Below are 958,942 nucleotides of genomic sequence, written 5' to 3' on the forward strand. Positions count from 1 at the left end.
TTATTTTTTATTAATCGCTTTTTAAAAAATTTAGTTACTACAGTGACATAATATTGCTGGACTCTTCAGTCATGGCATATTGGCTTAGTGAACCTTGGGGGGAGGGTGGACTTCTAACCGAAGTTACAACTAAGTCATGACTCTAGGAGTGTGGATTTGAAAGCATGGAGGCATTCATTCTGCACATGGTTTGCTTTTACACTATTTTTCCTAGAATTCGACTCATCTGTGCAAGTTACAATCTTTCCATGTTGGTTAACAGTATTATCTGTATAGAGCCGTGCACTAGTTTCTTCTAGCCAGACACTAAAATCTTAGCATCTTAGGAATGGTGAAAGTAAAAATAGTACATGGCAAGAGCCATTTAGACCAGCAGTCCCCAAGTACAGATGCAAGTCATTACACTGGCTTAGCTGTATTTTAATGAGGCAGAGGACATGCAATCCCTTACCTTAGTGACACTTCTACAAAACTAACTTCTGAAACTTTCTGAAAGCCTTAAAGGTTACCACTGCACATTTTATATTCCCTGAAAGCACATTAGTGGCGCACTATATGGATGGAACTAACAAGGGTTCAGAAACATTAGCCTGGCAATAAGCTACCAATTCTATGACTGTTTCAAAATGCATACTCTAGACTGGTGATTTTACTTCCAGATAAATGAGATTCGGATTCCACACTTGCTCCCAAACAGATCTAGCTGAAAACCCCAATAAATCTTCCCACATAAACCCAAACCCTATATGCACTCCTGAAGTGGGGGAAACATAGAAAGACACTCAAGGCACACACTCCCCACCAGTTTACTCATCAAATTCAACTGGGATTCCAACCCCTTTCCTACCCAACATTTCTATTCAAGTAAACTGAAACTAGTCTAGTGAGCAAACACATTTCAAGTCTTGGTCTCTAAATGAAGACCTAATCCATTCCTGTTGTGAATGAGCAAGGACCACCAACTCCACCCCTTAGACCTCCTATCACAACCAGTTTCTATGTCAGGTAGCATGTTCCCAAGAGGGGGGGTGGCAAGCTGCAGCAAAGATGGGAGAAAGCAGGGAGAAACTCAAAAGAAAAAGCTAGAAACGCCAGGCATCACAGCAGCTTGAAGACTATGATCTAGATAATCCTTCCTAGCAAATTACATTTAGCATCTGCTACTGGAAGGATTTTTTTTTCATTTAGCATCAGTTTACTAAACACTTAACATTTTAAACCTGTTCCTTTCATAAGCTTAGTACAAGTACTCTAAAAAGTAGAATCCAGTGATAAACCATGAAAAACAACTACACACTCCTGCAGATGCACCTTTAGCTCACTTGGTGAAGTGGCGTATTCACTAGGAACTCCAAATATAATATATACTAAAAATAATATATACCAAACTAATCCTGCCAAGTGTAGCTGTAAAAGTAGCTATCTAGCCATGACATATATAACCACCTATATTCTCTCTAGAAGACGCCCAAACTAATTTGCCATTTTACATCAAAGTGTCATTAGCTCTGGCTATGAGCGGGTGGCGCGGTCATCTAAACCAGAGAGCCTAGGGCTTGCTGATCAAAAGATTGGTGGTTCAAATCCCCACAACGGGGTGAGCTCCTGTTGCTCGGTCCCTGCTCCTGCCAACCTAGCAGTTTGAAAGCACGTCATCAAAGTGCAAGTAGATAAATAGGTACCACTCCAGTGGGAAGGTAAACGGGGGTTCCGTGCGCTGCTCTGGTTTGCCAGAAGCGGCTTAGTCATGCTGGCCACATGACCTGGAAGCCGTATGCCGGCTCCCTCAACCAGTAAAGTGAGATGAGCGCCACAACCCCGAAGTCGTCCGCGACTGGACCTAGCGGTCAGGGGTCCCTTTACCTTTATGAGCTTCAATTGCCACCACCACTGAGAGTTCTGTTAGCCTAAGCACCAACCCTGCACTATACAAATACTACTGGCTATTCTTTGCAAAACTAAAACATTTGTGTGCTGGTATATTGCCATCCATTTCATGAAAGTCAGAAATTCCTTCCAACAAGGGACTACCGGATTCCTGATTCCAAAAGTCTTGTCAAGTGTTTTAAGTTGCTTAAGCAACTGGTTTTCTTTATTATGTGAAAGCATGCATGTGGTGCATATACATCTCACTATAATTGTGTATCCTGCCCCTCAAAGTCATTAAAGGGATTTTAGACCAATGTGGTGAGAATCCCAGAACAAGAGTAAAATGATTTTATTTTATTGCAAACAAACGGCTAAAGTTAATTTCTCCACCCACTTTCTTTAGATAAGTAAATCAGCAGGCTAAGGAGACACACCCATCTGAGAACTAACATGATTAAAAATTAGATATAAAATGGGTGAATCACAATTTCATTTACAAAATGGTGGAGTTACTACTACAAGCACACTAAATACACAGTATTTGTGGGGAAAAGGTTACAGACACACAGCTAACTTCATATAGATCCCATTAGACAACTGGATTTACAACAAGTTTGTTTAATAAGAAATGGGCAGAGCCAGCTTTTTTCAGAATCAAAATGCATAACAAATGGAAAAAGTTGATGGTGTGTACCTTCACAAGTTGAGCCTCCACAGACAAAAGCAACCAGGTTTTACATGCACTCCACCTTCACTATTTAATCTTTATGTTTTGCTTTGCAACCCCACCCTCAACCCTTTGCCAAATTTAAAAACAAAAATACAACCTAGCTTATTGCCAAAAGACCATTCTTATTTCTCTTCCCCCTCTTCCATACCTAGAAACTGCATAGAGAGGATGGAGTGGAAGATGGAGTGTAATGAGCATTATTTACATAGTATTAGTATTCATGGGGCCACAACAAGCCTGGTTGCTAACTTTTCTGTTTTGATGACTCTCGACTGTTTCTTAGAATTTTTTTTAAGGGGGGGGGAGAAGAGAAAAGAAAATCTTTAATAAGAGGACACCAGATACAAAGCAACATTTTACTTTTGTTGTGGTAAAAAAAAAGTCACATTATACAGATAAAATGCAGAACCCTGAAATACTGACACATTCTCTTATCGTGCACAATGCTGAGGTTCTCTTAAGATTCACTTTAAAACTGCAATTAAAAATGTACAAAAAAAAATCAAACCCACAAAGCTTCTAAAAAAGGAACCTGCAGGCACTTCCTCTTGTGGAATGTTTAAAAAGTTAGCCTACTAAAGAAAACAGTCGACTTCTTGTGAAGGTTTTGAAGAAATATGGATCAGTTCATTTTATTTGGGAATTCAATAGTATCCTTGGTGATAATGCTGACTCCATGGCTTCTGACCCCAGAATTGCTGCAAAAACAAAAGATAAACACAGTTAACCATTGTCAAATATCAGCAAATTTTATTTCTACATTCCGTGGGTGTGTATGAAAAACACCTGAAGCATGCAATTGGGAGTGAAGTGTGGACACTTCCTAATACTTTAATCCCACTCCTATGATTGTTTACACATACAGTGGTACCTCGGGTTACAAACGCTTCGGGTTACGTGTTTTCAGGCTGCGGACCGTGAGAAACCCGGATGTACCGGAAAGGGTTAGACTTCCGGGTTTTGCCACTCACGCATGCACAGAAGCGCCGTATCGCATCACATGTTTGCGCAGATGCTGTGCTGCAGGTTGTGGGCGTGCCTCCGTCACGGATTATGTCTGCAACCCGAGGTTCCGCTGTATGAAGTACAAATTACAAACAAACTACATCTTGTACTAACGTTACTCTTAAGCTATATATATGCTCATAAAGGTTTACTTGTTAAAACATACACTTAACGTTACTTCATATTTTGCTGCAGATTGAGAAAGTTTACTTACACCCTGCTGCCACTGGTTGTAGCCCTGAGATTGATTTTTGTAGCCACGATTGTTTCCCCTTCCTCTGAAGTTCTGTAACAAAAGTCCAATAAATTGATTTGTAGTTACTTATTAAACATTTCACCATTCAATGGCGAAAAACACATCCAGGCGGCTATCTGCAGTAAACTTCAAAAATGTTTCAATTAATAAACTTTCAGATAAAACGACTTCAGTTGCTGTTGATCAAATATTCCTAACTATCAAGGCAACATTCTGACAAGAGACATTCATTCCAAATTCTTCTTACTAGTCAGTATTTACCCATATGCCAGTAAAGTACTGCTCCTGAACACATGCAAGTTGGGGAATCAGGCTAAACCAGCAAATAAATGTGGTGCTGATTTTGCTATACAGTACGTATGAATTACATCGTCAGTGATCTTATGATCATCGTCTGGATGATACGCTACCTAGCAGAGGGGTGGTGCAGAGGCTTGTGAGATTGCTTGTGTGTTTTTTACTAAAATCTTGAGGTTTAGAGTAATTTTAAACCCAGGAATTTCACACAGGTACAGGCTCAATCCTTTCAAACAAACAAATCATGGTAATATTTTTAATATTTTTAATGCTAGTGTTTATGGGGTGGGGTAATTCTGCTTCAACTACTATGAGCCAGAGATTTTTACAGATCAGAGTGGATCAACCAATAGATTCTAATCTACCTTCTGCCCATTCCGTTATCCAATCACACAGAGGAATATGCTTGATAAGAAAACAGGACTTCATACAAAAAGCACAGCGGCACTGTTGCATAAATTATATATGGGATCTCTGCTAAAACCCTATGTTTCCAATACAGTGGTACCTCAAGGTTATGAACAGCCTAGCCAACGAACAGCCTAGTTACGAACACTTCAAAACCGGAAATGAGTGTTTTTGTTTGCGTATTTTTTTTTGGAGTGTGAACGTACTCCATTTGGGGTGCACTTCTGTTTTAAGTGACACACTTCCGTTGTCCGGCAGCAGAGAAGGGGGTCATCACGGCATTTCCCGCAGCCACAAGGGAGGGAAGCTGCGCCCGCTAGCCATATGGTTGGCGGACTCGCAACTCTCCCCCATGACTGTGGAAATGGATAAAAGCCCCACATCCAAACAATGACTATTATCAGTGCACGTAAAATTGTTTTTTTAATTTTAATCATCTACAATACTGTTTTTTTTAATAGTACAGTACATTGATTATTGCTTTCATTTTATGGATCAATGGTCTTGTTAAGATAGTAAAATTCATGTTAAATTGCTGGTTTAGGGATTTGTTTTCAGAAGTCTGGAAGTAAAATTTAAAAAACTTAAGTTTCAGCACTACAGGATTGCACGTGTTATATAACTTTGAAAAAACATTGTACATCATATACTTCAGGAACAGTATCGTTATTTATTAGGATCACACTTTTAAACATGCTTTCTATACTGGTTGCTAAGAGAGCACCAAAAGATTCAGCCAAAAATGCAATCTTCCTGACTACAGCAAATTACCTGGTTATAGTTCCCTCTGTTGGGCATTCCACCTCTGTTATAGTTTCCTCTGTTTGAGTAACCACCTCCTCCGCCACCGCCACCTCTGGTCGGAAAGACAGGACCACGGGGGTATGGGTAGCCTATTGCTCCACCACTGCCACCACCTCCTCCACCTCCACGTTGGGGCATGTTACCACCTCTCCTGTTGTATCCTCCACGATTTCCAGGGACTGTGGAAAATGTTAGAATATTAATATTGACCCAATGACATACTTTAATTTGACCCAGGGGGCTGGTGAAGAGAAGTACGAGACTATTTAGTAATAGACATTAATTTCAGCCTGTGCACAAGTTAGTTTTTTCTAGTAAAGGAGCTTTGAACTTGGAAGACAAAATTCAAATTCCATGGGGCAAGGCATCTGAAAACTGTTATAGAGTCCAAACTGAGGTTGCTTCAAGAAGAGTTATGGGGAAAGATAGTGACAGCCCTCTCACAAACCACCGAAAACTTATTCAGCCCAAGCACTGGTGATTTCATGAGGTTCTGTCCATAAACATACACCTAGCTGCTTCTTTTAAAAAAGTAAGCTTCGGGATGCTTAATTACATTGGTTTTTTCCTGCTAAATCAAAGCCATGCCTGGGCCCCTCCAGCTCTATTTTTTTCATAAATGAAGACATTGTCTCCATCCACATTGATCTATTCTCAAAGCTCTGCTCTTCTTTGGGGCAAGCAACTAAGACCTCGGGTATAAAATTAAAATATTTAAGAGGCAGTTTTAGGAGCACAGGATACCTCCTCCTCTGAAGTTGCCACGCATGTTAAATCCACCACGTCCTCTCTGTCCACCTCTGTTAAACTGGTTTTTACCACTCTTTTTGTTACTTTTCTTTGAACCAGTGTTCTGTTTTTTCTCTGGAGGAAGGGCCTTCTTGCTTTCTTCTTTGTACTGTTCCAGAAGCTTCTGGGCTTCTTCTTTTTGCAACTCTACGTAGATTATTTCATCAAAACATTCTGACACCTCTGGCAGAGTAAAATTTCCTACAAGATAGAGAGTCCTGAATATTCAGTATTTATTTCTGAAGCCATTAGAAAAAGCCAAAGTTCCCCTCCTATATAAAAGGAATACAAGACAAGTAATCATCACTTCAAGCTAGGAGCAGGATTCCTGAAAACTTGACACATTCTCCCTATTAAGTTGAACTGGGAACACACGTCTGCTATAACACGTTTAGCTTTGTTTTCTAGGGCACTTTATGCCAAGACAGCTTTGTGCATCTGCATGAAGCATATCATGACTTAAGTAGTATTAAGGGCTGCAGCAGAGGGAACACAATATAGTGTTGTCTTACAAAGTTACAGAAGTCTTCCAGTTTTTTTTAAAGAGGCATAACTGTTTTAAGGCAAGAAATTTTGAATCTTTAGGTTTTTACATTATTCCTTTAAACAGATACTCAACATCCTAGAACACAGTATAGATTATGTTCCATGCCTTTCATTTTGAGCACTGCATGCTCTGGAAGATCTTTTCCCTCCACCTCTGCCTTCTTTTGTGTTCTTTGCTTGTAGTCTTCATCTTTTGGGCAAACAACAACTGCTTTGCGCTGGAAGCCTGCAAACAGGCACATTTTTCTCCTCTGCGCAGCTGCAGACACATTTGTCTGAAAAAAATGCAGTAACTTACTACACGTAGCTGTCATTGTTAGAGCTAAGTTAAATTAGTGTGCTTAGATTTCACCTCCACATGTATAAATGCAAAGAAGTTTACAAGTAGAAGGAAGTTATGTACATGTTAGGCCGTAGAGGCTAGGATAACCATTCTCCCCCTGATTTCATGTATATTACAAACCTAAGTACAACTGCTAATATTCTAACTTTATTGCCTCAATATATATTTTGTATCTCCCACTAAAGTTTAGAATCTACACCCCCCTTAAACAAATGGCAGCTTAACTGAATTTTGTAAAACAATGAACTTTTGCCCCCATACCTGATCCAGAATAAAGTTCCGTTTCTTACGCGCAGCAATCTCAATAAACTTGCCAAGACACTGTGGTGCTCTCTGCAACAGTGTGTTGAGTTTTCCAGTATCAGCCATTTGCCGCTTAAAACCTGCAACCTATGAAAACAGAAGTTGCCCAGCATTCACTGCCATTAATGTTCTTTTCATTGGGTATTTTTAATAGCAAGAAATTGTCTGTAATTGCTAATACCAGAAACATTTTAGGCAATGGTTTTGCAATACATTGACTTGTTCAAAATGCTCATGAGATCAATCTTAAGAATTAAACAGGCCAACCCAATTTATCCCATCATTCAGTGCCTTGCAATGTTTAATTCAGACACTTTACTATTAATTTACCATTCGAATTTCAAAACAAATGTGTCACGTAACGGCCTACAGCTAAACGAAGTTGGACTTATTTTTATCTGGAGTTCCAATATTTCAAGCAGGATGTGTATACTTTTAGGGGAATAACAGCTTCTTCTAAGTTTCCAAATGAACAATCTAGAAAATACCCGCTCCATAGAAATAAAGCTTTTCAGTGGGCCATCAACTGCTAAAGCAGTACCCTTAAATGAGTTAAAGACATCTAAGCTTTATTACAATAGATGCATGATGGCTACAAGTTTCCAAATGAGATACCTTAAACTTGCAATCCTAAAAATTAAGGTAGGGAGTAAGTCCCACTGAACATAGTGGGATGAACTACCCATAGAATTATGCTAAATTTGTGCAGGAGTTGGAACTTACCATCATTTTGTCCATAATAGTATTTGTTCCAAGGATATTGTACTTCCCAGGGTTCTCTGCTGCATGTTTGGTAACCCATGTAGTCTTCCCAGCACCAGGCAAGCCAATCATCATTACCACCTAATGAGTTTAGGCATAAAAAAATGAAAGCTCTTATTTTATACCCCAATTGCCCTACAGACAAGGCTTGTCATTTGTGGTACCCACATCAACTGCCTCAAGACAAATACTCAAGCTGGCATGCTTCAATGATTTCAAAATGGACCGTTACTTACTTCACATTCTTTCTTGTGCTCTGGTCCCTTGGGTCCTCTAACTCTATCTTCCAAGGGAACATTCTGGATAAAGGTGTACCCCTCTGGTATGGGGAAGTACGGCTCATCCTTCTGGCCAAAGTTAAATTCAACAGCACAGTTATGGCAGAGAACATGGGGGAAAATGGGCTTTTCAGAAAGAACTTCCTTGCTGATTTTGAAAGCAACGCCAAGTTCCTGTCCATTCTTTGAGTAAGAAAGTTCCACTTCATCACCATCAAAATTCTGTTGTACAAAAAAAAGTGTTAGCATAAATGAACTTAGGCAGGTTCATTAATTAGAAATAAATCTAGTAAGGCTTGAGTGGATATTCAAAAGAAAATCTAAACACTTGAAAATTAAGCAAAGGTGCAATACCTAATTAAGGAAATGAAGTTGTGCATTTTGTTATAAAGCAGGTAAACTGCACAGCAGCAAATAGAAACTGATGTTCCAAGTAAGGAAATACTTACAGCAAAACATCCGATCACATCATTTTCATCAAATTTCTCACCAAAGTCTTCAATCTCACAATTACATGTCTTTATTCCTTTCAAGGAGTATCCATAAGAAAACTCTTCCTCGCCTGATAAATTTGAACAGTTGCAATTGAGGCTTTCAAGTTCTGAATTACTGTATTTGTAACCCAACATTCAACCTCAAGATTTTCTACAAATGCTGTACCATACAGATAACCCCCACCCACTGCAGAATCCTAGCACTGTGGTACACTGCAAAGTGAGAATGGCTCATGTGAGAGCTCAGAAAGTAACTTTAGTTTAGAGCACAGGTCTGGTGGGAAAGTCCCATTATTTTCTTTCCAATCCAAGGAAATTAGCTGCGTAGGAGTTCAGCTTCGCACCCAACTACTCACTTCTGGCAAGCACACAATGAATTAGCCCAGATTCCTACATGTGCTGGAGCCATTTCCTTCTCTACCAGGCTCCGCAGGCGGACAGAGACATGAAATAGGTACAAAGGTGAAGAGTGCTGTTGCTAAAGGGATTTGATTCAAAGCACTATTATTTACCCAAATATAGAGGATGTCAGGTATGCTGACACTTCCCTATATTCCTTTTGACGAAGTACTGAGCAGGAGCTTTCTGGAACAGATTCCATAGATCACAAGTACAAGTTACTAGCATTACTAACAAAAATCGTGGTTGTAGTTACTCTGTTTTCAAAATTAAGTTTTACCACGCATTTTCTGTCTACAGTGATTCATCATCTCCCTCTTTTAAGCACCCAGAAAAGTACTACACTCGTTCCTACAAAAAAGACGAATCACCATGACAATCTACATTTTAAGGGAAAAGCTTACCAAGCAGCATCCCACTTGTGTTCAGTGACCAGCCAACTCTCACTTCATGTATGTCAATGTCTTTTGTATACAGGTGCTTGACAGGGATCTTTTCAGTTACCTATTTTTGTAATAAAAAAACTGCTATTAATTACAGTTATAATAAAAGCATAGCTTAGCTAGCCTTGTCAATCAGGCTCCAAAATTACCAGTCTTTCATACACTTTTTTTAAAAAAAAGTTTTCAGCTCCTCTTATGAGCAAATTGCAGGCTAGTAAAATACAGTGGTACCTCAGGTTAAGTACTTAATTTGTTCCGGAGGTCCATTCTTAACCTGAAACTGTTCTTAACATGAAGCACTTTAGCTAATGGGCCTCCCGCTGCCACCATGCCGCCGGAGCAAGATTTCTGTTCTCATCCTGAAGCAAAGTTCTTAACCCGAGGTAATATTTCTGGGTTAGTAGAGTATGTAACCTGAAGCGTATGTAACCCGAGGTACCACTGTATATTGCAAGCCAGTAACAAGTGCTCTTTGCCTCCTCAACCAACTTGCTTCACCTTGTGCACAGAGCATAAAAGTGCAGCTTGCCATGTTTCTATGCTAAACACTATGTAGTCTACCAGCTGGGAATCTAGAATTGCAACAGCAGGCTAATAATCAAGGAACAGCGTGGTCCTTTCCCATGTGACCATGTTGGACAAAAAGGAAACACATACCCAGCACAGACTGTTTCAAGAGGGATCAATCATTCCATCCCTCTAGTGGCGATTCACTCCCTTACTTTGGTGAACTCCCTAGATGCCGGTGGTGACCAGGTAAGCACATTATGTTGAATGATGGTAATAAGCATACTACGTGTAGGATCTGCTGCAAAATGCTATTATTATTGAAGAAACCATTCTGGTTTTTGTATGTAGGTTAATTGGATAATTGCTTGAGTGTGTTAAATAGCACTTTACTGCTAAATTTTCCAGGTATTCATAAAATACCTGTTATGGTCTTAGCTATTTTTATTCTGAGTTGCGTAATACTCATACTTAAATGATTCTGAGTGTGCATGCCTGTGCAGCGAAGAAAACACCTTTCATGCTAATGAGGGGCAGTATTGACGGGTGGGGAATTGGCACACACCCCAGAAAAATACCCCCAGCTCTTTTAAAGGCTGAACTTGCCCACAAAATGCTGACTCTGTTAGGAAGCATATAGGTGGGAATAGGCTGGGAGTATCTTGGAAATGGGCATGACTGCCCAGTTGAAATCAAGAATACGTATTTTCCATAATAAAATGTAGTTTCTCCGCTCCTCATTTAGCTTGACTTCAGCTGAAACTATAAGCATTCAGAAGCAATGTTGAACTGTCTTCAATACTGATCTGGCTTACCTTCATCTCAAAACAGACTTTTCCTTTAGAAACTCCATAGGATGCTCTCCCTCCAGCCCAAAGAAAGGCAAAACTTTCCATTGTCAATGAGGAAGCACTAAAACGATCTCTTGAAATTTTGAAGTGTAGATCACAGTTATCTGTCAATAAAAGAAAATCAAACGGTTGAAATCTGTTCAACTACAGTCAAACAAAAAAGTGAACACTTGTAAGAATCAAGTTACATCAGTTTAGTTTAGTGCTATTCTTTGTCACAACAGGTAACTCTTGAATTAGTCAAAATTTAACTCAGTCCCCCCTTTTACTTGAGGGTACTTAAGGGTTCTCAAGCAAAGTGATGAAGTTTGCTCAAGACCTAAGCTTATCGTCTTATTTCACTCTGGAATCAGGATTATCTGTTTAACTTAGCTATGATGTGTTTTCACACATACGCTATGAAGTAATCATCATTTGTCTTGGGCTACTTTTGTGTGCAGACGCTTAAAATGTGCTCTTATCTGGTGCTCTGCCAAATTTAATTATGTTTTCTAGTATATAAAACCTAAGAACCATGGGATGGTATGCAACTAAGTTTTACCCAAAGTAAACCCACTGAAATTAATTGACCTGACTTCGTAATGTTCATTAATTTCAATGGGTCTAATCAGAGTAAAACTTATTTTGATACCACTTTCCATGAATAAGCTGTAGACTGGGAAAGGATTTCAAGATGACAATGTTCAGCAAAACACAAGTTGTCTTATAATACAAATGTCTCAACACCTCAAGAGATTATTGCTTTTTATAGAGCCATTGAGTCAGACACTATTCAAACAGAGATAAAAACATTGCTATAAATACTCTCAAGTGTTCTATCAAACAATACTTTCATATTATGTAAGTGAAATAGAAAGTGTAAGCCTCACTTCCAAGGGTGCAGAGGACTGCAGTTTAAGATGCAATTCTGGACATATCCAATACAGTACTAAGCTTGAACTGGACTCTGTAGAATTTACTTAAGTAAACATGCACATGATAAAGTTGTTTACTCTTACTATTCTTTATCTTATGCTGCAGCATATGAAAATTTGAAATTTTCTAAAACATCAACAATCAGCAGCTATCACTTTTCAAACAGAGGATTAGTATCGCATAGCCACTTTGTCTTCTGGAAATACCTCCATAATCCCTCTATAAACCTGTCTGTGCAACAGTTCACTACTTTTCCATGAGCAATGCAAATGTGCCAAAATAACTGTAGATTATTCCAGAATAACTTCTCAGAACTTTTTAAAGTTTCATTGTTCTCAATAAAGTCACTTTGAATATGCATGAAGCTCTAAAGTGAAAGCTTACAAAAGTACCTACAACCTCAAACAATGGCTTATCATCTTGTTAGAATACACATGCCCTTAAATTATCATTTGGTAACAATTTTCAAACATATTCCTTATCAGTTTCCATTATTTTACCAATAAAACTCAAGATTGACTTGGCACTCCAAATATACCCTGCCCCCAGTCCAGACGGGAGGCAGCAAGATTGCAGCTGCCAAGCAACATCTGCAGACATACTAAGCAATACAAGGTGGAAAATTCCACCACTTTCCAAAAGTAGTGTTACACAATTAGCATATCTCATATCTCCCTGTTTTTCAAATAATGGTTCCCCTTTGAAAGCATCAGTTTCTCCCTTTGTGCCTCACTTTTTGCACAGAACAACACTTTACACTTTTGTGTTCTCCTGATTAAATTCAAAGCTAATGCATTGAAAACTAAAATTTCAGAGAAGAGCACGAATTGTACCTCAGGAACACAAATGGCTCCCCAAAAAAGTTTTTTTTTAAGAATCAACAGACTGTCTTAGAAGTTTGTTTTAAACGACAAGCGTGTTTTTATACTTACAAGTATCAAGACAAACCATTGTGTCATCAAAGTGTTCATCCTCCTCTTCAACAGGTGGCTGAGGAGACTTTGCCCTGGCCAACAAAAAAAGGTCAGTCACTTGAGTTCAACAAATCGAAATTATTAAAATCTTTCATGAAAAACTTTAACACGCCAAAGTGATTTACCTGCTGTATTTGTTTTCTTCAATATACTCAAAATACCCTCGCCCATGGTCTTCACGTGGCCGCTTAACTCCCCTTTTTTTCTCCCCAGGTTTTTGCTCAGTTTTAGCTTCTCCTTCGTTTTTTTGAAGAGGGAAATAAGATACGTTAGTAACGATAAAATCCAGCAGACTTTTTTACTCTTATTAGGAAAACATCTACTCTCTCGGCGCATTTGTAACAACGCTTCCCGTAAATCTTGGAACTTCAAGTGCGCAGAAAACTAAAGGTCTGCCCCCCGCCTAACGTTTGCCGCTATCGATTTGACCTTCCAGTTAGCAGGGAAAGTCTTCGCTCGGATCTACGATCGCGCCTAAGCGGCGGCTCTCAAAAGGCCCACCTCTTCCTCATCCTTCCCCTCCCCCCGCCACGGCCTGATTTTGGCAGGCGCGCGCGGCCTAGGCTTTGCGAAAGGGATTCCTCCGCCTCCATTGTACTCAGCGTTTGAACTCGAGCCCACAGCGCCCCACGGACGGATGTGACGCAGAACAGCACAAAACGTTCCCTCGCACGTTCCACAGCGCGCCCCAGCGGCTCCTGCGAGTCGCCCCTCCCCCCGCCTCGCGCGCCCCTTCCTCACCACGCTCGCGAAATGGCGCAAAGCTCTCCCCCCCCCCCCCCGCAGAGACACGCGGCGGGCCTGGCCTGGAAATCCCCAAAGGCAGGCGCGCGGGGAGGGCCTTCCCCACTTCCACCGACAGCGGTGGGGGGAAAGGCGCGGTGGCCGTGGAGATGGGGGGGGGAGAGGGAAAGAGAAAGATGGCGGCGGACCCTGACCTCGCTGCTGAGCTCCCAACCGCCGCCCATCCGGGTCCCACGCACTACTCACCCCCAGGACGAGCAGGCCCGCCGGGCTTCTGCTGCTGGGCGGGTGACAGCTGCTTCGCGCCGGGCTGGGCCGAGGAGGCCGGAGTCGAGGCCGAGGCCTCCGAGGCAGCAGCGCCTTTCCCGGCAGCCTCCTTGGCCGCGGCGCCGTGCTGCTGCTGCTGCTGCTGGGCGCCGTGGCCGTTGGCGTTGCCGCCGCCGCCGCTGCTGCTAGTGGTGGCTGCGGTGGCGGCGCCGGCCTCTTCCTCCTCGTCCTCCCCTTCCTGGAAGCCCTGGTCGTCGCCGTTCTCGTCGTCCTCCAGGTCTTCGGCCGCCTCCTCGTCTCCGGCCGTCACCCCTTCGCCGTTCTCCTCGCCCAGCTCCATGCTCTCCTCCTCCTCCTCTTCCCCGGGGCAGACGCCGAACTCGGCTTCCTCATCGTCGTCGCAGGCCGCGGCCTGGTCGGGGCCTCCTCCTCCTCCTCCCCGGGCCAGGTCCTCCTCCTGGGCTCCGCCGCTGCCCGGAGCGGCCTCGCCCATCTCCTCCGCGTTGCCGTTGCCGGGTTCTCCGCCGGCCAGGCCTCCCCCGCCGGCCTCCTCCTGGTCGAGCGCGGTCTGGAGCCGCTCCATGAGCTCGGCCTTGAGGCCCTTGTCGGAGAGGCGCCGCTTCTTCAGCTCCTCCTTCAGCTCCGACACCTTCAGCTTCTTCACGTTCACCGGGGAGCAGCTCATGGCGGCGGCTGCAAGGACTCGATGCGGTCTGGGCGGAGGTGGCTGGCTCGGGTGGCTGCGGCAGCTGCAGAAGAGAGGAGACCCGCCTGGCGCCAAATCCTTTCACCGAGGCTCGCGAGGCAGGGACGGTGAGCGCGCCTCGCGGGCTCGAGCACGCAGGCGCTGTCCTCACCCCGCCCCCGCCGCGCGCCCAATATATCCTCGCCCCTCCCTCGCTACCGTAACTATCAAATTTCGCGCAGCTCTTACCGTGAGCGACCACGGCGCAAGTAGCCCGAGGACAAAGTGGTAATATAGTTCAGTAATATTCGCGCGGCAGAACCAGTGGCGCCCCAAAGGCTGCGAAACTGCACACTTAAACATTCAAATGCAGTGCTAGATTCTATTTATATTCAAGAATGCAGTTTTAGTATTGGGCTGCAGGTTGGATATCAAAATGTTAACGTTCTGTGCTCTGCTCCAGGCGCATTTAAAAGTATTTTGTATTGGGCAATAGCCTCCTCTGCCCTCTGCAGAGCTAAGCCCAAGGCGGCTTCCTCCCAGGTAAGTTTCCACAGGCATACAGCTCTGAATATGCTTTTAACTGAAATTGGAAATAAAAATCATCATCATAAACTTTCTTGCACTAGCCAAAGGCCATTGAATCATCCGAAAACATGAACAATCGCTACATATACAATAAAGCCTCTGTTAAATCTGCTTAAATTCTTTGTTACATAGGATAAGAGGTAATTCTCATACAAAATACAGTGGTACCTCGGGTTAATAACTTAATTCGTTCTGGAGGTCTTTTCTTAACCTGAAACTGTTCTTAACCTGAAGCACCACTTTATCTAATGGGGCCTTCTGCTGCTGCACCGCTGCTGCACAATTTCTGTTTTCACCCTGAAGCAAAGTTCTTAACCCGAGGTACTATTTCTGGGTTAGTGAAGTCTGTAACCTGAAGCGTATGTAACCCGAGGTACCACTGTAAACAAATCTCCAGATCCCCTTTGCTAGTTTATCAAATTATTTTGCCATAATCTTCCTAGCTGCCAAGTTCCATGGCATAGGGAGCTACTTTCTAAATTAGGGAGTTATCAGCGTCACTCAGCAGCCATTTCACCCTCTCTGCCCTGGTTAAATTAATGTCCTTCGCAAACACAGGTTTTATAAATCAGTCCCTTGGGTCCATGGGCATAACCAAGGGGGGGGCAGCTGCCACCCCCAAGCAAGTAAGTCAATAAAAATACTTAACTAACTGAGGTTCTGCACACACCCATAAATCCTGGCTATGCCCATGCTTGGGTTTGTGTGGGCATCGCAATAAGTAATGGCATAATTATATGTCCTCCATGTGTGGTTGCCCCCAAGGAGTCTTTCCTCACAGCATATTTTACTGTACTGTCCGTCCAGAAGCACTGAAGGCATTGACTGGAAGCACAGCTCTGTAAGGGTGATTCTTTACGGGGCAGACAAAAGATTTTTCAAATAACTAGCTCGAAAGTTCACAGATTTAATAAGTGGAAACCATGGTGAGCACCTAGAGAAAGTAATAAAAGTCAGGCCTCTTTCTGCCTCAGACCCAAAGAGCCAATCCCTCAAATGTCTCCCATCCATGTTCTCCTGTATATGGTATTGGGTCAGGCAGTGTTGGAGACCCATTTGGGAATAAAAATAGGCCCCTGAAAATTAGAAATCCATGGGAAGTTTATCAACATCAAAATAGATAGGCTTAAGTATCATTTAAGTGCAAAGAGTTATGTGCATAACAGCATAATACGTAAACCGTGAGAACCTTTCATTACTTAATCTAAACTTGATATGCCCACATTATGCAGATCAGTGGCAGTTTACCTGGTGCCCTCTAGAAGTTGCTGGCCTACAACTCCCATGATCTCTGATCATTGAGTATGCTGTCTGGGGCTGATGGGAATTGTAATCCTACAACATCTGGAGGCAGTCACTCCACCTACTAGCCCCATGTGACAGCTTGACCAATAGCAGCACATATTTTAATTTAGTTTGTAGAAGTACACTTATGGGACAACGCTATACATGTCATGGATAAGAACCCAAATAATAAGAAGTGCATGCTTCCACTTTAAACTGCCATGTGTACACAGCCCGATTTAGGAATGTGGCTTGCCTGGGTTTTTCAGATACGTAGATGGAAACTCTCCACAGCAGTATGAAAACAGTATGCTGTGAAGACTATAGTTATGTCCAATATTATGCAGGAGTGGCAGGTGATGAAAACAGAGGAAAAGCAAGTTATTTTCTTTCTAGTTTCCAATCCTTACTTAACAGTAAGCCATCACCATGACTACCACAGAGACCCTGGGGTCACAGTAAAAACACTGCATGCCACTCAATTCTATCCATACTTACTCAAATCTCATTGATCTCAACAGGGCCTAAAGGTAAAGGGACCCCTGACCGTTAGGTCCAGTTGCGAACGACTCTGGGGTTGCGGCACTCATCTCGCTTTATTGGCCGAGGGAGCCAGCATACAGCTTCTGGGTCATGTGGCCAGCATGACTAAGCTGCTTCTGGCTAACCAGAACAGCGCACGGAAATGCCATTTCCCGCCGGAGTGGTACCTATTTATCTATTTGCACTTTGACGTGCATTCAAACTGCTAGGTAGTAAGGAGCAGGGACCAAGCAATGGGAGCTCACCCCATTGCGGGGATTCAAACCACTGACCTGCTGATCAGCAAGCCCTAGGCTCTGTGGTTTAGACCACAGCACCACCAGCTCCCTAGTAAATCTGCATAGGACCGCGGTGCTGGGTAGTAAATTATGGGAAGGATTGAAAGTTTAAAAGCTACTAGAATTCAGGGATGTCCACTTGAATAGTGATAGGTCGATGTGAACCAAAATAAGTTTTTATCTTCAAACAATGCATGATTATTAAAAAAAATAACATTGACTTTTGAGTAAACATGCATGGGAATGGAGTGCACATCAAAACCATTAGCCATGATGCCTAAATGGAATTTCCATCTTTATAGGAATATGTGTCTAAAAATTGATTGAGATCAACAATTGATTTTCAGCATCAACCAATCATATGTCTCTGTAGTTTGCATGCAGAACATGAAGAGGATGCCATTCCCAGTTACTTATTCCTAGCATTTGGTAAATAAATTGCATTCTGTTAAATTCTGGTGTTCCTTGAAAACTGATCAAGTGTTCCTTTATTCCTGCATTCCAGGGGGTTGGACTAGATGACCCTCAGGATTCCTCTCAACTCTGCAGTTCTATGCTTCTATGAGAAGATCTGTAGTGGACAGTTTGTTTACACATCACTGCTGATCTAAAATCTGGATTTGTAGGGAGTGTTGAGTGTGTTTTAGGGTAAGATTACCAGATTTTTTTTCAATGAATCCGGGGACACTTTTCAACTTCAATGGATTTTGTATGGGGACTGATTTGTAAATCCGGGGACTGTCCCCGGGAAACGGGGACATCTGGTAACCTTATTTTAGGGTGCACTTTCAATGAAAAATTGGGAGATTTTGTAAGGCACATGATTCATTGGTAGACAAGAAAATCAGTCAAAGTCTGCTGTGTTTAGATCATAAAGTATTGTAGTTAGTTGCCAACTTGTTTTGCATATCCAGGAGTCCATCAGCTGGAGGAAAAAAGAGCCAGGCATGGGAAAGATGCTGGAAAAAGACTGCAACAGTTGAAGGCTGCAGCCATAGATGAAGAAGCACTCCTTTTAGCAGAAATACAGAAACAGTAGCCCTCCAGAGGTTGGAGTCAGCATAGCAAACAGACAAGGATGATGCATGTTATATATTGAAGTTCTCACCCTGGCCACCAGGGGTATTGTGTATATAGTTTTCACTCAGGTCCACGTCAGTTACTTTAGGCGGGGAAACCCTGGGTTGTTGTTGCTACAATGTTGACAGCCGGCTGCCTGTAAAAGCAGGCCGGCTGAGCTGTTTGCTGTTCAGTTCTGTTCTGGCCTGTGAATAAACAAGAGCTGTTTGAAGAATCGCTGTGTCGTCTGATATGTTCATCCACAACTTAACACCCACAACTTAACAATGCAGTAAAGTGATATGTAGAGGGGTCACAGGTTCCCAAATCACATTTTATATACTAGCCTGTGTGTACCCACGAAAGATAAAGTACAGGTGAAATACAAATGTGGAAGCCCATGCTGGAAGGAAATGATTTGAAAGGGAACCATCCACAAGCAGGAGCAATGTTTGCAGAGAAATCCTTCGTAGGCTTCTTGGTCTCATTTGAACCAACACAGCCCAATGTTAGAATGTTGGACCACACATTCCTCCTCACCACTATGAGCTGAATAAAGACCATGAAATTAAAAAAAAAAAAAATGAAGAAGAAGAAGATTGGACCACGACAAAGGGGACTAAAAGTTCAAATCCTAACTCAGCCATGAAACTTAGTGAGTTGTCCTGGGCCATTTACATAAAATGGGGGAGGGGGGCATGTGCATCACCTTGAAGAAAAAGCAGGATGTGAATGTAATTAGAGCAACAGAGAGGGAGAGGTCTTCCAGTGGCAACAAACAGGAAGCCCACAGCTTACAGGAGAAAAATAGACAGAGGAATCCAACTCTTAGTATTTGAAGTCTTTACCAGTATAAGTACCTAGGATGATGGACAGAAATGAGGGTTATACGGAAAAGCTTTGCTAATCTAATAGGATATAGCCTCAGATGTGACCAGCCTTACAACCACAGTTTGGACCATAGTGCTAAGCAGATACTGTTCCAATAAGTGAGCAGCAAAAGAAATAAAAAGAAAGAAAGAATAAGAATTTGATCAGAATGTCCATTTAATATTCATGGGAAATGTTTATCCAGACCCTTTGCTAAGCAGCAGGAATCTCTACAGACCTGGGATTTTACTCAGCTTTAGGACAAAGAGAAGCACAGCTCAAGAGGGATTAAATTTTATGATTATTTAGGAAAGATAATATCTTCTAAAAGGTTCTGTCTGCTATAGTCTTCTATTTATTTAGGTGTGCTACTGGAAGAGATGAATGGTACAAAGCAGAATTGTCTCAAGCATGCCAAATCATCTAAAATGTGGAAGAGGGAGCTGGATGGGAGCGGTGGCAGCTTGGTGAAGAAAAACTTTATAACTTGTTTGTGAGGACTATGAAGCTGCAAGCCTGAAAGGAATGTTATCTTCATGAAAAACAGCATGTACCTGGAAGGGGGACAATGCCTCTGGATAAAGAGGCAAGCATCACCTTTTGTCCTGCTAATATAGAAAGTCTGACTGAAGGGAAACCATTTATTGGTGATGGGGAAATACCTTTGTAATACGTGGATTACTTACCCAGTGAATGCTCTTGTGTGCTTCATTCTTAAATCTTTAAATTTAATTGTAAATCTTTTTAGGAGTCTTTTCCTTAGGAAAATTGGAGCCAGTCATTTTGGCTATCATAGCAACTTATTTCAGCATAATTGCAAATGTTTTCTGTGAGGGCAAACTGCTGTGAATTTGACTGGCCTGATTACTGAATAGCCAGCATCTTTGACAAAAGAGTCCTAATGTTTCTTAAGGACTGTGGATATTTCCTGAATGGGCAATTCATCTGAATGAATGAGGCACAGACCTGTGCCCTAGAGAGAAGGGTATGAGAAACAGCAGTTTTGCATTTGAAATAGGCAAAGAAAGAAAGTGAGCTGAGATCTAGATGAAAAATAAGCTCTCTAGTAACACAAGGGGTGCAGCATTCCCCATCACTGTTTTGAGTCTGGGCACAATCTTACAACCTGTTTACAATGGAAGATCTTAATAATAATTATCTATTTACAGTGTGCATGTTCCTCAATCTGAAGAACCATAGCAGACTCCATATATATATGAGATTAGACAGTATGGCATCCAAAGTATGTAGCTTCCAGACTGATTTGAGCAGCATCAACACTCAGGATTCTGCCATGGACATCAGAGTTCAGCCTTCCCGGATCTACTATTTTATTTTTATTTTTACTAAAACCATGAGAGGCACCATCCAGAACTTGGTACAAAAGTCATATACAGTACTAACAGTGCCATTCTAGCCATGTCTACTCACAAGTAACTCCTACTGAATTCAGTGTGGCTTAATCCCAGGTTAAGTGGGGCTAGGACTGTAGCAATAGAATTAAAAAACTGAGCACAGGAATTTTAGTACCAGAACTGAATAGAGCTCACAACTCTTTCACATAAAAATCCACCCCTGCTTACCCCAAGCTTCCTTCATTTCAGCAGTAAAAAGGCAGAAGGGGGAGTCATTCATTTGCTACTGTTGCTAAATAACTGGGAGTCAGAAATCCTCAGGGATCAACTGCAAATCACCCAGAAATCTGTCAGTAAATACAAATCTACTTTCTCACCATCCCTGCTATATACACTTGCCTGGTGGTAAGTCCCATTGGCCTTAACAACACTTACTTCTGAGTAGATATGTCTAGGAGTGCAACCAAGATTGAATTTCTGCGTGTTCATCAGCCATAAAAGACCCAGAGCTTTTGACTGAGAAAAAGATAGTATGCCTAATTAGGGATCGGGGAGAAAATTTATATTATTGTTATTTGCACATACTTCTGAATCAAATCATACTTCAAACAGCTTGTCGATGCTGCCAAGGAGGTTTCCACCAGCAAAGAACCAGAACATCCCTCCTCTGCAGCTGTCTAGTCAGTGTGCATGGGGCTCAGTGTTGGTGGGGTTTTTTGACAACTTACTGAACGTGGGCTTTTGTTTTGTTTCTTCCTACAGCACACTTATGTTAAGGTGATTAGAAACAGTCTCTAAAAACGCCCTTCTCCCCCTTCTGCCAGCTAGACCTTCCTGCCCTCCCTTTTAGCAAAACCGTCCCTTGGGCCTGGGAGCATGAAGTGTGCGTGTGAGAAAGTGCGCGCATATTGCTTTGGAACTGGAGAGCACTTCACGCAAGCAATGCAATGCAGCCGCTATGTGTACGATATATATGGGAACGAGAAACACAGCGCATTTCAAACTGCTCCCCGTGCATTTGTTTCCTGATGTTTCCCCATGCCCGCTTTCTTAAGCACCCTCTCCTACGAGGGCACCGCAATGCAAGAACACGTAGGAACGGATCGACACAGAGAAATCCGCCTGTGCGCGTTGCCGCCAAATCAGGCAGCGCGACGGAGGCGCTGGAGAGGGAGAAGGCCTGTGAAGCTCCAGCGTCTCCATGGCAACCGCTAAGGAAACAGCATGGCGACTGAGGACAAGGAAGCCGCTGCAGCGGGTAAGGGCAAAGCCTCCGGGAGGCTGAGAAAAGCAGCTGGCTGATTCTCTCGGCCTTTATCCCCGGTGCTACCCTTAGGCTGCGTCTTGTGGAGTAGTAGTGAAGCCCAGAGAACACAGGTTGGGCGGGCGGGTCGGAGCCCCGCTGGGTCCACGCGCACGCCTGCCTCCCTCCCTCCCTCCCTGCAAGATGGCACGTTCATCTCCAACACGGCAGAAGAATTCAGCAGGATGCCTTTTGAGAGCGGCCCCAAAATGTGGGTGTTGCAGAACTGCCTGAATGCGAAACTTGCTCCACATCCTGCGCTGGAAATATTGGCCAGCTGACTTCACACTGTCAGACGCAATTTCTTCAGCTTTAACTGCTTGACGCACATATTTCCCATATTTCACAGAATCATAAAAGTTTGAAGGGACCTCGCCACAAGGTCATCTTATCCAACCCACGGCAACCCAGGAATCTTTTCCCCAACACGGGCACAACTGTGAGAGTAAGAGTCTCATGCCTTCCCAACTGAGCTATCCCATATAGTTTTATTTTGCATAACGAAATCATCAGTATTAAAAATATAGTGCCATTTTTATAAGCAGGGCACAATTCAGTTTGCTGGGGAAACCCAGTCAGATGGGGTGGGGCATAAATAATAAATATTATTACTTATGTCAGCGGCGTTACACATTAATTCACATTTATCTGTGCAGTCATACTTCGGGATAAATGTGCTTCAAGTTAAGTATTTTCGGGTTGCGCTCCGCGGCAACTCAGAAGTAACGGAGCACGTTACTTCCAGGTTTCACCGTGCACACATGCACAGACGGTCAAAATGACATTACACGCTTGCGCGGAAGCGGCGAGACGCGACGCACGGACGCAGGTTGCGCTCGCTTCAGGATGCGAATGGGGCTCCAAAACGGATCCCGTTCGCATCCCGAGGTACCACTGTATGCAATAAATAGATGCCCTTTTTGGACAGTCGTGTCACATATTACATTTCTCCAGGGCTGAAAGTAGCTACATGTTTTGCCCAGCATAACAACAGTGTATTCCTATCCGTCCCAGCTGCAACAAAACATGTCTCTCCCATATCAGTCTCTACAGCCACAGGAGGTGCTGTAACTCTCCAGTGGTTTGACTTCACCCTCAAAGGTGCACTCTTCCATTTTCTTCTGAGACAGATACCTACCGAAATCTACATTAGCATGTGTGACTTGGTGGGCTATAAATTCTTTTTTTGTCGGTTAGTAGGTTTAGTGGGCATATTTGTATAGCAAAAATAAAATACACTGGGTTAGGCTATGGGCATAGCCAGGCTGAATGTTGCGGAGGGGAGTGCAGGACCTCAGTTAAGTATGGTACTTTTATTGATTTACTTGATTGGGGGGGGAGCTGCCCCCTGCCCCCCCTTGGCCAAGCCTAACTTGGGTTAGGCTCAAGTTGTAAATCCCATTGATTTATATAAGATTTAAATTTAAGTGCTTAATTGCCATTTATTTAAAAGGTGTATAAACATGCATACATAATCTCCTCTAAATTCCCTATCTGAAATAGGTGCCCTATACAGCTGATTAACAGAGTGTGTGCATGGTAGTGATTCACCTTGTATGGTGTTATAACTTCTTAGCTGAAAACTTTAAATATTAGGAGGCTGGGAAATTTCCACACTTCTCCCCAGCAATTATTTAATATTTCTGAAGACTTCAGGAATGATCTAGTCTTCTGTTGGATATTGCCAGTAAAAAGGCTGAACACAAGAAAGATAAAAGCTTTTTTTCCTCAAAGAGGAAGAGTTTATATAAATTGGTTTGATGACTGGTTCTCAGAAATGTGGTAAACAGCATTTCCCTAAAAGCTCACTTTCAGAATTATATGATACACAAGTCTTGGTCCTCCTTTTTATTCTGTGAACTGATGCTCCTGTATAAATTAGAAATTTCAGTAGATGTTCTTTGTCTCTCTCTGAGCAATAACAGTCACAGTATTGACTAATAATTAATCTTCAGGGTATTGTCATGCACAGTTTCCAAGAGCTTTCAAGGTTAAAGCATCTCTTGAGTCTTATTACATTGAAATATTCTTTGTATGTCATTTGATCAAGGTTTTGATATACAAAACATTTTGTCTACAATAATCTCCTTGAACTCAGTGAGACTGCTGATAAGTTAGTACTCTTTTAATTGTGGAAATATTCTCATAGACATATGATGAATGGGCCCAACCATGAGCCATTTCATCAGTTATCATGTTTATTATGCTCTCAGTTGCAATGTTTAAGGCAATGACTATTATTAGGCATATAACATACTTTTTTTTTTGTTACTTCAGAAAGGTAAAATGGCTTTTGTGACATGTAAAGTAAGGTTTCTCTAACTAGGGTTGCCATATTTTGAAGAGCAAAAAAGAGGACACATTTGCGGACTTCTACTTTTAACAATGGGGACGCGGGTGGCGCTGTGGGTTAAACCACAGAGCCTAGGACTTGCTGATCAGAAAGTTGGCGGTTCGAATCCCTGCGATGGGGTGAGCTCCCATTGCTTGGTCCCTGCTCCTGCCAACCCAGCAGTTCGAAAGCACATCAAAGTGCAAGTAGATAAATAGGTATCGCTCCGGCGGGAAGATAAACAGCGTTTCCGTGTGCTGCTCTGGTTCGCCAGAAGCCGCTTAGTCATGCTGGCCACATGACCCGGAAGCTGTACGCCGGCTCCCTCGACCAATAAAGCGAGATGAGCACCGCAACCCCCAGAGTCGGCCACGACTGGACCTAATGGTCAGGGGTCCCTTTACCTTTACCTTACTTTTAACAAAGGATCGCTATGACAACTCTCATTTTACATACCCATGAAAAAGAGGATGTGTCCTGGAAAAAGAGGACATACGGTGACTTGCCCCTGTTGATAGTGCACAAGCAGTATCAGTCCATGGTGTAGAATCTTGAATTGGGTCACAAAGTTGTCTTATGAACATTGCCAGGCATGGCTATATCCTTGCATCCAATACTGCATTTATTTGTCTTGTTGGTTACTGGCAAAGTACATATATTTGCTTCCATGGGTGGTCCATTTTGATCAAAGGAAATTGCATTTGCAAGTAAAAGTAGTGCAAGTTTTTTGCAGTTCATACATTCTTGTTAGTTCAGACCAAAATCATGTATTCTTAACTATTCTCATGTTAGCTCTGCTGAGTTTAGTAGCAGTTCCTTCACTGTAAGTGTGCTTATGAATGCTTTAGGATCATTTCTTTGCCTCAAGAGCCCAGTGCACCATGGAAACAGGAGTTGCTCCACCTCAAGAGGTTGCTGTGCTGTGAAGACAGGAGTAAACTAAGAAATCTGAGTCCTGAGCTGTTGCGAATGCTGTTCCACAGAACAGAGGCAACCACACTAAAAGCCCTACTCTGAGTTACAGTACTGCAGAGCGGTTTCTGAGATGTATGAAACTTGCAGGAGAAACTCTCCCAAGGATTGCAGTGATCTCCTGAGGGTATAAGGCCATCTCTCAAGTAACCTGATCCTGAGCTGTATAGGGCCTTATAGGCTAGTGCCAACACCTTGAACTTGGCCCAGTAGCAAATCGGCAGCCAATGCAAATCCTACAAGCAGAGTGTAGTTTGTGCCCGAATGAACCTACTGTAGCCACTGCTGCAGCCTCTGGACCAACACCAAGAGTTGGCCCACATAGAGTGAATTTACTATGCTATGAGCACCCTGTGATCCCCGAAAGCATATGCTACAATGCATTTGCTAAATTTGAAAGCTGCCACAAGATTCTTTGTTGGTTTTGCTGCAACAGATGGACATGGCTACCATTCTGGAAGTCCTTATTCTGCAAATTAACATGGAAGAAGAAAGCAACATGGTCTGTCACATTTCAGAGTTAAGTTAGATTCCCCGCCCCCCTCATCAGCTGTCTGGTTTCTTCTCTTTACCAGTTGGGGTACTGTCATTATTATTATCCAAGCTAAACAATGTTTCCATGCACTCTGGCACTCGTCATGGTGTCCCATTGCGCCAGAAGTGGTTTAGTCATGCTGGCCACATGACCTGGAAAACTGTGGACAAACACTGGCACCCTCAGCCTGAAGCATCCAGGGGTCCTTTACCTTTTTACCTTATGCAAGGGAATAGCATCAAAACTTCTGGGTACTGTTGAGAGCAGTCAGAAAAGCCGATCTGAAAATTCCTGCCTTCCCTATCCTCAAAGAGATGGAACCTGTATAACTTACTAAGATTCACCTAAAATTTCCCAAATATCTGGGACCATTGCTGATAATTCACATAGGTGGCAACCCCAATAAAATATTAATGCAATTTGCATAGTTTATACCATGACAAATAATCACGTTAAATTAAAACTCATTATAAAGCTACCATTTAATTATCAAGTTTAAAATGCTGTGAATAAAAGGTCTATAGTTCTGGAAGTAAGTATGAATAATTTCACCGCTTACTATCAAGCTAAAAAACCACACACATCGTAGCCAAAAAATAAATTAAGAAAAAATGTATATAGAATATACAATGTTCTTTATTGCAAGGAAATGAACAAATAATAAATGTATAAACACTACTATTAAATTCTTAGGCCAGTTCTAATATGCTGTGTTACAGTATTAGCCAAATGCAGTATTAGCCAAATACATCTTAATCAGTATTCTAGTGTATTCTCAAAAACACAACTGTTCAGCAGGCTTTGATTTCTAGCATATAACCATTTAAAGAAAATGGACAAAACACTCCAAACCTTCCTTGTACAAAGATGTCCTCAATCAGCAGTAAGGGTGCAATCCTAACCCCACTTACCTGAATTCAACTTCCACTGAATTCAACAAGACCTGCTTCTGAGTAGACATCATTAGCATGGTGCTGTAAATTATCCTTCACTGTAACTTGCAATAGAGTAGCTTGTGCTAAGTACTACTCAGAACAGATCCATTAACATTAATAGACATGGCTAACTTAGGTTCATTAATTTCACCGGGTTTCTTCTGAGTAGAACTTAGTTGGGTACAATCCAGTGTCAACCTATCCTGGTTAATTAGTATATTCAGCACCCTCGTCATGAAAATTTATTTATATCAAAATCTTCAGTAAGTATGCATGCAGATCTTTTATTCCTTTAGACCTAAAATGCATTTTAATAAATGAATAAATAGCTGGTGTGTAGGTAACTGGATGTGGTCTGTGGTGTGACAGACACCAGTTGCCATGGTTTGATCTGAATCAGCTATGGGGATGTGCTATTTTCCACTGTGAGGAAGGCTCCCATTACTACTAATGGGAGCTTGCCTTCCACTGCAAATAGCTGATGGAGCGGGGGACGGACTCTGGTTCTGCTTGGGACTGTGGCGGGGCAAATGTTTAAAACCCCCAAACATCAATGCCCAGATTTTTGATTTTTTAAAAAATCATGCTTTCCAGGGTTAGAGATGTGAAAATGCATTTAGTTTAGCCCTAAGATGACTAGGATGAGGGAGGCAACATCTTTCCGAAATGTCATTACCAATTGGAGTTTTTCAGAAATGATTAAAGGGACAGATTCAAAGAAAGCGGATTGAGAAATTTCAATTACATTTCACCGACTTTCTGTTTTACTTGATATACTGCCTTCACACAAAGGAAATTGTTTTCAGAGCAGCTCACAACACACAAAGTAAACAAACAAAACTTATAAATAATATGTTTTGCTAAATGCCTTATCTGATAAAGAATTACAGAGAACTCAGAAGATTCCTCACTGTTTTATGACACTTTGGTTGGTTATAAGAAAGATCTTGTCATACTGTGGACAAGAGAAATTATACTGTATATATATAACACATTCATTATTGTTTCATTTTGCAGAGTCTACAATAACTGAAATCCATAAGAAGATCACTGAGGCTTTTGAGGTGTTTGACCATGAGTGTAATAAAACTGTGGATGTCAGGTCTGGAAGATCTTCTTTCAGAACTATTACAATGTAACAGTGTTTTACAGTGCAAGAAACCAGAGTTGGTGTATATTGGTATACAGTGGAACCTCAGGTTAAGAACTTAATTCATTCTGGAGGTCCGTTCTTAAGCTGAAACTGTTCTTAACCTGAGGTACCACTTTAGCTAATGGGGCCTCCCACTGTCTCTGCGCCGCCGCTGCGCGATTTCTGTTCTTATCCTGAAGCAAAGTTCTTAATCCGAGGTACTATTTTTGGGTTAGTGGAGTCTGTAACCTGACGCGTCTGTAACCTGAAGCGCCTGAGGTACCACTGTACATTTGCCTCAGGGCTTGTGAATTAGCCTCACTCCTTTTGAGGCAGCAGCAGCTGCCATTGGCACTGCCTTGCCTGCACTCCGGGGAAGCTCCTGAACATTACAGTGGCTTTTAGGGGGCAATGAGTGGATGGAGGTGGGAACTAGGCAGCTGGTAGTTTCCCTTTGCCTTATCTGAAGGACTCTTGGAATACTTCTGGCACCAGCACAAACTTAAAGGCATTTGTAAAGTGTTTCGGAGGCAAGGATGACGGAACTGTATAGGATGCCTTTTTAGCTATTTCAGTTTCTAGAAAGGTTAGCCACAGCAAAAGCTACAGCATTAGAGTCTTGTGGTACCTTAAAGATGAAAATAATATTTATTATGGCATTATAATAAATAGTTCATAAATTGCTAAAAGACTCTTACACTATTTTTTAGCAGTTGTCTCCTACAACAGCAACTTAATTGGGTTATAGCATCATCCTGTAGAATTGTTTTGTTTCTATACAGACATGCAAAGGGGAAAAAAGATTACTGTATCTTCTTTAAATTTTCTTTCAAGGATACGCATGCTCAAAACCTTGCAACACTTTCTCAATAAGCACAGTTCAACTTTAATTTTTTTTTATTAAAGAGAGCTGCTGATACATGTTTAATTTGCCACTAGGCTTGTATCTCTGGTCTCAAGAGCACCGACTAAATTTGAAGTAATTTTAGGTATCTAGTCACTGTAGGATGGGAGGTATTTGTTTGTTACTATGTTATGTATTTTTGTGTTTTTATATTGTAAACCACCCTGGGATCATTGGATGAAGGGTGGTATAGAAATTTAATAAACAAACAATAAACAGACAAACAAACAAACAGACAGACAGACAGACAAACAAAATATGTTCATGTGAGGGAAGTTTCCTGTTCTCTTCTTCTCCCTGCAGCTGTCTGTGCCTCCTAAAAATCCTCTCTGGAGGATCAGGAGTCAGAACCTGTCATGAACTGGTTGGACACAGAAGAATGGTGGGAGGAACCAGCTGGGAAACCACCAAGGGAAGAAGGCTCAGAGCCCAGGGAGTGGTGGTGGGACAACAATGAGTTATTAGAGGGAAAAGAGAAGGTGTCAGAAGCTGAAGAGGTAACAGGACTTAGTGAGCTGGGAGAGACTGTGGCAGAGAGAAGTCCAGAATCAGAGGCAGAAGCTAAAGCAGGTGAGTGGGAGGAGGGAGGTCAAGAAACAGAGATGAGTCAGGCTGGTGATGAGTCACTGGTGTCTCTTCTGTTGAGACAAGCTCCCCTCCCCACTGACTCCTAGAGCCAGAAAAGGCATGAAGCAGGAGGAGCAGATGCAGACAAGGAGGTGCAGTCTCTGATTGCTTGGAAAAATCCTGGAGAAAAGGGGACATAGATGGCTGAGGGGAGGCAGGGACCTTTAGTCTAGACAACTGATTTCATGGGGTAAGGCCTGCCGAACTACTGCACTCATTAGGCCTGACACAAATCCAAGTCTGTAAAGATCATGTTTTTGATAATAAAGCGTTAACTCCAATGTTGAATGGTGTGATATTCTGGCCAGCTTCTAAGCAATGTAAGTAGGGTATGTTTAGGTAGGGTATGGGGAGCTGCTGGGTAAAAGAGGAATTGGCCCACAACTGTAGCTGCTAAAGATTTGTTTTGCACTGTAGATTTATTAACAAATACATTCTTTATTTCAGGGAGATTGGTACAATCATTAGGTCATTAGGATGCTGCCCAAGTGAAGGGGATCTACATGATATGATTGCAGAGGTACTTTATGTGTTTTTTAAGTTCTGTCATTTTATACAGGAAATCTGATCTCTCTTCCTAAATTAACAAAAGTTAGAAATACCATATGGAGGAACTGCTTTTATACCCATACCTAAAGTGCATCATTTGTGCACAGTTCAGAGCTCTCCATGAGTGTGAGAGCAAAAAAACTGAGGCAGGGAACCTTATCTGTGGTGGAAACCCTTGCAAGAATTAAAATTCTGCAGGGACAGGACTTAGCTGTGCACCCTCACTCTCCTTGCACCTTTGTTTATACCTGACAAGACCAAATGCCCAGATAGGGCTAATGACTTTAACCTCAGGACTGTCTAATCAAATCCCCCCTTTGTAATAAAAACCAGTTTTCAGGAAATACTCAACTGTGAAATTGATGAAGTAAAATAATGGCTTGGTAATGCTACAGGCTACTGTATAAAAAATGAATGCAGCCAATAGGTCTTAGAAGTATAACTTTACTTTTGTGGATAAAGCACTTCTGTAACAATTCCTTAACTAGAGGTCTATTCTACACATTGTCACTAGACTTCCTCTGTTCTTTTCTGATCTTGACTATGAATGGTATCCTGTTCTTCATGGATGGTTTCCTTCTTCCAAGAGAAATAACTGCTTCAGTGTAAACAATTTCATATAATAACATTTTATTCTTTCAAAAATTCTGTTTTGAAGGAGCAGTATTTTGCACAAATGTACTGTTACCACTAGAGGACAATGTTGAGTTACTGAAAATGCCCACTGTTGCTTGTCTCGTGTAGTCTTGGGAGTATTATGATAATGAACAAATTGGATGTCAACAAACAATATGTTTAAAACAACAAGCTTTAACCTATATAATTGTTAGAATCATCTTAGTATCCTTGTTAGAATCTTAATTTTCATCGTCATCATCATCACTTTTAATTTGTATACCGTATTTCTATTTTGCAATACCCAAAGTGGTTTACAAGCTGAAGAAACAAAGAATGTACACCTTATAACAATCTAATCCAATACAAAAATGTGATAATAAAACATAACTTTAAAATAAGCAACTTATATCAAATAAAGTAATATTCAACAATCCATTAGAATAATATAGAATAATATTAAATATCAGCATATAAAAATTAAACAGAAATCCGCTCTTAACAATTGTAAGAAAAAGATTCTAAACTATAATCAATAAAACAATGGCAAGTCACAGCGCATAAAATAATACAATACAAATTGAGAAGCAGAGACTGGAGGGTGGGGCAAGGCAGGTGGAAGAAGGCCAGGCAGAGTTAAGAACGCATCCTATTAATGGTCAGTGATTCTCCCAGCATGTTTTCAAACTGAGATAGGATAGCCTGCCAATACAAAGTGTATTTAGCGTATTTTATTTAGTGTATTTTATTGAGTCGTTATATTTTGCTATATAAAATTTCTATTTAAGAGTCTGTTCTGGTATAATGTGGAGACCAATCTCCCATGACTTTCCTAAGATAGAAAAGCAAAGTGGCATCAGAAAGCTTTCTGCACTGTAACATATCACTGGTGTCAGCTGACCCAGGTATTAGGTAAGTGAAATCTATCTATAACTGGCCTCTCATAGTATACCGTAATTTGTGCTAACGTGTAGGCTGCCTGCTAATGGTTGCAAATCTAGCGGGAGTTGAAATACTGTACTGTATCAAGGAACTACAAGCACTATTCCGAAGTTATTTGGGGACCAGGTTGTAATTCAATTGCAGAGTGCATGCTTTGCATACAAAAGATTCAGAGTTCAAGACCTGCCAGGTATAGCTAAGAAAGACCTCATTCTGAAACTCTGGGGAGTTGCTTCTAATCAGCGTAGATAAACCTACGGTCTGACTCTGTATAAATCGGCTTCCTTTGTTCCTATGCTGACATCAGAGAAACCCCAAACTCCTTTTTTTAATATTGGTGCAAGGTAGTTTAAAGGGGACATGTTCCTGGTACATTCTGCAGGCATTCTGCTCCTCCTGTTTTCAACATCCACTGATTCAGAATTTCACCATACACTCCCACTCTGATTATGCCCATGCAATGCATACTCTGGGCCCCGTGTCTGAGCACTCTGCTTTGTGTGAAGGCCAGGCCATCTGTATGTGGCCAGTGTTACAGATCAGCCAGGGAGGAGAGGAATGGGGACTGGTCTGATGTATCCTCTCTGCTCTCCACATCTGACTGCCCTCTGCAACAGATGTCCTATTCTCAGCATCAGTCCATGGATTCAATGCATCCATGTGAAGGATAAGATATTTGCCTTTCTTTTATTATTATGTTTGCAAATATCTGCTAGCTTAAACTTGAGAAAACTCATTTTCTTTTCAGTTTGTCTGTATTTCATCTTGCTTATGTATTTTTATTTTTAGGTAGAAGAAGAAGAACCAACTGGGTTTATTCGTTTGGAAAAATTTCTTCCCATGATGACTAGAGTATTGACGGAAAGAAGGTGATTTAAAAAAGGACCTGTTTATATAACTTGAGTCATGCATATATTTATATAGGGTGGGCTGTTGGGTTGTTGTTTTTATTTTTATTATGTATTTTGTGGTTTTATATCTTGATTTTATTCTGTGAACCACCCTGAGGCCCCCGGGTGTAGGGCGGTATATAAATTCAATTAATAATAATAATAATCACACACACACACACACATCTAATTTTATTCAAGGTTCTTTTATAAGCTGTACAGACAAAATCTGTTTTAAAGTATAAGCTTCACTGTGAAAAAAATATAATAGATTTGTTTTTAAAACTGGGCATTTCAATTCTACTATTCTTCCACTGTATTGACTTCATTGTGTATGTCTTTCTAGAGACTTTCTCTTAAATAAAATGGTAACAAATTCCATGGGAAGATATGTTGAGAACAAAAATTGGCATGGATAATGACATTACCTAATTAGCAGTACAAAGTAAGCATCATCATAAGTAATTCATAGACCTCTGCTTAGAGGTCTTTCTCAGAGCCCAGATTGCAACAACAAATGATACTCTTCTTAAAAGAGAAGAGCAAGGCAATGGTGCTGCTGCAGCAAAGAGACTGGGGCACAACTGAGATACATAACACCACTAAGTATTTTTTTAATTGAATCATTTCAGGTACCGCCCAATTCCAGAAGATATTCTTTTACGTGCATTTGAGGTCTGTATCAATTAAATTCTACTTATGGAGGAGAATACTACTTAAATCAAGAGAAGGAAGAGTAATATTTTATATTCTATTCTTTTTAGGTTTTAGACCAGAATAAATGTGGACATCTTACTAAAGATGAGCTGGTCAAGTACATGACTGAAGAAGGTATATTTACAAGATGCTTTTGCTGTCCTTAAGTGCAGACTCCACAGCTATATGTGGTCAGCTCCCACCTCGGCCTCTGATAGTGCAGGAACCCGGAAAAGGGCCTCTGAGAAGGGCCTAGGTTTGGAGGGGACCCCAATTTTGGGGGTTCGTAGTTAATTTTACTTTCTGAGAATGATCTTAATAATCAGGCAGGTTCATGTGTGAGAAGGTGGCCCTAAAGACACTTGAATCACAAGCCATTAAAAGTGAAAACCAGCACTTTGAATTGTGCTAAGAAGTTACCAAGTTCATCTGTTATATGATTATGTGTGTATGCAATGAAAGCAAAAGTACCCAGGTCTGTGCTTTTTTCTTGGTGTGATTGAAAAAACGTACGGTAAGTAGCAAGAATGCTTGAGAAGGCTGAGCAGTAAAAAATAAATAAAAACGATAGCCATTTGCAAATATTCCTGTTTTTGCTGCAGGTGAGCCTTTCACTCAAGAAGAAATGGAGGAAATGCTGTCTGCTGCTGTGGATCCAGAAACAAATAATGTTCGCTACAAAGACTACATTTCAATGATGGTTGTGGATGAAAACTAAGGACGTCTTGTGTAACTCATATAGGTCTGAACCTTTTGCTTGGTGCTTGTTGATTAACATCATTGGAGTTGTTCTGTATTTGCCATGAGATTGCAGCAGAGGCTTATGTTGAAATAATTCATCTATGAAAATATTATCCTTTTATATACTTAGTAAAATACAGAAGTTGTAAAAAGTTAGTTTTCAAATGTTGATCAGTTTGGATAAGAAAATAAGAAAACTTCAGATTATGCAGAGGAAGCACGAACCACTGGGTCCAGCAGGATTTATTCCCACGTAACTAAGTATAGGATCCCAGCCAAAAACTACAGTATGAAATATTATCATTATTATTTATTGAATTTATATACCGTCCTATACCCAGAGGTGTCAGGACAGTTCATAGAAAACACGTACGTACTAGGGAGGAAGTCCCATGAAACATAGCAAAACTCACTTCCAAGTAAACATGCATAGGTTACAGAACAAAACAATGAGGGGCAACATATTATTATTATTGTTAATTGCATTATTAGTCTTTTAAAAATGAAAAATAGAAATAATTTCATGAATTAATTCAGATGTAGACAAAACTAGGAAGAGTTGTGCTTCAAGTAAATAAGTTATGATATAACTAACATTTTGAAGGCAAAACTATTAGAGATCAGTTCATATTTAACATTGATCCTTATATTTTGGTCTGCATAGATGCGAACTTACCAAATGTTTTGATTTATAGCAAAAGTCTAAAACTATATGACTTTGATCTGACTTCATTAAGGAAGTTATGCAAACTAGTCAAACAGTCTAGTTGTTTGTTGAGACTTGAAATCTGTGGAGGAGCTGTTATTTAAAGGATTTTCTGTAACTAAAAGCAGAGCACTGGTGAAGGCTCTTGACTTGGGAACACTCTTTCCCCATTGTTCCTAGAAAATAAGTTTGTTGACTTCCAGGTATGCTGTAATGCTTCTGTTTATTCAAGGTATTACTTCCCCCTCCTTCCATTGGTCTAGTTTGCATTTAAGAAGATTCTGCTGACTAAATTGTGTTTGTGGTGGTGAAACTCTCTTCAGAGGTTTGCAGCATCACAATTTCCTGTTGATTCTCCTTAATAGCTATCTTGGAGTAGGCCAGGGAGGCCTGGTTAAGAGTAAGGCGGCAGTGTGCTTAAACCTTTTTACAAACACACTTGGAGATATAGCCCTGCCCCAGAGAGAGCAAATAAAAGACAAAGCAGGGGATAAGATGTGCATGATCACAAGGCCTCTCTGTAGGATGGATTTACAGGAAGTAGATGTGAAAAACTTAAGAGCAAGTGAGACCTTGGGCCAACCCATGTGAAAAACACTGGAATCATGAAATTATGAGTTACTTAGAAAGTTCCTACCATGAAAGCAAATGCAGGTTTTGAATATTTTTAGAAGAAATCTTGTCTGTTAATTCACATTTACTTGCATTATCATGGTAAAAGTAACTTGGAGGCAAGATGGAACTCCTCCCCTCCGCTAGGGGGAGCTCAGAGAGAAGAACGTCATGGTGCACCTGTAGCAATGAAAACCAGATGCCTTCACCTGCCCCACCTACAACAAAACATGTCTCTCCTGCGTTGGTCTCTACAGCCACAGCGGGTGCTGTGACTCTCCAGAGTCTTGACTTTACCCCCAAAAGCACACTCTTTCACTGTCTCCCAAGTTAGAAAGATGCCAACAACAACCAGATGGAACCCTTTTGGAATGGCACAGCTGCCAGTTGTCCAAGATACAATAGCCCAATAATATTTTATGGAACCATCCCCTTATGTAGGAGCCAAACCACTGCAACCTAGTGACTCCTACTCCTACAGAACTTATCCTCAGGATACTACCAATCAATGGTATCCAAAGTCACAGGTCAAGAATAAGCAACAGGGCCACACTCTCCCTGCCTTCTCCCAATAAAAGCCATCCATCAAGGTGACCAAGGGCAATATGGTCCCACAGCCAGGCCTGAACCCAGACTAGAATGTGTTCGGATAATCCGTTTCCTCCAAAAGTACTTGCAAATGAACAGCTACCATTCCCCCACCCTGGGGATATTTTGCAGCAAGCCTCCAGAGCTGACTTTTAAAGGCACAGTTGCACTACTGCTTCTTTATGGGAAATAAGTAGAACCTCTTCATGTAAAGATGCGTTTATCACGTCAGTCTCCTCCAGCTCACTTGAATTAACTGACAAGCAAGCACTAAGAATTGCCCAGGCAGCCACAAGCACCTTGAGGACTCAAAAGCTGAAACAGAGCCCATAACACCAGACATGCTGGACATTTCAGCTGCATCTGTCTCAACTACGGTCTTTAAATTTACACAGAAGCAAGCAACTTTATCCTCAAAATGCCTGATAATTTTTTCTTAGCAGGCACCCAAGAAGAAGAAGAAGAGGAGGAGGAGGAGGAGTTTGGATTTGATATCCCACTTTATCACTACCCTAAGGAGTCTCAAAGTGGCTAATAATCTTTTTTCCCTTCCTCCCCCACAACAAATACTCTGTGAGGTGAGTGAGGCTGAGAGACTTCAGAGAAGTGTGACTAGCTCGAGGTCACCCAGCAGCTGCATGTGGAGAAGTGGGGAAGCGAACCTGGTTCACCAGATTACGAGTCCACTTTTCTTAACCACTACACCATGCTGGCTCCGGACTCCCCATTCAGAGGGGCAGATATTAATAAACCCCACACTACTTGGAAAAGCACTGTTGGGCAGTTAATTGAGGATGTAATGGAGGTGAAAAAGAAGAATTTATTTGCTGCCCTCAACACCATACAGTAGGCACAGTCATGCACTCTAAAGTCAGCTTGGTCACCTTCCCAACAAATTTTGTGCCATATTGCTGCAGTTGTCATCTAGCCTGTTTCATCATCTAGAGTACCGCAGGGAAACCAAGGAGCAGCATGGGCATCACCTTTGCTGAGGACTCTTAGGAGGAACCATGTTGATTGCCCTCTGCATCTCACCATTGCATAGTGAGCCTGGGGCCTCAACAGAATTGCCAGTTCTGTTCACCAGAATTTTGCCAGCTATGTCTTAGAATGTCTCTGCAGCATTGTGACCTGGCGACAATTGCTAAGAAGCAGCGAGGGTCCTGAATTTTACAAATTGACTTTAACTAACCAGCTAATTCTTTGCAAACTGGGTTCTAGTTCCGCATGTATTCACATATTTAACTAATTTGTTTCTAATTACACATATTTTACCCACGTGTCTAGCATGGGATAATATGATTAGCCTTTTAAAAAATCATTATAATAACTACATTTCATTCTTAGGCTGTAGTGGCTGACTATAGAAAGAAGTCCCAAGTTAATTATTTACATTTTTTGTAGAGCCTGGGTGAATAATACTTCCTAATCCTGGTATCTGTTACTGCTTAAACTACTCTGAAATCTCTTCTAGGGACTCTTATCTCAAGACAGTAAATCAGATTTCTCACACTATGCAAATAATTCAGTTGCAATACAGGGCAATCCAATATATTGTGGAGCCTTCATAACCTCTGTTTGTTCTCATAGAGTGGAATCAAGGTTGTGTAATAGCCAAGACAGGTGTATGGTGCCCAAATTTTGAACAGTGGCCTCTTAATTTTAGTTACAAAATGCTGTTCCTTTACACAGATCTTGAGAACATTAACTTGCCATTTGCATCTAAGACTATGAATGAACCATTATCAGAGACTAGTTTTATAGACTTGTTTCTTCTAGAACCTCTAATTAAGGCATGTGAAATAATTAAGATTGTTGCCTTCTGTATCAGTAATTTCTTCTACAATTAAATTTTCACTTATGTTTTTAATAACTTCCTTCCCTGCTTACAATGCTAATGACTAATTAGCCCCAGATTCGTTTCGTTTCAGTGCAATAAACAAGTAATGCCACAGTTTATTATTTTTTTCTAATAAAGAGCAGAAGTGGAGCACCCCTGAATGCAATAAATGCAAATAAAGTCTGAATAGCCTAAAACGTAATGAGAAAAACTGATTTGGACTTGTCTTTTGATTTGCAAACTCTCTGCTTCTAAGAGTGGGTTTAGCTTAGCAGTTAGAGGACCATGTAGGAGCCAGGAAGTACATGGTTAAAATCTCAGTTCAGCCTGAGCAAACTGGGTGGCCTTAGGCCAGCAAGTTTGCCATCCCAAGCCCTGTCCCCATGTTCACTCTCTAATCAGGGGATAATACAGACCAATTTTACAGGGAGGACACTGGGCCCAACTAGATGATCTGATGGTGGCAGCCTCATCTCTTACACAATTGGGTTGGCACTAATTCCCTATTAAGTAAAACACAGAAGATTTAAAAGGCCACATAGGCTGAAACCTCCTCCCACTGTACTCTCACATTCAGAAGCATTTCCTCCCAGCCATTTTTCTCCCTGTGAGGCAACATAACAACTGCTGGGAGTTGGGTAGATGGGAAGCATGTGCAAAGGAAGGGTTCGGTTCTTCGCTTCATCTGGTCACGCAGGGTAAATGTAAAGGTACCCCTGACCGTTAGGCCAGTCGTGGACGACTCTGGGGTTGCGCGCTCATCTCGCTCTATAGGTCAAGGGAGCCGGCGTTTGTCTACAGACAGCTTCCAGGTCATGTGGTCAGCATGACAGCCACTTCTGGCGAAACCAGAGCAGTGCACGGAATGCCATTTACCTTTATGCCGGAGCGGTACCTATTTATCTACTTGTGCTTGGTGTGCTTTCAAACTGCTAGGTGAGCAGGAGCTGGGACCGAACAATGGGAGCTCACTGCATTGTGGGGATTCAAACTGCCAACCTTCCGATCAGCAAGCCCTATGCTCTGTGGTTTAGACCACAATTTCTTTCCCCTTAGAATCATAGAACTCCTCTTAGTCTCCTCTTTAACAGGCTAAACAGACTCAATTCCCCAAAAGGTTTGGTTTCCAAACCCTTTATCGCCTTGGTCACCCTCCTCTGCACACATTCCAGATTGTCAATATCCTTAAATTGTGGCTCCCAGAACTGTGACACAGTACTCCAGGTGCAGTCTGACCAAGGCAGAATAGGGTGGTACTATTACTTCTCTTGACCTAATAAAAAAATTTCTTCCAGTAGCACCTTAAAGACCAACTAAGTTAGTTCTTGGTATGAGCTTTCGTGTGCATGCACACTTCTTCAGATGTGTATCTGAAGAAGTGTGCATGCACACGAAAGCTCATACCAAGAACTAACTTAGTTGGTCTTTAAGGTGCTACTGGAAGAAATTTTTTTATTTTGACTATGGCATACCAACACGGCTACCTATCTTCTCTTGACCTAGACATTATCCTTCTGTGGATGCAGCCTAGTATGGCATAAGCTTTTTTTTTTTCTTTGCTGCTGCATCACACTGTTGACTCATGTTAAGCTTGTGGTCTACTAAGACCCCTAGATCCTTTTCACATATACTACTAACAACCCAGGTACACTCCATCTTTCTGCCTAAATGTAGCACCTTATATTTGTTCCTAGTGAAATTCATTTTGTTAGTTTGTAATTTAATTCTGTATGCATTTTAATTTAAGGTTAAAAAGAGCAATTATTATTATTATTTCAGTATTTGAATTTATAAACAGAAGGAAATGGTAGACCTGTCAATATAGTGCATCCAAATGCATGAAATTATTGTAGACTGTAAAATCTATGCTGCGTGCCTTCATAGTTAAATGAATGTGTAAAACATTACTTTTTATTGCTCAGAAAACATGTATCAATATGATATTAATAAGTATGCATTGATTTTTGCTGAGGAGAGCACAAGATTTATGAAAGCAAGTACTATTGCATGGCAAAAAATTAGAAGAGGGCTTTGCGTCCAATCAATAAAATAGTATTCCTTCGAGATCCAGAGACAACTTCCCCTAACCAATGAAATACTCCCACCTGGAAAAACAAATTGGCCTGTGTATGAATTGAAATACTGTACGCATTTATTAGGGCATTGGAATAGTTGCTTTGCAGTGAAATTAGAATCATTGGCATGTCAGATATCCTTTTTAGGAGGAAAAATCTCAAACACGAGAGCTTGGGTACTTAAGACTTTCCCCACCTGCCATTTTTCCACTGGAACTCCTTGCCCCACCTTCTTTCCCCCTTTCCAGCCAGCTCTCTGAATTTCCAGGGTTAGGCTTGCATGGATGAACCCCTGATTTGAATGGGGGAGGGGGAGAAATGGGAATGGGAAGAGTCGAATATTACCTGCAACATTCAATTTCCTTGAATGAAACATGCACCATCTTGAAACAGCTTTTATGGGTCAAAAATGCCACTGGAGTTTTAGGATGTATTAGAAGCTGCCTCATACCAACACAGAACTTTGGTCCATCTAATTCAGTATCCAGTGCTATGATTCTAGGACCCTGGCTGGCGGAGGTTGTCCATAGAATTGCAGGCAGAACACTTTCTCACCCCTAGCTGGAGACACCAGGGATTGTACCTGGGACATTTTGTGCGCAGAGCATGTGCTCTGCCATTGAGTTGTATGTTGGGATTTTGACTACATGCAATCTGATGCAGCTTCCCACAGAAGCAATTAAGGAGTTGGCCCAAGGCGAAGAAGACTGAGCAGAGGGAGTGATTTTTCCTAGACATATGGGACCTTGGATACAACTCTGCTGTTGTCCGGGGTCTCCACATAGGCATGATGACGCATGACCTTCCTGGTTGGTTGGTCAGTATGTGGTTTGAGAGTTCGTTGGAGTTTGTTCTGTGAGAGAGTTAAGATCCGTGTCTGTATCCTGTATATAGTAACTTGTGAGTCTGCTGTAAATAATAAACCTATAAGTAACCAATTTACTGGTAGCAGCATCTTGTTCCTGCTTCATCCTGCCTGCAACTGACTGCTTCTGGGCAGTCTGCGTATGCTCTGCTATATTCAAAAGGTTCTGGTTAAGATCCTGCAACATTCTAGACCTTCACCAAAAGCAGGGGTGGAAAACTTCAGGCGAGGGGGACAAATATGGCCTTTCAGCCTTTTTCAGCTTAGCTATGCTATCCTCTTCCTCTTCCTCTTCCTCTTCCTCTTCCTCTTCCTCTTCCTCTTCCTCTTCCTCCTAGGCCACACCCCTCACCAGACCTGCTCTCCTGAAGTGCTTGTGTCCTTGAACAATGCAATGTACTATACACAGCAGAGAGTCACATCTGTTTCTCTGAATATCTTTGCCTCTGGCCACACCAAGCGCTGGCATGCAGCCTTTGGAAGGATGTCCACAAGGAAACGCAGCCCTCAAGTTGAACAAGATTCCCCATTGCTGCCCTAAAGTGCTGAGCCTCCTTACATGCATTTGCATATCGATGTTATTTAGACCTGTAGTGGGGAGAGAAAGTGAGATAGGATACCACATCCCGAGTTGGAGATAGTTCATCCAAACTGATTGTACTGCAGATTTAATGCCATTATGTTTGCTTGACATACCATTAGATATGATTCTTTTTTGTTGTTGCAAGGATATTCTCCTAGCTGCCACGTATGTGGTTTTGGAACCAAGCCCCTCTAATTAGCGGAGACCATGAGAATGTATTTCTGGTGGCTGCTGACTAGCTCCTCATATATTTTACAATTAGTTCTCATTAAACATTCATTGGATTTTTCTTGTTAGTTCTCTTTCTTCTTGTTTGTATGCAGCCTTCCTCAACACAACGGAGCTGTCTTTTCTCTTGGGTCTCCCAAAAAGGGCTTTTAGCATTTTTATGAGACTAACTGCTAAGGTTTATTAGTATCAGTTCCCAGACTGCATCCTTCGATGTGAAGTGTTGTTGCCTCTTCAAAATAAAGCTGCTGCCAACTTATTTAGCTCGAAAGATTTGTTTGAAATGTTCATCCCACGCAGCATGTACCTGATGTGGCCAACTTTTTTTTTTTTAGTACTAAACACTATTTAGAGACTCGAGCCAAAATAAGGAATTACAGAATGGAAAGACTTAAGTGACGGAACAAAGTGAAGAGCTGGTCCAAAACATTTAGGAATCCCTGCTGCCGCCCCTAACTCCTAATGGGTCAAGTGTGGACACGTGATTGCCACCACCCCTATAAGAAATTCAGGACCAACCAAAGAAAGCACTTCCTCACAGGATGAAGCAATGGAATTTGTTCCCACAAAATATAGTAATAGCCGGAGTGTCTTAAAAGGGGGATTAGGCAGGGGAACAATGCTACCCATAGCCACCAGCCATTATGACTATGTTCTGTCTCCATTGCTGGAGGAAGTATGTCTCTCTACTAGTTGTGGGGGTGGAGCTATTGTGGTCAAATCCTGCTTGCAGGCTTCCCATAGGCATCTGGTTGGCCACTGTGAAAACAGACTGCTGGATTAGATGGGACTACTAAAAAGCTCTTCTTATGCTGTAATCCACATTATCCTGTTCGCCAGTCATCTATCCATACACATTCTTGCAGCATGTTGAGTTGAAACATGGCTTGCCATTTCCCCCCAAACCTGTGAAATTTCTAAATAACATGAAGACAACAGTAGGTCAGATGGATTTTATTTGCGTCAAATCAACACTTACCTAAAACATACACTGCTTATCTAGGTCCAGGATATTGATTTGGCCTTCAACCTTTCTTTGTTTATCTTTTTTTATGAAGAGGCCAATTCCTTCACCTCTAGTCATGCTGTGTCATAAACCCTATTATGTTGAACCTGGGTTTAAATGACCCCTTTAGCAGCTCCCTTGTACAGCAATCAAGTACAATAGAAACTGCCCTTCTGGACTAACCAAAGAAGAAATGGTCACAAAAACATTCAGTCCTGCTAGGGCTCTCTTTTTGCAACTATCTGCTTAGTAAATTCTTTTGTATTTTCCTTTGCATTGCATTTCCAGGCAGTAAAGTGAGCTCTTATAATAACTGTTAATTTTTATTAAATTTTTAAAATTTCAAATGCAAGTATGGGGTAATGGGTTGGAGGTGTATAAAATGATGCACAGTGTGAAGAAAGTGAAGAGAAATGCCCCCCCCCCAATACTAGAACCTGAGATCATCCAAAGAAGCTGAATGACACGAGATTTAGGATGCGCCACACTCAGGTCTGGACTAAATCAAATACCTGAGAAAGTTCTTGATGTTGCAGAATACAATGTAAGCTTCATAGCCAAAGCCAAAGAGTCCTGCAGCTACGCCTTGCTCAGTAACTAAGCACTTTAAAAGTTGCTTGGCAAGTCTCCAGAAGGTCATATCTTCACCAGGACTCCGGTAGATCTTATATATGCACTGCATGCATAGCTATTTAGACCCCCACATGGACAGCGGAGGCTGCTTTAATTATCTTTCTGGAAGAGCACAGCACCCCCTGGCACAGGCCCACTCTTCGCTCCACATGCATACCGTTGCTAAAATTATCATGGAAATTAGATTGGAACCTACATAACCATCTGAGCAAAATACGAATTAACATTACTGTGGCGAGAGGTGCTATCCATTCAATTTTGCATCACATTGCAATCTTCTCATATACGCAGTCATTGTGCTCATTTAGCAATTGCATTCTAAGCCCAGTTGCATATAAAATTTCATCTTCTCCATTTCCACTTTTCCAGCCAAAGTACACATGTTTTGTGAGATAGGAATCAAGAAATGCAAACAATCTAGTCAACTAAACCCAACTCATTTGTTCACGAAGTTACAGCCGAGAATGTGATATAGCGGTAAGAGGAAGGCACGCTTGGCAAATCCACACCGTGATCATCTCCCACCTGGAAAGCTATGTCTCCACTGTGGAAGGATGTGTGGATCCAGAATTGGCCTCCACAGTCACTTACGGATTCATTGTTAAAACTGTGTTTATGGAAGACAATCTTACTCGGCTACGAGTGATCGCCAAAGAATGAGAATGAGAAGGAGGAAGAGGAGGAGGTGGAGGAGGAGGAGGAGGAGGAGGAGGAGAAGGAGAAGAAGAAGAAGAAGAAGAAGAAGAAGAAGAAGAAGAAGAAGAAGAAGAAGTAACCACCAAAGCCAGAGACTCATTGTCTTATCTGAGGAAGGCTTTAGAGACAATACTGTTTAGAAGTGCTGCATCTTGTGGGATGGTAGGATGTGCGTGGTTCTTCTGGAAAATTCCAGGTTTTGTGAATAAGTTAGACAGGAATGTAATGGGAATATAATAACAGCCTTGGATCTTGCCAAAGGCCCATCTAATCTAGCATCCTGTTCTCACCGTGACCAAGTCATATCTAGTTGGCCACTGTGATAACCGGATGCCGGACTAGATGGGATTTGGCCTGATCCCACAGGGCTCTTATCAGTAAGGTTTTTGAGAGAAATGGTGGAACTGTTTTGGTACGCAGCTTAGAGATCTATCAAAAGAGAATGCCCAATGTTGTCCTTCTTCTGAAGTGTTCATACAAATGCCAAGTTTGCTTTTAAAAACTGGAGCATGAATTCTCTGACATGTTAGTGCAAAATTTCCCTAGGCAATGCAATGCAAATAAGCAAAGCTTTTAGGTGTCAATCCACCTGGTGCTGTGGGTTAAACCACAGAGCCTAGGGCTTGCCGATCAGAAGGTCGGTGGTTCAAATCCCCATGGCGGGGTGAGCTCCCATTACTCGGTCCCTGCTCCTGCCAAGCTAGCAGTTTGAAAGCACATCAAAGTGCAAGTAGATAAATAGGTACCGCTCCGGCATGAAGGTAAACGGCGTTTCCATGCACCGCTCTAGTTCGCCAGAAGCGGCTTAGTCATGCTGGCCACATGACCCGAAAGCTGTACGCCGGCTCCCTCGGCCAATAAAGCGAGATGAGCGCCGCAACCCCAGAGTTGGTCATGACTGGGCCTAATGGTCCGGGGTCCCTTTACCTTACCACCTGATGCTATGCATGGTTTCCCTGAAGTGAGGACCACCATGTCCCAGGAAAATGTGCATAGGATTGTAGCTGAAATTCTATTATCATTTCCATGTATCTTTTCTGCTGATAAATTCACTGGGCTGGTGTGATAGTGTCTTAGATATTCTACCTAGGCAGATAAGAGCGTCCCTCTCTGTCAAGGGAGGTGCATAGCAATATGCGTTTTGCATTATGCATTCCACTAAAAATTAATGCTATGATTCTGCAAAGAGAAACTCAGAGGCTGCAAAGAAAGGGTTGTTTTTGGTTTGCTTAAAGTGGCTTCTCCCTATGAAGGTTCTGTACAAAGTAAATCAAAGTAGAGACGGTTTGCATTGATCTTTGCAGTATTTGCAGACTTGAAATGTCTGCTGCGAGTTCTATACAGTGGGCCTAAACAGCTACAAGGTAAGACGGTCTGCATTTCTCAAAGCAACCTGTCCTTGCTATACCAACTTGAATATACATGAACGAAATTAATCGTTTTAGTTGTTCATTTGAATGAAGAACTTCATCTGTCTTTCACTAAGAACTGGTGTGAGGTCTGACACATTGCTAAAATGTTAATGCAGTTATTTTAATTAAATAATTCCTTTTATTAAAATTTTTTATTACACACACACACATTAGTAGACCATTAACAACTGCATTAATTGGACCACGATTGTAAGTTGCTTTAGTGTGTCTAGTGCTTTAGTGTGTCTATAACACGACTAATTTCCAAAGCTAGTAGATCAATTCAATTCAATCATTACCTAGTGGTAGTCTCTCTTTTAAAATGTTGCTGAGAGTGCAACATTTTACATGCCTGTCTCCTGCTGTATCCTTTCTATATTGGGGAAATCATGTATCGATAATGAATTGCCATATTTCTAGATGTACTGCATACCGTTACCAGTAGAGGGTGCTCACACCCCACAAAATCTCTCCATGGATTTATTTATTTTTAATCATTTCCATCCCAATTTGACAAATGGGCAACATTTTTTTTTAGATTTGCCACGCCACTTTTTAGCTTCACTCATGCTGCAACCAGACAAATAGCACCATGTGGCCGATAACAACGCCATGTCACCAGCTAGTGCTGGTTAATTCAGAAATACCTTTGGAAGGGGAGCCAAAGACTTTGGAAAAGGTGCTAACGGTGTCCATATGCTTCTGCCGTTCCTCCGGGATTAGCTCTGAGCCAGCCTAGAGAACAGACGGGAGCTTGGCATTTTAACCACCTTCAGATGGAGACAATAATCACTTATTGCATGATATTGGCATATATGCACCAAGTGCCACACTTTCCCATTCCAGTGCAAATCTCCTTCTCAGACGCTTTCCTATGGTGTGATGCCAGGGCCCCAGGCAGCATGTGAATGTAGCAACTGCTCTGTGACTGAGTGGGAAAAGCCCATTTGCTTAGCCCTGTCCACCTGCTCGCTGCATTCACAAACGCCACAGTGCAGTGTTCAAGGGCAAACTGGGGAAGCAGCACTGTGAGTGCACGTGAAGGTATCTCAGGGAGATCATGAGAAAATAAGGCCCACCTAACTGGGTAAATCGGTAAGTTATCTCCCTTAATTCTGAGTGGGGGGACCATAGAATTGTATACCCGTGCAAATAATTTGGGCATTTCTGCACAGATCCTTTATTGACACCATTCTGTTTTAGAGAGTATGGATTAACAAGATGGCTCCTCTGAAAACAGTCGGCCGTGGGGTGCTTCCTGCCTTCCAGTTGCTGCCCTCTGAATTCAACAAACCTAAATCATGAATCAAGGTGTTGAATTCCGATCCTTAATGACAGAGTCTTGGTCATTGCTTTAATGATTCTCAGCGCTCGCCTTCATTTTATGAATTATTCATTGCTCCTTACATTAAACTGCCTTGAAACTGATTTTTATAGGAACGATGAGATAAATGCTTATTAAATAACTGGGCTTGCACATTCTTACTGGCAGAAAGCCGTAGCTGAATTATCCCCAGATTAGAATGTCTGAGCTACTGCTACCGCTTCCACTACTAGTAGGGCTGCTCTGCACCTTGAATTTATCACGAAATGGCCTCCTGAAACAGCTCCAGGTGGCGCCTTCTGTGCATTGCTGCCAAAATGTGTTAGAACGTGTCATCGGGTGGACCGTTTTCATTTTGTGGCTGGTGCTGCCACAACAGCATTCTACCCAATGAGCTGTGTGACAGGTTACAACTGTAGTGGGGAAAAGACACCACCCAGAGGAAGTGCTGGGGGCACTGGCATGCAGTGGTTCCGCTCCTTCCTCCTGGGCCACGTCCAGAAAGTGGTGTTGGTGGATGAGTGTTCAGACCCCTGGGCTCTCACCTGTGGGGTGCCTCAGGGTTCTGTCCTTTCCACTGTGATTTTTAATATCTACATGAAGCCGCTAGGAGAGATCATCAGGGGGTTTGGGCTGGGTGTTCATCAGTATGCGGATGATACCCAGCTCTACCTCTCTTTCAAATCAGAACCAGTGAAGGCGGTGAATGTCCTGTGTGAGTGTCTGGAGGCAGTTGGAGGATGGATGGCGACAAACAGATTGAGGTTGAATCCTGACAAAAGAGAAGTACTGTCTTGGGGGACAGGGGGTGGGTGGCTCACCAGTCCTGAATGGGGTAACTGTGCCCCTGAAGGACCTTGTGCGCAGTGTGGGAGTCATTTTGGACTCACAGCTGTCCATGGAGGCACAGGTCAATTCTGTGTTCAGGGCAGCTCCATCTGGTATGCAGGCTGAGACCCTATCTGCCTGCGGACTGTCTCACCAGAGTGGTACATGCTCTAGTTATCTCCTGCTTGGGCTACTGCAATATGCTCTACCTGGGGCTACCTTTGAAGGTGACTTGGAAACTGCAACTAATCCAGAACGCAGCAGCTAGACTGGTGACTGGGTGTGGCTGCTGGGCCCATATAACACCAGTCCTAAAGGATCTTCACTGGTTCTTGGTACGTTTCTGAGCACAATTCAAAGTGTTGGTGCTGACCTTTAAACCCCTAAATGGCCCAGTATACCTGAAGGAGTGTCTCCACCCCCATTGCTCAGCCCGGACACTGAGGTCCTCCTCTGAGGGTCTTTTGCTGGTTCCCTCACTGCGATAAGCAAAGTCACAAGGAAACAGGCAGAGGGCCTTCTCGGTAGTGGCACTCGCCCTGTGGAACGCACTCCCTTCAGATGTCAATAAACATCTAGATTCGAAGACATCTGAAGGCAGCCCTGTTTAGGGAAGTTTTTAAGGATTGATGTTTTTATTATCTTTTTAGATATGTTGTAAGCCGCCCAGATGGGCAGGGTATAAATAAAATAATGGTGATAATAATAATTTAGCAGCTGCTGTATTATGATATGGGACTGGCTTGCCCTAAATGAAGGCACTAGCAAAATACATGGAACCCCTGGAGTTGACGGCACTGCCTTGGGGCCTCCCCTGGTAAGCTGCAGATGATCCTGGTCCCCCCCCCCCCAGTCAAACTCCTGCGCACCATGTCCTGTAACCTCCCTCCATGATTCCTGGTGATACCTAATAGGTGTAGGTGGCTATTAATACACATATTTGAAGGACAGTCTTTCCTCTTTTCTTTTTTGTAGATGCTGCCATTTCCCTGAATCATTTCCCTCCCTCCCCCCCCCATGGTGGAAACCACCTGATATTTAAAGTCTTTTGCGCTTCCTGCTCCGCCAGTCAGCTGTAAAACATTGCCTCATTGACCATGTTTGAATGGGTGTCATGCATACTTACTGTTCCTTGTCGGCAAACTTTCGAGGGTAACAGCCACCAAGATGTTGCCGTTCCTCTGCTTCCTGGTGTGTGACAAGGTGGTAGCCTGCAAATTGGAATTTACAAGCAAGCTGGCCAATCTGCTGCCCCCAGCCCCAGGCCGCTTTGATCCTCATATGCCTGCCATCTCCCATGGTAGGCATACCGTTGCACACAATCTGATGATCCCCAACGCAGCAGACGCAGTTCGGCAGGGACATCTAACAGTGTGTTAATTAAAGGGCTGATGAAGAACAAAGCAAACCTGCCTGCTCATCATGAGAAGTGCTGATTCTAGCAAATTGAAAGTTATATTCCGTGGCCTATGAAGCAAATGCTCACAGTGGCCATGATGGAACACAAGCCAGACAACACAGCATTAATAGTGCTTCGTCTTTCATGCCTTAATATCCCAACGGTCCTCTTTGCAAGAGGGAAAATACAGCGCTTGCAGATCGAAATACGCTTGGAAACTAAACAAAGGAACCTGAAAAGAAGTATGGTGGATAGATCAGACAAAAGGTCCATCTGTTGCAGCTTCCTAAATGCCATGATCAACCAGGTCCCTCTGGGAAACCAAGGAGATAGGTCTTCTCCTGCTGTTGCTCCACAGCAACTGGTTCCCTGCCTCTGACCATGGAAGTTCTATGTAGCCTCCATGACTTTTCGTCTAACAGTGCAGCATACCTGTGCAAATGGTAAATATCTGCCTATTTTAAATAGGTAATGCTTTAATACCGGGCCCTCTGATCTAGAGAGGGTCCAAGAACCGTCAGCCAACTGCATCTTTATCACAATCAGGTATATACACAAGATCAGAGGACAATTTCACACAGCTGTTGTGCAACATCCATGGTTTTCCAAGTGAGCAAGCAACAGCCATGTACATATGCAACTCATCAAGCCAGCTTCCTCCTGGTGGTATGCAATGAATAGATGTGTGCTGTGAGTCGGCTTTAAACTGATCACTTCCGGATCATGGCACAATCGACCAGCGCCATCTGCATTGTCGACTGGTGCAGTCTCTACTCCAGTGTGTTGACTGCCAGAAGCGACCGTGAGACACTCCTGCTTTCTACTTCTGTTGAAGAAACACCATCTACTGCACCTGTGTTGTGATACTATGTGCTGTAAGAATTGCCTTGCTGGGTGAGAGCAGCGAGCACACTTGGTCCAGCATCCTGTTCCAAGCAGGCAAGCCAGAGGTCTCAGGGAAGCTCACAAGGAAGGTGTGGGGATTACGACCATCTCATCATTTACCTGTCTCCAGAAGACAAGACAGTATGCTGCCACTGAACAAGGAGGCGATTGATAAGGCATGTCCTCTATATTCTAATCTTACCTTTTAAAAAAAATTACCTTCTGGAAACGAGTGTCGTAAGTTCATTCAGTGTTATGCGAGCACATCAAGTGTTATTATTTTTATTTTATTTTATCGCATTTATTTTATTTTATTTTATTGCATTTATATCCCACCTTTTCCTGCAAGGTACATAGTTCCCCCCTTCTGTAATTAAATCCCCACAACAACCTTGTGAGGTGGGTTAGGTTGAGAGGTAGTAACTGGCTCAAGGTCACTCAAGGAGCTTCCTGGCTGAGGAGGGATTTGAACCCTGGTCCCCAAGTTTTCGTCTTGACACTCTAACCATTACACTACGCTGTCTCTTTGTAAAAGCCTCTCTTTGTAAGGAAGCTGCTCCAACCTCTTCATCGTGCAGCTGTCCCTTTTGCATACTTTGCCCAGCTCTAGGATATTCTCTTTGGGATCAGGCAACCAAAACATTACATACGTTGGAATTAACACCGGGGACCGTTTTGTGCATCACGTTGAAGTCTCTGCAGAAAGCTCAATGCGGTATCTGCCACCCTGTGGGGAGCCATATGTGTGCGAACTGGCTCATTGTGTAGCAGCAAGGATCATTTCGGCGCCGGTTCAAAAGCACAAAAAAGAAAAGTTCTTTTTTAACTAGCATGGAGAAAACCAGCCCATGTGATGGAGCATTCCACACAAATGACTAACCACCAAAATGGCCCAGTGGCTAAGAGACGGAGCTGTGAATCAGGAACTTATCAGTTCAGAGTTAATCTCTGCTGGGAAAACTTACTGGGTAGCCAGCCACTCTCTCTCACCTTCAACCCCCCATTCTCAAGGCGGGGATAATCATCCTGGCCTGTCCTAAAGGGTTGCTGCAACAATTGCTAAGCTAATGAGTATGAAGTGTTTTGAACACTAAAGTGGTATAAACGCTAAGTATTAATATGATAACAGGTGCCAGATGGAGTGATTTTAAATCGTTTCCATGTGGTAACTGCAATGTGCAGACAGGCCCGAAGGCTTTGATTATGTAGAGGAAATAAATGCACCATGCATTACATAGCACTGACATGAGAGGGGTTGGGCTGGAAGCCAAGATCCCATTATAGCCAGGGCTATTAGTATGGCATACAGATTTGGTGTGGGACAGGACTTCAGTTTCTTGAGAATCTCAGCCTCTGCGTTGCTGCAGGAAACCACACACAGGTATCTAAATATAATTGTATGCATGCATGCACGTGAACCCACACAACATCTCTCTCTCTCCCCATTGTGCAGAATGTTTACCATTCACCTCACTGGGGTGTGGGTCTCAATCCAGGTCTACAAAAGGCTACCTAGGGGTGAGAAGGCAGAAAGGCTGGGTGCTGCAGAGCCACCGATTCTTCCCCACCAACACACCAATGATGTTGCAAAATATACTGATTTCTAACATTTTAAAATCTCCTGGTAGGCAATGCAGATTTGGGATACAGGTGTCATGAGCGTAGCTGGGGTGTGTGTGTGTGTGTGTGCAGCTCTCCCCTTAAAATCAATAAAAATACTTAACTAACTGACCAATTGCATTGGAGAGAACTAGGTTCTTGGCCCCCCCAAATGAATTCTAGCTACACCCACGACGGGTGTCATGGATGAGGAGCTTGAAACAAGCCCCTCTGCACATCTTCAAAGGGATGGATCTTGTCCTAAGTTTAGCAGCTGATCTATGTCCCGCCAGCTGTTTGGGGATAAACCTTGTAGAAGTATTAGGGTTGTCTTTTACCCTTGGGATAACCTGTGCGCACATTCCTTCCTGAAACAGAAGTGTTTAAAATACAAAAACAAAACCCTGGTGTTGAGATCTTATGTTTGCTATTCTTAACCACTTGGTATCCAGAGATCCTTTTGTCTATGCATATAGGCATGAGGTCCTGTATGGAGGAAGGTTGGTTGGCTGGGGTGTCAGGCATGGCTTCCTACTCCTCCCCAGCACCCATCCGAACACTTGCAAAACCCAAACTGACTAGTGCCTTTGAATGCCAACCATGAGCAACCAGCTACTATAGTGCAGGCAAGCCCATTCCTCCCCTTTCTCCTAGGCGGGAGGGATTTGAGAGAGAGAGAAAAAAATCACAAATGTCAGTCAAGAAATACTGCAACGAAAATGGACCCTCCACAGTCAGTCAACAGCCGGCCGCCTGGAGTTAAGCCCCGGCAGCGTTTTTGCAGCTTTCAGAGGTGGCTGTTGGCAGTGTCGCTTCTGCAGCAGCAGCGGCGGCAGCAGCTCCAGGAGCGCTGAGCTTTTCCTCTTTGCACGAAACTGCTTGGCCAAAATGGGGAGAAAGATATTGGCTGCAAGCCTCGCGGAGGCTCCTCCCCGAGCCAGGATCCTGAGGTTTTTGGAGGATTTCTTTTAACTCCGTGGCGAACCTTGGCGAAGGAAACAAGTTGCCACACACCACCACCAAGTAGCAACGGGGAGAAAACGCTGCCTCTCCAGCAACACCCAGACAGTCCTCCGCTTCTCTCTCCCTCTCTCTCCTTTCGCTAAAAATCTACCTTGGATGCAATTGTTCCTTTTTAGTTGTGCAGGGAAACTGGCGCTGTCTGCTTAGACTGGGGAACGCCGATCCCTTGGATTTCTGCACACACACGAACGCACAGAGTGGGAATAAACGAGAGAGAGAAGACAATGAGGGCAAACATGATCTGACGGGGGGGCGGGAAGATACAATCTCACCCTCTCTTGGGGCTCCGGAAAGCGTTTTTTCTCTTTTCTTTCTGGGATCGGGGATTTATTTTTATTGGTGGTATTTTCCTTGGAAAGGCAGAGGGAGGGGAAAACCGACTTCAAGTGCGGAGCTGCTTCCAGCTGGTGCGTGAACCTTGCCGGATTTTGGGGGGGAAAATCCCCCCTTGGATACAAATTTGCAGGAAATCCTGCCGCGGGCGCCGAGATCATCACCCTCACCATGAATTCCGTGGCTGGGAATAAGGAGAGGATCGCGGTCAGCACCCGAAACAGGAAATATGGGGTAAGTTGCCCTTAAGTAAAGGGGGAGAAGGGATGCTTGCAATAATAATAATAATAATCGACAGCGCTGGGCAGGGCTGCGAGCGGACACGGATCCCCCCCCCCCCCCGCAACAAGCCGGTCGCCTTCTGAAGAAGCGGCACGGTGCCCCAAGCCAAAGGGGCAGCCGGGGGTGCTTTAACCAGTTCCGCCCCTGGGACGCGAAAGAGAGACGGGGCGCCTCTCTCGCTTCCTCCGCGGCTGCAGACGCCGAGCGCTTGGGCAGCAGCAGCAGCAGCCCATGGACTCTGCACTCCTTTAACTTTTGCAGCCTGGGGTTCCGCCTAGACAGGCGGCTCTGCGGGGCGAAACGTGCTTCGTGGATCTCTCCTCTCCTCCGCTGTATATAGAATACAGTAACCTGACTTGCGAGGGGCTTTTGCACACGTACGAGAGGGGCGCGCGCGGGGGGGGGGGTCGCCAGGGAGGGAGAGAGCGAGCGCTCCTTGGAGGGGGCTTGGATTGGAAAAACGTGCGCGCACACACCCAGCAATTCTGCAGGGAAAATCGATTTCAGGTGTGACTTTTTTTTTTTAAACCCAGCTTCTTGGAGATCAGAGGGGGCGGGTGTGCCTGGAGGTCAAAGGTGCCAACTTGAATAAAATATTGGGGGGGGCAGGTGAGCCCCGCCCTGCCCTGCATAATTGATCACACGATGTGGGGCATGCACATCGTTTGAATGGCAATGCACATCAACTTGGGGGCTCAGATATTTTATGGAGGGGGAGGGCGAAGGGACCTCGGCCCCTAGGAGTGGGCTCCTATGCGCGGAGGGGTGTTTTAGCTGACTTGGGGTGATCGTTAATATCTAACATCTCCACGAGCCGCTTGGTTCCTATCAATGCAACTTCGCTGCCCTCCTTCCACGCCCCCCACTGATCTGCTTCCCTTCTCCACTCAGGTGAACGACCCCTGCTCCCCGACCAAACCCGCGGCTCCCTTCTCGCCCGAAAGCTGGTACCGGAAAGCTTACGAGGAATCTCGGGCCGGCAGCCGCCCAGCCCCGGAAGGAGCCGGCTCCATCCTGGGCTCGTCCGGCACCCCTTCCCCGGGATCGGGCACGTCGTCGCCGGGCTCCTTCACCGGGTCGCCGGGCCCCGCTTCCCCGGGGATTGGCAACAGCTCTCCCGGGTCGCTGGGGGGCTCGCCGGGCTTCGGCACGGGGTCTCCGGGCTCCGGCAGCGGAGGGGGCTCCTCCCCGGGCTCCGACCGCGGCGTCTGGTGCGAGAACTGCAACGCCCGCTTGGTGGAGCTGAAGAGGCAAGCGCTCAAGCTGCTCCTGCCGGGGCCCTTCGGCAGCAAGGTGAGCCATGGAGCGAGTCGGTGGCCCGACGGCCAGCAGGGCTTGAGTCTCCCACACACACGCGCGCGCGAACACGAGTGGGGAAAGCGTGAATTAACAAAGGAAGGAATCTCAGAGCAAGGAGACAGGACATTCGGGGAAAGGAAAGTGAGGGAGCAAGGAAAACAGATGGGGTCTTGAAAAGAATCAGGGGATCAAACTTCGCCCCCATTATTTGGGAGAAAGAGGGGATCTCCTTTAACCTGTGGCTGGGTAGTGAGACTCCCTTCCCGTATCCAGCGCAGCTCTGTAGCTGAGCCCCCCCTCCCCATCTCCAGACAAAAGACGTTTTTGACACGCTCAGCACAAAGTGAGAGGAAGCACCAACGGTGTAATCTTCTGTTTGTGTTGTACTGGTTTGTAATGACGGCATGCCTGCCTAGGCGGCTTAAGGAGAGTTCGGTCTGAGTCAATAAATGCCTGACTAGTCAAATAATTAGTCCTGCAATACACCATTAATATGGTTCCCAAGGTTTGAAAGGAACCAGTGTTCGGGTCAAACTTCTTTTTCCTTTTCCTCTTGTCCATTTCCTTTTAAAGAAAATACCCAGCACTTTATTAAATCTCATATGTGCAGCTGCAAAAAAACATATTTCACATTTTGTTGTTGTTTTGATTGCACAAAAATGCGTCAAGCCGCATGTAAGGGTAAACCCTGGCCATCTCTCATGGGTGCACATCTTGTGATGCAATGGGCAATCCTCTGGAGGGAAATGGGTGGCCATCTCCAAGGAGACCTGGCAGTGAAAAATAAAATGATCTAAAGCATAGGCATGCAAGGTTGCTCTTTCTGTCCTCAGTGTTGAGAGGAGAGCCTCAGGCGACAATCTTCTAGGTGTGTGCAGTTTCCTTGGAGAAAACCTTGGTTAATGGTGCCTACTCCCAGGTTACATAAGAGTAGCCAATGGCCCATCTAGTCCAGCATTCTGTTCTCCAGATAGATGCCTGTGGGAAACCCTCAAGCACAATGCTCTCCACATGAGGTTTCCAGCAGCTGGTGTTCAGAAGCATTGCTGCCTCTGATCATGGAGGCAATGCATAGCCATCATGGCTACCAGTCATTGATAGGCTTATCCTCCATGAATTAGGTTAGCTTGCCTCGGATTGCAGCCTGACTTGGGGGATAAGTCCCATAGAACTCAATGGGGCTGAACTGCTGAATGAACATGGATAGTAACATGGATAGTAACTTCAGTGATGTCCAGTGGATAAAGAACTGGTCTGAGCTCACAGTGGTCAACTCTGATTCTCATAATCTCCTCTGTATACGGCAGCTGTGTTTCTGCTGACTCCCAGCCTGTAGCTGCTGTGGTGGTGCCAGTGTCATGGCAGCTTACCTGGACAGATCAAGGCTCTGTAGACTCACCAGCAGAAGCACTGGATTGGTGCCACAAGTGCACCTCTGCACAGTGGTGTAGCGTGGGGGGTGCAGGGGGGGCGGCCGCACCGGGCGCAACATCTGGGGGTTAGGGTTAGGGTGCACAAATCCACGGGTTAGGGGGCGCAAATTACTTGCCTTGCCCCGGGTGCTGACAACCCACGCTACGCCACTGCCTCTGCATCCCTGACTTTGCTGCCACCTTGCCCAGCACCATTCAGGTACCTTGTAGGGAAGTTGGAGGAAGAACATGAGAATATCAGGAGCGTCTGTGGAATCAGATGGTCTGTGTGGTCCAGCATCACGATGGCCAACTAGATGCCTGTGGGAAGCCTGCAGGCAGTATATGAATGCAACAGCACTCTGTCCACCTGTGATTCTCAGCGAATGGTATTTGGAGGCACACGGCTTCTGACAGTAGAGATTGAACTAAGCCATTGTGGCTAGTAGCCATGGCTAGTCTAGAGGGCATTCCCACAGTTCTGTCCCACCAATACTGGCTGCTACTGCTTTCCAGCCACAGCTGCTGCACACTAAAGCCACCACATCAGCACTGGCCCTACCATTGGGCAATGTGAGACAGTACTCTTAGATGACAGCTGCTGAGGGGCGAGGAGCAAGCAGAGAGCTGTGTGTGCCACATGATGTGCTCTGCACCCTCTAAGTTAGCCTGCTGCCCTCAAGGCCTGTGTTCAGGCAAGATTCAGGAACCTGTCAGTTTGGCATTTGTCTGTGGAATGCGGAGGGCACTATACCTTGCCCTTTCCTCAGGCAGCAAAATATTTTGGGATGGCACTGCATCGGGAGGAACACTGGCCCCAGACTCTGCAGTGGATTCTGAGATGCAAATGAAACACCAAGAGTTGCACCTAAAATTGCTATTTCAAACAAATGTTTTGGGTTCTTTGGTGTGTGGTGTGGACATTCACCATGGGTGAGCTAAGGGATCATGGCTGAGCTAAGGGGAATAAACATAGACATTTCCATTGAGATTGGCAGTGGGAGCTCCTCCCATTATTGAATGCTGATCTAGTTTAAAAAAGAATTCTTCCATTCCAAATGAAAGAAGGGTTCTTACATAGCCTTCTGCCTGACATGCTAGTTTTCTAAATGTAGAAAAACAGTGTTTTATTGTATGAACGTTCTATTGTATGAAGGAATAGCCATTTCTGTAAGCTCACCCCTCCGTCATAGTGGTAGAGTCTAAACACAGGTTTACCATCCGCATGAGAACTGAGCCTTAGTTTGCCACCTATTAGATCACAGATGGGAATTCCAATCTTCTTGTCTTCATGGTATAATTGCGTAAGAACAATAGAGAGTGTGGAACACTTCATAAATTAAATGTGAAATACCGTATTTTTCGCTCTATAACACGCACCCGACCATAACACGCACATAGTTTTTAGAGGAGGAAAATCCGTAGGCATGCCATCCGTAGGCATTCCCTCCATAACACGCACATAACACTTCCCCTTACTTTTTAGGAGGAAAAAAGTGAGTGTTATGGTGCAAAAAATACGGTAAGTGTCAAAAAGCCATTTAATTTGATACCATTTTTGAGGTTTTGAAATTGCTGGATAAAATCATGCATTGAAAGGATATAATGTATTCTGTGCACACATTCCATTTTCATGCAGTTGAATTAAAATGCCTTATTCTCTCATTTTGTGCATTTTACACATCTGTGAGGTGTCCTCTGGTTTCATTTTACTACCTGCATCTGGCAGTTGAAAAGGCTACTGTGCTCACTACTCATAGCAGAATTTGCTCAGTCTGGCATTTTCTTGAGTTTTTGCCTTTTAAATTACCCTACATTTACTTGGTACTCCCATCCCCTCCCTCATCTAAATCAAAGATTGGCTCCATAGCTCCTTCCTATTAGTGCGCCTCCTCTATCATTTTGCTTCTGTGTCCATGGGTATATGACATCATCTCTCCCCACTATTTCCATTGCAGTCGCACAGCAGACCGCTGGCAGGTCTCTGTAGTTCTACTGAGAAGCATGCACATTAAAGTGCCACTGGATGATCAAAGTTGCTCACATGCTATTTCATGTTTGTAGGAAGGAAAATGTGCCAGAAGAAAGCCTTGCCTTCCATTGTCAGCTCTGCAATATAGTGGCAGGAATTTCTGCAAAAAAGTATGATTGGTGATCTGGGATGTGGAAGAGGAATGGAAGTGTACAAAAAGTGTGAAGCTAACCAAAGGGTCAAGGCACATCCATGGTTTATGGTGTAACCTGCAATATCTTATGCCGAGGGCATCACTGTTGTGAACAAATCTGCATTTATAACTTGCTTGAAGGGTGTAACTCTATACTACGTAGTCTTTATCTGAAGAAGTGCCACAAATAATGATGTCATCTAGGAGTGACAGCTTCCATGACACACTTGGGTTTGTTCACAAGTTACGTTTCTGTTCTAATTTCTTTCCTACAGTGCTTCCACATTGCCACATCTGTGGTTCTCCTCCCCGAATGGTTATGACCATGGAAATTCCTTGGCATTAAAGGTCGCTGAGCTATAGTGAATACTTCACTGACTTGGCTTGCACTCTTAAGCTAAACCATGGCTTAGCATGAGCATGTGTGCTGCTTTTTGCCAGTACCGTAGCTATGGGGGAGGAGAGTGGGGCTAGCTGGATTTTTTTGCCCTGGGTGAAGCCTCCAGAGGGGCTCCACTGAGGCTCCCAACCTGTGTCTGTGTGTACACAAACGTGCATGGGTGTGTGTGTGTGTGTGTGTGTGTGTCAAACTGGGTTTTTAACCTGGGTGAAATAAAGCCTAGTTTTGTCCCTGTTTTTGCTTATGCATCCTGTGTCATCCAAACCTGGTCTCTTGGTTAAAATCTCTCCAGACTCTGCATGAGCTGTAACCCAGAACAAAATTTGGTCACAATTTATGGAGAAAGCTTAACCATGAGCCTGGGTGTAGATTAAATTTAAAGCCAAACCTTAACAAGCTACAGTTCCAGGATTCTTTGGGGAAAGGTTACGAGCACTAATAGTGCTTTAAATGTGTGGTACGAATGTGGCCTAAGGCAGAAAATGCCATTCATTATATAAAAGACGACCTTCCTCTCTCCACTGAATAGCCACTGCCAGGCCTCCTCTTCAGTGGCTGTGAGGCATACATTCCAGATCCGAGGTCATGATTTTAAGTGGGGAATGAGTCCTGGCATCTCTCTTCTTAGAAATTAAACACAGTGGAAAACGGTTTCTGCAGCTTGGCCATATCGTCAGAATGACTTTGCATGATTTATGTCACCTTTTTAACGCTGAGTTCTTTATTTGGATTGGATATCAAGATGTTTTGAGGTGAAATCTGGCAAAATCCTACAGCGGTTGAGCTACTCTTTGAAAGCAGTGTGGCAATATTACCACATATATTGCGTAAAAAGTTAACAGTCCCGAAAGCTCTGTCAGAGGCTTTTGAGCTGACGAAGTGTTAAAAGAATTGTAAGCGTCTCTCTCTTCCATGGTAACCCTGTGGATGTTGGAGAGCCAGTGGGTTGCATGAATGTGACACAATGCCATTCAATTTGCACTGTCAGGCCCAAGTGTTATCAAATGGTAATATTTACTCTTCTACTTCAAACAGGGGTTGGTTTTCTTCTTCTGTGGTTTGGATCAAGAGGTATCAAGTGAAAACACTGATTGCTGTTGAAGGGTCTCTAGCACCGGTTTGCTGAATTGCATTTATCACTATTTATTTATGGTGCTCTTTGAATTAAAATATGGATGGTCCTAAAGGACTGACTGAGTTGAATCCTCCGTTTGCATAGCATATGTGATTATATGAATTGCTCACTGCTAAAGCAGTTATTCCAAGTGCGCAAAAATTAAATTAAAAGGCTGAATAATAAATAAATGGTTCCACAAATCACGTGTTTTTGATAGCAGTAGTAAGTTTGTGGTGGTTTACAATCATTGGTAACTTTTTAAAAATTCTGTCCCAGAAATGGTGACATATCCCACTGAATGTTGCCAGTGGAGTGCCAGAGTGAAGCTGAATGGTGGAAGATTCGGGACAGATAAACAGATGTACTTCTTCATGCAGCAGTTAAACTATAGAACTTGCTCCCACAGGAAGCAGTGATAGCTAACGACTGGGATGACGTTAAAAAAGGACTGGACAAATTCATGGAGGAGAGAGGACAATGGCTACTAGCCATGATATATATCCTCTGTCTCCATTAGAGAAGGCAGTATTGCTTGCTGGAAACCACAGAGGAGGAGAGTGTTTGTGCACTCAGGTCCTGTTTGCTAATTTCTCCACAGGTATCTGGTTGGCCACTGTGAGGACAGGATGATGATTCCAGAGCCTATAGCAATGGGTCTCCAGCTTTGGTTCATGAGGAACTGCGTCTTTTTTCTTTGCTGCTCTCCTTTTGCGCTGAACTTAGGCCAGGCATAAGCAAACTCGCCCCCTCCAGATGTTCTGGGACTACAACTCCCATCATCCCTAGCTAACAGGACCAGTGGTCAGGGATGATGGGAGTTGTAGTCCTGAAACATCTGTAGGGCTGAGTTTGCTTATGTCTAACTTAGGCCTTGACTAATGTTGCTGTCAGTGCCCACCCAACTCCATATTTCCTGCAAAATGGAGATGCCTCTCTGTTAGGGATGCCCACAGGATCCCATATAAACACTCCTTTTTCCAGACCAAGAAAATGGCTGGGCTGGTGCTTCAGTAGCAGAAATTCAGAGAGGAGGGTTGATTTTGGGTGTGTGTGTGCACAATAGGTATACAGAATATAGCCGTAGACCTTATTTTTAAATGCAGTAACTGAAACTCATGTCTTACTAAAAGGTAAAGGTACCCCTGACCATTAGGTCCAGTCTTGAACGACTCTGGGGTTGCGACGCTCATCTGTCTCCATAGGCCGAGGGAGCTGGCGTTTGTCTGCAGACAGCTTCCGGGTCATGTGGCCAGCATGACTAAGCCGCTTCTGGCGAACCAGAGCAGTGCACGGAAATGCTGTTTACCTTCCCGCCTGAGCGGTACCTATTTATCTACTTGCACTTGACGTGCTTTTGAACTGCTTGGACCGAACAACGGGAGCTCACACTGTCACGGGGATTCGAACCACCGACCTTCTGATTGGCAAGCCCTAGGCTCTGTGGTTTAGACCAGTGTTTCCCAACCGGTGTTCCGCGGCACACGAGTGTGCCGTGAGACATCGGCTGGTGTGCCGCGAGATGCCTGGAGGGAGGCGGGCGAGTCGGGCGGCGAGAGGCGGGGCGGCGGCGGCGAGGAGAGGCTGCGCCTCCTGCTGCTGCCTGGCGCTCCTCCTCGCAGCCGGCAGCGCTGCCTGGGCGCCTCCGCGCGACTCTGCCTCGCTGGGTTTGGTCTCCCAGCAGAGACGGGTCACACGCGCCCCTCCCTCCCTCCCTCAGCCTGCGCGGAGGGAGAGCCAGAGAGAGGCATCGCTCCTGCGCTCCGAGGCGGATTGAGCGCAGCTGAGAGGAGCTGCCGAGGGAAAAAAACTTTCACTTTTGTGCGTCCCTCCCGGCGTGACGCTGCGCGCTGACGTCACGGGGCGGGGCTTTAATGGTGGTGTGCCGCGAGATTTTTTTTCAGTAAACAGGTGTGCCGTTGCCCAAAAACGTTTGGGAAACACTGGTTTAGACCACAGCGCCACCCGCGTCCCATTATGCCTTACTACTGAATTCCAAATTGATAAGATCAGCTTGATTTGTGTAAACCAAGGATGAGGAACCTTTTTCTCCTCAAGGGACCATATTCTCTCAGGGAAAAGTGCGCGTACCAGCAGCAAGCGGGGCCAGATACCAAAGTGGGTAGCTCCAACCTACACCCTGTTCTCACACACCCCATTAACACAATCACACATACCTAGTACACAAACACAGTCTTATGCATGTGTGCACACACAACTCCTCTTGATTCAGGCACACATTTAAAATACACAGCACACAGTCTTCCCTGTTCAGCCCCGCTCCCTCAATTGATATTTTTACTGTAAACCTCTATGGCAGAAGTTGCTGGTAGTACACAACTGTAAGTGTAGCCTATAGGAAAAATAATCAAACGTGTGTTCTAATTCTTGCCCATTTATCATTTATGAATCCAGCTGACTTGCAAGGGTTTTTTTTTGGGGGGGGGGGAGGAACTCCTGCTGATAACATCCTGGAAATTTCATTAGCTCTCATAACCGTTGTCAGCAAAAGAGCTTTATAATCAGTCAGCAATGTATATTTTACATTTGTGCACTTATTCCTTCCTTAAAATGCATAAACCTTGGCTAGTTAAGGCATGGCAACTCTTAATATAACAATCCATTATATGTTTTCACAGAAATAGTAGGTTATTAATACTGATTGAATGAGAACCTTTTAAAAATCGAATCATGTACTTCAAAATGTTTGAATGTATATATAAAAAACCCCTATTGGGTTGTAGCTGACTCAAGTCATATTCAGAGTAGACTCACTGAAAAAAATGGATTTAAAATTAGTCCGGGTTCTATTCGGAGTATGATTTAGTCAGATACATCCCATAATAGTTTGCTGCTGTCATTGCGTGACCTGACAGATCTTTATGTATGAAACCATTTGCAGCCATACATTGGATTTGCTGCAGCAAAATGAATGCTTAACCTAGAACAAGGGTACCTTTGACTACCCCATAGCTATCACGGAAGTGTGGAACTTTAACTTTAACAAGAAAAAATCACTCACAATATGTCAGCAGGAGGAAAGCTGAGGGACTTTGGTTTTGGTTATGTTGACAAAGCTTAGCTTTTAATTACAGAAGCACAAACCTTAATTTAACCATTTCGGTGCTTGCTTTAGAAGAAGGGAACATACACCCCCCTCCACTATTAAACATACAGTATATGAAAACATCTTTTAAAATGACAGACATATTGTCATTTGTTAAGCGAATAAATGTGTCCTCAATGAAAAGCTATGGCATAATTCATAATTTCTCCATTTATCTGATGAATCTTTTCATGTCCTGGGGCACAGAACACATATAACCTGCTACCACCGAGCTATGAGCTCTCCCCACAGAGTCCCATGGGTGGATACTGGAGGACATATGGGCATGGCTTTATTATATTCCCCTTTCTGTTAGAACCTGTGCTTGATCCACTTTCTGTACCTTTCTATCATTTCTGCCCACATGCTCTTGATTTAGCCTTTCCACTTCAGAGATGTTTGGTGGCCGAAGACTAATAATATTAATAATGAAAGAATCCCTGCAGCTGATATAATGGGAAATGGGTTCCTGTTAGCTCGTGCCTACTTTAGGGAGACATTTCTAGCAGAGACAGGACAGTAATGAACCCTTCCTGAAAGCTTAGCAAGTAGCAGAATAATGGAATTTCATTTCTGTTCAGACCTTTAATATATGAATAAGCACAGCCGGACTGTATGGGGGACTTAATTTTGTAGTGCAAAAATCTCAGTCACCTAATCATTTCATCCCAAGTCAGCGTAATGCAAATAGGATTATTGCATTAGAAATGTGATTTTAAATGGCCTGGAGCAGTAATTTGTCAGCATTTGGGAGGATTAAGTCCATTAAAGTTTAGGCAGCAACAGCCAGTCTTTTGTATTTCATCATAGGTCACAATACCAAACACTGAGCATAACCTGTCGAAAGCACATTTTGCAATTGCGGGTCTCCTGGCAGGGAGAGCACCTACCATTTGCCTGTGCCCTTACATTACAGCACCTAGAATTACTCCAATTGTGGAAGCAAACCAGAGAAATAAAGAATACTTCTTAGACTTGATGCTTCTCATTTTTATTATTATGAAAATCAGAGGTTTAGGCCTTATTTTAAAAACAGAGTGATTCAAATAATGAATCTTGATTTTTCCTTTTTTTCCAGGGAGATACGTAACCTGTGATTTTTCACATTTGCTGTGAGAAATAATACACACAGGTCTTGCTATCCGAATACAATGCGTTCTCGGGAAATTGTTAGGTGAGCATTCACACAATGAGTGGATCATTTCCATTGATTCCTATGGGGAAATTTCTAATGCGTTCCTAGCAACAAAATTTTGATCCCAGAATGGAAAAACCCAGGAAAACCCTCTGAAACCTTGCAAAAGTCAAACAAGGAAGGAAAAAATGTTCTTATTTAGCCACCTCCCCATGCTTCCCACTATGGTTTCTGAAGAAACGGCTGTCATGGACCAGCAAAATCTTGTTTAAGGCTACTTATTTGTTTACAATACCACATGCAGGTCTGGTTGTTTGGATATCTCAACCTGCACTGTTTATAACAAGGATCGGATCCTAATTCATCATGTTTGGATAAGTGAATTTTTGTGTAACGAGTGTTCAGATAGCAGGACTTGTGCGTTCTGTTAAATTATACTCATTTATGTGCTTGTCCCTCTATTATAAAAATGATTGGGGTAAAAAAGCACTCATTATAACTTTGGCTGGGTCATACCCTAGATTTGTTACCTAGGTTCGTATCAGTTGCTGAAGTATACCAAATACAGTGGTACCTTGGTTTACAAACGTAATCCATTCCGGAAGTCCGTTCTTAAACCAAAGCATTCTTAAACTAAGGTGTGCTTTCCCACAGCAGCGGGGGACTCAATTTACAAATGGAACACACTCAACAGGAAGCGAAACATGTTCTGCTTCCAAGTCAAAGTTCACAAACCAAAACACCTACTTCCAGGTTTGTCGCGTTCTTAATCCAAGTTGTTCATAAACTAAGCTGTTCTTAAACCAAGGTACCACTGCATCTTACAAATGTAATAGGACCATTTCTCCTAAATGTACCTTTTTGCTGGTAGAATATTTGCTTTCTGCTTTTGATACATATTCCAATAACTTTGCTAGTATATATTGAATTCTGAAGTATTAGAAATTGTATCATTTGGGCACCAGATTTGTGTAAATAGGATGCTTGCTTTCCGGATGGCAGGGTAATGAACCTTTTGAAACTGAGATGGCTCAGCTTTGTAGTTCATTTGGTTTGATTGTTCAGTTTTTAAAGTATCTTTTTACTCTGATAGAAGTTAGAAAGAACGTAAACATAGTATCATAGAATTGTAGAGTTGGAAGGGAGCACAAGTGTCATTTAGTCCAACCCCCTGCAAGGCAGGAATCTTTTGCCCAACGTGGGGCTTGAACCCAGGACCCTGAGATTAAGAGTCTCACAGCATTTTCATGGTGGCAAGGAGTTCCACAGCTCTGCTTCCTGAAGCTAAATCCAAACATTTGCTCTGATGCAGCCTCTCCATTTTAGGCAGAATTTGCTGATTTTCCATTTCCTTTGCTTTCAGGAACGCCCAACAATTATAATAAAGTATTTATCCACTGTCAAGAAGTTCCAAAAGTGAAGAATACGTCAGTTATTTTTAATAGCCAGTAGGAGACTGTGCAATGAACAGTTTCAAAGGCCTCTATTGCAATATTTTTCTGATGACTCTTTATAGGTGTCCATTATGGATGTTATTCACCAGCTTTTGTACATCAGGCTGGTTTGCACAACCCAGGAAGCCAAATTATGGCTTACTGGGATTGTGCAAACATGCCTCCCCACCCCCCAGAGCGCAAAATCAGTTTGCTGCTTCCTGGTCTTGTGCTAATCCAAGGTTTGGTTGGGCATGCCATCTGAACCTGAGCTTGTGGTTAAACTTTCTCTTTGCTAAATAATCAGCCTGTAGCTAAGGTTTTTCCTCATACCGGAGTGAAAATCCCTGGGAAAGAGTAATGCACCTGTAAGCTCCTTTCCTGGAGCCCACATGTCCACACAGTCCCAGTATGCCACAACTTAGTGTGTCAAGCAATAGCAGCCGTTGTGTTTGGGGGCGGCTGGAGGAAGACGTCATTGGGAGATGAGGCTGATACTAATCTGTATTCAATATTCTCACTATGCTAAGAGCTAATGTGCATTTTTAACTTCTTCTAAAGAGCCATTCTTGAAAATGTATTGGTGGAAGTATATTACACCCATTTACCTCAGGGAGGAGATTTGTGCAGGGCAAGACTCTGGAGTGGGCTGTAGGGTTAATGTATCCTACTTGGGAAAGGAGACTCCTTCATTACAGTTCTTTAATCACATTCTTTCCCTCCACAAACATGATGTTGTGGATCTGGTTGGCTGCAGGTGTTGTGTGCATGTTTTTCAAAATGCCTAGCCCATGATCAGTTATGAGGTTCTCTTTGGGGATGTTTGAGAATTCTGGGTGCTTAGTCCAGATCTCAAAGAACCTAATATTGCTTCTTCATATTGTGTTACTGTTTTAGGGTACAACTTTCAGGTCTCCTTAGGGAGAAAAAGTGGGATAAAACTGGTTTTAAATAAATATATTTCTTAAATCACCACATTTTGCTTCACAAGAAAGAGAATTTGTGGTGTTTGCCTTGTGGGTTAAGGAGAGAGTTTTATATGTGTGTTGAAGAACTATTCCACAACGATTTCTCCTCTATTAAAAAAAATAAAAGATCACCCATCCTAAATATGGGTCAGCACATTGTACTGGGCAGGCTGCCCAAATCAGCGGATTGTTAGAGCCAGAGTAGCTTTGTGTACAGAGGAAAGAAAACCGTTCACACAGACTCAGCCGCATCAGCAGTCTAATACCCTGGATTACTTTTGGAACATCAGCTAATTGGGATAGTTCCAAACACAAAACTGAACAGCTTGTTGTGGTTTTCTGTGCAGAGCCCTAGACTACTGTACATCCTGCATTTTTATTCAGGCCTGGTTTCAGCAATTTGTTATGTGTGACTGTCACAAATGTCAGAAGTGTATGACCTGTCATATATAATGTGCTGGTATGAAATCTGTTAGCTTTTAGAACTAGGAATCTTCCCCACCTCTGTATTACAGAGCTATGCACTGACATATTCTGTGATCAGATGCCACAGGATAAACAGAAATGGATTGTTTATTCTTTGTACAGAACTCCACCACATGTATCTTCCCCCTTCTTCCTTATTAGAAAGCACATTTCTTTGGGTGAAGGTTTGCAATATGCTGGTCATCTAACGTTGGCTCTGATAGACTCATCAACACCAATCTATATATTTAGAAATAGCATACTGTACTTGGGACCACACCACCTTTAAATGTAAGCAAGGAGTTCATGTTTGAATGCTTTTCCATGTCAATCCACTCCCCTTGTATACAGAGAAATAAACATGTCAGAGTAGGATTGGTTGGACGGATATGTTTGCTTATTTATGTTAGAGCATTTAATTATGAGATTCCCCCCATTCTGAAGTAGTAGTCCGAGGAGAAATGTCTGTTTTTTAACACCTGAATCAGTCCCATACTATTTACTTGTACTATGTTTGACAATATTAAAGATACAGTGGTACCTCAGGTTACAGACGCTTCAGGTTACAGACTCCACTAACCCAGAAATAGTACCTCGGGTTAAGAACTTTGCTTCAGGATCAGAGCAGATATCGCGCGGTGGTGGCGCAGTGGGAGGCCCCATTAGCTAAAGTGGTACCTCAGGTTAAGAACAGTTTCAGGTTAAGAACGGACCTTCAGAAGGAATTAAGTTCTTAACCTGAGGTACCACTGTACTCAGTTTCCCCTTTTCAGTGCTTTGTTACCTTAAAGTGACAGCAGCTAATATCATCAGCCAGCTTTAGCTAACCCAAACCATTTTTTCCAACCAGATTTCAGAGGTTGACTCCAAATCCCATTTCTCTACCATCCATCACAGAGCATGCCTCACCCTGGGGGGCCTGAATATATACTGGTGCTGTGGAGCCATCCCACCTCTTAGATGCTATATTGCCAGAACAAAAGCTATTGCTCTTCATTTGTCTGCTCATCTCTCTGCTTGCTTAACAGTGGCTGGCAAGAAGAAACAATAAAAGCCCATTCTGCAGCAAATTGGAAGTCATGACTCATGCGTTTCTCATTCTCTAATGAATGTTATTAACAGTTAACAAGTTCTCTAAATCAGGTTAATATTGGTGGTATCACTCACACTTGTCCCACTGGAAGAATTAGCACTCTCTTTCAACATTGCAGAGTGAACATTAGAGTCTTAAGAGGGGAGGTGGTGGGGTTATCCAAACTTTGGCACTGTTTAAGGCAAAATGTACCAATAAAACTAGGGGTAATTTTAGTTTACTTCTCTGCCCCCGCTTCCCTTTTTCAAGCTTTTTCATGCTGTTCTTTCAAAAAAGAACCCCTTCCATCAGTCAAAGGCTGTTTCTGAAGACTACTTGGAAACTGCCGCTAGTTCAGTTTATAGATGTTAGGTTACTAACTGGGAAAGCAGCTTTCTCCTGATTGAAGCACAGAGTGTCTGAGGACTGGGACGTTTACAGGGAAGCCAAAATGCTTATTTACAAAGCTATTGTACTATCAATTTTACTGTATGCTTGTGAAACATGGACCACTTATAAACACTATCTCCTATTCCTCGAAAGATTCCATCAATGGTATCTCCAAAAAATGTTACACATCACTTGGGATGAGAGGCGAACTAATGTCAGTGTACTGGAAGAAGCAAAGATCACCAGTGTTAAAGCAATGATTCTTCAACATCAACTTAGTTGGACTGGTCATGTTGTTTGGATGCCTTATTATCATCTTCCAAAGCAACTACTCTTATTCCCAACTCAAGAATGGAAAGCGAAATACTGGTGTACAACAAAAGAGATTTAAAGACTCTCTCAAGGCAAATCTTAAAAAAATGTAGCATAAGTACTGATAACTGGGAAACAGTGGTCTGTGAGTGCTGCAACTGGAGAACAGTCTTTACCAAAGGTGTCATGGACTTTGTAGAAGCACGAACTCAGGGTGAAAAAGAGAAACGTGCTAAGAGTAAGGCACGTTTGACAAACCCTCACCATGATCACTTCCCACTCGGAAACCTATGTCTCCACTGTGGAAGGACATGTGGATCCAGAACTGGCCTCCACAGTCACTTACAGACTCACTGTTAATACCGTGTTTATGGAAGACAATATTACTTGGCTACGAGTGATTGCCAAAGAAGAAGAAAAGAGGAAGGCTAACTGGGATTGGCTGTCGGAAACATATTTTTAGGCTGTGAAATGCCCTGAGATCTTACAGATATTGCGTGGTATACAAATTATTACCATTATTATTATTATTAGTGCCTGTGTGGTAGGAGATGGGTCATAGAAGTCTGATATTGCCACGGGTCACCCAGCCCTGGGCCCATCCCTCCCTCACTGAACCATCTCACCCCCCAACCCTTTGGCTGGGTGATGGCTACGCCTAGGGGTTGGACTGGTTAGAGCAAACTAGGCCTATTACCCCACCAAAAAGTTCTGTGGGAAGGGATGGTTCAGGACTGGGTAAGGTTAAGCGACCCCTGACCATTAGGTCTAGTCGTGACCGACTCTGGGGTTGTGGCACTCATCTCGCTTTATTGGCCAAGGGAGTCGACGTACAGCTTCCGGGTCATGTGGCCAGCATGACTAAGCCGCTTCTGGCAAACCAGAGCAGTGCACGGAAATGCTGTTTACCTTCCTGCCAGAGTGGTACCTATTTATCTACTTGCACTTTGTCGTGCTTTCGAACTGCTAGGTTGGCAGGAGCAGGGACCGAGCAATGGGAGCTCACCCCATTGGGGGGATTCGAACCACTGACCTTCTGATCAGAAAGCCCTAGGCTCTGTGGTTTAACCCACAGCGCCACCCATGTCCCTTCAGGACTGGGTAGTGTTTGCTAAAGGAAAGGCTTCTTTCCTCTGCTCTGTTCCTGGGCCATAAAAGAGGACCTATGGCTGGGGTCGAACTTGTTTTTGCTGCCTTGTTTCAGTAAAAAGTTCAGGAATACTTCACAGGATAGGGTGATCGGAAGATGTCTGTGCTGGATGGAATGGCAGTGGCTTTTCAATAAACACTAAAAAGCTGAGTCCTGCCTTCAGACATGGCAACCTTGTGGAGCTGAGTTCCAATGCTTCCAGATGAGGATTCGTCAATTGTTTGGGTTGCGCCAAGATGGGAGCTGGATTAAATGTGGGTAGGGAACAACTGTCAGCAAAATTTCAGCTTTTAGGACTTTTTAGTTTAGAAAAATGGTGAGTAAGACGTGGCATGTTTAGAAGTTTGTAAACTTACCCCTCTCTCATAACATTAGAACTCATGAACATACAATGAAGTTGAATGCTGGAAGATTCAGGACAGACAAAAGAAAGCACATCTTCATGGAGCTAAACAATGGAACTCGTTCCCACAGGAAACAGTGATGGCCACCAACTTGAATGGCTTTAAAAGAGGACTGGATGAAGGCGATCTGCGGTGACCAGCCATGATGGCTGTGTTCCACCTCCAGTGACAGAGGCAGCTTGCCTGTTCCTGGAAACTGCCGGCAGGCAGAATGCTGTTGTGTTCATGCCCAGCTTACAGGCCTCCCACAGGCATCTAGCTAGCCATCTTGTGAGAATAAGATGCTGGACTAGATCCAGGAGGATCTTCTCATGCTCTTATGTCTTGGTGGGAGGGGTCCTGGGATCCTGGCAGTGGGGGAGCCATGTGCTCTTTGCCTGGGGTAATGCAGACCACCACCTTCAAATGCAACCTAAAATGGCAGTAACCTGTTATGCCTCACCTTATTGACTCATGTTCCATTTCCTGCCCTTATAATTGCCCAAGTCCTCTTGTGTTCTGAATACTTAAACAAAACTGAGTGATGAATTGGAGGGAGTGGCTGGACTGAGGGAAAGACAGTCCCTGAAGCATCTTGCAAGGTAGCAGTATTGTCTTTCTTTTTAAAGACTGTGTGCCTATATGCAAGCAGTTTCTGTCGGTGAGTAAACACATTAAGCCAGCTAATGCATATTTGTGATTGTAATATATTTAAGGTTCTTAACCATAATACGCTTATTAAAATATGGCTATAATTTTCCTAATAGAAAGCAGCAACATGATTTATGAGTAATGACAAAATTCATTCCCATCCTCCAACATATTTAATTTTTATGTGAAAATTTCTGTAGTCAATTACATCTAAATTTCTAGCATTTTAACAGTGGCCTATTCCATGGAAGGTATGCACAATACATTTTTGTACAGAGTAACGTTCAAAAATAAGCTTTATGGAAAGGGTCTTTTACAGTGCGACACTGTGGATTTAGGAGGAAGAAACACCCACCATACTAAATGGGGCTTACATCCTGGTAGATCATAGTAATTATTTCTGAATTTGCATCTGTACGTGGCAGATGCAAATCTTACCCCACTTTTGCACTTTTTGGGGGTGATGCATTTCTTCTCCATCTTTTTTCTTCTTTTTTGGCAATTTGTAAGTGGCCAGGATTTAAGTGGATCTTAAAATTTGACTTACCCTGTTTGTACCACTGCCATGAGTAAAGGGTTTCCTGTAGCCTGCATGTAGGTGTCTAATCCAGCCCTAACATAGAATGTACTGGGGAAAACTTAGGGTGTATTGTATTTCATAATGTCTGTGAATGCATCAGCATTTTTGGTCATTATAACTAAGTTTTATCTACTTATTTTGATAGTTCTACCCCACCTTTTGCCCCCTTTCCCATGTTGAAATGCAGATTTTTCTATTCAGTTGTCTGACAAGCTGCTTCTGAAGGTCAAAGACGGTGCTTAGAGGGTATTAGGGTTGCCGTATTTCAAAAAGTAAAATTCCTGATACGCGCAAAGTTGCTGAGCTTTTTGGAGGAAACCTAACCCAAAAATAGTGATTTTAAGCTTCTTGAGCTGCTTCCGCTGCATCTGGCTTTCCCCTGACATTTTGCTAATTGGGCAAAATTCCCCCAAAGCCTTTTTTACACCTGAAAACCAGGACACGTCAGGAATTTTCCTGACGTATGGCAAGTCTAGGGAATGTCATCTGATGTAGTGCAAGGAGCTATCATTGGAAACAAATGTCCCATTGTACATGCAGAAAAGGATGAAAGAGCACAAACCAATATTTGTATTTCAGCCCTATTGTCATAGATTTAGACTGGTGCTGGTGCACCTTTTCCAAACACATTACATATTCCTTGAATCTTTGCAAAATTATTGGGCTTAGTAATTGACAGCACGTATCATTTAGAAAGGAACAAACTGGTGTAAGCGGAGAGCAACTTCACTGGGAGACATTACAGCACATGGCAATATCACGTAGGTGATTGTGTTATTATACCAGATATTAGAACTTATGCACGGCTTGGCTGTTTTTGTTGATGAAATTCAGAGCTTTTTTTAGCTGGAACTCGTCGGAACTCAGTTCTGGCACCTCTCAGGTGGACGCCATTATCATTCTAAGAGAACGAGGGAGGCATTCATGGTGCGTTCCGGCACCTCTTTTTCTAGAAAAAGAGCACTGAATTTATTATTGTTTTTTGCTTTTGGAATATGGAGGCCGAGAGAGCCAGCCCTGATGTGTTTTATGTACGGATAGAGAGGGGGCCTTGAAAACCTTGTAGTTCAAGGAGATAAGAAAGATGAAGCAAGAGAATAATAGTGGGCAGAAAATGACATGCCCAAGTTCAGATATCAGGTCACACCAGGTGGGATTGGTTCCTTATGCGTCCAACTCCCTGATACATGACCCAACCACTGGGCTGGATTGTCTGATATTAACAGCTTTGTCTGCTGCTGATGCAGCAGTTAAATAATGGATGTTGGTGCTTGAGTGCTCCCCTGTAGCTCTGTGTCTCTGTGTATTGCCTGTTTAATATTCCATTTCAGTTTAACCAAAGATGAAGCATCTAAAATGCCTATATCTTTCAGGAGTCATTTGCACTGAGCTGAATTCTTGTGATGGTTCTTTTTAAAACAGTGAATTGTACATCAATACAAAGGGAATATAAAGAAGAAGGGACAAGGATGTGTGCATATGAGAGAGAGAGGGAGAGGGAGAGGGTTGGTGTGGGAGTCTGAGGGTGGGGGAAAGAGATTTTAAAAAACCCATAGTCTGTATTTTTAGGGGTCCCTTTTTATCAGCACAACAAAGTGTCTACTCTTCCTTCTACCCTGCACTGAATCACAGTAGTTTGGATCACTGCAATAGGTATGTAGCAGGAAAGCCAAGATAAGGGCTCTTTTTTGTGGCTGAATTTCAAGGGCTGGAGAGGATTGTCTGGGAAGCCAGGGCAGAAGCAGTGCTGTTGAGGAACTAGTGTATAGTAATGCAAGTGGATGACACTGATAAATTGCTCCCCTAAGCCAGCATCTGCAGCAAATTGTCAGACTGAGACGAGTTCCCGGCATACCCTATTCCTCTGTGTGAATGAAATCTCAGTTGAACCATTATTTACCCATCTACCTGTGAAATGTGGGAGGATAGGATTCATTGCCCTATTGCAGGTTTGATTTGATTTTGCTTTAATACGCTCTGTGTGTGTGTGTGTTGTGTATCTGCTCCTATCTATATCTATATATCTTTGTGTGTTTGTGTGTGTGTATGTTGCCTTCTCCAGTGATGGATAGTGACTAGCCTGTTTCTGATTAGCAACATAGCTCTTTGGGAAAAGAAAAAAGGCTAAGTGGTTTTCTGAGTAAAGTACTGACTTTCCAAGGTCTGGAATCCTGTTTCCACTAAATGAAATGAATTTAATAGTCTTGACTTTGTTCTTTGTAGCTGAAGGAATGCACAGTTAAGCAACTACTTAGTATACTTTCAAGGCTCCCCCTTCCCCACCTCCCCAGCATACCAAGAACTGAATATATATATATATATATAGAGAGAGAGAGAGAGAGAGAGAAAAGAGAGTGAGAGTGTTCACTGTCAGGGCTCATCCAAACTTCTGCTTGTCTCATGCCTAGGGCAGTCTGAGCAATTTCCCCCTTGTCCTGCTCTTTTCCCAAGGAAAACCCACTCTTTAGTCCAAAATGGAGCAAATGTCAATCCAATGTGCTGTTTGCTCCAATTCAGTGCTAAAGAGCAGGTTTTCCCCGGGGTTGCGGAAAGCAGTGGGACAAGAGGAAGCATAGATAAGCCCCCCAGTATCCTTCATTTACTGGAAATGAGTAAAAAAAAATACAATTTTTTCTGAAAAGCTGCATTTTCTTTCTTCTCATTGATTAACAGTGAGCATTTGCACAGGAAAAATCCCTACAATCACAAGACTGATCACTCACCCTCGGTTAAAAAAAAGTACAGCTGGAGTCTTAAAGTCTTGCTATATCCTAGTGTGCCATAGCCACTTTGAAATAGATTGAAATCCATTTCTTCTACAAAGGAACCAAAACATCAAACCCAAACTCCATGCAATTGCTGCAGCATATATTTTTTAAAAAATCTGCTAAAAATAACTAATGGATGATGACTTAACCAGTATCAAAAATTAGATCTTGTAAAATGTCTGGAAGATGCTTAGGCTCAGACTTTGTTGGATACACATGAGAAGAGAGTTCTCCAACACTTCTGTAAATCCTCTGATGGGTTGTTTTTGTGATATATTTTCTACACAAATAGTTCCAGCTGATCCAACAAGCAATCTATATAAGGAATAATGCTGCCACTCAGGAGTGGAGGTTCTCAAGCTTTTTACCCTAAGGGCTCACTTGAAATGGCTGAAAATTTACTGAGGCTCAAGATGGTGCAGGGGCACAGCCAGTCACAAAATGGAAATTGGCAAATTCATTGCCATAGCATTTTCATGGTGGCAGGGAGTTCCACAGCTCTGCTTCCTGAAGCTAAATCCAAACATTTGCTCTGATTCAGCCTCTCCATTTTAGGCAGAATTTGCTGATTTGGAAGCTCTAAAGGGAGAAGATTTTTTTCTTGTACAGTTTCCCTTCCCACCTTCACATGCCTATCCAAGTATTTTTCTTTTCTTTTACCCATCTCCTGTGATTTCTTCTTTTCTCCTTTCACATTCTGCTTGTGCCATATTAGCCCCCACAAACTGCTGTTTTCTTTTATCCCTTCTACTTGTTGCGTTCACATTCACTTCTTGAGTATATAACAGCTTTCTTACCCTTTCCATTCTATTTCCACTGCATTTATTTATTTGTTCATAAATCTTAATTTTGCCTCATTTTCTAATTTCCCTCAGCAACTCATTTGGCGCTTTCCCCTGAGAGGAGAAAGACCTTCCCTCTCCCCTGAACTCCTCTGTCTCCTGGACACCTTTCCTCAGCATGTAAGGAGTTACTGCTGTCAGCGCTGGTCCAGCCAAACGACACTGGCATGGCTAAGGGGGCAAGGCCGACCAGTGGGGAGGCAGTGGGCGGTCTGTGGCACTGGGTGCCACCTGAAAGTGCCTGTCGCTAGCTTTCTCCTGGCCAGGACACCTGGGTGGTGCTTGGCCCACTGCTTGAGAAATGCTGTTGGAGAGCAAAGCCCAGCAGCAAATGAGAAGTAGCCTGAGGGGAAGAAAGCCATCAGTTGACAAATATTACTGCTTGGGGAAGGAATGGAATGAGGAAAGAGAGTGGAAGTTAATTTGATAGGAGGAAATGGCCATTTTACCAATGCAGTCTAGCATTGATCTCTTGATAGGTCTCCTCTGACTTGCATCATAGTGCTCCATCCTGAGTCAGTTGTGGCCTGGATGAATCCTTGCTTGTTAAATGCACCTTAATATTTCCTGTTGTGCTAAATAATACAGTAGTGAGTATTCTGGGCTCCTACTCTCGTCGTTACTTATTCTTTTACAGCCAGCCTGTATCTCATCTAAGATCAAAGGGCTAAGGCTACGCTTGACATCATATAAATGCTAATAATCTGTATTGCGAAGAGTAGTAAGGGGAGCTTTGTCCCTTTCTGATGAATAGTTTCTTCAAGTATTATCTAGTTATCTATCATGGTTGTTCACACTGTAGCTTCTTTTGTAGAAGATGGATTAAAATTCTTCATAGTTTTACTGAGTGCTGTATATGGCAACTGGTGTCTAATGTATGTTGTTTAGCTGATCAATTCTTCTTTTATCCCCTTTGCTTCATAGTTTGGCTCCTGATTTTTTAAACGAATTTTTAAATTCAGGGAGGAGGATGTTGGTGATGTGGCAACTACAGTGAGAACTTCCCATTTTGTTTTCTTATGCTTATATGGCCTTGAACAAAATATTGGGGACAGAGAGTATGTGTACTTCAAAGCGAAAGGGGCGGAAATCAAACTCCATGCAAGTCCAGTCCTCATTTATCCAACTAAAGGGAAAAAAGGGCAGCGGCAGTGAATGTTGAGAGTGCAGTCATATGTGAAGGACATCTGTATATTGGCTGAAGTCATGAGGAAGCCCAGGCATCCCTTTATCACAGCATGGTGATGGGTCCTGTCAGGATGGCTCAGGCATGTTAGAGCAATCAAAACATGAGAGGCCCTAATTTGCTACAACCCTCCTACTTTCTGTACATGCTGCAGTTTCTTTTCCTCAAAACATGTGCACTAAAAACTTTAAACCTCTTTTCTTTTGTCTGCTAGCTAATAGCTCACCTGGATAGGATTGCCCCTGGCTCTGTGAATGTAGCAATTAAGTCTAACCCCTAAGACAGCAGCCTGCTGTGTTGCCTGGCAGCCTGCATTTATAGGAGCTGATAAAACAGAACAGCCCAGGATTGTCTTGCTTTTGAGCTTGCCATACAGATGTGAAGGACAGATGCTCATCTGCTCTTGAGGTGACGAAACAACTCTGAGATGTAGGAATCAAATTTCTAGTTTTGCTGTGAGTGGTGAAAACTCGAATGGATGTTCAGCTTGTTCAGGGTGCTTTGTGTGGCTGTTCCTGTAGTTCTACTTTTTTGTTTTTTTAAAAAAGGGTGAATGGTAATTTGTTACGGTCTTTTCTGTGTTGTCTGTTATTTAAAAAACCTGAACGGTGCATATTTTATCTGTACAGTGAAGGACTTCCAGAGCATTTAGATAACCAGATGTTCCAGCAAACAAAAGGAATCTCCACAGAGGGTACATTTGAGAGCATGCATGCATATATAAGCCCCACTGATTTAATCATCAAACAGTTAATTGACATGGGGCATGCACTGAATTCAGAAAAGCAGAGTGCTCAGATAACTGAAATAGTTCCGTACTATGATGTATCACCAAGTTTGCACCCAGCACCTGAAAATAAGTGGTGTACTTGCCACAATTTACTCTGAGTTAGATGTAATTAGCTCCACTGATTTCAATAACATCTTAATTAAGGATATCTGACCATGTACAGGTAACTCACATCTTTTTATTATTACACTTACCATCTTGACTGTGAGTCCTGGAAGTCCTGCTCCCTGCCTTGCAGGCCTTTCCCACCTGGCCTGGGATGGTGGGGCCTTGACTGACTTCAGCTACAAAAGCTGAGGCTGCTGAACAGACTCTTGGGTTGGGGTCCTGCTTAGAGGTTTTGTTGTGTGTGTGTGTGTGTGTGTGTGTGTGTTGTTTTATTGATATATTATTTTGTATCTTTTAGCTCATACTATGATTTGTGTGGAAATTGCAGTTTGGTTGTGTACTTCTTGATGTTTTATGTATTGTTTATGAGGACTTTTGTTATGTTTGTAATTACGGGCCACTCATGTGACCCATGCAAAATTGTGGCCCCAGAAAAAGCACTTTTTCCAGGGTGAAATTGCGGGGACCAAAACGAACATCATTCTCTCATGTGAAAAAATGGGATGTCACAGTTTTCCCAGGACAGTTGAGAGCTATGCTTTTAGCCACCACAATTTAAAAGCTCACGCACTAAGAATTTTTTTTGGGGGGATACTCTTTATTCATGTGTGTTTGCTTTGCGTGTTTTCTGTCCCAATAATTTGTGATTAGAAGTCAATATATGTGAAGGTATGTACTTTAAAAAAAGATAACTTATAGAATCATAGAATTGTAGAGTTGGAAGGGACCCAAGGATCATGTAGTCCAAGCCTTCAATGCAGGAATCTCAGCTAAAGCATCCATGACAGATGGCCATCCAACTTGTGTTGCTTATATTGAATAGGCTTGTGCAGCACATTCCAAAACCAAAATCTCTCAGCACTTTAGAACTCCCAGCTGGAACCAGCAGGAAGGATCAAAGGTGTGAAATAAGGGCTTCCGTGTTTCATCCTGAACACATTGCACTGGCGAAGATGAGGCAGGTTTTTTTCTTAGTCAATCTGTAGAGAACAAAAATGGGTCTTGGGCCTTTATTGGATTGTGCATACTCTTATTAACTCAGGATAATGATAGTTTCTCTGAAAACTGAATAATCATGAGAGGTGATGCATTGCTAGTACATATGTAGTTCCCAGGAGAAATGGGCAGAAACTTTGGGGTTGTGTAATGTCCTTACACAGGCCTCTTTAATGCCTTTGTTTATGGCTGCGTATCTCTAGTAACAAATTTAAGAGAAATAAGAGCAGCATCTCAGGGCTGTCCTTAGACACTTTACTGCCTGAGGCAAAGGACAAGAGGGTGCCCCATTCCATGTACAGTTCCACGAAGCTGAATTTTACTTCAGCACAGTGGCGTAGCGTGGGTTGTCAGCACCCGGGGCAAGGCAAGTAATTTGCACCCCCTAACCCGGTAGGGGCAGAGAGCTGCGAGTGCAAGCGCCCCCCCGATGTTACGCCTGGTGCGGCCGGGCCCCCCCTGCACCCCCCACGCTACGCCACTGCTTCAGCACTGATGATAGGACAGCATTGCAGGCTGGCTCGGGGGGCACAGGGAAAATTGTGTTGCACAGACATCTCTAACTGAGGAGAATGGTTGGGGCTCTGAAGGAACAAGCAAGGGGCTGCCATTGCTGTGCTGTCAGCATCTGCTGCCAAAGGCAGTTACCTCACTCTTGTCTCATTGTAGGGCTGGCCATGCATATTATTTTAAAGATGAAGAGCCCGTGGAAGAAATGTGTGTGATATCTCTGAATGCAAAAGCACTCTGATGTGCCATGAGAGCCAGTGTGGTGTAGTGCCTAGAGTCTGACTCAGACTGAAGGATCACTGCAGTTATACCCTAAGTTGTAGCGGGGGGGCAGAGAAGAAGGGCTTTTGTTTTTTTGCTTTTGTTTTTAGAAAGTAATGTTAGGTTGCGAGTCTTTTTACCCGTGAAGATAGAAAGAAAACTGTAGAGGCAGCATTCTAAATGCGACTCTGCTCAGTAAAAAGCAAATCTCTTCCTGTCCTACAGTTTTTTGGCCAGTGACTACAAAGACACTGGGATGTATTGGACTGCATTTCTGGCTTGCAGATAAATTCCTTTGGTTTTGTTGCTTTTCTTCCCAGCAGGCCATACATATGGGTTCCAGTATACCCTTAGGCCTCCTCACCACAAAATTTCCAACAGAATGTTCGACCAGCATGTTGGAAGATTCAGCTGCCAGTCATCCAATATGCCATTTTTTAAAAAATGGAAACTTTGCCTTTCATTTAGTGTGTGATTAAGTCCTGATTGTGCATTTGTCTGTAAGAGAGCAATGCTCCTTTCCTTGGCTATTGTAACAAATACTTACAATGATTGTGATTAGTATAAAGAAAAGGAATCTACTTGGACATTTACTGTGCCCTAATAGTACCTATTATTCAGGACCTATGTAGGGACATATAGCACTATATATAGGGTGCTGTAAAATTTGCATGACTCTGATTGGACTTTGCATTTACACTCTTTCATGGAATCTAATAAGATGCACAGATTTTTCAGGTTTCCACTTTTATTTTTTAAGTGCCAGTTTTTAGCCCTTATCCACCAACTTGGATGCAGCTAAAAGAGGATTAGGCAAATTCCTGGAGGATAAGGCTCTCCAAGGTTACCAGCTATGACAGCCATGATTTGTCCCCATGATCAGAGGCAGCGGTGCTTCTGAATTCCAGTTTGCGGGAAACTGCAAGAGGGAAGAGTGCAGCTAGGTGGCCACTGAGAGGAGGATACTGGACTAGATGGGCCATTGGCCTTATCCAGCATGCGCTTCTTATGTTCTGGGGGGGGCGGGGCCTGTGCAGAAAATTCCAGTTGAGACTCTGGGCCTGAGTTGGATCTAATTGTAAGGATTAATGGTTTTACTCAAAGTAACACCCAGACTTTCTCCATCCCTCCATTTCCTGCTCCCCTTTCCTAATTCTGTATGCCTAAAATCCCCCCACCCACTCCTGTCCATTTACACTACATAATAAAGGATGCAAATTAAGTAAACCCATGATAGTCTTCCTAATTTGTGTCATTTAGTCTGTTTTTTTTTTTTTTTAAGAGTGCTGATTCCTAGACCCTGGCAGTGTTATGTCCAAGAGACAGAAATACGGCAAGACATCATTTAGCTAAGACCAATTGAATTTGTATTTTGCTTGAGTGGTGGATGAGCAATATTGCTGCAATTACATTTTTGGGCTTGCAAGGAAAGTTGCCCAGTTTTCTTCCTTTGCTCTCAGTGGGGCATACTCATGGTCTTCCTGCTTTACAACAGCATGACGGAACATGGTTACTAGTATTAGCAGAACGTTTACTTTTAAGCACAAAGAGGTGCCAACCATTTTGTTGCAAATACCAGAACACATAATCATATTTGTAGCAACAAACAGACTATACCCTGACACCATGACGCTAAAATGGGGTAGAAATACCCTTATCTAGAATGGGAGATTTTGCATATGGAAGCAGAAATGTTCATGTGGTCTCCACTGTGCTGTCTAGAATATGAATCTTTTGATATGGATGGGGTTCTGTGTCCCCATCTGGGGGCAGGGATATATTTACCATCACTGTAATAATTCCAGTGTAGATTTTTACTGTCGCAAGCTATGCGACATTAAACAGGCGTTCTTAGGGCCACCTCACCCATGATGCCTTGCTCTGAGGAAAGACCCTCAGAGCATGGCAAGCTCTGGGCATGGGAAAATGGTGTAGCAAATCCTGTTTAAAGCAGGGGTGGCTAATCTTCTTTGTCCTGACAGCCTTATTGGGCTGACCAGCCTCCAACGGCCACATGCCAGTTTCATGTCCACACACACGTAGCACATACACTCAGCAGGGAGTGGCACAGACAAGTAACTTACACTGCTTGTATATATACAAACATGCTTGCTGGGGAGGAAGGCGAGGAGACACTCAGTAACTGTGAACCACCCATAATCCTTTGGGGGAAGGCATGTCTCTTTAAAGTGACATCATAGTGTATTGTGTGACTAGCCTTAGCCACTCAGCAGCCAGCTCCAGTTGAGAAATTCCCAAGTGCAGCAGATCCCAGTGGGTTTTCTGCCTGGGAGGTCTCAAGTAAGCCATTCCCATTAGGACTTGCATTTGGTGCCAAAATAAAAATGCTGAATGGAAGCTGTGCTGGCATAGGAATAACCAGCAGCACATTGTAATGCTCCCAGTTGTGCTTTTGCAACTGCAGCTGGATGCGTTTGCACAACATACCGGGCGCTGTACGATACCAGGCGTGGGGCAGGTTGCCTTGGAGAAAATGACCTCTTGGGCCAAATGGTGTCCCTTGGTGTGCCTAATTAGACTTGTGGGCTGGAGGTTCCCTCCCTTACTTAACACACCTTTAACTTTTGTGTTAAAGCTTTTGTTGCTATCGGTTGCATTTGCTTCATTCTTTTATGCAGAGTTTGGATTCAGGGTTGAATCGATTGTAGTTCTGTGCTTCAGCCTTGTTTTATATTTAATGTAGTCCACATTGCTTAAGAAAATTATTTTATGAGGTGCCTAATAAATGTAACAGATAAACAAATCCATTTAGGCTATGAACTTTAGATTTCCCAGCAACATATCTTAAACATAGTTTTCTTTCAGAACCACTGAACTTTGCATAACATTTAAACCTTGTCTGCATAATAATAGCATTATTACAAAATAATGCTATTTTCGTAGCCAATGGGTTGCGTCTGACTAATGTCATTCTTGTCCTAGACTAGTGGGTCCCAAACTCTTCTCCCCCTAGACCACTTGAAAACTGGAGTGTCTTGGCAGGCCACTTAAGGATTTTTCTGTCTGCTGCAGCAATTGCAATGTGCTGTGCTAGATGTTGTATAATTTTAAATTAATTTTTTTAAGACAAGTTGTGGATCACTAGTGGTCTGCAAACCATGGTTTGGGAACCTATGGACTAGACCCATTGAAATGAATGGGTTTAAAGTAGTCATGACTAACTTGTCCATTGATTTCCATGGGGCTACTGAGTATGGCTTAGGCAGGTATAGCACAAGAATTTCTATATTTCTAAGATGACTTTAAACACATGGGTAGTATTCCTTGCTAGTCCTATACAGAGTAGACCCACTGAAGCTAATGACTACGATTAACGTAGCTTCATTGATTTCAGTGGGTCTACTCTGAATAGGACTTAGTTGAATTCAATCAATCTACTATTAACGTCATCGTATACAGACTTTTAAAAATCACCTCTTTGTTTAATAAAGCAAGGCTGACTTACTTTAATGGTGAGGGTGGAGGGTGAATTATTTGACTCCCCTCTCTCTCTCTCTCTCTCTCTCTCTCTCTCTCCTTGTCTTCCTTTTAACAGCTGCTGTTATGAACACTGGTAAACTTTAGCCTTAAAGGGCTATTTGCCACCTGGATAATTATAACTTTATAGCTGTTTTAGGACATTTCCCCCAAAGGCAAAGAGAGATAACTTAGGTAAATGACCTATAATTTTCGGCCTTAGATCTTTCACCTTGGCACATGTTCAGGATATTCCTCCAGAAACCCAGAGTGCGAGGGAGAGCATTGCTCTGAAAAATGAAAGCAGCTATTTCCACAGGTAGTTTTGCAATTTTCCAAGTACTGTTTGAATGGCGACATTCCAGTGCTACCTTTGAGCAGTAGTAATGGGCAGTTTTCTGTAGCTTACCCTTTCCCCTGGGAATAGTTATATATTTGTATGCGTCTACGTGATTGGAAGCACAAATGGCCACAACTTGAATGCACTTTCATCCTACGGTAAAAACCAATTTGCTTCCCTAAGCCCTTTGGAGGTTAAATCACATTGTGCCTGCTTGGATCTCTTCTTGTATGGCCGATAAATGGAATGAAACCGCTATTATTTGTTAAGAATATTCCAATAGTGTCTTACGATGTTTTATTGATTTTGCTATTATTGATTACTTTTTTTAGAGAAATCACTTGGAGGTTATGTTTGACAAAAAGTGGTATTTAAAAAACTTTAAAGAACATTTGTCTATAAATACATGTATCACATCTTGGGTTGTCAGCTTTTATTCTTTAATTTCATTAATGTTACTATGTCTGCTCTAAGTATGACTAAGCCTGGCTCTAACCCACTGATATTTTACCTTTCAGTGTGTTGCATCTTTCCGCTTTTTATTTTATGCTACAAGTATATAATATGTAAGTGTATTTTCAGCTATCTGCTCTATAATTGTCATCTTTCTACCCATTCAGGAGTCTAGACACTCATGAAAGGGTCTGTTTGTACAGGAGAATTCCCTTCTGGCCCCTGGTGGACCCATTTTCTTGCTGGCCCCAAGGATTCAGAAATGGCTGTCTCTGACCTGCTTTTTAATAATGGCAGTGAGATACAGTGGTGCCTCGGTTTAAGTACTTAATTCATTCCGGAGGTCTGTTCTTAACCTGAAACTGTTCTTAACCTGAAGTACCACTTTAGCTAATGGTGCCTCCTGCTGCCGCCGCGCCACCAGAGCACGATTTCTGTTCTCATCCTGAAGCAAAGTTCTTAACCCGAGGTACTATTTCTGGGTTAGTGGAGTCTGTAACCTGAAGCGTATGTAACCCGAGGTACCACTGTATTATCCTGCGCCTGAAATTGTGAATTTGTGTCTGGACTGGCAAGACCCTGACAAGTGTGTGGCAGAGGCAAGGGGGCTGGAGACTGACCCAGAAGAGGGGACCAGCAATTTATAGGGTTTGGTGCCACCTCCAAAGCAGGGGAGGGGGAAGAGCAGTCAGAGATGAAGATGGGGGTACAGGATGTTTTGGAAGAGGAGGAAGAGGCTGTTCAGACAACAGGTGGGCCAGTCATATTCATGCCATCCCCTGCCCCATTGTCTCCTAGAACCAGGAGGGGCTTGAAAAGGGAAGAGCAGTGGCAACTTTCATGCGGGAGAAGTCTCAGGTTGCATGCATGCACTCCATCAGACAAGGGTACATAAGCCCAAAGATGCGTGGTCCCACTGTTGCATCAGCTGCTCTGCAAGACACAAACCTGGAAAAGTTAAGGCCAGCTAAGTGGGTGCTTGAAGCGTGTGCGTTTGATACTTCAGATATTATTGTAATAACTGGTTTGTGGAGCATGAGTAATTCAGGCACCCCCCGTTTCTCAACCAAGCCTTCCCATGTCTGAAGAGGCAGTGTTTGGGTACGCCAGCTCAGGATCTCTGTGGAGTCCTCCTCTAAAGATCTCCCACCATCAGCAACATACAAGAGGTTGGCATCCAGCTCTGAAGTAATGTGGACGACTGAATGATTCAGAGCTCTGAAAACGTGCTCCAGTCCTGTAGCTCAAATTCTACTTCAGGTCAGCACAGGTCCGCAGTGATAAAAACTAATTACATTCTAATGGATGTTTAATGACTTGTGTGAAATGAGCTGATGGTTATCAGCAAGCTCCCTTTGACTGGGATTAGGCTTGCCACCTGGCTGGTTTAAAACTTGTCCAACCTTTGTTTTTATTTATTTTGCTTCCCAGATGCTAGTTTTTTATATCTTGGCCACGATGCTAATTAATAGTATAACATATTAAAGCCATGTACATGCTCCAGGTTACTCGCCTCTCATTCATAGGATGGAGAGAGCGGTTAGTAAAGCTATCTAGCTTTTGGCAGCTCAACTAGTATCTTTCATTGCTACCAGCAACATTCTGCACCTGGCGAGTGAGGTGAAGTCGTCCACCTATCTTTCTCCCCAACCTTTCTGGCAAGCTTTTACCTGACAGAAATCCCAGACCCTATTTATCACACACCTGTTGGCAATCTCTTTCAATCTGCTTTCCCACAAAATACTTCAACGATATAAATTATTATTTTTTTGGAGCAATATATTGCTTTAGCTTTCCATTGAAGATTGCATTTGTCAGGGCCGAAGAGGTGAGCTTTTCAGATGCTTCCCATATATGTACAGCGAACTAATTCCCTGAGTGCTAGTCCCCCTGTGCCAAAACACAAGAGGAAGGTACTGGCAGGCCCAGAGGTGGCAAAACCCCCATATTTCCAAAAGCACACCAAAACCTTAGACCCACCAAACAGCCCAAACTACACATGCTCCATGGCCTTAAAATGCTCTCTGTCTGTTGGGGAAGGGGAATGACAGAAAACGAGAGAATGACAGAAAATGAGAGCCAGTGTGGTGTAGTGGTTAAGAGCAGTAGATTCGTAATCTGGTGAACCGGGTTCGCTTCCCTGCTCCTCCACATGCAGCTGCTAGGTGACCTTGGGCCAGTCACACTTCTCTGAAGTCTCTCAGCCCCACTCACCTCACAGAGTGTTTGCTGTGGGGGAGGAAGGGAAAGGAGAATGTTAGCTGCTTTGAGACTCCTTCGGGTATTGATAAAGCGGGATATCAAATCTAAAACTGGGAAAGGAGTGCCAGATTAAATCCTATGAAGGCCCCTAAGGCAGTTGAAATCTTGGAGGGCCCCTCACAAAGGATCTCCTAATGCATTTTTTATTTTACCAACAAGATCAAGATCAACTCTGTTGTCGCAGGGCCCCTAAAAGGTGTGGGGCCCACAGGCTCGTGCCTCCTCTGCCTATTTGGTAATCCGGCACTGAATGGAAAGAAGTATTCTAGAAAAAAGTTTGGCTGGCTGGCTGGAACCCACACAATAGCATTTGGTTGGGTTCAGCTTACTAAACTGCTGAGGAACAGAAAGCAGATAATTGCAAGTTTTGTTTGAAGCTCCTTGTTTAGCAATTTCCTAGAGGACAGGGACGAGGTCCTTTCCAAAAGCAAAGCTGTGTAAGGCTGTCCTTAATCCTTTTTTTTTCTTATTTGTAGAAGAAAACAATCATTTCTCCCCTTATGTCCTAACTTCTCCTTTAACCTTTTCTAACCTTGTCTAACCTATTTTCTCACATCTCAATTTAAAAGTCAATTATTTTATAGCAATGGCTTAGCGAAACTCCCCTTTAATTGCTTTATTAGTTTTTCTGGGAATAGGAAAAGGCAGTTTCCGTCACGTTTCTAAGCCTCCTTATTGATTGGCAATCAAAAGGCTTGCTTGGACTGTCCTGCGTACGGGAATTTTCAGCCTTCTCTCAACATGATTTAGATCTTTGCTTTATTCTTTGTGCATTGATCTCATTTTGAGATTGCTGTTTCTCACCTTTCGCTTAGCTCTTTGGTTGTGCCTCCTTTTCTTACTGGGAAAAGCCTTCAGATATATCCATGATACGTAGGTCTCTCATTAGGGGAGGATGTTGTGGCTATTTTAACAATTACAATATATAGTGTTGACTGGCACCCAGGTAGATTGGCCAGAACTATCCTCCTATTACGTTATCACCCTTAGGTTTTTGCTCCTGCTATATTTATGCCAAGTCTGATGATTTTATTTGTTAGTTTGTAAACCGCTCTGGAGTTCTTTGATTCATAGCTCTGTATAACTATTTAAAAATAAATAAAGAATACAGACTCCATCTACAGTGGTACCTTGGTTCTCAAATTTAATCTGTTCTGGGAGTCTGTTCGACTCCTGAAACAGCGTGAAAACCAAGGTAAAGGGACCCCTGACCATTAGGTCCAGTCGTGAGTGACTCTGGGGTTGTGGCACTCATCTCGCTTTATTGGCCGAGGGAGCCAGCGTACAGCTTCCGGGTCATGTGGCCAGCAGGACTAAGCCGCTTCTGGCGAACCAGAGCAGCGCACGGAAACGCTGTTTGCCTTCCCTCTGGAGCGGTACCTATTTATCTACTTGCACTTTGATGTGCTTTCGAACTGCTAGGTGGGCAGGAGCAGGGACTGAGCAACGGGAGCTCACCCCGTCACGGGGATTCGAACCGCCGACCTTCTGATCGGCAAGTCCTAGGCTCTGGGGTTTAACCCACAGCGCCACCTGTGTCCCTGTGAAAACCAAGGCCCTCCCATCAATCAATCAATAAATGAATAAATAACACCTCCCCCCAAAACCCCCAGACATTTAATTTAAAATATAAACTTTCCCCTGGTTGAGCATGTTGGCCCCACGAAATAGGACATGTCCTGGATTTCCCAGACACATGGAAACCCTTTAATAGGCAGGAAACAGCCTTCCTCTGTACAACAACTGAAAGCCACTATGGCTGAGGGCTGGACTTGTCTTGGAAACCCAAGGTTCAAATAATACCTTTGTCACGGGTGCTCACAAAACCCATGAGATGCAGAAGAGGGGGGGGGGCAGGAACAGGAATCAGACGAGCCTGGTTTCCTATGTGTAGAAAGGCACTTGGCAAAGCAGAGGAGGTTCTTTGGATCCTGTTAACATCCAAGAACCCCTTTTGTCAGTCCCTTGGCCCACAGGTGATGGAAACAAGCCCAACACCTTAAGTGTGCTGAGGAGGAAAAGCTTCAGGAAATTTGTTTGGCTCAACAAATGCTATGGATCAGCAATTACTGTAACTGTTTGCCTACCTGTTAAAAACAACAACAATTCACAGATTTGCTATTCCATGACTGAACAATACACTGCAGATATAAAGTACCACAGGTTGTATTTTTATTATGAAAGTGGTAAGATTAAAATAGAATACTTACAGTGCAGTGGATTGTCATTAATTATTCTTTAAATCCTCTTAAGTCACATTTCATTTTTGATCAGTAATGTTGGGTTTACGCATTAAAATGTATGAAATGTTTTTTTGGGAAGCTAATAAAGTAGTTAACTTTTTGAAGCAACTAAATTTCCCTGGGGATAGTCAAAAGCCTGAAGCAAGATGTTTAATACCTGATAGGATAACTACTTTGCAAAGAGATAATAATGACGTTTGACAAGTGAACGAATGATTATATTAACATTTAACACAGAACTCATGTAATGGAGCAAAGTGTTTAAAAAAGCCAAAGTTGTGAGGCAACAACAAGAGGGGGCAACACCCTAACAGGACAAGTAGCAACAAACTCCTGTAAGTGAACAAAGATTTAGTGAAGCTGCTGTAGAACTTCCAAGTTCTCTAGGAGAGTAGCTGAAAATGAGCAAACATTGCAGTAAAAATATTGACGTTTGGAGAATATATATATATATATATATATATATATATATATATATATATATATAAAATCTCTGACTGTATATTTTAAAGAATTAGTTTTACTGAATACACCCTGTAAAAAATGTGAAAAAACCATAATGATCAAACCATGCATTTTATGCTAAATTTCCTCTAAAAGGCCCTACCTCAGTCCAGTTCTTTTAAACAATTGTGAATTATCTCAGGTTGTGATGCATAAACTAATTAAGCTGGAGTGTTTGGCAGTCAAATCCAATACCCAGTTTATTTAAAGTATGTGGAATCAAGCCAGCTTGTGGCATTGAGCCTTCACTGCTTTTACAGACAATTAAAAAGCCCACTTTTATTTTAGTGCAGTACTTGTGCTAGTGCTGATCAAGCACCCGTAATTTAATATCCTGCTGTCAAATACGCCTATCTCTTAGAAGTGATTTGCGCATTGTTTCATTCTGTTGTAGGGTGAGTTGCCAGGCTCCTGACCTGTGCTCACTGCATTTGTGGTAAAAGTGGTCATCAGAATGCAGTGGCTTGGACACTTGTTTCTGAGTGAGTTTTCGAGGGTTTTTTCATCAGTCTCTGTTAGCTGTTAAATGCCATCCTGGTTCAGACATTGGGATCTGTAACCAACAACTCATAGTTTGTTGGGCTGGGAACCATGCTCCCTTCTTGTCTCTCCTTTTCCTTCCTTCTCCTCTCACAGATTAGATCCTGGTGCCATGTCTTCAAATACAAGCAGCGATTAAACCATGGTTTCCCGATTTAGAGGTTACAAGAAACTGTTTTACTAAGCCATGATACGAGCACCAAGTGAAGGATGTTGCCCCATCTTCCACTGTTGGTTCCATCAGTATTATTTATGTGCACAAGAAAAAACCATAATAGAAGCAGTTCAGGTTCTATAGCCATGGGCAAACTTCTTAAAGAGGTAATACAGGGGATAGCAAAAACTCTGGTGGGAAAACTGTAGTGTGCTTATACTTGTACATCAATCATTGAGAAGTGGTTGCTGCTGGAAAATTTGCCCCAAATTTATTTGTCTCATAAGAGGCAAGCCAATTCTCTCTCTCCCAGGGCTTTTGTACCAACAAATCAGTTAACCAATACGAGGGCTCAGGTCATTTGATGATGAATTAAATATAAACATTAAAGTTGATTTAATTTTCTTTCTTTGCTGGATCAAACCCAAGTACTGAAATTTAGCATATAGATTAGAAAGACAGCTGTTGTTTATTTACTGTATTCTTTGTATTTGAACTGAGGGGTTATATATTTAAAAAAGAGAGATGAGAGAGGCAGGAAGACTGGAAAATGCAATTTGCAAAGGACCTGCCTAGAAATAGTTCTGAGAAAACATGCTTTCCTCTCAGCAGCACTTTACTAATGTCAATATCCTCTTGGTCTTCAAACCAAAGTGAATTTCATGGAAGGCTGGAACAGCGGAAATGGCCTTCGTAGCGCACAGTAGGGATGGACAGGCCGTTATGCGAAGTAGAAGTGGGTCACTGCTATCTGGGTGGGCCATATGCTTAGCAGAGGGTGTGGCGGTGCTTGTTGATTCAGAAGTTGGCGCTGGGAAGTAGTATCTCAATCTCTGAACAAAGGTTAGGAAAAATAATGTAGAGACTCACTCTTGCAGCAGGTTCTTCGCATGATGAAATTTATTTCTGTCTCTCTCTCTTTAGCTGATGTGTTTTTCTGTGTCAGTGGGATACTTCTCCATGTCTTCCGTTCAGACAGGGTGATTTTCTTGGCAATCTGAGATTATAATTATGTGTTTGAAGCCTACAGTGAGGGATGATTCTTGGCCAGTGATAACATGACAATGATTGCACATAATTGCTGAAAACAACTTGTGAGTTTTATTAATGAGATGCTGCAAACATCGTATTGTCGATTATTTTGTCATTTAACAGCTAATTCAGAAAAGTTTAGTGTCCCGTAATTTACATTTATTCTTTCCAGTTTATACTACAGAGGCAGTTACTGTCCACAACTGCCAATGTTTCAGATACAAAATTGCCATTTTAATGAGTGTTTGGTTTGGTTTTTTTTAAGCAAGAAAGCAAGCAAGAGAGAAAAAGATAAAACATGTGAGTCTCTCATTATTGATTAATGTTGTCCAGGATATGAGAGGGTTGCTTTCGCCGGAACTCAGTTCTGGCACTTCTCAGATGGCTGCCATTGCCATTATAAGAGAACAAGGGAGTTCATGGTGACTTCCAGCACCGCTTTTTCTAGAAAAACAGCACTGCAATGTTTTAGGCTTCAATTCCCATCATCCCAGATCATCATAGCTGTCAAGTGTCCCTTATTTGAAGGGACAGTCCCTTATTCCAGCGCCATGTCCCGCTGCTGTCCCTTATTGATGGATGTCCCTTAAATGTCCCTTAAATGATGTCCCTTAAATTTCAAAGGAAGCAGCTCCTCTCCCTCCCTCCCTGCCAGCCAGGGAGGAGGGAGGCTCCAACTGTGTTGCTTGGCTGCGTTGCTCACCGAATAAGAAGTCTAAGAACGACTGGGGGGTGGAGCTTGCATGCCTTGTGTGTGGCTAGTTAATGCAAGCTGAGGGGGTTTTTGAATGCTGGACGCCATTTTGTTGCACGTGCTGCTGCAAACTTTGCAGTGCAAAGCCAGGCCGGGGAGCCATCTTAAGTTGAGGCTGCATAGGCCTTGTGGTGCATGTGATTCAGATTCTATTCAGTTGAACCTCTGGTTACAAAGTTGGTTGGACAGTGTTCTCGAAGCTACCAGCATGAGTTTGACCAGACTGCAGGAGGACAGGAAGACTGGAGTGCCTGGAACAGGTGAGGCTGCAGGTCCCTTATTTTGGCTGCTGGTCCCTTATTTTCAAGGCTGCTTGTCCCTTATTTTCAAATCTGTAAGTTGACAGCTATGCCAGATCATACTGGTAAGGGCTGATGGGAGCTGGAGTTCAAAGATCCCCAGACTGGGGGAAGACTAGGCTGTAATGAATAAAATATTTTAAAACTACAGCCGAAGCTTAGCAGGCCTGAAAGCAGCCTGAACAGGAGATTGCTACACCTTTTGCATTAAGAGTTGGTCTTTAAATGTTGAGTGTTTCACCCCAGAGGCCTTATTTGTTATCCATAAAACTGAGTTCAAAATCCAGGTAGGACCAGAATGGCTGGGTTGTTGTTTCCTTAATAAATAGCGGGGCATGGCTGCAACCCAAACTAAAAACATACGATCTATTTAAGATTTTCATATATTTTCAAGGTTTGATTTTGCTCTGCTTTGAAAGGTGGCACCTTTGTTTTCAGTCTCTGCATGCCCTGCGCAGATGTTACCATTGAAGTGGGTATGAATGTGTGTGGGTGGTATTGGACATGTCCCTGCTTCCCTGTTCCATACCAAGGGTAAGGAACATTTTCCAGCCCAAGGACTGCGTTTCTTCTAGGGAATTTTCTGCAGGCAACATGCTTATGGTGGGTGGGGCTAGAAGGAAAAAGTGGGCTGAGGACCGAATGCAAATTTTGCCCTTGTACCAGTAGGCTGGTCTCTACACACAATCACCCATCCCCTTGTATCCTTCATCCAAACAAGCAAGAGGCATTCAAGGACACATTCCAGCCAGGCAAAAATATGTAAGGTGCAAAACAGTCAGGAGCATGGCCTGGTGAGAGTTACAGGGGCCAGGCAGAGAGACCCGGAGGGCTGCATTTGGCCCATAGCTGTCAACTTTCAGCAGCCTCAGTTTGCACAATGGACCATAACAACAGTGATCAGTTGAGGTGGGGCATAGGCCATAGCTGTCAACCGTCCCTTATTTGGTGGGAAACTCCCTTATCCCAGTGTCGTGTCCCCCTGCTGTCCCTTATTGGTGATGTCCCTTAAATTTCCTGGGTTTCAAAGGAAGCAGCTCCTCTCCCTCCCTCCCTGCCGGCCAGGGAGGAGGGAGGCACCAACTGTGTTGCTTGGCTGCGTTGCTCACCCAATAAGGAGTCTAAGAATGACTGGGGGGTGGAGCTTGCATGCCTTGTGCCGATCAAATCGTTGCCTGGGGACTCGCCTTTGCTCAGCGCTTCCCAGCAGAGAGGTGATGGTGGTTTTACTTGCTGCATCCCCTTTGCCGGGTTGCTGTGCTGTGGGAACCACCGCTTGAGGCTTCGTTTGGCTGCTGGCTGGGCTTCTGCCTTTGGCTCGGAGGGGCTCAGAAGTTGAACATACCTGTGCTCGGAAAATCCCTTATTTTGGCTGCTGATCCCTTATTTTCGAGGCTGCTGGTCCCTTATTTTCAAATCTGTAAGTTGACAGCTATGGCATAGGCATGCTAACATGCGGACCTTCATCAACATACTGCTCAAATCTATGGACTTGCAGGGACACCAGGGACCACTATGCAAATGCGTATACCTGCTTGCTCTTGTTGCTTCTCTTTGGCCAGGCAGTTCTTTGGTGAGCCAGAGATGGACCAACTTGAATATTTTCCTGACCTTTGCAAGTGGAGCATTTCTGGCCCTGAACTACAGAATATACTACCGAGATGCTGCCTAGTGTGATTAAATATGAGAGATAAAGTTTCTCTTTGTTTCCTTTGCTTTCAAGGTGCAAGGCTTACTTTTGTGCTGCTTTCTACAAGACTTAATACGAATTTCAAATTCGGGAACCGTTCTCCCAAAGGCTTCTGTGTGACAGTTGCATCTTTGAAGCATGAGATAAAAAGCTTTGGCATTTTTAGCCTGTGCCAGAATACATGATTTGCTAATGAATGTCTTAACTTTATCTTCCAACAACAGCGTAAAAGGAGACTGAAAGGACAATCCTTGATTAACTACAGAAAGGGCAAGAGGAATGTTAAAACAGAACCGAACGCACCCTAGGCTGAAAACAAGAATGGGGAACTTGCGGCCCTTTAGATGTTGTTGGAATACAGCTTCTATCAGCTATGAACAGCATGGCCAATGGTCAGGGCTGGAGATGAGAATTATAGTCCCACAACACCTGGAGGGCTTCATCTCTGGCTTAAAAGCCTATGGGACAGTAATGGTTTAGAACGGGAAAAGTAGCTTCCAATATTTGTAGGACTTTATTGAAGTATTCACACTTTTTGAATATCATTACACAACCCTTGATTTCTGCTACAGCCAATGCACATGGTAATAAGGTCTCATGGTATGTTGACCCTGACTCCTTATAACAATAGCATTTATTTAGTGTCTGATTGGATTTTTTTTTATAAAAATAAAATAAAGAGACTGTATAATTAAAGACAGGCTATATTCAATCAGACTTGTAATTAGCAATCATGGATTAAGAGAAAACAGCCATTGCAGGTTCCATGGAACCTAAAGGAGTGACCTCAGTTTGTAGTCTTGATAAACATAAATGGTTTAATGAATGGTGCTGATTTGAAAGAAGGCCTCATAACCTTGAGCCCTTCATTTTGAGTATGCACCTCCAAAACATTTCCACCGTGTTTAGTGTTTTAGACAATGAAGTATCCCCATTGTCTGCAAAACAAAACATCTTCTTGTAAATTCATTTTCAGCGGTACTGAAATTCTTCAGTGTAAATTTTTGTGAAACTAATTTAAAAAGTAACCATTATCCTGGTTTTTGGAAAACAACCTTTCTCCTTTATTTATCCTTATCATAGTGAAAGAACTCAAGGTTTTTAGACTTTGCCCATTTTTGCACCTGCAGACAAACTATACAGTGGTACCTCAGGTTACATACGCTTCAGGTTACAGACTCCGCTAACCCAGAAATAGTGCTTCAGGCTAAGAACTTTGCTTCAGGATGAGAACAGAAATCGTGCTTTGGCGGCGCGGCAGCAGCTGAACGCCCCATTAGCTAAAGTGGTGCTTCAGGTTAAGAACAGTTTCAGGTTAAGAACGGACCTCCCGAACGAATTAAGTACTTAACCCGAGGTACCACTGTAATGTTGAAAGTTTCACCTCCTCTCTATTCATCCATCTTATTCATGCACCGGGCATGACTGTCATGGTTTGTAAACACACAATCTGCCCGAACCACAAGACATATATTGGAGCTGTGTGGAAGCAACCACAAATACACAGTGACAACCGCTGACATGAAGCACTGTAATTGGCAAAAAGCAATCCATTCATAGCCTGAAAGCCACAAAATTATACTGGACCAGGAGATCCTGCAGATACACTTTGTGAACGGAACAGTTAAATATCACAGGAGGCGTAGTTCTCATGGCACTGAGCTGCCAGTGCCTCAGGGGAACAGTGTGTCCTACTTCAGCTAAGCCAGAACTTTACTTGAAGGTCTGTCCAACCCAAGTCTGGTTTAAAGATAAAGAAACCTAAGAGGAGAGAGAAGATGTCTTGAAATTACGCATCAACCTAGACGGTCAATGGAGCAAGCACACAGGTCATCTCATCACAGTTTCCCCCACTGTCACAAGATAAAACTTATTTGCGCTCAGATTTTTGTTATTGACATTTCCTTGTTGATGCTGGGCATTTTGGGAACTACACTGTCCACAATGTTGCCTTGTGCATGCTTGGGAATGTCCAGGGCCTCAGACTGTGCCCAGGCTGAAATGAATCTTACCCAGATTTGTTTTACTATACAGTCATACCTCTTGTTGAGTTTGCTTCATGTTGTGACTTTTCAGGTTGCAAATGCGGCAAACCCGGAAGTGTATACTTCCAGGTTTTGCCGCATGCACAGAAGCGTTCTGCACTCTATCGTGCTCCGTGCTTGCGCAGAAGTGCTGCTCTAGTTGCGGACTTTTCAGGGTGTGAACAGCACCCCAGAACGGATCGTGTCTGCAACTAAAGGTACCACTGTATCTTAAAACACAGAGAAAGGCGAAGTTCAGTCTGAATTCATATTGTTTGTCATTACAGTGGTGCCCCGCAAGACGAATGCCTCGCAAGACGGAAAACCCGCTAGACGAAAGGGTTTTCCGTTTTTGAGCTGCTTCGCAAGACAAATTTCCCTATGGGCTTGCTTTGCAAGACGAAAACGTCTTGCGAGTGTTCCGAGTTTTTTTCGCTTCTCCCCCCCTTTTGCTAAGCCGCTAATAGCCTTTTAGCCGCTAAGCCTTTAATAGCCGCTAATCCGCTAAACCGCTAATAGCGCTAATCCTCTAAGCCGCTAATAGGGTTGCTTCGCAAGACGAAAAAACTGCTAGACGAAGAGACTCGTGGAACGGATTATTTTCGTCTTGCGAGGCACCACTGTAGTCCTTATTTATTATACAGGTTTAAAGCTGGCACCAGTTAATGTATAACTTGTTTCCATTTTACACATGCCTTTTCACTTAAAAATAACATTTCCCACCCAGCAATGTCTTATCAGTACAATGCTAGTTCTGTCCATTTACATAATACTCCCAGAATGATTTCTTGTTGTTTTTACAGTAGCACTGTGACATATGGTCCAGAAACTTTGCAAAAAGAAGTGTTTTTCTTTTGCAAAAGAAGCATTTCCTGCCAGAAGATATGCTTGTTTTTTTGTTTCGTTTCTCCTTGTGTTGTAACAGTATTACAGAAATTGTTTAGCTTTTCAAATTGTTTCATTTAATAAAAAATTAGTCTTTTCCGTTCTTCCACCAAATCATTTTCAAGATGTTCCAGAAGACAGAAGAGAAGCCACATTGGCAGAGTTTACATTATGACATCGTAACTACAAAAGATTTGAAACAAAACCATTCCTCAAGGCAGAACATTTAATTTATTTTCTTTTGAATGAGTTACTTGTTTATGAAGATTAACTAAATGGCTAAAGCTAGACCGCTGCAGCCAAGAAAAATTGATTTAGTGTAGCCTGTTTGTGTTTTCATTTTGTATTCTGTGGAATTATGTTGGTTTTAATTTATTTAGATGGGATCAAGGCTTTTTTCCATCCGGAACTTGCCGGAACTCAGTTCTAGCACTTCTCAGGTGGACACCACTGCCATTATAGGAGAACAAGGGAGGAGTTCATGGTGATTTCTGGCACCTTTCTTTCTTGAAAAATAGCATTGGATGGGTTCCTCCCCCACTCTAAAAGCATGACTGTGCTTGGGAAATAGAATACAAAATTTAGTATTTTAAACTCGCACTGTTATTTTCCAAAGAGGTTTCTATGATATATTGTCCTTTGATAGTTGCCTGAGAGAGTTGTGAGCCATGTGAACACACACAGACATGCTCACGCATACTTCACTTATGTACAAAACCATTTTGTTCCAATGAAAAGGCATTGGTTCTGTGCCAGTCGAGGGAAACGGTACGCTTCAAGATAAAGACCATGTTTAAAACCTTAGCTATGGTAAACTGAGTGAGTGATTTATAACTGTGTTTCATGAACGTTGTATTTGAGCACATGCGATTATGTGGAGTTGGACACAACAGTCCTAGTTGGAAGCTACCTAATTTTTAATGATGTATTGCATAAGGGGCTAGTGAGGAGCAGTTAAACGAAACATTCCTGGACGTGCACCTGGAGACATAACTGCTAAAAGGGATATGAATGATGAAGCGGGTATAGAGGGAAGGCAATATGAAGAGTAAGAACATCCAGCGCTCTGATTCAAACATGGCCTGTTGGATAGAACTCTCTCTAAGTAGAGTTTATAGCCAACTGTGCAATTAGCCATAATAATATCCTAGAGCAATAAATTATTGCTAGGTTACAAATATATCGAATCATTCATTCATTATTCATATAAAGAAGATCTGTAAAAAAAGTAAAAGGGTAAAGTACCCCTGGACGGTTAAGTCCAGTCAAAGGTGACTATGGGGTGCAGCTCTCATCTTGCTTTTCAGACCAAGGGAGCTGGTGTTTGTCTACAGACAGCTTTCTGGGTCATGTGGCCAGCATGACTAGACCTTTTGATGCAACGGGACACCATGACGAGTGCCAGAGCACATGGAAATGCCGTTTACCTTCCCACTGTAGCAGTACCTATTTATCTACTTTCACTGATGTGCTTTCAAACTGCTAGGTTGGCAGAAGCTGGGACAGAGCAGTGGGAGTTCACCCCATTGCAGGGATTCGAACTGCCATCAGCTAACCCAAGTAGTTTAGACCATCAATCAGTAATCTTCCCACTATTCATTCTCTTTTCACATTTCATAATGTAGCGATTAGAATATTCGAATGAGTTAAAGGAGACTGGGTTGATATCTGCACTGAGCCATGACGCTCACTAGTTTTTAGACTAGTCAGTCTCCTAGCTGAACCAAGCTCACAGGGTTGTGTGGATGAAAATGAGTAGGAAGAACATTTACACTACCATGACCTACTTGAGGAAAGGGTGGCATATACTGACATACATTTAAAAATGTTACAAACCTCTATCGTGTTATCCCTTAGTTGCCTTTAGGTAAATGTAAAGGCACCCCTGACCATTAGGTCCAGTCATGGCCGACTCTGGGGTTGCAGCGCTCATCTCACTTTACTGGCTGAGGGAGCCAGTGTACAGGTCATGTGGCCAGCATGACTAAGCTGCTTCTGGCGAACCAGAGCAGTGCACGGAAACGCCGTTTACCTTCCCGCCAGAGCGGTACCTATTTATCTACTTGCACTGGCATGCTTTCAAACTGCTAGGTTGGCAGGAGCTGGGACAGAGCAATGGGAGCTCACCCCATTGTGGGGATTCGAACCGCTGACCTTCTGATCGGCAAGTCCTAGGCTCTATGATTTAACCCACAGTGCCACCTGCGTCCCTAGTTGCCTTTACAAAATACAAAAATAAAAGCAGGCTTCTTAATTCTTTATTCCTAGGAATAATACTGTATCTCTTCTCCAACTTAAAAATGTTATTTTTAAAAAGACGTTGCAATCAGAATTGTGCATTGTACCACAAAAGTGCATGCACCATCATTGGTATATCTAATAGGTTATGGCACTTGCTGTTTCCTTCTCATTCCCATTCCTGATCATGTCTAACACTAAAATGGATTTTTTTTCACTGTAGTGGCATGCTGAGCAGCTGTTTTCAGTGAGCCTTCTGTTATAACCTAAAGATCTCGTTCCCTAAGTGGTTACACCCATTTTGAATCTATGGGCTATGATTCCCCCCCCCCCGAGTAGCATGGCACAACACTGTGCACTCAGGCTGATTCTCACCTGTCTTTTTATGTTCCAGTTACTCAGTATGGGGAGACCTTTGTGGTGTAACCCTAAGCACATTTCCTAAGAAATGTCTTTCCCTGAGTTCAGTGGTATTTCCTCTCTAGTATGTGTAGGACTCTACCTCACTGGAGGTCGACAATCAGACTGGACAGCCGTCTGTTGAAAATGCTCCAGCTTCTTGCAGAGTTTGGACCAGATGGCTGGCAAGGAACCCTCCAGTTCTAGGATGAGAAACATTGATTTACAGGAGTTGAAAGTAAGGTTCAAGCAACAGAAGTGCTAACATAAAATGAGAACTGTTTCACTGTCATTCCAGTTAACAAAACTCTCACCAGTGTGTCTTATTAAGAATTGCAGTAGGCCAAAGGGCTGGGCAGCATTAATGATGAAGATAGCAAATAGAAAATGTATATGTACTCCGTTATTTTCTGCTGAGCCTCAGCTTGTTGTTTTGGTTCCAAATAGTATACAACACTGTATCCATAAATAAGTTTGGTTTTTTAACTTCTGGTTTAGATGAATCTGATTTTTTAAAACGCATGGCTTTTGGTACAAAATGCCAAATAATTAAAACCGGTGTTCCCAGAGTGTTTCTTTTTATCTCAGCATGCAGGCGACCCACATAGGTCCGGTTGACCTTGCTGTAACCTGACTAGTTGCTTATTCTGGAGCTGTTCCGACAGGGGTCTTGTAACACATCAGCATGCTATTTTAAATGGCCCCAGATGACCAGGTCAGTTCTGGGTTGACCGGAAGACAATGTGATTCTGATCTTGTTCCCTTCTGGTTGACCTGAGAGAGGTCTAGGTCAGCTGGACCTCTTGCTCTGTTGAATCCCCCACCCCACCCCATTCATTCACAAAAGGACACAATTAATCCTGAGTGCAAACTGATTTAGCCTTGATTCTGGAGCCATTGCCTCATTAGATCTGTCTTGGATCACTTCCAGCCATTTGGTACAGGGGGTTGCCAGAGAAAAGAGATGGGTGGGGTTAGGAACACATTTATTTAGTGGTTAATTCATCAGGTTCGCTGGTAGGGATGAATGGTAACTAGCCAGCTCAGCAGGGGAGCCTCTTTGCTGTGTCGTGTGATACCTGCCTGCTTAAGTGTTTATAGCAGAATAAAGGCATGTTGTGTTACAACACTGTGTGTTTTCTAACTAGCAGTGTGCCTCCTAGCCAGTCTTAATTGGTGTCTTATGCCCAGACAGATGAAGTCTGTGTTGCCTTTCTTTCCAATGACTATGTTTGTGTGATTGTGTGTGTCCTAAATTAAACTTGTGTACGCTTTCAGAAAACACTTGAAAAGTTAAATTCATACAGAAGCCCTTTCTTCCAATTTTAAATGAAGTGGGCTATTGTGAAGGCTCTCTCCTGGGGCCACTTAAATAACAAATTAATATTTGTATACTGTGCAAGCAGGCAAGATTACGTTGAGAAGGGGGTGGGGTCGAGAAAACAAAGCACAAGTTCCAGTTAAGAGGAGGACTAATTGCCTACCCAAGATGTTAATAAAGTCTCTCAAAAGTGACCTTTTTTAATGGCTCCTCCTTTGATCAGAGTACTTGCATGGTCCGCATCAGTGAAACATCTGAGCATCTGGCAATCATTAGTGTACTCTTATCTCCCCCCCCCCCATGCACCTTCCCCATATCCCTGTGAGGTATGGAAGTACAGTTATGTCATTTTACAGACAGCGATCTGAAGCAAAGATTATGTTAAGGCCATGTTGCAATTCTATATTTGAGCCAGCAGTAGATAGCAGACGTGGATGTTTCATATGTTCACAAGCAAACTTGTTTCTTTCTGGAAACGGGCATCTCTTGTGCAACACTGTCCACCAATTAAAACATTTTTAGTTGATTACTCATCTCTCCCTTTTAACTAATTACTCAGCCACTAAATCAGTAGCATTTGGATACATTTGTATATGACAAGGGTGAGCTGGGGAGTCCTGAGTCCAAATGGCAACTGAGCCACAAACTTACCAAGCCTCTGACCCCCTTTTGTAAGTCCAGTTTAAAGGCAAAGAACCATGAGAAAGAAGAGCAGCTGCCCATTGGCAAGAGCACCTGGGCACCAGACTAAGCAGGCACCCAGGACATCTGGTCATATGCTCCCATGATATGGTGAGATGTATTTATAATCAAATTATAGTAAAAAGGGTAAAGGGACCCCTGACCATTAGCTCCAGTCGTGGCTGACTCTGGGGTTGCGGCACTCATCTTGCTTTATTGGCCGAGGGAGCGGGTGTACAGCTTCCAGGTCATGTGGCCAGCATGACTAAGCCGCTTCTGGCGAAACAGAGCAGCGCACGGAAGCGCCGTTTTACCTTTCCGCTGGAGCGGTACCTATTTATCTACTTGCACTTTGCCATGCTTTCGAACTGCTAGGTTGGCAGGAGCAGGGACCGAGCAACGGGAGCTCACCCCATTGTAGGGATTCGAACCTCCGACCTTCTGATCGGTTTAACCCACAGTGCCACCCGCGTCCCATCCAAATTATAGTAGCAATTTCTAAATTTGCACCTATACATATAAATTAGCACATGCCAATATAATACAAATCTAGGACCTTTTTATGTCCTGTTTTTTGGTGTATGTGATGCAGTTCTTCGTTTTGAATGTAGAATCAGGGGCCACCCTATTTGTAACAAGAAAATAAAAATTCTAGCTTACCATACAGGACTTTTGTAAGGACTACTGAAATAATGCACTTGAAGTGTTCTAAGCGTTTGAAATGAGCTATATTAGTGCGGAGAGACTCCAGGCTAGTTGGATCTCCTTTTTTCTTTTTCTCTTTAAAAACTAGCTGGGAAAAGGTGTGTGGTTGTTGTTAAACAAATGGAAATAAGAAACCATTGCTGATCCACTGTAAATAACCCAGAGGTCTACTAGTAGATCCCAATCCACTGTCTCCCCCTCCCTAAGCTATATAAATACTGTGCTATTATTATGTTATTCAGTAACGCTTCCTTTAAACTCTTTAATAGACTGCTTTGACTTCCCTTTATTTGTATATTCCTTTAAACCCATGTCACACATGAGCAACAAACTAGCAGCTAAAACTCCTAGGAGTAAGTAGACAGATGTCTAAAATATGACACAGGTAAGCTTTGATTTGAATAATGCCACGGCTTAGTCATTTTGGATGGATGCCAGAAACGTTTCTGTCTTTAAACACTTTCAGTACTCTTTAGTCTGAACAGTTTTTGACACTGTCCACAGTGACTTCCATGAGGTTAGCAAATAATGGCAAATGTGGCGGAGTATAGTAGGTTTCTTACTATGACAACCAAATGATCACCATGGACTATGCCTGCCACTCTCTTGTGTGGTGGCGTGAAATGAGTGCAGACTTAAATCTCAGGTCAGAGAACTTTGAGTGCCTTCTTTTGCAGAGTTTTTCCACATTAGGCATTTAGTGTGTAATTTCCATGCTTTGTTCACTTACATTTTTCAGAGCATCCATACAATACTGTCATCCTGCATTTTCCCTGTAGTTCTGTCTTTTCACAGACCATAGAAAAGCCCACTTTTCTTCTTCTTTATATGATCAGCACAATCTCCACAATTACAGATGCTTTTAGCACTGCTCATCTATCTTTTTAAAGGAATGGGGGTTCAACATGTACAAGGAAGTATCAAAGAGGTGAATCTACCACACCTCAGCACACATTCATTATAACCCTTTTCCATTGTGATCTTTTATCACTTTATTCATTTTAATTATCTTTTAAGGACTGCTAAAAACCTATTTGGGATATATCTATATCAATTAAATGGAAGAATGTTATAGCGCTATCCAGCGGAGAGTGGTCCATTAGGGCTAATGCCCCACCATCCTCAGTCTGTCAGCCAGCCGTCATCTGCCTGCCTTCCAGGGGGGATGGCACTGGCTGCCGGGTTCCTCTTCCTTATTCTGAGTTGCTGTTAAAGAATTCAGCAGGTTAGGAGGATGGGGGCAAACCTAGAATCAGGTGGTTCCACCTGTAATTGGCTCTCACTCCACACATGTATTACACTACAGTGGTACCTCAGGTTACAGATGCTTCAGGTTACATACCTTCAGGTTACAGACTCCGCTAACCCAGAAATAGTACCTCGGGTTAAGAACTTTGCTTCAGGATGAGAACAGAAATCATGCTCCGGTGGCGCGGTGGCAGCGGGAGGCCCCATTAGTTAAAGTGGTACCTCAGGTTAAGAACTGTTTCAGTTTAAGAATGGACCTCCAGAACGAAATAAGTTCTTAACCAGAGGTACCACTGTATAACGCTATTTAAAAAAGAAAAGTGGAAAAGCTCATTTCTGATCACCACCATTTTTAGCATCACCACTAATAGCAGTGTCAGCGACTGAGAAGGGTGTTTTTCCCAACTTTCTTTTTTAAATTTTGTTAGGAATCTTGGGAAACCAATTAATATTAGTGCTATAAGTCACTAATAAGGAGGCAGCCCAGGGTATTATTCCTCCATACACTCCTCTGCTGTGGGAGTAACCAAACCTGGCATACAGACTGATTGCCTCTTAAAGCCGAAGTCCGACTTTGCCAGTAATGCTTCTTTTCTTCTGTAATCCTGGTCTAAGGACTCATCTTGACCATGCTGGTACCGTTGAAGCACTGTAGTGTTAATTACAGCACATAACATGTTTTGGGTCGCCTTATGATGCATGCAAACATACAGAACAGAACAGGAGAAGTGTTGGCTTTCCCTAAGCTCTTTTCATATGAAGCAATTGCCTTTCCCTTGAGACCTGGGCTAAGTGAACATTTCATATAATTAAAGGGGGGGAATGATGTTTCAATACAGCTTTACAAACAGCAGGCAGTGAGTCTGCTTTCCCCTTTATCTGCAGCATTGGAAATGCCTCTTACAAGTCACTCGTGCCAATCATCTCCCTGCACTTCTTAACCTCTGGAGAGGCTATTACTAAGACTTCTATTGAAGAGAATGGGCATGAATGTTTACCTGAAAGAAAGAAAGAAAAAGAAACCCCAGCATTTCTGAGCCAGAAGAGCCTCAGGTGTAAACTGCACAGCTTGTGAAGTATGCAGCTAGTGTCTGAAAAAAAATCAAAATCCAGATCAAGGTTTAACAAATTGTACGCTGCCATACTGTATGTAAACAATCGTGTTTGGGTTGGAATGTGATCAAAGTGCTCGCACTCTGAAATGCCTGAAAAATGAGCAGGTCAATGCCTGGAAAACGTAAAACGCCTAAATGAAAATTTTGTTTTGGAGAGTGATTAGCAGCTGGCCTTTTCCCAAGCCCCACCTGCTCTGCTGCGTTTCTGACTGAAATGTCAGGCAAGAAATGGGACCACCGCCAATAAGTAGCAGTCTGTGTTTTCGAAACTCAACAATACTAACATTTACACAAGGAGGGAGGATTCTGATTTAAAATAATTAAGAGCCCGGATACAAAAGTTACTGTCAATCTTTACTCCAACTCCTTCACGTTGGGCACTTTTTGATGTGACATATTATTGTGTTCCTTTACTTTTGCTGTCGGCAACATTTTGCAAAAACAAAACCCCAACCCCAAACCAATCCCACTATATCCCCTCCGCGAAAAAAAAGTTGTATTCTACTGCATGCTTCAAGAAACCTCATGGCTTCAAAAAGCTGGCTTTTTAATGAACATATTCAGTGTGATGGCACCTTAAAGAACACACCACAGCTCTAACTCTACAAACCATGGAAAATCTGAGCTAGTCTTCCAGATTCCGTGGCGACAATCTCCATCTTCTAAACCACAGCAGGCCTCATTGTTAACTAATCCTTGGTTAATGCAGTATTGTGATTACATCTGTGGTGAACCTTTTGGCTTTTCTGCTGGATGCTAATAAACATTCTTCTTGTTTGCAGCCATTATTCTGATAGCTAATGAAATGCAGTGATTAGAATCACTCATCCCACATCTATGTTAGAAACAGTAAATTATGTGCAAAAGAAACCTCTTCCTCAATGCTCTTACTGCAGCATATTCTCCGTAGCCTAAACAAGAAGTTTCTAGGAAATGCTTATGCCTGTATTTTAGCAATGTCCAGTGGGAAGAAGTTTCACAAAAGTGCAACAGATCCTGCAAGACATTTTCACACATTACAGAAACAAAAGGAGTCCTGCATTTCCACTGCAGGTTAGCCTTGTCTGTTTTGTAATGCTGGAAAGACATCAATGTGTCTTCAGGGAAGGCTGGTCTATTAGGGCAAGTGCCCCACCAACCCCATTTGGCACTCCACCAGCCCCCACCTGCCTGTTTTCTTACAACCCACCCAGGGGTTAGCTATGTGTGTGTCGGATTCCTCCTCCTTAGCCTCCCTGTAGAACTGAGCAGGGAGGAAGATGGAGGCAACACTAGAATTAGTTGGCTTTGCCTGTCATTGGTTCAGACTCCACCTCTGATTGGCCTCTGTGTCTTCTGGACCACCAGTCCCAAGAGGCACAAGCCGGCACAGTGAATTTATGACCAGGAATCACTGCCTCTGAATGTAAGCTACAAGGGAACAACAGCCATTCAATTAAAAATATTGTTTCACAACATTGCACAGGGTCATATTAAAATATTTGGCTTTCTATAATGGATATTTCCATCTATGTTTATGATCAGAGGAGAATTGAAATGGAAAACATATATTTGAACCAGTACAATTGTCTATCTATCTATTGTGTGATTTCAAATAAAGTACATGATTTAGACCTGGGATACATTACATGGTAGGTATGTTTCAATATCAACTCTCCACAAATTCAGGCTTCAGTCCATGTTGTAAGCAGTGGAAAAATGTGTTAAATTGCTCAGTGTACCCTAGGTAGACAAATGTCCAAACAGGCAAGATAATGAAAATTCAAGAGGAAATCCAGTTAAGCTCCTGTTAAGTTCTCCTTTGGCTGGAGAACACGATGGAGCCATGACCATGATCAACTAGTATTTCTGTGAATCTGTTTCTAACCTTATCTGGAATAACTTTATGTGGTTAGAAACAATAAATCTTTGGAAGTACATTCAAATATAATCATGTGTGCAGTGCTTTTTTCTTAAAAAATGTTTAAGGGTACTCTCATTTTCTTACTCATATTGAAATACTGCCTTTCAATGAGGCCACACTTAGATTCACAAAATGTTTAGGGGTATGTGTATCCCTGCATCCCCCTGAATAAAGCACTGCATGTGTGAGATAATAATGTACTGGAAATTTTTTAATGAAAGTTAGGAATATGATATATACAATGTGGTGTCTGCACGACACAGATGTGTGTTACAACCAGTTTGTAGTTTTCTCTCTATCCTACACACTCCCACACACAAACTGTGCAATGCTGTTACTTTTGTCTAGATTTCTTGTGTGAAACTTTAGGTAAGTCAGTTGTATATTTTTCAGTAGATCTAACCTTGAACACTATTTCAGAAAATGCAGTACTAACATACAACTGGAGGAGACTTTAGCAGCCTCTATCTTAACTCAGCTGTCAAAAAGATAAATTTTCCTCATTCCAAAATCTCTTTTATCATTTATCACTTCGATATTCTCAGCTCACGTTACCTACAAACAGAACTATGTATGATAAGAGTATATTTGTTGAATTGCTATTGGGGATATTTCTAGAGAAAAATAACTGAATGTTGCCAATATTCATTTATCTTTAAAATACCATTTAAGAGAGAGAGAGAAATGCAAGAAATCTTAGGATAGGGAAAGCCACAGAGAACTTGGTGAAGTTCATCCCCTGTGGTGAATATCCAGAGGGGACAGTTGGGCTAGTCTGCTGTGAAAACAGCAAAGCGTCATAAAGACTAAGAAATTGTGTAATAAGCTATTGTGGACTTGAGTCCACTTTTCCAGTGTCATCCACAGTTGGTTTAAATATGGGTGTTAGCTTTTACCTTAGTTTTGTGGCAACTTTGATTGATTTTCAGAAGAGGGTGCTAAAAGTCTCTGCTCTCTATTCTTATGGCTTTTTATCATAAATATTGACTTGGACCAAACTGTCCTTCAGATAGAGGTCACCTTCAAATAAAGCACTGTCTCCCTCTATGACAGAGAACACATGGCCCCTACATGAAATAATCTTCAACCTGTGGGCTGATTGTGGTCACAGCAGGAATTAGTGAATTATACTTAATACTAATTCATGCACAAGACCAGATGAAGGTCAAGACAGTCCTGCTTTGTAGAAGAGGGGTTAGAAATTTCATAATATGAAAAGGGCACAATCCTTTCCCCAGTTCCTGACATTTATGAGTTGTAATCAAAGGTTATAGGCTAAAAAATACCAGTGTGCCAAAGGTATAAACATTGTACAGTGACACTATGGCCAAGACCCAGAAAGAGCAGTTGGTATATGGAAATGATTCCTCTCTCCCCAAATCTGTTTTGGAAGCCCCAGAACAAGCCATAGCTCATTATTTTAGACACCATAAAGTAATCAAATACTTTAACCTCCTTACAACCTAACCCATAACATCAGATTTTTGTCTTGTGTGCCAAACATTATGTTATCTTTAGTGCTGGTGTGGAAGCTGCTGCTTCATTCCTTCCCACATTGCTTAGAAAATCTCTGAGGTGATGTCGTAGGATTCTGTCATTCCTTCCCACAACAGTTTCACACCTAATAGGAAGGAGCCATGACGTGAGCTCTACCACATGACCTATATATGGGGATGTTACTTAGCTGTGTGGTAAGGACAGCTCTGCAACAGCTCCTAAGCCAATATCAGGAAGGGCCAAAGTTTTGGAAATGTAGAATGTGTTTTGGGACTCTGCGAAGTAAAGGTCTTCTGCAGTTGTGGAAATATCATTCCAGGGGTCCTTGTTTGCTTGAACTTGACATACAGAATAAAGAATTCTTGCTAGTGAATTATTCCAGGGCATGAGGAGGAGGCAGTTTATTAGGTATGTTACCTTCTTGATGTTCAAAAGATCTCATGCATCCATGCTTCTTTTGTAGACTGCTCTAGAGGATTGTTATTCCTCCTAGTATTATCTGATGCACAGCTGAGCTTTGCCACTGGGCTCCCTTTAAAGCAAATGGCATAAAATTCACACTGCATATGGACTGTTGCTTTGTTCTTAGTCAACTAGAAAAAGTTTTTCTAAACCTCTTATATGTCTTGGCAACTCAGTTTTGTACAGACCTTTAAATGGTTGGGGGTATTTTGGTGGCCAGTGCTTTAATGAATGGACTTGGTTGCACCAACTTTTATAGTACTGTATACACACTTTAAGAATCAATGACGTTAGGAAAGTTAAGTTGAGAAAATAAAATGTGCATGTACTTCCAAAGTGGGAGTATTTAAAACTTTGTTCAGAGCTGCATAGTTTTGGCAGGCTGCCTGAATTAACTGTAAGAACTTCCTTTGAAGCCTCAGAACAGAAGCTCAGCGACAACTCCATAGAAAGAACGGCTGAATTTAATGTAACATGGAGAGGCAAGCTCAAAACAGAAAAAAGCAGCACCTTTACATTTCTGTCAAAAAAAGAAGTGACAAAGGGAGAAAAAAGTCTGAATTAAAGTGTTGTAATTTCACAATTTACTGCCACAGAGATTGCATTTTTTAGTCCCTGCCAATCACAGATCTGAGGGGAACAATTTGTCTGTATTGTTCATTTCATGTCATCAGTCCCCTTTTCTGTATCACACATCAATCAACATGTCCTTTCATTTCCATCATATGGTATCATTCAGTGTTCGTTTCTTCCCATTTTCTGCCAAGTGATTTTACTGTGCTATAGCTCACAGCAGAAGATTAGGAGCAACTCATTTTGGTGCATACGTCTTTACACTAGAAAACTCACAGATACTATTAAAACTTCCATGCATAAATGGAACCTTAGTACAGTAAGCACTGATTTACTTTTGGTATAGGGGGGGTGGAAAGACATCTAAAGTGTGTGTGTGTGTGTGTAGCTTTATGGAGAAGCACACTTATTCTTTGTTCCATAAAATTGTGGGATTTATTTTTCCTAGACCCATCAGACCCACCAACCATAACAAAGTACATGAGAAATACATTTGAAAAATAAAGAACTCTGAGCTGAGTACGCCAACTTGCCCCAGCTATTGAGCAGCCCGGGGCTGCATGTCATAAGCATGCCATGCTCCCCAGTCAGGTATTTTTTTCCCAATCCCTAGGTGCTTGTGAGGTAGAGCTGCCATGTGTCTGGAATTTCCTGGATATAGCCGGGTTTGGGCTGTTATAAACAGTGTCCAGGCTGAAATCGCTTAAATGTCCGGGGAAAGCCAGACGTACGGCAACCAATGTTGGCACTCTAGATTTTGGTGAATTTTCTTTTAAAATAGCTCAAAAACTTCAATTATTTTTGAGTTTTTGCAAGAAAAAGCTCAACAACACTGGGCAAAACTCAGTAACTTTGGTGTCTGGATTTACACTTCTTGAAATATGGCAACCCTATGTGAGGACATATCCAAGGGCACAGGATTTTGTGGACCTGGCTTTCCATGGGTTCACCCCCAGAGGCCTTTTTTGTGACCAAGGGAACCTCTGCAGCTTCCCTTGCTCTGCCATGAGTGCTCCAATGGCGGCAGAGGGGAAAAGCAAGTGTGTGCATGGCATGTTGGGGGCAGATTGAGAGAAGTCAAAGCTGTCCTGTTTTCTGTGACCCCTCTGACAACAGGCCCACTCTGGAGCTGGTGTACTGCCACGGGTTGGCCCTTACCTGCCTTCGTTGGTCTGCCCTGTCTCAGACGTGAGCTAATAGCATTTTCTAGAACAGCAAAATCCTCCCCATTACTTGATATTATGATCATGTCATTACACTGTATGTAAGCTATTTTGTACCTGTAGGAACAGCGCATTGTCAGGAGCATCTTGAAGAGCACATGGTGCCTCTGAATTGATGCAGACATCACCATCAGTGCAAATTTCCCAAGTCTAGACAAGCCCTCAGGTTGTTTCAATGCACTGCAATTTCTCTGTGGAAAATCTCCCTTCACTGTCAGACACCCATTGTACAGGAGACATTCAGTCTGCAAATTATCTGTTTCCCCTCGAAACCATTGCACCGCAAAACAGTGTGACAACAACCAGATAGCCTGACAGGGTTTTGCTCTCTGTGTTCGTTAACTGATGGAGGTTGTGTTTGGTCAGATGCTGTTTATTGTCACTGGATTGCTCTGGCTATGGGAACGGAAGGTTACAGGCTGTATTTTATGAGGCTCAGCATGGGTTGTGTTGCATGCATGTATGTGTGTAATACAGAATATATCTTCTTTCTTTCTTTTTTCCTAGTAAAACTTGGGTTTGCTGTTTCCTAAGGAAGCACTATGCCATTTAAAAATTCCCTTTAAAACATGTTTACAACCACTCCTTTGCTCTGTTTCAATAGTCATGAAATGAACACAGTCAATATTTTCAACAAAACAAAACAAAACAAAACAAAACAAAACAAAACAAAACAAACACTGGACTTTCTTTTAATCAAGATGATTCATTAACAGGTGGTTGTGAAGTGGGATCAGGTTTGCATTAAGATCTGTAGGGTAGCAAATTTCCAAACAATACAAAGGCTAAGATCCATAGAGCACTTACACCAAGACGGTCCTGCTGAATTTAATGGAACTATTTCACGTGGCTGCCTCAATCATTAATTAAAAGCTTTGGGGCCACATAGCTAGTACAGTTGCTGTTAAGTTGTGGGTGAACATATCAGACGACACAGCTATTCTTCAAACCACTCTTGTTTATTCACAGGCCAGGACAGATCTGAACTGAAGGGCTCCGTCAGTCTTCTTATATAGAGCTCCAGTACCACGTTACTGTAACAACTTTCTAAAACTATCCAATCACTGAACATCACTTTCGATCCTTCATTTGCATAACTATATACAGTATCCATCCAATTACTGAACGTCACTTTCGATCCTTTATTTGCATAACTATCTACAGTATCCATCCAATCACTGAACGTCACTTTCGATCCTTTATTTGCATAACTATCTACAGTATCCCCCTGCTGGCCCAGGGTGAGAACTTCAATACATAACAGTTGCTGCTATTGTTTTCTAGAGCATCATCTATGTGTTGCTTTAAGGCACGGGTGTCAAACACAAGGCCCGCGGGCCGAATCCGGCCCGCCAGACCTCGTCATGTGGCCCGTGTAGCCAGCAATTCCTGGAGTCCGTAAGGGCCGCCCCCCTTCCTCCGCAAGCCCTTTTATCAATGACAAAGGCAGGAACGCTCCTTCCGCGCCTATCCGGCTCTGCAAAAGGCAACCCTTTCACGCGCTTGATTTGCAACCCAAGCCAGCCGCGCGGTGCCCTTTTCGATTTCTCCCTCTCCTCCTCGCCAAGCCCCGAATCGAGCCCGCCCTCCGCTGTCAAGGCCTGTCTGGCTCGCAGTACCCATTGCGGTGCTTGCTTCTGGGAAATGCGGACTGCTTCCCGGCTCTCCGCCCTCGCTTTGCCCGCTTGGACGGAGCAAAGCACACGACACCGGCTGCGCCATCGCGGGGTCCGCGCGCGTAAGAGCCGCCGCTGCGCGCGAGGCTAGGGATCCTTCTCTCTCTCCCTCCCTCGGTTCACCTTTGGCCCTGATCGGAGAGGCCTGATCCCGCTCGCTCTTCCCTCTTGCACGGGTGACTCGCCCGCCGCTGCCGCCTCCTCCTCCTCTCCTCCCAGAAAGGCAGGCTGGATGCGGGACGGTCGCCTCACCTTTGAAGTCCTGCACATTTTCTGCAGTGTGTACAAACACCGAGGTCTAGCCGCAAAGTTAGCAAGCCTAGGCCCTTATTAAGGTGGGCTGGAGGAGGGTTGGCTCGGAAAGCCGCGCGGGTCGCTCTGTGCGCGCCCCCCTTCAAGCAACCCACGCGCGACGGGTGCTGGCTGAGCAAGGTCGCTGCTGCAAAAAATAAAGAGAGCACGAAAGCAAAACCCGCGCGCCAGGGGAAGCTTGGCCGGAGGAAGCCAAGCAGCGGCGGACACATAGTCCTACAGATACAACCGGCCCTTTGAGGGTGACCAAACTGCTGGTGCGGCCCCCAATGAATTTGAGTTTGACACCCCTGCTTTAAGGTAACATCAACAAAAAAGCGAGATCCACCCTGAGTGATTTGCAAACTAATTCTGATGGCAAGTGAACAAATGAAGGAATGGAATGGAATGGAATGGAATGGAAAGGAAAGGAAAAAAGAAAAAAGAAAAAAAAGGGAGTGGTACAGTTAGAATGGGATGGGTATTTGCAAATTACTTTATAGATAACTCACAAATAGATCCCTATTTAGATACAAAAATGAACTGTGTTTGGAGCAGATTTCCTGCAAACAGGAGAACCTGGAAAGCTTCAGTATTGTAAGGTTTCAGGATATTTTTATATGCTGCAGTGAAACCCCAGGCTTAGTGTGTTGTACACATAAGGATATTCTGCTCACCTGCTCCTGCTTCCTTCAGTTCTGCTTATGAAATTCAAAGAGTTCTCTAAAGTACTGATAGGGATATCAATCACATTCCATATTAGGTTACTAGCAAAAGAGAGCCATTAGCTTTAATATGTAATAACTGTGCCATGAAGATAATAACATAAAATCCAAGAAATGCAATTTAGAAAGGCTTTCTGCTCCAGCCTTGTGACTTCAGAAAATCTTTTATAATCCTATCCCCAGAGTCACAGAAAATCTTGTTTGCGGTATTCTTTCAACTTTGTTGGGGGCGTCTTACTGCATCTCAGGCTCATCATCTGTCTCAATCTCTCCCCATATAGGCCTGCTAAAGCAGATAGTACTTAAATATATATTTTATTTAATTTATTTACTATATATATATATAAAGCCACCCAATAACATTTGTTCTCTGGGTGCCTGTGAGCACGAAATGATTAAAAAATACAATTAAAAGCATAACATCACAAAATAGAAATTTGTAGCAGAAAAAAATCCAGTGTACAGAACAATGAAAGCAGGTAACTCTCAGATACAGGGGTCACATGACAGTGGTTCAGAACACTAACAACACCGGTTCTTAGGGCACATCACACCCAAGATGCTAACACCAAGAAGCTCCTCTCCCTGGTAGCCAGCCATTTCACTTCACTTAATGGGGGCACATAGAGTGGGGCCTCTGAAGAGGATCTCACATGGTACAGTGATGTTACCTTGCCCATATTTTTAATGGGACTCTCTCCCATTGATGTACTTCTATATCTGGGATTATGTCTGTGACTCTCTCCATGTCATCATCATAAACTGCACTGTTGAGTTTCACATGCTTCTCATTTTGCAATGGGCTGTCAGATGCAGAAAACATTTTGTGTTCTTATCCACCCTCTTAAGTGGGAATTTAGCCAAAGCAACAATAAGTTGCTGTTAAAGGTAGGCTTTTATCTATCACATATTTTTTTTAATCCGTGCAGATTAAATTTGATCATGCATTTAACATAACGTCTAGCTTGGCTCATAGAAGCTATAAGTGCTTATCACTACAGTAGTACAGTAGTAATTTTAAAAAATTGAATTACAGAATTGTAGCTTCAGAATCTTAACTGGACTTTATTCCACAGTTGCTCTTTCATAGCCTGTAACTATTATCTGGGGAATTTGTTGCACTAACAGTTACTCCAGCTCTGTTTTTAATCAGCTGGAATGAAATATTGATGTAACCATTTAAGATCTGAAATCATTAACTGCAAACAATGGGATCCTTCTGCTCTCAGCTATATCAGCTACAGTAGTTTAAATATGGAGTAAGTTTACTGTAGCCACTAAAGTACTTAACTACTGATGCGTGATGCAATTTTGGACCTTAGTTTCCATCTGTGGTGACGTTTTTGTCCACCTAGAATGAATAGCTATTGCTTAACATCAAAGATAACAACAAGAAGAAAAATAAACATGAGCATGCACACTTGGACAAATTAAAAACTAGGTGGCAGCTGTTCAAGGGGTCGGGGAACTTGGTCTAAGATGATTCCACACTTCAGGATAATACAGTGGTACCTCTGGTTACGAACTTAATTCGTTCCAGAGGACTGTTCTTAACCTGAAACCGTTCTTAATCTGAGGTACCACTTTAGCTAATGGGGCATCTCGCTGCCGCCATGCTGCTGGTGCACGATTTCTGTTCTCATCACGAGGTAAAGTTCTTAACCCGAGGTACTACTTCCGGGTTAGCAGAGTCTGTAACCCGAAGTGTTTGTAACCCGAGGTACCACTGTAGATAGTTTTTGATGACCACACTACGGTGATTACCCGTGGACTGAACAGATAGCATAAGATCTGCAAGATCACACAAAGGACCAGGATTCTGCTTTTCACAGTGGTCAACGAAATGCCTCTTAGCCATGCATGAAAAAAATTCTTTGTACGCAGTTTATGGATTTCTGACAAATACTGCCTGTATGTGTGGAAGTTCCATTCTGTTATCCAGACTTTGGCTGCAATCCTAACCCAACTTTTCTGGAAGTAAACTCAGCTGAATTCAGGCAGTCCTGACTAGGATTGCTGTTAAGTTTTTTTTTGGCCTATCCTTTTAGAAAGCCCTCTCATAGCTAAACTACACATTACACTTAATTGTACTGTGCTGCTACATGTCTAGTTTTTCTTTAATTACAGGCATATTGAGACTGCAGGACAGAGGGGGCTGAATTTAGGCAAAACCTGTGCAGCTGTAAGGCTTCAAAAGGAAGCTCCCCTTGGCAGCACCTTATCTTTTCCCTTACATGCTTTGGTTTGGGTTTGTTTGATTTACATGTGCGGAAAAATATCAGGGTAGCAAATAGAAAATATAGATCCTACTCTAGGAATTATGGCATTGTAAAGATTCACTGTGGCCCAATCCCATCACTGACCCATGAATTCTGAAGTATGTGTGTATATATTCAATGGATAGGTAGATATGTTGTTGTTTAGTCATTTAGTCGTGTCCGACTCTTCGTGACCCCATGGACCAGAGCACGCCAGGCACTCCTGTCTTCCACTGCCTCGCGCAGTTCGGTCAAACTCATGTTCGTAGCTTCGAGAACACTGTCCAACCATCTCGTCCTCTGTCGTCCCCTTCTCCTTGTGCCCTCTACCTTTCCCAACATCAGGGTCTTTTCCAGGGAGTTTTATCTTCCCATGAGGTGGCCAAAATATTGGAGTCTCAGCTTCAGGATCTGTCCTTCCAGTGAGCACTCAGGGCTGATTTCCTTAAGAATGGATAGGTTTGATCTTCTTGCAGTCCAGGGGACTCTCAAGAGTCTCCTCCAGCACCATAATTCAAAAGCATCAATTCTTCGGCGACCAGCCTTCTTTATGGGTCCAGCTCTCACTTCCATACATCACTACTGGAGTTAGATATAGTTGAGCAAATAATTGGTTTTAGTTAAGCAAATACCGTATTTTTCGCTCTATAACACGCAGATTTTTGCTCCTAAAAAGGAAGGGGAAATGTCTGTGCGTGTTATGGAGCGAATGTGTGCTCCCTGGAGCCGAAAAATGAGGCAAAAATCAAACCGCGCTTCAGGGAGAAGGGAGCTCCGTGAGACAGGAAGCTGCTGCTTTCCTGCATTCTGCCTCAGGGTCTTACTGCCCACCCTGCTCTGTTTGGTTACTGTGTTTGCTCAAACGGAACAAAGAGCAGGGAAAGCCCCTCCCCTCCAGGCAAGTAGAGAGGAGAGCAGAGCGTCGCTCTATCCTGTCCCTGCTCCGGAGGGAACAATGTATGTGAAGGGAAGAGAGATTACAGGTTCGGCTTAAAATTCTGATTTGACTTCCTACTTTTTGTTTTTGGAGACACACAGCATTCAAATATGCTTTCTTCCATTTAAAAGGATGAAATCCTTAAACAGTGTTTTGCCTGTAAATTCATGCTATCTGGAAGATTACAGTGTCTGTACCTCTTAAGGGATGGCAAAGCTTAGGTTTCGCTGCTAAATAGTTCTTAATGCAGTTAAAATGCTTTCTTCTGTCATGCTGGTGGGAGGGAGAGAGAGAGAGAGAGAGCGCACGCTGGCTGGCTTGGGTGGGTGGGTGGGGGGAAACTTTTGCCTTCCTTTCCTCACGTTATAGCCCTCTCCTGCATTCTTAGCCTTCTGTGTTTTTCCTTCCCTCCCCACTTAAAATGTGGTTACAAAGCATGGATCCACATGGATCCTCAGGATCTTTGCATTGGGTCACCCCAAATTCACCATCAGAGCACACAGCATGTCCATGGCTACAGCCTGCCCCCCCCAAATCACACACCCATTGTTGCCTGGGGCTGCAATGGTGCAAAAACGTGGTTACAAAGCATGGATCCACATGGATCCTCAGGATCTTTGCATTGGGTCAGCCAAAATTCACCATCAGAGCACATAGCATGTCCATGGCTACAGCCTGTCCCCCCCCCCAAAAAAAAATCACGCACCCACTGTTGCCTGGGGCTGCAATGGTGCAAAAACGTGGTTACAAAGCATGGATCCACAGGGATTCTCAGGATTTTTGCATTGGGTCACCCCAAATTCACCATCAGATCACATGTCTGTGGCCACAGCATGAAGCACAAAAATGATACGTCCACTGTTTCATTCAGAATATTTTTTCCCTTGTTTTCCTCCTCTAAAAACGATGTGCGTGTTATGGTCAGGTGCGTGTTATAGAGCGAAAAATACGGTAATTGGTTTTTGTCAAAATCTAGAAATGGTAGATGGTAAAAGGCAAATGTCTTTTGTTTTCTGTTCAGATGTGACCTGTAATTCAAATAATTATAATCCAGTGTATCCCTGTGTGTGCGTTGTTGTTGTTTACTGCACCAAAGAATATGGTTTTGCAATACAATATAATAGAAAAAGAGAAAATCAATACCTACCTTAAATGGGTCCAACAGTCCAGTCCTGTACAGATTTAGGTGCATCAAATTCTGCAGTTGGATCAGGTTGCATTTTTTCTAGTGAGCATAGATGGTTGTATCCCATTTTCTTCCCCTATCTCACACACTTCCTGCGTAGGTTATGCGCATACAGATTGTGTGAACAGTTCCTTTGGAGCATAGATATGCCTACTCTAAAATTCACTTGTTTGCTAACATAAAGGGGGAAATACATAGAAAACATGAAATAATATTCTTTGCAGGGCAGGTGATTCTGATTTTCCACGTCAGTTTCCACATGCATCTTAGACAGCAAGAACAAACTGACTCGACCTTCACAGCCTTTTTGTTCAATTATTTTAAAATCTCAGTGTGTTTCTATTGCAAAAGGGGAACCATTCTGTGGTTAATTTATCACCTGTGGTTTTCCATAACTGTTTCTCAAAGCCTCCTGGAGTAACTGTTTGTTTCACATATCAAAGGAAGTGAGATAAAATCTTGTTATGGTTTTATGTTTGTATTAAAATTTCTATTAACTCTCTTCCACAAGTGCAGCTTTAGATTAATTAGTTCTTCAAAGACCTTGAAAAGGTATTAATAAAAAAAATGGCTGGAGGAGAAAGGAGGTGTATTTCTCTAGATTTTATACTTTTCTTTTTCTTAAAGAAAAAATGCAATAGAAAATTAAGTATTTGAGGGGAATAGTAGCCACTGCCTGTTGTAATCTGTGCCTTTATGAAAATGTGGGGACTGTTACCTAGATCAGGAGTGAGGCGCAGTTCCAAATACTACCTAGCTCAGAATCTGAGGAATTTTCTACTAAAGCATTAGGAAATCTCTGTTTTTTATTTATTTAGGCTGTAACCCTACACTTCGTTTCCTAAGCACTGTAGGATTTACATCAGAGTAGACATGGATATAATTGCACTCCCGCCAAACAGGCTCCTACCAAACTAACTTACAGGCAAGATAGTAAGTTACAATAAAAATGCAACATCATAAAAATGAAAGCATAAAGTATCATAAAAATAACTCGTGTGGCCTCAGGTTAATTTCTGATCCCTTCAGCTGTGCCGGCAAATGAAGATACCGGTTTGCATATGGCACAAATTGTATTCTCTTTTGCAAGTGAGGCAGAAGGCGGATGCACAAATAGCATGCCAGAAAGTCTTGCTGGCATCCCTACATGTACCGTATTTTTCGCTCTATAGGACGCACCCGACCATAGGACGCGCATTGTTTTAGAGGGGGAGAACAAGAAAAAAATAATTCTCCCCATCTCTGCTCAGCGCCCCTTCAGCGAAGCGACAGGAGAAACGGAGCCCCTTCCATTTCTCCTCCCGCTTCACTGAAGGGGCGCTGCACAGCTCTCCCTCTCTGCCGAAGCCAGGAAGCTCTGCCGAAGCTCTCCTGGCTTCAGCAAAAGGAACCCGAAGCCTCCGGAGTGCAGTGGGAGCACTCCCTCTGTGCTTTGGAGATTTGCGTGGCTATCGCTGAAGCCAAGGAGCCTGCATTCGCTCCATAGGACGCACACACATTTCCCCTTAATTTTTGGAGAGGAAAAAGTGTGTCCTATAGAGCGAAAAATACGGTAATTTATGAGAAAAGTGTTAGCGATGGGGGGAAAATGCAGCAGTTGTGTTTCCTTGATGGTAATTCAAAATGGAAACAAAGGTTCACATGAATGCAGCATTCATTACATCCTGTATGTGAGACAGGGCTGTATTTATCTATAAAAAATATTTATATACTGCCAGCTCATATAAAATAACAAGGTAGGTAAAGGTAAAGGGACCCCTGACCATTAGGTCCAGTCGTGGCTGACTCTGGGGTTGTGGCGCACATCTTGCTTTATTGGCCGAGGGAGCCAGCGTACAGCTTCTGGGTCATGTGGCCAGCATGACTAAGCCACTTCTGGCAAACCAGAGCAGCGCACGGAAACGCCGTTTACCTTTCCACCGGAGCGGTACCTATTTATCTACTTGCACTTTGACGTGCTTTCAAACTACTAGGTTGGCAGGAGCAGGGACCGAGCAGCGGGAACTCACCCCGTCGCGGGGATTCGAACCGCCGACCTTCTGATTGGCAAGTCCTAGGCTCTGTGGTTTAACCCACAGTGCCACCCGCGTCCCTGTTTATTGATATGTGTGTCTTAATGATGAAAATTTAAGCCTTATTTATTAGATGGGTATGTGTTTCTGCTGCTGCTGCTCTCATTCCAGACAGGAGAAGTTTCTTTTGTTTTGTTTCTCTCTCTCTTCTCTCTCTCTCTGAAGGGTTCTCAGTATACTCCTCTGTATGTTTATGCTATATACCTGTTGGCTTATATGTTGTTCTGGTTTTATTGTACTTTTATTTTGAAATAAAACACAAAGCGCCTGGGAGGAAAGAACAGGACAAGGCTTCCATCTTTCACTTCTCAGGTTTTGATTTTGCATTACCTTATGTTCAGGTTTCAAGGAAATTGGGTGTTTTCTCCTGTGAGCTACTCTGAATTGGAGCGAATTTGATTGTATGTAATAGCTCCATTACTTGGGCAGCATACGACAAACCAATCAAGACAACCCCCTTGGTGGTCTGCAGTTTCTCCCAGCTCACTACAAAGATTTTTTTTTTAAAAAAAAAGCGTGCACACACACATTCGGCATGATCAGGTGAAAGGTCTTTCTCCACAGAAACATTTACACTCCCACCCATATGAAATATATCCTGTGCTTATCTGGGCAGAAATGGTCATGAAATTAACCTTTAATCATACTATTTGGAGGCCATTGTGCATTGTGACAAAGGTGTAGCATAATTTTTGATAGTGTTAGGGTCCTTCATTACAATTGCGAGCTATTTCAGAGTGCTGGGGAAAGTCCATTACTATATGGATTGAAATAAAGGCTTTTAGTTTTAAGTGAAAACACCTGCTGATATCAATATTAGACTCTAATTGCAGACTACAGTTACATCTTATGGGAAAGAGTTTTAACACCTCTTAGCTCTGTAAATGCTCTCTTCTTCTGATCCATTCTGTGATCAGATTTGCAGTGATATCTAGAACACATACTAGTAATTAGGTTCAGGTATATGTGTTATTATCTCTCACATAGTCATATGATAGATACACCCCTGAAGTCTTTTTGCAAGTAGTTTAGTTCCTGAATAAAATGTTAGTTAGACTCATGTGTGACAGACCCTTTTAAAATGATATATCTGACATAACTTGACTTGATTTGGGTATTGGATTGCATTGTCCAGTCTTGCAAAACTAGAAATGGGATCTCATTGGCTTGGATTCTAAGAAAATTTTACTTTAGGAAGTTTGCAGAAGGCATTCATTTATTTATTTGTTTATTTGTTTGTTTGTTTATTTATTTATTTAATAAAAATTATATGCAACTTGATTGTAGGAAAAATATCATAGCAGTTTACAAAAAAACCACTATAAAATTATCACTAAAAAATAAATAAATTACAACCATAATTTAAAACGTACAGAAAGATAGAACCAAAATACAATAGACTAAAAAAGATTAAAACTCATGCAAACTTTCTAAACATCTGGGTAATGTATTTGGCACGCACCAAAATACAGTGAAAGCACCTGTCTGTAGGCAGGGGGTTCTAGAAATTGCTGCCTCCTTGCATCCCCAATCACAATATGCAAATATTTTTCAATCTGTGTAGTTGCTGTGATTTGTGAAGCCCAAGAAGAAGCCTTGCCCAAGTCACTGTCTCTCTGCCTATTTCACCACATAGGCATGTTGTGAGTTGAAAGCACTGCACTAAACTCTTTGGGAAAAGAGCAAGATATAAAAATAATACATGTTCTCTTAAGTACAAATCTTTAGTTTGAGAGCGGTAATCCTGGTTACTCTAATCTTCTGCCTAGTGCATGAAGCTTCCATGTTTAGACAAACACTTCAAATATGTGAGTGCTTTGGCCATATGCTCCAACTTCCTTCATCAGTCCAGAGCACATTCACTGTTATTTTTCCTTCGTCTCATGCTGCTGCTATTACATTGAATGCTGGGCCCTTCTGTCCTTCCCTGCAATTCAGATTGTGGAAGAATAATGACCGAAAAGTTCTACCAAGCCAAAATGGAAAACAACAACAACTAAAAATATAAGTGTAGGCTGACTTCTGAAACTGGCAATATTTCTGCCTCTCTTAGCAGTGTTGTGATGGGGTCTCAGAAGCACAGATGTCTCACTCTAGACAAATTGCACCTTGTGTGGCCTAGGCAAATTGTGTATGTGACATAAATGTGATAGTTTCCCATCCATTTTGTCATATAAGTAGTATATATCACGATATGATTAATTTTTATTGAATTTTAAATTGTTGGAACCCTCTAGTGAAGGTCATGTAATAACTTGAATCAAACAAACAAACAAACAAACAAACAAACAACAATAATCTAAAAATGATTATAGGTCCTTCCCTGGTTCACCTAAGACATTGTTTGTTTGATGCTGCTAGATGTCAGGTGATTTCAGAGTATGGGTAGCAACAAAGACCTATCTTAATAATCTTCCGAATTGTAGCCAATTTATCTAGAACTAACACGCCCCCCCCCCCCAATGATGGGAGCAATCCTATGCACAAGATGCTGGCATTTAGGAAAGCCAGCAAAAAGTTAGACCAGATCCAACCCACTTTCAGCAGTGGGGCGGCTACTGCTGCTCTGCCTAAGCCTGGCAAACAAGGCTTCAAAGTAGTATTCTATACTGGGTTGCCAGGTCATGTGACTTGAGCTGAATGGGCTTAGAATCCAGCCTAAGTCCCCCGCTCTCTAGTCCTGCGACTGCCATGCTCTCAGAACACCTACTTTTGGAGCCTTAGCCTTGGTTCAGCCAGCTTCAGCTCAGGATGAGCAAGTTGGGCATATCTTTGACTGAGCCAGGGTTAGGGACTTAATGCTAGTTGAGCCTAGCTGAGCTGGGAATCAGGCAGCTAAACTGGAGGTCCACTACACCGCAAGCTGCTCATCCCAGTGGATCTTACCATAGGATAGCCCCCTAAAACTGTTATGTCTGCTTTTTGAAGCATAGATAATTTTCTATATCTCTGAAACCCAGAATGTCAACAGTGCTGGGATAATGCCAGATTGATTTTAATTTCTGAATCACTTGATTGATTAAAAGCAAGAAAGTTAATTGTCCCCATGGGAGAACAATGGGGAAATCTTAAGTAAGCTGTTGAAGGAAATTGCAGACAAGCAGGGATGTAATCCTAATGCTATTTTCGTAAAGGGAAATTCAGCCTTTTAAAATGAAATCTAAGGTTTGGTTCTAAGTCTTTCAAACAATGGGGTCATTTTAACAGCATCTAGACTTTCACTTCAGCCATCTGACTTCAGTGTAAACTGTTTGTGGTTGGAGGCAAAAATAGCAGATCTTTTCAGAGTTCCTGAAAGATTAGTTATTTGGGGGCTCACATTTTACAGATGATGGCTAATGTGGTTGGATGTTTATAGTGTTTGAAAGACCGTTGCATGTTTATGGTGAAATTTAATAAAAAAAATTGGGGGGGGGGATAGTTAATGTGCTTTAGATTAGTATAACTTGAGGTTTAGGCTTGGGGTATGCTTATAAACCTAATCAGTTGCAGAAATCCTTAATTTAATACTGAGACATATTTTTTCCATCAACAAATATGAGAGACAGCATTGTCTTATTTTTAGCAGACTTCATCTATTCTTCATTGGGAGTTGCACAAATTCTGCCAATGTAAGTCCATGAGCCAGAAGCACTTTGGAAAAGGAATGTGAAAGGCTAGTTGAACTGGACTTCTGCATCATTATTTGTTTGACTGAAGGAACCAGTAGGCATTTAGGTCAGAAGTATGGCTAGTGTGAGTTATCCTTTTGCAGGTGCATGGACTTATGTGCTGATGAATATCACACTCACTCTCATGTGCTATTATTTTTATTATTTATTAAATCTGTACACTGCCCTTCATCTGAAGATACCAGGGTGGTTTACAACAGAAAAATACAAAATGAGAATGCAAAATATAGTAGTACCTCGGGTTACATATGCTTCAAGTTACATACGCTTCAAGTTACAGACTCCACTAACCCAGAAATAGTACCTCGGGTTAAGAACTTTGCTTCAGGATGAGAACAGAAATCGTGCTCCGGCGGCGCAGCGGCAGCAGGAGGCCCCATTAGCTAAAGTGGTGCTTTAGGTTAACAGTTTCAGGTTAAGAACGGACCTCCGGAATGAATTAAGTACTTAACCCGAGGTTCCACTGTACATAAAACGAAAGCAAATTAATAACCCCACTCCACAAACACATTGAGAAAGCTGTAGAATGTTAGCCGAATGTCTGGTTGAAGAGAGACAATTTTCTCTTTGAACATTTTTGCCTGGCACCTAAAGATATGTAGTGAAGGTGCCAGGTGAGTCTCCCTAGGGAGAGCATTCCATAACTGGGGAGCCACTGCAGAAAAGGCCCATTCTTGTGTTGTCACCCTCTAGACCTCTCACGGAGGAGGCACACAAAGAAGGGCATCACGTGAAGATTGCAGAGTCCCCATGTGCAAGTATTTCTGTGTGCCTGACAGAACCATCTCTTCCTGCCTTCCCCATGTACTGTTCTGGGGGTTCTGTTGACTCTTCAGAGCAGATTGGGGGGCATGGGGGCACACAAAGGGAAGGGTGGGAAAACTCCTTTGTGGTAGCAGGAGTTCCACTAATGCAGTGTTTCCCAACCGGTGTTCCGCGGCACACTAGTGTGCCGTGAGACACCGGCTGGTGTGCCGTGGGAGGGAGGCGGGCGAGTCGGGCGGCGAGACGCGGGGCGGCGGCGGCGAGCAGCGGCCGCCCAGCGCGGGGCTCTCGCCGTCTGCCTGTCTGGCTGCCTGCCTGACGCGCAAACCCCCGGCGCAGGCGCCCCGCTTGTTGACACGGGAGGGGAGGGGGGAGAGGAAACGCTGCTGGTGTCGCTGCTCCTTGGCGGCGGCTCCTCCTCTCAGCCCGCCCTGCCTATATTTGCACCAATCCCCGCCCACTAAAGCATTCGCGCCTCCCAATGGGAAGCCTTGCCGGGCGGCGGGTGCTGCTGCCTGAGAGTTCTGAAGCCACGCCCACTTTCCCAGAGACTGGCGGTTCTGAGGGATCCAGGGCAGGGCCGGCGCGCGCGCGCTTCTTGCTGCCCGGGCGCTTGCTCTAATCCCGCCTTCCCTGGGAGGGAGGGATGGCGGTGGCTGCGAGCGTCCGGGGTGGGGCGCGCGCTGGCTCTCCCTGGCGGCCCCTGTGCCTGGCGTTCTATCAGTGCGCCTCCTCTCTCTTTCCCCACCCATCCTCCACGTGCTGCGCTCTAACCCGGAGTTAGAAGCAAATTAGAACACGCCCCCCGTGTGTGGTGTGTTTTTTGTGCTGCTCCTCTTTTTTTAGGGCTTTTTGGCGGCTTTTGGGACGGCGTCGAGGGGTGGCCGCCTCAGCTGCCGCCGTCCCTCAGTCCCTCGCTCTGCTGCCTCCTCCCACCCCGGCAAGGGGAAGGGAAAAAACTTTCACTTTTGTGCGTCCCTCCCGGCGTGACGCTGCGCGCTGACGTCACGGGGCGGGGCTTTAATGGTGGTGTGCCGCGAGATTTTTTTCCGGTAAACAGGTGTGCCGTTGCCCAAAAACGTTTGGGAAACACTGCACTAATGTAACAGGTTAGTTAAATCTGGCCACCTGTCTCTTGTGCTTCCCCCTGCTGCTGCCTGCAGCCTATTTCCTGTTGTTGACTGTAATACTCTAGGGGAGGGGTTCTTGGGGACCTAATCCAAAAATCTGAGAGGCTAGAAGGGCCTGTAGCTTTTGCTTGGCAGGCAAACAATATTCAGAATATGCTGCTAACACAATTACCATTCAGAATGGAGTTTAGTCCACAATGGAGTATTAAAACTTAGAATGAAAATATAACAGAAAAAAATAAAAATTTCAGACCCTCTCTAGGAAATAATGCAACGTGAATGTTCCATCTGTGCACATTTAATCACAATTTAAAACAACAGCCTGGAGGTTTCAATATGTAGTTTAAAATACACACACTTCTACAACGCTACATAGAAACGCGTGCTTTTATTTCATAATTTTATTTGCCCTTAATTTTGGATAATGAATACAAAATCATTTACTTTCCCTAACCATGAATTTTGAGATTGTGATCTGGTAAAAATATTGCTGTGGTGTTAGCTTCCAAAGCAAACATGGCAACCCCACTCCCCAACTTCCAGCGGCAGTCCTGAGATTTGGCCAGTTGGTTCTCCGGGAACAGTAATAACTGTGAGTCATTGAAAAATGCTTAGAGAGGGTGGTGAGTTGGAGAGCTAAAGGGTCTAGAAAACTTGTGGTAATGACCAGGATCACTAAAACTTAACATTTAGTTGTACACTGTGTTATTCATAGCCCCCATCCAACAATCATCATCCACCTGGAAGCATCTCTGGAGCATAGTGAGAGTGCCAAGGTCCACATCATAGAACTAAAATGTTCAAGTGTCTTGAGAATGACTATAAAGCCTGTTTAACTTGGTAGTGTATATATTAACTGAGAATATCCTCTGCCATTGCTTACAGCCCAAGCCAGCCTACACACGCAAATACAGATGCGAGTCCATCTACCATCAATATACACATAATAAGAAGTGATTTTTCTTGGCCAAGACACAAAGATTGCACATGATCAGATCTATCTATCTATCTATCTATCTATCTATCTATGGTCTCACGAGACACCTGGCTCTTGTGATTATTTTTAGCCACAAAATCTCTCTTCATTTCAGGGGATTTTGCGAATGAGGATGCTGGGTGCCAAGTTTGATTTGAGTACTGTCAAGGGAAGTCAGCTGAGGATAACCTGCTGCCACTTGAATTTAAAGAGGACTGCTTTCCTCAGAATGCTAGATTAATTGCAGAGAAGCTCGGGGGGAAAAGAAAGTGTTTGCAGGTCTAATCAATGAGAAATAAATGGGGATGTAGCAGTGCCCAAGGCTACCCGGAGCACTTTTATTTCAGGTGGCAGACCACCACCCTCCGTTTAATCCTTGACTCTTGGTTACATAGCCAGCACTGTAATGTTGAATTGTGATGGGAGATTTTGATCTTTACAAATAGTTGGGAGTCTATTCTCTGAGCCCCCGTTCCTACTCCTCTTCCTCCCCCTGCCCTTACTTGATTAGAGAACTTTCCAGCTGACTCTGTAACCCAAGTAGGAGTGTATTTTGATTTGAGGCCTAGGTGGGTAAGATTACCAGCTATACTGAAAGCTTTTCTTCTTGTTCTTTCCCCCCCTCCCCAATTGTCAGGAGCAGGGAGTGGGGGCACTTGGGGAATATTTTGGAAGAGATTTGTAATCTTAGTCTTCCTTGGACCACACAAGTCAAGAAGCCATTCCTCCATTCAGACTTGTCAGCAGTTGACTTAATCAGAGTCGAGCTGGGGCTGGAGTGACGGTATGTTTTCAGCCCACACTTGAAGATAAGCAGTACAGGGCCAGTGAGAGTGTGTTGTTTTGTAACAGGAGCTCATTCTGGGTCTCTCCCCTGTGCTCTGCATTAAGGATCTGGTGTGTGTGATGTGTTTTGTGTGAGTGGGAGGGAAGTGGTAAAGGCTCTCGGCTCTGAATGGGCTCTTTCAGTCCTGTCAGGCTTACCACTTACGAGCATTCATGCCCTGAATTAGTCAAATAGGCTAAGGAATAATTTTTATGAGGCAGCAAATGGATTGGATACTTTGGCCATCACTAGTTATCAGGGGCAAATGCTGTGAGAGGCATTTGAGTGCATAAGCATCTCTTTCAGACTTTCTCTTGAAAGAAAGAACAACCCTGATATTCTGCAAAGAGGGCCTAATCATGGCACAAACTTCACAGCAAAGAAATAAAAGGTGGTCTTGCTGTGCTGTAGCAAAGGGTCATTAAAGACTGGGGAAAGTGTGGTGACCACGTGGAACAGAAGAGATGGCTTCTGTACCAGTCACTAGCTTGTCAAAGCACAGGAAATTTCCTCTAGCCCACCATGATTAAATGTACAGGTTAGGCTGCCATTTGTCTGTCTCGGGAGACCATGGAAGAGTGCGCCTTCAGGGGTGGTGAAAATGTTGGAGAGTTACAGCAACTGCTGTGACTGTAGAGACCGATATGGGATAGACATGTTTTGTTGCAGCTGGGGCAGATGAAGGTGTCCAGTTCTCCTGATGCAGGTGTACCATAGTGTTTCTTCTTTCTGCACTCCTCCAAGAGGTTAATCCTCCTCTGGTCACTGATGTGGACACAAGACCTGACTGTCTGTCTCCAAGTCTGATCATCTGCAAGGGATTCCCGCATATCAGGGTTGCCAGCCTTCGGGTCATGTTTGCAGACATCTCATAATGCAGAATTGGTATGCCAACAGGCATGGTACCGAAAGCCAGCTCCCCACAGAGCACATCCTTGAGGGTCCTGCCATATTCCATTCTGTGGACATGACCCAGCCAACATAGACATCACTGAGAAAGGAGTGCAGACATGCTGGGAATGTGAGCTTAGGAGAGGACATTTTTTATGCCCAAAATCTTTCCGATGCAGCTCATATGGAAGGCATTAAGGTGTCTCTCCTGGCATTTTTAAATTGCCCACATCTGACCACCATCAAGCAGTGTGCTTTAGCCATTAGCATCACAGTCTCCCATACCCTTTTGGAGAGGCGAACTACTGCTGTAGCTGCCTTGCCAATACGCTTGTCCAACTCAGCATCAATGGAAAGCTTGCTGATTATGGTAGAGCCCAGGTAGACAAAATCATCTACCACCTTAATCACGTGGTCACCAATGCTGATGCGTGCATCTGGTCTATCGCATCTGGTCCGCTGGTGAGCCATTGGAAGGCACATTAGATGGATTTTCCTTGATGAGGTTTGTCACATAATGCTTTTACTAGCAGACCAGGGTGTCAATAATGTAATAACTTATATGTTTATATATCATTGTTTTGAGTAGTATTACTACTGGAATCTGGGCATCTATTTCTGGCATCTACAGCAGTGGGTGGGCAGATGATGATCAGGATCTATTCATAGATCTCTGAGGGAATTGCAATAGACCAGCAAAGGTTTCTGATTCCCGGTTGTTTAACAACAGGACTCCCCTCCTAATTAGAGCACTGTTGAAATAAAGTAAGTTTGAAGTAGTTACAAATGCATTTTGGGTTACAAGGATTGTGAACGAAGCTCAAAACAAATTTCAGTACTCAACAGCTGTTCAGAGGCACCATGTTCTTAATTGCTAATTGCAGCTGACTCTTAACTGGTGGATCTTGGGATTTATGTAGAACATAAACTAGACCCTACAAACTTGAAGTCTGCTGTTCTCTGATATACAGAATCACCCCCCCCCCCAATTCTTCAATGTCAATCTCTCTATGTCTTGGCTCCCACTGTCAGGCTTGGAACTTGAAGTCTCACCACAGTTGTTATGTTTAAACATTTTACTAAATAAATCAGTACAGCATCCCAACAGGTTACAAGTTTTTAAGGCATTGACAGAGCTCTACAATACATGGCTAGGCATATGTTAAGTTACTGTTCTAACAATTGACGCACCCTTGTGTTCCGCTTTTGAAGAATGGGGCAGCCACAGCTATTTGCGTGTTTGGATTTGCCATTGTTGAACCAGCACCAACAATGTGGCTTGCTATGAGGAAATGTAAAATATTTCAAGAGATGTTAAAATCTCACTTGCACTCTTGTTCAATCACAACACCTCTTTGAGTTGCACTGATTTTTTAAATCAATGCATCAGGACCCATCTAAGATGTTCAGTGTATATACTTATACATGTAAGCTGTGAAACAAATCTTTGCAGTATGTGTTTTATACAAGTACGTTTGTCAAGGAGCTGGGACAGGCTCTGACTCCTTGAAGCCCAAGTGTGCTGCCATGTAATTATTGCAATCAGATATTTGGCTGTACAGGCATGAAATTTGGCTTGTGAGCTCTCCCTTCCCATCTCTTCTAGCATGGCTGTGGGGTGAGATCAGAAGCATTTGTTTCCATTTTCAACTAACTGCTGTTACTCATTATGTACAAACCCAGACAAACTGTGGTTCATGTTAACTATGTTTTAGCCAATGTGATAACCTCCAGATGTTGTTGGATTCCACCTCCCATCAGCGTGAGCCGGCATGACTAATGGTCTGGGATGATAGAATATAGAATTCAAAAGTATCTGGAGGGCATGATGTTTGCTATCACTAGTTTAAGGGGGACGGGGACGGGACCTTAAACTATGGTTGATGAACTTGACTTGTTTTGCTGGCCAAAACATAGTTTGGTGTTACATGCAAACCATTCCAATGTATGAAATGTCCTAGACTACAGAATTGTTATTTCTTATTACTTCCCCTTAAAATATTTACAGCATACTGCAATGCAGTGCAATATATCAGCGCGCGCGCGCGCACACACACACACACACACACGAGAATTACATAATTTCACATTTAAATTCCTTTGGCCAGCACTATCATTAAAGTTATAATTATAGTTCCTATTACAAATTGAGTTAATGATAGCGTGAAAAATGTTAGATGCTTGATTAGATATATACAAGTGTAGCACTAGAATGCTAAATGAAAAGGAGCCAAGTGATTAGATGAAAATAATATGGTTTCTACTGAAAAGTGCTATGGCACTAATCCTTCATCAAGAATAGTATAAGGTGTTAACTTAATTGGCTCAAGCAGACTAATTCTCTTCACCACCATCTATTCTTTCTTTCTTTCTTTCTTTTTCTTTTTAAAAACCGACTCTCTAAATGTTATGTGAACCAGCTGTCAACATACCCTGCATATCCACAGAGACATTGAGCTAGGGTCGTACTTTGGCTGGTTTTGGATATATAGTTAAAAGCCCCTTTCGAGTTGCAAATAAACTTCTTTGTCCTCCTAGTACGCAGAAACCATTGCCTTGTTTTTGGGTGGTTCCAGGTTTCTTCCAAACATAGGTGCTGGACCACACTAGTTTGGTATTAGATGGAGTTATGATAGTGGCATTAGATTATAGTTATGGATTCTTCTCAGTCTTGTTTCTTCTCCATGGGTAGAAATCTTTTCCTGAATTTCTATGTGGTAGCCTTCTCAAGCTCCAATTGCCCTAAAAATTCCCACCAGGTTTTCTTTTTTGAGTTTATCTTTGGAAGTTGGGTTCTGGCTGAATTTATAATAAAAGAATGCTCAGTAGGAAAGCATGAAATAACTTTGCAGAAAGCAGTGAGATGTTTTAGTCTGTACAAGGTCTGTGGGATTATTAAAAAAGGAAAGAAAAAAGTAATAGGCCAACAGCTATAGCTAAGAACATAAGAAGAGACTTCCAAATCAGGCCAGTGGCCCAAAACTGGTCCAGCACCCTGTTCCCAAGGTGGCCAGTCAGATGTCTGGGAGAAGCATGCAAACAGGATCAAAGTGCAGCAGTGCTCTGCCCACCTGTGATTCCCAGCAACTGCTGTTCAAAGGCATAATATCTCCGACAGTGGACGTTAAACCTGACCAGGCATGGCTAGTAGCTGTGGATAGCCTGATCCTCCATGTTGAATCCTCTTTTACAGGCATCCAAGTTGGTGGGCATCACTGCCTCCTGTGGAGCAAACTGCTTCTCCATAGTATAAGAAGAGTGGGACAGTTGTGTTAATGTCAAAGGTGCAGTTGTAACTTTTCGAAGGGCCCATCATTTCCTAATATTTCTTCCTTCTGGAATGCCGTGTCTATGTGACTATAATGGATTCAGGCCATTGTCAGAGAAAGACATCATTATTGCCTACATTTTTTTTTATCACCTCCACATTTTGACACCTGCTGGTCGTTAACAATGACACTATTCCATTTTCTTAGAAAATAAACATCGGCCCAGATTGGGTATGAGATGCCAGAAGTTACAGCCGCCTGCTGTGTCACTGTTGTATTATTTGAATAGAATAAGTCATAGAACTTTACATTGTGATCTAAAACACATCTGACAAAAAGATGTTTATTTTATAACTTTAGCTTTTTGTTTATGGTGAGCCTCAAAAAGGACAGATAATTAATTAAAGGATCTTGGTGTGAAATTTTGTGGTGTCAGATTTTTGTGAGGTTAGGTTTTTTTATATCAAAATTACTGTTTGGGGAGCTAATTAACACCTGTAATAGGCTAAAAAAAGAACAACCTGTTATCTGAATTCAGGCCTCAAATTTGCCTCTTGATTTATTTCAGCTGCTTTTGTGCTGGAGTCTCCCTTGGAGACTTCTTTGTTCAAGAATGGCTATTTTTAAGGTTAGCAGCAGAGAGTGTCCTGCAAGATTGAGCTGTTCTCTCAGTGGCTTCTGAACATTGCCCTTTCTGGTGTCAGATTTGTATTCGTTTATTCTTTTGCCTAGAGAATGGCCTGTCTTGGCTTATGTAGAACACAGAAGGGCATTGCTGACAGATGGTAACATCTATCACGTTGGATGATGAACAGGTGAATGAATCTCTTATGTTGTGACTGAGTTTATTACGTCCTGTAACAGTGTTGGCTCTGTAGAAATGGGGCAGAGTTGGCATCTGTGTTCATTGCAGCATCTGGTCCTTGTATGGCCTGTTGTTGGTGGTACATAACTGTTTTGATTTAGGAACTCTCTGTAAGCAAGGATTGGCCTACCACCCAAGGCCTGTAAAAGGAAAGTATAATTGTTCAAGATGAGTTGTAGATCACTGATGATAGTGGGGAGTTATTAGGTGGCAACAAAGTGTGTTTGTCAATTTCTCATCAAGATCTGTTCCGTAGTAGATTACTCTTGAGTACTAGCCTGTCTCTCTTGACCTGTTATTCATTGCACTGGGTGGATATTGTAGTCAAATCCACACATCTTGAGTCTCCGTCCAAACAAATGTGTTTGCATTGCAGTGCTTGGTTGTAGAAAGTGGTTGTTTTTTTGGAGTGTTCTCAGTTGAAACTCAAAGCACGTCAGTATGTGTGTCGCAATCAGTATGTTTCTGACATAAAATAATGCTTATATGTCCATTATTGCACAATAGTATCCAGGAAGTGGACCTGCTGTGTGGATTGGTCTAGAGGTCCTGGTAGAATTTCTCAAGTGCTTCCTGCTCATGGGTTCAGATGATAGATCTCAGGCAGAGGGGAGATTTTGGAGGCAAGAGCTGAGAACATTGTTCTAAGTCAGCCATGAAAACATTGGCACATGGAACTATGCAAACACCAATTACAGTGCCATTGATCTTTCCAAAGCTGAAGTAATTGAGAGTAAATACAGAGTGGCAGAGGTTGGTAACTAGATGTGCAGTGTGTATCACCAGGGATGATATTTCTGGTAGCTTGTAGTCCATTTTAATTGAATATACAGGTTTAAAGGGCGTCCACATCCATGATAGCTAAAATTTTATTTTCTGGGTGATCTTGAGAGGTTAGGCTGAGAGAGAGAGAGTTATTTGCCCAAGCTCACTCACTGATTTTCATGAGCAAGGGGAATTTGGGAAGTCTTGACTTCCATGTAAGGACCATACCCAACACTGCTGTTCTGCTTGTGCAACAGATCTTCACTTGCACAGTGGGACTTCTCCCTCCTCTCCTTTTTGTAACCCCCTTGTGCACCCTCAGAATGTTTTACAGAGGGTGGAGAACAGATGTTGATGATAAATGGAGGAGGAGAGGAGAGAAGGGGGTAGTCCCATTGTGTGCGTGACAGTCTGCTCCAGTAGTAGTAGTTGTAGTAATTTACACACACACACACACACACACACACACACACACACACACACATACCCTACCCGTCTGGCTGGGTTTCCCCAGCCACTCTGGGTGGCTTCCAACAAAATACATTAAAACATCAGTCATTAAAAACTTCCCTAAAGAGGTGTTGGCTGTATCTCTATCCAGTCCTCTATCCAGTGAATCTCACAGACTCTCTATATCAGAATATGGACATAAGATATAACTGTATGACTGTACTCCATGCTTCTTCCTTGACAACCTTTTATTTCCCCCCAGCTCAGTTAGAAATCTAGCTACAGTTAGATTTCACTTTTGAAACAATAATGCAAACACCTGGGGGCCAGATGTGTGCAGTTGTCACATCCTTAGAACAAGCCTTAAGCAAGCAAGAAACCTAATTTATTTTCTCCTCAATGCACTGCATTTAATATTCTAACTATAATGAGAATATGTCAATTACCCTGTGGTGTACCACAAAGTTTAATTATATCACCCTTGCTATTTAACATCTAGATGGAATTCTGGGTAGTATCATCAGTTTATTAATGACACCAAACTCAACCTCCTATTCTGATCTGGGGGCTGAGTGGGGTTCTAAATCAGCAAAATAGGTGAAAGTGAATTAATTGGAGATGAATCCAAGGCAAATGTGATAGTAGTTTATGGTATTTGAAACTCAGATAAGGGAAGACCATTTAAAAAACAGACCATTTAAAAAACAAAACAGAACTTTCTTCCCTTTCCTGTTGCAAGATGGGGGGGGGGGATTTGTATAACCAGATTATGTGACAAGCTCAAGGTAAGCAAACTTTCTTCCTAATAGATACTGCTTGAATTAGATGAAAAATGGCCCTGTCTATTGGGCATTCCACATATATTACTTTTTTTACATCTAAGAATGCAATGTTTGAATGTGACAAAATGCATGTTTTTGATATACATGTATCATGAAGAGGCACTTGTGAGGAGCTGTGATTGGCTTCAGCCCCGTTCTGAGGTTTCACTCGCTAGCAAAAACAGATCTGAAATTGTATGTAAGAGAATAGCTGGCACATGACACAAATTTTAAGCTAGCAAGATATTTATTATATGATAGCTGCAATGATCCTGTTTGTGTGAGTTTAGTGGTGCCCTGTAAGACAAAAGGTATCATGACATCAGTGTAGCTTTTTGTGTTGGGTGAAGCAAACCCGAACTGCAAGATTTGAGAATATTTAGTCACCTTTCCAGCTTTTTACTTGGGAAGAAAGGTAATTTGTAACTGTTGCTGGTAGCAGTTTTGCTCATTTGTATTCACCGCGTTAAAACCACAGGCTCTGTTTGCTCAGGACTCCCACAGATTTCAGTTTATTCGAGCATTCTGTTATTTCAACAGAAACGGTGTCAGTTTCACAGTTGGGAGCACCAGTTTTTTCAGCAGTCAGATCCAAAGACTGGCAAAGGTGGCAAGTCTCCGTGGCAGTTAATCTAGTTTTAGAGAAGAGTGTGTGTCCTTAGGTTAAGAAACAACATCATCTGGAAGTTGGCCCAGATGTATGGAATGTACGTGCACTCAGATTTACACACGGTTTCCACCACCACAATCAAGAAATAAAGCTGTTAATTTTTCTACCCTGTCCTCTGAAAATATGGCAAAGGCATTGCTTAAACAAAGTAGCTTCTGTGCTAGCAAGCTAGAGGCACAAAACAAAATTCCTTAGAATGGTAAAAAGAAAACGGCCCTTGTGGCTTCTATCGGAAAAACTGCATCAGTTCCCATCAGTGTTTCTTAATTAGTTTTCTTACCCCCTGCTGCAAGTGAAGGTCTGGAAGTTACATTTCTGTCAGGGCAAAGATGTGAAGCCCTTGATCTCTGTTCTTCTTCCACCTTTCCCAACGCTTGGTATGACTGATTGATCACCTAACACAGGTCCTTGCTACCTTCTCTGTTGAAGGAGATGAGCCCCTACACAGCACGACTCCAAGTGGGAGTTAATTTCCATGGCTCAGCTATACTTGAAAATATATAGCATCCATTGTCTTACTTCTCACTTATTCAGTTGCCTACCAGTATATTGTATTTACTTATTTATTTACATACATACGTCTTTCTAGGCCACTTTTCCATTCAAAGATTTCAAAGCAGAAATCAGATTTTAAAAAAACCACCACTATAAAACACTTAAAACATAAAATAAAATACAGGAAGCAGTGAAACATATTGAATAAACCATCAGTAAAAGCCAACAATGCAAAGCCAGGACAGTGACTACATTGAAGATCAATAGTCCAGCAAATTATGGCTTGACAATTTGCCAGGGGCATATGAATCTATAGGGCAGGAGGAGACAAAGTGGTACTCTCCAGTTGTTGAGAGTACAACTTCTTGCCTACCCTGACTACTGGCCACATTTCTTGGGCTGATGAGAGTTGCATTCCCTCTGGGGGACACCCCATTGGTTGCCCCTGCTTGGGCACCCTAACTCTCCTTGCCATTCCCACTGCTTATTCCGTGCAGCTTCCTAGCAGTACGTTGGAAGCCCAACGGGTTGAAGCTGCAGCAATAGCCTCCTGGCAGTAGCACTGCTGCAACTCACCTGAAGGGGGAAGCAGTTGCATAGCGTGAGTTGCTGGTGCCTGGGGCGGGGCAAGTGTTGTGCCCCTGGTGGATGGGGCAGCTGGGGTGGCACTGTGCGTGGAGAGAAGGGCGAGCCAGCTCAAACTCATTGGCCAGCCCAGGAGCAGGGCACGGGTGGGCATCACTTCGCTTGGTTGTGCCCTGCTCAGAATTTTGTGCCGTGCATTAGGAGGAAGGGGAGAAGCAAGGTGGAGGCAAAGTGGTGAGGTCAGGGCTGTCTGGGTGCACTGGTGGGAGCAGCAGATTGGCTCTGCTGGTGCCAGCGTGCAACCCTGACCTCACCACCCCTTTGCCTCTCCCCCTCCCACTTTTGGTGAGTGACAGCCGTGCTGCTGCTGGGAGGCTATTGCTGCAGCTTAGACCTCTTGGGTGAACTGCTCCGTGGTTCAGCCCAGCATATTGTTAGTATACTGCAGTTGGAGTGGCAAGGAGAGGTAGGATGGTCTACAATGTAGACTCTACATACTGAAAGAATGCCTAAGATTACAGGGGCCATTAGTACTATGTCACAGAGGTCGGTCCTCTCTCTGGAGGGTTATCAGGGGATAGCCCTGTATTTGAAGGACTGCCTGTTTCGAGTTTGGCTTAAAGGTCAGGAAGCATAAGAAGGGATTTCAGGGGCCTTTTAAGTGCCCATCAATGTTTAACACCTGGACGGCAAACTGAGCAGGCAATGTTCATTTGATCACATTCTTCCCCACTGTGAAATGCATTGTGTTTCTATTAAATTATAGTAATTCTAAATTTGCATCTATAGATTATCAGATGCAGATTTTATATACATGTGTGTTTTATCCCTCCCTTTCATAGATGCATTTCTTAATTTTAGTCACTGTAAAAGAGGCCACCCGACCTAAAACCCCTGGCAAGGATCAGCTCTCCATTTTACTGTATGCTGGGCAAAATGAATGGAAAAGGGCTTCAGTCTCATTCAGTGATAAGACACAGCAGGTGGATGACACAAGCAAATGGGGTAAGGAAAAGAAGAACAAGGCAGCAGTAGGGCTGGCATGTTTCACATATCCTAGCTGTATGGACAATATATAGCTCACCACCTGCTTAACCCTTTTTAACTTAGACATTTGCGGTACAATTGTTTTTGCGACTCCTATTCATTCTGGAATTCCTTCTTTTTCTTATGGTTCTAGCTTATACTCCTGATTCTGAGCTTATGTTGCACTGAATGGTTAAATTCACTTTCAGTAGCTTCCTTCTCAACTTTTTGTTTGAAACTGAATCAAATCTCCTTTTGTTTGAAAGAAGCATATGGTTATAACCTTGAATAATTATCTCGGTTTTGAGCTCCTCTCCCCAGCTGGCACTTTGGAAATGGATGCCAAAATGCCGTGGACTTTTCAAGTCGACATGAAGTCTCACAAGCAGACCTATTTCTGTTACATTTCCTGCTGAGTTTTAAAGCCTAAGAAGCTCAAATAGTGTGCATAACTTAGCATCCTCCTGTTGCGTATGCTATGGAACCCAAACTGTACATAGCTTGAAGTCCTTATGCTGGTTTATACACACCTGTGGGACTAATAACTTGCTGCTCATTAAGCCCACCAACATGCCCCCTGGAACTCATACAGAAAGTGTACTGATGCCAAAACATAGCAGTTATGCTATTCCGGCAATCTGTTTCTGGAGCTTTGATGCACATAATAGTGATCTAACTTCCTCCATACCGTCTGTAATATATGATGCCCATTCCAGTTTCAGTAACTTTTCCTGGCATGATCTCTTAACATTTCTGCCAAGGATAAAGTTTGAGTTTTCTTATACACAATTTTTTCCGCTTCTGTCCACTCCCAGAAGCCATGCTTTCAGGAGACCCTTGTATGCTATCCCATTCTGATTAATGTTCACCGTATCTCATTTGTAGACTGAATTTTGTTTCTTTGAAAACTGTTTTTTATCAGTAATGGTCAGGCTAACTTGAAGCTGGTTTTGTAATGTTCATGAAGGGAACTCTTGTTTCCTCAACAAGACGCAGATCACACATTACATTTTGAAAACTTCAAATAGGGGGTACAGGAAACTCCCCATTTCTGTGCATTCAAGGCATTCACAACTGCACATGCTTGAATCACCGTGAACCTGGAAGTGGCACCAAAAGGGGACAAAATGGCCCTAAAAGAGTGCAAAACACCATTGAATAAGCCTGCAAACACTGCAAAACAGCAAAAATGGTGCAAAAACAGCGTCTAGCAATCCCATGAGCCTTTGCAAGTGCAATCCTAGCAGCTTTTGCACTGACCTTTGAGGCCTGTGGAGAGTTGGACTTTGAGCAAGGAAGTTTTGAGGGAGTGATTGTGGTGTTTGCAGGTTTATTCAATGGTGTTCCCAATATATGCCATTTCACTTAAACACACAGTGCCTCAGAACGTAATCCCCACATAAATGGGGAGTTGCCTGTATATTTATTGGGCAAATGGTGATCCAGATCATAGGATCACTTTAGATACGTTTGTGAAGCTGGGCCTATACTCTTCCTGCTGTTCTTTTCCTGATGGGTGGTTTTTCATATGATTTCACTGCTTATCTTTATATCTTTCAAGAGTGACAGGAGACTTACGTAACTTAAGCCCATGATTAGTGAAATGAGGGACTGAGAAGATCTATATGCACATATTACGTTGGAAATGTGTGTGGAGGTCTCTCAGGCTCCTTGACTGTATCTGGGGCAGCTGCTATCCACTGCTGGTGGTGCCAACTATAATTGCATTGTCAGGGTGCATTAGATGTAATGCACCTGCCTGGCTTGGTGTTGCAGAATGTAAGGCTCTGTGTACCCTCTGGAGATCATCTACCAAGATATGTACTGCTAGATGACATCTGAGAAGAAAATGAAGTTCGTTTCAATATTGATACACAGCTAAGGTTCCTAGTGCGCAGCCCTTGCTGAAACTGCTACAGTTCGTAGATGCTGGGCAGACTTCAGAAAAAGCTTTCCTTTCCTAAGATTTATTTATAATAGTGTCTGGGATCTTTCATGCTGAACCGTGTTTGGAGATGAATAGAAGATGTACCTACTCCCAAGTGAAGCCCTTTGCCAGAGAGTGGTTAAGTTTCAAAGAACAACACCGGGCCTGTTGTATTCAGGAGCTGAAGCAGGAGAACTGGCAGAGGGTTGACAGCCCTGACCAATCAAGCAGGTAGAAAACAAATTATACAGAAGGCAGGGTCTTAGTCTTACTGCAATTATAGCAACCTCCTTGGGGTGCTGTGGAGAAAAGCTCAGAGCTCCTCTGTGTCTTTCTGAGCATGTGTATGAATGGACTGAAAACATGATGTGCCTCTTATTTATATTGGGAACCAGCAGTGGCTGGTGCACACTGGAATTGGTATGGTGGAATCCTTATGTCCCCCATTTGTATTGTGTACCAAGGATGTTAAGGAATGTAGTTCCATTAGTGAGGAAAGAGCTGATTCCCGAGATGCTTAATCTGGTGATTTCCTTATCAGTGTTACTGGACAGATTAGGTATGTAACTCTGAAGTAGTAGTAGTAATAATAATAAGAAAGCGTAGTTGTTTATCTGTTTGACATCTGCTGAGAAGGCATTTCACAGGTTGGGTGCCACTACCGAAATGGCCCTCTTCCTGGTTCCCTGTAACTTCACTTCTCACAGTGGGGGAACCACCAGAAGGCCCTCAGAGCTGGACCTCCACATCTGGGCTGAATGATGGGAGTGGATATGCTCTTTCAGGCAGTGCAAGTAGATAAATAGGTACTGCTGAGGTGGGAAGGTAACTGGCATGTCCGTCCCATTGTGCCAGAATCGGTTTAGTCCTGCTGGCCACATGACCTGGAAAGCTGTCTGTGGACAAACACTGGCTCCCTCGGCCTGAAGCAAGATGAGTGCCACACCCCATAGTCGCCTTTGACTGGACTTACCGTAACTGTCTAGGGGTCCTTTACCTTTACCTTTACAGGGTATATTATCAGTTCTGCATCAATACAGATGTTTCAGATCCTTGTGCCTGTTCATGAATGAGCTTGTTCACCTGTGCTATATAGTTTTATTGGAGGCTACCCATAGGTTGGACTGTGATATTTCTTTGAAGTGATGCATGATGGTGTTGAACAGTAGGCTGTGAGGCATTTTCTGAACTGAATTAGCCAGCCTGAATTAGCCTGTGACTTGATGCGTTTAAGTCCCCACCAGAGCTTCATTTCCTAGGGATGCCCCTCTTGGGCATCTGTTGACAGAACTTCACTTCAGCCACATTGCATAAAGAGGTATCATGATTTATTAATCAATTAATCACAGCATGCTGAGTAGCTGTTCACGGTATTTAAACAGTGAAAATAAAAATGGTTTAGCATATAATAAAGATGTAGTGTAATTAATACAGCCTCCCAACAGTGAATCCTCCTTTCCCCCTCCTTCCTAAGACCCGCTGCACATTTTCCTCCCAGCAAACAAACATTAGCATTGTGGAATCTGTTTGCTTTGGCTGTTGGTTCATGGTCCTGTCTTTTCTTTCCTCTAAGAAAATCATATTTATCAAAAATATAGAGGTTTCCTGGGAGAACTACAGGAAGTGACCACCACTGTTATTCAGAAGTTTCCAGAAGCATCTGTCTGGTTGCTGTTGAAAACACAATACTGCACTGGATTGGTTGTGATCTCATTCAACAAACAAGTTGATATTCTTAAAAGACAAACATTTTCTTAAGTGTCTTAAAGCAACAGCCAAAAGGCATAAGCTCTTCTTGAGATGGTGTAGAGATACTTAGCTTTCATGGAAATGCGGTAGCAGCCTTCCCCAACCTGGTGCCTTCTGCATTTTTTGGACTAAAACACCCATCAGCCCCAGCCAGCACTTAGCTATGGTTTGTTTGAAACAAGCCAATTTCAAACTACCGTATTTTTCACCCCATAAGACGCACTTTTTCCTCTCCAAAAATGAAGAGGAAATCGGGGTGCGTCTTATGGGGCGAATGCCTGCAAGCCTCGCACGCTCGGCAGGAGGTCCCACCGGGTGCGCGAGGCTTGGGGCGGCAGCCTGTCACCCGAAGCACGGGGAGCCCTCGGGAGGGCTCCCCCTGCTTCGGGCGAGTGTCTGCAAGCCTCGCGCACCGGGCAGGAGGTCCCACCGGGTGCGCGAGGCTTGGGGCGGCAGCCTGTCGCCCGAAGCACGGGGAGCCCTCGGGAGGGCTCCCCCTGCTTCGGGCGAGTGTCTGCAAGCCTGGCGCACCCGGCAGGAGGTCCCACCGGGTGCGCGAGGCTTGGGGCGGCAGCGGACTGCTAGCTTCTAGGTGCGCGCAAGCAGTCCGCTGCCGCCCCAAGCCTCGCGCACCCGGTGGGACCTCCTGCCGGGTGCATCAGGCTTGGGGCGGCAGCGGACTGCTTGCGCGCACCTAGAAGCTAGCAGTCCGCTGCCGCCCCAAGCCTCGCGCACCCGTTGGGACCTCCTGCCGGGTGCGCCAGGCTTGGGGCGGCAGCGGACTGCTTGCGCGCACCTAGAAGCTTGGGGCGCGCTGAGCTCAGCACGCCCCAAGCTCCTGGTATAGCGCAGCGATCCGCTAGCCCTGGGAGAGCCCCGCGGCTCTCCCAGGGCTAGCGGACTGCTTGCCGGCACGCAGAAGCTTGGGACGCGCTGACCTCAGCTTGCCCCAAGCTTCTGGATTAGCGCAGGAGTCCGCTAGCCCTGGGAGAGGCGCCCGGCTCTCCCACGCTAGCGGAGACCTTGCCTGCACGCAGAAGCTTGGGGCGCGCTGAGCTCCGCACGCCCCAAGCTCCTGGTGTAGCGCAGAGCACCTGGGGGGAAAATAATTTTTTTCCCCTTTATTTCCCCTCCAAAAATCTAGGTGCGTCTTATGGGCCGGTGCGTCTTATGGGGCGAAAAATACGGTATGTTTAGTGAAGCTGACTTCTTTCAATAAACCATCATTAAGATGAGCCACATACTAGCTCCATCACTGCCTCTGGGTCTAGGAGTCTTCAGAACCTCAGCAGGTCTTTTGTACTCATAGCTCTTCATGGTGGAGAACATACTCAAAACGTTCCATTTCCCACTTTCATAATAGGACTCCACTTTGTTTTGTTTTATATACACAGAGTTCTCTGCTGAGGCAGCCCAAATTCTTTTGATAGCTCTCCTCTTTTCCTTCCATCTCCTCGTGTTGTAGATCTCTCTCTCCTTGGTCTCTAAACTATCTTTGACCTCTTGTCTGCACTTTTCCTCAGTTGCTCCCACCCACCCCCTCCATCGTCTTCTGAGACCCAGAGAGAATGCTCTTAGATACTGCAAACACTTTAGCTTTCAACCCTCAACTGTTTTGTCAGCTTAGCTGCTGAGTCAAGCAGAGAATGCAAGCATTTGTCAGAATCCTTTCACATCACAGTTTAGGGTTTTGGTGTAATGCTAAACTGTGGTTTACTGACTCCAGAAACCTAAGCTTCTGCTCTCCTCACTGACAAGATGGAGAAGGGACGGGATGGGAAGAAGCATGTAAGCCCAAGGTTCACCTAGTCTAATTGTTATCATACTAAACTATGGGTAAGCATGATGTCAGAATGCAGCCTTTGTCTCACTATATCATGTCTTGATTTGTACTTGTACTGGTATTTCTTGCATTCCTGCTCTGTTTGTCACATATTCATCTGGGGTGGCGCTGTGGGTTAAACCACAGAGCCTAGGGCTTGCCGATCAGAAGGTCGGCGGTTCGAATCCCCGCGACAGGGTGAGCTCCTGTTGCTCAGTCCCTGCTCCTGCCAACCTAGCAGTTTGAAAACACGTCAAAGTGCAAGTAGATAAACAGGTACTGCTCCGGCGGGAAGGTTAACGGCGTTTCCATGCGCTCCTCTGGTTTGCCAGAAGTAGTTTAGTCATGCTGGCCACATGACCTGGAAACTGTACACTGGCTCCCTCGGCCAATAAAGCGAGATGAGCGCCGCACCCCCAGAGTTGGTCACGACTGGACCTAATGGTCAGGGGTCCCCTTACCTTTACCTTAGAGTTAATTGTGTGTGCAGGACCCTGTGTGATGGGGTTCATTGTGTGAAGTACACAAGGTTTCATGTATGCAAAATCCTACTGTAGAGCAGGTGGTGGACTAGATATTTTGAAAGCTAATATTTGGGTCTCCTTTAGGATGGTCACTCACATAGCTTCCAAAAAGAAAAATGGGCCATGAGATGGAAGCCAGTTTTTTGTTTGTTTTTTGGCTAGTCTGGCTAGACTGCCCTATCCAAGGGCAGTCTTGATTATCTAGTATTACCAGCAATACAGTGGTACCACGGGTTAAGAACTTAATTCGTTCTGGAGGTCCGTTCTTAACCTGAAACTTTTCTTAACCTGAGGTACCACTTTAGCTACTGGGGCCTCCTGCTGCTGCCGTGCTGCTGCCTCTCAATTTCTGTTCTCATCCTGAAGCAAAGTTCTTAACCCAAGGTACTATTTCTGGGTTAGCGGAGTCTGTAACCTGAAGTGTCTGTAACCCGAGGTACCACTGTACTTGATTATTTTGGTGGTAGAAAATGGATTTCTTAAAAAGGTAAATAATGGATAATTTTATTGATAAATTGATTGATTGACTGATGTACTACCCTTCTTTTTGAAGAAGCCCATTAAGTTTGCACTATATTATGAAATTCAATATTAAAAGACTCTTAATGGGCAGCATTGTATGCTTGGTTTGATCAGTGGACACAACTAATGAACAAAGTACCTCTCCAGTTGTTGTTGGAAGCTAGCCAACTTGACCAATGGTTAGGGATGATGTGAACTGAAGCCCAATAACATCTGGAGGACCTCCAGTTCCCAATCCCTGCTCAGAATAAAAAATTTCTTTTTTGTGTGTGAAGCTGAAGTAATCTTATGGGTAATTTTAGCGCAGTTTGAAAATGCAAATGGGAAAGATCTTCATGAGTCAACTCCCAAATGAACGTCTCAGTGGTATTCAAAAATACGACTGCTAATTAAGATCCAGCAGAAGTATGGGGATTTTTATATCCTAATTCTTTTTCACTTGTTAATAAAATGAATTAATAACAACCAGTGGTAGAATTTGGATTTAATTTTTTCCCTATCATCCAATTTTAATTGTCTACTTCTCCCCTCATTCTCTCTTATTGTTAGGACCCGGCTTTCTCTTCTGCGATTCACGACAAGCTGCAGGTGCCCAACACCACCCGGAAGGCATGGAACGAAAGAGACAACCGGTGCGACGTGTGTGCCACTCACTTGAACCAGCTGAAGCAGGAAGCGATTCAGATGGTGCTGACCCTCGAACAGGCTGCCAACACTGAACATTGCGATGCTTCTCCCGGCTCCCCTCCTCCTCTCCCCAACATCCCCACCTTGGTGGGCTCGCGACATATGGGCAGCCTGCAGCCCAGGGACTGGGCCTACATGTCTGCTCCTTATGCTACATCCAATTATGCTGGCTTTCTGCCTAACAAACTCAGCGGGAAACAGAACAACATAGGGATCGTTAATGGGATAGAGAAGAAAAATGGTTCCTTGGGACATCAGGCAAAGGTCAGTGTACAGATGGCCACCAGCCCCAGCAATGGTAACATCCTGAATTCTGTGGCTATCCAGGCTCATCAGTACCTAGACGGCACCTGGTCCTTGTCGAGAACAAATGGCGTTACTCTGTATCCCTATCAAGTAAGTAGCGTTAGAAAGGACACCCCCCCCAAATAAGATCTCTAGAATACTTTGTGGATTTGAGTAATACATATTAAGAAGTTGTATCAACACAATCATATTATTGAACAAGCAGTAATTTACCTCATTTGTAAAAACAGGAAGTCAGCCCCCTCCTCCCCAATCTCTCATAACATACAGCCGTATTTCTACAGCCTTTATCTCTGATAACCATCCTGTGGTTCAGAAAATTAACACTGCAAATCATGCCAAAGGACCATGTGCTTCAACAGGCCTACTTGTCCTGAAAAAGCCAGAACAGGGTATTGCTTTATGGCTGGAAGGTTAATAAACATGGACTGTTGAGACTCATTAATAATAGTATAGAAGTCGAAAGTTCAGAGGCATTCTTCCGTATTAGAAATCCCGTTTGTAGCAGTAGTAATAATGAAGAGAAATCCTGGTTGTAATAATTATGGTGATGCAAACTGGAGGAACGTGATTGTAGAAAAAGGCTCGTGTAAATAATAATCAGAGTAGGGGTTTCCAAGATGAATACCCTTGCATTTGCATGGTTGATAATGAAGTATAATCCTGCATGAGATACGTGGGCAATTTTATTGTGAGAAGATTCGTGAACTGCTGATGTCTTATTGGCGTTAAAAAAAAAAAGATGGCTCACACTGTTCAAAATATCTGCAGAATCCATTAATTAGTGTCTAGATATGTTTGTTATGTATCTTTTGGAGAGTATGGTATAATTATAGGATCTATTATGTTGGGAAGGGAATGAAATTGCTGAAGCTATAAAGTAGATGTATTAATATAATGTAATAGTTAAACAGCCTCACCCTAAAGGTGTTCAGTGGTACAAAGTGCCAGGTAAATATGGATAGGTTTGCAGGCTTGCATGGTGGTATGCTTACCCCCTTCCCTCGGGCAGAACTCTTTGACAGGAAGAAATGTAACATCCCTGCCGTGGAAAGCTGTAGTTGTGAAATTTCAGCATGCCATGAAGCTGTTAAAAGCATCTTAGGAACTAAGCTGCCCCCAAAGGTGTTGATCCTGTGCCCATGTAATAATTTTTTGTTCACTTTTTCTCCGTTCAAATGCTAACAGTGTGTCTGGGTAACTTTCAAGTTCCATAGCGTAACACTGGGGAACCTTAACTATCCCCTCCCTGGCCACAGTCAACAACAGGACCTTTCCCCCTAATGATAATTGCTGTGGTGGTAGGGATTTTTGTGGAGATCATGGCTGACCGTCCTAATTAACCCCCCTCTCAGTATTAGCTTCCCCCACAAAAAAGAATGCTAATGTGCATTTAACATAACATCACTAAGCCTAACCTGAGGCTTTTGTACCGTTGTTGTTGTTGTTACTGTTACTACTACTACTATTATGCCACCCTGCATCCAAAGATCACAGGGCAATTTACAGTATAAAACCACAAAATACATTTGCTATACAAAATCATGCCACAGGCTACATCTGAGAAATGCTGAGCTAACGGGACCAGGAATAAAAAATAATCTCATTGGATAAAGAGCATTGCAGTTCCAGGAGTGGGTTCATTGCCCTTTGCATCATCGTTTGTCAGGCTGATGCCCAGGAACAAGAGCTGTAGCCCTGGCTAGACTTAATGGCTCCCCGACGTGGGCATCTCCCCTTTGTAAATTAGCTTTCAGTTAGATAGTCTAGACAGCCTGCCAGAAATGGTTGACTGCTTTGAAGTCTGATCTTATTTTTCCTTCTGATTCTCTGCCTCTCAGATAAGAGGAAACCTTGGCATCATAATGGGATGCTGAACTTGGAGGCAGGCTTGCATATTGAGAAGGACACTTCTTGTCAGCAAGATGCAAAGGGTGTAGTTCAAGTTCATGGTAAATAGTTCCCAGCTGCCTATTTTTGAAGTGGCCCCTGTGGATGTGCCATTAGCAGCAGCTTCATCTGTATTAGTTAGCAGGTGATAAAATTCTGGTCCAGCCATTTGGCACCGTGTAGGACAGTATGTGTGAAGAGGAAAGGATTAGCTGGGTAAACCCAGCTAGATGGGTGGGGTAGAAATAATAAATTATTATTATTATTATTACATATTGCACAGCTGTCCTGCCATGGTCTGCAGTTGTTGGACTGTTGTTGCTGTTTAGTCGCTTAGTCATGTCCGACTCTTCGTGACCCCATGGACCAGAGCACGCCAGGCACTTCTGTCTTCCACTGCCTCCCGCAGTTTGGCCAAACTCATGCTGGTAGCTTCGCGAACACTACCCAACCATTTCGTCCTCTGTCGTCCCCTTCTCCTTGTGGCCTCCATCTTTACCAACATCAGAGTCTTTTCCAGGGAGTCTTCTCTTCTCATGAGGTGGCCAAAGTATTGGAGCCTCAGCTTCAGGATCTGTCCTTCCAGTGAGCACTCAGGGCTGATTTCCTTCAGAATGGAGAGGTTTGATCTTCTTGCAGTCCATGGGACTTTCAAGAGTCTCCTCCAGCACCAAACCTTGATCATTAGCTGAAAGTTGTTAGACTACAGTTTCATTCACCTCTGACCCATTGGCCATGCCAGCTGGGTCTGATGTTTTCTTAGTAAGAGTGTGTTGATGATAGCATCAGGTTGCGGGTTCAATCCCCATATGGGACAGCTGCATATAGGGAGTTGGACAAGATGATCCTTAGGGTCCCTTCAAACTCTATAATTCTATGATAGTCAAAAAGTCTTGGGACACCATTTTGATTTCTCCTGCTCTACATGTCTATCAGCGTAGTCACAGTCAGGACCCCTGCTTCATGCAGGGTCCTCAGTTATGTAGAAGACAAATGTGATATGCAGGCACATCTATACACTTTCTAGTCGCACCTGTGACAGGGGTGTCACTATTTTTCAGCTTTAGTTATTTATCTGTAACTTGGAAATAATTGTAATCAAATATGATCAAGAAGACAAAGATGCTAAAAGAATTTGCAGTTTCAGGATGCAGTACATATAAATTAAAAACTTTATTCACTTTTATGTATTTGTCACTGAATTTACAGACAACCGTTCGTGCTAGAAAAACAAGGATCCTTTATATTGTCTCTTTAATATTCCTTTAATGAAGTACACATATTGTTGCTCTTTCTAACATACTTAAACGGTAACTCCCAGTTTTTAATGCACCGTTTCCAGGAAAACAAAGGCTTATTGAAGTCAGTGGAAAAAATCTCTTTACAGCCCTAGATCCCTGGAGTGTAAGGATGTGTTGCTAAACCCACACACCCAGTTCCCCCCTCCCCTGTTTCTTTTTGCAAACAAGTAGGAGGAACATCAGCAAAGGAATCATCAAATATACTCAGTGCATGCAGAAACTTCCAGGACTTGCTATGTGTTTGTGAAGCAAGGTAGATTTATCGTAACAGCCTACTGGGGCCATTGTTGTACTTCAAATACAGCTTGCAGAGGTAGGATTATAAAAAAGGAATAAAACAAAAACTGATGGCAGCTTCTTGCATGTATATTTAGGTACAGACACCCAAGCACAAAATACACATGTACTGTTGCATCAGTTGTGAAGGGCACATGTGGGTATTTGCAGTCCACAAGAAAGAGATGGACACTGGGTCTTGGCTCCAACATTTATTTGAGGACCAATGCACAATTGGTAATTCAACACTTAGCATGGCAGGGAAGTAACAAGATCCCCTGGGCTGGATCCCATTAACCCTCTGTGCTTGCAGAACCAGCACAAGGTTTTTGACTGGTGCAATGGGGCTCCCTCCTCTTCTCCTCTGTGCTCCCTGTGCCTCACACCAAATAGTCTAGACAGGGAGGACAGGGAGGGTGGGGCAGGATGAGAGGGAAGGTCTTTCTATCTGGCAAGCAGAAATGCTTGCACTGAGAAATGATCAGAAGAGTGTGGCACTGAGTGGTTTTTGCCTTACCCCCACAAGGGACTTGCTTGGTTTTGCTGCTCTTCAGACAGTCCACTCACATGCTCCTGCAGCCTATGGTGAAGATTGTGGTGAAGCGGAAATCCTCACAGTGGTTTCCTCCCGGGGCTTCTAGGAGTGTAAACGGCATATGATTTTAAATCGCTTTGTAACTTAAGATGACTGGAAGTTAAAAATAGTAATATATAGCTACATTCTTCTGTTGATTGCCAGAATTTCATAAACCATTTCATCATCTTTCCCCCCTGGCTCTTTAGCGACTGCTGTTCTTCTTAAGAAATTGTTCATATTTATGAAGCAAGTAAGGAGTGTGTGTGTTGTGTCCCCACCCCCGGCAACCATTTATAGAGGCACTGACCAAAATATAGTTTTAAGTGGTTAGAGTTTAATTTTGTTTTTGTTTCTTGTAAATCATATATTAAAATTAGCTATAATGGTTTAAATAACATCTGTTGTGAACCTGGACAGTCTGACCACCGTCACCCATGTGCTGGTAACCTCCAGGCTACTTCAGTGTGATGGTGCCTGTGAGGTTCAGAAACTGCAGCTGGCGCAAAATGCAGTAGCTTGACTGCACAGTGGGGCAGGAGATTGCTAACACATTGCCCCACTGTTGTAACAACTGCACTGGCTGCCAAATAGCTACCCACGTAAGTTCAAGGTACTGGTTTTGGTGTCTAAAATCCTGTACTGTGTGGGACCAGGACACCTGAAATATACTCCCCCATATACTCAAATGTTTACTGTGCTCTGAAGGTGAGACCCTCTTGCAGGTACCATCTTATCTGGTGGTGCATTCCACACAATGTAGGAATCAGGCTTTTAGGATGTGCCTTAGTATTAGATGGGCACTATCTCTTGCTGTTTCAGCAACTACTGAAGACCTGCTTATTTCAACAAGTCTCTTAAGTTGATACCTTTCCCAGTCTGCATCTGTATTGGAATTGTTTTTCAGATGTTTTTCAGACATTTTCATTATTTTATCACTTGTTTCTTTGCTGCCCTGGGCTCCTTTGAGAGGAAGTGAGGGATATTAATAAGTAAATAAATAAATAGCTCCTCCAATCAAATAAATTTCAGTCTCCACACCCTATGCCATACCATCCACAAAGGTTTGCCAGTCTCAAGGAAGAGGTTTTTAAGGAAAGTACAGAGGTTTGCAAGAAAGTGTTCTTCACGAATGTGAATCCTATTCTGTCCACAGGCAGAAATTATGGGTTTTTGAAAAAGGTTTCTGGCCCTACTTGTCAGCTGTCAGCCATCAGGTCACTAAGCAGTGGTGGTAATGCATGTGCGAACCAGCTTTTAGTCGAAGAATATGATTTCCTCGTTGGTTAATTTTTCCTCAGATTGACAAAAAGGAAAATAATAATAAAACATAGATCCTAGTCTGACTTTCTTACACTCACTTATTGTTTGGTGGGGGGGGGGAATCCCTCTTGGCAGACTACTAGTCTTTTTAAAAATAAAACATAAAATAAGTAATGAATAGCTTTGGTGGGGTCATAAGTCATCAACTGACCTTCTTACCATGAAGTCTTCAATTGAGCTTGTGTATTACAGTAATTGGCTAATTATATCTGACTTTCAAACTAATAGTCCGGTTGTGTCCTTTTTTCTTTCTTTATACTATGAGGGGAAGTTGGATTCCATACTAATTGTATTATTTTATTTTTTTACAATCACTCTGGAGTGATTTGATCTCACATGACATTTTTATGCATGGCTTCATGACCCTGAAATCATTCGTTTTCCCTTCACTATACCAGACCAAACAAGGGAAGTGAGAGGAAAAGAGTATCCCAGCAACTGAAAAGAGCTAAGGAGGCTTATCCTGTGAGTATGAGAGCCCCATGACTCTGCTGTGATGGGAAGAAGCAATCTGTGAGCTCTTAAAAAAAAAAGTGAGATAATCCTTTAATATAAGTGCATGACATGAGATCACAATTAGTAAGGATTTGGATTCTTGACTTTATCCAGTCTAGTTTGTTCTATAATATGAAACCGTCTCCTTCCTGTGAGACTATCTAGAATAATTTGGGCCAGGGAAAGCTGTTGCCAAGGGCATGCAACTCTTAAAATTTAGTGAAGCCATGTAGCTCTCCTGATGGAAAGTGGCCACCACATCATCCTGTAAAGAGCAATTCATTTTTTAAAGAATTTACCACAAGAAGTTTGAAGCAGTCCCATTGCTACAACTTTGGATATATGCAGTACAGTTCACTTCATAAGTGGTTACAGAACTTTTGGTTAACTTTTCCCTCTTAATTAAATTATTTAATTCAAGTCTCTCAGAATGAAAAGGGAGATAATTGGGCCCTCAATAATTGAGGTATTTCCCCCCTCATCTTTGTTTTCCTCTTGAGACAAGGACATATTGTTTAGGGATACACACACAAAGTGTTTCCAGAATAACCCAACATACTGAGTAAAGAAAGAGAGCAAGAATACCTGAGGTGCTCTGACCATGCAGGCAAATGTGAAGACCTGCCAACTTCCACTTAAAATAACATTCGAGCATTGATTTCCCCGCATTGCATTTGTTGTGCTCAGTTTCAGCTTCCTTTCAGCTTCACTTATCTGATGAAGTAGACCCCTGTCCACAAAAGCTTATGGCATAATTAATGTGTAAGTCTTTTAACAGAAGAAAGTGGTTAACAAGAACAATCCAAATTATTTTGCTTTTTATTATACATTTAGGAATATCTGAATAAATGCAAAAATTAAAATACCACTGTGGTTTTATTTATTTTAGTTTAACTAAGGGGATGTTATAGTTTGACTACTACTGCTCAGTCTCGAACACCCCTTTCTTGAGTGAAGTGCTGGAGAGGGTGATGGTGTTTCAGCAGCAGACACTTTTTGGGGAAAGTAATTACCTGGGATCACACCTGTGTTTAGCATGGACAGAAGCTCTGTTGAATGAGAGCTGTCCAAAAGAATGTCCTTAGTAGGTTGTGTCCTGAATATCTCTCTTGATTTAAATATAAAGTTGATAGGCATCTGTGCTTATTCATTTATTAACACTTTTTATCTTGTCATTCAACAATAAAGGCCTCAAAGGTGGCTCCCAACTATAACTAAAATACAGAATCCCTATAGCGAGCTAATATGGAGCATAGTGAGTGATCTATGAAGTCTCTGGCTCACATTTTGCCTTTGCCACAAACTTATTCGGTAGCCTTGGGCAAGTGACTCTTTATAACCTCAGTGCTATATTATTTATTTCCATCCTTTTAGAAGGCAGGTTTGTAGTCTCTTCAGTGGCAGCCTCATTAAGAAGCTATCTTTGATTTTATCAAAATATAATTTCTTACATAATTTGTTTATACCTCTTCATAAACAATCATCAGACCACTTATAGACCCCTTATCTTCAGCACCGACCATCATTTTGTATTGGGCAATATACAATAATGTAATGTGTGAAACATCCTTTAGTCTGAGTAGGTCTAGTTCAGGGTTTCTGCCATAAACTGACTTTATGGAAGGTATGAATGACATGAATGAAGAATGCCATTTGACCAGCTGCTTCTAAACTTTATACCCGCACTGATTGTATTTTCCCAAAGAGCATATAGAGGTTACACATGGCCAGAGGTGATGAAGAATCACTCCAGGATAATGGAACGACATTAAATGCAACTATCTGCTATAAGACAGAATGAGATGGTGCATCACCTTTCACAGCCATCTCACGTAGCTGGTTATCCCCAGAAGAGTTCAAAGATTCAAGAACAGAGGCTAATGACCTGTCACCTTTGAAAGTGTTAGACTGCCGGTCATGCTTAAGGTCACTAGGAGTTCTCGGCTGAACATCTGTAACCTTGATTCATAAAGAGAAAGGGAGAGAGAGAGAGAGAGGAAGAGAGAAAAGAAGAAGAAACCTGTTTTAATCATTCAAGTCTCCTCATGTAGATAAGCCTGCACATTTAATAAATATTTTAAAAGAATACTAGGTGATCTACATTTGAAAGGAAAATAATAATCAAAAGAGTGACCTTTTCTAATGCAGGAAATACTGGATTTCTGAATATGTTCTGGCAAATTAAAGCTCTAGTATTCATGTAAATGTTTTATATTGAACAGCTTATCCTGTTCTTTTGCGCATACTGCATTCTGAATGCTTAATATTCAAAATTAATATATGAAGAGACTGAACTGTAGCAGGCAGAATTTCTCTGCCAGATAGCTGGAGGTAACGAATTTTTGACTTCTAGAATATATGCACACACACACACACACACACACACACACACACACACACACAAGGTAAGTGTAGGACGGTTGACAAATTAAAGGGAAAAATAACCACCTTGCTTTTGATTGAGTAAATTCATATTTTAGTACCTCAGTATATGAGGCAGCACAAGATAAATAATGAATTACTAGACTAGACTTGATAAGACTAGGCAAGAAAACACCAAAGCCTTTATCATTTGGAAACCTTACTCATTTGTCCTAGTACAGAAATCTGCTAATGCTTCAGCTCAGAGGTGGCAACATGGGCCCCAGACTGTGGGTGCCCAGCGTGTGCAACTCAGTCTCCAGCTTCCACTGCCACTGCTCTTTGCCGCCACTGCGGCTGGGCCAGGGCCTCTGCCATGGGGTCTCTGCAGCTGTGGACACAACGGGGGCAGATATGGATATGGTACTCTGCCACCCCACCCCTGCCACAGCTACCAGGCCAAGACCTCTGCTACGAGGCCTCCACTGAGACCCACCACAGCTGCAGGTGCACCCTGGAAGCACGTCCGCCACAGGCCCAAACAGAGGACCTGCAGCAGAGATGGAGGCCCTGGCCCAGTCACCACTGTGGTGCCAGAGAGCCAGCAAAGGTAAGGCAGCTGGTGGCAGGTGAGGCTGAGCAGTGTGCGCATGATGTGACGGCCAGACACCCACAGTAGAAATTTTGTGGATGCCTAGGCGCCCAGGGCCCCCCAAAGATGGTGCCAGTGCTTTAGCTGATTTCCATGTTGGACTGACCAGGTAGCATGAATAATATGAGGATGGTGCTATTGGAAGGCCCTTTACTCCAACACCTGTAAACCTCTTGCAGCGATAGCCCTTTCGTTGGGGAGAGTGAGACAGACAGCTCAGGCAGCTGCTGCTGGAAAATGCCAGTGAGATGTTGGAAGACAGGGTTTTGTGGACTCTCTAGCAAGCCTCCTGCCCTCGTGTACCATGACATTGCCTTGTCTCTAGTGTTGAAGTATGATTTAGCTGCCAGTCCATTCAGGCTCTGTAAATAGATTTATTTATTTTTGCTGAGGGGACGGGATCTTTTTCTTTCCTGAGGTGGCCCTGACATCTGAGAAACTATGGAGGTTTAAACAAACTTGGCTAGGTGACTCCCAGTACAATAATGTGGTGTTTCTGTGTGCTCTGGCTTCCATTATAGTGTTCTGTTGCACCAGAAGCGGTTTAGTCATGCTGGCCACATGACCTGGAAATCTGTCTGTGCACAAATGCCAGCTCCCTTGGCCTGAAAGCGAGATGAGCTCCACAACCCCATAGTCGCCTTTGACTGGACTTAACCATCCAGGGGTCCTTTACCTTTACCTAATGTGCTAGATAGACTTAATCTAATGCCAAACCAATGTCTTCAGTCATGGCAACCATGCCCCCCCAAAAAAACCTTATTTAAAATAAAACTTGAATGCAGGTCATAGAGTTCAAAGAAAGCACTTTCCCTATATTATGGGCATCCAGATAACGCTATAGAAAACTGCATAAACATATTTCAGAATCTGCTGTAGTAGGCGATGGAATGAATTTGTTCTGTTTGGTCCTATTCAGAGCGTGTCATGAAAATATTATTGGTAGTGTGCCTACAGTAGTGTATCTTAACCAAGACTGTGCTGCAGCATATTTGCCAGATTCAAATTTCAGAAAAACTGCAGGCACAAAATAGAATTATGATATTTAAGAAGTGATACCAGTCACCTTTTAAATTCCCTATGCGCCCCCTAGACTTGTGCATTTTGGTGAGATAAGGAGGCAAGGTAAGGCAGCCCTGTTTAGGGAAGCTTTTAATGTTTAATAGATGATTGTATTTTAATATTCTGTTGAAAGCTGCCCAGAGTGGCTGGGGAAACCCAGCCAGATGGGCGGGGTATAAATAATAAATTATTACATTATTATATAAAGGTAAGATGCAGCTGTCCTTATCCATGAACCCCTTCCCATGAATAGTAGTAGGCTTTATATGTGAATGGGATGAATGTGTAACATGGCTCCTTCTCTCATATCTGTTTGACCCTAGTCATTAACCAGAGAAGAAGCAACTGCATGAGTTTGCTTTTGCTCCCTTTTGGAAAGGATTCTGCTCTAACCACTCATTGCTATTGGGTTATGGAAGCAAAGGGGAAGAATACTCTGGCACCTCCACCAGCAAAGCAGCTGCCGCTGTGCAGGCAATAATAACCCCAAGGGAAGATCAGCCTCGCCACAGCAGGATGCCACTTCCTACTGACATCTCCCCACCTCATTCCGGCATTGTCAAATTGTTCTCCCTCTTCACTTTTCTGTATCCTCCCCTCCATTTTTCCACCTTGGCTTTTTTGCTTGTTTGTCTATAAGCGCAAGTCTCTCTCTGTGTGTTTTAAACTGATGTGAGTTTGAAAAGTGAGATAAAATATATTAAGCTGAAATTAATAGATTGGAAGTGCTGGATTAAGATCTGTTTCAGTTTTTTTTTATTTTTTTTTTATTTATTTAATTTTATTAGAAAAAAGATTCACGTTACACGTCAAACATCAGATACATATATACATATCATTAAAAAGTAGAAAAAAAGTAAGAAAAAAAAGAAAAAAAGAAAATTACCAAAAAAAAAACACTCGGAAGAGAGAAAAAAAGAAAAAGCCAAGAGAAAAAGAACAGTAAAAAAAACAAACTTCCGTTCAACTTGGTCCAGGATTACACAATCATTAAATAATCTTTGCAGTAGAACTTACAGTAGTATTTAACATCGACAGTGTTAATTATCTTCTGCTGTTGTGTTACTAATACCCATATTGTTCTCAACATAAATTAAAAATTTCTTCCATTCATCTTTAAGTTTCGTAGTATTATTTTGCCTTAATTTCTGTGTTAATCTCGCTAATTCTATGTATTGATATAATTTCACTTGCCACTCTCCGGTCGTAGGCATATCAGGGGATTTCCATTTTTGTGCAATTAGGATCCTCGCCGCAGCGGTCGCATATTGGAAAAAGATTTGATCTGGGTTTTTTTATTTCCTCACCAATCATACCTAAAAGAAACAACTCAGGTATCTTGGGGAAATTATATTTTAAGATTTTTTTCAATTCATCATAGATCTTTCCCCAGAATTCCTTCACTGCCTCGCAGGTCCACCAAATGTGGAAAAAGGTCCCAATCTTCTCTTTGCATCTCCAACAACTATTATCAACAGTTTTATACATCTTTCCTAGCTTTGCTGGGGTCAAATACCAGCGGTACATCATTTTCTCTAGGTTTTCTCGGAGGGTTGCACACGCTGTAAATTTCATACCCTTCCTCCAGAGTGTCTGCCATTTATTGTAATCGATATTATGTCCAAGGTCTCTATCCCACTTCACCATCGCGCCCTTCACCAAATCCTCTCTTGTATCCCATTCTAATAATTGTTTATATAATTTAGAGAGGTGTTTATCATTACTCTCTAAAATTTCTATCTGGAATCTTGATTTTTTATCACTCATCCCCTGTTTCTTGTGCTCACTCCACAGTGCATTGATCTGATGGAAGTGAAACCATTCTTTTATCTTATCTTTCAACTCGTCATAGGACTTCACCTTCCAACCTTCTTCTGTCTTAATTAAAAGATCCTCATAGGTCCATCTTTCTCCCGTCATGTTCGGGTTTTTTATTTTAACAATATCCACTGGGGAGAGCCACCAAGGGGTCCCTTTTTCGATCAGTTTTTTATATCTATTCCACACCTCCAGTAGTGAACCTCTAATTATATGACTAGAAAACCCTCTGTGAATCTCACCTTTCCCCTGCCACAGGTAGGCGTGCCACCCGAACCTAATATCAAAACCCTCCAGGTCCAATAGATCAGTGTTTCTAAGGGTGGCCCATTCCTTTAACCAGCTTAAACAAGCTGCCTCATAGTATAACCTTATATTCGGTACCGCAAATCCGCCCCTCTCTCTTGCATCTGTCAGGTATTTAAACTTTATCCTGGCTCTCTTCCCCTGCCAAATGAACTTAGTCATAATTCTTTGCCAGTTCCTAAAACGGGTGGTGCCTTTGATTATCGGGATATTTTGGAACAGAAATAATAACCTTGGGAGGATGCACATTTTAATCGCCGCCATCCTCCCCGTCCATGAAAGCTTCAGCCTCTGCCAGATGTCCAGATCTTTTTTTATTTCCTGCCAAATCTTATCGTAATTATCTTCTACCAAATTTATATTTTTTGGAGATAGCCAAATTCCCAAGTATTTTACCTTATTCACAATTTTTATACCAGTCCTTTGTTCCAATTGGATTTTGTCCTCATTGGCCAAATTCTTTGTTAAAATTTTTGTTTTCTTCCTGTTTAATCTAAATCCTGACAGTCTGCCGAATTCCTCTAATAGTTCTATCACCTTACATACACTGTCCACTGGTTCTTCCAGGGATAGGACTAGGTCGTCGGCATATGCCTTTAGCTTAAATTCTTTCTTTCCAATTCTTATCCCCTTCACACCCACTGCGTCTCTTATTCTATTTGCAATAACTTCCAAAACCATTATAAAGAGCAGGGGGGATAAAGGACAGCCCTGCCTTGTACCTTTCCCAATCTTAAATGGTTTGGTCAGGCTGTTGTTTATAATCAGCATAGCCTGTTGTTCCGAGTATATTGCTTTGATACCTTTCATGTAGGGGCCTTCTATACCTGCCTTTTCCAAATATAGTGATAAGAATTCCCAGGAGACATTATCGAAAGCCTTTTTGGCATCTATGAAGATTAGTGCGGCTGGGGTGTCTATCCTTGTATCTAAATATTCAATGATGTTTAATATATGGCGCACATTATCTTTCTGATGTCGATTAGGGAGGAATCCCGCTTGGTCTTTATGGATGTGTTTCATTAATAACTTCTTGAGTCTACTTGCCATTATATCGGCAAAGATCTTATAATCGTTGTTAAGCAAAGAGATTGGCTTATAATTTTTTATATCAGTTTTCTCAGTTTCTGATTTTGGAACTAGAGTTATGAATGCCTCCTTCCAGGAGCCGGGAATTTTCCCTCCCTGGAGGATGTTGTTGATAACATCTCTAAGCACCGGAGCAAGGAGTTCCCCTAATGTTTTATAGTATTTTGAGGGCAGACCATCCGGCCCAGGAGCCTTTCCATTTTTCATCCTATTAATAGCTTCCTTCACTTCATTTACAGTAATTTCCTTATTTAATTGTATTCTGTCCTCTTCCGATATATATTTTCCTCTTTCCTGCTCCAAATATCTTTCAATTTCTAAACTATCTTCGGTTCCTCTTTCATACAACTTTTCGAAAAACTGAACAAACCTTTTTTCTATTTCATCTGGGGCTTCTATGATGTTATCTTCCATTATTATTTTACTTATCACATTTTGCTTTTTCCTCTTTCTCAGCTGCCACGTGAGTAACTTCCCCATTTTATTTGCCGATTCAAAAAACCTCTGCTTCATATATTTGATTCTCCAATCTATTTCTTGGTTTAGTATGGCTGAATATTGGGCCTGTAGCACCTTTGAGGCACGGGTGGCCTCAACATCTGCTGGATTAGTAATCAATTTCCTCTCATAATTTCTCAGTTGTGTGAGGATTTCTTCTTTCTTTTGTTCTCTTAATTTCCTCCTAAAATTATTTTGTTGAATTAAGACCCCCCTCATGACCGACTTACTGGCATCCCATACAATATCTATGGTGGGTTCCCCCTTCAAATTCAAATCAAAATAATCTTTTAAGGTGCCTTTAACCTTTTCTTTCACATCATCATTATCCAGTAGATTTTCATCCATCCTCCATCTATATTGTCCCTTAAGCCCACCATTAATTTCCATTGCCAACGCGCAATGATCAGAGAGTGTCCTAGGTAAGATTTCACATCTCTTCACCCTTAAAATAAGGTTTCTCGTCGTCCAAATTTGGTCAATTCGACCCCAACTTTGATGTGGTTCTGAATAATGAGTGAATTGTTTGGAAGTAGGGTTTTTATGTCTCCAGACATCAATTAAATCTAGGTTATCCTCTAAATCCTTAAAAGATTTCGGCAGTTTTCCTCTATTAGAATTCCCTCTCTTTTCACTCCTGTCCAGCTCCGGTACTGGCACACCATTCATATCCCCGAGCAGGATTAATTTATGCGTTTCTAATTCTAATAGGATTCCTTCAAGTTTCTCAAAAAATTCTGCTCTATTTTTATTCGGGGCGTAGACCGTCACGACATTGATTTTTTCCCCTCTAAAATTTAGTTGGATCCCTAAAATTCTTCCTTCTTCATCTTTACAAATTTGTACGGGGTCCCACTTCTCTTTTACATATATCACTACCCCTTTTTTTTTATTTACCTCCGAATTGATAAACTCTACTCCTAATTTTTTATTCATCAAAATATGTTTATGTTTCTTCGCAATATGGGTTTCCTGGAAGCAAATTACATCATAGTTTTTGTTTTTCAACACTCTCTCAATTTTATTCCTTTTAACTTTCTCATTCAACCCATTCACATTCCAGGATAAAAAGTTTAATGTATGTGTTATTGTTTCTATTTATCTATTACGGTTTCTCTGACCGGAGTCCCGAACTAAACTCTACTGCCTCTATTACCTGAGAGCTCCCCCTCCTCTGCCGTCCCCGCTCCCACCACGGCTTCATCATCTTCCTCGTCTGTTCCCTCCATCCCCTCCTCCTCCTCCCGCCCCCCCTCTCCTCCTCCTCCCGCCTCCTCCCCATCCTTCTCCCTGCTCCTAGGCCTATTCTCTGGCCTTCCCAGATCTTTCTCGTACCTTCTCAAAAACTTCTCAGCCTCCTGTGTGTCCATCAATCTAAATTTCTTATCCTTATAGTAGAAGGTAATCCCTTCCGGGAACTCCCATCTAAATTGTATCCCCTTTCTCTTCAAAACAGCTACCACCTGTTTATATCCCTCTCTTTTACGTAATAACCTGACCGGTATTTCTTTGTAAATAATAATGGGTCTTCCATCAATTCTTAGTCTATTGTGGTAGCTCTTCCTTAAGATTAGGTTTTTCATTTCCGCTGAGTTGAAAATCACCAAACAGTCTCCCAAGAATTTGTTAGTTCTAAAATGTTTAGGTCTTGACATCCTGAAAACATTCTCTATGGAAAGAGCCAACTCTTCCTCCCTTATATCTAGCCATTTAGAAAGTTCTCTAATCATTTTCCCTCTTATATCTTCATTTCTTTCCTCTGCTACTCCCCTGAATTTCAAGTGTAGCTGCTTTTGTCGCATATCTGCCATGGCTAGATTGTCCCATATCCTGTCTTGTGAGCTGCTTAACTCTCTTAACTCTTCTTTCACCTTCATTGTCTCTCTCTTCTGCTCCCTTATCTCTTTCTGTAATTTCTTGTTAGATTCTTCAATCAATCTGGACTTAACAGAGAGGTCCTGGATTTTGGCCGAGAGTTCCCCAACTGCTCCCTCTATCCTTTTATCAATTCTCTCTTGTACCTCTCCTAGCTTATTTTCCATACATAATATATTTTGTTTAAATTCCTCCTTTATTCTCGCCCACAAATTGTCTAGATCTTTGATTTCTTCCTGGCGGGACCATTTCCTCTCCCCCGGAGTCCCACCCCCCTTCTTCCCATCCTTTCCATCCTTCCCCGCCATTCCCAGATTTCCCCCACCCAATTTCTTTCCCCTCCCTCTCCTACTTTCCCCCCCCTTAAGTCCCTCCTTTAAATTTCAACAAATATCAGCAATTATAGGCGAAAACAAAGAGGAAATAGAGCAGAAAAATAAAGCAAAGATGAAGCAGTTTTCACCATCTAAAGATAGCCAGACTCTTCGGGGTTAAATCCAAACATAAGCACCCCCAGGGCAAAGTTCTATGCCGGCGTCTATACCAAAAATCCAAATTCGAAGAAGGGTACCAGAAGGGGGCGCGGGCGACGTAGAGCGGAGTAGTTCCGCTTTAAAGTCCCGGCTTTAAAGTTTCAGTTTTCTGATAAATCAAGAGGATTTTCTGGACCTAGGAAGCCGTTCAGACCAACAAAGCTATTTGCGTTGGCTGAGCAGCATGGCCAGCTAAAAGCCTACAGCTTAAAATGCAGCTTTCCATATGCAGACTTCTTCCTCTGAATGTCACTGATGAACATTTGAAAGGGCTGTAGTTTATTTGCTTAATCCAATGATGATTTTGGGGTGGGATTAGATGTTAAACCAGGAGATTAAGTTGTTGTTCTCATATAAAGAAGGTCTCTGTGATTTTTTTTCCAAGGTGGGGAAAGGGCCTTTGTTACCTGCTGTCTTACCTGGTGACCTTGTCAGTTACCACAGGTGCCTACACCCTGGGTAATAATAATCCTAAATGCCTTGAAGCAATGTTAGCGGCTGAGGCTTAACTGAAGCTCTTGATTATCTCCCGAGAATTGTATTGCACTTCGGAGGCTGCTTTAAACATTGGCCGAAACCAGCTCATCTGTATCAAGTTTGTACTGGAAAGAAAAGTCAGCAGTAGGAGACACCTGGCCAGATAGTGGATAGTAATTAGGGTACCAGAGAAAGGAGAGCGTAAAAAAAAGGGCTTGGTGAAGTGGTGGATTTAGCGATGAATAAAACTCTCAGCAGAGAAACAAAAACCTATGACCTTAATACTACCCACTACTAATACCAGCTAATGTGGAATGTGTCCATAGCTTTTCTAGCCCGAAGAAGAGTTTCTGTTTATTTAAAGAGGACGAGCTTACTCCTATAGTGCTGTGTATTTCTGTCTCAATTCATGTGTTGACTCAAACGAAGGTACATTCATTTGCCCAATGATACAAACAGATATGTACCTCTGGTTTCACAAACTCAGCCATTACCCTTCTATGTTCTGGCTGATTTTTGACTATAGAATGCCCTCCCTATGGAGGCTTGCCTGCCACCTGCTCTGGTGTCATCTAGGCTACCTGGTAACTTTTGATTTTACCAGGCCTTTTAATTGGGTCTGTTTGTAGAGTTTAGATTTGCAGCTTTCTTTAGATTTGCTGCATTTGGTATGCTCTTTGTATGCCTTTTAATTTATTTGGTACTTCTGTTGTTGTTGTTGTTGGTGGTGGTGGTGGTGGTAAGTCACTCTTGGAATCTGTTTGAAGAGTAAGGTATAAATCCCCATAAAAGATAAGTAAATAAAAATGAATAATGTTCCCATACATGGTACTTTTTCATCTTATACTCATGTCCAATGCTTCACATGGGATGCATTCTGAATGTGTTTGCCCTTGGCTAGAATAAACACACTTGACAAATTTAAGTGATGGTGACCTTTCCGATTTTGTTTCACCATTTGTGGCCAACTAATATGTATTTTGTCAATGTGTGTGCCTTTCACTATATGTTCCTGAGGTTTTTGGATGTCCCTATTCTTATCCAGACCAAGGAGGATGTTTCCTGATTGTCCACATGTTATTTTGCTGTTCTGAATTTGCTAGTTGAAGTACCTTGGAAGTCAAACAGAATCCATTCCGGAAGTCCGTTCGACTTCCAAAATGTTTGGAAACCAAATCACTGCTTCTGATTGGCTGCAGGAAGCTCCTGCAGCCAATCAGAAGTTGCGGAAGCCCCATCAGATGTTTGGGTTCCAAAAGAATGTTCGCAAACCAGAACAATCACTTCCGGGTATGCGGCGTTCAGGAGCCAAACTGTCCGAGTTCCAGGGCGTTCAGGATCCAAGGTACGACTGTACCCTCAACAAAAAACAGGTATTTCTAATGCAATCTGCATTCCTACAATGAGAATATAGCCCACAATATACAATTTACCCTGAACTAGCTTTCATGCTCGTCAAGAAATTTACTGTGCAAGTAAACACTTAAATTAAATTGTTGCAGGAATGAACTAAAGTTGAAGACAGTGCCACTTCTGCAATTAATACGAATTAGATCCGATTAGTAGAATTTAGTCATTGCCTTTGATAACACGTTTCTTTGCCATCAAATCTAGATTGTGCTGGAATGTTTTTAATTACATCTATTGTAAATCTGTTCCATATTCCCAGTTGGCCAATTAATTTAATCTTCTTGTTTGTTCATGGAAATATATAAGCGTATCAGTTCAGGAGAAATACATGGGTATGACAAGATTCTAAGAACAGCTTTCAAACACTGCTTTTCTTAGGAACAGACATAAATGCAAACTACTGCCCTCCAGATTTAGTTTATACAGTGACTTGCAGCACTCCAGTGACTGGAAATTGCATACACCCCATAACCAAATTATAAGTAGGAACGGAAAATATTTATGAAACAAAATGCATGAAGTGTAATGGTCGATGATGTTACTTGTGTGTAAGCGATTAACATGTATGTTTTAAATATATAAATAGCAACAGGGAAGCAGAATCATGCCCAGGGAGTGAGGGACATCCCAAGATCTGTGTGCATGCTCAGATGCACATGTAGCGAGCTTGGTTCATTTCAGTGGTAGAAGGTGGGCCATTGTGGATGGAAGAGCTCAATGTGGCCCCTGCTCTGCATTGCTGAATTCCAGTGACTTAAGTTTAAGAATAGCAGCAAAACATGACCCTGTGGAAATTGCCTTTTGGATATTCTCACAGAACTGAATGGGTTATATTCTCATGGTTAGATTACTGCAGTTCCTCTATGTGGGGCTACCCATGGGGTTGTTCCAGAGGCTGCAGCTGGCGCAGAACGTGGCAGCTAGGTTGCTTGTGGGGGCAAACTACCACCAACGTAAAGCACCTTGTTTGCAGGTTTTGCAGTGGATGCCAGTTTGCTACTGGGCCAAGTTCAAGGTGTTGGTACTAAGTCCCAATACAGCTAGGGACCAAGATACTTGAGAGGGAGAGCCTTATCCCTTATCTTCTTCTCAGCAGTCTGCAGGGAGAGTCTCTCTTGCAAGTTCCAAAGATCTCAGAAGCTTTCTCTGCAGTAGCTCGGAGCAGGAGTTTTAGTGTGGCTGCCCCTCTTTAGTGTGGCTGCCCCTCTGTGGAATAGCATTCCTATCGCTCTCTACACTTCCCAGAAACAGTTGAATACATTTTTGTTCTGACAGCTGGACAAATGGGTCTTTACCACAAGTGTCAACTTGTTAGGGTTTTAGCCTTTTTTTGAAATGTATTGGTTGTTTTTGTATTTCCAATGGTTTTACGTATAAATTGCATTGAGATTTAGAAGGTGATTAATAAATTAATTCATTGTAATAATAGTGGTGAATATCTCAGAGTCACTTTTCTACAGAACCCAAGCCCATGTGAACTGCCACTATGGCAGTCTGAAAGGAAAAGCACCTTCCTAGGACTGGTGAGTTAATCTTGCAGTCTGGGTTTCTTTGCCCTTTTCTTGATTTGGAAATATATGCGAATTACTACAAATACCTCCTTGCAAGTGTGCTCCTAAATTAGTTTTTCATACGCATTTAACTTTGGAGTTTTACATCTGTAGACACTTAGGAGAATCTTGGGCTAGGGGTGAAATTATCCAAAATACTTAATTTGCTTTTTCAAAGGAGAAACCAAACTAGCCAGCTCTAGGATTGTTCCCCCTGCCTGCTTCTCATTGCTGCTACTGAAGTGGTATACTGACTGATGTGCCCCAGGGCAACATCACAAAACATGACATTATGCAGGTGGCACTGCAGGTGGATGTGTGCCAGCAACAAATGTTCAGAACTGGATTGCTAAAGCATCTCAATTTCACCTAAAGTCAGTGCAATGTTGGCTCCTGCTGGAGTGCTTTGAGTATTGAACTGTAAATCACTTAAACGTTTCCCCTTTTTGCATCTTCTTCTTGTGCTGGCTATCGAGGACTCCTTTGCTTTGAGTCTCTTAATCAGTGAACAATAAATTCCAGTTGAGAGAATCGAGTCAGTCTCCTTAATGTTCCCAGCAGGCCCAGTGCCCTAAGGGAGAAAGCAGGAATGCAACATGTCTGGCATTCAGATGTTTTAGTGAAGATAGATTATGATGGTCTGTGCAGATATAAACAGGAAAGCTTGCGTACAGTGCAGTAAGACCATGTTCTCCATTTAAATTAAAGGCAGTATCAGTTTCAGCTAATCTAGTGTTTGGTTGCCACAGTGCTATTACAATTTTCCTGGATGTGTGTATAGACAAATTATTTACTGGAATTAGAGGTGCCTGTTTTTTGTTCCTGCTGAACCTCAGTCAGTGCTGCTGCCTTCTGAGCCCAGCCCATAATAACTCAGGAGCCTCGACACAACATATCTAAGAAACTGCCACTACTTGTGGCTCATTGTGAACTGTAATGTCATAGTCTGTCTCAAGTCTAACATCTGTGTTGCAAATTGGGATGGAAGGAACATGCAGATAAAATGTTTGGTGGCTACTTCTAATGCTGGTGCTGGTTGTCAGTTCAGATTGGTTGACCCAGATGTGTAAGTACTTTCTTGAATCTGAAGTAAAAGGGAACGCTCTGGAGCAAGGCCATAACTACAGCTGAGCGATATATTGATATATCGCCCCAAACCGGTTTGAAGTCCATATTGTGATATCAGTTTCATAATGTTTAACCTGGTAATTTGACACTGGTCTGTGACCGTATTAATAAATTTAATGGTTCAATGGTTCAACCTGGTAATATATCACGAATCATGATGTGTGTGTGCTGTGCAAAAACCACAACACGGGAAAAACCATGAAGCCAGACAATGCCTCTACACAGCTACATACTTAATCCATACATCATGATATATCAGTATATCACGATGTTTAGCTGGTGATGTATCACAGTGTTGAAAACCTTCTACTGCTGAGAGACTTCCGGAGGCGGCGCGCTCAGCAATGGCGGTCCTCTTCAGCTGCTGAAGAGGGGCTCCGCGGAAAAGGGTCGTGCGCTGCGGCACAGCGACGACCCATCCAGATAAACCACGGGTAGAGTGAGCTCGTGGCCGTGGGGTTCGGCAGGCACCAGAAGCGACCTCGGATACGCAGAAGAGACCCCGTAAGGGGTATCGGAACGTGGAGGGGGTAGCGGTGCTGTGAATCCATCGCTCTTTCCGCGGAAGCGAAGCCGCGCGGCTGCTGCTGACTAGCGCTGACCTTTCTTCCTTCAACAATTGGATCGAAACAACCTACTCGTGAGTAAGAAATTTAAAGTTTTAAATCAGAACTAAATTGGTGAAATTCGGCTGAAAGCGGGAGACGTTAAAAAGGAAGTCAGTCTTCCGGCTCTGCCTAAAGTATCAAGCAAAGACTCTTTTAAAGCGGAAGCATTGAAAGGAGTTCAAAAGAAATTGGAATTTACTTGGCAAACCTGATTTAGACTGCTTTGACTTTAAAAAGAAGTTATAACAGCTTCGTATCTGGACTAAAACTGTGGTCTCTCCTCTTCCCTATCTGTGGATTACAAAGTTTCGAAACCCGGCTCCCGACCTGCCTGGATATAAGTTGTATCGGACTGCGGTAACTGTATATAAATTACAAAACTAGATCGGGCTATTTTGTATCTGGAAAAGAAAAGGGAACTGTTGCATGCACCTTCGCTAAGAACTATTTCTCTCTGCAGTTAAAATTGAATGCAAGATCCCCCTGTTTTGGATGCTATTTGATCCTTGTTTTTTCTCTTTCTCCTCCTTTGTGGGAATTTAATGGCGGAATCTTTCTATTCCTCTCCTCCAAGTTTGCTTTTGGGAGCTCCCTCTACTGGATTATAGAACTAACAGTCTCAGAACTGCCGATTTCCCTTTCTCTTTGTTTTTTTTCTGGATGTTTACTCTCTCAGGACTGTTTCCCATGGGATTTACAGTTTGACCTTGAATCCGGGACAGCTGTGGAATGAGTGGCGCATCAAAAACAAGGGCTGGAAGGAAAGCAAAACATTCCGAACTTGTGCAAACAACTCTGCCTGGACAGTTACGCAGATCGTCTGTCCCAATTGTGACAGGTCTGCAAGAAGGACAATTTACACAACCATCTTTTGGGGAGATGGCTGCTGGAGGGATAGATCCTGTCTCTAAAGAAATATTGGATCAACTGGCAGCATTGAATAAGAAAGCTGACGAACAGGCAGCTAGACTTGATGAACAATCCGTTAAATTTGACCAGGTGACAGCTTCCATTAATAAATTGACAGACCAGGTTACTAAAAACACACAGGCAATAAGTGGTATTGAAAAAGTCACAACAGAAAACCGGAAATTAGTTGAAGAAGTTAATACTAAAGCAGAGGAAAATAAAAAGAGGATAGAGGAATTAAGAGGGGAGGTGAGGCCACTCAGTAGACAGGTAACGGAACAGCAAGCGTACCTGTCCCTGGCAGAATTGAAAAATAGGGAAAATAATCTTAGATTGAGAAATATCCCAGAATCTGAGAAGGAGGACTTGATTGGCTTTTTGACAACAGAAATCTCCAAATTTTGGGGATTGACAGAAGAAAAGGACTTTAAAATAGTCACCGCTTTCAGACTAGGAAGAGTGGTTAAGAAGGATAAATCAAGAGATTGCTTGATCATTTTGAGATCTAAGCAAGAAAAAGACAACATACTCGGCCTACATTTCAAAAACCCATTGGTGATTCAGGGGAAGACGGCAGAAATCTTCAGAGATATACCAAAACAGCTTTTGGATTTAAGAATTACATATAAGGATTTAGCAAGCCTACTGAGAAACAACAAAATCCCTTATAGGTGGGAATTCCCTCAAGGACTATCTTTTACCCTGAAAGAGAGGAAGATAAGAATCAGAACAGCAGAGGAGCAAGAAAAGTTTCTAAACGACCACGGGGAGGATCTTCGGAAAGGAGTAGCAGGACCCTGGCCACCTCCTTCGTTTGGCTTCAATCCGGTTCCACCTCCAGGTGAAGAAGATAAAAAAGATCCCCCTGCTGACAAATAAATTGACCCAGGATGTCTCTGCAGCTTCTTAGTTGGAATATTAATGGTGCAAATTCTCCTGAAAGGAGGAAGAAGATTTTTCATATATTAAGAAAAGAACAATTGGATGTTATCTGCCTTCAAGAAACACATGTGACCAGGCTCCACAGGAGAGTACTAATTAACAAGAGATTAGGCCAAGAGTTTATTTCATCAGACAAGGTGAAAAAAAGAGGAGTAGTGATCTATGCAAAGGAGAGCCTGTCACCAAAATTGGTTTTTAAAGATGAACAAGGAATAATTTTGGCGATCGAAATACAATCACAAGGAGAAAAATTTTTGATAGTTGGAATATATGCACCAAATGATGGGAAGTCGGAATTTTTTAAGAGGCTGCATGAGACAATGCTGGACTATATTGACTATACAAATATCGTTTTGATGGGAGACATGAACGGGGTAGTCTCTACCCATATGGATAAGTCACAAAACCAAAATCTGAACAAGGATGGCAGACTGCCAAAGACTTTTTTTGAACTCACAGACAACATGGACTTGATAGACATCTGGAGAACAAAGAACCCTCTAGGCATGGAGGGAACCTTCTTTTCTGAGGCCCACCTATCATGGACAAGAATAGACCAAATTTGGATATCAAGAGGACTGGCACCCAAGACAAAAAAGGCTGAGATCTGCCCTAAAACCTGCTCCGACCATAATGCTTTAAAAATGGACTTGAGACTTACACCAGCTGGATCCTTCAGATGGAGAATGAATGACCATCTGCTCAGAGATCAGGAGATTGTGAAGAAGGCCCAAAAAACGTTGAAGGACTATTTTGAAATAAACTTGAACACCTCAGTGGAAAAGAAAACAGTCTGGGACGCGAGCAAAGCCGTTATGAGAGGGTTTCTGATACAACAGAACACTATTAAGAAGAAACTCTGGAATGGTAAAAAGGACAAGATTTTGGATAAAATAAGAGATGGAGAAAAAAGACTGAGACTAAACCCAAAATCAAAAGAAGTCTTAAGAGAAATAAAATTTTACCAAGCACAATATACAAAATTGATAAATCAAGAAATTGAATGGAAAATTAAACAGATGAAGCAAAGATCATTTGAATCGGCAAATAAATGTGGGAAGCTGCTGGCATGGCAGCTGAAGAAGAGGCAAAAATTGAACTTTGTTACCAATCTGGAGGTTGAAGGAGAATGTATTCAGAAACCAGAAGAAATCAGAAAGTGTTTCCAGAGATATTTCAAAAAGCTATATACTCAAGGACCACAAGCAGAGATGGAAATAAATAACTTTTTAAAGAGCTATGGCCTGCAAAAGCTAACACAAGACACACGAACAGCCCTGAACTGTAGAATAACACAACAGGAAATTGAAAGAGCCATTCAGAATATGCAAATAGGCAAATCCCCAGGCCCAGACGGGCTTACCTCCAAATACTATAAGACACTGATGGATTATTTGATACAGCCATTAATGGAGGTCTGCAACCAGATTATGGAAGGGAAGGGGGCACCAGAATCGTGGAAAGAAGCATTCATCACCCTGATACCAAAATTGGAATCTGAAAAGACCCAACTTAAAAATTATCGTCCCATCTCACTCCTAAACGTGGATTATAAAATTTTTGCTGACATCTTAGCAAATAGACTGAAAAAAGTTTTGAATGAAGTAATTCATAAGGACCAAGCAGGCTTTCTTCCTGGTAGGCATTTGTCTGACAACACCAGGAATATTATAGATGTTTTGGAGTTACTACAGACAAATATGAATACGAAAGCAGTTTTGATCTTTATAGACGCGGAGAAGGCTTTTGATAATATATCTTGGAAATTTATGAAGAAAAACCTGGAAGGGATGGGAGTGGGAGGGGCGTTCCAAAACGGTATTGAAGCAATCTATTCAGAACAGAAGGCCAAATTGATAGTAAACAGCGTGGTGACAGAGGAGTTCAAAATTGAAAAAGGGACACGACAGGGGTGTCCCTTATCACCCTTGCTATTTATTTCTGTCCTGGAGGTGTTGCTGAACTTGATTAGGAGGGATCAGCTGGTGGAAGGAATACAGGTCGGAGAAAAGCAATACAAACTTAAGGCTTTTGCAGACGATTTGGTTTTGACATTACAGGAGCCAGAAACCAGTACAAAAAGAGCTCTAGAATTAATTTCTGAGTTTGGTCGGGTGGCGGGATTCAAGTTGAACAAACAAAAAACTAAGGTTTTATTTTTTTTTTAATAATGGTTTTTTTTATTTGCTTTTTTCCAGGGTAAAAATACAACATCATTGACACTACAAAAGCAGTTTTTACAGAAAAGAAAAAGGATTATAAAAAGAAAAAAGAGAGAAGAAAAAAAAAAAGAGAGAAAAAAGATTCACTTTTCCAAATCAATTTTCATAATCAACCAGACTTCCCCACATCCCCCGTCCCCTGCTTTCTTTACAATAAAATAAACAGCAAATTAATACCTTATTTCAGTTGTTTTTGTGTTTTCATTTAGTTATATTATCCATAATTTATACATTTCTAAATCTTAAACTTAAATTCTCTCATTTACCAATTTCAATACTGAGGCATATTTTTCCAAAGTACTTAGCAAACTGTCAACATTCATATAACTTATAGTGTTTTTGTAAATAGTCCTTAAATTTTTTCCAGTCCTCTTCCACTGCCTCTTCTCCCAGATCTCGAATTCTGCCCGTCATTTCAGCCAGTTCCATGTAGTCGATCAGCTGCGAATGCCATTCTTCCAGCGTGGGTAACTCCTGTGCCTTCCAGTATTTGGCTATAAGGATTCTTGCTGCTGTGGTTGCATATAAAAAGAAAGTTCTATCTTTCTTTGGTACTCTCTGGCCCACAATGCCCAGGAGGAAGGCCTCTGGTTTCTTGTGAAAGGTGTATTTCAACACCTTTTTCAATTCGTTATAAATCATTTCCCAAAAAGCCTTCACCCTCGGGCATGCCCACCAGAGGTGAAAGAAAGTTCCTTCAACCTCCTTACATTTCCATAATGTTGTACCCTATGTCCTGTGCCCATTTTATCATTGCTGATTTGACTATCTCATCTTGGGTATTCCACTTAAGCAGCAGATTATACATTCTTGAAAGCACTTTCGTCTTAGGTTCAAGTAATTCTGTTTCTAGTTTTGATTTTTCCACCTGGAAACCAATTCTTTTATCTTTTTTAAAAATCTCTAAGATTTGGGCATAGTGAAACCAGTCTCGCACCTTTCCTTTCAATTTTTCAAAACTCTGCAACCTCCAGTTATCACCATCTCTTTCAATTATCTCACAATATTTCAACCAGCCACTCTCCATGTTACGTAGTTTTATAGCCTTAGCCTCAACCGGTGATAACCACCTCGGGGTCTTACTTTCAAATAAGTCCTTGTATTTAGTCCAGACAATAAGTAGAGCTTTCCTGACAATATGGTTTTTAAACAGTTTATGAGACTTTGCCTTGTCATACCAAAGATATGCGTGCCACCCAAAAACATTACTAAACCCTTCCAGATCTAGGACATCAGTGTTTTCTAACAGGAACCAATCTTTCATCCAGCAGAGAGACGCAGCTTCATAATACAGTCTTAAATCCGGCAGGGCAAACCCCCCTCTTTCTTTTGCATCTGTTAAAATCTTAAATTTTATTCGGGGCTTTTTGCCCTGCCAGACAAACTTCGTAATGTCTCTCTGCCACTTTCCAAAACATTCCACCCTGTCCACAATCTGAAGGGTTTGAAACAAAAACAACATTCTTGGCAAAACATTCATTTTAACTGCAGCAATTCTTCCTGACAAGGTAAGTTTCAATCTTGACCAAACTTCCAAATCCTTTTTAATTTCTGACCAGCATTTTTCATAATTATCCTTAAACAAATTCAGATTTCTCCCAGTCAAGTTAACCCCCAGGTATTTCACTTTTGTAACCACATTTAATTCTGTTTCCTTCTGAAACCCATCTATTTCTGACGATGTCAGGTTTTTTGCTAAAACCTTAGTTTTTTGTTTGTTCAACTTGAATCCCGCCACCCGACCAAACTCAGAAATTAATTCTAGAGCTCTTTTTGTACTGGTTTCTGGCTCCTGTAATGTCAAAACCAAATCGTCTGCAAAAGCCTTAAGTTTGTATTGCTTTTCTCCGACCTGTATTCCTTCCACCAGCTGATCCCTCCTAATCAAGTTCAGCAACACCTCCAGGACAGAAATAAATAGCAAGGGTGATAAGGGACACCCCTGTCGTGTCCCTTTTTCAATTTTGAACTCCTCTGTCACCACGCTGTTTACTATCAATTTGGCCTTCTGTTCTGAATAGATTGCTTCAATACCGTTTTGGAACGCCCCTCCCACTCCCATCCCTTCCAGGTTTTACTTCATAAATTTCCAAGATATATTATCAAAGGCCTTCTCCGCATCTATAAAGATCAAAACTGCTTTCGTATTCATATTTGTCTGTAGTAACTCCAAAACATCTATAATGTTCCTGGTGTTGTCAGACAAATGCCTACCAGGGAGAAAGCCTGCTTGGTCCTTATGAATTACTTCATTCAAAACTTTTTCCAGTCTATTTGCTAAAATGTCAGCAAAAATTTTATAATCCACGTTTAGGAGTGAGATGGGACGATAATTTTTAAGTTGGGTCTTTTCAGATTCCAATTTTGGTATCAGGGTGATGAATGCTTCTTTCCACGATTCTGGTGCCCCCTTCCCTTCCATAATCTGGTTGCAAACCTCCATTAATGGCTGTATCAAATAATCCGTCAGTGTCTTATAGTATTTGGAGGTAAGCCCGTCTGGGCCTGGGGATTTGCCTATTTGCATATTCTGAATGGCTCTTTCAATTTCCTGTTGTGTTATTCTACAGTTCAGGGCTGTTCGTGTGTCTTGTGTTAACTTTTGCAGGCCATAGCTCTTTAAAAAGTTATTTATTTCCATCTCTGCTTGTGGTCCTTGAGTATATAGCTTTTTGAAATATCTCTGGAAACACTTTCTGATTTCTTCTGGTTTCTGAATACATTCTCCTTCAACCTCCAGATTGGTAACAAAGTTCAATTTTTGCCTCTTCTTCAGCTGCCATGCCAGCAGCTTCCCACATTTATTTGCCGATTCAAATGATCTTTGCTTCATCTGTTTAATTTTCCATTCAATTTCTTGATTTATCAATTTTGTATATTGTACTTGGTAAAATTTTATTTCTCTTAAGACTTCTTTTGATTTTGGGTTTAGTCTCAGTCTTTTTTCTCCATCTCTTATTTTATCCAAAATCTTGTCCTTTTTACCATTCCAGAGTTTCTTCTTAATAGTGTTCTGTTGTATCAGAAACCCTCTCATGACGGCTTTGCTCGCGTCCCAGACTGTTTTCTTTTCCACTGAGGTGTTCAAATTTATTTCAAAATAGTCCTTCAACGTTTTTTGGGCCTTCTTCACAATCTCCTGATCTCTGAGCAAATGGTCATTCATTCTCCATCTGAAGGATCCAGCTGGTGTAAGTCTCAAGTCCATTTTTAAAGCATTATGGTCGGAGCAGGTTTTAGGGCAGATCTCAGCCTTTTTTGTCTTGGGTGCCAGTCCTCTTGATATCCAAATTTGGTCTATTCTTGTCCATGATAGGTGGGCCTCAGAAAAGAAGGTTCCCTCCATGCCTAGAGGGTTCTTTGTTCTCCAGATGTCTATCAAGTCCATGTTGTCTGTGAGTTCAAAAAAAGTCTTTGGCAGTCTGCCATCCTTGTTCAGATTTTGGTTTTGTGACTTATCCATATGGGTAGAGACTACCCCGTTCATGTCTCCCATCAAAACGATATTTGTATAGTCAATATAGTCCAGCATTGTCTCATGCAGCCTCTTAAAAAATTCCGACTTCCCATCATTTGGTGCATATATTCCAACTATCAAAAATTTTTCTCCTTGTGATTGTATTTCGATCGCCAAAATTATTCCTTGTTCATCTTTAAAAACCAATTTTGGTGACAGGCTCTCCTTTGCATAGATCACTACTCCTCTTTTTTTCACCTTGTCTGATGAAATAAACTCTTGGCCTAATCTCTTGTTAATTAGTACTCTCCTGTGGAGCCTGGTCACATGTGTTTCTTGAAGGCAGATAACATCCAATTGTTCTTTTCTTAATATATGAAAAATCTTCTTCCTCCTTTCAGGAGAATTTGCACCATTAATATTCCAACTAAGAAGCTGCAGAGACATCCTGGGTCAATTTATTTGTCAGCAGGGGGATCTTTTTTATCTTCTTCACCTGGAGGTGGAACCGGATTGAAGCCAAACGAAGGAGGTGGCCAGGGTCCTGCTACTCCTTTCCGAAGATCCTCCCCGTGGTCGTTTAAAAACTTTTCTTGCTCCTCTGCTGTTCTGATTCTTATCTTCCTCTCTTTCAGGGTAAAAGATAGTCCTTGAGGGAATTCCCACCTATAAGGGATTTTGTTGTTTCTCAGTAGGCTTGCTAAATCCTTATATGTAATTCTTAAATCCAAAAGCTGTTTTGGTATATCTCTGAAGATTTCTGCCGTCTTCCCCTGAATCACCAATGGGTTTTTGAAATGTAGGCCGAGTATGTTGTCTTTTTCTTGCTTAGATCTCAAAATGATCAAGCAATCTCTTGATTTATCCTTCTTAACCACTCTTCCTAATCTGAAAGCGGTGACTATTTTAAAGTCCTTTTCTTCTGTCAATCCCCAAAATTTGGAGATTTCTGTTGTCAAAAAGCCAATCAAGTCCTCCTTCTCAGATTCTGGGATATTTCTCAATCTAAGATTATTTTCCCTATTTTTCAATTCTGCCAGGGACAGGTACGCTTGCTGTTCCGTTACCTGTCTACTGAGTGGCCTCACCTCCCCTCTTAATTCCTCTATCCTCTTTTTATTTTCCTCAGCTTTAGTATTAACTTCTTCAACTAATTTCCGGTTTTCTGTTGTGACTTTTTCAATACCACTTATTGCCTGTGTGTTTTTGGTAACCTGGTCTGTCAATTTATTAATGGAAGCTGTCACCTGGTCAAATTTAACGGATTGTTCATCAAGTCTAGCTGCCTGTTCGTCAGCTTTCTTATTCAATGCTGCCAGTTGATCCAATATTTCTTTAGAGACAGGATCTATCCCTCCAGCAGCCATCTCCCCAAAAGATGGTTGTGTAAATTGTCCTTCTTGCAGACCTGTCACAATTGGGACAGACGATCTGCGTAACTGTCCAGGCAGAGTTGTTTGCACAAGTTCGGAATGTTTTGCTTTCCTTCCAGCCCTTGTTTTTGATGCGCCACTCATTCCACAGCTGTCCCGGATTCAAGGTCAAACTGTAAATCCCATGGGAAACAGTCCTGAGAGAGTAAACATCCAGAAAAAAAAAACAAAGAGAAAGGGAAATCGGCAGTTCTGAGACTGTTAGTTCTATAATCCAGTAGAGGGAGCTCCCAAAAGCAAACTTGGAGGAGAGGAATAGAAAGATTCCGCCATTAAATTCCCACAAAGGAGGAGAAAGAGAAAAAATAAGGATCAAACAGCATCCAAAACAGGGGGATCTTGCATTCAATTTTAACTGCAGAGAGAAATAGTTCTTAGCGAAGGTGCATGCAACAGTTCCCTTTTCTTTTCCAGATACAAAATAGCCCGATCTAGTTTTGTAATTTATATACAGTTACCGCAGTCCGATACAACTTATATCCAGGCAGGTCGGGAGCTGGGTTTCGAAACTTTGTAATCCACAGAAAGGGAAGAGGAGAGACCACAGTTTTAGTTCAGATACGAAGCTGTTATAACTTCTTTTAAAGTCAAAGCAGTCTAAATCAGGTTTGCCAAGTAAATTCCAATTTCTTTTGAACTCCTTTCAATGCTTCCGCTTTAAAAGAGTCTTTGCTTGATACTTTAGGCAGAGCCGGGAGACTGACTTCCTTTTTAACGTCTCCCGCTTTCAGCCGGATTTCACCAATTTAATTCTGATTTAAAGCTTTAAATTTCTTACTCACGAGTAAGTTGTTTCGATCCAATTGTTGAAGGAAGAAAGGTCAGCGCTAGTCAGCAGCAGCCGCGCGGCTTCGCTTCCGCGGAAAGAGCGATGGATTCACAGCACCGCTACCCCCTCCATGTTCCGATACCCCTTACGGGGTCTCTTCTGCGTATCCGAGGTCGCTTCTGGTGCCCGCCGAACCCCACGGCCACGAGCTCACTCTACCCGTGGTTTATCTGGATGGGTCGTCGCTGTGCCGCAGCGCACGACCCTTTTCCGCGGAGCCCCTCTTCAGCAGCTGAAGAGGACCGCCATTGCTGAGCGCGCCGCCTCCGGAAGTCCAAAAAACTAAGGTTTTAGCAAAAAACCTGACATCGTCAGAAATAGATGGGTTTCAGAAGGAAACAGAATTAAATGTGGTTACAAAAGTGAAATACCTGGGGGTTAACTTGACTGGGAGAAATCTGAATTTGTTTAAGGATAATTATGAAAAATGCTGGTCAGAAATTAAAAAGGATTTGGAAATTTGGTCAAGATTGAAACTTACCTTGTCAGGAAGAATTGCTGCAGTTAAAATGAATGTTTTGCCAAGAATGCTGTTTTTGTTTCAAACCCTTCAGATTGTGGACAGGGTGGAATGTTTTGGAAAGTGGCAGAGAGACATTACGAAGTTTGTCTGGCAGGGCAAAAAGCCCCGAATAAAATTTAAGATTTTAACAGATGCAAAAGAAAGAGGGGGGTTTGCCCTGCCGGATTTAAGACTGTATTATGAAGCTGCGTCTCTCTGCTGGATGAAAGATTGGTTCCTGTTAGAAAACACTGATGTCCTAGATCTGGAAGGGTTTAGTAATGCTTTTGGGTGGCACGCATATCTTTGGTATGACAAGGCAAAGTCTCATAAACTGTTTAAAAACCATATTGTCAGGAAAGCTCTACTTATTGTCTGGACTAAATACAAGGACTTATTTGAAAGTAAGACCCCGAGGTGGTTATCACCGGTTGAGGCTAAGGCTATAAAACTACGTAACATGGAGAGTGGCTGGTTGAAATATTGTGAGATAATTGAAAGAGATGGTGATAACTGGAGGTTGCAGAGTTTTGAAAAATTGAAAGGAAAGGTGCGAGACTGGTTTCACTATGCCCAAATCTTAGAGACTTTTAAAAAAGATAAAAGAATTGGTTTCCAGGTGGAAAAATCAAAACTAGAAACAGAATTACTTGAACCTAAGACGAAAGTGCTTTCAAGAATGTATAATCTGCTGCTTAAGTGGAATACCCAAGATGAGATAGTCAAATCAGCAATGATAAAATGGGCACAGGACATAGGGTACAACATTATGTCTGAAGACTGGGAAAGGTTGTGGACCACCAGTATGAAATTTACGGCATGTAGTGCCTTAAAGGAAAACATTATGAAAATGGTATACAGGTGGTACATAACCCCAGTCAAACTTGCAAAGATATATCATCTGTCTGACAATAAATGTTGGAAATGTAAGGAGGTTGAAGGAACTTTCTTTCACCTCTGGTGGACATGCCCGAGGGTGAAGGCTTTTTGGGAAATGATTTATAACGAATTGAAAAAGGTGTTGAAATACACCTTTCACAAGAAACCAGAGGCCTTCCTCCTGGGCATTGTGGGCCAGAGAGTGCCAAAGAAAGATAGAACTTTCTTTTTATATGCAACCACAGCAGCAAGAATCCTTATAGCCAAATACTGGAAGGCACAGGAGTTACCCACGCTGGAAGAATGGCATTCGCAGCTGATCGACTACATGGAATTAGCTGAAATGACAGGCAGAATTCGAGATCTGGGAGAAGAGGCAGTGGAAGAGGACTGGAAAAAATTTAAGGACTATTTACAAAAACACTATAAGTTATATGAATGTTGACAGTTTGCTAAGTACTTTGGAAAAATATGCCTCAGTATTGAAATTGGTAAATGAGAGAATTTAAGTTTAAGATTTAGAAATGTATAAATTATGGATAATATAACTAAATGAAAACACAAAAACAACTGAAATAAGGTATTAATTTGCTGTTTATTTTATTGTAAAGAAAGCAGGGGATGGGGGATGTGGGGAAGTCTGGTTGATTATGAAAATTGATTTGAAAAAGTGAATCTTTTTTCTTTCTCTTTTTTTTTCTTTCTTTTTTCTTTTTATAATCCTTTTTCTTTTCTGTAAAAACTGCTTTTGTAGTGTCAATGATGTTGTATTTTTACCCTGGAAAAAAGCAAATAAAAAAACTATTATAAAAAAAAAAAAAAGAAAACCTTCTACTGCTGCAAGCAGTGACAGCTACCAGTTAGATCATGAAATTACCTGCCCCCTATGAGACACATAAAGGTTTGGTTTCTGGGAAATTTGTGAAAGCTGTGGGCCAGATTGAAGATACTGTGACCCATTCTGGCCTTTCAGGCATCACATTGGAGCTGTCCAACAGTGTCAGCAGTCAGTAGGCCTAGTGTTGAACAGTATACAAGCTGTCCAGAAAGTAGCTAGACTAGGAGCGGGTATATGGAGGTTATTGCATCAGTTTTCCAGGCAGCAAATAAGGATGTAAATGCACACCCTGACTTCCCCACTCTGGTATAATCGTGGGGTTCTAATCCTGACTATACTTAGGGTTATAATTCCTTGTAATAAGTAGGACTCATACATGGGGTTGGACTAGATGACTCTATGATTCTATGGGATTCCTTGTGCTGCCAAGTGAGCTTTGTGCCATTGGGATTGAGCTTTTCTTCAGGCTCAGTGTCATCTCCATTCTAGATGACTCAGTGGTAATTGTAGGACATTGAGATTCAGAGTGCCTCCATTTGGGGCATATTGGGTATCCCACTCCTTCTGCTTTCTTGGGGTTCACTGTCCGGAGGTTTGCTCCACAGAAGCCCCAATGGTAATAGTGATCTCCTCCACTATAAAAAAAGAGAAAAGAAGTCCTGCATTCTGAGTCATATGGTACGTAAAGACACAATATATGTATAACTGGGATTCTGACACCCCCAATTGTTCACGTTTCTTTTGTCTGCACTTCCAGGAATATATTGCTTGTAGACATCATTTTTTGGCCGGGAGGGGAATTATCCTGTCCGTTGGTCTTAATGAGGGGAAACATAACAAAAGTACCCTGAGGTTTAAGTGGATTTGAGACATTAACTAAGTGCCTTTGGCATTAGAAATGTTAGTAGAAGGGAAAACTAAGTTTGCTGACCTGCAGAGCAACATCTGGTGGAGGGAGAGGGAACACGTGTGGAATAACAATCCTGTGCATGTTTACTCAGAAGTAAATCCAATGATTTCTAATGGGGCTTACTCCCTTGTAAGTGCATTTAGGATTGCAGCCAAAAGTACTAATTAAAACTGAGCAGGTACCTGAAACTTGGCAGTTTTCCTCAGGAAAGCAATATGTGCCTAATGACTTCATTTTTGTGTGTAAGATATGATGAATATCCAGCTCTGGGAAAGGTGAAGAGGGAGCTCTTTTCTGCTCATTGGAGTTAATACAGAAAAAAAATTAGGGAATAGACCTTCACTGTTTTCTGCATTAAGCTGCTGTCTTTTCACAAGGCTGTTTTGAACTCAGAGAACAGCAATTTTCTTCCTGCCACTCTCGCTGTGGCAGAAGTTTGTCATATATCTTTTAAATAAAGACTAATGATGCAGTTTAAAATGTTGCCTGTATGAAGAGATGCTAGTTCTTTATATTGCTTACCATCTTACTGGAGATTAGAAGGAAGCTGTTCCCTGGCTCAGTCGTGCCATTTAAGAAGAGGCTACACATTGACACACTTGGGTAGCTCCTGGTGCCATTCCTGTCAGCAGGGAAGCGAAAGGTCAATGGCTTACAGATTGCTTCTTGTGATGTGGCAGCAGTTACAGTAAGATCTCAACTTCTTACAATGCCCTGACGCTACTAGCTGACAGCTTGCGTGCAGATAAGTGAAATACCTAATTATATATTAAAATACTTTAGACAAAAGTTGTGCAAGTCAGTGTGACTGTTCTGAAGGCATTTCATATCGAACAGCATCAGTGGTGGTTCAGAATTTCTGCCTCTAAAGAGAAGGGTGGTGGTGAAGGTGATAGAGAAGCTGTAAGCTGTAAGTACCGTATATCTTATTTAATGGTTTGCTTTTCAAATCTGCCATATCCCCAAATGAAGGTCCATTAGAGGGCATTTAAAACAGTTAATCATGAATTTATTTTTTAAATATACAATGCATGTAAAAATTGCACTGACTTGCTTTTCTGGAAGCTCAAAATAATGAACAACTTAATAACTAAAAAAACCCCCAATAAAACAGAGCAATATAAAAACAGTGACAAATATTTTCTCCATATCCAGCCTTGATTACTAAGTAAAAAATAAAAAAGAAAAGCTTTGGAAAGTTTGTCAAGCTATGGTAATGTTAGGCATATGATAATAGCAATCAACTTTTGGGGGTGTATAATTAAACCGTAGAAGTGTACATCTAAAAATAGAAAGCATAAATGCAGTAAGCTAATGTTTGCAAATATGTGTATCATACAGGTACAGTTTTTGAGGAACAAGGGATAACTGAAGTTGTCAGCTGAGTGTAGTCAGTGGGTTTACTGACATGTAATGTGTGAAACAGCTTTACATCTCTAGGGGAGAGCAGCTCCACAATTGTGGAAAGACTCATACTGATTCACACCCTTGATTTAGACTAAGATTGTCCATGCCCACCTATCAGGGTCTGAAGAAACTTTCCACTTTCCAATATCTATCATTCTATTCGGCAAACAGTAATGATCATATGTTTGCCCTCTTAGCACCCCCATGCTAGATAGCAGGTCTAGTGTTGCTGACTGCATAATGAGGACAACTGAGAAATGTTAGAGAGCAGTGGTGGCTTACCTTTGGCCCTCCAGAGATTGATGAACTACAACTCCCATCACCTCTGACTGGCTAGGGCTGATGGCAGCTGACAACATCCGGAGGGCCACAGGTTAGCTACCCTCATTAGAGGATCAAACAAACAGGAACCCCTCATCAAGACGGTTTAAAAGCAACTGCGTACAACTCTAAAAGAATTATATTTTGTTCATGGTTTGAGCATTGCAACTCATGCACATTCTGCATCATTTCAGCTCTTAGCATGATCATCATCACCATTAAAGAGCATATGGTGTCCTGATTAGAAAAAACTCACACGTCTGTATTGTTCATCACTTCCAGGGAAAGTTATTTCTGCTTTAAATTCTTGTTATTTATTTTATTGAATTCTGGAGCAGAGGGACAAGGGATTAAGGGTTCATGGGATATGCTTACTTAAAGAAGGTGTCACTGGTACTATTTGTGTACTGACATTTTGCTTACTTACTATTCTTCCGAAAATCCAATAGACTTTTAATAAAAGCACAAGAAAGTCACCGAGACAACAAAGGCAAAAAATTTAATCAGTGCGTTTGAAAGTATGGAATCCTTATTGATCTGGCAGACACAAAGCCGTTGGCTACATCAGATATTCTGAGCAGGGACAGAACGAGCTGTGGAGAGGGATTTGATATGCAGTAGCAAGCCTTGTATTTGACCCCTACATGTTGATTAACTTGGTGCAAAATAAAGGGCCATGTACAGTGGTACTTCGGGTTACATACACTTCAGGTTGGTCTTTGTGGAAGCCGCCCAGAGTGGCTGGGGAAACCCAGCCAGATGGGTGGGGTACAAATAAATAATAATAATAATAATAATAATAATAATAATAATTCAGGTTACATACGCTTCAGGTTACAGACTCCGCTAACCCAGAAATAGTACCTCGGGTTAAGAACTTTGCTTCAGGATGAGAACAGAAATCATGTGGCAGTGACGCGGCGGCAGCGGAAGGCCCCATTAGCTAAAGTGGTGCTTCAGGTTAAGAACAGTTTCAGGTTAAGAACGGACCTCCGGAACGAATTAAGTATATAACCAGAGGTACCACTGTATACAGAGCCAACCTGTATACGGTGTGTAAATGTGTAACTCTCTTCACACAGCAGATCAATGAATAGGAGGCCAGAACATAGCCATCAGGTACAAACCTGATTCTTCCCTCAAGTGTAGATGCTAGCCCTATTCAGAGTGTTTAGAGTGCTTATGTGTTAGGAAATCATAGTTTCTTTACAAAAATGTAATTTCTATAGCTATACATCTTAAATAGGTAATTGTGAGAATGAAGAAATTGCATTTATAGAACTGATGAAAAGCAATTTGTTTATAGAGTCTAGGTTAAAACTCTGCAGAGTCAGAGCTATTTTATTATTAAGGCATGCTGCTGAAGCCCCACAGTGTTCTTCTTTCAAAAGGTGTTAGAAAATAATTCATCCAATTCCTGTCCAATTTGAACCTCTGCTTGTGAGGGAAGGCGGGGGGGGGGGGGGGAGTCTGAGCCCAGGAAAGCAGCCTCAAAATGATAACAACTGGAGGCTTTTTCACACAATCTATCTAAATAGAATAGGGAAAGGGGGAATCTGGTTGATTTTTAAGTGAGCCTACCTAATTTACACTTCTCAAGCAAATATGTGAACTGAAACACAGCTATTCTAGGAAATTTGCACTTCTCTGAATTTTTGGGATGCAGTTCTCCAATTTAATAAAATGTACACATATGTGAGAAGAAGGACCACAGCTTTGTGTCCCCTGCATTCCTGCTCCCCTATAGGACCGCTTGCACCTTCACATTAATAACCTGGACTATTAGTCTGGGTTGTTCCTCTGTGGGTTGTACAACTCACCAAACCAATTGCAAATGGAAAATACTTGTGTGACAGGTAAGGATGGAATAATCATTCGGGTTCTCCACATTTTGCAGCCAACTGCAGCATGAAAATTTCAGTGAATATTTTAAATGCAGTTTTGAATAATACAGCATTTTTTTTGCAAATGCCAAATTCTGCAAATTGCAAATTCTGCTTTCCCTAACAGAATGCATTTTTGTATGTTACTTTTGCCAATGTATATTTGTTTTTGTGCACACTCCCCCCTAATACAGTGTTTTTCAACCACTGTTGCGCGGCACACTAGTGTGCCGCGAGATGTTGCCTGGTGTGCCGCGAGATGTTGCCTGGAGGGAGGCGGGCGAGTTGGGCGGCGAGAGGCGGGGCGGCGGCGGCGAGGAGAGGCCACCCAGCGCGGGGCTCTCGCCGTCTGCCTGCCTGGCTGCCTGCGAGCTCGGCGGGCAGCGCCTCCGTCCGCAGCGCCCGCCTCGCGGCTCTCATTCCCTGCCCCTGCCAAAGCTCACCCAGCCAAGCCGCGCTCTCCTTCTTGCCTCGCTTTGCTGCCTCCTCCCCCCCACCCCCAAAGCTTGGAGGTTCCCCGGCAAGGGGGAGGGGAAAAAATTGAAACTTAGACTTTCGTGCGTCCCTCCCGGCGTGGCGCTGCGCGCTGACATCACGGGGCTGTAATGGTGGTGTGCCTCGAGATTTTTTTCATCAAACAAGTGTGCCTTTGCCCAAAAAAGGTTGGGAAACACTGCCCTAATATATTCATTTGTGAAAACATTGGTTGGAGAACTGCATTGCAAAATTCAGATACGTGTGTATTTCAAATGATAGCTGTGTTTTGGTTTGCATATTGTTTCTGAAAAACCAAATATGATAGGTTCTCCTTTAAATGTGTACTGAATTGAATTTCCTCTCCATCCCTAGCTACAGGAGAAGTTGAAATACTTTTATGGCCATGTGAGTAACAGTCTGAAGATGGTGGGAACGAATAAATCACGAGTGTTTAATCCACCCGCTTACATTGATCAAATTCTGCTTGTCTTCTGTGAGGTAGCTAACCATTAGAAGAAACCTGTGTGCATTAAAGATTTAGTTATTTCTGGAGTGGGGTGCAAAGTAAGTGGAGAGAAAAGGTTTTTCTTACTGAATTATTTTGAAGAATGGGAGGTTCAAAAGAAACTATTATCATTTATTTGCTCATCTTTATTCCAAGTGGTGCACATGGATTTTGCAAGATGTACTAGCCAGACCTAGGCGTGATATAATTTCTAAGAGAAAACTATATTGTTTTCAGGCTTTCGCATCCCCTGTGACATTACACAGCCTTCTGGAAGGGAAAGTAGGAGGGTGGGCACCTCACTTGCACTTCATGTGCTTGTATGAAGCTAGGACTGGCATATCTCCATGCAGAGGTATGCAATCTCTGGATTGAATGGAGAATAAGGGGAGCTCACACATGTTGCTGCTGTTGTTTTTTAATTGCCTTCCACATGGGACAAGATGATGTACAACATATAAGAGCTAAAAACAGTTACAAAACAGCAAAAACGTTAACAAAAATATGGGTTTAATAACTGATCTTACAACTCAGTTTTCCAAAAACATTGGTTTAGTCCAAAACTTCTGTGAAAATAGTAGCTTCATGTCAAAACGCATAGTGAGGAGAAACAAGTAATTTCCTAGGATAGTTCAACTTGGCTCCCATTTGAGGGCATCTGCTTGAGCTGATGAAAGGCAATAATCTGAAATGCTTTCCTGAGGTGGCTTTATGTCAAATACGCAGGTGTGAGGTGATAGTTTCAGTCGCTAGGTGGGCAACATAACATTTGAAATCAACCTGCTATGCCGAGGAGAGAACGATACTTTTCAGCCTATTTCTCCCTAAAGTGTGCATTTTTAAAAACTGAAACTACACCACAAAATTCAAAGAAGGGTGTAATCAGAATGATAGCAGCATTCCAATTTGCATGTAAATCTGAGACCAACGGATTCGGTTGGTGCGCTTTAAATTTTGCAACAAAGTTCTCCTTCTCTCCTTTGCTTCCCATCACATGGACAGAGTCACTCAGGCATGCAGCTCATCACACTCAGTTCTGAGGGAGGTTACTGATTTCATGTTGCAGTCACACGGATTGACTATACTGTCAGGTGTGTGGGTGTGCGCCTTCCCCAACAATTTTCTTTTTTTTTTTATAAAATTTTTATTGGTTTTACAAAATTTTTAAGAAAAACAGACAAACACTAAAAATGACAAACATACACGTATAGTTTCCAACATATTTTCATAAACCTCTTTTCTTGGACTTCCCCATACCCCCCCTCTCTGCATCCCAATGTCCAAAATTCAACTAGCAACTTCCAATTGTTACTTTCCAATCTTTATCATCTTAGTCCTCTTTTATAGTCTAACCTTGTATCCCTGTACCCTTTTGCTTCTGAAAACCACAACATTTTAGCATTCATTAAGTTTATAGTAGTCCTTAAGATAACTTTTAAATTTTTTCCACTCTTCTTCCACCGTCTCTTTTCGTTGGTCACGGATTCTGCCTGTCATCTCGGCCAGTGTCATATAGTCCATCACTTTCATCTGCCATTCTTCCACAGTGGGTAAATCTTGTGTCTTCCAATACTTTGCGATGAGTATTCTTGCTGCTGTTGTGGCATACATGAAAAAGGCTCTATCTTTCTTTGTCACCAGTTGGCCGACAATGCCCAAGAGAAAGGCCTCTGGTTTTTTAGGGAAGGTACATTTAAGTACCTTTTTCATTTCATTATAGATCGTTTCCCAGAAGGCCTTAATCTTCGGGCATGTCCACCAAAGGTGATAAAAGGTACCTTCAGTCTCTTTGCACTTCCAACATTTGTTATCGGGCAAGTGATAGATTTTTGCTAGCTTGACTGGGGTCATGTACCACCTGTATACCATTTTCATAATGTTTTCCTTTAAGGCATTACATGCCGTAAATTTTATACCGGTGTTCCATAACCATTCCCAGTCAGCTGACATAATGTTATGTCCAACATCCTGAGCCCACTTAATCATAGCCGATTTAACTGTTTCATCCTGTGTGTTCCATTTCAACAACAAGTTGTACATTCTAGATAGATTCTTAGTATTGGGTTCTAACAGTTCGGTTTCTAATTTTGATTTTTCCACCTGGAAACCGACCTTCCCCAACAATTTTCTATGCCAGGGATCAAACCTAAGATCTCTCATTTCCTAAATTTGTACTGACCTGTGGCTCCGTGTGAATCCTCTTTAGTCCTCTTCCATATGGCTGGGTCTGTGAGGAGAAAGGGAAGGAAAAAGAGGGTGTAACAGGGGCATGGCTCTAAGAGACACAAAAGCCCCCTTGTGGATCTTTTTTCTATCTGGTCTTATGGCTATGTGTTTGTTCTTCCCATCCCTACCCTTTCTATTCAAAATTCTTGTTCCTGTAAGGATCCCCCACCACCATCAAAGGTATGCATTTGCTCGTAGAGACCACATTCACATCTCCTCTGGTGGGACTCAGACCAGCATCTCCTGTATCCCATTGCATCTTTCATTCTTCCTTATCCATGTGGACACCTTCCCTTTCCCTTGCAAAAAGTTGGCTTGTTCCCCTCCGTTTGACGCCAATATATGTGCATTGCATTCACTATCATTAGTATGTGCATGTGGTCATTGACATCCCAGCAGGACTCAAAAACACTTCTGAGAAACCACTATCATCTCCATGCGTATCTCTTGACTGCTGGGCCATGGGATGCCTCTGTCAGCAGCATTGCTGTGGTTTCTACCTGAGAGCTCACTAATATTTTGTGTGTGTGTGTGAAAAGATTATATGTGTACTTTAGAGCCAGTGTGGTGTAGTGGTTAAGAGCGGTAGACTTGTAATCTGGGGAACCGGGTTCGCGTCTCCGCTCCTCCACATGCAGCTGCTGGGTGACCTTGGGCTAGTCACACTTCTCTGAAGTCTCTCAGCCCCACTCACCTCACAGAGTGTTTGTTGTGGGGGAGGAAGGGAAAGGAGAATGTTAGCCGCTTTGAGACTCCTGAAGGGGAGTGAAAGGCGGGATATCAAATCCAAACTCTTCTTCTTCTTTCTCTTTAGGGTGGAGAACCTCAGGCACAGGTGCCAATCAAGATCTTCCAGCCCTCTCCATCTGTCCAGGCCAGGTTTACTAGGCCACACCCCTCACAGGCTCCCCTCCACTGATTTTACATCAACAGAATTCATCCTCGAAGTGTGAACATACTTCTTGCTTGTCTTCTTTGGACAGTACCATGTTCTTAGCCACACATTCCTCTTCCACACCCACCACTTGTAAGTGACACCCACCCCAGAAGGTTGCCCATGGGAGAATGTGGCCCTCAGGCTGCAAAGTTGCTCCCTCCACCAGAGCACTGTGTGGGGTGATGTTCTTATGCTGTTTCTGCCGTTGGTGCTTCCCAGTTTGTGGCTAGACATCATTGGTGCAAAACATTGCAATTGGTATGTGGTAGTAGAGTTGCCAGGGATACCATGCGAGTGGCTGCTGGCATTGCCACATTCTCTCTTGTCTCTATTGCTACTTCTTTGCTCTTTTCTTTGCTATGGTGTGTGCACAGAATTGCAAGTACATTATACCAGCATTAGCCTTGGATTTAGCTGCTGACAGCATAGCCTCACTGTTGAGATGCATTTCAGTACTGTATGTCTTCCATTAGAAGTGTGTGTGTGTGTGTGTGTGTGTGTGTGTGTGTGTGTGTGTGTGTGTTTAAAAAACACATTAAGATATTTCCCCCTAGATTTTAATATTTGATGAAGCTACTAGTTTATTCTGGAAGATAGTAGGGCTTGGTCAATAAAGTTAGATGTTCATTTCTGTGAGAGTTTTCTATTATCACTTTCTTGGAAAACAATTAATATCTTTTAGTGGCTGGGAAGGCATCTGTTTCTGAATACAGTGGTGCCCCGCAAGACGAATGCCTCGCAAGACGGAAAACTCGCTAGACGAAAGAGTTTTCCGTTTTGGAGGTGCTTCGCAAAACGAATTTCCTATGGGTTTGCTTCGCAAGACGACAGCGTCTTGTGAGTTCCTGCTGTTTTTTCCCCTTTCCCCCCCTTTTTCTAAGCCACTAAGCCGCTTATCAGCTGATCCGATCAGCAGATAAGCCGCTAAAAGCTGCTAATAGCGCTAATCTGCTAATCCGTCAATGGGCTTGCTTCGCAAGACGAAAAAACCGCTAGACGAAGAGAATCACAGAACGGATTCTTTTCGTCTTGCGAGGCACCACTGTACACTATCAGTTGCATCTGAGAATTTTCAGTACAGGCTCCTGTTGAGTTATACACAATGATAGAACAATTTCCTTATCGCTTCTATTCATTGATGAGCTGCTGAAACTGATCAGACTAACCATTACATCCCAAATGTTTTTCATCCATGGAAATGAACTTTTCATCCATTATGAAATAGGAGGCATGTACTGTAGTGCTCAGCAATTAAATGTGATCCTAATACTAGGATTAAAAAAACCACAAACAATTTGTCATAACAGGCTTTTTGGTATTTTGTTTTCTTTTTGCAAAATCAGCTAACTCGTTTTTAGAGATGGAAACACATGGGAAATGGTTGCAATCCGGGATAGCTAATGTATCCTTCACCACCATCTTAAAGTTATAAGATGGGGGACCAGCATTTCCAGCTGGAAGAGCCACAAAATAATTACTTTAAATTATATTTTAAAAATTAACAAAGAAGATAATTGTGCTTCTGAATGTTGCATTAACTCATACATGTTGAAAGATAGCTGACAATATAGGTTTTGAAATGGTTTTAGATGGGTTTAAATTGTTTTTAAATGTTTAAAATACTTTTTATTGTTTATTTATATATATTTTTATTGCCCTGGGCTCCATTGGCAGACTGGCCACGATAAAAACATAAATAATAATAATAAGCTTAAAGATTCTATTTCAAATATAGCTAAGCCATGAACTATCTTACCTTAGGCAAACTACTGTCAGTCTCCACCAGTAGTATGCTGATAATACTGGCCTACCTTATAGGATGATTGTAAGGTTTACAGCATATTAAGTGCTCTGAACACAAGGAAAAAGCACTGTACCATTACTTAGAGAGCCAGTATGGTATAGTGTTTACACTGTTGGAAGACCAGGATTCAAATCCCTACTCAGCCATGAAGCTCACTGGGTGACCTTAGACTGGTCACCACCTCTCACTATGTTATGAAGATAAGGTGGGGAGGGATAGAACTATGTTTGCTGTTCTGAACACCTTGGAGGAAAGGTGGAATATAAATAGAATAATGGAACAACCAATGGGGAAAAGATTATATTCAAGTTGTTAGCTATAACCCCGTAAATAGCAGCTTTAATTATTTCAAATAAAGTTTCTAGACCTCACTGTTGTAGAGAAAAATCTCAAAAACATGACTGGGTGGTATATCCCAAGAAAGCTTTCCAAAGTACCAAGTACTTAAATGTAGCCACTTGGGGGTGCTGTGATGGTGACTGTTCGAAGCCTCTGTTACTGCAAGGTCAAACTGCTTCAGATGAGGGACAGAGGCACCTATTTTATGTCAAGAGAGGTAGGATATGACGGGGGTCAAGTTGAGCCAAATGCTGGGAACAAATAATGCAAAGTTATTCTCAAAAAAGCATTGAGATTTCTTGTTTCACATATTACTTATTTTGCCACCGTGGTTGTGACCTGTTGTTAATACATTGCTGCTTACTAATGATACCTGTCATCAAATTATATTATAAAAACCCCAGCGACTATTTATTTATTTTTGGTAGATCTGTTTAGCAGTGTCTGCCTGCGTCAAAAAAATTCACTGTACCCAGTCATCCCACAGGATCTTAAAAGAAACCAATGTTCAATGACTGCTATTGTCAAGCTGGAAGGCAATAGGTGGAGAAAGGGTGTGTGGTTTTTATACTTCACACAAGACAGAACAAGGAATGTGAATTTGGGAAGAACATATGTGTTGTCCACATGCACTTAGAAGTGTTTGTTATTATTATTATACAGCATGAAAGAATTGCATTCTGTTATGTTTTGTCTATTGTTGCTGATCTAGGCAGTGATGTGCTGCCAATACATTAACAAAGGCCCCACTCAAAACTTATCCCATTAACCTATTCTAAATCTTTGCACACAAAGAATGAGCTTGCTGGCGGAACACATGGGTGAGGGAATAGAGAAACTATTTGTCTGATTTCCTTTTTGAACTGCAGCATGCTTTCAGAACGATATCAGAAGAGTGAGCAACTCTTTTATGAAAAGTCTGTGCGTGTGTATTTTGCTATTCTATTTTCCACAGAGTGAGAGGAGAATATGGGCATATTTTTCTTTTGGTTTAGACTGAAGTATATAATGTTTTCAAGCTAATTTGCAGAAATTATGGACTATTCCTTCTGGGGAAAATTTGCAATCCAGTGCCCGGTTCTCTATTTACTCATATTAAGCACACACACACACACACACACACACACAACCCTTATTTCCTGTGGCATCCAGAAATGTCACTTAAGTCAACCTGACATGCATCTGTCTCACTGTGGATAAAGCTTGTTTCTGTGTGCTGCACAAGGCCAAATAGCAAAGTCCACACTTGTGGCTAAATAGTTCCTAATTTTAATCCTTCTTTGTGGAATCCCAATAAAAGCTGAGTAATATTGCTTAGCTCATCTGTGGGAATTGCTGTTGAGAGTATGTCATGCGGCACTTCAGCTTGCAATAGTGATAAGTCAGCTTGTTTGCAGCTTGACTTATCTGTTCCATTGTTCAATGGGAAGATATGTCAGTTCTTGATCTTTTGTGTGAACAGATTCATTTTTTAACGGTGACCTCAGTTGAATTAGATGAGAGGAAGAATGCAGGATAAGTACCATGGCCAATCAGTCCTAGTAACCTCTTTCCCATCCTCAGAGAAGGAAATATTTTTTCATTCTGTTTAGTACAGTGGTACCTCGGGTTAAGTACTTAATTCGCTCCGGAGGTCCGTTCTTAACCTGAAACTGTTCTTAGCCTGAAGCACCACTTTAGCTAATGGGGCCTCCTGCTGCTGCTGCCGCGCTGCTGGAGCCCAATTTCTGTTCTCATCCTGAAGCAAAGTTCTTAACCCGAGGTACTATTTCTGGGTTAGCGGAGTCCGTAACCTGAAGCGTATGTAACCCGAGGTACCACTGCAGTTCCCACTGTGGACTGATTGCTGCAGCAATAGTAATAGGTCTTTGAAACCCCATGAGCCTGGACCACTACACCACTGGTCTAAAACAACAACACAAAAGTACTGGGAATCAGGACAGAAATGCGTGTTCAGTGTACAGTTGGTTTGAGGTTCAAAGCAGATTTACTTGGAAATGCAATCCACGGAAAGCAAGGCAACTGTTTTCTATGTAAATATATACAGGCAGCCCCCCCCCCCCCATATATGGGGGGTTACATTCTGAGGCAGTGTGCACATTGGTGAAATCACTTATAATTGAAACCCATTGCAAAAGCCTGAAACACCCCTTCCCCACTCCGGTTCTGCCCTTTTAGTGACATTTCAGTGACCTCTTTATGACATTTCCAGGTCACTTCCAGGTATACAGTGCAATACATGTATACATGGTTCTGCACATATTGAATGCACATAAACGGGGGCTACCTGTACTGTAAACCACCTTGTGATCATTGGATGGTGGGTGGTATATCACTTCAATAAATAGTAAGTAACTAAGTAAGTGTAGGATGAAGGTACAAGTAGGTCATAGTAGTAGCTGTAAAAGGAGGGTGCCGATAATAAGAGTGCCTCCCCCCCCAAAAAAGTGGACCTGATAAGAAACAGAAAGTATTTTGGCATATAGATGAGAATATACTTCTTATATACTAGCCTGCTTTGCCAGGGCTCTGGTCACCTGTCAGGTTTAAGATATTCAGGATGTCAGATTGCCTGAATCAGTGAGAGGATGCCAAACCTTTTACTAAACAGGCACATGAGGTTCATCAAATGGGTAACACCTGGCCTTGTAAGAAAATATATTGTCTATTAAGCATCTGGTGCACAACTACATAACAAACCAACCAGGAAATAAATGCTACCATAGACCTGGCCAAGTACGGGAAGTGCTTTTAAATTTTTTAACCTTGCATTCTGGTATGAAGAGCCAGTCACTTTTTACACAGCATAAATAGAAATTGCAGGCAATTTTGGTTTTGAGGGGGGAAATTGGGGGCGGTGCTGGGGAGAAAGAGGTGCAAATGGGACAGATGCTGACAATGCCATTTGACATGTATGAGAAAGATTTATGTTAATTAGCATTTTACAGGACTGTATGGGTTGTTTTTTTTAGATTCAATTACTTTTGATTTTTTTTTATCCCGTAAGAAATTGCAGGCAGTAATATGAAAAATACACATTAACGTCTTGCTTGAGTCAGAGTCACATCTCTTAAATGCTTGGAATACATGGAGATGCTTGGTACCTCTGGTTCTCAAACACCCATTTTGACTTGCATTATGCACGGCTACCTTGCCACACCGGCGAATGTTTGTACAGATTTCCTTTAATAAGTAGGCTTTGACTAATGCCTCCGAGTTCCCCACTGTGCTCAAATGAAGCAAGGATAATGGTTTACACTTTCTCCTCCAAACAGAAGGAACTCCAGAGCCATAAAGGAAACTTAGAATGTCAGGGGGCGATTTTATCTCATTACTTTTAATGGAAATGAGGTAAAGTCTTAGACAAAGGGCCACAGAACTGGATTGCAGAGCCAGTAAATGCATTTAAAAGGTCACAGAAGTGTGCTGAATGCGATACTCTTCTCCCTGCCTTCCAAAATATGTAGTGGTCAGGTGAAATAGCACCCAATGAGCCTGTACCTTTTTTCCTCCTTCAGATTTCCCAGTTGATGACCGAGACTGGCCGAGAGGGATTGACTGAAGCTGCGCTGAACCGCTACAATGCCGATAAACCCTCCCTGTACAACTTACCTGCTTCCCAAAGCACCTGTGTTGCCAGTGACACGTCAACAGGCACCTCAGTGGCAGCTTCCTTTTTTGCCAGGTAAGATGGAAAGTTTGCTTGTTCTCTGCAGCTCTGATGTGCCAGGGACTGTGGGCATCCAGGTCTAAGGCTAACACTTCAAAGACTGATAAAAGGATTGGCTGATATGTTCATTGCTCCATGACGAAGTTTTAAGTGGAATGATTTGTTGGATTTTTTAATATACATTTTTATTAGTTTTTTTAACATACATTTCCAACAATCATATAACATAACTTCTTATCTTATACAATATTTTTAGACTTCCGTCAACACCTATGATGATTTTCCGTTCTTTATCACTTATTCTGCATTTTTTAATTTCTCTATTACTCTTAATTATCATTAACTAATAATTCTCCTCACAGTCTTTCTTGCAATATTTCAAATAAACATCCTTACAAAACTTCTTGCAATCCTACCAATGTAATCTGTTCATTACAATTACCGTATTTTTCGCTCTATAACACGCACCAGACCATAACACGCACATAGTTTTTAGAGGAGGAAAACAAGAAAAAAAATATTCTAAACAAAATAGTGGATATATGATTTTTGTGGTTCATGCTGTGGCCACAGACATGTGATCTGACAGTGAGTTTGGAGTAGCCCAATGCAAAAATCCTGAGGATCCATGTGGATCCATGCTTTGTAACCACGGAGGAGGGAAGGAAGGGGAACCATGGATCCTCTGCTCACAACTGCAGCAGATCCCCCCCCCCCGCAGGCATTCGCTCCATAACACGCACAGACATTTCCCCTTACTTTCTAGGAGGAAAAAAGTGAGTGTTATGGTGCAAAAAATACGGTACTTTTCCAGTAGTTTGTATATTTACTCCAGTCTTCTAAGAATCTCTGGTGCCGCAGGTTTTGAATCCTTCCTGTTAATTTATCCAGTTCTGCATAGTCCATCAATTTCATCCTCCATTCTTCTTTTGTTGATAATTCTTCTTGCATGATTTGCTGGATCTAGAGCAACATGCAATTTTGCTTCTTTCCATTACCCTGCACCCATTTAAAATGATAGTGAGAGATTAAAAAAACAACACTTGTGTTTGTTTATGAGTTTTCCTAGAACTTGAAAAGTCACATTGATCTGTAGGAGTGTGATGGTGTCTCTCCAACACCAATGGGACCACACAGTAGACTAGCTCACATGCGAATGTGCTGGCAGCAGGCTAAGCACATGAACAGCCCCTGCAGTGAGGAGATGCAGCTTTACTGGGGTGAGATGAGGGTTGGTAGGAGGAAAGAGGCCAGCTGTGTTGGCAGTGTCTGGTGGGGGGAGCTGCCATCACAGCTGGCCTCTCTCATCCTCCCCCCAATATGGCTGCTAGGAAAGAAAGGAAATAATTCTTGACCGCTGTTCAGGTGCTTGAGGTGTATCCGCACAACTGTCTCCCTACTTGCAGCCACCAAACATCTGATCAGCAGTGCTGATGCTCACTTGTACATGACTCCATAACCCTTCAGGATACAGCCCGCCCACCTTGCAGCTGCTGCACAACTGACCACTGGCTGCATGAAGCACCTGGCCAGGAACTTTATGCCAAAGACTCATGGCATGAGTATTCTCAGCCCAGATTTGCCAGTGCCTTTGCCCTGCTATACTTCATGGGTGGTAGTCAATGACGTTATGCTCAGAGTAGTGTTAACAACAAAAAAGGGGTGCCGGTACTGCTTATCCTTGAGTACCCCCTGAAAAAAGCACTGAACATGACTTAGGTTAGATCCAACAATGTCAATGGGTCCACTCAGTTGAATACCACCCAACTGGAAGATGTTTGCAGGGCAGGAAATGATGTCACATCTACTAATCATTTCCAAGGAGACGGGAGGAGATGCGGGGCTGCCATTCATTGTTGAACATACCGTTCTGGCATCTGGTGAGGAGACTTGAGATTCTCTTTCAAAGAATCTGAAAGACAGTGAATCAACAAACAAACAAACAAACAAACAAACAAACAAACAAACAAACAAACACTGAAGCACACAGACAGTTGTTTACAACTGAGGGTTATATGGATGCTAGTCAAGTACAGAGCTGGCTGGTCTTGGGTTAGTTAAAATGAGGGAGGCTGGGGTAAGAGATGAGTCTATACAATGAAGATACTACACTATTTATTCCCCATGTTACGGAGGCTGAACTGGGCTCCACTAGAAGTTGGGCATTTAGTACCACCAGTCCCATAGTGTGGAACACTCTTCCAGCAGAGAGTTGGCAGGCATCCTTTTGACTTTCAAACGTCTCTTGAAGGCCTTTTTATGCTAACAAGGCATACACAGATGTTAACATTGATTAACTGGACACTTTAATTGTATATTTTTATTGTTTAAAATTGTGTTTTATGTTTTATAGCTGCACACCGCCATGATATTTTATGATATGGCGGCATAGAAATACGTAAATAAATAAATCTATCAGTATTTTGCTAAGAGGCTGAATGTGCACATTGAACAGTAGGAGGGACAAGATGGTTTAGCTAAATAAGGCTTAGGCAAATCTTTTGGTTTCTTGCTGTCCAAAGAATGCAAATTCTAACAGTATTCCATTGAAAAAACTACATCCAATGGCAAAATTGTGGGATGACTTGTCAAACTTGCATTAAGAAATAGGGGTAATTTTTGGACCCCCCTCACTTTCTCTCTCTCTTAATGAATTACATTTAAATTTGCAATACATGACATAATAAGATGGGGGGGGGGAATCCATTGGAATGTGTGGGGGAGAAAATTAACAACTCCTGTATAACACTTCCTCTGTTATTTCTAAAGCCCATTTCAGAGCTAGCAGACAGAGTGCCTTTTGTCAGTCTAAAATATGTCTGTTTTCAGGCTTTTCAGAGTAAAAATGGTAGGTTTGATTTTTTTTTAACTGACCCTCTAGCAGTTGAATATGGCTTTAATTTTAATTATAGCATTGGGCATTCAGCAGTTTTTAAAAAGGGAAACTGTATTACACAAAATTAGAGACTTATGTTGTACATTAAAGCCTTTTGTGGAATTCATCCTTTTATTGGAGAAAGGATAGAGAAATAAACAGCTATTGTCTCCTAATTTTCTTGACTAGATTGAATCAAACCTCTCAATAACTGCAGTTAACCCACCATCAAGTAATGTTAACTAAAAAAAGAAAAATGCTTCATAAGTGTTGGTTAGTGCTTTAGCTTCAATATTTACTTAGGCGTGAGCCAAGTCATGCAAATAGGCCTTCTGATCCTTCAGGGCAAGCAGAGACAATGTGCATTGGCAACAAGCAACTTGAAATTGTTTACAGGTTTTTAAGCTTAGATTTTGCATTTTGCATGTGAGACATAATGTTGGACAACATGCAGGGAAATGTCTGAACTTAATGAATATTGAATCTTATCCCTTTGTATTCAGCCTAAAATTATTGAAATGACTGTCAAGCCATTGTACTCATTCTGCTAAGTGCTTACACTGGAGTAATTCCATTGATTTCCTGGAATTGAATACTTGAAAACATACCTTCCGTGCTTTTTTTCCTTTAAAAAATTGTTTAGGGGTACTCTCATTTTCCTACCCATATCGAACTACTGCTCCTCAATGAGGCCAAACTTAGATTCACAAAATGTTTAGGGGTATGCGTACCCCTGCATTCCCCCCAGAAAAAAGCACTGCATACCTCAATATGTTTAGGGCACAATGCACCCCCTAGCCCAGCTCCCTCCCTTTAAGTCTGGGGTAGGCAACCCTTGGCCTAATATTATGCAGCCCTGGGCAAACTTCCATAAGCCTTCTACAATATCTCTGGCAAGAATGATCTGTTTTTCCATGGCAGCCTGCTAGGTATAGAAGAAGAGAAGTGAGGGATGTCAAAAACAAAGAGAAGTTAGTAGAAAGAGAAGGAAAATGAGGTGGCCATGCCCACTTTTGGCTCTGTCCGTCCCATTCCTGCTGGCTTTGGCCTCACCCACAACTGGCATGTGGCACAACTCGCCCACAACCAACATGTGGCCCTTCTGTATTCTGAAGGAATACAGAAAAACAGGTCAGCCCCACCTACTTTTAACTGATAAGCATCTCTGGGCTTAAGCAGAACCTTGATATTATTGTGACAACAACTTATCTAGAATAATACTCAGAAATATAATTAGCTTCTCACGATCAATTTGCCAGCCACCAAGAGCAGAATTCTTTCAACCAATCAATTCACATGTTATTTGGGTGTGGGCATTAAAATACACCACTCCTGCTTTTGAAAGATGCTGGAGTGGCTGCGGTTCATGATTTTGCCCTAGTTGCCCCACCTGGCCTGATGATTCTCAGTTGCAAAGTGGACAGGAGGGTGAGTACAATGCCCTGGGAACTTATGCTCTGCGTATATTGCTGAGTATACCAGCCAAGTGATTCCTTCCTACCAGTGTCGCCAACCTGCTGAAATGAATGGATGCTACACAAGAGGGTGCTTGTTCATGAGAGGCTCCTGGAGGATAATAAATTTAAAAGGAATGTTGAAAAGTTTTCAGGCGATTTCACATGAGTCTGTTTTTTATTAAGCACTGAAACTCTACCACATGGTCACTTTCTCTTGTACACGAGTGGCCACAGCCTATCCTCAGCCATGCATGTTCCAGTATCTGCATGGAGAAACTAGACTATGCAGGAAGAGATAACACAGCCTAGCAGCTGGGAGCAATTTCTGCATTTCTGGCTGTGCTGTTTTCAGCAGACATAATAGGTGGAATTGTTATGACTGTATCCATGTCATATTTCAATTTTTCACAATTATCAGTAGGATCTACTTGTATGAGAGTAGAATAAATAACCTTGTTTTGTCAAGCTAGGCATACTAGTCCTAATAACATCAAGTTCTGGATTATACAGGACAAATTTTAAAGTGACTAGAGAGGGTTTTTTTAATTATTATTTCCCCAAGTCTGCTGGTATGGTTGATAGGGTAATGCAATAAACAACATTCTAGTCTATTTCCCCAATTCGACAAATACATCTATAGAAGATGCTTGTCTGCAAAATTGAAGACTCCCGAATCACCTGCTAATCATGGAGCTTAGGTGTTAAATGTTACCTCTCAGGATTGTAAAAATGAAAATTAAGAGCATTTATCTGATTCTTTGCACACTCATGGCTCAGTTAATTATACAAATCACCTCTGACCACATTGATATTTGCATACTAAAAATTAAGCAAATGATACATAGATGGTTTTATATGCTGATATGTTGACCATATAAAATATATTGATGCTTTTGTGTATCTGCATTGATAAAGACATCTGGAGTTGTCGCCGTTTTGTCCACCACTAGGCAGTCACAGATTCAAAAGCTAATGTGGGTCCAATGTAAAAAGTACTAAACCTTACAGTTTACACCTGTAAAATCTGAATTGTAATTCTTTCATCTGATAATGCCTTTCCCATTTTGAAAATTACTGAATAAGACAGTTGTTAAAGCACAGCTGTAGAGTCTTTCTTTCTTTTTCTAAATTCCAGCCAAGATCTGCCATGTCGGCTGAGTACTGTTACAAGACTGCTAAAAGAACTAGTGTTTTCTTAAGACAGCAATTCATTCAGGCAACTTTCCCCCAGCAATTAGTGGGTAAACATAAACACTGATGGCCACTTGAAACTGTAAAGGAACCTCTGTGTAACTTTGAGAAATTTAACATATGTCTAGTTGCTTTCAGTTTGGCTCAAGGGTATATGTCTATCCAGTATGGTTTTGCTTTATAACAAGACCACAGTATGCTGAGGGAATGGTAAAATGGCCATGCTGTTTGAATACATAGCTGGCTTTGCAACATACCACAGTTTATGGGATAATAAGTCTTTGTATCTATTGACTTGTGATGCTCATTTTGTAAAGGAAATCACTGGACTCTAAATCCAGTCAAATAGTTCTCCAGAAGGCATTGCTTCCTGGAACAATAAAATTTCAGTGAGACAAGAGACTGATGTTATTGACTGTTCATCTTCATAATCAGTGAAAATGAACTGACTGGAAATACAAAAGAGAAAGACAAAAATCCTATACAAACATTTAAGTGATGGCTGGTGCTTCCATCGGGCAAATTTGCCTTAGGTGTCAGATGTAGCGGGTGGCAGATTAGCAGCCTTGAGCTCCGGCTCACTGATCTTGCCAGTTGGCTCACCCATTCAGGTACTGCTGCCACCCATGTGACCCTGGCGGGGCTCTTCAAAGTGACTGTCATTCCTCCATGTAAGGCAGAGAGGAGTCGGAGACAGAAAGACTGCCACCATCACCATCAAATTAGCAGCAGCATTTTTTTTTATAGCAAGCGGGGGGGGGCAGGAGAAAGAGGAGAGGATGGGGGAACAGTGGTAGAGTTGCTTATACTGGATAGTGGGAGGGGATGTTTGAGGAATCACAGTGGTGATTACAGGCCCCGCACCTTCTACTTCCTCAGCCTTCCACATTAGAAGATGCACATCATGGCTACATGCGTAGAAACAACTTGACTGAATGGTACTCTGAATGGGCAGTAGTGACTGGGCACACATTCAGAGAAATATATGAATGGGTGTGGGCTAATATATGGAAGATAGCAGGACCAGTGGCATGATTACAACCCCACCTTCCACAGGACAAGAAGATAACCGTATACAGTCATACCATGTAGAACAAGGGCTTTGGAAATTATGAAGCTGCAATCAATTTCCCATTTAAACGAAGCTCAGAAGTGGCTGGACAGAGTAAAAAATGGCAGTCTTGTGACACCTTTAAGACTAAAAAATTTGTTACAGCACAGTCTACTGCAGTCCACTTCATCAGATGCACCAAACTATCTCCTGCATGCAATTGGGCACAACCACAGAGTTGTCCTCCTAACATAACCTAGTTGGGGATGGAGCATTAATGAGGTAGTGGCTGCTCTGGCATGCTAGCAGAGCCAATCTGGCACCCTTGCTGGTGTTGCTGTGCAGCCCCAAATCTCATAGCCACCTTCCACACCCACCCTAGATCCGTGTGAGCAGCAGCAATTCTGGTGTCAGAAGATTAGTTTTGAAAATCTGCCCCCCATTTGAGCCACTACTGGTGCCAAGTAATTTATATGCTGCTTAATCTTCCCCACCAAGGGTAGGGGAAAAAAAACTAACCCTATTTATGATGCCCTATGAGGAAATATAGGATATAAATGTGACAAATAAGCAACTTGATGTGGAGAGGAAGAGTTGAGGCATGGGCAGCAGTTAGATATTTGTCTTGGCTAGTAGATATTTATCTTGGCTAGCATGCTAAGAGCCACTTGGTGTGGAGTGAACCGCAGTGAGTGCCCCAAAATGCTTATGTACATATGTTTTTCAACAACTTTTTTTCTAGCAGGCAATAAACTATGAGCATCTATCAGTCTAGGTTATCATCTGCAAAGCATGCTGTCAGCTCCAGAGTAACCTTACTGCTATAAGGGAAACACCAAATTGCTAGTTTATATAGCTGCAATGCAAGACTTCACACACATGTGTTTGTTTGTTTGGGGATGGGCGAAAACAGAATTGACAAAGCTCAGTCAACATAAATGATGGGAATCTGGGGGCAAAGGCCTCCACTAAAATTTGCTTTGTTCACCTGTGAGAAGAGCTAACTGATAAGATGACCCCACCTGAGTCAATAGGATTAAGCCATTCCATGTGGTCTAAGTCTAGTTTGTTTGAGAGGTGTCTAGGGCAGAAAGTATCAGATTTTCAGATAGGCTGAGAACAGTTGCTGTTTCACATAATAGTTAAACAGTTGGATTAGTGATCTGCTTATATATAAAGCTCATTTTGAAAGGCTTCTAAAATGCTTGAGGAAAGGGTATTCCATTCCACCCTGTTTTTTTGGCTTATAATGTTCAAGTTAATCTAACTCATTTTCTCAAATTAAATTTAACTTAGTTAAAAATAGTATTTTATATTTTTCCCCTCCCGCGTCCTGTTCCACTCTGCCTCTCCCTCACTCATTTCATTGCTTGTTACTGGACTTCCTTCTTTCCTCATCTTCTTGTGCTAGACATTTGGTTTGCTTTTTGATTCTTCCCTTTCTGTTTCATCTCCTAATTTCTTCCATTGCTGAGGTCTGTTTCTTTCAGCTTCTTAATCTTTTAGATGCCTCCTTTCTTTTAGTTGACACTGCGCTGCCAGTTTGTGCCTTGATTTTCATCTCTGTTGGATTATTCTAATTATTTCCTTGTTTTGCTTTGCCCTTGTCTCATTTTAGGCATTTTAATTCTGTCTTTCACTATGGCCATTGTTGCTTTTTGGTTCGTAAATGCAAACAGTTTTTCTTTTGTGCGTTTCCTAGTTTGTTATCAGTGATAAGTAAGTAAGTAAGTAAGTAAGTAAGTAAGTAAGTAATGTTGTTAAATGTGTTTGCTTTTAATCCTTAACTTTTTTCAATTTTTTGATGGTATTTGATCGTTTATATTTAATTCATCTTAACACATGAGATTAGTGAGAATTGTGTCCAAAAATGTACCTCTTGCAGCCTTCATGTTATTCAAGCAGCCAAATCAAACATAACACTGATGGATCCTTGGAGCATTCAGGCCTGGGTTTAATGGAGACACTGAACATGTATGAACATGGGAGCTATCCCCACAGCAGTCATAATGGCTTAAAAAAGTATATCATGCTTGTAAAAGTCGTATCAGTTTCTGTGTAAAGCTCCTATCTGAAGGTGCCAGTTCATAGGAATAGCTTCCATGCAGTGCTGGTTGGGCTGCAAACTTGTAAGCAACTCTACCTTGTGTGTTGATCACAATGTATGGTGATTTATTTGTTCCAAGATTGCCCATGGGACAATCAGAACTTGGGAACACAGAAGTGTTAATTTCACGTGTGCTTCCTAGTGATATTGTTCATGAGTAAGATAAGAGAAGTGCTTTTCTGATCTGGAACAAAAACATGCAGACCAGATCTATAGCCTGATCATGCAAGAGGACTGATAGAAGAGATCCAAATTTCAAGCACAAGCCTCTTCACTGAAGTCATAATATATCTCTCTGTTTTGTATCTTATACAGATCAGAGCACAAAATTATTTTAATTCTATTTTAGTTGGAAATGAGAAGTCACAATTCTGCCATGATTCCAGAGATCAATTTACCCTGTTTTGTGCCTTGGGGTTCTAAGATGGAAGATTTGAAGATGTCACAAACATCTGACTTAATAGTTTAGGAGAAAGTAGATATTCTGGAATGGATTCATCTCTTAGATTGATGTACCTCTAAAATCCAATGTAGAAAGATTTCTTTTAAAAAACTTCTATACTACAATCCCCATCTACACACAGAAAATTGTATTATTTAATATAATACCTCAACTCCAAGGAAGGAACAATGTTCTAAATGAAAACAGATCTCTTCCTTTCTCCTTGTGCCTGCTCTTTGTTTAAGCAGTGAGGAGGTTGCTTACATTCATCCCAGATGTTCATGGAAACAATTCCTCTCTTAATTTACAGCAGAATCTAGCTTTTTCCCTTTGCCTCTTTGTATTTGTTATAACACTTATAAACATGTAAAGATCTTGTAGTGCTGTGATGCTACAGTATGTTTTGTCAAAAAGCAGACATTTAAATATTGCGGTAAATTCATAAAGCCCTTCTTCAATTATATATGTGATTTTTCAGGGACCAGGCTTTCTTCACATGTTTTACATAAGATCAAGCAGGAATAAGATGGAATGGAAAAGTTTTCAGTACTAGAACCATTGACACACAATTAATTCTTCATGTTGAGAATGTAGACTGAGTGGACGGGGAAAATAGTAGCAATTGCCTGATTTCGGTTTGGGAGTAGCACTTTTAACACAGTGGGAGAAAACAGGCATTGAATTCATAAACTATTGAGTTCAATCTCTCCAATGCAAGAGAACTAGGAAAAAGTTCTGCTGCAAACCTGGATAACTTTGCCCGCCAGGTTCAAAACACACATTACATTTCATGTGTAAGGTTCAGCCTTCTTTGTCTCTTAAATTACAGCTGTGAGAGTGCTCAGGATCTCTAGTGCAGAGGCAATGGAGAACTCTCCCTCTTGTCCTTAGTCGCAGCCTACTCCCCACTTCAAATCACCCCTCCACACATATAAGTATGAGACTTAGGGGGGAAGTTTCTGTTGGCACTAATGGGAACTTTTCTAAGCTTTGTAGCTATGCAGATGCCCTGGTTTTGGTGGGAAAGGTGGAGGCTGGAGAAAATAACCTCAGTTATTCTGTTTGTTTTGTGGCTGCAATTGAGAATCTGATATGATCCCAGAAAGCAGCTGTCCTTAGCATTTGATGTGTTATGTTTCCATCACCACTGGATCACATACAGCACAGCATCTTGCCATCTAGCAACCTCTGTGAGTACATCAGTAAAAGCAACAAACATATTTCAGTAAGTTGCCCACTGAGATAATGGGTACTAAGGCCATGTAGACACAGAGAAACCTGCTAAAACAGAACATAAGAGATGCTCGGTATTAGTAATGATGGCTTAAGAGGAAGACAGGTTGACAAATAGTCCATGGATGCAGAATATTGTAGACTTCATAAAATACAATTTTCTTAAATAAATAAATAGCAGTGGTGTTGAATCAGAGCAAGCTCCACATTCAAATAACCTGAAATACGACAAGTGATGCTTGCAAGCATTAGATCTGAAACTGAATTTTCCTTCCTGGACCCTTTAGAATAGGTGAAACTAATGAATTTTCAGGTGGAGGAAGGCAGTGGAATGGCACAAAGCCTTATGCACAATCTGTAATTGTCTTTCAACCTGTTGTTCAGTATGTCTACATAGAAGTAATTTCTACTCCGTTCAGTGGCACTTTCTTTTTACAAAGTGTACTTAGAGTTGCAATACTAGTGATGATGTAGAACCATTTTCATGGTCAGCAGACATTTCAACCTTCAAGAGCTGGACTCTAAATCAAACTATCCTATCTTGGTTGCCAATCTTAAACTGGCACAATCCTTGTCTGGGTGAGCTGATTTCCAATGTTCACTTCTCTGATAACAGCAGTTTCAGCCTTTTTATTCAGTATTCCATTTATTAGACAGCTCATTAGATTTCAATCGGAAGTGAAGAGTTAATTTGGCTTGACATGTGAGTGTTGGGGAGCTAGTAGTATCTCCATCTTGATTTCATGACTGAGATTTATTTAGCCCATGTACCAGTCCTCTATTTTGCTTTTGATTTTTGTGGAATGCCCCTCAATGTCCACTTGACTTCGTCCTTGTTCTCCCCTGCCCTCCACCAAGGGGTCATGTGTCATGTTGTTCAGCACAAATACAAGCCAGTGAGCTCACAAGCCTCAACGGCAAAGGCTAATTGTGGCTTACATTGAACGTTTCCTTTTTGTGCCTTTGTTTGCAAACAGCCAATTATGTGCACACTGCATGGCTGGAGAAACACAAAGATGACACTGAAGTCTGAAAATCACTGCATGCTGCCAAATCATTTGAGTTTCTTTTCTATTCTTCTTTCTATGCTGGCGCCAGATCTGATCTAGAAACTTGCCTGCACAATTGCAATATGTTGTTTGTCTAACTGGATCCATCCAGCCTCACCCACATCCAGCCTATGTTTTGCTGGTGGCATGTACAGGGGAAGAAGAAGAAGAACAGTTTGGATTTGATATCCCGCTTTATCACTACCTGAAGGAGTCTCAAAGTGGCTAACATTCTCCTTTCCCTTCCTCCTCCACAAGAAACACTCTGTGAGGTGAGTGGGGCTGAGAGACTTCAGAGAAGTGTGACTGGCCCAGGGTCACCCAGCAGCTGCATGTGGAGGAGCGGAGACGCGAACCCAGTTCACCAAATTATGAGTCTACCCTCTTAACCACCACACCACACTGGGAAGTGAATGCAGAGCAGGCCAATCAGTGTTTACCAGCCTCTGAGGAATGGCATTGTAACAGATACATAGTCTTCAGTTTAGGAATTGCACTCCAGCTGTTTACAACAAGTTGCTTGGATTGTTCTATACTTGGCCAACAGCATTGCTCTCTTCCTCCTTCTTGATTACTTTTCCTCAAAAAGGATTGTCAGATCCCAGTCCAAAGAAATCAGATTTAACTTTAATAAATCAATGAGAGGTTCAGGAGATCAAGGTTCCTTGCAGCACTATGATAATGCTGCTCAGTTAGTACACAGATGTTGAAAAACTTCCAGGATTTCAGTCCTCCGGATTCCTTTATATCCCTGTGCTGGAATTAAAGGGAGCTATCAAATATAGGTCCCTGGCACAAAGCATTGAGGTTAGCCCTATGTGGGACTTCAGGTTTTCTATTTTGATTGCCAGAAGATTGGATTTCTTTCCCCCTTTGCTAAACCCCAACGGATATAAAGCTCTGCCACCTTTGATATATCAGTACTATCTGAAAGCCTGTTCTTAACAGCAAGGGGATCAAATTAGTATTGCAAATGACATTGATTATATTTTAAGTTGCAGTAGAATGAATATCCAGAAGTCTGATTTCCTGCATGGATTAGCAAGCCAAGAAGATGGCAATTATGTGTTTCGGAACAAAGAAAAAGAGCTAAACCCAGTCTCAAATACAGTGGTACCTTGGGTTAAGTACTTAATTCGTTCTGGAGGTCCGTTCTTAACCTGAAACTCTTCTTAACCTGAAGCACCACTTTAGCTAATGGGGCCTCCCGCTGCTGCTGCGCCACTGGAGCACAATTTCTGTTCTCATCCTGAAGCAAAGTTCTTAACCCAAGGTAATATTTTTGGGTTAGCGGAGTCTGTAACCTGAAGCGTATGTAACCCGAGGTACCACTGTATGGACTGTTGGGATACTGCCAGGGAGATAAAGGCCATCATGCCTCTACGTTGTCTGAGGACGATTCATTGATCTCCCGTAGAAACAGCATCAGTCAATTAGTGACACAAGCCTCAGACTCATTCCAGGACTCGTGCACACCCTTGCAGCAGACTTCGCAACAGAAGATGCACCCAGAAGAGCATATTTACAACTTTATTCAGCGTTGGTCAGAACAAAGGAAAAACATGACTGCCTGCCTTCGTGTCGAGGCAACAGACAGAAAACAAAAGCTATATACAAAACAGAAACTTCCTGTGAGCAGGAAGTACGCAGGCTTGTGACACACAACAGCCTGCTCCCTTTTTTAGGAGGAACGGAAATATCCTAACATGGACTTCTTCAATCAATATGGGTGGTATTTAGCTAAATTTACTCAGAGTAGACCCTCTGAAATGAATGAACATTACTAAGTTAGGGCCATTAATGTAAATGACTCTAGCCAGCACAAAGTTCAATTGGATATTACCCTGTTCATTAACCCAGACACACCCTTTCCCCCCCAAAGTTGGTTCCACATAAGCTTGTCTCTGACCTAGACATTCCTTTGTTTTGGAATAGTTTCACATTCCCTGATAATGAAGATGGTTGTGGTCACTTGTAACATGGGCTGTAACACTGTAGTGGATTTTTTATATTTCAGGATGACATCCTGTCCCATTATGCATGCTTTGTGGTTGGGTTAAATCTTTTGGAGCAATATACTTACAGGCTTCTCAATGTTTGTTTACATCTAGTGCCCATTTTTATCCTTTGAACAATTGTGCCCCCTCCCCTCAGGCCGCACCAGCAGCTGCTTTTTGAACAATGGTGCAGCAGGTGGGAGCTGCTATTTGAGAAACAACCATTTAAAAATGAGTTGCATGATTCTTTGAGGCTTACTACATCAGTCATTAATTTTCTTGTATCATGTATTTTGCAATAGATGACATGAACAATAGAAGGAGGGATCAGGATAATTTTTCTGTAAATAAATAATAGAACTTCTAGCTTATTTTCCAAGCTAGCAACTGTTAAGTGTTTCCACATACAATCTCCAAGAAATGTTGATTTCTTTCTTTCTTGCACATAAGAGAACTAGAGAGGAAGATCCTTTCCCAGGCTGAAACTTAATATTCAAGTTCCCTTGAGAACCATTTAGGATTGATCTCTGTAGGATGCTGGGATTAGAGCACATGTATTGACTAAATGTATAGCACATAGCTGTGCTATGCAAAGCAAATATGTTCATCTTGTTTTGGCAGCTCTGTCTTATAAAGTGCAGTTGTATGTATCGGTTCTCAACGGACAGAAAATATATTGGGTGTTTTAGCAATACTCAGCATATGATGGTGAGCGGATGCTATTTCCTCAGTTGTGGGAAAGAGGGACTATTTATGAGCTGCACTTTCTACAACACTGCTGCTTGACCAGCTTTTGACACATGAACAGTTGTTGTTGTTGTTGTTGTTGTTGTTGTTGTTACCCCTGCCCATCTGGCTGAGTTTCCCTAGCCACTCTGGGTGGCTCCCAATTGAATACCAAAAAACAACATAGCATTAAACATCAAAAGCTTCCCTAAACAGATGCCTTTTAAAAGTAGAATGGTTGGTTTTTTCCTTGACATCTGATGGGAGGGCATTCCACAGGGCAGGCGCCACTACCGAAAAGGCCCTCTGCCTGGTTCCCTGTAACCTCACTTCCCGCAGGGAGGGAACTGCCAGAAGGCCCTTGGCACTGGACCTCAGTGTCAGGGCAGAACAATGGGGGTGGAGACGCTCCTTCAGGTATACAGGACCAAGGCCGTTTAGGGCTTTTTAGTTCTTTTAGCCTATTTACTCCAGCCCCTCCATTGTTCTCCATGGTAGAGAAATTAAAGCAATGAAACTTTTTTCAAAGATTTGTTGGGAAACTGTTTGATCGGTACCAAATTTATACATTCCACCACCATATTCAATATTTTTTAGTACTCCATTTGGATATGGAGCAAGGAACTGGAAACCTGGGGAGCCTCTTGAGATTTTGTGGGGAGGCCCTCTTTGGGTACCCCAAGTTAGGAGGGTGTTGACCAAGGGTTGAACCTGCTCTGTTCTTGAATGTCCTCCCCCAGAACATGTGCCTGCTTCTAATCAGGTGTTTACAGTGGTGCTTCTCATACAAGCTTACATGAGTGCCTACAGAGTGCTATTGTCATCAAAATGCCAATTCCCTCTTTTTTGGGGGGGCACTGTTTAAAACACGCACACCACCCTAAACCCTGTTGCCAGAATTTATTTGTGGTACCTCAATGATCCATTTGTATATTAAACCTTTGTCTGGAAGCACCAAGCAAAAGCAGTTTTATGCAGCCAAACATTTTAATACAGGAAAATTTGTAGTTTTGCATGCCTGCTTCTTTTGATGTTCATTTTAATTTATTGCTTTATGTTATTACAATACGCTTAAGATCTTTAATTCCTTTAAATAGTTTATGGAAAAGGCAGGATAAAAGCAATGACATAAAGTTCTTACTAATGTTGTGATTCTGGTGCCTACTGCATACTCTCAATTTTCCAGTGAGTCCCAAAAGGCACAGTCAGTTTTCAAGTGAACCTAGTGTGAAACTTAGCTTAGAACAAGATCCAAAATAATCTACAATGCACAGAGTGTTTATAGGAGACACCTGGAAATTCCTTAACAGATTAATCACTTGGGGGAGGGGCAGGGTATTGATCTACTGAAAGAAACAAATATTCAGACTACCGTCATCAGCATTAATATCCTGATTAGCCTATAATATAATTTGATTCTGTCCCCCTGCCCGTTCAGGTGACGTATGTTTACTTAAACCTTTGACCTGAAACCTATCGCTTTGGACCTCAAATACCTGACCACTAGCTGAATGCAAGACCGAGCAGCTGAGATAATTGTACTGGAAGCACACTTACTCATTATCTGCACATTCTCATTATAACATACATTGGCACTGCTTTTTATTATGAATTTTGAAAAGTGTTATGAGCCATTGAGCAGCTATTTGAGTGTAGGTTGCCCTGAATAAGCGATAGTGAACAGCATTAACTCTGCTTCTTTCTGCAGATACTTTTAATTAAACTTCAATTGACCCAACCAAAGGAGGAGGAGGAGAAAGCTAATTATAGTTATCAAGAGGTATTTGTGCTGATGGTAGTCTGTGACGGGATTATGATGCGGTGTGGAGAGGAAATCAATCTACTGTGCTTCATGGTGTATTCTTTATACACCACAAATGTGCACAGGGTTTTTCCTGAGTGAACTTTATACACAATTGGAAAGACTGTGAGGAACTGGCAGCTTGATATCTTCCAATATCAGGGGTGCAAAACAAAAATAATTTTTTTCACAGTGCAATCACATGCATGTTTACTCACAAGTAAATCCCAGTGAGCTCCCAGATAAAAATGTATAGGATTGTAGTCTATAAGTCTCATTGAAGTAAATAGCTTTCAAGGGCTTAAGTAGTATTGGTTTCTATGTATTATCTAGGGATGGCTAAATTTGTCAGTTTTGGTTTTTCTTTATTTCTCATTTTTCCAATAGCATTTTCCACTATGCATGTGAAAAATTTCCAGTCATGGAACTGGTTTAAACACTTCAAGGACACCATTTACATGATACAATGAACCGTTTGCTGTGAACACACCTATCTTGGCCATATTGTTCAAGGGAAATAAACCACAGAGCAGCCAACAAATCTGTAGCCATTGTTTTTGGCATACTGACTCTGGTTTGTTTGTGTGAAACCATCCATGATCCGTAGAGGGGGTATAATACTAAGACAAGAATCATGGTGTGTTTCCCATATACCCCCTCAACTGTTGCTGTACAACCCATTTTTTCACACAAGAGCACAGCACAAATTTGAGCACCTCAATCTTGCCCCAAAAAGCACTTTTTCAGTGCTGTGATCTCACGGGCATCCTGGTTTTTTGCCTCAACGTGTTGGAGGGTATGCTGGTGGGGAGAAGCCAAGCAATCCTGATCCTTAAATGGTTAAATGGTTTGCCATGACATGCAAACTGACCACTGACTCTTAAGGAGTGATCTCATTTAAGCTAACTAATTTGGTTTGGAACCCAAATATAGGAACCCATATTATAGAACAAGGAAGATCAGCCACAGTTCTCTGACATAAATAACCCCACCACCAATGGACCAGAATGTGGTCTAAATCTCCCTTTAAATCTATATTAGCGAAAAGAAAAGAACTTACTCTGAAATTCACTTACAGGTGGTACCTAACACCACGGAAATATGCCCAGGAACCTCACCAAAATGCTGCAAAGGATGCACCTCCACAAGCACATACCTCCATATGTGTTGGGAATGTCCCAAAATCCACAATAGCCAGACACTGGAGAGACCTGTCAAGAGTAAGCATGGACCAATGGTATCAAATAATATGGGAAACAGCCTATCTAACCAATAAACTGAAACTGACACGGGGGCAAATAGAAGAAGACGCCTTGACCCTGATACGGTTCCCCTTTCACAGCCCAACAAGACAACTAGAAGGATCTGCTGACAGCCTACGAATCAATCTGGCTAACCACACACACACACACACACACACACACACACACACGAGTCTCACTACAGCCAACCAAAGGCAACCAACCACACCCTAAGCCACCCCCAACCTCTCTCACCACCAAGGAAATACAAGCGAATAGTAAGAGAACCCACACAAGTGATGCTGACACAAACCCCCACACATGCACTAAGTAAAATAGAAGCATTGCCAGCTGACCCCACCCCACTCACCACCCACCCTCCCCCTTTCCCTCTCTTTCCTTCCTAACCTAACACTGCATGCAACACTAATGTCTCACAACAAACGAAACTGATCTGTAGAAAACACAACTTGAAAAAAGAGACAATGCACACATTTTTGTAAATGAAGAAATCTCTAATATAAACAAACAAACTACACCAGCAGGAGTTGCTGTTAGCCACAACCTTGTTATGCCTGTATGTTTTCCACTCTGTTGCTAATAGCAGCTTGTGGGGGGAGGCAGATTTGTATCAGGGGATCTCTACCCCATCCCCGCTCATTAAAATGTCATGTGTAATTGGGCTCTTTTCCTGTCTTCATTCACAACTCCTTTTCTGATTATGTGGTTGGCATACTGTCACCTTTCCCAACAAATGTACTGCAAGTGTGTGTGTTTGTGTGCGTAGAGGCAAGGGGCTAAGAACATTAAAGACTCTTTCATTGTCCTTTTATTTGCTTCAAGTAAACATCCCTCACCTAGTGGCCATGGTAACTAGTCAACTTGCAGTAAAAAGATCTCCTCCAACATTGCCTTTCCAGTAAGAGAACAACATTGATTTATTTCTTTTAAATTTTTCTTCTCATTTCGTTCAGTTTCCAGGAACTCTAGTCTCTGTAGATGTGTTTGATGCGCTAAGAGATTTTGTGATTAGGCCCAAACCATCAGCTCAAACTGCCTAAACATATTTGCATTAGTAAATAGCCCATAAAGCAGAGGGGATTGTGGTGTTGATTATTTGCTAGGTAATTATCTATGTACAAGTTTTCAGAATTCTCATATTGACGTTTACAGGTGTAAGTCAGCCATTGCCTGTAACAAGTATCACTTGAAAGAAGCTTATTGCCAATGAATGAATTCCAGAATGAACACAATTTTCTGTCTGCCTGATTCTTTTTGAAAGATAAAAGGCAGTGCTCTAATTAAGTTGGCATTTTATTTGTTCTGTGGTAATTGAAATGCAATAAACAGTGACCTTGTGCCGCCATTTTAGAAGGTGTTCAGAGTACAAGAGTACTTAAAAGGGTTGGAGTGTATCAGGCTGAATGGAAAGAAAAGACAATAATATATTTTTAATGCTTTTTATCATGGATTGTCATCACTGGGGTACAATTTATGTTCTCTTTATGAAGTATGTGCCTTTATAAAGTGATTAAGGCTGCAGTCCTATATGCACTTACCCAGGATTAAATCTCATTGACTGTAAATCCCTTTTACATGTGTGCTTTAGGTTAGGTTTATTTAATTTTAACATTGCTTATCACTAAAAAATAATAATTCTGAGGCAATTTACAAGCAAGTAAAGAAGATAATAATAATATTACATAACACATTCAAAATGGATAATATATTATATTGTTCAGTCATTGGTGCTGCCCAAGTGACTAGGGCGGGGCAACTATATTTGCAATGAAAAATTTGGCAACAAACAGGCTTCCTTTAGGGAGAGCTACTACAAATAAGATTTGGCTGTGGTCAGTTGTGCCAAATTATCTTGCGTTTGTGGTGATGTAATGATCTCAGGCAGGCAAGCAATCTCTGATAAGAATTAATGAGTCTCTGGCAGTTTTATGTATGTTTATTTACAATTTACATCCAGAGAGTGGCTCCGAGCCTGCTGCCATTGCTACGTGTTGGTCACTCTGAGTGACTGCCCCTTTCACAGCACAAAGGGTGCCAGAGTCCAGTCCTTCCTCTCCTGTACTTCCATTGCATTTTAAACCTTTCAGCTCTTCTAGTTTGGGGAGAAGGTGGGTTAACTCCCCTACCCCGCTATCAAAAGAAGAAGCCTGTAAATGTTGCCTTTCTCCTGGTTGCATAGCAACTCCCTCAATGCCATCTATCTCCTCCCCTCCCTCTGGCTGCGAGCATTCCGAGTCTGGGAACTCTTGATGAAGGGGGGCCAGGCTAACCCACTCCTGCTCATCTCCAGAGTCGGACTCTGTCTCCCTCTGTACTGACATTCCTTCATCTCCAGAGTCTGGCTCTTCGCAGGCGTTCAATTCAGCCACGTCCCTAACAGGTGATCACTGTTGATTTAAATGGAGGGGACAATCTGAATTTGTAAAAGAATGCACTTGGGAATTGACTTCCCCCACTGAAATGAATGGGAAGACATTGTGGTTGCCTGGAAAAGGTCATAGTGCACCAGGGTGCAAATGAATACACATTACGGTACATCAAAGCATGTTATAATTCTCTAAATTATTTTTATCTTTTTTATCTATTAAATTTATATACCATCCTTCATCCCAAGATCACAGTATGATTTACAACCCAATTTTTCAAGTCCTGGGCTGCATTCTCTGAAGTAAAGGCCACCACAAGTCATTCCTATAATGTGAAAAATATTAATAGAAGGTTAACTATTAATAGTAGATTAACATGGTAGTGCAAAACAATATAATCAATTTATTTTTGCCATGTCATTAAGCTGCTAGGAATAAGTAGAATTCCAAGTCCACAGATGAACATGTTTCTGGGAGTCTGGTTGAAAACTGAATGTTTTTCTTTCACATAGATATTTGGAGAAGCCTGCCGGAACATGAATTAGCTGCTTTGATTATTTATCACCAAGTGTGGTAAACCTGGAACTGTGCTTTCCAGTGCAGAAAGAAAAATAACTTCTGTAGTCTTTGGGGTTTAATTGTGTCTCCATAATGAACAAAGAGAAGTGTGCAATTAATCGTCTAAAATTTGGTAACCTTGCTTAGACTGAAGGTAAAGACTGATCCATAGCTTAGAACACATTTATAAATATTTATGTTGCCATTTTCACTATGTATATAGTCATTGTTTCTGGTGTTCAGAATATAAGACTCAAAGAAGAAGAAGAAGATCCCTGTTGGATCAGAACAAAACGTTAATCTAATCTAATCTGATCTAGGATCCTATTTCCAACACTGGTCAGTCAGATGCTTTCAGGGAATAAAAATAGGGTATGAAATGTACAATAGCCTTCTCCCACTGTTTGTTAGTTGGTATTCTGGAATGCTGTTTCACATCCAAGAAGTGACAAATGCAGCCATCATGAGTAGTATCCATGGATTGCCTTATTCTCCATATATTTGTCTAAGAGTGTTCCAGAAAGTGCTAATTACATAAGTTTGCCTTTAAATGCAAACTGAATAGAATTCTTCCCTGCCCCACCCTCATACCTAGTCGCATCCTGTGGCAATAAATTCCGTATGTTAATGATCTGCCATCAAAGTACCTTCTTTTGTCAGTCCTGAGTCTCCTTCCCATTAAATTCATTGAGTGATCCTGAGTTCTAATACTATAAGATAATTTTCTCTCCACTTTCACCATACATGCATACACGTCTTTCATTGTTCCTTTTGTTGTTGTTTTTTTCAAAACAAACAAACAAATGCTTTAGCTTTTTTCCCACAGTGAAAATACTTGAATCTCTTTTTCATTAATCTGTAACCTTTGACTTGCAGCATTTGACATGTAAAACCAGAAAAAAATATCCAATACTGACGCTCAGGCCAAGCTTTTTTCTGGCGGTGGAGGGGGAGAGTAGGCTATGTGCCAGTATCCTACTATGAGTTCCCTGCCCCACAGATACTAAACTGATCAGAGATGTGTAGGCCCACTAAAAAATGGAAAATGGGGGAGGGGATCTACCCCCCAATTTTTAGCCCCGCTTTCATGCCTGTGGGACTGATACACTTTGAGAAGGCTTGATAGCCAGCAGGCATGTGACTGGGACAGCAAGCCCATGCCCCTTTACCTGTGAGTAAGCCCTATTCATAGGTTCGCGGGTGGCGCTGTGGGTTAAATCACAGAGCCTAGGACTTGCCAATCAGAAGGTCGGCAGTTCGAATCCCCACGATGGGGTGAGCTCCCGTTGCTCAGTCCCTGCTCCTGCCAACCTAGCAGTTCGAAAGCACGTCAAAGTGCAAGTAGAGAAATAGGTACTGCTCTGGCGGGAAGGTAAAGGGCGCTTCCATGCGCTGCTCTGGTTCGCCAGAAATGGCTTAGTCATGCTGGCCACATGACCTGGAAGCTGTACGCCGGCTCCCTCGGTCAATAAAGCAAGATGAGCGCCGCAACCCCAGAGTCGGCCACGACTGGACCTAATGGTCAGGGGTCCCTTTACCTTTAAGCCCTATTCAACTCAATGTGATGCCTCTTTTGAAATATTAAGTTTAAGATTGTACTCTTGTGTAGCTTCCACAGGCGCCACTGCTGACACAAGGTCCTGATAAATAGCAGAAGACCTTCGAGCTTAGGTTAGGATGAAAAAAGATTCTCGGCTAGCTGCCCAGAGTAGGTTACAGTTGCATCCTGAATAAAATGACATGCCGGTAGTTCCATAAAGGTCTATGAATTTTCATTGGCACTTTTATGGATTACTTCATCTTGGAATTTGACCTGTGAGAACTGATGTCTTAGAAGGAATTTATTTATTTCCATATGCAAGAAATGATTTATTTTTTTAATAACATGATTGATATATAAAGCCGCATGTTTTCCTGTAAAAGAGATACAACGGTGTTTGAAAACTATTCTGGAATGTTAAAAAAGAATTACAAAAGCTCAAGCTTTTTGCCTTGAATGCAGAATGGCTTTCTGGAGGTTCGCATTCATGCCGGTCCAATGCACAGTGCATCCTCTCTATGCCAGAAATCCATAGCAGCTGGATATATGCAAGTAATATGGTCTCGTTGTTACAAACTGGCAATAAAGGAAGACAAGAAATTCTAAATAGGAACTTTAACTGGTTGTTTAAAATGATTTAACTGAAGGTGGTGAATAAGTGGTCTGCTAGGTGTAGCTGCAATATGTGTTACATCAGTAGTTCTAGAATTATTCCTCCCCCATGCCCCCATTTTGTTCATCTGTTAATTGAATAAAAGCCTATAACTTTCAGGCTAGACAGATTCAAAACTTGTTTTCTCATTGTGTTTCCAGGAAAAGGTGAATTTGATTAGCTCTCCCATTGGATTCCACCCCAGTGTATGGGATGGATTTACAAATGGTACCTGTTGTGACAGCAGAATATTATAGAGTGTTGAGCTTAGTTTTTTATCTTCCCGTCAGTAATTAAATGGGTCACAGTGAGCTATGGATCTCTGTTTTTTATTTATCTAACAAAATCAACATGCCACTTTCAAGAAAATCTCCCATCCAGGCAGAACTGGGTCTGATTGGGTCTGATTAGCTGCAGCAGGGTTGGTTGCCACCATATGCCCTTAAATCACACCCTTATGGCATTATTATGCTATGGCATTACTTACAGTCTGTCATGTGGCAGGACCACATGATTTACCACATGCATGTTTTCTTTGTCTCACTTTTCAGTGCATCCAAAATTTGCTGTGATTCTCCACATGGTTGTTGCCTTAAATGAAATAGTTTTTATGTGTATTTGTATGACAAATAAGCAGCTGAACAGAGCGAATGAGACACTATTGCTTCTTGACATAATCTGGTACTTCCTGTATACGTTAGCAGAATCAAACCTAAAATATGAGCTCCTTGCATTAATAGCGTAAGCTGCAATTAATATTGACACATAGTATTGTCACATTATGGACTCCACATTGTGGCCACATCAAGTGACATGTGATGTTACAGAAATGCAGTATGTATGTGATACTTGGATTGTTTCAAAAGAAATATAGGAAGGAAAATATTCTAATGTTGTTGTTGCCATCCATCTGTCCCAAGAGACAATGGAGTGTGCCTCCAGGGGGGTGAAGTCAAACTGCTGCATCAGCAGCACCCAAGTGACCTCCCTGGGGTACAAACCGGAGCAGTGTGTGGAGGTCATGAGCTGCCCAGACCACCAGACCCCCCTCTCAGCCTTACTGATGTGGTTCAAAGGAAAGAAGGGCAATATGTTTGGTTACAGGAGTTGCTGGAAGGAGGCATATACAAGGCACCACCCAACTGTCTTTGGGACTCAGTTTTTTAGGGATCAAATACATGCAAAAAACTACTTATTAGTCCAAGAAGTGGAAATCTGATCAGTTTGCTTAAAAATGCTAGCGGAATTCTTCAGCTTCCCTATCTAGTGAAGTCTCCATGTTATCTGAGACTCCAAATTGTTCAATAGGACACAATAGATCTGAAAGAAAGACCCCCTAATACCATCTCCACATTCTCGGAGGCCACAAATAGTTTTGTAGGGTACAACACAATAAGCCCGTTCATCCAACTTGATTCGTTAGTTGAATCCAAACATGAGCACCAGGGAGCAGGCTGTACCACCTAGACCCACCACCTGGTATCCACATATTATACAGAGCATAGGGTGGTTTTCAGCTATGCTTTGCTCAGAATAGATCCACTGATATTAATGTACATGAGGAAGTTAGGTCTGTTCATTTCAGTGAGTCTATTCTGAGTAAAACTTAGTTGAATACCACCCTGAATGTCTGCGGGGGGGGGGGGGCTGCTAATCTTCATGTATACACAGTTTCCACGGTGGGGCTAATTGGGGGTATTCAGTGTATTAATTTGGGCTCCTGATTGAGGTGTAGATTTGGGGGGGGGGAGGGATTGCAGTCATTTTCTTAACATCTGTACAACACAACTCATTTGTAGCCATTAAAGATGTGGAAAATTGAACAGGCTAGCCTACATGTGCTTGTCATTACCTGTTGATAACACTTTTTTTTTTTTAAAAAAAACCCCAACTATTTTAAAATCCTTTGAAACAGAGGGAAAAAATTATACATGAGCTCCTCCTGGCTTCTGTCAGCTTCCCCCTCCCAAAAAATAAGGAAAAAGATTGATTTAATTTGGGGACAATATAAATTTACAGGTTTATCCTCCTCTCCTTTCCCATTGGGGGCTGATGTGGTGGCAATCCAGTGGCCAGCTGCAGGAAATGGAGAGAGGGAAGGGAGATTATTTCCTCCCACGCCAAAAGGAGTGAGAGTCTTTTTGGTGGTGGCTTCTCTTCTGTGGAACACTCTGACCAAGCAGGCTTGACTGATACCTGCCTTTTTATTGTAGTGCCAGTCAACGCATCTTTAAAGATTCCCAGGTTTTAAAATCCCAGCTGTTGCCTATTTTTAGTTTGATTTGACTCCTTCTCCTTGTTTGCTGTGCTGCTGTATTATTGCTCGAGTTTTTGAAGCGGCTTCTTGTAATCCTGCACTTAATTCATTTTGCAAGCTGCCCTGTAAGGACGTAGAAAGTGTGGGGTATAAATATTTGAGACAAACAAATAAATAACAGACACAGTCACATTTCAAATAGCAAGCAGGTCATACATTCTTTTGGGGAAAGACAGAAGCAGAAAGCCATGCTGTTCTGCTTCAGTACGATTCACACCGGGAGCATGCTCTTGTTATTTTCCTTCCCGCCCACTGCCAGAATTGTTTTTCTGTGCTGTGCTGAAGACTGATGTCTATGTTATCTTTGGCCAATGATGCATGTGAGTTAATATAACTTTGCAGATTAAAACTGCTGAACGTAAGCTACATTGACTTCACAAGGAATTGTGAAATGAGCATGCATAGAATAAATAATAAGCAGTAGTATGATCCCACCTGTCACTTTCCTTGATTTCTGTCCTCCGTGCTTATTCTACTGGTGTGCCTGCCCATTCTAAGGTAGTTCTTTGATCTCCAGCCTCCAGCCCATTTCTGGTCCTCTTGCCAGCATATGTAGCCTCTTGCCAGCATATGTAGGGTACGAACATAATTCGTTCTGGAGGTCCGTTCTTAACCTGAAACTGTTCTTAACCTGAGGCGTGCTTTCGCTAATGGGGCCTCCCACTGACGCTGCATGACTTCTGTTCTCATCCTAGGGCAAAGTTCTTAACCCGAGGTACTACTTCTGGGTTAGCGGAGTTTGTAACCCAAAGTGTTTGTAACCCAAGGTGTTTGTAACCTGAGGTACCACTGTAGCAGAAATGAGGAGAGGAAGCAATGCAGCAAACTACAGTGGTACCTCGGGTTAAGTACTTAATTCGTTCCGGAGGTCTGTTCTTAACCTGAAACTGTTCTTAACCTGAAGCACCACTTTAGCTAATTGGGCCTCCTGCTGCTGCCGCGCTGCCGGAGCACAGTTTCTGTTCTCATCCTGAGCAAAGTTCTTAATCCGAGGTACTATTTCTGGGTTAGCGGAGTCTGTAACCTGAAGCGTCTGTAACCTGAAGCGTCTGTAACCCGAGGTACCACTGTACAGTACTAAGATTCAGCCTTGGCAATTCATTGTTTGTTTTCCCTTTTCAAAGGTATTCTCAATGTATACGCATAAGTCAGGGGAACCTTTGCTATGTTGGTATTCAGATACACTTTTTTTCTTTTTAGGTTCAATGTTTGTCACTTTGAATCACTATAGTCTGCAATATCCTTTAACATACCTGAGACTAAAACACATTAGCAGTATTTTGTCTTCATTCTCTCTCCTTCTTTCTCTTTTAGGAGTAATAAGTTAGAATAGCTCCACATTTCTCATTTGCTTCCATTTCTCTATCCCTTGTTCAGGTGTTTGCTCTTGAATGCAGAGATGTTAAAATCACATCTATATTTTGTGAACTGTAGAAGTGAAACAATCTAAACTGACTTGAAAACCCACAGTGCATATAAAGCAGTTTTATTTGTCCCTGTTTTTGCGATTTTTCTTTGTATATCTGCTTCAGTAGGTTTTGGAAAAGCCAGCAAGCACTCTAAATGGATAATACATTTTTGTGGTTGTTGTTCTTTCCGATAACATAAACTGCAGTTGTGTAAATGCCAGCGAAGTATTCTAGCATGGATCACTTGCAAGTCAATAAGAAGGCAATTCCTACACAAAGATTGTCCAAAGGAAAGATGGTGGGGAGAGTCTTAATGCTGGAATTAGTAATCCCGCTCAGCACAAACTCGAGGAATTTTTTATTTCCCCTCCTTTATCAATGCATTTTTGTCTCAGCTGAACCTGGTGGAAACCCTGTAAAAGGCTGAAGTTCTTCAGAACTTTTAATGTTTTGTTCCTAAGAACTTTTTAATGTTGTGACTTAGATGCAGTCTGTATTTATATCACCATTGTGGGAGGTTAGCTTTATATGTGTCCCTCCCTCCAGCCCCATAAAGATTTGACTGCTGCCATCTGTGGCTGAATTCGGGTACTGCATCAAAACTAAGGAAGCACACTTTGCTGCAGTGTTTGCATTTCCACCCTAATTGCTCTTGTGTGATCAGAGGAGCTGGAAATTGAATTGGAAACCTCAAGAGCTTCCAAAGCGATAAGACAGTCAGGGATGTGTAGGTTATCATTGTCAGCTCTGCATGCTTAATTAGAAGTTGAGGAGAAGATTATCTCTTACTCCACCAGAGTGTCAAAAACCATCATTGGAAATGAAATTGATCACAAAGAGCATGCAGAAAACAGGGGTTGTGAACCATAACTAAAACCTGTTTATCTGGAGCAACCACTGGAAAGGGAAAGGAAGGGAAAAGCCATGGCTGGCACTTCTCAAGCAGAACTTTGCAATAAACGGTGAAATAATTAGTTATAAGCTACTACCTTGCATAAAAGCCTGCAAACTGTATCCAACCAGCAAAGGGGGGGGGGTTGCCCCATTTTAATTTTTAACTGATCTTGCTTATTTCCTTCCCTAATCTTTATTATCGGGATGACATGAGGAGAGGGTTTGGTTCTGAATGGCTAGTTTATGACAGTTCTAAAACATGTGCCCAGTCTAGAAATATGCATAAAGAAACACTACCCTGATATTTTATGAGAGGGTGGTAACCACAAACTTTTATAAAATAAATAAATATTTGGACCTTGCAGGCATCCCCTTTTGGAAATGCAAATTCTTTTCTATGTAAAGCACTCTTTTTCAGTCTTATACTCTCTTGATTCTTTTGGACTCTTAACTCCTATAAGCCCCAGTCAAAATGGCTAATGGCCAGGGATAATACGAGCTGTACTTACTGCACTACAAAGTTGGGGAAGGCTGGCATAGAGGATTATCAAGAACGCAAACAGTTCGTAGCTGCTAAGTTGTGCGCATAACTGTAGCCAGGACTGCATATGCCATTAGGAAGTAACTCCAAATTGACCCGTTTCTATTAGGACGGCTGGTGGATTATAATACTGGTGAGTTGGAAGAAAGGAAACAAACCATTCCTATCGTTCTGTTCTGGCTATTCCAATTTAGACTGGTCTACTAGAGCATTCCCAACTTCATGATAAACTGCTTAAAATGTCCTGAATTGAACAGCCTGCATGAGTGTGGCAGGGGCAAATATTAATTTATCAGCTGAAGTTTGTACATGATTAAAGGAGTGTCCCCTAAGCTCCAGCAAGGATCTTATCCTGCTGTATAAACTCAAGCTTGCAGATGCTTCTGGTTATGTTAGTTTTGATAATGAACCCATTTGCAATTTCACCCCCCAGCTGTTGATTTAGTCCAGTAGCTTTGCATCAGATAACTTACTGAAATGGAGGTAAGTGACAGGCGGGGGTGATGGTGGCGGGAAGGCGGGAAGCAAATTGAAATGTTTATGATATGAATGGGAGAGAAGTGTGGGTTGGGTGGCTTACGAAAAGCATATCTAATTAAAGCCATTAATGTGCAGGATGCTAGAACGGAATTGCCCAAGGAATTTTTATTGAAATTTTAGTACAACTTTTATCTATGGCAGATCTGTGTTCACTGCTATAGCATCTGCAGGGAATTCATATTTTACTGAAGTTCAGTGGCATGATTTAAACATAGGAAAACTTCCTTGTAGTAAACTTCCTTGCTGTTCAGTATGATATCTAAATAGTTACCAGTTCCATTCCTAACGTTACTGATTTGTGTTGATTGGCTGATGACATTGTTTCCCCCTTTTAAAAATGTTACTGTAGATTAGATCAAATATTATTTTGAAAACAAAAGTTTGATGACGTTAAAAGCTGCCTTTGGCCTTTGTTGTCAATCCCGTATCCTTTACATTTTCATATGGTTTTCTATATAGATTAATTTAAATGACTCCTAACTGTTAGAAAAGACTACAGCAAAAATCTTTCCCGAGGTCTTTGCACTTTCTCTTAGTCAGTGATGAGAGTTCCTTTCTCTGCCCCTTTAGAGATGCAAGAAGAGGATTCCTCCCCTGCCTTTGTTCAGCTGAAATCTTGAAGTGTTAATAATTTTGGTCTTAAATCAACATGAAACTCTAAGTGATATCATTTCCCCCTGGATGATTTACTTCCCCTTTTGGATACATGCCTCCATGTTCTGTGGAAATGCTACTGCTCCCTGAACTAAATTCCTAACCCTGCATAGGTCACATAATGGGATGAGAAATAATTTTGAGGTAAGCAGCATTAATGGCATCTGGTTTAATAGCTGTTGGCATACTGGATGCCTTGACTTTGAACGTGTTGGCAGCATTTTTCATTATTTTTGCCAATAATTGGTCAGAAATGTTCTGGTTTCTCTCAGGACTGTGTTGTATCTTATGTAGCCCTAACCATCCGTAGTGGGCAGCGCAGCGTACTACCTGGTTACTAGGATTTAAGCTGATCTCGTTCATTAACCTTAGCAGGGCTAAATTGGCTTCAGTACAAATATTTTGGTTTTAACTGGTCTGAGGATTGGGCTGGGCTGTAAGAAATTTGGCTGCTATCCAGTGTGGGGATAAACATGGATTAGTAAAGCCAACATATTATATATTCCGTTATTGGTGAACTCATACAGGCATCCTGATCCCCTTCCTACCCTCCATCAGAGTTCAGTTAATTACTTTGTGTGCAGTTGAACAAATTGCTGTAGATGTAAGATACTTCCCCAGTTTATGTAATTTTAAGCTATGTGACACAGTGCATTGTTTACTATACACAGTTGGGGGTACTGCTTTTATCTGTGAATTGATTAGAAAACTTAAATTGTCTAGTGAGATTGTGTTGCTTTTTTGTAAGCAAGGGTGTAGAATGAATGAATGAATAACTGTGACTTGGAAGAATGACATATTTTCTAAAAATAAATTCTGCATGCCAGGGTATATATGTGTGTGTATTTATGTTTGCTGCCAAATATTAAACAGTTAAATACATTGATTGTGACTAGTTACATAGTGCAGCACATGGGCTGCAGTTTTGTCCCCACTTATACTGGTTTGCAACACAGTTTTATGCACACTTATTTGCCAGTGAGACCGATTGAACTCAGTGAGACTGATATTTGTTGTAAGTCATGAGACTGGAGTTTACACATGTTTACTGAAGTTCATGAGTCATGCCAGGCAAATACTAAAACAATTGACATTAGATTATAGCTTAAAAGAAAAGTGGAATGTTCTTCTCTTTCCTTTCAAATCTGCCTTGGCATTCTTTGAAATGTCAAGTGATAGACTACAGAAAGCGGGAAGTAAAAGGTAAGTTTTATATGAGGGCATACTAAATTTTCTTTGTTAGCTTTTACTTGTTCTCTATAGAAACAGTAAAAGGGTGACTAAATATGATCATGTGTAACAACTCTGAAGTTAGGGGTGGGTGACACCGCTTTGTGATGGTTCCGGTCCAACTTAGATGGTCATTTTCAGAGGGTGATGCTTGGGGATTGTTCTTTGACCCATGGAGCCTTCAATGTGGGGTTCCTCAGGGTTCAGTTTATCCCCTGTGCTTTCTAACAGATACACAAAACTGCTGAGTGGAATTTTGGAGTACATGGTCAGCAATATGCTGTTGACACAGAGCTCTACCTCTGTTTTATATCTGCAGGTGCGGCAATGGATGTGCTGGACTGTTTTCTTGCCTCAGACTGGATGAGAGCCCACAAACTCAAGCTCAATCCAGATAAGACTGAGGCCCTGTTAGTGGGCGGTTCCCTAGACCAGATGGCTGAGAGGTTACACTCCCTCTGAAATGCAGGTGCACAACTGGAGAGTGCTTCTGGATCAGTTGCTGTCACTTGAGGCTCATTTGGCCTCAGTGGCACAGCTTTGGCCACGTGAGCCTCAAGGGAAAGCAACTGATCCAGAACCCTTGACCTTCCATCAGCTTTGGCTGGTGGCCCAGCTGTGCCCCTGTCTGGGTAGGGACAGCCTAACTACTGTTGTCTATGCTCTGGTAACCTCTAGGTTAGATTTCTGCAATGCATTATATGTAGGGCTGTCTCTGAACATAGTTCAGAAGATTCAGTTACTGCACAATTTGGCAACCAGGTTGCTCACCAGGGCATATTACATGTTTGAGCATATAACACCAGTCTTGGCCTGACTGCTCTGGCTGCCAGTTAGTTTCCAGGCCCAATTCAAAGTGCTGGTTTTGACCTATAAAGCCTTAAATGCCCCATGACCACTATACTTTAAGGACCACCTCTCTGCATATGAAGCAGCTCAGACCTTGTGATAATCATCTGAGGTGCTTCTTCATTTCCTGCTCCAGGAGAGGTCTGGAAGGTGGCAACACAAGAAAAGGTATTTTCTGTGGTGGCTCCCTATTTCTGGAATGCTCTCCCCAGGAAGGCTTGCCTGCTGCCTTCATTACATATCTTTAGGTGCCAAGCAAAACATTTCTCTTTAATCAGGTCTTTGGCTGACCATGTCCCTTTGAATGTGTTTGTGAGAGGAGGGTTACTGGTTTGGGCGTTATTGGTTTGTTTTTCTTCTTGTTGTTTTTATTATGTATTTTGTGTTCTCATTTTGTATTTTTATGTTGTGCACTGCCCTGTGGTGTTTGGATAAAGGATGGTATACAAATTCAACAAAATAAATTAAGTAAGTAAGTAAGTAAATGTGGGGCAGGCATTGGGAGCGGAAAAAGAAGGACCAGATGTAAAAATAAAATGAGATGTAAAGTGCTTGTTGCAGCTAGAGCTCGGCTTTGCTTTCTCTAATATCACAATACCCTGCTCAGTCTGATTCTAAAAATATCTGCTTTATAAAACCAAGAGGGGAAAAATATAAGTATTTTAATGCAATGTGAAGGCTTTCTCACTTGACACAGTGCTCAAGTGAAGGTTGCAGAGTGCATTTTTATTGGCCATAGGAGGAAGGTGGCTGGCTTTGCTTACAGAAAAAGGCTTGCTTTGGAAAAGCCATAAAAGCAGTAGCAGCAGTGCAGAAAATATATTTTGTGAGCAGTGATGTTGAAATTCTAGTTCAACTTTTTAAAGGGACCCTTCAGAACAGCATGGGACTTAGCATCAGGGACTGCAGGGGGCTAGCTAACCAGAAAGGTCAAAATTAATAGAGGACTTCCCCTGTTCCTGTCCCATAGTATTCTGTGATAACTTCATGAAGCAGTTTAGATTACAACTTAGCCAGTACCGCTGGAGAAGCGCTGATGATTAACAGCACACATTCATTGACTATGTTCTGTCATTCTCCTTGGATTCTGATTCAGAAAATATTTAGTGAAAGGCTTATTAAGAGGAATCAATGTATCTCACCACTTTTTAGATGTCAACTCTTATTTTTTCATGAAAGATTTCCAGAGTGCAAAAAATAAAATAAAAAATGATTACAATAAAGGATGTCTAACTAAAGCAGCTTTTTCCACAAGCAGTGTTCCATTTACAGTGGAGTTTGAACTGAAAATGTTCTGTGACAGTGGACTGTCATGGGGATGAATGTGATATATATCAGCAGCCTCAGCATATAAATCATCTGGTGCAAGAAAGTCATGACAGTCCCAGTGTGCATCTTTGTGTTCAATAGTGAATTAAGTTTTGACATGATTCTGTGTTCCTACCTGAGTTCTCCCTCATACAGCTTTCCTTTGCTGCCTCTGTCTTGAGCCATGATAAGCCAGGACTCTGACTATGCATGTTGTGTTGTATCATGTTCCCTCCCCCCGCTCCCAATTAATTTAGTTGCTTTATGTGGAAGTCAGCAAAGCAGGTCTTTTCTTCTACGGACCACTATTTAGCAGACCCTAACTGACATTTTCCTTCCCATCCAACTTTCCCACAGCTTCTTCTTTGGGGACATCCGGAGAACAGTTTCCCTTCTATCATCCCTTCCTCCTAATCTGCATATTATTGAAATAAATAATGTTTTCATCAATGCAAAACTTAAGTACTAGCAATTGGAGATGCAATAGTTTAATTCCAAAGATCTGAAGCAATTTTGAGAAGACACTCAAAAAGTGTACATAATTTATTTAAATTTTATAAAATTGAATCACAGAATTGTAGGGTTGGAAGGGCCCTCCGAGGGTCATTGAGTTCAACCCCCTGCTATACAGAAATCTCAACATAGAATCATAGAATGGTATATTTATAGACTTAATGGCCTTTGCAATATAAAATCAATTTGTTTGCACACTTGTTGACTTGTCCTCCTAGACTAATTTTTGATGCAGTCTGCCCCTTGAGTATTTCTTACAATACAGAAAAGATCTGTTGAACTGGCAGTTAAATTTGGGCCTGGTGAAGTACTGGGTTTATCCTTAGGCATTGCATCATTGTCTCGAGCCTTGCAACTTGCTATTATTTGAGAGGCAGCAGACTCCTCTGAACTAAATATTCTTGTAGCTGATACTGTCCTGAGGAGAGTTAGCTACATTGCGACTAAATATTTTTGGAAGTCCTTTTAAAATTGGTACGTGAAATGCAACATGCCTCTCTGTTAGGGTGAGACTCTGTCTAGTCCAAAAATAAGTGTGTACTAGGTGGAGCGTCTCTAGTCTCTGCCACGGCTGATCTCCTTGGTGAAGGGATAGTGTGGACCCCAAGAAGGATGAGGAACAAATGAGTTGCAGTTTTCTCTTTTTTTATTTTACATTTTCTCAGGCAAACTATTTTTTAAATAAAAAAATATACTCGAAATAAATAATGTGCACACAGAGAGTGATTACATGTTCCAATTCTTTTGTGAGTGTTGCTTTTTCAATTTCCTTTTTGGAAAAACATGTTAGATTGACAGCAGAACAACAAAAAAGCACACTAAGCTTCTATTGTACAGTAATATCTCATATTTCTTGAGCAACAGCTGAATGAGTATCCAGCTCTGTTAAAACTGTAAAGCTATACCCTGTAATGTTCTATTTTAAAAGTCTGCCTAAGTGTCATCCCCTCTGACCACAGACAATCACCCTGTAAAGAATGTGCACATTTTCACTATTTCATCTGGTAGATTCCTTTAGAAGCAGCTCAGGCTGTGTCCAAGGAATAGAGTGTTAACCACAGACTGATTCGCATACTGCACTTGCAGAAACCATCCTGTCTTACAGGGGTATCTTGTCTTGTTTTTCTCCCAGAGTTCGGGGGGGGGGGGAGGAACCACTACCTTTCTGCTATAACTCAAGCACTGCAAATGAGCTCTATTTCCCCCCAAATTATCCCGAGTTGCTGTGTCATAAATGGTTAAAGTGCAACTGGGATGTGAGGATGGTGGTGGTGGGTGGCAAGTGGGAGAGCAGCCACGTAGGAAAGTCTTATGAAGCCTACTAATTGCATCTCAAATGAGTTTACATTGTCAAGCAGGTCTGCCCACTGCTGCTACATCTTCCTTTTCCCCATCTTACCATGCTCCCATTCCACAGCGTGTTGGTGACCAAGAGATGCCAGGCTCTCTCATGTGTTTCTCTCTTCATACCTTTCAGTTATGCTTATCTAAAAGTAAAGGACTCCTGACAGTTAAGTCCAGTCGCAAATGACTCTGGGGTTGCGGCACTCATCTCACTTTACTGGCCGAGGGAGCCGGTGTTTGTCCGCAGACAGTTTTTCTGGGTCATGTGGCCAGCATGACTAAGCTGCTTCTGGCGAACCAGAGCAGCACACGGAAATGCCGTCTACCTTCCCGCCGGAGTGGTACCTATTTATCTACTTGCACTTTGACGTGCTTTCGAACTGCTAGGTTGGCAGGAGCAGGGACCGAGCAACGGGAGCTCACCCGGTCGCGGGGATTTGAACCGCTGACCTTCTGATCGGCAAGTCCTAGGCTCTGTGGTTTAACCCACAGCGCCACCCGCGTCCCTTTGTCAAACTACCTAGTCTCTTTATGTTTAGCTACCATATAGTTAATGCTTTGTTTAGTTCATTGACGTCCCATCTTTCTTCCATCATGCAACTCAGGGTGCAATACAGATGGTTACCAGGTGGCCTCCCATCCAAGCACTGACAGACCCAGAACTCCTTAGCTTCTACTTGCTCAGCACAACTTCCCCCCTTCCCACCTTGTGACCTACAAAGAAAATTACTCTGGAGAGTTAGTGAAAACCCCAGACTCTTTTATCCAGTATCAAGTCTACCTATTAGCACTGCTAGGCCCCTTAGATTCTACACTTCTGGCTTCCAACAGCATGCTTATTTATTTACTTGTCAGATTTTAGGACCACCTTTCAGCAGCAGTTTCCGGGATGGTTTTCTTAACAAAATAGATGTCAATTTAAAACAAATAAACAAACAAGGCATTAAAATAATAAATGAAAACACCAGCGGCAACCAAAACAAAGAGGCTCAGTCCCCCAAAGCCAGGAAGATCAGGAATGTTTATGCCTCTCTCTAATCCGGCCAACTCCAGATTTTGCTGAAGTCTGGGCAGGTTTCCCTTGGTGGTCTCCCATCACAGATGAGCACCCGACTTGCAGCAGTGCAAGCACTGCCTTTCCCCTTGCTCTTGCTGGAGTTTACATAGCCTGCTTCCCAGGGGCAATCTTGGGGAGAAAGTGCTGTGCAACTGGGAGCAGCATCTTCTCCATCCTGATATTGCATCATTCCAAGAGGTGCAAGAGCAAAGAAAGAAAGTAGGGGAACCTTGACCACCTTGTATTTGCAGATCAGCTCCATCTCCAAAGTCATAGAATTTACCCAATTTCAAAAGATTAATCTAATCCTTGGGCATTCCTTCCAAATCCTGTGAAAATCACTGGCCAAATGTTTTCATCCAGCACTCAAGATTCATTCCCAGATGTCTCCAGGTGGGGTTGGGGAAGACCTTGTCTGAAACTCTAAAGCACAGCTGCCCATCAGTGCAGACGATGCTGATCTGGATGGACAAATAACCTGACTCTGTATAAGGCAGTCTCATCTGACTATGCAGTTGGATGATTTGCTCCCCCCCCCCAAGCAATTGCTTTGCAAGAGAACTCCTAGGCTCTTGTATAGTAATGGGAGATCTAGCAAGGTGTTTCTTCCTTTTTGCCTCTCTCTTGTGCGCATGTACACACACACACACACACACACACACAGCCAATCTTAATCCCCCCCCCCTCTGTACACTCTTATACACAGGCATGCACATGCATTCTTTCTCTCTCAGTCACACACACTTCTCCGATCACAGAGAAGAGAGAGACTGGTGCTGTTTTTCTTCAACTGCAGAGAGATCAGGTTGCAACATGTTAACGGGATCTGCAATAGATGCGGAAATTTGGTGATGGATAAGGTGCTGTATGAAATAAGAAGTAACAGTTGGTTAAAAGCCTTGAGACTTGAGGCAGCCTAGGAGGACTAGAATTCCCTAGCACTCAGGATTCCTGGGTTCCTCCTTAGAATACTCCACCCCCTGTGGATTTTAATGTTTTTTTCTTCCTTTACTTGTCATACTGTTGCACTTCCTAGCAACATGACTGCGGATCTGCGAGCGACATATGAGCAAGCCTTCATTTTAACTGGACTGAAGAAAAGGATTGCACATTTTTTTATTCAGGTTATAATGTAAAAGTGCAGATGATGGACTGGAGACCCATGTAAGTGGATATGATTTTGTTTACTCAGTCAGTGAATCAAAGGGTTTGGTTCCTCCTTTTAGCTCCGCCAACATCTCTCAGTATATACCTTTTTACAGATATGATTAAAATGTTCTTGGCTTTGCTCTTTGCTTGACACTGGCATGTTAGGAGTGCTAAAACTGTGCAGCCTTGTTATTGAATGGATGGCTGAATAATGCATGCAAGTGACAAGCTTGAATCTATACTGTTCCTTATCTTTTTAGTACAGAATCTGCAATATGCTTGGATGGATCAAAAGCAGCCAGATGTAACACTCAGATTTATTGTAAATGATAAAATTATTGTTGTTTATCTGATGTAGCTAATTTTTAATAGTTTCCTCTTCAACTGACATATGACACTTTTGCAGACAGAGAATGTCTCGGTTCTGCTAGATAAGCAGGCACCTTCAAACACTGAGACAGGTTTCTGTTTTATGTTTGCTGTATGGCTGTGGTACAGCAGCATAAAGTAAAAGGGTTTCCTCTTTCTCCTAGCAAAAGACGTGGCTAGATCCAGGTTATTGTGTCATATAACTGAGATTACAGTGGTGCCTCGCAAGACGAAAAGAATCCGTTCTGTGATTCTCTTCGTCTAGCGGTTTTTTCGTCTTGCGAAGCAAGCCCATTGACGGATTAGCGGATTAGCGCTATTAGCGGCTTTTAGCGGCTTATCTGCTGATCGGATCAGCTGATAAGCGGCTTAGCGGCTTAGAAAAGGGGGGGAGGAAAAAAAACCAGCAGGAACCCGCAAGACATTTTCGTCTCGCGAAGCAAGCACATAGGAAATTCGTTTTGCGAAGCACCTCCAAAACGGAAAACTCTTTCGTCTAGCGGGTTTTCCATCTTGCGAGGCATTCGTCTTGTGGGGCACCACTGTATTGACACAACACATATTGACACTAACCTGTTCAAAGGGAAGAAGGTTTTGGGTGTCTCTGTACACTTTTATACTAAACCTTTCTTTCAAGCATGGCCCTGATTGCAGTCAACTTGCATTTGCTCTTCTTCGCTTGGGAATAACTTCATACACCCAGAAGCAGCCATAATGCAGTCTGCTACAGGATTCCCTCAGGACCAGTATTCAGTGCTAGATGGTTGGAGGTGATTATTCTGTGCAAATCTGAAGTAGGGAAAATATGACTCTTTTCATGTTTTGAGTCACAAGGTGAATAAAAAATACCCGAATCAAGGACCCCAGAGTTTTCAACGGCCATAGTCTAGGAACATAGGAAGCCAAGCCATTGGTTCATCTAGCTTAAGCACTGTCAACACTGACTGGCAGTGGTACTGCAGGGTTTCAGGCATAGAAAGGAGATACTCTACCACTGAGCTATGGCCAAGGTGTAGGACTCTTAGTGGCTTGGCAGGGGAAGAGAATCTCATAATTTAATCTTGAAACCAAGAGCAGCACACATGTTCTTTGCCTGTACAGAAGGAAGAGGGGCCCTCCCATTTTTTTTGCCAGCTAGAATGTCCTGTGCCAGACTTGAGGGGGAAGAGGTGCAACTGTGTTTGTGCTTAAGTGGCATGCAGCAATTTCTAGTGTGAGGCATTCTCCACAGGGTTGGCGTGATGGTGAGGGAAAGCTCCTTACCCCAAACATATTTTTCAAGTCATAGTTAGGAAGCAGAAGTTTCTGAAGCCCATGGTAGGCCATTATTTATGTGGCACTTTCTTCTTGGTGGGTCACAGGTTGTACAGCTCTTCTCCAGGACACTCCTAGTTAAACACTCCTAGTTCCTTTATCCTGTCCTCATATGATCCTCATGCTAAACTGTCATCATTGTAGCTTTTGTGAGGGGTAGGGATGGACCAAACTGTCAATTCCAGTACTCTCAGTTTCTCATTTTTCCAATTGTAAATCTGGTTCCTCACATTTCTGCGGCAATTTGTGACCCCCCCCCCGAAAAAAATCTCATTAAAATTAATCAGCATTTTAGTTTGATTCCCCCCCCCCCGGTAAACACATTTTTGTATGCAGTTTTGACTAATGTACATATTTCTGTGAGCTATTTAACACAATATGATGACAATACTGCATTTTTTAAAAAGTTATTTTCACCAATATATTTATTTTATGTACACTTTCCTCGAATAGATGCATTTTTATAAACATGGTCTGTCTGGAGAACTGCACCACAAAATTCAGTAAGTGTGAATTTTGAAGAAACCCTTTGTTGTGATTCACATATTGGTTTGAGAAATGTGAATTAGGTAGTTCTTCGTTAAAATAATCTTCCCCCATCTCTAATGAGAGGTATGTCCTTGCTAAATCAGTGCCTAGAATTGGACAAGGTTGGGGATTTTCAGTCTGCTTTTTCACTAAAAAAAATCAAAATGTGAATCTAGACAAATAGTTCTTCCCAATGTATAACAGTTTCCATTTCCACATGTTTAATGTTCTTTCTTTCTGCTCAGTTTTCTAGGACTGTATTGATGTCATTTAAATATTTAGCCTATCATCCAGAGAAGTGTTCTTCAACCTTAGATCCCCAGATGTTGTTGGGCTTCAACTCCTATCAGCCCCAGAAAGTCTAGCCAAAGGACAGAAATGATGGGGTTGTGGTTCAACAACATCAGGCAATCCAAGGTTGAAGAAGACTGCTCTAGATTATTTGCCACTCCTCTCATTATTTCATCAACTGCAACATTCAGATCATTGATGAAAATATTGGACATCACCAAAACTAACACTAATTAATGTCAGAAGTTGTTTTACAATGTAAAATTTACAGCATCCTTAGGGGGCACATCATGATGCTTTAGGATCTGTTTTGGCAGTGTATAAGTACTTTTCCCTACATCACATTTTGGTGCATCCAACTAACCATGCCGCCACTGGCCTTCTCCCTTATTCAGGACCCCCCCCCCCATGTGGACTTTCTTTCATTCTCTTGTCTCTCTTTCTCGCTGATGTATTTATGTTGTTGCCACTGCTGCTAAATTTATCATGCAAAAGATTACTGCACCCAGTATAATTAGAGACTAATTAAAAATAATGTTCTCCAAATGGCCAGGCATACTAGTTCCATAGGGCAATCTTTGAGTCTGCACTTACACTTTTGAAATAACTTGGCTGGGTTCCAGCTTCACAACATGACTTAAAATAGCTTGGGCTCTCGCTGACCCCCCCCCCTTCGCACACTTAAAATATCTGGGTATTGGCAGAGTGAAATGCAATACAGTTTGCCTATACTGTAGTTTCAGCTGGCATTTCAGTTTGGCTTGGGGGAAAAACACTGTTTAGTACATGCTTATCTAATTCTGCTTTTCCTTAGAATATCAGGTCCGGGGCCATGACAGAGCTAGGCATGCTGTGTCCAGTGAACATCTCATTACAATCACTCGAGTCCATTTATTGTAAAGATCCCCTTTGTAGCACACATTGCTACTGAGACAAGAACCTGGCCTTCATGGCTTTATTAAATTAGGCAAGACACTTAAACATCTATTTGTCTACGTGGTTGAGGGGGTCCATGTTCAAACCCTCACTAAGGAAAAAATAGAAAAGAAAACACAGAATCTGGCTTTACAAAAGTTCAGTCCAGAGTTAACACAATAGTTCAATACCCTGGTCATAAGACCGAGGAACAGGTATCAGTGCCTGGTAGGGTTTACTTTTCCAGTAAAAGGTCTGTTTGTGCAAGGGAGCACATATGGTATCGGTTTTCATGTGATCTTGGCTAGATTTACTGGCATGACTCCTCTCATTATTGAATAAAATTAAGCATAATCAGAGCTAGATCTCCGTGTCATGGCAAAGGCATGAAACCTAGCAAAAGGCTGATCTTGTGGTCAACTTATGTTATCAGAAAGTTCCAATGCCATTTGCTTTTATACATCTTTAGTGGTTCTGAATAAGGAGCAGAATGTTGGATCAACACATTTCAGTCTGGTATCTCCATGTAGACCTGGAAGAGCCTCCTGTCTGAAAGGCTGAAAACATACTGTCAGTTGGTATAGACTCCCCTGAGTTTGATGAGCAAATGGTCTGACGTCCTATTCAACAACAACAACAACAACAACAACAACAAGAGTTATACCCTGCCTCTCTAACTTCCTACAAATAAATAATGCCAAAACAATATAATTTCCTTCTTCATCAGCTAAGGTAGCTGGACGTATGAGCGCATCCAGTCATTATTATTATGTTCATCTGGTGCATTAGCACTGGTTTTCAATTCTTTGATTCCTTACAGCCCCCAGCCTGATAATTTATTATTATTCATTTTACAGGTAACATTTGAATAAATCTGCTTAGTGTTTGCGTTCTATTACAGAAAATATAAACAGACAAGTGAGAAATAGGGAGACCGACCACAATAACTTAAGAGATAGGCTGCTATCTCTTCAGATCTGTTCTGTGCCATCTATAAATGGCCCCTAATGCTTCCTATTAAACTTCCAGGAAGCCTATTACATTTGCTATTAAAAGTAAAATGATTAGCTGCCAAGGGCACTGTTTCTGAGAGAGTCTGCGGAGCAATTTTTCTTAGCGAGCAGGAGTTTAGATACGTTGCTATTTTCAAAGTGTCTTTCAGAAAAGCACTGATTGAAATCAGCAAAAGTGCCAAACGGTAAAATGGTAGAGTCAAGGTGAGAGGATAGGGAAAGAAAAAAAGCTGCAGTTTCCTCTAAAGAGTTTCGCATGTGGTGCTGTTCAGGTTCCAGAAGCTCTGAACTGATAAAAGCAGCCAGCAAGATAAGTCTCAGACTGATCAATACCTTGCAGATAGGATGAAGCTTTCATTTTGATCTAAGGGTGTTTTTTAAAAAAAGATAAATAAGAAGAGTTCTTTAATTTTGCTTGGCTCCTCCTGATATGCTCAGTTGCTTATGCTTTCATTGTCCCCCTTTTCTCCACACATTCTCGATAATTTCTACACCAGATGAAGTGGAACATACGAGAATATCCAGCAAAAAATACAGCCTCCAAATATTAATTTCCCTGGATAAATGTACAGAAGTGGAAGGTTAGCAGGATCATCAAGTTTCCTTCAGTGCTTGCAGTCTTGGTTGTTGGGCAAGCATAAATATTGTGTGGAAACAATATTTCACCCAATGTGCCAGAGTGTTTGAGACTGGCCTTAGTGGAGAGAAGGCACATTGGCACAGACTTGTCGTGTCCCAGCTGAGAAACAAAAACAAAACCCCAGGAGAAATTTCCAGAAGTTCCATAGAAACTTTTGGGGCAAGCTAAGGCCATAGATCATGAGGAGCCTCACGAATCCATTCCTCCAGGTATGCACTTTTGGGATACTTTTAGCTCTGGAGCCAAGTGAGGATTCCCAGGTAAGATCCTCCCTCTATTGTGTGAGCAGGTAATCCCTCCCCTACCTGGCCTGCTCTCCTTGGCAACGCCTCCCCCAGGTGGGATTGGACAACTGACTGAGGTAGGCGGAGACCTCCAGGTATCCCACCTGAGGGAAGGCAAACCAAGCCTATGCTGTTGGAGCCGCTCCAGATCTAGGGGCTGTGCGCGTCCACGCAAAGGGCGCCCCCCGTTTTAAGCGTGGAGCGGTCATTCCTTCAAGGGCCTATATGTACTGGTGTGCGGTTCTGGAATTTCTTGTTTTCCTGTGATAAGTTCTCAGTGGAGTATTTATTATTGTTTATTTGATTTCTCACCCACACTTCAGCAAATGGTCCTAGGGTAGATTAGAGCAATACTAAAATACAAAATTAAAAGCTGATAAAACAATTTACAATCACAGGACTGGGATGGGTCCTAAACATGTATATTTATTGTGACAAAGGCTAGGGTTAAGAGGTGACCTTCAACAATTCCACAGCTGAGGGGTTTTCCTGGGTTGCCACCCCCAAACCTTTGACGGCAGTGGAACTACCAAGAGGGCCCAAGGAGGGCCTGCAGGGAAGGAGGCAGTTTTCCAGATATTTGGGCCCCAAGATGTTTGAAAGCTGGGAAGATGATGTCCACACAGTATCGATGTTGCCCCTGATTACATCTGTGATTGCTAGTATGAAGGCAGAGCTTCATTTGTGTCTACATAATGGTGCTCCTCTCTTTTAATTAGACATTTACTTGTAAGACCTTCTCTCCCATTACAAATAGCTTTATTTCAATTTATAAACCAAACAGCTGTTCCTTCGGAAACAAAACTAAATGTCAAAATTTTGCTTAATTATCCAGCAGGCATCAAATCAATGGGTAGTATCCCCCATAATTGAAATTAATTAGCTTTTTACTAAAAGACTGAAAGGTAATGAGGGAAGAGTTTCAAATTATAAAAAGCTATGCAAATTCTGCCTGTTGGTATCTTTCACACCTCCATACAATTTACTGCTTTCGAGCAATGAATTACTCTTTTGAGCACAGCGTATTTAATTTCATGTCATTTTTCATTTCACTTGATTGAAAATAGAAGAGTGAGAGAAAGGGTTTATTTAAATGATAGCACTAAAAGCTAACAACATCAATGCATTACAGACTCATAATCTCCCCCTCCCCCCGGTAATTTAGTCTGTGGCACGTTTAAGAAGGAAAAGAGGTAATGTTCCTAAATACACTAAACTAGTGGTCTCCAGATTTTGAAGACCCAGTGCTATGTTTGATAAACTTAGAAAACATGGGCACTAGCACAACACCCACTTTATAGCAAGGAAAACTGATGATGCTCAGAGAAATGCTCACATACTCCAAAACAGGAAAAACACAACACCACAACATAAAAACCCAGATCCAAAACCCACCCAAACAAACAAAAACATAGATTTAAAAAGATGGGAGTGGCAGGTGGCACAGGGGTGCCAAGAAAGTGTCTGTGGTGCTTTGGGGTCTGTGGGTACCACATTAGAGACCCCTGCCCTTATTGTTTAAACAGTTGATCATGATCATTCCTACAACCAAGCAGAGGGAAGGCAAATCTATATTTAATTCAAAATGGTGTCCTTGAACTGATTGGAAACAGTGATTATACTGCTATCAAATTCAAAATACATTTAAGTAAGTAATGGTGAAGGTTGTCCAAAACAGTCACGTTTTAATTCAAATAAGGACATTTTACATCACAGTTTACTTCAAAATAATGAGGTGACTGGTGAAAATGTCCTTATTTGAAGTAAAATGTGACTGTGTTGGACAACCTTCACTTGTGTTGGAGAAAGGGAAGGAGGAATCATTTGACCAGGAATTAATTTAAGGGGAAACAGTAGTGAGCTACTGGGAAGTTATAATCTTTGTGTCTCCCTGACCCTCCTGACTTTTCCTTTCCGCTTTAGTCCCTTAAGATTAAGATTTTGGGTGTACCTGTTATGGGGAGAGAAAAATGGATGACTTTATGTTGCATCTTTAACAGTCCCTTGAATTGTCCAGACATTATTTGAACTAATTCTTATGTAGGCTCAAGAGCCCATATCTCGGTGACCTCAGTGTTAAATATTACGCCTTTTAAGAATATAAGAAAAGCTCTTCTGATATTAGACCAAAGGTCTCTCTACTCCTGCGTCCTGTTTCTCTCAGTGACCAGCCAGATGCCTGTAGAAGTGGTATTTAGCTGGTGATGGACATTCAGCACCAGTTATTTTAAGGGCAAATGAAAGGCACAGGAATATTTTATTCTGCTTGAAAAGAATGTGACAACAATCTGAATAGGGTCAGTGTAAACCAGAAGAGAGAGCATGAGGCCACCCAGGCTTTGCTGGACTGCGGCTCATATCATCCCTGCCCGTTGACCATTCTGCCTGAGGCTGATGGGAGTTGGAGTCCAACAGCACCTGGAAAGCCAAAAGTTCCCCATCCCTTGTTTTAAATGTTTTATATAATACAGTAATTGCAACACATTGTTATTAAGAAATACTAGTAACTGCGTAGTGTGGGGTCTGTAAGATATAACTATATTAAGCTGCTAAAAAAATTGGACAGAGTTTTAAATTGTAATTCAACGCAGAAGTCTGGCTTGCAGTGGTGGTCTTAAGTGCATTTTTAATGTGTGTAAATTAATGAAAGCCTCTTTCAAAATAAAGTGGCTCTCACAAATTTGATTGGCTAAAACCCAGAGATATACATCTACTGTGCCTCATTCCAGTTCCATGTAGTTTTTCTTTCAACAAGAACATTAAAATATAAGAATAGAGATGTAGCGTTGGGTCTGGTTGTTCTCTTTTTTTTGTTTCAGAGATCATGAGTTAGGTTAGAGGGATAAAGCAAAATCTTCCATGTGTGTGGCCAAGCTTTCTCATGGGAGGTAGTGGAAAAGCGCAATCAGTCAATAAATCATTTTATTTGTATGCCGCCTTTTCAAAGTTAAAACCATGCTCAAGGTAAGGGAAAGGGAAAGGGACCATTAGGTCCAGTCGTGGCCGACTCTGGGGTTTCTGCACTCATCTCGAGGGAGATGGCCGAGGGAGCCGGCGTACAGCTTCCGGGTCATGTAGCCAGCATGACTAAACTGCTTCTGGTGAACCAGAGCAGCGCACGGAAACACCGTTTACCTTCCCTACTTGCACTTTGACGTGCTTTTGAACTGCTAGATTGGCAGGAGCAGGGACCGAGTAACAGGAGCTCACCCCATCCTGGGGATTCGAACAGCCGACCTTCTGATCGGCAAGTCCTAGGCTCTGTGGTTTAACCCACAGCGCCACCTGCGTCCCTATGCTCAAGGTACTTTCTGATGTTTTGCTTATTATTTTGTTATGTTTGCGGTTATGTAATTTTTTATATGCTGCATTTAGCGGCTTAGCGGCTTAGAAAAAGGGGGGGAGCGAAAAAAAATTGGAACACTCGCAAGACGTTTTCGTCTTGCAAAGCAAGTCCATAGGGAAAATCGTCTTGCGAAGCAGCTCAAAAACGGAAAACCCTTTTGTCTAGCGGGTTTTCCGTCTTGCGAGGCATTCGTCTTGCGGGGCACCACTGTATCTTACTTTTTTTGACAGCCCATAACTGTTGATAATGTCTCTTAATGTAGAGTGCTAACAGTGTTTATTAATTTCAGAGGTAATGGAATATAGCATTTTGCTGAATTCCCTCCCCCCCCCCCGAATGACAGGGGAGTATTTTACGAAGAAATCAGTATTTTTCAACATAAATTTAATTTATTTAATTACCTTTGATTTGTTACTTAAATAAGTGCATTGCCACATCTCATGCTGTATTATCCATAACTTTCTGGTTTTATTTTACTGAAAAGTAATAGTATTGCTTGATTCAAGCAGGGTATGACTGATAGATGTTTTGCTTTCAAAACCTATTTCATCAAGCTGTTTGATCTCAAAAGCATTTTTCAAATACAAGCTAGTAGGTGAGATCTATGCTGGTGGAAAATCTTATGGATAAGACTGTCAATGTTTCATAAGAGGCTCATCTATAATATGAAAGCTGCTTTCCATTATGTTGAATTGCAAGGCGTGGGACCCAGATAGAACTATGTAAATAGGAATAGGCTTTATTCTCAAAATCTAGGAATTCTAGGGGTAGGAAGAAGTTTTGATAGGCTACTTTCTACCATAAAAATGAATGGTTACCATTGTGCACTTAGAGGCACTGCTACAGTGAGGGGGAATCCTGTCGTCCACCTCTGGCAGTGAGTGGTCTACGCTTCCCTGAAAGGAATCCAAATGAATAGGCACAACTAAAACACAAGGGTTTCCTCAAACTATATATAGTAAGTTCTCTTTTTACACAAATCCAGAAGCTTCAAGTTAGTCATATGAACGGACATTTCCCTAGGCTAGTATAGTACAGCTTAATACAGGGTTCTTCAGCCTTGGATCCCCACATGTTGTCGGACTACAACTCTCATCATCCTCAACCAAGGAAGAACACGGATCTAGTATAGTACCGGTAGATCTCATCTTACATGGGGTTAAGTGCCTGGCTACCGTGCGTATAAATAACATTGCGTAAAGCCAGAACACCTTGTAAAACCTGAGCAAATCCCTCCAACCTCCGGTGACTCTCCTACCTCCTCCGCAACTCTCTCTGGCACCTCTCTCCAACCATCTCTAAAACTCTCTACGGCCTCCTCTGTTTTCTCTATACTTCATGCCTCTTCAGCCACACACAAATGTTCCTCCAAATTATAGCTGTTCATACTGGCAATATGAATAATTGAGAGTCAATAACTTTATAGAAGAGCTTATGAAGGTTATGTACGTTACCATGCAGATGCAATATGGAAACAATATGGTTGTTGTTGTTGTTTAGTCGTTTAGTCGTGTCCGACTCTTCATGACCCCATGGACCAGAGCACGCCAGGCACTCCTGTCTTCCACTGCCTCCCGCAGTTTGGTCAAACTCAGGCTGGTAGCTTCGAGAACACTGTCCAACCATCTCATCCTCTGTCGTCCCCTTCTCCCTGTGCCCTCCATCTTTCCCAACATCAGGGTCTTTTCCAGGGAGTCTTCTCTTCTCATGAGGTAGCCAAAGTATTGGAGCCCTTCGTGGATCACTGCCTTGCCATGGCGAAGGGACTTGAATAACTCAGAGAAGCTATGAGGTATGCCGTGCAGGGCCACCCAAGATGGACAGGTCATAGTGGAGAGTTTTGACCAAATGTGATCCACCTGGAGCAGGAACTGGCAACCCACTCCAGTATCCCCGCCAAGAAAACTCCATGGACAAAGACAACAATATGGTTACTATCCCATTTAATGTCCTTAATTCCACTCCCCACTACATGAAAAACACTTGCATGGAAAGTCAAATGCAAGGTAGAAAGTGTACCATTGAATACGGGCACTCTTAAACAAGGAAACTGGCCAACATGTACTTTATCAATCCTGATACCTTCTGGGTATATTTCATTTCATTTATATGTTTATATTATTATATATATATTACTTTTTACATCCAAGCATTTCTTGTATAACTTGAATGGTATTTTCAGGTCCCCGTTTGACTTATGTTTAAAAGCAAGGATGCAAGTAGTTTCTTGGTTTTATTTAGGACTCTAAAACAAATCCTACAACCCACAATTTTCCATTAAAATGGTGCATGTGAATGATGCTCCAAATCAACAGATTCCAAATCAACAGCAAGTCTGCCATTTGTGTCTCAAATTAGAGGAACGACCCCACTGATTTCAGTATGTGCTTGTTTTGCAAAGCAGCCTCAACGTTTTTGAGAGGGGGTCATAAGGCTCTATAAGAGGACTATGAATTTGGCCTTGGCTTGGTGTACTAATTATGTAACAAGCATGGCGATGAATTGCTGAGCAATTTCAGTGCCTCCATCCGTCTTAGGTTAGCAGGTACTGTTGGAGGCCAAAATGCGAATGAGTTAAACCACCCAAGACGTAAAATAGAAATAGCTCTGAAAGGCACAGCTTGGATAGCTTTATTGTTGCTATGAAATTGAATACATGCATTAAAAAAAGAAGAACAACAAGCGTCAAGTGTTTACTGGGCTTTTAGGAGACATATTTATAGATCCTCACAGACGCACCATGATGTATGCAGAAACTAAAATTATATCCAGATATTCTCAAGTCTGTTTTGGAATCATTAAATGCAAGCAATTCAGGGCTTGAAGAAATTTAGAGACTGAGGTGATTTTCATCTGAAGATTTTCTAGTCATTCATGATTCATAACTAGGGGTAACACAATACATAGAATCCTGAAGCTTCCCTTTCCTTGTTTGCTTAGACGGCCACCCTAAATTTACTTACTAGAGAGTAAACTTCATTGAACTCATCAGGGCTTATTTCTGTGTAGAGCTGCACAAGATACAACACTGAACCTGGAAGTGACCCAAAAACCTCACTAAATGCCTTATTAAAAGGCCAGAACAGGGATGGAGTTGGGGTGGGGCAGGGCTTAATGTGCTGGGGTGTGTTTTTACATGCTCCACTGACATGCTAAGGGTCCAGGAACCCACGAGCAAAATGGTTGTCGACTGTATACAAAGCAAATGGCAGGTTTTAATAAATACTATAGAGATATAAATATCAACCAGTTTGAAGAAATCTTCTACTTTGATACATCTGAAATTGGAGAGTGACATCTTTCTGGACCTCTTTGCCAAAAGTGGGAAGTGTGTAGCTGTCATTTTGCTACCTCCCTTTCTTGGTTTCTTACTTCAGAGAGAGAGAAAGAGAGAGAGAGAAATGTAGGACATACATTTTACATTAATTTTCCAATTATTGGCCAATATGAATCCAGGTTCTTCTGTTTTAATGCCATCCCAAAGGTTAGCACTGTCAAAAAAGCATATCATTCTATAGTTTTGAAAAGGCCAGTTATCTTCCAACAATGTTTCTTTTTCACTAAGGAAAAATGTCAGCTATGGACCTTTTGGTTCAATAAATGCTTTAGGAAGATTAAATCACTAGTTAAGGAAGCTAAGCAACATAGGGCTAGAGTGTTCGACTGAAGTAACAGGAGAGAAGGAATGGATCAAACAGCTTATTGAGTATATTACAATAGTAGTATATTGGCCTTGAATGTAGGTATGAATATGTGTTAATACTAGAATTTGACTGGGGTAAACAGAACTGCTGTCATTCCTGGAAAGTAATTGACAAACGAATATGATATAAGGAAAGGGCTTCAAATTCGTATGGGGACCTGTGTTTCATTTTACTGAACTCTGCCTTTCCCTCCCTTTAAGTAACTAAATTTAGGTCAAAATAGGAAATCAGAGAACAGTGCATTGAAAAATGGACAACTGAAATAATGTTTAGATAAAAGACAAACAATGGAAGGTGGTAGTCAAGGATTAGGGATTCACTTGGAACACACAGAGTCAGATAAGCAAAGTGCCAAACTTCTGTTGTGTCCTTTGTCAAACTAAAGGTAAAGGTAAAGGGACCCCTGACCATTAGGTCCAGTCGTGGCCGACTCTGGGGTTGCGGCGCTCATCTCACTTTATTGGCTGAGGGAGCTGGAATACAGCTTCCGGGTCATGTGGCCAGCATGACTAAGCAGCTTCTGGCGAACCAGAGCAGTGCATGGAAATGCCATTTACCTTCCCACCGGAGCGGTACCTATTTATCTACTTGCACTTTGATGTGCTTTCGAACTGCTAGGTTGGCAGGAGCAGGGACCGAGCAATGGGAGCTCACCCTGTTGCGGGGATTCGAACCACTGACCTTCTGATTGGCAAGTCCTAGGCTCTGTGGTTTAACCCACATCGCCACCCGCGTCCCTTTGTCAAACTACCTAGTCTCTATATGAAGGCAGGTTGGACAAAGATGGGGAAAATAGGTGCAGGCAGCTGCCAGGCGCAATGCAAGCTTTTCTCTTATGCTTCTTCTAGTCCAACCTCTGTGAATATGTTGAATAAGCTGGAAAATGAAAATAGGGACATCCTAAGGAAAAGCAGGACATTCTGGGATCAAATCAGAAACCAGGATGGCATTTGTAAATCCGGGACGTCCCTGGATAATAGGGACACTTGGAGGACCTGCACTTACTGGCAGCATATGGTAGGATGTCCCTATTTTCATTGGAGAAATGCTGGAGGGTATGGAGTTATCCGACCCCTTAGCTGTTTGAAGGCAATCCTGTGTAGGGAAGTTTTAAAAAGTGTCTAATGTTTTATTATGTTTTTATATATGTTGGAAGCTGCTCCGAGTGGCTGGGGCAACGCAGTAAGATGTGTGATAGTAAACTTATCATTATGGAATGGGATGTCCCTATTTTCATCGGAGAAATGTTCGAAGGTATGGTTTCTGTGTTGTGAGTTTTGCCAACCGGCTAACCTTATTTTGCATCATTTAGTTACACTTGAAGTAATTTGAACAGCTTCTTCGTGTATGTTTTTCATGGAACCATAGAATTGTAGTACACTAACTCGTGTCAACCCTTCTTCTTGTATGAGAAGGGCTTCATGCCAGCCAGCCAACCAGGTGGTGGTTTCTTTTATTTCTGACACACAGAATTCAAGCTGGTGAGAGGTCCAAGGACTGGGCTCTTTGAAGAATCCAAGGCCACTGCCATAGCCCACAAGGCCTTGTTTCAGGGCTTTCCGCTGGTTACAACTTTTCTCCACTGGAATGTGATGGGGGGGGGGGACTGTGTGCCATCCTAATCTTCCCATTCATCCATCAACTTTGGGGGTTAAGATTGCTTTAATATACAAAAATGATTGCAGCTCATAGGGTAAAATGTATACAGCTTGTAGGGTGAAATTATCAGGGTACTCATTTACTATTTTGTGATTAATTTTCTATAGAGTTTTTATAATTTACTTTGACTAACATAACACTTTTTGAATAGTTTAGCAAGAGTCTCAATTGATGTATATTCTGTAATTAGTGGTTAATGATATTGTAAGACAACCATTTATTATCAGTGTGGTGTTATAATAGGAAGTGCGCTATGTGAAAATGTTTAATATAAAGCTGACTTCATTTGGGATGTCCAGATAATAATATCACTATAGAAAGTGTGAGTATGGGGACAAGAAATTCTGGGGGATATTTAATATTTTTTCAGTGATAAGTTCGTTATCAAATGCCGCACATTGTATATAAAAATTGCAGCTTAATATTTTTACAGTTGGACTGCAGAAAATGTCTCTTTTTTAAATAGAAAGTGTGGCAAACCTTAGCTCTCAGTATCAAAACCAAAGTATAATTTATTTAACTTACCAAATTGCTAGTTTGTATGATTCTCCAACAGCTTTGCAAATAGCACCAAGGTGTTTGGGTCTCACATGTCAGGAAGTAGGCTGGGTTTTTTATGAGGTGTTGGAAGTTTAAAATAGCTAGTGCTAGGCTTCTTATATGTTTGTTAATTTCACTTGGGCATTTAATAATGAGTATTAACATAATTATGATTGGCTGCTTACACCAAAATGCTCCACAGGTAATCACACTGCACCCAAAGACTTAGGAACGACAAACAGTTCTTTGTGAGCCAAAAGTGAATTTATGAAACTGAATTGTTTAACACAAATAGCTCTTTGTGAACCTTGTTAATTTGCTGATAGACTACAACATGACTTGTGTTCTAAACAGAAGAACTGTATGGAAAAAGAGGATTGTATGTAACATGGACCTTGCTTAACTATTTGCTGGTTTATACAAATAAATCTATTTGGATTATTCCCACTTCCATTCGAAACAACAGGGGAAGCTCCTCTTACAGGCAAAGTGGGACATTGCCCTACCAAAAGTCTGAACCCCCAGAAATCTTCAAAGTCTCTCCTTTTATGTAACTATTTGGTAAAATATTGATTTCTCTTTGGATTTCTTTCCTCTCCAGAGCTGCTCAGAAGTTGAACTTGTCATCCAAAAAAAAGAAACACCGGCCTTCTGCGTCTTCTGTTTCTGAATCTCACCTATTTGCTACCAAATTCAGCACCATTCTACAGACTTCCCCTCCACCTGCTCCACCATGTTTGCTGAGGGCAGTCAACAAAGTAAAAGACACTCCAGGACTGGGCAAGGTAAGGATTAACCCACAGCCAACATCTATTTTATTTTTCTTGTAATGGGAGAAAGCATATGTGCAAGCATATTTGTTGCAGCTACACCAATGTTTATTGTAACCAGAGCTTCTTTCTCTGACAGTCATTGCTGGTATGGAGTTCCAGCGCTGCTTCTTCTTTTCCTGCCTATGTCAGCCATTTTGTGATCACACCCAGGACACTTTTATCAATATATACTTAAAAAAACAAAAAACAAAAAACACTGATTGTAACAAACATTTACAGTGCATACCACGTTCAACTGCTTACAAATAAGCAGTGCTTTTTTCTGGGAGGACGCAGGGGTATGCATACCCCTAAACATTTTGTGAATTTTGTACTTTTGTCTATTTACTGTATTTATTTTTCCTGATATGAACTATAAAATGGTGATTTTCTTGAGTCAAAATGAGAGTATCCCTAAACATATTTTTAGAAAAAAGCACTGCAAATAAGTCTCAGTGGAACTTACTCCCAAGTATGCGTTCATAGGGTTGTAGCCTAAAATTATGAAGAGAAAATGTTCATGTTTGTGTACAGTGCCCATACACACAAAACTGGGGGCCTTTGATTTATATATTTGTTTAGAAAATTGATTGATCAGTTTTCCAGACAGTGTACAGATCAATTTATGTACAAACATGGCTAAAGTCCATAAACCAGTTAAAAGGAAATATACATAGAAGCATTATCATTAAAAACAAATATATAAGTCAATAACACTTTAAAACAAATTAAATTGTGTGTTTGAATAGGCTTGCTGAAACAGTAAAGTGTTCAGTTAGCATTTAGAATAATATAGTTACACACCTGTCTAATGTCAAGAGACAGGAAATGAACAACTCCTTACAAATGTGGAATTGTGTGGCACTTGTAAAAGTGCAAACTCCAAAAATTGCAGGGATTGAATAGGCATGTATGAAGGTGATTCCTTAAGTAAACCTGTCCCAAGCCACTAAGGGTATATTAAAAGGTTATACTGATTGTTAGAGTTGTTCAGCGGAGACCTTAATCTGGCCCTTGTGTAGAAATGAATTATTTCTACTGCAAGAATGCACTTCATAGCTTCACTGCGAAACAGTCTTAGGTACTAGTTACAATAAGATAGGTGTTACAAAATAACAAAGCAATACATTGCAAACAAGCAACAGCGCTCAGTTATTTATGCAGTTCAGTAAACTTTCCTCTCTCTGGTCCCAGAGGGAGATCCTAAGCTTGTTCATCATTGCAGAATTTCTCTGCAACCGCTGTGGCTGCGGCTACTAGTCCTCTCCAACAAGCACACACTGGCCTCTCAAATTTCAGCTTCCTGCTGCGACAGCTCTGCAGCTGGTGTTTCCATGTTTCCAGAGATGAGTCATCAGGTAGCTTATCTCATTCTAATGGAAAAAATACCAGCATTCTCTGACGCTTTTGCCAGAGTGGAACCTTTTTGCCTAAGGTAAACTTGCCATTACAGCATTTTACATACAGTGCATTCAAACACAGCATTTTATGTACGTTAAACTTATAACTTTAACAATGGTTTCCCTGTAAAATGTATGCTGATAATATATGAGCACTGCTATTTACATTTGGTATGCTTACTACAGAAAATGCCAGATAACAGTGATATAGCCTCAGGCAAACAAGCCTGCTGCATAAAGTGAGAAGCAGCTCTAGAGAGGGTGTTTTGGCACATTTCTTCATGTGTACTGGGACACCATGCACTTTTACAGACAAATCTAATTTAATACATTCCAAAATACTTTAATTCAATTGCTTAGTATATGAATTTGAATTAATAATATACTAGATAGTCTGTAAACTAACCTGTATTTTCAGCTAATCATAATTCAAAGTATGAGTGTAAGTTGGTAATTTAATTTCCTCTTGGAACAGAAAAAGGTAAACGTAATCTCTTTATCTGAGCTGGTCTAGCCTGTGTCTATTGATGTCTGAGTAGTCAAGCTCTTTGAAAACTTCTACAGGGTTATGATGCCATCCTGCATTCCTTGCTTTCTATCAGTGATGTTTCTGCAACTTGTTCTAAGTTAGAATAAAAATAGGTCTTTGTGCAAGGCTGATAGGGTGAGTATATCAGGACTAGTAGCTGTTTAGGATGGCAATAGATAGCTCAGATGCTGGCTGTGCTGGAGAAAGGGATAACCAGTAAATAGAACTAGGAAGAAAGAGGAACTGCCCCATTAAGAGACAGAAGGTTGATTTCCTCCTTGATGTACCTCTGAAAAATACAAAGTGTGTCTACCAAAATATAAACAAACTCTTCCTCCCTAGCATGCCACTCAAGAGCCTTTATATGTTACATTTGAAAGATGTTCAGATGCTTTAGGTAGAAATCCTGAGGAAAGTTTCTAGAGGTAGGGAGCAGCGACTGAGAATGCCTTTTCCCAGTCTTTCTTTTCCTTTGTAAAGTCAAGGACAGGGGCCAGCGAGCTTTCTCAGCCGTGGGCCGGTCCACCGCCCCTCAGACCATGTGGTGGGCCGGACTATATTTTTTTTGGGGGGGGGGGGGATGAACGAATTCCTATGCCCCACAAATAACCCAGAGATGCATTTTAAATAAAAGCACACATTCTATTCATGTAAAACCACGCTGATTCCCAGACCATCCGCAGGCTAGATTGAGAAGGCGATTGGGCCGCATCTAGCCCATGGGCCTTAGGTTGCCTACCCCTGGTCAGGGAGAAGTATCAAGAGACTAATCTTTGGTTGACAATAGTGTAAAGGTGAAATCTAACTTTATATTTCCATATTTTCATTTCTTGAAATGGAGAGGGCAGAAAATGCTCCACATAATTTAGTAATTCCGAGGATGAGATGCATGAACTATGGACAACTCCACGATACCTTAAAAACCTTAAGTGTGTTAAATGTGTTTTCAATCTAAAGAACTGTGAAAGCAAATGAAATTGTCTTTGGAACTTTCTGTCATTAGCTGCTCACACTGATGGAGAGGCAAGCTTCTCTTGTCAATGGTGAGAGCAGCTGCAGTGCCCTTCTCCCCACAAAAATCCTTTGGGTTTGTACTTGCATTTCCTAACATGTATGTGGTTCTGTCCAGCCATTCCATCATTACAGAAAGAACAGCATGCTGACTTTGTATGTCTATATCTCTAAAAGCATTGTTATATATGAGTAAATATATGTATCATAAGAAATGGCCATAAAACATATAGCTAAACAACTAAAATATATACGGCATATATAAAATATATACGGCATATATAAAATATATACTGCAGGATGATCTGGATTTAAGAGAATGTAGTGTGTATCTAGGGGATGAAGATATTGGGTAGACTGTTTCAGAATAATTAACAGATGGTAAGTACCAAACTACATTAATGTAACAACTTTCTGTTTTAATTGGTGGTTAATTGTTGACACAGCTAGCCCTACCTGCTTCATATATATTTGCAATACAAATAAAGATTTGGCTATCATCCAAGTTTTCAGAGACGCTAAAGGTTCTTTTTATTTCAAAAGAGGGAGACACAATAGAAAAGTATGTATTGACTCACACGTTGCCACTGGGTAACATCTTCCATGCTGTGACTATCTCTTCACAAAGTATATTGAAATTTGGTTGGGATCCCAAAGCAGTATTGGTTTACTGTTATTTTACCTAAATTTCACTTCCTCTGCCTTCTAATGCCATCCCTCTGTTGCTTTTTAATGACGTTCCACCAGTGTCAAAGGCATTGCTGCAGCTGGGACTCAAAATCTTAATGAGGAGCAACGAGAAAAGAAAATTGCATGTCATGGGTCTTCTCTGACCCTTCTCTCTCTTCTGGATCAATTCCCAACCAAATCCAATTAAAGTAAGAGGTGTATGCTGCAATGAGCTGTGTAGTGCAAATTGGTTTGCCATCTCACACAATGACACTCATCTCTGCACACTCATCTTGTCCAGAGGTGTTTCAATTTGTATCTGCAGGCCACTGTTGCAGGCTTGTAGCCAGATGTTTGTAAGGGATTCCCACAGAATTTAATTTTCTTTTATCGTCAAGTACCCCCTCTTCCATAACAAAAAGCTTGTGCTTTTTCATTCACATCTCTTCTGCATTTCAGTCACTATACTATTATCTGGCCTGTTCTGTATGTGACTGGGTGACAGAATGTACAGTTTGGATTTTGGATGTGAAGAAAGCTATTCTATCAGAAAGTGCAGAAATTAGAGCTGATTTTGAATTCTTGTTTATATTGAAAAAAAACATTTCAACACCATTTTAGATAACACTAGAGGCTGTGTTTATATTATTTTAATGGTGTGCATACTTGCAGAGAGAAATTACCATCCATCTACAACAGGAGAGAGGAAAGGCCAGGAACTGGCAGGGAATCACAGAATGTTCTCTTATTTCAATTTTTGGTTCAGAAGCATTACTTTCAGGGAGATGTTAGTTCACTTTTCCAGATTTTTGGTTGTTGTGGGGGAGATTAGGCTCTAGCAGAAGGGTTTGTGGATCTGGGAGCTTTTTTATTCTTTTTGGCCACAAATATCTTTCACAGTGTATTAAGCTTTTCTGAAACCTATGTCCAGCTTCTGCAACATGTGCTGCTACTATTCATCTTGAGAACCTTAAAAAGGAAGCAAGAGGGAGAGCTATCTTTCCTTCTGAAGCTTCAGCGTTGGGACACATAGTAAGTCAAAAGTTAATTGCTGTAGGACAAATGAGAGGTTCAACCATTATCCCTTGGAAACAATTTCTGAGAGGAAGAACAAAAACTGTTTCTCCTCAGAGTTACCATGGTTACTGATGTAGGAAAAAGAAGGAATACCCCATGAGGCATTTTAAGAAGACATGTGCGTTCATCATTGTAGTCAAACCGATTGTTCTATAAATTAAACAGTTAGTTCCACTTGGAATGAAAGCCAGGTGGCCTTTAGCCCTCAAGTTAGAGTGGCCCCGTAACAGAGATATTCGTCAGGAAACAGGTTTGATGGATCTGACTGAGGCCTTTGTTGGCTAAGTTCAGTGTGCACTTTTAGGAAAATGTTTAATACCTTTCCCTACACACTTTTTTAAACACACACACACACAACTTTATTTCTTCTAAATAAAGGAAAAGAGACATGAACATGATTTAATCTCTGACTTCACCTTCCTCATTAGTTTCCCCAAACTTTCAACGTAAACTTTTTCTTTCTAAATAAAAGCCTCTGTCAACGTCCACCCTAATAGTGTGGGCTAGGTTGTGTTTCTACCTGGCTGCACCAGGAGTTGTGTGTGTGTGTGTGTGTGTGTGTGAGGGTATGGTAGAAAAGCCCCAATTTGAGGCCAAGTTATAATTTCAAAAACAATGAAAAAAATGATTTAGAATAAAAATTTAACATGTTTTTTCATGACTTACAAGATAACATATATAAGACGGGATTGTGGCATGAGTGGGGGAGAGGGCATTTATGGCAAATTGGCATTGAGGCCCACCAAATGATGTTTGGGCCCTGCTGGACATGCATGTTTGTGTTCTGTCTTACAAATGTGGTAGCCATATGGCATTTCCTTTTAGGCGGAGTGGGGAACCTCAGTCTTTGGGGCTGGATGCGACCGTCCAGGCTACTCTGCCTAGCCTTCAGGACTCTCTCCAGGCGACTCCCCACATTTTAGGATACATTTCTCACTGGCCCTGCTACTTCAGCGCTTTTACCTAGCTGGAATGTGCCCTGAAACAGGGACATTCTTGCCATGATGGAGAGCGGACGAGAGCATGTTTGTGTGTAAAAAAATAAATTTAAAAAAATCTCTGGCTTTTGCATGGCTGGAACGAGGCCTATCGGTCAAAGGTAAAAAAATAAATCACATCTATTGCTGTGGCCACTTTTGCCTCTCACCTAGCCTACTGCTGGCACACATTCTCCAGAAGATTGCCTGCAAAGCCCCAAGCTCACCCTTGTTTTAAAGTTCCAGATTTTCTCTTTAAATAGTGGAAGAGTACAGACTACAATGGAGTCGAACACAGCAAACTGCTACCTTAAATTAAAACCTTTGGAATGTTGTTACATATTCCAGCACTTATCTATAGCTATTATTTTTTTTAAATAAACCACACAACACTATTATTTTTCTCTTTCTTAGATCACAATTTCTACATTCTATGTTTCATAATATATCTGCTTTTTTCTTTGCACTAGCCTAGGCCTACCTAATCAGTTCTAATTTGCTGTGCAGCTTTTGGAGCTGCATTTTGAACACAGTTCTAATTATTTGCTGAGATCTAAATCCCTGTGGAGAAGGTTATTACAAATTAGGAAAGTCATGATCAAATAGACTTAAAGTGAAAAGGTCATTCTAGTATGATGGTGGGTATAGATTTTAAACTTGGTTTCCTCCACACCTGGGATCTTGCAAAATAGACAAGCATGTACAGTATGTATAGTAAGTGTTTAAATAAAGGCTTGAATATGCATCTGCAGCCTTTCTCCTCCCCAAGACCTCAGAACTTTTCTTTTGTTATATGATTCCTCTCTGCGTGTGCCCATGAGCTTTGCTCTGTGGAAAGTGGCAGGATGGTAAAACTGTTGGAAGCTTCGCTATAGCAGTGCTGTAATAACAGAGACTAATGATCCAACAGAGTCTATTGATTCAGCCACAAGGTCACTCGGCTTTGCACTTCCTTAAAGACATCCTGACTAAATGTATGGCTGGTGGTGCATTGAAGAAGATCTGGAGATATACCTAAATACTAGGGAGGAAGTGTGGCACTTTACTTTTAATTTGACTGAGAGGGGTTTTTGCCCACGTGCTTGAGAGGATGGCTAGATATAGGTCTCCTTCAAATGCACACGGCCAGCTTTTGATAGTGCAACTCCAGATGGCTCAGGTATGTAGATGACTTCTGCTATTACAATGTGTAATGCCAGTGATGCGAGGCTTTCCTCCTGATGGTTGCATCCCAGTAAGGTAGCCATTGGGTAAGATATACTCTGGGAAAGTGGTTCCTTGGTGCATGCAAAGAGAGAATTTATATTCTGAGGAAGCGTGTGCAAAACCTGTAAAAATTGCCTTCCTGTAATTACCTTCCTTTTCATATCCTGACATGTGGATACATCTGGAAATTTGGTTTTAAATATTCCCTTCCTTGTTTTATTTCCTACTAGGTTTGTTGTTTTTATTTGTGGTTTTATAGTTGTTGTTTTTTAAAAATTGATTCTAATGTTGTTGAGATGGGTTTACTATTTACTGCTTTAAAAACTGGGTGAAGAAGTGGTATAAAAATCAAATAAATTAGCCGCCAACTATTTGTTCACTCACTTGCCCACACTCCTGTACTCTTCTGTACTCTTGTACTCTTCATGTGCTCTTCCTCATCTTTTGATCCCATTCTGCTGATTGGTGATCTCATCACACTATTACCACAATAGTTGTGGAGCCCAACTATTTTTTTTCCAAAATCATGGCTTTCATGTAGAACTCACTTAGTGGTGGGTATAAATATGTGACGCAGGACACCTTTTGAAGAGTGTGTGGCTTTCTCCTGGGTGAAAAGCATTTTGGGTAATTCCCAGACCTGTTACAGTGGTGCCCCGCAAGACGAATGCCTCGCAAAACGGAAAACTCGCTAGACGAAAGGGTTTTTCGGTTTTTGCATTGCTTCGCTAGACGAATTTCCCTATGGGCATGCTTCGCAAGACGAAAACGTCTTGTGAGTTTGTTCGCTTTTTTCTTAAAGCCGCTTGAAGAGGCGCAGTTGCGACGGACTGTGCTTCGCAAGACAAAAAACATCGCAAGACGAAAAGACTCGCGGAACGAATTAATTTCGTCTTGCGAGGCACCACTGTATTTAGATATTTGTTCTTTGCTTTCCGTTAGTGGTAATGATTATTTACAAAGTAGCCTTGCAAGTACAATAACTATAAGAAGGAGCTAGATGAACTTTTTTTTTCAGGATATAAATAAATATATAGCTAAAGTTGTTTGGGTTTTTTTTGTAGTACTGTATGTTGTAATTATTCAGTAGATGCCACTTGGTGTGTGAGGATTTTGTGAAGCTGCTTTACTGTTGTATTAAATTGTAGTTCATCAAATCCTCGGGGGACTTTAATTGACTATATTGTAGCATTCTGAATTGATTTCCCTTGGGGACTTTCCATTCTGGGGAAATGTTGCCATTTATTTCTACATTGACCCTTGGATATAGCTTTTCAGAAGGTGTGGGGTTACATTTAAATAAGCAGAATACCTTTTAAAGTTCACAGAAAAGTTTGTTCTAACTGGCTTCTTCTAAAATATTAACTCCTTGCCTCTCTCTTCATCCTTTCTCAGCCCACCCACAACATGTTAAAATGATCTTCCTAAAGGACACCCATGTGTTTACTTTTTCTGTTGTCAACTGACATCTCTTCAGCAGTTAGACGCACTAAATGTTAACACCTCTTGCCAAGTGCTAGTTAACACATCCAATTAGTTTATATAATGCTGATGATTAAATATCATGATATGTGTTAAGCAAGAACAAAGTGTAAGTTAGGAACCTCATAAATATTATTGTCAGTGCATCTTTTTTAGTTAGTTTTTAAATATAAAAACAAATATTGTAATCAGCTGAATGATGCATGTACATTGTTTTAAAAAGTTTAATGCCTTCTCCATGATATCTCCAGGCTGATGTAGGCAATATATGTATACTTGTTTCCATTACCAGACAGCAATATTCCAAATATGTAAAGATGGCCCAGCACAGACTTGTAAATTCTGTCCTGGTTTCTCCCACAGGAAAATGCAACATGCCTATTAAAATAGTGTGAAGCTGTGTTTTCCGGCTCTGTGCCTAGATGGCTTTAGCCCAGGTACAAAAGATTAAGAATAGAATTCTGTCGTTGGCTAAGTCAGCCCGCAAACCTTAATCCCGCTCTCTGGCATTTGCCCTTCTCCAAAAGCTTTTGCTACGCATGCAAATAATTTAAACATTGGGTTTTGCCTTTAAATTACTGTCATCTCTTAGGAGCGTGCTGAACTATGTGTTGGCACGAGATCTGACAGCGGCACTAGGGAGGTGTGTGCTTGTCTGGCCACACAGAAGGTGGAGGCATGCACACTGATTGATAACAGCATGTGCAGATGTGATAAACATAAGGAGGCCCACACTCCTTTTGGGAAAGTTGAACAGCAACCCAAACGAGGAAGCTGAGCTCCCCAGGAGACTCATACTCAGTGTGCAGTGGGTATCGTGAATCTTTTCAGATTGCAGGGAACAATTTATCATGACGACTATTATGCGGTGCGAGGCATTGCTGAAATTGAACTCCACCAAGCTATTTCCCAGCTTATCGTGGCATATTAATAATGCAGTGATAATAATAGAAGTACAAATTAAAAATAACTAGATGGGGAAGATAAACAGCAGGTTTGAGACTCAGGGGAACAGAGATTGCTTTCAATGAAACAGGACAGGACAATTAGTGTAGGAGAAAAAATAATATGTTCCACTTCCCTTACTCAGTTCTTTACGTTTGGTAAAGAATTTCTCTCTAAGCATTACTTACTGGTATTTCCTTTTGGATAACAAATATATTTGTTTAGGTTTAGGATTAGGTATCTGCTGTATTAGGTAGGCACGTTTGGTTTAACCAGCTCTCCATAGTCTCATCCTCTAGGTCAGAGGTGGATAATCTTTTTCAGCTGGAGGGCTTCATTCCACCCTGAACAACTTTCTGGGGACTACACGCCAATGCTGGTTGGCACAAGATGCCAAATGTGAATGGAGCAAGGTCAGAGGCTTCTGCACACACACACACACACACACACACACACACAACCTTTCTATCTAGGCAAGGCATTATCATAGCTTGACCACCCGAATCCTAGCAGCCTTGCATTTCATTGCGCACTTCATTTTGTCTGTAGACTAAGGAGCCACCCATTACACAGTATCTCTCTCCTTTGTGTAGTTGCAAGCAGGTATATTGGACCAGGAGGGTGGAAGAGAGCATTCATGGTTCATCCCCTAACTTTTCACCACATTGCTTTATTGTGTTCTGATGTGATCAACTTCAGAGAATCCCACAATACCCTTAAATAACAATATAAATAGGATACAACATCCCAAACACTCACAAGTTCCTTTATGTGTGATTTTATATATACATGCTGCCTCTGATTAAAATAAGACCAACATGATGCCAACCTAGCAGTTCAAAAGCATGTCAAAATGCAAAACTGCTTCGGCGGGAAGGTAAATGGCCACGTGACCCGGAAGCTGTATGCTGGCTCCCTCGGCCAATAAAGTGAGATGAGCTAAGACCAACATAATGCACAACAGTACTACTCAAAATGGTGGTCCACAGACCTGCTCCGGCCCTTGAGCCATTGGCTGCTGGTCTACAGTGACTCCACCACAGCCCAGGTTGGGTGGGGCACTTCAGGGACCAAATATGGGACCAGTCTCTGGCACATTAAGGGGACAGGAATTGTTCATCCACCCCATCAGAGAGTTTGAGAAGCACGGATGTATAATAAAAGGATTCAGTACAATACAACATTAAAAAACAAGTTCATGTACAATAAAGGCAAACCACATGAAGGGAGTTCTGCTCAGGCCAGTGCAGCTGGTCTTTGCCCTTCTGTTGCATATCAATATCAAAGCATTGATCATAGATTTCTGCAGTGGGGTAGCCTATGAGCTTAGACCCATATGAAAACGGAAGCTCTGCTTATTTAAAAAGAAGTGACATCCTATTCATCTTTTAAGTAGACAGAAGACTCTGCTGGAACAGAGTGACAGAGCGACTCCTCAGGAAATTGAAAATTGGAAGCACTTTACTTACCTCCCTATCTGTATGCAGCCCTGAGTTACACTGACTTTCTTAGAGAGAAGTTGATTGGTTTCAATGTTTAATACAAAAATGCAGCTAAAGATGAAACGAAAAGAATTGGCATATGGGCTGAGCAAGCGCCTCCTCCGTTTGTGAGGCTGCAGGTATAGGGGTTCAGAATTAGTCTGTCAGCCATAGTCTCCCTCTAGCATGCTCAGCAGCCGAAAGAGCTTTCCCCTTGTTCCTTTAAAGGCATAATTTACTTTGCAAAATAATACATTGTGATCATCCCAGTGCTACAGAAATACTCTTTGTACGAACCGTTTTAAAGCCTCAAGGTCTATATCAGACACTCAGTAGGTTAAATGGGTGGAGGGAGCAAATACTAATTTTGTCTGCCGAGCAATAGAAGACATTGCAAAAAAGAAAAAGGGAGATAAATTTAATAGCTTAAATCCTTCTCCAAGCGTGAACAGCTGAACTATGTGTGGGGATTTTCTCTGTGTTGGAAAGGATAGGATTTTCCTGGAAGGGGGTGTGACACCAGGGCTGTATTGCAACCTTATTCTCCACCAGCTTCTGTGGGCCTTACAACATACACATACAGCTAACAATGTGATGAGCAACCATATTATTTATTGCCACATCATGACAGCATTTTTTTATTTGTTTTGTTTTGTCCTGAGATTGCACTTGGGGAAGAAAGGCCTAACCCCCCCTCCCTTCCTGTGCATTGTGGTGCTGATGACTATTACCCACTTCTAGTATTTAATTGTTCATCATGTTGTAAGCATTGCATACAATTAGTCTTTCGTCTATGCAGTTCCTAGGCCAATGAAGTGCCCACTTGATTCATGTCTCTAATGCAGGGTTTTTCAACCAGTGTGCCGTGGCACCCTGGGGTGCCTTGAATGATGGTCAGGGGTGCCGTGAGCAACACTGTCTTATTCCGCTTCCTTTCTTCCCTCTCTCCTCTGATGCCCCCTTGTGCCTCTGCCTCCCAAGGCTTGCACAGCTGTTTGTTGCAGCAGCCCTGGCTACAGGCTCCCCAGGTGAATGCTGCCTTGGGGGCTGGCCAGGGGGGAGCTGGTTACCAGGAGCTGAAGTGGCCTCAGAGTAAGCAAGCAAGCAAGCAAGTGGGTGGGTGAGCCAAGCCAGCCAGTCCATCAGCCCTTGCTTTTGGGAATGGACAGGCTAGTGGGAGGCCAGGTAGGCAGGCCCCATGCTGGCCTTTCTTTTGTTCGCTGTGTGCCTAGGAGCTTAGTGCCCGGCACCAAAGGGGAGCCTTTCCACCATACAGGCCTGGTTTAAGCTAAGAGGTTCGTTTTCTGACACAAACTGTTAAAGGAGCTTTCCCATTCAAGTCAATAATATAATAGGAAATTCTGTTGGTTTTTCTCTGATTGGAGCAATTTAAAAATGGCAAGGAGCATCCAAATTCTGATTTGAATTTTTAATTTTATGATTTTTTTTTAGAAGTTTTAAAAAAGAGGTACAAAATGTAACTTAATTGCACAAAGGTAACTTCCTTTTTTTCAATGAATCCTTGGGTTTATTGAATATATTTAGATTGTGTCACCACAATAGGTGGAAAGAAACACAGCTTTTTCTTTCATGAGAGGTCTGGAGGGTAGCAACACATGAATGGGCCTTCTCTGCAGTGGCTCGCCATCTGTGGAACGCTCTCCCCAGGGAGGTTTGCCTGGCGCCTTCATTATACACCTTTAGGCACCAGGCAGAAACGTTCCTCTTTAACCAGGCTTTGATTTGATTGACATTGTTTCCCTTTTTAAAATATGTTGTTGTTGTTGTTTTTGGGGGGGGTTATTGGGTTGTTGTTGTTTTTATTTTGATTATGTACTTTGTGGTTTTATTTTCTGATTTTATCCTGTGAACCACCCTGAGATGCTAATAATGATGATAATGATGATGATGATGATGATGATGATGATGATGATGATGATGATGATAATGCATACTGGTGCAGTTTTTTACACAGAGATTAAGGCTCACAAAAACTGAGAATTTACAGCTCCGTCCTGGCTATGTTACCTTAGGGAAAAACCAAACCCAAATCTACTATCTAGAGTTATTGTAAAAAGGTAATCTTCTGATAATTCTGTTACTTGCCTGTGTTTGCTGGCCACATTTTATTTCATCCTTAAAGCCAGATGCAGCAGATACCCTTTTGCTAAATAGCAGTTGAATACGATGGCAGCAGAAGATTTGTAATCCTGCCCTTGCTGTGCACCAAACAGCTGCTGCAGCTGAGCAGGGAATGAGGAGGCCTGGCAAGCTGCATCAGCATGCGGTTGCACATTGCGCCGATGCCAGGAAGGGGATAGGGCTGAAGTGTGGACTGTCTGACCCCTGTCCCTCTGGGGTTTTTTGTTGTTGTTTTTTAGATGCTGTCCACATGTACTCAGTTGCCTGGTGCAATTGCCACCAGAACTCACCATATAATTCAATTTTCAAGGAACGTAGTGCGATCCTTACAGATTGTAGTTGTGGTCTGTAGTCATAGTAGTCTTTGGCCATGGGTGATTTCTTTGGAGGACTGATTCTCCTTTAGTGGAAATCTAGGCGTATTTACTCAGATGTAAATGTGATTGTGTTTAATAGGGCATACTTCCTTGTAACCATCTTTTATTATTACAGTCTTTGTTTTTTATAATATTTATTAATTGGTACATTTTCTAAGCAGCATAGGGAAAAACTAAGTAGCAAATGGAGACTGATATTTTATTTACTGCTTTCTAGGGCTACAACATCAGTCTTTTAAACATTTCCCCTACTGTTGCCTGTCCCTTATATTCTATTTCCAATTTCACGTTTGGCAACATAACATCTCAGAAACGTGATATAGATGTGAATGTTAATTTGATTGTCATTGTGTTGGTGCTGGTGCTCTGGAAAGGCATTTGTTGCATTCTCCTTTAAGCAGCACACACTTCTGTGCCTTTGACAGATTGGGTGGGGGGAAGCATCTTCCGATGAGAAATTAGGTACTTCTGAAAACTAGTGTCTGCAGTCAAAAAGGCTAATCGTACAAATGACAGATACACGTGCTGGGCTTTCCTCTTTGTCCAGCCTTGATTGAGACAAGATGAGCCTGCTGCTGGCCTTTTGCAGTGGGTAATTTTGCTAGAACAATATCCTCCAGAAAAGGCTTTTATACTCCAGGGATGACAAGTGTAGCAAATTGCTTACAAGGCCCAGTCCTGCAGGCCTCTCTTTCTACATGATGCCAAGCCCTTAATACAAGAGAACCACAAAGCTGGAATATAGAGGCTTCTGTTGCTTCTGGTAAGCAACATTCTTTTGTACAGCCGTGCTGAGTTTCCAATCGGATTTTGTGTGCATTAGGGGGATGATGTCTTCATAACAGAAAGAGAACTTTATCTTTTCCTAAGCAACATTTGCTTATTATTTGTGTTAGAGAATATTGGGTGTGTGTCTTTGTGGTTTTTTGGCCAAGGGTCTCTCTCAGTTGTGTGCTAAAGTTTGGCGCATGGAAGAACGCTAATATTTTATGATAAACTTTGTAGAGTTTAAGCACACATCATATTTATTTCACTGCTTTATGTATTGATGAGTTAGGGGTATTTTCAATGAAAGCATCGTAAGAAATTATGAATTACATGTAACTAATGTATTGTTACATTACACGTAATAGAAATCTTAACCTTAATTCAGAAATGCAGAACCTGTGGCACTCCCATTTGTCAGGGATGATGAGAGCTTTTGTCTAGCCACAGGTTCCCCACGCCTTCCTTTAACAGCAAACTCTATGCCCCTCTGCCCCACTTCTACCTGACAAAGAAAAAAAATGGTGTTAGATGCATTGCATCTTTGTATTCAAGCAAAACGTCTTATGATTAGAACTAAAGCGGCCTCAGTGATCAAGTCTGTTGATGCACAGGTGGGACAGATTCCATTGGCCCAGGTGCATATTGATATAATGAGGACTTTCCAGGCATTTTTTTGAGATGCTATTCTTTTATTATGTTTTGCACTTTGACGCAAGCATATGTGTGCATTATCTGTACCCTGGAATTATGTTTCTCTCTTCCCTGCTTTTCATTCAGCCATGTCTGCTCCGTGTTTTTCTCACCTATGTACTCTTTTTCTGCCTTACAATTCTTCTGAAATGTTACTAATTCGTTTTCCCCCTATGAAGTTGTCAGTATCTCTTTTCACAAATGAACTTTATGAATTTCATGCCTAATCAAAACATATCAGCATAATCCATCTATTTTTTAAACATGGTGTATATGCTGAATGATGGATTGCTTTAATAATAAAAAGGCAGGGTATGCTGCTGTATGTAAACTGGTCCCTTATGGTATAATACACTTCTCAGCCTTGTATCAACAGAGTGTTCAACAAGGCTCTCATTCAGAGTAGAAGGGGGGCGGGGTGGACTCACCTACCCTGAAGACCAGTATTTGTCTTCATTAAATTGATGGTTAGTTGGTAAAATATACAACGTTTTCTTTGTCCAAATAGTGTGCCAAGTAGAAAAAGGCCAGGAGTTAAATATGGGCATTTTAGGATGGAGAATCACATTTCATGACATTAAACAGTTCATTGGAGGGCATGCACTGAGCAGGCTCAAGCCTAAAGCCAAAAGAAAGAGCTGCCCATTCTCTATTCTTTTGGTTTGACAGAGTGGAAAATAGCTAGGAGTGTGGGAGAATCACTTGGGAAAAAGATCTGCTTATTCATTTCAATGGAAGAAATTATGTACGCAAACAAACAAACAAAATAAACATGCAAATATGCTTCCTCCATTGAGATGAATGGGTATGCTATTACAGATGAGAGAGCTTTGTACGTGTGCCGGAGCAATAGTAGTGACCGTACATTGCTTGATTGGTGGCAATGCCTACTTCCATTTCTGGAAATGATTTGTGATATGAGTTGAAAGCTCTGGGGCAACAACAAAAACTTAATTCCACAGAACTGTGCAGTGGTCAGTTGACAACTGTACTTGCTGCTGAAAGAAATATAGAAGGTGACATTTGAGAAACATTATTCAAGTCATCAGTCAATCGTGAAGCTCATTGCATGATCAGGGGCATTGGCCGCTGTCTCTCTACTTGAACCTGCCTCATTGGGTTGTTTGGAAGATAAAATGGGGTGAGGGTGCTGTTTATGCTGGCTTAAGCTCATTGGAACTAAAGGAAGTGTATAAGCGTAATAAACATATGAAAAATTGCATGTTCTTCTTTAAAACATGCACTATAGATGACATATTTCTATTGGTATTTATTATTCTAGATTATCAGTCTTCAATGTTCTATGTGTCTTTGTTGGTGTCTGATATAGATAGGCAGGTGATAGAAAAAATGCAAAATGTTTAGCCACTGCTATGAGCAGTAGGAAACAAACACACACACAGTATCAGATAGTTACTCTGGGATGTGCAGGTGTAGCATAAGCAACAGTGTGCATATATCACAAATTGAGTTGCATTCTATTTCTCCCCCAAATCGGATTGTTTGACTGGTTTACTTGTCTGGTTAGAAGTATCGTAAACTGTAATAAAGGTGATTAGCTGCTTATTGCTGAACATTAGGGATCAACAGCATTATGCTCAGATTTTCAAATTCCATTTGCTATGTAACTAACGCTGCAGTTCTGCCTGGGAACTCTATTGGACTCTGAGGTGGCATGTATAGGAATGTGCTGTAAGTCACTTGCTTAAAAGGTTTTACAGCAGAGAGAAACTGCAACAATTCCTAGTCTATTTATAATCTTAGGGAAGATTCCTGTTTTTCAGAAAGAAATGATGCTAGGTTTGCTTTCATGAAATGAGAAGCTGTTATAACTGCCTTAAATAAAGGTGACTGCGAAAATAATATTGGCCAAATGTGCAAATCAACCAAGAGCAGGATAATTAATGTATCAAAAGTCCTTTCATAAAGAAAGTTCTTTACTTAATATGTTATGGTTTCTGTTCTTCCTACTGTATATTGGTAAGCTTTGTAAAACCACCTTTTCCACAAATAGTATCCATTGCTAAGTGAAGTTTAAAATCAATGAATTATCCACTTCGAAAGTCCAAGAAAGGTTCCCTGTTATGAATCCTAGGTGTGCACTTCTAACTGCTTTGGAACACTGGCAGAGGAAGGTGGGTGTGGGGGGTGCACTCCACACCGGGTGTCAGCCGTGAGGGCAGGTGACATTGCTGTGCCACCCCCCATACACTCACTGCGTGGGCGGCGCCTCCAGACGCTCACTGTGAGGGCAGAGGGCCACTATGGACGATGATGCTGCGGGCGGCTAGTGGCGCCCCGCAACGCTCGCCGTGCAGGCGGCAGGTGGCTAGGGACGCTTGCTGCGTGGGTGGCTAGTGTCCCCCCCCCCCGCTCTCTGTGCGGGCAGTGGGTGGCTAGGGACGTTCACTGTGTGGGCGGCTAGGCCTGTCCCTGCGTTGCTCCGGGTGCCGGGGCAGATAGCTCCGCCCCTGCTTTGGAAACCATCAAATTCATTCCTATCAGATAAATCACATTTTTGAAAGTTTCAGGTACATACAATAAGATGCACCTGACAAACCTTTTGCCCTACTTCAATCACAGAGCTACTTGACTTCCACCATATCCAAGAAGTCTATCCTCTACACCAAATATGAACAGCAGTGTATATCTGAATTTACTGGCAGATTGCTTATTTGTTTCCAGATGACATAAAGCCCTGGTGGAGACTGGGGGTAGGGGTGTTCACCTTTTAGTATCTTTTCCTGCTTGGAATGATGGGGCTTGAGCGTGGCTGGTTCTAGGTCTGAGGGAGTCCATTGGTAGACCCCGTAGGGCTTTCCTGGAGGGCAGTAGAGGACATTAACAGGCACTAGCAGCATTTGGAGCTGTGCTAGGTGGCTGTTGGACCTGCCATTTAAGTATCACACACTGTATGAAATTTAAATGATGACCCTGCACAGTTGAGGGTGGAGGGGTTCTGTGGCCCTGGCAGCTGCCCAAGGATGCCAGGTGTTGGCACTTTCTCTGGGTTAGACTACAAGATTCCTGCTAGACGAGAGACTTGTCATCTGCTACCTATTTCTTGCAGGGTTTGCAGGGGTGACAAGGGGAGCATGCTGAATTATGACTTGAATTGCCCTTGATTCTGCTAGCTATAATTTGAGCATCCCTGAGATGAATACTCACCTCCGTTCCTAAATGAAACTCTAAAAATGTTATTGAGTAGGATATGTGATATATTAATATTGTATGGGAGGGTTAGGGTTAGGGTCCTCACTTGGGGTGGCTTTCAATTAAATTTTATTCAGAGTAGACCCACTGAAATTAATGAGCATGGCGGGGTAGGGCCATTAATTTCATTGCGCCTACTCTGGATGACAATCGCCTTGCCAACAAAGGTCCGTATAGTTAAAGCTATGGTTTTCCCAGTAGTGATGTATGGAAGTGAGAGCTGGACCATAAAGAAGGCTGATTGCCGAAGAATTGATGCTTTTGAATTATGATGCTGGAGGAGACTCTTGAGAGTTCCATGGGCTGCAAGAAGATCAAACCTATCCATTCTTAAGGAATTCAGCCCTGAGTGCTCACTGGAAGGACAGATCGTGAAGCTGAGACTCCAATACTTTGGCCACCTCATGACAAGAGAAGACTCCCTGGAAAAGACCCTGATGTTGGGAAAGATGGAGGGCACAAGAAGAAGGGGACGACAGAGGATGAGATGGTTGGACAGTGTTCTCGAAGCTACTAGCACGAGTTTGACCAAACTGCGGGAGGCAGTGGAAGACAGGAGTGCCTGGCGTGCTCTGGTCCATGGGGTCACGAAGAGTCAGACACGACTAAACAACAACAACTCTGGATGAAGCTTAGCTGAATGCAACCTTTGGTATCACCAGCATATTAAGCTGCATGTTGGGAACTGGGAGGCAGTAGGAAGGGTCATTTGAATGCCTAGAGGCCTCCTATATCCTCCAGCCAGTGCACAGTCCCAAGGTAAGGAGGCCCCTATCTCATTTGTGATGAAAGCCTCTTTCCTTTGAGTCTCTGATTGGGCAATGCAACTTGTCAGTGAAGAGTGTGTACGTTGTTGCTCCTCCTGGCTACCAGTGTTCCTGTGCTGACATGGACACTATACCCTTCACACACGACTTGTGTGGGCTTTGTTGTGTCCTGTGCATGGATCTCTCTGTGTGTAAACTACAGCAAAATGGTGGCACCGAAATTCTTTGCGCCCTCTTGAGAGCGTTTGTCTGCAGCTCCAGCATTTTATGAGTTTATGAATGCCCTCCCTTGCTCTCAAACCCATACAACCCCACCCCCAAATCATTAAAATGCACAAAACCAAACCAAATCGTTAAAGTCTGCATAATTAGATTAGCATTTTGAATGGCACAGACTTCATAAAGTTTGGTTAATAAAACAGAAAGAGCACTAATAAAATAAAATGGAGTTCTGTTTTTTCAAAAGGTCACAGCAATGGAATTCACTGGATACATTTACTTGTCAGTTGGCGGCAAAACTCATGTTATGCTAGAAACATTCAGTAAACAGTTTGTCTTTATATTTCTTTAAGGGATCATATTAAAAAGTCTGTGCTCTCAGATGGGAATGATTATTCTTTCCCTCTTGCCCTGGAAGACCTGATTCTCATTGACAATGTTTTCGCTATTTCAGAGTTAACAAATTCCAGAATGCTGCTCAAAGGGGCTTATATGTACAGGTTGAGAATGTGTCTCTCTCTGTGTGATATGTATATGTGTGTATAGTGTAATGTTTGACATGGAGTAATTTTAGACCAGTAAAAGAGTAGGTATAGCACAACGTACATGAGGCTTTAAAAGTGCCCTGCATTTATTTCTGCTTTCAGTGAAGTAAAGTGGGGGATTTATCAATGGCAAAAAGTCAAACAACTTTACAGCCTAAGCCAAATGCTTCCATTGCCAGCTGTTACAGAGAAAGTTAGGAAAGAACATATTGTGTATTTTACATCTGTATGACAATGAAAATTAGATACAAGGGAAAATGCAATAGCTCTCTGGTAGGTTCTCCATCTAGTAGTCTTGATTTGCACCCATATGTACAACTGTATATACATTGTACCAAGAAATGCTAAATTCATTGGTTATCATAAAATGCACATTTGCACGTATTTGGCTGTTATGTTCACAGGGAATAGCAAAGCACAATGAAAAGCATGGGAGACCCACTATCTGACCTGGAAATCCTGTTTATTTCTTGTGTGGCTTAACAAGTTTATATACATTTCCAGACTTGCAGCTATACATTGCAATGGATACGGAGGAAACAGCTGCTCTGTGACAATTTCTCCCTCCAATCTTTGTAACATGTAGTTCAGTTTTCTCCATGCCTTGACGCCATTATGATTTGGGTTTCACCACCCTTGCTACAGTGAACTGTAATGACATGGGGTAAATTGAACTGGATGTCAGAAGGGTCACAGGAAATTCAACAAGGGGCTGCCACCCATCACAGTGGCTCCATCCTCTTTGTAACATACACTTTTGTACTGAAGTTCTAAAATCTGGCAAGTCAACCTGTAAACAGTGGGCATCTTTGTGAATGGAAGAGACTGGAAGGCGATGGTCTAAATTAGGCATCCCCAACCTGTGGCCCTCCAGATGTTTTGGCCTACAACTCCCATGATCCCTAGCTAACAGGACCAGTGGTCAGGGATGATTGGAATTGTAGTCCAAAACATCTGGAGGGCCGAAGGTTGGGGATGCCAGATCTAAATCAAGAAATGGATCTCAATGCTTTTTGTCCATAAATTTAGGGTTACTGAATAGAGGGACTGGGAGGAATTAGGCCTCAAACTCCACCACATGGGTTGCAAATTATTTGTTCTGGAGTTTTGTGTGGGTGGATTAATAATTATTTTCTGCTGTTCCCTGCATGCTATTTCATCAGTCCTTGTATGTCTTTCCAGTCATGCTTTTAACTACAGGAAGACCACAACTTATGTGGTGGTTACATTCCAGACATCATGTATGCCCAAAACACATTGGGTTCAATGGTGGGAGGGATTACCAAAGTCCCCCCCCCCCGTGCCCATTCACTTTCCATTTATTTTTATTTTTATTTGCCAGGCACGTAAAGCAAGATCTAACAGGCATGTAAGCCCATCTAACTTTCTAGACCAGATATCGCAAGCAATCTGAAATGTGTGTGTGTTGAAAATTAGCAATTGCTTTCAGTTCTTTTTCTAGCCCTGCCAGTAACTATTTCTGGAGTGCTGTTGAATGGAGGTGTGTATATGCGTATGTGTGTATGTTTGATCCCTCAGATTTGCACAAAACCAGAAGTATTACAATCACGTGAATGTGCACTTTTGCACACTTCCTGGGCAGGTTTTTTTTTTAAAGCCCCCCCCCCCAAAACACAGCTATCTTTGTTCATGTCCTGTCAATACTTAATCAGCATAATGGAATCAACAAATTATAAAGTGGAGACAAACACAAAAGGGACCTCTTACTGGTATAAACGGGAAATACCAAAGCTGCTTTTCCTATACAAATTTAAATATGTGCTGGTGTGGACTACTCTGGTCTACTTTGTGTAGGGGGAAAAGTAGATTAACAGTTAAATAATGCTCAAATGTGGACATGTCCCTGTTCAGAGTTCAAGTTTCTGATTACACCTGAAAGTCAGGTGTAATGTTTAGAAAATTATATATTTCTTAAATTACGCTCACTGTGCAGGATGGAACCAACCTGAATTGGTGATGAATAACACAGTGTTGGGGGAGGGGGGAGTTCAATGCCAAATGTAGCAATGACAAAATTTCCCTGAAATATAGTATGTTGAGGTTGTAGCAGTAACCATTGTATAACCCTAGCAGCTGAAATCTGAACAGACAGCCTTGAGATTTCATGTATCAGATGTAAATTAAACAGAAATCTAAATCCCAGATGAGCTACTAGGAGAGATTCCAAGTTTTTCATAACGGGAAGTTGCTTTTACATAAATCACACTTTCTTCCCCTTGGCTAAGTCCGTCTGGTCGGTTGCAATTACACATAAATTTCAGAAGAAGCTTTAGCTTGTGGATGTATATTCTCCAAGAGAACTATTAAATCCATTTGCCTTACTGTACATACCAGGGAGTGGTAACAAAAGAACCACAACCTTCTAAAATCTGAATCATATACCAGAACATTTCTGAAGAATTATTACAGTCTGTAGGGAAAAAAGTGATTTGCATTTAAGTACTGCATTATGAATTGTCTAAAACGAGAGCCTCTCATATTGTATCTAATGTTAATGCTTTCAGGTCTGCGCTCTTCCTTGATATAATGAGTTTGTGCCTCTTCAAACAGAGAATAATGATCAATGCCAAGGAAAGGAGAAGTACTGAAAGCTCAATGTTACTGGAAATGTTATGTACAATAATGTTATGTAAACTTAATCTGTACAGCCCCCACTTTTTTCTTACTGTGATGCATAATTTAAGTAAAAGAAACAGGGTTGCCAACTGACCAAAATAAAGTCAACCTGAGCTGCCCTAGTGCCTTCAACAGCAGCTTGATCGGGTGAAATAATTCTGTGGAACTTTTCATGACATGGAGATTTAACATTATTACCCACTAAACTCATGCAACTCAACTGTTACAAGGAACTAGGGTCAGGCAAATAATTAAAAAGTTGACAAAACTTAATAAAAATGGAATTATCATAGGGGTGTTACTTATACAGCACCTAAGCAATTAACAATAAGGATCTTTTGCCTCAAGTACTGTACAAGGCACATGTGAAGACAACTGGCTGCACAATAATTGCATAATTACTGCTGATAAAGGACATCATGATTGCTGAAAAATCTCTTCCCCCTCAAAAAATACATCTCTTTGCTTTGATTATCACTGAATCACAAACTTCCCAGGATCCTCCCATGCTATTCTTCCAATGGTGGCTGGTGACCATTAGGACTGGTGGTGTGGAAGGCAGGGGTCAACAGTAGGTGGAGGTCAACAATAGGTGGAGCCAGAACTAATGACCAGCGGAGCCAACTGATTCCACTTTTGTTCCCACCTTAAAGGTAAAGGTACCCCTGACCATTAGGTCCAGTCGTGGACGACTCTGGGGTTGCGGCGCTCATCTCGCTCTATAGGCCGAGGGAGCCGGCGTTTATCCGCAGACAGCTTTCAGGTCATGTGGCCCGCATGACTAAGATGCTTCTGGCAAACCAGTGCAGCACACGGAAATGCCGTTTACCTTCCCACCAGAGCGGTACCTATTTATCTACTTGCACTTGATGTGCTTTCAAACTGCTAGGTTGGCAGGAGCAGGGACTGAACAACAGGAGCTCACCCCGCCACGGGGATTGCCCTGATGGACCAGCCCCCCTGTACTCTTCAGCTAGCTTACATCAGTGGTAGAGATGATTCTTTGCTATCTCAAACCCCTCTTCTACTTTCTGCTGGGATTGAAGTGCATGACTTTAAAAGACAATTAGTTTCTGCCATTCTGCTTGATGTGAAAGTGTAGCTTTCTTTGAGGCAATTAAGACCTTGTTGAGCCTGCATTCTTCAGCTGTATGCCTGGACGTCAGGAGAGCCAAAGTATTATTTGCCATTTGTTTGGCTTGTGCTGTTCACTCAATTGACTTGTTAATCTATGGCTTTAAAATCCCAATGTAAAGGCAGTTTGCAAACTGATTTGGATTAAACAGCTCAGACTGTATAGAGTTACAAAGAGGATTGCTTTAAAGCGCACCTGGAAATCAAGATAAAGTAACTCTGTGTAAGAAGCAGCCTGGAAACAAAGTGCCATTATGGCAGAATGTCCTTCTAATAAAGCCCTGATAATCACCATCACACGCGTTCTCAATCAGACTTTCTCTTGCGTTTTTGTCATGGAGGAAAGCTAATTATGTGCGACACAAAAACACATTTGTGGTTCTCAGCAAAGTTAGATTTTAGAGTCTTTGTGGACAGCAGCTGCAGGGCATCAATCTGGATCTGTGATAAATGATTCTGACATTTTCTACAGGCAGAACTCACAGGGAAGGCCTTTTTATTTATTCTCAGATGTCAGATTCTGCATTATTGATCAGGTGCCATTCATTAAAGGTTGCTACATACTAGGAAGGGGGGTAGGGAACCCCTGACACAGCCCCTGAGCTACACATAACGTAATGAATTATTCCATGTAGAAGAGCTTCCCTGAGATCATTTTAAGGTTGCACGATGAGAACCTTGTGTCATCTGCTCATACCAAATTATTAAAATGGGGAGGGGAGAGAGAATGATACAGTTTGCCAGACAATGTTTATACAGTGAATGCTAACAAGCCATACATCCCATTCTGTGGCAATTAGTTTTCTGTGTCATTCACAGCAACCCTGTAACTTATTATAGCACTTAACAAGGCACTAAGCAGTGTTGGAGATTATTTACTCCAGTTCTGGCTAGAAAGACTGGATCCATTGTTTAGGTTTCCACCGTACTGGGCTGCTGCAGTCATCAGGATTAAGAGCCAGTTACACTGTGATCTCATTCAAGAATACAGGTTGGCAGCACACAGCCAAGTAAAGCTCATTTTGTTTTCAAACTTATCTTTTTGCACTTAAATTTAACCTTCCTTAATCTGACAATCCCGTGCTTCTGGCAGTAGAAAGGTCAAATTGTAATCTACACTATGGTAAATCCTCTGGCCTGTAAGGAGTGAATTACTCATTTTATGCAGCTCAAACATAAATAAATATTTAAACTGAAATGTTTCAGTAATTTTTGTGACAACCATATTGAACTTAGATTTAAACTCTGTTCAGTTCTTCAATCTTCAAAGATGTTCTTAGGAACCAGATTCCATAACCATGCATTAGTTAGATGAATGAATTGTATCAGATCATCTGATGATTTTAAAACAACTAAACATGTGTTTTCTTTTGTTGATTGCAAAATCTGGAGACTTGAATAAGTACTCCAGTTGTACAATATAATAAAAAACTGTTGGGAGGGTGTCTCCCCCCTTAATTTCTTTTTTCAGCACCATGTTATAGTACATAGAGAGGGGAATCTTTTAACCCTGCTGGCACACATTTCTCCAAAGACAGTCTCTCCTCGGGGATATTCCTTTCTAAGATTACTTATCCACTCTTACTTACCCACTGTAAATTCCCAGGACATTGTTGGCCTCTGTCTGCCTCGAGAGACAATGGAGTGTGCCTCCAGGAGTGAAACCAAACCACTGGAGAATCACAGCGCCTGCTGTGGCTGCAGCAACCGGTAACTTGTAACCCCTGCTGTGTTTGCAACACTGAAGTGACCTCTCCAGGATGCAAGCCTGGGCAGTGTGTATGGAGGTCCACCTGGACACTGCTTCTGACTGCAGTATTCCGGTTATGTCTAGGAAATTCTGGACCTATGGCAACCCTAGGGTATGGAGGGCCCTAGATGATAAGACCCTCTTCTCAGCCTTGCTGATGTGGCTGAAAGGAAAGCAGAGCAATACATTTGGCACCAGCTTGGCTGCAGGAGTTGCTGGAAGGAGGCATACAAGACTCCATCCAACCAGTTTAGGAACTCCACTCTGGATTTGTGTAGGGTTTACTCGTTACCCTTTTCTTTTCCTGGAGATGTCCCACAAAGCAGCAGGTACATTTTTTTTCCTGGGGGTTTAGTCCTGAGGCCTTTCTCATAAGGCAGCAGAGTTTTCATTCTCCTAGCTGGGCTACCTTCTCAGGTTGTCAAGCCCATCTGCCTCGCACTTTTCACTACAGCACATGCAGTAACCGCCATCTTGACCATTGGACCCACACTAGATCTCATCCGCTCAATCCACCAGAACCTATCTTCACATGCAGGGGAAGTCCCTAACGGTTCACTTGGTGCCTGTTTTGGTCTAGCAAGCTGATTGTCAGAACTGTTTTATTTTGCAACTGTTTTAATGGACTTGTTTTATTTGCAACTTAGGACTTATCCAGATCTACCTTTCCTGTGCTCTTTCCAGGTGCTTTAAAGCTTTGCATCCGAGGTGGCTTCTTTTTGTCTGGAGCTTTCCCTACAAAAACCACACACTTTGAACCTCAGTTGGAGCAAATGTCAATCTGCAGAAAACCTGAATTGACGTTTGCTCCAATTCAGCTTTAAAGAGTGGGTTTTCACAGGGAAAGCTCAGGGTAAAAAAACACACCCTACACTTGGAAAGAGTGGGGCAAAAGGCAAGTGTGGTTAAGCTTAATATCTATATTTGAGCCTTGTTCTGAAATAAATTTTCCTTATGGGAAAAAATCCCAGTCCAGACATTGTTTTTTAAAAATCTCATTGCTCTTTACTGAACATCATCTTAAGATTGTTTGTTCCACTTCAAGAGCCACAATCCTGTATATATACATGTATGCTACCTTTATGGTAATGCCACCCCTTTGGATTTCTATTGAAACCCAACAGCAGTTTTGTCCTCCTGCCTGTGTTCTTCTTGACAGATGTTTATTGGTCTAGACAACAGATTTGCTTTCCATCTAGCAAACTCCTACACCTCCACCCCACCCCCCGCTCAATCCCCCGAATCAGCCTCCTTTTATTGAGTGAATATGATTACCATCCTTCGTTCTTCAGCTTGGAACATACTCTTACAAATCTGTCTGTCTTAAATTGTAATTTGCCACCTCATTCCATTTTAGTTTTAAAGAATCCTTATCTGATTGCATCGGTACTCATTATTTTCTTTGCTGCACAGACTATCATATGCAGACCTGGAAGCCTTCTTTTGCATGTAATCATGGAAACTATATGGGTGTAAATAATAACACTGAGTAGGATACTCTGCTCCTTATGCAGAGCCTCAATATCCTTTGCCTTCCTCATGCTGCAGTGGAATAGCTGAGTAGAGATTTATCATTGTTTCTTCCACCCACCCAAATTAAAATTCTCATTCAACCAGGCTGATTTTAATATATGGCTCCTTCACAGTGCTATTTTTAAAACATTTTGGAATAGGATTCAGAGGTTTGGAAGCATCAAGAAAAAATTAAAAGAGTGAATCCTGTTTTGTTATTGTTTTGTTGGCTGGCAGTTCACAACAGCCAACTCTGCAGCCATATCAGTTCTGTGTATGCAGGCAAGATAGTATTGAGAATGGTCTTTTGGGCTTTTCTGGCCCTTTGCACTGGAGCCTACAGTCTGTGGGGTGAAAAGAATTCCACAGACCTTTCAGTTCAAAATATTTCAAATGGGTGAAGAAGTGCAGGATATAGAAAGGGGGAGCGTACTAAAACTTGCCAGTATACAGTCCCTAATATGTTTTAGTCTGCACACTGAAGAAAATGTGCAGTAGAATGGACTGTACAACTTCAGGCTACAAGTGGAAAATGCTGCATTTGAATGCTCACCTCCATTAAAATCAACTCCTGATTTTAGCAGTTTTCCACTTGCAGGTGGGTGTTTCCTTTCCCCCACTTTTAGAGAAGGGATAGGGAACCCTGGGCCCAACAGACATTGCTGGACTGTAACTTCCATCATCCCTTTCTGTTGACCATGCTATGTGGCACTGATGGGATTTGGAGCCCCAACAACAACTGGCTACATTTCCCCCATTGCTGCTTTAGAGAGAGGTGAGCACTCAAAAATATGCTTCCCCTCACTTGCGCTCTAAGGACTCTAGTACTTCATTCCCAGCTCAGTTGGGTACATGTGTAACTAATTCTAACTACTGCACCTAGTTCTTTTCAGATAAATTTTGAGTCCAGAATTTTTTTGCCTCTGACCAGAAGAGGTTAATTTTTGGATTTCTTTTAACTCTGCGAATGTGAGCCAATCAAGGCCTAAATTGAGACCCTACTCTACAGCTAACAGCTCAACAAAGAGCCTAAGAGTTGCAGTAACTGTAGAGTAGGGTCTTAATTTAGGCCTTGATTGGCTCACATCCGCAGAGCGAAAAGCCAAAGGCCTTCCTTTGAGAGCATTTTCTCTACAACAGGGGTGGGGAACCTCAGGCCTGGGGAGCAAATGTGGCCCGCAAGACCGCTTTTTCTGGCCCTTTGAACTAGACCACAACGTGTCTCCAGGCCACACCCATCAACGACCATACTCCTTCCCCTCCTTGAGTGTTTAACTGTGACTGTTATGTAGTGTAGTTTCACCCTGGGCCAACAGGGGGATACTGTATATAGTTTTCACTCAGGTCTGTAGATAGTTTTCACTCAGGTCCGCGCCAGTTATTTTAGGCGGGAACTCTGGGCTGTTGTGGTTACAATGTTGACAGCCGGCTGCCTATAAATACAGGCCGGCTGAGCTGTTCGCAGTCAGTTCTATTCCAGCTTACCATAATAAAGAGCTACTTGAAGAAATCGCTGTGCCGGCTGCTATGTCAACCCACGACTTAATACTGGCGACGAAGGTGGGATAGATGGACATCAGAGCACAGCCAGATGCGGCCAGCCTCTGAACTGAGCTGAATCACTGAGCTGAATCACAGAGCGAAATCACTGAGCGAAATCACTGGGCAGAACCAATTCAGAGTTGACTGTTCTGGCTAGAGCACTGTGTTCCATCCATCGCCCTTCACGCCGGCATCGGAATCATGGCTTCACTTGTGCCTCTACCGCCGTTTGCGCCAGCCTCTGAATCATGGGACTCCTACCTCGCTCGGTTCGACTGCTACCTCCAAGCCAACGAGCTGACAGCAGTATCAAAGGATCGGAAGCGGGGCCTATTCCTCAGCCTCTGTGGGCCTGAGGTGTTTGAGACGGCCCGAGCGTTGGTTGCGCCTGAAGCAGTCCAGGCAACACCATGGGACACGATCCAAGAGAAGCTCCGCAACCACTACGCACCAAAGCCGTCCAAGATTGCTGCCCGCCATGCGTTCTACCACCGGAACCAGGCAGAGGGGGAGTCAATCAACAACTACACCACCGCCCTGCGACAGGCTGCAATGCACTGTGAGTTCCGAGACTTAGACGATGCCCTGATGGATCGAATCGTCTGCGGGGTCCGGGACATCCATCTGCAACGGCGCCTCCTAGCCAAGCCAGACCTCACGCTACAGAAAGCCATTGAGGAGGCTGTGGCCTCAGAAGCTGCTGAACGCTCCGCCCAGGAGATCCGCAAGTCCAGCAGCCCGCGTCTTGCTAGGGAGCCAGTTCCGGTGCATCATGAAGAGGCCAGCAGTGAGGAGGCATCCTCCAGTGAAGACGATGACGTGCACCAGACAAAGCGGGAGCGCAGGAAGTTCCAACAGAAGTCCAAGGGCCAACCGGAATGTGCTGGCTGCGGAGGCAACCATTCCCGTGCCAAGTGTCGATTCAGAGACGCCATCTGTAGGAAGTGTTCCAGAAGGGGCCACATCGCTAAGGTCTGCCGATCGGCTCTGTCTGACACCCCCCCTTCATCGACTCGCAAGTCCAAGTCTTCACTCCAGTCTGCCAAGGAAAGTTGTTTCGCTCTCACCAACTGCCGCTGCCCGTCTGGAACCACGATTGGCCAAACCGACTCGCCTACGCAACGCAAGCTGAACGTCACGGTGCTCATTGAAGGAGCTCCATGTGACATGGAGATCGACACCGGGTCTGCCCTGTCCATCGTGTCATGGAGCACCATCAAAAGACTGGTACCCAGAGTGTACAAAAGGCAACTCGACTCTCACCGCGTACACCTGAGAGACTACCAGGGAAACGACATTCCCGTGGTAGGCGTTGGCCGGTTCCGGATCGCCTTCAAGGATTTTTCGGGCCTGCTCCGGTTGGTGGTGGTCGAAGGTCAGCGGCCAAGCCTCCTAGGGCTAGACTGGTTTGATGCCCTCGGCCTGGAAGTCACCGGCATCAACTGCATCTCTAACGCAGAGAGTGAGGGTCTGGTCAAAGACTTTGCCGAGGTTTTTGACGGCACCTTGGGCCAATATACAGGTACGCCCATCTCCTTTAGCCTTGATCCACAAGTCGCCCCCATCAAGCTAAAGCCACGCCGGGTTCCCTTTGCTCTCAAGGCTAAGGTGGACGAACAACTGGACAAACTGATCGCCCAAGGAGTTTTGGAGCCGGTTGACCACGCAAAGTGGGAAACTCCCATCGTCACGCCTGTCAAGCCAGATGGGTCGGTGAGAATCTGCGCTGACTACAAGTGCACGATCAACAAGGCACTTCAGCAGCACGCTTATCCGGTTCCTGTTGTCCAACACCTGCTGCATTCCCTGGGTGAGGGTAAGGTCTTCGCTAAGCTGGACCTTGCCCAAGCCTATCAACAACTGCCAGTCGATGATGCCACTGCTGAAGCCCAGACGATCGTCACCCACCGGGGGGCATTCCGTTGCCGCCGGTTGCAGTTCGGGGTGAGTGTGGCTCCTGGCATCTTCCAAAGCCTTATGGAGCGTCTCCTGCAAGGGCTTCCGGGCGTGGTACCATATTTTGATGACGTCTTGGTGTCTGCAGACTCACACCAGCAGCTGTTCGAGCGCCTCCGTGCCGTGCTGACCAGGTTCCAGGAGGCCGGGCTCAAGGTAAAGAGGGAGAAGTGCCAGATCGCCGTTCCACAGGTAGAGTTCCTGGGCTATCTTATCGATGCCTCCGGTCTTCATCCAACCACATCCAAGATCCGCGCTATCCAGCAGGCCCCCACTCCAAAGAACAAAACGGAGTTGCAGGCATTCCTGGGGCTGCTGAACTTTTATAACATGTTCCTGCCCCACAAAGCCACAGTGGCTGAGCCTCTTCACCGACTCCTTAGCACTAAGACGCCTTGGGCCTGGGGTCATCGGGAGACGGCGGCCTTCAACGCGGTCAAGGCTCTCCTTTCTTCAGACAGTGTGCTGGTACAGTACAGTGAATCCAGGCCGCTGGTCCTTGCCTGCGACGCCTCACCTTTTGGCATCGGTGCTGTCCTTAGTCACCGTTTTCCAGATGGAAGAGAAGCACCGCTCGCCTACTTTTCCAGGACACTATCTCCGACGGAACGGAATTACAGCCAGCTCGACAAGGAGGCATTGGCACTTGTGGCTGGAGTGAAGAGGTTCCATGAATACCTCTATGGCAGGACTTTTGACCTCATCACTGACCACAAGCCACTCCTGGGCCTCCTCGCCGGTGATCGTCCAACTCCACCGGTCCTCTCACCACGCATGCTGCGATGGACTGTTTTCCTGGCTGCCTACCACTACCGGCTCATCCATCGCCCGGGGAAATCGATGGGCCATGCTGACGCCCTCAGCCGTTGCCCTCTTCCAGCATTTGTGGAAGACCCGGCTCCAGCTTCATCGCTCCTTCTGATTGAGGATCTTCCGGCAGCGCCTGTATCGGCTGCCACTGTGGCCTCCGCATCTGCCCAGGATCGCACCATCAGCCGGGTGCTCAACTGGGTGTGGAGGGGGTGGCCACAAGGGCCCTTTGCATCGGAGTTCCAGCCCTTCGCAACCAGACAACATGAACTCTCAGCTCATCGCGGCTGTCTGCTGTGGGGAGACTGCGTCGTGATTCCCCAGGGACTCCGTCAGCGCGTCCTGGAGGCTCTGCACGTTGGCCACCCGGGAATTGTCAAAATGAAGGCGTTGGCTCGGTGTTACGTCTGGTGGCCTAATATGGACGATGCCATCACTGCCTGGGTGTCCGCCTGTCAAGCGTGCCAGGAGTCGAGGCCTGCACCACCGGCAGCTAAGGGACACACCTGGGAGACGCCAAAGACACCCTGGTCGAGGGTGCACATCGATCTGGCTGGCCCCTTTCACGGCCGGACCTTTATGGTAGTGGTGGACGCCTATTCCAAATGGCTGGAGGTCGCCCTGATGCCCTCCACCACTACCAAAGCTGTCATCCGGGTGCTGCGAGGCCTGTTTGCAACGCATGGGTGTCCTGATGTCCTTGTCTCTGACAACGGACCGCAGTTCACGTCAGGCACGTTTGAGCGGTATCTTTTGGGACTGGGCATCCGCCATGCCCTAACGGCACCCTTTCATCCATCCAGCAACGGGCAAGCGGAAAGAATGGTGCGCTCGACAAAAGAGGCACTGGCGCGCCTGGACCGGGGAGACTGGCATGAGCGGGTCGCCGAATACTTGTTCGTGCAACACATCACCCCTCATGCGGCCACAGGGAGGAGTCCTGCTGAACTGCTTATGGGCCGCCGCCTCAGGTCACCGCTCGACCGGCTACACCCAGACTTTGCCGTGGCTGAACCCCCAGGCTGTGCCAACGCACCACGGTCATTTGTCCCAGGAAACCAGGTCTTTGCCCGGAACTATGTGGGGGACATCCCTTGGGTGCCAGCCACAGTAGTGGGAGTCACTGGACCTCGCTCGTACCAGGTGGCACTCGAAGACGGACGCTTGTGGCGACGGCACATAGACCAGCTTAGGCGCAGGGTTGGGGACTTGGACACTACCGAGGTGCCCCCAACTGCGCTTGCGGCTACAGAAGAGACACGTACAGATGGCGAGGCCCCACCTACACCTCCCTCGCAAACTGCCAGCGTGGAGCCGAACCAAGCCGTTTCAGAACAGACTCAGACCACTCCACTTGCGGAGGCTCCACTCACAGCAGCGGATCCAGGGGAGTTGGTTCCAACGCCACCTAGGGTCGCACCACAGCCTCAGCGAGAACTGTGTGGCCCTCCGGACTTGGCTACCAGTCCCCGGCGGTCTGGCAGAGTTTCCAAGCGCCCAACTCATTTAAAGGACTATGTTGTTGGACAGGTATCACTGTTGGTCTAAGTATGGGAAATGTAACCGATATGCTTTTGTGCTTAATTGAACCATTACGCGTAGTGCTGTATATAAGGAAACCATTACGATTGTAACTAACGCCTTATCTCGGTGGGGAGGGGTGTTATGTAGTGTAGTTTCACCCTGGGCCAACAGGGGGATACTGTATATAGTTTTCACTCAGGTCTGTAGATAGTTTTCACTCAGGTCCGCGCCAGTTATTTTAGGCGGGAACTCTGGGCTGTTGTGGTTACAATGTTGACAGCCGGCTGCCTATAAATACAGGCCGGCTGAGCTGTTCGCAGTCAGTTCTATTCCAGCTTACCATAATAAAGAGCTACTTGAAGAAATCGCTGTGCTGGCTGCTATGTCAACCCACGACTTAATAGTGACAATGCCTCTTCCTTGCCACAAGGTAGGATGGAGTGGTATTTGTGTGTGTATAGAAACCTCTGACTTTCCTATGTCTTGAACACATTTTACCATACAAAGGTAAGACTCAAATCTGTTAATCTGCCCACTTTTGCCTTTGGCCCTGCCCAAACTAGCATGTTTGAGAGGAAGAGGTATCCATGTATTGATTTCCCCCCGCCATTCTCCTGATAGTTAAACATTCATTATTTTTATTCAGCATGTCCCAGTTTCAGTCTCTCATACCCTCCAACATGTTGAGTCCCAAAACTGGGAGGGACATCTTCTTGTCCATGATCCCACACGAGTCACGTGACCCGCATGAGATCATGGGGGGAAATGCATGAGATCACCACATTCAAAATGGCTGCCATGCTCTCGCAGAAAAAAAACCACAGGATGTCCTGGCTTTCCTGGGACACTTGCAGGCTGTGGTCTCTGGCAGCTGTAGTAAATAGCAGCCAACCCAGTGTCGCATGGCACAGCACTGGAATAGATGACTCAGTCAGTGGTCAGACTCAGCATAAAGCTGGTAACTTGAGCTCTTCCACACCAGAGGGGATGAAGCTCTGTTGGCTGTGTATGTGGTGCCATTCTCATAGGATCATTCGAATGCAAGCACTTCTGGTGATGAAAATGCTCTCTTAACTCCTTCACACACTGCCACCCACGTCACACTACTGTAGTTGTTTGCCAGGTGAACACCCTAAGAAGAATTTAATAGTACTGGTGTAAAAAATATTGTGTTTTCTATGAGACCAGGCAGAGCTATATACATTGTGGTGATCATTTGGTTTCATGCCAGGGGATAGGCTATGCAAACATTATAATAGTAGGGAAATCCCTAGGTGAGTTTTAATACTCTTGTATATTTTGTGTCAATTGCCTAGGGCTCAGGGCAAAATTTAATGGAACTAATTTGACACTTGCCAGATGTAAGAGAGGAACTAATTATCTCAGTCTTTCTTTCTTTTTTTTTACTCAAAGATTTTTGATACCTTTCCACTTTCCTGGTGGTCAGAGTTAAGACGTAGCTGATTTTTAAAAACTTGTGTGAGGACCATGTGCCTTATGTGTTAATACATATTGTGTTAATGCATACTTTTGTCGCAGCCCCTACTCTTGTAATCTGGCTGTTACTGGAACTCATGACACTGCAGTTCATGGGTTTCTTTTTTTACACAACTTGTGATTATTTTATGATTTTATTTTCATGTTTTCAAGTGTTCTAAAAGACTATTATCTGAAGAAGCATAATTTTGTTCATGATAAGTAGCAATGGAATTCAAGCAGATGAAGATGCAAGAGTGAATATCTTAGTGTGTGAATGTGTTTACATCTGTTTTCTCCTTCCAATGTATTTTGAAATGCTTTAAGGCCATGAACTTTTTATGAAAAGCAAGAAAGAGAACGATGCATTAAAGCACCAAGTGAATAATAATTGTAAAAGAATTACAGCATAATTACCTTTTCTGAAATGTTTTGAAAGTATTACAAAGACCCAAGGGTCACCGACCTTTCAAAAGGGCGACCAGTTTTTATTTCCATTTTTATAGAAAAGTGAAGTGAAAGAAAAACAACAACCCATCAACACACTCTCTGGGTGTACCTACTTCATAGTACTGTACCAATTTTATCACTGTCGCTTCAGAACATGGAGACAGGCTTCAGACAGATGCTGCTTTTGCATGTAATCATGAATGTGTGAAAGCATTTTGTGGGTTGAGGAGAGGATACGGTTACCAACTTTAAAAAGGTACATGGACATTTAAAAAGGCCATAGCCTGTTGCTACTTCTTTAACAGCAGCTTGATATGCAGGAATCAACACCTTCCACACCATGGAGATTGGACCTATCACTTGGCCCTCTGTTGCTGCATCTGACCCCAGGTTTAGGTCCTAACACCTTTGATCCTGCCCTCTGATTTCCCTTTTCAAAACTCAAACAACTTCTGGGTTGTTGTTGCTGCTGCTGCTGCTGCTGCTTTTAAATGAAGAACTTCACCTTGAGCATGTGAAGAAAGCCATTGCTCAAGAACAGGCTGATCACTTTGAAGGTGTAGGCTTTGTGATGAAGAAGAGTTGAAACAAAGGGAGGATTTGCACCAGGTGCATCTTTTACAACCAAGGGCTATAGCTCAGTAGCTCCTTGGCATGCAGAGGGTTCCAAAATGCAGTCTAAAAAAATGAACACTCACATTTCCCCATATGTTCATCCTAATTGTGCTGGCAAAATTATGGATACCTTGAACTCTACCGATTGAATGACATCAAAGTGAAGATAAAGAAATAAGATTCCAGTATATACCAGTGTTTGTTTATGATGTTCATTTCCCACTCCTTTGGAACAAGCTTCTTTTGTGTGAAAATGTATGTAAGTCATAAGAAGATATAGATTTTATTGCACCATTCAATTTTGCGGCTGCTCTCGGCAGAAATTTATGCTCCTTTCTGTTATTTAAAGCAGTGGCAATGAGGAATTACAAAGCCTACTCTTCATTAACCTCCAATAAGTCTGTTCCTATAGTCAGCAATTGCCATTACATTGATAGACTGCTAATATAGCCTGATAGCTCTGCTCTGCCTCTGTCTCCATGGACAGTGGACTCCTGCCAGCCCCCTCCCCATGCAATGCATGTCCAATAAAATGTGCCAAAATGACTGATGGGACAAGTAGTTCACAAAGACACACTGCTCAAAATGAAAGTGCTCCAGCCTTATGTATCACATAAGCAACTATATAATCCCAAAATGAAATTTTGCAGTGTGGGTTAGAGCTGCAAATACTGCTGACCGAGATCACTGAAGCCTCCATTTCTGATATGCTTAATATATTCCTACACCAAGACAGTAGCCTAAGTGGACTGCAAGTGGACTTCAAAATTCTTGACGGAGCTTGAGGACTGAAAAGATCAGAAATAATAAGAATTATAGATTGAGTTCTGCTTTGTGGTATAACCCAGGTGTAACTCTGCTGGGATCAATAACAAGAAACATAAAACATTTAAAGACATCTCATAAAATTCAATGAGCCTTACGCAAACCGGTGCCAAGAGAAAGCTTCCCATGTGGCAATGTGGGATTTTGTTGGCTTCATATATGAAGAAGAAACAAAAAACAAAACCCCCCAGAGAATATACTGCATGGATTTCTTTTAAACAACCCTCTTGGTGTGACCTGTCTTCTAATGTATTAATAAATCCCAGCAAGAGGGATATATTTTGATCTCACATGGTAGTGAACCAAAGAGATTAAGAGGAGCTATTCAATCTTATTTTCTACAGCATTTGTTGCAGAAGGTACACCTATCGAAAAAGAGTTTGAGGTATTTCCCCCTCCCTTGATGCAAAACAAATGCAACACAAGCTGATAGGGCCACTTACTGGAAATAATGCTTGCATTGAATATTCCCCAGTTTCCATTTTTGATTGAAAATGACTACAAATCAGTCTTAGCAGTGCAATCCTATACACTGAGTTCAAAGGAACTTACTCTCTAGTGAGTGAGTACAGGATTGCATTCTTTGAAAATGCATTGAGTGTATGAAAATTCAGCTTTTTAAAAATAAAAATTCCTGTTCAGTACAGTTTTTCTTCCTGTCTGTTACTTCTTTCTCCATGGCAATCTCAGCCAATTAGGAACCTCATTATGAATGACATCATAGTGGTGCATTGCAAATCAAATTGGTTATTTGATGCATCACTGAGGGCACATGAAGGAAACAGCATGAGGGCAATGCTTCACTCATTAGATACATTGGTGATCTCACTGGAGTGAGTGCAATGCGTGATATCACAAGAAACATTCAGTTATCAGAATTTTGTTCCAAACCAGCCTGCATCCAAAACTTCGTATTTTATCACTTTCATACAAAGTACTCAAGAGTCTAATTATAGTTGCTGCTGATATATGTATATATAGCCTAATGAAATGTGTGGGATTTCTCCTTCCCTGCCCCCACCCTTTGTTTGCTTATAGGTGAAGGTCATGGTCCGCATTTGTTCTACCTTGGCCAGGGACTCCTCTGAATCCAGCTCCTTCTTAAAGGTTGATCCTCGTAAGAAGCAAATTACTCTGTATGACCCATTGTCCTGCGGAAGCCAGAATGCCTTCCAAAAAAGGAGCAGTCAAGTGCCACCCAAGATGTTTGCATTTGATGCCGTTTTCCCTCAAGATGCATCTCAGGTAGGCAAACTGTGATGGGGATAATGTTCAAAGAATTGCATTACTGTTATTCAGAAGCTTCATTATATATTAATATCAGGTCGAGAATGAATTTCTTTTGTAACATATATAGTAAATGTTAAAACCTTACCCAATTCAAAATGTCTAGCCTGACTTATTCCAAAACAAGTGTGTGGGAATGTGCGTGTATGGAGCAAAACAGATCAATATCAGTATGTAAAATTCAACCGCTTCAGGTTTCAGCCTGCCTGCGAGGTTTTGTGGTTCATAGCTGTCAGAACTTTCCTTGTGCGCTCAAAGGAAAGTGTCCTTTGATATCCTTGTGTCCATTGATATCAGCGTGACAGGATCCTTTCTGTCCGTAGACAACCTTCTTTCTCTTTGCTATCTGTTTGAGTATGTACCTCAAGCATCCCTCAGTTTTGCAGTCTTATAATGCTTCCTAATTTATTAGTTCACATTAGTAGTGATAGTCATAATGAGAAGGCTATGATATTTTTTGTAAAAACACCTGCCCCAAACTGTAATGTAGTATCTAAAAAATCTGCACCAGAAAAATGAGGTAGGAGATACGACAATATTCTGTTGCTGATAATTTTTTGCAGGGGCGGGGGAGGATTTAGCAGCAACCAGCCATCTCCTGGTTTGAAGCTGTTTTAACCCTCATCATATTTTTCCTATAGATTTTGTAAACTATTATAACAAAAATTGTTTCAAGTATATAGATAAAAATAGCATTAAAACGTATAAACTGTTATTAACAACAACAAATATAACCTAGTTTTCTTTAAGCAAGATACTGATAATCCCATTTATATTCACATTTCCTCATGAATATATAATCTTCTTCCCCATTATAACAGGCCGAAGTATGTGCAGGAACAGTAGCTGAAGTGATCCAGTCTGTGGTGAATGGTGCTGATGGTTGTGTATTTTGCTTTGGACACACCAAACTAGGTTAGTAAGTTTCATATTCAAAGGATAATGTAGAAGGAATTTGTCAGCTATAACCTCCTGTATCTTGTTTCCTTCAATATGTCAGTCACTCTTGTACTTCCTCTGATTTTTATGTATTCCCTGAATACTTAACAGTGACCAGGGTGGGGGGATGTGTCATTCTCCATCCCACTTGCTCCTCACCATTGTTTTAGCATAATGGTTAAAAATCATGATGATTAGATGAAGGAAGTAGCCACTTTTAAATTCCATGGGGTGCTTATGGTTGAACACTAGTGGCCAGTATTAGTTTGAGAAAATGGTATCCATTCAAGATAATGAATGTTTATAATAATAAAAACTGCACTTACAGATCAGTCAGCTTCAAATAATATTATTTCAAAAGGTTCTCATTGTCATGGTTGACAGCATCCAAAGGTCTACCACTTGAATGGATATACTATTCAGATATTTTATCTCTAGTATTATTTAACTTGGGATTGTAAATTTTATGTGGATGGACTCCACATAATATGCTTATTCATATTTCCTATACATGAAAATGAAAGCAGTGAGCCTTACTTGCAGTTTTACAATTAAATGTAGGTTGTAAAAGGCCCAGTTTTACCAACAGAAGACTGAGGTACAAAAATGAAATTGAAAAGTTAATAGAATATCCATTCAGTAGCTACAACTACTTTTCAAAGGCGGAATCCAACATAATGCTAAGTCTCTTGTTCAATCAGTACAAGGATTTCTCCTTGCTCAACATAAAGTTCTGCGCCTTCCTTCCCCCTGCATGTACCCTAAATCGGTTCTAGGTGGTCCCCCAACCCTTAGGAGCAGATTTGGAGAGGGCATGAAGCATGCATGGGGGGAGGAGAGGGGAGAATGATGCTGGGCAACCATTGACTGGACATGGTTGTGAATACCACTGAACAACACATTATTGCAGATCAGGATGTGCAGTATTTTAAGATCACTCATAGGGTTCCTTTCTTCACATTTTCTGTTTGCAGTCATTATATTATCTTCCTTTTCTCTACTCCATTCCAAACAGGAAAATCCTACACGATGATTGGAAAGGATGATTCCATGCAGAACCTTGGCATAATCCCCTGTGCCATATCCTGGCTGTTTAAGTTGATTAATGAACGGAAAGAGAAGACGGGAGCCCGGTTCTCTGTCCGAATCTCAGCGGTGGAAGTATGGGGAAAAGAAGAAAACCTGAGAGACTTGCTGTCAGAGGTGGCAACAGGCAGCTTACAAGACGGCCAGTCTCCTGGGGTCTACCTTTGTGAGGACCCAATTTGTGGCATGCAGGTGAATACAAAACTCTTTTAAGTTATGATATATACCAAGTGGTGTCATGTTTTTACTACAATGGGTTCAATTAAAAAACCAAAAAAAAAACCCCACACCCAACAACCCTAAGTACAAACTTTTTCTGACTTGGAAGTGTTTACTCTCAGGCACACAAGAAACTTTATGACCTGCAGCTGCAGGGGCCATCTGCTCTCCTGGCCTAAATATTTGCGCCTTTGGCATAACTTGATGTTGAGCAGAGGCCTCTGTTTGCTATAAAATGTGAAAGGATTCAGATCAAACAAAATTTGTCTCCTTCCTATAATAATTTCTCCAATGTATAACAACACACTAAAATATTTACAATATTGCACAAATAGCTGGAGGCCAATAATATGGCTGTTTATATCTTCACAAACTACATTATTTATAGTACTAGGCTTAGTAATGTTGTAGGAAGTATTAATAGCTACTTATTAATTGCTGCCAAGCTGTGAATGGGAGCCCTGGCCAAGCCAAGAACAACTCCCAGTGTTCTTCAGATAGGAACACCCAACTGGTTTAAAAAAACAACACAACACTTCCTGGCCATGTTGAAAGATACATGAGCTGCAGTAGCCGTTTGACTCCCTGCCCCTCCTTTAAATTATGGCTAAATCCTCTAGGCACCCTTGCTGGCAGGAGTTCCTTGTAGACCTCACATCTGAAACAAAATACCTACTGTTCTGAGCATACAGTGACTACTGCCCTTATGGTGTGGGATTTTACCTTGCACTGAATGTGTTGGAGAGATTTCCAGCAAAAGAGGAAGAGAGAAAGTAAACATTAATTATACTCAGAAATCCTGAAAACACAAAGGGCCACACAGACTTCGTTCGGGGTTTCAGTTAACTTGTGCAGTCCATAGAGAATCGTGCCAAAAAATTGTTCAAAGCTTTCTTCAGTGCCTGCAGAAAATCTAAACTTGCCCCTTTTACTACATCTCAGACTTCAGTTTATTGGCAAGCATGTGTGATAACTAAGCAGTCTTGTTTGAAACACACCAAGGTTAGGGGTCAAGTTAGAATTCTGATTAGGGATGGAGATGATCTTGAGCATGGCCAATGGTCACGGGTGTTGGCAGTTGTCCTCTAGCAACATCTGAACAGCCACAGGTTTTGCACTTCTGTTCTAACAGAACACACACATATCCTGACATTATGATGCTCCATGTTTTCCCACTCTGCATAAGGGGCAGCAAATGATGTGCAGCAGGGATAGGGTAAAGCAGGATTGATTGATCTCAGGGGAAATAGAAATTATATCCACAGCTGTCATTTTAAGCAGGAACCATGTGTTTATTATCACACCTAGTTTGGACTTGGCAGAAGGTTTTGAGAAAGCAGATCTGCAAAGCAACTGTTAAGGGTCAGGGGAGTCTTACATTGTCCGTGACAAGACATCCAGCCTCTCAACATATTTACTGAAAAGAACAGGGAAGTGTGGAGGTAGGCTTGCTTGATGGTAACCTTGAAGGCAGATGGAAGCTAAAGTGTCAGTGACCAAAACCTGCCTAACTGGGTCTGAGAAACAGAAACCAGATCCAAAGGAGGACACCAGGTTCAGCATCACAGATCTAGAGTGAAACACCTTGCTTCTTCGTTTTTGGGTTTTTGTTCATGTGGAGGCATTTCACTATGGGGATTCTCTTTTGCCAGAGACGTTCCGCAAAGCAGGATGTTCCCTAATCTAGGGCATGCTGTATTTTGGTGGTGCTAACAGAAAGTACCTTGCCAGTACTGGATCTCAATACACACATTTTATGTGGTTTGTATCCTGTCGGTTGCCTTGCAGCTGCAGAATCAAAGTGAACTTCGAGCTCCTACTGCAGAGAAAGCTGCCTTCTTCCTCGATGCGGCCATTGCCTCGCGTCGTAGCAGCCAGCAAGATTGCCGGGAGGAAGATCACAAGAATTCCCATATGCTCTTCACTCTGCACATCTACCAGTACCGCATGGAGAAGAGTGGAAAAGGGGGAAGTAAGTCCCACTGTTTCCCTGTCTTTTTCTAAGATATACATATACTGTTGTCGTTTAAATGACTATGCAAGGCAGTTCCTTAAAAGTGGGTGCACAATAGTGAATGCACAGCTCCTGGTGAATACAGGAGGGCATGAAGGAGGGCACTGCCACTGACTACTGCAAAGATGTCAGTGATCATCCAGGGCTATAAAGGATCAATTAATACAATATCCTTGAACCTGGCCTTGTAGTGTAAGTTTTTGTTTTTGTTTTATGTAATTTTTATTGGGTTTTCCGCTTTTATAAAAACAAAACACACACAAATAACAACACATAACAAAACATATATAAATTCAGCCAATCCTCGTTTCATAACCTTGTTCCCTGACTTCCCCCCACCCCCCCTCGTGCATCCCAATTCCCAAAATTATATCAGCAAGTTGGTATTTCTCCTCTTGACCATCTTATTCCTCTTATTACCTCTTTTGTAATTAAAATTGATATTCCTAAGTTGGACTTAAGTTCTCTTCCATCGATTTTTCATTTTATCTTAATTAGAAGTCATATCAACCAAACCTAAAAGTCTTAAGAGTTTCTGATAATCTCCTCTTCCTTCCCTCCCTCCCATCCCCGGTTTTTGTCCCTTCCCAATGAAAGTCCAAAGTCGAAATTCTCAGCCTGGGTTCCTCACGTCCGAGGCTTTCAAATCTCTTTCAGTCCCTCTCCGCCGGTCTTGTTGGTAGTCCTTTATGTCAGTCGTCGAGCCTGGAAAAAACTCTTTCAGCATCCAAGTATATTCTCTTCCCACAAGGAGGTTTGTAGTCAACTGCTGGTAAATTTCCACAAAGCCTGTATCCTCAAAACCAAAGTCCAAACGGAGGCCCCAATCATATCTCTTTATTTTAAGCTCCTGTATTCCATATTGTCCCAGGGCCTCCTCCTTCTTCTTCTGCATCTTTCGCAGGCTTGTGGTAGATATGTTCCCAAAGTCTCCTTGCTTGTATTCCACAGATGTCAGCTTTTGGATGTTGCTTCCCAAAGTTACTTTCTCTTTTTCTTGTTTAGTCTCTTCCACCTCTGAAAATATCGTTTCCCCTTCAGCTGTGGATTCTTTCTCATTCAGGTCCTCAACACACACAGCAGAGTTGCCTGTTCCCAAGGTCATAGTCATAAGTTGTTTATTCATGGCCAAGCTCTGCTCTTGTAAGGTTCCCACCAATTGAAACATCCTTTCGATTTCCACTAGTAACTTTCCATCCACAGCCATTGTATCCATTGTAATTTCACAGAGTTCCCCCTAGGGGGAATCTGGTTACTTATTAGTCTTTTGCTCAACAACCCTTTAACTTCTTATTATTACTTTGTTTCCAACAATTTTGACTCAATTGTAGCTCGTCTTAGTCCAGGGGGGTCTTAAACAACAATTTTTCGCTTTAAATTGCCCGTTTGACAGCTTTGACAGCTGTCAAAGTCCGCAGCTCTTACACAGGCACAAAGGCAGGACATTCCCGGACCCGGGAGGGGGGGTTGTTTAAAACAAAAAGAAGGCTTCTGAAACTCCACTCTCCAGCATAAAATTCCCTTAGCCAAATCTTGAAAGTTAATGTCCTTTTTTACTCACCCCACCGAGGGTAGGCTCTCCAGCTTAGCTCTTATGTCGTTGCTTAGATCTTCTGCAAGGGGGGGGGGTGCGGACTTCCTTTTAGAACACCCCCCGGTCGTCTCTAATTCAAGGTAAAAATTTTTAAAGTCCCGATCCGTCTTACTCACGGGTAGTTCTTTCAATCCAAATTTCCAAGGAAGGAAGTCAGCGCTCTCTGGTCATGGCTCGCGGCTTCGCTCCACCGAGGTAGCGATCGACTCTCAGTGCCACGCCACCCCCGTATCCCCTCCGCAGCCTTTAAAAAGGCTCTTTGCGAATCAGGGGGGCGCTTAAGGCACCCGCCGAGTCTTCAGTCCGCAGGCATCCGCGCCTGCGGTTTTTAAGGGTCCCCGCGTCGCCGGCGCGGCAAAGACCCGTCCCCGGTGGAGCCGATTCCCTCCGCAGCTCGGAGGGAATCCGCCATTTCCAGATCGCGTCAACCCGGAAGTCCTGTAGTGTAAGTTTTTGAGTACCAGAGTTATGGGCTGGTGACTGTCCGCCCCCATCAGCAGTCTAGCTGCAGTGTTTTCAATATATGAACCACTGTGGCCACACTATGTCATGAAATGTCTGTTCAGACGTGTCACTTCATCCTATAAATCTCCAAACTCTGCATTGGCTCATAAGGCTAAGTAACTTTACTCCAACTGAAGAACTTTTCTCCCTGCCCTGCAACTGCCTCCCCTTTCCTCCGTTTACTTGGTTGCAACCTGCTGCCTGTCTTCCAGACGACTACTTGACTGCGCCAAAACTAAAAGCACAACCAAAGGCATCTCTCTTCTGGCAGCATTAAAATAGAGGCATTAATTCAGTAGATCTAATAAACGAAATCCTCTCTCTTACCACCAATTCCTTTATGGGTATCATTAAATGATTGAACCATTTAATCCCAAAGGTTAGCAATTTTTGTATTATGTCAGTTTGAATTGCTATGTCTGATGTCCTCTAATAGGAGTTTGAATGAATATTTTTGTTGTTAATAGTTCTTTGGATTATTTTTGATTCAGAAAATGATCCAGTACAAATACATACATGCATGGGTGATAGCCAGCATTAGTCATACACAGCGTGGACCTGCTGATTTTTATAAATCGGTTGAATAACACCCAACGTAAATATAAACACAGTATCGTAGGACACATACAATGTACATGAATCAAAGTGTCCAAACATATCATACAACTGAAATCTTTTTTTTGTATGTATTACAGTAATGACTCACATAGAATTGCCAGGCAGAACTTAACTCACAATGGGCTTATTGATCTTTCCCCCTTCAGGGAAAAGGAGGACTATGGATGTGCAGTCTTTTAGGAATGAGAATGGCCTGCTTTAAGGAGATTGCCATTAAAGTCATGTAATTTTCTATGGTTTTTGTGTGTGTGTGTGTGCACACGCACTTTGTAATTACTTTCTAATGCAATTAAATGAAGAAATCCTCTCATTTTCTCAAAGCTCGATAAATTATATCAAAGAAAAGTCCCCCTGGGCTGCATTCATATTCCACCTCTGGGAGACCTATTGAGCTGGCTAGAGCCCGAGATAAGCTCTGATCTAGTCTAAAGTTAGTTGCGATTAGGCCCCCTTAATTTCTTTTTAAAATGCTGCTCAGTAACATTTTTTGGTATAAAATAGAAATAAATAAGTAAATAGAATGTTGTAGAATGGTTGGAAGCAGAATCATATCTATCTAACAATCAATAAATAGGTGCCAATTCTTAAAAAATGTTAGTGGGTGATATCCAATTTAAGTCATACTCAAAGCGGACCTACTGAAATTAATGGACTTAATTAATAGACTCAGACTAAGAATAACCTTGGATATCACCCAGGGTTATTTTTCTGACTTCCATTTCTTAGTGTAACATGTTCACTTAATTGCAACATTTGTACTACATGTCATGCTCTCAAAAACAATTAGTTTATTGAGAATCTAGTAGTCTGAGGGCAGGGCTAGACGTTACAAAATTGACCACTAACATTATAAGCAAAGCCTAATCTCCCAGCCAATGTTCTGTAATCTGCAATCCAAGGAAACAACTCTTTATATTCAAGATAGCATACCAACGCTGGTGTATAAAACCTTGAACTCACAGTCCGTATGCTACCAAATCAAGGTCAAGGTTCTTGTATAAATTTACGAGGCACTTGACAACTTTGGTCCAGGATACACTAAGAACCACCTGATTCCTTATATCCCTGTCCAGTTATTGAGGTCTTTGGGAGAGTCACTATTAGTGGCCACCCCCATGATACAGACACGTGGCTCATATGCATTCAGTATAGTAGGCCCAATTTTGTGGTACTCCTTCCTGACTGAGATCAGACAGGCCCCCTCCTGGTTGAACTTTGGGGAGACCTTTTTCATTTCAGCAAGCATTTTAAGCAAGTTTTCAGATTTTATGGTTAATTTAAATTGATTTTATCTTTATTTTATCTTTTGCAAACTTACTGTATCCCACTTAGAGGCTATGATGTTAAGCAGTGTATAAATTGTTAAAATTAATAAATAAAACATCATGCTTCAGTGAACCTTCAGAGATCTTTCTTTTGTACTTTGGAGCAGCAAAATATAGTTTATCAGCTATATTAAATTTCTAAGTATTTCTCAAATGCTTTTTGTGTGTATACGGTGCACAAATAATGACATCATGGAAATTTGTTGAATAATGCCCTTTCACGCTCACATTAGATGGCACTCTATTTCTGAGCATATAACACGTTGAACACCGGCCTCTTTAAGTAGTGGGTCAGCATTTCCAACAATACTTTTATGAAATATTCAGAAGCCAGACATTTTTGAACTGAGGAATATCAAGTGGTAATGGTCTTTAGCTTTTTAAGAAGCGAAAATTAAAAACTGCCTGTCTTATCAGGTAGTGTCTCTTGCGTTACTTTTTTCAAAGCATATGTGGAATTCAAGCACATATATTAAAAGAGGCAATAACAGAGGAAAATGAAGTACTGTATAAAAACAACAGGCAATTTCACTTGCCTACATATGTAAGAATGGAGGAGTTGGGATTAGTCACAAGAAAGGGTTTTGAGGAATGAGTTTAACTCTCACGTTTGTTATTGCTTTAATGCTGGCTTCTTTGTTTTTGCTGTCTCTACTCCGTAGGTTATAAAGATCATTAATTTCTCTCTCTCTCTCTCTCTCTCTCTCTCTCTCTCTCTGTGTGTGTGTGTGTGTGTGTATCTCCAGTCTTAAAACCCATTGGTTTCAAGGGGCCTTATTCCCAGGAAACCACATATCATATTCCAGAGTTTATATATTCCAACACCGTACTTACATTAACCTATGAGAATCAGAAAGCTGGCTCTTAATATCCCTCTCTCTCATTTATTCTCTAACAGTGTCAGGAGGCCGTAGCCGCTTACACCTCATCGACCTGGGCAGCTGTGTTAAACCCCTCAGCAAAAATCGTGAAGGAGGCTCTGGACTTTGTCTTTCGTTGTCTGCACTGGGCAATGTGATCCTAGCCCTAGTCAATGGCAGCAAGCACATTCCATACAAGTAAGTGATCTCTCACTGTGTCAGCTCTCTCTCTCTCTGTATTGTTGGCATCCGTCGGTCTCAAGAGACAATGGAAGAGTGTGCCATTGGGGGTAACGTCAAACTGTTGGAGTGTTACAGCATCTGCTGAGGCTGTAGAGGCCATTAGAGGGGAGAGCAGTGTATCGTTCCAAAATATATTCATTAATATCCTCAGCTCTGTTCAAGAAGTGGCAGGGAAAATAATTATAAAAATCAGTAGGGCAGTACGTGGTTGCATATTATCTGTCAACTATTTTAAGCAGCAGAGAAGATTCATTTTGGAGACTTGGCTTTCCAATACCAAGAGAGATTTACTAAGTCTCATACAACAATCTTTTGGGTGTTTATTGCCCATAAGCAGTAAGGATCACCTTCAGGTGAAGGTATAGAAACTTTTTATAATTTGGAAGAGAGCTGAGTCTCCTTTCTTTCAAGTGTGAAATGACAAACACAGGTATGTGTGAGGCAGTGGGATACAAATTTTTCATAAATGTTGTTGGCTTATTTGCAGGGCCTAGATGTGCTTCATCTTGTTTGTCAGCCAGAGCTGCTACAGAAATTTGATCTTTTTGCTTATGATGCTGATGAAACTTTTATGATACAAAGCTATAAACAACAAACAGCTCATACAGAATAATAACACTGAATATTGAACAGAAGACCCTTTTCTAGTCCCATATTGCTAATTTATTTACTTATTTATTTCGTAAAGTTTATACACCATTTTACTGTAAAGAAAGCCTCAAAGCAGTAATAACAAGAACTGAACCCCACAAGTACCAAATTATATGTTAACATTTATCGTAATTTCTATTCATGATCTTGCCCACTATTAATTTTCCAAATTGAACATACTTTTCAGGATAAATTGGGTCTCATTGTATTATTTTTTTAGCATAAGAAATAAAATCATTCCACACAACAAAATGTTGTGGTTTCACTAGCCCTTTGAAATTAAAAACAATACCTCTAGATTAGGCTTTTGATAATATCAGTTGAAACATCTCTGTAATATCTGCATGTTTTTTTCCCTTTGAGCCTGATAAAAGGCAGGCTGAAGAAAATGTGTGTGTGTGACGGGGGTGGCGTACACCATTGGGCTAAACCTATCAGAACATTGATGTTGTTTAAGTTGTAAACAGCTGTTTTTCTGGACAGGGAGAAAAGCACCACCCAAAATGTCTTCCACTCCCCATGCTGGCATATCTCTTGTTGCTGTGATTCACAGCTGTTATTCTACACTTCTTCTGGGTTTCTGCAGACATACAGGTGCCAGAACACTTGCTCATGTTTGCATCTATCTCATGAAAAGAAACACAAAGCTTTCTCTCAGGGAGCTGTTACGGAATCTATTCCCAAAAGAAACATTTGGCCTGCTCATATGGCTTGCTAGCCATCATATAGAAGCAGTCCCAAGGATATGGACATGGAAGGTGCTTAAAGAAGCCAGGGTGGCTATCTAAAGAACTTTTAACTGAGTTAAGATTAAAAAAGGATGTGTACAAAAAATGGAAAAGGGGGGAAACCACCAAAGAGGAATTCAAACAAATAGCCAGCACGTGTAGACACAAAGTCAGAAAAGCTAAAGCACAGAATGAACTCAGGCTTGCTAGAGAGGTTAAAAGCAACAAAAAAGGCTTTTATGGGTATGTTCGTAGCAAAAGGAAGAACAAAGAAACAGTGGGGTCACTCAGAGGAGAAGATGGTGAAATGCAAACAGGGGACACAGAAAGGGCTGAACTCCTCAATGCCTTCTTTGCCTCAGTCTTCTCCGATAAAGAAAACAATGCCCGACCTGAAGAATTTGGAGCAAATGATTCAGCAGAGGAAACACAGCCCAGAATAACTAAGGAGATAGTACAAGAATACTTGGCTAGTTTAGATGTATTCAAGTCTCCAGGGCCAGATGAACTGCATCCAAGAGTATTAAAAGAACTGGCAGATGTGATCTCAGAACCACTGGCAGTCATCTTTGAGAATTCCTGGAGAACAGGCGAAGTCCCGGCAGACTGGAGGAGGGCAAATGTTGTCCCTATTTTCAAAAAGGGGAAAAGAGAGGACCCAAATAATTACCGCCCAGTCAGTCTGACATCAATACCAGGGAAGATTCTGGAGCAGATCATTAAGCAAACAGTCTGTGAGCACCTAGAAAGGAATGCTGTGATCACCAACAGTCAGCATGGATTTCTGAAAAATAAGTCATGTCAGACTAACCTGATCTCGTTTTTTGACAGAATTACAAGCCTGGTAGATGAAGGGAACGCAGTGGATGTAGCCTACCTTGATTTCAGCAAGGCATTTGACAAGGTGCCCCATGATATTCTTGTAAAGAAGCTGGTAAAATGCGGTCTTGACTATGCTACCACTCAGTGGATTTGTAACTGGCTGACTGACCGAACCCAAAGGGTGCTCATCAATGGTTCCTCTTCATCCTGGAGAAGAGTGACTAGTGGGGTGCCACAGGGTTCTGTCTTGGGCCCGGTCTTATTCAACATCTTTATCAACGACTTGGATGATGGACTCAAGGGCATCCTGATCAAATTTGCAGATGACACCAAACTGGGAGGGGTGGCTAACACCCCAGAGGACAGGATCACACTTCAAAACGACCTTGACAGATTAGAGAACTGGGCAAAAGCAAACAAGATGAATTTTAACAGGGAGAAATGTAAAGTATTGCACTTGGGCAAAAAAAATGAGAGGCACAAATACAAGATGGGTGACACCTGGCTTGAGAGCAGTACATGTGAAAAGGATCTAGGAGTCTTGGTTGACCACAAACTTGACATGAGCCAACAGTGTGACGCGGCAGCTAAAAAAGCCAATGCATTTCTGGGCTGCATCAATAGGAGCATAGCATCTAGATCAAGGGAAGTAATAGTGCCACTGTATTCTGCTCTGGTCAGACCTCACCTGGAGTACTGTGTCCAGTTCTGGGCACCACAGTTCAAGAAGGACACTGACAAACTGGAACGTGTCCAGAGGAGGGCAACCAAAATGGTCAAAGGCCTGGAAACGATGCCTTATGAGGAACGGCTAAGGGAGCTGGGCATGTTTAGCCTGGAGAAGAGAAGGTTAAGGGGTGATATGATAGCCATGTTCAAATATATAAAAGGATGTCACATAGAGGAGGGAGAAAGGTTGTTTTCTGCTGCTCCAGAGAAGCGGACACGGAGCAATGGATCCAAACTACAAGAAAGAAGATTCCACCTAAACATTAGGAAGAACTTCCTGACAGTAAGAGCTGTTCGACAGTGGAATTTGCTGCCAAGGAGTGTGGTGGAGTCTCCTACTTTGGAGGTCTTTAAGCAGAGGCTTGACAACCATATGTCAGGGGTGCTCTGATGGTGTTTCCTGCTTGGCAGGGGGTTGGACTCGATGGCCCTTGTGGTCTCTTCCAACTCTATGATTCTATGATTCTATGATATACTTTAGAGCACACAGAGCTTGAGATACAGTGCCCAGTGTCGACTTCACTGAAGTGGTGGGAAACCTGCCAAGCGCTTTACATTAACTGGAGCCTATACACTCTTTGCACTGGTTCCCCAATTGCACTTGTAGCCCCATGAAAATGTTGCAAACATTTATGTCACCTTTTCTTTCTCCAAACCTTTATTGGGCATTACAGATACAGACCATCTTAAAACATCCATATACTACACACACACACACACACACACACACACACAAAGAAATATAGTATCAGAAATTTTCATTGGAGTGTCTTCCCGCTAAATATATATATATATATAGAGAGAGAGAGAGAGAGAGAGTTGTTGCTTTTTCATGTCAGCTCCTAAGATGGTGCCGAGGTAGTATGTGCTTATCAGAGCTTTGCAAAATTCCTTTTAATTACAAGATGAGGGGGGGTTGCCTTGCTGCCCCCCTTCTTGTTCCCTTTTTATTCTTTTGATGAAAGCAATGTTATTTTATGTGTTCTATCTGTTCCGGCAACCCCAGCGTTGTAAATTAGTTTTAAGGAAACCCAACTGTCTTGTAGCCATCACCCGGGTTTCCTGTCGGCTATATCTCTACGCTGCTAGAACTTATTTTAAGGACTTTTAACCTCCACAACCTTTTAATCTTTTAAAGCCCTTTTAAACTCCTCTGATCCCCCTAAACCTTTCAAATATTTTAAACAAACCAAGGGAGAGGAAGAATTGCCATTGCTGAAGAGACTACATCAAAGGAAAATTCTGCTTGGTTTGGGGTTTTTTAATCTCTTTAGCCTCCTTTCTATCTCCTTGCCACCCACAAGTTATCTGTAGTCCTATCTGGACTGGAACTCCACCATTTGACCCAAAAGTAGGGCCCTGTTGATATATGAAGAATCCCAGAAACGAGCAGAGCAAAAAGACCCAGGTGTCCCAATATGGACAATCATACAGGGTCTTTAACACTCAAACAGAGTAACTTGGACAATTAACTTTTGCCTCACAAAGAGCCTATATCTCCTCTAAAAAATCTCTCTAACTCTCTGCACACAGAAACAACTGAGGAGAGAGACACTCCCTGGATGTAACGAGAAGGATAAGGCCATTACTCCCCTAATTGTGGCACAAAGGCTCATTTGTGTCACCACTGAGGGTCGTTGGGAATAGTGGGAGATTGCATCGCACGGTCTTCCCACTGCTAGTGCTCAAGTTTGGGGCAGAGAAAAGTAGGACGTCTATGCATCCTCCTTCACAGAGGACAGCCTTCTGTTTGAAGAAATCCTCTATTTGAAAACTACCCAGTCCAAGACTAATTTATGGATCAAGAATCAAGGGCCTGGAATTTGGCCACCAATAGTTTAGCATCTGGACTTCAAACTGATGAGGTACACAGGTCACCTCATCACAGTCCTCTGCACTATGGTGAGATGTACTATATTTGTGTTTCATTATAACCATTATTTCAAAAATTGTATCTGTCCCTATGAATTAACATATGCAAACTTTATGCAAATCTGCGGCCAGTTTTTTGCAATGTGTGAGATGTAAGGGCTCATGGGTGGTTAGAAGTTGAGCTTGGACCCCCAAGGAGTGAGTCTGGGCGTGATTTGGAACTTAGAGGTTCAAATTCAGAGGATTCACTTTTCCTGCACACATTTCAAATCAGTACAGTGCCTATTTATTGACATGAACGAGGAAGCCTGCTCTAGGTATAACCAATACAAACATTTACGTCATGAAGCTTTATCAATAAAGGGTCCATTGTTTCTACACCAAGCTCTCAAAAAATCCCCACTAACTTCAAGAGAAGATTAAAAAAAAATGCAGTCTGTCATAACTAAGCTTTACAGAACTTAGTTAAGGCAGTAATGAGAAGATTTTTACTAAGATATGTGTGGAAATGGTTGCTGCTGCTTTGTTTCTCTAAATGTGTTATATTATCTGTGTCTGATTTCTAAGATGAATGTGTCTCTGCGGTCCTCAAATGAATACACATTTGCACAAATTCCAGATACTAGTTTATACAGCTTAGTGTTAAGAAAAGAAAAGATGCTCGTTGCTAGGCAGCAATGGTGATAACTCATGGTAATGCTGTTTTGGAAATAATCATTTTATACAGCATAATGACTTTTGGAATGCAAGAGATGCGTTTAGAAAAGTGTAAGAATTTATGAATCCTTTACTAAATAGCATCAGTTTAAATTTATTCTAGTGCACGAATCTTTATTCTGGAGATGCATTTGAATCCTTTTGCATTTTTCACCCCTAGTAGTACCTATCGATATGGTTTGGGACTACATTGGGGTGCATTTCTATAAGCAAACTATAGAGGAACAGCATGTATTTTTCATCGTGTGGTGCAATACTCTGTAAAAATGGATTGCAGCACAGAAGAGGTGGTGGACCTCAGGCCCAGGACCTCAGGCTCTCCCTCTATGTGAGGTGCCTTCACTTCCTGTTCAACCCAAGTGGTTCAGGCTTAGAAAGTGGATGGATTTGCTTGCAGGCTCTTGGTTGGAACATTATTACACATAGGAAGGTGCATAGAGAATCCATTCTAACAGAATACATAGGAAGAATTGTACGTCTAGTGGCATTTTGTTTGAGTAACATTTGATCCTATGATGCTTTGAAGGTCTGCTGAGTTAAAAATGATGTCAGGCAGGAGATGTAGTTAAAGAAAAGAAATGAAAAGCAGGGAAACTGCTTTACTACTCTTGTGCTATCGCCTGTGTACTTGTAAAGAAGTTTGCCGGGTCACAGAATATGTGATGTTGTACCTGTCAGTGCACCAGAAGCACTTGGCTGTCCGCACAGCTGCTGCCCATATGATGAGCCACAGAACTGCAGTTTTGAGCATCTCCCTAGACAGATAGCTCCACCTATCCACACTGATCATTGAGCCCTTCCAGGAAGAGACAGAAAATGCTTCTAACTTGGGCTAAGATTTTGTTTGCACAACAAGTGTTCTTCCTGGCTCTAGGACCTTTTGGTGCACCCTTTGGCTTTCTCGTTCTTCTTCTGTGACTCCAATGTTGCTCCTCTGCTCTGATACTTGGCTTCAGTGGCAGAGGAAGCCGGGTGCGGTAGGTGTGGGCTGGTCTGGGTGTCATCACTGGGTGTGTGTGTGTGACAAAATGACAAAAATATCAGTTTAAAAAATAAATAAATAAAAATTGGGCTCATGAAACTTTTTAGTTCAGTCAACAAACACAATGAAACGTGGCTGGCACTGGGCACCACACCGCAGTCCCCCCCCGCCTCCATAGGCGGCTCGTCCTGCCCCCAGTTGCAGGATGCGTGTGCCACACCAGCACCCGAGTGGCTAGTTATGCTTGATCCCTTGACTCTGACCCCCTGACACAGCACCCAACTCTTGAGACCTGGCGCCCTCCTCTCTGACTGCTTCCAAAAACTCAGCCATGTGGCAAACAAGCTAGAGAATACATTGTGCTTGCAAGATTACTTTTCAACTCTCCAAACTCTGCATTTGATATTCTTGGTAATGCTGAAATATTCGAACCAAACTTTCAGTTTATTTGTGTGAAGCAGCCATTTTTCTCTTTTCAGCGCCAGGAGAACATTTCTAAAATAGCGTGTTTCCTTCTGGGTATGTCTGAATAGGAATGATGTTGACAAATTGGAAAGGATTCAAAGGAGAGAAATAAGCATGATTAAAGGTCTGAGGGGATTGATTGATTTATGAGCAATGAGTACAAGAACTAAAGCTTCCTTGCTTTGGAAAAAAAAAGAATGACTAAAGAAGATATGTGAACAGTTTACAAGATTTTCAAGGGTAGCAACACAGAGGACAGGGAATCATTATTTGTATGTCTGCAAGTGGAATCCATTTGGGATGAAGGAACAGAAACAAATAAAGCAAAGGGAAATAAACTGTCAACAGAGAATGATTGCACCTGAAGGTCAGCTTTAGAGATGCAGGATTTTCCATGTTATAGCCACAACAAATTATTCAGCGCCCTATTTCTAAATTTAGTCTCTTTTAGGAGTGTATGCTGACCTAAAGGCGAGTTGAGGTTGATTAAATATACCTCAGATCTTACCTCAGAAGGTGCTAGACCCTCCTTCATTGGGTTTTTAAAAACAGATGTTGGCTGGCCCTTGGTCAGGTATTCTGTAGCTGTGATTCCTTCATTGCAGGGGGTTGCAGGAGATGACCCTGGGGGGGGGGTGCCTTCCAACGGTACAATTACATGAGTCTGTGAAATATCTGTAAATTTCATAGGTAGAATATTTTGAATAGGGACATGTTTTACAATAACCTACCGAGTTGCTGCAGACAGAAACCAAGAGTTAATCCTTTGATTGTTATTTTAAATGAAGCAATCTGCCAGGGTTTGCCAGCTTTTCAACCCTGCCAGTCTATCCTCTGCTTGCTCTTCCCATTACTTCTGTCCATTCTCCTGGCACAAAAAGTATGTTTAAAGGAATGGGCCTCTTTTTCACTTGTCTATAGGTTGTTTGGATTATTTTTCGTGGCTGTTTCTTACTGAATTGGTGTATAGCCAATTTCTTAGAACATTCCATGATATAGTAGCCAAATCAAACCCATTAAACTGGAAACATTCCCACTCCCTTAATTTGCCCCCAGTGAGAGATTTATACCACTGGGGATGTTTATATGGTGATTAACAGTGCTATAAGAAAGAAACTTCATTTGAAACTTGGCAAAGCTGCCTTTTATAATGCCTTATATGAGTCTCCTATGTAACCACTTTAGTCAAATCCTACGTTTATATTTCCCATCTGGAATAATTTCCCTACATGCTACATAATTCTTCAGTTGGGCAGGCATAATGATTACAGAACTCAAAAACTGTTCTTTTGAAAACAGGTATGATGTCTTAGGCACTTTAGTCATGTGCAGGAAACCCAATGGGCAGGCAGCCACCTGTTGATCACGGCAGTTTTCTGTGAAGTTTAATTTTCAGCACAAATGTCAGTATGTAAAAGGGAGTGACGCTCCTGCCAAACTACAAGCCACCTGTCAAGAATCACTTTTCATGACAAACAACGATGGCTCCTTGTAAGTATAGTTGGCCATCTTGTTTGGCACTACAATTCCTTTTGTGTTCCATGTTTTTCAGTTGTATGTTTTATCACGATAGTGATAAGCAAAAACATGCTTTACATCCCCCCCCCATTCAGGAGCTGCGTTAAGCATGTGGGTGCAGAAACTTTCTGACCCCAAGACACCTTTGGGGCCAACCTGAAGGCAGGTCTCAAGACAACTTTCCAGGTGCCTAAGGGTGCCACCAAACCTTATCTATCTCATAATTTCCTGCACCTACCTGCCAATGGGGCCAATTAACCTATTTAATGACTACCACCCACTATATACAGCCATCACACATCAGCATAGAGTAGGTGAAAACTCCTGACAGCAAAGCCAGTCAGCTGACAAACAAAACATTCCTACTCTGTCCTCTAAACGCTAATCAGCCACTGCCTGCACTGCTAGTAGGGTCGGAAGTGGTGGTAGCCCAATGAATGAAGAGGTCAGGGGCGGAAAGGGCTTAAGTAGCCCACATCGGTCCCACCCTCTCCCTAGCATTGGTGCAGCATGTGACTGCGCATTGAAGCCTTTTGTCAGGCCTCCCTCATTCCCCTGTGCGGCTGCAAAAGCCGCTTGCCACCACAGCCGCTTCTAGAGCAGCAGGCATAGGAAAGCGATAGCTTGCATAGGTGAATGTGCCATTACATAACAGGCAGATGTTTTATATCAACACAAATCATCTGCATGGCAGTTTTTAATGAAGTGCCCAGTCAAGTGTAGAGGAATCAAATTACGGAGAGACGTTTGTGTGAACCTGCTCTCTCTGTGTTGCTTAATGACATAACATGGATGGTGGAAAATGCTAAATTATTTACTTGTAATGGTTTTTAAATTTTCTGTGGCATTTTTCTTTCCAAGGAAATTCAAAACAGCTAGAAGGACAGATAGTTGAAAATATGATCAAAGAATACCAACAAAAAGACCACAGCACATTTTGTGTTCTGCATTTCATCAGCTGCATGAGTTGCATTGTCTTGATTTAATGTCACCTGTCCATGCGCCTTGATTTGTACTAATTCGTCATAAATTTTCATTCCAATTGACACAATTAGGAGCTACTGTTCTTTGTGCCATTTACTTACAAAGGCTGTGTTAAGTGATAAGGAGCACTACTTCAGTTTAACATACTTCTCTCTCCACATCTCTGTTAGACAAGGAACATGGCCATTTTCTTGGCATCTCCCATGTAAAGAGTCCCAATGGTTTTTAACATTGCTCAATTTCTTCTACCACATGACATAAATCAAATTAGTCTGCTGATCAGTTAGCCTTTTCACAGGAGGACAGGGGACAAAAAGTTAGACTTAATCTGACTTTCAGTGGTTACTGTAAAGACACTAGACCTTCTTGTTGTGTATTTGTTTAGAGCATAATTTGCTTATTTTATTTTTTAAGTGATGCTGCCAAATTTGCTGTGGTTCAAGATTTGTTTGGCATGTGAATTTGTAGTTCTTAGCCGTATCCCAAATTGAGTGCCATTTCCCCCTAAATTATTTTCCGTCAGGATTTAGCATAATCTGGGCCTTAAAAAACCTCCTCCCTGGCTCTTCTTTTGTACCCTTTCTAGTTACCTGGTGGCTGCCTCAATAGCAGTAGTGGATAGAGAGATCTAGAGATACCTAGAAACATCCTGGGATATGCTTGCCCCAGGAATTCTGGGAGATAAAATTGTTGTCCCATGGTCCCATCACCTAGGATGCTAACATTCCAGGCACCAGAAGAGGAGAAGTAGGGGGCTTCTCAAGCCTTAAATCTCTTATGCTGTAGATACTGCCATGCCTGGGAAGTGGTCAGTGATGTCATCTGGAGTGCAATAGGGTTTCCAAATATGGAACTGGGTTCCAGAACAACCAGGTTTTTCCCCTTAACTTGAGGAAGGTCTGCACGTCACTATCATTTTAAATTATATTGATTAAAATTTGTATTTTTGTCTTTTAATCATTGCCCAGCATAGGAGACATTCCTGGCTGTTTGGCCGGATCTAAATTCTAGAAATAAATGAATGAAGCCTAGTTCCTGCCACCAACTACACCTTTTCAGTCCTTGTCCATGTATTCCCATTAAGTTTGTTTTCAAACATGGCTTTGAAGGCTTTTTAAAAGGAAAGCTAATCTGCAATAACACCTCTCCCTTATCAGTCTCTACAGCCACAGCAGGCACTGTAACTCTCCAATGGTTTGGCTTTACCCCTGAAGGATCACTGTTCTATTGTCTCCCAAGACGGAGGCCAAGAAGTTGCAGAATTAGTTTATATGTTATCTTTCAGACCATGGATAAACCCATTCCAGAAGATCTACTAATTAATAAGTGACAAATTCATGAAACCTCAAGAATGCTCTTTAATTTAGCTTTAATACCATGCTTTCCTACTCTTGTTCTTAAAGTATTTAACATCTAATAGGAAAGAAATGGAGAGGGAATACTGCTGAAGCAGCAGTCTCTTGAGAACATTGTTTTCAGTATATGAAGCTCTTTGTGACTTATATAGTTCTACAATACAAGGGTGAATCATGTATTGGAACCACATATTGAAATGATCTTAATTAAGGCTTTGTCTGGGATGTAATATTCTTTGATGTAGTAGTTCTTTGAAATTCTGCTTGTAGCAAGTTTCATTTTTTGCTTTGTGCTTTTAGGTTTTCTTTTCTTTTCAGGGAGTCAGAGGGCACTTTGGATCCAGTAATTTGGCGGACTTGTTAGAAAGAAAATACTCCTGTCAAAGAGCTAACTAAATTCAAAAAATATGACTAAGAGAATCAATCACTCATCATAACTCTGCAACCCATCCATTGGTCTTGCTTGTGGCAACTGTTGACATCAGTTGAGGACTACAGTAACACCCACCTCAAAGACTACTTTGTCTAGACACGTTGACAAACTTGGGAAAATGAAGATCATGGCTGCTTTTGGTTCATCTTTCTTTTCCTTTGTTTTCAGTGTAGCTAGAGACATTACTGGGTTTCACACTAGTGAGGCAGTAGGATGGCTACTGCATAACCACTTAAGTGAGAAATGTCCAGGTATGTCATCGTACTATGGTTCCAGAGGGAAAAGGTGTATTTAGTTATATCTTGCTGTCACGAGAGCTTTCACGTGCCAGTTTTATTATTATGGTGGTTCAAGAAAAGAGCACAATGGGTAGGGAAAGCAACTGTTCCAACTTCTCAATTAATCTTAGAGCTCTACAAATAGGCAGAGTGAAATGGCCACCTCAGCAGTGGATGCTTGGGCTAGGTGGCAATGACTAGGTGTTGGAAAATAGTAAAAAGATCTATGCTCCCTAAACTAGCTTGCTGTCTTCAAGTGTAGGTGTGATTGTGGATGCTATTGCAATACCACTGTGGTCAGCTGATACTCAGCTGTATGTGAGATTAGGGAAGCCCGTTTTTCCTTTACCCCAGGCAGCAGAAGGTGATGGGCAACCCCTGATTAATCATAAAATTGTAGAGCTGCAATGCAGGAATCTCAGCTAATGCATCCATGACAGATGTCTATCCTTCCTTGGAGGTTTTTAAGCAGAGGATGGAGAGTCTGCAACCTCCCAAGGGAGTCCACCCCACTGTTGAATAGCTCTTACTGGCAGAATTTTCTTCATGATGTTCGGAATCTCCTTTATTGTAACTTTTCATTGGATTGAGTCCTATCTTCCAGGGCAGGAGAAAACAAGCTTGCTCCATCTTCCATAAGACAGCCCTTTAGATATTTGAAGATGGCTATCGTATCTCCTCTCAGTTTTCTTTCTACAAAGCTAAACATACCCAACTCCCTCAACCATTCCTCATAAGGCTTGGTTTCCAGACCCTTGATCATCTTGGTCACCCTCTGCATACATTCCAGCTTGTCAATATCCTTTCTAAATTGTGGCACCCAGAACTGGGCACAGTGTTCCAGGTGTGGTCTGACCAAGGCAGAATAGAGTGGTACTATTACTTCCCTTGATCTGGACACTATACTTCATCCACTTTTTGGTGAAATATGGCTATCATATGCCTCTTCCTCCTCTGGAGAGTGGCAGAACTAGTTCTGTACACTGTACCTGCTAAAGCCACCTCAGAGTGTTCTGAGGTCTGCAACTGCTGCTGTTGCTCCTCTGGCCCTGAACTGGAAAATAGATTGCTGGCAGTGTAGAAGATTTGGGCCTCTAATCTGGGCATATTTCTTCAAGTATCTGCATTCGTAGATGGTACCCAAATACTTCCCCTTTGTTAGAGCATAAAGTAGATAAAAATTCAGGTCTCGGCCTGGAAAGGCGAGGATGTTTTTCATTTGACAGTCTTAAGCCCTAAGCACCATTACATAAATAAAACCAGCAGAACTCTACATTTTTAGAATTCAGCCTTGCTGCGGGAGAGTTTCTCCCGCAAGTTCCAAAGATCACAGAAGCCTTCTCTACAGTAACTTGAAGCACAGCTTTTAGCATGGCTGCCCCAGTTATGTGAATAGGATTCCTGTCAAGATACAATAAGTGCCTGGTATCTACACTTTCTGGAAACAATTGAAGACAGCCTTGTTCTGACAGGCTTTCCCAGCTGGAAAAATGGGTCTTTACCATAAGTGTTTTTAGCTTTGTTTAAAATCTACTTGCTGTTTTTGTACTCCTAAACTGGTTTTAATTATATTTGTTGTACATTGCCTTGCAACAGTTGTTTAGAATGCAGCTAATAAATCATTGATGGTGATGATGATAGTTTACAGAAGGGGTGAGTGATGACCTCATCACTATCAACATTCAAAAGGGTAAAGCCATCACCGACAGCAGTGAAGCCAGAATGGCACTCCTTTGGGGATGTTCTTTCCATGTGACTTTGGCATGATATAAAGAGACGTTATCCGCCATGTGCTTCCACTAGTTTCTATGAGGTTACAAAGGATAAAAATCAGGGGATTAAATTGTTTCTCTTGTGTGTGATCATAAGCCCACTTAAAGTGATTAAGTAGATGCTGTCAAAAGGAGCTGTTGTTGTACACTGTTGCAAGAGGCATGCATCACATGGGAAAAATAAGTAAACCTGAACTATTGGAAGATGTTAGCAAAGCCATCATGTATTATACTCTCCAAACAGTCATTTAGTTATTGATTTTATTTATTTAGTGTTCATTGGAGAACTTGCTATCTTTCAGAATTAATTGGATATAAAGCTAAAGGAATGCTGAGCCTACCAGCACAATTGGACTGCACAACAGTCTCAGGAAATCAGTGTACAACTTAACACACGTGTTACGACTTGTCAGTGGTGAGATGTAATTATGTGGAGGTAATGATTCCCCTGTAACTTATCGCTAAACAAACATCTATACGGCAGTTCACTTGATCTCATTCTCTGATCATCAGGGATAGACTTGCCTAGTGCACCTACCTTTCTGTAAATATATATAGATATCCCTGAAGCTCTTACATGACTTGAATAGCAGAATTAGTGCAATAATAGAATCTTAATGTTTGGTATACTTTGGATTCTCAGTTGCTGGAGACAAAGAACAGGACACAGTACCCCCTCTTTTCCCCATCCATGCCCCACTACTGCCCCACAGGTAGAGAGGGCAAGTGGCATTGGCTGCTCCAAGCTTCCCCTCCCCACCTGCTCACCCAATTGTGTTGGGTGGCCTAGTGATTGCATCAGCAGAAAGAGCAGTGATAATCACTCATCTGCCCTCTTCTGGCTGGCACTGACAGCTGTGCTTTCTCCTGCTACAGATTGCATGCCCTCTTGCTCACTGAACTGGTAGAGTGGGAAGAGTGCCAGAAATTTGTCCTGTGTTTCTTTTTTAAAAAAACACCCAAAAACTATTTCCCATCAATTAATGAGAAAAGAAATACCAAAATTATCAAAAAGAGAAGAGTTCAGTGAAATTATCATGGTTGGATGCTTACCTTACTTTACCTTACTTGAGACAACAGGCATTCTCAAGTGTCCTTTGTATTATTCTGCCAATCAACCCTTTGGTGGGCTGCACTCTGCAGTCTTCCGAGGTGCTTTCCTTTCCAGAAAAGGAGAAGAAGAAGAAGAAGAGTTTGGATTTGATATCCCGCCTTTCACTCCCTTTAAGGAGTCTCAAAGTGACTAACATTCTCCTTTCCCTTCCTCCCCCACAACAAACACTCTGTGAGGTGAGTGGGGCTGAGAGACTTCAGAGAAGTGAGACTAGCCCAAGGTCACCCAGCAGCTGCATGTGGAGGAGCGGAGACGCGAACCCGGTTCCCCAGATTACGAGACTACCGCTCTTAACCACTACACCACACTGGCTCTCAAAAACCCTATGGCATCCACAACTGGGCTTTCCTGTGAGCACAAGAAAGCAGGGAGGATGCTAACTGTGAACCTGCAAGCTGGTCATTGTTGGCTTTGAAGTCTTTTTATTTTAACAGGCATCAGTGTTCAAAACTTTCCCCCCATAAGGCTCAAGGAAGGACTCCTTTTAAAAACAAAACCAGAGAGTGTGTCAATCTCAGACATTTGGTAGCCAGTCTCCCTGCCTTTCCATGACTCAATTAAAGCTTCGGAGAAGGCACTGTGAGGTAACTCTTTGTGTTCTGAACCCCAACGTACCTGGAGACCCGTCCAGCTGGTGTATACAGTTCCAAGGGCAAATGCTAGCAAGTAATACAGCAATCTGCCAGGTCAGGAAACACAGTCCAGGTTCAATACAGCAAGCCAAATCCATAGTCCAAGAGTCAAGCCAGGTTCCCACCTCTGCAGCCTATCCAGGGTCAGGGAATCTGGAGTTCAGTCCTGAAAAGCACAATTGACATCCTATGTCCTTTAAAAATGTATTGGGGGGGTGTTATTGGGTTGTTGTTTTAATTTTGATTATGTACTTTACGGTTTTATATTCTGATTTTATCCTGTGAACTGCCCTGAGACCTGCAGGCACAGGGCGGTATATAAATTCAATAAATAAATAAAATAAATAAATGGCGGTACTCCCAGGCTACCCAAGCCACGGTCCCTCAACTCTGCTTCCCTTTTATCCATTGAATCTTGATTGCAGCATCTGGGCTTGATGAGGCATGTGACCCTCACCTGTCCTGAGCCTAAGCCGGCTGAGGAATCACACCCCTCCTTCCAGAGCTAGCGAGCCCCACCTGGCCAGCTAGGAAGCTGGACGATGGGCCCTTGCCTGCCTCAGCCTCCTAGAATGTACCTCCCTCTGCTCCCTATGCCTCAGAGCCTGCCATGTTCATGGAGACGGGGGCTCTTCTGGCTTTGGTAATGGATCCTGCTCCTCTGGTTCCTGTGCACTGACTCCCATTCCCTCACCATCTCCTGTTGCCCCGTGAGTACTTTCTGTGCCCCCAACCTCTCCTTCTCCATTCCCAGCTTGCCCTGATGTGTACCAGTCATGGCTACACCCTTCTTCGGGATCCTCTTCTTCCTCCCCGTCATCTTCTCAGGGCACTTTTGAAGAAATTCAAAAGTGCCCTGAGAAGAAGGCAGAAAAATAGAAGCCCATTTTGCAGGGGAAGTAAACTTCTGAGAAGCTAGAGGATAGGCTTCAGTATGGCACTAGCACAAACCTCCCAGGACAGTACTGTTGAGTGAATGTTGGCCGTTGCTCTGACCCACACTCATTGCTCGTTCTTTGCTTGCCCACTTGAGCAGGTGATCAATCAGTGGCAGAAGCAACTAATTCAATTGACTGTGTTCTGTGCAGACAGGCAGGCAGGAAGGGGACCCAATCCTAGAGAGAGAGGACAGGTAATGGTGGCACCTGCTGTCCCCCTCCCCCCAAGAGGACCAAATAATATATTCTTAAGGCACACAATGCAGTTCAACTGCTGCAACTAAAGGGATCAGGCTTTGAGAAACGTCCGGATAAGAGACAGACTAAGAACCATATGTAAGCTACCATGTTTTTCTTGGAGGAGGAATGGTGTACAAATGTGACAAATATACCTTTTATTTCATGTAAAAATGAACATTCAAAAAAACAAGTATACCTCTCTGTACTAGTTGATGGTGGCTTTCACCATCTTGCTGAGCGTATAAGCTTTCTTGGGCATCTACCAGGCCGCAGTTGGAAACAGATGAACTTTTGATCTGAACAGCAAGGCATGTTTTAATACTTTCTAATCCACACTTGATATAATCTTTTGCAATCTGTTGACACAGCACTCCTGGAACATTAGATTCACAATAAGCTTCTTGAACTCTTATGGCTTGCTCAGGTAAAAATTTAAGAAAGTGGCAATCTTGCCAAATGTTTTTTGGGAATTCCTTCTCCTAGTTTTCAAAAGTTAGAGTAATCTTTGGAACTTCAATGCCACACATCTTATGAAAGTATCATAGTAAGTGAAGAAAAATTACTTGCCTTTTAAGGAGAATGAAATTCTGAAAACCTGTAAAATCGACACACAGTATTTCCATACTTAAATTGTTTCACAAAGATGAAGGTAAATGTAGTTGGAACTACTCAAAAGCAGGGCACTAAGAGTTTCATGGCAAATGTTATATATGTGTTGTAAATTAGTTTTAGAATTGAGGGATGACTACAGATGGTAGAAGGAGATCTTTATTCACACCAGTTTCATTAAAGTGAATAGCAGAAATAGACAAGGATTCACAGTTCCAGGATTATTATTATTATTATTTACAAAATATTCTGCCGTAAAGTGTATGTGGTTACCTTGTGCCTTGTACACTTCACAACCAGCCTGTGCCTCTCACTGGTTTGCTGGGGGGGGGGAGTTTGGATAGCCCCACATATGCTGTTCCGAACTCTTTGGAGAACAGATGGAATACAAATGTGATAACTAAATAAACAAATAATTGAAGGATTTTGATATGTCTAGCCAAGTTCTAATGGCCAGTGGGTATGAAAATTGTCCATTAGAAGCTGCCTTAATTTGCTTGACATGTTTCCTGCCATTGGTACACAGAATTTTCTTGACACTAAGGCAAATTTAAAAAAAATAAAATTAAGACTAAAAATTACATAGGAAACTTCCTGATTTGTTTGCTGAGCCACAGCACATGAAAGGCTCTCTACATGCAGACAGTTGCCATGGAGAGTGATTTCAAGCAGTCTTCATGTGGCAGCCATTTTGTGTGTGGTGGCTCCGGGTATATACAAAGCCTGTTCCAGGTGAAAATAATAGAAGTCCATTAAGTTTCCAAGTATATACATAATTTATATATTCCTGGTAAGTTTCCTAATTATCAAATGAAACTCTTCTGCTTTTCAGATTCCACCCTCCACCCCCAAGAATGGGAATGTTTCAGATAGGAATCCCTCCATTATTTACTTCTATTCAGATGAGGTTATTTTTTATGTACAATCTGATTTTCTGAGAAAGTTGAATGACCTCAGTTTTTGTAATGATCTCTAGATACAGATACTTGAGGGTGTTGCTTGATCTGAATTCTTAAGCAAGCCAACGTGATCTGTACTTCCCAGACAAGGATCAGTAATTATTTTTGCACTTAGTAGTGAATTTTGCAGTGCAGTTCTTCTTTGATCAGAACTGCATATGACAATGTACCTTGCACATTAAAATGCATACAGAAATCCCTTGTAGGATAAATTGCATTTTGGTATGCACTTTCTTCTTTTAAAAAGTGCAAAAATACATTCGAAAATAATGTAAATAAATGTTCATGTTTGTATTTTTAATTACTCATTGATGCAGACACAAAACTGAATTACCTTATGAGTGAACATGTGCAAAACTGACACTGACCAGAAACAGACTGATCTGTCTATCCCTAGATTTCCCTTAAAGTTCTAAGTTGGTATACAAAGTGATGTTTTGTGGTTAATGGAGACTGTTTGGACTTGACTCCCTTGGTGCTGTCCTCCATGTGACATACAGTGCTATGGGTCATCACACATCAAAAAGCTTTGGAATATGTTTTCCCTCCTCTTCCATTTTTCCGTATAAGACTACACTTGCCAGTTGTGATGTTGAGGATTGATTAATTGTATTTATGAGATAATTAGGGATAACAGAATTTTTTTAAGGGCTTTCTGTTAGTGACTTCGATATTCTTACTGTATATAATGTTTTGGGCTATTGTAAAAGCATGCTTTTATTTGAAGGAATAAGCTGTATGAACTGAGACACATGTATAGGCAAGAAAAATGTTTAATTTGTAGCACAGAAATAGTTCTGCTTTTCCTTACTGCTGTGCTACGGTCTGAAAGCACCAGGAGGCTGGCACACAAAGGTTTTCTCCGGCAGATGCCAACAATCCTACTGAGTGACCTCCCCAGCTTCCTGGAAAGTTGCTCTATTTATACTGGTTGCAATTCCAATCCGAGTGGTTTGTGAAATTGAACAGCAGTCAATTTATTTTCAGGTACCACTCCATTTGGAATTGCAATTAGGATAACAAGATCAGTTCTCTAGTGCAGGAAATTGGGAAGGTCACGCTACAAGATGGTTGGCGTCTTGATGGGGGGCCCCTGCTACTTCAGATCAAGGGAATCTCACCCAACTGATCTAATTATGAAACCTTCTCAAAAGTTCATGAATATGCATGACACAATCACCAATTTTTGACGTTAATTTCACTTGAGGAAATATCAACCCTCCACGTCTGAGTTGTAATGATTCACAGCAGGGGAGTCCCAGGAAAAAAAATGTAGTATTCTCCTGAACAGAGACACAAGACAGTATTGTGAGACATTTTGTCCAGTATATGCTGTGTCATTAAGGTCATAAGATATTGGCAGCATTTTCACTGTCAGATACGAGGCCACCTGGAGAGTTTCCATGGGCTGCATTCACACAGTGCTTTAGTTCATTTCCCCTACATTTCCCTAACTTAATCCCAGCGCAATATTTGAGCTTTTACATAGTGTAAAAGCCAATTCCAGAAAACTAATGGAATAAAACACATTTTTAGTGCTCATTTCCATGTTATCTGATTCCAGAAAAAAATCTACTTGCAGTCTCCTTAACCCAGAAAATTGTGAGAGTAAAGTGATGAAATTTGGGTTGGCATACCAGCATACAGTTCTTTCCTGTTTTCATGGAGGAATCATTGGGGGGTGGGGTGGGAGGCAGAAGCATGCATGTGCGGAAATGGTAAGAGAGGAGTGATGGTGTCCAATGGCACCTGTTGTTGAGCAAGACACCCACTGATGTGAATGAAGTTTAGCATTAACCTTTCCCTTTTCTCCTGCCGTTTCTGTCTAATGAAAATTGGGCAGAGACTATGAATTGTTTTGGACAATATGAAGGAGAGTTGGCAGAGGAAGTGTGTGCATGTCACACATCCTTTGTGCACTTTCTGTGTAACATTTGAAGTTTCACTTTGGGGAGAAATATGATCAGTAGCTCTGTATGTGGGAGCTAACATATCTCATCAAGGAGATGAATGGGTACCCTCTTTGGATAATATACAGGAAGCATCAATATACAAATAAAGACACACAAGTCACTTGGACTTCCTTTGTGTTTCATTGTTAGCATGTGAAGTTGCTCTGTGCTTCATCTGTGAATACAGCTGGTACCAAATAAATGTTCCAGTGGCTTACAACCAGCCACTTATTGCCATACATACTGTGCTGCTAAAGTCAATGAATTTTAACAAGCTTTACCAAGTACTGTCAAGACTGATTGAGTTTGGAAGAGGTCACTGTCCTGTCTTGCCTCCTAAAGAATGCTATAGTGATTCCAGCTCCTTTGGGTAATCAGATTAATAACAGGGAAGGACATTTATTTGTGATGACAATATGTTATGTTTATACATGCATTCATCAATTCTGGAGACAATGCCAGGATCAGAGCCTTCCTTCAATATAAAGGCAAGAAATCTTAAAAAAAAATTAAGACCCTAGCCTTTGTGTGTGTGCCATGAGTTGTTGGCTGTATTTAATGATGAAAGGAACTGCTATTCACATAGGTATACACATATTTAAGAAGGGGTGAAAATTTGACTTTCTAAGAATTCCTGATTTTGGTACTATGCAAAGTTATTTAAATGTAATCAGTCAGAAAGGTACACTCACAAACGTATGCTCAGCAGTAATTCACTTGACCAGCTGAAGTAATAACTATCGTATAGCAGGAGTATCACCTGATGTCTAACTCTTTATAGATACATTAGAAATTCCAAACATAGCAGCTGCTCTATGATAGCCTGACTACATGAAAGCTATCATGTGATTACCATAAGTCTGAGGAAATTTGCCTTCCAGTTGCATTAATATGACATGGCAACTGTGCTTCATTGCTCTTAGAAGCAATCTCTAACATTCTTGTTCCAAGCATGGTCAGGCATCAGGTGGAGAAAAGGAAACTTTCATTTTCCTCCTGGAGTTTTCTTTTTTGTAATTGCCCAGTGCCCTGTTTGCACAGTAGCTGATGTTTGTGCCATAAATGAAAGATGCAAGGAAGGACAGCTGTTAAAATGTCTCCATTGTTGACCCGCTAGAGGTTTGCGGGTGCCTCTTACTCCTGTTTGTGGAGACATGAGTGCTTCCCTTTATTTTGGCCACTCATGCACTGGACAGTGTCCCCACTCCCCCACTCCTAAAAACTGTTTGGTTCCTCTAACTCCTGCCACGGTGCTTCTGTATAGAGCTGTGACATGGGATTTATAGTGAAGGGAGAATCTAAATTCCTGGGGAATCTCCACATAGGATCTACCAACTCAGCAAGTTCAGGAAGTTGCTCCTAAGGAGATACCAGCTTATGTAGGAGGCCACGTTCTGCCTTGCAGACCGTGCAGCTGCACTGACCCTGCACTGTGTCTGAAATGTGGCTTTTGCTTTCTAAATGTTTGTCCTAGCAATTCAGTTTGCAAGCCACTGAAACAGTGGCAGGCCACAGTACAGGCCTGGTCCTTTCTGCCTCTTGTTACTCTGCCTCTAATTCCTTATCAGGAGACTACCTTTATTAATAGATTGTTGGTTGTGAGTATATTCTGGTACTTATGAGTACAAAATGACTCATGTATGCCATTTATTTGTGAATATTGCAGTGCCTGGTGTGCAAACACAATTACTCTAGTCATCTGTTGTCTGTAGTGTGTAACATCAGCACTATTTTAAAGATCCACCCACAGTCAGCAGTATTGTAGCAGTCAGACTCTTTTCTCTGACATAAGCATATGGATCCTAATTAGTTTTCAGTTTAACTGAGATTTCTTCTGTTATGATAAAATTTATTACAAGCTGCCCTCAATATAGAGATGTAGGCACGTGTACAATATAATCTGTTTCTTTGCATTTTATCCTGATTTTTTGTTGTTTTCTGGTAGGTGCCTGTGAGATGGTTAAACAAGTAGAACATATAGGATCCACCTACTGGTGGACTGGATGATTAAGTGATAGAACATAAGTAGCTTTTTAAAATTTTATCTTAGCAGTGATGTTCACAGATAGAGAAACTCTGCCAATGATGTGCCAAAGGCACAAGTTCGTTTCAAAGAACAGACAAAATGATAGATGAAGAGATTCACTGGTATCTACTCTGAGGACTCACGCTACAATCAGAGCTGGTGGGGGGGGGAATCATTTTTGTTAAACAATAAGTTCCACTGATAAAATCAGAGCTGAGTTGTAAAAATTATAAAGAACAGTTGAGCCCATAGCATAATAGAAAGTAAAATTATGCAAATCATAAAGTACCTAGCCATAGGCTAATCTTACATAATGAAATGTTGAACAACATTTTGCTGGGATAGGAATAGAATCATACTCAAAAACATAATTTAAAACAGAACTGAAGATCCACGAATCTACCAGTAATATGTGTTCAGAACCTTTCAATGTAAAATGAACATATAAATGGTATAACCAAACAAAATAAAAGACCTGTGACACGCTGGTAACATATGAACTGTGCCCGTCAGTTTCCATTCTTTTTAATTTCATACATACTGTTTGTTGTTGTTTAGTTGTTTAGTCGTGTCCGACTCTTCGTTACCCCATGGGTCAGAGCACGCCAGGCACTCCTGTCTTCCACTGCCTCCTGAAGTTTGGTCAAACTCATCCTGGTAGCTTCAACAAGGCCTTACAAATAGCGGGGGAGAGAAGGCAAGCAAAATGGGAGGGAGATAGTGAAAGATACAGGAAATTGAATGCAGATTTCAAATAAATAGATAGATAGATAGATAGATAGATAGATAGATAGATAGATAGCAAGGAGAGACAAGAAGGCCTTCTTAAACAAGCATACATACTGTTAGGTATTCCCAAATTCTCTGCACAATAAGATGTTCAGTGGTTCACTGGTTACCAGGGCTTGGTTTCCTTTGGAATATATATATATATATATATATATATATATATATAGATAGATAGATAGATAGATAGGTATATAGATATAGATATATAGATATAGATATAGATATAGATATAGATATAGATATAGATATAGATATATAGATATATATATTCCAACAACAGAACCATTTAAAAAATAATCAAAATACAAATAGTCCATCTATCTCTGGAGAACAGCATCCAATAGCTCAACTCCCAAAGGCCATGATGAAGAAAGGAGTCTTTGAGGCTCTTTAAAATTAACAAGGGAAGGCGTGACTTTACTGGAGGCTTGCTGGTGCTTTGTAATATTTGTGTTTGTTTAGAAGCATGAAGGTTGAGCACAGGTGGAATTACAGTATTAAACACTCCAATGGCTGTCATAGGTTCAGTACTCCCACATCAGTTTCTCAATGAAGGTGCAGGAGGTAATGCATGCCCCCTTCCCCAAAATGGCTCTCCTCTCCCAGAATACTTACCAGTCATCATTTACGGTAAATGAAGATCTACCAGTTATTCCCTATGGCTGGTGTAGTAGTAACCTTTGGCCCCCAGGTGTTGGAGAATGATAACTTCCATGCTTACTAGGGTTGATGGAAATTATAGTTCATCGACATCTGGAGGGCCAGAAAATCTCCACTCCTGCCCTATGGCAACCGATCACCTTAGTTTACCTTAGACTATGTCCAGCTAGACCTGTTCAGCCAGGGGTTGTTTTTTACCACCTTATAGTTTTTATTTTTACAATCACAAGCACACAGGGTTGGAAGAGACCCCGAGAGATCACCAAACCAACACCAAACCAGTAGCAATGTATTTGCTAAGAAGCAAAAATTGTATTTTTTCTGATGCTTTTTTTGTCATCTGGGCCCATAAACGTGTTTCCGTTATTTAAGAAGTGGGAGTAATATTTTCAATTGGAGAGAGAAACCATTAGTAAGATTATTTTGTTTCTATTTTAAAAATCACCCTGCTCAACTCTGATGTCCACTGTTGTTTAGCCCCAAATTCTGCTCACACAGTTTTTCTCTTGAATTTAGCTGCTGGGGCTACACATACATCACTCTCTTCAAAAAGAAGAAATCAGTTGTTATGAAGATGAGGAAATGTGGAGGGGTATTAACCTTAGCCCCCTTTTAACCCTGAATAGATTCAGAGACACCATTATTGCTTATTGAAAAGGGCTACACCCACATAGCCCTTGCAGGTGGGTCAAGGAGAGAAATGGCCATTGTATATAACACCCATGTGAATGTTCTGTTACTTTTCCAGTCCAGGGTACATCCACAATACATCTCTAACTCCTAGCTTGATCAGGAGAAAATATTTTACTGTAAGACTCTTGCATTTATATGCAGTTGTTCACCACTCTTTTCTGAATTCTAAGAGAGTTATGTTTTGTGCCACAAGTGGTTAATGACCCAGCCCTTTGGATTCTTTCTAAAACTCTTTGATTCTACCACCACCACCCCAGCTTGGAGAAAAGAGAGTTATTATAGAGCGAATTATTGCTTTTGAATAGGATCTTGTATATTGAAGTTAAAAGGAAAAGCACTGAGAACCTCTGTGCTTAACCTCTCTCCCCCTGCTATGAATTGCTTTCTGTATTTCTGGAGAGAAATTGCACATAATGTAAATGTGGCATTATAACACATGTATTTGACTGCCAGAAATAAAGTTCACCGATGAAGAAACTCCACTAAGCTTGTCTCCTGTTTCAGTGGTTTGCCCAGGGCACAAGTCAATTTCAAAGGCCAGACAAGAAGAAAGACCAAGGAGCTCATTGGTGGCCATTCTTCTGAGGACTCAGTAAAGCTTGTAGGAGCTCAGCAAGAAAATGGGAGCGGAGTTGTGCAAATTACACAATTGAGCTTTTAGTATAGTCAGTCAAAATGCCAGGATTCCAGTGAATTATTCACACTTTCTGGCTGTTCTTCCCATTTCAGGAGACCTGTAGGAAGTATCACTGGTAACTCTCAGGAGCTGCCACAATCTATTTGTAATCCATCTAAAAAGATCTGAGAAAAATTCATTATTATTTTCATGGACAATTGGTAAGCAAACCTTTACCAAATCATGTTGTTAAATTTTCAACATGAGTCTTTCCCAGAAAATACATCTGTTCTCTATGATTATTTTTTTTAAAGATATGGTGTAAAAATGAGTATATAATAAATAATAAGATTCCATTGATAATGTTAAAACATAGGCCAATATTTACATAATGACAGGCAAAATTGCTTCCAAAGTTCTAGTCATCTTAAGCATCAGTCATCCTGATGATTGTTCATCTGTTGTGTACTGGCTGTTTAGATATTTTGCAATAACACACTGCTTGTACACTTGTGTGGTGTGTTTTATATCAAATGAAGGTTGATGTAATGGTATTTATGTATATGGTATAAGCATTGAGATTTTAGTTACAATGCATATTTATCTCTCATCATCTCTTTTCAGGAGGCTCCCATATTACCAATATTTTCAGTGATGATTTTGCTATGTCACTGAAAGATATTTAGGCTAAAATATTCTGGATGCTTACATGCAAATATGCCTTACTGAATGTACAGGAATCTGTACAGCATTGTGGCATACTGGGAACAATATAGATCTTGTGTAAATTATGGACTGTATTAGCTCTGTAATAGATTCATAATTATCTGATACTGGGGTTTGTTACATGCTGACTGAGAATAATTTAAAATTAATTTCTGTTGTAAGATTATGTGAAACTTAGTATGACTGTTGGTGGTAGGCAAATGTTACTGCCCAAATTTACTAGAAAGAGTCTTCTAATAATGAAAAGGGTGATGGCAACAATAGCTGTTAAAAGGTCTAAGTACTAGAAAATGAGAGCAAACCAAAGGAAAAATGTATGAGTGAAGAACATTTTCAAACTGTATGTTACATTGAATGTGTGACTACATTTAATGTATCTGTTTGAGTTGCATATCTCAAATGAATATTCATGCGTATCCCAGCTTTGACCTCTACTAAAGTGACAGTACACCTTATGCTTTTTAGGAACAAAGCCACTAAACATGCCATTTCTATGAAATTTACAAAACCAGGTCTGTTTTTCATGTCTTAGTAACACCCTAGCTTACTCTGACATTCATGTTTAATCTTCCTTTTTATAGAACTGCTTGTGTACCAGAAATGACTATGTCATAATGAAAGACAAACCCCATACAGGCAATTTTAGCAAACAAGACTGTGACTATTTTTCAGTGCAATTGGTTGTCACAATTCCTTTCTGTCCCTCTTCCCTTTTTCTGTTTCCTTTCTCTTTTAACCAGTAATCCTTCAAGAACTGGAATTACCTCTTATCTCTGTTTCTCCAGCATACAAAAACAATTAAACCCCATAACTAAGCATAGTTTTATTCTGTTCCACAATGTAAATGTTTATTAAAGCAGGAATGTCTACAGTTCTGGGCCAAGACATTTTGCTTCCTGAGGTGAAAATAGTACTGAAAGCATCTCACTCGGCCCAATGGTAGGTCTGGGCCTGACAGACGTATGGGATCATTGTTAGGGCACGCTGTTGAGGACCTCAAAACCCCAGATTGACTTCCTGTCTAAAATTCTTAATTCCTGTCTATAAAACGCAACGATAGCAGGGTTGCGACATTAATTAATGAATCAAAAAGTTCTACCTCAATATAAAAAATGGAGCTGTGTAGATCTCTTGATCATCAAGCTCACACTGATCTTTAAAAGGATGTGTGTATATTCCAGGCTCAGCAGAAAATTGAGGTTCTATTAGTCCAGCATTTTCTTCTGGAAGCTCACTAGCAGGGCATGCTGTGAAAGTGATGCTTATCTTCTGTTTTATTTATGTCTTTCTTCTAATAATCCGAGGAATTTTGCCCATTTACACAGAGGTTCCATTATGCCATCATAGCTAATGACCATTAACAGACATAACTTCCATGAACTTTCCTAATCGTTTTATCAAAGGTGTTGCAGACAACACCACAAACATCATCTTGTGTAGTAACATGATGTTTAACCTGACCCTCCTATTGAAGAGTATTGACAATTGCACTACAAGGAGTAGGGCTGGGATCCAACCATGATGTTTCACAATTTAGAGAAGACTTAGCACACCACACCAATCAAATGCTGCTATGCTATACCAAATTATACTTTTTCTTATTAGTTGACTAATACAGACAGAAGCAGGTGCAGGCATAATGTTTATATTTACTGACTACATGAAATATATTAGCATTTGCTCACTTTCTGCCAATAAATTACTGTATGACAGCAGGCTCAAGGGCGTACAACGCCTTATCATGTAATAATCACACACCTAGGTGGTTAATAGCATTTGCCATTGGCCTGCTGCCTAGCAAGAAACCATGATATGTGATTTGTATGAGTAGGGACACATGCCATGGCATGTTATATGGCTTAATAAAAAAAATAAGGTTCTGTTTTCAGCTTTAATTTTGCTGTCACCAATGTTTGCATTCCTGTTTTTTTATTGGTTAGAGTCCTACGAGAGATGGAAAGGAAGAATGAGAGGGGGGGGGAGGAAAGATAAAATATTTATGACTTAATATGTTTTAGACCTGGAATAAATACATAAAATTGTCTAAATAATCTCCTAGGGACAGGGGAATCTTGAGCCAATGTTTTTAACTTGGTTCCCATTCTTTTGTATATTTCCTTTTTCGTTTGGAAATGAAATTGGTGCTGTTCATCATCTTCTTTTTTTAGTAATCACCTTGACAATCACAGACAGAACACTCCTTTCTGATCATTCACATTCAGCTCAAGGTGCGAGGAGGTACATCTGAATGCAAGGGAAGCATACTGAATCCTAGTTCTCAGTGAGGTAGCAGCTTTGTGTTTGGGCTTCTGATTGCAGCACTTCAGGCTTGCCAATAAGGGTTCCCAGGGTGGGATGGCTCCCTGACTGTAAAAGGATTCCTGCACACAGAAAAACTAACATGCCAAGGAGAAGGCTAGACTATAATATTTCTAATAATAATTAGTGTGTGTTTATGGAGGCCCAGTACCCACCTGCAACCCAAAATGGTATAGCCGAGGCAGTTTTATTATTTCAATGTCAATTACATATTTGCATTTTTTTAAAGTATCCTTGAGAGGCATGGGAAGGCTCAAACCCATCAGCTGACTGGCAATTCTGTCCTTCTACAGCTTACTGGGGCCTGTTCTCCATCAGTCCTGTTCCTTGCAAGTCTCCATTTCCAGCAAAATGAAAATATATGTATCAGAACTAATTGTTCTGACCTGTCCATACCAGATTCCCACAGCAGCAAGGCAGGACAGTGGCTGAAGCACCATGGATAGATTCAAGTGAGCAATTTGCTGTGACAGAGGCAGAATGTGAACTAAGGCCTAGCTTCCTCCGGTCCACCTTCCCCAAGGTCCACCCCATTTGGGCTAAAGAAGATGGCTGTTAAAGGGCCAAATATTCCTAGTGTGCAAAGGAGCACTTGTTCACTTGTCCCATCTGGCATGGTCCCAGCACCATTTGTCAGGTTGTTAGCAATGGAAGCCCTTGATTCCTTTGAGGAGCCTGGCTCAGGGGGGCAGTAATCCCTTGTACAACTCGAGCAGTCTCACAGCAGCCAGAAAGTCAATATCTGTGATCCACAACATTGAAGAGTCTTCCCTAGAAAGGGTAGTTTGGCTATAGTCAATAACTGGCTGAATAATCAACAACAACATTAGATGGTGGGCAGGGACCAGGTGATTACAGGGCTTGCGATAGTTTCTGCAGTGGCTCCCAATTTGTGGAATGCTCTCCCCAGGGAGGCTTGCCTATCACCTTCATTGTACATCTTTAGGTGCCACATGAAAATGTTTCTCTTCAGCCAGGCCTTTGGTTGATTAACATTCTGTGTCTTTTAAAAAAAGGGGGGGGCATGCTATTGGTTTGTTTTGCTTTTGTTCTTATTTCTATTATGTATTATGTGTTTTTATTTTATATTTTTATGCTGTGAACCACCCTGAGATTTTTGACTGAAGGTGGTGTACAAATCAATCAATCAATTAATTAATTAATTAATTATAACTATATTCCTCATAACACAGAATTCTAACTGCATCTTTGGGAACAGAGCTACTGAATTGCTGTCACACAAGGGTAATTTAGGACAGGGGATTTGTGCCATCTTGAAAGGCCATCTTCAGAATGTTTTGATCCATATTTTGGTATGCTACTTTTATTAAAGTTGAAGTCAGCAGAAATATCTTTTGATATAAAATGTTTTGTGGGGTATTTTTACATAACAATTATCCTTTTTCAAAGTACCTTTGATTACCCCACTAGAAATAACCTAGCTTCTGAAGAATATTGGCTTATTTTCCTTATTGAAATAAAGCACCCATCTTCCTTTATTCTGACAGAGGGATAGAATCAGCTTTCAAAAAAATACAGATGCCCTGTGCATTTGTATACCTATTTGTAGGGTACCGGTATATTTTGAAATATAATAGGTGTGATTAAAAAGAAAAATGAATCCAGAGATTTAAACTGCTGCAAGATCAAAGGAACAGAGGCAGCAACTACTAGGTGGCTTGTGTCTGATGGCATTTTTTCTGTCTGTGTGTGGGGTTTTTTAAAAACATCATTAGCATATCTTATTGAAAGAGATAATTGAACCATTGAATTGGGAGGTCCAGATCTTGAATATAAAATGCAAAATATTTGCAAATTGCATGATTAGTAACCTTTCCTTTGTAGTTTTCTTTTGGGAAGCTGTGTAGCTAGCTATAAGAAAGGAGGCAGCTAACTGTAGCCTACAGCAAAGGGAAGATTATCAAGATAATGCTAGACTTTTTTTGAGTCGAATATGAAACATTGCTGGTTTTTAAAATCATCTGTTGTTATTTATAAGCATAATCTCAATAGATGTAGCACAGGAATGTGCGTAATATCATCTCTCTTCCAACAGCACTTCAGCGTAATTCAGGGTTCAGGTGACCTACACACATCCATCATTTATAAGTCTCGAGGAAGACCACACCAGTTTGCTGATGATGGCTGCATGACTTAGTTATTCTCATGAGACCTAGATGTAGTCTGTTGCCCTTTTGCACTGTCATTCCATGTTGTTCTTTGATGGACGCATGAGTAAATGAAAGGCTTGGTATCGATTTCCATACAGATGTTAATAATTTCTGTGTACATCATCCATGGAATAGTGGTTACTCTTGCACAGAATTTGATATTGCAGTATTCCTTGATGAAGAGATGATGCACGAAGCTTGCACAACAGCCTTTTATCTCTTGGTCTGTGTGGATTCAAAGCTGAATCAGAGAAATGAATGCATTTTTCCTTGCTGTCATCTTAATGGACTTTTGTTTACATCACATGCCATCAAATACTGTAGAGGGATTGACTAGCTCTGCCCACAGGAAGCTGAGAACCGGCAGATTCTGTACAAAACAGAAGGTTGCACTTGAACTTTCTGGGGAAACTTTCAGACTTTCTGGTGGATGCTTTGTTTAGACATGATGAAATGGAGCTATTTGCTGCTGAATGGATCTATTTAGGATAGCAATATGTCTTGCAGCCAGTGTCTTTAGACTCTCTCTCTTAAGAAAAATAATCAGGAAGCAATTTGCTTAACTTGTACTTTATCTGCAAACACACACACACACACACACACACACACACACACACACTCACAATAGAGCTACTATATCTGCACATAGTAACTCTATTGTGTGTGTGTTAGTATCCCACTCCCTCACAGCAAGCAGTTCCAGCAAATTACCCCTTATGGCAGCAGGGGGAAGTACCAGTAGAGGCTGGTGCTCATTGGTTCTGGTAGGGCAGGGAAGCCAATGTTAGGTGGTGCCAGAACCAATCACACCAGGTGGGTTCAGGCCCCAGGAGACCTCAGAGGGCAGCCTTTGCTATTTCCTCCCTAGGGGTGTGAGGATACCAGCAGAGCCTACTATTCACCAAGAGGCAGCTGTAGAGGCAGCATTGCGTGGACATTGCAGAGGAGGAGGCAGATCTGACTTCCAAGGAGTGTGCCACAGCCACTGCTGCCACTGCTGCAGCAACCTCAGGCCGTGCATTCATTGGAGGCCGGATTTGCTGCCCCTGTGGATCCTGACACCCAGTTGCCTTACTTTGTCTCATGGCTGGCCTTGGAGCCAACTAATTTTAGTTTTGTCCACATCCTCCTCCCTGCTGAGTTCTGCAGGGAACTAAGGATGGTGGGGTATAAATAATAAAATTATTATTATTATTAATAATAATAATAATAATAATAATAATAATAATAATAATAATAACAACAGCATTATTGAGGAGGGAGCATAATTCCCATCCATTCCCATAGGGCTCTCAAAGGACAAGTGCCTGGTGAATTGTACCCTTGTTAACTGCATTAATAGAATGAATGGTTCCCACTATCATCACATAACACAGTGACTGTTTTACTCCTGAATTGTCTTGTGCACTGCTGACAAGAGGCAGGGTTTGGTTTGGGGTTGTTTTTTTTTTTAAAAAAAATTCATTTAAATAAGTTTTTGTTGTTGAATTTTTGATGGCACGCCATCGCCTGCAGTAATAATTGGGGTTGCATTAATGGATAATGTTAGCAGAGTTTCTTCAGTGCCAAAGCAATTGTCATGCAATACCATTTGCAGGTCTCATTACAATCATTGGAAGTGATGGAGAGGCGGAGGTTGCAAGGTCTTCTAAAAATGAGTCCGTTCAGTGACTCAGTGTGTGACAGGGAGAAAATGGGACAAACTAATTCCACCTTCAGACATCAAAAAGAATGAGCGGAGGTGAAACTCGTGATGTGTTTTAAGGCCTGATCCTTCTGTGCCTTTAAATCCAGCTGGGTTTTCTTTTAAAACTAGTTAGCCCAGAATAGGTTCCTGGTGATGAGGTGGCTTCCAGTGCTAAAATACTGCTGAAAATGTGCTAGGAAAACAAGACAGGCAGAAAACCCTTGAAAGATAAGAGCCTCTCCATTTCAGTGCAGGGATTTTCCAGCTTGTTCAGAGGCAGATGTAGTGCACTAGAATCCCGAAGAACAATGCTAATTAGTATTCCATTAAAAAGGAAGAAATCTTGCTGAGACCTGGAGTCACATCCCGACAGTCGAAGTGAAACATGGCTCACTAATGTAGCCTTAATTCTTTTTATTTTGCAGAGACAGCAAGCTGACCATGTTGCTCCGGGAGTCCCTTGGGAACATGAACTGCCGTACTACCATGATAGCTCACATTTCGGCAGCTGCAGGGAACTATGCTGAAACACTTTCCACCATCCAGATTGCATCCAGGGTTTTAAGAATGAAGAAAAAGAAAACAAAGGTAAGGACAAGGGGGAAACTCTTTTGTTGCTGTGCTCTGGAAAGAGTATGACAAGCTAGGGATCCGGAAGAAATGGGAGAGGCCTTGAAAGTGCAGCTTCTAACAAAAATCAATATTCTTAATTTCTGATGGTATGGCAGTACATCCGAGTGCATGAGGGAAATCATATGTTCATTGTTAGATGAATGATTGGTTATAATAGGCACAGAAATGGCAGAGTTCAAACTCTGATGTTGCTTTCTTGAAGTCTATGTAGCATGGAATCCTGGTTAAAAGTCAAGCTGGAATAATTTATTAACATCATTCACATTAGCAGCCTAAGGATTGTTAAATGTGAGCTGAGATCAATTAACAGATTCTACAAAATATCACTGCACAACAGTCTCTTCCCAGAAGAGATCTCTGCAACACAGCATGCTGTAGTGTGTGACACCAATGTTAATTTTGATAGCATTTCCCTCATTAACCTTACAATGAGCACAAACTTTTTTTTAAAAAAAAAGACTAGCTGATGTGGTCTGGGTGGTACTAATTCAGCCAGTGCATTTGAAGCATGATATTTTATCTTGAGAGTGAAAATTGAGAAGCTTGGTGTTCTGATCTGAATTCTATATAGTTCTTTTAGAGAAGATTGCATATACCAATGCTCAGTTCTGATAAAAATCAGAAGCTAACATGTATTTACAGCAAGAAAAGGTTGATCCAGCACACGTTATTTTATATCTCTTCTTCTCTAGCCACTATCTAAATAAAATGGAACATTAATTAAAATTTGCAACAACTAAGTAAAACTGTGAAAGTTAGTTGCCTAGGACTTTAGTATGGAGAGTATGTTCCTTCACAGTCACTGAGACTTTTTACTTCTTTTTGAAGTTAGACATGTGGGATCAGGACTTGGTAGAAGTGCCTCTCTAAGGAGACTTGCCTTGTTCCTACTCTGGACAATTTCTGCCAGCAGATAATGGCTTTTTAATTTTGGAAACTTCCTTCTCTTAAGCAAGCAATCAGCTTTTATTGCAGCTTAAGGCTGCAATCCAATACTTACCTCAATAGGACTTCCTTCTGTGCCAACATGTATTATGCTGCTAGCTGTTTGTATTTTATTGCTGGGAGTGGTTTAATTGTTATTTCATTTGATATTGGCTTCAGTAGTTTGTGGAAATCACTTTGAAAGGAGGCTCATAAAATGTATAAAGAAATAAAATGAAAGTCCCACTGTGTTAAAGTGTATCAGAAAACACATATTAACTATTAAAAAAAATGATAACTTGGACAGAGAAGTAGTGGAATCCTTTCTTAGAGATCTTTCAGAAAGTTACTGAGCGCATCTATTTGGCATTATTAAAATCTAGGAAATGTTAGTATTACTTGAGCTTTTGTTGCTGGAAACTGGACTAGAGGATCAATGTGTTCCCTTGCATCCTGAAATGCAGAGGTGAACCTTCTTTTATATAGTTAATGGAAGAAAGGCGTGGGAGGCATGGTTTGTTTTTTTTTCATTCCTTCTTTTCTGCTTTCATCCCCACCGCTGTAATCACAGAAGTAAGCCCCCTTGATTCTAGCGAAATACACTTCCAAGTGTGCTTATCCCAGCCACCTAATTAAGTGATGGGTGTTGCTTACTAAATGCTCATCCACTTTCAACTATATGTTTCAGCTCAAAATCATTAGCCTTTGGTTTTAGCTGTAGACTTCAGTCATCCATCTAAAGTAACTCCACTGTGATCAGTGAATGAATTTCAGAGTAAATAATTGCAAGAATGCCATGGCAGGCTTTTTAATGAATTTGTTTTAACAACTGTCAGAAGGAACCCTGGGATCAAAGTGGCATGCAGCCCAATCTTACACATATTTAGTTGGTAGAGCAATTTACTGAGTTCAGCAGAAGACTTGCAGCACCAGGCATTTTTCCTCAATATGATTGCACAACAACATACCCCAGTAAGTGATATTGCTGTCTGACTGTAAAGGGTATTTATAAACAGGCATGAAGACCATACTATTGACAGCGCATGAGTTGGAGCTCTCCATGATAAGGAGTTGGTCCATGTTATCTTGGGCAGATCACTACTGTCCAACCTCAGTTTTTCATATGAAAAATGGGAATAATATTGACAAAACTCATAACAAAGGGATGAAGGAGAACCTTATAAAAGTAACATGTTTGAAATGAATTGGTTTTCATTTCACTTTAGAACTTGATTTTACTCTCTGTGATTCTGCTAAAGCCCAGTGTGCATGAACAGAGGAGCCGTGAGTGAGGATGGAAGTCAGCTTGCACCTGTGGTCCAGAGTCACTGCAGCTTCCCAGTAAGGAGAAGGGCAAGGCCCTGGGGAGGTCAGTGCTGTGCAGATGCACCTGCGGAGCCAATCTGCCCCTCCTGTTGGTGCATTTGCACTGTGCCCAGCTTCCCACTGCCTCACCCTTCTCCCTCCCAGTAAGCAAGTCCCCTCTCCACCAACTGCTCCTGTATGAACAAATAGAGCAGTATGACAGCTGCTTAAACCCAAGCACATGGAGCTGTTTGAAATGCTAAACCATTTCTGTACAGCAAGCTGCCACGTGGACTTGGCGGCTTTATCCCTGATGCCAGAAGCCACCAGCTTCACATAGCACTCTACTGCATGTTGAATGAAGCAGCCCCCATGCCCAGTGGCCTTTGCAGTAGCCTCTGCATGCATGAAGGCTTATATGAGAGCATGGGGTGTGGATTTCAGCTCCATGGAAGGGGATTCTTTGAAATGCTAACATTTCCCCTGTCTTCCTACCCAACAGTACACGTCAAGCTCTTCAGGAGGAGAAAGTTCTTGTGAAGAAGGGAGGATGCGGAGGCCAACCCAGCTGAGGCCCTTCCATTCTCGGAACGTTGTTGATCCAGACTTCCCCATTCTTCACTTGTCAAGTGACCCAGATTATTCTTCTAGCAGCGAACAGTCATGCGACACCGTCATTTACGTTGGCCCCAACGGCACAGCCCTTTCGGACAAGGAACTGACCGACAACGAAGGTCCCCCGGATTTTGTCCCCATAGTTCCTGCCCTTCAGAAGACCAAAACGGAAGGCAAGCTGGAGGACATGGGTGAGACAGCGCCCAGCACTTCTGAGAGAGACTGCTTGAAGTGCAATACATTTGCGGAACTCCAGGAGAGGTTAGACTGCATTGACGGCAGTGAGGAGACTGACACGTTTCCTTTTGAAGAACTGCCTGTTCAGTTCAGCTCCGACCAAGTGACTAAGTGCCCTGTGTCAGGCCAAGCAGCAGAGCTCACTAGTGCATCAGAAGAAGGCCTGGCAGGCTGCCAAGAACCTGATAAAGATTTCAAGGAAAACCTGAATGCAACAGCCAACAAAATTCAGGGAAGCCATTCCCCTGTTCACACCGGGGTGCTTAATGAGGCACCCACCCCTCCATCACCTAGGAGTGTTACAGGCAGTCCAAGTAGCCACACAAACTGTTCCCAGCAATCCCACAGCACGGATCTGCAGAGCAGCCGAGAAAGCCTGAACACTTGCGGCTTTGTAGAAAGCAAGCCTCGGCCCATGGGTTCCCCACGGCTTGGCATTGCAAGCCTTTCCAAGACATCCGAGTACAAGCCGCCCACTTCTCCGTCTCAGAGGTGCAAGGTTTACACCCAGAAAGGGGTGCTGCCCAACCCTGCACCACCACCGTCATCCTTAAGCAAGGACTCCGGGATGGTGTCCAGTGAGTCTCTGATGCAGCCAGAGATCCGCACTCCTCCCATTGGCATGAGCCCACAGCTCATGAAAAAGTCTGTGTCTTCCAGCAGTGCTGATTATGGGGAGCCCATTGACAACAAAGAGCAGCAGGAGCAGCAGCAGCAAGAGCCACCTCTTTCTCCTGAGTCGAAGAAGGAGATTTTGAGCACAACCATGGTCACGGTGCAGCAGCCCTTAGAGCTGAACGGAGAAGATGAGCTGGTATTCACCCTGGTTGAAGAACTGACCATTAGTGGGGTTCTGGAGAACGGACGTCCAACAAGTATCATCAGCTTTAACAGTGATTGTTCTGTGCAAGCTCTGGCCTCCGGGTCTAGGCCGGTTAGCATTATCAGCAGCATCAGTGAAGATCTTGAATGCTATGCCAGTACAGCTCCTGTGTCTGAGGTCAGTATCACCCAGTTTATGCCTCTTCCAAAAATGGGACTGGATCACAAAGCTGAAGAGGCTGAAAGCAGACGTTCCTCTATCAGCTCGTGGTTGAGCGAAATGAGCACCGGAAGTGATGGTGAACAGTCATGCCACAGCTTCATAGCCCAAGCATGCTATGGGCATGGGGAAGCACTGGCAGATGCGCCCATTCCTGAACTGGCAAGAGGTGTACAGAACAGCAGTGTGGTTTGTATAAATGACAAGCAAAAGCCAGTCACCGAGGAAATATTTGTACTGCCAGAGGTTACCGATGAAAGTATTAATAAAATGTCACCTATCAAAGGTTGTAAAATATCAGCCCTGGGAAAGACTATGGTCACAATATCAAACACCACAAGCCTAAGCAGTTGTGAAGGTTTCATTCCAATGAAGACCAACATTACTGTGTATCCATGTATTGCTGTTAATCCCTTTAAAGCACAAGAGCCGCCTGAGACCATATCTGTAGTGTCGTCACCAGCAAAAGTTCCCCAGCCTCAAGAGGTGAAGGAATCCAGTGTAAGAAAAGAGATAAAATTTGATGATCCTTGGCTAAAGAGGGAAGACAGTGTGAAAAAAGAAAGCTGTGGCCCCAAGGCTGAAGCCATCACTCAACAAAATAAGAAGCAGAAGTCAGCAGACAGGTTTAGCAGCAGTAGCGGAGAGACTTCCAGCTCCCCGGGAACGGAAAACCTGAAGAGGGTTGTAGATGGATGTGAAATGGGACTTCCCAGTTCCACAGCCCACAGCCCAGCACACACTACGGAGAGCTTTAAAAATGGCAGCCTCACAAGAGGCGTTCAGAAGGCCAGCAAGCTGGAGGAATTGGATGCTGTTTCCTATCATTACATTGAGGAGAACAGTGCCATTAGCTGTTCTGTTGGGTCCCAGACTTCCAGAGCTAGCTTGGAAAGAAGGATTGCGTCCCCCAAACACTGCGTTCTCACACGTCCAAAAGGAACTCCGCCGTTGCCTCCCGTGAGGAAATCTAGCCTGGATCAGAAAAATAGGGCCAGCCCTCAGCACAGCACTTGCAGTAGCAGCACCAGCAGCCCTTTGAACCAACCAGCCCCTTTCCTGGCTAGTTTTCCCGATGAGCTGAATGGGAAACAAAAGGGTTCCAGTATGGAGAGCGGTAACAATAGCAGCAGTAAATTGTTTAGTGCCAAACTTGAACAGCTGGCCAGCAGAACCAATTCCTTGGGAAGGTCCAGTGGGAGCCATTATGAGTGCCTGTCTTTAGAAAGGGCAGAGAGTCTGTCCTCTGTCAGCTCCAAGATGGGTCCTGGGAAAGACACCACAATGCCCAGAGCTGGGAGAAGTTTCAACCGCAGTGCAATGTCCTCACCCACAAACTCAGGCCTTTCTCAGTCTGCAGGGGCCTCACCAAAGGCCAGTCAATCAAAGATCTCTGCAGTGAGCAAGCTCCTCTTGGCAAGTCCTAAGGCTCGAAGCCTGGCTGCCTCAACCACCAAAACACTTAGCTTCTCTACCAAGTCCCTCCCTCAGTCTGTGGGGCAGAGTTCAGGCTTGCCTCCAAATGGAAAGAATATGTCCTGGTCTACTCAGTCTCTCAGCAGGAACAGAGGCTCTGGGCTCTCCTCAAAACTGCCCCTCAGAGCTGTCAATGGGAGGATCTCAGAACTTCTGCAAGGAAGCACTGGCACCAGAGGGCTGCAGTTGCGTAGGAACTCAGACACAGATGATCGCAGTGCCGTCCACGGAGAAGAGAAGCCAACTGTTCACCTGCTGCCTTCACCTTACAGCAAGATCACTCCACCTCGGAAGCCTCACCGCTGTAGCAGTGGCCACGGAAGTGACAACAGCAGTGTCCTGAGTGGGGAGCTGCCACCTGCCATGGGGAAAACAGCCTTGTTCTACCACAGTGGAGGAAGCAGCGGGTATGAAAGCATGATGAGAGACAGTGAAGCAACGGGAAGTGCTTCCTCAGCACAAGACTCTATGAGCGAGAACAGCAGCTCCCTCAGTGGGAGGTGCCGAAGTCTCAAAAATCCAAAGAAGCGTTCGAATACAGGTATGTCCTTAGACTTGTACATTGAGAAATAGCACCGAGACCTGCTGAGTAGGTTTCAGAGTTACTTACCTTATTGGGGGGAATGCAAAAAACATTTCCATTGGAAATTAAGGCATTTTAAGGTGATTAACTCAGGAGGAATTGGGCAGAAGAGGATGAACGGCCCTGGGAGACCAAGACATGTGCCCATATTGTGAGCTAGAATAATATGTGACACTGTAGAATATCTTTACTGCTTGCATGGCATGGAAGTTCAGCTGGGGGAAAGTAACAGAGAATTTCTGTGCTTTTTGTTAGGTGAGTAAATATGTGACTATGCCAGGTCTTCTGTTAAACCAACCTTCTCCAGCCTGGTGCTGCCCTCTAGATGCCTTGGTCTCCAGCTTCCATCAGCCCCAATCAGCATAGCCAATGGTCAGGGATGATGGGAACTGTGAACCAAAACAACTGGTGGGCACCAACTTGACTTGGATATCTTCAGACTTCTTCTCCTTCTCCTTCGTCTTCGTCTTCTTCTTCGTCTTCTTCTTCATCTCCTCCTCCTCCTCCTCCTCCTCTGGAAGGGCATTTTTCAGGGTCCATTCTTCAATTGTCTAGACTTTGCTTCACCTGTACAGATGGAAATTACTGTTCTGTGCCCAAAGCAAAGACTCAAAGCATTTTGAACTAGAGCATGAGAATATTACTCTTTCAAGACTACCATCAAGAATAATTCTCAAAAAGACATAACTATTTCCAATTTCCATCACTAGCCTATCTTAGGGCTTTGTTTTATTTTTGTCATTTCTGCCTTATATTCAACAACCCAGCCCAGTGTCCTTTTTAGAATGGCGTTCTTCCTGTTCTTACCAATGAATGTGTTTTAATGAGAAAAGCAGGTTCTGTAGAGGACATTTTCTTACCTCCTGTCTTATTTGTTTTATTTATCACATGTTTATCCTCTTCCTCAGGGGATAAACAGCTTAGGACAGTATGTGGGAGATGAGTCATTTTATCTTCATAACAACCTTATGTTCACCCAAAACTTCCATGGCAGGAATTCAACCTATGTCTCTAATCCCAAGTCATAGAAACCCCTCTGTAGTATAATGGAAAATGTCCAACTCTCTCTCCATTATACCATACTGACTCTTCTAATAGTATTGACTACAAAGATCTGGAGTGGGGGTTATGTGACATTCTAGATGTTGCTGGGAGCCCAGCCATGGGAAGATATGCTACATGTCCCTGTTCAATGGAAAGACTGAAACTCAACTTTGCTCTTTCCCTTCCCTCTGATCCCAATTGGCTGCACACTCTTCTCAGCTATTTGTGGGTTTCGCTAGTGATCCAATCCCACCTTTCAGCATTCCCCATGGATGGATTGACAAGAAATGAAGTAGATATTCCACTAGAAGGGCTGCATAGGTGGAAAGGGCATCCAGTCCTTTTCCTCTGGACCACTGATCCATCAAGGCAAAAGAGAGATCACATTCCAGCAGTGGACTATTGGTTAATTTCTTGTAGACCACCTAGATTCTTATAATGAACTAGATGGGCCTCAGGCTGATCCAGCAATTACTCCTTAATTTGTAATTACAGGTTCAGAATATGTATTTCTAATGCTCAGGCGCATTATGAATCAAACATCATTTGCCATAGACATTCTTCTGCCACTTTGAGTGTAAAATAATATTCTTCAAATGTGCCAGCTGAGACCCATTCATTAATCAGTGAAGCAAAAGTGGATCACACAAGACAGAAGCCATCCCACCCTTCACCCCTTGCTCTCAGTGTGCTGACAATCCTAGAATACAAAGCTAGCACCCATACTAATGACCAAAGTCTAGCAGGCTGAGTAGCAAGGAGAATTTTAACCTACATCAGATGGAGCTGATTTTTGCCTGACCTTGTGAAATGGCTTCATAGGTGAGGGGAATATATACTTTCCAGTTCTAGCTCACTTCATGGGAAGCCCTACTTTCCTATAATTGCAAATGAACTCTGTTGGCCATGGCTGGTCTAAAAGGTATGTGGCCTATCAAAAAAGGATTTGTTTACTATCGCCAAGATGGTAGAGTCATGTTTGTTCTGAGCATGTTCTCAAATCCTTCCTCAAGAAAGGGATGGGACTTGCTCTGTTACAAGGCTGGCACACTCTGGTTATATATTTGATCCTTGGCACACTTTAGTTACATTTCTCCTGTTATAGTACAGGATCCACCTCTTTTTCAGAAGAGGCTGAATAAGCATCTGTCAGGGATGGTTTAGATCTAGAAAATCCTGGCATAATGCAGGTGTTGGGACAGCTTGACCCTTGAGCTCCCTTCCAGCACTCAGACACACTCGATGGGAATGACTTGCCCTGTTGCCCTGATAGATCTTGAATCCATTGACCTTCGGCACAAAGTGTGCAGCTCACCTTTACTAAACTGTGCAAAGCAGGGAATGTGTAATGGAAGAGGGAGGGGGTTAAAGATTAATTTTGAGCTTGGATGCATCTATTTTTATCAGACCACCATTTTTAATGGATTGTACCCATTTCTAATTAAGCCTGGAAGTAACAGGTCATATTTAAACACCTTGTCATTCCTTAAAAAAAAGAAAAAAGTCAATGCAAATATCTTTTTCCCCTCATTAAACAATTGTCAATAAATAAAGCCTTCCACTTTTTATAGCATGTTTTCTCATTGAATTCCCACCCCCCAGCAATAAAGTCATAATTCTATATTGGATGGAAGCACAATCTTTTACATGTCAATAGATTTATGAGGACATAAACATAAGATTATGACTGCAGCAGTGGGCCAGGCTCAAACTGGAGTGGAATGGGGAAATCTGCTAGCATTAATTTATGGACAAGAATAGTCTTGCTTCAGTTTTTTACCCTCTTAAAGGCAGATCTCCTTCCCTTAATCCTTGTCCATGTATAAAAGATTGCCATTGCGATTTAAATATACATAGCTATCTCAAAGAACCCAAGGCATTTCCTATTATTTTAAACTATGGTGTCAAGAGCACTGGACCCTTCCTGATTTGCTGTCATGGACACACACTGCTATAATGGATATGGTGCTGTAGATATGCTCATTTCAGGTCAGGTGACCTTGTCTGGTTTATTTATGATTATTATTAACGGAAATGCTAGCTGTCAGGCGTGATCAACATGAATCAACAGAAAACCCCTTTTGAGAGGCCACAAAGACTTTTAAGAAAATCGCCAGCAGTCTTGTGAGGTTTCACAATTGCTTTTGAAGTTCTCACACACCGAAGAGACAGATTCCTCTCTTCTCCCTGCCTCCTGGAGATTGAGATCTTGTTTTCTTTTGGTTTTCCTTAAGTGCATTACAGTACTTCTATATACTTAAGTAACGGTTTTAGAACCTGAGCATCAAAGGGTACGCAACAGGTTTTGAAAGACAAGAGCAATTTACCTTTCAGTTTTAGTCCTGCTTAAATTTCAGGTTCTAAATTTCATAAGCACAGGAAACTGCTTGCAGCTACCTGATCGTTACATAGCCTAAACAAACACATAGTGTTTAATCATACATACAGGCAAATACAAACACATCCTCCTGTTAGTCACCAACTTCCACCTACCATAACTATGTGTTGACTTTTCTTAGTGCTTTATTAACATTGGGTCTAAACCTTCCATTATTTGCTGCTGAACCCTGGTATTATCCACTCACTGTGCTGGAAGAATGAAAGGACAATTCATGGCAGGTCCAGGACTCAGATGCAGTAAATAACGTTTAACCCTTGTTCATCCTTTTTCATTTTGTATGGGCTTCAGATTTGTTTGCCGTCTAATTCCTCCTTCTGTGCAATATTGCTGCTTCATTGCAGAAGACAGAAAGTGAGCAGAGATAGAGGGAACTCTAACCTCCATTGCGCTCCACAGGACTTCCATCTGCATAAACATTACTAGGACTGGGCTGAAAGGAAATTAAGAGTCAAGCTCACAATTTAGATTTCAGCTGTTCCTGGTTGTTTGGCCTTGGACTCTGTTAACTGGACCACACATATCCTAATGCCATTGCCATTTTAGAGCAGCCTAGTGCCTTTTTATAATGGTCTTTTTCTGACAGATCTTTCCTCCCTCACTACCTCCTAGCATCTGTGCAGCTATTTATTCTCTGGTTTCCTCCTCCCTCCTGTTAACCTCTGCCCTCTAAGAGTGAATGGGCACCATGGCCACTTTTTGTCCAAATAAGAAGGTGTGATTAAATAGCAACAAGATAGCTTAACCAAGGAGGCAAGACAAACACATATAATAGGCTGGTCACAAACCGTTCATTGGAAACAATTACATTTATCCTGACTTAAAAGTGTGAGCCATTGTAAAGAAGCCCCAGTATGGCCTGTGCAATAATGCTGGCTTCTGCAAGCTAGAAGGTTATTTGTCTCACCAGCCTTCACCAACCTGGTGCCCTCCAGATATTTTGGATTATAACACATCAGCCCCAGTCAGTGCTGGCTGAGGCTGATGGGAGTTGTAGTAAAAAAAATGTGGAAGGCACCAGGTCGACAAAGGTTGGTGTACGCCAGGTTTAACATAGCAGATGGTGGGAAAGGCAATGAATGTACTAATTGTGGACATGGCCCAGGCAGTTGAAGACATTCATGTCCCATTGATTTCAGTTGGAGTAGTGGTTGTTGTTGTTGTTAACTGAGTTTATATACTGCCCTGTACCTTGAGGGGGATGCAGGTGGCGCTGTGGGTTAAACCACAGAGCCTAGGACTTGCCGATCAGAAGGTCAGTGGTTTGAATCCCCGCAATGGGGTGAGTTACCATTGCTTGCTCCCTGCTCCTGCCAACCTAGCAGTTTGAAAGCACGTCAAAGTGCAAGTAGATAAATAGGTACTGCTCTGGCGGAAAGGTAAACAGCGTTTCCGTGCGCTGCTCTGGTTCGCCAGAAGCGGCTTAGTCATGCTGGCCTCATGACCCAGAAGCTGTACGCCAGCTCCCTCAGCCAGTAAAGCGAGATGAGCGCCGCAACCCCAGAGTTGGTCATGACTGGACCTAATGGTCAGGGGTCCTGTATTTACCTTTATACCTAGAGGTCTCAGGGCGGTTCACAGAAGAAAATCAAAATATAAAACCATAAAATACATAATCAAAATAAAAACAACAACCCAATAGCCCTCCCCCGAAATAGGTTGTACATGCTTCTCTCACTCATCCTTTGTCCTTGAAAACAGTACAGAACTCAAAAGGTCTTTACTTGGGCTAGATCATTCCTTGCCATTTTAAAATTAGGGATGCTATGCTCAAGGATAATCCAGTGCTATCATTTTTCTGGAAACTAGGTCTGTGCCAGAATCATGCTTTTTCCGATAATGAGGTCAGGCTGTGGTCTAGATACCATGGCTTATTTTTATTTTATTTGAGGCATATGCCACTTTCTACCATATATTTTTTTTAAAGGTGACTTCTAATAATAACCACATTCATACAAATGTAATTCATAACCAACTGAAAATTGATAACAACACATTGAGACTGATCATCCACAGTCAGATTATTCCACCAGGGTGGGGCTAAGGGGCACATAGGCATATGAGGGTCTGATTCCCTCCCTTCAGAACTGTTTCTGCTGCTGCCAAGGTGAAGGCAGCCCTCTCTCACACACCATCTCTTTTTTTAAAAAAAATGACATGATAGCTAAATACGTTAAGATCATGTGCTGTTAGGTCATTGGCAGTTGGGTAATTGTTTTAAATATCGTGTTCATTTTTAAATCGTAGCCAATCCAAACGGGCAAGAGAATGAGCTACAGTGGACCCTCGGGATACAAATAAAATTCGTTCCGGGGTCCTTACTTAACCTGAAAAGTCCGTAACTGGAGGCGCCGCTTCCGCGCATGCGTGCGTGGCAAAACCTGGAAGTATACACTTCCAGGTTTGCCATGTTCGCAACCCGAAAGTTATGTATCCAGAGTGGTACATAACTCGAGGGTCCACTGTATTACAATGCTCTTTCAGAGGTGAATTTGTCTCTCTTGCAATGCAATTCTGTTCATCGCCCTTCAAAAGTTCAGTGTGACTAAGACCTGGGGAGTGTACATAGGATTGTAGCCTTAGCCTGAATATCCATTTTTCCCCAGGTGCAATGCTATGAGCTCATGAGTCTTTGGAAGCTAAAGAATATAAGAAGGCCACAGAAGGCAAACCTGTGATTAGATTTACATTATACAACAGCTCTCAGACATACACTTAAGCTCTCAAACAATCTTCACAGATGCATTGGCTTTTTCATACATGCTATTTATCGGCTTCCAGTTCTTGTCCCCCTGTGGCGTTTCTAATCCATAGCAAGCCCTCGAGCACAGACTGGGTATCATTTGCAACAGGAAGAGGTTTTCTAAGGAAGATCTTCCATAGGCAACTCCCCTCCCTGCAACTTTATTTGGTTTGTATAAAACAGGCTCGGGTCCCTTTTTATATATAGTTATCTAGATCAAAGGGTTCTTGGGTCTGCCTGAAACTATGACTAATTATTGACTGCAATACTGGTTCAAGGGAGAATCCATTTCCCTTCATTAGGAGCATGTGGCTGCATAGGTTTGGAAATTGCCTGTGCGCACTTTCATTTTTAAGGCTTTTGCTTTTCAGTAAAGCAACAAGCTCGGAACTGAAAATGTGCAAAGTACACAAGACAGAGCTCAATACAGCAGAATCAGCATGGCTTGGGTATTTCTTTTTTTTTCTTTTTAAAGAATGGGGCTTCATGGTCAATCTTTTAGAGAGCAGCTTGTTACCGATGGACAAAGGGCCCCAATGTAATTTGCTCCTGGCTGCCTGCCTGCTGGCAAGGGCTGGGCTAGAGCACTTGGAAGGGAGATCAAGCACAGGGATATTGGAGCATATAATAGCTTATATGGTTGGCTGCTTTGGGAGAGAAAATCTAGCTATTGGTTCCTGAGATTTGGTTAGTAGGGCTTAACGTGGCCTCAGCTGATCTTGCATGTCACATAGCAGCAAAGACCACATTCTTAGAAAGAGAGACCTGTTCAATTCAGTGTGGCTCGTAGAAAGCAGAAGAGGGCTCAGGAAATGAAATTAAACCAGACAAGTGGAACCTGCAAGAAAGTGTTGGTGTGTATCTGCCCTCCTAAAAGGGAGGCTTCTGTACAGAATTCCGGCCAGCCTTTTCCTCCAAGCAGGGCATTTCAGGCTCCTCCTTCCTCTTCCTCTTTCTTTTCCAACGATTGCTCCACATTCTGCAGCTCCTTGGTGCATGCACAGTCTTCATTGGCCAGACTTACCTCTCTTGACAATGCCAGTTTCTCCCAAAGAGCTGGCCTATGTGGTGCCCAAAGGGGAGTGTGTTGGGTGTGGCTGAAATACCAGATGTTCGATACCACAGCTGGAGAGAGGCCTGTTACACTCATGTTCCGCTTATGGCTTCTCACAGGCATCTGGTTGGTCACTGTGAGAACAGGATGCTGGACAGTGTCATTTGTATAAACAGAGGATTCAAATTCAAAAATGGATATTTGAAAATAAGTTGTAATATCAATCCAGGTTTATTTAAGAATGAATGTAGAGGGAGGTATTGCATCTTCTGAGAAAGCTGGAATCTATCAATATCAGGGTCACTGGAAGCAACAAAATAATTTCTAAAATAGTTATGCATAGAATGTGGAGATAGTTATACTAACAAATTGAAAAGATCCATTCTACCCAAACTTTAATAATAGTATTATTATTGTTATGGTTTTTTTATTATTTATTTATTTATTTATTTATTTCCCACCCATCTGGCTGGGTTTCCCCAGCCACTCTGGGCACCTTCCAACAAAAGATTAAAAATACATTAAAACATCAGTCATAAAAACTTCCCTAAACAGGGCTGCCTTCAGTTTCATCTGTTGCTTCTTGATAATGAGTTACTACAAGCAGACTAAGAAGTGTCATATTTGGAGTCTCCACCATCCCCCTGACTGCAATGCTTCCACAACACTCTGATCTGGATTGCATGACCATTGCAGCTGAGACACAGACTATTCAGCCTTGCAATGAGGTGTGGAAAGGGGAAGGTAGGCACGGTTGGACCAAGAGGTCCTTTGATTCCTTCCATTTTCACCTCCCTGCTTTGTGCATTTTAATAATGGAATATCAAATACACACATATTTACGCAGATGTAAATATAAAATCGAAATGAAAAACTAAAAGCAGTTCCACACATTGCACAGGAAAAACTTTCTCCTCCAACATTATCTGAACAGAAACTGTGAAACACTAAAGACCTTTAGCTCTAATGCCAAAAAATATGCCGTAAGAAAACATGCTGTCAAAAATGAAGAAACAAACAAGCAGATAATTTCTCTTTGCATCCAAAAATGCCAGAATTCACTCCCAGTTTCAGATGAGCTGCAAGGCACCAGAGATTGAAGTGTGGCTACACACACTAAACTCTTGTGTTGGATTGCAGTTGCAGTGTTTGGTTCAAAAAAAACTTAGTCGCATTTCAAAGCAGCATCTCACATACTTGCTTTGATGATTGCAATAGTGATGGCAATTCATACATAAAAGTTATTTCTTAATCTTATTGGTGATGTTCACAGTAGCAAAAGGAGCTGCTGTGTGTGTGTTTGGTGACCCTTTTAAACACTTAACTCCTGACTGGAAAGCAGAGATGGTGAAATGGGCCCCAATCACAATTTTTTTTGTTCATTAAAAACAACAGCATTGATTTTCCCAGGTCACAGCCAGGCCATTTCATGCAGCAAATCTGTGTTGAAAGGGATCCGAGTAATCATTTTTTACACGCTTGACTACCACGTGCTGGCACTGAGCTTTCGACCGCATGAATATAGGAATGATTTAATAGAGGAAGTAGCAGTGGGCTATTGTGCATGTTGAAGGCTCTGTGGAACATGCATGATTGAGTTGGACACCATTAGACTACTTGTAAATAAAACCTGCTAACTTGGCTGGCTAGGAATTCGCCTACAGGAACACAATTGCCACTAGCTTGTCTGGACCCTACCCCTTCTCTTTCAGGAAAGCTGGGAAAGGGACTGAGCTAATTCATTTTTTTTAAGGCATGCCTTGGACAATAACCAGCTCAGAATCATCTCCATACACAATAGCATTAGACAACTGGCATAGCAACAGTGTGTTGTAATCCAGCCCCAGTGAAGATAAGCATGGGGGTGAGGAGGCGTGTTGCTATTCAGTGGCTGGCTAGAGATGTGTAGCTGTTGGACACTGTCTGCTGTGACCTACATCTTCTCTGGGACTTCTCCCAAATTACTTGTCAATCTGCCATGCTCAATGAGGGGCTGCCTCCTGACATTGCACCAGTACTGCTCATTTACAGACTCTAAATGATCAGCCTCAAAACTAATGACGCTAGACAAGGGAACACAGGGCGGTTATGGGAGAGGTTGGGGGTGATGGCGGAAAGCATTGCTTGGTACAATTAAACAACTGATAAAATAATGGCAGATAAAAATGGGGGGGGGGTTAATGGAGATTTTACTCAGTTTCCCCCATGTGAAATGATGTTCAGTGCTGCCTCCCTAGTCTCAAATAATGCATTTATGTCACACCGAATACATGAACAATAAAAGAATTGTCCACATTATCGGTCAGTCTAGAGAAAATAGTCATATTGTAAAAGTTTTATTTCATGAGATACTCCAGTTGTCCCCAACAGGGATGCTACTATTCTGCTTGCAGATGCAAACCTGGAGTTCATTGGAGTCTGAGAACAGAATAGAGAGCAAGTAAAAAAATAACAGAAAATGGTCAACACGTACAAATACTTTTCACATTCTTGCATCTATCTGATCATAGCCTTTTATCCTCTTTCTTTGTCTCCATCCCACTTTGGGTGTCTCTTTCCTATTGGCTCCCCAGATCTTTGCTGTTTGGTGATAATCTCACACCCAGTTACTTGTCTTGCTGTTCCATTCTGATCAGCAAATCTGGACCCCTAACACAGTACACTGTGTCCCACCCTTAAGGTAAAGGTAAAGGTACCCCTGCCCTTACGGGCCAGTCTTGACAGACTCTAGGGTTGTGCGCCCATCTCACTTAAGAGGCCGGGGGCCAGCGCTGTCCAGAGACACTTCCGGGTCACGTGGCCAGCGTGACAAAGCTGCATCTAGCGAGCCAGCGCAGCACACGGAAACGCCGTTTACCTTCCCGCCAGTAAGCGGTCCCTATTTATCTACTTGCACTTAGGGGTGCTTTCGAACTGCTAGGTTGGCAGGCGCTGGGACCGAACGACGGGAGCGCACCCCGCCACGGGGATTCGAACCGCCGACCATGCGATCGGCAAGTCCTAGGTGCTGAGGTTTTACCCACAGCGCCACCCGCGTCCCTTTTTATCCCACCCTTAGATTCCTCATTTAGACATTTGCCACACTGTTCTTACAAAAAACAAAAGAAGCCACCCTTCTATGCATCAACTTTCTATTTAAAACTCTTGCCCAAGCATGTTCCTATATGCCCTGGTTTGCTCCTCATGTTGTAAATTCTTATCTGCTTTTAGCTATCATATGCTGTTTGTCTCACGATTCCATGACTCTGTATCTTGAGTCCCCTTGATTAATTAGAAAATGATATGCTATCCATATAAATATATATATGGGGATATGGCCATGTTATTCTAATCTTACACTTTACACCAATTCCTTATGATTATCACATTTATTCATTGGCTGTTGCTATCCTGTCTGCACCTACAAGGACTTCAACTATCAGCCATGTTACCAAGCTCAAATCAAGGTCAGCACTCAGATGTTCTTATTCATGTAGCAGGGCTTTAAATGCTGTACCATAACCTGTTGCAATATGATTCTGATTCTTTCAGGGTAGAATCAAATTACTCCACTCCCCCTTTATGAGGGAAGGTTTGGATTCATGACTATGGTTGTATACAATTACCTTTGCCCATAGAAAAAGGCATCAGGATGGGTCATAAGGTAGAAATACTATAAAACTGAATCAAAGATGTATACAAGTTGGTTTTTTTTTATGAGACACATAAGAAGAGCCTGTTGGATCAGGCCAATGGCCCATCTATTTCAGCTTCCTGTTCAGATGCCTATGGGAATCCTACAAGTAGAACTTGGGTGCAACAGCCCTCTCCCCTCTTGTCATTCCTAGCAACTGGAATTCAAAGGCATGCTGCCTCTAGCAGTGGATTGGAGCCATTGATAGTCCTGTTCACCATTAATATGCCTAATCCTTTTTAAAAGAAGTACTTCCTTTGTGTGTCCTTAGTAGTTCAGGGTTGGATGACTCCAAGTATTATAAGAAAGGGAGAAAAAACTTCTACAGTGGTACCTCTGGTTACAAACTTAATTCGTTCCGGAGGTCTGTTCTTAACCTGAAACCATTCTTAACCTGAGGTACCACTTTAGCTAATGTGCCGCCGCGCCACCACTGCATGAATTCTGTTCTCATCCTTCCAGGTTAGTGGAGCCTGTAACCTGAAGTGTTTGTAACCCAAGGTACCACTGTATCTGCTTTCAATTTACCATGCATAATCTTATACAACGTGGTTGCATATCCAACCCCTTCCTTGTCTTTTTATTGTAACTTTTTATTGTGGTCATGTAGTTTGCACCCTATAGCTGAGGCATAGCTGTGGCATTACCCCTGTGGTGTAACTGAATATTATCACATGTTGTCCATTGTTGTTTTAAAGTTGCCCAGGTTTCTTGTCTTGCTAGACTTTTCACAACCAATGCATCTGAACCTTAAAAAACAAATTACTTGATCCTCTCGGAAGGAGGTGCAATGCATGCTGTTCTTAACAGCATGATAAAATAAAATTGTGCTTCTGAGATTGGCAGTTGATTCAGTTAGACTGTATAAAGAGGGATTCACTCATTTTCAGTTCGCAAAAGAAATAGAGATATAAGGGTGAGTTTTGCTGGGAAGCGCATATGTGTATGGATAGACAGACAGATGGACAATAACCTTGCCAAAACTCCCATTGCTCTCTGCTTGCTGTAGAGCAGATGTCCACTGTGTGTTTTATATAGATATAGAAGTATATTTGGTTCATGCTCAGCACTACAGAGTATGTGCATTTGCTGTTTGAACCAGTTAAGTCTTTCCTTTCTGTGGTATCATGAAACCTTAGTGGCACTCACCATAAAACACTACTGTATAGATATATTTTCTTACACAACCCATCTCAAGTGAAATCAGATAAACCACAGAGATTAAATAGAGGGACTCTGGGACAGCAGGAATTCCTCTTAAGTCACCCTATACCTTCTGTATCCAGACTAATAACCAGCTCATTAATCAATGCCTATTTAAAATAGATTGAGTTTCAAATCACCTTCTCTGCAAGTAAGAGAATTGTTTCTCTGCTTGTTGTTCTACAGGTAGGAGAGGAATGTTTTTTTTCTCATTTCCCCTCACACTGTTGTTCATTGTTTACAGCAACATGAACAACCAGTTGCAAATGTAGTTCAAAATGTGAGGATCCAAATAACACAAACACAGGATTCTGGTCAGTCAAGTTCACAGAGGCAAAATACTGGATCTTTAGCAGGAGGTGAAATGTGAGTCTGTTTCCAGAAGAGGAGATAATAGAAATGGGTGGATCTTTTGTGAGGAGAAGTGGGTTGGACCTGTCCCCCTCCACCAGTCTTAGCTAGCCATCTTCCTATTCTTCCCTTCCCGAGAAAATCCTTCATGTCATTCTAAGGCTAGCAGTTCCTGAGTGTATTAGACAAAAAGAACAATAGGAAAAACAAAAGTCCCCTGATACAATAAGAAACATTTAAAAAGCAGTAGCAAAGTGAATTCTGGCCTTAACTGTAGGTGGGATCATGTGGAGTTTCGTATGGTGGACAATATTGTGAAAGGGTGTTGTTCTCTTGTTTGGTAAATGCAGTGAAAAATGCTACTTTTTTTTTTTAAAGGAACAATCTGTCAAAAGATTATAGTTCTCTTTCTGCTAGTGGTTTATGACAGTAAGTCAGTCTGAGATGCCACAAGAGTGGTTCTAGCGCACCATGAGTGGTGCTAGGTTAAACATGTTTAGGTCTGCATGGGTTTATCAAAGCATTGAGTGTGGAGGGAGAGATGGGGTCTGCACCTGCTAGGCTTGCTTCCCTTTCCACCCATGATTGGCTGAAGACATTTTGCTACCTGAGGCACTTCCTCACCTCCCTTCTGTCCCATTGTGTCTCTTTGTGAGAATCATGTATACTCTGAAGATTTGTTCACTCTTAATTATCAGACCCAGTTCCTGAGTTGTTGAGAGTGGGGCAAGGTGAAGGCAAGCAGCTCATTGCTCAGACCAGAGACGGATCCTGACTGGATGCTAAGTGAGATTATGCTGTGCTAAACAACACTAGAATTTTGCAAGAAATAAATTTAGTGATACATTACAGATGTGTCAGCACTTGTGGACTGCAGTATTATTGTATATTTGATGGTAATGTTCAGAGCTAAGAGGCAGCTTTCCTCAGTCTTGTTTCCTGGCATGTTGTAAACTCTTGTTTGAAGAGAAGAATGAGAGTTTTGTCCTTTGATAACAAAACCTTATAACTGTGACCTTGATTAGGTTCTCAGAGACGGAGACTCATCCCAGCTTTATCCCTTGACACAACATCTCCTATAAGGAAACCTGCCAGCCCAGCAGTACGCTGGGTAGATGGACCTCTGAGAAGTTCCCAGAGAGGAATGGGGGAGCCCTTTGAGATCAAAGTCTATGAGATTGATGATGTGGAGCGGCTCCAACGACGACGCATGGGGGACAATGTGAGGCATTCCTAATTTATTTCTGATCTTTAACTCGGAAGATGTTGATTCAATCTTACTATAACTTGTTCATCATATATGTGGGTTTCTGTCCAGCAATTCACTTGGGGCAGAGGTAGGGGTGGTTGAAGCAAATGAATAAACCCAATAGAATAGACAGAAATGTAATTCTCACAGAGATGGAATACCTGGCCAAATTCACACCTCCAAAAGAGAATCTATACAAGAATCCAATAATTCTGGCACTCACACAGCAACTACAATCCTAGATGAAATTTGAGGTTCCCAAACCACATATCCATGTCTACTTCTGTACACAGAGAGCTTCCTCATGCTCCAGTTCTCTTCATCAGAGCAAATAGCCCCATGTGCAGATTCATGTATGCATAGAGCTGTGACTCCCACTGAAGAGAATTGAATACCTTTGCAGAGAGGAGAGCTCTGCACAAAGGTACGCATGAGAAGTCTCTGGTCTGAGAACTGTGAATGTCCCGGGGAATTCAAACCATTGAAGAGATGGCCAGCTGTGTAGGCAAAAGGCTGAGTTGCTGGGTTTCCATTCTTTAGAGCCAGGAGTGTCAAAGCACACACATGGCCTGAACTCTACAACAAGGGTGACCAGCAATAACACCCTCTGAATCAAATGTTCATCAGCCCCCAAATAGCATGGCCATTGGCCAAGGATGATGGAACTGAGTACAAGAACATCTGGAGGGCACCACGTTGGCTATTCCTGCTCTACAGGCAGTTTATATAAAATAAAATTGTGAGTCTTGCAGCACGATCTCTTACCTTGTAGTACAGCATTTACTCAATAGGTGCATTCTGAAGTAAGAGGTTTCACAGCAGAAGTAAACATTTTGTTGACTCATGGATGGTCCCAACCCCACACCTAAGATAATAGGATTATGAAAGCAGATACTTACAAGAAGGATTGGCCAGCAGGAGGAAAAGGCACATAAGGCATCTCTATTGTTCACTTGCATAAACACCTCCACCCCTCCCTGGGCTGTTTTCTCCCCGATTAGTTCATTTCTGATTTTAAATACCAGCCATGACAAAACACTGATCAGGTGGTATATTTGCAAGGAAGAAGAGGTGATGTTTGATTGGCTGAGTACATTTGTCATAACCACTGAATATTCCTACAAATGCCTATATTACTTCTGTGAAGGAAATAAGGAGTTGGGAACATCTAACTTCTAGCTCAGCCCCTCTGAGTTGCAGACTCAAAGTTGAGTTTTCCACTTTCCCTAAAGCAATCATCTTTTTGCAGTGACATAACAACCAGAGCATCTAATGAAATGTATTGCGGAGTACAATGTATTTGAATAATATATTTTAACAAGTCATCTGCCGTTGAAAAGACCACAATAACCAATGAACCCTTCATTGTCAAAGGCCTATTTCTTTAATTTTTTGCTTCATTTCCTGAGTTTCTGTGATTGTTGCTACCAAATTAAAGTTAATTTGGCTGGGGAAGATCTAATCTGGCCTTTATTTCACACACCCCTCCCTTGACTCTCCCCTTCATATATCTTATTGAGCAGCAGGTGATTTGCTTCAACGCTAAACTGAAAATCTTGGAGCACCGGCAACAGCGAATTGCAGAGGTCAAGGCCAAGTACGAGTGGTTAATGAGGGAGCTGGAAGTGACCAAACAGTACCTGATGCTGGATCCTAATAAATGGCTCAGTGAATGTAAGGTTTTACTGCCTATAGTTGGTTTATTTTATTGATACAAAACTTTACTGGTGCTGTAGCTAAGTCATGAACTACTATGTTTATAAGCAAAGCCTGTGCTGATGTTTGACCTGGAGCAGATTTGGATGGACTGCATTTCTAAAACTGTTCCTGCATAATTCCTATTAAACTGTGACATTGGAACCAAGTGGGCCTATTTGCTCAAGAGTCAAAGCCAGGAATTATGCAGCATTCTAGTGAGGAATATTGCCATCACTAGATTAACGCTTATGCGTCTCACTCCAGAGCTTCTGAAAATGAGATTTCCCTCCCCGCCCCCCTTTGCCCTCAGATCACTCAGACATATGAATTATATTTTAAATCTGCTCTCCTGCTGTGAAATAATACTTTCAGGCAAATTTGGTTGAAATGGCTGATGTAAGACATTAATTTGTTTTTTTCTTTTACATATAGCTAGAAAAGGATAGAGTTCATACAGCTCATTCATAAAGAGATTAAAGAATCCCATATTCAAATTAGGAAGGATTCTTCTAAAGAAGCAAACAAAATGTATAAAAGATACAGCCAAAGCTGGCTAAATTAATATGTGAGGGTACCTCAACTATAAAGGAAAAGTATTTTGCTGCTAGCTACTTAGAGCAGAGAATAACACTAAGGATAGGACTTTGGGCACCTGAAAAAGAGGGCTCTAATCCACAAAAGCACGTGTTGCAGCCAACCTGCTACTGCGCAATCCTAAAGTGGTGTTGGTGAGCTCCCACAGTTGAGGAAATGCTATTTGACATTAGTGGGAAGGAAAATCTCTATGCCAACTCCAGGGCTGGTGTAGTTTCTGCCCTTGGGGGTGAGGGTCAATGTGCCCTACCACTAACAGTCCACCACTGACAGTACAGAGCTTCCTGTGGATGTACCAGGCACTCCACCTTCCCACTGATGGAGGCCCTCTTTGCCACAATTCTTATGATGTGGCTTTAGGATTGTGGCCTTAAGTCTTTCATGTGCTATGAAAGGTCCATAAAATACTTACTTTTTATCATGTGGTGAGGGAATTGCATATTACTCGCTATGAGCATCTTCAACGGAGCCTGTTCATAAGTTCACTTGCCTTTCTGCATGCAGATGGTGACTTCTGAACCTAGGAGCATTGTATGAGGACAACTGAAACAAATCTAACAATGTTCTTCCACTGAGGCCTGCTATAGAACCTACCTGTCATAGCAGTGCCCGTTTCTTGCACAAACTCTTTCCTTTCACAGTTCTTTGAATCCAGTCCCTTGAGTAACACACACACCTGTGTGAATGAGCCCTTAAAGATAACAGCAATGTAGGGCTTGCGCTACCAATTTGGGTAATGTGCTGGGCCTTTTGCTTCCTTTCCCACAGTTGATCTGGAGCAAGTATTTGAGTTGGATTCCCTGGAGTACTTGGAGGCTCTCGAGTGCGTGACTGAGCGACTAGAGAACCGTGTCAACTATTGCAAGGCCCACCTCATGATGATCACCTGCTTTGACATCACTTCTGGGCGCCGGTGAAGAATTAACCTCGAGAACATTTTGGACTACTGCCACTCCCCTTTCTCCCTTTTGAACAGCACCCCAAAGACCTAGAATGAGGATGAAGGTTGGTGTCATGTTTTGACTGTGTGTGGAAGAGATTTCCCCCCTCTTATTATGCTGAAGAGTGGTGCATACATTGACTAGATGATGATGATGATGATGATGAAAAGCAAAGATGCTGAGAAACAAGGATGTGGAATCTCCTAGCCTGAAAGAGCACTTTGAGAAATCTTTAAGGACATGTTTGTAAATAGGAACTGCTGGCAGAAGTGACTTTACCCCTCAACAATAGCTGTAGAGGGAGGAAGAGCAGATGTAGGACCGACTGCTGCTGAGAGCACCATTGAAGTAAAAATACACAGGAAGACTGTCTTAAGTGCCTTGCAAATCTTTATTATCCAAACATTTATGTTCATACTTTCTTGTGTACAGATGGTGCTAGTCAAGAAAAAGAAAAAGACAAAAAATCAAAACACATTTTCTGAAATGTATTTACAGCCTGTTTTCCCCTCCCTCGGTGTTTTATCCTATTTCTGACTTGCTGTTTCTACGTAACTTGTGTTTGTAGAGATATTTCTTAACCGATACAGCATATAAATAAATGTTAACTGTCATTTATTGTTACACACGAGAGTAAGGCCACTCAAAGAGAAAAAAGATATTAAACCATGTACATGAAACCCAAAATATTTGATAGTAATGGAAGAGGAGAGGTCCACTTTGTTATTAAAGAACATAAATGTGAGTTTTCTGGCAAAATAACAAGACTTCAGTTGACATCACTAGGAAAACAGAAGTCTTCACTTATTTTTTTGTTGGCTGTTACTTTTTGTACTAAGATTGTGGTATTTACACCACCAGTTTTCATGGATGCTCAAATGAAGATAATTACTTAGTTTATGTTGACCAGGTATCTTCATTCTTTTCAGACCCAGAATCCACTTTTAACCCAAATATGAATTTGGGGACCAATTTCTTAATCTTTTACCTTATATTTGCATGGTGGTGGTGCTCCTGTTAACCCACTAGCACATCTCAGTCCACCAGTTGAAGACCAGTGAGGTTGATTGACCACTGCCTCATTTTTTCTGAGGTGTGTCTAGGTTTGTCCTAGAGGTGCCTTCAATTGGTTACAGAGATACTGCAAATGATTCCCTACCTGTTATGGCTCTGGGTCTATGAACATTGGAATGGTTATGGTAGATCAGACCAGCATCCTTCTAGTTTGTGGAATTTACAGCAATCAGGTGTGGTGGTGGCCTGTAGTTAGGATGGATTTAAAAGGGATTAGGCAAATTCATGGAGAGTAGTCAAGATTGCTATAGGGAACCTTTTGGTTGAGAGGTCAGTAGGCACTGAATACCAGGTGCTGAAGCCACAACAAGGCAAGTCTTCATGTCCTGCTTCTCAGAGACATCCAGTTGAGCACATGAGAAACAGGATGCTGGACTAGATGGACCATTTGTATGATCGAGGAGGACACGTATTATGTTTAGATGCACATCAATACACATCACAGCACCAGCCAAACAGCCCTTTTAAAAAGCTGCAAAACCTGCTCAGTAGAACAAGTAGATCTGCAAAAAATGAATCCAGCCCCCTTTCTCCTTTCTGATCTGTGAGCTACATTTTTAAAGAATTGAACAGCATATGTACTGCTCCATCTGCTGGATTGGGTAGGAGACTTTTTTTTTGCCATGTTTGATTCTCTGTCAAGGAGGACTGCTTCTGTATACATGTACATGTACATATATTATGGATCAGAACATAATACTTCAAAGGGGGAGAGTTAAATGGGCAACACCTGATTGCATCTTTGCTTGATAAAAATCTTCCACTAACTCCAAAATTTGCCAATTTTATTTTTAGTAGTCATGCCAAGATGAGAAGCCACTTGATCCAGCTTTTCTCTTTTTCAGTAAGTTATTGTGAGACACAAAACAAGGCATTCAGAAATACTAAACAACTAGCATCACAATTTACCTTCACAAATGCATTATTAAAAGTTCATCAGATTATTCATGAGTCATTAGAGGAATCTACAGTACAACATCAATGGCACAAATGTCTCACATCAGCTCTGTGTTCTGTGCAGACAGACAAAGACTTCCAAAAGCCTGGCCCTAAAAACATGTGGTCTTCCCTACCTGATCCAAGTGCATGAACAAAGTCTTTTTACCTCACTTTCTTCTGACCCGCCTTCACATTCCTTGAAATTTCCTGCAAAATAAATATTTGCAAGTAAGGTAATTTCCCAAGGCCCAAGCTTGCAACATTTGCAAAGCTACTTCATGGCCTTTGGGTGCCTGGTAAGAACACATGTGCTGTTTAAGATAAGTTTGATAGATCAAACCAGGAAGGCATCATGTGCAAGTGTCATTTGCTGAATTACAGGCATAACTTGGAAGCACAAAATCCTAGGGTCAAATGAGATGTGATGATGGAGGATTGGGCAGTGTCTTAAAAGGCTAAAGGTGGTGTTCAGGTGCCCCAGTGCTTCCTCTTTGGGAATTGGGAATGTAACACTTTCCCCCAAGCTATTTTCTAAACATAGAAAACATCTGAAACTATTTTCCCCATGGGGTAAAATGCAGCTCCTGAGAGGTAGAGGAGGGTGGTGGAAATACCATTCATATGTCCACATCATATACAATGTTGTAGATTAGTATGGTATTTTTTTGTTTGCTGTTCATGTCAAACAAACCCTCCCCCCAATTTTCCTTATTTGCATTCCTAAACACTGACATTAGAAAACAAGTAACAGCCATAGCACACACATCTTCTCACTTTGCTAAAAACAATAAGGTTAAGAGAGTGCATAGATAAACCGATGGAAATCTGTGTGTTGGTAGAGCTATGTTTTATGTGTTTGAGTTAGGGCAGCTACTTACAAGCAGCAAAGCATAACTTATGACGCTCATTGCAAAACTCTGTCCATAAAACCTTTACAACCCCCACTCACCAGCAGGCTGGCCATTTATGCCACTGTATTTTATAGAAACTATATTTTAAAACGAGGGCTGTGTTATTATCTATGCATGTTCTCCTGCCTATAAAGCTGTGTGGCTGTATTTGCCTCGTATAAAGCTTTGAAAAATGGTTTAAACATTTATAAAAATAAATAGAAAAATGCATTTAGGTGTCAATAATTTAAGGTCAGGTGCACTCTAGATCTCTAGGATTAACTCTGCCACTATATGTATAATATAAACAGAGAATGTGTGACCAAAATGGAGAGTGACTATTTGCTCCTTATAAAATGAAACAACACCCCTGTGCCTTTTGAGCCCCCATGCAGGCCTTCTCTAATTAGCAGAGGACTGAAGGAAAGCAGGTGAGCTATATTAGCTCGCAAAATATTTCCCTGATCTATGTTGAGGGAAAGAGCTGTACCACAGACATTTTGGCATCAAGGCATGGAACAGTGATGTGCCTATGGCAAATGGCATATATGATGAAAGACACATGCAAGCAACATCTAAAATGGATATTGTTGATCATAAGCAACATGTAAAACATTAAGCAAAATCTCATTAAATGGTAACTCGCTACCACAGATGTCAGCGGGGAAAGCAGTGGCCCATATGCTCTGGTGACTGCACTTGGCGATCATATGCTGCAGAGGCCAGAGAAGCCTTGGCTGTGATTCTTTGGCTCATTCGACAATTTCCTAACTAATTTTTAGCTAATAACTTCCACCTTGCATGAAGGTTGCAAAATAATAGCTGAGCACCCATGATGCTTCATAGAATTTTTCCTCTGCTCTAGCTAATAGTCAAGAAATGAGAGCAACCAATTTTTTTCTAAACTATTTCCAGATGAAAGTTTTTTATTTTATTGGAGCATCTGCCTCTGGCCAACTAAGCAGATGTGGCATGTTTCTCAAACTTCTGTTGTCAGACTATCCAAACTTGGCCACAAATTTGCCAGCAGAGTTGATATGAACTTCTTTTACGTACCATCTTGAGAATACCTTTTGCTACTGAATTCCTGGTACTCAGATTCAAGCATTAACTTCCAGCCTGCTTGATCAAAGTGGTCCAAGATGTTCCTGTTGAAGGAAAAATCCATGGTAGGTTATTTGAGCCCAAGCAACACCCATTCAAACTGACCTTTCAACCTCTCCCAAGGATGGAGGAGAGGATGCATTTTGTAAACTTTGAGTGGCCCTACTCAGCTCTGGAGCATACTTTATAATAAAATGATGGTAATAAAAGTGGTGCTTAAAGCAGTTTCAGCTATATCTATATGACATATACTCTCTATATGAATTTAGCCACCTTATATATTGTATAATATGCGTGTGAATGGGTATCTGAATAAAACACTCACTCGCCTAAAGATTTTATGTACACATAGATACTACTTTTTCTAAATTTCAGCTCCTTCCCCAATTTCCCAAGCTGAAACTGCTATCTGACATCCATCACCTATTTGACGTATGAAGGACATAATTTATTTGTAAACTCAGGATGTTCTTGCTTTATAGAATTGCTTGTACTTTATAATTTATTTAACCATCATGATTGGAAATGCTTATCTAAGTGCTATGCATTGAAGTGTACATTTGCTGAATCCATTTCATTCTGTCTGTGGCTATGTCCTTTTCCATAGTAACCATGGTATAATAAAGTCACGTAAGGTTGGAGAGAGACCCCTGCTAGGGGGAATCACTTCTACTGAGTCAGTCACGAGAAGTTCCACAAGAAGACAGATCTACACACAAATCGTCTGCTATATCACCTAAGCTCCATTACAGGGGTGGGGGACTTCTTCTTCCAGACCCAGAGCCACATTCCCATCTGTGCAACCTTCCAGGGGGTCAGCCACATGCCAGCAATGGGTGGAGCTGGAGGCAAAAGTGGCCGAAGAGACAAATGTAAATGTTACCTTTGTACATGCTAGCTTCCATGCAAACGTACCCACCATTCCTTGATCCAGGCAACCAAGAGGCATTGTCGGGGTTCAAAGACCCATTCCAGTCAAGCAAGATCACTCAAGGAGGGCTGGTGAGGGTTGGCCTAGAGAGAGGGGGGGATGTGGCCTGAGAAGAGTCCTGGGAGCCAGACAGAGTGGCCTGGGGGGCAGCACTTGACCCCAGAGCCTCTGAGGTTCCTCACCTCTGCTTTGCTGGAAAAAGAACCAACAGGGAGGGGGTGGACCCAGACAGCAGTAGGACAAGAATGGAAAAGTAACCGAGAAACACACACAAAATGGAAACTGATTGAATGAATATGTCAAGCCTTTTGCCATTAAATTGTAAAGTTCACTGTTTGCTGGTTTAAAAAAAGAATCTCTTACCTTTTGTGGTATATGAGGTGTGAAACATATTGTCAAAGATATGATGTTTAAAAGATATCAAAATATAGTGGCATTAAATGTTTACTTTTATCTTACCAATTCTTGTGCTTCCCTGGAAGTCTTCCTTCAGTGAAAACACTTGGTTCCTTCCCACAGGTTTCTGGAGCAGGTTTTTGCCGGCGAATAATGCAGTATTACAAAGTTACTTTAGGAAATGTGCACATGAGAGCCAGCACTGCCTTAAACATCCAATAGGAATTGGATTCTTGCTGATTCCACGACAGGCTGGCTAATTAAATGATTCCCCAAGGAAGTAATAGACATTTTAAGGGATTAAAAGATTTTACCAGTAAGGTTACTATTTACTACAAGATCACTGGTTGATACCACTGTGGGGATCTAAACAAAAGATTGCTGGGAAAGACTAAGATGATGACCAAATCTACATTTCCTCCCATCCTCAGCTATGTATATTGGTAAGGCAAAAACACTCAGATTTGGCCTCATAAAAAGCAATCCAGTCACCTGGTGTTCCACAAGCAAAGCCGCATCAAGAAACACTCTCTCTGCTTTAACATTGTGCTACTGGACCACAGCTTCACACATTCACCAATCAGTCTCCTGCCAAAAAAATGAGGGAAGGAGAAAAGTGATCACATCAGTTCTAGAAAACTCATTTCCAGTAGTGCCTCAATTAGCACTTCATCTCCCAACTTTTCATTAAGGAAAACAGGCACACCCTCGGGTGTTTATAGCACCCCCAGAAACACAACAAGGATCACTGCCTGCAAGCCTTGCCATGTACAGTATTAAACATTGCTGACATTATATACTCAAATACATCCAGACTTCCAGCCTGCTCAATACATGGTAGTGATGGAGTTGAACACTTAATTTCTCTTCCACTGCAATTCCAGTTGCAGAATGGAAGATCCATGATTAAGACTGCTAGCTCAACAGGCTAACACCTGAACAAGAAAACATTTAATCCCAAGCACACAATGTTTTAATACATACGTTTAAAACTGCATGTTGACTAGCACTGATGCTAAAGTCTGAAAAATGAGGAACAATGTCAAGGGTAGGAGGAAAGAGAGAAGAGACAAAAACAATTCTCAACAGCCTGGTGACAGCTGTAGTCAATCAATCAATTTCTTACAGTCAATGACCAGTATTAACAGCTGTAGCCACTTTTCCTGTTTCATTGGCTAAGATTATATACTTTGGAAAATAGCACAATCAGGAAAATAGCAAAGCAGAATAGCAACAGTATTTCTGTACTGGCTATCCCACCACCCTGTCACCAAATGGTTTTTTCCAAGATCAGCAGCAAACATCCCTAAGAGGTAATAATTTATTATTTATTAAATTTGTATACTGCCCTTCATTCAAAGATCACAGGGTAGTGCACAACGTAAAAATACAAAATGAGAACACAAAACACATTAAAAACAAACAAAAACAAACCAATAACCCTCCACTCCTAATAAAGAACAAGTGTATGCCATGCCTTGTGTTGAGCGACTTTTGCTGCCCTAAGAGAGGACAGCTTGGATTGAGGCCAAGGCTGCATCTTTGGGCCTCAGCAGCCTAAGCCGCTTGCCTTCCAAAGGTTATCTGTGAAGCTACCAGCTAAATAAAAATTAAAATTCTGGCATTTGCAGTGAAATTTGTTGGAAGGCACCTAATCCTTGGAATTTCCAGTGCTCATTTGATCTCTGTTTAGAGCTGTGAGCAGAAACAATAACAACCCCCAAAAGGCAGTGGCTAATCCCATTCTGTTTGCAATTCAAAACACTTTCCAGTGTGATTTATTTACAATGAAATATGCACCAATGTGAGTGGGACCAATGTGATTTACAGAACACGTTCAGTAACAAAATCTGTCAAAGATTAAATTAAAATCCCAGCCTAGCAAGCAAGTCTTTTGCCTCTAGGCCTAGAGTAATGTACATAGGCAAAATATTGATTTTGCATAGAGACTGAAGCTTTATTTTGACTGATGCAACTCGGAATTGTTATTGCCATATGGAAAAGAGTTGATGATATTTTTTTCCCAGCCAAGTTCAGTTGGCCCACAACAGCATTCATGCTCCAGACACAGCCAACACAAGGACATTTGTCAGTGCTGGGAATGGGCTAAGAGACACGCTGAAAAGTTGTAGATGCCTATCTTGTTAGTCCGGTTTCTTTGTGTGGCAGGTAAAGAAGCAAGAATGTCTCATCTTCCCTACCTGGTGATACCGCTGTACAACTCTAATACTTCTGTGGTTAATAAAGATGATTAAAAATATGTGCTTTTAATCATCCTTATTAAGAATGCTTTTAATACGTCTCTGCCCTGTTAAAAGCATAACACCTAATTAATACATCAATGGATTTTTATGTTCCATTTTTATAGCTGTATTTCTGACTCTCGATAATCCTATGTTCAGCTTCAGATCTCTTTCTTTCCGATTCCTACTTCATCTGATGCTTGTTATTATTCAAGTGGCAGACTTTGTACTTCATACTATTAAAATAACATTTCAGATGCCTGCACAAGCACAGCTGTCTATCCACTTCCTAATCCCAAACTCTGATAAGCAGAAAGAGTAAGGGGGAGGGGAAGAGAAGATTCACATTCCTGATCAGCCATTAAGTCTGCTGGGTGACCTTTGGGCCAGTGACAATCTATCAGCCTAACCTACCTCATAGTATTTTTGAGAGGATAATATGGGAGAAAACCCTGCACATTGTCCTAACATTTTTGGAGGAGGTACAAAAGGTAGTAAGCAGAACTAGCATTTGTAGCCATCATCACTTGGGAGGACCGTAAAAATATAATGAATCTCATTGTAAGTAAGTCTCTCTACTGCACAACATGGTGTTTGCTGCCACAAAAGAATCCTGTTGTTTTGGTTGGGTTTCTGTTTCGTAAATGGGGACAGAGATTTCACTCTATCTACAGCTAATAAGAAGTTATAGGAGTTCCACCCGTCCAGATGTGAGATGTGTCGTGATTGTTGAAAAGACTAAGGCCTCAAAAATCTGGATGCTTCAAAAATTTGTGATGCTGTTGATTTAACGAGGCTCTTTGCAGGTGTGATGAAACATGGACAATTAGTAGCTAAAATCGGGATCTTCTATGAAGCTGTCTTGGCTTACAGAGAATCATATCATCGGGTGTTCTCGTCACTGATTGACTTGGCTTCATTTCAAGCTCACATGTGAAATCCTGGGTGTGGTACTTTTTTATTTTTTAAACTATCTTAAAGTATTAGAATACCTCAAAAGAGACAACATTAAGGACCATTCACTCCCCTCCATGTTCTTGAGTTGCAGACTTGCCATAAAGGGCAAAACGAATAAATATTCATAATAAGTGCAAAATGGTATGAAAGGCAATTTCAGATTGTCTCTACATTTTGCCATAAATTCTCGACTAATTCTCACATAAAAGGCTTTAGAAAAAAGGGGGAAGGGGACAATCACATTCTATCTCTTCTTTACAATGACCTTTTAAATATTATTATTTATTGGTTCTTTTTGCCACTGATTATTCAGAAATGAATCTTCCGGCTTCCCAATGGCGAGGCATGATGAATTACTTGCTCTGGCAGTTGTGAACGGAACAGTATTAACCCTCCAGGAATGCCAATTTTCTATCATGCTGTTTTTTCTTATAGCTATAGGAAATACATACAGAATGGGCTTTTGTAGTACTTCGTTTTAACATCTGTAAAAGGAGATAAAGGAGGGCACACAGGCATGAGCTATATCAGAAAATCTAGCTATGTAATAATTCACTAATTTATTATTACATTTACTTTCTCTCCAAATAGCTCAAGTTGGAATGTTTTCCTCCTCCTCCTTTTATCCTCACAAGAACCCTGTGAGGTAGGTGTGGCTAGGAAAACAATTGCTCCAATGACACCCAGAGAGCTTTTAAATGAGGCGATCACCCTTTCCACCTCAAAACAATGGCAACAGTGAGCTGGGGGCAGCAGAGGATGCTCTCAAGGGTGCCATTGCACACACAAGAGCTACACTGGCAACCCCAACTCTATGTATATGTACATTTAAGAAGTCTCCATCTCATTAAGAGCTACTGGGAATTGGTTAGATGGTCTAGATACACAGGATTGTGCAGAGCCTAATTACCAAGACTGAATTCTTCATTTTCTTCAGAGAACGAATCTCTACAGTCCCTATTTCAAACCTACAATCTCTCAAAATAATTATAGGTAAAGAATTATATAGCATCCAGGGCCATTGCAAAAACAAAATAAATATGTTGATTTTGTTCTAAGAAGAGACACCAGTAGGCAAATATTAAGGTTGTGTGACATGATATTATATAGGCCCCAGCTGGGCTCACTCATTCAGAGACACAATTTGTGAACCAGCATCTCCCTGTGGACAGTTCAGCTGTCATTAGCTTGGTTCCTGTGATTCTTGTAGCACTTTGCCAAGGTGATGGCACAGAAGTCGTCTCATATCTGAACTTCTGATAATCATGAAAATCAGGAAATTCAATTCAGTTCACATTTAAAAGCAAACTTTTTTTTTCATTTTCCAAAGCCATTTGTGAACACAGCTATCCTTTGAAATTCACTTATTCAAACTTTGCAATGCAGTTCTGCAGCCGATCACCGTGCACAAAAATGCACATACTAGTGATAAGCGTGCATATAAATGCATATACTACTGAAAATAACACACTAAAATGCATTACATGAGGGGAAATTCTTTTGCATCAATGTGTACAATATGCAAAAATGGGTAGTAGGAGAAATTTGCACATTTTATGAGATTTTTTTAAAAAAAACAAACAAACCAGAAACAGATGTAGAAATGTGGAAAACTGAACGGAACATTGGAAAATTGAGACATGGCAGGATCGGAAATGACATATTCACCCATCCTATTGAGAATAAAACTTATTTTTCCTTTGCCACAAAGCGGGGGGGGGGGGCGCGGACCACTCATGTTTTGATCCTAATATACAGGGCAAAACCTGGAGACCCTTAGAAGTGTACCCAACCCCACTAAAATCAATTAGGTTTTAGTGTGTTTATTTATTTATTGCCTGACTACCTTATGGAACACAATTGCCCCTCCCTCCGAGGCAATATGCACAATTTCATAAAAAGGCAACAAACCACAATAACTATACAATCAAAAGTACATTACAACCCATTCAACAGCAGGAATTAACACATCAAAAAGGAAAAGTGGGGGAATGAATTTCTTTCTTTCTTTTCATTTTCCCATCTTGAAATTTCAGAAAACTTGAAGACACTCATATTTCATGGGGGACAGCATTCCAGAAGTGTGGACCCACTACCCAGAAGTAATGTTTTTGATGTAGCAGTCAACATAATATCTTGCATTGATAGAGCAGAGGACAGGATCTCAGTGGCACATTCACTAAAGAGCAGGTATGTGCCAGCAGCTTCGAAGATTTACAACCCTGAATGATTTGAACTGAAGGGAATGTGAATTTCCCTGGTTCTGTGGCTTTCCATGGCTTCCCCTACTTTTTGCCTTTTAAGAAGAAAGAAAGATGCAGCAGTCACTGAGAGAGTGAATCTGATCTTACTTTATGAGCGCAAATGACCCACCCGTGGACTCAAGAAGAAAGCATTCTACTGTGGTAAAGGAAGCAACATAAATGATATTATACGACAAAGTCAGAAAATCTCTTCTTGTTAGATGGTCTTACTGCTGACAAGCAGCAGCAGAGCCTCGTGCCCACAGTCTAAGCTGCCACTCTCCAATCTTCCAACAAATCAATTCTGCTGACTTTTTTACTCCCTTGGCTGCCACTGATATCGTCTGTGATGAATTTAAGGGAAGCTGTCAGATCAAATGCAACAGAAAATGTAGTTTCTGTGAAACTTTGGTGTGAGGAGCAAAAAAAGTGTTACCGTTTGAAACAGAGACGGATCCTTCAGCAAATTGTGTATCATGTGAGAAGACAGAAAGTGGCCTGTAGGTAGAGTTAGCATTATCATACATTGCACTGAATTTGGTTCTGTTGTAATGTAGAAATTATACTGAACTGAAATTTCAGGTTTTATCATTTATATCTCTGGGCTCCATGTTATGAATTTTATTTATTATCCCAAGCACAAAATACGTATTTTTTATTTAGTAGTATTTCTAATTCTAACTCTAACTCTAACAACAACAACAATAATAATAATAATAATAATAATAATAATAATAATAATAATAATAATTACTATTAGAAGTTGTTGAGGTGGCTTGTGACACATTTCAAATACAGTAAAACAGATAAGAGTACAAATTGCTATTTAGCTAGTCAACACAAAGTTACTATTTAAACCTCATTGAGCTTTATAACTGGCTGGTTTTGTTTTTCCAGCATCACCCACACTGTGTGTAAAAGAACAGTGAGAGCAACAAGGTCCCCTCTGCCTTTGCTGCTCTCTGTCTCTCTCCAACATTTACCCTGCAGAAATTAAATTGTCCAACAAATAACTCTCAAACTAAAATAAATGCCTGTTTCATTTATTGCTCCTGCCGAGAGGAAACACAAAGAATGAAATAAACTGTAATCAATGAAAGGGAGTACTTTCCATTTCTGTACAAAATATGTGAAACTTTGACAGCCTCCACGTCAAATGTTAAGTGTATATCCTGGGAGTACCAATGTTTGTTTAGTCTGTTTGCGAAACGGACATATGTATCCTTTTCCTCACCAGGTCTAGTGGTTTAGCAGTTGGCCTCCATGTAACAAATAATTGTGTCCCTCATCAAACTGAATGTCTCCAAAATGCATGGTATATCTCAATCCAGCATCTTCCCCTTTGGATTCTAAATTAAAATTTGTTGAGCATTCATTTAGTCACCATACTTTCTCTCTAAGAATAAGAACCATTGTGACCTACTCTGGAATATTTGTATGATAACGTAGAAGGTTTAATATATTTAATGTGCTGCATAACTACTGAGGCAGGCATTCCAGATTTAGTCATCAAAAACTGCAATCCTTTATCTACTCAGAGGGGCTTATTTCTGAGTACACCTATTGAGGATTGCACAGGAAGAGATTTACAGCCCAAGTTAGGAAATTTTCTAAGAAATGTAATTAGCCGTACATTCGTACCTTGGATCCCGAACACCTTGCAAGTTGAACGTTTTGGCTCCCGAAGACCGCAACCCCGGAAGTGAGTGTTCCGGTTTGCAAACGTTCTTTGGAACCTGAATGCCTGGCGGGGCTTCCGCGGCTTCCTATTGGCTGCAGGAGCTTCCTGCAGCCAATCAGAAGCCGTGCTTTGGTTCCAAACATTTTGTAAACCGAAAGGACTTCCATAACGGATTCCATTCAACTTCCAAGGTACAACCGCACTTTTGGTGAAGCTCCCACTCAGAAGGTCTCCAGAAAATAATTATCAAACGGTCTACCTTTGTTATATGTGAGCATCTTATACACACAGTGGGTGTGGGTGTAAAAAAGATGAGGTGATGGTAGTTCCATATTGATTAATGTGCTGTGACTACCAGCAAAAGATAGCTGCCTTCAGCAGAGGGGGAAAAGAGGTTAAAGAGTTCCCAGTACTCCACTCCAGTAAGGACTATCACAATAAAGGCACTGCTTACACATATAGCGTGCTAGATCTCCAAAATTTCAGGTACATATGCGCACAGCAGAGGGTAGGAAATATAATGTGCCTTTGGGATATCCGTATAGTGATTTTCAGGCTTATCCTTTCAGCAGGGTGTCACACCTATCTGGAGACAGCAGCACCACTAAATGGTAGAATGAGCTGCCCATCTCTTTAAAACTTTGCAACAGCAGTAACACTGCTAAGAGCCAAACTAGAAATGCCACTGTGTGGATACAATTAACATGGTGCCACAAAAAAATGAAAATAGCAGCTGTGAGGGCAGAAGCAGGACCATGGGGACAGGTTTAACAGAGGCTTCCCACCACTGCAAAGAGCAGCTGCTGGGACAATTTTCGTTGAGACTATGGTAATCTAATCGGACAGTTATGATGAGAGTGCATGTCGGATCTCGTCTTCAGTTTTCCTTTTTCTGTGAACCGTCCCTTGGAGCTCTCCGGGCCACATCCTGTTATTTGGCTCTGCCCAATGACCCACCCTTGCATCGCAGTGTTCACCTTCTGTTGTCAGATATTTCGGTTTTTAAGCCTTTGTGCTTTTTTATGTTTGTACATATTTTATGGGCTAATAGCCGTAAATAAATAAATGAAATGAAATGACTATGGTAAAAAGAAACTCCCTTTACTGGCTCACACATGGTCCTAAGCCTATTAAGTGTCCCCCACACATATTTTACGAGTGCTTGTTTTAACATGCAAATTAATTGAATTCATGCAATTTACTAAACTTCCAGTTTGGTCCTTAATGCCTGGATCTGGCCTTCCCCCTGAACATTTTCCCTTTCTTAACCAGCCATTAAAACAACAACAACAACAACAACAACAGTTCTCCTTGGATTATTGCACTCCTTGGGTGGCTGACATGACTCAACCTTTCCTGAAATTTCAATTTTTCAAGTGCACAATGCTACACTCACCATAACTTGCTCAAAACACTTGAGGGGAGATGAGTCTCCAGCGTTTGCATTCATGAGATGAGGCTGTAAAGCATGCCTGGAGTGTTCATTTTCTCAGAAATGTATTCTCACCGAATGGTGTCAAGTGATTGTTGTGAAGAAGCTGACTAGAGATTAATAAAATGACAGTCATGGATGGGAAGGAAGCAGTAAACTGTCCTGGTGGAGGAGGGAACAGGGACAAACGCTAAGGCAGTTTTAAAAGTTTGATGTTTTATTGTGTTTTTAATATTCTGTTGGGAGCAGCCCAGGGTGGCTGGGGCAACCCGGTCAGATGGTTGGCAGATAAATATTGGTATTATTATTATTATTATTATTATTATTATTATTATTATTATTATGTGAAGCTTTCAAAACATGTAAATGGTTTCTGTTTAAATTTCTTATAGAAATATTTGGCTTTGTTAACATCCACTTAAAGCTTAAAAAATTAAGGGCAACTGCACTGGCTAAAATGTCTTGCTCAGTGGCAATCTCTCTCTTCCAATGCATTATTGTTTGGTAACACAGAAAGCGGCCTATGCTAAGTCAGACCATTGGTCCACCTCGCTCAGCATTGCTTACACCATCTGGCTGCAGCTCTCCAGGGCTTCAGACAGGGATTTCTCCCAGCCCTACTTGGAGATGCCAGGGATTGAACCTGGCACCTTCTGCATGCAAAGCAGATGCTTTCCTGCTGAGCTCTGGCCCTTCCTCATACTAAATATGAGGGGAAGCTAAAAGACTTTCCGAAGAATGCAGCAAACTGGGGTAACAAATACAGTGGTACCTCGGGTTACATACGCTTCAGGTTACATACGCTTCAGGTTACAGACTCTGCTAACCCAGAAATATTACCTTGGGTTAAGAACTTTGCTTCAGGATGAGAACAGAAATTGTGCTCCGGCGGCACGGCAGCAGCAGGAGGCCCCATTAGGTAAAGTGGTGCTTCAGGTTAAGAACAGTTTCAGGTTAAGAACAGACCTCCGGAACGAATTAAGTTCTTAACCCAAGGTACCACTGTTGCTGCCATCAGAAACAACATGCCATATTTATATTATTAGTGAATTGACTAGTAGCAACTGCAGATTTTGGGAATTTTAAGATTTCATTTCTAGCCCTGTACAGAGTCCAAGCTTCGAGAACCTTTTAGCAAGGTCTATTAGCCCAACACCCAGGAGATCTGCTGCCAGTCAGATTGCCAGATTGACCAACAGTCTGAATTGGAATAAGGCATTTCCTTGTTTCTTGGTTGCAAAGGAAGATATGAACGCATGCAGATTAAAAAACAACAACATATGTTAAGAACTGGTAACCACTTTTCCAAATGCTGGGTACATGAAATCACATTCCTAGGCATCAGTACAAGGCTAAACACAGTGTTTGAATGACAAAGAAGGCTGGCACTGCAATCCTATGCATGTTAAGACAGAAGAAAATCTAATTATGTTCAGTTGAGTTTACTCACTAGTAATCAGTGTGTATATGATTTCCTTCCTTCCTATGAAACCTACCTCATCCCTCTTGAACCCAACATAGCCAGACAATCACCCCAAGACATGCACCAATCAAGCTCAGATGATATTAAGTCTGTATAACTCAGAGGAATCAGTATGGAGGAGCTGAATCGATTTACAGCTTTAGAAGAACAGATTCAACTTGCATATGCAAATTCCACGGTTAATAAATTAATGGTACTTAATGGTGGATATTCTAGGCAAACTAAAACTGGAAAGGATGTAAAACAAATTCATCCACAGGATCATTCCATGTCTCAAAATGACAGCATGTGAAAGGAAAAGAAGTGATGCAATGCAGGAGAGAAAGCAGCAATACAAATGGAATTCAAATACTTTGGATGTAAGATTTTATTTTTGTTTAATATTGGTTACCATGACATATAAAGAGTACCTTAGCTACCATGATAAATGAAGAAAATTATTTCCAGAAATTATCATTTTCTACGTCATTAATAGTATATTGTACTTTTACCAAGAACTGTCCAATTTCTTTGTCAACACGTTGTTTTGCAGACAGCATACTTCTGGTGGAAATATCAAGAAACTGGTGTGAAAGGTCCCTTGAAGAATTAGCAGAAGAAACAATATACAGGTTACACACCAAAACAACTGGAACCTTTTCCTAACTGTTCTCTGATTAATGAGATCTTGACTACTACATAGATTGTGTAGGGAGACATTTTCTTTCTCCAATGTCTTCTTGCAGGTCTTCTTCATTCTAATGGCAGGCCAGCCTCACAGTCTTCCTTGAGCATCATCAAGTCATGCACTAGGCTGTGTTCTGTCCCATGGGTCACTTTCATGATATCATAAGCCTGAAAAGACAGACAGGTAATCCATCATTCTTTATTGCATGCCTCTCAACTGCTCTGGCTGGAAAGTTCTGCTTTTTCTTTTTTCTTTTAATTTTCCTTTTGTTTTGCCCATTTGCAACGCTCTTCATCTGCAGATGTCCAAAGAGGAATACAGACACAGGTGGCCACACTAGAGGAGATTTGCCACATTATCAGCAGCTACTCAGTGCAAGATGACAGGATGACACCAACAGGCCTAGAGTGGAGCAAAGTCATGAAGATCTAGGAGCTGTGGAGAACATGGCCTCGGCACCTTCCATAAGCAGGTCCAGCTTCCAGAGAAGCTCATTTGCGAAGAGAGCAGGGGCACCATAAGGTGCAAAGGAACTGAAGGAAAACAAAAATCTAAACCGATAGCAAGAGTAGCCCAAATTGTGCGCTGATCTGCATGCAATGCTGCCCAAGGAACTGACTGCGGGAGCTGGAGCTATGCGCCTGGTTTGGGCTATGTGTATGGGTTGATCACAAAATGCCTGCACACTAATCATGCAATCCTAACCATGTCTACTCAGAAATAAGTCATGTTGACTTATTTGAGGCTTACTCCCAGGAAAGAGGAGTTTGGATTGCAGCCTAAGCTAAATATTACAATGTGTGCATACAGAAGTCATTACACAACAGCTGTTTCCTCCACAGGATAAAACAATCATAGTGACTGTTGAGCACCGTAGGACCAGTGGCTTCTCTCATGATTTAAGGAATTGGTTTTATTATTATTATTATTATTTATTATTACTATTCTGTGCACACAAATACGAGACAGGCCACGATATCAGAAGCCACACAGTTGTCTTACCCAAGAATAGAAAGCCTCATTAGATAATTGGTATGAATGTGTCTCTGAATGCAAATAAAAGCCCAGCACATTCATTTGTGTCTAATTTGCATTGGGATTGGACAGGGTACCTAACATCAGCGTATGTAACAGTATGCAAATATGCTGCCGCACCGCTCAGTCATGATGAAAGGAGGGAGCAAACTCCATCATGCTGATGCTCTACAAAGCAAAAGGACAGAGCATTGAGGAAATCATTTCTGTTTCTGCTTTGTCCCTTGATTAAAATGAATGCCTGTTAGAGGCAGCAAAGGAAGGACAAACGTCTAGAAAGCCATACTCATTTTACTTTAATCACACATGCAGTTAATAATGCACAGGGCAAGCTGGAAAGAACCAGTTCAAATGACATATAGTCAGAAAGAGTTCAGCATCACTCTGGAGCAGAAGGGCTTTTTGCTCATGTTCCTTTGAGCTTTTCCCAGCAGGGGATTGATACAGATGGAATATATATTTCGGCTGACAAGTTGATATATTATTATAATCACTCAGAACCAACCTTCCTGTATCACGGGGTATAGTGGCAGCAGACTAGATCTCTTTCCATGTGCAGGGAGGTTATATGCGACTGCAATCTCTGACATCTCCCAGCTGCAGTCTGAAACAGAGCAGCTCAGGAAGGACTATGCCATTTCTCTTGTGCACTATTTAAATAACGAGCCGGTTTCAATTAACTGGACCAGGTAGTCACAGCCCATGCAAGGACGTCTGTAGGGCAATGGGGGTTCCCCACTCCCCCCCCTGAAAATGGCTTGGCGGAGGGTCAGGGGAATCTCCAAAACAGTGCAAGGAGGGAGGAGAGGCCTGGTCAGTGGCTAGATAAGAGGCGACCTGCAACTCTGTAAGCATATGGTCTTGAGTTCAACTGGATCAGTGATGTAGTACAGAACTGAACACCATAAAATCCAACAACAATTCAAGTTCTAACCATTATCATGCATAAGTATTGCACTAGTTCAAATGAATTTCAGAATCCTCATTTGATCTAAGTCCTTAGCGAAGAAAGTCACACTAGTACTTAGGATACATTTACAAGTTTAAAAAGGTACAATTAGTGAAGTGCAGTAGGCAAGGCAATTGTCAGAATACTATACTGTGTATTCACAAATATGTACCATGTACCTTATGGTTACCAGATTTTTTTGCAATGAATCCGGGGACCCTTTCTTTTGTGGGTGAAGCTGAGTAGCAACAGGGAGTCAATAGTGGGGATGGTGAGGCAACAGACCCTGGGCCCAAGCACACATGCATAAAGGTGCAAAGCCCTTCTTTTGCACCCTGTGAAACATAAATGCACAGGTTTTTTTTAAAAAAAACTGGGCAATGGTGCACTGCCCGCCTTCCCTGATTTCCTTTCCCCTCCCCCCTTTGTTTTGACAAATCAGGGAAGGCTCACTGCCGTGGCACAGGAAAAATGGCGGGCGCCACGGCAGCAAGCAGCTCTTGAAGCCAGCCAGAGCCAACTGCACTAACAGACTGGCTCCGGGCTGCTGAGGCTGCTGCTGCCACGTTTCCCAGGGACAGATTTGCAAATCCAGGGACTGTCCCCGGGAACCGGGGATGTCTGGTAACCCTAATGTACCTTGCACTTTGTGACTCTATCACAAGCTCATGATGAGAAATTCCAAATAAGGCAGCTGCTGGCTGAAATAAGCACAGGAGTAGCATGGAATTGAGCTCATGTGGAATAGCACACTATTAACAGAATGTGTGGAGGGAGGGAGAGAGAGTAAAGCTGTAATATTTTTCTCTAGGTGCTGTAAATATTCTTATTTGGGCTACCTTTAAAGCTCAGGATTAAGGTGATAATTTTAATTCACTATATTGTATTAATATATAGGAAGGTCTTTTGTTCAATGGGCATAACAGAGTGTTGCTACCTCTTAGAATGAGGTGGGTCACAGATTTAACAAATATGAAGTGATCACAATGCAAGAATGCACATACCATGTCCACAAAGCAGAAGTACTAAATGTTCCACTCCAAATATAATGAACATTTGTGCATTTGAGACAGATTTTAATCCTGAATCAGCCTGCAAACTATTAACAATTCTAAAAGGAAGTCTGTTAAGGTTTCTTCTTTCTTTTTTAAAAATCAAATATCATAACACCCCCCATTAAAAACAAAAATTATCCTAAAATCCATTTTGCACTTGATTCAATTAGAATCCCTCTGGCAAATTGACAATATAAAATGCAGTACAGCCACCACTGTCTTCCACTCACAGTGACTTTTAAAAGACATTGTTAATTAAAAACTTGTCAGAATTCACGGGACATTTGCTTTCCAACTCAGACTGCCAGCTGAAAATCAGGTGTTATTGTCAATGGCAGCATTTGAACATGACGTTTGTCAAAAATCAAATTTTAGATGTGAACTCCTACTGACGCCAGCCTACCAATTTAAGATTTTGGTCCCCCTCTGCCGTTTTTATGTTAAAATCCTAATCTAAAAGTTTCAGATCGATATAGTACCCCTTCCTTGTCTAGGATTACCAACACATAGATGTGTTTTCACCTACTCCTTAGTCTGTATTCCCCACGCAGCTAGGCAGAACATAATCAATATTTTAAAGGGAGCATGAGAAGCAGACTAAGGCACTGAAATACTCTTTCATTCGTCCATCTTAATAGCTGCTTGCCACTCAAGGTTAGGGGTGATTAATGATACCCCCCAGCTACTGAACAGTAATTACCAACAACTGATATTAAAGGAAGTCACCCCTGGAAACTAGGTAAGTAGCAATGACCCATCACCTCACTGCGCAGCTATTGCCTACGGTACCAGTGTGGATAAAAGGAAATGCAGAGGTGGGGTGGGTGGAAAACGACTGGTGGTTAATATTTCAGCAGCGGGGGTGAGCTGGGAGGGTGAGGAAAATGGCAGCAGTTAGAGAGCGAAGGAAAGGGGAAAGGGTAGAAGCAGAACGAGCAAAACTAACCTCCTTCAAGGTTTCCAGGGCCTGAGGAAACAAGTCGTGACTGCACTGGAGTTTGCCCACTCTCATCATCTGGACGGCCCTCAAAGGATGGAAGCCAGAATAATAAACCCTAGAAGCGTGGAAGGGAGAAAAATCATCATAGCATCTTTGTCAGCTCTCACCTTCACAGTTCCTGCCTCAGTGGAGAGCTATTAGGGTGGGCCTGCAAAGCCATTGTGAATGTTAATAAGGTATTCAGAGAAAATTAGCTACACGGCGAAGAAGTGTGGAATACTGAGGGGAATTAACAAATTATTATTTTTCCTGTCCCTGCAGAATGACTTTTACATTATCCTGTTAGAAAGTGACAGGGGTGGGAGCAATTTGCACACCTCAGTTCGGCAGCACAATAGCTCTCTCTATGCTTCGTGTTAAACAAAGAGGCTTTCTATCACAGCAGTGCTGAGACAGTTTCATTTCCATGGGAGGTTTTTCAATGTGGAGACAGGGTCTGTATTCCGAATCTTCACAGAGCCTGGGGGAAGAGTCCATGCGGGACAGCAGGATGCAGAATACACAACAGTGAAACGTATTCACAACTTCAATTCTGAGGGCTTCCATTTCCCTAGCCACACAATAAAATACACTATGTGTCTGCAAAAATGGCCAAGGGGCTTGCAATACCTAAAATGCCCAGCACAAGCAAATTGATCCTCAAAAACATAGTGGCTAAGAATGTGAGCCAGTTAAATCCCCAGGTGAAATCCTTCCTCAGCCACAAACTCAATAATTGGCTCCAGAAAATATACTATTTCTTGGGAGCATTAATACTGGCCAACCTTACAGGAGCATTGCGAGAGTTCCTGAAATAATGAACACTGTAAAGATAGTAGACAACTAGTCAACAATTGGAGTAGCAGTTGCGGTGTTGCTGTGAAATAGGCACCTTTATTCATTTTCTGGATAGTTCTCAACACATGTTTAGAAAGCAGCAACTGAAAAAGCCATTTTATATAGACCTACATGCCTGTCAGCATCTCTTGACTATGGGATTGCATTCTGGGGCAACGTTCCAAAGCAAACCTGAGCACCTTTTGCTTTACTAGCATACAGGATGGATCTAGCCTGATAAAGGTTTATGTTTTCTTTCCCACTAATCTGATGGGACCAGTACTCCCTATTAACTGCACTGCCATTATTCCTGATTTACATTCACACCCAGAGATGAAGACAGAGTAAGGCTGCTTGTTTGTAGCACGAGGAACACATGTAATGCCCTGGTGTCACTAATTACTTGCAATATTATGTACTGGAAATGTCAGTGTTTTAAAGGCAATCACTCTGCATCTGCAAGATTTGTACAGTGGTGTAAACTATTCAGGATCAGTGTCATTCAGCAAAGGAAAACAACCCATTTGATCAAACATTTATCAATTCTTGCTGGCAGTTCTTCATGCTATTTACAAAAATAATCTTGTAGTGTAGCTACAGCAGCAGGAAGAAACTTAGAAACAAACCCCAAATGGCACCAGGGCTTTTCCTTCTTTTTCTTTTCTTTGGGGGGGGGGTGCTAATTTTGAAAATTATATATCTCAAAGAAACGAACACATAACGTAATACGAAACATAAATAACGTAGGATCAGTACAGCCATCTGCATATTATTTATTTATTGAAATTATGTACCAACCTTCCTCCCCAAGGAGCCCATGATAGCAAAAAGTTGAATAAGCAAGAGGATATGTTGGAAAATATAGGGAGGTGAGCTGGGTTAGATAGTTAAAGGGAAAACTATCATTTTGCTTTGTAAGAGGTCAGCATGTTGTTGGTTTGAAAGCAGCTGCTTTTTCCACTGGCTCCTAAAAGAAGAAACAGGTGTATTCATCTGGCACCTGTATGTATGCATCATTATTATCAATAAACGAAATAAAATCTTGCCAGTTTGTGTAGTCTGTAGTTTTATTATCTCTCAGAGTTCTTAGATAGCATGTTAATTTTACCATTATGGCAAAGCTCCAGAACTTTTCATAGCATAGTTAGATTAATAGTCCAGCTGTGTCTTTCCAACACAGGGTGATAATAAAATAGTGTCCAACCAAAATGTGCCAGATTGAGTCATTGGAGGGAGCACCCCATTTCCCCACAAGAAACGGCACCAACCCTTTTCTATGAAACTAAATAGTAACCATTTGCAAATGGCCCAGGGGTTGATCTACCTTTTCAGTTAAGTACTCACCATGAGGTGGTTTCCCCTCTATATTTACTAGTAAAAATGCTGCAATGAGTGAAACACGTGCAACATGGTGAGATCGTGTCAACAGCTTTTTCAGAGATCCTTGCTTTCTAGCTTTCGCATGGTGTGATACTTGGCAATTTTATCATATGGGAGACCTCTCGTCACTTTGGGCTGGTCTGCACATGTGTGGCCATCACCTGGCAACTGCAGCATTAAGTACTGACTTGCATGCGCCAGTGACCCACCATAGAGCAATCACTGCATACACAAATTGTATACCATCTTGTGGGCCCACTGGATGGAAAGGTAGAAGGGGGTGATTAATGAATGAACAAAATTACTCTGCAGTAGATTCAGTTCACATATTCAGTCACAAATCATAATGTGTTGAGGAACCAAGTACTAACACATCAAGAAATTTAAAGAGATAAAGTATGCTTTGCCTACAGAAGGTTCCAGGTTCAATCACTGGCATTGCCAGGTAGAACTGGGAAAGAACCCAGTCTCGAATCTTGTAGCTGCTGCCGGTCAGTGGAGACAACACTGACTTAGATGGACCAATGGTCTGACTCAGTGAATGGCAGCTTCCTATGTTTCTAAAACTAGCCTTTTATACTGAGGTGCAAAGCGGACTGTCCTATCATTGTGCCATGTGTTCACTGTCTGAGAACAGGACTGTGCCCTGCCTGCCCTTCGTTCCAGCTTCCATCAGCCACAGCCAACATGGCCAGTCGTCAGGGATAAGAAGATGTGGTGCAACAAGGCCTGGAGGTTCCCCATTTCTGTACACCCCATTCAATATCTCAATTCCATTAGCATTCCAATGCCTCAAAGAAACGGAAAGGCTGACTGAGTGAACTGCCCTCCAGCTGCCTGAGCAAGAAGGCACCAGAGCTAATGTGGGGAAGAGGAAGAAATCAGCACAGAACTGTGGGCTCTTTCACTAGCAGTGGGGATTGGCCCTTTGCCCACTTTTGCCTGGCCGCTACCTCCAATGGGTTACTACCACTGAGGCAGTAAATTCACCCTGTAGAGTCCCCTTTTACTCCCACAAGGGTTCCATTTAGACTTAATGGAATAACTGCATCCAATTCCTAAGGTAATCAGAGTTTGTGAAGATTTAGGATTATGGTACATGATACCAGAGGAAGCAGTAAGTAATTAAGCAATGCCAGGCAGACAACCAAAACCACTCACAGCCATAAACTAAAGAGAGAGGAAATTTAAGAGGTGGAGGTAAAGGAAGCGAGCGTGAAACTGAGAGCACTGAGTGCATAAATATTTACAAAGCTGTTTTATTGGGCTGATTTATGTACTGGTCTTATGCATGTGTTTAGTTGCTTTTCACAAGCTTTAAAGCTGACATATAAAATAGCTGTTTAATATCATTTTCTGTAATAAATCTGTTAAATTATTGGAGCATCTTCTGTGTAAGCACATTTGCCGGACCACCTTCCTGAGGAAAAGTGTACAATGTAAATATTTTGGAAGATATTTGAGGGGAAATGTGCTAAGGTTTGGTTCCGTTTAACTTCATGTCTCCTATTGGAAACAGCAAACAAACCAGAAAATACTTTTAGCACCTCGATTAAGTCAACATACTAAATGAGTTACCAAGATGAGCTCCAGGAAGGCTAGAACCTCAATCCAGGAGGTGCTTAATCCATTTAGAGGAGCACAAGCATGACTGGCCCCAAGGACAATTGAGTAAGGCTGTTACATGGAACCAATTCTATTAAGGGTTCCTGTCACCAACCAAAGTCCAACCATCATCCATCCTGGTTCTCACTTGGCACAGGGCCTAGCTAGGCTGCCATCTCTAATTCTCTGGATCTCATGGCAAGGGAAAATGTACCTATAACCTTACCAACTTGTGACTATACAAGGTTCTTTACATTTGTAGACATGTTGGTTCAGAGGCGGCGTGCACTAACTTGAACCTTAAGCAAGGTAAGAACACCATGTGGATGTGTAAAAAGGTACATAAATACGCTGCTCTTCAGTTAAGTAACTTCCTTCTCATTGATGCTACCCAGAACCATATCCTGTGCAAAATAAGGCCATTCAATGCGAGCAAACATTTGGTGTTTCAGATAGGGTGGGGTCATTTATTTTAATGTTATTTAAATTTCTTTTACATTCTTCTTACGTCTATCTGAGCTCAGATATTATTGTCGTAGTTTACTATTGAGGTGGGAAGGTGGGAAGATTCAGACATTGCATTTTATGTGTCCTTCCGTACCCATTCTGGTTTAATTTGAAATTAATCTTTACAGCCCTGATGTCTCCAGGCCTGAACTATTTGCCAAGGGTTCAAGGCATCAGGCTCTTCCATGGCATCAGGTTAGTGAAATGAGCCCACAGCCCTGGAAACAGATGCACATGATGACAGCACCATCCAAGAATGCTGAGAATCATGGGGAATGTAGTTCCCATTGTTCTCAGTATTCCAGGGTGCTGCTGAGAATTGCAGTATTCTGGCAGGAGTTTTAAGAGAAAGCAGTTGCTATGTTTGACTTCCCCGACATTCGGCCTTCTGCTATCATTCGTAGTGCAATTTTCTTTTGAGCTAGGAAACCCAGTAAGCCCAGTTTAGCATTGTCTACATTGAGGCCAGTAACTCAACATATCGCAGAAAAATACATTTCACAGGCACTGGAGGGGGAAAGAATCTATATTTCCAATGTTTGTGGACATTATCATTTCTTTTTAAATGAAGAACCTGGATTGCATATTTGCCTTGATAATCTCTTGTGACAATCAAAATTACTAGCTGGTTTATTGCTCTGGGAAGAAACGGTTCATTTACTTGGTTTGAAATGCACCTGTCAATTTCATTTCCTTGAGCATCCTGTGTGTTTCCACATTATAAAAGGGTATAAAAAGGAGAGGACTGGTGCTTTCTAGATATGTAACACAAGCTTTTAAAATCATACATCTGAGAGAACTTCTCTTTTCTTTGCTTTCCAAGTCAGTTGTTTGGAGCTTTTTTATCCTCTCATGAGCTTAGATTAAAAGCTTAGTACAGAGCAAAGAAAATGACGAACATTTCCAATTCCTCACAATTTAAAATAGGTTAATTGATGTATGCTATTCTCCGTAAACCCATTTGCAAAGCAACATTTGTGCCTCCACCTTCAGCCTGATGGAATTTCAAACACACACGACTTGTAAGCCTTGTGAGTTTATAATGGAAGAAAATGCTTGTTAGAAGATTCCAGAGTCACCGAAGCTGCGAAGGTTTTGATACAGTCCATAATACTACACCTCACTAAAAGTTAAGAATACACAAAAGAAGTACGGTACACAACAGGGTATTTCCTCACCCCCCATGCCCCCCATTATGGTGAAGGGTACCAGACTTCTGGAATAATGTTGAGTGGATGGAGTATAATAATGCCAAAATCAATTTAGAAAGAAGTAGATTCTGCTCCAGTTAATGGGATTATTCTTGGGAAATGATGTGGCAATTTTGTTCCTATTATCAATTTGTGTTCCACCCTAGAATAACATTCTTTCTCCTCTGACTGAGCCCTTGAGTCAGCTCATGGAATCTTCCTGCCTGCTCTGTTTCAAACGTGGTTGATTGCACACACACCACCCCTCACAAACATAATGTTTTATCTGTCAATTTATTGGAAGCGGTTTGAAAAAATGACAAGTAAATTACATTAAGGTGAGGCACAAAGTAAGTAAGGGCAAGATGCCCATAGTTGCTGAATTACATGAAGGTCATGGTGAGTGGTTTTTTTTTTATGATTTGTGTAACTAACCGTCTTGAAGGCTGCAGTAGCTATAGGGTTTCCAATTCCAAGTGCTGTTTTTAATCTATAAAGCCTTAAACTGCTCAGTGCCGCAATACCTCAAGGACCATCTCTTCCCATATGCGCTGACCCAGACTCTGTGATCATCACCATTTGTATACTTCCTCCAGAAGAGGTCTGGAGGGTGGCAACACGGACTTTTCTGCAGTGACTCCCTGTTTGTGAATGTTCTCCCCAGAGAGGTTCATCTGGCACCTTCATTATACTTCTTCACGCACCAGGCAAAAATGTTCTTCTTCAACTGGGTCTTTGGCTGATTAACGGTCTGTGTACAGTGGTACCTCAGGTTAAGTACTTAATTCGTTCCAGAGGTCCGTACTTAACCTGAAACTGTTCTTAACCTGAAGACCACTTTAGCTAATGGGGCCTCCTGCTGCTGCCACGCCGCCGGAGCCCGATTTCTGTTCTCATCCTGAAGCAAAGTTCTTAATCCGAAGCACTATTTCTAGCTTAGCGGAGTGTGCAACCTGAAGCGTATGTAACCTGAAGCGTATGTAACCTGAGGTACCACTGTACTTTAACACGTGTTTGTGGAAGGAGGGGTTATTGGTTTATTTTGTTTTTGTTCTTGTCTTTATTAAGTACTTTGTTGTTTTATTCTGTATTTTATGCTGTGAACTGCCCTGAGATCTTCAGTTGAAGCGCAGTATACAAATTTAATAAAGCATCATAATCACCATGCAGGTCAAGGGATAGAGCCATGTTAAACTCATATATACTACTTCAACACATTCCAATTAGAATACCAGGTATAGCACATATTGCCATAAATATTATTGCCATTCTGGTTCCATAGGCTTAGGGAGAGTTCAACACAACTAATATTACAAGAGCAGATGGACACCAAGATGCGGACAGAAACTGTGGAATCTTACATGGTGGCAGACCAGGTCACACTACTGCCATGCTAGATCTACTTAAATAAGTCCACCAAACTCAATTACTTATGAGTAAACTTCTATAGGTTTGCACTGTGACCCTAGATTGGAGAATGCCAGTTTAAAATAGCATCTGATCCAGAGGGAAAGGCAAATTAAAAACAAAATAAAATAAAACAAGGAAGAGGTAAAGGTGAAAAAGATGTATGCTGGCTTACAGTGTCATTTTGTGACAATAACCTTGGCCTTCATTATCTTCTGACAGCAAATCAATGACCGGCTGCTGCTACAAGACGCCCATGTTGAACTCTTAAGTGGTTTGGATTCCTTCAAAGTGCAATTACAAGGCCAGCATTAGGCATAGACAGGGCGGACCCTTCTGAGCGTGGTCCATGCACATAACCTTGGAAGGAAGCTCCTATGTAGCATTTCCCTTTGTTTCTTAAATGAGTGATTGACACAGCTAGACCCAAGGTGCTGTGATCTGAGACACATACTGTCAGACACTAAATACAGACGGGATGGCAAGAGACTTTATCCCCCTGAACATAGTCTACAATGCAAAGCAAAAAGTGGATAAAATCAGCTGCAAAGGTACTTGAACTAGGATCAATTTGTACAGATTAGATTAAAACAACACACTGAACACTGGGGCACAATAGTTAGCATTCCTAAATTCTTAGTGGTAGGAATGAGTTGTAGATACGGTTGCATTTCGCTTGTACATTCCAAAATAAAGCTATTGAGTCTGAATTCCTGCGGAATCATGGGTACAATGAAGCCAAAATATTACCCTGTGTTTGTTCTCTGCCAATTAACTCTGGAATACTTCTTATCTCTAGATCTTGAATGGACACTGAAATTTTATTTAAAAGGCAATTCCCATGCGCAGAGCAAATAATTTCCTTTCCAACAGAATTCTTCCTTGTTTGATCAGTCTGATAACCACAAATTTATTCATTAATCTTATTTTGAGTTTCATTAAACAATTCTGTAATCTCATAAATACTAAAAATGGTACATTTCTCTCCTTGAGCTAGTCTTTCTGAGCCATATATAATAGGTTTAGCTCAGCTACATTATTAGCTCATTCCCGTAGCACATAAACTACAGGTCACAATTCTTTCTATACCTGGTCTATTCTTGTCCCAAACTGACGCAGCAATCCTAGTGCCATTTACCTGAGAATAAGAACCACTGAATTTAGTAGCACTTAGCAGTATCTATGGGTGATTTGTCTTTAAATCAGATTTTTAGGCTATTTCCACTATGGTGCATTGCATATTTGCAACAGGTCAGGTCCCAATATTCAAATTGGGGAGGGGGAGGGAAGGATATCTACCTTCTCTCAGTGGAAAGTTTTTTGAATCATACCAGTACTGGTTTATCACTAAAGCTGTGTTCTGTTTTTATTTCACATTTGGTGAGCTACATACTTCTGCCTACATTACAGGCACAAATATAATTTATAGGTGTGTCATGTCATTGAAATAGAGGGTCATATGCAGACTCTAAGAGGACCTATTGGGATATATTAATTATAACAAAGCCTTAAGTAGACTGTAATCTCTTTGGCATGAGAAGCCCATCAAGTTGCAAAATATTTTGCAAGGTACAGCTGCTGACAGCTCTGATTCTATCAAAAATTCATTGCATGCCCTATCAGGAAAGAAGAGGAAAAAACATTTACTCCTTTCCATTTTGCACAAAAATCAAACAAAATTGAAAAATATTAAATTACCTCTCTTCTCCAAATCAAGTCACAGAATAGCAGTAAGGGAGCAGAGGTTGTCTATGCAGACGTTTTGATGTTCTGCCAAGCTGAAGCTATAATATAATTTGCTTGAAAGGAAAAGTCAGGAAAATTGCTTTTCGTCTACTGTTGTGCTGTTTTTGCAATCTGCTGTTCTATATTCATTACTTTACATGCTTGCCAGGCTGTGCAGCTTGGCTGACTTGTCATTTGTGGGCATCTCTGTGCTCATCCCTTTGACTCTGAATGCTTAACACAGAAGAGAAAGTGCTATTACAGATAAATTTGTGAACAAGATGAAAACTGTACATCTTGATTCCTGAATAAGTTAACACTGCTTGTAGGATGAAGCTTCTTTAGGCACCATCACCCAACCAGAATCAGTCAACTGTCCACCTCGCCTTCCTGTTGTTGGTTTTTTTTACACATTTTCTACAGAGTTGAACATAAATACATCAACACAGAGTTCTTAAAGGCCGGGAAATATATTGTAGTGTCAGCTTTTGAAGACTAGAATCTGCTTTATTAGGTGTAGCAGGCTTAAATCTGATGAAGGGAGATTTTGCCTATGAAAGCTCATAAATAAACTAGTCTTTAAGTCGTTGCAGAATTCTTTGTCATTTTTGCTGCAACAGACTTAGGTAGCTACTTTTCTGAAGATCAAACAGAAAGAGAATTTGTGCTCCTGAACTGAATAGAATATTTCAAATCCTGCACAGCACTCTATACGGTACATCTGGCCAACTGAAGAGAACAGTATCAGAGTTGCAAAAGAATAAAGAATGTAATGGTCAAAATTACATCATCATCATTATTATTATTTGCATTTATACCCCAGGTATTCCTTCAAGGAGCTCCGCATTTAATGCCCACAAATAACCCTTTGAGGTGGGCTGAGGTGAGAGACAGTGATTGTCCAAGTTCACCCAGTGAACTTCATGGCTGAGCTAGGCCTACCATGCGTCTGAAATGTTGTGCTTTGTACTGGATTTTAGGCAAGTCAATCTCAAACTTGCTTTTTTGGTGTTTTTGTAAAAGAAAGCTCAACAATTTTGGGGGTTTCCTTAAAAAAAAGCTCAACTTTTGGGGTGTCCTGGTTTTTACTTTTTGAAATATGGCAACCTAGGCTGAGCACCGACTTGAACCCGGGTCTCCCAGGTCCCAGTCCAACACTCTATCCACTACACCAAGCTGGCATTACTTCAGAGAGGGAGTGCCATCAGACCTTGAAATCAGTCTGAGAATATTTTGCACCATTCGTTTGTGTCAATATTTTAAATTGTAAACCACCATTGGTGCTTCAGTATAAAGGTAGTGCAGTGGTACCTCGGGTTAAGAACTTAATTCATTCTGGAGGTCCGTTCTTAACCTGAAACTGTTCTTAACCTGAGGTACCACTTTAGCTAATGGGGCCTCCCGCTCCCGCTGCCACGCCATCGCCACGCGATTTCTGTTCTCATCCTGAAGCAAAGTTCTTAACCCAAGGTACTATTTCTGGGTTAGTGGAGTCTGTAACCCGAGGTACCACTTTCTATAAATGCAACAAACAGTATCATATAGCCATTTCTGGATTATTTGAATAAAACTGGTTTTCAAAACTAAATTTTGCCCCCACCATAACTTGGAAGTAACTTCTTTCTTTTATTCTGGGAATTATCTGGAATCTAATTGCTTTTTATAGACTCTGGGCCCTGCCAGTTGTCTGAATATAGTCTACATTTCTAGAGAGATCAGTATACTTGCTTAGGCTGTAACCACGGTCAAAGCAACTGGTACCACAGTTTATTTGTTTTTACTATGGTGTGTGTCCAATGGAAAACTGAAACATACTTTCAGTATAAACAAGAAATTACTGATCTACTGTAAAAGAAGGTGATAGTTAAAAACAACCTAATACAGTGGTACCTCATGTTACATACCCTTCAGGTTACATACGCTTCAGGTTAAAGACTCTGCTAACCCAGAAATAGTGCTTCAGGTTAATAACTTTGCTTCAGGAAGAGAACAGAAATCAGGCTCCAGCAGCGCAGCAGCAGCAGGAGGCCCCATTAGCTAAAGTGGTGCTTCTAGTTAAGAACAGTTTCAGGTTAAGTAGGGTACCACTGTATCATGACCAGATACTAACTTACATTTTTATCTTTATTCTAATAGTTATGGCACATTTTCCACCTTCATTTCTATCCGTATTTATTGCTAATATTACAATAAATGAAAATTCTGCTAATATGAAACAAACAAATCTGTCAAGAACACCACCATCCTAAAAAGATGCTTTGCTGGCTCAAGCACTCACAGGAGGGATCTTGCAGCAACTGTCAAAAAGGTGGCAGAGGCACAATGTGTGGCTCACATGTTGCTTCACCGCAGCCTCAAGATACACTAACAAGAGTGCTGAGGCACTTTAATGGTCAACAGATTTATTGTAGCATATGCAGCTGTGGACTAAAAACATCTGGCCAAGGGGGCTCCAGTCAAAAATGTACGTTACAGCCAATCTGTAACTCACTATATTGACTACCCCACTGGAATCTGTCTGAAAACATTCCTGGCCCAAGAAACTCTTTGAGTCGGTTGCACACTCAGGCCAACCTTGGTTTTCAATGGATTCATTTAGCTTCCAACTTTCTGCCTGCAGTGTGAAGATTGACATCATGCGTATACACCAGAGCTATCTGTTTGCTTTTCACATTTGTCGCTAGCCGTTCCTCCAAGGAGTTCAGCACAGACAATACGGGGCTCTCTCTCCTTCAAACCTCACAGAAACCTTGTGGGTTCAGTTCAGCTGAGATGCAGGAACTTGCCCAAGACCACCCTGTAAGCTTCATAATCAAGGGGGGGGGGTGGATTTGCTGTGTGGTCCTCAACACTGAAACCCTAGACTCTTCCTGCTGAGCTGTACTGGCTCTGTTGTGTTTCTGCATGGCATGCGAAAACTTTGCAATAATTCAAAAGGCGACAAAACATAGCACAGTTACAGTTATTTACGGGAAAACCCATGTCTCAGCTGAGCATGTGTATATTGGCTAACAAATATTTTGGTCCATTAATGGATAGGTGGCAAACAACTTCCAATCAAGATGTCTGTAACTGTAAGGCCCAACTGTTTATGAGATCGACTGCTGATATTAGTATTACCATGCTATATAATGATCTCTTTTATTTTCAACACTACCTTTAAATAACCTTTACAAAAAAGCAGCATTGATATTAATTTATGCACCCTCAATGAACTGTATGGCACAGGGCTCTTTTGGCACTTCCATATTCTCATCCCGGAGCTGTTTTAGACTCATTTAGGTGGCTCCAGATTTGAGGATTTGCCAGTCCCTCAAGGTACATATGCTCTGATTCTCTACCAGTCCAAGGAGTTGAAATGGATCATTGCGGGGAAAACACAGATTGTTGAGACCTCACGGTGTGCTTCCATAGGTGAGGATGGAGGTGAACTATAGGAGGAAAGATACTGTCTTTTACCTGGGAAACTTCCTGTGTTCTTTGTTGTCTGCTGCTATACAAACTGGGATCGCATGTAGCTGGTTAGTTTTAACCATGCCAGCCTCCCAAATTTCTTGGCTTTCCAGCTTTTGCCACTTGTGAGCTGCTGATATCTAGCCCTCCCTCCCTCCCTCCCTCCCTCCGCCTCTCCTATTATCTCTACTGAGAGTATATTTTGCTCTCACTCCCCCATATAAAGCTCCCTTTTCCTTTATATCCTCGCCCTCCTTATTTTTCTTGTTGCTTCCAGCTCATCCTTTGCCTCCTTTACTGCATCCCCCCTGCTGTTCCACTGAGCATGTGTAGCTTGACAGAGTGAGGCTGAAAAAATGTTCAGTTTCTGATCAGAGATTTTTCTCCAATTTAATCTTGAACCTCACACACAAACAGCACAGGGCAGCAAAGCAGAAAAACGGTATGCTCAGGCATACCATACCGATCCCCTTCAGCCTCTGCTGTAGGGATGCTTGTCACTAGAATGGCTGCAAGAGTTAAAAGATTTGAATGAAAACCAGGACAGCAGATGATGCATGCCTCAGTGCTGGAAGGTTCCTGGAAAGTGTTCAGCCATCTGATTGATATCAGCAATCTAACCACGATGCCTTGGCTCACAATCCTAACCCTGATATTAGCAGCCACTTTTTATGCATATCCTTGCATTGTGGAATGCACGAGAGAGAAAGCATTTTTTTTTTTAAAAAAAATGTACTATCTGATTTATTCATCTAAACAGATTTTACTGCTTGCTCCTTAAGCAGTTTTAAAGAAGGGTAATAGAGACTATGAAGCATACAGGTATGATTGAAACAGCTGGTGGATGCAAAAAAAGTGCTTTTAATAAAAAGGCTTAATCAGTTGCCATTCCAACACATAGATGGCTTGTTCAAAAATGCAAAGGTTTTATGGCATTCAGCACATGCAACTCCTACTTCATGCATTATATAAGGAATCCAAGATTAAGCTTCTTATCTGCTAAATATGTAAAATTACAAGGATACCTAAAACAATTAAAAAGAAGAAATATAACAATTGGAATGGTGGGCAGGCAGCAAAGCTTATATTTTGCTTTCCTATCACATGACAAAAGGAGTAAAAATGAGTTACTGGTCTATTTCTTTAGCATATACTTGCACTGTCAATTTTAACATCTTGAGTGAACCAACTTTTAGCATCATTAATACCAGTAGCTAATTGTAGCTGGTTTCTCTCAAAGAAGAAGGCAGGTTATCCAAGCTTCAGTCTAGATTTTTTCAAGCCAGACTATGAAGGTTTGGTAATTGCAACAATTCAGTACTGAGACAACTTGCTCCTTCCTGCTCTAAGCAACAAAACTGCTGCCCATGGTCCTGAAACCCTTCTTCTTGTACTCTGCCCCAGAACCCAATCCTTTCCAGGTTCTGCTTCAGCACAAACCTGGCTTGGGCAATCCTATTCCTTCTCCCATCCTTTGGTTTTGACTGTTGTCTCTTTGTGTCAACAGTTATAAGTACGATTCAAATAGTGACATCACATCCTTTGCATTACATAGTTTTAGGGGATGATGACGACAGAAATGTGTGTGTGTGTGTCATGTTTTCAATGGTACACAAAGATATCCCATGTCTAATTCCAGCCTTGAGTTGTTTAGGCATCAAGAAAAGCCAACTAGTGCCTGCAATCTGCTAAAGAAAGTCCCCTTGATTATCCTTCTAACAGTCACTGCTTCTTTGAAATAATAGAGCATTACTCAGCTGTTTGTGCCTTTTGTAGCCCTAGAACAGAGGTAGGAAATCTCCAGCTCGCAGGCCAGTGGTAGTTCTACTTTGGTCTGTGGAGCCATTTTTGTTAAACTACATCCACCTGTCAATCAGGCGACATCACACTGATAGGTGGGTTCAATGGGTGCAGCTGATCCTTACAAAAAAGCAGGATTGAACCTCCTGCCCCTGCAGTTGATAAGTGGGGAGTTCAGACCTGGTTGGTCTCTATTTCCCACCACATCTATTGGTCAACCTTGACAGGGGGATGAGACTGCCAATCACCTGATATCATTATGACTTCAGATGACTGATAGATGAATGACCACACTCACCTGTCACAGATGGCCCATGGGGGTGGGGAATTAAGATCTAGCCTATTGGGCCAAAAGTATTCCTTACCCCTACACAAGAGATTGAATAGCTGCAGCATTTGGTGCAGGTCTTCAACTGAATAGTACAATGTTTGTTCACCCCCTAAAAAACCTGTCCAGTCACCCTGCTGGAAATGCTAAACCCACAGTTGTATGTTCTTAAACAGTACGGACATACAAAAAGCCACTTTGTTTTCAGATACCATTAATCAGTGCATTTAATGAAAGCTGTAGCAATAAACATCTCTGTCTTAGCAGCCCAGCTCTCAGGGAGCTGCAGCTTCTAATGGCTTTGAAAAACAGTCATAATCTACACCATGAAAAATTTAATTGTTCTTTAATTACCAGTTAGCTGAATAGCATGAGATATGCATGCCTTCAGTTTTTAATAGCTTCTGCCTTTTCCAGCAAATTGTGGAAAGTAATAATGGATGCCTTGAGTATGTTTTACCTTCTGCTTGTACTCAAATTAAAAAGGGTGGAGGGGTAGAAGTCTAGAAAATCCAAAATCTTATGAAAAAGGTTGCAAGTTCAGAGACACATTAACAATCGCAATGCTGAATTCTCAAGTTCAGTCACAGTGCTCAGGTAAGAAGCAAACACATCCTGCAAGGTTAGTGCATAAAGAAATATGCTGCAAGGTTAGTGGATTTCCTGCTTAAATGACTCAGGCTTGTTCTCTGGTTTGTTTCTCTGGGATATAATCATTGCGGTGTCATTCTGTGCTAGTTTCCCAGCTGTTCCTTTTTGGAAAACTAAATGAATAGTAGCTGTATCCATACATGGATAGTTTTAAACATTACTCTTTGTTGGAATAATTTTTGCAAACAAATGCACCATTAGAATAACAAGATATTAGATTGGAACAATTGCGCAGATATGTTTTCTCTATCTCACTAAGGAAGCAGGATGCTAACAACCCTACAATGCTCTGTATTTCGCATGGTACAATTATGTCAGTCATTGGCACTTAAACAAGCTCTTCAGTGTTTTTCAGTGTCAGAAACAAAAGATATTCTAATGTCATGGACTAGCTGGATGCAGAGAAATGGTGGGAAGAAAGCTCCCAGGTGGGATGATGATGAGTTGTCAGAAGGATAAGACTGGGAAGAGGAGGTGTCAGAAGCTGAAGGGGTAACAGGGCTTAGTGAGCTGGGAGAGTCTGTGGAAGAGAGAAATAAAGAATCAGAAGTTGAAAGTGGCGAGTGGGAGGAAGGTCAAGAGGCAGAAATGAGTCATGCTGGTGAAGAGTCAGGGATGCCTCCCCCTCCTGCTGTGACCAGCTCCCCTACCCCTCTGCCTCCCAGAACCAGAAGAGGGCTGAAACAGGTGGAGCAGTAATGGGCTGCATGCAGGCACAGTCTCCAAATGCTTGAAAAAAGCCCTGGAGAGGAGGGGATGGCTATGGGGAGGTAGGGACTTTCAGTTTTGGCCCCTGATTTCATGGAGGAAGACCACTGGGAATGAGCTGCTGTGCTCATTAGGCCTGGCACTCCACCAAGTCTGTGGAGATCATATTTTTGCTAATAAAGAGTTAACTCCAACCCTGAACAGTCTGATTACTGACCAGCATTCTCTGTGACATCTAAGCATCTCATAGTGACAGGCTCTAAAAGGAGGAGCATACTGCTTGAATTGATCCTTAATTTCATTTCCGATTCTTGCAGACACTCCTAATAAAAGGGTTGAGTCCCTTTTGTTTTGCTATGCACAAATATGAATCCAAAGCGTTAAGGTATGCATGCAATACCAGATAATGCAAGCAAGTATGACTATGCAAAATGGTTCTTGCGCTGGTAAAAATAATGAATAATACTATTGGTGACTACAAAATATGAAAAAGTAGGGTATTTAAAGGCAATATATGGAGGAGGGCTGGTGGTCTTCTCAGTGAGTTATGCCGTGTGCTGAATATGGGAAATCATAACGCCCCAGGGCATAAAGCCCAGGCATGGTATTACTTGCCTTCAGTTTCATGAGGGATGGCTCTCTGTTACCAAGCATTATGGGCCATTAAGGAAAGAGCAGAGCTGAAGCGAGCATTGCATTTTAAGCCCTATGGCCATATATATATATATATATATATATATATATATATATATATATTAGGTGCTACTGTTCGCAAAAGTCCCCATATGGTACAAATTTGTGGCCAATGTTTGCATATGCTGGAATGGTTATGGATGATACTTTTGGGAACCCCGTGGCTTACAAAAGGCAAAATTAAATGTAAAGAAGAGAAACTGGTCTCCTGGGAGCATATTGCTAGCTGCCTAGATTCAAGCAAGGGGGAAACACGGCCTTGTTTGGCAGAGTATGTTAAATAACACGTTTAAAACCATTTTGGGAAAGGATCTGCTCAAAAGAAGACGAGGGGAAAGAGGGAAATACCTGCCAAAAGGTCACCTAGACAAACGCAGGAGTGCCCATGGAACCATGTGCAGCCACATGCTTGGGACAATGTCTGCACATTATGAGAAAACTCATCAACCAAAGAGACTATCTACCAGACCTGTTCACAGGTGATGGCTTAAGAGGAGGCAGGTTTCCTGGAATGATACAGGGAAGGTGCTAGCCAAACACACTTGTGCCATCACTGAAGTGCTCATTATGGTGTGCCTTGGCCTAATTTACTGCCTTGTATATGTATCAGAAACAGACAAAAATATGATATATCAGACTTCCAAGGACTGCCATTTGTCAGAGGATTTTAAGTTCTGAAAGCCTCCTAGAGTGCACAGAATGCCTTTGAAGAGGAGAATACTATGTTTGGGCAGTCATAAAAGATGCTTAATTATTCATGCATTCTCATTTCACACAACCACATGTTTTCTGCACTTTTGCCAGTCTTTGCAGATAAGGAAAGATATTTACAAATTCTATTTTTTCCTTTATGCCTAGAACATGTTCCTGATAGAAGGATGCTTCACAATCATGATCAGAGCAGTAAATAGTTGACTTGGAGGAAAAGGCCCCATTGTTAACACTGACTCAACAATTTAAGTGTCAAAGTAATACTACAGATCAGTGATAGGGTACATTGCTGAGCTTATGCTGGAGGACGATATGACAAACCTGTCTACTGAGGCTCTCCTGCTTTTACAGAATTTCATTGGAGCTTTTAGTTTTAATTTGTGTAATTTCACTTCATTGCATTAGCACCATGAAAAGCAAACACGTTAAAAAGGGGTGCTTAATTCAGCAAGCTAAATTTCCAGAGACACGTTTTCCACATTAACAGCCATAAAGAGGAGTCAAGGCCTAAGTTTCACAATAATCATTTTGGAGGGATATATTAATGTAATATTACTTAACGTTACGACAACACTGATTATTTACGTGACTGTGCTGAGCAAGTTTGGTGTAATGATTAGAGTGCTGGACCTGGAAGACCAGGGTTTGAAAAGCCACTGAACCACAAAGCTCACTGGGTGACCTTGGACCAGTCGCTGCCACTCAGCCTAACCTACCTGTTGCAAGAGTAAAATGGGGAGGAGAGAATCATGCACACCGCCTTGAGCTCATTAGAGGACAAGGTGGTATATAAATGCAAACTTGGAACCGATGAGTCTTACTGTTCCTTTTGAGATTCAATGACAGCAGGAGTAGATTGGGCAAGGTGTGCATGATCATCTCAAACATACATGAACTCACCAGTCAAAAGTGAACTGGGATTGGGGGCAGGAGAAGAATGCCAAGACATTAATAATGTTTATGAAAGACTTAGGCCTGCATTTTCCTACTTCTGCTGGAAAACTCAACTCTTTGGCTTCTTTTACTTCCATAATTGAGATAGTATAAATTGTTATTCTTAATACAGGCACATTAGCAGCGATTAAAAATTGTGTGTGCGTGTGTGTGCTTTTACAAGAGAGCCCATGATTCTTTAAAAAAAAAGGTAAGGAAAATGAAGGAGCACTGAGATAGGAAAGTAAAAAGGTGTGGTGACAGGGCTCAACCTCCCCAAATCTCACTGAATGTGTCAACACCCCACATCTTCAGAAAGACAGAAGAGCAACACACCTGCATGTTATAAGAACGTGCTATGGTCAATGCTTCTAAAAAAGGTGGAATTTTGGATGTCTGAGAAAAGGTGAAACAAACAATAAGAAAAGGCACACGGGCAAATGTTTGATGGTGAGATCATGAGACTGCCCTGCAAAAATGTGGAAGAACCCCAGGTCAGAAATAGCGTTTCATGAAAAGCCTATGCTTCATACAGGTTTTCTATATCCAGGAAATAATAGCATACCCCAAAGGGGGGGAAACATATGTTTAAATGTATATTTAATGCTTTTCTAAAACTGTAACAACTTTGGCTTTTTTGGATGGGGGGGGGGGAGATCCACAATCATAAGTCCCATGTTTATTATGTCAAGATGCAGCTAATGAAAGAGATGTATGCTAAGCACTTTCATGAATCAGTCTGCCTTACAGCTCCCATCTGCTCTTAATTGCTTCCCAGCAAACATACACTGTGTCACCCTTTTGCATATTTCCATTGCCCTATCCTAAACACACTTAGGCCGCTGACAGATTAATGCTTAGTTCACTTGAGGTATACATTCTTTGGTTCTTACACATGTTCTTATAAGGAAATGGAACTCGGTAAGCACTTAATCACAAGTCCGGGTAATGTTATTGTACTGAAAACAATGCCTCAGCTTTGCTTCAGTATCAGACTAAGGTATCTCTGTATAAGCCATGGCTGTCACCAGGGCCGCCATGATCCCAGGAAGCTAAGTAGCTTTTGTAAATCTTGCTTAAACACGGCCCACTGATATTTTGCCAAAGGATGACTAATGGGTCTAAAAATACAATGATAAGAGAAACATGGAGGTCACCAAATACATTGTTTGCGTCCTAATTAATTTTGATCCGAAGAATCTGTTTTAAAAGTATGACACTCAACTGTGCAGTGGATAGAAATACTGGGAGATTTAGAGTCTTTTCCCTCTTTTTTTACAATGCATGTACTGTGGGCTCATATATTCTACACTAACTGCAGCTTCTGAGCAGTCTTCATGAGCAGACAAATGCAGAGTGTATTATAGATGCCCTGAGGCTACCAATGATGGCAGCAGACCCCTGTCCAGCAGAAAGGACGACGGCTGGTAGGAACATGGGAGGCTGCCTAATACCAAGTCAGGCCATTGGTCCACCAAGTCTCTCCCTACCTGGAGATGCTGGGGATTGTGCCTGGGACCTTCTCCTGCAAAGCAAATGTTCTCCCACTGGACTGGTATATTAAGATGTACCAGACAGAAACCAACTTGCTCCCTTGTTATCACTGGATTGAGGATCTCTCTCCTATTTGGTTTATCACATATCACTTAAGAATGTCTAACTCCAATGAGTAGTCACACATTGGTCAGTAAATAAAAGGAAATGAACAAGCATGCCAAGCAGCACAATAACCCTGAATTTCCTATTGGTTGTACCCTTTTCTGTAATGTGCTATGCAGTTTTTAGAAACACTGTCCAATTTAAGCCAATATTAAAAGCACACTGGGGCAGATGTTTGTCCTAAGCTCTGTCTGCTGGTATATGAAAGTGAGGGTGGGGACAAAGAGAGAGAGAGAGAGAGAGAGAGAGAGAGAGAGAGAGAGAGAGAGACTATTGGCTTGTGCAATAAGCTCACAGTTTAAAAAAACTGCTATTCCCCACTTGATATTTGTCCAAACTGAGAGTGCTACCTAGAAGGCAGGCATGGCAGAGAGACAATTTGCAGACTAGTTGTGTCCAGAGTCCAGACGGAAAGCAAGAGATAAGTAGGTATGTAGGCAGCATATTATCTTCCTAAGGGGTATCACATGCTTTCCATTCTAAAATGCCAAATTGGTAGTACTGGTGTAGGCTTTTAAAACTATTTTGAACAAAGCAGAGGCTTCTAGATAAATATAGTGGGCAACTATAAAACGAGTTCCCTGTGATAACCTATCTCTGTTTCTTGACATGAGCCAGCAACTCATACATTGAATATACCTATGTTAGTCAGCCATGCCCCTGACTCTGTGACCTTTCATGAAATCTCCTGGGAAATGGCATGAAAGTTGGAAGGGTTCAGGGTTTAGATAATAGGCAGCAGCACAGCACAGTAGTATTTCACAGTCATAGTGTGACCAAACATGAAAAATAAGTCTTTAAAAACAAACAAACTATTTTTTTCCATTGGAACTGATAGATTTGAAATTAAACATATTTCAGAATTTAAAATGCTGTGTAATGCATTATTTTTGTTGTATTCATTTTTATTATTACTTTAGATGGTCTCTAAATCATTGATTATACACATGAATCCATAAAGTTTTGATACAGAATAATCCTATTGAAAATCTTAGAATCACAAAGTTGGAAGGTGCCTAAAAGGTAATCTAACCCAACCACCCGGTGAAGCCCAAAATTCACAACTTTGGTATCCCTTTTGTTAACTTCTTTATTTTTCAGTTTCAAAAAAATACATGTAACAAACAATCCCCATATACACTACAATTTCCCAAAGCAGCCTATTCCACTGTTAAGCACATCAGGCCATTCTTTCCCATGTTTAATCTACAATCCTATTCTTATTTTTATTCATAAATTCTCAAGCAACCTTCCATGTTCAGATTAATGGATTTCCGCAGTTGGGTGCACATCCTTTAGATATAATGTTATTCCTCCTCCCTCTACTCCAGATTTCAGTAATGCCTATCAAATCATATCTGCCTTACTGTATTAAGATTTCAAGTTTGTCCTGCTAATTTTCTATACTCTTGTGTACTGAGATAGAAAATTTGGAAACCATGCTTCTTTCCTGGTTTTTCTCGCATCTTAGCAATGTTTCTGTACAACCTTAGAATTGATTGCACAACTCCAAAGACACTGAATGGTTCTTGATTATCTCACTTCTGTATGTGACATTCTTCTATATGTCTGGTTTTCTCCTCACCCAGGAATTGTGATTTCCTGTTTGCTCCAGAAGCTATTCATCTTCCCCGATAAGCCAAAGCTTGGTAGATGTTCCTTAAACCCTTGCAAGAATACCAGATTGCGCTTGCTGCAGGGTGTAGTTTCATACATCCTCAGGAAGGAAAACAAACATAGTACTAACCTTTCCGACATATAAATGTTCTTTAGAAATGTGTAAGTTGAACAAAATCAAGTGCTTTGCTATGGGCTCTCGTTTCTATCCATTTACAGCAGACGTCTGAAATGCCAGCCAACTTTAAAGTACACTAAGCACATGTTGTGTATCACTTTCAGGGACACCTTTAAGTTACTACTGAAAGGTATTCATGACACGACTGGTGGCAATATTGAGTTTTCATTTATTATTCTTTAATTTCCCCCCAATCTAAGGCAGCCAGCTGCCAAGTCCTTCAAAATGTGTACAACACAGCTGGGGAAAGCTGATACTGCTCTTTAGCAAGTGTTTTCAGTCGTGGCAGTGTTTAGGGTAGAACCTTTATATATAAATTATTATTTAGCATTTTGTAATGAGAGAGCACACTCCTTTCTTTAAGTAATTGAAAGTCTAAATCTAGACTGCAATTGAAGAGGAATCAACCACAAAAGAAACAAAGATGTGTGGGCTTTCGAAAGCTATGAATGGATGCAGTTGTGTGCTTAGGTAGCTTAGAGTCTATTAACCATTTTTTACATAGTGAGATATAGCTTACTAGACAAACAACGGATGCTGAATCTGATATGAAACAATCCCAATTATATGGTCATGAATCACAACCTTCTTAAAGTACACTGGGAGTTGGGGAATGGCCCCTGGCCTGAAACCTGCTGCCAGCTTCCTATATACCTATTTCTTTATTAGATTTCTCACCCACCCTTCACAGGTCCCAGGACAGCTTACAAGAAAGAGTATGATATATAATTATAATTACAGATGAAAGAAGTTACAGCTGTAAAACAAATAAAACTGTTCCCAATGGAGCACAACAGTATAAATTCAGCAGAAGAGATGGGTCCCAGAAAACAAAGTACCTTAACTGTCAAAGGTGAGGGTAAAGAGGTGTGCATTCAACATTTGGTGAAAGCTGTTCAGTGAACATGCTGGATGCACCTCTCTGTGAAGGAAACTGCCAGCTTTAGGGACTTGCCACAGAGAAAACCCCCTCCTGGTCCACTATTCCCTGCACTTCCGAAGGTGATAGAACTACCAAGAGAACTACCCTGTGCAGAACTAAATGCCTGAGAAGCTATGTAGGGATGGAGATGCTCCTTCAGATATATGAGGCCAAAGTTGTTTAGAGCAGGGGTAGGCAACCTAAGGCCCAAGCGGCCATGGGGGTCATTTAACCGGCCCCTGAACCGACCCGCCTACTTGGCGAGTCCCCGCGTGCTGTGCTAAACCGGCGCAGCACGGCGCAGGGACTCACTTCTGCGGTGCCGGAAATCGCGTCTGTGCATACTCAGACGCCGAAAATCACAGCCACATGTGCTCATGCGCACGTGCAGTCTGGCCCACAGAGGGATCTCTGCTGAAGTGAACTGGCCCAGGCAAGGTAAACCTTGCCAACCCCTGGTTTAGCGCTTTGAACACTAATACTTGGGCTTGGAAACAAACTGGCAACCACTCCAGCTGTTTTCAAACAGGGGTTATGTAAGCTCCACATGGAACCTTGGCCAGTAATCTGGCCACTGCATTTTGGACCAGTTGAAGTTTCAGAATCATCTTCAAAGGCAGCAGCAGCACCACCACCACCACCACATTATAATACAACATAAATCTATAATAACTATAGCAAATAAATTTAAAGACTGACGCAAAACACAATTTAAACCCCAACTGAAAATTTAGAGGTCCAAACTGCAGTAAGACCTTCTTGATTATTTCATTATTTGTTTGATATTTTATGAGAGGTATTTCTATGGAACCTCTTGCCAAGAGGAAGGAATCAGATTACGTCTATTCACTTAAAACACACACATGTGCCCATAATGACGATGGCGGTGGTGATGATAAACTAGACTGACATTGCAGGAGTTATTCCTAAATTGCATGTGAGGTTCAGGTTGTGGCTTCATTCCAAAATGGTAGACGGGACAAAGGGGAGGAAAAGACCATCAAAACATAGATTGCAAGCCAATTTTCATTCGCAAATGAACATATGAAGCTGCCATCTAGCCAGGTATTATCCATTCTGACTGGCAGCAAATCTGCCTGACAGAGGTTTTCCCCAGCCCTGTGAACCAAAATCCTTATAAACAGAGATACCAGGGATTGAAATTGGGATTTTAAGCATGCTAAGCATGTGCCCTTCCACTGAGCTGAGGAACTGGCAGGATCTATCCCCAGCCTCAAAGAGATCAGCACCTTCAGGGACAGCAAGCCATAAATTTTGCATTCACCTGGGTTCTGAATCTGTTTTGGCAGAATCAAAGTGCGTTCTCTCAGAAGCAGCATTTTTTACTTTTATTTTTCACTGCAATAAATTGTGAGCTCCTACAGCTTTCTTCCTCTTTCTCTCACCGCTGACGGCCCAGCACTCAGTCTCACGTTTAATGATAGGTGGGTGCTCCCTGCAGACTATAAATAAGAAAGCCATTCTGCAAACCCTCAAATAGGAGATATTTTCCTACCTCTTCTCTATCTCTTTCATGATTTGCTTGAAACGACTTCCTTTGCTTATTATTTCTTTGTCACTGCACGAACGTACAGGATAAAGATTGATGTTTGATGTGGATGTTTTCCACAAGGCCAATATGCTGAGTTTGTTTACTAAATGGCCCTCAAAAAGGTCCACAGTTCTAGTCACAATTACTCCTGGGTAAATATTAAGAATTTTTGTCTTACCTTTCAATAACGCAAGAAATGACAAAGGCATACCTTCCGATATTTCTCCATTGAAAATAGGGACATCCTATTCCATAACAATAATTTTAATATTTTTACCCAGCTCATCTGATTGTGTTGCCCCAGCCACTCTGTGTGGCTTCCAACGTACATAAAAAACATAATAAAACATTAAACATTTACAAAACTTTCCTATACAGGGCTGCCTTCAGATGGCTCGGGGGGCAGATAACTCCTTCAACATTTCTCCGATGAAAATAGGGACATCCTACCATACCCGCCAACATTTCTCTGATGGAAATGAAGATGTCCTAAGGAAAAGTAGGACATTCTGGGATCAAATAAGAAACCAGAATGGCTTCTGTAAATCTGGGGCTGTCCCTGGAAAATAGAGACACTTGGAGGATCTGCCAAGGGATTTCTCTCTCTCTCTTTTAGCAACAACAACAACAACGAAGTCTTGTTACTGCTTCAGGAGAAAGCTTAGCTGCTTTAAACAGCCTGACCACATTCCTGGAATAGGAATAACACTGCATTGTGATATAGTGCAAGGATGAGGAACCAGGGGCCAATGTGGCCCTCCATTCTGCTCTGCCTTATCCTTGAGACTCTCTCCAGGCCACACACCCTTTCCCAGGCCACACCCCCTTCCCCAGACCACACCACTCACCAGCCCTGCTCCACACCCTTCTTACACTGTTTTACATTGAACCGTAGTAATATTGTTTGCTTGCCTGGATGGAGGGTGGAAAGAGGTATGTTTGTAGAGGCTTCTGACTTTCGCAAGGCAGCAATAAAGTCTACTATACAAACCTAAGAGTCACAGCAATGCTCCACTCCATCCTTATCACTGAAGCTCCCCCCCCCCAGGCTGAAAACAGTTCACCATCCCTTCCATAATGTCATTCCCAAGGTAATTCATGGGCAAATGGGTGCAGCTGTCTCCCCCCCCCCCCCACCACCAAAAGAATTCCCTTGGGTAGGTTATCTAATGAATCATTTCATTAGATAAGCATACCAACATTTCTAAAATATAAAAATCCCACTTAATCTGGATGTTCAACTGCAACCGCATAAATTGTTTAAAGTCAGTTCTAAAGAAAGAAGGGCACATTTTTAGTGAACTCTACAAACTTGCACAAGGAGATGTTCTTATCTCTATTCGTAGCTTTATCAGTAATTTCTGTTAATACCCCAATTTGAACATTCTAGCAAAAATCCACTTGTCCATTGGCTCACAATAACATCAAAACACTAGCAGCCTCTAGTGGTGATATACACCGCTTCTATTTTCTTCGTTGTAATGTTTTTTTGTTTTTTGTTTGTTTGAAATGAGGGGAAAATCCTCACAAATCAGATAAAGTGTGCACAGCATTGACAGTACAGTGGTACCTTGGATTACAAACATCTTGAGTTACAAACACATTGGGTTACAGACTCCGCTAACCCGGAAATAGTTGCTCCGGGTTGCGAACTTTGCCTCAGGATGAGAACAGAAATTGCGTGCTGGGGGCAGCGGGAGGCCCCATTAGCTAAAGCGGTACCTCAGGTTAAGATTGGTTTCAGATTTATTCAACAGAAAATAATATTCAGAGTCCACTGGACTCCAGCAAAACTATACCAGAAGAAAATAACAAGTGCAGACAACTGCTGGAGATGTGGGAGTAAAAATGCGAACTTAGTACATATGTTGATTAACTGCCCGATGATAAGAGTGCGAGGTGAGGATATAGTAGGAGTAATAAAAAGAAATTGTTATTTAGGGGAACTGAATTTAATACTAAATTATATTCTGGAAACGTGGGAGATTTCAAGGGGTAAAAAAAAAAAATGGATGTACCGTGCTATATTAGAAGCAAAAAAAAACTTGTTTTGATGAATTGGAAGAGCCGCAAAAAGATTCCATTGAGCACATGGATTGATAATATGGACAGATTAGCTACATACGAACGAATTGCATGTCAACACAAAATAAGAATGGATAAATATGAAGAAATCTGGAAAGAATATTTAAGCGATAAGGCGGATAGTGGTAGGAAGTAGGGGGCGGAGACAGAGGTGGGAAAATATTGTTTAAAAAGGTGTAGTCATAGATATATCAGTGTATTCAAACCTGAATTGTCAAATTGTATTATTATTGTTATTATGGTTTTTGTTGTCTTTTGTGGTTGATGTTTGTATCAAAAAAAATGATTAAATCATTTTTTTAAAAAGAAAAAAGAACGATTTCAGATTAAGAATGGACCTCCAGAACAAATTAAGTTCGTAACCAGAGGTACCACTGTATTTGGGTCACAGGCAGGGACAGAAAAAAGTAAAAATAAATCCATGGAAGGGGGAGCCGACTACTCTCACACACAAAATGAAAAAAGAAGAAGAATGGTGTCTGCACATTTTGTCTCATATCTCAGGTTCTACAAAGGCAAGCTTTTCTTTTTTTTTAAGGAAGCTGGATAGCTGGGAATAATGGGTCATCTCAGGGAGAACTACTGGCATTGCCGGTCCCTCAGTGAACAACCATAAAGGTGTGCCTCAAATTTATTCCATATTTATTTGTTGAACTAATGGGCCATGGATACACTCACTCACCACACTTGCAGACTGCACACATAGACTCATTGCACATTGTCAGGGAACTGCCATCAGTGCCGGAGGGAGAGAGCAAAAGCCAGAAGGATTCCAGAGAGCGTCCAGGGATCGGGAGAAGCAGCCCATCTTCTGGGAAAGAGAATCAGCGTAGCACCAGTGGAGAAGGGGGGCAGATGGGGGAAGCGGTGAGGCGGTCCCATGACTCCTTGCCGGGGACCAGCGGGGAGAGTAGGGGTCCTCCGCTGCCCACGCCCTCCTTGCGCAGAAGGCTTTCGCACAGAGAGAGTAGGAGGAGACTAGGCGTCAAAGAGCTTCTTTGCTGGAAGAAGTTTAAGAAACGCCCACTGACGGATTCTGCCAGCGATTGAGACAGCCACGAGAGAGTGGCTGTCCGGACAGAAAAGGTTCACTTAGGCAACCCAGCTAGGTGTTTGCACCCAGCCGGGGAGATAAGCACCAGCTTACGCACGAGCAACCCCTAGAACCATTACACACATGAACACTTACCACAAATATAGCACACACAGGCACACAGCCCTACAGAGTCAACATTCTTAAATGTGTCAGCATATAAGACGACTTCTTGAGAAACCAAGAGACACAAAGGTTCTTCTCACTTCATTCACTTTCAACTACTCATATGCTGGCCAATCCAATTAAGGTGGCCAAGTGACAGACAAGAGAGGACCAGTGTAGAATCTTAGAATCAAGGAATTGTAGAACTGGAAGGGACCCCAGGGGTCATTTAATCCAACCCCCTGAAAAACTTCATTTCTTGTGTTCTTCTGGACTCTAATGTCTTCTTTAAACCTGCTCCAAGCTCCTTTTAAAGTTGAATCCTGGTTGTTTTTAATCACTAAAAAGAACCTTTGTTTTGGAGGTCAAAAAATACTTAGCATCAGTTAATTAGTTCACTACAGTGTGAATCTATAGCATAAAAGAAGCCATTAAATATGTTTGCCGGATATCTAAACATGTCACTTCAATAAATACTCAGACTGGTTTCACATGATGGTCAAATGAAAACATGTGATCAAATACTGCACTTAGCACACAGCAGTGGATGTCACCCCTGCTGATCGCATAATGGAAACATACACAGCAAATACAGTCCTTGAAGTTAAAATGGTTTTAGAACAGTTCCTTTTAAAGGTGGACATACCACCTCCTATTTGTATGGATGGCTTGTTTTTCAGGTGATTCCCTGCAGATAAGAATATGAATATTTTTTTGCCCCAGAGTTGAGGAAAGGAAAATAGATAGCTGTAATGGAACTGCAGGAGCAGTCAAGCAGTAGATTGATTCAACTGGAGAAATTCAATGCACCCCAACAGATTTGCTCAGATTTGATATCCTGCTGCTTCAGGCACAACTCCTTGTAATGAGAAACTGAAGATTTTTTGTCAGGTGCGTCAAAGCTTGTAGTGATGGCTTGAAGGTAAAAAAAGAACTCGGGCTGAAAATGTCTCTTCTTGGGAAATGCTTTTGCACCTGGTGAGACTAAGAGCAACTGTCTTCAAGGTACATGAGAGGCCAGCAGCTTTACCACACCAGCAACATTTCATCAAATACTTTTTAACAGAACATGTCGTTTCTGTGTGTTTGTGTGTCTCTCTGTCTGTGTGTATAAGGGTGGTGGTGGATGGAAGGTGAGGCGGCAGCGGCAGAATCAACTTGGCTGTAATAAGTAGCTCAGAAACTATGTCACACACCACTAAGCAAACAGGGAAAGAGATATTCGAATGATTGATAAAATTATAATTGTTTTCTACTGCAATCTTTTCCCTGGAAAAGACATGTAGCTTCAATGGTCTGAAGCACCACATTGACAGGTTAAAGGGTAAAAGAAGCATAGCTGAATAGAAGCAGTAAATAAAAAAATGCAAATTAAAAAGGGAAGCCATTTTGTAAAGAAAGAAAGAAAGAAAGAAAGAAAGAAAGAAAGAAGGAAGGAAGGAAGGAAGGAAAGAAAGAAAGAGCAGTAGGCAAAATCCTCTTCTCTCACTGACAAGTCTCTTTCACTGAAATTACTATAAAGGCCAATATAATCTGATATTTTGCCATTGTGGCAATAACTAATTTCATGGCTAATTCACATGTTTTAATTTTGTTTGCACTTTTTTATGTTTTCTCCTTCATTCCAGGAGGAGAAACTTACAGAAGACTGGTCATCATGAGAAAAGAGGGGAGAACCATTACGTCCCTTCTCAAAAATGGCCACAAGCGGCAAACCTAAAAGCAACCAAAGGAAACAGCTATGCTAGCATTTTTTTTTAAGTTCACTGTCTCAAAATTCAGTATTCAGGCGAAGGTGCCGTAGTAACCTTCTACCCTGTAATGCAATCAAAATGAAAATGGAGCTGCTCCAACCTTACAAGCACTTTAAATTATTGTTAACCTCTGCTGCAGCCCTGCTATTTGAATACTACTTATTCCTAGCAACATAGCAAAACTCCATTGAAATGGCTGCTTTTCCTTGAGAAAATAAGGGGAAACGGCTATGATGCTAGTGGTGGTAATTGAAGATACCAAATCTAAGGCTGCCCACCATCATTATTTCCTTTTTTAATAAATGCATTTGGATGAACAAAAGAAAAGAAATGCGGAGGGAAAGAGTACAAAGCTGTATTTCCCCCTTTGATCATCCCGGTCACATTGCTATACTATACAGTTACTACCTGTTTCAAAGGAGAAAGCTTTTCTTTTGATCAAACCATATCAATCGAAACTAATTAGACACCAGGCTAAAACCAGAAAGTACCATAAGGAGTTAAGGAAGAACACGGTGCTGAAGCACTGCCAAAAATATTGTCTCTAAAAATGTACCTGGGAATATAGAGGTTTGTGAAAAGTACACGGGGATCCGAAGCAAAACACTCCAGAGTCCTCCAGGAACGTTTGTGTCATAAACACAATGATCAAACGCACCAGTACATCTCAAACAATCTGCAATTCTGTGTCACCCAGGGCAGAAAAAGTAAACCTATTTTTTTCAAAATGGTTCAGCTGAGGAACAATGGGTTGTAATGTTCCTCTTTTCTGAAGAACAGCTGACATGTTTGATCAGTGCACAAGTTTGAGTTGAGCTAACTACTCCTCACCCCTAATTAGGGTTGCCATATTTCAAAAAGTAAAAACCAGAACACCATGGAAAACCCCAAAGCTTTTGAGCTCCCCCCCATTCCCCCCCCCAAATCAGAGTTTCTCAATTGACTTGCCTAAGATCCAGAGCAAAGCACCACCTTTCAGAAATCCCCCCACCTTTGAAATCCTGGTAATGTCCGGACGTATGGCAGCCCTACCCCTAATGCTACCACATAGAATAATGAACAAATAGTAACATTGATGCAGCCACATTCTTGGTTCATACCCTCTTTCCTGGGATGAAAGCGAATCTTGCAATAAATGACTGCATTTTTATCTTTTACCTGTAGGGCTCCAAAGTCCTGTGACCATAAAGCAAGGCTTCTTCCAAAAGGCCAAGATTTATGCAGGCGTCCATGGCAAAGTCAAGTACTTTCAGCTGGTAAATGTTTGTGTCTGGGAGGCGAGTGGCATTTTTCTTCAGTAACGTCTGGCATGTCACAAGAGCCTGCTCCCATTCTGACGTTTATTTGGATTAAGGATTAATCAACATCGTGCCATTCAAACAAAAGCTCATGAAAAATTACTGTCCAAGTTGGTGTCCCCTACTACATTTTCTGCTAACCAGTTCAATTGTTTTGACTCCGCTGTGTGTGAAGAAATCTCCCCTTGTCTGTCACAAATCTCCCTGTACTTAGTTTCAGGGGATAATCCCTGGTTGCAGTATTTTCTCCTTCTCTCATAATTCTAGAACCAGGAGTCATTCCATGAAGCAGAATGTTGGGAGATTCACCACAGACAAAGGAAGTTCATCTTGTGGCTTGTAGTGCAAACAGAAGCAAAACAGAAGGAAATGGTCCTTGCTACAACTGTCTACACGTTTTTTACTAGATACTGAAAGACAGACAGACGTAGAGCATTTGGTGGGGAACCCTCAGCCCATGGACCTAAACAGAGTAGCTTCCAACATTTCTCCAATGAAAATAGGGACCTCCCATTCTATAAAGATAATTTTACTATTTATACCCCAAACATCTTACTGGGTTGTCCCAGCACTCTAGGCAGCTCCGAACATATATGAAACCATAATAAAACTTTAAACATTAAAAAAAAACTTCCGTATACAGGATTGTCTTCAGATGGCTTTGGGGGTTGGATAACTCTATACCCTCCAATATTTCTACAATGAAAATAGGGACATCCTAAGAAAAAGCAGGACATTCTGGGATCAAATCAGAAACCAGGATGACTTCTCTAAATCAGGGACGTCCTAATAGGGACACTTGGAGGGTCTGAAATAGGCCTGTGAAACCTAGGAAGTGGACCAGGCTGCCTGTTTACATCTACTTTCCCAGGCCTGACATCAAATACAGCATCATGTGCAGAAGCTGCAGTTGAGGAAATGAGAATTATTTAACTGCAGGCGAAATACTTGGGGTTTTTTTTTTGGATTTGGCACCATATTCTTAAAAGGTGCCAAATTTTAAAAGTGCCTAGTTTTGCCTGCGAAGTGCACTTGAGAATACTCCCTATTTTTCCTGGACCAAAACCATGCTGCAAATACAAAGGAATTTGTGGAGGTACAGAGGAGCAATCTTTCTTTGGAGCCCCAGCTTGAAATTTCAATGGCCTGATGTTATAAGAGTCGAAGTGATGGACAAGTGGGTGGCTCCACCCACCTGTTAAGAGTTGAATCTGACACCCCAGCCAAATCCAATTGCCCACTCTAACACAGGCACTGAGGGCAATCTTTAAGGAACGAAGCATTTCCATATTCTAGAAATAGCAAGGAAGAAGTCAGCTTTTATATGTCCTTGCCTCAAAAGGAAACCCATCTGCTGTCGGCCAGAACTTTGGCATTGAAAGGATACCTTCTTGTGACTTTGGAGCTCCCATTTTATTTATAGCTTCTTTGGCTTCTTTCCAGGCCTGCTCATCACCTGCCAACATGTCAGCATCCTGCTTTGGACAGAAACAAAAGCACGAGACAAAAGGATTTGATTAAAAGAAGAGAAGCAAACAATGCCATCTTCCACCATGCAAATCTGAGCAACGAGAAGAAATTATCCAAGATAATTTGAAGTCTGTATTCAATTGAAGCCAATGGCAAAAGTGTCATGCAACTTCACACATCTGGAATGCACACATTAAACAAAGAGTTGGGGGCTTGCTGGAGCTGTGTTCATGCCACTCTTTGTGAATAATTTCTATAGATTTTCTAACAAATGAGCTTATGATGACAATGACCCATCTAGTCCAGCATTCTGGTCTCACAGAGCCAAGAAGAAGATGTAGAAAACCTTCAAGCAGGACCAAAACACAAGAGGATTCTCTCCCCTGTGGTTTCCAGCAACTGGTATTCAAGTATTACCACCTCCAACCATGTAGGTGGAGTATAGCCGTAATGGCTAGTTGCCATTGATAGCCTTATTTTCCACAAATTTGTCTTAATGGTCATTTATGTGAAAATGAATATATTTTGTGAATATTAGTATTTAAGAAGTATGTCAGTCAACTTTGAATGCACAGAAGATTTACGCAAGAAATCACAAATTGGGGAACATCACTTAAATAAGATTGGTCTTCGAATGTACATAAAACAATTATTTATCCTCAAGTGAAGAACTATTTTTTTTTAATGTCATGTCATTGGCAAGAAACCAACTTTAACAAAGTAAATATGGCGTTGTGCTCTCATTACGGTTCAGAATAGTGTTATTCCTTGATATGTGCTAATACTTAGGTGGCTGTGATTAAATGCCACACACTCTAGCCTTTATCATTTACTGACACCAGAAGCTTCCGGGCCACTCATGAAGGTATCTGTGATCAATGTTATATCTTAGTAAAATAAAGTATCACACGAATGCAGCATTCATCGAAAATTCAAAAGTATACTATAACAATATTTACTTGGTTGTATGTTTGATTTTATATATATATTTTAAAAGCAAAAAAAATAAAATAAATGTGTATATAAATCACATTTGGAAAGCAAAATTTTGAGGCATTTCATTGTAGTGTCTAGAGCAGAAGACTGAACATTGCATCTCAAACCACTTTTTCCCCAATGCATGATGGACTTTTGTGGTTATCTAGAGGTGGGATTTCAGCCTATTGTCACCGTGATCTGCCCCCACACCTATGTATCTTCATTCATGCACAACATCTGAAAGAGGCTACTGTTAGCTATTATCAAGGTGGAGGTGGAGGTAGAAGCAAACTGCATATTAAACCCAAAGTGTGAAAATAAAGCAAACCTATTCTCTGCTATATCAGTCTAGCTATGCCTGCATAAGGAGGGACATATAACTTGCTCTGCTTGTCATAGAAAAAAAATCATACTCAATGAATGCAAATTACATGAGGGATATAGTAGATAAAATGGGGGGGGTGGACCCCTTCCACTAATATCACAAAAATATTTATACAAAAGGAGCTTAGGGATACTAATGCAATTTATATATCAATTATCATCCCAAGAGCACAGAAGTTAAGAGGTTTTAATCTGCATTTCTCACACAGAGGAGGAAAATTAATTACTGTGTGTTCCAAATAATAGAAAATATGTACCCAGAGCCCATATTAATTTCATGTGTAGCTTTGCAGCAACATCTTCCCATTCATGTCCAAAGGGAAGAAATAGGAGGTGAACTCTTGTACTACCCCAAGAGATGATTGTATCAAAATGGCCTTGGCTGCCTTGAGATTCTATGACATTCCGCATAAGGAAATTACAAAGAAAGCAGTGTTTCCCTTGCAATTCGCAAATGTACTTACCATAAAATCAGCTATCTGATCACAATAAGCTCACCTGGAAATAATTTGGTACAGAATGAAAGCTGCCACGGATAAAAGGTCAGCAGTAGGACAAAAAAGATCATGTTGCAGTAGCTATGTCAGTTATGTTAATTGTAAAGATCCAGACACGTTAAGCTTTGCATATAAAGCGAATGAGCTAAGTTTTGCCTCTGTCTAATTCAAAGGGCACAGCATCAATTACAGAGGAGCTGACTTGATGTATGTTAATATAACTGAAAGTAGAAATGTGACCCATAAAAAGTAATTACATCAGTGCAATATCATGGGTATTTGTTTATTTCCAGTATTTATATGCCGCTTTTCAGGGCATATAAAGTGGCTCACAATAAATATCTAAAACGATAAAATATAACTAATACAATCTCAGCACAATTGAGAAAACTGAAAACCAGCAGTCTATAAAACACTATGCAGCTCAGGACAACAATGCAGACAGAACAGCTTTTGCCAACCTGTTGCCTCCAGGTACGTTGGATTACAACTCCCATCAGCCCAAGCCAATGCAGACACGGCTGAGATAAACATTTTAAAAAGCCAGGAAATTCACCCGCCTGTCCAAATTCAGAACTGATTTAGACAACTAAATGTGGAGTTGAATGTACACAAATGTGGATTCTAATGCTAAAAGAAGGTGGCTGAGTGCAGCAAGGTAAATTTTTGATCAACAGCAAAACTGATTCATTTGGGGCCAAGAACAAAGAGCTGTATCATACTTAGAGTAGACCTATTGACATTACTGAATGTATAATGGCTATTTTATTTACATCTATTTCAATGGGTGTGTTGAGTATGATGTAGTTGGGATACAACTGCCAGGAGCTTGTGTCAGATATAGGTCAGCAATTAAAAAACACCAGTGCCAGTGTAGTTAACTCCTTATTCAAAGAAACCAAATCAGTGCAGGCCTAGTGATCCCAGCAAGCATTCGCAGTAGATCTTGTCACAATTAGGGTATTGTGAAGGCTGAAGGTTCCCACCTTTCCACAGCTGCCTAAGTCCTCTCCCCTCCAGGGTTTTTTGACAAGCAATCGGAGACTGTGTCTGCATGCAACCAACCTCTCCTCTGCTCTTTTTATTTCTCTGTGTGCTCTGTGAGACTGGTGGTAGGGAGGGGTGAGGAGCAGGTTGCAGCAGAAGGGGGGAACTTCCTGGCTTCTTCAGAAGCCTGCCTCACCTCTGTCTCCTGGCCCTCCTCCTCTCCAGCCTCTGAATCAGGGCTGCTTTCTCCCCTGATTTCCTTCTGCTCAGTAAACTCTGTTTCCTCTTCTGTCACACCTCCGCCTCCAAGTCTGCTCCTTCTTCTCCCTCTGACCTCTCCTCGGTGTCCTACCACCAATCCCCTGGTTCTGGGCCGCCTTCTCCTGGGGTTCCCTTGAGGGTTCCCTAGTTGGTGCCTCCCACCACTTTGTTGCATCCAGCTAGCGCATGACAAAAAAATCAAATATCTTTAATACAGTCAATGACAACAATGCATGAAAAGAGAAATTCTGTTTCTTTATCAACAATGTGAGTTTTGCCACTTATTTCAGTGTGCCAATACCGATTAAGAATTAAGTTAATTCCATTCTTAAACTGGCTAATACCGATTAAGAATGGAATTAACTCTAAGAGGCTGAATTATCTTAATTGTATCCAAGTGCAACTTTCCACATTACACTGGGCTGCATTCAATGTAGTGCTGAGGCAGGTTCTCCATCAGCACAAGTATTTCTCCTTGCACAATGGAAATTATCCCTCTCTCCTCCCCTTCCTCTGCACATCCCCTGAATCTATTCTAGGGGTTCCCCCAATCCTCCTGAGCAGATTGGGGGCGCTAGCAGAATTGTTTAGTTAAATACTTCCCATTGTCTTAATCCCAAATTACATGCCATACCCAAAACATATAAGTGTAAGCCAACAGCACTTTGTGATTAAGTGTGGAAAAGAGCTTACCCAACTCTTTCGCTGGCCATGTTCCTCCAGGAACTTTTCCCTTTATGTGTTTTTGGAACCAACCAATTACACACTGGAAATATTGTGGGAGAGGAGGGTGGGGTGGGTAGCTACTGAAGCAGGGGCACAGCAGGTGGGAAAGGATTAAACACCCTCTCCCAGCAGCACCTCACTTTCAATTGTGCCCTCCAGAAGCTGCATTAAAAAATTTAAAAGATACATCAAAAGAGACGACCAAGGCAGGGAGCCTTGTTTCATGCAATCCTCACTATTCCAGCTTGCCAAGAAAAAATGTCTCTGCCTTTTACAGAGATATCAAAAGCCAGTGATGTTATAGGCACTGCCATACAGTAGAAAATCATGAAATCATGCCTCTAGCATGACAGCAACCCTCTTTTAGGGGAGAACAGTTCTTCTTAAATTTAGAATTAGTTGTTCTCTGCACCCAAACCAATTCCTTGTTTAAATAACCAGCATTTTGCTCATTTTGGAAAATTTATTTAAATTGAACAATGTAATCCAATTGCTCCGTTTGGCGCTTCGTAGATTGTGAAATATTTTGGAAAAGACTGGTGTGGTAGAAAGCAAGAAAAATATATATACCTCTATCATATCTACCTCTGTAATCGTGTGTGGGGATCAGACCTTAGTGTCATGGCCACCTTCCACTGTTGTTTGGCTCACACAGGTGTTTAACTCACCTGGCTGTTTTCCATTTTTTTTGCTGCTGGAGCCGCAACACTCACTAATAGGGCTCCCTCCTGCTTGCAGGGCTGGGTTCACTCAGGGCTTAATTGTTACTGGCAAGCTTTTCACATTTTTTCTTGTATGGAGGCAAGCTACAACAAGGGCATGTGAATCAGCTACTATGGACTGCAGAAGACCACAATTAGAGCTGATGATATTAGGTGATTAACAGCGAGTGGTGATGAAAAGGGACTGAACAATGGGGGGGGGGCGATGAAAGATTATGATCACGTCAGTTGGAGACCTCTGGGAGCAAAAAGGTCTGATTCACTTTAAGTATGGCTAAACTGACATTTTTCCATGCCTGCAGGATGGGTTGCAAGTGGATTGTAACTGGGTCTTTAAAACTGAGTGGAAAACTAGACATCTAGTAGAGGTGGGGATCTCAGGCCTGGAGGCCAAATGTTGACCTGTCTGGCCCATGGCACTCTCCACAAGCCACACCCCTCACCACACCCTTGTTGAGTGTTTAACTGTCTCTTGCTTGCCTAGATGGAAAGGTGTACGCATATGTAGAACCCTTGGGCATTTTCAGGGCTGGAGTGCTGCCTACGATACAAATTAAGAGCCACATCTATTTATTCTGTGTGCCTCTGACCACATCCCCCCCTAGTGTTCGGAATTTTTGGCTTTTTTTGGTTGTTAATATTTTTGTCTGCTTTTTGCTTTGGGGGGGGGAGTCTGAACATCAACAGCTTTTCTTCTGTGAAATGGGTATTTGGTGGTGTCTGTGATGGTTTCTTAGATTTCCAAATGCACCCCGGGACCCCCCAAAAAAACCATTATAACCAAAACTGAATGGTGTAATTAAGACCGTTCACAGAATCAACAACCATACAAATTTCATACAACCGTCAAGTCTTTCTAAAAAATATCTGTGTTGGAGTTGAGAAATGCTTTACTGAAGAATTAATGTTGCAACTTGAAAGAACCACCTATCAGTAAATATGTCTGATTGTGTTCATCCAATCAGATGCCTGAACTTAGTCAGTTTGTTGGTTAAGGTTAAATCCCGTACCACTGAATACCATATGTAAGTGAAAGTGGATTTTTTCCCATCTATAAGCAATTACTTTATGTGTTGCTAGCAACAACAAAAAATACTTGTTAGTAGTTGTGAAGAAACTAAACCAAACTGCGGGAGGCAGTGGAAGACAGAAGTGCCTGGCGTGCTCTGGTCCATGGGGTCACGAAGAGTCGGACACGACTAAACGACTAAACAACAAAAAGTTGTGAAGAAAGGCACTAAGACAGTCCTCAAAATTTTCAAGTAATAATAGCATGGCTGAAATTAAATCATAAAATAATTTTGCTTATTTCAGCATAAAGCTGAGGCCAAAATATTGTTAGAAACATTATAATTATACTGCATATGTTCTATAAGAATTTTGCCCAGATATGTGTTGATCTTAAGCCTTCTTTAACAGAAGCAATAGCAATGTGTTTCAAACAGGAGCATGTTTTATCACTGCCTTAAGGAACAAAGTAGTGGTGTTTTTTAAATGCAGCACACATGAAAATCTCTACAAGTATATAGATCACAAGTTAATGAGGAGACCATTATTTTGGTTTTGTAAAAACAAAAAACAAAAACTAAAGTGAGCAATGTTCTATTTACATTCTGGAATTATAAGGCTATACATATGGGAAAATGCAGTACAGGAACTGCCAATGTAAACTGCTCAAATGGAGGGTAATGCTATGCAGCCCAATCCTATGCATATTAAGGGACAGAAAACACCAGCTCAGATATTAGGGAAGCAGGGGAAAGATAATTCCCTAGCCCCCACCTCTTTTGCTCCCTTGATCTTATGCAATGATATCTTGACCAATACTGCCCAATCATTTGTATATGATATATATTCACTTCTAGATAAGCAGACTTAATTTTGCCTACCTTTCTAAATATATTGTTTGGTTTATTATTATGTAATGTACTTTTGTACTTTTCTGTTGTTAACTGCCCCGTAATCCTCAAATAAGGGCAGTATATAACTTCAATAAATAATAAAAATAAAATACTCCAAGCCCAATCCTTAGCAGCTTTGACCAGCATCAAGTCCCCCTGAGTTCTTTATTACTTACTTTCAATGAACACTTACTTTCAATGACATGTGTTTAGGATTAAATTCTTGCAGTGTAATCCTATGCATGTCCACTCAGAAGTAAGTCCCACTGTATTCAATGATGCTTACTCTCAGGTACATACACACTTGTGGCTAACCTGTGGCCCTCCAGATATTGCTGGAGTCCAAATCCCATCTGTCTCACCTAGCATGGCCAATAGCCAGGGGGTTGTATTCAATGCAGTGCTAAGTAAATGTGTTCCATCAGTGCAAGGATTTCTCCCCCTCTCCTTCCCCCGCATGCCCACTACATCTGTTCCAGGGGTTCCCACAAACCTCCAAACATATTTTGGAATGGTGTGGGGCACATACAAGGAGAGGAGGGGGGAGCCTGTTGCACTTGCACTAACCCTTGTGCTTCTTCTAACACAAGGATTTCATTGACTGAAGAGTTGTAGTCCACCAACATCTGGAGACTACAAGTCAGCAACCCCTGCTGAATTATAGAGTTGTAAGGGACCCTGAGGATCATCTAGTTCAGGTATAGCCAAACTCGGCCCCGCTAATGTTTTGAGACTACAATTCGAATCATCTCTGACCACTGGTCCTGTTAGCTAAGGGTGATGGGAGTTGTAGTCCCAAAACATCTGGAGGTCGAGTTTGCCTATGCCTGATCTAGTCCAACCCCCTGCAATGCAGGAATATGTGGCTGTCCCAAATGGGGATTGAACCTGCAACACTGGCATTATCAGCACCACGCTCTTCCCAGTTGAGCTATGATGTTCTATTATAAATATATTATAAATCAATAGAATTGATTTATAAATGTATAGTTTAATTGCCCAGCTGTAAATCAGGTTCTTTATCGACAGTCCAAATGCAAAATATCACAATAGCCTCTCAACTGTTACAGTAAATCAAGATAAAGTTATAAGATACCATTTTAATGAGAAAAGTGTAACAATAAATGCTGTTTCAGTAACTGGCTATAACAGAGGACAGGGCTAGTCAACACAGACAGAATCTAACCCTGTTATATGAGCAATGCACTCAAAGATAATCATGACTTTAAACCTGTTGCCAGAGCATTCTTTGGGATGTGTAAAGAGACACATAAAGGAGGATTATATCTTTTGTATTAATTAAATCTCCAAAAGCCATATTTCTATAACACCGAATCATAAGGCAAATGTAACTTTTTGTTAACTGAATGAACCTTCACAGATTAAGACTGCGTCATGAATGTGCTTACTATACCCGTTGAGTACAGTGAGATTTACTTCTGAGCAAACATGTCCTGCCATTGTTAATATGAAAGTAATCTCTTTTATACATATACGTTGTAATGAAATACTAAAATAATAATCTTATGGAGCAGCTCTCTTCTACACAGCAGTTTTAAGAGTATTAAGTTGCTAAATAGGGGAGATGTTATCTAATGAATGTGTTAGGATTAAAATAATACGGTGTATGATACACCAGACAAAAGCATCTTTTGTTCAGGCCTGGAAATCTTTAGAGGGAGAGGGAGACATTTTGTAGTATATTTCCATAAAATTATGTAATTTGTGTTAGCTAGTTAATGAGATTCTTCACCACCTTAGGAATTTTTTTCACTTCCCCCCCCCCCCTTTTTGGTAAATAATACATAAATGTTTCAATTTCCTTTTAGCAAAATGTGGAGAATACAATTTATCTTACATGTAAAAAGGGCTGCTCTTAATTTAAGATTACATCTCATCTTATCTTCAAAGCTATGATATTACAACGGGTTCTTCTTGGAGCACAGGTGGGTTTTTTCATCACTCCTTCCTACTGAAGGTTGTGGCCCAGGAAGAAAGAGAATACTGGAAGGAAACCAATGGCTGCGTAGGTGTTGCTGGGAAAGGTTTGGCTTCGAGGACCATGTTGTCCACTTCTTTGAGAAAGGACTGCTGAGTTGCACCTTACAGCGGTTGACAAGAATGTGTTTGCTAAGAGTATTGTGAACCCAATTAGGAGAGCTTTAAACTAAACCGTGAGGGGGAGGGAGACAATATTACAGATGACAGGGGAACACTTGGAACTGGGGATCATAGCTTCATTGATGCCCAGGAAAGTGAGGTGGTGCTCCAGAAACCTGCTAGAGGACAAGAAACTACAGCTGGAGGGAATGACTAATGTACAGAGTCTGGAAAATAATCAATATGAATTTGAGTTCTTAATACAGGATGGCAAATATTATGTAATAGGCTTTACTGAAACCTGGTGGAATAAGACTTATGACTGGAATGTAGAAATTGAGGACTATTCTATTCAAAAGGAACAGACCAAGCAGGAAGTGGGGGGAGGATGTGTACACTTGTGAAGAGATCAATGACCTGCAACAAAAAAGGCAGGTGGATAGTATATGGGTAAAAACTGTAGGAGAAGGAAACAACAGTGACCTTACTGTGCATGTAGAAACCTCTGGTTTTTATGGCCAAAATGTAACCTAGTCTACAAAGGTAAGAGTTGCATCTATTGCCTCGGCCACTTTTGCCTCCTGCCCCAACCAGAACTAGCATGCTGGGCCTTGAAGCCTGCCCTTGAGAAAATGTAATCAGGCTGGAAAAAAAGGTTCCCCCCATCCCAAGGCTTTTTCATTTAGGGGGGAAGTTGTAAGTGGAGGCGTAACAGAAGTGCATAATGTTTATGCAGATAGATAACCTTTTCGCCCTTACTTAAAATATTAGAAGTTGGGGGTCCCCCAATGAAATGGGTAGTAGATTCAGCACAGACAAAATGAAGCAGATCTTCGCGCAGCAGATAATAAACAGTATGGAATGCATTCCCACAATATGTGGTGATGCCCACTATCTCACATAAGGGGGTTCCTGGAAGGAACATGGGTCTGTCAGTAGCTCATTAGCCACCATAGCTAAATGGAGCCTACATGCTTCTGAATACCAGTTCCTCGGATCTACACAAAAAGAGAAGACCATTGCCTTCATGATCTGCTTGCAGGCTTTCGAGACACAACCAGATTTTTTTCCCTTTATTATTAAATCCATATTAATGAACTCAGTTTCTCAAGTTCCCAATGACTGCTTTCTTCCTGATACCTGCCTATACCTAGCCATAAAAAGCAGGCAGGGAGAACGCCTACCCCAGGCAATGCAAAGGATTTCACTGTCACTAAGAGCCTGGATATGCAGAGATGCTGAGATTGCTGGTCCACAAGCAATTTGGAGGTCTAAGTTCTGCTGATGCGTTTAATAGAGCCAGTACAGCACTTTAATTACCATGAAGCACTCGGAGCTCAGAAAATCATTACATACTATTCTCTGCTGTAAATAATGACCACTGTTGGTAGATGTTCCTCCAGTCTTTAAATGACAGTGCCTAAAACAGTTTGCATGCAAATGAGTTCTTGAATCATCCAATTTCCTGAACCTTTCCATTTATTAATTATTAATCTGTTTCCACCATTATGACTGAACCTGCTGTCTAATGACAAGCTTGTTGCTCCTGAGGTATACTTGGGGCTTCAGAGCTCTTTACTACCCCTTGTACTGCCTGTTTTTGCATCCCCCATCCCTTTGCTCATCATAACTACCAAGACACCGATTCTATTATAGATATTACAGTAGGTCACTGGTATCTATATTTGGTTTTTACACCCTACCCCCTTTGACACACATTTTATAGTTAAAGGCTGGGAGCATCAAATCCCTTTCCCAACACAGAGATGCACAGGCTAAATTTAAAGTGTCAAGTTCAATTCAAATTTAAGGAACTCAATTTTGCAAGCCGCATTATCAGCTGTTACCCACATTTCATAACCAGGGGACAGAATTTGAGAGGAATCGAAAACAAGCAGTTAGGGAGTATGCACACTTTCAGAACATACTTTCACTCACACTCACTGCTAACCTGCAGAAAACACGTCTGAACAAAGAAGAGAATACCTCTCATAAGCTGCAAGACATAACATCTACCACAAAATGAAGAAAATATTACAGAAGTGTAGGCCTTTTCAAGCACCTTGTGTAATTTGATGTATAAATGAAGGACAATTTAGAAGTGGCCCTTTTTCAAAGTTTCAGTCCTCACTCACAGGAGCTGTGAACATTTGAGACACATTGGACTCTCCCACAATTTGTGTGACATACTTGATGCAAGATTGCAAAGCACATGATCTATTTAATAATGACGAATCAGATGGCAAACCCAGAGTATTTTAATTTTCTTCGCTGTATCATTTAAAAGGCTACACGTAAACAGAATTTGTCTGCTGACTTCAAAATGTATCTTATTCTGCCGCTGCACATGCACATACCAGCGCCCCTAATTTTAGTACATTTGCACATACCCTATCCTTCTTCCTTAGCAAATAAACCTACAGATGGGAACAGATTACAAAACTGTAAAAATAAATTCATTGTTCATTGTTTTAATATTCATTTTTAAGCAACATTCACAGCAATCTGAGCAGACTATTGAGCTGTTCTATTGTGTAAGCTGTGTTCAGCTAATCAGCCAAACCAGGAAAATGCTAACTATGTATTTCTCACTGTTCTAATAACCTTTATGTAATTGAGTCATATCTCAAGTCTGATACTTCTACCAAAATATTTACATAGCCAAATGGGTTGTATTTCATTCTGAACAGCGCCGCAGCTCGACCATGCTTTGTTTCCCCTTTAGATTAAAGCTCATCATTTTCACACCACCTTCCATACATGACTTCCCATGTTAATTAGCTAAGTACATGGCGAGAGCTCAGCTTACTCATTTTTCTCCTCCAAATAAATAAGTGGTTGTTGATTCACATTGTTACAATAGAAGCTGAATCAGCAGGTGTCCTTCAGTCAGGATTTTAAACAAGTAAAAAGTCAGCATCATGTCATGATCTGGTCAAGGCATGAGTCACACTCATGTCTGGATACGGGAGTGGAACATACAACACATAAAGTGATAACATTTGGATTTGACTTGACAAAGCTGTTTCATCTGGAATTTGACTTCCTGTGTATGCAAACACCAGTGGACATCAGCCCAAAGATGCTGAGAGAAGCAGTTCTTGGAAGGAACTCTTAGCTGTCCTAAAGTGATGCTTCTGCTATGTCTATTATATTTCCCGAATACTTGCAAGTTCTCATTTATAAAATCACCATGGCCCAGGGTTTTAGTGAAAACTGGGACTACAATGTGCCTCAAATGTTAAATGAAAGAAGAATTCTGAAATATCCAGGTGTGTGTGTGCGTGTGTGTGTGTGTGTGTGTTCTGAAGCTAGCTGCTTGATCTCTTTGTGTCAGCATCTATAATTGCTAAGTGGTGAGAATAACCTTTTCCATTTCTAAACGAAGTGTTGCTACAAGCTATAGATACTAATTTGCTGCTGTATGTGGCATGACCAGATCACAGTATCTCTCTTCAATTTTGTATTCCTTCCAGAAATGGAAAACTGTGGACAAGGTCATAAAGAATTTTAAAGAACCTAACAAAGAGGGGTGGGGGATAGCCAGTTGCTGAGGACCTGCTTTCTTTTGGCTCCTAATTCCTTTTCCCATGAAACATCAATGTTTAGTGACCATGTGAAGGGAGAGATGTGTACCCGCTGGCTTCAGCACAAACCTAATTAATCAGAAGAAACAAATGGAACATATATATAAAAGGTGTGCATATGATAGGCTTTTGACAGCTATTTATGGTAGGATTAGCCATACTGACCTATGTGTAGTCTGCTTTGTGGTTAAAACTATATTTTCTATGATAGAAATTTCTATGGTATATTATAGATTTTATGAAATCATTATGTTGTTGTTGTTTAGTTGTTTAGTCGTGTCTGACTCTTCGTGACCCCATGGACCAGATCACGCCAGGCACGTGTGTCTTCCACTGCCTCCTGCAGTTTGGTCAAACTCATGCTGGTAGCTTCAGGAACACTGTCCAACCATCTCATCCTCTGTCGTCCCCTTCTCTGTTATAGTGCATTATTAAATTTTGTTCATGTTCAGGACGTGTCACAATGCAGGATTTAAGTCTGCCATCAATCCTGTGCATATGTTTCTGGGAGTTTGGTTTCTCTGAAATCAATGAGGCTTACTTCTATGCCAGGGGTCTGCAACCCGCGGCTCCGGAGCCGCATGTGGCTCTTTTACATCTTTGCTGCGGCTCCGGGGCGGATACTAGCGAGGGGAGGAGGCGCATTGTGCGCCCCGACACTCCTCACTGTGGCGGGCGCTGTACTGGCTGTGACGTCGCATGGGGGCGGTGCGTGCGTTAGTCACGCACCATCCCGACGTCACCTTCCCGCCCGCTGTCAGATCATGGCTCCGGAGATATATTTGTTTTAAATGTCACAATGGTTTTGCGGCTCCCAGTTGTTGTTTTTTCTTCGGAAACGGGTCCAAGTGGCTCTTTTTGTCTTAAAGGTTGCAGACCCTTGTTCTATGCCAACTTACACAGAAAAGCTGCTTTGTACAGAGGAAGATGATTTGTCCATCTAGCTCAGTACTGTCTCAGCACTGACAAATGGCTATCCTGGGTTTCAGCTAGACATCTTTCCCAGCCCAACCTGGATATTTCAAGAGATTGAACCTGAGGCCTTTTGCATGCAGTAGATGTACTCTACAACTGAACTACAGCCAGTGCTGTAATTCCAGCATAATGAACTGTTGCTACATTTTGGCATAATGGGCACCCCAAGCTAGCATATGATAAAGTGTTAGGGCTTGTTTCCACTGCCCAGCCACCAAATTCCAGTCAAGCCACTGGTCTGAGCCTCATAGGTACCTGAGGCCTGATGAAGGTATTTTGGCTGCTACATGAGACAAGGGAGAATTTGTGCTTCTTTGAGACACTAATTTTGTGGAAATAGCTGATGCTATCTGATGTAGATTCGTATACATTTATTCCCTTGCAAGGCTGTAGACAGAAAACAGAACAACAAAGCTAGAAAGTAATTGTGTGATGGAATTGGCCCCAAATAGTTAACATTTTGTCCTTCTCCTGGCAGAGAAAAAAGTCTGCTTAAATTATCTACCAAAAGGTTTACGTTTCTTTCTAGGCTCCTGGCTTTGTGAGTAATGAGATTCTGTTCCTCTCAGATGACTACAAGGCTGGACTCTCAGGAGAGTGTTGTATTCCAATCCTGTTTCGGCAATTCAACATACTAAGCCTGCCAAATTGTCATGCCATATTAATGCCAGTTTCCCCTTCCAGTAGCCTCTGAATCTACATTTCTGGCAGACCTCTCAGAGTTCCCATTCATTTGTGTGAACTCTGCTTTATTTTCTGCGACCCCATGGCATCACAACCCACTCCGACATGTTCATAAATATTATGAACAGCTCCCTCAGAGAAAAGAGCCTTACAGCAACCAAGAGAGGTAAATAACCACTGGGGTCTCAGTCTCATTTGTCAAAGCCTGCTATTTGGTCTGCACTCGATGCTGACCAGGGTAAATCCTAGAAACCGGAAGCTGAAGGGGCAAGCTGGCCATTAAAACCAGAACTTAGACATGATTCCTGGGCTTTTAGTGACATTTCTGACTAAAATACAATATTGCATCTACCCTGAAATACATACAAGACAACAAGGCCTCTTGAAATTTAACAAAACCAGCTTGGCTGTCCGCAATGGCCAGTCTCAGAGATGAATCCATGTCATTGCAGAATTACCGCCCCTGTTGAGATACAACAGCTGCCCACTACCTGTAATTTCTAGAAAGGATTGAAGACATTTCTGTTTTGATACGTTTTTACAGTTGGGTGGAAAGGTAGGTTAGGGCGAGAGGCCTTTACTGGCCCAGGGTCGTCCTGTGAGCTTCATGGCCAAGTGAGAATTTGAAGTCTTGTCTCCCAGTTCCTGGTCTGACATGCTAACCTGGTTCTCAATCACAGCAGTGGCTCTCAATCAATCTCTGTCATAGGGCCTAAGATGGTTGATGGTGGGGAATTACTCCCTTAGCTACTTGGATCCCAAACTGTTTCGGGCTTTGGACACCAGTAGTAGCACCCTGAATTGAGATCAGTAGCTCACTGGCAGCCAGTGCAGAACTTTCAGGATGGGTCCCATCAGACTTCCCCAGAAATTGTTAAAAACCATCAAATTTCAAGAAATATATGAATAAAGATATAATATCATTGTAATTCTAAAACAATGGAATTCAACAAGACTTACTTGTGAGTAAACATGATTGGTTTTTGCTCTAAATCTGTGATTCCCAACATGGGGCACATGCCGCACAGGGGGGCAATTTGATTTTTAAGGGGAGCAATTCAAGAATGAGTTATTAACAGTGAATGGCCTTTTAGGCTTCCTCCATGTGAATAGGAGGTCACTTTTATAATAATAATAATAATAATAATAATAATAATAATAATAATAATAACAACAACAACAACAACAACAACAAGGCAAGGGGAGTGGGGGGCATCAGAATTTTAGAGATGCTTAGGTGGGGCATGGCCAAAAAAGTGTTGGGAACCACTGTTCTAAATCTTCAGTGTCTTGACCAGCTTCTGAGCAGTCCCTGTTTAAAATATTTGCCACTCATATAATGTAATCTTAACATTGCAAATTAATGCACGAATTCAAGGTAGATCAATGCTAGGGTTTCAGCTTATGAGCATGCACTTTTTTTTACATAATAAAATATTACCTGTAGCAATGTATGTACCAAACAATACCAGAAACCAAGGATACTACAGGAGCAAAAGCTGATTGCTAGCAAGTACAGAGCTTCTGTTAGTTTTTCAGTTTTGAATACAGAAGTAATAACCTGAAAGATATGGCTGAAATCGGTGATACTAAAGCTGTAATCTATACATTTTCCACTAAAAAAGGCTCTCAAAGAAGACCATGTGCAGAATTTTGCAGTGCTCACAGGAGACTACCGTGCTTTATTAATTTTGCACTCGTGAACTAGACTGCCAGACGTTACAAAATGTGACAGGTCTTTTTTAAAAAAACACATATGAGTTTGTTGATATAGTGGCTCATTATCTCAAATAGGAATAGCAGATATTCAAGAGGTAGATTTCTAAATTGATGCTGATGACTTATACATTCTATGAAAGACGATACCATAATTTTCTCTGTGGAGGTAATGCTTGTAGAATGTAGGCATTTAATACTTACCTGAAGACAAAACAAAGTATTCCTTTGCCAGCTTAGCATTTGTAATTTTTTCCTAATGCTATTTGTAAGGTATGTTAGTAGTGAGAGTTCTAGGGGAAAATAAACCTCTTATAGAATTTCTCTTCAGTTGCAGTGCTACAAAGGCAAAATATGACAACCTACTATTTAACGTATGGGATTTTAGGAGGGGCACTGCTGGATGGACAAACTAATAATTACAAAAATATTTTGAAAACACTAGATTTAACCTGAAATTTTGGGCTGGTAAAATGTAAACCAAGTAAACAAAGAACTTATCCAAACACGTGGGAGGTGCTGTTAAATCTAGCATTTTATTTTTATGAGTGTTGCAATGGTGTTGGTTTTGCTTTAATTTTACTATAAAGGGATAACTGATACAGAAATTCAGCAGCAATACTTTTTGGTAGGAGACATTCTTAAAATGCTAAGCAAATATATGGAAATTTCAGGGGGAGACTGTTTCAGAAAAGAAGGTCTGTTCTCACCTCACCCTACTGGCATAGGTTCCTGTGACCAGAATAGGCCATTGTGTTTGGTGTAACTATGTGACAACTACCGCCACTGAAAGTGAGTGACTCATGGGGTCCTTTGGATATAGATGGCAACAGCCACCTTCTGTTTCATCAGGGAAAAGGGTGGGGTATAAATAAATACATAAAACAGCAGCAGCAGCATAGCTGTCCCATACAGGGATCAAACCTGCAACCTTGGCATTATCAGCACCACACTCTAACCAACTGACCTATCCAGCTGAGTGGATATTCCACTATGCTGCATGCAGGGAGTTGGACGAGATGATTCTCAGGATCCCTTCCAATTCTACAATTCTATGAACAGCAGGCCCCAAGCAACAATTTGGGGCAAGTGGCACAGACTGAAGTACATTCCCTATAATCTGGACCATTCTGCATGTTTTCAAACATCCCTATACAACAATGAGAACTGTGCAGTGCTTATTGGATCACACCACTTGCTTTCATCGGTAATTGTAAGGATGAACAGATCATCCTTTCTCCTGTCCATGCTAGCTTCATATATCTCCATTCATAACTCTGTTCCCTCCCATTTCCACATACATCAACTGCCACCTTTTCCAGGGTCCCACACTCTGCAGAGTATAGGGCAGCTGCTGTGCTGCTGCTTCCTTCCTTCAGAAGCACAGGCTGCACACCTCTCCTGTCTTCCCATCAGACCAAGGAAGCCCTGCTCATCGTGGGGGGAAGCAGACAATGCAGCTTACAATTCCCCACCGGTTCCTTATCCTCCCTCGCTCTGCATCCTGCTCTTTCCATGACTCCTTGTGAGGTGAAGAGACTAGAAACTTGCAGCTTCCTGTCAGCCCATCCTTACCCATCTGGGCTATTTCTTAGCTGGACTAGTTGGGGGAACAGTCAGTGGGACAGGGGTGCTTACCTGATCTCCCATCGCTGGCAATGCCATGACTTATTGAGAGGCAAAGGGACAAGACAGTAGTTATGTTGGATTCTTGGAGGTTTTTACACAGAGGCTGGATGGCTACCTGTCCTGGATGCTTTAGCTGATTTTGCAAAGTTTTTTGCAGATAAAATCGCTCAGATTCAGGAAGAAGTAGACTCCACCGTGGGAGCAGGGCTGGGGCGGGAGAGTGCAAGAGTTCTGTCTGGTCAAGTTGAGTGGGATCAATTCCAATCTGTTACCTCCGAGGATGTGGACAGGCTGCTTGGACGAGTGAAACCAACCACCTGTCTCCTGGATCCTTGCCCATCCTGGCTAATAAAAGCAAGCCGGGAAGGGCTGGACGATGGGCTTCGTGGGGTGGTGAATGCTTCCCTCCGTGAGGGAGCCTTCCCAGACCCGCTGAAAGAGGCGGTTATTAAATCGCTTCTTAAAAAACCATCTTTAGATGCGGCCACGATGGCCAACTATCGCCCAGTCTCAAATCTTCCATTCCTGGGCAAGGTGATTGAGCGAGCGGTTGCCGAACAACTCCAGGCACGCCTGGAAGAAGCGGACCATTTGGATCCCTTCCAGTCGGGATTCAGGCCTCATCATGGGACTGAAACTGCCTTGGTCGCACTGGTTGATGATCTCCGGCGGGCTAGGGACAAAGGTGAGAGCTGTTTCCTAGTTCTGCTGGATCTCTCAGCGGCGTTCGATACCATCGACCATAGCATCCTTCTGGACCGTCTTGAGGGGCTGGGAGCTGGGGGCACTGTTATACAGTGGTTCCGCTCCTTCCTCCTGGGCCGTGTTCAGAAAGTGGTGGGGGGGGATGAGTGTTCAGACCCCTGGGCTCTCACTTGTGGGGTGCCTCAGGGTTCTGTCCTCTCCCCCATGCTTTTCAACATCTACATGCGGCCGCTGGGAGAGATCATCAGGAGGTTTGGGCTGGGTGTTCATCAGTATGCGGATGATACCCAGCTCTACCTCTCTTTTAAATCAGAACCAGTGAAGGCGGTGAAGGTCCTGTGTGAGTGTCTGGAGGCGGTTGGAGGATGGATGGCGGCTAACAGATTGAGGTTGAATCCTGACAAGACAGAAGTACTGTTCTTGGGGGACAGAAGGCGGGCAGGTGTGGAGGATTCCCTGGTCCTGAATGGGGTAACTGTGCCCCTGAAGGACCAGGTGCGCAGCCTGGGAGTCATTTTGGACTCACAGCTGTCCATGGAGGCACAGGTCAAATCTGTGTCCAGGGCAGCTGTTTACCAGCTCCATCTGGTACGTAGGCTGAGACCCTACCTGCCTGCGGACTGTCTCGCCAGAGTGGTGCATGCTCTGGTTATCTCCCGCTTGGACTACTGCAATGCACTCTACGTGGGGCTACCTTTGAAGGTGACTCGGAAACTACAACTAATCCAGAATGCGGCAGCTAGACTGGTGACTGGGAGCGGCCGCCGAGACCATGTAACACCGGTCTTGAAAGACCTGCATTGGCTCCCAGTACGTTTCCGAGCACAATTCAAAGTGTTGGTGCTGACCTTTAAAGCCCTAAACGGCCTCGGTCCAGTATACCTGAAGGAGCGTCTCCACCCCCATCATTCTGCCCGGACGCTGAGGTCCAGCGCCGAGGGCCTTCTGGCGGTTCCCTCATTGCGAGAAGCAAAGCTACAGGGAACCAGGCAGAGGGCCTTCTCGGTAGTGACGCCCGCCCTGTGGAACACCCTTCCAGCAGATGTCAAGGCGATAAACAACTACCTGACATTCAGGAGACATCTTAAGGCAGCCCTGTTCAGGGAAGTTTTTAACGTGTGATATTTTATTGTATTTTTGGTTTTTATGGAAGCCGCCCAGAGTGGCTGGGGAGGCCCAGCCAGATGGGCGGGGTATAAATAATAAATTATTATTATTATTATTATTATTATTATTATTATTATTATTATTATTATTATTATTATAGCCGAGATTCCTGCATTGCAGGGGGCTGGACCAGATGACTCATGGGTCCCTTCCAACTCTAAGATTCTATGTTGCCATGACACAAATGTACTGCCACAGCTAATTTGATGTTCCTGCTGGGGCGTTTGCACTACACTGCCTGAGCCCCTCACCGTCTTAGTAAGCTCTAGTGTCACCAGTGATGGGACATTGGGTAAGCACTGCTGTCTCATCACCTCCTTGCTAGTCTCCACTGAAGGAGCGTCTCCACCTCCATCGTTCTGTCCGGACATAGAGGTCCAGCACTGAGGGCCTTCTGGTGGTTCCCTCACTGTAAGAAGCCAAGTTACAGGGAAACAAGGCAGAGGGCCTTCTTGGTAGTGGCACCCGCCCTGTGGAATGCCCTCCCACCAGATGTCAAAGAGAAAAATAACTACCAAACTTTTAGAAGACATCTGAAGGCAGCCCTGTTTAGGGAAGCTTTTAATGTTTAATAGGTTATTGCATTTTAGTGTTTTGTTGGAAGCTGCCCAGAGTGGCCGGGGAAACCCAGCCAGATGGGCGGGGTATAAATAAATTGTTGTTGTTGTTGTTGTTGTTGTTGTTAACAAATAGCTGGTCTTGCATCTTCTCCCTATATCTGCTAATGGGATTTGAAAATCCACATGAAACTCTAAACTTTCATTAGATCCTACTAGATTTTCAGACACAGCATTAATGTCATGTGAAAGATCATATAAAACTTGGATATTATCAGAGAAGGAACCATCATGAAAATTGAATAAAGTGCTGTCTGAATGCAACCCTAGTGGGACTTGCTAAGTGAGCATGCCTCAGATTGTGCTACAAACACAGCTATAGCTAAATAAGCTATGGTGCTCTCAGGTTAATCACTTTGCGCAAATAATTATACCTTATCAAACAATACTGTACTTTAACATAGATTGCTTGCACAAAACTCCTCCAAAATATGCCTTGGATAGTAATTACATGTGAAACAAATAAAAAAGCACTAATCATCTTTTGATAATTATCAGAAAACAGCTGTGATAGGAAATTGGTTACAAACTGATTTTTCAATAGCCACAAGTGTGCACTCACTCATAAAATTATTCAGCACAAGGACTGGCCAGGAGCCAGTGAAGGAGGAAAATAAATCTGATATCACTATAAAGAAGAGAGTTCAGGCCCAACATATTGCATACTGAGAGAATAACTGACAGCTTTATGAAATCCGTGGCCTATGGAGTAACAGTTTGTAAAAAAGAAATCACTGTAATTGTATCAATACAGCTCAGTAGTTGCACACAGAGGGGAAAACAGAGATGAACACAAGGGAGTTAGGTCTGACCACAGATTTTAAAAGCCAGAAAAAAACTGTAAAGGGATTCTGCCTGGTGAAAAAAAATATAGGTTATAGCGTTTTTCCAGGAATTCCTGTATGCTGTCAATATTCTTTGGTTGAGTAAATTCATGTTATAGGAATAAATTAACGGAGATAATAGGGGTTGCCTTTAAGGACGGATTGCTGTAATGTGCTCTAGGTGGGGCTGCCCTTGAAGCTAGTTTAAAAGTGGGTGCAGAATGCAGTGGCTAGGCTACCGAATGGAGAGCCTGGCTATATGTACATAACACTTGTACTGACAGGTCTACACTGGCTGCCAGTTTGCTACCAAGTGGCATTTAAGGTCTTGTTATTAATATATAAAGCCCCAAACAACTTGAGGTCAGGTTATCAGAAGGAACATCTCCTCCCATGTAGACCTGCTAGGTCACCAAGACCTTTTGAGGATGCCCTATTAATTGCACAGCAAGCTACCGCTTTGTCTTGCAACAATGCAGCCACAGGCCTCCTCAGTGGTGATGCCAACTTTATGGAATGTCTTTCCCTCTGCTATATGACAGACACCAACAGTGCCATGGTTTTGCCAATGGTGGATGCACAGACGTTTCTTGACCAATGAGGTGTATTTCTATTGCCTCTGGATTATGCTGCTGATGTTTCAATATGCTATTTTACTGTGCTATTCTACCAAGAAGCGTATGGCTGTTGGGTTGTGGGATTCTTTTTTTACAGTTGTATACAGCCTTGAGATTTTGCCTTGAAATGAAAAGCAGTCTAGGAATGATTTTATAATTTAAAAAACAGTTTCCAAATGAAAAACAGAGGAACTTCAGATTAGAACTCATCTGAGGGGCTCCACTAATGACAGTACTGGGCATGTGGCCCTTAATTTTCTCTTGATAAAGAAGCATTACCAAAGCCTGCAAGATAGCTTGCAAGAGAATTTATCACTAGACAAATTAAATTTTCTTCTGTAACAAGAGAGAGAGAGAGAGAGAGAGAGAAGAAAAGCAACGAAAGTGGAACCGTAAGCCTATGCAGAAGAGTCTATAGGAAGAATTAGAGCACTGTTTACTTTTCATTAGTGGAAAATATACCTTGTGACAAGCCTTAATGAATGTAATGTGAGTAACTCCAAGGGCTGGGGTTCCAAATATGTGGATTTCTTTTCTTTTCTTTTTTCAAAATGCTTTTTATTAGATTTTTCATTGGTTATTCATATACATATTCAGTCCTTTCTTTTCTTTTTTTACATAAACTGTGTACAATATCCGTATTTCTTCACAAGTGACTTCCCACCACCTCATTGCGGCTTCATCTGTCTTCTTTCTATTTACAACTGCTTTGCTTTGCAGTCTCATTCTTTGGGTTTTTGGCTAGTTCTTTCTCATTTATACTTATCTCTTTTCTAATTTGCTCCATTTTATTCTCTCTAATTTTCTTCTGGATGGCATTTTGTTGGGTAGAGAAGCCTCGCATAAAAGCCTTGCTTGCGTCCCAAATCACCCTGATGTCCATTTCCTGGTTTGTGTTCATTTCAAAAAATTATTTTAAAGTCTTGTGCTTTTAAAAATATTTTTCCATCATTCAAAATATTTTCCTTCATTCTCCATCTCCATCTCCATCTCGTTCTCCTGCTGTTTCTTAATTCTAGAGTAACTGGGTTATGGTCTGAAATTAATCTTTGTTGTACTTCTGTGGTTTTTTTCTTTGCTTTTTCAATATTAAATTATTTGACAGCCATATTCTATCTATTCTCCCTGGTGATTGTTTTGCCTCTGAAAAGTGCATGGAGTACTTCTCGTTCGGGTGTTTAAGTCTCCAAACATCGTTTAAATTCAGATTCTCTACCAGTTGAAAGAGGTCTGTGGTAGTCTTCCCTTTTTATTCTTTCTCTCTCGCTGTTCTATCTAGTTCTAATGAGGTTACTCTATTGAAATCGCTTAGTAGTGCTATATTTTCATTACTACAATCCAATAATCTTTCCTCCAGTAATTTGTAAAATTCTACCTTTCTTTCAATTTGGGGTGTAGATTCCTATTACAATTATTTTCTCTCTTTCACATATTATTAGCACTACTATAATTCTGCCTTCTTCATCCTTAAATAATAATTTTGGATCTAACTTTGGATTAGCATAAATTACAATTCCTCTTGTTTTGGATATGTTGGACGAAATAAAAATCTGTTCATTTCTTTATTTTGTAAAGACGCTAAGAAACATCAGCCCCTAAAAGTCAGCAGAAGAGTCCACCCATAGCCTCATCCTTTGACCTGATACTTATTTATTGCTATTCTTTCATTCACATGGGTATTTTTTCAGAATAAAAGCAGATACAAGGACAAAGGCCATTTGCAGTTAGACCCCGAGGGCACCATCAGAAAGGAATGAAACTGTGTATCTATTGTTCTGCCCAGAAGTGGGCTCAAACAACTTACCTTGCTTTGTGAATGGCACATAGGGCAGTCACATTCAAAGCAATATTGGCGCTTCAGGTGCTGCTGACGATCAGGAGTAGGCATCATTGTTTCAATATAGCTGATGGTGAGCTGCAGACAACAAAGCAGGGGAAATTCTGTGGTAATTTGACAAAATACTGCATATTATCCGCTGCTAAAATAGGAGGGATCCTAAGTTTAAAGTATCATGCAATCATATATGAATGACAACAGACACATTCATGAATGACAACATAACTAACCACACAGGATCAGTTGTGAGAATAAAATGGGAAGAATCCCACTGTTCCTCACCCTGCCCATAGAAGAAATGTTTGATGCAAATATCATGGATGAGCTCCATTAGGCTCTTACTCTGGCTCTGGCACATGGAAGAGGTACAGAGCTTTTACTTCTGCTTTCAAATAAACCCCAGTTTAGTGCTATGCCTGAACCTTAAACTCTGACTGAAAAAAGCCAATTTGGTAGACCTGATGTTGGTTTGTTTCAATAGGCCATAGCTAAGACTAACCACAGGGAACGCAGGTGGCGCTGTGGTCTAAACCATTGAGCTTCTTGGGCTTGCCGATCAGAAGGTCAGCGGTTCGAATCCCCGTGACGGGGTGAGCTCCCGTTGCTCTGTCCCAGCTCCTGCCAACCTAGCAGTTCGAAAGCACGCCAAAAAAAGAAAAAGTGCAAGTACAGTGGTACCTCGGGTTACAGACACTTCAGGTTACGGACACTTCAGGTTACAAACTCCACTAACCCAGAAATAGTACCTCGGGTTAAGAACTTTGCTTCAGGATGAGAACAGAAATTGCATGGCGGCAGCACGGGAGCAGCTAAAGGGGTACCTCAGGTTAAGAACAGTTTCAGGTTAAGAATGGACCTCCAGAACGAATTAAGTTCTTAACCCGAGGTACCACTGTAGATAAATAGGTACCGCTCCGGCAGGAAGGTAAACAGCATTTCCGTGCGCTGCTCTGGTTTCGCCAGAAGCGGCTTAGTCATGCTGGCCACATGACCCGGAAAAACTGTCTGCGGACAAACACCGGTTCCCTCAGCCTGTTAAGTGAGATGAGTGCCGCAACCCCAGAGTCGTCTGCGACTGGACTTAACTGTCAGGGGTCCTTTACCTTTTTTAAAGACTAACCACAGGTTCTCTGAGTTTGGATATACAGTGGACCCTCGGGTTACGTGACCTTCGGGTAACGTAACTTTCGGGTTGCAAACATGGCAAACCCAGAAGTGTATTTTACCTGGTTTCGCCACACACGCATGCGCAGAAGCGCTCTATCACGCCGCATGTGTGTGCAGAAGCGGCGCCTCTATTTGCGAATTTTTCCGGGTATGTACGGACCCCTGGAACGAATTACATTCATATCCAGAGGGTCCACTGTAATGCAAAACTGGGGTTAATTAACAAGAGAAGCAAAAGTTTCTGAGAGGGGGAGAGTATAAGCCTGGGTCTCATTCAAATGATAACCTAGTTTATCATTACATTCACAAAATGCTCCTTTACAAAGCTATTGTACTACCAACTTTACTGTACACTTGTGAAACATGGACCACTTATAAACGCCTAGAAAGAGTCCATCAACTGTGTCTGAAAAATTTAACACATCACTTGGGAAAATAGGCGAACTAATGCCAGTGTACTGGAAGAAGCAAAGATCACCAGTGTCAAAGCAATGATTCTTCCAACATCAACTTCGTTGGACAGGTCATGTTGTTTGGGTGCCTGGTTATCATCTTCCAAAGCAACTACTCTATTCCCAACTTAAGAATGGAAAGCGAAATACCAGGGACCAACAAAAGAGGTTTAAAGATGCTCTCAAGGCAAATCTTAAAAAATGTAGTATAAGCACTGATAACTGGGACACACTGGCCTGCGAGTGCTCCAACTGGTGAACAGCCTTTACCAAAGGTGTGGTGGACTTTGAAGAAGCAGAAACTCAGGGCAAAAATGAGATATGAGCTAAGAGGAAGGCACATTTGGCAAACCCTCATCAGGATCAACTCCTGCCCAGAAACCTACTGTATGTTCCCACTATGGAAGGACATGTGGATCCAGAATTGTACTCCACAATCACTTATAGACTCACTATTAAGACCATTTGTCTTCCATGAAAACGGTCTTAACAGTGAGTCCGTGACTCTTACTCAGCTACGAGTGATGGCCAAAGAAGAAGAAAAGAAAGAAGTCTTCTGAATAGCAGCCACAGATTCTGCAGCCATAGATTCAAGGATGCTTAACAATTCCTTAACTGCTTTGAAGTGGGCGCACTGTGCTTCATTCATCATTTTTATTCTTACTCAAAGCTTATTTTTGTGGGATTCTAACCTGTACAAGTTATTTTTTGGTAGCGATCAAAAGCATAAGAGGGATCCAATTATATTTTTGATGGTGTGGACATTAATGTGTTCAGGAAGCTGTATCATCCATAAAACATATTGGGGTTCCTTAATACATTATTAATTTGTAAAGTATTATTCACTGTGTTACCAAAAAGGGAATATCTATTCATAGAAAATACTGTTCTCCCAGTCCCAGCTGCAGGTTTTATTAAAAAAAAAATACCAGCATTTTTTCTTGTTAGTGGAGGGTTAATCAAAGGTGGTTGGATGGCGAACTTACTCTGCAAGACTGTCTGTTCTGATAACTGAAGAAGAGTATTCATTTAAAGATATGAAATGTGACAAGCATTGGCTAATAGGCTTTAATTCAGTGCAGATAGGTTTGAAATACCTGCGCCTGGTGCTCTAGTTATTATATGAATACTATATGCTGAACATGAAGATTTATAGAGTGCATAGAATTAGATAGCCACCCCAAGGGAGCAGCAGAATTGGTTCGAGCAGAGCCAAGGCTGAATGGCAATTCAAATGTAAGTGAAACATTGAGATTGCTTAACTCAGAGTTACGGAATCTTTAGAACAGGAGCCAACTAAATATTTGATTTCTTTTAAATGTAGCAAGAAGTTGAATTTATTCATGAATGAGTCACAATGGTCTGCAGGCAGGCCATTAGGGCTTTCTGCTTCTTGTTCCCAACTTTGTATTTTTCCTTTTTCTCTCTCTTTCCAAACACAGAAAGAGTTAAAACATTTGGAGCCTGACATGGCAGAAAAATGAAAACTGGAGCTCCCACTCTAACAAGGTTGAGGTGTTATAATTGCTTCTGAGTGACTAGGATCAGATTTGAGACTCAAGTAGCCTTGTAATTAGAAGCAGACAGACTGTCAAATAACTACAGCTGTTCTATAGTGGTTTCAGTCTTCCTTATATTAAACCCAGTTATATATGGGCCAGAAAGTGGTCCTATTGCTTCATCACAGAACAAGAATGTTAAGCTTGTCTTCTTATCCTTGCTGATTCTGCCTTTAGCAGTACTGTACTGCTGTGACTTCCAGGAGATTACCTTTAACTAACTGCGTGATTGTAGGCATGTCTACTCAAGAGTTCAATGGGACTTATTCTCAGGTAAGCGGATAAAGGATTGCAGACTAAGAGGGCTGCATTGGATGGAACCACAGGAGAAAATAACTCAGAAAAAGGTCAATCTGGTTGTGACCTTGACCACAGAGATTTGGGTAATTTTGCCTAGTCATTTAAGTCATTAAAGTCGATGGCATCTTCCAAAGACTGGATTTAAAGACTCTTAGCAAGTTTATAGATAAGGACAGAAAGGCAGAGTGTCATTGAGAAGTTTGATTTCATGGACAATCTGCATGTGCCTTGGGACTATATGTCTAATTTGTATGTGTAATCTGTGTAATGTGTGATTGTCCTTCAGAATACAGGGCATTTAGCTGACTCCCTTTTTGAAAGGACTCTCCCTTCCCAATCCATGCCTAAGGCCCCACTGAACCTAGCTGTGAATTTTCATAATTTTAAAGAGTAATAGTCCTATCCTATGCTTAAAAATCCTGTGTTCAATCTGTGCTAGTTTAATTTGGGCCCCATTGGAATTAATGTGAAAGGTTAATTCTGACTAAGTAGTGTCCCACTGATTTTAGTGGGAGCTATGTGCAGCTAATTTAGTCTGGCTCCAAGCTCATATGTTTGAGTATTTTTACTGTAACCTTAACACCAATGCTATTTATTCTTGTATCACTACTACTGAGTGAGATGTTTTAATGTACAACAACAACCAACAGCGGAGTTGGACTTTTGTTGGAATAAACAATTAAAATTGTGACTCAGATAAAAGGAGCTCCCCATAAACTTTGCTGAGATCCAGCATTAGACAGCAAGCCCAAGAGATGAAGTCTGTGAACTCAACACCATATTATATTCAGGTAGGTTGGTTCAGATATCTGAAGAAGTGTGCATGCACACAAAAGCTTACACCCAGAACAATCTTAGTTGGTCTCTAAGGTGCTACTGGACAATTTTTTAAATTTATTTATTTATTTATTTTATTTTGCAAGTAGCGATCTTCTGAGGGTATGCATTGGATATGCCCATATTTGAAAAAGAAAATGGTGTGAAACATTTCTCTGATAAGGAACACAAATCATTTGGGAAGGGCATTTCTCCAAGTCATTTTTAATAAAACCAACAAGGAAACGACCCCTGCCTTGTTACTTTTCTTGCCAATGAAAGGTTTACTGCTTCAGCATGGTTTCAATCTGACAAATGCTTATTGTTGCAATGATTTAGTGAATGCAGCATTCCACCCAGAAGTATCGTAAGTGTTTTTTATCAGGGTAAAGGCACTCAAATACAAACAAAATGAAGTGCCTAGAGGAGGAATGGAGGGAGAAGAATTCATCAAGACTGCCAGTGATTTATGGGAGGTAATGATTATGAGACCCAGACAGTGTGAAGAAAAGATTCCCTTTATCATCTTCTTCCTGATAGCTATGAGATAGGAAGAAGCATCGATATATCATCAAAGTGTTAAAGCTGGTGGCCCTGCAGTCTGGAAGTTATTTAAGGAGATGCAACTGCTGCAGGTGTCTGTGACGGAAGAGAGAACAAGCTAATTACCTCTTCACCCATCTCAATGTCCCGGATGGAGCGGAGGTGGAGCCGGGGACCCTCAAAGACGATCACACAGTTGGGATCACAACTGTTGTTCAGCAAAGATATGCTAAGGAAGGAAAACAACATTGGTTTAAAGGAAAGGGTTTCCAGGTGCAAATATGAAGTCTGACTAGAGAGGCCTCCACTCCTCATTCCCTCCCTGGTGTCTTGAATGCTGTGTCAGTAGTATTTTAGGCCCAGTGCAAAGGGAGGCAAATGTAGTTTCCATGGCACCTGGCACCCACATCAAGAACTCAGGTACATTGGAAAGTTGCATTTCCCAGGTTCTCTTGTGCCTGGGCTGCTGCTGCTGCTGCAGTGCTGAAGACACCAAGAAGGAAGTGGGGTACTTGGTTTACACACTCTGCTGGGAGACATGGAATCTACGCAGCCAAATACTAAAAGCAAGGCAAGTTTTAATTCCAAGACAGATACTTACAAAGTTTGGTGTTGTTGCCACCTTTCCCTGGCTTTTGACACTTGGGATGTATATTGTAGGACTCACCCTATTTTTGAGATTGTAAGTTGTTTTGAACTGTTTTAAATGGCTATAACCCGTTCTGGGACAACAAGGTAAAGGGCAGGCAATGAATTAAAACTATCATCATCATCACTTGTGGCCAATGGTCACTGATGGCATTTATGCCCCTTCCTACCATCACCCAATGCCAAAGAGGTGTTTGCTTCAATGTACTGCAAGTTGCGTCCTCATTAATTTGAGTTCCCTCTAGTGGTAGAAAGGGTCTTCTTCAAATATACAATATTATGGGTTGTGTTCAACCAAGTTTTACATAGAGTAGACCCACGGAAATTAATAGACTTGGGTTAGTTCTGTCTACTAATTCCAATAGATCTACTCTTAGTATTATTAACATTGCATATAACCTTCTGTCTGATGCTCCCTTCCCAACTCTGAATGCTGGGAATTCAACAGGCTCCAGTGCCGTGTGGCTGAATTATCCAAGGCAGGGGGGAAGGAACTGCAGCTGTGGAATTTTCCTGTGAATTGTTTTCATTTCTAAAATTTCTTGATTCATTACAGTACCTGTTTCTCTCCCCCCCCCCCCGAAGCCTGGGACTGAGTGCATCTCTGTGCAATAGAACTAGAATCCTGGAGGTTTTGCTTATGAGTTATGGAATGCCCACAGTACCTGGGATAAAGGCCAACACCAACATTCTGCATCTCTCCATTGCTAATGCTGAAACAGTTGCAGGTCACCTGTAAAAACAAGGTTATAATCCATGATTAGTATTACTAGAGCCATTGAGAAACTTCGTATGCGAGTGAAAGAAATGTTTAAAATACAAGGCAGCAACTGCTGGGTAATTAGAGTAGGGATATTCAAGTCCAGCACAGAGGTACCCTTTCATATTACGGCATTTAAATCTGGGACACAACCTCAAAAAAATAATGAAGCCAATTAGGTGCTGAAATGCCAGTGTCCTTTAAAAGGCTGCCAAAATACAAGTTTAGATATATGCTGAGACCCCATTTTATAGTCCGCAAGAAAACACACAGACACACACAGTTTCATCCTATGGATGTTTGCAGTGTTACATTAATCAAAACCGAATCACCAAATCTGCCTACAGAGTAATTTCACATGTCTTGACAGGAAAGCTGATTTAAATGAATATACAAACAGTAATAAAATGCCTTAACCCTCCCCCACAAAACACCCCACATTAATTAGTCTGTTATTTAACCCATTCATACTTCCCAACCATTTACAAAAGTCATACATCTTAATTATGTTTCTCCTGCTGCTATTGGAAACATAATTCGAGACAACACTTGTGAGCTATGTTTAGTCCATTTCTTTTATAAAAGCAATTAAAGTGTTACAAAAATATTGACCTTGTTTTTCAGTACATAAAAAATTAACAACTCTTTCCAGCTGGGAGAAAAATCGTCCCATTTCTCTGAAATACTTTTCCTAAGTGTCTTACAATAGAGTCCTATAGATCTACGTGGTTTCAGCATTACAGAATGATTCATGCCAAGAGTTACAAGGCTGGTTAAAGCAGTGAGGCAAATATGCCCTGGCCTATTGCTCATCACCATGTGTTTGATGCCTAAGACTGCTGCTTTGGGAGGAAGAAATATGGAGAAGAGATTTTCTGTACATGTGGCAAAAGAGAATGGAGAAGCAACAGGCAGTGGAAGGGTTAATCAAAATCCCCTTCCCTTGATGTCTACTCTGCTCCACATCACACATCCCTTCCAGAGTTGCCTTTCCATTGTCAAAGCAGCTGTTGGGCTTTCATTACACGCACATGCTGCCTTGAGGACTGGGCCAGGTCGTCCTCTCACAGGCTGTTGTGATTTTAGGGAATCCTTCATTTAGTTATTACAAGCATTTATAGACCACCCTTCATCTCAGTAGATCCCAGAGTGGGATACAAATTACAAACTGCACAGAATTACATTTTTAAAAATCCAAACAAAGAAAACAGTTAAACAGCAAAGCAGACTACCTATCACAAATTAGTTCTTACAGAAAAAAACAAAAAAAGTGAAAATGCCTGAGCAAACAGTTGTAAGTCTTTCCCTCAATGCTGAAAGGATAACAAGTGTGCTTGCGTGGCAAGGCCCCAAACCCTTCCCCTTTGTTGGAATAAAGACACTTGACTTTATTTTAGGTTAATGGGCTAAAAAAGGCCACAACTTTATCGGTTACAGAATGTGAGTGGTATTGACTTAGGCATTGGAACCGACCCGACTATATCTGACTCCTGCCCGCCTGCAGGGTCTCAGAAGGGTTAACCACCAGTAGGGGGAGCCCAACAGGGGTTGTGCCATGGCCCTAGCCCCCACCAGGGCTTCAGATGGGGCCATGCCCCCCGGATTCCTTTAACAGAATACCCTTGAAATAGGAGGGATAGGTGATGGCCACTACCTCCCCTCACCTCCAACCGAATACTCCAATGCCTAACCTCCAAACCTTACAAAGTTGTGACGATTTGCTACAAGGTAGGCAAAAAACCAAATGGCTGTTGCCAATTTTCCAAGTCAAAAAAATTCGTACCAGGCCCCTTCAACAGGCAACCAACCAAGGTCCATAGCAAGGTCAAAGGATTAAATCTTAGGAAGGGAGGGTGGGAGAACTGTGCGAGTGGGAACCAGGAAAAGGGGTGAGTTCCTGCTTGCAGGCTGCTCACATACAGCACGCCACGCCCCCTGGCCAACTGGATTGGTCCACCTAGGGCGTGATGCGGAAGGGACTCCCTATGACGTAGGGGCTAGCACACAGGGCGGGGTCATGTCCAGCCCGCAACTCCATTTGCCTGGGGAAGGGAAATGGCTTTCTCAGGGGAGGGTATTATACCAATGGGGCATCACTACAGAAAGAGGCCCTTTCTCACCTCAATGTATGAAGACACTTCCCCAGGAATGGTTATGTGGAAAAGAACCTCCTCTGAAGGTCTTAAGGCATAGGCAGGGTGATCTCTGAGGTCCTTGGAGTTTAGAGGTTTGCCGCGAGCAAAAACAGATAAAGGTATGCAGTGCTTTTCCCCCTCAAAAAATGTTTAGGGGTACTCTCATTTCAACTCAAGAAAATCATCATTTTATAGTTCAAATCGGGGGAAATAAACACAGTAAATGGACAAAAGTACAAAGATTCACAAAATGTTTAAGGGTACGCGTACCCCTGCGTCCATCCAGAAAAAAAGCAGTGGCCCTTTTCTTTCAAGTTTTACATCAAGGAAGTGAATAATGTACAAATAACACACACACACAAAGAGCTTTTGAAGATAAAGCCTTTTTCAACGAGTTTCAAGACACCTTCTGGTATAACTCCATTATGTGCACAAACAAGAAAGAACAAGGCAGGGGTCCATCGACAGCATATTTACAGATCTGGAATACATGAACAGTAAGCGGGGCCATACGAACTACAGATGCAAGCAAACCGTTGACGCTGAGTAATTCTTTGACTGACCGAATTGAGATGTGAACTCTGTAACTCCAACTGGTATTGTAATGTCTCAGATACATGGAGATAACTGAGAAAATGTAGATGTTCTTAAATGTTGTTGTCATAAATATTAAGTTCTCGGAGTTTCTATGCAACTGTTCTCCTCTCTGAATCCACAAAGCTTTGGAGTAGAGTGCGGGGAGCCACCTGATGAGAGATGCAGCTATAGAAAGGCTATTAGTGATTAACACCCACTGTGGATAAAGGGGAGGGGAACTCCACTAATTAGCAAGAAAGGCATTTCCCTTTGCAGCGTTCTTGATCTTGCTATCTCCATACAACACACACACACTAATGATGGCACTGCTTTTTAAGCCTTTGCTATTTTTGTAGTCAGCCCCAGCCTTCTCAGGATGAGACACAGCCTCCATCTGCGGGAGTCTTCTTTGTACCCACTAGGAGCTTTTCCCGCTTCCAATTTATCTAAGCGAAGCAATCCAGGGGTGCCAACAAACAGAAGTTGGCTGATTTCATTTTAATAAAAAATAAAATAAAATGTAAAAGATCCCCCCGCCCCCCACTATTTCATGGAATCTGCAGAAGGGGAGGAACTACCAAACTGAGAAATATAGTGGAGAAAATGAAGAAAGGATGTAGAAGCCTTGTGTTAGCTTATACATACATTCTAAAGATATTTCTTCTGCCTAAGGGAAGTACTTAAAAAAAAAATAATTCCGAATATACTATCATCACTATTTCTAAAGATATTTCTTCTGCCTAAGCGAAGTACTTTTTAAAAAAATTCCTAATATACTATCACCACTATTTCTGTATGATGAGATGATTCATGTTCTAAAAAGACAGAAATTACCCCATTATAAAAACTCCATGTTAAAATAGCAAGTACTTGGAAGAGAAATCAGTCCATAAACAGCTCAGCAGAAGTCTTAGCTCAGTTGGTTAGAGCATGGTGCTGATAAGGCCCAGGTTGCAAGTTTGATCCCCATATGGGACAGCTGCCTATTCCTGCATTGCAGAGGGTTGCACTAGATGATTTCTTCCAACTCTACACTTCTATAATTCTATGGGCATACTAAGCACTGCCTGTTGGATAAATCATTATCCTGTGGATTAAGTTTCTACCTGCAAAAGGGGAATAATCACCATCCTATATCCAACAAGGTTTGTGTAAAAATTATAAAGTCATTTTCATCCTAATATTACTGTGGATGCTTCTATTATAGATACCACTAGAGATCACCTGTTTCAGAAGCAAATTGTCTCACTGCAGAAATGAAAGCTAAGTTACGCCTCTAACACTATACATGTTTTGTGAAAGAATACACAGGAGCAAAACATTAATATTAATATCTATAGCAACTACAGCATGATGGCAACAGCAGCCAGAAAAAGTGGGAGAGGCATGGCAGCATAAGATGGAACAGATGTGAAGGAGGTCTGATGCTGTAGTATTTGCTACGGAGGAGGACCGGGCACAATGTACAAGTTTGCTTTGTGCCTCTGGGAGCGTTCAAAACATTTTAATAGTTGTAAGTTCATACACATGGGTGCTGTATGCAAAAGCTAGAATTAAATGCAAGCACAAGGAGGGAAAGACAAAGAAAACTGCCTTATACTGAATCAGATCATTGAGCTCAGTCTACATTGACTGGCAGTGGTTCCCTAGGGTTCCAGTCTTCCTCTGCCCCACCTGGAAATGCCAGGGACTGGACCTGTGACCTTTTTGCACACAGATCATGTGCCCTGCTACTTAGATAATGTCCTTCCCTTGAAAGAAAAACACAAAGAATTGAGACAAGTGTTGATTGTGTTGGAGAGCGACCAGGATGATAAAGTGTCTGGAAACCAAGCCTTATGAGGAACAGCTGAGGGAATTGGGTATGTTTAGCCTGGTAAAGAGGAGACTGAGAAGAGATATGATAGCCATCTTCAAATATCTAAAGGGCTGTCACATGGAAAATGGAGCAAGCTTGTGTTCTCCTGCTCCAGAGTTTAGAACCCAAACCAGTTACAAGAAAGGAGATTTTGACTAAACATCAGGAAGAACTTTATGACAGGAAGAGACAGTGGGATGGTACTCCATGAGAAGTGGTGAACTCTCCTTCATTGGAGGCTTCTAAACAGAGGTTGGATGGCTATCTGTCATATTTGATTTAGTTAAGATTCCTGCACTGCAGGGGGTTATATTAGATAACCCTCGGGGTCACCTTCCAACACTACAATTCTATGATTCGATGGTGAGCCAAGTTCAGATAACAGGAAGCTCAAGGACTTAAGATGGAAGATGAATGAATGGAGTAGAAATTCAGATTTGTCTTGCAATCTTTTGTTCATACAGATATTCTTACTGTTTTTGTTTGATGTAAACACTAATTTGGCAGTTCTGACAGATTCAAGAACTGAAGAAGTAGATTACATACAATAGCCAACTCATGGGCCTAATATTTATCATGCCCTTGAAGTAAATAATGAAGATATTTTACATGTGTCTAAGACAAGACTTTGTATAGTGTTTTTATCTTATATTTTCTTTCTTTCTTTCTTTCTTTCTTTCTTTCTTTCTTTCTTGATCAGGCTGTCATTCAGCATCATGACAGTCTCTTAAATTTCAAAAGGGCAATCCACATGTGACCCTTGTTGAGGGTGGCCAAGATAGAAACCCCTGCTGGGCATGGAGTTCTAACCATCCAATTCACTGGCTTATGGCCCATATACTCGATTATCATAGTCCACCAAATCCTTCTGCATTAATCAGATTTTTCTGTTTACCAGAACCAGTCTTTGGACTGGACTTACCAAAAGATTCATCTGGTTGTTGAGAAAACTGAACAAATGAGAAAAGGGACATTATGCTGTTATGATCTGGTATCTCACATAGGTTTTTTCACATTTTTTCTCCATTAAACATCAAAACTTTGCAAGTCATTAAAGGCACTAACTTTTTCTAGTTCTTCTTCCATCCATTAATCTGTAAGTGTCTGTGGTTAGACTGCTAGCCTGTGCTAATTTGTTATATTCTCAAATGAATCAGAATGATTTGCACTGATGCCATGGTGATGCATGATGCTGCATTACCTAAGAGCAATAACATGTTCATTTAAGAGTAATAAATGTGGGAATGCCAAGTACAGTACAGTCACATCCACAGCAGCACCTCAGTACTGAGCGATCGGGGACGACAACTCATAAGCCTAATGTTCACTATGACTCAAGGCATTTCATCTCTGATGACCACAAATACAGCTTCTTATTAAATAAGCCCCCCAGTTCCATGCCCTTAGATAATTATAAAAAATTGCTTATAGTGGATAGTCCCTCTAGCCAATTTCTAGAAATGTTGTTGTCTTCAAACAAGGTGAAACGAAGAGAGATAAACAGGCACATTTGTTTTCAGTTTTGTGAAGAAAATGCACCCACGCATCCATTATATGCTCACACCATACCCCAGGTTTATTGTTTACAAATGTTCTATTTAGTATCTACAGAGATAAATAATAGAAATAAGGTCAGATTCACACTTCCACTGAGGATACACTGGGCAGTGAGTGGGACAGACATTGGGTTTGTGATGGGGATGCAGACCATATGGTGACTTGTCCACCTGGTGTGAAGGTTGTGGATGCCATGTGTTGTCCATAGCCTGATAAATAGGGTTAGGTAAGAGTCAGGGATGGTGGTGCATATTGATACCAATGAAGTGGGGAAATGTAGTCATGTGGTCCTGGAAGTAAACTTAGGTTGTGACGCAGAAGGTTGAAAACCAGGTCCTTCAAGATACCTTTCTTTGAAATGCTATCCGTTCCATGAACAGCACCAGACCGATAGGCAGAGCCGAAGAGTCTAAATGTATGAAAGAGACAGTGGTGTTGGGAGTATGAGTTTAGTTTTGGTAGGCACTGGGAATGTTTGGGGACAGGTCCAGCTTGCACAAAAGAAATGTGCTCCAACTGAACTAGAATGGAGATAAAAAGCTGGCAGAAGAGCTTTTGAACTAATTGTTGAGGTAAAGCAGACAGGAGCTACAGAATGTTAAGTTTGGCCTAAATCGTATTTTAAGGATGAGGGTGAATGTTTGTGATCGTTTTGTTTTGCTTCCCTCTCCCACCCTCACTTCATGCAAATCCGGACCTGTGATGCAGCACTACTACCCTCCAATGTGAGCTGCAGGATGACAGCCTTATATTTTTATGCACATGGGAAGACAGCACATGCATCTTTGCCACTTTAAAATACATTTATTTGTGTTTAAAATGTAAGGGCGATTGATATCCAGCTAAGTTGTGATTTAGTTGGATACCACCCATTAATTTTTCCACTTTAACAAGTAGCCAAAACATTGAGAAAAGCACAAAGGCTAATTAAAATAGACTAAAATCTTCAGAACAATATTAAAACTCTGTTTAAAACCAGCAGAAGCTGCCCAAGATCATAAACAGCACACATTTACCACGGGGGCAAAGATTATGTATTCTGTACCTGGCTATTGTACCTCAGTATAAATGGCAACAACAAAACCCTATTTCGAAGCAGCCCAGAGAGATTGCTCTGATTACAGAGAGCACACCTATGCCATTTGAAAACGGGAATTTATCATGGACTGTGAAAGACTGAGATTTGGCTTTACTAACAAGGCAAAATGTGCCATACTATACATATATCGTACAATTAAATCACAACCACTAATTTAATGCATTAGATATGGGAATAGAATCCACCTTTCCATAAAGTCTTGTCCTTTTACCATCTGGAAATGCATCAACTTTAAGGAACAAACTGAATATCTTAGAGGTATCATCATTGTTTTCCTGTTCACAATAACATGATGGGGAAATTATACAGCAAAACAGCTGCCCTGTTTGATGCTGCCCTGAAGACTGTTGCCATTACTGGCCACTAACATTAAATATTAATAGAAATTGAATATGGAGGCAGAACGTGGAGAAAAAGCAGCACACTGAGGAAAATCTACGGGGCTAGATGACATCTTTTAAGCCATAACGCAAAAGCCTCTTAGATAAGAGAAATTATTTCACAAAAAATTTGTTGGTGGTGGTGGTGATGGTGGAGTGTTAAAAGATATACTGGTTAGTTAGAATGAAAACAAGCCATATCAAATGGTTTGCTCTTAATCACGGCATACCTTTTTTCTTTGCTACGCTAGAGAGTATTGGAAGCAAGACTTCACTGTCTACATAGCTTTGGATTTGTTTTCTGGTACCCAGAGTGAACATACTGCCTCTTAAACACATCCTTGCAATCCCTGTGGCCTTGCACAATCCATTTTCATAAGTTCCTACATTGAGCTTCATTCAAAAGCCATCTCAACTGTAGACCAGGAGCTGTGTGCCAGGGTGCACAGCCAAAATACTGGGATGATCCAAAGTGAGATGATGAAGAACACCCACTGGTCCCATTTCCTACCTCCACATGCTGATTGGTTTCCTAGAAATGAAGGTTATGTACATACAGTATGTAGTCCCTATTCATGCCCTGATTATACCCACATTTTGGTCATCTACACGAGACCAATATGCTTTCTGGGCATGATTCTGTTTATGCATGGAAGCCTGTGAAATACATAGAAAATACGTTAGCTGCAATCTACTCTAAGTCAACTATCTTTTCCCTTTCAGTTCCTATGAAATTGCAAGGCTGGATGTGGCTTATACAAAGCGATGGCATATTTCCAAAGATACATAGCTTGGAAATGTGATATAATTTCTCTTTCTTTGGTTGGAAATTTCATTTCTGACAATCCACTAATATATAATGCTCATTTACAGAAAACAAAAGAAAAAGGAATGTTCCATATTTATGTAGTGTTTGTTTCACAAAACCCCATTATACCTTTCTCTTCACCCTCAGAGCACAAGCTATTAAATATTCAAAATCAAACCACATTAATTTTTAGCTCGACACTGCACACTAATGACATTAAGTCAATACAGGGACTATTTTGGTATTTCTCCTGGAAATTCCCAGTTGAATTCTTTCATTGAAAGCAACACATTGAAGAGGCAGAAATGAAATCTGCCCCCATCCCTTCTTAGATAATTGGCAGACCTCACACCTGCCTGAAGCAGGTCGTTTTACTTACAAACACAGCTAAACATTATATAAGTGTACAAGCTGTTCAGAAAAATGGATCTGGACTTCATAAACCAAGCTGTTCTGGTCTTAAAACCTGCTCTTCACTCATAGGGGTCACTGTACACTTTCAGAAATGCCTTTGAATATACTTCGAGTTGCTCATTTGACGCAGGGGTTAAGCAGTGCTTCTTAAACCACATCTGCATCATATATTTAAAGCACTATTCTACCACTAACAGTCATGTCTCCCTGCCAAAAAAAGAATCCTGGGAACTGTAGTTTGTTAAGAGTGCTCAGAGAACTTTGAGAATTGTGGTTCCGTGAGAGGAAATAGGAGTCTCTGAACTACAGTTCCCAGAATTCTTTGGGGGGAAAGCTATGGCAGTTAAAGTGGTATGATGGTGTTTTAAATGCATGGTGCAGATGTAGCCTTTTACTTTGTGAGCCTGGGGTTTCCTCCATAAATTTCTTCTGCCTTCTGCCACTCACACAACTTTGCACCAACCATCCATTTTGCATACCCTATTTGCAGGCAGCACCAGCGATGGAAATTATGGCTATTTTCACGGTGGCTGAGGTGAACACTGAGGGGGATATGAAACTGACTAGCATTGGTGTGGTTACAGATTTTGAAGTGTAGGCGCTTATTGTGATGGCTCCCAGAGCCACACCTCCAAGGAAAGCCCAAGCATGTAAAAAGCTGTGTTAAGTCTCATATACACCCCCAAAGGGCAACAGTACATCACGTGGTATGCAATTTATTGGAAACAGTTGGCAGTTACAAGATGTTTATAAAAGTAAACGCAACTTGTGAAACACATTGACAAAACAGCTCTAGTCATCTGAAAATAAACAATTAACTTTTAATTAGAAATGCAAACAATCATGCACAGCAATATCATCATTTAAACTGCTTGTGTGGAGTGGAATCCCATCAAAGAAAGGTGGAGAAAGGTATCCAAGACACTGCTTGATTATTTGCCTCATTTTCTTGACCTCCTTGGTGCTAATCAAGAAGAAAACTGACAGCCTCATTATCATCTCATCTCATCTCATTCACTTGCCAGAACAAGGAAGTTCTGTCCATTACCCCATATCATGTCATGTCATCGTTCTTGCCTGGGAAAAACCTCCCAGAACTACATTTCACCATGTCCCACAACCGCTAAACCACTAATCACGAGTGCTCCTCCCAGCTCCATTCCATGGAGCATAATTTTGAAATAGTATGCCTACTGGCCCAATGCTTGAATACAGCACACCAGAGGCAGATTTGGGGCACTGGAAAGTGGCCTGGGGCAGGCAAGGAAATGCCTTTCTCACTGCTTCCTTCCTTCAGTCAGGTGGGGGGTCACCAAAATTTAGCCTCACACAGGGCACCATTTTATCAAAGCCCTCCCATGAACACACTTTATGTTTCCAGATGTATTTTACAGACTCTTGCAAAGTTTAATTAGAACTATTAAAGAATCTGATATTTTTCCAGGTTTTTTTTTTTATATAAAACCCCCCTCCAAACCCTGATTTAGTTACACTAGCAATGAAAATGTTCAAGGTTGCTCAGAAAATGCAGAATATATTAATATGAAAAACTAAACCATAATGTATCACATTAAAGCAGTATAATCAGTGCCCAATTAATGAAAAACAATATCCCCCTTGCCAATGCATTTCCTCTTAAATCGCATAAGGTTTTAGCACGATTGGACTTTCATTTGTTTTCTTCAAAATAAGCCTTGCTATCAACTAATGGTGTGGCAGCAGGGAACTCACTGTCTGTTGCATCTGTAAATTGGAAGAATAGTGTTCTGCTTCACATAGATTTTTCCAAAAGTATTTTATACCTGTAGGAACGGAGTAAAGTGCCCGATCTGAAATGAGATATTCGTTTCCCCCATACCTTTACATATCATTCTTCTTCCGAATCTTCGTGTCCCTTTGTAATTTTAAATAGTGATTCTCTCCCCCCCCCCCCCGTCATCTTCTTGAGTTGCCCCTTGGGTTTTAGAATCCCCCTCCCTCCTGAGAATTCCAACCCTTTCCAGAATTTAAGGAGTAGTTCAGAAATTTGTTCTAGTTAGTGTTTGCTTGAATCTTACTAGGCTCTTCTGCCACTTATCTTTTCATTTTTATTTTCTTTCTCTCCTTTCATGTTTGCCTTGATCATTTCAATTCATTTTTCCTAACCTGGTGCTCTCCAGGTACTGCTGGACCACAGCTCCTAGCATTCCTGACTACTAGAAACCCAGCCAGATGGGTAGGGTATAAATAATAAATTATTATTATTACTAGGCCAAGCTGGCCAGGGCCAATGCAAGCTGTGGTTCAGAACTTCTAGAGGATGCCAAGGATGGGGAAAGCTAATTCAGATTGTAAGATTTTCAGCAGTTTTTTAAAATGTACTATGGGTTTCTGGGGGTTTTCCTGTTGTTATTCTGTCTCTCACAGCTACAATAAACCTACCATTAAAATTATGGACTGGTTGTTTCTTCGTCAGAGAGCAAACAGGCAAATTTACCAGGGGATCAAATACTTTCCCCCCCTCACTGTATAATTATTATTGCAATCACACAGGACATCTTTATGAAATTTTGGTCAAATATTCAATATTCCAAAGCTGGTAGGTAAGTTCAGATGACTTCAGGCTAGTTGCAGATAGACAGCAAATGGAGAGTTGAATCAAAACAACTTCTTGGAAGTTGCAGCTTCTCTTTTAATCTTTGCTTTACTCATCAATTATATAAAGAAATACGAGGTTGAATTGAGTTCAGGGCTATTATATACATAAGCCCTTGGAATATGCAACTTTTACGTTTCAGACATATCTGATGTCAATAATTCAAAGTTCAGAAGAAATGGGAATATAATTAACACCCTAGATCAGTTCTCCAGGCTTCCCAGGAACTATTGTGAATTTACTCAACAGTTCAGTTCCCTGAATTGTAAGTGATCTTCAGCCTGTCAGACAATAGTTTAAACAAAGTTCACAGCTGAAAATCTATCACAGTGGACCTGTTTAGTCTCAAAGCAATCCAGGTCTGGTTCTCATATGATGATATACAGTCCACATATTTTTTATTTTGAGTCATGTGGCTATTGTAATGTGAGAAAGTTTCTGTACAAATAGAGAGTTTTGACAGTCGTGCAACTCCGCTCCATTAAACATAATGCAAGTCCCCACTATTTAGAAAGCTCATTTATTTCATATGTGGTCCACAAGATATAAAAGGTGGGTGGGTCAAACTCATATTATGCTCTAAGATACTTTGTGAACACGTCACACTTTGGTCCTTTGAGGAACACCTATTTAATCAGAAGAATCAAGCTGAGCGTACCACTTTGTGCTACAGGTGGAGGGTTACCTTTTGGAACTTATCCCACAGAGAAAAGAATTCCATGCAAAATGAAAATAGCACGTGAGGGAGAAGGCTAGTCTAATTTCTGACAGTCTAGCTTTCCATATGCATGTTGTTTCTGACACAGTACCTCAGGCCACTAAACTGAAGTGATACACACATTTCTACAAGGGGGAAAAATACAACATGTTAACAGTTGCTCCCAGTATCTTTCCAAGCACAATTCAAAGTGTTGGTGCTGACCTTTACAGCTCAAAACAGCCTTGGCCCAATATACCTGAAGGAGCGTCTCCACTCCCATCGTTCTGCCCGGACACTGAGGCCCAGCGCCGAGGGCCTTCTGGCGGTTCCCTCATTGCGAGGAGCAAAGCTACAGGGAACCAGGCAGAGGGCCTTCTCGGTAGTGGCGCCTGCCCTGTGGAACACCCTACCTTCAGGTGTCAAGGAAATAGACAACTATCTGGCTTTTAGAAAACATCTGAAGGCAGCCCTCTTTAGGGAAGTTTTCAATGTTTGATGTTTTATTCTGTTTTTAATCATCTGTTGGGAGCCACCCAGAGTGGCTGGGGAAACCCAGCCAGATGAGCGGGGTATAAATAATAAATTATTATTATTATTGCTACATAACAGAAGATGAGCTAACTGCATCTAAAACAGGGGAAGGGAACTTTTTTCCTGTTGAGGGCCACATTCTGGGGGGGGGGGGAATCTGTCAGGGGACACGTGCTGGCAGTTGGCACAGCTGAAAGCAGCAGTGGACAGGGTCATATAATTGGTGGCCCACCCCTTGTATTGCTCTCTTTCTGCCACTCTCTTTTCTTTCTCTCCTTTCCTCTCTTTCTGACACTCACAGAGGTCTGAACTAATGGCTTCTCACCTTCCACTTCCATTTCAGCTCCCACCTCACCAGATTTCCTCCCCCCTTGCCAGAGCTTTCTTGCAAAGTGCTTTCCACCATTTTTCATTGCTCTGCAAGATTTGTTTTCCCCTTCCCCATTTTCTCTCTCCCTGCAGGCTTCCCTCACCTGCAATTAGCTTAAGGACTGCATGTGGCTCTCAGGCCACAGGTTGCCCCCCCCCCAAAAAAAAACCTAGAGGCTCTCTAAGTAGACTTCCACTACATGAGCTAATCTGCTAGAAGTGCTTGACTTTGACAGACCCTCTCTCAACACAGGATACAGGGCTAGTGACTTATACATACGATGCATACGATATCTTTATTGTCATTGTCCCATACAGAACAATGAAATTGAAAATCTACATAAAACATTCAAAACCCCCTAAAAACTCTGAAACCCCATTTTAAAATACAATATACTATAGAGACTTTTCATTCAGTCATAGGATTCTGTCAGACACTGATGGAAACTGCTTTTATTGTGGGGGTTGGTATTCTGATTTGTTTTTGTTAGTCACATTAAATTAATTTTGTAAAGAAAAGTGTGACAGATAGATATTGATATAAAGATTTTTTTTAAAAAAAAACTAGTGTTATTTCTTTTGACATGATTGGAGCTTCACACTAGCTGAAGATTTGCTGTGTTCACCCAGCCTGTGTGTTGGCCTGGCAAGGTCTGGATAGATCTAAGAGGCAACAGGTTCACTGTTCAATATGCACTTCCAAATGTGGAGCAATGCATTTATTTCCCCTCAGGTTTTTCATTCTTTTACCACCTGTCAATGCACATTTTGTGTTATTTTATCAATGTTGACTGAACCAGATGCTCTCATATACTGCGCACTGTCCGTTTCAGTAATAATTCATTTTTGTCTCTTTTGGATATACATTTCTTTTTAATATGACTGTGAACCTCATGGCCAAGCACTGGAAAGTTACTCCACCTGGACTGAAGTGTGATGGCTCACTCTGAATCCATGTCCACAAGCTACCTTTGCAGGTGAAAATAGGATACCAATAAAGCTGTGTAGAAAGGAATAGAAGATCTTGTTAAATTCCTTTTTTTTCTCCTGCACCATTGACGTCTATGGAATTTCTAACCAGCTTTTTACCAGGTAAGGCTGCTTTCAAGTATAAGGTGAATAGCAGGATAAGTAAGAACAACATCTTCTTGAGGGGGCCGTGTCACTCAACTAATATTTAACTAGATTCCCTCTACCAGGACACTGCTGCCCCATGCTGACCTAAGGGAAAGGTAGAAATGTCATTTGCTAGCTGTTACATAGCACATTGTTATATAGCACACAGTTCTGCTTCCATAGTGATATGTTGGTGATGAAGCCAGAATTAGAATCAGAACTTTTAAAAGTAATTACTAAAATAACAGAAGTCTTATTCATCTCCTTGACCCTGTTGGATTGTCATGCTATGATTTTTTTTTTTAATGTAAGCTATTACTCTTCTCTCTCTCTCTTATCAGCAATGTTTGATCAGTTCCAGCAAGGAAAGAAAACATATTTCATTGTAAAGTATTTCTACCAGATGTCTTGGAAGAATAACAAAAGATGACGTATAAATTAGACAAACACTATGTTAAGCTCACAGCTCAAACAATTGTGGGTAGACAACCAAAGTTCAGAGATCTGCATCTAATCACTGTCTAAAGGACATTTTTAAAGTAAATAATTCTGCTTTGTTATCACTACAAATCTCACCCCAAACTTGCATATCACCAAACATACAAATGTCTTTACATACCTTTCCCCATTGTATATTATGAATAACTTCGTCGTTACGAGGAATACTGTCTGATGATTATTCAGAAGCATGATTTTAGCCCCCCCCCCAAAAAAATCCCATTAAATCCACACAATTTCCCTTTAGAATCATAGAGTTAGAAGGGACCCTGAGGATCATCTAGCCCACCCCTGCAGTGCAGGAATAGGCAGCTGTCACTTATGGGAATCAAACCTGCAGTCTTTGCGTTAGCACCACACTCTAACCAACTGGGCTACCCAGCTTCTTCTATCAGCTATATTTTCTCCAAATATCCTCAGCAAATAGGCCCCTAAAATATAGCTGCAATCAGAATGTTACTAAATAAACCACTAAAAACTGGAATTAAGGAACCTAATGGGCTGTGTTGAGTTGGAGATCCAGTAAATGTTCATCTAAGGATTACTTCTATACCCAGCATGCATAAGACAACATCTCACCAGTAACATGCTAATAAAATAAGCTTATCAGTGGCATTTCATTGCAGATAGGCTATAAAATGAGACACGGGCAGCATACATTTAGATGTAGTGTGGGCGTTATTCACATCTGCATAGAGAAACTCAGAATCATATCTGCTCATTCTCATAGATTTTCTCTCCCAGTGATCTGACACTTTGATCCAGCAAGTCACACAACAACCAAGCATCTAAGATATTACAAGCTGGCACGAGTGGGGATTTCGCGCCCCCCCCCCCAAAAAAAGAGCCAATATAAAAATAGTTACATATTTCAAATTTCACAACTGCATGCATGATGTGAAACCTGCCCAGAAGGTGATGAAACTGCCTAGAAGCTCCCATAGTAACCCATCCTTCACAAAAGCTCTCTAGCTTTGAATTGCATAAAACCTTTTGATGACAAAGTATTTAAGAGTGTTCGTGTCATTTGACATATGCCTCTGTTACCTTATTGATGTATGGCTCTTACTTCCAAAATGTCCTTCATGGAATCTATGTTATTATGATGCCTCCAAAGGTGTGGTGAACCTCCTGTGTCATAGGTCTTTTTGTGGAGGTTGGCTATAAAGGAAGGGGCCATTTTGGCAGTGGACTGCTCTCTCTGGAGAGGTTCACCGGGCGTCCATTTTGTTTCTTTTCAGTGCCAGGCAAGTTCCTTTTTATTCTCCCAGGCCTTTTGAACACCTTTTACTATCATTTGATATTATTCTATCATTTTTTAGTGGTAGGGTGTTGGACTAGGAGTGGGGATACATTGACCCAGCCATGAAGCTTGCTGCGTAACCTTGAGCCAGTCACCAAATCTAAGCCTAACTTACTTCTCACAGTTACTGGGAGGATAAAAGGGGGGGGGGTGTCTCCCACCCTGAGATCCTGAAAGGAAAGAGCAGATATCCTACAAGAAGTGCATACAAATGTCCTCTGTACAGCACCCACAGAAATGTGTTCTTAAACACTATTTTCTGGAATATTTTATGATCAGGTGTTGTTTTTTAAGTGCACAGCAGAAAAATCTTTTGTATAAAAATTGCTTTGACCCCAGTGCTCTGTAAAATTAAAATATTTGATTCCTATTCACCTTCCCCTCTGCCCACAAGTTTCCATAGAAGTGCAAATATTTCATATAACTATCAGCAAATCTGTTATCTACCTCCTCAGTACCTTTGACTTATGGTCCTACTTCTTCATGCTGCACAAGCCTGATTTTAGTGATATACTCTGCACAGACACAATTAATAACATCAGCCCCAAACAGGACAAATAAAAGCTGTCTTAAGCAATCTGGTTCTCCTCTTCCCTTTTTTACTCAAAGGAATGAGGGAGAAGAATGTACACAGGCTAGTTTATCAACAAATACTAAAGATAGGGCCCAGCCAAAGTGAATTAATATACAAGGCATTCAGATGTTCTAGACAGCATTATTTTCCTCCAGTGAAATAAGGTATGCTCCCACACAGACTACTGATGCATATATGAAGTGCTGATAACCAACCACTCTTTGACCCCCACCCCATGATTCAGGTAGGTGGCTGCCTCACTCTGCCTAAAGATAGAACCAGCCCTGGGATCACCACTAGAACCCACATACATCTAGCACCAATGAATTCCCAACATCGCCCACCTTAGCTCAAGAAAGCAAATGTGTGGGTTCCCAGACAGTAAACAGATGGTTTGCTTTAGCATGTTGTCCAAACCTAGGCTCATGGTTACCAAATGAAGCTGGCAACTCCACTTGACCACTTTCAAATGCACCTCATTCGTTGCCTGGTCAAGATTATTTTGAAATGAGCATTATCCAATTTGCAAGCATTTAAACCAGGCTTCTTCAACCTCAACCCTCCAGATGTTTTTGGCCTACAACTCCCATGATCCCTAGCTAGCAGGACCAATGGTCAGGGATGACGGGAGTTGTAGTCTCAAAAACATCTGGAGGGCCAAGGTTGAGGAAGCCTGATTTAAACTAACTTTCAAATAAACAAAGGAAATTTTTCCTTACAGCAAGCTTACTTTCAATGTGGTAATTCAGGCTACAGAATTAGAACTGCCATGCCACTAAATCTAATCAAACTCAATAGCTATAGCCAGGGCCTTTCTTTTTTCCATCTCTTAACTGGCAAATGCTATTGTGAGGCCATTTCATGACACCACCAATTGCCAGGGTGGAAAAAGAGAAGTGATGGGAGGCTGAGGGTGGGGAGAGGTTATTGCAAGTTCAAACCTCCAGAACACCGACCCTTGAGCCAGGGGCAGAGGAGGGAGGCGGTGGGGGCGGTTCGCCCCAGGTGTCAACACTGGGGGTGTGGGAATGAGATTTGGCACACCACCCACCCGCGACTCCCAAGCCTACCCTGAACTGTCAGGGGAAGGGGCAGAGCTGCACCGCCTTGCCGGCGGCCTTCCCCCCTTCATTTTGAAAACTCAAGGGAGGCTTTGGAGTTATGGGCGGGTGGTGCGCCGTTGCCTGCTTCCGGGGGCGGGAGCCTCCCTTGAGCTGTCAAAAGGAAGAGGGAAGAGAGGAAGGCTGCTGGCAAAGTGACACAGCTCCCTCCCCGCTGTCCAGGAAGCAGCCTGCCATGGGTGCCTTGCTCCACCCCCATGGCATCTCGCCCCCTGGGACGCTCCCTGAAGCACTCCCCCGGGATGCTTGCTGTGGGTGGTGCCCCCCCCTGGACACTCCCCCGGTCCCTGGGTGCACAGCATGTGCGCCGCTCTGGGGGCTGGAGCAGCTAGCTCTGCCTTGAGCCCGGCTGCAGCTCCTCCTCCTCCTCAGGAAGGCCACGTGACAGCCTGGCTGTGTGCATGTTGCCTTTGACCAGGAACAGGCCTCTGGTTTGGGCTCAGGCAGTGGCAGCAACACACATGTAGGTGCATGCTCTTCCATCTTCCTTCTTCATTCCCTCACAAAGGGAGATTCAGGGTCTGGCAGGGGACATGGAGAGAATGGGAGGCATGTGCGGGCAGGCCGGGGGACTCAACACAGCCAACCCCAGGGAGACACATTTGCCAGTATAGGTCGAGGCTACTAGCCACAATGGCTCAGTGGAACCTCCAGGGTCAGAGGGATCCTATCACTCATAACAAGAGGTACAGCTCCCTATAAGATGATGTAGCCCAGTATCTTGTAATGTGATTTTGGTTTCAAGATGGTGGCAGTGGCGTCTGAGTTGGAGAATGAGGCGGTGAGTTCCAGCACCCCCCCCCCGAAAAAAGCACTGCCTGTTGCCCTATTATGTTTTATAGGTGGGGCAGAAAGAGAGGCAGTAAAGACAGAAAGTTCCATTTCCCCCCTTACCATACATCTGAACCAAATGGCAATCTCTGTGATTTACTACATTGAAATAAATGAGAAACCAGCAATTCATATCCACCTGTACATATGCATAGTCCTACTCAAGAGTTTTGTTTCTTGGTCACGCCAGAGCGTTATAGGATGCTGAGAATCATAGATAGATAGATAGATAGATAGATAGATAGATAGATAGATGGTAGATAGATAATAGTTGTCCATTCAATAGATAGTAGTAGCTTTAGGCTACTTGGTGACAAGTATCATCTTAAAAGGTGATTCATGGTTCAAAGTTGTATAAGCAAAATAACAAAGGAGAACATAAGCAGTTACTCAAATTCTGAGAATTTCCTTGAATATATTTCTAATGGCAAGTGTTGCCTATAAAGCTGGTGAAACCAGAGGGCAAAATTGCTGAGAAAGTTTCTAAGTTTGCTAATGTTATCATTTCCAAGCCACTTCAAGCCACTGAACACTTTTGATCAATAGCAGTACTAGGGCAGCTCCTCACCACAGAGCAGTAAAGAAAGACTGTTGCTGAGCATCACATTTCACAATATCTAAAGAATGCTTGGGGGGGGGGGTATACCACACACCATAATCCTAATCTCCTTTGGCAGGGTTTACATCTATGACTAATCATTCTGCTGGATGAACCTCTTGGAGTCTATACACTGAGATTTCTATTAACTGATAAGGTGACAGCGAGGAATGGAGCACTCTTGTATCTTTTGCTGCTACAAATTTCAAACAACTTGCAGCTACCACTTGGGACAGGATTTGAGAGCAGGCAGACCATTGGTTTGAGCACATATGGCTGGTCCTGTTTGTAAATCAATCTCCTTTACATCCCAGTTCCAAGCCTCTCCATCATGTTGTGCTTGTCTAAACCGATGAGATACCACCTGGCTGTAGCTGGCTGTTATAACAAGTACATATCAGGTAAAAGAAATTACTGAACTGGCATAGATGGCTTCATGGTGGAAGACAAAATGCCATTAGAGTGGCTTGATTCTCCTCCATTCCCCCAGCCATGCTCCATTACCAACTGTTGCTGCTGATATTTTTGCCACTTACTAGCCATACTATGACAATTATTGTGCTGGTGGCTACCACAGTAACACAGTGACACTATTGTGTCAACTTGAAATGTTATTTTCGGGTTATGGTTGGCTTTGGAATACATTCAAGTAGAATCAGTCTTGAATCTTCAAATAAAATTTCTCAACTTAGAAATCATAAATAAAAAAAGGATGTGATACTGGTAGTATTGACTGCAACGTAAATACAAGATGCCTTCAAGCTTAAAATATGGCAGGTTTTTAAAATTCAAGATATATTCAGTCTGACAGTGTGTACTTTACTGCAACAGATATTTATGCATTATAGCAAACAGGGCTTGTTATTTAGCAATATGCCCTTTAGCATAAATGTTACCCAAGAAGCTACATATCTAGCAATTCAGGTATCCATAGTAACAGCCTGTATAGCAATTGAACTTTGATTTATCAGTTTTAAAATTATTCGCAAAATGAAACGAACAGCTACAGATTTGAATTAATCCATATCCGAGCCTGCTCATTTCCTTGATTTGAATGAATAAAAATGTTTATCCCAATTAACACTGAGCAAATGATTTGCTCTAAATAATTTAGCTGGCATAGTCAACTTTTAATTCTGTTTGTGGGACATATACAAGCAAGTTTAAGAATTCCTGAAGCTTATTCAAGAGCATTGTGTTGTTGTTTTTTAAAAATAATTCCAAGCAATTCAAACCTATTTGATATGAGAAAGTGCAGTTTCACAAATGACAGCCGGAGCCCCCAATCTGAGTTTTCAACTGATTAAAATTCATGTGCATAGACTTGTGTCAAATAAAACAGCATTCTCATTCTTTTGATTAAACAAACTTTTTTTAAAAAAAATAATAATTCAACTCTTATGCCTTAACAAAGTTCTGGGCTCTCTCAAGTTTTCCCTGTTCTTACCTACACATAGGGAGTTACATTCATGACATGGGGAATAAACACCCACAGAGCACTTCTTTTATTTACTTATTTAAAATAGTAGTTGCTCTTCTACTGAAGATCTCGGAACAGCTTCCAACAATAAGAAGCAACAAAATGGTTCACAGAAACTATAGTTAGTGTCACAACAGAGCAGAATCAAACAACAAGATTGTTTTTAATAAAAAAAACAACAACCCAGTCTGGTTAGATAAAAATAAAATCCATCTAGTAATGACATGGAAGCAGTAACAAAACCAGAGAAAATTCTCTGGACAGAGAATTCCAGACCACAACTTGAAAGCATAGCTGTTAACGTTTAAAAGGGAAATTCCCTTATTCTGAATAGGATTCCTTGCAAGAAAAGGGAAAAGTTGACAGCTATGACTTGAAAGGCCCTACTCTAGGAACTACCTGTTTTATTTCACTTGGACCTCTGAAGACCCACAGCTGGGCCTCAGAGGAACATCTATAAACCAAGGCAGGTTCACGCAAGAGGGGGCCTCCCTTTAAGCACCCAAGTGGTTCATTACTTTAAAAGCTCAAAAACAGTGTTAGGAGATTGCATTGCTTTTTGAGAACTGATGATGTATGTTTCATACTTCCAGCCCCAATTAATAAGCATCCTGTGGCATTTTGAGTTAACTTTCATTTCCGAACAGCCCTCAAAGACATCTCCAACGTCTAAATGATTGCACCAAAAAAATATTTCAGGGGGTGCGGATCTCATATATGGATATGTCAAAAGTCCCCCCCCCTAATTATTATTTTAAATTTGTTCTTTTAAAAACTAATAACAAATATTTCAATAAATAAACAAACAAATAAATTAATTAATTATCGCACCAACCTGCTTATTGTTTCACTAGACAATTTACAAAATACATGGAATATTTCTTGGGTGTGGGTTATATGGGGATTGTTTACTATAAATATTTTCAGAAACTGAAAAATAAAGTTTAAAAAGATATCCCCCACTGTGACATAGTGCAATAACCTAATATGCTGTTACAAATGTGAGGATAACTATGGCCAGGTGATCTTCATCCAAGGACGAGTTGCAGTTTTCAGACCAGCCTAAGACATTAAAAGGTGTGCCAAGCCACAGAGATCACTTAGAACTTTAAATATATGGTCAGATAATCTAACAGATAAGAAGCTGGTGTTTTTAGGTACAATCTTGAACACCATTGCGCCAGTCCAACAAGCCACAAATCCACAGCACCCAGATTGCACTTTCTAACTTCACCTTTTCATGCATCCAGAGTAATTTCTGAAAGAGTCAATACAACTTGTTTGTACATATATATGCAGCTGAGTCCCTGGAGCATACAGCTTGCACACGTGTAGCCTTTTTTAGGAAGCTGAGTGTGTAAGGGGAAGGGTGAGAGACCGGAGGTATAATCCTGCTACAATTCTACAGGCATTCTGTGAACACAAGTAGAAATTATGCACAGTCCCTATTTGTGTGCTTAAGTCAGGCTTTTCATCATTTCCTTAGTTGAATCAATTCTTAAACGGGTTGATTACAAAACTCTGTTATGGCAACACCAATTATTACATGTGTGACGCATAAATCAAAGCAGAACTTAAAGACTGCTATCCTGACAGTATAGATTAAAATTGAACATTTCAGCATTTTGGGGCCTGTCATTCATTTACATTCGGAACACTTTCAAGGGGAGGGGGACATCCTGGGCAGCATCCTTGCTTTCAGATGTATTCACAAACATCTAGATGTAAAACATCTGTCACTATGAAAGCATTTTCAAGACAAATGCTCAAAGCAGCTGAATCAAATACTTTTGGTTTTGAAACAAAACAAAAAGCTGCAATTAAAAAAAGAGCCAATCAGCACAAAGAATATATGTCAAAATGATATTTTTCAGATAATATTGAAACCATGTGTCATTTCTGGCTCTTCAAAAAGTGTTATTTGTGACTGAATTGAGAACCAACCCCACCCCCAACTTGGAAAATAATCACATTAAATCCTTAATGCACGCGGGAAGAATTTAGTCCTTGTTTCTTTATGAATAAGCAATATGCAATCCATTTCATCGGCAGATGAATCTTCCACTGAAATTATTTCTCTTATTGCAACATTTGGTAAATGTTATGATTCATTCTGGTGATGTTCTTCCCACACTGACCTGAACGCAGCTATTTAATGCTGCTTTGTTAACATACAGTAAAGTTCAGGGATGGATCAAGTCCAAACAAAAGGATTGTCAAAATGGAGATCCTTACAAAAGCTTTTGTGAGAAACTGTTTTTAAGAAGGCACCATAAAAGACAATGTAGAACACATAAAAGGACCATATAAGACAATGGGGATGATAATATGTGTAAATCATTATGGTACAGCTGGCACATACTCTCTAATATCCCGCAGAGGAAAATGGGACATACGTCTTTTGGAGCCATGCTCTTGTGGGAGTCAGGTGACTCAGGCATAAGCATAGCTCCCCAAAACGTGTGCCTTTGGGCGTCACACTCTCAAGGGAGCCAAAATAGGACATCCCCGGATCCAATCAGACGCTGGGGTGGCTTCTGTAACTTTGGGGTGTCCCGTTTAAATTGGGACAGTTGACAGGTATGAAGTTACCAGTCTGTGGAATGTCGTGGAACATAACAGCTCATACTAGCTGAGGTTTCAGCCTATACTAGAATCTGTTTCTTTGACAAACTGACTCTCTCGCCACAGGGAACAGTTAAGATTAGTACAAATCAGTTTCTCTTTTTTTCTGATAAGACCTAAGGATAAAAATTAATTGCCCGTCCGTGATGGCACTTGATTAGTGTGAAGGCTTTTGCCAAAAGGCTGGCATTTGTCTGAGTCAGTGAAAGAATATTAAAAGTTTAGAAGAATATACTGTAACCTTTCAAGAAATGTACTTGACTTGATCAAAGAAGCACTGCAGACTACAAAGCACAGAAGCTCTTGACTTGTTACCCCAAAAGGCCTTTAAAACCATATTGCTTTCTTGCTTGACATGGTCCCCCCCCCCCCGTCGTGTAAGACTTTCTCTGCAGGTGTATTAATAAAATGAAACACCTGCGAATCCCTCAGCTCTTTCCAAATGATGTCTCTGTTTTTAAACTCTTACTCCAGGCTTCAGATTTGCACAGATTATTCATACGTGTTATTAGAAATTAGTAATTTGACACTATTTCTTTTGTTATTTATATTTTATATTTAACTGTTTTTATTTTAATGTCACAATACAACAACAAAATAGGAAAAGCAACACAGCATTAATATAAAATGTTATTTATTGCTTGATAATTGCTTTTTTTGCTTTCATGCTGCATTTGTTAGCTTGTTTTAATATTGTTTTTGATTTTATTGTTTTGGGAGAGGCTTTGAAAATTCTTAGAAATTATAAAAGGCAAGATCATTTCAAATAAATGTTGGCCTCTCACTAAATCAGAAAGGCATATATATAATTAGTTATGGTATAATTTCTCAACTACTATACTTCTAAAAAATGCCCAAGTGCTGTGTGCTACAAATTTTAAAATACAATACAAGAAAAACAGCTTAATTGCACTTCTGCATCTGCTGAGGTACGCGTTGACAAATCTGTTAAAATAGCTGTTGAATGGCCACAGAGCTTTTAAGGAGAATTCAATAAATGGTGTGGTTTCATTAAGTGGCCGTTGACTTGAGTGAGATTATAGAAGTCTAAGTGGACACTGCTTCACTCTTCATGTCTGTTGGCCCACATAAATTACTAAACACTGAAGCCTAATTCATTCCATTCAAAAGACAAAGCTATATAAATAAAGTATTCTGTCACCAATTCCAAGACTATTTGACAGATCACTGCACTATGTCCATCCCTCCCCAAGTGTTGAAAAATGGCTTTCTCCGCAAACTCCACACATGGCAGTAAATATGCCCCAATATAGGCTTAAAGACTATTGTCTTAGGACAGGAACTAACACCATGCTTTTCACATATCTGTATATTCATAAATGTAATTTGCTCCATTTGTATTAACAGACACACAGATTATATATTTGCAGTATCACTGACATGATGCTATATTTCAAAGCATTTTAGAAACATTTCCATACACACACACACACACACACACACACACACACACATATATATACATATATATATGTCACCATCCTTTGACTAGATGCAACACAACCACCGAAGTCCTTTGTGAGTTAGTGCATTTCTAACACTGAGCTCCCTTCCTAATCAGATGTTGCTTCCAATTAGAAAATGGAAGAACCTTGTTTATTGTACATAGTTGCAGACAGGTTAACAACAGTCTGTCTGAGTGACAGACTAATTTCTATGATGGCTTCTACTTATTACTACTGTAAATGAAGTATTCATCAAAGAAAGATTGTTTCAACTTAATTATACCTACATTTGTAAGAAGGAAAAATAAGCAGCTTATTATCTGAATCACAATGATATGGCAAAGGTTGCCTGTACAGACACATGAATAAACTTTTGAAGATAAAGTCAACAAATTCTTGTTTGGTCCTCATTTTCCGCTCTGCTGGGAAATGAAAAAAAATCCTTCCAGTAGCACCTTTAAGACCAACTAAGTTAGTTCTTAGTATGAGCTTTCGTGTGCAAGCACACTTCTTCAGATACACTGAAACAGAAGTTGCCAGATCCTTCTATATAGTGAGAAGGTAGGGAGGGGTATTACTCAGAAGGGTGGTGGGAATGGGAGATTGGCAGATAGCTGAGATGAGCCTGTTGACGACTCTTAACGACTGTAATAGGTCTTACAGGAAAAGGCAAGGGGTGAGAAGGTGAGAAATGGCTTAGTCATGTATAATGGGATAAGAATCCAATGTCTTTGTTCAAACCAGGTCTCTCCATGGTTTTAAGTTTGGTAATGAGTTGCAATTCAGCAGCTTCTCTTTCCAGTCCATTGTATATAGCCAGGCACTACGTTGCAGCCGCACCTGTTCCAATTCTACAGACAGAGACTCTCACCTAAGAGATCTACAGCAAACCTTTTCAGAACTAAAATACCCAGCAGATGAAGTTAGACAACAGATAAACAGAGCCAGACTTATACCCAGAGAGAACTTGCTGCAAGACAGACCCAAAAAAGAAAATAACAGAACACCTCTAGTCATCACATACAGCTCCCAAGTTAAAACAGTACAACGCATCATCAGAGATCTACAACCTCTCCTGGACAATGACAGTTCTCTTTCTTAAGCTCTGGGAGGAAGACCTTTCATTGCCTACAGACAGCCACCCAATCTTAAACAACTCCTAACCCACAATAATACTACAACCAGACTTAACACGGACACTGGCACCAGAGCCTGCAATAAACCCAGATGCCAACTTTGCTGCCACATACACCCGGACAACACCATTACTGGCCCCAACAACATCACACATACCATCTCGGGACTATTCAATTGCTCATCCTCTAACATTGTGTATGGCATCAAATGCCAACAGTGTCCTTCAGCTCTCTATATTGGACAAACAGGCCAAACCTTACGCCAAAGAATAAACGGACATAAATCTGACATCAAGAATCACAAAACAGAGAAACCAGTAGGAGAACACTTCAATCTCCCAGGACATTCTATACAAGATCTCAAAGTAGCTGTTTTACTTTAAAGGAATTTCAGAAATAGACTGGAAAGAGAAGCTGCTGAATTGCAACTCATTACCAAACTTAAAACCATGGAGAGACCTGGTTTGAACAAAGACATTGGATTCTTATCCCATTATACATGACTAAGCCATTTCTCACCTTCTCACCCCTTGCCTTTTCCTGTAAGACCTATTACAGTCGTTAAGAGTCGTCAACAGGCTCATCTCAGCTATCTGCCAATCTCCCATTCCCACCACCCTTCTGAGTAATACCCCTCCCCACCTCTCACTATATAGAAGGATCTGGCAACTTCTGTTTCAGTGTATCTGAAGAAGTGTGTTTGCACACGAAAGCTCATACCAAGAACTAACTTAGTTGGTCTTAAAGGTGCTACTGGAATGATTTTTTTTTATTTTGACTATGGCAGACCAACACGGCTACCTATCTGCTGCTGGGAAATGGTTGAAGACGACTAACCAAACCAAGGTTTCCCAAACTTTGGTCTCCAGCTGTTTCTGGAATGATGATGATGATGATGTATTTATACCCTGCCCATCTGGCTGGGTTTCCCCAGCCACTCTGGGCAGCTTCCAGCAAAATATTAAAATACAATAATTCATCAAATATTAAAAGCTTCCCTAAATAGGGCTGCCTTCAGATGTCTTCTAAAAGTCAGACAGTTGTTTATTTCTTTGACATCTGGTGGGAGGGCGTTCCACAGGGCGGGCGCCACTACCGAGAAGGCCCTCTGCCTGGTTCCCTGTAACTACAATTCCCATAATCCCTGACCACTGTCTATGGCCATACTACCCTGAACACACCCGATCTCGTCTGATCATAATCCCTAACCACTGGTTTTGCTAGCTAGGGATGATGGGAGTTGTGGTCCTGAAGACCCAAATTTGGGAAACCCTGAACTAAACTAAAATAAATAATGTTTATATCATTTCCTGGTTCCAGTTGTAGATAGGTAGCCGTGTTGGTCTGCCATAGTCAAAATAAAAAAAATTCCTTCCAGTAGCACCTTAAAGACCAACTAAGTTAGTTCTTGGTATGAGCTTTCGTGTGCATGCACACTTCTTCAGATACACTGAAACAGAAGTTGCCAGATCCTTCTATAGAGAACTTGCTGCAAGACAGACCCAAAAAAGAAAATAACAGAACACCTCTAGTCATCACATACAGCTCCCAAGTTAAAACAGTACAACGCATCATCAGAGATCTACAACCTCTCCTGGACAATGACAGTTCTCTTTCTCAAGCTATGGGAGGAAGACCTTTCATTGCCTACAGACAGCCACCCAATCTTAAACAACTCCTAACCCACAATAATACTACAACCAGACTTAACACGGACACTGGCACCAGAGCCTGCAATAAACCCAGATGCCAACTTTGCTGCCACATACACCCGGACAACACCATTACTGGCCCCAACAACATCACACATACCATCTCGGGACTATTTAATTGCTCATCGTCTAACATTGTGTATGCCATCAAATGCCAACAGTGTCCTTCAGCTCTCTATATTGGACAAACAGGCCAAACCTTACGCCAAAGAATAAACGGACATAAATCTGACATCAAGAATCACAAAACAGAGAAACCAGTAGGAGAACACTTCAATCTCCCAGGACATTCTATACAAGATCTCAAAGTAGCTGTTTTACTACAAAGGAATTTCAGAAATAGACTGGAAAGAGAAGCTGCTGAATTACAACTCATTACCAAACTTAAAACCATGGAGAGACCTGGGCTGAACAAAGACATTGGATTCTTATCTCACTATACATGACTAAACCATTTCTCACCTTCTCACCCCTTGCCTTTTCCTGTAAGACCTATTACAGTCGTTAAGAGTCGTCAACAGGCTCTCTCAGCTATGTGCCTATCTCCCATTCCCACCACCCTTCTGAGTAACACCCCTCCCCACCTTCTCACTATATAGAAGGATCTGGCAACTTCTGTTTCAGTGTATCTGAAGAAGTGTGCATGCACACGAAAGCTCATACCAAGAACTAACTTAGTTGGTCTTTAAGGTGCTACTGGAAGGAATTTTTTTTATTATATCATTTCCTGATACTGATACGTTATCTACTCAGAGAGTATTTTAGCCGCACAACCATCTTTTACCTTCATTTTCCAGTTCTGTTTCAGCTTATTCTGATATTTTAATACCTGGTGCTCTTGTAAGTTACATAAAAGGTAATTCAAAAATATGTTTGATGCATTATTAAACAGAACTCTCAATGGCAGCACGGCAACAAAAGTTTCATTAAAAAAATATATCACAATGGAGTTCAACATATTTTTGGCTAAAAATGATTTCAGCACAATTTTGTACAGGACTATTAAATAATCTAATTATTTCTGTTAAGTAAAAGATATATTCTATTATTTGCCCATTCATCACTTTGAACTTTACCCTAATAGACTGTCTACTGAAATGCCAGCTGCATTAGGATGAACACTAGAAGTGGGAGGGAATCAGATCTTAAATGTTTCTAGTACACCTTTTAAGTATAAAGAACAAAAAAGTACAGAACCCATCAGAATCCACATTACTTCCTTGTAAAATAAAGGAGCATAGTTCCCAAATGGCCAAAACCTGCTACCTGAATATCGCTAAGAGAACAGCTAATTTCATTTTGTTTTCCTTTATACTTTCTTCAGACAAAGGAACGTGAAAACGCCAGCTACGAATGTCAGGGGACTTTTAAAAAGAGACACTGATACGCTAATCGCTGTAGCAAGTGATAATCAGAAGCCAATTTCAGCCAGTCAGTATACTGCCATTTAGAATGGCATTTTGTGATGTTTCATTGTACGGCGTACTTTTTTAGTTTTGTTATATTATCCCCACTAGAATTACACAATCACTATTTCAATTTCTTTTCCTATCGTGACACTTTTGACATTCCACAGATACTGTATTCTACAAATGACTCCATCATTGTTCTTAACCTTTCCATGTCATATTCAGTCACTCCACTTCTTTTACTTCTTTCATACAATTCATACTCTTCACATCCCTTTCTCTTAACAGGGTCTGGGCTGCCATTTTTGCACCATACCATGTGCACTACAAAACACAAAACTGGAACTGCAGAATACACTGGCCTAACTGGATGTAACAAAATGCCCAACTCTGTAAATTTATGTTAGGGAGGGATCCAGTTATGTCCATCTGCTTGCATAATGGCTTGCACAATAGAACTGATTATTTCTCTTCTCTTTCCCTCCCCACATCCAGTCCCCCACCCCCTGTGTGCTCCTCAAATCTGCTCTGGAGTGAACTATAACCTGGTTGCTTTAAAATCACTTCTTTTGGAATGCTTGGTTATGGGTACATGGGGCTTATGGCTAGAGAGTACTGGCAGATATCCTTGGTGAATTCTATAGGCTGGACTACGTAAACCTTACAATTAAAACACCAATACAAGCTCAAACATTTCATATCTTCCCACCCCAACTCTCTCTTGTATCACAGAAAGTAAAGTAGTAAACGCTAAGTAAATCTTTCACATAAAGATCTTATGGGCCCAGTATGGGAGCCAACACAGCCATAATTGTATCTTTCTTAAGCTGGGATACTTTAAGCAGCAAATCCTACTTAAGGGTGTCTGGTTTTTTAAACGCCATACCTTTCTATGGCTGGATGGTTCTGTTTTGCTGCCAAGCCTTTTATTTTTCTGTTTGTTTTGATCTTCTCCCTTGAGCAGATTTCTCATCCTTGACAACCTGGCTTCCCATCTTCAAGAATAATGAAACAGCTTCTTTCTGGTTTTTTTTTTAAATAATAATGCAATTTTATCATCGATACTATGTTTCCCACTATAAAGATTTCGAACCTACTGCCTTCACTTCGGATTTCATAAATGAATATGGTTAACAAGCAAAACCATATAAATGTAGCAACTCATATCATTATGAAGGCTGACCTGCAAACCTCTTACAGGTGGGTGTTGGGGAAAAGTTGACATCCCAATCAGTATCAATTTGTAAAAATAATAATAATGAGAAAGTGCGACTCAAGGCCAGATTTCATAGCTTCCCACATTGTCATTTCCTTGTCCTCCCCATTTTTTCTCATAATACACTGATGCTGGAATAGACTTTGGTATAGATACATATTATTTGATTCAGATTCTAAATATGCACAAAGAGTTTAATCATATGTCTTAGGAATGCCAGTGAATCTTATACCTGCCCCTTATAACTATTTGTGTTGAAATTTTTGTCCACTGAAATTTATTCTTTGCAAGAAAGGAAAATATACCAAAACTAAAAAGGACAAACCCATCTGCTATTTCCAGTAAAAAACATTTAAAAATGTGAAACAATCTTGAATAGCCAAGCTAGAAATGTGCATTACTAAATAATAATTTTTAGTTGAACCCAATGCCATTTGCAAAAATAACAATCCTTGCAACTATATCCCAGGGCTGCCATATTTCTCCAAGCCATCAATGCTGATAAAAGATAGGTGTGTTTTACAAGCCCTCTGGAATGGCATCGGGGATATGCAATTTTTAACCTCATTCTGAAAGTGATTCTAGAGCATCGGGCAATCACAGCAGGATTCACCTGCTGATGAATTCGCTTCCCGAGACGAGAGGGAAGTGAAGTGAAGCTTGATGTGATGACCACAGTTAGCTTGAGGGTTTGAACAAAGAGAGGCAGTTCAAAGTATGGTGGCCTAGATCATGAAGGACCTTAAATGTAGGCACTGGGACCTTGAATTTGGGAGAGCCTTGAAGGCAGGGTTGTCACTGTGTAGCAGGCTCCAGCACGATTCTTTGCTGATAAAATTGTCCAGATCCAATCCTTCTTGGACACTAGGAGAATACCAGCTGCTGGGGTGCAACCATGTCTTCATGTCCTGATCAGCCACTGGGGGAAACAGGATGTAAACCAGATGGACCAAATGGTCTGATCCAACAGGGTCTTCATATGCTCTAGTGGACCAATGTTCTTGCTCCATGCTTTGTTTAAATTGGTTCTTTACTTAGATTGTTTATAGGATGGGAGCCACCTTGAAGTTTTCTATGGAACTGAAAAGGTGAGATAGAAGTTCCCTAATAAGTAAGGTTCAAATATATAGATTTAATAGCCTCACATGGTGTGTCCCCCCAAAAAAATCTATGCAAGGAAGAAGATTCTAATTCATTTATTTAATAAATATGCTTTCACTCTTCCCTGTACTGAAGACATTCACTTGCAAAATGAATCTTCCTTTGGAGACTTCACATCCAGATGGGTAATGTTCGCTTAAGCTGATAAGGTAGTGTTAATGAGTTGCTTTTTTTGATGGAAGAGTTGCAGTTCAAAGCCTAATGCTGCCTCAGGTGCAGAGTATGAAACTGACAATATGAATTCATGAATGCCTCCATGTTATTTGCATAATGCCAAGGATGTGCCCCTTGGGAAATAGGAGGCATGGGTCTTTAAAATAAGAATACATCAGTTTCTGTCACCTTTAAAGAGCATTCAGGCACACACGGCAAATGCAGCTCACCGTCATAATGGTGGGGAATGCAAAAACTGCAGCTATGCTTCTTAGTAGGACTGTGGAGTCGGGCAGACTATTGTGTCTAAGTGCAAAGCACCTGCGTCAGGACCAAAAACTCAGGTGTGGCCACCACCAACAGAGAGCACTTCCCACAACCCACATTAACAATGGTGCAAGTTTAAATTGTTTTTTTAAATGCCAAAAACAGCCACAACCAGCAAACAATTGTTAATGTGCATCCAAGATTGTTTTTGTGTGGAGATTTAGTACCAGGCATGAGACTTTAAGTGCAATGATAAAACACAGCAAAAGAGCAAATTTGATTTACCTATGGTTGTATCCAGACCCCTTTTGTACGGTGTTTTCCAGGGTGCAGGAGTGCATGTGTGCATCAGTAACACACAAAAAGGACCCTGATAAATTGTCCACATGGCCACTGAACTTCTTTCTCTTATTCCCAGGGCTCCATGAACTCTTGGTTTTCAGTTTAGCTACCTAAAGGCTGTTTCATTTCCCTATTTTGAAATCATTTCCACATAGGAAAAAGATGTTGAGGAGCCACGTACACCATCATGTATAAAGTATTACGGCTTCCATTTTGCTGCATATACCTTTAGTGGAAACGAACTGTGGGTATATCAGGGGACAGAAAAAGCCACATTAGAACAAAATCAGCTTCATGGATATTCTTTTATTTGACATGGGTATGAATCATTATGCATGCTAGAAGTCTGAGGGGAAATCCTCTGTGCTCCATTCATCAGCAAATATGCAGATCAGCTTCTGTTCTTACACAAATATTGATTTATTTCCATTCTGGAAACTTAATAGCTTAAAGGCATGCAGGAAAACCAATTTGGTAACATTCCTGTTGGTTTTCTATTAAGCAGTGACAGACCACGGCATACAAGGAAGCAGCCACACACCACAGGTAAGCTCACAGGCAGAGATGCAGTCAGATTAGGTGCAAATGTGGCCATAACAATTAGAGTTTTCACTATGCCTTCTAAATACAGGTTTCTTTTGAATAGATGGATCTCGAAACAAGAGAACAATAGCACTAGAAGAGCTGCTTTGTGCTCGGAATCCTGCAGGAATCAAGACTATTTTTCATATAATACATAAATAACAATCCCTGTTCCTGCAGAACTACACGCTGTGCCTTTCCACAATACAACAGCCATGCTATCGATTTTGCATTCAGCATCTACAACAGACTTTTCTACAGATTAGCTGTGTATGCTGCTGCATTTCAGGCTCAGTGTGCTGCAATGTGTGCCCTGATTAATATAATAGTCCAGAGAGCTTTTTTTATATGCCTGCAGAGGCTTGAATGCACACAGCACAGCTTTCCAAAGTTATTCCTGAACAGCAGCCTCTTTCCGTCTACATCCCCACCACCATTTAAAATTCAGGGGAATTTTAAGCGCTTGTTGCGCTTCACTTTGGGGAGGTCTGTGCACTCTCAACTGGAGCCCATTCTAAATTAGCAAAACGTATCATTTCCTTTCTTTTTTAAAGAATAATTTGAGCATTTTTACCCCGCCCTGCACCTCAAAAGGCTCCAAGAGTGCCTGATGTACAATCCATTAAAACAAGACAAGTTTTATTTTAAAGCTGAGAGATATTTTAATTTCACAACACTCGGATATACCGCTTGATTGTAATGAAACCTCAATAGGGTTTACAGAAAGTGACATCAACATAGTGAAGAAGAAGAAGAAGAAGAAGAAGAAGAAGAAGAAGAAGAAGAAGAAGAAGAGTTTGGATTTGATATCCCGCCTTTCACTCCCCTTCAGGAGTCTCAAAGCGGCTAACATTCTCCTTTCCCTTCCTCCCCCACAACAAACACTCTGTGAGGTGAGTGGGGCTGAGAGACTTCAGAGAAGTGTGACTGGCCCAAGGTCACCCAGCAGCTGCATGTGGAGGAGCGGAGACGCGAACCCGGTTTCCCAGATTACGTGACTACCGCTCTTAACCACTACACCACACTGGCTCTCACAGTGTAATCACAGTGATGATTACATTTAAGGCAACAACCCTATGCTTGCTCACCTTACATTTTTGTTGCCTTTGATAGAATGCCAACAGAGCAATCAGAAGGAAGTGGAGGAACCAAGGCAGACAAACATTCTTTTCCTAATACCCTGCTTGGTTCATGCTGGCAGGTTAAAAAGTGGGGGAATGCCCTTCCTTCCTGTGTTTCAAGTCCCCTTCTGCTGCAGAAACACTTTCATTCCCTTTGGTTCCAATGGGAGAGGAATAAATCACACCAGCTCCAAGGCAGGCGTGGTTTGTGCCCTGCTCTGGGGACATGCCTGGGGAGCAGGAGGACTGTGGATCTGCCTCTCCCGGGATGTCCCCAGAATGCTTGCTCTTTGCCTGCTCTGATGTCAGAGCTTGGAAGTCAGAGAGGAACTAGCTGTGGACCTTTTATAGAGGAGGCATCCAATGTCAGATCGTCCTCTCCAAATGTGGAGGCTCTCTCTTGCACCCTTAGAGAGAAAGTTGGATCATATGGCCCCTGGGATGCTGTCCTCCCAAGGTCCATAACATTGTATCCTAAAGGTTTTTAAGCAGTTTTCTCAACATTCCTACTTAGGAGTGGATTTGGTATTGTATTCATGGCCAAATTTGATGCAACAAGTGCACTCCTTAAATCCCCAGCTGGCTTATTCAATAAAAGTAACATTCTCACTGGTCTCCCAGAATACATTTTGAGATGAACTTTATAAAAATCATAAATGTTGGAAATGTGACGATCCACAAGCTACTTTGCTGCAAATGTTTTGGAAATGTCCTGCTATTGAATCTTCTTGGAAAGAGTTCACTTTCAGAATAAATTTAGTCTGGGCATTAAGTCTAGAACATTCATTCAACAACCTCGTTCTGGGATACATTAATGGAATTTAATATGCCAAAATATGCCAGAGCTTTACTGGTATTATTTTGTGGTTTTCAAAATATTGTTCTGTGCTTGTAATTTAAAATTGGATTGGAGGCCTTTTTGACTTGTTTGTTAAAACACCAATTATGAAATTATAGGAGAGAGAAATGTGCACTATTTTCCTTATAAGAAATAATAAATGTACCCACTGCTCTGATTCGTTACATCAGGAATGTATTTAGGAGTACTTACATATTGGAATTTAATCCCTTAAATTGCTATACACGGCATAGCATAGTAATTTAAACAGTGGTTTCTTTTTTCAACAGTTGAGATAATTGTTAGAGATCTAAGAGTACTCTTAACAACGCTCCACTTTCTTATGTGACAGATACTGTATTTACTGGAGAGTAACTGGAGCTTGTCACTTAGGAAAATATCATGCATAATGTGCCATGTATTATGCATGCCTGTGCAGCTCAGCATAGCCAAATATATCCAAACAATTAATAAAACAAACTATGAATACAGAATCAAAATGCTAAATCCGAGGGCACAAAACTGAATTTTGACAAGTAAAAAATTGCTCATTTACCAGGAAAAAATATTCATTATAAAGTAATCAGAGTGCAGTCACTCAGCCAACCTACAGTCTTTTAAAAAATTAAGTATTGCGACTATAAATTGATTAGAGTTTTTAATAGAAATAAATCCGCATGAAATTAGCCAGCCTTCGCGATAGCTGTAGCATTAACCTTTCAAGGCAAGCAAACCAACTGCCAACTTACTTGAACGACTAATTGAAATGGGATCATTATTAATTATGTTTTACCACATACTGTATTCTTTGAGAAATTGTCCCAACTTCATCGGAAAGTGATACGCTACACTATGACAAAACTACTGCAACATGCTCTACGTGGGGCTACCTCTGAAGGTGACTGGAAAACTCCAACTAATCCAGAATGCGGCAGCTAGACTGGTGACTGGGGGTGGCCGCCGAGACCACTTAACAACGGTCCTGAAAAACCTACATTTGCTCCCAAAACATTTCTGAGCACAATTCAAAGTGTTGGTGCTGATCTTTCAAGCCCTAAACAGACTAGGCCCAGTATACCTGAAGGAGCATCTCCACGCCCATCGTTCTGCCCAGACACTGAGGTCCAGCTTCGAGTGCCTTCTGGCAGTTCCCTCATTGTGAGAAGCCAAGTTACAGGGAACCAGGCAGAGGGCCTTCTCGGTAGTGGTACCTGCCCTGTGGAACGCCCTCCCATCAGATGTCAAGGAAATAAACAACTATCTGACTTTTAGAAGACATCTGAAGGCAGCCCTGAATTGGGAAATTTTTAATGTTTGAAGTTTTATTCTGTTTTTAGTGTTATGCTGGGAGCCGCCCAGAGTGGCTGTGGAAACCTAGCCAGATGGGCAGGGTATAAATAATAAAATTATTATTATTATTATTATTATTATTGCTTTTTAAAAAAAAACTATTTAAATGCGTAACGTAGCTTTCCCCAACCTGGTGCCCTCCAGATGTTTTGGACTACAACTCCTGATCATCCCTAACCATTGGTCACGCTGGCTGGGGCTCACTGGCGTTACAGTCCAGGTTAGGGAAGGCTGGCATAAAGATGCAGAATCTCAAATAATCACAAGAGTTTTCCATTTCTTGACAGGATTTGTTTTTCAGCCTTTTTCCACTTTTGCAAAGCAGAGTCACTAAGTTTACCGGCACAATCTGTATGAAAAATCTGCAAAACTGGTTATTTTCATTTACCTGTGCTCTGGAAGCCTCCTGTTGAACTGACAGCTGTGTGGGAGAAATTAAAAGTGTAGGATGTGTGTTGAAGTAAAGCGGGCATGAGGGAGTGGAAAGTTCAGCAAAGCCCGTGACTTTGTACATGTAGCCTCTTAATAATAATAATAATAATAATAATAATAATAATAATAATAATAATTTATTTATGCCCTGCCCATCTGGCTGGGTTTCCCCGGCCACTCTGGGCAGCTTCCAACAGAATATTAAAATACGAGGTATTTATGTAACATTTTTCAGTGTAATTCTAAGCATATTCACTCAAAAATAGGCCCTAATGAGTGCGATGGGACACAGGAGCATTGTCTCATCAGTGAAGTTATAACTGCAGCCACTGTGTGTTCAAAGAATTTAAGATACATGGGGTGGTAGTCAACTAAGCTTTACACACAGTAGACCTTATGAAATGAAAAAGCATGGCAAAGTTAGGTCCATTAATGTAAATGGATCTACTCTGAGTAACCCAAGCCCCAGAAGATAGGCTAGGATTATTCTCTCCATATTCCCCTTTATCCCCAGATAACTGAGTTTGTAAAAACTCAATCATTTAATGTGGCAGCCGTATTTTAATTTCTGTATGCTTTAAAACATGGTGGTGAATCTTTCTTGATTTTATTGTGTTATCTTTTTGTAAACCTCTTTGCAGTCCCGTCCCCCCAATCAAGCAGTTTATAGATTTTATGAAATAAATAAATATTGTAAAATGGTGGGGTGGGAGAGTTCATGGCCAAAGAAAATTTTGGTCCATGGATCCACCAACTCTCAGCTCATACTCTTAGCTAACAGGCTACCCTAGGGCCACAATGCTGGATTATATGTAGTGATTATACTGGTGTCTATACACTACTATAATCACACAACTCCTATGTGTCATCTTTAAAAATTACCACCACCACCATCATCAGAATTTAATAAATTCTACATTTCTTAAGAATAGTTTTCCTTCATGCTTTTGCACTGCAAAACTTACACTGAAAAGAGAACATGTCTGCTAACATCAGTAGCTATGAAGAGAGTGTTCTTCAGTGAGGATTGCAGAATTATCCCCATTACTTGCATTCTACAGCTGAACTTTGCTTAACAAAACACCTTTTTTCCCTTTTGGGTACAAAATGCTGTGGAATCACATGGAGATTTTTTTTAAAATAATAATCACTGTAAGCAGCACTATTTAAAATTGTCAAGTCAGCACCAACATCTTTTTAACACTGAGACTTGTCTCATCCTCAGAAACTAATGAGCAGACAAAGTATCACTTCCAAAATGGCAAAATAGTTGTCCGTGTTCATTGTTCGCTTAAGCTATCTATGGCAATACATATTGCCTTAATTGTTCAACTTAATCAGACAAGAGACCTTTTAGAGAGAGGTGAAAGAGAATTGGAACAAATTATCTGCTAACTAGATGGCAAATGTAGCTGGATATTCTGGGCATTATCTTTTGTTCCTACAAAGTGAAATTTTAAAGATCTAACTAAAGTTCCCTTTTGTTCTCCACCTTGCATGCACAAACTGAATACACACATTCCTCACACAGTACAGATTGAAACACCAACCAAATAATGGGCCTGAGAGGGTGTGAAATTGATGCCCACCAAGAACTCCCACAAAATACCTCATTCTAGAGTGGTCGTGTACCTTACTCTGCTTGAAGGCATCTTCTATATAAATTTAGCTTAAAGAACCGTAACATAGATGGGCAGGGGCCCTGAAGTTGCTCATCAACAGTTAGTACCTGGACTGCACACAGGTCACCTGGCCACACACTCCCTCGCTACATTATGTATTAATTTTCCTATTTAAATTACAGTAACTACAGCTGTAATTTGCATTTAAAAACATATACATTTACATACGCAATTTTTATACGGATCTGTTCCCTCTTTTGACCTCTTTATGGTGATGTAGTTCCCCTTTTTTTTAGGCCACTCTACCACCTTCAATTTTATCAACACCATACATTTAAAGTCTATCCAGTGGACATTTTAAAGTACATTCCTTCCCCCAAAGAATCCTGGGAAAAGTAGTTTCCCCTCACAGAGCTACAATTCCAAGCAGCCGTAGAAAACAACAAAGAACAAAAGGGTTCAAGGAAAAAGCACTTGCTGGGAGATATAATCAGATAAACTAAAGTAGTATGCAGCTACTTTGAGCACATAAAGTGAATTCCCAGAGTAGTGGGGTAGGCCTGAGGTGAGAATTAATTGATGATATTCCTAAATGAGCAACTATTGCTGGTGCAGATCACCCTGCTGTGTACAGCACTGTCATTTTCAAGTCAAGGAAGGCCAGATGAAATCAGAAAAAAGATTGAAACAATATACTATTTTTGTAGTTAATAAAACTACCATACAATTGTGCAAATTTCACACCCACTCATCCACAACTGAGGGATCTTTGATAGTAGAGAAGGAATTTCCATTCTCTTCTTTCCCCTTGACATGGATAAATGTTATTTTCCACAGCGTTTGAGATAACAGTAAATGTGCATATTACACTCCTTGAAAAATAGACACTGCTCTCTCCTGAGAGGACATTATACATTCTTACACTCTTACTAGAGAGGAAGCCCCATTGAACGCAGTGGAGCTTACGTCCAAAAAAATATGGAAAGGATAGCACTGTAAGAAAACTAAATTCTCTGTCAGAAGCCTAGCTGGGCCTCCTGGTTTTTTAAAGAGAGGCTGAAATGTTACCAGTGAAATAAAAACCTTTCAACAGATTGTAGGATTCAGTCTTCCTCCTATGCTGGATCACTCCTGAAATCTATTGGCAGAGCATAATTTGAAACATTATAAGATGAATAAGTGGGAGATCATCATAACTTCTGTAGAACCTCATAATCCTATGAAATTCTAAATGACAAACAACCAAATGGGACTACCTTGCTACTCTCATTGCTAATCCAAAGACTGATCATTTTGTTTCTTTTGGGAGCAGACACTGAAATTTAATTAGGACCTGAGTATTTTTTAAATAATTCCTTTTTGTAAACAACTTGGTCATCCTGTGTGCACAAGTCTGCATCATGATGGATAGTCCTCACCAGACTCTCATTTAGTTCCTTTGAATTTAACGAGGCCCTGATTTATTGCCTTGAATTACATGAGCTTCGCTGATGCCAGAACTAATACTGTAAGGTTGTTTTTGCACTCCAGTGATCAACAGATAGCAATTTGCTGGGCACATTCTCAGGTTCCTAGGTCTATATCCTGAATTTTGTGCGCGCGCACACACACCACCTATAAAAATGAGGAAAACCATTAGATAGAAGGGAAATTGTGCATGTTCATCCACGTTCACAGCCAGTGAACCTTAAATGCATGACTTCAACAGACAACGTTTCACTTGTTTTGTCTACTGTGCGAATTATTTTCGATACTGCAGTTTGCAATGACACCATATGTGTTCAACGGCTGAAGGCCCTGCTGCCTTATCTTCTTTATTCATTTTTGCATGCACTAAAAACACATAGCTCCTTTTATTTTCTTAAATGAATTTTTGATGGACAGCCTTTTGAACTTTCATTTTGTGAGTCCCAATTCAGGAAATTGCTTTGCTGAACTGCTGAGTTCTGATTTCTTTGGGAACTCCAATTTCTGTTCCTGGTCCCTTCTAATAACTTCAAGAGCAAAATTTCAGACAGCCCACTGATGTACGAGTTCTCAAATGTCTCCCCAAATGTAATGCTAGAGAGTAGTTCTGGAACCAAATGTACTATCTCCGTTTTCAAGTAAACTGACTGGGCCTGGCTTCCTGGAACTGCCACCACTTTAACAGAATGTCAAACTGAGTTCCATAGAGGCCTGCAATCCATAGAACCCTGGAACCCAAGTCCCGGTATATAAACAATTTGCTACTCCATCGTTTCTGGACAGAAGAGTTTGTTTTTGTGTTTGGTTTCTACACAACTGCTTATTTGTTCTTATATAACCTTTGAAATGATGCTGTTCAATTTATTGCAAATCTATTCTTCAAAAAATACCCTTATTATTTATACTACTTTTTTAACCAAGTCCCCACCATAACCTTGACAATCCAGAAGTCACTTTCCCTAAGCCCTGGAAGTGAACTGCTGGCAGAAAGAAGAGACAGCTTTGCAGGGAGAGGGGTTCTTGATGCTGTTATTTCCTTTGGTGGCCATTTTTGCATCTCAGGCTGCCTAGCAGGCACCAAAACCTGATCTCACCTGCACCTCAAATCCAACTTTCATTGCCAAGTTTGCAAAAGCAAAGAACGACAGCTTGCAAATGAGCACACATGTTTGTCCAGATTTAGTTCCTTTGTCCCATGATAACGAAGGCTGAAAATGCACATGCAGCAGTTAAGTGCCACACAGTGAACAGATCAGCTCCCATCTTACATGCTGGTATACTGTGTACTAGTTATCACAGCAAACTTGGTTGGAAAGGCATTAAATGTCACAGCTGGTTCCCAGCACTTGCCAGGCTTAAGACTGCACAGCAGCTTCCTCACTGCAATGTACCTTATGCCAATCCACTGTACCAGGTGTTAGACTCTGGGAGCAGGATTCTGCTGGCTTGGAATAAAAATTCTGCACTTTTATGTCTGGCAGAGTAACCAAGTAATAAACCTGCACCAGCTTGTTTTAGCAAGCAGGATAGAAGTTTAGCACAAACAAGCCTAAGCAAACCTCAAGCTCATGCTCCTTCCTATTCTTCCTCTGCCATGGCTTTCACTTCCAGATTTGTTTAACTTCACCTTGCCGTTTCATGCAAACCACTAAATGTGGTTAATGTTAACTAGAGTGTGCTTGAAGTCATCAACTTTACCAGTCTGTGTTTGAAACCACAAGTTGCAATTCAGCAAAAACATCTAAGCACTTCTTGATGGTTGCCCCAGAGAGGGGAGGGAAGAAAGTGTGACATCAAGGATTGTCCAGGCTCAATCATATCATACTGAATTATGGTTTTGCATTATTATTACCTGCCCTTCATGCTAGGGCCCCTGAGCTGGTTTGTTATCCAAACACAGCCATATTGCACCCACAAATGGTGGGAAAGATGGACAGGAATTTGAATCCATGAAACTGGAGATGTAGAATATCAGCTATTATAATCCAGCAGTCAGTGATTCCAAGACTGGAAAAAATGCTACAACAGGTGTAACAAGAGCACCAGATAAATCACTTCCTTTACTTTTTCCACCCTCCCCATTACCTCTTTGCTTTTCTCATACTGCCTGCCTACAACCATGAAAACCAAGATTTCCTTTTCCTTTTTTGTGGCTACAGTAAATAACCAATAGTATCAGAAATCAATGAGCCCCAAGGCGGGTTCTTGTGAGTGCCCAGGATCCCACTGACAGTTGATCAGCTACTACAGATTCCTGCAGAGATCTCTGCAGCCACTTTGCAACTTCTAAAGCCTTTTTCAGACATCTCTTCACCTTGCAGCTTCAACTCATTTATTCCTTTCTCCAAAAGCTATAACTGGTAGTATGCTCACAGTATGCTTCTACAAGAGTGGGTTCAAAATGTGTCACTTCTCTGATAAAAGGATGACTAACAGCTGACCCAAAACAAAAGTTCAACTTTATCACTGCAGTGAAAAGAGTTTCATATATTTGTGTGTATTTTGCATTCATAGTCCAAACAAGTGGCAGTCATCTGTTTCACAAACAGCTTCTTGATTTCCTCCTCCCCACTCAAAACACACCATAGGGCCAGGGCTGGCTATGGCAGTGCCATTGGCACACCTTTGAATGGGCTCCCTCCCTTGGGTGTGGTGCTCACACCTCCCTCCCTTCCCTCCCCTTACATTGACAGTGGTAGGCTGCTGCTGCAGCTACAAAACATCTATTTAATTATTGTATTTATACGAGACTTCATCAAATTAGTTCTCTATGCGTTGTAAAAAGTCATTCTAGCTGACAAGCGCTGCTGGCACCTGCCATTTTAATTCCCCACCATGCCCCTGGGATTCTGACAAAGGAAAACTAGGTTGAATTGACAGCCAGTTCAGCTGCGGAGGCCCTCTAAAGACTTGGGTCATTGGCAACTGCCTGACAGTGGCTGGCCCTGCATTTGTATGCCATCCTATCTAAAGAAGAAACAAACGACTCATAATAGCCCCAACACCACTGTAATGCTTCCAGCAGCCCAAATGGTTTGGCAGAGGATCTGAATTAATAGATGCTGAGAACACAACAACATTGGATCAGATGCATTCGATTGACCAGAGGCATTCAAGTTTTGAAAGTTTCAGCAGCTGTGCATCTGCTCCAGGCGGCACTTTTCTGGTGAGATGAATAGGAGCACCTTCACAGGTTTGCTGCTGTAGGGTCTGTGTCAAGACCCCCATATCCTCAGGCCAACAGGGATGCCAGGCAAGGTTGTCAACAGCTCGGAGAGCGCATCACCTCACATGAGCTGTCAGCCCTCTCTGAAGCAGTCGCATATGGCTAAATAACAAAAACTGTCAAACACCCTAATTGCCTGCTTGCAACTTTCAGAATGTGCTTTTCTGGCCCAGCACAATTTGACTTGGCAAGTCATTATTGAGAGGCTTGTCAGTATTCTGACTTGAATCAATTACAACTGATAGGTTGTCAGATTCACTTCTATAAAGTAAAAAAAAAAACAACAACCCCAAAACAAAAAAACCCCAGGATCCTTTTTATTTAAATTCTGCAGACAAACCATTATTAAAGATCCAGTTTTTAAAATTTTCCTTAGATGTAAGCTAGATGTACCATAATAAGGAAATCTTTGGGGTCATGTAAATACTTTGCTACTCGGAGGACACTGTGTAGAATCATAGCTATGGACTACCAACAGCAGAATTTCAAGGCTACTAAAAAAATAATCTTGTTTGGAACTCTTGTAAATCTTGGGTTACAATAGGTATGAAGAACCTGTGGCCCTCCTGATATTGTTGGACTGCAGTTTCTATCTTTGCAAGAACTAATATTTATTTTCTTAATCTGTTTGGCTGTGCAACAGTGAAAGATTAAAAATAATAAAACCAATAAGCTTTAGTATGTGAAACTTGGAGAGTTCAACTGCTCTCAAGCAGTATTTCACATAACTTGCTCTTATCATTTAAACCCCCTCTCCGAAAGAATGTACCCAGAGCAACAGACCTGCAGCAATGGCACTAATCCCCCCCCCCCAATTTATGAATGAGGATTCTCTACTTCAGGATGCCTGGTGCTTTAGTAAAGGAAGATATAGTCTATCTGGCTTCCTAGCACACACCATGCTTAGCAGGTTACTTGGGAAAACATTTGGCACATAATACAACTCTTTAAGAAGATCACTTGACTCTGCAGAACACATTTGCTCCTTATGTACAACTTGCAACTCAGACAAAATAATAAGGGCTGATTTAAATCAAGTAATTTAGGTAATTATCTTGTTAATGAAAAATGATCTCCTCTACCAGATTCATGACTAGCAGCAATGTCACCCCCATTTAGCATGTTTTGTATATAATTCCTCACTCAGATCAGATGCCTGAGGGGACCTAGTGAAGATAAATATCTCTTAATCTTTTTTTAATGGAACTTAGATGTCTTGTTTGGAAGCTAAAATGAAACTTTAAACATCGAGGCCTGGGATAAGGATGGTTTGGTGAGAGCTCAGTAGCCCTATTCAGGCGTCCGCCCCTCTCACAAGTTTCCCACCACGAGGAAGAGAGCGAGGGCTAACTTGCCAGACTTCCTCTTCCATCACATTCCTGATGGCCTGCCCTTCATTGGGTTGGACATCTGCAGCGGGAAACTGGCTGTACTCATGGGGGTTCCCCATGCAGTTAGGCTTCTACAATGGCAGACTTGTGAAGAGGTACACCTACATCAGGGTACTGTTGTTGTCATGAATTTGGACTACTGACAGAGAGACTAGAGATATTTAGCTCACTTCCACACCATATGTTTATCCCTAAAGACTGCCAGGAAATATAGTTTGTTAAGGGTGATGGGAATTGTAGTTCTGTGATGAGTATGGTGTTGAAGTTACCTAAATGTCTTTAGTCTCTTTGTTACCAACCCTAATTCATAGCAAGAACATGTATGGTGTGAATGTGACAGTAGATGTAGAACATGAAACCCAAGTGACGTTAAACCTTTTCTATACATTTTCATTATAACCAATGAAAGGACTCAGGGATTTAGCTATGAACCCCCTCTTTAGCAAGACTGCATAAAAAGAAAAAAATGTAGTATAAATATAGGACATCTCTTACATGAAACATAACCTTGCAGACCCATACTACATTCCTTCCTCTGCAAGAACTCTGGAATAATACTCCCTTGAGTATTTTGCATTTCTAACCAGCTGCGGTCTCTATAAGAAAGTTAGACAAGAGGTGTTTTGAACATAGCTTCGCTGTGCCAAAACTGTGAGGGAAAGTGCAGCAAAAGCTGAGCTGTATCTTGAAGAATGCTACTACTATCAGATCCAGTTACTGGCAAGTAAACTGGGGTTATGTAGCATGGCAATGCCCAAAGAACAAGCCAAAGTTGAAAGACAAGGCAGAGGCAGAAGCAAAGTGTGGCAGAGAGAAGTAGGGCTGTGTGCCCCTTTATTGCCCATAACAATGAAGAAAAGAACTGAAATTCTCTTTGAAGCTCTAACAGGGAACAGACCTGGTAGGTCTTCCTGAGTCCCATTCAGTTCCCATATCTATGGCCAGATGTCAATGTGATGTATATAGGATGACTGGATTCCCAGATTATATTCTCAATGCCTCAGGTTCAATAACTGCTATGAACTCATATATGGTAATCCATGTTTTACTGATCCTAGATTCTGGCAAAGAATAGGTGTGAGGTGTCAAATCCTTCTCCTCATCTGTCTTTCTTAGTTTCCATGATGCACATACTCATAACACGTTGGTGAGGATGATTCTGGTTGGTATTAATTAGTATTACTGATCATATATATTTCCCACCTATCCTCCAAGGAGCTCAAGACAGTATACATGGTTCTCTCCTCCCATTTTATCCTCACAACAGCACTGTGATGTACGTTAGGCTGAGACATGGTGACTGGACCAAGGTCATCCGGTGACTAGACAGTCAGAACAGCAAATGATGCTGAACAACTGTGATGGCAAGTTTAAACATTTTTTATATCTGCCAAGCGGTAGGCAAACAGGTAGCCAGTACCTGTTATAGTGCTCCCTACAGCTAATCTGTGCTGACTAAACACTACCCTTCAGGTTCCAGGCAGAAGTTCCACATCTAGACGACAAGAAGAAGAAGAAGAAGAAGAAGAAGAAGAAGAAGAAGAAGAAGAAGAGGAGGAGGAGGAGGAGGAGGAGTTTGGATTTGATATCCCGCCTTTCACTCCCTTTAAGGAGTCTCAAAGCGGCTAACATTCTGCTTTCCCTTCCTCCCCCACAACAAACACTCTGTGAGGTGAGTGGGGCTGAGAGACTTCAAAGAAGTGTGACTCTGTTCTAGAGATCCTAGAAGTCAGGGTTGGGGAACATGTAGTGGTCCAGGTGTTGTTGGACTACTGTTTCCATCACCCCTGACCTCTGGTCATCCTGCTAAGGCTAACGGGACTTGGAGTCCAACAACATCTGGAGGGCTACAGGTTCCTGAGGCCTGCTTTAAGTGGGGAAACCACCAGCAGTCTTAATATATGAACACACACCATGGAGTTGACATCCCTAAACAGAGCCACTATTCTCCTGTAATACAATACAGAAAAGGCCACACTTTCTTATGCAAAGAATCTACTATAGGGACAGAAAAGACTTATTCAGATTGTTATAGAAAATGTCTGTACAGATTCCATCTCTCAAGTTTTCTGGCTGTTCTCTTTTCCCTGGAAATTTGTGGTATAACCTCTTCTTAGAGAAATTGTTGGATCTGCTCTGCAATGAATCGCAATTTGCCTCATCTTCATTCATGTTTACTTGTCATTTCCACATCGCAAAGTAGAAAATGAGAGCTCTGCACTACCACAAGTCTCACTGGGGATCATTAGGATTCCCTACTGTTACTTAATCACAGATCATCCAATTGATACGTGAAGTCAATGGATATAGTTCTGTCTTTTATATATTTTAAAATCTCCTTTGCTAAACACAAACGCTAAGTCTTGTATTACAACTTCTGAACATATTTTAAAGCAACTATTAATCTGTCAAAAGTCTATAGTTACAAAATATGAAGTTAGAATGATGCTTAACTACAGGATAGGACATTTCACTACTGTTGTCTACTGAGATCTGTGGCACTAATGAAGATAATAGCAGAAGGGCTGTAGTTCAATGGCAGAGCATACACTTTGTATGCAAAGGATCCCAGGTGCCGTTCCTGTGCTTAGAAAGACTCCTGCCTGAAACCTTGGAGAGCTGTTGTCAATCAATGTCATCCATAATGAGGTATATGGAACAATGCTCTGATTCCGTATAAGACAACTTCCTATGTCTTGATCAAATATTCCAGCCAAACAATTGTACCATTTTCAGATTTTTTTTCCATGGGAACAAAACCTATTCTTACATATTCTCAAAGATATAGCAGAAGAATTTGGGTATCCAGTTGGGCCTTAAATGTATGAAGTTTTTTAAAAGGTTACTTAAATCATCTGTACATTCATTGGAAAAATCTTGCCCTAGATGTATCACAGTAGTAGCTTCATACCTGACACAGCTTGAGATTTCTAAGAAACCAAACCATCGGTGCAGTTTTAAACTCAGTGCAGTTTTGAACAATTCAGTCTGCCAACTTGATTCAGAGTGGTGTCCAGTTGTAACCAAGCAAAAAGGAAAACTTACTCCTTTATCTCAGGAACAATCATGCAAAATTTGATTGCAATACCTGAAGAGGTGTCCAAATGCATAGTGAACAAACAACTTTCCAAAATATATAGTAGAAGGAAGAAAGGAAGTTAGATCTTGGTAGTTGTCTATGGATAGTGAAGTTGGACTATCCAGTGGAAGGCAAGTTGGATTTTGATATGAGAGAACTGGATTCAAATCATACCCACATATCTGCTAGGGACTCACTGAATGGCATTTGACAAGACAATTTTGGTCACATTTTTAAATAGGTGTGACGACAGGCTCAGTTCTTTACTTATAAAATGGGATAATAGAAACTCTTCTCACAGTGTTGCACCAACTTTTATCTACTATATATTTTGGAAAATGGGTTGTCCATTTTTTCTCTATGCATTCAGACATCACTTGGAAGTTTGAATCAAAATGGTGGATCGAAACATGACTTTGGCATGACTTCACCTGATTTTTGGTGTGATGGGTCAAAACTCACAAATTACTGTTTTTTCCGTGTATAAGACTAGGTCCCCCCCCTAAAAATAATTACAAAAATTAGGGGGTGTCTTATACACGGGGTCATCTCCCCCCATTTTCTTAAATTTGAGTCCCCCAAAATAGGGGGCTTCTTATACATGCGGGCATCTTATAGATGGAAAAATATGGTACGTTATCCATTTTAAAATTACATTTTTGTTTTGTTTCTAAACATCCCGAGGCAGTGCCGGGTGCTCCCTGGCATTATGTAAAGTATAAGTAGTAGCAATGGTTGCTGATTTATACAGTATTCCACATTGTCCTTTTACTATGGCCCACTAGTCTGACTAGGCTAAACCAGAAAACTTAATTAAGCAATGCTGATGCTAGGCTGAAAATTTTAGCACACTTGAAATCAGTGAGACATAGCTCTAAGTAAATGTGGGTCAGATCAGGAGAGGTCAGGGACACTGCAGAACTTCCATTCCGGTGTGGCATTCAGAAGTTCTCTCCCAAACTCTGGGGCACACCCGGGTGACTTCAGTCACAGAAGAAATCAAAATTGCCATTTATTAGTATGTAATGACAGCACAGCTGTTTTGAAGGTCAGCCACTGGTGCCTATTGCCCTTGCCAGCTTTTCTGTCCTAACATTCACATTTCCATCCATGTTGGCTATGCTCCCCTCATTAAGTCTGCCTCTTGGGCTGTTTATGAAGCATACTGTTAAAAGATAAATGGTCAGCAATAAAGAATGAGGCTGTGATTGATTATTTTTGTAAAAAAAAATATAAAATCCCTCCCTCTTAGGTTGGCACATATCCTAGAAAACTGGAAGCAATTCTTTTCCTTGTGTTCTCACACAATCCCCATTAGCAGAGCTGCCATAACTATTTTTTTAAAAAAAATATTTCTCATTGGACTGTGAGTTTACAGTTACTTACTAATTTAAAAACGCATGGCAGAGAAAGTGAGCATGGTCAGCTGCATGCATACACAGCCGGCCTGTTTAAAACATTGGGTATGTATTTGTCATCCATAACTAGCCTAGATGTTCCAGAATGTGCTTCAGAGCACCTGCCAAGGTGCCCATATTATTATTTTCTATGCCTCTGTTGTGGCCTTCAGAAAAGATATCTTTTATTTTGGGGGGAGTAGATCCCTACCTTTTAGAAATTTTGATGTTTTATAACGTATACCCAGTAGCTCACCAGGGATATAAAGTCAGATGTGAATGAATGGTACCAAGTGAGCTGTGGCTGGCTCTCAAGAGCTACTCTACTAATCTATGGTGCTTTGTCTAACAGCTCTGACCGGCATGGCCAATTTCATGAATTAGGCTAACATTGCATTTAATTCAGGCAATTTCACAAATTTGGAAGAGGTGCTGTTTGATGGATTAGGTGACTGATAATTCCATGGATTAGTCTAAGACTGTTTCGTTGGATTTGCTTTATCTGTGAATGAAACAATAATTTATTTATCCTATGGCTGGAGGAGCTTTCCAAAATCATGCATGGCTTCTATGTTTTGGGCTTCTTTCCAACAGTTTCTGTTATATGAAATCTGTATGGAAAGCCAGTGTTCCCCAAATGTTATAAAATCAGTGCTCCTCACTCTAAATTCATTCGATTTTCTGTTACCCCACTAAGATCATATACCCCCACTGGTGTGTGTGTGTGTGTGTGTGTGTGTGTGTGTGTGTGTGTGTGTACACACACGTACACACACACGTACACACCACCCTCCATTGATCACAACCCAAAAATACAAGATAAAGAACACAAAACACATAATTGAATAAATCCTGGCTAATGATCTTAAGATCAGCACGGAGAGTGAAGACTACAGAAGGCTATGAATCTTCTTTATTCACTGACTTGTTAAACTTGTGCCCTACCCTTCCAGAAAATAGTCCCCATTTCTGTTCCTTCCTTTTCTTTAGGACCTACATTGCTCCTGCTGCTAGTACCAAACGCCCAGGTAGGAGTGTGAAAATACATTGCACTGGCACAACTTTAATTTGTTATGAAGCAAAGTAACAAAACAAAAGCCCCCTTTAAGCTCTTGTTGCCTGACAATAAACAAAAAATAGCTGGTTGTGTTGCTTAAGCCAAGAATTTTGAAGACATCGTATTAGATTCAACATAAGAGGAGCTAAAGCTTTTCCACTTCTCTGCTCTGATTGTAAGTGTTCTGGTGAGTGGGAAGAAGAGAGACTTCAAAGCTTCTATGTGTTGTCCATTTTCTACGTGAGAAAAGACAGATTTAAAAGCATATGTGGGTGCCAGTTTTTGCAGTTACTCATCAGCCAGGACTAAGAAAACTAAATAGTGCTGAGACTATTCTATTTTTCATTACATTGAAGGATTAAGTTTAGAGATTAGTTAAAGCATCTCTCCACAGCACATACCCATACTTTAATACCAACAGAATCGGGGGAGATGGTGGCAGAAATTCAGTGTTTTTCATCTTGTGTGACTGTGTAGAAAGTGGGAAGAAAGAAGAAACAGTAGCTTACCTTTGGGAAGGAGGACATCAGAGGGTGCCTTTAGCCCTGTTCAGGTGTTTGGTACCCAAGAGTACTGAACACGTAGCAGAGTTTCTGGGAATGCACCCAGCTAGCCCTACCCCCTAGATACCACTGTATGTGCTGGCCATGCCCCTAGCTGGCACACAATCTGTGTCTGCCCAAGTGGAGCGGGGAGGGTGTCCTATATGAATGCAAACGTATGGGAATACTTCGGAGATGAAGTATGGCTTATGAAGATTCTCATCCCCATGAACAGAGCCCTATGAACATACAACTGTTGTTGTTTTCTTTATATATGACTGTGTTTGATATTATAGAGATTGCAATGCTTGTTGCTCTTTAATGCTATTGTGATTATTGTGAGCAGCTTTGAGCTCAACATTTGTTGTTGGAAAAGCAGAATACAAATATTACATCAAATTAAGTGTACAGTACCCTTCACACTGACACCTGTTGCATGGCTGTTGGCTATTGTCTAGCATGTGCTACATTTCTCTAGCCTAGGGTACTCTGAGGGCATAGGGTATAGCCACCTTGATAAGATAAGGAGGCCTGGATCTAATTCAGTGGCTGGATAGAGGTTCCTTATGGATGCCACTTTGAGTTCTATGATGGAACTATAAGATGAGCTACAAGTGTATTAAGTAAATATTCTAAACTTGCTGGTTCTGGATCTCCTTGGTTCCATGCCTGCAAGACTGGGCCACTGGAATTTTGAGGGATGGTCTTTTGTTCAGTTGTACTATGATATAGCTGATATGAGGAAATTGTTCTTGGTGTGTTGGATTGTTTCTCCCTGAAGAATTAAAATCCTTTGATTAAAAAAATGAGGACAAGCACGGCTTAGGAAGGTAAGAGATCTCTTGAATTGGGGGTGTTAGAGAGAGCATCAGCTTAAGAATCTAGCTTTGTGGACTGATCATGCTATTTCACCTTAACTGAGCATGAAAATAATTGCTTATTATAATGAAAACACTGAGGTACAAAAACCTTTATGTAAATATTTGAGGAAATAGGTACCTTATGTAAGGAAGTCCTGGAGAATTATCAGGCATTATTGTTAACCCAGGGATAGAGTGAAGACATGTCCAGGACCCGTGTCCAGGGCAGCTGTGTACCAGCTCCATCTGGTACGCAGGCTGAGACCCTATCTGCCTGCGGACTGCCTCGCCAGAGTGGTGCATGTTCTGGTTATCTCCCGCTTGGACTACTGCAATGCACTCTACGTGGGGCTACCTTTGAAGGTGACCCGGAAACTACAACTAATCCAGAACGCAGCAGCCAGACTGGTTACTGGGAGCGGCCACCGAGACCATATAACACCAGTCTTGAAAGACCTACATTGGCTCCTAGTACGTTTCCGAGCACAATTCAAAGTGTTGGTGCTGACCTTTAAAACCCTAAACGGCCTCGGTCCAGTATACCTGAAGGAGCGTCTCCACCCCCATCGTTCTACCCGGACACTGAGGTCCAGCACCGAGGGCCTTCTGGCGGTTCCCTCACTGCGAGAAGCCAAGTTACAGGGAACCAGGCAGAGGGCCTTCTCGGTAGTGGCGCCCTCCCTGTGGAACGCCCTCCCACCAGATGTCAAAGAGAACAACAACTACCAGACTTTTAGAAGACATCTGAAGGCAGCCCTGTTTAGGGAAGCTTTTAATGTTTGATGTATCACAGTGTTTTAATATTCTTTTGGAAGCCGCCCAGAGTGGCTGGGGAAACCCAGCCAGATGGGTGGGGTATAAATAATAAATTATTATTATGATCATTATTATTATTTACTGTATCACATTTTTAAAGAATGAAACACAAACTGGGCCACAGCAAGAAGGGAAGCATTTAAACCTCCTCTCCTGTCACTGTTTCTGAAACCTTACAGTCACAATATTTAGATAGGAGTTCTCATGAGCAACTGCAGTAAACATGTATTGAACTAATTTCATTAACGAATTTTCTGTTTTTCAGGGATTGAGCAATGATTATAGATGAGTTCCTCACTTCCCATTTGGTTGTTGCATTTCTGCTATGTTGAGTGCCCCAATAATCTGGGTGTGTTGTGTTCCTCCCTACTATCTTTAGTTCCCACCTTCACCCCTCGTGTACCTCAATCCATCACTATCTGCTCACTTAATAAAATAGAATGCAGCTTATAAAAGCATATGTCACACTAAATCTCTAAGGGGCCACCACATTTTTCATTTGTCATTCCTGCAGATTAGTGTGGCTCTTCTCCTGGAAACTTCAACTCAATTTGCCTTCTTGCCTTTTGACATCTGAACATAGTAACTCTTATCTTGAGCATTCCATATTGCCTCATACTCAAAGAACAACAACTTTTAATATCAGTATGCTTTCAGTTCTTTTTCAATGGAAATGTTACATTTCATCATACAGGAAATATAAGTCTTAAACCACTCTTTGGCAGTAAAATATGACATACTACCATAGCACATTGGCCCACACTGGCCTGCGAGTGCTCCAATTGGAGAACAGCCTCTACCAAAGTCATGGACATTGAAGAAGCAAAACTCAGGACAAAAGGGAGAAGCATGCTAAGAGGAAGGCACACTTGGCAAACCCTCACAGTGACCAACTCCCACCTGGAAACCAATGTTCCCACTGTGGAAGAATGTGTGGATCCAGAACTGGCCTCCACAGTCACAGACACACCCTTAAGACCATATTCATGGAAAACAATCATACTCGGTTACAAGTGATTGCCAAATAAGAAAGAATATAACAGAGCAAACAATAAACAAAATTAGGTGTATTTATATTGTTGTAGGGTAAAAGAGAAACATATCAGTTATGAACGTCAGACTACAACATGTATTAGCCTTGTGCAGATTGTCTTCTGACATGCTAGCACATTCCACCTCTTCTACATGTCAGCCTCCACACATGACCAATGAATATATATTCCCACCGTGAATTGGTATACCACAGAGAGAGAGGTTATTTCAATTGTGGAGAATACGTGCACAGTATGTTTGAATACCACGTAGAGGCTATTTGTATGGAGATGGTGGGACTTCCAATCAAAGTTGCCTACGGGCGAAAATAGAAGACTACCTACAGAGGACTAGCAAGGTGTTAGGTGAATGCACGACAATTGTGTACAGTGGCCCCTCAAGACGAATGCCTCGCAAGACAGAAAACCCGCTAGACGAAAGGGTTTTCCGTTTTTGAGCTGCTTCGCAAGACGATTTTCCCTATGGGCTTGCTTTGCAAGACGAAAACGTCTTGCAAGTGTTCCAATTTTTTTTCGCTCCCCCCCTTTTTCTAAGCCGCTAAGCCGCTAATAGCCTTTTAGCCGCTAAGCCGCTAATCCTTTAATAGCCGCTAAGCCTTTAATAGCCGCTAAACCGCTAATAGCGCTAATCCGCTAAGCCGCTAATAGGGTTGCTTCGCAAGACGAAAAAACCGCTAGACGAAGAGACTCGCGGAACGGATTAATTTCGTCTTGCGAGGCACCACTGTAATTCTAACTGTCCTCACATTTGAAATGTTCTTACAGGGAAAATACTTAACGTTGGAAAAAGTATGAAGCATATGTGAAAACTGCTGTGTGCGATTAACATGCACACACACAGAAGCAGCAACTGACCCTGACTACCCAGTTTGCATATAATACATGTACACATCTGAATGCTGACATTTTATTGATGGCCAAATGTATGCATGTTTTGTGCCTTTTCCTGTACAGATATGCTTTCTGAGAAGTTGAATGTATGACAACTGGCCATCTACCTCTGAGAAACTTGCAGAAGATGGGAATTAGATAGATACGAGGCGTGCCCTCCAGCATCCTCTATGAAAGCTGTATTGTGATACATAAGCTCTGCATTTCTCTCAGTGGCTGTTATTCCCACAGTAACTTACAGAGGCCTGATGTGGTTGTTATTGCTTGTGAAACCAAATAGATATGTAACAAAAGAAATACAAAGGATACGGCACAATCCTTATTGCCTGATGGCTGGGGGGTGGAGGGGTTTAGGATATAATGCAATCACCTCTCTCCACTGGCATCTTTCACTGTGTTGGAGGTTCTCAAAACATACAAGAGGGCTGTAAGCTACTGCCAGCAATAGCCAGCAGGAAAAGCCCCAAAATGGATCCTGTGAATTCTTCAAGACGCCCAGTGTTCTAGTCCCTCAGCTATGCAAGTTTCAAGGTGGGGCAGCAAAAGTAGGAGGAACGTCACCCTCCCACTTCCACCCTGGCCAACAAGAGCTGGCAGGCCTTCAAATGTGACTGAGGAGCCGCCATTTCATTCTGTACCACCCTGGCCTCTCATAAGGACTGCTCTGAAAGAAACCAATAAAATGAATAATATATAGCTTCAAAATGTTTGTTTGCTCTCTTTCCTATGAGAAAATTGCTTTATGATTGTGCTATTAGAAATGGGTTCAGCAACCTAAGATTACATCTGGGTATTCATGAGTGACCAAGGTTTAGGTTCTTGGCTTGGGGTCTCTATAAAGGCAGCAGTCATAAAGTTCATATCTGATCCCAAGTCCCATTTCCATCCAAGGTTTCCTCAGAATTTTGTACTGTTGTTCCGTAGGCATTGCTGTTATCTTGCCAATAAGATAAACATATAGAAAGGGAACTGGTTTAGATCAAAAGCTAAATAAAACCCTTCAACCAGAAACAAAAACGAGGCTTGCTTATTTTATATTAGCTTCGTTGCATTTAAGGGCATTAAGTACTCTCAGTTTTTAGCCTGTACAGGAGAAGTGGAAACAACTTGACAACTTTAATCTTTATGTATTTTTCATCTTCATTTATAGACAAGAGGGACAATTACAAAACTCTCTCCCTCCAAAGAAACACACACAAAAGAACTTTAGCTTTGCATGGTTTGGCCACTACTCCAAGAATTATCAGCATTCATCAAGGTTTAGCGTCAGTTATACACTGTAATCTGAAACTGATACAAGTTCATTTTCATGAGCACACATTCAAACTAAAATTTTGCTGTATATTATCCATAATCTATCCAATAAACCAAAATAGCAGAAGGGATACAAACAAACACAGCACGTACAAAAGAAAGAAAAGAACACCAAACAGATGGAATTTGTTTTCCCGTATATACATGCTTTTGTAGATCCAAATTATAAACTTAAAGAATTGCACAGCATCTTTCTTTGTGAAAGCCATACAGCTACCCTCAAGCATCAGTTCTTCAGAAAGACTGTTTCATTTCTTTATATATTTATAGGCAATTAACACTTCACTCACTCATAAAGGAAGCTGGATAAAACTGAATTAAAATAGTTTCAAAGTGCTAAATATAAAGGTATGCATTAAATAAATAAATAAACCTGCCCCACATTGAAATATATCACATTGCTTTTGGTGTCAAGACACAGATTTTAGTGAATTTTCAGCAGGGGGGGGAATCTAAAGATGAAAAGAATAGCTCCACCTTCAATCACACACCCCTCCCAATATTCATGCCTGGCATATAGGGACACCCAAGGCTGATTCACAGAATACTTATCCCAACATCAAGCAACCCTGAGCTTAGTTCACCAAACCAAAAAACCCAATTTGAAGCCAGGGGTTAACAGGCACAGCAATTCCTGCAACAGTAGAGGTTGGGGGATGCTGCTTTGATTCTGGAAATTGCTTCTCTCTGTTTCCACATGAAGTTCACATTCAGTGTGCAATAATTATCTTGGACACACACATGGCTGAGGATGGTTCAGGACTGCTCTGCGGGAAGAAATTACTGAGTGAACTGATCCTAAGATGTGGAGGAGGGGCTTCTATTTATCCAGCATAACTTCTATTCAAGGTTCCTTCTAAAGTTTGATTTCCACAGGAAAACTGAGTAGATAAACTGAAGTGGGATAAAGAGAAATGATGTTCTTGTGTTCTGTTCCTTAGCGGAAGCATTTTTCTAGGAACCATTGTTGTTTAGTCGTTTAGTTATTTCCGACTCTTCGTGACCCCATGGACCAGAGCATGCCAGGCACTCCTGTCTTCTCTAGGAACCAAGGGGGAATCTAAACTGACAGAGACTAAAATTATTAACATCTACACTGCTTTACCAAACAGCTTTTAATGATAGAACAGAGCTATTCTACACAATGCCCATTTCAAGATCCTAACTTAAATTATGCTGGAATAAAGACATTGAGATGTTATTCTCCATTATCAAACCAGGTACCATTATGCTCATTACTCCACAAAGGAAGGTAGTCTTTAGAAAAAAGTAAAAAGTTTTCCAGTTTTACAATTACACCTTTTTTCCATTCTTATACAGTAGTTCTGTTTGACTTCCCACCCAACATTCCATGACAGATCTTTTTACATATTGATTAGCTGCATATACATTAATTCCTTCATCTTGCTTTCCGCACTATTGTATCTTTAATATTGTCAACTGTTCCCCCTACCTGGAATTTATATTTGAGGTCAAATTTTTGTAAATATTCCCCCAAGTACTCCCACTCACTCCTCGTCTGTTTATCATCTTGATTTCTTATTTTAGATGTCATACTGGCTAGCTTTGCATATTCAATTAGTTTATATAGCCAGTGTTCTTTCCCTGGGGTCTCTTTTTGTTTCCAGTATCTTGCACATAATATCCTTGCTGCTGTTGTTGCATATAAAAATAAGCTGTGGGCTTTCTTTGGTAGCTCATGCCCAAATACAGTGGCGCCTCGCAAGACAAAATTAATCCGTTCCGCGAGTCTCTTCGTCTTGCGGTTTTTTTGTCTTGCGAAGCACGGCTATTAGCAGCTTAGCGGCTATTAATGGATTAGCGGATTAGCGGCTATTAACGGCTTAGCGGCTTTAAGAAAAAGGAAACAAACTCGCAAGAACTCGCAAGACGTTTCGTCTTGCGAAGCAAGCCCATAGGGAAATTCGTCTTGCGGAACGACTCAAAAAACGGAAAACTCTTTCGTCTTGCGCGTTTTTCATCTTGCGAGGCATTCGCCTTGCGAGGTACCACAGTACACCTAGAAGAAATGCTTCCAGTTTCTTGGAGAAAGGAAATTTAAAGATTTTCTTTAATTCACTGTACACCATCTCCCAGAATTCCCTTGACTATTTTCGTTTCCAGGTGGAAGGTAATCTTAGAGACTTCGCACAATCCATAATGTGCTTGCCCAAACATTACAAAATGGTAGGTCGCAGAACCACATTAACAGCTGTGAAGTTATGGGGCATTGTGCTCCAATTAAGTATATAGTTCAGGAATGTGTATATGTATGTATATACACACAGAAAGACAAAAAAAGCTGGTTTCCCATGCTGCAATTCCACACTACTGTGAAGTGTAAAGGTAAAGGGACCCCTGACCATTAGGTCCAGTCATGGCCAACTCTGGGGTTGCAGCGCTCATCTCACTTTATTGGCTGAGGGAGCCGGCATACAGCTTCCGGGTCATGTGGCCAGAATGACTAAGCCGCTTCTGGCGAACCAGAGCAGCGCACGGAAACGCTGCTTACCTTCCCACTAGAGCGGTACCTATTTATCTACTTGCACTTTGACATGCTTTTGAACTGCTAGGTTGGCAGGAGCAGGGACCGAGCAACTGGAGCTCACCCCGTTGCGGGGATTCAAACTGCCGACCTTCTGATTGGCAAGTCCTAGGCTCTGTGGTTTAACCCACAGTGCCACCCGCATCCCACTGTGAAGTGTAGGCATACTGAAATTCTATGTGTTTGTTCTATGTGACCTGCACCATTTTATGGGGATGCCCTTCAGGTGTGACAGACCACAGGTTTGGTCACACCTACACAGTTGCAATATTCACGCACATGTGCTGTGGGAAACAATTCCTATATTGTGTATGAATGTGCGATTGTGTGTGTACCCCTGATTCCCAGAAGTCAAAATCTCCTGAATGAAAAGATTCAGCCAATGCTACCAGCACAGAACTAAGCTATCCACTGATTTTCATACAATTCTATTCCATTTGACTAATACACAACTCTGGCAACAATAGTATTGTAATATGGATTCTACCATTTATTACATGTGCGCAACAGCATGTGTATGAAAAGCAACTGAAAGGTGAACAGCAACACCCAATTGTTGCAAATGCTCCCTCATTATTAGATAGGAACAAGAAATCTCCAATACCAATTCTACATAATGCATTCTTTAAATTATGCTTGTAAAAGGAGTTTTACTTCTAACCAAGATTGTGAAGAGAGATTATGTGTGCTTATCAATTTAATAATATTATTAAAGCAAGATTTTAACCAATTGAATACTAGCCTACCGAAAGATTGGATATTGGGATTGCTTCTTAAATGATCTTGTGCCCTTGGAGACTATGCTAGAAATAAAGGGAGGACACCACTAGAAAGAACAACAGACAGCACCACAATACTTCCGCAACACTTCAACAGCACTATTAAGGTGCTCTCCATCACTGGTCTCACACCACCAGTGAGGTCACCTCGTGAAATAATACTTTAACCCTAGACTTACACAACATGCTCTGCATCAGGGCAAAACGAGTCCAACAGAATTTCAGTAAGGCTTCTAGTTTTGACACTTCCGCAGAACTGCAAAAACAGGGGCACTCTCAAGCACCCGATGTGCCATATGGCAAGACATTAGGCCAGTGAACTGCATTTTGGCTGGTAGGTCAAAGGTTGTCCAGGCTTACTTGTAAGACAAATGGAAACCTGATAAAAATTACCTAAGGTGTAATTACATTTTAGTCAAGTCATATAGCTTTGGGTCAAAAATCCATTCTCAGCTGCTTCTGAGTCTCCCAAGTCATAGGAATAAGAAGCTGGAAGTTGATTCTGATGTAAATCAGGAGATTTAATCCTAACCAAAAAGTGGTTGGTCCCTTGATTTATTTTTATATGTGCTCCACAATAACAGCAAGTTAATTGGTGTTTTACTGTTAGCCACAAGATAAATCAATATAACAATCCATTTAACAATGGGACAATTATTGATCTGCATCAGAGTTATTGCTGAAGTATTCATTTAAATGGTCATTAGAAACGTCAAAGCTGTTACTAGTCCCTCTTCCCACCATTATTTCTGTAACTTGTTTACCTGTTCCACAATAAACTAGAAAGATAGTTATTATTTCATAAGTGGAAATCCATTGGAACTGGAAGGTAGAATAATAGCACAAAGAAAAAAACTGGTAAAATTACTCTGTTGACAATGTACCCTTTTAAAAACTGCTGTGAAATATTTTAATAGCTTTGTATGTAGAGAGTCACTGTGGTTTTTAAAAAGAAATAACATAATTTATATTAATTACATTTTAAGTGAATTCCAATTACAACATCAACAATTATAACAGTGATCATGTCTTTGATGAACAAGTCAAGAGTGCTACAGACAGGTTTTTTTGTTTGTGTGTGTAGGATCCGGGTGGCACTGTGGTGTAAACCACTGAACCTCTTGGGCTTGCTGATCGGGAGGTCAGCGGTTTGAATCCGTGTGAAAGGGTGAGCTCCCGTTGCTCTGTCCCAGTTTCTGCCAACCTAGCAGTCCGAAAGCATACCAGTGCAAATAGATAAATAGGTGGCTTCCGTCCTGGTGTTCCGTTGCACTAGAAGCGGTTTAGTCATGCTTGCCACATGACCCGGAAAGCTGTCTGTGGACAAATGCCAGCTCCCTTGGCCTGAAAAGCAAGATGAGTGCTACACCCCTAAGTACTTGCCCAGCTTCAGGAAGGAGGTGTGAGGCTCCGACAAGGTCCTTGAGTGCTCCCACCTCATCCCCAAAGCCAGGCAAAGCCAGGTTTGGGAAGGAGATAGGAGGGCTCTAGGACCCTGCCAGAGCCTCATGTCTCCTTCCCAAAGCTTGATTTAAGCCAGTGGTGAAAGGGCCGCAGGGAGGGGGTCAAATGTTGTCCTTGCACAGAATTGAACATCTTATTCTTGTGTTCAAATTTTCCCAGTGTTCATGCAAGGCTCCCCAATGCCCATACCTGCACAATACTCCACACTAGCCAAAATGGTCTGAAGTGGGCTTGTAAGTGCATTCAGCTGAATATGTGCTTACAAACCACCCCATATTCAGGTACTCTGCTTTACCATTGGATGGGAGTTTTCCTTTCAATGAAAAACTGCAGGTATAGGGGGATGTTCTAAATCAAACAAGGCTCAAAGATTAAAGCTCCCCCTCCACCCCAATTTGGTGCAGACTCTGTGCTGGGAATTTAGGGGGGGACCCAAACACCCTACACTTAAGGCTACTACCTAGACTCTCGCCTGGCCATGAATACCAGCCTATTTTTTTTTCTGTAGCTGCATCTGCTATCTTTTATCTCCCTTGTTTCCAGGGCCTTTTCTCTCACACATGTTCAATATTTAGTCTGCTCCATCTACTTCTTCCTGTGTGAAGTTTTAATCCCAGTCAAACTGACTACTTTCCCTTCACTCACAGAAAGGTAACAGGGCTGCAAGCATTATGTTGACACTGACTGAGGAGTTAAGACTTTATGATGTCACAGTGGCTCAGACAATTGCTGCCAGAGACATCCTCATAAAATGAAATAAAAAACATGAGGAAATTGGGAATGGTGCTGATTTTCTTTTCGAGGCAACAGACTCTGGCCATTTTCAAAAACACATTCTTACACATAATGCTATCTCTTGTACTTGAGTCACCAAAATCACAGAAAAATCATATACACTTTAGATCAACATATTCAACCTGTTGAAATCTTTTAGTTCCATTTATTGTGCCAGGATGTAATTTCCTTTGGAAAGAGACAGCCACATGATTTGTGAGGCAGACAGGCAGTGAAATGACAGGGCTGAAATCATTCATTTATATTTGCTAAGGTCTCTCATAAGCTAAGCACACAGAAATATATTCCCTTAGCCCTGGCATATGCTCTGCTCATGAAATTATCAGGCTATGTATGTTTCGTAAACTCCCCTGCTTGGACCCAAACTTACAGAAGCAATAAGAATGAAAAATAAAGTATGGAAGTTAGACACCCAACACTGTCTTTCAAATAAAATCATTCAAAATAACCATGACTCCACCAGAATGCAAACAAACATATCTTGAAAAATAATCAGAAAGCAGAGTTTTGCAAAATAATATGGCCTTATGTATGATAAAATGGTCCAGTTCAGACTATTGTGAACAAGTGTCATGGCTGAGTACTCTCCTCAACCCGTTACATTGCAGTAAACCAGTGTTCCTTGTTACTTCCAAATTGGGGGGTTAATGTCAGTAAATAAATGGGGAAGACAGTGGAATGTGATTCTGGCTTATTTCCATCATTACTTACTAACATTAAGTCAAAATCTGCCAATTTGGAAGTAGCAGGAAACACTGGCTTCATATCAGGAGAACCTCCCCCCACCCCCCTAGATTAGACCACTTTCCTCTTCTCCGAAGTATTGGATGGAGCATAATCCAACTGTGTCGAGCTTTTGTATTAGGGTCGCCCCAACACTGGTTTTTGTTTTGTTTTCTGTGGAGGCGGGTATCGTTTTACATTTTAAAAAAACATTAAATTTTGATGCCCATTCCTAACAAATTTGTGTGCTTTTAAACCTGATGGTAAGTTGTTTAAAAGCTGGTGTGTTAGGCGACTCAAAAATTACATTAATAGGAAATGAATATTTTTTAAAGGGCTGTAATAAAAACCATGGCACTCATTACAGAATTATAAGATTTTTCACTTGAATGTAATATTTAAGACAATTACCACATTGCATAGAAAGCCTTTAAAGAGCCTTAAAATTGTCCTTTTTTAATAGAAATAAATTTGATAAACACTGGGTGGTTATGAAATTATCCAGAAATGGAAGGAGGAGGTGGTAGTAGATGAGTTTCCTGCACACTGCTCTGATGAATACTTGAAGGTGTCTAAAGGAAAGAATATAGTGCTTGCAGCCCCCCCCCCCTTACTAAATTCATGCTGATAGGCTGTAAGAAAAGGCTGCAGAGAGGAAGAAAAGAAAAATTGCTCCTTGGTGCCTGGTTTTACACTTTCTTGTTTTTTATGTTTGAAAGCTTATCCAGGATGAACAGTGAGTAAAGCTGCCTAGATTACTCCTTGCTGTTCTTAAATGTGATGGAACAACCAAGTTACCTTATGGCTGTTTTTCAGTTTTGCAGAGGCTGGATCTCAACCAATGAATTAAAATTAATCCACAGCATATTTCTAACTGTGGGCAAATATCCAGTGCCACATACTACGTTGTTTCTGGATAAGCAGAAGATCAAGGGTCCACCTCCCCTCAGTAACTCAGTTCCAAAAGTAAATACCTGCATCCAAATCAGTTTTAATGGCTATACTATTCAGACATCATAGCCACAAGCCTTGAGATCTTGTGCTCTTCCCTCACCCTCTCCTGCTCAGGTGCAGCTGCGACCAGATGGGGAATTTCTGTGCTTCTGTTTTAGATTACCTGCAGTTTCGCTGGTCATGCAAACCATAAACTATGCAAACAACCATAGTTTGTTTGAAATTAGTTTGCTTCAATCAAAGCACCATTAGTATTAACCACAGTTTGTCAGGTTTAGACAAAATATTGTACATCAACAATAGAAGAAAAAGCTTTTAAACTCTTCTTTGAGGTCCACTAAAGAGGAAAGGGGGGAGTGTGCAAACTTAAGGCTCACTGCAGCTCATCCCATCACAATAAACCATGGTTTATTCTATCACAATGGTTTATTGTGATGTTTGAATGCCGCTAATGAAGCCAAATAACATGATCAAGTGAAAACTTCACAAGCACAGGTGACATTTACTTCACTGGGTCTTGCATAGGAACTGTTGCTGCTACGTTTTTCTTCAAGGCACTAAATTAACTTAAATCCATCAACTTTGGCTTAACTTCATAGTTGAATGGGCTGTCAGAATTGTTTTGGAAGAAAATCGAAAGTAAAAATGAATTACCCAGGTTGTGTTTTCAAATCTCCTGGAAATCAATTCTTCACATCCTAGAGATGGGACTGATAAAAAAAACCAGAACCCATATGTATACATATAATTGGAACAACACAGAGGCTGCAATCTGCAGCAAATAAAGTGGATTGTACACCATTCCATTTTTGTGTGTGTAATTATTTTTTAAATATGTAGGCGAGTTAAACAATGACTGTATTTGGGAGGGGGAGGGAGAAAGGAAACCTACTTCATACTATAGTGGAAGAAATCTTACCAGTAAAGCTAGAACATCCTGCGTTTTTATGTAACTGTGAATTCAGGAGAGCTGATGGCATGTTAGATTATTGGTCTCCCTGCATAATTTAATTTGGACCCATAGTACAGCAAGAGGGAGGAAAAAGTGTAGATCCTTTATGCAAAAAGGGGTAATTTCAAGATTATCAGAAAAGGGTACAACCACTAGAAATCCTCAGCTTTGGAAGGTGGTTTACAGCTGGTGTTGGATGGTGTAGCAATCCCCCTGAAAGACCAAGTTTGTAGTTTGGGAGTGATCCTGGCGAAGATCTGAGTGCTTTTTATAGCTTTGGATAGTACCCCAACTGTGTCCTTATCTGGATTTGTGCTCTGTGATCACTTCCAAACTAGACTACTGAAAAGTGCTGTGTGCGGGGGTTGCCTTTAAAGGTGGTTCAGAAATATCACCTAGTCTAGAGCACAGCTGCCAGAGTCCTTTTAGGAGTGAGGCAGTCAGCATCTGTAACTGCACTGGTTACCAGTTCAGCTGCTGGACCAGGTTGAAGACCACAGCTGCAAAATATGGATGAAGCCTGAGAAATGAAGGACGAAGGTGAAAACTGCAAAAAAAGGGAGCTGTCTGCCAACTGGGTAATCAGCAAGGGCTTGATTAGGAGATGGAACCACAACCTCATAAAAGGATCATAACCCTATTCCTTACGCAATAAAGTAACAGCAAGTAAGTGAAACCACAATCCTTATAAGTAATCCTTTAAACAAACATTCTAGTCTGTTAATGGTGCTATATGTTGATGGGGGGAAACCCCCTAAACCCAATACATTAATAAATAGTAGAATTTTGATCATTTGTAATATGAAGGGGGAAATACAAGCTGCAGAGGAAATCCTGAGCTAGCCTATGCAAATTGACCTGGTCAAGCTAGGGTCATTAAGAAACAATACAGGGCCATTAAGGGCAATTGGCAATGCAAGAGAACTGAGCTTCCCCCAACCCTGAGAGGTGTCAACAGAGACTGGGGATTTGGAAGTTTGCCAGGGTAGATGGTTATGAGGTGACAGGGAAAGAGTGTCTTTAGCAAGGCATGCTGGGAAGAAGAAGGAGGGAAAGAACAAAGACAGAGACCCATCTTGGGCAGGCTGGATGGAGGCAGGCTGAAAGAGATGCCTTTGACTCCAGTGCTGCACTGCTGTGGGGAACAAGCCATTCTTGAGATGACCATGCTATAAAATCTAGACTCATAGAATCATAGAATCATAGAATCATAGAATCATAGAGTTGGAAGAGACCACAAGGGCCATCGAGTCCAACCCCCTGCCAAGCAGGAAACACCATCAGAGCACTCCTGACATATGGTTGTCAAGCCTCTGCTTAAAGACCTCCAAAGTAGGAGACTCCACCACACTCCTTGGCAGCAAATTCCACTGTCGAACAGCTCTTACTGTCAGGAAGTTCTTCCTAATGTTTAGGTGGAATCTTCTTTCTTGTAGTTTGGATCCATTGCTCCGTGTACGCTTGTCTGGAGCAGCAGAAAACAACCTTTCTCCCTCCTCTATGTGACATCCTTTTATATATTTGAACATGGCTATCATATCACCCCTTAACCTCCTCTTCTCCAGGCTAAACATGCCCAGCTCCCTTAGCCGTTCCTTATAAGGCATTGTTTCCAGGCCTTTGACCATTTTGGTTGCCCTCCTCTGGACACGTTCCAGTTTGTCAGTGTCCTTCTTGAATTGTGGTGCCCAGAACTGGACACAGTACTCCAGGTGAGGTCTGACCAGAGCAGAATACAGTGGCACTATTACTTCCCTTGATCTAGATGCTATGCTCCTATTGATGCAGCCCAGAATTGCATTGGCTTTTTTAGCTGCCGCGTCACACTGTTGGCTCATGTCAAGTTTGTGGTCAACCAAGACTCCTAGATCCTTTTCACATGTACTGCTCTCAAGCCAGGTGTCACCCATCTTGTATTTGTGCCTCTCATTTTTTTTGCCCAAGTGCAATACTTTACATTTCTCCCTGTTAAAATTCATCTTGTTTGCTTTTGCCCAGTTCTCTAATCTGTCAAGGTCATTTTGAAGTGTGATCCTGTCCTCTGGGGTGTTAGCCACCCCTCCCAATTTGGTGTCATCTGCAAATTTGATCAGGATGCCCTTGAGTCCATCATCCAAGTCGTTGATAAAGATGTTGAATAAGACCGGGCCCAAGACAGAACCCTGTGGCACCCCACTAGTCACTCTTCTCCAGGATGAAGAGGAACCATTGATGAGCACCCTTTGGGTTCGGTCAGTCAGCCAGTTACAAATCCACTGAGTGGTAGCATAGTCAAGACCGCATTTTACCAGCTTCTTTACAAGAATATCATGGGGCACCTTGTCAAATGCCTTGCTGAAATCAAGGTAGGCTACATCCACTGCGTTCCCTTCATCTACCAGGCTTGTAATTCTGTCAAAAAACGAGATCAGGTTAGTCTGACATGACTTATTTTTCAGAAATCCATGCTGACTGTTGGTGATCACAGCATTCCTTTCTAGGTGCTCACAGACTGTTTGCTTAATGATCTGCTCCAGAATCTTCCCTGGTATTGATGTCAGACTGACTGGGCGGTAATTATTTGGGTCCTCTCTTTTCCCCTTTTTGAAAATAGGGACAACATTTGCCCTCCTCCAGTCTGCTGGGACTTCGCCTGTTCTCCAGGAATTCTCAAAGATGACTGCCAGTGGTTCTGAGATCACATCTGCCAGTTCTTTTAATACTCTTGGATGCAGTTCATCTGGCCCTGGAGACTTGAATACATCTAAACTAGCCAAGTATTCTTGTACTATCTCCTTAGTTATTCTGGGCTATGTTTCCTTTGCTGGATCATTTGCTCCAAATTCTTCAGGTCGGGCATTGTTTTCTTTATCGGAGAAGACTGAGGCAAAGAAGGCATTGAGGAGTTCAGCCCTTTCTGTGTCCCCTGTTTGCATTTCACCATCTTCTCCTCTGAGTGACCCCACTGTTTCTTTGTTCTTCCTTTTGCTACGAACATACCCATAAAAGCCTTTTTTGTTGCTTTTAACCTCTCTAGCAAGCCTGAGTTCATTCTGTGCTTTAGCTTTTCTGACTTTGTGTCTACACGTGCTGGCTATTTGTTTGAATTTCTCTTTGGTGGTTTCCCCCCTTTTCCATTTTTTGTACACATCCTTTTTTAATCTTAACTCAGTTAAAAGTTCTTTAGATAGCCACCCTGGCTTCTTTAGGCACCTTCCATGTTTCCGTCTCATTGGTATTGCCTGATGTTGTGCTTTTACTATCTCCCTCTTAACAAACTCCCAGCCATCATGAACTCCCTTTCCTTTTAGTATTACTGTCCATGGGATCTCACCCAGCACTTCCCTAAGTTTTATGAAGTCGGCTTTCTTAAAGTCAAGAAATTGAGTCCTAGTATGCTTGGCTGCTCCTTTCCGCTGTATAGTAAACTTCAGAAGAGCATGATCACTCGCGCCTAATGATCCTTCCACTTCTACCCCACTAACCAGGTCATCCACATTGGTTAGGACCAGATCTAAAATGGCTGTTCCTCTTGTTGCTTCTCCCACTTTCTGGACAATGAAGTTGTCTGCAAGGCCAGTGAGGAATCTGCTTGACCTTATGCTCTTGGCTGAGTTTGACCTCCAACAAATATCCGGGTAATTGAAGTCCCCCATTACTACTATCTCCCTTCCTTTTGCATGCTTGGCCATCTGTTCCAGGAAGGCATCATCTATGTCCTCCGTTTGGCTTGGGGATCTATAGTAAACTCCCACAATGAGGTCTCTGTTACTCTTCTCTCCCTTAATTTTGACCCAAATGCTCTCACTTTGGCTTTGAGGTTCTAAATCTTGGATTTCTTCACAGGTATACACATCCCTGACATATAACGCCACTCCTCCTCCTTTCTTGTCTGGTCTGTTTCTCTGAAATAGATTGTATCCCCCCATTATTACATTCCAATCGTGGGACTTATCCCACCAGGTTTCAGTGATGCCTCCATCTGAACTCAGGTGTAAATATGTGAATAAATCATGATTCTTAAAGCTACCACAGTCTCCGCCGCATCTTCAATTCTCCAAAGGACCACAGAACCTGGCTGAAGGCCAAAACCCCTGGAATCCTATGCACATCTCAGCAGGGATTGCGGGTGGTCACATCAATCTAGTACTTTGGTCTGTTTTCTCCCACATTTATCCATAGCTACTGAAAAGTTAACAGCTATAGCAAAATATGATTTTTTTTTTTTAGTTCTATGGCGGCAGCAGAGTCAAAGAGGCAATGGTTTGCTAAAGTGGATGTTAGCAGTAAACAGAAAAATACTTGTTTACATACACACTGCCCCTCCATTGCTGGATTCCTGTTCTTGCTGGAAAGTCGGGCATTTTTAACATATGAATTACAACTGAATTACGTTGGGATTTACCTGAGTAAGAGAACATAGCACTGCAGTTATATTCTAGAAAGTAAGAGGAACCTCTCTTAATAAGCAGAATTCAGTCAATATGTTTACTGAGGTTGTTGCTGCTTGGATAAGCCACAGGTGAAATAAATAACTCCCTATAGTTAATAAATGGACAACAAAATTCCTCTGCAACACTCATCTATCTGCTTCTTACTGTTGATCTGTTGATTTGTATTCTGGAGGCATAAAGTGCAAAGCATTCTATTTAAAAATGGAATTAGCAATTATCACACCAAAAACATAATACAAGGATGCAATTACTGAAACAAATAGCAAAATCTTCGCTTGTCCCTTAGGTCTGCAGATAAAATCGTGACACTCATACACAATAAAACAAATTCCTATTTCCACAGTTTGAACTCTCCTCCCCCCAATAACAATCTCTTATCTGCATCAATCACAGTAACCAGATTACAACAAAAGGCTTTAACAATTTTCAGATACTCCCAGTTTAGAACTACTTATTTTTATTTGTCCTCAATAAAAATGTTTGGAACTGACAAACCAAAGAACTACAGAATGGCAAATTATAGCTTTATGAAGTCTACTTAATTGCTTTTTGCCATTTTAATTTATCTCTCATGTACTGTGACCACCATGTACTATGCATGTCCTTTAGCATGTCTTTCAAGGTCAGCCCACTTAGCCAAACGCAACAGTGTGATGATACACATCATTAGACCCCCACAGGATAGTATAAAAAAAACATATTGTAATAGGAGCATGGCAGGCAAATCCAGCAGATAAGCGAGTGAACACAATGGGATATTTTGCATCCCAAACAAACCTGTTGAGAACCTTGAAATTTATCATATGTTTTTGTATTTCAGAAGAATTTTGGGATTGGGGAATTATCCACTGACTAGCTAAAAGTATGGAAAGTAGAAAGGGATGTCTCTGCATGAGAAGCACATAAGTGGTAATAAAAGGGAATAGAGTGCCCTGATTCCCCCCCCCCCCCCCGGCCGCTTACTATCCCAAATTGCCTGCAGATGTCTTGGGTTTTTGGCTGGCTAATTTATGGAAAGCTGCTGTCATAGTGTTCTGGCAGGGGAACAATAATTAGAAATTTGAACAACAAATATTGCTTTGAAATTGTACCTACTAAGGAAGTCTACTTTGCAACATTATGTGCTCTACCATCCACTCTGTCATGCTTGGTTGAGACTGTGGGAAACAGAATGTTGGGCTTGGTAGGCCTTTGGTATCGTACAACACTTTTCAGGTTTAGTAAAACTTTCTTTTAGGAGACTACATTTGACCTAGAAGATAACTATTAAGACTGGTTACAGAAAAATGGATCACACAAACAAGACAAATGGGTTGAAACACGTCGAGGTGTATGCATTCTCCCAGCACCAACATCTCAGTGCAAAGACTGCTTCCTTTTGCCCTTCTAGCCTTCTAACTTGGGAAGGAAATCAGGCAACAACAATGAAAGCTTGGCTAGTGCAAACCAGCACAACAACCCAGACGTGTTTCTCAAACTTGCGTCTCCAGCTGTTGTTGGACTACAACTCCCATCATCCCTGACCACTGGTCCTGCTAGCTAGGGATGATGGGAGTTGTAGTCCAACAACAGCTGGACACCCAAACCTTCATCAACATGGGCTCCTCCCACTTATGTTTTGGACTACAACTCCAATCAGTCCCAGCCAGCATGCATTTTGTCATCCGAAAACTGTAGTCCAAAACATCTGGAGGGCATCAGTTTGGCAAAGACTGCCCCTGAGCATTGAATGTTTGAATAGCAATGTGAAAGACCTGCATTCCAAAAACAGCAAGGTTCTTTTGGGGTTCACTTCATTCATGCGTAGAGCAATGAAGGGTATGAGCAGAGAGACAGATAATATAAGTAGGCAAGGGAGTTGGACAGTATTGCTCAGAATGAAGAATAACAGCAGGCCTTGAGTTTTATATCTGGGGGCGGGGACCCAGCAACTAACTCACTGGCTAGAGTTTCAGCTTGCTAGCTAGCAGTTACCCACCTCTGACCTTCTGCCATGGTGGTTCAGTGAGTGAACAACTGGCAACTGATGTCTAGGCACTTGGTCTAAACAACACAGCATCTAATACTGATGTTTATCTAACTTACTTCCATGCCTGTAATAATACTGCAAGCATCATTACAAGCATACAAATGTTTGCTGAGGTTGCTATCTGTTGCCAGTCATCATTTATGAAGGTGAAAAAGAAACATAATTTATTTCTCTGACAGCAGAAAATGGCTGACTGAAATATTTTGTAAAATCAAGTGTAATTGGTTTGGAGATTAAAGTATCAAGATGTTACTGCTGTCTTATATAAGAGGCTTATCATATTGGGAGTGAATCATAAGCCATAAGCTGTACTAAACACACACAAGAAACTGTAGGGGGGGGATGTGTGTGTGTATTAGGAATGTCATAGACTTACAACAAAGAGGGAAACTGCCTATGTTTGCTTACTTATCCCATGTCCAGAAGGGAAATCGGTCTAGTGAATATGATTGGTATTTTCTATTGTTGTTGTTTTCAGTCTGCAAATGTTACATAATTGACTATTGTTTTTTTCTCTCTAATCTGCACTGTGTTGCACTGAAATGAAATGGATGAAATAGCATAATGACAATATAGCTTACATAATTAATTACGTAAGGAATGTAAGCTATATGATTTCGCCACAGTAGACAGTGAGACGAATAACACCATTTTTGGTAGAATACGAATGGCAATGGAATGAAAATATGCATGCAACCAATATGGAGTGGGATGGAAAATAATACCTTTGTACATTTCATGTATGTGTACATGCAGACATACAACAGTAACTTTGCACTGGCAGAAGTGGTTCCCAAAAGCTTCTCCTAAAGACTGAAGGACCTTTTTGGAAGAGTATGAGATATGGCACAGAGGGTTGCAGTTGGTGGTTTGGTGACAGTTATGGGTCTTTCCTTGCGTGTGTGGAAGTGCTTCCACTGGCACAAAACCACCACTGGATACAAGCCATATAAAATTTATAGGAATTTGTTAGATAAATATATTAAAAGCTTTCATACTTACAATCCCATGGTAGTTTACAAAAAAATAACATAGTTGAACTGAAAATACAAAAATGTAAAAGCCCCCAAATCATAATCAAACAGTCAAGAGAATTAAAATTATCTCTCAAAAATTTGAGGGGGGGGGGAATATTTGCCTCATGCCAAAAGAAGTAGGTACCAGGTAAACCTCACATATCACAACTTGAAGGCCCACTGATAAGCCACCAGATGCCAAGGACACTCATCATCTTCAACAAAGATTTTAATATACTGATATGGAGACAGGCAGCCCTTCAAAAGATGTTGGAAACACAGATTAAGGTGGAGATCCATTATAGTCTTTGGAGAGAAGAGCCTAACTAAAATATGGAACTTTGAATATAGTTATAGTGAATATTGGGGAAGTTTACTCAGTAGTATGTGCCACTGTGCTCAGTAAATTGCAGCCTTGATAACTCTCAGCATACCATTAAACAGCAAACATAGCATGTAATCAAAAGGCTGTTACACATGGTTTATAAATATGTCATTTTACGCTATTCCAAAATTTCATTGCTTATGACAAATGGTACTTTACAAAACTGCATTACGCTATAAGCCAAAAATGTTATTTTCATCAGGATTTTATGTACTCCACATGTACCACCAGAATACACATAGTAGGGCAATCTAAACAATGCTCTAACCCACCCAGATGGTCAAGCCAGGCATAGTGCCCGAGAAAACACCAAAGGTTGTGCCAGGCCATTACAGTGAGGATCCTATAATTCTTCTTTCTATGAAATATTGGAAGCAGTGTTTGTGACAGCAACAATTAATTTGTAAATGAGTTAATTAAAGAAACCATGGCTAAATGTCCATATAAGTCTTATGTAAACTAGACATAAGTGTGAAAATAGAATTACTCACCCGTACTTAACGGAAGATTAACAGCTCACACCAAGAGTATATTCTCTAGCTGAATCTTTAAAATATGCATGGGGAGAAAAACAGACCATGCAAGTCTCAAGTATGGTCTTATGTCAATCTGCTACAGTTATAGGAAAAGTCCTGCTGGATCAGACCAAAGTCCATCTAGACCTGCATTCTTTTTCCAATAATGGACTAGAAGCTTCTAGAAATCCCACAAATAGGACATGAAGGCAAAAATCTTATAATACAGGCCAGAATTCCAGCATTAAGCAAGCCAAGCTGCAGGTAGGATGGAACGTAGGGCTGTGGGAGTTCCAATATCTCTTCACACTCTTGAATCATCAGCTTTGTATTTGAGGGACAAAAACTTGCAAGAACATTTATCAACAGCTGACATTCTATATCAGTAGTTGGTCGTCTGTATCTGATACTACAATTTACACTGGAAGCTACCCTGAGCATATATAGTAGAGAGTACAGCAGTGCAAATATTTCATTAAACAGAAACACACACAAAATAAAAATATTAATATCAGCTCTGGGCTTGGGATGGTAGAAGATTCTAGCTTTTTTTCCTGAGCATCTGAAGAAACTTTTTTTATCAATGCTTGACAGGAATTTTTATACCTCCCTCTTGGCTTTGCATGAGCCATCTGAGGGAAGAACTGTGTGGCAGAAGGGGCCTTGCCCTCTTGGCCAGGACATAGCCATCTGCTGTGTTACTAGACCTGATGTGAGAGGAAAATGCTTCCAATGATGGGTTGCTCTCCAAGTACAGATGGAGAATTCACCCTAATCAGATTCCAGAGCTAGCTCAGCTGATCTGATCCAGGTGAATTCAAATCGGAGCAATGGTTCCCTTCAGAATCCAGTCCTGTAGATTTCATTACGAAGCGTTTCAAGGGTTACATGCTGTTTCCATCCCTCTCGTAAGTATTTTTAAAGTGTGAGTTTCCAGATGGATTCTTAATAATTTTTCACCTGGAGGCAGAAGGCGACAAACTTTGTCCATCCCTCTGCGAATTGGGATGCAGCAGACTTTCATCCCTATCTCCAAGAATCTGTGTAGTCAGAACTTTATAAATGTGTCCTAAGAACTGTAAAAAAAACACCTGTTTTTTTTCCTCTCCCCACCCATTTTAACTTTTTAGATTGTAAGCCTGAGGGGCTTATAGAGAGAGACTGTCATATTGCTGACTTTTGTAACCTACTCTGGAAGCCTTTTTGGTAAAGAATGGGATCTAAATTGTTTAGATAAATAAATAAAATGTTTCACCATGCCCAGTGGATACCCCCCCCTTTGTAAGATGCTGTTATGGTTATGTACTTAAAACATTGTTGAAATTGCAATATTGAATCCATCTGAAACTGGCCTGGGCTTTGAGTTAATAGTTATCTAATGGCTAGTTCTGCTCTAACCTGTAGATTAAGCACACTCTGAAGATCTATAGATACAATTAAAAATCTCCACTCTTTTCTTTCCAGAAGCATAGAGACACAAAATCAGTGTGAAGACCGGGTATAATTATGAGACCAATTACCAAATGCCCTTGATGCGTTTGTCTAATAGCCCCCACAAAATCTCTAGAAAAGAACTCCAGCAGTTGAACATAGGCAAGTAAGAGTCTTTTCGATGCTTTCTTTTTCTGTAGGAATGATTCTCTCACAACCCATCTAGGAGGCTCCCCAATGTAATCAAAGTTTTCCTAACAGCCTTCGGTTATTAAATGCGGATGCAAAAAAAGGAAGGTCGTTGGCTAATATGCTTTGCTGATCCTCGTCTTTGTTAAACATTGCCTTAAACATGGCAATATTTGCTCTGGTATCCAGAGCAAAACTATGCAAAACTTTCTTAAAAAATGAAGTCTGGAAATGATAAGAACTTCATCTTTAAAGAAAGGTCCAAACTTTCCTTAGCATTGCTATGGATTAGGGCTAGATATCCATGTACATCTTGTAAAATAGGTTGGAATGATGGACTAAAAATCCAAATGGACCCTTGTAAATTTATTATGCCTAGATTAATTATTCCATATAAAAGAATTCAGTACCTGTAAGACAATGTAGGTTATTGATTGCTCCTTACCCTCTTGTGTAATAGGTTATAGTTCTGGATTGTTCCCTCTGCTGTGACTTCAAAACACACTCTCTGACTACTCAACTCTTTGTACATTAACAGGTGGAAATGGAGTGCAGCCCAGATACATACAGAGTCAAGAGGATGACTCAAGTCTAAGGACCGCTAGCTCTACCTAGCATTCATTTGAAGTACCTAACAGGTAATGAATACACCTGTGGCAGCCATACTGCCACAGCCTTCTCTCTCTCTCTCTCTCCACACACACACACACCCCTCCCTTCCCAGAATTTAAGAAATCATTAAACTGCTCAATAAAAATCAACAGCAAAAGCAGAAGAAATAGATAAAAAACAGGGGGGGCAACATCTTACACCTTTTATTTTTGTCAACAAAAGAAGGGGGAGGTAAGTATGCATGTATACACACACATACAAAAAAAAAAACATAGCAGAGGGTCCTTTCAGCATTTATTTGTCATTCTACTGCCAACTTTTAAAACTATGTGCAGCTAATCAAACTCTGTTTTTCCTTTCTCTTTGCTTTGGCTGCTTTCTTATCAAAACTTCACAAAACTTCCATTTCAGCCTCATGAGCCCTGCAGCTGTAAATTAATTGAATAAAATTTACAAACATTATGCACTGGTAGAGCACTTTAAAGGCTTTCCCCTGTTCAGTTGACTTAGCTTGTTGGCATGACAGTTTTGCTTGACACAAGTTCAGAGCCCCTGGAAGCCTTCCTAATCCCACTCTCCAGGCCCGGTGCCTATTCATGAAACCATGTTAACCTAAATCCAGAAAATTAATAAACCTCAAATGGGCTTAAGCACTTGGAAATATCCCTTGACACTCTTTTCCACATTCATTATATTGCAAGCATCTTTTTTTGCACCAGGAAATTTGTGCTCCAAAGGGCTAAATAGAAACTGGCAGAGTCCCTTAAGATATTAGCAGGCAATAAAATATCACATTTAAGATTATTGTGAGCTGAATCACAAATGAAAAATATGTTTACTGCAGTCACTCTATCTGCTAACTGCCAACGTCCTTAATGTCAGATTTTAATTGGATTCCTCTCAATAGAATCAACAGATAATGCTTTTTTCATTATTGACTGTGAAAGAAAAGGCTAAAAATAATATATCGGCTATATATTTCTTAATGTTAAATCTTTCAGCTACATTTCCTTTTAGCTGAATTTTGCCTAATTCAGATAATTCCATCTGTCAGTCAAATACATTTACATATCATGCTAAAATTCCTCAAAAGCTTACATAAACCAGGGTAGTGAGGAACCTTTTTCAGCCTGAAGGGCCACAATGGCCAAGGCCAAAGTGGGAGGAGAACAAATGTGGATTTTATCAGAATTCAAGGATACATTTCAGCCAGGCAAAAACACTCAAGGAGAGTGCAAAGAAGGTTGGTAAGGTGGGTGGCTTCAGTGGCGTAGCGTGGAGGGTTAGGGGGGGCCGGCCGCACCGGGCGCAACATCTGGGGGTTAGGGGGTGCAAATCCACGGGTTAGGGGGCGCAAATCCACGGGTTAGGGGGCACAAATTACTTGCCTTGCCCCAGGTGCTGACAACCCACGCTACGCCACTGGGTGGCTCAGGAGAGGATGTGGCCCGGAGGGCAGCATTTGGGCTGCAGGACCGACTGCCGACACATAACTCATGAGGCCATCATTATCCAGAGGCATTGCCTGAGAGGCTGTGATGTCAATAAGTGCTCACAAAATTCTCTGAGCTGCTTTGCACATTAAGAGAATGTGGCAACAGAAGCGGAATAAGAAATCAATGCATCTCTTTCCACGCTTCTCCTGGTGAGGATATAGCTCATGTATACCACCATTCTTATGTGTCGCTGTTGTTGTTTTCTTCACATGATACTCAGAAGCATAGGAAGAGAACGTGTGAATCATTCAGGAATCCCTTAATGATACTTCCACATAACACACAAAATGGCTCCCATGGACCAGGTATAAAGAGTCAGTCATGTTTACTGCAAGTGCTGCTGCTGTGATGGAAATATTAGAATAACAGAATTGTAGAGTTCCATGTCATACAGAGTCAAGGAGTGATGTGGGTTGTTAGTCTTGGGAAGCAAATGGGCCATGTAACTATCAGATTACTTGGCTTTTTATGGTCAACAACTTTGGGGTTTGTCCTAAAAGAAGCTCAACAAACAATTTTGGGGGGTTTCCTAAAAAAAGAAAAAGAAAAGAAAAGAAGCTCAGCAACTTTTGGAATACTTCTGGTTTCTACTTTTTGAAACATGGCAACCCTAGCTTACTAATATAGGCAGCTGAGGAACACCACAAAATGCAGTTGGGAAGGAAAGGAAAGGGAAGGCATGAGACTTGTTGGCCTGGGAATGAAGCCAGCTGGGGTAGGGGAAGCCATAAAGATAAATTTCTTCTTCTTCAAGGTAAATGGCTGGAACTTTGGCTGCAAGTTCCTAGTTCAACAACAGCAGGACCTACTCGATTGAATCTGCTGACTATCTAATCCACTCATTATTAACCTCGTATCAAGGATAACCAATGGAATATCACCACCATGGAATAAAAATACATGATACAGCCATCTTGCTAAAGCTAGGGAGATTTGGCTCTAGCCAGTGCCTAGATTGGAGACTGCATGGAAGCCCAATTTATGCCACCTTGAGTTTTTCGAAGAGTCGGACACGACTAAATGACTAAACAACAACGAGTTTCACAATGGAAGAAAGACAGCATAGAAAGGTATTAAATAAATAAGCACACACACAAAACTGTCAAAAGATCTCTACTGAAATAATTTTTTTACTGGGGTTCAAAGCTTCCATGCTGAGGTTTTTTCATTATTCCACAAGCATGAGAAATCTATGTAAATTCCCCAAATATGAATAAAATCTTGACTGGCTTTGGGAAAGAGCATTTCAAGGAAAGAACAATTAGTGGGAATATCACCTGGGCTAGAGCAGTTCTTTACCTCCTTGCTTTGTATGGTATTTTGGAGACCTATGCAATGAAGAATCATCTAGACATTATTACATGCAATGGAGGTGATTCAAAGCAACAGAAGCTATCGTTCTTTTAAACGAACAAAAGATTTGTGTAGACAATCAGGTGTTTAATAGAGATAGGGCCAGCTGTTCTAGACAGCATCATTCCATAAGAAAATAGCATAAAACAACCATTATGCAAAGAAAAAGCTGGGACTTTTCAGACAAAAAGCAGATGGAAAGAATACAAAGCAGTGCTAATGTGTTGGCAGTTTCATCATTCTTCTTAATATCATTTGCTTCAGCTCACTAAATCTATAGTTAAGATGATGCCATAGGGGTCCAAATGATATAGTAATGTATACTTAGCACTAGCCTAGACATATGGAATGCAAAAATATAAATCTATTTAAGAAGTCACAATTTAATTTAGTAATGGCTAATATTTCATAACTTCAAAAACCATACTGAAAATAAATCTCACACTTTAATATGCTTTTAAGAACTGTCGTGGGGTTTTTTAGAAGCACTCTGCATTTTGTATTTGAAACCACTTTTTAAGAATTCATAGGTTTCTCTACTCCCATCATCTACTCATCAAAACAAATGCTGTTCTTTTTGTGTTCAGAATGAGAACTCATCAGTGCCTCTGATACTGGTTAATGTGCTCAATACAACTGAACATGCCGAACAAGGATTTGGTACAGGCAGTTGATGACTAGAGGATGGGGTTGTCAGACTGAAAGCTCCAAGCCTCTTTTATTTTTGAAAGCAATGTAGCCTGTGGCACATAGTGCAGATTTGGTACTTGGCCACTACCGCTGAGCAGCAACATCCTTAACAGTAGATGTTGAATAGCAGCATCATAGACGGTACTATGCAAACAAACTGGCTAGCCGTACCCTGTGAGGCCATGAGCTGCTGAAATCAGTAGACTACCCATGGTACTAAGCTTGAGTCAGCTCCTGCTTTTGTGATGGTCCCTGTAGCTTGATGGCCAATCTCGGGTTGAGAACTGCCTCCAACCCCCATGTCACTTGTTGTATCGACATTTTTCAAAGCAAAAAAAGACCTCTGGATTGCCAACATGTAAATCCTGCTAGGCTGTGGAAGATAGAAAATGAGTAAGAGGAAAGAGAAATCTGGCTTTTTGGACTTGGAGAAAGAGTGAGGAATAGAAACCTCTTTCTGGAATACTTATTCAGTTCATCAGTATTTGAGGAGTTGCCACCTTCCAGGGCAACTGCAGAGGCTTTTCTAGGCAGGCTCATCCCCACATGGGGGCGAGGGGGTGGACTACTTATTTTTAATATATATATACTGCTTAACCACAGTCATATCTAAGCAGTATACAAGACATGAAATACAGAAAAGGTAAAAATCAGTTAAAACTATAAAATCAGACTTCAGTTAAAATGCCTGCTGGATTCAGAAGGTGCCAGAGGTTCAACAGCCTGCCTGACCTCAACTGGAAGTTGGTCCATAATACCAACTGCAACTTCCTGCTTGGATACAAACTGTGCTTCTGAGCCTATGTAGGCATTGGTTTGCTTCCATTGCTAGTCTGTTTCCAGTTCCAAAAACTGCAGTTAGATCTTCACTACATCATTAAAAAGATAAAAATAAATTTAAAAGGGAGCACATTGTCAAACTGAGTTCATGAAGTTTTATGAACTTGCTTGCAATGACTTCATTTGGCTCTACATGCATCTCTGTATCTATTGATTCATTTGTTTATGGGCTGGGAATGAGCTTCTAAAATACCATCCCACACACGATACTGTGCACTTAAAATGCACAGCTGCTGCAAAATATTCAGATCACCTTTCTCAGCTGCCACCCAGCATATCAACATTTGGCAAGCTAATAGCCTTCTATTGAATTAGATTTATGTGTTTATACTATTTAACTTTTAATAAGTAAATAGACTTATTCCAATTTTATTTCACAAAAACACACCTGAAATTAATCTGTTCTGCTTCCTTTATATACACACACACACATCTGATCTGGAAGCTAGCCAATCTTATTTCTATTCCATCTGTTTAAACAGAACGTAAGAACATAAGAGCCAAAACATATAGGTGTCTGGCCCCGCCCCAAATAAGGAAGGCACACGTCTAATAGTTAACTCTTTATTGGCAAGAGAAACACTTAGAGAAGCTGTCACAGTCCTCTGGATACACATGCACACATGCTTCTGGCCTCTAAGCAGCTGGCCACAGATCTGGACCCTATGGAGCAGTTGCAGCAACAGTGGAACCACACCTCCCCACTTATGTACCCTCATCTGATGGGCCGTGCATGCACAACCTGAGGCTTCACCTACATGGAAGCTGTTGCTGCTCTCCTCTCTTCAAGACCTTCGTGGGTCTAGGAGACAGTAGGTGGGGGGTGGCGGAGATTAAACTGGCCCGGTCCTCACCTGAACAGTCTCTTCCTCCACCTTTGGCACATCCTGTGCGCCTTCCTCCATCTCTTGACTTCTCAGACTCTTCCTCCTCCGCCTGCCCTGGCTCTGGCCAAATCCCATAAACCACTAGTCCCTTCTTCTGAGTCAGTCCTCTGGCCCCCTGCTTCCACCACGCACTTGTCAGAGCCCTGCTTGTCTCCGACACCATCACTAAGCTACACATGTTCCCGACATTGCAGAAAACCTACTGCTCACATAACATGTAGAAATTCCTTCTAAAATAAAGGTATCCTGCCAAACTTCTAATAGCTCCAACCACACAATTGTCTAGCTAGTAAATGTCAATGCATTCTCCATGTGCTCTTTCCTGGATTGGGGTATCAATAAACAGTGCTTTTTTCTGGGAGGTGCGCAGGGGGACGCATACCCCTAAACATTTTGTGAATCTTTGTACTTCTGTCTATTTACTGCATTTATTTTTCCTGATTTAAATAATAATAATAATAATAATAATAATAATTTTTATTTATATCCCGCCCTCCCCAGCCAAAGCCGGGCTCAGGGCGGCTAACAACAATCAAATAAACAATCAAATAATAACACATTCTAAAAATATTTCATTATAAAAATTAGTTAAAATCAAATTGATGGCAACCGATTAAACAAAATTCTGTGCAGGTTGCCAGAGGAGGGAGTCAGGCTGCGCCCTGACCAAAGGCCTGGCGGAACAACTCTGTCTTGCAGGCCCTGCGGAAAGATGTCAGGTCCCGCAGGGCCCTAGTCTCTTGTGACAGAGCATTCCACCAGTTTGGAGCCGCAGCCGAGAAGGCCCTGGCTCTAGTTGAGGCCAGCCTAACCTCTCTGAGGCCTGGGACCTTGAGGATGTTATTATTTGCAGACCGTAGGTTTCTCTGTGGGGCATACCAGGAGAGGCGGTCCCGTAGGTACGAGGGTCCTAGGCCGTATAGGGCTTTAAAGGTTAAAACCAGCACCTTAAACCTGATCCTGTACTCCACCGGGAGCCAGTGCAGCTGGTATAATACCGGATGAATGTGCTCTCGCAGCGAAGACCCCATAAGGAGTCTCGCCGCGGCATTCTGCACCCGCTGGAGTTTCTGGGTCAGTCTCAAGGGCAGCCCCACGTAGAGCGAGTTACAATAATCCAGTCTGGAGGTGACCGTCGCATGGATCACAGTGGCTAGGTCAGGACGAGAGAGATAAGGGGCCAACTGCTTAGCTTGGCAGAGGTGAAAAAATGCCGCCTTTGTTATAGCTGTAATCTGCGACTCCATAGAGAGGGAGGTATCGAAGATTACACCCAAACTCTTAACGGACGGTGCTGGCACTAATTGCACCCCCGCAAGAGATGGGAGTTGCCCCCTCGATCCTATATCGTCCCGCCCCAGCCAGAGGACCTCTGTCTTCGAAGGATTTAACTTCAACCGGCTCCCACGTAACCATCCAGCCACCGCTTCCAGACATTTAAACTATAAAATGGTGGTTTTCTGGAGTCAAAATGAGAGTACCCCTAAACATTTCTTTTTTGAAAAAAGCAGAGTCAATAAATAAGCATGAAGGAAGCCACACCATTGCCTGCTACAGTTCCAATAACAAGGATGCTGTCAAACCCCCAAACCAGCTCATGAACAACAGTTGTGATCTGCCTTAAAGACCTGTCCAAGGAGCTGCTGTGTTGATAAAGTTGCTAAAAGGATGAGGCTATAAAATGTGATTGAATTGTAATGTAAAGAAATAATTTAAAGGGAGGCATTAGGGTCGTGCAGAGAGTTCTAAAATTTAGCAAAGGGGGATTTTAGCAAGAGAAGCAAATCACTGGCCATCTAAATTTATTCATGGTATAGAGAGGGAGATCACACAAAACCCATGTATAGTTTAGCTTGCTTCACTGCAAAATACCAAATGTGTGTTTTGCAACTCACCAGTACAGTATTGAGAAAATTAAGCCAGAAGACAATTCATCTAAATATATTTAGCAATCTAAAATTTATGCCTTAAAGATTAGCGTACAACAGTCATAGAATATAAAATGGATTTCTCCACAAGAGAGAGTATTTATTCTTCATTTTATATCTAGTATGTTAACAATGATTTGCATTATTGACAGTCCCTGACATATCTTGACACCTTCAATAACAGTTAATATGAGACTCTTCTCACTTGGGGATCAATAGTCACCCCTCCAAGGCACCAGCCTGAAGATTGAAAAGATGCATGAAATAGGAGACACCTCTTCTGGAATTTGTATCTGATAGAATTAATTATAAGGGATGAATAAGCAAGTATTGATTTAGCTCCCTTATACTGTCTGAGACCTTGTCAGAAGAGATAGTAACCCAAAAAGGGATATATATGTGCACTGATTGTCATTAATAAAAGAAAATAAACTAAGTACAGCTTGCAAAATGTTTTTTCTTTCTTTTGTTTTTTTATTGAGAAAATCCAATATAAAACTATGTTAAAATTGTGTGTGTGTGCACATTCATGTTTGTTGAAAGATTTGTATCTGTAAATCTCATTCAAGAAAACTTAATATTGCCAACAGAATACTTTTGAAATCCTTTATTTTTTAATCTCTCCTTTGTTTATTAGAACACATGTAGTTAATTTAATACATTTGGGCTACATTTTCCTGTATATTAGGTCTAAACTGGTGTCAACCATATATATCATTAGGAAGATAATACCATTCTGCATTTGACTGAAAGCACTTTTCAAACATTATGGAACTGGCTCTTTTCCCAAACCAACTATATATTATGAGTTGTTCCCTTCACTGTATAAAATTCATTGATTGAATGAGAAGGGCCATGTGGGTATATTCATTTAGTTGTTCCCCTGATAGAACAAGGGTACTGAGGTAATCAGCATGCTATATCTAGAGATGTGATTGGCAGGTTCAAAAACCTGACAAGCCATGTAAATTCTCCATCTTTCATCAAGTTATTAGGCTGGATTTTTAAAATCTTTTTGAACTTAAGCTTTCCTTTGGAATGTCTTCAGCTTTGTGAACCCTCCAACCCACAAGAGAACAGAACAATAACATGGTACAGGTCAGCGTGTGGAAACGTTTCTCATGTAGAATTGCATGCCATCTTCTGCTGCATACGCATTTTGTGATTTTGTGTCCACAAGGACAGGCTCCCAGCTGTCCTTCTAGCCATTTGTACAGGCTCTCTGACCTTCTTTCTCCAACCTTCTATCTTTCTGTTTCCTTATAAAAGTAATTGCAGCATAGGATATGCCACTAGTCGTGCCAGTTGGTGGCTCCAAAATTGGAGGTGGTATGTGTCTAAATACCAGTTGCTAGAGAGAACAACTGCAGAGAATGGTGTTGCGTTGATGTCTTGTTTGCCAGCTTCCCGTTGGCATATGGCTGGCCACTATGAGAAATGGATGTTGGGCTAGATGGACCTTTGGCCTGATCCGGCAAGTCTCTTCTGAGATTTCTATTCTCATGATCTTCAAAGCATTCTGATCCATGTGCTTTCACATCTGATTCTGAATAAATAGGAGATTGCATTGCCTACCTACAAAGAATATTCTTTCAGGTTATAAATGCGGTCCAGTATATCTGAAGGAGCGTCTCCACCCCCATTGTTCAGCCCGGACACTGAGGTCCAAGGGCCTTCTGGTGGTTCCCTCACAGCGAGAAGCCAAGTTACAGAGAACCAGGCAGAGGGCCTTCTCGGTAGTGGCGCCCTCCCTGTGGAACGCCCTCACACCAGATGTCAAAGAGAACAACAACTACCAGACTTTTAGAAGACATCTGAAGGCAGCCCTGTTTAGGGAAGCTTTTAATGTTTGATGTATTACACTATTTTAATATTTTTTTTGGAAGCCGCCCAGAGTGGCTGGGGTATAAATAATTATTATTATTATTATTATTATTATTATTATTATTATTATTATTATTATATGACCACACACAAATAAAATACTAGGTAGGGCTACACCTCCCCTGAAATATCACAGAATTAAAACCATCTTACTCTCATGGGACAAGGAGAGGAGAGAAGCAGACTAAAATGTAAATTGGCATATTGCTTTTGCATATTGAATATTTCTCTTTTGTCAGTAACAGCACAAGATAAAAACTACCCAAGGCATAAACAATTCTGATTCAGAAACAATGGGAAAGGGTGTTTATATCTGGAAAGACAAAATGAGTTTTTGGAGACAAGGAATGAAATGCGATTGGCGAGCATTCTTCTTCGGATGGATATATATATTTCTATTTTCATGCACTGAGAATGGTTGCAAAGAAGCAACCTGCTGAGCAATTTGCATAGTTAACTTGGACTCAACAGGAACACTACTGAAATCTGAACTTCATTAAACAGGCATATCAAGAGCCCTGAAAAAAATATCCTAATACATTAATGCCACCGGCCACAGATCAATGCCATGTATAACTCAACCATCAGCAGGGAACTAAAAGTTAATCATTTCTTCACAGCCTACTAGCAGTCCATCTCTTCATTTTGCTCTTATGAAGCTAAAGAAGGAGAAATAATTCTTGCTTTACCAAGCCCAAGAAAAATGGCCAATATAAAAGGACAGGCTAGAAGAGACCCAGGGGTACTATAGACCTATCTCTAGAAACATAGTGAGAATTTAAAACAGACATATGTTACAGATCCTATGACTGACCATGAAGCATTAGATAATATCCATTGGATTATTTTGATCTATTCAGTTTCTCCAAACTGGAGTCAGGGAACCTGTGGCCCTCCAGATGTTCTTAGACTGCAGCTGTCATCATCCCTGCCCATTGCTTGTGGCGTCTGAGGCTGATGAGACAAAGACCAACAACACCTGGATGACACAGGTTCCCCACACCTTCTATATGCTAATTAACATTTGTGAAATATCATATATATTCCAGAGAATCGACATCCTGGGTCTGGTTCTAAAGTAGTTTCAACTTTAGGCTACTCAAGAAAATTCACATGGTGAGTCCCTTGCTTGTCCAGCATGAGCACACCTTCAATACATTAACATTTTAAATATATATTTTAATATATTACATGTACGCAGATGCTGCTGAAAAAGTGCATTATTTCGTTGCCATTTGCATGAGATGAACAAATATTATCTAGTCATACGTAAGGTGAATATTAATCAAGCCATTAAAATAAATGAGAAATAGTCAAAATGCTGAGTCACACAAAAGGCTTCATGCTATGAACCAGAAGTCCTGGTCACAAACTTATGGATCTGGAGATCAGAGGTATAGCCAACAAGCCATTTCTCTTGTCCTGGTAGATGGACAAAAGGTTGCCATAAACATAGGAAATACTATTAGCCATATGAATGGCTATACATTTCCAAATTATGTTTTGACAGACAAATGTGAGCCTAAGAAAGGCCAGGACTAGAAATTGGTGAAAAATTTGGTTCAGTTCGCATTTAAAGGGGAACCTATGAAACCCACACTTTCTGAAATAAGCCATAAACCAAAATACAGCCATTCTTCAAAATTCACACTTATCTCAATTTTGCAAGGGAGTTCTCATACCCAGAAATATGTATGAAAATGCATATACTAGGGTAAAGTATGCATAAAAATACAAACATCAGTGAAGATAACGTACAAAAACACTTTATATTAGGTGAAAATGCTATGCAAAATTGTGATTATCAAACAAAATTTCATATAAAAATTTAGCATATTAAGAGAAATGTGCACTAAAATGCCCAGTGATTTTTGAATGAAGGGTATACAAATTTAATTAATAAATAATACTGATTAATTATCATGATTATATATATATATATATATATATATATATATATATATCCCCCACTTATGTGGAAATCTGGAGACTGAATAATGAGAAGCTAAGAGTATTCATGGGGAGAGGGGCGGAATAGTGTATTTGTACAAGTTAGTCAACTAGAACTAAGAAACTGTGTGTGTGTGTCCTGCTGCAATGAGGTTTTACAAATAATAGAGCTAGAAACAGTAACATACCAAATGACTTCACTAGGAATGTTATTATAGCAATCAAGAAGTCTATGCATGTATTTTCCATTTCCGTAAACCTGATGAACAGCAATTACTTCACAGACAAACACCAGTTTTCAGTTTCTGGCTTTTAAAAATGACTGTGTAATGCAGAATAATGGCTATACTGCCATAGCATCCATCACCTTATGTGCAAGCTGAGAGCTAGATCTACTTGGTCATTTAGTTAATGGGTCGAATTAATGAGAGTTAAACAACAACAAAAACACGCTATCATAAATACACTAGATTAAAGGAGCTTTTCATGTTTCACCAGCTTTTTTGCCCTATTTTAAATTAGCATCGCTCAATGTATTCAATGCTTCCTTCTACCATTAGGTGAGATGAAGGGTAGGGGCAGGCTTGATGGCCTCCTGTGGCCTCCCCTCCACCATACGTATGTTAGGAGGAAGGTCTGAGGTGGGAGCCAGCTCTTCTTATCTAGGCTTCACTTAAGACTTTGTTTATTTGATTAAATTTCTATCCCAACCTTGCATATATAAAGGGCTTAATAAATGCATGTCTAGCTTTGGGCAACAGTGTAAGATAAACAATAGCTCACAAAGAGGAATGTGGGGAACACAAATGTAAATCCCCCCCCCCCCTTCTAGCTTATTTGGATTTCAGTTTGCATTGCTAAAATAGGCTGCGATCCTAACCTCATTTAACTTGGAGTAAACCCCATTGCATTCACTAGGTCTTCCTTCTGAGTAGACATGCACTGTAAGACTTGAAGTAACAAACTGGTATCCTGCCAAGTAAAGTATATTAATCTCTGTTTGACTTTATACATTAACTTTATGCCTTACCACTTGGCATTATCAAAAGTGATTAGGCAACCAATACAGTGAACTTTCCATTGGTCCATCCATGCAATCACCATTCATTTCAATCCCCTGCTCATTGTGGCTGTTAAGATTTAGGAAGAGGGGGATTAACTGGATGGGTCCAGGTTAATGTCTCACTACCGGAGGGAGTTATGCACCTTGAAAGATCCAGTGGTCTGGCCATTCCTGAATAAGCCTTCCTGGGTTCCAGAGGTTTTAGAAAACTCCCACCAATCTCCAATATTCCCTTCCTGGGAGAGGTGATTGAGAGGGTTGTGGACAGGCGGCTGCAGGAATGCTTGGAGGAAGCACAGGTCCTGCTAGCTAGTCCAAAAGCAGCTGGAAACCCAAGTTTGAAAAATGCTGAGTCCCAGACCATTTTATCCAGGGATTTCATCTTCTTTTTAAATAATTGTTGATTTTAACATATAAATTATAAAATGTACCACCAAACGTATCACTTATACAATCTTTTTAGACTTCCATCAGCACCTCTGATGATCCACCGTTTTAACCACTTCTTATGCATTTCTTAACTTTATATTGCCTTTATATCTCTTAACAAATCATCCTTCCCCTTCTCATTTTTGCAATACCTCCAATAATACTCCTCACAAAACTTCTTGCAAACCTACAAACATCGTCTGATCTTCACAAATACCATTTTATCCAGGCATTTCATGGATGAAAGATACTGTTCCCAGTAACCTTGAAATGTTTAGCGGTTTTGAAGTAGTTTTAGATGTCTAAATTGTTTTTAAATGCTTTAAATAATATATATTTCTTGTAACTGTTTTACTAGTGAGTTTTTTGCCTCCTGGGGCTCTATCGGGGGCAAGGTTGGGATAGAAATTTAATCAAATAAACAAAGTCTTAAGTGAAGCCTAGATAAGAAGAGCTGGCTCCCACCTCAGACCTTCCTCCTAACATACGTATGGTGGAGGGGAGGCCACAGGAGGCCATCAAGCCTGCCCCTACCCTTCATCTCACCTAATGGTAGAAGGAAGCATTGAATACATTGAAACAGGGCTGGGATAAGAAATGTATTCCAATTATTTAACTGGAGCAAGCTTTTCAGCCATTACCACATAGTGCATACCAATGAAACTGCAAAATGGAACATCATTTCCAGCCATGAATATTAGTTGAGAATACAGTTTGTCATAGTTGTTTTAATATGTCACTTTGGAAATTGTGGCATTGTGGAAGCCATGTATAACTCTATATAGAACCCATACGAATTCTGGGTACCTGTTCTTCAATATCAATTAGATCTTATGAGGCTTAACTATCTCTCTATGCCATGAGAGATACTGTAATATGGTATGGAAATCATAATAAGATTTCTGTCACATCTTTTCCATTAAACTCTCTTTGAATTTTGTCTGAATGTATTTCCCCCCTACTTTTTCTCCCTTTGTATAGTAGAGAGAGGTGGAACTGATCATCAGTTGTTCTGAAGCTGTTTTAAGTCTTCTGTTTAATATATTACCTGAGATATTGACAGGGAAAGAAAAGGCTTTATGAAGTCAATGAGTAATACTGTCCCTGAGGAAAAATTAAAGAATTTTGCAGAGTGAGTATAAAAACCCAACTGCTGACTGTTGAATGAAATGCTCTCCTATAATCTATGGTAGTCAGTCTGATGAATACTTTAGTATCAGTAGAAACAGCTGCATTATCTGTCGGTCATGTTCCCATGCAGGACAAAGGAGTCTGCTCTCTGCGCTGCTCTCTGAATCCTTAAATCTGAAATGAACAACATGCACATTTTTGATATAATTGATTGAGGTTCAGGCTGGATTCATTCTGGATTTATAAAACAAGCTCACTCTGGATTTATAAAATAAAGGAGGACTCGTGTTTACCTTACTATTGTATTAGTAGTTCAGGCAGTACAGCGTAAGACTTGTAATCTGAGGGTCTTGGGTTTGAGTCCCATGTTGAGCATAAATATCCCTTCATGACCCTCACGGTCCCTTCCAACTCTACAATTCTATGATTCTAAGCATCGAGCTACAGTGTAAAATCAGCAAATAGTTCATCTCATCTTCCCATGGGAGCATCCAGCTTGCAAAGAGCGAGACTGTGGATTCCAACACCTTTTTGCAACTGGAAGGAACTCTTATGTACCCAGTCCCAAATGTTCTTTCTCCCTAGGTCCTGATTATTGTCCCTATAGTTACAAGTGTAGTAAGGTTGCTATATTTTAAAAAGGGCAGTCCAGACATAAGAGTTGTTGAGTTTCTTTTTGCAAAATTGCAAAGAAATTGGACATTTTTGAGCTATTTCTGAGGGAAATCGACAAAAACGGCACTGCCGACATGGGTTGCTAAAGGTCCAAATTTTCCCTGCGGCTGCAGTATTCAGGATATGTTTGGGAAATTCTGGACGTATGGCAACCCTAAATTATGCTGCGAGATAGCATAGTCCTCTATAGTACACAGGGCAGGATAGTTCCCCAGTTGCCCAGAACCCATTTTCAGGGGCATAAGGAACTGCAGGGTGCTGAGAAAGTGGTGAAAATTGCCCCCACCATCACTTGTCATTCAAAGGAGTATCCAATTTGCAGAGTTCTAGCCCACACAACTCTGGAGCCGAGTCAACAAATCACAATGAGTACTGAAGTGTCACATACTTTGATCCCCAGGAAGGTTTGTCCTATAAGCCTCTAATTCAGGCCTACAGCCAGAAATGTTTTTGTGAGGGGCCCTAAGGGGACAGGTAATCCGTTCCAGAGAAGCCAGAACATAAAATACTGGTAGCCAAACAGACTTATTTTCAAAGGAGACTGGCTGAGGAATTATTTAGATTTAACAAATGCTGCAGATGAGCCTGGAGGTCCAGCACCAACCGAGGGTGTGAGAAAAATTTATCATATTGACAAGGACAGGACTGCAGTTAAATGTTGTCACTCACACATTTCCCCACTTCCCTACAAGACCTTGCACAATGCATGCAGGTCAGAACAGTTGCATTGGCCTGAGTACAATGTTGCGCTAGTGCAAGGATGCAGAGCACCTGACCTAAGTGCACTGTTGTACTACTATTCACTAAGTAACTAAGATCTTGCATCAGATTTTATCCAGAATTTTTGTTCTGCCTAGCAGCTGATCACAGACACAAGCAGAAATTTTATTAATTTATTGATCTGAAAAAATAGCAACATAAATGTGGTTTTGTGTTTGGGTTGCAACCCTGATCAAAGTTAGCTTGGCTAGATCCCATTAGTTGGAGTGTAAGCTGCCAATCCATGGACAGGAGCTCAGCTTGGTTCCCCCATGGTTAATTAGGTACATGTTCCATTTAGTTCTACAATCTCCCCCCCCCCCTTTCTAGAAAACTAAAATAATATGGTGTTTTAATAGTCTGATGCAAATTACAGCAAGTAGCAATTTGGGTAATTTGAAGCAAACTGTGCTAGCAGCTTCTGAAGTCAATATTGATAAAACCCATCGTAAGTATCCACTGGATCATACTTGCAAATGATTTTTAACATTATGCCTCCTCCTGGTCCAGAGCTCCTTGTGTGCACATGGAACACGTTGCACAAATGGCTTCCTTGTTCATCTTGTGAAGGAAGAAGCTTCTCCCAGCATATCCCCTGACTAGCAGTCACTGGATAAAGCACATAGCTATTTATAAACACACACACACACACACACACACACACACACACACACACGAAAGCCTTTTTTAAAGACATGGTTATTCATCATATGATGCTGCTGACAGGATCTTCTGGGTCTGGGTATGCTATTTATATTCAGGCTTTTCTCCATGGAGGGTTATCCTATATCCATAGTCAGTCCACTTGTGTCCTCCACCCCTGTCTGTAGCCTGAAGTCTGTGGACTGAGTATCAGCTTAATGCTTCATCCTTTTCTCCTGGCTCTGGTGAAATTAATAAAGCAGACTTTGGAATCCTTGCTAGGTTGAAGCCTACATGTGGATGCACAGCCAGCCACCTCACCTATATCTAAACAGGATAATGATTTAAGCAAAATTATATTATAGACTGGAGAAAAAAGTTACCAGTCTTGATATAGGAATGCACTGTTGACATACAACATGGCTGACCATGTAGATCAACCATTTTGTTAGGGTCTCCCCCCCCCCCCCATGCTCATGGTTTTGACAGACAGTTTGAACATTTACGTTCCGCCATGTTGATATATTAAATCTCATTGTTAGAGTGCCAAGCATCTCGTGTAGAAGACAAATCATGCCAAAGCCATGGGCATCTGCAGGGATTTTTCCAGGGTGGCAGAAGTGCTGGCAAAGTAAATACTTTGGTATAAAAAGTAATATAAAAATCAGAGAACAGGTTTAAGATTTCTGGTACATCTGATTACTGAGCAGTGGCAAGGACTGAGTAGATCTGGCCTCTAAGAAAACTGAATTATAGGTCTATCCCTTGGTAAGTTCTCAATGGATAGACCAGCTGTCCATCTACAGATGGACTTGGTATGCAGACCATGTCTTTCTGCTCATGTCTGAAACTATCAATTATTACCTGGCTCCCTGACCTGCTCTAGACCTTAATTAATTGCACTGATGCTACAAATAACTTCACAGCCTTTACCTCACTGGATTTCCCTTAAACACACACACACACACACACACACACGAACAACATTGGACTACACTCCTTCCATCGTTCAGAAAAATGGGTATACCAATATCCATTTTAAAAATCTATAAAATACATTACAGGAAAGGGGTTAGGTTAGTAGGGATATTTTTTTAAGTGAGAAAGGGCTGTATCCTATCCTAGACCCACTCAGAGGAGGCCCATTGAAAATAGTGGCATAACTAACTTGGGTTCATTGATTTCATTAGCTCTATTCTGAACAGGACTAGCACGGGAAACAACCCAGAGTCTGCTCATGTATGAGTCAAAAGAGAAGTCTTCCCCATCTTCAACTCTGCTACATGGCAGGAACAGAGGAAAAAATCTCTTCTCCCAAATCTCTTCTCCCAAAACAGTTCTAACCACCAGACAGAATCTGGGCACAAATGAGCTGCACCGTGTTTGCTGAAGAAAACATCTTAGTAAACCTATAATCCACTGTGACAACACTGACACCTAGCTGCTCGTGTATCCAAACTACTGTACTCCATACATTCTATAGTGGTGTAATGCACTGATCACAAGCTACACTACACTTTTGCAGTTATAGATGCATCCACGCCATCGCAGGTGCTAAGTATTTCTCTGCTTTTAACTCTTCTCATAATCTTGCCACCAGCATAAAACCGCCGCTTGAAAAAGCAGCACACTGCTTCCCCGGTGTTCGGATTAGCTGTTTGGCAAGCCTCTATCAAAATGCTGCTGCCAATGCTTTTGTAAATGTACGTGGGTGGGATTTTCCTTGCCTTAGCTACTCTCCCTCCAGAAGACTGCTTGTTATCCAATAGCAGAAACAACACACTGGATCTCCTCCCCCAATTCAAAATCTTGCAGCACAGCACTTGCTATCAAGCCCAGGAGATTACAGAAATGGCAGCATATGAAGCAATTTGGCAAGAAGGATTTGGATTCAATTTCATCCAACCTATCAATGCAACAAGCCAACGAAATTAAACAATGTGTGCTCAGCGCCTGACTCACCTTTAGAAACAATCACAATTTGATTGACCCATTATTACTAAGAGAGGGTTGTTGTTTTCTAATGAAATGCTACTACTGTACATCATCATGATTTCAAAATATGCAGCTGCAAGTGATTAATTATACTCTGGAAGAACCTAACAACCAACTCTTCTATTTAAATTACATATGGCACCTATTAATTTATTTGCCCTAATTATCAAAGCAGGAATGCTGTACTGCACCCTCTATCACAGAGTCTGCTTCAAGAATTTGCTTGTTTCCCCCTCCCTTCCTTTCTATTATGTGGCTCCACTAATGGCAAGAGTGTATCATAACTTAATTAGTTAGCACTGATTTGTAATCTGCACACTTCCGCTTAATTGGCATTTTTCACGGCACCAGCCTTAATCGTATGTTTTGCATAACTAGCAACCTTTGAAAAAGGAAAGCCTTGGGGGAGGGGAAGCCATAGTTTTTTTGTGAAAGGTGTGTGTGCTGTGCCCTTGCTTCAGAGCCACACAGCCTCTGAAATCCATACAGAATGCATCATTTTCTGGGCATGAAAACTACATGGCTATGCAGGGCAGATTAACAAAGAGTTTGTTCGCATGACACAGTATACCATAGAATAAACAGCCAATGAATTCACATTAGGAGCTGCTTATTCTGGAGTGATATGCTAGTTGACTTCAGAGTAAACTCTGGTAAAGCATGGCCTCTCTAGAGAGGGTGATGATTTCATAAGAAGCTAGAAAAGTCATATTGAGTCCACCCCCCACCCCCCAGCCACCCTGATTTCTGTTACTATTCTAATGGTGGAAATGAGGTTCTTGATCCACCCTCCAGGCTAATGACATTTGAGCACTTGTGGCATTTGCACTAGTAATTGTTTGCAACCATGACATTACTCACTATGCCAACATTTCCTGAAAAAAACGACTTCAATTTAACTGTTAGACATTATCTGTGTGTAAAAATAATAGGTGTATAAACAAGCCCACAAATATCCAAATAGGTAGCTCGCATTAGAAATATGTTGAACACCACCCAGCTCTGTCTGCCTGCCTGTTCCTCCTAGATCTTCAGTCCTGAACGATGGTTATCTGCAGGGAAGAAGGCTCTACCATTAAGCAGAGTGAGCCTTCTGCCTCAGCCTACTGACTCTGGGTATCAGGAAAAGGCAGCAAATTGTTAATAAATGTATTATACTATTGAATTATTATTTTTTACTCCTAGGGAGTAAACATTGTTTTTATTTGCAGCACAGTCTGCCTCAGCCAGCAAAAACATTTATCCAGCCTTGAATACTGTGCCCCTTGATTTTGGTAGGGACCAACATTTACTGTTCCACATCAGGTGCCAAAATATATTGGGCCAGCCTGCTTTTTGCCTGGAGTTCTGCTCCTGATCTGTTAAGACAGTCTTGCTCTAGTCTGTAACCTCAATTTATTGCCATTAAATAAATATTGCCATTAAAGGTGGTGACAACCACTAGCTTAGTTGGCTTTCAAGGGGCCACTCCTTTTCTCTGTCCTAAATCTCCAAAGTATAATTGCCAGGTATACATTACAGCTGTCCTGCACACCCACAAATTGATTCTTAAGACATATTTTAGAAAGTTTACTTTCTTCAATGAAGAGTTTAAATCCAATAACCCAAAAGGAAAAAGTGTAGCTTAGTTCCTATACATTTCATACTAGTCTCAGCTCTCTAAAAAGCTACTGGAGTCCAGAATTCAGGTCCAGGATTTACAGCATCCAGGATCATTATAGGAGTTCTGTGAACCACAATAAGATGGTGTGCCATGATTTACAATGTTGAAACATTTGCATTGTTTCGAATTGTATTTATCAAAGTTAGTTATTTTCCTTTGACAAGAGAAGACACCTTATATTTCTTGGATTTTAGCATGATTCCAACTGTGTGTATTTTTTTTATAAAGAATGGCTCTGCTGGAATCTTGCAGGATGCTCATTTACATTTATTTTGATCACAAAAAACTGAGGATATTGTACACTTTTCAGAAATACTATCTGTCAGCCTGAGGCAAATTTATTTGCTAGACATTGACAGGCAAACAAACAGAAGTTCAAAAAGTTGACTTCCTTAGCCAGTAAATATCAATCAGTGTTATTCAAATCAATAGCTTATGCTCTGGCATTATCTTCATCTCCTGCTGAATTTGCTGAGGCACATGTTGTGAAATGCATCACTAAGTGGTTGCATTATCTTATTACTTTTTGTGAGAAGATAATTTTTGCATTATCTACATTCTGCTGTAGCCTGTGGCTAATACAGAAATAAAACTGAGTGGAAATTAAACAAACACAATCTGAAGATGAGCCTTGAGCAGGGATTTGGAGTAACCTGTCATCAGTATGCTGATAACACTTAATTCTATCTCTCCATTCCATCTGAATTAGGAGAGGCAGTTCAGATGCTTGACCATTGAATGAAGGCAGTCATGGGCTATATGTGAACCAATGAAATGAAACTGAATCCAGACAAGGCGCTATGTACTATATGTTGCTGGTTCTCAAGTCTGAGAAGCAGGGAGAGGGCCAGTTCTTGGCAGGATTGCACTCCCCTGGGAGGAGGAGGAGTTGTGTAGCTTGAAGGTACTTTTTGATCCATTTATGGTGCTAGAGGCACAGGTAACCATTGTTTGTTGTTGTTTAGTCGTTTAGTCATGTCCGACTCTTCATGACCCCATGGACCAGAGCACGCCAGGCACTTCTGTCTTCCACTGCCTCCCGCAGTTTGGTCAGACTCATGTTTGTAGCTTCGAGAACACTGTCCAACCATCTCGTCCTCTGTCGTCGCCTTCTTCTTGTGCCCTCAATCTTTCACAACATCAGGGGCTTTTCCAGGGAGTCTTCTTTTCTCATGAGGTGGCCAAAGTATTGGAGCCTCAGCTTCATGATCTGTCCTTCCAGTGAGCACTCAGGGCTGATTTCCTTAAGAATGGATACATTTGATCTTCTTGCAGTCCATACAGGTAACCTTAGTAAGCTATGAATGCCTATGGCTAGTTCAACAGCTACAAGTCTTCCAGAATAGGGATAGCCTGGCCACAGTGATCCCCATTCTGGTAACAACCAGACTGGACTATTGCAATATTCTTTATGTGTCTGCCTGTGAAACAGCTCAGAAGCTGAAATTAGTGCAGAATGCAGCAGCGAGGCTGTTGATGGGTATATTTGGACAGCTACATATTAACAAGTCAGATTTCCAAGTTGCTACCAAACCCAAATTAAGGTGTTAAGGCAGGTTGGGGAAATGAAACTTGAGTGGGGAGGAACAGAATAAAATTTCCAGTGAAACATTCAGCATTCTGGTTATGGTCAGACCAGCGAAGGCTGGAGAGAAAACTTAGCTAACAGAACAGTATTGGACAGGAAATAAGAAGCTGGGCTACAAGTCATGAAGCTCATTGTCTCATTTGTAATAAAAAAAATTAGGAGATTATTATGAGTAATTGGATGGTCTCATGGATGCCAACATGACGAAGGGTGGTGGGATCTAATTGTACAAGAGTCTTCTGCAGATGGGCTGGTTGGACAAACGAGGGCTATTCCCACTATATGACAGTCTATTTTGTTTGCTCTTCCAAATGGCTTTAGCATGGGAGAAACAGATTAATACCACACTTTGCATATTCCAAGGCTGAGCAACGAAAATGCGGTCAAGTCTGAGCCTTGGTCTCACTATTGGACTGGATTGATCATACATTTTTAGAAAAGAGAAAAAGCCAAAGCAGAATTTATTTATTTTTAAGGTGAAAATAAAGAACACAAAAGTATCATGTGGTTAAATGTTTATGGGGAAATAATGATTATTTCAGACATGCTTAAAATTACCCTGTGGCTGTTGAGGATCTCTTATGCTGTGCTTTGATGGGTGAAGCTTAATAATGACAAGTAGTTCAGCAGACAGTCGTGCATGTTTTGCAGAATTATATTCCCCATCTTGTCTTTTTAATTTATATGCAAGGTACTTGCTAGTCCATGGAGAGAATCTTTTCAAGAATAACTACTCAGTATTTTTGTACTGCGTTGATGAGATGCTTCCAAAATCTGCAAAGCATCAAGGTAAAGTATCTGCAAAGCCTTTGCAAACCTAACCTAACAGCATGTTTTAATATGCAGTGAATTCTCCAATTTGCTTCTACAAAGCACAATTATAATCTAAGCAATGTTACCAAGAATGCTGAATGCTACAACTCTACTACTGTTTATCAGAAAGTCACTGAGTGAAAAAAGCCAGGAAAGTATGATTTACATGCAGGATATCAAAAAAGGATATTTCTCTCAGTGCTAATTTTATAAATAGATTGAGGAGAACAACATTATGATCTTCCTGGAAAATTCCTTTTAATACAGTACTGGATTAATTCTCCATTCAGATATTTCAGCTATGCTTCAGTTACACGAAAACTTTTCACACTACCTTTTAAAATAAAATTATGAAAACAATCATGTACCTAAATAAAAAGTGCTTTACTAAAATGTTAAAAAATAATTTTAAAATTTGTTCCTTAAACATTTTTTTCCCTCAGGCGAATGTTCTTTTCTCCGCTCACTATGTTCACAATGTGGATGGAACATAGTGAGACTTAGGCACAAGGGATGCATTTTACAGTACAGTAGTACCTTGGGTTACAGACACTTCAGGTTACATACGCTTCAGGTTACAGACTCTGCTAACCCAGAAATATTACTTCAGGTTAAGAACTTTGCTTCAGGATGAGAACAGAAATCGTGCTCCGGCGGTGCGGGAGGCCCCATTAGCTAAAGTGGTGCTTCAGGTTAAGAACAGTTTCAGGTTAAGAACGGACCTCCAGAACGAATTAAGTACGTAACCCGAGGTACCATTGTATATGTAACACCAAACCTTGGTTTACTGCTATGTGGACATGCTGCCATGAGCCCAATCAAAGCATCAGGCTTGCATCTCCTTTCCTACAAAGTAGCTGGGAAGAGGACTTCTTGGGAGATTAGTTTCACTTTCAAAGAATGTCACCTGGGCGAGTTGTACAAACTACAAATCTGGCTCACAAGAAACTGACAAATTTCAAAACTTTGCCACAAGATTCTTTGCTAGTTTTGATGTGTAAGACTACTTACCCCTCTAAAAATTCATTAACTTTGAATAGGAACACATAGGAAAGGTAATTGATTTGTAAATCTGTATTATTGATGACTAAGATATGCATGTCTATTGTGCGCTACGTAAAATAATAATTTTCAATTATGGGTATTTCCACATCAACGGATGCTGAAACAGAACACAGACTTGTGCAAAATAAACCAATTGCAGTGGAATGGAAAATACCAGACGAAAGTGCAAATGAATATCATAATGCTTTAAGACATCTTTCTACATTTCTAGGAAGCACTAGGAACTGCCAGTCTGGGAGCATCCCTTTACAGCTTTCTTGAAATCACATGGAGCAGGACTGGAATTTGATGGCAGATAATAACGGAGCCCTGATAAAGTGCAAAACAAGTATCCAGGCAAGAGACTGTTTTTGACATAAAGTATTCTTTTTAGACTTTTCCAGTTATGTGATCAAACCTGCCACAAAGCATGTATGGCACAGCATATTCTAGTATAATGATTTTATGAATGCTATTGTCATATTAGCTTTTCAAGGAAGACTGAATTCAGAAGGGAAGGGGTTACTAAGTCTGTGATGTGAGCAAAAATTATTAAAAGAGTGAAGGAAGCAAGGATAAGCTGGTTTTATTATTATTAATTTAATACTTTCATAATCTGCCTGATTTACTGAGGCAAGGCATGACTTAGCATGATATGATCCTATGTAATAAGTTTTATGGAATCATTCAGCTCGGGGGTTTTGCTGTTATAACTGCACACATCCCAGCTGCACCAAATAGATGATGAAATCAGGGACTTAGCTCTCTATGCCCATGTAGGAAACGGAGAGCCAGAACAAAGGCATACGTGTCACTCTTAAAACAGGTACAGAAAATCCCACGGAGCAAATATACACTTTAGGGGGGAAACTGGGATTTTCTAAAATACAACATTAGGGGTGTATTATAAACAAAACAGGATGAGTCTTTATATGTAATGTGACTACAAGATGTTATCTTGACAAAAACAATACAGATGCAATGTACTGTTCTTCATAGTTTTTTTAAAAAACAACACTAAGCTCCATTTTGTGTCATTTGAACTGATCTGTATTCTCTGTTAGAATTCTCAAGTTTACATGAGCTAAATTGCTAACCTATTTTAGCCAGTCAGAAAGGCCACTGAAAAACAAGCAAGACTGCACTTTAATAATACAGGAGGATATGACAGACCATGAAAGCTAATCCATATGAAAAGCAGGAGGAAAGATTTTTGACTCTCACTTCTAAGAGCTAAAACAGATGAGTAGAGGTCCCCGGCCGTACCATTTCGGAGAGCAGATGAGAAAAACAATGTTTGACTGCTGCTCTGTACGAAATGTTTCCAATATACATGAAGCTAGTACATAAGGGAGGTTCTAGGTGAGCAGTCTAAAGTGTTAGAGCTCAGATACATTTTTCTGAAAATCTAGCTCTTTTAAGCTCTAAAGAACAGGGAAGCAGAAAGAACCACAAGTGAGTGGTGCTTCCTATTTCTGATTTTCCGGTGTAGCATCATTGTATCTAATAGCGAACTCAGGTGGTTGAGTGTCTATCACTTTGGAAGGTGTACCACCCACCCTGCTGCCCAGTGGCATCCTCATACAAGCCAACAGAGGCTGTCTCAATGGAAAATGAAGGCTACAAGTTCAAATGGAAACCCATCCAGGTTAATATGCCGCCTCCAAGTCAGGATCTTACATTGTAGCATCCTCAGAGGTTCATCTACACAAGTCAAATCAGGATATGCCATATGGTTCCAACATAGCCTACTTCAGGTTGCTGCACATTCTGCAAAACATCTGGCATGTGACTGCTTGTAAACCAGGTTGGTTCACAATATACATATACTTTTCCTATGATTACAATGTTACTACGCGTATGCATATAAAAGTTAAGCTATGTGGCAGCATTTGAGACAAATCAACATGGAGAGCATGTGGTTATGTAATGGGTTAAACATGCTATCAAATATGCGCATACTACTGAACTGTTCAACAAACTCAAGGACAACACTGTTTCATTAATTCTTGGCATGTATAAAAATATGCAGATGCTATACAGGTAGTGAGCATAATTAAGCCTGTGACATTAATGTGCCTTTCATAATTAGCAATTGAGCAATAAAGTAATAGACATAAGTTAATGCTGATAAGGACAAAGTAATGCACACATGAAAAAATAATCCTAGCAGCAAATACACATTTTTGGTTACTCCGGGGTGGGACAGGCATGGAATATAATTACAAATGAGTTGAAAAGTCAGGAAAGATGTTATAATTTGGAAACTGAAATAAAATACCATGCTAATAAATATTAATATAGAAAAAGTACCAAAGAAATTGTACTCTGAAGCAAATAAAACGGGATGCTTAATTAAGATGTGAGAACACGAGAAGAGAAGGAAGAGCTCCAGAACAGAGTGATATGAACGTCTCAGCATGAACAACAAACAAATTTGGGGGTGGAAGAATAAAGCATTCCTAGTACCACTGAAATCAATCCATCTTAATATCTATTCACTTAAATCAAATGTAAGCACACTTAACTTTTTCTCACTGCGAATTCATAAGGAAAAATTGAAGAACCTAGAGATGAAAAGAAAACAAAATCACATGTAAAATATATGCTCAGAGACTTTCTTTCACCTAACCATAAAAAACAGAATTCTTTCATTCTGCAATTACCGCTTGCCAAAAGCAAGGGTATGCCCATAATAATTAGAAAATTATTTCAAGTAAGGCTACATATTAAAATAGCAAGTGGCATTATATTTTCTCTAAGGGCCTCAAAAATGAAATGAAGTCAATGGTGGAAATAATAATACTAATAGTAGTAGTAGTAGTTTGGATAGCCTCTCCAACGGAATGTGGAGAACCATGTTGTTGAGTCAATACAGTATGTCGAGAAAATCAGATATATTTGAGGGTCTTGCTATTCTGTCAACGTTCTGTGCGTAACCCACCAGATGCTGCTACCATGCAAGCCTCATTAAAATTAATGGGAGTCACTCAGGAGCAGCGCTCAGTGGATTTCTCCCTCCAACACTTCGTTATTACTATTGCTATGATGCATATCACTGCTTTATGGCATTCTCTGCGAATTTAACGTTTTAAAAATAGAATCTCTATAAAAATTATCTAATATTTTCAATCCACGGCAAAGGAAGAACAAGGGCATCGGGAGTGAGAAAAAGGTGAGAGAGAAATAAAACTGCAGGTAATTAACAGTGATTCATGGCTTTACTCAGTCACAGGCTGTGTCAAAAATGGGAGGGAGATAAAGCCTGAAAACTACACAACCACTCCCAGAGGTGGGGGGGGGGCAGTGGATTAGGTCCAGCATCCTATTAATACTTCAGAGGTGTAGCATCTTAAGCTGAAATCAGGAGGGACTGAACAGTTTAGCACATCAGAAGTTATAAGATAAAAGAAGCAGTGTGGGGGCTATTTCACTTGTGCAAATGGTTTCCAAGTGATCCTTCTCAGCCATCCCCAATACACATGCGCTTAGTGTGTACTGGTGCTCCACAAATATAATATCCATAGAATAGCATCTTGAACTGCTGTCAGCAAAACTAAAACTTTTTTAAAAATAACATTTCTAGGGTTTTCTTTCAATACATGTAACTTTGAACGAGGCTTGCCTGCTTTCAGTTATCCATAGGAAAATGCCCAGAAGTTCTCATGAAATTACTGTACATTGCAGAAAGACTGAGACAAGGAAGCAAATCTTGTTCTCCTTGAGAATAGTCAGTTTCTGCCTTTTATCCACAAGCGAGTTTTCCCTAATTATGTAGGTACTTCAAAAAACTACACCATAGAACTATTGGGGGATATTCTCAGTTAACTTGCAAAGTTTACTGGAAACTTGGACATAGTAAACTTACCACAACTGAGCCCCCAAAGGAGGAAACAGCTACTTACCTGTAAAGAATAAAACACCCATTAGATACATAACTCCCCACAAATGGAGTAAAAAGTAATGCTTTCTAAGGGGATGAGTTAGGGGGGGAAACAGCTTGAAATTAGTGACTACATTTCAGCATAGTGTTATGTTGATTTTTCCATTGAAATCAATGGAGTTAACTACAGATATCAATTGTTATAAGCACCCCAAACGCGGAGCTAGATTGTGGCCATTATATCAATAGCACAGTCCTTTGCATGGGTACTAGGGGTGTGCATCAGCTTTACCTACTTCCAAATTACAATAAAAGTAAGGGTAATGTGGGTTAGGTTTTTACATGTCCAAGTTGAATTGCCCTGTTAACAAGGTGTCTCAAGTGAGATCAAGGACTTCTAGCCACTCTGTGGTCTCAGGTTGAAAAGCAGCCATTGTATAATGATGATGATAATAATGTGAAATGCTGCAAACTTGAGCAGAGAGTGGGTGGTGAACAGGGAGGAATCTTCCTTTTTAATGGACAGGTTTAGGTTTTAATCACAGTGAATACCCAGGGCACTCCCAGTTACAATGATCTGGGAAAAATATGTTGAAGTAAAGAAAGTGTTTGTTTTTCAAATGGAATTCTGCTGCTTCTCCACACAACCACTTCCCCAACACTGCTGGCATCCATCTGTCTTGGGAGACAATGGAGGCGTGTGCCTTTGGGGGTAAAGTCAAACCATTGGAGAGTTACAGCACCTGCTGTGGCTGTAGAGACCAATACAGGAGATATGTTTTGTTGCAGCTGGGGCGAATGAAGGCATCTGGTTGTGCAAGTCTTCTGCACCCATGGGAGCAACAAAAGAGCTTTATTTAGGCTGCTGAAATGAAGAAAGCTTGGAAAAGTGGGGGACAAGGAGCTCAAGTCTTACTAAAAGCAGATTCCTATGCTTAGCATGTGCTCAGACCAGTGGCGTAGCGTGGGGGGTGCAGGGGGGGCCGGCCGCACCGGGCGCAACATCTGGGGGTTAGGGTTACGGGGCGCAAATCCACAGGTTAGGGGGCGCAAATCCACGGGTTAGGGGGCGCAAATTACTTGCCTTGCCCCGGGTGCTGACAACCCACGCTACGCCACTGGCTCAGACACCTTCTTGTGCCCCACAAAACACTATTTTTGCACCTCATAAGGGACTGGATCTTGGGGTTCTATATTAAAAACCAAAGCAGATCCCCTGAAGTCTGCTCATCACTGCTGTAAGTAACAAGGTACTTGACTTGGACATTCTCACCCATTATGTCAGCTCCTTTCTCCCACAGAGGCACATACAGTAAACAGAACACATGACTTATGGGGAGCCATGGAAAAATGGCTGGGTATTTCAGAGTTAAAGGTCCAGCAGGAAATCAGAATCTCTTATCTGGAGTAATTTAAAGAGACCCTTGGTTTCCTGCCTGTCTAGATCACATATGCTTTTTTATGGGAGGACAAGCTTTTAAAAAAGAAGTCTCATTTCTTCTGAAGGATTAACATAGGGATCTTTTTAGGAGGCTGGAAAGCGAAGCCTTAGAGATATGAAAAATGTTTTTATAGACTATGCTTTGCTATATCCACTGTCCAGCTAACCAGAGACTCAACTCTTCCCCATCTCTCTTTAGAAAATTTTGCAAACAAACCTAAGTCCCCCAAGAGGGTTTCCTTTTCATAGTTTGAAATTTTTGCTGCATTTTCTACAGTTCTCTAGACTCCAGCCCTGCCTCAGGCAAATTCATTCTTCCTTGTGTGATAAATGGCATAAAGGCTGTTTGCTTTCTCATTCACAAAAGTACTCTCTGCAATTGAAGTCTCATTGATTTGCCATGCACACACCTTTTACAAAATGCACCATTTTACGGGTGAAACAGATGCACATATATCTGTAGAACATTTAAAAATAAATTCAAATATGTTATTAAGTTTGAAAGGTAAACACTTTTAAGGAATAGTTTTCAACTGGTTTCTTAAAAAGCTGCTTTTAAAATACAGACTAACTACGGAAAGAAGTTTAGCCATGTTTGCAAGGCACATGGCACATTAATGAAAGCTGCATTTACCCTGCTTTGGTTTTGATGGCCCTCATCGCACTCATAAATGTTCCAGGCTTCATGCAGACCTATTAAGCCTCTGTTGCTCAGCAAGTAAAGGGAGTCAAATTGGACCATGACTAAGGTTGGCAAGGGGCAACCCTTGTGTAGACATGGCCAACATTATACCCATCTACCCATACCTTCTTGGTGGTACACATTCACATAGATAGAGCTGAAATAATCAAAGTTCCAGTAACGTCTTGAACATTATAAATTGCTTTAATGTGGGGGCTCGCTATAAAGAAACAACGGCACTGAAATCTTTATATGATATTATACTGAATTAAAAACTGGGCTGCAAATATAGTTTAAAGACAGATTTTAAAAAGCATACTGGGCAATTACAACAAACAAAACATTTTTATAAAAAAAGTCCTGTTGCTATATTCCAAAAATTGAAAAGAATCATGGATAAGGAGCAGCCAATTTGCAGAGTATGTAGGGTATTTTTAAGAAATGGTGTGAAGCAATATTGTTTGTATCTCTTGTTTTGATAAAATAATATTAGAACAACATACAGAGCAAATCCAACAATATCATATTGAATTTCAATGCTTTACCAGCACTCAAGAGAAAACACTGAATGAAAACATTGCTATAGAGAAGATTAAATCAATAACACCTTCTTTTAAAAATGGAAAACCACTTAGTCTTGGTGGTATACAATTGATTATTACAGAACAGTTTCACTCAGCTCAGCTTTTTTTTTAACAAGTGCCCATCAGTTTGACAGGTAGTGTTTATGAGGTTAATTCAACCTGCCCCGCCCAAGTCAAGCTGCACTGGGGAAAGTAGGGTACCTCTTCAAAGTTACTTCAACAGACCAGCTTGGCATATTGCATACAGAGGTGACACCTGGTCCAGCTTGCCTGGAATGACTCTTGCTTTCCCTGGTCCAGAACACACTTTGCCTTCCAGCACTACTAGCAGCAGCAAACATGCCTCTCGAACTGCAGAGAAGAGTTAAATAAAGCGAGGAAGAAGAGCAGAGGGCAAAGTATACTCATTTCCAGGGACTGGGTGAAAACTGTTGATAAAAAGATGCCTCTCTTGAGCTTGGCAAACAAGGAAATACACTCAAGTCTTAAATTAATAATAAAAGTCATTTCACTGCATGATTTCTTAAAAAAATGGGAAGAACTTCAATGGAAGCAGGGCAGTAGATGTGGAAGACTTTATATCAGTCAATGGCACTGGTCTGATCCCCTAGTACAGGAATGAGAGAACCTGTGCACCTCCAGAAATTATTGGACTATAATTCCCACCATCCTTGACAATCGGTCATGACAGTTGAAGCTGATGGGAACTGTAGTCCAGCTGCATCCAGAAGGCCCTAGTACCACATGACCTCCCAGGCCAGGACGACTTGGCCCAGGTGAGTTCAGAAAGTCAGCATCTGATTTGCCGGACTCCAATTTGAGTTCCACAGAACCAGGCAACCCAATGCAAGTTCGAAGATTTAATCTCCAAATACGTTTTCCTATTTAGTATGCTGGATACTTATGATATAAGAGTCTTGAAGTAGAGGGCTGTTTCCCAGATCCACTCATGCAACAACCCGGCCCTCTGTGATTAATCTGCCACTCATCCAGAAACTGTTATTTTAACTAATAAAGAGATCCAATCTTGAAGAGATTATCATTTCCGATGCCCGGCTATAGCTAAAAGAACTCCATGCATACATCTGCAAGATGAATAAACATGCTGGCGCTGGCTATCACACAGCTAGAGCAACTAATAATGGTTGGCGATATGGATGCGGCGACTGATTGTATGGGTAAGGGTAGATGAGCTTGATTTATTCTTCTCAGCAGTTGCATTGCTAATCCAGGGGTTTGCTTCATGTTATCCCTCCTCCTTTTGCTACTTTCAATAGAATTAATTATTTCAGCTTCCTGTTTATGCAGCAGCAATTCCAAAAAGACAAGAGTCCAGAGTTGACGGTTCTTGCTCGCATACATTCTCGAGAGAACCACAGGAACAGTGAAGGTGTGACATACCTAACCATTCTGTTTGCTAGGAAGCTGACCCTCAAAATCAATTGCGATGCACAGTGTAAGAGCACCCCAGAGACAAACCGAAAAATAGATGCAATGGGACTATATACAGACATATAGAACTCGATAAGTGAACCCACTGTACAACTGCACACATCATGTTTTGTTCAAACTGAGCAAGGGCAAAACCAGTATTCTTGCAGCAGAACTGGCTATGCCACTGATTGGTTGATACCCACTTGTCCCACTCCAAGCACTTTTTCAACATTATAAAACTGTATTCTGCTTTAAGGAAAGGGGAGGTAGATATCTCAGTAAATGTGCATCCAGTGCTTTCAAAGGAAGACCAGAACACAGCCCACTAAAGCATGGATGGCCTTCTCCAGCACTGCACTCCCAGTTATGATTGCCCCCCACTGCAGGGAGGGGGTCCTAATATAAAGGCGATTCTATTTGGAAAGGGATAGAGCTGATTCCTAGAGAGAGGAGAGACCCCACAGAAATTGCTAGAGAACAATCCAGCAAATTGCTGAGCAAATTATATAAATGATAATCTGGCCAGGATGGCAACAGGGTGGATCATCTACAACTGATGAAAGTGAGCAGTTATGCCATTTAGTGGTGGTGTGGGGGGGGGGCTGGGAAAACATAAGCTGAATTTCAGGGAAATGAGATGGTGATGTTTTGCTCTTGGTGCTGTGTAGAAGCCCTATTAAAAAATGAATAAAGCATGGCTGTTCCACAGTAAGTGCCCAGTGTGGAAGCAGCCCAAGTCCAAATCAATTTCTTATCCTTTCACATCCAGTCTGCTCCGAGCAAGAGTTCCTTTTTTTACTCCTTTTTTACTAGCATTCTCAGCTGTATTCTTACCTAAGTATAAACATACACAATTCAGTTTTGGTAAATTTTTATATTATGGAAGTAACAGGATATTTTCCCAGCTTGATTATTCCCAGTTATGCAAATATGAGTTCACCACACAAGAATTTTAGCATGTTTCCGAAAGAAAGAAGAAATTGCACCAACGTATATTCCCTTGTAAATTATGCTGTCAAAGCTCTGAAACTGTAGGTCTTGCAATTAAAAACATATTTCCCCTTTCTGAGCTATAATCCAAGATGATATCTTGTCAGACAGTCAGCTGGCAACCGTATTGCTTGTCTGTGTTTTATAGTTATTTCCACTTTCCAGATACTTGGAACCACTCCCAAACCTGTCATATAGAAAGTGTGGATATGTGCTTGGCATTTTGCATCCTTTCACAGCCGTTGTAACATACCGCTTGTTATCTTCCTCCTGTTCTGCCGTTGAGGACTTACTGGGTCGTTCTTTGTCTAGCTCCTCCCCTTTGACTTTACCACCCTGGGTGACCCTGCTGGGAGTACAAAACTCCTGACAGCTTCGTTCACAAGGGTCATAGGAATGTGCAAGCCCACTCACCACAACAAGGTGATGATCCAGCGAGTGAGCTTTCAGACAACACTCACCTTGTAACTGTGCATTGCCACAGCGCAATCAGAAGCAAGTCTTAAGTTCACGTGTGCCACCTACCAACCAGCCACCACACTGATTATTAACATGATATATCCCATTATCAAGAATCCCATAGGATGTGGCAGCAGTGTCTTAAACTATACTAAGAAAGCTACATACCTTTTAGGGAAGGATGGCTCTTTAAAAATCCCAAACCGTGTCAGACTTTATAAATTCTACAGGCAACTCCCCATTTGTGTGTGATCAGCACCTGTGCGGCTGCCAACGTGTGCACTGTTTTCAGAACTGCAATGGGGCAGAGGTGGAATGGGGCAGGCTAACGCGTGTCCCACCGATGCACACAGTAAATGGGGAGTTGCCTATACTAAAAATGTTAAAATTCACTTAGGAAGAATTCACATCCTAGGACAGTACTATAAGATCCAATCATATATGTCACATTTCAGTTCTGCTGGGATGCTTGGCTGGTAGTTTCAACCTTAAGTGAAATCCCAGGGATCAAACATTCAGCAGAAGGTCTTCTTGGCATTAGCACCTCATAATCCCTCTAGAAGTCAAGAGTGGCATTAACACTGTAAACCAGGAGTCTGGTCCACCAGATGTCGCTGAACTACAATACCCATCAGCTCTAGCAAGCACACCGATTATACAGCTTTTAGACACCTGCCATGTTTGGACAGGTCTTTCCAGGCTGCAATACTGGTGAGTGTGGTGGACCAATCAATGGACTACTGATATTATGTGGTGCATTATTAGTGTGTTTTATGTATTCGTTCGGTGTAATCTTACCCGAGGTCTTCTGATGACAGGTGTGAAATAGGTTTTTTTTTAATAAATAACCAATTTCATTAAAGACAGGTAGACAACTGCAGGCATAGGTGTCCACAGATAATCCAACCTCTACATATTCATCCATAGTGAGATCACTCGACATTATTTTCATGCTAAATTTGGCAGCTAATTGAATTCAGTCTGTATGTCTAGGGAAAGTTATTTTTAGTGTAAAACTCTTGGCGCGCAAAGGATCCTTAAAACAATGTCCCTGCGTATTGCAATGAGCTTTTTTTTTGGAGGGGGGGCGGTTAATAAATCAAAACTAAGGCTTTCAAGGTAGCACTTTAGATAGTTAGGTTCAGTTGCTGTTAAACTAACTGCCCATGTCTTATCTTCATTTACTAGCCACCTGTCTAAAACGAAACCACCTTAAGAACTGTAGCTTAATATATAGAATGAAATAAAAACATCAGTGGTATTGAACAGTGTCTAATATAAGTGTCCAGTGTGATTTATTTCTCTCCTCAGTGCCTAAGGGAGGGCAGTAGAGGTCAGGTAGTCTTTGATAATGGTCTGAAGAAGGCTGAGAATTACTTTCACAGTGCAAGAAAGTCAGCCTTGGTGTCTTTTGTGCCAGGAAGAAAAACCTCACTGCTTTTGCCGACATAGCAAGTCAAGGAAGATTACTTGAAAAAGTATATTGAAAAGACTTTGTGAAACTGACATTAGTTTGGTAATTCCTACCCGTAGACAAGGATTATGCATGTGTATCAGATCTTAGGAGCACAAAACATGCTACACTTCCCATAACAAAGTAAGTTGTTTATTGATTTCCCCAAAGCTCATTATGGCCAAATGTTGTTAATACACGCTTTGCATGCATGCATATATGTTCTTATCAGGAATAGAAAATACAAGCATGCTTTGTAAGGCAAAGGCAAAATGGATGTTTGGACTACAGGAGCAGCCAGCCTAAGGGTGGATGTCAATGTAACGCTAAGTGGAATAAGAACAACATGGTATGCTCACACAATGGGACTTTCTCCCGCCCCCTGGCATACCTGTCAGAAAGTGTATGCCAAGTCCAAAGTCCAGTGGTCAATCCACACAAGCATAGTCCAAAGCCAGGATACACAGTCCAGGGTCAATCCAAGTAGCCAAGTCTGAAGTCCAGCAGTTAGGTTACAGCCCAGAGTCAAACCCAAAGCACAGTCCCATGGAGGTTCAAGGGCAACCAAGTCAAGATCCACCAACATGGGCAGTTGAGCAGACAAAGCACCTCAGCTCTGCTTCCCTTTTATCCATTGAATCTTGATTGCAGCATCTGGGCTTGATGAGGCAGGTGACCCTCACCTGTCCTGAGCCTAACCCACTTGAGGAATCACACCCCTCCTCCCAGAGCTAGCGAGCCCCACCTGGCTGTTAGGGAGCTGGGCTGTGGGCCTATGAGGTAGGCAACATCCTTTATTTATTTTAAATGTTCATATGTCACATTTAATGGTTAAAACCCTTCCAAGGTGGCTCACTATAACATGTGTTAACAGACCAATCTGCCCCTGTCAGGAGTAAGCATGGACCAATGATACCAAATAGTATGGGAAACAGCCCTACTAGAAAAATTAACTAATAAACTGAAACTGACACGGGGACAAACAGAAGACGATGCCTTCACCCCGGTATGGCTCCCCTTTATCACATACACAGCCCAACAGGACAATGACAATAATCCACCAACAGCATACAAATCAATATGGCTAACCTGATCCAAACCACCCACCCACCTCACTCACACACGAAAACAAAGATCACCACAGCCAACCACAAACAAACAACCACACCCTAGGCCAACCCCAACCTCTCTCACCACCAAAGAAACACAAGTGAACAGCAGAGAACCTATACGAGCAACGCTGACACCAAACCCTACATACATTAAGCAAAATAGAAACACTGCCACCCGACCCCACCCCCATCCATCTTCCCTCTCTCCACCCCCCCTTTCTCTTTTCTTTTTTTCTTCTTCTCCCCCTAATGTCTCAACAAATGAAACGGATTTGTAAAAATGTTACATGGGGGGGGGGGGAAATACGAGGCATTACACTTACTTCTGTAAAACAAGAAAATCCTTAATAAAATATATTTTTTAAAAAAAGCCAGACCAATCTGCCTGGAGCTTATGGTAGCCCAAGGCATCTTGGGCCTGGGGTTGGGGAAGACTACACCAAAGTAATCACTAACAGAACCAGCCATAATACAGTGGTGCCCCGCAAGACGAATGCCTCGCAAGACGGAAAACTCGCTAGACGAAAGAGTTTTCCGTTTTGGAGGTGCTTCGCAAAACAAATTTCCTATGGGCTTGCTTCGCAAGACGACAATGTCTTGCGAGTTCCTGCTGGTTTTTCCCCCTCCCCCCCTTTTTCTAAGCCGCTTATCAGCTGATCCGATCAGCAGATAAGTCGCTAAAAACTGCTAAAAGCCGCTCATAGCGCTAATCCGCTAATCCTTCAATGGGCTTGCTTCGCAAGACGAAAAAACCGCTAGACGAAGAGAATCACAGAACGGATTCTTTTCGTCTTGCGAGGCACCACTGTACTCAAAAACCAACAAACCCAACATTAAAAATTGAGCTCTGTATAATAAATACAGATTAATTCAATTCAACAACACAGTAAAACCTATTTAAGCTACAGAACAAACACGTCTGTGGGTTCTCCTAAAGGCCTGAAGTGAAGGGGCCTAATATCTCCCATTTGGCAACATGTTCCACAAACATTCAGCAGGGCTGCCAGAAAGCTGCAACCAAGCAAAAGAAATGCACCCAATTCCTAATGAGGCATGAAGGCCACTAAGTGATATTGAGCAAATTGCTAGCTCTGTTTTCCTCCTCTCTACCCGAAACGCAACTCCAACTTCCAGTTGCCTCAGGAAGCAGAGGTGGAGGGAAGCACACTCCATGCCCAGGGACCAAGGGTCTCTGGGAGGATACATGCCATGCCTTCCAAGATGAATACCACAGCAAGAGTGTGGCACCAGCCATCAACCAGAGAAGTAGCAGTTGCAGCCTAGAGCTTGTTCCCACTCCTTTGCCACAAGTAACAGCGTGCATACTCTGTCACTGTTGAGATGAATGAGGGCTGATGGGTCGATTGAAGCATCTCTCTTGAAGCAAGGGAAGGTCAGCCTGGAGCCCTGGACCCTGCTGGATACAGATCCCTACTTGCAACTTACCTCTTCACTCTGGCATCATCAAACTAATCTTCCTTCTCTACTTTTTCCCGCCATTCCTCCTACTCTTGTGTGTTTTGTCTTTTTTAGATAAGCCTGAAGGCAGGGTGTGACTCCTGAGCACCTTTGAGTTAGGGTGGGACCAATATATAAATAAGCATGGTGCTGTAGTGTCCACTTCAAGGGCTGCTCTCCAGCAGAAATACAACAAAGCAGGATTCCATCCTATTATATGGTGTGTAGTAAGCGCATGTAGGTCCGTGACAAAGAACAACAGAAAGCAGTGAACCTTTGTTGCTTGCCCATTTGTGTTAGGAAAATATTTATTGTGAAAAAGTAAGGCTCTCAGTACTGATGTGACTGTTTGGGAAATATGCACCATATTATATTCAGTCAGAGAAAGAGATTTTTCCAGGCAATTTTGGTTGTGTAAATGTGAACAGATGAATAGGCTGTCTGTAGTGCTTTGTTCGCCGCATGCAAGAAAAAAACCAAAACAAGGCTTTTGAGTTTTCTAGCTTTTCACAGCAAAGACAGACATAATCATAGTTATAGACAGCAATAAAACGGCACACAATGGGGGAAAGGAGCAAGTTCTGTAGTCCTAGATAATTTGACATATTCAAGTGTGGCCTGACTGGGGGTGAGGGCGAATGACCTTGAAGATAATTAAGCTGAATTGTAAGGCTGGGGCTCAGTCAAGTATGACAATACATTCACATCTTCATAACAACACTAAGCAGCCATGAAACAGAGTGGAGTATTGATGCTTTCTTGAAGTCAATTTACATTTTAACCACATTTGGGTTTTATACTTTGTAGCTGCCCCATTTCCAAACCAGTGGTTTCTGCTTGAAAATGTTTGGTGCAGAAAAGTTGAACTTCTATGAATTTCCCAAGAAATGTTGAGCCAGGATTCCTGTCTAGCCTGCCTAGCAAAAATCATGTCAAAACCTCTGTAGGAAGAAAGTACCCTATGTTTTCCCCCTGGTTTCTGAGGATAAGAAACACATACTAAAAATATATAGAAATGAAAGCTCGAACTTCTGAAGCTGCCAAAAATCAAGAGAATACTGACAGAATTGATCAAAACTTCCCCATACTGAGTGGAATTAGCTCAATCTCATCTTGCAGTTTGATAGCTGGTAAACCTACTAAATAGTGCCTGTAGTGATGAATTGCACAGCCTGAAGGAACAACTGGATCTCTGTGGCAGAAGAACCTTCACTGTTTGAAGAAAGTAGGCAGAAGCTTCCATTTGACACTAACATACGGCCAGTCGTAAAGAAGCTCATAACTTTACAAAAGCACCACTGAAGAGTTAAGAGGATGAGCTGGACTGTATTCTTTATTGATGCCCTAACCTACACTTTACCTCCGATTGCAAATGCAGTTGACTTCTTCTTTAAAAGCTCACAGACAGACTCTGATTCATGTATAAAACCTGTCATAGATGGCTGAAACTCATCATCACTTCCAAACTCAGTTTAACTTCTAATGTTAGTTATTAATTGTTGATTCAGCTTGCTCGACATGTGAGTGGGAAAAAGGATCAGCTCCCTGCTTACCTCAGTTTTAAAGCTGCAACATGCTAAAAGTATGTGCATACACATTTTGTGCAATATGTTCCGCTTGTATTTCGGTATTAAACTTGATCACAAAAGCGTTTTTGAAGCAGCTCCAAAAATACAATACAAATGTCATTTGGATAACAACTTTCTTTGCTGAAGTGTTGCTATTTAGCAAACTACAGTATTTCGGGTTTATTTTTTGTAATTACCCACTCATAAATCAACTTAATAAAACAGTCCAAGCATAAAGAAAATGTATCAAATATAGTATCCATCATACTATAAATCACACTAAGATGGGGAAGTTAATAGGCCGCCTCCAGGCTTTCTTTTACAACTATAAAGCCAGCATAAATATGAAGCATAAAGCTTTTTGGTTTGGCAGTATGCTCTATAGCAAACCACCCTTAGGATAAGTTGCCTATATGTTCTATAAATTCTTTTTCAGTAACAGAACCTTAGATTGATACTGAAGTAGTTTCAAAGCTGCAATCTCTCTTTGACAATTTGAAATTGAGATTTTCTTTAAGGATCCAGTAAACCTAGAGTGACAAATTCTCCTGCTGATTTTCAAATTAGCTTTCATTTTGTATATACTACACTACTTCATGGATACATAAAATCCAAGGTCAAGATGGTATATCATCTATTCCAATCACCCACATATGATAGTAAGTTACAATACAGTCATACCTCGGGTTACAGACACTTCAGGTTGCGCGTTTTTGGGATATGGATGCGCCGAAACCCAGAAGTACCGGAACAGGTTACTTCTGGGTTTCGGCGCTCGTGCATGCGCAGAAGCGCTGAATTGCAACCTGCGCATACGCAGACGTGGCACTGTGGGTTGTGGACGCTGCAGGTTGCGAATGTGCCTCCCGCACGGATCACATTCGCGACCCGAGCGTCCACTGTACACCCAGAATAGCTGGGGCAACCCAGCCAGATGAATGGAGAAAGAAAGAAAGAAAGAAAGAAAGAAAGAAAGAAAGAAAGAAAGAAAGAAAGCACCCCACCAAGGTTGTCAGTTCAATAAAAGACATGGCTTTAAAACCTTACTAAAAGTTTTTACAAGTGCAGCTAACAAATCCTTATTGCAATAATATGTTAGGAGAAATGTACTACCCAAAATCTCTCATTCTGTGAAACAATCAATGACAAAGGAGACTTTTTAACACAGTAAATCTGACACATGAAATCTGCAAGAGATAGAGGAGTCACTGCCAGGAACTTCATAGTCTGCAGCTGAAACCTAGACTGGTGCCGATCTTGGTAGTGGGTGGGACAGGGCCTTAGATCCCTCCCCCAGGTGAAGACTGGAATACACAACAAAAATTTCTGTGATTGGCAGTTGTCTGGAATGGCCAGTTCTCTTATAAATACTACAGCTCCAGCTTTTTTACTTTTGCCAAGACAACATTGTAGAATATTCCACTTGCTGCACTGCAATAAACTCCAGCAATAAACCTCAGAGGACACACACACACAGGTCCTGGCAGACAGCAACTGGGAGTATAATGTCTTCAACACTTGACTGCTGTAAGAGAAAAAAAGATTCCAGGGAAGCCACAATTGAGGGTGCAAAGCAGGATGGATTAAGTTGGCGGCTAACACTGTTGTTCTCCCCCTAGAAGAGAGTTTTAGGATGCCTGCAGAAGGCGAGTTTCTTGAGTCACTGTAACAGCCTGCAACTCCTGCTGTCGTAATGCAATGCATGCATGCTCTGAATATTTCTCTAGAGGTTACTGTCCACCTGAGCTGACTATATATTTGCATTAACAAGCAATCTTGCTCTTGCTCTATATATTGCTCAGAATCAGCTGTATTACAATTCTGCCAGACAAAAATGTTACATTTTAATTCGAAAGGTTTTCAGGTTCCATAGAGTTAACATCAAACCGTGTGCATCTGAAACCTACAGATACTGGTCTAGTTAAAGAGGCAACTTTTGTACCTCCCTGTTTCAAAATCCACATGGATTATGAGAATAACAAGCGTGGATGTTTAATGCTGGACCTTTTGTGGACTGCTGTGCTTCTTCGTTGCCCCACAAGTTAGGCTAATGATGTGGCATTCGAGAAACAAATACAGTACTTCCTTGGTAAAGAAGATTAGCTGCAAATTAGGATCACATTAAACCTTTTAGTACACAATTCAGTAAAACAATCTGACCAAAATAAAGATTTACTGTGTAGAGATTAGTCTTTAACACACACAAAGGGGAGGAATAATGTTTGGTTCACTAATTGCTGGGGGGGGGGGGGACAAAGCTATCTAAACAATGGCCTGGCTCAAACAACACAGTGAGCTAAACTATGCTTTACTGGGACTGTGTGGGCTCCCTAAAAGTAGCTCACAGCCACTTTGTTCACTCCCAGTCCTTTTTGCTTCTGGGCCGAACGAAGTCAAGAGCAAACGTTAGCTACAGCTCAGGGTTACTGAAGACAGAGCTTAACCATAAGTCCCCGTCTGGATGACACACTAAGCCAAACTTAGCTCAGCTTGACAGTAAAAAGGACTGGGGAGGAGAAAAGGTTCTGCAAGCCACTCTCCAGGAGCCTGCACATTCACATGGTCCCAGGAAGCCATAGTTCAACTTCTTGTGTTGTGTCAACCAGGCCAATGTGTAAGGTAACAATAATGATATCTCTTATCCATATATGGCTTATCCACCAACAGGCACAATGAGAAACAGCTGACCTGCTGAAGCTGTTTCCAAAACCTAGGTATCTCTTTGCCTATCACATTCATTATTTTCCGCATTTCATAATTTCCACCATGATGATGACGCTTTGCAATTTTGAGCATTACACAAATTACTTCTATTCCATTCCGAGTTCAAACAGAGTTAGAAAACCAGAGGCAAGCGCAGCTACTTTCAGTTCACTGTCATAACGCAATTGCTAATATCACTCCGCTGCCAGGCGTATATGGGGAAGAGGAAAGTGAATCAGTTGCCTCTATATCTCATATTACAGTGAAACATTGTTTAAAACTCAGGCATTCCACAGCTTGAAGACTTTAAATGCTATGATGTGCCTCTTGCACAACAATGCATAAATGAAAACAAGTGAAAAATGTCAAAGAAGGGGGGAAATGGGGAAAGAGATTAACATGTAAAACTTGACATGGATTTTCTGCTTAAAATGTATATGGACTTGAAAACCAAGTTAGCAATCCACTTCTCTTATGGGGTTTGACCCATCCTTAGGCAGAGCTAAGTGGGACTCTGATGGCCACAAGTTTACCACTGGTTGCTGCTGCTGTTAATTAACAAATTTATAGACCACTTCATAGCGTAAAGTAATTCAAGTGGTGTACAAGTTAAAAACAGAATAAACCACAAAAGCACCTGTTCTAAAACAGTATGTGTACCATCATTGTTCAAATGGCAAAAGCGTAAAAATTGGGCTAGTCACCTAGAAATTTTGTATGGGAGTTTGTTGATGTACTGCATCTGAATTTTTCACAGTTTTTTTCTAGTATAAAACACCGTAGAGTAGCTGTAGAGTGGAACTGTTCTAGCTTATTCAAGTTAAGAAATTGAAGCAAACTAAATTCCTGACATCAGTCTGTAAAATCCTTTGTTGTATCCAGCATCACCCCAATACCCGCTGCCCGGGTATGAAGATGTTTTTACCTTGATTTCTTATCCAACGATTATCTTACATGGTACCAATCAACAGTCAGCTCACTACTGGGGATGTATTTCTTTAAATGCAGCCCAAAGTGAATTGCACACTTTTGTAGAACTGGCATGAATTGCGTCCGAAACGTAAGAAACCATAAAGGGGGTTTGACAGGGTCTAACAGCAGCTGAATACTACTATAGCAAGAGAACACTTCCTCCTATAGTCTGTACATCATGAGGGTTCTATTTGCTTCCTGGTGATAAAGTAGTGACTTAAGCTGTGAAAATTACTATCATCCATCTCACCCCATGCATTCCCATGCTTGGGAAGAAGAAATGAATGCGATAGTACGTGTTTTGCAAACAAAAAGCTTCTGCTAGCTTGAAAGGAAAATGCTTTTTATGTGCTGTGCCAAGAGTTATCAGACAGCAGGCAAAGGAACTGCAGGCACCCACGCGGCCCAATGGAACTGCCGTTGTGTTATGGTGCTTCAAAGAAACTGCAGCTTTTTATGTGTTGGACCCAATTCAGTCCTGCTGTGATCTGGCACAGTTTCTCGGAAGTCAATGAAGTTGCAACAACCCCCTCACTTCATCTAAAACCTCGGGTTTTTTAAAATTTTAATTTCTGAGCTTCATGGGCAGGAAGTATTTCCTCTTAATAGCATGTTTACACATAAAATGAAGGGCTTAGGATTTTCTGCAGAAGGATTCCAAGTGCTCAGAATGCAGCAGGGAGTGCATCGTCCTACAGAGGATGTTGCCTTGACTTCAATTAAGGTATGTTAAAGGGTAGAATGTTTTTTTCTGGTTATATAAAGACTCTGGAGCATACATTCAGGCCCTCAAATACTGATTTGTAAGGACTTCTGGGATGGAGTGGGGAATAAACACAAAAATTATCAGCCAACTGGAAGAGAAACGCTGACAACATACTAGACTCAAAAGGAAAAACAGGCAAGCATTTAGAAACACTCATTGAGACCTCATAACTATTGCTATGATTAGAATAAAAATGGAATTGCCATTTTTCCCACTGATGGAAGCACATATACCCATTTAGTAAGTTGAACCACATTAAGAAAACATAACTGAAGGATATGCATGAGGCTTTTGTAGCCTGCCAAGTTGCAATTCATAATACAGTATTCATACAGTTCTTGTGCCCGTTATTCAATAATACACTGGTTGCTACCCACAACCAAATTTAAAGGATTCCTTTAGAGTAGGGATCTCAACAGATAATTTCAAAGGAGAACCAAGATCACAGAATAATAGAATCACAGAGTTGTAGAGTTGGAAGGGACCCTGAGGGTCATCTAATCCAAGCCCCTGCAATTCTGGAATCTCAACTAGATCATACATGGCAGGTGGACATCCAACCTCTGCTTAAAAACCTCCAAGGAAGGCGAGTCCTCCACCACTTGTGGGAGTCTGTTCCACTGCCAAACAGCTCTTACTATCAGAAAGTTCTTCCTCATATTTAGGGACAGCCAATGAGGTACCATTCATTTGTTACTAGACTACAAACCCCATCATTCCTGATCATTGTCCTTGCTGGTTGGGGCTGACGGAGTCCAGTAACATCTAGAGGGCACTACGCTGGCTATCCCCGCTGTATATAAAGGCAAACTAGACATAACAAGAGAGTCTTGTTTGATGATGTTCACACATGTCTCCCCATTAACGTTTAAGGTGGTGGTGATAGCAGTCAGATTTTAATTTCAAAATTGCCACTGGGTGAGGGGAGCAAACCTTCCCCCTACCTTACCTCACTGGAGGGGCTGGAAGAAAAGTGCCCGAGCCAAAGCAGCCTATGCTCCACTCTTCTACATATTCCTCTTCAGCTCTTGCCTTTCCTTTTGAAGTCAGTTCCCCATCCTTCCTTTATACGTGATTTGGGCTGGCATGTGAGCAACAAACATGGCTGCCTCGTCACATCTAGTACGATCCCCAAGGCATTTTTCAGTGTTGAGATTCAATGAGAGACCGTAAGCACTTGTTGCTATTTAGGTAGGGGGAAGGCAGGTTGTAGAGGACATTTTATAAAGCAATATCTGAAAATAACATGGTAGCAGTATTACAAGGTCAAGCAAATTATACTCCCTGGAGATTCTAGAAGTCGAAATGTGCCTTCTTTTTCAGTACTTTTTACTAAAAACCATCAGAGGAAAATCAGGACAGAAAAATTGCATAGAAATTGCCACAAGTCACATGACATAGCTGGCAGGAAGCTTGACACTAACATTTTGAAACATTAAAGGACTAAACATCCCCATACAGGTTGAAAAGAGTATTTGGGAAAGCAGTAAATTACCAAATTATATGGAAGATTTTAGATTTTTTTATGTGAACATTAGTTTTGAAAGCAACAGAATAAGGGGGGAGAATCTGTAGGAAATTACATTGACCTCATAAATAATTACATTCATGACTAAAACACGGATGCCCAGTTTATTATTCTTTGTCAATTTTACTGCACAGCATCTTATACTCAGGAAGGCAACCCAAATTACTGTTGGGAGTCAGTAAAAATGAAGGCCCAATGGATCACAGCATATGAGTTAGAATAAACTAGTCCAAAAAGTTACTTTAACATCAGACAAAAGCAGGATAATTAAAAGAAATTAGGGAAACACTAAATTGTACAACCAAGGCCACAATCAGATACTCAGTTAAAATACAGGATATAGGTTCAACCGCCTACTATATTTAAGGCACACAAATATATTATTTATTTACAAATTATTACAGATTATACAAAACAAGTACGTATATAAATATAATTATCAACATACACAACTCAAAATGTGTGTGTGTGTTATATTTGAAATCTGGCAGGAATCTGAAGGGCGGGCAGAGGAGCAGGATGGTGATCCAGGGGAAGGGCCCAGTGATTTGTTGAGTTGTGGGCCACCCATGAATTAGGGAGAAAAGGAAGAGTCCAGGCAGTCAGAGGCTGGAAAAGAGGATGCAAGGGAAGAATTGCAGGGAATCACAGAGGTTGAAGAGACAGTCCCATAGAGAGCTCCGTCTCCAAGGACAAGGAGGGGCTTAAAGCAGGCTTCCTCAACCTCGGCCCTCCAGATGTTTTTGGCCTACAACTCCCCCAATGGTCAGGGATGATGGGAATAGTAGTCTCAAAGTTTGACTTAAAGCAACTGGAGTAGCTGGAGCTGCCATTCAGGAAAAGTCACTGGTTGCTTGTGCATACTGCGTCAGTGTTAGGATTGTCCTACTCACGTGTAGGACCTTGGCAAAGACACATGCCTGACTGGTATGTTCTCTCCCTCCTGGTCGGTCGGGAGCTTCAAAAGCTTTCTCCCGCCCGAACATCACAGCGACTGATACCAAAAGGCATTTGCACGCTTAGGAACAGCAGAGTGTTCGCAGTTTGTGTAACAAATTCAGTAGCACAGCATTTTGGCTAAACTACTTTTTACATATAATACACTCAGAGCATTCTGACTCAGCTCCTTCCTCTTCCTCATCAGACAGCAAAGAGAAAAAACAAAGGACAATAGTCCCACATCACGGAACACAGTAACAAAAACATCCTGTCTCAGTCACTTCCCACTATGTGGAATGAAAACATATACCGTCATGTGATAGACAACAATCCCATGACTGCAGACATGGGGAATGAATCCTAACAGTCAGAAGAGGGGGTTTAAATGTGCTGATGGAGGCATGGAGGCTGTTACTCCAACTGTCCAGGTCGGAAGAAGGAGATGCCTAGCTAGCTATTTAGCAGGAGTGGTGCATGCAACTATTGCAATTTAGGAGCTGATGTAGTCAAGTGCTTTGCCAATAAAGAACTAAACTTCTAATCATGAGTCCTCATTGGGGACTCGTGTTCAGGACACACATTCATTTAAAGCCAAGTAGTAAATTTCAGATGTTACAAAGAAAAGAAAGTCTCCCATATTTACCAGCAGTGCTTTTCTTCTGGGGGGATGCAGGGGTACATATACCCCTAAACATTTTGTGAATCTAAAGGGAGAAGAAACCATTTTTTTTTTAAAAAAAAAAAAAGTTTATTCTCTAGCACGGTGAATTGTCAGTTCCATTGCTACCCCCAATGGCGGCCTCATTTCCTGTCATGGTGTTTCCTCAGATGGAATGAGAGTACCCCTAAACGTTTCCCCCCAAAAGGCACTGTTCATCAGCATCTTGTTTTCAGAAAATTGACAATGACCAGCTATTACTTGGGAAATTATTGTAGCTACCATAATTAGTTGTTATTAACTGATTAGTTCACATAATATGTATAGAAGGCATTGTTGCTATAACCTTAGTAAACAACTCTGAAAAACAGTACAAAATAACTTGGACTCTGACAATCAATCAATCAATCAATCAATCAACCAACCAACCAACCAACGCTGTACTCACTCAGGGATTTTACAGTATGGTGAGCTTGCAAATTAACAGTTACTTATGGCAAGAATAAATTGCCCCCATCACCAGAGCTTACAAAAACTTTTACAGCTTAGGTTTTCCCAGGGCTGAATCCTAGTCATTTCAGCAGCAAGCAAAATTTCAGTATCTGAAGGAGAATGAACTGGTATTTTCACTTTTGTGCTTGAAGCTCATTGCTTTGTTTTACAAAGGTTGCCCCCAGCTGCCTTTATATTGTGTTTTGCACCTGATTAAGTTTCCATAATTGATTGAATCAGCTTGTTTGTATACCCTTTCTATTTACCACCTTCTACATGCCCTGAAGCTAAACCATTTGGAAAGTCAGTTGTCATAGCCTTATTTGATCATTTCTAAACAATGTGTCTGGAAGGACAGCAGGTCCACACATGCTGGTCCTAGTGTCTATTCCCCTGGTTCAAGACTTCTTTGAACTGCAGTGTGGAGCCCTAAGAGAGTGGTTGCTCCAGCAATGAAACAACTTAGACTGGGAACTCTAAGGTTAGGAAGCTGCCTTGTACTGATTCAGACCACTGGTCTATCTAACTCAGTATTGTCTACTCTGAATGACAGTGACTCTCTAGGGCAGTGCAGTCCAACACACAGCCCAAGGGCAGTATGTGGCCCTTGAAGTGATGAGGGTGATCTGAAAGGTTGGTGAGGGAGATGTCTGATCTGAAAGGTTGGTGAGGGAGATGGCTCTGTGGGATCCCTGGCCACATGGAGACCTCTGGGCAGCCCTGCTTTCTCTAGGAGGAGAACCCAGGTTTCAGGTCTGTACGGGGCTAAATTCTTGTCATGAAATTCTCCTCAATATTGTTCCAGAGTAGAACTCCAACATATAGTTAGCAGAGTAAAAACTTTAAACACGTTGCAGGATTCCCAAAAAGTAGACCAGAGGCAATTAATATTTCATCCAGCTGAAGGCAAAGGAGCATAATGGTCACAAATCCAATACAAGCAGGACTGTCCATAAGAAATCCGTAAGACTAAACCTTAACACTATAGCATACTATGTACAGAACACCACACCTGAAAGAAGAGAGATAGAAAGAGAAAGTGAAACCCAGGCTCCTTCTGACCTTACTTTTATAGTCAGCATGACCTTGACTGAAAGAGGTAAGAGAGCCAGTTTAAGCCAGCTGTACTCCTCTGAAGGACTAATCCAAACATCATGAACCTTCTGCTTGATTCTTTCACACAGAGAAGCTTCCAGAACCCTCTTGAATTAAGTAGCATAGGAAAGATCTCCACACATCAGATGAATACTTTCTGCACTAAGAAATGCAAAGTGACAACCCTAATACCCTCCCCCTCCCTAAAAGAAAACACTCAGAAACAGGAGAGGCAACAGATCAAATAGAACAATTTAGAGAATTGACTCAAATGGGAAGTTATTCACCCAGTGAAACTGCTTAAGTAGGAACTTAATCATAGCTCACAGCTATCAACAGAAGAGTCATGAAGAGTAAGGGATTAAAACATACTTGTCTTTTCGACACCTGATATTCTGAACACTGCCTTATACTGTGTCAAACTACTGGGTCTGTCTAGCTCAGTACAATGGTGCCTCGGGTTAAGAACTTAATTCATTCTGGAGGTCTGTTCTTAACCTGAAACTGTTCTTAACCTGAGGTACCGCTTTACCTAATGGGGCCTACTGCTGCTGCCGCGCTACCACAGTGCGATTTCTGTTCTCAACCTGAAGCAAAGTTCTTAACCCGAGGTACTATTTCTGGGTTAGCGGAGTCTGTAACCTGAAGCGTCTGCAACCCGAGGTACCACTGTACTGTGCAAACTTTCCAGCAGTGGCTCATCAGGATTGCAGATAGGTTGCATGGAATCTAGTATTCCATGTGTAGAAATGAACATGCACAACTGTGCCTCTTTGCACTAGGGCAGCAAAAGATGAGGAGCATCTCTGCAGATCCATTTATTGAAGCATGTATGGGAAAAGTTTCTATACATAAAGAACTCTTTTCAGACAGGTAACAACTACCTGTCTTGTTCATGCCCCCAAATTTAAATCCTCGTATTTTAGGAAGTACGTTTTAGAAAAGTGCATTTCTAAATATTTTTTCAAATAGTGCCATTTGCACAGGGTAAGGGGTCAACACATCATGCTTGATGCCCCCCAAATGAGTAGCCATTGCTTCCTCTGCCCCCTCCCACCTAGAGAGCACCTGGGTCACATATATGGGGAGGGGGGTTCTGGTTCCCCTGCCCCCCAACTGCCTGAACACAGAAAATACCTTCCTCTGTTTTCTACTTTCTATCTTATTTCCAAATGCTTTGTATCCGCATATTTGTATTATATGATAAATGACAAAATAAAGCCAGTAATATAATAGTCCCCCCCAAAACAAGATTATCTCTATCAGTATTTTAAGCATGCATTACACTAACCATGCATGCCTTACCAAATTTGGTTTTGCCTGTCTAGAGATGCAATAATTATGCATGTTTAGGGCACTGACATTTTAAAAAGACCACCATTCTTGATCCTTGAACCCCCACATGACTATATTTTAAACGCAGGCTAGACAATTTGCTATTTTACTGCTGCAAACATTTCCATCACATGAAAACCTACAAAGATGCACATAATTCACTCCATCTGGTCATAAATATCACTAGATGGTGATGTACTCTGGGGCATATAAGCCTTATAAAAATCAAAACCATTTTCCTTCTGAAAGTACATAAAGCTCATTAATGTGTTTCTATTAAAAGATGACAAAAAGCATCTATTAAAAGATGAACCCCCCCCAAAAAAAGCCCCTAACGCAATAACGTTGAAGCGAAACTAAATAGTTTAAAAGCATGGGAAATGTATAACATAGATGGAACAGTAACATCTTATGTTGCATTAACAAACCTTTAAAAATCAAAGCCTGCATAAGAGGAAGCCACCCAGGTTTTTACAACCAGAAACAAAGATTTTCAATCAAAAGAAAGAATAGCAATTTATTTTAAATCAGCCCTTTCAAATCTGTGGCCCTGAGCCATACACGACACACCAGCCCCATACTGAGACCTGTCCGGTGCCTGATAAACCACCTCTAGTTCAATGGCAGATCACCTGACTGGTTGCAATATGGGCTGAGTGTGCTGTGTACAGTCTGGGGCTGCAACTCTGACCTGTCAGGTTGTGGTTGTTGTTTAAATGCAATTTAAAGAACTGAGATCCAAAGAAAAAATAATATATAGTCATTTTGTTTAACTTCATTAGAGTGCCTCAATGCAGCACTTAGGAAGAGAGGTGAACTAATGCCAGTGCACTGGAAGAAGAAAAGATCACCAGTGTTGAAGCAGTGATTCTTCAACATCAACTTCGTTGGACTGGTCATGTTGTTTCGATGCCTGATTATCTTCCAAAGCAACTATTCTATTCTGAACTTAAAACAAACAAAAGAGGTTTAAAGACTGTCTCAAGGCAAATTTTAAAAAATGTAGTGTAAACACCAACAATTGGAAAACACTTGCCTGCGAGCGCTCCAATTGGAGAACAGCCTTTACCAAAGGTGTCATGGGCTTTGAAGACACTCGAACTCAGGATGCAAAGGAGAAACATGCTAAGAGGAAGGCACACTTGGCAAATCCACACTGTGATTAACTCCCGCTCGGAAACCAATGTCCCCACTGTGGAAGAATGCGTAGATCCAGAATTGGCCTCCACAGTCACTTACGGACTCACTGTTAAAACCGTGTTTATGGAAGACAATCTTACTTGGCTACGAGTGATCGCCAAAGAAGAAGAAGAAACATACATACATAGGGACTGAGAGCTATAAACCAGTTTAAAATTTTTAATTTTTTTTTAAAAAATCAGTTTTGTTTGAATAGGTGTCAATGTTTTGCTTTACAGTGGTGCCTCGCAAGATGAAAAGAATCCGTTCTGTGATTCTCTTCGTCTAGCGGTTTTTTCGTCTTGCGAAGCAAGCCCATTGACGGATTAGCGGATTAGCACTATTAGCGCTATTAGAGGCTTTTAGCGGCTTTTAGCAGCTTATCTGCTGATCGGATCAGCTGATAAGCGGCTTAGTGGCTTAGAAAATGGGGGGGAAAGGGAAAAAACCCGCAGGAACTCGCAAGGCATTGTCGTCTTGCGAAGCAAGCCCATAGGAAATTTGTTTTGCGAAGCAACTCCAAAACGGAAAACCCTTTCATCTAGCGGGTTTTCCGTCTTGCGAGGCATTCGTCTTGCGGGGCACCACTGTATATGATAACTTATGACATTTCAAGGAAAGATTCATGTGCTACAACTTCCAACAAGGTTTGAGCCAAGTTTCAATATTATGCAAACAGGTACTCTACAAATCAGGAACCAAGCCTGGTCAGAAAATCCAGAAAATTACAGCTGCATCAGAGCAAAGTACGGTGACAGCTCACTGGCAAGAGTAGAAAAGAGGCATGCATGAAACAAACAAACCATGCAATAGGAATAAACACAGAATTTAAAAATGACAAGTATTTAAGATATTCAACACAGGGAAAACAGTCAGTTTCTCTCCCCCCCCCCCATGGGATAGTTAGCGCTGCTCAAGGGTTACTAATGCAATTACAGGCATGCCTCATTTTAGCCTGCTTCACAGAAACTGCCTTTATTACAAATTGAAGGGCTGGAGGAGCTGGTGGTGGATTGGTGAAGAGGCTGCAGGAGTCTGTCCCTGCTGCACAGCGGCTCCTGCTGCTCCTTACATGGATGCAGGTGCAGCTGCAGGCAACCTTGCTGCTTCCGTGGGAACAAAGCCCACCATCACCACTGCCCCTCTTCCGGCCACAGGAGTGGAGCTTGCTAGGGCTGGAGCTGATTTTTTTTTCCCCACCTTCTGCAGCCAGTATAGTGTAAAGGTAACTTTTATATGTAGTGATCTGGAACCAAAACCTCTGTGGTATCCTTGTATGCCATTCACCTGAGCATTTCTAGGCCTAGCGGATCCAACAGCAATCCATGCCTCATATTCTTTGATAAATATTAAACACTAATACAGTGGTACCTTGGGTTAAGAACTTAATTCGTTCCAGAGGTCCGTTCTTAACCTGAGGTACCACTTTAGCTAATGGGGCCTCCCGTTGCCGATGCACCACAATTTCTGTTCTCATCCTGAAGCAAAGTAACCTGAGGTACTATTTCTGGGTTAGCAGAGTCTGTAACCTGAAGGGTCTGTAAGCTGAAGCATCTGTAACCCGAGGTACCACTGTACTGAAATAAGGACTACATGCAGACTGAACCCAACCCACTCAATATTTACTTATATTGTGACTATTATTTAATAAGTAAGATGGTGGTTCTTTCAAGTTCAAAATAAATCATCTGGTCTGTCTATCTTATGCCCATAGCCTGAGCAGGGATGCATGAATTCTCCAGTCAAAGAAGCAAAGGATGATGAATTCTTCAATAAGGTGGTGGCTCCGATAGGAATAAAAGTAGAACCTTCACTGCTGGTGATGCCAGAGCAGTGGGAAGGAAATCCACCATCTTAAACATAAAATAACAATGAAAAGCTAATGGTTTTATCTGATGAAGCCATACTCTGAATATATTGGTGGCAATAAACAGAAATGACTAACTCGAGTCTCTTAATTCCAGTGGATCTTTTCTGAGTGCAGATCCATGCCAGATATTTAAAGCACATTCAGTGCACATTTAAAGCAGATGGCTTTCCCCAAATAATCCTTGCGGGAGGCAGTAGAAGACAGGAGCGCCTGGCATGCTCTTGTCCATGGGGTCATGAAGAGTTGGACACAACCAAACAACAAGGGTGCTGTGGATTGCAGCTCCATAAGGACTAGGAACCAACTTCAACCTTCTGTAAGAAGACAACTCATATAAGCTCAAAGCAAACTAAGATGAAAGTTACAGGTAGCCATGTTGGTCTGTAGTAGTAGAAACAAAATAAAAAAAAATCCTTCCAGTAGCACCTTAGAGACCAACTAAGTTTGTCATTGGTATGAGCTTTGACAAACTTAGTTGGTCTCTAAGGTGCTACTGGAAGGAATTCTTTTATTTTGTAAGATGAAAGAAAGTCAGAACCCCATTATTTCTAAGCATCTTATTACTAGTTTCCACTTGCTATTTTTTCTCTTTTCTTCTTTTAAGCAAAGGCTATTACCAACTTCACATCTGAGTCAGTGTAAAAGCTAGTGCATGTAATAAAAATAAATTCTGTGACAGAAGAAAGAATGATAATACGCTATGAAATTTTCATAGCCAAAAAAGCGCTTTGATTTGAAAATGTCATTTTGACATGTGTAGATGCAGATGCTTTAAACTAGACACACCCGTGTTAGGAATATGTTTTACAATATTTAAACTTCTGCATGCAAAATAGTGGCATTGTTGCTTGTAAATATGCTAACTACCTCCTGTAGCGTCTTGTAAATATGCTAAGCACCTCCTGTAGTTAGTCCCCTACTTCCATTATAAAGAAGAGCAAAACAACAAATGCCACTACTCTTATTCTATACTTGCTTTTCCCAGGTGTAAATCTACCCTGTTTGCTGCTACCAGGCAAACACAGTGACTGACAGGTTTTGCAATTTTACCATAATTGTGAGCTTTGCTTTCAATCATTGTGCTTTTGAAACAGCAGGGAGTGATGATGTATGTTCGGTTTTAAAACAGCAAAGGGCATCACAATGCCAGCACCTAATAAATCATAAAAGGACACATACTGCTGTGCTTGCATTTTCTGCTCCCCCTCCTCTTCCAGCATGCTTTAAAAAAAAAAAAGCAATTCCAATTACTGCAACATTTTACCTACAGTCTTTGTACCAGCATAGTTCTATGCTGTTGTAGGGAATATTTGGCCGAGATTACATTTGTGTTATATAAATATATACCTCGATTTCCAGGAGTTATTTTTGATTACCGGGATTACATTTCAACGTTTATTTAAAGCACATGACTTCCCCCAAAGAATTCTGGGAAGTGTAGTATCCCAATGTCTTATTTCCAGGGATGTTCAAAACAAAGCTCAATCAGTCAGCCTAATTGAAGCCTCTATGTCCCTGCACCCCAAAATAGATTTGGCCTATTCCATATCATATATCTCCTTGGCTGGGGTGCTGTCCTCTTTGGGATGCACAATAATTCTTTCCAATCAAAACCATTGTTTTTTATAAATGTACTTTAATGCATGATAACCAAGGATATCACAATTATAAATAAGGAGCAAGGGGTGTACCTTGGACCACCCCAAATTATACACCCACACCTCCAGGAGAGTGTTCACTATGAAATGGCTTAAAACCCTGTTGGATTCAACACTTTATTTGGACCCAAGACATTGCCAAGCAAGTGTAGCCACAATGCATGATCCCTAGTAAAGTCACAAAACATTTCGGTACGGGAACAATGCTTAGTTTTGCATTCAGATTTAAAGGATATTGTTACTGTGCCCCTTGAGATACTGAGATGTGTATTTCCTTATGTCCAGATGAAAAATCAACAGAGATGAGGGTAAGGAAGTTTTGGGGCACATCCATGGGAACAATATGTGGCATGCTATAATACGTAACTTGCTTTTAGCTAGAGAGCCACAGATAATAATATGTTCATGAAAAACATAAATTAACCATTTTTTTCATGCCTATGGTGACTACTTAGAAAATTGAGGTAATTTTCATCTGTTTTAGTATTTCAGCTTTTGTATGTTTTAAAGTATGGCTGTAGTTTTTTTCTTGATTTTCTTGTTTGGTGGTACTGTTGCTAAACAGCATAGGGTACACACGCTTTCCAATTTCAGTCAGCCCCCATCAAACCCCCAAAGAGAAACAAACTTCCCTGGATGGGTCATTTTGAGTCTACAGCTTATGTGATGATTCACAATCAGGAAACAATTCCTAGCATGCCTTTTCATAGTATATGGGTGACCAAGAGACCTGATACTACTAGCTCCATAGTTTCAGAAATCATAGGGATTTTCTTCAAGCAATAAGTTTAAATCCAATGCTTTTAAAAACTGCCCAGAGATCATGTGTTACCACTTTCAATGCAGAGTTTGTCTTAAGAGATGGATGCAACCAGGGGTGACACATCCTGTTTTGCCACCTGGGGCGAAATAGGAATTGCTGCCTCCTGCCAGGCTGGAGGTGATAGACTGCGGCATCACCTTAACTGAGGTAAAGCCTGGTCTCAGAGCTGCCCCACCCCAAAGAGAGATGCCTCCACACACTGCCACACAGGCGCCTGGAAAGCATCCCCTGGCCAGCCCCAGAGACACCATTCATCTGGAGAGCTTGTAGCCAGGGCTGCTGCAACAAACAGCTTTGGGAGGCAGAGGCACAAGGGGGCACCAGAGGTGAGAGGGAAGGAAAGAGGGACAGAGGCTAGTGTTGCCCGCGGCACCCCTGACCATAATTCAAGGCACCCCATGGTGCCATGGCACATTGGTTGAAAACCACTGCCTTATTCTATATTTGCATTCTAAAACTGGTACCTCCACATGTGGGGAAAAATTAAATCAACCCTTGAAAGCTCTTGCTGCACTTTCATGAACGTTAAAAAGCAATGAAATTGGACATCTATTCAGTTGCATTCTTGTTACCAATGCATCACATATTTAGATCTGGAGGCCAGATTGCTAGATATTATGTATCTTTAAAACAGGTTAATTTCATTTATTTATTTCAGCTTTTTATATATTCTGCCCTTTGTCAAAAGTTTTTAAAACACAAAAATCAAGACATAAAATCCACAATATATGAATCGCTATAAATATGCTCATCAAAATAAATCCACTCACTTACAGGAATCCAATATCTTACTGCCCATATGCCTGACTGAAGAGGAAGGTCTTCAGCTGCTGCTGAATGAGAGGCAATATTGGCACCAGCCAAACTTGGGTATGGGGGTGGTGCAGGGAGACCATTCCAAAGCTGAGAAAGCTCTCCTGCAAATCACAGAGGTGAAACCTCAATGAAAAATGGTCCACCAACAGGTCTTATCTAGCTGGCCTTAGAACCCTAGCAAAACAGTACAAGGTGAAGGGTTTCTTCAGGTAGAAAGGACATAAGCTGTTTATTTGTTGCATGTTTACTTTGGTCTTATTGGGGAACCCATAATGGCTGTATAGTTTCAGTCAATCAAAAAGTTTATTGCACTAGCCATAGGCCATGTCAAATCCATAAAATCAGAAATGGTTTAAAATACAAAGCAAACAGCTACGGTGTAAAGTACAAAAGAAAAGATAACAGGGATACCACCATAGCCAGGACGGACAAAATATCAGTTTAGACCTCCGGGTCCCGCATACAATTTACAGCTATTTTATTCAGTTCCCTCTACCTAATCTTTCTTGCGGCCAGAGTGAAAAGGGCCACTTTATGTGTCACAAAGGCACTGTTTTCACTCAAAGGAAACTAAACCCACTCAGCCAAGAACTTGGCTTTCTTGTGCGAACCAGGGTTTCAGAACACGCTCCCTTGGCTCTGCTTATAAGGCACAAGAGAACATATAAAGGGAAATATCTTCTACCTGATGTTGCCTACATATACAGAGTCTGTCTTCATGTGCGATCTTATAATAATGACCATCAAGAACTGCAGAGGGCATCAGTTGAAAACACAGCTTAGTAAAAGCAGCTGTAAATGAAGTTGGAAAGAGTTTAGTCAAGTAACTTGCTCTAAAAAGTTCTGTATTTAAAACTGGGTACCAAGGAGAAAAATTAGATTTTCTCTTTAGTTGGGGATCCCTTATGGATTCCATCCAGAAGAGCCAGTCCTTTAGCTGCTGCTTATCCAAGTTCATAGCAGAGTTTATTACTAGCGTGCAACCAATCTCACCTTGAAGAAGGTGTCAAGCCTAAAGATTGGAGGAGATGTCTAGTAGGCTAATTGAGCGGTAATTTTGTGGGTCATTTCTATCCCTTCTTTAAAATTGGGGAGATGATACTCATTCCATCCAGGAAGAATTTGACCCATATTATTTATGTAGGAGAATAAGCCGGCCAAGATGGGTAGCTACCATTCCATGGGATCCTCAAAAGGCTTAGAGAGCCAGTGTGGTGTGGTGGTTAAGAGCAGTAGTCTCGTAATTTGGGGAACCGGGTTCGCATCTCCACTCCTCCACATGCAGCTGCTGGGTGACCTTGGGCTAGACACACTTCTTTGAAGTCTCTCAGCCCCACTCACCTCACAGAGTTGTTGTGGGGGAGGAAGGGAAAGGAGAATGTTAGCCGCTTTGAGACTCCTGAAGGGGAGTGAAAGGCGAGATATCAAATCCAAACTCTTCTTCTTCTTCTTCTTCTTCTTCTTCTTCTTCTTCTTCTTCTTCTTCTTCTGGAGTGGATATCTTCACCAGGAGCTTTATTAGATTTCTGACCAACAGTAAGGGGTTTTATTTATTAGAGACTGGTTGCCATTCAGGTAAATTTGACTGATCTTTACTCACTCCTGATGCGTGAGATTGCCCTGATTGAACTCCAACTATGTTAGAGAAATATTTAACCCAACCTGAAGAGGGAATTGAGGCTTTAAAAAATTATCTTACTTCAGTCAAGCCCTGGGATACTAATTCCCAGACTTTATCTTCATTCTGCTCTGTCATGGCTAGACCCAGTTCCTGCCACTGCCAGCTTTCTTATCTTTAAGCAGCATATAGTTTTTAAGTCAAAACCAAAACCTTGAGGTTGTGGTGATAAATTAGATCAGATCCATTAAGACTCTGCATTTTGCATGAGTTGTTGTTTCTGAACGGTCTTCAAGAGCACCCCCATTTAGAGCAAATTGCAGTGTTCCAAACAGAAGGTTAATAGAACATGGGTAACTATGGGCAGAGACGCGGGTGGCGCTGTGGGTTAAACCACAGAGCCTAGGACTTGCTGATCAGAAGGTCGGCGGTTTTAATCCCTGAGACAGGGTGAGCTCCCGTTGCTCGGTCCCTGCTCCTGCCAACCTAGCAGTTTGAAAGCACGTCAAAGTGCAAGTAGATAAATAGGTACCGCTCAGGCGGGCAGGTAAACAGCGTTTCCGTGCGCTGCTCTGGTTCGCCAGAAGCGGCTTAGCCATGCTGGCCACATGACCCGGAAGCTGTACGCTGGCTCCCTCGGCCAATAAAGCGAGATGAGCACCACAACCCCAGAGTCGGTCACAACTGGACCTAATGGTCAGGGGTCCCTTTACCTTTACCTATGGGCAGGCTATCTCCATCCTGAAATGGCAATTGTTGACATCCATCTGTCTCAAGAGAGAAGTGTCTCCAGGGGTGAACCACTGGTGGCTGCAGAGCCTGGTAACTTGTAACTGCTGCCTCACACATTGCTTTTGCTGCATTAGCAGCACTGAAGTGACCTCTCCGGGGCATGAGCCTGGGCAGTGTGTATGGAGGTCCTGGGCTGCTCAAACAGCTAGACTCCCCTCTTGGCTTCACTGATGGGATCCAAAGGAAAGCAGAGCAATACATTTGGCACCAGCTTGGCTGCAGGAGTTGCTGGAAGGAGGCATACAAGACACCATCAAACTATCTTAGGGACTCCAGTAGACTGGCAATAGCTGAAACACTTGATGCAGGGCCTGCAAATGAGCTGGCCAGATGCACAAAAGCATATCAGTGATAGGTTTGCCATCTGGTCATTTTAAAAGGTGGTATGATGGGTTCCTTTGAATACACTGGCCATTTGTCTGTAGGTTTCATTCTGTTGTGCTGGAATATACTGATGTAAAAGCATTTCAGCGGCTGGCTGCTGCAGCAAGAATTATTGAACAAGGCAGGGGAGAGAGATGTGTTCAGTCCTTAAATAATTATTTGCAACAGATGTTAAAAATCTAGATTAATTGCAAAATCAGCCCCTTGAATAGGAATATTCTATTTCAGGAAAGAGAAATACCTGTGTGCTTGCAACATATGGTACATTGCTAATGAATATGTTCCCCAAATAATTTATTCCAAGAGAAAATTTCCTCCTGAAAATACTGTGCCATTTAGATAAATGCTGCAGCACCAGCTAGTAAATTCTTAAATGTTCTGTGTGCCATATGATAAGCCAAGGATGAAATGCTACACCTAAAGCCAATAAGCAGGCTATTGATTGTACATCTCTAAAGTGCTCCTTCGGTCTATATATTTTGTTATCCAATGTTATTCTATATCCCTCAGCCTCCGCCCCGCAAAAGTGCTGCTGCCCAGCCAGCTATCCAACATCATCTGCTTGTGCATTTGCCTCTTCCTTCCACACTGTAACAGCTACATTTCTCCTTACTGAATTGCATTATGTTGCTCTCTGGTTTGCTCCCCTGTTTATTAAAACCAAGCTACATTTTTCACCTGCCCTCCAGAGTATTTGCAATCCCACCTAGTTCTGCTTTGACTGATAAGAGTAACAGAGTACTGTAACCTATACCATACAGGGAGTCTGTGACAGAGAGGAGGGGTTTTAAATGAGGTCTCTAGCAGAGGCTGTGTGTGTGTGTGTGTGTGTGTGTGTGTGTGTGTGTGTGTGTGTAAAAACAAGTCTCTTGCTCAGAACAGAGGAGTGATTCTGATATAGCCTAAGGCCTATATCACATTTCACAAAGGGCTGTTTTTTATTCCTCCTCTCTATGCTATTGTGTCTGTCCTATACAGTGGTATCTCGGGTTATAAACACCTCAGGTTACAAACACTTTGGGTTCCGCTAACCCGGAAATAGTACCTCGGGTTAAGAACTTTACCTCAAGATGAGAACAGAAATCGTGCGGCGGCAGCGGGAGGCCCCATTAGCTAAAGTGGTACCTCAGGTTAAGAACGGTTTCAGGTTAAGAACAGAACAACCAGAGGTACTACTGTACATCCCTCATAACACGAGATGGAATAGGAGCATTCCATGTAGGGCTGGATTTCACCCAGTCCAAACAGTCACATGGTTATTCCGCTTAGAAACACATGGAATACATTCTTCCCTGTTGTAGCTATACTTTTGGATTAGGACTGGCTGAGTAGTGCAGAGAAATCATTGGCCAGGGAACAGGAGACAATTCAAAAAGAAGTTTAAATTTCTGTGCCTTTGAGATTAAGAGGGGAACATTTTTAAAATTTGCTTGGCATTTTCATTGGGAGGGTATTGCCCCAGCTGCCACCACCCCCACCCCCGTGGACTTGGCTTCACTGCCAACAGAAGCGCCTAAAAAAATCTTAAAATGTACTTGAATCATTTAAGACATTAATATCTCATTGCTTGTGGCAAGCCTTGCTCCAGACACTCTGTTTTTAAAAGACCTCTTGATTGTGGTCCTCAAAGGCACAAATCTTTGAAAATGCTGGACAAAATAAAGAATACTGATGGTTGGCAGAGCTCTTTACCACCATACGTAAGTTGTAGTAAAAGTCATCAGCTAATTCGTACATTTCTCAACAGAAGCAGAAAAATACTTTCTCTTGTCCTAAAAAAAAATTACAGTATACCACAAGGATTTATAAACTATAGCCCTCACTACAATAAACACAAATGGAGCTAAAGCACAGAATCCTTTTGCTTCTAATACATTCTTACATATATGAGGATTACAATTAGAGGATTTTTTTTAAAAAAAGAGAAGACGAAGCAGCAGAGAACACACAACAATCCCAGTAATCTGAGAGTTAAATCAAACCATACAATTTGTGTGTTATGTGCTGACCTCAATAACATTGTGACTTTCAGGTTATCCATTGATTTCGGGGAATCAAAAATGCAATGCAAATTAGGCATTGCCAGTCAATTAGTTCTTATCACAGTCCAACAGTCTCTAGTAGTGGGCTGACCTGCCATTCTGCATCACAATAGGGGGGGAAACAAGCCTTTTACAGCCAGGTACCTGTCCTCAAAGCAAGATGTGTCCCTTTCCCAAGAACAGATGTAGCCAGTAATATGATTAATGCATTTGCAAATGGTACATGTGCTGACACTAACAGCTGTCAGCAATTTCAGGTGGCAAGGGCTGAGACTCGGCTCTCGCCATATAGGCAGGATGCTCAGATCAGACGAACCTTCTGACGGAACTTGCTGTGCTCTCTTCGTGTTGTTATTTTTAAGGAATCAGCAGTTGCAATCGCAGTTTATGAGACTTAGCGTGGGAGCAGTTTTAAGAAACTGCCCATAGCCTACAATATGTTAATTTAAGCTTTACAGGACACTTAAAATCATTTTCTGTGATTTAATATCAGTGGGTGCTATAAAACTGAAAATTCATTATGGCCCCTTCAGCAGCTATTGCTGAACATCTAAACTACCCAAGTCATTAAAAGGCCTGTCATCACAGACCACCAGAACCTCTGGCTCTTGTAAATTATTGGGACTTAGACTGTGGCTGCAAGTGCTAATCTCATCATAAAACAGAAAAATAAATTACTGGTATCAATTATCTGCAGGAATAATTTCCATCAGTAAATTAAGTTTTTCTACAAGTTACACCATTACTGCATACTTACCTTTATTGAGTCATTCATAAAATCTTCCAGAGCTAACTGAAGAAGCAAAAAAGAATTTAAAAAAAACTTTCTGGCTCTTGAAACGGCAACTAAGAGCATATACTGATATTGTTAATATACCCCAGTATTTTCAAATGATAAAACAACTGCCTGTTGTGCATTTTGTTTGCACTCAGTTCCTCAGTGTTCAGATTATTTACCATGCAAAAATGGAAGAGGCACACACCAAAGTCCACTGAGAGCAGTACAAATATTTTCAGTGGGCTTTTAACATGTCCTGAGACAGAAAAGTAGAGAGGTTGCGAAGCCCCATTTTGTTGCTATGCTACCTCTTCCTGTGGTAGCTGTCATTACTCACCACTATGCAGACTGCAATGCACACCTCATAATCATAAATCCTGTGTGATCATCTCCTTTGCTCTTTTTTGCACCTGCTGGAGAGTGTCCATAAAAGCTTACTATTTGCTAGATTGCAGGGAATTTAGAGCTACCATTACTGTTCTGGCAGAACAGTAGCTCTTTCTCTTGTGCCAGTACTGAGAGCCATGCGCACTAGCATTGATCAGCAGCAGGCATACCTCCAATGTGCAGTGTGCAGGTGATTGGCACTGTGATTTACAGCACTGAGAGCCCAGTAACTAGTTCACTTGAAAGCACCACGGGCCTATGCTGAAGAACTAGCTAAGGACATATATAAATGAGCAGGTGACATTCGTTCTTAATTTTGAATCGAGTACTGAATCCTGCCATATTTCTGCTTTCTACTTAGGATACTGTCATGATGAACTAAACAGATGGTATATGAACTGTATGTGAAACATTTAATTAGGCCAGCAAAATCAGTATAACACCAGCTGCCACCCTCTCCCTCCTTCCCTTCCTCCGGCTTCTCTCGCTCTTTCTCTAGTCCAGGGACTCCAATAAGAGGTTCTCCTATTGCTTCTCTACCATCTGGGCAAATGGGTTTTAACATGGCTGTCTACTTGGTGGGGATTTAGTCTTGTTTAAAATGTGTTGTTTTTTGTTTTTAACTGTTTTCAATGATGTGTAAATTGCCTTGAGATGGTTGTTAGAAGGTGACTAATAAATCAGTGATGATGGTGATGATAATGAGAATAATAAATATGGCTGCCTTGAAAAGACTATCTGTGCAACCAGCTTGGGCAGCACGTTGTCTCATGCTAATCATGCTAATTAAGGAGGAGGAGGAGGAGGAGGAGGAGGAGGAGGAGAAGAAGAAGAAGAAGAAGAAGAAGAAGAAGAAGAAGAAGAGGAGGAGGAGGAGGAGGAGGAGGAGGAGGAGGAGGAGTTTGGATTTGATATCCCGCCTTTCACTCCCTTTAAGGAGTCTCAAAGCGGCTAACATTCTCCTTTCCCTTCCTCCCCCACAACAAACACTCTGTGAGGTGAGTGGGGCTGAGAGACTTCAGAGAAGTGTGACTGGCCCAAGGTCACCCAGCAGCTGCATGTGGAGGAGCGGAGACGTGAACCCGGTTCACCAGATTACGAGACTACTGCTCTTAACCACTACACCACACAAAGGGAGTGAAGTGATGAGTGTCTTCACCTCCTGCCTACCCTCACCTGCCCATCCCGGATTCTCCTAGTCTCACCACTTCCTCTTGCCTTGTATTTGCCATTTCCTCTGCTGTTCTGCTCTGCTTCCACATCATTTAGCACTGTCTTTAGCTTATAGTTAGCGCTTTCCATCTTTGACAACAGTCTGCCTACTTGATGAAATGTAATGTTGATCCCAGTTCAAATAGCCCTACCAACCACCTGGCTCAATAACAAAGACTGGTCAATATTTGATCCAAATTAGACTCCAATGTCCTCTTCCTTCCTTTCCCCTGAGTACGTAGAAACCACTTCCTTATTTTGAGGTGGGCTTTGTTTCACTTCTAAAGTGATAGACACTCAACCACTTCAATTCAGTATTAGAGAAACTGATGGCTAAACAGTATTTAGAGGCAATATGCAGCTGAATCCTAGCTGCTGGACAGGAATACCAGGAAAGGACTACTGCCTTTGTGTCCCAGTTTTATGCTTCCTAGAGGCATTTGGTTTGCCTCAAATGGAAACAGGATGCTGAACCTGAAGGATATTTAATCAAAACTCTTAAAAAATGATTCTTCTTTTGTAGTTACAGTATGTTCTTATGGAGATGCTATTTGCATTAACTTCAGCCTTCAGGTACCTGATGCATATGACTTCTCCAACTCTTACAAGAGTGGCAGCATTTATTTTGAGGTGCTCAAATCACAATTGAACCAATCATATATTTCATTCAGTCTTAATACAATAGCATATGGCACAATCTGTATGAAACTAGAACAAATTACTCTTCTGGAAAGCTGCTATAAAATACAGAGCAAAAATGACTACTAAAAAGTCAGTCCCATTTCTAGTTTTTTGCACTTCACAAAAGTACCGGTAATTAGGATACAGCCTGCACCAATTCTCTACCTCAGCATTATCATAGACTAGTAGATTTGTCATTCTCACTGACAAATGGTAAACCTGATGGCAAATCAGGAAAGCTTTATATTTAAGTTAGCTACCACCAAACAGAAAAAAAGGATAAAGAAGTAGGTAAGAGGAGACCAAAAGAACATAAGAGCCTGCTGGATCAGGCCAATGGCCCATCTAATCCAGCTTTTCATTATACACTTTCTCGATGTGGTGGATGCTGGGACACTGGGGCTAAGGAAGCACGGTCCCAACAAACTCCTATTTCCCATAGCCAGCCTTCACTTGCTTGCCTTCTTACAACCAATCCAGATTGTAGCGCTGGGTTTGTGGCATTGCCCATCACTCTCCTCCTCCTTCGCCTCAGCATTGCCCTTTTAAAACAGCAGGGAACGGGGCAAAACTAGAATGAGTTGGCTCCTCCTGTCATTGTCTCTGGCTCTGCCTACTGTTGGTCTACCGGCCTGCCGCCCTACCAGTCTCAATGGCCATCAGCCACCACTGTCTCCATGCCATGCATAATTTTTATGAGCTATTGTGTCAGCTCCTGCTTGCCTTTTCGCTAAACTAAAAAGTTGCACATGCTGCAGCCTCTCCTTTCTTTAGTGTCAGATATGTTGGATGCTGGGACGCAGGTGGTGCTGTGGGTGAAACCACAGAGCCTAGGACTTGCCGATCAGAAGGTCGGCGGTTCGAATCCCCGCAACGGGGTGAGCTCCCGTTGCTCGGTCCCTGCTCCTGCCAACCTAGCAGTTCGAAAGCACGTCAAAGTGCAAGTAGATAAATAGGTACCGCTCTGGCGGGAAGGTAAACGGCATTTCCGTGCGCTGCTCTGGTTTGCCAGAAGTGGCTTAGTCATGCTGGCCACATGACCTGGAAGCTGTACGCTGGCTCCCTCGGCCAATAAAGCGAGATGAGCGCCACAACCCCAGAGTCGGCCACAACTGGACCTAATGGTCAGGGGTCCCTTTACCTTTACCTGTGTTGGACGCTAGGAATTAAAATCAGTCTGTGAGAAGGGTTGAATCAAATTATACTGATTCCCCTTTACAACTGGGGAAAACCATGTTGTGTTCGTATACAATAGGTGGTATTCAACTAAGTTTTACTCAAAATAGACTCACTGAAATTAATGGGCCTAACTTAGACATGTTCATTCATTTCAATGGGCCTACCCTGAGTAAACACAGTTGAATGTTAACCAATGACTCAGACATTCCAAGTGTCCCTTTTTTCCAGGGACAGTCCTGATTCTACAGAAGCCGTCCTGGTTTCTGATTCAATCCCAGGACGTCCTGCTTTTTCTTTGGACACCCCTGTTTTCATCAGTGTCTTTTGGATGCAATGTCTTTGGGATGCGGCAGTGGAGAGAAAAATCATTTGGAGAGCACATCCCTCAAACACGGCCTATTTCTGTCCTTCTTTTCTCAACTCTTGCTACCATCACCAGGAAAGCTGTTCCGAAAAAGGCCGCAGGAACCAGCAGACTTGCCAAGTTGTAGGATATTATATAACATAGTTCAGCCCTATCATGCTGATAATTAACTGAAATAATTATGTGAAAAATGTACAAATATCTCCATTACAGAGTACACAGATTAATTGTTTGATTAGTACAAGCATTTAAAAACTTTAATGTGCTAGTGGCTTCACGCACAGTCTAATCTCCATTACAATGCAAAATATATGGCTATGTCAAAGGAAGAATTAGAAAAAGGGTCAAGAGTTTTAGCTGTAGCAATAAATTAAAGGGCTTACTTAACTTTTTTTAATTGTATGAACTCTCTGCAAAGTCAATTCTACAAGTTGAATAAATGAATAATTATACTGTATAGCATGTTAATGATCAATGTGCACTCATTTGGATCATTAAAAACCTCATTATCCTTCTAGAAAGGAGGACTTTTGTTACATCCTCATCTATGGCTACCACAGTTAGCCCAAGGGCATAGTCTGAGGGCACATAAGGAAGCAACCTTGCTAATGGTATGACTGCCATATAAAGTTCTATTATTTGCATGCCAGTTTTTATAAAGCCCCACTTATTTCAGTAGTACATTTGTAGAAAATTAAAAGGACCATGCCTATTTCATCCTATCACCATGAGTTTCAGGGTTACAGAATTTTATAATGAGAAGTTCATGTTGCAATACATTTCAAATACGTCTGGCCCTAATATTGTCATACATTTGTTGGAATAGGCAATAGTCTTTAATTAATACCCAATGTACAGTACTCAGAAAAAGAAAACACAAAGGGGTTGATGTATCTGTGAATGGGGGCTGGTTGGCTTTCCTGAGTTATGAACTTAGCTTTTCCCTTCCCTTTTTTGCTTTTCTTTAGAATACATAATGTGGGAGATTTTAAGTCAAATCTAACAATCTATATTTGCTGGTTGGTATATGAGGGGTTAATGAACACAGAGTTCTAATTTCTAGAGTAGGCTCAGTGAGTTCACACCCCTCTTCTCCCGAGAGGGAGGAAGTAAAGTCTGTTTCCTGTAGCTTTCTCTTTTTATGCGGCAACAAAATATGTCTGAGAATATTTTTACCTGCTTATCACCTTGAGTAAAAGGAACCTGTAGCTGTGTCTGCCTTCCTTGAAATAAGACAAAGAACTTAGTCTGCAACCAATTTAAATATAATGCCAGTGATTTATCTCACCTGCAGCATTTTCATGAAAGCATGATGGGCCAAAAGATCCCTGGGCCAAAAATCCCTGGCATACTAACCCTGTATGCAGAGACAGGGTGACCTGCTTGAGACCTGACACTCTAGCTCTCAAGTCTTTTTTGCACAGCCCATAGGAAAGAAATTCTGGTTGCTATATGCTTGGAATCGGTTGCTGCCAAGTACTACTCTATGGCTGCTGACTATTCTCCTGAGACGTGACCATTTCAGTTTCATATTGCACTATGTAACTGCTGAAGTTGGGATTGCAAAGCATTTTACTGTATAGGCTTTGAGAAGCTTCATGAATAGATTGTCCACAGCTGAGCGAGTTTTTTTAAAAAAAGATCAAAGATCTAGGCTTAGACATTAAAAATGCTTCTGGACAAACCTATGACAATCCTAACAATTAGTCTGGCACAATTTGAAGCGTGAATATAGACACTCTCCTTGAACTTGGTTAGTTCCAACCTTGCTGGGTTGGTGTGAATGCAATTGAAAGATGCTGGACTGCAGCTGTTTGGGTTTTTTCAGTTTTGTGCAACCATTGTACGATTTCTGTGCATCATCTACTAAAAGGAAGTCTGTGAAGGCCTTACAGCTTGGGAGAATGAGAGGCCTGTCACACTGTGCATGATGCACAGCCAGAGCTGTATCCACCAAAGTTCTCTACCACAATGATAGAGAAATCTATTCACATCGTAAAAGATTTATGGATGACAGGATAGAAAAATGGGCAACACAAAATGATACAAGGGCAGTAGCAAAAAATAGAGAAACTAGGTATCACCTTCACGACCATATTGTAGGCCACATTACTTGAAAGTATAAATGTTACAAGAATCAAACAACAAGAAGAAATGCTAGATATTGTGCTGGAGTTCCTCACTGTGGTGCTTTTGCACGATCACTCTGAATGCTTCAAGCAAGAAGTGATTGAGCTTAGTGATGTGGTACACAAGAGTTTTCAAAAGCCAAAAAACTAACCACTTCTGCAAACTCATGCCTGACGAAACACGATAGAATGCAGTTGTCTTGGAAAGTTTTCCAAAGGAGAACCATGCTATCCAATTATGGATAAATGATCCACCTGCGTAGGTTCCCATCTTGCTGCCTGCAAACTGCACCAGACAAGTTTTGATTCCTTGGAATTTCTACTGAGATGTCAAATGAACACACCTTCAGTTCTACAGAAAATTTACAAGGCTGTTACTCCAAACACCTTAATATACCATTTCCTGAAGAATTTATTCAGTTCAAATGCTTTGAGAAAGTCACTACAACGCTTAATATACAAGGTGTCTCCCCCCCCCCAAATGTAGACACTGCCTTCCAAATTTACTTCTACTTGCCTGCTATCAGCTGCACTGCTGAAAGATTGTTGAAAAGAATTGCTCTTTTATTCGTGGTTCTTTTTATTAGTTCATACCACTCAGCTAGGTGTTACAGTATACAAATGCATCCAATAAAATAAATAAATGTTAATTCAATAAAGTGCTTTTTTATTATTTCATGTGTACCGTTCTGGAGGAACAGGGGTCTTTTGGGGAGGAAATGTATCATGGCTGACATATTCACAGCCTACTAACAGGAAACATAGTTAAATATTCAGGGACTCTAAGTTTGGAGGCAGCAGCATACCTTTGTGGCCAGCAGTCCAGCCCAGAATGTCATTCTTACAATTGTCCTAACACTAAACGGGCCTCTCTCTACTGGATGTGATCTGAATTCAGACTGGAAGCTTACCTTCACATCTGAAACCCATTCACTCCATTCACACATACACCCTGAAAGGAGTAACTTGTCACATCCAGGTTGCCAAGGAATCAGCGTGGAACAAATTGTTTTTGGTACCTGATGCTTTATGTTTTTGGCTGCTTCTTAGCACGTTGTATGGCCCTTTTGTCTTTTACATGGCATGCGCCAAGGTACAAGTCCAGAAAACCGTCAGGTAGATGGAAGTATTCATTTATTCTGTTATATACTATTCTGTCTGATATTAGTCAAGATGAAGAAGATGAGGATATGCAAACACATTTATTTATCCATCCCTTGGGAAGTATCAGCAAAAAAAGGTAATACTCTAAGCCTCTGTTTCTTTTTCTATGTGGTATTGATTTTCCTTGTTTGCCCAAAGCCTTAAGGTGTGGTCAGAGAAAGGGGAGCACAATATACCACACGTTGGGGTGACTAATCCTCCCTATGTGTGTCCTCAATGGAATCCAGCTGTCATCCACATTAATAAGCTCAGGAGATATGCGTTTCCTCTCTTACCTGTGTTTCAGTATAACTTCCTTCTGCTGCTTCTGCAGCCAGCATTTTATGTTGACAGAAGCCAGAAGTGCTGGCATTAAACAATCAGGAGTCCTGTGTGCATCTGCTACGAAAAAAGGTTGCTAAGCAACAGCAAAGAGAATTTTTTGCCCTCGCTATTCTACGGCAGATTAGGAGAAATCTCACCACAATATTCTTAAACCTTAAATTTCAATAGCCAAATGGATTTAAAATAAAGTAACATAAAATAAAATATGGCTTGAAACTATTTCATATTTAGCGAAGAGAAGTGCCAGAGGAGGTCAGTGTATGAACCACAAATAGAGGGGAAAGAGTCTTCTTTGATGTAGAAAAATTCTTTTGACAGCTCATTGAGTTTATTTGCTACACCCTATTCTTCTGCCATTTCAGCATCTATTGCAGCAAGCCCACGGGAACTAGAAGCCATTAGTGAATTATCATTCGGAATGCAAAATTCACAAAGTAACATAAAAGATTCAAGGTTTTCAAACTCTCTAGTTCAGCCTTTCTCAACCTTGGGTCCCCAGATGTTGTTGGACTACAACTCTCATCATCCCTGACCACTGGTCCTGCTACCTAGGGATGATGAGAGTTGTGGTCTAACAACATCTGGGGACCCAAGGTTGAGAAAGGCTGCTCTAGTTAGTCTTAGCGCATTTCCCCTGTCAAAGGTCAAATATGATTGGATTTTAGTGGCAGAATTTTCCCAACATATGTATTGAGAACATGGGATATATATTGGAAACATGGCATTTATGTGAAATGGTATTCACTAGCCAAAAGAATCAGATCACATGGCCAAACTGGTGGGTACATTCTACTGCCTGGTTATTCCCAAAATCCTAATTTATTGAAAATATTTTATCACTGAAAATATTCACTAGGGATTGGAAGGGTGGGGCAATATTAATGTTAACCATACTGCTACCTTACTGGTATTGGATAGGATCCAAAGAATCACAAAAGCAGCATGTGTTTTCTGAAACTGAGGCAATTTCAAATTTGGGTATCAGCTGCTCAAAGAAAATAAGTCACATTTTCAATTGGGCTACCGTGGGTCTCTTGCATTAGCCAATCCAGGTCTTTGAATGCTCATTATGTACAGCTGTGATCCTGCCCTCAATTACAAACACAAATTCCATTAATTTCACTTGCTACATTGCTAACGCGCATGTAATTGGCGCATGGCTAAAACATCTGCCTTGATAGGTAGACCAGCCATATCGAATGACAAACAATTTTGATTCAAAATGCGTTAGGGTTATGAAAGCTTAGAACCGAGACGCAAATAAGGCATCAGCCAATGTTCTGCTTTCTCACTGAGAATCACCATCGAGCACATTGCGGGGTCTTCCACAGCTTGTGCGTTACTGTTGTGCTGCCAATGTTAACGTTATATGGGGGTTGGGGGTTGCTGTTTAATAAGCTAATGTTTATATGATTTTTTTCTTTCCTATTCTGTTTAATAATGCATTTATGTATATGTTATTCAATGTAAGTTGTTTGGAGACCTGTTTGGTACCAAGTGACTAATAAGTTTCATAAATAAATTTGAACTTCAGCTGGTTGTCGATTACAGTGCATCCTGTTGAATAGGGTGGACAAATAATGGCAAAGAAATTATTATAGAAAAGTGTTTGAAACAGTGCTGATCTACTCAGCACTGCCCTAGCTCTGAAAGGACACATTCTGATAGTTTTATAAGAAATAAGGCACCCTTTATTTTGAGTGGCTATCTCAGATACAGTGAGGAAAGTAGCTTCCTTAGGCCCCCTGTTGCTGTATTATCCAGAGCTAAACCATGATTTGACTTGGAATTATGTCCAGACATAGGCTCATCGTTTGCTTCACTCCCGACAAACCATGAGCTGTACCCAAGATTTGCCCTTGGCTACTACTGGCTTATATGGGGCAGACAAATCACATAGCTAATTCTGGACCCATTTTATTATTGATTATTACATCCGCATCTCACCTTTCATCCAAGGAGCTCATGACTGAATACATAGTTCTCCTTTCCATGTTATCCTCATAACAACCCCATGAGTAGGTTAGACTGAGAGTGAGTGACTGGCCCATGGTGACCTAGTGGGCTTCATGACTGAGTGGGGACTTGAACCCTGGCCTCCCCAGCCCTAGCCTGACACTCTAGCCACTACACCACACTGGCTTTCAATGCTATGGGGCAAAACAGAGCTTAGCTCTTGGTAGCTCAAGAGGAAGACTAGAGCAGCAGCAAAGTATAGCATAGCTCAGTGGTAGAGCACAAGCTCAGTGGTAGAGCAAAAGCTCTGCATGCCAAAAGTACAAGGTTCCATTTCTGGTGTCTCCAGGTACGGATGAGAAAAGTGCTTCCTTTCTGTGTTAACAATACTGAGGTAGAAGGACCAATTGTCTGACTCTAAGGCAGTCTCATATGTAACCATCTCCCCCATTTGGCAATCTTTTCTGAAAGCAAAATGAAAGTCGGACTTTCCCCATTCCATAGTTTCCCTGTTCATTTTCTTGTGAGCAAGAACACTGAGAATTTTGCAGATCATAGGAAAAAAGGCTTGGGGTAAATTTCAAACAATATATTGTAAGAAAAGTACTGTCCCCCAAGACAGCAACATTATAGGTATTCTGCTAGTGCTTCGTTTTTCTTGCATTCAAAAATATATATACTACAGAACTTCTGCATACAGGACTCATTAGTTAAGTCCCACCCATCATATTTTATTTTACTTTACTTTACTGTAAGTTGTAAGTAGATAAATAAATACTTATAAAATCAACAAACCACTGTTCAAATGTTACTTTTGAAAGCACCAAGCATACTTTGATTTTTACCTGGAGGTCAGGCTTCTTTCTATCTAGGGATGGTGTCATTTAACCATCACACTATTCCTTCAGAAGTTCCTCAGGAAAGAGTTCTTTTTTAAAAAAAGAAAGACCCCGAAAGGTCACACTGTTCCCTTCACATCCCCATGGACATAAAAGACTTGAAGGGCAAAAGTCCACACAAACGGAATATGAAGCTTCTTAGCCTGAATTCTTTATCAGTAGTTGAGCTTTTGAGTGTTTTGTCCTATCAAAAGCATTATGCTTGCAGAAAGCATTCTGGCTGCGTAGCATCATACAAGCTCGGATGGGTCCAGAATTTGTGTGGTGTCTTAGTATTTGTGACTTTTCTTTAGCACATCCCCCCCCCCCCAGCATCACGGAGTGGAGTAGCGAGACAGAAATTTGCAAGAAAACTCCCCTGAAGTATGCCATCAACCCTATGTATCCCAAAAGCATGATTTAGTGCTGAGGAGCACAGGGTATGCCTTATGTATGTGAAGAGCAATCTAAATTCAAAAATATTGAAATAAATTAAAATGCATTACTTGAACACGGCAAAATGTGCAGCTTTGTATTTGATTGATTTAATAAATCGTGTTCTCAAAATTTCTGAAACTTATAGCTGTGATAGTTATAGGTTACAAATAGTGCTGGCCAGTGCTATTTTTCTAGGAAAATGTGCTGGAATTCACCATGAATTCACCCTTGTGCTCTTAGAATGGCAATGGTGCCCACCTAAGAGGGGCCAGAACTGAGTTCAGGTGAATTCCGGCTGAAAAAAAGCCCTGGCGCTGGCCTCTTAAATCACACTAAAGATATATCATAAGCCAAAATATCTTTCCTCCTGCCTTCATCCCCAGAAGCCAACCAATTGCTTGAGTACAGGTGTTGCTTTTTCAGATTTATTATTACTACATTTTATTTTGCAGCTTGACACGATAGCCTCACCATGCCACATCAGAAACTACCCAAAGCCCTGCTGGGCACACAGATGTAGCTGAGCAATTCTTTATATTATGTCCAGCCAGTTTAGCAGTCGGCTGTATATCAAGCAAGAAGAAAAGAGTTGCAATCTGACACTAAAAATCAAATTGCCATAACAAACCATCATTAAATACGCCTGGAAACCCTAATTCTGCAGTGACTTACAACCCACATAAAGCCAGTATAGATAGTAAAGATTTGAACCCTAAAGCTTGCAATGCTTTTTTTAATGCTCCCTTTTCCAAATACCTTGGTTACCTCAGTTTGCATGTCTGCACTGTACCATCCTAGAGGTAGTCTTGCCCGCATTGCTACAGTCCAACCACAGGGCATGGTGTGCTGCTGAAAAGGCCCACCACTGCCTCATCACTGTAGCCCCTTCACTGTGGCCTGGGGGACTGGAGGTGGTCCAGGGAAGCCCTAGGGTTCTGAAGGTGGTGGGGGAGAAAAATGGAGGCTGAAAAGGAGCAGGTAGTGACCAATGGTGGTCCTGCTCTTCCCAGGCAGCAGCCATGAAAGACCAGCTCAGGAGGCGGCAGGTGGCACACTCCTCGGGGGGCCCAGGCCTACCACCCCTCCCTGGCCTGCTGCCTGAGGTGACTGCCTCACTGAGGCCAATGGGGAAGCCAGCCCTACCACAAGGCGTGCTCCATTGGAGAGCCTAGTCTAAGTTTTCCTTACTTTCCCTTTATTTATTACTACATAATCTTCATTGGTTCTCCAAGAACATGCAACTTCAAAGAAAAAAAACCCTATAATAACTTGATCTCATGATGCAATGGGACATTGTCCATGATTTAGCTTAATGTACAAAATTTCTTAGTCATTTGGTCAGTTATGAACACAGTTATGCAAAAACCTCTATATCATATATTGCATTTCAAACTCAGCTTGTAATGCAGCCTGGCAATTGCCAGGAGAAAACATATGTTTGCTGTGCATAAACCAATCCTTTGCACACATATAAAAAGGGGATCAATGGACTGCAGCTTTCACCCTCAAGGATCGTCTGGCACTGTGTATATAGGATGCCTCCTCATTTTAAGAGATTCATATGCAGGACTGTCCTGTCCATTTAGAGGAACAGGCTATCCTTTTATGAGCAGGCAAGTTCACTGTGCACAACAGATACCTGTGCACAGCCATAAGTTCCTGGAACTATTTTTAAAGGAAGTTTATATGCTTTTCTCTGTTTCTGGATACTGAGGTTCAGAAAGCTTCTTATATTATCACATTCCAGAGGAGTAACTGCATTCATCTGCTGCAATAAAAACAGTCTTGTGGCACCTTACAGGCTAATAAATATGTTTGAGATTTAGGCTTTCAACACCTTTTCCTCCCTGCAGAGGTGGGGGACCTATTAAATTGGTCTGCCCTCGGAGGTTGATGAATCCAATTGGCTTCCAGGCAACTTTGGAGTGTTTTCCAGCTGATATGACTGGTGTTCCTGTTGAAGCCCTGGCTGATTTTTTTGCAATATGTGAATGGATGGCACAATTAAAATGATTAGCCCTTAGCATCTTCTCCCACTTTGTAGAGCCCACTTGGGTCCTTAGTATACACCAGAGCTCAGTGCAATGAAGCAAGCTGGGAGACAACTTGAACACAAATGTAGAAAAACACCAGCCTAATGTGATCAAATACAGGTGAGTGCTCACTATTGAGACTCCTCAGTGGCAGTGAAGGCAGCAAGCAAGGCAAACTTTGCTGCTTCCAGTGCACCCCCACTGTACCAGCCCACAGAGCTTTTCTAGGCTGTATGGGGCCTTTCACTGTCAGGCCAAAGGAGGTGGTAGGACCAGTGCTGTCCTGCTATTTGCAAAGCATTTTGAGGATAAAATCACTTGCACCAGGATCTTGACTCTACTGTTACAGCAGATGAGTCCCAAGAGGTGTCCAGAGCACTGCTGAGTCCTCTTGCCATGAGAGTTTCAGTGAGTAAGGCTCAAAGACATGGAGAAGATGCTTCATCTGGTCCAGGTGACCACATATGCTCTTGCCCCTTGCCATGCATGGCTGATAAAAATGAGCAGAGAGGGCAGGGCAGGATGAGCCAGGGAAGTGATGAATGTCTCCTTGAGCTGCTTGAATTGGGGATGCATGAAACCTTGTGTGGGTTACAGTCACACCTGGACAGTAGTTTTTGGAGGGTGGTGTTTAAGGAAATATGGTCGGCCCCATGGAACCTTCAGTGTGCAGTTCCACATGGTTCTATTTTACCACCCACTCTGTTCAACACCTACATGAAACCAGTGAGCAGGGGTCATCCAGAGATTTTGAGCATTTTAATGTAGCATACTGCCATTGTGTTACTCCCCCCCCCGTTCTTTCCGAGTATTCTCACATAATGTTGTATCATACTTCCTATTACATCACAGCCTGCTTTTTTAAATGTGGTTTTAAAAATTGGCTGACATTTAAACAGATGGGTAATTTTTTATTAGCTTGTGTATTTGCCAATAATCTCAAGGGGCTAAACTAGTTCCCAAATTAAGCTTTCGCACAACCACAGAAAATCACAAAACAGGAATCAATATTGTATTAAGCCCCTTCTTTTAGACATTAGTGCTGGGAAAATGACAAATTCATCTGGCCATTTACGCCCTATTAACACTTTACACTCGCATTGACAGGACATACAATACTGTTGGCAGTTTCAAGGCAGTGGTAATCTCAGTGAAGAAGACAGAGATAAAGGGAGGGGGGAATTTCACAGCTTGCAAAAAGCCGTGCTTAGAGCTCTGTAAAATCGAGGTCCTCAACAGGCTCATGCTAAAAAAAGAGCAAAGCATTCAAACTTTGAGACACACAATGAGCACATCCAATGAAAAGAATCATGCTCAACACAAACTCATCCCATTCCCGTATTGCTATGAAAGTCTGACTCTCCAATCTAACAAAACCATTCAATGTATGCTGCATGCACTGTCCTAAAAGCCTGCCTTTCCACCCACCTTCATACCAATTTCTCTCACTATTAACTTTGTGATATGAATTAAACATGCAAGGGGAAATTATGGCACAGTCCTTTCTGAATTTACCACTTCAGCCTGGTATGTTTGAGGGATGTGTGTACTTGTGTGTGTGTACAACTACACAAATGAATGCACTTTTATTTCATGTAAAAACATGGAAAACCAGCATTTCAAGAGAAGGGTTTTATGTTAACTTTCTTCCATAGTTGTATATGTGAAGGTTTTATACATGGGAAGCATTCAAATATATCATCCCCAAGCTTAATAATTTGACCTGTTTTACTGCTCCTCTTTTAGTAGGGTGGAGAGTTTATCCTCCGCTGGTAGATGAACATATTTAGTATTACGTATTTTTATGGCATCTTTGTATGACTTTTTATAATACATTTTGAGACTCACTTTTTAAAAAAGTGAATAATAATTATAAAATTATTATTTGTACCCGGTCCATCCGACTGGGTTGCCCCAGCCATCCTGGGTGGCTTCCAAAAAAATGTATAAGCATAATAAAACATCAAACATTAAAAACTTTTCTATACAGAGCTGCCTTCAGATGTCTTCTAAAAGTTGTAGAGTTATTTATCTCCTTGACATCTGATGGGAGGACATTCCACAGGGTGGGTGCCACTACTGAGAAGGCCCTCTGCACAATTCCCTGTAACTTCACTTCTTGCAGTGAGGGAAGCACCAGAAGGTTATTGGAGCTCATTAAATGTATTTAGTTAACAGTCACCATAACAAGGTCACCCAGTGAGCTTCATGGCCAAGTAAAAACTTGGTCAGTGTTCTCATGCCCATTTCTAGCACTCTAACAATAGCAGCACATTAGTGAGTTTCTCAAACTTCACAATTCTGTTTCCCAACAGTTATTCCCAGGAAAATATACAATCTGGGTTCACCATCGCCACCGCCATAGGCTGAAGAGACTATTTCTGGCTACAGTCCTCTCAAGATATAACTCTTTAAAAATAACTACTCTGACAAGCATAAATATCAAAGTTGTGCAGAAAGGCAAGAGAAACCTGGAGTCAGTATGAATACTTCCAGTTCATAGGAAGTCTGAGAGCAACCAATTAAGGACTTGATCTAAAGGAGACAACTTTAATAAATATACTGATGTGTTTTAATCACCCACTTATTATTGAAAACCTTAGTTGTACCAATATGATCTGCGTGCTAGATAATTTTATTTTTAGAATATAATTTCAATGAGCTAATTATCATCATAGGAGATCTTACTTCAAAAAAGTAGTTCTGATTTTTCAGCATGGCAAAATGAAAATCTCCTTTGTGACAGCTGCAGAGATCTGTTATCGGAGGAGAGGAATGGAGTTAATAAACCCATTTAGTTGGGGGAGAGGTCAAACTATAGCACTGTCTCCTTGTCCTCCTTTGAACTAGCTGCAAACTGAAACAAAAGGTCTCACACTCTTGATAGCCATGCTAAAATATCCAGAAGGTGACTGGCTATTTTATATAACCAGCATTTCTTTTAAATGCAAACTCATATGGCATGATCTAGAAATGTGCTACATCCAGAAGAACTTTGCCTTTGCACTGTTCTACAGAATTTGATCAGGTTTCAAATTCCTAATTTATGTTTGTTCATTTTTAAGTTCACTCTGCAAAACTACTGGGCAATAGCCATATGATGTTGAGCAAAGCTCAGCTCTAACAGAGCACAGTCCAGAACCATGAGCTTCAGCAAGATTATTTATGTATAAAACAATAGTCACTTATCCAGTCTACTCATATTCTACTCTTCAAAGTCTCTCAGAGCAACTTACCTGAAAATGTTGAAAATCAGAAAGGTATATCTGTTTGATGAACAGGAAGACAGGCTTTAAAAAAAATCAAAACAGATAAAAATAGAGAACCTAAAAAGTCTGGACAAACAAAAAGATCTCCACTGACTGCCAAACTGAAATCAAATGATGCCAAGTGAGCCTTCCTGAAATGGTTTCAAAGGCAGGTGCAACATCTGATAAGGGCAAATCTAAAATGGTGTGAGGAAAAACTGAATTTTGCAGGTTGGATGAAACAGTGACTGAAGCAGAGCTTGTTGAAGACACTTTGTAAGTGAAGGGCATCTCTCTTTCTCTCGGTATCTGATGTGATCTTGTGCCTTGCACCTCTTTGTTCCACTTGCACTCTCCTTGTGTATTAAAAATAAGGCCAGTATTACAAAACACCTGAAGTTTCTACCACTCTCTCATCCAAGGAAACCAAACTCATATAGCTCCATCTCTAAAATTGCTTACTATTTTTGAGAAGCGCTTAACGATATTCTTACAGTTGCAAAGCTTTCTATTATTACAGAAAGTTTATCGTTTCTATGTTCGGCTTGCTTTGGTAAGGAAGGAACAACCTAGAACAAATTAAAAAGACCTCCTAGAGCTGTCAAATTCCAGATGCAGCTGCAGGACTTGCGAATGGATTTTGCTTTCCTCTCAAGGCCAACCTGTCATTAAAACAAAGGAGCTCAGCTTTCATGTAGGAAAAAATGTGTACCGCTCCAGAGTGAATATATCTATTTGTAGCATCAAATAAAAGTGTGGAAACCAGAAAACACACACAAATCCTCATCCAGAAATCCTGGTATGCAGAAGACTAAAGACCTAATTTGACTATGGGCCACGCTGCTTGAAAGTACCCCAGTTCTCTCCTTCTCCTGGCCATGCCAGGAACAACAAACCACAAGCCTTGGTTTGCCATGTTGTCTGAACCTGGCCTTGGGGTTCATTTCTCCTAAACAAATCACAAAAGGCAAACCAACAACAAATGCTACCTACCGCTCGTGGTTTGTTTGGAGGGGAACAAGCCACCAGAGCCAGCCCACTGATGGGGTGGGGTGAAGCACCCACATCAGGCAGCAGAGGCGCAAGAGGTAGTGCCCCGCCCACCCCATCACTACCACCTTAATGTCCCCCTCTCACCAGCAAGAGGGAGGCATTCCAGCGCAGGGCATTTCTGCTCATCTTCCTCACACCTGGGGCAGGGAAGAGGAACGGCAATGCCTTGTAGGATGCCTCAACTCTCGCCGGGGGGGGGGCATTCCAGTGGCGGCAGAAGTGGGGGAGGGGGTCAGAAGTGGCACATTCCCAGTTCACCTCAGGTGGTAAAATGGGACGGGCTGCTCCTGCAAGCCACAAATCTGGGTACAAAGGACAAAACAAAGCAAGGTTCGTACAGTGGTACCTCAAGGTTAAGAACTTAATTCGTTCCGGAGGTCCGTTCTTAATCTGAAACTGTTCTTAACCTGAGGTACCACTTTAACTAATGGGGCCTCCCACTGCTGCTGCTCCGCCGCCATGTGATTTCTGTTCTCAACCTGAAGCAAAGTTCTTAACCCGAGGTACTATTTCTGGGTTAGCAGAGTCTGTAACCTGAAGCATCTGTAACCCGAGGTACCACTGTAGTTTAATGCTCAGTCCAGTGTGGCTAGTGGCAAGAGAGAAGTGAAGCAGGAATCTGAGTGTTCACATTAAACCGTGGTTGAACATAGGTCCATTGTGCAGCCCTTGGGTGCCCAACCACCGGCAATGATTTCTGCGAAGATCTCACCCGGAACCAGTTATATTTTGCCCAAAATCAGTGTCAATGTCAGTGCCAGTTCTCTGTCAGTGAGGCAGGAATTAAGGCAGCCCCTGCCAGTTAGAGGAACACACATGCGAGGCACAATAGCCCCAGACTGTTGGGAGAATTTTTGGTCAGAGGGATTGAAGGATGAGGCACTCAAGCAGATCAACATCATAACAAGTTAAAACAATTGTTAAACCACCAAAATTAAAGCTACTTTCACTGACTTGGGGTGGGGGCAGAACGTAGCAGCAAAGAACTTACGGTAATTAGATTCATGTTTGTCACTGCCAAACATGTAATAATGCAACTGGAAGAGAAATAGGACTCCTGCTATAGATCTCCAGTACAATACACTTTGGGAAATTGCCAGTGTGGAGACATTTTCACATCAAATGACAAGTAAAACAGGCCACCTTTTTGCAGAACTGAACAGTTCTATTTTTCAAATAAATAAATAGCACACTTCCAGCCCAATGTGCCACAATGGGGGGGGGGTGTTTTATGTTTAAAGGTAAAGGCAAAGGGACCACTGAACGTCGGGTCCAGTTGCGGACGACTCTGGGGTTGGAGCGCTCATCTCGCTTTACTGGCCGAGGGAGCCGGCGTACAGCTTCTGTGTCATGTGGCCAGCATGACTAAGCCGCGTCTGGCAAACCAGAGCAGCGCATGGAAACACCATTTACTTTCCTGCCAGAACGGTACCTATTTATCTACTTGCACTTTGACGTGCTTTCGAACTGCTAGGTTGGCAGGAGCTGGGACCGAGCAAAAGGAGCACACCCCGTCGTGGGGATTCGAAACGCCAACCTTCTGATCGGCAAGCCCTAGGCTTTATGTTTATGGTGCCTTAAATCCCTCTGTCTGATGAATATGATAATGGTCCTAATTACAGTATAATATTTCTGAGGTTTACCATGAATGTGCCCTATCCATATACTGTCAGACAAGATATTACAGCTTTACTTCAGCTTCAGGTAAATTCCTCTAAATGAACTACACAGCTGCCAAACCAACCAATTGCAGAGGGGCAGGCAGGAACTTATTTTCAATAAAGATATTATGCTGCAAAGGACATTTTGTTTTCTTTTTTCACAGCTAAAAACCATAGGTCTCTTTACATCAATGGCTCGATTTTCACAGGTTTCATCAGAAACCCATTCAATATTTTTAAAGGCTTAAGATATGAATAGCCTTCATTTCCACTCTGTTTTGTCAGAATGAGTTATGAGAATAGCGTTTCCACAACTTGGCATTCAACTTCAATTTCCTCCTAAGAATTTGGTCTCACTCACATACCACAGATGAAAACTTCTGTTAGCATTAAGATTTAATACTGATGGCACAACGCTATTTTATAAGAGAAGCTAAATCCATCATCTCACCTTCATGTGGGACTCCTGAGAATTCTTACATTTCTGGTGCATCTCCCCCCCCCCCCGCCTCCCCCAGCACACCAGCCAGTTATCTTTAGAACAGCTGCCTTTTGCATCAGTGAATGTGAGCTGTGATGCAGGTATCTCATGATTTATCTGTATTGTCCAGAGTTTTCATGTTGGAGATCTGCTTTTTCTCATTATTCAGCATCTCCCAGTGTAGATAATTTAGAAATGGTGCACCAGATTATTGTTTGTACAGAAGATAAACCTCTCTGACACCCTCCTCCTCCTTTTCCCCTTTCCACATATTTTTTTGTAGGTGTTGCAAGTTAAACTCAAGTCCACATTGCTGAAAGTGTATACTTGGGAACATCCAGCTTTCTTTTTAGGCAAAAATCTAAAAACACCTTTCTTATTTGCTGTGACATCACATAATACAAATCTAAGGTGCCTGCTGCATTTAATAAATAATAATAATAATAATAATAATAATAATAATAATATGCCAGTAACTCCAGGCCTAGTGAGAAACAACTATTTTATTTCCTACTGGTTCTTATTCAGGATTTGTAGTTGAGATTTAAGGGTCTGTAAAGCATTCAGCCAACCCAGCACTCCTCAAAATCAGACATGCTTGTAGCGAAGAAGAAGAAGAAGAAGAAGAAGAAGAAGAAGAAGAAGAAGAAGAAGAAGAAGCAGCAGCAGCAGCAGCAGCAGCAATCACTTCTGCCCCAAACACCTTCCTAAGGAGGAAGATTTTAACCTTCCTACAGAAGGCCATTGAACGAAGGAGCAAACCAATACTCCTTCAGGGAGGAAATTCATGAGGCTGCGCACAGGCACTGAAAAGGCTCTCTGCTCTAGTTCTCAACTTTACCTCTCATGAAAATGTCTCCCAATACACCATTTCTCTTAATATTTTCCTTGCTCATTTTTGGCAGGTGGTTTAGGGTATAAAAGTCTGGAAACCTCTCCTATCTGGCAGGCCTTTTCTTTCCCCCACCTAAATGTCATCCTGCCTACTAGAATGGCTTTGTACTCCAATTCCTTTCAGTCTGAATGGCAACCACAGGGTGGACGAGAATGACTGCTCCCTCTGATTCAGCTCTAACACCCATACAGGCTCCTGAGTGAATTTCGCCCTTGATTTGCTCTAAAATGTTTAGGACCCTGATCTTTGGCTGAGATTCAGCATGGAGTAACATCCCTGAAAAGAAAGCTCCACCACCACCAAGTATGAATTTTGTTTGCCAGATCCTGTGAGATCTAGTGAAGTTGGAAGGACGCATACAACAGCTACCTATAATATGTCTGAATAGACTAGAAGTGGCAAAATCGAACCGTGCAGTAGCAAAATAATAAGGTAAATAACAGATGGCCATAGCTGTACTCAAGTCTGATTTTCCAAGTTCTGCTCACGGGTTATCATAAAGAAATTATTTAATCGTAGTCCAACACCCCCAGTCAATAGTCATCATGATAACTGCTTGTTGGTCAATACTATCCAGTCAATTTTATTTAGCCGTTGTTCATGAACGGTTGTGTAAAAGTTAATTGGCATTTTGGGCAATGCTATAAATACAGAAGCTGCTCAGTTGAAGTGCAAGTCAGTAACATGAGTGAATAAAGTTGCACTTTTATCCTGCTACACAATTTCAGAAGATACTTATTATTAGCATGTTTTAATGAGACATCTCCCATGTTGGAACAGAAGACATGCCATCAAAAAAAAAAGTCAGTCTGGATTCCCCCTTGGAATTGTATGATATTGTATTTTACAAAGAAAATAGAAAGACCAGTCACAGAAGCCTCTGTGTAACAATAGGCCAGAGAAAATAAGATGTGGATTCCAACTCCTATAAAAGCTTGCAGGTCAGGCCTTTCTTCCTGCTCTGAACAATTAGAAGATGTGCTGAGTACATTGAGGACTCAGCTATACAGTTGCAAATAAAATGATTTAAATGTGTTGTAAAGTGCAATATACAAGTGTGACGTTAGATGGCAACAGTGAGCTATGCAAAATTCAATGTATTTTTCAAAAAAAATTGAAAAAGCATTTTCACAGCGTTTTTTTTATGTGTGTGTAGATTCCACCCCGGGACACGGGCTTGCCGATCAGAAGGTTGGCGGTTCGAATCCCTGCAACGGGGTGAGCGCCTGTTGCTCGGTCCCTGCTCCTGCGAACCTAGCAAAAAAGCACGTCAAGGTGCAAGTTGATAAATAGGTTTCGCTCTGGCGGGAAGGTAAACGGCATTTCCATGTGCTGCTCTGGTTCGCCAGAAGCAGCTTAGTCATGCTGGCCACATGACCCGGAAGCTGTATGCCAGCTCCCTCGGCCAATAGAGCGAGATGAGTGCCGCAACCCCAGAGTCGGCCACGGGGTCAGGGGTCCCTTGACCTTTACCTAGATTCCACCTCAGTCTCTCATCTCACCCTCAGGTGCCCAGGAGATAACATCTGATAACCTGAGTGGGGCCAAGGTAAGCAACGGATGTGACTGGCCACAGTGAGGGCTGTAGCATTCTAATATATTTAAAAGTTGGAAGATAAGCTATATTATCTCTTGTGTAGCTCATACTTCTGAAATTCCCATTATCCTTACAATATGAAGCCTAATAAGCCTCCAAGATGTTCAAACAAAGAACGATCAACAAAGCTTAAATTTTAAGGAGTCAAAACAGCTTCTCCCCATTGAACTATAATAATAATAATAATAACTTTATTGTCAATGTACAACCTGTGTGCAATGAAATTAACCGAGCCTCCCTCACCCCCTGAACACACAATCTCATTGCATTCTGTGTGCTTGTCGCACAACACACCAACCCCGAAAGTCAGTTGCACTATATTATTTTCTGTTCAGCAGCCTAACAGCCCATGGACAGAAACTGTTTTTTAGCCTGTTGGTACGACTGATTATACTTCTGTATCTCCTGCCCAAGGGTAGAAGATTAAAGAGGTGCTGGCCGGGGTGTGAATCGTCCCTATCTACAGCGAACCGGCCCCATTCAGTATTAACAATAATGCCCACTTCCCTTCTGTCTTCTTCAATAGGATATATTCTGTTTGATGCTTCCTCAAGTATTTTCAAAGTTATTTTACCTCTGCTGATGCACTCTCTTCTCTAGCTTTTGCCTCTGTAAGGCCTTCACCTAGAGACTTCCAGATTAGAATCTCCCCAATTTTAAAATGCTAATAAACAACATTCTACATGTTAATTGGTTCCCACATTTACAGTGGGTGCATTGCAATTAACTCCTGGGTGATGTTATGATAACTGAGGTCAGATAAAGGAGATACCCCAAGGACTAATTTACATGCCCATGTCATGCAGACATAAAAGAGCCTTCCTCTTGGGAGTGTATGACTTCAGAATGCAAGCAAGGAATGGTAGGATTGACTGGACCTGTCATCAAAAATGTTGTGTCTGTGGAAAGATAGACTCTCAGAAGAAGAGCACTAACCTAGACTTCCCCTGGCATGCTAGCTGTCTGTATACAGGATCCCAGTCTGCTTTCTAAATGGGTACAGTCCCAGGGCTGCAGCATCATGTGCCTTTTTTCTGAAGCTGTAAATCAGCTCCAAGTGTCAGCTGCAGAAGCTACTGAAAATTGCAATACAGTAGCACGTCATAAGGTTGAGTCCCAAGACCAAGTAATGGCATGATCTCATTATAGCATCCCTGTCATCTCTTTAAGAAATCCTTCATTCCTCCCACCCCTCCTCTGTTTGGCACCCAGCATGAGTAGCTGGGGTTTATGACTTACATTTCTCTTTGCTGAAAATGGTATCATTCTTGATCATATATAGTCTAAATAATGAGGATACTCACAGCATGGTTTAACTGCATGCCAACATAGGAGTCATTGCCTTAGACAATCAGGTGAGTGCTGTGACAGTTATTTCCATCGAGGGGTGCCACAATACTGCTTTTTTAAAAATCTGACCCATTTAACCAAAGATATTCTTATCATATATTTGGCAACACAAATGATCTGTAATTGGCATTCTATATGCCAAAGCTTAGCTTTTAATTGTACTCTTTCCAAAGATGAATGTTTCTACATAAAGAGAAGGGGAAGATGACAGGAATTATGCTAAAACAGTTTATTACCTTGGCTTAATTTGTCTCGGTGGTGCAGCTTGCATTTATTCAATACAATATAATTTTACTATGGCAACAGTTGCATTGCATCAGATCACTCTCTCTGGTATGCTAAAAGCAATTCTCCCTTCCTCCTCCATTTCCCAACCCGCTCGCCACCCCCCAGCACTTTCATTTTATTGCAGCTTCCCTTTAAAACACCAGTTTTCCATATTTTTATTTCTGTGCTAACAATGCATATATGAGCCCTCCTTACAAACGCTAGGGCATTTCCCCCTAGTTATTTTTAATGTAGCAACACTATCTCCTTTACAAGCTCGGTTACAGTGCTAAACACACACACAAAGACACCCCTACCTCTCCGTGGTTATAGGGTTAATGAATGAAATGGATGACTGGGCTAAAAATAAAAATCTGTGTTTGGGGTGGGGGGTTGGGAGGCTACACCAGGAGTATTAGGCACAACATCATATTGTAACTACTGAGAATTCTCAACTGTAAAATAAAGCCTTGTACTCCCAGAGTTTTCATTAGTTTTCCAGTAGTGCCAGACGCAGTGTGAATTATAATGACCTAGAAAAGCAGTGGTTGCTCCCTTTAAAGAGCATGCACTGTATACAGAGAGAAGTCTCCCCTCCCCAACTACCCCTTTAGCTTTTAAGAATGTGTCAGTTACTGGATTGTGTATACTGCTATGTACCTGTACAGGGTTTTTTTTTTATTTTATTAAGATTTTCCTCATTACTGAATGTTACATGCACCCTGCCAAGGCAATAAATGTCCCCCCTCCCAATGAGTCACATTGAACTTCAAATATCTGATTTACAAGATACAGAGCAACAGAAATAACCTAAAGCAGAATAATGCAGCATACTGTACACAAGAAGTATTGGAGACAGTAGACACTATTTATTATGTATTAAACATAAGGCTGAAGACTACTAAGCAAAATGGAAGTCAATATGAACTCCTAACCTCCTGCTTCATCGTAATATACTTTTCTCCTTGCACAGACAAATAAAAATGACGGGGGGGGGGCATACAATGTAACTAGTCAGCAAGTGAGGTATTGTGGTTAAGGGTGCGGTCAGACTAGGATTAAGTTCAAATCCTCCCTCAACCTTGAACCTCACCGAGTGTGCTTGTTTGCTCTCAATCTAGCAGACCAGATACAAATGTGGAACATAAAGACAATAACAATGTTTCCAAGTGAACTACAGCAGCATCTCTCTGAAGGAGCTAAAAAAAATAAGAGAACTCGGGTTTATATGATTCACTTCTGGAAATCACATCTTAAAATACAGTGGTACCTCAGGTTAAGTACTTAATTCGTTCCGGAGGTCCGTTCTTAACCTGAAACTGTTATTAACCTGAAGCACCACTTTCGCTAATGGGGCCTCCTGCTCCCGCTGCGCCACCGGAGCACGATTTCTGTTCTCATCCTGAAGCAAAGTTCTTGACCTGAAGCACTATTTCTGGGTTAACGGAGTCTGTAACCTGAAGTGTCTGTAACCCGAGGTACCACTGTACTCTTATTAACCCAGCTCAATACAGGTGTAGCTCAATACAGGTGCTGCAACCTCACAATAGTAGACTTGAATGATGGCAACAACAAGGCCTCACTTGCTAGCTTTGCCTCCTCTGCCATGTCCTGGTCATTTAGAGTCCCCGTCCCCCCATGTGCTGGGGGCAAGATCTGAAGCGCATGCTTGATGCAGCATGCAGGCACCCCACACAAATGGGAACTTTGCATAGTCAATTCTCCAATTGTACACAGGGATCCTACCTATGGAGAGCAGTCCCCCTGCTTCAGACCTTCCCAAATGTGTAGAGCTGGCTGGTGGAGACATGGCAGTGGGAGAGAGACCAATAAACATGGACCTGCTCTTCTTCTTGTGCAGTTCTCATTGTGTGCGGTTCACACACCCAAATGGGGCTTAAATGGTTTCAATGTTGTTTGTCTAGTGTTGGCTCTGAGCTGGGGTAGAATCAGGGCCGGATTTAGGTTTGATGAGGCCCTAAGCTACTGAAGGTAATGGGGCCCTTTATATGTCCAGCTGTTCTTTGTCAACAACAAATTGTCGCTGGTTTTTGTGTTGAATATATGCTATGTGGTAATTTATGGACCTAATAGGTATCTAAAGCCATTAGCACATGCAGAATGTAGGCACCCTATATATAGAAATGAGCAAACCAGTGATATTTTAGGAAGCAGGCTAGCAGGCGGGGCCCATTACTTACATCATAGGAGCCTACACAACACAAAACACTTGCTGTATGTAGGTTTTATTTTATTTGTTTTTTACCTTATATTTGGAAATGTACATCATTTTTTTTCCTTTAAATTTTTTTGGGGCCCCAAGAGAGTGGGGCCCTAAGCTATAGCTTGTTTAGCATATACGTAAATACAGCACTGGGTAGAATTGTTGTCCCTTGCAAGAAAAAGAGCTCTTGTCAGGAGGCTGGTGTAAGCAGTGAGAAAGGAAATGTCAAAAGCAAAAGAACAGTGAAGCCTTCACCCAAAAGCTTGAGACTCCTGACCCGATTTCCTTATTGCTCAAGGACAGAGGCTACATCAGCTATACTGGAAAAGGGCATCTTTGTACAATATGGACTTTCCCATTGTGACACCCACAAAGTGGAGCTCCATAACTCAAGGTGTTCATTTGGCTCTTTCTTTGATGTCCCTCCCTCAACAACATAAGATTTTTCTTTTCCAACAGGATTTTATCGCTCACTAGAAATTTTCCATTTGATTATTAGCTGTCCTATTGCTGTGCTCTTTTGATTTTAAAAATCCTGCTGTTTGTGTATTATTCTGCAGCTCACCGAGTATCATTTTTAAATTGTTTAATTGGTTTTTAGTTACGTAAATCACCTTGAGCATTTCCACTTCTGGAACTGAAAAGGAGAAATACACATTTGCTAATTTATTTATTGTAACTGTTGAGTGGATTTCTGTTTAACTTTTTTATGCTGATATTATTTTATACTATTCTTATTATTGTTGAATGTTACTTTTGTGATGTAGGTTGCTTATTTTAAAGTTATGTTTTGTGTTGTTTTTATGATGTTAGTCGCTCTGAACCCAGCCTCGGCTGGGGAGGGCAGGATTCCAAATAAAAAATATTATAAATAATAATAACAATTAATAAAATAACTCCTGCTTCCTAAGCGCATAAGTGCAGCCCTGATAGATCAGACTAAAGGCCTATTTATTTCCCTACCATGGTTGCTAAGCAGATGCCTGTGAGATGCCCACAAGAAAGAAATGAGGGCAACAGCCCTTTCCTTCTGTGGTTCCCCTAGCAAGTGGAGTGCAGAAGCACATAGCCTCTGATCCACGTGGCACAGAACCCTCATGGCCAACAGCTGTAACTGTGAATTATGCCGAGTGAATACCCATCCTGGGCTAAAGAAATCACATGTTATGAAATTTGGGGGGGCTTGTTGCATATCCCAAACATACAGGACCTTGTTCTAACACAGGGGTGAAGAAGCTGTTGGCTTCACGGCCCAGATCCTTATCAGGGTCGGTCTCACGGGCCAAATTAATCAGGTGGGCATGAGAACTTCTATCTGTACACACCTACAGTATTCTTTAAGGGTTCTGCTGCAGTATTACTAGCAGAAGCTGATTAAAAAGGCAAGCCTCTAAAATCAGGCTTGACTCTTCCACCGAGGGAATTACTGCTGCAAGAGTGTTGGCTCTTCACATGTTCCTCACATGTGCACATGCATATCTAATTTGGATTGTGGCCTGTTTCTTTTGTTTATAGTATAAAAACAACAATAAAATACATTGTGGAAAAACTTTTAAATGTTTTTACATATCGTAAAAGATGCACAAAAGGGATATTAAGGTAATCGGTTATGAGTACTGATTATGTTTTGCCAGGTGTTTGGCATGATTGGAGTGCTCCCCATTTGCATAACTTTCTGATTACCTAGGCATGGAGAGAGAATAAGTATAAAAGAAACCTCATGATTTATCAAGTGCTTCTTCAGGAAGGAAGAGTGATTTTCTTACACATGCCATCTGCACAGCTTAGTATATAAATAACAATTCGCTGCAAGCCAATCTCTCTCTTTTTTTTTACTTGCAAGTTTAACATGTACAGAAGATTCCCACTTCCAATTCTGTTTCACTACCTGAGGATTCATTAAGGTGGAATTATCAATTAGCACAACAGCTACACTAGGAGGTATATATGAATGAAGGAGGCAAAAACACAATTAGATGGATTAAATTATTTCTCCCCCTTTATGGATAAACATTTGGGGGGTGCTAAAAGCTAAACAAAAGGTGTACTGTTTTTGCCATAATAGAAACTTCAGCTCAAAAGCTAACGCCTTAAAATACGGCCACAAAAGTAACTGCATAGAATTGGCATCTTCTTAATAAATCTCTTGGGGGTTTTTTCTATTTTGTTTATATGCATGGCATTCATCACTATACTGTCGGAGTATAAAAGCGACCAATCTGTTTTCCTGTGTGTATACAGATTTGTATCTGCCTACCTCAGGGATAAAATAAGATTGTACAGCTATTTTTCCCTTTCTTATTCTCCCTTGCCCTGCAGAAACAGTATGTCTAATGGTGGGCAGGGTGAGGCAGCGGGAAGGAAAGCAAGTTTAAAAGCAAGTCTGATCCTAGCCTCCATTTTGTTACGATATAGAAGCAATGCGGCCGCGAGCTGGTAGCTTGAAAGCAAAACATAATGGGAATGTTGGGACTGTTCCGTGGGAAACAGAGGGACAGTCTATTCACAGTGCAGAGGGCACCGGAATTAGCTCAGAGTGTAATATGAGCTGTACAGGAAGTACAGGAGGAGTTAGTCTCTCGGCTGCTGGAGTTTGAAGAGAGCAGTCATGTTTTCTGTAACGCTGCAAAGACAGAAATAAAGGCATGTAAATACGTTTCTGTCTATCTCTTCCCCTGCCCGGGGGGGCAGGAAAGAGGGGGGGTTCTTCTCACGCCGAGAAGGATCGCCTATCGCGACCTAGCCTGTATCCTGCCGGGGAATGCAGACAGGGAGGTCAACAGGAGATCAAGCCGGGTGCCTGGAGAGTGGCCAGTTTCTCCTGATAAAGGCTTGATTCCCAACACATTTTAGCTAACAGCTAAAGTGGCTTTTGACCCAAGGCAAGCAGACCAAAGCCGCCCAACCTGCCTCATGCATCCTCTGCAACTACCACTCCTGGCAAAAGGTACTGGCAGCTCCCAGTTCAATGCAGGAACTTCTCCACCCCTTCAATACAGCAGTGGCTGCAGGGAGAAGTCTGGTGCATGGCTCAGACTCCTTCCACCCACAGACCAAAGGGACAAGGTAAACAGAAGAGAACATGCAGACATTCTTACAGGGAGCCAGTGTAGTGCAGTGGTTAGAGTGTTGGAGCAGGACCTAGGAGACCAGAGTTCAAATTACCACTTGGCCACTAAGCTCACTGGGTGACCTTGGGGGCCAATAACTGCCTCTCAGCCTAACCAACCTCATAGAGTGTTGTGGGGCTTAAATGAGGAGCAGGGGGAGAGCCAGGTACACCACATGGATAGAGAGGGGAGAGAGGGTTCTGTACAGGTTTCACAAGGCTTACAAGCACTAGGTAGGTTCATGCAGCATATACACAGCAACCATGCAACTAATTGCTGGCCTGCCTGGGGCAAATTATTGTCTTTCTTTACCCTGAGATAACCCAAGACAGGCTTTTCTGAGAAGATGAGAGAAAGTTTTGTTACCTGGCCTCAGCCCCAGGACCAACTCAATAGTGTGCTAAGGTTTCTCAGGATCCCAAGAGTGGCAAAGGGTCTAATCCTACAAAAGCACTTCCATTCCCACTTTGCACAGAAATTCAAGAAGCAGTATGACAGAGATATGTGTATGCCCTAACTCTTCTGGTTTAAGATGGCCAATGGAGTGCATATAGATGACAGACATGGAGATGTCCAACCATGAAGTTATGATGGATTATAAGCCTAAATAAATATGTAATTATGGTGCAGGAGGAGACTTTTGAGAGTCCCATGGACTGCAAGAAGATCAAACCTATCCATTCTTAAGGAAATCAGCCCTGAGTGCTCACTGGAAGGACAGATCCTGAAGGCTCCAATACTTTGGACACCTCACGAGAAGAGAAGACTCCCTGTAAAAGACCCTGATGTTGGGAAAGATGGAGGGCACAAGGAGAAGGGGACGACAGAGGACGAGATGGTTGGACAGTGTTCTCGAAGGTACCAGCATGAGTTTGACCAAACTGCAGGAGGCAGTGGAAGACAGGAGTGCCTGGCGTGCTCTGGTCCATGAGGTCACACAGAGTCAGACACGATTAAACAACAACAAAATATGTAAACAGGGGGAAATGCAGTTTAATTTTGTGGTCCCAAGATGGATTTGCAAGCCTGCTAGATAGTAATACTGTGTTTTCAGCAAACGCAGCAGGTACTTTCTGCAACACTGCTCTTTAGAGGAGAGGAACCTCCAGTCCGCAGGCAAATATGGGCCTACCAGGGAGTCACATTTGGCCCATTAGGCCATTTTCCATCACTGGTTCTGTCAGCTGATGGGCAGGACTTTCTTGGAAAGCCCACACTACACCAATCCCCTTCAACCTCCAAAAAGGACCAGCACTGGGCAAGCATTCCAAAAAGATGGATCTGCTTTCTTTTGCTGTAAGTGCGGTGAATGCAACCAGACTAGTTTTTTTCTTCACTGCACAATGGAGCAGTCCCTGCCAGAGCCAATATTTGCTTTATGCAGACATCAGGGATAAAAGACATACCATAACATGTAGAAGTGAGCTGTACTCAGTTTTCCATCACGAAGAATGAAGAAGGTGGTAGGGGCTGAATAAATTAAAAGGCCCTAATCTGTAGTCACAGACCTTACTGGCCTTAAAGATGATGGGCGATGGAAACAGGTAGCTTATCTGATCTTAATGCAAGTGGCCACACTATTGTTGGAGCGGCATTGGATTGTATTGCACTACACCCCAGTGGAAATGCAATGAAAAATTAGCTGTTCCACATAACAAATTGCCTTGCGCTCAGCTACAGCAGGTAATGGCATTTCAAGGTGCATGTGTAACATGGGAGGGGGAAGGGTGCCAAGTCTGTAAGACTCATATCGCCCTTGTTTTCCTTTAATTTCTAATACAATGCTTTACATAGAAGCGTTTGTATATATTGTTAAATTGCAACAGCCACAATCAAGAGAAAGTGAAATACATCAGTGAGGTAGAGAAGTGATGCTTTAATCAGCTTCCCTTCTACATCATCTAAAGCAAATTTGCTTGGCAGATAGTCCCACTTAATTGTCTCGAAGTGGCAATAAACAAAGAACACTTTAGGGCATGTTACTCATTGTTCACGGTAGACAATATTATATTCCCACTTGCTGCTACATGCTATCTGTATCAGAGTGCAATGTAGTTCTACACTGCAGGTCTCCCATAAATTCTTATTTTCATACCAAAATACACTAAAAGGACAGAAAGAATACACACAACACAAAACTAACATGCATCACAAGTTCTTGGAATTATAAAAGCAAATATAAAACTATCTGGACTGGTCAGAAAGAAGCATAACCCGGTAAAATAGGCTCTGTCGTAGCCCTGTGCTACCAGCCATGGCAGGGAGAAGCTAGCCAACCAGCCGAATCTCAGGGGGGTACTTGCCTGGAGGCAGAGTCTGAATACTAGGTTCAGTCCGGTCCTAAGGACAATAATATCTCAGTTCACGTAAGAAGTGGCAAGGTCTGGTCAGGAACAATGAATGTAGTTTCCAGCAACTGACTAAGGCTGGAAACCCTGCTTAAGAAAGCTGGTTCTTGTCAGGAGCAAGAAGGCTGATCAGCAGCAGGTGGAGTCACTTCACCTTCTGCATCTTCAGGTTGCTGCTCAGCAGGTGAAGCTGACTCCTGGCCCATGAACACTATCCACCTGAACATTAAGCCTACTGAAACGGACCAAAAGAAAGCAGTTGAACAAAAGTTTAAAAAATAAAATAAATCCAATGTCTCTTCGCATCCTATTAGATCCAAATAATTCAGAAAGCACAGAGGAAAAGAGTGAAGATTCAAAAGTTTAATGTATTGCACGATTTATGAGAAACTGGTGAAATGGCTTGTCATGTTTTATCTAGAGAAAAGACCAAGACTAACATGATTTCAGGGTTTAAACATAAAAACAGCTGCTTATAAAAACAGGGTGTGATTCAACTATTCTCAGGCCTGAACATGCTAAAGCTGCAGACCCAAATAGTAGAATGTGGGTCATACCACATAGCTGTAACATGGTGGAGGGCAATTTCAATTAGAGACTTATGGTGACAAGAAGTGACAAATTCTTTCTCTACCCATTTCTTCTTCTTCTTAATTAAATTTATATACCATCCTTCATCTGAGGGTCACAGGATGGTTTACAATATAAAAATACATAACAAACAAAAACAATTATCACTCCCCACAGTTTAAAAGGCCATGGATCAGGCTTCCTCAACCTTGGCCCTCCAGATGATTTGAGACAACAATTACCATCATCCCTGACCACTGGTCCTGCTAGCTAGGGATCATGGGAGTTGTAGGCCAAAAACATCTGGAGGGCCGAGGTTGAGGAAGCCTGCCATAGGTCGTTTAATTGCTTCTACTCTATAATTCATTTCCCCTATACCATTTTCCCTTTGCTGGGTTTATTTCCAGTCTTACAGCCCAAATATGAAAAAAGAGAAAGGGTTTGTAGAAGATCGGTGTCACTGCTGTACAAAAGAGGTAAACATTTTGCAACACACGCCATGTGCATTTATAAAGTAATACTGAAAACATTACCTTATTCAACATTTAGACAGTAAGAGCTATTTGACAGTGGAATGGACTCCCTTGGAAAGTAGAGGACTCTCCTTCCTTGGGGGTTTTTAAGCAGAGGTTGGATGGCCATCTGTCATGGATGCTTTAGCTGAGATTCCTGCATTGCAGGGTGTTGGACTAGATGACCCTCAGAGTCCCTTCCAACTCTACAATTCTATGATTCCTCCCAATACATTTTGCATTTGGATTGCACAAAAGAAAGTTTTTAGGGGAGGACAGAAGGGGATGAATTTGCTGCATTGCTTAGACTTGGACCAACATCTATAAGTGCTAAGAGCAAAAAGTAGGTGTGTAATTTGGTACTGAATTCATCAGAAGTCATCAATTAGCATTAATCTTGTTTGACTATTGTAAAACACATTAATCTTTATATTCCAGGTTCAATACAGCATTATAGTGCAGCAGAACAAAGGTTCCCAGCAGAGGCGACATTGCTTAGGTTTAAACACACAATTGACCTGAAAGTGTCCCAAGAGGGTGGGACAAGGGAGACTAAATGTTTTCAACCCACCTTTGAAAATGTTTGAACTTTGCTTAGTTATAATTTGCAAAGCCCATTTGTGGCTAAGAAAGGTCTTTTAAACAATTTGACTAGCCTTTGTTAAAACCCATATCAACCCACAAATGCACAATAGCCACAGCAGCATGAAAACAACAGTAAAGTTGTTCTGGTACATAGGCAACATACAAAAACATCATGTGTAAAAGCAGTTTGACTTGATATTAAAAGTCATTCTGTGTGATAACAAAAAAAACAAAACGGCATGACTTCTGGCATAATGGTAAGCAATGCATTTGTGTGGAATATTTCAGGACTATTTAAAAGGTTCTACCCTGGACTCTCTTATACCACTGGGTTTGTGTTTTTTTAACGTTTCATTTTGGGGAGAGCAATGACATTTATAATTCATTAAAACTCTGATTTAGCAGGCAGGAATTTGCAAACTATCATGAGTAAAAAAAAATTTGTAAGTACACTAATTAAAAGCATTCCTGCATGAAAGTTTTTCAGGACCTGAAGGTGCTCATTCAGTTATATGGACCTTTTCAAGGCATACATAGATCCTCTGTTTCTCTGAATGGCCAATTAAGGAACAAAGCTTTTAACACACTAGGCCAAGAAACAAAAAATGTTGTGTTGATCTGGCAGCTGGCAGGTTTGATACCTGACACTGCTTTCTCCCTGTTCTTGAAAACACAGCTCCTCATACTATATGCTAATGTGATGCTTAGCACATTTTAAAGACTGCTAATAAGCAGTAAATTAAGCAAGCAGTAAAGCTTGAGAGGGTAGGTTTTAAGTTGGTGTAAAAACTGCATGCCTTTATTATGTCACTTTGTCCTTAAGCCCTCTCTCCTGAATGAAGTGTTTTTGGCTGTCTTTTGGCAGCCTACAGTTATGCCACAGAAAGAAATGAAATCCCACATATCACAAGCAAAGGCCTCTTCTGCACCTTACATTTAAAATCAGTATAATGCCACTTTAATCAGTCATGGCTTTTTCCAAAGTATCCTGGGAAATGTGTGTTGTTAAGGGAGTTAAGAGAGTTGTTAGGTGGCCCTCACATAGCCTTAGTTCCCAGAGTTCCCTGGGAAGAGGGATTGAGTGTTACATCACTCTGGAATTGTAGCTCTGGGGCAATATGGGGTGGGGTGGTAACAAAGCCAGGACTGTGCAGCAGTCAGGGGGGAATTGTCTGATTTGCCCTGCCATGGCAACAACAACACTGTTGCTAGGAAGCTATTGCTTTGGTTCTGGGCAAATTGCTCCTATCTTACACACATCGCTGTGTTCCTCCTTACTTGCCTTTCTTCTAAACTAAAAATCCCCAAATGTTGAAACCTTTCTTCATACCAAAATTGTTTCATTTTGGTTGCCCTTTTCCAAAGCTTTTCCTGAACTACGATATCCTTTTTGAGGTGAGGTGATCAGAATTACACACAGTATTCAAAGTGTAGTCTCACCATGGATTCGTATAATGGCCTTATGATAACTGCATTTCAACCCATTTCCTGATTAGTCATAACATGGAATCCACCCTTTTCACCGCTGTCACACACTGGGTCAACATCTTCATTGAACTCTGTGCCACCTCCAAAGTCTTGTGTCACCAAGCCACAACCCATGGCTCAACAACTGGTGGCCTCGGTGCCAAATTTGCATACTGAGGTACATCATATGGCCCTTTCAAGTGCATCAAAGGCTCAAAGCTACTCACCTCCTCCTGTATTTGTGTGAAAATGAAGAAAAAGCAAGGGTCAGGCTGTATGAAGTTGGAGTGCCCACCATTCCCACTTTGATGGGTTGGGTATTCAGCTAAGAAAGAAACATCACAAATTTCTCTCATATTCTTCTCCTGGCCTGGTTGTTCCACAAAACTGTCATATTCAGAACTATGTCAAGACATTTTGTTGCCCACAGCAAAGCAGAAAACAATAGCATAGCACACCCATGCTCAAGTCAAGGTGAATGGTACCCAAGACAGGCCAAGTCACAGTTCATCAGTAGAGACAGAAAACGCTGCAAGTGCCATTCTCTGAAAATAAGTCCAGAATAATAATAAAGAAAATAACTAACAATCTGTGAAGGATTCAGGGTTGACTGACTGACCAAAGTTTTCTTGGCACACATCTGAGATCTCCAAAGATGTGATGCAGCACAGAGTGCTTATGTCCTCTAATAATCTGCCCTGCATTGAACAAAAATATTTTACAAAATTATCTCGACCTACCTAGATTCCTCAGAATTTACTATTTACATTCTGTATGAGGAAAACCCTTGAGACACATGTCCATCACAGATCTTCTCTATCTCAAATGCAAGAATATCAAAACTGGCATGAAAAGGATTTGGGAATTTTCCGAAGTAGCAGAGGTAGGTAAATTAAAGTAGGCTGGGCTTAAGCAATCGTTCAGGGAACCTTCAAAATTTAATTAACAGCCATCTACAGAGAAAATTCATTCAAACTTTATTAAAGCCTGCCTAGCGCCATCCATGTCTATATTCAAAACTGTCTTTCAAATATGTCCTTGCAGATGCACCAATGGTTCTCCAGCATTATAAGCAGCTTCAGAATTAAGCTCTCTCCACTCCTGCAACCTTTTATGCAAGATATTTCTGACGCAAGAAAACAGATACCGGGCCAGAAACTACCTGGCCCTGGATGGGGGGCAACAGCAAGAATGAAACACAAATCACTGAAGTGTTTAAAATAATTAATGTTCAGATGTATTCCTTTTCAAATGTACAGTACAGTGGTACCTCATGTTACATACCCTTCAGATTACATACGCTTCAGGTTAAAGACTCTGCTAACCCAGAAATAGTGCTTCAGGTTAAGAACTTTGCTTCAGGATGAGAACAGAAATTGGGCTCCAGCGGCGCAGCAGCAGCAGGAGGCCCCATTAGCTAAAGTGGTGCTTCAGGTTAAGAACAGTTTTAGGTTAAGAACAGACCTCTGGTACTTAACCCGAGTTACCACTGTATTCGGAAATCTAATATAGGACAGGATCCAGCAGGGAAAGGTGTCAGGATAGAGGTCTTATAAATATGCCACACTAGGCTGACCTCAGTGCATAATAGTACTTGAACAGTACTATTCCGCCAGATGCTAGGCAACTGAGGGGCTAGGGAAGGTATTGAACTCCTTGGAAGTCCACAGCACTTTTCGTTACTCCCAAGACTCATAAGCAGCCAAGAACATAGGAAGCTGCCTTATACAGTCAGAATATTGGTCTATCTAGTTCAGTATTGTCTACACTGACTGGCAGTCTCTCCAGGTTTCAGACAGGGGGCATTCCCACCTCTACCTTAGAATGCTTGGAAGTGAACCTGGGATCTTCTGTATGCAACGCAGATGTTCTACCACTAGGCCAGGGTTTCCCAAACTTGGGTCTCCAGCTGTTTTTGGACTACAATTCCCATCATCCCTAGCTAACAGGACCAGTAGTCAGAGATAAGGGGAATTGTAGTCCAAAAACAGCTAGAAACACCCTGCACTAAACCATGGTCTCTGCCATAAGAGGAAGATGAATCGGGAGTCCTCAGTGAAGAATGTTCACCTTCACAGCTATACTGAACCATGGAATTGATAAACCCAAACCTCTTACAAGTATATTCTTTATCAGTCTACTGTTCCTTACTTGGTATTTCTCAGAGGTGTGAAAAGAAGGGCGAGTACTATTGGGGTAACATCAGCTGCTTGGACTCTGCGGAGCAGATTGAGTGGGAAGCAAGGACTGAAGTGAGAAGGAGACTATAGAAGAACACCACTGTATGAGCAGGGGGGGAAATATCTGAGAAGAAATTAGCAAGCACACGCACAACAAAACATGGATAATTTTGAAGATGAGAAACTACAAAAAATGCATTAGTAAGGCCTGATGTGACCATACCAAGTGCAAATGTTCATATGGGACACATAATCTTTCACTATACATAGTGCCAAAATGATGAAGCAATTAGCCAACATTACCTAGCCCAGTTTTACTATCCCAATAGTCCTATTTACAACTAGAGAGTCATTTCATATCATTTATCCCATCAATTATGTTAGAAATGCACTGTGTGAAATGCTAGACTAAACTAAATACATATTATTTAAGATTCAGTTGCTCCTACCCTGTGCTTATCATTAAATTGATGTTTACAATCACATTTTTTAAAAATTAATTTTTTTAAGCTTAGTTACCCTAATTTTAAAATCTTTACTTTTTTCCTCAATAGTTCGCAACAAAATTGAGTGCTAGAATCTAATGCAAACAAAGAATGAAGGTTGGAACTTATTAAAAACCTCAACTATCATCAGAATCTCAATAGAAAACCCACTGCAGATGGAAATATTACCAATAGCAAGAAGAAGCAAGTGGTAGGCCCTCTGAGTAGAGAAGACAGAGAAGTAATAATACCACTCTATTCTGCCTAGGTCAGACCACACCTGGGATACTGTGTCCAGTTCTGGCTGCCAAAAATAAGGAGGATATTGACAAGCTGAAACGTGTGCTATGGAAGGGAAACCAAGATTATCAAAGGTCTGGAAATAAAGCCTTATAAGCAACAGCTGAGGGAACTGGGTATGTTTAGCCTAGAAAAGAGTAGACCAGGCATAGGCAAACTCAGCCCTCCAGATGTTTTGGGACTACAACTCCCATCATCCCTAGCTAACAGGACCAGTGGTCAGAGATGATTGGAGTTGTAGTCCCAAAACATCTGGAGGGCTGAGTTTGCCTATGCCTGGAGTAGACTGAAAGGAGATACGATAACTATCTTCAAATATCTAAAGAGCTGTCAGATGGAAGCTTGTTTTCTCCAGCTCTGAAGGGTAAGACTCAAACCAATAGCTTTGGAAAGTGGTGGACTCTCCTCTTCCTTGGATGTTTTTAAGCAGAGTGGATGGCCCACTGCCATGGATGCAGGAGGCTGGACTAGATAACCCTGGGGGTCCCTTCCAACTCTACAAATCGGTGATTCTATGCTCTGCCCCATTTCCGCACTCAACATGGAGAGCTGTGCCCAGAAAATTCCAGGAATAATCGAGAATGTGACATCACTACCCCACTGTGAAACAACTACAAGACTCTTGTATAACCGTCTACAGGAGTCACAATAGCTCCTGGTCAGGGGAACAGAATGTCATGTATCTGCAGAGCATCTGCTCCTACCAGTCATCAATCACCAACCGAAACAATTGCCAATTGTTTCATGACAGAGAGGCCATGCTGTCTTGCAACCAGACACATGTATGGGGTTCAGGGCTAGCCTAAGACATTTTGCTGCTTGAAATTTCCCCCCTCTCTCCAACTAAGGTCAACACAGTCTTGCTGCAGGATTCAGACACCAATTCTTGCCTTTGTTTTTCTCTCCTCATGGTGTCACTTTACCCTCCTGAATGACAGAACCAGCCTCCCTAAGGTTTACCAGGGCTAAACAAGGCAAGGAAGCATACTGCTCTACAGTGTCGCATGGCATGGCATAACAGAACTGAAGCTCATACCCTCAGTTTCTGATTCTTGTTCAGACATTTGTTTATTGGAATCAAGTCAGTAGTAGTTTTATTTGGCTGTCCCTCATTGTGGTAAATTGTTTTACTTAAATATGGCTAGGCAAAAGGCAGTACATGTGTGCTTAAATAACAATTTCTCATAATGTTAGAACTGCCTCCATCTTAACACCAGTTGTCAGCTACAGCAGCTTTATGGTATGATGATGATGATGATAACGGATTGATTCATCTTAAACTGGCACCAGACTCTAAAACTATGGGGTGAGATTCCACCATTGCTGTTATTTCAGCACCAGGCAAAGATTATCCTCTTTTCAACAAACCTTTGAGTTTTTCTGCTTTGTGGGTAATGTTTTTTATGTTTTTATTCTTTATTTTCAAGGCTTGGTATTTTCTTTTGGTTTCTTTGGCTCTGCTGTTTGTTTCTAACTTGTCTTATCTTTCATTTTACTTTCTTTCTTACGCGTATGTATGTTAATGACCTGTAAGCTGTTTGCAGGTTTTGGGTAACCCAAAGCAAGATGCTTAAAACAAAACCAAATAACTAAACAGATTGCACTGGTATATACTGAAAACAAGAACATTTGAAGGAAATGAGTTCTACTTACGTGTTACTCTTTTTGTTCAACACAATCTTAGGCCATCGTTTCTGTTGCTGGTATTTATAAAACTTCTTTTGTCCAAGGATAATTTTTTTAAAGGTTATCATTTTGCTGTATCCTTGCAAAACCAGGATTTCAATTACCCTGTCCGAAATATTATCAATTTGCAAGAATCATACTGACTGCTACAATAAGCAGCTAGTTCAGCAAGAAGGCTTTTCCTGCTAACAAAAAAGCATTACTGAAAATGGCTTGCTTGCAACTTACACAATTATATTATTTCTGTAAGTGGGGTGGTTTTTTTTCTTCTTTATTTAATAGGGCACATATTCACATAATAACGATCAGGCTTCCATGTATGAATTACCCTTTCTGATACAACCCCACACTGGGCAGAAAGAGTGACAAACAGATGGCCAGTGATAGCAGCTCTTGATAACAACAATCACTTCCTTGAAGGTCCGAGGGGGGAGACATTTCATCTTCCCCCACCCTGCCCTCTTCACCATCAGGTAATCAATCAGTGCTGTTAGAGATGGCAGTGCCAAACTTTGCATCACATTGGGAAGCAACAATTTAAGCACAAAAGATTGCTGCTGTTTTGCACACACTAATCACCCTACACTCAGAGTGGTATGTCTAATTGCAGAGAGGTAGCAGGTGTTTGTCTGGTGTAGGGCTGGGCAAAGCACCCCTTCCCACCTTTGACATTGGTGGCAAGCAGGGAAATCAGCTGCATCCATGGAGGTGAGAGAGAAAGTCATTTGACTCTCATGAAGAGAAGAAAGATGAGGTGGTGCTTTTGAATTATTTGCTTAATTATTTCCCTTAAGTTCCTTAAAGGTTGCAAATGATGCTATGCAATCTTTTGTTTTTCCCCTACACAGCACCTGGAAATATAAACTAATCATGGTGCTTCAGTTCCAGGGATGTTAAAACCCCAATTTTGAAAGTGCATAGCAGGAGCTGAACGTCCTACCCTCTTGGAGATTTAAAAAAACTCATCCCAGTTTGTTAACATCTCCCCAAGGTGCACCTGCCACCATCGAAACATTGCCCATCCCTTTCAACCTTCAGGAAGTGTCTCTCCCCATCCCACAACTCGCTCCTAAATATCACCAGGCATGGCTAAATGTTTGGCTCATATCTACTCTTTTGTAAAAACAAAGAGAACCAGCAACAAAACCCTGTAGCACAATAGAGGCTAACAGATATACAGTGGTACCTCGCAAGACGAATGCCTCGCAAGACGAAAAACGCGCAAGACGAAAGAGTTTTCCGTTTTTTTAGTCGTTCCGCAAGACGAATTTCCCTATGGGCTTGCTTCGCAAGACGAAACATCTTGCAAGTTCTTGCGAGTTTGTTTCCTTTTTCTTAAAGCCGCTAAGCCGTTAATAGCCGCTAAGCCGCTAATAGCCGCTAAGCCGCTAATAGCCGTGCTTCGCAAGACAAAAAAACCGCAAGACGAAGAGACTCGCGGGGCGGATTAATTTCGTCTTGCGAGGCACCATTGTATAGTGGCACATTTTTTATTGTAGAGTATTTGCAAACGCCCTGTGAGGTTACCACTGCATTGAGCTTCAAAATGTGAGGGAATAGAAGAGACCTTTAGTCTCTGTTTTTCCTGAGGAGAAATGTTGGAGAGCTGCCCCAACTATATATTGGAAGGAGAGAGAAAATATTTTGAAGTTTTGTTCATGGATGAGTTATACAGAATATCCATGAATCATGACTTGTAGCTAGAGCAATGGGACGATCCTAAGGGAATTTGCCTTTACAGAGAAACTATTCATATGTGGCAACAGGCTCAGTCTTATAACAAATGTCAGTTAACAAAATGCACTACATTTTCTGCCATATGTATCGTTAATTCAGAAATTTAGATTCCCTTTTCTAATTAAAAGTTGAAGTATTTGGCAATGAATACAACGTTTTAATTGCATTTTTGTTTCCATCCAATTGTGCAGAAGACAGCGTGCTCTAAATAGGAAGCAGTCCCCTTTGGCATCTTTTTTGCCAACATCCAATTTTTACTCAAGCTGTCCCGCAGTTTATAGTCGTATTTCAAGAAAATATAGGTGAAGAGAGGATAGACCCCCAAGCTATTTTCTGAATGCTCTAAGGTTTAGATGGCAGGAACAATGTATTAAAAAATTAATATTAAGAGTATGAAGTTGCACGGAACTTAAAAATTAATAGTATTACTGTAATGCTGGTGAAAGCAACCAGCAACACTGATTATGATTTATCCTATGTATAATTAACAACCCTATTAGTAATATATAAATCATACCAAGATTATAGACTGGCTTAAAAGTAATACATAGCAAAACCATACAGAATTCAAGTGGAAGAAGACAACGGAGTCATTAAGAACGGTGGAATGTTAACAAGTTATTTCCGTGAAACAAAGTGTGAAATTCCGTCAGGTTTAGATATATGGAGACAAAATAGAGAGCCTTAACATCATCCTGTTAATGGTGACTGTCATACCACTCTACCTACATTTAAAGAGTGTATTTAAAGGAAGTGTGTGCACGTGTGGTGAATTTAACAGAGTTTTAATTGTTTCCAAACCAATTATATTACGGTTGCATTTAGTAAAGTAGGGAAGCATCTGGGAGTGCATGAATTTCACAGAAATTCATGGCTAAGACTATGAAAAAAGATAATAACCTTAGTTGTGTAATCTGAAGTGTAAAGAAGTTTTTGACTTTCCAAAACAGACGCACCATCTGTACATCTTAATTAGATCTATGATGACTATCAAAAACCAGAAAGGAATTAAAGTTCAAGGATGCATCTGACAAATCAATTTTATTTTATTTGAAACTTAGATTTTCACAAACATTCCTAATTAATATCAAAGAGACGCCTACACACTTCTCTGCAGAGGTTAGCCAGAGTTCCTTGCAGATATCACTTCTGAATAAATATGAAAATTACACTTTTGGGTCCACACATTCAGCTGTGTGGTAAAATTGATAGGTGAATGTTTTCTCCATTCTACTACCTTCTCCAATTAAAAAAGAATAAAAATCAATATGAGTGTAATAGTTCAGAAAAAAGTAATTTGCACCAAACTGACAAAGGATGTGAAGATTGAACATGTTCTACTTCAAGAAAGGGACTGCTTTATTGTAATCAGGGAGTGAGTAATAGTCTTCAGTCTTTTCCACGTGGAAACCATATAGCAGCCATATAGCTCCATTGCTGGCATCTGTCTGTTTCAGGAGACAATGGAAGAGTGCACCTTGGGGGGGGGGCTGACTGACTGACTCCAGCTACAAAAGATAGATCCCCGAGTAGAAGTATATTGCAATAATCACCCATGCATTTGAATGAATTATTTGTGCATTGTTTAATATTAATATTAATGTACTAATATGAATGTTTTCACCTATTAATATTAGTATGGTTATTTAAATATTATTATGTTGTATAATTGTTAGTAAATTCTCTTGAAATGCTGCTATATTTTATTATGCCAATTTGTCACTCTAATGATGGGCTACCACGGAAGGCAGTATTGAAATAAACACGATTATGATGCATACATCCCATCACTAACTTTGTCTAATAAATTATTGCTTTTGTTGTTGTTGTTGTTGTTGTTGTTGTTGTTGTTGTTGTTGTTGTTGTTGTTAAAACTTCTATACCGTCCATCTGAGGTTCACTGGGTGGTTCAACAATATAAAAACACAAAGCTACATAACATAATAACATACAAAAACAATACCTCTCCCCCCCCCCCCCCGGAATTTGAAAGGCCATAGATTGTTTAATTAGCCAAAGGCCTGGGAGAAGAGGAATATTTTTGCCTGATGCCTAAAGGTATGTAATGAAGGCGCTAGGCAAGCTTTCCATGGAGGAGAAGTCTCTGCAGAAAAGGCCTGTTCTTGTGCTGCCGCCCTCCAGACCTCTTGTGGAGGAGACACATGAAGAATAGCCTCAGAAGATGATTGCAGGGTCTGGGTCGGTTTGTATGAGGAGAAGTGATGCTTGTGGCATTGCAGTTGTGAGACATTTAAGGTTTTATAGGTCAAAACCAGCACTTTGATTTGGGCCCAGAAAGTAACTGGCAGTCAGTGCAGTTGGGCCAGGATTATTATAGATCTCATTGTCAGAAGCTCCATACAAAGTTATCCCAGCCCTTAAATGACACTCTTGCAGCGAGACTGACTTGCTGGACAATCTACTTTCAGCCAAGTCGATGCAGAATAAGGCGTATGTTAAAAAAGAACCAGAGGGAAGGCTCAGATTGTTGCCTCTGTCAACTTTTGATCTATTTCTGACAACACAAAAATGAGGCTGACCAGCAGTGGCTCCTGAACAGCACTCATCAACTGAGAATGAGTGGTGTGATATAGGGAACAGGGATATTGTCCATCTCTACCTCTTATTACATCAGAAGTTGGATCCAAATACAGTTACAGAACAGAAGGAACTTTGCTGTTATCCATCCGAAAACTGGATCAGTGTTACCACAACACAACACAACACAGCTAGTAAAAATTCTCAGAGAAAAAATCATGCCTTGCTATTCAGTTGCAAGTACTACAAAGTAATATTGTTTACCTAACTGTAAGACATGCCAGTATATCATGTGCAAAACTGGTACATCTATTTCCCTGGATCCCAAAGTACAGATGGAAACTGCAGTGATTATTTCAGAAGCTTTCCGCATGTTATATATAGTTTATAAGCACACGCACGCGCGCACACGCACGCGCGCACACACACACACACACACATATATATATATCTGTTCCAGTAACAAGAAGCCGAAAGCACCAGCCTGAAGATGACGAGTGAGACCTCGTCGAAACGTCGCCTAGACACCCCAACTTTTACACGGGAAGACACCCGAGGACACCAAAACCTGCACTGTATATATATATATATATATATATATATGCAGGTTTTGGTGTCTTCGGGTGTCTTCCCGTGTAAGAGTTGGGGTGTCTAGGCGACGTTTCGACGAGGTCGGCCGAAAGCACCAGCCTGAAGATGACGAGTGAGACCTCGTCGAAACGTCGCCTAGACACCCCAACTCTTACACGGGAAGACACCCGAAGACACCAAAACCTGCATTCCTGTACCCGTGAAAATCTACGAAAGCATATATATATATATATATATATATATATATATATATATATATATACTGTATATGGATTTTTACTGGTATTAAAGCGCCCCCTACTGAGTATGAATTCTGATCCTTAAATTAAAACAGCCTGGCATGTATCAGATTGCATTTGAGTAAAAACTATGTATGTCAGTGGCATCCAAAAGCATGCCAGTAGTCTCAAAAATTGAAGGACTGAGCAAAGAGAACAGGAAAATAAAGAGAAGAGATGGGAATTAGATTGTGTAAGCTTCATGAAGTAACTGCACTGTGAACAATGTGTTATGTTCACACATCAGAGATGTGATAGTCATCACAGATAGCCATAAGACAACCAAAAAGGAAAAGAATTCATTTAAATTCAGCAGAATTGCACTGTTGTATACAAATGACTTGAGTAACAAGAAAATTTCAATAACAAGTATAAAAAGGTGAGCAGTCACTATCTAAGCAGCAGCACTTCTGCAACAGATTTATAACAGTTAAGTCCAACCTGAGTCAACAATGTTATATTGTGATTCAAAAAGTCAATGACAGTTCATAGTGCCTCAACAGCAGCACTGTTTCTAGACCCAGGAAATTACAGGACCATTCTTCTTCACACTATTGATAACTCATTTGGACTACTGGGGTCAGTTCAGAAAGGAATTTGGTTTGGAAGTGGACAGATCAGTCTATTTCTAGCCCATATCCCTTTTGCATGAGTTCATTCAGTAGTCCATTCCCAACAAATTATGCACTAATCTGTGCTTTTAAAAATTCCATTGGAATCTGTATTTAAATACATTATTTCTTTCTTTAAAATATGCATTTCTAAATGTATTTTATTAAACTCACACACATTTTAAAACTCATTTTTGAGCTGAGAACTGCAGCATAAAGTTCAAAGATGTGCAGGCTCTGAAGGATAACTACATTCCAATTCATATTAGTCAAGTTTATTTCTCAAACATCCCTAATTGGGGTAGCTTTGAATGTATCCTCAAAACAGTGAGGCAGTCTCTTCCCCCATTTTTTCCTTATTTTACCCCCTTGCAACTCCCATTGTCCTTACTAATCTGCCCACCTGTCTCTCTGGTCTGTCCAAACCCCATCACCATGGGAAAGGTAAGCCAGAGCTCTTTTACAAGGCATTTTCCCAATGAAGAAGTGAAGCAGAATGACAGAATAGTAAAGGGTACCTCCATTCCCAACACATTAAAAACAGAAGAAGCACTGACTCACACCAAAGACCTAATACAGCATCCTGGTCTCATTGTGGCCAACCAGACACTCAAGGGAAGACCAAATCAGGACAAAAGCCCAACAGCATTCTCCCTGCCTGTAAGTATAGTTTTTTTGTCTGTCCTGAAACTTCCAACATTCAACTTTATGGGATGACCTTAGTTCCTAGCATTGTGAGAAAACATATTCATGTTCACTTTCCCCATTCCATGCATAATTTTATATAACTCCACCTTTTCTGTTTCTGAAGCTAAAATATTGTAAATATTGTCATATTTATTCATAGGAGAATAAGTTGCAGCCTCAGGTTCATTTGCTTGCCTGTTTCTGAACCTTGCCTAAAACCATAAGAGAAACTGCGATCTCCATATTCTATTTTAGGGTGGTCCCAGGTTCCTGGAACCTCTGCTTAAAAATCATATCCAGTAACAGGACTGGAAATCTTAAGAGAACTGTGCTAAGTCAGACTAAATATCATTTGGCTTATGGGACCAATGGTCTGGGCTCAGCATTGGGAAGCTTCACATGTTCACATGTGATTTCTTAGGTATGACTCACTGCTCATTTTAGAATTGGTATTATGGGCCCTGCAGAGATCCTCTGCCCTTGGATTAATGATTACTCTCCAGAATCCTGATAGTTCCAGTAAGATGCACAGCAATGCAATAACATTCCTGCCCTCGTGCAAATAGCTGACATGACAGGAAGATGCGCATCAGATACCAGTAGGAAATCAGGGCATGCAGCAGGTTTTGAAATTTCCTTTGGGAAATTCTGAAATAAATCAGTAAGCAGCTGTATTCATGTTTGCAAGATGCATAATAAAAAAGCAAAAGCATTTTGAATCTGACCATGACAAGCTATTTTCCTTTTCCACTTTGGTAAACCGAATCAGCTAGGCACATTCCCCATTAATGACAAAAAGATGCAAGGCATTTTTTATTTCATTTTTAAGCTATATGTCCCCCCCCCCACCCCCAAGGAATAGGCATTATTGCCCAAAGTGATGAAACTTGCAAAAATTGTTGTCTGCTGTCAACCACCTAGTGGGGAGGTGGGGGGGTGAGTATAATTCTAGCTGTGCATTACCAACAACCTCATTTCCAGATGGCAAATATTCTAAGCACCCAAGTGGAAAAGTTATTTTACAAGGAAATGAATTAAGACCACCATAAAATAAGCCTCTGCATTTTTAGGGAAGAAAAATAACACAACCTGTTTGAGTAAAGTCATGCAAGAGTGAGTCTATTTCTCAAAAATAAATTTCCAGATTATATTCTTGTGTATGCAGTAGAGCAATCAGTAAATAGAACATCAGATGGCAGAGAGTCAAGAGATCAATGTTTTCTTCTCTGGCTGTTCTACTGGCTCAAGCTTTCTGGCATTGTGCAAATCAGTTACATTCGAAGCCATATTCTACTTCCATTTTCCTTTCAACACTTGGCTCTGATTCAGTATTTTTGATCCACACTATTTCATCTCTTCACTTAATTGCTTTTTGAGTTCTGCATATGTAGTTATCTTTCCTCATGAAGTGGCTCATGGGATTGGATCCAGTAAGTTGTACTTAGGTCCCAGTGAAATGAATGAGACTAAGCAAGATCAACTTGATCATTAGCTTTCACACTGATTTCAATGGAAAGAAAAGCATGATTAATTTGATCTGGATCCAACCCATGAAAAATACAGATGTCCTGTGCATTTGACATCAATAGGAATCTGCAGTGAAGTATTAGGTTGCATTAGGTGAGGTCTGTGTATACCTTGGGGTAAACCTGGAATTGACATTTCCAACATTATAGATTTCCAAAATTCACACAATTAGAAGTGTACTTTCTAGGGTACCAAATCTGCTCTGTTTAGAGCAGGCATGCATTAGTTTAGCCTTTCAAGAATGATATGTGGGTTTCCTTTTTTAAAAAAAATGTATAATTAGTACAAGACCAATTTTTATAATTTTCAAAGGAGAGCAATCACAGTTATGCTTCTCCATCTCACAGTGCAGCCTAAGAACCCTAATCCTAACTTAATTTAATCTGCGTAACACCTTACCCAATTTATCTGAAAATTACTACACACTGAATCTGGGCTGCTTCTTTTTTATCCAGACCCACCAATATTACCTCTCTCCCTCTCTCTCCTTCCACACACACCTTTTTGTTTTGCTCAGCATGATGAAGGGTTTGAAAGAACTCAAAAATCTGATTGCTTCTTTGTTGCGATTTTCTTAAATTAATTTTCTAACAGACCAAGGTAGTTCCCTGCATATATATATATATTTAATCTCTCCATATATCTGATATGAAATCCTCTCTCATTCAGGTCAAAATGATGTCATTTTGCCAGAATATCATTTGGCAGAATCTTCAAAGCTATCTGTTTCACAAAGCTAAAAGCAAGACACAAAACAGGGACAAGTTATGCATAACAAGGACAACCTTGAAAGAAAAGTTAAAGATGAAAGTCGGAATCCTGCTAGATTGCACCAATCCCATGCTTATAGAGAAGTGAAAAAGAAACTGCACCCTGGACAAAAAGGAGGAAAAGGCGTGACAGGAGGAAAGAGAAGTTTAAAAGACTCTGGGTGTCAACTCTCCTGCAGTGTCTGTAAAACAAATCTGTGCTTCGCATATTGGCTTAGAAGTCATCAAGGAAGACACAACTGTGCTGATATCCTACTCCATCATAATCACATCTGTCCATTTAAGTGAGCAACCCATTGAGCCTTGTCCTTCTTTAAAAAGACAAATACTGATATGAACTGTTAAGTGAGGCATTCCTCGCGTTGATGCCAATTCTTATTCACTTGTGTAAGAAAAGGATATATACTTAGCACATTATGATCTGGCAATGACACCGTAGCTACTCGGGTAAATAAAATTCCAGGAAAGTTTAAAGAGCCCAAAATGGGAAAGCAAGAGCATACCAGGCCTTTTATATTGGAATTGAGCATATGCATTGAAAGCTACCCTTAATATATCAGCATCAATTTATTTTCACCCAAGGCAAGCTTCTAACACTTAATGGGTCAAAGATGTGTTCAAAGCACCTATGTCTGCAAAACTTCCAGATGTATCTCATCTAGGTTTCCAATAGTCACTGACTACTGCAGACACTGCAACCACTGCAGGTCCCGTTCTGGGGGCTGGGGGAGGGGGAAGGTCGGGCTTCCCCTGACTCCAGCCCCACAAGCTCCCAGAGCTGCCTGTTCTGGGGGCTGGGGTCGGCGGAAGCTCGGGCTCCCCCCGCCCCAGCCCCGCGCCGGGGGGGGAAAATAATTTTTTCCCTTTACCCCCCCCCCCAAATCTAGGTGCGTCCTATGGGCCGGTGCATCCTATAGGGCGAAAAATACGGTATTTATCTACTTGCACTTTGACGTGCTTTCGAACTGCTAGGTTGGCAGGAGCAGGGACCGAGCAACGGGAGCTCACCCCGTTGCGGGGATTCGAACCGCTGACCTTCTGATCGGCAAGTCCTAGGCTCTGTGGTTTAACCCACAGTGCCACCCGTGTCCCTTAATAATAGGTACTCCTGCCTATTGCCTTTTTGATATTTTCCCTTACCTTCCATTATTTATTCTTGTTCAATTAATCATGCAGAGCAGTCAGGAACTAGGGAGAACACTGCTGGGCTGTTCTACATGAGATCACACTTTTCAACTAGCAGGAATGTAATTTGGGGTGCTAGCTGCTCTTTCGAGGGGAATGTGACCCCTTCTAGAACTGGCCATCTAATCCCAAAGCATCTCCAATTTACAACATCTCCATCTTGTGAGGATTCAGATTCAGTCAGACCAGCCCCTGTGCTGCCTCACCTGATTCAGGTAACAAGGATAAACAGAGCTGGGTGTCATCTGCATACTGGTGACACTGTGCTACATACAAATCCCCTAATTTCCTCAATGGCTTCATGTAGTTAAAACAGCATGGAAGACAGGATGAAACTCTTCGGGATCCTGCAGGTAACATTCAAGAGCAGTCCTGCAAAGCCACCCTCTGGAAATGGTCCCACAGGAGGGATGGAACCACTTTTAAATAATGTACCTCTCATGTAATTTCTCTAATGTACCCTCAGGGAATAACTGAAGGAAATGAACAGCATTTTTATATGAAATAATTTATTTACAGATGCTGAAATGCTTAGAAAATGTGGATTTAAAACATGCAGCTGTTGTGCTGACAGAGTTGAAAAGGGCAATACTAGCATCGTCAACACAAATGTCCGTATGTCTAGAGACCTTTGAGAAATGGCCGTAATTGCCACAAACAGAATGGGGAATCCATTTTATATTTTGAACTGAACAAAAGTGGAGCACATGGCCTCATTATTTCACATTATATAGTCCTTGCAGAGGGCGTACAGAAAGGCAGATGAGAACCAGAAGCCCAAAGAGGGTAACTGCTTTGTTTATTAGCCTTCAGAAAGCTCCCAGTCCAAGACCCCTCTGATCCTGAAAGACACTTACCGAGAGAAAGGTATCAGTAGGCTATATAAAAAAGCTTCCTGTTTCCTGTGCGCAGGGGATGGACGCCTCTCCCAACACCGCAGAGAGAGACAGGTGGAGATGATCAGAAAATGATGGGGAAATTGGGTTTTTTTAATTGGAGTAAACTACAGGCGTGTGCTAGAGATGATAAGATAAGAAACTGCAAAAACCAACCCAGCTACAAGGATTTAAAAGGTTTGGATTGAGAGGGGATTTCATATTGGAAAATTAAGAAACATATTTTTAAAAAACAAAAAACAATAGGCTATATTTTTTTAAAAGGCCAATGAGGACTGACTGCACTCAACAGCTATTGAATGGTGACTGGCAGGGGAGATGTGGAAAACCAGGAGGAAAGGGAGAAGAAAATGGAATGGAGAAGCCATGGGCATGGACAGGGTACTCTACAAGATCACGTTTCATTACAGGTCCCACATGTTTGCCATAGTTGTGATATTCAGGCTTCAAGAGCTATGGCTTATAAAGTATATGGAAGAGATGTTTCAGCAGGATTGGAAGAACCCAAAGGCTTACAGGGGCACAAAAATAATTTAGGGGGGTCCTAAGGGGAAGAAGCAATGAGGACTGAACGTGCTGATTGGATGCAGAATGCTGACTGTCAGAAAAGCCGAGACTCAAGAGGGAATGGAATGAAGTGGCTGGAATCGTGAACAGGGAGCAGTCCATTCCACTTGTAGGTGAAAGGTCTACCCTCCATGTATTTGTCTAATCCCTCTTTAAAGTCAACTAAACTGATGACCATCACTACAACTTGTAGCGGTCATTCCATAGCTTAAATACATGTTGTATGTGAAGGAGTACTTTTTTGTAATATTTGTAGTGTCCAACTACGGCAGCAATGTTTGGTTTTATAGGGGACATCCAACTTTCAACCCAACTCAAGCTCTGCTGCTATTTACTCTTAGCAGAAATGTCACTCAGGTATATATATTATTATTTTCTCCTTCTTATTTTGCTGATGCTTTCTTCAGTTTTAAACCTGAAGCAATATACAAGCTTAACTCTTGGTAATCAGTAGAAAATCTTTAATGCCATAAACTTTTTATTTTAACAAGAAAATCCCAATATCAAACATGTCAGGTTGCCACAGTGAGGGGGGGAAATCAATTTTGAAATCATGATGTTTATAGGCTTCTGAGACAAAATACAGCCCAAGAATTCAATAAAAAAGCTGACAGACATAAGCCCAAGACACTGTCATTTTTAGACAACTGACAGCATTTAAATATACAGCAGCAGACCCAGAGGTTATGGTGCCAGCTCTACCTATAAAATTAAAAGATTTTGACCTTGACATCAATAGTGGATGAAATCACAAGGCCTACAGAGTAAGATTCAGTGAGCAGCAAAGATTAATCGTAAAACAATTGAGATGACAGCAAAAGCAAAGGTGATGTGAATTCGCAGAACCAGAACAAAGAGCGTGCTGAAAGGCAAGCACAGCGATTCTGCAGTACAGGACCCTCTGCATAAAATGAAGCAGAATGAAGCATGTTCCTGCCATCTCAGATTTGCTGTTCAGCTACAAGTCTTTCCGAGTTTCTAAGTAAATTGTATAAAACCCAGAAAGACCTTTCTGAGGAGTAGAGGTATTTGAGTTCCAGCAGAAAGGGTTCCTAGACAGATTGCATATGCAGTAAGAATAGATTAAATATGCCACAGAGCAGCTGCAGAGCATTTTTCTCTGCACATACATGGAGTTCCACACATTAAAAAATTAGGATGAAGAGACTCCTGGTCAGAGGGTGGCATTTATAATACACTTATGAATCTTAGCATTATATCCCTACAGATAGCAAGTCAGGCCTCTCTCTGTCTCAGTTCCAATACTGCTTCTTCCAGAGAGCAAGTCAGACTTCTCTGTCTCTTTCAGCTAGTGGAGAAGAGAAAGAGATGCATGCCCTCTTCTGCTTTTCTTGCCTGGGCTTCTTTGGACTGAAGGGTGGGATAAAAATGTAATAATAAAGAAATCTCCCAGAAGTGTTTTCAGGTACTTAGGTTTCTGTGGCAACTTAGCAAAGAAATTTCAGCAGTCTCCTATTCTCTAGAATTCAATCAGCTATTGGCTGATAGGTTGGAGAGAAATTCCATATTCTTTAGTCCAATCATTTCCTTACACACAGAAAGAAACATAGGAGAAACATATCCCATGCAATTTATGCTTCTTTTGTGATGTAACTATTTTTATACTATTTTAACTGATTTATTGTGTGTTTATTGTATATTTCTTCTGTGTTAATGTGCTGTTTGAGAGCCAAAAATGAGTATATAAATAAACTACAACATTGCTTTTTTTTTTGTAACAAAAGTTAAGTATTGGAGGTAACTAGTTGCACTGAGTAATGTTGTGGATAGCCAGCTGGGAAAAAGGGATATATGCTAAGCTTCCTGCTTGGAACATAAAAAGACATGTGAATGAAATGATTTGCCTGCAGTTTGGGGATCAATTAACAGGTGATCACATGCCAAACATAATTAATATGTCATTCACTTAGGCTATGTAGATCATAATCTACATACCTTCCATTCTGTCCCTTTAGGATCACCCTAAGCCAGGAGTCACCAACCTTTTTTGGATCAGCAGACACATTTCAAATTCTGAGAAAGTATTGTGGGTACAAGTCACAAAATGGCTGCTGTGGGTACATGGCATAACACAAAATGGCGAGAATGGCACCACAAAAAATTACAAAGTTTAGCCATTGCTGCTCTTCCACCCTGTCCCCCAAATCCTAATATTTGCAGTTCAAATTCACCTATGTCCTGCTATTCCTGTTCAAGGAGATCACGCAATATTGATTTCTCAACACACACTAAAAACATGATGCTACTGCCATCTAATAACAGAGAACATTCCCCCTTACAAGGGGAAATATACAAGATGGCCTCAACACACAACACACAGATACTGGTGTTGGGTTGGTGATCCCATACATAAGCACATTCAGCAGAGCTGCAAACCTCAGAAATACATTTGATCAAATGAACACTTCACTTCTTTACTCATATTCACTTTTACCAAACTGGCGGCCCAGACAGAAAAAAGTGAGGAGGGAGAGAGCTCTTGGACCAGTCTGCCAATCATTCAGAGAAATGCTGTATGATGACATCAATCATACAGAATACAGAAAGGAATTATCTAAATCCAACAGAGAGCTACATGGCAAACTACTTGGGAAACAGAAAGGAGCTTCAAAAGTAGTACGGATGAGGCTTGCAGAACAACTGATCAATGAATTTAATAATAAAAATAAAAACACAACCTCTGCTGATTTGTGAAAGCTCTTTAGAATAAGCCTGACCACCACTTTGGATTTCAGCCTATTTTTCCAGGCTAAATAGAAAATAGGCCCTTATAAAAGCACATTTAAATTATTGACTTTTTCAAGGATATTAACTAATTTGCTAAGCATAGAATTGTTTGTTTTGCTCTTTTCCAAAGAGTTTTGAAAGCAAAGCCAAAAATAGTGGCCCAATTCATTTTCTGTAATTAATCTTCTAGCATTAAAGAAGTTTTTAATGCTTAGTTTTTGTTCTCAAAAGAACAAAGGCGGTTATATTTCTGAATACTATTTCCATCAGATACCATGACAAAAAAGGTTCTCTACCCTGCCATCTTTTAAATATAGAGTTTTCATTCATATTTTGGCTTTTAAACTCCGTAGGCCCATTATGTCAAACCATAGTGAGCTATTGTATCTCCCAAGGATTAATTACAGTTTTTAATTAAATTATAAGATTCTTCTTTACATGACCTCCATATCAAGCCCAAATGTATGTTATCTCCCCTTAGACTTACTGCATCTAACAGGACAGTAGCTTCCAACATTTCAGAACAAGACAACTTTGCCATTCCTTGTATTTGCCAAAAACCAGTTTGAAATTTAATTTCCTAATTTATTCATGAATACAGTAAGTGGGTGGGTTTTTCATGCAATAACTATTCAGTGCTATCAAGTCTTTACTGAGATTTTATGGGGAAAGACGATAAAAGATGGGCTGATAAAAAACATATCACTATTTGGGAGGCTGTGGGATGTTGTTTCAAACCAAGTTACAATAGAGATTATACTGGAGGTTTTCTAAATTTGTTTTTGCTTTTGCTTTATTTTAATCTTGAATGCTCACTAATAATTATAACAACAACCATTTATTACTTATACTCCACGATCTGGGCAGCTTCCAACAGAATCTAAGAAACATAGCAAAACATCAGACCATTAAAAACTTCCCGATACAGGGCTGCCTTCAGATGTCTTCAGAAAATCGTATAATTGTTTACGTCTCTGACATCTGATGGCTGGACGTTCCACATGGCGGGTGCCACTACCAAAAAGGCCCTCTGCCTGGCCCCCTGTAACTTCACTTCTCACAGTGAGGGAACCACCAGAAGGCCCTCGGAGCTGCAACTCAATGTCTGGGCTGAGCAATGGGGGTGGAAGTACTCCAGGTATACAGAGCTTAGGCCATTTATGGTTCTTTATTTGAAAGATAAGGTTTATGGAAGATAAGAACAACTACAGTAAACATAAAAATGAGTGGCATTTTATAGAAAAGGAATGAATGAGAGTGGGGTTGTCTCCCAACTTCTCTCCAGCTGTTTTTCTTACTCTCATTGCTTTTGCTGTCTCTTCTTTCACCCCATGTGTTAACATTCTCTTCCTTCTGCAGAAAAGGTGAACATAAAGCAAGTAGAACACTCCCCTGTGCCGCTGCAGCCAAAGAAGCACAGCTGGATGCCATAGCTGCTGCCAGCCTCCATAATCTCTACTATCACAATGCGCTATATCAACACCATAAAACAGTACATTGTGTTGGAAAAGAGGGCAGTGGATGGCTTTTAGCTAGAAGGTCATATTGTACGTGGGAAGGAATCGCCCATCCTCTCTCACCATTATCTAGTTGAGATTCCTGTGTTACAGGGGATTGGACTACATGACCCTCTAGTTCCTTCTAACTCTACAATTCTATGATTCAATGAGTCATCAGCCATGCCTACTGGAGCTGATGGAAAGTGTTGTCCACAACATGTCCCGGTCTGTCTCAAGGTTCACACAGACTGAGCCAAGTGAATAAAAGATGCACACGTGAAAAGAGAGCATATGGAATATAAGCATTCATTCCACAGTAACCAAGAGTTCATTTCAGAGTCTAGGCAGAAAACGTTATAAGAAGTCATAACTTCCAAGAAGAGATGGTATATTACTTTTACATGGGAACAGATTTATCACTCTCCTAGCCTTGCACCAGAGTTAGTGGTAGGCAGAAGGTAGATCAGGAAATACTGATATCTATCTATATTACACACAGGAATTCATTATTGAACATTTGGACCAGCCTTCTACAACCTCGAATCCTCCAGATATTTCTGGTTCCAACGCCCAGCCAGCATGGCCAATTTTCAGGGATGATGCAGGCTGTCCAACCACATATTGTGGGCATCGTATTCGGTCATGTTGATACAGAATGTAAACATAAGCTTCAAAATATCTTATAATTATTTTGCTCTTAAAAAATATGGACTACCTACATTAACCCTGCATGCTAGGTATGAGTTGGGCATTCATTTTTAGGAAATGCATCACTTAAGTATTGTTAAGTACCCATACCACTTACGTTACATGCAAGCCTCCCAGTTGTTTCAATTTACTTATTGTTATGTTACACTAGCAACCGAGAAATCAAAGCATAATACTACATATCTGCCTCTTACTGAAATGGCAAGAGAGAGAGAGAAATACAGAAAGCAAGTGCTACATAATAAAGAGAACGAAGATAAACAGATACAGTACTACCAGTCCTTCTCTCCCACATGTTCCACTAAAATGAATTTTGTACAAAGGTTTCGTTGTAGTGTGTATATATGAGGTATTACTAGCGGACAGTTCCTTGTGTACAATGAATTTCAAACACTGCTGCCTTTTTTTCTTTTTCTTTTGTATAGGCACACTGTTGTTGTCTCTGCATTACAGCCAGAAATTACTAGCGCTTTGTAATGGCCAATGGAAAAGGAAACATTAGTGAATTTGAAAAACGAAGTCGTAATCATGTTTATATGTTTCAGTCTTTTATGGAGAAATATCACCCTATCTCGTTTTATAATTTTAGAGCTCTTTTTTAACCTCTGCACACTTTCTCAGAAATTTTCTCACTGGGAAGTACTATGTTATAGGAATAAGTGGGGACCACAAAAGGACAGCAGCCAAAACATGTATCCTAACACATTAGAAATTCTTGTAAAACTGAAAGAAAAATAAAACCCGTTCCTTCTTGTACTCTGAATAACATGGGCTACAAAGCTGTGTTTTGCATATTAAACTGGGGGCTGTGAGTTAGGTACAGTACTCATCTTCCAGTAAATGTTACAATGCTGCAACTTCATTTTCCACATTTACAAAAAAAAAGGCTCTGTTCATAGGAAGGAATATTATCTATGTTCATAGAAAGGTGCCGCATAACAAGTCAGATCACTGGTTCGTCAAGCTCTGTTTTATCTACACTGTCTTCCAGCAACTCTCTCTGGCTTCAGACAGGAGCCATCCACAGTTCAGGTGCCAGGGATCAAACCTGGTCCATTTTGTATCCACATCATGTGCTTTGCCACCAGGTGATGGCTCAATGCCCAATTCATTCATTGCAAGCCACATGTACAACGTGTGCTGCAGCTTTTGAATACCATGTTCCATCTATGAATGTTTAAAATTTAACCTTTAGGATAAAAACAATGAAGGGGTTATTAAGCAATTTGTCCCATATAATGGAATATTCTTAGATATCAAAGAGGTAAAGTAGTCTGCCTATATAACTGCATGTATATTTCTAAAGCAAATCTCATTTACAGGATAGAAGCTACCTTTTAAAAAAAATCCCTCTTTTATGTATCACAAGATATAAAGACTGGGGAAACATATTTCCACTTGTTTGTGTGCTTGCAAAATTTCACCCAGAAGCACTGTTCAGCCATAACAAAGTCAAATGGCTGACATTCTCATTACACCCACAAAGTCACCGTTGATATATGAGTCAGTCACTCCAAGCACTAGCTTTGCAGTTTCCTTGATGTCTCTCGGCAGACCGGTTCCTTACAGAATCTACATTTTTATTTATCACAAAATGAAACGGCCAGGAGTTATTTAAAGCCCTTTGTTCATTTCAAATATTAAACAATATAAAGTAAGCTTTAGTTATCTGTCCAACTTCTAATTTGTATTTAAAATAAATTAAGAGAAGAACAGGAAGGTGGGTGACACAGCTACATAAACCCTTCAATGCTGTCATAAAGTGGGGGTGGAAATACTGCAGACCTCTGATCACGAACAAGGATCAGAGTCAGTCTGGGAGCCTTGCCTGTTCCTAAAATTGAACCATTCGACACATTTTTTACTGGTACCCATGGCATATAAGTTTTGAAAAATTGGAGAACAGGAGGTTTTGCCGCTCATGTTCGGCAAACACATGCAGGGGCACAGAGACAAGCAGGCTAGCTCCACACAGACATATTCATTGCCCTCCGTAAGTTGTCTGATTCCTCAATTTTAGAAGCATTATGTCTGCCTTCCTACAGGTGGACACAGATGTTGCAGATAGAGAGTGGAGTTGACTGAGCTCCATCCCCTTAGGGCAGTGATGGCCAAACTTGGCCCTCCAGCTGTTTTGGGACTACAATTCCCATCATCCCTGACCACTGGTCCTGTTAGCTACAGATGATGGGAGTTGTAATCCAAAAACAGCTGGAGGGCCAAGTTTGGTCATCACTGCCTTAGGGTCACCGAAAATGATCCTTTAAAAGGGCAATTATATGAGAAGCTGCAAAGACCAATTAAAAACAAAAGATCACAGCATTTATGAAATGCTATAACAATGTTTTCAGTTAGAGAAAACAAACATTTCTTGCTGATGAGCTGTAAACATGAAAACGTGGAAAACGTGCATTTCACCCAACAAACTCTGCAACATCTTATAAAATTTCACTGCTAGATTCCCATCACTTTAAAAGCGGGGTGGGGTGGAAGAGAAAGAGACATTCTGCAGATCTGAAAAATAACCATATAAGTAAATGATCAGTCAGTAAAGATTCCTCCTTGAAAGAAACCACACTGTAGTTGTGTTGAGCCTAGAGACAGATTAAAGAAGCACTATCCCCATGGGGGGGGGGGGCACAACTGCCACTTCATCACATTTCCCAAATGTGTTTGTGCCTGTTACTCTTCACGAGTAGTGAGGTTTAATACACCGTGCCAAAAATTGGATATGCATTGCTAAGCAATTGTAGGGAGGCCACACAGGAAAAGCTGGCACTCTATTTATTAGCATTCATTATCAAAATCAGTAGAACAGACAGAGCTTATCCCAATAAAGATTCCTAATACTTGTTATAATTATGGCTTATGTAAAAAATGCGTAGAAATACGAATCACAGACAACCAGCAAAAAGAAAAGAAAAGATGATCCTTTTGTGAAGGTAAGAAAAGAGACAGAAAGTTCTTCATCCTAGATCTTGTCACTGCAATTCAGCAGCAGCAGTAACCGCAGCATGCTGAACGCAGTCAGAATCCTCTCTGCAATCATGAACCCAGATTGCATGGGGTTCTCAAAGGCACAGATTATTTGAAGCAAATTTAGCTGAACATGTTCAGAATCTCTTTCGGAAGTAGAAGTAAAGGGGCAGCAGTATATGCAGGAATGGGACGCAGGTGGCACTGTGGTCTAAACCACACGCCTCTTGGGCTTACTGATCAGAAGGTCAGCAGTTCGAATCCCCACGACGGGGTGAGCTTCCGTTGCTCAGTCCCAGCTCCTGCCAGCCTAGCAGTTCGAAAGCACGCCAAAAAGTGCAAGTAGATAAATAAGTACAGCTCCGGCGGGAAAGTAAATGGCATTTCCGTGCGCTGCTCTGGTTTCGCCAGAAGCAGCTTAGTCATGCTGGCCACATGACCCGGAAAAACTGTCTACAGACAAACGCCGGCTCCCTAGGCCTGTAAAGCAAGATGAGCGCCACATCCCCAGAGTCGCCTGTGACTGGACTTAACTGCCAGGAGTCCTTTACCTTTACCTTTATATGCATGAACATTGCTGCAGGGCCAACATATATACTCCAGTGGCCCCTAGACTTTTGACAGCTGTAATTGATCCTTACTTAAACCCCTTATTATCAGAGTCAACCCAGAAAGACAGGACTCTGTGAGTTCCACTGAAGGACATATCATTTCCCTCCTCAATTCCCTCTGCAACCCCCCTATGCCCATTGTATTGTTCAACTTGACTGTCATGATTTGCCAGGCAGCCTACAGTGATGGGACTTTCCAATGGCACTGTCATCATAACTTGAATCTAATCATATCAGGATAAGAGAATTTTCTTGCATTCCATTACTATGAAACTATGTATATAAAGATACGGAGAGTGCACATGGCTATAGTTAATGTGCACTCCTTCAGCTACTCCACTTGCAAAATAATCCAAATATATCATTTATTTTGAAACATTACACAGTTCAAAAGTGGGTGGCCGCAAAGGGAGTTTAGGTATCAAGCTTGTTTACTGTGAACAAAGGACAAATGTCAAAAGTTAACAAGCAAGAATGCTAAATAGTCAGGGTAAAAATTTATTGGTCTAGAAATGTAACTGGCTTGACACGGATGAGGAATTTTGTTTTAACTTCAATTAATTTAGAAGCAAATTCTAGAAGATTTAATGGTCTACATAAATAAAGCATCCTTGAATTGCAGGGGGTTGGACTAGATGAGCCTTGAGGTAAATTCCAACGCTACAATTCTATGCCTATGAAATTTTATTACAATCTTAAAATAAAGCAGTTCTTCAAATGACGATATTATTGTCAGTGTAACACACATTTGTTTAGCAACTGGTACATATCACGGAATAGTCCCTGGTTTAAAAAATAATAATTAAATCCCAACAGTCTAATAGAATTTTAAAAATTAGCTTTTCATAAAAATATATATTTGACGGTTCAGAGAATTTTGACAATGTAGCTACCCTTTTTACCAAACATTTTCCTTCTGTTTAAAACAAAGACCTAATCACCCACCTAATAACAGCAGCCAGGATGGAGTTGGCCGAGCACTGGAAATATCATTCCCAATTCACTCTATGTATGACAGGTGGCAGTGGTAGGGGGGAAAATGGACAATTTAGAGGGGTTAAAACTAAAAGCATCCTTCTCTGCTCCTCCTTATAAGGTTCCCAGGTTGGGGAGGGCAGGGCAAGTGGAAAAGCTTGCCTCTTGATGGTCCCAGCACAATCCCATGCAGCAAAATCCTTGCAAAGGAAGGATTGTACCTGAGGGCACATTCCTGTACATTCCTGAACAAGTAGCAAACAATTAATGGCCAGGGGCTTCTAAATACCAAGACTTCTATTATGGCTTTTCCTGGAAAGAACTGAAAATGTTTATCCTTTTCTTTTACTTCCCTGATGGGAACTGAGTACTTCTAAAATCTGTCTTAACTAACATAACATTCAGGGTATCTGAATTCCCAGAACAACTGCATGTTCCGTGGGGTTGTTTTTCTCATGCAGAGATAACAGACCTGATTTGTTTGCTTTCTGTCCTCTTTAAAACCACGAGGAGATGCATTTATTTCAAGGAACAAGGAAGCGTTCAAGTTTAAGCTTGCGAGATCTGAAATAAACAAAACAGTCTTTCAAGCAATAATAACAGGAAGAAAGACAAGGGATAGCTGCCTTTCTAGCAACCTATTAGCACAATTAAATCACAATATGCTGATCCAGCTCAGCTTAGGTTACCCTTTTTAAGAGACTGTTACAGGTGCCAAGGCTCTGATGTAAATTAAACAGTCTCTCCCCCCTTCAGAAGCGGTCAGGTTGTTTGGAAATAGAACATTAATAAAACAAAGCCTTCTTTGACAAAGAAGATTCTGTTCAAATACTATTTATGTTATTCAGAGGAACTCACACTGGGCTGCAAAAAAACAGAAACCCAAACCCAACCTAAATTCATTTCTCTAGAACACAGGAGTCGTTTGCCTTTTAATCATGTCTGCATCACTGTCATCTCCTTGAAGAAGGCCTAAACGCCTGCCAACTCCTAACACACAAATGCACATAGAGCAGACGACAACGTCCATATCTGCAAAAGAAAATTAACAGAGTCTCTGCAGCTCTCCAAGAATAACAGCAGAAGGCATAGCCTTGCTCAAACTTGAAAGCCATGATGGCTTTGTGGACTGAGGGTTCCACTGGAAGCTGGACGTCTTGCGTTCAGATCAGACCTGCTGAGATACATACCTTCACTGCATAACCTAGAGCAGTTCATTTCTCTCTCTCTCTGACCCTAACCTATATCCAAGGATAAAATGGTCTCTCTCACATAAACACACATGCAGGGACACACATCAATGCCCTGAAGTTCTTGGAAGTGGGGTCATTTACAAATAACTATTAATATATATGTAGATATTTGTTCGCCATGTTTTGTGCAACACCATTGGTCCAGTTTGAGGGAGACAAACTGAAGCATCTGACAAGGCAGAGTTGAGCCAAGTATTACATAAACACCAGCTCCGTCCTGGGAATAATCTTAACATGGAAATTGTTGAGTCATGGATGGTACCACAATTCTGAGCACCTAAGCTAATGACAAGCGGCAGAGCACAAACAGCAGCAAGCTGTCATTCTTTGCAGACAGATTAATACGTACAGATGACATATTACAGGAGGAATCGCTCCTGTCCTCTCGAGACCCATGCACATTCCATATCAGTAATAATCAAATTCATAATACCAACAGGCTCTGTTCAAGTTGAACTTCTGTCTCAAAGTGCAGAGGGAGGAAGACATGGAGAGTAGTGGCTCTGCAGCCTAAGCGTTAGAAGCTGAATCAAGCAGAGGCCTACCTGTGGGCATTGAACTGCAGTCCTCTGCTTTAATCAATACACACAGTATCCAAACAGAGATCCAAATTGCTTTTGAATGTTTTCAGACATTCTGAACGTTCTTAAATGTTTCAAATGTTTTACAATGGATTTAAAATCTTTTAAATAATGTTTGTATTTCATTTCAAGTTTTAACATTTTGATATTTGCTACCCCAGGACCCTTTGGGAGGAACGGTGGGATAGAAATTTAATAAATAAAATAAAAATAAACATATGATGGGGGAGTATTTGTTGTATTCATGTAATCATTTTATAAGCTACTTAATGGACAGAGCCCATTGAAGCAGTTTACAACTAATATAGGGATTTCTTCCACCCACCCACCCACCCACCCAGTAACATGTTTGGCTCTCACTGCTTTATGTCACAACAGGGTTAGTTAAACAAGCTCAGGATCGTGGTACATGGTTTGCCCCCTTCTCATCCACTTTATCCTCACAACAACCTTCTGAGGGAGATTAGGCTAGGAGATGCGGGCTGACCCAAGTCACAGCAATACCGTTAAATTACCACAAATGTGCTAGCAAGCTTCATAGCCCAGGTGTGATGTGAACCCTCGTTTTCCATTTGTAATTATGGCATCTTACCCACTGCCCCACATTTGCTTTCAGGTCTAGATTCTTGAGCATAATAAGGGTGATTCTACGACTCTGCTTCTTAAGTGTGGCATTTCAGCACTGCATGAAAGACCGAAACTCAGTACTGACTGCATTGCTACATTACTGAGAGAAAACTTCAGCCACTCCACTATATTCCTTTATATTCCCTTTCTCCTACCTTCTTCCTCTGCATGCAGCAGCAAAGTAGATGCCAGGTGTAGTAAGATTATAGGTACCGGTAATAAGCCATTAAGGGAACAAAGGAAGTGGATCTGTGCCAGACTGCAAAGTAGTGGGCCCCTTCCCTCCATCCACTCGTAGTTAGAAAGACAAAGACCAGTGTGGAGAGGAGAGTGGACTGATGTGAGCTAGAAACTAGAAGTGGAAAAGCAGCAAGAAAGAGAGTCAGGGGTTGGGGTGGGAAGAGATGCTTCACGTCTGTTTGAATCCAAGGCTGTGGCTATGAGGGAACAAGATCCTAGAATCCTAGAATCATAGAGTTGGAAGAGACCACAAGGGCCATCGAGTCCAACCCCCTGCCAAGCAGGAAACACCATCAGAGCACTCCTGACATATGGTTGTCAAGCCTCTGCTTAAAGACCTCCAAAAAAGGAGACTCCACCACACTCCTTGGCAGCAAATTCCACTGTCAAACAGCTCTTACTGTCAGGAAGTTCTTCCTAATGTTTAGGTGGAATCTTCTTTCTTGTAGTTTGGATCCATAGCTCCGTGTCCGCTTCTCTGGAGCAGCAGAAAACAACCTTTCTCCCTCCTCTATGTGACATCCTTCTATATATTTGAACATGGCTATCATATCACCCCTTAACCTCCTCTTCTCCAGGCTAAACATGCCCAGCTCCCTTAGCCGTTCCTCATAAGGCATCGTTTCCAGGCCTTTGACCATTTTGGTTGCCCTCCTCTGGACACGTTCCAGTTTGTCAGTGTCCTTCTTGAACTGTGGTGCCCAGAACTGGACACAGTACTCCAGGTGAGGTCTGACCAGAGCAGAATACAGTGGCACTATTACTTCCCTTGATCTAGATGCTATACTCCTATTGATGCAGCCCAGAATTGCATTGGCTTTTTTAGCTGCCGCATCACACTGTTGGCTCATGTCAAGTTTGTGGTCAACCAAGACTCCTAGATCCTTTTCACATGTACTGCTCTCAAGCCAGGTGTCATCCATCTTGTATTTGTGCCTCTCATTTTTTTTGCCCAAGTGCAATACTTTACATTTCTCCCTGTTAAAATTCATCTTGTTTGTTTTGGCCCAGTTCTCTAATCTGTCAAGGTCGTTTTGAAGTGTGATCCTGTCCTCTGGGGTGTTAGCCACCCCTCCCAGTTTGGTGTCATATGCAAATTTGATCAGGATGCCCTTGAGTCCATCATCCAAGTCGTTGATAAAGATGTTGAATAAGACCGGGCCCAAGACAGAACCCTGTGGCACCCCACTAGTCACTCTTCTCCAGGATGAAGAGGAACCATTGATGAGCACCCTTTGGGTTCGGTCAGTCAGCCAGTTACAAATCCACTGAGTGGTAGCATAGTCAAGACCGCATTTTACCAGCTTCTTTACAAGAATATCATGGGGCACCTTGTCAAATGCCTTGCTGAAATCATGGTAGGCTACATCCACTGCGTTCCCTTCATCTACCAGGCTTGTAATTCTGTCAAAAAACGAGATCAGGTTAGTCTGACATGACTTATTTTTCAGAAATCCATGCTGACTATTGGTGATCACAGCATTCCTTTCTAGGTGCTCACAGACTGTTTGCTTAATCATATGCTCCAGAATCTTCCCTGGTATTGATGTCAGACTGACTGGGCGGTAATTATTTGGGTCCTCTCTTTTCCCCTTTTTGAAAATAGGGACAACATTTGCCCTCCTCCAGTCTGCCGGAACTTCACCTGTTCTCCAGGAATTCTCAAAGATGACTGCCAGTGGTTCTGAGATCACATCTACCAGTTCTTTTAATACTCTTGGATGCAGTTCATCTGGCCCTGGAGACTTGAATACATCTAAACTAGCCAAGTATTCTTGTACTATCTCCTTAGTTATTCTGGGCTGTGTTTCCTTTGCTGAATCATTTGCTCCAAATTCTTCAGGTCGGGCATTGTTTTCTTTATCGGAGAAGACTGAGGCAAAGAAGGCATTGAGGAGTTCAGCCCTTTCTGTGTCCCCTGTTTGCATTTCACCATCTTCTCCTCTGAGTGACCCCACTGATTCTTTGTTCTTCCTTTTGCTACGAACATACCCATAAAAGCCTTTTTTGTTGCTTTTAACCTCTCTACCAAGCCTGAGTTCATTCTGTGCTTTAGCTTTTCTGACTTTGTGTCTACACGTGCTGGCTATTTGTTTGAATTCCTCTTTGGTGGTTTCCCCCCTTTTCCATTTTTTGTACACATCCTTTTTTAATCTTAACTCAGTTAAAAGTTCTTTAGATAGCCACCCTGGCTTCTTCCTCTTGGGGTGTTAATGCTGTGAACCCGTCTATTGTAGGCTCAGGTTGTATATATGTGCAAATGAATCATATCTCACAAAGACAACACAATCTCTTGCTGTCCCTCACTCCAAAGGAAACACAAACCTGGGTAAGTGCCTGGAATCCCTGGAATCTTGCACCACTCAGAGATTGGGGCGGGGTGCAACCATAGGTACCAAGGGCACAAGGTGAGAGGGGTGAAGCCTTCATTCCCTCACCCCACTGCAACTGTCATGCAATTTTTAAGGGTATGAATGCCTCAGTTGCAATTCGGCAACCTCAAACAGTATTGATGTAGCAACCTACTATGCTGGCTGCCCTGTCAATCACTTGGAGACGGTCAACTCAAACTGCTTAGGGCTTTCAAAGGGTCAGAAGCAGGAATTTGATTTATTATGGAGTTCTGCTTAACCAAGGGGGGGGGGAGTCCCCTTTCTGAAAACCAGATTCAGCTTTTCTAATGTAAAAAAAATAGCACACAGACTACTTGCCTGTTCAGCTCCTCTACCATGCCTTCTTGGAATGCAGCTACCAGAGAAAGAAGGTGGAAAGAGCCTTGGCTGAAAACGTGTCAGTGTAGATAGTACTAAGCCAGAGGGACTATTGGTCGGGTGTGGCATGTTCCTCATATAGAGGGCTTTGCCAGAGTCACAGCCATTACAGAGCTAGTTCTCCCATCTGTCCAGACTCCCATCTGTCCAGCAGCAGACACGTCGTTGCACAACATGCCCACCATTTAAAAAAGAATCAGAGGTAATCTCACATCAGGGCTACATTCCAAAATTGGACTCAGATTCTTCATTAGTACCTCATGGAGCTTCATCTCCTTGACAGTATCTATCAGTACAGAGACTCCTTGGTAGCAGGTCACGCGACGGCAGTCATTTTAAACAATTTAATCAAGGATAGATTTCTCTAGAGAGCACTAGATGTGTCTAGTATGTCTCACTTGAATTCCAAACACGTCTTACTCTAGGTACACAATAAAAAAAGTTGAAATGGTGAGGGAATCCACTGACATGGGAAAAGATGAAAGGCAAGGGGGGTATACAGTGCATATTGTCAAGTCTTTCAGCATTTTAAAGAACAGCAGGGCAGAGTCACGCTAAAGTATGATGATGACATGGAAATTTTGGTTTAAAAGGCTGCCCTGGCTAAAGTTCTAAGAAATATGAGAATGTTGCAAAGCACACCTTTCTCTGAAATTCAATTGTTAAGAATTAAATCCATAATATTTTCTCTAAAGGTGCATGAAAAATAGTCTAGTATAGGTGTTTTAGGAGTAGGAGTTCCTGGCAAGGCTACGCCGTAGACAGCTGACAGAAGGGAGTCAGGGCGAAGGAATTAAATGAAGAATAAAAGCTGACAAACACACCAAGAAGACCACTGTTTCTCAGGCAAAAATCTCAGTTCAAAATAGGCAAGACTACCTGAAGCCTGAGAACATTTCACTGCACAGGAAGATGCTCCAGTGTGAAATTTTGGTGGCACTTCCCTATAGAACCAAAGGTTCCTTGTTATGGCTCAAGTCAGTCCCCCAGCAACAATGTCATCAGGTTCCACTATGGCTGGAAAGGGTCTGACCATTAAGAAAGCCCTCCTGACTTCACGAGAGAATGTCCCAGAGGGAGAGGCCCAGGCAAAAAAGCAGCATGGTGCACCACTTCAGCAGCCACCCTCGCAGCATGAAATGGAAAAACGCCCCACACATTTCTGCAACATCTTCTGGGAACCTTGCCATTTCATGCAGGGAAGGATGTTGCCTGCTCAAAAACAGCAATCAATTACCTTTTGTCCTTGGCAGTGCCACATCCCAAATTAGTTGTCTGAGAAGCAGTGTTACCCAGGCAAAAAGAAGAAAAAGAGTGTGACACTCCACTCCTGATCCTGTAAACGCCACTCACAGCTGTGCTTAGGAAAAGACTGTAGGAGCAGATTGAAATAGCGGGCCAAGTTGGTTTTAGGCTGCAAGCTGACAGTGAACAGTACCTGGCCTTCGGGGTAGAAAGCAAGGCTGTGCCTCAGAGGTCACAGCTGCAGACATAATTTTCCAGTCAACAGGCTACATTTCATTTCTTTGCTATAAAGTCAGGGGAACTGTGTTTCTTGCCTAGGATTTTATGGCCAACATCTAGAGCTCCAGTTAACAATGATATGTTAGGACAGAGAATAATCGACCATCATGTCTTTGTCATTCTACATGTTTTGTTTGTGTGTTTGAAATGTTGCATCGTTACTGCACTGATTGATTGATTGATTGATTGATTGATTGCATTCACGCATTGTCCCGATAGCTGACAACTGGGAGTTATATGCATTCCTAATATAAGAAGAGATTAAATGGATACTGGATTGTGTTCCAATCATTCAGCCACAATCGATCAGAAATAACAGTGTAGTTCAATATACCAAACTGTATTCTATGGCAATTAAAGAGCCAAACAGCGCTTATTTCCAGTGTCTCTGTTAGGACTAGACTTCATAGCCCAAGTCCAGGGCCCTGCAGTCCCCAAACAACCAGCAGAGGAGACAGCAGTGGCAGATGATGGGGCCAAGTGGAGCAGGTGCCTTAGCAGCAGACACGTCGTTGCACAACATGCCCACCTAAATGAAAAAAGGGCTGCAGTTGTTGGGAAACTGATATGGAGAGCAGATGAGAGCAACCAGGGAGGTTGTGACAGGAGGAGAGGGCAGTAGGGACCTGGGAAGAAAGAAAACATAGGGCAGCCGTGGGGCGGCCAGGACATGTGAAGGCAAGGGGAGCAGCCAAGAGGCACTCTACCCCAAGTCCTGTCAAACCCGGCACTGCCACTGCTCATCTCCCCTTTCTTCTCAGCCTTCATTCCCATCCTACATTAGCAGTTCCATTGTTATGCAAAACGCTGACAATTCAGGGGTTATTACAATGTAAGATTATGGTGAAAAATTAATTAGTAACACTACAGTAATAGCAATGCTAATTAAAACATTAAAAACCTTGCCCATAGCAATAATGTATGAATAATGGCATTGATGCTTGTGCCTCATATCAAAGAGGTCCTCGTTCTAATTAAAAATGTTACGTTTTCCCAAACCCACAAACCAGCCAAATCAACTACTTATTAGAAATCAGCCACTTGTAATTGTAATATTTACATCTCTAGACAGACATGACTTTAGTAAGCTTTCAAGAAATCTTCCTATGGAACAATGATCTCTACCTGGAAACTGTTTCCTACCGTGATTTTTAATACTGTACTTTGTTTATTACATTTATATCCTGCCTTTCCTGCAAGGAGCTAAGTGGCATATATGGTTGTCTTCCCCTCACATACCCCTAATTTTATCCTTACAACAACCCTGTGAGGTAGGTTAGGCTGAGAAACAGTGACTGGCCCAACATTACCCAGTGAGTTTCATCATGTGAGTAGGAAGTTGAACCTGCACACCCCCCCACTACAGTTATAGTTTGTAACCACTAGACCACACTGATAAAGTAGAGGGTGATCAGCTTTAAACCCAACTCATATATTGGCACAATTTACTAACTTATTTATCCCTTCTTCTCTCACCCACAGGTGCATATACTCTCTTCCCAAAATCTCAGACCAAAGCAAAACACATTGCTTAACAGAGTTTCTGATGACCCAACTATTTCATTTTTAGCAATAAAGATTCTGGCAGGATTGTAAAACAGTCACGGGCAAGGGGAAATTGCCAAGAGACAACATAATGTTCATTGACACTAGAGATCAAGTTATGTACCTCTGAAAATGCTAGATCAGATATTCAAAACTGCTCCAAAATTTCATGGAGAAAAACTAGTGGTATTAACTGGGCCATCCACACGAGAGGCAGGAGGGCTTCTCCACGACTGTAGCTAGCTGTATTTTCCACTGACCATCCTGGCCAGTAAGTGGATCGTATCTGCAGCCATAATATAATGATGTTCTGTCTTTAGTCCGGCAAACCCTATCACACTGCAGTACAGATGCTTCCTCTAAAATAATGCAAAGGCAGCCCCGAGATATGTTTGCTCCAGTTGTTCAATAGTTAATAAAACATTTGTTTTTAACTGACCTTTAAGAAGACAACATAATTTCACCGCGGGGAAGTGATTTATGAGTATTTTAATGTGGCTGTTTAATCTATTTATTTACTTTGTTTCTTTGTTATAAAAGGAGTCCAAGGCACAGTATAAATGCTAGGCAGTAAAGAGAGGGAAAGGTATGCTTTGCTTGAAATCTATGTGCTGTGCCCTCCCCCGACCTGCTGTTATCATCATAAACAGTCGACTATCACAGGTAGTATCAGAGGCATGCTCAATTTACATGTGGATGATCTTGAACCATTTGACGTAGGGAGTCTCATTAAAACAAAATTTCAAAATTTCTGCACTGCATGACACCAAACTAGGATTAAATTGCTTCAGAGCAGACAAGCTGAAACAGTAAATTTAAATGTACTGCTACAAATGTGTTTGATGAAGGAAAAGACAATAGCAATCGTGATAGATGAAGGCAAATTGAACTGTGCAACCCTTGAGAATTCCTTCCCAAGATATTTTCATGAATTTTTCCAAACTAAGCTTGCTTTGAAATAATAAATTGGCCAACTGTACCCCATTATCCTAAATCCCACCATTTATCATTGTGTGGATTTAATCAAAACCATTTGTTTACTTGCGTTAAGCCACCAGTTGCCCTCTCTCTTGAACTCTTTCCTGGTGAAGCTTGATCTTCAAAAGAATGGAAAAAAAGAGAATAGCCACTGATATATATGGATTGCTTCTTGCTTATCAAAAGATGAAATTAAGAGGTCCTGTAATTATAGCCTGGGAAAGCTTCCTAGGCCAAATAAATTCTGACAAAAGGAGATTGAAAAATAGGCTGCATTCATGGTCCAGGTCTAAAGGAGGGGTGGGGAATATACAGTATTTTAAAAACAGTAGGCACTCACCAAGATGTGCTCTTAATATAAATTGCAATGATGTCAGTGTTTAAAATCTACAGAGGGCAAGTACCTTCTCTCATACCAAAGGGGAAATTTCCTTTGAAGTAAGGTAAAAATAAAAGACCCCTGGACAGATAAGTCCAGTCAAAGGTGACTATGGGGTGTGGTGCTCATCTCGCTTTTCAGGCCGAGGGAGTCGGCGTTTCCAGGGCATGTGGCCAGCAGGACTAAATCGCTTCTAGCGCAACGGAGGACCGTGATGGAAGCTAGAGTGCACAAAAATACCATTCACCTTCCTACCACAGCAGTACCTATTTATCTACTTGCACTGGCTTGCTTTCGAATTGCTAGGTTGGCAGAAGTTGGGACAGAGCAACAGGAGCTCACCCCATCGCGCGGCTTTGAACCACCCGCATCTTTTACCTTTATCTAAAGTAGTACTTGCTGCAACACAAACAGAAACCTCCCTAGAAGAGCTGAAGGCCAGTAAAGAAGTATTTTAAATAATCTAATAAATAATGCTGCATTCTTCAGAACTATCGTATTGGCCCAAATATAAACCGCACCCTAATATAAGCCGCACCTTTAAAATCCGGGGGGGGGGGGGGGAGACAATACCTGAATATAAGCTGCTCACTTAAAATTCCGCAGACACTCACACCTGTTCCATTTTACCATATGTCTGTTTCAGCAGCGATATCATAAAAGCCAATTTTTGTAAGGTCACAAATTTAAGCTACACTTAACTTTTCATGATTGGAATTTGGAAAAAGTAAGGATTACAGTGGTGCCCCACAAGACGAATGCCTCGCAAGATGAAAAACTCGCTAGACGAAAGGGTTTTGCGGTTTTTGAGCTGCTTCGCAAGACGAATTTCCCTATGGGCTTGCTTCGCAGGACGAAAACATCTTGCAAGTTTGTTTCCTTTTTCTTAACACCGTTAATACAGTTGCGACTTGACTTCGAGGAGCAACTCATAGAACGCGGTGTGGTAGCCTTTTTTGAGGTTTTTGAAGACTTGGGTGATTTTTTAAGCTTTCCCAAAACTTTCCCGACACCGTGCTTCGCAAGACGAAAAATTCGCTAGACGAAAAAACTCGCGGAACGAATTAATTTCGTCTTGCGAGGCACCACTGTATATACAAGCCAATCTGGTATTGCTTTATTCACATGCAAATATATGTGGATTTAATAAAATAATTCATCAACCAATTAGAGGATAGTTTCTTTAATGAATTAACAACTCTAAAATTGCATTTTCTGAGCATTTCAGGATGTGAGTACCTGGTACGGGGGCTGCACTGCTTTACAATAAAAATTTCACGAGATCTAAACATGAATCACTCACAGCACATGAGGATTGGCCCTAGCATTCATATCAGAGAACTTTATTTCCACTCATCAACACATGCCAACCAGATAGATTGGGAAACAGCTGAACTAGTTTATTGAGCTTCTGCAACAGACTCGGAAGTTTATTCTTGCAGTTACAATTTCACAGTCAGATAGGTTTGAAATTATATCAGGAATAATTAGCAAAAGCTGCTCCGGACTGTGATAGCATAGCTGCTATATAAACAGGAAACCCACATAGCTCTACATCACTAAGCACAATCCATATTTATCACTGACATGGACACAAATCTGCTACAGAAAAGCTAGACAGTATTACAGCAGAGATATTTCTCCCGAACTCAATTCCAGTTTCTGAATATGAACTCGTTTTCTTAAAAATACAATAATAATAATAATAAAGCATTGCTCACATTAACCATGAAAATGAAACTGAGAAAGCGGCAACAACTGCTCAAGCTCATTCTGAACTTGGGCCAAAATTCAGCTACATTCAGAATTCTGATATTTAAATCCCTGGATTTTAGGTTAAGTTAAAAAATGACAAAAAGCTAGGAGATAAAGGAGAGACGGATAGAACAAGGGATTTAAGCTGAGAAAAGACACAGCTGTCACAATTCACTAGAGAGAATGTTTTCCAGGATTGCTGTCTCCGTTTGTTTCCAACAGAACTTCACAAGGCTTAATATAAATCTGGTTTTCAAAAGATGAAACAAAGCAAAATATAGCCCAGCATACAATGAGCAAGTATGGACTTTAGTAGGAGTTTTGTGTATTTCTCAAACTTGATGACAAAAGAGGACATAGGTCATCGTCATTTTTCTCCCAGAAATGAGAGCCTAAAATTGTACAAGGCATTTCTTCCATTTATATGTTACTTTAAAAAAAAAAAATGCCAACAATATGTTTAGTGATAAATGTAGCTCAGAAGTACTTTGTGCCCTATACCAACTAGGTTTCATGTATGCTACCTACTGATTTTTGCTGGGAGTGTCCATGATAACTGAGATATTTGGGTGTTTGGGGAGGATCTAGATAATTTGGGTGTATGGCAGAATTTTAGATTTCAGGTGTTTCTCCAAGTGGCCTGCAAAACAGCCTCCTTCGGATTGAGCCTCAGCTCAGCTTGGAGCCTGTAGGATCTCTGAGGCAGGCTCCTGACTAACCCATACCTGTGTGGTTGTTCACTGCCTTTGGATCACTGCCCAAAGTATGTAGTAATTTGGAGGTGACAGTGTTATTCCGACACAGGTGGTATAACAGTCTGAGAGTTTATCCATGAGCAGGGCCTACTATTGCTTCTGTTTAATCATAGCATTAGTGGTAAAAGTCTGGCTTTGCTCAAGACATTTTCGTCTTGCGAAGCAAGCCCATAGGGAAATTCGTCTTGCGAAGCACCTAAAAAACGGAAAACCCTTTCGTCTAGCGGGTTTTTCGTCTTGCGAGGCATTCGTCTTGCAGGGCACCACTGTATGTCCAATTGTATTGTGGCACTCAGATCTGGACATAGTACAGTGGTGCCCCGCAAGACGAATGCCTCGCAAGACGGAAAACCCGCTAGACGAAAGGGTTTTCCATTTTTGAGCTGCTTCGCAAGACGATTTTCCCTACGGGCTTGCTTTGCAAGACGAAAACGTCTTGCGAGTGTTCCGATTTCCCTCCCGCTTTCCCCCCCTTTTTCTAAGCCGCTAAGCCGCTAATAGCCTTTTAGCCGCTAATCCGCTAAGCCTTTAATAGCCGCTAAGCCTTTAATAGCCACTAAACCGCTAATAGCGCTAATCCGCTAAGCCGCTAATAGGGTTGCTTCGCAAGACGAAAAAACCGCTAGACGAAGAGACTCGCGGAACGGATTAATTTCGTCTTGCGAAGCACCACTGTACTCAAGGTATGGTCTGACCAAGGCAGAATAGTGTGGTATTATTACTTTCTTTGATGGGGACAGTATACCTCTGCTGATGCAGCCTAGAATAGCATTAGCTTTATAATAATAAATAATAATAATAATAATAATAATAATAATAATAATAATAATAATAATAATAATTTATTATTTATACCCCGCCCATCTGGCTGAGTTTCCACAGCCACTCTGGGCGGCTTCCAATCAAGTGTTAAAAACAATACAGCGTTAAATATTAAAAACTTCCCTAAACAGGGCTGCCTTCAGATGTCTTTTAAAAAGAAGATAGCTGCTTATTTCCTTCACATCTGAAGGGAGGGCGTTCCACATGGCGGGCGCCACTACCGAGAAGGCCCTCTGCCTGGTTCCCTGTAACCTCACTTCTCACAATGAGGGAACCGCCAAAAGGCCCTCGGTGCTGGACCTCAGTGTCCGGGCTGAACGATGGGGGTGGAGACGCTCCTTCAGGTATACAGGACCAAGGCCGTTTAGGGCTTTAAAGATCAGCACCAACACTTTGAATTGTGCTCGGAAACATATTATTATTATCATTATCATTATTATTATTACAGCAAACAACAACAACAACAATTTAATTCTGCTGCATCACATCGTTGACTCATGTTATGCTTGTGGTCTACTAAGACCCCTAGATTCTTTTCACATGCAGTACTGGCAAGCCAGGTGTCCCCCCACCTTATATTTGTGCAGTTGGCTATTCCTGTAGATACTTGTAGAGCTGTGCAGAGGAAGGCCTTTGCTCAGTACAACCCCCTGCAACACCCTGACATAATGGGGGGATTGCTCTGTAAGTTATACCAAGTGTAGACCCGCTAAAATAATGGACTTCACTAACTTAAGTCCGTTGATTTCAATGGGCATATACTCTGAGCATGATTTAATCAGATACAATCCAGAGACTGAAGAAAGCACATCCTGCAATGGCAATATCTCATACAATCATCAACCAATACAGGGTTGTAACTCTTGTGAAAACCGCAAAATATATGCATGTATTATCAAGGGAATAACTGCAATGTTCAAATATTGCATACTGATATCCATGAAACAGAAGAGTAGGTAGCTGTGAGAGAAGCAATGCACAACAAATGAAAAAAGGAAGCTCTTTTTTGTTGGCACAGCAAATTGATAAATGGGAAGGGACCTTGAGCCCAGATTTGAGTCCTAATTCCATGCAAACTTCCATCTGTTTTCCTAAGCCTGGTTAAACAAGTTTTAGCTAACTCTTTATAGCTCATCTCTGTAAGTCTGCAAATTAAAAAAACAACAACAGAACTCTGTGTGCTAGGAATGGTAATGAAAAGAGAGCGGTCTTAAGATAATTAAGTCATTTTAAACTGTTGCTAAATGGAAATTTGATTGCATCTTTTATTAATTATTACAAGTTGACATTTTAAATAAAGATAAAAGCCTTTCAGAATATTGTGGACATTACAGGAGCTAAATAAGACAGAACAGAACTGATTGCGATCTCTTTTCGCCTGGCTTATACTGACACAGGAATATCTAAGCTACTATTTGCATAATGCATGGTTGCTACCACAGGTTTCTATGCATCACCGGTAACAATACTGAAAGCAATGGCCTAGATGCCTGTCAGTTCTTGCTTCAAGCAGAGCTTGACAAATACTTCTTGATGGACAGTTGACTCCTACCAGGACATTCTAACTATCTATAGATGTATGTCATGAACTAGAGACTGTTACATGCTTGTAACTCCCTAAAATATTCTGATGTGAAGTTTTAATACATCTCAAGTGAATCTTGGCCAGCTGGTCTTCTCTCCAAAAACCATGACTAATAACAGCCACCAACCTATTTATATTGGGGAGGAAGGGGTTCCCTGTGGATCCATAAACAAATTGAGCCTGTGCAGCTTGGTTATGTGACCTGGCAACCTGGCATACAGCACTATTTTAAAGGCTTGTTTTCCCTCTGCCACACCAAGCTGAGCAGCAGCAGCAGAAGTCCTCTGATGAATAGGACTTACTTACACCAACTTAAACCAGCTTGATTTACACCAGCTTCATGTGCATAAGATTACTCCCTAAGAGCTCCCACATGCCAGCTGACTTACTTCAGATACTAATTCCAAAGCACAATATCTAAAATCGTATACTATGAATGCAGAGGCTCATAGGCTTATATTTTAAGAAATGTCTAGAAATCATACAGAATGTCTGCCATCAACTGGCCAATTCCAATCAAACCTTCAGCGACATCTTATAACTTTGGGAAATAGGGGGAAACTGACATCCGCATCACAATCCAGATACACACATTCACAGACACAACAGTTGAAGCACTGACTTGGGACAGATCCACTCCACTTGGCTGACTCCACTCACATAAAACATTTCAGATGGTGAAATCATCACATGTTGGAACACAGTGATTTCTATGGGGTTGCATCCATACCACTGACACTGACATACTTCCATGTAGGTGATCTCATGTAATATCATGTTTAAAGAATTGGACTGTACATACCTGGTTTAAGTACAACTTAATGTCACGTTGAAACTCTACAGCAAACCTGCATTGTTGCCTATAGAAATAATACGGTACAAAGCCCACGGACTGGAGGGTGAGCATTATCTTAATGATATATAAGAACAAATTGGATCCTAGTCATTATCACCCAAAAGGCCTGTAAGATATTGGGTCAAAATTAGGTACTTAATTACTGGCTGAGCAAATATGCTAAAAGACTACTTTGTGGCATTTGTCTACCTTACAGCAGCCTTCAATAGGATCAATCATGATAAATTGGTTGTGGAGCACAAGTATCAATTGACATTGATTTACTTTAAGGCCATCTGAAATAATTCCTACAACTAAAGGTGTGAGACTAGTCAGTTCCTTAACCCGTTTTTATTTCATTTGCACATGAATGATTTGGTTCTTGAATTACATCCATCTTTTAGTACAATTACTAGAGACTGATTATCAGGGATGGGCAAATCTGTCAATTTCGGTTTCTAATTCATCCAAATCTTAATATTTTCAAATCAATTTGCAATTTTAAAAAGTCATTGTGAAAATTCATCAGCATTTGTGTGAATATACATGTTTGTATGCAAATCTGCCTAATACAGACATTTCCCTTAGTACAAAGCCTTATTTTACGTTATTTTCCCTAATAAATGCAATTTTTATGCACACTTTACCCAACTTTGTGCATTTTAGTACACGTTACTCGGCTGGAGAACTGCATTGCAATTTTTTTGAGAAGAGTGAATTATGAAAGCTGTATTTCAGTTCACGTATTCTTTCTTAGTGAAGTTTGCCTTTAAATGTGAACTGAATCACTGATGATACAGCCCTATCACTAACTTCTGACTATGTATCAGAACTTCCCCTAAACCCACCAGAGAAGATTTTTTGGAGGTAGGGGGGCAATGCACAGAGGCCAGGGAGGGGAATTCCCATGTGCAAACAAAAATTGTTGTGCTGACCACCTATTCTTAATAAGGCTTTATTACTGTGGCCTGAAATCAGTTTATTTCTGAGCTCTGTGATGACCTTGTTGTTTTAACAATAAAACTGAGCTAGACTTGTAATAATTTAGGCTGTGGGTAACAAGGGCACAAAGAAAAGAAAGTACTATTAACTCATGCATGGTAAAGGTGAAGGCCCCAAGAAGCAACTTAGTGCTTGGGTTTTGGTTTTTTGTGTTCAATTATGTGTAGTCTATGTTAATTAATAATAAAGATGATTTTTAAAAGATTGCATATTCATATTCTGTTTTGCTTTTCCATTTAATCATTGTGTTTTATTTCACCTGCATACACTGCTCCTTGTATTTTCCCTTCCACAACATTCATTTGTGTACAATGTGCCTTTGCTTTCTCTTTGATATTCATAAACTGAAATGCATTCACTGACCTTCTGTGGATGTGTTTCAAATATATTTTCCAAAACTGATTTTAGCCTCTGGTCATATCTGATCAAAACTCTCTTGAGCACAGGGGCAAATTAAGGAGCCAATTTTTACTTTTTTAAAGCCAGTTTCATTAGAATCTCTTTCTAGAAAATGTCAGGAATTAGTCACCTCAGTGAAGGTCTGCTTGTTTTTCTATTTTGACTTCTTGTCTCTTCCTTCTTGTTCTTGAAGTTACAGCATAATCAAACAGATTATGATCAGTCATATGATTATGACTGACCTTCAACTGTAGCTTTCTACAATTTCTGATTGATCAGAAAGGAAAAAATGGAGGCTAGGCTTACAGCAAGCATCCAGTGAACTTTAAAAGAATGTGTTGCAAAGTCAGAAAAACAATATTACAACAGGATATCACATACTGGTAGTACTACATTCATAAAAAACCATGAGTCCATCAAGCACCACGTAAAACTCACAACATATCTTTTAAATGCTACATGGGATTTCACTTCTCTCACAGATAGTCTTCCTTGTTTTTGTTCATTCAAAAGTTAATAAATTGCTCTCTATGACATAATGTCATTCATATAAAAAGCAGAAGGTCAGTATATTAAACATAGTATAGTGAATACACAATACTGCAACAGCCTAAGTCTTCTTAACAGGACTGATGGTTCCTGTAAGCTTGACTTCTGTAACAAAGATTTCTTTTCCTTTGCTTACAACCAACTAAATTCTACTTTTAAAAGCTGAAAATAAAAGGAAGAAAAGAGCAGGAAAACCCAGTTGCCATCACTTTTGCCATCACTCAGAAAAAGATGTCTCCATAGGCCTCTCCCTGGTCACGCCCAAGCTATTCCCCTTAAAGGAACATACAAGTTACAACATAGGAACAGCAAAATAAAAAATTCTAATAGTGGACACTGGACGCATAAATGAAAAAAATGGCAGAAAATTGATTAAAAGTAATTTTGTGAAGTATAGTAAGACCTGCACACTTGCACACTTCTTTTGAAAAGACTATCTTCATTGCATTTAGTTTTTCGGCAGAGTGGAAAAATGAAATTCATTAAGGTTGACTTCCATAGCTACACACAAATCATTTTTGTCAGAATATTATGCTTAATAAAATTATATAAACTCGGTGTTTAAATAGCAAGAAGAAAACCTGGGAAATACTTAAAACACAACAGATGCATCTCAACAAGTGACAACCTAGACACATCAAATTACAGTCAAACCTTGATTCCCAAATCGCTCAGTTGCAAAATAAATCGGCTGCCGAACGCAGCAAACCTGGAAGTAAGTGTTCTAGTTTGCAAACGTTTTTCGGAAGCCAAACACCCGATACAGCTTCCGCTTGAGTGCAGGAAGCTCCTGCAGCCAATCAGAAGCCGTGCCTTGGTTTTTGAATGGTTTCGGGAATTGAACAGACTCCCAAAACAGATTAAGTTCAAGAAGCAAGGTACCACTGTATATGTAAAAGCTGTTTTCATCTTTCTTTTACACCCAGAAATTGAATCGAGGGTGGGGCTATGCAAATAGTTAGCACAATTGTCAGCGGATCCCACTGAGTTCTAAAGTATACAATGTCAGGTTGTGGGTGAACATATCAGACGACACGGCGATTCTTTAAACAGCTCTTGTTTATTCAGAGGCCAGAACAGAACTGAACTGAAGGGTTCAGCCAGCCTGCTTATATAGAGCTCCAGTACAACGTAACTGTAACCATTTTCTGTAACTATCCAATCACTGAACGCCACTTTCAATCCCTTATTTGTATATGTGGACCTGAACTATCTACAGTATCCCCCTGCTGGCCCAGGGTGAGAACTTCAGTACATAACATACAGTAAACTGTAAGGTAGGAAATATTTGGAGTGGGGTTGGAGGGGAAAACTGACCATTTGTCACTAGGAGCAGTTTAAGCCAAACTCTAAAGGAACACACCACTTTACATTTTCTCATCCATTCCAATGGGGGATAGTAAAGTGATATACTTGGGCATAATGTTTCACCCATACACTGCACCCCACAAAACAATGCCCCTGAAATACATAGGCCCTTCTTCCACATATATATCTCCTGCTATAATGACGGTGGGGGTGGAGAGACTGTTTCATCTGACAAGCTGAAATGCTTGCACTGACTGTACATGGAACATAGCTGAATGTTGAATTCCTCCCACAACTTTTGTGGATGAAATATGACTCACACCTCATTCCATCAGTTTTATTATGATTATGTAACTACTAAATCCCAGGACATTAATATTTCAGGATTAAATTATACGTATCTACTTTGCACTCTCAAATAAAGACTGCAATTTATAGACTGAAAAAACAACAAGCCAGGAATATGTAATAGAAGTTACTAAACTCTGAGCCATCACTGAAATAGTTAGAATTTTCTTAAAACACTGAAAAAAATCTAATAAATTAATGGCAGTGTTCCTACTTATTTCAACTTATCAGTTGTTGCAAAATAATGAGAATTATAAAATTAGCAGTAGTTTTGAGAATTTGTTAGTAAAAGTTACTCTTAAAAAAAATCATTAAAAGATTAACCAGTTGCCCATTTTAGAGCATACTGTCAATTTTGATTTGATTATATCCAATAACCAGATATAAATAGATACTCTGAAATAGCTGCTCATCTCTCCCCAGGGGGCTATGGTTGTGGACCCTCGCGCTCCTGCTTCAGTTTCCACTGCCTGGCCACATGGACTTCCCAACAGCTGTGGGAAATTCCCCACAGGCCAGATCTCAGGAAATTTCCCACCAAAGAAGGGCTACTCAAAAAGGCTAATCAGTAATGCTTTAAGAGGCCAACCACACCAGGAAACTTCTGCAGCGCAGTCAGCCCGAAGAACGAAAAATGAATGGCTATTATAAAAAAGATCCCCAAACTATTCTAGGAAGCCATCTCTTCAACTAAGGCCCAAAGTGGGCAACTCCAAGGATAGTAGTGTTTGCCTATAATAAATATAAGTGTCAGATGGTTTATCAAGGGGGGAAATGGCCAGACGTAGCTAATTCTGGAACTCACCGATATATTGTGGAACATATCATATATCAACATGAGAAAAAACACAAAATATAAATGTATCTGCCAAACAGATTTTATTCGGCAGAAATATACAGGTTTCAAAAGAAAAATGCAAAGCATAAACCATAAGATCATTTTTCCAGAAAGCAACACCTTATGGTGGATAGAATTTGTCTCTAATCGTTCCAAGTCATTTTTCAATATCAGCATTTTATGCTATCATCGTTCTCATTTTTAATATGCCCATTCTTTGCTGCTTAAATTAAAAACAAAGAATTCAATTATATATATATATATATAAAGTAAATGATACTGCTCCCAGGCACAGAATTTGTTTAATTACCAAAGTGGAACATAACATTTACTGTTCACGCTGACATATGGCAATATATTATGGTTTTGCATGAAACACAAAAATTAAGGACATGGGAAATGATAGAACTGCCAGGAATCCAGTTTTAACACTTACTTTTGCGAAGGTCTGAAGAATATCTAGAGCAGGTGGCAGCTGAGAAGCTTCTTGGATCTCCACTTTCAGATACAACTGCAGAGTCCTTGCAAGGTGCCCAAGACCATCTTTCATTTCTTCACTTAACTTGTCAAAATCTTTAGAGGAGGCAACATAAAGCAAGGGGTGAACAGAAACTTCCACCAACATCTTCATGTCTGCCCAATGGCAGAGTTGCACTCTAGATCAGGGTTTCCCAAACTCAGGTCTCAAGCTGTTTTTGGACTACAACTCCCATCATCCCTAGCTAGCAGGACCAGTGGTCAGGAATGATGGGAATTGTAGTCCAAAAACAGCTCAAGACCCAAGTTTGGGAAACCCTGGTCTATATATTTCCAACCCCAAAGATACAAAATCTGAGGCATAGTACCAATTTATTTGTTGATTGCTACCTCTCACCATCAGGCAGTTGTTGCCAAACTCTGCAAATGTTGTGTGAATGATGGCTCAAAAGCTTGGAACTAAAAGATGTCCGAAGATTTGTAAAATAGCAAAGCAGGTGGCTGGATTGTCTGTTTTGTGTCACCCGGAAGAGGACTTGGGTTGATTTCATTCTTCAAATCAGTTCTCAGAAAATACTATTTAAAGCTACCTGTTTATAATACACAATGGGGATAACACCTTAGAAGAGCTTAATAAAATTATGGAAGGCTGGAATTCAAAGCCTATAAAAATGCACATTCATGTAATAAGAATATATTGGATGTTTATCTCTATATGACAGGTAATATGGCGAGTATTAACAGAGATCCAGAGAAAAGCCCAAAGAATGGAACTAGTAGAAGCCCACTCTTCCCTTTAGGAACCTTTTCACCCATCAGCCAAAAACCTTTCACTGTTGGTTAGAAGGTCACTGCGATGCAGGGGGCTGAGGTGAAAGTGGGGGTTTCAAAAAATCAGACAGAGACACCTTCAATGAGCAGGGGCCCCACTAGGAAAAATTATCTGCCCAATTTGGCGGTATTCTCCCCTTCCCCCCTCAGCCCCAAGCCCACTGTATTGAGGAATGTCACCCAACCCTAGACTGGCTGCCAGGGAAGTCAGGGCAGGAATCCAGCTTCTACTGGGTTAAAAGAATCTGCAACCTTCTAACCACATCTTAACTGACATGGTCCAAATCAAAAATATAATATCCATGCATAGTTTATTCATAGTGGTCCACATTTTATTGAAAACCAAGTTATTAGGCCAGGGGGGAAATGAAAGCTGATCCGATCAATTATTTACATGTTATGATTTCTGTGGTACCGAATCTGGAAACAAGAAACCAAGTGTCTTTGAGCCAAACTAGATATTACAGTAATTGTACATTAGTCCAAGGATGCTTTTAAAGTCAGAAAAGGCACACAAGGTTTCTAGTGTGTAGGAAACCACTTGGCAATCGAGCATAAACGTCTAGTGAAAAGAATTCTTTACCATACTACTAAAAGAAATCTTTGTCATTTAAGGTATAAGAATATGTTTTTTTCTTCAGCTTCTTTACCACTCACAGCTAAAAAAACGTAAACTGTAGTTCCTCCCAAATCTTATGAAGAAAGGTGCAAAATTATGTCCACCATTTAAAACACTGCAGGGGTGACCGGCCATGGGAAAGGACCAACTAATTTACTTATGTACAGTTTTACTAACTAATAACAGAGCTCCAGAATTGCTTCCAGATCTAATGACACAGAAAAATTAACACTGTGCATGATCCTGCACACATTATGTTTGCGCCTTGTATATCCCCATTCAGCTCTCTCCCACTGTTTGGTGCAAGTTACTCATGCACTGGCACTGGATCAGAAGGGAAGGCTGGATGTGGATTGGGGAGAACGCCACAGACCTCCTGTTCCTCCTAACCAGTGGGATAGAGCTCTATTGAGTGTAAGGAATCTCAAGAGTGCTGCATTTAAATGGAGTGGGTCCACAATTTCCAAAGATCAGCCACCCTGGAGTATTATGCAAAAGGGATCCAAAATATCCAGAGGCACTGATGTTGTAGGCTGCTTTGTAAAAAGGTTAGGAAGGAAGGTTTCCAGTTCCCCCACTTCACTGTCTATAGAAGGGGGAAGCCGTAAGAAAGTGCAAAGAACTATACACCCCCCAGGGAAATGTAGTGCTACTACATTTGTGTGCTTGTATTACAGCTTTCCCCTGGAAGTGGCCCCATGGTCCTCTTTCCTTCCGTTTTTACATTTTAAGAACAGGATATAATATATATTTTTAAGAACCTATTCAGCCCAAAGGAGCACAATGCACATTGCAGAATTTATTGATTTATTTCAGAGACAGGCAGACAGTATTAACTTCACCCATCGCTGAAGCAAAACCACCTCTGGGATAGAGAGTAGCAACCGTTTAAGAATGCAATGTGGGGGACATTTCAGTTCAGGACAGATGCAAACAAGAATAATATATCCGTCCAAAACTTTGGGGAGAATTTAGAGAATCAAAAAGCAGAGGGCAATTATCCAGACTGGAATCTGGCCAAGATGTCAGAATTAAACACTGTCTGAGAAAAATTGTCCCATAAGAGTTTTCACAGCAAGTGATCAGGAGCTAACTTTCCCATCTCACACTGAAGACAAAGGAAGTAAAAAGTGAAATGATATTGAGTAAACAAATTGTTTTAATTTTCTGGGGTTTAGAAAATTAAAATTGTTCCATTTCCGGGAAGATGAAACGCTGCAAGAAGTATGGCTATGAATAGTGTATGCAGCCCCTTTTTTCACATGTTATACTAAAAGGACCACTGAGCCCCATTCCCACCATCTGTGCATATGATGGTGAATATTGCGGAAGCAGGATAGAAAGATGAAGAAAACTTGCTTTTAAATAAAACGGACATTTCTAGGCAGATGCAGGAAAAAATAAAATGATTTAAATCCCACATGTGAATACTACCTTTGTGGTGCAATTTTAAGCATGCTTATTTGGAAATAAGTTAAAATCAGGTCAATGATCTTTGGATTGTAATAAGATGTTACCATGGGGGCTCTTGTGGACAGAAAGGTGATTAAAAAAAACCTACTACTGTCATTAATACTAATAGTAATACAGTGTTACCTTGGTTCTTGAATGGCTTAGTAGTTGAACAACTTGAAACCTGAATGCTGCAAACCCAGCAGTAAGTGTTCCGGTTTGCAACCTTTTTTGGAAGCCGAACATGCTCCGTTTTGAGGGTTACGCTTCAGATTTGAGTGCCACGCTTCCATTCTGAGAGCTACGCTGAGATCTGTCTGTTTTTGCTATTTATTTTGCGTTTTTGTTTGGGGGGCTTTTTTTTCTTTCCATTTTTGTGACTGTGTGGAACCCAGTTCAGCTATTGATTGATTGACTGTGTGACTGCGGAAAAGGATCAAAGCTGCAAAGTACAGTACATTGTTTATTGCTTTCATTTTATGGATCAATGGTCTTGTTAGATAGTAAAATTCATGTTAAATTGCTGTTTTATGGGTTGTTTTTAAAAGTCTGGAACGGATTAATCCATTGTGCATTACTTTCTATGGGAAAGCACGCCTTGGTTTGGAACGCTTTGGTTTTCGAACGGACTTCCGGAACGGATTAAATTTGAGAACCAAGGTACCGCTTTAATAATGTGTACTGATTATATATTCCTAAAAATCCTTCATCAGCCCATCATTCAACAGTGGCTGAAAGTAGTATAGGGCATCCTCAGGAAGGTGATGGAACAAGCTACCAAGAAGCTCGCAAAATATTAGCGTAATCTACGTATGAGCAGTCCTGCTGGATCAGGCCAAAGGCACAACTAGTCCATCATCCTATTCTCATAGAGGACAAGCAGATGCCAATGGCAGAGTGAATAAATGGATTCCAATACAGAAGAGCTGCTAATCCGCAATGCCGGAAACATTTGTTCTTTGATTTCCAATTGTCTGTATTTTTCTTCTAGATCACTTCTGAAATTAAATCCAAAAGCACTGTACAACCCAAAAATGAAAACATATTAGTTAGCATAAAAAAACAAAAACACAAACTCGAAAAACAATCCTTCTAGCTCTTCTCAGGTGTTACTTAAGTTCCAAGAGGAAGTTAAATCTCAGGATGCTACGCAGTAAACATGGGAAGCATTTACAAAAAAGTATGGCTAACGTCTACTTACTTGACTGAAGATCAAAAAGGGAGTAGAGCTCTTCAGATGGACATGTTGATTGTCTTAACTGGGGAGCATAATAATAATAATGAATTAAAAGGATGGCAGACTAAATCATTAACTCAATTTTTAATCATTCTTTTAATACTTTATGTATAGCACTAAAAGAGCAATCACTAGCATTAATCCGTTCTTGTTCACGTTTGTGAAAACATTAGTAGCATTTTGTTGTAAGTTACAACTCATTTATTCTTATTCTCTTGATTTTCACACCTTGCTTTGCAGAACACATTTCACCCATATGTTCCACTGAGTTCCACACTGAGTCAAGCACAACTGAGGTGGCTGTTACAAACCTTTTTGAATTCATTCACTGACACAAGGTATTTATTTTACTGATATGCAACATTTGTGAACATTTGTGAACATGTGCAAAAGAAGTCCCCTTGAAACTGATGTCAGACGATGAGCCACAGAGATCTGAGCTGTGAAAATTTTGAAACTACATATGAGTAAACATACAACTTCTGGTTTCATCTAAGATCAAGCTAAGGACTAAACTCTGAAGCCACCACTAAGTGCACAAATTCCACAAATTACAGCAAGTTTGATTCAGTCAGGACTTCAATGCTGCTTACTCAAATTACTATTCTGGTGCAACTTGCTTGCATTTTATGACATATATTACTTATGAATTTATTCTTCTGAAGTATAGTCTGTCCTTCTGCTTCTTCATTTCCATCCCAGTGCTTAAGGATACATTTGTAATAAATCCAAAAGCGGTTCAAACAAATGTGACAGTGCTCTGCCTTTTTGCATGCATGTATCTTAAAAGTCGAAAGCACGTCAAAGTGCAAGTAGATAAATAGGTACCGCTCCGGCGGAAGGTAAACGGCGTTTCCGTGCGCTGCTTCTGGTTCACCAGAAGTGGCTTAGTCATGCTGGCCACATGACCCGGAAGCTGTATGCCGGCTTCCTCGGCCAATAAAGCGAGATGAGCGCCGCAACCCCAGAGTCGGCCACAACTGGACCTAATGGTCAAGGGTCCCTTTACCTTTATCTTAAAAGTCGAGTAAGTGATGGCACAAAAGTTTCATCCCTGCTGCCAATTGCAGAGGATAATGCAACATGAACAGAAGCTACCTACATCCACACTGAACTACGTAGGCAGTCAATTCAAGAAGTTCTGCTCGAGGTCATTAATATGCCAGGCTCTCACTGGCAGGGAAGGAAATTTGCTTCGGCAAGGAGCATAGGGAAACTTGGGCGGACAGTTCTTTATCCTAGCCTCTCCCCAACAAGAGCTATTATGAATCAATAACAACTCTGTGAAATATAGGCCTCCTCGGCCACAGTCAGGGCAGACACCTTTGCAAGGATCAATCACAGGTAGAAGGTTTACTTACTAGTTTGAAAATGATCCTGCCAACAAGCCTCACTGAGTCTGGGGGGAAGTTAGGCTCAATGCTCTTAATACACTTGCATTCCCGTTTGTGGTCCTGCCAGGCTTCTTTCTACAAGTTGTGATAAAACAGAAGTTATTTTGCCGGTAAACTTTTCAGAAATATAAAAAATATGAATTATTACTGCAAGAGACCAGTGCACAGATAAAAGCGATTTTGCACAAGCATAAGAATATTTGGATCCAAGCCACTGATTACGGTTGGACATATGGTTTTTGCAAGAAATGCTGTTGAAACACTCGGTCTATTTTTACAGTAAGGTATGAATTGTTATTAGAATTATCAACCATTTAAATGTTTTAGTTGATCAACCATCTGTCTTTTACACCTAAATAATTTTGCATATTACCCAAACCTCAGTATAAGTGACTTTGTAGGATTCTGGAGACATATTAGAATTTAAGCAAAATTCTACCACTGTGTATTAAATGAAAATTTTTCCCCTATTTCTATAATATAAAAAGTGCCCTTCCATTTTAAGCTCTCTGCCAAAATTTCACCCCATTGATCAATTAACTGAAACTATCTGTGTAGAAAAAAACACAACCCACATACAGTACTAACAACTTCCTTATATAATTGTTACATTTCTTCTTTCAACTGTTTTACAGACCACACTAAGCTACTCTGCCAGGATACTGGGACCTACCAACACATGTGCTGAAACTGCAGCTAGATAAAGGAGTTCTGGACAAAAGTATTTTCCAAGATCTCACGCATAACCAGGCAAACAATTCATCCCCTCCCCTTGTTTGACTCTTTTGAATTTGTAAATTTGGGTCAAGATCTGAATAACAAGGAACTGATCTCACTGTTGGCTATTTGCAGTATGGTAGCGCTGCAGAGAGCTTGCTGGGGAGACCATGCATTAAAAAGGGACTCAAAAATAACTTAAACAAGGTTTTAATAACAAAAGCAAAAACTCCTTATACACTAAATACATCAACAAAACAGACCCAACCACCAACCCAGCCCCCAGGGTAATGGGAGAGCTAGGTGCTGCTCCTTATATACTACACCCAATTGCTGACACAGCTTAATCAATACAACTCAGCAGCACCTGCTATGTTTCACAGCTGTAAAGCTGGGTCTCGTTATTTTGCTCTGGCCCTTGCTCTGGCCCCTTAAAGACATACACATGGAGTGGAACAATGATGAACCTTTACATTTAAAGAAGCCATTCAACACTCACATCTTTCAGCTGCAGATAGGCCAGAACTGCCAAGTTTGGGAAGACCTTTGATTTCAATAATCTGAACTATTAGACTATGTCAAGACTTGGTAAATCAGCGTTATTTAAAAAAAATCCCACATAAGCTAAAAATTTCCAGGTGCCAAAGTGCTCAAAATTGTTTCTTCACCATTTGGTTTAATTTTATTTCATATACAAACTGGAGTGTTATATCCCACAGGTCTATGTAAATGTCTGAATTTAGCTTATTGATACTTTTATCTTTTCTGAAATAGAAATTTGTAATTGTTTTGATTTAGAGACCTTGTAATCATAAACTATACCTCCTTTCCCCATATTTCCTTATCAGCAATTGTAACAACTTTCTACTTTTAAACTATTTTTTCTTGCATTATCCCCCCCCCCGCAACCTGTCTGTTGTTATAATAAATAAATGGAAAAACTACAAACAAACTGGTCAATATTAACTATGATTAGCTTCAAACAAGCAAATTTCAAACCATGGTGTGTGAAGCTTGCTTGTTTGAAACAAACTGCTGGTAAAATTAACCACAATTTCAGATCTAGGTGAGACCTGTGAATAATCAATTAATGAATCAGAAGCTTCCTTACTCCTCTTCGCAGCTGCATGGGAGGGAGGGAAGCGGTAGCTCATAATCTCAGGAGGAGGTTAAACTTGTTTATGTAAAACTAAACTGTATGTCATGACACAGTAGAGTGTTGTACTGTGTAGATATGTCGCACAAATGCTCACCGTGCTCCTCCTGGGCCTGGAAAGGGTTAGTTTAACCTCTGGGTTTCTAGTAAAACTGAATTACTGTGTCACAAAATGATGTCTAAAAAGTGTGTCACCAACATAAAAGTTTGGAAAGCTCTGGTTCAGAGTAACGTCTGAATCTAGCCGATATGTACCAATACAGTGGTACGTTGGGTTACAGACGCTTCAGGTTACAGGCTCCGCTAACCCGGAAGTAGTACCTCGGGTTAAGAACTTTGCTTCAGGATGAGAACAGAAATCGTGCTCCGGCGGCGTGGCAGCAGCGGGAGGCCCCATTAGCTAAAGTGGTACCTCAGGTTAAGAACAGTTTCAGGCTAAGAACGGACCTCCAGAATTAATTAAGTTCTTAACCCAAGGTACCACTGTATCATCCAATTTCCTACATTCATAGGTGAGTGTGGATCCCTAAAGTAGACAAAACAGACCATTTAAGCAGATAAGGAGGTATTTGGGGAGCATCTAAAATACCTCCTAAAGAGAGTGGGAACCCCAGAACTAGCCTGATGAAGACTGATCACATACATTCAGTGGTCACAGAAAGCTGACTGACTCTTCAGAGGGGTACATAAAACAGGGTAGGAAGGGACTGGATTGTCCTGGAGGCAGGGATGACTAACCAGAACACTCAAACAGCAGTAGTCAGTTAATACTGCAACATTTTGTTGCAGGTCCCCCTTATTTTTCTCTAAATCTGATCTCCTATGGAAAAATGAATAGGAACAAATCTCTGCCTTTTGTAAGATGCCGTTCTTTTCAGTGGAGCTTTCTGCTTTGCAGCAACTCTGATCCTGGCCCAATGGAATCAGTAATCCTCTCCTCAGAATATTTATGTTCAGCCTCCAATTTTGACTGTCCCTTGATTTCTACCTCAAAAAGATTTTTCTGGGTTTTCGTTGTTGCTGCTGCTGCTATGCCAGATTTCTGCTTAAGGTTTTGCATAGCGGCTGGCAGGCAGGCAGACAACAGAAGCAAGAGGCATGACATGGGATTAAGGAGTGCCACTATACACAAATCTGCAAGAGCAGCCGAATGGACAAAAGGCATTTCTGTTTCTGGCACATGAAATAGTGGTTTAAAATTATACAGCTCATAGTTTAATTTCACCCTTGCTCTCTTTGAACTAGGCCTGCACCAAATGGTCACAATATTTTCAGTGTGAAAAAAGTATTTTTGGAGAAGCCAAAATGGCCCCTAAATCAATCCTCAGTGCATACCTTCCAGAGTTGTTTGTACGTTGTTCACGACCCAATGGGTGAATCCTCATGTACCATTATTTTTAAGGGGTGGTTTCTTTACTCTGCTAACACAATTCTGGCCACTCTGAGATCATGTAATCAATGTGAAGATGTCGCAACATCTTAAATCAGAGTTTCAGGTTCAATCTGCAACATCTCCAGCTAAAAGGGCTCTTGATAAGAAGCTAGAAGCACCCCTGCCAGACTTTATTGGGCTAGATGGACCAAAGGTGTGACTCAGTATAAGGTATATTCCCATACGAGAAATATGTAAAATAACTAAGCAAGGATTAGGCATCACCCCAGAATTGGCCCTACTAAACACCTTCCAAGACAACAATGCCCATTTACACCACAAAGAACTCATAACCCACCTACTTTCAGCAGCCAGAAACACCATAACCAGACACTGGAGAGACCTGTCAGGAGTAAGCATGGACCAATGGTACCAAATAGTATGGGAAACAGCCCCACTAGAAAAATTAACCAATAAACTGAAACTGACATGGGGACAAACAGAAGAAGACGCCTTTACCCTGGTATGGCTCCCCTTTATCACATACACAGCCCAACAAGACAATGACAATAATCCACCAACAGCATACAAATCAATATGGCTAACCTGATCCAAAACACCCACCCACCCACCCCACTCACACACGAAAGCAAAGATCACCACAGCCAATCACAAACAAACAACCACACCTTGGGCCAACCCCGACCTCTCTCACCACCAAAGAAACACAAGTGAACAGCAGAGAACCTGTACGAGCAACGCTGACACCAAACCCTACATACATTAAGCAAAATAGAAACATTTCCACCCGACCCCACCCATCTTTCCCCCCCTCCACCCCTTTTCTTCCTAATGTCTCAACAAAGGAAACTGATTTGTAAAAATGTTACATGGAAAAAATACGAGAGACATTACACATACTTCTGTAAAACAAGAAAATCTTTAATAATAAAAAAGTATAAGGTATATTCGTATAATTCACATACCCAAACAGATTTGACTTCGTGATGCTAGAAAGCCATTTCAAAGTGAAGGTGTGCACAGAAGCTTAACCAGGCCATCTCTCAAAAACTGCTGAAAGGGCAGATGGTGCATTTAGCTTATTGTGCAAGTTTTTATGAAAAGTTCCCACTCTCAACTTGGTTTTACTCCCCCTCTCAAATAATTGTTTTGGACTTCACTGAAATTTCATCCTTCTAACTTATCTGCTGTTTCGCATGGACTACAAAGTGAGAGCTATCGGAATATAACTGTAACTCAAAAGTATCCAGAAAACAAAGGTTATATGAATCCAGTTTCTTTCACCCTAAATAAACAGTCGTGTCTCTAATCATTAAGACATCATTCTGCATAACGTAGCTGTACTGGCATGTTCCTCCCGAGCCAACTAAAATTGTTCTTTGAAGCCAGCCTTTATCTGACATGCTTTGTTCCTAAAATAAATGCTGGGAAGGAGTTTAAAATATGCTAGAAGTGACACTGAGATGATCAACTGTTTATGCAGCCTTTAAAGGAGTAAGGAGATGAAATATGCAACATCACACAAAATCGTCTGTCTCATTCTTCTAATCTTAGCAGTGCTTTTTAAAGTTAGAAAGACATTGGAATCACATCTTTATGATCACTGCCAATTTGAATCCATTCACATCGTGAATACGGACTGCTTACAAACAGGCATAGCCTTCCCTAGTTTAGGCACTGTCATGGCTGCACCTGCTGCTGCAAAAGAACCCAGTAACCTTGTGTGTATTTTGCGTGAACAGTTTAACTTGGCAAAGTCCGGCCAATGTAACATAGTGCTTTACTTCTGCTTGCATTTTTAGGCAGGTGTTTGGTTTGGTTTTTGTTATGGCTAAGTATTATTTAGTTTTTTAAAAGGTAAAGGGGTAAAGTGACCCCTGACCATTAGGTCCAGTTGTGGCCGACTCTGGGGTTGCGGCGCTCATCTCGCTTTATTGGCCGAGGGAGCCGACGTACAGCTTCCGGATCATGTGGCCAGCATGACTAAACCACTTCTGGCAAACCAGAGCAGCGCACGGAAATGCCGTTTACCTTCCCGCCAGAGTGGTACCTATTTATCTACTTGCACTTTGAGGTGCTTTCGAACTGCTGGGTTGGCAGGAGCAGGGACCGAGCAATGGGAGCTCACCCCATTGTGGGGATTCGAACCGCCAACCTTCTGATCGGCAAGTCCTAGGCTCTGTGGTTTAACCCACAGCGCCACCCGCGTCCCTTATTTAGTTTGTTAGTTACAGTTAATTTGTATACCGCTTCATATTTCAATAGAATTGTCTAAGCAGCTAACAAATCCTAGCAAAAAAGAACCAGTACATAAAAAATGCAAAGCAAATTCCACATTCAAAACCTAAGAATACTACTATTACTATTACTATAACTAATAATAATAATAATAATTCATTTTAAAGTAACATAATTCAATATATCAGTGTACATAAGCAAATTAACCAAGAACCACAAAAACAAAACAAATACAGAACATAAAAATATATAAAGTTACATCAAAATGCAACATAATGACACTGTACCATTAAAAAAATTCATTGTGCATGTGCATGCATGTATAATTTTTGCTGGCCATGACAACCAATTTCCTAGATCTTAAGAAGAGTTAATGGGGAAAATATCAAGGCTAAAAGGGTAACATATTTGCATTATTCATTTGCAGCTAATTATCAGAGTAATGATTACCTGGCAACGTACATCACAGTATCTTGCAACTTTGCACTGAGAACACCTAAGCAGTCGATCCTTCCTGTTGCAAAGGAAAAAAGGGGGGGTGAAATACTTTGAATATTTAAGACAAATAACTTTCAGGTAAACTTTTAAAAAGTATGAAAAGCCTAATGCTAGAGTAGCAGTCCACAATCCAGGGAGCATTTTTAGAGCCAAGTTTCAATGTTGGTTTTTGAAATGGTTTATAAGGCTGCTTAATGGAGTGAACTCACAAACCGGCACTTTTTAGCTTCCTAGGTTGTGGTTCTAGGAAACAGCATTCTTTGCCACTGACAACTAGGCAAGCTGTTTTGTGGTCTGACTCTTCATCTGAAATAAAAACTGCAGAGAAACAACTTGTGTGCTTGTGGTTGTACACATCACCTTTGTATTGTGCCCAGCTGTGTTTCCTAAAGTCTCAATAAAAAGGAACTTGAGAATTCTAGGTCAAAAAAATGACCTAGAATATTTACAGTTTCTATTTTTGTATGTTCAATGGGCATAAAGTTAATTATTTTAACTCTGTTTGATTATTAAACAATATATTTTCCAGGAGAACAAAAAAGATGGAAAGTCTCAGAATCCAATATTCATGCTCCGCTTGAACAATTTACAGCTTTTGCAACCTGTATGTAAATAATTCATAATATTTATAGGGGCTCTTCAAGCAATACCTGTTTGCTGTAAAATGAAATGCTACAATCCGGGTAGAATATATTTTACCTTTTATTGGGTGCAACAGTAAATAAAAGAAATAACCTTTTTATTTTATTGTTCTCTTCTCATACAGTCAACTATGTTTGTGTTAAACTATGTTTAACATAGGAGAAATCCCAAGCTGATTTGCAGTAAACAACACAGTGGGATATGGTTGGCCTTTTGAGGTCAAAAACGTGATATTCCATTGCAAGCTAAAATTCAGTAAATCTTAGTCCATATTTTATCTGCCTTAAGCAAAATTCTTGCTGTGAATCTGTAGGTGCACTGAGTTGTGGCATATATTTGTACTCTGAATTCCCCATCAATACAAAATAGCATTAAAGTTCTATCTAAATTGTTCCAGGGTCTGTAAGGCACTTGGGAGGGGGGCATACAATCAAAAGAGATGGGGAATTTAAACTAGAGATGTATTTGTATACCGTTAAGATGGTTGGTAGAAATGCTTTTTTACATAATTCCTATTGTTTTCTAAGTAATCAAAACATGTAATTTAGTCCTTCAGTTAGCATGCTCAACAAAACACCCCAAAAGATAAGTGAAGAAATAAATGACTAAAATATTATCAATTAAAAAAAAAAATCTTTCCAGTGTGTGGTTTTAACTGTAACACTTTAGTCAGGTTACAAAACTTTTAGTAGACTGATCAGTTAAATCAAAAGTAGCTCCAAACTCATATGGCAGCAGATTTTTTTCTGATTAATTAATTAAGTAATTAAAAGCCACATTCCGTATTGACAATCTGCCAGCTGAGGTCCATGGAGCTGTCAAAGGGCTCATATACAAGGAGAATGCAACAGCAGGTATACCGCAGGAACATCCCAGATATGCCATCAGAACAAAGTTGTTCTGCCTCTGAAGATGCACAGCGGGACACAGGCTGCAGCTGTGGGCAGAAGGCAGGTAGGATGGAGATGTCATATATCCTGTGTCATATATCTTGTGCCCCTTCGTCCCACATGCTCTCCAAATGATCTAACTTTACACCAGCCCCTCACATAGTGCAAATAAGGGGAGAAATTTTAAAAGCTGCCTCTGAATCAAAGACTGAGTCACACCCATGTCACCATGACAGAGTATAATATACAATGTAACAAAGCACCAACACATAGCGCAGCGCCCGTATATGAACCCCAGACAGGGAGCTCATAATTCAGATCACAGGGCACACAAAGCGATGGCAGAAAAATTCAGTTTGCTGGGGTGCTAACTTGAATATAATATTGGGGGGCAGTAAGCCCCGCCCCGCATTACTGATCACATGACACCATGCACACACAACATTTGAATGGCAATGCCCATCAACTTTGACGGACCCAGCCCCTTCAAATATTTTATTGGGGATCCGAAGACCCCTCAACCCCTAGGAGCTGACTCCCACGGTTCCACTTGGTAAGACATGGGGTGTGATGCAAGCATTGCTGAAGACACAAGGGAATGAATGAATGAATGAATGAATGAATGAAATTTATTACGGTCCCAGACCAGATTCACATTCCGTACTAAGCAAACATAAAACACAATAGAATTAAGGCACAAGGGAAGTATACTTGTTAAGTTGTGGGTGAACATATCAGACGGCACAGCGATTCTTCAAACAGCTCTTGTTTATTCACAGGCCAGAACAGAACTGAACTGAAGGGTTCAGCCAGCCTGCTTATATAGAGCTCCACTACAACGCAACAGTAACCATTTTCTGTAACTATCCAATCACTGAACGTCACTTTCAGTCCCTTATTTGCATATGTGGACCTGAGTGAAAACTATCTACAGTATCCCCCTGCTGGCCCAGGGTGAAAACTTCAGTACATGACAATACTTATCTGCTAGGAGCTGGAACAGGCACAACCCACTCTGGACCAATCAGTTTTGTTTGGGTTCAGATTCAAGATGTCCACTGTACTAGTAACTACAGGGCTGGCTCAGTCATGAAGTGCGGTGAAGCAGTCACCTGAGGCAGCAGAAGCGCAAGAGGCAGTGCCCCTGCGGGCACTCCACCTACACTGCCGCCATGAACAGAGAAGTGAGATCTTGCCAGAACCTGCCACTTCACAGGCGCTGCCATACAACCCAGGTAAGAGAAGCTGTGGTGGCAGCACATTCCTGTTTTGCCTCAACCATTATTATTTTTTTGCCATACTGCCAGCTCCCTACAGCATCTGAACAGCGCGACATCTTGCTAATACAGTACATCTCTCTAGCTAATGTGCAGACCCGATACACTTGATGGAAAGAAGGTGGGTGCAAGTAATAGTCTGAACTGCAGGCTCACGCTCCTCTCCCTCTCCCTACTTTCATCTTTGAGATTCATAGCAGTTATTACTCTCACTATAGTAACAGGTGTGAAAATAAGCAGCAGCTGCATTTCACAGACCATTATTCAGGATCAGCACAAAATTCAGCTGTTTTGAAGTCAAAACATACTGATAGATCCAAACTCATAAAACCACAGAATTGTAGAATTGGAAGGGACCACAAGGGTCATCTAATCCAACCCCCCGCAATGCCCTCTGGGGCTCAAACCCATGACCCTCCGATTAAGAGTCTCATGCTGTACCAACTGAGCTATCCCAGCAGTCATATAATATTTCTGAAATAGTTGATATTAATGCCCTGTGCAGGATTTATAGATCTTGATTTTCAAAAACGTAAACCCCAAAGTGATGACAATTAGCATATTAATTCAATCTGCTTTTCTTGGCTTTATGCCAATGGCACCTACACAGAATTCAGTGAAATCCACTCAGGTTAAAACAGAGGTATTTTGGTTAAACTGGATTGTACATTGGGGTTTCTAAATCACTGCAGGATTGTTAAAAATGTATTAGATAGTTTAACAGTAAAATGTAAAAAGATAGGTAAGGAGGGACATTGTAGAGATTTTTGTACAAAACAAGCAGATAGCAATAACCTTTTTTTTCCTCTCACAAGACTAAAACTCGGAGCTACCCAGGACAATGGATTCAGAACAGACACAAGAAGCAACTTCTTAACAGAAAGCAAAACTTAGGAAATTCACTGACACAGTATGTGGAGATGGCCAATAACGTAAGAAGGCTTTAAAAGAGAGTAAGAGAAACTCATGAAACAAAGATCTATTAATGGCTGTCATGGTGGCTATATCTAACCTCCACATTCAGGGAGAGAATGCCACTCAATACCAGCTGCTGGGAAACAAAAAAGAAGAGGGTTGATGCTTTCAAGGCTTGTTGCGGAGAGGGGACTTCCTGGAAGCATTTTTTTGGTCATGGTGGGAAACAGACTACTGCAATAGGCAAGACCTTTGGTCCAAGCCATCAAGGTGGTTGTTATGTTTGTATAAAGCTACAGTGGTACCTCAGGTTACAGACGCTTCAGGTTACAGACTCCACTAACCCAGAAATAGTACCTCGGGTTAAGAACTTTGCTTCAGGATGAGAACAGAAATCGTGCTCTGGCGGCACGGCGGCAGCCGGAGACCCCATTAGCTAAAGTGGTGCTTCAGGTTAAGAACAGTTTCAGGTTAAGTACAGACCTCCGGAACGAATTAAGTACTGTACTTAACCTGAGGTACCACTGTGTATGTGAAACTCACCCAGTAGCCCACAACCTGCAATCCCCTGGCAGCTCAGGACTTGGCTCACCCATAACTGTGGAGCTAGGCCTCCAGGCAGCTAGCTACAAGCATCAACAGCTTAGTAAAGCTTAGGTGCAAATGTTTGGGTCTTTTGTGGAGGGCCATGTCCTCTATTGTCCCATGTGTCAAATAAGCAACATGTTTTAGGTAAAGAATAATTATCCAAGTTCTGGTTTTCTTCTTCATCCTGTTTTGATGATATTAGAGAATGTTTGGAAATTCAAGCCTTATCAGGAGAAACTGGCCACTCTCCAGGCACCCGGCTTGATCCCCTTGTTGACCTCCCTGTCTGCGTTTCCCGGCAGGATACAGGCTAGGTCACGATCGGCGATCCTCCTCAAGCGTGAGAAGAACACACCACTCTTCCCTGCTCCCTGCTCCCCCCAGGGAGGGGAAAGAGATAGACAGAAATGTATTTACATGCCTTTATTTCTGTCTTTGCAGCATTACAGAGAAATGCGTCTGCTCTCTTCAAACTCCAACAGCAGAGAGACAAACTCCACCTCCTGTACTTCCTGTACAGGTCAAATTACACTCTGAGCTAATTCCGGTGCTCAGCTCTGTGATTAGACTGTCCCTTTGTTCCCACGGTACAGTCCCAACATTCCCTTCATGTTTTGCTTTCCAGCCAGCTGCAGCTTGCTGCCGCATTGCTCCTTTTCCGTAACAGAGAATAGCCAGATCATTTGTGCAGTGGTCTGGCTAAGATGGTGAAAAAGCAAATTTTCTTTCAGTGTAGTATAAGTGATCTTTCAAGGTCCTTTCCCCAGTTGTTGTCTTTTCAGTCTGCATGTTGTCACGTTGCTCCTTCAGATGTCCCACTGCTCTGTGTTATCAGTCATCACAAAAACATCAGCACATCCCTGTGTCTATTACGCTCACTGCTAGAGGCCAGGCTGGCCTTGGAAACTACCTACCTACGAGTCATTTTTCTCCTCTGTGCAGGCCTAACCTTTCTTTTCACCATACTAACAGTTCAAGCACACAGTGAAGATAAAAGAACAACAGGAGTTTGAGGAGCTATTCAGGACTTTGAAATAAGTTGAGGCGTGTAAGAGTTCAGCAACAATGCATCAATACTGAAAAGAAGACGGGTCACGGCATGAGTTACGATTCTGAGGGTCTAATCCAAAGTCCTGTTGAATCAATGGCATGCCTGCAGCATATTTCAATAGGTTTTGGTCCATGCACTCTGTGAACTGCAGTAATTATGCGAATGCAGTCTTTATAAAAACACAGGGCTCTCCATTTCCATACAAAGACGTTTTTCAACAATACTGTCGGAGCTTTACATAAGAAACGACAACTTGGTTTGGATCAAGGCCCAAGTAGCAGAGCTACTTCCATTTTCAAAAAATGCCCCAATCAGATGTCTCTACAAGCTCACAAACAAGGCTATAAGGTGATGGTCATGTGAAATATACTCAGAGTCGCAAAGTGATTTCATGCTCTTTATTCAGCTCATAGTGGTGAGGAGGAATGAATGAAAGTCCCCTCACAGTATCTGCTTTATATACATTATTTACACAATGGGCTGCACATGATTGGCTAATTCTGGAATTCTACTGTAAGCCAATCAGGTTGTGGATTCACTTCTATCTGGAGCAGGATTGGGTGGTTCCTGCCAACCAATCATACTGCTGCATTGTTCTAGGACCAATCAGACTGCTGCATTCTGAATCCTATTGTTCTAGGACTAATCAGACTGCTGCAATTTGGATCCTATTGTTCTAGGACCAATCAGACTGCTTCAGTTTGGATCCTATTCAACTCAGTACATAACATCATGTGTGCTATTTGCCCCCAGCATTGTAAGGATGTGCCTTGTATCTCTGTGTGTGTGGTGTTTTTTTTTAAAAAAAAAAGCTGATCTGGTTCTGAATCGCTCTGTAGCCTCTCAGCTGCAATCTGTGTTTCATGTTCTGAGCTGCTCCATATAAAACAAAGCTCTGTGTTCCCCCATTCACTATAAAGAGGAATCTAAAAACAGCTATAACTCCTTTTGACCAATATGGATGAAATGCACTTTCCCTCCATAGCTCCTCCAGAATAGATTAAGCCTGCCAAATTGTGGTCAAATGGGTTCGGGGGTTTTTTGTGGGGGAAGTAATAGGGACTTTCTTTCTTTCACAAAATGGACGTGGGTGGCGCTGGTGGTAAAACCTCAATGCCTAGGGCTTGCCGATCACATGGTCGGCGGTTCGAATCCCCGCAGCGGGGTGAGCTCCCGTCTTTCGGTCCCAGCTCCTGCCCACCTAGCAGTTCGAAAGCACCCTTAAGTGCAAGTAGATAAATAGGTACCGCTTTATAGCGGGAAGGTAAACGGCGTTTCCGTGTGCTGCGCTGGTGCTGGCTCGCCAGCTGCAGCTTTGTCACGCTGGCCACGTGACCCAGAAGTGTCTCTGGACAGCGCTGGCCCCTGGCCTCTTAAGTGAGATGGGCGCACAACCCTAGAGTCGGACACAACTGGCCCGTACGGGCAGGGGTACCTTTACCTTTACCTTTCTTTCACAATGCCTTGGAGCTGGGGTCTGTCTCTTTCTGACCTTAATTAAGAGGTGGTACGTATTTGTGTGTTTGTGTAATTTTGCAGCTTCACATCAGCCTTTCTGTCTAGTGGTTGGTTGTGTCCTCCAACTGACCAATAGGCCTAACAATATGAGACTCCCTAGACTGCTGCCTGCAGAGTTCTGAAGAGCTCAGGGTTGGTCTGTGGGTTTTGGAGTTTTTTTCCTAAAAAGCAGAGCAATATATGGATTTTTTAAAAACTTAAACGAAAGTTTTAACTTTAAAAATAAAGCCTCCACAGCTGTGCTATAGAACTAAAAAGCAATATAGAGCTCTGCAGGCAACATTTTGGATATCCTTACATCTTGAAAAGCCCAAGGTCCGAGAGGAACATAGAGATATCACGGAAATACAGCACAGAAACAGAGCAATGAAGTGACACAAAACTTTGTGCCAATGCACACCATTAGTATAGTGCCACTGTCATCAGGTTATATTTGTTTCTTAAGTTTCCCACCTTTCCTCCAAAGAAGCCAGGGCAGAATTTTGCATTGCAGCCCAAGAAGCCCAGGGACAAACTCCAAAACACAACAGCTGTGCAGCTAGTTCCATCCTCCTGTTGTAACATCTGGATCAGGGTAGCATAAGGTTTTGCAGTTCTTTAACCACTGTCCTACACTGGCTGCTGATAACAGGGGCAGTGAAACCAAGAACTCTGTAGTGTAACGACACCAGACAAATTCTACTAGATGTTATAGAGGGAGAGAGAGGAACTAGATCTGTGGCTGTCACTTACATTGGCAGCAATATGTTGACTGTGGTCCTGAAAGAGAGGGGATTATATGAGCAAGGCCACTTACTGAGTTTTGTAGCTTAGTGGGAATTCAAAACCTGGAATGCTCTCACTTAAAAAAATCCACATTGTAGCCTCTAGTTCATGCTATCTCTGCTGATTCATGATACGGGGCTAAGGAAGACTGGGGCATTAAAGCAAATATTTAAACAGCTCTATGTTCTGATACAGGGCACCACCCTGATGTATCTAAAATCTTCTGTTAATGCAGAACTTTTCTGTTTATTTTACTTTACAATCCCTTTTGCAACACTTTCTGTTGGAAACAATTGTGTTAAAATCAAGACTGACGTCACAAGACATGGTTGTCAGAGTTGCTGAATCTGTACGTGAACCAACATGCAATTATTATTCTGCTCTTTGACTTGCAGGGGGTTAGATTCACAGCAGGCATTCAGTGAAAACGAGACAAACCTTTTCTGTTTGCTGCCCCTGCCCCCACCCATATCCTTCTAGTCAGGGTAAGTTCAAATAATTAATATCTCCTTATCTCTCCTCTTCACATGTAACCTTGGGATGATGGTATGTTGCTTTCAAAACCTTTGAGACTAAAAAAAAATCTGAGGATAAGTAACTTCTGTAAGTAAAACAAAGCCTTAGGCAAATTGGATAAATGCAGAGCAGACCATAGAGTTACTTTAAGGAAAAAAAGTATTATTTCTGTCAATTTACTTTTTAGGTTAGCCTTCACTTTGGGGGGGGGGGGTTGCTTCAAAGTGCCTTTCAAGGTTATATTGTCACTCACAAAAGGTTCTTATGGTACCCATTCTACCTGATCAGGGATGGGGAACCTGTGGCCCTCCAGATATTGTTGGACTACAACTCCCATCATCCCAGACCATTGCCCATGCTGGCTGGGGCTAATGAGAATTAGGAGTCCAATAACGTTTAGATGGCAACAGGTCCCCCAACCCAGTTCTAGGTAATTAAGCATTGCAGCATTTAATTATCTATTTGCTTACTTGTTTTATATCCCAAATTTTGCCTTTGTGTCCAGTTGAAGACCTGCAAGTAAAATGCCATTCTATTATTGTGCTGCAGTATTGCCAGAACGGCCAACCTAGAATCCTCTGATGCCAGACCCAGGTCCTATCTACTGGACGAAGGGGAAAGGGCAAAGGTGTGCCTGCAGTAAATGAAGGTATCCTTTTTAGCCAGATCAGCAAGGAAGCTAGAGGCAAAAGCCTTAATGCAGTTCAGGATTTATTAGCTGACACACTGTAGCCTATTGGTGCAAGGAGTTTTCCTTGGCTAATCTCCTTAGTTTTCCCCTGTAGCCAGCATAAATTTCTGCCTAATCCCTGACTGCCATTCCTCAAGTCATCAGTTCAAGTGCTGCCCGGGGAGCAAGCCAATGTAAGTCTTGCCATCTTTGAACCCTGGTCCATTTCCGCTCTGCTTGCCTTCCTTGTACAGGTTATAATTACAGCAGCTGCAAAGCATTCATCTGTTACAACTGAGTTAGGACAGTAAACCAGTTTTAGATTATGTGGACAAGGTCAAACTTCAGTTGCACCAACCAGAGAGGAAATCAAGGATAGATGCAAGAATAATCATAGGGTAAACAAACAAATAAACAAATCTATACTAAATAGAGTATGGTATTACAGTGTACCTTTCCTTATAATGTGGAGGAGGTTTTACACCACTACTGAAGCAGAGCATCAATAATTCCTGGAGTAGATGGTTGAAACAGTACAATTTCCCACACTTTCAATACACATTCCTTTTTGTGTGCAGCAATGCTAGCATTTGACTTCAAATGGAACTGTAATGTTGAAGCCTCTTTTTTTACATTTTATATATGGAAATCAACAGAAATCTCATGGCACTTATCCAGTAGCTCCCAATGAATCCCACGAATATATCCATGTTTACATTAATGAGAAGGAAGAAGCCAATGATCAGTTGAGTAGCAAAAATCAGTATTTGACAACTGATACTGGTTTGTCAGTTTTAACTAGTAACTAGAGAATATTTTGATCTATAAATTATGCATTTTTCAGGCTCCTGAATTATTGCTGTGGATAAAGCTTCTTATCGCACTTGGTCTACTATGCCTTGCCATCATGGGTATTCATTAGGAACCTGGAGGCTTTTTCCTTTTTCCTTATTTGAAAATCATACATATTTAAGGTTATTTCAGTTCAAACAGGATTTGGTGAGAACCTGGAATAAATTGTCTTCTTGATATGCCAATTTTAATGGGAATTAACCCAGTAACTGGGTGAAATGACTGCACACAGATTTTGATCTTTGTTTTGTTTTTAATATTTTCCTTGAATAAATATGGTTCCTGTGCTAGAAACCTGCCAGATGATAGTCAACACGATTAGGCAGAAGCATGACTGCAATACAGAAGCAGAAAAGCTGAAAGCAAGTCATGGGTGGCACAGGAAAGGAATATAGTTGCACTATATTGCATACCTCTTCCATCTGTGACCACACCTGTCAACAGGGCAACTTCACACCAGGCCTACAGCAGATCTGGCACATGCTATTTCCCTCCCATGGACTTCAGTAAGAGGGAAGAATAGAATATTAAGCAAGCTGCCCATCCACATTGCATGAACTATGGAGAAAGGACACATTGCATCCAAAGAGAGCACTTCTGTTAGGATTCTTTTCCCGTGTTGCAGTCATGGGATTGTTTTTATTACATGACGGTGTATGCTTTTATTCCACATTGTGGGAAGTCATGGAGACAGGATGTTTGTATTACTGTGTTTCCGTGATGTAGGACGTTTGTCCTTTCTTCTTTCTCTTTGCTGTCTGATGCTGAAGAGGAAGGAGCTGAGTTACGATGCTCCTAATGTGTATATGTAAATAAACGTAGTTTAGCCAAATGCTGCGCTACTGAGTCTGTACGCTGACTGCCTATACTCTGCTGATCCTGAAGTGTGCTGATGCCTCTAAGGTATCAGTCGCTGTGATGTTCAGGCTGGAGAAAGATTTTGAATCTCCCGAAGGAAGGACCAGGAGGGAGAGAACATGCCAGTCGAGCATGTGTCTCTGCCAGACTCCTACTTGTGTGTAGGACCTCCTGGCAATTATACAAAACAGCCTCCAGAACACAAACAGGAACCTCAACAGAATTCTAACGCTTCTGTGCCTATAGCAGGTAGCCCTGCCTCAGGACTCCAAACACAAAACAGCACCCATCAGAGTTCAGCAGGACAACCCAGGAACCCAAGACACACATCTCCCCTCCATGGCTCCTCCTACCCTCCTTTACTACATGTGAATACTGTGTATTGTCTGAACCACATTGTTCGACCTCTGGCAAGCTCCGTTAGAGATGGGTAGCTGAATGCGTGAACTGACTCCATTAAAAAAATATTGCCTTTGACATGAGGCAAGATGAAATTAAAGTTCACTTTCCTTGCGGTGAGCCATTCCCACATGGAAGTGATGGTTTGATAATGCAGTTAAGTGATGAATATACATGCATACCCAGCTAAGCGGGTCTTCATTGATGGCTCGGTGGATCTAGAAATCACATCGCTGGATGCAACCCAAAAGCAAGCTAGAGTTGAATCTAAAGCTTTCATCAACGTACACAACACACTAACTTGTAACTGAACATGCCAAAACACCTTATCCAAATTCATCTGCACATTACTTTACATACATACTGTCAGGGTACTGCCATCGGAACAGGGTAGGGAAGCAGAGGGGCAGTTGGGTTACAGGGAACCTCCGAAAATCTTGAGAAGCAGTTCCTCTTCCTGTGGTGGGGAAAGCCACACCTCCAGTAGGGAAGAGGGGAAGGGACCAGAGGATGCTGCTGGGAGCCTCAGCACCGCTCCTGGCCAAGCTGGCCAGGAGGGAAGCACGTCTCTTCCGTTGCCCACCCTGCGCAGAGGTGTAAAACGCAAAGAAGGAAGGAAAAGGCTGGGGGTAACTAAGCTCTTATGTTGGGGGGGGGACCCGGAAACGACCACTCCCGGATTCTGCTAGCGATTGAGGCAGACATGAACTTGTGGTTCTGCACTGTAAATAGTTTTGCACCAAACTAAAACCTGTAAAAGACAGGTCAGTGTCTTGACTGGTTACTCACGAGCAACCACCATTGCCATCTGACACATACATACCTACTTTTATTTGTATGGCACCTTTCCACAGTTCAAACCATGCTCAAGGTGGCTTACAACGTGGGAAAAAATACTTTAGATAAGACTACCATCAGCAAAAACTCAATTATCACAAAAATGAAGGAGAAATGAATAAAAAATGTAATATAAAATTATTCAACTTCCTATAGTGTTGAATTCCATCCCTACAATATGCATTCATGCTTTAATGAAGGGTTCTTTGCTTGTATTTTTAATGAGCAAGCTAAACAAATCCTTAAGATAGCAATTTAACATGTTCATCTCTATCTGCACTCTAGTGACATCCCATGGTAAAAATTATAAATTGATCATATACTTGCCGAATGTTCTTTTTTCACACTACCAAACATGTAAAAAAAAAAACCCCAAATCAACCCACCTAGCAGAACAAAGGTACACATATGCAACCACAGTTAGAACCATGTTGAAGTTTTAACTACAGACCAACCACACCTTTAGAATGAATAACTCAGGGAATTACTTGCCCTCGCATGCCACTTTTACTTAGCCAAGTAAGCACTGTCAACAAACAGCCTTTGTCTTCCTCCCATATGTGCTTCTTCACCGTGTATTTTTTTTAAAAAAAATAATAATAAATGGCTTAAACCACAATAGTCTTTAACAATCATAAATGCTTTGTGTTGAAAAGTGTTTTCCACATATTTCTAATACTTTTTAACCCTCGCTATATCATTTTCCCTCTTTGACTCAAGAAAAGCCTCCCTTTCACTCTCTGCATTGGAGATCTGCTGTCCAGGTGCTGTCTAAACATCCTCACTTGCTGCTCTGGGAATGTGATTGGCTCACTTACCCAAGCATTCTACTTTCTTATGAACCATTTCCCAGGGCACCTAACATACCAACTTGTATTGCCTCCTCTTTTAGTTAGGCAATTTTCAATCCAACCCATTGTTTTTAACAGCTCTAGGAGACAGAAATTCAACAGCTGAAATCTCCAGGACAGTCATACCCCATGTTACGCTTGCTTCATGTTACGTTCTTTCATGTTACGTCCCGCGGCAACACGGAAGCACTGGAAAGGGTTACTTCCAGGTTTCGCCGCTCGCGCATGCGCAGAAGCGCAAAATGACATCACGCGCATGTGCAGAAGTGGCGAATCGCAACCTGCATGTGCACAGATGCGCCGCTGCGGGTTGTGCTCTTTTCATGTTGCAAACGGGCCTCCGGAATGGATCCCGTTCGCAACCAGAGGTACCACTGTATCTCATGTTGCATTTTTGCCTGTTTTACAGCTGTTAAAAGTAAAAGTTTCTACCTGCAAAAAGCCCGACTTCTAGAAAGACTCATCTGCAAGGCTGGGAAGGTAGGTTTCTATGTAAACAGTAGCAGACTCAAAATATAACTGCCAGCTTGTCATACATATTTTTAGAAAGCTGGCTTATCTAGGCTGCTCCAATTAAAACAGAATCAAAACACATTGTTTTCCGTCTTTTTTCTATAGCTGGGGATATGCCTGTCAATTGACAGCTTAGTTTGCTATAATTTTGCCTGTTGTTGATTTGTTCTATTGATTGCAGGGTTGTGATGTTGTCAAGACACTTGGAATTTTGTAGAAGAAATAAAGATTGCTGGATAACCACACACAGAGCAGGCTTCCCACCATTGCTCTCGATTCAGAAAAAAGTCTCACATTTTTGCAACATCTAAAGATTATACAAAACAAATAGAATCTTAAATTAGAATTTTAATTAACTCTGCAATACTTAAATATACTAGTTTGGATATATAGAGCCCTTATTAAAATCAATGCAACTTATCTAAGAGTAAACAACTTCAGGATCTGGACATTTATGTGAAATATAAAGATGTTTCAGTTTTACTAAATTTCTAATGTGTAAGATCTTTTCTCTTCAGAATCTAATCTGGTTCCTCTTCTCATATTTTTCTTTCTTGTGCCATCCTGATATACTAAGGCTGAAAAGAATATTTTGCAACCATTAATCAACAATTCTCTTAAATAGATATTTTGGATCCCTTCCAGTCGGGATTCAGGCCTCATCATGGGACTGAAACTGCCTTGGTCGCACTGGTTGATGATCTCCGGTGGGCTAGGGACAAAGGTGAAAGCTGTTTCCTAGTTCTGCTGGATCTCTCAGCGGCGTTTGATACCATCGACCATAGCATCCTTCTGGACCGTCTTGAGGGGCTGGGAGCTGGGGGCACTGTTATACAGTGGTTCCGCTCCTTCCTCCTGGGCCGTGTTCAGAAAGTGGTGGTGGGGGATGAGTGTTCAGACCCCTGGGTGCCTCAGGGTTCTGTCCTCTCCCCCATGCTTTTCAACATTTACATGCGGCCGCTGGGAGAGATCATCAGGAGGTTTGGGCTGGGTGTTCATCAGTATGCGGATGATACCCAGCTCTACCTCTCTTTTAAATCAGAACCAGTGAAGGCGGTGAAGGTCCTGCGTGAGTGTCTGGAGGCGGTTGGAAGATGGATGGCGGCTAACAGATTGAGGTTGAATCCTGACAAGACAGAAGTACTGTTTTTGGGGGACAGGAGGCGGGCAGGTGTGGAGGATTCCCTGGTCCTGAATGGGGTAACTGTGCCCCTGAAGGACCAGGTGCGCAGCCTGGGAGTCATTTTGGACTCACAGCTGTCCATGGAGGCACAGGTTAAATCTGTATCCAGGGCAGCTGTTTACCAGCTCCATCTGGTACGTAGGCTGAGACCCTATCTGCCTGCGGACTGTCTCGCCAGAGTGGTGCATGCTCTGGTTATCTCCCGCTTGGACTACTGCAATGCACTCTACGTGGGGCTACCTTTGAAGGTGACTCGGAAACTACAACTAATCCAGAATGCGGCAGCTAGACTGGTGACTGGGGGCGGCCGCCGAGACCATATAACACCGGTCTTGAAAGACCTACATTGGCTCCCAGTACGTTTCCGAGCACAATTCAAAGTGTTGGTGCTGACCTTTAAAGCCCTAAACGGCCTCGGTCCAGTATACCTGAAGGAGCGTCTCCACCCCCATCATTCTACCCGGACGCTGAGAAGCAAAGCTACAGGGAACCAGGCAGAGGGCCTTCTCGGTAGTGGCGCCCGCCCTGTGGAACGCCCTTCCAGCAGATGTCAAAACGATAAACAACTACCTGACATTCAGAAGACATCTTAAGGCAGCCCTGTTCAGGGAAGTTTTTAACGTGTGATATTTTACTGTATTTTTGGTTTTTATGGAAGCCGCCCAGAGTGGCTGGGGACACCCAGCCAGATGGGCGGGGTATAAATAATAAATTATTATTATTATTATTATTATTATTGTTATTATTATTATTATTATTATTATTATTATTTCTGTTTTACAGATGAGATTTCCATATATGACCATATTTACAAGCTTGAAGGAAATTGATCAATAAATAACAGAACAATTCAGATATGACCTAAATCCAACACAGGTAACTGTTTAAGTCCACTGGAGGTCAATAGGCTTAACCATGCCTAACTGTTATGAATTTAGGCCTGTATTTATTGATCGATTTGGATTCCAGTGACTGAGAAGGATGACGTTTCCTTGGTTTTATTGATTATCCCAGAACATGAAGAATATGGAATACCTTCATAATGGAATAGAGGTGGGATGGTGGACATTTTTCAGTCCAAATGTCACATTCCCCCATGAGAAACCTTCACGGGTTGCATGCTAGGAATGGGCAGCACCAGAAGCATATCCTGTTATGTAGTGTAGTTTCACCCTGGGCCAACAGGGGGATACTGTATATAGTTTTCACTCAGGTCTGTAGATAGTTTTCACTCAGGTCCGCGGCAGTTATTTTAGGCGGGAACTCTGGGCTGTTGTGGTTACAATGTTGACAGCCAGCTGCCTATAAATACAGGCCGGCTGAGCTGTTCACAGTTCTATTCCAGCTTACCATAATAAAGAGCTACTTGAAGAAATCGCTGTGCCGGCTGCTATGTCAACCCACGACTTAACACTGGCGACGAAGGTGGGATGGATGGACATCAGAGCACAGCCAGATGCGGCCAGCCTCTGAACTGAGCTGAATCACTGAGCTGAATCACAGAGCGAAATCACTGAGCGAAATCACTGGGCAGAACCAATTCAGAGCTGACTGTTCTGGCTAGAGCACTGTGTTCCATCCATCGCCCTTCACGCCGGCATCGGAATCATGGCTTCACTTGTGCCTCTACCGCCGTTTGCGCCAGCCTCTGAATCATGGGACTCCTACCTCGCTCGGTTCGACTGCTACCTCCAAGCCAACGAGCTGACAGCAGTATCAAAGGATCGGAAGCGGGGCCTATTCCTCAGCCTCTGTGGGCCTGAGGTGTTTGAGACGGCCCGAGCGTTGGTTGCGCCTGAAGCAGTCCAGGCAACACCATGGGACACGATCCAAGAGAAGCTCCGCAACCACTACGCACCAAAGCCGTCCAAGATTGCTGCCCGCCATGCGTTCTACCACCGGAACCAGGCAGAGGGGGAGTCAATCAACAACTACACCACCACCCTGCGACAGGCTGCAATGCACTGTGAGTTCCGAGACTTAGACGATGCCCTGATGGATCGAATCGTCTGCGGGGTCCGGGACATCCATCTGCAACGGCGCCTCCTAGCCAAGCCAGACCTCACGCTACAGAAAGCCATTGAGGAGGCTGTGGCCTCAGAAGCTGCTGAACGCTCCGCCCAGGAGATCCGCAAGTCCAGCAGCCCGCGTCTTGCTAGGGAGCCAGTTCCGGTGCATCATGAAGAGGCCAGCAGTGAGGAGGCATCCTCCAGTGAAGACGATGACGTGCACCAGACAAAGCGGGAGCGCAGGAAGTTCCAACAGAAGTCCAAGGGCCAACCGGAATGTGCTGGCTGCGGAGGCAACCATTCCCGTGCCAAGTGTCGATTCAGAGACGCCATCTGTAGGAAGTGTTCCAGAAGGGGCCACATCGCTAAGGTCTGCCGATCGGCTCCGTCTGACACCCCCCCTTCATCGACTCGCAAGTCCAAGTCTTCACTCCAGTCTGCCAAGGAAAGTTGTTTCGCTCTCACCAACTGCCGCTGCCCGTCTGGAACCACGATTGGCCAAACCGACTCGCCTACGCGACGCAAGCTGAACGTCACGGTGCTCATTGAAGGAGCTCCATGTGACATGGAGATCGACACCGGGTCTGCCCTGTCCATCGTGTCATGGAGCACCATCAAAAGACTGGTACCCAGAGTGTCCAAAAGGCAACTCGACTCTCACCGCGTACACCTGAGAGACTACCAGGGAAACGACATTCCCGTGGTAGGCGTTGGCCGGTTCCGGATCGCCTTCAAGGATTTTTCGGGCCTGCTCCGGTTGGTGGTGGTCGAAGGTCAGCGGCCAAGCCTCCTAGGGCTAGACTGGTTTGATGCCCTCGGCCTGGAAGTCACCGGCATCAACTGCATCTCTAACGCAGAGACTGAGGGTCTGGTCAAAGACTTTGCCGAGGTTTTTGACGGCACCTTGGGCCAATATACAGGTACGCCCATCTCCTTTAGCCTTGATCCACAAGTCGCCCCCATCAAGCTAAAGCCACGCCGGGTTCCCTTTGCTCTCAAGGCTAAGGTGGACGAACAACTGGACAAACTGATCGCCCAAGGAGTTTTGGAGCCGGTTGACCACGCAAAGTGGGAAACCCCCATCGTCACGCCTGTCAAGCCAGATGGGTCGGTGAGAATCTGCGCTGACTACAAGTGCACGATCAACAAGGCACTTCAGCAGCACGCTTATCCGGTTCCTGTTGTCCAACACCTGCTGCATTCCCTGGGTGAGGGTAAGGTCTTCGCTAAGCTGGACCTTGCCCAAGCCTATCAACAACTGCCAGTCGATGATGCCACTGCTGAAGCCCAGACGATCGTCACCCACCGGGGGGCATTCCGTTGCCGCCGGTTGCAGTTCGGGGTGAGTGTGGCTCCTGGCATCTTCCAAAGCCTTATGGAGCGTCTCCTGCAAGGGCTTCCGGGCGTGGTACCATATTTTGATGACGTCTTGGTGTCTGCAGACTCACACCAGCAGCTGTTCGAGCGCCTCCGTGCCGTGCTGACCAGGTTCCAGGAGGCCGGGCTCAAGGTAAAGAGGGAGAAGTGCCAGATCGCCGTTCCACAGGTAGAGTTCCTGGGCTATCTTATCGATGCCTCCGGTCTTCATCCAACCACATCCAAGATCCGCACTATCCAGCAGGCCCCCACCCCAAAGAACAAAACGGAGTTGCAGGCATTCCTGGGGCTGCTGAACTTTTATAACATGTTCCTGCCCCACAAAGCCACAGTGGCTGAGCCTCTTCACCGACTCCTTAGCACTAAGACGCCTTGGGCCTGGGGTCATCGGGAGACGGCAGCCTTCAACGCGGTCAAGGCTCTCCTTTCTTCAGACAGTGTGCTGGTACAGTACAGTGAATCCAGGCCGCTGGTCCTTGCCTGCGACGCCTCACCTTTTGGCATCGGTGCTGTCCTTAGTCACCGTTTTCCAGATGGAAAAGAAGCACCGCTCGCCTACTTTTCCAGGACACTATCTCCAACGGAACGGAATTACAGCCAGCTCGACAAGGAGGCATTGGCACTTGTGGCTGGAGTGAAGAGGTTCCATGAATACCTCTATGGCAGGACTTTTGACCTCATCACTGACCACAAGCCACTCCTGGGCCTCCTCGCTGGTGATCGTCCAACTCCACCGGTCCTCTCACCACGCATGCTGCGCTGGACTGTTTTTCTGGCTGCCTACCACTACCGGCTCATCCATCGCCCGGGGAAATCGATGGGCCATGCCGACGCCCTCAGCCGTTGCCCTCTTCCAGCATTTGTGGAAGACCCGGCTCCAGCTTCATCGCTCCTTCTGATTGAGGATCTTCCGGCAGCGCCTGTATCGGCTGCCACTGTGGCCTCCGCATCTGCCCAGGATCGCACCATCAGCCGGGTGCTCAACTGGGTGTGGAGGGGGTGGCCACAAGGGCCTTTTGCATCGGAGTTCCAGCCCTTCGCAACCAGACAACATGAACTCTCAGCTCATCGCGGCTGCCTGCTGTGGGGAGACCGCGTCGTGATTCCCCAGGGACTCCGTCAGCGCGTCCTGGAGGCTCTGCACGTTGGCCACCCGGGAATTGTCAAAATGAAGGCGTTGGCTCGGTGTTACGTCTGGTGGCCTAATATGGACGATGCCATCACTGCCTGGGTGTCCGCCTGTCAAGCGTGCCAGGAGTCGAGGCCTGCACCACCGGCAGCTAAGGGACACACCTGGGAGACGCCAAAGACACCCTGGTCGAGGGTGCACATCGATCTGGCTGGCCCCTTTCACGGCCGGACTTTTATGGTAGTGGTGGACGCCTATTCCAAATGGCTGGAGGTCGCCCTGATGCCCTCCACCACTACCGAAGCTGTCATCCGGGTGCTGCGAGGCCTGTTTGCAACGCATGGGTGTCCTGATGTCCTTGTCTCTGACAACGGACCGCAGTTCACGTCAGGCACGTTTGAGCGGTATCTATTGGGACTGGGCATCCGCCATGCACTAACGGCACCCTTTCATCCATCCAGCAACGGGCAAGCGGAAAGAATGGTGCGCTCAACAAAAGAGGCACTGGCGCGCCTGGACCGGGGAGACTGGCATGAGCGGGTCGCCGAATACTTGTTCGTGCAACACATCACCCCTCATGCGGCCACAGGGAGGAGTCCTGCTGAACTGCTTATGGGCCGCCGCCTCAGGTCACCGCTCGACCGGCTACACCCAGACTTTGCCGTGGCTGAACCCCCAGGCTGTGCCAACGCACCACGGTCATTTGTCCCAGGAAACCAGGTCTTTGCCCGGAACTATGTGGGGGACATCCCTTGGGTGCCAGCCACAGTAGTGGGAGTCACTGGACCTCGCTCGTACCAGGTGGCACTCGAAGACGGACGCTTGTGGCGACGGCATATAGACCAGCTTAGGCGCAGGGTTGGGGACTTGGACACTACCGAGGTGCCCCCAACTGCGCTTGCGGCTCCAGAAGAGACACGTATAGATGGCGAGGCCCCACCTACACCTCCCTCGCAAACTGCCAGCGTGGAGCCGAACCAAGCCGTTTCAGAACAGACTCAGACCACTCCACTTGCGGAGGCTCCACCCACAGCAGCGGATTCAGGGGAGTTGGTTCCAACGCCACCTAGGGTCGCACCACAGCCTCAGCGAGAACTGTGTGGCCCTCCGGACTTGGCTACCAGTCCCCGGCGGTCTGGCAGAGTTTCCAAGCGCCCAACTTATTTAAAGGACTATGTTGTTGGACAGGTATCACTGTTGGTCTAAGTATGGGAAATGTAACCGATATGCTTTTGTGCCTAATTGAACCATTACGCGTAGTGCTGTATATAAGGAAACCATTACGATTGTAACTAACGCCTTATCTCGGTGGGGAGGGGTGTTATGTAGTGTAGTTTCACCCTGGGCCAACAGGGGGATACTGTATATAGTTTTCACTCAGGTCTGTAGATAGTTTTCACTCAGGTCCGCGGCAGTTATTTTAGGCGGGAACTCTGGGCTGTTGTGGTTACAATGTTGACAGCCAGCTGCCTATAAATACAGGCCGGCTGAGCTGTTCACAGTTCTATTCCAGCTTACCATAATAAAGAGCTACTTGAAGAAATCGCTGTGCCGGCTGCTATGTCAACCCACGACTTAACATATCCAGTAATAGATATGACATTCCAGGCCTGCAAAAGTCAGGGGTATCTATAGATAACATGCTCAACTCCATCCTGGCCCGCATGAAGCAGTCACAGTTAAGCACTCAAGGAGGTGGTAGAACAAGCCTAGCTAGCATGGGATGGGGTTGAGGCCTAGAGAGACACCTAAAGCCTACGTAGGGTGGAGGGACACATTCTGCCCTGTGCCTGAGATTTCTCATTCCTGGAATGGAAAACCATTACTAATATTTCAATTTACAGACAGAAAACCAAGGATGGAAAAGAAGCAACTTCCGCAAGCCACTCAGCATGTCTATGGCCCAGTAAAGATCTAAAGGCAAGTCTCTCAGAACAAATGTTATTACTCTGTCAGCTGGACTGCCTAATGAAGTAAATGGAGCAACTCAGTTGGACGAGTTGTGCATGCATGTCTACCCCCGGAGAGGTCAAACTTATTCCTACTAAATATACAAACCATCCTGTACCACAATGCAAACCTCCTGCTCTGGCACCATATATTGCACTGTATTCAACATACAGTACACAAAATGGTGTGACAATTGCAAGCCAAATGACATTGGGAAAGTTCTACTGAATGGCTAATAATCATCACTGACTGCAAAACCAATTTGCAGCATTTCTTCCAGCTTCTAAGCTTTGCTTCTCAGCCTCTCCTGCACTGATGTCTCTGTCTCTCTATATATACATCCTAAGAAGCGGAGTTACAGTGTCACTGTTATCTGTCACAAGAGGAGAGATTGTCAATAACTCTCCTGCTCAGTTGGTCCAATCACATCACATCAGTGAGCACATTTCCATTTCAAAAATTGCTGCTGGTGTTGAAGTTACTTCAAAAGAGACACAAGCATTGCTGCACAGTATGAATTGGTATGAAAATGCCAACCTGACATGGCATGTTCCTGGATGTTTCAGACAGATTTTTCCAGATACATTTAGTTAAAATTGTATTTTAGGTTTGAAAAATAACTACATGTTCATCACTGAGCCAAATTGCCTTTTGCCTTGAGCCCAGAAGACAAGGGCCTTTAATCATCCTCCAGTAGTTTATAGAGTAGGTTTTCAGTGAAATAAGCTTATTTGGTTTAGCTTGACAGCCACGGAATTACGCTTTGCACAATAAAGAGAAAATATATTTTATTATCTATTAGCTATGGCAAGCTTTCACTCACTGGTCAAGGCTGAAGAACCAACCAGAGGTTTTCACTAACCCATACCAACAATCCATTTTGCAAGAAAATGGTCTGAATCAAGAGCCATGCTGTGGTCCATGGAGTTAATGAAATACCAACATAGTATCACTTTTGGAAGCATTTAATTTTGAGAACAAATAACGGGTGAGCACAACTGGGTAAGAAAAAAGGAAATGGAAAATAGCCACTGAGCTATTACTGCTGTTGTTAAGGGAAAAGGATGGACACTGTCAAGGATGACAGTGTGTGTGTGTACATGTATTTATAGGACACTGCACTCTCATGTGTACTGTACCATAAGAGCTGGGAAATCTGTGGCCCTCCAGATGTTGTTGGCTTCCACTGGTCATGGATGATGGGAGTTGTAGTCCAACAACATCCAGATGGCATCAGGTTTCCCACCACTGCAGTACATAAATTGAAGTGAATAGAATAGAATAGAATAGAATAGAATAGAATAGAATAGAATAGAATAGAATAGAATAGCAGACTTGCAATGTTTCTGAATACCAGTTGCTGGAAACCATGGGTGGGGAGAGTGCTCTTGTTCTCATATTCTGCTTCCTGATTTCCCACGGTCATCTGGTTGGCCACTGTGAGAACAGAATGTTAGATTCGATAGGCCATTGGCCTGATCCAGCAGACTATTCTCAGGTTCTCTAGGAAGGGAGTTCCAAAGTCTGGGAGCTGCCACCAAAAAAGGCTCTCTTCTGTGTCCTTATCAAGCATGTCTGATAGCAGGGACAGGTTCATATGAGGGAATACTGTATTTCTGAATAAGCACTTACGCTAGTCCTTTTCTACATCTAGCTTCCCGTAGGCATCTGGTTGTTCACTACTGGAAAAGGTTGATGGACTAGCATTTGGTCTGACCTAACAGGGCTCCCAGGTTCTTCAAAATTTTGCTTTTAAAGGGGGGGGACGACGAGATAGCACTCTCCAGAAATAAATCTCCATATTAGGGCACTACAAAAACAAAAGCCTAATGGCCTGTTGAAGTATGGCGCAATACCAATCTGGACAGCAGGAATGTTGAAGAGCACTAATCAGTTACATAATTCTTCTCAAAAGAGCATGCTACAGTGATTAAATTAATTTATTTTATTCTTTGTTTATCTAATATCACTAGTGGCCACAACTTTAAGTCATAAACCATGATTAAGCAAATTAATCTGTGTTCCTCCCTTAGCTGAGCTGAGAAACAAACCATGAAGTGGCTGACTTAACACCATGTCCAACAGAGCTCAAGCCTTGTTTCTCCCAAGCCTACCATGATCAAGAATACAGTTTAGGTTTTCCCATGTTAAAGGGTATATATATATATATATATATATATATATATATATATATATATATGAATGAAGTCAAGAACCAACCTTGGCTTCAGATTGTGATTTGCTTGCGCTAAGACAAACCACAAGTTTGCTGTTTCAGACATAATGGTAACCGAGCTGCTCAGTGGTTTGTTTCCCTGCTGGAGGAAGGGAGGAGGCAAAGCGGGATATTTTTTAAAAACGATGGATATATAGCTTAGTTTTATGCCTGAACACATGCCGCAAACAAGAAAGACAGGGACCTATAATTTAAATTTCAATAAAGGTAGAAACAACAGATGGAGAGAAGAATGATAGAGGCAAAGGCAACAAGAAAAGCATATGTATAAATTTGTTTGTAGTTAAGGAAAGGAGAATCGTTTTGATAAGAGGAAAGCCTGTGGAAGAACAAAGAACAAAAAAGTATTATTGTGAAAGACTTGTGTTAGAAATTCATATAGTGACCTTACTTCCAAAGAGTAGAAATGCACACACCTTATACATTTAGCTATTTAATTCAATATCTTATGGACAGATGTACAAAACAGATTTTAATAATATTTGGCACAAAAAATCTTTGTGCTAGCATACCACCAAAAAAAATCAAACTAAGACCAATGGCTTCACTAATGTATATAAATGACTGCCTGAAGGTTGCACAGATGCTCCACTGTACATCTGCAATGACTTTGTGGTCATTCTGAATAGTTCCCTTTCACAATCTGTTACAGTACGCTTGTTTCTGGTTCCCTGGCTTATGAAATAATCTTCATAACCAAATGACTTGCTGATAATTGCTTTGCTATCAGCTTGCTCTAAATAAAATGGATGATACTGCTTTGCCTTAAGAATTAGACCAGTCAGAGAACTGACAGTAGCATTTATGAAGATTATATACAAAGCAGATTAATGTATTTCTGAACTCTAATATAGATTCTGGCCTCCAGCAGCAGCACATATATTTTCCCCTTCAACCTCGGTCAACCCCACTGCCTCAGACCACTAAATCGTGGAGCAATAAATGGTACCCAAATAAAATATTAGTCAAACACTTCTTGGGAGCAGCGAGATCCACTAAATGTCAGAAACATTAATTTTAGATTTAAACCAAGGATTTCCCCAGCTTGTGTATTCACGGAGCTATAAATAGGAATCATTCATGAAAAAATGTTTCAAAAAGCTTTTAACTTATTTATATTTAGATAAGCTTCCCAGTTGATTAGAGAATCAATGGCTACCCTAACTACTACACAGGCATGCCATTGCCTACCTGGTAACAATTAATAATATTAAAGAAACAGAATTTGAGGGAATAGGGAGGGACCATGATATTTTGTTGCCTGAGGCAAAGACAAGATGGCACCACTTCCCCCTTCCATATACAGAAAATAGCAGCCTAATCTCTTTTCAACATCTAGTGCAGCAGCAACATCTAGTGCAGCAGAGACCAGCAAGTTAACTAAGGTGGTGCAGGACAGGCCATGTGGCACATACAGGTAAATCCTCCACCACCTTAAGAATGCAAGAGCCCTGAAGGAGCAGACGAAAGTCCCATCTAGTCCAGCATTCCATCCTCAAAATGGCCTACCAGATGCCTGCTCAAACAAATGCTGCAATGAAGCAGCAGCAGCAGTTTGTATCATGTAAGTAGAGCTGTCCATGCACATTGGTAATGCCCACTACATAGTATGGCCTAGGCTGGCCGTCTGCCTGCTTGGTTAATCAGGACCTTTCACAATGGCACTGCTTCTGATGCATTGGGAGAAGGTAAGTGGGAATGACAGACAGTCACCCCAGGACAGCAGCAACAAGCATTCTTAGGAGGATGGATATAGCCTGGGGAAATAGCCAGGCGGCTGCCACTCCACAGCAACTTAGTTGTGAGAAGAAAACTAAGAGCACCAGAAGCCTGGGCTTGGACGTAACACTACACCAAAAAGTGACTTAGCTCCCAGCAATATAGCAGAAATGCAGGAGCAGCAAAGTGCCCACAGTTCCAGTGGCATGCACCAGCATGCTGCACTGTCACCTTTAAATTGTCATTAACTATGGTTTAAAGAAGAAGAGGAGGAGGAGGAGGAGGAGGAGGAGGAGGAGGAGGAGGAGGAGGAGGAAGAGGGGTTTGGATTTGATATCCTGCTTCATCACTACCTGAAGGAGTCTCAAAGCGGCTAACAATCTCCTTTCCCTTCCTCCCCCACAACAAACACTCTGTGAGGTGAGTGGGGCTGAGAGACTTCAGAGAAGTGTGACTGGCCCAAGGTCACCCAGCAGCTGCATGTGGAGGAGCGGAGACGCGAACCCGGTTCACCAGATCACGAGTCTACTGCTCTTAACCACTACACCACACCTGCTCTCAAAAACAGGAATGAGGAACATGTAGCCATTCAGATGCTGCTGGGTGACATTCCCCCTGGTCTCCTGACCATGGGGCATGCTGGCTGGCAGGAAGCTCCTGCAGCCAATTGGAAGCCGCACCTTGGTTTTTGAACGTTTTCAGAAGTCAAATGGACTTCCAGAACAGATTCTGTTCGAGAACCAAGGTATGACTGTACCGCTTCAAAAAATATTTTTTTCTGATTTAAAAGGGAACAAATATCACTAAAAATAGCCTGCATGAGCAATATTTTACGAACCAAAGAAATACATTGCTTTGCAAAACAAATTCCACAGTTGTTATTTTGAGAATTTATTATGAACTTAATATCACCTTGAAAATTAAAGACTTGGACAGATTCAACAAGCACTAGAAAAGTGCATAGAAACCGCTGTCAAATGAATCATGTCATCAGCAATCAACAAGTGAAAGGTGCTAGTTCAACAGAGCATAACAGAAACCTAAGTCATCTATTTGACAACTGGCCAGTTAGATAATACAGCTCCAGGATGACCTCTGTGGAAATTTAATTATCTTTGTCTCTGCAAATTCTGTTACAACAGATTCCTGAATCAACACCCCCAATCACAAATATACATTCTGAATTTTTTAAGTGACCCTTTATTCTGTTATTCAAATAGTCGTTTGTTTGTTTGTTTGTTTGCTTGCTTGCTTGGAAGACATCAATCTGCAGTGCATGAAGCTTTTATGTTAAAGTGTATTTGCCTTTAAAATATAGCAATGGGTGCCCTTTTAAGAGCCAATTATAATTTCTGATTTGCCTTTACTGCTAAGAATGATGGACAAGTTTTAGTTATATTTCTAACTGGTCCTCCTTTAGAAAACTCAGAGCATTTACAACTGAACACAGATGCACACAGAGTGCTCAAGCTGCTGCAGAATTACATCCTCATTTTTTATCAGACATACAGTGGTACCTCAGGTTAAATACTTAATTCGTTCCGGAGGTCCGTACTTAACCTGAAACTGTTCTTAACCTGAAGCACCACTTTAGCTAATGGGGCCTCCTGCTGCTGCCGCGCCGCCGGAGCACGATTTCTCTTCTCATCCTGAAGCAAAGTTCTTAACCTGAAGCACTATTTCTGGGTTAGCGGAGTCTGTAACCTGAAGCGTATGTTACCTGAAGCATATGTAACCTGAGGTACTACTGTATATGCTTCTTAGAAACAAACAAGTTCTGTGAAGTTTCCGACAGAAGTGGCTATGCACATTGCTGAATGGTTGGGGACTTGTGTCACCACATCTCGCTTTTCCCCTGAGCTGCTTTTCCATTAAAAAAGAGACAATGTTGTGTGTATGTGAGAGAGAGAGCACACAAAGCACAAAAAATGGAAATGGGTAAACTCATTAACAGTGCTTCGGGCAGGGAGGGGAGTGAGCAAACCACCTAGAAGGGGATGAAGAAGCAAAGAGGAAGGGGATATCAGAATTCATATGTACACAGTACATCTGAATGCAAATTTGGGGAGAACATGCATGAAAATAAAACATTCCTGGTCCTCTTTGCAAGTATGCCTATATGGTCTGATGGTCTCCCTTCTAGACACTCAGCTTCTAAACGGCGATGTCTCCTGGGTTATTCAAACCTCCAGTTATTTATTTCATTCCTTTACTGGCCAAATTTTATTTTATTTTTCATAAAATATTTGTTAAGGTTTTTTTAAAAAATAATACAGTAAAAATAAAAAAGAAAAATACAAAATAAAAACAGTTAAAAAAACACACACATATTTTCTATTACTTATTTTCCTTTAACTTATTTCCCGGACCTCCTCATACCTCCCTTTTTTGTATTCCACTTCAAATTATTGGTTCAGTAAATCCTTACCATTAGATTTTAACCCATTTATAACCCTTTTTTCATATTCTCTTAAAGCATTACAGCTGGAAACCCCTTAATTACTATCCAACATCATTCTATCCTTCATTAATTTTACAATATTCCTGTAGATAGTCTTTAAATTTCTTCCAATCTTCTTCCACCGACTCTTCTCCCTGGTCTCGGATTCTGCTGGTCATTTCTGCCCTTTACTGGCCAAATTTTAGATTTATCTTACACTGAACACGAAGTTGCATATTTTTTAAAACTGAAAATACTGTCTATTGAATATTATTATCTAGCATATTATTACAAAATAACTCCATGTTATACACTTCTCAGGCTTTTTGATAAGATTAATAAATTCTGTACATGTTCACTTTGAGAAGAAATGTTATGGCTGTGTAGACAGCAAGCTATGTTGCACATTAGCCCTAGACATTGTAAACTAGATGTTTAATGGAGAAATATGTTTTAAATGTCAGCTGAAGACAAATAAAAATTATGATCTATGGCTATGGCCACTTCCAAATTCCACTCAACATTAGAACTGAAGAGCAAATGAAGTGAGTTACATCACCCACTATAATGTTAACCAAGAATCTTTGTATTACTCTTAGCAAACAGTATATAAAAGTCAAGCCATTCAGCTGTAACATCCGAAGGCCACGAAGATGTGAATCAGTATCTACACTTGATCACTTCTTTTTAATGGGCAAGGAAATGGGCAAATGTCAGCTAGGCTTTTAAGCCCTAAATGGCCTCGGTCCAGTATATCTGAAGGAGCGTCTCCACCCCCATCATTCTACCCGGAGACTGAGGCCCAGCGCCGAGGGCCTTCTGGCAGCTCCCTCACTACGAGAAGTGAAGTTACAGGGAACCAGGCAGAGGGCCTTCTCGGTAGTGGCGCCCGCCCCGTGGAACGCCCTTCCACCAGATGTCAAAGAGAACAACAACTACCAAGCTTTTAGAAGACATCTGAAGGCAGCCCTGTTTAGGGAAGCTTTTAATGTTTGGTGTATTACTGTATTTTAATATTTGGTTGGAAGCCACCCAGAGTGGCTAGGGAAGCCCAGCCAGATGGGCAAGGTATAAATAAATTATTATTATTATTATTATTATTATTAGCCTCTTCACCAGCAGTCCAGCTCCCCCTTATATACTGTTATACTGCCATCCCCTCCACTTACGCATGTTCATGTCATGCACGACTGCACATATGCACTGCGTGCTGGAAGTGGGGGAAGATACCTGGAGAGCCTCAACAAAGCCCTGCTGCACCTCCAGCTGACGAGGAGCCCGAAGAGGACATCTCCTTTGGACTCCAGGGAAGCTCTCCTTGCAAACTGGAGGAGCAGCAGGGTGCTCCCCATTTACACGCATTTCACTTCTGTGTGCAGGGAGCCAGAAAATAAACACTGCCTACATGGGGAGTTGCCTATAGTGTGGCTCCTAAAAGCAGCACTATCAGACCACACCCCAACTGCTATAGTGAAGGTGAAAAGGTACCAGGAGTTTATCAATTAATGAAGGTAGAAGGAGAATGCTTGGATTTATTCTAGAAAGAAGTTCATATATTCCTATGTGTATAGGACCATATAGGGTTCAGGATAATAATCAACATCTGGTCTTAAGCCCAGAAACAGTTTGGTAGCCAGTGCCACTTTACAGGAATTTCTAGAGAGTATTTTTTATATAAATTAATATAATTTTTATATAAATTTCCATCATTTAAAGCACCAAACAAACAAAATTGAAAGCATCCACTGCTAACTCAGGTAATGGAATTTTCCTGAGCAATTTCCAATGCTTACCAAATGCTAGCTTAAATAACATCACAAGTGTAGGCAGCACAAAGCTAATAAACCACAATTTATTTACATCTAGCATGTTTGTAAGCTAACAGTTCAAAGTTCTATATGTGACTGAACTGTCAATCAGACAATTATGCAAAACAGCCTTTTCTTTACAACAAAGTGAATACAAATTAATGTTTTTCCCATAATGTTTATGTCACATTTTATGTGAATGCTTGCCCAAAAGACTGAGATCAGAAGTAATCAGTGTACAGGGTTTTGTAGTCAAAGCTCATCAAATTGCAAATTGATTTCCAACACCCGTTTTCAACCTTACATTATATTGGCCTCGTAACACAAAACAATGGTGTATTTTCAGTGGCAATTTTTCAGCTACAGAACTACTTTTCAACAGGCCCACAGTAATAGACATAGATACACATAGATAAATATTTTTAAATACTTTTATCAAATGAAATATAAAATTCCGTGTTTATAACAACATACCAGAGAAACCTGACTCTTTGAAGATGATTTTCAGGAAGCAACTACTTTTTTGAGAGTTGAACTATAAATGCCAATGGTAACTAAAGCCTAGTACAGGCATGCTAAGCAAGTTGGTTTGCACAGCTTCATATTTTTTATACCTACATCCTTACTCTGACACCAAACATTCTGATTTTCACATAATTTGTTGCAATGTGATTTGAGGCAAACCAAGTAATGGGCAAAATATTTTATTCTAAATCCATTTGATTATTTTTCCTTATCAACCTTCCTTCTCAAAAACTTAGAATCACATGTAAATGGGGTGGTATTTGCTTTCCCCAAATCCATTGCTGGTTGTTGCAATTAAAAGCTGAAGTGGAAAGAGGGTGGAAAGCATAAAGAGCAAGGGAATTGTTTTATTCAGTCTTGTATCTATGTGCTAATTAAAATATAATTTAAAAAAATGTCTTCTTTCATTGCAATGTTATGGTGGCGTTGTTTTAAGACTTCTTTTCTGGTTGCTGAAACAAAAGGGTTGGACAACCAGAAGTGGACTAGGAGAGGTTCAATATATGCTTACACTTAAAGTGCAGAGCTAGGCATGTTTCTAAGTATGTGAGGAGACACAAGATTGCAGATTCAGTGGTAAGGAAATGGTACTAAGTGCATGCTCAGAGGTACTTTTCATCCAATGTTCCAAGTCTCAACCCTGGTATTAGGCTGAGCTCTGGTTGACCAATTATTTAGGATGAGACAGGGGTGGGGTGGGGGAATAAGCAAAAGCATCTTGCCCATAACAAGAATGGAAGGAGAGTTGTGGAAAGAAAAATGACACGGTTTTTTGTGAAGAATTGCCAGAGGAAAATGAGGAGTGGATGGGAAGGGTGGTGAAATGTTTGTTAAAATTTAAGTCTAGTTTATTCACGTGCCACTTTCCCACAGTGAACTGTGACCAAAAGACACTGACATCATCAATGAATTATCAAAATACAAAACATCTGAAAAACAGTTTGCTTCAAAGCATATGAATCTAATATATAATCAATAGCAATAGCAATTCAGGAAACAAATGATAAGTTGAATGTTACTTAATATATCACAGACACAGAGCAAAACATAAATGTTAATGGGTAAAAAAAAAATAAAGGTATCCCACACTACTTGTTCCGTTCTTACTGAAGCCCAATGAGCTACGGCATGATTGCAATGCAGTACAGAAGAGATGGGTTTTTCTCACCAGGCTAGATGGTTCACAGCGGGCTCTCTCATCTCTCCTCCTAATAACTTCTGAAGTGAGAGGTTGTGGGACTTTCATCTGTGCAGAAAATATGCCATTACTGTGCAAGTCCAGCTTCTTAATTCTAAGTGGCTGGAGAAAGGGGAGGCTGCAGTTGCTCAGTGGTTAGGGGGAAAGCACTCTGAATATCCCCATAGGCACACTCTGTATTATTAACAGGGGGGTATAGGGTTGTATATTTAAAAGCTGCCTGATGAAAACAACTCGCTACACAGATGGACACAAAAATAACATTATTAGTGAGAGACCAAGCTGAATCTTTTCCCCTGAAATATGTTAGGTTCATTTTCTCTTTGGAGGGGTAAGGTTATATTTCCGTAGAGGAGTATTCAAATTTGCAATTCCTTGCTTGCTAAATGTAGTGTACAATATAGGGAAAATGCTGTACCACTGACCCCCAAGCATAAAAGTTCAGATAAAACAAAGGAGAAGTTGCACCTGCTGAAATCTTTCCAGAGTTCCAGAGGCCTATATAGCATAGCAGATTGCTATTGCCTTTATTCTTTTGTTATATGCTAAACATGTGTCTTCTGACTACCCATCATAAGATCACTGAAGACAGACTCCAACTAAACTGATACCAGGAGTCCGCCCTGGCTCTACAGTGACTATCATAAGCCACGGCCCCTAGTCTGATGTGGCTCCAGTCAAGGCAAGTTTCTGTATCAATTGCCATAAAAGAAGGTGCAAGAAAATAATTCATACCCCCACTGAAAAGAGAGCGGGAGGAATTTAGTCTAGCATATTACTGAACATATTAAATCAAACTGTCTTAGAAGCAAATATTCTGAGAAATGATATCATGCATTAATTACAATTTGTGGCTACAATAAATTGATATCCATTTATCGAAGTGCGAATGCAACGGACAACTGGCAGGCTATTTCATGCCTCAAAGAATTTATAGCAAAAGGGACACAGGGACATACTCAGCACAAGCGATTCTGTATTATTATTTTTTAAGCTTTTGCACATTTGGAACAGAAAATAGACCAGTGCTTAAAATGCCTGAAAAAATCCCAATTTAAAAAACCGATACTAAATTGTAATTTACTTATGACTATGGAAAATGCTTACTATTGCAATTAAGAATGAATGTCTACCGCTCTCTAATGAAAACATACTACCAGTTATTTTTACAATTAAAAACTAAATGCATACATGCATGGCTGAATATTAAATAAACCTACTATCAGCACCCATATTTACATGAGCAATAAAGAGTGTGTACAGGCAGATATGATAATTATTAATTTATATGTGAAGGAAGGCAAAAAATAAAAAAAGAGAAGTGAAATAATTAATTAGCCTGCAGGAGAGTTGTTCCACATGGGCAAGCCTTGAAGCCCTTAATCTAACAAAAATAACTTACTAAGGGAATTAGGACACTAGAGAAGAACCTGGATATGTCTGCTGAAATATTGTTGAGCTAGCCAAATTTGTTGAGAAGCACAGATCAATTGCATAAGATAGTTGCACCCAATACACTCCGCCCCTGCAAATAATAGTGTCCCCAAGTTCATCTTACTAGTCCTCATAGGAATGGATGGCAACCATCCACTTATGTAGGAGATAATGAGAGCGTGAAGCCTGGAACATCACTATGGTGTTGATTAGAATGTCCTTGGGTGATCCTAGTGGGTGGAATAAGAAGCATGTTTGAACCTCTTTCAACTCCCTTCCAGGTGACAGCCTCCTTAACTTTCTCCACACACTATCAGAGCACTGAAGAACTAAGTCAGCATGTACTTGCACAGTCCTGTTTTCTGGGTTCTGTTTCTCAGATGCACTAGATCAAGGCTGAGGAACTTGTGGTCCTCCAAATGTTGTGGAACAGCAACTGCTATCAACTCTGGCTGGGTTGCTTACAGGGGCAACAATATTTGGTGGCCACAAGCCTGTACACTCTCTCTCTCTCTCTGAGTGTGAGTGTGTGTGTGTGTGTGTGTGTGTGTGTGTGGAGCATGCTTCCCACCAGCTCAAGCTACATCCATTGACTATTTGCCCCCCACCCCCATCTGCTAACACATATGGCCCTTGTAGGCAAAAAATATGACAAAACACTGGGAAGCAAATTTTATATAGATCTGCAAAAACATTACATTAACAGGGACACTTACTAACTCCTGTGACGCTATAATTAATCTGAAGTGACAGCATTTCAACCTCTCCCAAAAGGTTCACGTGCATTTTTGTAATAATTAATAATGATTTCAGCATTAAGTTAGCTCCAGATTCACCCCACGTTTAGATAGAAGAAATAATTGCTTATACAATTAGAAAACTTCAAAACTGAGTACAAGTTGACCAGCATTTACCAGCTGAAAAGATATCAGGTAGACAATTTAGTTTACTCCCCATAGAGTAAATATCTTCAGCCAATGCCTCTTCATTTTTATCTTCCCACATCTAATAAAAGAGGTTTGTAGCATTCCCTAGTAGCTGTCCACTGCTGAACAGCTCTTACCATTAAGGATATTGTCAATGAAATCTACCTTCCTGTAATTTAACATCATTGTTTATTGCCTATACTAAGGAACAGTATATAGTGAATAACTATTCTCTCCCATATTTCTGAAATCATCATAAAATATTTGAGAATTAATATTTAAAGATTTCCCATTTTAAAATTATGTCCTTACATTCCAAGTTGATATTTTAACAGCCAAAAGCTGTATACATTACAATATTGCCTTGCTAGCACATTGTACCATTAAAAAATATTGCTCAAAAGAAATTACCAGCAAACTTATTAGTGTATCCAAAGCAAGGAGACTTCTGTGCAGTTCTTAAAACATCAGCAATCTTCTACGTTTCATTAAAAATTTAATTTAAGCAGCATTGGCTTATCAAGACATAAAACAAGGGATTATCCACAGCAAATACTTAGGGTAATTCAATCAAAATGACTGCCAAGGAAATAAAACCTTTCATGGGAGCTCGCAAGCCATCTACTTGCAATATCCAAACTGTTTGAATGGACAGCTATTAGCCAAAAAGCTACATCATCAAACATTTGACAATCTGCCAGGCACCATTCCTTCACTGTGAGCTTAATTTGTCCTTCAGGAGTGAGCCAGTCTGGCTCTGACCTTCTCCTGTATTATCTGTGTTGTCTCCCTCCCAAATGCTTACCTGGCAATTCCAGGTGGAATACTAAGGGGATCAGGCAAAACACCGGCACTAAGCTTGACTGAGGTCTTGATTTCTACCATAAAATTTATCTTCGACAAACAATTGAATTGACTGTCTTTTTTGTCACGGACAAAATGCTAGTTCTGGTTCTTTGGGTATTCTCCCATTTTAGCAGCAATACCTGTTGCAGATGGGAAATAGGTATTTTAATTTAAAGAAACAGCCAGTCTGCTTTCAGGACCACTGTTCTCCCAACATGTGGAATTGTGTAAATGCACACTGAAATATAGCCGAAGTAGCCAACATGGTGACCTTCAGATGTTTTGGACTACAGTTCCTGACCACTAGCTGATGGGAGTTGTAGTCCAACAACATCTGGAGGGCACCTCATTGGCCATCCCAATAAAATACTGTCTTTTCAAACATTTTACTTAGACCTGCAATAATACTGTGTCTAATTAATTTTCCATTAAACTGTGCCACTCTACAGATCAAACATTTCAGATCAAAATAATTGACCATTTGTTTATTTAGGTACATAAGAACCGATAGACTGCCTTTCTAACACACGTGTATTACACCAATTAAAATCGACAGATAAAAATATCAACAATACAAAAACAAAAACGGCATATATCCATAATATATTAAAAGCAGATCAGCATTATCAAACAAACTTGACAAGGTCAAGCACATCAGATAAAACATAGTTTCCCATTAAAACCAGATCAGCATGACAAATGAAAAGCTGGCTGGAAAAGATAAAAATAAAAATTCTAAAGCTGGCGAAAGGCTGAATGAACCTCATGGGGCAAGGTTTTCCAGAACAGCTGCTGCAATGAATGAGGTGGTGCTGTTTCTTCTCCAAATCAACCTTACTTTCACCTTAGGTAGGTAGGAGACAAGAAACTGGATGTCAGGAAGAAGAGCACTAACCTCAGCATGCCGCCTTTCTATATACACAGGGTTTGTCTTTTGAAAAATGAGTTCTTTGTCGTAGAGAGATGTATTAATTCATATGATCACCCTCCAGTATTTCAGATCTACATGCAGCATCCATGGATACAGTGCAAGGGGGGCAGGAAGCGCAAGCCCAGGAGCTGAATGCCTCCCTTCAGATCACTCTATCTGGCCCTTGGCACTCTTCCCCAGGCCAGACACTTACCAGCCCTGTCTCACATTCCTGGAGTGTTTTTGCCCTGCTAGAACGTGTCCTTGAACTTTGACAACTCCTCTTGTTATCCAGGATGGAGGATAGAGAACTGGGAGAGTACTGTACAAAAGTAAAATTTACATTTGTTGCCCCACCCATTATTGCCTCTGTCTCTGCCCCTGAAGATTGCCCAGGAGGAGATGAAGCCCTCAGGCTCAAAAAAGTTTTCCACCTCTGATGTGGTGGATGTAGCTCAAGTACAGAGCCTCCTTCCCAAAGTCTAGCTAGTGCTTTCCCAGCTTTGGGGAGGAGGTAAAAGGGACCTAGGACCCTGCCAGAGCTTTGCACCTCCTTCCCAAAGCCAGGAGCCTCGCTTAACCAGATTTGTGAAGGCAGCACAAGGCGGGAGAGGTGTCAACTTTTGGTTTTGCCTCCCCCCCATCCCATGCCCACGACAAGGTATTGTGCAGCTCATGGGTTCCGTGTCAATGTACTCTTGTGGCTATTCGGTATGAAAAGTTGGAGTGCCCTGTCATAACAGATAAGACTCAAGGCCACTTCTGAAAACACCTCCAGGCAGACTGGCAGGGAACAGAAGATTTCCCTCATGAAAGGCATCATCCAAATATTGTAGTAAAAGAAATTCCCTATTTCCATCAAGTGAACAAAGACTCTTAAGGGCAAACCAAGCTGGATGTAATGAATCCCCAACTGCCCCTTCTTCCTTTGCAAAGTGCCTTCAGGAGAGAGTGATTTGTATCAGAGAAAGAATAGGAAGGATTTCCCTCAAAACATTCCTCTGGTATCCACTCACATTTCCTCTGTACAATTCCAGGCCTATGTTTGTAAGGTAAGCTAGAGTGCAGAATGCTAATGTGGGTCAAAGAAGATGGAGAGAAGATGTTTCAGAGGAAGAGAGGCTGGCAAGGTTTCTATCCAGGAGTACATTGCAAGGGAGAATGGGCCACCAGGGTTTTATGAGGTATGCCCCAGCTTGAACTTGACGCAAGTCTTGTGGAGGGAATACCAGTTACAGACCAATGTGTACTGTACACAGATGACCAAGACTGCAGAACCATGCAAAGGATGAGGCTTTAGCCACTGCAAAAGGGATCCACTTAGCCAAGGCAAGGCAACTGTCAGCCACCCCCACTTCCAATCAAGGGAACAGCTCCATAACAAACCTAGGTCAGAAAGGTCTGAGTACTGCAAGGAGACACAAGACTGATTCTGAAAACAATTACAGTGGTACCTCGGGTTAAGTACTTAATTTGTTCCGGAGGTCCGTTCTTAACCTGAAACTGTTCTTAACCTGAAGCACCACTTTAGCTAATAAGGCCTCCTGCTGCTGTCGTGCCGCCGGAGCCTGATTTCTGTACTTATCCTGAAGCAGAGTTCTAAACCTGAAGCACTATGTCTGGGTTGGCGGAGTGTGTAACCTGAAGCGTATGTAACCCGAGGTACCACTGTATTCAAAAGTCCCACCAAATTCCTAGCAAAGGATTCCCCTCACCTGCATTAGAGTAACAGCCACCTCTGCTTATAGCAGGAAATGAGAGCAAACCACATCTTATGCAATACCATCATATCCCCTGTTGACTTTCAATCATGAACCGATTTCCCATATCCTTATAACTTCTCTTAAAGGACTGTTAAAAGCTTAGCCTACTTATGGTAGAAGATTTTACACTCTATATAAACTGAAGTATAGCTCTGCCAGAACTGATTATACATATAGTACAGATTAAGGAGGAAAGAGAAACCACTACTTGTTGACTTTAATGGTAAAAAATATTCCATCATGCTATGCGTAGGGAGGAAATTACACTTTACTATAACTGGCTGTATTGATCCAAGGCTCAGAACATATAAAAGAACCAATCTTGGAAGCTAGAGATAGCCTTGTTCTGTAATATAGAATGGAGCTATTACAGCGAGCTTTCGGCTATCTATCAGTCTGAGATATAACACGCTCTGGCTGTTTATGTGTATTTATAACTACAAAAGTGACTCAAACCTATCCTTATTAGCTATGGAATCTAAACTACAACATGCTGTCATACTTGGGTCTATAAGCAAATCCTCTTCATTCAGGCATATCCCGAATCACAAATTGTAATATACACCAATTTTCAGAAAACTGTTGCGAAGAATATTTATACTCCAGGCAGATTATAAATCAAAACAAAGCATAAAGATATCCTATCCAAGATGTAAAGAGACTCTGAATAATGTAGGACTTTGAAAGCAAGGACATGATACAACTGGGTGTGTGATACAAACAAGAACAAAATTAATTGACAGCAGGAGAGGCATGGGTCAGAACGATAAGAGGAAGAGAGATTATAAATAGGAACACATGTTTTGAAAAAGCCATTGTTAGCATTGAAATTGCTAAAGGACCGTTACTGAAACAGGAGGTGTTTAAGCCATGGAAAATATATTTAAGGATAAAAATAAATACATCAAAACTATAATGAAAAGACTCCCCAACTGTGAAGATAAATGAAAATCCACAACAGAAGCAAATATGAAATCAGGTAATGTTAGACTCCGGACATTACAAAAAGTCTGCTCCTTACTATTACAACGTGCCACAAAACTAAGAGATATGTGCTTAAGCTTCCATCTAAACAAATAGTGCTTTAATTGATCCACCAATTACTCCTGATATCCCAACTCAGAATGTTTGTTATATAAATTTATTGCATTTGATTCCTTGATTTACATTGCATGTGTCCAGGAAATCTATACCTACTATAATCTGCACCTGAAAACTACCCTTTCTTCCTAGCAGAATCCTTGGTCTCTTCTACAATCAGACTAGGTTACCGTAAGTTAGCACGCAAAGGGCCTCATGTCTTACTTTCCCTATGCTTCTAGATACAGGTAGGTAGCCATGTTGGCTGACACAGTCAAAATAAATAAATAAAATAAATAATAGTCCAGTAGCACCTTAGAGACCAACTAAGTTTGTTCTGGGTATACCAGAACAATTTATTTATTTAATTATTTCCCTATGCTTTTCAGCCATGTCTGTAAAAGAACATTCATATCTAACTCACTGGGAAAGCTGACTGCATTGAGAGTTCATACACCTCTGGGGGATGAGGTGGAGGGGAGATGCAAAAGGTCTACTTCAGATTAAGGCAGCAGCAAGGAGATAGGAAGTGGATGGAATTTTGGCTTCCAGTCTGCTCCAAAATCTGAAACAATTCTCAGAAACGTTCCAAACATTAGCCAGGATGCTACTTCATGTGAACCTACATTGGAATTGTTAACATTTTTATTTAAATAGTACAAATTCAAATCATACCACAAGTGATTTTGAAAATCCCCTGAAAAGATCTGAAGGTGGAAACCAATGTGGAACTCCCATAGTTATTTTGTCCTTTGGGCAAACTTCCTTAAAAGCTGAGACAGGTTTTCCATGCAAGATGTGCAACATAATATGTTAAACATTAGAGATAAATATTCAAAATAAGTAGAATATTTTTTCCTAGGCTACAAAAACTAATATCATTTTTATATATGTACAGTTACAATAATGTAATATAATGCAAAACTTCCAGTGATCTTACATAAAATACCCCCCTTTTACCTTCAGAACAATAAATGGAAACTAATTTGCAACTGCATATTACATTAGCTATTATCCATATTTTAATATCTATTTTTCCCTCACAGCACTTATTTTCATTATGAATTTGAAAAAATAAAAATTTACCCGTAAAGAAAAATAAATGAAGCACTGAGTGTGTGCTAATTTGCTATGTTACTGCCATTTCATCTTCTCCCCCATCCCCTTATGTGCTGAGGATTTTCCTTTGGCACATATTAATATTTATCGAGTATAGAGATTCCACTTTTTTATTTTACATGAGAAAATGGCAAGCTCAGTTTATGTCTTTTAGGCTGTGAAACTCACCTTTATTCTGAAAACATTTCCTATGCAAATAGCAACATTGTTACATTGTCTTACATACCACTTGTTACATTTTGAACATTTTTTTTAAAGAAAGCCTATCACCACTCAATAGTTAAGAGTAGCTCTTGAAACAAACATTTTACCCTTTTGAGATACTGAATCATGCAATATTTGAAAGGATGAAAGGAAATCATTTCACCACAGTCACTAGGTGGCTATGAGCAAATGGTTAAGTATGAGTGCCCATCCCTTTCAATGTGGTGACAGAGAGCTTTATGCCCAATCTTAATCTTCCCCTGCCCTTGCAGACCAACTAATCATACTGTAGTATGGTCAGAACATAGCATTCAGTGTGACTATTCATGCAGTTAAAAACTAGAGGCTTAAGTCTTTTTTATGTATTAACAAATAGACCTTTTGTGTTCATGTACTGCCACCTATTGGAGATTTGTTATAAGATACAAAAACACAAAGCCACAACAACAAGAAGAAGAGTTTGGATTTGATATCCCGCCTTTCACTCCCTTTAAGGAGTCTCAAAGCGGCTAATATTCTCCTTTCCCTTCCTCCCCCACAACAAACACTCTGTGAGGTGAGTGGGGCTGAGAGACTTCAGAGAAGTGTGACTGGCCCAAGGTCACCCAGCAGCTGCATGTGGAGGAGCGGAGACGCGAACCCGGTTCCCCAGATTACGAGACTACCGCTCTTAACCACTACACCACACTAGCTCTCAAAACACTAAAGTTTATGTCTAATGACGCTATTCCAAGTCTACAAAATCCTAGTGAATAATCTTATAGCCAAAATAATAAAACTTATGGATACATCAGTCTAACTCAATATCTGACACCTTCTTAAATTCTATTGGTCCATCATCTGGAACAACTGTGGAAAAGGTAAATAAATTTGAGTCTGACCTAAAAATTTGAGACCATTTAGCTTATAACAGCAAGAAAGACACAGTAAACAGCAGGGAAATAACAACAGGAAGAGAAGAGAATAATGCCAATGTGGAGAAATGAGGGCAGTGGGGAAATCACCAGTGAAACTATTTGAATGGCTGAAAGATGACCAGAGATTTGAGTGACCAAGAAAAATGCTTTTCAAATTATGAACAACTTGTGGTTACACATTTGGCTACAAAACAAATAGGAGACGCCTGTCAAATGTCATTGGGAAAGACCAGTCAGTGCTAGTCAGTGATAATGCTGAGATAAACTAGCATGGCCCTTTTGGCGGTACTCCAATTGAAATTTTAGCTAATGAACAATCTTGTGGCATTTACCTCCACAACTTGCATATGTGAGGGTGAGCTTTTCCCCTCAGAATCTGCACTGCCCTTTCATTCCACCATTCCCAACCGGTGTGAAAGACATTATTATTTAACATCTATGAAGTGCCTAACTTCTTCTAAGCACTGTACAGCTATTAAGGGATCACAGACGGTCCCTACCTGCAGGCTCGCTATGCAGTATGACTCAAAAGGAATGGAGAGGGAAGCGGAGGGCAAGCTGTGGAGCAGCTACGAAATCACTTCTTCAAAAATCATAGGATGAAACACTTGCATGCTTCAAGTCATAGCTTGTGTGTATAAACATGCCATCACAAATCTAACACCACACAAGAGCACTTTCATATCACCTCACACTCTTCATCACTTGAGTCACTTCCAGCATCCTGCCACAAGCCATCAAGTGCTGAATAATCTTGTAAGGAGAGGCCCATTGTTTCATCATCACATCTTAAAAACAAGGGTGGTTACCCTTTGGCCTTTCATATCCTTGGGCTACAGTTCCCATAATCCCTGACCACTGGCTGTTCTGGGGCTGATGAGAGCTGGAGTCCAACTTGCAGGGCACACAGATTGGTCTTAAATTTGTGCCTATCTGGCCAAAATGCAAACCCACCCCATGAGGAGGATGACTACTGTCTCAGTGGCTGTGGCAAGTTTCCAATACCAGGCGGCTGCCTCAATCTATGCATGCGGCATATTGTTCCTTTTTAACCAGGCCTTTGGTTGATTTGATTGACATCCTATGTGCCCTTTTAAAATGTGGTTGGTGCTTTGGGGGAGGGGCAGGGGTTATTGGGTGGTTGTTATTTTTTTAATTTATGTATTTTGTGGTTTTATATTTTGATTTTATTCTATGAACTGCCCTGAGACCTCTGGGTATAGGACAGTATATAAATTCAAATAGTAGTAGTAGTAGTAGTAATGATAATAGAGCGCCAGGTTTAAGTCTACCCAGAGACAGCAGCTACACTTCACAGCGTTGCCAGGACCACTTCTGTTTGTGACCTATACTAAGGAACAGTATATAGTGAATAACTATTCTTTCCCATATTTCTGAAATTATCATAAAATATTTGAGAATTAATATTTAAAGATTTCCCATTTTAAAATTATTTCCTTACATTCCAAGTTGGTGTTTTAACAGCCAAAAGCTGTATACGTTACAATATTGCCTTGCTAGCACATTGTACCATTAAAAAATATTGCTCAAAAGAAATTACCAGCGAACTTATTCTTTCACTGGTAACTTATTAGTGTAGCCAAAGCAAGGAGACTTCTGTGCAGTTCTTAAAACATCAGCAGTCTTGTACATGTTTCATTAAGAATTTAATTTAAGAAGCATTGAAGCATTGGCTTTTATATTTTGATTTTATTCTGTGAACTGCCCTGAGACCTCTGAGTATAGGGCGGTATATAAATTCTAATAGTAGTAGTAGTAGTAGTAGTAGTAGTAGTAGTAGTAATAGAGCACCAGGTTTAAGTCCACCCAGAGACAGCAGCTACACTTCCCAGCGTTGCCAGGACCACTTCCCGCCCCACCCACTTCCAGCCAATTCGCCTGTGCCTGCTGTACTGACGGGCAAGAGACTCCACAGCCGCAGCAAGGAAAGGCGGTGCTGGAAGGGAGCTGCGGCGCATGAACACCATGCCCTGCGCTGCGCAAATGTTCGCAGCACAGCAGCGCCGCCCAGCCAAAGAAGGTAGAGAGAGCGGGCGGGCGGCCGAACCGGCGAGGGACGCGGAGCGCGGGAAGCCCAGCCAATACCTGCGCAGGCAGCGCTCGCACACGCCTCCCAGGCGCTTCTTGCTGACGGTGTAAGCGAAGGGCTCCGCGCGGTACAGCAGCTCTCCCGGCTTCACCGCCTTCGAGGAGCGCAGGCCGTTGCCTTTGCCCGGGCTGGCAAACTTCTCCATCGCCGCTTGCACAGAGCGAAGAGAGGCGCCCGGGCCCACAGGGCCCTTCCCGCCTCTGGTCCCACGTGATGCCGCTTGTGTCGCCGCCGGAGCCATCTTTGGTACGGGCAAGAGGCGCCCGGCTTCAGGGCGCCCCCACCCCGCGGCGTCAAGCTCAGCAAGATGGGAAGCGCATGTGCACTCCTCCCCGCCCCCCCCCCAAAAAAACCGGGTTTAGACACTCGAGGATGTGGCCTTTAAAGAAGAAAAAGGGCAAATATCTTGCACCGTCTGTAGGAGGCTAGGCTCTTCCAGAAGCACATTGGGAAATAATTTCCCAATTTATGGCTGCAATCCAAAACGTGCTCAACCTGGAGATAAACCTCATCAAATCAATGTTCTGAGTGAACATATTCGGTATCGGGTTGCAAAATCAGATTTAAGCTTATTTAAGATATTGCCCACAGTTACTATGTCAATCACCATTTACAGATCTGTGTCACAGCACAACCCTAACCAACATCATCTCATAAGTAAGACATACTGAATTAATGTGGGGCTGGGACTGGAGCCTTAATCTCAGGGTTCGCCCACTCATGAGGCAAGGTGAATTACTGCCTCGGGTGACGGAAGGCAGCACATCCAGCCTCCAAGGAATGCATCACCCACTGCTGCCACCTCAGCTGCTGCCACGTGCTTCTGGGAGACCAGATCAGCCACTTCCTTGGCAGCCCTCCCCAGTGCCACGTCTACAGTGGCCTATTAAGGAATAAGAGGAGCTGCTGGTCTCCCACCCTTCTTCCTGCTGTAGATCTTCATTCACCCCTTCTTCCCTGGTGGGTCGGTTGCAGGAGGGGAGGGGGCGGGACAGAAAAGAGTCTTGCAACATAACAAAGCATAAAAGAAAGAAATCAAAAATTGAAACAGTAAAGTCACAGCCCTGGAAGGGCAGAAGTACAAAGATACAGATGAGCTCTAAAAGGATAGTAAATTATTAACTTGTACAAAGATTCCCTTTACAAATATTTTTTTTAAAAAAATTAAAGTATTCTTCACCAGTGAGTTCTATCATACTGAGAATAAAGTTTCTATAAAGCCTTAAATGATCCAGACATTTGCATATAGTGATGGCATTGAGTTACCAAGTGCCATAGGTCAAAAAAGTGCCATAGGTAAAATTTGAGCCCTGCCCTTTAGATATGTATATGTAGGAGATATCTCTTCACGAAGGGCAATTTGCCAACCCCTTTAATACCAGCAATCCAGATTATTAAGATTAAAAGTATTTTTAAAATACAAATACATTACCATTATGTGTTTGGCTTACTTGCAATTTGAATGCTGTTTTCTGCTCCCTTGGGCCAGGATACCAGAGACTAAACCCAAAACTCCATGCATGCAAAACACGTGGCCTGCCACAGAACTGAGTCCCCCAATCCTGGGCTTGTGCATATCAAATATAATTTGGAAAAGAAGTATTTTGGAGACACATGAACACAGGTTTGAAGATACACATGAGAATGGTGTCAAGTGTGCCCTCAACTGAAACTCAGTGTGGTGCAACAACTAGAATGTTAGAATGTTAGATTTAGAACTTGGGCTCCTCACTCAGCCGCAAACAGCACTGAAAAGGCAACAAAGAATGAGTGACTTTAGGATTGTAACATCGCAGCTTAGTTTACCTTATTGGTTTGTATGAGAATAAAATGTAGGAGCTCTGAGCTCCTGGGGTGGGACAATAGGATAACAATAAAATAAAAGATTTTTTTTAAAAAATCATCTTACCATATTTTGCTTACAAATGGAAAATGCAATGTTATCTTGTTTTGGATTGTTGTGACCTAAAGTTTGCATTTGTCCTGGAAACAGCAAAATATGGCTAATGCTTACATTAGTAGCTATTTTATTTTTATCTTTACAGTCAAGATATATAAAAATTTTGTTAAAGAGTGTCCTTTGTAAACTAGCACACATTCCAAATGACAGGCAGGTGGCGCAACAACACAATTTCTCAGATTCCTTAGCTATTTCCTGCTTTCACTTTGATTCAAATATTACTATGCAGAGTCAAACTAAAGAGATTACAAAAGTGGATGTATTTAAAATAATGTAAGGTGCTAAGATATGTTATTTGCTTTTTTAATGAACACCTTAATTCATCTCTGGATTTTAATATAGTTGTTTAAACATCTACAGGTAAAACAATACAAATGTTTCAACAGCCTATTTCAAGACCTTTTTGTTATATAATTTCAAGCTCTGCATACTTGCATTAATAAAGCCCTCTGCCCAATGAAGATAGTGTTTTAGATTATTATCTGACCTTCAAGGATAGTTGTATAATGTTGCTCCTGTACAATGTTCTTTGTGACTTACTAGCATGACATTGTATCGTCAAATGAGATCATGTTGCTAAGAATAGTGTTTGCTACAGGTAACCGATTCTACTTTGCAATGCAATATGACTCCTTATTCTCAAAGGAAAAATTGTCCCTCCTTAAATAATGCAACAGTCAGACATCAAAAGTTTTCTGAGCACTTTTACCGGGTTGTTAAATTAAGATTAGATTTTTCCAACCGTGTTGACTGGAAGAACTTGGTGTGTATTGTAATGGGTAATTCTACCATCCTTCTGCCACCCCCAATCTTTCTCCCGATCTTAAAAAAACAAGAATAAAATGGTTGTGGTACTAACTAATGTGGGCCACTTAAAGTCAGGGTCCAACTCACAATTTAAAAGGCCAGTTATCTATATCCCGTTTCTTGATGTTCAGCAGTAGTTTTCAAAATATTTTCAGCATGTTCCCTGTTATATATAACTGTTTTTATCAGCACACCGCCTGCCTCTTCCTTCCTTCCTGCCCCCACCCCACACAAATATGTTTCAGCGTATTTTATTTCTGAAGCATTGATCTAGCATATTAGTTGTCCCACACATTAAGGATTGCTTTGCCTGTTAGTGGTTTACATAATGTTACTTATATAATGCTGTAAACTGGCTTGGGCACTTGGGAAAAGTTGGAAAGGAATTATTGGTAGGGTTCAAATTAATATCACAATCCTATACATGTGTACTTGCAGCATGAGCACTTTTAGATAATGTTTTGATTTTTTTGATATATTTTAATATAGGGGTTTTTTTAAAAAAATGTAAGTCGCTTTGAGACAAACATTTTGTACAATGCAACAAGTAAATAATAATCATAATACTCAAAAGGAAGCTCATAGTGTTCAGTGCTGCTTATTCCCAAGTAAGAGCACAAAACTGCAGTCTTCGTTAATTGCATTTCGATAAATGTGAAAAGTTAGTAATGACTTAAGCTGCAATACTAGCCCTACTTACTTGGGTGTAAGCTCCACTGACATAAATTAGACTTACTTTAGAGCAGGTATAATTGGACTATTAATTCCCACTGAAATCAAATGAAACTTAAGTACAGCTAACTTACAATGCAGTTCTGTACATGTCTACTCAGACGTTATCACTGAATTCAGGTAAGTATTTTGCAAAATTGCAGCTGAATCCAACACATTTTAAAGAAATAAAACAGGACTTCAACTACTCCTTTTAAATTACTGTAACTCACCCTAGGACGTACTAGTGAATCTAACAATAATAAATTTCATCATCATCATCCTACATTCATTTCTTATGATTACAGAATTCCCTGTGCAAGGAGTGACTACAGGTCCTTCCATTTTAATAACCTCTCCTCCTCCATTTCCCAACTGTCTTTGGCTTTATATACCGTATGTTTTGCACCATAACACTCACTTTTTTCCTCCTAAAAAGTAAGGGGAAATGTCTGTGCGTGTTATGGAGGGAATGCCTACGGGTGGCATGCCTACGGATTTTCCTCCTCTAAAAACTACGTAAGTGTTATGGAGCGAAAAATACGGTACATCCTCAACAGCACAAACAGTATGCACAAAGAAGCTTGTAGTATCTTTCCCCCGCCCCTCTATGGCAGTCAAACAACAAACTAGCTCTTAGAACAAGGACTTTGGGCTGTACAAGTTCCCTTCCTCTTCCTCTGCCCCAGCCCTCTAGAGCAGATTTGGGGAGAATGAAGTGGGAAAAGGGAAGAGCGAGCAAGGGGAAAGTTTTGCTGTACAGATGGAAATTTCTGCACTATCAGAATTACTTAATTTGATTCTGGCTATTATATTTGAGAAATTTTCATACAGCTCTTCAACAACATTGTACAAGAGTCTGGGTAGACAGGACGATATAGTTGCAAAAGAAATCAGTCTCTTGACTAGAAATAGTGTTTTGTTGCATTTTTAATGAAAATATTTACAATTTTATAAATTAGAAAAAGGCTTGTGATGAGACAAACCTCTTTTAGTTTACATAGTAGTTAACATCCTGGTCAGAAAACAGGATAACTGAAGTGCATTCACTATATACTATTTACATAAGTTTATACAATATATATATATATAAAGGCAGAGCAATTTTTGCAAACATTTTTCCATGTGGGGGCCAGTTCTAGAGTAACCCAAGTATTTGAGCACAAGTCTTTAAACCAGAAAGGAACATTTTCTTGCTTCTTTTGGCAAATTTTTGGTTTACAGTACCTGGTGGTTTTTTTAAAATGTGCATGTCTATGGATTTCAAGCTTTATATTTATTTTTGAGGCAAACTGCAGTGTATGCCATGTCTGCCTTATATTCCAAAAGTAGCTCTGCTGTAATACAAAGGAATAAAAACAGGACTGAAAACAGTTCACTATGTTTTGAACAACAAAGGATTTTGCCTTGCACCTTAGAAAATGCAATGACATGAAATTTCCCATGGAGGACAAATCGGGCATGTGTAAGATGTTGAATTTTCATGTGGTATCACCTTCATAATTTATCACCTGATAATTTATCAACTAAATTATCCTCACTGGTAAAGAGGTTTCAGGCCACTATCATTTGCACCATAACAAGCTCCTTTTCAGTTTCAGTTTAAAAATTGATGCCCCTGCTATCCTCCAAAAAATCTTCATCATATAGCCAACTTTGGTCAAATTCATTAGCTTGTTCCATAATCTCAAAAAGGCTTTTGTACTGCTCTGGATATAGACTACCCGTTGTAATGTTTTCTGGTATCTCCAACTGTCTCAACAATTCCTTCCCACCTTGGGAACTCCATAAACTGAAACAGAAGAAAGGCGGGGGGGGAGGGAATCGGTCACAATGGGATACTTAAAGATAATGCCGCTCAATACCTTATTAAAAAAAAGCCAAACTTTAACATGGATCTCATTAGATTTCATTCCTTAAAACGTCATTATTTTCCATTAGCGGTTAGATTGTGAATATAACTCCAATGGCTAAACTAATTATGCAACACAGGGTCTCTTGTCACCATCATGAAACCCCAAAACGCAAACGCTGATTTCAGTGTTTAAGTTAATGCATCACAGCATGTTTCCAGGATGCTTTTGAGGATACATGTATACAAATGAAGACTGTCTAAAACATAAAATGGCCAATATTGAAACCTCTGGTGGTGGTTGGAACTTAAATTTATCAAGCACCAACCTCCCTTTTCTATTGCTGCAATGAAAGAAATTCCAGAAGCAGCTTTCGGTATGGCACTGTGACTCCTGTTCAGAGTAAACATTTCTACCATAGGCATGCCAAAAATAGATCTTTGTTCAGGATCCAAATAACCAAGCAACTAGTTCTACATTCCCAAAGGGCTTTGCCCTTGTGTTTTCCATGCCAAATAACCAACCATGTTTAAATAAAAGCAGCTTTTAAATATAGTATTTGATATGGCAATGGGACGGAGGGCCTCTGCTGTTTTAAAAAATTCAAAAGTCAAACTGGCTCAGTAACCACTTGGCTGCCAGCCACTGTGCTCAGGTATCCAGCCACAAAGCCAACTAGTCTTCCCAAACATTAGTCACACATCTAAAGATGTGCAGCATTTTGAAACTTAAGCAAATTCTATGCAATATTGTTCAGGTTTACGCCAAGTGCCATATCTGACTAAATTATTTTCCATGCTGGATGTCAGCTAAAGAAATAGACTCTTACTTACTTTAATTTATCTATTAGTTTAGTCTTGCTTTTAGCAAGGCATTGTTTCACCATCACAACAAATATTCTTGAATTACTAGTTGTCAAGCTGTCTGTAAACAAATTCTTCCTTGGCGTCAGCCGTATTAAGCATAAGTGGTCATTCTGCAGCAGCTGCATATAACACAAAAAATTAAAAACATATTAATATAAGAATTTAATTCATGTGTCTTTTACCCAATAGGCCTTCCAGAAAGGGCAAACCAACACTGCAAGTGTATCATAGGTCAGTGGGTGGGGAACCCCTCATACAACAGGGGTCTCAGTTGCTCATTCCCTCCCCTGATGAATTATGGTAATTCTTAGTCCATGTTTTATGTGGATCTGCCCATATAAACAGTGAAATTGATGGAAATGTTTATCCGATGGAAATGCCCAACCCGCTGATCTTTGTTGCCCGACTGTTACAAAAGACATACCCAGGTTTCTAAATTATTCTTTCTACTTTTTGTGCTGCTATCTGGTTTGCCCACTCTAAGGACTGGATTTGGTCTACTGCCCTATGTTTGACAACTATGAATTTTGATTGCTCTAATATGCTAGGAACATAGAATTATTTCACAACTAGATGGGCTGGAGGAAGACAGGAGTTGTTACTTATCTAGATTGCTTTGTCAATGCTGCTTTTTAATGTTAACCCATATGCAAATCATACCCAATTGCTAATCATTTAATCATATTTTACTGAATACTGTATTAATTCTCATATTTCCCATTTTCTATCTTACTGTATGATTCATAATTCTATTTCATATCATTTCCATTTTTCATTTCTTTCCAGATCAATAAACTGAATAACACATAGAATCATAGAATGGTAGAACTGAAAGAGATTCCAAGGGTCATCGAGTCCAACCCATGTAATGCAGGAATCACAACTAAAGAATCCCTGACAGATGGCCGTCCAGCTACTATTACAGTTACAATCGGTATTCTGTGCTCTTTCTCTCTCTTTGGATTTTTAAATGCTTTATTACTCATTTTCCGTATATATACAACTTGTAGTTATCTTCATTTCAGTCAGTCTAATAAGGATATCTATGTTCACAAAGAAAATTACATATAATTTCAACTATGTGTTTTCTACACAAACATAAGACCTCCCATTTTCTCCGTGTTTCCCTTTGTAATAAACATATTAATTTAATTTGTCATTATTTTTTAAAATTCGCTTTTCTATTTTGATGTCATTTTCCTTTATATATATTATTTACAGAAATCATTCAAAGGCAACTACCATGCTTATATTACAACTATTTTTCAAGTAGTTCTTCAAATTATCCCATTCTAGAATGAACTCCTGTCTGGGTTTGTCTCTGATTCTTTCAGAAAGAGAGGCTAATTCCACATATTCTGTAAGTTTGAGTAACCATTCATCTCTAGTAGAAAGTTCGTCATTTCTCTCTCTCTCTCTCCCCCTCCCTCTCTCTCTCTCTCTCTCTCTCTCTCTCTCTGTGTGTGTGTGTGTGTGTGTGTATAAGCTTTACTCCCTGTTCCACTGGGCTGCTACCAAGCAAAATCAAACCTTCACTGAGGTCCAATAAATGCTAGTTTGTTCACTAGTCAGGATTTTGCATAACGTGCACCAATTTTGTTTGGATCACCATATTAACAACCCCCAACCCCATTCAATGACAATGACGTGGCAATTATTGCAAAAGTATAGCAACAAAGATGTTTTGCAACCTGGATTTTCAATGAGTGCTGCTGACGCTAGCCCTACCAATATAGATTTGGCTTACGCGAAAAGCATTTTGGAGACTGAGAGCTGATTACTCTACTAAGTGCACAGCTGAATGAGCCTGTGTATCCCACACTAAAACAGCAATCTGGACATTCACATAGCATTTCCTTAAGCATTCAAGAATGTTTAGCTTACCACACTCTTTGGTATAGAGAGTCCACCATTTTTTGAATTAGTCAAAAATGAAGGCCAAGGCTCCTAGAAGGAAGGGAACAGTAATGCAACTTAGGATGAATATTCAATAAGGACATGCCACAGAGCGCTGGTGGTCCACAGGCCAGTTTGGGAACATCTGCTCTGGAGGTTCCCTCAACTTTCAGCAGTACCTATTCAGGGCAGCTCTAGGCTCCCCATCAGTGAAGCATGTGGTGTTCCGATCATACATGAGCACCACATGCAGCTCTTTGGCTTCTGATTAAGAATGTAAGCATTTGTACAGCAATAAGTGCTAAGGAAATGACAAAATAACTGCTTGAGAAATTATGACAAAGATCTGGGAGAATGGGATCTAAAGTGCCATGGGTAATCTTCCTTTTGCACACAAGGTATTTAAATATCTGCTTCCTGTTGCATGCCTGCAAAACAAAAAGCTGCTCCACAAGATCAAGGGACCCTTCTGAGTGGCATCCCTTGAAGGCACATCCTCACCTGTGGGCAGGTGGAAGTGTGCTTCCTGCTTCCAAGCAGGTGGGTGGGAGTAGTTTCCAGCCTAGTGAAACCTGGCACAATAGAAATATCACCTTACCATTAAGAGCCCTAAGAGCAGTATTATTGCATTGCTATTCACTGCATGTATTAAACACTCACCATACGCAGAAGCTGAATGTCACAGGCTGTTTGCCATAGTACACTTAGTGGTTGATAGATTCTTGTTTCCCCAGGCTTCGCAACAAGAGTCTGGAAAGGAAAAAAAACCAGCATTTATATTTATGCAAAATTTCTGACTTTATTATGAACACTGCAAGGCTTGATTAAAGCAGGAAGTTCCAAGTAGCACCTGAAAATTGAATCAAGGTACAAGTCTCACTTGTCCAAGGCTATATTAGAAGCACTGTTATGCCACAACAGAACTACAGTACTATTTTCAGTCATGAGTAAAAATACAAAACTGTGCCAACTCAATATCTGTACTACTGTTCCCTTTCTTCCAAAGCAGTTTCTATAGTTCTGAGTACTATTATTATATAATCTAATATTCTATTTCCGACCATCAAGGGGGGAAAACGGCAATATCCACTAACTCATTTACTGGTTCTTAGAAGGTATTTTAAAATGTCATCAGGAACAGAAATCAATGGAGAATCCAGTATCTTAATGTACCTCAGATTGTGTACCAAGTTGCCAACCCCAATTCCATTATATAAGATACCCACAAGGTAATGGTAAAGAATAGAGTTGCTGCTCTTTCTAATTCAGTTCATATTTGAAATGTTGATGATTCAAAGCAAAACCAGTTCATTCACGTTAGAAGGGATTAAGGAGAAGAGTGGTTTATGACAATCTTGGGGTTTATATGACAACAACGAATACAGTTCTGGGTAGTTTATAACAACTCTGCAGTACTGTATAAAAGTAGCAAATTTGCAGGTTTGGCTAAAACAGAGTACAAAAAATGTACAGTGGTACCTCGGATTAAGTACTTAATTCATTCTGGAGGTCTGTTCTTAACCTGAAACTGTTCTTAACCTGAGGTACCACTTTAGCTAATGGGGCCTCCCGCTGCGCCGCCAGAGCACGATTTCTGTTCTCATCCTGAAGCAAAGTTCTTAACCCAAGGTACTATTTCTGGGTTAGCAGAGTCTGTAACCTGAAGCATATGTAACCTGAAGCGTATGTAACCCGAGGTATCACTGTACCTCTGTACCTCAAGCTGGGCTGGGAGAGAAGCCTGGGGTACAGTTCACTGCTATACCCTTATTGCAGGCTTGAGAGCTATAGAGAGCCAGAGGAACTTATAGTAGCCCCGTAATGTAGTCCACCATTAATACTGCAGGTCAGAGGTAAGGCTGGGACTCTTTTGGATGACTCTTGGGGTGGAGCAAAGTTCAATTTATTTAAACTAGCCCCTCAGACCTCTCCCCAAGCCAAATCACGCCACTGCATTCAGAAGCCCCATGTCTTACTGATTCTGAACTTTCAAATGTTCAAAAAAACAAAAAAAAAACCACAACCTATCTCAGTAAGTTTTGCACATGAAGTAAGGCCCAAGTTAGCGCACGAACACTCATTTTTTATTTTTAAAAAATTCACACACAAACCCCAGTCACCAGTTTTACTTGCACACTAGGAATATACCAACATTTTGTTGCAGAGCTCCACCTTAATGAAATATTAGCTGAGCAGGTGAGTAAACCATTACTTCGGATGAGAGATGCCATGGATTAGTAAAATTATTCCAGAGTTTTATGGCAAACAACACTTCCCATGCCTTATTGCAACTGATAGGCAGTAGTGAAAAGCAAATAGTAAAATAAAAAAGATCTTAGTAACAGGAAAGTGGTATATGTGGCCATAAGTGCAAAAAGCACTATATGCAGATGAAATCATTTACATATAAAATAGATCATTCTGGATTAACCCTATTGAAGAGGCAGGACTTGATTAGATTAAGTTTTTCAGTAATTCTTGTTTGTAATCAACAGTTGTGTTTTCCAGTTCCTTATCCCACACTACTACACTGAGTGTTTGTTGATCATTACTGTCATCTCCCAATGCTTGCCAGAGCTTAATTACATTCTGTGAAATTAGCCCAGAGAACCTTAACTTAATACAAGGGCTTTGTTCCTCTGAATATTTGTCAAGTACATTTCCCCCCAACTGGGATAAAATTTTCCTAACAGGCACAGAACCTCTGTTGAGAAATTGTCCACAGATATTTGGCCTGCTGAAAGAGGAAGCCAAATCTTTTAGGACTGCAACCTATATTTTTCCTACTTGCATCAAAACCAAGGTTATGTTTCATTATAAATTTAAAACTGCACTTATCTATTCATTGACTGTGCAACACATAATTACTACCCTACTTGCTGCCAATACGAGAGTTATTAAAACTTTTTTTTTTGTTCATGGAACTGACAAGTACAGAAAAGTTATTTGCTTAAAAATTAAAATAATTAATACATCTATACACTGCATTAAAATAACTTTTACAAAGTATATTTGATTATTTTAACATAACCACATAGCAGCTGGCGTATTATCAAGCTATCTTAAACATAAATACCTTGTATTCTTTTTCACTGACAAAGAGGTTCAGTTCTGTTCTTCCGTATTTATATATAGAACTGCGTTCATATAAGGCATAGAGAAGCTTCCAAATCAGGTTCCTTTCCTTTCTTTGTGGCACAATTCCAATCACTTTTAGAGGAACATCTGTACAGAAAATCGACCAAAATGAATGAAAAAAATGTTTATGTTCACCACTACTAAATAAAATAAAGACAATAGCAGAATCATTACAAAAATAACTCCCACTTCATTAATTCCTTGAATATTGCTACCCTTCATATGAGACCTCTTAAATCCTCTAGTGAGGCTTTGACATGTAAATATTAGATTGGCTACCCACAAGATACAGGGCTAGCTGCACGGTGGCACCACAGACATTTTTATATTTATATACAACCTTTGGATCATAACAGTTCCCAAAGCAGTTAGGGAACATTCCCTTGGGAAGCAGTGGCTTTAGGCAAGCCATGAAAACTTTCCTCTTCCTAAAAAGCTTTGGAAAAACGTGTTTAACAGGTGCCATTTTACAATGTTTTTAACTGCTGTTGTTTCATCTGAAGATATCTGCCTCAAGCACACCAAATGGAAAAAGCCAAATAGAAACAATTAAATATTGATCTGCTAATTATCTACAGTTGATATATACCAATTTTACCGTATTTTTCGCTCTATAACACGCACCTGACCATAACACGCACGTAGTTTTTAGAGGAGGAAAACAAGAAAAAAATATTCTAAACAAAACAGTGGATGTATGATTTTTGTGGTTCATGCTGTGGCCACAGACATGTGATCTGACGGTGAGTTTGGGGTAGCCCAATGCAAAAATCCTGAGGATCCATGTGGGTCCATGCTTTGTAACCACGTTTTTGCCCCATTGCGGCCCCATGAAACAGTGGGTGCGTGTGTGTTTTTTGTGCAGGCTGTAGCCATGGACATGCTATGTGATCTGATGGTGAATTTGGGGTGACCCAGTGCAAAAATCCTGAGGATCCATGTGGATCCGTGCTTTGTAACCACGTTTTAAGTGGGGAGGGAAGGAAAAGCACTCAAGGGACAAGGAGCACATGTGGGGGGTGTGGAGAAGGGTGCTGCTAATAATGCAGGAGAGGCTCCTCTCCGGCTTTGCTCCTTTAGAACAAGCAGGCTCTGCATCTCTCCCTCCTCCCCAGCAAGGAAACCACGATAGTAACCACTCTGAGACAAATCAAGAAAAAGTGCGACCAACACTCTCCCCCAACAAGCACAGTGAGGTCAACACACACACACACACACAGAGAGAGAGAGAGAGAGAGAGAGAGAACTGGCCCTAAAGTTGCAGGGCGCTGGAAGTCGAAGGGGCGCTGGGGGAGTGAATGGGAAGCAAGAGGAAAAGGAGCCCTCACACACAGAGAGACACACAGTGTGGATTCTAAAATCGCAGGAAGAGTGAATGGGAAGCAAATCACACACAGAGAGACACACAGAGTGTGGATTCTAACGTGGGGAGAGTGAAGGGGAAGCAAGAGGAGAAGCAGCCCTCACGCACACACAGACACACAGAGTGTGGATTCTAACGTGGGGAGAGTGAAGGGGAAGCAAGAGGAGAAGCAGCCCTCACGCACACACAGACACACAGAGTGTGGATTCTAACGTCGGGAGACACGCTGCCGTCAGCTGTTTTGCGGGCTTCCCAGCGAGGGAGGAGAAGAGGACAGGCTGCTGGAAAGCCTAGAGGGGCAAGCAGGCAGACACGCTGCCCTCAGCTGTTTTGCTGGCTTCCCAGCGAGCGAGGAGAGGAGAACAGGCTGCTGGAAAGCCATAGAGGGGCAAGCAGGCAGACACGCTGCCCTCAGATGTTTTGCTGGCTTCCCAGCGAGGGAGGAGAGGAGAACAGGCTGCTGGAAAGCCATAGAGGGGCAAGCAGGCAGACACGCTGCCCTCAGATGTTTTGCTGGCTTCCCAGCGAGGGAGGAGAGGAGAACAGGCTGCTGGAAAGCCATAGAGGGGCAAGCAGGCAGACACGCTGCCCTCAGCTGTTTTGCTGGCTTCCCAGCGAGCGAGGAGAGGAGAACAGGCTGCTGGAAAGCCATAGAGGGGCAAGCAGGCAGACACGCTGCCCTCAGATGTTTTGCTGGCTTCCCAGCGAGGGAGGAGAGGAGAACAGGCTGCTGGAAAGCCATAGAGGGGCAAGCAGGCAGACACGCTGCCCTCAGCTGTTTTGCTGGCTTCCCAGCGAGCGAGGAGAGGAGAACAGGCTGCTGGAAAGCCATAGAGGGGCAAGCAGGCAGACACGCTGCCCTCAGATGTTTTGCTGGCTTCCCAGCGAGGGAGGAGAGGAGAACAGGCTGCTGGAAAGCCATAGAGGGGCAAGCAGGCAGACACGCTGCCCTCAGATGTTTTGCTGGCTTCCCAGCGAGGGAGGAGAGGAGAACAGGCTGCTGGAAAGCCATAGAGGGGCAAGCAGGCAGACACGCTGCCCTCAGCTGTTTTGCGGGCTTCCCAGCGAGGGAGGAGAGGAGAACAGGCTGCTGGAAAGCCTAGAGGGGCAAGCAGGCCGACACGCTGCGCTCCTCTGCCTGCATTCGCTCCATAACACGCACACACATTTCCCTTTGTCTTTTAGGGGAAAGAAACTGCGTGTTATGGTCCGAAAAATACGGTAAGTACCTGCTGTCCAAGGAACTGTTAAGATGCCCAAGTTCTCAAAAAGTCTTTCAGAATACATAAAAGGTGGCTTCAAGGATCCAATACCCATAGGGTCCAATCTGAAAAAGTCACAATGCACCACTTCTAGCTGGCCATCTGCTTTTTCCTTCAGAGACTAAACAGAAACAAATCATTAGAAGGTGAAATTAACATCTGAATTTGTTTTAACTGAGTCAGTCTATTAACCCATCTAGCCAAATACTGTATTGTCTACTCAGAGAGCAGCCTCTCTCCAACGTCTCATGCAGTGATTTTTCCAGAGCTGCTGCTCAAGACCTTTTAACAGGAGATGCTGGGATTTATCCTGTGCCTTTATCTTGTTTTTAAATAAAATAAAATCTTATTTTTAAAAAAAAATACCATAAATTGAGTGATAGAGACATATTTGTAACCAAAAGAAAAGAAAAAGAACAATCAACAACTAACCTGCCAGGAAAGCAATATACTTTGAGATAAATTAAATCTTTCATTTTTGTCCTTTTACAGATTTTTGTGAGAGGTCTGAGTTTTAAAGCTAAAACATCAATCATCTCCTTATCGTTTTGTTTAGCCACAAATTTCAGTCCCCCATGTACAAACCTACCTCTAAGTCAGGAACAAATGACTTATTACTCTCCAGAGCTATCACGTGGGCACCAGCATTGAGTAATGTTCGGGTTAAGACTCCAGGACCTAAAAAAAAAATCCAGGGTTAAACACCAGCATTAAACACAGTTTTAGTTTAAAAGAATGACCAAGAAGAACTCAAAGGCCCTGTGAGTTAGGTAGAGAAAAATATAAATATGAATGTAAACATGCAAAACTTCTCAAGGGACTGCACTGGATTCTATCCCTTGCAACATATTATATACAAGCATAAAGAAGAAATAAAAATTGCAGGAAATGTGAATTTTAAAAAAAACCTATTGAAGGGGCAACTTTTCAATAGTATAACCTTCAGCTGAAGACATCTGAAGGAAAACAATGGCCACCTTATTATACTTTGGAGTTTCTGCCAGCATATTTCTCTTGATAGCCAGCAATCACCAACAACAAATTTTATAAAAGAAACTGTGGGACATTTATATTAAAAATGAAATATCTCAGGTGATATCAGACCAAGGCCCACTTAGACTAGTATACTGTTCTCACAGTGGCCAACCAGAAGCCACAAAGGAGGACATGAGTGCAACAGTACTCTCCCTTGTACTCTCCAGATGCTGGCATTCAGTGGCATACTGCCTCAAATTCTGAAGGTAGTGAACAGCCATCATCACTAGTAGCTACCGATAAGATTCATTTTGCATGAAACTGTCTAACCCCCTTATAAGGTTGTTAGTGGCCATTACTACATCTTGAGCTAACAGATTCCATAGTTAAACTATGCACAGTGTTAAGAAGTAGATGTCTGCTTGGAATCTTACAACATTCAGCTACATTAGATGACCCCAGCTTCTAGTATTATGAGTGGGGGAAATGTCCCTGTACTCACTTTCTCCATAAAAAAATTCCTTCCAGTAGCACCTTAAAGACCAACTAAGTTAGTTCATACCAAGAACTAACTTAGTTGGTCTTTAAGGTGCTACTGGAAGGAATTTTTTATTTTGACTATGGCAGACCAACACGGCTACCCATCTGTCACTTTCTCCATAGCATGCATAATTTTATTTGCTTTTACCATGTCTCAGCATACTTGACTTTTTTTCAAAACTAAGAAGTCCCATATGTTGCAATATGCATTCATTTGATCATGATTTTGAAAGCACTCTTTCACAGATCTTAGTTATTTCAATTAGAGAAGCCTAATTAATTGAAACTTCAAGAAATGCCTTGTACTGCATTCAACAGAGAGTTTTGAAGTTCACCTTGTAAGCTTAATGCTGCATGTAGGTTCTGTGGAAGATTTTGTTCATGTTTTACTGTTCCATTTGCCAGGAGAGCAAACAGGGGTGAGTTTCACAAGAGAAAAGGGGGAAGGAACAATGGGGCCTTAGATGCTAATGGGAGCTTCCTTAGTCTAATCTAATTACTGTCTAATCCAATAGCCTAACAGTCAAGGTACGGAATCACAAGACAGAAAAACATTTGGTTAAAATCTAGGCTCTGAAAGTAATTGAGATACAGTTGGCAAACACTCTGGAAAACTGCCTATATATTGGGGGGTCTGCATAAAAGGCGGATCTACACGGATCCTCATGGATCCTCCACTTTTTTAAAATTAATTCCAACAAATGCAGTGTCAAATCACACCTAGAAGGCACGCCTACAAACTGGACTATAAAAAACGTGGATCCAACACTTTGCCGCGCTGCAGTACCATAAAAACATGGATCCGAGGCACGGATCCTCATGAATTCATATGATTTTTATATTGAAACAAAATAAAAACACCATGCTACTGTAGACCACATCTTAGTCTGTAGGAGGAACCAAAAAAATCACGCATCCACTGTTTCGTGGTGCCGCAATGGCGCAAAAACATGGTTAAAAAACACGGATCCTCATGAATCCTCATAATTTTTGCACTAGATCAGCCCAAACTCACTTTCAAATTACACATCATGTCCAGGGGCACAACATCCACCACAGAAATCACGGATCCATGGCTTCCTGGCCATACCATGGCACAAAAACGTGGTTTTCAAGAACAGATCCTCATGGATCCTCACACTTTTTGCATTGGACCAACCCAAACTCACTGTCAAATCACACATCATAGCCAGGGGCACAACCTACACCACAAAAAACTCAGATCCACGCCTGCCTGACCACGCCCTGGCCCAAAAACGTGGTTCCGAAGCACGGATCCTCATGAATCCTTATGATTTTTGCACTAGATCAACCCAAAGTCACCATCAGATCAAACATCATGGCCATGGGCACAGCATCCACCACAAAAATCACGGATCCACGGCTTCCTGACCATACCGTGGCCCAAAAACGTGGTTTTGAAGCACGGATCCTCATGGGTCCTCATGCTTTTTGCATTGGGCCACCCCAAACTCACCGTCAAATCACACATCATGTCCAGGGGCACTGCCTGCACCACAGAAAACTCGGATCCACGGCTTCCTGGCCACTCCAAGGCCCAAAAACGTGGTTCCGAAGCACGGATCCTCATGGATCCTCACGCTTTTTGCATTGGGCCACCCCAAACTCACCGTCAAATCACACATCATTCCCAGGGGCACAGCCTGCACCACAAAAAACTCGGATCCACGGCTTCCTGGCCACTCCATGGCCCAAAAACGTGGTTTTAAAGCACGGATCCTCATGGATCCTCACTCTTTTTGCATTGGGCCAACCCAAACTCACTGTCAAATCACACATCATTCCCAGGGGCACAGCCTGCACCACAGAAAACTCGGATCCACGGCTTCCTGGTCACTCCATGGCCCAAAAACGTGGTTCCGAAGCACGGATCCTCATGGATCCTCACTCTTTTTGCATTGGGCCAACCCAAACTCACTGTCAAATCACACATCATGTCCAGGGGCACAGCCTGCACCACAAAAAACTCGGATCCATGGCTTCCTGACCATACCGTGGCCCAAAAACGTGGTTTTGAAGCACGGATCCTCATGGATCCTCACGCTTTTTGCATTGGGCCAACCCAAACTCACCGTCAAATCACACATCATTCCCAGGGGCACAGCCTGCACCACAGAAAACTCGGATCCACGGCTTCCTGGCCACTCCATGGCCCAAAAACGTGGTTCCGAAGCACGGATCCTCATGGATCCTCACTCTTTTTGCATTGGGCCAACCCAAACTCACTGTCAAATCACACGTCATAGCCAGGAGCAGAGCCTGCACCATAAAAATTATGGATCCACGGCTTCCTGGAAGCGCCATGGCCCAAAAAGGTAGTTTTGAAGCACGGATCCTCAAGGATCCTCACTCTTTTCGCATTGGGGCTCCCCAAACTCAACATCAAATCACACATCATAGCCACGGGCACAACTCACAAATCATGAGTTGCACTACAAAAATCCCCTTACCTGCACTGTTAATGTCACCACTGCAATATTATTATTAGAGCCAATAGGAGAATATATGACTACCGTATTTTTCGCTCTATAGGACAACTTTTTACCCTCCAAAAATTAAGGGAAATGTGTGTGCGTCCTATGGAGCGAATGCAGGCTCCTTGGCTTCAGTGATAGCAACACGAAGCCTCCGAAGCGCAGAGGGAGCTACGCTCCAGAGGCTACGCGTTGCTTTCGCTGAAGCCTGGAGAGCGAGAGGGGTCGGTGCGCACCGACCCCTCTCGCTGTCCAGGCTTCAGGGATAGCCGCCTGAAGCCTTTGGAGCACAGCACAAGTTCCTGCTGATCTCCGAAGGCTTGTGGTAAGCCGCCTGAAGCCTGGAGAACGAGAGGGGTCGGTGCACACCGATCCCTCTTGCTCTCCAGGCTTTGCTTCTCTGGAGAGGCACTGCACAATGTTTCCTCTCTGCGCAGCGCCCCTTCAGTGAAGCTGGAGGAGAAATGGAAGGGGCTCCGTTTCTCATCCCGCTTCGCTGAAGGGGCGCTGAGCGGAGAGGGGGAGAATTTTTTTTTTCCTTGTTCTCCCCCTCCTATAGTTCGGTGCGTCCTATAGAGTGAAAAATACGGTATATATTGTACCAAGATATGGTTCATCTTCAAGAACAGATCAAATACATGCCAAAGTATTAAAGAGGAGAAAAAATATGAAACTGCTTACATACTGTCAACTAATATCCAGATTCAAGAAAGACTGTATGGCAAACATACAGTGAAAATCAGTGAAAAGATAGAATCTGAGTCCATCATAACAGAGTTCTACCTTCTGGGTAAAATTTATAAACTATTACTCAAATATGACACCAAGCCCGAACAAGCAAAACCTTATATGACAAAATGGATGCAAAAATTTTAAGAGCAGTTCACAGTAGAACAGTGAGAACAATTATGAATAAAGGAATAAAATTTACTGCAAATTAAGCCCTAAAACAAAATTGGTACAGTGGAACCTCGGGTTGCAGACATAACCCGTGACTGAGGCACGTCCGCAACCCACAGCATTCACATCCTGAAGCGCCACGTCTGCACAGGCACTGGTGCAATTTGGCGCTTCTGCGCATATGAAAGACCCAGTTCTCTGAGTGCATGTTCTGGAAGCTGGGCAATAGGGGCAGTACAGGATTCCTTTTGGTGTACTGACCTCCCCGCTGCACCAAGGATTCCCTGCCCAAGCTGCTTCAGGTCATCGCGGATGTTCTCCTGGAGATACCTAGTTTGGTTGTCCTAGAGGATTTTAACATCCATGCCAACATGACCTTACAAGGGGCTGCTTGGGACTTCGTGGAAAGCATGGCCTCCATGGGGCTGTCCCTGAATATGTTTGGCCCAACTCATAGTCACGGACATGCCTTAGACCTAGTGTTCACCAATAGTGACATGGGTGATATGACACTAGGTAAAAGTGAAACAAAAGAAGTGCCATGGTCAGATCACTTCCTGGTGCAACTGGACTTCTCCGTGACCCTTCTCCTCTGCAGGGAGGTGGGACCAATGTGGATGGTCTGCCCCCGCCACTTAATGAATCCAAATGGTTTCCAGAGAGTGGTAGGGCATGCTTTATCCCATGTTGATGGCCTTTCAGCTGATTCCCTGGTGGCCCGCTGGAATGTGGAGTTGACCAGGGCTATCGACTGTCTGGCTCCGAAGCGCCCTCTCCGACTGCATGGAGCCCTGACAGCCCCGTGGTTTTCTTTGGAGCTGCGGGTGAGGAAACAATCGCTGAGACGGCTCGAGTGCCAGTGGCAGAAAACTCATTCAGAATTGGACCGGACACAGGTTAGAGCTCAGTGTCGAGCCTACCAAGTGGCGATAGCAACGGCGAAGAAGACTTTCTTCACCGCCTCTATTGCATCGACAGAAAATAGTAGCAGGAGACTCTTTCAGGTGGTTTGCAATTTAATGGAACCACCTTTACCACCGGGGCCTTGTAAAGACCCCAAGACCTCCCGCAACGATTTTTCAAATTTTTATGCAGATAAAGTTGCTCATATTCGGAAGGAGGTAGACACCACCGTGGGAGCAGGGTCAGGGCGAGAGAGTGCTAGAGCCCTGTCTGGTCAAGTTGCATGGAATTAATTTCAATCCGTTACCCCCGAGAATGTGGACAGGCTGCTTGGATGCGTGAAACCAACCACCTGTCTCCTTGATCCTTGCCCATCCTGGCTAATAAAAGCAAGCCGGGAAGGGCTGGGCAATGGGCTTCGTGGGGTGGTGAATGCTTCCCTCTGTGAGGGGGCATTCCCAGACCAGCTGAAAGAGGCGGTCATTAAACCGCTTCTTAAAAAAACATCTTCAGACCCGGCCAGTATGGCCAACTATCGCCCAGCCTCAAATCTTCCATTCTTGGGCAAGGTGATTGAGCGGGTGGTTGCTGAACAACTCCAGGCACGCCTGGAGGATGCAGACCATTTGGATCCCTTCCAATTGGGATTCAGGTCTCCTCATGGGACTGAAACTGCCTTGGTCACGACAATCGATCATAACATCCTTCTGGACCGTCTAGAGGAGCTGGGAGCTGAGGGCACTGTTATACAGTGGTTCTGCTCCTTCCTCCTGGGCTGTGTCCAGAAAGTTGTGGTGGGGAATGAGTGTTCAGACTTACTTGTGGGGTGCCTCAGGGTTCCGTCCTCCCCTCCATGCTTTTTAACATCTACAGGAAGCTGCTGGGAGAGATCATCAGGGGGTTTGGGCTTGGTGTCCATCAATATGCGGATGATACCCAACTCTACCTCTCTTTCAACTCAGAACCAGTGAAGGTGGTGAAGGTCCTGTGTGAGTGCTTGGAGGCGGTTGGAGGATGGATGGCAGCTAGTGGATTGAGGTTGAATCCTGACAATAATGAAGTTCTGTTCTTGGGGGACAGGGGGTGGGCTGGTGTGAAGGACTCCCTGGTCCAGAATGGGGTAACTGTGCCCCTGAAGGGCCAGGTGCACAGCCTGGGAGTCATTTTGGACTCACAGCTGTCCATGGAGGTGCAGGTCAATTCTGTATCCAGGGCAGCTGTCTACCAGCTCCATCTGGTACACAGGCTGAGACCCTACCTGCCCGGAGACTGCCTCACTAGAGTGGTGCATGCTCTTGTTATCTTCCGCTTGGACTACTGCAATGTCCTCTACGTGGGGCTACCTTTGAAGGTGACCCAGAAACTACAACTAATCCAGAACGCAGCAGCTAGTCTGGTGACTGGGAGTGGCCACCAAGACCATATAACACATGTCCTGAAAGACTTACATTGGCTCCCAGTACATTTCTGAGCACAATTCAAAGTGTTGGTGCTGACCTTTAAAGCCCTAAACGGCCTCGATGCAGTATACCTGAAGGGGCATCTCCACGCCCATCACTCTGCCCAGACACTGATGTCCAGCACCGAGGGCCTTCTGGTGGTTCCCTCACTGTGAGAAGCAAAGTGACAAGGAACCAGGCAGAGGGCCTTCTTGGTTGTGGCGCCCGCCCTGTGGAATGTCCTCCCATTAGATGTCAAAGAGATAAACAACTACCTGACATTTAGAAGACATCTGACGACAGCCCTGTTTAGGGACGTTTTTAATGTGTGACTTTTTAATGTATTTTTATTTCATTTTTTGGGAAGCCACCCAGAGTGGCTGGGGAAACCCAGCCAGATGGGCAGGGTACAAATATATTTGTTGTTGTTGTTGTTGTAGTAGTAGTAGTAGTAGTAGTAGTAGTACTTTGTAGGATTTGATAATCTTTATAGGTCTTTAAAATTTCTAATCTATCTATCTATCTATCTATCTATCTATCTATCTATCCCCTCCCACCTTTCCCTTTCTGTACTTCCTTATCCTTATAAAATTGAATATATATATATTTTTAAAATTTACGGCTCCATATTCATTACCCAACCACCTATGCTGCTCATGGCCAGATCACTTTGGGGCACTGCCATGCTGTAAAAAGATTCTCATGAAGCACAGATCCCCATGGATCCTTAGGTTTTTTTATGTTTGGTCACCCTGAAATCACTATCAAATCACACATGATGTATATGACCACAGAACGAACCACAAAAACCACAGAGCACAGCCAAGGAACAAACACTATATTAAATACTTTAATCCTCATGGATCGGCATGATTGTTAAATGGACTCCACCAAATTATATTGTAAGATCACACCAATGTCCATGGAATGACCGAAATACAAACGCTATCTGAAATGGTTCTGCATTAGCAAGAACACTGAAATAAAATGACATTCATATTCATAGCTTCCACTGTGAAGAACTGCACCTGGAAATTTTTGACACTGCTAAACCTCAAGAATGTCCAAGGCAGAGATTGTGATGATCTTACCTGTGAATGTAAATTATCAAACCAACTAGATGGAGACCACCAAAGTAAGCATGAAAAACAATCACCTGTCTTGCGTCAATTCAGCTACAAATGGTTTTGGGACAAAAGTTGGTTGCTTTGCAGGGGTAGTAATTATAAATGGAGGTTTAACTGCAAGTTTTTTTGAGAACAGATTTTGTCAGTGCAAACTTTGAAATAGGGGGTTTCCAACGTGGTGCCCATGGGAATCATGTTGCCTGCTGACAGCTTTCCTGGAGTCCACCACGTGTTTTTAGAAAAAGAACAGGATTAGTGGTGAATTGTGCCCAGCATGACTTCAGATTGTTCATGGTACATTTGATTGACTACAGGGGCATATGAAGGGGCAGCGGGGTGATGGTGCCCCAGGGTGCCATGCTGGGGGGAGAGTGACAGTAAGGTCGCTGTACTGGCTGCCGCTCTTGCGGCAACTGTACAGGCAGCCCCTCTCGCAGCAACCGTATGGGCCATACGGGCAGCTGCTCTCGCGGCGACTGTACAGGCTGCTGCTCGCGTAGCGTCCGTACAGGCAGCTTCTCTCACGGCGGCCGTACAGGCTGTATGGGCAGCCGCTCTCCTGGCGACCATATGGGCAGCCATGCATGCACAGTCCGTACAGGACATCATCCAGGACTTGTTACCATATTATAGCTGCCACAAAATCTATCGGCATGCCACCAGAACCAGGGAAGCCTTGCCAGTTGCAGCTCACACAGTTGAAGTGAAATAAAAGACAGAAGAGTAGATTGGGAAGAAAGTTCCCCAGACTGCAGGAAAAGATAACAGTAGCTCCAGCATCTGATTCAGTGCAGGCTGCTGAGGGGTTTGACTCCTTAAGATCACCAACTGACTATGAGACACCTGGAAAGCACTCAGCCTCAGATGACCTCCACTCCAAAAGGTGGGAAAGAGGATTTGACAGTGACCAATATTGATTATTTTGATAGCAGCCCCATATTCTCAACACAAAGTGAGAAGTGTTTGGACAAATCACTGATTTGTACATCAGTTCCCCCATGGCACAACTGTACCTTCCCCACACACAGTCTACAAACCATGGGACTTGGGTTCAGTTGGCAACATCTGTGTGTATGACTATGACATAAACACACTGAAAGGATCAAACTGGATAAATGATCGCATAATAGATGCCTTTCTTGCCTCCAGGGTAATCATGGCCAAAGAGCTAGGTCACAATGGAACAATTTTCCCACTTACCGTACTTGCCACTTCATGCAGATATGTCAAAGATTGCCAGTGCAAGCTCTGAAGAACTGTTTGAGATTTGGAGTGCTAAAGAAAGATGTTTTGATTATTCCAGTAAATGACAGAGAAGTCCACTGGAAACTGATAGTAATCATTTTTAAAAGGAAGACCATGCTCTATCTAGATTCCAATCATGGATTGAACCACTCTGTGACTGATGCAATAACATCCTTCTTAGCATGTCTGTATGAGATGGATTCAAAATATCCCTATAGTTTTGCGGCTGATCATTTTTTGTACCAACTGATATACCCAGGCAAGGTACCGTAATTCCAGTGACTACGGTCCTTTCACACGTACCATTGCCCATCTGATTGCTTCTGCTGCCCAATTACAGTTCATACAAAAGGATATGGCTGCCATTAGACCCTGGATTGCAAAAGAAATAATACAGTACTGTGGGAAAACCTATTTTGAAGGACAAGACAAATATTTTCAAGTGGAAATTGATGCTGTTCCTCCCAAGAAGAGACAAATCTTGAACGAGAGTTACATTACTGTGTCTCGATCATGCCCAGAGGGATGGAAGGATACACTAACCTATTGCTCAGATATCCTTGTTTGAAGGCTGCTGGTCACTATGTTTCTTGAAGGAAGGGTGCAGGAGGCCCAGTGGTGACCTAACTATGGCTTACTGTGAAGGAAACTGCAAGGACTGGTACCACTGCTTTCGCATAGGCATTGATTCAAAAGATCTTCCAGAGGTTTTTGTGTGTCCAGACTGTCAATCCACTGTGGCCAAATAGATTTTGAAACTGCGAACTGTCATATTCCACAGGTTGGTATAATACAGCAAAATCCAAACATATAGTTTTCATCATCATGGCAGGGATGGTCCTTTTCCATAGAATTCTTATTTATGGAGTTAGTTTTTATATCCTGCTTTTCTCTACTTGAAGGAGTCTCAAAGTGGCTAAAAATCTCCTTTCCCTTCCACCCCCACAACAGACACCTTGTGAGGTAGGTGGGGCTGAGAGAGTTCAGAGAGAAGTGTGACTGGCCCAAGGTCACCCAGCAGCTGCATGTGGAGGAGCGGGGAAGCGAACCCAGCTCACCAGATTAGAGTCCACCGCTCTTAACTACTACACCACAGAAACGTATCTCTTAAAACTCTGGAGCAAGCTGTTCAGTTCAGCCTCATAGTGATACTGATTTGTGGAGGGAAGGTTGGTGATGAGCAAGATCTGTTCCCATTTCCCAACACAGAGACCATAGAGCAGTTTCTTTTGGGGGCTGAACCTGCAGAGTGTTTCTGTTCAGAATTTCCATGGCAGAAATTGGCTAAGTGCCTTTATAAACATTCAGCTTCTCAAATCGAACCCCATCATGAAACTTTCAGGTGTAGCTGTTGGAGGTGGAGGGCAGAGAAGGTGCTAGTCCTTACCTCCCTCCTCCCAGCCTATCATTGCCCAATGGGCTGAATTTCAGGGCTTTTGCATGTAAAGGGCAAGCTTGTTCTTTACTTGTTTAGACTCTTTAAACTTGGAAACAGATATTTGGCTCCATGACCAAAATGACCAAAAGGGTCAGCTTCTAGAGGACTGGAAAGATCATAATTGTACTTCCCCTACCCTCAGCCCTAACTCCGTTGAGTATTTTTTGTTATGAGACTGAGTGTTTGGGGCTGATGCTGTAGCATTCTTGTCTGGGGGCTTGATGGAAAAACAGAAAAGTGACCCTCACCTAACTCTCCAATGCACTTCAACAAGAATGCTGTAGGAAATATTGCTAAGCCCAAAGGGAGGCAAGAATTTGCTTCAGCTCACCTTGTTAATGGCAGAGCAAAAGCTATGCGTGTGTCATTCTCAATCAGTCTACTTTCAGGACTGATTTTAGAACCCTCTTATATCAGGCCACATGGTCACTGGAGGTGGCCCCATCATGCAAACATGACTATCCACACAGGGACCATCTATTTTTGTTTTTTTTCCCTGATACTGGATTTTAAGTTACAGTTACATCTTTTAAAACAGCTGTCAGTATATCACACTGTATTCCACTTGCCTTCCAAAGGAACACGTGGCTCTTCCCACATAGGGTTAGGTTGAGACTGCTGATCCAAAGTAATCAGTAATTTTTACGGTAATTACAATCCTGCTTTCCTTTGTACCAGCTTACCTTGACTTCAGTAAGGCCTTTGAAAAGGTCCCCCATGATATTATTGCAAAACAACTAGTAAAATGTGGGCTAGACAAAGCTACTGTTTGGTGGATTTGTAATTGGTTGATGGGCTGAACCCAAAGAGTGCTCATCAGTGGCTCACCTTCATCCTGGAAAAAAATGACTACTGGGGTTCCACAAGGTTCTGTCCTGGGCCTGGTGCTATTCAATATTTTTATAAATGATTTGGATGATGGAATAGAGGGTGTGCTAATCAAATTTACAAATGACTGCAAACTGGGAGGGGTTGCTAATACACCAGAGGACAGGGTCAGAATTCAAAATGACCTGAATAGCCTAGAGAGCTGGGCCAAAACCAACAATATGGAGTTCAATAGGGAGAAATGTAAGGTACTGCACCTCGATAGAAAAAATGAAATGCACAGGTGGGGGACACTTGGCTTGACAACAGTACCTGTGAAAGGGATCTGGGAGTCTTAGTCGACCACAAGCTGAATATGAGTCAACAGTGTGATGTGGCAGCTAAGAATGCCAATGCAATTCTGGGCTGCATCAATAGGAGTATAGTGTCTAGATCAAGTGAAGGAATGCTACCACACTATTCTGGTTGGTTGGTCAGACCACACCTGAAATACTGTGTCCAGTTGAAGAAGGATATTGTCAATTTGGAGCATGTCCAGAGGAGGGTGACCAAAATGTAAAAGGTCTGGAATTCAAGCCCTATGAGGAGAGACTTAGGGAGCTGGATTTGTTTAATCTAGAGAAGAGAAGATAAAGGAGTGACATGATAGCCATGTTTAAATATTTGATGGGATGTCATGTTGAAGAGGGAGCAAGCTTGTTTTCTGCTGTTCTAGAGACTAGGATGCAGAATAATGGATTCAAACTATAGGAAAAGAGATTCCACCTGGGCGTGGTAATCCAGTCAGGGAAAAAGGGAGGCATACTATGTTTAGGGCACCGTTTCCAGCCCCTTCCCCTTTTCGGGGTGAGCATAGTGGATCCTAAAAAGGGCTGCTCAGTCATGGATACAGCTGCTGAGCTACTCAACGGCCTCATTCCTTGAGTCAGAACGACTGACCGGCCATGTGTCGGTTCATGACTAGGGGCTTCACATTCCTGCCACAGTAGCCATTTAGTGATGGCCATGGGGGGAGGGTTTGGGGGGGTTGGGTTTGGTTTTTGGAAGACGCCTGTGCGTGAATTTGTTTTATGTGTGTAGATTAGTGCACGCTGACCAACACACAGTCTTCGCAGTAGGGCTCTGTTCTGATGGCATGAGTAGTCACGACAAACTGGTGGATCCTATCTGCTGCAGCCTTCATCCGCCTTCAGAGCCGTTGTAACATACTGCTTGTTATCACCCGCCTGTTCTGCCGTTGAGGACTTCTTGGATCATTCTTTGTCTAACTCCTTCCCTGTTATGTACTAAGCTTGGATCCTAGAACAATAGGCAAGTAGGATCCTAGAATGCAAGAACTGATTGGCTTGCAGGAAAAGACCATTCAGGCTCCAGGAGGGAAGCAGAATCAGCTAGTCAGACGGGACTCATTGTGTGAATAATGTATATAAAAGCCTGAGGTTTGGGGGGGAATTCAATCACTGTTTTACAAGCTGCAATAAAGAGCATGAAATCACTACAGGACTCTGAGCATATTTAATTTTCTTTGACCTTACCACCTTGGGTGACCCTGCTGGGAGTACGAGATTCCCAATGGCTTCACTCACAAGGGTCATAGGAATGTGCAAGCCCACTCACCATGACAAGTGAGAGAACTGAGATAGATTGCACTGAGCCCTGGTTCTCATTAGACAAAGCGTTCCACCAAAAAGGCTCTGGCTCTGGTTGAGGACAGCTGGATATGTTTTGGGCCAGGGACCTCCAGCAGGTTGCTGTTAGATGAGTGTCACACTCATGGGGGGTGTATTGGAAGATAATTCCCACAGATAAGAAAGGTCACAGACTGTTTAGGGCTTTAAAGATTAGCACCAAAACATTGAACCTGATTCGATACTCCACCTGGAGCCAATCCAGCTGATGAACAACCAACTGAATGTGGGCTCTCCACAAAGTCCAAGTAAGAACTCATGCATCTGCATTTTAGACCATTTGGAGTTTCTGGAGCAGTCTCAAGGGTAGCCCTGCATATCTATCTCTCTCACTCTCACTCTCTCTATCACATTTATACCCTGCACTCCCCGGCTCAGGTGTACAGCAAGTTAAAGTAGTCTAGTCTGCAGGTGACTACTGCATGGATCACCATGGCTAGGTTGGAAAGGGACAGGTACGGTACCAATCTCCTAACCTGACATAGATTGAAAAAATTCCAGTTTGGCTACATTTGTGACCAATGCCTCCATAGAGACAGAAGCATCCAGGATCACACCGGGACTCCTGATAGCGGCTACAGGTGACTATTCCGCCCCATTAAGAGCTGGGAGCTGGCAAACCAAACTGAAATTATTCTGGCCCAGCCATTGGACGCCCATCTTTAATGGATAGAGATTCAGCCGACTCCGTTTCCTCCATCCCAGCACACCCACCTAAAAATTGGCCAATATATCCAGGGTAGCATCTGGCAGTAGATCCATGATGTTTGTGGTCAGATCTGTGGTTATGTACAAGATATTTGAATAAAGGGTGAATTTGGGGTTCCCCAATGCAAAAAGTGTGATGATCCATGAGGATCCATGCTTCAAAACCACGTTTTTGAGCCATGGAGTGGCCAGGAAGCTGTGGATCCGTGTTTTTTGTGGTGCAGGCTGTGCCCATGGCCATGATGTGTGATTTGACGGTGAGTTTGGGTTGGCAAATGGAAAATGCGTGAGGATCCATAAGGATCCATGCTTTGAAATCACGTTCTTGGGCCACGGTATGGCCAGGAACCCGTGTATCCGAGTTTTTTGTGGTGCAAGCTGTGTCCCATGGCATGAAGTGTGATTTGACAGTGATTTAGGGGTGGCCCAGTGCAAAAAGTGTGAGGATCCACGAGGATCCGTGCTTCAAAACTACATTTTTGGGCTATGGTGTCGCCAGGAAGCCATGGATCCGTGATTTTTGTGGTGCAGGCTGTGCCCATGGCCATGATGTGTGATTTGACGGTGAGTTTGGGCTGATCTAGTGCAAAAAGCATGAGGATCCATGAGGATCCGTGGTTCAAAACCATGTTTTTGGGCCACGATATGACCAGGAAGCCGTGGATCCGTGATTTTTGTGGTGGATTCTGTGCCCCTGGCCATGATGCTTGATCTGATGGTGATTTTGGGCTGGTCTTGTGCAAAAATCAACAGGATCCATGAGGATCCATGCTTCGGAACCACGTTTTTGGGCCACGGTATGGCCAGGCAGGCGTGGATCCGAGTTTTTTGTGGTGTAGGCTGTGCCCCTTGGTATGATATCTGATTTGACAGTGGGTTTGGGTTGGCCCAATGCAAAAAGCGTGAGGATCCATGAGGATCCGTGCTTCAAAACCACGTTTTTGGGCCACGGTATGGCCAGGAAGCCGTGGATCCTATTTTTTTGTGGTGCAAGTTGTATCCCTGGCCATGATGTGTGATTTGACGGTGAGTTTGGGGTGGCCCGATGCAAAAAGCGTGAGGATCCATGAGGATCCGTGCTTCAAAACCATATTTTTGGGCCACAGTATGACCAGGAAGCCATGGATCCATGATTTTTGTGGTGCAGGCTGTGCCCCTGGACATGATGTGTGATTTAACGGTGTGTTTGGGTTGGCCCAATGCAAAAAGCGTGAGGATCCATGAGGATCCGTGCTTCGGAACCACGTTTTTGGGCCTTGGAGTGGCCAGGAAGCCGTGGATCCGAGTTTTTTGTGGTGTAAGCTATGCCCCTGGACATGATGTGTGATTTGACGGTGAGTTTGGGTTGGCCCAATGCAAAAAGCGTGAGGATCCATGAGGATCCATGCTTCAAAACCACGTTTTTGGGCCACGGTATGGCCAGGAAGCCGTGGATCCTATTTTTTTGTGGTGCAAGTTGTATCCCTGGCCATGGTGTGTGATTTGACGGTGAATTTGGGCTGATCTAGTGCAAAAAGCGTGAGGATCCATGAGGATCCGTGCTTCAAAACCATATTTTTGGGCCACAGTATGACCAGGAAGCCATGGATCCATGATTTTTGTGGTGCAGGCTGTGCCCCTGGACATGATGTGTGATTTAACGGTGTGTTTGGGTTGGCCCAATGCAAAAAGCGTGAGGATCCATGAGGATCCGTGCTTTAAAACCACGTTTTTGGGCCATGGAGTGGCCAGGCAGGCGTGGATCTGATTTTTTTGTGGTGCAGGCTGTGCCCCTGGGAATGATGTGTGATTTGACGGTGAGTTTGGGGTGGCCCAATGCAAAAAGTGTGAGGATCCATGAGGATCCGTGCTTTGGAACCACGTTTTTGGGCCATGGAGTGGCCAGGAAGCCGTGGATCCGAGTTTTTTGTGGTGCAGGCAGTGCCCCTGAACATGATGTGTGATTTGACGGTGAGTTTGGGGTGGCCCAATGCAAAAAGCGTGAGGATCCATGAGGATCCGTGCTTCAAAACCACGTTTTTGGGCCACGGTATGGTCAGTAAGCCGTGGATCCGTGATTTTTGTGGTGCAGGCAGTGCCCCTGAACATGATGTGTGATTTGACGGTGAGTTTGGGTTGGCCCAATGCAAAAAGCGTGAGGATCCATGAGGATCCGTGCTTCAAAACCACGTTTTTGGGCCACGGTATGGCCAGGAAGCCATGGATCCGAGTTTTTTGTGGTGCAGGCTGTGGCCCTGGACATGATGTGTGATTTGCCAGTGAGTTTGGGTTGGCCGAATGCAAAAAGAGTGAGGATCCATGAGGATCCGTGCTTTTAAACCACGTTTTTGGGCCATGGAGTGGCCAGGCAGGCGTGGATCTGAGTTTTTTGTGGTGCAGGCTGTGCCCCTGGGAATGATGTGTGATTTGACGGTGAGTTTGGGGTGGCCCAATGCAAAAAGAGTGAGGATCCATGAGGATCCGTGCTTTGGAACCACGTTTTTGGGCCATGGAGTGGCCAGGAAGCCGTGGATCCGAGTTTTTTGTGGTGCAGGCAGTGCCCCTGAACATGATGTGTGATTTGACGGTGAGTTTGGGGTGGCCCAATGCAAAAAGCATGAGGATCCATGAGGATCCGTGCTTCAAAACCACGTTTTTGGGCCACGGTATGGTCAGTAAGCCGTGGATCCGTGATTTTTGTGGTGCAGGCTGTGCCCCTGGACATGATGTGTGATTTGACGGTGAGTTTGGGGTGGCCCGATGCAAAAAGCGTGAGGATCCATGAGGATCCGTGCTTCAAAACCACGTTTTTGGGCCATGGTATGGTCAGGAAGCCATGGATCCGTGATTTTTATGGTGCAGGCTGTGCCTCTGGACATGATGTGTGATTTGACGGTGAGTTTGGGGTGGCCCGATGCAAAAAGCCTGAGGATCCATGAGGATCCGTGCTTCGGAACCATGTTTTTGGGCCACGGTTTCACCAGGAAGTCGTGGATCTGTGATTTTTGTGTTGCATGCTGTGCCCAATGCCATGATGTTTGATCTGATGGTGACTTTGGGCTGATCTAGTGCAAAAATCATGAGGATTCATGAGGATCCGTGCTTCGGAACCACGTTTTTGGGCCAGGGCGTGGCCAGGCAGGTGTGGATCCGAGTTTTTTGTGGTGTAGGCTGTGCCCCTTACTATGATATGTGATTTGACGGTGAGTTTGGGTTGGCCCGATGCAGAAAGCGTGTGGATCCATGAAGATCCGTTCTTGAAAACCACGTTTTTGGGCCACGGTTTCGCCAGGAAGCCGTGGATCCGTGATTTTTGTGGTGGATGCTGTGCCCATGGCCATGATCTTTGATCTGATGGTGACTTTGGGCTGATCTAGTGGAAAAATCATGAGGATCCATGAGGATCCGTGTTTTTTAACCATGTTTTTGCGCCCCTGCGCCCCCCCGAAACAGTGGATGCGTGATTTTTTTGATGCTTTCTACAGAGTAAGACATGGTCTACAATATCATGGTGGTTTTATTTAATTTGAATGAAAAAATCATATGAATTCATGAGGATCCGTGTAGATCCGCCTTTTACCTTTTTCCTATATTGGGCATGGTCCATCACACACGGGCAGAATGTATGCTTTGCATGCAGAAGATGCCATGTTCATTTCCAGGCATCTCCAAGTAGAACTGGGAGAGACCCTGGTCTGAAACTGCAGGCAACCACTGCCAGCTAGTGTTGTTGATGATACAGAACTAGATCAACTAAAGGTGTGACTCGGTATAATACTTTTCTCCTAGGTTCCTACTTTGAAAACACCCTGTTTCTTTATTCTAAAATAATTATTTGCAGATGGTGCAATCGGTCAGTGTATCTGGCTGTTAACCAGAAGGTTGGTGGTTCGAGCCCAACCAGGGATGGTGGCGGGCAGGATTCCTGCATTACAAGACTAGACTAGGTGGCCCTTGGGGTCCCTTCCAACTCTTAGCAATAAGATTCCGCGGCACTGCTGGTGCAGCGAGTGATGCAGAAGTCGAAGTAACAGGTAAAGGGGGCCAAGCGTCTCTAACCCTCACCTGGCTCGCATTCCAGCACCACCGTCTCCGGCCCCTCGGAGCCCCTCCCGCTTTGCAGACTGGAGGCCACGGCGCGCGCGAGGTCGGGGCAGGCGATGAACCTTCGCAGGGGCGGCGGGGCCCGCGCCTTCTCCGCCACCAAGCGGGTCGTTTCGGCCTCCTCGGGGATCCGCAGAGGAGGGAAGCGGGGCTTTGCCGGGCCGCGGCGCTGCTCGCTCTGACCCGCCGGGCCTCGCGAAGAGAGCCGCTTCCCAGGCGACAGGCTCAGAGCCGTCAGCAGCAACGGGCGCCCCGGCAGGCCCGACGGGGCCAAGGCCGCCACCGCCGAACGCAGCATCCCGCACGTGGGTGACCTTGCGGGATACGAGGCCGACCAGCACGCGAGGCACCCGGACGACTTTAGCGACGGGGCTCCGGGCTCCCAGTTCCGTTTCCGGCGCCGCTGTTGCTGGGGCGACGCTCTAGTCTGCCTCTTCTCCGTGGCCAGGCTCCCTTCTAGGCGTTGCGGAGCTCTGTGGTGCTCACCTTCTCGCCGTCGCCGCCGGGCTGAGTCTCCGGAGTCCGCAGCCGGGTCACAGGTAGCTTCGTTCGATGTCCATTCTGAGCCCAGCTGTGCCGGCGCGAGGGGCTGGCCGGAAGCCTCGCGAGGCGGCCGCGACCTCAGGTGAGGGGAGAAGGAAGCCGAAGCTGCCATAGCGGCCGCTGGCGGGGTCCTCCTTCCTCCCGCCTCCCTTAGGGGAGCCTCCGCGGGGTTGCGTGTTTTGCTGCCTCCTGAAATGGAAACCCGGTTTTAAGGGCGAGAAGAGGGGCGAGCAAGTAATGGAGGGACGGTGTGCGTGGGGCACCTGGGATTTGGGGGGGGGGGTGCGAATTAGGCTGGAATAATTCGGAGGGGGGACGGCGGGAAAGACCCACCGCAGGTCTGCCCTGCGTGGGGAGAGAGTATCAGGCTCATCCTTGGGTCTGTGGGGCGCCTGTCTTGCTCCCCACCCCGTGAACGGCCACAGCTAGCCAGCCGCTGTGCTTGTTTCTTCGTTACCACGTCACTCTCTTGTGGATTCAATATCCTTGTTTTGAATTACGTGTGGGTTTTGCGTGCCAGCTGCTAAGTCTCTTCCGAACAGCGCCGTGCACGCTGTGCTCTCCCTTGCTTCGCCGCGCTTCCCTCTCATCCTTCCTCTAAGGGAGCTCAGGGTGGGCAAGCTTTGGAGTTGTTGCCGGTTTTTAAGCCTACCGAGATCACTACGTTAGTGATCTGGTTCTTGCAAGGTTGCCTGGTCGACTTGAGAGCGGAGCGGGAATACTGGTTGGTATACAGCTTTGGTCCATCTGGCCCAGTGACCTGTCTCTGGAAAGCGCAGAGATCTAGTCGAAATGAACGTATTTGTAAGATGTACACACAAGCACAATCGTGTGTTTGTGTCTGAATGCAATTTTGCATGCCTTTCCCTAAATTGGGATGTTGCTGTGCAAGTAATGTTTGGGGGAAAGTGAACCGCATGACGAATAATAACAGAGTGTTGTAATAATTACTTTCCCCTTGTTTTAAAGATCTATTCTGTATTTAAAGATGCCTTCGGTTGGGCTTTGGTTCTGTTGATATTCCCCAATTTATCAGATGAATGTAAGAGGTTTACATAAAACTAGATAGGTCTGTGAGGTGCCCTGGTGACTAAGTGTTTACAATACTCAAGTAGTACATTCCTAAACACAGTCTACATTCCTGACCATTGTGTCCCTTCATGGTTGCCTGTGAGCTGCCCAGATCACCGTGTTTTATTACTCTAGCATCAGACTGACTAATGTTGCTGTAGGCTAATGGGCCAAAGGGTTTGTTTTTCTTTAGAAGAGGCTTTAAATTCGGATCAAAAAAATGGAAAAAAATAGTTCCAAGGCTGGGAATGATCTGTCAGATAAAAATATGAGAAGATGCATAGATGGCACCTGGAACTAAGTATACCCTCTTATCTAATCAATTTTTGGTGTTCTCAGTTGAGGATTTTCTTAAGAGCTATGGAGCTTGATAGTTGGACTGATACTTCATATAAATGGAAGATGGCTGATCATTTGTTTCCTTTTTATTTGCTTTTTTCTCTTGAATGGAAACCTTTGTTTTGATCTTTATTGCACAAAATGTTCTCATTATATATCATTTTAAATTAGATCTCTTTGCGACAGGATATTGATAATGAAAGTTGTGTCAACCAGTTGCTCAACTGCATGAGTATAGTAGTCATACTTGATTTTGCGTTATGCAGAAGGTCTAGTCAGATTCGTATTTAATATCAATTGTCTGATTCATATTAGCAGCCTTCTAAATGCTGGCTAAATATTTGCTTTTCTGCCTCTCTCTTTCCTCCAAATAGTTGATTTATTCCTGTATTCATACAGTTGGCATAGTTTCCAAAAGAACTATCCCTTTTTTCCTTTGCCTGCTTGAAGTAGTAGTAGGCTGGGATCCAAAGAATGCTGGCAGCTGATTTTCCATGCCCAATTAAGTTTTCGGACTTGTGTTTCTTAAAGAAAAGCATACTCTGCCATCATTGTCACACAGCAACCCCCTTTCGAAACTGGGGGAACTTTTATAGCTGTTTATGATGTGGCATGTATATTCTGATTCAAATTCAAAGTTCTCAAGTAAAAAAAGCAAAAAAGCTATATTATCTATTTTCCTTTCTTAAACTGAGATAGACAAGTAATTCATATATTCCAAATAAAGATCAGTCTAACTGTACTAATAAATGTTTAATTTGTAACATGCCTTGAGGAAATTGGTTTTAGATTAACTCTGTCCTATCTAGCAAGACAGCCTATCCCCTTGACTTGAATAAATTTCAAGCCTTACCATTTCTATAAAGGCCTATGCTCTGCACATTCTGATCATGACTCACAAAAATGTATTAAAATAAAACCCAACAGGGCTGTTGCTGTTAGTCAATGGAAGTTTTTAGGCTTTCTGTCAGCAATTGTGATGATTGAGTTTGTTTCTGTACAGCACTTGTTATATATACAGTACTGTTTTTAGAAATGAATGCAAATTCTTTGTAAATGGACTGTTGTTCAGAGCCCATCTCTTCGATATCTAAAGGTCAGAAGATTCACCCAGATGTACCAAAAGGATGAATTGTCTCCCTCCATGTTAAGGAATAAAAACTAATTAGTATTGTATTCTGCAAGTTCTGCTTTTCATTTGGTTGGTTTTCAAGGCTGTCCCTTCTAGGTAGCACCCAAATGTACTAGCATTTCTTATAAGATATATTTTAATTTACATTATTTCCTCCCTCTTTTTTCTCTTTTGGCAGAATGAACAGATACCAGACAGCTCTGTATTAACTCTTTGTTGCCTAAAAGCATCTCCTTTCCCTTGCAATATCTTTAAGAACCATTTTGAAAAATGGTAAGTACTGTTCTCTCGTTTAGAAAGAACAAGACTCAAGGCAATGGTAAACATGCTTAGTATATTTTAAATATTAAAATCAGTTGAACATATTTTTCTTTTTTTAAAATATCATAAATGCACATATGAAATTAGAGAGATTAATAGTAATTTCTATGAAATTTATTCTGCTTTGTTGATTGGCAAAGGCACAGCACTTTATACTGACTTTTGCCAACAGCTAAAACTGTAGGAAGTAATTCAGGGGGGAAATCATTTTGATACTTAAGATTTATCTTATGTAAGTAAGGATTATTCAATTAATCTATTCTTATGTTTATACGTATGCACAATATTAGTAATTGTAAAGTATGGAAGCTGTTAGAACTGTAAGGCCTGGAAACCCTTCAACTAGGGAGCTGCTGGTACTTAGGATCGAACATTCCTCCATGTCACCTCTTTCTTCAGGACTGGGGCTTGGCACTAGCCCTAAACATGCATTAGGGGACCACGTTCTTATTTTTATCATATATTTGCATGGTGCTGCTGCTGTTGACCCATTAAGTTAGGTCATGGGCCACCTGTTGAATACCAGTGCTCTAAAGCATGGGCCTCCTGGGTTTCAAGCACTTCCACCAGTAGTTTTGCCACTCAGTTGGTCATTCCTTTCCCTAATCCTCTGTACATTCTCCCTTCTTACGATAGACTTTAGCCATGCAGTGAAGCACTCATGGTGTAGAACTCATCAGTTCCATTCCTTGTCTTGTTTCCAGCTTCTCCAAGGGCCTCTTAGATCTCTCTCTCTCTCTCTCTCTCTCTCTCTCTCTCTCTCTCTCTCTCTGCTTTAGCAGCTGTGCATGCTACACCCTGCCCTGCCTATTGAGGCTGCATTCCTGGAACTGACCTCAACTTGACTTCTCAAGTAAAAATCCCTAAGTAAAGCATATTGGTATGTCTTTCTTACTTGGGATGATCTACCCAGGAAAGTAGCATATGCCCTGATTTTGCAGGGAGGGCACTGTTCCACCAACATGACAGGACCAAAGATATAAAATGTTTGTGACTGAAAAACTGTGCTACAGTTATTCTTTCAAAACAGTGGCATGTGTTACACTGTGTATTCGTGGTGTTATGATACCTCATGGAGAGAATTTGTAACAGTGATAATCAAAATATCTGACATTGATTATGTCTAGGCCATGTGACTATAGTTGCAAACTTTCCACTTGCTGTTGTTTGTTTATATATCCTTTTATCCAAGGAGCCTAATTTACATGCTAGTGTCCCACCCTGCACCTTAGTTTATAACAGGGGTAGGCAACCTAAGGCATGTGGGCTGGATGCGGCCCAGTCGCCTTCTCAATCCAGCCCACGGACGGTCCGGGAATCAGCGTGTTTTTGCATGAGTAGAATGTGTCCTTTTATTTAAAATGCATTTCTGAGTTATTTGTGGGGCCTGCCTGGTGTTTTTACATGAGTAGAATGTGTGCTTTTATGTAAAATGAATCTCTGGGTTATTTGTGGGGCACAGGAATTCGTTCATTCCCCCCCTCCCAAAAAAAATATAGTCCGGCCCACCACATGGTATGAGGGATGGTGGACCAGCCCACAGCTGGAAAAGGTTGCTGACCCCGGGTTTATAACACCCCTGTGAGATTGGTTGAGTTAGAGACTAACCCAAGGTCACGTACATTGAGCTTCATGGCTAAATTGGAATTTGAACCTGGGTATCCCCAGCCCTAGCTTGGCACTCTTAACTACCATACCATGCTGGTGGTGAAAATTGTCATTTGTTATCACCTGTGGAACATGGGACTTAATATTTGTGTGCATAGGAAGGCCTAAAGTCTGATCCTAAAGGCAGACCCTTAATTTTCTGAAAATCGGTATCAAGAAGTTCTGTCATAAAACGTTTAATCTACAAAATGGTTCATCCCATCCCTGTATAGTAGTAGTAAATCTGTGCCTCTTGAAGTATGATGAAAATATAGGCTTGGATCCTAATTGTTCTTTCTGTAACTGGTAGGACTCCTCCCACTTAAAGGAGCCTTAGCCTGTAGTGGAGGATCTCCCTGGCAGAAAAGAGGAGGCAATTTTTGGTTGTTTTTACTTCAAACTGGAAAATACTTTCAAGAGGGAAGGATAAATGAGCACAGCAAGTCCCCCATTCTGCTGGTGAGAGTGTTCTGCGAGCAGAACTTTGATCACATCAGTGGAAAGGAATCCAAGATCTAAGCTATGGTATTTTAGAACCTTTGAAGGATGAGAAACATCCCACCCTTCTAAGATTCAGGTCTGTTGACATACATCAGATTGCTCTGTAATAGTGTGTTCAATAAGAATTTGTATATGTGTTCAGAAAAACAGATGGGCATTCTTTAGAAATGAAAATAAATACTTACCCAGAAGGAAGGTCAGTATTTGCTGTTGCAAGCAATACTTTGTTTACTGAAACCATATGTCGTGGCTTTTAAAAATGGTTAAATTAAAATCTAAACAAAACAGTAGGGAATCATTAATGGTTTCAATTGTGCATCAGTAAAATTTTAAATTATTTTTTTAAATTGAAACTTAGAGATAATATATGATCCCCAGACAATAAAGGCAAAGCTCTAGTTCCTGTAAGTGTAAAATTTTAATACTGAAAGAAAAGAAAATGGTATCTTTGAAGAAGATTGATTTTGGTATGCTATCAGAGCACTTCATCAAACAAAATGAAAAAACTTCAGCTATATATGGAGCAAGTTTATATCCCAATGCAAATATCATTGGTCATATAATTTAATAATAGGCTTGCTACTTCTTATATCAGACAACTGTACATTGTCCTTTACATTTAAAGTTGAAGGAGCAAAAAAGGCAGCAGCTGCTCTTCTGCAGCCTTAACTCCTTCATCCCTCATCGGCTTCACAGCCATTCTTTGTTATGAAGATGCTTAGTTCAACTGGCACTTTGCATATGCCCTAAAACACCTTTAGCTTCACAGGAGACTGTGAAATGAGCAAGACCGAGAAAGCAAATCTGGTTGCACATTGGCTATCCTAATTTATAGTTGATAAGTCTTTGGACTGGGATTAGCAAGAACTGCAAATGTATGCTAAAGCTTATCTATGCATCTGATCAGTGTGCTAACTGCTGATACAGTGGTACCCCGCAAGACGAACGCCTCGCGAGACGAAAAACTCACAAAATGAAAGGTTTTTTCGTTTTCGAGTTGCCTCGCAAGACGAATTTCCCTATGGGCTTGCTTCGCAAAACGAAGCTTGCCCCGGGGACAGCGGGTCTTCTCTTTTGAAGCAAGCGGCTGCGGGGAGATCGCTTCTCCCCACCGCCCCTTGCTTCAAAAGAGGTCCGGGGGCAGCGGGAAGCGCTCCCGCTGCCCCCGGACCTCTTTTGAAGCAAGCGGCTGCGCTTCTCCCCGCAGCCGCTTGCTTCAAAAGAGGTCCCCGACCTCTTTTGAAGCAAGCGGCTGCGGAGAGAAGGGATCTCCCCGCAGCCGCTTGCTTCAAAAGAGGTCCCCGACCTCTTTTGAAGCAAGCGGCTGCGGAGAGAAGGGATCTCCCCGCAGCCGTTTGCTTCAAAAGAGGTCCCGGACCTCTTTTGAAGCAAGCGGCTGCGGAGAGAAGGGATCTCCCCGCAGCCGCTTGCTTCAAAAGAGGTCCCGGACCTCTTTTGAAGCAAGCGGCTGCGGAGAGAAGGGATCTCCCCGCAGCCGCTTGCTTCAAAAGAGGTCCCCGACCTCTTTTGAAGCAAGCGGCTGCGGAGAGAAGGGATTTCCCCGCAGCCGCTTGCTTCAAAAGAGGTCCCCAACCTCTTTTGAAGCAAGCGGCTGCGGAGAGAAGGGATCTCCCCGCAGCCGCTTGCTTCAAAAGAGGTCCCGGACCTCTTTTGAAGCAAGCGGCTGCGGAGAGAAGGCTTGCTTCAAAAGAGGTCCGGGGGCAGCGGGAGCGCTTCCCGCTGCCCCCGGACCTCTTTTGAAGCAAGGGGCGGTGGGGAGAAGCGATCTCCCCGTGCTCCGAAGCACCTTCTGAAGGCGGGCGGGGGGCGAAAGTCTTTGTCCCCCCCGCCTGCCTTCCCAGGGGCTTTTAAATCGCCCCGGACAGCGGAGAAGTCCTCCGCTGTCCCAGGGTTTTTTAAAATGCTGGGGGTGAGAAGAAAAGCCCTTGTCCCCCCCCCCCCAGCCTTCAGAAGAGGTCTGGGGACAGACTGTCCCTGGACCTGGTCTGAAGGCGGTTTCCCTAGGAACGCATTAATTGATTTTCAATGCATTCCTATGGGAAACCGTGCATCGCAAGACGAAAAAACCGCAAGACGAAGAGATTTGCGGAACGAATTAATTTCGTCTTGCGAGGCACCACTGTACAAGTATCCGCCTCTATTTTGGACATTAATTAGCCCACATAAAACAGAAGTCTCCTTCCAACTGGCACAGCCCTACAGGTGACTAATTGCTGTAAATTATTATGTTTCTATGCCTCATTGTTTTGCATGTGAGACGGCCTTGTCACACAAGTTGAAACGTGGTATGGGCTTGGGACTATCTGTTGTGATTAACACACGACATTCACCTTTGCCAAATCATACTGCTGTGGGACGCATGTATTGTCCTACCTCATGTTGTTGGCATAACACCTTTTAACTAAGCATCCTGTCTTTCATAGAATCATAAAGTTGGAATAGACCACAAGGGCCATCGAGTCCAACCCCCTGCCAAGCAGGAAACACCATCAGAGCACTCCTGACATATGGTTGTCAAGCCTCTGCTTAAAGACCTCCAAAGAAGGAGACTCCACCACTCTCCTTGGCAGCAAATTCCACTGTCGAACAGCTCTTACTGTCAGGAAGTTCTTCCTAATGTTTAGGTGGAATCTTCTTTCTTGTAGTTTGGATCCATTGCTCCGTGTCCACTTCTCTGGAGCAGCAGAAAACAACCTTTCTCCCTCCTCTATATGACATCCTTTTATATATTTGAACATGGCTATCATATCACCCCGTAACCTTCTCTTCTCCAGGCTAAACATGCCCAGCTCCCTTAGCCGTTCCTCATAAGGCATCGTTTCCAGACCTTTGACCATTTTGGTTGCCCTCCTCTGGACACGTTCCAGTTTGTCAGTGTCCTTCTTGAACTGTGGTGCCCAGAACTGGACACAGTACTCCAGGTGAGGTCTGACCAGAGCAGAATACAGTGGCACTATTACTTCCCTTGATCTAGATGCTATACTCCTATTGATGCAGCCCAGAATTGCATTGGCTTTTTTAGCTGCCGCGTCACACTGTTGGCTCATGTCAAGTTTGTGGTCAACCAAGACTCCTAGATCCTTTTCACATGTACTGCTCTCAAGCCAGGTGTCACCCATCTTGTATTTGTGCCTCTCATTTTTTTTGCCCAAGTGCAATACTTTACATTTCTCCATGTTAAAGTTCATCTTGTTTGTTTTGGCCCAGTTCTCTAATCTGTCAAGGTCGTTTTGAAGTGTGATCCTGTCCTCTGGGGTGTTAGCCACCCCTCCCAGTTTGGTGTCATCTGCAAATTTGATCAGGATGCCCTTGAGTCCATCATCCAAGTTGTTGTAAAGATGTTGAATAAGACCGGGCCCAAGACAGAACCCTGTGGCACCCCACTAGTCACTCTTCTCCAGGATGAAGAGGAACCATTGATGAGCACCCTTTGGGTCTTTATCTCAGTCCAATCTTCCATCTCAGAAACCAAATTCTTTATTTCATTTAAAGATTACATTATTAAGTCTTTCTTTGTCCTCTCATCACTTAAGCTGTTCCATATTTTGCTGAAGTGTGCTCTTTCCTTGCCTCTCTTCTATGTTTGTTATGTTCTTCGGGTTAGTCAGATCACACAGTGCCGGCCTCAAGAACAACAAATGAAAGTACCTTTGTTCCATCCCCCCAGATCATCACCAGTATTCTCGATGGCAGAAAGTTTGCCTTTCAGTAACTGTAGACTTGTGCCTCTAGTTGCTCTGACAACTTTCGTTTATGTCTATGATTCCAAACCCTTGGATCATGCTGAAATTCTGGAAACCTGCTCTGTTTCTCCCTCTCCCTCTAACATGTAATTATTAGTGTTTCGCTCCTTCCATTTCTGTGCCAATTTCTTAAATCTAACTATCTTTCGGCTCTCACATGGCCCAAGCCTGTGCCTTTTGCAATCAGGCATTCCCCAGGTGTGTCTACTGCCACTTCCTGTTTCCTGCAGCAGTAAGACTTCTCCACCCTATTTCTGTCTCTCTTTGTGAGAAGCAACGCTAGCAGACAAAGGGTAACCGTGGGCTGGGGTCCCTCAATATCAAAGGACATCGCATGCGCAGACACCTCCCACCTTCTGGAGAAGTCTGTTGTCAGTAATTACTGAATTTGGGCAATTCAAGCTGCATTTCACTCTTTAAAACTAGATCTTCTATCATGTGTTTCCCTATCTCTACCCCATGGTCTTATACAAGTATCCTACACAGGGGTTACATTATGCTGCCACTCTTGGTTAAATGATTGGGAGCAGACCACAGTATGACAATGCTCCTTCTTCATGAATTCTAATGTTCTTCCCTTGTTTGTTGTATAGCATTGTGTCTGCATCAGCGATAGTATCTACATGAATGATCTGCAGAAGTTACACTTCTACAAGTGTCATGCAGTGTCTGTACTGCGTTCATTTGGCACCATACCTTACTTTGGAACTCCTAACTGATAGATAGATAGATAAGTATTATGTTTGAAGATCATATGATTTTCATAGATAAACAACTTACACATTGCACAGTTAGTATAAAATGTATTGCTGCATATTTTCTACATTTTGAAGGGACCTCAGAATTTGTATGTTCAGTTCAAGCTCAGGAGAAGGGGAAGTGAAGAAATAAGGAGCTTACTTCCCAAAGAGCTTACAGAGCAGTATTTGTACTCTCAGCACATTATTTTGTGGAGAGAAAACATCCAGCTGACATAAACAGTCAAGAGGTTAGATTAAGGAGATTTTCTGATAGTGAGCATACTCACTAATGAGCTTGTACATAACACAATCATCTCATGATGAGAGAAACTACTAATGAGGCCGCATTGTGGGGCAGTTGCACTGAGTGGCAATTATCTCTGTTGGAAAGTTGGGCTGGAAAGAGATTTTGCATCCTAAATAACTTCTTCCTCTGTCTCTCCCGTGCAACCCTAAGCAAAAACATCTGGAGTAATTCCCATTGAATGTCCCTGTCTTTATGATGGTGATCTTGCTTTATTGATTGTTGAGAATTAATTTACGAAGGTGGCATTGTGTGTTTTTACATTATTATTATTATTATTATTATTAAACCAGTGCAAATGTTGTATGCTTCATTTATGTAGTGCACATGTTGTGCAATTTAGTATAAATGAGACCTTATGGGTTAATTGCATTTCAGATTATTAGCCATAATAATCTGAGAATTTCCTCCTGAATCTCTTAACCAGAAGTATTGGGCTAAGCAAATGATTTGTTAGTAGCCTGTTGACGATATATGGATTAACTTGTGTATATTTTTACCTTAATTTCGTTATGTGTAAAATAGGGACAGCACTTGATTTTTGTGGTCTTTAACCCACATATGAAACAACAGGTGTCAAATGTTAGTCAAGCTTCAGCAGTTTTGCCATGCAGCTGAGAGACCAAGAGCCAGATGTTTATTTCTCTCCCCATATACTCTCTTGGGGTTCCTTAGCCTAATCTGGGTTCAGAATGCAAAATTTCCTTAAATCCTTTGTGCACTTTAATCCATAATCAAGCTATTCCTGTTTGTATAAAAGTGTTGAAAAGAGAGAAGGAGTTAAAGTATTTGTTTTAGTGAAACACCCTTAATTGCAGGCCTCCTCAGAATACAATATCACTATTTTTCTTCCATCATATGAATAGCCAGTAATGAAAAACCAACCCTGCCTCTTACAGAGCATTATAATGACTGATATTATAGAGTTTAATTCTTCAGGGTGCGATGAACAACTGCTCGGTATAATTAGGCTAAAACAGAAAAAGGTTCATGCCACATTGCAACCGATTGAAATATCACAAAGTAATGAGATTGAGGAACTGAGAGGGTACTGGTGAGTGAGATTTTTAAAAAGCCCAGTCTGCAAATCTGCAGTCATTTTAATATAGAATAGAGGTGCTCTGCAGACTGAATTAGGCTGGATCATTCCCGATGCAAAAAAAAGTATTGGGTCACAGCTGCTTATTTTATTTATTTTATTATTAGATTTATATGGCCACACAACAACACATGTTACCTTGGCGGTTTTACAACTAATTAAAATAATATTTTAAAACCTACTAAATGCAGGGTGGAAATCTTTCTGGTAAAGTACAAGTTACACATTAAAATGCAACTGATACACTGAGATGTTTGTTTAAAATGCTACTTGTTTAAAACCTCTGTGTGAATCAAAAGCCCTTCACCTGGCTTCAGGGTCAGCCCTTTCATAAGCCACGTTGAGCCATGTTCCGTAGGTGGTGAACATGCCCTCTCATATGTCGCCTGCAGGACCACCTACCACAATGGTTGTGGCACACTGGCCAGCAGTCAGGTGGGTTGGCCGCTGCTAATACTATTTTACTCCCCTCCCTCCCATTTCTCACATAATGTCTGTGCCACCACTATCTGCCATAAGATTTAAAGGTAGTGAAAACATGTAAGTGACCTAAAGCAAAACACAATATGCCCATACCACAACCCCTCTGCTGGGCACAACAGTGAAGAGGTGACAAGTTCTTAGGTGCTGGTGCTGAAAATAAGACATGTCAGACCAATCTGATTTCTGTTTTTCATGAAATCACAAACTTGGTGGATCAGGGAAATGCTGTGGGCATAGTGTATCTTGATTTCAGTAAGGCTTTTGACAAAGTACCCTATGATATTATCACAAGGAAGCTGGTAAAATGGGGGTTGAACGAGGTAACTGTTAGGTGGATTTGTAGTTGGTTGACTGACTGAACCCAAAAAGTACTCATTAGTGGTTCCTCATCATCCTGGAAAAAGTGACAAGTGGGGTGCCACAGGGTTCTATCCTGGGCCCGTTATTGTTCAACGTCTTTATAAATGACGTCGATGAAGGAATTGAGGGGATGCTCATCAAATTTGCAGGTGACACCAAACTGGGAGGGATAGCTAATGCCACAGAAGACAGAATCAGAATTCAAAATGACAGATTGGAGAACTGGGTGCAAGCTAACAAAATGAATTTCAGTAGGGACAATCATAAGGTTCTGTAATTAGGCAGGAAGAACCAGATACACAAATATAGGATGGGGGACACCTGGCTTACAAGCAGTACATGTGAAAAGGATCCAGGGGTCTTGGTGGACCGCAAGCTTAACATGAGTCAACAGTGTGATGCAGCAGCAAAAAAAGCTAATGGTATTCTAGGGTGCATCAACAGAAGTATAGTGTCCAGATCAAGGGAAGTAATAAAAAGTAAAGGTAAAGGTACCCCTGCCCGTACAGGCCAGTCTTGACAGACTCTAGGGTTGTGTGCCCATCTCACTTAAGAGGCCGGGGGCCAGCGCTGTCCGGAGACACTTCCAGGTCACGTGGCCAGTGTGACAAAGCAGCATCTGGCAAGCCAGCGCAGCACACGGAAACGCCGTTTACCTTCCCGCCAGTAAGCAGTCCCTATTTATCTACTTGCACCCGGGGGTGCTTTCGAACTGCTAGGTTGGCAGGCGCTGGGACCGAGCAATGGGAGCGCACCCCGCCGCGGGGATTCGAACCGCCGACCTTTCGATCGGCAAGCCCTAGGCGCTGAGGTTTTTACCCACAGCACCACCCGCGTCCCTAAGGGAAGTAATAGTACCACTCTATTCTGCCTTAATCAGACCACACTTGGAATACTGTGTCCAATTCTGGGCACCACAATTTAAGAAGGATGTTAACAAGCTGGAACATCTGCAGGGGTGGACAACCAAGATGATCAAAGGTCTTGAAACTAAGCCTTATGAGGAGCGCTTGAAGGAGCTGGGTATGTTTAGCCTGGAAAAGAGACTGCGAGGAGATAGGCTAGCCATCTTCAAATATCTTAAGGGCTGTCACATGAAAGAGGGAGCATGCTTGTTTTCTCCTGCTTTGGAGGGTAGGACTCGAACCAATGGCTTCAAGTTGCAAAAAAGGAGATTGCGACTAAACATTTGAAAAAACTTTCTGATAGTAAGAGCTGTTCAGGAGTGTAAGAGACTCCCACGAGAGGTTGTGGACTCTCCTTCCTTGGAGTTTTTTAAGCAGAGGTTGGATGGCCATCTGTCATGGATGCTTTAGCTGAGATTCCTGCATTGCAGGGGGCTGGACTAGATGACTCTTGGGTCCTTTCCAACTCTATGGTTCTGTATTAATGTTGCACCAGCTGCTTTAGTGAGCATGTTTGCTGGTATTTGCTCATGCTCAATCATCCTTGCTAATAAGCACAAGAAATTTACCAAACAACACCCAGGTAGAATAGCTTGAGCAAGTTCGCTTAGTAAGCTGCTAGTGGTTCAGCAGGAAATATTAGTCTCCCTTAGTTAACTGGAAAGCTTTGCTGGAACACTACAAATATACTAGAGGAAGTAAATAGGAAGAGGGAGATGAGTTAGATTCAGTAAATCTAAAGGTACAATAAATAAAAGATACAAACTGGATACTATCAGCTTCAGTTTAGAAGTCAGACTATAGGTTTTTTAAGTAGTGTAAAATGTGAAATAATTTAACTGAATTAAAAACTACTGCTTAGATCCAGACTAAGCTCCCATTGGCAGGAGTGTCCCATATCTGCTCATATAGCTCCCTGCATGCTAGAGTAATGTGTTTTACAGCACTGCACTGGTTACAGGCAGTTTGTCCCATTCTGCTGTCATGTTTCCTGAACTAACAAGCCTTGGGTGGATGGGTGAGTCAGCAAATAAATAAATAAATAAATAAATAAATAAAGTTTTCTCATTCATAGATTATATCCCACATTGATCATATTCAGAAAAGACCCACCAATATCTATTTCTTTTAGTAGGTTTGCTCTGAATATGACTTGGTTAAATATCACCCATTTGTATGTGAAGTGGCTGTTCAAAGATCACAGATGTTCATTTGTTTAAGTACAGTCTTGCCTGATTTCCTCTTTGTTAGGCAGTCATTTACCGTAAGTATTTCTGCTTCATTTTCCTCCATTGTAAAAAAAAAAAGGGTGTGAAAGCCAATGCCTGCTTATGATAGCAGTTGTGATGTTTAAGGTTTGCAAAGTCCATCACAAATGTGTAATTCATTTAATTGCTAAATGTTAGGGCTGGTAGGACAATTTTCTTAATTATACAGAGGCCCCTTTCTTTAGCTAGTCATTTTGTTGTTAAATAGCAGATTTTCAATTAGTGGGTAGATATGGCTAATCTAAGTAATTTGTAGTTTTAACAAATATACATCTGCATATTTCTGAGTGTTGAGCTTTTATTTGAATTTACTACTCCACAAAGTACGGTGCTGGCATTTTACCACTGAATGCTACCCTTCTTGGATTAAATTGCCAGAATGATATGTACAGCAAAGGCGGATTTAGGGGAGCTCGACCGGTTCAGTTGTACTGAGCGTGGAGCCTTAGGGACGTCAGAACTATGATATAGAATGACAGGCGAGAGGTGGGGGCACTGAATATTCCCGTTGCACAGGGCACCACTGAAATATGAAACTGCAAAGTCTGCCAATGCACACAGTTTAGTTTACTCTCATAGAATCATAGAATTGTAGAGTTGGAAGGGGTCCCGAGGGTCATCAAGTCCAATCCCTTGAACCTCATTGACTAGCCTTGTGGAAAAACAGAATCCACAAAAGTTAAAGGCCTGCAAAAAACATTGCTTGCCTCTGGAGGAGAGCCAGCACCTGGTTCCCGTGGGAAACTGTCCTGTGTTGATGCCTGCCATGTTCCCCCTTTTAATTCCCCCACAGCCTGGCACTCTGAGCAGCACAAGACAACCCCTTTTTATTTTCCACAGTGTACCATACAGTGTCACTCTGGGGCATTGTTGAGAATCAAAATGGTGTCAGTCCCCTCAGCTGCCTGGCTCTGCTGCCAGGTTGGCCCTTCAGGGCCCACTGACAGAGGAGGGACCCCATCAGATATCACCCTTGCTGAGATCTCTGTGCTGCTTGTCCAAGGAGTACTGGAGGAATGACAGAGCTCTCATCTGCCAAGTTGTTCTCATTGCCTGGGCGGAATTCCATGCACTCACTTACATGAGGTTCCTGATTACCTATCCTATGGTAACCAGGCTAGTGCTTAAATACAAGGCTGGACTATATAATCTAATATAGCTAGGTAGTCAAAACATGACTTGGATTTTTATTATTATATATCTCAATGCTTTTTTTTTCCTTTCTAGAGCTGAAGATCATTTGTGCTAAGTGGATATAAAGTTCACCCTAGGAACGCTCTAATGGATGACAGGGAATCTCCTACAAATGACCTGCAGTTAAGTTTACAAGGCTCACTTCGTACCGACACACTTGTGGAAAAGATCAAAGCTTGCTTAGCTTCTTCACCAGATGAAAATGAAAATCAGCTTAATGGAAGCAAGCACGATACTCTGAAAAGCAGTGACGACACAATGGGAAAGGTTGAGCAGGACAGCATTAATAATAATGAGGACAGTGGAGACTACACGTCCTCCTGCCAAGAAGATGAAAGCGATAAGCCATCTAGAAGCTTCGCTGCAGATGAAATGCTCATTTTAGAAAAAGGTGACTCTGAAAAAAGGAGTTCAAGGAAAACAAAAAGTTCCAGCAGGAAAGGTACAACAACTGCCACAATATACATTTTGTTACTCATAGTACAGGCCTTTAACCTATAACATGACTTGGGGGTATCTCCTTCTATGATTACTGTTCTCAAAAAGTGTGGTCTTTCTATATCTTCTCTACAAGGCCACTACCTTCCCAGCCAACTCTGCAATCCTGACAGGTGAAGCATGCACCTAGAATGCATTCACCTAGAAGGCAAATGTTAACAAGCCATTTTCTTACAAGAGAGAGTAGTGTTGTTTGAAGAGTAAAAGGTAAAGGGACCCCTGATCATTAGGTCCAGTCGCAGACGACTCTGGGGTTGCGGCACTCATCTCACTTTACTGGCTGAGGGAGCCGGCGTTTGTCCACAGACAGCTTCCAGGTCATGTGGCCAGCATGATTAAGCTGCTTCTGGCGAACCAGAGCAGCACACGGAAGCGCCGTTAACCTTCCTGCCGGAGCAGTACCTATTTATCTACTTGCACTTTGATGTGCTTTCAAACTGCTAGGTTGGCAGGAGCAGGGACCGAGCAACGGGAGCTCACCCCGTCACAGGGATTCGAACCGCCGACCTTCTGATCGGCAAGCCCTAGGCTCTGTGGTTTAACCCACAGCGCCACCCCTGTGTTTGAAGAGTAGATGCTATTAAAAACTATTTTTTGTTTTCAGTTGATAAAAATAATAGGAAGGAATTTCAGTGTCATACTGATTTAATCGCTCTGTCAGTGCAAGCATTTCTGCTTGCCAGGTAGCGTTATCTGCCAGGAATCTGAGCTGAGACGCCCATGTAGCAGAAGTTGCCCCCAGTTCTAGTCGCCACACAGGGGCAGCTTAAGGTCCAAAATAGTTTATTTTATGGCCCAGTTCACACACCACACTCAGGTCCGTGGTTTGCTTCTCTCCCAACAAGCCACAACCAATATTCAAGCTTTGTTTCTGGTTTACAACGTGTAGCTCGTTTTGGGGGGTTGGTTGGCAGTGAGCCTGGATTCAGACAAAATGACAGACCAAACTCTGGCTTGCTTTGTTTATGGTGCAGTGGCAGCAACAACAGGGGAAGTGTGAGATGGGAACTCTTGAGCAGCATACTCCAACACATTGTTCACCTTAAACCATAGTTTGCTTTAAATGTGGTTTAATGTGACCTATAAAGCAGGCCATACAACAAATATAATAAATGTAATGTGTTGAATACACCTAAACCTTTGATTTTGCCATCTGCAACTCCCTTTCACAATACTTCTTCCATGAAATCTGTCACACCCTCTTTCATAAGGTGTTAGTTAACCCTTTTTATTTTCTGCCTCTGTATGATTTTCTACACTGTATGAAATTCTGTTGAACGCATTTTTTTTAATGGCAATCACTCATCTTCATCAGCTGGTTAGATGGCATCATATTAAGGAGGACTGAACTGGCAAATACTTGGGGTGTATAGAAATGGGTATATGATAAATTCATATTTCCATTTTGAATACTGTCTTGTGTACACTAAGTAGAAAGACAGCTAATAAACTGCTTAAAATAAGGCAATTTAGATTTGCATAGTTGAAGACTGAAAAGATACTTTTCATACAGTCTAAGCTCTACTACAGTGACAATTTAAATGTTAAATTTGTTTTTTTTTTCTTGATTATTTTAAGGAGATACAAACATGGGAGAAACAAGATATCATAACGTTAGGATTTGTTGTGCAAACTATTTCATGTAAAACAGAATCCAGCATTGGCCTTTTTTTTTTTTTGCTTATAATGGATGGGAAGTTAGGTTTGCACTTTGCCATCTAAGGTTCACACTTTCCTTCCTACCACATGGTTGGTAGAAGGACTCCACCAGCATTCAGTTTCCCTGTGTCAGCTTGGCCGGTCATCTGAACTAGGAATCGTAGATTATAACAAATTCTGGTTAGTTTCAAAGCACGCCAACTTCAAACCGATATTTCTGAAGCTGGCTTCTTAGCCAACACAAAGGGTTTAGTTTTGCTCTAATTAATACATTCTTGTTCTGAGTTTGTTTTTCACATATCAGCTGTGGTTTCTGTGACCAAATAAAAATGAGATGTCACATTTATGCATGAAAAGGCAATGCAAGTTTGTTTTCAGGAAGGTAGAGATTTCAAGGGAGGGCAGTGTTTGCACAGTGTAATAAATAAGTCAAGGGTTGAGCTGAGCAACAATCTTCTGTAGTATCTTTTCCTAAGAAAGAATAATAGTGTTGTCTTACTACTAAGATCTATCTTAGGAACCTAATTGGGTCAGTTCCATTCTGAGAACTCACGTTAACTCTTAATTCATACTGTACCAAAAACAATTTCTGGCGCTGTTCAACAAATGCTGTATATTTATGTAAATGTTTATGATGTGGATAAAGAGAAACAGATATTTTAGTCTCCCAACAGGTGGAACAGTCAAGTTAAAGATTAAGCTAGTGATTGCAAAGGGATTAGATGTAGAATTCAAAACTGGTGATCTGTGGTGTATGTTGGAAAACAGAAACAAGAAAGGAGGGAACTTAACAGGTGCTAGGAAAGAGTTTGTAATGATGAAATGCTTTCGTTCTCTGTATCAGAAAATGCCCAAACAATGAGGGCACATGTTCTTTTGTTGTAGGTTTGTCTCTTCCAAGGGTAGGTATAGGTGCTTTTTGTATTCTGTTCTTTTTATCTGTGTTGGTAGTGGCTTTTATAGCAGAATAATTGTAGTTTTATAATTACGTTGATGAGCCTAGCTTTCAGGTAGTGGTCCTGCGTAAGGGCCATAAAGGTGGTACTGCTGAATTTTTTCAGCCTGAACTGTATTAATTCAAACAGGAGTGACTTTGGGGAAATGGTTGTAGAATTTAGTCAATATTTGCATCAACAACACTGTGAAATCCATTTCCCATAAAGTTAATTTTTTTCTTCCATTTTAAGTTTGTTTGTTTGTTTGTTTGTTTGTTTGTTTGTTTGAATGCCACTTCCATCATTATATGCAACACTCACAATTAGCTTTACAAATGTCTTTGGAATATCTGAAATATATCTGAAAGATATTCCAAAGCATGATAGCACTTTTAAACAAATGGTAATTTGGCATGACACAAACATAGTGAAGGTCGCATGTTGCCATGAAAATAACCAATTCTTTTGAAGGTAATCTTTTTATGCCATCTTTAATACAATATTTTATAGTTTATTGGAATAAATCCTGGCTCTTGTTGCTTTTGCTCCCAAAGGAGCATTGGTCATGTACTACTACTATTAAGCTATACCCATTTTGTAGCCAATGGGGCCTCTTTTGCTACAGCCCATTTCCCTTCCTAAAAGGCCCTTGACCCCCAGAGTGGCTTTCCATGGGCTCAGGGATGAGAGATGCTCATGCAATTTTGAACAGAACCCTATATGTTGAAATGTTTCTGAGACTCCACAACTGTTCTTGTTGAACACTTTGCAGCAGCCAAGCAAGAGAAGACTGGCATAACAGCAACAGGTTCTACATCAGATGAAGATGGAAACAAGACCAATGCAAACTTTCCCCAAAAGGATCCAACCCAGACTTTGCAGGCCCTCTTCTCTCTTCTTCGAGAAGAATTTGAGCAGATGGATTCAAGAGTCCTCCCCCTGTGCCTCCATGAGGTAGTACAAAAAGACCTACCTTGGTTTCTCTGTGGCCATACTATGAGAGATTTTATCAGCTGAAATAATGGAAAGCCACTGACTTAGAGTGAGTTAGAGTCTGTCTCAGTGTAAGGCAGCGCCCTATGTTCCTAATCCCATTGATTTATGTGGGAGCTAATTTAGTCTGGATCCAACCCATTAGATTATTGAGGGAAGTCCATCATGCCATAAGCTTTTGTAGGTCAAAGACTGTGATGAAATGTGGATTGGTCCATAAAAGTTTATGGCACAATATATTTGTTAGTATTTAAGATGCCATAGTAGTTAAATACCCCAAGTATTTGCTTTCCAGGTGTGTGGGTGTAGAAGGTTATAATCCTGAGGACTGTAGCAGACGTTCTTGAAGATGTAGAGGCTGGAAAGTATATAAACTTTGTGGCTATAACTCTTACTTCTCTGTCTGTATATGTGATGCTTTGATAAAATGAGTAGAAAATAAATTTAGTGCAATCATCTATACACGCTTACTCAAAAGTGTGGTCTCCTGTGTTCACTGGAACTTAATCTCAGATCAGTGTGCCCAGGACTACAATCTTAATTTATTGCATATATGAAACGTCCAAACATATATAATCTCGCTTCTCACAAATAGTATATTCAGCCATGGTTCAGGGTACAACATTCATGTACGTTTTTGGCAGGATATAGATTCTGAGGTGGTTTCTGGAGGATGATATAAAGGGTGATAATGGTATAATAAATATCTGAAAATGTTAGTTGCTTCTTTGCTTTCTGTTACAGATTGCTGAAACGTATTTTCAAGATGGAGAATGTATCCTTTTTAAAATCAAGATTGATTTCTATGCCATTGCCCTCAGCATATGGCTGAAGGTTTCCAGCAACAGGTCTAGTTAAAGCCAAAGTGGAAAAAATATTATTATTTAAGTGCAGTTTCTTAATTTCTTAATTTCCAGGGGGGGACACTTATAAATATTAAATTGTTATCTCAAAAGTGTAAAGAACAGTGTAAAACAGTCTCTGCAAGAACAGTGTAAAAAACAAAAAACAAACCACTATGGCAGGGGTCTGCAACCCGTGGCTCCGGAGCCGCATGTGGCTCTTTTACACCTTTGCCGCGGCTCCGGGGTGGATACTAGCGAGGGGAGGAGGCGCATTGTGCGCCCCGACACTCCCCACTGTGGCGGGCGCTGTACTGGCTGTGACGTCGCATGGGGGCGGTGCGTGTGTTAGTCACGCACTCTCCCGACGTCACCTTCCCGCCCGCCCGCTACATTGTAAGGGGCATGTACGCTGGTCACTGCATTGAAAGGGGGCATGTACGCTGGTCCACTGTTTTGAAGGGGAGTGAAGAACACACACACAAAAAAGGTAACTTGTTAATTGAACGTTTATTTCTATGAGGAGGAGTAATTCTGAGGGGTCAAACAAAGAAATAATAAAAAAGTGACAAAAAAGTTATTTTTATAATGACGAGTTTTGCAGCTCCCGGTTTTTTTTCCTTCAGAAACGGGTCCAAGTGGCTCTTTTTTGTCTTAAAGGTTGCAGACCCCTGCACTATGGTATTGTTCATGAACCATGAGTGTACATGAGCTTGTTCAATCTAGCATAAGAACTTGAATCTAATATAGGAGGTGCTTGCATTTATTCAGGCTTTGCATAGATTCAGTGTGATATAGTGGTTAGAGTGCTGGACTAAGACCAAGGAGACCAGGGTTCAAATCCCCACTCAGCCATGTAACATTAGATGTTTATAGCTGGTTTGATTTTCCTCTTTTGCACTTGCAGTCCGAAGAGATTGATTATGTTAGTGGTATTTGCTAGCTTTCACCCCTTAATTCTAGATGTGCGATCAAAAGCTGAGAAGCTTTTACCCTTGAAAGAGAAATTTATTTCATTTTTGAATTTGGTCATTTGAAGAAATAAGAACTTCCAGGTGGTACTTGGTTGTATTTTTTCCATAAAACTGAGTAACTTTAAATATGAATGGCAATTTACTGCTGGAAACACTCATCCTAGAGAATTCATTGCCCAAAAAAGGAAAACTTTCTGACTACAGGAGGGAAAGATTAAGAGAGTTGATTATGGGGTCCATGTAGCACGTGCATGCCAAGTTTTGAGCACAATTATACATTATATCTATGCTGTGCTTTTTTCGTGGGGGGGGGTGTGCAGGGGTATGAATACCCTTTTGTGAATCTAAGTTTGGCCTCATTGAGGGACAGTATTTCAATATGAGTAGGAAAATGAGAGTACCCGTAAACATTTTTTTTTTTAAGGAAAAAAACACTGTCTATGCTCGACTGTCATTCGGTTTCTGCATTTTCCTTTAGTTTTTCATTCAGACGAGAAAGCCATGAAATTTATTCAGCTTGAACGGTTATATCATGAGCAACTACTTGCAAATCTTTCTTCCATACAACAACAGTGGGGTAAGTGTGTCATATAGTTGGGAAATCTCTTGTTTTTATTATAATAGAATAAGTTTTGGGTTTCAAAATAAAAATAGCTGCACATTTCCCTAGTGGTGACTGTTGTGTGTAGGCACAGTGATCAGTGGTTGATCTTTATTTTATCATGATATATTTTCCTTGAAAAGGAACATCATTATTTTCAGTTAGGTTTCTGGCTTTTAATGGACCATTGCAGTTACTCTGTGCTGTAATTTTTGTTTTTCCATTATGTTGAATCCACTTTGTCTAGAGACTATTCAAAACATTTTGCTTTTGAAGACACTGAAATATTTTTAATATACAAAAATATAAAATGATTGTGTGTTGTTGCAGAAAAAAAATGGAAAGCAGCAGCATCTAATGAGGTTCCAGCTCTAAAACGTTCTGCTAAAGTCCTGAATAATGAAGAGTTAGACAAACTTGCTAAACTTTGCACATCACATCAAGAGTAAGTAATAAAAATAATACTGGTTCAATTGGTTCAATTCTCTTTTTGTGTGTGTTTAGATGCACTCAGGGATGTCTTTGAAAAGCAGAATAAAGTGGTTGAAACTGTTCAGATTTTCAAAAGCCATTTGTCAACTTGGCACAAAGAGCTGATGTTCAAAGGGAGAAAATGTTAAAAAAAACCCAAAACACTAGGCATGAATTCTGGACTGTGCCTGGATTTTTAGATTAATTACTTTCCTTCGTTTGCTTGTAATACTTGTGCATTGTTGTATTTCTTGATAAGAAAATTTAAAAATTTAATTATTAGAAAATGAAATTGCCAAAATCTTCATGGTCTCAATTCAAATATCATGTTAGGAATCCTCCAAAACAATGGTTTGGAAGAATAAGGAATATACAATGGGCTCTCTTTTCTTTCCAAGGTTGCCTAACCATAGTTTTGCTGTGACAACTGAATAGTGCAAACTGTGTTTAACATCAACCATGGTTTCTACATCTTAACTGATTATTATGATTAGTGCTAACCAGAAAGGCGAAGATGAAATAGTCATGTGACAGAGGGGGTTGGATCACATGGTTTGGAAGATCGTTTACCCAATCTAACCTAATCTTTTACCCAAATTAACTGCTGAAGATAAATGTTTTAAATTCAAAGTTTGGTGCCTGAAGTATTTCAAAGTTAATCAAACGTGAAGGAGACTTTCACAAAAGCATGCTTTCCTTCGCCATACGAGCATAGTAATTTTATTTATTTTTATTTCATATGTTCTATACCACTTAAGACGGTCTCTGATGAGTTAACAAAATAGAAAATACAATATGAATATGTAAGAAACAATGAAACTGAGAAACTACAATATAATATTATATAATACAATGCACTGTAATACAACTACAATATAAAACAATAAGATGCTCCCAAAATAAAATCCTAGCAGCACATTTTGAAAACATCTTAAGATCCAGGGATCCTTTTCCTCTTGTCAAAGGCACATTCTAGCTCAAAACATGCAGTACTCCTCCCACAAACGTATCACACCCAATTCTGACTCATACAGGTAACTTGTAGCTTGCACACATTTAGCTTGTGAGCATTACGATTTACATGCTTGGCAGGAAAAAAATGGAAAGGTGGGTGTGTCTGGGGAAAATGACTTTGGCAGTCCCACCCACCATTGAACTCAATGTGTTTTCACTATACGTGATTTTGGCTTTATGCACTATCCCCGGAACGCAACCCCCACGTATTTGAGAGTTGCCTGTATTTACAGAAATGATGTAATATATGTTGCTCATTCAATATCATTCTATTTACACCCTCACACACATCTACCGGTACACATAAATATACCATCTACCCAGTTTTAATCTCTGTTCAGTAGGTTGAGTCGGTTTCCCATTATTTCAGCTATAATTGTTCCTGTTTCTTCACTGTATTCTAGCCCAAATGCCTGCACCCAGAGAGTAAGAACTCATTGGAAGCACTAAGTTTCCAGGCCAATCCTAGAGTGGAGCAGATGATATTTGCTCCAGGGGATGAGTTAGTCACCGGCACACAGTTCTTTTTACAGACAGCTGGCTTGAGGCAGTTGGAATGCTCACAGCCGCCAATGTCAGTAGTGATTCTTGCTGGCTGTGCCTGCATGGTGGTCTTGGTAATGCACACCAGGTCACACTCAAATCCAAGATCAAAGTGTGGATTATATTTGCTTGATCAGGAATTAAACAGCTGCAGACTTCATGGGTGACTGACAGAACTTTTTGGGTACAGTGGATTGGATGGAAAGCCAGAAGAGGACACAGGCACTAATTGTCTGCACAGTCCCCTTCTTACAGGTACCATCCAACTCCATACTTATTACATATTGGATCATGTTACATCTTTTCTGAGTCAGTTACATTGGCTGCCTATTAATTTCCAGGCCTATTTCAAGGTGCTGGTTTTTGTCTTAAAAGAATAGTTTGGGACCACATTATACCTACACCTGCATGAACTTACCCAAGCATTAAGATAATCATTGGAGGCTCTGCTCACTGGCCTACCAGCAAGAGCCATCCATGGTGGTCCCACATCTTTAGGTGTAATAATAATAATTTATTTTTTATACCCCTCCCATCTGGCTTGGTTTTCCCAGCCGCACTGGGCAGCTCACAACAGAATATTAAAAACACCATAAAATATCAAACATTTAAAAACTTCCCTAAACAGGGCTGCTTTCAGATGTCTTCTAAAAGTCAGATACTTGTTTATTTCCTTGACATCTGATGGGTGTTCCACAGGGCGGGCGCCACTACCGAGAAGGCCCTCTGCCTGGTTCCCTGTAACCTCACTTCTCACAGTGAGGGAACCGCCAGAAGGCCCTTGGAGCTGGACCTCAGGTGTAAGGCAGCTTCACATATTTAACAATGCAGAAAGGGTCGAACACTAATACTGATTACCCCAATACCAGTGCTAGGAGCACACACCAAATTTGCTAAGGGGACAGGGCGGAGTGGAGGGTCAGTCAAATAGGCCAGGAGAGCTTATGACATTTGAGGAAGTAAGTATACAGGAATCCTACTTCCACAAAGGGGAAAGGTTGGTACAAAACCTTTTCCCCACCTTCCACGTTTCTGCTTGACAGGTTGCCTATCATGTCTCCTATATGACACTTTGATTTTGTTTCCTTCTATTACCCTTTCTCACCTCCATCATGTCCCTGTCCTCCCCTTATTACCTGCCACTGTTCCAGCCTTCCAACATTCCTGTTAAATTACCTTTCTCTACCCTAGTTCTCCGGTCCCCATACTTTACTCTTATTGCTGTATCCTTCACCGTGTCATTCATTTACTGGCTGAACCGTCCACTGCTGCCTTCCCTACTTCCCCACCCCCTGCTTTTCTACCATTATTAACACTGTCACACAAACCCCCAAGTAACTATTTAAACTCCAGCCCATGTTTAATGAGAATTGTATTTTTAGCTATTAGATTTCGGCTGCCCCAGAAAGCCTCATCTTCTCCAATGTGAGGATTTTTAAAATGGGTTAAGGGGGGGAATACCCTGTCTGGTTTTCTGAGTTCCATTCCCAATTGCATGAGCACTGGAGATTCTCCCTCTTCCACTCACGTCCTGCCTTCCCCGTTGAAAGCTGTTCTGGAAAACTCACGCTGGCCAAAATTATGTCCTTGGCATGACTTGGCTTCTTTTGTGCTGCTGCTATGAGGTAGACTTTTTCCACTGTTCTTTCTGTGCACTACAGTACTGTAGCATAAAAGCCTAAGAGTGACGTAATATAAATATCACCCTGGCCAAAAATTCACTAGGCGGCTTTCAGACAAACCACTCCCAACCCCTGTCTGAAGTATGGGGATAATACTGGCCTACATTACAGGATTGTTGTAAAGTTTAATGAGATAGCATGTGTTTTGGGGAAATAAGAATATCCAGTTTTGAGCCTTCTTTAATAGTGTACTGATCTTTAGCTTTCTGTGTGTTGTAGATATCCACTGTAATGTGGTGGGCTTAGAATGGGGAGATGCAGGTTTAAATCCCTGCTCTTCCTTGAAGCTCACAGAGCAGTCCAAACCCCCTTGTTCCAGGCAGGAATGGGGTAGATTGGTTAGAGATATCCCTCCAACCTGTTCTCCTGGCCTCTGATGGCTTCATGCTGGCTGCAGAGTGATGCCAGTGTCATTCTGCTGATGAGGAGCTTCCCTTTTACCTGCCAAATGTGTGGGCTGGCAGATGTGTCACTGCTGGCAGCCCTGCTGGTGGCAGGCAGCAGAAAGCCCCAAAACAGGATATTCTGAGGGTAAAGAGAAGGCAGGGCTGAGCTGGCTGGGGAACCACCTGATCCCAAACTGGCCCTCCTGCCGTCACATGACAGCATAGAGTTCAATCTGGTTCTGATCGAAGGGCAATCTGCCTGCCCTTCCACTTTGATAACTATGCACTATGTTTAGGGAAGCTTTTAATGTTTGATGTATTACAGTATTTTAATATTTTTTTGGAAGCTGCCCAGAGTGGCTGGAGAAGCCCAGCCAGATGAGCGGGGTATTAATATATTATTATTATTATTATTATTATTATTATTATTATTATTATTATTATTATTATTACTACTATTATTATTACTATTATTACTATTATTATTATGCACAGCAGGGCTATGGATGCAGTGCTGGTCCTGGCATCCCCATTTAGCTCTGCTGGGAAGACAGGGTAGTTGGGATGGCTCCCTAAGTATCTTCCCCAAGCTCACCATCTCATAAGTGAATCACTCTCACAATGCTGTAAGGATAAAATTGCTGGGGGGAAGAAGTTACGTATTCTGCTCTGAGCTCCTTGGAGCAAGAGTGAGATAGAGAATTAATAAATGAGTCAGTGTGGACGGGGCATTGTTATTATGGATCATAAACTGTTATTCAGCTAGTTGCGCTAAAATCCAAGAGCATGGCTGTGTTTAATGTTATTCTACTTACCAGTCACAATACTTTAAAAGTAAGTGTTGCAGGTCTATAGTTGCATTTATCACATCAGAAGCTCCAGTAATGAGAGGCTTCTTTGTCACATGCACCAAGAATTGCTTCCAGAACAATTAACTCCCCCACCTCCACCCCCAAAAATGAAATCTCTCTTCAGTGCATTTGAAGCCGCTTCCCACTGTTTCAGAATTTGCTTGTCGTGCCATATTGAGGGAGAGAATTCTTAGAGTGCCAGTGTGGAGTAGTGGCCAGAGAGCTGGATGCAATCCAGAGAGACCTGATCTTACATAACCTCTTGGCCATGCAACTTATTGGGGATCGTGATTGCTTGAGGACGCTGTTCCGAGCTGCTTGGTGGAAAGGCAGTGTAAAAATGTGATATATAAGTGACAGTAAAATGAAGGTGCTTGGGTGTCAGAAGCACTGCTTTGCATGCAGAACTCACCCTGCAGCTCTGGACTGCATTGTGGACAAATTGCTTCTTGTCAATGGTAAGAATTGTGTGCAGTTAACATTTTAATAATCACCTATGTTTGTCTTTAAGCTTTTATTTTTACTTTATAATTTCTTTTATTGGAAATAGGCTCTTGAAGTATAAAGCACAACATTTAAAAGGTTGAGCTGTCCTGCCAGTGTTGTGATTTTTATGGTTTCCTTCCACTTTTTAAATATGTTGCTATTTCTGTGGAAGACTAGAAGATTGAGCAAAATGGGGAAACTGAGTGTGCTGCCTATGTGCTGCAAAATATTAGGAGAGGCTAGTTTTTCACAGCTTCCCATCCACTCCTAACTCTCTTGTGTCGCTAGAAACAGGAAGTAGTGCTATTCAGGTGGTACTTTCAGTGATCTAAAAAGCACTGTTAATTCCTTTGAGTGGTCAATTTCGATTCAGGACAATTTTTTGAAAGCTGATACATTTGTATAAACACATTCAATAAGAGCACTTCTTGTATTGATTTCACCACTTTTACTGCCTTATGGGCCATTAAGTAATAATTGGCAGTTTGTAATGACGTTAGCATATGGTCTGGCTCTGTGCTTTAAAACTATGCTGGCACAGATAGTGTTTCAGTGTTGGAAACTTCTGTGCTAATATTAGAGCATGGAAAGAACTAATCTGATTTGTCGTCTAGTTTTGATGATGTTTTTTGTGAATAATATTTTGGTGGAAGCAGCTGTTTATTTTGTATTTTCTTTTTTGGTTGCAGGCCGCTGGTCTTCCGAAGCAAGGTAAACTGTGAAGTTTTTTCTTGGCATAGTTTTACAAGTAAATGTCCGGGTGTTCTATAATGTGCTAAATGTAATGTGTAGAGCTTACACTGCATAATAACCTGTACTGCATGAAATGAAACAAAAACAAAATTCAGTAATAGGAATTCTGTTGTGTTTTTCAGCTAATAAGTAAAGAAAAATCCCTGAAACGTGAGAGTTTTGTAGGGTTAAGGATATCTGAAGATCTTAAGGAAAGAGGTGCGGCTGCATGTGATTCAGGTATCCCTCTTGTAAATCTTTTCAGTTTTATTTTTAAAACATGTCAGTGTTTAGAAAGCTTTAATTTAGAATAGCACTAGCTAGGCATTTTTCTAACAAGAGTAATATAAGAAGGTGATTACGTTTTTGATGCCTTAGACTTCTCTTAGAAAACAGCAGAACATAGGAATGAGAGTAGCTCAATTGTTACAGCATGAAACTCTTGATCTCAGGGTTGTGGATGCGAGCCCCACATTGGGCAAAAGATTCCTGCATTGCAGGGAGTTGGACTAGATAATTCTCATGGTCCCTTCCAACTATACAATTTTATTCTTCTGTGTGAGCAGTGACTTCAAATACTAGACCTCATTTCCCTAACATTAAACGCTGTCCAACTTCAGTACATCCACACTGTTGCTAAAATTAGCATGGAAATAGAAAAAGAGGCTGAAGGTGGCTGTGGAGCAGTCGGCTGCAGAGATGTTGTCTGCCTGGATGTGTACCTGCCTGCTGCTTACAGATTTTAGCCTTCTCCTTGCTGGTGTGTGGCATCCTTGAGGGTTTAAAAGACTGTATAATCAAGGAATCCTATACCCAGTATAAGAGTCGGCCTCATTGCCGTCATTGGGATTTACTTAAGTGTACAGGACTGCGTGGTAAATCAGTTGTGAATTCCAACCACAACGTGGGATCATTAGCAAACAATGGTTTTATGATTGTGAGTATAATTAACACCTTTGGTAAAGGGCCATGGCCAGTGTGCCTGTGATCGTCAGGTGGAAGTAAAATTGGAGCTTTTCCAGTTAGCCCAAGGAAGGCTCTGCTTATTCCAAAGTGCCCTAAAATCAAATACAGTGGTACCTTGGTTCCTGAATGGCTTGGCTCCCGAACAAATTGGCTCCCGAACGCCACAAACCCGGAAGTAAGTTTTCCAGTTTGCAAACATTTTTCGGAAGCCGAACGTCCGACGCGGCTTCCAAATGAGTACAGGAAGCTCCTGCAGCCAATCGGAAGCCACGCCTTGGTTTTCGAACCATTTTGGGAGTCAAACGGACTCCCAGAACGGATTAAGTTTGAGAACCAAGGTACCACTATAACCAGGGAGACTTTGTTGAATGCCTTGGTATCAACTTCTCTTCATCAACACAAGCTAGTTGTGTTAGATAATTCTTGTTTAGATGTTTCCCTGTGCTAGCTTTTTCTCTGTGACTATTTTCAGCACAGCTAGTATACAGAAACCTAAGCTGCTCCCTATGCTGTCCTCCAGTACTGAGGCCATCCAAACAAAATGGTGGTGCCAGCAAAGCAGTATATTTCAGCAGGACAATGTATGAATCCTAATCAATCAATTCACTAAAGATCAGGAACATGTCCTCTCGCTACGATCGCATTTCATCTCAGGCAACCTCTTAGCCTCTTTGACCCCTTTAGTAATATCTTGTTTCGCTTCCTTGTGGTCTGTGTTCTTCAGGTCCTCTCTTCACGCCTCATATATGTGGCCCCCTGGTAATGTCATCAGCGGTTAAGTTACATGTATTTGTCTCATCACATTAGCAGATGTTTGTTCCCAAGCAAGCTCTGATCTGCTGATTGCCACACTGTGTGCAGGAAAGGTTTTTGCTGGACAGTGCATCCCCTTAGCATCCAGGCCCCCTGGGGAGGCCTACAGTCCTACTAAGGAAGTTTATTTTGTCAGTGCCTTTTGGTGCGCTGAAGGAATGACTACTTCACGCTATAGAGGCATGACCAATGCTTTTGTTGTGCAGATCTTCAAGTTTCCACAACAAAGCTTCTAGCTGGAAAAGAGACTCTTCAAGTGCATTTTTAACTTTCTACGTAGAAAATGTCAAAATATCTATTTGTTCTTATCAATAATTATGTTGTTCTGAGAAATCTTAATGGTTCTGTCCTCACGTGACCTTATGGGGAAGGTAGCCAAGTTTTTGTGCCTGCATTTCTATGTATCTGTTGCTCTAAAACTTATAAGCTTTATCTAAATATGGTATGGAAACTGAGCCTAGCATTTTATTCCCTAAGGTTTCTGGTTATGCTTTGCGGCTGAATTTTTTTTCCCTCTACATGAGAGATCTTTTTGCTTTGGCGGTACTTTTCATTCTATGAGGTTGTTGTTTTTTATTTTAAAAAAGTATTTAAAATAACCATGTGAGACAGGTTGCGTCAATGAATAGGATGGCATGTATCTCCATCATCTCCTCCTTGTTCTGTATCTGTCGATGCTACACAGGTATCCTGGTGTGATGTACTACATCGGGGCACTGCAAGCATTGGTTCAAAACACAAGATACTGTTATCACTTAAGATCATTTCCATCCACTCTATCAAAGTAAACTTTAAGGGAGCCATCCTATGGCTGATGGCCTAGTTGTAGCAGAAAGTTCCTCTGCCATTGCTCCTTCACTGCTCATGGCAGTAAGGAGTGAAAAGGGACCTGTTGGGTAGACCAGAAGATGCCTCCCATTCCCTTGACACACATACCTAAACCAAATAACTAACCACAGAGCTGTCATAGTTAATTTGTTTAGAGTCAATGGGAGGGAAATTAGGAAACATCTGTCAATAGCAGCAGGTGGGGAAAGAACAAGCAGCTCCCACCTGCAAGCTGGCAGGGCTTAGGAATCAGTGGCTTCTCTGCCAAGAAATCTTCCTTCCCCTCCCCCCCCCCAGCCTTTACTCTGCCCAATAACAACCCATTGCATAGTTAAATATACTTTTTTTAATGGCATACTTAGTGGTGCATAGGGCTGCAGCAGTAAACATCATGGAGATTTTATAATCTTTCATATGAAGGTTTTTTAAAAAAAATTCAGTAAACAGTATGGTTTGTACCTTTTTAATTATAGTTACTGAAGCTACCATTATATTTTTAGCAACCAATATTCATCACAGTTTCCCTTTCCTTTAAAATGTTTAAAGCAATTTGTAATTTCTGTATAAAATACTTAAGTGAAATCAAGCCACTTAGTGCCAAAGCCAAAGGAAAACTTGCAGATATGTAACTAATCACACCCTTGTTCAGCAGGGTATGTAGAGGTGTCTTAAGTGCTCTAAAAGTCAATAGAAAACAAGTTAGCTGCTTCACTTTAACTATGATTTGTATTTTACACATGAAAATTAGTGGAGCAGAGCGATTGCTGCCAGACAGGAATTCAGTCAAAACATTAACGGGTAGTGCTATCAGGTTGCTGATTTTTCTTCTTCTTCTTTTTCCTACAATGCTGAAGTATTGAATCACTTCTAAATGCTTGAACTCTTTCCCTGTTGCATTAGATACTCAGACTTGGCCTGGCGCTGAACCAAAGAAAGAGAACAATCGCAAAGAGGGTGAGAGGTGTGAGAGCTTCCAACCCGAAAAGCGTCATAGGCTTGAAGAGAAGGCAAGTCTTCGACTCTCTGTGGGGAAGCACCACATGGAGGAGGAGCGCTGCAATGATGAATCAACACTGGAGCCAGCCACCCAGCCCACAGAGACACTGGGCACGTCTCAGCCAGGCTGTTTATCTACAAAGGATGCTAGTGAAGATGCCGGTCTGCAGCCAAGAGAAGAGCAGTTCTCTGAGGATGTAGCAAAAATAGAAGCAGCTGCTGAGGAGCCTGCAGCAGAGTGCTCTAGTGAGCCAATGGTAGACACATTGGTTTTGACAGAGGCCGATTATATGCCTCCTGATCTAATTCCCTCAGATGAAACTGTTCAGTCTGAACAAAACTTACTCAGGTCAGCTGGCTCTATTGTGATTTCCAGTACTCCGTTGGGGAGCAACGTATTAAACAAGCACCAGCAACAGACAGCTTATGGAACTGATAAGAAATCTGTGCAGGGCAGAACATCAGACATTACCGGGGAAGTGCATGCCGAAGGTAACATGCCTGAACTGGACAGTGTTCCATATGAAGGGATACAGGAGGAAACAGCAGTACTGGAAGAGGAAGGTGAAAATGAAGAACCAGAAGACCTCTTTGATCGGTTTTTAAATGGTTGCATAACAGACAGAGAGGAGTCCCTTAAATGCCTAGCAAGCCAAGGGGACTCTGAAATTCTTCCACATATGCCTCCTGAACAAGCACTTTATAGTTCACCGGAAGGTTATTCACTGGATGAAAGCTTTTCTTCACTTGATGAACTTGCAAAACGAATAGAGATTGCAGAGGTAAACACTGGCAAAAATAACTTCCAACACTGTTGGCACTATTCGTGGTTTATATTATTTGTGTTCTCTAGCATGAAAAAAGTAGTGGGTTTTTTCCTGAAAAGAAGCCATGTTTAGGAGGATGTGTTGTTTATTTTTCCTTTCCAAGTTTATTGATTAAGTTTTAGGTAAGTAAAGTTTTCTTTATGAAAAATAAGAGGATAACATAAATAAACTTATGCATCTTAAGAGGCCAAACAGTAGCAAAAGTAATCATGAGGAGGGGGCGCAGAATGAAAAAAGCTCTCTGGGGCATTTGCAAAAAAATACTTGAATATTTCAGACCTTTTTGCTTTACCTCAAACTGAGGTTAACAATAACATTTCAGTTATTCTAGTCATGGCTGGCTGATGAACAATCGTGAGTGTATTTTATTCTCTTTGCGAGAATATATTTGGTTCTACCATTGCTGTTTTAAGTTGAACAGCAAGAAAATGGGCAGAATGACTTAGCAAAGGAGTTTTAAGCTGTTCTGATTGATTTAGGTACCGTTGGTAAATGAAAGGCCTGAGGATATAATGGCTTATCCTTTTTACTGCTGTTCCAAAGCACATAGTGCCAGCATCAGAAGTCAGAGATTGAGACAGAACACACCATACTTTTATAGCTGACTGACATATTTGAGGTCACAGTGTACTTCTGGGCATGCTAAATGAATCATCTAGAATATTGTTCACCAAAGGCATTATGCACTGCTCTGTAAAAGGTTGAAGGAAGAGAGCCCTCTGTTTAGTTCTGCCTCCCCCCCCCCTCAAAACTCTTTTGAAAGCAAGATTGATCCCTAAGGCTAACTGTCAGAAGTAGAATAAATAAACTTGTCTTCAGTAGGCAGTCATTTCCATTTTCGTCCAGTAGCAGTGGCACAGTTTGTTAACTGGAACAGCACAGCAAAGAGATGTGTTTGAACAGAGTGTTTGTTTTTGAAGTTTATTAGCAATATTTTAAACATCCTTCTTATAAACCTTCAGTCTTAATACCTAGTTTATGGGTAAGGATTACAATTGGATACATTTATTATCTTCTCTCACTTTTTACCATGTCTCAAGGGAGTATTGTATACAGCAAAAATCTGCTCCAAAATTGCATCAACTTCTATATTCTAAATACTTAAGAGGAAAGCCATCTTTTATGTTACACTTGCTAAACTTCAGTATCCATAAACATAGTGAGCCCCGCACCCCATGTTTATTTATTTTTTGCATTTCTAAGTACCATTTGAATGCCATTCGTTCCTACTTCCCCTCATCTTATGTTTACTGTAAGAAGGCAAAAGCTGATGATACAGTGTTCTTATGGGAAACATTATGTAATTCCTAACTTAGGTTTGCTGTTCTCTGGGCTCTGACTTCTTTGCAGGCAGACTTTGGTCTCTGAAGAGGGGACAGAGAGTACCTTGCATCATTCAATAGCAATCTCTCCAGGCCAAATATGGAGTAATATTGGCTCTCTCTAGAGGGAGTTTGTTCCCTAGGCTGTGTCAACTGGAGGCATGTGTTTCAGAGATACATAAATCAAGGAAAAGCAAGGGGGGGTGTTAGAGCAGGGCTATATCTTGTACTATGTAAGACTCTGTAATGTTCTGGCTTACCTGCCTTGGCTATGCATTTGCAGGGGAAGCAAGAGCAATCCAGTAGTTTTATTAGGTTTCCTGATTTATTCTGATCAGATTTACAAGCATCAGGACTGGAGTTGGTGTAGTTGGGCACCCGCCTAGTTTCACATGACCCCCAAAGCCTTCGTCTCGCTTTTGCAGTCTGTTCACCTGCTCTCTCCAAGCATGTCAGCAGTGACAAGAGCAAAGATCAGGAGAAACCTCCACTTGCCTTGCTCTCTTTTTACAGGCAGTGGTGTGATTTGGGTTCAGAGTGTGAGAGGGACAGCGACTGGGTAGGCCCATTTAGGAATGGGACCCCACTGAGGGAGCCTTAGCTAAGGACCCTCAAAGGCTGATAAGAATAATTGGTTGAAGCCTATGAGTGATCAGCTGTTCAGTATTCACTGTTTTTAGAATTTGACCTTTGCTTTGTTTAGCTTATAAACAGGGGAATTTTCTTGACTGTAGCATTAAAAGTAATGTCAGTAAAGATTCTGTTGACATTTGAACACATAATTTGACCTTTGACCCACCCTCATGCTTGATCTGCATGTGTGTTCAGCATGAAGCATTGAAATATGCTGTATCAGGATAAGAAGAATGTGATGTACAATGACACCCCATTCAGCTAATCTATGGAAAATAATAATTGTCCACATGTAATGTTCAGAAAGCAAATCTTTGTGTGAAACAATTGGTGTGGGGGAAACCAAAAGCATGTCCATACATTAAAACAGTCTGCAAGATATATATGCACACCCCTTATTTGCTTGAAAGTAAGACCCATGGTGTCCATGGAGGCTTACTCCAAGTTAGCAAGCCTTCATTATTTATATAAGTTATGGTTGTCTATTGTATCCATGCTCATGCATTGCACAATGCAATTCCAAAGTCAAGGCAGGGTAATAGCAAATTACTAGGAGCTGAAAGTTTATTTTCAGATAAATAATACATGTTCCAAGTTGCTTGGAATATGCAACATATTGTGAAACCTTTAATATTGCCAGTTGCCTCCATATCAACAGCTAATACTCAAGGTCGCAGTCTTCCTGTTAGGGTTTATATTATTATATAATACAATCAAAAAAACAACGATCAATGTTTTGTTTCTAGCCTGACCACATAAAATTATAATAGCAGTAGCATGTGCGCAGCAGCGGCCTTGAATGTTGAATAATTCATAAAGTATTATTAATGGTTTTGCCAAAATAGCACAAATAACTTCTCCCTCTTCAGAGACAAGCTACTAACATCTCTGCTCTGCGTACTTGTGCTTTTAGAAGTTCAGCTTATTGATTTTCTCTTTTCAGATAGAACTAAAACTATTAATACCAGAAGTATGCATTAGAGACATTATAAAAATGTGCTTTGTAATTGTGCGTTTTGCTTTCAAGATTGCGCCCATTCTAATGCTCTGTTACATTCCCAGCATCTGAGCAAGGGGGCACTTGTGTGGCGAAATAGCTTCCAACCTGTGCAGCAGTAGCCTGTATGCGTCACAGAAGAATCAAACTGTGTCTGAATTTATCCACACAAGCAGCTGAAAGTGGGCCCTTCACTGGTCTCGCTCTTTCCTCAGTCTGCCTCACTATTCTCCTTTGATTGCTGGATGATATGCCATCATAGCAGGGAATGACTCTCACCAACTATGTAGTCTCAAAATAAAGTGTCAGGAAGCTTTTGAGCACGCCCAAGGCAGTGAGTCCATCTCAAGTCTCACTGCAAAATCTGAAGATTTGCTTTGTGGGTGGAAACTGAGAAGGGTTGTCTTCACACTTTATCATGAGACTAGTCACTTTCAACTCTTCTGTCAGCCATTTCTTTGCATAATGAGCTTTGGTGTTAGTCACAGTGTGGTAGGGGCTGATGTGATTGTATCATTCATGAGAAGTGATGTTGTTAGCATTATCCAGTTAGGAATTGTAATACTCATGTGGTCATTTTCCAGACAGCAGAGAGTTACATTGTGATTTGAGAGTTGTATTAAGTACAAGATCCCTTAAATCAGGAACCTATGCCCTCCTGATGCTAAAATTGCATAGAGATGTACGCTGAGCTGAGTGTCTAACTGTATGTGTAAGAGAAGGAAACCCCTTTAAATATATAAAGAGATTGTAATCAAATTGAATAAAGGCAACTTTTCAGCTAAGAAAAAGCATAAATATTTTTCATCATAAATAAATAAATAAATAACATAAAGAAAAAATATGACTATTCAGACTGTATGTTACATTGTAATCACAGTATAGCACTACCTTTACAGTTTATGGTGATTTAGGGGGAAATTCCTTGCAAAATAACCCATGTTAATTATAAGTTCCAACAATAGCAAAGTTTAGAAGCAAATGTCATAGTTTAGTAATATAAATTATATAATGCTGCATAATTATTGGAATATATTGGTGCAATTATGTAGCCAATGAAATGCAGTGTTACCTCTGGTTACGAACTTAATTTGTTCTGGAGGTCCGTTCTTAACCTGAAACCGTTCTTAACCTGAAGCACCACTTTAGCTAATGGGGCCTCCCGCGCCGCCGCATGATTTCTGTTCTCATTCCTGAGGTAAAGTTCATAACCCGAAGTACTACTTCTGGGTTAGTGGAATCTGTAACCCAAAGTGTTTGTAACCCAAGGTGTTTGTACCTCGATGTACCACTGTATATAAAGCCAAACATAGTGGCCTAATTTGCACATCACGGGAAAGCCAAACCACAGTTTACCAGGACCACACAAACGTGCCAACTCCTAGAGAGAAATTCACATGTGCTTTGCTCTTCCCCAGTTCCTTTAGCACAGCTCAGTGTATAGCTAAGCAGCACCAGATTTAGGGTGGTAGAGGCGGTTCTCCTGCATAGGGAACTGAGCTGAAGGGGTGCAAAATTGAAAAGATAAATAATTGAGAAGATCCATTGGGGGTGCCAAATTTGTGACTTTACAGGGCACCATATTATGAAAGATTACCAAAGTCCGCCCCTGAGCTAAACCAAGGTTGAGGTCTCCTCATTAATCATGATTAGTAACCATAGGACAAAAACTTGCCTGTTGGTCATAAGCAAGGAGGAGATCCCTTAACCAGACAAGATGCTGTTCTTAAAAGGACCAAGGAGGAGCAAATAAGTATGAGCTCTTCTCTGGGAGCCAGCAGTAAACCATAGTTTACTATATTGTGATGTGCAAGGCAGTCCAGTCACTTAATAGTCTGTCATTAAAAGCACCTCTTTTATCTTTCCTGTTAGACTGTTCCTGCGGAGGGGCTTGTGTCAATATTAAAGAAGAGAGACGATAGTGATGCTCAGATCCAGCGGAGAGAGTCTAAAAGAAGAGTAAGATTCCTAGAAATGGAAGACACATTTGACCAAGGTACCCTGCTTTTGTTTATCACAACCCCCCGCCCCTGCCCCCCAAATTACACAATATGAGTTGCAGTCAACTAAGGCATACTTGAAATCTATTGAACAAGGGATCATCATGTCTCCTGCTTAAGGATGGACACAGACTAGTTCTTGTGTTCAGAAATGGGAAATTAGCCATTTTATGCTTCTCGTTCACAACAGGCACTGGTGCAAACTGCTACCCACATAGCCCTATATAGCATCCTTTGAATGTCTACTAGCTCCTTCCCCATTTCATTGTAAGACTGGTACCGGATACAGATTCCATAGCTTCAGCCTTAGGCAAAATATTTTTGTCCCTCTCTTCTCTCCCCACTCCATAGTTGCTGTGTTTACCATCTAGCCTGATGAACAATTCTGTAGAACTAAAAAACTTACACTGTATTCAATGATGTTAGGCATTGCCCTACATTTTAGCTACTCGTGGCATAGATTATTATAAATTGTTCTCTTCCAATTTTGTTTCTGTATCTTTATCGGGGGGGGGGGGGGCAACATACACAGTACATTCATTCCATTTCATGCAAAGTTTCATGAAGAGTTTCCATTTCACGCAAAGGCATGTTGACCCATAGTAAGGCAATGCCTTTGTTACACCAACCCATGTGTCATAAAATGGTGAGCAAGGTGCTTTTGAGTCCTCCAGAACTCATCATCAGGCTGGGTGGTAAACGGAGGGGGTGGAGGGTCTTGCAGAAACAAGTGATAAAGCCATGCATCTTTATCTTGTAAGAGTCCAAAAGTAGTTCGGTTGCCTGCGATTTCAACAGCTGTGTGTTATGTATCTTATCTTTACAGAGGAAGTTGGAGGTGGCTCCTGTGTTCTGCTGATCTTATTGTGCGTAGCAACTGTATTCCTTAGTGTTGGAGGAACTGCGCTGTACTGCACGCTTGGTGACACAGAATCTCCTGTATGTACTGACTTTGCTGCCAATATGGACTTTTATTATACTCGAATAGTGCAGGGTGTAGAGGAACTTAAGCACTGGCTATCCTTCACATAGAAGAAATTGCTGACAGCTCACTGACAATTGTTGAAGAGAGAAAAATGTTTCAAGCTGCTTGTACCATGGCACCTTCAGAAGAGTTACAGTGAATGACATAGGAAGTACCTCTGCTCAGGAGATACTTTCCTGTAATCAGGGGTGCATAAGTGGAATTCATGCTACTATATCATGAGGCAGCATGACGGACTGATAAACTGCCCTACTGTTACCTTTGTGTGATGCTTTCAACAGCAATCCACCAACCTTAGGAAATGAAGAAGAGAAAAAGTTTTATCACCTACCCTACAGTTTCCAGTCCCCACATAATTGTATGCAATCCATGTAAACTTAGAGCAGGACTATATTGTCTTTCTGGCTGATCATGCAAAGATGTTGTCTTCAACTATCATGCAATAAGTCCATATTTTATGGAAACGTACCTTATTTGGGTTTAATTACTGTTTGTCCTGATTTTTAATTGTCCTAGTGAGTTTTGTAATTTTATTGGAGTGGTGCAGCAGAAATCAGAGCCCTCAGCCTAGTTGTTAATTAATTTGTCTTGCATTTCAGATTGTAGCAGCTGTAATGAGTGGATGCCTCCATTGCTTCATATACAGCTTTTTAGTTGTAGATTCCTTAAAAGTGGATTTTTAGAAAACGTTTGCCGCAACAATAAAAAAATGGCATTTTAAATAATTTTTACGGCCAATAAATGGTACCATCTGCATCCCTTGTAAAGGGCTATGTCAGAAATTTCTTTTTTAGATATACAACTATTATGTTTTAAGTGTACATCTAAGAATGAAAACAACACTTTTGCAAACACCACTATCATGTCCAGGGAGCCATTATCAGCTACGCTTCCCCACTGAGTCTATGCTCAGTGGCAAATATGGTTTCTTCTTTGTAGTGAGCAAAATAAGCCTCAGTATCAAAACTGCCTTAGCTTTAATAAAGCAATTGATTTCTCCTTGACCAAATTATGAAGGAAAAGGGAAAAAATAATTAAGAAAGCTCTGAAAAAGCTTGCATATCAGCTTAAGAATATCTGATATATATTCTCTCACCCATGAAAAAGATGAGCTTCAGTCTATCTTGTGGTGACAGTACATTCTTAGTTTTCCTTTTAGCCGAAAATTTTGTTAATTCCAGAACTGAAAACGACAACAAACACCGGACTCATGACTGACACCTGCCGAAATCTGTTTGGAACTTGATTCTTATTCTGAAATCACTGAAATTATTCGGTGTCAGTAATTTTTTCTTTTTAAATATCCACTGCATGCTGATTCCTTCTAATCTGCATTTCTTAAGCTTTCTGATAATGATATGTGAGACTAGAGAAAAGTTGGATAAAATCCCCAATTCTCTCCCTACCAAGAAGAAATTGCTTATATAATAATCAGGCATAAGAGACTGCTGGATTAGGCCAGTGGCCCATCTAGTCTAGCATCCTGTTCTCCTGGTGGCCAAGCAGATGGCCGTGGGAAACCCCCTGCCATTTCTAGCCACTGGTATAAATATACATTTGTACTGTAAAACTGGAATATAATGTCTATTTTTTAAATTAATGGTATAATCTGTTAGTTGATAATGAAATTAAGGGCTTGATTGAAGCTCTCAGTCAACAGTTATGTTCGTATTGGAGGAAGCAGGTGGGAAGGCAGTTTTTGCTAGTCTCTCTCCCCCCCCTGCAGTCTTCTTTGTCCCCTGAAAACCTGTCCAGAGCGTTGTGGAATCCTCTGAAACAGGGTGGGAAGTAGCTTTGGGGGCAGAAGACAAAAGAGGGAATTGGCAAAAATCACCACCCCCCCTTCCTTCATGGGCAGCCTCTGCTGGATCCCTGTTCCCTCTCTAAAAGGAAGGAGCCTTTCTGTTCACAGAGGGGCAAGTATGGATCCAACCTTATATTTTTAGAAACCAGTCTCCAGGACTCTAGTGCATTCCACTAAAGGTGTGTGCAGATTATGCTAGTGGTGTATGATGCAGAGTGTACCAATATTAAGGCCTTGGCTGTGCAGAAAACAAAAGTGCAATGGCAGTGGAAGTTAAATCGTGAAAACGGTGTTCTGAATGTTAAACTTCACAAGGGAAGGCTTTGGGGCATTTGAAAGGATATCCATCTTAATGTGAATTGGTAAGAAAAAGATTCGTTTTTATATCACGCTTTTCCTTCAGAAGAATGACGTGTTAACTACAACTGGTAGTGCTTCTTCTAGGTATGTCCCCTCTCTGCTAAGTGGCCGGTGTTATGCAACTAGATTCCCCCCCCCCGCCCCCGTCTCTATCTATGTGATGAGAAAGAGAGAGAGTGCACACCTGGCACACCTGTTTAATTAGCAGTCTGGATACGTCTTTTGGATTGGATCTCCTCTTTCTTCCCAACCCTTCTTGGAGAAGACTCTTTTGCATTTTGACCTCTGGTGCACCAATCCCATTTAGTTCCATTGGCTGGCCAGCCTGCAATGTTGGCAAAGCAGTTAGTTGTAGAGTTATGCTGGCATAGCTGTTGGTATACTCCAGCCCATGGTTAGGATCCAAAGAGCTCCTTAGCTGCCTGTGCACAGATCTTTCCACATTAGTGTTGTCCTCTCTACCCCTCACCCCCATCCCGGCTACAGTTTCTCACACCGCACCACCAGAGATTGCTCTTGCAGTTCTCCAGGGTATAGGAAGTCTTTTTGGTGGAGAGGAAACAGCTTTTGAAACTAAGGATTCAGAAGCACACTTGTTCCCCCTCCCAACTATACAGTGGTGCCTCGCAAGATGAAAAGAATCCGTTCTGTGATTCTCTTCGTCTAGCGGTTTTTTCGTCTTGCAAAGCAAGCCCATTGAAGGATTAGAGGATTAGCGCTATTAGCGGCTTTTAGCAGCTTATCTGCTGATCGGATCAGCTGATAAGTGGCTTAGCGGCTTAGAAAAAGGGGGGGAAAGGGGGGAAAAACCAGCAGGAACTCGCAAGACGTTGTCGTCTTGCGAAGCAAGCCCATAGGAAATTCGTTTTGCGAAGCACCTCCAAAACGGAAAACTCTTTCGTCTAGCGAGTTTTCCGTCTTGCGAGGCATTCGTCTTGCGGGGCACCACTGTACTATACTTGGATTTCTTGGCCTGAAGATTTATGTGCTGACAGAGCAAGTCTTACAATGGGGTAGTTAGCAATTTTATGTGTTTTGTGTCTAATGGGGGGGGGGACTTCGTTATGTCTAAACACAGTTTTCCATGTGCACTCCAAAGGCCTTTTGTGTTCCACTCTAGCAGTGCTTGAACCTTCTAAAAGGGAGGCATGAGTTTTTAACCTGATTACTGGCTGGTTCAGTACATCACTTTTGTCTGCTCTTATTAAGTTAGCTTGATCTGTAAAGGAATTTTCTTATTATTTTATTTTGTAATTTTCTGATGGATTGTTGATGAGCATGCCTTCTGTAGCTATAATGTTGTATCTATAATTATGTAGTTACTATATATTTTGGGGTTTTGTAATTTTCAGTTTGATGTTCTGTTGAATATTAATGTTTAAAGCAACCACGAGTTTCACCTCTGTTTTAAATGTTTGTGCTCCTGATCACCAAAAACATTGAGAATGATAACTTGAATTTTTTTTTTAAGTATGCCATCAAGAAGCCTTGTACTTAGGTTCATTTTGGCAGAAGTAATGTTAAAATTATTTTTATTGCACATTTAAAAGAGAAATACAACGCAGATTTTAAAATATCTCACTTTGCACTAGGGTTGCCAGATGCCCCTTTAAAAATATATATATAGTTGTTTGATTTTAGATCACAGCAGTACCATAGAACAGAACTGATCTCCTTTATTTTGTGACACCCTGCTCCACCAGACTCTGTATATTTTTGAATTTTTACTATGGCAATCCTATCGTTATACCACCTTAAACTGACATACTCTGCAGCCACAGAGCCCAGGCCACAGCACCCATATTGCCCTTGTTTGAGGTGGAGGGCAAACAGAATAGGCAGGTCTCCTGAGCTGGGTTTAGAGCAGTCTTATGGTTGATCTCATTTATTAGCACTATATGGAAGCAGTCTCAAATTTTTGACCATGTTGCATGTGCTGCTTCATCTCTCTGCTGATCATGTGATCCTGACCTGTAGCTAGATATTCCAGTTGGTTCATATAAGAAATTAAAACATCAGTAAAACGTTGGTACTAATTCTTGTTTGGTGTGATAGTTCACATGCTGTGTGGTGACCTTTCAGGTGGTTGGCTGCGTAACAAAATTTGCTCTACCTGGCCTTTAAAATACGCTGAAGTTGCTCTCCATAGTATCTCAGGCTCTGATTCTGCAAACATTTTATGCAAATGTGACCAATTTGAAAGAGAAGGCTCTTGTATAAAGCTATGTTGGGTCTCAACCTCCATGTTGAAACCGCTCTAAATGAAAAGCGCATCTCCAAATTGCTGTGGAATTGAGAGGAACTAGAAGGTAGGAAACAGTTTTTCTCTTTCATTGTAATTCATGTATGCAAAAGGCCTTGAGCTATAACCCATTTCTCATGGTTGTTTCCTCCTAGTTGTCAATGGCTGGGTCTTGTAAATAAAGCTAAGTGAGAGAGAGCAGAAAGCGAGGACAATACAATTAGATTGTTCCAAATTATACTATAATACATGGGATGTGGAACTTTTATAAATTTATATATAAAAACAATTGGCTGAATATTAAGCTACATTTGTTTAAAAGAAAATTCTAGTTGCTTCTACTTTAATAAGGCACATTTCGTCCAATCACTGCCTCCCAGCTTGCTAATCTTTATACAGTATATTGTACATGTGTGTGATTGTGCCTCAGTGGATGTGCAATCAGTTACTGCCAACAATGGGAATGCCTTAAGCTTTTTTCAGTAAAACGCAAGTGAAAATCCTAAAGCCAAATTGGGTATCAAGTTGAATTTTGTTAGTCTAGCTAGCTCACATACTATTGAACTTCCAATAAAAGGGCTGTTACAATCGTAAGAATAAGAAAACATAGCAATTTAACTTCTGCTACTGTGTAAAGTCAAGGCAAATCAAAGTCAATAATAGATGTGATAAATCAAACCTTAGCTACTAATAACATGGGAGGAAAATACTATTTGAAAGCATCAACCAGGCTTGTGATTTCTAAATATAACGAACAAAAATAAAGTGTCCCTGAGAAAACGCATTGAGTCTTTTGAGTGCTGTTATTAATAAAGGATGTAGACCTTAATAATGTGTTCTGGATAACTACTTGCCGTTGTTCTCAAAAAGCATTTTAGTAACTCTGTTATTTTACAGTGACTTATAAGGAATTAACAAGCAGACCTACAACCAGGCCTTGGAATGAACTTGTTCATTTGAACAAGGTTCACTGAACTACCCATGAGATTTGTTACCATAATTGCTAGGTGAATTAAAGGTGAATTAAATTCATTTTGGGATAACTCTGTGAATGATTTCTTGATCATCCTCATGTTCCTTCCCTTCCCCCACCCCCTAGCACTCTGCAGTGGGGAACTCTCAGACCCAAGCACTTACTCTTGAAAAATGAAAGTTAAGTTGTTTTTAACTACTTAATTCTATGGAATTGTGTGATTTCTCTGCCATTCCTAGCCCAGTGCTGCATCTGCTTCAGCCAAGAAATGGTGGCCCCATTCCCTGCTCCTACTGGAGTGCGACAAAGATTTTCCATACAATCACTTAAGAACAAAGTTGTGATTTTGTTCTAATTAAACTATCTAATCTGGAAGATCATATTTTGTCATGTTTTCCAATATGCTGCAGTTTCTGAGAATTATTATTATTTATTTTATGAAAACATGTAAATATAAAAGTTGAACTGCAGCAGATAGTACTACTTCAACTTTTGTTTAAGATGAAACTCTGACAATGTGGGTGGAGTTCAGCTGAAATTGCAAAGGGAGTATTACAAGAAGAAACTAGTGCTATGGAAATAATAATAATTGTTCCACCATATGCTTTAAATTTTCTGTTCCAGTATTCTCCCCCCCCCCCCGCCCCCCGGCATGCACTTTGCAAAGCTTACAATCGATAAGCTAAAAAAATAAGGGGCCTTACTGCCTGGAAATGGGAAATACAAAACCACACAAATGTTTTCTCAGTCTGCCCAGTGTTTTGACTGAAGCCTTTACTGATTGGCCTGGTTTGCATTAAACCATGGTGACAGTAAACTATAGTTTATTGTGCCAGTGCCCACTCCTCAATAGCAGGCACTTCACGCCTCTCCTGTTCTTGCAGGGGCCACACCAGCAAGGAAATCGGCTATAATCTGGCTTGTCATTATGTTTAAACTCAGGATCAGGGTTTGTTTCTCTCCAAATGAAAAACAAGCAGTAGCCAAGAACAAACCTTACCATTTATAAGACCTGGATTATAATGTATAATTATAGACCTGTGATTTGCAACATAAACTACATTCTGTGTACAATAAGATGTATGTCTACTGCATCTGAAAACAGTAACATGGTGTATGTTGTGCAGGCACCTATAAATTAAACACTTTGTCATGAGCAGTCTACTTAGGGAATTGTTTTAGTGTAATATCATCCTTGTGTAAGGCCAACATACAGCAAACCCTGTGAATACCTTCTTGGAACTAAGAACCACTGATTTCATCTAGATGTTTTAAAACCAAGTAAATGTGCATTTGGAAATGCACTTTCCTATAAATTAAGCCCACCTGGAAATTTAAGATCTAAACTAGCCCTGGTTAATCTAGTCCAGTACTAGTTTGTTTTCTTCTATCTGACAATCCTTCCTGTATCTAAGGAGTACTCCCATGTTTTCCCTCCTCTTCTTCAGGTTAAATGTATCAGCTCCTTTCAACCTTTGCTCATAGGCCTTTCCCCCCCACACCACTGGCAAACTGTGTTGCCCTCCTCTGAGTCTGTTCAGATTTGTCTCTGTCAGGAATGGAGAACCTATGGCCCTCCAAATGTTGTTTTACTCAAACTCCCATAAGGCCAGCCACCATGGCCCAATGGTCAGGGATGATGGGAGTTGTAGTCCAGCAAAATCTGTAGTCCAGCAAGATCTGAAGGGTCACAGGTTCCCCATCCATGGTCTTAAACATCTCAGGACCATAGTACCTTTCATATAAACCAACCCGGGCTCTGCGATGATCATCTGAGGCCCTTTGTGTGCCTCCTCCATGAGAGATCCAGAGGGTGGCAACATGAGAATGGGCTTTTTCTGCAGTGGCTCCCTGTTAGTGGAATGTTCTCCCCAGGGAAAATTTTCGGGTGCCTTCACACCCTGGCCAGCACTTTCTTGATCTCCTACCCTCAGGCAGAAGATACAGAAGCATGATTAGTCGCACCAACAGGGTATAAATAACAGCTTCTATCTGTGGGCTGTTATGCTGCTGAATGAAAAGATAACAACAGGGCAACTGACTTTCAGGTTTGGTGGGTGTGCGTCAGCAAACGAGGGGAATTAAGACTAAGAGAGCTGAGTGGGGGGTGCTTGTGTAATCTCACTGTATACAAGTTGTACAAGTGACAATAAAGTATTTCAATTTCATTCAATTCAATATATATATTTAGGCACCAGGTGAAACGGTTCCTCATCAACCAGGTCCTTGGCTGTTTAATATTCTGCAGCCTTTTAAATGTTTTTGGGGTGTGTGTGTTTTTGTTTTGCTTTTGTTCTATTTATTTGTGCTTTTATCCTGCATTTTTATCTTGTGATCTTTGGATGAAGGGTGATATATACATTTAATAAATAAAATAATATAATAAAATATATCCCTCTTAACTATGATGCCCAGTACTGGACAAAGATGTATTCTGACTCATGCAGAACAAAGTATAATTATTACCTCTCATTTACTTGGAAACAATGTTTCTATTAATACAGTCAAAGATCCCATTATCCTTTTTTTCAGCCAACATCACATTGCTATTATGTTCAGCTTGTGATTGATTTCCATTCCAAGATCCTTTTCACATGCACTCCATTCTAGAAGTCTACATTCAAGTTTTCATAATTATATTTTGCCTAAATGCAAAACCTTTACATTTTTCTCCACTGTATTTCATTCTGTCAGTTTTCAGACCAGATTATTTTTGGCTAATCTATAAATTAACCCCAGATACCATTATTATTATCTATTATTATTACTATTATTATTATCGAGAAGGTTCGCTTTGGAAAACAACTTACATCTATTTAAATGCGAACAAAAGATATTAGGAGAAACTGCTTAAAAATAACATCAATGTCTTCAGTCCAAGATGGAGTAACTGGAGTACCTTGTGTGAAAGAAAAACAACCACTACCCAAAACTTTGGAGGAGTCATTGCCTCTGAGTGGTGGACTTCCTCTTCTCCAACCACCTCAAATGTAGTGGCTTTTTAAAACAATGTTAAGTAACAATGTGAGGTTTGCTTCAAAAGCAGCATGCAAGTATCTTCAGTGAAAAATGAATGCATAACATTTGTTCTCAAACTTAATTTTTTAATGTAATTGCAAAATAGCAGGGTGCTTTATTCCCTCATGTTCTCACTGCCGGTATCAGCATATCTATTTTCCCCCCAACAGAATTTTGCCTTACCTAATTTTCCCCATATGATGAGAACCTTTGTACAACCTTTTCCTAGTTGCATAAGAGGACATACCTCATTGTATTTTAAAAAGCAGAACTCCTGAGAGGGTCAGAGGAATACAGTCACATGGTACTAACAGCCTTAGACACACACACACTGCACACTGTGAAAACAATGCCATAGTGCCACCTAGTGACTTTAATTTACAAATTCGCTGTCCCATCTCCAGTCCAATCTATAGTCAGTATTCTTGCAGTACTGTATAGAATTTCAAAGATGGATATGTGCGAATTCATTTGCCACAATGTCCCAGAAAAAAGAAGAATGCTGTTTGTGTTTTCCACATCTCATTGCCTGTACAGAACTGTCTAAGAACCCTGCTAGATCAGATTGAAGGGCCATTTAGCTCAGCATTCTGTTCTCAGGGGCCAACCAGATGTCTGTAGGAAGCCCATAACAATCATTTGTTTGTCTATTGGCTGTAAATTTAGAGGGGGGAAAGTAGTTTGTATAATAATTAGTTCAGCTGATTATGGGGGAGCAAAACTGCATGCAACTGTTCCTCACATTTTAAAGTTTTTTTGTGTGTTTAGCTTTTTGGCAACGGATGTGTAAGTGTAAACAATACATGAATTCAAACATTTGTCGTGCGTATGGCTTAATTTCTAAATAAGAGGTATGATGTCATTCTTTACATATATAAAATATTTTTATTGATTTGCAACACAATATGAACCAAACATTCAGTTTTCTCCATTTCCACCCCCCTGGAACAGAAGAGTAGTAATGTGTCAGATTTTACCATAAGTCTGATGGGTGCCAGTCTTCCAAGTGTTCATTCAAATATTTACAGAGGGGCACCATATTTCAATAAAATCATCTGCATCAGGTGTGTTGTTCAAGGCATGCACACTTTTTCTCAATTTTTCAGCTACGGCAATAATCTATACATTCTGTCGCCATCATGTGATAGGTAGGTGTTCAAGTCCTTTCCAGTTTCGTGCTATGAGTAACTGTGCTGCCACCAGGAGAAAAATGATGAGTTGCTTATGAAGTAAATTGAACTGATCTTCTTTAAATATTTTTAATAAATCCATGTTTGGATTGCATTGTACATGCTGATTTGTAATCACTTACAGTGGTGCCTCGCAAGACGAAATTAATTCGTTCCGCAAGTTTTTTCTTCTTGCGAGTTTTTCGTCTTGCGATGCACGGTTTCCCATAGGAATGCATTGAAAATCAATTAATGCGTTCCTAGGGAAACCGCCTTCAGACCAGTTCCGGGGACAGTCTGTCCCCCGACCTCTTCTGAAGGCTGGGGGGGGGGACAAGGGCTTTTCTTCCCACCCCCAGCATTTTAAAAAACCCCGGGACAGCGGAGGACTTCTCCGCTGTCCGGGGCGATCTTAAAATGCTGGCGGGCGGCATTTTAAAATCGCCCGGGACAGCGGAGGACTTCTCCGCTGTCCGGGGCGATGTAAAAGCCCCTGGGAAGGCAGGCAGGGGGGACAAAGACTTTTGCCCCCCGCCCACCTTCAGAAGAGGTCCTGGACCTCTTCTGAAGGCGGGCGGGGGGCGAAAGTCTTTGCTCCCCCCCGCCTGCCTTCAAAAGCCGTCCGCGATAGCGGGAAGCGCTTCCCTGCTATCCCGGACTGCTTTTAAAATGCTGGCGGTGGGGAGCAAAGCCTTTCGGCCCCCGCCGGCCTTCCTGGACCTCTTCTGAAGGCCGGAGGGGGGGAAAGGCTTTGCTCCCCACCACCAGCATTTAAAAGAGGTCCCCGGAGATTTCCCTATGGGCTTTCTTCTTGCGAAGCAAGCCCATAGGGAAATTCGTCTTGTGAAGCGCCTCCAAAACAGAAAACCCTTTCGTCTTGCGGGTTTTCCGTCTTGCGAGGCATTCGTCTTGCAAGGTACCACTGTATTTCCACAAATAGTCTTTCCCATAATGTCTGCACAAGTTCACGACTGCCACCTATGGAAAGGCATACCAACTGCCTTACTTTCTCTCCAGCACATTGGTAGGTGTTTCATCTATGCCAGTGTTTCCCAACCGGTGTTCCGCGGCACACTAGTGTGCCGTGAGACGTTGGCTGGTGTGCCGTGGGAGGGAGGCGGGCGAGTCGGGCGGTGAGAGGCGGCGGCGGCGAGGATCCGCGTCGAGCCGGGGGCGGCTCCGCGGTGGTGGTGCCGAGCGGCGGGGCAGCGCGTGCAAAAGGGAGGAGCGCGAGACAGCGGAGGAGGAGGAGGCCGGCATGTCCGGGCAGCAGCAGCAACAACAGCAGCAGCAGCAACTCCCGGCGACGGCTCCTCAAGCCCCGCCGCCGCCCCCTCCGCCCGCTATCGCCGCCACCACCACAACAGCCGCCGCCGCCTCAGTTGCCGCCGTCCCTCAGTCCCTCGCTCTGCTGCCTCCTCCCACCCCCAAAGCTTGGAGGTTCCCCGGCAAGGGGGAGGGAAAAAACTTTCACTTTCGTGCGTCCCTCCCGGCGTGACGCTGCGCGCTGACGTCACGGGGCTGTAATGGTGGTGTGCCGCGAGATTTTTTTCATTAAACAGGTGTGCCGTTGCCCAAAAAAGGTTGGGAAACACTGATCTATGCAACTGTATCTTAAAGGTGTAAATGTCATGTATAAATTAACTTAAAATAATTCTCCCTTTTGCGAATTAACACTGATCTTAAAGGGTTTTTGGCCCATAAATTGTTCCAGTCCGTCTCTTCGGTGCTGGCACTTAGGACTGTTTCTCATAATTGTTTGGTTGCTGAGCATCATCCTTTTTTTTTTTTTTTAGAATGCTCAGTCGTATTCAAAATAAAATTTTCAAAGGGTGTCAATGCACAAAGGCCATGGAACTTAACTGCTGAGCTTGAAATAAAATGAGCAACTAGAAAGACAAGTCACTATTTCACATTGCATCCTCCCATCGTTTCCATAATTTGGTTTTGCTGTGAAGTTATTTTCAGTAAAAAAATCATTTAGATTTCTTTCAGCTGTATAGAAGGAAGGGTGCAATGTGAGTCATTCTTGTTTGAAAATCAAACCTGGGCCATCTTACTTGAAAGCTCTTTCTCTGTCCATAGTTGTACAAAGAAGAACCTTTTCAAGAAAGGGAGAGACAATAGCATTCTGCACAGTGGCAGAGCTTCATGCTCTGGCACCGGGGGCCGGAGAGCAAGCGGGGGCATGGCTGGCGCACGTCTTGGGGGCGTGGTGCCCAGCACTGGCAGGGAGGCAGCCACAATGGCACCCCACCAGGATCGCACTGCCAGGGGCGGTATGCTCCCCTGCCCTCTTCCTCCGCCAGTGATTCTGCACATGTGTAAAGGCATACTTTCCTAAGTAAGTGCTTCACAAGGCCTTTTGTGATGAAGACAGCAAGGTTAAACACTGTAGCCCTACCAAGTCAAAATGTTACCAGCTGCCACTGCCTGCAACCCACATCCCACAATGTTTGGGAGAGGGGGCCAACCTTCCAGAGCACCCTTCCTCTGACAAAAGCATCCTATGAGTTTTGTTCACAGGAATTCTGAACCCAGCCCTATAGAAATAACAGTAGTAAATCAGTCTCTAATAATACAGGAATACCTGTATGAGTGTTTTTGTATGCAATGTTTGGGAGGGAATAAGATGGCAAATAACAAACAACAAACTAAATATTGATGTATGTAATTTTTATTTCTTAATTACATTTAGTGGTAGTATGGCTGTATTTTTTTTGTAACATAAAATCATTCAATAAAAATTATTTTTTTTATAAAAAAAAAAAAGAACACTGGAATACCTGCAATAACCAGCAGAGGGTGTGGTTAGGCCTCCATAGATTTCACTGCTTATGTACCAGCTTTGACTATGTGTTCAGGTTTTATGCTGCTTCAATTTTCAGGATTAACTGCATTTCCCGCCCCCCTTAATCTCTTCTTTCAACCTCTTCCACACATTCCTGTTCTTTATCAAAGTCTTCCCTGAACAACTCTAACCTCACCTCTCTGATCTCTCCTAAATTAATTCTTCATATTCCACTGTTCCTCTTCACTAATCCATGAAATCTCTGCCCTTCCCATGCCAGTCTTTTCAGTCAGCCCTCTGGACCAGAACAGTATGTATTAATGAGCTGTGTTGATTTGTCCCTGTTGGTGGTAAACATTTAGTAATAGTAATATTGCCAAACACGCAAAATGCTGTATTACTGTTGAAATACTAAAGATATGTTAAATGCCTCTGGCTTCAGGTGTATCTTTTTCTCACGCTTTGATATGTAGGAGGGAGCAAAGTCAAAGAAGATATGGTAAATTAAAGGTGAAGTATTTTTAAAGTATTGTTACACACTACTCCAATATCCAAGCGGTGTGAGATTCCAGGGATTGCAGGCATGCTTTAACCCAGGGTCTGTTTTCCCTTTGGGGCAATGAGGCACAACAGAGATTGTGATGTCTTTATGATATGTGGTTTATTTACACATATATACAACCTAAATCCAATGGAGAGATCTCCAGCATTACATTCCAAGGGGTTCTGGCTTCTCCCAAAGCCACAGCACTGGATTCAAAACAGACATCAGCATTCTGCTTTTTGACTCTCTCTCTCCAGCCACTGCTTAGTAACTCTGTTTCTTAACTCCTAACTGCCATTCTGAACGCTAACTTCACTAAATACAGTGGTACCTCAGGTTAAGTACTTAATTTGTTCCGGAGGTCTGTTCTTATCCTGAAACTGTTCTTAACCTGAAGCACCACTATAGCTAATGGGGCCTCCTCTTGCTGCTGTGTCGCTGGAGTACGGTTTCTGTTCTCATCCTGAAGCAAAGTTCTTAACCCGAGGTACTATTTCTGGGTTAGCGAAGTCTGTAACCTGAAGCGTAACCACTGTAATTAAGTCTAGCATGAAGCTTAAATACTCACTGGGACTGGTCTAACACACATCTTAAGCCAAACAGGTTTGACATCCCCATTTACTGAAGTCAGGCATTTGGCATCCTCAACTTATAATAATATTAACTACAGTGGTACCTCGGGTTACATACGCTTCAGGTTACATATGCTTCAGGTTACAGACTCCCCTAACCCAGAAATAGTACCTCGGGTTAAGAACTTTGCTTCAGGATGAGAACAGAAATCGTGCTCCAGCGACAGCAGCAGCAGGAGGCCCCATTAGCTAAAGTGGTGCTTCAGGTTAAGAACAGTTTCAGGTTAAGAATGGACCTTCGGAACGAATTAAGTACTTAACCCAAGGTCCCACGGTACTAGGCAGCTGGGGTGGAAAGAGAGGCTGCCAGGGAGGAGGAAGTCTGTAGTGGATAAATTTCCACTTCCTAAGTTCAATCCCGAATGGAATCAGGGCAGCTGGTGGCAGAGCAATAGCAATGATGGTGTCCTGTGGGACAAGAAGGCTCCCAGCAGCAGGCCTTCCTCTCCAGTCTATTCCTTGCTCAGAATTTTAGGATTGCTCTGTAAGGATTGCTCTGTAAACCTAAACAAATTTGATACTTCGTCAGTTCGTAAGCGGTATTGTACTAATGTTTTAAAGAATAACTCTGAATATTAGGTGTTAAGTACCAGCCGTAAAAAATTTTAAGAACTTTTTCTGTGGATGCTGCTGATATGGATTTGCATGGCACTTTTGTCCACAGTCTATTCCATGCCGCCTCCTTCAATTTCTAAATCTCAATTCAGCTCCCACCACCTTCTCAAATTTTGCTGAAGACAAAATCAAACCTCTCTAATAGATTTATACAAAGATGATATTAGTCCTTTTGTTATATTTTCTTCCACTATTATTTTTTTAATATGTTGACAACTGTCTTGTGGCTTCGTTTTTAACCTGGGAATTTGTTTTAAAGGACCTTAACTGGTAGCCTAATAACCATGGTATCTGAATATTTCCCAATTGAATTTGCATCTCATTAATGGTAAGCGGTTGTCCATCTTTGTAAAAATATTTCAAGTAATGCAACTGTTTTATTTCCACATATCTATAATTATAGGCTCTATATTTATTTTTGAAAACTGGGTAGAAGTGTATTCCATTACATACACATTACATGGGGTGGGAGGCCTTGGACCATAACCTATTCTCATTTTGTCCAAATCTTGAAAGTTGAGTGTAAATGGATTTGTAAGCCAGTGTAAAGAGCAGAATTTATTTTATTTTTTAAAAAAGTTATTACTTTTATACGGGCACCATCTATTTTCAAGTTCTCTGATGTGCTCCATTGAGTTCCCTTCTTGCCAGACATTAGGTCTGTCATGTTGCTGAGTTGACATGCATTGTAATCAATGGTTGGGTGAGGGTACAGCAAAGGTTATTTTAATGTGTGACATGTCTGATTAAACATGAATTTGTTAAGTTTTGTTTGCCATTTGGACATATGGCCTGGTGGGAGCCAAACTGGTAATGTTTGAAATTAATACTTTTGGAACAAGTGTCATTTTAGTTTAGTTCCATAACAGAAAGTTTCATTTTGCTCCAGTGTTGTATGCCCATATTTATTGTTTTCCATACTTTGCTATAATTTGTCTGATATGATTAGTTTAAATTATAAGTAATCTGAAACTTTTTCTAGCTATTGGTAAAATGTTGGGAGATTTCCTAAAGTTGCAGGGGAATATGAAAGAACATTACTTCCAATTTTTGAAAATTTACCTTAAGTTGAGAGACATTTGAAAAACATCTTCATTTCTATACCTTCTAGCATTAACTGGGTCTGATGTATATAAAACAATACTGTCAGCATAAAGTCCCAGAAAGTATTCCTTTCCATTGAAAGTTACACTATTTCCTGGCAGAATTTCATGTAATCTTGTTGCTGGGGGTTCTATAATTAAAGCAAATAATACCCTTAAATCTTTCTAAATTGTCTGAAGGAACAGGCCATTCCAAAGTGAAACTTGGCAACTGATAGTTAACCTACTGACAGCTTTGTAATGTAAATCTCTACAGCAACCCACGCACTTCCCACATATCCATGGGCTGTAATTCGTTGCACCACCACCTTATTAAATATAAAGACGTTACCCCTAACATTGTAGTTAATTAGTCTTTTACATTTTGAAACTCATCCCAAGAACACTACTGTGAAACCTGTTTGGACTTTCAGACGCATGGTGGATGTATCAGTACATTGCACTTACCCCTGAAATAATGTTTTGTTTACACTGAAGTAGAATTTGACTTCTTTGGCTCAAGATTTTAAAAGCACTTTAGAATGCAATTGCGTTTTTTATTTTGGAAAAAATGAGTGCAAGGTTATAAGTGTGCAGTTTCTGTCATGCTTCTCTACCCTTGAAATCTGCAGTACAGAGAATATCATATTGGGCAGGTTACTAATACTCCATCCTCCTCTCACTGAGAATATGATCACTGGACCATGGCTGTAGAGAGGATACTACTCCTGCAAAGTGGATACTCTCACGTAGGAGTACAGTATTTTACTGTATTGTTGTGTTATTGAGGAAATTATTATAAACATGAGTAGCAGACACAGAACCCCCTAGATGTGAGATTTGGGGGGTGAAATCCTCTAGACGGGATTTTTGGAAATAATTGAATGGAAAAATTTCCTACACAAATGATTTGCAGATTTATAAACTACCGTATTTTTCGCTCTTTAACACGCACCTGACCCTAACACGCACATAGTTTTTAGAGGAGGAAAACAAGAAGAAAAAAAAATCCGAATAAAACAGTGGATGTATCATTTTTGTGCTTCATGCTGTGGCCACAGACATGTGATTTGACGGTGAGTTTGGGGTAGCCCAATGCAAAAATCCTGAGAATCCATGTGGATCTGTGCTTTCTAACCACGTTTTTGCACCATTGTGGCCCCAAGCAACAGTGGGTGCATGATTTATTTGGCGCAGGCTGTAGCCATAGACATGCTATGTGATCTGATTGTGAATTTGGGGTGACCCTGAGGCAGAATGCAGGAAAGCAGCAGCCTCCTCTACAGCTTTCCCTCCTCCGTGACACGGGATCTGATTTTTGCCTGATTTTTGCCCCTGCACTCAGGCCAGTCTGCTCCAGGGACCACACATTCGCTCAATAACACGCACAGACATTTCCCCTTACTTTTTAGGAGAAAAAATGTGAGTGTTATAGAGAGAAAAATACGGTACTTCACAAACACAAGCTACTGAAGCAGTGTGTAAGGTAAATTAAGCTAATGCTGTCTGTCCCAGCTTGTTACTGAGGAAGTTTGCTGTCCCGTGTCAGTTAAGTAAGCACCAGAGGTTGCAACCCTCCACCAAAGATGTTTTGGGCTATCCCAAGAATACACCCCCACTACTGGGAGGCTGAATCCCATGATACACCCTGGTATTATATGTGGTCCAATGCTTCATTTTACAGAAGTCTTTTATCTGGCCTGCTGCTTCGCACCCAATTACTGCCCACGTGGGCCTAATTCCAAGACACACTTGTAACATGGCTCTAGACATGACCCTTGGGCACACTTTCTGTACCATGCACCCAAGCATGGCTGCCTATTGGTGCATTAGCTTTTAGCCATAGCTGACAACTTTCCCCTTTTCTTGCGAGGGATCCTATTCGGAATAAGGGAATTTCCCCTTAAAAAAAGGGAAATGTTGACAGTTTAAGCCCATATTTCCCGAGGTGTTTCCTGTAGAGGGTCCCCAAGAGACGAGAACAGCTGTTGTGAATGTACTTTATTATTATTACTGTTATTGCCCTCAGGAAGCGCAGCTCTTGCTTCGAGCCCAACATGCAGCCCTTTTGCCTATCATCCTCCATTTCGCGGCTAGGCTGGCGAGGATTTGCAACCATGCGCCTCGGGCACGAGCACGCACATCGCCGGAGCCTGCACGCCGCCTCCCAACGCGTGGAGAACGAGACTCCGCCAATCCACTCCCGCCTCCTGCAAACAGGCCTCACGGGGCGTGGCAGCGACGGGTGTGGAAAGAAACAGCCAGGACCAGCCGAGACTGGCGAAGGCGCTGCGCTTGAAGCGTGTTGGGGGCGGGGCCTCTCACGGCGGAGCCGCTGGTGGGCGGGGCGCTGGGGGCGGGTATTGGTCACGTGAGGCTAGCGCGAGCAGGGACCGTTGTCCGCGGCGCCGCCCCCTCCCCATCGGCAGTCGCGGGTTGCCAGCCGTTGCGCAGCGCCTTTCCGCTTCTTCGCCTCGCGCTGTCTGAGCGCGGCGCCTTCTTCGCGTCCCCATGGCGACCGGGCGGCCTTTCGAGGTGGTGGTGTTCGGGGCGTCGGGCTTCACGGGGCAGTACGTGGTCCAGGAGGTGGCGCGGGTGGCCGGCGAGGATGAGCTGCGAGGCTCGCTGCGCTGGGCCGTGGCCGGCAGGAACCGAGAGAAGCTGCAGGCGGCGGTCGATAAGGCGGCGGAGAAGCTGGGTAAGGGGGCGTGCGAGTGGGGGGTGGTTTGCTCTGCTTGGCCCAAGGGCTGCTGCTTCTTTCCCTCAAAATGAGAAGCGGAGTCAGGGGAGGCGTCGCTCCAGGTTGCCCTTCTCGGAGTCAAGCCCCGCCGCGTTCAAGCGAGAGAGAGAGCGCGCCCAGGATGGCGACGTGAGACATTAAGTCAGCGACGTGGCCCCGGACCCTGAGCTTAGCCCGATTGCTTCTCTCCAGGGTGGTGGAAGGGAGCGAGCGATAAGGGTGCAGGCATGTCCAAAGTCCGTTTCGGGGGCCTAATCCGGTCCGCCGGTCGGTTTAATCCGGCCCCTTGTCGCAGTTTATTTCCCGGGGTAAAATCCAGAAAAACCTCAACAACTCCAACCCTAAAAAAAGCTCAAGGACTTGTGGTAAAATCATAAAAAAGCTCAGCAACTTCAATACTAAAAAAAAAAAAAACTTTGGTTGGCCCTTATGGCCCTTCACTTCATCAAATCTGGCCCTCTTTGAAAAAAGTGTGGACCCCACTGGGGGTAGGCTGCTCACTGCAAAACGGCCAGGTTGCCCATGTCAGCAGCCTGTCAAGCGAGGGGAAGAGCCCTGCTAGACCAGACCAAAGGACCACCTAGTCTGGCTGCATCTTGTTTCTCTGCAGTGGCCAGACAGGTGACTGCAGAAGCCCACAAGCATAAAGCCATGACATTCAGCTGTCATGACCAGAACCGTAGCTAGGTGATCTTGCGCCCCTGGCAGAACCATCCAGATTGCGCCCCCTACCCATTGACAAATTAGCTCTTCTTTTCGCCTTTCCTCCAACCCCCAAATTCAGTTCACTCTCTATTTAAAACCATTTCTTATGAGGCAATAATCAATATTTGTATTTATGAACATATTTTAGCTGATTTTAGCTGATTTCCATCCCATTTAAGGGCAGGGGTGATGATAGCAGACTATTACAAATCTGATCTAGATAATAACCCTTCAAAGTCCAAAGGGCTTTACAGTTTTTATTGTGCTTATTCTCACAGCAACTTTAGCTGGGAAGTTGCCATTGTTTGCAGAAGGGAATTGGCAGGGCGACCCTAACCCCCAACAATCTCCTGTGTAAATTAAGCTGTTTCCTAACTGCTTCTAGCAGGGGTGTGGGCAGGGTAAGCCTTACTCTTAGATTTTTGTGGAGTGAATTAGTTGCAGCTTTATTTTTGGTGCTGTAAGTTACACTGAGCTCAAGTTCCAAGCTCTATGAGCGAGACCAAATGAGTTAGGATGCTTTGCAATTTTCCACCCTTAACACACTCCTTTGTGCCTTCCATGCCAGCTTTCCTTACTCCAGCATAGCTTTCTCAGCCTATGTAAATTGTTACTCCAGGGTAAGCCCATCAGGCTATAGGAAAGGAAGAGATGGGACTGCACAGTGTTCTCATCAGTTCCTAAATAAACAGCAACTTCCCTCCCCCAACTGTCTGTCAGGCTGTGAGAGAGAGGGGGAAATGTAACTGCAGATGCTCTCCATCAGCTCTGCTGAAAGAACAGCAACGTTTGACTCCTCGCCAAATTTTTCAATTCTTGCTGCTCATTGCAGGGTCTCTGTAACTAAGAAATATTGCCTGAGCTTGCTTTTTTCCTACTCCTTCCCAGCCCCTTTTCCTGTTGTGTCATGTCTCTTTGATTGCGAGCCTGAGGGCAAGGACTGACTTTTCTTTGCAAGCCACTCTGGCATCAAGAGAGTAGGATAAATATGCTTGATAATAATAATTTATGCTCATTTATGGCTGGCAACTGGGGTGATGGGAAGATACACAATGTGCTAACCTCTCCCACCCATTTTAACTGGGGATTAGGATTGCACTGTGAAACCAAGAATTTGTGATATGGCCATAGAAGAGGGGGATATTGAACCCAAGTTTGCCAAACCCAGGTGGATGATGCTGTTTGTGATACATATTTTTTTACTGCAAAGGGTTTTTTGTTTCCTTTTTTTCCTGACTAACAACCGGAATGTTTCCATGACTTAAAATTGTAGCTTCAGGGAGCAATTCTAGCACCCGTCTGGGAGCAGCAGGACTGGACTCGGCTGCAAAGCCATTGCCACTTCTGCAGTTCTGCTACTTATGTTCGCAAGGGCAGAAGCAGCTTCATTACATGTTTTCCTCTGTTGTCTTTAGGCAGGCATTTCAGTTGGGCGCAGGTAAGGTCTATTGCCTGTAGCTGGACCAGCTTAAAATCTAGTGGATCATTGGCCAGCACAACCAGTCCTCTTTCCCATTCTAGAAGAGTTTGTTTCAGGGGTTTCTGCTTGTTGGTGCTAGCAGTGATTTCTGCCCAGCCATGGTTTTGATAAGGACCTCTGCAGTTGTGGAAGTCCCCCCATCAATGGAGTCAGGCAGCGCTAAGTGGAGAGGCACCTCTGCTACATCCAAACATCCTCCGCAGTGTATTGGGGCCTTGTATCACCATGTTAGTTGCATACATGGGCCCATTTCTTGTTTAAAATGTCAGCTTTTTTCTGTGTTCTTTGTCATTTTGTGACAGTGTGAGTTCTTTAGTTCTTGCTGTTTCAGACATTGTGCATCTCCAACTATTAATTGTTACTTTGTCCTGACTTGTATATGCTAGCCTTTTCTAGTTAGAGGTTCCCACGCTTGGTCGGTATAACTGAGTTGAGCATTGTTTCAGATTTCTTAGCCCACACCATTTTTATTGTGAAAATTTTTGTTGGTTCATTATTGTGTTTCAGTTGACACTTGTTGCATTCTTCTGCTTTATAGCCCAAGGCTTTCTGGGGCTGGGAAAATGTATTGGTTCTGATATTGCATGAATAAATGCAGTCTTGGAAAAAGGTGTGGTGCTGAGGTTGCTAAGTTAAAACATGCGTAAGGGGGGAAACCCTATTGAAACTGATCTTTAAAACCAGAGTTGTTGCTTGTTCTAAGCCAATGACTAAAATAAAATGTCATAGTGATAATCTTGTGACACGCACTTACATGGTTGACTTGCTGCATTGTATTTCTCTTAAATAGTTTTCAATAATTTCTTGAGATTTTTCTGGTCATCTTTTGTAGCAAGAAGTCCCATCTTCCGATTTGCACAGTTGTTTTATACTGAAAAAGCATATTTGGGGGGTGGCTGTTTGAATTCGTATCAGAACAAAGTAACCTATTTTGCAAGTGTACTGTAGTTGAAAAAATAAAGGATTTTAAAATGACCTGTGTTTGATCCATTCATCTAATAATTCATAACTAAATAATGAAGGTTAAGAAAAAGCAATGTGTATATTAGAGAGCAATTATTATACAGTTCCAGGCTTCTTTTATAACATTCCTCTTTTACATTTTCAGGAAAGACAGAGCTGAAGTCAGAAGTTGGCATAATACTGTGTGATGTCAGTGATCCATCCTCTCTTGCTAATATGGCTAAACAAGCTGCTATTGTTCTGAACTGTGTAGGCCCAGTAAGTATTTTCCTCTTTTGGAAAATGAATAAGTAAAAAGTTCTCATGGTACTAAAAGCTTTAAAAATGAAGATTCAATATATTGCAATATTTTTATTACCTTAGCAAACATTGAAAAAGAAATCTTTTCAAAGTATGTGAACCAAAATATTTTCTGGATGAATAAAAGTTAAAGGGGCATCTCTGCTGTCTGCCATTGTGAAACAAAGGCATATATTAATCCTATATTTTCACTTATTAATTTATAATATTTGTATCACTCTTCTATAGTGGTGATCAGATATTAAAAATAATTATGAGGCAGTTGTTATCAGAAAGGGTTGTAATTTGACAGTGTTGTTTGGCATTTGAAGTACAGTAATCTCTCAGTTTACACAAGGAGTCAGTTCCAAGGGTTATATGTGTAGGCAAAAATTGTGTATAGTCAAACTCGTGGAGCTGCCCCACAGCTAGCAGGTGAGAGGGAGAGAGAGCGCACCCCCAGTACTCCCAGAGCCTGCACACTGAGCAGGTCTTGCCCAGCAAGCAAGGCCAAGTGCTTAAAAGCTCTTTTCATGCCAGAGTGCTTGGGTTATTCAGTGTGAAAAGAGCTTTCAAACTCCCTGCCATGCTTGCTGGACAAGACCCGTTCTGTGTGCTGGCCCTGGAAGGGTAGTTCATGCAAGATTTTGCATCCTAGAGGCAGCCTGCACGCCCAGCAGGCCTTACCCAGCAAGCCAGGCGGAGAGCTTAAAATCTCTTTCTGTGCCAGGTAACCCAAGTAAGCCTGATGTGAGAAAAGCTTTTAAGCTTTCTGCTTTGCTTGGAACTTGACTTGCGTGATTTCACTCAGCCCACCATCAGCTACAATGGTTGAAATTGTGCAAGTCAGATGTGCATAAAATGAGGGATTATTCTAGTTTGACCTTGTGAAATAGGCTTATGCCCAGCCCTCATTAGCAGATATTAAGACGGTGAAGTAACTTCATTAAATAGGTTTGAATGTGAGCAGAGTGATTCCTAGTTTCACCATTCCACCACTACATATTTGCAAGCTTAGAAATCAGCAAGAAGGGCCTGGCAGTCCTTCGAGGCCATTGTAAAATGTACAAGTCTGTATTAATAATAGCAGCTGAACCAATTCAGTTTGTTTCTTGACTCTTAACCCAGTGTGTATAGTGAACATCTAAATAATTCTTGCCATAATTAATTTCCCTCTGTTTATACTAATTATACTTGCAGTTATTAAGTAAAGCTAATAAATTGCTGTATGTGGAAAATATGCTGCTGCTTTCCCCCAAAACAGTGCCTTTTGCAGCTGTGTGTGGTGAGGCTGTGGGAAGGCAGATGAAGAGGAAGGCATTGTTGCTTCATTCTCAGTTGCAAAGTTCTGCCAGCTCATTAAATCTAGAGCAAAGGTTAATAACTGAAACGTGTATGCTGTAGTTGTGGTAGAGGAGGTAGGAAAGGATTGTGTGCAGAGGGAGATGTTTCTTAAAATCCGAATGCTAGTTAAATAGTTTTAATCATTGTGTTTATTGATTAAAATTTCATTAGAAATTAAAATTGCTTGACATAACCTTATTCAAATATGTAAACATAGTGAGATAACTTACTGTCTTTATTAAAGTAGCAGAGTATAATTTATTAAAGTAGTAATTGCTTTATTTCTTCTTACAGTACAGGTTTTTTGGTGAGCCTGTGGTGAAAGCTTGTGTTGAGAATGGTACAAGCTGTATTGACATCAGTGGAGAGCCTCAGGTATGAGAAACTGAGAAAAAAAGCCAGCTTCGCAATTGTATTAAGACATTATTCATATTTGCACATCTTACCATCATGCAGGAATTTTATTTTTTGTGTCCAAATTTGTGATACTGCCATTGAATAGCAGCTCCTGCACCATCCTAAGCATCAGCAGTCAGGGATGCTGAGTTTGCTTGTGGTGGGTCCCCCTCCCTGTCACCCATCTCAATAAATGTTTTGATAATAATATAATAACCTTCTGTAATGTTGCAAAATGGAGCATCAGCCACTGAATATAGTTCAAGTGACACAGCTATGAAAGTTATCATCTTCGCTTGAACATTGAGACAGAATATTATCTAATTTTCAGTACAATGTTGTTTCATTTCTTTCAGTTCCTGGAAGGAATGTATCTGAATTACAATGACAAAGCTGCAGAAAAAGGAGTATATATTATTGGAAGCTGTGGCTTTGACTCTATCCCAGCAGATATGGGAGTATTGTACACCAGAAACTCTTTGAAAGGTGACTCTTAAACTTAATCACAATTTTGATATGTGGTGCAGAAATTATTTTCCTTGTGGAGTGTTAAAATGATATTTGAGTGTTTAGGAACAATAATATGCTCTGCATTCTGCTTCTTCTGTAATTCTTCACAAGGACTGATGTTGCTACAAAATATTTGTTATTGTCAGGGGTTTAGGAGCAGAAGCACGGGCAAGGGAGGAAACAGAGAGCGAAGGGGAGGAGGCAGAAGAAAAGATGAGTGACGACGACGACCCGAGATCTCCTAGTCTTTCCAGTGAATCAGAGGATTCACAGAAAGGAGCACCAGTGGCGAGGGCAAGGGGGGAGTCTAGGGGGGCACCCCAGGAAGACAGAGCCAGAGAGGACTCAGGGGGGAGCAGCTGGAAATCGGGACCAGCGTCACCGCCAGGAAGCAGGGAAGAGGAAGGGAGCCAGGGGGGAAGCGCTGGCAGCTCACCACAGGAGGGAGGACATGAGTCAGGAGTGGCCACACCTCCACAGGAGGGAGGACATGAGTCGGGGATGGCCACACCTCCATCGGGGAGCGAAGAAACGGTTGAGAGGAAAGTGGAAGGTTGGGCGCGCGCGCCAAGTTCAAATGCAGAGGAAGGCGGCGCAGTAAGCAGCCCCGAAAGAGAGCCAGGTCCTAAAGCCCGGCGCAAGGAGGCAGGAGGGTCTGGGTCAGCGTCAGAAGAATCCCGGAAGGAAGAAGCCCCGGGGGGTAGAGGGACCCAGAGGAGGACAGTCAGGAGGAAAAGGTGGAGCAAGGCTAGGATATTAAGTTGGTGCACACAGGGCGGAGACTCAGACGGAGCTTCGCCGACCTAGCTACTAGGCGTAGAGTTGCGCGCAGCAGCGTGAGAATGGAAACTGTAATTCAATAAAGACTTTTACTTAATGACCGCTGGCTAGCGTGATCCTCTGTGAGCTAGGATCTTCAAGCAGCTCTGACAGTAAGCTCCGTCTCCACTTGTGGGCATCTACAGCCTCGAGGAGGGGAGAGACACAGGTGCCTACTAGCAAGCTCACGAACGGCAGACGACATGACGGCTGAGCAGCAGATAGAGGAACTCAGAAACGCGGTGGCACAACTGAACGCCGAGGCTCTAGCATCCAGGAAGAGGGAGGAGGAAGCAGCCGCAGCCTGCAGGGATCTCCAGGTCAGGTTAGACGTGCTGACAAAGCAGACACCCCGGCAGGAGGGCATTGGGTTGGCGAGACGGACAGGCGGGCTGGTCTCTCACTTCGATGGGAACCTGCAACAGTATCCCAACTTTAGAGCCGACGTACTGTGCGCACTGCAACTGCTGCATAAAGACTTTAGAGATGAACAAGAGAGAGTGGGGTTCATCATGTCCCATCTGCATGGGGATGCGAGAGCATGGCTACGCAATTTATGGAGAGATAAGGATCCGGCGCTACAGAATGCAGATGCCTTTATTAAAGCGATGGATGGGTGTTTTTTATCAAGTATTGACGTGGATCTTGCACGGAAGGAGGTGCATGGGCTGAGACAAGGGAGGGCCAGCGTCAGGCAGTACCATGCCCGCTTTTTCGCCTTGGTCAGTGCCCTGGAATGGGACAGAGATTCGGCTCCTGTAAGAGACCTCTTTTGGGAGGGGCTGCATAACTCGATTAAAGATGAGATCGCCAGGGGAGAGAGACCCCGAACCACCCAGGAGGTCGTTCAGAGGGCACTGGCAGTGGGGGTGAGGCTGGAAGGACGTCCGTGGAGCAGGGACGAAGGGCGTGGAGGGCGCGAACCAGCCGGGGGCCCCTCCTTCCTTCCCAGAGAAGCAGCGCGGGCGCAATCCACGCCTCCGCCAGGAGGAGGAGCCGAACCTATGGAGGTTGGAGGTGCAAGGGCTCAGTCAGCAACCAGAGCCCTAGCACCGGCAGCAGTGAAAGCGAAGCCTCCTAGAGGGAACAGGAAGTGTTACGTCTGTGAGGAGCCAGGGCATATGGCAAAAGAGTGTCCCCAGAGGCCCCACAAGCTCACTGCAGCCTCAGCAATGGTGACTGCAGCAACGCAGCAAGGAGGACCACAGCAGGGAAACGACGCTGTCTGGCTGGAGGAAGAGGCACTGGGGCCCAGCCAGACGTGTTAGTGACGCAGTCCCCAGAGATTTTACAGCCCGTGAACCCCCTCCCGCCCAAACCAGTAGTGAGGCTCACAGCATCTCTCCAGCTGCCCAATGGAATCACCATGGACGTGCCAATCACCATTGACTCAGGCAGCAATGCGGACTTTATAGGGCAGGACTTTGTCGACAGGCACGCTGTGCAGTTGCTGCCGGCCACACTGCCCCTGCAGGTTGTCACGGTGGATGGCAGGGAGCTGCTCGGGGGGCAAGTGGTGAAGCAGACGCCACCAATGGTGATGCGACTTGGGAATCACAGAGAAATCATCAGCTTCAACGTCACTCGACTATCTGACACGCCCATTGTATTGGGCATGAGTTGGCTGGACAAGCACAGCCCAGCGATGGCTTGGTACCAGAGGCAGCTGACCTTCGGCTCTTCCTTTTGTGCTGAACACTGCATCGTGCCCAGGCAGGAAGGAGAGGAAGAGGAGTCACAGCTGCTGCTAGGCACGCTGCAAGCGATTCCACACAAGTACGCTGAATTTTTGGAAGTTTTCTGCGAGAAGGAGGCAGACAGGCTACCCCCTCACAGACCATATGACTGCAAAATTGACCTGCTGCCGGGGGCGGCGCTGCCTAAAGGGAAACTGTATTCCATGTCAGAGGACGAACTGCAGGAACTCAAAGAGTTCATTGACCATAATTTGCAACGCGGCTTCATCCGGGAGTCCAGGGCAGTGGGGGGCAGTCCCGTATTCTTTGTTAAGAAGCGGGACACGCCCCAGAAAAGACTGGTAGTGGATTACAGGATTTTGAACAGTCTGACTAGGCCATCGGACTTCCCCATGCCCCGTATTGACGACCTCCTCGCAAAGGTACGGAAGGGCAGAGTGTTCACCAAGTTGGACCTGAGGGGGGCGTACAACCTCATTCGCATGCGGGAAGGAGATGAGTGGAAGACAGCCATGTTCACGCCACTGGGGACCTACGAATATAGAGTTATGCCTTTTGGATTGCAAAATGGCTCCCACGTTTTTCAAGCGTTTATGCATCACGTGTTGGCGGGACTTCTCTACAAGACGTGCGTCTGTTTCTTAGATGACATCCTGATCTTTTCGGAGTCGCAGCAGGAGCATGACGGACACGTCAAGGAAGTGCTGAGCAGGCTAAAGCAACATAGGCTCTACGCCAAGCTGGAGAAGTGCCAATTTGACGTGCCGGAGGTGGATTTTCTGGGCTACAAGCTGTCTGACAAGGGGCTCGCCATGGACAGCGCCAAGGTTCGAGCGGTGTTGGATTGGAAGAGTCCGCGCAACCGGAAGGAGGTCCAACGGTTTGTCGGCTTTGCGAACTTCTATCGCAAGTTTATCAAGGGCTTCGCGATGCAGACAGCGGCCATCACTGACACGCTTAGCTCCAAGAAGAAGAAGTTCGTTTGGACAGCGCAGGCGGAGCAGTCCTTTCAGGCACTCAAGCGTCTCTTCGCGTCGGAAGAGCAGCTGCTTCATGTCAACCCCAGCAAGCCGATGAGGGTGGAGACAGACGCCTCGGACAGAGCCGTGGGGGCGGTCCTGTTGCAGAAAGACCCGCAGGGGGTGTGGCGACCGGGAGCGTTTTACTCCAGGAAGCTCAGCAAGTCCGAACAGAACTACACCATCTGGGACAGGGAGTTGCTGGCCATTCACGCAGCGTTCAAGGCGTGGAGGCACTTTCTGATCGGCGCCAAGCACACGGTGCAGGTTTGCACGGACCACAAGAATCTAGAGCACTGGCGCACGGCACAGTTCCTGAACCAGAGGCAGATACGTTGGGCTGAGTTCTTTGCAAACTTCGACTTCCGAATAGAGTATGTCCCGGGGGACACCAACATCATGGCAGACGCTCTCTCCCGTAAGCCACAGTATCTGGAGGACGCAACACCAGCGGCCGCCATGCACATCTTCGCACCAGCAGTGTGGGCGTGCGCCGCGGCGACCGTGGACCTAGAGGCGGTGCGACGTGCGTTGCAGGAGGACTCCTTCGCACAAGCAAAGATGGCAGAGGTGCAAAGGGGCAAGGCAGCGGCCGACGGTTTCCGGCTACGAGATGGATTGCTCATCCGAAAAGGGGCCATCTACGTGCCAGGAGACGAACTTCGAGCCAAGGTGCTGCAGCAGCTGCACGACGCGCCCACGGCCGGGCACTTTGGCAAGGAGAAGACGGTGGAATTAGTAGCCAGGGATTTCTGGTGGCCTGGAATGAGAGGGGAGGTCGCAGACTACGTGGCGAGGTGCGACACCTGCCAGAGGGCCAAACCAGTGCACAAACCGCCGGCCGGACTGTTGGAACCGCTGCAAACCCCGTTCGAACCATGGGAGAGAGTGGCCCTGGACTTTGTCACGGATCTGCCCAGCTCAAGGGGCAAGACGGCAGTGCTGGTGGTGGTGGACCTGTTTTCCAAGATGGCGCATTTCATTCCGTGTGCGAAGGTGGCCACGGCGGAGCAAACCGCCAAACTGTTCATAGACCACGTGTTCAAGGTTCACGGTCTGCCACGGTCTATTCTGTCCGACCGGGGGCGGCAGTTCATCTCGAATTTCTGGCAGAAGCTGATGGGCTTCCTGAACGTCAAGATCAACCTGGCGTCGGCGAGACACCCGCAGACCAACGGGCAAGCGGAGCGGGTCAATGCCATCATGCAGCAGTACCTGAGATGTTATGCAAATCAACAGCCTGCGACGTGGGTGGATTACCTACCGCTTGCCGAGTTCGCCTACAACAACACGAAGCACGTGTCCACGGGGGTCACGCCGTTCTTCGCCAACAACGGGAGGCACCCCAGAACCTTCCCGGGACTGGAAAGAATGGGGGAGGGGGAGCCGCAGACAGCAGATGCGTTCGCGTCGGAGCTGCAGGAGGTCCACGATCAGCTGAGGCGCCACCTGGAGCTGGCCAAGCACGCATACAAGGTACAAGCAGACAAGCACAGAAGGGTTGGAGAAGAGCTCCACGTGGGAGACTGGGTTTGGTTAGCAGCCCACGCAGTGCCGGCCAGGTCGTTGGCCAAGAAGAAACTAGGGCATAAGCAACTGGGGCCCTACCAAGTCGAAGAGCAGGTCAACCCGGTAGCTTTCAGACTGGCACTTCCGGAGGGTTCCAGAATGCATCCGGTATTCCACAGATCGGTGCTCACTCCCTACAAGGCACCGCACAGGTTCCAGGAACCCGGAACAGCGCCGAGTCCGGTCAGAGACAGAACAGGGCACGCGGAAGTGGCACAGAAGGAGCGCATCAACGAAGTCACTGAGATTTTGGACTCCAGATGGGGGGAAGAGGGGGTAGAATACTTTCTCGCCAAGGAGGGCACCCCGGCCAGTGCGAACAGCTGGGTGCCGGGCTACGCCTTGGACGAACCTCTCCTCAAAGACGAGTTTCATGCCCTCTTTCCCCATAGACCTATGCCAGCAGAATATTTTGACGACTGGCTTTTCACGCCCACACTTTCGGCCAGCACTTTCCGGGGGTTCGACTCGGACGAGGACCCGACACAAGACGTCCGTTCCCCGGAGGGGTCACCCTCGGGATCTGCATCAGAACCCTCGTATTGGTGGGACGATAGGCCAGAGGAGCAGTGGCGCAGACGGTGGCTGGAAGGCCCAGGACGAGCAACACCGACAGGAGGAAGTGAGGGAGAGACGGACATGGACGTTTTCGGGGACGACCCTGGTTTCGAGCACGGCGGCACAGAGATGGAAGCGGAGGTGACTGTCGTCGACGAGAGCGGGGAGGAAGACCCGGGAGACTTCAGATGGAGGCCTGCCACGGGAAGCGACCGATACCCGACGTTCGTCCCTTTGCAACAGCAGCCCCCAGCTCCAGCACCGGAAGGAGGGGAGGGGGGAATGGGGGGCTTCGAGGGGGGGATGGATGTCAGGGGTTTAGGAGCAGAAGCACGGGCAAGGGAGGAAACAGAGAGCGAAGGGGAGGAGGCAGAAGAAAAGATGAGTGACGACGACGACCCGAGATCTCCTAGTCTTTCCAGTGAATCAGAGGATTCACAGAAAGGAGCACCAGTGGCGAGGGCAAGGGGGGAGTCTAGGGGGGCACCCCAGGAAGACAGAGCCAGAGAGGACTCAGGGGGGAGCAGCTGGAAATCGGGACCAGCGTCACCGCCAGGAAGCAGGGAAGAGGAAGGGAGCCAGGGGGGAAGCGCTGGCAGCTCACCACAGGAGGGAGGACATGAGTCAGGAGTGGCCACACCTCCACAGGAGGGAGGACATGAGTCGGGGATGGCCACACCTCCATCGGGGAGCGAAGAAACGGTTGAGAGGAAAGTGGAAGGTTGGGCGCGCGCGCCAAGTTCAAATGCAGAGGAAGGCGGCGCAGTAAGCAGCCCCGAAAGAGAGCCAGGTCCTAAAGCCCGGCGCAAGGAGGCAGGAGGGTCTGGGTCAGCGTCAGAAGAATCCCGGAAGGAAGAAGCCCCGGGGGGTAGAGGGACCCAGAGGAGGACAGTCAGGAGGAAAAGGTGGAGCAAGGCTAGGATATTAAGTTGGTGCACACAGGGCGGAGACTCAGACGGAGCTTCGCCGACCTAGCTACTAGGCGTAGAGTTGCGCGCAGCAGCGTGAGAATGGAAACTGTAATTCAATAAAGACTTTTACTTAATGACCGCTGGCTAGCGTGATCCTCTGTGAGCTAGGATCTTCAAGCAGCTCTGACAGTTATAGTTACCAGAATTCTGCTGTATTAAGCTATGCAGTTATAAATATCTTCAGTTACCATCATCTTAAAATAATGTACATCAGTCAGTCTTTCTGCTGCATTAGCAAAAAACAAAAACTTGGAGCTTATGCTCCTTAATGGAATGGAGTACGGAGCTAGAAAGGGATGTAGAAATAACACAGACCGCTCCATTTCTGTAGTGAGTTGCTGGCACACATCCCAAGTAGAAACAGGGCTTGTTATGGCCTATGGAGATTTTTCCCACGTCTAAAGTGTACTTGATTAGAAGTTGCATAATTCTGGAAATACTACCATTAAAATAGGTTGTGTGTGACTTAAAACAAGGTGGCAGGTTCAGTACTGATAGAATCTCAAATGAAATGATGAGCAAGCTGTTGCTTCTCAGTACAGGATGTCCAATGTGTCCTGGTATCTTCATTTATATGATGTCATGACAGCCTGAGTATAAACTGCTGTTTAATTCTTTGTTACAGCCACTCTTAATGATTAATTCTCTCCCTTCCCCAAAGGTACATTAACTGCAGTTGAAAGTTTCCTGACTGTAAAATCTGGACCAGAGGTTGGTTGATTTCTTGATTAGCTAAGTTTATTATAGGTACTTATCATATAGGCAATATAAAAATAAATTATTACACTGGCTGTTGCATTGGTAGTGGTAGCCTACAAAACTGTCAGACAGAAGAACATCACTCTTTAATGCTTGTTCTGTTATAGCACTTCTAGTACTTGAGTAATGCAGTACCAGTTTGATAGCCTTACCTAAGTATATGCTTTCTGTTTTGGTAAGGTTAGGTGGTAAGAAATTGCTTTATTGCTGAAGTTGGGTAGATAGCTACTTAATATTTGTTAAAAATAAGTGATTGGGGAAGGCGCGGACAATAACAATATTTTATAACACTGTTGGAGGAGGAGTAAATGCAATATTAAACTCAGCCCAGTCTAGTAAGATACATCCTTGAGCAAAAACAGGTTACTTTCTGTCTATGCAAACAGTTTTTGTGGGGTGAAAATCTTGCAGACATACATACTGTGTTCTCATTAGTGCTTCACACAGCTAGCCACTAGAGAAAACTAATGCCAGATTAGTCTAGACATCACTAGAATGCACTCACACTCCTGCTTCCTACAGCAGACGATAAATGCCTTAGGAGCAGACACACTAATCTTTGGGAGGGGAGAAGGAGAGGTGAAGTGAGAAAATGGTCATGCTTGGGATCAAGTATATAGCTTTCAGCTATACTTTGATTTAATCACTGAATCAGGTGTATAAGTAAGGTATGTTTTCATTATTGTGGCTAATGGTATAGATGTGTTGTGAGTATAGTATATTGAATTAAGATAACATTTTAACAGGGTTCCTGCATTCATGATGGGACCTGGAAATCAGCTATACATGGCTTTGCAGATCAAGGCAGTCTGAAAAAAATTCGAAGGCAAATAGGACACAAACCCCTTCCAGTGACTGGAAGAAAGCTTAAGAGAAGGTATACTACTTTTGTGGATTAGAATTTATTGTTTACATAGCTCAGAAGATGTTTCCAGAAGGAATGTAAGGTAAGGAAAATTGTAGGTGCCTTACATTTTCCTGAAAGGAAGCATTCTGGTAGAATTTCTTTATACAGATTTGTGTGCTTGAAAGGACAGGTTTTAGATAGTGCCTTGTCTCAAACACACTTTGCCAAGCTTTGTTTTAATTGTCTTTGCTTCTGTTTTTGCAGAGGTGCATTGTTTTACAGTAACGAACTTAAACAATATTCCATTCCGTTCATGGGATCAGATGTCTCTGTAGTAAAACGAACTCAGCACTATTTGCACACAGACCTGAAAGAAACACCTGTAAGTTTACTTAAACATCTATTTTAAAGAATGTCCTATCATCAGTAAAATCTTTGAATCTGATAATGTGAAACTTGCAATAATATGCATAGGTGCCTGAGGGGAAATCATGTGCCTAACACTGCAAAGATTGCAGGCCTGTGCTACTTTATGAGCTTCTGGGAAATCTTATTCTGCTGAATGTCTGTCACCACTGCCACTTATGTGGGAATATTCATGTAGCTCTCTGAAATGGGAAAAAGTGTCAAACAGCAAGGCTGTCATCACTCCTTCTGCAATAGTGCCACATGATAATGTATTTGTGTTACTGTAATTGTAGTACTAAAAGAAAATTGTATTTCTTTTAATGCCTCCAGCTGCTTTTACAGTGCCCACAGTTAAAGCTAGCAATCATATCTAGCCTATTTCTGGATTTATTCTTTGTCACCTAAGCAAGGCTTGGTTGTTTGTGAATTGTTGTTCTTTAAGATCTGTATTCTGTTTTCTGGAACAGTTTATACATAAACTGTCAGGTTTTCATTGATATAAAATTTCTCTTTTCAGGTGCAGTATGCTGCTTACGCGACTGTGGGTGGTCTTGGAACTGTTATTAAGCTAATGTTTGCTGGCCTTTTATTTTTAATGCTTGTGAAATTCAACTTTGGAAGAAAGCTCCTGCTAAAAGTAGGTTTTGTTTTAAATACTTCGGAAGTTTGATTTTTTTCTGTTATTCTGGAATTTATTATGGCTTGTCTTATTTCAGTATCCCGAATTTTTTTCTGGGGGACATTTCACAAAGGAAGGACCAACAGAAAAACAGGTAACTACTTTTGTTCTTAGGCAATTGTATTTGTGATGTGACCGTTTTCTACATAATTACAATAAAAAATTCCTTCCAGTAGCACCTTAAAGACCAACTAAGTTAGTTCTTGGTATGAGCTTTCGTGTGCATGCACACTTCTTCAGATACACACTTCAGTGTGTATCTGAAGAAGTGTGCATGCACACGAAAGCTCATACCAAGAACTAACTTAGTTGGTCTTTAAGGTGCTACTGGAAGGAATTTTTTATTTTGACTATGGCAGACCAACACGGCTACCTATCTACTACATAATTACAGTGTCACAGGACTAGCTTACTAATTGCAGCAATGGAAAATTCCTTAATTCTATGTGAGATTGTAGATTAAATACTGGGGAAATTGTGGAGGAGGAGGCATCTTGGGGTCTTTCAAGCAGAATGGGTAAAGGAAAGGGATGATGGGTAGTCTGATGTGGAGTATAATAAGCCCACAGTTTATGCTGAGGTTACATTCCAAGGATCACGCATGAAGCCAAAATAGTGTACAGTCAAAACCCATAGAGTTCAATGGTGGGTGGGATTGTCAAAGTTATTTTTTCCAACGCTGCACCCTTTTCATTTTTTAATAATTATTTTGCCAAATGCATAAAGCTGAATATGCACAAGTTTAATGTGCTTAAGTTGAGGGCTTACTGTTCTAATATTGGGACACTGTGAATATTGAAGTAAACGTTCAGCAGACATGTTTAACCCATGCATAGCAATGAGTTCTCAGGTGAGCACTAGGAGAACAAGTGAACAGTAGTCCTCCTGTTGCTTGAAGGCAGGAAAATGGCATCACTCCAACAGAATCTTTGACCCACCCTTTTCTTGGGGTGACAGTTTGTTTTCCTACCTTGTTTGAAGTGGACCTATCTTGCTTGTGCTACTCTGGCCTTCCCTTGTTGTTCAACAGCTTGTGAAATTTTGTGGTGTGCATGTTGAGTGAGTGTGTGTGCGGTGAATCTTTCCTTGTGTTGGATCCAGTGCTTACAGTCTTCAATGAAAGTTGACTGGAAAAAAATCTCAACTTAAATCTGAAACCCGTATCTATTCAGACTGTGAACCTTTTCTACCTACTTTGGCAGTTTCTTATTCAGAAACTAGCTTAAAAGCAGTATTTGAGACCAAACTTGTGGCAGGACCACTGAGATAATTTTAACTTCATGAAGGTTAAATGACAATATAAGAGTGCTGGATTGGATTATAGCAAAGACAATCTGGAACCTCAAATATATTTTATGGGTGGTAAATACCACACTTTTTGCGGTGCTAGTCGCACTGTATTCAAATAACTGGCTTATTTTGCGTAACATTTTACAGTGGGTTTTTTTGTACACAAAACTACTCCCTCAACTTTGGTTGTAGTTCACTGTAGTTAAACTGAGCTGAAATTCAGTGGTATAAGCAGTAATGTGTGTTTGATAGAAACTGTGGCATTGCCTAGAGATTTGATGCTGTTTCTTTCTTGTCTTTTGAATTACAGATGGAAGAGTCATCCTTTGAAATGACTTTTTTTGGTGAGGGATACAGAACACAAGATGATTTACAGCTGGGCAAACCAAATGTTAAAATCTGCACCCAAGTAAAGGGACCAGGTATAGCAAAATTGTGTATAACAATATACCTTCACATGTCATAGGTTTTGTACAAGATTTGCTCAGATGCCCTCCCTGTTTAGGGGCTTGTTGAGGAAGGTTTGGCTGCTTTTTATGAAATGCTTTCAATTTAGCTGAGCACATAGTGGTGCTGTTTGATTCTGATTATATTGTGATTTGTGATTGAACCGGGCAGATGACTTCTTTATGTACTGTTCATAAGGTTATTGGGAGATTTAGATTGTGTGTGTTACTGTCGCATGTTTAGTTTATATAAAGCAAACGGTACATACATTTACAGCCCCGGGGGGGGGGGGAATGCTAGCTAGATGGTACTGGCCCAGTGTTTAGGGAGATGTTTAATCTTGAATCAAAGGTAATTCTAGAAATGATAGAAACAGAAGTAATTTTATTTGCATGCTGCCTTTCCACAGTTCAAACCACACTCAAGGCAGCTTACAACATGAGAAAGTATATAACTGCAACATAACAAAAGTCGTCATAAACAATAAATAAAATGTCAAAAAATACACAGCCTTGCTGAACAATTTCCACATAGCTCATAAGCTCTAAAATTAAGATAGAGAAAAACAACAGCAACAACCCCCCCCCAAACAAACCTCCCCAGCTCAAGAGTCAAAATTATGAATGCAATTGAAGTGTTTTCCCCTCCCGCATATTTTTGTAGAGGCTGGCTATGTTGCTACACCCATTGCAATGGTTCAGGCAGCTGTGGCACTTCTGAAGGACAAGCCTTCTCTTCCTAAAAAGTAAGTCTTAATTTTCTTGATGTGAAATAGCTTACACTTTCAGGGTTCCTAGCAGCCTTTAAATTATTTGGCTGTAATAGTACTGTATCTGATTTCTTTCTTTTTAAAAAATCTTGGTATTCTTACCATTTCATTTCTTTGCCATTCCCGACTCTTTGGGAGGAAGGATGGGATACAATTGAATAAATAATATATTAGCATGAAAGTAAGCAAAGTGATTGAAAGCACTACACAGTTCTATGGTGTAGTAACTTCCTTTTCTCTCACTTTGTCAGCCAGCATTTGCCTTAAAAGCATTAAACTTTCTGTCAAGTTGAGTTATTGCAAACATGTGAAAAAGTGCTTGGGTGATAAATGCCATTATATCTGCAAATGACCTTAATTCATGTTGTAAGGTGCAAGCTTTAGGTCATTTAATGGTTTGTAAATCACAATATTTATTAAGAAATAGTAAAATTGTCAAGTTCAGTATTAAAAACTATAACAAAGTATTTCAATCAGTTAATTATTAAGTTTTTCTATGCATAGTTCATGAATTAAACATTTGTTGAAGGTTCACAGGGGGGAGTGGAACTTAACTATCCCATTTTCAGTAAGTATTTGTTCATAATAAGTGTTAAGCTTGCTTGCAGCTACATGTCACTAACCCCAAATGTGTGGCTGTTTTACAGGGGTGGTGTCTATTCTCCTGGGGCTGCATTCTCCAATACAAAACTTATTGACAGGCTCAAGCAGCATGGAATTGAGTTTTCTGTCATTAGCCAGCCTGAAGTCTGAAACAAGAAAAAACATCCTGAAGGCTGCATGACCAACAAATCTTTGTATGGTACTTGTATACCAAAAAGATCAGCTACAAATGGTTGCTAAATTTAATAAAATACTGACATAATCTTATGTAATGTGAAAACATGTTTCATATTGTTGCTCAAAATGGAAGTAAGACTGAACTTTTACTACTGGAAATGCTTTTTAGACTCAAGGGCTTGACTGAACTAGCTGTGGTAACTAAAAAAATCAGTAACAAATTACAACTGCAGTATTTTTATTCAGAATTGTGAAAGCTGACTTTACTATAAAATCTGTGCCTTAACCAATTAACTCCCTATGAAGATCAGCAAACTGAAAAAGCAGAAGGGTGTCTTCAGTAAATTGCGTAGGCATTCCTTCAGACAGGTTTCCCTAGCTTGCTATACCTTCTCATGATTAATACTGTAATTTACACTCATATAGACTGGGATCAAGTCCCCTTGACAACTGCAATTTCTCTGATAAAACATAGTTCTCTTGTTAATGGAACCAATTCATTATGCTTAAGTTAGGTCTCATGGTACTTAGCTGGACTCTGCCTGCAGTGTTTTTTCAATATGAGCTTGGTGGAGTAATATTCTTGCTTGAATTGGTAACATTCCTTTCCTGTGTACTGTGACATCCTCAAGGCAGGGGAAATATGTCATTGTGAAAGGAAGAAAGATTTCTAGCACTTAATTCCTTTGTTCTAATTTTTCAGTGTAATAAAAGAGGGTTACAAATTTGCTTGGTTTCTGTTTAACTCAACACAGATCACTGTACTTAAAAGTCAACCATTTTAATTAGCATTATCTAATGTGCTTAGAATAAACTATGCCTTAAGCAATAATCCACTGTCATTTTAGTAGACCATGGAATGGAACGAAAATACAAGTTAAGTCCCTTTTTTAAGCCCAAATTACAGCTAGGGTGCTAAGGGTATTGCATATAATAGCAAGGGCCCTTTTGTGTAAATGATTTTCTGCTTTTACCTTTTAGCTGCTCTAGCCTCCACTCCACACATTGCTACCTTCAGGAGCATGGGGCTGTTTTAAGGAACATAAGAGGACATCCAGGTGGTGGTTTGTTGGAAATAAAACTGCACCATCCCAAATAATGTGACATGCTGCTTAAAAATATTTTTTTACTAAAACTGAAGCAGAGCATCACCCCTACCCCAATTACATTTCCAAGTGTTTTTCAATTAACTAGCAGGAAGTGCACAGGGCTGCCCAGGTATTTTTAGAAACCAAAAAATACTGTGATTTTTAAATGGCTCATGCAATTTGTGAGTTTGGACCCATGACACCAAAAATCAGGTGAAGTCATATTTTGGTCCAATGGTTGGAACAAAATTGTGCACAGCACCCAAACTGTGGCAGAGACCGCTATCCGCACCTCAGGAACCCTTGTCCTTGAATTTTGTGACAACACCTCAAGAGGCAGAAAACCTAGACCAATAAATGTCACGCCAAAGTCACATTTCAGTCCGCCACCTTGATTCAAAATGGTACCTGCTGTCCAAACAGCGGTATAACCTACTACCTCCCCCCTCAAAAACCCTTGTGCCACGTTTGGCACCCCTATATTGAGAAGTGTACTAACATAGAGAACAAACAAGTGGACAAACGACTTTTCCAAATACTGATCAGTATTCCAACACTAATTATTCTGAATAAGGTATTAGTGCACAAATTTAAAAGTGTATAAACATTCCTGATGGAACAATTCCTCCTATGTCAGTGTGAGAAGAACAGTACAATGGTCAATGGAACTGTCACTCTCCTACCACAGACACAGTACAATGCCTGAAACTGTTTAGAACTGGCAGACCCATAGCTGTTTCCCATCTACTTCCTTCTCAGGACCTATGAGTTACAGCAGGAGTGATTTACACACAGGAAGCTTAGGAACACTTATGTAGAGGTATCAATGATACATAATGACCAGCACATTCTAATGCTCTCATATGCACTGTTACTTATTTTCTTACATTTCTACACCACCTTTCTTCCATCATGGGTCACCCACCCAGGCACTGACCAGATCCTGACCTGCTCAGCTTCAGCAAGGAGACTGCCTCAGGTGCCTTCAGATCATACCCTGGAACTAGATTATTCCCCTCTTGCGGCTGTGTCCAGGGTGGGTCTGGTAAATACATAAGTTGTGCTCTTAATTTGTAGTGACACAAAACAACATATGCTTTAGCACAGTTACAATTATACTGAAACACTACTGTTTTATTTCGTACAATGACTTTATGGTTTGCTGCAACCTAGCCTCTCCCGTTTCTTTTTAACTATCAAAGCAACATCATTTTTCAGTTTACTTATACTTGACTCAAGTTGCTCTCCAAAGTCCTTTAACATGTGTGACTGTCTCTCAGCAAAATGTCGAAGTAGTTGCACATTATCTTCTTCCTGGAAATGAAATACAGAAGCTGCAGTGTGAAAAGGAAAGAATAGCTTACACCAGCAAATGGGCAACTTAACTCAGCAAGGAAGAGCACACCCAAGCTACAGTAAATCCTAAGGGGGGGGGGGTGAAGTATGAAGGCAGCTCTACAGCTTTATTCAAAAGCTCTTCTAGTCTTGACAATGGAAGTGAAAGCAGAGGCACACTCTGCATTCCTATGTCCCAGTTTCAGCCTTCGTAAATAAACCCTCTCACTGGACACAAGGTGCATGTGCCCTGCAATATAATACATTTACAAGTCTGGAAAACATTAAGTACTTCATTATTTGGCTGCTAGGTGTGAAGAACACTCGGGCATTCTTAGAGCTGTAGAATTTAGAGAGCAGTAAAAGAGGAAAGTTACAGTCCTGGGAGGGTTTTCTCCTGGTTCACTGTAGATGTTTTCAAAAGGATTGTACTGATTATTAATTTTTTGGAAAAAAATTAAGGATAGATTCAGCCTTTCTTTTTAAGAATCAGTTAAGATATATATACCGGAGCTCTGCAGTGCTTTATTTTCAAAAACTGGCCTCTGATCACATTCATATTCTGGTAGAAGGCTTTGAGGGCTTTAGCAAATTCTGCATCGCAGCTCATCCGAGAATTGCAAACTGGGTGAGAATCTTTTGACGCTGATTGAGTTACCTTAGCAGCTTGAGGTTTTGTAGGAGATTTTAAGATCTTACCTAAAACAGGAAGATGTGAAGATTAGTATCAACAGACAGAAGGAAAGAACCACTTACGGCCAGAATTTTGGTGTTCTTGCTGCCCCCCTCCAGCAATCTCGACAAAAAGTTATGTGAAAGCTAAATGCTCCATACTCAATGGTGCTGAGATTCCTGGCTTTTACTTGCGGCTCTATTCTCATCTTCACTTCCTCTTAAAACTTTTTTTAATTTGAATTTACTAGCAGACTTTGGCAGTGGGGCAAGGCCAACTTCCTGTCCTGAGTTTCAATCAACAGATGTAAAAAATAATAATCCTGTTTTTGATTACTTATAACAACCAGAGCATCTTGCACAACACATGTAAAACATTTTTACATAGATAAACAAAATTTGCATTAATGTGCATTGATGTGAGACCTTGAGGTGGGCCACTACTACAATAAATCAAGCATGATAAATCTCATCTGAAACATGCCAGCTGTCACCTGTCCCAAAATGTATTAAAGTAAATATGAGCAGTTAATGCTCTATGGCTGCAATTCTATGGCCCTGGGAGGGCATGCAAGAGGACATAGTGTACACTGGTACTCCCTTCTCCGGCATAAGGGAGGGGAACCTCCCTTCCTGCCACCAAGGAAACCTCCAACACCCTGAGCCTACCAGCATTGGAGCTCTGACATCTGTAGGCCCAGTAGCGAGCATGTCACAGGGAGAGGAAGAACCAGGTAATGGCTTGAATTTGAAGGCTCCAAAGCTGCCTCAGCCACCTGACATATCTCCAAACCAGAAAGACGCTTAAACTAGCTTAGGAGCTGATGTAAATATCTCTCCCTTGTATTTCCTTCCTATTAGAACCAAACTATAGCTTGGTTTATAGCTTATAGTTTAAAAACAAACTATAAAATTGTTGAGGGAATATAAGAATGCTCCTCCGTCCTCAGTTCGACCCAGTGGGTCTCAGGGTATGGAATTAAACAGCCTTCAGTTCCCCCTCCGCCCCCCCCCCTCAGGATTGCAGCCGAAGAGGGTCAAATTCAACATAATTAAAGCAGAAGTAAAAGGGGTCGTGTGGCGCTGTGATCTAAACCACTGAGCCTAGGGCTTGCCGATCGAAAGGTCAGCGGTTCAAATCCCCGTGACAGGGTGAGCTGTTACTTGGTCCCAGCTCCTGCCAACCTAGCAGTTCGAAAGCACGTCAAAGTGCAAGTAGATAAATAGGTGCCACTCCAGCGGGAAGGTAAACAGTGTTTCCATGCACTGCTCTGGTTTCGCCAGAAGTGGCTTAGTCATGCTAGCCACATGACCCAGAAAAACTGTCTGTGGACAAACGTTGGCTCCCTCGGCCAGTAAAGTGAGATGAGCGCCGCAACCTTTTTAAAAGGGGCCAGGTGCTTACTTTTATGGGTTTCCGTCTCGCACGCTTTCAATTTATCCTTCAGAAGTACATTTTCTTCCCTTAGAGCTCTGTTAATGTCTCTAAGCAGTTCAGTCTCTTGCTCTAGTTTTAACAGCTTTTGGTAAAGTTCAGCAATCTGGTTTTCTGTGTCCTAAAAATAGAAGAAATTCTTATCACAAATAAGTGTGTACATGTGCAATAATTCATATGGAAATGGTATTGGTTTCATGGCACATTTGGCCATCATATGGCTGCATAGCCTCCAGCTGTCCCCATGTACAAGGAAAGCCCCTATTGCCTTGAATTTGTCCCTAGTAAATAGTTATCAGTTTTTTGTCCCTAAGTTTGTTTCTGGGGTTTTTTAGATCTTTTTCCATTCTCAACGGCAGGGGGAAAGCAATTCATGTTAGCAGCAAAAAACAAACAAAAAAAAAAAAAACACCTGCCATATAAGCTACATGAAATTGGGACACTGCTTGGTTATGATCTTTGACCACATGCAAGAATACCAAAAATACACTTACGTACCAGACTGGTGTGTCTCAGAACCTCAGCTCTGGGATTATCAATGATAATAGAGCTCTCCCTTGTTAATGCCATGTCTTGCCGAGAGGAATCCAGTTGCGCACATCCTTCTGTATTATTGGGAAGATATTGCCATTATAGATTATACCCCCCACATTCCCATTCTATATCACTTTAAACATTGATAACAAAGAACAGCATGTTCCTAGTAAGAGCTTCATCAGCCCCCCTTAATTATCCCTCTTTCCCCTAAAGCTACCTTATTCTGCTGCTTCAGGTGTCTGCTGCCACTCCACTCCTGTCTAACATGTGCCATTATGATACTGCACATGCAAGGTATCCTAGGGAAACAAGGGTGATGGACAGGCGCCAGCATCTCCTGGGAGAACAAGTGCACTAGACTAGTCATTGGTCCTAGGTGGGGTTAGAGTGTGGCTGCTGAGTAATGTAATTAACTTTAAATGTAAGACAGGTCAAAGCCTTGTAGCTGTCGTGGTCTCACAATGAACAAGCAGAACAAGCCAGCAAGAGTTCAAAATGTTTTGTGTCAATAGTTCAAAGTGTAAAGAAGAGCCAGGAGGATTTAAACTCAAGGTCTACCTAGCATCTCGCATAACTGAGCACTCTTTATTCTATCATAAAGGGCCCAACCACACAGAATCAAGGTACAGTGGTACCTCGGGTTAAGAACTTAATTCGTTCTGGAGGTCCGTTCTTAACCTGAAACTGTTCTTCACCTGAAGCACCAGTTTAGCTAATGGGGTCTCCCACTGCCGCTGCAGCATGATTTCTGTTCTCACCCTGAAGCAAAGTTCTTAACCCGAGGTACTATTTCTGGGTTAGCGGAGTCTGTAACCTGAAGCGTATGTAACCTGAAGTGTATGTAACCCAAGGTACCACTGTACAGGGCTAAAAGTCAGCATGACCTACTTGCAGCACCACAAAGCTGTCCAAGCCTTCGATTCAGTTACAACACATACCAGAGATTAATATTAAAAGCAGGGGTGAACTGCCAATCACTTGATGTCAGATGATGTAGTGCTTTGTAGCCTTGATTGTCAGGACTTCAGAATGTAGCATGGGACTGTTTGAAAGCCCTTTTACAAACAGCCCCATACTGCTGTGTAAACATGCAAAAGCTGGAGGTTGAAGGAGAGGTGCAGGGCAGCTTGAAAGACCTTTTGCTTTCACCATGCCATAGTCTGCTGCTTGTAATGCAGAACAGGCAACTAAAAGCACAGTGCCTGAGAGCTGAATCAGGCAGGTTTGGTCTGACAAGACAGGAGAGCCAATACACAACAGGGTGATTGGTGAGTAGGGGAATAAAGCTGATAGGCTGTGGCAACAGAGTGGAGGAGAGGAATGGAAATAAATTCTGTAAAGAACTTCATGGGGCAAGGAAAGGGAGTTGGCTGTTGATTACAGCTGATTAAAAACTTCAGGAACATTTCCACACACTGTCTAACAGGAATGGGAAAAAGGAAGCGCCATGAGTTGGGCACCACAAAGATTTTTGGGATAGTAGGTAGAGCGACAGGAGATGGTGGAAATAGGCAGGGGGAGGAAATGACTCAAGGTATGATGAAACAAAGGTTTGCTTGATTGTCCGTGGGGCAGCTTATGGCTTAATAAACTATTATTGAACTGTGGTTTAATGAGATGTACATGCCATGCCACCACAAGTTGAGTAAGCAAGAGTAAGCAAGCCTAGGCAAGAAGGATCAATCGTTTGACTTTGTACATGGCAACTTTATGTTATCTTTCCAAACAAAAGCCATGCTTTTAGATACAAAGTACTGAACATAAAGGTGTATACATAGCTTTATCAAGATAAAAAGTCAAAAGCATACCTTGAAGCCCCCACAAGTCAACAATTAGAGCATTTTTCTGCAAATAGTTCAAAAAATCATGGGACATATTAAGGGTTGAAAAATTTACTAGCTCTTCTATCTTCGGGTTCACATTTTTCCAAACAGGCTTTGTGTATAATGAGCATGGGAGATCATAAAATTTATATCTAAAATAGTAAAACAAACGAAGACCCAATTAAAAACTAATGTCTGTGTCCAAAGAGATCAACTGCTTGAAATAACAGAAATATGACAATTTTGAAGCAACATTTCAAGGTTAGATTTTCCTTCCTACTTATTAATTTTAAAAAATTGTCTTGCATGCCCAATAAATTTCATGAAATGGTTTCTTAATTTCTTTATGGCAGTCATTTTTAATACTGTTTTTCGGCCAAAAATGTCACAATTTCCAAAAATACATTTCCCTTGATTAGAACCCAGTTCTAATCTTGACTACTTGACCTAACAGGCATTGGCGTCCACTGGACACAGTTTATTAGGAAGTTCTTCTGAACAAGCTTCATTAAAATCAGGGATGGGGAACCTGTGGCCCCTCTAGATAATGATGGACTCCAGCTCCCATCATCCCTGGCCACTGCATATGATGGCTAGTGCTGATGAGAATTAGAGTCCATTAACATCTGGAGGACATCCTATTGCCTACTCCTGGTTTACAGTGCTGTGCAATACTAGGAGTTGAAAAAAGCACAGGCTGACCCTGCAACAACCCATGGAGTTGCCGTGGAGATCATTATAATCTATTATTTATAAAGCTAAATTATTTACTAAATCAGCAACAACAGGAAAGAGACCAGCAAGTCAAGAATGGATTTAAGTGCATAACTGAAGAAATTCAGATACCCAACATTATCTGAAAAGATTGCTATCTTGGTAAAGTTTACATGCAAAAGAAAACTCAGTTGTGAAATTGTTATTCACTCCGAAGAGCCAAACTGAGAATATTTCACAGGAAGCTTTAAACTAACAATACCCAATCTGAATCCCTCTCTGTGCCACTTCTTTTATCCATTTGACTCCAAGGCATTGTAAAATGTGAATTTGGAAATCAATTCTTTTGCCCAGCAATTCCAAAGGATCAATGACCATATCGTCCTCTCCAAAGGCTCTATTTAAAAATAAAATGGGGAAAATGGGAATTAATATGCAAGATGGTAGTGACTTTGATCTTATTTGGATGTAACTCTAAACCAGCACTGCGCTCTGGACTATAGAGCTAGTTAGGTCCAGCAAGGGTCCCAATCTAACTTGCAATACAGTTTCTCCCCAAACCAGACCCATTCCTCCCACATCTGATGTCATACATGTCATCGGATGTGGGGCATGTAAAGATCATATTGGAACTTAAAGTATACCTTGAATTAATCAGCTGATTAGTGCTGCCCAAGCCCCACTGATATCAGTGATGCTACAGAGTTGCTGCACAGCCAATTGGGTTTGCTCTCAGCTTGTCAGCTGATCAAGTCCAAGGCTAGTTTATAGACCAACAAAGTCACAAGGTAAGAGATGGCAAACCTGTGGCCTTCCAGATGTTATTGGGCCCTATCTCCCATCAGCCTTAGCCAGCATGGCTGATTGTCAGGGATTATGGGAGTTGCTCCAACAGCATTTTGAGGGCCCTATCCCTGGACAAGGTTAAAACTGATCTAAGTATGACCCTGCTCTATGGCTTGGAGTTGAAAAATGCTGCACAGATGTCAGAGGCAGGACTTTGTTGGTGATAGTCTTGCACTTGTGGGTCTCATTCTTTGTGGAAATCCTTATGGCTCCATGTTATTAGCTTTGTTTAAAATAGATTTTGTATTTCAATCTGCAACTTATTCATTGCCATTTTGGATCAACTTCTACAGTTTAATGGGTGAATGTTTTAAACAGATGGTTTTATTTGTTTTATTTCACAACTGTGCACCACTCTGTGAGGACTATTATGCCCAGAATAGTGGTTTAGAAGTATTTATAAACAAATGTATAATAAATTTATACCTAGTCAGACTTTAAATGTTCTCTGTCGGTTAGAATTTTTATCTGTAAGCTTCAGAAGAGGCAGTAAGAAACAGGGTTGTCAAGTTTCTGCCTCCAAGTTATTAAATGTACAGTGGTACCTTGGGTTAAGTACTTAATTCGTTCTGGAGGTCCATTCTTAACCTGAAACTGCTCTTAACCTGAAGCACCACTTTAGCTAATGGGGCCTCCCGCTGCCGCCGCGCCACCAGAGCACAGTTTCTGTTCTCATCCTGAAGCAAAGTTCTTAACCTGAAGCACTATTTCTGGGTTAGCAGAGTCTGTAACCTGAAGCGTATGTAACCTGAAGCATATGTAACCCGAGGTACCACTGTATAGGCATGTTTCCTAGGTAGTAGGAAAGATACAGCCCCCCTGTCTTCTGCCCATTGCTCCATCAGCCTCTGCCCATCCTAAAGTCGTGTCTGTTGTGCAACAAATGGGAGAGGAAAATAAGCAATGGGGCTGGCAAATCAGTGAGGGAAGGGGAAGGCACAGCAGCTGCATAATTTCTTGTTGCATCATAGCTTTTAAAGCAGGCGTGGCTGACCTATGCCCCTCCAAGTGTTATTGGACTCCATCAGACCATGGCCAATAGTAGAGGATGATGGGAGTTGTAGTCCAACAACGCCTAAAAACCCACAGGTTACCAACCCCCGTTTTAAAGCTACAGGCATAAATCTTCAAGTTAAGCCCAAGTAACAAACAGCAGGCGCTCACCTGCCATTTGGAGAGCATGGAATGATATTGATAAGTATGATGGCTTCCTCCATTCCTTCAGAATTCAGGAGTTCTGTTTGTTCCTCAAGTTTCATGCAATAAGCAAGGGACTGGAGCCAGATGTGAGCAGATCCTAAATGGATTACTTCCACGGGATCCCAGAATGGATCGCTTTCTTTGTCAACCTGCACATCTTCTCCATCTAAGAAACGCTGATAGAGCTCTTCCATTAAAAACTTTCTGTTGATGAACTTGGGTTTTGACCAAACCCATATCTAGAGAAATGAGGTAACTTGAATTATTCTAATCATAAGGTTCATACTGTAAAAACTAAGTTGTATTTCCAAAAAGCTGACTTATGGGCTGCACATGTCTTGAACAAAGAATACACAGAGAAGGGGACAAACCTGGGAGACTGGGGCTTTGGCACCAGAACCAGCAGCCTCCCTTGTCAAACTGGAACCAGCCATTGAGACAGTAGCAGGGAGGACTTTGGATGGGCAGGGAAAGCCCAGCTGGTGTAAAATAGAGTAACCTGTGAAGTGCGCACCATAGTCTTTCTCAATACAACTTGCCATGACTAATAGTTGAGACTACTTTACCTGGTTTGTAACTTTGTGCGCCACTTTAACTATGATCTCCTTTTGCAGATCATAGCCTCTAGAGTCAGAGGAAGCCAAATTTTTCACTTTCAGTTCCAAAATTAGGTCCTGTTAAAAAAAAAAAAGAAACCACACCTTATCAAAAAAGTTTTTTTCTGTAGCTGACTAGCTTTCAATTTAGAAAGCTAAAATAGAGAAATGTCTCAAGAATCATTAAAATTGGGTATATATGCAAAACACTATAATGCAAATTCCTTTTTAATGGTATAAGAGGTAAATGACATAAACAGTAGGGTGTTACTAGGTAAGACAGATAGATAGATGATAGATAGATAGATGATAGATAGATAGATAGATAGATAGATAGATAGATAGATAGATAGATAGATAGATAAACTCTCTCACAGTTTAAAGAATGGGACTAAATCACAGCAAAGGCAGTTATCTTGCAAAAAAGAAAAAAAGGGAGATGCCAAGTAGTTCTTGTGGTTGCCTTCTCCTGTCTAATAATGTAGTTTTATTTTCTAGGAGAGACAAAATCATAAATTGTGATCTTTCAGATATTTCTGAAATTGGAGAAAAATTCCACCATCTTCCACCAGCAGACTTCCACTATCTCCCCCTCAAAAAAAGAAAAGTAGGCCTCATCCTGCAACACAGTACAACGTAGTACATATTGAACAATGCAGGCAATATAACCCATCAAAGGAATGTAGCTATCCAGATAGCTGCAGCACCGGTATAGGCTGGAGACCCAAACGCAGAGAGACAAAAATAATCAAAGGCACTGGACAAGTTAGTCCAACCCCTGAACACACTTTCGGGAACACATATTGTTAAATGCAGCCCCTCTCTATTGTAAGAGGCATTCACTTTATGTACTCCTTTTGTTTCGCCATGCAGTACAGGGTTGAGAATTAGGCTTGCAAGCTTTATTCTCAGCCCTACAGGAGGAGCCTTTTCTCCTGAAGAAAATAAATTTGTTATTTCCCATAGTTCCATGTGATGATATCTGGTTTGGACAAACAGAATTACCCAACAGGTGTAATCAGTGGACTATCAGGTCTGTTGAACTAACAGGACGACTTTCGCCTGCAGTAAACAATGGCACACGCAAACTTACCTTTCTCAGCTCCACACTCATTTGATTGGCTTCAGCAACCAAAGGCATTAACTTAAGATAATCATGGAACACAGCAAGGACACTGGGATCTGGCTTGCCATTCTTCCTGTTTGCAGCACCTGAGGGGGGGAAAAAAGCACCTTATCATCAAGTCTAGGTAAGAGCAGTTTTCATGGTTATGGCAGAGAAATGACTAGGTTATTGAAATTTCAGCTGCTGTGCAACTGAACAGAAGTTGGACTTGTGCATTGTTGAAACATACAATAATCATGCTAGATGAAGATTGGTTGAAGTCTTGGAACTGTACTAATTGGCAGGGTTTGACTACCCAGAAAAATATGTACATTTATAACACAAAGATACATCACTCTGATTAAAGGAAGCAAAATTTGATGCCTATGATGAAAGCACTAGGTCCCCTTTTGCAGTCATTTTATGCCTCCTCCTATATCTGCAGAACAGTCCATGTGAGCTGGTGACCAACCCGTTAGGAAGTGAGCAAAAACAATGAGAAGTTTAAAATATGAAACTGCATGTGCTTGAAGTATTTTATTTTTTGCTAATTTTATTAAGGGGTGTGTGGGTGTGGGTGGGTGTCATCCACGAAATCTTATACAGTAATAAATGTGTTAGTCTTTAATATATTTCAAGATGTATTCTCGGATACCAGTACTGTCAGAGCTGCTTCCAGATCCTAGCTCACAGAGGATCACGCTAGCCAGCGTTCACTTTATAAAAGTCTTTATTGAGTTACAGTTTCCATTTTCAAGCTGCCGCGTGCAGCTCTACCGTCTTATAAGCTAGACCGGCGAAGCTCCGTCTGAGTCTCCGCCCCCTGTACACCAACTTAATACCCTAGCCTTACTCCACCTTTTCCGCCTGACCGTTCTTCTCTGGGTCCCTCTGCCCCCCGTGGTCTCTTCCTTCCTGGACTCTTCTGACGCTGACCCCCCGGACCCTTCTGTCTCCTTGCGTCGGGCTTTAGGACCTGGCTCCCTTTCCGGGCTGCTTACTGCGCCACCTTCCTGTGCATTTGAACTTGGCGCGCGCGCCCAACCTTCCACTTTCCGCTTGACCGTTTCTTCGCTCCCCGATGGAGGTGTGGCCACTCCTGACTCATGCCCTCCCCCCTGCTGCGAGCTGCCAGAGCTCGATACCTGGCGCCCTTCCTCTCCACTGCGCTCTGTTGGTGACGCTGGCCCCGATTTCCAGCTGCTGCTCTCTGAACCCCCTCTGGACCCTTCTTCCTGGGGTGTCCCCCTAGGCTCCCCCCTTGCTCTGGCCACTGGCGCTCCTTTCTGTGAATCTTCTGATTCACTGGAAAGACTCGGAGATCTCGGGTCGTTGTCATCACTCATCTTTTCTTCGGACTCCTCCCCCTCGCTCTCTGTTTCCTCCCTTGCCCTCGCCTCTGCTCCTGAACCCCTGACAAGTACTTTATTTCTTGCATTCCTTTTTGGGGGGAGGTAGGGGGTGCCTTCTTTTGGGAACTGCACTAGGGGCCCCAACCACCTTAATCCAGATTTGTTCATAGCATATTAATTTAGCACCATGTTTAATTTGTGTTGGGATTAATATGTGAAACATACCTTTCAATCAAGTTATCAGGGTAGGTAGCTTACCATGAAATATTAAGGTGTAATAAAATAACAAATAAGCCAGGAGCAACAAATCTAGAAAATCAACATGAAAACTAATATATTATAGTGCTTACCAAGTTTATCTACACTGAAACCTTCTGCTGCTGCCAACTCTGATTGAATGAAATCATAATCGTATCTGGTCAGGTCCTCGCTGGTGCGATCTGAAGGTGGTCCAATGTAGAGATATGCACTATTTGACCCCAAAATAATACGGTCCTGAGGGATTGAGTATACAGGGCTTGCTGAAAGCCTTTCTACTGCACAATTGGTTGTTAAGCATTATATTTAATTATATTTTCAGAGCCTGAAAGCTGTCTTCAGAAACCTGGTCTTTACACAGCAAGAGTTAGTATAATAACTAAGAAACTGAGCTATATACACAGTACACCGAAGCATGGGGAAACGGTTAACAAACAAAGAACTTACCAGATGCTGCAGTTTAGTTTTCACAGCAATGGGGACACCATTAACAATGACTTTACACTTATCCCGAGGTGTTATAGTAACTTTACCGTCAGCATTTGTGAATGTTGCATGCTTATCCAAAATGCTGAAAGACAGTTGTAAAGCAAGCTATTCAAGATCGTGACAGACATCTTTCACCGCACCACCAGAGTAAAATTAGCACTGCTTCATTTCTAGTGAAAATAGGGAAGGAGTAGTAAGGCACCATTTGGAATAAGACGCAAGGAGAAGTGGGTGGGAAGGGTCTCAAGCTCAGGGTCCAGATGCCTTCCAAGACACAGGTCCTAAGCTGGATCCTTCATTATCCCCAATGAAAAGATCTCAAGGTTCATTAAAAAATCTGCCTAAAACCTTGGAGAGCCCCTACCATATGGAACAAACAATTAAATGGGTTAGATAGACAAGTGGTTATTAATGTTATTATATACAGTGGTGCCTCGCAAGACAAAAATAATCCGTTCCGCGAGTCTCTTTGTCTAGCGGTTTTTTTGTCTTGCGAAGCAACCCTATTAGCGGCTTAGCGGCTTAGCGCTATTAGCGGCTTAGCGGCTATTAAAGGCTTAGCAGCTTAGCAGCTAAAAGGCTATTAGCGGCTTAGCAGCTTAGTAAAAGGGGGGAGCGAAAAAAATGGCAAGACTCGCAAGACTTTTTCGTCTTGCGAAGCAAGCCCATAGGGAAATTCGTCCTGCGAAGCAACGCAAAAACAGAAAACCCTTTCGTCTAGCGGGTTTTTCGTCTTGCGAGGCATTCGTCTTGCGGGGCACCACTGTATTTTAATGCTAAAGTAGGCATTAAATAGGTGTAAAACCCCAGTTACAATAAGCAGAGGAAATGAGGTCCCTTGTGTATTTGAGGCTGCATTCAAGTTTGTTTGGCATTCCCACTTCTCAACCACGTAAACACAGTGGGTTATATGACCCTCACTTACAGAAAAGGCCAAATGATCCAAGACAAACTAAGAGAAAGCAATAAATTAAACCCACATCAAAGTTTTGAATGAAATATCTTGCAATGCTAGACAGAGCCTTAGTGACAGAGACAGATAATAACTTTAGTAAGCATCATCTAGCACAGGGGTCAGCAACCTTTTTCAGCCGTGGGCCAGTCCACCGTCCCTCAGACCATGTGGTGGGCCAGACTATATTTTGAAGGAAAAAAAGAATGAATTCCTATGCCCCACAAATAACCCAGAGATGTATTTTAAATAAAAGGACACATGTAAAAACACGCTGATTCTCGGACCATCCATGGGCCAGATTGAGAAGGCAGTTGGGCCTTAGGTTTGTTAGGATTTTTATCTCACTAGCTGCTCAGCAAGTAGCACTATGGTTGTTTATATCATGTGAGTGTCTGAGAGCGTGAGACAGGAAGTCTCATTACTGTTGGAGTACTGAGAGAAGTTACTTTCACTTCTGTTTGAGATGTTCTGTACTGCTGCTGAGAGAGAGCAGACATGCTGATGGAGTCTCTGTATATAGACCGTTGAATAAAGTAGTTTTAAGGCTACGATTGTTTCTTTCTTCTGCAATGAGATACCAGAAGATGAGCATGCTCCTCTCAGGAGGGAGGGGTCGCTTATCTCTCTGGACTGAGGAAGATTTACAGCCAGAGGGTGACCACCGGAGAGACGCCCCCGTGTCTTGGGAAGGTGGCGGCCTTCCCGGCGTTTTTCCAACAAGGTTGCCTACCCCAATCTAGTAGCATATTTATTGTTTCTATCTCCCTCCCAACTAATTATAATCAAAACCAAAAAAAGTTACCACACTGTTGATGAAATTTCCTGTAGAAAGGAATAAGCTCGTCTACATACCCTAAACCTCGAAGAGTTATTGCATTTGAGGATGATTGACCAACATCTGAAGAACCTGAAATAAAACGTTTCCTGTGTAAACTTTGCTTTGGAAAACTGTGGTGAACATCTTTTTTACGGTGTATATAAACACGATTCCCTGTGAAATGCTAAAGACAAGAACAATCTGGGTGGCTATCAGTGAGCTTATTTGGGAGATATAATTGCAGTTGGTTAATTTACAAAAAGAAAAAGCTTTATCAATATGCTAGACAATAAACTAGAATAAGGTATACATTTAAAAGCATGCGTAACTGAAATTGTACATTTTATTTTAAGCATTTGTATGCTGTTCCACAACTCAATATTCTGTGGGTAAGCAAATACACTGCCCTATTGAATTACCCTTTCCTCCCTTCCATCTTGTCTCCCCAGGGGTAAGAGTTTTGTTTGCAACCTCCTTGGAAAAAGACTCACTTGTTTTGGTTACATTACTCAGATGTGTAATAATATAAAATGGATCACCCACCTGAGCAACACACATTTAGCACTTAAACAAAATAATACCGTCTTGAATGAAATATTTGAGAACGCCCGAAAGCTGAGGGTCTTCGTTTATATTCACAAGATAAGGACATGTCTCCATCATCCATCTTTCCTGTGGAATTAATTAAACCTTATTTCAGCACACTCTTCCCACTAAATGACAGCCAACAACATATGTGACACGTGGCTTCCAAATAACTAGTCTCTTCTTTCCAGAGACTGCACCTGCTATCATAAACAAGGCTAGCAATTCTTCCTCTGACGAAAAATCTAGCTCTTTAATAAAAATGCTCAAGGTTAAATGTAAGAATAGGTAAGAATTCATACAGGACATAGCATCTGTGTGGCTATCTGTAACCATAGGATGCAAGAGTTCCTGGACACCTACCCCCCCCCCCCCGGTCATTCTGTCACATATGTTTCTCAAGTTTAGATAGTAATTGCATGGACTCCTTGTTCCTATATTTTTGGTTCCTGATAACTGACCACACTGCCCCATGACCAAATACATGTTTCTGTAGCCATTAGCAACATAGAAGCCTTTTTCGCAATTGCTCTTTCCCATACGCCTGCATGCGTTTTTAATTTGTTGCACCCATATGAAGTGACCTGGCCCCTGCAATCATCATCTGAGGCCTGTTTTCATGTGCCCTCTCCACGACAGGAGAAAGGAGGAAATCAGGTGGTGGCTACTTGTTGGTGGAATGCTCTCCCTAGGGAGGCTTGCCTGGAGACATCATTCGATATCTTTAGGTGCCAGGCAAAAGCTTTCCTCTATATCTAGGCCTTTGGCCTTTAACTATTCATGTTTTTAATGTATTACTTTTCCCTCTTAGTTTTAAAGTATCGATGTGGAGTTTCTTCTGTTTGTTTGTTTGTTTGTTTGTTTGTTTGTTTGTAAGTCACTTTGGATTACCCTGGGCAGGATACAGAGACTAACAAATTAAATTAATAATATTAATAATAATCATCCTTCAACACTAGTTCTACAGAACGATATTTTCTGAGCACACACACTGCAACATTTTATACCCAATAAAATGTGACACATTCCAATATTTATAATCATTATAATGAATGATTTTAGAGTGCTGTGTTGTGTTGTACTGTTGTACTGTTTTATTGTTGTTAGCCGCCCTGAGCCCGGCTTCGGCTGGGGAGGGCGGGATATAATAATAATAATAATAATAATAATAATAATAATAATAATAATAATTATTATTATTATTATTATTATTATTATTATTATTATTTGCTGCTGTGGTGGCTGCTATAAGAAGCATAGCTCAATCTTATTAGTATATCAGCCACTGCTCACCACAATCCAATAAGTTCTTCAAGTGGAAGGCACCAACCTGTATTGTAGTACCTTACTCCACCAGCAAGAGCTCTCTCACTCATTTCAATAAGAAACGACGGGCTGCCCTCTCCCTTGAAATTAATGGGGAAGCCTGCCTGCAGAAGTCTCCCAAGTACATGGTATATAGTCATGCTAATTAGGTACATATTGTTTTAAAAACATTCAGAAGAGGATGGCCTTTCTGAACCACATCAAACGAACATTTTGGGCACAGCTTTCCAAACTGTGCATTGCGACACATTAGTGTGTAGGCTGGAATGTGTTGCGCAAACACTCCCCGGTCTCCTCCCAGAGCTGGAAAGGGGTTAGTTTAACCTCTGGTTTGCTAGTAAAAATGATTTACTGTGTCACAAAATGATGCATGTCTAAAAAGTGTGTCACCAACATGAGAAGTTTGGAAAGCTCTGTTTTGGGGTGTATGCACACCATACATTTAAAGTACACAGCTTCCGTCAAAGAATCCTGGGAATTGTAATTTGCCTCTCAGTGCCATAGTTCCCAGCACCCTTAACAAACTACAGTTCTCAGGATTCTTTGGGAGAAAAAACAGAATTTAACTGTATGGTCCAGCACTTTGCTCCAACAATTGCTACTTTAAAAACACGGGAAAGCTCTCAAGCTGAGGATTGATGGAGATGGACATCCAGTGTCCAGATGTCCTGACCTGGGTTACTGCAGCATATTGCTGCTCCCATTCTTTCCGGGCTTCTTCCAGACGATATTCCCAGGTAGCCTGAATGGCTTGAATCCGCAGCTCATTTTCAGCTAGCAAGCAGCGAAGCTCTTCTGGAAAGAATAAACAAAACTAAACTAATTACGGATGCAATATGAAAACAATAATAAAAATCCAATTTATAAACAGCGTTCACTCTTTCTCTCTCCAAATGAATTCTGTGGTACCTTCATTAAGCCACCCTGAAATAGCAGGCTTGAAATACTCAGATATTTATGATTCTTATATATTCCGTAACTGAAACAAACAGTTCTTAAGCACTAGTGAAATATTTATAGCTAGGAACTTTAGCCATACAGTATGTTCAAGTGCTTCTATCCTACCAGAAAAACTGATGAAAGGTTTCTGGATCTATTTTACTACCCCTAATTTATGCATATTGGAGATCCTTGAAGAAACTTTGGCTCACATTACCTATGTCACGTGGTAGGCACTGCATTACAAATGTTGTCTACTTATAAGGTCAGGTATAGAGTATTTTATATAGTATTTCAAGGTCTGCACTGCTTGCAAAAGGAATAATCCTTTTCAGACTGAAGCTCAAGCAGCACCGATCCTGTGAGGTTCAGCGTGTTTTTAGTTATTGGGCGTGGTGGTGATGAGGCCATTTGCTTCAGGCAGTGCATCTGACCGCCTCCCCTCCCCCACCACTGGGCTGCTGCCAGCCTCCCTGGGGGTTTGTCTCTGCTGCCAACCCAGCCCTGTTACCCTCACAGCTGGCGCTGCGCCTTCACCGCCGCTGTTGCGTTGTAGCAGCAGCGCAGGCACAGCGACAGGTGAGGGTACAATGTGCGGTGACAGAACTGGCACCAGCGCAGGCACAATCGTGGGGCAGAAAGGGGGAGGGGACCTGGAACTGCAGGGGGGCATGAGGGGGGCTACATTGAGGTCCACTCACAACCAAGCACTACAGGGAGAGGTGGAATAGCTACCAGACTCATGCTCACAAGCAAGCAGGCTTACTTGGTGTCAGTAGTGTTTTAACGGTGCATTACAGCACTGCTGCTGGGTAAAGCCCGTGAGTGAACCTGCGGGAGAAATGGGGGAGCTGGCAGCTGCAGGAGTGCTGCCACAAGGGTGCAGGCAAGATGCCAACCCCAGTGGGCCCCAAATGCCTCAGCATTTAGCTCTTGCATGTGAGTGACCTGTTTCCAAGGCAGGTATAACACACCTAGCTCCGTTCGCCTTAATACACTCCCGATAGGCTCATTCCCTTAAAAACAATGGGTTGGATTCCAAGGACCAATACAGCCCTCTCCACCACCTCCCTGAAACCTGCTCCTGAGGGGCTAGGTGACCTCCTGAAATAGATGGTAGGTCCTCTGTGGGGCTGTAGTTGGAGGGCAGGGTGGGGGAGTGTGCTAAAGAGAGTGTGCTTAAGCTAGACGCCTCAGAACTCAAGCCTCACCACTTTGTGTAAGTCTCTCAGAAAAGGAAAACAGTAGAAAAGACAGCAGAATGGTAACACGAGGTTTTCTAATACAATAATTGTTGTTTCTTCCTCTACTTACTTGTTTCATCTGCTACCGTTTTACCAGAGTTTCCAAGGCCTGACAATCTGGACAATAGATGACAATTTTCTGCCTTCAGCTCATTTATCAGTTTTGCAGTTGGACCTGCATTTATCACAGCTTTGTTCTTTATCTTTTTGGTTCTTTCAGATTAAAAAAAAAACCGGGGTTGGGGGTTGGGGGACAACGACTATTATTGTGCTGTATAGCAAAAGCAAATAACATAATCAAATGAAACATACCCTCACGAAGCTTCAGTGGCAATTTGGAGGATGCAAAAACAATAGTCATGGCAACATGATTTGTTGTGTGCTGTAAGGCCCTTGTTTCCTGCTTGGCAGGGGGTTGGACTCGATGGCCCTTGTGGTCTCTTCCAACTCTATGATTCTATGATTCTCTTGTAAGATAATAAGCAGCCCAGCCCAGTTCTCTTTCTCCAGACAGTGAGAAAAAACACATCCCAGTCTCCCTTAAATTGCTTCCCCTCCTCAACACTCCCTTTTCCCTGGGCTGCAGCAAAGGATTGACATGAGATATAATTAAAGCACAATAATGACTTAATTTCCAGAGGGGTTCCCATGTTACCTTTTGCTGCAAGACTAAGACAAAGTCTTGTGGCAGCTTGAAGACTCACAAATTTATTATGACTTAAGCTTTACTGGAGTATAGTTCACCCCTTCGAATGCACGAAACATTATTATGAGTTGCAGATAAATATACACACAGGATTGAACAAATGCACTTAGAAATAAACGAAATGTAGAAAACTTCAGATGGTAAGAATTAAATTCTTAACAGTGGCCATTCACAAAAAAGTAGTCAATCCCATATAAATCCCCTAAATGTGTTCTAGAAGTTAACTTGGTTTGGAAAAAGGAACAGGACCTCTAATTCAGGAGTATGCATTTAAAACTAACCACAGAGCCTAGGGCTTGCTGATCAGAAGGTTGGCGATTTGAATCCCCATGACGGGGTGAGCTCCCGTTGCTCGGTCCCAGCTCCTGCCCACCTAGCAGTTTGAAAGCATATCAAAGTGCAAGCAGATAAATAGGTACCGCTCCAGCGGGAAGGTAAACGGCATTTCTGTCCGCTGCTCTGGTTCGCCAGAAGTGGCTTAGTCATGCTGGCCACATGACCCGGAAGCTGTCTGTGGACAAATGCCGGCTCCCTCAGCCTATAGCGCAAGATGCACGCCGCAACCCCAGAGTTGTCCGCAACAGGACCTAATGGTCCGGGGTACCTTTACCTAACATTTCTAGGGTGACAACAGTGGATCAGATCTTGAACAGGGTAGTATGTGCCCACACAAATAAATAGCAGCTAATGATTATTTAATTTCTTGCTCTCCTTTGAAATCCATTCCAATCACTTCTCTTACAAGATGTGAAAACAATATACCTCTCAGCATATCGCAAAGTTGACAGCGTCTCCTCATAACACATGTCTGCTGGACTAATAGCTGCAATCTGCAAATATGTTAAAGGACAAGTTTCTTTTCAGTAATTTGTTCTCTACTGTGACTATGACTAATAGAATATGAATTGGTAACTGGCAGACCTCTTAGCCAAATAAACCCCTCTCAGATAAATGTTGATAACAGATTACTGTAAACAAAAAAAAACCCAAAACAAATAGCAAGCCATGCTGCTCCATTGTGGGGGTGCGTGGGTGGAGAACCTCCAAAATAAGAAGTAGAGAAACGTTTTTAGGGACAACCAAACTAGCAAACAAACTTTCTAAAGCAGAAAGACTTTGTGGCTTTAATTTCATGCAAACTTTTGATTTCCTCCCTGTCTCCCCCTGCCCTGTTTTGCTTCACATTCAACTTAATACGGAGTTCTGAAAAACAGGAATGCTTAAGACATTTTTGTGTGACATATGGGCTGGTTATAATTGCCTTACTGCATATTTTGGAGTTTGCATTAATGTTTCCACACAGCACCTGTGTTCCAAGAATGGCTTTGACTGCACATATACAGGAGAAAGCGGTTTCACAAATCACTAATGTAGCCTTCAGTCGTTTTGTATTACAACTCCTATCCTTCCCAGCCAGTATGTGCTGTAGTCCAAAACATCTGGAGCTTTACAGGTTGCTGAAGGCAGCACTAACATGACAAGACACAACAGGCTCTTTACTTCAGATGATATACCTGCCCAGATAACGGCTTAAGAGAATCTGGCTGTGAAATTCTAAATATCTCAGTGATTGAAACTGGGGGTGGGGGAGGATAAGATATGCAAATACAGTTCAGTAGCCAGAGCTGGGGAAATATTTCTCATTCCTAGGTGATGTAATCAGCATCCAACTCCCAAGTAGCCAGTGTCTCAGATTTTTTTCAGTCCTTTTTACTGCACCCAAACAGCAAATAACACAGAATTATGTACACCGTCTCAAATGTGTTTACAGAACAAGAAACACATTTTTATCTTCTAGTGGGGGAAATTGCTATAATTTACTAAATTTACCGGGGGGGGGGGGAAGCTTTACCATAATAGTTCTGCTGTTTCCTCCCAAAGCAGATTGCAATAGTTTTGTTAGAACTGAATCTCTATATGGGACGTGCAACACTTTCTTCCCTACAGCAGCCTCAGCCAGGGCACTAGAAGAACAATAAATGATAGAAGGGAAAGAGAGTGAACAGGAGATTTATTTCTTTAAAATAAATCAGTCATATATCTGAGTACCATATTCACTGAATATGTTGCAAGCTAAAGAGCACAAGAGTTTCTATTTGTTACTGTTACATATGAGAATTAGTCATTTAAGGTCACTAGATGGGATGTGGGCTGATGTTCAGGAAATGCTAAAAAAAAAAGTGGCATAACTTAAAAAGTTTAATATCCCAAATAATACATTAAAATATTTATTTGTCAAAAACATCCCTTAAAGGAAATTAACAGAAAAGTGAGATTCTCTTATCTTTGAAATAAGGGCGTACTACTCAGGGAAGTTTCTAAGTTTGGATTTCTAAGACTGGAAGCTTTGTTTACTACAGTGGTGCCCCGCAAGACGAATGCCTCACAAGACGAAAAACTCGCTAGACGAAAGGGTTTTGCGGTTTTTGAGCTGCTTCACAAAACGAAAAATTCACTAGATGAAAAAACTCGCGGAACGAATTAATTTCGTCTTGCGAGGCACCACTGTATAAGGATTTTTTTAAAAAAATATCATATGTACCTGGTACTTTAAAGACTAATGAGCAAAAAGACAGGAGCCTGCCCTAAGATGCTTATCATCTAATTGAAAGTTACTATTCATGCAATACTCAAGGGATGGTTAGGTCACTTCACAAAATCTATTTTGTACCTGATAACATTTCCCAAGGTGGTCAAACTTAGATTTACACGTGACCCTTCCCTCAGCCTGTCTCCTTCGGATCCTGATGATTTTTGTCTTTCACTTCCAGCCAAGTCTACCAGATTTATAATGGATTGCTTAGTGATGTCTTCTCTAAGAAAAATCTACAAGCAGCAGCATTGGGGAAAGGAGAGAAGGGGAACTTCATCAGTGCAAGTCTTTTAAGTTCTCCTCCTCTCGACCAGCATTTGCAGAGGAGACATTACTACTGGACTCAGCAGATCCAACTACAGTACATGCTTCACAAGTTGATAGGGCTCTAACCAATCAAAGCAAAACTCTGTTGGCTCAAAACAAAATAAGTAGTATCCCAGATTTCAAAACATGCAAAACCAATTCTTGAAATTGCAAACCTAACACAACAGATGTTGCAAACTGTTTAGTGGTTCTAGAATCCCTCTTCCCCCAAGTCATTTCCCCCTGTTGTCAACCATGGCAGGGGCTGGCTTAATGTTATTGCTTAACATCCAAGCCAATGATTTTGACAATGGTGTGCCACAAGCCAAGTCCACAAAATACCAGATAGCAGCTCCACTCTCAGGTCTTGTCCGCCATGTGCTAGAAACTCTTGCCACAGGATCGCTATGCATGACCTATTAAAGCAGTCCTTTGTTTTGATGGTCTACAATATATCCATGGAAATAACACAAACCTCACAAGGAATCCAATTCTTTAAGATCTAACTCTCTGCTTACATTTGGCCACACCTAAAGTGTTTTGTACATACCTGTTTGAACTGAATGGTGATGACCATGTGAGAGCGACTGCTGGTGGCATTCATGCTGGTTGAAGCAGTGGTTCTTATTTTGGTACCTTGTTCCATTAGCCTCTCAATTTGTGCATAACTGTCGCAGGGCACCAGTTTCAAGCCATCCACATAGAAGCCTTGCTGTTGATCTTCCCTTAACTTGAGTCCACCCCGCTTCTTGATTTTAGAGAGCAAGTCTATAACCTTGGATTGCAAACAAGTGTCTTTATTAGAGTATTTTTTTAATTGAAAAGAAGGTGAGTTCCTAACAAGATGTTATATATATATAATTGTGTATATAGTTAGGATTAATTGGCAAAAGAACAGTATATTTCAGAAGTATTTTTTAAAAATACCTGCAGTAATGCCACAAAAACACATCAAATAATCTCATTCATGGACAAAAATAATTGCACCCTTGGTATGTGTAGCTAGAACACAGGCCCATTTCATGGTTTATAAAACAATTGCAACTCTGTAGAACTGACAAGTTGGCAGGAAATATGGATACTCTCAAGGAGTCATGTGATCTGAAGTAAACATGTGCATATACATGAGAAGAAGAAGAAGAAGAAGAAGAAGAAGAAGAAGAGTTTGGATTTGATATCCCGCCTTTCACTCCCCTTCAGGAGTCTCAAAGCGGCTAACATTCTCCTTTCCCTTCCTCCCCCACAACAAACACTCTGTGAGGTGAGTGGGGCTGAGAGACTTCATAGAAGTGTGACTGGCCCAAGGTCACCCAGCAGCTTCATGTGGAGGAGTGGAGACGCGAACCCGGTTTCCCAGATTACGTGAGGTAGCTTTAGGTTAAGCATTTTCTGGTTGCGCTCCGCGGCGACCCGGAAGTAACGGAGCGCGTTACTTCCGGGTTTTGCCACTTGCGCATGCACAGACATTCAAAATTACGTCAGGCGCATGCGCGGAAGCGGCAAATCGTGACCCGCGGACGCGGGTTGTGTTCACTTCAGGATGTGAACGGGGCTCCAGAACGGATCCCGTTCGCATCCAGAGGTACCACTGTACAATGTTTGTGCATGTACACTGTGTACATATGATTCTCCCCACATGCTTCCCAAACTATACAGAACATTTACTATATATTTAATAATAGCATTCCCAATAATAGCCATCACACTTGTAGGAACTTGAATATACTCAATACTTTTCAGCTAAATGCACATGACTGAGACTGCCAGTTTGCTATAAGGTCAATTCATTACTCAGCTAACACAGGGAGATGGACAGCCTACAATGCATCCGATACTAGCCTCAGAGGATGGAGCTTGTAGATTAAAGAGGGAAATATTTTGGTTACGTATACAAGCCTATGGAAGCAGCAATACTTGAAGAATGAGAATCCAGCAGTTTAGTATAGAAATGGTTTCTCACCTCTCACCCAAAGTGCTATTAGTCTGGCATTACTTCTCTAAATATGAGACTACAATAGTGTTGGCCCACACAACATTGAAGGTAGGCTACTTAATACAGGTGTTTTCCCTTCCCTCGCTAAAACCTGCTTCTGCAAGCTATTATTATTATTATTATTATTATTATTATTATTATTATTATTATTATTACCCCATCCAATCTTGAATATGCAAGATAGGTGCAGTGTCACATGACATGGGTGTAAATGACTGGGTTTATTTTTGAAATGTTAATGTCTTTCTGAACAAATTTCAAGTTCTCTGCTATTAGAAAACATCCTTTCTTGTATAGGTTCTAAGGGAGAAACACTGAAAAATAAAAGAATGAGTGTCATTTACTGCAATTACCTGTTCATTGTAAATTTCCAGCATGCTAAATGTAACCTGCAGATTGAACAGCAAAATACAAAAAGTCACCGTTTCTACTATGAACAGTTTACAAATCAATTTAGCAAAATTCAGCAATTTCATGTGTCAATCTGCATTGAGTGCACTGAGCCTACTCAGCTATAGTGTTTTTTTCAACTCCCTCCACACCCAGTTTCTCTCTTCCTTATCGCATTTTATTCACACTCTTGAGACTCCAACAGCTTGAAAAGTTGCTTTTTAAACGGGTTTTTTTTATTAAAAAAATCAACTCTCAACAACAAACCAATACAGCTTATGTGATTTCATACACACCCCCATAATAGAAATTGTGACTTTTTTGTCACTAGAATCTTTATGTGATTAAATCTCTATGGGTTTAGCTACTCAGAATCGCTCCTTTTAGAGTCGAATCTGTTTCATCCTTCAGCACCATGGCATAATATATTTAGATTTACATATATACACCCCTGAAACACAAAAACTGCAATTAATATTGCCCAAATATAGAATATGTTTTAGGCATCCAGCAATGCTGGCATTTACAAACTTTTTATACAACTTGAACCAACCTGATATTGCTTGTTCTGCTCTTGGTTTTGAATTGTTTTAAAGAGCTCTTCACAGACCACTGGGATTATGCCTCTGTTTGCACCATATCCAATCATGGAATAGCTTTTCCCTGAGCCAGTCTGACCATAAGCCAAGAGGGTAGCATTGTAACCTTGCCAAGCGCTGTCTAGAACTCCCTGCCCAAGGTCACGGAAAACTTCCTTCTATAATGGGGTTTAAAAAATAAATAAATCTAAGTTAGATTTATAAGAACACACAAATAAGCTGTCTAGTGCACATCTACACAGAATCTTACTTGCCTGCTCCAATGCTGCCTTAATATGAAGGCTCAGAAATGCAAGAAAAAGGGCGCAAGGTAACCGGTACGACTTTTCATGTGCATGTGAGTTAGTGCAACTATTTTGGGAAAGGTATTCACAGAAATAAGTAAAATCACAAACCAGAATATACAGTGTAATCCATGCCTAGGTTATTAACAATCTTCAAGGTAACCTATTACACAAATAACTTATCACCTTTCTTCTGGTACAGTGGTACCTTGGGTTACATATGCTTCAGGTTACATACGCTTCAGGTTACAGACTCTGCTAATCCAGAAATAGTGCTTCAGGTTAAGAACTTTGCTTCAGGATGAGAACAGAAATCGTGCGGCGGCAGCAGGAGGCCCCATTAGCTAAAGTGGTGCTTCAGGTTAAGAACGGACCTCCGGAACGAATTAAGTACTTAACCCGAGGTACCACTGTAGTTGCAAAACACTGGAAAGGACACAATGGAAACAGACAATTGTTTTATCTGAGAAACTACCGTAACTAATAGAGTACAAGCCCTGAATGACATATCTGATACGGATTATTTTTTAAAAAGGAACTCCTTTATAAAATATTCAAATGAACACCCTGATCGCTGGCACCCACTGACTGCACACATAGACTTAAGAGAACATTTGATGCATTAGTCTTCTGTTCTGGAGGGAGGGGAGGGGAAGGCAGGAGAACAAATTATTTTGATAATGCTTATGTTTGTGTTTTCCTTGAAAATCAGTAAAATCTTTGAAACAGAAATGTGAGGAAAATAGTCCTCAGCACCAGAATAGATGCCAATGTGTGTGTACAGTGTGCGCTATTGTACACACTAGGAAGGACATTTTACTTCTTTTGGCAGCAGCCCCTTGGATATCATGAAGCACTGCAGGTATGGATAGGTTGGTCTTGGTGCACTGACCATATCAGATACTCCAAAAAGTTCAACAATAAGGTGCTCTAACACTGCGCTCAGAGCAATGACAGTTGTAAACATGCAACCCAAGTGCAGATGTGAAAATCTAGGCAAAGGAACTGGGTTTTTAAATTGAGAACTTTAAGTTTTCTTACTGAATCCAACCTCTGCTTTACCATCCTGTGAACTGGTCCTAGTGCAGAATGAGTAGTTATGCTTTTAGCATTGCATTGCGAAAGAATAAATCACTGTATGAAATGCATTTTACCTGTCCCGCATATTTGCTGTTTGGCCCAGCTGAAATTAGCTTGCCATCTTGGTCCTTTAAAAATCCATTGTGTGACCAATACGCCAGGTCAAAGGTAAAGGTTTTTACATGGCTTGGATTCCTGGGATCATGTATGCTTGTAGTGCTGCAATTCATAGAAATCACACATCTGCTGCCTGCATTCTTCTCTCTCTATTGAAATTTAAAAAATCACATTAATATTTAAAAATTAAAATTCACTCTCAAGAGTGGTTCAACAATTAATCCCTATTTTCATTGAGCTGAGAATTGTAGCTTTGTGGGGAAAATAAGGGTCTCCTAACAACTCTCAGCATTTTTAACTACTGTTCCCAGGATTGTCTGGGGGAAGCCGTGCTTGTTTAATGTGGCATGATACTGCTTTAAATGTATACTACAGACAGGGCCTTATTCAACATTTCATCTATGCTGCACATTTCAAATGGCCATTTATAATGTATCACACACTACCACAGTTCTTTGAAAGTGTTAGATATTCATATAACGCAGTACCTCCCATCACTATCTACATAAATACACCAAAGGGCCCTGCAACACTACAATCCAAAACCCAGTCGGGCAGCAATGGGGCTGCCCTTGCATCTTTGCTGCAGTGGGGTGCTCCAACCTGGAGCTAGGACAGCAATTGGGCCTGATGACATCAAGTGATGACAGTGGGCTCAACTCAGCCCCTCACCTCTAGAATGCCTGGTTTCAGAGCTCCCTGCTGGCATCATTTCTACCTGTGCCATCAGAATACTTTCACATCAGAGGCCAGCAGGACAAGGTAGTGGGATGCCTCTGTCCAAACCTCCCATAATAATGGGATCATAGAATTGCAGAGTTGGAAGGGACCAAGTGGATTATCTAGTCCAATCCCCTGCAATGCCAGAATCTCTTGCCCAGTGTGGGGCTTGAACCCACCACCCTGAGTTTCAAGCTCTACCAACTGCGCAGTTCTCAGAGACGGGGTTTAGATGGTTTCCCAAAGAAGATTGAGGGGGGGAAATCTTCACATGCTAAACCATCCAAAAATGAAACACATCACATTTATGTTCCAATCTTCAAACAAATTTACTTAGAAGTTAGCTACACTGACTGTAATAAGATCTATGCATGCTTGAAAATGCAAGCTTAAGCAGCAATTATGATTGTTTCTTATACTCACAATCTTTTAAGTGCTGCTAAAAAATGAGCAATTTAGAGGAAGTTCAAATTTAAAGCCTACATTAAAATGTTGTGGGGTGGGGAGGGAAACACACACCATCACATCCATGAGAGACCTATTCAGGAGTTCAGAATAAGGCTTAAAACTTAAACGTAATCATGCCAGGAGAGTAGAAGCATGTATGAGCACAGGCTTGGAAGAAACAGTAAAGAATGGATTTTGGACATTCAGAGTTAAATATGAAATGCTTTGGTGGTATCAGTAAGGTCATTCCTGCCAGAGAAGACCTTGGGATCTTTGCCTCATGTGAAAAGCTGCTTCCAGATTTGGTTGCTGATGAGAATCAAGATTAATTCAAGCTGATGCAAAGCAGAGAAAGTAGAAGTGTTGCACTGCTAGAGTGGCTAACTTTTCTTGGATCAGAGGTCTGAACTTACTCTTAGACAAGCCTCTGGAGGCCACATGCTGGCAGTCACTTTGAACAGATGGTGGGCAACAGGTAGGAAAATAGGAAGTGATGTCTAACCATTGGGTCCATCTAAACCCAGCATTGTCTACACTGGCTAACAGCTCTCCAGGGTTTGTAGGGAAGGGCTAGTGTGCTCATGCATACCCTCTTGCCCCTCATATGCTTACTTAAGCCTTGGTAAGAATGCCTCAAGACAGATTCATAATTTTATTCAGTCTGGAAGTATCTCCATTAGTTAGTCACATTTGTCTCCTCTTTTCAAACCTTTAGGAGACTGAATTGCTCTAGAAAACTGAAGAGGTTCAGTACTACACATGCTATCAGCCGAAGTGAGGAAACCAACTGTGAAGGTTGTTTTGTTTAGGGATTATTGGCTTGGCAGCAGCAGAGACATCTCTTTCCAGCTTCCACCCGCCCCACCCTCAGGCAATATCCATGTTTGTTTACCTCACTCCAGACAGCTGAGACAAGCTTTTAGAGCAGGGGTCAGCAAACATTTTCAGCAGGGGGCCAGTCCACTGTCCCTCAGACCTTGTGGGGGGCTGGACTATATGGGGGGGGGGATGATCAAATTCCTATGGCCCACAAATAACCCAGAGATGAATTTTAAATAAAAGCACACATTCTACTCATGTAAAAACACTAGGCAGGTCCCACAAATAATCCAGAGGTGCATTTTAAATAAAAGGGCACATTCTACTCATGTAAAAACACACTGATTCCTGGACCGTCCGCGGGCCAGATTTAGAAGGCGATTAGAGCCTTAGTTTGCCTACCCATGTTTTAGAAAGCCTGGCTTTGTCCTGTTGAAAAGCTGCATGACTGACAGGTGCACAACAGGTGCAGATTGGGAAAAGCTGCAGCTGTTTACACACTTGCTTGTCACACACATTTAAGAAAGCACAGAAGCCCTGGCAGAATGAAGTGGACGACTATCAGGCCTAGGACCAAATGGATCCATTAACTGTGGACCAAAAAGTCATGTTACTCCCCCACCCCACCCAGTCCATGCAGTAACAGCAGCCTCTTGCAGATATTAAACTGGCTTTAAAACAAAACAAACACACAAAGGCAGAGAAAGAGAGTTCAGGGTCTTCAGGAAAATTTTGGAATCAAGGGGCTACACTATAAGAGTTTCCAAGACCAAGGGCGAATCTACACTGGTTAGTTTAAACGTTAAAAATGCGTAATAAAAAATGTGACACCAGAAGCACTGTAGAGTAGCGATCTGCCGGCAATGGGAAACTGCAAAGAGAGCTATACTACTTTTCTTTTTTACAGCATTTTTACATATCAGTTTAGATCCAGCCTAACTCTAAAAAAGTTCTGTAATGGTTCTAGGGGTTGCTCGTGCGTAAGCCGGTGCAAACACCTGGCTGGGTTGCCTGGGTGAACCTTTTCTGTCCGGACAGCCACTCTCTCGTGGCTGTCTCAATCACTGGCAGCATCCGTCAGTGGGCGTTTCTTGAACTTCTTCCAGCAAAGCAGCTCTTTTGATGCCTAGTCTCCTCCTACTCTCTCTGCGCGAAAGCCTTCTGCGCAAGGAGGGCGTAGGCAGCGGAGGACCTCTACTCTCCCCGCTGGTCCCCGGCAAGGAGTCATGGGACCGCCTCGCCGCTTCCCCCATCTGCCCCCTTCTCCACTGGTGCTACGCTGATTCTCTTCCCCAGAAAATGGGCTGCCTCTCCCACTCCCGGGACGCTCTCTGGAATCCCTCTGGATTTTGCTCTCTCCCTCCGGCACTGATGGCAGTTCCCTGACAGGTTCCTTCTCCTGTTACTGTTACAGTAAGATAAGAAAAGCAACCTCAGCTAGATTCTTACTTTTATAGGAAACCTTAAGGACCTATCAAGGACTAACATGAATACGAAGAGACATTTTCACAAACCTGCCTGAACTAGCCAGACATGCCTACCACACCCAGAGAAAGGCACACCGTGATCCAAGCCAGGCCTGATTTGCTACATGAAAGACTTACAGTACTGTGTATGAAGGACTGGCAGCAGGGCAGCTGTTCCAAGCATCACTCTCCCCTCTCTTCACCCCCTCCATAGCAGATGTTTTGCCCTCTAAAAGGTGCCACCATTACTGGAAGGGGTCCTTCTTCACCTTACCAAGTGACACTTCCTCCTCTTTTCTGAAATGTAGTCCCCAGCCTCTCCCATCACCAACCACTCAGCTGCCCCATTGTGATCTTAGGCCTGATAGTTTCAGTGAAGACAAAATAAGTGACTAACCTTACTGAAAGGTCTTACGCGTACTGCCACTTTCACACTGTCCGAACCGGGCATGCTTCTGCCGCTTGAACTCTTCCAAGGAATTCAGAAAGAAAACAGAGTGCATCGCTCAAGTTTTCTCTTCAGGACCTTGTTTTGGAAAAAGAAAAGGGTAGAGTGGATCCTAATACAGCTGCTGCTTTGTTCCTCAATTATTTATGTGTCCACTCATTACCTGAATGTTACCTGATACATTATGTCTAAGAGGAACTCCAGAAGGTCACATTTGCCAGCAGTGTGTACCGTTTCTAAAAGAGGCAACTGAATATTGGGCATCCTTTGTGAAACTTCATTTAAAGTACTTGCCTCTTTCAGCTTCTTTCTCAATTTGAACCACAAATCTGATTCAACCTGACTCCACTTTCTCTGTGCTGCAGTGATATAGGTCAAACACTACAGGAGAATGTATATTTCCAGACCATTTTATTTTACCAAAATTGTGGTAGCATTTCTCTAGTAACCACAAAGTCTATAAAACATGCATCATTTCAAAATATCAAATTTGGGGGCAAATTTAAGGAGGTGAAATCCCTGAAAGTGTTGAGTCCCATGGTGAGTAAATGCGAACATATAAATATTTCTAATGTTAGAGACTCCTGCTGATGCAGCAAATTGAAAGAACAATGAAACATCTGAGGTGAGATTTTGTTTTATAAACTGAAGAGCAGCTTTCCCAAGTTAAGACAAATACAAAAAAATATTGCACAGCTTCAATACAATTGTTTACATTCCGACTTCAATAAGGTACATGTTCAACCAGGAGTAAGGAACTTGTATGCAATGGATAACCCCTTTTACCAATTCCCAAAAGGTCAAAACATTTTCTATAAATTCTAAAACTGCCAAATTTTAATTTTCAAAAACATTGCAAGATCAAACTGTTAAAAAAGAGTAGCCTCCCATTAGAGAAGCACCAACAGTGACAAGCCATCATTAAAATCCTCTTTAATTTCTTTGCACCACACACCTCTTTTATTCTTTCTCTCTCTCTCAAAAATCTAGTGGACAATAATTGCTGTTATGTATACATTTTTATTTAACATTCCTAAAATAAGATTATTTACATATTATATAAATGTATGAAGTCTTATAAAATAGAAAACCTGCATTGACTGAAGAAATCACACTCCATACGGAGTTACTTATTGAAGACCTTTAGTTTTCTGAAATTTTACAATAATTTATATAAATTATCTTCCAAATTAATGATTTTTTCTTAATATTCCACACAATGATGACTTTACAAGCATTGGTGTACAATACACATATTTAAAAACAGTTATAGCCTCTTCTTCTGAACAATTGGCTTTGGAAAGCTAGTTATTCTCTCGTTCCTATGAAGAGTCTTACGAACAGTCTTTTCTGCTTTATCCACAGACTCCTTCTGTTTGCTTTTTGCTCCATCTACTGGTGTGCCAAAAGGAGAAATGAACTGAATTTCCATGTGTGGCGTTGACCAACTGCTATCTTTCTCTAGGACTCTGCAAGGAAGAGGAATGAGAGGTTACACTGACAAGTTATGTTTCTGTTTAGATGAATGAAGACTGAATAATTAGCTGTAGGCTCAGTCTAAATGAATGAATGAATGAATGAATGAATGTAATATATATATTACTTATATCCCGCACATCTGTCCGTGCCTCCCCAGCTACTCTGGGTGGCTTCAAACAGGATATTAAAAACACAATAAAACATCAAACATTAAAAACTTCCCTAAACAGGGCTGCCTTCAAATGTCTTTTAAAAGTAGATAGTTGTTTATTTCCTTGACATCTGGTGGGAGGGCATTCCACAGGCGGGCGCCACTACTGAGAATAATAACAACAGAGTATAGTCATACCTCCCTTTGCGTCCGGGATCTGTTCTGGAGCCCCAGATGCTCAACAAAGTGCTGCTCTGCGCATGCACAAAGCGAGATTTAGCGCTTCTGTGCATGAACGAGCAGCAAACTCGAAAGTAACCCGTTCTGGTACTTCCAGGTTTGCCATGGACGTTCGATGAAATAGACCCTAAACAGTGAGGACTCAAAACGAGGTACAACTGTACGTGCAAATGGTCCTATGTTCAATCCTGAGCATCTCCACATAAGGCTGGAAAAAATGTCCTGTTTGAAACCTAGATTGCTGCTACCAGTCAGTATTGAACTAGATAAACAGATGGCCTGACTTGGTATAAAGTATTTATTATGCTTTAGGGCATGGATGGGGAACAGAGGCCCCTTTAGATGTTGTTGACCCCTACTCCAATCACCTCCAGCCAACATGGCCAAGATAATGGAAGTTGGGAGTCTGGCAACATTTGAAAGGCCACAGAAGACCAAATTAATGTCTTTTTTTTATTACGATACCAAATGCCAAATGCATTACTGTGATAATTTCTGCACATGACTGCTTTTGAAATAACAAGTTATTTTGGGGGGAGGGTATATAGAATCATCCCATACTTGCTTGCTTTTTTTGCTTTTGACCTTGTAGCTCTGCTTCTCTTTACTTTCGGCTTCTCTGAAGTTTCTATTGAGACTGCATCCTTCTCCTCTTTAACTGGTAATTCCTAAAGGACAAATGTAGAGTGGTAAACCTGCACAAAGTGAAACTGTTTCTCTGACATCTCCTTTTTATTTACTTTTTAAATTTATTGCGTAGGCACTAGTAGTGACACTGATAAACCAGTGCCATACAGTAGTAATTTAAAACATTCACACTCAAAACAGAAAAAACAAAACCCCTTAAACACAAGAAAGCCAACAACAGAGGCAGGGCTGGGACAAGCGTGCATAGTGCTAGGTCAATCTATTCCCACCTTTCTTGCCTCTCCCAGCTTCCTTTCCTTTATGTATGGCCCCTCCACACGGACAAGCTGGATAGAGACCATTGGTTCCATAATGATATATGGCTTCCAAAAGCCCACGGAGCTGAGAAGCAGGAACAGGCAAACACACACACACAGAGCACACACAGCAGCAGTCTCAATGTCGCACCGCTCAGCTAGCAGGGAACCCCGCGATCACTAAAGGGCTAGCGATTGCCAGGCACCAGGAAAGGGGGAAAAAATGGTGGATTTAAGACTGAATGAGCTCAGATTAAGCCGGCCAGTAGCAAGAGAACGCAATACCCCCCCAAGCCTCGTGGCAAAGTACTTCCCTGTCTTCCGTGAGCATAGCAACAACGACCTCTTGACTCGAAGAAAATGTGTGTGCAATGCTGGGGATGGCTGGCGCGGCTGCATTTGAGCAGCAAGCCATGCCCCCGCCGAGCTTCCCTATTGGGTGCCCAACTGGGGAGGGGTGTGGCGCCAGCCCTGGAGTTGAAGCAGGGGGCGGAGCACCCCCTGCATGATGCGGGAATCGTCTCCCGCTCACAACCCCTCCCCTTCTGGCTTATATTGGACAAACCAATTTATCAATACAAACTCCTTGCTTTTCCATGTAATTTCTAATATTGACTAATAAAGATAAAAAAATAAGCAACATAACTGCCCTGTGTTGCTTGCTGTCAGCAGTTCTTCAAATGCTATACAGTGGTGCCTCGCAAGATGAAATTAATTCGTTCCGCGAGTTTTTTCGCCTAGCGAATTTTTCGTCTTGCGAAGCACGGTGTCGGAAGTTTTGGGAAAGCTTCAAAAATCACCAAAGTCTTCAAAAACCTCAAAAAAGGCTACCACATTGCGTTCTATGAGTTGCTCCTTGAAGTCAAGTCGCAACTGTATTAACGGTGTTAAGAAAAAGGAAACAAACTTTCAAGACGTTTTCGTCTTGTGAAGCAAGCCCATAGGGAAATTCGTCTTGCGAAGCAGCTCAAAAAACGCAAAACCCTTTCGTCTAGCGAGTTTTTCGTCTTGCGAGGCATTCGTCTTGCGGGGCACCACTGTACAAGGAACCTGAAAGATTGCCTAAAGTGTGTTAAATATTGCAAAAGCTGGCATCTTTTAATCTTTTAAATCATCTGTCATTCGCTGTATAGCAAAGGGGTGATGTGTATATTGTTTTTCCTTGTCATTTGAGTTGCCCTCCAGATGTTGTTGCACTGTTCCATCATCCCAGCCAGCATGATCGTGGAGAACCACAGTTTTTCAATTACATTTTAAAACTTAAATAAAATTAAGCACTTTAAAAAACAGTAAAAACCAATAAAACCAATTAAGTGCCCTGGACACCCGAGAAGCAACAGCTCAAGCTGGTTCTAGCAAGCTGCAAAAGGTGTTGAAAAGGTCCATTGCAATTATAAACATGTGGAAAGCTTAATCTCCCAATCATCACATCATGTCAGAAGGGAGAATCTGGCTCTTTCACTAGAAATTTGCTGACTTTTTTCTCTTCAGATCTTTGGAGAAGGGATCAAAGGTTTTACTTACCAACTCTTCCACAATCCTTGAAATACTGGACACTTTTTTCTTCCTAGATCTCAAAGCAGGGGGCGAGAAGACAAACTGAGAAGTCAAGTCTGCCTTGAAATCTTTGAGCTGCACAGGCGTCACTGCTTTCTCACCTAGAATCAGAAAGCATGCGTTTATTTTTGAACTTGAAACTAAGCATTCCAGGCATGCAACTCTATCTGCAATCCTGAATAAGAGGAAAGCAGGGAGCAGAGGAGCTTTCCATATACCCACAATTTAACTACTCATTGTTTAAGCTTCTTAGAACACTTGGCATGGCTTTGTTACACAAATACCCTTTGAACCGTGTATGCCATGGTAGCCAACATAGAATCATAGAATCATAGAGTTGGAAGAGACCACAAGGGCCATCGAGTCCAACCCCCTGCCAAGCAGGAAACACCATCAGAGCACTCCTGACATATGGTTGTCAAGCCTCTGCTTAAAGACCTCCAAAGAAGGAGACTCCACCACACTCCTTGGCAGCAAATTCCACTGTCGAACAGCTCTTACTGTCAGGAAGTTCTTCCTAATGTTTAGGTGGAATCTTCTTTCTTGTAGTTTGTCATAAAGCACAGCTTTGCTCCTACCCTTTTTCTGAGAATAGCAGGGACATTAGGGGAGGTGGGAGCAGGTCTCCATTTAAAGAGGTGGGGTCTTCATTTAAAGCAGGTGTGGGAAACCTCTGGCCCATGAGCCATACTTGGCTCACCAGGCCATTTTGGGAAAACGACACCCAACCTCCCTTAACCTGCTGTCATACATAATATCAGGCACACAACAAGTAAAGGAACAATCAGGAACTTAAAGTGAGCTCCAACTGTTTCTTTGCTAAGCAAGGCATGCTTCCGCCATCCATCAGCTGCACCTTGCTGCTAGAGAGAGAAGTAGTTTTCATTGAACCTGCTTCTCCCTCTCAGCAATGCTTCTTGAACTTCTAAAAACTGGAGCAGTGATATTTGAAAGTCCTTTGGCAAGCAGCCCCATGCTCCTCTTTGACCCTCCTGCTTCAAAGGATCACCTGGCAAAATAGTGACATCAGATGATTGACAGTCTCACCCACCTAACAAATTTGGTCTGGGACTAATGGGGAGATAAGGTTCTGGGCGCCCCTGATTTAAGGTGAATGGGCAGTTAAGCTGCAGTGCTGTCATTACAGCAGTAGTGTACCAGCTGATTGCACATGGAGAAGGCAAAGTAAAAACTAATGTCTTATGGAGGGCTGCTCCACACCCTATTGCACTAATTGTGGTCTATGGCCTTGGAAAGTTTTGTTGCAGAAAGTAAGCTCATTCTACGGCTCTCTTCACATTTTACAGAACAGATGAATCCTAATGCCTCCCCTGCACATGAACTGGGTCTTTTTGTAATGGATGAGGCAATACATATATGCAAAATGCACTCAGAAGTCACATCTGGGTGAAACTTTTGGGTACACAATTCCTATATATGTGCCTATGTCAGGTTTGTGAGGGTTGATTAAAACGTCCTGGTGAGCCAAATAGGAAGGCCCAGCAGGCCTAATTAGGTCCATGGGGTAGAGGCTCCATACCCAGTAGATGGCATACTGATACCGTGCAGTAATGTGGGCAGGGTTATAGGCAGTCTTGCTTTAAGAAAAATCCCCAGTATTTATCCTGCTCTGGTTATGTTTTACCCTCAATGGAATTCATGCATAGTAGGCAATTTTAAATAAGCAAAAAAGCCTTATACAGCCGAAGGCAACATTTCAAGTACCTTTAGATTTTTCTGTCAGTTTTGTAAGAGGAGGAGAAAAACAGAATGTCTCATTTGTATCCAGGGTGGGACTCTGTTTCGTACTCTTTCTGCTGTATCTGGTCCTTTTCACAAGAGTACCACGATGTGCCAACGTTTTCCCTGTTTCACTAAGCCTTTGTTTGGTCATGTCTGTGGAATGCAATCCTACTGCAATCTCAGCTGCTTGTGGCAAGTGTTCCTCCTCCTCCGTACCTTCCTCAGAAAGAGATGGTAACTGGCTTCTCTTTCTGATTGCCGTCATCTTGGACTGCCTCTTTTTAGAACTCCTTGCTAAAGTCTCTGCCTCACTTGGTTGTACAGAATGTTCTTCTGCATCCATTTTCTCTATACTTGTATTTGTTTTTTCTATTTTTACGGATGCAATTCTTGCAGATTTCCTCTTTGTGGTGTCGACTGGAGTCTTTTCTTGAACAGATCCTCTCCTAGCATTTCTTCTAGGAGTGACAAAAGATTGACTAGGTGTTGGAGGAGGAGACAACAGAGACAACTCCAGTCCCAAATCTGCTGACACATTCAAAGGATTCTTTCTTGGTCTGCCTCTGCGTCGCACAGGCAACTGTTTAATAAGCCCAGTCTCTTGATCAGAAACAGTTTCTGATATACTTGTGCTTCGGGCCCTCTCCTGCTCAGTTGATACAGGTAGCTGTGGTTTACTTGGCTGTATGTCATGTTCAGAAATGGCTTCTGGTAGACTTGACTTTCTATGTCTGCCCCTTCTAACTGGTGAAGGTAATGGCAGCTTCCCAGCTGCAGTTTCTGACTGCGCCATCACTTTCAGTTCACCATGCTTTCTTGGCCTTCCTCTTCTTGGTTTTGTACTCAGCTGCTCTTCATGAGGTTCTACCTCCTGATCTGAAATCACGTTCTCTGCCAGGTGGAAAGCAATGCTTTTCAGTTTTCTTGCACTTTTAGGATTGACCATCATCTGAATTGTATGGTCAATGATAAACTGACTACCTTCTTGATCCCCTACTAAACTTCTTGTGCTTCTAGGAGTCCTCCTGCGAGAAGAAGGTAGCTGTTCACTTGGATGCTTATGAAGTTCTGATGCAAGCTCTTTTGGTTTTCTAACCCCTCTTCTTGTAGCAACGGTTGCCTGAAACTCCTGTGTGATGGGATGAACATTTGTTGATATTTCTAAGTCACACTCCTTTGTTTCCTTAGTATCTAAGACTGGGAAAGCAGGAACCTGTGTTGTCTGTTTTTCTTGAGGTTCTTGTTCAGAACCAAGGGGAAGGCTTTCGGGAATGTTCAATGTTTCTTTTGCCCGCCTAGCACTTCTCCTTGGAGTTGGTGGTAGTAGCAGATCTGGTTTATCCATCTGTCCCAGTGGCTGACCATCAGGTAATAAGTCATTTACATTCTGTGCCATCTGTTCCACAGTGCTGGTGCTAGACATCACTGAATCTTCAACTTGACTCAATTTTACATCTTTACTTATTTCGGTAACATTTTGCAGAGGTGCCTGTGGTGAACTTAATACCTTCTTACTTATGCTTTCATGAAAAGACTGGTCCACAACCTCACTTGAAAATTCTTTACTTCTTGTGTCTTTGATTACATCCAATAGGTTCTCAGCAATAGCCATCTGAATAGGTTCAGGTACATAAGGCAACACCTCAGCAGTATTCTGTGATATCTGATCACTAGTTACAGTGGACACTGTATTTATGATGAATTCTGGGTTGTTACTTCCAGCAGTATTTACACTGGCACCCTCTAACTGGTTGGCTGATTTAAGAGGGGAAGTATGCAATGCACTAGAATCTCCTATCTCAGCTTCTTCATCCCCTTCTAATAGTAACGTAAAATTGTTTTGGGTCATCAGCAGATCTCCATCTCCTCCAGTAAAGTCAGATTCACCAGCATCTTTCTTGAGTAATTCACATGTGACTTGCTGCGCCATAGCATCACTGCTGTACTGATATTTCAGACTGCTTGAAGGACATAGCTCATTGTACGGAAGTGCCTCAACTACAGCTTCTGAGATGTGTACTTCACGTGTGCCATCACCAACAAGCTAAAAACAAAAAGTATATAAATTTAATTCCAATACACATATTTCAATAAATTTAATGAATGAAAAGAGTTCTTCCAATTTTAGAGGAATATTCAAATTGTTTAAAGTTAGCCATTGTACTCAGCTATTTGTACATTTCTCCGCACAGTACAGCTCTAGGAACACAGCCACATGGAATTGGTTTTTCAGCAGTTGCATGCATGCAAATAAATGGTCACTGGGAAGCAGTAGCTGCATCTGTGGGTACTCTGGGAGAAAAACTGTCTCCTCCTGCAGCTGTTTCCTTCAGTTGTCCCAACATGTGAAAGTTTACAAATATCCAAGGTATTTACACTGGCAAACCAATAATTCCAAACAGATTTCAAAGAAAGTTCCGAAGTGCTAAATGAAGCCCTTACACTTACTTCTTGACTTGCAGGTTCAATATTAAGTGGTGTTTTCTCTTGCAGGACTGCTATATTTTCTTCACTTTCAGCTTCTTTTGACCCATCTTCATCTAATGCTTCTCTTTCTTCAAGTTCATTTTTGGAATGAACACTGACAATGTCTTCACTATCAGGAATACTTATGACAGCTGAAAAAGGATTGTCATCTCATTAATTTTCTTGTTTTATTGTTTCCACATTAAAACTTTTCAGTGATGGATAGTATGATGAATGAGACCAATAATATTTAAGGAACTGTCTGGACCTCTGCTCACTTCTGCTTTGCAGAATCAGAAAAACTGAGGTTTTTATGAGCTACTGTGCCTCTCAGCCAGCAATATGAAGCTACCAATGTACAACAGAAGTTTGCAGTTGGATAAATATTTGCTCTCCCATTAAATAAGCAATTAGCGCATTTAAAGTCAGTGAATAATTGTTAGCACAATTGTGCCTCCTAATCCAAAGGAAAAACGTGTCACCAGTTACAGCTTTTGCAATGTCTGAGATCATCCAGCATATCCCCATTTTTTTTTAAAAAAAGATGTTAGTCTTTTGCGAAAACGTATCATATGCTAAAAAAGCATCCCAATCTGCAATTTTAATTGGCTTATAAGACAGTAGTGCTTTAGTCCAAAGTTAATGTAATTGCTTAGAAAGACCCCTAAGTCATTTTTAAATAAAATAAAAGCACATCCAGATTTCCAATTACAGCCAACTTTTAAGTTTGTACAGGATTTGGAGGCTTATCACTTCCCCCACTGTAGAGTATACCAAATTATACAACAGCACTGCAAAATGTGAAGCACAGATCTTAATAAGTATAGGAAATGTTTTTTGGGTATATACTTATAATTAAACATTTCATTTAATAAAAAACGGTATCTTGAATAGTTCAGAAGCTACTATTTTAACATAAAGTAAATATACCAGGCTAAGAAGATTTTAGCACACATGCATCAAAGGTACACAGTGAGAATCAAGTCACACAACTTCAAGCTTTTCAATATTATTTCCCTTGTCTGTTTGATCATTTGAAAATTTGCTCGATTATTCAAATATACATACATTCAGCATCTGTTCCTAATGGCTCCAAAGCTTGGGGAGTTGCTTCATCAAGGAGCTGGTTGTTTTCCAACAATGGCAGCATGCTGGACTCTAGGACATTTGTTTGACTTTATAAGAAGAAAGTAAGGGACAGTTTCACTTACGGTTTTTAAATAAAATGAGTTTTATGAAAGCTACTAACACATTTTTGTCCACAAATACTTTAAACCGTTCCAATTATTATTGAACTGTACTGCAAGAGATACTGCAAAGCCAGTTCTGTGGAAAAGTCTGGAATCTACCCCTTTGATATATGCAAATTATACAGTTCTGCAGATGTGGCTAACTAAAGTCAAATTTTTACTATCCTGTTTGTTTGATTAACCATTCTCAAGTATTAATGTGCATATTATCCTATGCATATTCCTCTGAGTACACTTCACTCAGGGCAGTTGCTATGCAAAATCCAAATGCACACTAATGTCTAATTTGCACATTACTGTGTGGCAAATTGTCAATGCCTGCCTTAGAGTGGGACATGAAAAGAACTGACTAGGGCAGGGGTGGGAAACCTTTTTTTACCCAGTAGGTCAGATCCTTATCTGTTCCCACCATGCACAGGCAAACCTGGACATGTGGATAGGATAACTCACATATCAATCATCATAATTTCATAATTTTATTACGATCAAAGACCCAATTGCCATTATGATGTCATATGATTGACAGGTGGGTGGGACAAAGGTCCTTGAACTTGCATTTATACTAGTCCTATGCTCTGCGTTTGGGAAGCTCTGTGCAGAGTTCTATGTAAACCCTCTGTCTAGTGCTTTCCATGTGCTGAACATATGGTAGAGAGAGAGAGAGAAAGCAAGCAAGCTGAACAATTGATACTGCAATTTGTCAATCTACTGAGATTATCAGGGGATCAAAATAGAAGCTTGCAACTATCAGCATGCTGTTTGGGAGATAGTTGATCACAGAAAACAAACACTACAATCAAGGCTGTGAAATGGTGCTCCAGCTGTGTTCCTTTTTTCACTAATAAATATATAATAAATATATCGTAATCACAGTACTCAAGAAACTGAATGCAAAAAAATGTAAAAGGTATGAAGCATGCTACATCTGGGTTTTAAAAAAAAGATGTACTTGACATGTTCACCTTTCATTAGATGGTATAGAAGAGACCGAAGTGTCAGGAATAGCATTTAAGTGATGCATCACAAATACTTCATCCTCAGGAAGTGAGCCATAGTCTTCACCTTCTCTTTCAGGTAGTCCTATGAATGGGAGAACCCATAAACAAACAGACAGATTGCATCCTTCATGCTAATTTCTAAAAACAGTATAGCTGCAACCAGTAAGTCTTGATTTTAGTAGCAAGAATTTACAATTTTGGCTTGGCTATCACCAACCACAATTTTTGCTGCCTCTATTTCCTCTCTGTAAGCTTAACTGCCACCAGTAATCTTTAATCTCATAGGTTCTTGTTTGGCAGTCCACACCCCCACCCTCTTCTTGTGATTCACAAATTGTTATACTTCTGCATACCTTGGATGGCCCCCAAATATATAAAGCCACTGCTTCTTTTCCAAATTGATGTGTTTGAGTTTGCTATTAGAGGGAATCATAGAAAATTTCTCCACACACACACACACCCTTTCCAGTATCTGCCAGATGTACTGTTTCCAAATATGGTGGCTGTGTTTTGGCTATCTCCATCATGCCCTATTTGGGAGTTTGAGGATCTATTTTAGCAGTGTTGGAGAACCAATGCTGGATTAGATGGATCTCTCCTATGTTACAGCATGCCCTATTTCTTATTAATTCATTTGCATATATGTAGATCACATACCAGCCGACTGTTCTCCATCTGTAGATGTTTGCTGTTCCATTTGCGAAGGATCCCTTGCTACTGCCTCACTGCTTTCTCTCTCAGCTGACACTTGTATGTTTACAAGATCTTCAGGGGAGAAACCCGCTGGCTGAGAGATTCTGAAGGAATCACTGTTGTCACCTGGTGATTTTGCATCTTGATAATCTGAAGTAGTTTGATCTGACTTTACAGAACCATAACTAGTTTCTTTGGAAGGTTCAGCTTTATTCAAATCATTGCCTGGTACACATTCTGATGACAAGCCCGCTTCTTCATAGTCTTCCTGAAGACTGCATATTGAAAAGGCAGGAGTTTCTCTAGTCTTAGACCACATATCTTCCATGTGAGCTTCAATAATGCATTCAGATGAAACTGTGTTGTGTTTTGTTTTACTATCTGTCATCTTAAAAAAAATAGTCCAAGTTAAAACCAGCAATACCATTTCCCCAGTGAGCAGAAAATTTTGACCATTCAATGCCTTGATCCAGAAGGCAAACCCTGAACTCTCTGCTCAAAATAGTCGATGTTTTTACTTCTAAAGATGGAGACGTGCATTTTTGAACAAGCAGGCTCCAGCTACTAAAATTCACTGACCAATCCACACATGCATACAAGGGCTTTGCACATCTGGAATGGTAAAGGTAAAGGACTCCTGGACGGTTAAGTCCAGTCAATGGTGACTATGCGGTTGCGGCGCTCATCTCACTTTCAGGCCAAGGGTTTGTCCACAGACAGCCTTTTGGGTCATGTGACCAGCATGACTAAACCGCTTCTGGCACAACGGAACACCATGATGGAAACCAGAGCTCATGGAAATGCTGTTTACCTTCCCACCGGAGTGGTACCTATTTATCTATTTGCAGTGGCATACTTTTGAACTGCTAGGTTGGCAGCAGCTGGGACAGAGCAACAGGAGCTCACCCCATCGCAGGGATTTGACCCACCAACCTTCTGATGGGCAAGCCCAAGAGGCTCAGTGGTTTAGACCACAGCGCCACCCACGAATCCCCGCAACAGGGTGAGCTCCCATTGCTCTGTCCCAGCTCCTGCCAGTCTAGCAGTTTGAAAACATGCCATTGCAAGTCATGGTGTTCTGTTGCGCCAGAAGCAGTTTAGTCATGCTGGCCACATGGCCCAGAAAGCTGTCTGTGGACAAACGCAATCCCAGTCACCTTTGACTGGACTTAACCGTTCAGGGGTCCTTTACCTCATATCTGGAATGCAGATACAGCCATGAGAACATGATGTGGGCTTCCTGAATTAAAAATGTTAACTTAGAAAACATAGAAGACTGCAAAAGAGGCTATAGGCCTGGGAATTAGCATGCATCAAAGTACACAAAATGCAGTTTTAAAGCTCCAGGAAGAGTTCAGTAACAAATGGTATATTAAGGGACTCTTATGCCTGTATGTGTTGGCTCTACACACTTGGTCATCATTGGAATAGGACAGTAAATGCATGGGTGTCAGCAGACCTGGAAACGAACCCAATCACCCACATCATTATTATTATTGTTGCTGCTGTTTTATTATTTATACTTCATTCCAGAAAAGTTAAATTCAAAGTGACTTACAAAGATGAACCTAAAATGCACAATGTATGCATAGATATAAACCAGATTTAACTAAAGCCCACCTTGCCAAAAGGTAAGCAGAAAATTAAGGTCCTTTGCACAACTATCAACTTGTCTGAATATGGCTCAAAACGTTCTACTTTCCAGCATCTGTTTCTTCCAACCTACCCCAGCAGTCCATCCTGAAGCTTTGCTTTCTTCCATAAATGATATTTTTGTTTCTTTTGCACGCAGAGGGGGTGTGATAGACCTTCCTGGAGATGCAGTTGGAGTAGCTAAAGGAGTAGTCCGAAGGCTGGATCTCAAAATAGATTGAGGAGTAAAACCAGGAAAGCCAGAGGAAGATGTAGATGTCAAAGCTTTAGCTCTCTAAGAAGAGGAGGAAACATGTCAAAATGGGAGGCAGAACCCACTAATTACATGGCACTTCAGCCTCTGCATCAAACAAGTTCATGAAACCTTCACAATTCTACATACCCTAACGACCAGAGGAGTTTCTAGGAGCTTTAATTCAGGTGCTCTTCTACTGCTCTTGTATAGGGAGCATCGAGGGCTGGAATGCAATGGACTAGAAAGCATACAGGATGCAGAAGCTCTTGGTGACATGTGCAGATTGCTTCGAAGGGAAGGTGAATCAAGAGGAATAGGCTGGACCACCAAGTCAAGCAATCTGCAAACATTTCAAAACGTTTAAGAATTAAGTTGTATTAACAAACAGAATGCAAATTTAAAATGGTGTTGCCATAAACAGGAGGATATTTTAGCCATCCCTGCCCTACCACTATGACTCATCTAGGCTTTTCTGATTTTAAAATCTGAAGTTGCTTTATGCTTTTATCAATAAATTATCACAGCTCACCTGTCATTTTAGTTTAGTAATTAAAAGAAAGAAGAAGCTTTTTTGAGAATATACTTCCATTTTAAAAAGGCCCACGTAAAAAAATATATAATAATTCAAGGTAACTGTCAAAACAGATTTCCACTCATTACAACTGATGTTTTCAACAGGACTGAAAAGCACCCAAAAGATACAAACACTTATTGAAAAATTTTACCTGGAGCGTTTTCTTAAAGATTTTGTTGCTGGTGTCCCAACAAATGGATCTGGTATCTCTGTGTCAGTGCAAGAATCCACTGTAGGTGGTTGTTCTTCAGTTCTAGGATTTGAAAACACGAGAGTGACAAGCTCATGAAAACCACTAGATGCACAAGTACTGTCTTCCAAAAGAGGAATAAATAAAGAACACAGTCATTCAGAAGCCAGGTAATTATGTTCAAGTTTGGGCAAGGAAGCAAAGGTTAAGCAATGAATTGCTGCCTTTTCAACTCTTTTGGCTCAACCATATTCCCTTCTTTTCATACAAGCTATTATAAAAGAGCAGCACACTGCTTAGTATGTTACGTAACGGTAAGGGCCCTGGTATCTGTCAAAGTTTCTACCCTAAAAATTAACACTTTTGTTAATAGTATCAACACCAGGCTATTCATTATGGTCAATGGAAAGCAGGTGAAAAATATGAACAGCTGTGGTGAAACTCCTATTTTAGTACTGGGCAACTTAAGATGCAGTAATTTCCTACGACAACAAAATGAATACTTACATATCATTTTGAAATGACTTGTTTTTCTGTTCAGTTCCCACCCACACCTCTCCAATTTTGGACAATACATTATTGATTAAAGTTGCTTTTGTGATGACATTTCCTGCAGTAACTTTCTTTGCAACTGTTGACAGTGGCTTTGGTCTTAAAACTTGAAGAGAAAAAAAAGGAAAAACAACATTAAATACTTAAAGCAAGTTTTGAAAGGTTTCACCACAACACACTGAAAAGACTTACTTTCCCGCCGTAGTGAAGTTGGCAAGTGGTAAGGCTTGGCTCGCTCTACAGCAAGCTTCCTTTGTACTCTGGGTAGAACTTTCCCATACTGGTCTAATATGGAATTTCTGGCAACTGATCTCTCTCGCCAGCGGGGATCGCGATCATTCTGTTTAAGAAAGGAGTGATAAGAGGAATTTAAGTTAATATTTTACAGAAATACATGAAATAGTAAACCCAGGGTTAGGCGAGGCAGTTCCACAGTCAAACTCTATAGAACTGCTTATTCATGGGCTCTTAAAGCTGGACAGGAAGATTTTTCTGACCAATATTAATAGATCAACAGTACACTATGCAAACTATATATAAAAAAGGTAAAGGACCCCTGACAGTTAAGTCCAGTTGTAGACAACTCTGGGATTGCACTGCTCATCTCAGCTTACAGGCCGAGGGAGCTGGCATTTGTCCGCAGACAGTTCTTCTGGGTCACGTGGCCAGCACGACTAAGCTGCTTCTGGCGAAACCAGAGCAGCGCACGGAAATGCCATTTACCTTTTCGCCAGAGGGGTACCTATTTATCAACTTTTGAACTGCTAGGTTGGCAGGAGCTGGGACCGGGAGCTCACCCCATCACGGGGATTCAAACTGCCAACCTTCTGATCGACAAGCCCAAGAGGCTAAGTGGTTTAGACCACAACACCACCCGCATCCCATGCAAACTATAATCGTGGATAAACCTGGATGCTGAAAGGGTCTCTTTGTATCAAGACTAATACAGTACTAATATTACCCCACATACCCACAGTCTATTTTATACAAGCAGTTCTGCTTATCTTGAGCACTGAGGGTAAAACAGCCTTTATAGTGTGTCCTAGAAGAATTCATTCTGGGACACATATCCACATTGATGCTGCCTTGTCTGGACTAGTCAGCACTTCATGGCTGCGTAACAACCATGGAGCTGTCTCAATACAGCATGTGTCCGACATACTTCAGGTCATGATCAAAATCTGTTTCTTGCTATAGTAGATATTAGAAAGAATATGGTGATCAGGGATGGGGGTGAATACTACCTTGTTATAATATACTGTCTTTTTCTGTGTATAAGATGCCCCCATGTATAAGACGGCCCCTATTTTTTAGCCCAAAATTAAGAAATAAATGTTTTTAAAACCAAACAGAACAACTTTGATATTTTATTACATATTCAATATACCAGTATATTTAGTACCGTATACTGAAACAACAAACAGAACAACTTTGCCGATATATTTGGTATCGTAATTACGGTAGATAATTTTTTTATTTTTTGGAGCTAGTCAGCATTATTATAACGTGCAGTATAAGAACTGGAGTGGCAGCAGCACTGGAGCAGAGCTGGGAAGCTGAGCTGGAACGAGAACATGTCCCCGACGGCCGGGAACTGGTCAGCGCCACAATGCAAGAATCATAGCTAAAGAACCCTTTGAGAGGGAATTTGTATGCTGCAGAAGTCTAATTGCTTTTTTCTGCTCCGCTCTCAAACACCCAGGGTAGCAAACTGCACTCTGCCCCTTTGGCCTAAATGGCCCGCCCACTGCCTCCCCCCCCCCAGCTGTAGGGCGGCTGAGTGGGAGGAGGCAGGCAGTCTCCGGCAAGCTCACCCCTCCCCAGGCGCCAGAGCGGATTCCTCCGCCGCTGCGAGGAGCTGCGATTGCCAGATCTGCCTGAGTGAGTGTGCTTGGGGAATGGGGGGTCTGGGTAGCCAGGGAGCGACTGAGGGAACCAGGTGGAAAGCACAATGTGGGGGCTGCTGCGGGGGAGTACCAGACCAGGGTTTGTCATGAGTTCAATAGTGAGGGGAGGCTGGGGGGGAAATAATATGGATGGCGGCATGTATTTATTTATATATTTAATTGCAACATTCCATGTATAAGACGACCCCCAATTTTAAACTTGAAAAATATGGTAATACAAAACCTGATGAGGTTTGTATTAACTGTGAATGACTCCCTCTGCAGAGGTGGGGGACCAGTTAGATCAGAGCTGTCATCTGTGGATTTGGAGAAAGGTGTCAACAGCATGCTGATGACACACAACTCTATCTCTCCATTCCATCAGAACCAGGAGAGGCTGTGAAGGTGTTGGTCAGGTGTCTGGAAACAATGATGGAGTGAATGGGGACCAGTCCTGATAAGGAGGAAGTGTTGTGGGTGGGTGGTTCCCATGTCTGTGAGATATGTGTACATCCTGTGTTCTTGGATAACTTGCTCCACTGAAGGATCAGGTTTGTAATTTGGATTCAAACTCCTCAATGGAGTCTCAAGTGCCTTCTGTGGCTAGTATGCTCAAGCTTAGGCTGGTCCACCAGCAACCAATATTCATGGACTGGGACAGCCTGGTCTCAGATGTCTATGCTCTAGTAACCTCCTGATTGCACTACTGTAATGTACTCTATGTGGGCCTGTCCTTGAAGACAATCTGGAGGATACAGCTAGTGCAGAATATAGCTGCAAGCAGGGCACTCTGAAGAGACCACTTAACACCAATCCCGAAAACATGGCATTGGAGATTAGTGAGCTACCAAAACAATTTTGAGGTATTAGCTCAGCATATAAAGCCCTAAATGGCTTGGGACCCAAGTACCTATCAAAAATTTCAGGCCCCAAAATTGGCAGGTGAGGCCTTGATGGTAGTTGATGCTGACCTGTGACATGGCCTTTTCAGTGGTGGTTCCCTGGTTGTGGAATGCCCTCCCTAGTTCAGTGTTTCCATCACTATTAACTTTAAATAAATGGGACCTGAAACAAAATGCTGTGGCATGGAGTGCTGTGGTTCAGAATTCCAGCCATTCCATGCCACTCCTCAGCCCACCTGAGATTTTAAGGGAAGCAATTCATAAATGGAATCAATTAAAAAATATTAAGGCTTACCATCAGATTAGCTTTCAGTGATTGATTCAGCTGTAGCGCAGGAACATAGTTGGCACGCTGAAGATGATGAACTAAGAGGAACTCATGATTGTTAACACCAGCGCTTGTCCTCAAGAACTTCTCCAGACACTCCTAAAGGGAAAAAAGAATTTATAATATTAAGCTTCCTTTTCTGGAGCAATAAGGGTCTAATTATGCAAACACACATGTACATAGTGTCAATGAGATTTCCAATCACTTTTTGGAGTAGAATTGTACTTTCAGAAGTTATTCATCCCCAAGATTACCTGTTCAGTTTCTGTGAATGGTAGCTTTAGCAAATCTTCCATCAGTCCCAGCCCCTGACAGGTTTCGTATACATGTTTAAGCATATCTTCTACATTTAACCGAGTAGAATGCTGCCGCAGCACACTCCAAGCTTCCACCATACAACTGCAATCAATTTTTGAAAAGTAGATTAATGTTGTGACAGATACTTCCGCTACAGGAAAATTGCATTAAAAACTAGTATTGCAGATGTGCCAAGGATGTAGGTGTTCATCCAATACATGCTATCATGGCATTTATTTATTTATTTTATTTTATTTATTTAAAAAGCACGCCAATACCATAAAAATGAGTATTAGTATCTTATCAACTGGGGAACATTTTTCTTCTTGAATACAGTGATATCACAAAGAGTAAAAAGAAATGCTGCCCTTTTTTCACCTGTTAAACAGCAAGACAGTAAGGTGAAGTGTTACTTCACTGTTGCTCATCAATGATGGCTTCATTGTTTGTATGTATCGGAGGGCTCGCCTGTGCTCTCCTTGACACATCAAGAACTGAATTATCCTTATGTGCTGCCAAGGCAATTTGATTGTAGCTGGATGAAACAGATAGGTCAGGGAATTCTGCAAGAGTACAAGAGAATATTCAGAAACCTCCTGTGCACTTTCAATCTATTTTCTACTAAACAGTTTTCTACACTGAAATGAAATTATGGAATTCAACATATACACCAATTCTATAGGACAGTTAGATCTGTCCTATAGGGCCACCAGTTAGTTGTGCTCCCACTAAAGCAAGTTATACAAGACATTGTAAGCAGGTCAGTTAGTGTTAGTATAGCTAGTGCAGTGATGCTGAGAACTGACACAGCTCAAAGCCAGATGATTTCTAATTCTTTCCCCATCTACACTGAAAGGGACTGTTGCCAGGGTAATAGTCATGTCCCACACTGGTGAAGCCAATAAGCTACTGGCAGCATCAGCCCACTATGATCCTGAATCTAGAGCTAATACAGAAACCATTGCACTAGAAAGCATTATAATTTTATTCCATTAGTATGCCATTAAATTGAAGAAGGGCCTTAGCTCAGTGTCAGACTATCTGCTTTGCATGCAAAAGTTCCCAGGTTCAATTCTCAACATCTCCAGCTAAGGCCGTGAGAGACCCCATCTGAAATCCTGAACAGCCACTGCCACTGAGCTAGACAGACCAATGAATTATCACTTTATATACCCACCTCAAAGTCATTGTGATCCAAACACCAAAAACCTTGGATTAAGTTAACCAGACCTATAGGAATTGCAAATGCGGTTGGGAAGGAGCCCACTGAAGTATCAGCCTTGTTTGGACAGGAATGCATGATGTCCAATAGTAAATAAATTGTCTAATTATAAATATTAAGGGCAATCATTATTTGAGTTTGTTTTCTATGACGTGCTAGAACAGACACATTGTACAGCATAAAACCATCTTTCCTGTAGCTTCTTCCTTTGGTTTTTTGTCTCCAATAATTAATACATTATGTTGGTGATTTGCATGAGAACAACCAAAGTCCAAGTATACTGTATTCTTGTTTGCTCAACCACTTATTTGAGTTGAAGCATGCAAACTGCTAGGGAACCTGTTAGAAAACTGCATGAGTTCCAGTGAAAGCCCTTGTGGAACAGCAGTAGCTGTTATTTTCATTTTGCTTACACTTCTTTTAACTATAACCTTATGCTTAAGTAGATGTATTTGTAACAGACATCCTGACTGAGAGAATACAGTGCTGCATAACAGTATTATTTAACATATACAAATAACCCACAGTTTATCTGGAATGCAGCAATTATTTAACAACAAGAACTTGCATTACAATGGAGAAAAATGCTAGAATTAAGCAATGCTTGACATAGGTAGCTGACAAACCTTAACTTTGTGTATGAAGCAAAAAAAATTAAGAGATAACTAAAGAATTAGGATGCTGCCTGTAACAATGAGATTTACCAAATATTTAAATTTTATATAGTGTCCAACTAGAGGTCCGTGCATCTTGCATCACCTTGATAGACAAACAAAATTTGTTGATGCAACCAACCCAGGTCACTAAGCTTATTTATTGCCTATGACACCGTGCTGAGGATTAGCAGCCAAGTGAAACTACAAAGACAAACACTTGCACCTCCCCCCTAAACAAATAACTGAGCCTCAGAAAGACTTAAAAGGAGCTACACTTGCAGCACAGCAAGATGGCGTGCTTGCTTTATAAATTACTCTGGGGTTCAGACTGAGGTCTGGGAGATCTGAGGGTTTCTCACCAGAGTAAGAGAAATGCAGAGTAAAGTGTCCAACATAAAAAGCTGGGGTTGGGGTGGGGGAAGAGAATCAACTCAATGTTATTCCAATAAGAATCGAACCAGTTTATGTAAAAAGGTTATATTTCAAGAAACAGATTATGCTTATGGTTATGTGAAAATTATGAGGTCCCAAAAATAATATATACAATTAATTTATATGGGGGAAGTAGAAAAAGCTAAAACTGTGAAGCTTTTAAATAATGATTTAGTTTAGTAATTTGAGATCCTTGGTTATGGTGTGCAATACATGCACAGGTGACAGGACTGGCGGTTCTGTTCTTCACATTGTAGCACAGTCCTCAGGTTGATATTCTCTAAGTCCATGAGATGGCAGATACTGCTCTTTTTTGCAATTCCGTGCTTTTGGACATCTTACGTTTTCTTCATCACACCCCATACTCCTTAAATTCTACACATTCATGAATTGCCAATAAAAGGCTATTCTCTGTATGACGTATTTTAAAGACAACGTTATATTTAAGTCTTTGAAAGGATACAGTTGCATGCTTGTAGAGATCTTCAATATTTTCCAGTAAGTAGAGATCAAGTAGTGCCTATAATGAAGAACACACTGAGTCAAGTACAGTATTCCATTTGTTAAAATATTAGAAAATCTTCACCAATCATACTTACATGTAATGTAGGAGGAGGGTATTTTCCTGTTCCTCCATCATCTCTCTGCCACAACTTCACTACGGAATGGCCTAACTGGGAAATCAATCCATCAATCATCAAACAATCAGGGTTCCATTTGCCTCTACAAATAAAAAAAAGTTGTTGTTTTTTAAAAAAACTTATTTCCCAGATGTTGAAAGCATATTTACCATTTCTATTCAATGACTGTGCAATTTAGATTTCTCTCACAGAGAGCGAGAAATCTGAAACAAAATTTGAAAACTTGAATTCATTGGAACAGGGATCTCTGTAGGAAACCTTTCAGCCTGACAGTGACATTCCCTTCTGTATAACCTTCTGGAAGCTGCATGTCAGTGGTGGGTGGGACCAAAGGAAAAAGTGGGTGGGAGAATGAATGCTAATTTTACCTTAGTAAAGTAGCCGAGTTTCTATGCACAAACAGACACATACCCTATTCATCCATCTAGGCAAGCAATAGGTATCCTCAGAGTTCAAGGACACGTTTCAGTCAAAGAGAACATTCAAGTGGCATTTGAATCAGGGTCAGGGAAGGGTATAGCTTGGGAGAGGGCATGTGGCTAGGAAGAGTCCCAAGTGTCATAGACAGTGGAGGAATGTATTTGGTCCCCTGGCCTGAGGCTCCTCACTCTGACTGTAGACGTTCCTTCTGTAAAGCCACTAAAACCAATTTAAGCTTTCCTGAATATAGGAAGCAGCTGGATTTTATTAGGCATAGTTTTTTATTACATGCTACAACAGATCCTGACAGAACAGCTTACAGTTCGACAATATAAGAGAACGGAAGAACAAAAACTGCAGTTAAAGTGCTTGTAGAAGTAATGTTTATATACGGTAAGTATTTTGCAAACAATGAGTGTCCATAGGCAAACATTTTGCAATTTTTGAAATGAAAGCAAGTCCCTTAAGCAATCTTGCCTACACCTTGGTGCTTATCTCCCTGATAATGAAAACCCATAGGCTATGACGTAATTTGAAACTTCATTTACTAAGAGATTACCTTGATAAACGTTCCAGCTTCTGACGACACCCAGCATAAAAATGTTGTATATGCTGGTAATTATAGAATGGTTTTGACAACTGCATATCTTCATCTACCGACAGGAGAGAAATGCTCATTTTAGAAACATTCTTGAATGAAAACAACTAAAAACAGAACGCAGAGAAATGATCATCTCTGCATTTTGAGAACAAACAGCCTCAGCCCAGTATACCTGAAGGAGCGTCTCCACCCCCATAGTTCAGCGCTGAAGGCCTTCTGGCAGTTCCCTCACTGTGAAAAGTAAGGTTTCAGGGAAGCAGGCAGAGGGCCTTCTCGGTAGCGGCACCTGCCCTGTGGGACGCCATCCCATCAGATGTCAAGGAAATAAACGATTATCTGATTTTTTAAGACATCTGAAGGCAGCCCTGTTTAGGAAAGTTTTTAATGTTTGATTCTATTTTTAATATTCTGTTGGGAACTGCCCAGAGTGGCTGGGGAAACCCAACCAGATGGGCAGGGTATAAATAATAAAATGTCATTGTTGTTGTTGTTGTTGAAAACAGTTGAACTCTACTGAAGCAGAGAAACTACCAGTGTTACCACATTTTTTGAAAACTACCTTTGAAAACCACTTAGCTACTCAAATCACTGAAAAGTATAAATGCTGTATTAGTCAAATTTTAGCCAATGGGATTAGAATTAAAGATAGGCTTGTTCATGTATCAGGTTATTTTGATGCAACTGAGTTGTGTCCGAGAACTGAAATACGATTTTTAAAGGCTTACCTAAACTTTCTGGAAGAAGGCTGGATCGACAGAACCAGATGACCACTTGCACGTACAGTGAAAGGAGACTGGTTACAACCTGCTTATTTGTCAGATCTGTAATGCCTGAAAATAAAGCAACAAAGTTGTGTCAGCTTTTACGCATAATGCATCCTTTTGAAAGCACTGATAGATCACAGCAGATCATTCACTGGTAAACTGTCACAATGCAAACTGTCATCGTCTATCTACTTGGTAGATTAACAGTCTACTTGGGTATGCATTCCTTCACGCATCTTGGTGAACAGAGTCAATTCTGGCTCTACTTCCCTCCAGACTGATTTTAAAACATACTACTCCCATCCCAAGTACAGCCATAAAAAGATACCAAGCCAACTGTATTAGAAGTTCAAGACCCAGAATTAAAAGTCTAGAAATTCTGAAAAAGCTTTCCTTTAATCTTTTTGGTATAAACATCCTATGATTTTGCAATCAGACACCAGTTATTATTATTAAAATAAAATTTAAAAATAGAGGCCCTCTCTCTTCACCAAGGAGATGAAATTTAAAACAGCTGTAAATACACATACATACACTGCCTTACAGGAGGGGGGGGGAATAACATTCCTATTCATTAGAAAGTTACATAAAATGTGCACCTTAGATTGGATCTCATTTACACACCTTTTTCTGTGAGTTCTTGTGCTTCCATTACAAAACAGCTCAAAACAGTGCTAAGGTTGCTAAGAAGTAACTCGCAGTGCTGCAAAGACTGTAGAGTTTGTGGACCAATAAAGTTAGATGACCCATCAAATAGTGGGACACCTTTTAAAACAAAGACAAAAATTATGACAATATTAGTTTAAGTGAGTTTAAACATGCTTTCCCTTATCACTAGATGAACAACTAACCCAGCCCATTTACTAAATATTCTCAACAGAAACTTTCATACCACTAAATCATACTACTTACATAGTCGAACAAAGTCTTCCTTAGTGCTAACCACTTTATTCCATGTCCATTCAAGAACAAAGCGCAAATTAGGGGCAGAATCTGGTTGCTCTTAGAAAGAAAGAAAAAAGCAGAAGTTATGATAATAAGTTTTACGTGCTAGAGGAAATTTTAATCAAATTGTAAGGCTTTATTTACCTTCGGAGGTCCACTGTTTGATGAAGCTAGTGAGAAGTCCTAAGGAACTAGTTTGGATAGCAGCTGACAATACAGCTTCAAATTGCTCTTCCTAAAACAAAATAATAATAACAACTCATTGGTCACTCCTAATGCTGATTCAAGTATTCTCATGCTTATAACAGGTACAGGTACAGGTAAGGGACCCCTGGAATGGAGGAATGTGACTGGGAAAAGATGAAAAAGGGAGAAAAACAGACATCAAAAGGATCCTCACAGTGTCTGGATAGGTCAGTTCTTGGTTTACACCGAAAAGCTATTTGAAAATGTGTGCCTAGCCCATAGATATGAATGGAGAAATCTGGAATCTGGAAATTAAGTGATTCCCTCCATAACATTTTGTGGCAGGGCCCCATTTATAAAGTTTTTATGCAGATGTTAAAGTCATGAATACTATATAATACAGTGGTACTTTGGGTTACATATGCTTCAGGTTACAGACTCCGCTAACCCAGAAATAGTACCTCGGGTTAAGAACTTTGCTTCAGGATGAGAACAGAAATCGTGCTCCGGCAGTGCAGCAGCAGCGGGAGGCCCCATAAGCTAAAGTGGTGCTTCAGGTTAAGAACAGTTTCAGGTTAAGAACGGACCTCCAGAACGAATTAAGTACTTAACCCGAGGTACCACTGTACTGGTCAGGGAGGGATGTACATCACCAAATGATCCAGACAGTCAATTAAAATGAGTCCTGAGTGCACACATTTAAGCCTACTTTCATGCATGCCTAGATCAGGAACAATATCTGAATTTAACTAGATTTGGGTGTTTTAAAAGAGAGGCATTGTGAAAACACTACATTTTCTTTTCCGTATTTGTCATGGACGCACCTGGCTCAGACTTGACGGCTGTACATCGATAAATCTTGGAGAAAGCAAGCCAGCGACAAGACATCTGTTATAACTATCAGGAATGGCTTCATTTAAGGAACCACCAAATTTTTTTAAGAAATGCAATGTCTGTAAATAACAAAACACTATTTATTAAGACAGCAAAAATTAAGCTGTCAGCAGTAAACTGCAAAACACAAGTCATAAAAAAGATTAAACACTCCCTGCCAAAACAAAGGCTGATGAGTAGTAGTTATACAGATCACTTTCCCCTATAACCATAAAGGGAAGATTTATAGAATTCATTGTTTTCTTTCTGTGGATAGGAAGGCTAGTAAGAATCTTGGAGCCAGGAACTTCTGTGGACTTTTTTGCAAGGCTGTGTGTTACTGCTCTTGAGTACCATTTTGGCAGCACTCCATAGAGATTCATGGACATTTAATTGGTCTGTACTAAGGGTGCTGCTCACTGTTGAGCCTATGTACTACTGTTGTTAGAGATACACTGGATACAGCTAGAACTACCTGGGGACTGGAATCCAAAGAACCTTGTGCATGCATGGAAAGCACTCTGAGTACACATAGACACAGGGTCTTGTTTTCTATTCCACCTACAACTTACATAAACTTTCACAGTGGAGGGCCTCCTTGAATAGCCTTTCAAGGTTAGAGGGAAGGTTGCATCAGGAAAACCCTATTACGAAGCAGGACTGCTTGCTTCTTCTGCATAAAGCACTCTTATGCATTCTGTTATTCATCTACCCATCATCTTCCAGGGGCAGTGTGCAGAAGTATGAAAATTCACAAAACATATAAATACAGTACAGCATTTCTTTTTTAAAATTCAGGCTAAACGCATAAAGCTAAACAACAACAAAAGGCAGTTTCAACTAAAATTCTATTTAAAATGCTTGGGCAAACAGGTCAGTCTTAAGTCATGAGCAGGCTGGTATGGGAAGAGGCACTCCCCTCAGGTGTCTGGGTCCCTATTTAGGGTTTTGAAGGTAAGGGCCAGCCTTTAAATTGGACCCAGAGGGGAATAGGCAACCACTAAAATTCTTTCACAACAGGTATAATATGGGCCACCCTAGCTGTACCAGCTGGATTTTTTCACTAACTGAAGCTTCTGGATCATGTTGAAGGACAGCCACACATATAATACATAACAGTAATCCCACTCAGAGGGTAACCAAAGTGTGAATCACCATGACAAAGCTATCCTGCTGCAAAAATAGTCAAGGTTGGCAAAAGCACTAAAACAGAGAAAAGGTGCTCTAAGCAACCAAGGCCACCTGAGCCTCATGTGGTATTTATGGAACAACTAGTATCAACTGTGTATCTGGTCTTTAAGGGGAAGAAAAAAAGCTGCCTGAATACCAGTTACTGAGAGATGAGAGCTACCTACATACACTGCCTTCTCACGATTCAGTTTCAGTTCACTGACCTTCATTCCAAGTCATTATTAAGTGCAGAATTGAATGCTTCTGATAAAAGTGTATAGTACGATCAGGTAATCACAATCTGACTTTTGATTAGGAAGGCCTTTGCTTGCTTTCGGTGAACATTCTCAGACACATTAGAATAAAACTGCCATGGTAGAACTTACTTCTACCAAATGTTATATGCTGATGACTGCCAAAATTAGTAAAAATGTGAACAGGAAAACATCATAATGAGAGCAACAGAGAATTAAAACTTACATCCTTTTGAAATCCTGTGCAAGTGACATGAACAACCCCAGTGTTCAGCAAACAAGTGGCATCTAAAGAATAGAGAATTTCATTATATTGCTACCAGCAACATTAAATAGGTATAATGCTCAATTAGCTGAAAGGTATGACAAGTTCCTTATTTGCTTACTATTCTGACAACTTCCAAGCTTTTCTCTAGATACAATTTATGACACAAATTGTGCAAGAGACCAGAGCAATACAGATTAACTATTTTGTAGAAAGATTTGTTTAGAAATGTGCAGATGTGCTTGCAGCCTACATGCTGGGTGAGAGACTGAAAGTTTGGAGCAGAAGTGCTCAACTACGTAAGGACCTCTGCTTATTATATGCAGAACAGAGGCAGGCACAGCTCACGTTCAGTAAGGCCGCTCCTTAAGTCTGATTGCATGTTCAACTATCTCACTTCTCCCATTTGCCTACATACAGACTACATGAATGCCTTTTCTAAAATAGTGCAGGGAAATAGTGCAGTTCACAATATAAAAACACATAAAAAGTTATACAGCCACTATACAGAAGAGTTCACTTTTTCCACCAATGGTATTATTGGTAACAACCAATAAGCACCCTGTGACACAAATACAACCAATTCCATATGAAAGTGCAGCAATGTGTTGTTAGCTGGGTAAAGAACTGGATTTTTCTACCTTAAAAATACCAAAAACGAAATGAAGAAAAAATGCTTTCCCCTCAAACTGACATTTGGACCACCTGCAATAGAGCAAGGGCTGTGCATTTTTTGCCTAACAAATCATCTAGACATTCCCTTCAATTAGTAGCAGTCCTAATTGCTAGAAATGATACACAGAATACAAATATCTTTGAATGTATTCCTGAACATGTTCCTGTAGAAGTAATTGATGGTACACATACCAAAGTTGTAGGTGCTTGGGTTAAAAAATTGTTCCGGTGGAGGATACGAAGGAGGTACACCACGACTTAAGCTTCGCTCATGTACCAAGACATCCAGAATGTGATGTGGAGAAGTCATGCTCACTACAGCATCCAGGGACCATAATGCAAAATAGGGGCAATTGTGTAGAAATTCCCCAGGCCTTGAGAAAGCAGACCAAAAAAATAGTTAGACAAGCTGTTAACATACTAGATATTATTTCTGAAAATCTATGAAGAGAAGATGCCATTTCTTACCTTAATGAATCTGGCATTTGAGCATGATACCAGCGATTTATGTCAAATATACCTAAATAGGTAGATGGATTGCCTTGACCATATGTGTTTACTTGCCAGCTGAAGACTGATACACTTGTATCAGGTGATATGACTAGGAGGAAGAAAGAGATGGTACTACTATAAAAGTGCTGGCAACTACCAATTACAGCTCAAGAGCAGAAGTTCAGAAACCTTTACTTTATACAGCACTGAAAATATTAACCAAAACTTATGTATAAACGCATTTATCACAGAATACTCAATGCAGAATTAGGTTTTTACACAGCATGTTCTCATTCTTAGTTCTAATGTTTAAGTTTTTTAATGCTTGCTGTACCAACCTTCATTAATACCATCTTCTCTGTCAACATGGCTTCGAAATTTCTCTACTGTTTGACAACCGATCAATTTGGTGTTGCTAGTCTGCCCTCTTAAAGAGAAAACTCCACCTGTGAGGTCCAGGCTGTACCTTTCTTCACAGTATTCTAAACCCTGAGGGGGAGGGAGAGTAATCACGTTAAGTCAATGTGCAGTCTACAGGTTAGTAAGGTATTAAGAAGTTCTGTTTTCATAAAAAAGGAATGCTTAAAATTAATATCCCAATTATGACACAGAAGAGTGAGATTAATACAAGATAAAGTGCACAAAAAGCAGGGAAAGACTGATGCCAGTAGCAGTCTTTTTGCTTCGGTTATACATGTTGACAATTTTCACATTTTTTGAAAGGATGTCAAAGACAAAACTGGTTCCACCAAGCACAAAAAGCATATTTAATTATGAGAATAGCCTGCAGGAGCATTCCAACAATGAAAGAGTTCTCCTGGAAAGCTATCCTATGCAGGTATTTTAAATAAAAAGTTGATGTTCAGAGTTGCTTTAGGGACAAAAATATCCTGTCTCAAAGTGGAGCTCTTATTGTATGAGTTCTCATATCCTGTAAAACATACCTCTTATACGGTACACACTGCAGCATTCCATGAAATAGAAACAGTTTGTGACAACCAATATTAGTCATTCAGAATCCACCCACTGAAATAAATAGGGTCTATTCCTAGTATGACCCACACTGGATATCACTCAGTGAAATTTGCAATATATTCTTAGTAAGTTGTAGACAGAATTATAAGACAAAATCCTCTTGGCATTAACCAACTGGATCAAGTAAACAGAACTAAACACCGTCAAATAGAGTTAGAAGTAATTTCATTTTTTGACAATCAAAGAAAATTGCTATGAAATATAAATGTGAATGTATTTTTTCCTATATCTTGAAATGTTTCATCAAACAAACATTTAATTATTGCCAGAGAATGTAAAGTTAGCATAGCTCTGGAGATAAACAGGAGAAGGAACCTTTGCAACTCTTCAATTTATACTGTGAAAGTCACTGAAGGAACAAGTATGAAAAACATGCAAATGGTAACTGAAATATCAAAAATAAGACAGAGGAGGTGTCAAGTCTGAAGCAATACTTAATCAAAGTTAGACCTTTCTGTGAGGTTTCAACAGTCCATATGAATTCATGTCAATTTGTTAGGCAAACTGTGCTTGAGCTGTAGTATATGAATATAACAGTATTACGTTTAAATTAAAGCAATATTAAAAGAGGCAAACCCAAGAAAAAAATCACTTTATAATGACAGGATGTCGAAGCACATGACAAACTAGGAAGCATCTGGGGAATTAAGCCCAGGGGAAGAAATAAAACACAAGCACAAAAGTTTTTTTTAAGCTAGCCAGAATGCTTGGGGCACTGTTAAAAAACAAACCCAGAACTCATACAATCAGTGAGTGACAGGCAATAAAAATACCTGCTCAAAACACAAGTAGATAAATCCAGGAATTTGTTTTGGCTTTTTATGACAGTGCCTGAGCCTCAAACAAACTAGAATAGAAGTAATGACTTTTGCATACAGGACAAGTTGATCATTTATATGAAGCATTGTTACAGACAATTCAAATCACTATAAAGAGATCACTGAAACTGCTTCCACGTGTTTGTTCTTCACAGGTGCCTCAAGTCTGGAAGCTGTTCACCAAAAGAAAAGTCTTTGGCTAGTGCCATGAGCTCCATTTCATGTAGTCTAACTGACTACATACACCTTCAGGTAGTATCCTAAGGATTGTTTTCCACATATTTGGCTTCTTATAGATTCAACGCCAGGAGCACTGACAATGGGTGGCAGGAAAGAAAGCTAATTTACACCTATTTTTAAGCCAATTGCATTATATTATTGTGCATACAAGTTTCATTTTATCATTTCATTTTTTAAGAATGCAAACTCAGTGATACAAGCACACTCCAGATTTGTTAATTGGATTAATAAAGAGCAAATGTAGTGAACATTTAAGAATTAAAAGCTGAGGAAATGTCTTCTGAAATATACATACATCTCTCTCTCTCTCTGAAACTAAACTCAAACTGATTACATCAATTTTATCAGTGCCATTAGGACATCTCTACATATTTGTACATCTGTAGCACAGTAATAAATACTATCTAATCTCCGAGATGAATGGAGTAAAATCTTAAAATCTAAAGTATTCCCCTATTAGCAAGATTACGGGTGGACTACATATTTAGAACCCAGTTGTAGTTTTAGAGAACACCAGTTCAAGTAAAGCAGTATTGAATTTTAGTATATACAAATACCGTATTTTTCGCTCTATAACACGCACCAGACCATAACACGCACGTAGTTTTTAGAGGAGGAAAACAAGAAAAAACATATTCTAAACGTAATAGTGGATATATGATTTTTGTGGTTCATGCTGTGGCCACAGACATGTGATCTGACAGTGAATTTGGAGTAGCCCAATGCAAAAATCCTGAGGATCCATGTGGATCCATGCTTTGTAACCACGGAGGAGGGAAGGAAGGGGAACCATGGATCCTCTGCTCACGACTGTAGCAGATCCCCCCCCCCCGCCACCCGCAGGCATTCGGTCCATAACACGCACAGACATTTCCCCTTACTTTCTAGGAGGAAAAAAGTGAGTGTTATGGTGCAAAAAATACGGTACTTTACCTCATACATGATTTGTCCTGATGCCAAACGCCTTCTGTCACTGAAAGCCAACTGCAGTAGATGTAAACTAACAATATCCCCTTCACTAGAAAGAAACAAGTTAAGAGTTTAGTATAAAACCTAGGCACCTTTGTTATTTGTCAGGTAATACTACTTAATATAGTTACTATAGAATATTTTAAAACACAGCTGCTATATAATAAATATTCCTAATGTTATGCTTTAAACCAGAAGAAATGCCAAGTCTCTGACCAGAAAAACTGCTGAAAAACTTTGTTATGCAACTGTAGCAAAGAGAACTCTGATTAGACAAATTTTAAAAGTCCTCTAAAACAACCTGCAGTTTAAATGGAGTAGAGGTAATTGGATAGTGGTTTAGTACAGAGGTAGAAACAACAGCAAGTCTACAGACACCTCTTTAAAGCAACAGAACCATTTGTAAACAGTTATTAAACTAAGTATTGTTATGTAACCAACTAAGTACTGTTATATAACCATAGCCAACCTGAAAATAAACCTATTATTTTTTATCACAGTAAACTTTAGTAAGCTTTAACAGAATTTGTTAACTTTCAAACCATAGCCTCCTAGTTTGCTCGTGACATGCCTATATTGGCATGGCCTCTGTGACATGTGCATAGAAATAGTCCAGTCTAATCTATATGGACATTTCGTTAATCACATAGATTCATTCCACTGAATTGATGGAAAACCCTTGCATACAAGAGAGATCTGCAGACACTTTTATATCCCCATAGCAATCAAGAATCAGGCATATTATCACTGGAACACTTAAAATCTAAAGTAGTGTCTAAAACATTCCACAAAGACTGTAGTATTCCATTTGTAACAAATCCAACTTTCCTAGTATACAGGTTCTCAGTAACTATGATGAATCATTCATTATTAAATGATTCTAAATATTTTCTGCAAGATTCACAGATATAGCTAAACATTTTGAATTCAGTTTCCAAAATTATTATTAATTCAATCACCATCAAATTATTTTATCATATTTCACAGGCAGAAGTCAAACACATGAATCTTACCATGGAAGTTCCCTACTTTTGTTACCAAGACCTTAATTCTGGACTTGTATTCAATTTACTTCTGCTTTGAAAATAGTTATTACAGAACATGGGTGGGGAACAGAGACCTGTGGGGCTGGCTACAACCTCTGAAGCCATACAAATGTTTTTTCAAGCCTAATTGTGACAGGGTGGTCTATCTCATAGCTAGGGGTGGATTTAACCCCTCTGTGTACTGTGACCACCTGGCAAAAACAGCCCCCAATACCGCAACTAACTTTGAAAACAGCTTTTTACTGGTGCAAATGGAAGGGTTAACTCTTCCCTTTCCTGCTGTAGTCTCCATAAAGATCATCCCACTTTTTAAAATCTTGGGGAAGGGAGCAATGAGAATCTGTACTGCGTGAGCTCTTGATAGCAGGAGAGTGAGATTATCACAACCACTCTTATTTTGGCCTCTGTTACTGTTGGCAAACAGCTCCCCAGATGGTTGGGTCAAGAGATAATGCAGCTCTCAAGCATTAAAAGTTCCTTATGCTTGCTACAGAAGGCTTTGGTAAAGGATTTCATTCTGACCAGAAGATTAGGTACTAGAATGTAGAACTAGACTGACCGTGCAGGAATAAGCAAAGCCTTGCAAGCAAAACAAGTTAAGACTTAACTTACATACAATTTATTATCTTGACAATAGCCAGCTACTATTTTCTAAATTTGTCAGAATGCCTATACCTACCTTTCTTGTGTTGACTGAACAGCCCACAAGTAACAACAATTGCGAGGATCATTTTCAGGTTCTTGAAAAGTAACAGTGTACACAGGAATTCTACCTCCTTCTAACTGGGAGTGGTATCTAAATGGGTAGAGGAGAAAGGTAGGTGGATAAAACTGTGTAAATCCGTTGATTGTTATGCATTTAGTAATTTAACCGCTTTTTGTTTTGTATTGAATATGCATCTAACTGATGTACTTGTATTCCATAATCCAATATTTTATGATCAGAACACAAACTATCAACACATCCATTCAGTTTATTTCATTAATGAAATACCGCACTTTTCAGATACATATACTCACTCTTTCTTCAAACTTTTCATATTCCACAGTGAGAGATATCCATCAGAAAACCCCACAACTAACTGGTTGCTCCTGTGTATGTATGAAAGAGTAGTCACAGGAGTTCCTGATGGGTTCAATAACTGGAAACAAAGATGGCGTCCTTTCCTTGTTATAGCTTCCCTTATTTGGGGGATTTCAGGAGGGATTCCAGTGATGACTTCCAGATCTGTATATGAAAGTATGCAACACAAACACACAATGCCATGCTTTAAAGTAGCTACCCTTTAAAATGTTGGTTCAGAGTGTCAGGCAGCCACTACACAGTTAGTTCAATTGAGGAATGTACATGTAAAAAGTTCCCTATCCCATTAGTTTTCATTCATACTGTATTATTTATTTTGTTTTTCATTTGTCAGAACTGTAATTATTCATTAGTTCATTTGTTTTTCCATATATGTCAAATTGAAGATCCAGCCATTATTATATATAGTCTAACTCTAGATGCATACCTCTAGTTAGTTTTTCTTAATATACGGACAGTTTTTGATAATTTGTTCACATCAATATCTGCTCCAATATCTGAATAAGCACATATCACAAACTGAAGGTTCACAATATAACAATCCCAAAATAAACTTTGTCTTTTAGCTAGGTTCTTGAAAAAACAAGGAGGTCACTGTATCGTGCCCCCTAATTTTGGCATAGGTTTCAGCAGCAGCAAAAAATGTTTGCTTAGTAAGCCAACCAAAATTTGTGGAAATTCCTCCCCATGAATGCAAAAGAAGACTCCCAGGTGCTTTCAGTGCCAACAAAGGTTATACATGCTTTAGATGAACTTCAAGTCAGTCGTACTCTGACTTGACTATTCTACTGCAGACAAAACTGAAAGCCTAAATCCATTCATCCAAACATCCAGCCTAGAGAACTGATACAGTGAACCTACTGTTCTGCCCCACCATCCATGGCAACTACAGTGAAATTACCAAAACCTCAGATTTTCTATAGCCCAAAAGGATATGCACTTTATAGGTTGACAGATCAAAGCCAGCCATCCTATTGTAGATCAGCAGAGACTGAACTCTAGCAATACAGGCATACTGTACTTCCTAGCCCACTTATCACTGGATGCTGTATTTACTAAAATATGTGAAATGGCACTCACATTGTGATCAGATGCCAAGGCATGGTATGTTTTAACCATTATTTAAGCAATCCAAAAGTCATCTCACATATTTAAAAACTAGTCATGTATTGCTTCTCCAAAGCTTGGCTCCCCCCACCCCTCTTGTCTCTGCAGCTTGGCAAACATCTGGAGCAAGGTCGCCAAACAAATGAAAGTTAAGCAAGATTGCTGGATCTGGATATTATACAAAATTATGGTTTAAATAATTCATGGTTTGCAAGTCAACAACAAAACATAACTTAACATCACAGTTTGGTGCCAGAAAACCAACTATATTTAGACTGATTGGCTGAATTTGGACATTCAAAGTAACTGCTTTGGCTGGACATACAATGGACTGTGTGAAAATCAGGTCACTATCTAGGAAACTTAACTCTTGTTTTTCAATAATCAAGCAATATTACAAGGAAAAATTAACTGAATTTACCAGATGCCTCTATTTCATTCTGGCTACATGATAAGTCATCCAGACATAGATCAATCAGGAGGACATGCCCAACATCTGTAACCACAGCAGCCACACCGAACAGCCACCTGAGACTCTGGTGCAAGTGTTGCGTTGTCAAGCTGGCTCCTCCATGGTTAATTATGGGTTCAATGGCAGTAACCTAGGAAAAAACTGAGTATTACTTAAGATATTTGACAAATTGTAAGGTAAGCAACATGAATTCCATTTAATTTTTGTATTTAGTCCAGCTCTACCACCCAGCATTGCAATCCCAGGTATAAGGATTTGGTCATAGCTCCATCCATTACTTAGCATTCCCAGAATTATTAAGTTTATTTCCCCCCCCCTTTTTTTTACATTTATATCCCACCTTTCCTCCAAGGAGTTCAAGGCAGCGAACATGGTTCTTGCTCTCCCAATTTTATTCCCACAACCACCCTGTGCTGAGAGACAGTGACGGGTCGAAGGTCACCCAGTGAGCATCATGACCAACCAGGGATCTGAAACCTGGCCTCCCAGGTCCTAGTCCAACACCCTAACCACTACACTACACTGGCTTTTTTTGTTATCCATACTAAGGATTTTTGCCCAGCAACTGGGTATTATTGAATTGTTCCATCTCTCATGTCAAGCAGAGGATGCAACTTCAGCCACAGATACATTAATAAGTCCTGGAAAACAATTTAAATAAGTTTTTTAGTTTATCAGTAAAAATGTGTTATTGGTCAGATAAGTATCATCCAAGTAGTTATATTAAGTACTAAATTTTTAAAAGCTTTTAACTCTGGCCAACTTTTAAAAGGTATTCATGCTATGAGACTATTTTATCATCCTAGGTTATTGTCTGAACTATTATATGCACCTTTTCCGTTAGCAGAAGAAAAGCTGTTTTCAAAGGAAAGCAAGTTTTCCTGAGTTCCAAATAATTTTTGAAGCTAATGAGATTTGATGCACTGTTAAAACACAAGCCATTGTGCTATAGAGAACTCTTTTTGGACAGAACACAATTGCTCATTGAAATGCCTCACAAATTCAACACTATCTGTACTCTGCTTGTCTTTGAAGACCTGAATTAACCCCCCTCCCTTAAAAAATAAAAGCTTCCTGATGTTGGAGCACAGAACTCTGCATAAAAGCTTGGACATTTCTTCACAGAAACATTTCTATTTAAAAGCCTTTACACACAACTGCTGCTTTAAAAGATAAAACCAAGGAACATAAATGACCAGAATAAACATTTTACACTTGTGAGAACTGTAGCCTTTAGTCTATTTTATTAAGATTATTCAGAGGCCCTCAAAGTGGGATTAAGACCGTGTCTCTGGCTCATTGTAGAAAAAGTGCAGACATCTCATATTTGAAAGTGAGATCTCCATGTCCTTGCATACAAGATCCCATCCCAACAAGACAGACTATTTGAGAATTACTTGGATTCAGGGGAGAACATTATACTGCCACAAAGAAAATGTATCCTCAAAGTACTACTGACCTATTATTTAAGGTTATTCAGCAGAAAAGTACTTTTCGTACTTACTGGTGTTCTCCAGCATTTTAAGTGCTGACAAATGCTGGAGATATGACAGATTTCAAGTGACAGCAGCAAGCACTAAAAATTGATTCTTTGGGGATATTGAGTAGATCAGGTCATGATAAAATATTGCAGCCCACTGAACCATGGAATAAGAGTACAATTAGAGTCACAGAATGATAATGACAAAAATGCTTAGGATCAAGCAAAAAGTCTGAAAATTATTATTGACAAAGAATATGGCTAAAATTCTCAGCACTCAGGCCTAGAGGTTGCCACCAAGAGATATTTACTTCCATTCCACAAGGTTAAAACAGATTACTGTAATCAATAAATTTACAAGTTTCCATTCTGACTTCTATCAATTCTTCCCGAGCCTCAAATCAAAAATATTTGGATGTGCCTGGAAATAAGAATTCACCCCATTTGACTATTTGGCTTCATATTTTTGAAACCTCTCTGAATACTCTTTATTAACATCTTCCCAGTCCTTAAATTTATACTGATTTCCTTGAACACACACTTGAATAATGAGCTTAAAAGAAATTTGGCCCAGAAAAATCTCAAAAGAACTATGATATGCCACTCAAAGTCTGGCTTACAGTTCAGAGAATTAAGGAGAAATCACAAACAAAATTCATGTAATATCAAAATGAAGCACGGTACATTTTTGCAGATTAGAGATACACAACCATGACTCTCTTGTAAGTGGCTGTGGAAATGGAAAATACCATGTGCTTGCAGATGTTTGCTTACTATCTGCAACAGGAACCTCCAGGCTCCGAGCTTTCAGCATCAACACTGTGGACACAATTGACCTAAATATATTTGTTCTAGAAGCTCAAGTGCCAAGAATGCCAAATATTTTAATGATCGGGTTTAATACAAATTTGGACTGCAGATGACCAAATATACACCAGAGAACAGCTCACCATTTGAATTTTGTTTTCCATTGCCATACGTTAATGCTTCTCTGCTCATAAATTTTTACTTTGGTCTCTGAACCCAAATACAGTGGTACCTCGCAAGACGAATGCCTCGCAAGACAAAAAACTCGCTAGACGAAAGGTTTTTCCGTTTTCGATTTGCCTCGCAAGACGAATTTCCCTATGGGCTTGCTTCGCAAGACGAAAACGTCTTGCGACTTTGTTAAACCGTTAAAACCGTGCTTCGCAAGACGAAAAATTCGCTAGACGGCAAAACTCGCGGAACGAATTAATTTCGTCTTGCGAGGCACCACTGTATTATCTAAACTAAGTATATAGAAAACAGTGCATATAAGATATTTTACCTGTGGCATAGGTTAAGAGAACATTGTTTATGCAGGTTATCCCAAACCCAGGGCAATAGATAGCATTCTCATTTTGAACAGGCCATACAAATAAAGCAATGCAGTACCAAGGATATACTGGGGTGCATCCAACCTAGTACAACTCTGAGGAAGTCTCAAGCTCGGGAATTTTTCAATGCCTATCCACACCGCATAGCAGCGTCCCAAAGAACCTCTCCTTAGGGAAAGCATGAGAGTTGCTATGAACTTAGGAAGTTCCTTAATACAAAGTAAGGTCATCTATCCAAACAGTTTAGTATTGCCTATGCTGACTGGAAGCAACACCCCAGGGTTTCAGACAGGGTTATCTCCAGTCTATGTTCCACCAAGAGCTGCATTTCCAGTTTCACTAAGAGCTTGGCCTGCTTAATGCCCTCATCCTTGGTACTACTACACTCATGCAATTGATTTCACAAATCCTATTAAAGGATCTTAAACTGCCTTTCACTTGCTGAGAAAAGGGGGAGTTTGTCTAATCACTGTGAAGATAAGACCTGGATTTCAGTTTTAAAGGGTATCACTAAGATGTAGGGGAGAATTTGGTTTAATGCCAACAGCAATCAAAATATAAATAATATCTAAAGTATACAACAAAGCAAAAGTCTTAATTTTTATATTTAAAGCCATGTATGTACCCTTCCAGGAAGAACAACTGCTTTGACGACTCTTGATATTCCAAGGTCATACAAACACAGAACACTTCCTTCTGCTTCTTCCAAGCCAATTAGTAGTCCAGTTCTTTTTTGCCAGGAAAACTCTTTCACTGCAAGGATAGTGGGAGGCTGTTCAGTCACTCCACTAAAATGGTATGCAGACAGCCGTTCTCCAGTGACTGGGTTTACTACCTCAAGCTGAGGCCCACAAGCCAAGCAGGCCAGTCCACTTCGTCCTAGAAAAAAAAGAAGAAATATGCATAAGTAACAGGAAAAATGTGGAGACATTATTGTAAACCTGGGATCTGGAAAGAAGGGCTGAAGAAGAAAAGTATCTTTCCTAATAAACATACTCAAAAATAATGCATACATTGCATCTGCGGATGAAAGGTATATACAATTATTACACTGGGCAACAATTTTTTACTTTTTGAATGTTGTCTAGATTTCTACAACTGATTTAGGGTATTTTTGCACTGCTGAATCAGGAAATGGCATCCGTTTCTCTCCATCAGGTCAGGTTTACTGTAAACTGAATGGTGGGCATTGATAAAGGTAAGTACACGTAAATTGTATGTTGCTTCACCATTTTTCAAACTTCAGGGCTTGAACTTCCGTTTCTTGGAACTCCTGGAATGCTCAGCGGCAGGGAGGTCTCTCTTCAGAGTCCAACAGTAGTCAGTCATCATGACTGCGTCCCAGCGACCCTGATACCTGGTCTCCATCTCTTTCATGTTCTGATGGAATCTCTCCCCCTGCTCGTCACTCACTGAACCCAGGTTCTCAGGAAACCGGTCCATATGTGAAAATAGGTAGTGCATCTTGACGCTCATGTTGCAGCCCAGGTTTCTGAAAGCAGCCAGCATGTTGTTGACAAGTTCTGCATAGTTTCTGGCCTTATTGTTGCCAAGAAAGTTCTTCACTACCAGAACAAATGCCTTCCAGCTTCCAGTTCCACTTCGTTCATTGAGTTTCCGAACTCTGGATCTCTGATGAGCTGATGGATCTGAGGACCGTCAAAGATGCCAGCTTTCAATTTCTCCATGGTCAATCCTGGAAAAGCCTGGCACAAGTAAGTGAAGCAGTCACCATCCTTGTCCAGAGCCTTGGTGAACTGCTTGATTAAGCCGAGCTTGATGTGCAGCGGTGGGAAGAGTTTTCTGTCTCTGTCCACCAGAGGGTTGTTGATGACGTTCCTTTTTCTGCAAGGCACCAATTCCTCCCGCACAGGCCAGTCCTTCTTCGTGTAACGCTGAGCACGGTCCCTACTATCCCACATGCACAGAAAACATGGGTACTTGGTGAAGCCAGACTGTTGTCCCAACAAAAAGTTTACCATCTTCAGGTCAACACAAATAAACCACTTATGCTGATCATAACCAATTTTCTCCAGCACATACTTCACTGCTTCATAGTTCTCCTTCAGTGTACTCGAGTGAGCCAGCGGTATAGAGGCAAACTGGTTGCCGTTGTGTAGCAGAACACATTTCAGGGATTGCTTGCTGCTGTCAATGAACAGTCTCCAATCTTTGGGTTTGTACTGTGGCACTCCAAGCTTGAGCAGAAGCTGCGCAATATCTGCACAGTACACCAAGTCCTTCTCTTCCGAGAAAAAACAGAGGTACTCTTGATGCCTGTTGCGGAAGAAGCTGATGTGAGCACTGTCAGAGAGGAGGTTTTTTTCCCTTCAATCTGGATGCCAACAGTTCGGCAGAGTCCTTTGACAAGCTAAGGTCGCGAACTAGATCATTCAACTCCTTTTGGGGAAATGGATGTGGAGCATCATCTTCAAGAACCACTTCTTCTTCTTCATGTCCTTCAACACTGGAGGCATCTTCGTCACTAATGTCAGGAAGTTCTCCAAAGATAGGCACTGGAATTTCATCACAATGAGCTACAGGACGACGTGCTGATTGAAGATCAGGATACTTCGTGGGGCGGCTGCCCCATTAACTTAGTTTTGATCCCCCAACTTTATGCTTTGCCGCACCAATTTATGGAAGATTTCGAGGTTTTATGACTTCAAACTGATCCCTTTTCGACATAATCACCCAGAACTATCGGACCTAAATACTTCTTGTCATTAAAATAATCATTTCCAATCGAAACAATTATTCAACATGGCATTTTACCCCCAACTTCTTCTAAAATGCTCCACACAAGCGTACATGTGAACAAAAACGAACCAGTGTTATTATTATTCTTAAGCATCTTTGTATAGTTATATATATATATATATATATATATATATATATATATATATATATATGCAGGTTTTGGTGTCTTCGGGTGTCTTCCCGTGTAAGAGTTGGGGTGTCTAGGCGACGTTTCGACGAGGTCTCACTCGTCATCTTCAGGCTGGTGCTTTCGGCTTCTTGTTACTGGAACAGAGCAGGATCTCAGTGTTTGAGTTCCTATAAATACTGTTGAGGGGGTGTGGTATATAGCCTCCAACGTTCTGGGCAGAGGGGAAGTTCCCAGGTTAGTGTGTCTTTTCTTCTTTTGTTCCTTAATTACTTGAGGGATATCTTGAGTGATTTCTTGAGTGATATTCTGAGTACCACTTAGGTGGGTCATTAAGTGTGGATTAGTTGCTAAAGCTTTCGTGTCTTGACCTCTTGAGCTTGTGAAGAGTTTTTCTGAGAAGATGGCTGTACTGCACTTAGTTGTGCTCTGGCTTGGCTTCGTGTATAGGGGCGAGCTGTGGTTTTGTGCCCTGTGCCAGCCAGATCTGTGTAGGGATTGCAGGGGGGTGCAGCATCCGGAGGTGCCACTATGGTTTGGCTACTGGATGGAGTCTGTAATTTATCTGTGGAGAGGGTCTGACACCAGAACCAGAGGCACACAGAACGCCATCACCAATCAACCACACCAGACCCAAACCCAGACCCTCTCCACAGATAAATTACAGACTCCATCCAGTAGCCAAACCATAGTGGCACCTCCGGATGCTGCACCCCCCTGCAATCCCTACACAGATCTGGCTGGCACAGGGCACAAAACCACAGCTCGCCCCTATACACGAAGCCAAGCCAGAGCACAACTAAGTGCAGTACAGCCATCTTCTCAGAAAAACTCTTCACAAGCTCAAGAGGTCAAGACACGAAAGCTTTAGCAACTAATCCACACTTAATGACCCACCTAAGTGGTACTCAGAATATCACTCAAGAAATCACTCAAGATATCCCTCAAGTAATTAAGGAACAAAAGAAGAAAAGACACACTAACCTGGGAACTTCCCCTCTGCCCAGAACGTTGGAGGCTATATACCACACCCCCTCAACAGTATTTATAGGAACTCAAACACTGAGATCCTGCTCTGTTCCAGTAACAAGAAGCCGAAAGCACCAGCCTGAAGATGACGAGTGAGACCTCGTCGAAACGTCGCCTAGACACCCCAACTCTTACACGGGAAGACACCCGAAGACACCAAAACCTGCATTCCTGTACCCGTGAAAATCTACGAAAGCATATATATATATATATATATATATGTGTGTGTGTGTGTGTGTGTGTGTGTGGCGCTTTTCAAATGTTTTTTGATACATTAAAAAAACAAGTTCCTGAATAAACACAAGAAACTGTAATACAAGCATACCTAGCCAGTCTCCATCTTACTACCTATGACAGCATTTCCAAAGAGTTGGGACACTCTGCAGAGAAACATCCATGCATATTTACAAAAATATATGCAACACTGCACACAAGCACAGTTGCTTCCGAGGGGACCACTGTACTAGCCCTGAAGTTAAAGAGGACAATGGGACTAAAAATAAGAAAGGGGCCAAATTACAAGCAAAAACCTAGAAACAAATGTCTTTTGCCTGGACACAAAAACTCAGTTCCAGGCTTATATTGACTCAGGTATATGGGAAACACAATGCCACCTAGGAATCCAGCATCAGAGCAGGACAAAACTGCTGTTCCAAGCAGTGTTGTTCTCTCTTCATGGGCATCATGACTCTGCTGTGAATGGGCAATATCTGACAACCATTAGCAACTCCATCCTGCCAGAATTTAGCTTCAATGTCTATGAAGACAGAACCGCTGCAGCATTAAATTCAGTTCCTGCATTTGGACTCACACAGATGACCAAATGCTCAGTTGTCTTCATTGTGGGTTCTGATAAACTGTTCCCTACATGGACCCAATTTGTTTTCCCCAGTTAAGGGCATTCTTCTTTGCTCTAGTGATCATATTACTGACTATGCATTTATACATTAGAACATACATTTAATGTTCCTAACAGATAAGAAATGAATTCTCAAAGTTTTACCTCCAGTGAATTTCCCATGAAGTACCGAATCTATCATTATTTCATCTTCCCCAAGAGCTTGTATAGTCACTTCTGGAAATTGCAGCAGGCTGCTGGTTACGTGAGCTGTTAGGTCTCGCATGCTTCACTGTAGAGACACAATAGGAAGTTTATTCAGCAAGCAGACTGTTCCAGTAAGTTATTACAGCTACTACAATACTCATGGTCTAAGGGAACTCAAATTCTGCAGTCAAAATAATGGCTTTTTCTGCGTAATTTACTCCTTTTCAATTATCCTTAGCTGTAAATACCAGAATATTCTAGCAAAGCCTAGAGGAAGTAAAGGATATTAATCATAGGGGATAACCAATGTTACACTCAGAGGAGACCCACTGAAATCAAATGATTTAACTGACTTAGCATTAGATATCACCCTTAACTTTAGAAGATGGTAATCTGCAGGGATTACAGATGAAAGTCAATAGTAATGGATCTATACCTGGTTCCAAAGTATATCTTATGTAACAAACACATTTCCCACAAATTGTAAACTTTCATCGGTAGCCAAGAATCAAGTTTACTAATCACTAGTATTACTAAGGTTCATTAAAATAAATGTCAACAGCTTCAATCTGTCATTGCCTATGCCAAACACTGAATGTGTAAGACACACAGGTAGCACACACAACCTTAAAAAGGTAAAGGTAAAGGACCCCTGACAGTTAAGTCCAGTCGCAGTCGACTCTGGGGTTGCGGCGCTCATCTCACTTTACAGGCCGAGGGAGCTGGTGTTTGTCCGCAGACAGTTTTTCCGGGTCATGTGGCCAACATGACTAAGCCGCTTCTGGCGAAACCAGAGCAGTGCACGGAAATGCCATTTACCTTCCCGCCGGAGCGGTACCTATTTATCTACTTGCACTTTTTGGTGTGCTTTCGAACTGCTAGGTTGACAGGAGCTGGGATTGAGCAACGAGAGCTCACCCCGTTGTGGGGATTCAGACCGCCGACCTTCTGATCGGCAAGCCCAAAAGGCTCAGTGGTTTAGACCACAGCACCACCCACGTCCCTTACTGATACTGATTTGGGAGGAGGGAAAAGATGGGGAAACTAGAGCAAGAACAATTAAGATGGTTTCCCACCTCTTTTTATAACCACAGGGGGATTTTTAAATACCATATTGACTTGCAAAGTTACAGCAAGAAACAAAGTAAGCTGGGGGGAGAGAGAAAAGATGGAAGGACATTTGCTATGATTTCTCATCACTTTAGTTCTCCTACAACAACTTTTTTAAAAAATATGTGCACATTGTATGTAAATAAGAGACACTTAATACACATTGTTTACATACTCATTGGCATAGAATTACTGCTATCCTGACAGTGGCCTCGTTGCTTCCCTTTTTTTCTAAAATATTGTTCACTGACTGTGTGGAAGCTGCATTCTTTAAATCATGTCTACTCAGAAGTAAATCCCATTGAATTCAATGGAGCTCTTCCTCTGATAAGTGGAGCTATGATTGCAGCCTTAATCTGCTTCCTACTGTGAATTTCAAAGACCGATAGAAGGAATAATTCATTATTGTTATTTTCACATGAAAAAGTGACCTCTTTTGTTAACTGCTGACTTTGTGCCTGCTCCTCAGTTGAAGTCTGAGGATACCAAGCTGTAAAACAAAATCATGCTTACTGAGAACATTCTGAAACATACATTAGTTTAGGCACTGTTTCAGCAGATACACATAGAACAAATTTCTGTATAAAACATGCATTTATGAAATAAAGAGCTGCATTACAAAAAATGGTTTATAAAAGGGGCATTACACTGGTACTGGAGCGCCTGTTAAATGTTTAATATACCCACAGGAATTCACATAACCTAGAAAAGAAAGAGCAAAATATCAACAGGGTACTAAACTATCACTCCCTGATGTCTGGGTGAGGGGGAGCCAGAACTAAATTTATGTCGAACTGCAAAATCAAGTTAGCAAGGGTGCAAGCCCAACCCCGCTTTCCGGGGGAATCCCCATTGAATTCAATTGGAATTACTGCCAAGTAGACATGGGTAGGCTTGCAGCAATAGGTGGCTTTGTGATGGCCCATTAGCTACTTCATTCACTTTGTTTTTAAGCTGCCACAAGAGTTTGTTCTTGCTACAACTGATAAATAGGGATACCCCTCTGAAAAGTCATTAATTTTGAAGTCAAACACATAGGGAAGGGAAGAGTTGTAAATATCTACAAAGCCACATCCATCAAGTTCTGTAATATACATAAAAGATTATGTATACTTCTACATCAACAGACCACAAAATGAAATATACTTGTGTAAAATAAACCAATTGCAGCATAACAAAGGCAAGGTAAAAATTAAAGGACCCCTGGACGGCTAAGTCCAGTCAAAGGCAACTATGGGGTGTGGCGCTCATCTCGCTTTTCAGGCTGAAAGAGCCGGCATTTGTCCAAAGACAGCTTTCTGGACCATGTGACCAGCATGACTAAACTGCTTCTGGCGCAACATAACACCATGAGGGAAGCCAGAGCATACGGAAATGCTGTTTACTGTCCCATCACATCGGTACGTATTTATCTACTTGCACTGATACGCTTTTGAACTGCTAGGTTGGCAGAAGCTCGGACAGAGCAACAGAAGCTCACCCCATCACATGGATTTGAATTGCCAACCCTTCCATAGGCAAGCCCAAGAGCAGGGGTTCTCAACTAAGGTTCACGGGCCAAATGCAGCCTGCCAGGGTCCTAAATCTGGCACACCCAGCCACTGTAGAACCTGCTGGAAAGCCATTGAGGAGGAGACTCAAGACGCTTTGGAGAGCTTGTGCCGGGTGCCTTTAAGCAGAGCAAGCGGGAGGGAAAGAGGCAGGTCAGGATTTTCCCCTCCTGGCCCTGCCCTGCCTTGCCATCTGGCCTGTCCCTCCCCACGTGTGTCCGCCTCCCTCGATCCCCAGCCACCATGCTGTTCACTTGCGCCCTGTGGTCCGCCGCCCTCTCCGCCGTGGCGCGCTGCCTGATCCAGCCCCAGCCGCCGCCTCCTCTGGCCAGGCTCACCCTCCGTCTCCTGCGCCTGTGGCAGCCTCCACACGGATGGTGAGCTACGAGCAGAGGACAGGGGAAGGTCACTCACAAGGAACACAGGGCTCTGGGGCTTACTCGCAAGAAAGCCTCCCTTGGGGCCGCTGGGGATCGCATCAAAGGAAAAAGATGGCCGCCATCATCCTAGGGACTTTTTGTCCTGGGATAAGTGCTTGGGGGCTGGGCTGCGATCCAAGGTGTGCTTGCTCGTGAGGAATCCCCCTCGGCATCAGGTTGCTCATGAGTAAACGTCTGCCTGCCATCCAAGAGGAGACCATGTGGATGCAGGCTTTGGGGGGGGGAAATGGGTATGGGCTCATCCGAACCCCCCTCCCCAGAAGCGGGACAGAACAGTTACTGAATTTCCATCCCACATTTTTTCTCCCAGGAGCTCAAGGTCTGTGGTTTTCACCCTCCACATTTATTCCCCACAACCCACATTCAAATCAAGCAGCCTCACTAATTTCTATGCATCTTTCCCCTCTGAGACATATCTTAACCATGCACTCAAAATTGCAACCTTCTTTGGAAGCACCTATGTCTGTGAACAGACTTTTCCCCAAATGAACATCTGAAATCTCCAACAAGATCCAGACTAACTGGTGAACACTTGCATCACTTGCTATGACTAGCAGTGACAAATATGGAACCGGATATTGACCATTTCATTAGCCAAAATCAGGCCCATACTTCCTATTGAAATACTTATAAGTTTATGTTGATTAAAATTGTTCTTCATTTTAAATATTGTATTGTTTTTCCTGTTTTTGTGCACTACAAATAAAATATGTGCAGTGTGCATTTTTTTCCAACTACAGTATAGTATGGCCCCCAACAGTGTCTGAGGGACAGTGAACCGGCCCCGTTTAAAAAGTTTGAAGACCCCTGCCCAAGACCACAGCACCACCCACGTCCCACACAACAAAGAACAGCTGATGAATGCATGAATGAGTACTGGAATGGATTAAGGCATATTCATACATCCCTACTAGTAGTTCAAGGTATGACACAGAACTAGTTACCAGGCTGCTGCTAGTGGTCTGTGATGCAGTATTAAGTGTATTACTGCGGCTAGGAGTGCCTTCTACGAAGCTTTGTCTGTTCACTAGTTATGACCATTCCTGGACAGGGATAGTATGACCACTGTAGACCAGGCGCTGCTGGTAATCTCCAAACTAAATTAATGTAATGCACTCTATGTGTGTTTGCGCTTGAGCCTGGTTTGGAACCTGCAGACTGTACAGAATGTGGCTGCTAGGCTATTGATAGGATCAGTTATCCAACAACACGCAACTCCATTGTTAAAACATCTGAACTGGCTGATCTGCTGCCAAGCTAGGTTTAAGATTCTTGTATTAATTAATAAGCAACTTAGGTACAGAGTACATTAGGGACCAGCTGAACTCTAATATCCTAGTTCAATTACTGAGAGCATCTATAGGAGTGTTGCTGGTTGTCCCTTGAGTTGTTGAGACTAATCTGACGACAACATGAAACAGAGCTTTCAGTGTTATTGGTCTAATATTGTGGAATACTCTGCCAATAGAGATTTAGCAGACCTCTTCTGTATTCATTTTTTAAGCATTTGCTGAAAAATTCTCTATGCTGCCAGGCTTATGCAATTAAAGAAAAAAATATTTCTCCTATAGTTAGTCTGTAATTTTTGTTTTATATGGTTTTTATTGTACAGTGGTGCCTCGCAAGACGAAATTAATTCGTTCCGCAAGTCTCTTCGTCTTGCGGTTTTTTCGTCTTGCGATGCACGGTTTCCCATCGGAATGCATTGAAGATCAATTAATGCGTTCCTAGGGAAACCGCCTTCAGACCAGGTCCAGGGACAGTCTGTCCCCGGACCTCTTCTGAAGGCTGGGGGGGGGGGGACAAGGGCTTTTCTTCCCACCCCCAGCATTTTAAAAAACCCCGGGACAGCGGAGGACTTCTCCCCTGTCCGAGCGATCTTAAAATGCTGGCGGGCGGCATTTTAAAATCGCCCCGGGACAGCGGAGGACTTCTCCGCTGTCCGGGGCGATTTAAAAGCCCCTGGGAAGGCAGGCAGGGGGGACAAAGACTTTGCCCCCCGCCAGCCTTCAGAAGAGGTCCTGGACCTCTTCTGAAGGCGGGCGGGGGGCGAAAGTCTTTGCTCCCCCCGCCTGCCTTCAAAAGCCCTCCGGGACAGGCAGGCAGGGGGGAGCAAAGACTTTCGCCCCCCGCCTGCCTTCAGAAGGTGTTCCCTCCCCCCCGCCCGGCTTCGGAGCACCGGGAGAAGCGATCTCCCCGCAGCCCCTTGCTTCAAAAGAGGTCCGGGGCAGCGGGGAAGAAGCGCTGCGCTTCCCACTGCCCCCGGACCTCTTTTGAAGCAAGGGGCTGCGGGGAGATCGCTTCTCCCCGCAAACCCTTGCTTCAAAAGAGGTCCGGGGGCAGCGCGAAGCGCTTCGCGCTGCCCCCGGACCTCTTTTGAAGCAAGGGTTTGCGGGGAGAAGCGATCTCCCCGCAGCCCCTTGCTTCAAAAGAGGTCCGGGGGAAGCGGAGAAGAAGCGCTGCGCTTCCCGCTGCCCCCGGACCTCTTTTGAAGCAAGGGGCTGCGGGGAGATCGCTTCTCCCCGCAGCCCCTTGCTTCAAAAGAGAAGACCCGCTGTCCCCGGGGCAAGCTTCGTTTTGCGAAGCAAGCCCATAGGGAAATTCGTCTTGCGAGGCAACTCGAAAACGAAAAAACCTTTCGTTTTGCGAGTTTTTCGTCTCGCGAGGCGTTCGTCTTGCGGGGTACCACTGTATTTGTTGCAAACTGCTGATATTAAATACTTATATAGTGCAACTTCACAAAAATAAGCCATTATTTGCATTTTTCTAGAAAGAGTACATACCTATTGATGTATTCCTGAAGTATTTGCACACACTTGCACACACAATTCCAAGGACAGGATAGCTCAATGGATTTGTGACTCACAATTTTTCAGCCAAAGTCTTACTAAAGGAACTTTCTTAAGTCAAAAAAGAACTTTAGTGCAGTCCAAATCCAGAATTATATCTTCTACAGGCAACCTACTCTCAAACTGATGAAGAGTCTGATCTGTATTACATAGGTTCAAGATGTGGAAGTTAATACAGTAGTCCCTCTTTGTCCTGCCCTGGAAGCTGGCTAGATATCCCTTTTTCTTCCCATGAAAGGTATTAAATCTGGATGCACACATATTTATAGAGCAGCAGTACTTGGTTGCCAGAATCTATTAACCTCTTTTTCTGGCAATTAAAATATTCTTAGTCTATGAAAGCTCTGCAACTTTAGTATTTGTTCCACTTTAACTGCTTAATATATTGTTGCATGCTGCTTCTTCAAAAACAAAATGGGATTATGTTTCACAATTTTGCAAACCTTGATAAAACTTTTTTAAAGAGTTCATCAAGCTCTTAATAAGCTTTTGGTCTGGAAGGTCACAAGTTGTGCAATAAGCAAGTTGAGCAAAACATGGAAACATAGCCCAAACATATGAAATGTGCATCATCACTCAACATTTGCAAGGCCAGGAACAGACCTGGTTACCAGATAAGTTTCCTGGCACCTCAAACATTATAGCCAATTAGATCCTGAATGTGAGCACTAGCACCATCCAGCAACATAGGAACATTTCCTTTACAGAGAGTGAAAAGACTTATCACACTTATAATGGTGTGTGTGTGTGTGTTATGTGTGAATATAACCTGCAATCTCAGTATTCTTTTTAAACTCAATTTAAGACTAGAGACTCATTAGATCTACAAGAGAATTATTTACACATGCCAAGTTTTGCAAGTGTTCCGGCACAGGTGCATAGCAGGATCTGATGTGCTCTAGTGAAAACAGACTGAATAGTTTCATTGAGCTCACCGTGACCGCTAATTTTACAGAATGTCCTCAACGGGCATTTGCCTTTACCAGATTAGACCCTGGGGTCTATGCCCTCAATTCTCCACCACCAAAGTTAAGGAGGACATTGTTGTAAGTTTCAGTGACTGCCAAATCTGCATAGCCCAATTACTCCTCCTCCTTCCAAAAGTCACGATACATTTCTTCTAAGTCTCTGTTTTATAGTTAACATTACAGTGGTGCCCCGCAAGACGAAAAACTCGCTAGATGAAAGTGTTTTCCGTTTTTGCGTTGCTTCGCTAGACGAATTTCCCTATGGGCTTGCTTCGCAAGACGAAAACGTCTTGTGCTTTTTTTTTAAGCCGCTTGAAGAGGCGCAGTTGCGACGGACCGTGCTTCGCAAGACGAAAAACAACGCAAGACGAAAAGACTCGCGGAACGAATTCTTTTCGTCTTGCAAGGCACCACTGTATATTATCTGTAGGAGCAACATGCCATTTAGTTAAAAAAAAATGTGCCGTACAAATGGAGACATTCAATATCATTCAATGTGTCATAAATCAACAGGTCTATACATACTGTTTTGTAGTTTTTAAAACGACAATAACTCAATATGGATAGCAAAGGCTTTTTTATTTTAAGCAAACTACTATTAATCTGAAGTTTACAAAAAGGCTACCAAACAGTGGAGAATATTAAAGCCCAAGGCCTGCCAAGCACCCTGCTGCTTTTTGGAACACCTGGAATAAACTAAAGGATATGATAATTAAAAATGTACCAAGATATTCAGAAACTAATTCAAAAACAAAACAATATTCTGAAAGTATGTTGCCAATGGCAAGGACAATAGGAAAGACAACATTACCACAGTCACTTTTCCACTGTTTTGTATCCTTTTTCCACAGCATGTGAAGTGCATCAGTACAAGCATCAAACATGGCAAATGGAACAAGAATTGGATTTTTTAAAGTAACTTTTCTTTACAATGTTTTCCTTAACAGGAAAGCACAAAAAGCTGATCTCTCAATTTTCTTTAAAAGCCATGCACACTCTGTCTACATTTGTGTTTACTAATCAAATGAGTTATCTAGATAGGTAGTTCTCCTTCTCAGCACATTAAGGGTACATTTTTGGTCTGTAGGGAAAGGGAAATGTTAGTAAAGTCACACCCACACCTTAAAGCACATGGCTTCCCCCAAAGAATCCTGGGATCTGTCATTTGTAAAGAGTACTACAAATTGTAGCTCTGTGAGTGGTAAACTAGAGTTTCCACGCTTTTAGGGGAAAGCCATGTGTTTTCAATGTATGATGTGAATGCAGCTGAAGGCTATAATTTTATCAGTGTTAGACACTCAGATATATAAACTAGGTGCCAAATTGCTCCCTAAACCAGGGTTACTTGCCAAAACAGAATACCTAGTTGCCATTTTGGGGCCAGACAGCTCAAAAGTTGAATTTTTCAATATGACTTTTTGGTTCCTGAAATTCATTCTGATTGTGCAAAATATAACAGAATTCTACAGGATGTGTTCCTTGTGTGTGAAAATAGTCAAGATCCAAGGATCCCCAGGCATGCACCTCCAAGTGGTGGACCATCCTTGCTCCTGGGCATCTTCACTTGGTCGCAAATGGCCTATACCCATGTGCAAAACGCGCCTGGCAAATTTTGAACACTTGATTTTATATACATTTACTTGCGCATAAGGACTACTTAACTTTGCAGGACTTCCTTCTCAGTTACACAGGATCCCTAAATGACCACTGTTTAGAGGATCTCTACTTGGAAGAAATGTACATCTAATATAGATTTATTCCTCTCTAACTCTGCTTATGGAAGCAAATCAGGATTTCCCCTTCCATTTTTAGACTGACTTGCATTTGAACAGCTATTCAATATTAAAGAGTAGGATTTTTATCCTGAAGACCACCATCCAGCAGAATGATAGATCACTCATTTGTGGCTTGCAAAAATTTCTGACTTCAGGCTACCACCTTCTGAAACAGTTAAACGTTCACTATTTTTCTATTTTTATTTAAGGCATTTATATCTCACTCTTCAGTTCTGGATAAGTTGTTCTCCTTTGGCAGCTACTTAGTTGTTTCAAAATATTTTAGAGTTGCAGTAGGGAGTTAAATTTGATGAATGCCCAGAAAAATCATGAAATGTGTGGCATTAGGGCTGGTTGCTTTTCTATTCACATTGCAATGGGGTCCATGAGGCATCTATAAATTAACTGTCCATTCTATTAAAATCAATTTTCTGCTTCCCCACCCCAGGATATTTTTACATCTATTTTGATTCCAATCACGCTGTGTGAAAGACTACTGGGGTGTACAGTGGTACCTCGGGTTACATACGCTTCAGATTACAGATGCTTCAGGTTACAGACTCCGCTAACCCAGAAATAATACCTTGGGTTAAGAACTTTGCTTCAGGATGAGAACAGAAATCGTGCTCCGGTGGCGTGGCAGCAGTGGGAGGCCCCATTAGCTAAAGTGGTGCTTCAGGTTAAGAACAGACCTCCAGAACGAATTAAGTACTTAACCCAAGGTACCACTGTATTCTATGTGGGGCTGCCTTTAAAAATGGTACAGAAACTGAAGGTAGTTCAAATTACTGGGACTGGACATTTGATTATATTATGGAAGAGTTCTACCAATGCTGATTTTAATCCATTAAGCCCTAAACAGCTTCAGGCAAGGTCACTTGAGATATTGCCTCTTCCCGCATATGCCTGCCTAAATCCCCTTCAGGCTCTGCTGCAGGTGCACCCACCAAGTGAAGTGAGGTAAGTGGTTACCAGGCAGAGGGCAGTGGTACCCTTTTACAGAATAGTCTCTCCAAAGTAGTTTGGCTGGGACATTCTCTATGGTCTTTTCAATGCAAGGTCAACACCTTTTTTTTCAACCAAGCTTCTTAATTGCATTTTAAAACTGACTTCAAGCTCCTGGGGCTTATCATGGTTTTAATTTGAGTGGCATACCACTTACGCTGTCTCCTATAAAGGAAAGTATTTGCTATCTTATTGCTTTTTGTTGATTAAAATTTGTATTTTTTAAAATTGTAATTGTAAACTACCCAGGGAATATTTACTGATACGGAGCCATACGTATTTAATAAATGATAAATAAAATAGAATATATTCCAATGCCAGCTAAGGGTAGAAATAGATGACTACCTTACAGGTTACAAAACCACACACCCCGTTTCACCCTTCAACTCCAATCCAAGAAGGTTCACTAGGTGCCTTCATTATACACCTTTAGGCACCAGGAAAAAATGCTCCTCCTTAATCAGGCCTTTGCCTGATTGACATTCAATGCCCTGGGGGGGGGGTTATTGGGTTGGTTTTGTTTTTATTTTGATTATGTATTTTGTGTTTTTATCTTGTGAACAATCCTAACACCCACAAGGTGGTATACAAATTTTATTATAGTAATAATAAAAATAATAATAATCTCCCTCGCTTTCTCCCGCAACATATAATGAACACTAACTACCACAACCGAACAATGATGATTTCCAATAGTAAAAACTTCAAACTGGTAAGACATTTTCTGGCTTACAGTCTCAAACTCTTCAGCTGCCATGCTTTCAAAGATGTTTACTACAACATCTAGGAGATAAAGCTCAACTCAGGAATGGCTGACAATATAAATCATTTTTATTTGCAACTTTAAAAGAACAGGAGACCTAGTCATTAAAGATACCTTAGGTTCTTTTCCACTGGGTTATTACACTTCCCTAAATGAGTCATAAGCAGAGATCCAAGTGCTGGTACAGAAGAAAAACAAGCAGGATGAGGAACATATTTATACAGGAAGTTCAAGTAGGGTGGTCATAATGTTCACTCCATATTGAACTGATTTCATCCAGCTAATGAGCTGGCCGAGTATTGCAGGACAATGGGATTCTACATGTTGCGCACCTCGTAACTTAAAGGAAACATTTGACTGAAACACACAGTAAGCTGTTTCAGATTGATGCAGATGAAACATTTGAAGTTATGGACATATCTTTGTTGAAGTGAAATACTTATTTTACATTAAAATTGTAAGTGGGGAATTTGTGGCCCTCCAGACATTATTATCCTCCAACTTCCATCAGTTCTAGTCAATGGTCTAATGGTCCAGGATGTTGGGAATTGTAGTTCAGCAACATTTGGCAGGCCACAGGTTCGCCAGCCTTGATTAACAGGCTTTTAGAGTAGCCTATTTTTTCTAAATAGAAATGTTTCCAGGGCACCTAACAAGTTATATTTTAGTTGTATACATGCAATAAAGGTACAGCAGATATGAGCAGAATAGTACAATTTTAAAAAGAAGCCTAGTAAAATAAAATAAAATAAAGAGGTATTTGCCCAGTATAGAAAAAGACTAAGTGGGCACTGAATCTACCAGGTCACACACAGGTTGTATCAGTTGATTTTGTTAGGACCAAGAATTAGTATTGTTCCCACTATATCAGCAAACATATCTAGAAGTATGCACAATAAGCCCAACCAAGGACCCAACAGTTACACCTCAGTTAAGTCTGAACTGAAACAATGAAAGCCGGTTTTACAGTAAACTCAAGGATAGTAAACAATAAAATAAGGACCCAGTATGATTATTATTTGGGGTATTATTTTACACCAACCTCTCTATAGTCCTGCCAAATACAGCATGCATGTTTTTAAAACACACCAAGAGACAGGCACTAAAAAGTTACATGGATTTCATGGCAATATTGAACAACATCTACATTGTAGTCAAACATTCACAAGAGAAGACTATTTATGAAGATGGTTGAAGTTCACTGCGTAATGCATTCTGGTACTGTATAGTTCTTATCGCACGCTGAATTCAAAGCAAGATACCAGTCACCTATACCCATCCATTGATACAATTTGATTGTTTATGGGATCCACCAGCATCTGCCACTTCTCAAATCTAGATCTCATCCTATCATGCAAATCTAAAATGTTCAACTTTTGCACACTAGCTAAGACTCAAGAAACAAAAGAACATACGATGGTTTTCTCTAGTCCCCATTCAGAAATGCCATCTCCAACCTGCAGCCTTGAGAGGCGATATCCACCCTGACTCAGGATTCTACCACACCATTCCAGCCCAATAACATCATGATTCTATGATGCCGAGTTAGAACCAAGCCCGGGTTATTCCAATAGTACTTACTCCCAAGTAATTAGGGCCTGCAATGGCACGCACGCTTCCTTGCAATCAAGTCTCGCTTTGCACCCAGAATCGGGCTGCCCACGTGCCCTCACCTCAAATTAAAACCACCCAGCCTGCAGAACCAGGAATCGGAAAGCAAATTATAACTCTACGCAATGGCCCTCGAGGGGCGAAAAATGGCTGTTCCTCCACCGTTTCAGTTGTTTGTCACGAACTGTCACATGTTCGCCGTGTTGTAGTTTTAAGAGCGCAGGTTCAAAGCGACAGGACCGCGAGCGGAACACGAACCGGGAAGCCCCCTTGCCTCGGCGGGCAGGGGTCGGGCGGAAGAGCCCCTTCAGGCCGCCGCCCCCGTCCAGCCACGCTCGCTTAAGTCGCTCGACAGCAGCACGCCGCGCCCCCCCCCCCGCCTGCAGTTGCCGCCTTGCTTGCCTTCCCCAGCCCGACGGGCCGTCTCGGCGTCCCCGCGCTCGGGAGGGCAAAGGGCGAAGGAGAGGCCTCGCCCCCGTCAGCCTCCGAGGCTGGGCGTGTGCGAGGGAGGCTTCCCCGGGGAAGGCAGGCGCCTGAAGCGCCCGGCAGAGCCATGTGCACCACCCGCAGGCGCTTACATAAGCAGCCTGGAGGTGGCCCGCCTCAGGCCGCCCGGCCCAAAACAGGGCCTACCAGCCTGGTCCGCCGCCCGCCCGCCCGCCGGCCGGCCTCCCTCTTCGCGGGCGGTACCTGCTGCTCAGGCGGGTGTCGCCGCCTCCGCCGCTTTGCCGCTCGGCCTCCCGTCAGAAAGGCGACATCTCTCTCCCTCTCTCGCACCCGCCGCAGCGGTTGGGGAAGGCCGGCGAACGTGCGCCCCTCCTCGGGCGGGCTCTCTGCGCCGGGCCTGCTCAGTCGCCGGCCGCCGCGCGCGCTCTCGCTCGGTATCTGTCTGCGCAGCAGCAGCCGCCTCGTCGTCGTCGTCGTCCTCTTCCTCCCCCCCTCCCGCAATCACTCACCGGCAAGCAGGAGGAGAGCGGGGGGGTGTGGGAGGAGGAAGGCTGACCTCTCGCGAGAACAAATCACAGCCGCCGCGGGAATTTTCAAATTCTTGAGCTCTTGCTGTTGTTTCTTTTAATTGTTCGCCGTGCGAAGCCAGACGAAGCAGTAGGAGCGGAAAGCACCCGGGCGCTTCCTTCGCCAAACTACAAGACCCAGCATGCACCGCTTCGAACGTAGCCGCGGAGGAGACAGTCTCGGGCGTCTTGAAGGCGGGCGTTTTCCTTGAAGGTTTAAAAGGCGGCCGTGGCCTTTCCGTTGGCCATGTGCTCACGTGGGCCACGATCTGGCGCATGTTTACTTAGCAATAAGGGCAGCTGTGTACCATAGGAATTACTCTCCTTTTATTTTACTTCTATTTCCTTTCTCCCGGCTTATTTATGTTTATTTTTTTCTTTTTTGTAGCTGTTTTTAAAAATTATTATTTCCATTCGTTTTCTATATCTTACCGTATTATGATAAAACTTTAATAAAAATCTTAACATACGCAGGCTTACTCGCAAGTGAGTCCTCCTAGGGCATTATTATATTTACATTATCTTTTGTCAGGTGAGCAGCTCCCGAGTCTCTTGTGAACCCAGCTGCCGTGAAATTTATTTGTTCACACATTCAAGGTAGCTGGAGTTGTATATTGCTGTCCCTGTTACATAGGAAAGGCCTACTGTTAGTTGCAGTTTTCACTTGGATAACAAAAATGACATGATTTGGGATGAAAAACAAATGCACAAAAAGATTACCGGTGATAGAATGGGTGCCTATTGTACTATATTTTCTTAGTGTTCAACTGCAAACAGAATGCATTATAGTTGTGCATTTCCATCTGCTTAAAATTACACATTTATGTTTGTTAATTTATTTATTTTTTTGCTACTAATAACATTGCAGCAGTGGCTATGTTTGTTAATAAACAATTTCCAAAAATATTTTGCAACTTTACACAGCATTGTAGAGTTGGAAAGGACCCCGAGAGTCATCTAGTCCAACACTCTGCAATTCAGTAATCCTGCCCACAGCTATCTCTGGGTGGGTTCGAATCATAAAAATGCATTGCTCTGGTGCTGCTGAAGGACTGCCAGAAGCCATTTGAAAATAACAACCTGTACAGAATGTCTAGCCATTCCCCCATTCTCCAATTCAAAACCTATATCTCATATGCTATGCAAGTGGAAATCTCCATTGGTAATAACTTTCCTACTGAAGTCTATTACAAGGGCAGCACTGGTAGGTGTGTGAATGTTTTCCTGTTCATGAACTGATCACTCCAGAAGTGAAGATTGTAATTGGCATTAGTGCTGTTCTTAGGACCTGGAGTTTTTCCCAGCCCATACTGACTGCCTGTATTGAGTTGTATTCAGTTGCATTCACATGAAAACCAGGAAGTAATGAGGTCCAAGCTACATATTACATTAACTGCATAATTTGCCTTTTTGCTTCTGATCTTTTCCTTTTACAAAAGAGCTCTGAAGGTTCAAGTACTGGGTTGGAGGAGCAATATGAATGCTTGCCTCTTGTGCTGCAGCCCCTATGAAAATTGCCCCTCAACCCCAGCTAGTATTTGATATTGTTGGGAAGTCGTTACTGCAAGCTAGTACAGTGGTACCTCAGGTTACATACGCTTCAGGTTACAAACGGTTCAGGTTACAGACTCTGCTATCCCAGAAATAGTACCTTGGGTTAAGAACTTTGCTTCAGGATGAGAACAGAAATCGTGCTTCGGCGGTGCGGCGGCAGTGGGAGGCCCCATTAGCTAAAGTGGTGCTTCAGGTTAAGAACAGCTTCAGGTTAAGAACGGACCTCCGGAACGAATTAAGCACTTAACCCGAGGTACCACTGTATTTGGAGTTGCCAGTCAATTTGTTTATCAAATCTTGCATGTGTGAAATAAGCTTAACTGAATTAAGTGAGATTTACTTTTGTGGGATATCCAGCTTTGTATAAACAAGATGCTTAAGTCTAATTCAGGGGTAGACAACCTAAGGCCTGGGGCCTGGATGCAGCCCTATCACCTCAATCTAGCCCGCGGATGGTCCGGGAATCAGATTGTTTTTACATGAGTAGAATGTGTCCTTTTAAAAAAAATGCATCTCTGGGTTATTTGTGGGACATAGGAATTCATTCTTTTATTTTCTTCTTTTTCTTTTTTTCAAAAATTAATGCACAAAAGGGTTAAAACCATAGTGTAAGCTGTCCTGCCAAGCTTAGCTCGCCTTGGGAAGGGACTAGGTAATCAAGACTTGGTTACCTGCGAAGCTCAACCTGTGAAGAAGCTAAGCTGGAGCATCCAGTTTAGTTGCATGGCTCTCACAAGCCATTCTTGTTTTCCTATAACCAATAATTTAGGAACTTCCACTGCTTTGAAACAAAGCCAAGTTTTACTGTCTGTGGAACTTTCTGAAGCACATGAATCTGACCTTTGAAGAGTTTGTAGGTAAACCATTTTAAACTTAACTAAACGGGTGGTAGGGGAAGAGGGAAATTTTAGAACTTACAAAGGCATATTTTAAAGGTTTAACAGTCTATATTTTCATGTCTTACTTTGCTGCATATTTTGTGATTTTAAATCTTTGCTGGGGTTCTCTCACCAAAGATTATTTGCCCCAAACTTGGATACTGGCCAGGAATTCTTCTTTAGTATACCAATTTTTTCCTTGAACCAACAACTTTCAAGTAAGAGTCTATTAACAGACTTGCCTAAAGTGTAAACTCTAATGCAGCCACCACACTCATATGCTAATGTAACAGAATATTTTACAAGCATAAGAATTCCAGCACAGGCAGACATATACAACCTAACACATTCGTCCATACATACCTAATGATACCTTGTTGATAAGTCAATGTTTTTCATGTATGAAAAACTTCTCCCCCTCTTTGTGTCAAGAAAGAATGCCACAAACCTCTATGCTTCTGTGGAGATATGAGCTAGTATTAATTGTGCGTGTGGCCTTGCCTGCCCCCCAAATGTTACAATCCACTTTCTTGTTACAATATGTGCTTCCTGACAGCATTCATAACCTTTATGCTTTTCAGTAAAACAAAGAACACTTATTAGGCAGTGCACAGTGGAACAGAAAAGCTGCCTTTGCATTCTCTGGATAAAGTAAGTTTGACAGCCATGAATACATTATCTGGAAGCCTTTTGTCCCAGTGTTTTGCCTTACACTGTTCCAGGAGAACCACGTTATGTAACCAATTAGAACTTAAATATATACCATTATTTACTTCCTCAGGCAAAGGTAATGACCATTTTAATGTAATGCAGGTCTTGTCATAAAATGATATGTCATATTTAATTTCTCTCCTGTGTTGTACTTTGGCATTTGGGAAGTCTATTTCTAGTGCTCATAAAACAGAAGTCAAAAGGAAAAAGGGGAGAAATACTGTTCCCTTGTTGAAATGCATTCATAAGTAATGAGCACTTTTTATTATATAATAGTATTCCTCCACAGACCTCACTATATTGTATCAGCTTCTGACACAGATGAGACCACAATTGAGTACTCTGAGCTCCTTCAATGGGACTTTAGTGTGCTTTTGTTGATTTGCGAGTTGTAAACCACCTTGAATTCCCACCAAGTAAAATGGTGGTGCAGAAATGTAAAACAAAGAAACAAAATTATTAATGAGCATGTCTACAAACTAGCCTCCGGTATGTGTTTCAGATTTACAGATTGCTTTGGGAGTATTAGATATGATGGGTTGTATCCATTGCTGCCTTCAACCCATTCAAAGTCAGGCACAGTTTTTGCCAATCCCTGTTAAATATTGCAGCCCTCCAGACTACAGTATTGGAAAGATGCTAGCTAGCCACAAGAGCCTGAGAGACTCTACTGCAGTACTGTATTGCCTATGTGATATAAAAACAGCTTCAGTTTGGTTTACTTTGCAATAAAAGGAAGGAGGTTGATGGAGGAATATTGGCCAACTCAAGGGAGGTGATATCAGTCTTCTACATAGGACATACCAATCAAATTATCATTACAATAGGCTGCGCCTCTGGGCCCATTGTTTGAATCCAAATCCATTCATGTCAAGGAGAGACTGACAACTAAAGAAACAAAATAAAGAAAGAAAGAAACAAAGAATTAACTCTTTTAGTGGGGTAGCACTACTGCTTTGGAACTCCTTGGAAGCGAGCGCCTTTGCTGTATTGTTTTTGGTGCCTGTTTATAACACTTTTGTTTAGGCAAGCCAATTCAGACATAGAATCATAGAGTTGGAAGAGACCACAAGGGCCATCGAGTCCAATCCCCTGCCAAGCAGGAAACACCATCAGAGCACTCCTGACATATGGTTGTCAAGCCTCTGCTTAAAGACCTCCAAAGTAGGAGACTCCACCACACTCCTTGGCAGCAAATTCCACTGTCAAACAGCTCTTACTGTCAGGAAGTTCTTCCTAATGTTTAGATGGAATCTTCTTTCTTGTAGTTTGAATCCATTGCTCTGTGTCCGCTTCTCTGGAGCAGCAGAAAACAACCTTTCTCCCTCCTCTATGTGACATCCTTTTATATATTTGAACATGGCTATCATAGCACCCCTTAACCTCCTCTTCTCCAGGCTAAACATGCCCAGCTCCCTTAGCCGTTCCTCATAAGGCATCGTTTCCAGGCCTTTGACCATTTTGGTTGCCCTCCTCTGGACACGTTCCAGTTTGTCAGTGTCCTTCTTGAACTGTGGTGCCCAGAACTGGACACAGTACTCCAGGTGAGGTCTGACCAGAGCAGAATACAGTGGCACTATTACTTCCCTTGATCTAGATGCTATACTCCTATTGATGAAGCCCAGAATTGCATTGACATGTAGAAGTTATATATGCCTTATCTCTTTTTAGCTACTGTTGATTTTAATAATCTCTTGAATCTTTTTAAATACCTGTTTTTAACTTTTATACTGAGAATATTCTATTTTATATTTTTATGAACCGCTTAGGTTTTCTTATAATCATTCAGTATATAAATTTTGTTAACCAAATGAATAAGTGCCATCCTATCGAGGAGAGAAACCACCCCATCTTGCTATGAAATGCAGTTGTACTAGGTATGTTATAGCCTAGGGCTGTCCATGAATAACATCTCCTGTATCTAACAGTAGTAGTAGTAGTAGTAGTAGTAGTAGTAGTAGTACCCGTACCCCGCCCATATGACTGGGTTGCCCCAGCCATTCTGGGTGGCTTCAAACATATATACATTAAACATACACCTTTAAGTGCTTCTGCTACGGTAGCACTGCACTCAATGTCAGGAACCCATTTACAACAGGGGTGGGAATCCTCTAGCTCTGGGGCCAAATGCAGTCCCCAGAATATACCATGCATTGGCCCTGCTCCACACCTTCCTCAAGTGCTTTTGCCTGCCTGGAAAGTCCCCTTGAATTGGGATAATGTCTCTTGTTTGCCTACATGAAGGGTGCCTTGTTTATCATGGTAGTTTTGTTTCATTTTTTAAAATCCTTAATTCAGCAAGATCCCGTACATGCTTGACAACAATGGTTTAGAGTAAAACATGTACAGCGCAGGGGATTTTGTAAAAAATTAACAATGCTACATAAGATTCTGTTTTACCGAGAATACACTACTAGCCTAAAAATGGAGACACATCTCAGCCTTCCTGGCGGGATTGTTAATTGCATGCTCACATGATATTTTTGTGTTGACTCTCCTTATTGGCAGCTATTCAACCTTGATGATCAATAATAGATGTGCTTTGCAATGTGTAATCAATGCATGTATGTTTTGTTTGAAAGCTGTGCTCATCTGCTGATTAAATGTTTAATCGGTGATAAATGCTTACTGACATCAAAACCAAAGTAATTACAGGCTCAATGAGCCAGAAACAGCATAATGGGAATTCTACTGTTCTCCAGTAGAGTAGGAATAATTTAATAGAAGAGGGCATTGCAAAACCTAGAAAAAAAGCAGACCTAATTGGTAGCAGAATGAGCTGCCTAGGAAAAGTGACTGAAGTCACTGAAAGCGGAACTTAGAGCATCGCTCTCAAGAGGCATTTTACTCCCTCGTACTCTGCATAATTAACTTATGGGATTTACTACCACAAGATCCAGTGATAGCCATTAGTGCCACAGTTCCAAGTAAAGCTTAGGCCAATCTATGGAAGAGAAGCCTATCAATGAAAATTAACCAGATAAATTAATTGCACATCCCACCTTTCCTCCAAGGAGTTCAAGTTCGCATATTTGTAGCTAGTGATGAAAATAAGATCTTTTCTTAGGGTCTTCTCACCGGACTTCATATTCCCATTGGAAGCTTCCCCATAGGTATTTGGATGACCATGATGGGTAATAGGATGTTGGACTAGTTAGGCCTTTGGTCTGATCCAGCAGGGCTCTCCTTTTAACTGTTACAGGCTGTTGTTTTGTCCCTCTGAAGTACATTTTCCTTTTGTTCTTGCCATTTAAAATTAGGAGGAGGAGGACTACATATACCACCCTGACGACTTTGGTGAAAGGGAGTTACACTGCATATAAATGTAACAAAAATAAAATGAACCTGAGTTAGGAACCCTTAAAGAGGCCTTTTAGATTCTATCTCCCTCTCCAACATTTATAGAGATAGAAGTGGAAATGGGTACCATGAGATTGTTTGTCATCCATAAAACAGAGCAGGTATGCAATCAGTCGATTCTGTCTGTATAACTCCAAGTGTCATACAGACTAGCAGGGTAGTAACAGATGTATCTGGTCCCTTAATGATTTTGCAGCTCAACGGACCATTGGAACTGCAACAATATATTCAAATACAGATCCATGTCTGTGCAGGAATTCAAGTCTAGCAGGACTCTTGAGTCTATAGTTTCCTAGCAGCATCAACCTCACTCCATCTCTTCTCATTCTACTATACATTTGAGTGAAGACAGCTTGGCTGAGCCTGAAAGATCAGCAAACTTGTTTGCTGAGTATACCTGCCTGTAAGGTGCAATTTCAAGTGATCTGAAAGAGAGGACTCACCTGATAGATGCCTCCCTTATATTAAAAGTATTTTGGTACAGCACCATTTATGCTACAAGCTCAAACACAAGTACAAAGAGCCTGTGGAGGAGTATGAAACGCATTCCATTGGAGCAGACACATTTGACCTGGGGCATCGACAAATCTAAGCATTCCTGCTGGCCATTTGTATGAGAAGCTTATGGAACTAATCACTACGGGAAATAGGATTTTAATTTGTGGCATGCTGGTTCAGATATTGCTTCCTTCATGATGCTGCATTCACAGGACTGCTCTGTGTGGGCAGTGTTTGAATCAACCTAAAATGTTATGGTCAGAAGACAGAACTGTCAACTCAAAGCTTTGTTTCAAACAAAGCAGTACTTTAAAAAGCATCAGAAAGTGGTCTGAAAGCTGTGCTGAAGTTAAGCAGCTCTGCATCTAGTCAGTGCCTTGATGGAAACCTCTGTATGCTTCATAGGAGCAGAGGAAGACAACTGGGTCATCTAGCTCAGTAATGTCTGGCAGCAGCTATCTAAGGTTTCAGGCACGGGTTTCCCTGGACAGTTAAGTCCACTCAAAGGTGACTGCGGGGTGCCACGCTCATCTTGCTTTCAGGCCGAGGGAGCCAGCATTTGTCCATGGACAGCTTTCCGGGTCATGTGGCCTGCATGACTAAACCGCTTCTGGTGCAATGGAACACCATGATGGAAGCCAGAGCGCACGGGAACGTTGTTTACCTGCACCTGGACCTTCTGCATACAAAACACGTACTCTGCCACTAGGTGACAGGCCTCCCTGAAATTCTACCTTGAATTCTATGGAGGGGAGATAAGATATAAATGTAATGAAATACAAAACGCAAGGAAAGAGTTTTATATTGTACAGTAATTGCTTGGTCCAACACCAATAATTGAACATCATTGTAGTGGGTCATAGCTCAATGGTAAAGTACATGCAGTTGATCCTTCTTTCTTCCTAATGTGTTTTAAAATATGTCTTATACTGTAAGCTTTCAGGCAGGACCTGATCTGAAATAGAGTGGTACCTCTGGTTACGAACTTAATTAATTCCAGAGGTTCGTTCTTAACCTGAAACCGTTCTTAACCTGAGGTAGTACCACTTTAGCTAATGGGGCTTCCTGATGTCGCCGCACAATTTCTGTTCTCATCCTGAGGTAAAGTTCTTAACCCGAGGTACTACTTCCCTGTTAGCGGCGTCTGTAACCTGAGGTGTCTGTAACCCGAGGTACCACTGTACTTGTTTCATTTATTATTTAAGTACATTATGTTTGCTGAGCGTATTATTTTTCTTGTCTTAAGTGTAAGTAAAAGTGGATGCTTTAGCAGGGATGTCCAAAATGTCAATTGCAATCTACTGGTTGATCCCTGCGAGGTTTTGGTAGATCGCAGTAGATGCATTTCCCCTCCCCCCAGAAAGCTCAACAACTTTGACCTGAACCCCTAAAAAACGGGGGTAGATCACCGCCAGATTTTGATTTTGAAAGTAGATCGCAGTCTCTCAGAAGTTGGCCACCCCTTTAAAGCAAATAAATCTGCATGATCCAAAACAACAGAAGATAACATTGAACAAATTATGAATAAATCCATATATGGTATGATATAAGATGCTATGATACAAGTGCTCTGCTAGAACAGGTTACCTGGGCTATTCTTTTAGTAAAATGAAATGCTAAATTTGGAACAAATTTTTTATTTCTTATTCAGTTAACAAGCCATGTTTTACAAGGAAATGACACATTCACTTAAATTACATAACGGTTTTGGGAATACAGCAGCCCATTCTTGATCATAATCAGTCCACCTGGAGGGGAAAAAATATGAAATATTGTTCTCCATCAGCAAGAGGCCTTGGAACCAGGAATTACTTTTTCATAGACGACGTGTTGCTCTTTATAGGGAAGACCACAGGAGCAGAATAGAAATATTACCAGTAAAAAAAAAGCAGATATTTTGTTTCAGAGTCTTCAGTATAGCTACAGCAGTGACAACTACAGACAGGTCCAGATGAAACTTCAGTGATTCCTACTAACAGAAAAACAGCATTGCTAGGGATAAAAGCAATGTGTGTGTGTGTGTGTGTGCGCGCAGACATTTTGAGTGGAATAATGGTGCACAATAAAAGCATTAGGTGCCTCTGCAAATCACTTACACTCTGCTTGACAAAACTTGTTTTTTTGTTGTTGTTTAAAAAATCAAAAACTGTGACGATGAATCACAGAACTGTGATTACTTGTTTCCATCCAGCAACAACACTCTGTATAACTGGCAACACAGCACTATTCAAGTTTCTTTCCCTTTGAAACTCACATCAGCATTTTACACATTAATAATAAACTTCATAATTAAAGTTATACAGTAAAATAACACACAAAACACACCCCGCTGCTCAAAAAGTCCAGATAATTGGCCTCTAGAATATGAATGGAATCAAGGCTTTTCTAGATCTTGGATAGCCAGTGAACCTCTTGTGATAGTACCTGAAAAGACAAAAGGAACACACAATGAAAACAAAAAATGGCCAAAATGATATAGACCTGCACAGATTGCTTTAAGAAAGTACAATCTTGTTTTTCAACATCTTATGCTGCTTGTGGCAAATATTTAAAATGTTTTGATGAGAGGGACTTGGAGTTTCCATTCAACTTTCAGATTTGAGCAATGGTGAACATAAGTATTGCAGTGGCAGAAAATAGACATCAAACCAAACTATGGTTAAGGATGCTGTGATTTAGTGTGATGTCTATACTGAAAAACCATCGTTTTTGACAGGCTAGCAAACCAAAATCAAGCCATAGTTTCAACTGAATTAGGTTTGCAAACTATGGTTTGTTACAACCATGGGTTGGTGTGACGTACGAATTTACCAAGTTTACTTACAGTCAGTCCTCCTCCAGAAGCTGCTGCACCATGGAGATGGGAGTAAATTTATGATTCTATCAAGATGAGACCCAAGAAGACAGAAAACAACAGCGGACCAACAACTCTGAGCTATATAGAACAAAGAGCAGTTCCACACTTAAAAATCATGCCCTCTAAGCCATCTGACACCAACTGCCCTGTGGGAAGGTTATTGATGATGTTATGATATTATTTCATTGTATTTCAGAACAGATTAGAAACAAACGTTCAATAAAAACAATTATCCCAGCAAATGATTGCTGGATTATTATTATTTTAATACTAGCTGGATGTTTACCCTCGTGAAAGAGGGTAAACTTGATAGGGCAAGGCATTCCACACTTTGGATGCAGCTACAGAGAGAGCTCCAAATCTTGTCACAGCCAACCAGGCTTCCACAACAGGTGAGACATGTCTAAGGGTTCCTCCATCAGATCTCAGGCAGCAGGGAGGCTGATACAGGAGGAGATGGCAGGTATCCAGGACCCAAGCCTTTCAGGGTTTCAAAAGAAATTATTTTGGATTGTGCAGTTGTTTGTCTGTATCGGGCTGCATACACACGGTACAATTAAAGCCCATTTCAAGCACACACAGACGCACACACACTCCAAAATAATACTGGGAGCTGCAGTTTGTTGAGAGTGCTAGAAAATGCAGCTTTGTTAGGGATGAACTACAGTTCCCAGGGTACTTGAGAGGGGATACTTTCAGTGTACGGTGTGTAAACTAGTGTTAATCGAGAGAAGAGGCCAGTGTGTTTGTGTGTGTGTGTGTGTGTGTGTGTGTGTGTGTGTGTGTGTGTGCGTGCTTTGTGTCTCACCCTCGCTTCTTCTCTTGTTTAACACTGCAGCCCTATACACTGACCTGAGAATAAGGCCCATTGATCTCAATGGGACTTGCATCTGAGTAGGCATGTACCAGATTCCACTGTAAATCTCCCTCTCATGAAGCAGCTTTTCATGTATATATCAAGCACATGCATTGAATTATCTGCCTATTATAGGTCAACTGGACAACAAAAATGGATTCTACATGCCCTAACAATGGCCAAAAGACTGGTATTGATGAACTGGAAGAAGAAAAATATGCTCCCCTTTAATCAATTGACTGAAGACATAACAGCACTCGAAACATATGGATGGATTGCTTATAGGTGCAGACTTTATTTGGATAAATATATCAATATTTGGAATGTGTTTATACAGAATTTAACAAGTTATTAATAATCATATCTGTATTAACATACATTACATATATATAGTCAAAGGTGAATAAGGGTTGTGGCATTCATCTTGCTTTCAGGCTGAGGGAGCCAGCATTTGTCCGCAGACAGCTTTCTAGATCATGTGGCCAGCATGACTAAACTGCTTCTGACGCAACGGGACACCATGATGGAAGCCAGAGTGCAAGGAAACACTTTTTACCTTCCCACAGCGGTACCTATTTATCTATTTGCACTGGCATACTTTCGAACTGCTAGGTTGGCAGAAGCTGGGACAGAGCAATGGGAGCTCACCCTGCCGCAGGGATTTGAACCACCAACCTTCTGGTTGGCAAGCTCAAGAGGCTAGTGGTTTAGACCACAGTGTCCCCCGCTATATATATATATCTTCTTCTTTTTTCACTTTCTTTTGTATAATTAATTTTTTAAAAAAATCTTAAATAAAATAAGAATAAGGGACTTCCAGTGAGGCAAGATGGTGAACGCCATGGCTCCGCGGAGCTCTTGAGGACCACCAATATTGGTAACAATACTGACAGCATTGCTTATAAACTTTACACCCAACACAAGCACTTGTCACTGTCTCACTGACCCACCCCTACTGCAAGCAAAAGGGGGGATGGCCTGTTCTCAAACATGGCCATCCATGCCAGCTGAGACACAAGACCAACTGGCTACCCCAAGCTACCCCAAGCAAACACCTATATAACTACATATAGGCTACTCTCTACAACCTACCGTATTTTTCGCCCTATAGGACGCACTTTTCCCCCTACAAAAATGAAGGGGAAATGTGTGTGCGTCCTATGGGGCGAATGCAGGTTTCGCTGAAGCCTGGAGAGCGAGAGCGGTTGGTGCGCACCGACCCCTCTCGCTCTCCAGGCTTCGCGGACCTCACCGCAAGCAGTGGGAGCACTCCCGCTGCTTGCGGAGAGTTGCCTGCATGCCGAAGCCTGCGCGCGCTGATCTCAGCGCGTCCAGGCTTTGCGGACCTCTCCGCAAGCAGCGGGAATGCTCCCGCTGCTTGGGGAGAGTTGCCGGCATCCCGAAGCCTGCGCGCGCTGATCTCAGCGCGTCCAGGCTTCGCGGATCTCTCCTCAAGCAGCGGGAGCCACCGCTGGGCTCCCACGGCTTGCAGAGAGCTGCCTGTTTGGGGGCTGGGGTCGGGGGAAGCTCGGGCCGCCCCAGCCCCGCGCCTGGGGGGAAAATAATTTCCCCCCCTTTATTTCCCCCCCAAAAAACTAGGTGCGCCTTATGGGACGGTGCGTCCTATAGGGCGAAAAATACGGTACTCCCCAATCTTCAGCCCATCCCTAACTCTAACCCCCCTCTCCCCCAACCCACCACACTGTATGTCAACAGAGCACACTAGGTTCAAGAATATAAGATGAGAAACACAGGACAACCTAGACAGGTTGGCAGGGAATCATCCTATAAAATAGACATACAAAACGGCTAGCTTAAAAGCAATTGCACTAAATGTGAAGGGATTGGGAAACCCTATCAAAAGAAAACACATCACCTCGTATATAAACACCATGAAACCACACATTGCCTTCCTACAGAAAATACACAACTCACCCAAAGGAAGCAAACTCTTGAGCAAACCCTGCTTCAGTCAACAGTGGGTGGCACCTTGGTCAGGAAAGGCCCGCGGAGTAGACATACTACTCAATAGAGACCAAAATTTTAAAGCCACAACAGTGGTAAAAGACAAAAAAGGCAGATTCATTTTTGCTAAAGAGGTACTAGATGGCAAAACTAAACTGACAATTGGCTCCATATAGTGTATGCCCCAAACACACACAAAAAATAAATACTAGAGTTCATCTAGAAAGCACTAAACAAATTCATCTCCTTCTCCGAAGGGGAAGCAATCCTAGGAGGTGACCTCAACCTAAATATGAGAGGCACCTCCCTAAAAGACATCCATCCTACAACCCCCTGGGCAACCTTCCTCAGAGGGGAAACCCTAAACAATTAGAAATTCTTACAAACTACTAAAAATGCTAAAAAAAGACGGAAGCCTTTATGACATCTGGGGAGAAAAGAACCCGGGAGACACCAGCCACACATTCCAGTCTGGACGCCATAGCACAATGTCCATACTGGACAGCTTTCTGCTCACACAAGGCCTGATCCCCCTGGTAGAAACAACAAACATTGGTAACATTAAAACCACAGACCACACCCCAGTAGAAGCTACCTCAAAATAGGAGAGGAAGCACAAACTACGTACCCCATTGTGGTCCTTCAGTCCCATCCTAACCACAAACCAAGTTGTTACAGAGGATCTCTTGAAAACTCTCCAAAACTACTTTAAGGACAATGATGTGGGTGACATAACAACCCCTTCCTCTGAGATACAATGAAAGCAGTCACCAGAGGAACCTGCATAAAGGAGAGGGCATCCCTTAAAAACCAAACCCCCTCAAAAAAAAATGGTAAATTAGAACAATACATTAAGCCCCTCTCATCACACTACAAACAAACAGGAGCAAAAAAATAATAAGAATATACAAACAGCATGCTTGATACCTGTGATGGTGATAAGCACGAGGCCCAATGACGCAGAGTGTGAAAAAGGCAAAGGCAAAAGCTGGCAGGCACCAGGTTGCTATAGCATAGCCAAACCATTCCAGTATCTCACCAAAGAAATTTGCTCCTGATACATATGCAAACAGTCCTCCTGCATGAAAGGGAACTAGTATGAGCACATTTGAACAGTGGAAAGTGAGCCTCATTTACACATCCTAAGGATGTTGCCACCAGGGCTGGCATTAACCCAACGGGGTTCCTGCTGCCATTACTGCAGCCATGGCTGTGGCCAGATGGTCTCAACACCCCCTAGCCATTATAGCTCCCAGGGCCCATAGCCAATTGTAAGCAATTGCAGAACAATGTTGTACAAAGTTATTTTGCTAGTGTGGCAATGGCAAAAAGAAGGCAGAGTTTTGACTTCAGTACTGCTGGTCAAGAGGATTTAAAGAAGGCCAGACTGGGCTTGATGGGCCTGTCATCAATTGTTCCACTAGGCCTGAACTACCAGATGTAGGTTGGGGGTCTTGCACAGTCCAAGAAGCCCCCAAACAACTGGGAACATGTCTCAGCAGTAAACCACTGCATTTGTTGCATTGGCAACTGAGGCTTTAGCTCCAGGGGAAGAGTGGCAGCGGGCTCAGCCAATCAGACACAAAACAGGGCCAATGTGGCAGTAAGGAGGGTGCTTAGCTTGTCCCCTTACTGTTCTAGCACTCTCATTGGCTCCAAAGGTAATAAATGATTGGTTGGCCTCACCAGACCTTTACCTGTGGTCAGAAATATTTTTGACTTTCTGCTCAGATAAATTATCCTAGAAAGCATTCTCAGCTTCCCACCACGATCCTATTACTTCAGGGGTGGTGAATATGTGGCCCTCCAGATGTTGTTGGACTCCGTCATCCCCAGCTGGCATGACCAATAGTCAGGCATGGTGGCAAGTGAAGTCTAGCAACATCTGGAGGGCCACAGGTTTCTCATTCCTGCATTACTCTGCTTATTATTGACCACTTCTGATGAATGACAGGTGACTAATAGTGTGACCTGCTGGTGTCTTCCTTACCTACCCTCATGTTTCTCAAACCATAGGGACAGGCTCCCCACAAGGAAATTGGGAAAAGAATGACATACCTTGTGGGATTTTGTAAGTGAGTTCACCAGGTTTCCTTAGCTGGCGCAGAATGAGGTCACTGTGAATATTGACTCCCATGCCAAACAAGAACAACAAGAGACCTAAAAGCAGAGAATGAAGTATTTATTGGTTGGGTGACTAAAATATTTGATTTCAGGCCCTGTGCTCAAACAGCCAGTCTGTTTAACAAGCACTGTTCATTGCCCCATACAGGCAAGCAAGGGAAGGGAGAATCCATATTATAATGAAACAGGGCGGTTTGAGACCTGGGAAACTGGGGTCTGCAGAAGAGGGAGACTGCTGAGTTTCTTTGTTAAGGAAATAGCCTTGCCCTGGTGTGTTTGGTATATTGTTTCGTAATGTGAACTTGGGACAGAGCATTGCCACAGAAACTAGATAGCGGGAGAAACTTCTGGAAGGTGACTGTCGTGACATTCTTTCTTTCTTCCCCTCCATTTTGCCTGGCTAAGGGGATGTCATCAAGAGGTAGGTGTGTGTGTGTGTGTGTGTGTGTGTGTGTGTGTGTGTGTGTAACTGGCAGTCTTGGAAATGGGTCTGGAACAGAGTTGCCACCTTTGTTCTGGAAAAATACAGGGCAGGGAGAGCAGTGATTTTGGGGGTTTTTTTGCCCCTTTGGAATTTATCACATGCATATGTACATACACATAAATATGGAAATCTGTCTATGTTTGGCTACTCAGAGCTTAAATACATGATCTTTCACACACCCTTTCAAACACATGCATTTGGAGAGGATCCCTAACTTGGCAGAAAAAGAGAGAGAGACCTGAAATACAGGACAAAACTGTATTGATACAGGATGTAGCGTTTTACATTGGAATACTGGACAATCCTGTACAGTGGTACCTCTGGTTACGTACCTAATTCGTTCCGGAGGTCCGTTCTTAACCTGAAACTGTTCTTATCCTGAAGCACCACTTTAGCTAAAGGGGCCTCCTGCTGCTGCCGCGCCGCCAGAGCACAATTTCTGTTCTCATCCTGAAGCAAAGTTTTTAACCCGAGGTACTATTTCTGGGTTAGCAGAGTCCGTAACCTGAAGCGTATGTAACCCGAAGCATATGTAACCCGAGGTACCACTATATTATAAAGGGCAGGTGGCAACCCTAGTCTGGAAGAAGACATAAGAGGCTCTCTGTCTGTGAAGAGCAGCGGTGGTTGGCGCCCATTGAGATGGGTGGAGAGGAATGCAGGGAGCTCAGACAGTAGGTGAAGCCAGAGCCAACGTCAGAGCCAGATCTCTCTCCATTCATCTGCCTGCTGAATTCTACAAGGGCAACACTAAGACTGAGAAAAAGGAAGTTGGCTGGCAGTGTCACTCCCTGGGACAGACCTAAGTAAAAGGACAGCCAGGTGGCAGCAGGGAAACTTGGTATTGGCTAACCAGTCCTCTCTCCCTCAAGAGTTTGGAACAGTGTCTGCACTGTGTAAGAATGCACCACGCAGAAGGAGAATTCCTGAATACCAGCACCTCCAGTGTAACCATGTTTACTGCTGGCCAAACTCCTTTGGCCTTTCAGGACCACAGCCTGGCCACATGGAGCAGAACACATGGCCACTGCACACGGGAGTGTTTACCGGGTAAGGAGAGGTAAGTATTACCTGTCTCTCTCTCCCAACAGGGGCAGGCAGGCAGGGCAAGGGGACTGGAAGAGCATCTGTGCAGCACTGCTTGTGTATCTAGCTCAGGAACAGGGTGCCTGCAGCCCTCCCGAGGTTGCTGGACTACAGCTCCCATCTTCCCTGACCATCGGTCAAGTTGGCTGGGGCTGATGGGAGATGTAGTCCATCAATGTATTGAGAGCCACATCCCTGATCTAGCTGCAGAAAGCACACACTGCAGTGGCTGAACTTTACTCTCCCCCTGGCCATGTCTCTCTTGGCTTTCCATGGTCAGACCTCCAACAGGAGCAGAGACAAGCAAATTCCTCCTCCAAGTGCCAGACAGACTCCAAGTGAGGCCTGCAGCAGTGATCAAATTGCAAAGTGATTTCCCCTATAGTGATGCATTTCTGTATGGTATTTTCACTAATATATGTATTTATCTGCACAGGCTTTATTTACCCAGGGTTTCGTTTGAGCTACAGTTCAGCCCTAGAACTTAATTTGCATGGGGGAGGGGGTGGAACCAATAAAAGGTTTTTTTAAGTGGGTGGTGGGTGGGAGAGAAGACATGTAGAAGGAAAAGAACAGATAAAGCAAATACATTGGTACCTCGGGTTACATACGCTTCAGGTTACAGGCTCCGCTAACCAAGAAATAGTACCTCAGGTTAAGAACTTTGCTTCAGGATGAGAACAGAAATTGTGCTCCAGCAGTGCAGCAGCAGCAGGAGGCCCCATTAGCTAAAGTGGTGCTTCAGGTTAAGAACAGTTTCAGGTTAAGAACAGGCCTCCGGAACGAATTAAGTACTTAACCCGAGGTACCACTGTAGAGGATGACTAGCAAATGCCAATTGCGTAAGTCTGAAACATGCAAATTGCTCCCTCTAATGGCCTGTCTTTATGGTTACACAGCTTGTTCCCCATGTGTTTTCTCTTCCACAAGGGCAGCTGTGTGGGCCTGTTGCAGCAACAGTAAGTCTTCCGGCACCTTGGGTTTTGCAAAGTGTTGAACTACTGCTGTTATTCATACTATTGTTTTCTTGCCTTGACATTGTGACAACATTGTCTATGATTTGACACTCTAAATTTGGTGGAGCTCATATTAACTAGATGGCCAGATGCTTGACTTCTTGCAACTATAATTACCTGATGTAAATCTGATGTCATTGTACCAGTCATCTGGGTATTCGGCACAGTAAATCAAGTAGTAACCCTGAAGGAAGCCATTAAGGATGCAGAACAGCACACCAAAAAAAAACTTCTCCAATGGGAAAGGCCTGCCTCTTCGGAGGAAGGAGTAAATGAATGTCCTGAAGTAGTAAAATAAAAAATAAAAAAAAAGGTAGGGAGCGGAAATGGGGGGAAAGAAAAGTGTGGGAGAAGATACAGCATTACACAGTTGGAAATACAAACCAATGTACCATATATAACATGTCTGAGGTCGTCATCAATAGTCTCAGCATGCTAGGAGGTAACCCAAACTTTGCATGTTTTCATTATGACCCACCGAATAATCCCCTTGCAACTGCACTGTTGGTCACCTTGTTTCATGTGCCATTGACATGAACTCAGTAGGCTCCAGATTCTAACCTACTTCAGTTTCAGTTCTGTCCACATGGCAAGCAGAAGTAGAGTTTGTGAAGCTCTTATCAGCACACATCATGTATCCAGGGGCGTTGTATGGGGGTGGCCTGTGCGTGTTTGTTGAACATTACGCATCCTTAGGTCTTTTGCACTGAACCGCAGATCTCCCTCTTTTTAAAAATTCAACTTCAAGAAACAAAACCCCTTGTTTACAGGGCGGCTTTCTCTCTGAAAACGACCTAAACATGCCCCATTTATGTCTGTGCAGTGGAACTCCTGCCCCTGTGTGCACACCCTCCCCAAACCTTCACAGGCTTCTTTTTTGGGGGCGGAGAACCCCTAGAACAGATTTAAGGAGTGCACAGGGGGAGGAGAGGGGAGAAGTTCCATTGCACATGCAGAAACCCTTGCACTGATGCTTGCTACACAGTCCCAAGGAAACCTTTATATCCATTGCTCCACCCACTTTTGCCTCTGGCCCCACCCACCACTGGCATGTGTGGCCCCCAGAAAGTTGCCCTGAAGGGAAGATGTACTTCAGGATGAAAAAGATGCCCCAGCCTTGGCTTAGAGAGAGATCCATGCCTAATATTGCAGATAACCTCCGTGCAACCAGAAGAAGCTGTGGAGAATGCATACCCACCCACTGACATTTGGACTCTTGCCACAGACCCCTTCACTCCACTAGTGTTGTTTGTATTACTGCATATAATTAGAAAAATGCACAATAAATAGAGATGCTTCACACAGGAGAATCTGCTTGAGCACAGTTCACTGCTATATGGGGAAACTGTTGGTTCTGTCACGTGCAGTACATATAACTCTGCTTTCTATTTTGCTGTGTGTAACTTGCCTGACCTGCTTTCTTGGAGAGCTAGGGCTGCATCTGCAAGACTGCCAGGTCATGGTGATGGCAAGATTCATTTAGCTCTTAATACTTCTGTAAAAGAAGTGAAGTGAGAAGTGCTTTCCGGCCATTAAGTGTAATCCCAAATAAACATTTTGCTTTTTAAGATGGGAAATCCAAAAGTAGGTCAGCAACCCACGAAGGCACAGTAGAAATGGGATCTCTCAAGTGTGGCTCCATTAACCAATTCAAATATAGCACTCTTTTAGCACCAGACCAGTATTGGAATTTCAAAAGCTGCCGGATTAACAATTTATACTGCAGAGGAGCAAATAGCAGATTCAGCAAGCGAAACAACCTGGCAACTTTTCAAAGAGAAAATAAACCAGTTCCCAGACCAAAGGGAGAACAGGGTCCCTGCCAGAATAACAGTGGTTGGGTTGCCTGCCAAGAAGAGAACAAATTGATTAGCAGGAGAAAATGCCTGGATTATTGTTTTAGCAGGGATATTCAGCCTTCCATGATCGCAAGTTCGTACAGACCTCACCAGAATATTACATGAGAGACAGGAGGCATGGCCTTGTAAGGTAAGCAAAGTGGGCGTCCTTAGTTACAGCACCAGAAAGCGGGAGCAGCTTAACAGAATTCCTTCAGAGCCCTAAGTCTATTCAGTTTTGTATAGGAAACTTGGTGAGTCACTCATTCTTTTCCCAAGGAAGTCTGTGACTCTTTTCATCATAAGGTTCCTGTGAGGCTTAACTCTGCAGCTGTAATCACCAAATAAAGTTTCTATAGGCACTTTTCCACACACCCCCAGGTATCGCCAGTGCTTGGAGCTCTGTAGTTCCTCCACTTACAGTCCTCTATTTTAGCTGTTCCCACTTCTATGTCTGTCTTTTCTCTGCTTTCCTTGCTGCCTCTCAGGTTATGGCAAGGTTCCCTCACAAACTTCTGTTGGTTGTTGCTGCTGCTGTGTTTGTTGTTTTCGTTGCTTGCCTCTCTGCTTCACAGCCATCTCATCACCTTATACACAAGCAGAGGCAGAGTCCACATCCTCAGACTCCTCACTTCCATTCTGGCCATGTTTACTTCTGACTGCCTCAGATCTAGCATGGCACAGAGGCGAGGACTGTCCTCGGCTACCTCACAATCTCAGGAATAACTTTCAGCCAAGCTAGACAAATGTCAATGAAATCCCTTGGACAGGCTTCGATGACAGCTTTTGAGGTTTAATTAATGTGGAATTTGCTAGCTTTAGCAGAGGCTGTCACATCATATCAAGGTTGGGCGGAGGGTGGCAGTCTGAGGTCAGCCAAGACCAATAGGACAAAGCTTGCAGGCAGACTGAAAAATAAATCAGAAACAAACCCAGAACCAGAGACCAACCAAACAGGACACCAGAGCTCCCAAGGACTCTGTTGCTTGAGAAAGGCTTAATGCGCATGGGAAGCCAGCTTATAGTAATAGGACCCCCCTGGGCAGGAAAGACCAGTTTGGGGTGGGAGGTGTAGAGTCAGTCCAGGGCCTGAGGGGGTACTAAATGGCATAGGCAGAAGCTGCAACTAGTAACTCATCTTGCAGAACATTATCAGCTCTCTCAGCCCTTCCCTCCACATTTAAGCACAGGCATCTCCTGACACATCACTACTTCAGGGTGGAGCGAGCATATCTGGAGTTGGTTTTAATAACATCCTGATAGCTAATTTGTGCCAGAACATGGTCTACTGAAACTGGAGAAAGGGCTGCTCTGTGCCCACATTCCACAGCCTCATTTGCTCAGTAGCCTCAACAATAGCTCCTCTCCCTATCATCTTTCACAGTTTGTAGGGGACCTTGGCCAACATATACCCTGTGCAGTGTCCCACAAGGAACATTTAATATTGGGGAAATGGAGGCAATCTAGCCACCACCTTCCTTTCCTATTCCAGGAGAGGGATCTTTGTGTTCTCTGGAGTGTTACTGTACTGTAAGCAGAAATGAAAAAAAGAAGGCCTTTCATTTTGATAGTGAGATGAAGATGATTATTATTATTATGCATGAATGCAGCATATATGGTGCTTTACAGACTTTATAAACAAAACAAGTCTTTTTTATGATATGGATATGACCAATGAGAACAAACAAAACCACAGCACTTATCAAAACACACTGAGAAATTAAGGCTGCAACGTTTAAATATAACTGATTTTAAAAGTAACCTCAATTTATTGGGTAACACACATAAAATATAGCATATAATATAGTAGTAGTAGTAATAATAATAATAATAATAATAATAATAATAATAATAATAATAATAATATATTATTTATACCCCGCCCATCTGGCTGAGTTTCCCCAGCCACTCTGGGCGGCTCCCAACCAAGTGTTAAAAACAGTACAGTGTTACATATTAAAAACTTCCCTGAACAGGGCTGCCTTATAGCACCTTTTGAAGACCTTTCTATGCTGCCAATTTATGTGGCAATTAAGAAATACTCTTCTGTAATAGGGACGTGGGTGGCGCTGTGGGTAAAACCTCAGCGCCTAGGACTTGCCGATCACATGGTCGGCAGTTCGAATCCCCGCGGTGGGGTGCGCTCCCGTCGTTCGGTCCCAGCACCTGCCAACCTAGCAGTTCGAAAGCACCCCCGGGTGCAAGTAGATAAATAGGGACTGCTTACCAGCGGGAAGGTAAACGGTGTTTCCGTGTGCTGCGCTGGCTCGCCAGATGCAGCTTGTCACGCTGGCCACATGACCCGGAAGTGTCTGTGGACAGCACTGGCTCCCGGCCTATAGAGTGAGATGAGTGCACAACCCTAGAGTCTGTCAAGACTGGCCCATACGGGCAGGGGTACCTTTACCTTTACCTTCTGTAATAGTTGATCTCTGATTTTAAAATTTTCATATGGTTTCATTGTATTGTGTTATGTATGATTGTTGTAAACCACTCTGACATTTTTTTAATGAATAGTGATCTAGAAATATATGTATAAATAAAATAAATGAATAAATAAATAAATATCACCCTTCTCTCTGCTGGCTGGGGCAGATGGAAGTTGTAGTCCTGCAACATATAGAGGGCATCAGGTTGGCAAAGGCTGATATATATGTTAAAACTAATAAAACACTTGAGATGGCAAGCACCATCTTAAGAGCCATTCTGACTTTCATCTCACATTGGGGGGGGGATGCCTCTTTTAAGATGGTACCTTCTAGGACCCAGCTGCAAACTATCTAAAGACATCAAAGTATAATTCTTGCTTTAAGAAATGCTGCAAAATTTAACCATCAGATTAAGTGCCAAAGGATGTAATCATACATCCATTTACCTGTGAAATCAATTGAACTTATTTCTAAGTAGACATGTGGCGGTACTATTTGAAGTCATGATTAATTTAACAAGGTTGCAATGCAAACCAATATCTACTTACTTGGGAATAAGCCCCAATGACCTCAGGGAGACATACTTCTCAGTAAGCATGCATAAAATTGCACAGTAAGATTTGTCTTTGAAATTAGGTTGCAACTCTCTACAAAAAAAAACCCCTTGTTGTGAAAGAGGAAGTGGTTGCAATTTAATACTCCAGCTACTGTAGTGGCTAATAATAAACTGCTACTTAAAAACGTGCTGATCTGTACACATGCATATCAAATAATCCTATGACTCTTGGGCAAATGATATATAAAGCCAACTCATATTTTTTCAGAAGTTCAGTAAACTAATGCTTCCATAATGCAATGTCATTGTAATCTGAACATCTAATCAAGCACAGTCCAATTAAGGAAGCTGGTGCTTATCAGCATCCAATAAATGAGCACTTAAATTTGGAGACTCAACATCAGGTGTAGAGACCCATCAGCCTTTCAGATGTTGCTCAGCCACAACACTCATCACCCCTAGTCATTCGCTATGCTTGGTGGGACTGATGGGAGTTGTGGTTCAGCAACACCTGGATGGCCAAATGTTCTCTACCACTGCACTGCATAATAGAATGCATTTAAAAATGTCAGGAGTTTAAAATCCTCAACATGCTTGTCTATTTTGTGTTGACAAAGTGCCAGGAGATGAAAAGACCACAGACATCAGAAAACGATCTGAATTCCCCTGACAACCTCCAAAGTAGGTCAGAACTGAATGGGGAGGGGTGGAGAATTCTATATGTTGTTGGAACTTTATTGCCTCTATTTACATTTCAACACAGGAAAGCTTTAAAGACAAGGTGGCATGTGACTTTATTCCCATGTCTTTGCTGCACAGACATACAGGTAAGCAGCCACTGGTCCATGAACACTTTCAAGCTGTTAGGGTAACTGGAAACTTGAATGCCTAATGACACATGGGTAAAAGAAAGGCAGATTGGCAAGGAAGGTTAAAAAGTATGAACTTGTATTGGCAATTTTGTTCCACCTGTCGTAGTTAAGCACAAGGCACATGTATAAGGTTAGCACCGGAATCTTTACCATCTCCAAGACGTTCCATGTTGATGAAGAAAACATTTGATCTTGGAGATCCTACTGCTAAAACTGCTATTGAGCAGGTAATTTCAATCTGTTTTAGCATTTTAACTTGTATATGTTTTAAAGTACAGTTGTATTTTATTTTTTTACTTTATTGTTTTATCTTCTTGTAACTGGCTTTGAGGTTTTTCTTACAACCAAGTGGTGTACAGTGGTACCTCAGGTTACAGATGCTTCAGGTTACAGTCACTTCAGGTTACAGACTCCGCTAACCCAGAAATAGTACCTCGGGTTAAGAACTTTGCTTCAGGATGAGAACAGAAATCGCGCGGCAGCGTGAAGCCCCATTAGCTAAAGTGGTGCTTCAGGTTAAGAACAGTTTCAGGTTAAGAACGGACCTCCAGAATGAATTAAGTTCTTAACCCGAGGTACCACTGTGTGTGTGTGTGTGTGTGTGTGTGTGTGTGTGTGTGTGTATAATGAAACAAACAAACAAAGTCCATAGAACTGTCATCACACTGAGAGCCAAACTACACACTATGCTGATTGGACTTCCTTTTTATTTTTTGCTTTCAAGGTAATCATGGTGAGTTTCAACTTTGACCTGACTAGTGGTATTTGAGTGGAGGATTTCTAACCCTTTCTTCCACACAGCTTTCTGTGATCTAAATGCTGCCCACCTAGTTGCTGTTAGTGCTGAAGCAACAAAACCAAACTTTCCCAGCAGTGCTCTTCCTTTAAAAGCTAGAGCTCCCCACTCAGTGGGACTAGTCCACAAGGACAAATGGAGCTCTGCTCCACCACCCTCAGTCTACCCTTGGCCAGCCCCCTCTTGTCTGCCTTCTTACTTGCAACCAGTCCAGGGTGTGGCATTCCCCACCAGCCAACTCCTCTTTAGTCTCACTGCTGCCCCTGTAGGGAGGATGGAGAGATAACTAGCATTCATTAGCTCTACTTGTCAATGGTTCTGGCTCAACCTTACTGTTGGTCTCCCTGCCTTCCGCCCTACCAGTTCCAATGGGCACTAGCCTCCACTGCTGCTTCAAAGTAAGCATTTAAAATGTTGGGAGAGCCCAGCATAGGTCTCCCACCTAATGTGTAGTTTTCCTCTGACACTGGCAGCAGTGTGGAAAGAGCAGCAGAACATGTGTGAATGGGCTTTGTGTGAATGAGTCTGAAGTCTGGTCTTCTCTAGGAGGCTATGTGTGGCCAGTCTGTAATCTAGCCAAGGCTGTGGCAGAAGGCAGCATCCATTGGTTGCCACCATTGCTCCACCTGGCCAGCTGCCCAGCTCCTTCTCAACCCTGCCAAACTAAGCCCTACACAAATGAAGCATGTTGCTTCTTGGAAAGCTTACATTCTTTAACAGATGGACAAATCTGCTATGGCGTGTATCTCTTCACTAAGGTTATGAGCTCTTCAGTTTTTTGTCCCGTTCACATCACCAACACCATATGGATCAGATTCTTACTTTACCAGCAAGGCTAAGGAGCTGTCCACCAGAATAAGAAGCAAGGCTTTCAGAATAGCAAGGGAGCTGTCCAGCTACAGAGCCACACTGAGCTGAATAACAGGAGATGTTGCATCAGCAAGTGCGAGGCACCAGCTGGGCAGCTTTATAGCCAGCTTTGCTGCTCCACTCCTTTTCTGAGCATCAAATTATGCTGGGGACCCGTGATTGGATTTCCTTTTTATTTTTTGCTGCATTTTTTGCAACCATGGAGAGTTGCAACTTTGTCAAAAGAGATGGAAGAATTGTGGTGATCAATCGATGGTAGTGCCATCCGAGAGGTGGAAATGCATCTTGTTGTTGCATTTGAGAGCTGTATTCTCAGTCAACAGCTCAGGACTTGCTTCTCCTCAGTATATTGGAATTGTAAAGATATGATACTGTACATAACCTCATGTAAAAGTATCCCTGTTACACACTGCGAGAAATATACGTATATATAGAGAGGGGGGGAGGGATATATGAACACAAACATTTTGTTCATCATTCTAAAAGAAAATATTTAATAATGAAAAATCATTTCCCCCCCAATTTTTCATAAAGAAACGAAGAAAGAAAGAAAGCCTTCAGAGAAAAGGGGGGGGGAAATCTCTCCCTACCCCCAAATTTTTCAGTCCCCCCACCAAGGCCTTCACATCTCTAACTCCAATGTACTCCTCCTTCAGCCATCTGTCAGCACTTCCTTTCTGATGTCCCTCACAATTCAAATTGAAAATAATAAAACAGGAGTCACCAACATGTGTTTCACTCCCTGACCTAACTCGGGCGATATTGCAGGCAAACCCATTCTTACAAACTCACCCACAAGTCATAACAGGCCAAACTCATAACACCAACCTGTCCTAAAGGAAGCCAATTAGATAAACAATCTCATTAAAACCTGCAAAGAGTTCATGCTGTGATGCCGCAAATGTAGCTTTTATCTTATTGTGCATATTAAGCAGTGAATCAACCAAGTACATGCTGTTTTCCTCCATTTATGAATTGGAGCTGAGAGCCAAGTCTCAGGCAATTACGAGAGAACTCCATGGGCAAAGGAAGCAACAAATGCTTCCAAAGATAACAGCAAAAACACCAATGTACCATTCCCCCCCCCCCCATCACTGAAGTAAGAGCTGTTCGACAGTGGAATTTGCTGCCAAGGAGTGTGGTGGAGTCTCCTTCTTTGGAGGTCTTTAAGCAGAGGCTTGACAACCATATGTCAGGAGTGCTCTGATGGTGTTTCCTGCTTGGCAGGGGGTTGGACTCGATGGCCCTTGTGGTCTCTTCCAACTCTATGATTCTATGATTCTATTCTATGAAGTACACTCTGGAGGCAGCATACATAATACAAAATATGACTGCCAATTCAGTCCTACAGTACACAGAATATTTATGAGACGATAGCGATAAACACAACTTTCACTAGCAAATGAAAAGTTATCTAATGACTATACTTAAGTTATTATTAAATGTGTATGTGATAAATTTACATTAGAAAGTCAACTGAGGGTGTTCCCATTAAATGGTCTTCCAGGTGCTGTTAAACTACAACTCCCATCATCCCTGGCCATTGGACATGCTTGTTGGGGTTGATCTGGAGAGCCAAAGGTTCCCCAACACCTGCCATTCAGTAAAGAGATTTTATCTAAGAATCAAAAATGGCAGTTCCTCAAGGGCTGCCTCTCCCCACAGGAAGCTACTTGAACTCCTAGCTCTGTTGAGGGAGTAGAAAGGCTTATGGTGCCACCTAGTGTTTCTTATTCCTGCTCATTTTCCAGGCCATGAAAGAAAGATAATAAACACATTCATGCATGCATACAAACAAACAAACAAACATAAAGTGGTGGTGCTTTTACTGGCCTTTTTTCAGTTAGTGTCACAAGCATGCAGACTCTTCTGTTAATACAGAACGTTACAGTCAGCAGAACACAAAGATTTATAATTTCGCTTTTAAGTCAGATAATACAATACTATTTATTAAACCAAATATCTTAAATTTAGGTTTTAACTGCCATGGCCCCTCTCATTCTGGCAATTGTTGAACGTAACATGCTGACCCATTTGTCCTTTATTGCACAGTATGCCACTTTGGAACATCCAAGCTGAGTCAAGCGGGGCTGGAAGTTGCCACAGATCAGCTACAGAGAACTGCCAGAAAAGCAGAGCTTGAAGTCCGCACAGCAGCTGATTGGTGGTACCTTCAAGCCCCACTTGGCCGGACTTGGGTTTTCCTTTCTGGCACAGTGTGCCCTGCTTCAAAAGGGTGGGTGGATCGGGTCACCTGATATCACTGTTCTGTCAAGTGATTGACAGGTCAGTCAATCCAGCTGTTACAATTGTCTGCCGAGGGGGAGGAAACACAGGGGTCAGTTTTGCACCCCTGTTCTAGGGCCTCAGAAAATGTTCCAATGCAAACTGGAAAAAGTTCAGATGCAAATTGCTCTATGCAAATTATTCTAATGGGCATAGGAAATTTCCACATAAATGATCCTTTGACCGTCTTTCCAGGTACTTCCCTTTGCCTAACAAACTTCTGCAAGATGTTGTTGGTTTATGATTTAATAGTGCTTCAAATGGATGGTGCATACTAAATGCAATGGATCTATGTTTCAACAAAACATCCCTTGCCATTCTTCTAGAAAATAGCCATTTGGCATTTTATGAAGACAGATCAGTTTGTTCCTCTTGCTATACTGTTTGTCATATATCTGCCCAAATAATGAAAATGTGCCAGAATGACTTAACCAGACCACAAACTTCAAAAAGTTAGGTGCTTTAATGGAGCAGGAAGTTCCAAGATTTATTATGCAAGCTTAACTGTGGGAAGAACAAAAAGGGACTGTTTGCTGTGTTAAAAATGGAATATAAATGTCATTATTATATGCAAGTCAAGTTTAATCCTCCATGTAGCAAAAACGTGTGATTACTTTTTTGTAGCAGGCCTGTGCATACATTAAATGAATAAGGGAAACACAAGGAATTTGGTGAACGTTTGTGGTTACCACCCCTAGCTGCAAAAAAGAAAAAGAAAAAAGAATGTGGGACTGAAATGGATTTTTAAAGAAGCGATGTAAAAACTTTTTTTGATTAATTTGTCTCTTGGCTTCTGCTCCTATAAGTCAGTATATTACTGCAGTCACATTCCCACCCTCTCCTCTGCAAATAGGAGGGGAAATGACAGATTCTTGATTTCATTTTGCGTCTTGATAAAATCTTAAATCATGAGATGTTAAATAATTCTTTTTGGATATAAACTGTTGTTTCCATACTAGTTCCATCAAGTAAAAGTTTCTTTCCAAATCTTATTTAGTATCTGACTGAAATTTTGATCACAGGCAAGCTGTAAACAGTTGTGCTATGTGATATTTCCCCCTTCTTACAGGCATTCAGAATACAGTACCAGTGGATGTTGCTCTCAGTAAAGAAGATCCGATAGCCCTGAAATTACACTTTATACCAGCGTGCCATAGGAGACACTGTAGTGCAAATCTTAAATATATGCACAAGCAGTGTAAGTGAGCTTGCTCATGGTTCTCCGCCACAGTTGCTGCTGCAAAACCACTTTTAATTTTTCCTGTTTTCAGGGCCTACAGTAGGACTCCTATGCACACTCTGTGGGGAGAAGTAAGTGCACAGGAATCTGTCTTCCTGAGTAAACATGGGTAGGATCCGTTTTTGATCCTCAGCATGCCATGCTTAGCCCATGTTTGTGCTGCTCTCACTCTTCTGCTCTGCAGGTGCAGGTTGTTTCAGGGCAATGCACACTGTTGGAGACTTGTACCAACCTAGCATGGAGGCGCCAAACTAGGAGTGTGATGAACTTCCATGGACAGGAAGTTTAATGCTACAGGATGTGTACCTGTCCCAGTAGAGTCATACCAAAGAAGCAGACGAGTGTCAGCTTGCTGACCTTCTAATCTACAGTGCACTTGGTTCATCCTGCTTCTGTTATAATGATGTCTCATCGTAATTGATGGCTTTCTTACCAAACCCAGACTTATAATTACAACAGCATTGAACCCCCCCAAAAAAGTAATTGACTCAAAAGCACAGGAAATGGAAATCTCCAAATGCCATATTGTAAGATTTCACTGCACCCAACTGGAACTGCTTAGGAAGGATTGTACCAACCACTTCCACAGCACACACGCCAAAAAAATTGTGATGGCGTGGTTTTATCACATGCAGAGATGTTAGAGGAATGGTTTGTGAAGAAATCTGGCAGTGCTTGTATTAGCACGACGGTTTAGTAACAGCAGCTCTAAAAGGACAAGAAAACCACCCATGTGCATTTGAACCAATGACCTCATAACCATGTATTCTTCTTTTTGGCCCACACCACAGGGTTCTCTTGCTTGCTGATGCTGCCTGCTTATATGTTTTTCTTCCACTGAGGACTGAAGGGAGGAGGCAAAATGTTTTGCTCAGAGGGGCACTGAAAACCAGCTTTTAATAGACCTGTTTTAATACAGTGCCATGGGGAAACGTCTGTGGGCTTCACACATCTTGCAGAACTCTGGAAAACCATGCAAGGAATGCAAGCACCCTCTAGTGGAAGCAGCAGAGTTGGAGTACTCATTCTTGTCCCGTCCCGTCCCGTCCCCCCCCGCATTTGATTTTGACAGCTTCCTGAATGCCTGAAGAGAGTGATGGTTGTTCTGAAATCCCTTCCTTTGGCTTTATTTTTAATACTCAGTTGACCATGAGCAGCAGCTTTGAAGGCTTTGATGTTTGACGTATGTTTTGGAATGCGGCATCACACTTCCTAGACCACGTGACCATGCTCCCATGTGAAAAGGGATTGAAGTGTACACAAGGGGGATCCTAACCTAACACACATTATAATCAAAGCACATAGGCTAGGGGAGGAGCTTGTTATCACAATGCCACTGTTATGTACTGAAGTTCTCACCCTGGGCCAGCAGGGGGATACTGTAGATAGTTATGCAAATGAAGGATCGAAAGTGACGTTCAGTGATTGGATAGTTTTAGAAAGTTGCTACAGTTACGTTGTTCTGGAGCTCTATATAAGCAGGCTGACTGAGCTTCTCAGTTCAGTTCTGTTCTGGCCTTTGAATAAACAAGAGCTGTTTGAAGAATCGCTGTGTTGTCTGATATGTTCGCCCACAACTTAACAGCCACCCCTTCATCTTCTGTGATCCAAAGGCCATGTTTGCGCACAATGGAGCTACCCTTTGGCAGTCACTCAAAAGCAGCCACCTGTCAAAGAAGCAGCCTGTTTAAAACCAGATCAAGTTGCATCAGGTTTGTTACCAATACTGCCAAAAAACATCTCAGTCCATTTCCCATTAGCATTTCCCATTTAAGGAACCAGGCAGAGGGCACAGTGGTGCCACCCTGTAGAATGCCCTCCCATCAGATGTCAAGGAAATAAACAACTATCAGACTTTTAGAAAACATCTGAAGGCAGCCCTGTTTAGGGAAGTTTTTAATATTTGATGAATCATTGTATTTTAGTATTCTGCTAGAAGCCGCCCAAGGTGGCAGGGGAAACCAGCCAGATGGGCAGGGTATAAATAATAAATATACTACTATTATTATAGCATTCCTTGGTGCTGTGTTAATAATTTTTTGTCTCTTTTTCACACTAGCCAATTTAAGTTTGTCTTCTACACAACTTTATTAATTTCACCCCACTTAAAGGATCTGCCAGACCCATCGCTTTAATCTCAAGAAGCCAAACTCAAATGTCATATTATTACATAGCTTAATGTAATAAAAAGTCTAATTAGGAGTATACTTTCATTTTATCCTTGCCAACATTAAAGTGTTGATAACATGATTAAAACCACCCTTACATACTTTTTAATGAAATCACATTTAACATGACATTTAGAGAGTGCCTTTAACATACACATTAAAGGTTCTACTTTTGCTTGTTCTTTCAAAGCCAATCTTAACATGAATTGTAATGTCAGCTTTATTGGTGCATTCTAAGTCTTAAACACAATTGCCTGAAAGCAATCTCTATTAATCACAGCCGAAAGCTGCAATCCAATGCACAATTCCATGGGAGCAAGTCCCCTTGAATCACTGCTAGACTGATTGCCTTTGGAGTCCAGTGTGGCTATTTATTTATTTTTAAAAATACAAATGTCAAGAGATCCAATCATGGCTCTCCCAAGCAACATGTAGTTTGGTCCCAGGTTTAAACCTATTGCCTGCCGACAGGGATGTTGTATAGGGATTGTCCAGCATCTTGAGCCCCAATATCTTTTCTACCAGGCTCTAGATCTTCTGCCCCTGCCATGATTAAAATGCATCTTGTAGCGATAAACATGGTTTCGGTAAGTTGGCAGCCCTAATAAGCAGAAGCACTAGGGCTAACTTGTGTGTTTGGCAAGCTAGGAGACTACTGTTTGTTCGAGACATTTATGCATATGGTATATTCATGTGCAAGCTTTTAAAACTTGTATCAAACTTGTTTATTCTACTCTATCCTTTTAAAAGTTAAGTACAGTTGTGTTTAACCCAGTTGGATTGAAAACATAAGTTGTGAGCTTTGTAGAGTGGAATTATGAACTTTGATTAAGAAATAGTTTGAGCTGTAGTGACCGCATAGCTAGGGTTGCCATATGTCCTCTTTTTCCAGGACACACCCACTTTTTCAGGTCTGGTTGTAAGATGGTCCTCCTTCCCCCCAGAAACATCCTCTTTTTCAGGACTGAAATTTCTGCCCAGGCAGATTTTTTAAATTTGGCAAAATGTCTGGAGGGTTTTGTGGTTTACAGTAATCCAAGAAAAATTGTCTAGTGCATTAGACTCAAATCTAAGGCACCTGGCTAAGCTAGTCTGCAGCATAGAATAACAACAGAGCAGCATCTTACACTAGCTACATACTGTATAAATTCCTTCTATTGGATCAAAGGATGCTGGCTAAGCTACAAGATCTCGGAGAAGTCTGGGAGTTCTGGGAGGGCAAGAACTAACATACCCCTGCCTTTAAGGCAAGTCCATATGTACCTGTTACGTTAAACAGTTTAATAAATTGTTCTGTGCACACTTATGTTCACAAAGATGTGAACATGAGCCCAAGGACTTTCATGTGGCAAGTGAGGGAGCAATCTGTATTATTATTATTATGTTGAAGGTTAAGAACATTGCTACTAGCAATATATCACAGCTTCTATAACCTCAGGTTGTGATCTGGGTATCCATCCTGGTATCTTTGCATTCCCTTTGGCAAATAAAAATTCCCACATGTATGAGGCCCGCTCAACTTGGCACATGCAGAAAAACAGTTTTAAAACAATTCGCAGCTGGCACTACATACTTGTGAAATCAAAGAATCATATAATTGTAGCGTTGGAAGGGACGTCCATGGAAGGAGGGTCCACCAGCTTCCAATGTAGTGAATTCTCTTACCATCAGAAAGTCTGTCCTAATGTTTAGTCAGAATCTCCTTTCTTATAATTTGAATCCATTGGTTCAGGTTTTGCCCTCTGGAGCAGAAGAAGACAAGCTGGCATTATCTTCCATGTGATAGTCCTTCAGCCCTTGAAGACAGCTATCATACCACCTCTCAGTCTTGTCTTATCTAGGCGAAACATGCCCAGCTCCTCTTCATAAGGCTTGGTTTCCCAACCTTTTACCACATTATTTGCCTTTCTCCTCACATCTTCCAGCTTATCCTTCTTAAATTGTGGCACCCAGCACTGGACACAGTATTCCAGATATGATCTGAACATATTGTTGACTCACTTTAAGCTTGTGATTTACTAAGATCCCTCAAACCCTTTCACATGTACTGCTTTCATGCCAGGTGTCCCTATCTTATATTTGTGCGTCTTATTATTCCTACTTAAGTTTAGAAACTTACATTTGTCCGGATCAAAATTTACTTTGTTAGTTTTGGTCCAGTTCTCCAAACTGTTAAAATAATCTTGCATCCTGATTCTATCTTCTGAGGTATTAGCTACCCTTCCCAGTTTGCCATCAGCTGCAAATTTGATGTGCAGCCCCTCAATTCCTTCATCCAAGTCACTTATAAAGATGTTGAACAACACCAGGCACAGGGCATAACCCTGTGGCACCCCACTTGTCACTTTTTTCCAGGATGATAAGGAACCATTGGTGAGCAGTCTTGGGTTCAGTCAGTCAACCAGCTACAAATTCATCTAATAGTAACATCATCTAGCCCACATTTTGCCAGCTTCTCCCAAGAATATAATGGGAGACTTTGTCAAAAGCCTGATTGAAACCAAGATACACTACATCCACAGCATACCCCTGATCCACTAAGCTTGTAATTCTATCAAATAAAGAAATGAGATTAGTCTGGCATGATTTGTTATTGAGAAACCTGTGCTGGCTCTTAGTATCCTTTTCTAAGTACTCACAGACAGATGGTTTAATTGTCTGTTTTAGGACTGTTTGTCATAGTGATGATGTAAAGCCAACCAGTCTAGTTTCCTGGATCTTCCTCTGCCATACTTTCTGAATATGTGAAAACATTTGCTCACCTCCATTCCACAGGGACTTCACCTGTTCTCTAATAATTCTCAAAGATTATAGACAGAGGCTCTGAGATTACACCTGCAAGTTCTTTTAGTATCCTTGGATGCTGTTCATCAGGCCCTGGAGATTTGAATTAATTGAAACAACCTCTTTTCTTATCTTGAGCTGCAGCTTCCTCTCTGATTTATTTATGCCCTAGATTAAGCTCTCATCCAAATTTTTAAACTGGAGAGTATGTCAACAGTTAGGTTCATAATTCCATGTGGTGGGAATGAAAATCTATACCATTATTTTAGAAAATTGTCTTTGAAGAATGTTCTTCTATTACAGGACAGGTGATACAGCCTGATCTGAGGTTAGCTTTATTAAATCTGTTTATAGATTACCATAAGAATTTACTGCTTAAGAACGTAATCTTTCTCATGTCTGCAAGTTAGAAATATATTACTACAACACTGTAAAACAGCTTATAACTTAACTCCAGAAGTATGGTGGGATGGATTACGGAATACAGCCCTTATGGAGAAACTAATGAAGCACCTTAGAGCACTCAGAAACACAAAGTCCAAAGACAATTTTGAAACTGTTTGGTACATGTTTATTCAGTACACTGGAAAGGACAGTGTTGTTCCCTCACCACCAGTTACCCACAACTCACTCTGGGACAATCTGTTAAGATGGGTAGTAAAGACACCTAACTGATGTAATCAGCTCTAAACTATTTAAAAGTCTGTTAAATATTTGACTGTATTATTGACATTGTATATGCACAGAACATTTATTGTGGGTGGGGATATACAAGGGTTGTTTGTTATATACATTTTCAGAAACTGAAAAATTAAATTACAAAGATGATTTGGGGCGGCGGGAGAGGGGAACAAGGCTGTTGTTTAAAGTTCACTAACCAGTTCCATTCCCGGAATTGCTCATGACACCCTATCTGTTTTATTTTACTTTGCTTACAGGGTGGTTTGGCATGCTACAAAATGCAGTGGCAAAGAGAAAGCAGGCACTTGCCATCATAAATTTTCCCGGAAGCACTCTTGCACACTGACACAGATTTATGTCACAGAATGTGTCCCGGTCCATTAAATACTTTGCACTGCCCTATCTAGCAAACCTGTCACAGCCCTCCCAATAAACTCTGTCCATTTGTCCATGCTTATAACAAACATCTTTACATTCATTAGTATATATATTTGTGAAGTAGAATAAGACAAGCAGATATATGCAGTTGTGAAGGGTGAAAAATTAAAGGTTGTGGGGAATTATGTGTGTCAATTATCATCAATAAAAGATTGACAACAAAAACCCACACACTCTGGCGTCAGAGTGAAGCTGCGAAGCAAGTGGTTTTCATTCCAACTCCTGCCTGATCAGAAAGCTGGGACATCCTGTGCATGTTTGCTCAGACAGAGTCTTCCAGCGCAAGCCTATGCCTGCCTACTCAAGTCCCACTGAGTTTCAGGGGACTTGGTCAAAGGTAGTGTGTATCAGGGAGCAAGTTTCACTGAATACCATGGCACTTAGGACTGAATAAAATCACAGAACTATAGAGTTCTGTGGGGCCACGGGGGTCATCTAATCCAAACCCCTGCCACGCAAGAATCTTTTGCCCAACATGGGGCTTGAACCCACGACTCTGAGATTAAGAGTCTCGTGCTCTACCGGCTGAGCTACCAAGGGGGAATGCCCTGCCCTGCCCTGCCCTGAACCCGCAATAAGCGATTTACGATCCACCTTGCTTGCAAGCGGTCGAAGTCCTAACGTTTACATTTGCACCATGGGTGGGATGGGACCACGGCTGCAATCCTGGCCCCACTTACCTGGGAATAAGAAAGTTCCTTTGCTTCTGAGCAGGCACGGCTAGACCTGCGCTGTCATACCTCAGCCGTACTTACCGGGCAAAGCAAGCGCCCAGCGACGGGGACTTGGGACGGCTCGATGCCGGGCGCCCTCGCGACTGAACTAGACGGAAGCCGAAGGGGCGCGCTCGGCGTCGCGAGAGCCAATCAGAGCCCCGGGAAGCCGAGAGCCGCATTGGACCAGAGAGGCGCCGGGCGGCAGCGCGGACAACGGGGAAAAAGCGCCGCTGTGCCCTGGGCTCTCCGGCGCCCCTCACCCCCTGAGTTACCTGTGGAAGTAGTGGCCGCAGAACATGCCGCCCAGGAGCCGGCAGCCCAGGGGCGCGAAGCGGGGCGGGCTGCGCAGCGCCAGCAGGAGCGCGGGCACCAGGAAGGCGGGCAGCTCCTGCAGGAACCAGGCGCAGCGAGCGGACAGGTGGGCGCGGCGCCTCGGCGGAGGCTTCTTCTCGCCCTTGTCCGGGGGCGCCGGCGGCGGCTCCTCTTCCTCCTCCTCGTGCTTGCCGTAGCGGGAGGGCGTGTGGCTATAGAGCCACAGGTGCAGCAGCCCCAAGGACAGCAGCACGGAGCTGAGGGACCTCACCAGGCTCGGCGAGCATTGCATGCTGCTCGCGAGGGGGCGCTCGGCGCTGGCGGCCACGGCAGGGCAGCCCCGCCATTAATAGGGCCGCCCGGGCGCCCGCCTCCCCCTTCGCGAGGAGGGGTGGGGTGGGGGCTGGCTTGCTCGCAGCTGAGGCGGGAGCCAGAGGAGGGGCGAGCGAGCGCTTCCTCGAGGTGTGCTTTCTCCGTCCCCGAGCACAGACTTCTCACTCTGCAATCTCTCTAGCAGAGAGAAAAAGATCGAAGGGTCCGAGCCACCAAAGCAGCGCAGGACGAGTTTGCTCCACGCTCCTCTGTCCGATCCCAGAAGTGCCTCGTGTGGCCCCTCGCGCTTGTCTTCGTAGGGCCACGAGGTTGCTTGTTGTTGCCGTGCTCTCCGTAACAGACAGACGGTGCTGCCTTTCTGGGATCTTGTCAGCCCGGTGCTAAACCTGTGCTGCTGCTGTTGTTGTTTAAAGAGCGGTGGGCAAGGGCTGGCCTACAGCATAAGAGCCAACTCCTAGGGGCAGAGGTCCCTTGCACCCCCCCAATAAAATATTTGAGGGGACAACCCCCCCCAAAGTTGATGGGCATTGCTAGTCAAATAGTGTAGATGTGCCCCATCATGTGATTGATGATGCAGTGCAGGGCTTAGTTGCTCCTCCCCCCCCAATATTTCATTCAAGTTCGCACCCCTGGCCTGAGGCAAAATGGTTCCCCATTTCCATTCCATGACCAAACTGGCAGCTGAATCTAACCTCCAAGCAGGGGTGAAACTAGGCTTTCTTTCACCCAGGTCAAAGAACCAGTTTGGCGCGCGCGCACACACACACACACACACACACACTGGGAGCCTCAATGGCGCACCCCTGGAGGCTTCACCTGGGACAAAAAAAACCCTAGCTAGCTGCCCCCCCCCTTTACAGCTCTGCCTCCAGGGGACACTGTCCTATACCTGAATCTGAAGGCAGCTGGCTAGCTTAGGGCAGTGTTTCCCAACCTTTTTTGGGCAAAGGCACACTTGTTTCATGAAAAAAATCTCGAGGCACACCACCATTACAGCCCCGTGACGTCAGCGCGCAGCGTCACGCCGGGAGGGACATGAATTGCTAGCAAATTACATAATCACCTCCTTGAGGGCTGGCTCATCTTCTCCGAAGGCAGAACCCCATTAATTAACAGCACAGACTCACACCATAGCCAAGACGAGGGGAGAAAACCTCAGTCATGCACAGTCATGCACATGTGGGGGGCTAAATGAGGACGAAGACCGGGCAGAGAGCAGGGTTCAAATCACCCCATCTGGCCAGGACAATCCCTGGGTGCTCCCTTGGGCCACTCACCTGACCCACCTCGCAGGGCTGTTGTTGCGAGGATAACACGGGGAGAACCACGCGCGCTCCGGGAGCTCCTTGGAGGAGAAAGCGGGCGATGAATGCAATGCACGAAATATATGAGAGGCGACCAGGTTTTGCAGGTGAGGGGCCCCTGCCAGCCTCCGCTTCCAACACCCGGCGCAACGACGCCGAAGTTTCCCCCCGGGCTCGGCTCGGGGAGCAGCGCTGCTCCCCCCCGGCTCCCCTTCGCCCTCCCGGCTCTCTCTGCCGCCCACTGGGGACCCCCCTCACCTGCCAAGTCCGGAGCGCCGGTGGAAGTTGCATGCATGCATGCAGGGCGCCGCGTTGCCATTGCATTGCACTGCACTCCATACAACGCCTGCACGCATGCATTGCCTTGCACGACCGCCAAGGGGTCTCCCCGCGGTCCGATGCATCCCCTCCGGCGCGGATGCAGCATTGCAAAAATAAAACCCCCCCGACGCAGCCCTGCCTGGGGGGCAGCCTCCGCCTCCGCCGCTCCGCCTCCGTGGGGATCCCCGGGCTCCATCCTGCCGCCCGATCTCCGCGGGGGCGCAGGCAGGCTGCGCGGGGTCTGCGTGGAAGATCCCCTGCCCGCCCGGCCGCCGCCGCCGCGCTCATTCCATGGCCGGGAGAAGAGCGCTTCAAACAAAACGCCCGGCCCGCCAGGCCACGCTGGGAAACGTAGTTCGTGCACCCCGCGCGGGCGCGGAGCCCAAGGGCGAGGTGACTACGGATCCCGGCAGCCCCCGCGCCGGGGACGGAGGGGGAGAGGCCGGGTGCAGGGATGGAGGGACGGGTGGGCGAGCGAGTGAGTGAGTGGCAGCCGCCAAGCCTTGGCCGAGAGCCAGGAAGGGCCTCCCCGGAGGAGGAGGAGGAGGAGGAGGGAGGCGCAGAGCGGGAAGGAGGGAGGGAACCCCAGGGGTCATCTAGTGACGGCGCCCCAATCGAAAATTTGACTTAAAAAAAAAAATCTTTCGAATTTTTTAATTTTTCCCGCGGCACACCAGGCAACATCTCGCGGCACACTAGTGTGCCGCGGAACAGTGATTGGGAAACACTGGCTTAGGGTACCCAGGGCCCATTTCACACATACACCTTTGTACCTCAACACATCACTGCCGCTTCTCTCCACCCTCGCATTAGACTCTGCCTACTCTTGGGGACGGCCTTGGGGACGGGGAACCAGTGGGCCGCTAGGTGTTGCTTGACTTTGGCTCTCATCAGCCTAGTCTGCATGTCCAGTGGTCAGAGGTGTTGGGGACTGTAGTCTAACAACATCTGGAAGCTCATAATTTCCTCAGCCCTGGCTGTTGTTTTCAGCCTTTCTAGGTTATTTCGGAGTGTAATAACATGCTGGACTTTGTGGCCTTATGGTTATTGAGGCACAAACCTTCATCCAGTACACCCTCCTTGCCTTCTGGAACCCTCTTATTGGGCAGGTCCTAGCAGCAGGATCAGATGAGAGGATTCTGCAACGCCAAATAATGAAATGAAAGCCCCTGAGAGTTCAGTTCCGTCAATCCCACCAGAAAAAAAAAAATCCCACAGAGAAATGTCACTAGCAAAGCTGGCCCAATACACGCATGCTCCTTTGCCTATTCCACATACAGAATCCAATCAGAGTGGCACTTGAATCTTATTTCAGTACTGTCAACCAGACAGCATCCTTCACACCTGAGGGCATCAGGCTAGCTTAAGGGTGTAATGTGCTCTGTTTTCCCACCTGATCTGATAGGGTAGAAGGAGTGGGTAGAGTAGAACACTTCAGCTCCCTTCCCCTTCATCAGTACAGAGCTGAGTTGCCTCTTACAAGCAAGTGTCCGGTCTCCTAATTAAACACCCTCTCTCCCCCTGCTGCTTCCCTGTTCAAAACTGATCCTTCCCATACCTGATCTTCTCAAATAGGGGGAAAAAACACTATCAGGGTCTGTTATGTGTATTTGCGTATAATGTGTAGTTCCAACAGCTTAAATAGTGGTACCTTGGTTTAAGAACAGCTTAGTTTATGAACAACTTGGATTAAGAACGCTGCAAACCCGGAAGTAGGTGTTTTGGTTTGTGAACTTTGCCTTGGAAGCAGAACATGTTCCGCTTCCTGTTAAGTGTGTTCCATTTGTAAATTGAGTCCCCCGCTGCTATGGGAAAGCACGCCTTGGTTTAAGAACACTTTGGTTTTAGAATGGACTTCCAGAACGGATTAAGTTTGTAAACCAAGGTACCACTGTACAAATAAATGTCAGCCAGGAATTCTTTGGATCCATCTCCATGCACCATCCATTAGCTTAGGCCTCACAAAACATTTGGGGCCAGTGGGTTATGTGGGTACATTTTGAAATTTGAGAGTGTGCTGTAGGCACCAGTCACAAAATGGCTGCCATGGGAGCTTGATGTAAAGCAAAACTAGAGTACAGTCATGTTGACCTATTTGTAATTCCATAATCGAATAAAGACTCCTGTTCTAAAAGGGAAGGTTAAATAATGGGAGGGATACCAGAAATGCATGTGTAAGCAGTTTTATTGGTGGTGGTTAAGAAATGTTTTAGGGGCAGGCTCCTGTGAAAGGACCTTGAGAAAACTTGTAAGGAACTGCAGAGGATACATACACAGAAGAGCAGAGTCTGCAGATTTGCTGCTCTGCGTGTGACAATGACCTTAAGAGCCATTAGTTTCCATTTCTCTTTGCACGCTGAGCACCAGCAGTAGAACCATAATATAATTGACTCTTTATGTGGAGGAAGTTGTGCCATTTATGATCAGTGATGGTGGCTCTAAAATCGGGGGGGGGGGGGAAATCCACTTTCCAAGCAACAGTGTATTACAGCTTGATTTGTGATATTCCTGAACCAAAAGCAGTTCCCTCATGGAAGACATTTGAAAGCTACAACTAATGAACAACTGCAGTGCCTGATCTTGTAAACAGATGGTGTCAAAAGGTACTAGAATTTTGTGGTCTTGGTGGTCATGATACTCTGTTAATCCCAGTTAGTCAACAGATTACATGCATGGAATGTATATTTAGCATGACGAAAATGTTTGCTTTTATAATCCATCTTTACAGGTGAAATTAAGGTTTAGAGGCAATCAAGAAAACAAATCCTCTGCAATTTGGATTTTGAAATTTGACATCAACATAGAAACTTCAGCATCAAAAATTAACACACAATTTGACTGGTTTGTTTCCCTTCCACCATCTTTGAAAGAAGAAGGATGCCAAGTGTCAAATCCAAAGATGTGCTTGCAAAACTTGTAAAGGCGTATTCCACCTCCCTGGAAACTGTTGTGGGTCAAATTCATTTCAGCATTACCAATTTCCTTGTGTCCATTTGAGAGCCTGCTATTTCTTATTTCTGCCTAGTGGAGCACAACCCATAGGTCTGCATAGCCCTTCACCAAGAGAAGGAAGTTTTTTCAATAACGATACAGACATATTTTTGTGTATCTTGACAGTGTTACCATAACAGAGGCAGACTCTGCCTCCACAGCTGTGGCCAAATCCCTTACCTAGCCACATAATGTGGTCTTTCAATGGACAGCAGATGCAGTCCACCACATTCTTTTTCACTAATCCAAAAGTTATATTAATCTCTAACTAGGCTCACTGCACAGATTGTCAAAAGAAAAGCTGTGAATTGTAGCAATAGTGAAGAATGTGATTTGGGAAACATTAACAGAACTACTGAATATTGTAAGAGTCACACAGAAAAGGGTCAAGTGGGGACAGAGTTCATATTTCCTGACTGAAATTGAGCACTATTGAAAAGACAAGTTCGTTTCTTCTGCTACTGGAATCTTACGTCCCATTGAACAATTTTATTTTTTTTAATTAGCCTAATAGTCTTATGTCTGCTGCTGCTCCATTACCAGATTGGCATGTATTTTATAATAGAACACAGCATACTTTCTAGTCTTCCTGCATTCTAAAAAAAATTGATGGAGTAGTTGCCTTTACAAGCTTCCAATTTGTTTGCTCCAGGCAATGTCACAAACTATGCAGGAATTATACATGTATAATGTAATCTTAGAGTACAGAGAGAGTTCTGTCTAGCAGTTGGGGGGAAAAGATATAATCATCCTATGGGCAAAAAGGGGCATGTACTGTACACTAACTTCAACCAAGGACAAGATAACACTATTTAGTACAATTAAGGGTGATTCCTGACTCACTATTTTGCGGGAAAGATTCAAGCACATGCTGGAACTTTAGACTTCCACAGTTAAAGGGTATTAAAGCATTATGTCACCCTAGTGCAACAAACCCACTTTTTAAAAGAATCGGACTTCTTGCTTTTTGGAAAGTAAATCAGGATGAATGCTCAATGTACAGGTCAACTGGAGGGGCTCTAAGATCAGTTTTCTAAAGAGAAAAGGCCATATATAAAGGAAAATACTGTACATGCATTGATACTTTTAAAATTATTATTATTATATTATGGAAATATGGTGAGCAAAATAATTATGCAAATGTGTATACATCTAAAAAATGGTCAATTTGGCATACTTTTACTTCTTTTCCGCACCGCAACATCCCAGTCCCTTAGTGTACAATAGGGCAGGGTCTATCTCCCAATAGAAAAGGCCCAGAGAGGGAAGCTGAGAGTGACAAGGACTGCAGAGATCCTGCCAAGCAATTGTTGGATGCTTCACCCAAAATATTTACTAGTCTCTTCATTTCTAACCAGGCATGGCCTATCTTCAGCTGGAAATATTTTCAAGTATTTTGGCATATAGTACATATGAAATTCAAAGTTGTAGCAGAAGTCTTAAGGCTATTGTATGAGACATATGATGTAACTCCATATTCCACACTACCGCTCATTACTATAAGGCAGTGATGAGGAACCTCGGGTCTGTGGGGCAGATACAACTATCTGGCCCTTGGAACGCTCTCCAAGGGTACCCCCACACTAACCATACCCCCACTCCCAGGCCACGCTCCTCCTCACTGGCCCCACTTCACACTCATTGGCCGTTTGTGTAAAACCTACTTTACTGTACAAAGGTAAAAATCACACCCATTGCTCTATTCTCCTATGCCTCTGAACCTGCTTACCACTGGCATGTGCCCTCCTGAAAAGGTTGCCCAGAAAGAAACGCAGCCATTGGGCAGAAAAAGGTTAGTCACTCTGCCACCCCCACTATAAAGGAACATTACTGTCAACATGCCTGCCAACCTAGCAGTTCAAAAGCACATCAAAGTGCAAGTAGATAAATAGGTACCACTCCAGCGGGAAGGTAAACGGCGTTTCGTGCGCTGCTCTGGTTCGCCAGAAGCGGCTTAGTCATGCTGGCCACATGACCTGGAAGCTGTACGCCGGCTCCCTCAGCCTGTAAAGCGAGATGAGCACTGCAACCCCAGAGTTGGCCACGACTGGACCTAATGGTCAGGGGTCAGGGGTCCCTTTACCTTTACTTTACTGTCAATATTGTTTTCCTCATCAAAGATGGGCCAGGATCCAAAGAGCTTATCCTGGCAGGCCCAAGGGCTTGGATATGCCTCATAGGGTTTTTGACTTCCCCGTCTACTTTGAATAACAGACACCCATATGCTTTTAGAAATCCAACCAGGTTCAAAAAGAGTTTTCTAGTGACGTAAGCTACTGTTGGGGTTGGGGAAATCAAGCACAAAAAACCCTGGTTTGTAGCCAAGGTCCCTTCAGCCCTCCCAATAAATATTTGGTGTCCATGTACAGCATCATGTGATTGATTATGTGGGGCAGGGCTTATTCAAGTTCCCACTCCTGGTGTGCAGAAATAGTCAAGCTGTCCTCTGGATGCTGGCCAAGGAATAATCCCTATTACACGGCTTTAAAGAATAAACAGCATCAGCATCTATGTTGTGACAGGTGCCTAATTTAAAAGATATGCTGATATTTATTGCAATTAAGTACTGTCTGTTTCGCTCACATGCAACTGGAAGGTGTAGTAGTTTCACTGGAAAAAGCAACTAGTTGCACTGAAAAGCAAAGAGTGTGTTAGATCTCGATACAAACTGGAAGAAAAAGCTAACTTTTGTTTCTTTTTCATCAAGTTTTCAATACAGTGAGGCATAGGAGCCAACTCCTAGGGGCTGTGGGAGCTTCAGCCCCCCAATAAAGAATCTGAGGCAGCTGGGGCCCCCCCAAAAAGTTGGTGGACACTGCCATTCAGGTGGTGTGTGTGCACCATGTCATGTGATTGATTATGTGGGGTGGGGCTTACCTGGGCCCCACAATATTTTATTCAAGCTGGGACCCCTGCAGTGAGAGAGGAGACAGTTAATCTTTGCAGCCCGCAGGCACCAGGTCCTTCAAGAGTCTCAATGTTAGAAAGAAACCACATTTTAATCTACAAAGAGATCTTTGCCTACACTGGGGGGAAGGTCCCACTGCACTCTTGAATAGACATATATAAAATTACACTTAGTTGATCAAGCATGTTCATCTGGCAATTAACGCAGGGTTGGTGCGTGATAGTTCTGAACTGCAACTGGATCACATGCTAAAAAGTGGGTTCAGAGATAGCCCTTGATCTGGAATAATTCTTGCTGCCATCTAAATAAGATGGGGAGGGGATAGGGAACCAGCTCTCTCTGTTATGCTACCTGTGCTTATGCCTACAAGAAAAGCTTTTGCATTCAGAAGCAGTAGAAAAGCAAGCCCTTATCCTCACAGCCAAGCTCAGACTTTGAGTATATATACTGTGACTGCCATCTCAGCAGTATTGCAGAGACCAGATATTTACTGATAACCTACATAGACACTTCACTTAACATTTTGGCACAACCACCATGGATTTCAACCTGAATAGCAGGAAGACTTGTCCCCAGATCTACTTGTCAGTGTGCCAAAAATGTCCTCACGCTTTCCCCATAATAAAGAATTGAACATCAAAAGAACAAAACAAAATAACCTTTCCTACATGGTCTCAGAGTCTGGCAGCCATTCGCATCAAGGAACAACCCCCAAATTCCAAACGCAGTTAAGAATACTGACAAAACTCTTCTTCTGTGCACCTCTCAGGTAGGCACCATGGTCATTATAAGTTCTGGCACCTATTTTTCTAGAAAAATTGCACTTTGAGGGGTTTCCCCCCCTTAAAAATATAAAGTGGTATGGAAATTAATAAATTAATAATGGGCTGCTTAAAGGATACATAGGCTCTCATCAACAACAAACTATCTGGTGGGATTCTAAGTGCTTTCTTCCTCACAAATATCCAGGTGACGAAAGCATTGGGTCCATTAATACCTCCTCTTCAGTAGGCATCTTTTGTGAGGCCCATTGCACACTATGCATAACAAACAAGTGCACTGATTGGCAAACATTCTATCAGGAAAAAGCTCTTCCCACGTTCAAAGCACAGCTTTGGCAATTCAGTTCTCTTGGGAATTTTCCCAAGTCTTGAAATCTGTAATTGTGGCTGCTTCTGTCCCCGGGATACTAGCCAATCTGTATTAGGACATTAGTTTCATCTGCATACTATCTTCAAAGGGAAAATGTTACACTTTTGGACTGACATCCAACACTAAATGTTTATGAAATTTCTCCTGGAGTACAACTAGTCCTGGTGACTAATTGCGGTGAGCTTGCTGATGCAGTGCATAGACGTACCTCAAGGCGGGCAAAATCAGCCCTCTTCCATCCCTAGTGTGAAGTGATTTTGTCCAGATTTCAAGCAATTTTTTCATTTCCTTCCTCTGCAACAGCCAGCATTCCATGCCCACTAAGCATGTTCAGTCTTCACCAGGTCAGCTTTTGGGAAGTTTCCACCCCTCCTCCTCATTTTTTATTCTAAATATATTATGCCCTTCTGCAGACTTCTGAGTCCTCCCCCACAAGCATACTGGAACTTCCCTGTTGTGTGTGTGTGGGCCTATTTTGGCAAAATAAAGAAGCCTTTCAGAGAATTGGGAGTACTCTATACATGACTAAGCTTTAATGTTCTTGGGAAGCTTGTAACTCGTTCATCAGTTCAGGTGCACATTAAAATATAAATTATTTGCTTTGACAACATATCACAATGATATGTGTAGGTGTTCAGATGGTGGAACATCACATGAAAGTTAAGGCAATCTGTCCTTTCCATACTATGATGCAACAAGATGGGGAGGAGAAAGCAATGGTGCTTGCTTATATGAACTGGGGCAGAAGGAAATTAACGCAAATGATTTGCCTTGGAATGGGTGCTGAGTAGCGCAGCAAAACAGGGAGAGAAGCCATTATGGCCATTGCAGGGGCAGTCTGGGTGGATCCTTCTCGCACGCAGCATAGATGTCTTGCTTTGGGCAGGATTGTTTGAAGTCTATTAACATTCCTTGGAGCCTTCATTAGCAATGATGGGCTTTGCATTGCATTCCAGTTACATAACTGCAGCCCATTCCCCTTCTGGTTCATGGCTCATGCCATGAGTAATAGGTGTGTTCTTTGGCCATTCAGTGATGCAGCATTAAATGGAGGCAAAACTTCTGCTATCTGAGATAATGGCCTTTGGAAAACACACACACACACACACACACACACACACACACACACGCTCAGACTGTACACTACCATCTGGATCTCTGCAAGCTACAAATAAGTTGGGGAAAGATTTGAAATGGTTTGTTTTACAAATGGCCTGGCCCAGCTTCTCATCTGAACAGCTGAATTCTAGGATAGTTAGCAAGTTAGCATTTTCTTTAGGCAGATATTCAGACCTAGATTATCGTGACCAAAGAAACTTTGTTGGCCGGAACATCCTGGCTCTTTTCTGTTTTCTGGGTAAAAGCTCAAAATAATCAGTTCCGTTCATCTCATCACATTGAGATAGTTGAAGTGTTTTGAGTTTGGCTTTCTGATTATCTTCCCAGACATTTTTCAATCTCCAAGTACAGACACAGATTTTATACCAAGCCATAAACATTGTATGTCTGTATTTTATCATCTGTCCTTTTTTTGCTGAAAAACCTCATCACTCACACTGGCCCTCATTTGTAAATTCTTCACAATCCGTACCTGAAATCATTGTTTGCCTACTTAAAGGATTTTTCTTTACCGTTCCCCAGGAATGCCAAACTGATTTGTTTTGCAAACCCTATAAAAACCTTGTGCGATAAAATTTGTTGCAATAAGTCATGTATACAGAAGATGAAATTGGATGCTAGGACTGGTGGGGGGGGGCTTTATAAGACATTCTTTTCAGTATAGCAAAGCTGAGGAAACCTTTCTTAGCCCAAAGACCACATCCCCTTCTGGGCAACCAACCAGAGTCCTGCAGATGTCTCTTCCTGTCTCTTGCAACTCTTCCCAGACCACACTGCCCACTGGTCTTTCTTCACATCCTCCTTGACTGATTTTGCCTGGCTAAAATATGTCCCTGGTCTTTGATAGTGACTTTTGCTTGCCTGGAGAGTGTGTGGGTAGAAATTTTCCTGTACTGTACAACATACCCTCCAACATTTCTCAATCTGTTGGCTGCCCTACATCCTCCAACTGCCTCCTGACACCCACACAAGATGTTTGCAGCCTTCCCCCAAAGTTGTTTGCAACCTTTCTCTTTGGATCCAAGGCCCTCAGCGCAAAAACAAAGACTTGTTTAGATGATTTCCACAAATTAACCTCCTTTCGTTTAAGTGTTTTGCTGACTGGAGAATCTCCGCAGGCCTGTGCAACTGTGGTCAACAGCCACTTGACTCAGCCATCTCCCAAGTCCTTTTCCAAAAGCTATTGAAGGCTTGTTTATTTGCCAGATGCTCTCAGGGAATCAGCTGTGGGTTTTCCATTTCATACATTATCTCTTTCCTTTCTTCTTTGTAACATTTGTTTTAATGTTTGTATGTGAGGTTGCTTTTTACTGCCTTATGTAAGCACATTTTTATTATAGTATGCAGGCCATAAATTGCATTTTATGGCATTATGTAAAGTTCCAACTGTTGGAGTGGCCAATATGGAAATTAAATTATTTTCTGCATAAATTAGTCTAGCTCTAAAATGCCAAATCCCCTGCCTCCCAGCACCACATTTTAAAAATGCACAGCTGCTCATTACAGGCAATGACCCAGGCAAGGCTCTTACCAGCTCAGGCAAACAACCAAATAAACAACTTCACGTAACCTAGAAGTTCTCTTACTACTAATTAACTTTTCACGTGATCTGCTTCAGCCTGTCCCTGGTGTTTGGCTAGACCAGAGCCCTCTCAAATGTAGGAGAAATTTGTCAGTATGGAGCCTCACAACAAGCCCCAGTTGGTCAGACTTTATTCAGTGATGGATTACAGGACAGAGTCCAAAGAGTCTGTAAGATCTTTCCATAAGAACATACTCTATATAGGACAAAGATGTCATCTTAGTGGTTTCATCCTCTGACCAACCACCTTCTGCCACCCATATCTCTTCATCCAACCACAGTCCTTGAAATGCAACTTCACCCAAAACATTCTCTGTGCAGAACCCTCCTGAAGAAGTATCTGAAGAAGTGTGCATGCACACGAAAGCTCATACCAAGAACTAACTTAGTTGGTCTTTAAGGCAGTGTTTCCCAACCTTTTTTGGGCAAAGGCACACTTGTTTCATGGAAAAAATCTCGAGGCACACCACCATTACAGCCCCGTGACGTCAGCGCGCAGTGTCATGCCGGGAGGGACATGAATTGCTAGCAAATTACATAATCACCTCGTTGAGGGCTGGCTCATCTTCTCTGAAGGCAGAACCCCATTAATTAACAGCACAGACTCACACCATATCCAAGACGAGGGGGGAAAACCTCAGTCATGCACAGTCATGCACATGTGGGGGCTAAATGAGGACGAAGACCGGGCAGAGAGCAGGGTTCAAATCACCCCACCTGGCCAGGACAATCCCTGGGTGCTCCCTTGGGCCACTCGCCTGACCCACCTCGCAGGGCTGTTGTTGCGAGGATAACACGGGGAGAACCACGTGCGCCCCCGGGAGCTCCTTGGAGGAGAAAGCGGGCGATGAATGCAATGCACGAAATATATGAGAGGCGACCAGGTTTTGCAGGTGAGGGGCCCCCGCCAGCCTCCGCTTCCAACACCCGGCGCAACGACGCCGAAGTTCCCCCCGGGCTCGGCTCGGGGAGCAGCGCTGCTCCCCCCCCGGCTCCCCTTCGCCCTCCCGGCTCTCTCTGCCGCCCACTGGGGACCCCCCTCACCTGCCAAGTCCGGAGCGCCGGTGGAAGTTGCATGCATGCATGCAGGGCGCTGCGTTGCCATTGCATTGCACTGCACTCCATGCAACGCCTGCACGCATGCATTGCCTTGCACGCCCGCCAAGGGGTCTCCCCGCGGTCCGATGCGTCCCCTCCGGCGCGGATGCAGCATTGCAAAAATAACCCCCCCCCCGACGCAGCCCTACCTGGGGGGCAGCCTCCGCCTCCGCCGCTCCGCCTCCGCGGGGATCCCCGGGCTCCATCCTGCCGCCCGATCTCCGCGGGGGTGCAGGCAGGCTGCGTGGGGTCTGCGCGGAAGAGCCCCTGCCCGCCCAGCCGCCGCCGCTGTGCTCATTCCATGGCCGGGAGAAGAGCGCTTCAAACAAAACGCCAGGCCACGCTGGGAAACGTAGTTTGCGCACCCCGCGCGGGCGCGGAGCCCAAGGGCGAGGGGACTACGGATCCCGGCAGCCCCCACACCGGGGACGGAGGGGGAGAGGCCGGGTGCAGGGATGGAGGGACGGGTGGGCAAGCGAGTGAGTGAGTGAGTGAGTGGCAGCCGCCAAGCCTTGGCCGAGAGCCAGGAAGGGCCTCCCCGGAGGAGGAGGGAGGCGCAGAGCGAGAGGGAGGGAGGGAAACCCAGGGGTCATCTAGTGACGGCGCCCCAATCGAAAATTTGACTTAAAAAAAAAATCTTTCGAATTTTTTAATTTTTCCCACGGCACACCAGGCAACATCTCGCGGCACACTAGTGTGCCGCGGAACAGTGGTTGGGAAACACTGCTTTAAGGTGCTACTGGAAGGAATTTTTTCTATCAGAACCCTCCTTGTATCTTATCTGGAGTGGTTTTTCACTCTGCCAGTGTTAGGTTCTTACCAGTTTCTTTTATCAGGCCTTACGGATAATGGGTTTTACAGAATTTCTACCTCACCAGACTGGTGTATTCTGCAACATGCCATGGAAGCAAAAATAGGGCATTAGGGGTGGGTTTAGTACACTATTGCTGTCTGGAGGGGCTGTGGTACAACAAAAGCAGGATTAAAAAATAAACCAGAACATTTGTGACATTAATAGTTACAAGAGTTCATGAGGAAGTTACGGGATATGTACTGATTGGAAATGAAGCCGTGTGGCTGCCCCCCAGCCTCTTCAGGCACAGACAGTATGGAAAGTAGGAATGTGTGTGATTGTCCCAATACCATTATGAGCCCAAATCATCAGAAATGCATAATAAAAAAGACTTCCAGAGGAGTCCTTTGTTGCAATGACCTGCCATATTCCGGTTTCTTTCTCTAGAGAGCTCAGGAACATCAACATGCCACATGCAAAGATATATAATCAAACATCAGCATTTTTGTTTAAATTCTATATAGCCTTGACTTTGATTAGAAATGTGACCTTTCTTCCTCTGTGCTTCAGCCCCGTCTCTATGTAGCATTCCCAGAATCCCCCACATATATTTTAATTTTTCACTCACTTTTACTCTAAATTCCCCACATTTCCACATCCGTTTGGATTTTTTAAAAAAATCCTTATGAAAATTCATTAGCATTTAAACGTGAATTTCTCCTCCTATGCACACCTTTTTGCAAAGCAATTTCCCCCAATGGTGTTTCCCCCCACTAATCTGTGTGTTTTTATGCACACTTTACTCTAGCATATCCATTTTTGTACACATTATTTGGATGGAGAACTGTACTGCAAAATTCAGAGTGCATATTTTGAAGGATGGCATACTCATTCCACCTTTAAAGCAGATTTGAAGCACATTCTTCCCCTCAAAGAATTCTGGACACTGTTGTTCACCCCCTCACAGAGTCACAATCCCCAGCGAGTCTTAACAAACTATAGTGCTCATAAATCTTTGAGGGAAATAATGTGCTTTAAAGATATAGTATGTATGCAGCCTAGAACCCTCAAGCTCCACAACCTGGAGCCAGATGCAAAATGGCTCAAAGGGGGGGGGTGCACTCATAATTAAAAAATAAAGTGCCTCTAAGTGCAAGCTTAGCCCAAGCATTTGTGATTAGTACCAGAACCAAGCTCATAGGTCCTTTCACATTGAAAATTTCACTCCTAGTTCGTCCTCCACTCCGGATTCTTTTTCAGCAACCTAATTTGGTAATTGTGGTGGTCTCCCTAACTGCTGCCATTCTTAGAAAACTGGAAGTCAGAAACCCCTTCTAAACTACTGCAAGTCTTCCAGGAATCTACAACAAGCTCCTTACCTGCCAGTTACTCACTCCTAATGTTTAATGAAATCAATATAACATACCATTTTCTTGGAATAATATCCCTCTGCCTAATGTTCATGTGGCTGTTTTTAAATGTTCCTTCCAGAAAGTCAAACTGCTTCTGTCTATCCAGAACTCCCAAAGAACGGGGCACACAATTTATTAGTTACCGAAATCAGGGCCAGATTAAGACCCCTAGAGTCCCTAAACACTGAAAAGATTATGGTGCCCCCTCCCATGTAAATCAACATAAAGATTACTTTTAAAAAGCAAATTAGGCAACACCCACTATTTTATATATACATATACCTCTATATGAATCAAGTATGTATAACTCAGAAGAATACATCTATAACGAAACATAGGTTTATTGGAACACCAGACAGGATCTGATTTCCTTGCATTATTTTGACCTCTGTTAGTCGGACACCTCAGCCCAGCCCCATTTTGGTGGGGAAATGTAATAAAAAGAGAACAGAAAACATGGGGGAGTGTGTGTAGTGGAGCATAAGGAAAACTAACCAAGTTATGCTTTTTCCAGATGTGTATGATGCTTTGTTTCGGAAATGTCAAATATCAAATTCTTTATTTTTTGGCCCTCTCCAGTGTGGGAGAAATGCACTCACTGGAACAATAAATTAGTCCAATGGCTAAAACTACTAATCCTTTTCATTATGGTATAATAAAGTAATAGCACGTTGTGGACTTGTCACACAGAGAAAGCCTTCCCAATAATTAGTATGGGAGTCTGTTGAATTTTATGAATTTACAAAGAATTTTTCATGGTCCCACCCAGTCAGCCAGACATGGTGTCTGCAAAGCAGGAGACATTGCGTACACACTTGGATGCAGAATCCAATGCCACCAACTAGAAATACATGGCCATAGGGAACCTATGGAGTCTGGTCAAACCAGTGATTCAACCCAAAGGTGGATCTTAGCCCACCTGAGCATGGATGCAAAACCCCACAAAAGCTCACCTCATGAAGTGCCTCAGAAGCTGTGATCACTCAGAGTTACTTGCATAACATAGCTGTGGAGGAAGCCACTCGGGTGCCTGGGGCGATGCGCTCGGGGCGGGGCGAGCCACCCATAGGAGCGAGATGAGCCACCCATAGGGGCAGAACGTACCATGGGGCATCCGGAGTCTGCCTGCCTCCTCCCACTCGGCCACTCTACAGCTGGGGGAGAGGCAGGGGGTGGACTGATTAGGCAGCGCGGAGCCTGCGTGCGCCCTAGCCACCGCATCTCTCCCAGGAGAGACACATGGCTGCAGGCCCCGTGGTGAGTGCTGCCCGGCATTTTGACACCCCCCTCAGTGGTGACACCCAGGGCTGCCCTGCACTCCCCTTCCTCTGCCCCTGGCATAACATAGCAAATATATTTCAAGGACTCACCAAGCTCCACAGGTATGCAACTCTCAAGGCATAAGTCTGAAGGAGGCACTCTTTTACCTGGTAGGTGAGCAGAAGCTGGCTGGGTCTTCAAGAGGTATTATGTTACAAGTATGTGGACCTGCTCTCACGCAGCCAGCACTCGTGTATGTTCATATTCATACTGTTGAGAAGTTTAATATAAAGTGTGTGTGCAGTGCACATGTGGAGTTCTGGGGAGTGCTGGGTAAGTGCTGTCTTGTTGGAGCTAGAAGATCTAACTAACCTTTTAATCTAATGGTTTTTGATACCTTTTTGCCAAGGCATACTAGTGGAGAAGGGAGGGCGCTGTGAACTGAGTGATTACTACAATTTCCATAGTTCCTTCTGGAATTTCCTGCCTAATCCTCACCTCACCCATCTTAGTGAAAAATGGCTAAAGCTGGCCATCCTGTTTGCTGAATAAAAGGGTGAGCATTATCTGAACCTGTCTGCTGCTGTTGTTGTTTAGTTGTGTCCAACTCTTTGTGACCCCATGGACCAGAGCACGCCAGGCACTCCTGTCTTCGGCTGCCTTCCGCAGTTTGGTCAAACTCATGTTGGTAGCTTCAAGAACACTGTCCAACTATCTCGTCCCCTTCTCCTTGTGCCCTCAATCTTTCCCAACATCAGGGCCTTTTCCAGGGAGTCTTCTCTTCTCATGAGGTGGCCAAAGTATTGCAGCCCCAGCTTCAGGATCTGTCCTTCCAGTGAGCACTCAGGGCTGATTTCCTTAAGAATGGATAGGTTTGATCTTCTTGCAGTCCATGGGACTCTCAAGAGTCTCCTCCAGCACCATAATTCAAAAGCATCAATTCCTGTCTGGTATCTGCCTTCAAATCACCTTACCATTGTGTGATGGATCCCAACAGAGGAGCTGAGTATTCTGAACTTATTAAGTAAATTTGCATGTGTTAATCTTTAGGTTGGATAGGGCTGCCATGTGTCTGGATTTTTCTGGATATTACCGGGATTTCCAAGGGTGACTTGACGTCCGGGGAAATTTCTGAAAGGCAGCATGCAACACTAGATTGCGCTGGAGGGCAAAAAAACAAAAACAAAAAATCTTTCCGATTTTTTGGAAAGATTAACAATTTACCTTCTGACTTATTTTTCCCCTCTGTGTGTAAATCTACCTCTGGTCTACACAGGCTGTAGAGTGAGTTGGTGGCATTTTGAAAAATGATGGCAAAACTAATTGGGAAGCTCAGAAATCAAGAGACAAGGACTTAAAAATAGTGGGAAAAGTTTATAATTTATTTACAAGACCATTTCAAGCAGGCCAGAACATTGCCAGGATTTTAACCACACTTGTAAAGTAATGGAAAGTATGGAAAGGGAAAAAGAAGAATATTCTTATACTCTGCAACAGCAGCTAGAATACTGGTTGCCAAAAAATGGAAAGGTGAAACGATACCATCAAAAGAGGAGTGGCAGAAGAAACTGTTTGAATATCTTGAATTAGCTAAATTAACTGAGATAACTAGCCAACCCAAAGGTACAAAAATGAATGGGGAATTTATAAAGAATATTTAATTAAACATTGTCCACAAGTGAAAACCCGGATATGTTTTGACTAAACTCCGCAAGTTGCAAATTAGATTAAGAATACACGAGATATTGGAAACAGTGATAACAAAAAGGGAAAAAAGAACGAACCCTCAATGAGGAGGTTGGAAGCCATATGGAGGAATTAATAATTTGTCAATTAAGAAAAATATTTAAACAATATACAGTGGAACTTCATGTTACTTACTGTCCTCCTTGCGAACGCTTCGGGTTACAAGCTCCGCTAACCCGGAAGTAGATGCTCCTGGTTGCGAACTTTGCCCCGGGATGTGAGTGGAAGTTGTATGCCGGTGGTGCACAAGCAGCGAGAAGCACCATTAGTGAAAGCACGCCTCATATTCAGAATGGTTTTGGCTTAAGAACGGACCTCCGGAACAAATTAAGTTTGTAACCAGAGGTACCACTGTAAGTCTCCTTTAGGAATTTAAGGATTTGTATATATTGGTTTATTTGGAAATTTGTTTTTGCGTGTGTTTTACTTGGAATGTATAATTTTTGTTGTGTTGGAAAATAAAAAAGCAATTAAAAAAGGAAAGTATGGATAATTTAGAAGGATAAACATTTGAATAAACATTGATATGCAGTTGTAAATATTATCTTTGGGCCCATGGAAGGGATGGGAGAAGTCAGGAGATTCAGAGTAATCTCAACATTTGGATTTTGAATTGTTATTCGTTGTATGTTTGTACTTGTTAAAATCAAATTTTTTAAAACTACATTTTTTAAATAAAAAAATGCAGGTTTCTCTCCCCAAGGTGCACATATTTCTAAAATCGCTTTCAAGAGTTGTTCTCAGCAGCCAAATGGCTTGTGTGCTGCAACAGCAAATGCTGAACTATTTGTCTAAAGATGGCATTTCAGAAACGCTTAAGAAAAATGCCAGAAATGTGGTATTCATGAGCTGGCAACATCAGAACCGTAACATGTTTTTATATGTGACTAACCTTAGGTTTCATGCTGGCTGGCTGCTGCTCACTATAGCATTACACTTCTGTAAAAATTAAATGGAGAATTAGTTTCTGCTCTTTACAAAAGAGATTGCTATTTTGGCTTTTGACCAAAGTCTTGCTCACCACAAATAGCTAGTGGCATAGGATGTGTTTCTAAGAAGTAACAAATGAATAAATGAGAAACAAGTGTTCAAAAGTGCTTGAAAGGTGTTAGGAAACAGGGCACTCTAAAGCAATAGATCATGCACATAGACTCATTCACATATAATCATACATAATGAGATCCAGGGTGGTATTAAACTGGTTAGCAAGTTTCCCCAATTTCCAGTTTCTGGAAACATGTGAGAAAATGCACACATGTAAGGACAACACATTTTAAAAATAAATGAAAAAATCCAGATGTCGTACCTGGATTATTTTGCTTCCAAATAGGGACAGAGCAGAAATTCAATTCAGTACAGATTTAAAACTGAATCTATCAAATTCACACTTTCTGAAACAATATGTGAAGCAAAACACAGCCTTTGAAATTTGCACCTCTCTGAATTTTGTGATTCAGTTCTCCAAACAAGCAATGTCTACAAAAATGTATATAGTAGGGGAAAGTGTGCTAAAAATGGACATATTTGTGAAAACAGCACACAAAAATGCATTGCAGATAGTTTCTTGCAAAAAACGCAGACATCAGTCAAAACGGCATATAAAATATCTCTTTATTAGGAGAAATTGACACTCAAATGCTGATGAGCTTTCATGAGAAACCAAGAAAACAAAACTGACAGATCTTTCCATTGCTTCTCCCAATGAAAATTGCTTTGAGTTTGCTGCAATTATGCAGAGAGCATCTTGAGGCACAGGGCGCCTGCAGGCTGTTGCCAAATCAGAAGGAGAGGATCCCACTCCATGAGTTACAGGGAATTCCAGTTGATAAAGCATCAAGGCAAGTTAAGAAGATGAACGTTGTTTGGCAGAAGGGTGAGGATGCCAGGGTACACCCCTGCCTCTCCTTTCCTTGATCTAAAGAAAGCCCAAACTCTAAGGCTGGATCTAGACACATCCAAGAAGCTTCTCAGTTTAAAGGGTTGTCAATTTAAACAGGGAAAGCAGGTAGAGAAAAGCGGTGGCACAATGTCGCCTATACAGTGCATATAAATCACTTTTTTTTACCAGTCTAGTTGAGTCCTAAGTAATGTAGCTTTACTGACATCATTCAAACCATCAAAACTAGGCTTAGGGGGTGGTCTGGGTAGAGAGGCCCTCAACTGGGGTGGCGGGTTATATATAATAGTTATGATATATAGTGGTGTAGGAATCTGGTAAGTATGTTCATGTCAGGCATATTGAGTCCTCCTCTCCCTTCGGTAACTTCACAGATCAGAATTAACAAGCAGTTGATATATTTATTGTATTTTTATTACAGCATCGTGTTGCAAGCACAAACATACAGCTCTCCGCAAGAAGGGCAGCTGACTACCCTAAATCCTCCTTCCGCAGCATTTTAGGCGCCAATGGGAAGTTCCTCCCTCCTTCTGACTCCTTTGATCTCTGATATGTTCAGACCTCCAAGTTGATGGGGGGGGGTCACCCACACTCTCAAGCAATGTCTCAACTAGCTGCCTTTTCATTATCTCAAAACTGAGTAACTCCTCCCTAACCTCAAAATAAAAAAATTCCTTCCAGTAGCACCTTAAAGACCAACTAAGTTAGTTCTAGGTATGAGCTTTCGTGTGCATGCACACTCCTCCCTAACCTGTTCATCTGCTGTCTGTCTCTCTGCTTCTGAACACTGTGGACAAGGGGTGTGTGTGTGACTCTTCCCCCTTCAGTTTTCCCATTGGAGAGAAGCTGGTCTGCCATAGAATGAATTCCCCAGTCCTCCCCTGACAGGTTTCCACAAACGACCCATGTTTTCCTTCCCAAACTCAAACAACAGAGTGTTTACCAGGAGCACCATACTGGCACAGTGGAGCCAATTTCCCCACCACCTCCCCTCCTAGTAAACAACAGGAACCCAGGGGCGAAGTTAGCTGCTTCGGCACCCAGAGTGGAGGGGGCTGGGCGATCTGCCCACGGGGGCGGGGCGGTCTGCCCAGTGGGGTAGGGTGATCCGCACAGGGGAGCGGCGCATATGCAAGCCCCACACTGCAGTTTCAGGCAGCGCGGGGGCCTGAGCCACCAAGTCACTCCCAGAAGAGACGTGTGGCTTGGGTGCACTGCAGACCAGGCCCTGCAGTAAGTGCCCCCCCCCGGAGTATGCCATTTTGTCACCTCCTCAGGGATGACACCCGCACCCCCTGCACCCCACTTCCTATGCCCCTGCAGTGACCCACTTGCCAGGAAGCTAGCAGAGAGGCTCTGTCTTACCTAGCAAGCTGCTTCTGGAGCCAAGAGATAATTCTTGCTTTGGCGAGTGCAGCGGGCCTTGTAACTACAAGACAAAAATGGCACCTTAGAAATCCTGCAGATAATAATCAACCTTATACTGCAGGGAGCCTGTTCACAAGAGGAGTCATCCCCTTCCCCCTGCGACTGGTCCTATATCAGTTACAGTGGGACATTCAGCTAAGTGAAGGCCCACGCATAAAGAATTGCATCAGGGTGGGGGAAATCCAGTCTTGTCTGTGTGTCATTATTACCTCCGGGAACATCCAACATAATGGAGAAAGAAACTGCCTACAGCGCAAGACAGGACTTGAATCTATAGCCTGCCAAGCTCAATTCCCGAACCATACATGACATGCCCTCCATATATTGTGAATGATCCTGGTCAGGCCACAAATATGCAGAACACATGGTTATCTAGAACTTGGCAGGCATCGTTGGTGCGCTATATACTGCATGAAAAAAGCATACAGGAGAGAGTTTAGTGGACCTATTCAGAAGATACCTGAAGGCAGCCTTGTATAGGGAAGGCTTTTAATGTGAACTGTTTTGTTGTGTTTTTATATATGTTGGAAGGCTCCCAGAGTGGAGCCTTATTATTATTATTATTATTATTATTATTATTATTATTATTATTACCCTTAGACTTCTACCTCTCTCTCACTAACTGTATATGTTTGTGTTTTGTTTCTCAAGGGACTTTGTGTTGACAGACTATGATCGTTAAAGAAAAACAGACGCTCTGGATATGTCTATTTAGATTGATGAAATGATAACAAGCCCCCATCCAAAAAGCTCTTTGTGCCCTGCCAAATACAAGCACCATGAACAGTGTCACCCACCCACTAAGCAACAATGTCTCCCCAACCCACAGTTGACCTATACTTCCTTCTGCCTAGAAACACCTGTAACAAAAGGACATCTGAGCCTTTCTAGATTTCTCTGTAAGGTCACTTTAGCACATATCTAGAGGTGGGTTTTATTATTAAGGAACATTGCTTATGAAATATGCTTACCCTTTTATGGAGATGAGCAGAATCATCACGAGAGAGGCATTTGTGTGGCTGGGACAATGCCAGTCAGCACATTAAGGCTGCAATCCTATGTGCGATGTGACTTACTTTGGAGTAAAACATACACAGGACTTAGTTATCAGGTAAGTGGATTGAACATATTCAGGAGCAGAGCTCACTGAATCATTCCTTAGGAATTTGCCTTAGACATGAACAAAAAATTGCACTCTAAGCCTACATCTGCATGACAAAATCCAGGAAAATAACTTCCCAAAAGCTCAACAATCAAAAGGCTGATTTGTGATTGTACAGCCATGAGATAATCAGCAGCTGATCAGGATGGGAATGTGTCAGATATGGCTGAGTTCAGTCTCATTTTCATCAGCCCGTTTTATCTATACATCAACAGAAATTGTATTTGATGACTGCACTTTGTTATTAAAATGTCAGCCTTCGCACTAAACTCTCTTTCGTTGGAGACAATTGTCTTCTCGATGAGCAAAAGAGCCAAGTAGTTTCCTAGGTATTGTTCACCTTTTGAATTAATGAATAAAATCCTAACAGAAAACCATATATAATACCAAGGGCTGAACTTCCCTCCCTTGTCTCAACTCTAGGAGACTTTCTTCAGAAGGTATTGTCTACCCCAGGGCTGGCTAACCTGTGGCCCCCCAGATGTTGCTAGACTCTTGCTCTCATCAACACCAGCCAGCATGGCAAATAGACAGGGATGTAGTCCAGTCACGTCTGGAGGATCACAGGTTCCCCAAACCTTGGCTAGAAAATAAAGCAAAGAAATGCTAACACAGCTACAACGTGGCTTTAAGTGAAAGCTGTGGCGTGAAAAACCAAATAGCCAAATATGTTTTGGCCACACCTTCTTCTGATAAGAGTTCAAGTTCAGGGTGTGGTGATCTAACCTTCTCCAGAGTTCATTCTAACTTCAGGCTAACAGTCAGTGAGATGTTTTGTGGAAGAGACTGACCCTTTGGGGATTTCTAGCTTATTGGACTCTATGTGTTCTCCTTGATATACAGTGACATCACCTCCAGTGCACCCTTTCCTGTCCTCCCAATCGAGTTTATATCCAGATGAAACCATTTGGGGGAAAGGATGGTAAGAAATGTTTTAAAGCAACGGAAAACAAGCATAACAAAATTTCTTCAGCATCAGACACAACAATATGAGCATGGTCCAACCAAAACACTTTTAAAGATTCTATTGGTTTCAATGGAAGAAAATAAACCATGCCATTAATTAACTAATGTGTTTTTTAAATTCTCATTTGGTGGTGCTGCGGATGACGCCCCAAATATATTGTGAAAAGGATTTCTGCAGGGAATAAAAACAAAACAAAAGTATGAATGGCAGCAAATGAAGTGCACATTAGATGAAATGAGGAACTGATTCACAAAACAAATGATTTAAATAACCCAGTTTAAGAACCACAGGGTAATTTTAACACAAAATCTAGATTTCTCTGTAAGGTCGCTTTAGCACATATCCAGAGGTGTTTTTTTTTTTAAGGAACATTGCTTATGAAATATGCCTACCCTTTTATGAAGATGAGCAGAATCATCAGGCATTTGTGTGGCTGGGACAATGCCAGCCACCACACATTTGTGTAAGTTAAACAAAAATGCATTTACTACAAGTCCTTTCTTACAGGGAAGTCTGAGGAGATGTTTCCTATTTCACTTCACAAACCACTGCCCTGAAGGTGAAAGGTCAGACAGGTGTGACCCTGTTTGTCCACTACCCCTTAGCCCATGGGTAGGCAAACTAAGGCCTAGGGCTGGATCTGGCCCAATCGCCTTCTAAATCCGGCCTGCAGACAGTCCAGGAATCCGCGTGTTTTTACATAAGTAGAATGTGTCCTTTTATTTAAAATGCATCTCTGGGTTATTTGTGGGGCCTGCCTGGTGTTTTTACATGAGTAGAATGTGTGCTTTTATTTAAAATGCATCTCTGGGTTATTTGTGGTACATAGGAATTCGTTCATTTCCCGCCCCCGCCCCCCCAAATACAGTCTGGCCCCCCACAAGGTCTGAGGGACAGTGGACCGGCACCCTGCTGAAAAAGTTTGCTGATTCCTGCCTTAGCCACATGAACATTCATAACTTGGTACTTAAAGGAACCAGGGCACAGACTCATGACACAAATCTACATGCAATTGCATATGCTAATTTATAGGTATCAGTGCTTCTAAGACATTAAGTTGGGAAGCGATTGGAGTCTCACCAGATCTATGTATTGCAGTGCACTCCACTGCCATAAGTAAAGTTGTGTTTTTTTTAAAAAAAAGTTTGTTAAGCTTAAAAAGTACAGTAGAAAAGGAAGGAGACAGGAGATTATGAGCCTGCGGCTGCAAAAAAGTGAGACTCAATTCCATTCTGCTACTTTCTAACAATGACCCTAATTTAGTGACTCCTTAGGCTTTGCCAGTCGTCTACCTGCTAACAGTTTACTTGGAGGGAGAATAATTTTTGAAAGTGATATAGATACTCTAGTCTATAGAGTAGAACTGATGGTGTCAGCAATTTTTAAAAAATACCTATTTCCTACATTTCCAAGTTTAGTACTACAGCTTTAGTTTAGTACTACAGCTTTAAGCCTACATGAAGAGCTGGCATGCAGCTCTTAACAGGTTTAAAGCCATCCAGACTTCACTTAACTCTCTTCTGGAGTTATGGAAGAGCCAAACTGAATCCAAGCTAATACGTAAGTTTTGACCAGCAACAGAAACAGCATCTTGCCATAAATAGACCTGCATTATCAACTAGGAAATCTACATTTGCCCCCTTCCTTGTGGGAAGGGTGAATTACAAATGTGATGTGATAAATACTCTCTTCTGGTATACAGGTCTATATCATTAGTGAACAAACGGATGGGTTAAACAACAAGGGAGAACACGATCTGCTGTGATCACCGAAGAGCAAAGGCCCATTAACATGCAATTTAGAACAGGTGCATCTCTAATAAACAATGGCCTGACCAGCAATGCCATCCCTTCAAAGTTTCATGCTAATCATGTAAAGATGTAATGACCACCTTTTTGGTGGGGTTGACATTTTGAAGCACCAAGAACTGCCCCTCTTTGCACAATACATTGCTTAAACAGGTTTGGCTTTGTGTGTGTGTATCTATCAGTCTACAGTCTATGGTCATAAGAGAGACCTATATATAGGGCAGAGTGACTTATTACTTGCTATTAATCAAGAGCAAAAATGACCAAAGGACCAGAGCATATCCCAAAACAATTTTACATGGCTGGCCATTACCACATTTGACTCAAGATTTGCTCAGTTTTATATGCAAGGAAATGTATTCAGTCTATCAACAAGAAATATATCATGTTATGTTGCCCTTTATTATGTTAAATACAACATGTGACTGGATGCTTTCCTGTTATCACACAGTCACAATTTTCAGGATGCTACTATTATTTGCTTTGCCTAGCTAAAAGACATGTACATGCAAAGGAGGTCCCTTCTCTCTCTCTCTCTCTCTCTCTCTCTCTCTCTCTCTCTCTCTCTCTCCCCACCCCCAGCTTGAACCTTCAGTTTCTCATCTATTGCCTCTGACCATAAATGATTTATGGATTCAGTATAGCAGCCTTTGCCAACCTGACACTCTTCAAGTATTTGGGACTACAACTCCCATCAGCCCCAGCCATCATGAGGCTTGTAGGCAAAAACATTTGCAAGGTGCCATGCTGGCAAAAGCTAGTACAGTGGTACCTCGGGTTAAATACTTAATTCATTCCGGAGGTCCGTTCTTAACCTGAAGCTATTCTTAACTTGAAGCACCACTTTAGCTAATGGGGCCTCCCACTGCCGCCACGCTGCCGGAGCACGATTTCTGTTCTCATCCTGAAGCAAAGTTCTTAACCTGAAGCACTATTTCTGGGTTAGCGGAGTCTGTAACCTGAAGTGTATGTAACCCGAGGTACCACTGTATAAGGTAGACATAATGTAGGACAGGCACCCCCAAACTTGGCCCTCCAGCTGTTTTGGCACTACAATTCCCATCATCCCTGACCACTGGTCCTGTTATCTAGGGATGATGGGAGCTGTAGTCCCAAAACAGCTGGAGGGCCGAGTTTGAGGATGCCTGGTGTATGATTTCTCTGCTACTTCAGAGAGTTGATGATCCTTGGAAAAGCCTAGCCATGTCAACCAAATGGGACGTAGTAACCTTTGCATATTTTGGCTTTTATTCTCAGCATGAAGAAAACAACCTCATAAAAGGCAGAACTGCTGATTTTTGCTACAAAGCATGGAGTCTGGTCTCCAGCTGCGCTTTCCTTGTCTCCACTATCTTCCACTGTCAGCACTATAAGTTTTTGACTTTGATTTACAACTTGCCCTGATTCACCTCTCTCCTATTAGTCTTCAGTGCTATTATGTGTATTTTGCTTAAGAAGCACTCTGGATCTCAAGTCTTACTTAATGGGATTTATCTATTTTTGCATTGGTTTCCTCTTTCAAATGTACCATAAAAACAAACAAGAGAAATGTAGGCAACTGAAGAAATCTTCAAGCAAAAGCCTCCCAGAGAGTTCTTGGAAAGTCCAGTTCAACATCTGGGTGGGCTGTCAAGCTCATGGCAGCTGGTAGCCACTTAATATTTACTAGATTTGTGGAGCAGCCTGCCGTTTTGTTTTTTGCCAAAATAGTTTATGTATATAATGCGATGTAGTTAGCTGGCTCAATTCCTACGCAAAAACACTCACTCAAGTATTCCGTATGAAAGCGGTTTTGGCAGCTACATCACTTGCACTTGAGGGCAAGCCCCGCTGAAGTTCAAATAAAGGCAATACTTCTACATCCAGCTGAACATACTAGGACACTTCCAAATAAGCAGCCATATGCGCAGGCTGTGACAGAATCGGGCCTGATCCACCCAGAACATCTCATGTGCAAAAACCTCAAATTAAATGAATGAACTCTACTCAACATGTCTGGACGTCTGAGCAAATCTTTTTACTTCCTGTAATTCTTCTGTAGAAGCCCTCATCTTTCTTGATGTTCCTCATCCATCATCTGTAACAGAGGTGGAGAACCTTTCTTCTATCATGAGTCACTGGTGTTTTTTCTTTCTCCTAAAATTCTAAAAGAACAAATCATTAGAATAATTTATGCCCATTTGAAAAGAGGGTTAGTAAACAGAAGGAAGTGCCTGTTCCAGAGGATGTTTCCTGGATTCCCACTTCATAGTTGGGAAAGATTAATAGGAAAACACAAAATGAGACACAGGAATCTTAAGTGTGTTTCACCTTAGAGAAAGGGTAAAAGAGTACTGGGAAATGACCCATAATGAATTGAAAAAAATGTTTTAAAGTACTTCCCCCCCCCCCAAAAAAACGAGAGTCCTTTCTGTTGGGGATAATTCAGACTGAAATTCCCAGGTGTCAAAAAAGGTTATTTATGTATGCTACTACTGCGGCCCATGTTTGTTAGCCCCCAAATGGAAAATGAGTGAGGTCCCAACTAAAGAAAAATGGCAACTTAAGTTGACAGAATATGCACAACTCGCAGACTTAACATATAGAATAAGAGAACAAGAAGAACATAGGTTAAAGAAGATTGGAAAACATTTATTGAATATATGGGAAATAATTGTGTGCAGCTGAAAACGCTGGCAGCATTAAGAATTTTTTTTGTAAAATACACAGGATTTATTATACGTAAAATGATCTATGGAAAGAGAAGAAGGGAAGTCATAGATACCTTAAGGATTTAAAATGAGTATTTTAAATTGTAAAACAGAAAACTCAGTAAAATTATATACAACAAAAAAGAGAGAATAATTTCCTCACCATCTCAACAACAGTAAAAAAAATTAAAAGCAGTTGTAGCTACAAGGGTACAATGTTAAATCTGAAAGGAAGTTTCCCACTCAGTCTCACTAGATTTTCAGGAGTTAGGAGGAGATGTGTCCATGGTCCTATTATTTTCTTGCACTATCAGTGTGGAATTCAGGAAAGCATGGTAATGGAGTCACCTGGAGCTACTACTCAGGATTAGCTAGTAATCTCCATTGTTGAAGGTAGTATGCATCTGAACGCCAGCTGCTAGGAATCATAAGTGGGGTAAGTGCTATGGTACTCTGGTCCAGCTTTTAGGCTTCCCAAAGGCATCTGGTTGGCCACTGGGAGAGCAGGGTGCTGAACTAGGTGGACCACTAGTCAGATCCAGCAGGTTCTCCTTATATTATTCTCAGACAACATAAAAATCCCCTCTGTTTCAATCTCGGTGTTACACTTTATAACCAGATCCAATGCAGAATCAGCCCTAAGATATTCTGCTTCCACAATATTCATTGCAGAAGGAGAGAAGAAATAGTGTTTTCACCGGGTTTTCTTGGGATGCAAAAAGTCCCATGGTCAATTCCTGGCATCCCTCGGGAAAGACTGAAACCCTGGAAAGCTGCTGCCAGTCTGTGCCAACAATACAAAGTTATAAAGACCAATGGTAAATAATAGGTACCGCTCCGGCAGGAAGGTAAACGGCATTTCTGTGTGCTGCTCTGGTTTGCCAGAAGCGGCTTAGTCATGACCCAGAAGCTGTCTGCGAACAAACACCAGCTCCCTCGGCCTATAGACCGAGATGAGCACCGCAACTCCAGAGTTGTCCGTGACTAGACCTAATGGTCAGGGGTACCTTTACCTTTAAGGCAGCTTCCTATGTAAGAATACAGACAATTAAATTGTGATCAAATCAAAAGATTGCACATTGTTTAACTACAGAAAGAGGGAACACCATTTTGTTTTTACAACGTTAGCCTGCCTGAAAGATGAGCAAATTTCTGTCTGCTTACTTTTTCTCTTTTTTTAGACAATCTACTGTGCTGTTGATATTTGCATAGACCACCCGCCTCGCTATCCAATCCACATCCACCTCTTGCTGAGGAAGAGACCAGTCGGTAGAGAGATGTGGCAATCTGATTCATGAGGTCACTAGCTATGACTCAGGAGGAGTCCCCAAATGTTTTGAGCCAGTGAACCCAAGTGGAATTTTGAGAAAGCACTGTGGGCACCAGAGTGTGAAAAGATTCAGAATAAATCCTTAATATTTTCGTTGTGTGGCATATGTACAAGCACCATCCCACTTTGATGGGCATGGTTTTGGAGATGTGTGTTTCGTGCTGCTTCAATCTGACCAGTACGAGCTGTCAGTTTGCGAGCTATTCGCTACAGAGAAGAGATATGGCAGATAGCAAAGGGCATTCAGCAATATGCCATAGTTCAGACAGTCACACGTGGTTCCTATCATCACGTGGTAAGTTTAAAATGGTTTACTTACAAATTCTCCAAAGGTCAGATTCCTGGGCTTTTCCATGCAGGATTCAGGAAAGTTGCACAGGCAGTAAAACTTTGCTTAATTGCAAAGCAGTGAAAGTTCATAAATTATGGGTATAGGTGGCTTGTAAGAGCCATGCAGTCGGAGAATGGAGCAACCAGCTCAGATCTCACAAACTGAGCTTCTCAAGTAGACCGAGGGAACAAGGCTTGATTACCTAGTCCCTCCCAAGGTGAGCTAAGTCTAGCAGGACAGCTTGCTCTATGGTTTGAATCCCTTCATGCATTAATTAGACTTAAACATGTTGGTTATATGAGCCTAGTTATCCCTGTATATCGATCTAGATCTAGATTGACAGATAAGCTGCAAAAGCCCTATTCCATGTGTATGTTCAGAATTCTAACGTTTACTGGCTGGAGGTACACCAGGGAATATAAGGGCTGTGACTACAACCTCTGATTTTTTTCAGTTCCCGTACAACCTGCCAGTAATGTGGAAAGGAAAACCCTGCCCTCACTCCCCAGTAACAGGAACAATTAGCAAAGGTGCCAAAAATCAGCTCCAAATTCACTCTTTAAAATGTCAGATTCAACAACAAGTATGCCACTCTAAATTGTAAGTGTAGAAAGACCCCTCCCCCAGGCTGTTGGCTAAAATAGAAAACACTTGAAAAACGTGAGGGCATAATGCATGGTGGCTGTTCTGCATCCTAACATTTATGCAGTAGTCCAGAAATGGTTAAAATTCAGAAAGTGCACACCTACTAAAAGGCAGTTTCATGTTTGTGCATCATTTCTGATCTCCTGGCTTGATCTATAGCCTGATATTAACACAGGTAGCTTCCTTGAAAGGAGCAACTGACAGGAACGCATTTTAAAAACCCAATAGCGACATCTGCTGTTTAAGCTGCACATTATGCATTTTATACTTCCTGAATATACCAACCAGTTGATGGTACTATAACAGATTCATCATTTGTAAAGCAGTTTTTAAATTTTGAATGGGACTGTATTACAGCAGTTTCATTATCACAAGACTAACTAGGATTTTATAAGTTTGAATGATCTGCTCTGCATCTGCCTTTTAAATTGTGCTTCTGGATTTAATATTACATTATCTTCATCATCCTCATCAATAATCAGTAATAAAGCATCACAATTACTAAGCACTGTACTAAGCATATTCAGAGGAGGAAAGAACTACAGTATATGTACAGGCTTCTGGCTTCACTGTTTTGGAAGGCAACAAGTGTTTTAAAGCTAAAAGGATGTGATCTCTACTCCATTGTGCTTCAAACATTAGCAGATGTGAAGGCAAAGGAAAGGCAGCATAGGACATCAACATCCATTTATCTTATGTACAATTTCTGTTGCTTTAGAGTATCCCCTTGGCAAGACTTGCTTATAGCACTACAGTGGTACCTTGGGTTAAGTACTTATTTCGTTCTGGAGATCCATTCTTAACCTGAAACTGTTCTTAACCTGAAGCACCACTTTAGCTAATGGGGCCTCCTGCTGCCGCCGCGCCACCGGAGCACGATTTCTGTTCTCATCCTGAAGCAAAGTTCTTAACCCGAGGTACTATTTCTGGGTTAGTGGAGTCTGTAACCTGAAGTGTATGTAACCTGAAGCGTATGTAACCCGAGGTACCACAGTACGTATGTCACCCAGGAACAAGCCAGAAGAAACGAACACCATATGAGAAAATTCACAATGAAAGCATTCTTAATAGTTAAATAAATAAATAAATAAATAAATAAATAAAAAGACCGCAGCTAAATTGAAGAGACCTTTTCTAGGCCTCCTTGAATCTCATTGCACTAAATATGGAACATTACAGCTAGCATATGCAAGAGAGTTGTGTTTTATTTATTGCATATATGAGACGCCCCATAAAATAAGTTCCTTAGATGTTGTACAAAGATTAAAAATGTAACAAAAAACAGTAAACTTAAGAGGCAACCAGCAGAAAAAACAACAACCACAAACTCAGCACAATAAAACAGTACATACAGCACAGAACTAAAACAGCCATCAAATGCAGACACAAAAGAGGTGTAGGAAACCTTTGGCCCTGAACTGCAACTCCCATCACCTCTGGCAAGCATGGCCAATAGCCGGGGATGACAGGAATTGTAGTTTGGAAGCATCTGGAGCAGGGGGGCCAACTTGAATAAAATATTGTGGGGGTCCAGGTAAGCCCCACCCTACATAATTGATCACATGATGCAGTGTGTGTTTGTGTGTGCGCGCATGCGCACCCACCCACCCATGATCTGGAGGGACAAAGTTTCTTCACAGCTGTACTAAAACCAGAAACCATGTCACAGAGACTCAAAACCAGTCCTTAAATGTCCTGGGAAAGCAAGAAAAGTCTTCACCTCATAGAATCATAGAGACCACAAGGGCCATCGAGTCCAACCCCCTGCCAAGCAGGAAACACCATCAGAGCACTCCTGACATATGGTTGTCAAGCCTCTGCTTAAAGACCTCCAAAAAAGGAGACTCCACCACACTCCTTGGCAGCAAATTCCACTGTCAAACAGCTCTTACTGTCAGGAAGTTCTTCCTAATGTTTAGGTGGAATCTTCTTTCTTGTAGTTTGGATCCATTGCTCCGTGTCCGCTTCTCTGGAGCAGCAGAAAACAACCTTTCTCCCTCCTCTATGTGACATCCTTTTATATATTTGAACATGGCTATCATATCACCCCTTAACCTCCTCTTCTCCAGGCTAAACATGCCCAGCTCCCTTAGCCGTTCCTCATAAGGCATCGTTTCCAGGCCTTTGACCATTTTGGTTGCCCTCCTCTGGACACATTCCAGTTTGTCAGTGTCCTTCTTGAATTGTGGTGCCCAGAACTGGACACAGTACTCCTGGTGAGGTCTGACCAGAGCAGAATACAGTGGCACTATTACTTCCCTTGATCTAGATGCTATACTCCTATTGATGCAGCCCAGAATTGCATTGGCTTTTTTAGCTGCCGCGTCACACTGTTGGCTCATGTCAAGTTTGTGGTCAACCAAGACTCCTAGATCCTTTTCACATGTACTGCTCTCAAGCCAGGTGTCACCCATCTTGTATTTGTGCCTCTCATTTTTTTGCCCAAGTGCAATACTTTACATTTCTCCCTGTTAAAATTCATCTTGTTTGTTTTGGCCCAGTTCTCTAATCTGTCAAGGTCGTTTTGAAGTGTGATCCTGTCCTCTGGGGTGTTAGCCACCCCTTCCAGTTTGGTGTCATCTGCAAATTTGATCAGGATGCCCTTGAGTCCATCATCCAAGTCGTTGATAAAGATGTTGAATAAGACCGGGCCCAAGACAGAACCCTGTGGCACCCCACTAGTCACTCTTCTCCAGGATGAAGAGGAACCATTGATGAGCACCCTTTGGGTTCGGTCAGTCAGCCAGTTAAAAATCCACTGAGTGGTAGCATAGTCAAGACCGCATTTTACCAGCTTCTTTACAAGAATATCATGGGGCACCTTGTCAAATGCCTTGCTGAACCTGACACCGGAGAGAGAACTACCTCAAAATGGGATTATTGTTCTTCTGTGGGATGTTTGGTGATAGGAAGGAAACCCTGTCAGCATCTTCCACCGCTGCCCAAAGAGCTGCACTTGCTGACAATTGGTTACCAAGCCAAATTCAAGGTGTCAGTATGTAAAGCTCCCAACACCATGAAGCCAATTTACTTGAAGAATTGCCTCAACCCATCAAACCCACTGGACTGCTTTGAGCTGCAGAACTGGCACTTTTACAAGTGCTGCATAATTCTCTTTCTACACTTCCACTGACGTGACTCTTGTGTGTGGCAGCTCTCATGCTCTGAAGCTCCTTGTCTATCAATATTAGGCTGGTGCCGTTGTTGTGTGGCTTTCAGTGCCTGCTAAAAACTTCCTTACTTAGACCAGCCTATGAGACATGTAATCTTATTGTATATATTTGCTTTACGATTGCTGATTTTATCTAGATAAATTTTGTTTGCTTGATTTTTTTAAAAAAAGTTTTAAAAGGTATTTTTATGTACAGTATATGCATGGGCATAGCCATAAACCAAGTAAATTAATAAAAATACTTAACTGAGGTTCTCCCCCACCCCACAACATAATTCCTGGCTACACGCATGTATATATGGTATGTTGTTTCATGTAAAGTGCTCAGATGCTGGTTAGACTGTTAAACGACATATAAATGTTGCTCAGTAAAAACAATGCACCATATTTAACTTCAAAAATAAAGGCTAAAGCCTGAGGCAAGATGAGTCCTTGATCCTTTTATAGCACATCCATTCATCTCCAATATAAGACACGACAATCAATTGAAACAACCTCTCCAGACCCATGAAAACATCTGGAGAGACCGATTGGACTAAAGTCTTTAATATGCATCATAAACTTGTTCCAAGCAGTGGTTCCAACTTTAAGCTGCTATTAAGTTTTTCCCAAGAAATGACGACTAGCTGATATTGTTGCTTTCTATGGCATTTTAAATTATGTGTGAAAAAGCAATGAAACATATTTTTAAAATAATAATAAAAGCTAAATAAAACATTTTTAAAAATGGGTTCCATGATGCTTTGACCTATTATCTAATATATTCAACTGGTATTCTACATTTTTCCAGTAGTGCTAGTCATATTGTATAACAAATCAAAACTCTATTATTTAAAGGTAAGCTGTATATACAAAACACACTCCGAACTCTAGACTTTGATAGGGAAGTACAATTTGCATGTCTTCAAATGGGATGACAAGGACTCCAATTTTCTCTGGGACTAGAGGAAAGGTTCCCTGTAGTTCCAGCCAAAATCTATTTCTAGTAAGGTAAAGAGTAGCTGCAAAATTTAAGACTAAGGATTTAAACGAAGCAAGGTGGCAGACAACCCTATAGGCAGGATGTATTAGCATATATATACAAACACTAATACTACCTGTGGTACATGGAATACGGACAAAAAGGCCCAATAAACATATACCGGTAAATGAATATATAAACAAAAAACTCATCAGGATTAATACTGTTACTTAGGAGTTCAGCCGTGCTGCTATTTTAAAATATCTCCTTAAGTACCTTGACTGTAAAACTCTATTTGTCTGGAAAGATAGATAAGCTCATGCTGACAAAACAAAGGAATGCATAGTCTTGTGTTCCCCCTTCAAGCTTCTACCAAAAGACCCTATATCACACAAGGCTAAAAGTATCTAGGCATATAATTATTATTTATTAAATTGCCCTTCATCCAAATATCACAGGGTTGTTGACAATACAAAAACACAAAAATACATAACAGAATACCACAATCCCCGCCCCCCAATTTAAAAGGTCATAGTTCAATTTTTGCCTGGCTTCTAAATATAAATGAAGGCGCCAGGCGAGCCTCCTTGGGGAAAGCATTCCACAAACAGGGAGCCATCACAGAAAAGGTCTGTTCTCCTGTTGCTGCCCTCTGGATCTCTCATGGAGGAGGTACATGAAGAAGGGCCTCTGATGATGATCACAGGGTCCAGGTCGGTTCATATGGGGAGAGGCGGTCCTGGAGGTATTGCGGTCCTGAGTCATTTAAGACTTTATAGGTCGAAGCCAGCACTTTGAATTGGGCCCAGGGAACTAATTAGCAGCCAATGCAGTCAGGCCAGGATTGGCATTATAAGCTCATACTGATTTGCCCCCTTCCTCCTTTAGATTTTCAGATCACTCATGCTGCCCCCCAGCAATGTGTAACTTATCCCATAGCATCTTCTGTCTGCTATATATTGCCCTTTTTCATTTGAGAGCCTCTCCAGTTTTATCATGCAGCTTAAGCACGCAGCTCCTTCTCAACTTATCTATCCTGACCTCCGTTGTCTTCTATAGATTTGCTGGTCTAGCTTAAATACTCCCCTCTGTAAACATTCCTTTGTGCCTGTAATAAATTGTCCATTTGATTAGTCCCAACACTGGCTCTCGACTTACCACTACAGTGGTACCTCTGGTTGAGAACTTAATTCGTTCCAGAGGTCTGTTCTTAATCTGAAACTGTTCTTAACCTGAAGCACCACTTTAGCTAATGGGGCCTCCCGCTGCCGCCACGCCACCGGAGCATGATTTCTGTTCTCATCCTGAAGCAAAGTCCTTAACCTGAGGTACTATTTCTGGGCTAGAGAAGTCTGTAACCTGAAGCGTATGTAACCCGAGGTACCACTGTAATTGAAAGGTCCAATTGTCCCCATGATGAACCATGATTCTCGGCTCAAAGACCAACACGTGCTCCTCCTGTACACATGAAGAACACACACTAAGAACATGCACAAATGCAGTTAATGTCAACTGAGTTGAACCAATAAGGACTTTAGGAGGATAGGCATCAAACTTCCGGGAGAAGCAAGTATGTGGATTTGGCAGGGTAAAGATGTTGGATATTTTTATTATTATTCTGGAAGCCCTTCCCGCATGATACATTCTTGCAAGTAAAATGGCATTGTATGCTTCCAGTTATCATTTAATCCTATTCTCTGTTTACAATTCTAGGAGCTACAACACACCTCCAACTCAAAATATATTTACTTTTTGACAGGCCTAGCCTTTGTGAAAAAAGTTAAATACCTGGGAGTTAATTTGTCGGGGGGGAATTTGAACCCATATAAAAATAACTATGAGAAATTATGGAATGAAATTAAGAGAGATCTGGAGATTTGGTCGAATTTAAAATTGTCATTAATGGGCCGGATTTCGGTGGTCAAAATGAATGTATTGCCAAAGATGTTGTTTTTGTTTCAAGCCCTCCCAACTATTGACAATGTGAAACGTTTTAAAGAATGGCAGAAACTTTATCTAGATTTATCTGGCAGGGGAAGAAACCAAGAATTAAATATAAATTATTAACAGATTCTAAAGAAAGAGGGGGATTTTCCCTGCCAGATTTGAAGATCTACTTTGAAGCAGCAGCGCTTTGCTGGATTAAGGAATGGATACAATTAGAGGACACCGATATTTTAATTCCAACAGTGGAGGAATGGCAGGTGATGATGTTGGATTTTTTGGAGCTAACCGACCTGACTGGAAGAGTCTGTGACCAGAAGGAGGAGGAATACCAGGAGGAATGGATGAAATTCAAAGACTATTTAGTTAAATATGCCAAGTTAATTTAATTGAAAAAGCTTGCAAATATTAGATAGGCTTAGGATTTAAATATGTAATGCTAGGAAATAATATGTTTAATGCTAAAATAGAAAGATAGAAAGATGTTAAGTGATTAAGTTAATTTTATGAGAAAATTGGTTTTGGAAAACTGTTATAATGATATACACTGAAATTCAACTTGGGGAATACAAGGGAGTTACTTAATAATGTTACTAAGATTGGTTTAATATGATTGAGATTTATGTTTGTGTTTGTTTAAAAAATCTTTTGGAAAATCAATTTAAAAAATTGAAAGAAAAAAACACACAAAATATATTTACTTTTTACTGGATTAAGAAAGCAGACATACCAAGAGTTTTTCCTACAGAAATTTTTAAAATTCTCAAACAGCCTGAAGAACAATCTGTACCAGCAGCACTAAATTTATAGATGAACAGAAGGGACATTTCATTGACAGGATAAGAAAAGCTTATGTGATGTATGCTCTGGAAAACAGAATTATTTTTAACTGTTGACTGAAAAGAGAGAGACCAAGTAGGATGGATCACATGGGCATTTATTTGTAGCTGTTTTTGTTTTTAAAGTTGCTTCCCTTAATAATCAAAGCTGGTTGGCAGTAGGTCAGAGAAACTGGAGTTACAACTGCCCTGATTATGTTACACTACAGGAAAGTCACCTTCCTGCACCATTTTTACCAGTACTAGAATTCTTCCAAGCCTACGTGAAGCACCAGTTTAGATACCTTAGGGGGAAAGTAGCAAAACACCAGGTGGGTTGCAAAGAATGACAAAAGTGGACAAAGAAACACAAGACAGAAGCGATCGAAGTCATGGATGCAGCATAAAAAGCTACATTAGAGCTTAGATGTCAGCAACAGCAGGACCTGCACAGTAAAAAAAAAAAATGTTATCTAGTGTGGTACCTTGTAGTTACTCCTATCTAAGAAGATGGAATGATGCAGTGCCTTCCATCTTGACTCTAAATGTGTCTCCTTTGAATGAACTTGTACATAACTGTACTT

At 41.9% G+C, this 958,942-nt stretch overlaps 10 protein-coding genes and 4 long non-coding RNA genes across 34 annotated transcripts; 7 read left to right on the forward strand and 7 right to left on the reverse strand.

The window, feature by feature from the left end:
* Positions 1-2,471: 2,471 nt before the first annotated feature.
* On the reverse strand, positions 2,472-14,881 carry HNRNPU (heterogeneous nuclear ribonucleoprotein U). Its single transcript, XM_083496836.1, has 14 exons — positions 13,964-14,881; positions 13,099-13,210; positions 12,932-13,005; positions 11,049-11,188; positions 9,688-9,787; positions 8,840-8,952; positions 8,349-8,612; positions 8,074-8,193; positions 7,309-7,437; positions 6,811-6,979; positions 6,114-6,359; positions 5,337-5,548; positions 3,819-3,890; positions 2,472-3,297 (listed from the first exon to the last, which is right to left on the reverse strand). Exons 1-14 carry the CDS (start codon positions 14,667-14,669, stop codon positions 3,244-3,246), a joined length of 2,511 nt encoding a protein of 836 aa, XP_083352962.1. The 5' UTR covers positions 14,670-14,881; the 3' UTR covers positions 2,472-3,243.
* Positions 14,882-15,015: 134 nt separating this feature from the next.
* LOC310704039 lies at positions 15,016-19,648 on the forward strand. Its single transcript, XR_014524508.1, has 4 exons — positions 15,016-15,212; positions 17,868-18,449; positions 18,715-18,937; positions 19,020-19,648. It is a non-coding gene; the product is annotated as an uncharacterized lncRNA (long non-coding RNA).
* Positions 19,649-21,783: 2,135 nt separating this feature from the next.
* On the forward strand, positions 21,784-36,173 carry DRC8 (dynein regulatory complex subunit 8). Its single transcript, XM_083497009.1, has 7 exons — positions 21,784-21,904; positions 27,741-27,825; positions 29,834-29,906; positions 32,282-32,361; positions 33,015-33,057; positions 33,147-33,213; positions 33,681-36,173. The coding sequence occupies exons 1-7, from the start codon at positions 21,871-21,873 to the stop codon at positions 33,794-33,796; spliced, it is 498 nt and encodes a 165-aa protein (XP_083353135.1). The 5' UTR covers positions 21,784-21,870; the 3' UTR covers positions 33,797-36,173.
* A 16,119-nt stretch (positions 36,174-52,292) lies between these two features.
* Positions 52,293-348,400, forward strand: KIF26B (kinesin family member 26B). 6 transcript variants are annotated; one of them, XM_083496725.1, is made up of 15 exons: positions 52,293-52,688; positions 53,628-54,029; positions 141,698-142,231; positions 189,706-189,872; positions 241,174-241,357; positions 278,152-278,358; positions 279,222-279,315; positions 280,355-280,617; positions 282,433-282,616; positions 287,598-287,757; positions 319,665-319,827; positions 322,604-326,012; positions 339,546-339,742; positions 341,290-341,443; positions 342,830-348,400. In XM_083496725.1, the coding sequence occupies exons 1-15, from the start codon at positions 52,626-52,628 to the stop codon at positions 342,976-342,978; spliced, it is 6,330 nt and encodes a 2,109-aa protein (XP_083352851.1). In that variant the 5' UTR covers positions 52,293-52,625; the 3' UTR covers positions 342,979-348,400. The 6 variants fall into 6 exon arrangements, 5 of the variants coding, with proteins under 5 accessions (XP_083352851.1, XP_083352852.1, XP_083352854.1 ...); XM_083496726.1 differs by having other exon boundaries at positions 141,698-142,099; XR_014524480.1 differs by lacking the exon at positions 339,546-339,742 and having other exon boundaries at positions 322,604-325,688.
* Positions 344,845-692,215, reverse strand: SMYD3 (SET and MYND domain containing 3). Of its 8 annotated transcripts, none has more exons than XR_014524496.1 (13): positions 691,947-692,215; positions 649,878-649,941; positions 643,891-643,998; positions 642,494-642,551; positions 638,350-638,486; positions 423,786-423,853; positions 422,599-422,701; positions 417,603-417,713; positions 394,639-394,729; positions 393,112-393,286; positions 363,028-363,136; positions 348,829-348,924; positions 344,845-348,463 (listed from the first exon to the last, which is right to left on the reverse strand). XR_014524496.1 is itself a non-coding variant. In XM_083496930.1 (12 exons), the coding sequence occupies exons 1-12, from the start codon at positions 692,189-692,191 to the stop codon at positions 348,910-348,912; spliced, it is 1,284 nt and encodes a 427-aa protein (XP_083353056.1). In that variant the 5' UTR covers positions 692,192-692,215; the 3' UTR covers positions 344,845-348,909. The 8 variants fall into 8 exon arrangements, 5 of the variants coding, with proteins under 5 accessions (XP_083353056.1, XP_083353055.1, XP_083353054.1 ...); XR_014524497.1 differs by having other exon boundaries at positions 344,845-345,222; positions 346,976-348,924; XR_014524498.1 differs by having other exon boundaries at positions 344,845-345,222; positions 346,962-348,924.
* Positions 692,216-696,329: 4,114 nt separating this feature from the next.
* On the reverse strand, positions 696,330-724,473 carry TFB2M (transcription factor B2, mitochondrial; the record flags this gene model as incomplete). Its single annotated transcript, XM_083496939.1, has 8 exons — positions 696,330-697,220; positions 698,115-698,266; positions 700,032-700,094; positions 700,704-700,793; positions 703,120-703,268; positions 705,774-705,927; positions 706,396-706,484; positions 724,137-724,473. 8 exons carry the CDS (start codon positions 724,471-724,473, stop codon positions 697,031-697,033), a joined length of 1,224 nt encoding a protein of 407 aa, XP_083353065.1. The 3' UTR covers positions 696,330-697,030.
* Positions 724,474-724,652: 179 nt separating this feature from the next.
* Positions 724,653-765,530, forward strand: CNST (consortin, connexin sorting protein). Of its 5 annotated transcripts, none has more exons than XM_083496858.1 (12): positions 724,653-724,800; positions 727,439-727,533; positions 739,880-740,288; positions 743,711-743,892; positions 744,676-744,706; positions 746,238-746,324; positions 746,679-746,793; positions 752,471-752,492; positions 752,657-752,753; positions 756,021-756,898; positions 761,768-761,891; positions 762,722-765,530. In XM_083496858.1, the coding sequence occupies exons 3-12, from the start codon at positions 739,934-739,936 to the stop codon at positions 762,925-762,927; spliced, it is 2,097 nt and encodes a 698-aa protein (XP_083352984.1). In that variant the 5' UTR covers positions 724,653-724,800; positions 727,439-727,533; positions 739,880-739,933; the 3' UTR covers positions 762,928-765,530. The 5 variants fall into 5 exon arrangements, with proteins under 5 accessions (XP_083352984.1, XP_083352988.1, XP_083352987.1 ...); XM_083496862.1 differs by having other exon boundaries at positions 743,714-743,892; XM_083496859.1 differs by lacking the exon at positions 724,653-724,800 and adding an exon at positions 724,834-724,952.
* Positions 765,185-770,777, reverse strand: LOC310704051. The gene is made up of 2 exons (XR_014524527.1): positions 765,991-770,777; positions 765,185-765,653 (listed from the first exon to the last, which is right to left on the reverse strand). It is a non-coding gene; the product is annotated as an uncharacterized lncRNA (long non-coding RNA).
* Positions 770,778-780,342: 9,565 nt separating this feature from the next.
* Positions 780,343-799,867, forward strand: SCCPDH (saccharopine dehydrogenase (putative)). The gene is made up of 12 exons (XM_083496936.1): positions 780,343-780,808; positions 784,144-784,256; positions 785,916-785,996; positions 786,374-786,503; positions 793,822-793,871; positions 794,666-794,796; positions 795,031-795,148; positions 795,692-795,811; positions 795,891-795,947; positions 797,454-797,565; positions 798,254-798,335; positions 799,007-799,867. Exons 1-12 carry the CDS (start codon positions 780,622-780,624, stop codon positions 799,110-799,112), a joined length of 1,287 nt encoding a protein of 428 aa, XP_083353062.1. The 5' UTR covers positions 780,343-780,621; the 3' UTR covers positions 799,113-799,867.
* Positions 799,868-801,359: 1,492 nt separating this feature from the next.
* Positions 801,360-830,547, reverse strand: LOC310703950 (kinesin-like protein KIF28). The gene is made up of 23 exons (XM_083496811.1): positions 830,373-830,547; positions 826,481-826,672; positions 824,997-825,200; positions 824,407-824,442; positions 822,611-822,835; positions 821,833-821,987; positions 821,014-821,125; positions 819,924-819,991; positions 818,526-818,668; positions 816,946-817,067; positions 814,943-815,033; positions 814,397-814,451; positions 812,548-812,671; positions 812,193-812,337; positions 810,479-810,597; positions 809,356-809,463; positions 808,754-809,028; positions 807,006-807,140; positions 806,015-806,181; positions 804,168-804,274; positions 803,640-803,790; positions 802,071-802,261; positions 801,360-801,541 (listed from the first exon to the last, which is right to left on the reverse strand). Exons 1-23 carry the CDS (start codon positions 830,424-830,426, stop codon positions 801,380-801,382), a joined length of 3,141 nt encoding a protein of 1,046 aa, XP_083352937.1. The 5' UTR covers positions 830,427-830,547; the 3' UTR covers positions 801,360-801,379.
* On the forward strand, positions 829,258-831,399 carry LOC310704068. The gene is made up of 2 exons (XR_014524548.1): positions 829,258-829,458; positions 829,899-831,399. It is a non-coding gene; the product is annotated as an uncharacterized lncRNA (long non-coding RNA).
* On the reverse strand, positions 831,045-886,019 carry AHCTF1 (AT-hook containing transcription factor 1). 4 transcript variants are annotated; one of them, XM_083496720.1, is made up of 36 exons: positions 885,489-886,019; positions 872,686-872,812; positions 868,392-868,645; positions 864,878-865,058; positions 863,286-863,493; positions 862,945-863,061; positions 861,184-861,268; positions 858,496-858,646; positions 858,134-858,266; positions 857,858-858,039; positions 856,952-857,013; positions 855,253-855,381; positions 854,387-854,477; positions 854,210-854,299; positions 853,922-854,062; positions 853,259-853,363; positions 852,492-852,585; positions 851,471-851,594; positions 851,335-851,391; positions 849,739-849,885; positions 848,940-849,124; positions 848,519-848,663; positions 848,232-848,363; positions 845,341-845,488; positions 845,104-845,254; positions 844,558-844,659; positions 843,980-844,172; positions 843,671-843,871; positions 841,909-842,332; positions 841,216-841,333; positions 840,072-840,178; positions 838,980-839,155; positions 836,520-838,581; positions 834,762-834,895; positions 832,855-832,961; positions 831,045-831,892 (listed from the first exon to the last, which is right to left on the reverse strand). In XM_083496720.1, exons 2-36 carry the CDS (start codon positions 872,804-872,806, stop codon positions 831,691-831,693), a joined length of 7,059 nt encoding a protein of 2,352 aa, XP_083352846.1. In that variant the 5' UTR covers positions 872,807-872,812; positions 885,489-886,019; the 3' UTR covers positions 831,045-831,690. The 4 variants fall into 4 exon arrangements, with proteins under 4 accessions (XP_083352846.1, XP_083352849.1, XP_083352847.1 ...); XM_083496723.1 differs by having other exon boundaries at positions 838,986-839,155; positions 885,489-885,937; XM_083496721.1 differs by lacking the exon at positions 885,489-886,019 and adding an exon at positions 884,861-885,361.
* An 8,414-nt stretch (positions 886,020-894,433) lies between these two features.
* SRD5A2 (steroid 5 alpha-reductase 2) lies at positions 894,434-921,584 on the reverse strand. The gene is made up of 5 exons (XM_083496973.1): positions 921,147-921,584; positions 903,318-903,481; positions 900,549-900,650; positions 899,418-899,568; positions 894,434-895,236 (listed from the first exon to the last, which is right to left on the reverse strand). Exons 1-5 carry the CDS (start codon positions 921,476-921,478, stop codon positions 895,170-895,172), a joined length of 816 nt encoding a protein of 271 aa, XP_083353099.1. The 5' UTR covers positions 921,479-921,584; the 3' UTR covers positions 894,434-895,169.
* Positions 921,189-927,069, forward strand: LOC310704072. Of its 2 annotated transcripts, none has more exons than XR_014524552.1 (2): positions 921,189-921,292; positions 925,873-927,069. It is a non-coding gene; the product is annotated as an uncharacterized lncRNA (long non-coding RNA). The 2 variants fall into 2 exon arrangements; XR_014524553.1 differs by lacking the exon at positions 921,189-921,292 and adding an exon at positions 925,649-925,747.
* Positions 927,070-958,942: the final 31,873 nt, after the last annotated feature.

This window comes from Podarcis liolepis (assembly GCF_965112155.1).
Source record: "Podarcis liolepis genome assembly, chromosome: 3".
NCBI classification, from domain to species: domain Eukaryota; kingdom Metazoa; phylum Chordata; class Lepidosauria; order Squamata; family Lacertidae; genus Podarcis; species Podarcis liolepis.

Excerpts from the sequence above, each read along its gene's own strand:
- SRD5A2 (XM_083496973.1), bottom strand. The coding sequence starts at position 921,478 with ATGCAATGCTCGCCGAGCCTGGTGAGGTCCCTCAGCTCCGTGCTGCTG. Across the intron at positions 903,482-921,146 it reads TGCGGCCACTACTTCCACAG|GACATTCATTTACTCCTTCC; the intron begins GTAACTCAGGGG and ends TTACTACTTCAG. Across the intron at positions 895,237-899,417 it reads CGTGCTTATCACCATCACAG|GTACTATCACAAGAGGTTCA; the intron begins GTATCAAGCATG and ends TTGTCTTTTCAG.
- DRC8 (XM_083497009.1), top strand. The coding sequence starts at position 21,871 with ATGGCGACTGAGGACAAGGAAGCCGCTGCAGCGG. Across the intron at positions 29,907-32,281 it reads TACATGATATGATTGCAGAG|GTAGAAGAAGAAGAACCAAC; the intron begins GTACTTTATGTG and ends TTTTATTTTTAG. Across the intron at positions 33,214-33,680 it reads CAAGTACATGACTGAAGAAG|GTGAGCCTTTCACTCAAGAA; the intron begins GTATATTTACAA and ends TTTTTGCTGCAG.
- AHCTF1 (XM_083496720.1), bottom strand. The coding sequence starts at position 872,806 with ATGCGAGACCTAACAGCTCACGTAACCAGCAGCCTGCTGCAATTTCCA. Across the intron at positions 841,334-841,908 it reads AGATGGAGAACAGTCGGCTG|GACTACCTGAAAGAGAAGGT; the intron begins GTATGTGATCTA and ends TCCCATTCATAG. Across the intron at positions 834,896-836,519 it reads ACTGACAGAAAAATCTAAAG|GTGAGAAAGCAGTGACGCCT; the intron begins GTACTTGAAATG and ends TTCTGATTCTAG.
- LOC310703950 (XM_083496811.1), bottom strand. The coding sequence starts at position 830,426 with ATGCCCGGTTCGGACAGTGTGAAAGTGGCAGTACGCGTAAGACCTTTC. Across the intron at positions 812,338-812,547 it reads AAACTAAACTGCAGCATCTG|GACCGTATTATTTTGGGGTC; the intron begins GTAAGTTCTTTG and ends TCAATCCCTCAG. Across the intron at positions 809,464-810,478 it reads TGAGTGTGGAGCTGAGAAAG|GACCTAATTTTGGAACTGAA; the intron begins GTAAGTTTGCGT and ends TTTTTTTAACAG.
- SMYD3 (XM_083496928.1), bottom strand. The coding sequence starts at position 692,191 with ATGGCTCCGGCGGCGACACAAGCGGCATCACGTGGGACCAGAGGCGGG. Across the intron at positions 643,999-649,877 it reads ACTGTGATGTACGTTGCCAG|AAAGAAGCCTGGCAGGACCA; the intron begins GTAATCATTACT and ends CACAACTTGTAG. Across the intron at positions 417,714-422,598 it reads ACATTGAGATGGGTGAAGAG|CTCACCATCAGCTATATTGA; the intron begins GTAATTAGCTTG and ends TGTTGTCTGCAG.
- HNRNPU (XM_083496836.1), bottom strand. The coding sequence starts at position 14,669 with ATGAGCTGCTCCCCGGTGAACGTGAAGAAGCTGAAGGTGTCGGAGCTG. Across the intron at positions 11,189-12,931 it reads AATGGTTTGTCTTGATACTT|ATAACTGTGATCTACACTTC; the intron begins GTAAGTATAAAA and ends TTTTATTGACAG. Across the intron at positions 7,438-8,073 it reads CTATTATGGACAAAATGATG|GTTGCAGGTTTTAAGCGGCA; the intron begins GTAAGTTCCAAC and ends CTGTTTTCATAG.
- SCCPDH (XM_083496936.1), top strand. The coding sequence starts at position 780,622 with ATGGCGACCGGGCGGCCTTTCGAGGTGGTGGTGTTCGGGGCGTCGGGC. Across the intron at positions 784,257-785,915 it reads TTCTGAACTGTGTAGGCCCA|TACAGGTTTTTTGGTGAGCC; the intron begins GTAAGTATTTTC and ends TTCTTCTTACAG. Across the intron at positions 793,872-794,665 it reads CTGTAAAATCTGGACCAGAG|GGTTCCTGCATTCATGATGG; the intron begins GTTGGTTGATTT and ends ACATTTTAACAG.
- KIF26B (XM_083496725.1), top strand. The coding sequence starts at position 52,626 with ATGAATTCCGTGGCTGGGAATAAGGAGAGGATCGCGGTCAGCACCCGA. Across the intron at positions 189,873-241,173 it reads GCAGCTTCCTTTTTTGCCAG|AGCTGCTCAGAAGTTGAACT; the intron begins GTAAGATGGAAA and ends TTTCCTCTCCAG. Across the intron at positions 282,617-287,597 it reads GAAGAGTGGAAAAGGGGGAA|TGTCAGGAGGCCGTAGCCGC; the intron begins GTAAGTCCCACT and ends ATTCTCTAACAG.
- CNST (XM_083496858.1), top strand. The coding sequence starts at position 739,934 with ATGGATGACAGGGAATCTCCTACAAATGACCTGCAGTTAAGTTTACAA. Across the intron at positions 743,893-744,675 it reads TCCCCCTGTGCCTCCATGAG|ATTGCTGAAACGTATTTTCA; the intron begins GTAGTACAAAAA and ends TTTCTGTTACAG. Across the intron at positions 744,707-746,237 it reads GTATTTTCAAGATGGAGAAT|ACGAGAAAGCCATGAAATTT; the intron begins GTATCCTTTTTA and ends TTTTTCATTCAG.